This window comes from Penicillium maclennaniae (genome assembly GCF_028827695.1).
Source record: "Penicillium maclennaniae strain IBT 15551 chromosome Unknown utg000001l:1.0-3280838.0:1.0-3283122.0, whole genome shotgun sequence".
Taxonomy (NCBI): Eukaryota; Fungi; Ascomycota; class Eurotiomycetes; order Eurotiales; family Aspergillaceae; genus Penicillium; species Penicillium maclennaniae.
In genome coordinates, this window is record NW_026623213.1 from 1591855 (window position 1) to 2438862 (window position 847008).

The 847008-nt window shown below is 50.6% G+C and overlaps 313 protein-coding genes across 313 annotated transcripts; 162 read left to right on the forward strand and 151 right to left on the reverse strand.

The window, feature by feature from the left end:
• Positions 1-575: 575 nt before the first annotated feature.
• N7477_000624 (PP2C family serine/threonine-protein phosphatase) lies at positions 576-1949 on the forward strand (the record flags this gene model as incomplete). The annotated part of the gene is made up of 1 exon (XM_056962287.1): positions 576-1949. One exon carries the CDS (start codon positions 576-578, stop codon positions 1947-1949), a length of 1374 nt encoding a protein of 457 aa, XP_056827290.1.
• Positions 1950-2111: 162 nt separating this feature from the next.
• Positions 2112-2841, reverse strand: N7477_000625 (SDR family NAD(P)-dependent oxidoreductase; the record flags this gene model as incomplete). The annotated part of the gene is made up of 2 exons (XM_056962288.1): positions 2112-2293; positions 2460-2841. The coding sequence occupies 2 exons, from the start codon at positions 2839-2841 to the stop codon at positions 2112-2114; spliced, it is 564 nt and encodes a 187-aa protein (XP_056827291.1).
• Positions 2842-4199: 1358 nt separating this feature from the next.
• N7477_000626 (uncharacterized protein) lies at positions 4200-5577 on the forward strand (the record flags this gene model as incomplete). Its single annotated transcript, XM_056962289.1, has 2 exons — positions 4200-5373; positions 5429-5577. 2 exons carry the CDS (start codon positions 4200-4202, stop codon positions 5575-5577), a joined length of 1323 nt encoding a protein of 440 aa, XP_056827292.1.
• A 1281-nt stretch (positions 5578-6858) lies between these two features.
• Positions 6859-11458, reverse strand: N7477_000627 (ubiquitin-binding TORC1 subunit KOG1; the record flags this gene model as incomplete). The annotated part of the gene is made up of 8 exons (XM_056962290.1): positions 6859-7048; positions 7101-7438; positions 7498-7831; positions 7886-8136; positions 8210-8343; positions 8381-8655; positions 8690-10913; positions 10999-11458. 8 exons carry the CDS (start codon positions 11456-11458, stop codon positions 6859-6861), a joined length of 4206 nt encoding a protein of 1401 aa, XP_056827293.1.
• A 1284-nt stretch (positions 11459-12742) lies between these two features.
• On the reverse strand, positions 12743-12996 carry N7477_000628 (uncharacterized protein; the record flags this gene model as incomplete). The annotated part of the gene is made up of 2 exons (XM_056962291.1): positions 12743-12874; positions 12943-12996. The coding sequence occupies 2 exons, from the start codon at positions 12994-12996 to the stop codon at positions 12743-12745; spliced, it is 186 nt and encodes a 61-aa protein (XP_056827294.1).
• A 500-nt stretch (positions 12997-13496) lies between these two features.
• N7477_000629 (putative cell polarity protein (Tea1)) lies at positions 13497-17973 on the forward strand (the record flags this gene model as incomplete). Its single annotated transcript, XM_056962292.1, has 4 exons — positions 13497-13751; positions 13806-14202; positions 14262-14400; positions 14469-17973. 4 exons carry the CDS (start codon positions 13497-13499, stop codon positions 17971-17973), a joined length of 4296 nt encoding a protein of 1431 aa, XP_056827295.1.
• A 1752-nt stretch (positions 17974-19725) lies between these two features.
• N7477_000630 (casein kinase 1 family protein) lies at positions 19726-21262 on the forward strand (the record flags this gene model as incomplete). The annotated part of the gene is made up of 4 exons (XM_056962293.1): positions 19726-19737; positions 19887-19959; positions 20012-21026; positions 21147-21262. 4 exons carry the CDS (start codon positions 19726-19728, stop codon positions 21157-21159), a joined length of 1113 nt encoding a protein of 370 aa, XP_056827296.1. The 3' UTR covers positions 21160-21262.
• Positions 21263-22793: 1531 nt separating this feature from the next.
• rsmA (putative bZIP transcription factor (Fcr3)) lies at positions 22794-23907 on the forward strand (the record flags this gene model as incomplete). Its single annotated transcript, XM_056962294.1, has 5 exons — positions 22794-22913; positions 22974-23148; positions 23208-23241; positions 23366-23568; positions 23624-23907. The coding sequence occupies 5 exons, from the start codon at positions 22794-22796 to the stop codon at positions 23905-23907; spliced, it is 816 nt and encodes a 271-aa protein (XP_056827297.1).
• A 505-nt stretch (positions 23908-24412) lies between these two features.
• Positions 24413-25337, reverse strand: N7477_000632 (phosducin family protein; the record flags this gene model as incomplete). The annotated part of the gene is made up of 3 exons (XM_056962295.1): positions 24413-24902; positions 25005-25187; positions 25300-25337. The coding sequence occupies 3 exons, from the start codon at positions 25335-25337 to the stop codon at positions 24413-24415; spliced, it is 711 nt and encodes a 236-aa protein (XP_056827298.1).
• Positions 25338-25704: 367 nt separating this feature from the next.
• Positions 25705-28654, forward strand: N7477_000633 (coatomer subunit gamma; the record flags this gene model as incomplete). Its single annotated transcript, XM_056962296.1, is given in 5 exon segments — positions 25705-25780; positions 25875-27112; positions 27129-27501; positions 27552-28367; positions 28422-28654. The coding sequence occupies 5 exon segments, from the start codon at positions 25705-25707 to the stop codon at positions 28652-28654; spliced, it is 2736 nt and encodes a 911-aa protein (XP_056827299.1).
• Positions 28655-30281: 1627 nt separating this feature from the next.
• Positions 30282-31447, reverse strand: N7477_000634 (uncharacterized protein; the record flags this gene model as incomplete). Its single annotated transcript, XM_056962297.1, is given in 2 exon segments — positions 30282-30528; positions 30543-31447. 2 exon segments carry the CDS (start codon positions 31445-31447, stop codon positions 30282-30284), a joined length of 1152 nt encoding a protein of 383 aa, XP_056827300.1.
• Positions 31448-32022: 575 nt separating this feature from the next.
• Positions 32023-33197, reverse strand: N7477_000635 (uncharacterized protein; the record flags this gene model as incomplete). The annotated part of the gene is made up of 2 exons (XM_056962298.1): positions 32023-32508; positions 32562-33197. 2 exons carry the CDS (start codon positions 33195-33197, stop codon positions 32023-32025), a joined length of 1122 nt encoding a protein of 373 aa, XP_056827301.1.
• A 2010-nt stretch (positions 33198-35207) lies between these two features.
• On the forward strand, positions 35208-36925 carry dps1 (putative aspartyl-tRNA synthetase Dps1; the record flags this gene model as incomplete). Its single annotated transcript, XM_056962299.1, has 2 exons — positions 35208-36194; positions 36248-36925. The coding sequence occupies 2 exons, from the start codon at positions 35208-35210 to the stop codon at positions 36923-36925; spliced, it is 1665 nt and encodes a 554-aa protein (XP_056827302.1).
• Positions 36926-38113: 1188 nt separating this feature from the next.
• On the forward strand, positions 38114-39443 carry N7477_000637 (SIP1 domain-containing protein; the record flags this gene model as incomplete). Its single annotated transcript, XM_056962300.1, has 2 exons — positions 38114-38352; positions 38447-39443. The coding sequence occupies 2 exons, from the start codon at positions 38114-38116 to the stop codon at positions 39441-39443; spliced, it is 1236 nt and encodes a 411-aa protein (XP_056827303.1).
• A 268-nt stretch (positions 39444-39711) lies between these two features.
• On the forward strand, positions 39712-40905 carry N7477_000638 (Qc-SNARE protein; the record flags this gene model as incomplete). Its single annotated transcript, XM_056962301.1, has 2 exons — positions 39712-40796; positions 40854-40905. 2 exons carry the CDS (start codon positions 39712-39714, stop codon positions 40903-40905), a joined length of 1137 nt encoding a protein of 378 aa, XP_056827304.1.
• A 312-nt stretch (positions 40906-41217) lies between these two features.
• N7477_000639 (ATP-dependent DNA helicase 2 subunit KU80) lies at positions 41218-43876 on the reverse strand (the record flags this gene model as incomplete). Its single annotated transcript, XM_056962302.1, has 11 exons — positions 41218-41235; positions 41288-41757; positions 41806-42017; positions 42076-42461; positions 42512-43024; positions 43076-43136; positions 43187-43355; positions 43408-43475; positions 43528-43594; positions 43644-43698; positions 43748-43876. 11 exons carry the CDS (start codon positions 43874-43876, stop codon positions 41218-41220), a joined length of 2148 nt encoding a protein of 715 aa, XP_056827305.1.
• A 303-nt stretch (positions 43877-44179) lies between these two features.
• On the forward strand, positions 44180-44910 carry N7477_000640 (DUF4149 domain-containing protein; the record flags this gene model as incomplete). The annotated part of the gene is made up of 3 exons (XM_056962303.1): positions 44180-44211; positions 44292-44325; positions 44392-44910. 3 exons carry the CDS (start codon positions 44180-44182, stop codon positions 44908-44910), a joined length of 585 nt encoding a protein of 194 aa, XP_056827306.1.
• An 870-nt stretch (positions 44911-45780) lies between these two features.
• N7477_000641 (FAD-binding oxidoreductase) lies at positions 45781-47238 on the forward strand (the record flags this gene model as incomplete). Its single annotated transcript, XM_056962304.1, has 3 exons — positions 45781-45888; positions 45950-46632; positions 46692-47238. The coding sequence occupies 3 exons, from the start codon at positions 45781-45783 to the stop codon at positions 47236-47238; spliced, it is 1338 nt and encodes a 445-aa protein (XP_056827307.1).
• A 783-nt stretch (positions 47239-48021) lies between these two features.
• N7477_000642 (uncharacterized protein) lies at positions 48022-49068 on the forward strand (the record flags this gene model as incomplete). The annotated part of the gene is made up of 1 exon (XM_056962305.1): positions 48022-49068. One exon carries the CDS (start codon positions 48022-48024, stop codon positions 49066-49068), a length of 1047 nt encoding a protein of 348 aa, XP_056827308.1.
• A 248-nt stretch (positions 49069-49316) lies between these two features.
• Positions 49317-51437, reverse strand: N7477_000643 (uncharacterized protein; the record flags this gene model as incomplete). Its single annotated transcript, XM_056962306.1, has 7 exons — positions 49317-49501; positions 49570-50059; positions 50128-50468; positions 50765-50879; positions 50934-51010; positions 51067-51196; positions 51246-51437. The coding sequence occupies 7 exons, from the start codon at positions 51435-51437 to the stop codon at positions 49317-49319; spliced, it is 1530 nt and encodes a 509-aa protein (XP_056827309.1).
• A 552-nt stretch (positions 51438-51989) lies between these two features.
• Positions 51990-52405, forward strand: N7477_000644 (uncharacterized protein; the record flags this gene model as incomplete). The annotated part of the gene is made up of 2 exons (XM_056962307.1): positions 51990-52067; positions 52097-52405. The coding sequence occupies 2 exons, from the start codon at positions 51990-51992 to the stop codon at positions 52403-52405; spliced, it is 387 nt and encodes a 128-aa protein (XP_056827310.1).
• A 1063-nt stretch (positions 52406-53468) lies between these two features.
• On the reverse strand, positions 53469-55602 carry N7477_000645 (DNA topoisomerase 3; the record flags this gene model as incomplete). The annotated part of the gene is made up of 6 exons (XM_056962308.1): positions 53469-54246; positions 54297-54756; positions 54804-54973; positions 55036-55214; positions 55267-55467; positions 55516-55602. 6 exons carry the CDS (start codon positions 55600-55602, stop codon positions 53469-53471), a joined length of 1875 nt encoding a protein of 624 aa, XP_056827311.1.
• Positions 55603-55850: 248 nt separating this feature from the next.
• On the forward strand, positions 55851-57018 carry N7477_000646 (DUF1295 domain protein; the record flags this gene model as incomplete). Its single annotated transcript, XM_056962309.1, has 2 exons — positions 55851-56219; positions 56287-57018. 2 exons carry the CDS (start codon positions 55851-55853, stop codon positions 57016-57018), a joined length of 1101 nt encoding a protein of 366 aa, XP_056827312.1.
• A 1415-nt stretch (positions 57019-58433) lies between these two features.
• On the reverse strand, positions 58434-59603 carry N7477_000647 (uncharacterized protein; the record flags this gene model as incomplete). Its single annotated transcript, XM_056962310.1, has 1 exon — positions 58434-59603. The coding sequence occupies one exon, from the start codon at positions 59601-59603 to the stop codon at positions 58434-58436; it is 1170 nt and encodes a 389-aa protein (XP_056827313.1).
• A 645-nt stretch (positions 59604-60248) lies between these two features.
• Positions 60249-62959, reverse strand: N7477_000648 (ATP-dependent metallopeptidase FtsH/Yme1/Tma family protein; the record flags this gene model as incomplete). Its single annotated transcript, XM_056962311.1, has 3 exons — positions 60249-61036; positions 61088-62180; positions 62204-62959. The coding sequence occupies 3 exons, from the start codon at positions 62957-62959 to the stop codon at positions 60249-60251; spliced, it is 2637 nt and encodes an 878-aa protein (XP_056827314.1).
• A 614-nt stretch (positions 62960-63573) lies between these two features.
• Positions 63574-66440, reverse strand: atrR (transcription factor atrR; the record flags this gene model as incomplete). Its single annotated transcript, XM_056962312.1, has 6 exons — positions 63574-64282; positions 64349-65396; positions 65441-65584; positions 65641-66002; positions 66056-66183; positions 66246-66440. The coding sequence occupies 6 exons, from the start codon at positions 66438-66440 to the stop codon at positions 63574-63576; spliced, it is 2586 nt and encodes an 861-aa protein (XP_056827315.1).
• A 1097-nt stretch (positions 66441-67537) lies between these two features.
• On the reverse strand, positions 67538-68023 carry pam18 (putative mitochondrial DnaJ chaperone (Tim14); the record flags this gene model as incomplete). Its single annotated transcript, XM_056962313.1, has 4 exons — positions 67538-67676; positions 67740-67793; positions 67845-67918; positions 67973-68023. The coding sequence occupies 4 exons, from the start codon at positions 68021-68023 to the stop codon at positions 67538-67540; spliced, it is 318 nt and encodes a 105-aa protein (XP_056827316.1).
• Positions 68024-68203: 180 nt separating this feature from the next.
• On the forward strand, positions 68204-68836 carry N7477_000651 (Ribosome biogenesis protein RLP24; the record flags this gene model as incomplete). The annotated part of the gene is made up of 2 exons (XM_056962314.1): positions 68204-68208; positions 68266-68836. The coding sequence occupies 2 exons, from the start codon at positions 68204-68206 to the stop codon at positions 68834-68836; spliced, it is 576 nt and encodes a 191-aa protein (XP_056827317.1).
• Positions 68837-70412: 1576 nt separating this feature from the next.
• On the reverse strand, positions 70413-72017 carry N7477_000652 (putative C2H2 finger domain protein; the record flags this gene model as incomplete). Its single annotated transcript, XM_056962315.1, has 3 exons — positions 70413-71241; positions 71418-71902; positions 71991-72017. Coding segments are annotated over 3 exons (1341 nt in total), but the record flags the coding sequence as incomplete, so codon positions are not given.
• Positions 72018-74692: 2675 nt separating this feature from the next.
• Positions 74693-75803, reverse strand: N7477_000653 (putative S-adenosylmethionine-dependent methyltransferase; the record flags this gene model as incomplete). The annotated part of the gene is made up of 2 exons (XM_056962316.1): positions 74693-75584; positions 75745-75803. The coding sequence occupies 2 exons, from the start codon at positions 75801-75803 to the stop codon at positions 74693-74695; spliced, it is 951 nt and encodes a 316-aa protein (XP_056827319.1).
• Positions 75804-76697: 894 nt separating this feature from the next.
• On the reverse strand, positions 76698-78743 carry dspD (putative protein-tyrosine phosphatase; the record flags this gene model as incomplete). Its single annotated transcript, XM_056962317.1, has 1 exon — positions 76698-78743. The coding sequence occupies one exon, from the start codon at positions 78741-78743 to the stop codon at positions 76698-76700; it is 2046 nt and encodes a 681-aa protein (XP_056827320.1).
• Positions 78744-82976: 4233 nt separating this feature from the next.
• Positions 82977-85143, forward strand: N7477_000655 (putative LPXTG-motif cell wall anchor domain protein; the record flags this gene model as incomplete). The annotated part of the gene is made up of 3 exons (XM_056962318.1): positions 82977-83171; positions 83292-84938; positions 84967-85143. 3 exons carry the CDS (start codon positions 82977-82979, stop codon positions 85141-85143), a joined length of 2019 nt encoding a protein of 672 aa, XP_056827321.1.
• Positions 85144-86587: 1444 nt separating this feature from the next.
• N7477_000656 (uncharacterized protein) lies at positions 86588-88063 on the forward strand (the record flags this gene model as incomplete). Its single annotated transcript, XM_056962319.1, has 5 exons — positions 86588-86645; positions 86765-86925; positions 86986-87129; positions 87179-87686; positions 87768-88063. The coding sequence occupies 5 exons, from the start codon at positions 86588-86590 to the stop codon at positions 88061-88063; spliced, it is 1167 nt and encodes a 388-aa protein (XP_056827322.1).
• A 1622-nt stretch (positions 88064-89685) lies between these two features.
• N7477_000657 (KH domain-containing protein) lies at positions 89686-90921 on the reverse strand (the record flags this gene model as incomplete). The annotated part of the gene is made up of 2 exons (XM_056962320.1): positions 89686-90374; positions 90522-90921. 2 exons carry the CDS (start codon positions 90919-90921, stop codon positions 89686-89688), a joined length of 1089 nt encoding a protein of 362 aa, XP_056827323.1.
• Positions 90922-91427: 506 nt separating this feature from the next.
• On the reverse strand, positions 91428-92860 carry N7477_000658 (alcohol dehydrogenase family protein; the record flags this gene model as incomplete). The annotated part of the gene is made up of 6 exons (XM_056962321.1): positions 91428-91530; positions 91659-91780; positions 91840-92304; positions 92363-92459; positions 92521-92667; positions 92724-92860. 6 exons carry the CDS (start codon positions 92858-92860, stop codon positions 91428-91430), a joined length of 1071 nt encoding a protein of 356 aa, XP_056827324.1.
• Positions 92861-93663: 803 nt separating this feature from the next.
• N7477_000659 (putative Yippee zinc-binding protein Moh1) lies at positions 93664-94071 on the reverse strand (the record flags this gene model as incomplete). Its single annotated transcript, XM_056962322.1, has 2 exons — positions 93664-93897; positions 93973-94071. The coding sequence occupies 2 exons, from the start codon at positions 94069-94071 to the stop codon at positions 93664-93666; spliced, it is 333 nt and encodes a 110-aa protein (XP_056827325.1).
• An 807-nt stretch (positions 94072-94878) lies between these two features.
• On the reverse strand, positions 94879-98562 carry ura7 (small subunit rRNA maturation protein UTP4; the record flags this gene model as incomplete). The annotated part of the gene is made up of 4 exons (XM_056962323.1): positions 94879-96408; positions 96480-96712; positions 96770-97829; positions 98527-98562. The coding sequence occupies 4 exons, from the start codon at positions 98560-98562 to the stop codon at positions 94879-94881; spliced, it is 2859 nt and encodes a 952-aa protein (XP_056827326.1).
• Positions 98563-108121: 9559 nt separating this feature from the next.
• On the forward strand, positions 108122-109470 carry N7477_000661 (G1/S-specific cyclin; the record flags this gene model as incomplete). Its single annotated transcript, XM_056962324.1, has 2 exons — positions 108122-108331; positions 108391-109470. 2 exons carry the CDS (start codon positions 108122-108124, stop codon positions 109468-109470), a joined length of 1290 nt encoding a protein of 429 aa, XP_056827327.1.
• A 3041-nt stretch (positions 109471-112511) lies between these two features.
• N7477_000662 (uncharacterized protein) lies at positions 112512-112770 on the reverse strand (the record flags this gene model as incomplete). Its single annotated transcript, XM_056962325.1, has 2 exons — positions 112512-112615; positions 112683-112770. 2 exons carry the CDS (start codon positions 112768-112770, stop codon positions 112512-112514), a joined length of 192 nt encoding a protein of 63 aa, XP_056827328.1.
• Positions 112771-113928: 1158 nt separating this feature from the next.
• Positions 113929-117009, reverse strand: N7477_000663 (ATP-dependent helicase; the record flags this gene model as incomplete). The annotated part of the gene is made up of 2 exons (XM_056962326.1): positions 113929-116382; positions 116563-117009. 2 exons carry the CDS (start codon positions 117007-117009, stop codon positions 113929-113931), a joined length of 2901 nt encoding a protein of 966 aa, XP_056827329.1.
• Positions 117010-117561: 552 nt separating this feature from the next.
• On the reverse strand, positions 117562-118515 carry N7477_000664 (acetamidase/formamidase family protein; the record flags this gene model as incomplete). Its single annotated transcript, XM_056962327.1, has 1 exon — positions 117562-118515. One exon carries the CDS (start codon positions 118513-118515, stop codon positions 117562-117564), a length of 954 nt encoding a protein of 317 aa, XP_056827330.1.
• Positions 118516-119452: 937 nt separating this feature from the next.
• On the reverse strand, positions 119453-120621 carry N7477_000665 (PP2C family serine/threonine-protein phosphatase; the record flags this gene model as incomplete). The annotated part of the gene is made up of 5 exons (XM_056962328.1): positions 119453-119840; positions 119893-119990; positions 120045-120339; positions 120397-120506; positions 120556-120621. 5 exons carry the CDS (start codon positions 120619-120621, stop codon positions 119453-119455), a joined length of 957 nt encoding a protein of 318 aa, XP_056827331.1.
• A 619-nt stretch (positions 120622-121240) lies between these two features.
• Positions 121241-122302, forward strand: N7477_000666 (cytochrome b5-like heme/steroid binding domain-containing protein; the record flags this gene model as incomplete). Its single annotated transcript, XM_056962329.1, has 1 exon — positions 121241-122302. One exon carries the CDS (start codon positions 121241-121243, stop codon positions 122300-122302), a length of 1062 nt encoding a protein of 353 aa, XP_056827332.1.
• A 217-nt stretch (positions 122303-122519) lies between these two features.
• On the reverse strand, positions 122520-122972 carry fkbp3 (peptidylprolyl isomerase family protein FPR2; the record flags this gene model as incomplete). Its single annotated transcript, XM_056962330.1, has 2 exons — positions 122520-122688; positions 122746-122972. The coding sequence occupies 2 exons, from the start codon at positions 122970-122972 to the stop codon at positions 122520-122522; spliced, it is 396 nt and encodes a 131-aa protein (XP_056827333.1).
• A 442-nt stretch (positions 122973-123414) lies between these two features.
• N7477_000668 (Glycerophosphoinositol permease 1) lies at positions 123415-125155 on the forward strand (the record flags this gene model as incomplete). The annotated part of the gene is made up of 5 exons (XM_056962331.1): positions 123415-123555; positions 123632-123798; positions 123852-124003; positions 124060-124428; positions 124482-125155. 5 exons carry the CDS (start codon positions 123415-123417, stop codon positions 125153-125155), a joined length of 1503 nt encoding a protein of 500 aa, XP_056827334.1.
• A 379-nt stretch (positions 125156-125534) lies between these two features.
• Positions 125535-126595, reverse strand: zrfB (low-affinity Zn(2+) transporter ZRT2; the record flags this gene model as incomplete). The annotated part of the gene is made up of 2 exons (XM_056962332.1): positions 125535-126430; positions 126481-126595. 2 exons carry the CDS (start codon positions 126593-126595, stop codon positions 125535-125537), a joined length of 1011 nt encoding a protein of 336 aa, XP_056827335.1.
• Positions 126596-127683: 1088 nt separating this feature from the next.
• On the forward strand, positions 127684-128474 carry N7477_000670 (uncharacterized protein; the record flags this gene model as incomplete). The annotated part of the gene is made up of 2 exons (XM_056962333.1): positions 127684-127912; positions 127975-128474. 2 exons carry the CDS (start codon positions 127684-127686, stop codon positions 128472-128474), a joined length of 729 nt encoding a protein of 242 aa, XP_056827336.1.
• Positions 128475-134484: 6010 nt separating this feature from the next.
• Positions 134485-135921, forward strand: N7477_000671 (glutathione S-transferase family protein; the record flags this gene model as incomplete). The annotated part of the gene is made up of 3 exons (XM_056962334.1): positions 134485-134635; positions 134721-134859; positions 134919-135921. The coding sequence occupies 3 exons, from the start codon at positions 134485-134487 to the stop codon at positions 135919-135921; spliced, it is 1293 nt and encodes a 430-aa protein (XP_056827337.1).
• Positions 135922-136713: 792 nt separating this feature from the next.
• On the reverse strand, positions 136714-141119 carry N7477_000672 (DUF3433 domain-containing protein; the record flags this gene model as incomplete). Its single annotated transcript, XM_056962335.1, has 4 exons — positions 136714-137578; positions 137643-138693; positions 138751-140428; positions 140457-141119. 4 exons carry the CDS (start codon positions 141117-141119, stop codon positions 136714-136716), a joined length of 4257 nt encoding a protein of 1418 aa, XP_056827338.1.
• A 1767-nt stretch (positions 141120-142886) lies between these two features.
• aspf4 (allergen Asp F4) lies at positions 142887-143819 on the reverse strand (the record flags this gene model as incomplete). Its single annotated transcript, XM_056962336.1, has 1 exon — positions 142887-143819. One exon carries the CDS (start codon positions 143817-143819, stop codon positions 142887-142889), a length of 933 nt encoding a protein of 310 aa, XP_056827339.1.
• A 1793-nt stretch (positions 143820-145612) lies between these two features.
• N7477_000674 (isocitrate lyase/PEP mutase family protein) lies at positions 145613-146581 on the reverse strand (the record flags this gene model as incomplete). Its single annotated transcript, XM_056962337.1, has 4 exons — positions 145613-145924; positions 145971-146098; positions 146157-146394; positions 146447-146581. 4 exons carry the CDS (start codon positions 146579-146581, stop codon positions 145613-145615), a joined length of 813 nt encoding a protein of 270 aa, XP_056827340.1.
• Positions 146582-147448: 867 nt separating this feature from the next.
• On the forward strand, positions 147449-148463 carry N7477_000675 (Short-chain dehydrogenase/reductase SDR; the record flags this gene model as incomplete). The annotated part of the gene is given in 3 exon segments (XM_056962338.1): positions 147449-147771; positions 147788-148300; positions 148352-148463. The coding sequence occupies 3 exon segments, from the start codon at positions 147449-147451 to the stop codon at positions 148461-148463; spliced, it is 948 nt and encodes a 315-aa protein (XP_056827341.1).
• A 115-nt stretch (positions 148464-148578) lies between these two features.
• N7477_000676 (uncharacterized protein) lies at positions 148579-149608 on the reverse strand (the record flags this gene model as incomplete). The annotated part of the gene is made up of 2 exons (XM_056962339.1): positions 148579-149074; positions 149136-149608. The coding sequence occupies 2 exons, from the start codon at positions 149606-149608 to the stop codon at positions 148579-148581; spliced, it is 969 nt and encodes a 322-aa protein (XP_056827342.1).
• A 921-nt stretch (positions 149609-150529) lies between these two features.
• On the reverse strand, positions 150530-150762 carry N7477_000677 (uncharacterized protein; the record flags this gene model as incomplete). Its single annotated transcript, XM_056962340.1, has 2 exons — positions 150530-150645; positions 150678-150762. The coding sequence occupies 2 exons, from the start codon at positions 150760-150762 to the stop codon at positions 150530-150532; spliced, it is 201 nt and encodes a 66-aa protein (XP_056827343.1).
• Positions 150763-150999: 237 nt separating this feature from the next.
• Positions 151000-152508, forward strand: hosA (histone deacetylase HOS2; the record flags this gene model as incomplete). Its single annotated transcript, XM_056962341.1, has 1 exon — positions 151000-152508. One exon carries the CDS (start codon positions 151000-151002, stop codon positions 152506-152508), a length of 1509 nt encoding a protein of 502 aa, XP_056827344.1.
• Positions 152509-153895: 1387 nt separating this feature from the next.
• On the reverse strand, positions 153896-155755 carry N7477_000679 (OSBP family protein; the record flags this gene model as incomplete). Its single annotated transcript, XM_056962342.1, is given in 8 exon segments — positions 153896-154011; positions 154027-154105; positions 154235-154546; positions 154603-154852; positions 154903-155181; positions 155230-155340; positions 155409-155514; positions 155563-155755. 8 exon segments carry the CDS (start codon positions 155753-155755, stop codon positions 153896-153898), a joined length of 1446 nt encoding a protein of 481 aa, XP_056827345.1.
• A 486-nt stretch (positions 155756-156241) lies between these two features.
• N7477_000680 (GIG1 family protein) lies at positions 156242-157137 on the reverse strand (the record flags this gene model as incomplete). Its single annotated transcript, XM_056962343.1, has 3 exons — positions 156242-156561; positions 156614-156796; positions 156861-157137. The coding sequence occupies 3 exons, from the start codon at positions 157135-157137 to the stop codon at positions 156242-156244; spliced, it is 780 nt and encodes a 259-aa protein (XP_056827346.1).
• Positions 157138-157439: 302 nt separating this feature from the next.
• Positions 157440-158247, reverse strand: N7477_000681 (nicotinamidase; the record flags this gene model as incomplete). Its single annotated transcript, XM_056962344.1, has 2 exons — positions 157440-158093; positions 158167-158247. 2 exons carry the CDS (start codon positions 158245-158247, stop codon positions 157440-157442), a joined length of 735 nt encoding a protein of 244 aa, XP_056827347.1.
• Positions 158248-158756: 509 nt separating this feature from the next.
• ssuA (RNA polymerase II subunit A C-terminal domain phosphatase) lies at positions 158757-159605 on the forward strand (the record flags this gene model as incomplete). The annotated part of the gene is made up of 1 exon (XM_056962345.1): positions 158757-159605. One exon carries the CDS (start codon positions 158757-158759, stop codon positions 159603-159605), a length of 849 nt encoding a protein of 282 aa, XP_056827348.1.
• A 477-nt stretch (positions 159606-160082) lies between these two features.
• N7477_000683 (putative DNA excision repair protein (Rad26L)) lies at positions 160083-162872 on the reverse strand (the record flags this gene model as incomplete). Its single annotated transcript, XM_056962346.1, has 1 exon — positions 160083-162872. The coding sequence occupies one exon, from the start codon at positions 162870-162872 to the stop codon at positions 160083-160085; it is 2790 nt and encodes a 929-aa protein (XP_056827349.1).
• Positions 162873-163531: 659 nt separating this feature from the next.
• N7477_000684 (exosome non-catalytic core subunit SKI6) lies at positions 163532-164441 on the forward strand (the record flags this gene model as incomplete). Its single annotated transcript, XM_056962347.1, has 2 exons — positions 163532-163827; positions 163937-164441. The coding sequence occupies 2 exons, from the start codon at positions 163532-163534 to the stop codon at positions 164439-164441; spliced, it is 801 nt and encodes a 266-aa protein (XP_056827350.1).
• Positions 164442-165197: 756 nt separating this feature from the next.
• N7477_000685 (high-affinity Cu transporter CTR3) lies at positions 165198-165650 on the forward strand (the record flags this gene model as incomplete). Its single annotated transcript, XM_056962348.1, has 1 exon — positions 165198-165650. One exon carries the CDS (start codon positions 165198-165200, stop codon positions 165648-165650), a length of 453 nt encoding a protein of 150 aa, XP_056827351.1.
• A 1979-nt stretch (positions 165651-167629) lies between these two features.
• N7477_000686 (uncharacterized protein) lies at positions 167630-168031 on the forward strand (the record flags this gene model as incomplete). The annotated part of the gene is made up of 1 exon (XM_056962349.1): positions 167630-168031. One exon carries the CDS (start codon positions 167630-167632, stop codon positions 168029-168031), a length of 402 nt encoding a protein of 133 aa, XP_056827352.1.
• Positions 168032-168845: 814 nt separating this feature from the next.
• On the reverse strand, positions 168846-169556 carry N7477_000687 (uncharacterized protein; the record flags this gene model as incomplete). The annotated part of the gene is made up of 1 exon (XM_056962350.1): positions 168846-169556. One exon carries the CDS (start codon positions 169554-169556, stop codon positions 168846-168848), a length of 711 nt encoding a protein of 236 aa, XP_056827353.1.
• A 1000-nt stretch (positions 169557-170556) lies between these two features.
• Positions 170557-171413, reverse strand: cyp4 (peptidyl-prolyl cis-trans isomerase; the record flags this gene model as incomplete). The annotated part of the gene is made up of 4 exons (XM_056962351.1): positions 170557-170743; positions 170822-170928; positions 170990-171159; positions 171356-171413. The coding sequence occupies 4 exons, from the start codon at positions 171411-171413 to the stop codon at positions 170557-170559; spliced, it is 522 nt and encodes a 173-aa protein (XP_056827354.1).
• A 985-nt stretch (positions 171414-172398) lies between these two features.
• On the reverse strand, positions 172399-174215 carry N7477_000689 (uncharacterized protein; the record flags this gene model as incomplete). The annotated part of the gene is made up of 2 exons (XM_056962352.1): positions 172399-172800; positions 172854-174215. 2 exons carry the CDS (start codon positions 174213-174215, stop codon positions 172399-172401), a joined length of 1764 nt encoding a protein of 587 aa, XP_056827355.1.
• A 41-nt stretch (positions 174216-174256) lies between these two features.
• Positions 174257-175063, reverse strand: N7477_000690 (uncharacterized protein; the record flags this gene model as incomplete). The annotated part of the gene is made up of 1 exon (XM_056962353.1): positions 174257-175063. The coding sequence occupies one exon, from the start codon at positions 175061-175063 to the stop codon at positions 174257-174259; it is 807 nt and encodes a 268-aa protein (XP_056827356.1).
• Positions 175064-176395: 1332 nt separating this feature from the next.
• Positions 176396-179893, reverse strand: hmg1 (HMG-CoA reductase; the record flags this gene model as incomplete). Its single annotated transcript, XM_056962354.1, has 5 exons — positions 176396-176720; positions 176779-178891; positions 178944-179308; positions 179433-179500; positions 179558-179893. The coding sequence occupies 5 exons, from the start codon at positions 179891-179893 to the stop codon at positions 176396-176398; spliced, it is 3207 nt and encodes a 1068-aa protein (XP_056827357.1).
• Positions 179894-182546: 2653 nt separating this feature from the next.
• N7477_000692 (uncharacterized protein) lies at positions 182547-183616 on the forward strand (the record flags this gene model as incomplete). Its single annotated transcript, XM_056962355.1, has 2 exons — positions 182547-183231; positions 183255-183616. The coding sequence occupies 2 exons, from the start codon at positions 182547-182549 to the stop codon at positions 183614-183616; spliced, it is 1047 nt and encodes a 348-aa protein (XP_056827358.1).
• Positions 183617-184737: 1121 nt separating this feature from the next.
• N7477_000693 (adaptor protein NBP2) lies at positions 184738-185949 on the forward strand (the record flags this gene model as incomplete). Its single annotated transcript, XM_056962356.1, has 1 exon — positions 184738-185949. The coding sequence occupies one exon, from the start codon at positions 184738-184740 to the stop codon at positions 185947-185949; it is 1212 nt and encodes a 403-aa protein (XP_056827359.1).
• A 1089-nt stretch (positions 185950-187038) lies between these two features.
• Positions 187039-188958, reverse strand: N7477_000694 (uncharacterized protein; the record flags this gene model as incomplete). The annotated part of the gene is made up of 5 exons (XM_056962357.1): positions 187039-188331; positions 188415-188496; positions 188560-188639; positions 188749-188834; positions 188877-188958. The coding sequence occupies 5 exons, from the start codon at positions 188956-188958 to the stop codon at positions 187039-187041; spliced, it is 1623 nt and encodes a 540-aa protein (XP_056827360.1).
• A 473-nt stretch (positions 188959-189431) lies between these two features.
• Positions 189432-195047, reverse strand: N7477_000695 (putative Ras GTPase activating protein; the record flags this gene model as incomplete). Its single annotated transcript, XM_056962358.1, has 4 exons — positions 189432-190321; positions 190379-190657; positions 190717-194349; positions 194402-195047. The coding sequence occupies 4 exons, from the start codon at positions 195045-195047 to the stop codon at positions 189432-189434; spliced, it is 5448 nt and encodes a 1815-aa protein (XP_056827361.1).
• Positions 195048-196309: 1262 nt separating this feature from the next.
• N7477_000696 (DUF952 domain-containing protein) lies at positions 196310-196777 on the forward strand (the record flags this gene model as incomplete). Its single annotated transcript, XM_056962359.1, has 2 exons — positions 196310-196600; positions 196661-196777. The coding sequence occupies 2 exons, from the start codon at positions 196310-196312 to the stop codon at positions 196775-196777; spliced, it is 408 nt and encodes a 135-aa protein (XP_056827362.1).
• A 980-nt stretch (positions 196778-197757) lies between these two features.
• N7477_000697 (putative IMP dehydrogenase) lies at positions 197758-199661 on the forward strand (the record flags this gene model as incomplete). The annotated part of the gene is made up of 3 exons (XM_056962360.1): positions 197758-197947; positions 198005-198313; positions 198520-199661. 3 exons carry the CDS (start codon positions 197758-197760, stop codon positions 199659-199661), a joined length of 1641 nt encoding a protein of 546 aa, XP_056827363.1.
• A 531-nt stretch (positions 199662-200192) lies between these two features.
• On the forward strand, positions 200193-201405 carry N7477_000698 (NUDIX hydrolase; the record flags this gene model as incomplete). The annotated part of the gene is made up of 3 exons (XM_056962361.1): positions 200193-200257; positions 200391-200743; positions 200795-201405. The coding sequence occupies 3 exons, from the start codon at positions 200193-200195 to the stop codon at positions 201403-201405; spliced, it is 1029 nt and encodes a 342-aa protein (XP_056827364.1).
• A 264-nt stretch (positions 201406-201669) lies between these two features.
• Positions 201670-202218, forward strand: rps21 (40S ribosomal protein eS21; the record flags this gene model as incomplete). Its single annotated transcript, XM_056962362.1, has 2 exons — positions 201670-201701; positions 201984-202218. The coding sequence occupies 2 exons, from the start codon at positions 201670-201672 to the stop codon at positions 202216-202218; spliced, it is 267 nt and encodes an 88-aa protein (XP_056827365.1).
• Positions 202219-203258: 1040 nt separating this feature from the next.
• Positions 203259-204874, reverse strand: N7477_000700 (phenylalanine--tRNA ligase subunit alpha; the record flags this gene model as incomplete). The annotated part of the gene is made up of 3 exons (XM_056962363.1): positions 203259-203352; positions 203407-203987; positions 204038-204874. The coding sequence occupies 3 exons, from the start codon at positions 204872-204874 to the stop codon at positions 203259-203261; spliced, it is 1512 nt and encodes a 503-aa protein (XP_056827366.1).
• Positions 204875-206676: 1802 nt separating this feature from the next.
• On the forward strand, positions 206677-210850 carry tcsC (putative two-component osmosensing histidine kinase (Bos1); the record flags this gene model as incomplete). Its single annotated transcript, XM_056962364.1, has 2 exons — positions 206677-210735; positions 210830-210850. 2 exons carry the CDS (start codon positions 206677-206679, stop codon positions 210848-210850), a joined length of 4080 nt encoding a protein of 1359 aa, XP_056827367.1.
• A 1247-nt stretch (positions 210851-212097) lies between these two features.
• On the reverse strand, positions 212098-213147 carry N7477_000702 (uncharacterized protein; the record flags this gene model as incomplete). The annotated part of the gene is made up of 1 exon (XM_056962365.1): positions 212098-213147. The coding sequence occupies one exon, from the start codon at positions 213145-213147 to the stop codon at positions 212098-212100; it is 1050 nt and encodes a 349-aa protein (XP_056827368.1).
• A 1132-nt stretch (positions 213148-214279) lies between these two features.
• On the reverse strand, positions 214280-215883 carry N7477_000703 (MCT family MFS transporter; the record flags this gene model as incomplete). The annotated part of the gene is made up of 2 exons (XM_056962366.1): positions 214280-214445; positions 214514-215883. The coding sequence occupies 2 exons, from the start codon at positions 215881-215883 to the stop codon at positions 214280-214282; spliced, it is 1536 nt and encodes a 511-aa protein (XP_056827369.1).
• Positions 215884-217896: 2013 nt separating this feature from the next.
• sxa2 (putative pheromone processing carboxypeptidase (Sxa2)) lies at positions 217897-219669 on the forward strand (the record flags this gene model as incomplete). The annotated part of the gene is made up of 5 exons (XM_056962367.1): positions 217897-218095; positions 218152-218434; positions 218500-218726; positions 218778-219379; positions 219433-219669. 5 exons carry the CDS (start codon positions 217897-217899, stop codon positions 219667-219669), a joined length of 1548 nt encoding a protein of 515 aa, XP_056827370.1.
• Positions 219670-222884: 3215 nt separating this feature from the next.
• On the forward strand, positions 222885-224787 carry N7477_000705 (uncharacterized protein; the record flags this gene model as incomplete). Its single annotated transcript, XM_056962368.1, has 3 exons — positions 222885-223167; positions 223294-223393; positions 223449-224787. The coding sequence occupies 3 exons, from the start codon at positions 222885-222887 to the stop codon at positions 224785-224787; spliced, it is 1722 nt and encodes a 573-aa protein (XP_056827371.1).
• Positions 224788-225821: 1034 nt separating this feature from the next.
• Positions 225822-228018, reverse strand: N7477_000706 (serine/threonine-protein kinase; the record flags this gene model as incomplete). The annotated part of the gene is made up of 4 exons (XM_056962369.1): positions 225822-226992; positions 227045-227289; positions 227412-227459; positions 227596-228018. The coding sequence occupies 4 exons, from the start codon at positions 228016-228018 to the stop codon at positions 225822-225824; spliced, it is 1887 nt and encodes a 628-aa protein (XP_056827372.1).
• Positions 228019-229709: 1691 nt separating this feature from the next.
• N7477_000707 (uncharacterized protein) lies at positions 229710-232332 on the forward strand (the record flags this gene model as incomplete). The annotated part of the gene is made up of 2 exons (XM_056962370.1): positions 229710-230945; positions 230992-232332. Coding segments are annotated over 2 exons (2577 nt in total), but the record flags the coding sequence as incomplete, so codon positions are not given.
• Positions 232333-232776: 444 nt separating this feature from the next.
• Positions 232777-233235, reverse strand: N7477_000708 (uncharacterized protein; the record flags this gene model as incomplete). Its single annotated transcript, XM_056962371.1, has 1 exon — positions 232777-233235. One exon carries the CDS (start codon positions 233233-233235, stop codon positions 232777-232779), a length of 459 nt encoding a protein of 152 aa, XP_056827374.1.
• A 223-nt stretch (positions 233236-233458) lies between these two features.
• Positions 233459-235642, reverse strand: N7477_000709 (cytochrome P450; the record flags this gene model as incomplete). The annotated part of the gene is made up of 10 exons (XM_056962372.1): positions 233459-233624; positions 233724-233916; positions 233974-234018; positions 234072-234246; positions 234299-234430; positions 234493-234664; positions 234724-234901; positions 234951-235131; positions 235183-235419; positions 235490-235642. 10 exons carry the CDS (start codon positions 235640-235642, stop codon positions 233459-233461), a joined length of 1632 nt encoding a protein of 543 aa, XP_056827375.1.
• Positions 235643-236196: 554 nt separating this feature from the next.
• N7477_000710 (putative C6 transcription factor (Leu3)) lies at positions 236197-238690 on the reverse strand (the record flags this gene model as incomplete). Its single annotated transcript, XM_056962373.1, has 6 exons — positions 236197-236504; positions 236554-237084; positions 237138-237403; positions 237452-237889; positions 237957-238405; positions 238502-238690. The coding sequence occupies 6 exons, from the start codon at positions 238688-238690 to the stop codon at positions 236197-236199; spliced, it is 2181 nt and encodes a 726-aa protein (XP_056827376.1).
• Positions 238691-240844: 2154 nt separating this feature from the next.
• N7477_000711 (uncharacterized protein) lies at positions 240845-243342 on the forward strand (the record flags this gene model as incomplete). Its single annotated transcript, XM_056962374.1, has 5 exons — positions 240845-241346; positions 241397-242920; positions 242970-243064; positions 243126-243218; positions 243271-243342. The coding sequence occupies 5 exons, from the start codon at positions 240845-240847 to the stop codon at positions 243340-243342; spliced, it is 2286 nt and encodes a 761-aa protein (XP_056827377.1).
• A 539-nt stretch (positions 243343-243881) lies between these two features.
• On the reverse strand, positions 243882-246703 carry N7477_000712 (F-box domain protein; the record flags this gene model as incomplete). Its single annotated transcript, XM_056962375.1, has 2 exons — positions 243882-246573; positions 246645-246703. The coding sequence occupies 2 exons, from the start codon at positions 246701-246703 to the stop codon at positions 243882-243884; spliced, it is 2751 nt and encodes a 916-aa protein (XP_056827378.1).
• Positions 246704-247102: 399 nt separating this feature from the next.
• Positions 247103-249362, forward strand: N7477_000713 (putative C6 transcription factor; the record flags this gene model as incomplete). The annotated part of the gene is made up of 4 exons (XM_056962376.1): positions 247103-248262; positions 248315-248696; positions 248756-248891; positions 248944-249362. Coding segments are annotated over 4 exons (2097 nt in total), but the record flags the coding sequence as incomplete, so codon positions are not given.
• A 421-nt stretch (positions 249363-249783) lies between these two features.
• Positions 249784-251438, reverse strand: N7477_000714 (protein translocase subunit TIM50; the record flags this gene model as incomplete). Its single annotated transcript, XM_056962377.1, has 3 exons — positions 249784-250374; positions 250430-251137; positions 251193-251438. The coding sequence occupies 3 exons, from the start codon at positions 251436-251438 to the stop codon at positions 249784-249786; spliced, it is 1545 nt and encodes a 514-aa protein (XP_056827380.1).
• A 452-nt stretch (positions 251439-251890) lies between these two features.
• N7477_000715 (uncharacterized protein) lies at positions 251891-252835 on the forward strand (the record flags this gene model as incomplete). The annotated part of the gene is made up of 1 exon (XM_056962378.1): positions 251891-252835. One exon carries the CDS (start codon positions 251891-251893, stop codon positions 252833-252835), a length of 945 nt encoding a protein of 314 aa, XP_056827381.1.
• Positions 252836-253343: 508 nt separating this feature from the next.
• On the reverse strand, positions 253344-254602 carry N7477_000716 (proteasome regulatory particle lid subunit RPN11; the record flags this gene model as incomplete). Its single annotated transcript, XM_056962379.1, has 4 exons — positions 253344-253492; positions 253547-254082; positions 254155-254408; positions 254531-254602. 4 exons carry the CDS (start codon positions 254600-254602, stop codon positions 253344-253346), a joined length of 1011 nt encoding a protein of 336 aa, XP_056827382.1.
• Positions 254603-255144: 542 nt separating this feature from the next.
• rpdA (histone deacetylase RPD3) lies at positions 255145-257276 on the forward strand (the record flags this gene model as incomplete). Its single annotated transcript, XM_056962380.1, has 4 exons — positions 255145-255345; positions 255411-255711; positions 255765-256306; positions 256362-257276. The coding sequence occupies 4 exons, from the start codon at positions 255145-255147 to the stop codon at positions 257274-257276; spliced, it is 1959 nt and encodes a 652-aa protein (XP_056827383.1).
• Positions 257277-257930: 654 nt separating this feature from the next.
• Positions 257931-258951, forward strand: N7477_000718 (60S ribosomal protein uL14; the record flags this gene model as incomplete). The annotated part of the gene is made up of 4 exons (XM_056962381.1): positions 257931-257944; positions 258136-258186; positions 258453-258699; positions 258841-258951. The coding sequence occupies 4 exons, from the start codon at positions 257931-257933 to the stop codon at positions 258949-258951; spliced, it is 423 nt and encodes a 140-aa protein (XP_056827384.1).
• A 613-nt stretch (positions 258952-259564) lies between these two features.
• Positions 259565-261400, reverse strand: N7477_000719 (uncharacterized protein; the record flags this gene model as incomplete). Its single annotated transcript, XM_056962382.1, has 1 exon — positions 259565-261400. One exon carries the CDS (start codon positions 261398-261400, stop codon positions 259565-259567), a length of 1836 nt encoding a protein of 611 aa, XP_056827385.1.
• A 1282-nt stretch (positions 261401-262682) lies between these two features.
• Positions 262683-265713, reverse strand: N7477_000720 (putative polarized growth protein (Boi2); the record flags this gene model as incomplete). The annotated part of the gene is made up of 4 exons (XM_056962383.1): positions 262683-263516; positions 263576-265347; positions 265423-265566; positions 265641-265713. 4 exons carry the CDS (start codon positions 265711-265713, stop codon positions 262683-262685), a joined length of 2823 nt encoding a protein of 940 aa, XP_056827386.1.
• A 1331-nt stretch (positions 265714-267044) lies between these two features.
• N7477_000721 (MIZ zinc finger domain protein) lies at positions 267045-270479 on the forward strand (the record flags this gene model as incomplete). Its single annotated transcript, XM_056962384.1, has 1 exon — positions 267045-270479. The coding sequence occupies one exon, from the start codon at positions 267045-267047 to the stop codon at positions 270477-270479; it is 3435 nt and encodes a 1144-aa protein (XP_056827387.1).
• Positions 270480-271132: 653 nt separating this feature from the next.
• Positions 271133-272817, reverse strand: N7477_000722 (DUF5102 domain-containing protein; the record flags this gene model as incomplete). The annotated part of the gene is made up of 3 exons (XM_056962385.1): positions 271133-271777; positions 271826-272661; positions 272730-272817. The coding sequence occupies 3 exons, from the start codon at positions 272815-272817 to the stop codon at positions 271133-271135; spliced, it is 1569 nt and encodes a 522-aa protein (XP_056827388.1).
• Positions 272818-273237: 420 nt separating this feature from the next.
• N7477_000723 (putative nucleoporin Nsp1) lies at positions 273238-275383 on the forward strand (the record flags this gene model as incomplete). Its single annotated transcript, XM_056962386.1, has 3 exons — positions 273238-274934; positions 274992-275115; positions 275174-275383. 3 exons carry the CDS (start codon positions 273238-273240, stop codon positions 275381-275383), a joined length of 2031 nt encoding a protein of 676 aa, XP_056827389.1.
• Positions 275384-276109: 726 nt separating this feature from the next.
• N7477_000724 (uncharacterized protein) lies at positions 276110-276651 on the reverse strand (the record flags this gene model as incomplete). Its single annotated transcript, XM_056962387.1, has 4 exons — positions 276110-276140; positions 276194-276259; positions 276314-276377; positions 276516-276651. 4 exons carry the CDS (start codon positions 276649-276651, stop codon positions 276110-276112), a joined length of 297 nt encoding a protein of 98 aa, XP_056827390.1.
• Positions 276652-278008: 1357 nt separating this feature from the next.
• Positions 278009-278977, forward strand: artA (14-3-3 adaptor artA; the record flags this gene model as incomplete). The annotated part of the gene is made up of 4 exons (XM_056962388.1): positions 278009-278069; positions 278132-278680; positions 278743-278813; positions 278873-278977. The coding sequence occupies 4 exons, from the start codon at positions 278009-278011 to the stop codon at positions 278975-278977; spliced, it is 786 nt and encodes a 261-aa protein (XP_056827391.1).
• A 4196-nt stretch (positions 278978-283173) lies between these two features.
• N7477_000726 (short coiled-coil protein) lies at positions 283174-283735 on the reverse strand (the record flags this gene model as incomplete). Its single annotated transcript, XM_056962389.1, has 2 exons — positions 283174-283357; positions 283416-283735. The coding sequence occupies 2 exons, from the start codon at positions 283733-283735 to the stop codon at positions 283174-283176; spliced, it is 504 nt and encodes a 167-aa protein (XP_056827392.1).
• Positions 283736-287500: 3765 nt separating this feature from the next.
• On the reverse strand, positions 287501-288970 carry N7477_000727 (putative glycosyl hydrolase; the record flags this gene model as incomplete). The annotated part of the gene is made up of 1 exon (XM_056962390.1): positions 287501-288970. The coding sequence occupies one exon, from the start codon at positions 288968-288970 to the stop codon at positions 287501-287503; it is 1470 nt and encodes a 489-aa protein (XP_056827393.1).
• A 1346-nt stretch (positions 288971-290316) lies between these two features.
• N7477_000728 (RBM8 family RNA-binding protein) lies at positions 290317-290921 on the reverse strand (the record flags this gene model as incomplete). Its single annotated transcript, XM_056962391.1, has 2 exons — positions 290317-290544; positions 290682-290921. The coding sequence occupies 2 exons, from the start codon at positions 290919-290921 to the stop codon at positions 290317-290319; spliced, it is 468 nt and encodes a 155-aa protein (XP_056827394.1).
• A 1108-nt stretch (positions 290922-292029) lies between these two features.
• N7477_000729 (uncharacterized protein) lies at positions 292030-292902 on the forward strand (the record flags this gene model as incomplete). The annotated part of the gene is made up of 1 exon (XM_056962392.1): positions 292030-292902. One exon carries the CDS (start codon positions 292030-292032, stop codon positions 292900-292902), a length of 873 nt encoding a protein of 290 aa, XP_056827395.1.
• A 398-nt stretch (positions 292903-293300) lies between these two features.
• Positions 293301-294369, reverse strand: N7477_000730 (Bax Inhibitor family protein; the record flags this gene model as incomplete). The annotated part of the gene is made up of 2 exons (XM_056962393.1): positions 293301-293781; positions 293843-294369. The coding sequence occupies 2 exons, from the start codon at positions 294367-294369 to the stop codon at positions 293301-293303; spliced, it is 1008 nt and encodes a 335-aa protein (XP_056827396.1).
• Positions 294370-294572: 203 nt separating this feature from the next.
• N7477_000731 (EKC/KEOPS complex subunit CGI121/TPRKB) lies at positions 294573-295277 on the forward strand (the record flags this gene model as incomplete). The annotated part of the gene is made up of 3 exons (XM_056962394.1): positions 294573-294728; positions 294784-294906; positions 294957-295277. The coding sequence occupies 3 exons, from the start codon at positions 294573-294575 to the stop codon at positions 295275-295277; spliced, it is 600 nt and encodes a 199-aa protein (XP_056827397.1).
• Positions 295278-296165: 888 nt separating this feature from the next.
• On the forward strand, positions 296166-298705 carry slx4 (the record flags this gene model as incomplete). The annotated part of the gene is made up of 2 exons (XM_056962395.1): positions 296166-296921; positions 296978-298705. The coding sequence occupies 2 exons, from the start codon at positions 296166-296168 to the stop codon at positions 298703-298705; spliced, it is 2484 nt and encodes an 827-aa protein (XP_056827398.1).
• Positions 298706-299327: 622 nt separating this feature from the next.
• Positions 299328-300087, reverse strand: N7477_000733 (putative C6 finger domain protein; the record flags this gene model as incomplete). Its single annotated transcript, XM_056962396.1, has 2 exons — positions 299328-299636; positions 299719-300087. 2 exons carry the CDS (start codon positions 300085-300087, stop codon positions 299328-299330), a joined length of 678 nt encoding a protein of 225 aa, XP_056827399.1.
• Positions 300088-301363: 1276 nt separating this feature from the next.
• Positions 301364-304191, reverse strand: N7477_000734 (uncharacterized protein; the record flags this gene model as incomplete). Its single annotated transcript, XM_056962397.1, has 3 exons — positions 301364-301708; positions 301773-301990; positions 302040-304191. 3 exons carry the CDS (start codon positions 304189-304191, stop codon positions 301364-301366), a joined length of 2715 nt encoding a protein of 904 aa, XP_056827400.1.
• Positions 304192-305488: 1297 nt separating this feature from the next.
• N7477_000735 (uncharacterized protein) lies at positions 305489-306187 on the reverse strand (the record flags this gene model as incomplete). Its single annotated transcript, XM_056962398.1, has 1 exon — positions 305489-306187. One exon carries the CDS (start codon positions 306185-306187, stop codon positions 305489-305491), a length of 699 nt encoding a protein of 232 aa, XP_056827401.1.
• Positions 306188-306339: 152 nt separating this feature from the next.
• On the forward strand, positions 306340-306872 carry N7477_000736 (uncharacterized protein; the record flags this gene model as incomplete). Its single annotated transcript, XM_056962399.1, has 2 exons — positions 306340-306342; positions 306414-306872. 2 exons carry the CDS (start codon positions 306340-306342, stop codon positions 306870-306872), a joined length of 462 nt encoding a protein of 153 aa, XP_056827402.1.
• A 734-nt stretch (positions 306873-307606) lies between these two features.
• N7477_000737 (kinesin family protein) lies at positions 307607-310695 on the forward strand (the record flags this gene model as incomplete). Its single annotated transcript, XM_056962400.1, has 2 exons — positions 307607-307803; positions 307857-310695. 2 exons carry the CDS (start codon positions 307607-307609, stop codon positions 310693-310695), a joined length of 3036 nt encoding a protein of 1011 aa, XP_056827403.1.
• A 636-nt stretch (positions 310696-311331) lies between these two features.
• On the forward strand, positions 311332-312105 carry N7477_000738 (peptide-methionine-S-sulfoxide reductase; the record flags this gene model as incomplete). The annotated part of the gene is made up of 3 exons (XM_056962401.1): positions 311332-311605; positions 311694-312012; positions 312072-312105. 3 exons carry the CDS (start codon positions 311332-311334, stop codon positions 312103-312105), a joined length of 627 nt encoding a protein of 208 aa, XP_056827404.1.
• Positions 312106-312418: 313 nt separating this feature from the next.
• N7477_000739 (uncharacterized protein) lies at positions 312419-314318 on the reverse strand (the record flags this gene model as incomplete). Its single annotated transcript, XM_056962402.1, has 4 exons — positions 312419-312877; positions 313046-313783; positions 313853-314077; positions 314298-314318. 4 exons carry the CDS (start codon positions 314316-314318, stop codon positions 312419-312421), a joined length of 1443 nt encoding a protein of 480 aa, XP_056827405.1.
• Positions 314319-314906: 588 nt separating this feature from the next.
• On the forward strand, positions 314907-316470 carry N7477_000740 (uncharacterized protein; the record flags this gene model as incomplete). The annotated part of the gene is made up of 3 exons (XM_056962403.1): positions 314907-315582; positions 315643-316037; positions 316096-316470. The coding sequence occupies 3 exons, from the start codon at positions 314907-314909 to the stop codon at positions 316468-316470; spliced, it is 1446 nt and encodes a 481-aa protein (XP_056827406.1).
• A 941-nt stretch (positions 316471-317411) lies between these two features.
• N7477_000741 (uncharacterized protein) lies at positions 317412-317924 on the reverse strand (the record flags this gene model as incomplete). The annotated part of the gene is made up of 3 exons (XM_056962404.1): positions 317412-317417; positions 317477-317630; positions 317707-317924. 3 exons carry the CDS (start codon positions 317922-317924, stop codon positions 317412-317414), a joined length of 378 nt encoding a protein of 125 aa, XP_056827407.1.
• A 484-nt stretch (positions 317925-318408) lies between these two features.
• On the forward strand, positions 318409-319704 carry N7477_000742 (acyltransferase family protein; the record flags this gene model as incomplete). The annotated part of the gene is made up of 1 exon (XM_056962405.1): positions 318409-319704. One exon carries the CDS (start codon positions 318409-318411, stop codon positions 319702-319704), a length of 1296 nt encoding a protein of 431 aa, XP_056827408.1.
• A 2247-nt stretch (positions 319705-321951) lies between these two features.
• On the forward strand, positions 321952-323394 carry utr2 (putative cell wall glucanase (Utr2); the record flags this gene model as incomplete). Its single annotated transcript, XM_056962406.1, has 3 exons — positions 321952-322057; positions 322111-322548; positions 322607-323394. 3 exons carry the CDS (start codon positions 321952-321954, stop codon positions 323392-323394), a joined length of 1332 nt encoding a protein of 443 aa, XP_056827409.1.
• A 2082-nt stretch (positions 323395-325476) lies between these two features.
• Positions 325477-327350, reverse strand: N7477_000744 (alkaline phosphatase; the record flags this gene model as incomplete). Its single annotated transcript, XM_056962407.1, has 3 exons — positions 325477-325781; positions 325838-326708; positions 326772-327350. 3 exons carry the CDS (start codon positions 327348-327350, stop codon positions 325477-325479), a joined length of 1755 nt encoding a protein of 584 aa, XP_056827410.1.
• Positions 327351-327657: 307 nt separating this feature from the next.
• Positions 327658-328514, reverse strand: N7477_000745 (Mth938-like domain-containing protein; the record flags this gene model as incomplete). The annotated part of the gene is made up of 2 exons (XM_056962408.1): positions 327658-327857; positions 327983-328514. The coding sequence occupies 2 exons, from the start codon at positions 328512-328514 to the stop codon at positions 327658-327660; spliced, it is 732 nt and encodes a 243-aa protein (XP_056827411.1).
• Positions 328515-329239: 725 nt separating this feature from the next.
• On the reverse strand, positions 329240-332119 carry hmt1 (putative vacuolar ABC heavy metal transporter (Hmt1); the record flags this gene model as incomplete). Its single annotated transcript, XM_056962409.1, has 3 exons — positions 329240-330494; positions 330556-331700; positions 331775-332119. The coding sequence occupies 3 exons, from the start codon at positions 332117-332119 to the stop codon at positions 329240-329242; spliced, it is 2745 nt and encodes a 914-aa protein (XP_056827412.1).
• Positions 332120-333574: 1455 nt separating this feature from the next.
• Positions 333575-337684, forward strand: N7477_000747 (WD repeat protein; the record flags this gene model as incomplete). The annotated part of the gene is made up of 2 exons (XM_056962410.1): positions 333575-333750; positions 333865-337684. 2 exons carry the CDS (start codon positions 333575-333577, stop codon positions 337682-337684), a joined length of 3996 nt encoding a protein of 1331 aa, XP_056827413.1.
• Positions 337685-337925: 241 nt separating this feature from the next.
• N7477_000748 (uncharacterized protein) lies at positions 337926-339609 on the reverse strand (the record flags this gene model as incomplete). The annotated part of the gene is made up of 2 exons (XM_056962411.1): positions 337926-338651; positions 338701-339609. The coding sequence occupies 2 exons, from the start codon at positions 339607-339609 to the stop codon at positions 337926-337928; spliced, it is 1635 nt and encodes a 544-aa protein (XP_056827414.1).
• A 230-nt stretch (positions 339610-339839) lies between these two features.
• On the forward strand, positions 339840-341725 carry N7477_000749 (splicing factor cactin; the record flags this gene model as incomplete). The annotated part of the gene is made up of 5 exons (XM_056962412.1): positions 339840-340334; positions 340398-340871; positions 340929-341558; positions 341621-341653; positions 341708-341725. The coding sequence occupies 5 exons, from the start codon at positions 339840-339842 to the stop codon at positions 341723-341725; spliced, it is 1650 nt and encodes a 549-aa protein (XP_056827415.1).
• A 309-nt stretch (positions 341726-342034) lies between these two features.
• N7477_000750 (uncharacterized protein) lies at positions 342035-342325 on the reverse strand (the record flags this gene model as incomplete). The annotated part of the gene is made up of 1 exon (XM_056962413.1): positions 342035-342325. One exon carries the CDS (start codon positions 342323-342325, stop codon positions 342035-342037), a length of 291 nt encoding a protein of 96 aa, XP_056827416.1.
• Positions 342326-343330: 1005 nt separating this feature from the next.
• N7477_000751 (forkhead box transcription factor) lies at positions 343331-344495 on the forward strand (the record flags this gene model as incomplete). Its single annotated transcript, XM_056962414.1, has 2 exons — positions 343331-343786; positions 343902-344495. 2 exons carry the CDS (start codon positions 343331-343333, stop codon positions 344493-344495), a joined length of 1050 nt encoding a protein of 349 aa, XP_056827417.1.
• Positions 344496-349396: 4901 nt separating this feature from the next.
• Positions 349397-350157, reverse strand: N7477_000752 (60S ribosomal protein eL34; the record flags this gene model as incomplete). Its single annotated transcript, XM_056962415.1, has 4 exons — positions 349397-349588; positions 349812-349935; positions 350062-350075; positions 350134-350157. 4 exons carry the CDS (start codon positions 350155-350157, stop codon positions 349397-349399), a joined length of 354 nt encoding a protein of 117 aa, XP_056827418.1.
• A 395-nt stretch (positions 350158-350552) lies between these two features.
• prp8 (U4/U6-U5 snRNP complex subunit PRP8) lies at positions 350553-355142 on the forward strand (the record flags this gene model as incomplete). Its single annotated transcript, XM_056962416.1, has 1 exon — positions 350553-355142. One exon carries the CDS (start codon positions 350553-350555, stop codon positions 355140-355142), a length of 4590 nt encoding a protein of 1529 aa, XP_056827419.1.
• A 103-nt stretch (positions 355143-355245) lies between these two features.
• On the forward strand, positions 355246-357717 carry N7477_000754 (Pre-mRNA-processing-splicing factor 8A; the record flags this gene model as incomplete). Its single annotated transcript, XM_056962417.1, has 1 exon — positions 355246-357717. One exon carries the CDS (start codon positions 355246-355248, stop codon positions 357715-357717), a length of 2472 nt encoding a protein of 823 aa, XP_056827420.1.
• Positions 357718-359517: 1800 nt separating this feature from the next.
• On the forward strand, positions 359518-360450 carry N7477_000755 (SANT/Myb-like DNA-binding domain-containing protein; the record flags this gene model as incomplete). Its single annotated transcript, XM_056962418.1, has 1 exon — positions 359518-360450. One exon carries the CDS (start codon positions 359518-359520, stop codon positions 360448-360450), a length of 933 nt encoding a protein of 310 aa, XP_056827421.1.
• Positions 360451-361116: 666 nt separating this feature from the next.
• cox5b (cytochrome c oxidase subunit IV) lies at positions 361117-362292 on the forward strand (the record flags this gene model as incomplete). The annotated part of the gene is made up of 6 exons (XM_056962419.1): positions 361117-361213; positions 361368-361421; positions 361652-361810; positions 361903-362003; positions 362060-362150; positions 362207-362292. 6 exons carry the CDS (start codon positions 361117-361119, stop codon positions 362290-362292), a joined length of 588 nt encoding a protein of 195 aa, XP_056827422.1.
• Positions 362293-362844: 552 nt separating this feature from the next.
• N7477_000757 (purine-cytosine permease family protein) lies at positions 362845-364650 on the reverse strand (the record flags this gene model as incomplete). Its single annotated transcript, XM_056962420.1, has 5 exons — positions 362845-362928; positions 362992-363698; positions 363757-363863; positions 363917-364140; positions 364192-364650. 5 exons carry the CDS (start codon positions 364648-364650, stop codon positions 362845-362847), a joined length of 1581 nt encoding a protein of 526 aa, XP_056827423.1.
• Positions 364651-365557: 907 nt separating this feature from the next.
• Positions 365558-366515, reverse strand: N7477_000758 (SANT/Myb-like DNA-binding domain-containing protein; the record flags this gene model as incomplete). Its single annotated transcript, XM_056962421.1, has 6 exons — positions 365558-365599; positions 365652-365735; positions 365787-365819; positions 365875-365922; positions 365987-366386; positions 366511-366515. 6 exons carry the CDS (start codon positions 366513-366515, stop codon positions 365558-365560), a joined length of 612 nt encoding a protein of 203 aa, XP_056827424.1.
• Positions 366516-369166: 2651 nt separating this feature from the next.
• Positions 369167-370209, forward strand: N7477_000759 (ER lumen protein-retaining receptor; the record flags this gene model as incomplete). The annotated part of the gene is made up of 3 exons (XM_056962422.1): positions 369167-369263; positions 369329-369633; positions 369682-370209. 3 exons carry the CDS (start codon positions 369167-369169, stop codon positions 370207-370209), a joined length of 930 nt encoding a protein of 309 aa, XP_056827425.1.
• A 772-nt stretch (positions 370210-370981) lies between these two features.
• Positions 370982-371194, reverse strand: N7477_000760 (uncharacterized protein; the record flags this gene model as incomplete). The annotated part of the gene is made up of 1 exon (XM_056962423.1): positions 370982-371194. One exon carries the CDS (start codon positions 371192-371194, stop codon positions 370982-370984), a length of 213 nt encoding a protein of 70 aa, XP_056827426.1.
• A 1093-nt stretch (positions 371195-372287) lies between these two features.
• On the forward strand, positions 372288-373518 carry N7477_000761 (uncharacterized protein; the record flags this gene model as incomplete). The annotated part of the gene is made up of 3 exons (XM_056962424.1): positions 372288-372362; positions 372453-373100; positions 373189-373518. The coding sequence occupies 3 exons, from the start codon at positions 372288-372290 to the stop codon at positions 373516-373518; spliced, it is 1053 nt and encodes a 350-aa protein (XP_056827427.1).
• A 404-nt stretch (positions 373519-373922) lies between these two features.
• N7477_000762 (putative translation factor pelota) lies at positions 373923-375250 on the reverse strand (the record flags this gene model as incomplete). Its single annotated transcript, XM_056962425.1, has 4 exons — positions 373923-374403; positions 374445-374566; positions 374620-375108; positions 375173-375250. 4 exons carry the CDS (start codon positions 375248-375250, stop codon positions 373923-373925), a joined length of 1170 nt encoding a protein of 389 aa, XP_056827428.1.
• A 2039-nt stretch (positions 375251-377289) lies between these two features.
• N7477_000763 (aldo/keto reductase family protein) lies at positions 377290-377875 on the forward strand (the record flags this gene model as incomplete). The annotated part of the gene is made up of 2 exons (XM_056962426.1): positions 377290-377658; positions 377720-377875. 2 exons carry the CDS (start codon positions 377290-377292, stop codon positions 377873-377875), a joined length of 525 nt encoding a protein of 174 aa, XP_056827429.1.
• A 242-nt stretch (positions 377876-378117) lies between these two features.
• Positions 378118-379044, forward strand: N7477_000764 (uncharacterized protein; the record flags this gene model as incomplete). The annotated part of the gene is made up of 1 exon (XM_056962427.1): positions 378118-379044. The coding sequence occupies one exon, from the start codon at positions 378118-378120 to the stop codon at positions 379042-379044; it is 927 nt and encodes a 308-aa protein (XP_056827430.1).
• A 366-nt stretch (positions 379045-379410) lies between these two features.
• N7477_000765 (alpha/beta fold hydrolase) lies at positions 379411-380259 on the forward strand (the record flags this gene model as incomplete). Its single annotated transcript, XM_056962428.1, has 2 exons — positions 379411-379840; positions 379892-380259. The coding sequence occupies 2 exons, from the start codon at positions 379411-379413 to the stop codon at positions 380257-380259; spliced, it is 798 nt and encodes a 265-aa protein (XP_056827431.1).
• Positions 380260-380613: 354 nt separating this feature from the next.
• Positions 380614-381632, reverse strand: N7477_000766 (intradiol ring-cleavage dioxygenase; the record flags this gene model as incomplete). The annotated part of the gene is made up of 3 exons (XM_056962429.1): positions 380614-380829; positions 380896-381328; positions 381385-381632. 3 exons carry the CDS (start codon positions 381630-381632, stop codon positions 380614-380616), a joined length of 897 nt encoding a protein of 298 aa, XP_056827432.1.
• A 440-nt stretch (positions 381633-382072) lies between these two features.
• Positions 382073-383205, reverse strand: N7477_000767 (tRNA 2'-phosphotransferase; the record flags this gene model as incomplete). Its single annotated transcript, XM_056962430.1, has 2 exons — positions 382073-382957; positions 383014-383205. 2 exons carry the CDS (start codon positions 383203-383205, stop codon positions 382073-382075), a joined length of 1077 nt encoding a protein of 358 aa, XP_056827433.1.
• A 391-nt stretch (positions 383206-383596) lies between these two features.
• On the reverse strand, positions 383597-386677 carry N7477_000768 (uncharacterized protein; the record flags this gene model as incomplete). Its single annotated transcript, XM_056962431.1, is given in 4 exon segments — positions 383597-385014; positions 385064-385448; positions 385465-386063; positions 386128-386677. The coding sequence occupies 4 exon segments, from the start codon at positions 386675-386677 to the stop codon at positions 383597-383599; spliced, it is 2952 nt and encodes a 983-aa protein (XP_056827434.1).
• Positions 386678-386961: 284 nt separating this feature from the next.
• Positions 386962-388049, forward strand: N7477_000769 (Efg1 domain-containing protein; the record flags this gene model as incomplete). The annotated part of the gene is made up of 2 exons (XM_056962432.1): positions 386962-387346; positions 387406-388049. 2 exons carry the CDS (start codon positions 386962-386964, stop codon positions 388047-388049), a joined length of 1029 nt encoding a protein of 342 aa, XP_056827435.1.
• A 727-nt stretch (positions 388050-388776) lies between these two features.
• On the reverse strand, positions 388777-390861 carry N7477_000770 (glycoside hydrolase family 32 protein; the record flags this gene model as incomplete). The annotated part of the gene is made up of 5 exons (XM_056962433.1): positions 388777-389622; positions 389686-389948; positions 390025-390507; positions 390566-390647; positions 390814-390861. The coding sequence occupies 5 exons, from the start codon at positions 390859-390861 to the stop codon at positions 388777-388779; spliced, it is 1722 nt and encodes a 573-aa protein (XP_056827436.1).
• Positions 390862-391890: 1029 nt separating this feature from the next.
• Positions 391891-394104, reverse strand: N7477_000771 (F-box domain protein; the record flags this gene model as incomplete). Its single annotated transcript, XM_056962434.1, has 1 exon — positions 391891-394104. One exon carries the CDS (start codon positions 394102-394104, stop codon positions 391891-391893), a length of 2214 nt encoding a protein of 737 aa, XP_056827437.1.
• A 1265-nt stretch (positions 394105-395369) lies between these two features.
• On the reverse strand, positions 395370-399014 carry N7477_000772 (serine/threonine-protein kinase; the record flags this gene model as incomplete). The annotated part of the gene is made up of 3 exons (XM_056962435.1): positions 395370-395644; positions 395713-398678; positions 398749-399014. 3 exons carry the CDS (start codon positions 399012-399014, stop codon positions 395370-395372), a joined length of 3507 nt encoding a protein of 1168 aa, XP_056827438.1.
• Positions 399015-400201: 1187 nt separating this feature from the next.
• On the reverse strand, positions 400202-402541 carry N7477_000773 (GTPase-activating protein GYP6; the record flags this gene model as incomplete). The annotated part of the gene is made up of 6 exons (XM_056962436.1): positions 400202-401298; positions 401358-401500; positions 401551-402062; positions 402141-402299; positions 402354-402471; positions 402519-402541. 6 exons carry the CDS (start codon positions 402539-402541, stop codon positions 400202-400204), a joined length of 2052 nt encoding a protein of 683 aa, XP_056827439.1.
• A 236-nt stretch (positions 402542-402777) lies between these two features.
• Positions 402778-404237, forward strand: N7477_000774 (uncharacterized protein; the record flags this gene model as incomplete). Its single annotated transcript, XM_056962437.1, has 2 exons — positions 402778-403425; positions 403455-404237. 2 exons carry the CDS (start codon positions 402778-402780, stop codon positions 404235-404237), a joined length of 1431 nt encoding a protein of 476 aa, XP_056827440.1.
• Positions 404238-404947: 710 nt separating this feature from the next.
• Positions 404948-406684, reverse strand: phzA (putative serine/threonine protein phosphatase; the record flags this gene model as incomplete). The annotated part of the gene is made up of 3 exons (XM_056962438.1): positions 404948-404977; positions 405108-405260; positions 405317-406684. 3 exons carry the CDS (start codon positions 406682-406684, stop codon positions 404948-404950), a joined length of 1551 nt encoding a protein of 516 aa, XP_056827441.1.
• Positions 406685-408580: 1896 nt separating this feature from the next.
• N7477_000776 (LSM domain-containing protein) lies at positions 408581-408991 on the reverse strand (the record flags this gene model as incomplete). The annotated part of the gene is made up of 2 exons (XM_056962439.1): positions 408581-408784; positions 408881-408991. 2 exons carry the CDS (start codon positions 408989-408991, stop codon positions 408581-408583), a joined length of 315 nt encoding a protein of 104 aa, XP_056827442.1.
• Positions 408992-409767: 776 nt separating this feature from the next.
• N7477_000777 (uncharacterized protein) lies at positions 409768-410468 on the reverse strand (the record flags this gene model as incomplete). The annotated part of the gene is made up of 2 exons (XM_056962440.1): positions 409768-410210; positions 410312-410468. 2 exons carry the CDS (start codon positions 410466-410468, stop codon positions 409768-409770), a joined length of 600 nt encoding a protein of 199 aa, XP_056827443.1.
• Positions 410469-411087: 619 nt separating this feature from the next.
• Positions 411088-412311, forward strand: N7477_000778 (protein MEMO1; the record flags this gene model as incomplete). The annotated part of the gene is made up of 3 exons (XM_056962441.1): positions 411088-411242; positions 411309-411377; positions 411432-412311. 3 exons carry the CDS (start codon positions 411088-411090, stop codon positions 412309-412311), a joined length of 1104 nt encoding a protein of 367 aa, XP_056827444.1.
• A 1664-nt stretch (positions 412312-413975) lies between these two features.
• Positions 413976-415555, forward strand: N7477_000779 (glycoside hydrolase family 71 protein; the record flags this gene model as incomplete). The annotated part of the gene is made up of 4 exons (XM_056962442.1): positions 413976-414032; positions 414105-414633; positions 414684-414909; positions 414970-415555. The coding sequence occupies 4 exons, from the start codon at positions 413976-413978 to the stop codon at positions 415553-415555; spliced, it is 1398 nt and encodes a 465-aa protein (XP_056827445.1).
• A 444-nt stretch (positions 415556-415999) lies between these two features.
• On the forward strand, positions 416000-417289 carry N7477_000780 (uncharacterized protein; the record flags this gene model as incomplete). Its single annotated transcript, XM_056962443.1, has 3 exons — positions 416000-416060; positions 416119-416461; positions 416551-417289. 3 exons carry the CDS (start codon positions 416000-416002, stop codon positions 417287-417289), a joined length of 1143 nt encoding a protein of 380 aa, XP_056827446.1.
• A 1764-nt stretch (positions 417290-419053) lies between these two features.
• png1 (peptide-N4-(N-acetyl-beta-glucosaminyl)asparagine amidase) lies at positions 419054-420440 on the reverse strand (the record flags this gene model as incomplete). The annotated part of the gene is made up of 2 exons (XM_056962444.1): positions 419054-419859; positions 419909-420440. 2 exons carry the CDS (start codon positions 420438-420440, stop codon positions 419054-419056), a joined length of 1338 nt encoding a protein of 445 aa, XP_056827447.1.
• Positions 420441-424069: 3629 nt separating this feature from the next.
• On the forward strand, positions 424070-426883 carry N7477_000782 (trehalose-6-phosphate synthase; the record flags this gene model as incomplete). The annotated part of the gene is made up of 5 exons (XM_056962445.1): positions 424070-424092; positions 424146-424663; positions 424725-425467; positions 425521-425982; positions 426032-426883. 5 exons carry the CDS (start codon positions 424070-424072, stop codon positions 426881-426883), a joined length of 2598 nt encoding a protein of 865 aa, XP_056827448.1.
• A 665-nt stretch (positions 426884-427548) lies between these two features.
• On the reverse strand, positions 427549-429995 carry N7477_000783 (uncharacterized protein; the record flags this gene model as incomplete). The annotated part of the gene is made up of 6 exons (XM_056962446.1): positions 427549-428185; positions 428234-429317; positions 429377-429613; positions 429663-429765; positions 429821-429836; positions 429892-429995. The coding sequence occupies 6 exons, from the start codon at positions 429993-429995 to the stop codon at positions 427549-427551; spliced, it is 2181 nt and encodes a 726-aa protein (XP_056827449.1).
• A 766-nt stretch (positions 429996-430761) lies between these two features.
• On the reverse strand, positions 430762-431769 carry N7477_000784 (uncharacterized protein; the record flags this gene model as incomplete). Its single annotated transcript, XM_056962447.1, has 1 exon — positions 430762-431769. One exon carries the CDS (start codon positions 431767-431769, stop codon positions 430762-430764), a length of 1008 nt encoding a protein of 335 aa, XP_056827450.1.
• Positions 431770-431922: 153 nt separating this feature from the next.
• On the forward strand, positions 431923-434428 carry N7477_000785 (uncharacterized protein; the record flags this gene model as incomplete). The annotated part of the gene is made up of 5 exons (XM_056962448.1): positions 431923-431932; positions 431990-432029; positions 432087-432355; positions 432416-434148; positions 434201-434428. 5 exons carry the CDS (start codon positions 431923-431925, stop codon positions 434426-434428), a joined length of 2280 nt encoding a protein of 759 aa, XP_056827451.1.
• A 531-nt stretch (positions 434429-434959) lies between these two features.
• On the forward strand, positions 434960-436066 carry N7477_000786 (alkene reductase; the record flags this gene model as incomplete). The annotated part of the gene is made up of 1 exon (XM_056962449.1): positions 434960-436066. The coding sequence occupies one exon, from the start codon at positions 434960-434962 to the stop codon at positions 436064-436066; it is 1107 nt and encodes a 368-aa protein (XP_056827452.1).
• Positions 436067-436430: 364 nt separating this feature from the next.
• On the reverse strand, positions 436431-438204 carry N7477_000787 (putative MFS transporter; the record flags this gene model as incomplete). Its single annotated transcript, XM_056962450.1, has 5 exons — positions 436431-436442; positions 436506-437461; positions 437516-437553; positions 437606-437714; positions 437988-438204. 5 exons carry the CDS (start codon positions 438202-438204, stop codon positions 436431-436433), a joined length of 1332 nt encoding a protein of 443 aa, XP_056827453.1.
• A 4811-nt stretch (positions 438205-443015) lies between these two features.
• On the forward strand, positions 443016-444007 carry N7477_000788 (acetate uptake transporter family protein; the record flags this gene model as incomplete). The annotated part of the gene is made up of 3 exons (XM_056962451.1): positions 443016-443410; positions 443475-443628; positions 443687-444007. The coding sequence occupies 3 exons, from the start codon at positions 443016-443018 to the stop codon at positions 444005-444007; spliced, it is 870 nt and encodes a 289-aa protein (XP_056827454.1).
• Positions 444008-445983: 1976 nt separating this feature from the next.
• N7477_000789 (uncharacterized protein) lies at positions 445984-448132 on the reverse strand (the record flags this gene model as incomplete). Its single annotated transcript, XM_056962452.1, has 5 exons — positions 445984-446722; positions 446772-446887; positions 446940-447256; positions 447305-447338; positions 447434-448132. 5 exons carry the CDS (start codon positions 448130-448132, stop codon positions 445984-445986), a joined length of 1905 nt encoding a protein of 634 aa, XP_056827455.1.
• A 1025-nt stretch (positions 448133-449157) lies between these two features.
• Positions 449158-451217, reverse strand: N7477_000790 (ENTH domain protein; the record flags this gene model as incomplete). Its single annotated transcript, XM_056962453.1, has 5 exons — positions 449158-450413; positions 450466-450577; positions 450627-450817; positions 450870-451107; positions 451197-451217. The coding sequence occupies 5 exons, from the start codon at positions 451215-451217 to the stop codon at positions 449158-449160; spliced, it is 1818 nt and encodes a 605-aa protein (XP_056827456.1).
• A 1414-nt stretch (positions 451218-452631) lies between these two features.
• N7477_000791 (uncharacterized protein) lies at positions 452632-454367 on the forward strand (the record flags this gene model as incomplete). Its single annotated transcript, XM_056962454.1, has 2 exons — positions 452632-452868; positions 452919-454367. 2 exons carry the CDS (start codon positions 452632-452634, stop codon positions 454365-454367), a joined length of 1686 nt encoding a protein of 561 aa, XP_056827457.1.
• Positions 454368-454810: 443 nt separating this feature from the next.
• Positions 454811-455787, reverse strand: N7477_000792 (40S ribosomal protein uS17; the record flags this gene model as incomplete). The annotated part of the gene is made up of 3 exons (XM_056962455.1): positions 454811-454933; positions 455088-455326; positions 455613-455787. 3 exons carry the CDS (start codon positions 455785-455787, stop codon positions 454811-454813), a joined length of 537 nt encoding a protein of 178 aa, XP_056827458.1.
• A 314-nt stretch (positions 455788-456101) lies between these two features.
• N7477_000793 (kinetochore-microtubule binding complex subunit SPC105) lies at positions 456102-460791 on the forward strand (the record flags this gene model as incomplete). Its single annotated transcript, XM_056962456.1, has 4 exons — positions 456102-456756; positions 456815-458015; positions 458038-459358; positions 459412-460791. 4 exons carry the CDS (start codon positions 456102-456104, stop codon positions 460789-460791), a joined length of 4557 nt encoding a protein of 1518 aa, XP_056827459.1.
• A 934-nt stretch (positions 460792-461725) lies between these two features.
• N7477_000794 (transcription factor domain-containing protein) lies at positions 461726-464420 on the reverse strand (the record flags this gene model as incomplete). The annotated part of the gene is made up of 7 exons (XM_056962457.1): positions 461726-462100; positions 462243-462474; positions 462529-463071; positions 463127-463808; positions 463861-464147; positions 464205-464332; positions 464382-464420. The coding sequence occupies 7 exons, from the start codon at positions 464418-464420 to the stop codon at positions 461726-461728; spliced, it is 2286 nt and encodes a 761-aa protein (XP_056827460.1).
• Positions 464421-465164: 744 nt separating this feature from the next.
• Positions 465165-466220, forward strand: N7477_000795 (Dehydrogenase multihelical; the record flags this gene model as incomplete). The annotated part of the gene is made up of 2 exons (XM_056962458.1): positions 465165-465274; positions 465329-466220. The coding sequence occupies 2 exons, from the start codon at positions 465165-465167 to the stop codon at positions 466218-466220; spliced, it is 1002 nt and encodes a 333-aa protein (XP_056827461.1).
• An 877-nt stretch (positions 466221-467097) lies between these two features.
• On the forward strand, positions 467098-468526 carry N7477_000796 (bZIP transcription factor; the record flags this gene model as incomplete). The annotated part of the gene is made up of 2 exons (XM_056962459.1): positions 467098-467359; positions 467955-468526. The coding sequence occupies 2 exons, from the start codon at positions 467098-467100 to the stop codon at positions 468524-468526; spliced, it is 834 nt and encodes a 277-aa protein (XP_056827462.1).
• A 1429-nt stretch (positions 468527-469955) lies between these two features.
• On the reverse strand, positions 469956-471308 carry N7477_000797 (Eisosome component PIL1/LSP1 family protein; the record flags this gene model as incomplete). The annotated part of the gene is made up of 5 exons (XM_056962460.1): positions 469956-470551; positions 470629-470812; positions 470882-471015; positions 471062-471123; positions 471190-471308. 5 exons carry the CDS (start codon positions 471306-471308, stop codon positions 469956-469958), a joined length of 1095 nt encoding a protein of 364 aa, XP_056827463.1.
• Positions 471309-472206: 898 nt separating this feature from the next.
• N7477_000798 (ssDNA endodeoxyribonuclease RAD2) lies at positions 472207-475590 on the reverse strand (the record flags this gene model as incomplete). The annotated part of the gene is made up of 1 exon (XM_056962461.1): positions 472207-475590. One exon carries the CDS (start codon positions 475588-475590, stop codon positions 472207-472209), a length of 3384 nt encoding a protein of 1127 aa, XP_056827464.1.
• A 268-nt stretch (positions 475591-475858) lies between these two features.
• Positions 475859-479392, forward strand: N7477_000799 (tRNA (34-2'-O)-methyltransferase regulator RTT10; the record flags this gene model as incomplete). The annotated part of the gene is made up of 3 exons (XM_056962462.1): positions 475859-475876; positions 475936-478611; positions 478661-479392. The coding sequence occupies 3 exons, from the start codon at positions 475859-475861 to the stop codon at positions 479390-479392; spliced, it is 3426 nt and encodes a 1141-aa protein (XP_056827465.1).
• Positions 479393-480009: 617 nt separating this feature from the next.
• N7477_000800 (SGNH/GDSL hydrolase family protein) lies at positions 480010-481201 on the forward strand (the record flags this gene model as incomplete). The annotated part of the gene is made up of 6 exons (XM_056962463.1): positions 480010-480122; positions 480171-480253; positions 480304-480550; positions 480605-480860; positions 480917-481116; positions 481165-481201. 6 exons carry the CDS (start codon positions 480010-480012, stop codon positions 481199-481201), a joined length of 936 nt encoding a protein of 311 aa, XP_056827466.1.
• Positions 481202-481963: 762 nt separating this feature from the next.
• On the forward strand, positions 481964-483232 carry N7477_000801 (glycoside hydrolase family 5 protein; the record flags this gene model as incomplete). Its single annotated transcript, XM_056962464.1, has 6 exons — positions 481964-482057; positions 482115-482170; positions 482229-482381; positions 482433-482497; positions 482552-482649; positions 482703-483232. The coding sequence occupies 6 exons, from the start codon at positions 481964-481966 to the stop codon at positions 483230-483232; spliced, it is 996 nt and encodes a 331-aa protein (XP_056827467.1).
• Positions 483233-484240: 1008 nt separating this feature from the next.
• On the forward strand, positions 484241-485332 carry N7477_000802 (SUR7/PalI family protein; the record flags this gene model as incomplete). Its single annotated transcript, XM_056962465.1, has 2 exons — positions 484241-484378; positions 484451-485332. The coding sequence occupies 2 exons, from the start codon at positions 484241-484243 to the stop codon at positions 485330-485332; spliced, it is 1020 nt and encodes a 339-aa protein (XP_056827468.1).
• Positions 485333-486860: 1528 nt separating this feature from the next.
• On the reverse strand, positions 486861-487316 carry N7477_000803 (uncharacterized protein; the record flags this gene model as incomplete). Its single annotated transcript, XM_056962466.1, has 1 exon — positions 486861-487316. One exon carries the CDS (start codon positions 487314-487316, stop codon positions 486861-486863), a length of 456 nt encoding a protein of 151 aa, XP_056827469.1.
• Positions 487317-487434: 118 nt separating this feature from the next.
• Positions 487435-490710, reverse strand: N7477_000804 (uncharacterized protein; the record flags this gene model as incomplete). The annotated part of the gene is made up of 1 exon (XM_056962467.1): positions 487435-490710. The coding sequence occupies one exon, from the start codon at positions 490708-490710 to the stop codon at positions 487435-487437; it is 3276 nt and encodes a 1091-aa protein (XP_056827470.1).
• Positions 490711-491336: 626 nt separating this feature from the next.
• On the forward strand, positions 491337-498909 carry N7477_000805 (1-phosphatidylinositol-3-phosphate 5-kinase FAB1; the record flags this gene model as incomplete). Its single annotated transcript, XM_056962468.1, has 2 exons — positions 491337-498745; positions 498795-498909. 2 exons carry the CDS (start codon positions 491337-491339, stop codon positions 498907-498909), a joined length of 7524 nt encoding a protein of 2507 aa, XP_056827471.1.
• A 1205-nt stretch (positions 498910-500114) lies between these two features.
• On the reverse strand, positions 500115-502020 carry N7477_000806 (pyruvate kinase CDC19; the record flags this gene model as incomplete). Its single annotated transcript, XM_056962469.1, has 5 exons — positions 500115-501279; positions 501376-501578; positions 501637-501683; positions 501752-501796; positions 501897-502020. 5 exons carry the CDS (start codon positions 502018-502020, stop codon positions 500115-500117), a joined length of 1584 nt encoding a protein of 527 aa, XP_056827472.1.
• A 1153-nt stretch (positions 502021-503173) lies between these two features.
• N7477_000807 (DUF1748 domain-containing protein) lies at positions 503174-503359 on the forward strand (the record flags this gene model as incomplete). The annotated part of the gene is made up of 1 exon (XM_056962470.1): positions 503174-503359. The coding sequence occupies one exon, from the start codon at positions 503174-503176 to the stop codon at positions 503357-503359; it is 186 nt and encodes a 61-aa protein (XP_056827473.1).
• A 756-nt stretch (positions 503360-504115) lies between these two features.
• Positions 504116-505606, reverse strand: N7477_000808 (F-box protein; the record flags this gene model as incomplete). The annotated part of the gene is made up of 4 exons (XM_056962471.1): positions 504116-504237; positions 504291-504963; positions 505010-505507; positions 505580-505606. The coding sequence occupies 4 exons, from the start codon at positions 505604-505606 to the stop codon at positions 504116-504118; spliced, it is 1320 nt and encodes a 439-aa protein (XP_056827474.1).
• Positions 505607-506715: 1109 nt separating this feature from the next.
• On the forward strand, positions 506716-509057 carry N7477_000809 (uncharacterized protein; the record flags this gene model as incomplete). The annotated part of the gene is made up of 2 exons (XM_056962472.1): positions 506716-507922; positions 507985-509057. 2 exons carry the CDS (start codon positions 506716-506718, stop codon positions 509055-509057), a joined length of 2280 nt encoding a protein of 759 aa, XP_056827475.1.
• Positions 509058-510385: 1328 nt separating this feature from the next.
• On the forward strand, positions 510386-511777 carry N7477_000810 (TPR-like protein; the record flags this gene model as incomplete). The annotated part of the gene is made up of 1 exon (XM_056962473.1): positions 510386-511777. The coding sequence occupies one exon, from the start codon at positions 510386-510388 to the stop codon at positions 511775-511777; it is 1392 nt and encodes a 463-aa protein (XP_056827476.1).
• Positions 511778-512124: 347 nt separating this feature from the next.
• N7477_000811 (uncharacterized protein) lies at positions 512125-512880 on the reverse strand (the record flags this gene model as incomplete). The annotated part of the gene is made up of 1 exon (XM_056962474.1): positions 512125-512880. One exon carries the CDS (start codon positions 512878-512880, stop codon positions 512125-512127), a length of 756 nt encoding a protein of 251 aa, XP_056827477.1.
• A 666-nt stretch (positions 512881-513546) lies between these two features.
• N7477_000812 (DUF1769 domain-containing protein) lies at positions 513547-514557 on the forward strand (the record flags this gene model as incomplete). The annotated part of the gene is made up of 3 exons (XM_056962475.1): positions 513547-513709; positions 513773-514276; positions 514343-514557. 3 exons carry the CDS (start codon positions 513547-513549, stop codon positions 514555-514557), a joined length of 882 nt encoding a protein of 293 aa, XP_056827478.1.
• Positions 514558-514702: 145 nt separating this feature from the next.
• On the reverse strand, positions 514703-515987 carry lysB (homoisocitrate dehydrogenase lysB; the record flags this gene model as incomplete). The annotated part of the gene is made up of 4 exons (XM_056962476.1): positions 514703-515546; positions 515610-515779; positions 515853-515893; positions 515957-515987. The coding sequence occupies 4 exons, from the start codon at positions 515985-515987 to the stop codon at positions 514703-514705; spliced, it is 1086 nt and encodes a 361-aa protein (XP_056827479.1).
• A 625-nt stretch (positions 515988-516612) lies between these two features.
• N7477_000814 (uncharacterized protein) lies at positions 516613-517588 on the forward strand (the record flags this gene model as incomplete). Its single annotated transcript, XM_056962477.1, has 3 exons — positions 516613-516832; positions 516893-517025; positions 517084-517588. 3 exons carry the CDS (start codon positions 516613-516615, stop codon positions 517586-517588), a joined length of 858 nt encoding a protein of 285 aa, XP_056827480.1.
• A 101-nt stretch (positions 517589-517689) lies between these two features.
• On the reverse strand, positions 517690-519289 carry N7477_000815 (Zn(II)2Cys6 transcription factor; the record flags this gene model as incomplete). Its single annotated transcript, XM_056962478.1, has 4 exons — positions 517690-518352; positions 518422-518559; positions 518626-519183; positions 519233-519289. The coding sequence occupies 4 exons, from the start codon at positions 519287-519289 to the stop codon at positions 517690-517692; spliced, it is 1416 nt and encodes a 471-aa protein (XP_056827481.1).
• A 1038-nt stretch (positions 519290-520327) lies between these two features.
• On the forward strand, positions 520328-522481 carry N7477_000816 (uncharacterized protein; the record flags this gene model as incomplete). The annotated part of the gene is made up of 1 exon (XM_056962479.1): positions 520328-522481. One exon carries the CDS (start codon positions 520328-520330, stop codon positions 522479-522481), a length of 2154 nt encoding a protein of 717 aa, XP_056827482.1.
• Positions 522482-523005: 524 nt separating this feature from the next.
• N7477_000817 (uncharacterized protein) lies at positions 523006-524523 on the reverse strand (the record flags this gene model as incomplete). The annotated part of the gene is made up of 3 exons (XM_056962480.1): positions 523006-523792; positions 523822-524409; positions 524486-524523. The coding sequence occupies 3 exons, from the start codon at positions 524521-524523 to the stop codon at positions 523006-523008; spliced, it is 1413 nt and encodes a 470-aa protein (XP_056827483.1).
• A 488-nt stretch (positions 524524-525011) lies between these two features.
• On the forward strand, positions 525012-525512 carry N7477_000818 (mitochondrial 37S ribosomal protein uS8m; the record flags this gene model as incomplete). The annotated part of the gene is made up of 1 exon (XM_056962481.1): positions 525012-525512. The coding sequence occupies one exon, from the start codon at positions 525012-525014 to the stop codon at positions 525510-525512; it is 501 nt and encodes a 166-aa protein (XP_056827484.1).
• Positions 525513-525890: 378 nt separating this feature from the next.
• N7477_000819 (uncharacterized protein) lies at positions 525891-527095 on the forward strand (the record flags this gene model as incomplete). Its single annotated transcript, XM_056962482.1, has 3 exons — positions 525891-526394; positions 526460-527007; positions 527071-527095. 3 exons carry the CDS (start codon positions 525891-525893, stop codon positions 527093-527095), a joined length of 1077 nt encoding a protein of 358 aa, XP_056827485.1.
• Positions 527096-528548: 1453 nt separating this feature from the next.
• On the forward strand, positions 528549-529609 carry N7477_000820 (uncharacterized protein; the record flags this gene model as incomplete). The annotated part of the gene is made up of 2 exons (XM_056962483.1): positions 528549-528607; positions 528688-529609. 2 exons carry the CDS (start codon positions 528549-528551, stop codon positions 529607-529609), a joined length of 981 nt encoding a protein of 326 aa, XP_056827486.1.
• Positions 529610-532416: 2807 nt separating this feature from the next.
• On the forward strand, positions 532417-534294 carry N7477_000821 (uncharacterized protein; the record flags this gene model as incomplete). The annotated part of the gene is made up of 10 exons (XM_056962484.1): positions 532417-532565; positions 532636-532649; positions 532709-532781; positions 532840-533171; positions 533225-533368; positions 533422-533636; positions 533696-533893; positions 533954-533981; positions 534039-534154; positions 534211-534294. The coding sequence occupies 10 exons, from the start codon at positions 532417-532419 to the stop codon at positions 534292-534294; spliced, it is 1353 nt and encodes a 450-aa protein (XP_056827487.1).
• Positions 534295-535391: 1097 nt separating this feature from the next.
• Positions 535392-535801, forward strand: N7477_000822 (FAD dependent oxidoreductase; the record flags this gene model as incomplete). The annotated part of the gene is made up of 2 exons (XM_056962485.1): positions 535392-535512; positions 535566-535801. 2 exons carry the CDS (start codon positions 535392-535394, stop codon positions 535799-535801), a joined length of 357 nt encoding a protein of 118 aa, XP_056827488.1.
• Positions 535802-540065: 4264 nt separating this feature from the next.
• N7477_000823 (uncharacterized protein) lies at positions 540066-544353 on the reverse strand (the record flags this gene model as incomplete). The annotated part of the gene is made up of 3 exons (XM_056962486.1): positions 540066-542563; positions 542614-542635; positions 542680-544353. The coding sequence occupies 3 exons, from the start codon at positions 544351-544353 to the stop codon at positions 540066-540068; spliced, it is 4194 nt and encodes a 1397-aa protein (XP_056827489.1).
• A 2876-nt stretch (positions 544354-547229) lies between these two features.
• Positions 547230-547763, forward strand: N7477_000824 (putative DRAP deaminase; the record flags this gene model as incomplete). Its single annotated transcript, XM_056962487.1, has 1 exon — positions 547230-547763. One exon carries the CDS (start codon positions 547230-547232, stop codon positions 547761-547763), a length of 534 nt encoding a protein of 177 aa, XP_056827490.1.
• A 1366-nt stretch (positions 547764-549129) lies between these two features.
• On the forward strand, positions 549130-550254 carry N7477_000825 (uncharacterized protein; the record flags this gene model as incomplete). The annotated part of the gene is made up of 4 exons (XM_056962488.1): positions 549130-549202; positions 549262-549951; positions 550008-550134; positions 550194-550254. 4 exons carry the CDS (start codon positions 549130-549132, stop codon positions 550252-550254), a joined length of 951 nt encoding a protein of 316 aa, XP_056827491.1.
• A 5321-nt stretch (positions 550255-555575) lies between these two features.
• On the forward strand, positions 555576-556746 carry N7477_000826 (uncharacterized protein; the record flags this gene model as incomplete). Its single annotated transcript, XM_056962489.1, has 7 exons — positions 555576-555991; positions 556043-556121; positions 556177-556223; positions 556281-556356; positions 556407-556465; positions 556520-556561; positions 556623-556746. 7 exons carry the CDS (start codon positions 555576-555578, stop codon positions 556744-556746), a joined length of 843 nt encoding a protein of 280 aa, XP_056827492.1.
• A 331-nt stretch (positions 556747-557077) lies between these two features.
• Positions 557078-559711, forward strand: N7477_000827 (uncharacterized protein; the record flags this gene model as incomplete). Its single annotated transcript, XM_056962490.1, has 10 exons — positions 557078-557438; positions 557586-557779; positions 557829-558027; positions 558079-558291; positions 558343-558440; positions 558546-558774; positions 558843-559019; positions 559073-559469; positions 559520-559638; positions 559689-559711. The coding sequence occupies 10 exons, from the start codon at positions 557078-557080 to the stop codon at positions 559709-559711; spliced, it is 2010 nt and encodes a 669-aa protein (XP_056827493.1).
• An 8012-nt stretch (positions 559712-567723) lies between these two features.
• Positions 567724-568505, reverse strand: N7477_000828 (uncharacterized protein; the record flags this gene model as incomplete). The annotated part of the gene is made up of 2 exons (XM_056962491.1): positions 567724-568106; positions 568154-568505. The coding sequence occupies 2 exons, from the start codon at positions 568503-568505 to the stop codon at positions 567724-567726; spliced, it is 735 nt and encodes a 244-aa protein (XP_056827494.1).
• A 1175-nt stretch (positions 568506-569680) lies between these two features.
• On the forward strand, positions 569681-569938 carry N7477_000829 (uncharacterized protein; the record flags this gene model as incomplete). Its single annotated transcript, XM_056962492.1, has 1 exon — positions 569681-569938. One exon carries the CDS (start codon positions 569681-569683, stop codon positions 569936-569938), a length of 258 nt encoding a protein of 85 aa, XP_056827495.1.
• Positions 569939-571509: 1571 nt separating this feature from the next.
• N7477_000830 (uncharacterized protein) lies at positions 571510-573128 on the reverse strand (the record flags this gene model as incomplete). Its single annotated transcript, XM_056962493.1, has 3 exons — positions 571510-572078; positions 572127-572834; positions 572882-573128. The coding sequence occupies 3 exons, from the start codon at positions 573126-573128 to the stop codon at positions 571510-571512; spliced, it is 1524 nt and encodes a 507-aa protein (XP_056827496.1).
• A 493-nt stretch (positions 573129-573621) lies between these two features.
• Positions 573622-575203, forward strand: N7477_000831 (uncharacterized protein; the record flags this gene model as incomplete). The annotated part of the gene is made up of 10 exons (XM_056962494.1): positions 573622-573648; positions 573709-573761; positions 573821-573964; positions 574014-574055; positions 574108-574183; positions 574243-574283; positions 574332-574357; positions 574407-574593; positions 574647-575075; positions 575131-575203. The coding sequence occupies 10 exons, from the start codon at positions 573622-573624 to the stop codon at positions 575201-575203; spliced, it is 1098 nt and encodes a 365-aa protein (XP_056827497.1).
• Positions 575204-575931: 728 nt separating this feature from the next.
• Positions 575932-577039, forward strand: N7477_000832 (NAD(P)-dependent alcohol dehydrogenase; the record flags this gene model as incomplete). Its single annotated transcript, XM_056962495.1, has 3 exons — positions 575932-576214; positions 576270-576699; positions 576757-577039. 3 exons carry the CDS (start codon positions 575932-575934, stop codon positions 577037-577039), a joined length of 996 nt encoding a protein of 331 aa, XP_056827498.1.
• Positions 577040-577591: 552 nt separating this feature from the next.
• Positions 577592-578659, reverse strand: N7477_000833 (asparaginase; the record flags this gene model as incomplete). Its single annotated transcript, XM_056962496.1, has 1 exon — positions 577592-578659. The coding sequence occupies one exon, from the start codon at positions 578657-578659 to the stop codon at positions 577592-577594; it is 1068 nt and encodes a 355-aa protein (XP_056827499.1).
• A 388-nt stretch (positions 578660-579047) lies between these two features.
• Positions 579048-579955, reverse strand: N7477_000834 (uncharacterized protein; the record flags this gene model as incomplete). The annotated part of the gene is made up of 4 exons (XM_056962497.1): positions 579048-579257; positions 579290-579367; positions 579406-579528; positions 579560-579955. Coding segments are annotated over 4 exons (807 nt in total), but the record flags the coding sequence as incomplete, so codon positions are not given.
• A 1338-nt stretch (positions 579956-581293) lies between these two features.
• N7477_000835 (BCL5p) lies at positions 581294-581773 on the reverse strand (the record flags this gene model as incomplete). Its single annotated transcript, XM_056962498.1, has 1 exon — positions 581294-581773. One exon carries the CDS (start codon positions 581771-581773, stop codon positions 581294-581296), a length of 480 nt encoding a protein of 159 aa, XP_056827501.1.
• Positions 581774-582362: 589 nt separating this feature from the next.
• N7477_000836 (threonine/serine exporter family protein) lies at positions 582363-584966 on the reverse strand (the record flags this gene model as incomplete). Its single annotated transcript, XM_056962499.1, has 1 exon — positions 582363-584966. One exon carries the CDS (start codon positions 584964-584966, stop codon positions 582363-582365), a length of 2604 nt encoding a protein of 867 aa, XP_056827502.1.
• Positions 584967-586179: 1213 nt separating this feature from the next.
• Positions 586180-586798, reverse strand: N7477_000837 (TspO/MBR family protein; the record flags this gene model as incomplete). Its single annotated transcript, XM_056962500.1, has 2 exons — positions 586180-586625; positions 586696-586798. 2 exons carry the CDS (start codon positions 586796-586798, stop codon positions 586180-586182), a joined length of 549 nt encoding a protein of 182 aa, XP_056827503.1.
• A 774-nt stretch (positions 586799-587572) lies between these two features.
• On the forward strand, positions 587573-588360 carry N7477_000838 (putative DUF341 family oxidoreductase; the record flags this gene model as incomplete). The annotated part of the gene is made up of 3 exons (XM_056962501.1): positions 587573-587620; positions 587671-587689; positions 587741-588360. The coding sequence occupies 3 exons, from the start codon at positions 587573-587575 to the stop codon at positions 588358-588360; spliced, it is 687 nt and encodes a 228-aa protein (XP_056827504.1).
• A 340-nt stretch (positions 588361-588700) lies between these two features.
• N7477_000839 (putative polyketide synthase) lies at positions 588701-596871 on the forward strand (the record flags this gene model as incomplete). The annotated part of the gene is made up of 10 exons (XM_056962502.1): positions 588701-588973; positions 589030-589116; positions 589169-589226; positions 589274-589613; positions 589665-590190; positions 590239-590842; positions 590904-591875; positions 591977-595614; positions 595665-595985; positions 596044-596871. 10 exons carry the CDS (start codon positions 588701-588703, stop codon positions 596869-596871), a joined length of 7647 nt encoding a protein of 2548 aa, XP_056827505.1.
• Positions 596872-597139: 268 nt separating this feature from the next.
• Positions 597140-601457, reverse strand: N7477_000840 (putative ABC multidrug transporter; the record flags this gene model as incomplete). The annotated part of the gene is made up of 2 exons (XM_056962503.1): positions 597140-599662; positions 599718-601457. The coding sequence occupies 2 exons, from the start codon at positions 601455-601457 to the stop codon at positions 597140-597142; spliced, it is 4263 nt and encodes a 1420-aa protein (XP_056827506.1).
• A 1406-nt stretch (positions 601458-602863) lies between these two features.
• Positions 602864-603478, reverse strand: N7477_000841 (uncharacterized protein; the record flags this gene model as incomplete). The annotated part of the gene is made up of 1 exon (XM_056962504.1): positions 602864-603478. The coding sequence occupies one exon, from the start codon at positions 603476-603478 to the stop codon at positions 602864-602866; it is 615 nt and encodes a 204-aa protein (XP_056827507.1).
• A 1529-nt stretch (positions 603479-605007) lies between these two features.
• N7477_000842 (uncharacterized protein) lies at positions 605008-605463 on the reverse strand (the record flags this gene model as incomplete). Its single annotated transcript, XM_056962505.1, has 1 exon — positions 605008-605463. One exon carries the CDS (start codon positions 605461-605463, stop codon positions 605008-605010), a length of 456 nt encoding a protein of 151 aa, XP_056827508.1.
• Positions 605464-606692: 1229 nt separating this feature from the next.
• N7477_000843 (MFS general substrate transporter) lies at positions 606693-608300 on the forward strand (the record flags this gene model as incomplete). Its single annotated transcript, XM_056962506.1, has 4 exons — positions 606693-607584; positions 607635-607740; positions 607795-608070; positions 608138-608300. The coding sequence occupies 4 exons, from the start codon at positions 606693-606695 to the stop codon at positions 608298-608300; spliced, it is 1437 nt and encodes a 478-aa protein (XP_056827509.1).
• Positions 608301-608511: 211 nt separating this feature from the next.
• On the reverse strand, positions 608512-608907 carry N7477_000844 (ATPase inhibitor; the record flags this gene model as incomplete). Its single annotated transcript, XM_056962507.1, has 4 exons — positions 608512-608551; positions 608623-608688; positions 608740-608808; positions 608858-608907. The coding sequence occupies 4 exons, from the start codon at positions 608905-608907 to the stop codon at positions 608512-608514; spliced, it is 225 nt and encodes a 74-aa protein (XP_056827510.1).
• Positions 608908-609485: 578 nt separating this feature from the next.
• On the reverse strand, positions 609486-611142 carry N7477_000845 (putative MFS transporter; the record flags this gene model as incomplete). Its single annotated transcript, XM_056962508.1, has 3 exons — positions 609486-610564; positions 610625-610887; positions 610949-611142. 3 exons carry the CDS (start codon positions 611140-611142, stop codon positions 609486-609488), a joined length of 1536 nt encoding a protein of 511 aa, XP_056827511.1.
• Positions 611143-614476: 3334 nt separating this feature from the next.
• N7477_000846 (uncharacterized protein) lies at positions 614477-616150 on the forward strand (the record flags this gene model as incomplete). Its single annotated transcript, XM_056962509.1, has 1 exon — positions 614477-616150. One exon carries the CDS (start codon positions 614477-614479, stop codon positions 616148-616150), a length of 1674 nt encoding a protein of 557 aa, XP_056827512.1.
• A 463-nt stretch (positions 616151-616613) lies between these two features.
• Positions 616614-617473, forward strand: N7477_000847 (uncharacterized protein; the record flags this gene model as incomplete). Its single annotated transcript, XM_056962510.1, has 2 exons — positions 616614-616824; positions 616902-617473. 2 exons carry the CDS (start codon positions 616614-616616, stop codon positions 617471-617473), a joined length of 783 nt encoding a protein of 260 aa, XP_056827513.1.
• A 545-nt stretch (positions 617474-618018) lies between these two features.
• N7477_000848 (Zn(II)2Cys6 transcription factor domain-containing protein) lies at positions 618019-620550 on the forward strand (the record flags this gene model as incomplete). Its single annotated transcript, XM_056962511.1, has 5 exons — positions 618019-618435; positions 618561-618732; positions 618809-618976; positions 619037-619680; positions 619735-620550. 5 exons carry the CDS (start codon positions 618019-618021, stop codon positions 620548-620550), a joined length of 2217 nt encoding a protein of 738 aa, XP_056827514.1.
• Positions 620551-621008: 458 nt separating this feature from the next.
• N7477_000849 (esterase/lipase family protein) lies at positions 621009-621851 on the forward strand (the record flags this gene model as incomplete). Its single annotated transcript, XM_056962512.1, has 1 exon — positions 621009-621851. One exon carries the CDS (start codon positions 621009-621011, stop codon positions 621849-621851), a length of 843 nt encoding a protein of 280 aa, XP_056827515.1.
• Positions 621852-623467: 1616 nt separating this feature from the next.
• Positions 623468-623922, forward strand: N7477_000850 (DUF3759 domain-containing protein; the record flags this gene model as incomplete). Its single annotated transcript, XM_056962513.1, has 3 exons — positions 623468-623483; positions 623543-623683; positions 623753-623922. 3 exons carry the CDS (start codon positions 623468-623470, stop codon positions 623920-623922), a joined length of 327 nt encoding a protein of 108 aa, XP_056827516.1.
• Positions 623923-624417: 495 nt separating this feature from the next.
• Positions 624418-625005, forward strand: N7477_000851 (uncharacterized protein; the record flags this gene model as incomplete). Its single annotated transcript, XM_056962514.1, has 1 exon — positions 624418-625005. The coding sequence occupies one exon, from the start codon at positions 624418-624420 to the stop codon at positions 625003-625005; it is 588 nt and encodes a 195-aa protein (XP_056827517.1).
• Positions 625006-625132: 127 nt separating this feature from the next.
• On the forward strand, positions 625133-625972 carry N7477_000852 (uncharacterized protein; the record flags this gene model as incomplete). Its single annotated transcript, XM_056962515.1, has 1 exon — positions 625133-625972. One exon carries the CDS (start codon positions 625133-625135, stop codon positions 625970-625972), a length of 840 nt encoding a protein of 279 aa, XP_056827518.1.
• A 978-nt stretch (positions 625973-626950) lies between these two features.
• N7477_000853 (uncharacterized protein) lies at positions 626951-628747 on the forward strand (the record flags this gene model as incomplete). The annotated part of the gene is made up of 2 exons (XM_056962516.1): positions 626951-628505; positions 628572-628747. 2 exons carry the CDS (start codon positions 626951-626953, stop codon positions 628745-628747), a joined length of 1731 nt encoding a protein of 576 aa, XP_056827519.1.
• Positions 628748-628890: 143 nt separating this feature from the next.
• N7477_000854 (uncharacterized protein) lies at positions 628891-629262 on the reverse strand (the record flags this gene model as incomplete). Its single annotated transcript, XM_056962517.1, has 2 exons — positions 628891-629045; positions 629094-629262. The coding sequence occupies 2 exons, from the start codon at positions 629260-629262 to the stop codon at positions 628891-628893; spliced, it is 324 nt and encodes a 107-aa protein (XP_056827520.1).
• A 163-nt stretch (positions 629263-629425) lies between these two features.
• Positions 629426-630161, reverse strand: N7477_000855 (uncharacterized protein; the record flags this gene model as incomplete). The annotated part of the gene is made up of 4 exons (XM_056962518.1): positions 629426-629592; positions 629623-629860; positions 629890-629970; positions 630003-630161. Coding segments are annotated over 4 exons (645 nt in total), but the record flags the coding sequence as incomplete, so codon positions are not given.
• A 1042-nt stretch (positions 630162-631203) lies between these two features.
• On the forward strand, positions 631204-633434 carry N7477_000856 (alpha/beta hydrolase; the record flags this gene model as incomplete). Its single annotated transcript, XM_056962519.1, has 5 exons — positions 631204-631579; positions 631638-632901; positions 632939-633013; positions 633075-633135; positions 633180-633434. The coding sequence occupies 5 exons, from the start codon at positions 631204-631206 to the stop codon at positions 633432-633434; spliced, it is 2031 nt and encodes a 676-aa protein (XP_056827522.1).
• A 397-nt stretch (positions 633435-633831) lies between these two features.
• Positions 633832-634837, forward strand: N7477_000857 (class II aldolase/adducin family protein; the record flags this gene model as incomplete). The annotated part of the gene is made up of 3 exons (XM_056962520.1): positions 633832-634042; positions 634101-634408; positions 634481-634837. 3 exons carry the CDS (start codon positions 633832-633834, stop codon positions 634835-634837), a joined length of 876 nt encoding a protein of 291 aa, XP_056827523.1.
• Positions 634838-635181: 344 nt separating this feature from the next.
• On the reverse strand, positions 635182-636627 carry N7477_000858 (uncharacterized protein; the record flags this gene model as incomplete). Its single annotated transcript, XM_056962521.1, has 1 exon — positions 635182-636627. One exon carries the CDS (start codon positions 636625-636627, stop codon positions 635182-635184), a length of 1446 nt encoding a protein of 481 aa, XP_056827524.1.
• A 1004-nt stretch (positions 636628-637631) lies between these two features.
• Positions 637632-639743, forward strand: N7477_000859 (copper amine oxidase; the record flags this gene model as incomplete). The annotated part of the gene is made up of 3 exons (XM_056962522.1): positions 637632-638517; positions 638573-639481; positions 639535-639743. The coding sequence occupies 3 exons, from the start codon at positions 637632-637634 to the stop codon at positions 639741-639743; spliced, it is 2004 nt and encodes a 667-aa protein (XP_056827525.1).
• Positions 639744-641921: 2178 nt separating this feature from the next.
• On the reverse strand, positions 641922-642527 carry N7477_000860 (Isochorismatase family protein; the record flags this gene model as incomplete). Its single annotated transcript, XM_056962523.1, has 1 exon — positions 641922-642527. The coding sequence occupies one exon, from the start codon at positions 642525-642527 to the stop codon at positions 641922-641924; it is 606 nt and encodes a 201-aa protein (XP_056827526.1).
• Positions 642528-643263: 736 nt separating this feature from the next.
• On the forward strand, positions 643264-644140 carry N7477_000861 (GNAT family N-acetyltransferase; the record flags this gene model as incomplete). The annotated part of the gene is made up of 4 exons (XM_056962524.1): positions 643264-643303; positions 643351-643643; positions 643693-643810; positions 643863-644140. The coding sequence occupies 4 exons, from the start codon at positions 643264-643266 to the stop codon at positions 644138-644140; spliced, it is 729 nt and encodes a 242-aa protein (XP_056827527.1).
• Positions 644141-645653: 1513 nt separating this feature from the next.
• Positions 645654-648042, reverse strand: N7477_000862 (uncharacterized protein; the record flags this gene model as incomplete). Its single annotated transcript, XM_056962525.1, has 4 exons — positions 645654-646771; positions 646821-646955; positions 647006-647265; positions 647318-648042. The coding sequence occupies 4 exons, from the start codon at positions 648040-648042 to the stop codon at positions 645654-645656; spliced, it is 2238 nt and encodes a 745-aa protein (XP_056827528.1).
• A 584-nt stretch (positions 648043-648626) lies between these two features.
• Positions 648627-651162, reverse strand: N7477_000863 (N-alpha-acetyltransferase 35, NatC auxiliary subunit; the record flags this gene model as incomplete). The annotated part of the gene is made up of 8 exons (XM_056962526.1): positions 648627-649374; positions 649448-649497; positions 649555-649911; positions 649964-650419; positions 650469-650690; positions 650740-650880; positions 650945-651012; positions 651069-651162. 8 exons carry the CDS (start codon positions 651160-651162, stop codon positions 648627-648629), a joined length of 2136 nt encoding a protein of 711 aa, XP_056827529.1.
• Positions 651163-651593: 431 nt separating this feature from the next.
• Positions 651594-651929, reverse strand: N7477_000864 (ATP synthase subunit epsilon family protein; the record flags this gene model as incomplete). The annotated part of the gene is made up of 3 exons (XM_056962527.1): positions 651594-651668; positions 651734-651848; positions 651898-651929. The coding sequence occupies 3 exons, from the start codon at positions 651927-651929 to the stop codon at positions 651594-651596; spliced, it is 222 nt and encodes a 73-aa protein (XP_056827530.1).
• A 1879-nt stretch (positions 651930-653808) lies between these two features.
• On the forward strand, positions 653809-655382 carry N7477_000865 (uncharacterized protein; the record flags this gene model as incomplete). The annotated part of the gene is made up of 2 exons (XM_056962528.1): positions 653809-654001; positions 654067-655382. 2 exons carry the CDS (start codon positions 653809-653811, stop codon positions 655380-655382), a joined length of 1509 nt encoding a protein of 502 aa, XP_056827531.1.
• A 1026-nt stretch (positions 655383-656408) lies between these two features.
• On the forward strand, positions 656409-658347 carry hsp60 (chaperone ATPase HSP60; the record flags this gene model as incomplete). The annotated part of the gene is made up of 4 exons (XM_056962529.1): positions 656409-656516; positions 656630-656771; positions 656832-657241; positions 657310-658347. 4 exons carry the CDS (start codon positions 656409-656411, stop codon positions 658345-658347), a joined length of 1698 nt encoding a protein of 565 aa, XP_056827532.1.
• An 850-nt stretch (positions 658348-659197) lies between these two features.
• On the forward strand, positions 659198-662332 carry N7477_000867 (CheY-like superfamily; the record flags this gene model as incomplete). Its single annotated transcript, XM_056962530.1, has 2 exons — positions 659198-660774; positions 660832-662332. The coding sequence occupies 2 exons, from the start codon at positions 659198-659200 to the stop codon at positions 662330-662332; spliced, it is 3078 nt and encodes a 1025-aa protein (XP_056827533.1).
• Positions 662333-663117: 785 nt separating this feature from the next.
• Positions 663118-663534, forward strand: N7477_000868 (uncharacterized protein; the record flags this gene model as incomplete). Its single annotated transcript, XM_056962531.1, has 1 exon — positions 663118-663534. The coding sequence occupies one exon, from the start codon at positions 663118-663120 to the stop codon at positions 663532-663534; it is 417 nt and encodes a 138-aa protein (XP_056827534.1).
• A 190-nt stretch (positions 663535-663724) lies between these two features.
• On the reverse strand, positions 663725-667708 carry N7477_000869 (uncharacterized protein; the record flags this gene model as incomplete). Its single annotated transcript, XM_056962532.1, has 9 exons — positions 663725-664122; positions 664184-664287; positions 664337-664833; positions 664885-665514; positions 665568-665576; positions 665627-665795; positions 665850-666080; positions 666131-667472; positions 667636-667708. The coding sequence occupies 9 exons, from the start codon at positions 667706-667708 to the stop codon at positions 663725-663727; spliced, it is 3453 nt and encodes a 1150-aa protein (XP_056827535.1).
• Positions 667709-668198: 490 nt separating this feature from the next.
• On the reverse strand, positions 668199-669626 carry N7477_000870 (putative mitochondrial carrier protein; the record flags this gene model as incomplete). Its single annotated transcript, XM_056962533.1, has 2 exons — positions 668199-669316; positions 669374-669626. The coding sequence occupies 2 exons, from the start codon at positions 669624-669626 to the stop codon at positions 668199-668201; spliced, it is 1371 nt and encodes a 456-aa protein (XP_056827536.1).
• A 346-nt stretch (positions 669627-669972) lies between these two features.
• On the forward strand, positions 669973-671619 carry N7477_000871 (putative F-box protein (Pof7); the record flags this gene model as incomplete). The annotated part of the gene is made up of 2 exons (XM_056962534.1): positions 669973-670362; positions 670414-671619. 2 exons carry the CDS (start codon positions 669973-669975, stop codon positions 671617-671619), a joined length of 1596 nt encoding a protein of 531 aa, XP_056827537.1.
• A 562-nt stretch (positions 671620-672181) lies between these two features.
• N7477_000872 (uncharacterized protein) lies at positions 672182-672910 on the forward strand (the record flags this gene model as incomplete). Its single annotated transcript, XM_056962535.1, has 2 exons — positions 672182-672436; positions 672503-672910. The coding sequence occupies 2 exons, from the start codon at positions 672182-672184 to the stop codon at positions 672908-672910; spliced, it is 663 nt and encodes a 220-aa protein (XP_056827538.1).
• A 132-nt stretch (positions 672911-673042) lies between these two features.
• Positions 673043-675064, reverse strand: N7477_000873 (uncharacterized protein; the record flags this gene model as incomplete). Its single annotated transcript, XM_056962536.1, has 5 exons — positions 673043-673357; positions 673414-673852; positions 673902-674052; positions 674104-674858; positions 674943-675064. 5 exons carry the CDS (start codon positions 675062-675064, stop codon positions 673043-673045), a joined length of 1782 nt encoding a protein of 593 aa, XP_056827539.1.
• Positions 675065-677114: 2050 nt separating this feature from the next.
• N7477_000874 (putative ATP-dependent RNA helicase (Hrh1)) lies at positions 677115-679626 on the forward strand (the record flags this gene model as incomplete). Its single annotated transcript, XM_056962537.1, is given in 4 exon segments — positions 677115-677793; positions 677805-678577; positions 678639-679235; positions 679297-679626. 4 exon segments carry the CDS (start codon positions 677115-677117, stop codon positions 679624-679626), a joined length of 2379 nt encoding a protein of 792 aa, XP_056827540.1.
• A 756-nt stretch (positions 679627-680382) lies between these two features.
• N7477_000875 (uncharacterized protein) lies at positions 680383-682142 on the forward strand (the record flags this gene model as incomplete). Its single annotated transcript, XM_056962538.1, has 2 exons — positions 680383-680908; positions 681019-682142. The coding sequence occupies 2 exons, from the start codon at positions 680383-680385 to the stop codon at positions 682140-682142; spliced, it is 1650 nt and encodes a 549-aa protein (XP_056827541.1).
• Positions 682143-683128: 986 nt separating this feature from the next.
• Positions 683129-683575, reverse strand: N7477_000876 (uncharacterized protein; the record flags this gene model as incomplete). Its single annotated transcript, XM_056962539.1, has 1 exon — positions 683129-683575. The coding sequence occupies one exon, from the start codon at positions 683573-683575 to the stop codon at positions 683129-683131; it is 447 nt and encodes a 148-aa protein (XP_056827542.1).
• A 129-nt stretch (positions 683576-683704) lies between these two features.
• Positions 683705-683940, reverse strand: N7477_000877 (Alkaline phosphatase-like alpha/beta/alpha; the record flags this gene model as incomplete). Its single annotated transcript, XM_056962540.1, has 2 exons — positions 683705-683890; positions 683926-683940. The coding sequence occupies 2 exons, from the start codon at positions 683938-683940 to the stop codon at positions 683705-683707; spliced, it is 201 nt and encodes a 66-aa protein (XP_056827543.1).
• Positions 683941-684800: 860 nt separating this feature from the next.
• On the reverse strand, positions 684801-686703 carry N7477_000878 (uncharacterized protein; the record flags this gene model as incomplete). Its single annotated transcript, XM_056962541.1, has 7 exons — positions 684801-685055; positions 685107-685238; positions 685360-685617; positions 685671-685818; positions 685882-685982; positions 686197-686278; positions 686333-686703. 7 exons carry the CDS (start codon positions 686701-686703, stop codon positions 684801-684803), a joined length of 1347 nt encoding a protein of 448 aa, XP_056827544.1.
• A 1098-nt stretch (positions 686704-687801) lies between these two features.
• Positions 687802-689741, forward strand: N7477_000879 (fungal specific transcription factor domain-containing protein; the record flags this gene model as incomplete). The annotated part of the gene is made up of 5 exons (XM_056962542.1): positions 687802-687924; positions 687969-688058; positions 688126-688572; positions 688632-689343; positions 689431-689741. 5 exons carry the CDS (start codon positions 687802-687804, stop codon positions 689739-689741), a joined length of 1683 nt encoding a protein of 560 aa, XP_056827545.1.
• Positions 689742-690691: 950 nt separating this feature from the next.
• Positions 690692-691504, forward strand: N7477_000880 (alpha-galactosidase A precursor; the record flags this gene model as incomplete). Its single annotated transcript, XM_056962543.1, has 1 exon — positions 690692-691504. The coding sequence occupies one exon, from the start codon at positions 690692-690694 to the stop codon at positions 691502-691504; it is 813 nt and encodes a 270-aa protein (XP_056827546.1).
• Positions 691505-692428: 924 nt separating this feature from the next.
• Positions 692429-693433, forward strand: N7477_000881 (SDR family NAD(P)-dependent oxidoreductase; the record flags this gene model as incomplete). Its single annotated transcript, XM_056962544.1, is given in 4 exon segments — positions 692429-692510; positions 692550-692842; positions 692854-693219; positions 693368-693433. 4 exon segments carry the CDS (start codon positions 692429-692431, stop codon positions 693431-693433), a joined length of 807 nt encoding a protein of 268 aa, XP_056827547.1.
• A 379-nt stretch (positions 693434-693812) lies between these two features.
• Positions 693813-694763, forward strand: N7477_000882 (Dyp-type peroxidase; the record flags this gene model as incomplete). Its single annotated transcript, XM_056962545.1, has 1 exon — positions 693813-694763. The coding sequence occupies one exon, from the start codon at positions 693813-693815 to the stop codon at positions 694761-694763; it is 951 nt and encodes a 316-aa protein (XP_056827548.1).
• A 903-nt stretch (positions 694764-695666) lies between these two features.
• Positions 695667-696076, forward strand: N7477_000883 (CFEM domain-containing protein; the record flags this gene model as incomplete). The annotated part of the gene is made up of 3 exons (XM_056962546.1): positions 695667-695759; positions 695823-695961; positions 696030-696076. The coding sequence occupies 3 exons, from the start codon at positions 695667-695669 to the stop codon at positions 696074-696076; spliced, it is 279 nt and encodes a 92-aa protein (XP_056827549.1).
• A 484-nt stretch (positions 696077-696560) lies between these two features.
• On the reverse strand, positions 696561-697519 carry N7477_000884 (60S ribosomal protein uL16; the record flags this gene model as incomplete). The annotated part of the gene is made up of 3 exons (XM_056962547.1): positions 696561-697011; positions 697083-697258; positions 697475-697519. The coding sequence occupies 3 exons, from the start codon at positions 697517-697519 to the stop codon at positions 696561-696563; spliced, it is 672 nt and encodes a 223-aa protein (XP_056827550.1).
• Positions 697520-698000: 481 nt separating this feature from the next.
• Positions 698001-698591, reverse strand: N7477_000885 (60S ribosomal eL30 domain-containing protein; the record flags this gene model as incomplete). The annotated part of the gene is made up of 4 exons (XM_056962548.1): positions 698001-698096; positions 698156-698218; positions 698256-698351; positions 698427-698591. 4 exons carry the CDS (start codon positions 698589-698591, stop codon positions 698001-698003), a joined length of 420 nt encoding a protein of 139 aa, XP_056827551.1.
• Positions 698592-699243: 652 nt separating this feature from the next.
• Positions 699244-701248, forward strand: N7477_000886 (uncharacterized protein; the record flags this gene model as incomplete). The annotated part of the gene is made up of 2 exons (XM_056962549.1): positions 699244-699889; positions 699945-701248. 2 exons carry the CDS (start codon positions 699244-699246, stop codon positions 701246-701248), a joined length of 1950 nt encoding a protein of 649 aa, XP_056827552.1.
• Positions 701249-701806: 558 nt separating this feature from the next.
• Positions 701807-702471, forward strand: N7477_000887 (coatomer subunit zeta; the record flags this gene model as incomplete). The annotated part of the gene is made up of 3 exons (XM_056962550.1): positions 701807-701873; positions 701945-702170; positions 702231-702471. The coding sequence occupies 3 exons, from the start codon at positions 701807-701809 to the stop codon at positions 702469-702471; spliced, it is 534 nt and encodes a 177-aa protein (XP_056827553.1).
• A 495-nt stretch (positions 702472-702966) lies between these two features.
• N7477_000888 (putative DUF814 domain protein) lies at positions 702967-706387 on the forward strand (the record flags this gene model as incomplete). The annotated part of the gene is made up of 4 exons (XM_056962551.1): positions 702967-702999; positions 703050-703118; positions 703177-704753; positions 704806-706387. 4 exons carry the CDS (start codon positions 702967-702969, stop codon positions 706385-706387), a joined length of 3261 nt encoding a protein of 1086 aa, XP_056827554.1.
• Positions 706388-707224: 837 nt separating this feature from the next.
• On the forward strand, positions 707225-708524 carry N7477_000889 (L-threonylcarbamoyladenylate synthase; the record flags this gene model as incomplete). The annotated part of the gene is made up of 2 exons (XM_056962552.1): positions 707225-708181; positions 708252-708524. 2 exons carry the CDS (start codon positions 707225-707227, stop codon positions 708522-708524), a joined length of 1230 nt encoding a protein of 409 aa, XP_056827555.1.
• Positions 708525-709029: 505 nt separating this feature from the next.
• On the forward strand, positions 709030-710091 carry aah1 (adenosine deaminase; the record flags this gene model as incomplete). The annotated part of the gene is made up of 1 exon (XM_056962553.1): positions 709030-710091. The coding sequence occupies one exon, from the start codon at positions 709030-709032 to the stop codon at positions 710089-710091; it is 1062 nt and encodes a 353-aa protein (XP_056827556.1).
• Positions 710092-710542: 451 nt separating this feature from the next.
• N7477_000891 (uncharacterized protein) lies at positions 710543-710889 on the forward strand (the record flags this gene model as incomplete). Its single annotated transcript, XM_056962554.1, has 2 exons — positions 710543-710635; positions 710686-710889. The coding sequence occupies 2 exons, from the start codon at positions 710543-710545 to the stop codon at positions 710887-710889; spliced, it is 297 nt and encodes a 98-aa protein (XP_056827557.1).
• Positions 710890-711222: 333 nt separating this feature from the next.
• N7477_000892 (complex I 24 kDa subunit family protein) lies at positions 711223-712059 on the forward strand (the record flags this gene model as incomplete). The annotated part of the gene is made up of 3 exons (XM_056962555.1): positions 711223-711339; positions 711435-711725; positions 711784-712059. The coding sequence occupies 3 exons, from the start codon at positions 711223-711225 to the stop codon at positions 712057-712059; spliced, it is 684 nt and encodes a 227-aa protein (XP_056827558.1).
• A 2295-nt stretch (positions 712060-714354) lies between these two features.
• On the reverse strand, positions 714355-715297 carry N7477_000893 (putative polyadenylation factor subunit CstF64; the record flags this gene model as incomplete). The annotated part of the gene is made up of 2 exons (XM_056962556.1): positions 714355-715184; positions 715246-715297. The coding sequence occupies 2 exons, from the start codon at positions 715295-715297 to the stop codon at positions 714355-714357; spliced, it is 882 nt and encodes a 293-aa protein (XP_056827559.1).
• Positions 715298-715453: 156 nt separating this feature from the next.
• N7477_000894 (prohibitin subunit PHB2) lies at positions 715454-716540 on the forward strand (the record flags this gene model as incomplete). Its single annotated transcript, XM_056962557.1, has 4 exons — positions 715454-715622; positions 715673-715741; positions 715802-716157; positions 716217-716540. 4 exons carry the CDS (start codon positions 715454-715456, stop codon positions 716538-716540), a joined length of 918 nt encoding a protein of 305 aa, XP_056827560.1.
• Positions 716541-717097: 557 nt separating this feature from the next.
• On the forward strand, positions 717098-718330 carry rmt2 (protein-arginine N5-methyltransferase; the record flags this gene model as incomplete). Its single annotated transcript, XM_056962558.1, has 1 exon — positions 717098-718330. The coding sequence occupies one exon, from the start codon at positions 717098-717100 to the stop codon at positions 718328-718330; it is 1233 nt and encodes a 410-aa protein (XP_056827561.1).
• Positions 718331-718479: 149 nt separating this feature from the next.
• N7477_000896 (putative DUF221 domain protein) lies at positions 718480-722246 on the reverse strand (the record flags this gene model as incomplete). Its single annotated transcript, XM_056962559.1, has 4 exons — positions 718480-719522; positions 719577-720280; positions 720342-722000; positions 722062-722246. Coding segments are annotated over 4 exons (3591 nt in total), but the record flags the coding sequence as incomplete, so codon positions are not given.
• Positions 722247-723034: 788 nt separating this feature from the next.
• On the forward strand, positions 723035-726191 carry N7477_000897 (MCM DNA helicase complex subunit MCM4; the record flags this gene model as incomplete). The annotated part of the gene is made up of 3 exons (XM_056962560.1): positions 723035-723350; positions 723427-725543; positions 725601-726191. 3 exons carry the CDS (start codon positions 723035-723037, stop codon positions 726189-726191), a joined length of 3024 nt encoding a protein of 1007 aa, XP_056827563.1.
• Positions 726192-727490: 1299 nt separating this feature from the next.
• vtc4 (putative vacuolar transporter chaperone (Vtc4)) lies at positions 727491-730107 on the forward strand (the record flags this gene model as incomplete). Its single annotated transcript, XM_056962561.1, has 6 exons — positions 727491-727495; positions 727587-728049; positions 728125-728932; positions 728956-729285; positions 729311-729667; positions 729719-730107. 6 exons carry the CDS (start codon positions 727491-727493, stop codon positions 730105-730107), a joined length of 2352 nt encoding a protein of 783 aa, XP_056827564.1.
• Positions 730108-730395: 288 nt separating this feature from the next.
• Positions 730396-731171, forward strand: N7477_000899 (uncharacterized protein; the record flags this gene model as incomplete). The annotated part of the gene is made up of 3 exons (XM_056962562.1): positions 730396-730664; positions 730713-730953; positions 731160-731171. 3 exons carry the CDS (start codon positions 730396-730398, stop codon positions 731169-731171), a joined length of 522 nt encoding a protein of 173 aa, XP_056827565.1.
• A 330-nt stretch (positions 731172-731501) lies between these two features.
• On the forward strand, positions 731502-732332 carry N7477_000900 (uncharacterized protein; the record flags this gene model as incomplete). Its single annotated transcript, XM_056962563.1, has 2 exons — positions 731502-731911; positions 731957-732332. The coding sequence occupies 2 exons, from the start codon at positions 731502-731504 to the stop codon at positions 732330-732332; spliced, it is 786 nt and encodes a 261-aa protein (XP_056827566.1).
• Positions 732333-733115: 783 nt separating this feature from the next.
• dppV (dipeptidyl peptidase DppV) lies at positions 733116-735679 on the reverse strand (the record flags this gene model as incomplete). Its single annotated transcript, XM_056962564.1, has 10 exons — positions 733116-733263; positions 733322-733533; positions 733582-733814; positions 733867-734089; positions 734136-734271; positions 734337-734686; positions 734724-735159; positions 735216-735454; positions 735513-735564; positions 735615-735679. The coding sequence occupies 10 exons, from the start codon at positions 735677-735679 to the stop codon at positions 733116-733118; spliced, it is 2094 nt and encodes a 697-aa protein (XP_056827567.1).
• A 555-nt stretch (positions 735680-736234) lies between these two features.
• On the reverse strand, positions 736235-739060 carry N7477_000902 (DNA ligase (ATP) CDC9; the record flags this gene model as incomplete). The annotated part of the gene is made up of 4 exons (XM_056962565.1): positions 736235-736780; positions 736832-737062; positions 737116-738883; positions 739023-739060. The coding sequence occupies 4 exons, from the start codon at positions 739058-739060 to the stop codon at positions 736235-736237; spliced, it is 2583 nt and encodes an 860-aa protein (XP_056827568.1).
• Positions 739061-739651: 591 nt separating this feature from the next.
• On the forward strand, positions 739652-743159 carry N7477_000903 (uncharacterized protein; the record flags this gene model as incomplete). Its single annotated transcript, XM_056962566.1, has 2 exons — positions 739652-739684; positions 739740-743159. The coding sequence occupies 2 exons, from the start codon at positions 739652-739654 to the stop codon at positions 743157-743159; spliced, it is 3453 nt and encodes a 1150-aa protein (XP_056827569.1).
• Positions 743160-743550: 391 nt separating this feature from the next.
• On the forward strand, positions 743551-745116 carry N7477_000904 (uncharacterized protein; the record flags this gene model as incomplete). Its single annotated transcript, XM_056962567.1, has 1 exon — positions 743551-745116. The coding sequence occupies one exon, from the start codon at positions 743551-743553 to the stop codon at positions 745114-745116; it is 1566 nt and encodes a 521-aa protein (XP_056827570.1).
• Positions 745117-745476: 360 nt separating this feature from the next.
• Positions 745477-746710, forward strand: N7477_000905 (oxidoreductase, short-chain dehydrogenase/reductase family; the record flags this gene model as incomplete). Its single annotated transcript, XM_056962568.1, has 7 exons — positions 745477-745547; positions 745605-745724; positions 745784-745984; positions 746037-746201; positions 746259-746402; positions 746459-746613; positions 746673-746710. The coding sequence occupies 7 exons, from the start codon at positions 745477-745479 to the stop codon at positions 746708-746710; spliced, it is 894 nt and encodes a 297-aa protein (XP_056827571.1).
• Positions 746711-747122: 412 nt separating this feature from the next.
• On the reverse strand, positions 747123-749603 carry N7477_000906 (fungal specific transcription factor domain-containing protein; the record flags this gene model as incomplete). The annotated part of the gene is made up of 7 exons (XM_056962569.1): positions 747123-747572; positions 747628-747760; positions 747823-747915; positions 747971-748397; positions 748451-749238; positions 749303-749487; positions 749547-749603. 7 exons carry the CDS (start codon positions 749601-749603, stop codon positions 747123-747125), a joined length of 2133 nt encoding a protein of 710 aa, XP_056827572.1.
• A 504-nt stretch (positions 749604-750107) lies between these two features.
• On the reverse strand, positions 750108-751380 carry N7477_000907 (translation initiation factor eIF5; the record flags this gene model as incomplete). Its single annotated transcript, XM_056962570.1, has 2 exons — positions 750108-751211; positions 751270-751380. 2 exons carry the CDS (start codon positions 751378-751380, stop codon positions 750108-750110), a joined length of 1215 nt encoding a protein of 404 aa, XP_056827573.1.
• A 975-nt stretch (positions 751381-752355) lies between these two features.
• On the forward strand, positions 752356-755226 carry N7477_000908 (thiamine phosphate synthase superfamily; the record flags this gene model as incomplete). Its single annotated transcript, XM_056962571.1, has 10 exons — positions 752356-752452; positions 752500-752676; positions 752727-752862; positions 752916-753326; positions 753387-753763; positions 753816-753916; positions 753980-754233; positions 754319-754486; positions 754614-754664; positions 754722-755226. The coding sequence occupies 10 exons, from the start codon at positions 752356-752358 to the stop codon at positions 755224-755226; spliced, it is 2277 nt and encodes a 758-aa protein (XP_056827574.1).
• A 578-nt stretch (positions 755227-755804) lies between these two features.
• On the reverse strand, positions 755805-757506 carry N7477_000909 (uncharacterized protein; the record flags this gene model as incomplete). The annotated part of the gene is made up of 3 exons (XM_056962572.1): positions 755805-756524; positions 756574-757247; positions 757305-757506. 3 exons carry the CDS (start codon positions 757504-757506, stop codon positions 755805-755807), a joined length of 1596 nt encoding a protein of 531 aa, XP_056827575.1.
• Positions 757507-758308: 802 nt separating this feature from the next.
• N7477_000910 (SGNH/GDSL hydrolase family protein) lies at positions 758309-759326 on the reverse strand (the record flags this gene model as incomplete). Its single annotated transcript, XM_056962573.1, has 5 exons — positions 758309-758442; positions 758508-758898; positions 758958-759036; positions 759094-759133; positions 759188-759326. 5 exons carry the CDS (start codon positions 759324-759326, stop codon positions 758309-758311), a joined length of 783 nt encoding a protein of 260 aa, XP_056827576.1.
• Positions 759327-760737: 1411 nt separating this feature from the next.
• N7477_000911 (putative voltage-gated chloride channel (ClcA)) lies at positions 760738-763553 on the forward strand (the record flags this gene model as incomplete). The annotated part of the gene is made up of 3 exons (XM_056962574.1): positions 760738-762906; positions 762955-763341; positions 763398-763553. The coding sequence occupies 3 exons, from the start codon at positions 760738-760740 to the stop codon at positions 763551-763553; spliced, it is 2712 nt and encodes a 903-aa protein (XP_056827577.1).
• A 322-nt stretch (positions 763554-763875) lies between these two features.
• N7477_000912 (dihydrofolate reductase) lies at positions 763876-764706 on the reverse strand (the record flags this gene model as incomplete). Its single annotated transcript, XM_056962575.1, has 1 exon — positions 763876-764706. The coding sequence occupies one exon, from the start codon at positions 764704-764706 to the stop codon at positions 763876-763878; it is 831 nt and encodes a 276-aa protein (XP_056827578.1).
• A 610-nt stretch (positions 764707-765316) lies between these two features.
• On the reverse strand, positions 765317-765923 carry N7477_000913 (RNA polymerase II mediator complex head subunit MED22; the record flags this gene model as incomplete). The annotated part of the gene is made up of 4 exons (XM_056962576.1): positions 765317-765505; positions 765609-765677; positions 765739-765803; positions 765890-765923. 4 exons carry the CDS (start codon positions 765921-765923, stop codon positions 765317-765319), a joined length of 357 nt encoding a protein of 118 aa, XP_056827579.1.
• Positions 765924-766383: 460 nt separating this feature from the next.
• On the reverse strand, positions 766384-767418 carry N7477_000914 (spliceosome-associated CWC15 family protein; the record flags this gene model as incomplete). Its single annotated transcript, XM_056962577.1, has 7 exons — positions 766384-766401; positions 766457-766492; positions 766548-766718; positions 766771-767140; positions 767196-767272; positions 767328-767350; positions 767409-767418. The coding sequence occupies 7 exons, from the start codon at positions 767416-767418 to the stop codon at positions 766384-766386; spliced, it is 705 nt and encodes a 234-aa protein (XP_056827580.1).
• Positions 767419-767541: 123 nt separating this feature from the next.
• On the forward strand, positions 767542-768639 carry N7477_000915 (exosome non-catalytic core subunit RRP45; the record flags this gene model as incomplete). The annotated part of the gene is made up of 3 exons (XM_056962578.1): positions 767542-767801; positions 767860-767979; positions 768045-768639. 3 exons carry the CDS (start codon positions 767542-767544, stop codon positions 768637-768639), a joined length of 975 nt encoding a protein of 324 aa, XP_056827581.1.
• Positions 768640-769573: 934 nt separating this feature from the next.
• Positions 769574-773700, forward strand: N7477_000916 (aminophospholipid-translocating P4-type ATPase DRS2; the record flags this gene model as incomplete). Its single annotated transcript, XM_056962579.1, is given in 4 exon segments — positions 769574-771782; positions 771800-772797; positions 772850-773158; positions 773170-773700. The coding sequence occupies 4 exon segments, from the start codon at positions 769574-769576 to the stop codon at positions 773698-773700; spliced, it is 4047 nt and encodes a 1348-aa protein (XP_056827582.1).
• Positions 773701-774795: 1095 nt separating this feature from the next.
• N7477_000917 (uncharacterized protein) lies at positions 774796-775509 on the forward strand (the record flags this gene model as incomplete). Its single annotated transcript, XM_056962580.1, has 1 exon — positions 774796-775509. One exon carries the CDS (start codon positions 774796-774798, stop codon positions 775507-775509), a length of 714 nt encoding a protein of 237 aa, XP_056827583.1.
• Positions 775510-777026: 1517 nt separating this feature from the next.
• Positions 777027-778001, forward strand: N7477_000918 (uncharacterized protein; the record flags this gene model as incomplete). Its single annotated transcript, XM_056962581.1, has 1 exon — positions 777027-778001. One exon carries the CDS (start codon positions 777027-777029, stop codon positions 777999-778001), a length of 975 nt encoding a protein of 324 aa, XP_056827584.1.
• Positions 778002-778399: 398 nt separating this feature from the next.
• N7477_000919 (type-X family DNA polymerase) lies at positions 778400-780393 on the reverse strand (the record flags this gene model as incomplete). The annotated part of the gene is made up of 2 exons (XM_056962582.1): positions 778400-778813; positions 778888-780393. 2 exons carry the CDS (start codon positions 780391-780393, stop codon positions 778400-778402), a joined length of 1920 nt encoding a protein of 639 aa, XP_056827585.1.
• A 404-nt stretch (positions 780394-780797) lies between these two features.
• N7477_000920 (HoxN/HupN/NixA family nickel/cobalt transporter) lies at positions 780798-782486 on the reverse strand (the record flags this gene model as incomplete). The annotated part of the gene is made up of 6 exons (XM_056962583.1): positions 780798-781563; positions 781614-781892; positions 781950-782035; positions 782089-782161; positions 782214-782224; positions 782280-782486. 6 exons carry the CDS (start codon positions 782484-782486, stop codon positions 780798-780800), a joined length of 1422 nt encoding a protein of 473 aa, XP_056827586.1.
• A 1363-nt stretch (positions 782487-783849) lies between these two features.
• On the reverse strand, positions 783850-784899 carry N7477_000921 (uncharacterized protein; the record flags this gene model as incomplete). Its single annotated transcript, XM_056962584.1, has 1 exon — positions 783850-784899. The coding sequence occupies one exon, from the start codon at positions 784897-784899 to the stop codon at positions 783850-783852; it is 1050 nt and encodes a 349-aa protein (XP_056827587.1).
• A 2506-nt stretch (positions 784900-787405) lies between these two features.
• Positions 787406-787777, forward strand: N7477_000922 (uncharacterized protein; the record flags this gene model as incomplete). The annotated part of the gene is made up of 1 exon (XM_056962585.1): positions 787406-787777. The coding sequence occupies one exon, from the start codon at positions 787406-787408 to the stop codon at positions 787775-787777; it is 372 nt and encodes a 123-aa protein (XP_056827588.1).
• A 3582-nt stretch (positions 787778-791359) lies between these two features.
• Positions 791360-791884, forward strand: N7477_000923 (uncharacterized protein; the record flags this gene model as incomplete). Its single annotated transcript, XM_056962586.1, has 1 exon — positions 791360-791884. The coding sequence occupies one exon, from the start codon at positions 791360-791362 to the stop codon at positions 791882-791884; it is 525 nt and encodes a 174-aa protein (XP_056827589.1).
• Positions 791885-794391: 2507 nt separating this feature from the next.
• Positions 794392-795491, reverse strand: N7477_000924 (glycoside hydrolase family 16 protein; the record flags this gene model as incomplete). Its single annotated transcript, XM_056962587.1, has 2 exons — positions 794392-795134; positions 795191-795491. 2 exons carry the CDS (start codon positions 795489-795491, stop codon positions 794392-794394), a joined length of 1044 nt encoding a protein of 347 aa, XP_056827590.1.
• Positions 795492-796556: 1065 nt separating this feature from the next.
• On the reverse strand, positions 796557-797849 carry N7477_000925 (NAD-dependent epimerase/dehydratase family protein; the record flags this gene model as incomplete). The annotated part of the gene is made up of 1 exon (XM_056962588.1): positions 796557-797849. One exon carries the CDS (start codon positions 797847-797849, stop codon positions 796557-796559), a length of 1293 nt encoding a protein of 430 aa, XP_056827591.1.
• A 2698-nt stretch (positions 797850-800547) lies between these two features.
• N7477_000926 (glycosyltransferase family 2 protein) lies at positions 800548-801880 on the forward strand (the record flags this gene model as incomplete). Its single annotated transcript, XM_056962589.1, has 2 exons — positions 800548-801206; positions 801268-801880. The coding sequence occupies 2 exons, from the start codon at positions 800548-800550 to the stop codon at positions 801878-801880; spliced, it is 1272 nt and encodes a 423-aa protein (XP_056827592.1).
• Positions 801881-804264: 2384 nt separating this feature from the next.
• On the reverse strand, positions 804265-804963 carry N7477_000927 (uncharacterized protein; the record flags this gene model as incomplete). The annotated part of the gene is made up of 1 exon (XM_056962590.1): positions 804265-804963. One exon carries the CDS (start codon positions 804961-804963, stop codon positions 804265-804267), a length of 699 nt encoding a protein of 232 aa, XP_056827593.1.
• Positions 804964-806923: 1960 nt separating this feature from the next.
• N7477_000928 (glycoside hydrolase family 71 protein) lies at positions 806924-808327 on the forward strand (the record flags this gene model as incomplete). The annotated part of the gene is made up of 3 exons (XM_056962591.1): positions 806924-806992; positions 807048-807606; positions 807666-808327. The coding sequence occupies 3 exons, from the start codon at positions 806924-806926 to the stop codon at positions 808325-808327; spliced, it is 1290 nt and encodes a 429-aa protein (XP_056827594.1).
• A 626-nt stretch (positions 808328-808953) lies between these two features.
• N7477_000929 (uncharacterized protein) lies at positions 808954-809540 on the forward strand (the record flags this gene model as incomplete). The annotated part of the gene is made up of 2 exons (XM_056962592.1): positions 808954-809222; positions 809273-809540. The coding sequence occupies 2 exons, from the start codon at positions 808954-808956 to the stop codon at positions 809538-809540; spliced, it is 537 nt and encodes a 178-aa protein (XP_056827595.1).
• A 1247-nt stretch (positions 809541-810787) lies between these two features.
• Positions 810788-812454, forward strand: N7477_000930 (phosphatidate phosphatase App1 family protein; the record flags this gene model as incomplete). Its single annotated transcript, XM_056962593.1, has 2 exons — positions 810788-811789; positions 811849-812454. The coding sequence occupies 2 exons, from the start codon at positions 810788-810790 to the stop codon at positions 812452-812454; spliced, it is 1608 nt and encodes a 535-aa protein (XP_056827596.1).
• An 877-nt stretch (positions 812455-813331) lies between these two features.
• Positions 813332-813899, reverse strand: N7477_000931 (uncharacterized protein; the record flags this gene model as incomplete). Its single annotated transcript, XM_056962594.1, has 2 exons — positions 813332-813660; positions 813719-813899. The coding sequence occupies 2 exons, from the start codon at positions 813897-813899 to the stop codon at positions 813332-813334; spliced, it is 510 nt and encodes a 169-aa protein (XP_056827597.1).
• Positions 813900-817130: 3231 nt separating this feature from the next.
• Positions 817131-818191, reverse strand: N7477_000932 (uncharacterized protein; the record flags this gene model as incomplete). Its single annotated transcript, XM_056962595.1, has 5 exons — positions 817131-817451; positions 817553-817583; positions 817664-817751; positions 817817-817958; positions 817994-818191. Coding segments are annotated over 5 exons (780 nt in total), but the record flags the coding sequence as incomplete, so codon positions are not given.
• A 5255-nt stretch (positions 818192-823446) lies between these two features.
• Positions 823447-824857, reverse strand: N7477_000933 (FAD-dependent oxidoreductase; the record flags this gene model as incomplete). Its single annotated transcript, XM_056962596.1, has 3 exons — positions 823447-823925; positions 823984-824434; positions 824672-824857. The coding sequence occupies 3 exons, from the start codon at positions 824855-824857 to the stop codon at positions 823447-823449; spliced, it is 1116 nt and encodes a 371-aa protein (XP_056827599.1).
• Positions 824858-825289: 432 nt separating this feature from the next.
• On the forward strand, positions 825290-825871 carry N7477_000934 (uncharacterized protein; the record flags this gene model as incomplete). Its single annotated transcript, XM_056962597.1, has 1 exon — positions 825290-825871. The coding sequence occupies one exon, from the start codon at positions 825290-825292 to the stop codon at positions 825869-825871; it is 582 nt and encodes a 193-aa protein (XP_056827600.1).
• A 1113-nt stretch (positions 825872-826984) lies between these two features.
• On the forward strand, positions 826985-828089 carry N7477_000935 (uncharacterized protein; the record flags this gene model as incomplete). Its single annotated transcript, XM_056962598.1, has 3 exons — positions 826985-827312; positions 827388-827732; positions 827794-828089. 3 exons carry the CDS (start codon positions 826985-826987, stop codon positions 828087-828089), a joined length of 969 nt encoding a protein of 322 aa, XP_056827601.1.
• Positions 828090-831600: 3511 nt separating this feature from the next.
• Positions 831601-833557, forward strand: N7477_000936 (uncharacterized protein; the record flags this gene model as incomplete). The annotated part of the gene is made up of 3 exons (XM_056962599.1): positions 831601-832408; positions 832511-833469; positions 833531-833557. 3 exons carry the CDS (start codon positions 831601-831603, stop codon positions 833555-833557), a joined length of 1794 nt encoding a protein of 597 aa, XP_056827602.1.
• Positions 833558-847008: the final 13451 nt, after the last annotated feature.

The window sequence follows — 847008 nt, forward strand, 5'->3', positions numbered from 1 at the left end:
GCAGGACAATTGTTTTCAAATATTTCTTCGGTCGAAGTGTTCAACGTATACCCTCCAAACTTGATCTGAGACTTGCTGCACTACCTCATTGCACCCTCCGTAATTACAGTAGTGCTTCTGCGAATTCACTTTCTGTTCTGAAACGAAACTATTGAAAGATACCTGGGTTGTAACCTTTGTGATGAAAAAACAACGGCCTGAGAACTTTGAAGAACGTGGCCTTGGCTGAAGCCCTGGAATTGATAATGAGCAGGGCTTCCCTTTTAGACTTCAGTTTTGCGAGACTAATTTTACAAGTACGCTTTTGCCGGGGGATTCTCACTGTGGATGCGGCTCAGATCTCAGGCCTGAGGCCACGATGGAATGCCAAGCTTCGGCTCCCAGAGGTGGCAAGGGGTGGCACGTTAGTGTTGTAGTGTCTTATATACCCATAGACCTTGATATTGAGCAAAACAAAACATTGGAGCGTGTTAAATTTCGTTAGCCAGACTTTTCTAGTGACATTTCTACTCATCATGCTGCCCTGGAGACAGTTTCGATGTCGGTTAGGTCGAATGGCGTCCATCCTGCCGACAATGGCAAGGCATTCCTACTCAACGCAGCGATTATCCTCAAATTCAAGAAGACATATTGCAACTGCCAGCTTTTTTGGCGCATCAGGTCTAGGGTGGCTTCTGAGCACCCACGACGATGTGCCAAGTCTGGAAAGCTCATCAGCGGAACCTTTGCTCCCTGAAACTGGCCTTTCTAGAGATGAAGTGACGCGTATCATCTCGCAAGGCGCATACTCCTTCTCGGTCAAAAATGCACCGGGTGTCATTCGATATGATGGCAGTCAATTGCCTTCCAATTCAGTTTGCGAGGACCGGTTCATCCATGGCACTTTCTCGCCATACAATGACGGTCAAAAGTGGATGGCCTGGGCTGTGTTTGATGGCCACTCTGGCTGGCAAACGGCGGATTTGCTACAGAAACAGCTTTTGAAATTTGTGCGACGCAGTTTAAACCAAGCCAAGGCTTCCTCTAGCAAAAACACTTTGTCCGACGTGTCTGTGCAGCATGCGATCGCAGAGGCTTTCCTGGCGCTTGACGATTCTATTGTCGAAACTGCTCTGGAGACCTCTCAGAGTGAGATGTCACTCGCAGAGAAGGTGAAAAAATTACTTCCTGCTTACGCGGGCTCATGTGCGTTATTGTCCCTCTACGATTCTACCACAAGTACATTACATGTGGCGTGTACGGGTGATTCGAGGGCAGTCCTGGGTCAGCAAAGGCCTGACGGAACCTGGGAAGCCATTCCGCTGTCGGTAGACCAGACCGGGTACAACGAAAAAGAGATTGCCCGGTTGAGTGCCGAGCACCCTGGTGAAAGTGAGATGATCAAGAATGGTCGAGTGCTCGGGCTAGCTGTCTCACGAGCTTTTGGAGATACCCGATGGAAGTGGCCTTTGAACTTTCAGAAGGAAATGGAAAGCAGATTTGGTGCCCCACCCCCTTTGACCCCGAAGTATGATGTGCGAACGCCGCCCTATTTGACTGCTGAGCCTGTCGTGACAAGCACCAAGATCGATCCCAACAAGCTCTCGTTTTTGGTCATGGCATCGGATGGGCTTTGGGATATGCTCTCTAATAAACAGGCTGTCGATCTGGTCACGAAGTGGATTGAATCATCGGCTGGTCAGAAGAGGAAGTCCGAAATGGAGCCAGCTCATGAAGCCTTCGACTTGGGACATTTTGATAATGGGCTGGAGTGGAAGTTTGAAGACCAGAGAGCAACCGTCCAGGATGAAAATGCTGCCGTGCATCTAGTTCGTAATTCTCTCGGTGGAAACCATCATGAGATGGTTGCAGGCCGACTTGCCTTTGGGTATCCTTTCTCACGGAACCAGCGGGACGACATGACTGTGCAGGTCGTCTTCTTCACCGTGCCAGGACTAGAAAAGAATTAGACCAAGCCACAAGAACCTTTCATGTTCTTTATCACATTCTTTGACGAAACCTGAACACTTTTCTAAGCCTACTTGTTAATATGAACATTACCAGACACCTCTTCAAACACTTCCAAAGCATGCACACACTGATCACGAACCAGACCGACTCGACTGAGCATATCATGACCCAAGCGGCAGGAACCGCTCCGCCTCACGTCCGGCGCCAATACCCTCACCAGCAGCCACTTCAAAGATAGCCTTCGACGCTTTGTCCTGATCACCGTCGAATGGAAGCTTGCCGCTCTTGATAGCATCCATGGTCAGCTCAGCAACAGAGCCACGATAGTCCTCCGGCAGAGTGTCTTGGGCAAACTAGGAGACATTGCTAAGGTTTGTATTGAAGGTCCCCAGCCAGACAGGGAGAGCCCAATTGTTGAAGGACGCAACTTCTCTGGCCAGGACGCGCGATGAAGCTGATTCGGCCCACATACACTCCGTATCCTTGGTCAGAACTGCGACCAGACATACCATCTAGTGCTAAATTCCCAGTAGCGTAGCCTCCCATAATTTCGCGGGCATCAAGTGCTGCGCCCGAGCTGATATCGACCCCGAACCCGAAGCGGCGCTTCCTCATACGAGGGATTAAGGCGTGGATCAGTCGGCTTGGTCCAAAGTACAGCGTTTCCATCTGATTATGTAGCTCCTCGTCGGCAAGTTGCTCTATAGCTCCGAAGATAATCGACTCAGCATTTTTGATGAGAACATCGATGGCCTGGCCCGTCGATTCTACGAAGTTAATAAGTGCCTTTGCTGCATTTGAATTGTTGAGGTCCAGGCTATGCCACTCGCCGCCATGGCTTTGCACCTCAGCGACAAGGTCCGATTTGCGTGAGGGCTCTCGCACTATCATCTTAACCCCGTAGCTTGATCGACTAGATACAAGGTCTGCAGGAGCCGAGAATTAGATTGTTTCCACAAGGCGGTCTCCAATGCCACGCCTAGTAGCCTGATCATTCAAGCGGAAATCTGTGACCTAATAGACACATAAAACACTTCTGAAAGGGATTCCACCAGTTAACCTTGGATAGTGACAGGGGTTTGGTCGAGTCTGACTCGACGAGATAGATTGAATAGCACGAACAGCGCCGATTGCGGTGCATGCAAATGGCGCATCTCCATGTCTCTCTCTCTCTCTCTCTCTTTTCCCTCTCTCTTTTCCCTCTCTCTCTCCCTCCCTCACTTCGCCCCTTTCCCCTTCAGCGATCACACTATTCACTACACCAGGATGTGGTACGCGCTATTCATACCAGATTCCCCAAACTGTCGGAAATGGAGGCATCATCAATGGGTGGACTGATTTATCTTCTCTACCAAAGAAGATATCCGCAAGGCCCAACATCGTCTCCCGGCATGGTTGGTGCGAATTACAAGGAGAATGTCCCCAGGGCTTCTGTCCCTGGGTGCATGTCAGATCATCGACGTGCTACGCCATCAGTTTCCAATTGCAATTTACCGCACCGATACTACCAGCAACACATCGGCGTTCCCCCGGGCCGGCCTTGATATCCCCTCGAGGTATTTCCTCCCCACTCAACATTCATAGATCCCGAACTTGTTTGACAGCTCACTAATGCATGAGTCCCAGGCTTAGGCTTGAGCTCCCCTGGTGTCTCGCCACACTGGACTGCACGACGGAGATCAAGATGGCAATTTTTTCCGCCGAAGAGAAATCATGCCACGCCGAATTTCTCTTCTCTCGGTCCTCCTCCTGCTGGCTTCCTCCATGTTGGTCCAAACCTCACCATTCCGCAAAACTTGGGCTACTCATCAATTCAAAAATTTCCATTCCCACTTCCTTTGGCCCAAGTTTCACCTCAACGCCCGTCAATCCCTCAGGCTGGTTCTCTGCCTCTATTTCGTCCCCACCCTCTTGTACCTCCTTCCTCTCAGATTACGTGGGGCACATCCAGTGAATCAGGTACAAGTCCCTTCAACCCTTCTTCAGACCAGCTTCGCCCTGTCAACACTTCAACTGAGAGAACGCGTGGTCAAACATCCCGCCCTCTGATTCCAACTGTAGAGCCATTTCAGCCTGCTTCTTCCCGCATGACTTCAGGAATCCAAAGGATGACCATCAGAACAAACCAACTAATGGACACTCATACCTTAGGCAGTCCAATCCCGCATGCCGAAAGAAAAGTCTCCCGTCCACTCAGTGCCCATGTGGCCCCGTTCGAACCTTCATCACACCGTGTTCCACTTGAATCGATGGCAACACCGGCAGAGGAGAGTGAGATAACCGATTTTGATGAAATATTAGAGTGGCCTACAGAAAATCCGGAAAGCCGCTGCTTCACGCCTTTCCTTGAAGGCGAAGGGGTAGGAAATAAAGCAACCACCCAATGCTTCCACTTCCACCAGCGTGAACCGGCCAGAGAAATTGTCCACGTGAAACATCTTGAAAGCGGATGCCGGCAATATATTTTTTCTCCCCAAAGCAATTTCCCATCTGCGGGTCCACATTTAGAGGAGAGAGTCTCTCCTGAGCGACGTCGAAAACTCGAGTCTGTCTACGAAGAAGTCGAGCTGACAGACCCCGCTCCAGGTTGTCATGCTCACCCAGAAATGATCACCCCTAGCTTGGCTTCACAATCTCCAGAATGCCGAGGATATGATCATAGTGATTCATATGATCACTGTACTACAAAATCCCTTGGTGGGCCTGCTATGATTCGAGAAAGTGACTCATTATTCCCCAGGCTGACGACGCAGGAAGTTGCAGTGCTCACCAGGGCAGCCGAAAGACAGGCTCGGTTGTGGCTAGAGGCAGAAAGGATCGAAAAGGACAGATTAGAGATGGAGGACGAGATGGTGAAGAAACGTGCGATTGTACAGCACTCGCTTGAGGCACGTCAGGATTCCAGACTAGAACGAGAAGGCTTCGACTACACACGATCCGAAGTACTTGTCCATGACCATCAACGAAGGGATGAAGCTGCCGCCTGCGCACCCGATAGTCAACGTGAGTTTGATGCCCGTATTTTGGAGGCCTTTTACCCATTCTGGGCCCAGCACCCGCTCTGCGCACGATTCCCACATGCTCACATTCGAGCCAGGATCCCCGACAACCAGGGACTAGTCACCTTGTTCGAAAACGTCTTCTATAACATGGCTGGCTATAAGTATGGCTACATCGACTACCGGCCCCTTCCCGTTGCGCCAATTCGCGCGCTGTCCCGAAGAAGTGAACTTCCTCGTCATCGGCCAAGCTGGATCCCCGGTCCGGTTCCCACTCAAATCGATTGGGATGACCCCAGCATTTGTTATAATGCAGAAGCTCGCCGTGAAATCCGAGAAAATGCCTGCTTCGTTCCATATATGGAACCAAATGGGCTGCATCGTCCTCCCCATTTACGAGATCCATGCATCGAGCCACTCATCGGTCAGGAGACTCTCCCACGCATTCCACCGTTCATCCCTGACTTTTCGGACCACAGTCTACAAGAAAGTGCTTGGCTCCGGGGCATTCCATTATGGGCACACCGGCCACTATCATCTGCGCACAACGATCCTACTCAATCGAGAATACCTCCACGGCCACGTGGCCTGCCTCGATCCGCACCAATTTGGACGCCCCCAGATCTAAGTTCGACCCTCCACATGCCCCTTTGCGCATGTCGGCTTTCAGTCAGTCGCTCCACCCAGTCCTGGAGAGTCCAAACTCATCCAACTCTCCTTCGCAACAAACAGCTTGCGGCCCGAAGGTCCACCGTCAGGCTCCACAGAGCCCAATTTTGTACGGAAACACTCCTTCTTCTCTTAGAAACGACCGACAGACGACAGACTCAGCTCTGCACAGCCCAAAATATTACGATAATACCCCTTCTCCTCAGAGATTTCGCAACCAGTACACTTACCATCATGGCCCGCAGAGTCCGACCACAATTGAGACAACACCGTCGCCGTGAGGAGACGCCGTAGACCGAGGAAGAAGTAAGCGCCCAGTGTTCACGGCTGCAACATGCTACGAAATTTTCAAACAGGTAATTACTTATCCTTCCTTTGTGATCATGATTCACCAGCTAATAAGATATAAGTCTCGGACATTTTCACCGACAAGCCTTCGCCATTCATTCTTCATGAGCATCAATACTGATCACTGGATTCGAGTCGATTTGGTCGAGCGTGGGATGTGGAGGGTGAGGGTTACAATGGATTCCTTTCCCCATGTACTGCAGAATCTCGATCAGTGAACAATCTGCCCATTGCTTCTTTGTACCTGGCCTTTTCAGTAATCGTTACTCATTGCAAATTGTTTGTAAACGCTTCAAACGAAATCAAAAGTACGAATATCATATTAGTGGTGTCTTGAATGGATGACCTTTGGCCCCACGTGACACGCCGAACCCTCATCCGACTCGGAGTAACCACCTAACTACAATTTACTGAGGTGTAGAGAAGATGACTGAAGTCCAAGAAATATGGAGAATATGTATGGACATATCATTGCGGCATCTCTAACTAGATAACATGAGAAACGAAATCATCGCAGGATCCACATAGGGAACCAGTGTGCACTAGGGAAGCCGAAGCAATTACCAGCGCAGCCAGTCTCCAGCATTGACCTAAATCTCCATACCAGTCCAGCAACCGAGAGTGGGACATGCCAGCATCCAAGCAAACAGAAAGAGAGCAAGAAACAAAGTAGCATTATGCATCGAACATGGCTGCTTCAGATCAAGTGGAAGAAAGAAGAAATCACCAGAAGTCCGAATGGAGTAAAAATGAGAAGGAAAGAAGAAAAAGCGAGACCTTGTATGGTCGATAGATTCGCCGAGACGCCGGAGAAAATTTGCGAAATGTGTAAGAAGAGCCATATTACAAGAAGGAAAAACGTGCGATCGGGGACAGATATATGGCCCTGAATCTAGCAAGACACGAGGTTGATGTGGTTGTCGTTCAAAGCTGCACACGCGAGCATAGTGCGATGGGGATGGAAGGCGGTGCTGACGATGGGGGAGGAGCGGTTATGGTGGAGGAAGCTCGAGTATGGCTCGAAAGTAGAGAGGTAGGTGCCATCGACATTGAAAGTCTTTATTTCATGGCGATTTGAACCCCTGTCGTCAAAGTTAGTCATATCGTCATCTTATCGGATTAATTGATACCTACACGCTAAATACGGGAGCATGCTCATGAACGCTCAAGGTTCGGAGGGTATCTTTGGTGGTGAAGATGGTCGAGAGTGCGTTGTCCATGCGGAGATCCCACAGTTTCACTTCGCCGTTGCGGCTGCCAGATATGAGCTCTCTCAAGCCGCCACGTTGCATGTGGACATTAGTGATCCACTGCTTGTGCTCACGCCAGACTTTGACCATGGATGTGGTCGGCTTTAGGCGCTGATCGAAGACACGGACGGCGCCGTCACCGAATCCCGCAACAAAGATATTGCCCGCTACTTGATCTGACGTCAAGGACGTGATGCAAGATCCAGATCGCGCAGGAATGTCCTAGAAGTCATGTCAGTCTAAGAGAATGCGGTGAAATGATCAAAGTGAGCGACTCTTACATTAGTACAGACCTCAGTAGCTGCGTTCCAGACACGAATGACCTTTACGTCACCAGCAACGAGAGCTTTACCTTGACCTTGTTGCCAATCAAGAACAAGCCCGGCATTACGATTGCTTGGGATGAGTTCAGGTAAAGCTCGGAAGGCCGTGACGACCTCAATGTTCCGCGAAGATTCATAATTGCGGAATAGTTTAAGCACCCCATCGGAAGAACCTGTCAGTAAGAGAGCCTGGTCGTCCTCGTTGATGTATCGAACTTCGTTAATCTTGGATCCAACGGGGTTTCCGTTCGAAAATTGGTTTAGACGCTTGTGGCTCTGCCAGTCCCAAATCCTGCAACGGAGTTTAGCGTGATAATCAGAGGAGAATGATTTGTATGTTACATACGCAATAGTGTCGCGGTCGTCTGCAACAGCGATATGGTCCTCGAATTGATGGAAAGTCATCTTCAGAGGCTGACTCTGATTGGACAACAGAGTCGTGGAGTTGTCCCATCGACTTGTACCTGCCTGAACTTTGAGCGGTTGAGTTTCCGCGATGATCTTTTCATTGCGGCCGCGTCGCCACAGTCGTTCATTGTAATCGGAGCTACCTGGCTCGTCGGGCTCATTGGGTTTCATCTGAGGCTCCCGGAAGTACTTTTCATGGGTTAGCAAATGTCCCGCAGTGCAATTGAAGCTTGATGGAAATTTGTAAAGAATCTGTGAGTACCTCTGTTGACCAGTCCAGGAAACGACTCCTCAGGGGAATGATTGGAGTCTCCTCTGAGTTTCTGGGGACAAAGCCGCGGGATGCAGGGGCGGGATTTCGGTGATATGAAGTCGCAGGAGCGACGTTATCGTTGACTTCCGGTGGCCTAGTCCATTCGGGGAGGAGCACGACCGCGGGGAGTTGAGGGCATGCGGCTAGTCGAGGGTGATTGGAGAGCAGAGCCTTCCGAGCCTTCGTCCCCTGCGGATCCTCCAAAAGCCAGGTTCTTAAGAGAGGCGGCAACACTGGCAGTGCGTTTGAAGCCTAAGGTTAGATAGCTATCTTGTTTAGGAGGTGTCGTCGTTGCCGACTGCGGTGTTGCGGGAGGTGCAACCTTCTTTGCCTCTGATCGCTCGTGAACCTGGAATCGCTGCGACATACGGAATGTGAGCTCCAAGATCTCAATCCTGATTCGGTCAGCGAGAGCTGCCATAGGGGGACTCTAGTAGGGAAAGATGAATGAAATCGACAATGACACCAGCATCTTGAGCAATGTCGGGGTGAGGGTCCACCGAAAGAATTAGAACTTGCTTCCAGATTGTCCCGAAGGTTGTGTTGCGAGACAACTGAGGTGTTTTTGGTTCGGCAACCATGTCACCCTTCTTAGACTCGAGACGGCTTTTTTTAAATGTCTCGCTCTGAAGACGATGGAGCAGAGACTGCTTCTCATCCTGAAGCTCCTCGTACGCCGCCACCAAGAATTTGTTCTGATGGCGTTTTACGAAGGTCGAGAAGAATACCAGGAGCTCCTTCCGAACGAGCACACTGCCATCAGCCGACATGGGTAACACCGCTAGAGCGAGTTGCTCTTCAATTTGAGCCACTTGATCTGTCAAGTCCGGGATGCCAAGGAAGGTAGTCACTGCATGCAACATTGCCGCACGAACCTCAGGAACCGGATCAAAGTTGAGTTCACAAAGCCTTGCTGGCGCTGCGCATCGAATACCCATCCACTTCGCTTCCGGGAACTCGCACCACAGCATACTGAGACAAAGACAGGACCACTGCCGCAGCAGCGGGTTCTCAACATCTGCAAGGTGTCTCAAACACGAGTCAAATAGTTCCCCGGACAGACACACATTCTGGCCCTGAGGATAGTTTTTGCAGAATATTGAAACAATAAACGCACACATGGCTCTGTGTTCGCTAGCATTACCAACCGGTATGGGAGACGATGGGTTTAAAATAGAGATGAAGTAATGAATCCCGTTGTCCTTGAGGAGATCGTTTTGGACTGTATGGTCGACAGCCATGATCCTAGCCCAAATGAAGACCATTACCGGTTTCAATTCTTGGGCAGCTGACTGCAGCAGCTTGACGACGTATGGGAAGATGCCGATACTGAGTGCAAGGTGCACGGCCCACGGACCCAAGTCCAGGAACTTGCTCAGAAGGATCAGAGCGCGCAGTCGATGTGCTTGACTAAGTAATACTTGCAGTACGATAGGAAGTTGGTCCGGGGGGTTCTGCTCCGTAGGTCCCGAGGAGAGGTAAACCTCAAAGGCAGTAAGCTGCTCAGCGAAGAATGTCGAGTGCTGGTACTCATACTGCCTGCGCCCTTCCTCATGGTCAATTAGTGCAGGAAGCTGCGAGAGCACCATCTCAACGGCGAGATCCCAGCTTTTCCAGAGCGGATGATGATGAGTTTCAGGTAGTTCGGGAGATGAAATGGGGTGGCATTTGTACGTGCGCATGATGCGCTCACTGAGGAGGAAGTTGCGGAAAAGGGCGGCGACCATTAGGTCTTGACGAAAGAGCTTCTTGAATAGTGCCCGAGGAAGGGTATTCCATGCGATGGTATCGGTGATGGCAGTGAAGATCCAGTTTAGCTCTCCAAGCGGACTTCGTCGGTCTTGCAAGCGGCCCGGTACTCTGAAATCCTCGATAGTGAAGTCGGTACGAAGGGGGTTCTGCAAGATGAAAAATCGCAGTGCAATGTCAATTGGCGTTGTAAGGCAGCAGGTGAATAGATCAGCCGGTAGATCGGGATTAGTGGGCAAGGACTCGTTCTTCTGGCACGCTGCAAGAAGAATGCAGTCGCCGTAATTCTGGACAATTGCGTTGGGGTCTCTCTTTTTGGCCTCGATATTTTCCTTCTCATGCTTCTCGACAAACGTATGGAAATTTTGGACAATGTTTCCTGCGTGTGACACGTCGAAAACGAAGAGACTGGGACCGGCTAGCCAGGATTGCAGATCGTAAAGTGGGACAGGAATGTATTGAGTGTAATTTTTGTTGAACACCCAAATTTCACCTGACTGTGTTGGTAATGGGACTCCGTGTCCGTTGTAATGCAGGAGCACTCGCTCGTCCTTGGCATTTCGACGCAACGAGATGCAGAACTTCTTGGTTTCATCCACGGACGGGTCCAAATACTGCTTGTAACGCGTCCGAAGACTGAGGGTTTCATACTGCTCTTGTAGCTTCTTGCCGATTTGCTCCATGATCTTATTCTGACCCCCACCTGTAGTGGAAGTAGGATCCACCCAGCATTCCAGCTTAGATGTCGGATTTGTCTTGACCACATCGGGAGGATCGACACCGATATTCAAGCAGATAGCTAACGCAGCAGACACGGTCTTCAATCGATCCTTCATACGCCAGTCTTGGCTTGGCCAGCTACCGACGGGGTCTCTGGGAATACCATTGGTTTCGTGACGTTTCTCTGTAAAATACATATAGAAGTTCTGATTGTCGCTTGTGTCAGCTCTGGTATAGGATCAAAATTCCACTGATTGAGACAATCTCACCGAGTGCAGGATCTTGAGGTATTCGCTGGAGGTATACCTCTTCCTGCCATCCATGTCGCATGGCAAAATCCTCCTCTTCCTCTCCCACAACTGTCTGATCGAAGGTGACGCGGCTTGGACCATAGTCACTCTTGGCTCTCTTGAGCATGGCTGGACGACTACTCTCTGATCTTCGAGGAGACGGGCGTCGCGGTGGTGAGCCCGATCCTATGGCTGCATTCACTCCCGCGGAACTCGTAGGCCGAGGGGACGGAGCTGCCAGAGACGGCGGCTTCTGCTCGACGGTCGTAAAAGAACGATGATGGCTGCTCAATGGAGCTGGAGATCGCTCGCGTGCAGGGATGGTGGTTTCTAGATCAGGTCCAAAGGCCACTCGAACCGATTTGTTGCGGCGGGGTTCGGTCGACCCGTTCGTCGCGGGCTGGGCTGGTTCTTCCATATCTGCAGTGGGATCTCTCATGTTGCGGGTATGATCATGGTGTTACGTGAGAGAAGGAGAGAGAGGTAGGACAGTGGCGGGGAAAGACCTGAGGGACATGCGATAGTCCGGCTTAGTCTAAGTACCTCTTCAATGACCAGGCTCGAACTTGGATGTCCGATTGCCTGAAGGTGGAGAGGAAGTATGCAGTTGTAATTTCAAGGGTCTCCAAAGTCGCAAAATTTCCAACGCAAGCTTACAACGGCGAAGCGAGCGCACGACGACGAGAGGCCGAGATACGTTGAACGCGGACGCAACGGTGAGGCTCCGATTGCTCTCGAACCGGATTATCGATGTCCCTGCTGACTAACTCGAGCTTCCCCATGTCTTGACTTGTGGCTGCCTCAGGTGTCACTAATCGGACACTGATACATCAAGAATGGGATAAGGCATATCACAAGAGGGCTACGGAGTACTTCTGGCAGTAAGCCATGCATTAGCTTCCGCCCAAATGACTGATACATCTGATATGATCCGTTAGGGCACAATATGGCAAGGAAGCTACGGCGGAGTTCGGAGTAGCTCGCTGTCCGAGCCCTGTGGAAAAGGGCCACAACCTTCTGACCTGACTCGTTTATCTCAGCCCACATGCGCCTCAGGAGCCCCGATGCCCTGATGCCAAGAGATGTGTTCGATGCCATGGTACACAGTGTCTTAGACATGGCTCTTCAGCCACATCGGGAAATAGAGATAGACGGCTGATTTAAATCAAGTCTCACTGGGAAATTGCATTTACAGAGACATTGAACCGGGAAGGCACGGAAGCCCATCTCTTGCATTCAATGTGGTTCGTAGCGAGGATGACTGGGTTCATCCCTAGACGGTGTCAGCATGCCGTAACCGAAAGTAGAGGCGGCGCACAGGGACTCGCAACGGTAGCGATCACCGCGGCCCAGAATGCCGCAGATACGTACCAAATCTCCCCCTTTCTTCATAGAGTCCATCATGTTTGGAGACAGAAGGACAGCAAGTCTCGCTGGATCGGTGCCACAGACGGTACCAAGCCACCCCTGACTCTACAGTACAAGGTGCAGCACCGGTGGGATCTGGGTCGAGATAGGTTGCTTGCACGTTGTGGGGTGTGGATCGCCCGATGGACTCGGCGCTTTCTGAGACCATTTATTGGCCACTACTCTGTTTTTCAGTCAAAGACCCAGGAACGACAGCCCCGCGTAGAGGGTCGTATAATTATAGCGTGGGTTGGAATGGAAGCACCTCAGGAATGAAGCACCACAGCAACCGATCACGATGCTATATCTCCGAGATCTACATTGGTGGGATTTGCGATGAATATATGTTATGCGCACCTCGTTCCCATCCTAGGAATTTGGCACCTAGCGAATGGTAGCGGTAGCGGTAGTGGTGATGCTGATCAAGAATCTCGTGCTGGTCCTCGAGCTGGACATGCATGTGGAATAGAACATATCTAGGGACCTCCATCTAAGCATAGGTATGAAAACATTGACCGTAGATGCCATCCGGGTAGATCGCACGGCCATGACAGACGAGGGCTGGGCCATTGGGAATGATGGCATATCGCGATTTCTGATGCCCCTGAGTATGCAGCGTGCGGCACTAGTGTACCTTCTCTCCGCCTGCGAAATTGAAACACCCTTCTCCTCCATCGGCCTCTTCCTTTCTTTAACCCCCTTTTTTGACCTTTCCAACCTCGTGGGAATTGCAATTCGGCCCTGTTACTATCTAGCCCCAGTAGGGCTGCGATCGCTGGGTGAAGCGCTGTGTTCTGACCACTTCACCCACCCCTGGCTCTTTTTTTCCCCCGAACATTGTGGATGGAAACAAGGTCGACGGTTCCTGGTTCCGACTCCACACTCTGGAAAATACACAAACCCCTGTCTCCGCCCGGTTCCTTCTCCCCAACCTCCAACTGAATCGTCAACGACAAGGCTTTTCTTTGATATCCGTGCTGGGACCGTGGAGCGCACATCGCACCGCGCTTCCCCCGACTTGGGCGCGAAGCTTTCTTTAGCTCTACTGAACGACTTACGACTGATTAACGATGGCTTTCCTGTTTAAATCCAAGAAGAACCAACCGGGAACTGCGCTCCCTGCCGCGACGAGAAGTGTCCACACTTCCGAGGGCGCTCCATCTACCAACATCTCGTCAATCAGCAATGGGCCCAAGACCGAAGGGAACGCCTTCTCCCAGACACCGACTCCAAGCAGCAGCTACAACAACTCTTTGAATTCCGCAACGAGTCCTACCAGTCCGGATAACGTGAAAATGCGTCAGAGGGCGGAATCAGAATCCCAGGTAAACTTGCCTCTGCACCCGTGGCCCCAGACCGCGTTCCCCTAACCTTTGTAGGCCCAACGACCGCAGCAGACTCCCAATGGGGTATCTCCGCAAAGTCCAAACTCTTCCCTCTATCCGTGGTCACAGCGCCGACTCAATTTCTCTTCGCCGCAAGCCAATCCGTTCCCCCGATATGGCGCCGCAATCAATGCAGTCGCATCGAAGGAGGGCGATATCTACATGATGGGTGGATTGATCGATGGATCGACCGTAAAGGGAGATTTATGGATGATTGAAAGCAGCGGTGGCAGCTTGTCGTGTTTCCAAGTCGCAACCGTTTCTGAGGGTCCTGGTCCCCGAGTTGGTCATGCCAGCTTGCTTGTCGGAAATGCGTTCATTGTGTTTGGCGGTGATACTAAAATCAACGAGAATGATGCATTGGACGACACATTATACCTGCTCAACACCTGTACGTGGCTGGCGAACTTTTGTTCTTCCCAAAATATTCTAACTTTTCGTTCCTTCTAGCTTCTCGTCAGTGGTCTCGCGCTATTCCACCTGGTTCCCGCCCCTCGGGACGATACGGTCATACATTGAATATCCTGGGATCTAAACTTTACGTGTTTGGTGGACAGGTTGAAGGGTTCTTCTTCAATGATTTGATTGCGTTCGACTTGAATCAACTTCAAAATTCCTCAAACAAGTGGGAGCAACTTGTTCAGAATAGTCACGAAGGTGGTCCCCGGAAGGCCAAATTCCCCCGGCACGAACCAACCACACCATTGTGACATACAATGACAAATTGTTCTTATTCGGAGGAACAAACGGTGTAAAATGGTTCAACGATGTCTGGGCATTTGACCCTCGTGTCGGCACATGGGCTGAAATGGACTGTGTCGGATTTATCCCGACACCTAGAGAAGGCCACGCTTCTGCTCTTGTGAATGACGTGATGTATGTGTTTGGTGGTCGAACTGACGAAGGAATGGATCTTGGTGATCTTTCTGCCTTCCGCATCTCGACGCGACGCTGGTACTCCTTCCAGAACATGGGACCGGCTCCGTCACCGCGATCTGGACACAGCATGACAGCCTTCGGGAAACAAATCATCATTATGGCCGGCGAACCAAGCTCGGCCCCCAGAGACGCTGCCGAGCTGAGCATGGCTTATATCCTTGACACTTCCAAGATCCGTTATCCCAACGAATCGCAGAACAGTGAACGCAGCGCCTTGCCTGGCGGTCGGAAAGTGAGCACCGACAAGCAGGGCCCGCCGTCAGGACGTACATCTCGAGAGGCGCAAAACGCAACTCCAGATCAACTGCGTCGTGGACCGACCCCATCGCGCGAAAGTCTGATTCAAGCTGCGGCCGGCCGACAGGGCGAATTTGGATCAAATCCCAATTTGGGCCCAGGTTCCCGACTCCCACGAGCCTCGATTGCTCAAGCGCCTTCTGGACCGCCTCCGCCCGGGCAGGCACCTTCTCCGGGCCCCCGCAGCAATGGGCCCCAACCCGCGAAGGATTCCCGCAGCAAGACTCCTACGAAAAATGATCGTGGCTTCACTCCAACCGTCGATGTCTTGGCTGCCAATGCTGATCGGAACGTTGAGTCGCCCGTTGCGAAAGATGGCCCGCAGGACGGCCCAGGTTCGTCAGGTCAACGGACTCCAACACAGCCACAACAAAAAATCACAGCCAAGGCAATGGAAACTGGCGAGGCGGCTCCCATGATTACTACCCCGGCTCGCCAACGATCACTGCAAAAGCACCGGCAGCGCGGTTCTATGGACAGCGCTGAGGAATCTGTCCTTGGTGCCCGCCAAGTGAGCATTGATGGCTCAGTAGAGTCTCGCAGCTTCCGCAACTCTCGCAGCCTTGGGGATGAGCCGCGGTCACCAAGGCTGACGCCTCATCAAGAAGCGTTGATCAAGGAGTTGGAATCTACGAAGGCGCGAAACGCTTGGTACGTATCCGAGCTGGCGCTGGCCAAGAAGGCTGGCTACATGCCGAACGCCTCTAGCGGTCCTATGTTGGATGAGCGTGCCAGGGAATACTTCAATGATGAGGACCGCCCTCTTCTAGAGGCATTCCTTCAAATGCGGGACAATCTTGCCAAGATGCAGGCAACCGTGGACCGACAAGCATCCATTGCCTCTAAGCGCATTGCTGAAGTGGAGCACCAACGCGATGTGGCTGTCAACGAGGCTGCATACTCACGAGCGAGGCTCGCAGCTCAGGGCGGTAGTCAACGAGGCACTCCACAGCCCGAGAGCTCTCGCGACAGAGATGATGGAGTTGAGCGTCCTACTGATATGGGCCGTCGTCTTGCATTGGCTCTTGCATCGCAGTCCGAGCTCAAGACCAAGCTGGAAATTATGTCCGTTGAGCTTGCTCAAGAGAAACAAGCCAAGGAGCTGGCCGAGGATACCAATGAAGCCACAAGGAAACGCCTGGCAGAGCTTGAGATGTCGAATAACGCCCTCGAGGCTGAGAACCTGCGCGCTGAACTGCACCGCGCCGAGGCTTCTGCTAGAGAGGAATCGTTATTGCGCGCTGAGGCTGAGGCTGCTTTGAAACAGCTCAGCTTGGATAAAGAGGAGTTGTTGAAGCGGATTGAGGATTCTTCGAGTCGATTGAAGGACTTTGGCTCCAACTTTGGCAGCTTACGCGAAGCTGTTGCCGCGTCCGCTACCAAGACGACGATTCTTGAGAGACAACTTGAGGAAGAAAGAGAGCGCCGTGAGGGTTTGGAGAGGAAGCTTTTGCAGCTCCGATCTGAATATGAAGAGCAGTCCACAGAGTTGGAGAACACAATCCGTCGTCTGCGTGATGCAGAGGAGCTGGCCGAGATTCATGCCAAGGAGGCTGAGACACATAAGCTGGCGTTTGTGTCAGGCCTCGAACGTGCATCATCCACTGATCTGAATGTCTCGATTCGGTCCCTTGCTGACCAGCGAGTGGCTGCTCTCGAGGCTCAGGTCGAGAGATCCACTACCCTGGCCAAGGCCAATCAGGCAGCAGCGGATGCTGCAGCCGACAAATTGCGCCGGGCTGAAGAGCGTATCGCTGGTCTTGAGGCGTATCAAGAGCAGGCCAGTCGGGAGGGTTTGCAACTAAGGAGACAACTCCAGACCGCCATGAAGGAAAGCCAAGCAGCCGCCGCCGAAAGCCGGGACTTGAAGGCCCAACTTGAAGCTCAGCAGCGCGAGGCTGGGGCATTGACCATTCAGCATGCTGCTCTGAAGGATCTTCTTGGTGAACGAGGCGTTAGTACAGATAGCAGACGTTCTCCTCGCTTAGAATCGCCAGGGTCACGCTTCGGAACACCCGAGCAAGGCAGACTTCGAGAATTGGAGCAACAGCTCTCCGCCAGTCTGAAAGCACATGAGGACATGAAATCCACTTTCGAATCCCGCGAACAAGAGGCCGATAAAGCGTTCCGGGAGAAGCTGGAACAGCTCGAGAACGACTACCAGTCGGCGGTTCATTACGTCAAGGGAACCGAGAAGATGCTGAAGCGCATGAAGGATGAGTTGAGCCGATACAAGTCTCAGAATGCCAAGATGCAGTCAGACCTTGAAGCTGCTCACAAGAGTCTGGAGACCACTGGCATCCAGGGAGACGCTTCTAGCGAGTGGGAGGCTGAGCGTAACCGACTTCAGAAGTCGATATCTGACCTGGAGCAAAAATCATCATGGTCGGTGGAGAATTTAGAGGGACAAATCTTGCAGTTGAAGAATGACCTCGCCGCTGCGGAGGCTGAGAAGGAGCAGTCTCAGAAGGAGCATGATCGTCTCAGGCAAGAATTGCTCTCCTCCGTTGAGCGAAGCCGTGCCGAACTTGACCAGCTCAGGGAAGAAAACGCCCTCCTGGAGACCCGCGCTACAGATGCTGAGCAGAAGGTCAACATGCTTCTGGAGCAGGTCGAAACCTCGGTGGGACATTACCGTCGTCAGTCTCAACATGCTCCGGGTACTAATGGCATTACTCGCAGCCATAGTAATGCCTCTTCCACCGCGGCGGTTGGTCGAGCCCGCGCCGATAGCAACGTATCGCAGGAGTCTATTACTTTCCCAGATAACCGTGGCTCCATGGCCTTGGACTCTCTCGCCAACGAGCTAGAGGCTCTCCGCACCCACTGGGAGAGCACTAACCGCAATTACCGTCTCAGTAGCCAACTGGACATGGATCGGACCCCCACCAAGGAGACTAGCGAAGGGGCCTGCCATGATGAATGACAGTCTGGCGGAGTGGCGTCGGCGATTGGATGAGGAGGAGCGAACCGGATCTTCCAACAAAAGCAAGCCGGTGACATCTGGCAACGGTGCCTCGATGATTTGATTTCATCCATTCTACGAATACGTGCCCTGAGATATGTCGATCTGCAACACCCTCTGAGCGCTTTGCTTTTACAATCTTGCTTTGTCCGACTTTCTTTTCATATTTTTGTGTATTTTGCGGTGCATGATCATTATCTGATGAAGTCCTTCTCCGTGTTCCGTCTTCATTATCACACCGCGGGGGCGGGCTTCCCTTCGCTTTCTGTTTGGTTTAATTTCTGGAATTCCCTGTTCGATCGCTCCTGTACCCCTTTTGTTTTTTCATTTTCTTATACCCCGGTTTTCCGATGTTTATTGGACTCTGGTTGTACCACTAGCAACATCCTACCTACACGAACCTTCTATTCAATAGGCAGAAATTTTCAACATTGATTCAAGAAGGCCCTTGTCCATCTTCACCTAAGACCTCGAAGACCCGAAGGTTAGGGCCCGATGAGTTGCACGGGCCAATCTCATCCGCCTGTAGGGTGTTGAACTTGCGAAGCCTTAGTGATAGGCACAGAAAGCTCGGCAATCGTGTCATTTGAACCTAGGCGGGAGGGGGGACACCCTGGGGCAAACATGGCATTGCATGATAGGTATCCCGCTAGATCTGGTGCCAGAATGAGACATGGCTCTTTAAGGGTAGAAACCGCATGAGTTGTCATGCCGTGGCTTAGATAGATTCCTGAAGATTGGCATTGTATCCCTGTTCCTCTAGACAGCTATTTCAGGTATCAAGAATACATATGAAGAAAACAAAGCATCCTGCATCTTCCAGGTTTCAGGTTTCAGGTTTCATGGCGTTATCGGGTCAGGTGAGACGCGCTCCGACAACTGGACGATGGCTAGAACCCCGAGACATGGACATCCAATGCTGTACCTCTGTACATGACAAGGTTGTCAGGACAGATCATCACTGAATATCTAGAAGGGAAGTAGGAAAAAGATAACAAAGAATAGACTAAAAGAGATGTAGATTATTAAAAGAAAAACCAACATTTCAGCCCGACGGTATGGGGCGTTACAGTACCCCAGCCTCGGGAGTGACTGAGCGTGGCAATCCCTGGACGCCTTGTACTTTGCATGTAACGCTTTCGCTAATGAAAAATACACCTCACCGACTCCTCTCCCCCCTCTCTCCTTTCCCTCTCTCCAAACCCGTTTTGCCGTGATCAAGGCTTTTGCCCTTGATATCTGATCGGTTTCTTCCGGTTCTGACTTTGCCTTCGACCCTGTCCGATCCTGCGCTCCCTCCTCCCTTACCCCTTCCTCACTCCCCGTTCTTCAGTCGGCACTTCACGGTCGGCATCGGCCCTATTCGATCCCAACAGGTAAGCTACCATGTTGTCTTATCTTCCCTATCTACGGTCCTGTCTGCCTTGACTTAATGGTTCTCTCTCCGGCTGCCTGCGTCTTCAACATTGTCATTACCAACAAGGTGGCCAACACAGCCACTGAGGCCGGGAGCCCCGTTTGCCTAAGGCCCAACTATCACCCCCCTCTTCTCACTGCTTCTGCCTCATCCAACCTTGCATCTACCCTCTTTCTTGTCAACTCCTTGCTCCCTGAAACTTTTTCTTATCTTGCACCTCGTTTTTTTCTAACAGCCACTCCAGAGTCTCCAGTCCATTCCGCACGGCTAGCCGCTGTGCTATCAACGATTCCAAGATGACGACCATGGTCAGTGTATACTACCTCCATCGATTTATCTCCCTTCCGATCCCAAATTCTATCAGGCGCGAATCGTACATTCCGCTTGGACGATGGCTTGGAGACGGCCCTTTCCAGGAGAAATAAGAAAGGACAACTCTTGCTGACATCATACACAGGATTTGCGTGTTGGTAACAAGTACCGCATTGGCCGTAAGATCGGTAGCGGTTCTTTCGGTGACATCTACCTGGGTATGTTATTCATTATGTCTCCTCCGAGGTCTCTCCGCTGACAGCGACATAGGCACCAACATCATCTCCGGTGAGGAGATTGCCATCAAACTCGAAAGCGTCAAGGCCAAGCACCCCCAGCTCGAATATGAGGCCCGCGTCTACAAGTCCCTGGCTGGTGGTGTCGGTATCCCCTTCGTTCGCTGGTTCGGCACCGAGTGTGATTACAACGCCATGGTTATTGACCTCCTGGGTCCCAGTCTGGAGGACCTTTTCAACTTCTGCAACCGCAAGTTCTCGCTCAAGACTGTCCTCCTGCTGGCCGATCAGCTCATCTCCCGTATCGAGTACATCCACGCCAAGTCGTTCATTCACCGTGATATCAAGCCCGACAACTTCCTGATGGGCATCGGCAAGCGCGGTAACCAGGTCAACGTGATCGATTTCGGTCTGGCCAAGAAGTACCGTGACCCCAAGACTCACTTTCACATCCCTTACCGTGAGAACAAGAACCTCACTGGTACTGCCCGTTATGCCAGTATCAATACCCACCTGGGTGTCGAGCAGTCCCGCCGTGACGACATGGAGTCGCTCGGATATGTGATGCTCTACTTCTGCCGCGGTTCTCTGCCTTGGCAGGGTCTGAAGGCTGCTACCAAGAAGCAGAAGTACGACCGCATCATGGAGAAGAAGATGACTACCCCCACTGAGGTTCTCTGCCGTGGTTTCCCCAACGAGTTCGCCATCTATCTGAATTATACTCGCTCCCTCCGCTTTGACGACAAGCCCGATTACTCATACCTCCGCAAAATCTTCCGTGACCTTTTCGTCCGTGAGTCCTTCCAGTACGACTATGTCTTCGACTGGACCGTCTATAAGTACCAGAAGAATGCCGCCATGATTGTGGACGCCACCAAGAAGGACAAGGACGACGAGGCCGCTCGCCGCCAGGCTGCTGCTGCCCCCTTGGGCGCCAGCGGTGCCGCCAAGCCCGGCGCCATCTCCGGCCAGCGACGCAAGGTCATTGACCGCGGTACCCTCGACAACACTCCGGACACCAACCGTGCCGTGGGAGGAAGTGACAGGATGTGAGTATTATGAAACAAGGTTCCGTGTAGGGAACCCCCTTTCTTTCTCTCCTGCGTTTGGTGTTTTTTGTGACGCTGGCGTGGAGGACCCTTCAGTTCTGAATCTGACTAATCGCATAGTCTTCGGCGTTAGGCTGCGTTCTGCCTCGAAAGGTGCTGCTTTAGGTTATGGACCTACTGGTAGCCGTTCGAAGCGGGACGATGGTACGGGAGCTCAGTGGTACTAATTGTGCAGCGGTCGCGGGACTGAGGGGAATAGCGGATGCTTTTTTCGTTTTCACTTCCCCCTTCCTGCGTACTCTCACCCTTTGTCAACCTCAGACACCCGGAAATCCCCTGGTCAACCGCCGTGAACGCACCGTTCTGCACTCGACTCGACTTTTCGGATTTCTTTTCTTCTCCTTGGACCTCTCCATTCATTCTGCAATCTCTCCTATCAGCCCTTCTACCCCGTTTTCGATCCATTTTCGACCTCAGCCGTTTCGACCCGTCATTGTACATTCGTTCGCTCGCTCTTTTCATTCTACGAAGATTCCTTTCTGTGTGAATCATGTTCTGAGCTTGCGATCGCTTTGATGACTGTTTTCTCTTTATCCGGACCACTTGTACCTCTTCACACTGGTCAACCGGATCATGCAGTCTCGAAACGCTATTCAGATGGTGGCTATTCTTACGTCTTTGCCTTTCGGCCTTTGCGACTTAACTTTTATACCTCGCAAGCCACTGGAAAGGAAAGATGGAAGGAGACGCGAATGATGGCATCAATTTGGGATCAGCATATTTCTTTTCTGATTCTTTGATTGCTGACACTGGACATCCTTGGACCGCATGATCGAATGCGCTACCTATCCTTATCTTCCCCTTTGTCCTTGCCCATTTCCTTCATCACTATCTCTTCTCTGCTTCTGAATTTCTCTTGTTCTCGCGCTTTCTGTCTGTTTTTTTTTTCTGCATATCGACGCCGCATGGGGGCGAGGGGAGGACCGGTTCAGCCCGGTCCAGATTTGAGGGTTCTTCGAGGGTGGCTTTCTTCGGGTATATCTGTTCGCAGGCTTGATACTTGCCACTGCTTTTCTGCAGATGGGCAAGTCTTCGAATGTACCCACTTGGAGGAAGTCAGGTCTCTTGGTGATTGGCGATGGACATGGTTAGGGTCGCTTCCGGGGTGGTTTGCGTCGATATTGCACTGCGTTTCCAAATTGAGCCCTTTCTATTCATTCCAGCTGCATGCTCATTCCCTTCACTTTCGCATTTTGCGAGAGACAAAGGATCCGACGACACCAGGACGGTAGTACCACTGGATCCTCTAGGGCCAATATCGCTCAGTGTCTGACGGATATGCCGTTGGCCTTTTTTTTTTCTCAACATCTAATATGAAGTTTACCCCTTCCAACTGAGTTCCTCATAGAAGCCGAAACGGTCGTAGATGTTTTCCGTTGTCCGCCACATTTGACTTTGAGGGTGAAGTCATAGAACAGCCCCGTTTTGGCCCCCTCACGGGCCAGACCCGCTCCACCGCGACAAGGCACGTTAGATAATCCTGATCGTGTGTGAAAAAGAGATTGAGCACAGATCTGTGGGAAGATCACGGCATTCAGGTAAAGAAGAATCCGTGGAACACAAATAATCTCGATTGCGGAGTCGCCTCGGGCGGGAAACGATCCGTGATGGTAAGCCTTGGGAAGTATCAGGATCCCCGGCCAGAACCCAACTTCATTCCTCTCTCCGCTTCGCTCTGCTATTCCAACGCTCTCTCGTCACAGCGCGATGGATTACTCACACTATGCCGGTCACCAGTCTCAGCCCTACTCGCTCTACGGGCTGCCCACACCTGACCAACAGCCTCAGTCACATAATGACGACGCTCTCCGCGACCCCTTCACCCTGGTACGACTCCCCTAATCAAAGGCCGTCTATGCGATCGCATCTCTCTAACACTGGCTTCAGAATGCATATAACAACCAGTACTTCCCTGGGTTCGACCCCTCATTTCGCCTCGACCCCTCCACCTCGCTCGTACCGCCACCGCATTCACCGCCAGACTCATTCACCAAGCACTCAGTGTCGAGCAATGACGTGAACCATACCAAAACGGACCCCGCTTCAATTGATGGAGATGAGCGTCACTATACCGATCCTGCGGGCACAGCAGTAGCGAGGAGAAGGATAATATGACGCCAGCGCAGAGTAAGCGCAAAGCACAAAATCGGGCTGCGTACGTGCTTTGTTCCTCGTCTTCTGGTCTATAGGATTTCCTCTTATCTTTGAGGATACCCTTATCTTTGAGGATACCTTAATCCCGTTTTCTAATTTGGAGACTAACCTGGTTTCATTTAAAGACAACGAGCATTCCGCGAGCGCAAAGAACGCCACGTCCGCGATCTCGAAGACAAAGTGAACAGCCTCGAGGAAGCATCAAAATCCCTACAAGCCGACAACGAGCGCCTAAAACGTGAACTGGCCAAATACGCAACCGAGAATGAGATCCTGCGTGCTACATCACGGTCTAATCACAATCCGCAAGAACCCCCCCGAACCAACCGTCACTGGACCAATGAAGTACTCTCCGACCGATTTTAATACAGGTCTGATGCCAGAGGGAACAGCCTCTTCAGGCTCTGGCGTCACCGTCCCCGGGGCCGGCAGCCCACACCGCGTTACTGTTTGCCAAGTCACAGGCGAGAAGCTACTCGACGCTGGCGACACGTGGGATCTTATCCAGAGCCACGAGCTGTTCAAGCGTGGCCAGGTCGACATTGGTGATGTCTCGGAGCGACTTAAGGGGCTGGCGCAGTGTAATGGACAGGGCCCTGCTTTCAAGGAGAGTGAAGTTCGGAGGGCTATTGAAGAGAGTGCCGCGGGCCGTGATGAGCTGATCTGATATGAGATGAGCTCAGTCCTAGACTTGGTGCCTCCTATTTGATGAGATATGGTTTTTTGGTTGTTGTCCTTTCTACATGCGTGGACTTTTCGATTCACATTTGGAGTATTTTGGCGTTGGAGCTTCAATTAGCGAGCGGTGAACTGCCCTCGCCGTGACTTTTCTTGGGATATCTGGTTGATTTAATGTATTCCACCTGAGCAATGTTTCACTTCTTTCCAGGATTTTATGGAACTAGACGGAGTACCTTGAAGGTTTGGCTGAAGTCCACAAAGAATTCAGTGCGTAAGGTGCATGCCTTGAGGTCAATTGAGCTGTGTAAGAAAGAAAATATATTTGCAGGTCATCTGGTATTGAGCAGTTCAAACCCGTCCAAATGATCAATGTTTTTGTTGGCCTGTTTACCTCCTCATTCCAATCCCCATCAAGGGGCCATGGCTGGGCATTTCATATTGTACATGCATTGCAAAATCATGGTTTTGTCATATTGTACCAAATAAGACAATCAATCCCAGTCGTCATCATAATCCTCAACGTTCAGATCATCATCCTTGTGGTAATCCTCCTCATCATCCCGCTTCTTAAGACGAACATCGTCTTCCTTGAGCGCTCCAATTTCAATGAGCAGCTTCTCTAGATCTGGAAGCTTCGTACGTGGGCCATTCAGTTCCCGCAACGTGACAAGCTGTCGTCGGATCTCAGTATCCTTGTATACCAGGATAGTGGGCGTGTTCTTCTCAGGGTAGTTCTCAATACACATGTCCGCACGAATCTCGCAGAACTTGATATCGCCGAACTTGGCGGCTAAGTGCCGCCATAGCTCTGTCAGCACGCGCGACTCCACGTTGGCGCCTTGAGAGGTCAGGTTGACCAGCACGAAGGCATTGTTTGAAGCTTCCGTCACCTCGCGGGCGTAATCGACCTTTTGGAGGGGGTAGACCTGGTTAAACAGACTGGTTTGTTGCAGGGTGGAGATTTCTGCGAGACGTTTTTGGCTATGTGGTAGGTTAGCTTGGGTAGCTTTATACAGGAGGGCATTGGACAGGTATTTGGATATTATCGAAGATCGCTTAGGGTTTGCTGTCGAGTCAACTCACCGATATTGCTCAAGGAAGCCCTCGTCCTCTTCATCCTCCAGAGCGTCCAGCTCATCAATGTCTTTATCCTCGAGTCTGTTCTCGTACGCTCTGTGTTGCGCCGCGATCAAGGCTTCTTGGATCAATGGCTCTGGGTCTTTTGGCTTCTCAGGGATGATTCCATGTTGACGAAGGATATCATTCCTTGCTCCATATTCCAGTTAGAGAGTGCTCGTAAATAGCTCGTGCCGGGCTTATAGCGGGGGGAAATGCGGGCAGGCCGCAGATGGCAAGATGACAGGTGTGAACGACGTACCATTCAGTGTCCTCGTTAGGGTTGACTTCGACCTGCATATTTAAATCAACGACCAATATGCAGTGCTCGGCGATCGAATAAAGATAGTCTCAAGTGTGAGGGGTGAAGGCACGCATCATTGCGCCCTCCTGTTTGCATGTTTGCAGTGTTCGGGGCGCCACAAGGCCAAACACACGGAAGGCCACCTTCAACTTTACTCCATAAACAGTCGGAGCTCGAGGTCCCCTTCATCCCCACGTCTCCGCTTCGCCATTTTCTTTGTGCTCTCTACATTCGCTTGGGGGCGACTATGCCAATGCAGTAGTTGCCTACACCGCCTCACCCCTGCTACTGTGTCCTCCCTTTCAATCCATCCCCGGCGATCGCGAATACACTCTGCTGGTGCAATCCCAGCACCTGGGCAATATGAGCTATATGAAGAAAGACGAAGATGCGGACCAGGTCATGATCAAGCTTGATCGGACCTCCGTATTCCAAGATGGTACGTGGTCCGCAATGGGACCTCTGCCCCCTTGGCCATGCGGCTCACCACAACCACCCATTGTGCAATTGTACTGACTGCTTGTTCCCTTTAGCTCGACTGTTCAACTCCTCTCCGATTTCGCCGCGAACATGTCGTACGTTATTGACCAAGATTGCGGTCCTCCTCTTCACCGGGGAGCAGTTCCCCACGAACGAAGCCACGACCCTCTTTTTCGGTATCTCCAAGCTGTTCCAGAACAAGGATCCCTCATTGCGACAGATGGTTTACCTTATTTTGAAGGAGCTGTCCGGTACCGCGGAGGACGTGATCATGTCGACCAGTATCATTATGAAGGACACCGCGGTCGGCAGCGACGTTCTGTACCGGGCCAACGCCATCAGGGCGCTGTGCCGCATTATTGATGGATCGACTGTTCAGGGTATCGAGCGGCTCATCAAGACCGCGATTGTTGACAAGACTCCCTCCGTTTCCTCGGCCGCTTTGGTTTCGTCCTACCACCTTCTCCCCATTGCCCGCGATGTTGTTCGCAGATGGCAGAGTGAGACGCAGGAGGCCGCTTCCTCCTCCAAGTCATCGACCGGTTTCCTGGGCTTCTCATCTGGCTCACAGGCCCACGCTATCTCGCAGTCGAACTTCATGACCCAATACCATGCAATTGGTCTTTTGTACCAGATGCGCTCGCACGACCGCATGGCGCTTGTGAAGATGGTGCAGCAGTACGGCGCTGCCGGTGTCGTGAAGAGCCCTGCGGCTCTGGTTCTCCTGGTCCGTCTTGCGGCCAAGCTGGCAGAGGAAGACCAAGGTCTCCGGAAACCAATGATGCAGATGTTGGATGGCTGGCTCCGTCACAAGCACGAAATGGTTAACTTTGAGGCTGCAAAGGCCATTTGCGACATGCGCGATGTCTCCGATGCTGAGGCGTCACAGGCCGTTCACGTCCTCCAGCTGTTCCTGTCCTCTCCACGATCCATCACCAAGTTTGCCGCCATTCGCATCCTGCATAACTTCGCTAGCTTCAAGCCGCACGTTGTCAATGTGTGCAATCCTGACATCGAGGCGCTTATCTCCAACTCCAACCGCTCTATCGCCACCTTCGCCATTACGACCCTTCTCAAGACTGGCAACGAGGCTAGCGTTGATCGTTTGATGAAGCAGATCTCTGGATTTATGGCCGATATCACCGATGAGTTCAAGATAACCATTGTCGAGGCCATCCGCACATTGTGTCTTAAGTTTCCCAGCAAGCAGGCTGGTATGCTGGTCTTCTTGAGTGGCATTCTGCGCGACGAGGGGGGGTTACGACTTCAAGCGCACCGTGGTGGAGAGCATGTTTGATTTGATCAAGTTCGTTCCCGAGAGCAAGGAGGATGCTCTTGCCCATCTCTGTGAGTTCATCGAGGACTGCGAATTCACGAAGCTTTCCGTCCGTATCTTGCACCTGCTTGGCGTCGAAGGTCCCAAGACGTCTCACCCCACCAAGTATATCCGCTACATCTACAACCGTGTCGTGTTGGAGAACGCCATAGTCCGCGCTGCCGCTGTCACCGCTCTCGCCAAATTCGGCGTTGGCCAAAAGGATCCCGAAGTCAAGTCCAGTGTGCACGTTCTTCTTACCCGCTGCCTCGATGACATTGACGATGAAGTGCGCGACCGTGCTGCCCTGAACTTGCGCCTGATGAGCGCCGAGGATGACATGGCTCGGGCGTTCATCAAGAATGGTAAGAATACTTAACATACCGTTGAATGATCATGATACTAACAGCGTCAGACTCGATGTACTCTCTTTCCACCTTTGAACACCAGCTTGTGATGTACGTGACATCGGGTGACAAGAAGACTTTTGCCGCTGCCTTCGATGTCTCTTCCGTCCCCGTTGTCACCCAAGAGCAGGCGTTGGCTGAGGAACGGACTAAGAAGCTCACCACTGCTACCCCGACTCTGAAGGCGCCGTCCACTGGTGCCCCAAAGAGCAAGGGAAGTGGTGTGGCCGAGGCCGCTACCGCTGCTGCTACTCAGAAATACGCCGAGCAGCTCATACAGATCCCTGACATCAAGGAGTACGGCAACTTGCTCAAGTCCTCCTTGCCTGTCGAGCTCACTGAGAGCGAGACTGAGTACGTTGTTACCGCCGTTAAGCATGTCTTCAAGGAGCACATCGTCGTGCAATATGACATTAAGAACACCCTGCCCGATACTGTCCTAGAGAACGTGACTGTTGTTGCCACACCATCAGAGGACGAGGTCTTGGAGGATGACTTCATCATTCCTGCCCCCAAGCTAACTCCTAATGAGCCCGGTGTTGTGTATGTGGCATTCAAGAAGGTTGATGGTGAACACAGCGTTCCCATCACCTCTTTCACCAACATCCTGAAGTTTACCAGCAAGGAGGTTGACCCCACCACTGGCGAGCCGGAGGACACTGGTTACGATGATGAATACCAGGTGGAGGATCTCGAGCTCACTGGTAGCGACTATGTGATCCCCACGTTCGCAGGCAGCTTCGACCACATCTGGGAGCAGACCGGTGCTAACGGCGAGGAGGAGAGCGAGACTCTGCAACTAAGCAACGTGAAGGGCATTACGGGTAAGTCTCTTTCTCATACACTGATACCTCGTCAAGCATATTAATGGATTCCAGATGCCACTGAACAATTGATTTCCGCCTTGTCCTTGCAACCCCTGGAGGGCACCGACGTCGCCCTCAACAACAGCACACACACGCTCAAGCTCTTCGGCAAGACCGTATCCGGCGGCCGGGTAGCGGCCCTCATCAAGATGGCTTTTTCCACCAAGAGCGGCGTCACGACCAAGATTACCGTGCGGGCAGAAGAGGAAGGCGTTGCGGCTGCCGTGCTGGCATCTGTCACTTAATGTTTTTAACCTACTTTTTTCTCCGTTTCTTATATCAAATTGTAGTCGGCATGAGGATTTGGTCCCACTCACGTTCCCACGCTGCTTTGTCCCTAGGGATCTTTTCAATCTGTTGTCGCTGTTCTTAAGCTCAGGGGCCAATTTTGTTGCTTGTGACGAGTCCCATGAAGCTGCTACAAAATCTTGGAGGACGTGTTTAGTCTGCTGTCAAGCCTGTTTTATATTGTTCGTTGTTTTTGTGGTCCGAATAGAATTCACGGAAAACATTTTTAAGGGTGATTTGGTTCGATTCGGAGTAGTGACTTGGGTGTGCTCATTTTCAACTCGCAGAGATGAACGGCCATATGGTGCTTGCGTTTTTACGATCTTAGTGTCAAGACGATTTAGCTAAAAAGTAACTGATAAGGGAGCGAGTAATCATTACAGCCAAAACAACTTTGGCATGGCGAAAGATTGGGAAGAGGGTTCAACTTTAAGAGGTCCCCGGGAACCTTCATGGGCTAGAACTTATCCACAGCACCCTCAGATGATAGGAGATCTTGCCATAACTCCAGAGCAGGGTACAGGGGAACCTCAGGGGTTTCAATGTGAGAAAATCGATGTACAGGAAAATCGTCCGGCTCATTCGTGTTCGGCGCCCTCCGACCTGGCTCATCTGCGAGGAGCACTTGATGAGAGGAAGACGTAAAGACAGAATGTGAATGGACTCGAGCAAATATAATGGGATCTGGAGAAAGTCCTTTCTTAGAAGATAGCCCATGGCCTTGATGCGATGTCACTCGGTAGGAAAATTAGGTGGCTCGTTGAAATTCCAGAGGGCTCGATCCCTAGTGCTGAAGACGTTCTTCGAGTGTGATCGTGGGACAGTCGAGAGCCCCCGGAAAGTTCCGGGGAGAGAGGATCGTGAAGATCCAGTTCCAGACCACTTAGAAGTAATTGCGAGAAGTTTGATCGAGATGTTCCCGAGAAACCGTCATCCAGGGGAAGAGCCCGGAGAGGCAGCATCTTGGGAGTCTCAATTCCAGCAGCTTCGTCAGCCAATACACAAAAGGGCCAAAATAAGCTGCCCAAAAAGCATGGCGCTCATCTGGCTTAATTCAAAGATCATGAGTCCCCTGCAGACGGAGTTTCGCAATCGATATAGTAATATGTCGAGACTAAGGTAAAATTTTATCCACTCATCCTTTTGTCATGATTCATCTACCATTCCTGGTGTCGTGGCACTTCGAAGTAGGGTAGTCGTTGCGCGTGCAGGGTAACCACAGCTCAAGGAGCCTCGACAGCTATAGATAGATCTGGAGAACTAAACATGCGCTGTGTTCTTGGCTCAAATATGAAAAGTAATAGATATGTATAAACAGAGCCCGCTAATGGCATCAAGTATTATGTCAAAAAATAGTGTCCATATGGTCCATAAATGGCGTCGAAAATTGTTGCAGAACAGAGCAGTCCAACAGCGGGTTCCCAAATGGAGTTCTTCAGGTACTTCGATGCAACGAGTCAAACATCCAACGACACCACACAGAGGCCCAAGGGGTAGGCGCTTCATATGTGAATGACGAAACGCATCGATGATGAAATGTGGTGGCCCATAGGGTGACTTAAAAACTCCTGTGGGAGGACTTTATCATGCAGGAATATCCTGCGGATAGTTCATATTCCATAAGCCGAGGAATCTGGGGCCATGGAGATCGGGCAGTTCAGTTAAGGGAGTCTTCCGCACATGTGCAGCAAGTTTTCTGTGAATTGCATGATAATTGCCCTTCCATAGAACTCTGGGAATCTGTGGAAGTCCTAAAGAGACAAGATGGCGCAGGTTCGTATCCAATGCAGGCGAAGAAATGAGGTAAAATTCTTCTGCATTGAGCCAGAGCCTGGCTCATCGAACTCGAGTACTTTGATCGGTAGGACCGCGACAGAGGCGGGTAGGATGAGGAAATCTTCGACCATATCCAGCGGAATTCGAAGCTCGACGAGATTTGGCAGTAAGTACAAGAAGCCAGTGGTCATGCTCTTAGAGAGCAAGCCGTTGTCAGAGCTAATATACAGCCTGTGGAGGTATTCACGGATGGTCTCACCGGCGAAGATGCTATCAAGTGTAGCAACTTGTGATGCAGCGGGTAGGCTTTGGCAGTCGCGCAAGACAAGGCCAAACGGATGGGTAGGCCACTGGAAATTCCGCATCACTTTGGGGTCAAGAGTTCCTCCAAGCGTGATGCTCTCAATAGAGGCGGGCCAGTCTCCAACCGAGATATCGGCGTCGACAATTGCCATTTCACATGGTAGAGTGATGTGTCTCAGTTGTGACAGGTGACTAATAGCCTGCTTCAAGTCCAGAAATCCAATGCCGCTAACTCGGCCAAGGTCCAATTTCTGAATGTTTCCACCTGCGGAAAGGGCAGTCAAGCTTTCTACTCCAAATGGAGTCTGCGGGGCCTCGAAAACGACAGGTTTTGTTCGAGAAAGCAATCTTGTGAGTAATTCGTCGTGACTGCCGGGTTCGATGCATCCTAGTTCAAGAATATGAAGCCAAGTTCCGAGTTTGGTACCATATCGGCTCACGGTGCTCTCAAATTTGACCAGGCTCTCCCCAGCCCTAAGTTCGGGGCAACGATAGAGCCATTTTTTGGCAGCCCAATGGAAAACTTTCGAGACCTCAGAAAAGTTCCTCATGAGGCGTTGTCGAGCCATGAGTGTTTCCTTTTCCTTGGTATGCCCAGTGAGCGTCCACAGGTGCTCCGCAATGAGTAGGATGATCTCTGCGGGCAGCTTGGGACAGGTCGTGGTAGACATGCTGGAACAAGTGCAGTCCTGGCAAGATATTTGGGGATGGAAATGAAAATTCCCTGGAGGGCAGATGATGGTGGCAGAGGCATTCGCACGAGAGATCATAGGAAGCATCTTTGTGGAAAAGAGAATATGTGACTGATTTTGATGAGGTGCAGCGACGTTGGCTAGGACGTAATTGTCGGCGTGCACTGGTGAATTAAAGACCAGTTCGGCTCCAGTTCAGGCGGAGCTTCTTTTGGTCCTTCGAATATCCGAACGTCTCAGCCTGGGTAATACCAGTCGCGAGGCTTAAATGAAGGCTATGTGATTATCAAAAGACGTCAAGAATTCGAGCAATCTAGGGAAGTTCTCAGGTCAGATGGAAACACTGCGGAGCAACGGGGATGGCCGTGTTGAAGTATGAGGCACCGTGGGGACCTGGGTAGAAAGTAGCTATGCCGGATCGGCGATGCCAATTTTGGTGAGGAGCAGCTTGCGTCGAATCCAACTAATATTCTTAAATCTTGATATTCATTGTATTCATTGTCTCATCGTGTATATGCTATGTGTGGGGTATCTCGCTGTCGATCAAGTTTGAATCATAAGTTGTCATCTAGGATGTAAAGCCCTAAGTCCTCTAGCTTCTCAAGCTCGTCGTCATCTGCCTCATCAATGTGATTCCAAATCTCGTCATCCAGCTCTTCCTCTCGTTCTTTGACCAGATGCACGCACTTTTCGCTGATGCCAAAGGCCCACAGGTTGGGCAGGTTTTGTTTGAATGCCTTGAGCATCTCATTCGGGAGGTCAAACCCGAGGGGTTCTTCGGCAAAGTATGGCCTCGTTAATTCGAGCGCTCGAAGTGGTAGACTTGGGAGCCCTTCAGGTGGCGGTAAAAGCAGAAGATCCTTGGTGACATCCACGGGAATTTTGAGATAAATGAGTTTAGGCAACCAATATAAGGAATCGCTCGCCTGATCAGAGCACATCTCTTCATTGGTATTGTCCAAGTCTAGTGACTCGAGGCGTTCACGAAGCTGTTCGTTTTCGAGAACGCTGTATAAGACGACTGCAGTGAGGTTTGTACACTTTCGAATAGATAGCTCTGCAATGAGGGGGGCCACTCAAAGGAACTCATCACCCTAGGATCCAGAGTTCCACCGATTTTCAAGCTCCGGAGCTTAGGTGGCCACGACCCTGCGGATTTGTCCGTGTGTGTAAGAGACATCGAAGCAGGAAGCTCCAGTTTCCTGAGCTTTGGCAAACTGCTGATGGCTTTCTTCAAGCGGTGAAACGGGATCACATGTCCACTAACGAGACTCAGATTGAGCTCCAGAAGATTCTGGCATTTTGATAGCGCTGGAAGGCTGTTGACCGAGAAGGAAACGCGAGGCGCAATAAACACTTCGAGGTTCTCTTTCATTTGCCCCAACAGGCGTGCCGTGAGACTGTTCATGCTATGATGTACCAAGCTCGCCAAAGATAGTACCTTCACCATGGATCCAAAATTGGCCTTTCTTTTGACACCTCGAGGTGGGCACAAGGTGTGGGCGAACTTGGTAAATCCATTACCGCCGGGAAAATATGGGCGTTGGTACAGAAAGCTGACACCGACGGAATACCATTGAGCCGATACCAGGCAGAAGTTATAGAAAGCTCGTTGTCTTGTGCTAAGAGAGTCCTGGGAGGAGTCATCTTCGTCGATGTGGTCAAGGAACTCTGCAACAAGGAAGACAATTTCAGTAGGAAAGAAGACGCTGTGGCTGGGCGAGGACATGGCGGGTGCTTGCTTCAAGTAGCATGATTGATTCGAATTGGGGGGATGGCTGTCCGGGAAGAGACAGGTGAGTTTAAAGATGAAATCAAAGTCGCGAAGAAGCGGCGAATTGGAGAAGTCAAAGTGTGGGGCGGAGGTTGACTCAATTTGGAGATGATATCACCGCCCGGAGCGTTCCCCCTCGCTCTCTTCCTTCAACTCCGGTCTATCACAACACAATGAGACTGCAAACACTTTTGCGGGCACGAAGCCTGCTGCAGCGTACACCGGTCGGCTGCAACTTCGGTAGGCGCGCTATTCAGACAGCTAGTTCGACCCGCGTTCCGGACTTCGCCTTTGCCTTTGAGTGAGTGACTGCGATGTATGCAAATGGCCGAAATATTGCCTCTCAGGACTAACGCATCATTCTAGCATCGATGGAGTCCTCCTGAGATCTTCAAAACCTATTCCCGGTGCCGCCGACTCCCTGGCCCTCTTGAGGGAGCAAGGCATCCCCTTCATCCTGCTCACCAATGGCGGCGGCAAACACGAGACGGAGCGCGTTGCGGAGATAAGCGAGAAGTTGAACGTGCCCTTGGATCCATCAGTCATTATCCAGAGCCACTCTCCCTTCGCGGAGCTGGTCAAGGGCCCCGATGAGGAGAGTGCGCTGGAGAATAAGTGTGTGTTGGTTGCTGGTGGCGATGGTGACGGTTGTCGACGTGTTGCGGAGCAATACGGATTCAAGAATGTTGTGACACCAGGGGATATATTCATGGCTAATCCGTCTGTTTGGCCGTTCTCCAAGAACTTCTTGGACTACTACAAGTCGTTCGCTAGGCCTCTTCCCAAGCCATTGGACCCCACAGATCCGACCAAGGGCCTCAAAATTGACGCTGTCTTCGTCTTCAATGACCCTCGGGACTGGGCGCTGGATACGCAAGTCATAATGGACCTTCTCCTCTCCTCTCAGGGACTTGTGGGCACTCTCTCGGAGAAGAACGGTCGTGTCGATCTTCCCAACCACGGATACCAACAGGACGGTCAGCCTCACTTGTATTTCTCCAACCCTGACTTGTGGTGGGCCGCTGCATACCCCTTGCCACGTCTTGGTCAAGGTGGCTTCCGTGAAGCCCTGGAGGGTGTCTGGGCGGCAACCACTGGAGGCCCCAGCAAGGGCATTGAGTTGAAGAAGACGGTGATCGGAAAACCATACCAAGGAACCTATGAGTTCGCTGAGCGGCAGCTACTTCGAAACCGCTCAAAGGTCTTTGGTGGTGCAGGTGACCTTCCGCCAATTCGAAATGTCTACATGGTTGGTGATAACCCCGAGTCAGATATTCGGGGCGCGAACTTTATCGCAGTGAGTACGGCAGCAGCTGGCACTCAATTCTGGTGCGCACTGGCGTTTATAGCGGTGGAGAGCCCGCCTGGGCCCCTAAGACCATTGCGGATGATGTTTACAAGGGAGTGCAGTGGGCTTTGAAGGCTTCAAACTGGGCTTAAGTCGACATGCCAACTGCATAGGTCGCTCTTGTGGCGCATTGGTCCGTCTAAATGAGGCATATTCATGGCGCTGGCTCGATGTATATATTTTCAATACCGACTATAGATAGCCTGTAGCGTTCGAGTGAACCTAGATTATTGTCAGAAGTAAGTGGTGTCTGTCACTTGAACTATACGAACTACGTCTGCCGTAGAGTTTGCCGACGCCAAGCAACATGCACCTCCATAACACAGTATTTATACTGAGCTTGAGGGCCTTCGGGACGCTCTAGAGACATCTGCGAAATTTTATCCTTACTCAATTGTTATTTATGCCATCAACAGCTGCTTGTTCTTGATTGCATCAGCAAGTAAACACAGGTCACGTGAGAGACACCCCTCTTAGGGCTTAGGGCTCTCCGGCGGGGTGAGTCAAGTCGATGTGTCAACCGCAAAGAGCTTTCCCATTCCAAGAGCATCATTAAGGTACAGAGCTTCTCCAGCAGCTGTTGCCTCATCACCGCTAATTATTGTTTTTATAGCACCATGGCGGACTCCGAATTGCCCACTCGTCCCAAGCCCGAGGAAACCCCTGCCGCTCCCGCGGAAGGCGACTCTAAGAACGCGAGCAAGAATGCGCTGAAGAAGGCGGCCAAGGAGAAGGCCAAGGCTGAGAAGGCTGCTGCCCGTGCAGCTCAAGAGAAGGCTCAGGCAGCGATCGCAGCCGTTGACACCGCCAAGGATCTGTACGGCCCTATTCCCGAGACCGAGGACGTCATCTCCACCCTTCGATTCCGCGAGCTATCAGAGGCATACGCTGAGAAGGAGGTTACCGTGGTTGCCCGTGTGGATAATGCGCGTGTTCAGAGTGGTAAATTGGCTTTCTTGATGCTGCGCCAGCAAGGACAGAAGATTCAGGCCGTTATCGCGGCCCAAGAGCCTATCTCGCGACAGATGATCAAGTACACCGGAGGTTTGAATGTGAATTCCATTGTACAGGTCACCGGTCTGATCAAAGTTCCGGCCGAGCCCATCTCATCTGCCTCTATTCAGAACCTCGAGATTCACATCCGCAAGGTGTACATGATCTCCGAGGCCGCGCAGATGCTGCCCATGCAGGTCAAGGATGCTGAGCGCCCGCCTCCCATGGAGACCAACGATGACAGCCCTCAGGTTGATGCTGAGGGTGCTCCTATTGTTACTCTGAAGACCCGTCTTGACAACCGTGTTCTGGACCTCCAGACCGAGACCAGCCAGGCCATCACCTGGATCTCCAGTGGTGTCGCCGAGCTTTTCGCCGAGTACATGATCAAGAGTGGCTCTCGATGGATCTTCACTCCCAAGCTCGTCGGCTCTGCCACTGAGGGTGGCAGCAACGTTTTTGAGGTCAAGTACTTCAAGCGTATGGCCTACCTGGCCCAGTCTCCCCAGCTATACAAGCAAATGTGCATTGCTGGTGACATGGAAAACGTATTCGAGATTGCCCCCGTGTTCCGTGCGGAGGACAGCAACACGCACCGCCATTTGACTGAGGTAAGACCTTTCTACAATGATGGAGGAAAGGATCATTGCTGACGACCCTGCAGTTCACCGGTCTCGATTTCGAGAAGACTTTCCAGAACCACTACCACGAGGTGCTCGACTTCGCCGAGGACCTTTTGGTTTTCATCCTCTCCCAAATGAAGGAGCGCTACGCTGCCCAGATCGCTATCATCCAGAAGTCCTACCCCAAGGCTGGAGACTTCAAGCTGCCCAAGGACGGCAAGGCGCTGCGTTTGAACTACATGGACGGTGTTGCTCTGCTGAAGGAGGCTGGCGTTGATATGTCTGAGCAGGAGCGCTTTGAGAACGACTTCTCTACCGCGATGGAGAAGCAGCTTGGTCAGATTATCCGCGAGAAGTACGATACCGACTTCTACGTGCTGGACAAGTTCCCGATGGCTGTTCGTCCCTTCTACACTAAGGCCGATCCCAAGGATCCCCGCTTCTCCAACTCCTACGACTTCTTCATGCGCGGTGAGGAGATTATGTCGGGAGCTCAGCGTATCCACAACATCGACGAGCTGGAGGCATCGATGCGTTCCAAGGGTCTGGACCCCACCCAGGAGGGCTTCGAGGACTACCTCAACGCTTTCCGTCAGGGCTGTCCCCCTCACGCCGGTGGTGGTCTGGGTATGAACCGTATAGTTATGTTCTTCCTGGGTCTGCCCAACGTGCGGTTGACGTCTCTGTTCCCTCGTGACCCTCAGCGTCTGCGCCCGTGAGCGGGTTGTGTGTAGATAGATTTAAAATGAATGAATTTTTGAATGACCATATCCTTATCCTCCCTTAGTTTTGATACCCACGAATTCTAAAGAAGTCCGTCCTAGACGTGTGTGCCTATCACAGTAATCAATTTGCTTGTGTGGAGTCAGCTCAAAGTGAGAGACACAGAAATCCGGGGACGGCGTCACATCATCACTCCACCAAGACATCAGCAAATAGTCACCCGAATGCACCGAGAGAAGGCTAAGCTATCCGTGGCGGCTTTTGGTAGGAATTTTTTTTTTTTTAAAATATTGGTTTCTTAGATCAAGTTTCGCCCACTCGCAGGGCCGACATGGGGCTACGAATCATTGGGAGACAGGGCCGTGTGCGACAGGATTTGAATCCCAGGGCTCGCCGTCACGCGTCAGTTGGTCACTAGACTATGCCATTAACTTCTTTGATACCATGATTCTCTTAACTAAGGACTTGACCTATCCACTGCTTGTAACCTGTTCTTGGTATCATTTAAAGGATAGTGTACTTCCCCGGATTTTCACAGGACCTAGCTTCGGCACTTACTTTCATTGGTCTCGGCTGATGGGCCGTGCTTCCGTCGCACATCTCTTGGCATTGTCAACTTCGATCTGCAAGTACCACTATTTCCAGAATTCACTATTTGCGTTTTCTCTTACATGTCAAAGAACCCATGCATGCTTCGTGATATCCGTTCTAGTGGTATTCTTCGTAACGAATATTACATGTTCATCGTCTATGCTCAGGAGCTCTAAAGCACATTCTTCTGTTTCTTAGACATCTGCATCCAGTGGACGAACCTCAAGACCTCAAACAATTCGAGACAATTGTCCCGATGACGCTGGGATCGATCTAAGTTAACAAAACATAGTTAGAGTTAGACTAAAAACCAGATCGTTGTATCTAAACCCTCCAGACCTGGCAAAATCGACGTATGGGTTTATATGCTAGGAAATAGACTGGATCTCACACAAATTTTTAAGGTTGCGCCTCTGAAGAATCAAAAAGTCTTTATAACATCTGCTTTCCTTGTTGCAAGGACCCGCACCCAAAGCTTTCTTCTAGCTCTTCGTTCGGCGCCAAGAGACCCTGTCTGAATCGAGCTTATCGGGCGATAAGCTCGATAAGCAAGGCGGGCCCAAAGCTCAAGCTCCGCAACTTTTCTTCCTGCAATGCCCGTGATGGCTGACAAGCGCAAAGCATCCATGGCTGGGTTTGACTCCGAGCCCAAGCGACCACGTATATCCAGAGAGGATGACAGTGACAGCGGGTCTGCACTGATGGCTGCAGAGCGGCCGCGCAACAACCCTATTTTCGGCCAGAAAAGCGCATTCCCTGGTCTCGACGACGGCGGCGATGAGCTGACTTACGATGAGCCAGATGGTGCTCTGGAGTACCTGCGCATGGTCCGGTAAGTCCTTGATATCAGTAGTCGGTGTATACCAGCTGATAAACACCAATCCTTGTAAACCCTGTGGCGATCTGACCTTGGAACAACTCTCTAGATCCGAAGCCAATGCCCTACCATCGCTCTTCATCGCCGCAACCTCCAAACAAGAAACGAACAAGGCGCAAGAGAACACTGTGACGGTAGCTGTCGTCCCTGAGCCGCAGTCACACTCTTTACCGGCAGGGTTTTTCGAGGACGAGGCCTTCATTGCTCCCGCCGATGCCAGGAAGACTACGGTCGCTGCCGTTGAAGATGCATTTCCAGAAGCACAGAATATCTGCTACGATCTCCTCCGCCATCGATTTCGACTTCTCCGATCAACCTTACGATGTACACCTCCAGCTGGCGCTATCGCCGCCCTCGACGACTCCCATCCTATCAGTCTTCCTCGCGGCCACGAAGCTGCACGCAAGGTATGGCGGCGGTTGATACTTTCGGTGGATCCACACATGACTCAACTGGCGTGCATGGATTCTCACACTGTACTCGGAGCACTAGGCATTGTCGCGCGAGAGCTGTCCGACGTCGTTCGTCACCAGAAGGCCGAAAGTATTCGACGTATGGGAGCTTGGGTCTGGGGGATATCAGGGAAGTGTCGTGAAGTGGGCGAGCTGTCTACGGAGGATGTGGGAGCCATTCGCGACCTTGGCAAACGAGCTGCCAAGATTTGCGAAAAGATCGGAGAAGAGAACAGCCAGGAAGCTCAGAATGACTGTGATTCAGATGCCGGAGAAGATGATAGCTTAGGAGGTACATCTCCACAGGGAGAATCTGACCCTGTGATGACAGAGCAGGCAGAGGTTGTGGATGCTGGCGACTCTGAATTGCCCGATGCTGAGACGGAGTTGGACGATTTGGAGGCTGCAAAAGCGCGTCTTCAGGCCCAACTACTGGGTGACGATGACACTCAACTAGCAGGACGAAGTGATCAAGATGAGGCAGATTATGTGTCGCAGCTAACTCGTGCCATGCTTGACATGATCCTCACCATTGTCGGCGAATTCTTTGGACAGCGTGACTTACTGGAGGCACGTCGAACCTGGGCCAGTTGAAGCGTGCTCGGGAACGCTCTTTGGTCTGACTGAGATACCCCAAGCCTGATGCCATGTAATTCCATGTAATTTCCATCAACAAAACATATCAAGACATAATCATCCTTGCCCCATATTGACATTGTCTTTATCAAACGTGATCGCCGATCCAAAGAGGTGCCTGACGGAGCTAAACCCCATCGGGCTCTCTGCGTCATGCGTCAACTGCAGCTTTAAACCCCCCAACTCTTCTCCTCTTCATCTTCCCTCTTCTCTCTCTAGCGCAGCAATGGCGCCGACCGTTGAGATCGCCATTCCAACGGCCTCTCTCTCAAACACTTCTCCGCCATACACCATTTACCACATTACCCTTCGCCTCCCGCTCCGCTCGTTCACAGTCTCCAAGCGTTACTCCGACTTCTCCGCTTTCCACAGCACTCTGGTCAATCAGACAAATGCAGAGCCTCCGGTGCCTCTTCCCTCGAAATCTTGGTTTTCGAACACGAACAAAAACTCTCGTTTCCGTGAAGAGCGTCGTATCGGCTTGGAAGAGTACCTTCGCGCGATCAACGAAGCCCCCGATGCTCGTTGGCGTACCTCACCGGCCTGGAGAGCATTTTTGAATCTCCCGACCGCCGCAGCCTCCGCAGTCAATGGAACAAGCAACACCTCGGCACGCCTTCATGCCGCCATCACAGATCCCGGTTCTACGAACGCCCCTATCACCGACCCGACGCTATGGCTCGACTACTATCGCGATATGAAATCCCACCTCCATGACGCCCGGCTCCAGCTCTCCCGCCGCGACCAAGAGACGACCCCTCAGAAACAACATGAGAGCTCCGCGCAAGCAAAGAGTAGCCTCGTCCGTGCGGGGACGATGATCACCACCTTGGAAGAAGGCCTCAAGAACCTCAGTGGCCACGGCACGAAGTCGGGTGACTCAAGTGCATCGTCTAGTCTCGGAGATGGCGAAATTCGTCGCCGTAAGGACCTCCTCATCAACGCGCGTAAAGAAAAAGACGGACTGGAGGACTTGCTCCACGCCATGGCAACCAAGAGCAAACTCGACCACGCTGTGGCTTCGATGCAGGATAAAGATGCACTCTTGCGAAGTGGAAACGATTCCTCGAGCGAAGGGCGTAGGACTCCGGCGAAATCCGGACGAGTCCTCGGTAAGGAAACGGAACGTACGCGCGAGCTTGACAACAACGGTGTGCTGCAATTGCAAAGACAGATGATGCAGAGCCAAGATCAGAATGTCGATGAGCTTTTGAAGATCATTATTCGCCAGCGGGAGCTAGGCACAGCTATACACGAGGAGTTGGAGGTGCAGAATGAATTGTTGAAGTTGGCTGACGAGGATACTGACCGGTACGTTACTCTTTCTGTCTCTTTATATCTGGTCGTTCTTACTAACAGTGAATTCAGACTGAAAGCCAAGCTTGATATTGGCAAGAAGCGCATCGGCAAAATCTCGTAATCCTAATATGGATGCGAGCGGACGACTAACGTTCTTGTCTCCTTTTTATGGCCGTGATGTATACCGCAGGGCTATCTGCATTTCCATTCCCACTTGAGCGTTCACGTATTGATTGTTATGATTTTTTCTTATTCCCAGCACGGGCGATCTCTAGAAATGTCGAGCTTGACTTGTTTTTTGTATCGTATGATCATTACACAAATAGGCGCGTGGACTTTCACTCAACACTTAGATGTATCGCTTCATGACATACATTATTCTCTGATGCTAGCAACACGCAGAGCAAACTTAAGGGCACAGGACATCCAACTCTCAAGTAGCCGAGAGGAACTGTATTCAAGTCAGCACATCCACAATTAGATATCCTAGGGGTCAGACATACCTCCTTGGCCTCCTCCTCGGTAACATCTGACAGCTCAGAAGCAACTCGGTCAATAAGTCCCAATTTACTCTTCCTCACAAGCCACCACAGCTCGCGTCGATCCCCACCCAATTCTTCACCCAGAATCTTTCTCTTCAGTACGCGCAGGAACTCATTATAGAGTGCCGGCTCTTCATAATCAACTAGTTCCTCGCGCATGGTTCCAAGGCCTTCAATAACACGATCGTAGTTAGCATCGCCGAGACTATGCTTGACCTGGGCCTCGATAACAGCAGCCATCTGCTTCACAGCATCGTGGATTGTGTCGACGCTCTCGGCGCGTGAAAGCATCTGCTTGAACTCCGGAACGGCATTTTCGGCGGAGATCTTGGAGCGTTTAGGTTCTTGCAGGAGTAGAGCATCAACGTCCAGGCCGGAGAGGGGCTTTTCGGTCTCGCGTTGGCGTTTACTACCCTTTTTCTTGGGTGGGACTATTGGTGATTAGTATGGAGAGGTTTGTTGGTAAGTGAAGGACGTACCCTTTTTGACGTCTGCTGCTGAGATCAGCTTCTCGAGGTATGGGGTTGATTTCTTGACGAGATCTTCGGGTGGATTGGCGAATTTGGCCAAGCGTTCTGAGGGCTCGAGGATGGGGCCATTAGGATGGACGGCGCGATAACGTATCGCGGTGTCGATTCGATGCAGTAATGGGGAGAAAGCCTCTTCAATAGGTAGACCGGGGATAATGTCACTGGTGGTTTCTTTTGGTTAGCTCAATGAGACTTATAAGGATCAAATGTACCACAAACCCGTCATCATCCTTCAGGTCCAACTCCATACTGTCCACGTATTTGCTCATCGCTTCTTGCAAGTCGTCGCTGGGAAGGTTGCGGTGTTCGGTGACAATCTTTCCCGAGACAGTGACCACTTTATCTAGTGGTGGGAATCGGTAGGATCTTACATCCTCCGCAAACGGCAGCTGCAGTTCAATGAGACATTCGTATTCAGGCTCGATGGACGGCGCGAGTAAGACAATCAATGGCGGCTTGGTCTCTTTGGTTACTAATCGAGCGATAGCGTAGGATTCGAGCTCAAACAGAGCATGAATGAAGGAAGATAATGCAAGCGAGGCCTTGTCATTTCCTCGCTGTGGAATTATGATGTTACTGTTGGACATGGGGAGATATCGATCAAACTGTAGGGCGAAGTTAGTTCAGTATAGACCGAGAGTGCTCAAATACCCACCTTGTCGCTTTGGACGAATCCAATGAGATCCATACCAGCAAAAGTCTCCAAATTTGTGATATTTTCATCAGTCTGGCTGATGTGGACGGCTGTGCGTCCGTATTCGTAGCCTTTTGCAAGGTCGTCTCGCTCGACATCGATTTTACCACCCGGCGCGGACTTGTCTGTGATTTGATATGTTCGCGATGTCCGCACCGTCGTAAGGGATTCATCTCCTGGTGCTTGGCTTGCAGCAGAAACATCTTCATCTTCGCCCTGTGCGGTCGACCGAATGACGAAGGAACTTGCCGATGGGGGTTTGGCAACATAGGTTCGAAAGTAGCGTTCAACAGGTATGCGCAACGCAGTTTCGTATTTTGTAGCATCGCCAAGTTGGAGAAAACCTTTGAAAGATGGCAGGCTTTTCGTGATTTTGACGCGCGGGATATCCATTTCTGCGATGGCCTCCCCCAATGTTCCGTAGAGGCCATCGACGCCCTTGGCGAATTCCCTGAGAAGGGCCTCATTTTGGGCCTATATCAAGCGTAAGCGAGTCTTCAGATGACTTTTACAGTGGTAGATCACCTTATGAATATCTTTATCCTCCTCCTTGATACCAAACTCTGGATCGTCGAAATCCGCCCCGCTGGAAACCATCAGCCACATTGAGATAAATCAAGATAAAAGAGGACTCACATGACAGCAAAATCAATTCCGTCTTGCTGAATCTTTTTTTGAATGTCATCAATGCCCTCATTGTTCATGAAACCCGTGCCATTAGTGATGAGTACGATCTTGCGCTTGTATTTGAGTTTCTTGCAGTATGCGCTGATCATCTGGATAGCAAGGATGACTGATGAGATGGCTTGAAAATATAAGCCTACAATATTCGACTAGGGAAGCGGTTCCTCACATACCGTCGCCTTTGTCAGTTCGACTGGGCTTGATGCAAGCTCGCAGCTTCCGAATATCAGGCATGAGAACCCTAATCAACGCCTCAGTCAAAAAGTCCTCTAGGCGCCAAAGGATTAACATACTGCCCAATCCCTTGGATCACGGAGATATTGGAGAAGCTGGGATCACCCGCCAGCTCATTTGACGTGTCTGAATCACTCTCTTTAGCCAAAGTCATATGAAGCATTTGGATTCCTACCATCTGAGCGTAGGGCAACCACACCAATGGTAGCTGTTTTTCGACCCGTTGCAACCTGAATCATTGAATTAAAAGGTGCTTTCAACCAATGGAGTTCCACGTACTGTAGTGGTGATCTTGTCCCACACATACTGCATCGCCCACTCAAGGTCCGTGACGAGGCGGCCATGGTGGCGCTCCCCCATGGATTTGCCGACGTCAACAATGTACACGGTCGCTTCCTTCTCCGCCATTGTGAGATGATTGAGAAGAAAGAAATGTGGGAGGATTGAAAAGACAGGCGCGAAGTAGGCAGACGCGTGATATTTCCTTTTCGGTTTAGCCTCGAAACGCGCTGCACATGACATCACTTGATGCGCGTGGACTTTACAATAATGCGTGTGCATAACCCATCTGTGCAAGATGTTTGGTGGCAATACAATTGTCAACCGTGTTTGGCAGTGGGTGTAGAAAGCTCTGGCATCTCTTCCGTCTCAAAATCTCCCCACATCCGAACTGAACTACGGTCTTGAGCCAACCATCATACTCTCACCAAAATGACTGACCCTCGCCCATATCACGTCCTCACGTACGTTTCATGCCATGCAAACTCAGAGCAAGACAAAGCTCAGGCTTCTGGCCTTATCGAATCCTACTGACACGCTCCAGCTACGGCACCCTTCTGGGTACCCAGTTCTTCCAGGTGAGCTCATTATATGATTAATTATCACCTTGCAACGTAGCACCAACCTATCTGACTCCCAAATAGTCCTTTGTAGGTGGAATAGTCGCCTTCCGCGCCCTGCCGCGCCCGCAGTTTGCCACTTTACAGACCGCCATCTTCCCTATCTACTTCTCTTTGCAGACTGCCCTGCCCGTGGCCGTAGCTCTGACGGCCAGCCGAGGTGGAAAGGCTCTGGGTATCTCGGGCCTTGCCGCCCCAGAGAACCGCCTCAATACCTTGCTGCCCTTGGCCACCGTCGCCTTGACCGGATTGATCAACATGTTCTGGCTGCGTCCGTTGACGACCAGAATCATGCGCGAGCGGAAGCATCAAGGTACCTACTTCCTTTTCAAGAGCATAATGCTCCAAATCTTGTGTCCAAGACTGACCTTATTAGAAACCCGTGACGGGAAGAAGAGCTACGACCCTGCTCCCCACTCCAAGGAGATGGTCGCTCTGAACAAGCGCTTCGGTCGAGTGCACGGCATGTCCAGCCTGGTCAACATGGTCAGCCTCATTGCCACCGTCTGGTACGGAGCTGTGCTGAGCAAGCGTCTGGAGTAAATGAGTAGCCAGGACCCAAGTACGGGCTCGCGACTGTTATCAGGTGACATCTATATAGTTCATCTTTACACTGTGTATTGTATCTCAATTTAATGCCCGTTCTGTTCATGTCTTGGATATCTGCATCAATAGAAGGTGTCCAATTTGATATGAGGGCTTATTCTCCAATCAAACCCGCAGACTCCATTTCCTTGGCATGATTCACAATGAAGGACAAATGCACATTGCCCTCGGAAAGTACAAAGTACCAGGAGAAGAATACATTGGCACGGACTCCCAAGGTGAAGCCGGTCCAAATGCGTGTTACGGATTGGATAAACCTCTTCACAATATATGGTCTTTCTTGAATCCTGACCCGTAATCAATGCAGCCCACTCTGTCACGCCTTTGACCTCGTCCTTTTCATCGGGAGTTTCGCGGACTATCAACCAACTGTGCACCTACGAATAAAAACCCGGGGATTCAAGCTGATCGTTGTCTACATAAGATGGACGGATGAATCGTAATGAAGACCAGAGCAGGCACCGCACGATCACAATGGCGCACGACGCATGTAGACAGTGATTGACGCAAAGCTCGATAATGGAGGGCAGGTTGCAAGTCTGTGGGACTCACGAAACACCGAACGGGAGAGGCTAGCTGAGTCCGGACTCTCCACCCCGGATGCTTAAATTCCGGCACTCGTTCCGATTAACAGGTGCGATCGGCGCCCCTGAATCCCCTTCCGAGTCTTAGTTTTCAGCCCGTCGAATTCCCGTTGTGTACACATACCGAGGACCACCCTAACCCCCCCCCCCGGTGAATGACAATGTTATATTTCAACCCCTTCCAGTAACCCTTGGAGTCCTTAGAAGGGCTTCAAGCACGACCATGATACCTCTCATTCCCCTGTTGGCTAGTATCACGCCCGTGGCCGGCACAGCTGCAGATCCCGCAGCATGCGCGAACATCACTACTCACCTGGGTTCTTCCAAAGTAGTCAGTAGCGAGCTCAATTTTAAGTTATATTGAGAGCATTGAATACTGGAGCACCCTGCAGGATTCGTATAGGCCATCCTGTGTGGTGTATCCGAAAACCGCTCAGGATGTCTCTATTGTTCTTCAAGCAGTTCGAGCCGCGGACAGTCGGTTTGCCATTAAGGCTGGCGGCCACAATCCGAATACCTTTTACTCCTCTGTTGACAAAGGGGCACTTCTCGATATGAGCTATATGACCAAAAAGTCATACGATCCTAATACTACCCTGGCTACATATGAGCCTGGTGGTGTGTTTGGCGACATCTACGAGTACTTTGCGCAATTCCATCGTACCGTGGTCGGCGCCCGACTTGCTGGCGTTGGAACCGGTCTGGCTCTGGGTGGAGGTATGAGCTACCTTTCGCCTCAATACGGCTTAGCTTGTGACTCTTTCCGTGAGTTGGAGATAGTTCTACCCTCGGGTGAGATCGTGACAGCCTCTAACGAGACCAACCTCGATCTGTTCTTCGCCTCTCGAGGCGGCGGCGGGAATGCGTATGGAGTGGTGACAAAATACACCGTGCAGAGTCGGCCTTCTGGTGAATTCTGGGCTGGCAATCTCATCTACGCGTTCCCTCAAAAGGACAATGTCATCGAGGCGATCGGAAACTTCATTCAGTATAACACCGATCCTAAGGCGGCGATTATTGGCACCTATGAGAAGCTGGGAACGCTTGATCTGAACTTGAACCTGGACGAGGCCATGTTATGTTCCTGGTCTATGATGGCCCGGACCCGGGTGATGCTTTCTCCAGCTTTACTAGCATTACTCCTCTCCTGGACACTACCGGTGTCAAAACCTACCTCGAGGTAGTCAACATGCCCATCCCCATGTCCACCGAGATTTCCCGCGGCGCCAACATATTCCGCGTCGGATTTCACCGTCCCGGTGATGGATCTTATGAGAACGCACTGGATTTGTGGCGTGAATGGGCTGAGACCAACAAAGGCAAATACACCCTCCTCTCTCTCGATTTTCAGCCAGTTCCCAAGAGTTTGACGGATGCCAGCAATGCGCAGGGCGGCAATGCGATGCAAATGCCTGATGGTCCGTGGTTTTGGCTCTACTATCTCATCACAATCCCGCCTGGTATGAGCGAAGCCGATTTCAATGCCGTTCAGGCCAGTTATCGGGATATGGTCAAGTCAACTGGGAATGCCGAGGGTCTTCCTTTGTTCATCAATGATGCAAACTATGATCAACATCCTTTACAGACGTTCTCGACTTTCGCAAAGTTGCAGGAGATCAAGAAGAGGTATGACCCCGATAACTTCTTTGCGGACAAGACTGGTGGTTGGTCGTTTGAGTAAATTGCGTGTTTAACCTAGTGTCTTTTGGGAAGACTTGCCGCGTCAAATGATTTACGGTAGAGAGCAGAATGAACCAGCTTACAACCAGTATCTATGACACCTGAGGTGGCATGCTAATATATTCCCTTCTAAGGCCAGCCTCTCCGAGCGTGCGCCCGTCGTATAGACTCAATGAGAGCGTGCGCCACAAGAGTCTCATATAAGGTCCGGTGACTCCACAGGGTTAGTAGGTCTCTTCACCTGTCTACGAATGCGTCTAGTGACAGCCATTGCTACAAGAGACATGATTAATCAGCAGTCTTGGCGCATTCCTTACACTTGCGCTAGGGCAATCAGGGTCAGAATTTGTCGGATCGACTCGACCCGTGATTTGTAAGCACGATGAAATTCAGATGAATCATCGGTAGACAGCTTCCCAGGGTCTTTAAAGTCGAGCCGTCTGATCGATTGGCTAGGCTATCATTTCCGACGCATTATATCTTCCTCTGATGTGATTTATAATGATCCCTGATTATTCAGATGATTCATTTTAAATCGTGGACCGTGTGCACAACATGCTCTTCGTTTCTAAACTCAGTGGCTTTGACTATTGCGGCCATGATCTTTGGAACTCGTATTGCAAACGTTGGTTCCGTAGCTCCCGTGGGACAGTCGTGCTTGCCTGTGGAAAATGTATAAGTAGCTTAGAAGCTCCTCGTGTTTGGAATTCTTAAACTATCTCCATCCAACTTCTTCACTCATCAAGGACTTGAAATCAATTGCTTCTAGCTACAAATCGCAAACATGTCCAAAGGCCTTGTTTTGATCACCGGTGGCACTGGCCATGTTGGGTTCCGAACCCTCGTCGCAGCCTTGAAGGCCGGATACCAAGTTCGAGCTGCAGTGCGGTCCGAGTCGAAGAAGGAAGAACTTCTTTCTGCGCCATCTATCAAGAAGCTCAACCCCGCAGATAAGCTCACGTTTGTCATTGTCCCAGATCTCATGGTCGATGGCGCATACAACGAAGCAGTCAAGGGCGTCAATTACATTCTTCATATTGCCTCACCGGTCCCTCTCAAGCAAGAGATCAAACCAGAGGATTATGAAAAGATATTGATTGAGCCCGCCGTCGCTGGAACAACCAATATCCTGGAAGCTGCTCTCGGCGCACCCGATGTCAGGCGCATTGTGATCACTTCATCCGTTGCCGCAATGGTCTCTGCCAAGTACATGTTCGACACTAATGCACCTGATGGTTTTGTCGTGGACCACAATTCAAGACTGCCTCCGCCATCCGGTCCATATCCATCCGACTTCCACGCGTACAATGCCAGCAAGATCGTCGCTCTCCAAGCAACTGAGGCCTTTGTCAGAAACCGGAAACCCCATTTCGACGTGACCAATATTCACCCGTCTTTCGTGATCGGCAAGAACGAGCTCGTGAGGGACGCTAAACATATCGCTGTCGGTACTAATGCGGTTGCTATCGGGCCGGTTCTTGGAAACAAGTCCGACAACCCCATTGTCGGCTGCAGTGTTCATGTCGATGATGTTGCATTCATGCATGTCAAGGCTCTTGACCCGAGCGTCCCTGCAGAAAGTTATATTGGCAACTCTGATGACTATGCTGGAACTATTTGGCAGAATGCGACAAGTATTGTGGCAGAGCATTTCCCTAATGCTGTTGCACGCGGCGTTCTCCCTAACAATGGAACACAGCCAACTAGGAAGTGCAGAATAAATGCGAGAAGAACCGAGGAAGTGATGGGCTTCAAATTTTTGAGCTTTGAAGAACAGGTCACAAGTGTTGTGAAGCACTTCCTGGAACTGAAGGGAGAAAAGCCCGAGTAGATCGTCCGAGGAGATGAGTGTTATACTTTGATTTCTTTGGGAACTTCAGTGCCTGCTCTTATCGCGTTGCACATAGCGGCTTTATTGAGCTTAAATATTATCATTTGCATTGAATAAGTTCTTGACTCTAAGAGGCTCAAACAAAGTACTGTTAGCCCAAAAAAAATTCAAAGTGTACATTTTCGAGGCAAACATTCTGCATAGATATTTGAAAGTGAGTAAACAGTCCTAAAATTGTGAAAAGGTGTCTACTTGGACGGAGTGTCGCCGACCTCCGCAAGATGCTCCGCACCCTGGTAGAATTTGGGAAGAGGATCAAGCTTCTGTCGCAGGACCCAAACACGGAAGTACCAAACAGCATTTTTGAGCTGATAAGAGGCGTGCTTCCTGGTCGAAGCCGAGAACACTTGGTCCAATTCTTCCAATGTAAGAGCTAATAGAGTGACGGATTAGTACGAGCCATAGAGTAAGGTGAACGAGAAATATCAAGGAAGCACCAACCCTTTGTCTCCGGAACGAAGAGCAACACCAAGACCCAACCAAGGAGACAGCAAGCTGCATACCACCCGAAAGCCCCTTGTGGCTTAAAAGTATTGAGAAGATGAGGCCATGTGAAGGAAAGAATAAAATTGAAGCACCATGTGGTAGCAGTAGCCCACGACGTGCCAACTTCTCGGACATGTAAAGGGAATGCCTCGGCCGAATAGGTGAATGGGACTGGTCCTTCACCTGGCGAGTAGAATACTTCGAACAGGTACATGCCGGCCGTGACCATTGCAACTCTTTTCTTGCTATCGGGGACATCTGGCTCGATCCAGAACGAGAAGCCTGACCAGAATAGGAAGATGGCCAGGAAAGGGAACGTGAAGAGAAGTAGGTTGCGACGACCCCAGGTGTCGATAGTTAAGACGGCTGGTAGAGCGAAGACCCAGTTAAGAATACCTGTGCCCATGGAGGCTAGAAGCGCGGTTGATAAACTGTATCCAGAGTCCTAGTCGAATTGTGAGCAAAAGTCCATTAAGGAGGTGTCCAGCGTGTGATGAGGTGTAGATAACCAACCTGGAAGATAGTAGTAGAATAGTAGGCAATGACATTAACACCACAAAATTGCTGCATGAACATCACGATCCAGGTAGCCAAAGTGGCGCGACCGTTGCGAGGAATAGTGAAGAGCTCCAGGAACATGGTGAAAAAGTTCTTTCCCTTGTTGATTTTACGCTCCAACTGTACAGCCACATAGGCATAGTACAAGTCTCTCGCTGCCTGAATATCGGTAGATCGTAGAACCTTGAAGCTTTCATAGGTCTTTTCGATCTTGTCATGCTGAATCAGCCATCTGGGCGACTCGGGGCAGATGTAGACATGAGTACAGACAATGACAGGAAGAACAACGGTAGAGCCTAGCATCAGACGTCAGTTCAAATCGTTACCGACATTCATGAAGGCAACCCCCATAATATTGCCGAGCATGATGCCAAAAGCTGTCCACATCTGCCACATCATCACGAGAGCGCCCCTATTATAATAGGGGCCGGGGAGCATTCGGCGGCGTAGACTAGGACTGTCGTTGGCTTGGAGCCAATTCCTAGTCCGAGAACAAAGCGCGCAATAAATAAATTGACCCATGAATTACAAACACCTTCTCAGACAGAAGCGACGGAAGCAATGAAACAGGAGATGAAAATAGTTCCGCGACGGGCGAAGACTCGGTTCAAAGGCTCGGTCAGCCAGCAACCCAGAATAGCACAGGCCAAGTAGGGAGCGCCGACGACAAGACCGGTAAGATTGTCATTGTTCTCAATTCCAAGTCGCTACGAACTGGTCAATTCTCCATATACGTCCTGATAGCTTGGCATGGTCAATACCTTCAAGTAGATGGCCTGAGCACCGTTGTTGACAGTCTCATCCATTCCCTGGACGGCGGCAGCGAGCGAGCACATGACTTTCAAGATAGAAATTTTTAGTAAAAGTCATGACAGTTATTTAGGGCAGACAAACTTGCAAGAAAGTAGAGTTGCCATGGCTGCGACCATTTATGAGTATGCTCCCTGGTAAGAGCCACTTTGTCAACTTCATCCAATTCAGGAAGACTTGTTGCAGACTCAGGAGACTGAGAGATGAGTGCACCCTATTGGAAGACCTCCAGGTCAGCCATCAGGCCATATCTGGAGCAGAACTGCTCCACATGCCGGAAGAGCTTTTCGCGGGGGGAATCCAGCAAGTGGGTTCTCGAAGACAGCATTCAGGCTGTTCGCTCCCCGATTCTCGACCTCAGGTAGGATACTGTCCCCCTTTTCCTGGTGGTCAAAGCTAGGAGGCTCGTCTGAGCTATCACTTTGCTTGAATCCGTCCTTTTCAAGTTCATTCATATTGGATGTTGATTTATAGACAGCATCACAAGTTCAAAGAGCACCGCTTGGCGAGAACAAACACCATCATGCGGGGAAGACCAATTCTTTATGTACAGAAGTCAATGCGCAATCGAGAGTCTCCAGAATGATGCAACGTCCTGATATCATTCATCTCAAGGTTTCAACCACAGGCCACTCTCGCTCACTCCCGTTTCGCTAGTGTGACATGGGCTGCGAATAGTGGACGAGCACATCCAATCGAGTCATGGTGGCCGTACTGGGCCTGATTTAAAGAAGGTCTTTCCCTGTTCTCCACGAGCCACTGCCGTAGGAGCCGAGAATCCCCTGTGGACATGGAGACAGTGGCATCGCCCCGCAAAAAGAATATGGAGGTGGGTCCGGGAATCGTGGGTCACCAGGCGAATCAACGCCAATGACATCGAAGGCACCGCTTAGGGAGCGGGTGGCGGCCTGCTAGTGTCGCTAGTGGGGCTTCTATATGGACAAGCATTCGAAGCAATCCGCTGCTTGCGTGCGAAATCCAGGAACTGATCAACGGGTCGGCCTATCATGGACGCAGCCGCTGTCGATTGCGTCACGCTTCCAGAAGCCGAAGCTCTCAGCAAGAGTCGCAAGTTCAAATACATCGTGCGGGAAAAAACCATGTTTTTCTCCAGAGCCAGCGTTCCTCAAATGACCTTGCCCCAGAAGTGCACGCCACTGACGGCGAGGATGCTCTGAGAGGGAAGCTGATGTTGATGTTGATGAGGTTTCTCCTGCCAAAGGCTGCTTTGGCCCAAGGCTATCTTGACGCCACTTTCAGATCTCCTGCCCTGGACCCTTGGCGCAGTACTATCACATTGAAGTCGTCTCATAACTGCACTATCTTGATCAAAGCCCCCCCATGGACCCCATCACATACGGAGTACTCACGTCCGCTTAAGACGGCCCGACAGTTCGTCCTTGCTCGGACCCTAGATCATTGACCTTATCCACGATAGGTTGATGTAGGCAGGCTCTTTGACATGGACCGTCAATGTAACTCCCCATCGAATTGATGTCCCCTTCTCGGGTCTTCGAGACTAAAACTATCTTGTACATCGCTAAAAGACACATTTGGAATTCCCGATGTCCCTGTAAGATTCTGAATGGGTAGAAAGCATTGCTTAAATACGGACACATCAGGATGAAGCTTCATTTGCGGAGGACCACGTCCATGAGTAGCTCGTGTTCCAGCGCATATAATGAGCTGAGTGTGCGTGAAATGGACTCCAAAGCCCGGTAGGTCAGAGTCTTTTGCTATTGTATTTGCTTGGTCGAGAGACTTGAACCGGAAAAACCCGGGACTAATTGCAAAAGACTAGCTCAATCAGCTAGGCTTGTGACATTATTCCTGTCTTCAAGACATCGTCTACTTTGGACGTTCTGGTCATCCCATCAATTTACCTCTCATGGTCATCTTCAAGTCCTGCCATTAAGAAGTAATGATTACTCCCTTGAACCGGATTCTTGTTTACAATACTCTGGGGCTTTTAAGTGAGGATTCCATTTATCACAGTCAAGTTCAGCTGTCCATTCCTAGATCGAGCCAGTTGGATGCGCGTAATGTGGCAGCCTCGGCTTATGCTATAGAGCAGGCCTGTCAAAAAACCTCGACTACAAATGTCTTCTCCGAGGACGCCGTTCTAGCACCGTGTGAGATCAAGATGTCCATCTCACACAGGTTCAAGGCCGAATAGATTATTGTGAAGATATAGCACTCGGCAGCCGCAACTCGGACTCAAGATTGAGCACGGAACAAACATCTTGCTTCTCAATTGGCGGGGGTCGCGGGCCTCTGTCCAGCTTGAAGTTCCATGCCCATGCCCCCGCTCGGCGCTCAACCAGACCTGTTGTTCGAGAATGTGGTTCGGATCATGCTGAGCATACTCTTGGCCCTCGGTACTGACCAAGCATTTATTTACAAAATCGCAGACTTTGACCAACAGAATCAAAGTCGATTGCAATTTGCTTTCGACCCTTGAATCCAAGCGCGACCCATGAAGCGAGTCACTCAACAAGATATTTGCGGCACGCGGCTTTCAACATCTCAATCCGCCGTTGGGTATGAATAAAGACCTCTCGATACATATCCAGACTCTGCTGCACCACCTCCTGCCGGGTCTTCGTGCCGGCACAGATCTCTAACATGCGCAATTCCATCTCCTTGCGAAGGAAAGGCTTGCTGAGCGAGATACTATTTGAAAGGCCCGCAACTATATTATCGTACCCTTCGACGAGGGCAGTGCCCAGTCGGGTTGGAATGAGTTCTTCAACCTTCGTGCGACCAGTACCTCGCTGGTGCACAACGACGTATTCGCGTTCCTTAATCTTGGCAATATGTTCTGCCATGGTCGCGTCGGTGCCAATGCCATTGGCGTCCATCAGACCAATCAGCTCGGGTTCTGTCAGGAAGCTTGGAGCTGTGGTTTTGCCTTCAGCAATATTTGCCTCGGTAGGTTCAAAGACTTCTCCTTTCTCGAATTTGGGGAGTTGTTGACTGCTTTCCCATTTATCGTAGACGTAAACGTCGAGGTAGTTTCTCTCCAGCACGATCAGACCATTGGCATGGAATAATTCTTCCCCATATTGAATTTCAATCTCACTGCCTTGACCTCTTGCGTCTTCAGAGCAGCAAGCAAGGAATCGCCGGACCACGAACTCGTACACTTTCTTCTCATTTGCATTCAATTGGCTTTGTGAGACCCAGCACACGGGGTGAATGGGCGGGTGGGCTTTGTCGTTATGACGGCCAGACCGGGGGGTCCTGAACTTCCCGTCGATAAGGCTTCAAAGTTGTTAGTTACAAACCGGGAATCATTGACACACGTCACTCACTCTCGAGCGTATTGGCCCCATGAATCGTCGGGGTATTGTTTCTCGACTAGCTTCTTCAGATCGATTGCCTTGTCGAATTGGTCTGTTTCTGTTCGGGGATAGCTGATATAACCCTTGGTGTAAAGCGCCTCTGCCACTTTCATGATGGTCTGACTGTCCATACGAAGAAAACGACTGCCCATCATCTGAAGGTCAACGGTTGTCAAGGGTAAGGGGCGCCATTTACTCTTGGGCTTTGAATTGACTTTTGTGACCTTGGCTTGCTTGGCCATCAAGCATCGCTCCAGCATCATTGTGACGGCCGCTCGATCGAATAGATGAACACGTTTCCATAGGAAGTTAACTTTCTTCCCTTCTCGCTGATGCATGACCTTGATGCTCCAGAAAGTTTCTGGTTTGAAGTTCTTCACGCGCAGATACCGATCGACAACGAAGCCCAGGGTAGGGAATTGACATGATCCTGTAGAGTGTGAGTCCAAACTCTGGTAAGACCGTAGTGGTAGTTACCATAACTGATGACTTTCTCCTTTAAGGCTGCAACGACAGCCTGAAGCTGAAGAGTCTGCAGACGAGTAAATGCGGCGCCAATTCGCAAGTCAAGCTCAATTCGAGCAGCCACCGCGTTAGCTTGAAATTCATCCAGCTCGACGGGCTCCCTCGCAGCACGCAGGACATGGCTAAAATCAAGAGCCAGTGCGGTCAGTAAGGCATTTTGACATCAACTAAAATCCAGACTTACGCCCTCTCCGTGTTGCTGAATTTGGCTCGTTTGACTTCAATACGAGCGTTTCCAGCCTTTGCCTGGTTCCTGACCTCGGAGCCAATATGCTCTCCTTCTCTATCACAATCAGTCCAGATAAAGAGTGCCTTGCTGTATCTGGCTTGGTTACGGATGTTCTCAGCTATTGCCAGCTTGTCCTAGGTCGACATTAGCAAGCCCGATCCGCTCTGCTATATCAAAAAAAGCAACCTTGTCAACAGACTCTTGCACTGGGGCTTCAAATAGCGACCCAGGAGGACAAGACATCCAGCCCTTGTACTGACGTTCGAAATCCAGGCCTGTAAGGTGACCGATCACGCTGGTCATGGTAACAGAGCAATTTCCCCAGGGACCTCCGAAGTTGAAATCGAACTCATAGTTCTTGACATATTGATTGCCACGAATTGCATGCTGCCCTTTACATCAGCCACTGTTCAACACGATATATGGGACACTTACGGTCTGGAAGGAACCGCCAGACAGATGCGTGGCCACGGCACGAGCTATGGCAGGCTTCTCTGCCACGCAGAGAATTTTACGTGCCATGAAGATGCAGCACGCAACAATCGAATTAGAGGTGGTCCATTCTACAGCGTAGATAAAGCATCCCAACGGAGAATTACTTTGGGACGCGAGGGTTGGATGCCTGAGGACGACGCGCCGTCGATCCTGAGGCACCAGTACCGATCCCGCCTTACCCGATGAGGTAATCCAAACATCAACCTCCCATCCTTCGAACTCCGAGTGCTCTTCTCCTTTCCAGCCCTGTCCTTGTTCAAGTTTTGGGTCCCAAAATGTCGAGTCTTCCGCTTCCTCATGTTGATTCCCTGGCGGATTGCGCCAACTTCAAGCTCACCGTCCTTCCTTATTTCGCCCAGTTGGAGTGGCTCCCCGCCAGCTTGCGCGAAGCCGGCCTGGATCTGCATAGCTTGAAGGCCGTCTATCTCGCCACGAACCCCTTCATCTCCGCGCTTTCGATTTGCTTGGTACTTGCAGGGGTCTTCTTCTTGGCTGCCGAAATCAACCGAAACTTCTCTCAGGTGGACCGGTTCTGGAGTATTCTGCCCGCACTGTACAATGTGCACTTCGCCGTATGGGCGCGTTTAGCCGGAATCCGCACTCAGACTTTGGATACTATCGCTGCCATCAGCATTTTGTGGAGTGTAAGTGCGCAACTCTCAACTGAATCCGGATCGGTTCAAATGGGCTCACTCATGTTACGATGAAAAGATTCGCTTGACATTCAACTATTGGCGCAAAGGAGGTTACTCCATCGGGTCCGAGGACTACCGCTGGGAAATCGTGCGCGCCAGAGTTAACAACAACTTTCTCTTCACGATCTTCAACTTCTCCTTCATCGCTGTGACCCAATCCCTGCTCCTCCTTCTGATCACCGCCCCGACCTATGTCTTTGTGATCATCGCGCAAAACAAGGGCCTTGAGAACTTTGGTCTAGCCGATCTGGCCTTCTCGCGCGCTGCTTTCTTCTTTATTATTATCGAGTTCTTCGCTGATCAGCAACAATGGAACTTCCACCAGGCAAAGCACGAGTACCAGACCAATGCGCGCATCCCCGAGCAGTTCAAGGACCAATATACATTCGAAGACCTCGAACGAGGCTTCGTTGTCAGCGGTCTCTGGTCGTGGTCGCGCCACCCCAACTTTGTCGCTGAGCAGGCAGTTTGGTTCACCATGTACGCCTGGTGCGCCTTCCGCACCGAGACCTACGCCTCGTGGGCTGGAATCGGTCTCTTGGGCTACATGGCCATCTTCCAGGGAAGCACTCGCCTTACTGAAGCGATCAGTGCCAGCAAGTACCCCGAGTACAGCGAGTACCAGGCTCGTGTGGGCCGCTTCCTCCCGCGCTTGTCCGCTGAGGCCAAGCAGACCAAGCCCGCTAAGAAGGCCGCTAAGAAGGCCGCTAAGAAGCCAGGGGCTGTTGAGGACAAGAAGAGCAAGTAGATGAGAGAGGTATAATAAGGAATCTTAATGTTGGTATACCGAGTGGGCAATTGTATTGGCGACACCTGCACATCTTCAACATGTAAAAAGGCGTTGCAAATGGTTCAAACTCAAGATGATACTAATAATGCCCTGGTTATCTCCATACAAAGAAGTCACACGACAGATGTGCAGCACTCATTGCCACGAAGGACGTAATACTAGAGCTTCTTCTAGGAACAAGGTAGCATCAACTGCGATTTTCATAGGCTAATGCCAGGTGAAATCTCTTCCAATTTTGCCCATATCTCGCTGAACAAGGCTTCCTGTATTCTTGCGCCTTTGGCATTGGTGACAGTGCAAGACGGCCTGAAAAGCATCAGCGGGGATGATCGCGAAACTAGAATGAAATATCTTACCTCTCCACCTGACAGTTATCAAGGTACTGACATCTGCTCTCCAAGACGCATACCAGCGCTGCTCGACTCTCGCATTAATTGAGACTTGCACCAGCTTGGATTGGGCGTGTTGATGACGATCAATGGGCCGTTCCTTTTCTCCAGCCTTTTCGCGAACGCTCGGACTCCAAAGAGGACCAGTAGCTTCGACAATGGATACCGCATGGCCATATCTGCAGTGCTCTGGTTGTTCAGGCGGGCGAATATCGTGTCTTCATGGTCAACATCGATTTCCTTCAACGAAGCAACATAATGCAAGGCTGAATTGACGATTGAGACGACCCCATAACCCCGCATACGATCACTCCCGGCGTTATTGCTTGGAGGCTGCTCTTGAGATTTTTGCTCGCCAATTTTACCGAGCAATCCTGCCCGGAGGACGCCTACATGAGGATCGGTGGATGGTCACTGCCCTGACCGTCCATGACTTTCTCTTGGCAGCCATGGTAGTCTGTCTTGATCTCTCTGTGAGGATGCAAACCTTTCAGCAAGATGATCGAGATTTCGCATTGAAGAAGCTCCGTGGTTTCAAATTTCTCAGCAGATAGGGGCAGCAATGGCGACTTTCCTCCTTAGTCCCATCTAGCATCACTCACACTAGACCTGATGATTCAGAAAGTCAATGCGGTCCAGGTCAATCCTGATGAGAGTCACATGTCTCCATATTCAGAACAAAACAACTTTTCTGGTATCGCGTTACCATATATGGAGGCGATGTCGGATATGATTGACGGTACGGAGGCTTTGGATTGGGTGAGTCCACATTCACTTAAGATTTTCTCACTTCTAAGAAATGTGGTAGTCTCTACTAGATCAATTCTTCCAGAATCCGGGATTGAATTCGTCTTGATCGATTCAGAAAAGATAGGAAATGGGAATGAACCATCAATGAAAGCTTCCAACTCGCTTCTAAGTCTGTGAAAATATATGAGCCAGGATCATCGTCTATAAAGCCATATGCAAGGCTTTCCGAGCAGATCAAAGTAAAGGAAATCTCATCTTCCCATCTTTTCCGGCAGTTGTGCGCCGCTGAAACTCCGCCTTCTTGCACTCTTCATCCTCATTCAAAAGTTCCTCCACCAATCGGTGCATATCTACTAACAAGTCTAAAGGACTGTCTATTTCTTCAATTTGATCCATCAAGTCAGCAATCCAAGGCGCCCACTTTGGCCCCAATTTCACCAGAATAAATTGACACCACAGCCATTCAGTACCCTGCTTTCCCTGCTGATTACACTGGATTGCACGGCAATATTGCACCATGAGACCAAGGAAATCCGTCAAAGATCCACAATCGTCGTACTTGAGATCAAGCATGTCGCGGACACCCCTCATAGAACAAAGCGTGGTTGCCGATACTGAACCGTACGTTCTCTCCAGGTAGAGCCAAGCTCCGCGCGGATTACCCCGCCAGTCGACATTGAGAATTCGACGTATCTCTGGAGACACACTTTCCATAATACCGAACCAGGCTATTTTGAACAGATTGTGGTGGTGCACCTGGTAGTTGCTTTCTCCCGGCACGCAGCTTAGGTCTTCCGAAATTGTCAGCCACGCGTTGGATTCGATGAATTGGCGCTTCTTATTCATAGCCCACCAGGAATAATTCTCAGGTCCCGTGAGAATGATATCGACGTCTCTGTTTTGATAGAAACGATTCAGTGTCGGAGCGGGGATCTGTGCAAGATGTTCTTCTATATTGGACGGCTTTGGTAGCTCTGAACTCCTGCCTGGTGATCTCGGCCACGAGAAAGACCCCTTTGTCGGTTGTCTGCTGTGGCTGTTGTTGCTGGATGCTCCACTGAGTATTGGTATTGGCTTTCTCTCGATTCTGAAGTGTACTGGAGCTGGCCGGTTGGATTCATCATTCGATCCTGCTTCTTGCAGGGTTGACGAACGACTTGGCACAATATTCGACCAATTCCAATTCTGCAGCTGGGCAGGCTTCCATTCCTTCTCAATGAGATCTCTTGGGATGCCATTGTCCAGCTGTGCTATATTGTTCGGTCGGTCCTTGCGAATCTTGGCGATTTGTCTTTCTTCAGCTATCGATCCTCTGCGTGAGGCGGTTTGCTGAATCATGCCCTCCGGCCTCTTATAGAGTTTTCGAACTGATCGCTCATCGTCGTCTTGAGATTTCCGGAACATCCTTGAGGTATTCTAGGAACTTGCGGAGTGCGAATGTTCAATTGATGCTATTGCAGATGGACAGGCCTTTTCAACGCGCCTGGTCATATATCTCTTCAAATTTCATTGTGTACGGGTGTCTTGTCTGGCTGTTATTAATGAGATGCGAGACAAGTCACTTGCATTGTTGACACGACTATGTGATGTTACACAACTCAGAGGTGCATTACAAAGAACAGTATGAAGCCTCACGCATCTTTGAAAGTACATTGACACCTCTTCTCACGCAGTATCAAGGTATGTTACCAATTAGATGACTACGAGGCAGAATCCACTTGACCAAAAACTGATACCAAAGATCTTTATAATATACACTCGACACAATTGTACACGAACTCCCAAAAGAGAGTTCAAATAACGAGAAAAGATGAGTAGAAAGGGGTCTTCATATTCGATTGCGACATGATTGAAGAGAGTGGTCGAGACATTGTGGGCGAGAAAAGAGCATTGAGAGGGGATTTAAAGATGGAAAGAAACAGATGCAAGTCCATAAATACACAAAAGAAAAAGAAACCCCCAAGGAGTACCGCGATGATATCACTCCCTGCGAATTTGCCAAAATGCAGTCCAAATCAGTACAAAACACAAACCGTCAATTCGGACCGTTTACGGAATCGGGGTTTCATCCCGACCATCCTTGCCCAGGGTCTCCTCAGGGTTCGTCATAGGCTCAGGCGGGGCAATGGTCTCGCCATTCCTGCCGTCAAAATACTTGGAGAATTCGCCGGACTCAGGGAAGGGACGGGGACCCAAGAGTCGGATCATGTCGTCACGGCTGAGGACCTCCTTGGAAAGGAGCTCTTCGGCGACGATGCCGACCTCATTCTTCTTCTCGGTGAGAAGGTCGCGGCACTTCTTGTAGGCGTCGTTGATGATGCGGCGCACCTCCAAGTCGATGCTTTGGGCAGTGTCCTCGGAGTAAGGCTTCTGGATCTGTTGCTGACCGTCCTCTTCGTAGTAGATGAAGCCGAGCTTCTTCGACATTCCGAACTTGGTCACCATGGCGGTAGCCATGCGGGTAACCTTGTTGAAGTCATCGCTAGCACCGCTAGTTACGGTGTCAAAGTGAAGCTCCTCACTAACTCGCCCACCCAGGGTCATAGCCATGCGGTCCATCATCTGGTTGACGTTCATCAGGTAAGTGTCACCGCCAGCAGGGAGATACTGGGCGTAGCCCAGAGCGCCCTGTCCACGAGGGATGATAGAGACCTTGAGAAGCGGGTCAGCCCACTGGAAGTACCAGCCACAGATGGCATGGCCAGCCTCGTGGTAGGCAACAGTGCGCTTCTCCTCGGGAGACAGCACAAGGGACTTCTTCTCAAGGCCACCAACCACTCTCTCGATAGCTTGCTCGAAGTGCCTCATCACAACCTTCTCAGCGTTCTCACGGGCAGCTGTATCAGACGTTAGCATAGCTTCCAATACTTGAATTCATATAAACTTACCAACAAGAGCGGCCTCGTTCACACAGTTGGCAATATCAGCACCGGCGAAACCGGGGGTTAGAGCAGCGAGACGGCCCTTGAGAAACTCCAGATTCTCATCAGTAACAATCTTCTTCAGGTAAACGTTGAAGATCTGCTTGCGGCCGTCCATGGTAGGGCGGTCGATGCTGATGTGTCGGTCGAAACGGCCAGGTCGCATAAGGGCCTTGTCAAGCACATCAGGTCGGTTGGTACCAGCCAGAACGACGACCTGCTCGGAAGTGTTGAAACCATCCATCTCAGTGAGGATCTGGTTCAAGGTACTCTCACGCTCATCATTACCGCCACCAAAGTTCGACTTGGAACGGGATTTACCGATGGCATCGATTTCGTCAATGAAGATAATGCAAGGAGTGTTCTTGCGAGCATTGGCGAACAGGTCACGGACACGCGAGGGACCGACACCGACGAACATCTCGACGAATTCGGAACCACTAACACTGAAGAAAGGCACACCAGATTCACCGGCGGTAGCCTTGGCAAGCAACGTCTTACCGGTACCAGGGGGACCGGACAGGATAGCACCACGGGGAATCTTCGCACCAAGCTTCTCAAAGCGCTCGGGCTGCTTTAGGAAGCTCACGAATTCCATGATCTCAACCTTGGCCTCGTCCATACCAGCGACGTCAGAGAACTTGATCTTGATATCAGACTCGTGATTGAACCGCTTGGCACGGCTCTTGCCGATGCCAAAGATGCCACTCTGACCACCGGCAGCACCTCCAGCACGACGTGAGACCCAGAAGATACCACCAATCAGGAGCAATGTAGGAGCGAAGGACAACAGAGCACTACCCCAAGGAACTTCGTCGACATACGCAACGGGAATCCGCTCGTGGGGTGGAATGCCCAACTCATTTTGAGCAGCCTCTAGCTTCATCTCAAAACTGTCGACAGATCCAATTGTGAAGTAAACGTGACTCACTGCCTGGCCACCGGACTCGGGGTGCGCTTGAGCCACGACTTCGCGGTTGAGGTCAACCCGGACCCGGCTGCCGTTGGATACAGTCAACTTCTCCACAAGACCCTTATCGAGGTAATTGGAGCGGAACTCCTGCCAGGTGATATCGCGCGCACCGGTCTCGCCGGGAAGAAGGATCGGTAGACGTAGTATGTGACAAGAGCGGTAACGAGGAAAGAGGCGGGATCGAAACGGAATTCAAAGACTCTGCCGGGAGGAGGAATCTGTTGCTTGTCCTTCTGCTTCTTTTGATCTTTCGGGCCAGACTCCTCTTTGCCCTTCTGCGACTTTTCGTTCTCCTTCTTTGCCTCCTCGGCTTTTCTCTGCCACTCCTCGGTCGACTTGTCCTGGTTAAACATATTCTCCATGTCTTTCTTTGCCTGCTTATCGGCTTGCTGGCTGGTAAATTTGAATAGGAATCTTGTCATCCGAAGGTAGTCCATCAACGATGCGTTTCGGTGGTTGTCGACGAAGTTCTTCACCTCCGTTGGCATACCTTCCTTCATGAACTGTTTCCGCATCTCATGAAGCTGCTCATGCTGTGATGGGGGCAGACGGCCTTCAATGTGTTTGACAAATGCATCCAGTTGCTTCTGCTCTTCTTCGCTCAAGACAGACTTAGGGTCCTCCTGCTTTTTCGAATCTTCATCTTTGCGACCATTATTCTCTGGCCCGCTGCTCGGCTTGTTGTCCGGAGGCGTCGGGCCGCCGGGGCCATCGGTGGCATAAGTTCGGATACGGTATGGGGTGATGAGGGATGGAAGTCGAGCCGGAGGCACTCGCAACGAGGCTGGGCCTGTGCGGGTGAGGCAATCGGTGGCTCTCCTCGAGATTCGAGCAATGTTGCCTGGCCGTCGGAGAAGGGCGGCCATGGTCGAGGAAAGGGAAGCCCAGAGGGCTGCTCAAGCGGGGGAAAGGGATGATCAATCGAGGACAGCAGCGATGAACAACTGCGCGCAATCCATAAAGGGAATCGACGTTGAGGTGGAAGCTCTGGAGCTGCCGTCTCGGCGGAAAATTCACGCCGTTCCGAGCTGAGTCATCAGAACACAGTCGAAGCCCAGAGATGGACTTAAGCGGGGTTAACCGCTACTACGTAATACAAACGGCCGCGAGGAAAACGAATATGACTCAACAACACTATGGAAAATAGAGTTTGATACATGGGGTTTTTTGGAGTATGTTGCCCGCCACTTCAACGATCTAGATTATAATTTCACTGTTTGTAGATCACTTCTCGGTAACCTGACAGCCAAGGCACATTTTGAAGAATAGGCTGAGATATGGCCGTCTTGGAACTTAACGGATAGGAGGTATTATATGTACATGTAGAGGAGATATGAGTATAGAGAGACAAGACAACCATTTTGCGCCAAAGAGAAAAAATTCTGTGCCGTACCGATACCGTGAACGCCATGCACATCCAAACAAATGCAAAAATAAGCCTTGGGGTACTCTTACGTCCCCAATCAGTCATGCATCATGATCATTGTGCCGGTGGCTGGCCAGCACTCCCGGCTTCAAAGACAGGGAAATTTGCAGACATATCAGCCCAGTCCCACTCGATCGTCATAGGCATCTGCCAGAGATCCTGTGGTACAAAGGGCTGTTGGAATGACGCAAAGTTTGGGCTGGCGGGAAAGGAGCCTTGGTCGTGGAACCCAGGATTTGCCATTTGATCAGGACTTAACATGCCCGGGAAGTCTTGTTGGAGACCAGGCACCGAGTTGATGTTGCTTGGTAGGTCACTAGAGATGCCAGTGGTTGGAGGTATACCGGTGGTTCCACTAAAGCCATTGATATCACCAGGTGAAAGTGCCGCGGCATTAGCATTGTTCATAAACGTAGAGGGCGAGAAGCGAGCTGAAGAGTGAGGTGGCTTTGAAGGCCTATTGGCAGAGGAGTCGCGCTGTCCTTCGGTTGTCTCATCCTCCGGTGCATTCTTGCGCTTCTTGCGTGCGTGGGTTTCTTTTTCAGCTTTGTCAAGGACGACTTTGGCGATTCTCTCGAACTCGCCGCATAGACCCAGCATACGCCTGATACTGCCGTTGGATTCATCGGAGACAAGAGTAGAGAGGAAATTGACGACAACGTTCATCAGCTTGACGTCGGAACGGGCGCGCCCGTCGTTCGGATTTTGGAGAATATTGGCGAAGAGAGTCACAAGTGCGGAGACTGGATAATAAAGAATCAACCTGCAGCGATTTGAATTAGTTGACCATTCGAGATTCAAAAGCTCCAAAAAGCTCGAGAGCACGTACCAGACACAAGCAAAGTCTCCCTGTGGTATGTACTTGATCAAATTGATTGACGCCCTCGCAGCGGTCACGCAGAGGACTGCCGACAAGAAGACCCTTGGGTTCAAGGGCCGAGCGTTTAGGCCTTGAATCGCATAATTTGATAGACGGCTGGTCCAGTATCCGTGGTGCACAGACATACGGTGAATCGTGGTAAGACAATTATAATATGAAAAATGGAGAACGACAACCTGGAGCAGGAGGGGACCGTGGGTTGCCTGGATCTCATGTTCGGGGCGGAAGTCGACTGGGATGTTGTCTTTCCAGTCCTCCAACTCCTTGTCAAGTTCGCCAATAGTGTTAAGCAGTTCGCCATCGGACTGTTTCGATGCCTTGGCAGAGTACAGTCTCTTGTACACGCTACTTTCAATTGTGGCGAACTCGCACAAGGATCTGAAGAGGTTGAATTTGCCTTTGCCGTTAGCGAGCGGGACATTACCAACATTGTCTGGCGGGTCTTCGCTGGGCAATTCGACATTCATATCATCGTCATCTTGCACTGGTGGTCGACCAGATCGAAGGCAGATGTCTTTGTCAAGGCAGTACGCAATCCAAAAGACTCTTTTTCGCTGCTCCACCTCCACAGTATTTAATCCAAAGGCCGATCCCCGTTTGTGCAAGCCGATGCTGTGCGAGAGACGAATTGCCGCAGCCACTAGGAAGAAAGCAGGCTGAGGGTTGGGAGTGCCCTGTAGGAAGAGCGACATACCCAAGAGGGCTTGCACGCTCAATAGGTCGGTGTTCCGCATAGTCAATTCTGTCAAGACACCCATAGCGTTCTTCAGATATAACCATGCTTTCTTGTCTTCTTCATGAGGCACTAGGTTGCTCATGACACGGAGACGATGGGAAATGGCAAGTACAACGTTGATACTCGCCCACCACCCAGAGCCCTCGTAAGGGTCACGAGAGTATTGTCGCTCGACCAGATGCATAAATGTCGCCTCGTGGAAAAGCGGGAACATACAATTAAAATTATCGAAGAAATCCTTGAATAGTGACAGAGCCTCCTCTTTCGGGGAAGTGGTTTGAAGACACGGCGGGCGAAAATGTCACTGAAGATCTCCGGTTTCCAGTACATCCACTTGTTGTCATCAACGGACGCCGACGAAATCATATCTTGGAAAGAAGTATCTCCTGTCTTTTCGTTGACCCATTGAATCCCCTTTGGTGAGAAGATCGAGAATCCAGACGAGGAACCTGTGATGCGATTGTCAGTGTGTGATCTGCATCATCCACTTTGTAGGGAACCATACCAATATACCGAGTCTCTCCGCAATTATTGGTTACCAATGAGCACATCATATCCGACAGCGCCTCGACCTCGCCTTCAGACTGTTTCTCCGACTTGGGGGATGTGGCGTCGGTATGCGGGCTGGAATGGGAATCCATGCGGGGTGTGGTGTTATGAGAGGCTGACGTTTGCTGGGTTGCACTCGGGGTGTTAAACTGTTTCAAGTTCCTCGCCATATTCAAAGCATTCGTTCGATCGGCCAGTCGTTTCTCCAGCGTTCCCAGATCCGTCTTTCCATTGTCGTCCTCAGACAAGAGGCCGGACAGACGCAGAAGAGATTCCATGCGTCCCAAACGGTTCTCCAGACCTTCGATGTACTTCGCTCTATTTTACGATGTGTCAGAAACCAAAAGAGGCATTTTCAGTAGCGACCATACCCTTTGGGTGGATTACGCTTCTTCTCCACTTGCGTGAAGACACAGTCCGTCTTATAGTTGATGCAGTGTGAACACTTTGGCATCTTGCCGTCACACTTGATCTTCTTTTTCCGGCACATATCGCAAGCCTATAGCTCAAAGAACCTTATTAGCATATGCCATTGGCATGGAGCCGGTAGTTTGTCCGCACCCTCGCAATCCTTCGTCGCTTCGCATCGTTGGTTTCATCTCCCACGCCGAACGCCGAATCGTCGTACATAGAACCTCCAGACATACCGGCCACCTGTCCGTCTTGTGAGTAGTTGCCGTAGAGCTGGGACTGCTGGTTCATCATCATGGACTTCATGTCGAAGCCCATGCCATCGTCGTCCCCGGTGCCGTCCATTTTTTCTTCGCGTGGAAACTCGCGGGGTGGAGCAGAGGAAGGTGGTGTTAAATATGGTGACGTTGCGGGGCTATCGTGTCGGAGAGTAGTTTTTTCCGGAGCTCTCCCCTGAAGTCGAAGATCAGAGAGAGATTGATAGTGGACCGGCGTGGATGACGCATCCGAGAGGCGAACCTTAGTATGAGCGTTCGTCCCTGACGTTCTGTGCTCCGGACTTTGGGCGAGGAAGCTGACTCAACGGACCTCCGGACCCACGGACTAGATGCTACGTTATTCTTTTTGAGCCAGGGGTATAATTCGCGTATAAAGTACGAAATACGAGTGACGCCTGTTGCTGCCTTGAAGAAAGACCGGAGCCGCTTAAGCCCGATTCCGAGGCCAAGAGCGGGCTGACGGTGCGGTGAGTTTGCGTGTGAGAACTCCGTCCTTTTCGTCCGGGTAAACGCGTGTCCGTCTAGTGCCCGTTCTACGCCTTCACTGGAGCCGTGATCTCGCTCGGATGCTCATGGCTGACCGGCGCGAGTTTCAGGCTTCAAAATGAGACCCCTCATTGTATCCGATCGATACGAGCATAATGTGCGAGACCGAGCCGAAGGTGGGATAGTCGGACCCGGATCGTTGACTAGGTGAAACCGCGCCTTCTAAAATCGCGGGGACTGGACCGAGAAGAGATCGGCAAGCTGCTGAGAGGTCCGCAAAATATGAAGTTGTGATTTACATGGATTGGACCGCTGGGAAAGTATCGGATATGGCGCCCAGAGGGTCGGGTTAATAGATTGGGAGTGTAGATGCTATGGCATGCTCAATAGTAAGATATGATACAAGATAGTACAATTGGAGTGGCGATCTAATCGAATATGTGAAAAGGCATAAAGTACAAGCAGGAAGAGGGAAACCACTTCATTCGGTCCCTTGCCCCGGTAAATGATAACCAAACGCCACGCTATGCACCCAAAATAGGCCAGTCTCTCGGACATGAAGCCCGAGTGCGACAATCTGCCGTCTTCCTCAAAGAGATTATGTCCAACATCATAGAAATTGATTCGGAGGCGGCCGAGTCGAGTCAAGCCAAGTCAAGTTAAGTTGATTCGATCATATCACGTATGCTTGTCGAGGAACTCCTTGGCCTCGTTGATTTTGGTGGCCAAGTACGGGCTGCCACCACGATCGGGGTGGTTGAGCAACATGAGCTGACGGTGCTTCTTCCGCACCTTGTCCTTGTTCAGGGTACGCTCACTGCGAACATGGTTAAGTTAGTGCCCAGGTCAAGGATGTGGATATTAAAGCCGATGTACATACGGAAGTTCGAGGATGAGGGAGGCTTCACGGCGGTTCATGCGGGGCTCGAATCCTCTAAATAACATGTCAATGATAATGTCATGCAGACCCTGAAATCACACGTACCCCTTGTAGAAAGCCTTTCCGGCGGCGTTGACGCCTCCCTTCGAGCGGCGATAGGCGACCAAGCCAGCGCGACCCTGCGAAACAGTCAGTTCAGGTACTTACCCGAAAATATCGATCAGTCAACTTACCAGGAAAGCAGCCACGCCAACACCGAGACCAACAGTAAGGACGGAAGCCATGGGGAACAGATAGGATGAACGACGAGAGGGCGATGAATCTCGGGCAATTCGAGTCGAAAGGGTCGCGGGATAAAAGTCAGCGCGCGAGTCCCGATTGGGTTTAGCGGCACTCCTCCACGCCGCCCGAAGCTTCAAAAAAAAAACTTCTTGCGACACAGTAACAACCACACATCAGTAACCATGCGGTACGTTCACATCAGATTTCCCTGTTCAAACACATCAGCTAACTCTCTGTCCTCCAGTGTGGAAACCTGTCACTTCTGCTCCCGCCCCGCCTTCCCGGGGAAGGGTATCACATTCGTCCGCAATGACGCCCGCCAATTCCGATTCTGTCGGTCCAAGTGCCACAAGAACTTCAAGATGAAGCGTCAGCCCCGCAAGTTGAAGTGGACCAAGAGCCACCGTGCCGCCCGTGGCAAGGAGATGATCGTCGACTCATCCCTGGTGCTCTCCCAGTTCGCCAAGAAGCGCAACGTCCCCGTCAAGTACGACCGCAACCTGGTGGCCGCCACCGTTACCGCCATGCAGCGCGTCGAGGAGATCCGTCAACGCCGCGAGCGTGTCTTCACCAAGCGTCGTCTGGCTGGCAAGTTGGCTCGCGACCGCCAGCGCGAGGCCGACCGCAAGGTCGTCGCCGAGGGCGAGCACCTTATCCGCAAGGAGCTGCGCGACCGCGAGGAGGGTGTACCCATGGTGGCTGAGCAGAGCAAGGCCGCCAACCGGGTGCACGGTGCGGATCTGCTGGAGCAGCAGAGGAAGAAGAAGAAGCTGTTGGTCGATGGTGGAGTGCAGGACGAGATGCAACTCGACTAAAGGCATGGGCTTTCATCTGGGACTTTTTTCTTATGTTTCGACCGCTATTTCGACGATACGATCCTGGAGTTGGGCTTGCATTTCATTCAATCATGGTGTTTCTTCCTCAAAAGCAATCGATATCACCGGCTCTACGTCTTACATCCGACGGGCTACCAGTGAAGAATATTACACGCAATCTTTTCATTCATCAATTTTCATCTCAGTGCCACTCAGAAGTTGGGGGCATTTGGGCGATTTGATATAACTCTATCGATTAGAAAGAATCAAGATATTCTTCTGCACAAACATGTTCCAGGTGTAAACTCCTTTCTGCAGTCTTACTCTTCACCTCTTGGCTTGTTGAGTCGTCTTTGCTAAGGAGTACTTGAGCATGACGCGTCGAGACTTGACTGATCGTAGTAGTATCTGTATCAAATTTTGAAATCGTTCTAGAAAGAGGCAAGCATGATATCCTTTGAATCAATGTGAAATTGGTTCTAGGCCCTGGCACCAGACCGCCGTAAAATACCCCGGCCTATTCAACAGGAGCAAAATTCAGCCACGTCTGAAACCCTCAACGGAGATAGACCTGTGCATACAACTGATCGGCTCATCACATACGCCAGACAAAAATTCCCGAAATACAGTGTAAGATCATGATACATGTGAAAAGACCTTACAATCCTTGCAAGATTTCGACTGGTCCAGTCCCGTCAGCACGTAGACAACAAAGAACCCCTCTCAAGCGGCTAAAACCGGCTCAGCGGGCTCCAAGGTTCCTTTGAAGGTTCCTTCTGGACCTGCATATGGTTTCAGCCATACTTTGGCCGCAGAGATGCTGAAGAAGCACTAGTGCTGAACAAATTCTCCTCAATGGGGGGGAAAGACAGGGAAAGCGAAAGGAAGAAAGGAAAAAGAAAAACTAATAAGTCATACAACGCAAGACATCTACAAACTTCTACGGAGGAACAAATTTAGTTTCATGGGTTTATTCATTGCGTGCCCCGTTCGAGGATGTAAGTACACACGGTAGAGGGAATGCCAAATGGCAAGTAGCATGGATGAGAGTGGATGGGAAGAACACGGGTGATGAGGTTTGGGGACAGATAGGTGTATATGTGCGAGCATGAGGCGAACACAAAAGAAAGAGAAGCAGACGAGCTCAAGAGGTATGGGATATGAATGGTGAATATGCGCCGGTCAATCAAGTAAGGCCATTTATGGGGGTTTCCAGGAACAAAAAGAAAACAAACACTAGCAAGGGTGAATGGGCAACAAAAAAAAAAAAGAAAAGAATGATAGGGCCAAAGAGACATGATACATGGAATTCCAACGGAGCATTGGAGGAATCCCGAAATTCTTTAGACACACTGTTTTGCGAAGAGTAGACCGGTTGTACCCCAAGTCATGACAACTTCAGGTCCCGACTAGGTTCAAGGTCTATTCCTTCATTATGCAGTGCGCATGTATAGGTAAACGTGTAAACAAGAAGTTGCCCAAGACAAAAACGCTCAAGCTCGTACATTTCGTCGTGAAGAAGTCGTCGCGCGGCGCTGAGCCGCAGCGGCGGCCGGCTCTGAGCTGGCGAGAATAATTATTCCTCCATGCGGCCGAAGACACCGTCGTCATCGTCGTCGGTGGGAGATGTGCGGCTGCCAAAGTCCACATCGGCGTTGCGACGTTGGCGGGTCTCCTGAGCCGTGGCTTGGCCGCCTCGTGCTCCGCGTAGATCTGACACCTTGTAAGATTGCGACGGGTTGAGAGAGGCGGAGAGGAAGAGTTCGGCGTTGGATTCGCGGCGAAGGGCCTCGCTCATAGCGCTAGGTTGTGCCAGGCCAGAGCTTTGGTGGCTGCTCGAATCCAAGTAGCGAGCCGGCAATGGAGGTACAGGTGGCACATCGGGAGTGTTAGCCACGGGGTTGGTCCGAGGAGTACCAAAGTTGCACAATCCGATGGCAGCGGCTAAATCAGCCTCATCATCCTCGTGCAGCCGTGTATCCGCGGTGGAGGGACGGGTATCGACGCTCGACTTGCGGAAGTGGGAGAAGGCAGGGGAGTGGAGAGGAGCGCTCTCGTTATAGGAGCTGGAGGGAATCGACTGGTAAGATCGGGAAAAGGCCGAGGCGTTGCTGATGCTCGGGCGCTTCGTCCAGTTGGCCGGCATGCCGGACATCTCAAAGTCATCGTCCTCTTCCTCGTCCAGCGGGGGCGGCGTCGTCTCGGCCGAGCTGATGCCATCACGGACTTCTGACAAGGCGCCGGGAGAGCCAGAGGAGAGTTCCGAGTCGGCCTCGGGGGACTCTTCGGGCTCCTCGTCAATGTTCATGTTCACCAGCACGGAGGCCGCCTCGAGCAGCTGGACCTGCTGGTGCTTGGAGATGAGAAGTTTCGAGGTAATGTTCCAGGCTGGGTCGTGTTCCCACCTAAGAGACCACAAAAAAAAAGGTCAACCGGATGCCACCAGAAAATTCAAGGGGTGGTCAGGGGAGAATGACGGAGGGGAAGTTGGATGGACCACGAAGGCGACCTGTACAGAGCCAACGTGGCGCATCTTCTCCGATCGAGCGGGAGAGGACGGGCGCAAGGGGGAAATACACACATATGCTTGGACAAGCAGCTGCCATGCTTGTACCCTTTCCCACAACGATCACAGCGGAGGTCCGCCGGATTGCGTTTCCCATCGCTCTTCATCAAACCAGCTTCGCTGGATCGGCGGTTGCGACCCTTGAGAATGGACTTGCCGTCCGCTTCGGAGGTGCTCGGCGAGGATTTGCGAGGCACAGGCTCTTGGCTGGGGCTGTTGACGCTACGAGACAGGTATGAAGCATAGCCGGACGGACTTCCCACTGAAGCGGAATCCACTCCCTTGCGGCCCCCGAGGCTGCGGCGGTGCGCGGCCATAGGGAGCGACAAGGACTCTCCGCCCTCCTTCATCGACGCCGCGATCGCGGCCACGGCATTGGCAGTCGAGGTGGTGACACTCTTTCTGCGGGTGACGCGATGATTGGCATTGACGGCACCGAGTGAAATGGAGTGTGCGTGGGAACGCTGGTTGGGGTTGAGGGGACGCGAGAGAGACAATTCCTATAGAGCGGGCCGGGACGGCCACATCATCAGCCTAGGAACCCAGCCAAATGACTCAGGAACCGTAAATGGCGTGTTGACCACATACCTTGAACGAGGCCATGGTGAGAGGGCTTTCTGGCAATCGAATTTTTGAAAGCCTTCAATGAAGCGAGGTACCCTCAATTCCCGGGTGGAAGTTGGTGGAATGACGCGGAGGGTCGAGTGGGTTGCGCGGTTAGCGGAGGTCGAACGATTCGAGGTACTGAGAATGCAGTAGCGGAGCGAGAGGTGTGAGGCTCGAAGAAGCCAGGAAGAAGGAAGCAAAAAAAAAGGGTGTGTAGTCCGGTGTGGAAAGGTGAACCAAAAAAAAAAAAGGAAGGGGAGAAAGAAGGAGATGTCCGGTATGGCAGTGTGGCCCACCAAAATCGCTCATTGCTTTGCGGGGGCCTTTCCCATTGAGCATGCGGGGGAAGAGGATCCTCGCCTGTAACACCGTGTATCGGGTTTGTGTTTTTTGGTTTTACGGGAGCTATTATTGTCGCAGTGCCCTGCTCATTTCAAACTTCTATTTATTTGCCCTTCATCCTCCTTGAGTGAGCGTCCAAAGGCCTGTGTGCGCGCCGTGCCCGGCGCCCTCCTTGGGATGATGCGATAGCCACGGGCTCCACTTCGCTTCCATTCCGGATCCCATTGATTGTGAACCTGCTCCAGTCCTGTCTGGCTACCCGCAACCACCGATTTCCTCTTGTCAAGCGACCTATCTTCCAAAACTGGGAGCGACAAATAGGCGACTATTCTGGGTAAGAGTGGTTCGCCGGCCTAGGGACCGAGGACAGGTTTCAAGGTCACATTTTCCTGGCCCAGGCACCCATGGATAAGGTCAGCGCAATGTCACCAGTGTCCACTGGAGACACGCGGTAGAGACTGGATGCTCTATCATGACTCTCTCTCGGTGTACAGCACCGAGGACACCGAGCAGACCCCCCAGTGTACATCCGTTGCCTGACGATCACCCGCCCAAGATCACAAGAGGGGATGCCAATGGAAACCATTTCCTGACCAGCCAGCAAGCCCAGTGTACCGGGCGCTCAGGTACCTGGATCTCACGTTGATAGGCACCTGAGCGCAATACAGGGCAATAACAGAGTACCGAGCACCCAAGTACCAGTCAGCCCCGATCACCTGCAGGGCATCGACCGGTCTAGGACCTCGTGGTGGATCCAATGACATCAGAGCAATGGAGCGCAAACTGGATTTGACGAAGTGGGTAATGGGCACCTGATAGGAGAAGTCACCTGATCTTGTGACTCACTCAGGTGACGTCCTGCCTGGACGAGTCTTCAAGAGACTTTTGGTTGTCCAAGATTAACATCGTAAGTCTTCCCCTGGTATTAGTCGGAGGGACGTACTCAAGGTTGCCACTCTCACAGCCACCGTGGACCATGAAAGAGAGGCGCAGGCGTAGGCGCCCTGGGCAATGCTTCCCGACGATCAGATCTCCTCTCAGTCGCGCCATTCGGCACGCTAACGCGGCGCCGGAAAGGATCATTACTCCGAGAGTCCAAGCTCACGTTCACAGCTGAAATGCGCCTGGGCCGAGTAATTTTGGCCCCCCCTCTCTCCTTTAGTGACCAAAGACATTCTGGTGCATTCCTCCGGCTGCAACACCCCTCGCAGAAACATGGGTTCCTGCAAGTCCTAGCGTGCTCTCGGTCTAGTGTACAGGTACCGCCTCTTCTAGCCAGTCTTTCCCAGGATAGCTCAATAGCTACCCACCTGACGTCGTGCAATGACACTAACAAGAAAAAGCAAAAAAAAAAAACAATAATAATAATAATAATAATAATAAATCAACAAGGACTTAGAAAATAGAAATAATATTCACAAGTGTTGAAATCGACACTAAATTTAATTATGGGTCTTCAGCTGAATCAATACATGTCTCGCAATGGGCACTCCACTATGACATGGTCCGACAAACAGTGCAAATCACTCGACTTTCGCGATAAGAAAATCACACGATGCACTGCCATACTTGGTGATAGGCCAATGGTCCTTTGGACGCTCTGACCCCACAAATCCCGTGTTGATCTATTTTTCTCTTTTAAATGAAAAACATGGAATAACATAATATGAACTATTAATGATTAGTAATTCAGGCAGTCGCCAGATCCGAGCACAACGCTTCAGGTGTATCTGCGGTCTTGGCCCCACTATCTCACCAACTCGGCATTATATCCGCGCGAGCTTTGGCGTGTAAAGAAACACTACAACAAGGTCGATGAGAAGCTCGAGGTTGACATGGACGTCTTTTTGAAGTTATTCCTGTCTGGTATATTTCCAAAAGGACACTCTGGCATTCGGCCATCCAGGCCAGCATCTACCCTACTCATCCCCGCACTATGGCGAGCTCGAACTCATGGGCCCCTTTTACCCCGCCTAGGGCGGAAAGCAGTCCGAAAAGGTTACAGCCCGACTGGAGGAGGATACCAACGGTATGAACACATTTAAAGAGAAGACCACTACGTGCGCATTCTCTATGAAGCTCGGCTCTGGTTGTAGCAGAGGACATGGAAGGTCACACAGGAGTAGCTTCCTGTGTGTGAAGGAGAGAGCTCCGACCATTGGCGCCGCTGGGCCAAGATCGCAAGTGATCAAGCACATTCAAGCGCATTGAGAATGGAGGCAAAGCGCACTCGCATTTCATACATACCTGACTGAGCCTACGATAATAGATCGCAGGTGAATATGACTTCAAATGGACATTCATCGTTACATCTATTGATCGTAGATATCGGCATCAAGCATCTACAACTCTCTGGAAACACACCGTACACACTCCCTGCCCCTCCTGTCCCCAAATCGAAACCGCGGGTATTCCACACGTCCCCAAACAACCAGTCGATCCTTTCCCTCGGCCCCAGTAAACCACTTCACAAGCTCATCCTCCGTCCAATTGCAGCTCGTCACAACAAGGAATCCACCCCGTCTCAACAACCGCCTCGCAATATCAGGATACCGCTCACAAACCCTCGTCTCCTTCGCATCACCCGCCAAGGAGATGGCATCGAAAGTCCCCTTATCAAGCACAATATCGAATCCGCCCTGCTGGTAAGGGAACCAATCCAATGCCTCACCAGTGACCTCAACAGCATCCCCAGATGGGGAAAGACAAGCCTTTGAACCAAGGACATCCCACTCTTCAAACCGAATAAGTAAAGCCTCACCCGGTGCCTTATTCCCAGCTTCATATCCATCTGTATTCTCATCGTCATCCTCTTCCTCACTATCCTCCTCCTCGGAATCAGTACGATAAGCAGAATGTCCCCTCGAGCGCTGCAATTCCCTTGCCAATTCAACACTCCGCGCAGAATAATCCACTCCAACCATCTCGCCCGTAAATCCACCTCGTTTGCGTAACAGGGCTAACATGCTCCCGTTGCCCGTTCCCAGGTCCAGGATCTGAGGTTGCGCTGCGCCATTACGGGTATTGCGCGGAGACAAGGGGAAGGATTTGCGGGTGAGGAAGTGGAGGACTTTTTGAGGCGCGTTGTGTTCGGAGAACCAGGATGTGCCGGGATCGTCTTCGTCGTTCACGTCCGAGTCGGAATCTGCGTCGGCGTCGGCGTCGTCTTCGGGCTTGGTTGAGTCTGTGGGGTTGGAGATGTGGGCCAAGGTGCGGGCGTAATATGTTTCCCAGCTATGTAAATAGGTCAATTTTGACTTCAAGTTCATGCCATTGGGAATTATTTTTTGGTGCTTTTTGCTTGTATGTGCCCCGCGGCGAGGGGTAACGTGGGGGAAAGTCGGATGGTGAGAGTGAAGAGGCTCCCGCATGAGAGACATCCAAGGTTACATACTAGTCTTTGGTGCCGAGCTCACTGGGTGAGAGGTAGGCTGGTTGATTCTCTTCTGCCATTGCGGTGGTGTGTTGGGGTCGTTAGTTGCGCGTGAAAATTTGGGATTGCGGAGATGGAAGATGCTTATCAGCTATCAGCTGGGACAACTGCGAATCCGAGTATATGGACACTTTGAGAGACTCTCTATCATTACTTTGTAATACATTCTTAAGATCTCCTCACGAAATAAGTCACGCTCGAAGCTGTCCATTTCTATTCAACTGCGCACAGGGGGTATTTATTGTTCCTTAATCCGCCCATCCAGTATACCGTTCGGTCAAGGAATGGACCGATTGACAAAAGACAGGAAACAAGAGCTGATGAAGGCTTGTCTCAAGGACAAGCTAGAAGATAGGAAAATGTAGCGAAAGTTGCAATGTGGTGGCCAGCCAATGCAAAGGGCGAAGGTCTCGGCCCAGTATCCGGTTTCCCGCAATAATATTACATTTACCGGGCTCCCAACAAATGGCAGAGAGTCTTTGGGATGCCCTAGTATGAAAGAAATAAAAGGTTCAAGGTCATTTTCACACCCGATGACGCCGGAAATGAGATGAGTCAAGGGTTTTCAAGTGATAGAAGCCAGCAAGTGGTCAAATCACCACGAGCGTGGGCGAGAATTGAAGATGCAAGTAGAAGGCGATGAACGACAGCAAAGCCTGCTTTGGTCATAAGATCATCAGCCCAGTCAAAAGGGGGTATGCGACTGGAGGAAAAGAATGAAAAGGATCGGGAAAGAAGGCCGGGTAGAAGGGAATATTCCTCAAAGATCGGAATCTAGACATGCAAAATGTCGGGTCGTGGTATCGTTTCATGCCTGCTTCGAGTGGTCACGAAGGTGAAGGCGGTAGAATTATAGGAACTCATCGATGTTCCTCATGATGAGTCGCTCGCCTCCCATGGGAGGCGAGCGAGGGTCAGCTGTCGCTTGTGCATACTCTACCGGGTTGCAGGCCGGTCCGTCCTCCGCAACGGTGTCGATGGTACGAGGGGGCGGTCGCACAGGGGGGGGCCAGGAACCCAGTGGTTCTGGGAGAAAACATGCCCCCGCATGCGGGATCTGGGATGTCGCGAACAAACACATTAGTCTGCACGAGAGGGTCGCAGCTGCTGACGCTACGCGGCAAACCTCGGCGTCGCCCAAATGCGGGCTCGATGGATTGGAATTTCGTCCGAAACGGCAGGGGACGCGGAGACAGACTGCGTTTGGGTGATCGACTCCCGTTGTCACTAGTCCGGGGACGACTGTTGGAGGACGGGAGGGCGAGGCATCCCATTGACGGTGCTTGCGCCAGACCACGAAAGAGCGGCCGGTTCGAGTCTTCCGTCTCTGCTCGTGGGACCTGAGGCTCAGAGCTTCTCCGACCGGTCTGGACAAACCACTCACGAGGAGCAGGGCGCGAGGGAGAGCCTCGTAGGAGCCGGTTACGAAAGTCTGTGAGCTGATAGATAAGGCTCATGTTCGGGCTCACCCACTGGCTGCGTTCCTTGACTGCCCCGTACATGGAGTTGAAATCCATGTTCCGGTTTTTGTACAGACCGTACGCAATGACCAATGACGCCGAACGACTGGCGCCCAACTGACAGTGCACAAGCACCTTCTGGCCCTCTGCAATTCGCTCATCGATAAGCTCACACAGCGGCAACAGATCGTCGAGGATTTCGGAGTTGTGATCCCAGCCGACGTGGACGTACTCTGGAGTTGAACCGAAGTCAGGCGTAGCAGTCGATGGTGTCGTCACTTCAGAGTCGGAGGGCTGGAATTCGAATGCGGATTTGAATGAGATCTCAGAGACAGCAGTCTGAGGATCTCCGCCAGAGAAACGCTTCGAGGCTCGGGAGGCATTGCGCCAAGTACTCATGACGGTGTCGTTTCGCTCTTTCTGCTCAGTGTCGAACGGGTTCTTAACCTCCTTAGCGACATTCACAATTACATCAAATTTACTAGCTTCCTCCGCGGTCGGTTCAAGATACAGAAACACGCCCGTGTCGTATATCCTGATAGGTCCATCCGGATAGCCACGCGAAGCTTTACGCGTGGACTCTCGTGAATCGAGGTGATCATCTTCTTCCTCGAGTCCGGGCAGGACGCGCGTTGATAATGCGGATCCACCGTCTGGGACAGGCGTAAGAGGCGAAGCAGTACCCTCAGACGATGCACCTGACAACGGAAGCGTACCGTGGTGTGTCATGGGCTGTGGCAGCTGCATACCACCCACAGGAGCAAAGCCGGGCGAGGTAATAGAAGCAAGAGAAGGCGAGGATTCCGCGTGTCGTAAGGACTGTCGACCAAGCGGTGTCTGGGGAACTAATTCCGATATGCTGCTAGAGAACGATTTGTCGAATGCCGGTGTCCGGATGGTGAGATTCGCAGGACGCCGTCTGCCACTGTTGCTCTTCTGGGGGATTTGGAGAGGAGAAGGTGGGGCTAGAAGATGGTGTCTGGAGGATGTCTCCACGACCGAGGCTGTGGCAATGGGAGGTCGGGACTCTGACGGCGGCGGCATTCGCAAGGACAGGTTCTTCAGGTTACGCTCCCGACGACCTGGCGAAACCGGACGTTCCTTGTTGGGGGCAGGCGATAGTTTGGATCTCTCCATTGGCATCATGGCGTGCGGCGGAATCTCCATGGGACGAGTGGGAGGGATAAATTTGGCGTAAGTTAAAGGCATAGCCGACGGTGATTCTGGAGAGGAGCTTGGAGAGATATCTCCGGTTGATGGGGAATCAAATGGGGATATCGTGGTGGTGGGAGATGATTCGGTCGAGGCCGAGGTCGCGGACGACACGCTTTCGCGGTGGGGAGAAAGAAGGAGGTGTCGCGAGGTGTTGATGGGAATATGTGCCGGAACCTGGAGAGGATACTGATTTTCGTCTTGCTTGTAGGGGGACAGGCCACCATAGACGGACATGAACGACGGGAACGAGTCCGGAAAGGACGGTGGGCTGGTTTGTACCGGCATGGTTTGGAGGCTTGAAGACGGGCGCGTGTGAAAGGTAAACCTCCCTTCCAAACCCGCCTTTGCTTTCTCTCAGGTATCAAGTAATCACAGGGATTCGAGGGGCATTCGGAGGTGGTGTTTGCTACCTGCGCGAAGGGCTCTTCAAGGGACGGTTAGTGACGTTGTTCGGGGGATGAATCGAGGGTGGCGGGCGCGCTGCAAGGGACAAGCGATAATCGACGACAATGCAAAACAGACTCCCCTGTTTCAAAGGTTCCGTATGCACGAGTCACGCAGAATCGTGGTGAAGTGAGAGGAAGAGGCGCGCTCGACACTGGGGTTGGTGCCTCACATACCAAATCAAAAGCCACCGGGTAGATCAGTGACACCTTGCAACGTCTGGTAAAATCTAGTGCCGATTTGATTGAATAGTCCAGAGCATTGGATGATAGAGCGGTTGAAGAATGACAGGTGTGTATAACTGGAGAATAAGAATTGAAGGTCGAAGGTCGAAGGCTGAAAGTTGAGAGTTCGAAGTGTGAAAGGGTCTCTAGGTCGAAAGGATAGAACCGTGGTGGGGGCCTAGGGGCCTAGGTCGTTCCTCCGGGGAACGAGAATGCAAAGGAGAGAAAGCAAAAACAATGCCCTGGAGAGATGGAAGGTCAAAGGGAGGGAGGGGAGAGGAAACAAAAAAAAGGTGCCGGCTATAGGGAGGGGGAACAAGCAGGACCCTTACTGTTTTTATCTAGGTGTACAACCCAAACCCAACTCTGATACATGTTAGAGATCTGTTGCGGGCCCGTAATTTGGGCAGTGGAGGCGGCGGCCGGAGGACGCCAATGGACGCCCGTAGATCAAGGGCTCGGGGGCTGGGGACTTCACAGCTGCCCGTGCCAATGACGGTTGGCCTCTCTAATTTTAGCCGCCCGGCGTCATGGTGCTGCGTCGGCGCCAAATGCACCACCGTGAGAGGCCGCCAATGTGTGTTCTGCGTGTCCAGATTGCGTTTGTACGGTACTCGATCCTTAGACTCTACCTTAGACTCTAAACTCTACCTTAGACTCTAGTAAAAATGTCTAGGCCTGGAATGGTGCGATGGCTCGGATTTCTCGAACAGTACCGGGATCCACAGTCCCACAATACGCTGAGCCTTGGGGATGCCGCGTTCGCACATGCTTCGGCCTGTTCTTCACTAGTTCCTAGGGAGCACTCGGTCATTGGATGCCCTGGCACCTGGAGATCCGTCTTTCTGTACGACATGGTAATCCGGTATGGTGGCAAGTCCAGAAAGTCCCAGGGACTGAGAAATCCGACGGCATGGTGTGGAGATATGCAATTCCTCTGTGCTTCCTTTTCCCTATTCCCGACATCCTACTTCCTCGATACACGAAAATTCAGCCCTGTCCGACCCGTGTCTGTGCACGGTTGTCGTGAGCAGGGGGTGTTGAATGGCTATGGCGTACGGCCCTATGTACTTGCATTCATCGCATATGCTGCGAGCAGAGCCCCCTTAGAAATTCCCTCGGAGTGACAGTACACAGGGTAAATACGGGACACGTCGGGTGAACGGTGGGCTGGCTGACCCAAGGAAATCTTCGACCACCTCATAGTTCCGTGTTAATTCATCGAGTCTCAGGGTGGAGTAAGAGAGGGGCACCGAATTCTGCCATTCTGAAACCCCGGAGCGTGGTGGATCTGGCGTATGCATTCTGAAACACGCCAGACTCACGCTAGCGAAGCCCTCAGCGGCCCTTGGCGCCCGTCGTAGCCTATCGTATTTCTTCTCGTGGATTGTTGCTTCTTTCAGATTCACTTCGTGTTAAGACATCTTGAAGATTTGAACGGATTAGCCTCACCGTGAGATCACCGCATCACTCACATTTGACTTAGCACTTCCTAGGAGCCTCAATTCTCGGAATGCAGAAGGGAAATTCACGATCTTCCCCGTCCTAAAATGATCGATCCGGTTTTCCCACGTGGACGCCGTGACCACCCTGAAACTCGTACGCTCGAGTGGAGAGACAGGGGAGAGACGGGGAGAGATGGGGTTCTCGTATATCAAGGACTTCTAGCCAAGACTACAATCAAAGCTGTGTTGTGGAATGATCTGCATATGCACCAACCACCCGACAACCAACCACTGACCACCTTGGTGCTCTCGTTTCCCCTAGCCCTCTCAATGGGGTACGTACTATGGTTGCAATACAGTACAGGTTCGTCTCAGCACGTTACAGATTGATGACATCCCCCTCTTACATTTCCAAGCGATTCAAGAAATGAACAGGTTTCTATTTTTGTTTTTGAACAGCCTGTCCGAGCGTGGCTTACGTTGATCGGTGTTTCAACTATGTTTCGGGCCCGTTTGCCACACACCCAGGAGCTCGCTTGGAAGCATTCCCGTTGGTCGACGGGTCCATGTCACTGCCCCCGGCCGCGGTAAATCAAGTGTCGTGATTTCGGTTCACCCGCCACTCATGGCCCTTGCTGTCAATATCAGACGCCAAAGCCAATCGACGCATGTGTATCATATATACTGTTCTCGGCTATGGCTGATCTGGGGCGCCGATGAAAAGATCAATATAGTCTAGATGCAACACTTCATATCGCTTGGTCGGGTCCACCCGATGCTGGGGTTGCACATGGCGCTTCTTCATCACGCGCCTCCTTGCTGCTTCAGTTACAGATAAGAAGATGAAGATGGACAATGTCCATTTCGTCTGCAGGGCTATTGAGCAGACTATGCCAGAAGCATACTATCAGCCCAGAGGTAGCAACTACTTCTTCCATGCATGTATTGCCCTACCCATATTTGTATACCAAACATTGGGTTGAAGAGCGGGCTTCCATGGATGGGGCTAAGCCCTCGGGTCTTTCGAGAAAGGACAAGTATTAAGTCAAGGAGAAATCGGAAAAAGCCTCCAGATATCCCCCGGTGAACCTGGACACCAAAATTCCATATCTCGGGTTTTCGGCAGTGGGCTCCTTCTTTTTATGAAGTACCTCTAGAGAACTCCCCGGAACCCTCTCTGGTGGCTCCTAGACAATATCCGTCCAGCCATTTACCCCGTCAAGTGTCATCGAAGGTATGCATGAGACCACGGTATTTTAGGTCGCTTACAAACCCGGCATGTCATTTGAGGGACCCCTATAGCTGTAATGCAAGATACTCGCACCCCATGGCACAGGAAAACAAGCATGAATCACGTGGAAAATCAATTCACATTGCAAGATCGAACGAGACGGAATTCTTCCGATCTTGAACTTTGACCTAAATTTTGATTTATCCACTTACTGGGAAACTGCCGAGTACTGGTGGACAACAGTGGAATGGCTCGGTTGAAGATCCACGGTTCTTGATATTGCCGTACCAAGGTTCCTTGCCTTTGTTTGTTGCTACGGAAAGGAACGTGTCCGACACGAGGCATATTGAGATGTCCATGGAAAGAAACAATGGAAAGCAAGGCGGGCTTGATGTCCTTCTGGAAAATCCACGAATTTTGATTGGGAAAAGGCGTTCGAAAGGGAAAAGGCGTTCGAAACTTCCATCGATATAGATCGAACCTTATGGAGACACGAGCATATTACGCTACACACGCCCTATATGTGCAACCGCGCATTGCAATCTGCACTGTATCGGAAGACCAGTCTGTTTCAACAAAATGCAGCAGGCAGTAGATCCGAATACCTCTGGACCTACACCCGTTCTAGAGGTGTAAAGCGAACGCTGGGACGGGACGGGGACCTCGTCCACATCCGAATTTTCCCAGCCACACGCCCAGCCCACAATTGGCACTATTCTGGTTTTTTCTTTGTCATGCCTGCTCGATAGGTCAGACATGTGGAAAGTGTCAAGATGGTCACAGTGATCACACTCGTGGGGTTTGTTTGGCGTGGGTGATGCAAGATGCATATGTCCAAGTAGCTTCCCCAGAAACACTGAATCGGCGGTGACCGATCACATCAAGTCAGGTTCACACAGCAGCCAAACGCGAATCTTAGGCCCCAGAAGTTCTCCCAGCCCAAGGCAAAAGGCCAACCCAGTTAAACCCGGATTCAAATCCGTCTCTTCACGTCAGAAGCTGGAGCCCCACCCCATCCAGTGGTGAAACGCCTACTGTGCCCCAAAACCAGGCACTCCCTATTGCGATTCCGTCGATCCGTTCCAAGCTTCTCTCCTCCCACTCTCAGCTCTATTAATCTTGCGAGAGTTCGCTCAATGCCGTACCACCTTCGCCGCGCCCTGATGTGAGAAGCATGCCATCGAGCGTGGCATACTCTGAAACGCGAGCCTTGCCGGATCATGGTCGCTCCCTGAACGGATCTTATCGACTCGGTGCCGACAGAGTCGACATGGACGACGGGCGCCCGAAAAATGACGATATATTTCTGAACATCGCAAGGTCTGATTCTGGTCGGCGCGACTCTCTGGGCCGCTCAGACTTTAGACGGGTGAGTACCGAGTTCCCTCTGCGTCATGGTCGCTGGCCGTGTTGACCATGGTACCTACCAAAACCCTTGGTCTTGATGGCTGACAGGATGTAAACAGTCGCGACTAGGATACTTTGCCAGAGTTTACGGTCGCCGATATTCGATATCGATAAAGAGCAACCTCCTTCACCCGATCAGCGCTTCAGCAATGTCGACCACCCCTTGCTGTCCCAAAATGGCTCTCCTACCCTCCCGTACAGCTCCAACACCCATACCTCATCGGCCTCTGCCCACCCTCTTGAGGACCCGAACCGTTTTCGCTACTCCAGTCTGACTACCGGTGCGCGATCAACAATTGGCGGCCCTCGCAGCCGGCTGAGTCGCACAAGTCCCGAGACCTCTCCGCGATCACCTCAAGTCAACGGAGAGAGACGCGCTTCTGTTCAGGAACCTCAACACCGTCTTCATCGGCGGTCTACATTGTCCACTGTTCGAAGCAGCCGCGAGCCCTCAGCCTCCGAGACGACTGAAAGAGTCCTGGCTGACGCTGAAAGAGCGCGAGTCGACGGGACCGAATCCACATTGTCGACGACCGCACCTTCCACCGTATGGGACGAGCTGGACGACTTGAAGTCCCGGATTCGCAAGCTGGAGCTTACTGGAAAACTACCTCCATCATCCCAAGCCGCTATATCGGGCGCAAGCCAGGAAAGACCACGGACTGCTGCCACTACGGCCACTGCAATATCTACCTCGCCTGAGCACTACCGCAAAGCGAGCAGTCCATCCGCGGACGCCGAAAATGCGGCCCAAAACCCGGTTCACCCGCTTCTACAATCGGCATTGGCCAAGGCCAAGACTGTCTTGATGAGTGAAGTGTACATGGCACTGGAAGCGACGATCACAGATGCTCTGAATCTCTCGACCGTGTTGGGCGTCAGTACAGCACCATCAGGCTCAGTGTCTGTAGTGAATGGAGGATATAGCTCCTCTGAAAGGCATGCCCGACGTAAAGCGGATAGTGTATGTCGCGGCCTGACAGAACTTTGTTTGGCCCTGACGGATGAGCAATTAAAGAGAAATCGGCCCTCATCTAGCCATGGCGGAGGCGCTCAGTCTCAGCGGTCGAATGGCGAGAACGGTTCTATAACACCCACACATGCCTACCAGCGAGCTTCTAGTTACGAGCCCGAAGGGGTAGAACGACCCGAACGGCGCCAAAGTATAAGCAGCCGCCTACCTAGTCGCCTTGACGCGCGAAGAGCCTCCCTCGTCAGCCATAGCCCAGGCACCACAGCGACAGATATCAAGCCGACCCCATCATCACCTGGAGGTCCTCCACCGAGCCGACTTCACCGTATTTCGGCATCTCTTCGCAGTCGTCGGCCTCCGACTGATGAGGAAAATGGAGAGGCAGCGACTCCTCTTAACCGTTCATTTTCAAGGACCATGACTGAGATTGGCACACCGAGCCCTGCGCAGAGCGTATCCCCCCAACAACGGTTCTCCCGAGCTCACTCGGTTTCTCGATCAATGTCTATCGCGGGGCCTCCGAATCAAGAGCAAGGACTGGGCATCTCTCCGCGCTCAGCACACTTTCAACAACCGTCGACCCCATCTCAGGCACCTTCATCACTGCCTCGAACGCCTTCCACATTGTCTCAAACTGGCATTCCATTTCGCCGCAGCTATGCGACCCCAGCTGTGTATTCCCCTGCGACTTCTCGCTCCAACATCCAGGCTGGATCCCGGCGGTATGGTCTTTCGCCTGCTACCGGAGCCTCTGGAGTCGAAGACAGCCCCCCAATCTCCTCAGCTTGAACCCTTGCAAACCCGCATCAGCGTACCGTCTAGCAAGACGGTCACAAGCTATACTCCTATCCAACAACCACGCCTCCGTACCAACAGCCTGGGTGCTCGGAAATTTGGCCTGAGACGACGTTCTGCAGTCATGACCGATGACAACACCAATATGGACGATAGCATCGACTAGCCTATTATGATATCCTGCATCCACTCAGCCACCATCGCGTATGCCTACCGACCAAAACCCCCGGTAACGCCCTTTTTGAATTCTACGCAGCGACGTCGCATCTGATTATGTTCTCCGGTAATTTCCAACCTCCGACTGGCGTTTCTTTCCCACAATTTAGACGCTTTCCTGTTTCTCTAATGCATACCTGTTGGTCTGGAGTCCGTTATTGCATTGTCCAGTCCACACGACGCATTTTCGACGTTGATGCACCGTGACGAATTTCCTCTGTTGAAAGAACCCACATACTGTCAATGAGACATGGACACCAAAGTCCCTTTTCCTTATCTCAATTGTCGTGCCACCTCTTGTTCAATTCATTTCCTTCAGATTCTTCAGGGCATGAATGTCCAAGGTCCGTCGACTCTTGTACAAACACAACCTTCACCGGCGCCCGTACCCTGACTTTCTTCTTTTCGCTTGTACATTGCCTTCTTATACATCTCTTGTTGACCAACACCTCTCACATGCTTGGTGGCTTTTGTCTTGACTCGGGGCGTGCATTCGCGTTTACACGTCACGAACTTCTCTAACGAATGAATGAGACTTTCATACTCCAGTTTTCATAGAGTAAGCCTTATTGTCTTTGACTTACGTACCTTGATCTACCCTATAGCCTGCTTCAACTCCCGCTTTCGTATCGCCAGGCAACCCCATGCCTGTGCGACAAAAGAATGATTCCGCGCGGGAACAAGAACGTGTCTTGATGCCGTACTTCCCGCCTCGTCGCTGCAGGTGAAGTCTCCCACTAAAAAAGTTCAATGGATTGCATCATGTGTGGAATCGAGTCAAGCTTACACTTAAGGAAAACCTCATACTGAGCCAGACTCCTCGAATTCACACCTTGGCGGAATCGATTTGGCCTTTTTCCTATGTGGAATCATTCGCCTGTCATAGAGTTCGTGACTGTTTAGTTGCCTGGTCCAAGGTAAGACGCCATGAGGGAGTTGATTAAAGGAGATGTGCGGGGATGTATCCGAAAATATAGATGGATTTCTGAGATGCCGCTGAAATATTGCTGAACTTGAGAAATACGAAGGGATCCAGTTGCTTCTGAATCAGAATACCACTTTATTTCAGGGACACATGAGTAAACCCGAAACTATTACTGAACCATCCTATACAATTGACGTGATACCTGTAGATATTTCAATATACCCAATCAATATTGACCTTGTCTTGTCCATGATCTCGTTGTTCTATGAAATTTTGCTTCATAAAGTACAGAAATGCCTGTTATTGAGGCTTAACGTTCTATAGTACGGACGTGCTGGAAAAGCTTAGTCAGCAGTACACATACAATGTTCAGGTGTCAAGGCCAGCATTGCTGACTGTTTGCAGAAGATTGAGCCGCATTCCAGTCATTTGCACTTGGCTAGAAACATCACAAGGAATACCGTTCTCGATGGCCTACTCAGATGCCGAAAGCATAAGCGGAAACCAGAACGGGAATTCAAATCATAGTAGAAAAGGTGTCGCAGCAAGATTTGTCTCATGTTGTTCACGCTTCATGAGCCCTGCACCTACAGCCAGGGTTGAATCTACCCTTCAAGCCTTCAATCGCTATGCTTCAAAGTTACAGAATCCTGCAAATCGCTGCTGGTGACGCTTGCATATCTCCCCTCCTCTCTTCTTTCTCGTTCGAGTTCAGAAGCCACCGAATGGCGCCAGAATATACCTCATCTCTCTCACAATGGAATTAATGACAAGGATCTGGCTCACATCCAGAATGAAACTCTCAGTGTACGTCCTGAAATATCTTGCTTCGGGCACCAAGGGTAATGAAAAGTCTGACATTTATAGTTTGAACATATCTATGCTATTGGCATGAAAGGGCGAACCGACAAGCGTGACTTCCTGGATGTCGCAGCCTCAGTCACGGGCTTCAGAGTGGATTGGCTCGAAGGAGTCAGGCCAGATGAGTTGAAGCAGAAGGCAATGCCTAATGTCAGCATTTTTCGCATTTAAGGAACCCGGAAGCTCACACACAATGCAGGGGTTCACTATCTCAGCCACTAAGCCTGGAATTGCTGCGTGTTGGCGCGGCACACATGAATGCATTGGTCAAGTTAGAGCCATCCTCTCCAGATATAAGTCTAGCTTTACTGAGCAGAAACTAATATTGAACCCATTCAAGATCGTCGAGAATTCCTACTCGAGTGCCTTGATCTTTGAAGACGGTGCCGATTGGGATGTGAACATCAAGTTACAGCTACACGAATTCGCCCGTGGATTACATCCATTACAAGGAAATGAGAAGGTGTCTCCAGAACACCCCTATGGAACCGACTGGAATGTCCTCTGGATTGGAGGATGTGGTTCGGCCCCGAAAAATAACGAGACCCAGTTCTACGCTATTCCCAACGACCCTACACTCCCAAGTCACCAACACCGAGCTTGGGACCTCGGTGGGCCTCTCGATAGCTGGAGAGAACAGTTCCCGAAGACTCCACACGCTTTGCATTCCGCGCAGAGGCGGTTTGCTGCTTATATGGTTATGCTGTGTCCAACAGAGGCGCGAGGAAGATTCCGGCCGCTCTTTCTATCGATCACCTGGAAGAACCGATTGACAATGCTATGAGTAGACTGTGCGGAAGCCTGGCTGGACGTCGACAGATTGACTGCTTTGCCACTTTCCCCCAAACTCATTGGAACATATAGGAAAGCGGGCCCGGCTTCTAAAGACTCGGAAATCGAGAGCTATGATGAGAACGAGTTCCATGAGGAGGCATCCAATTACGTGATGTGTACCCGGCGCAACATTCATCCCTTGGTTGCGGGTGAAGAGACTGTTTGTGCACAATGGGACGATGTTCCATGGGCGGACGCACAAATTAATCCCAAGGACTTGATCTACGCTCAAGGGTTTCTGGTCAACTGAGTCCAACGCTAATTGCAAAGAAATATCACAACAACTGGTTACATGGCGAGCTCAATATTATTGCACTCGATGGTGTCTCTTATTCCATCGAATCCTAAATAATCACTCCATCAATTTCCAGATCATTTATGCTATGAGTCAGGATCATTCCAAATCAATTGACGGGATTGCAAAAGTCATATCACCGTGTAGTTACCGAATGCGGGGGTGAATGTTGGACCGCCCATCCGATCTATTCACGTCCATAGGGATAGTTATAGATGTATAGGCAAACTGCGCATCTGCCTCATTGGTGATATGTGCAGAAACGACTAGATTGTGGGAACGCACAAACACGTACGCAACGATATAAGAGCTCTTTGGGATACTGCCGTACATTGGCATGACCGTAGGACCGCCACCGTTGACGGCAACAACTGGAGTAGGGTTGAAACCCTTAAAAGCGCACGCGTCCCCCACCGAGCATTTCGTGTGGATGGTCGTATGTTCGAAAGTCTTCGGAAAATATGACAAGAGTGGCTGGATTTCCACCCAGGCCGAGAGTATTTGTGGCACTCGGGATCCTGATGTGATGCCGAGGATTGGCTGGGGGCCCCGACGAGACACTAAATTCTGACAGATCTCAAAGTATTTAGCGATTTTGGCCTTGCTACTGCCGACCGGCGTGCTACTTCTATGCTTACTACTACGGACAGACTTGGTCAGGTACATAGGAGACAAGATCGTACCAAATCGTAGCCTATCCGCGGCAGATAGGGATCTCTTTTGATATTTGGAGTATACTCGAGATATGTAGTCACATGTCCGAGCAACGTTGAGAGCAGTAAGATAGTGAAGGGAAAAGAGGAAACAAGAGTTGCACGCGAGAATAAGGGGCGGATTGAAGGCGACGATTAGGAGAACAGTGAAGAAAATGGTTGTTTTTTCGGTTTCGGACATTTTGTTTGATAGAAGGGAGGAGACGCGGTCAAAGGGAATAGGAGGTAAGATGAAGGTGAAGGAATCGCGCGATTAAGTCAGGAGGAAAGAGAAGCTGCACAGTGGCAAGCGAGGAGGAGGCGCAACAAACTGAGCGCAACTTCCAGGCCGACGTTGCAGTAAAGTGAGCGGAAGTAGGTTGTTTTCGCGGGGACGAGGTGAGCAAGAGGTAGAGACAGGAGGAGATGATATGATGAGCGGGAGTCGCGGTAGTGGCCGAAGAGTGGTCGATAATAGCGAGATAAAATTCCGTCGAAAAGTAAGATGGGGGCTTCGAAGCAAAAAGACTAGAAACGCACAGCCGCAATGATGTATAGGAATCACAGGGTCCGAAGGATTTGCCAGAATCAAGAGATTCGTGTAAGGTGCGATTCAACTCAACGCCATAATCCACTATGGCACACAAGACTTGGTATCTAACACGCTCAGGCCCGTCCATCACAGCAAGGCTTTTGCCTCTTGATCATAGAAGCGACGCGTAAGATGAGGGGTCGCATCGGGGAAATCGGAAGGAGGAAAATAAAAGCAAATAAACGCGCATGCACATGACCGCCGCTGATCATGACCGACAGTCTTTGGGGTCGTTAAATTAGAAAAGAAACGCAAAAAAGCCATGTCGGGCTCCCCATAAGCCTCCGAGGCTTTTACTCCTGGGGAAGCTGGCTACGGCGAGTCTTCTCGGCTTCAAGGTTCTCGTAAAGGAGGTAAAGAGCCTTCTCGTTGGCCTGAGCGGATCCCATGATGGTGAACATGCGCTCACCGGTCTCATCGTGGGGAGCTTTCGCGATCGAGATGCGGGCTCCGGAGCTTCGACGGATCTCGGTGATCTTGCTACCAGCGCGACCGATGATGCATCCGACCATGTCAGCGGGGATGCTGATGTTTTGGGTCTGAATTTCCTCGCCATCTTCGGTGACCATGGGGTACCCACGAGCACCAGCGTCCGAGGATCGTCGGTTGTAGCCACTGTTGTCACTGAAATCAGCTCCATTGCCAGTACGGTTGTACTGACGGCTGGGATAACCATTGCCGCTGACTGGGCTGCTCTGAATGGGCTGCGAGCCTCCAAGAGACGCACGAACAGCAGGGTTGTAGAGGACAGTGCCGGTACCGCGCTGCCAGTCATCAATGAGGCACTTGCCGATCTCCCAAACAGCCTTCTCAATGCCTTCGGGGGTGCCCTGCACCTCCACGATACGTTCTGTGGACTGAGGGAGCATTTCCTTTTGGGCGACCATTCGCACACCGGACGCATCCTGGATGTGCTTGATCTTCAAACCCTGGCGACCGATGATAGTGCCCATCTGATTGTGAGAGATCAGAAGGCGAACAGCTGATGATGGGTTAGCACATGGTCGGGTCCAGTTCAAAAGTCAAGGTAGACGATTCCGACGCCCTTTCATGGTTCCGGTAAGGCCGCGAAATTTTGAAATGGCAACAGTTCATTTTGCGAGGGTGTAAAGGATTCCAAATGACTTACGGTGGGTTCCATTGTTCGAAACGAGACCGCCCATACCCATCTGCGGGGCACCCTCCAGCAGACCCTTGGCAACGATCGCATAGGCCGAAGCGGTGCCAGACAGAGGACCAGTGACGGTCAAAACCCGGTCATGGACACCAGGAACGACCTTGCTCACACCGGCCTTGACGCCGGTCTCGTCGCGGAGGTCAGCGACGTTCTTACCAGCCTTTCCGATGATGACACCGGCCTCCTTGGATGAGACGATAGCACGAAGAGTGAGCATTGACTGAGAGTACTCTTCTTCAGTCTTGGGAACGATATCCATAGCGTCTTGATCGATAGCATCGTTGAAGGCAGCATCGTTCATGGGCTCGTCGGCCACAGGCATGGTAGTTTGGTGAACCTCGGTAGCCTCCATTGTAGTCTGCGATTCGACCGAAGTAGGAGATATTTGAAGAGAGAAACTAGCGATTAAGATTGGGGTGGTTGGCGGAAGTCACACGGTCGCAGCGGCGTGGATGGAGGGGAAATCACTGCGCGGGCAAAGTCAGTTTCGGCGACGACGAGAAGGCAGCGCACTTCAACGGAAATCTTGCGCGACAGGCGAATCCTGCCGAAAGCCAAGAGAGACGTAGTCGACAGTGCCTGGAGTGGACGACGTACCGATGAGGGACCGAGATGAAGTGGAGAAAGGTGGGAGGGGGAGAGGAGGGGGATGCAGGCGTTTCGGAAGAGTGGACGGGTGATCGGGGAGAAGAGGAGAGGAGGAAGGAAAGAGGAAGGGCGAGGAAGAGGGAAACGAGAAGGGTGGTGATGGGAGGTGCAAGGTGAGGTGAAGAGTTGGCGGAGGGAATGTTGTGAGTTAAGCGGAGAAACCAGTTGATTTCTATCTACACGCCACATTTTACTCTAACCATCGTGATTTTACTTGTCCGCCACAAACACCACCTTTTGCACCTTCATCGCATTGAACAGTTCGTACGCTTCCACTGCCTGTGAGAGAGGCATGATATTCTCGGTCATAAATCTGTCTTGATGTTAGCGCTTTCCTGAAACCGTCGGCCTCGTGATCTTCTGTCTACTTCGAGCCACTCTATTGACGTCTTATTGACCAACTGCGACGTCTCTTCGACGTCCAGTGAAGGATGAACTCACCCAAGCTTATGTTGGTTCTTCTTCAGAACTGCTAGTGCCTTATCAGAGACTGAGCGCACTGGGCATCGACCCATGTGGACAGTCAAATTCTTGTTATAGGCATCGTTTCCATCCCAAGGAATCTAAAGGGAACCCAGTCAACACATAGACTACCAGCTGCGGAGAAACATCAAACACTTACCTCGGCGTTGTGGACTCCAACACTGCTAATAGTTCCGAAAGGTCGCAGCAGGTCATATGCGGTGCGCAGTGCAGGGCTCAGACCAACGACCTCAATAACGGCATCTGCACCCCGACCCTCGGTCAACTCCAGCACGCGCTTATCCAGACCCTCGCGATCAGTGATGAAGTTCCAAGGCTCGGCGCCGAGCGACTTGGCAAGCTCCAGTCTGGACGGGACGGAGTCAACCGCCAACACATGCTTAGGCTTGTACTCGAGAGCGTTGATGAGCGCGCAAAGGCCGACAGGACCACAGCCGATCACAACCACAGTCTGCTCGGCGATTTGCTCCAGAGTAGAGTTCTTGAACGCATTGCTGGCGGCGAAGTAGCCCGTGGGGAAGATATCACCCATCAGGACGAGATACTTCTCATCAAGACCCTCTGGTGCCTTCATGACAGTGCCCTCGGCATTCGGGACACGAACCTATAGAGAGCATTAGCTATTCAATATCATGAAATGGGATGAGTTGAAGTTCGCGCACATATTGGGCTTGAGCACCGTCCAGGCGCTCACAGCCGAAGAGAGTATTCTTCTCACAACGGGAAGAGTATCCCTGTTTGCAGTAGAAACACTTGCCGCTATCACAATGTGAGAAATGAAATATTTAAAAAACTGCAACACCTTGAACAGAATACATACCAAGAAGTAGTAAAGGCACTGACTACATGATCACCTTTCTGCAGCGCCTTCACCTCACTGCCAACCTCGACAATCTCGCCCATGAACTCATGGCCCATGATAGGTCCCGCGGGGCTAGGCTCAATGCCACGGTACATATGGAGATCACTTAGCCAGCCCGTCAGTCTCGAATTCCAGGAAACGATGTCTTTCTGACAGCTCACCTCCCACAGAGCGCCGTATATGCGACCTTGACAACAACATCCTCTGGATCCTGCACCGTGGGAATGGGTCTCTGTTCCACGGCAACCTTGAAAGGTCCCTTGAAAACAACAGCCTGCATCATACCGGAGGATGACATCTTTGCTGAACGGTTTGCTGGCTTGAATCGAAAAGGTGGGGCTTAGTGAGGAAGTCAAATTGCGGGCGATGTCGACAGAACTGGAAATCCGAGAGTTGCCCGGCCCGGTCGGCTGCGTGTGGCCTTTGGAGGGGAGTCATTGCAGCAATGTGCGGGTCCCGTTGTCTCCAGGCTTTTCTGTGCGAGTGGGTCTAATTGTAATTTACCTTTACATGCGTTGGTTCCTCAGGTGAGGCGGAGAAGTGGACGAGTTTGTCAGTAAATTTGTAAAGGCATCCACATCGAAGCGTGGTGGTAAATATCTCCTTTAATATCGCTGAAAGCTGTCCATCGGTCTGCGTATAGTTAAAGTTGATTACAAAGCCCTATATGTGGACCCGGCACCTTGCGTGATTCCTCCAAGGTTCGCCAAAATAGACTGCTGTCTCTCTGCAGTGCGTATATATGACTTTACAAGGACGCGAAGACCATATCTATTTTAGCCTACACTGGATCGCGGTGGATGGGATGATCAAAGTTGTTCTGCACAATGCATAGAATAGCTTCAGAAGACAAGATAGTGGCCATACTGTGATGCCGAGAATGCATTGCTAAGCACTTCTCACTGCGCCTAGAGCCCTGCCTGTCCTGCAAATGACATGGTTGCCGGCTTCAGTGGATAAGGTTCAGCGTGAAGAGTAAAACAAAAAGACCCATGTGCACCGCGCAACGCCTAGCAAAAACACCGAGGCTGAGAAAAATGAAGGAGGAAACACGGACATGGTGTCGGGATATGAAGGCTCAATCAACCCAAGACTATATCCTTAACACACAATACACAGCAGTTCCTCTTCCAAAATGAACTTGCCCTCCTTGTATTTCTCGCTGCTCTCGTATGCCTTGTCGTACTTCCATCCTACTGTTTCTTTGCACTGTCGGCAGTTGATGTCGCACACTATGTGTCTTCCCGTGGTCATGTTACGTTCGACTGGATCAGATTGCGTGATGTTCACGACGTTATTGAAGAGGTAGGCTTTGCCGTGCTGGCCGCGGAAATTCTAGAGGGACACTCGGGTCAGCGGGTGTCAGGCCAACAGGCAAAGGACCTTTGAAGTCAAAGGTTAGAGACTCACCCGACTTATAATGTCATTGTAATCTGCAAGGTGTGTTTTGCATGTTTTGCATCCGAAGATCTTGTTGGAGGTCAGATAGACGTTGTACGAGAGACCCATGGTGGCTGGCTGGTAGTGCTGTCCGGGGCGGACGTGGCAACCTATGGTTTAGCGGGGTGTGGTAGGAGAAGAGAAATTTCAGTATCAGTGTAGCAGAAACAGTAGATTGAGCTTCTGAAGGGGTCTGGGAGCAGAATTTCGGGCGTGCTTCAGAAAAGTGTCCGGTCTGCGGTCCTCAATAAGGAGTGCCCCGCCCTGGACGGCTCGAGAAATGGCCCGGTCTTTCTCTTTGTCTCGAGCCACTTTCGTTGCTGCTGTAGGCCTTGTCGAGCCAGCTCCGACAATAACACTTGAGGCGTCAAGGAAGCCTGAGAGGAGCAGGTACGTTGTCAAGTAGGCGGAGTTGACGGATCTCTGACGATAAGGTCTCCGCACGATAAGGTGATGTCGGGTTTCGCGGAAAGAGCACCCCGAGCCTGTTGAGAGATGTAAAAGGTGAGGCTGGGTCTAGGGGGAGAATTGGTCAAGTAAGTCAAGTTGGAGTAATCGGAGAGGTTTAAATCAAGAAAGTCAGAACAGTGCTTGGGAGCCTCAGGCGTAACCCCGCACCGGATCGGGCGCGATCAGGTGTTTATCGTAGCGAAACAAATGACCTAGCTGACACGAGGCTCAACTTATATGGCAAGACTAGTAGAAGAATGAAATATACGAGGGCGTTGCATGCTATATCTCTATTTTGGGGTAAATTCACAAAAGATCCCTGTACAATACGCCAGTATAATGCCCTCTTGCATGATGACCATATTACACGATCTAGACGTGGCACTGTCTCAACTTCCTCACAGATAGACCACCCAGATCAGTCACTCACTCGTAATCCCGCACGTAACGGCCGGGGAGTTCAACATCCCACATCGGGCGTTCCACCACCGCCACCTCTAGGTTACCGCTCGAACCATCTTCGGAATCTTCACCCGGGGCAAGAGGGACGATGCCCAGAATATCACGATACTTGTATGTGTGCCACCAGCGGCGTGCATGCTGCGCTGAAGTGCCGTTGGCGAGCTGCTTCTTCGGGGTATCGCCATTGACGGCTTTGCTCTTGTGTCCCTTTTGCGGTGTTCCATTCTCGGTCGCGGCTCCATCTTCCCGTCGGAGACGAGCCAGGTTGGTCTCATTGGTGGCTGCGAAGGCCTCGTCATATTCATAAGCCTCGTCGTCTTCGCCAGGCACATGGGGGCGTTCCTGGTCGAGCGAAACCCACTCGCCCTTGGATTCATCGCTTCCGACAATCTTGCGGACCTTGGTGCCAAGGTGAATGTCCATCTGAGAGCGAGGGATCCGGTCACCGGCACCGGTGTTGGCCTTCTTGCGGTCCTTCTCGACGTCCTCGAATGGGTCACGCTTACGCTTCGATGCCTTCACGAGCTGAGCGGACTTGCTTTCCCCGGCTTCCACTTCCTCCGGGGACGGGAAGTCTTGCTGGAGATCAAACATCCACAACCAAGAAGCTCCGTACAGCCAGAGACGCTCGCGGTCGTCGACAAGATCCCACATGCAGCCCATAGCACGGTCCTTCACGCCGCGGAACTCCGCTGGGAGGTATGCCTTAGGGTTGCGCCTTGACCAGTCGGAGAGCTTGCCGCTTCGGGCCTCGAACTCAATGAGCTGGTGCTCGCTGGTGAGGACCATCAATCTGTCCGCAGTAGACTCTGTGTGGCTGTTGCCGTTAGGCAGAGCCTTGGAAGAGGATTTATGAGGGCGGAAGGACAACAGAGTAATGGCAGACTTCATTCGGGGAATGGGAGACTCATTGGCACCAAGAGTCCAGCGTTCACCCTCGATGGCGAGATCTTCTTCCTCGTCATCAGAAGATTCAGCGTCAGAATCGGCGGCACTATTCGTCTTAGAATGGCCATTTATGGCAGGGGTAGCAGCACCCAACACCCAAGTATCGACACAACCAGACAAATCACCAGCAGCCAGAATCTTGCTGTCATCGGAGAAAACAACAGAGCGCACTGTCCTCTCGTAGTCACCCAGAGTTCCATGCGAGGCCTTCTCGTGACGTACATGTCGCGAGGCACGCTTGATATTCGCGAGCTGTGGCAAAATTTGAGGCTTGTCGGTGGCTGAGGAAGCTGGTTGAATTCTAGCCACATAGAGGTCGCTGTTGGGTCGTACGATACAGAGCCAGCGACTGTCGGGAGAAATGGTCACAAGACGTGCACCTTCATCGGAAAGAGCCTTGGGGACATCAATCTTTTGGATGCGCAGAGCACCCTTCTCGTCACCCTTGCGGCGACGCACGGTAAACATCTTAACGTCGGAGACTGTTGCAACCGCCAGGATCTTTCCATCTGAGGAAAGCATGGCTGATGTGATGTTTTCTTCCCCCTGAATGAGACATGAAACATTAGAGAAGGGTTGTCAAAACCAAACAGGTGGACCAGATGCTTCGTTCTTACCTGGATCATAACCTTTGCGACGAGTCGGTGTCGCGGTCCATCCATGTTCTCGTGTAGAGAAATCGGACCTCGAGATACACGCCACAAGCTGACTTCTCTATCCCAGAAGCTCATAACAAGTCGGGACGAAGGAGCGGATGTCAATTGGGGGATCTGAGGCAGGCTGGACAATTTGCGGTGGTGCTCTTTTCCAAATTCGCGCAGAGGCAAGACGACAGGGGTGGCATCGGGACCTGGAGATTATTTATTTAGCAATCATAGACTGGGCGCGGATGGGAGCAGAGATGTACCTCCGGAAACAGCAATGCTGATATCCTTTGTCTCGTAGACAGCAAAGGTCTTAACATCGTGAGAGTGATATCTACGGTGCATGACCTCTGCCCATCGAGACTTTTTATCTCCCTTCTCACCATCTTTCTTGCGGTAGACGACAGTTCTCTGGTCTGCACCGCCACTGATGACAGTATCTCCGTTCGCGCTCACGGCAACATCAAGACAATCTGCCAGATGACTCTGTATCCGCTGAGTGAGGGAGTAGTTCTTGGCATCCCAGAAGCGGATTTCACCGGCAGAGTCTCCAGAGACAATGGTGCCATCCGGCAAACACTTGACTGACCAAACCAACATTTCCTTCGGGCCACCGGACGGACCCTTTCCAAGTGAAATTGTGCGCATTTGCTGGCCGTTGCGAATATCAAATAGACGAATGGAGCTATCAGCATAGCCCGCGACAATGGTGTGGCGGTTCTGGAAGGTAACGCTGAGTACGCGAGCTCTCTTGGTTGAAGGGCGCATCAAACGCAGAAACTTGACGTCGTCATCTGCGGTAGACAGGACCACGATAGAGCCATCGGCGCATCCAGCGACGAGGTGCTGGCCGGTGAATTCGCCCTCGGCAGGAGGAAGGAATTTTCCATCCTTGCCCCTCTTCGTTGGCTGCCAGCGCGGCTGAGCCGCGAGACACCAAATCTCTCCATAGTTTCCGCTGGAATGACGCAGAGGACGCCCCTGCTCAATATCCCACTCAGTGACAGCCGTTGAGTAACCAATGCTGAACAGGCGCAATTTTCCGGGCAACTTGGTACCATCGGGTCCTTCCTCGGAGGGATCGAGAGTCCAGGTGAGACCCTCAATACTGCGGTCTTTTCCTCCACGCAAGACCGTCTCTTGGAACCAGGCACCGCGCAAAGGGTTCCATATTTCGATATCGCCGTTCGCACGACCGATCGCAAGTCGGAGGGTAGGCACACCGCGTCCAGCAAGATCAGCTGATGGCGGGTGGGAAAATGCAAGCGAGTTGATTGCCTGGGGGGTTGTAGGACACGAATCGACAGCGGTGGATGTCCATGGCTATTGTGAAGGGCCTCTGTTGAAGCCAAAGCGCTCTTGCGGTTCGAATATAATGTTTGGGTGCGAAAGAACGAGGACCGTGGCGTTGTATTATCAAATCAGATCAATTCGAACTCGGGCTGCGACGCCAGCCCTTAGATGCTCATATCGCAGATTTCGAGTGGTATTGTCGTGCGGTGTCGAAGCTGTCCGTCTGCTGCGCGTTCACTTTTTTTCTTTAGATAAATTTTAGCGGGCCGGAATATCTTGGCGGAAGGCGTCCAGTCACGTGAATTTATGCCTTGAATGTCAGGCATCACTGTTGAAGCCATCTGCACAGACACTGTCATTGTCAGCGCAAAAAATCCAGGAACTACGAGCATTCGCTATTGATTCGTTTCATGGAAGGAAGTTGATAATGTGATCGGGAAAGCCGTGATATAGCGGATCATCTTCTCTAAGTGCTGTATGAACCGGCTGTTGAAGACTAGTTCAATTATGACCAAGCAAATAATTTACCACCGCAGTCAAGAATAGGGCTTGTCATGGACATTCGAGCATGGTTTTGAATTTACATCTCTAAAACACAAAGCGAACGCCCGAGACAAAGCGGCAGATTTCTGAATTTCCAGCCGCCCGGAGTCGCCAGTGCAGAATTTCAAATCAATCAATTGGTAAGGAGCGGTCAGGTCCCTTATCAAGCATTCCACAGATAGACCAGTCGGCGGTCGCTGATCAGAAGTGCTAGTCCCATGCTTGTATGGCGACCATGGGATACGGCAGCACTATTGGATACATTGGTATGCGGCTGGGCGTCTCGAAACCAGACGGTTGGGCAACCATCCCAGATTTGGGTATCAGTAGCGGCTCCTGTATGCTGTAGCTAGTGTGAATAGTCTGAATATGCCAGAAGCAAGGAATCTGGTAGCGACAGTAAGCAATGCAAAGACACTCTGGGAAAGCCTCAGCTGAAAGAGTCGCTGGTGACCCACGAGGACTTGACATCCGGCCAATCCCCGATGCGAGGAAAACCAGCTTGGCCATATAAGTGCTTTATACTGCATGCAATCCTGCCTTCGCTAGGCGTGCCACGTCAGAAGCAGCTCCATTCCACTTTGACTTGGTGTGGCTGGTCCTGCTTCATGCATCTCGTATGTATCAGATTCCTGAGAACTTTCATGCGTAGGCATTCTGATAGGGCAAATCAAGCTTGCTAGTACAGGCTGCATGCGATCGTCACTGTCAGAGAGCAGGATGGGAGTACGCAGTGGCTGGCAGGGGGGGGGAGTTGATAATTCTGTCCCGGTTTCATTGGATGATATCACGGCAGAGCTGCGGGAGGGGATAGACAATCTCCGACGTTCTTGTCTATTCAGATTGATATTGCTGGCCTCGCCCATGGAGGCTTTCCATGGTACAAAGGCATCCCGGATCAAGAGATCGGCTGGATGTGATCTGGTGGCTGGCCGAGTTTGTGCTGAGAGGGAGGGCTCGGGCGCACTGACTGTCAAACAAGATAAGCACTAAAGTCCTAGTACCTCAAGATACCTCATTTTGAGATCACAGAGTTCCCCAGGTCTATCTGAGCCGAGGGAGAGAAAGAAAGAGCTAGGTCGAACTCAATTTCATGTTTCTTCTCGTATACTGCCTTGGTCTGGGTTCAAAAGTTAAATTGCCAGGTCCACTGGGGACTGTGTGAATGGCACGATCTCGCGAGATCTGGCCCCCAATACCCCGCTCCTCCAGCATCCAGCTTCCGCGACGAATAAAAGCAAGCCCTGGGCCAGTCAAGGCCAGCTTGGGGCTCCATCCACGGCCTATCAATTGCAGTATCAAGCCGTATGTAATTATATACTTATGTTTGGTCTTAAAAGTGTGCTTCTCGTTAAATGGGAATGAAGCTCGGACGCAGGTCAGTGAGCTTAGACCCCGACTATCAGTGCCAGTCAAGGCCCTTCGACCCCGAGAAGACCACAGCCACGAATAGAGGCAGGGGCCTCATAGATTAGGACATCATCGTCCTGACCCAAGTCTTCCGAGCTCGTCGGCGTCAATGGAAGCGAAACTGCGGATCGACAATATTGATGTATTGTCAATTCCAGGCAATTGGCCGAATCGGCTTGGGCATAAGCGTCAATAGGGATTTGCGCCGGGCCAGAAACCAATTCTTGTCCCAGGCTCCTATATACGGAGAGTGGCTGAGCCGCCGATGCATGTGCTTAGCATACGAGCATGTAGATTTATAATAATATTTGGAATCTTTTACTATGGCGCAAGTCAGTCGCAAGGTCATAAGTCAGTCGCAAGGTCAGGTTAGATGTCTATCTCGTTTGGACTTTTTCTGGTCAGCCACGGTCAAACAAGCGAAACGCGCAAGACTCACCCGAAGAGTGGGACGGGAGGCCAGCGATGACGGCATAGCTCGAATTATGCCGCCGCCTGAACCGGAACGCAGATAGAGTGATTTTGAAGGATGCCCCGAGATTCAGGTTGTTTCCATGAACCTTGCAGGGAATGTGAGTTCGTCAGAGTTCCAAGAATTTCCAACTCTCGTCATCTGACCATTGAGTCCCTCATTTCCCGTTTGATCCCCATTGAGCCGGGCACCGCGACTTAGGTAATCTGTAACTACACAAGAGAGCTCCGAAGTGGAGACTTTGTTCTTTACGCGACGGGTATTCCCCACCTTGTTTTGCGCTCTAAACTGGATTTAGCCTAGTGTCGTATGGAATAGCTTTACTGCTCCGATTACCTTTCTCTCTCCATCGGACAGGTCTTGCCCAGAAGCAGGGAGAACCTGAGATGATCCTAGTAGGAATTGGCTACTCCCCTTATCCCTGACAATCATATGTAAACATAACCCAGAAAAATGGCCGTAATTACCCTGGAGCAGGCAAAATGCAAAGAAAAGGGGCGGGGAAAAGGGGACGAATTACACTCCAAAACCATGGTTGAGCCTCCACAGGCCTCCCCCGAGTGGCCTCGCTATTCCCAAATGGGTCATATTGTCTTGACCATTGGATTCGCCCGGTTGATTAGCACCACTCTTATTCACGGTGGGGGCACACGCGAGAATTTTTGCCAGCTTCATGCTTGACACGGGAACACTCATTGCTTGATCTGAGTAGCTTCTCTTGTTGGACTGCAGCGCCAATTGACAATCAAGATACTGAGTGGCTGTGTTGAAGGCGAATATGCGATCTACAGTGTCTCAAAGGCAAATCGGCAGATGGGCCGCGCGCTGAGGCGTGATGCAAGCTTGACGCAGCTTGTTCACGACCCAAGAACCTCCGCAAACTTAAGGAACCGCCAGAGAGGAAACGTCTGATTTTGTGGAGCTGTTTCCATCATGCGGAAGAAAAATTCACGGCAATCTACACCTCTCCGCAGAGGGGCTCGATACAGAAAAAATTTTCACCGGTCAAGAACATTTGTCTTTCTGCGATACTTACACGTCGAGAAGACGGTGAGTCCAATAGCTCAGACAAGAAGTTCATGGTGATTGTAAATATAGAATGATTTGTGAAAGGGACCAGAATAGGAAATATGTCGCATTTTTGTACTGTACTGTCTGAGCATCTGTAAATAGATATGGAGACTAGTCCAAAAGCACAGATCTAGTATGTTCAAACGGAGATTGAAATCTCAAGTGGTTAGTATCGGAAGATCTGGGAAAGCCTCAAAATTTCCATTTCCAGTACTGGGCGTTTGTGCGTACGGTATCAGTTGCATCCGACCATCGCCGCTCTGTCACGTCAAAAACGGAAGTGGACCGGAAAGATATCATCCAGGCGGGGCGGTTACGAAAAGGGCATTTTGGATATGCTGCTTGTCCGCCGTACTATCCGGATGAGATAATAGTTCAAAAATTCCAGTTTGACGCGCGCTACCATGGTTGTTCGGTGCCGGTCCGGCCCTGCTGTACAACCCAGTGTTGAGGAAGTGGAGTTTTCGTTATGTACTCGGATGAATCAGAGGCTTTCCATGGTTGCGTCGTCCCAACTTGTTAGAGACAAGAAAACCCCGTGGACGTCGACAGTGGAACGTACTCGTTTTCTCAAGGCTAAACCAGATCTCTGCTCTATTACATACAATCAATTTTCTTCATCTCCGCCTCGAAAGTGGGCTGCGGCACAGAAGCGTCTTTAACGGAGTATGTATATCCCACTGCAAGTCTCGGAGACGGATCCTAACTTGTCAACAAAACGATCCGGTACATTTGATGCACCATATCTGGTAAAGAATCGATTTGAAATAAACTTCCTGATCAGATTCACTTGAAAGATAACTCGGTACTTGTGGTTTATCGAAGTATGACCGAGATAAATTCCACTTAGCCCACCTCGTTTGGATGGAATATAAATCACAATGTGAGATGCGACTCGTTCAAGGCTCAGATGTGACCTGCATAGCAAACAGGAATCAGGCAATGTCGATCATTAGATTGACGCAAGAATCCGAGAGCAGCCAGGCTCGAGCGGTGGCGGCCTCACTGCCACTTCACATTCTGCTGTTAGCAAGCTGTGGGCGACTATTTTCCTTGCGGAGGGATATAATGATCTGCAGGAATGGACTACAGGGCGAAGAAGCAACGTGGTGGAAATTAGTGCTGTGTCAACTCTTGATGTTTCTGACCCGCAAAGTACGCAAGGGCGGACATATCGATATCATGTCTCTACCCTGGGTCTGGGTTTCTGCAGGATCCGGAGAATCAAAGAGGGGTTTAATCGAGTAAAATGTCTTAGAGATTAAGGTAGCCAGTCCCTCGCAAAGGTTCCTCATTGACTGGCGTTTCGCGGGCCTTGAATTGAGCACAAGCCTCAGAGATCAGCCGAATACGTCTCGCAAATTGTGAACAACAAGTACGACAAAAGATCCAGAATCTCCAAAGGTAGCTATATAATCAAATCGTCGCACGGAGTATGTTATTCGCAACGTGACCATCAATTTGGTATAGTCGTATGTCAAGGCGCCGGGAAAAATAGCCGGTGGGGATCCAAGTAGGTTCCAGACCGAAGGTTGAAACCCGCCCGATGCAGCGCATCAGCGCATGCGCGCGGCTTAGGCCAAACTCCTGGCGTAATAATGTCGGCAGTTGAAACTTGAGTCGAACGAGAATTCGGGCAGACATCACAGAAATGAAGGCGACCGAGTCGAGTCGCTCTCCACGATATGCCCGCCCCTTAAAACTGAGGGCCCTTACTAGCTTGAGTGGGCGTGTTCGACATGGGTCAGCTTGTTTCCAAGTCATCCAGGTCGCCATGGGTACAGCCGGGTCGCTATCGCTTCGCAAGTCCATGGAAATGACGCACGGTAACTATGCTGTTCTGGGTGCTTTCTCGGACCCCGGTCTAACCCTTTTTTTTTGGTTGACCTGGGGCCGCTTTGCAACAATGCCGCTCCGTCCAATGGTTCGCAGGGATCGACGGCTTAGAAGGTGTTAGATTACTTCTACTAGTCTGATTCAGAGAACTGAATACTTGTTATGGCTGGGTGTGGGACAGTATCCTAATGGGCAGTCCTTGATACTTTGGGACAAAGTACGAAATGCCGCGCTGCAAGTCTTCATTTAGAGTATGGAGGTTTCAACGCTGAATAGATGGATGGAAGGCCCGGCTTTCCCTCGGACATGAGGCCTGTTTGTTAAAAAGCACGAATGCAGGTGTATTGGGTATGCAGTCCTCGTTCAACGTCAGGAAACGCTCTATGCCTTCCAGCCGAAATACGTGGCCCCTTGTTGCTCCGAAGCTGTCCACGGGATAAGTGAACATGATCGGCGGGGCACTGCACGTTGCCAGATATTTTGACAAAAGACTTATGCAAGTCCGTGTTTGAGGGGAGTCCAGGTCCAATTCTGCGAATTTGAACATTCCAATCGTTGAGGTATTCCGGCTATTGGGATCGCAAATTGATGAAAAGCAATAAGGTTGCCCACGGGATATGAGTCTTTATCAAAGTCCCTGGCATGCTTGGAAGACAAATTCTGACCATTGAACACAATTTGTGAGCCGCCGACTCCTGCAAAGGACCGAGGGCTTTGTTTGCCATTTACCTCTACATTCTAGCCGTGCCTATAGCTATCAACACCTCAATGTCCCTTACGTGGCCAGATTGTACATCTCGAGGCTGTAGAGATGTACTGGCCCTCTGTTTTCCTTTTCTAGTCACTAGGCATTGGACAATTAGAGACAGTCTGAGGCCTGTCATGTTCTTACTCAAAGATATCAACGCTTTCAATCAGTAGCATCACCTTCTGATCCGCGTATCTGGGTGAGTTTAGGAAGCGAGCTGCATAGTCCGTGACAGTAGGGAGCGGAGCCATTTGCACGATCCTGGCCACTATGACTCGTGCCGGTCGGGGGGCCCTCCATTGCAAAAACGGCCGAGTCGCATAGACACCCATTGATAGTGTGGAGTCCCGATGGATTGACGAGTGGCCGAAGTCCAACATCCTTCGGTGGCCTTACAGAGCGCCGAGCGCCGAGCGCCGAGTAAGGGACCAAGCAAGGGGATTCCACCCTCAAGCTCCGAGTCGCACTGCCATTGTGATCTATTGGCTAGGGTTTAAACTTAGATGAGCAAGACGTCGCATGTCTGCTTGTGTACCTGTGTGCCGGCGGAGCGCATCTGTATACCAGATGAGCTTCTGGACATACGAAGGGGGGGCAAATTAACCCAGACATCTCTTTATTGCAAACCTTATCTGGGGATGCGAGACCGGGGACAAATCAAGTACATCCGTCGGGTCTCACAGGCAAGGAGAAGGAGGGGGGGGGGTGGCAGTAGTCCATCGTCTCACGTAGCAATCGTTGCGTGTACGACCGACCCGAGGATAAGGCGCAATCGGGACGGGGCGAGCTGAGGCCAAATTAAGTGATCAGAGACGCGAAGGAACGCGAACAAAGGAATGCGCAATTCCAATCGAATCAAGTCGCCCGAACAGATTGGGGAACGTGGAGCCACTGGTTGCTTGGGACCCGAGAGAGAACCTGCTTTTGCGACCGAATCGTCCCCCACATGGAAACGCCGGCGAGATGAGATCCCTGTAATACCGAGGAGGCTCGCGTTCAAAGGAGCCAGGAAACACGGATAGTTCGACATTGTATCCACCAGCTGATGGACACGAATGGCTGGGGCAAGGACAAGAAGGTACAGTATGCCAGGGTCATCCTGGCCAGTCAGGGAGCATAAGCGGCATGAGGCCCTGGAACGCGAGTGTATCGGGCCAAGAGGGCTGGGTGAACCATTCAAGGCCCGGCGCAGCGCTAGCCACTCCAGGGGGGAGGCGCCCTTCTATGACGAGCCAACTGGAGCCGATGGGCATACACGGTACCAGTCAATCTTTAGGTTCCCGTTTCAAGGAGACAGGTATAACCACTTCGAGGAGCTAACAAAGTATGTGCTACAAGAGTCTTAACGTCCAAATGTGCCTTGCCTCTCTACCTGGGGGCAATGGAAAGGAAGGGAGAATCATACGGAGACGGTCTGAACGGAGATCTCTCTCCACTGAGAAAGGAGCAAGTACTCAATTGGTGATTCTCGAGATTCGTGAGCCACTCGGGCGGGCAGAAGATCGAAATACTGTACTTCGGCACTAAGTGTATGCGGAGCAAAATGACTGGGTCGCGGCGAACCCAGATACTGTACGAAAGTACGCACTCTGAATACGCAGAAGCAAGAGAGCCCGATTCCATAACTTGATAGACCATAGTCATTTTCATAGTTCGAAAACCCCCGGTCGAACTTGAGCCACACTGAACCACCGTTGATCGTGGATGATCTATCGAGCTCACCGTCAAGCCGGAAGGTAGGAGTGTGTAATGTGCCCGTTTCCCACGCGAGCAAGGGCCGCTCCGGGCACAGGCCGTCACTCCTGAATCGCCCCAGTGTGGGAAAATGGGAAAGCCATTGACACCAAGCCCAGTAGCTGTAACTTGGAATCTGGAATCCGGATTTAATGTAGAACTATGCCAATCGTGAAATTCATTCCCACTCTAAACGATTGACTTCTGTATACGTCCGAGGTATGCGCAGCCATGGTGGTCCTAGGTTAAGAGTGGAGGCCGGCGTAAACCGTAGTTCAATACGCGGAGTTTAGCCCTGAGAGCACAAAGTCCCTTCCCAGCACCAGTAACCCTTCACTGGGGGAAAAAGATCATACAGATGTAAAACCACCGCACAACTGGTAGATGAGGGTTTCAAACCATCCACTGGTTGCAGTTCATCCTTGCAGGGTCGGGGACAGGTCAAAATTAAACCCCCGCCTCCCTTTACCAATACGTGGTACCTGAGAAGTAATCGGTAATACCCAGGTACCCTTCAATACCTTCAGCCTCCACCCAGAAACCTCGTTATGACGGTACCGCACAGCTAAGCTGCTGGTATCTCCGTGTCTTTTGTCTCAGCTTCTCTCTTCTTCTTTTCTTTCCCACACCCGCCTGGAGAGAGAATCCGAATTCCTCCTCCTTGTACTCCTCCCTCCCCCTTCTCTTCTTCTATACTCTTTTCTTCTTCCCTTTGCTCCTCCCCTGGACAATTCACGGAGAACGGAGAGCCTGGCTGAGAGAATCACTTCCTTCAGCCCTTCCTCCGGTCGAGTCGAATCCCCTCCTCGAACTTGACGATCCTCCTCAATTCGACGTTTGTTAGCTCAAACGGCGAACCCTTCGTCCCTGTCCGCCGGTGCCTTCCTGATCCCCGGACTCCTCCCCGACGAATCCCTCCCTGCTCCAGCTCCTGCCGGCTAGACGAGCGACAGCGTGAGGATCACATCTCTCGAATCTCTTCGAATGATACGAAAACTCTCGGGTTTCGTCTTCTGATTGACTTCGGGTCTGATATTGTGGGTAAGTGGGTGAAAATTTTTGAGGACAGTGTGGTTGGGCTGTCTAGGTCGGCAATCTCGAAATCCCTCGGCAGGCATTGACACCAGTATATACCCTTAATGGGAGACCTTGGGAAGGCTATATTGGAGTATTCAGCATTGTTGTAGGCGAGTTTGAGGACTGAGAGAGGAAAGGGGTCAATTTTGGAGAGCACCGGTTCACGGTGGTCTCCGTATGCCCAATTCCGAAAACCTCCAGATCTAAGGACGCTGAAATGCTATTCATGCCATTTCTGCAGAGATGAGATCTTCATCCTGAGGAGAGGGGTAAACGTCGAGATCATGGTACATGCACGTTGGATCTGGATGGATAGTGGCATTGGAAAGGAGAAATTGATATTCAAGTGAAAAAAACACTTCGGAATGCAGTCTCCAAGGCCCCAATGCCATGTTCACCTAGGATCTGACTTGCTTATCAGTCCTTGACTGTTTCTCTCTCTTCAGCCCGGGGTTCAATTAAGGGGTTGTGAAATCCTATATACTGGGGTGGACATGCCGAGGGGTTTTGATGATCACTATCCAGGGCAACACATGCCACTGTCACTCTATTACTTCTGAGAAATAGCTCACTGACCTGCGTGTATCATTTCAGGATACTCTTGTTCCAAGACTTTTTGACCCTCATTCGTTTTCTGAATGACATCTGAGAGTCGTTGAGCGACCCATCTTGCAGTCTCCCTTCCCATCCGCTCGGAGGTTCCTTCAGAACACGTTAACTCGTGAAGTGTATGTCGTGGCCATTCCAATTGCACGTTCCCTCCCCTGACGATCCGATTTCCGCCCCCCCTTTCCCTTACAGAGAGGGTCGTCCGGTGTCCTGCACACTCCACATTCCACAAGGCCCCAAGGGTGAAGACGTTCACTCGTGCTTCATCTCCAGACCTGGCATCCACAATCTTAATCCATTCCTGCGTGCTTGCCTAGCCTAGATGCCATCGCCGTTACGGTAAGGGTTGCATAGTACCCTCTGCCCGAAGGCTGTTACTGGGTCAGTATTCTCCGAAGGAGTTGACAACCCTTCCCTACTGGCTCTTGATATCACTTGCCTTTCCATTGGGTCTTCACTTTCTTCACCTCACTTCACTCACTTGTCACACTCGTCCGCATTCACCCTAATGATAAATCCTAATCACGGCATCGGTTCGCTAATATTCCCATCCAGCTCTCGTTTTTCGAAGACTTCCTCCCGGCATCCCGGCTTTCTTCCCAGCACGACTATTGTCTCGACGCTGGTGTCCACTCTTTAATCATTACCAACTACGTCTCCAGTCATTCATTTCACCATTTAATACCCGACGACTGTCATTCTCTTAACTCCGTCGTTACCTGTTCAGCCTCCGCTATTCAGGTCCCTTCATTCGGTATTCAGCAAAGCTAATTCAACCTCGCCCCCTTATCCCGGTCAACCGTCAACTCCCTTTCGACAATCATGGATTACATTCGTCCTCGTTCCGGCTTCCAGCCTTGTGATACCTTCTTCGTGGAGGATGACTATCGTGTTCGTGCCGAGAAGCAGGCCAAACAGGAGCACGAGAAACTCGTTGCTCGTGAGCGGCAATATGCTATCGCGGATCAACTGTCCAGACTCACCAGCGAAGAGCTTCGGGACGATGTCCTGAGCCACATGCTGGAGATGGATGTAAGTAGACTGCTAGTCTGGACTTGTTTCTCGTGGCCGTGGCTAATCATCATCGCCAGGGTCAAACGCTCCCGGACGTTGAATCGATCGACATCCAAACCGAGATTCAGTGGTTCATGCGTCCGTACCTCCTTGACTTCCTGATCGAGGCCCACACTGCCTTTCAACTTCTGCCGTCGACCTTGTTTTTGGCCATCAACCTCTTGGATCGTTACTGCTCCAAGCGTGTGGTCTACAAGCGTCACTACCAGTTGGTTGGCTGTGCAGCTCTCCTCATCGCTGCGAAGTACAACGACAAGAAGGATCGCGTGCCCACTGTCAAGGAGCTGAAGTCCATGTGTTGCTCCCTCTACGATGATGACATGTTCATCCAGATGGAATGGCACGTTCTGCAGACCCTTGGTTGGACCATTGGCCACCCTACCGTGGACAGTTTCCTACAAATTGCCGTTCTCGACGAGGTCTACGACCCTGAGGTGGAGCACATGGCTCTCTACGTCCTCGAGATTGCTCTGTTCCACCGTGACTTTGTCTCTAAGCCTTCGTCGGAGCTCGCTCGCGCTGCCTTAGCTCTGGCGCGTTGTATTCTCAACCGACCCCAGCCTCGGCACACTGACTGGGCTGCCCAGTATGACTCGACGACTCTCGTTGGCCTGTCTCAACAGCTCCACCAGCCCTCCACTGTAGTTTCCCGGAAGTATGCTTCGGCTCACTACTCGCGGGTCTCCAAGGTGCTGGAGCACTTCCTCAACCGCCAGGCTTCTCTGTCCAACTATGCCCGTTGCACCCCACCGGTCGAAACTCCAGCGGAGTCAAAGCCGTATACTGGGGAAATGGGCCTCGCCACGCCTCAGAAGTCTTCGCAATTGACTGCCGTCCCACACGGATACCTCACCCCACCTATCACGCCTGAGAATGTGGGATTCGCTCAGGCCGAAATGGGTAACCACGAACTGAGTCGAAGTGTTCCCTCTGTGCCCGGCTGCTCCCCATCACCCGCTCCCGAAGTTGAGATGCAGTACATCGCCACCGACGCTTATCAGCAACAGGAGTCTTTGTATATGTCTCAACAGCAGCAATTACAGCAGTTCCCGCAGCCCCAAATGGCACTGGACCCGACGTATGTTGGTGGGATGTAAAAGAAAAAGGACCACAGAAGAAGCAGCATCAGCCCAAAAGTGTTTCGCGGCGTCTTGCACATATCATCAGTGCGCCTTTTCTTTTCGTCTCGACCGCATAGAAGGAGCGTCTGCTTTTTGCGTTGTCTCGGCACTCCCCCTAATACAACTATAATCCGCCATGCGCTTCTTCGCCTTGTCGATCTCGTGCCATCCCCCGACTTGACCATCTTCAATCATCATTGAAAGCTTTGCATATCGGCTTCGGTCCGCAGGACTGGAGTCAAACCCCTCCCCATATTTTTTCACTTCTTGTTCCAAAAATTGCATACCCTTCTCATTCGTGCCTGGATCGTTTCTGGGTCATCATTTGCATTTTGTTCTCAATTTCCACATAGCATTGCAAGAGCGAGCCATTCTGAATTTTTGTCATCCTGATTGCATCGTGTTGTTCCCTCTTTTCCCCCTACACCACACAATTTCACTTCGCATCTGTCGAGGAAAGACCATACACTTTTTCCTTCGGCAACATTCCGTCTTGCTGCGCGCCCGCTGGCGCTGCGCCTTTGCATCACCCAGTTCACTCCTTACGATCCTTAGCAGCACCGCTGCCTCGACCCTTGTCACACAACACCAACCCCGAAAGAAAAAAAGAAAAGCCTTTAATGTGTCTAGCCTCCACATTTCATCCTTTCTCAAGGAATTGAAATGTACTATCCTGTCTCTGTTTTTTTCTTTTCAACTCTTCCCTGTCCAGGGGAGCGGGCAGATAGGTCACAGGCCACAAAAAAAGCAAAAAAAAGAGCGAAAACCTGCAAAAAATAATCTTGCGGTCTCCTGGGGAACTGAAGGCTGAGACCTGAAATTGAAACCAAATTCCCCCCTTTGCACCCCCTCTTTGTGTACCTAGCCCGAACATGGCCCCTCTGTTGGTCACTTCCGCTTCGGCGTGAGACCAGTGGAAGGTGCTTTTTGATTTCTGTGTGGATTCGAGACTGCCACATGGCCCCCACGAATGTCATCTCCATTCTGTGGACCCTTTCAAGTGTAGACCGAATCCTGAGACAGGGAACATGTAACTCCATCTTCGTGCCCGTTGCGGCCCGCGTACACCCATCTACGTCTAGGCTAGGCTAGATTGCCGGGTCTTCGTGCCCCAAGTGTCCGAAGACCCCTTAGTTCTCGGCAACTAGCAATGCCGCTGTGAATTTAGAAGCTATCACCGCATGAACCAAACCATCATCAATCCATCTACATCTGTGGGTGGGAGTCAGTATTATCTCACGTGTGCATTGATGTACCGGCAAAACATAACGAAGGATTTATTCCTGTCGGCTGTCGGATATATACATGTCCACTAATGGTCCAATATTAGGAGGGTCTGAGAATGTACTATATGTACGGAGCTCTCCCCCCTTCACTCACCTCGTTACCCTATCCTTTTCAATCAATCCTCGTCTGTCCCTCGTGCACTAGACTACTCCATCCATAATTCCCTCCTATATAAGCACACATCATCAAAGCCCGAGCACGGTGCAACTCTACAAGTCCGACTTGGGACTCTCAAAAGGTTGACCGCTCGGCCTCGACCCACCAATTGAAGCGGTCAAGGCATGCCCCTTAGCAAACCACTCTACTCGACTAGCTCCGTAACAGTAAATCACCTACCAACCAAGGGCTCCAAGAAGACCACCTGGGCCAGCAAGCTACCAAATTAGTAAAACGGAACACAGTCCCATTCTCTTCCTGCCCGGAGTGAAGACCCAAGGATCTATGAATTGCCCATTCCCATCCAAGCTCCAAGTGGATCCACCGAGAGCGAAACCACGGATCGTCCAAACCACACCCGCTACAACCAATCACCGCGCAAGAGGCCTGGAACGACGGTAGAGACGCGGGCCCGGATTCCCAAAAGAGTAGAAAGTAAATAGTCGCCCAAATAAGTCCATGATTAGGGACCATCGTGGATCCTAAAGAGAGATCCATTTACCGAAGAATAGAAATCAAAAATAATGACCATTCAATTATTGTTGAAAATTGAAACCTTGCCAAAAAAAAAAAGTGTGGAGAAGTAGCACACGTTTTGACCACAAATTCGCTCAATCGAAACAGATCCCAATTTCTCCATCGCTATGCAAGAGTCCTGACCAGAAAACCCAGGACAACAAAAAAAAAAAGGAAGGAGGGTGACCCGCGGTATCGCCTGCAACCAATGCTGCCAGACAGAGGGCGTAAATGATAATATGACACGTGTTTACCGCTTTCCCGGGGAGGGCAATCTCAGAAGAGGCGGTAAAGAGGGGAGAGATAGACGTATAGAATAATGGAAAAGAAACGAATCTTGCCTATCGGGTAGATAGGCAATGGCGTCGGCAAAGGGCAAAGAGGAAAAAAACAAAAAGAAAGTAAAAGACTGAATGAAAAAAGGGAACAACCGCCACTGAAACGCCGAGCACAAAAATAACTCCAGGAATGAGAATAGTGGTACATGGGCCGGGAAGCAGGGGGGGAAAAAGGGAACAAAAAGTCATTGACGCAAGAATGGGGAGATCCACACTTGTCCCCGTTCCCCAGTACCTCTCACGCCCGAAAAATCCGGGGCAGGATATCGTCCATGTCCATAAGCAGCAGTAGACAGGGAAAGCAGGGTTGGCAAAGGTCATGACCCGAGGGAGGTCCAGGCCCCGATCTGGGTCAGGGGTGGTGATCGGTGCCGGTGACGACAGATAGCGTATCCCTTCATTTGAGCGCTTGAGGAAGAAAGGGGGAGCGTCGAGGCTCTCAATGTGAGTGTTTTCGTCATTGCGGGAGATTGGTGCAGAGTGCTTGACTGGCACTTGGGATTCCTTGTCGATCACCGCCTCACTTTTTGTTTTTCCCTCTGTTTCTTCCGGCTCGGTCCCGTTCGGTGTCACTAGGAGCTGGAGACGCGCGCGGATAAACCGGACGCCCCAACCGAACTGGACTGGGACTGGGGGCCTGCTCTTGCTCCTACTTCTGCTCTTGTCCCTGTTCTCACTGCTGTTTTTGGGGGGGGGGGGGGGGTGGACTGGATTGCTCGATTATTTCCAGCGTTGTTTGTCCCAGTCAGACGGCCGGGTTTCGTCGTAGATTTGACCGCCCTTATTATGGACGATGACGGGTGGTTTCCGAGCGGGATTGGCGGCTAGAGAAGCGGTTGTTAGCCTAAGTCTGGAAATCGACGTGGACTGTCATAGTGGTTGGAGACGTACTCCGGACTTCGGTGGCAACGACGGGATCACCAATGCTGCCTCGGCTTGCGAGGGTAGAATTGGAGTCGTTGTTGACCTTGTGTGGCATGACGGAATGGGGTTAAATTAGATCCAAAGAAGTGGACGGAATAGATGGAGTCAAAGTAGTTGAGGCTGAAAATGGGGCGCTTGGGAGTCTCGGACAAGGACAGTGTTGAACTGTAACGCAAACGAGTCCTAGAGGAAAGATAATTGATCTCGGAGATATAGGTCGAAGTATCGGTACAGGAAGTGAAGATGTTGGGGTAGATGTGTATAGGAAAGCCAGGAGGACGACCTATTTGTATACCCCAGGCCATTCCCAATTGAGCGTGCATTTGATCGACTCCGGGGGAAGTGAACTAGAGACTGGCACTAGACTGGGAATGGATCGGCCGTGTATCGAGTGCCTGGTATTACCTCGATCCATGGACTCGGTTGGTGATGCAGCCCGCGTTGAAGGCAGGGCAGCCAGTGACCGTCCCTGTTACCCCCGTACCGGTACCAGTCAGTACCAGTCGGTAACGACGAGGTATCATCAATACGGGCTGAGTCAGCCATTCTTCGAGAGCTGGTTACTTCAGTGATCTCAATCTCAGTCTAACTTCTCCAGGAACCCGGGTCCAAGAATAGCAATGAAGCTCCAAAATTCCTCAGCCTCACCGCTGCCCTGGCCAGCTCGCCAATCATCAATCATTGGGATCCCCGCCTGCATCGAATGGACTTCCGGAGAACTTCGTGATGTCAATGATCCAGGGGGGAAGAGAGAGAGAGCTTCACCGACTGACTCCACTCTGGTCCAGATTCTCCCCTGATGCCGAATCATGACGACGGTCTGTCTGATTGGACCTGGCCGGTGATCATAGTGTAGTCTCGTTAATTCGCCAATCGATGCATCCCGATCGTCCATTCGGCCTGACCTCGCGTTCCTCTCTTCAGCTGCCCTGGAATACCGAGGGGGGAGAGATCAGGGTATCCTGCCTGTCCCTATCTGGGATCAAACATGCAATTCGCGGCCCGTCTGCGTCACTGATCTTCTCCGATCGAGATTCCGTCCCAAGGTACGTAGGTGGCCACCGATTGGGGCACATCACAAAATGTCGAACCAAAAAAAAAAAAGAACATAACATGTCTACATGATAATGAGGCTGCATGACGGGGATCACCGGAACCCCCTCGAGTCTTTGGAGCTCCTCCCGATTCTAGAACTAATTTACCGCATTGGGCCTCAGCCTTCCCGCTTCATTCGCTCCTCCCATCCATTCATACTCCGCCGAATCCCCAACGTCCGTCGCCCGGCGCCCTGTTGCCGTACACTCGCCATCGTCGTCGTGTGAAACGTGACTGACTGAATGCCGGTGGAGCTGTCTTGTTTCACCCCCTCCGGTCTGGTCCCTACCTCTGTACTGTTTCCAGAAGAAGGTTGCGTCAGCATCCGCGCGGGTTTCACAGCTGGTCTGGACGGAGCCGCCATCCACGTATAGTTACTTGGTTGAGCTGGTTCCAGGGCCGGTCGACTTGGTTGCAAGGGTCGTGGTTGGAGGCGGTGCGATGTGAGCGCAGGCGGAACCAGACTGGGCCCGGGGCGTGAGGTTGGGGCTGTTGGGTGACTTCGCGGTAGCTGGTTAGACGCTTGACTGGCAGGAAGGGGTTCTCGTTTCTGGGAGATTCCCGGTCCGCCAAAGAAGTTGGAGATACTGGCTTGGGTCAACCCGTCTTTACGGCTGGCGGTGCTGGATGCCTTGGACTTGATAGGAGCCGGATTGGGGGCAGCTTTGGGTGTAGATTCAGCGACGGGTTCCTGGCTTGCTGCTGTAGCTGCATAATCTCGAGCAGAGAGGAAGCCGGTCGAGAGCGTTGTAGACACCTGAAAATTGGCTGAGCTGTTCATCATGCCGCTTGCTGACATGTAGGTCGTAGACGTTGGCTGATTGGCATCAACCCGTCGCCGTTTCGGGTTCGATCCAGCCAGGTCATTGGGGTCCAGGGCATCCTTCCATTGCCCGTCCTCGTCCTTCTTTTCCTCGCCCTCGGCAGTCCATCGATCGTCCAGTGTAGATGGCAGTGAATTTAGGTCTTTGTACATATCGTCGGCAGTGGGACGTGGCCGTCGCAGGATATCAGCAATTGCATAAACGACTTTCTCGTGTAATTGAGGCCCCTTAGGACGAAAGCGCTCTCTGACCAATTTGGGTGTCAAGAATGGTGTCAAAGTAGTCGAGCCATCCTCGCCCTCGCCGAGTCGGGGTTGTCGTAGAGGGAGGCTCAGGTACAATAACGCTTGTGCTCGGGTCATGGCGACGTACAGCAGCCGCCTCTCTTCGTCGAGTTCCTCGGCCCGTGAGTGTGGAATGCTCCCATTATAAACAGCTGGGATGAACACGACGGGCCACTCGAGACCCTTGGCTGCATGGATCGTAGAAATCGTGACCTTCTCGGTTTCCGTCTCACCTTCTTTGGTGGCCTCTGTGGCAAGAGCAACGTTGGCCAAAAACTTGGAAAGGGCCTCTTCACCGGCGTGTGAATGCTCTTGCTCAACGCCTTCAATCTGAGGTAGATCCTCTTCTTGGGCCACGTCCCCGACGGAGGCGGCAGCATCATGGGCTTGACCCATCAGTTCCTTGACGTTCGCCCAGCGACTGTCTTCATCTAGGGGATAGGTTCTCATCAAATATTCCTGGAAGGACAGACTGTCTGTAATGTGTTCAAGAAGCACGCATGGCGCTGAAGCATCAGCACATTCCTGCAATTTCTGTTTCGCAGCTTCAATAAGCTTGACCAACGAACAAAGACCCTGCTCTGCTGCCTTTTGCAGTTTCTTCTCCGTCGACCGGCGACCCTGAATGACGTCTTTGATGAAAGTCCAGAGTGGAACTTGAGCCTTGTCAGCGCCACTGGTCAATTGCTTTATAGTCTCGTCACCGATTCGACGAGGTGGAACGTTGATAATATTGAGTAGTGCGTCTGCATGTCCTGTGTGGCTCACAACTCTGAGGTAATTGACCAAAGTCTTGACCTCGGTCCGGTCAAAGAACTTCCGACCTCCGACCATCTTGTATGGAATACCGGCTCGCCCAAACGCTGTTTCAATGCGCGTGGACAGTGAAGCTGATCTGAGCAGAACTGCAACATCTGACATCCGCACGAGACCCCCAGTCATCGCCACAGCGCGCTTGATCTCAAGCACCATCCAGGTGGCCTCTGCATTTGCCGTTGGGAGTTTTCTGAGCACAGGTAATGTTCCGAATGAGTGGGTCGCCTGTAGTGTCTTTGAAGGTCGTGTCGTATCCTGCTCAATCACATCCTGCGCAGACTTCAAGATGGACGCCGATGAGCGATAATTGGATTCCAACAAGACAATCGATGTATTTGGGTATCGCCGCTGCATGCGTCTAAGGTTTTGAATTTCTGCTGAGCGAAACCCGTAGATACTTTGGTCGGGGTCACCGACGATCGTGATGCGTCGATTCTGGGCGGCAAAAAGGTTCATCAGGTCATATTGAATCGTATTTGTGTCCTGAAATTCATCGACCAGGACGGTCTGGACATTCGATACACACTCAGGGTGCTGTCTGAGAAGATCGCAGCAGCGTACTAGTAGGTCATCATAATCCAAGAGGCTTGAGTCAGCCAGCGCTGCTTGATATGCACGGTAGACATCAACCAGCTCCATCTCCTCAGCCTTGGCACGTTCAGCCAAGGCATCGGGGGGTGATTCCCTGAGCCTTGTGGCGGGAGATCTTTCCCTGGGCAGTCTTCACTTCAATGGTAGCATTCAAGCGTTTGATAATTCTCTGCCAATTGCCAAATGCATCAACAATAGGGAACACAAAATACGAGATTGCCGACCTTGAAAACTCACCCGTAAGATAGCGCGACTATCATCTGAGTCCGCTATGCCAAAACCTTTTCTCAGACCGATCAAATACCCATACTTGACCAGATACCTGCGACAGATAGAATGGAAAGTGCCAAGAATCAGCCGACTTTCCAAACGCTCACCGATAAGCTTGGCCAGACGCTCACGCATCTCTCGGCTCGCTTTGATTGTGAACGTGCAACAAATGACATCTTGAGGTAGGTATCCATGGTGAGAAAGCAGGTACGCGACGCGTGCTGTCAGCGTCTTGGTCTTTCCAGACCCCGGTGGTGCGAGGACTTGCAAAATGGGCGCAGATGAGGTGACTGCATCTCGCTGGGCAGGATTTAGGCCATCGAGAATGGGATCCATGACATCTCGAGGGCCTCGATTGTCCTGATAGGGATTGGGTGGCTCGCCAAGATGAGACGCGCCAACGCGCGGTGTCATGTGACATTCTCGGGGAAATGTGCCCAAGTGCATGCATTGAAGTCAAGTGTCTCAGGGCTGGGTAGTCCCTCTTGTGTAATTGGTGACAAAATACAATGTGAATCAAGTTTCTCTAGTGAGCATGATCGTGGACGAGGAATGGCATGTACGAAGTTGTGGTCGACATATGTGCAGCCATCACTGCCACCATCCCACACCGAATCCACCAAAGTGCATAGTGCTAGAACATCCAAAAATTCTACTACTATCCCAAATAAGGCAACCCTTTTTCTAGACTCGGGTTGACCCGATGACAATAGGATCGAATTAGATAGGGGTTATGCATTCTTAATAGTATGTTCGTTAGGCATAGCCTATGCGCCATCATCACCGAGTCAGTACTCCGGAGTAAATGGCCTCCATGCAGAAAATGCTGGCCACAGCGCTGCGACCACATCATAATATGTACAGTAAAAAGATAGAAAAGGCAATTCAGCACCTCTGGGTATCAACGCCATGCACCACAACACAAATGTCTCTCTTCCAAAGCTCGGAGCAGCCAATGGAAATATATTACTTGCTGAAGATCCCCAATGGGAGAGTCATGGCCACTTCAAAATTGGGCACGTTGACGATCTCAGCAATCTTGAGGTCTGCAGCCACGCTGGCCAGGATGTAAGCCTCACTGGGAGTAAGTCCCTTGGTCGAGACAAGCCATTGAACAAGGTTGCGAGTCGCGATCTTCGCAGCCTCGAAAATGTCAGGCGAGACACCGAGCACGCCGTAGGTTCCAAGATCCGGGATAGGGTTGGCAATTTGCGCCATTGGGGGAGTCTGGTATTGAGGAGTCGTCACCCAGGGTTGGTTCTTGCAGAGTTCGAAGCGGAGGGTTGCGCGGATAGGAGTTTCGATGGCGGTGCCGCAGACTTCGCCGTGACCCTGGGCGGCATGTCCATCACCGCAGCTGAAGAAGGCTCCAGCGGTCTGAACAGGCAAGTAGACAGTCGAGCCGATGCCCAACTCACGACAGTCCAGGTTGCCACCGTGGTTAGTGGGCGGAACAGTGGACAGCTCTTCGTCATTGCCGGGGGCCAGCCCCATACATCCAAGGAAGGGTCGCAGAGGGATTCGCATGTCCTTGAACTGAGCGTAACCCTTCTCCCGGTCGAGAGACCAGATCTTGATCTCGGGTTCCGGGAAGTCCTCAGCCAGAAGACCAAAGCCTGGGATGATGGCAGACCAGCCCCAGTCGGCCACCTCGAGGTTCAGGACCTCGACCTTGAGGACATCGCCGGGTTGGGCATCCTCAACGACGATGGGACCGAAGACGGGATTAGCGATACCGAGGTCCAGGGTCTTGATGGCGGATGCGTCGGACCCGGTGTTTAGTTGGCCGTTGCTGCTGTCGATGGCATCAAAAGTGACAGTTTGGCCAGAGGTGACGGTCAATTTAGGCGTGATTTTTCGGGACCATTTGCAATGACCGCAGTCTCTTCCAACGTGGAAGTTATTCCAGGCCGGAGCCATGCTGCGAGATGAAGGTTTGGTGCGAGTTTCCGTGGAGATCATGGGGAAGTGTAAAAGGGTGAGGATCTGGAAAAACCCAGAGAAAGTCACGGCTTAAAAGGGAATTTCGAGTATCTCGGTCCAGGCAACCCGAGATCCTCTTCAAAGTTGACCGTTCTGGAAGGTGGATAGTCTCGGATCTTACTCATTGCTTGTTCTGCAAGAAATCTCCACCCGTGAACCGACGTTCTATCGCCTTCCTAATCGGGGTTGACAGGGACAAGAACTGTCACGGAGTACTTCTTCTCCTGAGCCTCTGGGGTCAACTAGCCTGAGTAGCACCGATATGCAGAAGGTGGAGCAATAGGGCGGATCAGGCCGACGCCATTAAGCGACTTCTTATCCGCCTGCTGAATTGGTGACCCAGGAGATAACCTTGTCGGGCGGGGGCACGAAGAAAGAAAGATGCCGACCATGATTATGACATGCATGACTCACAGGCAAAAAGTAACTAACTTGCCAATTGTGTCCTTCATTGTGTACCATAGGGCATATGACGATTAAATTCTAGAGTACGGTCCCTTTCCTGAAAGATCAAAGACCACTCCCTCATAGAGAATCAGAACCTATTTTGGTCATTTAGCAAGACGAGATATGACGCTACCGCCGCACGAGAGTCCCTTTGACAAAGTTGCTACAGGACAAGGTTTTGTGGCGAGCATCGGACTGCTACCAGAAAATTCCTGTTCCAAATTATGGACCCGAACAGCACAAACCACCTTCCGTTCTAGGCAAGCATGGAGCCGGTCGGCGCCCATGAGTGGACACTGGCATGCATAACATCGTGGATCTCGGACTCTTATCCATTTCGGGGACGTGAACAACTTCTCATCTACTCATGAACTCCCTAACCCCAAACCCTCCCCCCCCCCCCCCCAAACTCCAACTGCCCTGCATCTTACGATCGTTGTCCATCTATCATGATCACAATACACGATGCATTATCACTCCGCGGATGACTCGCCGCATCGCTGGCCACTGCCTGTGCAATCTCACTCGCGCGCATTCCCCGCATTGACAGTTTCATCACGTGCTGGATCAGGCCCGCGTCGTCGGTGCGGTCGCTGACTCCATCCGATACGATCACCAGTAGGTAACGCAGGCCAGTCCGCAACGTGCGTCTCGACGTATACGGGTCATTGGATAGGACGTCTCCATGGACGTGCTTGGATGACGACGAGGCGCGTCGGGTCCCGGGGATCCAGCCCTCTTTCTGAATGGTGTTCACCGGTTTTTTGTACTGCAAATCCCCCAACGCGCGGGACATATTCAGGGATCCTACGTCTCTGCTATTAGATTGTATTCTCCGACCAATGGGGCGGTGCGGCCTCACCTAACCGAGGAACCCCACCCCGCACCTGGACTTTTCCCCCGGCCTCTTTGATGCGCGCCTGTTCGTCGGGCGTGTCGGGCTTATGTGCCTTGGTGAGCCGGCGCTGGTACTTCCGTCAACCACCTGATATCGTCCACCGGCGATGCACTTTGCTCACGATGTGGTACGGCATCTCCGTCTTCGGATCACGTTCCGCGAATATGACATGCGAGTCCCCCAGGTTGGAACAAATCAGCTCTCCCTGCGTCAGATTGATCAGGCACATGGCCACGGTTGATCCGGAGAGTGCGGGCTCTGCATAGTCGTGTTTGAAGTCGTCCATCAGAAGGGCGTCCTCGTCCGCCAGGGCGCCCTTGATGGCTTGGACGTATTCCCCTTCTTTGAGCTCAGGTCGTCGGGCCAACAGGCCATGCAAGTTTTTCGTCGCATGCTCGGAAACGAGATCGGAGCCACTACACACTGCAAGTCAGAAAGTGCTAAGCTCGCGAGGTGGAGGTTTTGCGACAGACTGTCCATCATATATTGCAAAATAGGCAAGCGTATCCTCTGTGTCTGCAGGAAACTGGCCCGGTCGAATCATCACATGGCGGTCCTCTTGGAATTCTCTGTCTCCTTGGGCCTACGCTGACAATCAGTCTGGATCCTGGTGACTGAATTTGGGACCTTACTTGACCTGCTCCGGCATCAAAGAGCAAGACAGCGTCGGAAGAAGACATGAGTGTGTCCTGGCGCATCTGGTACCTCGCAGCTGCGTCGATGTGCAAGCTTCATCTCCGAATTATTCAAGGACTATCTTGACACTGAGCTGGCAAAATCTATCCCAGTTCCGTCGCCGTCTGATTGTGATGATGTACTGACATCATTTCTTTTATCAAGGGGCAACTGGAGCTAAGCTGATCGCATCCAATAACTTGCCGAACCGAGCAACAATGCGCAATTCTGCTCAGTATCAGTGCAAATAATCCAGAATCAGTGTAAGGACTTCTCCAAACAGAAAATGTAATCCAAGAGTGCAGATGAATCATTCCCAAGAGTACTTCTTGGTCTTCAAATCTCAAGCAAAAAATCGATTGAATTGATGCATTCAACAATTGCTTATAGAGGTTATCGTCTGCATGTGGCTTTTTGAATCTACTACACCCATTTATTTCCGGAGGGGTACAGGATTGCCGTTCATGTTTTGAGATTGGTCGTAATTAATATATGAATGGAGATTGTATAGATCTCGTAATCCTGGGAGTGCACGGACCAATGATCTGGCCGAGCCATTCTGCAGCGATGAATAAGTCATCCAGGCACGATATCCCGGCGCTTCCTACCTTTGCATCTCCAGGGCCATCTTTTGGTTTGAAAATGGGCTGGACAGGCGTTGGGACTCTTGTGGCGACTGCAGGCTATTTCCTCTATCGCTACCCGCCACGCAGCTGGACTACCGAACATCCTTCTTCCCCTCCGGATCCCCAACCCGAGGTACGGCCTGCTTCTACCTCTTCCCCTTTGCTAGCAAGACTTGACGAAGAACTCTTGACTTCTCCACCGATAAAAATAGAAGAAGAGAATTCACCGACCACGCCCAAGGCTTCGGCGTCGAGCGCACCGGTCCCGGCCCTTGCAGTGCCTGCGCTAAACCTGGAGGCCGACACGAGCAACTCTCGGAGTGCCGCAACAAAGCCCCCTGCTCTGCGAGATATGAATGGATCAATAAAGCAGCAAGCGGCAAATCACAACGATGAACATTCGCAGACCAGTTCCCGGCCGCAGTCCCTTACACCCCCTACGATCCCACAGGCGCAAAGACCACCCACTCTCTCCGCACCCGCCAACACCTCCTCTGTGATGCCACCACCCTCAGTCCCTCGTCTCCGCCCAACACCGCAGCCGAATAGAGCACCGCCTGGTCTTCAACCGTCGCGCTCAAATGCTAGCTCGCTTATGCCCCCTCCCTCCGCCGCAGCGGGACTCCGCGTGCCCCCAAGTGGCGGAGGCGGAGGCCTCAGCAACAGCACGCTGAAGCCCAGTTTGAAGAACACTCGCAAAGTTGTTCTTGATCCGGGATACTCGCCCCTCGACTGGGCTGCTCTAGCCGCGAACCCGAAAAGCCAGCTCCGAGGCGTCGGTGTACCACCTGGCTTGCTGCGTGTGACGCCGTCCATGTTGAAGATCCAAAATGGGCGCAAGGGCCGCGATGCGTGGACCTCCTATCAGGGCAAAGTGTATAATATCCAACCCTACGTCCCGTATCATCCTGGCGGGAAGGGGGAGTTGTTGCGTGGTGCGGGCAAGGACTCGGCGCAGCTGTTCCAGGAGATTCACCCGTGGGTCAATTGGGACGGGATTCTCAGCGAGTGTCTCGTTGGGATTCTGGTATCTGAGAACGATATCCAGGCCGAGAATGCGCTAGACGCGATGGACTAAGAAAGTTGTGTGGATTCGTTCTGGCCGCAGGCCTTGTACATCTTACTGATACACTAGAAGAGATACCCCAACACATTTTTATAGAGACATATGACACAGTGTCAAGATCGAAGACATGTCCTCGTTTCCGGGTATATTCCAAGATGTTCATAGACTAGATACCAAATGCCGCCAACCATACTCGATATGATGCCATATCATTCCGGCACGGGCTGCTTTACAGCTCATCCTTGTCCACACCGTCAATTCCAACCAATTCGGTCTCGAAGATCAGGGTGGCACCGCCGGGAATAGGACCCACGCCACGGTCGCCGTAGCCGTACTCGGGGGGAATGGTGAGAGTACGCTTCTCGCCAATGCACATGTCCAGCAGACCCTGGTCCCAGCTATTCACAGCATTTAGTCAGGTCCAATGAACGGCAAAAGAAGGAATCGCAACTCACCCCTTAATGACACGGCCAGTACCGAGCTTGAAGCTCAAGGGAACATTGCGCTTGAAGCTAGAGTCGAACTCCTTGCCGGAGTCTTGCAGGGTGCCGCGGTAGTGCATCTGCACACCATCGCCGTTCTGGGTCTTGCGGGTGCACTCGACCTTGTGGGTGACCTCGATGCCGAGCTCGGCGGCACAGGCGAGGGAGGCGAGCGAGAGGAAGATGGTGGTGAGACGCATTGTGGATGGGTTAAGTGTGAAGAGGAGAAGCAACGTGGACTCGAACTGCGGAGTGGAAGTTGCCCCACTTTTTTCATGCTTGTGGTGGGTCGCAAAGTGAAAGGATAGGAATCTATACCGAAATCCAGTCACACACACAGATGACTACAGATGACTCGTAATCATTTGGGGTATTACAAGACGGTCTACCGCTACAAGGCACCAATTGGGTTCCATTGCCATCGTCTGAATTCTCATTCTGAAAGATGATCGTTGGAGAAATCACATTTCCAGAGAAGACGTCAGGAATAGTCGTTCACCAACTGAAGGGATCACGCTTTGAGGATCCAAGAGGGAATACTTATTCCCCGCACCGAGACTCCGATTTGGAAAGAGTGCATCACCTTTCGCTCCGACATCTAACATCTCTATTTCTACCCGAGGATCGTCCCAGAAGCCCAAGATGGCGACAGACGAAGCTGTGACCATGGTCACCAAGACTGATGCCGTGTCTGTTACGGACATCCAGCGCAAGAGCATCGTTCACGAGACCCTACACGAGGTTTCCAAGAAGCGCCAGAGCTTGTCTAATCTGTTCACTATCGTGAGTTTGTCCTTCCCTTCCCCTCTTCAATATAGCTTGTGAGCGGGAGACGTTGCTAACGGACCACTTTGATAAGTTCGCCAGTGGCTTTGCTCTAATCAGCGATGGATACCAGAACAACTTGATGACCATGACCAATGTACTTCTCAAGGCAGAGTATCCCAAGCAATACACCTCCGCTGTCAGTACGCGTGTGTCGAATGCGCTGCTGATTGGCGAAATCATCGGCCAGATCGTTGTCGGGTAAGAGCCAAGGGATCCGTAAGGCTATTGTGCGGTGTCTAATATGCGAGTAGCCTGACCTGTGACTACCTGGGCCGAAAAATAGCCATTGTCTTCACAACCGTCATGATCGTCGTTGGTGGCATCCTCGCAACTGCATCCCATGGAGTGACTATTGATGGTATGTTCTGGGTGATGACTGTGGCACGAGGCATCGTGGGATTCGGTATGTTCTTGCAAGACACTCCATCCAGAAGTCAGTACTGAGACCAAGATTTCCAGGTGCCGGGGGGGAGTATCCTGCATCCTCAACATCTGCCTCTGAAGCCGCCAACGACTTGATCCCAAAGCATCGCGGTCCAGCCTTCATCATGGTGACCAACTTCCCACTCTCTTTCGGAGGCCCATTCGCGGTATCAATCTTCCTGATCGTCCTCATGGCCTGTAACCAAACACACTACAGCACAGTATGGCGCGTTTGTTTCGGCATCGGTTGTGTCTGGCCACTGTCCGTGTTCTACTTCCGAATCCGCATGCTCAATTCCGTACTCTACCGTCGCGGCGCAATCAAGAAACAAGTCCCTTACAAGCTAGTTCTGAGATACTACTGGAAACCATTGATCGGCACCTGCGGTGCATGGTTCCTTTATGGTATGTCCAATCCCAGGATTTGTAAATAACTCCCTCTCGCTAACCATACTCAGACTTCGTCACCTTCCCTAACGGCGTTTTCTCAGCAACGATCATCTCCTCCGTCGTCCATAATGGCACACTTCGTCAAACAGCCGAATGGCAACTCCTTCTCGGCGCAATCGCCCTCCCTGGTGTATTCCTCGGAGCCCTCCTATGTGACCGTGTTGGCCGAAAAAATATCATGATGATCGGCTTCAGCGGCTATCTCGTCTTCGGTCTAACGATCGGCTGCGCCTACAGTCACATTACCAAAATTGTCCCCCTCTTCGTCGTCTTCTATGGTCTGATGCAAAGTTCTGGCAACTTCGGCCCAGGCAACATGCTCGGTCTGCTTTCCTCGGAGTCATACGCCACTGGTGTCCGGGGCACTTGCTATGGTCTTTCGGCGGCGATTGGGAAGGCGGGCGCGGCAATTGGGACTCAGGCTTTTACGCCTATTAAATTGAATTTGGGGAATCAATGGACTTTTATCATTGCTGCTATCTGTGGCGTCGTGGGAATTCTGGTTACGTGGTTCTTTGTACCGGATCTGAGTGGGGACGATCTACGGATGAGGGATGAGCGCTTTAGGGCTTATCTTGTTGCTAATGGGTGGGATGGGGTGATGGGCGAGGATGATTTGAAGGCTGATGCGGATGATGGGATTGCGTCGCCGGTTATCGCGGCTAATGGGACCAAGGACTAGGGGAGTGGATTGCGGATGGCTCGAGGAAGGGGGCGTGCTCGTTACGTGCTAGATTTTCATATTTTCGGGTGTGTTTGATATTATGGACATATTCTGAGACACCCTGCCTAATGAACGTCGTGACGCTTTGCACAACTTTCTACATGGGTTCTATTATATGGTAGGGTGGGAATAGTTTGACGTTATTGATCTAAATACAATGAAATAACGCCCTGAAGAGCCACGGTAAAAAAAAAAAAGATTAACGCCATAATTTGTGCCGGTCGACGGCAGCCAGGTTGCCCTGCGGGTATCATATGATCCAGGAGACATGACAAAAACCATCCTCAAACTTTTGAAGCAAGAAATAAGGTGACATGAAAACAAATAAGGGATCCCGCTATGCCCATTTACCCAGCAGAGCCATGAGGGCAGCTCCGAGGCACAGAAGGATGAAGGCGGCCAGCACTTCCCGGATAGGAGCCTTGCGCATCGAGTGGCTGAACATAAACTCGTGCGCCATCAGCTCCACCAGGGCGGTATAGATCAAGATGCCGGCGGAGATGGAGTCAAACACGCCGTTGACGATCAGTGTTGTTCGTCCCTCAGGTGGGTAGCTCTGGCGGACTCCAAGGCCAATGGCAATGGCGATCGGGGTGGAGATGCCAAAGCCCAGTCCGAGGAACCATGGTGTGTGGCGTTTGGATTTGGGCCAAGGGACCAGTGCCAGCCGAGAACCCAGACCGAGACCTTCAAAGGTTTGGTGGAAGACGAGAACAATGTACAAGGTTGTGAACTCGGAGCCGGAGACAGCGAGCGTGAGACCAATGAAGACCGAGTGGAAAATAATTCCGAATTCAAGGATGAAGATGGAGGTTAGTTGCGCCGCATAGTCTTCAATGGCGGTCTTGGCATTCTCCGAGTCATCGGCGTCGTGGTGTTCCCGTGTGTGACCCAGGTGATCTTCACCGGGGATATAACTCTTGGTTTCAGTGACCACAGCAGCCTCGGGCTCAGTGTTCTCAAGTTGTGTGTGAGAGTGACCCTCTTCATCGTGCACATGACCTGCCCCAAACCGCGAGAACCGCATGACCATCAGCTCGACGAAGAAGAGGACAATAATTGTCATCAGGACGATGCCCTCGACCCAGCTGTATTCCGTGATGGGGCCGGTCAGACATGGGTTGGTCAATGCTTCTTCGCCGGCGCCAAAAGATGGATAAAGGCAGTTGAGACGATGACACCAGAGCCAAAGTATTTGGCGATAAAGAATGACCATTCGGGGACCCCTCCGCGCTTACTGAAGCGTCGTGCAAAGACAGGGAAGAGTGCACCAAAAGACGAACCGACCAGGATGACAAAGATAGATGAGATGCGTAAGCCGATACGGCCATCGAAGGAGTTCCCTGTCGCACAGGAGTCGGCACGCCCGACGAGCGTGTGCAAAGGATCCATTCCCATTGTGAACGGTCTTGTTCAACTTTCGACGGAGCAACACGGACCAATCGGCGTCGAATGGCGATCAGATGCACGTGGAAGATCGTGGCAGGATCAACGAGATCAGGCAGACCCAGGATTGGCTTGGACGACCAAATCAGGGGCAATGAGACGTGAGCACCTTGAGAGACAAGGCAAAAGTAAGGTCAGGTCAATTGACGTGAAGGAGAATTTCCCAGACGAGATCTGGTTTTGTGTGGGTTGCTTGGACTGCGTCCTAACCCCCAAGGTCCTCGATGTGAAGCACCCCGGTCCAATGGCTCGAGATGGTACCGGGTTCTCCTGTCAAGCAACGGACCTTTGGACAAGACAGTGTAGACGACTCAAGCACTACCACCACGAACAGACCTTCAATTCAACTCGATTGAGCAATGTATGTCTGAATATCCCGTGAAAAATGTGTCAAAAATGTGTCCAAGACGAGTGGGGAAGACTGATTTGCGGCGTTCCAATTGCGGGTCCTTGTGAGTGACTGGGGTGAGGACCTTGCGCGCCAGCACGTAGCGATTGCTCGTGGACTATTAAAGATGGCGACAATCTTCGACAACCGCAGGTCATACAGCGAAGGCTTCGAGGCCTCAAGAAACAGAATCTGCGGGCATCACCCTCCATCGGCGGGGTCCAGGTGGGATCCATGGGGACCTTGCTGGCCTAAAAGACGTCAAGCAAAAATAAAGTATCGGGTACATGAATTTCGCTTATTAAATAGTGCGGGTGGAGGTACCCAGTACTTGGCGGCCGTGGGGACCTTGGGGACGGTCAGTCTGCTTCCGGCGGCGGGCGATTGAATGTGGTCACGTGGGCCATACTAGGCGGATTTGGTCGGATAATCGAAGTTGGTGGTGTTGGCTCAAGCCATGTCAGATTTGGTAAAGAGTGAGGTCAGGAACATGAGAGAAGAAGGAAGGATGTTACGTCTAAGGGGATTCTCCGCAGGGATGTCGATGGCGTTGTCATCACCAATCAGATGATCTGCGGCCCTGAAGCTTGGCAGAGCTCACATCCTCACATTCTTACATCCTTACAGCCAACTTCGTCCCGCTACAACAATCATGGCTCCTATACGTCGTTATCTACGCATCAGCAAGCATTCTGTTCTTGAGTGCCGTATCTACCTGGACAGTCCTTCCGATAACAGATGGCTCCTTAACCACCGCGATCCCATGCTTCCCCGGGTCTTTGAGGCGATCCGGCCTCTGGTCTTGCCGAAGCTGCGCGAGGAGAATGAGCGACTATGGGCGCGCAAGAAGAGCAAACCCGTCAAGGATGTGATTGCTGAGGGTAAGGCCTGGCTCACTTCGACGACCTGAAAGCTCATCACTAATACGTCATTGCTCCCGCAGAGGAATTTGAGGTGGCCATCTTCCTGCGCGAATCCCGGACTCGCCATTCACTTCTGACGCGACATAAGACATTTGAACAGCCCGGAAAGAAGGAAGACGCGTTGGCGGACGACAAACCTGGCCGGGGATTGTCAGAGTCGACAACCGACACATCCAAGCCGATCGATGTGGAGGTCATTCCCGACAGTGACGAGGAGCCCGAGCTCGACCTACACGATATTCCTCGAGCTGAGGACGAGCCAGACAAAAGTGATATATTGCCACGGAGGAAAAGGAGAAGAGTACAGGCGGATTTGTCGGAGCCTGAAGATAACAAAGACGAGAAAAAGCTTGGTTTTCATACCCACTATGAAAGCTTCAATATCTGTGGTTGGGTGTTGTGTCTACTCATCACCCGTAAAGGTGATAGAGCCCGGCCAAGTGCTACGAGTGAACCCAGGCAACCGCTCATGGAGGAATGGATCTCAACCCAGGCCCAGACAGCTGCGGACGAGGATTGAGTGGCCACAACTTGCCACAACTTTGACTCCAGGCATATTTACTCTCCTGAGGTGGCTGATAATTCTTCAGCCTTACCTGATCCGCATCTCCCTGCAGACGCCCGTGGTGGCATGATCGGTTACAAGCACCCCTGGGATGTCTAAATTGCAGAGTTGCATAGTTCCATGTCTGCCCCTGTTGACTCCCCTGCTGCGTGACAAATATCATGGATCTTCAGCGGCACCGGAGGGGCTGCCCGTGCGGAGTGTCTCCTTGTCATGCAAAGGCCGCGTGACAGGGTCCAAGCCCCGGCCTTGGTCATCGCCCTGGTCGACGAACGGACCGCCGTAGCGCGCATGGAAATGCAGTCATCTTATCGGGGCAATGGCATGATGCTTGATGCCTAGAAATGTTACGCAGGCGGCGGCCTCTGATCTTCCTCAGCGGCCCGATCAAGTACACCGCTAGCTTTAGGCTTCCCATGGTCGTCAAAATTAGAATCGCCGGACACAGACATTAATATTGAGTTGCGGTGGCTGACCCAGAATGATCCGTCAATTAGACACAAGGACTTGTGTTCCCAGCCTGGCAATGTCTCAGTTGAGTTCATGATGGATGTGCGCATGGGTACGAAACGAGAACGTCACACAGCCACAGCCACAGCCGCAGCCTCAGGCAGTGATGACTCAAGTGATGAGCCCACAAAACATAGATCATGGTCACATATTCAATATTCCAGTTCCCGCTCGTATCCACATGCGAACCTCGGCTCAGGGTTTTCCAGAAGACCGCGTAGAAGGTACGGAGACCAACAGAGGTGTTCATAGTGGAACCCTCCTGGGCACAAGTCTTGAAACGACCCGCTACTAGTCTCCCGTGATGAGGAGGAGACTTTCCCTTTCTCCGAGACCCGGGTAACTGGGATCCTGAAAATTGGAGACTAGAGACGGAGAGATAGCAAGCTAGCCATTCGGAAAGTGATGGAGTCGCAGGTGCTGACGAATATACTAGTGTCCATCTCCCACTGGCTCTCGCGACCATAGCAAGGCAGATGAAGCCAAAGAGGCATGGATTGACACAAAAACCCACAGATCCTTCGCCACGTGCGGTCAGGTACCGAACCAAACGGGCAACTCGCTGGGGAACTCAGGAATGCGGTGAAAACCTCCGACACCAATCGCCTTCCTCATTTCCGGATTTTTTCCCCCCCACCGATATCCAACGGTGCGGAACGGCAGACAACCCCATGGCGCTTGTCCCTGGCTAATCCCCTTTGGTGTTTATTGAAGTTTGCGACCCCTTAGCGCTGTAAAAGGTTTTCTCCCGCAGTCTGTTTGCCACCTCGCCTGTTTGTGGTCTCCACCCAAGTTGATCAAGGAGATCTTGGTGAGATGAACGGAGACATGGAGATTTTCAGGAGAATTCCAGGGTACTGGGACCGTCAGACTGGGAACCCGGGAATACAGGTACAGGTACAGGTACAGGTTAGAGTTCTAGTGAGTTCCTGCGCCACGACGTTCCACGAAGTTCCATGGTTACCATATAGGGCTGTGGTCATGTGCACCCTGGGGAAGGTGACGTCTCCAGAGCTAGTAACTAGTAACTCGTACCCGTAGTTACATGCTGGTGTGCAGGTGTAGTGTTCATCACGAGGGCTCATGTCGAGCACGCCATTGTGCAATCGACGCCACACCGACCCAGTAGATCTGCTAACATGAAACACCGACTCCAGTGATGTACGTGATCAACCCTGGGGAGGGAACAGGGGGGACGAACATCTTGCTGCATGTCCTACATACAGCCAGACTAAAGATTGGAAATGCACAGTCCTCCCCCCTTCTGCAGGGCTATGAGATGATTGACCTCATAGCACCCACAATCGGTACACAAGTTACCGGTTTAGGTACCAGTAAGGGGGGCGGAGGTCACTCGGTTATGTTCTCCGTCTCGTTCCTCCCATTTCCATCCTTCGATGGGGTCTCTCAATTTTGGGACTCCATCGCGACTCAGCTTACTCGGTGTGGGCTTTTTGGCTGTCGATAAGCAACACAATCCAGAAATGATAATCTTATCCCCGGAGAAAAAATAGCGGGAAGAAACTCATTTGTTTTCTTTTTTCTTTTTTCTTTTTTTTCCCCCTCTGAACCCTTCGCATACTCCGGGATCAAAAATAGCATACTCACCCACATTCGATTTGCTAGAAACAAACCCAGCCACAGTACGTGATGGGTCCGGGTATTCGAAATGAGTTTGTGGTTGTGGTTGTGGTTGTGTTTTTTTTTTTTCCTTCTTTGTTTGCTTTACCCTTTTCTCTGAACCCCTGAAACAGTGCCACCCCAGACCGTTATCAGAGTCAAAATTCTAATCATGGAATTTTTAGTTCGTAAGGTTGACGTGTCATATCATCAGCTCTAACCCGGGTTCAGCTGATGGACGAACCACCGTGGTTGTACCAGCCCCTGCGCCACGAACATCTTCACTTATCCTCTGCCTATCGCCAATCCCGATGTCCTGGTCCACGCCTGTAATACGAAGCGGTCAGAACTCGGCTATGACTCTTTGGTGATGTTTATTTATTTATTTTTGTTTTTCAACTTCTTCATTCTTTTTTCTGCCGTAGTAATGGTAGTTGTATATTCTTTTTTTTTCACCGTCGATCGACGATACAGCACGTGTGGATCGGACCCTGGTCTTTTCGCTGGTTTCTTGTTAATCCTGGCCCCCTTTCTTGTTAAGTCAGTACAGTACTAGGGTTATGCGCTCAGGCCTTTTCTTTTGAGTCCATCTTTGCCTTAGAAGTACAGGAGGTTTTGGGGGGTTGCGCAGCTCAACCGAAAAAAGGAAAATATGAAATTATTTACTAATCAAAAATAAAGAGGAAAAACCGAGAAGAATTGTCAGACTCCGTTCCTCCGTTCACCGCATCGAGGAACCGTGCCGATGGAGCCATGAGTGGGCCCACGGGAGATTGCCCTTTTCCCAGTTGTCACCTCGCCTGGTTTCATGATTAATTGGCCCCTGCTGGTGAGACCAGAGACACAAAGAAAAGGGCGGGATGGCTCATTGAGCAAGATTAGCCATGTCTCAAATAACAGCGTTTCAGCCGGATCCCTTCAGGCTTAAGCCCACTTAGCGGTTCAGAGACCCAGACTACGCCACCACGGGAATTGTGAGTGGGGAGCTTCTAGAAAAAAGTCCTAGTTTTCCATTGGATTTCCCGGTTGGGGCTGCATCATTCCTCCCGAACTAAGTCAATCGCAATTATTCCTACGTCAGATCAGGTGGAGACTCAGCCTCCTGTTCACGGCAGGGATGTTCGATGGGGGGTAATTAGCACTGCACTAACGTAAATTAGTGCTACTGTAATGGTGCTGGCCTTGGGGAGATCCATTTCTGCTATAAGAACGCTCGTGCTCCTCGCTTGCCTTTATTTCTTCCCACATTACTTGAATCCCGTCTACTCTGTCTCGACTTTGCTACTGAACTTGCTCTCTTCCATCTGCTGCACTCTACTCTTAAAGCTTTGGAACACACTCAGCCTTTCCCAAAACCAAAACCCACCACATCGACAAACATGCCTTCCGTCGGCTCCTCTCAGTTCCCTCCTTGCCCAGGACCTCCTCCCAAGGGCCCTCTCCCTCCTCTGCCGAAATAGACAACTCGCCTCTTCCCAATGACCCGTGATGACTCTGGCGCAGTCGACTGACTGCGCTCACGACCTGGGAGGCTCCTCCTCGGCATGGATATGAAATGACCTCGCATTCGACCTGGTTTCGGCTCTCTGACGCTACTCCCTCCATTCGGCCTACACTGCCGTCCTAATACACGCCCCGTCGTTTTTTTTTTTCGAACCCTCTTGTCTCTCGCTCGCGACAATCAAGGCACAGAATCCCGCTGGCTCCCGAGCTGTGTTCCGCGGCTTCCATCAGTGCCGCGCGCAACCGGAGCTTTACTCGGGAAACACATTTGCATCTATTTCCTTGATCATGAGTGGGGGGGGCCCCGCGCCGGCGCTACGATGGCTTCCCCCCTCTCGACTCTTTGCATTAATAGCCACCCCATCATTGATACCATCATACTTTTCGCGGGTTCCGCGTTTCAACTTTCGACTCTTGGTGCGGGGTCCAATCTATGTGATCTCACCGATACGCACGTGCGGAGAAAGGCCGCATCTACGCCAATCGCGCATCCGCCGTCTGCAACGTCCTGCAGGCCCCGGTCACTCAAGCCGCGATCACTGGGGTCTCATTTCCAAGGTTTCCACCTGGTTTTACACCTGAAACCGCATTGTTGTCTTTTTCTTCTTTTCTCTCACTTTTCCGACTTTTATCCATCATAGTTTTGCATGTCGATGTGACTGGCTCCCGACTTCCAATCTCTTTCCTAATCTTTCTATCGTTTTCTTTTTTAATTGTTTTTCTATTTTTCTTGACTTGCTTTTTTATTTCTTTTGTTTTCAGCATGCATCTCGGCCGAACCCGCATTCACGGCTTGTATCATAGACTTAATATACCCCAGCAAGAACGCAATCTATCTTATCCACTTCTTCATGTCGTGCATAATCACCCATGCGTAAACATCCCACACCTTTCTACAACTGGTCTACCGTCGTATCAGGATGAAACCCCTCCTGCCCCGCATGCTCGTTTCACCTGTCCGCGTCGTCGACAACGCATCTGTCTCAAATGTCGCAGGGATGGTACAGGGGCAATAACAGGTTGACAGGATGTCAAACCGGTAGCACGGGCCGGGAGATGGTCTCAGTGGAACGATCATACACGGGAAGACTCGGTCGATCTGGCGTGACTCTTTCTTATCGAATGTCTGACTACGATAGAGAGCTGCATGGCGTTTTCCACTTTTTTTGTTTTCATTTTTTATTTTATTCTCTTTTGGTATTGGCGCCAGTCCAGGGCTGAACATGACGCATCCCCATTCCCATCCGGCTGCATGACCAGCTGAAGATATCCGAGCCCCACTCCCTAAGAATCAGGAAGGAGATACGGTCTCTGTGTCCGAGCGCTCGGAGCGATTAGCCTGGCTAACGGGCGCTGCCTGGGTGTGGATAGCGCGATTGGAGGGACCGGGATCCGGAATTAGATTTCTCTGAAAGCTGTGGCCGCCTGGGACAAGTCAGTTGAACCCAGTCAAGGCAGTGAAATCAAGGGTATTAGCGCGGTCCAACGTGCCTGCTTCCGAGTTGGCCGTTGGTCCACTTCTCGGCGTCATCGTCATTGCTGGTACGGAACGATCAGATCACTAGTCCCCCCGCTTTTGCACCGTTCAGCCCCATGGCATACCGGTTTGCTTTCCTGGGTGGTGGAGCCTCGCTTTGACGGTTACAAATCTTGGAATCTCTTCAGGCACAGCTGACGGGGCTCTGGCGCGGCCACGTGTATGCGGTCATGACGTGCCTTATCGCATCAAGCATCGCTTGCCTTAAGCAATAGGCAATAGGCAGTCCACACTCAGGAATCAGGAATCAGGAATCAGGAATCAGCACGGTGGCCTTCGCGATTCCCAGATTGGTATATCCGCCTGATCGATCTAGTCTGACATACGAAACACGACCCAAGTCATGATTCATGAGTCGCAGTGTCTCAGGTGGAATACGAGGAAAGAGGAGTCGGGCGAACTCTCGCTCGGGTGATCTGATCGAAGGTCGAAGGGTCCCGAGTATTTGAGGCTTCTCTCCTCTTTTTGTCGTACCTTGGAAGCAAGCTCATGTGGCAGTCAATCCCCGGGCATATATCTCAAACCTAGAGCTGGATCTTCCTTGACTCAACTGGAGTAGATCGACACACAAATCACGGAAAAGGTATCCTCCACCAACGAGCCTCGATCAAAATGTCGATTTTACATTTGGGAAAGATAGTCCTGCAGAGAACGAGACCCTAGTGAACTTAAACAATTCCGGGAATCGACCTCTCGAGGCGTTGCAGATCTCGTGTAGATTGTGTAAACACACGTGATTCGTCCGCCCCCAAAATTGGCCCGCGGCCGCCGTTCTCTCTCCACGCGCAAACCACCATGGTCCTACAATTGCATGTGTGGGGGCCAGCCTTTACCCTGCCCTCAATTGATGCGCAGTGTCTTGCCGCTATCGCCTACTGCTCTGTCGCCCTTCCCAAGGACTCCTGGGAGCTAGTCGCCACCAGCGATCCCTCCGTCTCCCCTACCGGTAACGTGATGCCAGGCCTTCAATGAGCCGAACTCTCAACCTCAAGGAGTACCAGCTTGACTGATCAGATTTCACTGCGAAATAGGTGAGCTACCCGCGCTCCAGAATGGCTCGACCTGGGTGAGCCGCTTCCGCAATATCGTCGACTATCTCCGCCAATACTCGGACGCCGCGTGGGATTTGGATCGTCAGCTCGACGAGTCAGACCGGGCCGATAATACCGCGTACGTGCAAGCCACAGCACCCAAAATAGATCTCAGCTAATCTTATGCGCCCGCCATAGCTTTGCCTCGTTCGTTGAATCTCGCGGCCAGTCCCTCATCGACCTGTCGCTATATGTCACCAGCCAGAACTATTACAACAACACTTCGCCTGCCTACGGTAGCCTCCTCCAATGGCCGAACCAATGGATTCTTCCCCCGAAGCTGCATGGCGCCGCCAAAGCCCGTACCGACCACCTGGGTCTCTCGTCGCTGGACCTGCAGGCGATGGAGGAACACCGACAGCGCGACCACTCCGCCGCCGTTGCTGCGGGTAAAATCCCGAAGAATTTAATCCAGCGACCTCGTGAAACCGTCTCGGGGTTACTCGGCCGTGGCTCCTCGCAGAACCAGTTCCGACTGGAAGCCTTGACGGCCGATTTCTTCGAACCACTCGAGGCCATGCTGGGCCAGAAGGCTTACCTTCTCAAGCTGAAAGAGGAGGACGAACCATCCAGTCTGGACTGCATTGCGCTCGGCTATCTTTCTCTGGCGCTTGTACCCGAGCTCGCTTTCCCTTGGCTGCGGGACGCCATGCGAACCAAGGCCCCGCTTCTCTCGGCGTACACCGAGCGTCTGCGACGACGCTGTTTCGGTGATGCCCCCGTGGAGGTCGCGCATGCTTACTCGCCGCAGTCCGCCCCCGCTTCACCACTACCATGGCGCGCCCCCGGGCGCATCTCTGTCGCTGCGGTTGGCAGTACCCTCCTCGCTGAGCTGGCGGATTCCACTCCGTTCTTAAGCGAGATCCGCCGGAATAACCGTCTCAAGCAAGCCGCAGCAGAGTCGGACTTGACATCCGTTGAAAAGGGTGCTGTTTCGATGTTTGCTGACTCCAGCAAGAAGGACATGTATGTGTCCATCGCGGCGGCTGTGGGTGGTGTCGCCGCTCTGGTGGGCTACATGTTTCATGTAGGCTTGATCTCGGTTGCAAGTCAAGAACAGGAGTTCGAGGAGGAGAAAGAAGAGGAAGAGGGAATCCCGGACTTTGGCAACATGTCAGCGGGTGATATTCTCGGCTTATAACGAAGCAACCCACATGATGAAAAGCTGCGAGCTGTATCTTCTTTTTTTGAAGCGAATCCAAACATGTACTATAGGTAAATTCCACTTTTCCTTCTCTCATCCATAGACCAGGCGAAATTGCAATCGATTTTCATATCAAAGTGAAGAAAGAAACAAGCTTTAAAAAAAATGATTGATGACCGCGAGACTTTTAACAATCCACCTTGACCTGTCGTTGCTACCGATTCCAAAAATCCATGTGTCGAATCCTAGTCGATGTCAAGTTGCGTATAGCTTCATGTTACTCCAACCTCCTCCCCTCCCTCCATCTCCAACACCGTCAGATTTCCTCTATTGGCTCCGTAAAGGGAAATTGTGAAGTAGAGTCCACCTATCCAGCTACCCAAGAACCCGATTCCATAAGATGCCCGACAAGCGGTATGAGGCCGGTGCAATTATCAGTTAAAGTAAACCGACACCCTATTTCGTTCACTCATCGGGTCACTCTTGCGTAGGCGCCTTCGGATGGAGTAGTGGTATCGACCATCATCCGATGGCAACCATAACACCAAAGTGCTTCGGTGACTACGAACTATTCTCACACGATAGTTCTTAAGGGTATAGTACTATACTGATATGGGCTCGAACATGGCTCCGGATCGAAGACCTGCCATGTTTTGTGCTCGCAAAGTCCCAAAAGTAATCTCTCTTTTACTACAACTTCACCATTCCTGGTACATGAATGTATTCTACATATCTTCTGCTCTTTGATTACATTGATTGATATTGTTGCTTAAATGTTGAAATATCGAATCACGGAGATTCCACCTCATGAATCGTCCACGTCCGCGTTCCCCCCTTCTCCTTCGAGAACTGTGGTTCAGAGACCCAATTCACGCCCGGCCCTTCTGCAAAACTCTCTTCCATCTCGATGCCCCACCGCAATCCTCCATCTTCGTCAATGAACCACCCCAGTCGTGTCCGTAAGTGCTTGTAGTCGTCTGGTCTTAGTCGTCCGGATTGGATCTCCCGGACTACTTGGAGGAGATTTGCACTTCCTGCTATCAGGACGAGCACATCGCCTAGGCTTTCCACGTTGCGGACTAGGCTTCCGAAGTATCGCTTTTGGAGCACGGCTACCACGGCTGTGGTGATGATTAGCCAGCCCATGATTCCGATGCTGAGCCAGACGGCGACGGCGTTCATTTGTAGCAGTTCTACGCGTTGTGTGACGTGTGCGGTGGCTGTGCGGTTCGTATGGGAAATTGGATGCATGACATCTTGGTACTTGGAGGCCTTTGTCCCTGGAAGGTAGTTGCCGACGAGTTCTAGCCCGGGACCGAGAGAACTTGGAAGACTAGCATTGATCTTTTGATACGCCCATCCTCCAGTCTCCAGGGAAACATTAGAGCTGACGAAATGCTGGAAGAAGGTTGTGAAGGTCTTTTCTGTGAGATTTTTGAAGGTTTCTGCGTCGAGTAGAGCCTTTGGATCTTTGCCGGCCATTGAGAATATTGAATAGGTCATGAAGTCCATGTTGAGGCCATTCATCTCGTCGCGGATATTATATGTGTTGTCGTCGAGATCCTCAGTGGTGTACCCTATTACATGGCCTGCGCCGCCGATGTGCGCTGTGTCAGCTGCTGTCAGCATGGTGCTGGTGAAGAGTCGACCGTAGCTGTTATTTTAGGAGAATAAGAATGAGCAAACATCGCTCTTAGATTTTGTGGGCTTTGACATACCTCAATGTCACATTGTAGTACATGTAGCCATCTCGCATGCGGATTTCCGTTTTGTTGTGAGGGAGATAGTTGTCGGCGAAGGCATCAGGGGCAGTCTCCGGTGTGCTTGTGATGTTGAATGAGAGAATGTTGCCGTTGGAAGGATTCACAGTCACTCTTGCATCAGCGGTCTCAACTACTGGCTTACAGTTTAAGATGGAGAGGGAAGGGGGAGCGGGGAAAAGCAGTCCGATGTCTGGAGTCCCTTGATACGGGTTTGCCTTGATTCCCGTATAGGCATCACCATAGAACCATTTAGCTGTGAAGTTGTCCTGCCAAGCGCGCGGAGACCACAAATCGAGATTCACGTTTGGGGACCAGTATCCGACCCCCACGCTTCCTCCGTCGGCGGTTCCATTGCCACAGCAAACGATCGAGGATGGGTTGACAAAGACGGAAGTGCACCCAGGACACGATGTCCAGTTCTGACCAGACACTAACGGCGTTATGGTTCCAGGGTATTGCCTGTTTTGATATGTGCTGCCCAGCTGATAACCCCCCTGGAGACCGCTGGGGATCGTGGTTTTGTTCCAGATAGTGTGGTTGGTCAAGTCCGTCGTTGTAAGCCAGTTGGAAACGTTAGCCAAAGCCTGTAATGGGGCATGGCTGCATTCAATACGGCCTCGAATGGCAGGAGTATTGAATGTGACATTAGTTTGTGAGGATGAGCCTAGGTCGTCCGCTTGGCTCGCACCAAGCTTGGATAGTGAGGTGTTGGCAGAGATGCTGTCAAGATCGAGTGGCACAAAGCTCCAGCCGTCTTTGCTCCAAGCAGGCTCGGAGCCATTCATAGCCAGTTGAATTGTAGCGGTATACATCCAGTAGGAAGATATGTCCTCATAAAGGTTCGCGAGGATGGTTGCCGTATAATCATTGGAGTTTTGCGGGTATAGTGACTGCAGTGTACTGAAAACGTGTGGAATGCTCCGAATTTCCAATGAACGTTGGAGTGTGATGGGCTGGGCAATGGTGCCGGTTCCACGATCGAACACAGCAGACATTGCGGTTGTGACTATGAAGCATTATTACCATACAACTTGGATTTACTGATCCACGAGTCTCAACTTACACACGGGGGAAATAGTAGACCCTAGAGTAACAATGAAAAGAAGCCAATGTCTGTGAAAGGCGGCTTTTCCAGCCGCCCAAAACCAGTACGAGGACTGGTAAGACAAGTCAACGCCTGACCGGATTGGCAGACTATGTCTAGTCATGCCCAGATATGGCTGCAGTCGACGGAAGTTGTCGTCGATGGCACTCCACCAAAGGCCAAGTCCCACGGCTACAACAGTAGGGATCATGGAGAATGGTGCAATGCTGGACATACTGCTTCTCATAAAATTTAGGTCGAATTGGTATACAAACGCTTTGGCATACAAGTCGGAGCCTTCGGCATAATGATAGAGGACCGCAAGGCCAACGACAACGGCAATGAGGGAAATGACCAGACCAATTAGAGCTGGCAAGCGGAGGAGCTTGGGGGTTCCGTTCTCAGATTGGGTTGAATCATGGTTGGCGAGGTTGTTATGGTTGACACGAGAGATGCCCTGGGAATCCGTGTAGAATATCTCACCTTTCAGCTTGCTTTGCATATCATTTGTTGAAGGTTGCCTCAAATACCGGAATTCATATCTTGTCCTTGGGCTCTGACTTATCAAGCAGGCCACGCCAGTACTTGTCGCGGGATCCTTCTTCAAGTTTAGCGGTCTGTATCGCAGCCTCGAGCGCCACCAGACGACAACCACGAGGATAAAAGAAACGGCAAAAAGAACTCCAAGGGCGATTGCGGCACCAGTCTCGACCACTACCCGGGCCTGAACAGCACGGACAGTACCTTGCATAGACATCTTTTGAGAAGCATCTTGCTGTCTCAAGGATGCCTGTAAAGTTTCACCAAAATACCGTTGCTTTGCCTTCGCAGCGGAGGAAACCAAGTTTGGGTCGTTGACTAGCTTGGTAGTGTTGTAGTCATATAGAGCCCCAAGTAAAACAGCGGCACCGCCCATGACAGCGGTGTCCCAAAGTATGGATATCATATAAGTAGTCCAGTCGGCATTAAGTACGAGATCTTGGAAATGGGTTGTGTTGACCAGGGTATCCGGGATGATGAGTTTGTTTTGGTTGAAAGCCCTCTCGTCGAAAGAGATCTCTGGCTCATCTCCATCCAGCTCAATCGAAACGGTGATATTAGCCATGTAGTATCTGGTCTCACACAGCTGGGCCACGTAGCTACCACTAGTGTTGGTCCAAGGCTCGGTGACGACAATGATTTCGTGGCCATCACATTCTGCTGTAGAATTGGAAAGCGAAAAGTGCTCTGAAGTGAATAGGACGTCTTCTCCTTCGAAGAAGGTCGATGCGTTGGACCAACTGCCTCCTCCCTCGGTAAATAGGTCCATGCTAGCCACTAGCCCATATTCGCAGCCATTAGGTGATGACCAGATAATGGAAACTGCGTCCGATGCCCCATAGCCCTTTTGAATCACGAACTGCCCAGTACGTTCGGCTTCCACCTTCATTTGAGTGCAAGTCAACTCGGTCTTGAACATGGTTGTCTCGCCTTGCCACTTTTGTGATGAGTCCGTAGGTAAGGTGTTGATAGGCTCTTCTTCCAGACCGGTCGGCCAGATCGGTAGGATTGTGTATTCATCCGTAATCCATGGCGAAGTAGAAACGTTTTGCAAAAGGTTGGCGATAGTCCGAAAGTGTGTGGTACGGTCCGCTTCGATAGGCAGAGAAGAGCCTGTCTGGGGTGAGAGGCGAAAAAAAGTCGACCGACTGTGGGACGATGACATCTTCTGAATACAGATAGGCCGATGATAGAGTTGAGATAGCTAGGAATCCCAGAATATTGACCAACGCTGCGCAGATCAAGGTCCAACTGCGACTCCCGTGCTTCTTCTTGGCAAAGCCATCATGTAGAGATACCCACCAAGGACCGGGTGAGTGAAGAACAGACGACGACGCATCGGCTCCATCTGGTCGGGCTAGTCGAGCAAAAGGCTCTGTGCGCTCTACATCGTCAAATAGCATAGCGGTAAGTTGGACATATATCACACTGATCATGGTTGGGGTGTATCTCCAGCCGAAAAGCAGTGCTGAGGAGCCATCATCGGGTCCAAGGCCATAGTTCGTCGAGGATCTCCACCACAGTATAAAGGTGATCAAACAGAGAGAGGCGCTAATAAAACTCAACATAGCCAGAAAGGAATGGCGAAGTGTATAGGGGATCCACTCCCCTGGTACTTTGCACGATTCATTGCTTTCTGCGCCCTTAGGTTGGTGGGCATGACGATTAACGCAGTTGCGGTTGGAGTTCTGAAGTCGATCGCTATCATTTGGTGAAACTGAGCGACTGGGTCGAATAGAACTCTTAAAATATGGCTTGTTTCCAAGGACAGTGCGAGTTTCGGAATTATTATACTGCCTCGAGGACATACTCAAACAAGCGTCAGGTGCGAGCAGCGTCCTGAAGCCCGCAGTATTATAGAAATAGTAAGGAAAAATTATAAGACTCAAAATAAAGGTAAAACTCGCCAGGCTTATAATTTTTGCGTGAGGGGTGCTGTCTCAGCCTCACATGAGATTCAGGGACGGCATGCCAGCGGACCGGTCCTAATACCACCGGCCTTCAAAGTGGGAAAGGACATGCAGGGAGGACCCCAGAAAAGCGACTAGCTCAACGCACATCCCTCGCAATTGAATGCAAGCGCTAGATAGTTAGCGGACTAAAAGGCCTGAGTTGCAATTTGGCCCCCAAAAGCCAGGATCAAAAGAGTTGTTATTAGTCCACCGCTCAACGGCTCCATCGATCGACTCTGCACCTAAGGCCCGTGTCGCGGAAATACCCGACGCCGAGCCTCAAGCGGACCAAAGTCTCCAAGCGATAGTACTTCAGAAATAGCAAGTTGTCTGGAGCCTACTTGAAATGGAACAAGTGCAGCAACGAGTCATGTTGGTGGCGGATACTTGGCCTCTCAGGGCTTGTAAATTAGCGCCCGACTGGGGATCGGCGGGTTTACGCCGTGATATCCTGTAGCGTTGACAGAACTCTTCACAACCGTGCAGCTAATCAAACGGCCGGTGTTTCGTATACCCGCTGTTGGATCTTGATCCCTGCATCTTGGCGAGGTCAATCATTTGCCGCGACTGATGTAAGTCTGCCTTCTTCCTACAGGAGAGGTCTAGACGACCCCGCTGCACTTATAAGAGTACTCAACTTCCGCTTCACACTTGATTCTTATTCACAAATTCCTCTCAAACCCCCTCTTCATTATTCTATCAGTCTCTCTGCACTCTAATTTTAATATTCTTCCAGCTAGATCCGGTTCAAGAGCCTAATTGACAGAGAAACCTCGGTCCATTCTCCGCTTCCAATACATCGCCCGTCACATGAGGACTATGTACTGAGATGTAAAATGCGAATTGCCGGACACACTTACCATTCGCATGCATCTCGGCATTCTAGAGAAGCATTGACCTCTCTAAGAAGATTTGATCGCAGACAATGATAATGGTTCAGGTTTCCTAATCAATGTCCCACCAGACATCCAGGCTAAAAACGGCTTGCCTGATCATAATGGAATCAGGTCTTCTCAGTCACTTTGACTGAACATCTTCCTCAGAATCATGGTGGAGCCTCAAAGGCCCCCGTGTCCTGCGGAATTGACATGTCTTTTGCCTCGTTGTTGGTCAGATGTTACAAAGAGCCGTCTGGGTTCACATGTGCAAGAGATGACCGCTGCTCACAAGAAAGAACCTTTTTTCGGGCCGCTCATGTCTTTCTGGATGCTTGAAATGATAAAGGAATTGTCATGAACCTCATCATTGGAACCACTAACAGCATTCTATGTTCAAACCTGGGTGCCATACTAGGGTGACTACACTAAAGATAGAAGTACTTGTTACAGAGCCCAGTGACTATTACCAGTCAATCGCAAGTCAGAATTCTGAGCTTGAAACAAGGAAATCAATGTGCTAAAGACTCAAGAGGTATATGTACAAAGTATAATAAGGGCAGGATCATGTCCAAAAGATATGTATGCCTCCCTGGGAAAAAAAAACATGGAAGAAAGTCCATGAAGGCGCGGTTTCAAGATGGAATGTGAATCTCGATAAATATGATCAAGCCATCTCGAGTTTGGAATCATTTGCGCAAGAAGGAGTTGGAAAGGGTTACGCTGACTGTCGAGTAGAATCAAATATTTACTCGGCGTAGTCAAGGTTGACGACGAGACGGAGGGCATCGACCTGGACGTTACCACCAATGCCGTTGATATCGGTCTCGGCGGAGGTGTAGGCGTTGTTGACGCTGCTGGCGCCGTTGCCCATGGACGAGCAGCCCTGACCGTCGTGGGTGCAGATCTTCATTCCCTGGATGGTCTTGCCGGCGTTCTGGGCCTGGATGCAGGAGACGTCCCAAGAAGCGAAGTTGGGAGCGGCACGCATGGTGAACTCACCCCAGGTGGCGGCGTAGCTGCCGTACTCGCTGAGCGGAGTGTCCTCACCCTCATAAGCGGCCCAGCCACCGGTGGACTCCTCATCGAAAGCAACGTACTTGATCTCGCCGGGAGACAGAGTCATGGAAAGAGCCTTGTTGGGGTTGAAGAAGCCGTCCATCAATCCGTTGGGGCCCTTCTTGTTCCAGAAGATGACGGTCCAGTCGTTGTGCTCGCTACCCTCGAAACGGGCGACGAACTGGTACTTGTGAGCATCGGCCTCGTCAACCTCGATGATGTTGCTGCCCCAAGGGATACCGGTGTTACCAGTCCACTCGATACCGAGGACCTCGACCTTGTAGTTGGTGCCACCGAAACCGTCACGAGAGAACGAGAGATCCTGGGGGTAGGTGGTCCAGGAGGAGCTGCCCGAGCTGGAGCTGGAGGCAACGGGAGTCGCGCTGACGGACGACTCGACGTTGGCCGGGGTGGCGGTGGCCTCGACGGTGGGAGCCGCAGTGGTGGTCGGGATGACAACAAAAGTGGTCGAAGACGAGGAGGACTCAGAAGCAACCTCACCAGACCACTCATTGACCCAGCTCTCCAAGACGCCATTAATAGTGGCAACCACAACATCGCCGACGGCACGATCCTCCAGCGTGGGGGCATCGGTCACAGTAGGAAGCTGAGGCTCCTCCATCTCGGCCTTGGGGTGAGCGTGACGGCGCTCATGACCGTGAAAACGAGCGACGGCGGTGCTCGCCGTCAGGGCCGAAGCCAGCAGGAACGAGTTCTTGAAGAGCAATTTTTTTTCTGCAAAAGAATGACTTGAATGAGTGACTGAGCGAGAACAACGCTCGAAAAAGAGAATTTGCAAAAGAGTGTGTGGGATGAAGAAGGAGAGTGGAATCCCTTAATATGAAAATGGGCCCTTGAGGGGGGGAGAGAAAAAGGGCAGTACTGTGAACGCCCCGGTCGTCTCCACTTTAGGGAAATCTGGATCAGGGGTTACCTGGCTCCTATTCGTTGCTAGGGCGTTCCTGACTCCGAGTACGCCACTGTACGGTCTCATTGGTGAGATACCTGACCCTGAGCCCTGGGCCGAGACCCTTTTGCTGTATTATATACCCATCCTCAGGTACCGAATTCAATAAGGTACTTGGTTGACCCAAATCTCTGGCTTGGTTCAGGTACCCGTCTCCTACCATCTCCCCCCGTCTACACACCTAGGTTCACCTGAATGACTATCCCTGTAGAAATATTGATTTTAACTGCCAAACACGTGTTCATCGGAATGTGCGGGCAAGAATAGTTGCTGGCACATTCCGATGCCTCGTATCCCGCAAAGCCCTGTGCTCTCACCGATTACAGTACACGCCAAAACAGGGACAAGCCACGGCAATCTCGCGCTTCCCCACGCAGGCCAATCGGACCCCATGCATCAGTGAGCCCGTCTTACGTGTCTTGGGAGATCCCTTTTGGCGAGGGTTTCGGTTTCCTGGGACTCGACACGCCGTGTTTATGACTCGACCTATATCCTCCTAACCACGCATCGACACTTAAGCGCCCGACCATTTGAACGTGCTCACGACTCACCGACACCAGTAACTCGCGGACAACCACATCATCTGGTGCAAAGGGTATCAGGCCATGGACGATCGCCACCCAACGGCTACGATGTTCGTCGGTGACCCATCCCTGACCGCTGATGGAGCCCCTAGAAGGTGCGGCCGCGGTAAGGTACCAGGCTCGGCCGCTTTGAAATTTCCGGATCCACCGGGACTGGTTGTCTCCTTCACTACTGGACTTGGGACAAAAGCAGCGGATTGCCGCGGATCACAACTTGTACGGGGCTCCATACTGTAGTCACCGTGGCGTAGAATACACTTCCACGCGACAGCTGCCTATTCTGGATCCTTTTGGTTCGAGACCTCGAGAATTCTAACGGTTTCTTAGCTCACTTCTCCTATTGACAGGCACATTGATGTCAGATCACCCTGGATGTACTGTAGGTACTTATGCTCCTTCAATACGATCGGTTTCATCTTCTCCATTGAGACTCCACTCTTCTTCAGTCTTCAACTGGGATATATTACACGTCACCATTGTTGATTCTGATTTTACATTCGAATTCTACCAGCGATAGGCTGCCGTGTAATGTAGCGTAAAGGGGCCAGAGCATCCTTAGCATGGGATCCGTGCCTTGGTACCGAGGATCTACACGGGCTTCAATACCGCTCCAGAGCCATTCTGAAACGCGATATATTTATCCACCCTACCGAACGCCCCCAAGGTCGAGTCCAGCCTTCTGATTTGTTTTGCTGATTATCCTTAACGACAGCCGACCGCCACGACCAGCTTGTATGGAGTATGTTACTATTTACATCACTTTCACAGCCCCCCGTCCATCCTCGAAAAGATAACACGATACGATGCCAACTTAGACAAACATGAAGCAACCTGGATCGGTCCATCCCCACCTTAAGTCAGGACTTACTTCCGCAGATCAACACCTCCTTCGAATGAAACACCCCCAGCCTCGGCATCCAACTTCACACTCTCATCCAATCCACACGCCCTGAACAAAGCCTGCGGTGTTAGACTCTCATCTAATCCAGGCAATCCAAGCTTCTTCAACTTCTCCAACCCCTCCGCCATAGCCGTAAGAGCTGGCCCGATAGTCGCAAACGGAAAGATAATAATCTTAAACCCAATTTCCCGCGCCTCCTGCGCCGTGATACTCGGTGTAGACCCATGCTCAACCATATTCAGAAGCAAGGGCCACGGCGCGAGGTCCTTCACAGCCTGTTTCGCCATCTCACGCGACGAAATCCCTTCTCAGGAATCCCACATCCGCGCCCGCGTCGCGTGCAGCTCGAAGTCGAGTAAGCGCTTCCTCGTACCCGTGTCCTTGCAGGGAATCCGTGCGCGCGATCACGACAATGTCGCTGCCGAGTCGATTACGTGCTTGCACCGCGGCTCGGATTCGGGTCTCGTATGTTGGGGTGTCGACTCAGGATTTTGCCAGCCAGGTGACCGCAGCGCTTGGTTTGAACTTGGTCTTCGATGTGGAAGGCGGCGACGCCAGAGCGGGCGTATTGTTCTGTGGTGCGGGAGACCATGATGGGCCCGCCGTAGCCTGTGTCGGCGTCACAAATGAGAGGGGTCGACGGGGATAGATTCGCAATCATTTCGGCGTTGGTGCGCATGTCGTTTAATGTGCAGATTCCTAGGTCGGCTTGGCCGTGCACTGAGGCGGCGGTGCCTGCGCCGGTCTGGGGCGGTCATCAGTCTCATCTGTGTGATCCTATGCTGAAGAATACTTACCATGTACAGCGCATCGAATCCTGCCGCGAGGGCCAGACGGGCTGAGAGGCCATCATACACACCTGGGGCGATCACAAAGCCATTCGGATCCTTGAGGGTCTGGCGCAAAGTGGTTGCAGCTGAGGCGAGAGGCATGACGTTTATCGCTAACGATCACAGACACTTATTAAAATCCGGCGAAAAACTTTGAGGCTGAGGAGCAGTATCAAAGGGCGAAGTGGAAGACTATAAGTTGAGAAATGGCTCGGCTCCCATTCATATCGCCCGATCGCAGGTCGGTGATGATGCGCGCAATCCCCACCTTGCCGAGCCGAAGCCGATACCGGGAGCCTTATGTCACCGCCATTTTCTCGGTCTTTTCTCGCTGTCAGCAGTCTCCGTGAATCTTGGTCGTGGGTAGTCTGGAGAATACGAATACATTGTTCGGTGTTTAATCTGCTATCCTTGAGCATGCCTCAGCGTCGGACTGTAATGTGCCGAGCATATGTGCATTGTATGACCGCGAGGATTTGCGCGAATTGCAAATATAAACCTCGGGCATGTTCCACAGGCAAAGGCGGAGTAGTTGACCCAGAACTTAAAGAGTAATGCAACCTTTTCTCATCACGAGCCGCAGATCCATAAGATTCGTTATACTCAAATGCCGGCTATGCCAAGCCTTGTGTACAGGGATATTGATGCAGGCGTTCGAGGGTTCTCATCGAGCTTTTACATGATGGTCTCTGATTGGATATGCTGGACCCACAATCGTTCGGCCGAACGCTGATGTGTATATCTCTACGCCTCACCATGACATCGCCTCAGACTACTACAATCTAAGGCCGAATTATTAATTGAGGATGGGCAACTTGAGCCCGTCAATATATGCAGCTCTTGTATAAAGTAGAATATCACCATTTTTCCAGACTTCAAATCTGCACTCAGACAGATTTATACCTTCAATTGACATAGTCTGCTTAATTGCTCGTTCTATCTCGACCTATTCGCTAAAACCCTAGAACAATGTTTGGACAGCCTAAGATCACCCCCCTGCCCTCAGACATCGACCTGAGCGGCAAAAACGCCGTCATCACCGGTGCCAGCGGAGACCTCGGTCTCGAAACAGCACGCCAACTCCTCCAACTCAAATGCTCCACTGTGATTCTTGCCATGCGCAATGTTTCCAAGGGCGTAACATGCGCCAGAGAACTCCGCGAAGTCCCGTCTATCAAAGCGAACAGTCCAACTATCAAAGTTCTTCAACTCGACGCTGAGCGTTTCGATAGTATCCAAGCGTTCACCAAGACTTTGAAGCAGGAAGTCCCTACCGTGGACATCGAATGCAGGTATCAACCGTTTCAGTTTCGAGCGCAGTCCATCTGGACACGAGGCAACTGTGCAGGTGAACTACCTCTCCAACGTTCTCCTAGTCGAACTCCTCACCTACCTAGAATCTAGTGCTGAAAAATCGGGCTCTCCGACACGGGTTACCTGGGTAGGAAGCCGGAGGAACGATGCAGGAGAGAGTCTCTCTAAGAAAGTACCTACTGGATCGGTCCTCGAGTACATGGACTCCGCGGAGACATTCGCCAAATTCACTAGGTACGGAGATAGCAAGCTTCTCTGTGCGATGTTCGTCTATTCTCTTGCGCCGAGACTGGATGCCGGGAAAATTATTCTGAATTTGGTTTGTCCCGGGATGATCGGCACAAACCTGGAGAGTGATCTGCCGCAGCCTCTTCGGTTCCTAGTTGGTATTTTGAAAAGAATGCGGGCTAGGACTGTTGAGGTTGGTGGGTGGCTGATTCTCAATGCGGCTCTTATTGCCGATGAGGATTCACATGGGAAGCATCTGGGTGACAAGGATATTCTTGAGTAAGTGTTTAATCATGAGTCTGGTGGTCTTGGCTGATTTATTCGTGATAGAAAGTCGAGATATCTCCAATCTGAGGCTGGGCTGCAGGCTCAGAAGAAGCTGTGGGATGAAACGATGGCGGAGATGAAGAAGCTGGCTCCTTTGCCGGCAAAGTTCAATTGAAGGGTTGTAGGGCACTTCTGTCTCTTTATAAATGCGTTGTATGTAAAATGCTCTCATCTTACTGATATTCATGGTTCTTTGAATGACTCGACTTCCAAACAAAGTCGCTGTTCAATTATGGAAACCATCTCTGGAAGATACGTTCTATAGTATCATCAGATTCCAAAGATGAGTATCCCTTCGACTTCACATGTGATGGCAGTTCTTCAGCTCTATCTTCCTGCTGCCCTGCAAGAACGCGTGAAATGGCATCGTAGCCTGGTCTGGCGTAAGGCGTGGTGCTATAATTATCATTAGATTGAGTGCTTCTCCGGTCGTCCGAAAAAGCATCAAGCTGCTCCCAGAGGTGACCAAGGTTTTTCATGGATAATGTGTCTTGTCCAGTCCACTGCGGGCGGGTTTGAGAGCGATGGGTCAAGAAGTCATTCAGACACGTCACCATCTCTTGCTTGTTCTCAGAATGCGAGCGATTTTTGAGGTAGATCAGTATCAGGAGGGCACATTGCTCTGGGCAATAATAGGCTGAATCAAACCAGACCCGCGCTTCCCACGTAGGAACTTTCTGGGCAATTGCAAAGAGTTGAAGGTATTTGAGACATAATTCCGCCATACTGCGCATTTCTCGCAATCAGCATACGTAGATAATGTGACACCAAGCAATGAGTACTTTACCTGTGCCATGAGGCTTGAGAAGATGGATTTTGATGGTCGGGAGGACTGAGAAGGGGTTTTTGTAATGTGATAATCGCTTCGGATCTGAGCAGAACGAGTGTCAAGTCATTCCACCAAGCAACCACATTGTCCTCCATGCGATCATTATAATAATCCGGATTGGACTGCGGCGTTGCGTTCTTCATACTATTGAATGGTTCGCGATCCGAACTTTGAGATGCCTTATCAACGAGGCTGCCCGCTTCGTGGAGCTGGTTTATCAGACTGTTGATAAGACGACATAGCTCTATAGTTGCAGAGACAAGATCAGTAATCGTGTTCTCCGAGATATGATCGGCATCTTGAAACTGGTGAATGAGGCGGTTCTGTAGTCGTGCGGTTTCATACCAACCAATAGCTGATTTCGTAATTCCAGCCGGACACTTTTCAAGCTTGAGATATTTCCCTATTTCCAGAACAAATGGGTCAATCATTGGCGTCCCTTCAAGGTTGTTGCCACAGCATGTAGGCAGGCCTGTAGAGAGACTTGTCTGAACGTCGAACCAGACAATGTGCCATCAAATATGGCGTCGATATTCGCGAGCAAACGCATCTTTCACTTCATGCTCAACTTCTCGATGGAGTCCCATGCTTTGGGCCAGGCAGACAGATGCCGCAATGAAAGTTGCATCTCCCAGCGGCTCATGCTTAGTGGAGTGATGGACTAACAAGGATGCAGCAAGTGTATTGAGTGTGGGATGTTCAGTATACTTGCATGCGGTGAGGCTATCGCGACAGGCTTTTTCGAGCCGATCTATGATGCTATCTCTCTCACAATGCTTCAATTCGGGAACATTTCACGCTGACTCCATTGCCACAGACGCGCCTGCAAATAGAACAGCGAAATGAAGACAGGTGAATGTAGGATCTTGGACGAGGCTTGATAGCGGAGCCATCGGGCCATCTCCGCCAAAACATCTCCAAAATAAATCACAGTCGGATTGGAACTTTTGAAGGTTAATCAGAGGCAATATTGGGTAAACCCCGTAGATAAACGCTTGAACCAAAGCGTTAGATGCAAGCTTGTTAGGGAAGAGACAGACAGTTTGCAAAGGAAGCTACCGAGACATAAGGTGGCGGTAAGTCGGCTGGGTAGTCACTTTCAAAAAAGAAAGAGTCATTAAGGTATTCCTGGTGTGCCCATTAGCATTCTGCTATGTCAATAACATTGTGTACACACAATGCACTTACTTGACCGTTCACAAATCCCCAGACCGATTTCCCAACATAACGCGACTGACAACTTCGCTGCATACTGAGGTAGTTTGGAGGAAGAGTAAGAGTCTTGTGTGAGATTTCCTGCTCCGGTGGTGCATTGGATTGGGAATTGTCTCGTGGCGCTTGCAGATTTAATACTACTGCCTCGCCACAGTTTCTTTCTTCAACTCCCGCTGCTCGCAAGACTCGGCCTGTCCCTGAATCCAGAATACCAGAGGTATATATGCATGTTTCTCCCAGACGATGGCAATTGCTGCATTGTGGTTGCTCTCGTCCGCAACGTACCTTTCGGCGACGGCATACGAGGCAGCTGAGTGCCAGCCGAGGTCTCTTCACGGGATAAGAAGTCATTAATCCACCGTAGCATCATATGGAAAAATCAAGTACAGTTTGCGCATTCAGACGGTACTCGAAGTAGTTATACAAGATGGACCAAATGGGCTCAAGTAGAGGAAGCACATTGGGGGTCCGCCATGCAGATCGCTTTAGTCAGCATGTCCAGAACCGTGGAACTCGCAGCTGGACGTTTCCATCGTGAATTCATTTCGTTCTTGAGATGTTCCCGACTTTCGCTTAGAGTGCGCCTACCTCCTATTCCTCCTTCGCCATGGTCCTCAGGACCGGCACTCCCGTCGTCCAAGAATATGCAGCCCCGCCGCCAACTCTAAGCACCGACCAGAAGGTCGCCCACGAGCGCCAAATCTATCGAGTTCCGAGACCTTCAGGCTATCGCGTGTCATGGCACGCCAACCCCGCCGTCGAGGGCCACCATTTCGGCCAGTCACACCCGATGAAGCCGTGGCGCCTAACTCTGACCAAGCAGCTCGTCATGGCCTACGGGATGCACCACGCTATGGATCTGTACTTGGCGCGGGCAGCGACATACGAAGAGATGGCCGAATTCCATGCAACCGACTACCTGGACTTTTTGCAGCAGGTGGTGCCCGGTGACATAGATCGCGCGGAGCAGAATGACAACGTGATACGGTTCAATTTCGGTGACGACTGTCCCATCTTCGACGGGCTGTACAACTACTGCTCGCTATACGCGGGTGGCACCGTCGACGCTGCGCGCAAGCTCTGTAACGATCAAGCTGAGATCGCAATCAACTGGTCCGGTGGTCTGCACCACGCGAAGAAGGCCGAGGCCAGCGGGTTCTGCTATGTCAATGATATCGTCCTGGGCATATTACAACTTCTACGGCACCACCCGCGCGTGATGTACATTGACATCGATGTGCACCACGGCGACGGCGTGGAACAGGCTTTCTGGTCCACCGACCGTGTTCTGACTGTCTCTTTCCACAAATACGACAAGGATAACTTCTTCCCTGGCACCGGCGCCCTCGACGACACCGGCCCCACGCACCCGCTCAATCCGGGTGCCCACCACTCCATCAACGTACCGCTTCATGACGGCATCCACGATGACTCCTATATCAGCCTGTATGAGGAAGTTATCGGCGCCTGCGTCGAAACATATCGACCGGGCGCGATCGTCCTCCAATGTGGCGCAGACAGTCTCGGCTGTGACCGACTTGGCTGCTTCAACCTCAACGTCACGGCACACGGCGCCTGCGTCGCCTTCACCAAGAAATTTAACATACCTCTACTCGTTGTTGGAGGCGGAGGCTACACACCTCGCAACGTATCCCGCGCTTGGGCCCACGAGACTTCCATCCTCATCGGCGCCGAGAACATCATCGATCCTAACATTCCCCAAAACGTCGCGTTCCGCAACCACTTCGGACCTGACTACACACTTTTCCCATCGCTTTCAATGATCCGTCAAATTGAGAACAAGAACTCCCGTCAATACCTCGAGGGTCTCGTCGAGGCCGTCCACGAACAACTCCGCTACATCAAGGGCGCCCCCAGTGTACAGATGAGCTTCATCCCACCGGATATTCTGGGTCTACGCGAAGAAACCGAGAAAGAGATCGAAGAGGAGACTGCCATGCTGGAAGAAGAGCGTGAAGAACGCGAAGGCAGCGGCTTCGCTTCAGCCATGAGCGGCACAAATGACATCCCCGGCTCAGCGGGAGGAATTCCGCGGACGAATCGTAGGCGTGAGCTCGAACGAGGAGCAGGATATAAAGGCGAGCTGTATTCATGACGAAAGGTTAACTAATTTGCTCCGTTTGGTGTTCTGGATCTAGGAGTTTTCTTTTCTTGGTGGGATGCATTTCCTGGCATTTACTACTTTCTTTGTACGGGGTGTTGGTGTTTTGTGTGTGTCATGATATCCTCCCTTCAACAGCATTGTGTATAATACTTTTCGATATCACTTATACATTGGGGTCTCCCAAGACTCTTCCTGCTCAATTTGTGGAGAAAAAGCCCCGAGGGCGCTAATCTATTTGGCTTGTATCATTACAAATTCAACGGAAGCTCCATAGAGATTGTACGTGTCAATGTTCTATTTTCCGAAAGTTTCATAGATCATCTTTCAAATCTTCATAAAGCCTCCGTACCTCAACATGAACCTTGGTCTATGACACAAATCTCCGATTCTCCTCACTTGGAAATCTCCTCTGAAGATCTAGTTACACATCTCATTCTCACAGAGAATGAATAGAGTGAAACACTCGCTCTAGGATTGAGAAGACAACATGGAAATGTAAAATCAGAATTTGAGCGAGGGACAACAATGCCGACCAAAAGATACTAGGATGGCTTTTTCCGCAATGCACGGGCTATTTCCTCCATGATGTCAGTGATTTCCCAAAAGAGAGCTATGTAATGATTCCTCCTTTGAACAGCGAAGTAGACAACTTCGCCGAGCTAAGAATCAGGGATCTTAGCCACACTTCACTCGGACTAGCGCGATCTGATCGTCGGCTAGGCACAACATCGGGAAAAGGAGGAGGTATAGCTGAATTTTGAGAATCTATTGTAGATAATGAAACGCTTATTTTTTTTGAATTAAATAGCTACATGAATAGAAGAAATCAAATGCCGTCCTGACCACCATGTATATAGAGCTCGACTTTCAGTATTCCCGATCTGCATCATGCAGACATGATTATCCACGCCATGTGAATCAGATCCCCCTGCCACCTTTTTCAGTTTTTCTTCTTCTCTTCTGTCCACTTGTTATAGATTGCTGCCATGCAGGGATTTCATGTGAAAAATTACTATGTACCTCGACCATAGCCAATTTTCCTCACCTTAGTAGGCCGAGGTCGAGGTCAGGCTGTGATATGGAGATAAGGTCTAAATTCATATTCTTTTCATTTTGAGTCGTTTCGGGGTTAATAAATCCACAATCAAATCGGGTATCCAGAACCAAATCGGGTATCCAGCATTGGGGGCGCGGCTGTAGCCGGGAAACGTTTGTGTTGAACATCATGGGAAGGACTATGAGGATGGGCGGCCGGGTGTGAGCGTGCTGGGTAGTCTGCGCAGGTTGAGTACGTCGTCTGGCGGAACACCAGGTGAGTGGAATGCATTCGGTTTTTGAGGACGGCCTGTATAGGGCGGTGGGGCTGTATTTAAGGGATTTATTGGGTCTCCTCTGCATCCACGAATTGCTCCACGGCTGCTGTTTGTGTGTCCTGTCGTTCCAAGATATCGGTGGCTGGCTCCTCCGGGGTCGTTCCTGCTACTTGGCCTACTCCTGGGTATTAGCTACGGGTCCTGTTTCCCGGGAGGACACCTGGTTTGCGGGGTTGGAACGCCTGTGTGGCGGTATCCGGAACTGGGCGGATTCTCTCTGACCTGGAAGGATGGGTGCAATGGCCATAATCTGTTTTGTGGCGAGTTGAGGGTTATGCGAGTCCCTGGGTTTGTAGGTTAGCGGACAAAATAGGACGAGTTGATCGGCTCGGCGAAACATACACCTCAGCGTTGATAATCCAGTCGAGATCCTCGTCTCCCTCCTCGGAGCCACCGGGCCCTCCCTGAACTGCGCGGAAAAGTCGAGGCTTCCAGTCAACACCATCATCGGCACGCTTGGCGGCTTCCTCGCGTTGACGATCCTCGATCTTGGTCTTTTCGTCCGTAGCAGCGGCATGATTCGAGGTCACGATGGCCTTGACAGTTTTTTCCCACAACCGCTGAGACTCACGCTCTCCTTGCTCCTCAATTGGGCGTGCCAACGGCTTCGAGTGTTTCGCATGAGAGGCATCGAACAGAACCTCTTTTTGATTGGTCTGCGCTTTTGTTGGTTCCGGACCAACAGTGAATCAGGAGACAAGAGAAAACTTACGTGAACATTCTTGATGTGCATTTCGCCATTCCAGAGGCCGGATAATTCATATAGAACCTCGCCAGTCTTCTCGTTCTTGATAGTTCCTCCAATGGCGTTATACGTACCGGAGAAATAGCCCTTAGTCTTGAACTCGATATCGGCCACGAGGTGATTCTCCGGACACCGGACATAACTGTGGTCACCAAGCTCATACTTCATCTTGCCGAATAGGATACCCCGCGCATACATGTTTGGTTGAGTCAAGATACTGCCATTCGTTAGAATCCCCACATTAGACCCCATACATTTGAAACGTACTATCGCTCGCCTTTGTCCTTGTCCTGGCCACGGTTCAGGAGTCGCAGGATCGCAATTCCCTCCATCAGACTGGCAGCGGAGTTGCCCAAAAACCTGCTGCGGGGTTTGAGAGTTCCGTCGATCCGGATGTTGTGCTCGGGAGCCATGAAGAAATAGCTCGACTTGGGCGGGTGATGAGAGGTTTGTTCAGAGATATAATATCCGTGGGTTCCATCGGGATAGTCCCAATAGCAAGTAAAGGTTTCTCCGAGAATAGGGTTCAGCGGCTTCTTCACTCCACTGCAAGGTGTCAGGATCCGGTCATAGCCCAAGTATGAAAATACCTACGGAGGTTTGATGTGCCATCCACTCAAATAAAATTTGACCACGGAAACAAAACGCTCGACAGGATCTTCGATTGTAGGCATGGGCAGGAGGGTATCAGGGTGTGCCATGAAGCTAGGAAATCGCGTCAGTTATCCAGTCACTTCGCCGCAACCGCGGGCAGCCGAGAGTTTTGGGCGTACTTGGTGATGCGTTCTAGCATGGACCTCGGCTCAAGAATGAAAGTAGGCAGCACGACCCGACTCAGGTCAGCGCCAGGGCGCAACTGCGAGATGATATGCGAGAGAACTGGGCCTGGTTAGCGCGAGCGCAGCATTCTTGGGCTGGGTCGCTTACTATTTCCCTGTTCGGGCTCAACGATCTCGTCTTCTCCGCTCTGGACGGAATCCTCCATGGACGATCTACCTGGATGGGCGAGGGTGTTAGGTTCAGTCATGGTGCTGAGCGCTTGAAGCTTGGAAGTTCCGAAGCAAAATGACGGAGAAAACTTACTGGCCATGGATGCACGGCGGAGACCCGGGACCGGCATGGCTGCTTTCGGAAGTTGGCTGAGTGAGTGTGTCTATGAACAGCAAGGCATCTAAAGCGCAAGACGTTTCAAAGATGGACTTGTTTCGTTGGGGGTTTAGAGAGAGGAAGAAAAAGAGAGGAAAATGAAGAGAGGCTTAGCCTCAGAAGGGGGGGGCAGTGACGTCGAGCCTCACACCTCCACTTTGGGCGACTTGGGCGACTTATTTTACGAAAATCGGTCTGTTCAACCGATGTAATATTCGGTTCTCCCCAATACAGACTGCATGTTCCCATTCATCCTTTCCCACTCGTCAGTCTCTTGAGTTGTTTCGACTCAAGGAGGGGTACGGCTTGGCACAGTGGGGATTCGAGGTATAGGCAAGTCAGGTCGGACCAATTCACCGCAGCTGCAGAGTCTCTGCATTGGATAACATTGTGCCTAGGTCTCCGATCGCAGGTGCCAGGGCTTGGAGCCAAGACCGTTCAACCTTCCAGATCCCCTCCGTCAGATCCGATCGATAAGTGGGACATCTCCCCGGGTGATCTCCGCCACGAATGCCATATCTGGCCGATGGAGCATGACGTGGAAGTGTTCAACTGCGTGCACCGATTTCAAGGATTTCCAGTTCTTGAACCACACGACCGAGTCCGCCGCCATGGAACGAAATGTTCGTTGCACATATTGTTCGATCATCTCCCGGGCCTCCCTCGTTAACTCACCCGTGGCTGGGTCATCTGGAAGCTCGAACTTGGTCCATACTACCAAGTGGATGATGTCGGTGTCGATGCCGTAGGGCCAGTCGTTGTACAGGATGCAGATATCCTCTTGTTTTCGCGTCAGCCAGTTGTCCATCTCCCTCAAAGAAACATTACTCACCGTCGAACTCAAACGGGGATCCCCGCGGTTTCAGATCATCGGTATCCCCATTACCCCAGTGCAGCCTCTCCTTGACGACAAAACGCATGACCGATCCATATTGAGCCTTAATCTGGGCAGTGTATTCCAGGTATTTCCGTAGCTTGCTCGGGACACGTTGAAAACGATCAATTCGGTTAGTCCCTGTCAGACAACCCCTGTTAGCCAAGGCCTCGTGCCGTGCATGCAGGAGACAGGCTCCACTTACTCACGATCTCCTGCACCGATTTCCAGTCCTGTCGTCGGTAGCGTTCATCCGGTGTCGCTAGGCATCGAATGTTCTTCGGCGGTTGATCGCGTAAAAAGCTGGGACATTCCGATGTCCACTGCGATTGAGGTACGTTCACCAGCCAGTAAGGTAGACTGTCGGCTGTGATGCCGTTTTCCTGAAGAAAAAGAGCGGGGAGGGCCGCGTCGGCGTCTGCCAATTTCTCATCCAGCGCAGTGATCGTCGCGGCCGGGATTGACGGTGTAGAATGAGGCATCGTGAGATGGAGGCACAGAGCTAGAGGTAATTGCTTGTTAGTGAAAAAGAGACAAAGACGAGAACGCCACTGCCGGCGCGACGTCACTTTGCAGCAAGATGAGAGAGTGTGGCAGTCCACAGAGAGCTGAATCCAGGGCGCCGTTATTATGTCGATCACACTTGGGCCACTCCTTGCCCCCGGAATAATCCACCCGGTGGCAACCTGATTGGATACAAGGAAGGGGAAGAGATGTTATGTAGGATTTAGATTGACCAGTATCTACATGTTGATCTCGATTAGATACTTGGATACCTCTATGACTACCTCACAGCCAATTTCTGGACAACTGGGTCGTCTGCATGGATCACCGAGACCCCCGCAGCCTGAAGCTCCTCCTTGATTTTATCCCAAACTGTCGGCACAACGCACTTTGTTGCCTCTTCGATAAGCCAGCTCCGAAATCCAGCCTTTGCAGCATCAATGGCTGTGCATTTGACACAGTAGTCCCCAGCTAGCCCCACGACAAAGACATCTGTCACCTTGCGGGCACGGAGCAACTCAGCGATGTCCATGTTGACCGACTTCTCTATCATAGCAGGAACACTGTTGCCAAATGCATCGGCAAAGGCAGAGTACATCTCGACCTGTGAGTGCTTTCCTTTATGAACGACTATATCGATGAGATCGGCGCGAAGCTCGGGGATAAGCTGCGCGCCGGGGCTGTCAGCCACGCAATGAACGGGCCAGAGCTGTTGGGATTTTGTCTCGGATTCCTTTCCCGGCGCCGGGTTCTTCATTTCGATGAACGATTCAAAGGGTCGGTTATTTGGAGGGGGATGGTTGCTGGCAAAGGAGATATGGTCTGAAGGATGGTAATCTTGAGTTGCGATACGCGTCACAAACCCTGATTCAGAGAGGAGGTCATTGATCAATGGCGCGAGATCTCGGCCTCCTTCGACTGCAAGAGATCCATTCTATCATCCCAGCGAGCGTCGTAGCATCAGCACGCCGAGCTTGGGACTGCGATCAGCCAATCTTCAAACTCACGGGTGGACAGAAATCCTCCTGCATGTCAACAACGATTAAGGCGGGCACGAACGGCCCATCTGTCCCGATTGCGAACGGCATTGTGAGAGAAATAAGTTCAGGGAAAGCGTCCAAGAAGAAGAAGCAGGAAACGGGTACGTAGACAGCGAAGCTTGAACTACGGATAGCTTGGCTGTTCCTGGATGAGTCAGCAGGCGGGTAAAAACGAAAGTGAGCAGCGGCACAAAACTTGCTTCTCTCCTTCCTCCTCAAGGGCTGCGGCCCCATTTGAATTGACCAACTAGCTCCAGCTCTAATGCGTGATAATTGCAAGGTATGTGAAATGTGCTCTTTATATTCAGTGACCCTACATGATGATCCTATTTATTGGAGCTGTCTGAGCTTTGGCTATGCGGACAAACTCATTATACGCTTTTTTTATCTGAACTTCCCTTCTCTCCATCACCTCGCAATTGTTGCAATCATTTATCAGGGATTTCGCTAACTCCCTACAAGCCAATAACAGGACATTGTAAACTCATATTCAAACCACCCTGAACCGGCCTCATTGCCCACTTAGTCTTCAATTCATAGTCCTCTCCACCACTATCATGGCATATGACCCTCGTCGAGTAAACATGGGGAGCACAACTCCCCAAACTCCTCCCCCTCCCCCACCACCACCTCCCGAGTCCGCCAAGATGGACGAGGCGACGGACTCCAACTCCACCTCCATTCCGGACTCCTGGAAGCTAAAGTTCTGCACCGTGTGCGCATCAAACAACAACCGCTCCATGGAAGCCCACCTCCGCCTATCCGCAGCTGAAGCCAAGTACCCAGTCATCTCGTTTGGCACGGGCTCTCTAGTCCGGCTGCCAGGTCCCACAATCACCCAGCCGAACGTGTACAGCTTCAACACGACCTCTTACAATCAGATGTGGGAAGAGCTGGCCAGCAAAGACGAGCGCCTATACCGCTCCAACGGTATCCTGAACATGCTCGACCGCAACCGCAATCTGAAATGGGGTCCGGAGCGTTTCCAGGATTGGGTGCCAGGTCTGCCGCGTGTGGACCACGTCTCCAAGGGTGACAAGGGCGCGCTCGGCACGGAAGCAGGTGTTGTCGATGTGATCATCACCTGTGAAGAACGATGCTGGGATGCTGTCGTCGACGATTTGATGAATAAGGGAAATAACCTTAACCGACCTGTCCACGTCTTTAATGTCGATATTAAGGATAATCACGAAGAGGCCTTGTTGGGCGGCAAGGCGATTCTCGATCTGGCCAATGCTCTCAATGAAGCGGCTGTGGAGCAGCGAGCGATGCATGGCTCTGGAGGCTGGGAGAATGGTACTGGTGCCGCGCGCCAGAGTTTCGATGACCGTGTTCCGGAGATCCTGGCGGCTTGGCAGGAGAAGAATCCTAATCTGCCTGCTTTGTGGACGCTTGCTTGGTTGTAGCGTTGATTTTCTGTGTTGTGTCTGATACCCCCGTTCTAATGGCCGGTCTTTCTAAGTGGATTCGATTGTGTCAGAGCGATAATACTTCAATGGATAATTTGATTTCATGAGGCAATTGAATTGAATTTCGTATACTGCTCAAGCGTAGAGTCTGAAGAAGGTAGTCCAGTTGAGTCCAACAGTTTGTGCTTAGTTTTTCTGGATGTATTCGCGGACCTTTAGCTACATGTACCTCAAAAACTTTCGAACCTTTTTGGTTCCTTCACCAAGCCAGTTTTCGCGACGACTTTGACCAAAGCATGCGAACAGCAAACAGCAAACATTCTTTTTCAATCTCAGATAACAAAGGGGTATCATCGTCTCCAATTTGAACTCCAGCAATAATGCAAAAAAGAAAACAGAATCATTCTTCATCCTCAACATTTGGTTTCATCTCCACCCTGGCTTCAGGCTTGATATCAGCTATAATCTCTCTTTTCATCTCACGCTTTCTCTCCCCTTGATCAAGATCTCACGCCTTTCCTGATACCACCGATCAAGGGCCGCTCTCCGCTCAGCCTGAGTCATGTTCTCGACGACGAGCGCAAACTCTGTAGCATCCTTGTATCCGAAGCGCCGGGCCATGCTGCAGAATTGACGACGTTGCACATCCGCTGGTGGATTATACTTGAAGTTGGAAGCCCTTCCTTCAGCGGCCCACGGGGGAGGCATTTTGGAATTACGCAGACTTTCAGGTTCTACGAATGGATCGTCGATGTCGGCATCATCTTCCAAGGGGTCGAACACTTGGAAGTTGGCTCCTGGATCATTTGTTGTCTGTGCGGCGCGTCGACTGAGTTGTTCTTCAACACGGGAGGATCCGATGACCTCGTTGTTCAAGTGAGTATATTCAACTCCAGCGCCAGCCAGAATCGCTTGCACTGGGTCATGTTTCCGTAATGCTGGTTGAGGGTTTGAGCCGTCTTCAGCCTCGCCGCGGATCGTTGCAGCCAATTGGCTCATTGCCTCGTCTTCAGCTTTGATGAGACTTTCGCCGGTGGGGTCCTCCTCTGCCTCAAATTCGAAGTCCATGACTTGCACACCAGCCCGACTCTCGGCCACGTTTGTTTTATTGACGATGTCACGCAGGACGACATTGTCGTATTGATATGAAAAGAGGTTTTTCAATCCGAAGATCTCGCCCTTCTGGTCCTTCTTCTCTTGGACGCCCTTGAAGTACCGACGTTCAGAGCTAGCATTATATCCGATTTCAGCCTGTTGTTGCTTGTATATTTGTCGGGCATACACAATCTCTTCAATGGTGCCGGCAGAGACGAGTCGAAAAACTTCGACATCACGGGTTTGTCCGATACGATAGGCTCGGTCCTGGGCTTGCAAATCGTATGATGGATTCCAGTTTGGATCAACAACCACGACCTTGTTGGCGGACGTAATATTCAATCCGACGCCACCAGCTTTGGTGGAGATCAAGAAGACAAATTGAGCAGGATCGGAATTGAAGTCGTCCACTGCTTTGGCACGATCTTCGTAGCTCATCGAACCATCCAGATAGCTCACATTGTAGCTCGTATGGTTGAATAGAGTCTGCAACATTCTCAACAATCGGACGCTATGTGAGAATACAAGAACTTTATCTCCATTGGCATGCCAGAATCTTAGCAATTTGCGCAAGACTTTCCATTTTCCGCAGAACTCAGGGTTGGCGTAGTTGACGATTGAGTCTCGAGAGCGATATAGTTCTTCCCATTTGTCGGGGAGGGCAATTTCCAGCATATCCCTGTCCTTATCCTGCTTTTCTCTCGGGTCATTTCCCTGTGGAATAAGGATCGCAAGGTGATTGCTAAGCTTCTGTAGTACGGTGATGGCAGGGAATACAAAGGCCTGCCACGGTAGTTCAGTGCCGGGGAGAAGCCTCTTGTGGCACCAGCCTTGCTTTTTTCCTGATCCGCAGTCACACAGCTCCGAGGAATTCTTAATGTAATCGACAATGTCACTGTCCAGAAAGTTCTCGTATGCCTCAGCTTGTGTCCAAGTCAATGGGCAGAAAACTACACGATCGCTTTTCTTGGGTAATTGATCAGCAATAAGACTTTTCATGCGTCGCAGAAAGAACTGCGGGAGCAGGTTCTCGACGAGTTTCTTGGCTGTCTTTCGAGCCTTGCTGAGCTCGTTAACGGTTGCATCATGAGATTGGCCAATTTTTAATGGATCTGCGATCTGGGTCTTCCACGAAGTGACTGGGCCGAGCACACCAGGATTTGTCCAGTTGAGAAGAGTCCACAACTCTTCATATCGGTTCTGAATGGCCGTGCCGGTTAAGCCAATACGGCACAGAGCATTGATCTGATTCATAGATAGTGTCGTTTCTGACTTTCGCTCTTTGATCTTGTGACATTCGTCGGCGATCACGCAGTCCCACTCTACCATGTTGATAGAGTCTTTGTTGTTCACGTAGGTAGTGTACGTGGTGATGAGAATCTCTACTCTGCCAGAGCGTGCAGCATGAAGGGCCTGGTCCTTGTTGGGACCGTGGTACATATCCACATGCCACCATCCCCACCGTTGAAGTTCTGCCATCCAGTTGGAAATCAAGGTTCCGGGACATATGATTAGGGTCCGCGGGTACCACACATTATCTTGCGATCTACGCATCTTGCGCATTCGCTTGGCATCTCTTTCGTCAGCTGTCTTTCCGTAGGCTACTGTCAAGAAAGCTATCACTTGGATCGTCTTTCCAAGGCCCATATCGTCTCCAAGCACGCCGCCTTTCTGATAGACAAACATCTCATGCAGAAACGCGACTCCTTCCACTTGGTATTGGCGCAGCCATTGCGCGATCGGCGCAGGGATGATGCCCAGAGAGTAAGGTAAAGGGATGTCTTTATACTCACGAACTGGCGTCCTTCCCAGGAAGGATGGTTTCTCCTGTAAGTTTTCGAGGCACTCGTTATCAGAAAACTCAACCTCGTCATACGAAGGCGGCAATCTCAGACCCGAGGCTTGAAGATATTCTGTTTTGCGGTCAAATTGGAGACGGCGCTGCTTCAGGTAAGCCGGAAGCGTATATTCCATCAGTTCATCCTCGGAAGATAGATTGCCATACTGTAAAGGCCGCTTAGATTCGGACCTCGACTGTTCTGGTTTCACCCGGCCGACGATCACCTCGTTGTTGCGCGGTTCTTTCTTCGGCATCTTTGCCTTTCGAGTGGCGGCTGCACTTTGCCTGCGCTTGACCGACTTGCGCTCCTTGAACTTTTTGTAGGCCATTTCGCCATCATTGAACTCATCTTCGCTTTCAGGAGGCTGTACTTTGATTCGTGTACTTGTACTTGTACGTGACTTATCGGTCGTCTCTCGTTTGCCAGAGGACCAATCCCCATTGTTAACTTGGCTGATGTGCCTCTCTCATAAACTGTGAGCTGCATTCCACACGTAGATAGTAGGTACATACTAGCAGAGTTGATGGAGGGGTTCAGATACGGTGTCACTTCGAGGTCATCATCGTCCGAGTCAATAGCAATGGGCTCGGTATTGGTATTGCGACTCTCCATGTCTCCTACAGAGCTTGCATATCCAGAGAAGCTTGAGTGTTGGTGAAGAAGCGTGGAAGTCGCGTCCGGCCGCGAAGGCGGAGAAGTTGGCGATGTCATTCCCGATCGGCCTGGAAAAAAAAGCTGCTCCGATCACTTTCTACACTTTAAGCCGCGGACTACCTCTCCGCTGTTTCCAATTGACTTGAAATTTCTGCTGAGTTTTATTACGCGACCGGAACTATGTAAGTATTGAGCGATCACTGTGTTCTTTGTAGGAGAGATGGACCGGGGCTAACTTTCATCCCACCAGTCGCAAGGCAGTCGAGCTTCCTACTTTAGCATTTTCGCACCCGTCACAAATATTCACTCCCCCTGAGAGTTACGCTCGCAGAGATGCCTCTCGATACTTCGACTACTTACCCTCTCACTCGACTGCGCCTGGATGGTCGTCGGTGGAACGAGCTGCGGCTGCTCCAGGCCCAGATTTCTACAAACCCCGCCAGTTCGGGTTCTTCTTACCTGTCTATGGGTAACACAGCTATCATGTGCTCTGTCCACGGTCCCGCCGAGGGCCGCAGGGGCGAGGCCAGTGGTTCAGCCGGCAGTTCAGGTGCCGTTGTTGAGGTGGACGTGAACATCGCAGGATTCGCCGGTGTGGACCGAAGGAGGAGAGCCGGAGGCAGTGACAAGTAGGTCGACTCTTTCACATTGGATGCAAGCAAAGGAACCCCGATTCCAGCTCTGCGTGTTGGTTGCTCGAAACTTGAGAGGAGAATACTGACACCCATCTCCTCACAGACAATCCTCGCGCATTGCAACCATCCTTCGCTCTGCTTTCCAGTCCCATCTACACACCTATCTTTACCCGCACAGCACTATTAGCATTCATGTCTCAGTTCTCTCCGCCGACGGCTCTCTCCTCGCGGCAGCTATCAATGCATGCACTTTGGCTCTGGTGGATGCCGGTATTCCCATGCCTGGACTTCTCTGCGGCTGCACAGCAGGCATGAGTGGTAGCGCGTCTACACCAAAGGATCCTCGCAGCGATGAATTAGATCCCCTGCTTGACCTTTCTCTTCCCGAGGAACAGGAGCTTCCGCAGCTGACCGTTGGTACCACCACGTCTGTCCCCGTGGGAGAAAATAACATGGACGAGGGAGAAGAAACGAAGGTGGCCATCTTGAACATGGACTCCAAGTTGCACTGTACGTACATTGAAACGATGCTGGCTGTGGGGATGGATGGATGTAACCAAATCCGCGAATTGTTGGAAGGCGTCATCAAGGATTCCAGCCGGGCATAAAGTCGATACCCATTTAGCATCGGTGTTTTAGGTGTCTTCATTTGCACTGAGTACTCAATCCTGTCTGGATGTATGTACTTGTACTCGTACCTGTTTCCGTGTAAACATTCACAATACCAACATCCCGAAATGGATCAATCTGCTCAAACACGCGCGAAAATGTGCTCATCACGTTGCGTCTTGCTCTGGACTTAAACCTCATTACCTGACACTTCTGGTCGCTTCACTTTCTCATCTCTCTTCACCTGACTCTAGACATCAGCTTGCGGTATCAGCGGGTCCCTGTCGTTCCTCCTCGAGATAGTCAAAACGTCTTTGCAATTCTCAATTATCTCGGAAATTCATCTTTGATGGCGTCGATGGCTATGGACATGACAATGCCAACCTCGATTGCATCCCAGAGCATGCCTGCCATGACCGGGATACCCTCAGACATGGACATGAGCTGCAAGATCTCAGTCAGTCAATATGAAATATTCAAGCTGAACACAGCCTTGTTCTGACTATGATTCTTAGATGTTGTGGAACTGGGATACCATCGACACCTGTTCGCAATGCCGTCTTCTGAAGACCGCATGAACCCACTGACAAGGACTTTTCCTAGGCTTCCTCGCCAAATCCTGGCACGTGAGATCCCACGGCGCATTCGCCGGTTCCTGCATCGGTGTGATTTGCCTCGTCCTTGTCCTGGAGCTGTTGCGCCGTCTAGGAAGGGAATATGAGACATTCATTCTACGTCGGGCTCGACTCAACAGAATGTACATGCCCGGCGCTTCTGCTGTCTCGGGACAAATCAAGGTGAACAAGAGAAGCTACCGAAGCATTAGCTCCGATAATGATGCTTCCAAGACCGCCAAGTCTGATCCCTTCTGCAATATGCCCTCCAAGAACGATCATATCACCGCTGCCCCGGTCTCTTCCTTGGGTATCGATCGAGACTCTACTAGTGCGCACATCCCAGGCGAGCCACTCACTGACTGTCCAGGTGTCCCGGAGAGCTATCGTCCCTGCGTCATGGAGCCCTATCGTCCCTCAGCTGTGGAGCAGATCGTCCGCGCTTTCATGCACATGCTGCAGTTCGCTGTGGCTTACTTCATCATGCTACTTGCAATGTACTTTAATGGGTACATTATTATCTGCATCTTCATCGGTGCCTTCCTGGGCTCACTGATCTTTTCCTGGGAGCCTGTGTCTCTGAATAAGGAGTAAGTACCTTTGCTGTCTTGCCTCGACTTGGCTCTTGTGCTGAAACCCTCGCGAACCTAGGAATGATGCTACCACTGTCACAAAGTGCTGTGGCTAAATCCCAAACATCTCGCTGGGCGTGGCATACTCGCAGAAGTGGCCTGAAGAGACCGACTCATGAAGACGGGAATGAGACGGTGGAACTTGAATCATGAAATTACGAGAACCGTATCTGTTATGTCAGACTACGTACACATTAATATCACTCGCTTCGCTCTCAACACATCTGCTCCAATGCACCTCTCCCCACACCCCCCCTTAGCTTGGACTAAGTCTGGCATAGAAAGGACCATTCTCAATACTCATGAAATGCCCTCCAGCATCTACCAAGTTTCAGGTGGTGTTGACGAAGAGTCTAATCCGTACACATCAGGGCTGATCGCAGGTCTGTGCTTGGGTGCATTTTCCGTACTCAGCCCTCGAACATTATGTTGACTATCAATAAAGGTCAATCTACATTTCGCGGGCGTAGAGTCTCGTTGTATGCCATTTTTCGGTATGCCTGAGTCTGGTGGAATGGTTCTCTTTCTCGGGGCCGAGTCTCTCGGGCCCGCATAACACTAGGGACTTGGAACTTTTAGGGTATCCTATGGTGATATTTTCAGAAAAGTCGAAAGGGTCCGAGTGAGGCTCTAAAGATGAGAGTGACAGCTAAATTGCTCCTGAAACAACCATTGCTATTATCGTCATCTCCCAGCGAAGAAGGAAGGCGCCCTGCGACCAAAGGGCATACAACTTAGCCACGGCGAACACTGGTGGACTGATCTCCTGAAAATATTGTCACTCGGACGTTTGATACTAACAGGGGACGAAGAATGCCCTACAGAAGATGAACGGAATCTGTAGTCTTCATGTTTCGGGGACACTTTCCTTCCCTGGGTGCCATCTCAGGGTCCCCACGAGTACTTCCCAATAGCCCTGAAACATGCCTTTAGGTGCTGACCTGTGAATCTGAGATTGACATCATTCCAAGCGCAAAAGATCACCGAACGACTGAAGACAAGCTACATCCGGCATCTGTCGGGAGGTTAATTTCATCAACAGAACCAGCTCTCTTGGCCCCCTTCAAGTTTGGCCCCTTCAAGATCCGCTTTTCGGCTTGAACCCGACCCATTCTTTACTCGAATCAAAGCCTGATTGGGAAAGCACACAAACGGCCCCCATATGCAGAGGCCCACATACAGGAGCGGAAAGTGCAGGGCGATATACGCTATGGGCTGGACGCAGATAGCTCAGGGACCTGCTTGGCTGAAAATAGTAGGAATGGTATTGATGGCCATCCTCGCAGACTCTGGTAGTCCAATATTTGGCTGCTTTCCAGCCGATCCATTGGATGAAGGGCGAAAATTCAACTTGCGATCTTGGCATTGACTACAATGTAATCTGCTTGATATTAGAGAGAGACGACCTTCCTGAAACTAAGATCTATGCCTTGCACGTTGCGCGCCAACGCCAATTAACTATATGTGTCTTGGTTCGATGGTTTACTCTGAACTAGACAGCTTTTTATTAACCATTGACTGATGGATATGAAGGCCTCATGGAAATCCTGAAACGGGATCTGATATCCAATTCACAGGGTATCATGGCTTCAAAAATCAGTACGATTTCTCGAAATCGAGACTCGAATTCATCGGGGTCCGCCCATAGTCATAGTCATGTTGCTCCACAATAAGCAGAGGTGGGATGAGGTGTAACGCGAACGTGGATACCCCTCTGAGACAAAATCCAAGTAATTGCTGCAGACGATCGCGATCTACATCATACTATTCCCCAATTATCCAAGTACACTGGGAGCCTCGTCCCTGCTTGCCCGGGTTATAAATTGGCAGATCCCCAGCTTCAATCACATCCAACAATCATCTCTCAAGCCTTCAAGAGAAACCCTCCCTTTATTCAACATAATCTTCTCTATCAAGACCACTGCGCTTGCCCTGGCAGCCATGGCCTCTACTGCCTTTGCCCTGGACACCCTGTCTCCCGATGGAACTCGTTGCATTGCCGGGTACTCCAGCGACAATGCCGCGTACTGGTCCGGCCCCGATGGAGGTCTGACAAACTTCCACGCCAACACTGGCTGGGTCACTGATCCCCAGGGCAACATGATTTCCGAGCAGAACATGCGTTTCAATTATTGGCAGGATTTCACCTCTTCATTGCCATACACGGTCGACATGTACTGTGGCCAGGATACCTCCAAGACTCTGACCGAGTGCACTTCGGTCGAAGTCCGTTATGCGGGACAGGATGTCATGTCCAAGAATGATAGCGATGATTGTGCCTGTGGAAGTTCTGCAACGGTCTTTGAGGCGAAGGGGTATTGTGCTTGCTACTTTGACTGTTAAGCATTTACTCTTTCTATGGTGTTTACTGGTATGTGGTTCTCTCGTCTATTTCTGCTCTGATCGAAGTGCTGATGCTGGGCTCTCCAAACCTTCGAGATTTTAGACGACTCGCTGTTCACCAAGATCGGCCATGAGCAAAGTGACATTGGTGTGATAGACGACATTGGTGTCTTTTGAGACTAATACAATGCATTTTACTTTGTTCTCTTTCGAATCTGTAAATTATATATAATTACCAAATCCATTGCGAATAAAAATAAAACTTACCCAGGAACGTTTCTATCTAATGACTAACCCATCGTTCTTGGACTTATTTGTCACGACACTGTTGTTGTGAATCTTGCACTGTTCTCGTTAGTGTACTTCCAATCATCACAGCATACCTTGTTCAAATCCGGCGATTCGATCCAAACCTGAGCAATCGTCCCAATTTGTCTTTACGGTGCTCTTTCTCCGTAGGTCCAATATCGAATCGCAGATTAACAAAACCTTGCACAGTAGACCAGGTCCGAATCTGTTCAATTCGTCGAGTGCCTTGTTCAAATCCCCCCCAAGACGATATATGCGACCATCTTCCCAATCCTGGTACCCAGTAAGGCTTCATATTCGGGTGAGCCGAAAGCCCACGTCTGGGGTTTCTCATTTGGCCACGGAATACTGTGAGCGGGGTATAAGCGACGCCTAACAAAGTGAAGAGTCTCCGGCTGGATCACAGTACATACGAAGATGTATTTCAATCGGTCGATGGGGAAATCTCTCCTGTAACAAGCCAGGGTAATGTCCGAGATGTGCGGATAGCCTTTCTGACTCCCGACTACTTCGAGGAAAATGACGCCTGGTCCAGTTCGTCCCACCCACTGCATCCCCCGCTCTTGGACATGTAATCAAACGCTCGATATGCAGATTCTTTGACAAGGGTGTAGAATTCATTCGGAAGTCCGAGACCGACAATATGCTCTTCCAAGTTCAATGGGAGAGTCTCGACTTGCACCTCACCCGTGGGTAACATCTGATGGAAAGCGTCGAATGTTAGTGTAGATTTAGCAATAGGGCAGTCTGACACACTAGGATCCTGTATCCAGCGCAGTCGCAAAAGTCCAGCCTCCTGTAGCTTTCCGTATTTGAAGTGTTCTGTCGTAGCACTGTATTCCTCGCGTGCTTTTGCTTCCCTTTCGATTGTTGCCCGAGCCCTTTGCACGAGGTCAGCTTGGCTCGGCTCTAATTGAGGCTGCAGATTCTCTCCGGAAGTATGGTCAGAAGCGGACCATTCTCTATAGAGAGAGTCAGAAGGGGCCAACGGTTCACTAGAAGAATGAGAAGAAGACTGTTGATCATGAGTCGATAGGGTATGATTTCCTTCTCCAGCAGAAGCAGATCTATCACTCAGAGCATAAACCTGTGCATTCCCCTTCTTTGATCTATCAGTTGCTTGGCTAATCTGGCGGTTGAGTCTACCGGGGGTGTGGTTTATGCGCTCTTGATTGTGCATACTGTCACCGAGGCTCTGACGATGTGAGCGAGACATAGTGTAGGATTTCGGAGGGAATGATTTTCGCTCTAAGACGGGAATTGATGGCTTCCTGAAGTCATCCAAAGAGGAAAAATCTGAAGTATTTGTCGGCCTTGATGCTACTTCCAAGGTCGAATGCAACGAGACTTATATAACCTGATCTTTGAGACCTTCGCAATCATTGTTGGAAACTTTGATCTTAGTTCAGACGATTCTGTTCAAGACATCCCAAGACATTGGGATATCTTATCTTCTTTGAAAGATCTTTATGGACGCGTTTGAAGGAAAGATAGTTCTTTGTCATCCATTCCCGGCTTCCCGGCTTCTGTTTTCTGAAACATACTTCTTTTCACAAGTCCTATGAAGCACAGTTTGTTTGACAATCAAGATCATTGATAAGTTATCAGAGATAATCTCATTACACAAATTTCGAACTATGTCGATCAATCAATCAAAGTTCAATTACTCTTAAGTAATTGACGAGGCGCTCCTTCTCAAGTACAAGCTTATCCCATCCGAAACCTGAAGAAGAGGTTGAAGTCCTAAAAAGACGACTTAGTGAAGGCACACTAGCACAGAGAACGGAGGGCACGGATAATGTATGTAATGGAGGAAGTAGAATGTTGGTAGTAGGTAGGAACTACGAACACCGTGAAGTCATCTACCAAAACGTGGGTCCAAACTACCCCACTTTCCACTTTCCACTTTCCACTTTCCATCGTCCGCAGAATCTCAACCCGAGGCCCCCGCGCAAAATCGAAAGCGTGGCATGGTGACAGGCTACCGCCAGTTTACGCTCTGTTCTCTACACTGCAGTAAGAAAAAAAAAACTTGTTTTTCGTCCCCGCCTCAAAGAGCATGCATGACTAGCTTGGTAGACTGTCTAGATTACATCGTGCAAAAAAGGTAGGGCTACCATTAATGGCACAGCCAGTCCGCTACCCCAAGGACCGGGGAACACACGCTTTGAAAGAGATTGTTCCCGCCGATTAAAACTAGAACCAAGATCTAGCATTTAGAGCTCACCAGCGGCGACGATGGTGGGCTTGACGTTGGAGCGGATGGCACCGGTGGAGGAGCCGACGGCCTCAATCTCGGAAACAACCTTCATGGAGGCCTCGTCAGCGACCTCGCCGAAGACGACATGCTTGCCATCGAGCCACGAGGTGACAACGGTGGTGATGAAGAACTGGGAGCCGTTGCTGGAGAGGTAATTCGAGTCAGTAAAGCGATCCGCGGAGGGCGTGTTGGATCAAATCGACCGGGTTACGAAGACTTACGTGTTGGGGCCGGCGTTGGCCATGGAGAGCAGACCGGGGCGGGTGTGCTTGTACTTGAAGTTCTCATCGGGGAACTTCTCGCCGTAGATGGAGCGACCACCGGTACCCTGTTCCGGATAGAAAAGTTAGGCACGGTAACCCCGAGAGGAACAGTCGAGGAAAACTCACGTTGTGGCGGGTGAAGTCACCACCCTGGAGCATGAAATCGGGAATCACACGGTGGAAGCCGGAGCCAACGTAGCCCTCGCCAACGGGCTTCTTGCAGAGCTCACGGAAGTTCTTGGCAGTCTTGGGGACATCCTTCTCGTAGAGGTTGAAGTTGATGCGGCCAACCTTCTCTAGCGAGTGAGTTAGCCATCAATGCCGATAAAATATCTACAGCAGGGGGTAGAAACAATTGACTCGGGTTAGAGGAAGATGCAGGGCATCCAGGGAAGGAGGAATATGGGGTGAGAGAATGGAAGAGGCCCATGGGTTTTTTTTACCCCTCCATGTGCTAAGACAAAAACAAAGCTTGAGAAGCAAATCACTTACTGGTGCTGGAGCCAACGGGGGCGTACTCGACGTCGAAGAAGACCTTGGTATCAGCCATGATGGAGCGAGTTGATGAGAATGAACGAGTAGAAGGGTGGAAGGAGCAATTGAGAGAAGAAAAGAGGGAGGGTGGGGTTGACTTGAGGCGGCAGAACATGGTGAGGGGCAGGGCGGAGCGGGACAACTCGGGTGCCGGGCTACATACGGGTTAGCTCTTTTCGTGTGTGCATAGAGACCAAGGGTGCTGTTATTGATGCCTGAGGCCATGACAATCGTTTCGATGACCAGGGAGATGACCGACATGGCCTTGCTGGGCCCCCATGGAGATAGACTGGGCTCTTGAAGAGGGCCTCAATGTGTCCCTGCATCCATTGAGCACGGGCAGACTCACAAATTCTAGGTAGAGATGATGTGTGGTTTGGTTAACGGAGACTATTGGGGAAAAAACCGAAGCTCGTCGCGGAAAAGCTCCTGAGGCTCCGGACCTCACGTGACCTATCCCGGCAAACAGCTTCCGGGGTAGACCCTTGTTTTGATGCCTTGTGCCTTATGAGGTTGGTCTATTTACAGGATCTTCATACCTTCATGGGTGTAGGAATTTATAAATCTGGTAAAGTATGCTGCGGGACCTTGGCTGAGAGAAAGCAATGGGCTTCTAATTCATGTGCAATGCAGATCGGCGACTAGATGGAGGCTGAGAGAACCGCAAGCTCAAAGAGATCGACAGCAGAAAGATGTATAATAGATGGAGATCATCAGAGATCAGAATAATAATACAATGGATGATCTCAATGAAGGTAGTGCCGGGAAGGGAAGATGAATTGAGGGGATAGAAAAAAAAACCGTGAATGCCACGCGTATCAGGACATCATTTCGACATTGTCGGCTCGTTGCCACAGATGGTAGTCGCTCAAAAGCCAGGAATTGGGGATAAAAGGGGCAATAGTGAGATAAGGAAAGGTGGGAGAAATGAAAATGTGTAGGAGCGGTGTCGAGGTCACCGTCCACGTATATGCCAGGTTTTGGACTGGGAAATGAAGTCATCACCGGAAATCATCCTCGTCGGCGCCTTGAGCCAACGTCTCAAGGCGCTGTACAAGCTCCTTGGTTTGTCGCGCAATTTCGAACGCAATTGGGGGAAGCTGGTTTGTGACTTCTCGCAGTTGCTCGGGGGCGGTGACATCTTGGCCCGCCGCGGCGGTGTTCATCAAACGGCCACGGCATTCATCCAATGACTGAATGATTGGCTCGGACTTTTCACGTAGCGCGATATCACCGCTGCGTTCGTGGATCAGGTTCTCCGTAGAGGTCACCACGTTGGCGACCACGCCCGAGATGGTGGAGATGTGTGTCTGGACAATGTTCATTCCCTGTTCAGACCGAATACTGGCCACCAAGGACTGGATAGATTGCACCAAACCATCGGTTTGATCTTCGACATAGTACTGTGGATCCTGTTAGTCATTGTGAAATGAGCATTTTGTTGAATTTAGCTTACCTTCAGTTCTTGTAGCTCATGGTCACCCTGTGGGGCCCCATAGTTGAAGCCGTGAGACATGCCATTCTGCATTATGGGGTGATCGTCGCCAGGGTGACTCATCGCACTATATTCAGAGTGGTTGCTGTACCGTCTCTGGCTAGCAGACGTGCTCAGGTAGTCCGGGAACTTCTCCTGGGAAACATCCACCTCATAGCCGTCAAATTCTTCGACAGGGGAAGCCTGGATCTTGACCACGCGCGCCAGCTCTACGACAGCAGTGCAAAGATGCGAGGCCGCAGCATCGAGCAAAGAGACTGGCGAGAGACCACTGGAGCTAGCAAAGTTGCGAGCAGCGGTAATCATGTTGTTAGCAGTCGCAGACACCCTTCCCTTAGCCTTCATGCGAATGGTGGCTGAGCCATCAACGGGCACCGGCGCTTGATCAACATCTTGAATCATATAGCGAACAGCCATAATGACGAAGTTTATATGTGCAAGCACATTTTGCGGGTCTTCAAAGCGAGCCACGCGAAGGAGCTCGTCAATAGCCATCTGGAACTTAGTGACATGAATATCCTTGACGATACCATCGACCTGCACCAATTCGTGCTCCTTAGCGAGAACGCTTGCGTCAGGCCCGTGATCAGAAATACCGCCAGATGAAGAGCGAAGATGGCGCAACTGTGACTTCGCTTTCGCATAGCGGTGCTTCCACTCGTTGACCTCAGCCTCCAAGCGCTGAACATTGTTGGATAGTTGTTCTTCTCGCTCCCAATTGGTGTGACTCTGGGCAGTGAGGGTCTTCATCTCCGAAAGGAATTCAGATGCCTCTCGCCGAACCTCCTGGGTGAGCTGCTCTTGCTTTTGCAGCTCAACTTGCAAGCTTTGATGCTTGCTCTCCAATTCCGCATACCGAGCGACCAGGTCTGCATCTCCCGAGGTGCTAGCGGCCTCATCAAGCTGCCCGCGAAGATCCCGCTCTATACTTTCATGTTCTGCCCGGACTCTGTCAAGTTCATACTGTAGAGAAGTATTTAGATCCTCGGCCTTGGAGATCTTGCTCTCAAGGTCGAATCTAAGATCATCCCACTCCTGACGTTCATTAGAACTGACTCCCGATTGATCTGCATCGGATGATCGGGCCAGCTCCTCATCCTTCGCGCGAATCTGCTCCTCCAATTTTTCAACCTTTTCTAACAACGCCGAGACTTGCGATTGGCTCTCCACCAGCAACTTTCTTTCACTGTCACCAAGCGTTGTTGTGGTTCCTCGTCTGCTGAGTACTGCATCCAATGCGAATGCATCACTCCGAGCATCATCGTCATCATCCGCTCCCATGTCGTCACTATCCTCCACCATAGTACTCTTGTTGGGAACCATGGTGTTGCTTTGGAAGGATCGAGGGAACGGTCCATCTCCATTCATTGACGGCGGGCCGCCAAGAGAACCTGTTCGAGGGGGAATGGGCTTGGAGGTCCACCAGACGGATATCCCCCGCGGCCACCACCCATGCGACCACCTCCACGAGACTGGGAGCCCCGAGCGCCCGGGAGCATGGCACCAGGCGGTGGCCGCCCTCGGCCTGTGAAATGCGGGAACCGACGCTCCAACTCGCAGAAGACATCAGTAGCTAAGTCTCGGAAGCGCTGATGTTGAAGGGAAGCCAACTTTGAGCGTGCATGATTGCGTTTCTCGTGGAAATCCGCACGGGGAGGAAGGAAAGTTGGCACATCGGGGCGAGGAGGTCGGCCAGGTGGCGGAGTGGCCTGCTGGCGTCGGATCAGTTCGTCGTACACATCAGTACTGAGCTCGTGGAATTGTGTAGGTGAAAGGCGGAGAAGCTTGTCGCGGGCCTTGTTCGATCGGGCGTTTAATCGATCATCGCGGTACGAAGCGTTAAGGAATCTCTTCAGGGCAGTGTAATGTGATGAAAGGATTTCCTCCATCTGACGTCGCCGTATGCCGCTAAGGGGAGCGTCGCCCCCAACGGTGCCGACGCTGGATCTCGCCGCGATTGAGCTGGGCGGAGAAGGGTTTCCACTGCCGGTAGGCGTCGGCACCGTGGGGCTCAAGGGCGCGCTGGGCACTCCGGAAGTAGGAGGAGTCGCCAGATTGCCTCTCGATGAGATTGTCGGGGAAAAGGGCGGGTCCGACTTCTGATATGTGTTGAGACCAGACCAGTCGCTGCCATCGATGGAGACAGGCGACATGGCTCCGGAGCCATTCATGTCAGGGTCGCGAGGAAAGTTCGACTCCTTAGCACGCGGTTGAATGTGTCCTGAATATCCTTGGTATCCTCTCTGATTTAGTCGTTCGAACTAGGGTTCGGCTAAGCCCGTCGCATTCAAGTCTGGTCGATAGATAATCTTCACACAGATCTACCGAACGGTCTGAGACAAGGGAGCCGGGGAAAGGCGAAGCGGGTCACCAAAAGGGGGGGGGGGGGTCGGGAATCAAAGGCGTCTAGATCCTGGTAATCCAGCCAGAAAAGGACCCGGTCCGAAGGAGTGAAGGACGCAAGATGGTAAAAGAAAATTAAAGGGAGAAAGGTGAGTGTGCTGGGTCTTCCCTCCGCCGTGACTCCGGACTTCCCTTACGCCTAAGGCCCGCTCTTTAGTTCAGTCACGCCTTTGCAGGCGCAGGAATTAGGCACAACATGACATTATTGATTTCACTTACATGTGTTGAACCCCTACATAGACATATAGATCCTAATCTGAATTCATAGTGAGATCAGTATTAACCTCGTGGCAATCTTGATGACCTGTCCAAGCAACGAAGCTTCCGCGATGGTGACCGTACGATACTGGTAAGGAACAACCAAGGAACACTTCCAGAGAACGCCCCTGCCAAGGGCCACACAAGCCACAGCGGGCTGAGCTCACCCGGGGCATCAACCTATCCCCCAGCGTGCTACCCCTGCCGAAATCCCATTTGGTCTTGGTCTCATTAAACCTAGTTTATCCCACAGACAAGTGAATTCGAGTTTCTTGAGACTTGAAAGTCAGGGGGGAAGGGCTGTGGGTATCGTTCAGGGGACGACAGTCTAGGCCTTTTCGGCCCCCATGGCTGTGCCGAAGGTAAGGGCCTTGTATTACAGCCATTGAGTAGCACGGACCAGTTGGTTGCTAGACTTAGGGCTTATGGACTCGTAAGGGGTTTGAAGTTGAGAATCGAAGCAAAAACAAAATACAAGTTCATAGGCCATGATCGGCTGACATATCTATGCAGTAACGAAATTTAGGTACAAAATTTAGAACAAGAGCGTGGCTCGTATCCGCTTGCAGCGGCTTTGGGGGTATTTGGCACCCAAGGGACTCTCGCAAGAGTCGGGAATGTGTATCCCACGGACTACCATGACAGCCACCATCCCATCTCTCGTCAAGGAGTGGGAAGGTGATGCAGTGTCAACGAGGGAGGTCGAGGCAAGTGATGGGATCTTGCCAGAAAAAGGGTCTGCATCTCAGATGGTATCGAAGAAATCTTCTGTGGCTCACATAGAGGTATACGTCATTGACGTTGCCGCATACCAAAAGTGGTCGCGCCAATTTATTTCGAAGTCATAGAGAGGCCCGGGCGGCACCAACAGCAGCAGACACAGGGGTCGATGACCGTGTAGGGGCAGCACTGCGATTGTGGGCCATGTGGGCTCGGACAAGGTGACCAGCGGCGAGAGCAGCACAGAGACTGAGCTCACCAGCGAGAACGGAAGCTGCGATAATTCGGGACAGCTGGCGGGCGTTCTCACCGGGGGTGGTGGGGTGGGCGCCTCGGACACCAAGCAAATCCAACATCGCACCCTGGGCCTTGAGGATGGTACCACCGCCAATGGTACCAACTTCAATAGATGGCATCGACACCGCAATTTGGAGGTCACCGTTGTTGCTACAGAAATGGTTAGTATGACTGCGCACGAGATACAGACCTATCGAGCATTACTTACTTCTTCATAGTTGTGATACAACTGCTACTCTCCACGTTCTGGGCAGGATCCTGGCCAGTGGCCAAGAAGATGGCAGACACAATGTTGGAGGCGTGGGCGTTGAAACCACCCAAGCTACCAGCCATGGCACTTCCAATCAAGTTCTTGCTGACGTTCAGCTCCACCAGGGCGTTGACATCACTCTTAAGGACACTCTTCACGACATCGCCAGGGATGATGGCCTCAGCCACGACAGACTTGCCACGACCATCGGTCCAGTTGATAGCAGCAGACTTCTTGTCGGTACAGAAATTACCAGAAAGCGAGATGATGGACATGTCATCGAATCCACACTCCTTTGACATAACGTCCAGAGCCTTCTCGCAGCCCTTGGAAATCATGTTCATTCCCATAGCGTCACCTGTAGTGGTCTTAAAGCGGATGTAGAGATAGGTTCCAGCGAGAGCGGTCTTCAAACTTTGGAGACGAGCAAAACGACTTGTCGAGTTGAAAGCGGCAGTGATGATGCTGCGGCCTTCCTCGGAGTCAATCCAAACCTTCGCGGCGGCAGCCCGAGCGAGGGTAGGGAAGGTTACGCAAGGTCCACGAGTCATACCGTCGCCGGTCAGAACAGTCACTGCGCCACCACCAGCGTTGATGGCCTTGGAGCCACGGCTGGTACTAGCCACGAGCACACCTTCGGTAGTCGCCATGGGGATGAAGTAGTCTTGGCCGTCGATCTTGATAGGGCCCGCAACACCAAGAGGGAGGGGAAGATAACCAATGACATTCTCACAGCAGGCACCGTGAACCAGGCCGTAGTTGTAGTCCTTGAAGGGAAGCTTCGACACCTCCAGGGAGCTGGTGATATGAGACGTGGCAGGCGTACGGGCGATCACGGCACGGCGGATCTTGACAGCTCGAGTGAAAGCATCCACTCGACTCATCAAGCTTTCATCCTCCATAGTCTTCTCAAGAGCATATCCGGGGAGCTTGCCCTTGAGTGACAGGGCGATCAACTCCTCATCAGTCAAGTGAGGAGCACGCTTTTCCTTGAGCATCAGCTCACATTCCTCCATGGTACGATTCGACTCCTGCTCATTGGGCTCAAACTTGGGGTAAACCTTGGGCGCAACCGGCTCCGTTGAAGGAGCGAGAGTAGCCTCGGATTCCTTGATACTCCAGCGAGCAGCGTTGAAAAGATAGCCATTGAGAATGATACTAAGTGTCAGAGCGGCAATGATCCACTTACTGATGAAGGGATCCTCCACGCTCTTGAGCAGACTTTCCAGAACCTTGCCACCGACAGCATCAAGAAGCTGATCGGTGTATTCGATATCAAAGGAGCTGGGGGTCTCACCAGCAGCATAGTGAATGGAGGGATATTCCAGCTTATACTTGATTGGGGGGATGATAGTAACCATGGTCTCTTGCTTCTGGCTCTTGGCAGCAACGTAGATAGCATCCAGGCCATTCTCGGCAACTTTGAAGGGATCAATAGGAGTAGGAGCCATGACATTGGACAGGCGCGAGATCAAAACACCGTTGCCAGTGTTGCGGAAAGGAATGGCGGACAGATTCACAACGTTGATAAGGATCAGACCACCAACCATGAGGATCTTGAAACGGCGCACGCTGCTAGACTTGATCTTACGTCCGAAGATGCTGGTGTCACCCTCGCTGCTGTCGGAGCCCAGGTTTGGCCAGTCATTGCTGGAGGCAACGTTCTCAGCGACGCTGTGGGTAATGCCATCCTCCTCCAGGGCCTTGCGCAGGGCAACGTGGCGACGAATGCGAGTAATCTCAAGCTTAATGCAGAGAATAGTAGTGTAGAAAGTGAAGAGCAGCACACAGTCGAAAAACAGAATCCAGGCTGCGAGGAAGCAAAATTGCTGAAGACCACCCTGGACGCCAGAGGCAGCACCCATAGCAAGCAGACCAATCTCAATGCAGTAGTGCTGGACAATCTCGAAGCCCTGCTTTTTGATCGCAGTGGCAATGGAATCTTGAATGGAACCAGAAGTGCTCGAAGCCAGCGGCCGAGGAGCAGCACCAGCACGAGGACGACGTTTGTCCACCGAAGCACTCAAAACGGCGCGAGTGAACATGATCGGCTTCTCAAATCCGATGGTCACTACTAAGAAGGGGTAGACCCTCAGAGAGCAGAAGTAGGTTGATTTGAACACCAAGCTTAGTAGTCACGAGAAGACCAAACAGGAAAGCGAAAGACCCGGAGAATAGCACAGTCGCGGCGAGCCAGAAGTTGGAGCCAAGACGACGCATGGAGAAGAAGAGCGACACAAAGCTCAGGTGCATCGAGAGGTAACCAAGAGCCATGATGACAATGTCAATGGTCTCGGCGTGCTTGATGAGGTCCACAAAGGAGCTCCAAGCATCCATCAACCACAGCTTCAGAGCTGTGTGGGAGCTTGAGGCACCACGAGCAGCTCTCATGATCCACTTCTTAGACTCCTCTTCCTCCTCATCCGCAGACGGGTTGGGTATCTCCTGCACAGCTCTCAACAGATCAGAGACCTGGTCGAAAGGCACGCTGTAAACCAGGGAAGAATCATGTGAGAAGGGCGAGAACAGATTGGGAGTGTGGGGAACAGGGTGGGCGGAAACGTTGGCAGGAACCGGGATGTCGTCGGCCGACGGGGGGGGTCGATGCGGACTTGGGGGCGGAGTCGGGGAAGATGAAGGTAGTCAAAGCCAAGTGGTGGACAGCGGGCGTCTCGACCTGCTAATTTTCAAAGTAAGGACTGGTTCAATTGCGATTGCCCGCCAAGGGTGTGCTCACCGTCAAGTCGGCCCAAGTGTCCTCGGCCTGCCATTTCCAGGAGGTGGACTCTCCTAAGCGCAAGCTCCGGCTGCCCTGCAGAAGTGTTTCGGTATCCACCTGACCAGCAACGTTACGAGGGTTCCGCGCGGTGTCGAACAGGCTGCCCTCAAGTAGACCAACGTAAGTAGTGCTGGCAAGGAGCGCAATCACCACAATGGTGTGAATGGGGTGAACACAGGCGCGACGAGAGATGCATTGCAGACCAGAGGTGACCTGACGACGAATCCAACTAGGTTCGGCCTCCGGGTCAGCCTCGGAGGAGCGCAGTCTCTTGGAGATGAGCGAAGTAGCCATTGTGTTCAGTCGCGGGGAAGCGGTGTAGACGTCTGTTGAAGGCGTTCAGGGGGGGAGATGAAGACGGTCCGCAGGAACCAAGGCCTGCGATAATTACCGTCTGAAGGCTCTGCTTCCGACCAAAATCGAAGCAAGAGTAAGTTGAGGTGAGCAAGGGCCTAGTTCGAGGGCCGCATGTGGCTCACGAGATCGATGTTTCAGGGACGTTCACACTGGGACCTTTTTTTTTTTGCAAAGGTCAGCTCGCCACTCACAGGTATGAAGGAAGATGGCGAAATCAGAATCATACCAGAAACAAAAAGGAAAAGAACAGAGCAGGCCGCTCGGGGCAATTGAACGCGTTATAGTGGAGGAAGAGTACGGGGACCCCCTGAAGGCTGCAAAATAATTGAGCTCCGGGCCCGCGCCCATGGAATTAAGTATTGCCGACAACGGGGCTCGCCAAGCCACGCTTCAGTAGGGGAAGACCAGGCTTTTCTCGTCTTAAGGGGGTTTTGAAAAACTGAAGCCTCGTATTTATGTAGTGGTGGAACTTTTCTCCAAAAGTGGTTGAACAATATGTATGGAATCGAACAATGACATTTCCTGATCGAGTCAATCCCAACACAAAGCCCAGGAATGTGTTCGTATGGTCAGAGACGCTGTGTAAATTTCAATAACAGGACTCTCGCAAGATTTGCTTTTTTTCTTTCTTTACGGGAGGTAGCGATTCAATCTAGCCTTCGAGACCTGTACCACGTAACACAAGGTATCTTGACTTTGAATTTTGATTCTGACGCGGTAAACGAAAAGGCGGAGAGCAAGTACACTGCAACTGCAGCCTCTTGCAAACCATCGCTGATCACGTCCTAGTCAGGTCGATTCGTTTGGTAGTTTTGGTTCCAAGAACCGTAATTCCTAGATCTCCAAATGAAACCGAGGAAGTTCCCTATACAGCTAGATCTCTAGGATGTTAGACCCCAAGAACCCCAATCTCCGGATCTCTCGCGTCTGTGGGTATATTCCACTGGTGTATTTCGCAGGATATCGCGTGCACTGCGCACTACCACCTGTTCCTGACTTTACAGGAAATTTTGATGGGCAAGTCGATCAGTGAGACTCCATGCCCTGGCATTTTCCAAGATTGTCCGACTTCCTTGCAATTATGGATGGTCGCTACGTCCACGTCAGCAACGCTGTACCACTTGCTTCAACACAGGAACCTTCACCGGGTCCCTCATACCGAAGCTCCCGATGACGGCAAGTTCGGCCCTGCTTCTAGTGGACAAGAAGGAATAGAACCCACCATGTGGAGCGGACGGAGAAATCAGATAAAAATCAGATAACTCAGATCAAATTACCATCCCAGTTCTTCCCGGCTGCCCCGCGGCTTCTATTCACAATGGGAGGTAACCGAGCTTCGCCAAGCTTTTAAAAAATCAAGATAAGATGCCAGTCCGACGATGGAGGCCGCGCGAGGCGCGAGGCACGTTTTCAGTGGGTGTGGTGCTTTCTTCCGAATCTGCTATACCCACGACCATCAGAAGAAACACACTGAGAACACGAGTCAATCAGACTCAGGTCAACCTTGTTTCTGGCTTCCCAGGATGATGTGGTAGAGGGTACAGACTCATCGTTCCTCCAACCTTCTGCCGGGAGGCCAAGCATGAGACCCAGTTTCCGCCCTCCCGGATCCGCTGAACCCAACTTCAAGCTATGACCACAATCAGCACTGACCAGATCGTTGAGGCGCATGCATCTGTGGCTAGTGAGGACCCGAGATGACTGATCACTGGGCCGAGAGCGAAACAAGCTTTCGGGGCGAATTTAAAGATGACGATCCCAGTCCTGACTTTGGTAGATCGATCAGTTCTGCCAAATGCAAAACAGAGAGACTTGGCCCCTGAGAGGCCGAAGCGCTAAAGAAGCTGCTCACTGGGCCAATCGCCGAGCTCGCGGAGCCTCGACGTCAGTAGACTTGCAACACTGGCCGAAGGTCTGTAAGCGCCAGGAGATGCGGGCTGCCGCTTGACTCGGGCATAAAAATATCTCGGTCTAAAGCAGGCCTTCCGGTAATTTTCCGTCTCGACCAATCGTTCATTTCTAGTCTCTCCCCTCCCGACGCTCGGTAAGACTTAGTCTGAGAATGGCAGTTTATTGGCGGGTATACCTCGTTTCATACTTGAGGTCAATATTCCTTTAGCTTCTAGGTATGCTTCTTACGCCAATTACGCGCCATAGTGGCCCTGACAATGACCGCCGATCCCCATATTTGCACCGGTTGGCCCTTCCAGAGATGTCTTCAAGATTAACTTCGTTTTCGCCGAGTCTGTTAGTGGCCTGACGCCTTGAGATGAAAGACTCTGAAACAATCTCTTTGATCTCTGTGTTGCGGCCTAAGTATCAGCATGATTTGGTGTGATTACCCGGATATTTTCTTCATTCATTGCCATTCATTGTTTCCATCTGAAATATAATCCACCTGCCTGCTCTTCGACGCAGGGGCAACCCTGACGCCTACACATTTGCAACATTAGGCGGCCTATTGACACCTAAGATCTCCTCGACTTTCTTCAGCAAAAGTCACTGTCTTTCACACCACCGCTGGCCGGCTTTCCACAAAACCCATGAGACTGTGGCTTCCTACCTTCTCTCATCGCCCTCGAAAAATACCATGAAGCTTGACAGCATTATTCGAATGCTCTGGGTCCTTTCCACCATTGTTGCATTCGCCACCGCGCATTCATGGGTGGAACAGCTCACCGTGATCGCAGCAAATGGAACATTCACTGGCACCCCAGGCTATGCCCGGGGGAATTGGCTTCGCACGGCAGCCGGATTCAATGATACGACCATGACCTACTTGATCCCACCCGATGGCTCGGCAAACGTGACCCTGGTTCTCCCTACCGACAAGCTGTGCAAGGACACTCAGCAGACCCAAACTCAGAGCGACGGGAGTCCTCGACTGAAAGCCAGCGCTGGCGCGGCGATTGCACTCCGCTACCAAGAAAACGGCCATGTCACTCTGCCTTGGAACCAACCTGGAAAGCCCAAAAACCGAGGCACCGTGTACGTCTATGGAACGACGGAACCCAAGATTGGAGAGACTCTCCTTGATGTTCACGGTGCTTGGACCGCAGACGGCACTGGGGGCGATAAACGAGGCGTCCTCCTGTCCACGCAGAATTTTGACGACGGCCGCTGCTATCAGATCAACACTGGAAATATCTCAGAGGCTCGCCAGACGGAATACCCGCACGAGGCCAACCAGCTGATGGGAGCTGACCTCTGGTGTCAACAAGATATTCAACTGCCGCCCACTGCCCCGGCGGGGAAAGTGTACACACTCACTGGGTGTGGGACTGGCCCACCGCCCCAGGTGTCGATCCAACATATCCACAAGGCAAGAAAGAGATCTACACCACTTGCATGGACGTAGACGTCACTGGTATGTCTACAGGCAATTCACAGGAGCAGGATAGCTATGCCACCGCCCAGAACCTCAACAGCGCTGCCATTCCGTCGGAATTTGCCAATTTGGATGAGGATGGTTCTGCCAGGGCAACCCACTCGTCGTCATTATCAGCCGCATCGTCAGAGTCGTTTCCAACTGTTACAACCATCTGGCAGACATTTACTTCCACAATTCCCACAGTCACCGAGACTGCCTGGCCAACAATAGAGAAGACAGTGACCGTCAGAGACTGCCAGGCGACGGGTGCTACGAGCATGGGACAATAGCAAGGCTACATGCTTCGATCAAAGACCATGTGCATATAGAACCCAAATGACACCTGATTTATGTTTTATTTCTTACATTTTACCCAAAGTAAACAAAACGCACACGAAGGGCAAGACCGAACGTATACAGCTTGAGATATGTGCGCCCTGAAACGGAATGGCGCCAGATCTGAAACACGCTAGTTGCACGTGACGTGCTTATTAAGTCCGTCCAAGCACCTTCAATTCACACAGGAGGCTGTGAACTCTGTGAAGACGAGAAGCGCCTGTTCAACATTCTCCTCTGACTGAGAGCCTTGTTTCCTGCTGAAGGTCTCGGCAGTCTACACTGTGAACCTAGAGCGCACTCCCGCTGTTGATCACCGCCTTATAAGGGAGAACAGAAAGAGTGAGATCTAGAGGTACCTTTAGGTATGCCCCATCTCCGAGCCGCTTGCATTTCCTTCCTGTCCAATGTTGGTTGAAGACCACGGATTCCTTGTTCCTGATCTGATCAGAGGTTGAACCGCCGAGCGGGTTCTGTCGTCCACCTCCCTTAGCGCTGTGCCTGCGGTGCATTTATATCTGACACTCTGCGATCACAGAATCTAATTATAGACGGTTTCATCTGCGGGACAACGTCTGGAACAACGACGTTCCGATCACCACACCCTTGCCAACTTGCGCCTGAAGAAGTGTCTCAACCTCATCCACCCGGGGTCCGCTCTTACCCTCCGGACCCGTCATTCGGTGCCCTCCACCCCATCCGAGTGTCCTTGAGACCTCTCCCCCTCATTCAGCTTTACCGATTCCCGAGTCCTGCAACTGTCCGGGATCCTCGTCCACGTCCCATTGGATCTGAGTAATACACCTATCTGGTCTTGTTGAACTGTGGTTGGGAGGGGTGTGCATCGTGAACGGACCCTGCGTTCTCGGTAGTTGCGGTTCTGTGGCCCCAAACATCTCCACAGCTCGGTCTCCAATCGCAAAGTGGGATACTGTTGGCGCGTCACCAATCGCAATGCAAATAGAGTCTCGGCGACGCGATCGATGAACAATCTCATTAGCCCTCACTGAATACTCGACTCGATACTTCCTGTTTTCAATCTCCCTCTTGGGAGTCAACACCCTGCCTATTCAAGATGTCCGAACCGGTTTCGCCGAACAATCTGTCGGTGCTGCCGCCCATTCTCACAGATGGCACAGTGAAACAGTCGCCGAGCGCAAAGGATCGCCTGTCCTTGTACTCCAACGTCTCCTCTTTCTCCCAAAATCGCTCGCGCCCAGGCTCGCACGTGTTTCCCATCTTCCATTCCAGTCTGCCCTACGCCCTTGTGCGAGACTTTGCCTACCCTCCGATCCACCCTCTACATTATGGACCACCCCCTCCGCGCGCCTCGGAGGTGTCCACGCCGGCTAGCGAATACCGCCGCTTGTCCGACCCGCCCCCTTCGTGGGACACCTCGAAGGGACCGTGGGCTACCGGCCCGTGGAGTACAGAGAGTGGATCGGGTCAGGGCCATCCACAACTGCCAGCCATGTCTTTCGGTGATGGACCTCCTTACAGTGAAGATGAGGATTTGCATAGTCCCGTCGTGACAACGTCACGTCAGCGACAGAAGTCCACTGCGGGGTTGAACAGCATGGTAGACGAACATGGCATGTTAAGCACTGGGCAACCGGATCGCACTTTTGTGGGATTAAACCCTGATGGTACCGAAACATACTATGTCAATGGCGGCGATACGGTAGATGACGGACCTGGTGGAGAGTACGTCACAGTCCCCGCAAACGAAGGACGATACTCCCACACGTATGGCGGCCAGCAAGACTATGTTCCAGATGCGGGGATCCACTCAGAGGACCAGAATCGATATTCAAATGACTATCAATTCGCCGTCGGTTGCCCTGACGAGGAGATGCATGGTAAGGCCGTGGCGCTCTTTGACTTTGTTCGAGAACACGAAAACGAACTCCCTCTTACAGAGGGACAAGTTATCTACGTCTCATATCGGCACGGTCAAGGCTGGCTGGTGGCAGAAGACCCAAAGACCGGAGAAAACGGCCTTGTTCCCGAGGAATTTGTCCGGCTTCTGCGCGACATTGAAGGTGGATTGACCTCATTGAATGGGGAACCCTGCCCGGACGTCACAGAAAGTAGTGGGTCCATCAGTATGGATGGCACCGAAGACAGTTATTCCTCGACTCCAACTCAGGAGGATCACAATGGCCTCAATGGTGGTGCCCCAGTCACCGTCTCACTTGATGGCACTCAAGAATCCCACGCCACGTTAGAGACTGGAAAGACGGCCGATGGCGCTGGTAAACGCTCTAGTACGTTAATCAAGACCTGAGCCACCTCTTCACGATTCACAACGCGGCTTCACTCGACCAAGAGCACCGTCTGCAGCTCCGGCGTGGCTCGACTTCTCAAGATAAGTTGACGGCGATGAACCTGGCTCGCGAAGTTCTTCAACTTCCCTTTCTTCACACGAAGGGTCCAGAGGCTTTCAAAGAAGCACACCCCCACTCTGCCTTGTCTTCTATCGACCGGCGTACACTGCCATCTGGTCGGCAACAGGCTCGACAAAGGAAAGAGACCGAGAAGACCCCAAGTCTTGGCTCATTAATCACAAGCCATTCTCGACATTCTTAAGCCTTCAATCGCTTCATCTGGTTAAAAACCAATCTCTCATCGTGCATTAACGCCACCCCTTAACCCAGCTGACGAATGATTTTCTCCAACCTTCACTTCTACTCTTGATATCCCACACATTTGAATTTTACTCGGGATGAAAGCGCTAGAGATTGTCTTATTGTCTCTCAGACATGCGCAATCCCGTTATTCGACAATTTTTCTCCTGCTTTCTGCCATACAAATGCCTGTTGACCCCCCACCTCTCCTCCGCTTCTTGCACATGTATCTAGCTTCTTTCAGCGCAGGCGTTGTCCTAGCATCAATTAGCATCAGCATAATGCCTATTCTACACTACAGCTATTTGCTTAGGTACCCTGTAGATTGATTTTAAAATACCTTTTCGTCTTGTAGAAATTCGGCTCGAAGCAGGACTTTGAAATCAGAGAAAAAGAACTCGTATTTCCATCGACTATAACTAAATAGCATCAGACCTCGGTTGGCTCGTTCCAACGGGCTCGGACAAAAAATTATAGGAATGGCTATGACTCTTTATGACAAGGAAAGGTATAACAGCGAGCATTTTATTTAGAGGGAAGACACGATGAAATTTTGAATGGGCAAAGAAAAAGAGGTTTTCAAAAAGAGCTTTGCTAAAGTGAAAACATTCCTGGCCAAGGGCAAAAACATCGGATGGAAATCAGAGGATTGTGAAAGAATCCAAGAAATGAAGATGAAGTCTGACATTATGCTCTGAAATGTACCCAGTCACAAGCAAAGGGAGGATCAAGCAAGTACAGTCTCGAAATCAACCGAGCAAATCGAATGCTGAGCCGCCCTGCTTCTGCTGGGACTGGGGCGCTGAGGCACCGCCAGAGGCAGCGGGGGCGCCCCAAATTCCGGCGCTGGCCTTCTCCTTGGCCATGCTGGCGAGGTTAGGACCCTTGTTTGCGTTGCTGTTGGACTTTTGGATGCCGGCGCTGGCGCTGGCAGTGGACCAGAGGGAACCAAAGGCGTCACCAGCTGGTTTCTTGGCGGCTGTGTTGGCGGCGGGCTTGTTTGCGGTAACTGGGGAGGCCGTGGATGAGACCGAAGACGTAGCAGCGTGCGAGGAGAAGGGCGCAGGGTTAGTATTCACGCTGGTGAAGTAATTGGGTGTGGCGGCTTGGTAGCCGGAGGGCTTAGGGGCCATAGGCTGCTGCATCTGCATGGAGGAGTACTGAGACACGGGCGAGGTCATTGAGCTGGTAGATGGGGTGGGAGTGGCCGATGTGAAACCGACAATGCCATTGATATTGTTGCCTTGCGAGGCCGACACGGGTACAGGGGCCACAAATTGGGTGCTGGAGTTTGTGCTGCCGTGGGATGCGGGAGGCGCAATGCCGAATTGGTTTGAAGCTGGCGCGGAAGGTGCCGGTGTGGCGGACTGGAAGTCGTCGAACTCATCATCGTCGACCGGTGTCGAGTTCAGCATATTCAATGCGCTGCCAGCGGGTTGCTTACCAGCAGAGGTGGATGTGGCAACGGGCTCATCGTCACCAAAATCGAAGAGGTCGGCTACAGGCGCAGGCGCGGGTGCAGGCTCCGGCTTCTTAGGTTCGCTCTTTGCGCTAGACGCTGGCTGACGCCGCGGTGCGCTCGTTTCTCCATCGTCGTACTCGTCATATTCGTCGTAGAGGTCACTTTGGCGGCTGGTGGTGGTGTCTTGGAAGTCACCACCACCACTGGCTCCGCCAAAGCCTCCGCCGTCACCATAAACGCCGCCACTGTATCCGCCGTATCCCATGCTATCGCTTCCGAAGCCACTGTAACGGCCGGAGGAGCTAGAAGAAATTCCCCCAACACCCATACCGCCCTCGAATCCACCGAACTTGTTCCGATTAGCCTTGGCTTTTTTGCGCTCGTTGCGGATCTGGTCGACATCGCCCAATAGCTTCACCAGCTCTGAGGATCGGTTGCGGACGTTGATACCCTGATCTTTGCCGTTCTGATCAATGTAGTGGAATTGCCGAAGCATCCGCAAAAGCGACATGTGAGACCGCGCGTCGTCGACTACCCGCTCGGATCCATTTTTGACGAGGAATTCAAGAAGCTGCAGACTCTGTTGTTCGCAAAAGAAGCCCGTGTTAGTATGACTGGATTCCGGTGATCGTAGAGCAAGATTAAAGCGCAACCCTCCCTTACCTTGTAAATCTGGCGCCACTCTTCTGCGGCCTTATCGGTGAAACGCTTGTAGATCAGAGGCATGATCTCATTGAGCAATTGGCTATTGGGTAATAGTATGAGTATGTGCGCGTTCGATCGAGGTTGGGACAGAAGCGTTACTGACTAGCTGTGTGTTCCATTGGCAATGTCCTGCATCAAGGTGGTTGAGGCCCCCCAAGGTTCATTGTTTGTCGCTTCCCGGACCTAATCCGCGAGAGTCAGCGTTGAGTCATGTTTCTGGGTTATTTTGTATCCTAGGATTGTCTTCCGAAAGGCGATTGTGTTGCGCATCGAGTCGTGGTTGGGTACGAACCTTGGATTCCATCTCGGTATAGTTCATGACGGCTATGACGGAGCGGTCAGCGGGTTTCCGGGGTTCGCGAAACAAACGCAAGTCGCCTGAGATTGCAGTACAGATCAACATGGGAAATCATAACGTACCATTTTGCACCTTGCGAACACCAGCCTTGAGGTCATACAAGGTCAGGTTGCTGACCTGATTTTGAAGTTTGGAGAAGTCCATGGCGAGGGGTGGACTGTTGTCAGGCGGAAGGGGACGTAATGCGGAACAGGAGGAATGCGATTCGATACCACGCAGCTCAGGCGATTGAAATTCAAGGACAATAAAGCGAAGCCCGCCGGGGTTGCGGTGTCAGAGGAGAGTTGTCCTTGGAGGGGGAAGTTGACCGGTTTCCAGCTGGCCGATTCCCATGCGCCACGCAGTCACGTGGCAACCCCTGACCCCGGCGACGGTATACTTCACTCCTTCGCCACCAAAGCCTACAAAATCTACAAGATGTATGAAGCTGACATTAATCATATTGTGTACATTTCATTTCGGGAACTCGTATAAACCGAGACGTTATCGCTATCCAAAAATCCTTAAAACAAATACCCTAGGTATCTAAACAGAGAAGTAAAACAGGAAAAGCGTTGAAAAATAATACTACGAATGCCCACCCAAATCATCCCTTCGTCATTCCATGAACATAAAACTCACTCATTGTAGAACTTCTTCATGATCAAATGCAAGAACAGGTTCACATTCACGCGCATCTGACCCTCGAAAAAGTCCATGAACTGTGTGTTGTTGAACTGCGCTTGGAGCAAGTCATCCAAGGGGATCTGCGCATTGGCACCGGGCACCATCATGTTGCCACTGCTACCGTCAAGTGTGAACACTCCAACTTCGTTACTGGAGATAGTCAGGTCCACGCGATCCCACTGGCGCTCAGAGTAGCCCTTCCAAGCAACCAAGACACCTCGGTCGGCCAGAGTGCGAGCAGAGTACTTGTAGGACCCAAACTTGAACACTTTCCCAGATTTCTGAAGCTCTCTTTGGTGATCCCATTGCTTGGTGAAAGGCATCAGGAATCGCTTCTTGCCTTTCTTGTTCTGGAGTGTGATCATGGCCTGTTCAATATAGTCGTTGTAGGTCTTGAGCTGCTGGTCCAGATAGAGGGCTTGGTCATTGAGACGGGTGGATGTGAGACGTGCGCCTTCCAGCTCACGCTCTCGTTGAATACGCCGGCGGTGCTTTGTGCGAATGTCGATAGCAATCGCATTCAGGAGGTCCTGGTAATGGTTGTGTCGAGAGATCTTGCCAGCCTGCTCCAGACGAAGAATGTTCTCGAGAGCAGTGCTCTTGAGCTCGGAGTAGGTCATTGAGCCAATGTCAACCAAACTGCTAGCCTCGCCGTAAGCGCCACGTCGAGGGTTATTGGTGTGCAGCTCCTCCCGAACCAAGGTCTGCCACCTTGCCTCATCTTCATCGTTAGGCAATTTGACCATGATGTCCATAAGGTTGGCACCGGTCTGGACACGTATAATGTAAAGGATGCATCGCTTGGTCTCCATGAAGAGTGCCTTGATTTCGGCCTCTGGGTCTGTAGTATGATTAGCGCATGTTGACGAATGACAAGAATCCAAGCCGATGTTCTTACCTTCCATCTGGGCTAATTTCGGGTTCAGCGTAAGATTGATCTCAGTAGTGCTGACGCCCATCAGTTCGCTCTCGTTACGCTTCACATTGCCAAGCTCTCGGACAAATTGCTTGAGAATGTCATCGGGGTTCGGGCACATGAACTCGATCTCTGAGGCCACGAGTTGATGAATGGAGAAGATGTCGGACATCTTAATATACAATGTCGGTTTGGCCTTGGCGTAAAGATCATTGAACTCATCGATGTCAAAGTAGGACTCTGCATCTTGGACGGAGATCACTGCCTCAAGTTAGCACGTCGAATAATTCAATACAAGAAGTAGGTAGGACAAAACGTACCTTGGCCCCAGATGCGGCCTAGCCGTTGTATTGACTCGCCGATATAGGAGTTGAGAGGTTGAAGGTAGACATTCTCCGCCCCAAAGAGTCTTCCGGAAGCGACCTGCGCAACCACCTTAGCGATCTCGCTGAGATTTCTCTTTTGTTCCTGCGTCAAGCCGCGATCCACAACGCCATATTTCTCTGGCTCGAGCATTGCAGGTTGGAAATAATTCTTCCAGAGCCAATGGCCGACGGTTTGCAGTATAAATCCTGGGTCCTCATCCGCGAAACGTGCGATGAGATTGTCATACATTTGCTGGGCAAGATATCTGGTCCCGAAAGGCATCCGGTAGAGGAAATCTTCGAAGGCTGTGAAGAACTGATCGGCAAGGTCGCGCAGATCTTGCAAATGTTGGATGAAAGTCTCGCGAGTTTCGGGATCTCTGATCGCTTCTTCCCGGGGAAGGTCTGCGGGGCGACGGCTACGTTGACCCGTGTGGAGCTCTTCATTGTTGATAGAAGATCGGTAGATCTGGATCGGGTCACTCTCGAGATCAAGGTCGGGGTTTGCAATAATGGACTCTTTCACCATGGTGCCCATAACATCGCGCATAAACTTTCGGTCTCGGGGTGACTTTGCGTATGAACCAAACAGCTTGTTCCAGAAGGAAGTAGAGCGCAGATACTCGGGAAAGGAGGCAAAGTTCTCAATGTCCTCCTTGGCCGAGCGAGCGATGAGTTTGACAAGGTAGTATTCTTCACGTCTTTTTTGCGAGTATCCGAAAAGACCCATGATCAGGAGCCTGATTCTCTCATACTCCTTATCTGAGGTGTTGATCTCGCGAAGTCGACGGAACAGGCGGGCTAGATATTGGGATTGTGTCTGAAGGAGGAAGAAGAATACTTGATACTGGTCCAGCTTTCTTCTTGACGTCTTGTTCAACGCCTTAAGATCATATGGATCCTTCGAGGAGATTTCGGTGTTGGACAGCAAGTTGCCAATGTGTCCTCCAAAATGCTTTTGGTGCTTGACAACTTCATCAAGCGTGATCTTGTTCTTGACAAGGAGGGCAATCTTAATATCCAGCTGGCTGATATACTGCTCCGCCTCCTCATTTTGTCGGACTTGTTGGACCACGACTTTTCGCAAGCGCTCAAACTCGATCTCTTCATCAAAGTCAAAGTCGCTGTCGTTGAGGAGATGTACGAAGCCTTTAACGGTTCCAACAGGCGGGTTCTTGCCGCTGGTCAAACTCTTATAAGCCTGACCTTGAATGCGGCCTCTGATGACACTCTGAGCCTTGATCACCTTCTCCATATTCTCGTTGTAGTAACGGCGTCTCTCCTCGAAGCGGTTGCGAATGACCATGCCCCTGATGCGGGCTTGGATATCAGTAATGATGTCCTCATCCTCTTCAAGGTCAGCCAACATGTTGCCAACCTCGACTCGAACAAGCATAGCGCGAGCCAATGCTTGGAGCTTCGCAGCATCCTCTTCATGTTCTTCCAGCCGGGAAAGAATGCTGCCAACTTCAATTCGGCAGATGGCTGCACGAGCAAGAGCTTGGAGATCCACAATGGAAAGTTCTTCTTTCTGCAGAGCTTGTTGGTCGGCATCCAGGTCCTTACGCAGAAGGGTAGCCCGAGCCCTTGACTGCAAGTCCAAGATTATACTCTCTTGATCTGCTAACGCTGCTCGTTGTGACTCCAGGGCTTGTCTCATAGCCTTACCCCTGACCATTCCCTGTAGGTCAGTCACAGCTGGCGTATGCAGGGCCAGCTCAGAACGAAGAGCTGAGTAATCGTTCCTGGAGGCGGCACCTCGGATGAACGCTTGTAATTGACTACATCCATTTTCGGTGGATTTGAGGGCGTTCATGAGCTGTGATTGCTGCTTTCTGGCCGCTAGAGCCCTAGTAAAGGACTGCAGTGATGTGATAGCAGAGACATCTTTGCTCAGGGAGTTTTTTATTTGGAGAATGGTTTGGCGAGCGAAATTTCCTCTTATCACTGCCTGCAGTGACTTCACAGGGTTGCTGGCTTCTTCAACGGCTTGCGATTGCACATTCCTTTGTTTTCGATGCAAAGCACCTCGGATTGCTGCTTGCAGTGACCTCACAGGGCCGCTGACTTCTTCGAGGGCCTGTGATTGCAAGCTTCTGTGCTTTCTGTGCAGAGCACCTCGGATTGCTGCTTGCAGTGACCTCACAGGGCCGCTGACTTCTTCGAGGGCCTGTGATTGCAAGCTTCTGTGCTTTCTGTGCAGAGCACCTCGGATTGCTGCTTGCAGTGACCTCACAGGGCCGCTGACTTCTTCGAGGGCCTGTGATTGCAAGCTTCTGTGCTTTCTGTGCAGAGCACCTCGGATTGCTGCTTGCAGTGACCTCACAGGACCGCTGGCTTCTTCGAGGGCCTGTGATTGCAAGCTTCTGTGCTTTCTGTGCAGAGCACCTCGGATTGCTGCCTGCAGACTCAAAACATCGTTTTCGACATGATGCGTTTCTTCGTACTGGTCGGTGACATTCTTGCGCCTGAGGGCGCCTCGGATGGCAGCTTGGAATTGCTTGATTCCATGCTCTTCCTTGTGAATGCGGGATTGCAAAGTGCGTGTTCGAGCTCGCGCCTTCGAGGCGCGGATAAGGCTTTGCAACTCGAGAATATCGCATTCTTGGGCTTTTCGCCATTGCATCTCTCCTTTCTGGCGATGCCGTGCGATAAATCCGCGGCTGGCTGCCTGGAGCTGGACTGCAAACTGGCGCATGCTGAGTCGATATGAGCTTATTTGCCGTGCCCAGTCTCCACGCAAGCGCGATTGCAACTCAATGAGCAGAGGCTCGAAGTCCCAAAGATCATTCATCGTGTTCCCGAGCTTCAAGCGCATCATCGCTCCCTTTATTTGAGCCTGGAAATCTCCAATTGAATCTTCATTTTCATGAAGCTCCCGATCAATACGTTCCTCCTCTGATTCGACTGGTTCCGGTTCAGGCTCAGGCTCTGCGCCGAAGTTTGCAGCCATGCCCGCAAAGCTCGGCATGCTAACGCCTGCTTTGTCAAGGCCTTTCTGGGTTTTCTCGAGTTCATGGTGCTCGAACTCAAGTTGGCCGACCAAGTTGCCCATGCGGAAGTCGAGCATTCCATTTTTAAAGAGCAGCCAGGACAAGGCGTGAATGCAGTGGATGACCTTGGGTATGTTCTTTTTCTCGTAAAGATCAATCAGCTCGAATCGGAACAGTTCGGGCAACTGAGCCTCATCGAGGAAGCGGAAAAAGAGAGCGATGTTATCTGAATGGCGGTATTGAAGTTTGGGGTTGCGAAAGATGCGCAGAGGCCGATCTGGGTACATAGCCTGAACCACCTCCGCGAGAGTAACACCATCCCGCAAACCCTCCTCCAGCTGAACAATCGGAGGAATCTGCTTATCGATCACCTGCTCGATCCACTCTTTGGCTTCGCCAATATGGCACAAGTACTCGTAGGCTTGCAAAAATTGACGTTGCTGATCCATCCAGTTACCTGCCGCCCATGAGGACACTTTGGGCTTCTCTGGCGACCGGGCACCACTTCTTCCAGCAACCGAGTCCGCGCGCTTCAAACGTCGCCGCCCTTGTAGGCCAATGACCGTTGGGGTTGTCGTGCCGAACTTGAAGTCCTCTGTCTCGCCAGACTGAGCGATTTTGGAAAGAGTTCTTAGGTGACCCGTTGCTGATTTTTGGAAAGTTTCGAGTTCGGGTGCAGATAGAGCGGTAGTCAGCGGTGGGGGGGCGAGGGCTGTTGGAGAGTGTCTTTTGTGGTGATGAGGAGAGCGGCGTCGCCGGGGTTGGAGTCGAGGACCAGTTTCGAGGCGAGGCAGCAATGGGAGGTGTTTGAGGCTCAAGTGCAGGCGGCGATATGTAGCGAGGCGACTTATTCTCCTTGAAGTGGACATGATGAGATTCGGGGGTAGTGGGCCGATTTGACTTGCTGTATTGGTGATCATCCACGGTGTTGCTACGCGAGTGCCGATATCCGCCAGTCTTGGGAGCAGACAGGGTATTGTTCGGTGCCTGTTGCAAAGGTCGTAGGGATCGACGAATGTTCTCATATGTCGACCCAGCATTTGCCCAGTTTCCTTGTCCGGCCGCGTCCATGGTTAGGGTGCTAGCTTCGCTCTTTCCTCGGTGATGGCCTAGGTTGCTCTGAATCGACGCATTGGATGAGATCGTGCTTGTTCGACTCGGAGCAAATGAGCTGGACGCAACCGAATATGTGGAGGAGTTTGTGGACGCGGTTGAGCCGTTCCGTAATGGGCTGGATGACTGCGCCGGCAGATCCGTATGGGCCCGCTTGAACGATGGAAATTGAGTCGACATTACCATTCCCGTCGCGGCGAGGTTGCGAAATTCGGAGAGAGATGCTCGTTCTCGATTGAACGCATCCCTGCTTTACAAGCAGAGGCGGAGGATTCTGATTCGGTCCGAGCTTCGAAAGACTGAGCTTGTTATTTCGGGTCAGCGCTTGGAATGTGAAATCCGGTGAGCACGCACGGAGTTATTGATAAATCAGATGATAGGTCGACAAATGCGAAATGCTAAAACTCGATAAGATGAAGGTGAAGGTGTGCGGCTCCAGCAGGACCCTCCGAAGATGGGACTCTTGTTGACAGTGGGGGACGGTAGGAGCGAACCGGGATCTTCCCCACTTCTGGACATAAACAAACCTCCCAATCGAGTTTGGCGGCGATCGCCGATCATCAATCACGGTCACGTGTTCACTCGCCCAGGTAGACACGAAATCTCGAATTTTCGAGATATGAACTAGCTATGATGACTCATATTTTTTCAATCTCCCTTTCGTCAATTGGCATTCTATGGTGAGATGGTGTAGTGGAATTGTCACACAGGGAGGATACCGGCATTCTCGGTAGGTGTTGCTGAGATCCATTCGGCAGGTTTGAGGATTCCGTAGCCCCGTGCGACCATCACATTTAACCGGGCTCTACCGTCCTCAGACCCGTTAAGAGTTTGTACCCTTCACTCAGTAAATCAGTGCACTGTATCTTCGTGAAATTAAGAAGTTGTTTCTTTCGACGACATGGCTGAGATACCTGTTTCGCAAATGCCTTTTGCCGACCTTTCGAACACAATCTCGGGAGATTTACTTAAACTTGGTTGGCTCTTTGCAAGCTGCCCCGGCCCTAGTGCAATGCATTGTGAGCTCTTGGTGTAGGCAAGCAGATTTGATTGCGTCTTATGGTCTCGTGCCGTGGGCTTCTCCGTCAGTCTGATTTTTTCCTTACTGCACCATTCCGGAATAGAAACATTTATATTGTCGAGTCGGATGTACTGTGACCACGCCACCATTATGTATTGAGGAAGTGCACGGATGAGACCAAGGCTAATTCCCATATTGAGATGAAAATGGGATAAGACAAAGTACCCATATGTATACCAAATGCCCGAGAGCTACACCGGGGGTTTCCATGAACCGTGGTACGCGATTTCTAAACATTGCCGATTGAACCGTCGACCCCGCCAACCTGGGGAATAACGCGAGAATGGTGACATTACTCCAACCGCCATTTCCACTTCTCACTCTCGAACAACCACAACCTTGGAATCCTTAAGTTGCAATCATGGCGACGCTTGAAACCCAACCGCGCTATCTCTACAAAATTATTGCCTCTAGTGCGCCCATTCGCGAGCCCATCCCCGAGCGCCTGCCGGTCAGCGAGCTCGACCGAGATTCCGGATTTGTCCACCTCTCGATGGCGCACCAGGTGCCCAACACATTAAAGACATTTTTTAAAGATGAGCCGGTCGTGTATATCTTGCGCATCGAGTATGGGCGAGTTGTACAAGATATTCGCTGGGAGTCGCCCGACGCGAAGGTGTGCGGGCCCCGGCCCGGTGAGGGTTTGTTCCCGGTAGGTCATACAGCTACGCCAACCATGCAATAGAAGAGTGTACCGCTAAACGACCTGAAGCACTTATATAATGGACTGAGGTTGGGGAAAGAGGAGGTGGAGAGCATCGCGATATGGCAGAATGAGGATGGTTGGGACAAGGCTTTAGACGGGGCGGAACCATGGCTATTGTACTAATCAGAGGTGCTTAGATGCGTTCGGTTCATCACGAAAGACACACTTACGAATCAATGACTAGGAGAGTCGACATTTGAGTACCAGACATGAGTCACATGAGTGAAAACTGCTAGTAGTATTCTTAAGCAGCCTCAACATGCAATGATCAATGATACTGCCCTGCGAAGCTCGTCTCTCAGCTTGCTTATCTACTTTAGGGACCAGGAGCGAAACAACATGAATAGAAAAGACTGAATTTGCATCCATAACAGCTTGGCCAATGGAGCAAAATGGTCGACGGCCAGAGATTGTCTCAATTCTGTTGCCGTCAGGTTGCTGTCGCGCTTTATTGGCTCGTAAGCAGCAAGTCCTTCCACGTGAAGAGAAAAGGACCCTGAATGAGAGGATATCTTCCATTCATAGATAGAATGTCTGTGTGAAAACAACATGACTCGCTATGGTTTTCGTAGCAAAGGATTTGAACTCTAGTTCCAACAATTGTTTGAATGTCCAGAAATTTTGTGGGGGCAGCATATATTTCTTCAGAAGATGTTCCCCTCACATCATAACGCAGTCTTGATGACCACTGGCTTTGTTAAACACCTACTTTGGAAATGAAAATGAATAGCCGACTCTCTACCTCACCTGCCGTCTTCACCTCAGGCACCTAAAATAACCTCTAAGCCCGAGTCATCATTGCTAAGCAGCTCTGCCTCACCGCCCGAGCAACTCTCGTTTATCCAGCCAATCCATGCCCCGAACGGTGAAAAAAAAGATCAAAGGACGGTACGCTACTCTCGATCAGGTAAAGTGCCATCCGGCTGGCCGTGCGCGGAAAAGAAAAGCTGGAAGTCTTCGTCGAACTTTTTCTTTTCTTTTCTTTTCTTTGGGAAAGCTGGTCTCTCTCCATCAACAGATTGTTTCCTCCCTGTTGATTGACTCTCGATTGCCTTTATACCCCATCTCTTTCCGGCATCAGAGATCCCCTCTTTTTCATAATTATGCCTATCACCGACAAGGAGGCCGCGCCCGGTGCCGCCATGAAGGCTGAGATCGAGGACTACTCCAAGGCTCTCGAGATCGTGAAGACCTATACTACCCAGGATGGCCTGGATGTTGACACTCTTCTCGACTCCGACAAGCACGGTGCTCTGACCTACAACGATTTCCTGGTCCTGCCCGGTTACATTGGTAAGGCGATCTCACTTGGGAATGATACGAGGCCATCTTAATAACATCCCGATACAGGCTTCCCTGCCTCTGATGTTTCTCTTGATACCCCTGTGACCAAGCGTATTTCGCTGAAGGCTCCCCTTCTGTCGTCCCCCATGGACACCGTCACCGAGCACAACATGGCTATTCACATGGCCCTGCTCGGTGGTCTTGGTGTCATTCACCACAACTGTGCCCCCGAGGACCAGGCCGAGATGGTCCGCAAGGTAAAGAGATATGAGAACGGTTTCATCCTGGATCCAGTCGTCCTCTCTCCCAAGTGCTCTGTTGGCGAGGTCAAGGAGCTGAAGGCCAAGTGGGGCTTCGGTGGCTTCCCTGTCACTGGTAAGTCGATCACCATGCTTTCTTCCGTTTTATCCCAGAACCACCTTTGCATGATGATCCATCATCTTTCTATATAACTTTCGTTCCACTGGAGCAACGAGAGTTGCGCTGTAGAGAACCGATTCTCAACTGATCGCACTCCTATCACATTTCTTGTTCACCCAATGATTTCCTAGCATGAATGCTAATCAGCTGTCATGCAACAGAGAATGGAACCCTCAAATCCAAGCTTATTGGTATGGTCACCTCCCGTGACATCCAGTTCCACCGTGACCTCAACGACCCCGTCACTGAGATTATGTCAACTGACCTGGTCACTGCTCCGGCTGGTACCACCCTGGCCGAGGCCAACGAGGTTCTCCGTCAGTCCAAGAAGGGCAAGCTCCCTATCGTCGACGAGACGGGCAACATTGTCTCCCTGCTTTCTCGCTCGGACTTGATGAAGAACCTTCACTACCCCCTGGCTTCCAAGCTCCCCGACTCCAAGCAGCTCATCTGTGCTGCCGCCATTGGTACCCGTGAGGAGGACAAGCACCGTCTCAAGCTGCTTGTTGATGCGGGTCTTGACATTGTCGTCCTGGACTCTAGCAACGGTAGCTCCATGTTCATGGTTGACATGGTCAAGTACATTAAGCAGACCTTCCCCGAGATCGACGTTATCGGTGGTAACGTCGTCACCCGTGAGCAGGCTGCTATTCTGATCGCCGCTGGTGTCGATGGCCTGAGAATTGGCATGGGCAGTGGTAGTGCTTGCATCACCCAGGAGGTCATGGCTGTCGGTCGTCCCCAGGCCGCCGCCGTTCGCAGCGTCTCCTCTTTCGCCGCTCGCTTCGGTGTTCCTTGTATTGCCGACGGTGGTATCCAGAACGTTGGCCATATTGTCAAGGGTCTAGCCCTCGGTGCCAGCACTGTTATGATGGGTGGTCTGCTTGCCGGTACCACTGAGTCTCCCGGCGAGTACTTCGTTTCCAACGAGGGTCAGCTCGTCAAGGCCTACCGTGGTATGGGCAGTATTGCTGCCATGGAGGACAAGAAGGCAGCTGCTGGTGCTAAGGACAACAAGGCTAGCAACGCTGGTACCGCTCGTTACTTCTCTGAGAAGTCCAACGTCCTGGTTGCCCAGGGTGTTGCTGGCTCCGTCCTCGACCGTGGCTCCGTCACCAAATTCATCCCTTACCTCGTGACCGGTGTTCAGCACTCTCTGCAGGACATGGGTGTTCGCAGCCTCGACGATTTGCACGCCGGTGTCAACAACGGCTCCGTTCGCTTCGAGATGCGTTCCGCCAGCGCTATGGCCGAGGGCAATGTCCACGGTCTTCACAGCTACGACAAGAAGCTTTACGCGTAAGAGCTAAGCTTCTTTGAACTATGGACGTTCCCGCTGTGAATATGATTGGGGATTCTCCGCACGAAGATATGGTGAAAATAAAAAATGGGGTACGATATGGGTAGGAGTTATGACTTGAGGAGTTACACTTTTCAATTAATGAGCATACTGTTCCGAACACCATCTGTGCATTTGTAGATGACTCAAGTAGACGAAGTAAAAGCACATGGCGCGGCTATCGGCAAGCCCGAAAGCGGCCAAGGCTGATGCGGGGTACATGGATCTGCCTAGGCTCTCGGGACTTGTCCATGACTATAACCACGGGTAGTCACACAGTTTTGGGCAATGTCTGCCATTTTATCTGAACGCCTGTGTCCTCGTTTGTTATTATCTGGATTGGCCAGAAGGACTCCTTTCAACCCGAGGACCCAGAATAATCGGTCATCACTTAGCATTGCGCGCTTGAAGGCTTTACCGACGCCAGATACCCGAGCTTCAGTCAGGAATTATTCATTCGATTCAACCCCAGCGCCAGCAGCCCAGCCCGCCAAAATGCCCCAAGCAAAACAAGACGGCAGCAAGAACAAGATACCGGCTGTGCCTCGACCCAGTTCAAGGTAAGTTTGTGCATGTATTGATTCACGCCCTAGCTGCATATAGCCGGTGATTCAGCTTCAGGGGTACCCTCGGCATCACGATACCGGCCCTACCTCAATGACTACATTAAAGTCTTGCTGACCAACAATATAGTGTGATTCTGGTATCTCCACAGAATGAGATCCTTCTTCTTCACCGTGTACAGACATCTAGCTCCTTTGCATCGGCTCATGTGTTCCCGGGTGGGAACCTTTCGAGCCAGGATGGACCACTCCCACCAGCTGGAGAGCATGCCGTGCATGAGGACTCTCCTGCTTACCGATGTGGAGCTATTCGGGAGCTTTTCGAAGAAAGTGGGATTCTCCTTGCCAAAGACCGGGATTCTGGAAAGATGCTGGTCGTTGATGAAGAGACCCGGGAGCAAGGCAGACGACTTATTCACCAGAACAAAATTTCCTTCGCAGACTGGTTGAAGCAGCAGCATATTAATGCCGAGCCAGATATTGGTTAGCATGCCCTTTCTTGGTGGGCTTTCTCGAGATTGATGTTTGAAACAGATCAATTGATCCCATTCACGCATTGGATCACGCCGACCAATGTTCCGAAGCGTTATACGACACAAATGTATCTCTACTTTATGCCATTGCCAATAAACCTGGATAAGGAGCTGCTCAAGGAGCTCCCCCGCGAGGGTGAACGGGACGAGATTCAAGTCCCGACTAGCGATGGCGGTATCGAGGTTACAGAGGCGCAATTCCTCCCAGCTTCGGAGTGGCTTCGTCGCGCAAGAAGCGCAGAGATCATTCTCTTCCCACCGCAATTCTTGCTTCTACATCTGATATCAGGCTTCCTCGACCAGGAACCCCGATCGAGCGTGCCCGTGGAGGAATTAGAGACACGCCGAGCGGCATTGGTCAAGTTCGTACACTCCGGCTCACCAGCTTGGACTGACAAGTTCATATCGCCTAAAATGCTCAAGATGACCGAAGACGGCCGGGCGGTCCTGGCTCTGGATGAACCTGGGCCCGAGTTAAAGGGGTCTGGAAAACGTGGTGAGTCGGATCGGGTTGTCCTTGTGAGGTTTAAAAAGGGTAGTGCGAGAGAGGTCAACGTTGCCTGGAAGAAGGATGCTCTAAAAGAGGGAAGAGAAGGTCACAGTAATCTTTAGATAATATAGAGGCTCCATCCATGTCAATCCACAGCATTTTCGCATACTTAAATGGAAGTCTCCACATAGACCGTATTGCCACAGCCCGCCATGGCGGTAAACGATAAGGCCACGCTTACCGCCTTTGTACCACGCGAGCCCTCGACAATAGATCACATGACCCACACAAATCATTTGGGTCTTTGAATTTACGGGCCACTAAAAAACCCTCCACCTCCAACCTCACCGTCGCCCGTCAAAACCTCTTACACCAAATCCGCCAAAATGGAGAACGAGAAGGGAGAGATCGTCGATCTGTATGTGCCTGAGTTCCTTCGCCCTTCAACAATCCGCCTGGTGTCCTGAGCCTGGCTGTTCGCAATCGCAATCCACAATCTGCAATCCAAGATTTTCGAAGCACCAAGAGATGGATAACCGGAGTCGATCGCAAATGGATGGGATGGCGATCAGTCCACAGAACTCCTGCGATGTCGTTTCGAACAGCCAGGCCCTTCGACACCAACAGAATTGGACGGAAACATTTCAACGTTGAAAATTAATCCATGAGAAAAAACTAACACATTCCTCCCCCTCGACAGCTACGTGCCCCGCAAGTGCAGCGCCACCAACCGCATCATCAAGGCCAACGACCACGCCTCTGTCCAGATCTCCGTCGGCAAGGTTGACGAGAACGGCCGCTACACCGGCGAGAACCACACCTACGCCATGTGCGGTTTCATCCGTGCCCGCGGTGAGAGCGACGACTCCCTCAACCGTCTCGCTCAGCGTGACGGTTACCTCAAGAACGTGTGGGCCGCCTCCAGCCAGCGGTAAATTATTACCTGCCTGTGATGTGGTTTACATTGGGGTGATGACGGGTTGATATGATGGTGAGACCAATTCTTCTCTTTCTGTTCTTGAGCATGGTATTAATATGCAATAGATGAACTAGGGCTCAATGGTCCAGGTTCAGGGATTGGTTGACGAAGTTGGGGAAAAAAAAATAGGAGGAGGGGTCCTAACATAGTCACCTTCGGCCTAGATTTCTTCTTTTTTTGCCTTAGGAGAAACCCTGTTTTCCTACTGTCTATCTATCATGAAATGGAATCGATGACTTGATGGGTCCGGTTTTCTCCAAAGCCTGTTCACATCCTCCACGCATTCGCGATAGATTTTTCTAGTGAGGGTTCTTCCTTCTCGCAACCTCCCAGCGGCCATGAACAACAAAAAGCCAAAAATGGAATGCCCAAAAATTTGAAAGAAGAATTTCCTTCCTCTTTTCCTTCATTTTCTTTCCTTCATTTTCTTTCTCTGGTTTGCAATCGGCACATCAAGGCTTCCTCGCACCAGCGGAGTCGAAAGCCGGATCGTTGACGCGGTCTGTGTTTATGAACTCTGCGTTCCATGAGCGAGGGGGTAGAAAAAGCACATCCAGCCGAAAATTATTCTTTTCAAACTCGCCTACTGATGAGCCACTGTTGCTGAGATCCATGCACTGGGGCACAGATACGGGTGGGACATCTCTCATAGACTGTGTAGAACAATCTTGCGTAGGGTAACTGAATGACAACGAACTCACTGCCTCATCCTCATCTTCTAAGAACCTTCTCTCCTCTACGACCCATGCTTGTGTCCTGTTCTCGGAGCATTTGTACTGGTTGATTTGTGTGAAATCTCATTGAATTTTCGATTCATTACTCCTCATGAATCGTATGCTATACGTGGTCTTCTACATGGACTCGTGATTCGAGTGAAGTGCCCGGCACGCACACATCCCAGGACCTCCACAAGCAAGACACAATTGATAAAAACAGTTTTGCTCTATTGACAATTCATGCAACCCACATCTATCGAGGTAAGGAAGCGAATTTTTCTTATTCCTTTTCCAGACGCACGGCCGGGTTGCTCTCGATGAAGTTCAGGTCGACTTTGTGGCCGAGGAGCTCACGGATGTTGCTGACGGCGTATCTATGAAGCCAGTTAGTTGATTGATCTGAAAATTTGACATCCGATAGCACTTACTTGATCATAGTAGGACGCTCCAGACTCAGACCCCAGCCGTAGACTCGCATGTCCTTGGGGATACCCATGGACTCCAGCATCTCAGGCCGGAACATACCACTGTTACCAATCTCGACCCATTTGCCCAAACCCTCGTGGTAGCCAAAGATCTCCATACTAGGCTCGGTGTAGGGGTTGTAAGCAGGCTTGAAGCGGAGCTGGTGAATGCCCATCTTGGCAAAGAAGACCTCCATAAAGCCAATCAGACCACCCAGGGTCAAGCCGAAGTCGGCAATGACACCCTCAATCTGGTGGAACTCAGCCAAGTGAGTAGCATCGACGGCCTCGTTACGGAAGACACGGTCAATACTGAAGAAGCGGGCCGGCCGCGGGTTAGCCGCGAGCTTGTGCAGCATGTACGCCGAGATGGAGGTCGTGTGCGTGCGGAGAACCAGGCGCAGGGACTCATCAGGGTTCCAGGGGTAGCGGTATCCAATGGAGCCAAATTTGCCTTTCTCGTGGACCTCGTGGACGTTGTCCCAGTATTGCTTGTAGTCGAGAGCCTGGGCCTTGGTCGCATCAGAGGCAGTGGGCATAACGGCCTTGCTAAGGTGAGTATCGTCGGGGGGGGTCCTCGCGGGGGGGGATCAGCCTTGAGAGGATCGGCGATGTAGAAGGTATCTTGAAGGTCACGGGCAGGGTGTTGCTGGGGTACGAAGAGGGCATCGAAGTTCCAGAAACCAGTCTCCACGAAGCGGTTGGTGGGCATTTCCTCGAAACCCATCTCGAAGAAGATGTTTCGGAACTCCGCCCGCACCCTGTTCAGGGGGTGTAGAGCGCCGGCAGGCGTAGGAGCACCCTTGGCGTTGAAGTTGTAGGGCTTGAACTGGGTGTTCTTCCAGGAGCCGCTGGCGAGCATCTCAGCGGTGAGATCTGTCTCCTCCTTGGCGATCTCGCGGGCATACTTGGGACCCTTGGTGATAACGAAAGAGAATTCCTTGGATAGGGTAACCAACTTCCTGCGCTTGAGATCGGCAAGTACCTTGGAGTCGTCGCAAGATTTGGTCTTCTGAATGGCGAGCAGCTGCTCGCGGGTCTCATCGACAATTGACTCCTTTGTCGCACGCAGCAAGTCGTTATCCTTCTTGATCCAGCCGCGCTTGAAGGCATTACCCTGGCCAACCTTGGCGTTGTCCTTGCCCACAATTCCGGGTAAGTCGGTGATCTTCAGACCGTCCAAGGCCTTGACCACAGCATCGAAGACTCTGGCCTCGTGAGAGCCATTGGCAGCAATACTTTCGCCCTCAGGGGTGAGAGTAACAATATCCTTCTCCTTGGTCTCATACTCGACCATCGACCGGGATAACAGGCGGTCCAGCGCACTTTTGACGTTCAATGAGGGGTGGGAGGGGAAGGCTTCGTGAGAGAGGATGGGCGCATCGGACGCGAACAGGGCGTCCAAAATCGGGGTCGTCAAGTCGGACGCCATGGCTGCAGCCGTTTCCTGCAGGGAATTTGGCGGGTGAACAAAACGTGGGGGGGGGGTTATCGGTCTGGTGTCCACCAAAATTACGGATGACTCTTTTCCAATATCCCGGGCGGTGAGCCGGAGAGACCAAATATTTACTGCCTCAGGCGCATCATCTTTCGACCCCGCCTATATCTGCCTCAGTGCCTCATTACCTTGCCTCACTGCCCTATGTACTTTTCGTGGCGTGTGATAATAATACGAAACCAGCCACGTCAAGGGGTCTGACACAGCCTCAGTAATCCCGCTCTCCTGTTTTGAGCCTCTTAACGGTCGCTCGCAGCTCGAAAATTCGACCTCTTTTTACACTGGTGCCAACTCCATACTTACTTCCACAGCCCTAACTGCCCGACTAGTCGTGAATTTCACATTCACTGCATATATTACTGACTGTGGCCAGTTTTTCAAAGCGTGGTGGCTATCTATGCGCCCGCTACTATACGTCTGCACGTCGTGTTATCGAGGCTTGTGCGCTAGGGCTTTGCTAGCCGTGTTCTGTCTAACCCGTGAAGCTCAAGTACATGGCACCATGGAATCACGACCCATGATACTTGAGTAAAGTCTATTCTCAAAGCAGGTAGTGTGGACCAGAACTCGGGTGTATCCCACATTAGGGGGGACACATCTCAGGCACAGGAGATCCCGTCCCCCCTGAACTCTTGACCACGTTCTGTGATACCAATCGCCACAGGACGGGGGCGCTAATTAAGACAGACCTTAGCCACATAAAATTTCTTTAGCGAAGTGGAATCCTAAGCGTGGATCTGTGGCACGAAATGCTCCCGAGACAACGAACCTCCGATGCGCACTCTGAGTGGACGAGACTAAGGTCCGCTGGGACCACTTTGGAGTCCACCCAGAACCACGCCGGGAATTGCAGTCGTGATACAGTACTGCAATTCGGCTAGGAAGTCAACTCCGTGATTAATATGTTGACATTTGAAACAACGCATCCGGGAACTTACAGGCTAATGATCGCCACTAGTACGGTCGATCATCGAAACCCTGGTGAATCGCGGGCTAAAGGGAGATGAAACAATCATGGCATCCGTCAGAGCCCCGAGAGCCCTGGATGTCCTGAAGCCTTATCCTCAAGCATCCTGGTCTTAATTCGAACTCTATCAAAGTCCGTGCACAGGAGACTTAGGGTTCATAAATTAGAGAATAGAAGCATGAACAAGAAAAAGTGAAAGACGAGAATAGAAATGCAGTGCAAGCGACACTAAATCTTCGGGTGGGTGCGATTCCCATCGAGTCGAGCGTATCTAAGGGCACAGAAAAAAAAAACAGTAGTTCGGCATCACCGCCCCTATCGAAATCCTTCCACCTCTTACCCCCTCTTTCCTCCAGGGTTTGGATCTTCATTCCCTTCTTTTCCTCCTCTTGCAGTTGCTGTTCAAGTTGGGATTTCTCCCCGCAAAAGAAGCCACGCTTACATAACTCCCTTGTTGGGCGCTTCATCCCCCCTTCTCCATTTCTCTAAGCTCCTCTGTCAACCCCGAGCCGGGACTTGGATCTATCATCTCGTCTCGTTTCTTTCTTGCTATCCATGTCGCCCTAGACCCCCCAAGCCGCTCATTTGTGTTAGGAACCCGGTACGTAGTCCCCTCTCTCCGTCTCCCATCGTTCTCGACTCCCTTTTTCCCCGACCTACCGTCCACTTGAGAGGTCCTCGGTCAACTTACGCAGCTGCCAAAGCTTCCACCCTTCTTTGGCCCTTTCTTGCGTCCTGTATGTTCGTTTACTAACCTGCCCAGGGCACGATGGCTGATGAGACTCTCCTGGCCGCAACGGCCCTGTTGCAGTCTCTCGCCAGAGACGAGCCCACTGCCGGCTCCTCTTCACCTCCTTTTGATTTCCAATTTCCTTCGAGTAATGGCACGAAATTCTCCCAACTACCCGGAGAACCCACCCCTGCAAAGGCCTCCTTCGAAGCCGAGTTGGAGGCCTTGGTGCGGCGCGTGCATCATCTGGAATTCCAAGCTGTCAGTCATCACAAATTCCCCGACAACCCCCAGCAGGCCACTGCTTCTGCTTTCGGATCCAACGAGAAGGACCCTGATTTCTTGTGGACCTTTGGGCTCGATCGCTTGTCGTCCGGTCAAGGTTCTGACTCTTATTGCCTTCCACAGCAGCAAAAACTGAATCAACCCGATCGGCGGCAGCGGACCCCTTCCGGTCCCGAAGAGCCTCCGGCTGCGGATCTTGACGACGACGAAACCGACGAGGAGGACGAGAATGGTGCTCGCACCCGCATCGTTCGTGAGGAGGATATCAGCATCCTTAGAAACCATGTTCAGAAGCAGGCCGAAGAGATAAGCTTCCAAAAGGACATTATTGCGCAGGTTCGCGATGAGTTGCAGAAGCAGGAAGAGCACACTCGCCGTGCTTTGACCAAGGTCGAAAACGAAGACGTCGTTCTTCTCGAACGTGAACTACGCAAGCATCAACAGGCCAACGAGGCTTTCCAAAAAGCCCTCCGAGAGATTGGGGGTATCATTACCCAAGTCGCCAACGGAGACCTTTCCATGAAGGTCCAGATTCACCCCCTAGAGATGGACCCCGAAATTGCCACTTTCAAACGTACAATCAACACTATGATGGACCAACTGCAAGTTTTCGGTAGCGAAGTGTCTCGAGTCGCCCGTGAGGTCGGAACCGAAGGTATACTAGGTGGACAAGCTCAGATCACCGGTGTCCACGGTATTTGGAAAGAACTTACAGAAAATGTGAACATTATGGCCAAGAACTTGACGGATCAGGTGCGAGAAATCGCGGCTGTCACTACTGCTGTAGCCCATGGTGATCTCAGTCAGAAGATTGAAAGCCGTGCTCAGGGTGAAATTCTGGAATTGCAACAAACCATTAATACCATGGTGGACCAACTTCGAACATTCGCGACCGAGGTAACGAGAGTCGCGCGCGACGTCGGTACAGAAGGTGTACTAGGTGGACAAGCCCAAATCGAAGGGGTACAAGGCATGTGGAACGAACTCACAGTCAATGTTAACGCCATGGCCAACAATCTCACCACGCAAGTGCGTGATATCGCTACGGTCACGAAAGCTGTCGCCAAGGGTGATCTCACGCAGAAGGTGCAAGCCAACTGCCGTGGAGAAATTGCAGAGCTTAAGAACATTATCAATTCCATGGTGGACCAATTGCGGCAATTCGCACAGGAAGTCACTAAGATTGCCAAGGAGGTCGGTACCGATGGTGTACTGGGAGGTCAAGCTACGGTGAATGATGTTGAAGGCACCTGGAAAGATTTGACAGAAAACGTCAACCGAATGGCCAACAATCTGACCACTCAGGTGCGAGAGATTGCCGATGTCACCACCGCTGTCGCCAAGGGTGATTTGACCAAGAAGGTTACTGCCAACGTCCAGGGTGAAATACTAGATCTCAAGAGCACTATCAACGGCATGGTGGATCGACTGAATACCTTCGCCTTCGAAGTCAGCAAAGTCGCTCGAGAGGTCGGTACAGACGGTACCCTTGGTGGTCAGGCCAAGGTCGACAATGTGGAAGGAAAATGGAAGGATCTTACCGACAACGTCAATACTATGGCTCAAAATTTGACATCTCAGGTGCGAAGTATCTCCGATGTCACGCAGGCTATTGCCAAGGGTGATCTCAGCAAGAAGATTGAAGTGCACGCTCAGGGAGAAATTCTTACGCTCAAAGTCACTATTAACCACATGGTGGGTCGACTTGCCAAATTCGCAACCGAACTCAAGAAGGTCGCTCGCGATGTCGGTGTCGATGGAAAGATGGGTGGGCAAGCCAATGTTGAAGGCATTGCAGGAACTTGGAAAGAAATCACCGAGGACGTCAACACGATGGCCGAAAATCTTACGTCTCAGGTGCGAGCATTCGGTGAGATTACTGATGCAGCGACCGACGGCGATTTCACCAAGCTTATTACCGTCAATGCTTCCGGAGAAATGGACGAGTTGAAACGCAAGATCAACAAAATGGTTTCCAATTTGAGAGACAGTATTCAGCGAAACACTGCCGCCAGGGAGGCTGCCGAACTTGCCAACCGTACCAAATCTGAGTTCTTAGCCAACATGTCGCACGAAATCCGAACACCAATGAACGGTATCATCGGCATGACGCAGCTTACGTTGGATACGGATGACTTAAAGCCGTACACGCGTGAGATGTTGAACGTTGTGCACAACTTAGCGAACAGTCTCCTCACGATTATCGACGATATTCTCGATATTTCGAAGATCGAAGCGAATCGGATGGTGATCGAAAGCATTCCCTTCACTGTGCGGGGCACCGTCTTTAACGCCCTTAAGACCTTAGCTGTCAAGGCGAACGAGAAGTTCCTCAGCTTGACATATCAGGTAGATAACACTGTACCTGATTATGTTATTGGTGATCCGTTCCGTCTGCGCCAGATTATCCTGAACTTGGTTGGCAACGCCATTAAGTTTACCGAGCACGGCGAAGTCAAACTCACGATCCGAAAGTCCGATCGGGAGCAATGCACTACCAATGAGTACGCTTTCGAATTCTCTGTCTCGGACACTGGTATCGGTATTGAGGAAGACAAGTTAGACTTGATCTTCGACACCTTCCAGCAAGCCGATGGCTCTACCACCAGGAGGTTTGGTGGTACCGGTCTTGGTCTTTCCATCTCCAAGCGTCTGGTCAACCTGATGGGTGGTGACGTCTGGGTCACCTCGGAGTACGGCCACGGCAGTACCTTCCACTTCACCTGCGTGGTCAAGCTTGCAGACCAGTCCTTGACTGTCATCTCATCTCAGCTCATGCCATATCGAAACCACCGAGTTCTCTTCATTGACAAGGGTCAGAACGGAGTTCAAGCTTCTAATGTCTTGAAAATGCTCAAGCAGATTGACTTGGAGCCTTTGGTTGTCAGGAATGAGGAGCACGTTCCTCCGCCTGAAATCCAGGATCCTTCTGGAAAGGAATCTGGTCATGCCTACGACGTCATCATTGTTGACTCGGTAGATACAGCTCGCATTCTCCGTACATTCGATGAGTTCAAGTATATTCCTATCGTCCTTGTCTGTCCTCTGGTTTGTGTCAGTCTAAAGTCCGCTTTGGACCTCGGTATAAGTTCATATATGACTACACCGTGTCAGCCCATCGACCTTGGTAATGGTATGCTCCCTGCTTTGGAGGGCAGATCAACCCCCATCACCACCGACAACTCTCGCTCCTTCGACATTCTCCTTGCTGAAGACAACGACGTGAATCAACAACTTGCGATGAAGATACTCCAGAAGCACAATCACAACGTCTTCGTTGTTGGCAATGGCTTGGAAGCTGTGGAGGCTGTTAAGAAGCGTCGCTACGATGTGATCCTCATGGACGTTCAAATGCCCGTCATGGGCGGATTTGAAGCCACTGGGAAGATTCGCGAGTATGAACGGGAGAGCGGACTACAGCGCACCCCAATCATTGCGCTCACCGCCCACGCCATGCTTGGAGATCGTGAGAAGTGCATCCAGGCTCAGATGGACGAGTACTTGTCGAAGCCGCTTAAGCAGAATCAGATGATGCAGACAATCCTCAAGTGCGCAACGCTTGGTGGCTCGCTGTTGGAGAAGAGCAAGGAGTCTCGAATTTCCAGTAGTGGAGAAATGCATCCTATCCACTCCTCTGTCTCCTCGAACGACCAGAATCAGCAGCAACAACGCTCGCAAAAACTGCAAACGTTGCCGCCGTCGCGTCCTGTTGTGGACACCCGGGCAATCACAACCTCTGGCCCTATCACCCGTGGAAGTGTTGTCAGTCCTGGTCCCGCCGAGGACAGAGACGAAGAGATGATCGATGATCGGGTACGTTAACAAGTATGTGGTAAAGGATTTTCTTGCAGATCCCATGAACTAACCAATCTTTTTGTTCTTACTAGGTATTACTGCGATCCAACAGTACTTGAGCTCATCTGCGTGAATGTTTTTTCTTCGCCATGCAGAATTCCAAATGGTTTCGATGTAGCCGTTGATACCCTGTCCATATGAGGCTCGAGGTCGAGAGCCTCGGCCATTTTCTGATTTCACATTCTACATGCTCATACCCACCTACTTCATCGTCGCCATTGTTGAACCCCAATTCATACTACATTCCATCGTTGCATTCATTTATTACTTTCCAAGGTGTTGTTGGCGCATCTTCTGATTGATAGGGCTCGGGTTCTGTCCAGCAGTCTGGGTGACTACTGGAGGGGGAGTTTGCAATTCAGAGGGGTGCTTTGTTTCCGCCCCCCGGGGGATTCCATTGTCATGTTTGCCATCTATTCTCTCGCTTACAACCAGCCGCGGAACCTTTTCTTGCATTCTTTCTATATTTTGTACTGTATTTAGTTGCTTCTCACTTCCTGCTCTAGCCTTCTGCGGTGCGAGCCAGAGAGCGCCATGGTTCCGAGGTTTCTCCTTCTACTGAGCCATTTTTGGTGGCTCAAGGTCTTTTCTAACCTGTTTGTCTCCAGGCGATATCATCATCTCTCGTTTCTTGAGACCGGAATGCACGACTCCTGTGATTACATTCTTCCCCCAAAAGTAGCGCATTTAGAATGAAGCTCTGTCGCGCCTTTGAAACTGAAAGCGTGTATTATCTTCTCACTGAGGCCCCGCTGCTGGACTCAAGCCTCCAGAACCTCTAGTGCTTTCTGTGACTGCGCTAGCATACTCCAATGCGATGATCAAACGTCCTCAATGGCCAAATCACTATCACATGGTACCGTAGCTTCCACCATGCTCGCAGAAGTCGCAAAGTCTTCTAATGCCCTAAGTAAGACCGTCGGACATTTGACAACAGTCCCATCTTCTTCACTCCCGGGGAAAAACATGAGAAAACACTTTGGCCACAAACTTCTGACACCCCGTTGTCTGTCAATTATTAGTATCGAACCTCGACGGATGAAACACGTATCCTAGATGGTCTCCGGGTTCCATACCACGCACACTCATTCGCATAATGCTCCATCTTCTCATTGTGCCTCGTTCTTCAACACAATAGCCTGACACATGGTACAAAGAAGACAAGACCTTCGACAATATTCCAGAAGTATAAGCAATTTGAATATCGGTTCCCTTCAACCCACCAGCAAGATTACAAATAATAATTAGCCATGATCCTCTCAGACTTTCCATTTTACCACAGATGTCCTTACCAGACTACCAGCGAACAAACGATTCCACTTAATGGAAGCGAACCCGATTCTTGAAACGAGGGAATGACCTAACATCTGTAGTTGTCGTCTCCTTCGAGGTACTCGTCATGTTCAGAGCAGCGAGCGTCGAGGTCAAGGTCGAGGTCGAGGTCGAGTTATGGAAGCTAGTCGTATTGGTAAACACCGCAGTCCTATTTCCAAAGGTGACGCTCACTATAGCTCGTCGAACGATGCCAGCAGTGATGGATGCCCGCGCACTAGTGATCGCGGCCGCAGATGGGCTACTCAGACTAGAACGTAGATTTGGAGCTACGGTCGAGGTCGGAAGTGTCAGCAATGTGCTGACCACTGGTGTCGATGATATGCGGAATAGTGGTGTCGAACTTCGGGTCGTTGGTCCCAGGGGTGGCTGGGTGGACGGTCGGATGGATAGTCTGCTGATTGACCTGCTTGAAGTCTCGAGCCGGGAGCTCAAGAGAGGGGTCGACAAGACAACAGTCGATGAAGATGGGGTACGTCCGGCCGAGAATGAGAATGGGCGTTCGGTAAACGCGCGACTTGTAGCCACTGCCGAGGATGGACAGCTTATGCTCGTCGCCGTGACAGTCGATGTGACAGTCGTGGTAGCTGTAGTCTGAGGACAAGCGGCACACAAAGCGCTCGCCAGTGGACATACAGAGGATGGACTGCTCAGGATAATGCTGCTTGGGCTACCGCCGATACCAGAGATTCCTGCTCCCGATCCAGGCCCATTCCCAGTGCCAGAGCAGAAATAGGTGTCTCTTTTGTATTTTCCGGTTCCTCCATATGCTGGCCCCAAGGTAGTTGTCTGCGTCTCATCCGCAAGCATGGAGCTCAATAAAGTTGCATAGTGGCGCTTCTCCATTTCGGCTCGCTCGTGGAGGTGAGTAAGTTCCTCACGTCTATCGATATGGACAAGATCTGGACCGTCTTGGTCTTGGTCATAGGCGTGGTCTTGACGATCTTGTAAATTGGCGGTATTATCAGCGCCAACCAGGAGGCTATGGAACAGCAGCAGGAAAGTCGCCAGCAAGGCGAAGCCTTTTTTCGTATACATGGTGAAGGGTCGTATCAGATGCGAGCGAAGGCAATTCAGAACCCCCAGATCTAGCCGTTAGGCGGGTTTTGTTCAAAGCGATGATATGGATGGCCGTTCGAGATAATTAGAATAGATGACGAGGTGCCGAGCAGAAGGACTTGGTGGGCAGAACAGGAACCAAAACTACAATGGAAACATTCAACCACCAGACTAATGCGAATGGGGAAGCCCGGTATTCACCGGATGGCAAGCGAACATGTCAAGCACGAAACTAGCTAGGACCGGAAAGGGAGCAAGACCCTGTCATATGTAGCGGCCGAGAGGGGAATTTATGACAAGTGATGAATGTTCGATGTCATCGAAGTGCTTCTTTGGGAATCGGAAGTTATGTCCATTGCATCCTCGTTAGACTTTATGGACTGGCCAGCCCTATCTTGACGTCCAGGGTCAACAGTAATTCCACCGTCCTCTTCGGAATAGTCCGGTTGTCTGGTGACATGGATAAGGAATCCCGGTACCATCATCGTGACTGTTCAGTTACATAGAATTGGGCTCCTGTCGGATATTTCATGCGCTTGGATTCTTTTGTTTGGGTTTCTCGTGAGCCTCGCCCCCTTCGATCTATACTGGAGTTGCATAAACACCCCTGGCTAGATCGTCATCAATACTGGGGTGCCGTGAAGACATCATAATGGATGAATATAACAAGCTTCTTCTCTTAAGCCCTGCTTTTCCACCAAGACATTGGTTCGGACTATTTGGGGTCGAGATCCGCTTCTCTATGGATGCTCGTAGAACATGATCTCACCGCATCATTAGCTTCGGTCATGTTGAGAGTAATAATTGAGTTTTGAGCGTACCACGATTAGGACGATTGATGAAAAGGATTGTCAGTATTCGTAGAATTATTTATTAATTGAAAAAAGAGAGTATGTGCAAAAGCAAGTCATGTCTCGTTGCAATACCTCAAAGCGCTCACAGAATATCGAGAAGTGCGACAAAGGATCTGCATGACGATCACAATGGCTGAACTTTTCCTGCTCTTCACGCCTTGTTTGTGGAGTCATCAAGTCGTCTCGAGATGGTTAGAGAGTATTAGAGAGTAAGCAGGCCAGGGATCAAGAAATTATCGAAAGAGCCTGGCCCAAGTTTAGTAGATCGCCAAGGGGCTACGCCAGCCAACCTGAATGACCTTGACGGCTGTGCAGCAGACTAGACCGGCTGCGTAGCAAATTGTAGTGAATGCAATAAGGCCCCAATACTGGCCATTGCAGCGAGCCAGGATCTCACCAGCAATTGGGATTCCAGTCAAGGTACTAGGAAGGCAGAGTACGTCAGTCAAAGGTATTCATGACATCACGAAAGTCGACCGAAAAAGACTCACCCGAAGCTGACGATCGTGTAGGCGGTTGCATAGTATCGGCCATAGTTCTCGGTCTTGCAAAGCTGGCCGACACAGACAGGCGTCAAGCTGATGTTACTACCACTTGAAAATCCGAACAGCAAAGCGTAAATCACCAGTAAGGCCATACTGCTCCCGGCTGGAAGCCACAGGCATGCATTGCAGAGAAGACACAGAGCCACGGTAGCAATGAGAGTGTTGAATCGGCCTAGGAAATCTGCGAAGAATCCTGGGAGCCATCTGCCAAAGAACGAGCCTACATTCAGAATGGCGAGGATCTGGTAGGAGAATGAGTTCGAAAAGCCGTGGTCAAGGGCGTAGGAGGAGATGTAACTGATGGGGATGAATAGACCCCATTCGATGAAGAAGACGCTGGCGGTGGTCAATGCGAAACGAGGATCGCGGAAAATCCGGAAATCCGGAAGGACATTCTCTTTTGAGAAGGGCTTCTGGGGCAATCGCGATCGGATGAGGAGGTTGGCGAGTCCAAAAGCGATCAGACAAATCAAAGCCACCACTCGAGTGGCCCACGCCCATCCTATTTTGGGGAAAAGAGCCTCTAGGATAAGAGGAAATGCAATACCACCGATGGAACCACCTGTTGCAGCCATTCCAGTTGCCACTCCACGCTTCTCGTAGAAGAAATGACCAATTGCTGAGATGGCCGGGGTGAAGATCAGCGAGGCACCAACTCCACCCAAGACACCAATGACCAGCATAAAGTGCCAGTATGCGGTACAAAACCCAAGAAGAATGATCATGGCCATTTCGCAGATCGAACCCGCAAGGACAAGTACGCGAGGACCGCGTGCGTCAAAGATGGGACCGATTTGCATACCGCAAAAGAAAGTCAAGAAGGCATACATTCCAAAGATCCATCCGATGTTGCCAGAGCTGTAATCTTTCAGCTGGTGATTTTCAATATAGGCCTGGAAGGTGCCAATCGTGTTGACGAGTCCGAGTGATCCAAAGAGTCCCATGAAGCTGCCCAATACCACCAACCAGGCCTCCTTGCCGCCTTCGGGGTAGACATTACCCTCGGCGTCTGTCGTAACTCGACTGACAGGATCTCTGTGTACAGATCGGAGAGACGGCGCCACCGTGGACGCTGTGCGAGATAATCCATCATCTGCAGAGGCGGTGGTTTCTGCATGCTCGCGCTGCGTCTGCTCGGCCGGGTGTGTCTGAGCCTGCTTCTCAAAGTCGGTTACATGTATGGAAGACATTTCATAGTTCTGGGAAGCGTGGGTCGCCGCCGTTGTTGTCACATTTTGACCAGCATCGGTAACGAAGTCATGGTCATAGTCACCAGCGACAATGGATGTGCTGGCAGGCCCGACCTCGGTTGACATTCTACGCGGTGTGTAAGCCGCTTATATCTACCTGTGGCTTTGCGGCGCCGATAAATGCTTCAATCTGATCGACGATAGCACTTGTTTCGATAAGGATGAAGTGTGAACCTGGAGGACTCATATCACCGACAAAGCGAAGAGGGGTTTCCACCGGCGAACAAAAAGTCGGTGTCATCCTGACCCTGACTCTTCAAATGCGTCCATAGGGCGGAATGATCCCTACTGGCTTTGAAGTGCCTTTGGAGGGTCTTTCTAGACTCTTATTAGTACGAGAGAAAAATTCAGAGGGGCAGATTGCGATTGGCGGTTGCGGAAGATGTGGAGCGCCCACGAGTTGTGCCTGTCTTAGATCGATGTAAATGACCGACATCGGTTTTTTCAGCAAACTGTTATCGTATTAGACCTGTGTCCAGAGTTATGATTCTTGAATACCCTGGCGAAGTATCTTTTTTCGTAAAAGAAAATGCACGAGTGGCTACTATGCATGCGATCCTCGAAGTTAGCATCATCATATTCTCCGCGGAGAAATGGAACCCAATCATACCCCACTTCCCACTTCACCCCAACTTCCTAAGTCGAGGCCCAGGATCAATCTTGGTTGTATAACATTAAAAGAAAGATCCAATATATCAACTGGGCTTGTGGTTTAGTGGTATAATACTCCCTTAGCATGGGAGTGGTCCGGGGTTCGATTCCCCGCGAGTCCATTTTTTTTTTGCCAATCTCACATCTGGTGCTTCTTGCCAGCACTGCTCTGAACGGGGGAACATGCGAGGGACCAAAGAGTAGACAAACAAACCAAAATTATCGCATCATAGGTGACACAGCTCCTGTACTTTTTCCCCCAGCTCTTATCAAGCTCCACCAAGGGCCGACGTACGCCGTGCAGCTGGGTTGCCTGGCCCACCTGATAACACTCTTGAGGCCTATCATCTGAGACGGGATCGGCTGCTCAGCCGATCGAGGCTTGGTCGATATGCATCTTTCTGTCAAGCTAATAATCCCTCTGGCTAGAGTTAAAATGGATTGAGAGCTGATCCCTCAATGCAGATAGAAAAGGACTAGAAGAGAGCTCGTAGACCTTTTTAAGTCAGGGACCGCGGCAGGCACGAACTCTACCGCTATCCCCCGCCTCCAGATTATGGAAGTGATTGTCAGGGGCTGCGATAAACTACATTTCCGAGTTCAGGGCGCTATTTCGCTTGGAGCCCAAATGATCATATGCTCATGGGCAGGTGACGAGTTCATTACGGTGTCGATCGCCAACGTTCAGGAGGCTGCCTAGGTGGATACATATTATTCTTGCCACTGTACCGTCGCGGATTAACCTCCTGGGCGAAGACCAAGCTGCGGATAGCACTGAGTCATGAACGCAATCGCCGCACGAGGGGAAAAGATAACAACGAACGAATCGAGAACAGCGTCCTTTGCGACTTGTGCAAATAGCATCATCGGGCGAGCGAAGATAGGTCTGATTCCCGGAATCCGTCGCTCCCCGGCAAGCCCTAATTTGCAACGACGTCTGAGCGTTTTCCCCAAGCAAGTGAAGCCTGCGAAGAGCTGCTTATCAAAGATATTTGTAGAATCTCGAGTATGAATTTCGCACTTTGTCAGTCAATTCTTTTTTTTTCTTCAACAGATTCCAAGATCCTGGATCTGCATTGGCACAACTAGGTGATATGCGAGCGAGTCTCCGCATCCGGGCTTGGTCGGATGCTCTACCCCGCCCCGAAGTGCCTCACGCTGATATCAGTGGCTCGTGGGTATCGGCAAGGGTCTAGCAGGTGGTGGCGTCGAGGAAGAATTGCTTAGCCGGCAATTGCAATGCTGGTTGGCTGTCCGCAGGTCTCGCCCTGGCTCATTTGGACGTGCCTGGTTCCTTGATTCGTGACCCCATAGTATTTAAATCCAGATCAATCCCGGACTGCGGAGACTAGAAGATCAAGTGTCCTTGTGCACTCTGTTTTTCTCGCTCTGTACCTCGGGCTTCTTTGACGGCCCCTCCTCGAAAGGATGTTGCTGAAGTCAGTCCTGACCTCGGGTCTCCTGGCCCTTTCTATGGGCGTGGAGACTGTCGAGGCTACAAAGTTCGGACGTCTCGGTAACCTCGTTCGTGCTCCTCTCGATCGTGCGAAGAAAGTCGTCGAGTCGACGCACGCCAAGGCAATCCGTTCTACGCAGGATTTCCGCTTTCTGAGCTCCAAGACCAAGGGTAAATGAGTCGCAGTGACGGTCGACCGCATAGCATTGAGCTAATCATATTGGCAGAGTACCTGGTCAGCAGCCTGCCCGATGTCAAGTTTGATCTTGGTGAGATGTACTCGGGTCTTGTCCCTATCAAAGAGGGCGATGATTCCCGACAGCTGTTCTTCGTCTTCCAACCCACCATTGGTAAGCCTGTTGATGAAGTTACCATCTGGCTGAATGGTGGTCCTGGCTGTAGCTCTATGGAGAGTTTCCTGCAGGAGACTGGCCGTTTCCTCTGGCAACCTGGTACTTTCGCGCCCGTTGAGAACCCCTATTCGTGGGTGAATCTGACCAATGTGCTTTGGTAAGAATATATTTATCAAAGATGGATCAAGACCTTGGAGACTAGTAATATTGACCTACATTTAGGGTCGATCAGCCCGTTGGAACCGGTTTCTCCATTGGCACTCCAACTGCCACTACCCAGGAGGAGACTGCGCAGGACTTCATCAAGTTCTTTAAGAACTTCCAGAAGACTTTCGGTATCAAGAACTTCAAAATCTTCGTGACTGGCGAGAGTTATGCTGGTCGCTACGTTCCATACATCTCGGCCGCTATGCTAGACGAGAAGGACAAGGAATACTTCGACTTGCAGGGTAAGTGGGCTTGAGAGTAAACCAAGGAGACGGTATCTGACTCTCGACCAGGTGCCTTGGCCTATGACCCTTGCATTGGCCAATTTGACTACGTCCAAGAGGAGATTCCCGCTGTGCCATTTGTGCAGAAGAACGCCAACCTCTTTGGCTTCAACGAGACTTTCATGGCCGATCTCGAGCACCTACACAAAAAGTGTGGCTATGCCGACTACATCGACAAGTATCTGACCTTCCCTCCCCCTCACGAGCAGCCTCCTCTGTTCTTCAATTACACCAAAGACGCGGAATGCGATGTGTTCGACATCATCTACGATGAAACCTTCAAGGTCAACCCGTGCTGGGATCTCTACGAGATCAGCTCGATGTGTCCCTTGCTGTGGGACGTTCTGGCCTTCCCGGGCTCTCTGGACTACCAAGCTCCCGGATCAACGGTGTATTTTGACCGCGAGGACGTCAAGAATGCAATGCACGCCCCCAACATCACTTGGTCCGAGTGCTCGAATGAACCCGTCTTCGTTGGTGGCAGTGCCGGTCCCGAACAAGAGGGCGACACCTCGGCCAACCCCATTGAGAAGGTCCTCCCCAAGTCATCGAAGCCACCAACCGCGTCCTCATCGGCAACGGCGACTACGACATGGTCATTATCACTGATGGTACCCTTCTGGCCATCCAAAACATGACTTGGAACGGCAAGCTGGGCTTCCAGGAGAAGCCCGAAACCCCTATCGACATCGAGATTCCAGATCTCATGTACAAATGGGTATTTGACGACAACGGCTACAACGGCCTCGATGGAGGTCAGGGTATCATGGGCATCCAGCACTACGAGCGTGGTCTGATGTGGGTTGAAACGTACATGTCCGGCCATATGCAGCCGCAGTACCAGCCGCGTTCATCATACCGTCATCTGGAATGGTTGCTCGGGCACACCGATCATATCTGAGCGTGATTTCAGCTCGTTTGTATAGGCGCAACCTTGTTGACAGGAATGTTTGGTCTCGTATATAGTCGCAGCAGGTGTGTTCATGATTGCATGAACCGCAGTAAATAGAGCCATGCGCAATGACATGTGAACATAATTGAGTCCCTAATGAGCTACAATACTTAATAGTCAGGTCTGACCGCAACCCAAAATTCGTGTCAGACGCGTTACATGGTAGTTTCTGAACCCCCGAAAGCCGAGTTTACCCCCAGAACATGAGACCTTGAAATCAACAGCCTTTGTATCCCTATGTGGGCATGATAATCCTGGCATCGAAGACTGGGTTTACCTATCTTGTGTCCTGAGGCTGGTAATTGTAGTGCTCCCCGCGGGGAACTCGTCTAGTCAATTGATAATGAATGAGACTAATGCATGAAACGATTTCAATTGATCCAATGGGCATGTGTGATTTTAGTGTAAGGACTGTTTTGCCTTTTCAAGTAACGTTTTCACCGATAGTCTGTCGCCACGATCCCCGGCTGCCGAATCGGCTCATCGAGTTTTTTTCAATGCGATGGATCCTTAACGGATTTTGTGGGCACTTTATCAGAACAGAATGACGCGGCTCGGGGCTATCTATATAGTTGCTAGGTCTGGTCCGTGTCTGGGCTATCAAGACTCACTTGGGTTGATAAAATCCAGGTCAAATGCGGCTAGTCGACATATTTTCCAATGCTCGAAGGAAAGGTGTTTCCTAACATACGGGGTGTTGGAGGTAGTCCATAAAGCTCCTATGGCATTGGTCAGTCTCGGAAGTTGCTTTGTTTTGGATTGAAATGTACTCCGTGACTCGGACCAAAAATGATAGAGGGTGTACCGTTCAAGAGTGGGGCTTGGACCCTTAATCTCAGTATTGAAACTTTTTTCAAGTGCATAACTATGCTGCTATCCAGCCGCAAGTTTGTGCTTTATCTGCCTCGGGAAGACACAGAGGTTTCAAGCACCGTCCTACCCGCATATTCGATTCGAGTTTGCGTGATGCCCTGTTCCTACGCGTTCATTCTCGGCGTTGAAGCCGCTAAGGCAGTAGCGCGCGCCCAGTGGAGTATGGACAGTACTTCGTTACTACGTTACAGGTTTACAGGCCCTTGATCGGACCTAGTGTAGAGGCAATCTTTGCCGAGAGGAGCAGCAGCGTAAGACCCTATCACCCATCGGGGTAACAGTTTTGGGGTCCTTGCCAAGCATTCAGGCGATCGGTAAGAGCGCAACATGGCCATCTTGGCAAATTTGAACGGACAAAAAGGAAACTATATCCCTCAGTGGGTCCGCGTAAGACATGGCAGCAAACCTATCTTTGCGTCATGGCCATTTCGTGGATACAGTATATTGCACCAGGACTTTCGCCCTTCTTATCACGCTAGAGTCAGCCCACATTGGAGGCGGGCCGTCTGTCGCATAGAGCCGAGGACCCTCCTTCGCGCGGTTCCAATCTCCATGTTTGCGGCCGTAAACACAAAAGAACATGTAAGATTTCACGGCCGGATTTGATATTGCGACAAGCAGTGGGTTGTGGCGCCGCCGTCAGCAACGCCGACGATACGGCGGCGTCGCCCGTGTGTAACGACTCGTAATTTATGAGCCTCGATTGACTCGCCCCCACGGTGAAGAAGGGCTCTGATTCGTGAGAAAGGTGAACCGAACCAAACTCTTTCAATTCCCTGAAAGCGGCAACGAAACGGTCCCCGTCCAAAGTCATGTGACCCGGGTCAACCGTGTCACTCTGCTTCAGAGGTTACAATCGCATTGCATTCAGACGCAAGGACGAACACTACACACAGTCGATGTTAGCCATCGCGCATAAAGATCATCCAGGAAGATCAAACGGCTTGTCAAAGGAGATTTCCCCAGACAAGATGACGTCAAAAACGTGGGGATCAGCAAGTGAGAATTTCTCCCGTGGTCCGAGCCCCGTTGGCTCCGGTAGTATTTTTTTTTTCCGTTCTTTTCTCTCTCTTTGATGAACCAAGTGTTTGGATCCAGGGGACGAGTGAGATACAGGGACTTGAGACATAGGAGATGGCATAGGGCGATGACAGCCGATCTACTCTCATGACCGATTAGTCACATCAAGTTATCAAGTATTGGAGTGTGAATGTCTTTCCTATCTCCGGGATGACCGATAAGGTTCTAGCCAGGATGATGTGCCCTGATTCAGTAGCTAGGATGGTCCCGCATCAGACGCACTCGCAAAGTCAAGTCAATTCGACTCAAGGCGGTTCCGACGCCTCACCTCAGCCACTCAGAGCCCATGGGTCTACAGTATGACTTGCACGCTATACCATGAACGGAAGGAAGACGTGCTCACAGCATCTCTCACCATTCTCTGGCTCGATCGCCCTGACGATTGGTCTTGCGATTGCTCAAAGACCGAACTTCACGCCCCAATGAGTGGCAATCAGCCAGTAACACCCCAGGTTCCGCGTATTGGCATTACAGACCGCGACTATTCCCTGTCAGGAATGGTCGAGTCCCCCAACAGCCCTAGTATCTTGGCCCGCTTGGCCTGTACTTCGACCAATGCTGGCCTCGGCGCATGAGGTTCCCTTAGAACGGTCATCCCGTAATTAAAAAAAAAATGAAAAGGATGGAAAGGGAACGAGCAATAGACGACTAGGATGGAGACCGTAATTGCTGCGTTTTTCTTTCTTTTTTTTTCTCGCGGTGTATATAGTGCTTCACAATCCCACCCTACATCTTTTCTTGCCCATCTTCATCTTTTCCCATCTCCACCTATCCCCATTGCCTATCCCACTTGGGTCCCGAGGTATAGCTATCGATAGCTTTCCTCGTCCACTTCTCCAGGACTTTCACGTCCCGGCATATTCTGAGATTGGCTCGGCCGTTCACTGTCAGACAAAGACAAAGCAATTGTTCCTCGACCAAAGGTCATTCTGTGATTCGACCCGGCTTTCTAGTAGCACGGTGACGCATCGGCATTGATCGGGCAGTATTTCGGCCTGCGTACGAACCATTGCACCATTCTCCCTTTGTGAAATTGTCCAACCATTCTGTGACGACCTGCCCATCCGGTTTCACGACATAGGAATCCATTGCGCCAATTTGTAGTGCCCTAACGGACGACCTCACGACCTTCCAACCATTCAACCCAGAAAGCAGCAAGCCCCAACTCATTGCAGTTCCAAAGCGCCTTATCCCCACAAGCCGAAGTCATCATGAGTTTCCTCACCTTTAACCCCTTCAAGAGGGAACGCCAGAACTTCCCAGGAGTTGTGATTCCTTTATCTGAAGCCCCGCTCCGCTCCCACCCCACCGACGTTGAGAAAGAGAAAAAGGACGACTCCTCGATCGATCAGCCCAAGTCTCTAGATCGTGCCCCTTCTGCGGAAAATGGCTCTGCTGGCTCTCTGCGCGAGACCAGCCACTTGACTATTGAGGTCCTCCGTGCGGAAATTGACGCCGAGGTATCGACTGCCGGCCTAGACACAATGTATGACCGTATGTGTCCTCCAGTTGAAATTCCCAATCTTCCCCTCCCCAAATGCGCCCACCCCTTCGATTCATAGAATGAAAAAAATCAAGTGAGTACCTTTGAATGTGATCTGACTCGAATGGGTTTTGCAGGTAAAGCCAAGGTGATCAACAGGGCTATTCAGGATATTGGCATGGGCCGGTATCAGTGGGAGCTGTTCGCCCTCTGCGGTTTTGGATGGACCGCAGACAAGTAAGTGAATATTCATGCATGGCTACGAAAGACCCTCATTGACATGTTCCTTCAGCCTTTGGCTTCAGGGAGTTGCTCTAACTCTGACGCCCATCCAAAATGAATTCGGTCTCGGAGAGTCCGAAGTGCGTTTCACTACTTGCGCTCTCTTTGTTGGTCTTTGCATCGGTGCCTCCTTCTGGGGAGTCGCTTCGGATATCGTTGGTCGTCGTCTGGCTTTCAACTGTACTCTCTTCCTGGCTGGTGTCTTCGGTCTAGCTTCGGGCGGTGGTCCCAACTGGATTGGGACTTGCGCTCTGTACGCCTGTCTGGGTCTCGGCGTTGGCGGTAACTTGCCTGTCGATGGTGCTACCTTCTTGGAATTCTTGCCCTGTGAATCTGGCGGCTATCTGACCATGTTAAGCGTCTTCTGGCCCATCGGTCAACTGATTGGCAGTCTGTTCGCGTGGGCCTATATCCCCATCTTCAGCTGTGATCCCAAGGTGGAGACCTGCACCAAGGAGAACAACATGGGCTGGCGCTATCTGGTCCTCACCCTTGGTGCTATCACCTTTGCCATGTTCTGCGCCCGATTCTTCCTCTTCCACCTGTACGAGTCGCCAAAGTATTTGCTGTCTCGCGGCCGCCAGGACGAGGCAGTCGCTTCAGTTCACGGCATTGCCTACCGGAACAAGGCAAAGACCTGGTTGACTTCCGAAATTCTCAACGAGATCGGCGGTGTCGCCGAGAGCAAGGAGGAAGAGAAGCTCTCCGTTGGCGAGATTATCAAGCGATTCTTTTCCAAGTTCTCGATGGAACGTATTGGGCCTCTTTTTGCCAACAAACGTCTAGGCTTCACCACCGTCCTCCTTTGGCTCTGCTGGGCAACCATCGGTATGGGATACCCTCTCTTCAACGCTTTCCTGCCTCAGTACCTCGGAAGCACTGCTAGCTCGACTTATATTACTTACCGCAACTACGCCATCACCTCAATCATTGGTGTCCCTGGCTCCGTGCTGGCCTGCTACACGGTCGAGATCAAATACATCGGTCGTAAAGGGACCATGGCCATCGCAACCCTCATCACTGGCGTTTTGCTGTTCTGCTTTACTGCCTCTACGGATTCAAACGTCCAGCTTGTCTGCTCCTGTCTCGAGGCCTTCTTCCAAAACATCATGTATGGTGTCTTGTATGCCTACACTCCCGAGGTCTTCCCCGCCCCCAACCGTGGCACTGGTACCGGTATTGCAAGCTGCTTGAACCGTATTGCCGGTCTCTGTGCTCCTCTGGTCGCCATCTACGGTAGCAACGCCAGCCCCACGGCACCCATCTACGCATCTGGTGCTCTGATTCTCGCATCCTTTGTGGCGATGGTCTTCCTTCCCATCGAGACCCGCGGTAAACAGACACTCTAAAATCCATGAATGTCGACGATGCATTTCCATGGCACCGTCCAATTCAGCATTGCATTGATTCGTCTCGCATCAAACAATCACGCGACGAATATATGACTATACGTGGTGCACGATATAGAAGAGGACGCAAAGCACAGTATTCGTTCTCCGTCACCCCTGATCTCTCTATATGGCATGGTTGACTCCAAGCCGAGAAATCAGATCCGGCCTGGCGCCGGCGATAAAATGGGGGCTCAGACTGTTCCCATTTTAGTACATCACTTTTATTCTTTTGTTTCTATACGGAGCTTGTCTCCTCTGTGAACATAATGTGCAAGATACCATCGTGACTTTAAATTGAGATTATAATCGTAAAGTGTTCCTGATGAAACGGTAGAGAGCTTCACTTTGGAGTTATTGGAGGATAGATAAACCCTTGCAGAGAAATTATCACATCTCCAGGTCTATTTTGCGCCAAATCAGATCCAATTACACAGCGAGCAGACAGCACAACCCAATCTAACAGACCGTCGATGCAAAACCTTGGGAAGCTCACTTATCACATCTCAACGAAATGGCGGAAACAATGAATCGAGCAGCGAATCTGAATAATCCAGTCCAACCATGAGGACCATGAACCAAGCAGGATTGCAGTGGGAAAGAATATTCATAATATAGAGCACATTGAAAAGAGTTTGTTTAGCATGTATTCCCTAAATTTCGAGAACAAGATAACTCCAGCCAGATCAAGTAACCCCGCAGCAAATAATCAGAATGAGAACAAAAACGAAAAAAAAGAACGACCAAACGAGCCCATCCCTTTCGTTCCCAGTCAAAACCTTGAGGTATGTATGCTCTTCGCCGAGACCATAACGCACGTACATGAAGCAGACGGAAATTGAGAAGAGAACAAGAGAGCAAGAAAAATAAAAATGATGAATCATGTATGTGAAGAGTGCAAATAAGTCATGCAACATCGCTCGTTAAAGCACATGGAACAGAAGTCGAAGACGCTTGAAAACAATGGAACTTTCATTCGTGTACAAAATTCCTGTTTAGGCGACTGGTTGACCATGGTGACGGCGGCCGCGCTTCTCAAGCAATGTTGCGCCGTCCAAAGTGAGTTCGAAGGGCTGTTGCACTCGGCCGATGCTGCTCTTTGCGGCGGCAGCGACCTTTGCGTCGTGCTGGCCATAGCCTTGCGGCTGGCGGTGTTGGCGACCAGCTTGCCGGGCTTGTGCGGCGCTGCTTTGGCCAAGGTTTGTGGAGCGGAGCTTGGCGTCGATGCCGGCCATGTCGCCGGATTGCTGGGCTGCGGACTTGGCGACCTTCTGAGGTGGTTGGCCGGCGGCTTGGGCACGATAGTCGGGTTCGTCGTCGTAGGTCTCGTTCAAAGCACCCAGGGCGTTCTGGAAGCCCGCGGTTGGGTTGTTGCTACGTGCGCCAACATTGCGTCGGCGTTTGCCTTCCTCTTCTTGGCGGTGGACAGCGTAGCCAACGTCGAACACTTCGCGTAGGTTGAACGCGCCTGGTGAACGGAAGTCCATGCGGCGTTGTTCGGAGGCGGAGGTTGGAATGTCCAGTGAGGCTCGGGTGCTGTGAGGCTGATATGGGGCTGACTCTGCGCCACCAGCTTCCATGTCGAGAGGGTTCTTCTGGCGAACTTGGCCAAAGGGCGTTGCCAGCGGGGGTGCGTCGGCAGCGGCGGTTGTCTCTTCGTCGGTTCCACGGATCCAGGGGTGCGCAAGGAACTCCTTGATGGTGTATCGCTTCTCGGGGTCGACAGTGAGCAAATGTGAGATCAAGTCCTGGGCGGACTTGGATATGTCATCCCACCACGGGGACAGGAAAGTGTACTGGCCACGCGCGACCTTTTCGGTAAGGACCTGGATGCTCTCGTCATAGAATGGAGGGAAACCACACAGCAGCGTGTACAGAACACAACCCATAGCCCACATATCAACACTCTTAGAGTAGCGCTCATCCTTGACAATTTCAGGTGCCGTGTACCCAACGGTCCCGCATGGTGTCATGGTCTGGCTGTCCCAGATGACCTTGGAGAGACCAAAGTCGGCGATCTTAATCGTTCCGATACCACCTGAGCCAACTCCTGGGATGAACTCTCCTTCGTCTTCCTTGTCCTCATCCCCCGGCTGCTTGGGCTGCGGGGTTTTGCTTGGAACAAACGGAGTGGGGTAGAAGAGAATGTTCTCGGGTTTAATATCACTAGATGATAGGTCAGCTTCGAATCGATCGAATCATCATGATTTGCACGTACCGGTGGACAACGCCTGATGTCTCGTGAAGATACTCAATGGCGTTGGCGACCTGGGTAATCACATGTCGACTGAGATTCTCACTGAAGTATGTCAATCGGACGATCTGGTGGAAGAGCTCGCCTCCAGGGCAGAGCTCGAGGACAATATAGTAATATTGGCGAGACTCAGAAAAGTCAATCAATTTGGTGATATTGGGGTGATCAAGGTTGCGCATAATTTGCACCTCCTTGAGAATGTTCGCTCGCTGCAGTGCACATGTCAGCAATGGACCAAGACGAGAATTTGCAATAAATGCATATATTAACAAGGCAGCAAAAGTCAATACTGCCAGGTGAGTTGGAGTGTGGGCTAGGAAGAGTTGCGCACCTCCGCAGCCTGTGGGACCTTCTTGACGGTAGGATGAAGAGGGTCGGACTGCATGTAAAATGTTGGCGATGGTTCTTTTTTTTTTTTCCAATTCTTTCTTTCCCATCGGGAGATGATTGACTCAAGCCATGCAACTTTGAAAGCAAAGGAAAAGGAAGGAAAATACGACCACCGGTCAACCTACCTGATTACTGTTCATCTCGAACTTGCGCACCACCTTGATGGCCACTTCGTTGAGCTGCCCTGTCGAATCTTTGGCGCGATAGACATTGCTGAAAGCGCCATCGCCCATCTTCTCCACCAAAATCCAGCGATCCAAACCAGGATACTGAGGCATCTTCGACCGATTCACATTCTCTTCTGCCACCAAGCGTTCGATTTCGACGGATTGATCCCGCCGAGTTTGCTCTGTCTTTGGGGCGGCAGTCTGCCCATGCCGATCGCCGGTATCAAAGGCTTCAAGCGCGGGAGAAAATTGGCCTACGGGTTGCGGTTGCTGCTCTGCGTGCACCGTTGAAACGTCGGTAGTGGGTTCGGCATGGGGAGTGACTAGGCGTGCTTGTTTGCCGTGCCGGATGAAATTCTTGATGTTCTGTATCGTACTCATGGCGGGCGAGTCTGAGAAAGAGGAGGAGGTAGGAGAGGAAGAGAGGGAGGTAGGGAGAGACTGAGACTTTGAGACCTCCGTGATGTCGGTTCAAGGGGGGCAAAAAAGATTGGAAAGTTGGGAGAGAAAGTGGAGGAAGTGGAGGTGGGGAGGGGGGGGGGAAGTTGGTTAGTTGGTTTAGGCCGGAAGACGTTTTTTCTCACCCCGCTATAGAATCAACCAGCGAGATATAGGATAAAAAAGAAAGAGAAAATTGTGGACGAAGCCAAAAAAAGGGGGGAAAATAAGAAGCAGAGAGATGAGGTCAGTCCAGCCCAGGCGATAAACTGGAAATCTGTATTGGTAAGTTGGAGGGGAAAAAGGGCAAAAAAAGGAAAAGCCTATGACGACGTGGGATCAGCGAGCGATGTCATCGCCTTCTTTTGCGGGATGGCCAGGGCCATGACGACAAGGACCGCCACCAAAAAGCCCGTCATGAAGGTAATCCATATTAAATATATCATAAAGGGGCTCCAAGCTTCGAGTGTCTTGTCTTGCCATGGTGGTCTTGATTCTTGAATTTCAACGATGAGCTAGTGATGAGCTAGCGTCGACGTGGTCTTCATCGTGGGCGATACCACTACGCAATGGGCTCTATCCTCCAAGTATACCTAGACCTATACCTCTAGTACAGGGTCTCTCGTGTACATATTGTCGACAGTTCCTCGGCCAATTCGGAGCTACACAAAGCCCGTTTCCGTGAGTCTGGGTGTTTGCCGGGATGATATCAAGGCCATACCTTGTGTGGAGTTCGGATATCGTCATCTTCGCCACATCCTTTCCTTTCCCCCCCCGGGATGCGTGAGCTCCCCAGATCCTATTTGCACGGCTCGCCGGACCGTGAGGGCAACTAGAGACGCATCAACACATCGACGCATCGACGCATCCATACTGGAATGTGATGGGGATGTGGCTGATTTGAAGTGAGCTGCATCAAGGGCCAAACATGGGCCAGACATGCCGTTGAAGATGCAAGGAGGGAAATAAAGATGAGACACTTGAGTCAGCATAGTTCCCTGGATCCAGGGGTCGCGCAAAGGTGGAGATCGCCTACTTGGGCAGTCTGTATACTCTGTAGATTGTAGATTGATCTGGGGTTGATCTGGGTTGATCTAGGTGGAAAGGTGGATGATTAGAAGGAGTGGATGAGTGGATGTCTAGAGGTGTAACCCAATTATGAGGGTCAATTCGGAGGAAGAGGGGCCATGTCTGCCATTGTGCACTGATACACTTTTGAAACGCCTGCGCCGCTCTTTGTCTCGATCTTGCTTCCGCGGGTTTTATCGGTACTTTTCTCTCCTTCTCCTGCATTTGGCATTCATCATCTGCATCTTGCAGTCTGCGGGTTCTACGTGTTCTACGTGTTCTACGTGTTGCTCGCCTGCGTTGACCAAAATTGACTCCCCCACCAGCCACGCCCTTACGCCTCCCACAGGCTGCCTCACTCTTCTTTGGCTCTGCACCTTATCGTTGACTCGGCCTTGACATCCCCTTGCATCTCGGAGATCCTGCGATCTTCTTGACACCTTATCTAGCTCGGAGAAGCACGTCTTTGCGCCATGCGACCCATGCGACCCTCAACTCTCGCCATCTAACACCAGTCTTGTCATGAAAGAAATCTACCTTGCCGTAGTCGCATCCTTTTCCAGTAGTGCGCTGGTCAAATTCATCACGATCTGGTACCTGTCATCGTGCCCGGAGAGGAAATGATGGACGCATCGGTGGATTCAACGGGTCGACCGCTTTTCAGGTCCCACAAGGCACTGCCGCGGAGGGGCATCGCAGTTCCCAGCGTGGACGCTGTCCAACCGGTCTCCCCGGATCATCATCGCACTGTCACTGCGGCGCCCGTTCCTCCATTGACCCCGCCCGGAGCGAACCAGCAAGAAGGCATAGAGAACGACCGCACGCCGCGCAAGGCCGACTCTCTCTCTGAGAGCCTGACTGCAGGCATGTTGACACCTCGACGACCCTCAAAACCTCCAACGCCCGATGTCACGCCACCTCGCGCGAATTCTGCCAAGCGACCGACTCTCAACAATTTCGTACACCTATCCTCCTCGTCTCGCGCTGAGTCTTTTCAGACCGCCTGCGAAAGTGTCTCCTCTGATGGTGATATGGAAACGCTGGGCCGTTCATCATCGATCGCATCAAAGAAGATCAGACCAAGGGTGCTCTCTTCTAGGCGAACTCTATCAAACGGGGTCCGCGCGAAACTTACATACACGAAAGAATCGCCGCAGATTTCCCAGCCTCACAGCGAAACAGAATATGAAACAGGCTTCGAATCCTTCGATGGAGAATGGACTTCCCCCAAGGGCGATGGGTCTCCGACACCACTGGCCGGAAAGCGGAAAGGCTCGGAGACGCGTAATCGACCTGGTCAGAAACAGGCAACGGATAATGAGACGCTGGACGTGCAACATTTGAATGCCTCGTTGATGCGTGAAAAGAGCTTACGGGACCGTGTTCAAACTACCCCGGGACTGGCAATCACACCGTCAATGGAGCAGTTTCGTGAAGATATTGGATGGCCGTCCTCCTACGACCCTCCTTCAGGGGTGGATGAAGACCCTGACTCTCGTCGGTTGTCAGGCCTATCTTCGACATCCACCGTCGAAGCCATGATTATCGACTCTCCAAGACAAGCCCAGCGATGTTTGCGACACACGGAGAAGAGAAACTCTCTGCGCTCAGCGAGCTCTCCCATCACAAAATCTGAGCGCACGTCTACCACCTCTCATACCGATTCCCAGCGTCGTCTAGTCCACAAAGCTGCTCGCATCTCCGAAAACGATCGACGCAGCATCTCATCCGATGTCTCTTTCTCGGTCAAAACAGCCAGCAGTGCGCCTCCACCATGCGTGACCAGAATCCCCGTCGTGGTTGTACCCGAAAGGATATCATCCCTCAAATCAGGACCCAACAGCCAAGTGTCTTCCCGACAGAATTCGCAAAGGCTCTAATCAGCGACCTCTGGTGAACTCAAAGAGCCCTGCAGATGCTCTACAACAAAGGCAGCGAGCCATGTCTGACTCTGTGCCTGCAAGTTCCCGCGTGTCAAGCTCGAGGGGCCGCTTTTTAGGCCGTCCTGTTATTCCTTCTCGTAGCTCGTCGCTTTCTGCACCGACGAGCCGCACCAACTCTCGTACCGCGTCCCTTACGTCCGAAAGTTTGCGAAGCCACACTTTGGCCATGGATCTAGAGTTGCAGAAGCGTCGCGACCAGCAACCTGTCTCACCTCCCCGCCACAATATCTTGGGTGTTCACTCGTCAGGACTCTTGGAGCCGCCTAGATTGCCAGGCCTGGTCGTGACTTCCTCGGAGGATGTTGCGACTTTGCGGCCTCCCTCTTTGCCTTACACGCAGTGGTCAATACCGTCCTCTTCGCCTGGACCAGTGGAAATTCATGAAGCTAAGGCTGTCAGCTTATTCCCACACAACAATCGATCCCTCCTTCTGGTTGACCAGCGGGTGCCGGGTGAACTACAAACCGTTCGAGTGTTCCAGGATGGTATCTCCGATCGCGAAGCGTTCCCGCAAACGCCAGTTGCGCCGATTGGAACAGCACTCATGCTGGTAGATTCTCCGTTGAAGAATCCCCGCCCTCCTCCCAAGCCTCCCATCGGCAAACCCCTCCCACCGATTCCAACACAGGAAGAACACGCGGTCGTTCGCCAAAATGACGATGGCCGAGCGCCTGGTCGTTGGGGTTCCGTTCGTCGAACCTGGGCTGCGCGACCCCGATCGGATTCCTTCAACACGCTTGTCCGGTCTCTTTCAGTGCGATCAGCGAAGAACAGGACGGCTGGCGTGGACATGGACAGTCGTCTTCATCCGTTCTGGCGCCCGCGTGGGTTCTGGGAAGATGGGCGCGGGTCTCCCATCAAAGACCGATCAGGTCGCCAGAGCCCGTTGAAACGAGACAACTCAATGGTAGTCAACAATTCACTCGGTTTGCCTCAGCACCGTGTCATCATTGAAGGACCGGCTGCTCTTGCGCGACGCAGCCCCGAGATGAGACGACTCTTCCATGCCAGCCACGCCAGCCTAGTCCGTACCGGCTCTCCATTGTACCCAACTCGCTACCACGCGCTTTCCCAATGGGGACGACGTCTTCGATCAATGTCGTTGCGCAACACGCGAGCCCGCCTGCGACGCATTCGCCAACGACGCGACGAGAGAAAACAAGCCGCACGCCGCGAGAACCTCAAGCAGATCATCGGCTTCCCAGTCTACGTGGCGTCCAGCGCCACCAATGAGGTTGTGCGCTGAAAGCTACGTTTCATGCTCCGATATGTTCAAAACCCTGACTGGACATGTTCCAAATCACCAGATACCTTTTACGATGCATCTGGGAGTGAACGTCTTTTTTTTTTTTTTGGTTTTTGCCTTTGCTTATTTTCCTGAATTTTCCTTTATATGGGTTTTTTTCCCTCGAAAACGACATCTACGAAATTTACGAACCAACCATGACGAATCGATGATTTATGTGAAATGCCTTTCCTAGGCTCCTGAGATGTACCATAAAGATGAGGTCTAATGCGTTGGACACTTTGCATTTGCTTCTTTACAACATGAAATGTTCCGAATATATAGCTTCGATATAAGACATGCTACATACATGTGCTTAAACCCCACAGCCTGGATTCATTGCGCGGCCCAAATTGAACGCCAAGCAGCCCGTAGGTCTCGTATATGCATCATGTAGGCAAGCATTCAATATTTCCTCCTCCCTCCCCTCCCCCGTGCTCTCCCACGGGGAACACTCGATCTGCCCCTGATGGCCATAGACCCGTATTCGGCCTCTTGCTCAAGCCTACGCCTCCTCTGCTCGGTTGTCTCACTTCCGCTCTGTACGCCTCCCTGACTGGTGCCCTCATTCTGCCTCGACACGGCCTGTTCCTTTCGTTTCAACATCGCCTCCCACACAGGCGGATCGAGGAAGGGCTGCGGAGGAACCGCAAAGGCATATTCTGTGCACTTGTATTTCTTTTCGTATTCCTCTTCCTCTTCGATCCCTGAGGCATTTGCGGCGTCTTGAGCTGACGGTCTTATGCGTGTCTCAGCAGGGACCGCGCTCGGGTTCAGCACTTTGGCCACCGGTTTGCGGCTGGACCCTGAGCTTGGAGGTAGCAGCGCGCGTTTTTCCGGGATCAGGAGTGGCCGGAAGGGCATGGTGAATATGCAGTAAGGTATGAAGATGAATGGAAGGAGAGATCTCGGTGCTTGGGAGGTATTGATGTCTTATCGCTTATCAGGCCCACTTTGGCCCATCCTCATAGTAACTATGGAGTCCGGGTTATTGAACTGTAGAATTGCTGAATAGCATTTAGCCTTAGGTAAACCCCCGTTCTGTGACTGTGACTGAAGAATCCTTCTTCTCAGTCGCTGCACACGCTCACTTCTGTCGCAGGCGTATCCTCAACCCGAAATTAGGTACATAGAATTCCTCGAAGGAAAGCGACCCCGTCAATGGCCCCGCCGAACCAGGCAGGACATCGAAATGCAGCAAGATATGAGCAAAGACGAGTTTCATGAGCGCACTTGCCATCCATCGACCCGGACTACGCAAATAGAGCGAGTCAGCCGATGATTACTCGGCCGAGATTGAAAGAGTCAAGAGAGAGCCAATGAGATTCCGATCAAACTCGAACTAGACTTACCAGGCATGCACTCCCATCCCGAAGACGAGATAATCGGGGCTCAGGTCAACTAGCCGCGTGTTTGAAGCACCCGCTGCAGCGCGCTTTGCGAATCGGAATCCATCGAAGGTTTCAGGGTGTTCATAGCTGGAAGGAGAGCGCTGGATCCGCCCGCTTGGGACCCCGACGTGCGTTCCTGGTTTAAGCACGATGCCTGTGCCGACCTGTCAGCTGAATCCAATCTTGCGGTGTGAAAATGGTTCAAGACTACCGTTGGAGAGCTTCAGCTCAGAAATACAGACTCGGTGAGCAGATACTGCTACCAATCAGCTATGGCCTTGTCCCAGGACACTGGTCAGATGGACACACTGGCTGCAGGTGGATGCAGGCGCTGACACTCTTTCATGAAAGAGTCGAGCAGAATCATTCGATCGCAACCAGTGACGGTCGCTCCCCATGCGGCGAGGACGCTTTCAATTTCTTCGCGGAGAGGCTGGATGTACTGTGGATGCTGCGCTAGCTCGGCCAATGCGCCGTAGAGACCCTGCTTATATGTGAGCTGTGCATTTCCTACTCCGTAGATTGAAAGTATTCACGTAGGCAGTTGTATAGATGAACGCAAATTGTAGAAGGAGCATTTCTCCGATTACTTCGGAGTAGGTCCATCGTTGGCGGAGAACTGAGCTTTCGTAGAGCCAGCGGAATATCTCGACCTGGAAATCGTCAATCTGGGGAGCTTATAGCTGTCATCTTAATATAATATGAAAAAAAGAAAAAAGGCAAAATGTACTGGCTTGTGCGTCTGTTCGGGATTGGCCTGATTCATATTATCGCCACCGTTTATCTCATTGCGGTACTCTGCAGCGCGTGCGTCGAAATGCTTTAGCAGGATTTTGCGCGAAGTGTGCATATTCCATCGTGTGCCCAGCGAGATCAATCGACTGACGAAGCCGCCGACATATCTGTCCAAAGTTGTCAATAAATGGGACTTGGCGACGGAGGTGTACATAGCCCAGCATACCTCTTGAGGCAATCTGGTATCAGGAACTGGACTCGAGTCGTCACAATCATTCCCAGAATATGATCTTTGACAGCTTTGAGATATTCCTCGTCTTGGGAGAGTCGTGAGCCAACCATGGCAAAGCTTCCACTACGGGCAACCACCGAGTATGCGAAATCGAAGCAGTTGACCATGCATTCTGCCACTTGTCAATATCATGTCCACATGACCTAAATGAATAAATTTACCGCCGTTCTTGAACTCAAGGAGGTCCAGCTGAGAAAGAATAGCGTCATTCATCGAGGGCTCATACTGGTCCAATTGCTTGTAAACCGTCCCGCGAATAAGGCCCGGTGTTGTTCTGGCAATGGCAGGCCAGCCGCCTCCCTTTGGGAAATATCCTGGCATGACATGGGATATCTGCAGCAACTATTAACCCAGTCAGTCTACTCTTGACAGTTGAGTCAGGGTGATAATCACCTGGTCAATCCATGGCTCGGGAGAGGTAACTGTACTCCTGGTGTTCTTTAGCTCCTCGATCAGCTCCGGCTTGCAGAGGATGATCTGTCCGAAGCGGAAAGTGCGTGGGATCTCGAACAAGCCATCGGAGAACTGGGAATATCCCCTCTTGATCAGCTCGGGACCATTAGCCACGAATTGGTATTGCTGGTACAGGATGGAAAGCAGGCAGCTCCCTGTTGCGAACGGAATCCGTTTCTATAAGTTCGTATTAGCCATGTTGTCTCGGCTTCATCGCTTTCATCCGATCAGAGATATGTGGACCAACATTAGCAAGGTGCTTTGATGTAATGATCGAAGCCAGTACTGTCATCAGAGCAAAGATCAGAGACACAGCAAGGAGTATTGCCATCGGTCCCAGTCGTGAGGTGATACCGAGACCGTCAGGCCAATAGATCGGCATTGAGATCATCTCGTCCATCTTACTCCGGACCCGATGAGTCGACAAAGGAGAATGAGTGAAGAGATTTTGAGTTGACGATAATTGATCATGCGCAATTATGCACGTCTCAAGGTTGAAACGGGCGTCCGACGGGCAGATCGAAGGAGAAGAAAGAAAAGTATTATACGGCGGGGCCTTATCGAGCCACTGGGCTCAAGGTACATTCGGTGATCACTGCCGACTCCTCTCGCAGCCAAACGTAATGAAATCAAACAGCACCTGTGGCACTGATCACGGGGATTGTATATGTGATTTCGAGTGCAGTGGCTGGGATGCCCAACCCTGGTAGTACATGCGGCTACATGGTCGATCGGACTAGTAATGGAACAGCAATGACAGGGTCGTGTTGGACCACGACTTGAGAAAAATCTGAAATTCGTATGAGGAAACTCGTCAAAAAAAAAAAAGCTAGACCGCCTAGAACAAATCCCCCATAAAGGTATCAGCGATTGAGAATCGCGTGGTATAATCGTACAAGCATATCATACCCGAGTAGAAACAAAAACGCCAGGTAAAAGAGAACGGTGGGTGACCTATGCGATCTGTGTCTCCATCCCGCTCATGGTTGAATATGAATATGGCAAGTCGACGAGGCCGTCGAGAAGCCAGTTGAGCGGATCAAACACTTCGTAATTCGGCTCAATGAATCCGCTTGGGAGCCCGCCGGCTCCATTGCTTGGTGCTGCTCCAACACCAAGGTTTGGCAGTATCGGGGTCGGAGCCAGACTTGGATCGCCACCGGCAATGCCGGGTGTGGATGATGATGTGCGTGGAGGGGCCACGGATGAGCCAACAGATGAGTCGGCTGTTGAATCTGGATTCGTCGGGTTCTTGAGGTAGGCTAAACAGGGTGAGTATGACCAAAGTAATCAAGCGTATGAGGGACTGACCTTCGATGTTTCGTCCCTTCGTTCGTGCGTCCTCTCGCCATCGCCAGACGGAGTCGAAGAGGAGAGACATACTCATGCGACAGCGAACCTTGAGCCTCAGCGAGTCATCTACATCGGCATTGCTTGTGGCTGACTGCTTCGAGGTGACTCCCAGTCTCCACATCTGAGCCAGTACCTCAGCCAGACGCTCCGGCAGGTCATTGTTCGAGACGGATACTCCACGAATAGCCCAGATGGTCCGATTGAACAAAGTCTTGGTGTAATCCATGTCAATATGGTTGCTGAAGAAGCTCTTACTTAGTTTGAGAAGAGTGCAGCCCGCTGCAACCATCATCTGGTAGACATAGTAGGGCGTGTACGAGAGGACAGGCCCAACTTCGGTTTCAAGATTCATGGCGACCTCGAGGAAAGATGTAGTCGCCACATAGAGGGAAAGAAGACGTCCGCGGTAGTCTTTTGCTGAAGGATCATCAAAGAATGCTGACAGATGCAAGTGAAGGTTGGCCGCGCGAAGGTATAAATCGGTGATGCCTGATGTCTTGTTAGTACCAAACCATGATCCGCAAAAAGAACTATAGTCTTACAGTCATTTTGTGACTTGAAATGCTCTTCAAGCTCATCAAAATCTCGCGAAAGAAATGAAATCATTGTCAATCGTTCTTGATCGCTGCTCAACCCGACAGGGTCCCGTCGGTTGGAGTAGAGTGATCTGGTGATCTTGTCGCAAAAGTTTTCGATCTCTAATCGGGGTTTGATGTCCCCAGGTAGCTTGAAGTTAACATCTGATGACTCCCCAGACAATGTCCAGTCATAGAGGCTAGAAGGTGGTTGGCCATAACCAGTGGAAACCCTAGAGAGTGTCAGGATAGCTCTTTTCGACTAGAACGAGGCAGCGTACCGTTGCGCAACAATGTTACAAATGGCCCAGGTCCGCACTTTGTCCCTTAGTTCCTCCTCGATGAGCTCTACACGGAATTTGCTGAAGTCCTGGCTGTGAGATGGTCGATGAAGACCAAGCTGCATAGCAACCTGCACCATCATTCCGCAGAGCATGAATGTTGGGTCGGTGGACGTGCTGCTGGTAGGGAATGGCCAAGAGCACAGCAGACACAGTGCTTTCACCACATGGTAGCTTTGAGGGATATCGGCTAGTGTACTCCAGACGAGGCGAGTGACAGGTCCCGCTAGCGAGGTGAGTAGACCGGTGTCACTCTGGTAGCGTCTAGCGCCAACACTGATAATGGTCCAGAAAAGCAAGGGAGAAGTGTTAAAGTAATCGTCGGCGGATTTTTGACGATCGAGGAAGGGGAGGAACGGGTGATAATATGTGAAAAATCTGTATGGACGTGTTAAACCGATGGCCCGGAGGTTGCTCAAGGTTCTTGCACAACTTGGAGGCTTACAGGTTGAACAATTCACTGGCTTTCTCTGGTACGACCATGACATCTTCGATGCGCTTGATCTGGGTGCCACCATTTCTCAAGTAGTTGGAGCTGTCGTATCCTGAACGAAGGTCCAGGAGGGATGCAACCGCCTCCTGGGAGCCCATGTATTGGTCTGTAGACAAGGCGGATGGAGTCTGGGTCTGGTAAATGCCTGCGGGGCTGACCTGGCTAGATTCCTGCTTAGGCGTCAACTGCCCTGGTGAAGCGTGCTGTTGCTGCTGGTGTACTGTTGGGACAGAGCCACCAGAGGCAATCTGCTTCCTCAATTCGATAATCTCTCGCTCCATCTCCGCATTGCGGCTGCGCTTTCCCACCCGCTTAAAATTAGATTCGATCTTGCAGTCGAGTTTAAGCCGCCGACACCGGGAACAATCAGACCAAGGGTCCTGAACAACATCGCATCGAAGCTGCAAGGAGGTTGAATTTAGCATGGGCGTTAGTCAAGGCATGTGGCCGCTAGTATCGCCACTTGCGGAATGCATGCCACGCGAGGCGGGACTCACCTTCTGCTGCCGACATTCATTGCAAGCGCGCTTGACAGGCTGTCTTCTCTTATCATCGCGCGAGTCGTTCTCGTCCATATCATCTATACTTCCCGGAGAGCTGTCCATGCCGGCAATGGTCACATTGCGTTTGCGACCCTGCACGTCGGAAGCGGACATGGCGACAGATGCATGATTAATCCCCGCCATCACGGGCCTTATGGCGACTGGCGCATTATCGTCCTTGGTGCTTCGTGCTAAAGTTGGAGTCTGGGACGCTCCAATTCCGTGTGATCGTGCGAGAGGCGCCAGGCTGATGACGTTGATGTGGGCGGAAGGATGATTCCGGGGCTGAAAATCTTAACAGTGGGCAGGAAATTGCTCCGGCTGTAGACTAATAGGCGCTCAGGCGCAATAGACGCTATCTTCTTAGGCAAATCAATTCAATTTTGCTCCACGAGTCAAGTTCGCAGGACAAGGTTCCCAAATGGTATTCAGTTGCGCCGGTGAGTCAGCCGGTCCCCGCATCTGGAGGTCACGTGACACACTGGGTTACAAGTTTTACTAGGTGCACATCACTTAGTCAGCAGATAGGTGATGCCTGTTCGTGCACAGTGGAGTATTACCATCAAACACCGAATGACCCGGCGCTAATGTGGCTGCCGGACTTGTGCTCTTGCTCCCCGGCAGACTTTTTGCACCACGGATTCCCGTGGGATTTTTTATCTCGCTCTCATAGATAACAGAGCGTATGTAGGAGAGCATATATCAAGAATTAATTAGTTCAGTCTCAAACCCCCCCAATTCCTAGTCTGCCAGGAGTTACAGTATTGCGGTAGCTCATGCATCATGCTTCTGCTACGTCGATGATCCACAACGGACGGCGGGTAACTCCAATTAAATAGTGGAAGATCGATGAGCTCATCGAAGTCGAGACCTGTTCCAAGGTTCTCGCTCGACATTGCCAGCCGTGTGGGGCATACAAAAGCAGGTACCTACTTATCATTTTGCTTCAGGTCCAAAGCACGTGAACATTTATTGATACAACTTCCAATGTAGACTTTGCTCTGAAATATAGCGAGCAACTACCCAGTGTCGAGAATACATCATACAATACCGCGCAGAACCACCTGAAAAAATAAAAGCAAAATCCTCCTATGTCAGAGAGCTTGAGTGCCGGCAACGACGCACTAGGCCTGACTTCACGCGATACAAGCTAACGGCTTGACACTTGATTTTCGAGATGTTGAGGTTGACACGGAGCTTATTCTGGCCTTTACAAAGGAAATATAAGCCTTATTGGCTGAAGCTCATCATGCTCGAATTTAGCCTCGACCGCCTTTGCAAGCACTTGTCTTCTGGAGATTGGTTCCACGAAAGAGATCTCAAATAGAGAACAGTATGTTCATTTGTAGATTCTGATGCCGGCCACGAGGTCTATCCTTTCCGTTACCATGATTGTCAAAATTAGAACTCCTCAAGGTCAAGTTATGTAGCAATTGTGAAGATCAACACCAGTCTACAAGAGAATCAATTCACGTCCGAGGATTTTTTATCATCGTGACCATGAAGTTAATGTAAATGCGCTCAAGCGCTTTGGCCTGTTAAGTTTTTCTAAGACTACCCCTGATATGCCTATTCCATACGCATTTACTTAGACCTCTTTGTATTTTGTTTGTCTTCCATATCTTCTTTCGAGCAACTCAAACTACGAGCTGACAGAGTATAGTTATCGCCCCTTTTCAGGTGCATTTGAATGAACGCATTAGTCGGCCTTTGAAACGAAAAGGATGCAGGTGTGCTTGATTGTTGCATAATAGCGAGAACGAGTGAAATGGTATGGATGATGTCATGGTTCCCGGTACCGCAATGGATGTTTTTGGGGGCGAGGCTATACATCGAGGCAGTGCACGGGCAGTTTGCGCCCGAGATCGAATTAATAATAATCCCATGTCCGCCGATCCATGGATCTTGCCCAGTCGCGGGGAGTTGCTTGTGGCCACTTGACTCGTTCCGGAAAATGGGGAGATATCATTCTGGAAGCTTGATCCACGCGCAAGGCTGAGCTAGGCGCACTCCGTGTTTCCTGGTTCATGCCGGGGCATACCAAGCTGGCCACCCTAGGCTGACTATTGGTGTATCTACGCCCGCCAGGGCACTCGACTCCCGGCAGGGTCTCGTTTAGATCTGCTGATCTGACAGGACCGTGGTTGGCCCCCATTTGCGACCACATCAGCACTGTCTTTACCGACGTCACGTATAAAGTGGTCGGGGTGGCCCAGGATTATCTAGTGTTGTCAACGCTCACTGCCCCTCAATCTGAAGACACACCGGACTTGAACTTGGCTTTCACTTCACACAACGATGGGTGTTTCCACGGGGACAAAGTCCAAAGAGGCCTCCAAGATCGATGGCGCTGTGGTCACCGAGAAATCTACTAAGCGGCCGCCTTCGTATAATCAGGCCGATGAGACAGTGCTTGCTGTGCCTCCACTGAACCTCGGAGGGACCCGTACCATCAACAACCCCGTATCTGCTGATCAGTGCGTCGCGCACTTGAAGCTCCTGGCCGTCCTAGCAGACTTGCGAGATTCCATCTCAAATAACGATGGCCTGTTTGGTCTCTTCGATGTCGAGGCCGAGCGCTTCCCCACTTCATCAAATGAGGCAAACGCTCGTATTCGCGAGAAGCGTTGGGCTGTGTACACGGCGCGCGCAGTGGAACGGTATACTAAGTGGTGGTTTAGCTGCTTGCCCCGCTCGCGTCCCCACGTTACTATAGATGATCTGGAGAATCGCGAGTATGAGACCATTATCGAGTCCCCCACGCAGGTCGTGTGGTCTCAGAATAATATGCCCCCAATCGGTCAGTCGAAAGCACCATTGCATGACGATCACAGCTGATTGAGAATGTAGATATTTTGATGGTATGGCATTCTCACATGCTCAACCCTCGAGACTTTCTCGAGGACTGCATTCGATATGGTAGGATGAGTACCTGGAGGACAGGATTCCCTTTCGAAATAATGAACAACTGCATCGACGATCGGACGCTGGAGTATAAGACCTCCGAATCAAGTCAGCAAACTTTCGAGAAACAAGTCAAGCTGAAGTGGGACAATCTACTCGATCCGCCTGGCAAGGAGCTTGAATGTCCCCGCTGTAAAAAGCCCAATACCGTGCTTTGGACGGAAGGAGGGATCGGAGAATCACTTCAAGAAGCATTCAAAGAGAATATAGGCTACGCTGATGCCTCTTTTGAAGCAAAGTGCCAACATTGCAACCTTGTCATCAATCACGACCGACTAAAGGTGGCCAAGTTCTATCAAGACGTCTTGAACCTCTCACAGTTGGATCAACCGATGCCTGGGTCGATTTACAATCTCGATGGTATTCCAGAGGGCCCGAAACCCGGTCGGAATACACTAGTCTGGAACAACATGATCTTTCCCAGTCGACTACTCGCAGCCATTGATCGGGATATGCTTGCATTCACTGACCCTCGTCTGGATCGGTGCAAGAGCATCGATGATCTCCGCTCTCAAATGGAGGTCAAGCTTCGCGATAGAAAGGTCCTCCTAAAAATCAACGGTCGAGGCCGAGGCCTTCTCCAAGGCGAAAGAGTACACTTCCGACGCATGATGTCTCACTACTGGGATAACAGTAGCCCCTTCGCCCTCGACCTGGTTGGCGCGGTGATTCGTCAAGGAACCTTCGTCCAGAAGATGGATAACATTGACTGGTTGCACTCACCAACCGTCATGGAGACTAGCGAACGGCTCATCAAAAAGTACAAGGTCTTCATGGATATTATGCTCCAGAATCCAACGAAGATGGCCGTCCCAACCCTGGACGTTGACCTCGCCTGGCACACCCACCAACTCCAGCCACGAAACTACTACAACTACACCACCATGGGGACATACCATGGCCACCGCCAGTTCATCGATCACGACGACAAAGTGGACGAAAACAAGCTCTCCGAAGGGTTCGAATGGACGAGCAAGATGTACCGCCGTGCCACCGACGGTGGTATCTACAGCGAATGCACATGCTGGTACTGCGAAGCCACACGCGCCCCAGACATTTACGACCGTCTATTCAGTATTGGGTCTTCATCGCGGGCACGCAATAACGCAGACTCCCTACACGATCGCGCGGATATTTCCTCCGACCCGGAACGAAACCCGCATATTTCGGCTCACAACGCCGTTCGTCCGACCAGCCGGGCCACTCAAGATCCCCGCGTGGGCCATCTCCAGAGGATTCGTCTCCATCAAAACTACGAGAAGGCCGCTCGCCGCGCTGCAAAGCGCGGCCGGGCTCGTGGTGATGCTAAATCCGCCAAAGATGGCGGGTATGAGCCGATGTACTATGCGCCGTATGTCTGGGGATACCCTGTTATTGTCCCGTATTATGCCCCATATATGTGTGATCCGGGTATTAGTGGCGGGTCTTATGCTTGTAATCCAGCATGTATGAACGTTAGTGCCGGTGGTGTTGGAAATTGCTGTTCTGGGACTTGTGGTGGGGGTGTTGCTGCTGGGTCATGTGGTGGTATTGGATCTGCTGCTTGTGCTAGTGGTACGTCGTGTGATCATTTCATATCATTTGTTCCTGAAAGGCCATTACTGACTCTTCATAGGCGGAGCATGCGGCGGAGGCGGAGGAGGAGGAGGATGTGGCGGTGGTGGAGGTGGAGGTGGTTGCGGCGGCGGCGGAGGTGGTGGATGCGGTGGTAAGTCTACTTCTTCAACTTCTTCAAGATTGGCATTGACTAATTCTCCTAGGTGGTGGTGGTGGTTGCTGAATCTCCACAGAGGTCATACTTATATACTTCTGAGGCTGCTGTCATAGCTTGAATCTTTGCTCATCTTAGCTCTTTAGTTTGTTGTTGCTGGATATTGATACCATTTGCTTTCTAACCTGCATTACAAGCCTCTTCTCATAGAATTTGTCTCACTTCCTCAATGAATTTTGAACAATCAAACCTTAAAAGTTACCGTGTCTCGTGGATCAGGGCAATGAGGGGATGGAAAGGGAAATTGACGTAAAGAATGAAGAGAGAGCGAGGTTCAAGAAGAGGAAGGCGATCGCGGAAGCAATCCCCCATCAGGGCATTTTCAATCTACTCATCGGGGTAGTACATACGCTGCCTGGATAGAGCAGACTAATCTTGGTCTAAGACAATTCTTCCCTGCTATCTAGTCTACGCTGCGAGGCTCTTCAGATTGCGTCTGGACCTCGTATGGAGAATTTACGCAACAACCTCAATCTCAAGAAGATGGCTTTCATTTGATGATGATTTTCACAGATTGGGTCTATTGGTATATGGATGTATCAAGGAATTCGAATTCAATTTAACGAGGGTATAGTTGCCCGATGGCGATGCGTGCGAACGCTACATGACAATGCATTTGCTTCTTCTTGTCCGACTTCGCTCCTGAATGGTACGTTCATTCCAATCTTCAATGCGTCTCCGCCATTCCTCATTCTCTGATGGGGGTAAACTGGTTGGCTCCGTCGAGACCCGCCGACGGAAAGACCTTTGCCTTGCGGGGATGTCGTCGTCATTGTCGGCAACGTCCAAAGCGTTGCCGTATGGCTCGGGGATGTGCAAGAGATTTGGGGATGAGACTGAGTATGGTAGATAGGCTTCACCAAGCATGGTTGCTCCTAGGGATGGCATTGCCATTACGGCATTCTGGGCCTGATCTTCGGCTGGGTGAACAGCTAGGGTGGGCAACGGTTGGACTGATGGGTTGTGGCCTGTGGCGCCGGAGACAGTTGGTGTTGTGGCTGTGTGTGGACGTTGAGGCCATTGGTTCACTGAGGCGGAGCCATTCGCAGCGATGGCTCGCTGGGGGAGATGAGGAACCGGGGGTGCGTTCGTTCCTAGGAGATTGCCTTGTTCTTGGGTTGGGTCCCTGGGGGAGCTTGTGGAGCCCCTTCTTTTTCTCCCAGCAAGCCTGGCACCGGCAATAGTGCCCAGTCTTTGAAGGATGGCCGATTGAGGCCGAGGGTGGTCTTCTGAAGTTGGTCCTGCTACAGTGGTTTGAGCCCTTTGGATTGGGGTAGAAGCTGCGGCATCCCTGGGTATTTCAGGAGCTCCAGGAACGCCAGGAAGAAGTGTCTGCTGCAGATGCTCTGGCAATGGTGCGTCCGGGTCCTTTGAGTAAGGCGGCGGTGGTGGCACCCAGTTATCTGCATCGCTTTCATGAGGTGTTTGACGGTGACCAGGGGCATTGCGATATTGAGCTTCGTAGCGCCCCCGTATGGAAGCTGTAGCGGTGGCAGCGCGGTGAAGCGTCTCTTGGGAACGAGGCTGCGTATTGTCATATGGAATGTCGACAACGTCATTGCTTGTCGGCTCTCCAGAGATGGGAGCTAAAATGCTATTGTGACGATGGAGTGGTATTTGTGCCTGGCTCGTAGAGCGCTGGGCCCCTCTAGAAGGAGGCATTGATGGCCAATGAGCAAGCGACGACTCGGTATCAGGACGACGCAGGCGAGTTCTCCTTCTCTCCAGCTCGACCTCTGTGTCCAAGGAAGAATCCGGTTCCGTAAGTGTTTTTGCAGCTGTTTCGCCAACTTCAATATCAAGCTCGATGTCATTGCCATGCATAGTCCACCTTTCAAAGTCCAGGAGTAAAAGCCTTCCGCCATCGACAGGGACATCCTCATCGCCAAAGGCCTGCGGGCGTACACCACCAGGAGCCACCGCAACAAGTCTCCGCCTTGCGCTGGGTACTTGGAATGGCCTAACCCAACGAATGGTGGTGATTCCATGCATCTCGGTGACCTGGCGCCCGCGAACGAGAATCTTGGGTTGCTGAACAATTTTATCGAGCTGAGCCAGGTTATCTCGAACCGCTCTTTGCCCTTCGTAGTGGTGGTTGCCGCCAATTTGAGTGCCAGTTATTGCTTGTGAGCCGGGAGTGACGTTTGTCTGACTTGCATCTAAACGCCCCGGAACCCCATATACCCAAATTTTTGAATCTTGAAATCCGAATGCAACAACTTCTCCAGTCTCGTCAATTGTGGGAAGCATGGTGGGTAATCTTTCGCGTGTCTCTTCTGGAAGAAACGGGCTGGCAAAATACACGCAACCCGAATTTATGTTGTTGATTCTTATTGTTCTGAATGCCGCAAGCTGAATGTCATATCCTATGATCCAATTATCGTCCATTTCATCATGGTTTTCGATCAAGCAAGCGTGCGTGAATTTTTGGGCTATTTCGGGAAATAGGATTTGCGTTGTCCACATACGCCTCTGGACCTCTCGCGGCGAAGCGTCAGTCCCAGATTCCGTATAAAATGGGGCCGTAATGGCGACTGTGCCGTCCTCTGCATAATCAAGGGGTGATCCAAGCAGCGTCGACCCATCTGACGAGAAAGAGAGTGCATCGACACGTGGGCAACGTGCTGCGCGACGTTCGGTTGACAGGGTCTCCTCTCCGATAGCATGAACTTCAATAGAGTCTTCAAAGGATAAAGCTAGCACACCCCCAGTCGGAGAGAATGTCAAGTCGCGTGGGGCATCGTTCAAAGTGATTGTTTGAATATGTTTCGCCTCGTCGCTGTTGAGCCGATAAACATTGACTCGGTGCGTGGAAGACAAAACCGCCAAAAGGGAGCCATCGTCCTGGATCGTAGCACCCATAGGTCGACGACGGGTCTGAAATTCATGTTTTACAGTTACATAATCCATAGCCACGTCCAGAACGATAATCCTGGAAGAGCTTATGCAAAGTACCAACCGGCCGTTAGTCGAGAAGGCAAAGCGAAACACTTCTCCCTGCGGGAAGGCAGTAGATGAACTCATAGAGCTTGAGATTAGCCGCACCAGGGTCTGTCGCGGCCGCATAAATACGTCGAATGCATTCTGCCTGGCTTTTGCAAGGAATTGGCGCTTGAGGTCTGGCAGACTATCTGCCTCCCCGGGGATAGGGATAACCCCTCTTGTCCACGCGAAGGACGGACAATGGGCCAGATGGTAAGCATAGAGAGACGGGGACTCTGATACTCGCCTCCATTGCCTGTTCAACAGAGCTAGTGATGCAAAGGCATTGGCATCGGCGAGATAAAGAATGCTAGACGGAGTCAGAACACGCCAGCCTAGAAGCTCTGAAGCCTAGCAGCCCAGGATAATGAGGGAACGCACAGCTCGATGACATTCGGGGGCAGCCGATGGAAGGGCGCCTGTGTCGAGGCATCCTCCATGATCACCAGAGACACCCGACATGGATTGGGACAGGCACCACGAATGATGCCAGAAGGCTGTGTCAACCTTCACGCCGTCGCGTCGATCGATCTGCACCCTATGAATAGGTGGAGCACGTGAGTCAGCATCTCCCCGCATGGAGTTTAGCCTCAAGTCACTTTTTGGTTCTTATCGGCAGTGCATGGAGCTCGATTTTCACATTCTCAACTGGACTCATGATGAACTATACGGGTTGATCTGAGAACAATCATGGTCCCGTCTCCATAATCCACGGTTGTGAGCCTCGCCCTCCCCCCTCGATAGCCCTCGCCTGTCGCATTCGGCCGGGTCGTACCCCTCACTCGCCTCAACTCTGATCGGCCGACTCCGAAAAAGTCCCCGGGAACTTTTTCCCAGACTGTCCCCCCATCATTTCTGGTACCTTCAATTGGGTTGCACATCATGTCCCTGCAACCCTCCAGGTCAACTCGACTTCCAAGTTGCCCTCGCCCGGGTTCAACGCCGGAACGCGGCCCTATAGATCTCACAAGGTTCGCGCATGCGATCTCTGTCGCAAGCGCAAATCCCGATGCACCGTCGACATACCCGGTCAATCTTGCCTCCTGTGTCGCGTACAAGGGGCCGACTGCCATTACCAGGAGGAAGCCAATGCTGACGCCTCGGTCTTGATCACAACCGAACCCACGCCTTGGTCGGGAGCGCAGCCGGTTAAGCCCGAGCAGGTGTCGGGGCAGAAGCGCAAGCGAAGTCCCGACTCGCGTCCGCCCACAAATGGTCCCAGTCCCCATGGAACAGCCTCCTCGTCTGGTCGCCGAGAAAGTGACTCGCGGCGCAAGGAATATGACGATCCTCATAATGAGTCGGTGCTCATCGTTGGACCGATGGTTGCGGAAGATGCGCAGGTCATTGAGAAACATATGCCTCCAGAGCGCTCCAGTCTATCAGAAGAGCCCAAAAGCCACCCGTACAACATCTACTCGAGCGATCCCAGAAAGCCCGTGCTCTACACTACCATCTCTCGGCGGAGGAAAGGTATGCGCCAGGGCGTCCCGCCAGGTGAAAACCAGAAGGAGATTTTGGAGCAAATACTTGGCCCTTTTAAACACGACTTGGTTCGACTCTTTATCGACAGATTCAATGTCGCATTTCCTATCTTCGATGGCGAGCAATTCTGGGACTCATATATCACTGAAGCATTGGAGGATCCTCCCGCGGCGCTATTGTGTCAGGTGTATTCGATGTCTCTGGTTTATTGGAAACACACTCCAAAACTTGCCTGTCACCCGAAGCCTGACGTTCGATATGCAGTCAACATGACTGTGGCTGCGTTGCACGAGGAATTCTCTGCGCCCGGTCTGTCAACGATTAGCGCTGCGCTCATTGATCTAACCGGACGACCTATCTTCTCTATGACAGGAAACGCCATCAGCTGTGGTCGCATGCTATCTTTGGCCAATTGCCTTGGTCTGAACCGTGATCCGAGTCTGTGGAAGCTTTCAGAGCAAGAAAAGAACCAACGAATTCGTCTTTGGTGGGGAGTTGTAATTCATGATCGCTGGTATGACACTTCCGCGACAAGAAATTCTATAGAACACTAACGTATTGCACAGGGGAAGCTTCGGTCACGGCGTGCCACCTCAAATCGCCAAAACCCAGTACGATGTTCCTCTCCCTACAGTCGATGGACTTTGTCCCCCGAATCTTCGAACTACCGAGCGCGTGCGAGCAGCCCATTGTCATATCTTTTTGTGCAAACTCACCGAGATTTTGGGCGAATTGCTACCATTGGTATATGGTCTGCAGGCAAAGCTGGCACGCGAGAGCTCCAAGAAGCTGAGGCAGATCCGTACGGATCTGGACCTGTGGGAGGATTCCCTTCCGGACTGGTTGAGAACACCAGTCCCCCACCGTGGCGAACAAGTCTATGCGTCAAGCAGCTTACAGCTTGCCTTCCTGGCTGTCAAAATGCTTGTCAGCCGAGTGGAACTGAATGTAAGAAACTTTTTCTTATGGAGACCTTATATGGGAGTTCGCTAATAGACCAATCTCAGGAGGTCAACAATGCTGAGGCCGACAATCCCGAAGCACGTCGTTACTTCCAGACAGAGTGCCGCAGATCCGCAGAGGAGATTGTTCGTTTCATCTCCTCTCTGCGGAAGGAGCATTTCAAGGAATTCTGGCTACCTTGTACGTTGAGAAGTGCTTCAAAATTCTATCGTCAATCTAACGATTTCCATAGACAGCGCGTTCCATCTCACGTCAACTGCCACGCTCCTTGTGCGGTCCGCTCTTGAGACCGACGACACGGACGTCGCCCGGTCTTGCCTTTCCAATGTGGAGACCCTGCGCACAGTACTGCGCCGAGTACGCGAGGAAGAAGACTGGGATGTCGCTGACATGTGCCTGGACCACTGCGAGCGAATCATGCACCGACTTCCCGGCACCAGCGCCGCCCTTGATCAGACAATGGCCTTTGCAATGGCGGACAACGGACTGGTCAATCCAGCTGCGATCTCCCTGCCAGAGACCCAAACCAATAACGACATCGTCGACGACATGATGTCTATTTCTAATACGTTCGGCACGATGGACGGCTTCCCATTCGACATGACGGGTATCTGGGATGCCTCCGTTTTCCAGGATGTCAACTTGACTTAAAGAGTTTTTCTGATTATTCAACAAATCTTGATTCCTTATGCTCTTTCCTTTTGTCCACAGGGAGGAGGCGTGTACGTTAGATATGGTCCCGCGCCGTGACAATATGTATACCCAGGGTCTTCACGAACCCTTTCATGCAGATATTTCAACCTTCGAGTCTCATATTAAAGCATTTGATCAAATTTTTGTACATTGAGAATCAAGAAAACAACGAGAAAGACGGACACCAAACGCTATTTTACAGTCATTCCAAAAATGCTCAGAACGAACCCAGGGAATAATAAACCATCTAATGCCTCACCCCTTGCCCGTAAATGACATAACGTAAATCCCAGGAATGATGAGTAGGGAGATTTTCGAAAGCAAGATCGAAGATAAGAGCTCGTTCAGCTTGCGAAAGTCAGGTTCTGGCGAAGCCAATTTATTGCTGCTTACCACCAGCACCAAACACGCTGGTAAATGAGCCCTTCATGCTTGCCATCTGCTCTTGGCGGGCCTTCTCCTCTTCAGCAGCCATCTCAGCAAGCCACTTCTCACCATTCTCGCGGATCTCCCGCTCGATCAGCTCGTAGTTCTTCTGGCCACGCTCGCGGATCTGGTCCCAGAGCATCTTGCCCTGAGCTAAACCCTCAGAGGCTGAAGGCTCGCCGCTCAAGGTGCTGCCTGACTTCAGGCCGAGGGCACTGGCCAAGCTGCCCATGGAGACAGAGGGCTTCTTCTTCTTCTCCTCGGCAAGCTCCTTCTCGAAGCGCTCGCGCATGGCCTTCTCTCGCTTAGCGAACTCCTCGGGAATGGCGGTGCCCTCGAAGGACTTCAGGACGGGACGAACGTCCTCAACGCCCATACCAGCCATATACTCCAGGAAGGGGATGAGGGCAACAAGGGTCTTGTCCTTAGGGTCACCGGTCCACTTATCCAGAATGACAGCGTTCTCGGGCTGCAGGCGGGCGTGCTCCTCTTTGGTATCGATGAGGATAACCTTGGACAGGTCACGGTTCAGGTAGGCAAGATCCTAGTAGAATAAATCAGATTACGCAATTGTATCGCGAATGTTCGAAGAAACATACCTTAATGTACTCTCCATCCTTGTAGCGAGTAGCCTCGCGGAACAAGGGCCAGCGGATGATGCGATAGGGGTCAAGTTTACGCAGAACCTGGTCGGCCATCATGCTAGGCACACTGGTGAAAAGGACAAGCTCGTAGTACTGGTTGAGGTAGCGAAGGAAGTAGTCGACACCGGGGCGCTTGGCCACACGCCATCCGTGCTCACGGGTCCACTCGCTGTGGACGAGCAGGTCTTCGAGGCTGAGAACAAGAGTGTAGGGCTGGCGGATGTTGGGGTCCTCGTCAGGAAGCAGCTTGGGGAAAGCCGGATCTTTATAGTAGCTGGTGAGATCGCCCATGCGAGCCTTTATACGGGCATACCAGAGACCCAGACCCCAGCCTGAAGGCTGCTCCGGGTGCATGCGCTCCTCCTCCTCTGTCTCCCAGTTGCGACCGAGGTAACCGACACCGGCGACACCGGCGGCCAGCATCACGGCATACATGATGTTTGCCATGCGAGCCTTACGGCGATCCAAGGATGTCTCGTATCCTCCCTTGGGGATGTCACCACCGTGGCCGGCCTCGCTATAGTCATCGGTTTGTGTAGGGTCCTCGGTGAGGTTCAGCTTTCCTCCGACTTGCTTCCGGCCTTCAAGCTCGGCGAACAATGTCGATGGAATACCTTGAGTCAGGTCTGGGAGGGGTTTGTTGGGGATATGTTCCGGCCCGGGCTGAAAGAATGGTCAGACGAGATGTTCCAAGACTAGATGACAGGTTGTATCTCACAGTAGGCTCGGAGGCTTCGGTCTCAGGCTTGGCCGTGGTATCAAACTCGGGCTGTTCCGATGCATGCTGGCTCTGCTTGGGATCTTCGGCAGCCCTGTTCTTCTGCAAGTGCTCCGGGAGCTTGTACGGGGCATTGTCCTTGCCTTTGGCGTACCAACGGGGTCGCTGGGCAGACAGGGAACCCACGCGGACTGTAGAGGCAAGTACATTAGGCCTCGTGAGAGGCAGGACAGCACGACTCAGCATGACGATAGGGTGAAGCGTGGGATTGAAACCGTGCACTCCGTGTAGCTGAAGTCCTCGGCGCAGGTCGAGTTTCCCGCAAAAAAGTCGGAGCGCGCGATCATCACGTGATAGATGTACATATCCTCGGCGTGCAAGTTTCGCCTTCCTCTTTTCTCTTTCCCTCCTCAAGTTGAAAAAGTTTACACCCAGCGATAATTTGACCTTGCAAACCTCTTACATGTCTGTCGGGTTGAAATAGCTGGGGAGACTACTGAGGTTTACTTCTATCCCACTTCCAAGAGCCGCTGCGAAGGCTTCCATTGATGCTGCGGCTCCGTTTGTGGGACACATTTCTTTTCCTTTTTCTCTAGATGTTGACGCGACCACGCATCATGCTCGCCCTCTAATTCAATTATGACTCTTGTCCCTATATCCCGTGTCTTTCTTTTATAGATCGCTATTTCCTTTCAAACATGGCCAAAGGCAAGAAAAAGGCGCCATTCTCCGATTTCTACGATGAGACGGACTACGTCCCCGAACCCGCACCCCAACCTGTGCGAAAGTCTTTTCGGTTCCTCGATTTACCGTCTGAGATCCGACTGCGCGTCTATCATTTCGTCCTCTTTACACCGACAAGAAAAAGCGCATTGCAAAACAAGGCCGGCTCTGTGGGCTCCTCCGCGAAGAAGAAAAAGCCTGTGGCACCGACATCCCACCGAGTTGCGCTGTTCCTAACTTCGCATCGTATCCACGATGAAGCCAGTCACTTCTTTTATTCAAGCCAGATATTCCGGCTCTTTCCTGTACAAGATTTTCAGCGCATGCCAACCGTCCGCGCCATACCCCGTCGCTACCGGTCCTCCGTTTCGACGATTGAATTGATTTTGGGAAATAGCTGGACGGCACCACCAAAGTCGTGGGCCGTAAACCAGGGCTTGGGACTGCACGATATGACATACTTGCACACGCTCAAGATCTTCGTGGAGTGTGATCCGTCGCAGCCTTCCTTCGAGGGCTTCCGCATCTCCAAAGAATATTATACCATATTTGCCGGACGACTATTGAAGGAGATTCTAGAGCGACTTCCAGCCCTTGTTCAGGTCGAATTCGATGGTTATCCCTCGGTGTTGAAGGGCGGGTCTTTGATGAGCAGGCTACTACAAGAAACTAGGGCAGCACAAAAAAAGGTCTGTTGGGGTCCAGAGCGTGGATGGTACGACGGACAAGAAGATGATTACATCCCATACAACGACTTCACAGATGCTGCTCCAGATGCTGGAATCAATGCGCTCCACCCCAAGAGCCCGGAGCCCGTGCACGACCGGCTTGATACCGCGATTGATACGTTGGCCAACACGCTGGAGGCGGCCAGGATCGAAACATTAGACTCACCGGAAATTGCGGTACAGTCAATATGAGATATGATATGATTTTTGAACATACATTGCGTGGCGTTGCCTATTTTGAATGTATAAGACTACCATAGAACACTTGGATAGAGACTCAAAGTACCATTCATCAGTTCCACCCCCAATAGCACTCGAAAATCAATCCAAAAGTAGATTATGCTAAAATCAGAAACATAGCGCTGAAGTTAGAACTATTTTACCACTTCTCAACTTCGACTTGTCCGTATCAAGCCTTCAACAAGCATGACAGCATTATAATGCCGTCATGATAAGCGTACTTCCTGAGCCCGAAATACTGTACGCATTGCTTCGTTGTGTCTTTAACACTACGGGAATGAAAAATAAGTACGTCCTACTTGCAACTGTAGCTTGGGAAAGGGTAGTGAGCCACTGGTGGTATGAGGGGGATTCTTTTGCCTTTGGGCCATTTCTGGGTGTTGGATCGACTATATTGAGGTCGAGAACAAACAAGGCTTTGTATTTAGAGCGTTTCTGTGGATTCATGGACCTTCTAAATTCAAAGCTCCTCGTCGACCTCCATGGAGGCACCATTGGCTCCCTCCTTGGAACTCGATTGCCGGGCTACCGAAGCTTCCTTGTCAATCATCTGCCTCGAAACGGCAACGATGTTGTCCTCGATCAATTGCTGGCTGACGTCCTCGATGTCTGTATGATCATGTTAGCATCTATGTTGCAATTTGATTGGTAGAAAAGACATACGCTTCTTGGGATCCACCTTGCCCACATATCGTGTTTTCAGCTGCTCCTTGCTCAGCTCAGTCTCCTCCTTCACCCGCTTTTCATAGCCCTCGGCAAGGGTGACGAGCTGCTTCATTTGATCCACGTTGTGCTGGCCCTCCTCGTGGAAGTCATTCATCTGCAGAGCCTCGGTCCACACATGCTTGTGCAGATTCATGAGCATGTTCTCCTCAAGGCCTGTCTTCCGGTATGCAATCCCAATGCTATAGTAGTGGCGGTTCAGACCGTGAATTAGAGCCTGGATGGAGGGCTTGTTCAGGTGACCCAAGTTGGACGTTGTTTGACGAGGCTCCTGGCCCATGACAACGGTCTGGGGCTGGATGAGACGGAAAGCATCAATGACGACCTTGCCCTTCACTGACTGAATCGGGTCGACGACGACGGCAACGGCACGGGGTGTCAACTGCTCGAAAGATTGCTGAGTGTTGATATCGACGGAAGACAGCCAGCAACCGAAGCCAGGGTGAGAGTGGTACCATCCGACAACGGTCTCTGGCCTGAGAGCAAGTGAAAATAGTATGATTAGCCCGTGATCTCTAGCCTGCGCTTTGCCAAAAGTGAAGGCTTACCGTCCTGTTTGCCGAAGCATCTCCATCATCTTGGTCTGGAACACAGGGTCGACAGCCTCGACACTAACGCCGGTACCACTTTGAGGCATGGCAAAAACATCCGTCACGCGCACTGTGTACTCATCGACGAATTCACCTAACATCAGACCCATGACCTCCATGGGCACACCGGCGCGGCCGTGTCGCAACATCTTCAACAGAGCCAGGGAAGAAATGTGAACGGTTTCGGAGTTATCAATTAGATTGGCAGTATCCTATAGAATGCGCTATTAGTCTTGAGGATAACATCAATGTGATGTTCACGTCCAGCTTATAAATAAGCACAACAGCTGCGGAAGACACATAGCGAGATTGAAAACGCCCTAGGACTACTTACACCACCAGGGCCAGAGCCTGCGCCCATGCCCATACCCTGAGCGGCCTGCAGCATCCGGTTAAGTCGATCCATAGTTGCTAGATGCAATAGAATGAACTGTGATGAGGCAAGATTAAAGTGATAGCTTCCTGGCTGGAAGCTTCCAAGGGATCGATTTGTCTCTCCGAGAGAGAACTTGTCACAGCTTTTGATGTAAGCTCAATCAAGTCAAGTATCACAGAAAAGTGAATCAAACAGTCTGATAAGGAGTACAGTAGACGTGGAAGATTGGTGAGTTGCTCAGCGAGAGAGTCAGGCCCCGGGAAGCTCGACTGACGAAGGCGGTCTGAATTTTCTGCCGATTATGGCTCCTTCCCACGCGGCGATCGATTCTCTCCAAGCCTCTCCCGTGCAAGTTCATAGCAGCATGAGCAAGTCGTTTCTAGCCTGCTCTCGAGCTTGATTCCCGATTCGCCTTCCTGACGGAGGTACCTGGTACCCTGGTGGATATATATCGACCGCGTCACGATATCTCTACATCCCATTGACTCCTAACCCGCATACTTGCTCTCCTCCACTTCGTTCTGATCAACGTCTACAATCACCTCGCCGTACTCGACCAATTTTCCCTCACAATGACGAGTGGTATGACTGCTGGCGAGCCCCTCTCCAATGGGGTCAATCCTGGTGACAGCAAGAAGAAGGTCGCCTACTTCTACGACTCCGACGTGGGTAACTATGCTTATGTCTCCGGCCACCCCATGAAGCCGCATCGCATTCGCATGACCCACAGTCTGGTCATGAACTATGGCCTCTACAAGAAGATGGAGATTTATGTCAGTTCTGCATTCTTCGTTCCAGTTGATATCCAAGGTTATTTGCTAATGCGCAAAACGAACAGCGCGCGAAACCAGCCTCAAAATACGAAATGACACAATTCCACACCGACGAATATATCGACTTCCTGTCCAAGGTGACTCCCGATAACATGGACCATTTCTCTAAAGAGCAAAGCCGATACAACGTGGGTGACGACTGCCCGGTATTCGATGGTCTATTTGAATTCTGCGGAATCAGTGCCGGTGGTAGTATGGAGGGCGCAGCGCGCTTGAACCGTAACAAATGCGACGTCGCTGTCAACTGGGCTGGTGGTCTGCATCACGCGAAGAAGAGCGAAGCTAGTGGCTTTTGCTACGTGAACGGTAAAATGCAATCCCTTTGCTCAAATGAAGATCCAAAAACTAATCCTTCCCAGATATTGTTCTCGGAATTCTTGAGCTTCTGCGATTCAAGCAAAGGGTGCTTTACGTCGATATTGACGTTCATCACGGTGATGGTGTTGAGGAGGCCTTTTACACAACCGATCGCGTCATGACCGTCTCCTTCCACAAGTACGGCGAATACTTTCCCGGTACTGGTGAATTGCGCGATATCGGTGTCGGCTCCGGCAAGTACTATGCCGTCAATTTTCCCCTGCGCGATGGTATCAACGATGTCTCCTACAAGAGTATCTTCGAGCCGGTGATCAAGAGCGTCATGGAATGGTACCGCCCAGAAGCCGTGGTCCTGCAGTGTGGTGGTGACAGTCTGTCTGGTGATCGTTTGGGTTGTTTCAATCTGAGTATGCGCGGCCACGCCAACTGCGTCAACTTCATTAAGAGCTTTGATCTGCCCACCCTGATCCTCGGTGGCGGTGGTTACACCATGCGCAATGTCGCCCGTACTTGGGCCTACGAAACCGGTATTCTCGTCGGTGATAATCTGGATTCTGAACTTCCTTACAATGACTATTACGAGGTGAGTTCATCTCAATATCGTCTACAAAAAGCCGCATGCTAACAGGGGTTGATAGTATTTCGCTCCGGACTATGAGCTTGATGTCCGTCCTTCAAACATGGACAATGCGAACACAAAAGATTACTTGGACAAGATTCGTAGCCAAGTTGTCGAGAACCTCAAACGCACATCATTTGCCCCCTCGGTCCAGATGACTGACGTACCACGCAATCCGCTCTTGGACGGCATGGATGACGACGCTGACGATGTTCTTGATGATCTCGACGAAGATGAGAACAAAGATAAGCGATTTACTCAACGTCGCTTCGATCAATACGTGGAGAAGCCTGGAGAGCTCAGCGAGAGCGAGGACGAGGAAGAAGCCGCTGCCAATGGTGTGCGTCGTCAGCCGGGTGCTATGCGCCGCCGCAACATCACTAACTACCGAAATCTTGACCCTGGGGACTCTGGTTTGGATAGCGGCATGGCAACCCCGCTAGAGGCTTCATCTGTCGGCGACGGTGATATTGATAGCGCTTTGGATACAAAGATGACCGATGCCCCCCGAACGGACCCCGATGTGTCTGCTGCTGGTGCGACCTCGCAAGGCCAGGACACCCCTGTCACTGATACTGATCGAATGGTTGTGGAGGGTGAGAGCAATGGTGTCTCTGCTGCAGTTTCTCAGCAACCCTCGCCCTTGGCACACGATGAAGACACTGCTATGGAAGATGCTGCCCCCACGTCTGCTCCAGAACAGTCTGAGCGTACGAATGAGGCACAGGAAAAGAAGCCTGAAATTTTGCCTGTTACGGATGACGCATACAAGGCCCCTCTGTCCCCTCTTCGCGCTCAATCCCCTCCAAAGGAGTCATCTGCATCTGCAGAGAATGGACCTGAAGCCTCAGCTCAGGAGGCTGCCTCCGCTGCTGACTTGGAGGTGGCTAAGGCTGCCACGACTGAATATGTCGAACCCAAGAAGGAGGATTAATCAGCAATCACTCAAGACAGCAATATCGGATCTGGCGCAATGGGATATGGGCAGAAAGGTGTTATCGGTTTGCAGCATGCTTGCATCTTCTTTGATGAGGTTGGGCGTCCCGTCTCTCTCAATGGTGGACACGGGAGGAATGGTTGTTTCACAGGTTGAAATTCATTTAGTCCCATGTCTTTGAATCAAATGTACTTAGGTAGTCCTTGGAGATTGCTTCCGACATCATCTCGGAGTTGATCTTTGTCGGTTGGAAATGATGTTAGGTTTTGCCTAGCTCATCTCTATCTCTTTTCCTTTGGTTATCACAATTTCATCATGATTTGAATGTTAAGGGAAACGATTATAGACCTTTCTCTCTTAATCTAATAAACTAGGATTCGGGAAAGATGCTTACAAAGTAGACTATACAACATCGAAGCTGTGGATTATGTCACGTGATTGCTTATGACAGTTCTTGCCTGAGGTGTCAGTTGCGAAGTCCTGAACAGGCCTAGCGCTAGGGCAACCGAGATCCACCACAGCGGCGCCAAGATTTCCACACTACTCTGCGCACTAAGCGAGAAACCACTGTGGACGATTCTTTGACTCCCGACCTGACCTTCTGTCGCCAACCCTTTTCGACTACCGACAACCCCCAACAAGTCAGCCATCATGTCTAAGAGAGGGTAAGTCTGAACTGCTTCGCCCCCGAAATACACCACTACATACTTTGCGTCGAAAATTGGAGGACCTCGACCGTTGCAACGCATTCAATTCAACATTCAACACGTTGAGTGGGGGAGAATGGATTGACGACACATATTCTGGGTGCCACACGAGAGACACGAACATGAAAGCTAACGTTGTACTTTAACAGTCGTGGCGGTGCCGCCGGCAACAAGCTGAAGATGACTCTCGGTCTGCCTACGTACGTTTGAAGAATTTATCCATCACAACTGTACCCTCGTCCAATGAACCTTCGAACGACGCAACGCCCATTGCCAACTCGCTGCGGTCGATTATTCCCTCGTCAATCTCGATCACACATGACGGAGCACACCATTGAAATTTGGGGACGACCTCGACACACGGCATGGAACGAAGTCTCGACATCGAAATCATTGGACGGGGCCTACGGCTTGAGAAACTTGGATAGGAAACAATGACGAAATGCTAACGGTCCTCTTCGAACAGTGGCGCCGTGATGAACTGCTGCGACAACTCCGGTGCTCGCAACCTTTACATCATCGCCGTCTGCGGTATCGGTGCCCGCCTCAACCGTCTCCCTGCTGCCGGTGTTGGTGACATGGTCATGGCCACCGTCAAGAAGGGTAAGCCCGAGCTCCGCAAGAAGGTCATGCCCGCCGTCGTCGTCCGCCAGAGCAAGCCCTGGCGCCGGGCTGACGGTATCTACCTGTACTTCGAGGACAACGCTGGTGTTGTGAGTACTCCCTCTTCTCTGGGACGCGCGGATGTTCTGAGGTATACGTCTGGATCTACCGGATCCTCGTCATATCTCATCTCATTCTGTGTAACCCTAGACCCCTTGTGGTTCGACCACCCTGCTAACCAACCACTCCAGATCGTCAACGCCAAGGGTGAGATGAAGGGATCCGCCATCACCGGCCCCGTCGGTAAGGAGGCTGCTGAGCTCTGGCCCCGTATCGCCTCCAACTCCGGTGTCGTCATGTAAAGAGAGAGTTACGCGAATTAAAACCAACCAAAAATTCAACGATACCAAACCTGACTTTCCTTGGGACCTGGAAAAACGTGGGCTGCATGAGGCATATTGTGGAATGAAGAGGTCCAATTGACGAATCCACTTGTGTTATTTCGAGCCGGTCTTCCTCCCATTCGTGTTTTTCTCGTCGGATCTGGCGACTCGGACGTCTTCTGGAAAAACTTCTTCTTTTTTCATGACTCTCCCTGCGCATGTAGGAGGTTTCCTTTGGTCTCGAGGTACATTACGGTGTTTCTCGGTTTGGTGCCATGACCTCGACTTCTAGACTTGACAGATTCATGAAACTTATGATCTGTGGCTTGAGTATCCTCTTGGGCCCCGTAGCTACCCGGGTCTATTTTGATCTGTAACGTAGACAACAGACTATCACACATGTGCCCGCTGTCATCAAAATGTGGTACGGCACTGTCTCGATGGTATTGAAGATTTTACCCTGAATGACAAATATATTTGCTATGCTATGTGCTCAAGTCTAAAGCGAGAAAAAAAAAAGAACAAAGGTGAACGCTAATATACATGCCCAATCCATTCTATATTCAGAGCACCTTCCTCGAGACCGCTATCATCACTTCCTACTCGACTTTTCCAATTTCTTTCTTCCCTCGTGGTCTTGTTTCGCACGATCAATGAGTGGAATAACTGTCGCCTCGATCTTCTCACCCATCGAAGTTGATCTTGACTCTTTGATCTCCTGAGAACGCAGACCCATCCAGAGCAAGAATCGAAGAAATTGAACACCAAAATGGATCAAAATAATCACATGCACCGCCCACCAGATATGCTGCACACCAGCAGGGCACAAGGTCATCTCATAGTCCCATTTACCAAGCTTAGCATCAAACCAGATGGAAAGAAGACCAGCATTGCCACCAAACTCACCCATCATCGAACGAAGAGTCACCTCGCGAATGGAAGGCGCCTTTATCTCTTTGATATTAGAGCCATCGTAGCGTCGAGCGACCCATTGCCAGCCCTCTTCGGTCTCGGTCTCGGTCTCGGTCTCGGTCTCATTATGAGAGATATAATGCACAACGTCACAGCCTGCGTGGTCATGACCTGTGAGAATGAGTCCATGACGGCCATTTCCACCAGCATGCGCATTCTTATCACCAGACTTTCCGTAAATGCCTTGCAAAATCCCGTTCACGCTAACAAAGCTGCTCAGGTGGTTCTGTTCCTTCAAACCGCCGGCCTTAAAGCGCGGCACTCCGTCCGGGCCGTCTTCATCGTCATCATCATGGAATGAGAAATAGGGCTCATCTGTACAGATGCCTTTCTCCTTGTGCAAAGGCACGTGTGTCAGGAGTAAAGTGAATGTGCTATCATCCCCAACCGGGTCCAATCTGCCAATCAGGTCATTGAGGTAGGAATAGGTCTTATCCTGGACATCCTTAGATAAAGCAGGCGTGTCCAGGGTAAGCGTATTCAAATTGACCAAATGCAATACAGGGACCGTCCGCTCATCCCAAGTAGAATTGGGCAACAGGACAGGAGGGTGCTGGAACTTGAGATCCCAGTTGGCGCGGCCAAATGCACGCTCGAAACGCTCCATGCGCGCTTCACTCACGTCGCCTGCATACCCGATGTCATGGTTTCCCGCAACGTTGATCAGCCGTCTTGCCCAGGCTGGGTCGGCATCCTCTCCTAGTGGCTCCATGTGTCCTTTCACCTCCAGATCCTCATTGGCTTTCCCTGTACTCCCAATCTCACCCGTGCGTGTGATGCTGTCGTTCACGGGTACGGCGCCACGAAAAACACGGTTCCAATATCGCGCTCTACGCAATTGGAATTCGCTATCGTCAATCCATTGACTGCCCAGAAGATCCCCGAGCACTGTTGTATGCGTCGGTCTCGTCCACCAGAAGAGAGTGCGGTAGATGTGCGCAAGGTACCAGTCGTTGCCGAGAAGATCAATTTGTTTTTGCGTTGCTCGCAGCGAACGCGGTATATCTTCCGTGATGATGGTCCACAGACCGACGGGCACCTCGCGGTTCAAGAACGAGAGCGGCCACGGGAGCCCTGAGGCCTTTGCGGAGTTCTGAACTTCGCGCCAATGTTTGCGTATGCGCGGGACTATTTTCCATTCTGGCAGCGGGAGAGATGTGTCGCCTTCCAATTGAGGGTCTGCGAGAACTAGGAGCCTAAAAATAGCGGGCGGGTCGTCCGGCGCAAAGTTCGGAACTCCAAAGTGTTGAAGGACGGTATTGGCGAAGGGATACTGTTGTAGCGTCCCGATGAACGGGGAGTGGGTTTGCCATGGGGACTGGCCGTGGGCCAGGGGGAATGCGCAGCCTTTGAAGACCGGGTAGAGATATAAGTAAGTGAAGCTCACGGCGCAGAGCGGGTAAAGAACTAGCAAGGCGCGGTCGAGCGATGTGTGGAGGAGTCTGAGGAGTCGCATGGTCGGGTATTAGCAATATTAAGGGCGAATAATATACAGCATGGTGAAAGATAGGAAGTGAGCGTGGAGGAGCGTAGCTCGAAGGCGACCAGGGGCAAAAACAAACAGCGGGAATCACAGAAGCTTAGATCGTGTCCGCATCCTTTTTGAGCCCACACTATGCCTGATCAGAGGGGGGGTTACCTCATGCAGAACCCTCGGAAACATGAAATGTATTCTGTTAGTTGTTGGCTTCTCTCATACTAATTTCAATTTCTATACGATCGTAATTCTCTTCCTCTTTTTTGGGTTTCTTCGGTCGAATTGCTGGATATTGTTTTTCCATCCCAGTCAGGTGATATTCCCATGCCCGATGTATATCTTGGTCTCACTCCATCCATCACAATATATTGGCGACATATCTTTACATATACGATCAAGCAATATACTAGACTTTTTCTATAGCGGCATTTACGTGAGGCGAAAATTCTAAGACCAAAGTTCGAATGTTAAATCTGTTCCTGATGGGTACTGACCCAGTGCATGCACATGTAGATATGTGAACACGCATCTCCGCCCAATGGCCAGGAAATCTCGAAACCTTCCAGAGCCGAAAAGTTTCTGAGAAAAGAAGCCTTACAAAAAACACATAGATAGGCTAAAGTTGAGGCTAAAGTTGCGAGAGGGCTTAGACTGAGATCTGTAGTTCCACGAATTCGGGTGTTGAAGGTGGATTAAGACCACCAACACCAAGATAACTCACTCGTGTATAGAAAGATATCCGAATTCAAACCATGAAGATAATCCGCGGACTCATAAGCTAATAAGAGAGAAGAGATAGAGGCCATCATACACACAACACTCCAGCTCACGTCAACCCTTCATATCCACGTAACTGAAACACAAATCGGCAGAAGCCAGACACGAATGGAACAGAAGTCGGAGCGAGGGGTATATCACATTGAACGCCAAAAAAGGGGGGTGGGGAAGGGGGTGGGGAGGGTTTATAAAAGCTAATAAAAAGTATCAAGTCAAGATCAAGCCAAGATAGAAAGAAAAAGAAAAGTCGAAAAAAGCGAAGAGAGATGACGAGAGATACATAAGGTTTCGGTCCAGCGGTCCTCAAAAGCAAGGCAGCGAAGCACTCAAGAAATTAAAAGGTCGATCAGCGAGACCTGATTACCGTGAATCGGTCTTCGCCAGAGGAGAGGGGAGGAGGGAGGAATGTCCAATGTCAATTTGACCAAGAGAATTTGAGATCGGAGGGTTTGATTGAGGTCGGTCGGTGCTTTGACGTTCGTGGTCAAGATCGACCTTTGCATCGACAAAAGGAGCCACCTTCTGAAGAAGGTGCTTTGTCCAAATTCAGGCCATCGATCCGGAGGCCACTGTCCTCCTCTTCTTCATGAATGACTGGGTCTTGTTCAACAGGGATCATCAGAGCAGGGGGTCGCTGATTCATCAGTCGGGCCTGCTTCAAACTAATGGTCTTCTGCTTGTTGGTGCTCTCGACGGCCATTGATAGGTCACGTTCGATAGTTGCCTTCATCATGGCGGCCATCCATAAACGACCCTCTCTGACGGTATCAACCTGGAAGTAATGGGTGGTGGGTTTGGTGAATTGCACGGTGCGAGAGTTTCCTGTTTTAGGGGGTACCAGCTTGAAGAAGAAAGGCCCGTTGCCGTCCCGGTTGGTAAGAGACGCAATGACGGCTGGGGTTGTGAGCTTCATGCCGCTGCCGTTCTCGCTGGTACTAGCATTGGCGGGCAACGCAGTGGCGCCGGTGACAGTGGCATGCAGCGCGATAATAGGGTCGTTGTCCGCACGAAGCACACGATGAGCAGTGATATCAATGAGACCACGTTCTTCCGTATCATCTTCGGAGTAGTAATAGGACAAGCGGCGGCCACGGAGGACAAATAATCGAGGCTTCCATGTCGTCATCATATTGGATGATCTCTTCTTCATCCATCCACTGTAGTCACAGCCATCCATCTGTTCTTGGGGCGACTTCTTCTCGAGGCCGCGGGTATAGGCACTGGTATCCTTCTTGGATTTAACCGTCCGAGGACGGACAACTAATCCGGCACCATCGGCAGCCTTACCAGACTCGTCAGTGCTGTGACGCTCGGAGCTCTTTGATGTCGCAGATGGAGTGGTAGACCCAGTACGACCAGTCACAGGATCGTACTCACGGGCGAAACGGGAGAAGAGATATCAGTGGTCTTGGTGACACCATCGGAAGCATTGCGGAGACCAACAGCGCGTCGGATCTTGCCAGCACCAGCCATCTTCGGCAGCTGGAAGTTCAAGGGCGAGCGAGTCGAGCCATCCGAATCTCCCTTTCTCATCCCAAGACTGGCGAAAAAACCGGGCTTGCCATCCTTGCTGTCTGGATTGGATAGCTGGGAATCGTTGGTACCGCTCCGCTGAGACACGCGAGTACTCAGACTTCGGAAACGGCTCTTCTGGGGCGCATCGCCGTGATAAGTTTGGGCAGCGGTGGAGACGTGTCTAGCAGCAGCAGCATCATGTATAGAGTCAACACTGGCAATACGAGACTGACGCTGGCCAGCAGATTTAACTCTGTAAGGCTCATCCGCATAACTTGACTTTCGAGAATGGCTCATGCTACCAGCCGCTGAGGCTCGTTTCTGCAGAACACGGCGAGCTCGGCGGGAATCAACTTCAGTGCCGGAGAAATAGCCCCGTTCTAGATCATCGAACTGGTCGGGCGTGTTAGGCTCTGATTCGACGGTCTGCGGTCCACGGAAAGCTGACGTCGTGCCCATTGAGGTTCCTGGACGAGCTGGCAACGTACCAGAACCACCGTTGAGCGTCCAACCCCGGTCAAATGAAGGCTTCTTTGAATGACCATTCATAGCCGAGCTAAGGGGTCCATGGTGAGTGGCGTCAATGGACGAGTGTCGTCGCGTGTGATTGAGGTCCCGAATGGAGGCAGCGGAGATTCTTCTTGGCGAGTCCTGGCCGAATGGGGGAGTGTTCGGGGTCATAGGAGAGCTGCTGTTGCTCGCCAGTCGAGGATGCTGGACAGGTCCAGCGGATGCTCTATAGCCCGCACCAGTCTTTTCCGACACCGTTGGAATACGTGGCAGGAAAGGCCCTGTGTGACCGGCGCGAGACAAAGTTCGTTCCTCGGGGCCACCAAAGCCCGAGACGGAACCTCGTGTAGCCTGCGGCGACTGCGGCTGGAAGCCCTTCACTTCCTCTTGGAAGGCCTTTACTTTGTGCCACGTCTTGAGACGCTTGCCCATGACTCCAAAGTCAAACTCCTTCATGAAAATGAAGTCCTGATCCATATCAAGAAGGACGTCACCGGTGATTTCCTGTTCTTCAAAGATCTCACAATGTTTTGAATCGACGCCAATGGCACGCATCTGTTTGGCGGTCTCGGCCTGACTCCACCGGCGCACTTGCGCTTCAGTCAGATGTGTACCCTCTTCCTCATCCGTCTCATTTCCGTTGATGTAGGAGATGCGGTGGCTCACGTGGCTACTGTACTCGCTACCGGAGTCGTTCATCGTTTTCGCGTCCTGGGTGGACAGGCTGTGGCGAGGCGTGTTCATATCGGTAATATGTTCATCGATGACACTCAAAGTCTCGTGCATCACCGGACTATCCTCGCCATTCTCATGACTATCGAAGCTTGATTTGCGGAAAGCTTGCTGGATGTCGGCCGCCAGACTTGGGCGTGGCAGTGGGGAAGAGGCTGATCGCTGCTGGCCTGGAGAGCTCATCTGCGCCTGCATCTCCGCGGTGCTAGCGTGGCGCGAAGCTTGGGGTGTCGTTTGCCCACTTCCCACCGTGGGGAAAGCTGAGTCGACCGGTGTTGTCGGTCCCATTTGCGTCGGCGATTCGGTCTTTTCGAACTCGATTGGTTCTTGGTACAAAGGCGTCATTTGACGGGCCTTCAAGCGCTCGTGGGCATGCGCCTTTCTAGTAAAGCCTGTGGCAGGTGTGAGTAGCGATTCTCGAGATAATCTACTAAGCTTCTTCTTTTTCTTTCTTCGTTGAGACGTACCTGCAGGGAAGAGGCCCTTGTCGCCCGAAGCTGGATGCTGTCCAAGCCACCATCCATCTTGAAATTCTTCATCCATCTCTTCGAGAAGAATAATATCGCCGCGTTTCATCTTTAATTCGTCCTCTCCACCGGCTTCGTGAGGATCTACCATGTGTTCAGCGAATCATTCCAAATGAGGGGACCGAAATGGCGCGCGGGCGCGCGGCAACGTCACTTACGAAGAACGACGAGGTAATCACCACGCGAAACATTCTGCGGCGGCGCAGGCGACACTTGCGAATGGTCGGCCATTTCGCAACGGATTGGGCCCAAAGCCTCCGATCAAAGTAGTCGCAGTTATCGCAGTTTTCGCAGTTAAGAGTACAGGACGGAAGCGAGGAGAGGTCAGGCGCAGGACATAGGGCCCGACAGCCCTTTCGGGAAGAAATGGAAGATGAGACAAAATGTCAGGAATCTTGAAGCAATGTGAGATTGCTCAAAGGGGAGGGAATGCAGAAGGCCGCGGGAAGGTCCAAGAATCCGGCGCGGAGCACAGGTCTTTTGGACTCGCGGGGTTCGCGGTGCGCTAACCTGCAAGAAGGCCGGAGCTCCTCAAGGGGCAATGAGGAGGGGAAACAAATGAGGTTGAGCTGTTGGTTGTCAGGGCGTGGCACGATCTACCCTGTCAGGGCAAAAATGAAGCAATTAAGCTCGGAAGGGCGCTGGAATGGATGAAATATAGGTTGCATCAACAGAGTGAGGAGTGTGTGCGCACAAGGAACAGTCCACGCTAGTAGATAAGGCGATTCAAGGCGAGCCGTGAGTGTGCCCAAGACTGCAAAGTCGATGAAAAAAGAAGTCGGAATTGTAAGGAAGTGACGTGTGCGATCGTCAGGTTCTCACATTCACACAGTTTGAGAGGGTTCTGGACACGGCGTACCCACGGTTCGTCTCTGGGAAATTACAATCTCGAGCGGCTGAGGGTTGCACAGTGTAGACGTATGGAAATAGTGCGACAAAAGTTGACCGAGGTAGATGATTCTCGTTTGATTATTTTGATTATTGTTGATCCGTTTGAGGATGTTATGGATGCAGTCGTCAAGTGCTCCCGACAGTGGATGGATGCGGCCATCGGTACATCGCTACTTTCAATGCACAAAATAGAACCTGTCGATTGTCCCTGTCCGTGTCCCTGGCCCGGATAATTGTAGAGTTATAGCCCAATACTTTGGCATTGGTTCTTCTTTGTATTGTTCTTATGTTCATTGCGAATTGCGGACCTCACTAAGTCTAGGTAGCCTTGGGACCGGGCAAAATCTAATCAAATAAAATGTTTCTATGTACTTTATCAACGGTCCCGACCGTGATCGCAAAGGTAGACTTTCTAAGCGCCCGTCCAAAAGAGACCCGTAGATGTGCCCATGTACCAGGTACCTGCAGATGCGATGCACGCGCCTGGTATGGGCAAAGTAAAGGACAATTTCGATATTTCTATTATTCTCTCCTAAACTTGCGGAGTATAAACCCCTAGGGCATTAATCTGGGGCCCATCCTCTTCTTTGTCCGGAGAAAACATTCGCCTCTTAAGAAGCCTCCCTTCCCGCCACCCTAGCGCGAGGGAGCGATGACGATGTAGCTTTGCAATGGTTTCTCCTAGGTCCCAGAGATCACGCCTGACCGTCGATCATGTTGAAGAGTCCAATTCTACCGCCAACTTGTTCCTCGGTAGCGCGCGGAGGGCTTGGATGCCGGGCCCTAGTTGCCCTCAAGCCCGCGAGGCTCTGCCCGCGACGACTGCTCTCCCGGATGCCAGACCGACCTCGAACCAGGACACTGCCTTGATGTCCTCCGTGACATCCGGCACCAATTTACAACCCTCGGTTTCGCTGGCCGACAAATCCAGTGCGCCGGCTGCTCTTCCTTCACCGGTTCCAAGCACCAATTCTCATCCCAGCCCAGTCGTTGCGCACAATCCTGCCCCTGCTTTAGCATCAAACAGACAGCCTGCTGCTGTCCCCCAAACCGGTCACAATGGACGAAACGCACCACACTCAAGTCCGCATACGACTGTTCCTCAACAAAATCCGACGATGACAACCGCCGCGCCTCCCCGTGGTCAACACAGTGCAGGCCCGGGACCGCCTTCAGGCTCTACAAATGGTCTCCCATTTCAGTCTCTGACGGATCAAAGTCCGGATCAAAGTCCGGATCAAAGTCCCTCGTTGATGCTGACTGGATCTGGAAATACACGTGAAAGCGCAGATCTAGCGTCCAGACCAACACAACAGGGCCCGGCGCCGATGCAGCCCTCAGGTCTAATCCTACCGAGCGATGAAACATGGTCACAATGGAAATCGAGGTTGGATAGTCTCAGAAAGGAAGCGCAACAGTCCCCGAGACCAAAGCTCGCTGGACCCAGAATCCGGCTTCTAGAGGATGCGTGTGAATATCAAGATCTCTTCTACCTGGTTCTCCATCAATTATACTGTCGGCAGTCTCTTGATGACCAAGGGTACCAGGAATTCCCCGATTTCCGGGAGCAAAGGTGCCAAGCTGGTTTGGCGAGGATACAGGAGCTTATAGAACCCAACATCCACATGGGAGCGCCAATATTATGGAAGCTGGCTCACTTCCCGCAACCGCTAGATGAACTGAAGCACCAGGAGTGGTATCATCTGGCCGTCGGGAAGGTCGTTCACTGCCTCACACGATTGGCAACGACGATTCCTTACAACAAAGTACTTATTCTCAATTCGGTCTATCGTCGAGGTTATCCGCCGGCGGTTGCTGAGTTGCGGGATCTTTTGGACGCGACTTCGCCCGTACTGATGACTATCATTTTCGTGTCAACGTGTCGGTGTATCTATGAAGATAAGTCCATGGGAAAGGTGAACCAATTGTTCAGGCATGCCCTTCGCGCATATTTCCACGGTCAACCTTCGAACTTGTCAGAAGAGTATAAGAAGATCCCGTTGATGCCTAGACCATTGCCTTCAATGGCCCCTGTTCCATCGTCATCTGCGTCCCAGGCTGTACCAAGTGTGGTTGCAAGGGCACCTTCGACCGGTAGCCAAAATGGTGTAGCCAGCCCTGCGATCTCCGGTCATCCAAATCCTGATTCACCCCTAGTGTCGCCACGTGGGTTGGCTACCCCAAATTTAACAGCTCCTCAGACTATCGCTGGACGGCAGGTGCTTCAGAGCCCAGTGTACCAGCACTCTCCTGACCTTCCTCCGGAACAGCCAATTCGGCAAAGACAGACGAGACCAGGAGAGTCGCCTCAAATGCAGAGGTTTTGGTATCAAGGGCAATGGGTGCAGAACAAACCCACACAGATGCAGCACCTAGCTCCGGGGCAGCCTCAGCCGGGATACCTTGGTCACGTTCAAAGGGCCCAGCAGGGAGCAATGCAGGCACAGGCACAGGGGCAAACACAACAAGCCCTGCACGCACAGATGCAAACCCAGCAAGCTCAAGGTCCGATGTACCAGTCTGCTCAGGTGCAAACGCAACACGCTACTCCAGCAGTGGTGGTTTCGAACATTTTACCTATCACTTCATACTCACCACAACAATCACACACAACCTCTGCTTGGGACGGTCAGGTACCGTCGCGATCCCAACAGGACTTTGTCAGGTCTTCTAGCATCACCGCTCAGAGCAATCCACGCCAGAGCCCATCAATACAAAGCGCTCGCACTCACTTACCAGGGCAGAGACAAATTCCAACCCACCCGCGCCATATGTCTACGCCTCTTGCTCATGCCCCTCAACATATCCAAAGTCAGGGCGCATCAGCGCAGCAGCTTCCCCAATCAGGACAACAGCTCCCTCGTAATTCGAGGGTTCATTCTGCGCCCTTCAGGCCTTTGTTACCCCCCGCTGGCTATCAGCTGCCGCAAACAGTGTCACCTAATCCAACATACATGGCGCTACATCAAGCTGATCTTCGCGAGCCACCAAAGAAATTGGTCGAGTTTGGGCCGAACAAAGAGATAACTGAGACTCAGCTGTATCAATATTTGGGTGATCTTGTGTTGCAGCCAACAGTGATTGATCCGAAGGCGCTTCGGTTCGACTTGAGATTCACTCTCACGGAGGACGTCTGCAGAAGATTTCCACGACTGGAACACAGAGGCATAGGGAAACGTCCCATGCAAATTATTCAACCAGGTTGCTTCATAATTCGCTTGCGCTGCATTACACTGCGTCCTTCTGAACAAGAGAACCCGGAACGCCTCTGGCCAACGAAGAATACTATATGGCCTAGTGTGCTCTACGTCTTTGTCAACGACAAGGAAATGTTTTTGCGGCGAAAGGCCCATAATGGGAAGGACCTCCCCCTAGAGATCTCCGAGAATCTTCGTCCGGGCCTGAATACCGTCACGATTCATTTACTGCTCAAACCGGATGAATGCAAGACTTTTAATTACGGCTTTGGTATCGAGTCTATGCATATCAGCAAGTTCGAGTCAGTCAGAGATCTTGTGGGCAACACAAGTGCGGACGAGACTATCCTGAATATTCGAAAACGTCTCACCTTGGAGGAGGACAGTGATGACCTGGCTGTTGTCACAGACAGCTTGAGAATCAGTCTCATCGACCCTTTCATGGCTCAAATTTTCAAGACCCCCGTTCGTGCTCGAGACTGTGAGCACCTGGAGTGTTTCGACCACGATACTTTTATCACAACCCGTAAGAATGTATCGGGCTTCGCTGCACTGAACGACAATTGGCGATGCCCAATCTGCAACGCTGATGCGCGCCCTCACCTGCTGCGCGTGGACAAGTTTTTCCTCACGGTACGCGATCGTCTCATCGCTATGGATGATCTCGAAGGAGCAGATGCGATCGAAGTGAAAGCAGATGGCAAGTGGATTCTTCAAGCCAAACGAAAGGAGTCCCCCAATACCTCACACAGCCCGAGAGTGGACAAATCCCTTGCCCCAACCTTGGGCAAGCGTAAATGTGAGAACATAGAGCAAGGGTCAGATGCAACACGCCCCAAATACGAGAACCCTTTTGAAAGAAGGAGCTCCTCACAGCCCACCGAGCTTGTCGTGATCGAAATTGACTGAGGCGACCTTCCCCAATGACTCGCTTTTTTCTTGGAGCGGGTTCTTCTTATCACCAGTATCCCTATTCTCATGCATGGATTTTTATGCGAGCGAGCATTGCAAAAGCAAGATACCCTTTTTCCTTATTGGTCCTCAGCAAAATTCATACCCTCAGAGACATCGGCGTTTCTTTTTTGTGCATCGTGTCCCGCTCGATGACAGGCCATTGCCTCGGTGGTCAAGTGGGATATTAGATCATTATCATTCGCCCGCAGAACATGGACATGATGTTTTTTTAGCATTCTAGTAAATGCAAGGTATTTACCGAGACGCACAATGCTGAACAATTGTAAACTACCGAATGCCCTCAACTTCATCTATCTCCGGGGCAAGAGCACTGGAGCTCAATTCAGGTCAAAGCGTGGTTCTAGTCCGAGTGGTCTTTCTCTAATCCAGCTCTTTTCATAAAAGCCTCAAAAGCAAGCTGAGACCAGACCTTGGAAATATATCCCAAGCCACAAACAGACAGGATATCATGCTCATTCAGAGGAGTTCGTCTCCATTTTCGACATTAAATTATACAGATATAGTGTACGTGGTATATAAGATGGTACCGCATTTAGGTTTACTTCCTAACCCGACGGACATGACTGACAAGGTTCTCAATAACCCCTTCAAAGGCCTCCTTTTTCGCCAATCAAGCCGTCCCGCCGCTTGAGCCAGTACTCCAATAGTGAACTGGCGCGCAGCGTGACATTCTCCAATTCCTGAACATGCCCTTTCAGCTCTGAATCCGTCAGACCGCCAAGCGCAGCATCTGTGGTTGCGCACAGACGACGGACAGCTGAAAGGTCTAGTTCCGGCGGTGGAGGTGCACAGCGGCGAGTGGTTTTGGTGCGTGTAGGGGCCTGCCCTGTAGTGGTCGTGTTTTGGGTACCTTCGCCTTCGCCCTCTTTTGGGGCTTGGTTGCGGGTTGGTGAAACTCCGTCGAGATCGATGGACGGAAGAATTAATTTCTTTTGCTTGGATGCAGGGAGGATCTCGTCGAGATCGACTGGTACGCCTAAAGACACGAGGAAGAGTCTGCGAATGCGTGACTTCACCCAGTTCTGTGGTTGTAGGGGTGGTGGGGCTACAAGCTGGGACCAGAGGGAGAGGGAGCGCTCTGTGCTGAAGATTGCTGATGAGTCAGGAATCGGTTCGACTGGTGGTAAGGAGTCGAGATCCTGAGAGGCTGGAAGAAGGTTATCGAGAGTGCCTTGGAGGGCTGAGAGAAGATCGGAGGTGGATTTGAAAGCGTCGAAGTTGATGAGGGGAGGCTAACGAGGTTAAAATTTGCAAGAAACGCAGTGGATATAGGTACCTACCACAGAGGGAAGTGCAAGAGGCTGCTGAGGTGTCATGGTGCCACCCATAGGCGCTTCTTCATCAACCTCATCGGTGGGCTCTTGGAAGCCGTCATCAAAATCTCCAAAGTCGTCGTCTCCCATTTCGTCTTGCTCTTCAACAAATTCATCAAAATCATCTCCGAAGTCTTGGTTGTCGCTGGATACTTCCGCAAGGTCTTGTGACAAGTGTTGCTCGGGTCTTGAGGCGTCAGGCACTGTCTCCACAATGTCGGGCACTGCGTCACTCGGTGAGCACTGATGGGCCTTTGGATGTGATGGTAGCCCTTCCTCAGTAGGCATGGTTTCCACCCGAGAAACCTTAGTCGCGGGTATTTCCTGATCAGATGAGTTCGCATCCGGAAATTCATGATTCACGGAAGGAGGTTGAGCGTCATCAGGATCATCGGCCGGCTTGATGAGGTCAGGTACGGCATCAGCTTGGCGCTTGACATATGCCTCGGTTCCAGGAATTTCGCCATGGCTGGGCAATTCTGGATCAACTTTTTCTACTATAGTCCGTGGGATTGGCGAACCGCTTGGGGTCAAGGGTCGGTCTTGCGACCCCGCAGGAGAAACGTCCTTGCTTTGTGTACCCTCGGCACTTTCTGGAAGGATTTCAATCTCGTCGGGAACAGCGTCCTGCTCTCTCATTTCATATGCAGCAGTGCCAGGCACCTCGCCGTGGTGTGGGTTGCTGTCCACACGTTCAACTCGAGTTCGCGGGACAGGGGACGTGCTGCCGAATTGAGGACTTGATGATACATTGTCATGACCTTCGCTGGCGTCTGAGAAGTGTTCGTCGTCGCTGCTGGAAGCTGTAGAACAGCAAATTATTGCTTAGTATTTGAAATAAATTGTCCTCGTGGGGCTCCTCAGGGCATACCCGTGTCCTCAGCTCCTGGGTCTTCTTTCTGGATCGTGTTGCTGGGAGGTTCAAGATGGGTGGATGGATCGGGAGTCGCCTCCGACATATTGGTTGGTGAATTCAAGACTGGGGCATGGGAGAAAAGGGGGAGGACGAGAAGGAAGAAGGAAATATGTCATGCAGGCCCTGTGTAGTGCGAGTGACGACGTCGTTGGCTGCGATCGACTCGAGTCCAGACCTATCGTGCCTGAATGCCTAAGGCATTATTTAATGCCCGAAGGGTCAGGCCACAAAAGCGCGTGAGTTGCTGAAACTCCTGCCAATCAATATTGCTTCGCCTGCAACGAGCTTTTCCCCTTAACTTTCAATACCGGGGGCTCAATTCTCTTCAATTTAAAAGATCGCGCCACTCAGTCGGATCTCCTGATCCTTTTCGCAGGATCTTCCGTCCTCGCATCGGTCGCTGCTCGTCACTCCGTTTTTCACTCAAGCTTGCCAATTCCCTCGACCGCGACAACCGATCATCATGTCGTTCTCCTTTGGCACTCCCGCTTCCAGCGGAACCTCCAGTGGGAGTCTCTTTGGTACATCTGGCGCTACATTTGGCTCCAACCAGAATAGCTCCAATACTGGGTCCGGTGGTGGCTTGTTCGGAAATGTAGGAGCTTCGTCCACCAGTGGAACTACGTCTCCTTCGCTTTTCGGCGCTGGCTCTGCCGGTGGCCAAGCTAGCCAGACTCCTTCAACTGCGCCCATGTTTGGTAATACTGGTGGTGCCAATGCTCCTAGCAGCGGCACTTCAGGCGGCTTCAGCTTTGGTGGTCAGGCAGGCAGCGGCGCGCAGTCCAACTCTCTGTTCGGCAACAATGCTTCGACTCCCGGATCTACCACACCCGCTCAGCCCGCTGCCAGTGGAATGTTTGGAGGCGGATCTAACAAGCCTGCAGGAGGTAGCTTGTTCGGTGGGGGTTCATCAACTACCCCAGGCCCTGCTAGCGGATCTTTATTTGGCAACACCTCGACCACTCCTGCTGGCCCTCCTCCTGGATCCAAGCCTGCTGGTAGCCTCTTTGGTGGGTTGAATGCTGGTTCTTCTACTACACCGACCTCCTCCGCAGCCCCTCCATCTACCACCCCATCTACCACCCCATCTACCACTCAGACACAACCATCCGGCGGTCTTTTCGGTGCCGGTGCCGCACCTAGTGCCAACAAGCCTCTTTTCGGAGCAGCCCAGTCTACAACACCCGCTTCCGGGGGCGCTAGTGGTCTGTTCGGCGGCGCAAACAAGCCGGCCGAATCCACCACACCTACCACAGCTGCAGGCAGCGCAAACAAGCCGCTCTTTGGAGCCGGAGCCGGAGCCCAAACGTCACAGGCTGGCCCTTCCCTCTTCAAAGCCCCTACCGCCGGCGGCGATGCTGCCGCAAAGCCTGCCTTTTCTCTCGGCGCGCCTTCTACCTCAACTACAACCTCCCAGCCTGCTTCAGGAGCTCCTGCGGCATCGACTGCCACTCCCCAGAAGTCCCTTTTCCCTTCGCTTGGAGGCGCCACATCTTCAGCTGCTCCCTCAACCACATCGGCGGCAACCCCGGCTGGTGGTTTGTTCCCAAGTCTGGGCGGGGCCAAACCTGCGACTAGCACTCCGGCATCAGCTGCTACCACTACAGCTCCGGTAGCTACCCAGCCTACGGCTTCTGGGTCGAGTTTATTCAACAAACCTGCAACTTCTACTCCTTCAACTGCTGCTCCTACCCCGGGCGCCACAGCCGGCACGACGACTGCTACAGCAGCCCCATCCACTACTGCCACTGCCGGTACCGGGGCTAGTACAGGCCCTTCAATTCTCGGACAGTCGACCACCGGCCCTGCACCCCCAGCCCAGTCTCGTCTCAAGAACAAGACTATGGATGAGATCATTACACGATGGGCGACGGATCTGACTAAGTACCAGAAGGACTTCCGCGAACAAGCAGAAAAAGTTGCTGAGTGGGATCGTATGCTGGTGGAAAACGGGACCAAGGTCCAGAAGCTTTATGGCAGCACTGTTGATGCGGAGCGTGCGACCCAAGAAGTTGAGCGCCAATTGAGTTCAGTGGAGGGTCAGCAGGAGGAGCTGAGCTCGTGGCTTGACCGTTACGAGCGAGAGGTTGATGAAATGGTTTCGAAGCAAGTGGGTCCTGGTGAGACACTCCAGGGACCGGACCAGGAGCGTGAGAGAACGTAAGTTATCACCCAAACCTTTCAAAAGATTCGCCTATATACTAAACACATTGACAGATACAAATTGGCCGAGAAGCTCTCTGAGCGCTTGGATGAGATGGGCAAGGATCTCACCAGCATGATCGAGGAGGTCAACGGTGCTTCAGCAACCTTGACCAAGACCAACCGCGCAGACGAGCCTGTGAGCAAAATTACGTTCCATCTTCTTAATTCGACCATTTCACTGACAATTCCAACAGATCTCCCAAATCGTTCGCATTCTCAACTCACATCTGTCCCAATTGCAGGTCATTGACCAAGGTACCTCCGATCTGCAAGCCAAGGTTGCCGCGGCCCAAAAACAAGGGCAGTCGATTTCGTCCCGTATCGGATACGGTTACAACAGCCCTAGCATGGGTGGAGGAAACGCCGCCGATGACTTTTATCGCTCATACATGGGCCGTCGCTAAATGTGGTGTGGTGATGGATGGACGTTTTAATGAAATCAATTGGTAGTAATCAGCTGCAAATTGCTCAATGGGAAAGGATTTTGTTCTTCTAATTGGAACTACGGTTACCGAGTATTCGCCTTGCGGCCAATGGCCTAGTACTTTGGATGTGTGGCATCCTGGGACAGCTCTGAGTTTTGTGTACCTTTCCGGCATTTGGTTATTTGGCTCGTCAGACTTGGGGAGAGGTGGGCGTAATCTCAAAAGTAGCAGAGTTCTCACTCTCAGTCTTCTATGGTCTGTCACGAATAGTATTGTAGGTTCAATGAGCTCTGCCAACTGCAGAAATTGATCTTATAGAGCTTACCGGGTTTTACTCATTTGGTCAACATTCTTATATAAATCTCTTGCATCGGATTTCCGACCGTAAGGTGCAAGTGTAATCCGTCGTCCTCCAAACGTATCATCAAGCCCATCATCGAGCTCTTCGTCAAGCTGTTCACCAAGCTCAGACTTTGTCTTACTCGGTACGGACCCACACAGCGCTAGCAAAGCCTAGACTACAATAGACGACGCCAACGGAATGGTAATTGTATCATAATAGTACTGATATGCTATTACTGTCTTCTCTGGACATGTGATTCTCGCGATGTAGGCTTTGTCAGGCAAGGTTCGCTGAGTAAAAAAGTATTGATACAGAGCATGTCAAAGCTCTCGGTCGTAATAAAGTCAAGGACCGCGGCACGCTTACTTGCGCTGCTCCTTGGTGAGCTGGTCACTAGAGGAGGTCAATATCGATATTTCAAATAAAAGGTCATGGTTCAGACATACATGTGACCCTCGAGCTCGTCGAGGTGAGCGCGCTGATCAGTGATCTTCTTCTTGAGCTGTTGAAGCCTGTTCAATTCCCATTAGTTACTGGCCTCAGGTCTGAAACTATGAATGACTCACTTCTCGATCTCCTTCTCACGGATGTACAGAGCTTCCTGGGCGGCCTCACGCTTGGTGAAGGAATCTCCGCTGCAGCAGTGTCAGCGATTGAACATGTCGTAGAGCTGAGATAAGGCAGATGTGCTGGGCTTCCGCAATTGTGGACATAGCCCGGTTGGGGGAGAGAGCACCGGCAATGCAAAGGGAGGAGGGGGCCACGTACCCTGACGAACCACCAGCACCAGAGCGAGGAGCTCCAGTATCACCTTCACCGAGCCGGGGACAGCAACGGAGAAGGACCGCTGGGCGACGGCCCGGTTGGCGGTAATAAGGGGACGAGCAGTAATCTGACGGAACATGGTGATGACACTGATGAGTGAGGGTTGAATACGAGGAGAGAGAATTCAACAGTCACCCTGGAAGCTTCGGGACAACTGCAGGGATCGTATGACGACACCCATCATGTGATCGACGAGGCTCATCACATGATGATTTATGTAAAAGTGTAGCCTGAGGAATCAGGAAAATCTCTGCGATAAGTCGATGCGATCTCATTCGGCTCAAGTGGTAGATCATGAGGGGCCTAGGATCATTTGCTGTCTACAATACACGGGTCTACATTAATTTGATTTCTAGGCCATGTGGTCGATGCCAATGTGTGTGACAGCCCAGCCCGGGCTCTGGGCCGGGGCTTGGACATTGGTGACCAGCCGGGTGGATAGGGCTTTTCGACACCATGACCCCAGGCAGTCTGCCTTGGACTGGTCACTCCTGACTGGTAAATAGCAAAGCAAGAGGCGCATCTTGGGCGATTGGCGGGTGCGGGATGGGGATGACGATGGGAGGCCCACCGAACCACACAGAAGGCGAAGGAGAGAGGGGACGATAGAGAGACACTCAGAACAGAGGAGACTACCAAGTCAGAAAGAGATAGAGAAATCTGAAAGAAGAAGGGGTAAGAAGTAAATCACGTTTAAAAAAAGAGAAAGTGTAGATCCGAAGAGGGCTTGTTCAGGTGCGGTAAATCCCAACAACACCGCCTTCTCTGTTCCCCCTCCTTCTCCTCTCTCCTTCTCTCTCAACTTCCCCCTTCTCTCTTCATCCTGTTCCCATCGCTTTCTCCTCCATTACACCTCCCTTTTTCTCAAGTTTAGGTGAGTATGCCTGCTTTCTATCAAATTAGCCCATCTTCTTGCCCATCCCATTGCCCCTGCAACTGCCTACACACAACACACATCCACAATGGGGTTGAACTTTGGGGAAATCTTGAAGGGGAGTGTGCCCCCCCCCCCCCAAAAAAAAACTCCTCGACGTCTTCGACATCCCGTCTACAGGTGGACTATACTTGCTGTCGTTCCCCTATCTACTTGGGCGGGACCCGCGACCGCTATGCTGTGATCCTCCCCCCTCTACCCAAAACACGCCCAGCCCCGGGAGCCCGGCGACAGTCGTCAGCGACAATGATCGTCATGATATCCACTCCAAAGGATAGATCAGATCGAGGATTTGGAGTGATGTAATATCCCTAGATAGGACGGGGAATCCTTGTGTCCTATTGTTGATGATGATGGCCATGCCTACCCCTCCCCGGTCGCTGGCAATGATGTCGATGGCGTGATCTCCACTCTCACCCTCATCTCCAAACCCGTCTCAAGAACCGTCGGCTCGAGAAGACCGAAGAGCTGACATAAATTGAAATTTATAGAATCTTTCACCATGGGTCACGAAGACGCCGTCTACCTCGCCAAGCTCGCTGAGCAGGCCGAGCGCTATGAAGGTTCGCCCTGAGTCCCAGTGCACCTCCCTATCAGGAATCAGCTATTGACACAAAATTCGCAGAGATGGTCGAGAACATGAAGGTCGTTGCCTCGGCCGACGTTGAGCTCACCGTTGAGGAGCGCAACCTCTTGTCTGTTGCCTACAAGAACGTCATTGGTGCCCGCCGTGCGTCCTGGAGAATCGTCACCTCGATCGAGCAGAAGGAGGAGTCCAAGGGCAATGAGGGTCAGGTCACTCTCATCAAGGAGTACCGCCAGAAGATTGAGGCCGAGCTTGCTAAGATCTGTGACGACATCCTCGAGGTCCTCGACAATCACCTTATCAAGTCCGCTCAGAGCGGCGAGTCCAAGGTCTTCTACCACAAGATGAAGGGTGACTACCACCGTTACCTCGCCGAGTTCGCCATTGGCGACCGCCGCAAGGGTGCCGCCGATGCCTCTCTCGAGGCCTACAAGGCCGCCACTGAGGTCGCGTCCACCGAGCTCGCCCCCACCCACCCCATCCGTCTCGGTCTCGCCTTGAACTTCTCCGTCTTCTATTACGAGATCCTCAACTCCCCCGACCAGGCCTGCCACCTGGCCAAGCTCGCCTTTGACGATGCCATTGCCGGTTAGTTTTCGCCCACCTCATTCTTTTATGCGCAAGCGGATGAACTGACCATGAAAATTCAGAGCTCGACACCCTGAGCGAGGAGAGCTACAAGGACTCCACTCTCATCATGCAGCTCCTCCGTGACAACCTCGTGAGTCAATCCCATCACCCGATTTAGGCTTCAAGCATTCTAACCTTTTGCCCCCCTAGACCCTCTGGACTTCCTCCGAGGCCGAGCCTTCGGCCGAGGGCAGCGCCCCCGCCGAAAAGAAGGAAGAGGCTGCCCCCACTGAGGAGAAGCCTGCTGAGCAGTAAAGAGAGAATTTTAAAAAGATTTTGATGATGGACTCACGTCCTCTGGGTGGACGGGAAACGACCGAGAGTTGCGCGACGGGTCTCCCCCGACGCACGCCTAAGCGGATGTCGAGGCTCAAGGACTATAAGGCGCATTGATCCGAACTTTCGACATCACCATCACCGTCTGGGGCCTTGCGGCCTCAGAACGGTAGAGAATGGCGAAATACTAGTATCGATGCTCTTCATGACCCCCCCCATTTCACTGCTTCACGTTCCGCTTGCGCCACCTTTCGGTGCCATTCCTCTGCGCCTGGAAGAGCGGGTTCCGCCCCTTTTCGTTATTTTTTTTTCTGTCTTCTCCTTGTTTATTTGTCTACCTGCCTCTCAACTACCCTTTTAAAGAGTCCCCTTTGCGCGCACTCTCCAAACCTTATCCCCAACATACACCCGGACAGAGATTCTTCCATTTTTAAATGAGTTCCTTATCAGGACTACCACGAGGGCCTAGTACTGATCCCCCGATCTGGCTTTTCTTCCTCACTTCTCTTTTCTTCTTTCGATACGTATCTGTGCCATTTGGCGTTGACTTCTCGCTAGATATGGGTTCAAAGAGCAAAGTCTTTTCCAATCCTGAATCCTGGCGGGTAGTCTCTGTAGTTATGTAGTCGACGATTAGCTACTTCCCCTATTCCGCTCCCCATGCCCTCAAACACCTCCCCATTCATGACTGTCATGCCATGATTCTGCGTGGGTCTCCAGGTCCTTGGACCCCGGCCGTTGTGCACAATTAGAGAGTGATTCACCCTGACACTAGCCCCGAGCAGATGAGGAGTAAGCACCTATTCATAATCCTTCCTTCATCCAGAGGGGTCCATCAACATTCCAAAAGACAACCCACCTGGAAGGGCGTTTCAGACCGAGATACTATATCCGTGCATGTATAAGCGACGACGGTGGTAACTATACGACTTGACTCAGGATACGCCATCGATCGTGGTGACACCAGCATAAGTGTTTCATTCTTCATTCTTCTCAAGGTCACCCGATGTTTTTGACAAGTAAACCGAGTTTATAACCTTTGTTTGTATGAGTCAATCCTGACTTGCAACGACCAGTCAGCTAGTTTGGAAAAGCTCAGCTTCTCCCGTCTGGTTGATGCGAGTCCATCGTTCTCCCCGATGAATCGAAACACCGCGAGACGATTCACAGTCCATTAAGCATGATGCATTGTCAAGGCGGCTTTCGAGAGAAGCTGACTTGATCAGTGTGTTGGCTTGTGGCATTTAGATTCGAACCCGACTGTAGATACCATTCAGTAGGTTAGTTGGGGGTTAGTTGGGGGGAAGGATATTGATCGAGAGTGACAAGTCAAAAAAGCCATAACCCAATTGTTCGTTCGAAATAGTACTTCAAGAGGGATTCAGCCCGGCCTTGACATTGATCTGTCTTCCTGAATGTCGTGCTTATTTGTGACGACTTAAATCGCGCGTTCAATGTTGATGGAACAGATTTTTAGTCTAGCATGCCGGTGTGAAGATTGCGATTAGAATGCTCGTGATAGTCTCGGGACTTTGTTTCATCTTGACGAGCAGGTTCATATGAGAGAATATTTCATGGGTTGATGGTAGTGATGGTGTTTGTTGATGAGTGTGAGAGTGCTAGTAGGCTCTGGGACATCCGAATAGACATCATTGCTATATATATATCAAACATCAAGATCAGTGCGGCGCTCCAGAGGGTTCGGGGCCCTCGATAGCCACATGCAAGCTCAAGAAAAGGTGCTGAATAATTGTGTCTTAGAGGAGACGCAGGGCCACAATATCGAGGAGACGGCGACGAAAATGAAGAACAGGGTCGAGATCATCACTATTGGAGAATAGTATGGATGGATCGAAGGATTAGTATGCAGAGTACTTTGACAGATCGAGTTAGTAGGTAGAAGCAAGGAAACGAGAAAGATGAGACAACCCTCAACCCTAGGAAAGCAAAAGTACCACCAACAAGATCCGTAGCCACCCTTTCCTTAGTGAGGCTCTGAAAAGTAGCCCTGATTTCCCCTATAGAGACAGAGCAGGGAAAGCAGCGGAAAATCATCAGCTTACGTAGTCCTAGATTGAGCCTTATACACTCAAGTCAGTACAACCTCTCTACGACCCAGCCAACATCTTCGAAACCGCAGGGAGTTTTCTATTCTATTATCATAGACCCAGCATTCCCCAACACCCGGTTCCCAGGGCGCATCAGTCCGCATATGTACGCGCACCCTTGTTCGTACTTCTGCCTACAAGGCTTCCCCGACATATCCAGGAAAAAGGCCTAGCGGTGTAGATATGCATATCTATGCGCGACCAGCCGTTGACGTAGTCCAGACGATAAATGATACCAAGGCACAGAGAACGGAATTTGGGGGGGCAGACTCCAGCTGTTATCGTATTACCCCGAACTCAGGGGAACGTTGTGTTTCTGTTCTCTCTCGCGCCAATTCCGCCATTAGTCAGCCTTGTGAGAAGTGAGATATACAGTGCCACCTAGTCCTGCTATCATGCCATAGTGGGAATAATTCAAATTTCAAGACCGAAACCCGGTGGCGGGTAAGTGAAGGTGTGGCCTGGTACGGTGGCAAATACGCGGCATCTGAGACATGATTACATCTCTAAGCCCCCAAAACACCACTGTACCCGGTATAACCCTACGCGATTCGGGACAGTATTCTGAGCCTCATGCTATACGCGGCCGTGGGGTCTGTTTTGGTGGCTCGGTATCTATTCTAATCCATGGATCGGTGTCACTGCTGAGACATGAATCTCCGGATTATACGATGTTGTAATACTCCTACAAAAGTGAGTCATGGAGAGGGGGCGGAGGAGGCAACGTCACCACTACCATACGAGAATATATGGGATTCATTTTGAACGATTTTTCCATTGCTATGGTTTTAAAACCCACCACGCTACCAGCCATGCAAAGCTAGACAGAGGAGGTATCAGGGCAGAAGAAAACAAAGCGGGGACTTGAGACATGCACATTTCTTGGGTATGGCTGAGCAAGAGCAAAAACAGAGCCGCAAAGAACATGATGCAGAAATGGTCTTTTCTGCAGGGCCAGTCCATCGGAGACATGGAAAAGTAAGAAAAGAAAAAATTGGAAATGTACAAGCCCCAAAGAGCGATGATCAGAAAGGTAAGAAAAGAAGAAAAAAACGGCAGAGCGGAAATAAACAAATCATGGACTGCTCCGGAATGGACCCCCCTAAAATGCTTTCCACCACGCCGTCCTTGCTGTTGACCATGACCATGACCATGCAATGCCATATGACGACGAAAACCTTTCCAGTTGCGGGCTCCAGTGAGGAGTCATTCAATCAAATCGAGTTCTAGTCCCAGTCCCCGAAACGCCCAAGGTGCTATGCATCCGATGATAAAACGAGAAAGAAAAAAGTACAAGGTGAAACATGTCCACAAAGAGCCGCCGTGGGAGATAAAATAAAACAAACGCCGAATGAGAGGTGGAGAGAAAAGAAGGGAGGGGATCAGAGTTGATGAGAGCCCAGTAGTATCGACAAATGTTGAGAAGGGTAGGTGGTCCCGCAGTATTGATGCCTGATGATTGGGTGTGGCACACCTGTACCGGATGGTTGACGATCATGGTTGATCATTGTGCCAAGACTCAGGTGGCGGACCACTAGACGAATGCCCCAGGTATGCAATGATGTCACGAACAATCCTTTACCCCCTGGAGTAAATAAGCACTCGTGACGGACGTCATGGTCTTGACGGACGTCCTGTGCGCGGCGTGAAGTCGGAAGTGTGGCGTAGACGAGTAAAAATGGTATGATGAGTTGCCACTCGAACCAGTCGGGTAGCGGAGAGGGAGAGATAGAGTCAGGAGTGAGTGAGAGAAGTGAAGAAGTGGCGACAACCGTTGGTAAGGAATACCCTTTCTGGTCGATACGAGGGTTCAGTGGTATCGTTCCAGATACTTGTCACGTTGGTCTCGTGGTGTACACAAATTGTGTGGTGTCCTCGGGAGTCCGATCCATCATGATAAACAAAGACCAGATCTGTAACGGAACGATTGTCGTGAGATGAGAAATAAAGCAAGAATCATCGGCATAGGTCGCGACGGGCGGCTCCTAAGCTGCTTTTGCGATGTCGCAGGATCGGAGTCACACCTCCTGACGACCTGCAACGCCCATCCCTCCTGCCGGCAGGGAGTTATTTCTGTGCTTTCCGAGCCTTTGTACTGCGAGTCATTTCGCTTTTGGTCATGTTGCGAGTAAGGCCACCGATATAGTCCTGGAGGATCTTGTTCTCGTTTTCTAACTTGTCGTGATCCGACTTGACCGCGTCAATGCGCTCGGCGAGGGCCTGGAGAGAGGACTGGAGAGCCTTGGCTTGCCTGTTGGAGTCTGACGTTAGCGGGGTTTCGATCATTTGTGCAGTGAGAAAGTACTCACTCTTGTAGCGTCTGGCGGGCCTCTTTGCCCAATCGCTCCAGATCGGCAGAATTACGACGCGGACTCATGGCGCGGGCGTCGTCCGGGGGAAACTCCTCTTCTTCAATTTCGATTTCGGGGTGGTCTCGGGGGACGAGTATTGATGCGGAAGGTTTGCGGCTCGCCATACGCGGACGCTCGGAACGACCCCGACGTTCAGTCTCGGCGTCGGATATAGATGAAGATGAGGAGAGAGAGGACATATGCATGCGGCCACCGTCGTTGGGTTGCGGCAAGGTGGGTACCGGTGAAGCTTCATTCATCTCTGTATCAGAGGCCATAGGGGTGGTTCGCAACAGGAGCGATCGAAAAGGGAGGATTTGACGAGGTCCAGCGTGGCGGCGTGTACGATCTCGTCTTGGATGGAGGTTGATGTGATCGAAAACGAACGGTGAACGACCACGGTCTACCCCTAGCGATGTACCCCAGACGAGAAATCTGTGTTACGCTTGAGGGTAGCTACCGGGGTCGGGTGGGGGATTCGAAGGTATGGATGGACCGGGAATCGGTACCACAGTTGAACAGTGGCTGTTGGAAGCCGACACCTGGGGGAAAACGGCCTTTCGAGGAGATCGTGTAGGTAAGAGAGCGTAGGAGTGTTGGGGGGTTCGGAGGGTGATGTTGTTGATTGACGAAGACGGTGAAGGTTGAAGAAGAATTCGAGTCGGAGAGAGAAGCGGAAGGGTGCTCGATAAGGGAAGAAGGGGGCGTGGTGTATCGTTGTTACACGTATGGATGGTACATAGTGGACTTTGGGGGGGGGGGTGGGTGGGCTACGGTAATCTATCCAGGCACTTCTGGTACTGTATTAGACTGCAGTGGTACCGGTACCTTCGCCTCTGATCTCTGCACCTTTTAAGTAGGTGGAGAGGACCTTTGTCCCTTGGGTGTGGAAGTGATCATCCCCTCCACGTTGGATTCGGTGAGAATACTTCTGTAATCTGATGAAACTAATGAGTCCCCTACTAGGTACCAGCTATGTGAGGCAAGCTTGCTTCTCTTCCCTTTCACCCCCTTTCCCTCTTCAAGTACACCGCTCGTCCCACCGCAATCGGCTCCGTCGCCCTGTTCTTAACTGGCTTGAGCTCCGCTCTCATCTCCGCCAATAGGGGACCGCCCTGGGGAACCCACATCTGTGGCAGAAATTGGCTGAGTTTTACCGAACTTTGATGAACACGTATTCCCCAAAACACACCCGGGATTCTACGGTAACCTTTCTGGTTCTTGTTCCTGAATGCTAGAATTTCAAAATTTCAAAATCTCATGGTATGATTCTGGATAACTTCGCTCTGCCGAGTCTCGTATGTACAATCTTACTCCAAGGGGTACGGGGAAAGCATCCTCTCAGGGAGAGAGAGGGGGGGCGCGTTATGCAATGTCGATCGAGCCGCAAATGGGAAAAATGACGCAACTTGACTGGTTCTCCTTCACGGTGTAAACGGTTCGCTATAGGGAGACCCTCGATGACATCGGTGGTATGACAGTGGCAAAGCATCCAGGGATAATGTTCAGATCATCTGAGAGATGAGAGATCACACTGGGGTGTCTGTAGACGATCCTGTCGGGCGTGGAGAAAATCCCATGTTCGAAAACATCACATTCCCTCGGCTACCAGTGTACCTGTAGTATGAAGCCTACAGCAGTATAGATCCTACAATATCCACGCGACGATCTCCAGGCGTTTGATGGGTTTTCCGCTCGCTACCACGCCTCTGTATTTCAAATCGTCTATCGTCTATTCATCTACCCGCAGGTATCTGTAAAGCTGATCCTGAATCTACATCTGCACCCTGATCGTCTCGTTCCAAGCTACCAGATCCCGGTTGCTGCATCTCTGCTGTACAGTAGGCTTTGGTGAGCGGCAAAAAAAAGGTGAACCAATGTGCGCCCGATAGACGCCGACGATCCATTCCCGTGGATTCAGCGGACTATCATTTGACGGGTCGGGGTCTGACTATAAAGGAGGTGAAACCAAGCAGGGTCAACGCAGCCCGTCGATCCCCGTGGCAATCACCCCACGTCGAGTGAAGAGAGCCTTGGGACCACGGGCGAAGCTCGGTGTGCCACGATACCAAGTCTAGTAGGGCTGCGGCCATAGATCGATAACTAGGTCGGACCCATTTGGAGGGCCTACCTAGATAGGTAAACAGTATAGTCACCCGGTGCGCAACTAGTCAGCCTTTACAGGTACCGGACCCGACATCCTAGAGCCCATGGGTCCCGGACCGGCAGTGGCTTGTCGGAGCCCAAGTGGCTGCAGTACCTCGAATCAAATTTACCGACGCCACTCCATCACTTGTGCACCTTTTCCGGGGAGCGCGGTCCGACACGTTTCGTGTGGCTATTTGCTTTTTTGAGTGGGGGATTGCTCGGAAATATTGGGTGTCCCAGGAAAGTCAGGCAAGGCGAGGAAAAAAAAAAGCAAACTAGGGGAGAACGAGTCGACCCGAGGAACCAGTGGTAGAGGTTCCTGACCCCCCCCCCCCCGAATTACTGCGTGGGAAACGCTCGGGCCTTGGGCGTGTGATTGTATGTTCTGTGTGTGTGTTGTGTTATATTTTATTTTTTTCACTTTCCAATTTGGTTTTTTAATTTAATTTTTTTCCTTTCCGCGGTTCCACTGTCTACGGAATGGTGTGATATGAGAGGGAGAGAGAGAGAGAGAGAGAGAAAGAGAGAGAGAGAAAAAAATCCAGAGAAGGGGAGGAGATAGAGTCTTGACCTCTGATTCATACTGTGGTGTACCCCCGTTGATCTGCAGCCACGTTGATTCGCTTCGAACTCGTTCTCCCCCACCTCGTATGCATACGTTCTCGTCTTACCAAGGCGGATGGCGCGCGACGGAGGGGCGGACTTTAAAGTGGCCACTTTTCACCAGTCATTTCCCATCGCATACGAACCAATCGCTGGATAGATCCGCGCGGTTTTTTCTTTTCATTTGGGTCGAGTGGGACCCCAAACCCAGACGGAGCATCCGTGTTGTCCCATGCTAGCAGTGCTAGTGCTAGTCGACCCGGAGAGTACCCTCACCTCACCCTTTAGCTCTGAAGGACGTTGTCCGATCAGCGATTCTTCTTCTTCGATTTTTTGTCAATTTTTCTTTTTCGGCGCTATGCTGCCTGACCTCTCCATCGAGGGGGCTAACTCTTAGGTCAAAAGTACCTTTTTGTACCTTGCCTTCTTACTGTAGCTCCACTATGGTGAGAGCCCATGTCCAACGCATGTGGTAGAGCCGGATGGAATGTGTCTGTATGGAAATGCCCGCTTTGGAGGTGTGTTTTAGTACTTTATCGTTGTTACAGCTGTCGAAATGCCCCTCGTTTCAGTCTGCGATTAAGGACCTGGAGGGGTACACCGTTGGGAATCTGACATGCATATTCGTCGGACATTGGTCACACAACTCCCCGATCGAGAAATGAGTCAATCACGATCTGAAGTCAACGTGACCAAAAGTCATCTGACCCGAACGCTACTCAATTTCGGGACGTCGGTCAATCTGACTTTGGAATCTGGGAGGAATGAGGTCTTCGTTCTTTTCGGCTCAAAAGTTAGGAAAGGAAAATACCCGATTTCATCACGTCACATGGTGCCCTTATCGAGGATCACTGTTTTGACTCGCAGATCTATTGCGCTACAATAATCAGGTTTAGTATGATTTACCTTGTTTTTTGGTTCCCGTTTCCTGCTTGGGCCTCCGTAACTGTAGCTTCTGTGGAGCGGTAGATTGTTTGCGGATGAGCTTGGATCCGCTCGATCCAAGCTCTAAGGTAAGACTAGGGCCGATGGTGTCTCCGTGCACGGGCTGCGGTGGGCAGGGTGGATAGGAGGTTATTTTCTGTGAGGCTGGGCGGAAAGGGGGGTCAGGAGACGAGGCAGGGATCTGTACATCTGTACGAGCAGGGATCCTACTGAAGGCAACGTGCCAAAGTCATAGTTAATGGCTGAGGATGTAATTGTACAGATGCGACGGCGCTTAATGATACCCAGAGCTGAGAGCCCTGAACTGAACCCCCAATTTTCCCGAACCCAGAACGCCAATGTCAATCTCATGAAGCCTCATCGCTGGTCTGCCACTGGAGCAGTGCTCTCAGCACCGCAACACCGCCAGATTGGGTCTCAACGGTACGGCCACGGCCACGATCATTGAAGTCCCGCGGCACTCCCGGGCCGAAAGTTTCCGTATCCGCCATGGCCCCCTCGTTGATGTAGTCCACAGCACCATCAGGGAGAGTGCTACTATTCACAAGCTCATCGGAGACAGTAGATCGGTTGAAGGGAAGTCCCCACCACATGCCGAACTTGCCTTTTTCGTCACGAGTCATGAGCGCAGCCCGCGCATTATGTTCAATCCAGGGACCATAGGAATGGCATGTCTTGAGATGCTGGCTGTACACCTCATCCCAATCATGATCCACGTCAGGAGCCTTCTTGCTTGCGAGGAATGTCTCCTCTTGTGGTCGCAAGTCCCGACAGAACTCTGTCAGATGATGGAAGAAAATGCCCTTGAATGTCTGTCCGTCCTGCGAGCAGCTTGCGTGGGAATCACATGTGTCTTCCATCACACCGCCACGTCCCAGGCCGGCCCACTTGGTTGATGAGATCTGCGGCCACCCGGTGGCAAGAAGAATCTTTTTGATCAGATCATGACCGTCGTCGAGGTAACTCATTGAGCTGGTGGCTAGCCAGAGACCTCTCAGCCCGCTGAGAATGACTCCCTGGTTGTAGGAGAAGACCATCTTGTTGAGAATATCACATTTCCGCGATCCAGGGTTCGACGAGCCTTGCCAGCCGCTGATGTGGAAGCCATCAGCGTAGAGGCCGTAGATGCCCGTCATGTTCGACTTCTTCAGCCATGCATATGCATCAATGGCAGCTTTCAAATGTGTCGTGTTATGCGGATTCTCCTTCTTAGGTGCATTGCTAGTCGAAGTGGCGACGAACGGTGCGTCAATGGGGTCGCCTGGGAAATATAAGTACATTGCTATGCTTGCGGAGATGAAAAGTTCGTTTGTGATGGCGTTCTTGTACGGTATCAGGCTCGGATTCCAAATCATCCCACCGTTGCAGAGAGTCTTGTCCCATCCGGTCGAGGCCAGCTCCCAGAAGATACGTGCTCGGTGTGCAGCTGAGTTGCGGAATTGTGTGCCGTACCATTCCTCACCTGTAGAATTGTCGGACGACCTGCCAGATGAATAATGCAGATCCGAGTGCAAGTCTTGGAATTTGACATTTTCTAGCCAGTCCAGCACGACCCAGAGCATATCGTCGTAGGCTTGATTTCTGAGACTGAAAGCATTCTCGCCAAAGTAAAACGTAGTGGTGTGACTGAAAAATTGATTGATCGTGTTCTCAAGTGCAGCAAAAGACCAGTCCTCTGAGGGTGCCTTGTCGAGCTCAGAGACGCTGGAGGTAAAGGAAGAGAGTGTGGCGGCGACATGTGTTCCCAAAACAGCCGCGGTCCAATCGATACTGCTCGGCCAAGTCCCCATCCAAAGCACGAAGTACTCGTCTTGCATGGCCCGCAAGGCACTGAGCAGGTGCTGCTGCGTCTCAAGGGCGTTGACGAGGTCACGGACCCCGTCACATAGCTGACATCAGTTTCGTTTAGGATGTCATCCACTGTGTTGAAAGGACTTTGGAGACCGGCAGGGTTGCCAACAAGTGGCTGTTGAGGCGGATGCGCCAGCGCATTGGCCGCAGGTGCAAAGAGAAGAGTGAATAGAGAAAGAACCCTATATAAAGACAAGGCTGGCCTGGTAAAGGCCGCAGACGTGGATGGGAGAGTCATCCCGTCGTCCCTGTCAGAGCCTAGGAAATCCAGCGCTGAGCCCCTCCTCCTCTATAAGAATGCAACACCAGGAGAGCACGGAACGACACAGCACGAGACTGGGGACATCGATGCGGGGAAGGAAGGGGTTTGGGGTCTGGGCTGGAACAGGGCTTAGTCACCCGACCCACCGCATTTGGAAGTAGGTGTTCCATGGAGATCAAAGCGAAGTACAGAGGGCACGCGAGTACTTGCTTGAGAGACAGCATGTCCTGATAGAAACCTTGGTGTGCATGACGAGATGTGGTGTGTTGGCAGTGTGCGCCACAGGGACGTCGCGTGATGCATCTCCATCCAGGTACCTGGACAACGCTTGGACGGAGCCGAGCTTGTTCAGTACAAGTACACGCTAGGCCGCTACTGATCTCAAAATATAAGTATCCGTGCACAGTCTTTCTGATATCTTTCCTACTGGCAGATCCCGGGACCAACGGAGCGTGAAGCGCGGAGACTCTGGATCCTCCTTGGCCTTGGAGGTTGATCCAAATCACCAATCAATGCAAGCCAAGGGTAAGATTGGGATGAGCTACGATGCAGAACAATCACATTGACTCGTAGACATAATAGCGCTTTCGCATTTCAAGTATATTTGGTGCTAGCTGAACCATTAGATTGTCATTAGGCTAATTGGCAGACATTCGTTGGAAAGAGCGGTCTTCAAACAGACCATGAGCTATTCCATAAGCATTCTTTTGTTCTGATTCCAAGTCAGTAGCTGAATGAAACTGGTCGCAGGGGAGAATTATCATACCCATCAGGACGATGTATCCTGAAGCCGACATACATCTCTTCGTAGGTAAAGCTTTGCTGGGCTCTCAAAGCACAGACGAGGCAGTTCAAGAGGTGTAGAGTGCCGGCGAATTTATGAAACCCATCTCATTCGTCATCCATCCAGAAACTTGTTGGGTATGCGGGGGAAATAAGGACTAAGCGTTGCGGCGGAAAGGGATGACAGAACGAGGGATTCAGGTATCAAAAGAAAGGGGACGGGCGAGAAACCCCCATAAGAGTTCATTCCTCGCAAGGAATGTGTATTTAGTTGCGGTCACCCTCAGGGCTGCGGCTGCGATCCGGGCTGCGGCTGCGACCACGACTGGCGCCGCCACGGCCATTTTTAGCTCCGGCCTTGCCTTTGCCGGACGGGGGTGGACGAACGAACGCATAGTCAACTGAGATGGTCTGGTCGAGTAACTTTGTTCCGTTGAGATTCTTGATGGCCTCACTGGCCTCGGGCAGGGTCGAGTATTCAATCAAGGCGTATCCCTAGCGAGGTGAGGTGTCAGCTTCTAGTGCTCTCAATGTTTCTAACGACATAAATCATGCCATCGCCGATATGATCCAAGAGCTGGGGTCGCAGCTGCTAGCGCTAGCGACAAGCCCATAGAGTGGCCCGCACGCACCTTAACATAACCTGTCCGTCGATCCAGGTTCAAGTTAAAGTTCTTGATCTCGCCGTACTCGGCAAAGAGCTCCGTGACATCCTCCTCTGAGGCTTCCTCGTGAATGTTGGACACGATCACAATCCATCCCTCGATACTGCGCACGGCGACAGAGTTGGACTGAGTTCTAGGCTCGAAGCCGTCGCCTTGCGGTGCGTCGTCCTGAGCGACGGGCGGGTCGACTTCCATTTCAGTCGACATTCTGGACACTTATAGAAAGAAGGAACAGGATCGGAAGAATCAGAAAAGGAATTGAGGCGCTGGTGTCCACTGGAGCCAAGGGGGGGGTTGCCGTCTGACGTCTGCGAAGTGAAGGCGCGGAGCGGGAAAAGCTTTGGCCTTCCGTTTAGGTTTAGCGTCCGCCGTCGTCTTCACATCGTGTCTGTTGCTGGGACAATTGTAGTAGTGATCTCTTTTGTCCTTTCAGGCGAATTTAGTGTGCTGATGTCGCGCTTGGCCAATATATAATACCGCGGAAACCTTTATACAATACCCTGCGAAATGTATGCAACAATCTGAAGAGATCTCCCCATATATGCACGAACTACAACGATTTCATACAACACACTGATCTTGCTAGCCTCAAGATTCCACGACAACAATTTGTGTACTCTGATGAGCTCACATTTGACACATGTGAGCTACTCATGGTTAGACTCGAGACAGGTGTCGTTAATGAGAAAATGTCTCAATGGTTCAAAATTCCATTCGACTATGAATTTGGAACGGGTCTACTGAAGGCGATGAGGCTTATGGCATGACAGCATCACTAAAGTTATACTCGACCAAACACAAATCTGAGAAGAAGAAATAGCCGAATTTATGTGCATGAGGCACGCTGGTAAGATTTTATTGACCTGGGGAGTATACACGTGGGTGGTGCGAAGAGCGAAGCTCTCGAGGTTGCTAGGAATAAGGGAGACGTGAAGTGAGAAAGTGAGAAAAGAGAATGAGAGCCAACTTAGTACTAGAGGCTTTATAAATGACCTTGGAGTTCAAGGCTCGAGACTTGGGATTCATCTCTTTACAACTTTTCACCTCTCACTTAGCTCCCTCCAGCAATCCAAGGCGAGCGATCTTCTCAACTCATCTTAATCAAGATGACACCGGATGCATTCCGCTACACCGACCAAGAGCCTGAGATACACGGCAAAAGACCTTCAAAATGGTGGCGTTGGTGAGACTTGAGAGTCCTCGCATGCGCTAAGACGAACGACATAATTGACACCAGATGGCAAACAGTGACGACCCTCTTTGTACCTGCCAGAAAGCACCAATGCGATCCCCCAGACAGTCCATTGGACTACTCATGTACGACAAGCGAACAGGCAAAATGTGCCAGCTCCATGAACAAAACACCGAACTTGACGCCAGTTTCGATGTGATCGTGGGAACCATGCGCCTTCAGCAGAAGTTACGCTGCCTAAACTCTGGGCCACACGCACAGATTACAACGACAGTCAACTTTAGCAAGCACAACAGCGCCTTTGTCAACCTCGAGGGTCTTGCCGATAACTCTCTTCTACTTACCTTCAAAATCCTTTCGGCTATTCAAATAACCCAAGTCGAGCCAAACGCCATCCAGAATTCGGGCACCAACGGAGCCAGAGTCAAAGATGCCTTGAACAATGGAACAAGTGCCAATGGCATCTTCCTAAAAGGCACCAGTGTCCAAGAAAAACACAAGAAGCTGGGGTCAAAGCCAATACTCCGACAAGAAGTCTTGGGTTTCTTCCCTGACAACCAAACAAACGAGTGCCCACTCTTCAAAGTCGTAAATGCGAACCTGGACATGGAGAAGACTATGCAACTGCATCTACCCAAGGACCGCATCAGTTCATGGATGACAGTCGGCCTAATTTTGCTTACTTTCCGCGAGATCACAGCTACCATCTGGCACCGAATCACCACCCAACAAAAGGGCAAGGACGTGGCAGGGCTCAACTGGGTCCAGGTCCGAGAGCAAACAGCTCAAATCTCGGTAGTCATGACCCTCGAAGCGAAGCGAAGAGTTCAGGCTGCCCTCGACAAGGAAAGGGCACGATCTACTGCAATTATGCAACAGGCTGTCTATCTCGGATTGCAGGGAGATCCTACAGGGCGATACATTGGTTTCTCGGCCCGTGTGCGTCCAGCTCAATATGGCCAATTGCGCGCAGGAGATCTGGGATTCCGAGGCTGATCTAGGTCTTTGCATCTCATTTGGAATGAGCCTTTCGAGATAATGGTTGACTTCGCATAGCTCCGGATTATTATGTGATTCCTTACGTCTTTCGAATATTCTTAATAGGGGTTACCGATGACCCTGCACATACGAGAACGGTAAACAGTGATAGCAGAATGGAGTTTCAATGTTTTTTGTATTCCAAAGCTAGAATGAAGGATTGTAGCCTTATTTGTTGAACGAAAGTCAAGGAGTGGAGATTGGATTCCCCGTTCGTAGACCTCGGCTGACTACTATAATGAAAGCTGCAAGTGAAACAAGAGAATAAAGTGAGTAAGTCGTTTAAAGTACAGTTCGTGTAGATGAATGAAAAAAAGCAACCGTTGTAACGCCCATGTTGTCAATCACCAGACGGCTTATTTCCGGTTGTTGCTCATGCTGAGAATCTGTACCATGCGAATGAAAATGTTGATGAAGTCAAGCTCAAGGCTGACACTCTCGTTGACAACATCACGCTTCATGTAGCCACGCTCGGCGAGACGGGCATGGTGCAGGATCTTCTGAATGTCGTAGAGGGTGAAGCCACCAAAGACGGCCAGACCACCGTACAGCCAGATACGCTCAGACCACATCAGGGTGCGAGCAGCGGTGACAGGAAGAACCAGGGGGGCGAGACCAGAGAGAGCAACAAGGGTGACACCGGCGAGAAGAGGACCTCCGAGGTACAGGTATTTCTCCTGCTTGGCAGTGGCGCCAACGAAGGCGATCGAGCCCATGAGACCGACAGTGTACAGACCAGCACGGGCGAGCAAAGCAGGGTTGTAGAACATCAGAGGAGAGAGGAGCGCAGCCTGGGTAAGGTTGAACAAGGTCCAAAAGCCATACTTCACGGCATAGCTGGTTGAACAGTTAGAACTTCCTTCCTTAATCTCAAACATGGATGGTTGAAGTGACTTACTTATCGGGGGAGGTATAGAAAGTTCCGTACATGGAACCAATGCTGCCGACCAGGCCGACACCGAGAACGAGCCATGGGTTCATGGACATGAGGCGGTACGACCAACCGTTGGAGTGAAGAGCGCGAGCAGCAACACCAATGATACCAATACCAAGTCCAGTGTGCATGAAAGTCTCGTTCAGGAAGCTACGCTCGTAAGCGGGCATGCCGCCGTCCTCGCGAGTCTCGCGGTTGAAGATGAAGTTGGTGGCCAAGATGGTACCACCGACGATGGCACCGCCATACATCAGCTTCTGTGTGAAGTTACCCGAAGAAGCGTTGAAGGTCTGCTGCATGTAGGTGCGGCGGAAGGCATTCTGGAAGGTCTGACGAGACTTGGCGAAGATGGTAGAGGACGCTGCGGAGGGCTTGGGGGCCTGAGTGGGCTTGATCGGAGAGTTGTGAATAAAACGCGCGGTATTTGAGAGCTTAGGTGCCTGGCGCAGTGCCGAGGGCACGGCAAACGGACGCCGCAAAAAGAAAGCCATGACGATGATGTCGAGAGGGGAATGGCAAGAGAGTGGTTTATATCCGGACGCCTCAATGATGGCGGATTACTCACCGGAAACTCGGCAGTTCTTAAGTCCGAAGCTTCTGGAAACGCACGTGACAGAGTGGGATGGCGGTCTTTGAATCTCAAAATACGTCATTCTTTACTTGTGGCCCGACCGAAAGGCACTCATTTGTGATCATGGCGCTTCTGGAGACGATCGAAATACCTCACCTTCCTCCGTCACTACCAGTTCACGTGGCGCTGTATCGAAATGTCGAAAACGCCGACTATCTGAAGCAGCAATTGCTTGCCGGCAATTCGGAGTTTGAATATGCCTTAATTGATGCTAGCATGGTATGTACACAGTCACTGTTCATCCGCATAGAATTCTCGATCTAAATCTAAACAGGTTTTATCACGAGCCCACGCGATCACTGCAATTTTTCGAGCTATCAATGATTACATGAACAGCCGGCTTAAGTCCCGCAATGTGCACTCCGAGATTGTGTTCTCATTTAGCTCTACGAACAATGTACGTTACCTACTGCATCGGATATCTAGGAGAATCATTAATACGTTTAGATTGCGGATTCTTTCCGTAAATTCGGCATTGCCGACTCCACTAAAGATCTGCTGGTCGTCAAAGTCTCCGTGGTCCCGGAGATAACCCACGACTCCGTGGCGGCGCACCTGGAAGCATCTGTCAAGGGGACCCCCGTTCCATTCAATGACGAGACATTATCACAAGTCTCTGACATCGGAAAGATCAAGAAATTCTACAAGCTCGGTGCCTTGCCCGATCCCAAGCCTATCTCCACTGGGGCTAATGGTGTCCACGCCAATGATGCCAAAAGTCGTTTGGAACTCTCGTTGCTGGGTGCTATTGCCTTAAGGGGATCATGATTGTGTCCTTGGTTCTCGAAGGTCTCTCAAATCTTGCGAAGTCACCATTCATACAGTCTTGTCATAGCTACCGCTAGGCTTTTTGCGGATGGATTCAGTGGCAGTCGGCCCTCACGTCTAGAACCCGCCGTCTTGAGCACAGAATTATTGATGGCATCACCGTCGAGCAAAGTGATTCCGTAAAGACACTGTCGGCATGTGGCGCAACATTAGGTCTCGGCGACCCAAGGTCAACATGTCATTTAGCTATGACCTCATACATGGGACAGATACCCTATGACAAGTCATCCAAATTGGATTCGAAATTCTATATAATACTGTTGGAAAATGTTTAATAATCTGAAGAGATTCTTGTATCCTTAGAAACTCGCTACGATTGGCAAGCTTTGTATACTTCGCGGACAGACTGACATTGGATGGAAAGTTGTCCAAGTTGAGCCATATTATTCAGCCTTGGATCGTAAAGGGAATTGGCAAGTTGGCAAACAATGCTCTCGCTAGTCTCATAGATTTCGAGCCACATAAGTCAAGACCAGGTGATAACGAGTTGAATTCCGACCGTTGCCCAGCCCAACATGAAGTTCGTCCCAAAAAGGCAATCCCATTGCTTGCCAAGAGTCGCGTTCGCCGCCGCCGCATCATGTCTTAACGCGACATCCAGGAACTCGCTCGACGCGCAGGTGACCGAGACGGCGGCCGTTCTCTTCTTCTCGATTATGGCAGCTATTTATCGAAGTCGAACGTGAACTTGTACCCTCCAGACGCGCCCAGATCCGAAAATAATCAGCTACAACGCGCCGCTCGTCACGATGACGAGCTCTGCGGATGTTATTGTCCTATCGTCCTCTCCAAACCCTCCACCGCGGGCTCCCACAAGAACTGCAATTGATGCAGATAGGGATTTCCCTCTTTCGCCACAAGACGAAACGTCACCGTCCTTACCTTCGCCCCCCGGAGCTGCTTCCGTTACCTTCGCGCTCTCGCTTCTTTCCTACACCCAAGGCCACAGATGATGCAGCTAAGCCGAAGCGCCGAACAACAAAGAAGGCTAAAATCTTGGATTGTAAGGACGAGGATGTGTCAACTAAATCGCCACAGAGAACAAAGAAAGCTACAAAGGAGCCAAAGTCGAAACCCCCAAAAACCGTCAAGACAGACTCCCTTGATTCGCGGGACAAAGCTCCCAAAAAGGGCACGGTGACCGTGAAAGGTCGTCCACGAAAGAACGCAAAGAGCAAGGAGCTGGGTAACATGACCCTAGCCGGCAAAGTGACCAAGTCGAGCAATGAGCCTCAGATGAAGAAGAGGAGCGAGAGTGAGAAAACAATAAACCAACAATCCCCGGATGGCTCGTCTGAACAGTTCGGTTCTAAAAAGTTGAACGCACTGGAGGAAGACGAAGAGTTACATTTGGAGAAGGCCATGAGAAGAAGGGTGGACTGGACGCCGCCAAAGCAGGATGGTCCTGGAAACGTTCTTGTGGTCGATGATGATGATCAGCTCGACCTCAATGCCTCTCACCCTACCACGACTGGGCTCGGGAAGCTTCTATCGGGTTATAACTACTCTGATTCAGGCTCGGAGACACGCAAACTCCCGACAGACACACTTAGCGGTGGTGTGACCAAGCGAAGGAGAATAGAGGTATGTAGTACTATGCTCGTAAGCTTCTGTACGGGATCTCGGCTGATTTGCTTCAGTTGGTGGACCCTCAAGTTTACCAAAAAAACAAAATCACATTGAATGATGAATCTTCGGCCCAGGAAGGAGACTCTTCTTCTTCGAGTGCCAAAGCTAAGAAGAAGCCAAAAACTCAGAAGCGTTTCACAACATTGACGGCCCGAATGACTGCCCAATATGCAGCCAAAGATCCCGAAGACGCTCTAATGGAAGATATCATCACAGATGTCAGTAAGCCAAAGTCTCGACGAAGCAAAGAAAAGACAACGGACAAAGGCCCTGTATTCACCGTTCTGTCGCCTGAAGCTGCTGCCAAGTCGTTGGATACTCAGGATCTCATGTTCGGGACCTGCAGTCAGTTGGAAAGAGAAGATTCTCCTCAGGCGCTAAGGGAGATGCAACAAGCTATACGCGAATCAGAGAGAATCTACTCTATGGAAAGAGAAGCAGGTACCGTCTCGAGAGTCGTATCTCGTCGAGCTGGTGAACGAAATCTGTGGTCTGTTGGTGCCCGTGACGCAGAAGGGTCTTTGATACAAGCGGAGCCTCTGGATATGGTGGATCTCACAAAATCAGTTGAAGCTCCTCAAAAGAAAGACATTGCCACCACCACAATCAAGGCTCGTGTTCCAGCAGCTCGGGATAATGATTGGCTCGACCTTGACCTTGGACCGCTTGATACATCGCCCGGGAAGACAATGAAACAGTCAAAACATGTGGCAAAGCCTAACCTTGCAAATCATGCTGAGCTAGTGGAGCGCCTTGGCGCCAATTCAGCGAAAAGGACAAGTAATCAACGAGCAGACTCTCAACAGCCTTCAATGCCGCATTACAATGGCTTCACAGATGCCGAGCTGTCCAGCCAGATTGCCTCTTTTGGTTTCAAGTCCGTAAGAGGCCGCAAGAAGATGATTGAATTGCTCCAAAAGTGCTGGGAATCCAGACATGGAAGCCCTGTCCCTGTGACACTGAGTCAAACCCCACAAGTCACCAACCCTAGAAAGACAGACTCTCAAACAATACCCGTCAAGCCCAAAGGGAAAGCGAAGTCCAAGCAGAGCACCACCACCACGACCACTTTAACATCAACGGCTATAACGGAAAATGCGGAGCTTGGTGTGGTTTCCTCACCAAGGAGCATACGCAAGGACTCAAAGGCAGGGCACAATACTCAACCGTCATTTATAGATGTAGAGGAGATCCAGGATTCCGAAGATGATGTTTTCCTCTCCCCAAGTCAAGTGCAAAAGCGATACACCGAGATTTTCTCGAAAACCCCTAGCTCAATCCGTGAGCCTTCCCTCGACATCATTACAAAGACATCACTGTCTCAAAGCCCAATCAAACGCAAGACGACGATCACCAAATCCTCACGCGCCACAAAGCAAGTGACGACTTCAACTTCCAAAGCCGACGAGACGGACTCTTCTAAGCGAGACAGCCTGGCAGACCTATCTATGCAGATTACCAAAGCTGTATGGCTTCAATCCCAGTCCTCTCATCCATCAATGCACACCGGTCGACTTCGCCCAACGTGGCAAGAAAAGATTGTGATGTACGATCCCATCATCCTGGAGGACTTAACAGCCTGGCTAAACGTCGAAGGGCTTGATTCAGTTGGAGAAGACCGTGAGGTCCATACAGGGATTGTGCGGGAGTGGTGCGAGAGCAAGGGGATCTGCTGCTGCTGGAGGAGAAACGCAAGCGGTGACAAACGCGTTCTATATGAGCACCAATTGAGTGCATAAAATAATATTTTAGGCCTGTATATGGAGGAGTGGATAACGTCCAGATGTGACGGGAGTTTCAAGGGATATAGAGAATTGACTATGGTGCTGTTTCAATACCAGTCTACCTCGTCCTCCTCACACTGGAATCCTCTTGAAAGAAGACGAGGCTTGGCATTACTCTCCATGCATATTGATTTCTGATCCAATAGTTCTGCGCTTTTTTAAGTGCTGTAGATGTCCAAGCAGAGAAATCGTGATTGTTTATGTAGGCTCCTGTCTGAAACGCTAATAGGATATTCTTGAAGCAACAAACCTTTCCTTCACTCCTAAGGCATGTATCTTGAGTCCAAAAGCAATTTTCCAGGATAGACAGTATCTTATTTCTGTGTAGGCAATCAATCAATTTGTTGGAATGAAAAGAGCATCGCCAATGCAGTGCACAGATTCCTAAATCTCAAAGGCCTTCCCGATACCCCTAATTGTGACCCTGCATCTGAACAAAAAGCGAGGATCAGAACCAATGACGGAGAGAATAGTGATAGAAGAGAATGACCAAGAGGTTATTAGAAAGTGAGATGGCCACATTGCCATGGTGCAAGGCAGTATATGACCTCGGCATGGGCTTAGGAAAGCAGAAGTGCTAAGGTCGAGGAGTTCGCCCGCTACGGGCTGCTTGTCCCCACCCCATATCAACCTCGTTGATCTGAACATTGGATATGCTCACCTGGCACTGGTCATAGAAGGCCTGCAGCAGTCCATGCAACCTCAGATTTTCCTCACGCAGCTCCATCACAGTCTTCGACAAAGCAGCGAGATTGTCTTTGAGCCGTTTGGCCTCCCCACGAACTAGAGTCTCACCAGTGACTCGATCGGTCATCTGGCAAGATAGTCCTGAATTTGAGCAGGCAGCGCAGCCCTCGCGATCGGGGTCGCAGGCGAGACGACGATACTATTGACCGGGTGAGGCTTAAGTGATGTGGATTTCATGCAAAAGAAAAGAAAAAGGAAGAAGAATGGACGGGTAAACATACCTTGCAACGGTCACATGCTTGACGAGTTCGAGCGCGTTTAGCGGACTCTGGAGTACTGGTCTTCGGCGCCGCTGCTTCACGGGCACGCCATGCATCTTCGCGAGCACGCTCCGAGTAATACTCCGCTGTGTCGCCGTTCTGCTTGCTGCGGCGTTTTCGAGAGGATTTCGGGGTCGAGATTGGGCTCGCACTTTCTTCCTTGTTGGGAGTTTGAACACTCGGGTGGCTCAGGGAGCTGGCAGTGGGAGTTTGGCTGGTTGCAGTCTGGGGAAGCTCCAACGGCAGCAATAGTCCGAGATTGGTGTGATCGTCACTCAGATGCTCAGGGAAGTTAGGGATTAGGACTCCAGACATATTAGGAGATATCATGGGCTGAGGAAAGATAGAGGCTATGAGCAAGATCGGTCAAACGGTTAGCTGGAACAAATTGGGCCTATATGGGTATGGAAAGGGCTCAAGATGCTTGATATCTTCAAGTTGTACGGTAGAGAGGCAGAAATACTCACAAATCTTGGTTGAATATCTGTAGATCAAATGAGAGTGCAAGTTGGATTCAAGGGTGACGATGGCTTAAGATGTCTTGAGCAACAAGTAGACAGGGGAGGATGGCATTGAAAGTGCGTCTTGTCTAGACATCAAACAACCATAGATATAGACTGGATCTATTTGCAGGCCTCAGGCATATCAGCTCCCCTTGGTCTGCAGATTGTCCTCGAATGTTGTTTTTCTACCCTCGGGGGTTTGGTACAGATTTGATGTATTGGATAGATCATGCCATTGTGAAATGGTTCTCATCGTCTCGGCTTCTGTTAATGGAGGCTGCTTATGATTATTACCCATATAACTTCCCAATGCCTCCTCACCATACTTGCTGTTTGAGGGTCCGTACAAAGAATGCCTCGAACTACACTCACAGACTGCTGCATGAAAGTGCTACACAATCGACACAGTTTTCTCAAAGTAAACATGGATTTCAAAGGCTACGAACGAGGTCCCAAGGAATAGCAGGCTATCTTTGACCTTGACTACAGATTCAATAATCAAAGAATCTGGCTTACTCACCAAATGCAATGACTTTGGTTCTCGGGACTTAATGGACAATAGCTTTCAAGAGAAACAGCGACATGAGAGCCAAGAAACACAACAGAGGAAAAACAAAAGAAAGAGCAAAGATCGATTGTAGTAGAGCACATGAATGGAATACATTGTCAGATATCGAGGAAATAAATGTTCAGTACCAAAATATTTTTAGTGTCACGACCCTTAAAAACACAACCAAAGAAAGACATTGGGGGTGCAGCATTATTTCGTGAATGTCAACCAAGAAGAGCGCGGAAAGCCTCCAACATAATTAGATATCGAACCAAGGAAAAAAAAGACGAAAGAAAAGAAGAACAAACAGATGCTGTCAGTCTTTGAACTCCTGCCATGCTCGACCGGCCCAAGAACCACATAACCCGAGAATCAAATCGCGCGCCCAATCTATAGGAATAGCCAAAGGAATGATATGCGTCCAAGTGGCCCAGAAAGCCTGTAATCTCAAATAAAACAGGCTGAGAATGTGAATAGATCCAAGAATGGAATGTGAAGACAGAGGAGGTACAATAGAGATACTGTTAATTATGGCTAGGTGTGGCGATGAGCATCATCGGGAGTTTCTCTTGTTCGGGGCGACGGTTTCGAACTTGATACGCGGTTGATACCGCTTTGCACCGCCTTCATCTAACCAACACGTGAGGTTCTTACATTGGCTCACGTCAAAGATTTGAAGTTGGTGGCAGCCCTCGGCGACAGCTTCAACGCCAACACCGGTGACACGAACACAGCCACGCACGGAAAGATAATTCAAAGAGAGCAGGTGCAGGCCAATGCTTCGTAAAGAGGGGTCGGAAATAGCGGAGCCACAGAATGACATGTTCAGAGACTTGAGGTTTGAACATTGTAGAGCAAGGACTTCGGTTGCCGTATCGGAAAGGGCACAACAGAAAGACTAAAGAAACACCACTAGTTAGTATTTGGAAAGAAAATGTGAGAAGTTTGACTCATGTTCATACCAGATCCAACTCTTGCAACTGCTTAGCGGCGTTTGTCAGATGCACGATGGCGTTGTCTGTCAAGTAGGTGCAGTCCGCAAGACAAAGCTTCCTCAAGCGGGTAAAGCGGGCATTACCCCAATGCTGGAATCCCTGGTCCGTGATAGTTGTGCAACGAGTCAAGTCCATCTCTTCAAGTCGCCCTGCCGCGTGCGACGCAATATGATGCATCGACCGATCTGTGACATGTTTGCAATAGGAGAGTGTGAGCTTTTTTTAATTGCGGACAGCCATAGACGGACGCCTCCGCGGTTTGAATAGTCGGCTTGATATGGGCATTTTTGCCCTCAACTTTTTGGGTACTTGGAACCACCCAACCAATGATGCGAGCCAGAAGTGTATCACCCACCTTCCGGCAATTACTCAGATCCACCTCTTGCAGATCCTTGGCTTTGATAGACATTTCAAGAATTGCGGAGGCGGTGACATCCCAAACACTCATCATCTTCCACGTTGTTGAGTTTGGTGCGCAGGTGCTAGCCAAAGCATTGAAACCTTCATCGGTGATGTGGAAGCAGTTGTTGATATTCACAGAGCGGGCGCGGGTTCCGACGAATGGGCAGACGATCTTCACAAGAACGTCGTCGGTGAGCTGACGATTGTAGATGCTCAAGTCCAAGTCGCGGACTACGTCGGCTGATTCAGTCAACATCTCTGACCAATGTGATGATACACCGCGGAGTCGAAGGAGATGGTGGAGGTCCAAAAACTGGAAGATATTCAAAAGGACGCTGTCGGGAAATATTCCACGATGAGCGTCACCGGATGAGCGGGAAGTTGGAGGTTTAGAGAGACCATATGTCTCAGGCGGGGCGAAGGAGGAAGAACTAGCAGAACGGGGTTCTGAAGGGGGAGAAGGTCGGGGTTTTTCGCCTGAGACCTCTTCTGGCGTTAATGGTGCAACTGATCCACGTCGACTTCGAAGCCGAACTTTGTCTAATCCCAGGCTGAGATAAGGGTCGGGATCAGATGGCCGTAAGACCGCCTGATCCTGATCCTCCGGCGAGGATTGATGCGGGCCGTCCAACTCAGTCTCAGTCAGTGTCAATAAGGGCATGGAGCGTCTGCGAGACGCCCTGATCTTGACTTCGTCATCAATTTTCAGATGGCTTATTGGCGATTGCTCATCATTTGCATCTGACATGATCACGTCACCATCTGCAGCTGCCTGAAGTCTCTCTTGAGCAGTATGTTCGACCTGCTCACGAATTTCACGAGGACACATTTCCCAGAACTTTGAAAGGACATCTCCACTAAGCATTAGACACTCGACTGCCGTGACAGAGCGGACGGTTGCTGTTCTTCGAGGTGCGAGTGCCAGACTGACCACTTCCCCAAAGTATTGGCCTTGCTTGAGTCGAGCTTTTATTTCAACTGAATGATGACGAGTCCCGTTGGGTTGTTGGTGCTTCTGTTTTGAATCTTTTTTTTCGGTCACTACCTCGACTTCGCCGCGAACAATGAAGTATAATTCACGCCCTTGCGAGTCTTGCTGAATGATGTCGGTAAATGGAGGGAAGGAAGTCGGTTGGGCTTCTAGACCCAGAAAGTGAAGTATATCGGCTGGCAGACCAGAGAAGAGAGGCAGTTCCTTGAGCAGCAGGCGGACGTTGACCACTCCATTTGCTAAGGCGCTGGATGCATCCCGGCGGCCCGGGCTTGGTGACTTCCGCTTCTTATATACCGACTTAAGCGTTGAGTCCTCGTCACCTTCAGTGACCATCAAGTCTTTAGAAGAGGCCTCTCTCAGTCGTTTGGAGCCTCGCCGTACCGGACTAGGGCTCGGGTCGTCCACCGCTGGAGCAGACGTCTCCTTCTTCTTCTTCTCCAGGATCATCAATCGCTCCTGGGCTTCTTCCATGATCGCCCGCTCCACCTCCGGGAAGCGTGGTAAAATATTTCGGAAGTCCTCCTTGGAGAGCACGACCAGCATGCATCGGGTGCGAGCGATAATGGTTGCTGTGCGCGGCCGATCCATCAGCACGCCGATTTCTCCAAAGAACGCGCCCGGTTTCAGCTCAGCATATATACTCTCGCCATCGCGCGATGTGACCGATACCGCACCCCGTACTAGCCAGTATATCGCTCTTGCATCGTCGCCTTCGGTCAAGATGTAATCGTTAGGGGCGTGGAGCTGCGGGCGCAGATGTTGCCCGACCTCGATTAAGAAAGATTCTGGAGTCGCTTGAAATAGGGGGAACGAGCGCAGCCGATCGACGAGTTCTAACGGCAATGCTTTGATTTGGGAGGAGGCTAAAGGCGAGGGCCGCGCCGGCCGGTTTGGGTTCATGACGGAGTCGAAGGAATGGATGAGAGACACGGCGTCAGACATGGGGACGGCCTTGGTCGGGCCCCCGCTGGACCTGCCATGGCGACGCATGGTCAATAGTAGCTGTTGAAGAGATCAAACGGAAGCTCTGAGGGGTGACAAGATAGGTAGGCCCTTTGAGGGCGTCAATATTGCGATGACGTCGACGAAAGTAGCGCAGGTGTCGAGCTTGTCGTCGGCATTCTTCCACGCCCAATGGGTAGAAACGCGGTGCTAGCGAGCCGACATCAGCGGGTATAGGAGGAGGGTAGGCACTGATGCTTTCGCAGGAGGGGAGCAAGAAGAAAAGGTGTCAGAGCTCACGGACGGGGCCAGGTAGAAAGGTGGGGGGGTTTCCGGTTCAGCGACGTCAAATGCGGTTGAGCTCCACCGATCATCTGAGATCCTTCGGAAACTCTACTTGGAGCTCCACTTCGTATATGTCTTTTGGTAGATAGGAGAGGAAGGGTCGAATGCTATCAAATACTGAGAGGCTACGACTGGTGGGGGGAGAGAGCACAAGGCGGTCGACTTTGGCGTGGATCGTCGCATCCTTCTGTGTCTGCAGACTATGCCACGGGCGATCTATGTTGGCTCTCAACATGGATTACACCATTCAAGACCATCTAATTTATCAAAGTTAACAATGATCAAGTTCGAAATAAAAGGTTCAAATAACGGTCGACGAGGTTCCCAAGGTAAAAAAAAAAAGAAAAAAAAAGGAAGAGTCCCCGGATGTCGCTAAACGCAGTAGTCCAAATCCGGGTTTCCTTCCGAGCTCCTCTAAACATGCATAGCAGCCGTAGTATCCCCAGTCCTGCCGTACTTTCGGCTGCAAATGTGCCTGAGCCGGTAAAGCGCGATTTTTACGGTTATTAGCATGTCACGTGCCCACAATGACATGCATTCTTAGCTCATTGTAGAGAAGTGGAGTATTCCAATCGATTGGCTCGGGTATCAAATGCAATTGTAGTACAGCAAACGGCAAAGGCATGCATCACGGCAGGGTACCATGCCACGCAACAATAAAAGCGTAGAAATCCTCGCATGCCAAGTTAAGGGGCTTCTAGAACCCACACGGGCCCATCTACGGCTCGAATAAAACCCACTTTTCGTGGCTTAGCTTGACGCATGACTGAGACGACCCTGTTTGAGAGAACCCTGGCTAAGCCGGCAGTATGCAGGGGTGGACCACTCTTATAGTACTCCTAGTGTCAGGATCATGCGTCGAGCTCGCCGGGTAGATAATAGGCAACATGTCCAGGCCTTGATGAGGCTTTGCTGGTCTTCGACCCGCAACAATGATGGGAGCTTTGGATGCAGAAGGCTCAGGCGCGAGGAAGGCCAAGATATGCCGCATCACATCACATCAAATAGATCCTTCCTTGCTGGACTTGGACCGACGGTTGCCCATGAGAAAGTCCACATATGTGGGTCGATTCCCTTTAATTGACTCTAGACCATCTTGCAACAATCCATACACGAGACTCAATTTCAATCCGAGCTTTGCTGTGCGGGCGGCAGTGTAGACATCGTGGCGAGCTAGAACGTGAGATGCGTCAGTGTTATTTGTTTTAAGGTCATAAAGAGGAAAGCCCCAAACTCTTTTACCTAGTAAACTGTATATTCCAGAAAATGACAATCCCGCTGTGACCGTCGAAAGGAAGTCTCTCTCATCATGACGGGCATAGTCCACTGTCTCCTCAAATAGACAGAATGCAAGTGCACCGGCACCGAGCTTCGAGCCCATTTTCATGGCGTCCTTCACGCCTCCCACCACGGAGATGTAGTTCTTAGTCTTGTGGTACTGAAACCACCCGGCGGACGTTGTAGGGAACCGATGGGCATTTTCGGCACGAAATCGGAGGCCTGCCCTATTGCTGCCATGATAATATCCAAGGGCGGCGCCTGTAGTGAAGGCGGAAACAGTTGCATAGGGAATGCGCTTCTCGACGTCGATGCCTAAACGCGGCGGGGTGTCGGAGTCGAAGAGTTTATGCCAGTAGATAAGTTTCAGGAGGAGCGAGTTCTCTCGTGCGGAGTCGGACGGCGGTGGTTGGGCCTCCATGTTGAGCTTAGAACAGATGATTGTTTGACGTAGGTGCAGCGCAGCAGAAATTCGGAGCTCGGCAATTAAGGACCCGTCTTCTTCTCCGCCTCCACGCTCAGTAAAAACGACTACATTCAACAACTTCTACACCATTTATTCAAGTCCGCACAATGGTACGTGTCAAATTACTTTGGTCCTTTTCCCTTTCTTTGAAAACCTGGGTTTCCTAATTGTCGTGACATAGCCACCGAAGCAAGCAAAGCCAGACTCGCGCTCTTGCACCCTCCTCTTTAAGAAGCACAAGACCACCGTTCTCCTATCACTTCAATCACATGAAACTATCACATCTGCCAAAGAGAAGCTTCTTCAGGCTTTGAAATCACGACAGCTCCGCGACATCAATGGCGATGTCATTCCCGATGACCCTGCGGCGATAGAGCTGGGCGTGCCCATGGACCGAAGCGACCTGGACAAAGGCTGGATGAGCTTAACAATGGACGTCCCAGGTCAAGAAAGCGGTGCTAAGACCGGACAGAAGAGGTCGTCAGATACCCTGCAAGCTGCAGGGCTCCAGAATGGCCACTCAGTCGCATTCCGGTTCCGCAAATCAGGAGCAGGTGATGAGGTCGATTTGGACATGGACCTGAACGATCCAGGCTGGGATGTGATTATTCCAAGATTTGATGAAGATGAAGAGGCATAGGAGCAATAGGCTACCATTCATAGAACAACGGAAGGGCTCAGGATGGCTCAAGGCGCTGGGGTGTCATTTAATTACTTGCTTTATTTTCATCACTTCGGTGTTGAGTTGGCTTGCCGCACGGTTATCACGAATGTACACGAGACCGACTCGCTCATAATGACTGGAAATACAACGATATGTATTTAACGGAATTGCAAGCCATTCGCACCTGTTGATCTCTGTGTACATAGACCATCGAGCGTCGACGATTGATCTTGGGTGCTTCAGTAAGGGGCTTCCAGTCGTGCGTAAGCTTTTCGAGTAGACACATTGTACATAGCCGTCTGCTGTCATTGTAGTCGAACCCCACAGCCCTGCGACAGCTGAGACAGCTAAAAGCGTGGAATGATCCAGATGAGTGCGTGGTCCATATGTGAACCATCCCAATTGACGCGCAATCTTCCAAAGGACCACAAATTCCACGCACTGATCGCGTCTATTGCCACCCCAAGACGGTTGCTCGGAGCAACCAGGAGGGGACACCTGAGCACTCGCGTCAACAAATGAAATCACGGCCAGGAGTCTTTTCGGAGAATACTGCAACTCATACCCCGTACACCTCTAGATCCACACATTCTTCATCTTCACATCGTTACCTTCAACATAATCCCCTTGGCCTCGCCGACCCCAAGGTCTGCTACGACACACCGGCCCCGCAACTCCGCCAGGGGGGCAGACCAATCCGACACGACACCATGGCCTCCGATGGCGCCTCCTCAATCTCCGTCACGGTTCGAGTCCGACCTTTCACCATCCGGGAGGCCGCTCAAATTTCCAAGTGCGACGATGGGCCCCTCTTCCTGGGCGATGGCTCGCTGGCCGGCAAGCCTGCTCCGAAGCTTAACCAGAAAGGGATTCGATCCATTGTCAAGGTTATTGATAACCGTTGCTTGTGAGTATGAATGTATCATCTGCCACCGGGCGGCATACTGACTTGCCCGCCAGAGTATTTGATCCCCCTGAAGACAACCCCGTCCAGAAGTTCTCAAAGAGCGTGGTTCCAAACGGTAAACGCGTCAAGGACCAAACATTCGCTTTTGATCGAATCTTCGACCAAAATGCCTCTCAGGGCGAGGTGTACGAGTCGACCACCCGCAGCCTTCTTGACAACGTCCTCGACGGATATAATGCCACGGTTTTCGCGTACGGTGCAACGGGATGTGGAAAGACGCACACGATTACGGGTACCGCCCAGCAGCCGGGTATAATCTTCCTCACGATGCAGGAGCTATTTGAGCGCATCGACGAGAGATCGGCCGAGAAGGCTACGGAGATCTCTCTTTCCTACCTGGAGATCTACAACGAAACTATTCGTGATTTGCTTGTCCCCCATGGCGCCAAGGGCGGACTCATGCTCCGTGAGGATACCAACCAGTCTGTCTCGGTAGCCGGCCTGTCAAGTCACCACCCGCAGAATGTTGAACAGGTCATGGACATGATCATGCGAGGTAATGAAGCACGAACCATGTCACCAACCGAAGCAAACGCCACCTCTTCTCGATCCCACGCCGTCCTCCAGATCAACATCGCCCAAAGAGACCGAAATGCCGACGTCAACGAACCACATACAATGGCCACCTTGAGCATCATCGATCTTGCGGGCAGTGAGCGAGCCAGCGCGACAAAGAATCGAGGCGAACGTCTGTTCGAGGGTGCCAACATCAACAAGTCTTTGTTGGCACTGGGAAGTTGCATCAACGCTCTCTGCGACCCCCGCAAGCGCAACCATATTCCTTACCGAAACTCCAAGCTTACCCGGCTTCTAAAATTTGCCCTTGGCGGTAATTGTAAAACCGTCATGATTGTCTGTGTCAGCCCTTCGAGTCAACACTTCGACGAGACACAGAACACTCTCCGATATGCAAACCGAGCAAAGAACATTCAGACCAAAGTTACTCGCAATGTCTTCAATGTTAATCGACACGTCAAGGACTTCTTGGTTAAGATTGACGAGCAAATGAATTTAATCAACGAACTGAAGGCGCAGCAAAAAGATTCCGAGAACGTTGCCTTTGCCAAATTCAAGAAACAGAACGAGAAGAAGGATGCCGTTGTACGTGAAGGTGTGGCCCGCATTCGCAACGCCTACGAGCACACGCTGCCCGAAAGACAGGAGAAGACCAATAACATGCTTAAATTGAGACAAATCAGCCGTCGAATTGACATATTGTCTTCTTGGATCGCCGCTTTCGACAACGTCTTAGCTTCTCGGGAGGACAACGAGGGCTTGGCAAGCTTGTGGGCAATCCGCAAGACGGCTCAGGGAATTCTTCTGGAACTCGAGGGCAGCAGACACCACTACAACCAACGACTGTCGAAGTGCACATGGGACCGAGCCGTGAGCTCGGCAGTTGAGAATGCAATCAAGCAGCTCAAGGAATTCGACATTAGTGACAATAGTGACTTCGCCAACCTGGACAGGGAAGCCGAGCTTCTTCGATCCAACGCAGAGCGTGAGGCTCTGGCTGCAGTGGTGGACCAGGACAAAGCCGGCGAAGCCGCGGCCGTTCAATTGCTGTTGCAAGCTCAATTCGAGATGATGGCCTCGATGGAGGATATAATGCAACTCAATGCCTCTGAGGCCATTCAGAAGGGACGCGCTATGATCACGAAGATGCTGGACAATTGCTCAAACACGGCATCTAATCTGGTCAAACCAGACGGCATTTTGCCTTCACTTCCTGCCCTGCAAAGCCCAGTCAAAGCAACCAGTCCGCTCAAGCCAAAGAAACGTTTCAGCTTGGTGGGTATGCCTCCGCCGCGAACAAGCCTGGGCTCTGCTGTCCAGTTCGCCCCAGCTGCTCCCGCTTCTCCTACCAAAGCATCCCCCCGCCGTCGCAAGGTCACTGCTGGCCGTAAGAGCGTAAGCTTCTCACCGAAGAAGACCCAGGCCAAGGCCACAAAACGATCTGTTCGCTGGAAGGATGATGAGGACGATGGCCCCCTGACTGAATTCCAGAAAACACCGCAGAAGGCTCTTGATTATGTCGATCATAGTGACGAGGCCAGCTCAGAAGAGCCTTCGTTGCGACGATCATTATCTCCTATTCCTCGCAATATTCCTCAATCATCATCTCCTATCCCCCGCAGTATTCCACGGGTTGTCAGTCCATCGATTGCCATCTCTCCTGCCCCGGCACCCATCGAAAGCACTTTGAATGTTCAAAAGAACAACAGTCGATTCAAGGCTGGCTTTTTGTCCAAGAGAGTAGGTAGCTCTCCTCTGGCACCACCACCTACCGCGAGTCTCCCACTGTCTGATAGCGACAACTCTCCACTCCGGGATATCGATGGCAGTAGCTTCTTGAATCGCGCTTCCTCAGAGCGGCCATCTCGAATCGCCGTTCGCAGCCCGAGTGGGAATTTTTCGAGTAGCCCGGTGGCCGACAGCAAGTCCGAGAACAAGGACAATTGGAAGCACGACAAAGAGGAGGCGATCAAAATCAATTCTGCCATGCGCCGCATCTCTGTTGGCGTAGCCCCCGGCGGCGGCTCACTCCGCGTTCACCGGCGCCGCAGCCCCAGCTCGAACACGTACGGTAGCTCTCCCAGCGATGGCAACATGTTCACCGCATCCCAGGCTCGCCGAATGGTCAAGAGCGAAAAGGATCTCGATTCTAAGCCTCGCGTCCTGAGCCCCCACACTTTACCTGTGATGAAGAACACCGCGAGACGGACTACTCTCGGTGGCGAGATCCGGCCTCGACATGTCAGTCTTTCCGCCCGGGATGCGATGCGCCTCAGTGCGATGGCTAGCCCTATTGTTGACCGCAACTTGCGGTAGAAACGTTTATTTGATGATCCTTTTTTTTTTTTCAAGGTTTATAGGTACGGTGTTGTGGTACACGGTATATGGCGCTGGCGTTTGGGATACCAATTTCAACTTTCATTACTCTCCTCCATTCCCACCGACGGAAAATGTGACGATTTTGTCTTTTCCTAGGTCTTCCATGTTGTTACTATACTCAGCTGCGTTTCTCCGTCGACTGCGTCGAGGTCTTCGTTCTTTTCGTTTGACAAATTCTTTCTTCCTGTGTACATTAACAAAGATTGCTCTATTCGGAATAATGTTTGCCAAGATGGCTCTTACACTTCCAAGGAGTTCCCAAATCCTGTATGAAAAATGCAAGGTTGGAGGTAGATAGGGTTTAAAGCAGACTGCGGGGAACCTGACCTTGAGATCAAGGGATAAAGTACGAATCACAAAGATCCCGAACCATCTCCGCCTGCTTTGTCAGAATGAATGACGCCACCGGACAGAGCTCTTGAACCTTTCGGCTTCATTTGACCTTTTGATTCTTGATCGTCTCTTCAGGACACCCTCTGTTCTTCAACACTTCTACCGGTTCCCGACACCACGTCGCGTCATTTCCTTCGTCCCCACTTCCCTTGGTGACGTTCTCCACCAGAAATTCTTCAGATGTCCTTCGCCGCACCGACTTCAACTCTCTTCTCACGACTCCTGCGTCCCTTCTCCACGAGCTCTCCAGTCCTCTCCCTCGGCCCGGATTCTCAAGCGCGAAACATGTCCACCGAAAAAGCCACCGTCGCCGCAGGCTGCTTCTGGGGCGTTGAGCACCTGTTCCGCAAGACCTTTGGCAATGGCAAGGGTCTGCTCGATGCCAAAGTCGGCTACTGTGGTGGCAATACCTCCTCACCTTCCTACCGCGCCGTATGTGGTGGTGACACCGGCCGTAAGTTTCGTGTGCAATTTGAAAGCTGAAATTAAGCTCTTTGGCGCGTTTCGAGCTGACCTCTTTTTTTTTTCGTGTCTGGTTGCAGATGCCGAGGCTCTCCAGATGACTTTTGATCCTTCTGTTGTGAGCTACCGCCAGCTCCTTGAGTTCTTTTACCGTATGCACGATGCTTCTACGCTGAACCGTCAGGGTGGGGATGTCGGTACCCAGTACCGTAGTGTGATTTTCACCCACGGTGAGGAGCAGCAGAAGATTGCGGAAGATATTACGGATAAGGTCAGCAAGGAATGGTACAAGAAACCTGTATCCACTCAAGTCGTGCCTGCTGGTCAGTGGTGGGACGCCGAGGATTACCACCAGCTTTATCTGCACAAGAACCCGACGGGCTATGAGTGCCCTGCTCAGTATGTGGACTCCCTGCTGTCTTCGGATTTGGAATGGGTCACTAATTCACTTTTACCAGCTTCGTGCGCAACTTCCCTCCTCTTTCAGATTGACTTGGATGTAGGATTTGATTGACTCTTTGGGCGTGTGGGGTATGGGAATATTTGGATACCGTGATGAAGATTAAGATCATGGCATGTGAAATGACATATGGATGCCCTTTGCATAGGGGGAACACTCATTGGTGTATAGTTCTTTTTGATTGTGAACATCTTTCTGTTAATGAAAACATTTTCATTCTACATGGTCTATCGTTTCTAAACGGACTCGGTGGTCCGTTTGACAGACCATGGTCTACTAACATCCCACTGCCTGATTTCTGAGTCGCCAAGCCCAAGGAAGGGTCCAAGCAAATCAATCGTGAATTCATCCACGAATCACCAGACCATAGAATGAAACCACCGATGGAACGGCAATTCCCACAATGATGGCCTGGAAGATACTTCTGGCATCCCATCCAGCCATGTGCGCCGCCATTCTCGCAGCGGTACCACCAACAACACCCATCCACACCACAAAGAATCCAAGATCATTCCAACGCTTCCAAGCTTGTCCACGCTTCGACAATTCCGATGTCGAGCGCATAGACGTGCCCCATCCATCTTGGAAAACAGTAATCAAACTCCAAAGGTGGATCATCGGCAATGGGATATTATAGAAAAGAAGACCGGGTACGATCCAAAGCCAGGAATTGGTCGGTCCACGGTCTGGGTTACGAGTGTAGTTGTACAAGAGCGTGTAGGCGATACGGATACCAACGTCATACCAGTTGAAGTAGGCGAAGCAGCGGCCGGTGAAGAGATAATAGAAAAATGTAAAGGAGACCTAGAAGAGGGCCGAATTCTCGCTTGATGGCGGCCCAAAAGAAAAGTGGGTTGGTGAGGAGGTAGAGTTTTGGTTGTTGGAAGGATTCGATATGGCCTGCTCGGCTCCATCTGACCTTTTGGAACATATTAGACTTCATTCTTCTAGGAGGATAAGAAGACGACTTACCTGTTGCATGATCCATCTACTCAGAGTCGTCGGGGTATCGGTTGCAGCTAGTGTATCAGAGACATAGGTGACAGTCCAGCCGCGCATCAGCAGATTCGTGGTGAGATGGCGGTCCTCGTTCACCACCATGCGGTGACCCAGGACGGTTTGAGTATACCAGGGATACAAGACAGCGGGGAGAGCGGACACCCGAAAGGCTGAACTGGGGCCACTTTGGCAGTCGCTGGTACCCGAAGATGTCGATGTCGAGCGCGTCAGATATAATTCGGACCAGTAGACCACACTGCCGAGCTTGGTAGTCACAGAATCATCTTCGTTGTGCACGATCAGTCCGCAGCTGGCTCCTCCAACGTTCTTATCGCCCGCAATAGTTTCGATGGTATTGCGAAGCGAATCACGCACGATAAGGGTGTCGGAGTCCGAGGACCAGAGATACTCGATGCCGAGCATCTCGGAGATGACGATTGAAAATATGAACGAAGTGAACATGATACCCTTCTTGTGAAGATGAGGTTGGAATAAGCAGAGCCGTGTAATGCCGTCAATCTGGCCTAGTTTTAGGTCGTGTTCGGCCAGGATCTCACGGGCCAACTGGCAGCAGTGTGCAATGGTGGACTCCATATAGGTCTCGGGAGCTTGCAAGTTTCCGTCAATGGTTGACATCTTCTCGAAAGTCCGCATGGCGACTTCACCAAAAGGCTCGTCAACTTGAATGACGGCCGACTTTTGAGGAAAGACCTGTTTCTGATGATTAGCCTGAAAGCCACGAAATTTTCGAACTTTTTGCTTTACTGGGTGAATTCATACATTTTGAAACACCCGAACCATCTCCATGTCAGGCACATCGTCACCGTCAACACCCACCAGAATGAAGCGGCATTCAGATGCAAGCTTATAGCTATCCAAAGCTCGGGCAAATAACTCGGGATCCTCGCGGTACCCGACTATCGCGGCCATGCAGTCGGTCGCCCGATCAGCAATGCCGGAGAGATCACTGGCTTTCTCTGGATCTTGCACAGTCCGAGCAGGATCCTGCAATTGTCGGCGACGGGTTTCATTTGTGTAACGATTGTACTCGGCCGCAAAGATGGTCAAAAGAACGTCTAGCGTCAATGGATGCCGAGTATAGCCGGTGATAATCGAGTAAATCGGGAGCACGATAATGCATCCTACGAGATTAAGAAATTGGCGAAAGCGAGAAGATGTCCGGTCCCCGTTGCTGGAACATCGAGAACCGCCCAGGGGTATATACCTTCTCGTTGAACGTGTCCATGGCGACACTCACAGAGCACAAGAATCAACGAGTCGGCTAAACATCCAAAACAAGAGAATTAACGAAAGTGATTGTGAACGAATGTTGATCTGACTTGGATCATTAGATTTTGGGGCTTTGGGCTTTTACAAGGCTCCGCCTTCCACTTTTCTCCAAGCCCCAAGCCCCAAGCCCCAAGCCCCAAGCGGCGACCCGCCCAAGTGGGAACATGATTCAAGTCAGACCGGGTCAGCTTAAATGAACTTAGTAGACTCATTCAGGGGGTCTACTTCCGGTCAACCCGGCAGAATGAGACTTTTTCTCGTGTTGTTCCGCAACACGGCCAATGGTCGGCGTGGAAAGGAGCCGCATCATCCACGCTAGAACCAAAGACGATCTAGGGTTGGAACTAATTCTCCCAACTCGAATCTAATAATGGATTAGGCGAGAAAATCCCTGAACCCTCCTGGAGAGCCTGTGAGACAGTGGGTCGTCAGTGGAGTTACATCGCAGCCATGGGATGAAGCCCTCATTTGCCTTTTCCTTGGCGTGTTGATGCTTACAGAAAAAGGAGTGAAGGATCGTGAAAGGGTTTTACCATCTTCAAGCATGCAGCACGCATTCTACAAGGACAATCGCATAGTCCCTTTGGGGATTATGCTGCTGACCTTCATCATCTTCGTTTACCATTTTGAACTCGATCGTCAGGGTCCACTCGGGGAGATCCCGGCGTCGGCTGTGCCCGCTACATTCGTTGTCGAGTCGTCGCGACAGAACGATCCTGTGCCATATGTGGAATACTTGGACACCGACAGCAAGACTGTCAACCATGTGGCTCCTTCGGCAGTGCCTTCAATAGTACCGTCGGGCGCGTCCAGCGGTTCTAGCTCTCCGCGCCCGCAAAAGGGCTTGACTACGGATGATATTGTGCTTATGTTCAAAACCGGTGCCACCGTTCTGTGGAAGAGAGTTCCCATTCATCTGGCGACTACTCTCTCGTCTAAGCGCATCAATCCCAACAATGTTTTGCTGTACTCTGATTATCCCGAGACCATCGGCTCATGGGAAATCATTGACATTTTAGAGAACACCACCGAAAAGGTGCGAAACTCTGAAACTTTCCAACCGTACCTTCAACAGGAAGACTACGAATCGCGCCAGAATTATGCCGAAATGTCCAACGTGCCCGGCGACGCTGCTGGTCCTCGGGCGGCTGGAAGCTCGACAAGTACAAGTTCCTGCCCATTGTCAAGCACGCAGGGCTCAGCAAACCCGATGCCAAATGGTATATCTTCATGGAAGACGACTCCTACATCTTCCTTCCCAACCTCCTACCCCACCTGAGAGAAATTCGACCACACCGAGCCGTGGTATCTAGGCAGCCTGGCCTGGATTCATGGCGACTATTTCGCTCACGGCGGCTCCGGATTTGCCCTTTCACGAGGCGCATGGGAGAAGAGTTTCGGCAAGGATCCGCTTATTGTAGAGCGGTTCGAAGAATTCACAGAAGCCCACGGATGTGGAGATCATATCCTGGGCCACGTACTGAAAGAATATGGGGTTCAGTTCGGCGAGACTACTGGCGACAGTCGCTTCCGCTATGGGTTCAACCCGGAGTCGCACTGGTCGACATGGTACGAGCAGGCCAATTGGTGCAAGCCTGTCTACAGCTGGCATCACACTCATAGCAAAGACGTGGCGAGGTTCTACAATCTCGAACAGGATTGGGACTTTGAGAAAGTTTGTCACCCCTGGGGATCCTTATATTTCTTGAGCAGATTAACTAAACCTTCATCAGGGACCGTTGAGATTCCGTGATATTTACAAGGCGCTGGTCGCCCCATATTTGCACTCTCGCGTGGAATGGTGGGATAATTGGTCCTCCAAGTATGAGATCAAGTCTAGCGTCGCCAAGGACATGCAACCACCAAGCACTGTCCAATCCGCCGAGGTGTGGCGCAGTGGGTGGCGGTCTGTCGATGCGTGCGAAGCCGCCTGCACGACCTGGTCCGAGTGCGTACAGTGGTCCTTCTACGAAGACCGATGCAAGATGGACAGCATGATACTTCCAGGCAACGGAATCCCCGAGACCGACTCACGCCGCCAAACGAGTCTGCCCTGGGTCAGCGGCTGGTTACCTCGACGAGTGGAAAATTGGGAATGTCAGGAATAAATTCATAGTAGGGATAGGTGTATATAAAGTCAAGCGATCATAACAGAGTAAAATGGGAACATGATAATACCTCCCACGAGATTAAGAAACTGGCGGAAGCGAGAGATAGCCGGTCCCCGTTGCTAGAACATGAAGAACTGGGCATCCTGCGGCTGATGTTCCAGCAATGGGGAGTTGTCGCTCTCGACAGCATAAGGAAGAAAGAGAATGCGCCGCGCGGTCTCTGCAAGTGTCTGATGTTCCTACTGCTCACTGCTATATGATATATAGGACAGAATCCGATGATAGCAATGATTGCTTGATAGAATAATGATATATTTCCAAGGGCCGAAGCCACAATTGAAGCTAACTAATGGTAAGGATATTTGAAAAAGTAAACTAGTCGAGTCGTGCGAACAGTAAAAATAAGGTGATCACGGGGGACGTAATCCCATCGCGTGCAGAGATGCTGTTGCTTCATGGCGCAGCTCGTCCAGCCTTATGATGAGTGAATCATTGGGGTTTCTTCCCGGGATCAAAGAAAGGTTGTTGCCGAACAAGTCTCGGAATCGAAGACTGAATGTTTGGGGGCCTGGGGAGGTCGGAACGGGGAAAACGATCAAGATAAGACTCGTTAGCCACGAATATCGTACTAAGCTGCCTAGTACATACCTCGGACTGTTGGAGTCTCGGGATACTATCCCGATTAAGTATCCACTTCTCAACCCAACATGCGACCCCATTGACTCGAATATTCCAGTTCACGAGGAACACAACGCGAATAGCTCCGTTCCCGTCAACCAGTAGCTGGTTCATATTTCTTTGTAAGTCATCGTAGCTCTGGCTCCAACCAGACTCGACTGCGACTGTTGGAAAATAGAGCTGATCTTTTTGCCGATTGACAGGATAGAAATAGAAATCAGGCTTCTTTCTTCCGCCGCGATAAGGACCATCAGAAAACTTTATTCCTATTATATTTCAGTAGAGCACAGTCATATCTCGGGGATATTGACTGACTCGAACCCACCCTCGTTCGAAAGGCGTTATATTCTGCTTGGCTCATTTGACCGCTCGTCAACCACTCATTTCGAAGTTCTCCAAGCCACACTTGAACAGAATCATGGCCTAAGGTCGGCATCGTAATAAGTTGGATGATACGCGTTTTTGGATCCCAGGTTTTGCTGATCGAGAAGTGAGCTTTCACTTTCACTTACAGAGAGGAGCTTTTCAGCTCAAGATAAGAGGCTCTTAACCTACCGTGCCGTGATTGTTTCGTCAAGCCGATCAAATACAGACTCTCCCCAGCTCGGCTTCACGTCGGTAAAAACGAAGTTTCGGGGGCCTTGAGCAGACTCGACTGCAGTCACGATGAATTTGAAGAAAGCATCGTCTGAAGAAAAGTGGCCTGCAGAGAACTCAAGTCGAACGGCGCTGGATTCAGTAGAAGCAGTCAGAGGGGAGGGAGGGGGAGTCATTGTGAAGGTAAGAGTTCAGTTTGAGCATAGAAGTAAAAGTAGTAAGTGGGAGAAAAGTAGGGAAGGAGTCAAGAGAAGAGTAGGAAGGCGTCAGAGAGTGTGAAAGTTGAGGAAAGATCTTCCGTAGTCAGGCCGTCACTGCTCGTCAACCCGCGTGACGGCGTTGTTTTGTTTATCCTAGTGTATACAAAGTAAAGCGACCATGATATGCTTAACAACGGCCCCGTTTTGCAGATGGAGTCTGGCAAGCCTCCACTATTTCCAGTCAGAAGGGAACCTGTCCATACACCTTCGGTTTCTCGCGATCCAATTGTGGATGTTCAGGCCCCCGTAATCGGGCCCGGTTCCACTCAGTTACTGAGACAGCGCTAGTTCACTGAATGTAGCAATTTTTAGCTCAGCTGCTTATTCCTTCCGACCCTTTTTTTTATTTTTATTTTTTTCTTGAGATTCTTCCTTTAGCCTCCAGATGTCACTGTGAGCCATGGACCGCACCACCTGGCTAGATGGCCTGCGCGGTATCGCCGCGGCCATCGTCGCGACCGATCACTACTTTATGGGCGGGGTTTTGGACTACGCCTTTCATTCCTTCTGGGCTGATCCACCAGAAGATAACAGACGACTCCTCCAGCTGCCTCCTATTCGGCTCATATTTGCAGCCCATGCCATGGTGCCGATGTTCCTGGTGATTTCCGGCTATGCCATCTCAATCAACTTACTTCGACTGCGAAATAGCAGCGTCGCTGACTTTGTGCGCCGGCTGTCGTCTGCTGTGACGCGCCGAGTGTTCCGCATTTACTTGCCTGTTTTTGTCATCACAGCCATCTCGCAGTTCCTTTACTTTTGTAATCTCTACCAGTGGAGCTTTGGGGATGAGGTCGTTTGGGGTTGGAAACCTTGGACTGCACCATGGCTGCATGTCACTTTTGTCTTTCGCTATATGCTGGACGTTATGAATATTGTGAATTTTCAGGGCAATCCGGGCCTCAATGGCCAATTGTGGACGATGCCTTTGGAATTCCGGGGATCGTGTGTCGTCTACCTCGCCGTCTTGGGATTGGCGTTTTGGAGGCCACCGCTTCGAAGGTTGGCATTAGCAGCACTGATGGCCTATTGGTTCTACTTTGGCTCTTGGGACATCTTTGCATTTTTGACCGGTCTCTATCTCGCGGAAACGCGTCTATCATCCAGCGTACCCGCAGACGACAGTGAGCCGAAACTGCCTTATTACTCGTGGACGCCGAGCATCAAGTCCATCGACATTTCTGTCCTCTGGACCGCTTTCTGCTTCGTTTTCGGGATTTATCTGGTTTGCCTTGGTGACGACGGAGAGCTACCGCCTGGATATCTATTCCTGAAGCTCGTTGAGTCCTCCCGCTGGGAGAATGACTGGGCGGTGATGAGCAAAAGCTGGAAAACTGTGGGCTCGGTGTTTGTCATCTACGCGGTCAGTCAATCGCCTCGTCTGCAAAGTCCCTTGAACTCTGCGCCCATGCAGTATCTGGGCCGGATATCATTTTCGCTGTACTTGATTCATCAGTCGATCTACCATCTGGTGCGAGATCCGGTCAGAAATTTCTTGTGGTATGTTGCTACCAGAGAGGTATATCCGGGGACGCAGGCAGCGAGTGAATTCACGGTGCCCTTTGCCTTTACATGGCTTCTGGGGTACGTAATCATGTCTGTAATTAATATCTATGTCGCGGACCTGTATACTCGTTTTGTGGACGAGCGATGTGTGCGGGGTGCGAAGAAACTTGATAGATGGCTGACTCGGTAGAACATGGGTGATATGAACGCCACTGATGATGACCATTTTGTCTTCTTTCCCTCTCATTTTTCTCAGGAACTCCAAGATTTGGCCTTGGAAGGCAGCTCTCGGTACACACAGGAAGCATGTGTGACGTCTCACATTGCCCATCCTTGTTACCTTGGCGCATTCACTTACGTGGACTGTGGCATCAAGACTCGCAAACGTCCACAATCGGAACTGTTTGGATTCAACTTCTCCTAGGTATGTAGATTGTTAGGATCGTAGTATCAAAAACAGATCACCTTCCCGCTCCGGGCAAGCATCGATCTGTCACCAGCCACCTCAGATGCCTATGAGATCGACCATTCTCTTGGCATGCTCAGACATCTCGTCGCCACCAACAAGGGGTGCCCTTTCTATTCTGGTTCTTATCTTTGGCCGTGAATGTGACATCACGCTGCACCGACTCTGGCAAGCTCTTAAGAACACTTTGCGTGACTCTTTTACAACTTATTGACTGCTGCTAAAGTCAGAGGGTAGTCGGAGAGTATCTCAAATCGAATGATTCTATGAGATGGCTTTAATTCTATCGGTGAATGTCCTTATGGATCAACACCCTGCTTTGTGAAATTGTGATCCTTGTAGTTGCTCAAATGCATTGACTGCCCACCCGAATCGGGAAACCAGGCTTGGGTCCCTAAGATCCCATTGGGGACATCGGATTGTACTGCAGATACACACTCGTACTGTACCTGCGTCACCAAGCATTCTAATATTGAACGAACCCATGCATATGCATCCGGATGACGCATGGGAAGTTTTACGGCCTTTTCAGGGAGTCCGTAGCCACCGCGTCAGTCTCCCTTGCTGGCCAGCACCAGAGTGACGCACTCCGCTGACTTCACAGGTCAACAGAGATCTGCCCGGACATTCCTTCTGGAAGAATAGCAGTGGTTGCTTTGACGAACGCTTGGCAGCCCCTGATTGTAGGCTCCGCCCCGGCGATCCACAGGGCAGGACCCTCGTAGCTCCAGAGTGGAGGCCCGTCAACGCACGCGGAGTGGCCAGCACTGGGTGAACAAGGTTCCCGTCTGCACTGGATCGGCAGCTCGTTCTCACCGTCAGATTGTTGCGGTTCCCCGGTAGCTGGATTATGCTACTTCAGGTAGGTGCACTCCGTGACGTTCCAAGACCCTAGGTGCTCGCTTTGCGTTCTTGTGTGCTTGGTGCCGAGCCCTCTGGGCCACATTTTGCCAACTCAATGTTGGCGCCCAGCCCTTGGGGGCCGAACTATGATTACTGGAGATTACTGGAGATTGCTAGAGATTGCAGGAAATTAGTGGGCGGAATTGTGACTGCCTAGTCGGCTAATGCCGGGCTTTTTGTCGAGGGGACCGTGGCTCTCATACAATTGCACAGTCCAATGTGTACGATTCCATGGTACGTGGGGCACACACACATACACAAGCACCCACATACACACAAAGTACCGCGTGGTCAACTAGATATGTAACCAGTGTGTATCACAACACATGATTGTTCCCGCTGGAGCGCACTTCTCATTCGGGCAAACGCCTGGGGCAAATGTCTCAGTTCACCCAACGGCCAGCGCCGCTAGGTTCAATAGATTGGAAACCCCGAAATACAGTACAGTATATTACAGCTATGTCAACCTTGGTAGTGACAGTTCGGTGACAGTGGAACAATGAGATATTTTCAACCATGTCCACTCTTTTTTTTTTTAATCTGGTTCCTGATTCTCTCCGTATGACCGAGATTCCAAGGGAACAGACCCAGTCACAAGAAAAGAAAAGAAACAAAAAATGAGATTGGTAAGATACGCGTCAGAGGGATAAAATACTCGGGTGCACAGACAGGAACTCGTGCTCCACCACTCCGCGATAAGAGCCTAGAAAATCAGGGACGGGGACTGGATAGGACTCAAAAGGGGGAGACAAAGAGAAAGACAATCACAGGGGAGTCCGGAGCTAAACCTGGTCCAAACCGGTTAGCACCACCCGCTCTGTTCCCTGGTTGTTTACCCCTACTGGTAATCCCATTACCCTCTTTAGGTCCTTTGTCTCCCCCCCCACGATTTCCTTCTTCATCGCCCATTAGCAGTGACTTGTCGACATTCACTTGCTGCCCTTCGTTGATTATTCTATCCTAATTCCCACAGTCCCTCTTTTCATCTGTGGTTCTTTTTCCCAAAACTTCGTTGTACATTCGGTTTTGATTCTCGCACATACCTTCCCCCCCCCACACATTCTCACGATGGTCCGATTCGTGACTGCCCTCCTGGCCCTGTCGGCTACGGCTTTGGCCACTACCACCTGCAGCTCCAGCAGCCAGTGTCCAGAGGACAAGCCCTGCTGTTCCCGTGAGTTGACCCTGGGCTTCTACTGGCGATGCGACATTGCTAACCCGACCAAGAATATGGTGAGTGCGGTACAGGCGCATACTGCCTCGGCGGTTGCGACCCCCAGGCGTCCTTCTCCATCGGTTCCTGCGCTCCGATGCCCATTTGTGAGAACAAGTCCTACACATGGGAGAACCTGGACAACTCGATCCTGAACACCAAGTACCTTGGCAATGCGAGCGAGGCCGACTGGACCTACTCTGGTTTCCCCAAGATTGAGGATAACAACCTGGTCATGACCATGCCCAAGAACTCGGTCGGTACCCTGTTCGCCAACAACCACTACATCTGGTACGGCAAGATTTCCGGCCGTATCAAGTCTAGCCGTGGCCAGGGTGTGGTGACTGCGTTCATTCTGCTTTCCGATGTGAAGGATGAGATCGACTACGAGTGGGTTGGCGCCGATTTGACCGCTGTGCAGACCAATTACTACTGGCAGGGTGTTCTCGACTGTGAGTGGATGTTCTTCGCGTGAGAGGGAAGATCACAATACTGATTTTCATTGAACAGGGCACAACAGCGCCAATGCCTCCGTGACTGACGCCGATACCTTTGACGACTGGCACACCTACGAGATTGACTGGACCCCCGATCAGGTCCAGTGGATCGTCGACGGTGATGTCAAGCGCACTCTGTTGAAGTCCGACACTTTCAACGAAACCGCCAACCGTTACCAATTCCCCCAGACCCCTGCCCGCCTGCAGATGTCACTTTGGCCCGCCGGCCAGGCGAGCAATGCCCCGGGCACCATCGCTTGGGCTGGCGGTGAGATTGACTGGGACAGCCAGGACATTCAAGAAAAGGGTTACTACTACGCCACTATCGGTCAGGTCGACATTACATGCTATTCGGCTCCTTCCGATGCCGTTTCTGTCGGCAACAACTCCTACATCTGGACCTCCGAGGCCGCCATGGAGTCTAATGTTGAGGTCACCAACAACTCCACTGTTCTGGGCTCCTTGGGTGCCACCGGTCTGGACATGACCCTCGGTGCCAACAGCAGCAATGCCACCTCCACCGCTTCCGACAGCGTCCCCACGAACAACAACGGTGCCCTTGGCGGTGCTGGTAACTCTACTGCTTCCTCCAGCAGTTCTTCCTCCAGCAACGACAGCTCCTCCAGCAGCGGCAGCGGCAGCGGCAGCGGCAGCAGCACCAGCACCAGCACCAGCTCCTCTGGCTTCAGCCAGGGCACCACCGCCAGCAAGGACAACAGCGCCCCCAACCAGAATGAGCGAGTTCTGCGGGGCTCGCTCTTTGCCGTCTTGGTGGCTGTTGTGGTTTTGGTGACCCTGTAAATGTGGTGGATGTACTATTTTTTTTTCTCTGGATTTGAAAGACATTTTCATCCTGTTACTCATTCGAGTACATTTTTTTTCTTCTTCATCCCTTTTTACGTCTTTTCACTTCTCTACTGTCTCTGACTGAAATTCTTGAACAAACCTAATGAACACCGTCTTTTGGGCCCCCCTTGGGACCTTTGGTGCGACGTTTTGTGTCCTGCACCCGATGTTTTTCCATACCTTATGTTACCCTATTCCCCCAATTTTCCCCAATTTCAGCGATTTTCCATCCACGCTCGTTGCCTTTTGAATTTCTTGGTCTCGCGCGTCTGCTCGCACCTGTACTCTTATCACCCATAGGGATGTCCTGCACATGGTCAAGAAAATATGCACTCCGGTCAGACTTGCATGTCTGCTCCACTTCTGTAATGATGATCGGTCTTTTTTTTAATCTCCAAAGTAAATCCGAGTCTCAATCTCGATTTCAATCTCAATACAGTATCGTCATTTTCAAGCCGTCGTGGATATGCCATCGACTTGGTGTAGATCTTTATATCGCTGAAACAGCCGGCGCGGATCCGCACTCAGTCTCCTGCCAGGGGTTTGCGCGGCCCCGTACGATTTCCCCAACTCCACTGTGTCAATGTTTCACCTTTTCCACGTGGGAAGTCATTTTGAACCGCCGTTGGAAAGTTTCCGGTACTTTTGTAGCATTATAGATCTAAATTGTGGCGCCGCTGCATATTCTGGCTACGGAGGTTTTAATAAGCTTGACTGTGATACAGAGTATAGTGCTCGATATGCCACTACAAACCGAATAATTGATAGTGACTTTTGTCTTTTGTGGAGTCAAATTGTGATATCCCTGTTCTCTTTGAAGCTCAATGATCCCGAATCGGTTTAGTGGGCTGTTCGTTGCGCCCTTGCTCTTCCTGTGCTCATAGCATACCATATTGCAGGCGATATAAGCTTGATAGGTGCTGGTGATCTAGTCAAGCTAGCTTGCTCTCGCTCTACATAGATCAAGGGTCATAGACTTAACGTTAATCCCAATTCCTTCTGGAATAGCAACTTTGTAGCTGGAAATCTGCTGCAGCTGGCACATCTTGTGCGTGACGGTAAAATGGCTTCTTTCAACAGACGCACATAACCGCTGAACTTGCTACTGCACGATAATTCTAATTGCAAGCATCCGGTTTGAGCCCTTTGACTTAACTCAATGAGTCTCCTTTTGTCGCTTCTGGCAACTAGGTCAAATACTCATTTTAGTCGTTGAGTATCATACATATCATCCGTCGGGACTGGACAATACAAAAGCCCATCGCTTGCTCTCTGTCGATGCTTCCACTACTTACCACCAATACTGTCGGACCATACGTCTATTGTCTCCTCGGTCAGCGCGTACTTTCAAGGGTTTATTGCTCGACGGCTGTCGTCTATCTCCCCGAGCAGAAATCCCGCTTAGATCCGATCCCCCTCATCAAGTCGAGCTGCGTTTGCGGGCCTCATAGCTTCAGTTCCTTGCTGAATCACTTCTACAATCTGAAAACTATGTGCCTTTACCGAGGAATCCACTACGACGAATGCGGCCACTTCTATTTCTTGGTTCAGAACTTTTGTGAGCGCCTCTACTACCAACTCCAGCGTATAAATGACCCAGAACAATGCCGCGAATACGCTATTCCATTCGACGGGTCTGGTTGTGAGCCGTACGTGAGGCTGAAAAAGGATGGGTCCGTGGATTTGAGGTCTGATTCGATCAGATGGTCAAATGTTGTGCGGTGGGAGCATGTCATAGAGGATGTTTGTTGGGAGTGTCGTTTCATGGGAATACCTGGGATATCGGAGGTTGGAAAGATGACACTCTGATGTTCTTGCTCTACGTGGAGTCTTCTGGGTCATCTTCAAATGGTGTGTTCTGGAGGTTCATAGATGAGAGATTGCAATTACTACTGTAAGCTACATTCATGTGTAGCTCGTATGTGTAAGAGGATAGATTCAAAATGAAGACAAAAAAGAGACCAGCACCCAGGGAAGTCTAAACGCCAAATTACCGAAAATTAAGGTCTATAATGAGCCAGGAGCAAGATGAACTGCTTAATGGAGTTCGCCGCATCCACATTCGTCGGTGGATCGCTTGCGGAAGTCGCCGTGGTAGGTATCCAATCCTTCAAGTCGGACATTCGCGCCTACACGGTTACCCAACCAGCTGTATTTCTCTTGGTCGGAGGTTTCTTCGCCAGAGGCTGTCCAGTAGGATGAAGCCTGGAGGCGTTTGGTAACTGCGCTGATGTCGAGGTCGAGGTAATCAGCGAGGAAGTGACCGACTTCGGTGTTCTCGTGGTTGCCCACCAAGGGCCAGGCGTCCTGGGAAGAGGAAGCGTAGATGTTGACGTCCACAGCTGCGATAAATGTTAGTGGTTGGTAGGGGAATAGGTTCGTTTCCGAGTTCTTTTACCTGAGTGGCCGTGAGTGGACCAGCCGATCTGGGCTCGCCGACTGACAATATCAGCGAAGACGTAGCTAGGCCAAACTTGAGGGTCAGGGTGGAGGAGACGTTCCACCTCCTCGTCTGTAGCGTCTGTGACACCAAGGTCCTCCTCCAACAAGGTCTTGCGGATATAGTCACGCTGCTTGGATTCTTTGTCGTCCTTGCCGGTTCCGGAGAGGTATTCATTCAACTTGGCACCAGCATATTCACTCGAGTGCTTGGATTTGGCCAATGAGCCGGGGAGCCAGAGGTACATAGGGTAGCTCTTGTGAAGTTGACGAGCAGTAGACAGTCCACCAGTCTCGTGGTCAGAAGTGCTAACAACAACACCAGGGGTCGTGTCATTCTCCAAGAATTCTAACACCGCAGCAAATGCCCTGTCGTAGGCCATGACCTCGTGTACCTGGGCAACAGGGTCGTTACTGTGACCAGCGTGGTCGATGCGCGATCCCTCGATCATGAGGAAAAATCCCTGTTCGCTATCGCGGGTTGCTTCACTCAGGATAGTCAAGGCATTGCGGGTCATCTCCTCTAGGGAAGGATACTGGTCATCCAGGTAGCGGCGATCAACCTCATAAGGAATATCTTTCTCCGCCAAAAGCGCCAACAGAGGCAGCTTAGCCTGTGTTCCACCATTGAGAGAATCAAAGCCAGCCCGATCCGAAAGATACTTAAACCCGTTTTTCGACGCAACTTCAACAATATCACGGTCGTCGCCGCGGCAGCTACCGTCTGTGGTGTTGGGGAGGAAATGGCATCGACCACCGCCCATCATGAGATCAACGACCCGGCCCAAAGGATGTTCACCAACTTCCTGCTCGGCGATGCTGTCCTCGTACTGTCGTAGGTTGGCGTGGGAGGCAAAACAAGCGGGGGTTGCATCAGTCAAGCGGGTTGTGACCACTAGACCTGTCTTGTAGCCTGCCAGATGGGCAGCCTCGAGGACCGTTCCGCAAGGTGAGTGATCCGGGGTGACCGAAATAGCTCCATTATAGCTCTTGAAGCCACAAGAAAAGGCAGTCGCACCGGCAGCCGAGTCTGTCACCAGGCTGTTGCTAGAGCGTGTGCGGGAATTACCGATATGGTGCTTATCGAGAACCAAAATATCGTCGATAGGCAGACCCTCGGTATGTTGGCGATAGCTCCTCGTCATGGATAGACTGGTGGGGCCCATTCCATCGGAGACCATGAAGATCAGGTTTCGCTTGCCTGTCGGCTTTCCGCTAGGGCCCCAGTTATCTTGTGACTCATGATGGCCTTTGGCAGATTCGTGTTGGTAGACTACAGCTAGGACAATGACGACAATCGTAGCGATAATCGCCCATGCGAAAGCTCCGACCTCTCTCCAAAAGGACCAGCCGCGTCGTGTTCGGCGAGGGGTCGTCCGCTTGCCGGTCAGCAGGGAACTTTCTTCTTCGACATATTGAATAGACTGGTCAGAAGATGGCCGTGGGGCCAGGAGCGACTCCTCTCCAGCCATATGTGCAAAGTGGTAGTAATGAGAGTGGTGCTCAAGTACAGGAGCTCTGAGCAAAGACGTTGTGTTGGGTGGAGCGAATCCGGAGGGGGCCAAGATAAGATGGCCATCAAAACGGTACACTAGACCAAAACAGGCCAGAAAGTGCAAAGGAACTCGAATGCTTAGATAATCAGATCTCCATACCAGCAAAAGAGCCGAATACCATGTGACTTGGACCCTTTTTCCATTTAACTAATCGTACACACATAACAATCGCCGATAGATACATATTCTGCGGGATGCCAGAGGAAACGTGTCAAGTACAATTTTAACCCCGTCCCTTCCAACCGATAGGAATCAGAGCCGCTGCGATGTCGTTGACACCGCGTTCCGTAGCCAGCATGTTAAATTGCGCAGCCGCATTCCGGGTATCCTGGACCTCGATGCGAATACCAAGCGAGTTAATGTGACGCTTCGTCTCCGGCGAAAGAGGGTACATTGAAGCGCCCAGACCAAGGATGAGCATATCTGTTCAACATGTCAGCAAGGCTTGTCTCCAATAACCCGCAGATTTGAGTCAACTCCGATGGCCAGATGACTATTCCTGAGACAGACCATGCCCACCTAACAGGGGGAAAAAGCTAAGAACGTACCTGGTCGCGGATAAACAGCACTCAGCAGACCCCAGGCTGCCTCGTCGACCTCGAACTGGCCTTTGGCATTAATCATAGCCGCCTTGGCCTCGCGGTCATTTGCGGCGCCCCGGACGGTCTTCCACGGCCGCCATGCAAATGCCTCTCCGCCAACAAGAATCACGGCATCACCACCGCTGATTTTGACACCACTATTCAGGTGAAATCCCGAGTCGAGGGTGGCGTCGACGGCGGTCGAGGGGGCGGGCATGTTGCCCAGCACGTCCAGTGCGGCAAAGTCGGTTTGAGTTGATTCGTCAGATTCCGGGCCTCGGTCATGGCTGATGGGCTTGTGGGAATGAGAGCGCGGGATCATACGAGATGGACGGATTGATGTACCATTGTTACGGCGTGTTGATGGGAGCGGAGCACATAGCGAGGCATTGAAGGAGCGAGGCAACTGAGAGGCGTTGACACCGAGGCTGAAGGAACGCGGTGCACTAGTAAGTGACGCGCGCAAGGCACGGAGGAGTTGGGGCGAGGGGCAGTTCATTGTGCGTGAGAGGGGGTTGCAATCGCGTTGACTTGGTGTTAGTGAACTGCCGATGGACGGTCGCAATGCAGGTTGCGGGAAAAGAAAACCGTCGAGCTGGCCAGGCTTGGCAACCCCAACTACATCATAGTCATCCTGTTCGCCGCCGCGCAGTAGGCCAAGGCGATTCGAAGTACATCCAACCTTTTCCTATTTGGGAGAATCAACCTCCTGAACGACAATTGATACTTGTCGACTTCACGATCACATTCACTGAATGACTATGACTATGACTCTCGACTCCTACAATATCTACTTTGCACGAATCATCGAATGTCCTGTATATTAATATAACCGGTTCCGCGACCCAAGTGATTACTCTAGTTTTGTAATTCCAGTGGTCCCAACCACTGCCGTGGTGCTCGGGTTGAGATGAAACAAGGACAAGGAGAAATGACGGTCGTACGCGTCGTGAAGCCCCAAACGCCGCGAACGCAAATGAAGGGACAAAAATCGAAAAACCTGGCACCAGAAAAGGACCTGGAAAGAGAAGAAAAAAAAGGGAATGGAAACAGAATCAAAAGACCCCCACGACTCATACTGTCCTGGCTGTCTCCGTCCACATTACTTCCTCCTGACTTTTAGTGTCCTGGGACAAAGAGTATGAAAAGTATATGCACACATCGAACGATATGACAAGGGAAAGGACGGTGTTGCTGGAGCTGTACACATGTGTTTGATGCAATTTAGTGCGTCGGACGAGCAGCATTATTTCGGTCCTCGTCCGATTGACTGGAGCTGTCATCGCTATTAGTGGCATTGCGAATCCGCTCTGCTCGGTCTTGAAGAACCTGAGCTTCAGCGGCGGCCTTCTGGGCCCGAATCTGCTTGCGCCACATGCTGGCATATCGGCCCTTAAGAGCGAGGAGCTCCTCGTGGGTGCCACTCTCGGCGACTTGACCTTCATTCAGAACTAGGATGCGGTCCGCTGTAGTAATCGTACTCAGTCGGTGAGCGATCACGAGCATGGTGCGCCCATGAGAGAGTGTGGAAAGAGCTCTTTGGATGTGTTCTTCAGTATCGGTGTCGAGTGCTGCGGTAGCCTCGTCCAAAAGAATAATGCGAGGGTCCTTCAAGATGGTCCGAGCGATTGCCACCCGCTGCTTCTCACCACCACTGAGTCGCAAGCCACGCTCGCCAACCTTGGTGTTGTAACCATCGGGAAATGCCAAGATCTTGTCATGAATACTGGCAGCGCGACACGCCTCAAAGACCTGTTCATCGGTAACTCCCTGGTTCGCGTATTTCAGGTTGTACATCAACGTCTCGTTGAAAAGAACGGTATCTTGCGGCACCACGCCGATATGCTTGCGAACAGAGTCGATAGTAAGATCCTGTACATCGTGTCCGTCAACAAGCAGCTGACCCCTTTCGGAGTTGTAGAACCGGAACAGAAGCCGGAAGACCGTTGATTTTCCTCCGCCCGACTCGCCGACCAAAGCGGTGGTGGTGCCTGGCTCACAGTGGAACGTAAGCCCATTCAAAGCAGGTTTCCGCGAATCATAGGAGAACTCGATATTTTGGAATCGAATGTCCCCCTTGCACACAGCAAGCGGCATGGCGCGTGGGCTATCAACCACGGTAGGTTGTTCCCGGAACAATTCCAACATGCGCTCTGCGTTGATCAAGGCCGACTGAATAGAGCGGTAGAAAGTGCCAAAGAAGTTCAAGGGACCCTGAAGCTGAGCCATATAGGTCAACAAAAGAACGAATGCACCCACATCACGCTGGCCGATGGAGACCTGGTAGGCACAGATAAAGCATGTGGTCAGGAGACCCATCATGAAGACAGTGTTTTGACAGGTGTTGAGCAGAGTGAGTGAAAACAGAACGTGGTACTCGGCCTTTTGGAAGTCGCCCACGGCACCGCGATAGCGATTGAATTCGTATTGTTCCGCGTTGAAATACTTCACTGTCTCGTAAGAAACCATCGAGTCGTTCCTGAGGCAAATCTATTAACACGTAGCTCGCAAGTTTTAACCTTAATTTCGGGAGAACTTACTTGACAGCATCTTCTTGCCTCGATGCGTTGACCATCTGTCTTCGGATCTCCGCTCTCCACTGAGCCATACGGATGGTGACATACAGGTAACCGAAGGTCGAGATACCGATCACGAGAGCATAGTAAGCATCGAACACGATCAAGAAATATACCACAGCGATGCAGAGGTCAATCAGCATCGGGACCACTTGGAAAGTGACCTGTTCCAGGAAGGTGTTGATGGAGCTGCCCTTGCTCAGAGCCGATAGAACTTCTCCTGTCTTCTTGCCCAGGTGGAAATCAAGGCTCAGGCCGTGAACATGCTCGAAGGCCGCAGTGCTTAGCTCCATGTACGAATATTGGCTGACGGGGATCCAAAGTGTGGAGCGCATAGAACTGAGCAAACCCTGGCCGCCCTGGAGCCACCTGAAGACGACATAGAGGAAGATCTGGAACCATGGGACGTGGAACGACTTGCCCTCGCCCGTGGTTAACTCTTCGACAATACGGCCAACCTGAATGGGCACTAGCACGTTGATGACTCGCTGGGCGACAAGTAGAACAAAGCATATCAGGACAACGATCTGCAGGCGCCGAGATTTGGAGGGCCACAGGTAAAGGAAGAAGAGCGAGTAGCCACTAAGGTACTCCCACCAGCTGGTGGATGGCATGGTCGTTGGGCGTACCCAAGGATCTGCTGGCTTGGACGCCTTGGAGCCTGGAGCACCATTTGTTGATCCGTAGGATTGGCCGTTGCCGTTGCTGTTACCATTACCATGCTCGGCACCAGACGCATCTAGCAATCCGGTGGACTCACTGACGCCATTGGATCGGTGGGCCTTCTGTTCATGGCTCTTGGTGGTAATGGACTTGCTGGCATAGAGGAGGACGAGAGCAAAGAGGATCAGAATCCGGACGCTGCTGGAGGCAACTTCCATAGATTCCCAAGGTGTAATTGTTTTGCGGAGCTTGCCACCCTTGGGGTCTCCAACGGTAGGCTCATGGTGAATGGAGGTGTAGAGGGTAATGGATGTGCTAAGAATAACTAGCTCGATGGGGATAGCGACAGACCAACAGACGAACTGGGCGAGTGTGGGAGATGGGGAAGTGTCGAGTAGGGATATGAGTAAGACGGCGTAGACGAAAAATGAGCCGACGATGTAAATCTGCGCCCCCCGATAGTTAGCTTTGACTACCCGTTTGGCCGGCGAATTTGACTAGAATCCACCGAGAGACGTACCACGACGGACTGACCCCGCCACCAATGCTCGGAGCGAGCGACCATCACATGAGTGATATAAATAATCGCGTCCGCAAGATAGGTTACAAGCACTGCCACGGAGAGCCAGTTGAAGACTCGTTTGACAGTCATTGAAAACCCCTGCGTCTTGCGGAACGAGCCTGTTTGGGAACGCTTGGGCAGTGGACGGCCGCCAGGACCCATTCGCTGGGTTTCATTTTGGCTAGAATTGCTCGCCGTGAGCATGGTATTAGCCACAAAGGCCACGACGAAGAGAAGCAGGAGGAAGATCGGATAGCATGTGCGCAGGTACTCCAGCAGCTCAAGAGCTGCGTGGGGATCCATGATTACCAACTCCTCCCACAGATGTAGAGAACGAGAAAAAAGAGAGTGATATCAACAGATTTCCATCACACCGATCCGGGTCAAGGTGGTGAGAAAGACGGGTTCGGATGGGAACGAAGGATCGACGCGAGGAATGGGACCGGACGCGGGGAGGAAGTGCGTGATCTCGAACCGTGACCTTTTCCACGTATTTCAATTTGGATCTAAACTCTTGTAGATCCCATGCAAACGTTCGTAGATTTGTATTCTTCTTTTTCCTATCGTTCCGAACTTTCCTTGCCTTTTTTTCAAATAAAATTCGCACGATTTCTGGTTAGAATCTATGATTTGCAATTGTCAGGAGGGATACCCCCAAGTCACGAGGTTCAGCGTGGCAAAAGTCACCCACGAGTAGGCAATGTTAGGTAAATGTTTCAGCTCCCAAGTGTTTGCCACGAGGAAATAAGAAGAGTAAAGAATAACGGTCTAGAGGGGGGGGAAATGACGGTGTGGATGCGCGAGGTGCTGCAGCTAAGAAAAAAGGGATCCACATACTCGATTGAAGAACTGAAATTGGAACTGGAACTGGAACTGGCACTGGTTTTTATAACCACCTCGATTGTTTGTCTCCGTCGAAACCCAAATAATAAATTGGTCTCGATCGAACTTCCAGAAGGCTTATGCTTTCGTGCCCGACAGTCTGGGTTGGAATAGTCCCAACAAAGTCACCTAGGTCAATGGGCCCGGCCGGGGGGGGGGGGTTCCACAGCTATGATTTCAAATGCAGTTGACGAGTGCTGAAGCCCGTCTCCTCTGTCTCCTTCGAGTTTGGAGATGGCGGCTAGGACTCGGATTGATATAAATACCCCCCGACTCACACGTCCCTAGTCCAGGGTCTCAGTTCGCGGCGATCAGATGGCACGATCGTTAGACCGCGATCTAGATCCTGAGGAAGTACGACCCCCCGGACGTCGAAGCTTCCGATCAGACGCTGATTAGCTGTCTGCTTACCCTTAGCCCCAGTCCGTTCACTATGGCTTTGTGACCTTGATTTTCTACTGATCGAAGTATAGAGGATTGGACTCCCGAATCCCCCGGTTAGAATGTGAGACTGGTGATCTGATTTGCTATGTTATTTTTACATCTCTATGCATTAACTCGGAGGGCCCGGGATTCTTGTAGTGCCAGATTCAAATCTTGATCCCTTCTGTGCTGGCGTCTAGACCGCTCTATGTGAGCATGCCTAAGAGGTGCCCTGAAATATTGTACATACTTTGGGGCACACTGGAATTCAGGCCTTCTTACTTGTCCTTTTTGTTGTTCACCGTTCCCGAGCTACACTTGTCCGCCACCAGAGCTTCACCGCTTGCACCACCCCATGCTTCTTAGGGTTCCCACTACAGATTCGCGTTCCCCCCCTCCCTCACCCATTACGGTCAACTGGTCGTGTGCCCCCCCATGGACAACGTGTGAGCCATGTCGGAGACTGGGTCACGCTCTCCGGTCCCTCCCCCCCCGCCGCCTCCGACCCAGAAGTATTCGCATCGGGCTGCCAACGCGCTCGCCCGTTTCGCGCCCTTCTTCGGGTCGAGACCTCCGAGTCCGCAGAGTAGCCGCCTCGATGGCCCCCGGTCCATCAGGTCAAAATCGCTGTACGTGCTGCATGCCTCTCACACCGCTCTGACCGTCTAAATTGTCCCTTATCGTACTCTTCCTTCTCTTCGTGCTTTGGTCGCATCGAACCTGTCCATTACTAACGTCACCAGACCCGGTGAACCGCAGACCGTCACTCACCGTACGGGCATCCCCATCCTTGCCCTGGATATCTCACCGGAGCGCACCCACGCCGTGATTGGAGGCAAGGATATCCTCAAAACAATCCGGGTCTCGCCTGATCACTCCTCGGAGGAATTTAATATTCGCAATACGGTTATCAGTTATGCATCTACCCACCATGATGCGGGCGTCTCGATGCCACACAAGGACCAGTTGAATGTCAGAGACGTCAAGTGGTCACATAGTAATTATGACCGGATAATCGCAACCGCGGTCGCCAACGGCCGGATTGTCGTCTACGACTTGCAGCGGCCCGGCCTCCAATTATGTCGCTTCCAGGGCCACAACCGCCAGGTTCACAGACTGGCCTTCAATCCTCACCTCGCATCTTGGCTACTGTCCGGCAGCCAAGATGGCACCATCCGTATGTGGGATCTGCGATCGGCTTCTGCGAATCGGGGTCTTTCTACCTGCGGCAGCAAGCATGTGTACCATGGCAATAGCGATGCCATCCGAGACGTCCGGTGGTCTCCCACCGACGGTGTCGTGTTTGCGACTGCCTCAGACAGTGGTGCCATTCAGATGTGGGATTCGCGCAAGACCAACGCCCCTCTAATGAGGATTGCGGCTCACGACCGTCCCTGTTTCGCAGTCGACTGGCATCCGGACGGGAAACACATAGTCAGCGGTGGTACGGACCGGCAGGTCAAAGTCTGGGATTTCTCCTCATCTGCGGAACGACGGCAGAAACCTGCATTTCAATTCCGAACTCCCCAAGCTGTTACCAACGTCCGGTGGCGACCACCATCATGGGTGGGCAACTCGCCCTCCTCGGGAGAATGGCAGTCGTCTCAGGTAGTGACATCCTATGACAAAGATGATCCGCGGATTCAATTATGGGACCTCCACCGCCCACACGTGCCTTTTCGTGAGTTTGATCGTTACGATTCCCCAGCTGCCGATCTGCTGTGGCACTCCAAGGACCTGCTGTGGACAGTCGGTGAGGTAGGGGCTTTTACGCAGACGGATCTCCGATATGCCTCCACGGTAGTCAAGCGTCGGCCGATGTGTTCGGTGGCTTGGAGCCCAAATGGCGAGTTCGTGGCGTTCGCCCAGCCGCGACCAAGGCGGCGCCCACTAGGCGTCAGCACCACCGAATTCCTCCACCACGACGAGGACCAGGCCAGCACCGGTCACAGATCGTTAAGCCACAGTCCGCCGGACGACATCCTTGATGATGAGGCTCTGGCTTCGTCGCTCCGGCATCCCCAAACCAAGTCCACTACGGTACGGGCATCAAAATCCCTGGGCAATACCCCTCCGGGCGGAATGAATGTCATTCCGGTGCTTCCATTGGAGCAAGCTTTGACCAAAAGCTCGACTACGGTCCCTAGTCAGTTGGGCGCAATTGGGACGATTCCTGGTGCCACATATGATGCATCTCTCTTCCGATTCTTGGCGGGGCAGTATTCACCTATGATGGATGAACGCCCGGGCAGACGAGGTCACGTCGAGGTTCTGAACTCGTTGATGGAATCTCTAGACCATAATGCTGAGCGGGCAGACGATGTCTCCTTACCTAAGCTGGCTCAAACCTGGCGGATTGTCAAATTTTCGATCCTCCAAGAGCTTCAAAGCAGGTCGCGAGAGCAGTCTGCAGGCAAGGGTGGTGTGAAGGGCAAGTCTTCTAAGGATGGACTGCTCAACGATAAGTCTAGGGCAGACGAAAATCGCCAAGGAAAGGTGAAAAGTCGATTGTTTAAGGGTGTTATGGAGACAGAAGGTCCAAGAAGTCGAGTCCCGGAAGAAAGCACGTCGAACATGACAACTCCGCTTGCACAGCCATTGCCTGATTCTCCAGATGACTCATGGACTAGTTCTGACTCTCAAATGCCTTCGTTACTTGAGAATGCCGTCGATCTTGACCCTCTTCCTCCATCAGTTTTGAGCTCCCACAATGGCTGGGGCATGTCCGGCCCTGATGCTAGTCGCGTCTCATCGTTACCACAAGAGCAATTTGTGTCTAGTCACGATATAAACCTTGTCGGGGAGCCCGTGACAGGCCTCCTACCAGAACCGTTCGAGTCGGATCCGGATACTGATCAGCGATCTGCACCTCGCGCGATTGCCGGCAGGGCAGACTGGCGCCTTCGTGGCCGTCCAGACCTTCCTCAGGAAGCCTCCGAGGATGACTACGACCAGAAATTAGAAGACAAGCGAGCGGCGATTCGGGACTTCAAACAACATCCCAAGAAACCCTTGATCCTCGAATCAACGATAGAATCCAACCGTCCTCCCACACTAGAGCGCTATAGCCGGCACGACTCTTCTGAGAGCTTTCCAATGTTCTCTGCATCCACGGATAGCTCGCATCCATCCAAATCCGTAGGCGCCTCTTACTCCTCGAGTGGGAGATATCCCGAACGCCGTTTCTCGGATGCCAACCAAGCACGTGGTCGACCGAGTAATGTGGTCCGAAGGGAATCTAGCCTGGAACCTGCCGCAGAAGAGCCCGAAGATGACATGGATATTGATGAGTCTACTCTTGAAGAGGAACGGAAGCATCTTGAACGTCCGTTGAGCCCTCCGGAATTGTTGACAGAGTCGACCCCGCTTGAACAGCCGGGCTCAGAAGATACCTTTCCGTCTAAGAATACGCCTCTGGCGTCCACCGCTGCTTATTCGGCAATGGCAGGAATTTACGAAAATCTCTCCCAAGTCGAGATTCCTCTCGTCGCCAATTCATCCGATTTAAAGCCATGGAGTATCGAGGCGATCTTGAAAGAGGCAGTGCGCTATTATCACAGCAGCAGCAGCTCTGTCGATATTCAGACAGCGGCGCATTTACTGCAGAAGCTTCACGTGCTCTTCCAGGGCTGTGAGCAGATCCTTCCCTACGAAGAGTGCGAGATGATTTTCAAGTCCTACAACGAATGCCTAATTCGGCACACAATGGACTTAGAAGCTGCAGAGCTTCGCCTATCCTGCGTGCCAACTTACCCAGGTGTCTACGATTACGCACAGGCAGACACCTTCATCAATGTATTCTGCTATACCTGCCAAAGACCATACGAGAACCCAATGCGCGACAACTCTCGCTGCCACCGCTGCGACACCCCACAAGCACCATGCTCCATCTGCATGAGCATTGACCCTCCAGCTGAATGGGCTGCCGCCACCCAGATGCAGTCACAGTCTGGATCAACCGGCAGCTTAAGCCCCGACCCAGACGCTGAGACCATTTCCCACCTTTCTTCCCGATCCTCAGTCCCTACTGAACCAATCCCTCCTGTCGAGCTTGACAGCCTGGACTCATTCAGCGCACCCCGTCCTCAAGGCTCTGCCCTCTGGGCCTGGTGCCAGGGATGTGGCCATGGCGGCCACATGGCCTGCATCACCACCTGGCTGGGCGATCTCTCCATTAGTGAAGGAGGCTGCGCCACACCAGGCTGCTCACATGACTGCGGTCCTGGTCCGCGGCGCGAATTCAACCGTCAGGCCCTTCTAACCGAATCTAAACACCGCGACTCGGCCAGCCGCACGTCCGGCACTGGCCTTGTCAAGCGCGACCCGTGGACCAAGGGTGAAAGCAAGGCCGTGGAGAAGGTTCGCGGGATGCTCGGAGGTGTTGTTGCCGCGACTGGTGGTAGCGGTGCCGGATCTAATGCTTCTACGGTCAGCTCTGCGGGTGGTCAGGGCCAGATTTCTCCTGGGGCAGTCTCGCCTAAGAAGGTCAGGCTGGTTACACCGGGTGAGCAGAGTAAAGGCAGGGGTCCTACTAGCCGGTCGAACATTGCACCGCAGGAATAGAACTGGGCTCATTGTCGTGTTCAAGTACATAGTGTTTTGGATACCCAGGAGTTTTGACTTTTCATGATATCCCGTTGCGTTAACAGGACTTTTGGCGTTTATTGAATATTCTTTCAAATACCAGGAACCTTATCGAGTTTTATATCAAGTATATTGGTCCCAAACTGCACTTTTCAACAGATAGACCTCTCCAACAGATGAGTGATATATTCTAACTTGACATTGCCACCAGTCTTCACACTCAAAACCTCCGTTTCTTCTTTGTAGGGGCTCTACTCTGCGCCTCCAGCTGCCGTTTCAATTCTTCTCGTTTTCGATTAGCTTTCTCGGCCTCTGTCAAAGGTGTCGCTTCTGGAACCGCGTGATTTTCAGGTGAATCCACCTTTTGCTGTTTCATTTGTGCAGCCTTTTCTGGTGACTTTGAATAGTCATCTATAGCCATTGTAGATGAAGGGCCTGCACTGTCAGGGGAACGAAGAACAGACTCTGGCTGGACAGAAGGTGCTTCGCTTGGATTTGGTAGTTTGGCTTTGCTTTTTCCACCTATCATTCCCAGCTTTGCGGGCCGCTTCGTTTGCGTGGAAGTTGGATGTGAAGGTCCCGCGATCTGGGCCGATTTGGATGGTGGAGGTGAATTATGCGGCTCTGGCTCTGGCTCTGGCTCTGGCGTTTCTTCTTTCTTCTTCTTGCCTCCGATAACGCCGAGGCCTCCTCTTGATTTCTTCGGAGGGACTTTGGATTGGGGCGGCGGTGTTGCAGGCCTCGGTGGAGGAGAGACATCTGGTGTACGCTTGCGTCGTAGCACAGCTTCAGGTCTGGTATCGCGATCTGGCTCCGATTCAGACGCAGTAGACATATCCATCATCGATACTAGAGGTGGTAGAGAAGAACTTTTTTCTTTTGTCTTACTGGTTGGCCCGGGCGATCTGGTTTCTTGAGCATTCGCTCTGGGAGGGGTCGCTTGTCGCTAGATCGAAATGAGCCCCATGTTGTTTATGACAGTCTTGAGCACGTACCTGAAATTCATCATCTTCGCTTTCTGCCGTAGCATCGCCATCTAGATCCACCCCTGCTTGTGAGGACATGACAGGTGCGTCTTTCTGCGATACAGGTTGAGCTTCTGACTCATTCTCTTGGGAGAAAGACGTTTCGGAACGGCTTCCAAGCGCATACCACCAATTTGTTTGCGGCGGATGAAGACCCTCAAGACCCTGGCCGTTAGATCCAAGTAGTTCATGTGCTATATTTGCAGCCACGCCCGAGATAGCAGATGACATCACCCCGGACTCGGCGAGCCACTTCTGCTCATCAAACAGCGCAACGCCTTTGATATGCTTGGCTGCTTCAGAACGTGTGCCGCCTTTGCGTGCTGAGCGTAGCCCTGCAGCAGCGGGAAATACGGTTCCAAGGTCAATTTGTAGAGCTTCAACTTTGTCGAACAGCTTCCCAAGGACCCAGTCCTTCTGTTTGATCTGGTCCAAGAGGGCTCGTTGCCGAGACTCCCAGCTGGTCTCGTCTGTCAGCAATGGGAGTAGTAATCGGCTGGTGAAAGCTGATGGGGGCTCTTTCGTCATGTATAGAGTCCATTTTAGAGGCTTCAGCGGGGCTGGAAGCCTCGTGCTTGTGGTGAGCTCAAGCGAATCGGTGTAGGGTCCACGATGTAGCTTTGCGCTGCCTCCGTCACCTCGCAGAGCTTCCCCGATCTTTGATAGAAAGACCTGTAACTGCTCAGCGCCCTCGCTTGGATCAATTGAAGTGGCACTCTGTTCTGCTCGCTTCGCGATTTCCTTGTGTGGTAGCTGTTCGGACCAAATCGAGGTCAGATCTGTCACACAGAGCTCGTAGCCTTGCCTGGTCCATGAGTATTGAAAGAGTAACGGAGGAAATGCCCCTGATATTTGCAGCCTGTGCCACTTTGGAGACATGATCTCAGCTTATAAAGCCCTCAGATTTGATCCTATATGCCTTTTATGAGCATGTGCGAGGTGCTCCACGGAGTGCGGAGCAGCTGCCTGGGGCCGCAGGAAAGTTAGCCGCACGCTTAACGTTCCGCCGATCTCCCGCTTCACTTGTCAACCTCACGCCTTCACGCGTTCTACTTGCATCTCTTCATTTCGCAGACAGGAGACATCGAGAATATCTCATATTCTAAGATATGTCGTCGCGATTCCCCGATCGATCGGGCCCGGGGCGCAGCCGATCGCGATCCCCTTCATCCTGGCGTCAACCCCAGAACCGTCCCCGTGATGACGACAGAGAATGGCGCGACAGAAGGGACTCAGATCGGAGACCGCAGCAACCTCGCAACACACGCGATCAAATGCGGATCAACCAGCTCCAGGAGGATGAGCAAGCGCGGGAATGGGTGTCGCAGGAGGATGTCTTCGTGCTGAAACAGGCTAAGAAGAAGGCCGAGATTCGTGTGAAGGAAGGACGCGCAAAGCCCATTGACTGGCTGACGGTGACCCTACGCTTCATTGATCCCACACGCAACCCTTTAGACGACGAAATCGCGGATTCTGAGCTCGATGTGGTGGACCCGGATGGTGTCTTTGAGGGACTTTCTCAGAAAGAGCTACAGGATCTGGAGAGCGAAATTGACACGTTTGTCGAGCTGGAGACAAATGCGCAGAATCGGGACTTTTGGCAGGTATGATTTTAAACCTTCCTTTGGCTTTATTCTAGTACCTCGCTAACCATGTTCTTGCTACAGACGATGAAAGTCATTTGTCGAGACCGCCAGAAAACCTCTGCACCCGAAGGCCGTGCTCTCAGCTCTGTCGCCGCTGATATCAACAAGCTCTTGAGCCCAAAGACATATGAACAACTCAAGACGCTGGAAGTTCAGGTCAAGAGAAAATTGAATTCAAACGAGCCTATCGATACGGATTATTGGGAGGAGCTGTTGCGCAGCTTGACCGTGTGGAAGGCGCGTGCAAGGCTGCGCAATGTCTACCAGGCCGTTATTGACGAACGAATTCGCGATCTAAGAAAACAACAAAGAGAGGAAGCAGAATCGATTCGGGAAAAGCTGGCCCCCTTGGCACCACTTTATACCGATGAGCAGCAGCTAAATTCTACATTTTCAGCGGAATTCAAGGGGTTGGATCCCGATCCGTTGCTTCAGGTTCGGCCTGAAGACAAAGGACTAGAAATCATGGATGAGTCTGCATTCCTTCGTCAAGTTGTACGTACCTTGGTCTGTCCCAGGGCTTGAAACTTTCATTGCTGACCAATGTAACAGGCTCGTGAACGGCAGAAGATCCTCCGCATGGGCTACGTTCCTCTGCGACAGCGATCTGCTGAAAAGACAGCCACGACCTTAATCAATTCAGTTCCAAGCAGCTCCGCTACCCCGGCTGTTTCCAGTCGATTTTCTTCTCTTCCCAATGATGACTTCTCGCAGGCGACAAAGGCATTGTATGAACGAGAATTGGCCAAGGGCGTCAGCGAGAACGAAGAGATCTTTACCGGTGAAGAGGCCGTGACCACGCCTTCGCAAGCCCAGTGGGCCAGCAAATACCGCCCCCGTAAACCTCGCTACTTCAACCGAGTGCAAATGGGCTACGAATGGAACAAGTACAACCAGACCCACTACGACCATGATAATCCGCCCCCCAAGGTCGTGCAGGGTTACAAGTTCAACATCTTCTACCCCGACTTGATTGATAAGGCTAAGGCCCCAACTTATCGCATTGAGCGAGAAGGCGGCCGCAAGCGTGGACAGTCCTTTGCCGCGGCCGGAGAGGAAGATACTTGTCTGATCCGATTTATGGCCGGGGCACCGTACGAGGACATCGCCTTCCGAATTGTTGACAAAGAATGGGACTATAGTGCGAAGCGCGAGCGCGGCTTCAAGAGCACATTCGACAAAGTATGTCCCATAATGGTATCCATACCCCCGCATCCAAGGAGGGTTCTGACGTGGTTTTACAGGGCATTCTGCAGCTCCACTTCCAATTCAAACGGGTAAGTTGAATGCCTCGATAGGGTATGAAGAATATGACTGACAAGTTGTCTCAGATCTATTACCGGAAGTAAGACCTGCGCGACGCGTCATTTTCCACATGGGCGTTATATCGGGATTTGGGTTGGATGTAGTGTGGTGTATGCAGGCAAAGTTGGTCGTGGTGTATTTTCCAGACAGCTTACACCCTAACACCTTGTGAACCAATACTCCCCACCACTGGTTTGGCTGGAAAAGTTCTCCACATCGCAGAAAAAAAAACGATCTCGCAGAGCCCGCGAACTTTCAGCACAGTCCCCGTGTGGAGCCACAGTGGTTCGAATCCCTCAAGTGTCAAATGCCTAATTTAACCGCCGATTTTTGTTTCTGCACTTCTCCTCGCATCATGGCTCGGCCATCCACCATGATGCTGCACCGCAGTGCAAGACATCCAGAACGTTCCTCGAAAACAGTACTTTGACCCACCATGCCCCAATGACGGGGATCAGCATGCTTCCTACGGAACGGCGGTCATTGAAGTCCGTTCTGGTGACACCACGAGCCTGCAGCTGCAGCATATACATGACTCCGGGCTGGCTGAATGCAGTCCAGGAAGAGAAAGCTCGGCTAGAGAGACTGTTGACCTCCGGTTGACCTCCTGTTGACCTTGTCAACTTCCAGAAGGTCCGCTCCATGACGGCGAATGGCCGACTGGGTCTGCAGGCAGCCGCCTCCAGCCTTCCACCTTTCTCGATTAGTGCCTCCAAGGATAGAAAGTGGCGGAACTGGAAGGCCTCTCAGACCCATCCAACACTGCTGTAGCACCGGGTAGAGCCGCCTGGACCGCCTGTGAGATCATTGGCCGACGTTTGTAAGATGAACTCCCGTTCCACACGGGCTTGATAGTAGTGGCGCTAGAGCAGCCCCAGTCTCCCTCTCCAGCGCGTCTTCTTGTATCGATGAGCCATGGCCCACACCGACTCACGCATGTGTGTTTGCCTGCCGCACGGATTCTCGCAGTAGAATGGACCATATGCCTGATTGAATGTGGTGGCCAAAATGGCCTAAAAAGAATTATAGAGAGAAACAGAAAATCAAGAGTGTACAGCTCCAATGTATGTGTATGGCGACAGTCACGACGGGCATCCTGGTTACTTCTACGTTGACCTTGCCCCTTTTGACTTTCGCCTGCGATTACTCTTCTCTTATTCTTCCTTCAGTTCAAGTGCACGTCAAAGTTTCTCACAACGTCCTTGCTTTCAAGAATGGAGAGACCCCATGGTGTCAAAATGGAGTCTTCGCTTCCATCAGATCACTTCAACCTGGCTCAGATCCCAACTGACCAGCGAGAGCACGAGTATCATTGCTCAGGACAAACGCAGTCTCTCGGTTTTGAGCCGTTCCAGATGAACGCCTCACAGTTTTACAACCCCTGGCACTCAGGTTGTGAGAACTGGGCGGTATTCAGATCTAACCCGGTGTCGGAATCCATGGCACCCCTTCAACATCCCGGGTATAACAGTTCATCATGGTGCGCCACTTCGCTAGAACCACATGAGGGTAGCACCAAGTCGCGCGCTCTTGGGGCCGAAACTTCCCAGCCTGAGAATTTCCATCTTTGTTCCCTCAATTCGACCCCTCATCCTTCAACCCTTTCTATAGGCCTCTTACGAGACAGTATGGTCCAGTCAAAATGTCGAATGTCGAGAGATCCCCATAGTGACGATCTTCTGGATTGGTCGTCTGATCCTGCCACATCCTTCTACTTTGCTCGTGATTCCTGTTATCGCCACCCGGTGCAGTTGGAAACATCCGAGAGGGATTCTCTAGCCTTGAGAAGCACCCCACCGTCACCACCCGTCTCAATTTCCTCTCAACAGTCATCGTCAACAATGTCCATGAACAGCATGGGTCCCACTGCTTCCAGTACGGTTGCTGACAGCAACTCGCCCCGAGCCAGCCTTGGTGACCAAAGCGAAGGAGATCATAATGCAGAGCCCTACTCGAAACTTATCTACAGAGCCCTGAAAGAGGCCGACGGCCATAAATTGTCGCTTCAACAAATCTACGACTGGTTCATGAAAAATACCAGCAAGGGCAGAGACAACAGCAAAGGCTGGCAGAACAGCATTCGCCATAATCTGTCCATGAATAAAGTACGACCCTCGCTCCTAGCGCTTCCGTGCCCCCATTGCCGGTTTCTAACCAATTGCACATCATTTTCTACTCGCCCAGTTTAGTGCGCTTTACTGACAGGCATTTCCGTATTAGGGATTTGAAGCCAGTAAAATTGAGGGGTGCACGAGGAAGAAGCCGCAGAACTTGTGGGCTTTGACTCAAGATGCCATCGACCGGGGTAATGTGGAATCCACTACGCGGTATCGCAAGTCGAATCACCGCAAGGCCACAAGCTCCAGCTCCGCATATCCCGGGCGTCAGCGCTCAGGCTCCAAGGGAGGAAAGGCGGCGAAAAATGCGGCTAGGACACGCCACCTAGTTCAGCGCGAGCGGGACAGGGAGCGGCAATTCCCTTCGCCAACGCAAAGTCGAACACAGCAACCTCAGCCTCAGCCATCGAATGATCCCGCGTCCGCTCTGCTTACACCACCTTTTGGAGGCGCACTACTTTATCAATTGGAGCAAGTCTACAGTGGCCTGCCCCCCAGCGAGAGCCCTGTTAAAGAGGAGTTCGACTACTCCAAAGTGATTGGCTGCACGAGCTCCCCACTTGGCAAGAACTCAATATTCTACGATGTCGTGGGACCGGTACCGAGCTACGGACCGCTCGACCTCGAGCATATCGGTGGCTGGTACCCCGTCTCGGGGCCCCATAACAGGTTGATAGCAGGCCTCGGAAGGCGATGAGATCTTCATTTCTGCGGAAGGGCACAGAAGCGGGACTGAAAATAGGGGGGGAGAAAAGGGAGAGGGAGAGAGGAGCTGGCGTTAGGAACGGAGAAAAAAGCTTTGTTTGACATGCATCAACATGCATCATTGTCTTGTTCACTTCTAACTGGGTATTTTCAAATTTTTTTTTTCGTGTGGATATCTTCTTGGATTTCTAATATCCATTTGGCAGAGCGATTTGGGTCCCAATTAACTAGAGGCAATACCTGCATGGCACTTGCATTTTGTACTTCTGTTTTTGCTTTTTCGTTCTAATTTTTTGTTTGCAAAGCAGCGTGTATTATAGGTCAACAACGTGAACCCTTGTGAACGAGTCACTTCTCCAAGTTCATCATTCGGGGCTGTCATATCGCTTAGCTTCACAATTTCCAACGAGACTCACATTTTCAATTGGGCACGATGGCCGGAAAGATCGTTACAGTAGCCGCATATCTGTAGATCTCTTGAGCCGGTAGCGCGGAAGCCGTTCCAGGTGGAGCCAGCGCTTGCCACCGTGTACAACATGTCCTGTACTGTACGTTCACGAGAAGCGGAGTTCGTCCATTGTATCCAATCAAAGGAGCATCATCGTGAATGTTCTGTCTCCCTCATCTCTAGCCTGGCTCCCAAAGAGGCTACTGCAGAGTCGCCTTCGCCTTGGCGAATCCCTGCACCCCGAGGTCCTGCAGATGCGGACAAGGCCTGTATCAGCCCGCACTGTTGCATAATTCCCCCATCAAATTGTGGTTCGCAGTTTTTACCTCTTTGGTAGAGATCTCTCGGTCTCGGGACCCACGCTCGTCGGTGGGGCAGATGGCAGAACTGCACGATCTATAGTCTCCCGGGGCACCGGGCCACTGTTAGATAGGATCGGCCCCCCCTTTCCCGGGGGGAGGCCTCCACTACAAACCTATCGCGTGGAGAGAGAGAGAGAGAAATTTTGGCGATCACAAGCGACGAGTGGGTCTGTTCAAGAAGATCTACATCGTCCCGTCCCCCTCCCTTGTTCCCGCCTCGTCTTCCGTTGGCTGTGAATGAAGGTTTGGGATGATCATGATGCTCTATAGCGTCGAGACCGTGCGTTAATGAGATCTATACTGTCAGCTGTGCTATAAGGGGTCAGTGCATTTGACCGCATACCCCTGTTTCCCATTGAGATGACCAAGATCGTGATACATAATAGGCTATCAGGGGGGGTGAAGGGGGAACGGGCGAGGGGCTTCAATTTCTTAGGCGATTGATTCCGAAGCTGGGCCGACCCAAAGTTCCCTGCTGCTTCCTAGCATGGGTTTTGGTTTCGGTATATGATCCCTTTACCTCCATAAACCCACTTGGGAATGTGCTATCTCCTCAGCATGGGCGTAGTAGGTATCCGTGCACCATTACCTCTGCAAAGGTGACAGCTGCAGACCACCCGCAATCTTCCCAAGCGCTGCTTTCTGGCGCTTTTCTGTTTTCTGTTTTCTTTTTTGTTTTTCTTCTTTTCTATTTTCCTTTTTCCCTTCACGCTGCCCTGCCAGCAACCTCGGCCTGCAGGCTCTGTTAATTTGTAGAAATTTCTCCAGAGTAAAAATGAGATTCGCTGGTTATTTCCCCATGACTTGTCTCAGGTCTTTGTATCTGCTTCATCCGTTTTAATGAAGCTTCAGCTGTCTGACAGACTGAAATCCGCAAGGTCTTGTTTTTGTGGAATTTCTGAAAGTTTCCTGTCTTACGGAGTACTCGGTCCATGGGTCTCCGTGAGATTGCTTTTTGGCTGTGCTACATACTATCGGGGGGCTACGATATCCGACTGCAAATCCGATGCAATGCATTGATCATCGAACTGGTGATCCTTGGAAGCCACAGAAGAACTCTTTGGATCTAGCTCCACCAGCCCTAGATTGACATTTCTATACCTATTTCATCTAGGTAGAATCCTGTTTTTATTCCTGTCGTACAAGCTTTTTAAACCACTGAGAGCAATCGAGGTCAGGTGCGATGTAGTTTTAACGCCGCACATCTATTTCTTCCAATTTGTTTTTCGGTCGATGCCGGTAGTCTGCTGCTATCCTGCTTCTCTCGCCATTTGCAGCTCTATGATTCGGTGTAATTCGGCGCCACTCCTGAAGACACAGGCACGTCACTCCGTGCTGGGCTATTGATAGCTAGCATCAATAGTGTGTGCGTCAACGCCTGTCACGAACCTGCCACCTCCTAATCGATCCAGGTGCAGGCACTATTCGGCTGGATTCCGGAAGAATGATCTATCACTTTGATAGCAGAAGCAACAGGTTGAGCGAACCTCATCCGAATTTTGTGGAGGGATTTGGGTGAAGATCGCGGTGGGGACATCCCCACCTGTAAGTTGTTTATTTCTCGTAAGGCTAACTAAGTCGTAGCCGACGGGGATGCAGGCAGGGTCGAGCACCTCTAAGCAGGGATTCGACTTCTAGCTTAAAATCGGATGGGGTGAATGCCATTTTGGCATAGTAATAAATCGGGAGTATAATCCTGTGCATTGTTTCCGAGACCCTTATCCTTTCACACTGACACAGGCCTTGCGCCCTGGCCCGAAGAGACGCAGAACCAGAACCTGGACGGCGACCGTTGAGCGTGTAAATGGGATTAGGATTGGCGCTCTGACAGCTGTCATTAGTGCATTGTGTCCCTTTTGCGCTCAGACTCCCGTCCCGAGCGCGCGAAGTGGGCTGCAACCGGGGAATCATCCGAACCATAGGATGGTATGCTCTGACCGCTCCTTGGCATGGTTCGTGAGAGTGGCAGCTCTAAGTGGAGACGACAAAGAAACAAAGAAATGGGAAGAGAGGACTTGGCTGAACAGGGAAAAGCAACGGCCGGAGAGCATGTCGATCCTGCCATCTCGATCTATTCGACGCCAGTCGAGGGCCGACGCGGCTGACGGGTGGTGACGGATGAATCCAAAGGTTCATCGGCTGCCACGTACGTAGATCGACCCGGGACGTACCTTAGCTCCAGATATCCTCGGCAAGTGCATGGAACACTTGTCATTGGTGCTCTTGCCGATGACTTTTGAGATCTCGGCTCGCAAAGTGAGCTAAGGTGGTAAGAACCGTTCATTTCGGGTCATACCTCGATAATGCATCTTGTTCGTTGGGACTCTCATTTTTATTAATTGCGGCCATATCTGCTGTCGATACAACATGATTCGTGGTGCCGGAGTTCCAAGCCCGACATCATAGAACCTTTGCGTAATATAATAAACGTGCAGGTGCCACGGGTCGTCCCGGTATAGCCTCTAGATCCTTTTTTTTTTTTTGGTTTTAGCCCCTTGCCGGATTGCCTTGTTCGATAGTTAGTCTACCTACGATGTTTTTCTTTGTTCATGTCCTCGCTCTCGCAGATTCCCGGTCCATTCGGTCATGTGCATCTGCAGGCCAGGTGCGTGCCAAGCATTCGTCTCCTTCCTGAAGGGGCAGTTCGGCGAAGAATCGACAGGCTCGCCGCATAGGTGCGGAGAGAAATGATGGCTTCATGTCTTGAACCTACCAAAGGTCAGAAAAAGGCAGTGCTTCTGCGTCTAATTAGTTGATGCATGGTTCCAAGAGTATCCATCGACTAGCTACGCGTCACCCTCGTGTGGGACCTGGATATATACATTTCAGGGACTCCATCGAAATTTAATCGTTCCCCGTAGAGCAATGTACAGCAATACATCTCATCGGGTTTCGATAAGATCTCTGAATCGATCAATGAAATCTCTTAACTCCTTTCTCAGATGCTGGATCCACCAAGGAAGCCGTAGAGGTATGTAGCCTCCCTAGTGAAGTAAACATGTCATCGTCCGCCTCTCGAGATTCCCGACACTTGGAATAGCAGTATACCTATCTTCGCGACCCTTCCAATGAGTAATGATATCATGCATACTGCGAACCACGGCCCGCCCGCCGCGTGTTCTGTCACTTTGGCAAATCAACATGGCCCAGGTGGTGATCGGGCCAAAGTCAGAGCTCAGACCTCAGGTAGCTTCAAGCGAGCCTCGCCGTCGACGTCCGAGAATCACCAGATACCCAGACGCTCAGAGTCTAAATGGCCCAAGCCCTCAGGAATGAAACGGCCCAGGGTGTCTCTTCCAGGGGGACTTGGCCTTCAATCTACACCTATGTGTAGCCCAGATGACAATATGCAACATGCGAAGCTCGGAGCAAGGGGTCCTTGGATGGAATACCGGTTCCTACCAGTAATCGAAGCCATGTCCCGGGTAATAATATGCGGCAATATACCCTCTCATTGAAATTATCTAGCTGCGACTGCCGAGGGTTCGTATTCTAGCGGTCTGGCGATGAAGTTGTGCTGGCTGATCCTCAGCCAAGCACTCACAGAAAGATATGGTGCGGCCCTGGTTGTGCACGAAACATTCAAAATGTACTGCTTCGCGTGGCCTGGTCGCTGACGTGAGGATAGGACCCCAAGACTCTTTGGTCGGACACTAGATCTGGGACAGCATGCGGCGGCACGACCACCGGGTTGACGTAGTAGATGTCCTCTTGAGTGGCACTGGAGTGATAGTCCAGCAGCTGACCTACCGGGGCCGAGGGGAATGAAAGACGAGCAGCTACAGTCTATGGACTTTGATATAATTGGCAACAAGGTCCTTACACACCCGCCGTATCGTTATGTGTGGCAATGTCAGCCCAAGGCAATTGGCGAAAAGAAATACTCGAGTCAAAGAAGACGTCCATGGGAATCTCATGAAGATAGTAAATTTGGGTTTCATTTGCATAGCCCACGATCCATCATGGACTCGCGTGCTAGCGGTTCCTGGTCATCCTTTTTTCTAGATTCTGAAGAACCGTTCCCACCGTTTTTCCGTAACGTTCGCTCCCCAAAAAGACCAACACCGACGAAACAGACGTTGCTTAGCGCTTGCCAGCGGCCTTCTCCTGGGACTCCTTGAGAACCTTCTTGACGATCTTCTGCTCCTCAATCAGGAAGGCGCGGACAATGCGGTCCTTGACGCAACCGGCGCAGCGAGAGCCACCATAGGCACGGCTGACGTTCTTCTTGGGGCGGGAGATCTGAGCATACTCGCGGGGGCGGAGGGCGGGAATCTGTGCGATCACCGTGATTAGTTCGTTGAGGTCTTTTTTTTTTTTGTTTGAATCGAAGATTGTGCAGTGGTTGTGTTCGGTTTTGGTTATTCGGGTCATGTCGGTGCGTCCAAGGCGATTCTCGAAATTTTCATGACCCTTCAGTTTGTCCACCCCACGACCACCATACCCGCACACAACGCACACACAACCCAAAAAAAAATCAACTCAGGGGGGCACTCACGCCAGGGAGCTTGATGCCACAGTCACCGCACTTGGGAGCAGTGCCCTTCTTCTTCAGGTGAAGGTATCGGAGCTCACCACCGGGAGTCTTGATGATGCGAACCTTGTTGGACCGCGTGTTGTACCTATCGGGGATCATTCGTCAATACGTCGTTCTGAAAATCCTAGAGCTCGTCTCATCCGGTCGTAGTCGGGTCGAATCAAGCGTTCAAGAAGCATTGCTCGAGGGGAGGGAATTTTTTTTCACGTACGGGTTCCGGCGGCGCTGGAGAAGAGGGTCAGCATTCAGCAAAATTGGTAGATGTTGTTGCAATAGCACTTACGAAGGTCAATCTGTTGTTGGGCATTTTGACTGTGGTGAACCTCGGTGGTCAAGGGCGTTGTCGTCGTCGGGTTGTGAACGGTAAAATGTTCAAGTTGCGCGGGTTTGTGTGGGTTTCGCTCTAGCGCACATTTGGCGAGGTGGCGCTAACCCAATAGGGGATAGCGTCAAAGATGGAGCCGCCACCTCAAAGTTCGGCATCGCAGGAGTCTCGTCTCTGCTGTCGAAGTGCTGGTGTTGGTGTCCTCTTTCCATCATCGAGCACGCTCAATCTCTTGCGTGTCTTTCATCTACGAATCTTTATACATTTACAGCCACGTTTACCTAACGAGTCGATGGTTCTTGACGTGATTCGGACGCGACTTTGAGCCCAACTGACGTCTAGGGAGGGTGGGTGATTCCCCATCGACAACCACCACCATGGCATCTCTGCCTCCTCCCCCTCCTCCTCCAGGATGGGGCGCAGCTCCCCCATCTATGCCCCTGGCACCGCCGCCTCCTGGTTATGCCCCTACCGCCGACCCGAACGCCGCAAAATTTGCGCAGAAGAAGCATGAATGGCTGCGCACTCAGCGCAGTCGATTCGGCGAGAAGCGCAAAGGAGGATTTGTCGAAACACAAAAGGCAGACATGCCACCGGAACATCTACGAAAGATTGTGAAGGATATTGGTGATGTCTCGCAGAAGAAGTTCACCAACGAGAAGCGCAGCTATCTCGGCGCGTTAAAGTTTATGCCCCATGCGGTTCTGAAGCTGCTCGAGAATATGCCCATGCCCTGGGAGTCAGCGAGAGAAGTGAAGGTACTCTACCACGTCAACGGCTGTTTGACTCTTGTCAACGAGATACCTCGCGTTATCGAGCCGGTCTTCCACGCCCAATGGGCCACCATGTGGATGTCCATGCGTCGCGAGAAGTCTGACCGAAGACATTTCAAGCGCATGCGCTTCCCTCCGTTCGATGACGAGGAACCACCTCTTTCCTGGTCGGAGAATATTGAGGACGTCGAGCCTCTGGAGCCTATCCAGATGGAGCTGGACGAGGAGGAAGATGCGGCGGTCTACGAATGGTTCTACGATCACAGGCCCCTTTTGGACACTCCCCACGTCAATGGGCCAAGCTATAAGAGCTGGAACCTGTCGTTGCCGCAGATGGCCACTCTTCACCGTCTCAGCCATCAGCTCCTAAGCGACGTCGTGGACCAGAACTATCACCACATGTTCGACCTCGACAGCTTCTTCACCGCAAAGGCCCTCAACGTGGCCATCCCTGGTGGTCCCCGCTTCGAGCCTTTGTACAAGGATATCGACCCTAACGATGAGGACTTCAGCGAGTTCAACGCGATTGACCGCATTATTTTCCGTGCCCCGATCCGGACCGAATACCGGGTCACCTTTCCCCACCTGTATAATACCCTTCCTCGCAGCGTGAAGATCGCCTGGTACTCTCACCCCCAGGTGGTCTATGTCCGAACCGAAGACCCCAACCTTCCCGCTTTCTACTTCGACCCTGTCATTAACCCGATTTCGTCTCGTTCCGTCGCCCCGAAGAATATCACTGTCAGCCACGAAGATGAGATCTTTGGACCCAATAATGAGGATGACTTTGAGCTTCCTGGAGAGGTGGAGCCTTTCTTCGATGATGAGGAGCTCTACACTCAGGATACGGCCTCTGCCATTGCACTTTGGTGGGCTCCTCACCCATTCAATAAGCGATCCGGAAAGATGGTTCGCGCCCAGGATGTGCCGCTTGTGAAGCAATGGTACCTGGAGCACTGTCCGCAAGGCCAGCCTGTCAAGGTCCGCGTGTCCTACCAGAAGCTGCTGAAGACCTACGTGCTTAACGAGTTGCACAAGAGCAAGTCGAAGGCCCAGAGCAAGCAGAATCTCTTGAAGACTCTGAAGACAACTAAGTTCTTCCAGCAGACCACAATCGACTGGGTTGAGGCGGGCCTGCAGGTCTGCCGTCAGGGTTTCAACATGTTGAACTTGTTAATTCACCGAAAGAACTTGACATACCTGCATTTAGACTATAACTTTAACTTGAAGCCGGTCAAGACATTGACAACCAAGGAGCGAAAGAAGTCCCGCTTCGGAAATGCTTTCCACCTGATGCGTGAAATCTTGCGTCTTACCAAGTTGATCGTTGACGCCCAGGTCCAATATCGTTTGGGTAATATCGATGCTTTCCAGTTGGCCGACGGAATCCTTTACGCCTTCAACCACGTCGGCCAGCTTACTGGCATGTACCGGTACAAGTACAAGCTTATGCACCAGATCCGTTCGTGCAAAGATCTCAAGCATTTGATCTACTATCGGTTCAACTCTGGTCCCGTCGGCAAGGGCCCCGGCTGTGGTTTCTGGGCTCCTGCCTGGCGTGTCTGGCTGTTCTTCATGCGCGGTATCATTCCTCTGCTAGAGAGATGGCTTGGAAACCTGCTTTCTCGTCAGTTTGAGGGACGTCATAGCAAGGGTGTCGCCAAGACGGTGACCAAGCAGCGCGTGGAGTCTCACTTCGATCTGGAACTGCGTGCCTCCGTCATGGCTGATTTGATGGACATGATGCCCGAGGGTATCAAGCAGAACAAGGTCAACGTTGTCTTGCAGCACTTGTCTGAGGCATGGAGATGCTGGAAGAGTAACATCCCTTGGAAGGTCCCTGGTCTGCCTGCGCCAATCGAGAACATCATTCTCCGATACGTGAAGAGCAAGGCCGATTGGTGGATTTCCGTTGCTCACTACAACCGCGAGAGAATTCGTCGTGGTGCCACCGTAGACAAAACCGTGGCTAAGAAGAATTTGGGTCGTCTGACTCGTCTCTGGCTCAAGTCGGAGCAAGAGCGTCAGCATAACTACCTCAAGGATGGTCCTTATGTTTCGTCCGAGGAAGCTGTCGCAATTTACACGACCATGGTGCACTGGCTGGAGTCTCGCAAGTTTTCTCCAATTCCTTTCCCCAGTGTTTCGTATAAGCATGACACCAAGATTCTTATTCTCGCTCTCGAGCGTCTGCGCGAGTCTTATTCAGTGAAGGGTCGTTTGAACCAGAGCCAGCGTGAAGAACTTGCTCTCATCGAACAGGCTTATGATTCCCCCGGTACCACCTTGGCCAGAATCAAGCGTTTCCTCCTCACCCAGCGTGCCTTCAAGGAAGTCGGAATCGACATGAACGACAACTATAACAACATCAATCCTGTCTATGATATCGAGCCTATCGAGAAGATCACCGACGCTTATCTGGATCAATACCTCTGGTACCAGGCTGATCAGCGTCATCTGTTTCCTGCTTGGATCAAGCCTTCGGATTCTGAAGTGCCGCCGCTGTTGACATACAAGTGGACTCAGGGTATTAACAACCTGTCTAATGTCTGGGAGACGGCCGACGGCGAGACCAACGTCATGATCGAGACCGAGCTGTCCAAGGTCTATGAAAAGATGGATCTGACTCTCTTGAACCGCATGCTGCGCCTGATCATGGACCACAACTTGGCAGACTACATCACCTCCAAGAACAACGTGCAGCTCAGCTACAAGGACATGAACCACACCAACAGCTATGGTCTGATCCGTGGTCTTCAATTTTCCGGCTTCGTATTCCAGTACTACGGCATGATGATTGATTTGCTGCTTCTTGGCTTGCAACGTGCCAGTGAAATGGCCGGACCGCCTGCGAGCCCCAACGACTTTTTGCAGTTCAAGGACCGTGCCACCGAGACTAGACACCCTATCCGTCTTTACACTCGTTACGTTGACAAGATTTGGGTGTTTTACCGTTTCAAGGCTGACGAGTCTCGTGATCTGATTCAGCGGTTTTTGACCGAGAACCCCGATCCCAACTTCGAGAATGTTATTGGCTACAAGAACAAGAAGTGCTGGCCGCGCGACTGCCGAATGCGCTTGATGCGCCATGATGTCAACCTTGGCCGTGCTGTCTTTTGGGATATGAAGAACCGTCTCCCTCGATCCATTACCACCATTGAGTGGGATGACACATTTGCCAGTGTGTACAGTAAAGACAACCCGAACCTGCTCTTTTCCATGAGTGGTTTCGAGGTTCGCATTCTTCCGAAGATTCGCAACCAAAATGAGGAGTTCTCCGTCAAGGATAGTGTTTGGTCTCTGGTCGACAACTCGTCCAAGGAGCGCACCGCCCATGCCTTCCTCCAGGTCACTGAGGAGGACATTCAGAAGTTCAACAACCGAATTCGACAAATTCTCATGTCATCTGGATCAACCACATTCACGAAAATCGCCAACAAATGGAACACTGCACTGATTGCTCTTTTCACTTATTATCGTGAAGCTGCCGTGTCGACTGTCAACCTCCTCGACACCATCGTCAAGTGCGAGACCAAGATCCAGACCCGTGTCAAGATTGGTTTGAACTCGAAGATGCCCTCCCGTTTCCCACCTGCTGTCTTCTACACCCCCAAGGAGCTTGGAGGTCTTGGTATGATCTCAGGATCTCACATCCTCATTCCCACCAGTGACAAGCGCTGGTCCAAACAGACTGACACTGGTATTACTCACTTCCGAGCGGGCATGTCTCACGACGAGGAGACCCTGATCCCCAACATTTTCCGCTACATCATTCCTTGGGAGGCCGAGTTCATTGACTCTCAACGTGTTTGGATGGAATATTCCCAGAAGCGCATGGAGGCTCAACAGCAGAACCGCCGTCTTACTCTGGAAGATCTCGAGGACAGTTGGGACCGTGGTCTTCCCCGCATTAACACCCTGTTCCAAAAGGATCGCAGTACTCTCAGTTTCGACAAGGGCTTCCGTCTTCGTGCTGAGTTCAAGCAGTACCAGCTTATGAAGAGCAACCCCTTCTGGTGGACTAGCCAGCGCCATGATGGTAAATTGTGGAATTTGAACGCCTACCGCACTGACGTCATCCAAGCTTTGGGTGGTGTTGAAACTATTCTGGAACACACCTTGTTCAAGGCGACAGCTTTCCCATCTTGGGAGGGTCTTTTCTGGGAACGAGCTTCAGGCTTTGAAGGTTTGTGAATCTCTTTATCCCCTGGCCCTTGATCTATTTTGACGTGCTCTTCATAATTCACCTGGTATTGTCCCAAGATCTCTACTAACACATCTTTTTTTTTTAGAATCCATGAAGTTCAAGAAGCTCACGAATGCCCAGCGTTCTGGTTTGAACCAAATTCCCAACCGTCGATTCACTCTTTGGTGGTCCCCGACTATCAACCGTGCCAATGTCTATGTTGGTTTCCAGGTGCAGCTGGATCTGACTGGTATTTTCTTGCACGGCAAGATTCCCACTCTGAAGATCTCCCTGATTCAAATCTTCCGTGCCCATTTGTGGCAAAAGATTCACGAGTCCGTGGTCATGGACTTGTGTCAGGTGTTTGACCAGGAGTTGGAGCAGCTCGGCATCGAGGCTGTTCAGAAGGAGACGATTCACCCCCGTAAGTCTTATAAGATGAACAGTTCTTGTGCAGACATTCTACTCTTCGCCACCAATAAGTGGAACGTTACCCGGCCCTCTCTGCTCTTTGACACCAAGGATGTCTACGAGCCTACCACAACCAACAAGTTCTGGCTCGATGTGCAATTGCGATATGGTGACTACGACTCTCATGACATCGAACGCTATGTTCGTGCCAAGTATCTTGATTACACCACGGATAGCATGAGTATCTACCCCTCGGCTACTGGTCTAATGATTGGTATCGATCTTTCATACAACCTGTACTCTTCTTATGGTCAGTACTTCCCTGGTTTGAAGACGTTAGTTCAACAGGCCATGGCCAAGATCATGAAGGCCAATCCTGCCTTGTACGTTCTGCGCGAGCGTATCCGCAAAGGTCTGCAGCTGTACGCCTCCGAGAGCAACCAGGAGTTCCTTAACTCCCAGAACTATTCGGAGCTTTTCAGCCCGCAGATTCAGCTGTTCATTGATGACACTAATGTCTACCGTGTCACCATTCACAAGACATTCGAGGGTAACTTGACCACCAAGCCCATTAACGGTGCTATCTTCATCTTCAACCCCCGAACTGGACAATTGTTCCTAAAGATCATTCATACCAGTGTCTGGGCTGGTCAAAAGCGTTTGGGTCAGCTGGCCAAGTGGAAGACGGCCGAAGAAGTTGCAGCCCTTATTCGCTCTCTGCCCGTTGAAGAGCAACCGAAGCAGCTCATTGTCACTCGTAAGGGTCTTCTTGACCCCCTGGAGGTTCACCTGCTCGACTTCCCCAACATCTCCATTCGTGCGTCTGAGCTCCAGTTGCCCTTCCAGGCTGCCATGAAGGTCGAGAAGCTCGCGGATATGATTCTCCGTGCCACCGAGCCTCAGATGGTTCTCTTCAACCTGTACGACGAGTGGTTGAAGTCTATTTCTCCATACACTGCTTTCTCTCGACTCATTCTCATCCTCCGTGCTCTTCATGTCAACATTGACAAGGCCAAGATTATTCTCCGGCCTGACAAGACCGTTATCACCCAGGAGCACCACATCTGGCCATCTCTCTCTGACGAGGATTGGATCAAGGTTGAAGTGCAGCTGCGTGATCTGATCCTGAACGACTATGGCAAGAAGAACAACGTGAATGTCCAGAGTTTGACCAGCAGTGAAGTGCGAGATATCATTCTGGGTATGGAGATCAGTGCACCCTCGCTCCAGCGCCAGCAGGCGGCCGAGATTGAGAAGCAGCAGGAGGAGCAGAAGCAGCTCACTGCTGTGACCACCAAGACTCAGAACGTGCGTGGAGAGGATATTATCGTCACGACCACGTCACAGTACGAGCAGCAGTCCTTCGCATCCAAGACCGAATGGCGTACTCGGGCGATCGCCACCTCGAACCTGCGGACGAGATCCAACAACATCTATGTCTCCTCGGATGACATTCGCGATGATGGATACACCTATGTCATGCCAAAGAATATTCTCAAGCGATTCATTACCATCGCCGATCTTCGTGTCCAGGTTTCGGGCTATCTCTACGGTAGCTCCCCACCGGACAACGACCAGGTCAAGGAGGTTCGCACCATCGTCATGGTCCCGCAGGTCGGCAATACACGGGATGTCCAATTACCGCATGAGCTGCCCCAGCACGACTACCTGAACAACCTGGAGCCGCTGGGCGTCATCCACACGGTGTCGGGCAACGAGCCGCCCTACATGTCGGCGGCTGATGTCACACAGCATGCCCGGCTCATGAACGCACACCCGTCGTGGGACAAGAAGACCGTGACTATGACTGTCTCTTTCACTCCTGGATCAGTGTCACTTGCCGCGTGGGGCCTGACCCCTGACGGGTATAAATGGGGTGCTGAGAACAAGGACATGACTTCGGACCAGCCTCAGGGCTTCTCCACCAGTATGGGTGTGAAATGCCAGCTGCTCCTCAGTGACCGTGTGCGCGGCTACTTCCTTGTTCCCGAGGACAATCTATGGAACTACAGTTTCATGGGCAGCTCCTTTGGCAGTGTGGAGAAGAGACCCATTTACGTCAAGATCGATACGCCACTTCGATTCTACGATGACCAGCACCGACCCCTGCACTTCCAGAACTTTGCTGAGCTGGAGGATATCTGGGTCGATCGGTCGGATAACTTTGAGTAAAGGAAAGGTGGGCTCTTCGGTGTTGATTTCTCCAGGCGTCTTGTATTTTATGTTTCTTTGACTCCCTTTCTCTTGTATCACGACAATCATAATTTCATGTATTGAAGCGAGGACCGAGTTCGGAAAAGCGGTGCTTTTATGGGATGTTCGCTCCCATTTTCTTTGTATTTAGTATGGCTCATGTGGGCAAATGCACTACAGTTTTTCAAGATACATCTGCAGCTGAGTTACGAATGCACAGATCGCGATAATCCTCACGATGACTCCGCGCGGTTCAGGGATCCCCAACTCCACACAGAAGGTTCCATGGCCTCCGAAGACCACACGGTGATCCGATTGCGCGCTTACCACAAGGGTGAAACGGGGAGGCATCGGCCTTGCGCCACAGAGGCCCGATCCCTCAAGTTCTCTATGTCTTGACAATCCTGACAAGGGCCGATGAGGGGCCACATCGTCATTCCCTGTTCATCTTCCCGTGTTCAAACTCATCTCAAGATCAGGCTGCTCCTTCCTATTGCAAAGTGTTCCAGGGCCTGGTCAAAGAATTGGGACGGAGTGGCGGGTCGTATGCAGCTAAGTCAACATCCTGGCAACTTCTTCACCCTGAATCTCCCTTTCCACCCCCACTTGCCTTTGGGGGAAACCAAACCTTCTACTCATGTGTCGAATGTCGCATTAGTTCCCCGGTCAGAATGCATTCTCTCGGATCCCGGCACACTCGCAGAGGGTCTCGCAAGAGGTAAAGGATTTTGTCCTTCCTCGACCCTCGAATATTTGGGGACAAAATGCTGCCCCTAAGGACAATTTGACTCAATACACAGCGGGGTGTGCCAATCTCAAATGGGATTCATCGTTCCTCCGGCCACTGGATTGCTTCTGGTGCCTTTGTGATTGATTCTCGCATATCTTGGCACCCTAGCCCCTTCGACCCCGAGCTAATAGCCGGCCAATTTGCTTCTTTGGTTTACCAGAGCTTGCATGGATGATCTGCCCAGCCTATAAGCTACCCTGTCACTTCGTCACTTCATCCGCATACCCCCGATGTCAATCTGACGGGCGTTGCTCGGCTCTTGCCGGGCAGCGTACCTTCCGGTGCTCAGGTCTGCGCCCTGATGCTCCTCAGAATCTGCCCCGATGGTTTCGAGTTGGGAATCGCAGTGGGAACCCCTCCTTATTTCTTAAAGGTTTCTGACGATGTTGGCAGGGCCAATGCAGTCATTGGAGGGATGAAGGCAAAAGCGCACGCTTCAAGGGTCCGACTGAATGGTCCATGACCGTCTATGACAGGCAATCAATCCCTATTGGCAGCAATTCGTCGTCTACCTTTCCACTTGAATCCCGCGAAACCATCCCTGGCAACGCACGCTCCAGCTGATGAGTTTCGGCACAGACACCCTTTCACCCAGGCTGATCAAAGCTCCGGAACAAGACGGTCCTCGGTGAAGGACTTATAGAGAGTCACCTCCGCGGCTGCGTTTCTTCGCTTCTGTGACCAGATATCCTGCAATTTACGAGCTTTCATCCTGAATTATGCTATAATTTTCCACTGGGTTCCCAGTCATGATGCCTCTTTGACCTCGGGAATACCTAGCCTTATGTGCCCCTCCACTTGACCTTGATCAACTTGTTAAACGCCTTCTTCTTTCTCTGGAACAATTACCATATATTGCCATTCTTATGTGAGAGCACAGCCCTGATCTGTCCTTCGACCCACTCTTGGGAGCGATAACTTGCTCTGCGGTTCGGGTCGTTCTCTTCTAGCAGAACAGCCAGCCGGGACTCTCCTGGCAGCGTCAATGCATGTCCGTGATACTTTCGGACCCGTATCGAGACTTCGTGATCCACTGCCCTTCTCCAAACAAGCCTGACGACTATGATCTGATCGTGTTCGGTTCGTCCCCGTCACAGCTGTGCACCAAGCTGATGAGCGGACTTCCCTTTCCCTCCGAGAATACTCTCCCTTCCTTTGGCACGCACCTGACGGTGCTGCCTCATCCTGTCTGTCAGCCGAACAGCCACGATGAGCCTCAGTCAGCCTATGTGAGCGTAAATCAGATGCTCCCGCATCATCTGCCTCACTATGACTACGTGATATCGACTCCACAGGAGAGCAGGAAACGGGTCCGGTCCAGAAATGAAAACGACCTTGACCGTGACATCGATCGCAATATGAGAATGCACCAATCTCTCCCACCGTTGTCTATAGATGTCCCTTCAGTTTCAGCCACAGAGCCTCGACAGGTCTTGTACCCAATGCATGGCGACTACTCGACTTCTCACCCGTCCTCTGGTCACGACTTATCTCCGCCTATTTCTCTGTCCGTTCCGCAGCACCATCACCACCACCGTCTCCCTCCCCAGGCGCTGCTGGACTCCAGCCATGGCCTGGGTTCTCACTCGCCCCCGATGCCGGGAGTACCACCCAGCGTCGTGGGTCAACCTGGAATGCCCGAGCCAGCGCCAAGGCCCCGAGGGCCCAAGCTCAAGTTCACCCCGGAAGAAGATGCGTTGCTTATTGATTTGAAAGAGGACAAAAATTTGACTTGGAAACAGATCGCGGACTTCTTTCCGGGCAGAACAAGTGGCACTTTGCAAGTCCGGTACTGTACCAAGCTGAAGGCGAAGGATGTGGTCTGGACGGATGAAATGGTAAGCGCATTCCCTTTCTTGGAAGATTTTGACGTTGATCATAGTCTGCATGTAGGTACAAAGACTGCATCACGCAATGGATGAATATGAGACTGATCGCTGGCGTATCATCTCGGGAAAGGTTGGCAGTGGGTTCACGCCAGCAGCGTGTAAAGAGCGGGCCAGCCAGTCTAATCCGGGCCTTCATTACGGTTGATTTCTGTTTTTTTGTTTTTTTTTTTGGTATTAAATCTTCTGTATTCGTGACTGAGTGTGTGAGTAAATACCCTCGTTACGTACACTTCTTAGAATCTCTATACTCCAAATTTCCATCGTTCGACCCAGAGATTATTTTCAAGGTAGATTCTTCTCTGGGTCCTTCACATACCTCAATCTCTCCGCAATTATAATACTGACTGTATTATTTTTTTCGATTTCTTTTCGATCCTGTCGAATAGGTTTTTTCGATATATATTTGGCATAAAACTTCAGGCCCCCCCTTTCGCAAAGGTATGCGAAGTATCTATACTTCCATGCTGTCAGGCCCTAAGCCCTACCTTCCTAATGCAGCATGTTGTTTTTCTTAGTCAGCAGCTCTTTCTACCAATCAAAAGCTCCGAGCTCGCCTTGGACGCTGATTCTCCACAGACACCTCTACGAGCCAATTAGGGACCAGTCCGGGCCGGCTCGACTTCAAACCTCACCCAACTCATTCAGACTCTCCCCATCACCAAACTCCCCTCCACCCCATTCACCAGCTACACCTGGACAATGTTCCTCCAGCGTACCGCCGCTACCCTCGCGAGGCGCTCGCCCGCCCGCGCTTTCACCCTGGCTCAGCGCCCCTTCTCCTCGTCCATCGTGCGCAGTATGTGATCCCCAGTGGCCTGATCCGACCTCCTCCGACCTTACGCCAACACACGTCCCACCCGACTTAATTGGCATTCGGCACTGTTCACACAGCAAACAGCGATCTTGTTGTTTTCTCAGGCCAGCAGCTAACGCGAATTGTCACTCAATAGGCAACGAGAAGAAGTGGGCTCCCAAGGACGAGGGCAAGGTCATTTCCTTCGACGGTTAGTACACCCTCTTCGCCACTAGACGACCAATTGCTCCGTCTGTGTACTCGGCAAAAGGGGGAGATCCATTGAACTCATTGTTCCCGACTTCATACGCATTTTCACCGCATAAGATGTCAGAAACATGGATTGTGGGCCCACCCCGAGTCAAGTCACAACACGCCCGAGTTGTTCCCCAGGAGACACCGGAAGATCAAGTCGCTGACTTCATTCTTCCACTACCACAGAGATCAAGTCCGAGGATGACCTGATCCCTCCCGGTGCCAAGCCCGGTACCATCCCTACCGACTACATCCAGGCCACCGGTCTCGAGCGTCTCGAGCTTATCGGAAAGATGCAGGGCATCGACATCTTCGACATGCGTCCCCTTGATGCCTCCCGCAAGGGTATGTCAGCTTCATTTGGATTGCGCGCACTCTCCCGTGTGCCGTCATTATGGCGACATCCGAGAGCCGAGTGCTAACGGACTTTCGTGCAGGAACCCTCGACAACCCCATCATGGTCAACGGTGCCGGTGATGAGCAGTACGCCGGCTGTACTGGCTACCCCGTAGACTCTCACCAGGTTAACTGGCTCACCGTACGTCGAATGGATGCTCAATTCGAGAGTCTCAGTATGCTAATCCGATGACCCAGGTCTCCCGCGAGCGCCCCATCGAGCGCTGCAACGAGTGTGGCAACGTCGTCAAGCTGAACTACATCGGACCCGAGGAGGACCCCCACGCCCGTATGATTGAATCTTGATTGTCCTTGTGTTAACAACATTGAGCTAACATCCAACAGACGACCACGGCCACGGTCACCACCCCCCTCACGAGGAGCCCAAGACCTTCGCCGACTACGTCAAGCCCGATTACTGGTACCGGTAAATTAGGAGCGTTAAAGATTCCCGATACAGTGTAAACGGCCTTTGTCTTTGTCTGTATTCGTTCTTGTCTCTGTCTCTTTTGTAGAATAGTTCTCTAGTGGTTGAAAATGAGAGAGTGCCGGGGGTGTACTTTTGATCATAATTCTATTCCGAGTTTAAAACATTGATCACGGTCTAACACCACGACTGTAGCACGGGGTCTCCAGGGCTGTACAGTAATTCCAACGGAGCCTTCCTTGTGGGAAGTACTCCGGCATGTGAATCCATGTTCACGGGTCTCATTTACAACAGCACAGATTACATTGACTCTTCTTTACGATAGAGAAACGTGAGTCATGCAATTAATTTTTCATATACACATTAACCGCGTGCTTGCAATGCATGCAATGCAAATAACTAATGATTCATCACAAACGATCACCATGGCAATATCGGTCATTATAGCGTTATGGCGAGTATAAGCCAGACTGTAAACAAGCCTGCCCATTGAGCTCCTCGAAGATAAATAACTTTTGATGTCAGAGCATAATGTAACTCGAACTATAGAATTGTCCTAACGGCCAAAGTAGCGCAGTTCCACGTATCTCAGTGGAGGGTAAAGCACCGCAGCCCAGGAAAACCCAACGTAGTTACCCATCTGTCATTCAATCGTTAGCCTCGATCTACAAAACTGACACAAAAAAAGGGGGAAATCACTCACATCGGCACCGTAAGCACCAACCAGCTTCGCAAGCGGGCCAATATACCACACCTGAGCCATACACAACACAGCTCCAACCCACCCAACAGCAAATGCAATGAAAGCAGCAATACCAACAGGGAGCTTTTTTGGATCGCGCCAAGCAGCCCAGTTATATCCACTGCGCCAGCGGAAAATCGCAAACTCCTCGACGACAATGGCAAACCAGATAGCAACCCAGTAGCCCATCAACGCGAGGAAATTCGTGAAGATATCCGAGAGGTAGCTGCGTCCTGCAAGCGCGCAAACAGTGAAGATGATAACTCCAACCGTGTTCCAGATGACACGGGGGACTTTCTCGGCATATCTTCCCAGGATCTGGAAATCGACACCGGCGGAATATGTCGGCGCCACTGTATTGGCGACTAGGCCTAGGGCGATGATGACGGAGCAGAATTTGCCGAAGCCGTGGAGAGGTCCGAAACCTTCAACAATGAGGGCACCTTGGCCTTTTGCGTAAGCGGTGGCGTATTCCGGGTGAGCGGTTATACCGGATGCGAGACCGATGCCGCAGACTATGGCAAAGGTGAAGGAGGTGAGGAGGCCGGCGAAAGTGAGGCTGAAAATTGTGAGGCGGGAGGTGTGTTCAGGGTAGTAGACGAAAAAGTCTGCGGCAAGGGGGGGCATAGGTGATTGCTGCGCTGAGGCAGAGGGAGAAGAACGATAACCTAGGATTTGTTAGCAGTGCGTTCTGAAGTGCTGTGGTAAGATCGACGTACCTATTACCGGCTATAGTACGGGCGTCGCCTGAGGTGACTGTGTAAATGTCGAATTTCGTCGATGAGACACCAAATAGGATGCAGACGACGATCAGCTGAGGCACGAATGCGAACCTGTTTATTTTTGTTAGAAAAGAGACTGGCTTCATTACAGGATGTGTGCTGACCGTTCGTAGTAGTGGAAGGCTTGAATGCCGAATGTAGCCACTACCCAAGTGATGACTGCAATGATGACAATGCCTACGGCGACAGACATGCCTCCTGGCGAAACTGCAGAGAGAATTTGTCCACCGACGACACAGTCAATCAAGCAGTATCCAATCATCTGAATAAGATTTAGTAGCACGATGATCTTGCTGGGCCACCAGCCCATCGAATAGCGGCCGAATGCCTAAGGACAGGTTAGTCACATATCCCCATTCCATATCAGAATAGCACTCACCATAGTTCGGATGCCTGAAACGGGTCCCCAAGTAGCCACCCATGCAGCAACTAGAGAACCAGCAAAGCAACCAAAGACAGCGCAAAGCGACGAGTCCAAGAAGCTAAGTCCATACACCGCAGGGCCCAGCATTCCCAACGTAATATTGTTGGCCGCAAGGTTTATTGACACCCACAGCAGAAAGGCCTGCAGATATGAAACCCAGGACAGACGCTTCATACGCTCATCTGGAGCGACTCGCTCGATGCCTCGCGCCTCCAGGTTATATTCGACAAGCTGTTGTTCGAAGGCCCTGAGCAGTGAACCCATGCGCGAGCCAACGGGGTTCTTCCGATCCGTATTCTCAGGAGGATAAACCGCGTCATTCTTTTTCTCGTATACGGTTTGCAGATCAGGCTGGGGAGTCTCGTCTTTTTCGGAGCGCACCACTATGGTGGCGAGTTCGTTTTCGGGAGCCATACTGCGCGGATTGTCAGTATTTGCGATTTTGCAACAACCTGAGAGAGGGAAGAAGTGCGCATAAGTCCTTTCGCTGGAATTATCCAGATCAAGTTCAACCGTATGATCTCAGAACGGCGGGTAGCCGAACACCGGTCTTCATGCAGTTCAACGAAGTGTACCTTGATCAGACAATACCACGCTACTCGTTTTCATGTCTTCATGGTAGCTCAGGGAGATGTGGGCGTGTACTCGAGACGTTCTTGAACCTCTGTGAGAGGTCTGGGTGCCTGGATTAGTCACTGTGAAGCAACGGGTGAGCAACGGCGTCTGTCTCGGTGGCGGAAGATGAGAGATGGCAAGTACCTGGATAGAACAGGCAAGCTTGGCCTCACGCGACTCACGCGACGGTAAACCTGCAATATTGAGAAGGCGTCGGCTTTGCAATTGCACTTGCAACGTGGGATAAAAAAAAGTGTGGAGTGAGAAATGGGAAAGTCGCTTCCGCGGGGAAAAATGGGATCCGCGTTATCGGCGGTTTTCCGGTCTCCGTCGGCGAGATCTTCGCCGTATTTATACGTCTGGACTGTGAGATTGTACTGAAATGGGAATCATGTAGTATTGAAAATAAGAAAAGGCCCAGATCGCTGAAGACCACTGGCTCCATGTAGAGGCCCAACGCCCATGCGCAGAAAATAACCGGGTCGCGTATAACATCAAGAGGTAGTCGGTCGAAAAGAAAGAGAGAGAAAAAAAATCTTAGGAAACAAATAGAAACCAGATCACCAACTCCATCGGCCTAGTAAAATCAAAGGCCCCCGATGGCCAATGATGAGACGAGCATCGCTATGGAATTGCAGAATCCGGGGTACTACCAAATTCGTCAAGATGCGTGGGGATTCATCACTTCATCATGGTCATCAGATCTTCATAGATTCTTGAAGTGCTCTTTGGCGTATTGTTCACAGGCCTGCCCGTGTTAGAAAGACATTTCACAATTGGCATGAAAGATATCAACGCACCTTAGCTGGCTTGCCAACTTTCTGGCCGATGACCTTCCACTTGTTCGCCTCATATTCCTTGATCGCATCACGTAGCTTCATGGACTGTGCGTGGTTTAGTATCATGGTCAGAACGGGTTTACGCACGGATCATACCTCTTCTTCGCCAAACTCGGCGTAATGCATGTCCTGATGGAGGCGTAAGTGATTTTTCAATGTCGTCAGGGGTCTTATCGGGGTGTACCTTGTACCAGTGCTTCTTCACACTGCCTTCGGTGCGCGTAGGGAAAGTCTGCGCGTCAAAAGACACGGATCAGCCACAATGTCGCGCGGCCGGTCAACGGGTCGCGGCTCACCTTTGCGATTTCACTCCAGCTGCGACCGGCGTCGCGCATGGTCTTAAGTCGCTGCTCCTCCTCTGCTGTCCACGGGGTATTGGTGCGACCCTTCTTCTTGGGTGTGGCTTCGACTGCAGGCGGCATCATACTGGGATCACCTTCCATCGCGCCCGGAGTGGGCATCGGAGCGGCCATCATCGTGGAGGATCCTCCCGTAGGTGACGAGGGACGTTTACGTGATGTTGAGGAAGCCTGTTGAGGCTGTTGCTGTTGTTGTTGAGGGATGGGAGCGGCCGGCATGGGGATGCCGTCAAACGTCGGCACCCGTTGGAAAGGATTGATTTGTTGTTGGGCTAGCAGATGCGACGGGGCACCTGTAGATGCCGAGGTCTTGATCCGCTTGGATGTGGGAGGGGAACTGAAGCACAAGGTAAGACTGTCAGCATGACGGACCGGACAAAAGCTCAAAAAGAACGAAGCGCGACGCAAGTCCCAATGCCAAAGTCTCCCTCCCCCTGGAAGATCACAGACGAGGGACTTACGACATGGTGAAAGAGGCACACAATCACACGTCGGTTCATCGGTACATACACACACAGGTCGCGTAGGGGGATTAGCAGATCTGCTATCGGCGCGCCTTGGTCAACTTCCAAGGAAGTGGGCTTCGTTACACCAGCAAACAACGACCCAGGCGCATCCTAGGCAGAGAGATTGAAGCACAAGGAATAGGATCGGCAGAGACCAGAGCCAGATAGACCAAATAGAGCGCGCGCAGGGTAAAGGCGACCGGAGTGTTTAGCTCCTGGGAGAGGGAGAGGGAGGGGGGAAGAGGTCTGGGAGAGGGAGTTTGGCTCACAGGTCAAAATCGCATGGTCGAAGAGTCGAATCGGGGACCTCGAATTCTTCCGAGTATGGAGAGAACATGAGGCTGGAGGAAGAGAGATGGAGGGGGTTGAGACGGATGGGACTGGGACGAAGGTTACAAGAGGAGAAGAGGAAGAAGGAAAGTGAGCGGGGATGGAGTCACCTCATATCACAACGTCGGCAGGTAATAATAGCACACCAAGGACCTTAATCTACACTCCTTTTCAGCCTTGGAGTTGATTTGTTTTTTTATTATTTGAAAACTAGGAGCATGTTCTGCTGGTCTTTTATTGTTCGGAATCAAATAATATCATAACATATCGCGGAAGATTGATGGAGATGTGGAGAGTCTCCTCTTCAGGCGCAAAGGTTCTAGACCCCCTCAACCTTTCCAGCTCGCTCCTTTACTTACCCTGATGAATTCTCCAACGATCTACCACTCAACCTCGTCCCTCGGATCTCCCGAGCCCTTCTAATACATGTCTCCGGTGCATTCCCCTTCGTCCTTGGAACCCAGGTCTAGGAACCGATGAGCAGGGGCCCTGTCACGAATGGCTCGTGCTGCGCTCCAATTCGGGCGATGAGGTATGCACAAGCACGATGAGCACGTCCGGCAGCTTCCATGAGACATTTGGGCCGAAGACGCCCGCGAGTGGCCTATTCTAGAATCCGGTGACCCGCGAACTCTCACAACTCGTGCGAGGATGACAGCAATACGCCTGCAACGGCGAATGAAGTCTTGGAGAACCTGATCTTTGCCAACATCGTATCCAATAAATCGAGCCGCATTCATTTTGCCTTGGCCTCTAGAAACCCTTCTTTCGCTTCTCTCTCTCTCTCTCTCTCTCTCTCTCTCTCTCTCTCTTTCTCTGTCCAACCCGGAGACTTGGCGGACTAAAATCAAGCCACAGATTGAGCATGCAGCCACTGCTTCCAAATCCTCCAACCCCTCTTCTTTTCCCATCTGGCCACCGTCCGAACCCCTAGACGCGTCTGTATAGAGTAATGCGACTTTAACTCAGCCCGGGCTCAAAGGCTTAGTCTGATGAGCGAGCCAGTAGCTCTTGTATACTCGAGAGATAAGGCTGTCTCCGCTTTGGCCTCGCGTATCATGACCGAGTGAGATCTTTCATCGGGAAGAGGGCATAGAGCAGTGATCGCACTGGATGTCTAGCTGTCAATTAATGGTAAATAGTTGGAACGATCATCCGTAATCAATCCAAGGATTCCAGTATCTTGCATCCTGGCAAGGCAATGTGGCTGGCAAAGCAGGATGATAGAAGGGGTATCCATGAGCATCGAAGACGCCACCGAGTTGGATCGTACATATCTCTCCCCATAGACGATGCTGCCCTAGAAAGAGAGGGGCCATTTCGTCAATCTTTTTAGACACGGCCGGGGTCATGTTCGAGTGTAGATCGACCCTGAGCTCAACAAGGATGTGCGCGCATCCCTTGGAAGTCATCCTATGGACCAGTGCTGCTGGTCATATTCTAATTGAACCTCGAGCACATGTCTGCGCGTTCACATGTGGGGGTATTCGATGTCGTACCTTTGTCTCCACACGTGCTGCAAGTGCTGCAAGTATCTGATCGTTGTGGGTGCCGGTTCAAAATCTGGACAATGGGTGGCATGCCTGAACTCTGATCGCCAGATGACATGAAGGCTTTGTGTCGTACAATACGATGATCTACATATGCCAGTCACCCATCATCTAAGACATGATGAACCTTAGATCTGATCCAAGCCACAACCTTGGAACAACGGCGAAGTCGTTGTTTCTTGGGCCTGTTATCTATCCGTGACATAGTTCTCATATTGAAATTTTGGAATGGCTTTCCGTACATAGGCTCGGCATTCATGTGAGGTTAAACCCCCTAAATGTGGTTTTCTTTTCCATGTAGAGCCCCCCGCTTTTCCCCCCCCCAGATATATATCTAGATGCCTTGCGAGCAGGCAACTCCTGCAGTTCTCCCTTGAAACAGGACACAAATCTTGAAAACTTCAGAAGCTCAAAGACCTGCAACTAAGACCTGGTTTTGGCAGTCTATGCACAGAGCTCAAGACAAATCAACGCATCCAAAGCCGAAGCCATCCTGAAGGGCTACCACGGCTGACGTCAGCTCTCACGTGAGGACACGCGGCCCAAGCTTGTACTGATAACGAAGCTCCCTTTGGCTTGAGTCACTGTTTAAACATCAAGGGTTAGATCCAAAACCTCAATCACGTTTGCGATCTCAATGCTGCTGGTCCTGCACTGAGAACTGATCGATCTCTCGGATCGGTCCTGCCATCTACCCATCTACCTTCCCCGCAAACCCACCCATCCCTACCATGAAGTTTAACGTCTTTCGCGTTCTGGGCGATGTGTCCCACCTCGCTTCGATATGTGTCCTAATTTGGGCGATGCACAGGAACAAGAGCGCTGAGGGTAAGTCCTATCCCTGGTCTCCACATTCAGAGATCGCTAGTGGCTAACGTGGTGCTTTTCTCCAGGTGTTTCACTCCTTACACAGCTGCTCTATGGGGTCGTTTTTGTCTTTCGCTATTTGGATCTGCTCGACGGGAGTTCTTGGAACATTAAACTTGGAGGCTTTGGCACATTGTGGAATCTCAGCTTCAAGTTCTTCTACCTGAGCTCCTCCTTCTACATTGTGTTTATCATGATGAAAGTCTACCCGCGCACTCGGGAGCGGGAGAGAGCTTGGAAGCTTGGAATATATTCAGTGGTTGGATCCCTGGTGATGACACCTATCATGATGACTATCACAAAGGACTGGCCCTCTCAGTGGTTCCTGGAGGTACGAACGATCCTTTGCGAATTCAAAGCTTTGCTAACTGACCTCTAGTTCTGCTGGGCCTTCTCGGTCATCCTTGAGTCTGTGTGTGTACTGCCTCAGCTTCTGCTTCTCCGCCAAACCACCGTTCCCACCGTGATTGACTCCTACTATCTCCTCACATTGGGCTCCTACCGAGCATTCTACATATTGAACTGGTTGGTGCGTGGCTTCGGCAGCGAACACTTTTGGGATCCGATCGCCTTCATCTTCGGCATCGTGCAGACCGCCTTCTACCTGGACTTTGCCTGGGTATACTACTCTCGCCAACGAGTGAAGCTGCGCAACGGTGGCGTCGTGGACTCAGAAGATTTCAGCAAGAGCTGGCTCGTGAACCGCGTAGTTAACTTCCGTGCTCGACGCACCTCAGCTGATGAGGAACAGAACCTGCGCGATGACGAGGAAGGTGTGGACGGCCGCCCCAGCAACAACCGGTGGGGTGCCAGAGGCATTTCCATCGCGGCCGATGATACCCTGGAGGAGCACCAGGAGCGGCACCACGATGATGACGACCTCGACGGGGACCGAGAAGCTAGGTGAGCGTCATTTGGCGCGCGCGATGACCGCAGTGTTGGGTGAGTGACGCACCTCCGCAAGCTCGGCGAAGCAAACCCGGAAGCTTGGGCAAGTGCGTCATGTTCTCATTTTGGAGAGAACGAGTGTATGGACCGATATCGTGGATCCTGGATGATTCGCAGATTATCAACTTCAAGTTCCAGATTTGTAATCCAAAAGCATGTATGTTATTAGCCCACATTGGAGCCGTTGAAAGCAATTAACTCGACTGTCGCGTAGTGCTGTACACAGCATGACTCGTCCTAGCATGGTGTCACCGTCACCTGACAAGATGTCTCTGCACGTTGAGTAGATCTCCGACTATTGCCCTCGTAGCTACGTGAATCTCAGCCCTCAGGTCCGACAAATGCCCCGCCCTTTGCATTAGAAAGCCCCGCAAGCGCTGGAACCTGTTGCGCTCCACTCTTCAATCGATCAACCGTGAACCATGGTTAGCCGCCGTACCGACAGCATTGGGTTCGGAACTTCCGAAGGATCTGGGCGATAAGCACATGGTGGCTTGCTTACAGCAAAAAGCAGGAAAGAAAGAAGGTGTGATGCGAGTGCCCACAGTCAGTTCATATGTAGGACCGAGCGTGAGCCGTTCGAGGATGCACTGGAAAAGGATGCGACAGTCTAGAAGACACCGAAGATTACCCCAATAGCATGGGGATCTGGGAAAGCGGCGTGGCTCAGCATGGGCCTTACCTGAACAGGATAGCCTGGACGCCTTGCGGCTAAATGGCTGCGCAATTCTCTATTCGTCGTCCAGCATGTAGGGAAGTGGGCCACAACCCTGTCGGCGCTTAACCATCGGTCGTGAATTCTCCAGAGTAAAAGCCATGGCGGCGCGCGGATAGCCTCTTTTCAGCCTCACCCCATTCGATGATTTCAGCTGTTCTCCTGTCCAGTCAAGAGCCGCCGTTGATCGAGCACCTGCAGGTGGGAGAGGAGGTGTGATGCGATCCATCGTAAACAAGATCCGATGAATGGATTGTGATTCCCCCTCGTTTTTCCATTTCCTCCTAGAGGGACGTGCAACACCGTCCAAAGGTTGGGGGCTGATGGAATGACTAATTCTAAATTGAAATGAAACGTTAGTGAAGAAATGATGCTCATACTCTTAGCTTGGAGATCCTGATGCATAGCTTCACACAAATGTTATCGCAAGGCTGAGTGAAAGACTGCCCTGAAGGTCCAGCAGGAGACAGGATGGGGGCTAAATGTAAGCTCAATGGGAACCCCCCTTGTCAATTTTTATCGACTAAGCAAGGCCCGGTGCACAGTCTAGCGCGCATGAATCATTGATCATCGCGTGGATCCCACTTGGCGCCTTTCAGATGATGGTGTTCTGGCCCTACTTCGTCTTCGCCCCAGACTTCTAGAACCGTTAGCACAGCTCTCCAAGGCATTCCTTGCACCCGGTGAAATTGTGGATCTGCAAAATCTATCGGGATGCATAGTCTGTGCCCTCTTCCGGGGGCGTGGAAGAAATTGGGGGCGGATATGAAGGAAAGTAAACTATGGAATGCGCAGGCGCTTAAATACAGGTCCTCGGCGAGCCTACACTCCCCTCCCGAGCGGCCCAGTGCAGCACGGCGGTACTGTCTGCGAGTTTTTGGGCCCTCTGAGCCTATGGTTCCCAGCTTTACTTCAAGCCGGAACTGCTTGTTCGTCCTGCCTCGCGAGGCATTCCGGTGCGGGCTGTGATATCTCTCAATCTCAGTCTAGGAGCGGCGTGCAATCTATATCTTATTGCTTGCTCCCCCACCTGGCTCTATTGCATCTTTTGTCTTCAAGAATCAGCTTGCGAATTGCTTCGAGCTTCTTTATATTCATCAACTCACGCATAATCCCTTGACGCCTTGTTTCATATTCCGGTACACTAGGCGCCCTGTCAAACCACTGCTTCCCTTCAACCGCCGCCCATTACACCCATCACTGCACGGAGCTGTCGGTCGTGTTTCATATTTACCCCTTCGGCGCCTCTTCCAATCAAGTGTGCTATAGGCCGCGATTTGGCACAGAGTTCCATGGTACTACCCATACACCGCGTCAATATCATGTCTCTCCATCCAGACATCACCTCCGAGGAGGATTACTATGAGACACTCGGTCAATGGACGGGGGTTCAAACAGTGAGTCACCAATTGAAATCCAAGAATCGCAGCCTCTGGCCAGAGAAAAGAATAAAAAATAAGAAAAAATGTATACTAATTACACATTAGCCTAGCTTCCCAACAAATTACATGGGGTCCAACCCATCATATTGTACAGGGCCCATGGTACCACCGACCATGTTAACCCCAATTAGTCTCCCGGATAGTTCATTCCGCCCAAGTCCAGCATTGAGCCACCACTCGCAGGAATATGCCCAAGACTACCGCTACGCCATGGAGCCGGCTCAAGGCCTGGGAATCTCCGCCCCGTTCCCCAGCGAGTATCCGCGCACAAGCGCCCCCGATGCAGGTTACATGTATGCACAAGAAGAGATGTCCTATGGCACAGGCCACACGCCCGGTATGTCCCCTGGGGGCCCACCTCACAAGCGCACGAAGCGCGCATCCTCCAAATCATCCCGCGACACACCAATCACCATCCTGCCACACCCCGAAGGAATCCAGCGGATGGAGCGTGCCCCACCTCAGACGTCGGCTGTGCTTCCTAGAGTTCGTGGATCGGGCCGAAGTAGACGGGATCCGCAGGCGGAGCAGGAAGATGATTTTGTGGAGAACTTGCGCCAGCAGAACGTTGCTTGGAAGGTTGTACGGGATGAGTTCCAGAAGACGTTCAATAAGCAGACTTCGGAGGCACGACTGCAGATGCGCCAACTCCGGAGACGAAAGGAGCGGCTGACGCGCTGGGAAGAACATGATGTGAGTACGTGAACCGGGACATAGCTCCTAAGCTGTGTGTGGACTGGCGGGCTGGGATTACATTTTGCTAATGATGATATCGCTACAGGTGCAGCTTCTTATCAGCGCTCATGAGATTTGGGAGAATGAGAAATTCTATTTCATTTCAGACAAGGTAAGTGTTTTGCAGTCCGGGTCAAGTTGGGCCTTGATTAAAAAGTTAACACACTGCCAGATGAGACAACTCGGCTCGACAAGAGATTACACTGCAGAACAATGCAAAGCACAACTGGAGCTGCTCGAAGCTAAACGACTAAATCGTCGAGAATTGGGAAGCACTTCCCCATCAGCCATGTCCGACCCGCCACACACACCTTCATTACCATCGATATCTCGCAAGCGGGCTCGGCCCCAGTCTTGGGACGAGCACAATGCATAATTGTGCCCCCCCGGACTGCTTTCTTTCTTTCTTCCTTTTTACTTTCAAGTCTCCTGCATGGAGGCTTCTTTTCAAATAAACATTCCTTGTTCATTCTGCATGAATGTCATAGCAGCTTAGGCGTACAGTCATTGGGGTATCATACCTGCATCGTTCTTGCATTACTAGCTTTTACTCTGGACATTCACATTACACTTACATTTGAACAAGTTTCATTCAATAATATTGGTATCTTAAATACCACTTATCATAAGCGTCTATGTAACTTATTCCACATACCGTTCAAAATCCGACTGTTGTGACAAGTAACGGATTCTATTCATGCATCGTTTATTCATTATTGACACAGTGGAAGTACTAGCTGAAGAGGCTAGCACTTGTTGGTGGGCAGACTCAAAAGTCGCCTAGTCTTCTTCGGAATCCAAATCTTCCTCAGCAACAGGGAAGGTTAGCAGCGCTGCAATACCTCCAAGGCCCTCTAGACGTTTCCCACTCTCATGATCAGAACTCAAGATGCGCACTTCTCCGCCCTCCACATCTCGCACTCGGTCCACGAGTGATACCCATCGTTTCCGCTCAGCAACGTCTTGCGACCGGAAAAGACGATTCGACAGGATGAGCACACCTCCACCTCGCCCGACAGCGCCCTGGTCAACAGCTGACTCGACCTCACGCGGACCGTAGGTAGCTTTGTTCGTCTCCTTGCGTAACTGCTCTAAGAAATCGTCCATCAATTTCGTTTCACGGGCATACTTGGTATCGGCAAGGAGGGCCTTAACGGCCGGAGACTGGAGAACCTCGAGAGAGAGTTCAGATATCCAGAAGCAGAATGCACAACCACGATGCTGGGTAGCAATCGCTTCAATCCAGGCATTGTCGTTGATGCTTCTGACTGAATGTACTTGTGAAATCCAGTAGCGACGAACCCAGGAGAAGCAAGAAGCACCGGCCGTACAGATTCATTGTTCGATCCAGAAGTGATGCTGGTGTTAAACTCCATCTGTCGAAGAAGAGTCTCCAGTGTCACACGGAAAAACTTGTTCATTCCCTTCATGTTGTATTAGCAAGTGATAAGCGGAGCCATTGACAATATCAACCCACTTTATCATGATCCCCTCCGCCCTGCCTTTTTCGCGGTACAGACATTTCGATCTTCTGCTTCATGATCGTCTGGAATTGTCCGATGAAGCAAATGTGAGCCAAACCCTCCTGCATGACGACGGCAACAGCCTCAGCTCGACGCTTTCCACCCTCATCTACGGCATCCTTGAGCTGCTCCACGGCAATACTGTCCCAACCGACACCCTCGCCGTCCGCACCAATTTCCTTTTCTAATGTGAAGTTGCGGTTCAACTCCAAGTCGAGGGTATGGAACTGGCCAATTTTGGTATGTGCTGTCTCGTTGATGATCTGGCCAGACACATGGAGCTGGGAGCTATGGGGGTCGAAGTCGAGGCTCTTCACGCGGATCTCGAGGGTGAGGTGGACTCGATTGGAAGAGGTTGAGCCGGTATCTTGGGTTGTGGTAACACGGCGAATGGCACTCGCGCGAAGTAGATCACCGGGCCGGATTAGGTTGTATGCGTGCCACTAGATATTTTTCTTTGTGTGAGATTGGCCGGCCTTTTAGAGATGAAGTGATACGGAATCTCACCATGTCCTCGGGCTCCTCGGGACATAGTGTGACCATGCCCGAGCCGCCATGCTCAATTTTGTTCTTGATTAGTCGCATTGTAGTGGCTTCACTCGGGGTACCTGAAGTCGCAGCTGCGGAGAAAGACAAGGTCTTCGAGGACTATGATAGGCGTTGTGTTGGTGGCTTTTCTCCCACAGGCACACCTCTTGCAGTTATTAAAACGGGTTTCAAAAGCCCTTTTAGCGAGCCAAGGAGTCTCTAAGGGTATCAATCAAGAGCAAAGGCGCGATATGAACGAATTGAGGCTTGCCCTGGCAGCGTCTATGATTGCCCCGCACAATTTCTGCCGCCAACGGCCGCTCCTCGCTGCCAACAGTGACATCAGTAGCTCTATTGTGCTATACCCTTCGCAGAGCTATGGCATTTCCCACAATTTTTGAAATGTCTACATTCCATGAAATGAACTTGAAGATGTGACAAGATACTTGCAGTTCGACTTCAAAAGCAACTTACCCCAACGTTACTTCGCTACGTCTGAACATAGTGAATTACGCCATACAGCGAATTACACATCCCCTGGGTCGAACTTCCCTATAAATTGCCGCAGTGCGCGCCTCGCAATAGCGCTAGGCTCTACGAAACCGATGAAGGAAACATTCTGCACAAGACCACTCAATGATCGTCCAATGCTGAAGCAATATCTTCCTGTCCATGTTCCGCACCACCATTTTGCCGAGGCAGACTAGCAATGGAGACTAGTGGCCTTGTACACTGAACGCATGCTTAAGAGCGCTACCTGAGGTGACCACTGCCCTATTAGAGATGTCCGAGAGCGAGGACTATACAGATTAGCCGGGTTCAGCAGGCGAAACGCCGCGACAGCTTTAGTATAGATCACTGGACATATAGCAAAAAGCAAAGACGAACTAATCGCACGGAGACAGGCATCGCGTATCCTTTTCTCTTTGACTGCATATTGAATCCTGTATGCTAGGAACAATGAGATCGCACTGTCCAAGCCGAGCTCTGTAAAGCGCACGGGAAGAGCCTCATCCCAATCACGTCATCCCTCTCACAAGACTATGGCGTCTATATATGTACAGGACTTCAGGTGTAATACTTGGTGTACGCCTAGCGGTAGTTCTGAAACCTCAATGAAGAGTCTACCATGAGGCGAACATGATGCGCGCCATGATATGGAATAGCGGGTTTTGAACACGGGCCCAGAAACAAAGCGTGATTCTTTGGGAGGTAATCTGTTCGTCTCAATCTGTAAGGACGAAAGTATTCCAGAAGCATTGAAGCAGAAACGGCAATGGATCCCGACTGTCGCTCCATTTGATTATGATGAGGAATGAAGTCATGGCAGGTCCAACCTGATGAGCCCCGCCGCTTATCGATAAGCCATCGAGTGCCCCCAGTACACAACCAACTGAACACTCTCCAGGGACGCGGGACTTGCGGAACCGAGGTGGTCTGTGGCGTTGTCAATCACCGCTATTAAATATAGATGTTCCCTGGTCCTTTGGAATAATTTGATTTTCACTTCTCTTCCCCGCAATTCTTCCCCAGAACTGTGTTACTGCTGCAATCATGGCTCAATCGCTTCAATCGAAATACAAGCTCGTATCGGGCTATGAGATCCCCATTGTTGGATTCGGCGTATGTTTATTCACTTGATATACCGGTTATAGGAGCTTCGCCCTAACGATGCATCGCATAGATTTACCAAACGTTTGTTATGTCTGCGATTGTGCAAGGAGATATTGCTAATTGCATCACATAGACCCCCGGATGTCACAGAGAAGGTCACCCTTAAGGCCCTTGAGCTGGGTTACCGTCATGTAAGTTGTACCATACCTACGTAGAATGACATCTCCAACTGATCATGCTGTCCCAGGTCGATAGCGCCAAGGTTTACCGAAACGAACGTGAGAGTGCTGCAGCCATTCGCAAGTCTGGCCTTGACCGGTCGCAGATCTTCTACACCAGCAAAGTTCCCCCCGTCAAGCATGGGATATGAACTGGCCAAGAAGGCTATCGAGGAGAGCATTGCGGCGGCCGATCTCGGCTACATTGACCTGTAAGAGCGGCTCCGCTTCAGATACTGGGCGACCCGTTGATGATTCCTTAGCATGTTGATCCACGCTCCCTATGGCGGCAAGGAGGCCCGCCTTGGCACCTGGAAGGCGCTCGTCGAAGCCCAGAAGGCCGGGAAGATTCGCTCGCTGGGTGTGTCCAACTTTGGCATCAAGCAACTCGAGGAGCTGGAGGACTACATCAAGAACGGAGGTGGCGGTCAGATCACTGTCGGCCAGTACGAGATCCACCCCTGGTGCCCGCGCGAAGAAATTGCCGAGTGGTTGCGCAAGCGCAATATCATTGTTGAGGCCTACTCGCCCCTTGTACAGGCGACCCGCATGAAGGAGCCTGTTCTGCAGACTCTCGCCCAGAAGCACAGCAAGACCCCAGCTCAGATCCTAGTCCGCTGGAGCTTGCAGAAGGTATCATTATTTTTTTTTTGTTTCCGATTGAACTCGAAAGATGCTGATTTGTATGTCTTAGGGATACGTGCCCTTGCCCAAGTCGGTGACTGAGTCCCGCATCTTGGAGAACTCGCAGGTGTTTGATTTCAAGTTGTCGGATGAGGACATGGCGAGCCTAACGCTCGACGAGTATGCGCCCGTGTGCTGGGATCCGGTTCGAGACTGCAAGATCTAAATTATTAGTTTCTAGTGATTGTAATTAATTGTGTTAAACTCAGGTAGTTTTGAATATGTTGTACCGAAATGACGAAAGGCACAATCGTTACCGCCCAATGGGGCAGTCTGTTAATCTTCGGCACAACGTATCGCCGTCAACAAAGCCGCCGTCTGCCAACGACCCAAGCATCAAAGTCCATGAACTCCAGTCCCCCATGACCGGGGTATCGGCAGGCAGAGGCCGCGACGGTTGCCCTCACCATGCCCGACGACTTCCCACGGCGCATCATCCTTGAGAAATCCAGCACAGTCCGACGCCGGTACCAGCGCAGCAACAAGCGCTTCCAGTTCACCCCCACGCAACTTGCCAAGATTGAGCGCGAAGAGAAAGCCATCGCCCGTGCTAAGGACCTGCGAGAGAAGGAGAAACAAAGACTTGCTAAGAAGAAGCAAAAGGCTGAGAAAGAGGCCAAGGCCCGCGAGGAGCGCAAACGCCTCGGTCTGCCCGATCCCAACGCTCGGAAGGTCCCATCGAGTCAGCCGCTGCTCTTGAACTTCTTTGGTGGGAAATCGCCCGCTCGAGAAGCACCAAAGGAGGAGTCGCCGAAAGAGGAACCGCCAAAGGAGGCAGCGCCACTGGAAGACTCGCCAAAGGAAGAATCACCAAAGCAGGAATCATTACCAACCGATCTCACTGCTACGACTACGAAGACAGGCGAACATGATGGCGGAGATATGGAGACGAACAGCGCGGGCGGCGACACCGAGATAGACTCGGATTTTGACGACTTGGACGAGGAAATGGAGAAGGAATTCGCCAATCTTGACGATTTGCGCCCGTTGGAAGAATCGGGAACCCACAATGCCAATGATAACTGCAAAGAGAGCCTGCTCTCGGCTCAGGATGACGACGACGAGTTCTCCGACTGTTCCGCATTCGACGATGAAGAAATCATGAAAGAGGCAGAGGCAGTAGCAAATATGCGCTCAGCACAGAAGCCACCAACTATCAATGAATCCCCTTCAAACAACCCGGCACTTCTACAGCCCCCGAAGTTACCCCACAAAGGCAGGGCCTCCCCGATCGCCTCACTCGGAGATTCCTTTCGTGATGACACCGCAGATTACCTGGAAAATGTCTTTGCCCGCGGCTGCGGTGAATCCTTCAGCGAGCTGATTGGACTCTAAAAGATTCTTGAAGCATCTGATAGAAAGTCAAATGATCCCATTATATGAACAATCTTGGCACAAAGGGGAAGGGTTCGGCTGCGAGCCGACGGTCGGATCAGTACCATTCGGATGCCACTCCTTGTGCCCCGCATCGGCTTGGAGATCGGGGGACAATCAGGCGTTTGGACTTCCTTTTTTTTTTTTTGGTATATCCCTTTATCCGACGGATGTTAAAATGCGCGGAATATAGTCCGGAGTACTGTAGAGGGGCAATGATTCTCTCATAGAACATGACGCCACTCCCCACTTGATGTAGATCGCTGTCTCTAATCCTTGAACCTCTCTCTATCTCGACCACTTAATCTTTTACCCATTCGTTGAAAAATGCCGTTTCTTCAAGCTAGAAGCCACCGTCTGTACTATGCCGATTCGCACCCCGAAGGCTCACCTCCAGACCTAACCTTCATCTTCATCCACGGCCTTGGATCCTCGCAGAACTACTACTTCCCCGTTCTCCCCCATCTCACCAACCATCATCGGTGCATCACGATCGATACCTATGGCGCCGGTCGCTCCCCTTATACCGATGAGACGGTGTCAATCCCCAGCATCGCAGATGATGTCATCGGCGCTCTGGACACTCTGAAAGTCCCCAAGGCCATCGTCGTCGGCCACTCAATGGGCGGACTGGCCGCCTTAGACCTAGGCGCGCGATACCCGGATCGTGTCTCCGGCGTCGTGGCAATTGGACCAGTTCACCCGTCCGAGACGCTCGTCAACGTTATGAGCAAGAGAGCAGACACCGTGTTGGAATGTAAGCTTTTTCTCTAGACCCGGTTGAATTTCAACTTCGTTAACGTGGAAGCATTAGCCGGGATGGAACCAATGGCCAATACGATTCCTTTCGCCGCCGTCGGATCCCGCAGTACCGAGCTTCAGAAGGCCTTCATTCGGGAACTCGTGCTTGGTCAAGATCCTAAGGGCTACGCGGCGCTGTGTCGGGCGATTGCGTCTGCGCAGCCGGCGGATTACGCGGCTGTCCAGGCGCCGTTTTTGCTGATTGCTGGAGGGGAGGACAAGTCTGCTCCTCTGGAGGGCTGTCGGCATATCTTTGATCAAGTGTCGAGTCAGAAGAAGACTCTTGAGGTATTGAAGAACGTGGGGCATTGGCATTGTATCGAGGCTGCTGATGAGGTTGGGGAATTGCTTGCGAAATTTGCGGGGACGCTCTAGGGGCCTGCTTCAGGTAGATGTACGCCTAAGTTGGATCGGATAAAATCCATTCCGAATGATTGATTTCCTTTTGTTTGAGAACAGTCAGTTGCAAGGTCTGATGTCGGCGGCCTTGACCTAGGTGGTTAATGGCTGACTAGGGCGATTGTGGGGTTGGCCCCAGTGGATTATGTTGTATGCCAGTAATACTTTGTGCCTTGGTGACTTACCCCGGAAGAACAACAAATCCATGTAAGGGCATGTGAAAATAAATAATGGTATGCATTGGTTTTCCAATCCAAGTGTAAAGTATGTACGAAGAACGCTATTCATAAACGACATGATACATGAAAAGAAGATATACTGCCCCATCACTCAGGCGGATGCCTCCTTAATCGCCTCGGCCTTGGGGGTATCACCCACCAACTTCACATCATACTTAAGCTCAAGTCCAGCTTGAGGGTCACCCTTTCGTTCAACAAAGTCCACAATTAGGGAGTCCTTGACAGCAAACACAGAGTCATTGGTCAGATACTTGTCCTTGCTGTCGAAGATTTGGGTAGTCAAAGGGCGGTAGCCGTCCCGAGTAACCTGGAAGTAGAGTCAGTTTTGCTACATTTTGAACACCTCCTCTCTCATACATAGAGAATAACTTACAATAATGTGGATATGAGCAGGGCGGAAGGGGTGACGGTCCATAAGCTGGAGCATCTTGCCGGCAGGACCATCATCGGGAACAGGATACGGCGTAGGCCGCAAGCAGTAAAAGTAGTACCGACCATCGGCATCTGTCTTGAATTTGCCGCGTAGGTTGAACTCAACCTGCTCGGGATCCTGTTGCTCGTACAGGCCGTTTGTCGACGCCTGCCACACCTCCACCGACGCGCCCACCAGCGGCGCCTTGGTCACAAAGTCCATGACACGGCCGTGCATGAAGACCATCTCGCCATCCTTGGGCTTGGTCACGACGATATCAGCGCCGTTGTCGCGGTAGGGCGTATCAGCGCGGAAGAAGGGACCCAAGATAGCGGTTGCGGTGGGCGCGTCCTTGGCTTCTTCGGCAAGCTTGAAGGTGATTTCGTCCACGAGGCTGAGGTATATTAGAATCTAGAATCTTTGTATGTAGGATAAGAGAAGAGAGCGTACGATTCGAGTCCAATCACATCGCACACCAGTTGCCCCTCATTGCGCCTATCGTCGCTCATCCGGCCGGCCCAATTGAGCAGCTGGACACCTTGCATCCACTCGTCGACGGTGAGCTCGTTCTCGCGCGCAAAGTCGTGCACATGGCGGATCAAGCCTGTCATGAGCTGGCGCAGACGCGGCGAGGTCTTAGGACCCATAGCGTTGATGACATTGTCCGTGAAGGTGGGGTCGAATCTGTGAGTCGCCATGGTATAGTAGAGTTGCTTTTGCGCAAAGTGACGTTATAGATTCTGGGGAGACTCTGGGGATGAAGGAGAGTCAAGAGCTTATATAGCGCGCAACTGATCCGACCGGACTTTGCGAGCGGTAAGTACGGATTTGTATGGAGTAATTCTCCCCAATCTTATGACTGTGACCAACGAGGCGATACTGATTCGAGGATGACCCCGCAAAACGGCGGAGCTATGGCATGATTGGGCCCGGATGTCGGATGACGGTTTTCACTTGGTGTGTTCGGATCGGACTTAGCTACTTGATGCTGTAGAGTACACTTCCGAATCCCCGCAGTGTCGGATGTGACTAAGTGGGGAACACTTTGCTTCTAAGGCCATGTCGCATGTCCGATCTCATGATTGTTGGTAGTTCAATTATGGCTTTAGTATTGTTTGTCTTCTGTAATCTGTTCTCTCTATCGTCGGTTACCCTTAAGGTGGCCCTTTGGTGTTCCCTTACTTTTCAAATCTGCAGGTAACTCTTGCAACACTTCGCCACGCTCCCAGATCTTGCCCAGGCCAACCTTCTTCTCCACAACCACATCGAAGAAATCCACCGAGACAATCTTGTGCTGATTGCCATCGGGTTCACCTTCTTCTGGACTTACAGGAAGACCTTCACTGAGAATTACACCGTTCTCACTGCGCCAGAATGGACAACCCGCCGCCAAAGCTTTCTTCAGGTCGATGTAGATGAGAACCTGCGCATCCCTGCGCATTCCCGAGATCACCTGATCCTTGGACTCAATCCTCTGCACATCTTCCTTTTGAGCCACCAACACCGACTCCAAGGACGGACCTGTCGCGAAGTGGACGTGGTTGCGGCCCATGCACTGCAGTCCACCGGATTGTAAAATAGCCGGCCATGCGCCATGGAATGTACCGTGAACAACAGTCTCGGGTAGCTTAGACTCGTCGGATAGCGAGAGAGGTTCAAGGAATGATGCTGCCTCCACAGTCTTGATGCTGTGACCCTGTGTAGCGCGGATCAGGAAATTGGACGGATCGGTGTCTGTAACGGAGAGTGCTTGTGCTGTCGCACTCTGCTGGTCCTCGGCTGAGACGAGAGTCTCCAGTACTGAGCTGGATGGCTGGCCCTCTCCCGTGGTAGGCGCATTGGCGTCTTCCACTCCTTCGGATTCGGGTGTAGTGACGGGAACAGTGGTAGCCTTGGATGTAGATCCGGTCGCTTGTGCGGAGGGAACATGGAGAAGGGCGAATCGCTTTTTATCGGAGGATTCGACGGCGTGGCGGACTTCGTCAAAGGTGACTTTGATGGACTTGAGCTTTCGCCATTGTAGCTGCGAATGAATGGTTAGAAGTGACCAATACCACAGAACACTTAGTGCGAGCTTACCACGTCTGCGACGCTTGCATAGCCCTGTGCGTTCATCTTCAGGCCCTCCTTCTCGGCCGCGTGCCGCAGCAACAGACTCATGGCCTTGGAAATTTGTACATCGCGAGACATGGGCTGACCATGACCATGACCGCGACCGCGACCACGACCACGACCACTCTTCTCTTTCCCATCCTTGAGATTATCAGCCATCTTGTGTATTTGCGCGGACCCGGTCTGAAGGTGTTTCCGGCGTGTAGGAGGGGCAGTCGTGGAGCTCGGAGCTTTTTTTTAAAGAAAGCTGGTGGGGCTATGCGTCAGACTTGTTCGATAGAGTCCCCGACAATTGTGACTCACCACTTGTTCAGAGTCAAATCGCTTCGATTGAGGTGATACAAAGCTACAGAGGCTCCAGAGGCTCCAGAGGCTCCAGAGGCTACTTTTTCCGTGAAGATAATCGATAAGCAGGTGGGTGGGGTGTGACTTCATCGTCCGATTGGGCAGGGGACTCCACTCTGTACAAACTATGGAAATCGGGCGAAGCGGGATGAAATTGGGTATAAAAGTACGAACGCAGACTCCGCCATGCACGCTTGAAAAAAGATCATCGATCGCAGATGCAGCTACACTCCGCAACGGGACATACCTTGTGTCGGGTGAACCAGTCCCGAGCATGATGCGCGTGGAAGCCATGGTTACAATGAATACAAAATACCACGAATCGTCGCATCACCTCCGCCTCGGTAGGCTTGCGAGTATTGGGCTCGACATCTGCAGCCACTCCGGAACGTGACACCGGGTCTGGTGTCCCAAGCCACATGGTGCACACGCCGCATCGAGGCATATGGCGACCGCACCGAGAGCAGACAGTGCCAGACATGGTCGCGGACCCAAGCTGATTGCCAATGCTCGGATGAACAGTCTCAGGTGTGGCCGTGGGAGAGACTTGGGATGAGGCGTCGTGCTGAGTGAGTGGTTGCGTGCAGTAATTGCAGGTCAGACTGACTTGCTGTGGGGGCGCAGGGGTGAGTTTGCGTCCGTCCACAGTCACTGCAAAGCGACGGGAGCCGACGTCGAAGCGGGCCCGTTCAAGTTGAAGCTTCCACGAGTTCATCTGTCGCCTATAAGTCTGGCGCCAGGCTTCAAACTGGGCGAGAGACGCCGGACTGCTGACGATTCGCGGGACGGTGTAGCTCATGGCTAGCACCGGGGTCTGTACATCGTTGAACTTGTCAATGTATGACTGAAACAGACCCATGGCCATATGGCCCAGACCGGTCAGAACAACACCCTCGATATCGCCCTCGCAAATAGCTTCTGTTGTGGCATTCTGGAGATACTCGGTCAGCTCGTGGTCAGGAAGCCACCGCAATGCAACCTCGACTCGGTACTTCAATGGCAGTGTGGTCTCCCTGATGACCGAGTTCCAGTCACCCTTGCTCACGAGAGCAAGAATAGCCCTCGAGTATGGGTCTGTGAGTTCTTGAGATATCTCCGTGCATGTCTCTTCCCAGTCAGAGCTGTTATCCCCCTTTACAGAACCGGCAATGGCCATCGCGAGGAGCTTGTGGGCTTGCGTGGGCTTGTTGCTTCGAAGACCGAGATAGGCCAGCTTCGGTTCATCTTGGAAGACAGCCAAAGCGGCGGCTTTGGTGTGTTGATTCTCAGAGGAGAGATTCTTAACCAGCTCTTCTAATTCTTTGTATGACTGTGCTGCACCGCAGACACGGAGACAGAGTCGGCGATGCTCGGGGTAGGCAGTCTCGCAGCCCTTCACTTCTGGTAGATTCAGTTGCTCTGCAAGGTGACATATAGCTTCGGCTGCACTTTGAGGGCTATCCGCCTTTGTGCTAATGCGTCGTTTCTCGGTGCCATGTCCTATTTTACTCGTCAGTTCGTATTTTGCCACATGATAGCTTACATACGAACCCAAATCGTTGGTCCACATGTTGCTCACTCCCATGTAGTTCATGTCTAGACCATTAACTACCATGGTCATACCCACAGAGTCCGCCCGGGCACCTAGAAAAACGTCAGAATTCGGCTACACCAGGAGACTCAGACAACTTACGCTCAACCCAGCCCCAGAAATCCTGTAAAGCGGCATCGTCTGACACAATCCTGCCGTTCTTAGCCTCATCAAATAGATATCCTTCTTTGCACCGGAATTGGCCGAGTGTTGACAAAGTCAAGGCTTCTTTGGCGCTTAACAGAGTACCCAGAGTTCCAAGGGATAGTGCCCGCTCTCGGCCTTCTCGACTCGGAACTGGATCAGATATCACTAATCTTGATATAGGCGACTTCCTATCGGACTTTGCCACGGCCTCTTTCGAGCTTGATAAAACGCGCGTTCTGATGGTTTTAATGAGCTCAGATACAGGCGAAATTTGCTCGGACAGAGGATGAATGGTCCTGATATCCGAATCCCTCAATGCAACGCCACAAGCCAAGACTCCCTGGGAGGAGATCTACCGGTGCACACGGTGGCCGTGCAGTGACAATTTGTGGTTGCCCATTGCCATCCAGGGCAACGGCACTGGCTTGAGCAGAGATAGCAAGGTTCAAGAAATCAAAAGCAACGATTCTTTCGCGCTCGTCACACCCTCGCGTTGGATGGTCGAATGGAGCACGTACATCTCGCACATACTTGGTGTACACGGGCTCTGCGTAGTTTTTGAAAGAACCGGAGCCGAGGGTGTCATCGATTGAAGCACGATACTCTTCTGGCACATGCTCCTTGGCAATATCATATGTTTTGAAGTGGCCCGTATTAGCAAGTGCCCCTAGGTAGCCGCGATTGGTCTTGGAGAACCGGAGACTCCAGATCGAGGATTTCGGACCGAAGACGTTTTTGAATTGAAGAGCCGCCGCCGTTTGACCGGACTCCGGATTACTTGCAGATGATCCGACCGATGGAGATGTCAGTCGAGACGCCACTCGCCGATCCCAGACGCAGATGGTGCTGTCATTGGAAGTTGCACCTGATGCGATGTAGTTCTCGTCGAGCCAGTCGATCGCCAAATTGTGGACACAACGGGTTGGAAACTGGAGAGACGGGTTGCCAGGACCCTCTTCAATCGAGGAAACGTCGATTAGCATGATAATAGGCATTAGTATGACCACAGGAGAACACACCTCTGAGATCATAGATCCGGACAAATTGGCCCTTCACTCCGGTGACCAATGTGTCCGGTTGATCACGGAAGAATTTGATACTTGTAATAGGCTCAGAGCTAGCCAGCTTCCTCAAAGGTTCGGGAAAGCCTTTACTTCCTCCTGCAGGGCCCAGTCGCTGGTTCACATCCCAGATGTTCAAACAGAAGTCGTTGCGCACGCGATCAAGACCTGAAGCCACCAGTCCATGTGTACTGAATGCAACTGCGTTACAATAACGCTGATTGCGAACGGGAAAAGAGAGCGACTCTTTTACGTTGGCGTCCAATCGCAGAAGGGTGGCTTCGCCGGACGATTGGCCTACCGTGATCAGGTTCTCGTTGGAGGTGGACCAGTCGAATGCGCGAAAGAGGGGAACGTCCGTTAGAGTGGAAATCACTTGATGCCGAAGCTTCAGCCCATCATAGCCAGTGACCCTGCATAGACGAAACGATTTGCCAGTGACGTCGACCGAGAGGAATCGCTGCTCGGTGGGGGTTGAGCTCGGCGACCAACGAATAGCAGATTCCATGATGTAGCAGGGCGCGTTTGAGCTGTCAGTGAGAGGCCGCAGCCTCGAGTTAGTATGTCGCCAATTAGCAGAGAAGGACCAAAAGGGACCGAAAGAGAGAATAGACCGAGCTCCAAGATACGATAATCCGATTACTGAAGAAGGAACGCGACTATCGTTATGCGATCGGCTAGGCGCTCATTGGCTGCGCCGATCTGGGGACGGGCCGATGATGCGCCGACATTTCTTTTTTTTGTGCTTTAACGACTCGAATATTTTGGGATTCCTCAACTCCAACAATAATCATGTCTGACTTGAAGCCTGAGCGCGTTTCGAAACGCAAGACCCGCGATGGTCCCGAGGAGGCACCTCGCAAAAAGCAGCACCGAGCTTCTGATGAAGTCCAATTCGAGGATTATGGGAACGGCGGCGGCGACGTCCCAGCCAAGTCCACCCGCAAACACAAGGACAAGTTTGCTCCGCGGCCCGAGAGGCAATACCCCTCAGTCAATGAGTTGAAGAAACGTATCCGTGATGTCAAGCGTCTGCTCCAAAAACCCAATCTGCCTGCAGATGCTCGAATCCTGCAGGAGCGTGCGCTCGCGGGGTACGAACAGGATCTCGCGGACGAAAATGCTCGCAGAGAACGATCCCAGATTATCAGCAAGTATCACTTTGTCCGATTTTTGGGTAAGCCGCCGGAATTGTTGCTCTGTTAACCCCTGTTGCTAACCTCGCTCTGCGACCAGATCGGAAGGCGGCAAACAAGCAATTGAAAAGCCTCGAGCGCCGCCTCAAAGAAGAGACTCTCGATTCTAAGCAGAAGAAAAAACTCGAGAGCAAGCTCCACGCCGCCCGTGTCAACGTCAACTACACCATCTACTACCCTCTCACCGAAAAATACATTGCGCTCTACCCAAAGTCGAAGAGCTCAGGAAAGGATGGCGCAGAGTCAGAATCAGACGTAGACTCAGAACAGAAGACACATGGCGACGACGCGAAGCCACCAATGTGGGCCATCGTCGAAAAGTGCATGGAGAAGGATACCCTCGGCGAACTCCGCGAGGGCAAATTGAACATTGGACCCGACGGCAAACAGACCGCGCCTCCAAGTGCAAAGGCGGTCGCAGTCTCGGACACCAAGAAGAGCAAAAAGGAGACCAAGGAATCGAAGGAATCGAAAACACCTAAGGAGTCGAAGAAACCCAAAGACACCACGGACTTGAAGAAGACACAGCCTGCACCTACAGAGGACAAGAGCAGGTACGACAACATGAACCGGAGAGATCGTCGTCGGGAGCAGGCCAAAGAACAGGCTAGGGAAGAGGCCAAGAAGGCCGCTGCTCGTGCCCAGGCCGGTGAAGAAGACAGTGACGGTGGTTTCTTCGAGTAACGAAAATTCACAAGCCAACATAGTGTCTGTATTATGTGTATAGCCTGATATCCCAAATAGCATTGCATAACATCCAATTAACATCCAGTTGAACGGATTTGGTCTCATGAATCCCATAGCGATCCTGGAGACGCAGAGTCAAATTGTATTGATCAATGAGACTGCAAGTCAGTCTCGTATGCCTTTTCTTCTCTAGATCTAATCATTCGGTCTGTCCTCGTAGATGATGACTTCCATCGACCTCTTCACGGAGCTATCCTACGTCCTCCATCCGAACTAACTCAACATTACTTGCCTGGCTTGTTGACGCGACATATGCTCAGACAATACGTAACGTACTGCGTTGTGCGTTCAATGCCAAGCAACTTTCACTAAACTTTGCCTTTCCTTCGCAGATGAGGGAAGCCAATACCAACAGAAAAGGCGTATACTCGCCGAGCTCGCAAAGGATGCGACTTGAAGTGATAAAATAAGAACCGCCATCAGGCTTGATTCCAAACATGCTGAAGAAAGCCACCGAGTCATCGGACTTCATCTAAGAAGCATTCAAGGCGAGAAAAAGGACCAGGGCCCAAAGGAAAGAGCCATGAACAGGAAAGCTGAAAACAAAACAAAGAATCATGAAGGGAGAGGTTTTGGAGATGGGTTTGCTACGTAACCATAGCCCATACACGACTTGTGCCCTATCTCAATTTCCTCCTTTTTGAGTTTGAGAATAAAACTCAACTCAGTTCCCAGTCCACCAAGTATAATTCCCCGTCTCAGCCGGCGTATCGAAAACAAGCAGCGAACTAGTATTCACCAGTCTATCAGGCCAAGCTTTGAGCAATCCATCCCAAACTTCGATCTTGGAATACTCGACCTCGACCCCCGGAGCTGAGAAGAGGGAGACTTCGACACTATCCTCTCGACTAGGATAAATCCGACTGGTGAGTGCGAATCGCTCATTCAAGTAGACCTCGACCAGTGATCCGTCGACAAAGATATCCATTTCAATGGACTCTGTAGAGCCGTTTGCGAACTGATAGGGCTCGAAGTAGCCCACATGTGTGTTATTGGCAAACATGTCGATGAGAGAAGAGTGAGTGCGGTTCACCGAGACGCTATTCGATGAGGGGTCGAAGTAGATATTGGTGTATTCTTCGCGGTTGGGAGATGCGCCGATGGTGACTCCGGTGACACCAGTAGTGCGCTTGATGTTCATGAAGATTTGGTATGATTTTGTGAGATTTCTCGTCAGACCGAATTGTTTAGTGTTGCTTCTTCTCTCGTCGCATGGATACTTCGTATACTGGGCGCCTCGGTGGAGACCCTCGACCACCTCTGGGGCGGGCCGGACACCAAGTGTGCTTGCGTTCCAGGTTCCGTCTACGTTTTCAATGAACCGGGAGTTGCCAGGTCTCGCGTCATGGAATTGGGGGATGATGCCTGGTGTGTCTTTGATGAAGATTTCACGGGGCAAGGCAAATGCTCCTTGGTAGCCTTGCTGGGTGATGCCGAAATCATTCATATCTTCTTGGGCCCAGCCCCATTGGATGCGGCGGTTGTTCTTGGTATCGTTGAATGTGGTGATCTGATGAGGAGTGTTAGTATCGAGCGATATTATTTTGACGCTGCACAGTACGAATCGACTTACCGCATACAGAAGACCCCAATCACTCGCACCACCGGAAACCGGGTTGAAAGCGATACTACCATTTGCGCGAACAGAGATCGTTCCTTCGTTCCATAGTGACCATTTCTGCTGGTGGAAGCTGACATTTCCGCCCTCGGCGCCCATGCTAACAAAGTAACGATCACCGATTGAGAAGAAATTGGAGAGCTCGAAATTGAATCCGTAGGATCCAGTCTCCTCCAAACTACCCAATGTAGTATTCATCTCCGGCTCCCAGAGGGCTCCTGAAGAAAGTCCAATTGGTCAGGTCGGAAGCAGGGGCGCTATAGAGAGGCATCCGAGGCCCAACACCCCGAATACCGGATCCAAACACAGCATAGTAATGGGGTACAGTCATATTGAGGACACTGTCCATCTGCGGCCAAGGAACGAAGTACGGATCACGCCACCCGGTGACATTCCAGTTCCCGGGTGGATCGCTGAGAATAGGATTATTCTCATAGTGCGACCAAGTCACTCCGCCGTCGGTGGAGTAGGCTAACGCCTGGCTCTCAGTGCCAGGCAAGTATGGCTCGTTCCACGCTGTCGGGAGTTCGGAGGCTGCGGTGTAAAACGCCAGGATAGTGCCGTCGATTCCACCGGATAAGTTGACAGGCTGGGCAGAACCAGAAAAGATAGAGAGATGGTTATATAAAGGCGGATTATGCCTGCTAGTCAAGTTGGTCGTGCCGAATGACTGCATTTCCTGATCTTTCCAAGCAGGGATGTCATTGTCGGGGTGGTGATCCACGTCGGTCCAGGTTACCAAATCGACCGATGTTGCGTGTCCCCATGAGACATTTCCTGTTAATCCAAATCTGTTACTAACCGTCACTTGGAACCCGCGTAGAGAGGAACTCACCCCAGGCAACATGGTTAGGATGAAATTGGTAGTGCAAATGATACACGCCTTGAACCGGATCGTACATCGGCCCACACGGATCCTGTCAGGGATTAGTATACTCATACTCACACTCAAGCTCAATCAAGAATGCCCTACATTCATCCAACCAGCCGGCGCCAGAAAATGAGAGGATGGTCTCCAACGGGTAAACAAGCTATTGTTTCCCATTTTCTCAATCGTCTCCACGGTCAGGAGTGACCCCATACCGGTCCAACAGCAGCAAGTGCAACACTCAACGTAGTTGCTGATTTCATGACTTCTGTCCAAGTTCCGCAGATTCTCGAATACTCAAGCACCGAGCGAGCAAACCTTTCTGTAGGGTCTTCAATAGATATAAAAGCCCACGGATGATCATCGCCATATCCTCGGATGTTTCCATTCAGCGGCGGGGTCGCAGGAGGGGCACATCGAGGAAAGCCGGATTAATTGTTGATGATTCAAGTTCTTGGCTCGGCGAGCGTACATAGATGATCGCGTCCGTTTTGAGATGGGGTGCCTGCCAAGAGAGGTGCCGTGTCGAATGGAAGCGACACAGTCGGCCCGAGATTCCCCCAGGGAAACTCCATTAATTCCCCGAGGTCGCCTCAGACTTTCGGGGTTCGCATCATGGATGTGGGGGACCACAACATCAGATCTGGTTGCGGCCTGGTATTTGGAGGGTTCCAACTCAAAACGCACACTCACTTGGGCGGCTGAACGGCCAATCGTGGCGGTTAGGTCAGCCGAAACATCTTAGGTGCCTGAGGCACACAGTTTAACTCTACAGACAATGCACGTCTCTGATTGTATCAAATGAAGCCGAAAGGCATGTCGATTCCAAGATGGTCCCTGCACATAGGCCTACAACCAAGAAAAGAAAAAGAAAATAGAAAGAGATCAAAACTCCAGTCATCGCCACGACCCTTCTACACATGCTAAGCGGGGCATTGAAATGGCAGTCTGGTAACAGAAAAGAAAGGCCAAGAGGATGGAATGGAATGAAAATGCAGGTCATTCTGCTCTTGTCCTGACGCCGAGAATGAGATCAAAGAAAACGAAAGAGTTCTTCGCATAGATAACGATGGTCGGTAAGTCGTGGGAGGGGCTGTCCGTCGAGGATGTCCCGCTCGAGGGGTCGTTCAATGTCCCAGTGTGAACTGGGAGTGTGTCGTGCGTATCATTGTAGGAAAATCAGATTGAGTCATGCGAGCGATCCGGCGCGGGCATGTGGGAAGGGGAGTGTTTGTCGCATGCGACAGATGACGACGTGTCCGGAGAACAACACAGGGGAGGAATAGAGGGATTTACATGACAACACAGCCGCTTTGAGCACGGCGACGCCGACCGCCAAGGGCAGAGAAAGTACCAGCGCCGTAGGTATCATCATCGTCGTCTTCATCGGCGTTGTAGAGTCGCTCGGCCTCGCGAGCGCGGCGTCGCCGGCGGCGAGCACCCGCACCAGCAGCGCCTGCTTCCTCATTCGCCATCATGTAGTCGGCCCATTTGCGGTCAAGGCGGCTTGCGGAGGCCAAATCACCGCGTAGGACGCGCTTGGTGTGCTCGTCAACGGTCATCTGCCATCCGTAGAAGCACTTGAGCTGAATGATCTGGTTGGGGTAGGTGGGCGAGGGGGAAGGGGTGGACACCGGCGTGACATAAGTCGTTGTCGTTGGAGAGTCGGCGTCTGATGCTTGAGTGACAGTCACAATCGTGGGTGCCGGCTTACGGGAGCGGGGAATAAAGCAATTGCTGGAAAGAACTTCCTTGACACCCGCCCAGGTCACATTAGCGCAGTCAAAGACGACCAGCCGAAGACCGATCTTAGGAACATCGGCACCGTAGCCGCGCTTGCGCACCCGGTAGCTTGCCTCCATAAGAGATAGATCGGAGACACGTGTGTTGTCCATTTCGATGGACTGCAGCTTTGGGCAACTCTTGATGACTTGCAGCATTCCTGGGTCGCCAAGATTTTCACAGTAACTGACATTGAGGTGTTCCAGAGTCTGCGCACATGGTGATTTTGCGAGCTCAGTGAGAACGTTGTTTGTCAAACCATCCAGATCTTCGATTTCCAGATGGGAGAGATGCAGTGTCGTGCGAATGACCTCGATGATAGATTCATCAGTCAACTCCGAGCACTGCGACAACTGCAGTCCTTCCAGATCCGGGACATTTCCGGCCAGGCTCTTCAAACCGTCATCGCTGATGTCTGGACAGTGATGCACATCCAAGTGTCGAAGTCGTCGAGGTGGCACAATGGGTCGGTTGGTCAGTACATCCAGAGGCGGGTCGATGCCATGCATCAAGATCTTTAAGCTCGCGTCCGAGAGGTCAGTGCGGCTCATTATCAACCGCTCCAAGGTATTCTTTTCAAAAAGAGTCAGGGCAAAGTCTTCATTAGCAAACCCCCGAATCTCACTGGCGCGAAGATCCTTCAACCGTGGACAAGAGTTGACCACCTTGAGAAGACCGTGGGCAGTGACATTGCTACACCAAGAGATGTTCAACGTCTCGAGCTGGGGACAAGACTGAGCAATGATCTTCATTGCCGAGTTAGTGACGCTGGACAAAGCAGACACGTTGATGTATTCCAAGCGAGGGTTTCGAAGCAGGAAGTAGTGAATGGACGTCTTGTCGATGCGACAGCCCTCAAGAGAGAAGTTGACGACATTGCGGCACAGATCAGAAATGCGCTCTCCATCCGAGGACCACTTGTCGCGTAGCTGAACACAGCCTCTGAGATTGAGGTCGCGCACAAAGGCCCCACCAGATGTAATAAGTTTGACCAAGGCCTCGCTAGGGATCTTGTCATAGTACTCAGTCGTGTCAACCTTGGCCCATAACTGGCCATCATAGCACATATCATTCCACATCTTCGACACCCCTGCGCAGCGGACAATCTCACAAGGAGTCAAGTATCGAAAGATTTCCATCTTCAGTTCTCCAGGCATGTCTTCCCAGAAGTTCAGAGTCTTCGCCGGCTGAGTATCGGGTAGGGTCAGCTCCGTATCCACCTCTGTGATCAAGTCGGCAGCCGCAGCATCATCGGTATCCGCTCCAATGCTGAGAGGGGAACCGCGAGAGACAGGTCTCATGTCAGAAGGCAAAGGAACCGTACGGGGCAGCGACGTGGGTGGCTCAGTACCCATCAGACGAATCCGATTGTTAATTTCTTGAGCCTCATCGGGTGCACCCGAGCACCCCGGGGTAGCCGGTCGAGGATGGAGACCTCCATAGAGTTGCGCAGGACTTCCATTGCCTACGCATGGGGAGTATGTAGACGATAACGAGACACACGATAAGGAGCCCTTCTTATCCCGGCGATAACCGGTAGATGCAGATCGGCCACGGCGGGTCAACGACTGACTAGACTGACGGCGGCCAAGACTCTGTAACAACTTTCGACGGCCCTTGATTTTTGGTGGCTGATCGAAAGGAATTTGGCCTGTGGACGAGGCTGGGCTTACAGGGGATATTTCGGGCGAAGGGACGATCTCGTCGGTGCTTAGGGCGGCCATGGTTGCGTGAGGGGTTGGAGCGAGTACTTTAGTCCTGAATGTCGATCGAAAGGATTATGGCACCACCGAGGGTCGATAGGCGCAACACAGCACCGCGAGGGACCTTAAACGATCATAATGTTGTGGCAGGTTCTTTGCGCAGGTCGAAAGTTGAAGTCGTAAGTGGGAGCGGGGATCTTCACACAGACGTTTACTGTTCGGGGGCTCACGGGCAGTGAACCGTGGCACTCGGGAAGGTCGACCGTCGGGACGTGTTCAAGTGACGTTCAAAGAACCGAGAGAACCGAGAGTACCGAGCCGCCCGGAGAAGTCATTGTACAGAGAAGAGAGCGAGGGAATGGCAGAACCAAAAAGTAAGAAATGAGAAAAAAGAAAGAAAAAAGAAAAAAAAAAGGGCCAAGTGGAAAGAATGCGATACGTCCCAGCGCAACTGTTGGAATGCAGTATACGAGAATACGAGTACATGAGTACATCGCTGTTGGTGCACGCCCACTACCCAGGAACTGTACCTGGTACTTCGGAACTGACCTTCTTATCGCTTTTACCCCCACCACGTCTTGGAGCGTGGCACAGACAGACCCACGCGACTCATCGGCTGACGACGCCCCATGAGGGTTTGAACAGGGTGACCCTTACTGATCCGTAATCAGGAACAGGGTTGACTTTTTTTTTTTTCTCGTTCCTGGCGATAACACCCATTGGCACATTCGCCATTTGGGACTGTTTGGCCGTTTTACCCAGAAGCGGGGCGCGGACCATGGACTGAATTGCGGAGGAGTGTACTGCCCAGTGGAGCCGGAGGCGAATGGCGCCTCCGCTAATAATGGCCATGTCTGGATTGTTCAAGGGGCCAAATGTGACAAGACTAGCCGGCCACCCAAGGCCAAAGGGGGACTAAGTGCGATTAAGAAGATCCACTCACTGGCCCGGGTGAAAGCCGAACCAGTGAACTCCTAAGTTTCGAGATTCGAGTTTCAAGATGCAACTTTCCAATATATAGATTCTTTCAAACCATGATGATCTCTAGATATATGGAAAAGAAAGAGGTCTTATGCTCCTCAAATGTGTGCGTAAAAGCCATGCCGATGTCATGCAGTTCATGTGCATATGTTGTGTTGTTCAAAGACCAATTGTATCCCACTGAAGTAAATGCCCTCCTATCCAAATCCATCAATCAAAATATAATAAACGTCGTGGGGTATCGTGTCTTCTTCTCTTTTTTTTGGGAGGTCATAAAATTGATGCACCGGTGCTGTGGAGGGGCTTCAATTCCCAGTCTCCGTCATCCACGGGTGCTCAAGCACTTCCGTGATGGTTAGTCGGTTATCGACATCCCGGTCGAGCATCTTGCGAATCAGGTTGATGCAATTTTCCGAGAAGGGAAGGAATGGAATGCGGAGTGGGTGGTCGAGAATTTCGTCCACATTGTAGAAGGGGTTCTCTTTGTAAACGATCGTGTAGAGGAGGATGCCTAGGGCCCAGATATCTTGTTCTTTGCCCCGGTAGGACTTGCCCTGTAGGACTTCAGGGGCGGCATAGTCTAGAAGAAAGTTAGTGTATCCGAAGTATGATGGGCAAAGCAACCATCCGAAACAATGTCCAACTTACCAATTGTACCCACAAAGACATCAAATGGCCCGTTCTTTATATAAGCTGCACTGCCAAAATCGATCAACTTGATTCGTCCCTCTCCGTCCAATACCACGTTCTCATCCTTGATGTCGCGGTGGACCACGAGGGCCTTGGTGTGCAGATGATGAATAGCGCCAACGACCTGCTTGAATATGTTGCGGCATTCAGACTCGTCCATGTTGGCCTTCAGCTCGATATAGTCGAACAAATCCATGCCTGGCAGTCCGTGTGGAATCATCTCAATGTAGTAGTTCACGTCATCTTCAAAGAAACCGTCCATCTCCACGATGTTCGGATGTTTATATCCGTCGCGACGGAGGAAATCCAGAACGTGAATCTCCAAAGGTACGGTGCCGAGCCGTCTGTCGCGTGTCCACGTGTCCACCAGGATCCGCTTCTTCGTCACATACTTTAACACCATCTTCGTTTGAGCGTTCTTCTTCAGACGGGCCAATTTCACCTGTCCATAAGCACCTTGCCCCATTTCCTCCACGATGACATAGTCGTTGATGCTTCGTTTCTGTGGTGCTCCGCCCTTGGTGTTCACTTCGGGAACTGGCTGCACGGGTCGATCAGTAAGTGGTTCCGAAGCAGCTTCGCTAAGCTGCTGACTGAGGGTCGAGCTCGGGGTTTTGATTTCCACCGAAGGCTTGCTGCTATCAGAGCCTTTTCCATGAGACGAGGCGACAGCTGGGCTTTCCAACGTGGGGCCGGGTTCGGGAGAAGCGGGCTTTGAAGAAGCCAGTGAAGATGACGAAACGCCGGTCGCAGGTCCAGCAGCGTGGATTTGCCTGGAGTAGGTGATCCACAAAGCATAAACCAGCTCGGTCACCGCAATGGTGTCGTCACTGTCTTCTGAATCGCTGGAGCGTTCTTCGATTTTCTCTGCGAGCTTCGCGGCCTGTTCTTTGGTGAAGAAAGTGCCGCTTTTGACCACTCGCAATTGGACATCCACCACGATCGTGGAGCCATCGCGATGCTTAGCCAGTAAACCACTGGGCTCGGTAAAGACGGACGCGGCGTTGGCCTTGCCATCCCGAAGAATGGACAGGGTTCGTGCCCGGCGGAAGCTATGTTCAGGGATCACGATACCGTCGACCAATGGCACGTTGTCCTCCTCGGTTAACACATCCAAGATCTCGTCGAATCCTGGGATCAATTCCGTGATGTGCCGTCCCTCGGGACGTTCTTGGGCGAAGAGAGCTGAAGAAAACACGGAGTTTGAGCTAATGACGTTTAAAGTCGCAGAGGACACAACCATCATGCCTGCAACATGAGGAAAGCTGGACACCTGCAAAGTGCGAGTCCCATCCGCCTTGCCTACCGTCACGGGGATGCAAACGCCAGCGGCAGTGAGAGCGGCAAAGTGCTTCATCTCAGTAATCTTGGGGATTCCCTCCTCAGGCGAAGTTGCGAGAGACGCTGATGGCAAACGAGGAAGAAGCTCAGTGATAGGCTGGCCAGGGCGGACAACTGATGGTCCCCAGATCTTTTCAACATCACCTCCAACTTTCAAGACATTCCAAGATTCATCGCAACGGACCGAGGCAGAGTTCTCCGTGATCTCCTCCATCACCCAGATTAGTCCGCCACGCTTCTCCATGACCCAGACACTAGCCGAGCCCTTGGTGCCGTTGCGCTTCTCGATCGGCACGACATCGCCGCACAATAAAACGCCTCGTGATTTGTTTCCGGGATGATTGTTGTTGCGAAGGTTTCTTTGGCTTGAGCCGTATCCATCATCCGTCTGCGCACGCCGTGACGCTTTTTCTCTGGAAGATGGTTTATTGAGTAACTGTGCTGTCACACCGTTTCCAAGACCTCGGAACTTTGGATTTACGGCTTGAATGTTGGGCCTGTTCTGGGGGAGTGGCGCGCGGGCAGTGGCGTCAGTGCTTGGATCTCGAAGCTTAGCCTCGAGCCATTGTCTGTGCTCTTTCTGTACAACCTCTAGGATACTGAGCCGGCGGACCTCGGATTGAGTAACTCCAAAGACGAGGCACGAAAGATCGTTGGCCGCAAGTATGGTCCACGGTGGCTGGGCTTCGGTCCGGAACACGGCCTGGGAGACGGGTGTCCATTTGCTGCTATGGGTGTGCAAGGCAGGCATAGGGAAACCCAACCCTGCAGTGGATGAACTTAGAGAGCCGGAAGGATCCGCGGAGGCATATGGTTGCGCTAGAGTCTCCATCAGCTTGATTTTGAGGGAGGCAGAGTTGAGATCCGTATATGTACGTTTTAAGCTTACGCGCCTGGACGATGGTGCTGATTTCAGGTCCCTCCGGGATTGCAGGATACGATCATTGGATGAAAGAGAGCTGAGCATGTGCGAGCTGTCCGATGTCGCTTGGGATCCTGGGACCGAGTCCTGGGCTGAATCACGAGTGTTGAGGGGAGAGCCGCGTTCTGAGAAGGCTTTCTCGAAGATGTTGTCCCCGTTAACATCCGCAGGTCCAGTGATGGGTCCTTGGGTCCGGTTGGCATGGTCTTCATCCAAAACGTGGGCACGGGTCAAAAGATCCATCATATTCTGAAGATCCGCGTCGCCCGTCACATTCGCCTGGGCGTTGGCGATCCCAGCATTACTCGCCGCCCATCCCATGCGATCGCGCATGAAATCAATCGACCTTTTGAGAAGATTCTGCCGGTTGTGCAGGAGCTCTTCGGACTGTTGTGCAAAGGAAAATGAATGTAACGATTCCAAAGGGAATCGATGAAGGTCCTCCAGATCACCAAAAGCGCTCAGTGACATGCGGCCGGTGGGAGCTCGGGAGGAAGAGGCCGAGCGCTGCGTGGGCGATTGGCGTGTATTGTGATTTGATATCGGGGCCAATGACGATGTCGACAGATTGGGAAGCGTTAAAACACGCGACGATTGATGCTGGCGTATGCGGTCCAGCCCGGTCGGACCGATTCCATGCTCGTTCTCGAATAATGGGGATCTGAAGCAGTGAATGTGTCAGATTTCAGCTCTATTGCCTTGAAAGAAAGGAGTCGTGTTTGGGCACCAACCTTGAAAGATTGTCATAACCCGAGGAAAAGCTATCCACCGAGCCTCTCAAGGGCTGGTCTGTCTGTAAGGAAAGATTTTGAAACCCAGACTCAGACTCGGGCGACTCGGAAAGGGGAACCAACGGAGACGACAAGGGACTCGGTTCGCCTAATATGGTGAATATGATCAGCATGCTACAGGGCAACTCTATCGGCGCGTGTGAAAGATTCCATTCAACGGAGTCCGGCGTGATTGCCTCAAGTGATGGAAGGGGTTGGTTGGCCATCCCTGGTCAGATGCGCCGACGGGGTCGGGTTGCCTTCTGCTCCGAGCCGTGAAAGAAATCGTAGTGCAGATGCGAGTCATCTGCGATTCAACCGGGCCTCAATTCATTCTCGTCTCCGGCAAGTATTCAAGGCTCTCCCGGCGGGAACGCCCCCGCAAGTTGACGGCAACTTAAGCATGTGAAACAAGCGCATGACTTACCATCGGGATTAAATGCGGACCCCATTCTTCTTCGCAGCGGTTTCTCAACTCCCAGCCGGGAGGGAAAAGGAAAGGCTGAGGCTCAGTAGCGTCGAGTCAAAGGAAAGGTCATTCGCGAGTGTCAGCGGGCAGCGACCGGGAGAGGAAGAGGGCAGCTGCCTCGAAGAGCGCCCGGCATATGTGGCGTCCGAGAGCACGCGTATGTGCGGTTTATAAGGGGTTGAAAAGTAAGAGAAAAGAGAAAAGAGAGATACAGCGGGGTCCGGAGTGGGGAATGAAAAAGCGATGCCGTACTCAAATGTTAAGGGGGGAAGGGTGATGTAATGGGCTTTCCAGAAACTTGGCTCTCGGTGCTAAGGAAGTACAGTGAGCTTTTACTAGTTTGGTAGTATCTGGGTTTTTAGTATGCTAGAACTAGACCAGAATAGATGATCTTGGGCTTAGGGTACCTGTCAAGGCCACGGGCTGATCGACACGTCTACCTTTTTTTCCCTCCAACAGATGATCCGCGATCAACTGGGATCCGACTTTAATGCTAGGCTCTTCATCTACTCGTAAAATAGGAAACCTTCCACCAACAACGGAGCCGAAAGGTGCACATTCTCCGCCTACTTGCCTTCGTTCTTTGCAACCGGCAATGTGGTCCTGCTGTCTGTGGCCGACATATCCGAGCGGTACAATGCACCCCCACCGCTATCTCCGTCGCGTACCCAATGACACCATTTCTCGTTACTTTGACAGGCCGGAAGTGCTCGTCTGTCTCGTAGTCTGTACTGCTGTACTTGATGTGTCCTGTTATTCCCGCGAGCGGCACCGAGATCGAGATCGAGATCGAGATCTATCCTCCTAGCTATAAAGTCCATAGTTCACCGCCCTTACAGCGGGCCCCGAGCCCCGCGGAGACTGTGCAGTGCCAGTTCATCATGCTCGGCCTCGGTTCCTGGGTTCTCTTCTCCGCCATTCCCAAAGAGCGGACTGCCTCTGCCTTTAGCTCGGGGGGGTTTCTTGATGTCGTGTCTGCTCCGGTGGTACCGATGCCGAACTGACAAAAGTCGACAGGTTGCGGCTGCCTTCTAGCATCCAGGAGAACCCTGCATCCGACAGGGATGGTCGGATCAGATTTGGCACCAAATTCTCGGTCTGGGCGTCAGGGTTGTGAATGTTTATGGCGGTGCTGGCAACCCTGGCGGTTCCACCTTTGGTGCGCCCCTCAGCATCCGGGTGAGATTGAGGCGTACTTTGCATATCATTTTGCGCCATTTCTTCAGACGTATTGGCTGCGGATGAGGCCGCCAGTGATGGCGACGGCGATGGCGATGAAAAGGCCGAGTCAGCCGTCACGGGAGCTATTTCCGGAGATTGCGAGGCCGAGGACACCGGAAGTGATTGTGAAGAATCCTCGAGACAACCCATGACCGACTCGGCTCGAGCCAATGCCTGCTTCACTGCATCGTTAGAATTTGAGTCCATGTCTTTTATGGTGGCAAGTTCGGAACGAAGGTCTTCCAAGGCGTCGCCCAACGCTCGCGCCAGCTCCTTATTCCTTGCCTCTAAAAGGCTGATCTTCTTTTCTAGTCCAAGCTCGGTAGGCGTTGGTCCCTTGGGCACTGCGCTTGGTATTAATGTAGAAGAGGGTCTGCGAAGTGACGGGCCGGTACGAGGACCTGGCTCATAATGCATTGTTTGCATGTTTCTTCTGGCTTCGGTCACGGCTCCACGAACGGCTTTGGCCACGCCCCAGGCCTCGGTGCGACGCTGAATACCTTGAGAAACATCTTGAAGGAGCGTCTCAAGTCCCTTGGGGCTGTTTCTAGTAGGCGAAGAGGTAGAAGAGTTGCTGTTGCTGCGATTTCGGAATTCCTCCCAGAGATGAGCCGCTCGGGCAGGTCTCGTCCTGGAGTGGCTAGGGCGCTTTAATTCCGGCTCTCTGCCGGAGTACTTGGAGATAATAAAGCTGCCTCGCTCCGCAGTTGGGTTCTGTTCTAGATAGAGCGCATCATGCACAAACGTTTGGGGTGCATGTGGCCCGGGAGATGGGTACCGTAACAGCATTGACAATGCACTTGAATAGTCCGCTTTGAGTACTGTAGGTGAAACATTAGTGACGAAAATACGATGAGACTTCGCCAGGTCAAGGGTTTACATTGCCAACGAATCCGGAGCAGCATCGCAATGCATGTGAAGTCCACTAGATCTGATCGAAGCCCATGGGCAAATAGTAGATCCCACATCATGAGGACATCATCAAATGGAAACTCTCGTCCAAATAAGAGTCGCATCCAGCGACTGGATATCGGGTTAGCATAACCTGAGGTGAACATGATTGAGATACTCACGTCAAAAAGATCTGAGGCAGTACATCTACAGCATGCAGGTGTCCCGCTAATTCGTGGTCTATAATCGTCAGGGCTTCGTTGTGAAGGTACTGGCACCGATTCACAATCGGGATGACGTTGATCTCGCCATTGGCTGACCGAGTCTCGCTGTGTTCGTAATATATGCGAGCTGTCTGCATGACGCAAAGAAACAACGTGAAAGAATCATGCTCCACAAACTTGGGGTCAAGAAGGTCCAGCATCGAAGCATCCTCCTTGTTACCCTTGGGACCTATTAAGTCAGGCTGAATAGAGTCTCGATCAATGACCCAAAGAATCGGGGCCAGGAGCTCGTGCATGCCCTGTCGATACCCAACATCCGGATTCAGTTTTGAGTAAACAAACAAGACATCAGTCAGTTTCTTCTTCGTCGCTGGGTCCTGAAAGAAGTGGTTCTCTTGCATGCATCTGTCGACATCCTGCGCAATTTCGGCTTGGAGCTTCTCGTCGTTGCGTAGTGTTTGCCACGGAGACTATTAATTTGGAGAAAGTCCATCAGAACAACAAGCTCGGTATTTTGGGAGCAGCCATTGAGCCAAATGGCTGATTACCTCCTCGTCGTCCGCTAGCGGATCAACAGTAGACTCCACGTCATCGGGATGTTCGATAAATTTCAGGAAATGGGCACGAAGTGCCTGGTACGCCTCTCGTGACTCGGCAAGCTTCTGTGACCATTCTTCCCGCTCGAGGCCGTCGAAGAGGAGGAATACCTGAAGAACAAATGAGTGCTATGCTCAGCTCCAAATCGATTTATGCCCTCGAACCTTCCAGCAAATCGACCTCAGCCCATCATTGCACAACTTTCCTCCCTGTTCTGCTCGTAGGGCCGTCCGCAATTCGGCGGGCGTCTCATTGTCGGCAAACAGGAACTCCCATCTCTTTCTGCAGCAAGTCAGTACTATTATCTGGTCTTTGCCCTGAGTACGTACCTTGTCTCCTCAATGGTTCTCATGTCATGCAGCTGTGACCTGGGGAAGTGGAGGAAGAAAAGACACCATCGGTGAGGGGAAGGCGATAATGTCATCCGCACCTCTTATCGCGCCGCCACGATTCGGGGGCCATGCAACCCTGCACGTCCCCGAACTAAAGCTCAGCCAGGGCTCATTCATGATCGCTGTGATATTGGGGAGGCATTTCGACAGTCTCATTTTCATGTCATCAGCCAACTGTTCATGATCTACGAATTCAATGTCTGCAGACTTGTGGGCTGAGTTTGGTCAGGGCTCTGGCTCTGCGCAGAGCTCTGACCAACCTCGGATTCCACAACCTCAAACCAGTTCATTCATCTCTGGATTCGACCAAGCTGATGACCTGATTCTGGGTGGGCCCCAGCTTAGCAAATCTCAGTTCTCCAATACGAGTGCGCCGCCGCCTCAGTATGCGCCTTCTTCTCACAGACAGCCCCCCACCTTTCAGGCATTCGATCTGCCAAAACAACACGATAGTGATATCTTATTCGATGCCACCCAAGACACACCTGCGAGCGAGGAAGAAGATGAGTGGGGTGAATTCGAAGGTCCAGAAGAGAGCGCAGAACATGGCCAGCCGAGTATCTCTGCGGCCATAGCACAAGACGCAAAAGCTCCTGCACCGAGGCCTCAGCTTCAAGCTCCGAGTAATTCAAAAGTCCCTACAACCATTGATCTATTGGACTCTCTTTCTCTGGATGACCCGGCCCCAATTGCACGGCAGCTTCCCAAGCCGGGGCCGAAGACAATCCCCCAAGCCAACACTCCTCCACCAGATGAACCATCATGGGACGAGGACTCATTCGGTGATTGGGGTGACTTCACCGACGGACCTCCCACAACATTGGCAACAACCAATCGAAACTCAGTGAAACCTCAAATATCCATAAAACCTAGCCCTCCACAACCAGCCTGGGACGACACTTTCGAGGACTGGGGCGACTTCACCGACGGCCCAAGTACAGCACCAGCATCAGCACCCCAAAAGCCAACCTCAAAACCAGCCTCACGGCCATCAACGACAAGCCCACCACCCCGAAGTTTCATCTCCTCAACACCAAAATCCCCCCCCAAATGTCCGACCAACCAACATCCCCCCCACCGTCCGTTCTCCTCGAACTGCTAGTCGACCTATTCAACAATCTCCAAGAGGAAGCAGCCACCGCGAAGCGCCAATCAGACCAGGCAGCAGCAGCTAAACTCCATAATACCCTCGAAACTGCATCTCGCATCATCGCCGGCCGCACATTACGCTGGAAACGTGACACCATCCTCAGCCAAAGCATGCGGATCGGACCGGCTGGTAAGCCAGGCGGAATGAAGTTAAGCGCGGTAAACAAGCATGAAAATGTAAAAGAAGAGCAAGATGCTGTAGACGTCTTGTCCTTGTGGCGCGAGCGCGCTGCTCTGTTCAATGCCGTAATCCAGACTGCAGGTCTACGGCCTATTCCGCCTATTTCGGGCCCCAGTGCATTGAAAGTCACCACGGCGAAGCTGGAGCAGGGGGGCATCAAAGCCGGACATGCATGTGCGCTTTGTGCGTTGAGGAGAGACGAGCGCATACTAAAGATTGATGAGGATGTGCAGGATAGTTTCGGGGAGTGGTGGACGGAGCATTGGGGGCATACGGGCTGTCGAATGTTTTGGGAGAGAAATTCAAGACTGCTTGGGCAGCGATGAAACAGACGTACATATAATTAAGTAACTTCAAGCAGCTTGCTATTTGAGTTCAGTCAGAGTAAGGTATAAATTATGAGACCAGAAGCGTAGCAGATCACTCCTTACTGAGGTGAGCAAAGTAAATCGAGACACGAGAAGGACATCGCGCCAAACACCAGTACCTTGAGAGAAAAGAGTAGATACATGAGGAGAAGATCAGGATCAGAGTCAAAGTCAGACTCAGGATCAGAACCAGAACCAGAACCAGAACCATAAACCAGAACCAGCGCGGGCCAAGTGTACAATTAGCAAGGAATCGCCCCCCCAGTGAGATCACGGGCGAGCCAGGCCAGTCGAGGTCAAGACGCACTGCGGCTAATTGTGAGGGCCACAAGAAACACGGTACACGAGATATAGAGTCAGTCCCAAGTCTCATGCACGCATCTTTGGTCAACATGGGATCCATATGAGCCTGCGCGGGAGATATTCGTGTCTCCCAGGCGGAATCGAATTGATTTTCTGTTAATATTCCAGGCCCACGCGAAATGTCCATGGACATTCGCTCTTGACAGAGCACAGGGATCCCAGAGAGATTCAGCATTGAGCCGATATCCTGTTACGGAAAGGCTTTCCAACGCGGCGGAGTGAAGATCGGGTCAATTTCAGGTGGTGACTGCAGCTGCGATTGGAACGATGGCGGGTTGCAGAGGCCAATAGGGAGATTATCAAATTTAATAACTTTGGGCTGAAGGTGCCGCAGGCTGTGGGTGAAAAGTGATCGTCAGTGTCTGAAGTGGCAAAGAGGGCATGATTCTGGGCGTCGTGGTACAGCGCAAAAGCACTTGGCACACGATAGGAGGCACACACGCAAAGGGGAATATTGCAACTTACAGGACTGTTTAGAATGCTGTTTCGCTTGTTCCGTCCCTTTTTGATGTGACTCTTCAAAGCTGCTGAATCCAGGGGCTTCAACAGTTCGAAACTACACAGGAGCTCGCCGGAGACCGACATGATAGCGCCCCAGTTGTCGAATTCACCACAGTACTGTTGAGTCATCAGCAATGACTCTGAAGGAGATTGGGCAGAGGGAGAAAACTTACATTAGGAGCAGAGAATACCGTCACCAGGATCCGGTCCTGATAGAACTCATATCCATCTTCGACCACCATGTGTGCACGGCACACCAAATCAAAATCATGGCGCTGCAAGAAGTTCATGATGACCTTTTTGCCAAAACAATAACTCACACCCCGTTCATTTGGCTCCCAGTCTTCTTCCATGTCTGCAGGATCACTCCACAAGAGGTCGTTCAGCAGCCCATAGTCGGGCACATCGGTGGGCCGGGCAATGCCCCGGATATCATCCATATGCGACAAACTGGGTGAGAGACCGCCGTGAACGCAGAATATTTTGCCGGCAACGATCGCAGCAATCGGGAGACAGTTGAAGGTGTCAATGAAGGTCTTCCAAATCTTGATATTGCAACGCCGCTTACACTCGTCATAGAACCCATAGACTCGAGTGACGTTGGCGCACTCGTGGTTTCCTCGAAGCAGGAAGAAGTTCTCTGGGTACTTCAGCTTATAACACAGCAGCAGAAGGATGGTTTCCAGGCTCTGCTTGCCTCGGTCGACATAGTCGCCTAGGAAGAGATAGTTCGAAGCTGGCGGGAATCCACACATCTCGAATAGTCGAATCAAATCAGTATATTGACCATGGACATCGCCCACAATCTTGACTGGGGCGGATAACTCCACCAATGCAGGTTGGGAAAGGAAGAGCTCCCGTGCCGCCCCGCAGATGGCGGTAATTTCAGCATTCTTCAGGCAGACAGTCTTGGTGACTTTCGCCGAATAACCCGCGTCCAACAACCTGGTAATCATGTCATCCAGGTCGATCGACTTCAAGGCTCCCATACCCATGCCAGGGGATCCGGAAGTTTCGATGACGGGGTTGAGAATGAAATCCAGAATGGGGTTCAACTGGTTCTCTCGCTTGATCAAGATAGATTCTCCTGGGACTTGAGCATTTCTCGCAGGAGGTCCGTCCGATGGAGGAGCATCCGAGACAAGGTCCACCTCACCACTCTGCTTCATGGCATTCGAATCCTTGTGACCACGCTTCAAGCTGGTCGAGAGTGAGGGAGAGGGCGGGGGCTCAGGAGACGCAGGCCGAGAGGTGTCCGCCGATCCTACTGATTGCGTGGAAGAAAGACCGGCGTTGGAGCCGGGTCGGCTGTTGGAAGATTTGACAGAGCCCGCATCCGATCGGTCATTCTGGCTATCGGTCTTGGAGAGGGCCGTCGTCGAACCTCGGGGGCTGTCTGAGCTTCGAGCTCCGGGAATTTTCGAGCGAATGGATCCACGGAAGGAGCGAAGAGATTCTTTGGTGTCGGATTTCGAGAAAGACGGGTACGACTGCAACGGGTCGCCCCCGTCGGCATTGTTCTTGGAATGCGACTGACCCATCACTGCAAGGCTAGGATGAGTGCCAAGCTTGGACTGGGGTAATCGCACGAAGGGCGTTCAAACCGCTACGCCGAGAAAGGTGCCCTGGCGGTTGGAATGTCTTGGCTTCCAACTTCTGGATGTTCCCACGAGTATGTTAGGCCTGCAAATTCTCGGTGCAAGGGTTAAGAGTCCGAGTTCCGTGGAGGGTGGGAGAGATTTCTGGATAGAGCTCACACCTGCAGACTTTCTTTCCGCAGAGTGCAAGACACGAGGTTGAGGCCGGCTGAGAAGAAATGAATCAGAATTATGGATCGAGCGACCGCAGGATCCTGGTGTAATGGCGACGGACTGGGCTCGATGCGGTTACAAAGGGGGAAAAGGGCAGGTCGGAAAAGCTGGGCAGTGTGGGCGGAGCTCCGAGGCACGGGCTGAAGCTGCACGCGGGATCAGTACTGGCGCGACCGATACGCAAAATGATGACAGGGCTGGCACTCCACACGAGATCAACGGGCTATGTGGAGGTGGAAGTGCACCAAAGCAAGGGAGGAAATGGGGGAGTGATGGAAAGTCAAGTGGATTCGCGGGTGGAGGAATGCGTCATTATGGTGAATTTGGGGGAACGAGGTATTTAATCCGACGTCTAGACACGCGAGGGGTTTGATGAACAGTGAGGCAACCGATTTTCACATTACTTACCGTCAACAAAGGATTTGTAGAGAGGAAGAGAGAGAAGAGGGGAAGAACAGTCTCCAAGTACTCCGCCACTGCCGGGATGTGAGAAGGTACATTCCAAGTGCAAGGTTTCCCAGCTCAGTTTGCCTCCGGTTCTGGCCACAGCTCGATTCGGGGAAATCATTATCTAATCCCGGATCATCTCCGGCCCGAGCCATTCTAGTGTTCTGGGCCTTTTTAGTAGATTTTAGCAAAGATGGGCTATGTCTATTTTTATTGTGTAGCTTGATTTAGGGTTTGTAGATGTGTTCATGACTTTGGCGAATCGATCGTATCTTTTTCCAGGCTTAGGAGTGGGCAACATGGAACGAGTGGAACACCCGCCTTCCCATACCCAAATTCCCTCAAGAAGATAAAAACACGACGCATCACCCAGTAGCATGAGTTTCAGTCGGACTGACTGGTACTGTACAAATGAGCGTGCACATCTTAACCGACTCTATATTACTATTTCCGTGCCTTCCCGGCCAATATACAGGGGAGCTTAGACCCCTGGTCCGGGCTCTTATCAAAGGCGGCGGGCAATAGGCTGTAGTGCCCCCTCTGGGCGCCGCTAGGCGTCACAATGTTGAAAGTAGATATGTATCATCTTATCCTGCAGCTTAACAGGCCTAATATTTTCTAAGAAATAAGCAGATGGCCAGCGAGAGAGACCTCGAGCACTCCGGCCTTGTTGCACATTGGGTGACCTGGAGCCTCGCATGCACCTGATCATGCAAGAAAGCCACACTCCTGCACATTTCGGTGTGCCAAGGTATAATCGTGACGAGACACCGCCTTTTTCCCCTCCCTCAGGTTAGAGTAGGCCATAATCCATCGAATGAACTCCCCATCTGGACGAATATCGATAACGGGGACTTGTCGGCCAAGCTGACATGCTCTGCGATGCAGCTGCCGTATTCCCCGAGCCACGTTGATTGAAAAGCAGCGAGTGATGACCCGCCTGATCATCGAGCTTGGCGGCCCCGCGTTCAAGTCTCGAGCTGGCGGAAAGAAGGACCAGGGTGGTACTGTTGGAGAAAGTAGGGGAAACCCCGAGCGTAGATCGAGGCAGCACATGAGATCCTGTGGGCTTGGCCTGGCGGGGTCAGGCATGTTGGGCTCGATTTCTCATGGAATGGTGTAGGATGAGAGTAATAAGATGTCTCGTCTCGTGAACACGGGCATCTTTCAAAACAAGTCCTACTCCAGCTCAATCTTCGTAATGTATATTCCAGGGATCACAATGAGTCCGATGAGGCGGTTAGTCATGTTAACTTTGACAGTGGCGCTCTTGTTTTCGGACGTCTTATCCCAGGACTCAGTCTCCTTGGCCGCAGCGGCTTCTATGGCTGAGGGTGTTGGGAATCGGTACTCGAAGGAGTTGGAAAGTATGATGTTCCGTTCCTATGGCGCAATAGAAAGTATCAGCACAGCTCATCGGCGCATGGAGTACGTTTGGGATCGCAGCGCTTCCAAGCTTGAATACGGGGAATCGCTTACCGCATCGGTGCATTTGAAGATTCCGACGAACATACGACTGTCGGTAGTGTGGATACGCAGCTGGCGACCGAGAAGACTATCCAGGTACCGAACACCCTGTTCAACGTCCATTGTCGAGGTCTGGTGATCGCGGTGTGTTGACGGAGCTCCGATGGTTGTCACGACGGACTTTCAAAGTGACCAGTCCTGCCGCTTTTAGGGATCAGAGATCAAGTCAGGAAGATGACGGGTGGGTTTTCGGTGGGCTAGTAGGTTAAGTTAAGCAGGGCCTGGCGATTGTGTGTTCTTCAAGGTCATGCGATCGGTGATATGACGAAGAGAGACGGTTGGCACAGAAGAGAGCTATTGAGGTGCCTGAGGCCACTAATTGGCGGGTGCGACAATGCTCGTCCGTCACAGAACTACATACATACCTGCTGGGCCTTGTCAACAAAAAGCGGAGAAGAAATTAATGTACTGTTCTTGTGGAAGTATCAATCATTATTTCCTTTGTCAATCGTGCTCTTGCATGGTCTGCGGTCGTATATGGTTCAAGCCTCGGAAGCACGCGTGCCTAACAAACCTCATCAGGTTTCTTTGGACTCTTAAAGTTGCGACTCTCTCATAACTCCGATCCCCAAGAGACCAACGATTGGAATGGTGCGAAGACCGCGTGGATTAAGTATGTCCATTCGTAATATTACTCCTTCCGTCAACTAACCTAATGCACCTAGCAATACCCAACGCCAACACTATGATTATACAACGCCTGGGCTTCACCAAGGATCAGCCCAGAGTGATGAAAGCCCATTAACAAGAAGACTCAAAAGATTATTCGTGAAGAGATAGTGCCTCCACATATTACAGCGACCTGCGCTGCATTGGCGACATGAGGAACAGATGGAAATTTACATCCATCCCATCACATCCACATTCGAGGCCGAGTTTGACAGTTCACTGCTCTGATCAGTGTCCATGTCCACATCCATATCCAAATGCATTTGGTTGAAACCAGGGCTCATTGTCTCGCTTCCACTCGAGCTACCAGCTGGGTTCACGAACACATGACGTCGAAGCAAATTTTCTTGGTCAATAGCAGTCTCATTGGCCCGAGGCGCAAGTGCCTGGCGAGATGGCCTGAAAGGCGATAAACCTTGAGGGCGCGACTGGAAGAATCGCAGAAGTGTTTGCTGTCGCGGATCCACGGTCTCGGGGGTGGGAAGGGTTGGCTCGGAGTCCATAGCCTCATCGGTCGCGCCAGTCGACGTGCCCATTTGGTGCTGTTCTGGTTGTTGTTGCCGCTGTTGCTGCCGCTGTTGCTGGGCGGAGAATATCCAGCGGAGGGTTTTCTCTGGTGTTGGTCAGCTCAGGCTCCAAGCTGCATGGTGGTCGCGTGCAAGCTATAACAGCTGCCCGAAAATGTCTGAAAGGGGAGTTTGGTCGAGTACTCACCATACACAACCTCGTCACTGGGACGTCCATCTCGGAAACGCTTTCGCGTCCGGCTGTTCAGGTGTTGAGAGCCATCGGCTATGCTCCATTGGCTAGGCGCGAGAGCTGAAGCAGCGGAGGGCATCGCCGAGAAAGAAGCCTTGCGCTTGAGAGACATTGTGACGAGGGTCAAAGTAAGTTGAGATGTTGCCTGAGAGGCCACTGATGACAATTGTGCGCTCTGAACCCAGCTCTGCAGTGAGAGAGTCGCAGAGTTGCATTCGAAGGGCGAGTTGAGAATGCGCGCCAGATTCGCGTTGGCCGGGACACGCTAGTCTCATTCAGGCCATATTGCTTTTCCAACCTTTTCTATATTTACATCTATGCCACATTATGACGCGTGAAAAGTCGTGAAAATCTCATAAAGTACCACAAACAAAAGGAAATTTGCATATGCAGGGTAAGAGGGCTTGGTTGAGTTCTGGCGTTGAGTGGCGCACACCACGTTACGGGGTATTCATGGAAGCCCGCAATGATCATGACCAACATGTGTCAATTGACAACGAACTAATGACCGGGCAATAAATCAAGATGTCAACCCTTAACTCGAAGGTATTGATCAGCTAACAAGCCATTCAAATCTCTGTTTCATCCGGCATGCTGTGAGCTAGAGCATTCGGTATCCCGTAAACCAGTTCCACTAGAAGGTCTCCCCGCTTCTCCTCACATGAACCCGGGATCTCTCTAAGCCTCTACGCTTGACAACTTCGACCTCAATACAATATTTTTTCGCCATCATGCCCTCCAGAGAGGCTTCTCACGCCGGGTCTTGGTACTCGGATAGAACGCACACCCTAACTCGGCAGCTGGATGACTGGCTGGCACAGGTGCCGGACCATCTGGACAAGGTCGGATCCCTCCCAGTTCCGGGAGCACGGGTCATCATCGCACCGTATGTCATCTAGAATCAATCGCAAGCTTGATAAGAGCTACGAAATGCCGGATACTGATTTACTAGACATGCGGGGTACTCTTACTCAGGACCTTGCGCAGCCTACGCATACAAAGCGCTTGATTTGACCCAGGCGTGAGCTTATCCTCTGAAGCATCCATGTTGAACAGGCTTTAATCACATCTCCAGGAAGCGAATTTTCGTCTTGGGCCCTTCCCATCATTATCCGCTCTCGACGCTCGCGCTTCCCCAAGTCACCTCCTACTATACCCCGCTCTCAGAAGAGCCACTTCCGCTGGACACAGAGCTGATTGCCAAGCTCCTTCAAACGCAAGCTACAAAGCCAAACGGAAGCAAAGTCGGCTTCACCACGATGAGTCAGTCTGTGGACGAGGAAGAGCACAGTATCGAGATGCACCTACCCTATATCCACCGCCTCCTGCAGCTACAGCACCCGAACACCCCAACCGCACAGTATCCACCATTGGTTCCAATCATGGTGGGCAGCACATCCGCTGGAACAGAACAAGCATTCGGTGCTCTTCTAGCCCCATATTTAGCAGATCCGTCGAATGCCTTTGTCATTAGCTCAGACTTTTGCCACTGGGGTCTCCGCTTCCGCTATACATACTACGTCCCTTGCGCTCCTAAACCAGGACCTGAGCTCCCTCTATCCAGCGATGTCCTTCCACAACCGGGGAAAGGCTTCGATGTCATATCAGAGAGTATCGAATCAGTCTCGGTTGGACACGCCTTGCAGCGGCGCGATCGCATCTCAAACCAGGAACCAGCCATCCACGAAAGTATCTCGGCATTTGATATTGCCACCATGGCAGCCATCACGACTGGGTCTGCAGCGACCTTCTTGGATATTATTAATCGTACAGGAAACACCGTCTGCGGTCGACATCCGATTGGCGTGATCATGGCTGCGCTCGAGGTTGTCACGGCGAGTAAACCGGCAGGCAAGCAGGGGCAATTCCATTTCCTGCGATACGAGCGTAGCTCCGATGCGTTGGACGTGAATGACAGCTCTGTAAGCTATGTATCTGCGCTGGCTGTTCTTTGATTTCCTCCCGATGGCAAGGTTTCTTTGCTTCACGCAACCTTAGGAGGAAGTGACCTTACAGTGGCAAGACCCCCAATGGAACCTAATTCTAGAAAATCGATGTAGATTTAGTCATTCATCACCAATGGGGGCGAGGTGGCACCTAGAGATTCCTCCCCAGTTCCCTCCGCCAGCGGGAGATCCCCCCCCCCCCGGGGGGCCTTTCTTCAATTACTGGTCTTCTGACTATGGCTTGAGTCATAGTCTGTAGTTCTGCAGCATTCAGCAGGTCCACCCAGGCATAGACTCCAGTAGAGTGCCCCATCACAAGATCGGAACCAGCACATTCTCTCTGGGGTATTTCAGCCGTTACATCGGGGAGACACCGGTGACAAGATTCACAGAGGCTTACACTTACGAAGCTGACATATACTCTGATTCACGGTCACGATGCAGCCAGAAGTCAAAGTCCACGGAATCAGTCGACCTACAGAGTAGAGTTCAGGACAGGTGTTCACGGTTTGACCCGTTCAACAGCATTTGACCACCCTGGCAAGTTGCACGGAGGATTTTGTGTACCCGGAGCCCACCACCCATTTCCCCATGCAGGGCCTAGGCTAACGTCCGACAAGCGTGGCCGAATCTGTATCAGACAGTCACTAAACAGCCCCGATCGGAGACATCAGCCTTACCGAACATTGGGGCAGATAAAACTTGCAGATGTAGATGCATAGAATCCAGGGCGCGAACTGCTATTGGTAGCTGAGTCAAGTTGCAGGGCTCTCGCTCAAATCAATCTGCGACACTCGATCAGCCACCGGCATCAGTCAAAGATGATTATGAAACGCGGCGATCCTTCGCCTAGCCTCCGGCGCTAGCGATCCCTGGGCGATCGGGCTATCCGGCATTCAGGTCACACCAAACCACTTCAAGGTCGCCTGCCTTTTTTACTTTATCCTGCTTTCCTGCTTTTGCCTCCAGAAGCAAGGATCGTGGGGAGATCGGGGTGTATGGCCTTGACTGTTCATTGTTCATTGTTCACGCGACTCGTTAGCGCCGAGCTCCACGTCTGACAGCGTGATACTGTTACAGCTACGGAACTCCCCGTGATGGAGTTGATCTGTACACTAAGCGCTCTTTGGTGGATTCTGATGGCTGAGATTTCTAGGGGTCGCCGGATAAGGCTGCAGGGTCGAAGGGTTGAAGGTCAAAGGCGGTCTTCCATCATTACTTAACGCCTTTCCCTTAATTCATTTAAATTCATCTTCATTGTCTTGACACTCACTCTTACATTCCTTCAGTCACTCCTTCACACAACTCACGGCTCGCATCTTGGATTGCATTCACTTGCACTGGCACTGACATTGACATTGACACTGACACTGACAAGCCCCACCTGTCTTACCAAGTCGCGAACCATGCTGTATCCACTCCTTCTATCGGCCCTGATAGGGCTTTTATCCTTAACCACCCGAGCGTGTCCTCTTCCTTCTGAGACAACTATCTACATCACTACAACCATCACTGCACCGGCTGGATCTCTACCAAGTACTGATACTCTGGCTACCACGCCTACTACTTCTACTTCTACCACCACTACCACTAGTAGTACTACTATCACTACCACTACCACTGCCACTGCTCCCACTTCTTCCCTTGCCACTTTGACCCCTGCATCCTCAACAATGCCCTCTTCGACTCCATCTGGGACAACCGACAGACTGGTGTTCTGTCATTTCATGGTGAGTGTCTTGTACTGGAGCCCAACCCCGTGGGGTCCCGATAAGCAAACCCGATATTGATCCCGAGACCAGATTGGCATCACCAGCAACCGCCAGAGCTCAGCAGACTATGATGATGACATGAAACGCGCCAAAGATTTGGGTATTGATGCCTTCGCCCTCAATATTGGCACAGATCCTTACACCGACACTCAACTTGGCTATGCCTACGAATCCGCCGCTAGAAATGGAATGAACGTGTTCATCTCCTTCGACTTCAACTGGTGGCATATCAACCAGGGCAGCGCCGTCGGTGCCAAAATCAGACAGTACGCTGATCACCCAGCCCAGCTCAAGGTTGATGGAAAGATTTTTGTATCTTCTTTCTCGGGAGACGGCGTCGATGTTTCGGCTATGACTTCTGCAGCTGGACAGGACCTCTTCTTTGCGCCTAACTTCCATCCTGGCCAGGGTGATTTCAATGCTATCCAGGGAGCGCTGAACTGGATGGCGTGGCCTAGTAACGGAAATAACAAAGCCCCATCGGATGGCAAGAATGTTACGGTGGCGGATGGCGATAAAGCATATATGGATGCCTTGCAAGGGAAGCCATACATTGCCCGTAAGTTCTTTCGCTGTCGAGCTTGGAGGGCCAATATACTGATTTTACAGCTGCCTCGGCGTGGTTCTTCACTCATTTTGGCGACGAGGTCTCATACAGCAAGAACTGGGTATTTCCCTCCGATCTTCTATGGTATAACCGCTGGCGAGAAATTTTGCAACTGGGTCCCCGATTCGTGGAGATCATTACATGGAATGACTATGGAGAATCGCACTACATTGGACCTCTGTCATCACCTCACACTGACGACGGATCATCCAAGTGGGCAATGGACATGTAAGTTCTTCCCTTTGAATTATCCAAGAATTATACGCGCATGTCACTGACTTGAGCAAGGCCTCACACGGGCTGGCTGCAGATGTCCAAACCGTTCATCGCAGCCTACAAAGCCGGTGTCACCGACCCAATGGACTACATCACTGAAGAGAAGCTTGTGTACTGGTACCGCCCGACCAAAAAGGACGTCGACTGCGATGCGACAGACACCACCATGGAAGGCAATCCAAACAACTCTAGCGGGAACTTTTTCCGCGGCCGGCCCAACGGATGGGAAACCATGACAGACGAGGTATTTGTCGTCGCACTCCTCAAATCACCGGCGCGCGTACTCGTACAGTCGGGCGACCAGTCACAAGCCTTCCAGGCGCCTGCAGGTATCAGCGCATATTCCGTACCGATGGGCATCGGCCAACAGAAGTTTGCTGTCACCCGTGGCGGACAGACGGTGCTCTCGGGGACCAGTCTTCGAGACATTGTCGACACTTGCGTGTGCGGCATCTACAACTTTAATGCTTACGTGGGGACATTGCCGGCGCCAGCCACGATTGACCGGCTCCAGCCCGCGGGGCTGGCTTCGCTTTCGCAGGGGTTGAAGGTGGCGTGCCCGACGAACACATTGGGGCCGCATTCCAGCTTTGGTTAGGAGCGGGGCTGCAGTACAGACTGGATGGCAGGGCCAACAATAAGCTGCAGGATCAGCCATCAAAAAATTGAATGTACACTAGGATCCGTGATCAGTACAGAATGAGAGAATCGGAACATGTCAACATGTCAAACCGTTAAACTGTGAAGCTGAGAACGAAAACCGAGAGCAACGAGTCACAGAGGCCGAATCCGTAGAACGATCGGACTCTTGAAGTGGGCCCGGATGTGTTGTCTCCGCAATCTCCTTATCTTAGATCGATCACACCGACTTCTTCATGGCTTGGGCTTGGGCTTGGTCTGTGGCTCGGATTCAATGGAACTGTTCACAGTCCCTTGATTTTTTTTCCCACCCCAAATTTCCAAATTTCTTCGTATCACCACATCCTCGTATAAATCCAAGATCCCGGCATTCACTACCCTCATCACTAAAAAAAAAAAAACAATGGCCCGCATAAAGCAGGGTGTATTCTCCTGGGAGGACGTACTCGTCGAACGATACCAGAGTAAGTTAGGACAACTTCTCACAATCTCCCTAATAAGACTCAATTCCAACTCACGTAGGCAACAAACCCCCTGCCCTCCCACGTCGCCGCCGCACTCTCTCAGGATGGCAACCACAGCTTCAGTGCTATCTACTCTCCCGTCTCTCCCCCGAGCTTCGCCTCATGATCTGGGAATACGTCCTTGGCAGCCACCGTCTACACATCATCCAGCGCAGCGGTCAAAAACTAGGCCACATGGTCTGTCCACTCAGTGAAAACCGAATGACCGATAAGACGCGACGCAGAGTCTACGGCAACTTCTGTGAGATCTGTACTGGGGCTGGAATCGCCCAACCGGTCAAAGAGGGCGATCTGCGTCGGAGGGATTTCTTGCTCGGTCTCGCTTTGACTAGTCGGCAAATGTAAGTTGGATTCAAGGTAGCGCATGGGCATGGGCATGGGTGTGGGCGTCGGTACTGGCACTGGCACAGCTAACAAACACTCCTACTAGTTACGACGAATCAATTCACCTCCTCTATACACTCAATACCTTCGAATTCAGCAACCCCTGGACCCTTCCATATCTTCGCCCAACTCTCCCTCCAAATACCTGGGAATGTATCCGCAACGTCGAGCTCCGCTGGTCATTCCCAGGCCACTGGCTTCCAAGCAAAGACCCCGTGCGCGCAGTCTACGTCTCTGCAGGACGCGTGCAATGGTTAGAAACATGTCATATGCTGAAAAAACTCCCTGCACTGCAATCATTCGTGCTGGTACTAGGGAGCAGCTGGTTTTGCGAGCCCGTGGAGAAACTGCCTGTATTTCTCGAGCCGCTGAGTGGATTGCACGTGAATTGTCCACGAGGACTCGTCCGACAGCCCGTGGGGCTGGATCCGGAATTATGGGAGGTTAGCTCAGATGAGGAGTCCGCTTCAAGTTTAGAATCTGGATCTGGATCTGGATCTGGATCAGGGTTCAGTTCTAGTCCTTCCAGCTTCAGCTCGTTGTCCAGTGCAGGCGCGAATCCAGTTTCCAGTCCGAGGCCGGTCCTATCTTCTCGATCGTGCTCTGGTCCTCAGCTTGCGAGCGGGAAGCTTCAAGGGAAACACAATCTCCCCGTCAAGGAAGACCTAGCGCTGGCGTCGTGGGAACTCAGATTGCAGGGCCAGTCGTATTACGTGAACGAGCTTGGGAAGATCGGTGAGGATTTCCAGCGGAGGGGGATCGACTGTTGCATCACGACTGCGTGAGGAGAAAGATGCATACGTGTGATATACACGTAACTCGGACACCGGCTGAATGGCTCCATTTTGTCCTCGTGCATGCGTGTGAGAACGGGAGAGGTACGTCAACAGTCGATATTACCAAGCACTGTTTGCATAGTGTATCTTGCATATCGCCTCCCGCAGACAAGAAGACCTTCAACGGATAATACGCGAGAACCACGATACCGGGCCCCGTTCTAGCTTAGAGTAATCTAAAGTAATTAATCTAGAGCTATGCACAATATAGTCAAGCCAAGACCCTTTAATCTCACGGGCGGAACCAGCTCAGTAGCGTTACAGTCTCGGAGACCGCGGAATCTACAGACCCAGATTCTTTGGAAATCCTGCATTTACGTGATCACACAGTTTGACCCTCGCCTCGATCCTGCGGGGTCCAGTCAACACATCCAACGAGGTGGGCCCAGCACATTATTGCAATACCCGAAGCATCCACTAACTTTACAAAAAAAGAAACCCCCCTATCATGTTTTATCGTCTGTTATCTGTCATGCATTATCAATGATGTAGAATTGATGTGGGAGACGTACTGTCAAGACCTTCAAGATGAAGGGTTGTCCTCTGTCCAAAGGGTGAGACCCTGGACCCACTAGGACCCATGGTTCTCTTAAAATACCCGGGACCCTAAGAATGGGCCCGTGCAGGTCTGGCCCTACGCCTGATGTCTCCACTAGGCTGATTGTCGAAGGTTATCTGCAAAGTGCCGTTGTGATGTCCCGAGATATGTAGGTATTGCGGCCGTGAAGGAAGAGTTGAACTATGTGGCAAGTAGATGATCACTGCAGGACCAGAACACGCAGGTGGATTACATCCAAGGGGGTTCCACAATGCTCCACTCGGAGCTGGAGGCGCTAGCAGAATCATCGCGGGGGATGATCGCACATCACAATCAAATAGGTAATTTTGGGACAGTGGGGGGGTGTAGTTGGGCCGAGGTTGGGTTACGATATTTTATTTTGACTCGCCTATTGGAGTGTCCATAGGGTACAGCTTTTGTTCAAAGATGATTAATAATTTTGTATTGAATAGGGGTTGGAAGTATAGAAGAAAGCAGAGATTGAGATGCCGCTGGCCCAAAACTTTGGAGGGTCGCGAAAGACAGGGAATAAAAGATGGCTGGAAACACGTATCTCGTGATAGAACATGTGCCGTCAGGCTGATATCAAGCAATATTATAAATCATCACTACTGGCGCCGTGCCGAACCGTGCCCCCAAGCCCATAGCTAGGATGCAAAAGTGTAGAACCCGATAAAGAAATCCTGTTTTCCAAGCAAGGCCCGATGAATGCTCTTGCTATTTCGTGTGGTGTCACAATGAGAGTTTTTGAAAGGAGAGGATAATGGGAAAGATGTATCGTGTCGATAATTCGGTCGGTTGTATTGGAAGGGTGATCAATGATCGTTGAGAGCCACCGTGATCAGTAGCGCCAACTTTCGCTGGTGCGGGTCGAGCCGATGGCGTATTTTGAATTCTCCCTCGCCGTCGCGCTCTGGTGTGACCAGAATATGGGACAGCCGGTGCTCTGATGGACGCTAGGACTTGGAGCGTCGCGAGTGCATATGATCTGGACTCTGGGTCGGAGACGACTTTTGCGCCGGAATGATTCAGTCGGAGACGCCCGGTCCTCTGTTCAGCGCAGGGCTGGAGGATCAACGAGTCGCTCGAGGGTTCGACAGAAATAACCAAAGAAATGTTTGGAAGGGTGAGAAGGTGATGTCGTCATAAGAGATTTACCTCCCGCTGCCAGACCGATCATGGCCGGAGTGACCGTGGCGTGCGTTGGTTCGCTGGGCCGCAGCCTCTCGCATAGCATCGGCATGCTTCTGCTCGTCGGGACGACCGACTAGGCTGCGAGGCAAGAGGCTATTGATCTCAGCAGCGAGCGCAGAGGCCGTGTAGCCTCGAAGCTCTCTCTCCTCGCGCTCGTCCTCCTTGATAAGGCGGGGAATATCAGTCTTGCCCATGTTCTCACGGCGCTTTCGGCGAATCTCATGGATGGACCAGAGAACAACTTCTTCAGGCGCACGGGTGCGTGGGCTACCATGCTTCGGGAAGTTGCGAACGTAGCGGCGGGTCACGTCGGTCGCACCATCAATCGAGAAGGCGATGCAGTAGGAGATCTTTCGGTTCCAACCCTCGGCGTAGAGACGGGGTTGGTCCCAGGCTTCCTCGCAGGCATCGACATGCACCCATCGCTTCTGATGCTCAGAGTACACCTCAGTCCAGACGTAGTCTTCAGAATTCCAGACCCAGCGGACGCGAGCTCCGACCGCACGGCAAAGCATGCTGAAGCAGTTGGCCCATTCACCAACACGACCTCGGCGCGACCGTAGCAATTGCCAGACATCAGAATAGCGAGGGAATCGTTCGTAGGCACCGCAGCCTTGTCCGGAGCAACGATATAATTCGACTCGGGTGGCGCCACGGGCGGCCTCCTCGGCAGTCGGGGGTGTCATACCCTGGGCAATGGTCGGCATGCAGCACTGTCCGCATGGGGGGGTTGTTGACGAATTGAAAGAAGGATCGCTTGAACCACCTGGCAAACAAGGGATGTTAGTAACGCCGAGGAGTTCGGAAGGGTCCACCCAGGGTCTCGACCAACCTCAACAATGCCCGAATAACACAATCCTGGTAGCCCCATTCCGGCTTTCCGCCCACGCTAGCGGCCTGGGCCTGCATGATCTGACTTTCCTCCTCGGCTTCCGAGTACAAGCGGTCCAGAGGAATGACAGTCAAAGCCTCATCGAGTAGACCAGGGTTTTCGTATTTGGTCGGTGTCACGGATAAGCCCTTGAGAAGATTGAAGAATTTGAGCGAAGCGGGATCCTGCGGAGGCGAAGGCATGATGGGCAGACCCCGGAGGGCTGGTGACGATGTCGGTTTGGGCGTGGCTGGGCGAGAATCGGCGCCAAACGAGGGCGGTGGCGGAGGCGCTCTAGACGGGGGCGGAATGGAACCGGAGCTGGGAGTAGGTGACTGAGAGGAGCGCGATCGGTGGTGTTCCTGAAGCCGGTTGAAGCGTTTGGTGCGCATCAACTGCTCGAAATCACGAGTCAATGTCGAAGCGTCGTAGTTGGCGTGGGACTGAGCCCGGTGCTGAGGTCTGCCGTCCGCCATGTCGAAAAGGTCAACCTCGGCGGCAGACTAGTCGAAAGGGACACCAGATTGAGTTGGTGGAGGGGACGCTGAGACAGCTAGGGAGGAGAGAGGAAGGGAAAGGGGAGAAGATCAAGGTCGAGAGAGAGAGTCCATGGAAGGGGAGAGCTGCGTACGGTGTATTACGAGCGTCGTCAGCGTCTCGCCCCAATCACGGGCCCCGCGCCCAAGCCGCGTGTGCGAAACGGAGCCAAGAAAAAGACCCTTATTTTCCCGTAATTTATCCTTTCTTCTGCACACGTAATGACTCTGCTGGTCACGCACGGGGGGTTAAGCCATCTTACGCTGCCTGTGGTCTGGTCTTTTGAATTTGGGAGGCTCTCTACTGCTTTCTTTTCCACTCTTTTTTTTTTCCCCTCCTTTTTATACATAGAGTCTCTCTCGCTCTTTCTTCATTTGACTTTTCGCCCTTTCTTGTCTCTTATTCTCAACGTATTCGTATACCTAGCGATGCAGTCCTCGGAAACGATTTCAAGACCCTGAGTGTAGTCGTGGGGAATCGTGAAGATCTCTCTGATCGTCCCGTGTCTCGACGTGTACACTATAACGCAGTCGACCTCAAAGAGGAAGACTGGCTTCCACTATTCAGTAACCGGTGGCGGAGACGCGCAAGCGTCCGTCTTGGCAAAAGGTGCGATCGGGCTAGAGCCTCTGGTCGACCCACTCTTTTCTACCTATTACGGCCACGCTGACACGGTCCTTCGATCAAGACTTCCCGATTCCCATCCAAGACTCCGTAGACCCTGGGCAGGGGAGGGGGGGGGCTTGGCATTCACTCAGAATGTTGACTGCCTGGCTTCTAATTGCTATTCCTGTTCCTGTCGATCGAGATGCAACCACGCTGGTTTAAACTTTTCATGTCTTGGATTCTTCATGATTTCTTGACCGTCCTCTAATCTCTACTTTTTTGTTCTTCTCGGTGATCTGTTGTCTATTATCATCTGGGAACGCGTGGCTCGTTCCCTATCCCCATCTGAGTACAGCACTAAATCGAGGGTATACGCACTCCCTCAGAGGCTAACCAATCACCATTGGAGGAAATAAAAGACCCTGAAAACAAATACAAAAAAAAAGAAAGGAAAAGAAAAAAAAAGAAAAGAAAAAAATATAACAAAACAGGGTCGGCCCCATCAAACTGCTGCTCGATTTGCAATCCTGCGCTTTGTTCCGACGACTCCACCGAACACACTGTGTATCCTCTAGATATCTACAGTAAATTTAGTTGGCCCGCAAGATTCGTTGTGATCGCAGGATAGCCTCAATCATGGGACCGTAGTACACATGCCTACAGGGTGATTACCCCCATCCGGTCAGCCTGCAGCTTACCACGACAGCGACCATGACGCGTAACCCTGAGCCCGTTCGCCCCATGTTGGCAATTGTTGGTGCCTGCATGCCTGGCTCGGTCACTTGAAAATTACCCGATGATTCGACACAGCCTCATTCCCACTCCTCGTGTCGATATGGGGTCCCTAACGCATTATAGCATAGGTGAAATCCATTCATTGCAATGGTTCAGTCTTTTTTGATGTAATGATTTCCTTGATTTTGTAGAAGCTTTACACATTCTGTAACCCGGGGTAAAATTTCGGGACCGGTGGCGCAACCGCCAACTCATTTCACGCCAAACGCCGGGCTGTTTCTGCGGGCCATTTCTGCCGTTCAGCCTTTCAGCCTCTTGAACCCAACCCATGGCATCGGCAACACTTCAATAGTAGGTCGCTAGGCGGATTCGTCACGCCAAACGCCCATTCCTCATAGCGTACGAGTCAGTTGCAGATTGGAATTTCCACAGCTCATCTTTCCGAGCACATGAACCAATTGAAGCGGATCGAATGCTTATCCCCACGCCAAGAGGCCAAGAGCCATGAGCCGTCATAGTGCGCACCAGCCATAGCAAAAGAAGCTAAAATAACAAGCTATGAACACTGCTCATCCTAACTCTTGTGACGTAACTTACGTTTATTTCTTTAATCCTCGCGTCCTCAAGCCTTTTTACTCCGTTTTCTTTGGCAGAATTCCTTGGCAAGACTCCCCTCAACATGCGTACTCGAGCTGATCGCAGAAACCGAAGCTGGGCATTGCGACAACACCGGCGTGGCCTCTCCTTGGAGCTGCTTTTGCCATCAGCCAAGAAATCCATCCACGCAATCTAGCGGAGTTGAAATGCAGAATAAGCGGCATTGGTGTCAATCCTTGATTACATCCCGTGTTGGACCGTCCATGATCAACGTACGCTGTCGTCGCTTCAACCTGCTATCATCCAAAGCAGGGCCGAGTGATGAGCGGACTGACGTAGAAGAAGGCTGCTCACTCATGTCTGACTCAATCACATGCGAAGTTCACTCATGATAACCGATTCACCATCGCATGCGCTACCGCACGTTAGCTCTGTGCTTCCGCGTCACCCTCCCCGCGGAGCCCGTCGACTTACGTTCGCCCAGTCTCAACGACCTCTCGAATGGATTTTCTTGCTGGATCAGACTGTGCGCTGCAGAGCTTTTCACCGCTGCACGCAACTTGCGATGTGCGATGTGCGATGATGTTTTACGGGTCTGTTATCCTGACAAGGGGGAAGTCATCGTTGCTGCGCGTCTTTCATCTCTCTCATGTAGACGTACAAGTCCTTTCCGTGCTTGATCCTCTTCGGAATGTCTGCCGAACGCTAACGGCCGAGCCTGAGCAGAAGCGAAGTTATTCCGACTACCTTACGAGAATGGTCGCTTACTAGTCATGCGGCATTTGATCGACTACTGGATTAAGCTTCTCGGAAATGCACTTAATTACAATACATAGATACGCAAATGCACTTGAGTGCGATTGAAACTTCCCTATATTTTCGGTTGCTGCGTTGCCCACTTCCGTTGTTCTGCTTTCGAGCCATCTTCCGGGTGGCCGCGAGTTAACCTTAGCCTCCCCGAGCGTTCTATTTTAATATTCTCGGTGCCATGAAACTACCAAGAACTATTGATCGGGTGTCTTACTCAGACACTCTATTTAGCCGGGCGGTCCGATGAGAAAAATAAAAGGAAATAAAGCCCCCTTTTCATTCGAGGAGTCTAATATTCACCGAGCCTATCATGGGTGGCGACGTCGGCGTGACTCTTTCTAGAATATAAGCTTGAAAGTTGAGTCAGGGGATCCATAAATTCTCTATGCAAGTTATACACAGAGCGCAGGGATCACAGGTCGGGAAGAGGACACAGGCTAGATTCAGCTACGACTAGGAGACTGTCGTCGAGAATCCAACCCAACTATCTTGGAACACGAAATAAGTCAACCAAAGAAAATAAATCCACATCATCCGATAAATGAGTCTAGAGAGGTCTTTAAATGCGAGAGACCGTTCGCGGCTATAGCAGGGCGAGGTATAATTTCCGTGCGCAACATCGGGCAGACAACGTCTAAGCTCGGAGCTTCCAGTATACAAATACAACCCTGGAACTGCGACCTCGGGCAAGCCTGAACCCCCTCCTCAGCTGACCACCAACACATCTCAAAAAGCCTCAACTTCCAAATTTTCTCCTGTACTTTCGTCATGGCTATACTCTGCTAGTAACTTGGACACCGCAAGCTACTCGTCCGCCGCAATGACGGTCTTCCTGGCTTCTCTGTGAGTGCCGTGAATACCCGAAGCCCCAATCACACCCAGCTAACAACCACCAGTTTCCTCCCATATACCATCGACTTTCGGACAGCGGGTCAGAAAAATGGGCGTCGCAGGTCTTCACCCACTTATGCTGTCGATGGGTCTGGGTCCGGCCCCATTGTCGGACGTCTACCTCGACCACGATCCACCAGTCTTGAACTAACTCCGGGTGCCACGACAGAAGATGAGAAGATCTTCAAAGCCTACGCCTCCCAGTATGCAGGTGAAATTCCCATTACCGATGATCCCAAGGGGCCCAGTCCCAGTGAACCCCGCGTCTTGCCCTGGGGCAAAAGTCGCAAGTTCAACCAGCCCAGGTCCAAGGCAACCACGCATCCAGAGCCGTCGATTCTCAGTCGTCCAGGCTCACGACAGGAATCCAAGGATTCTTTCTTGGATGGAGCGCCGAGCCGGCTGGACCCCATGGCTCAAGGAAGTCCCCGCGCACTACTTTCGGCTGTGGACTGGGTCGTCAAAGCTGCTGAACAGGGTCATGGCGGGCTTCAAAATGCCGTCCACGCTGCAGAGGAGGCTGGTATCTTGCAGAAGAAGATGTGGGTAGGGGACGTTGGGTATGCCGACCGACTCTCTCACAGAGAGGACTCGAGATCTTATCGACAATACTCTTCGCGACGACTACGAGTCCCTGACTGTGTTTGTTGGGGACAGTGAATTTGAAGGCCATTATGCTCACTTCTGCCGCTCAGTGCTCTGGCCAGCCCTACACTATCAAATGCAGGAAAGTCCACGACACACAGAGTATGATGATTACTCCTGGAAGCAGTATCTCAAAGTCAACGAGGCATTCGCGGACACAATCGCCACACACTGGAAACCCGGCGACTGTATCTGGGTCCACGACTATCACCTCCTTGCCCTGCCTGCACTTCTCAGAAAGAGACTGCCTCAAGCAGAGATAGGATTCTTCTTGCATACAGCATTCCCTTCTTCAGAGATTTTCCGTTGTTTGAATCCTCGCGAGGCTTTACTAGATGGGCTTCTGGGTGCAGATTTGATCGGATTCCAGACGGAAGAATACTGTCACCATTTTATTCATTCCTGCAGTCGGCTTCGCAGACTCGAAGTCTCGGTCGACGGTGTTCAAGTCAACGATCGCTTCGTTCATGTCAAGAATTATCCCCTCGGAATCGACTATAAATCTCTGAACGTGCTGCGCCAGTCAGCCGAGGTCAAGGATTGGATCTCCAATATATCTGAGAGGTACCAAGGCAAACATTTGATAGTGGCTAGAGATCGACTTGATACTCCGGGCGGTATCAAGCAGAAGCTTCTGGCATACGAGCTTTTTCTGGAGAGCTATCCGAAGTGGAGAGAGAATGTGCGTAGACGGGCAGCCCGTGTCAGGGATGCAGATGTACTAATCAGTTCCAGGTTGTCCTTGTCCAAGTTGCATCCTCAGGGTCAGAGATTCCAGAGCTAGCAGCTCAAGTGTCAAAGATAGCTATGAGGATTAATTCTGTTTATTCGACTCTCACCCACTCCCCCTTGGTCCTACTGCAGCAGGATATCAGCTATTCCCAATTTCTCGCCCTGCTGAGCGTTGCCGAGGTTTTCATGGCCACAAACCTCCGCGAGGGTATGAACCTGACCAGTCACGACTTTATTCACTGCCAAGATGGTGAGCTTGCCACTCAGCAGTACGGGTCACTCATCCTGAGTGAGTTCACGGGTAGTGCACGCATTTTTCAAGGCCATCCACTCCTTGTCAACCCCTGGGACTACAAACAATGCGCGGATGCAATCAATATAGCTCTTGAAATGCCGACAGAGCAAAAGAAGCGCAACTGGGAGTTTCTTCTCGCCTGCAAATCCCCCCCACACCGCACTGGCTTGGTACTCGTCACTCCAGTCCGCCCTCCAAGAAGCTCACGGCATGCAACAGTCCCGCGACGCACACACAATTTCACCAGTAGACCCAGACACTCTACAAAAAACCTACAACACCTCACGAAACCGTCTGTTCTTCCTCGAAGACGGCGCAACATTCAGCTCGACGTCATTTCCTTCTCCCACCGCAACTGACACTCTCCAAGCCCTAGCCAGCGATACTCAAAATACTATCTTCTTAACTAGCAGCCACAGCCCCGACCAACTCACCAAATTGACGGCATCCCTGCCCTCCAATATCGGCCTCATTGCCGAAAATGGCTGCTTCATTAAACCTTCCAACGGTACCTGGACACCTCTCGTCGACGTCGACGGCACGCGGAACTGGCGCGCCGGCATCAGAAAGGTAATGGAATACTTCCAGGAACGCACAGAGGGCAGCGTAATCTCCGAACGCCGCTGTTCACTAACATTTCACTACGATGCCGACACAGCCGCGCACCAAGCCTCCGAACTAGCTGACCAAATCAACGGCGCTCGAGGTAGCGAGGCCATTCGCGTGGTTCGAGATGCTACTGCTGTCAGCGTTGAGCTGTTGCATGTCTCCAAGGCTACGGCTGCGGCGGAGGTTATTGATATGGCGGAGAAGTACCCGGACTTTGTCTTTGTGGCGGGTGGTTCGAGGGGCGATGAAGCCTTGTTCCGCTGGGCTAATCGATTGGATTTGCCGAGGGATGAGAAGGTGGAGCTTGTTGCTGTCACGACGCTTACGGCTGGAAAACATGCTACTGAGGCAAGGGCGAGATTGCCCGCTGGGGTTTCGTTGCTGGAGTTGTTGGGTCTTCTTGTGCCTGTGCCGGTGAAGAATGGTCAGGGTGAGGGTGGGGGTGAGGTGTTGGCGAAGTAGACCAGGACTTCAACGTTGTGTTGCGGACTATTTTTTTATCTCGTTTACTGACACTCTTTACTACGACTCGGCAGTTCACTTACGACCAAGAAGAAGGTACCTCAAAGACACGAAGTGAGGTTCAACGTGGACACGATACACATGTGCAACACGGATATTATGGAGTTTAACATCAGATAGTCAATATTTCAAGATTCTTCTAATTGGATCCATTCAAATGTTTTGATCTTCATGGAATTACATTGTCAACTCAGTCTCTTACTGCAACAATCCAACTCCGTTGAATAAAACCTCTCATCCATCAAACATGCTGAGGAATAGACCTCAAGCCTCAGAACGCACAGATACACGAACTCCGACAAGTCAAGACAAATAACCAGGAATATGCGCGCCGTATCCAAGCGACTAAGGCATCAGGTCCACCAGGTCCACCAGGGCAAGTTCTTAGAAAAGAAGCCCATGCGAGACGCATTGCGAATAAAGTTCAGAATACAGAAAGGAGTCCAGTCCAGAGCCATGGGGATTGTAAAAAAAGAGGAAATGAAAAACATGAATCGTGAGGAGTCCATGGCCAAAAATGGCTGTCCTGCGGCCTGTGTTGAATCGGGAAGGGGGAGGGGGAAGAAGGAGGATGAACAAGATGGAAAGAGAAGGAGTAGGTACGCTTATGTGCTGGCGCCTGTATTGCCGTCCTTTGAAGGTGGCATGTCGGTGCTGGCTGAGATGAGTGTTGGTGCGATTCGGCGCTTCTTTGGTTGCTGTCCAGTGGTTTCTGGGCCTTTGCTTCCTTCTTTTTCGGATTCGCTGGTGGTTCGCGTATCGCGTTTGCCAAGGACGCTGACGGTTGTATTTGGGCCACCTTGTGATGATAGTGGTAAGGGGGTTTGTGGTGGTGTGGTGAGTGGGAGGGCCGAAGGCTGCGCAGAGTGTGCTGCTGTGACCAAAGGAACAGAGCCGAGAGTGGGGGTGGGGTTGTTCACGACGCCTTGCTGATTTGACGATTGAGTCATGACAGAGGAGGCAGAGTTGGAGCGGGCTGGGCTCGCCGGCGGTCCGTGGGATGCGCTGGATATTGGACCCCCGCTGCTTGCTGGGCCATGACCATGACTCGACTTGACGGGAGATGGGGATACCTGTGTCGGAGTCGGGAGAGGAGTAGCGATTGACGAAGTGACCGCATTAGCCGCGTTAGCAGGTCCAGTCGGTCCAGTGTGGATTTGTCCCAGCTCCCCCGGTGCGAACGAGAGCGTAGAGCAGAAACCGTCTGAGGAGCTCATAATCAATGTCAAGCCATCGTTGGACCTATGACAGGTTAGAAATCATCGATTTTAGTTCATGGATATATCTCACCAAGACAAGTCTGTGAATGTGGCGAAATGTAAGTTGCTCACGACACATAGCGGGGTCTGTTGCTGGGTGTCATAGACGAGTACAGCATCCTGCGTAGCCACCGCATAGACAATTCGGTAGGGAAGCGCGAAAACCGGTAATGTTGAGCTTTGAGCTTCGCTATCAGTAGTCTTCGGAGATGCTTGGGGCTTTGAAGCGTCCCCTAAGGTAGAAGACGGCGGATCCATTGGTGGCTGGATTGTAGCCGAGGTATTCGACACAACCGGGTCCGGCAAGGGAGGGAACATCTCCCCTGCAGACGAGGTATCAAGAGTGATGTTTTTCGCGGGCTGAGCGCTTTGTTTGAGTGTGTAGAATATCGGAGAGCACTTGACGGCCACTGATGGTTTTTTGTGACCGGGAAGGTGGGCGATTGGCGGTTTGTTGAAGCCCGCTCGAGTATACACGTATACCGTGTTGATGATATCGTCCGTGGTTTTTGAAGAATCACTAGCAGAAACGTAAGTGGTCTTGTATTGACCGGCTGGCGTGAATAAAAGGCTTCCATCGGGTGCAAACGTTAGTCTTCGGAAGAAGGATGTGAAGGTCTCGTTCGCATATATGCTAGCATTTTTAACTCCCAAACCACCAAGCATGCTCGGCGAAGAACCCTCTAAAGGCTTCACTGCGGGCAATGGCAATGATGGAGCGGGCGATGCAGAGCGTCGAATAGATGGCGATGAGCCGAACGAGGAGCGCCGACTGTGAGAGACAGGAGGGGGATCCATCGGCAGATTGGATGCCATTGGTGTACCTGGAGTTGAAGGGGCAGGCGACGCAATTGCAATTGAGTTGGTTGCGCTCGGTGGAGGTCTGCTGGTGGGTTCTGGCGGAGCGGGACTGCTCGAGGCTATGCGTTTCGCAGGCAGGTCCATCTTGAGAACCTTGCCATGCGGCGTCAATGTGAATTGACCATCCTTGGTCTTTAAAGTATAGATGTGGACCGATCGGTCCGACGATTGAGTCGCGACAAACTCATTAAGCGGGTCCCACGCAACGCCTTGAACATAGTGAGAGTGCTCTGCGATCTGCCGCACCATTTGCCCTACGGTAACGATTATCAGCAAATAGAATGCGGGCGGAATTTTGTACAAAGTAACCAACCAGTTTGAGCATTGTAGATTCGCGCGATGTTGTCCATGCTCCCTGTCATGATAAAGACACCATCAGGAGACCAGGCCAAGTCGTAAATCTCCGCACCGGACGAGCGGCACATGTGCTTCACACGCCAGGACTCCTGGTCGTCCGGTCGGTCCTCTCCCAGGCCAGGTTGTGTTTGCAGCTCCGATGGCACCCAAAGCAAGACGTTGCCGTCGTCTCCGGCAGATGCAAGCATCTCCCCTGCACCAAGTCAGCTCATTATCTGCGCTCCATCGAACAGAGATCATACCCTTCGGACAGAATCTGACCACATTGACAGCCTGTGTATGCTTCACCAATGTGCTCAGGTAGTTAACCTTGCGTTCTTCGCCGGTAGACTCGACTCGCCATAGCTGTAGGGTGTCAGACGGGAGATTCTTAGGTAGGACAACAGGGGCGGAGACATACTCGGACGTTGTTATCACTAGCAGACAGATGTCAGTAGAGTGCTTTCGGGCTTCAGAGGTGTCACCACTCACTTTCCAGCCGTTGCGAGGCGTCCCTTGCCATTTGGGTCGAAATGCACAGAGTAGATGGGCGCATTGTCATTATGCCATGAGATAAGCAGCGGCGAGGCCTTCATTTTGAGCTCTGCAGCCCCGAGAGCCGAAGACAAGGACCACCCTTTCCAAGAGAAATGCGTATGGGCTGGATTCCGCCGTGGTCTTCGCAGGTTCGAAGACGGCTTCCGTCTCGGTGGGTTGGTGGAAATGGACTGTGAGGATTGAGAATGAGACGGGAGCACCGAGAGAGAAAGGAGGAAGGAAGGACAGAGAATTCAACGGCAGCAATGAGGGGAGGATAGGAAAAAGAAAGAGTAGGGTGAAGTGATGATGCTTCGAGTTGTTTGCGCGGGAACGCGACCGAGACACGATGAGACCCGATTAGATACGACCACTGACCGTCGCCCTAATTTCTACTCCGAGAAGACGATGGACGTAGCATCCTAGATCCTGGAAATCTTTTCCTCGACCAGTCTTCTCATTCTTAGATCATATTCAGTGTTTGGGGGTTCATTCCGTGGTGGCAGAACCGAGGCGTTGAATGGGCCTCAGTGTATGCTTCTCGCATGCCTTCTTACCCTCTTCCCAGAAGTCTCTTTCGATGTCTTTCGAGGCAACTTTAGACACCGTCTGTCTCCGTGTGCAGCTATTAAGTAAATCTCCGAAGAGACAGGTCATACCCATCGGGCCACTTACAATGTTTCCCCAGCCCCCGTGGATGGCCGGGCTTCTTTCAGCACTTAGGAAAATATACAGACGTGCATTCCAGAACGCCGATTCCTTTCGGACTATCATTAAAGATACACAAAGAACAAAGAACATATCTTAGAATACAATACAGGCGTTTCATGAGACCCATTTGCCAATTGTCTCGCCAAACCAACTCACGGCCTTTTCCTGCCGCTTTGTCCGAGTATCTTCCTGAGCCTTCACGAACGGACTGGCCTCCTCGAAATACAGCTTCTGCTGCTCCAATTGGGCATTGTGGGATCGAATTTCTAACTCTCTTTCGTGTGGCGTGAGTTGCCACAGCGGCTTGGATGGCTTGAAACCTTCAGGGACAGGCTCGTCTCCGGGAATGACAACCTTGGCCTTGCCGCCCTCTGGTACTGGATCCTGCGACGGCGCCTGTGGTCCCTTCTCAGGATGGAAGAGGGATGTGACGGGTGGGATCTCAGTCCCGGCAGCCTTGGCCTCCTCCACTCGCTTTTCGTAGTCCAGCATCTGATGGTAAAGCTTGTCGGCATGCATCTGGATGCGTTCCTCCCTGACAGGGTCATAGTCGAAGGATGAAGCGTAGCCGAGGGCCTGTAGGAATTTCTGTTCGATGGTTAGTATAGTTCCATGGGGGGGCAATCGTAGACATGGTGGAAGACTGACGCTCTGAGTTGTGAAGCATCGGGAGAAGACCCCATTCTCAGCCGCGCACATGGTCAACCGAGACTCCAGCTGCTTGCGCCAGTTCCCAGTCTTGAAACAGTACGTCAAGGCTTCATGTTCCAGCGCACAATTTTCCATCGCCGCCCGCTGCACGGTGTCGCCGCGCTCCTTGTGATGCTCAATCACTCGTTCCGCTCCGCGAGCATCGGAATACCCATCGAGATTGGTCGGCGGCTTATAGGTCTTCCAAAGGTCCGCGTAGCGACCATCCTGATAGAGTGAGGCCGCTGGGACGGTAGGCTTCGATGCATCGGCTTGCTCCTGGGGTTGACTTGTGTGCGCGGGCGTAGATGGCTTCTTCGCATCGTTTGCGGGCACGTATTTGTCGGGAGTCTCCTGCTCAAGGTATTCACGTAGCCCCGGTTCCAGTTTTTTGACCGGGTCGTTCTTGTTATCACCCCAGAACCAGCCCATTGTGAGAATGCGAGGCAAAGGCGTTGATTTCAACGCTGCGGAGAAGTCGGGACAGAAATGGATCGGCCCCGATTGACTCGCGCCCGACCGCTGTTGGCATCTTTGCTCTTCCACCACAACACGTCGCGTCTTTCTCGACGCCGTTCCTCCACCATGGCTTCAAGTAGGTATATTAAATTCCTGTGATTGACCGCACATTGTCTTGCTAACTATTTGACAGCGCGAGAGGAGCGGCGACAAATGCGACAGCGCGGAGCTGGGTACGCGCCTACCCCGCGAAACCACAACAGAGACCTTAAGCTAATTTGATGGTATAGCACGCGCGAAATTAAGGCGGTTGACTTCGGGTTTTCCTTTGGAGGACCAACACTGGGCGCAGGCCCTATTGTGCCCGAACCAGCTGCGCCGACGACGTCAACACCGCCGAAGTTGCAGGTTTCACAACAATCCGAGTCGCAAAGCAAAGTGAAGGACCGGCGCACGCCAGGAAGCGCGCGCAATTCCCTCCCACAGCGCCCCTCTACATACGACATCCCATCGGACGACGTGCCAGCGGAGCCGCGAAGCAACAAAAGGAGAAGAATCAGTGCGTGGCGGACCATACCAGTCATCTTAGGCTCATTTTGTTGTACTAATGCATCTTAAGATCCCCCTGACACCATATCCGACACACCTTCTCGTTCAAGTAACCCACAGCCTCACCATGGCGACTCCAGGTCCAATGAACTTGGCGAGAAAGCCGGTACTGAGGCACCATCAAACCAAGCTCCTGAAGCTCCAGTGACAGAAACGCCTCGACTAATGGCGCTTGATAACGTACCTGAGTCTCAGCAATTATCTCTCCCAGAGTCCTCGACCAATGATCAACAGACGGTTACGACGCAAAAAACTACAGGCGGAAATATTATATCTAAAGAGCAACCCACCAGCAGAGAGGGCACACCATCTGATCGCATCCGGTCGCCCAGAGCTCTGCTCAGTGAAAGCCAACCTGCTGCCGCTGAAACACAAGCAAGGCCATCGAGTAGGGGCCAACGAACCAGTCGATCCCCCCTCCAACCCAGCAACCCAGTGCAGGAGGAGCAAAACCATCAGGCGGATGGACTCGCGCAAAACTCTGCATTTACAGCTCAGGCAACAGGTGTAGATATAGGGGGGATTAAGCCCACCAAAGTCGTCACCGAGGCTTCTTCAAGGACAAAGCGCCCTCGCGGCAGACCATCCCTTACGAAGAAGACGACAGAAGTTGAAAACATACCACCAAATGAGCCTACGGAGACCTCTACCGAAGCACCTTCCAAAACCAAGCGTCCTCGCGGAAGACCATCTCTTGCGAAGGAAAATGCTGAGACAAGAGAAGTTGGAGATCAGCCCAATACTCCTGTTAAGCCCGCACAGACTACAGGCGAATCATCAGGGAAAGGTGTACGCCGGGGACGTAAGGAAAAGGCAGAGAGAAAATCCGAAGCCGAGATGGAAGAATCCGAAGCGCAAGAACCGGAGGCAGAAGCTTCATCCAAGGCTCGTCGTGGCCGACCTGCGAAGAAGCCTAAGCGTGCAACCGAAGCCGAAGCTGATGTTGAGGCTGAAATAAATGTGGAAGACATTGAAGAGCAAGAGCACGAGGAAGTGGAACCTGCACCTCCAAAGCGTGGTCGACCTGGGAAGAAGGCCAAGCGTGCAACGCAGGCCGAGACCGAGGCAGAGGCAGCAGAAGTTGCAGGGCGAGAGCAGGAACACGAAGCTCCACCACCAATGCCTCATCGTAGCCGACCCGGTAGGAAAGCTGAACGTACGGTAGAGGCCGAGCCTTCACCCGCAGAAGAGCTAGAAGCAGACGCTTCGCGAGAGACACGCCAGAAAAAGAAAGCGCGAGAGCCCCGTGGAGAAACAGTGCCGGTTACTGTTCACCGCCTTACCAATGCCTCTGCGCTGGGTTCGATGTACACTGATGCATCTGGTGATGAGGACGAGGAATCGGCAGACGAACTCTCGTCTCGTCGAAAGACGAAGCTGCCTAACCGTGGGGGTGTCAACCCAGCCGATGTTCTGAGCCAGATTTGCCGTGAGACGCTGGAGAAGACGCTCACGACACTTCGAAACGGCATCGCAAATGAGACCAATCCCACTAGGCGTGCGGAATGGACTCGCAAACGAAAAGCAGTCGAGAGCTTTGGATCTGAGCTGGATGGCCGACTTCTTGATCTGAGCGAGATGCTCGATAGTAATTTTGTGTTGGGCGTGCAGCTGAAGAATTCAAAGCGAGATATGATGGATCTGCGAAGTCAACTGTACCGGATACGACGGGAACGCGAGAGTATAGCACTGCAGATGGATGCGGTGCGCGCGAAGCACATGGAAGAGGAGAATGCAAAGACTGTAAGAATCCGCGCATGGCTTATCAAGAATCTACTGACTGACAATCTTCCAGGGTCGCGCCATCATCAACAATTCCCTTCACAGCCTCGAGCTTGCGCTGGACCGCAGGCACAACCAGCCTGCTACAGAACCCTCCTCTGCCGATCTGGAATTTATGCTTCGCACTGTCGCCCGCGACGTGAGTAGCCGGGCTCCTGGAGCCCAAGGCGGACTATTACAACAGATCCGTGCCTTCAATGCACAGCTAGAAAGTACAGCACTACGCCTGGAAAGCAAATAATCGGAGTCCTTTTGCAGTTCATGTCGTGATACCAAGTTGGTTCTGGCGCATCACCCGCAGCTGGTCCCGGGCTTGGCGCAAGGGAATTCAGGTACTATACGTCATATGAGGCAATGCAGAACCGATGAGCGAGTCTGCTTTAAGCGTTTAAGCCTGCATCGAGTTGAGACATGGATCGCCAAAGCCTGAAATCTATAGGGAGAGCTTAATTTATTTGTCAGCCCGCAATTTGTTACATGGTAGAATTGATCCGACTCGGAGACATATAATGTTCTATGCAATTCGGCAACTCTACGCCGAGCGCTCCACCAGGGGACAGAAATGCTTGGAAATCATTCGGTGGGTCTGGCATCATCTATAAAGAAGCCTGATCTTCAAATCGGTCGCCCAGTATAATCTAGAGGAATAACAATTTGTCGACCCTGCATATCCCTGCAACTCCACCGCATTGGCCCCGATATCCAAACATCTGTACATTTATACACCTATACACCTATACACATACAACCTGACCAAGTTAAAGCGTCCAATATGACCAAGCTCTCCACCCCTATCCGCGTCGGTCGTGTCGACCTCTCCAATCGCATCGCCATGGCGCCAATGACTCGCTTCCGCGCCGACGACGACCACACTCCTCTGCCAATGGTGGCAGAATACTACGCCCAGCGCGCCTCAACACCCGGAACTCTCCTCATTACCGAAGCAACCTTCATCTCCCCGCAAGCCGGCGGCGCACCCAACATTCCTGGAATCTACAACGATGCCCAAATCGCTGCTTGGAAAGAAGTCACATCCGCCGTCCACGCCAAGGGCTCCTACATCTACCTTCAACTCTGGGCCCTAGGCCGTGTCGCCAGCGCCGACCAGCTCAAGAAGGAAGGCAACTTCCAAGTTGTCTCTAGCAGCGCCAACCCCGTCACGCCCGACGCCACCGTTCCCCACGAACTCACCGAATCCGAAATCCAAGACTGGATCAAGGACTACGCGCAGGCCGCCCGCAACGCCATCTCCGCAGGCTTCGACGGTGTCGAAATCCATGCCGCGAACGGCTACCTCATCGACCAGTTCAACCAAGACACAGCCAACACCCGTACAGACCGCTGGGGCGGTAGCGTCGAGAACCGCGCCCGCTTCGCCGTCGAAGTCACCCGCGCCGTGGTGGATGCCGTCGGCGCGGACCGCACGGGTATCCGATTCAGTCCCTTCAGCACATTCCAGGGAATGCGCATGCAGGATCCGGTCCCGCAATTCAGCTACCTCGCGCGCAAGATGGCGGAGTTCAAGCTTGCGTACGTGCACGTTGTCGAGTCGCGGATTGCCGGAAATGCGGATGTGGAGGCGACGGATCAATTGGACTTCTTCCTTGAGGCCTATGGAAAGGCTGGCCCTGTGATCATTGCCGGTGGATACAAGCCGGATTCGGCGCGGGAGGCGGTTGATCAGAAGTATCAGGATTATGAGACCATTATTGGAATTGGAAGGCCGTTCATTTCGAACCCCGATTTGGTGTTTAGGATTTTGAAGGGGGTGGAGCTTGTCCCTTACAACCGGGATACCTTCTACCAGCCTAAGGATCCCAAGGGATATGTTGATTATGACTTTAGTCCCGAGTTCAAGACTGCACAGGTGGCGGCTTGAGTTACTTGATGCATGGCGTGATGAGTGTATATAGTGGGTTTTGAATAGATTCATATAGTTAAAATTACTCTCATTGAGATCTACCATCTACATACTATGACGGAGTGAATATGCGCAGGGAGCCTTGGGAGCCTTAGGAGCCAAAGAATCTCAAGAGCTGCTCCAGCTAGGAAGATGGACACAGATACACTTCAAAATGACGATCTATGATCAAGGTGATTGGTGATAGGAGAACACATCATAAAAAGTCATTATGCCCATATACTTGTAAACCATGGTCTCCGAGATGTTTTCTATCACAACCTTCCACAAGAAGTCCATCTAGAATGGCTTGAGCTGCACTGTATGCCCCTGCCAGGTCCAATCAAAGAGAATACTAAAAGCAAGTCAGCATACAAGTCCACCAAATCATCAACACATCAAAACTGAAGAAACTCACCCTAAACTCCCGATTTTCTCGATCCGTCATATCCAAAAACTCGGAATTCTCCCTATGCTCCCTACTCTCCAAATTTCTATCCCTCCTCCGATTCTCCCATGTGTAATACGCCCTCAAAGCCATCGCAAAGACAATAGCCACTGCAATCGTCACCACGATCGCAATCTTCGCCGGAATATAATTCGGCTCATCCTCCGTGCGGAACGTAAGCGGGCCGAGAATATTGCCCAGACAGAACGACATGAGCAAGATCGCGTTCATAGTGACCTTCTTCGTGTGGCCCGCAACATTGGCGCCGGCTAGAGAGTACATGAGGGGTAACGCTGAGCCGGTGACTTGGGTAAGATAGTTCCCCGCTAGTTGGGCGCCTTTCATGTCGTGCGGTGAGAATGCGAGGAGGCAGCCTCCTAACAACCCGCAGAGGAGGACGGCCGCGACACAGAGACAGCGTTGATTATAGCGACCGGCGCAGTATGTAGCTATAAATATAGAGATAATGGAGATGACGCCGTTGGGGACATTGAGGAGCTCTGTTTGTTTAGTTGTGAATCCGATGTTCTTGATGATCAGGGAGGTGAAGCTGCTGATTGCTGCATTTGGGACATCCATCGCTGTGACGATCACGGCGATTAAATAGGTCTGTGGGCCGCGGAAGACTTCTACCGCTTGGTGCCATTTGAAGTGCTTGTTCTCGATACCCGTTTGGTTCTCGCGGAGGCGCTCAATGGCGAGGACTTTCTCGGCATGAGTGAGCCGTGAGCTCATGGGGTTGTCGGGAAGGAATATGAAGATGCAGATTCCTACCACGATGGTGATGAGGCCGAAGATGAGGAACATGATTTGCCATGGTTTGAAATGGTTGTCTGTGTAGAACAGAAGGCCGTATGCGACTAGGGCGCCCATTATTGAGGCTGTGCCGGTGCCGAGATACCAAATACCCATGCGCTTTGGTTGTTCTATCGAAACATGGAATTAGAAGGGCGTCAGAGGATGTGGATTTTGAGGCGTACCATTCTTCTTGTACAACATGGAGGTGATGAGAATTAATCTGATTTTTGTCAATATAAGGATGTTGTAACACCCATTCCAAGGCTACTCACGCTGGCGCTATGGAGCTCTCAAAGCAACCCAACAACACGCGGAGTGTCATCAGCCCACCGAAATTCTTCGCTGTGCAGTTCAATGTGGTCATGATACCCCATAGAGTAACTAGAGATATGTCAGTGTTCCGGTCTCTGTAGATGGTAACGATCACAGTTCACCATTGAACCCCAAGTACTTGGCCGTCGGCAATCGTTGCATCAGATAACCAGTTGGTAGCTCAAAGAACAGATACGTGACATAAAAGGCCAGCGTCAGATCAGAGAACTTATTTGTTTTGCATGTTGGTGTCACTGAGCAAGCCCATCACTGATGCATAGTTGACTTGAAGCGGAGTAGATCAGCACGAGATTACATACGATAAGAAGCATCATCACCTACTCAGCACTTTGTCCAGATATTGTAGATTATACGCCGCCCACATCAGCGGCATGATCATCCAGTCAATCCTGCGCACCAAGGCTTTCTCATTCACATCTGTCGCGACCGCGATATCTTCATCACGCAGAAACTCGAGCGCCGCATCGGCCTTGCCCGTAGGCAGATTTTTGACGTCGATGTCAACCGGCTGGTCGCCTTCGTCTTCTGGGCGACCCATGCTTCGACTTCTTTAATTCTGAGTTCAAATTGATGGATTTGATGGGTTCCAGTGCCCGATTCATAGATCTGCCCCCGCGCAGTCGCGAAGGGCCATTTCCCTCTAAATACATGCTGTAGTTCCATTTCCCTTCCCCAGCTCGGCCGAGCATTAGACCTTTGCGACTGATAACAGCCCCGCGATACCTCTTCAAGAAGCTTTTTTCCCGCTGCATGCCATTCACCACTCACCACGAGCGGAGATGCGGCCTATCCCGCCGTAGATAGCGGTGCACAGACTAGACGGCAGACAGGATGGCGCGTGGTTGGCTGCGATTACAACTCCGCGCAGAGGAGGGGGGAAGAAGGCCCAAACATCTCTTGAGGGAACATAAATAGGTCTTCAGGACATCTTGACCGGTGCGTCGGCAAAACGGTTAGACCTGATCAGGAAGGTGTTGAGCAGAAAACGATAGAGATAGCTCCCCAAAAAGTCCCCCCCCGGCTCGGCAGGCATGGAGATAAGTCGAGCTTTCTCAGATAGATGAAGAGTGCAGCGCACCAACGCCCGCAAGCCTGGCGATCGTCAGTGAAAGGCAGTGCCGATAAGAGGGGGAGTCGCTGTCCTCGCCACCTGGCCGTCGCTCAATTGCCAAGTTCAATAGTGAACAGGGTCCAAATCCAACAGAGACACCATTTGGTAGGACGAGATATGAGATGGTGAAGACGAAGACTATGAGCCCTCTAGTCGTGCCAACAGACTCATTTTTGGGTTGAGCTCATCCCACTGGAAGCGCTCTTCACCGTAGGATCGTTGAATAGTCGATCGACACTGCATCGTCCCACTTCCATCTGATCATTCTGTTCTTCTGACTCTCCCGTATAGAGTAGAGAAAACATACATCCATATAAAGATGACTTTGGGCCTCAGTACCAAGGAAGCACCTTTCCCTAAAGCGGTTGGACTCCAATGCCCACATCTAGTAGAAACCTCCGACCCGGCACTCAATTCCTCATCCAATCCGGGGTTTTAACGTGGTTCCCAGGTCGGCCCAGTCAAGAATAGCCTCAACGCAGTGCTGGTCTCCATATTGAGTACCCTCGGCATGAACGATGTTATTTCCGCTCCCCCGAGCCGAATGCGGCGGACCCTGACTATGGTCAAGTATGGTTCATGCGGGGGCATCTGGGGGACCTCCAGCAAGTCGCGTCACTGACTTCACGGAGGTCGACGGATGCGAGAACGATTCAGTGCCAACTTTCGGCCCCGAATTGCCTGTTGAGAACAGCGGACCCCGGGATGCCATCCAGAACTTCCGAATGCTTTCCAGGTCATTGGGATCTCCCCCGCACTTGGGGTCATGCGAGCAGAAGACGTGGGGAAAATGCGCTCGATCTCACAGGTTCTGGACACTCTCCGTAGACCAATCCTGTCGTCTAGATGTGATTACAGATCATGGTTTTCCTCCCCCCCCCCACAATGACGCCAGGATATCATTGCTCCAAGATTTCCTCCAGTACTCTCTTAAAATTATCCGGACTTTTCTAGAGCTATTCGAGCTATTCGAGCTTTCGAGCTTTCCCCGCACGAGATCGGTGATTCCGGGGGAACGGAAATGGGAGGAGATTTGGTTGGCCGGTCGGTGTCCTGATGCCAATCGCGGTTCCAAAGAGGCAAACGATTCGCCCACCGATGTCTGATGTAGCGAGCGGACCATCCGGATGTGCGGGTGGCGGGGAAGCGCGTCCTTGGCCAGCGCGAGACGAAATTCGGTTCTCAAAATTACAGATTTGTATACCAAGCTGGGAATTACTGGGTCATCTCTGCACCAGTCATGGTTTTGAAACGAACAAGCTTCACACGTGGAAAAGCTGCAATGGGGTTGGCGTCCTTTTTTTTGGGCTTGATATGGTCAGTTTACCTTCTTCACCGTGTTGTCTCTAGTCCAAAATATCTCACTTCTCGGAAGGTAACTAATTCAGCGAGGAGGCGCTACATGAGTATTTGAATGTCTCAAGTTTGTGACTGTGACTATATCGAAGGATTTCACGGACCATCATTGTTTCCTGCTACGTGGGACCAAACGGGCCAGATGGACGAGGCGGATCGCGAAAATCGCACAAACCCGAACACGTCCTCCATAGAAACTACGGTATCTTCGGCAAGTGTGGACGGGAGACATTGGGTCAAATATTAGTCATGGCTGGTTTTATGGCCTTGGCAAGCCACCACTCATAAACCTGTGTCTAGATCAATTAATTCGTATAGTAAAACAGCACAAGTAAAACTAAATAAGAGTGGGTTCCATAGCACATAGCATGCACTATCTTATAAGCGAGCTACCGAAAAAAAAAAAAAGTACGCCATGCAGGGAGCTCCAGGTCGCAGGAAGCGGGAAACGGGAGTTCCGGTCAATCAGCAGTGGAGTAGCTGCGGCATGAGAGGGGCCACAAGCTCAAGCTGGAACCAATAGACCGACCACACGCGCTGTCCTGTAGCCTCGCATTCGGCACAGCTCGGTGCATTGGTGTGGATTGCTCCGAATGGAAATTTTTCTTTCCAGGGGAAGGGGGCCATTACAGGCCATTGGGAGGTCCGCCGGTGAGAATATAGAGAACGATGGGGGGGTACCTGGTACTACTTTTCGACCCGTGTCTCTTCCCGTAGCTGTCATTTCGTGTCATCCTCGGGAGAACCGCAGTCCCGTCAGGGGGTTACGGGGTGAATCGATCTGATACGTGGTCGAAGACGAAATGGAGCCAGACACGGGCCGAATCCAGAGCTGAATCATGTTGGTCCACGGAGGTCAACATGTGTTTAGCTCGTTCTGTTTTTCTTTTTCTTCTTCTTGGTTGTCTCTCAGTGGAGCTTATCGCGTTAGGGTCGGGCTGCATGAGTAGCGCTCATAGTGGAACAAGGACTTTACAGTAGAGTTATTCCTCATGAGGACAATGGCTTGTTGATCCACTGAATTCCCCAGCACGCCAGAATCGGGCACATGTCTGGTCGCGGTCTAGCGGCGGTTGGAGAACAGCTTTGTTTTGTTTTGTTTTGTCGTGTTTGTTTTATCCTTTTTTTTTTTTTGGTTCTATTGAATCTCTCACGCACGATGCCGACTTGACCCTCCTCAAGTTCTCGATTGCATCTCAATGAAAGCTCGGTTGTAGGGTTGGAACACGCCGTCTTAGATCCAATCCGGAACACGGGATGTGTCAACGGGCGATAGGAGTTTAATGAGGATTCACTGGCATTGGGGCGGTTTGGAGTCTCCACGGACCGTGAGCAATGTTGATTTGTGTTTAGTTTTAGTGTGGTGCCATCATCCCGCGACTCATCAAAAAAAAAAAGGGGCATGAGCAAGGGCAAGTTTCGAGCCTCGCGAGACCACTTTAGTCTAGGCCAGCCTCGGGGACTCCGTATTGCTTAAAAGCCTGTGCTGGCGCTGGATAGGAATTATTTAGTTTGCCGTGTAATTAGGGTATGCTCGCCAGGGTCAAATTTAGCCGGATGATCTTGGTCTGGATCTGCTGGTGAATAATGCTCGGACGGTTTCGAGTTCCCCGTCTCTTGGGGATGTGCCCTGCACACTCTGTGCACAGTGTCGTGGATTTCCTACTCCGCTATGGATCATCAAGCATTGCATTCCTCCCCACCAGATGATCTCGACATGTGCCAATCGTTTACCGTGATCTTCCGGCCCCTCGAACAGCTCTGGAGTCTCCAGCACAGCTCGGGACTCCAAGGCCCCCCGATAAAAACACTCGTGTTCAATGGGGCCCATCGTGGGTCTCGGGGGGAATGCAAAGAAAGGAAAAAAAAAACCTGAAATTACCGGCTGTTCAATCTTGCTCACTCAAGTCATGGGTCACGGGACCCCGGCGGCCACGGCCAAAAAATGCGGTACGAGCGAAGATCCGTCATCCCGGGTGAAGTCATGATATGATGTCCACGGCCAGAATCGAGACGAGGCCCCGGATTGGTTCCTTTGGTCCTATGGCCCCATGGGCGACTTTCCCCGGGCTGCGCTTTCCATCTTCCTTAGCTCCGTGTCCTGTCTGTCGCTAGCTCGTCTTAACGCTGGGCCGTCTGGGTCTGGAGTCTCGGCTCAATGCCCAAGGGGGGAGATCCAAGGGAGGCGATGTGATCCCAACACGTAGTTCTCGTAAGATTCGTAAGGTAGAATCGGGGTTCTGGCCCGTCAGTCGCACGAGGAAAAAGGTAAAACAAAGCTGTGGACCGGGGTCGTGCCTTATTTCTGCTTACTTCATACTCCAAAAACCTTTCCCATTTTCCGGGTTCTTCATCCTCTGGTAAACTCAAAACCCCGTGCGTTTTCCCTCTTCGGGTGCCCAGAAGGGGCCCCACTTTTGGCCGACCAAATTAACTTCTGGTAGCGTCGTGGGGACTTTCGGCGGCTGCACATCATCGCAATTTATTGAATTTGCACTTGACCACCCGGACAAGTTGCTAGGCTCGGGGCTCCACAATCTTCCATTCGCCCTGCGTTCGTCCCTTGAACCTCGTTCCGGGTCTTAGCGCGGGCAGTCACTGGCAAAGTCCATATATTAGCTCCCACACCTTCCCCCGGCTTCCCCCCCTTCTCTGTTTCTTCATCGCCATCTTGCCCAGCAGTGCTGTCCGGCTTCTTGATTTGATCGTTTCTTGATTCCTCTTTGATACCCTCAAGAATAACTGTGTTATTTCTCGGGTCTTTCTAGCTCAGCGAGCTAGACTTTATTTTTCCCTCACGACTTTCTCACGAAACAACGAAACCCCCATATTCTATCCTAAAATCCAAAAAAAAAAATTCACATCCTAGAACGTGATCCACAATGTCTGCTGAAGCTGCGAACAACGGCATTGAGAAGGACGTCGACTATGCGCCCGCCTCTGCCGCCAACGGCGTCAACCTCCAGCCCCAGATGACTCATGAGGAGCATGAAACCGCCAAGGCAGCAGCTCGCTTCGGATACGGCCCTCTGGCTCAGGTCAACACCAACGAGGCTCGTCTGCGTCCCTTTGGTGGTGAGTTCCAGCCTGGTCTGTATAAGCCCGTCGAGGGCCGCAAGTTCGGTAACCCGGCTCCTCTGGGCCTGTGCGCTTTCGCCCTCACAACTTTCATACTGAGCGCTATCAACATGAACACCCAGAACATCACCAAGCCCAGCATTGTCATCGGTGCTGCTTTCGGGTATGGTGGTCTGGTTCAGCTGCTTGCTGGCATGTGGTATGTAATCTCTCAATTGCATAACAATACTCGTGAAAGGTATTATGCTGACGCGTGAAATTAGGGAAATGGCCGTCGGTAACACTTTTGGTGCCACTGCTCTGTCTTCGTATGGTGGATTTTGGATCGCTGTCGCCATCATCCTGACTCCTGGTGGGTTCGAGATTGAGGCCACGCTCGGCGACCAGTTCAATGCCTCGTTCGGTCTGTTCCTCATGGTAAGCTTCCATCTCACCCCTCAACCTACCCCGAATATCCACTGATTTTCCTTCTCAGGGCTGGTTCATCTTCACTTTCATCTTGGTCCTCTGTACTCTGAAGTCAACAGTCGCATTCTTCTTGCTGTTTTTCTTCCTAGACTTGACCTTCCTCCTCCTCGGTATCGCCTACCTCCGCCCGGAGAACGGTGTTGCCAACACCAAGATCCAGAAAGCCGGTGGTCTCTTCGGATTCCTCGCTGCCTTCACCGCTTGGTACAACGCTCTGGCTGGTATCGCCGATACCTCCAACAGCTTCTTTATCATTCCTGTCGCCCACTTCCCCTGGTCTCCGACTGGCCGTGAACGCCGTGAAAAGACCCAGCGTGAGATGGCGTAAACTGATTATTGTTTATCGTTATCGCCCCGGGCTCTGGAGGGAAGTGTGCGCTTGTAATCTTGATATATACCCATGCGTTTTGTGCGTGGTCGCGGTCGCATGTCCAAAGCGTGACGATTGGTTCGAGGCGTTATGTCGTCGTCGGAAGCGTTGATTGCGTTGAATGCTTGTTGGGCCGTGGCCTTGGTAGCTGTATGATCTACTCGTAAAGTGATCGATGCGTCGATCGCGGGTGATTGTGCAGTTGCGTAAAACTTCCAACTCCGTAAAATGTTGTGTAATTTTTTGCATTGAGTCAGGGTTTATATCCCGGGGTTATCGTATTGTGCGGTTGCCCCTTGTTTTCCTTGTTGTTAATATGTCTCCTTGTCTGTTTTCAATATTTAGTATTAATCAATCTACGTTTATCATGATATACCCTTTTTCTGGTAGACTCACCTTGTTTAGATTCGGACTGGACGTGTTCCAGATGTTGGCTTGGTCTGAGCCGGAGATTGCAAATTCGGAACCAATGTCTGGACTGGACTGACAGATAATCTCCGATGCTTTTGTTTTGCTTGCATGGTGCAGTGCAGTGCACTGCACTGCAGCGCGTCAAATCCAGGATGACTTGGGCTGTCGAGATTGAAGGGCCAGGGTCGATGAAAAGCCAGCCTTGACTCGGTTGCAGGGTACTTTCTGTGTCTCCGAAACGCGTCACTTTGAAGATCTAGAAATTCAGTGAGCAGAATTCCAGCTTTGTATCATTGTTAGTATCATCATTGATAATTCAGAAGGTTTAGTTCCGGGTAATCCAGGCGGATCACTCCGAAGCTTTGCGTGCAGGTTGCCCAAGCAGAGCGACTATCAGCAAAAGCCACAAACAAAGCGAAACGTAGAACTGAAGATCACGACGGCAGGAGCATGCACCGCATAATATAGAACTCCTTTCCCCTCCCCTGTGGGAACTTGAATCAGGGGTAATAGTTCAAAGTATGGTTCTTGAAATAGAGTAAAGCCAAAAATAAACGAATCTTCAGATAAGAGGCTTGCGCATTGGTCAGGAATAGACAAGCTATTGTGTGGGAAATTAGCCATGACCTTATTTTTCAGTCAAATGGGGAAGGGAGGGTGGGAATAGTGGGGATGGACGAACCATTGTCAACCAGTCCGGAGCCTTTAGTCTGTTTCTAGTACTCCAGCATCTTGTTTTTGCAAACTCGAGCGTGTGTAGATGAAACACAGAGCTAAAATGTGAGCAGGGGAAGGAGAAGAAGAAGAAGGATGTAAGGTGTATTTAGCTGGGGGACTGGATTCCTCAAACAACATCCGAACTACGTCGACATCCACCCGGGCCAAGCTCGGCTGTCTCTCGGGGTTCAGGGGTCGCAGGTAATCTTCCCGAGTGTTGGGTGGATCGAGGCTTGCCTTTTCGGGTGTTTGACGTGAATTGATAGGCATTAGGAGCTCTCGCGTCCCGTGCTGGCTGGCCTGGCCTGGTGCTTTCGCGGATTATCCGAGTCGTGACGGCTCATGTTCGGGGTCTGACGGGATGTGTTGACACCGGAAGTTCTTTGCCCTCTTTTCTTGGGCTGGGTTGCTGAGCTTGTAGAGCGCACGAAGGGAAACCCTTGCCGGATATTCCGAGAAGCAGAATTGATTAAAGGCTTGGGGATGGTAGAAATCCGTTGGAAGTGGGCTGTTCTACCGAATCGGAAATTGCCCTTTTGAGTAAGATAAATCAAAAGCATCTGCTGACTGAGGCAGCGTGAGATGAGTGTGGGGACTCCTCGGGCTGAAACAATATCACTACCTTCGTTAAGAGTTCATCATCGACTTCCGCGTTCTCAAATGATTTTAGTGAAACCATTTCATCAGTCATTACGGCTAACTATCGTAGTCATACATTGTATGTACCTCATACCAACTTTGCACCTCGTCCCAAGAGAAAAGGAAAATGTTAATTACATTAAATGGAAGGGGGAGAGAAGTGAAAATCACGCAGTCGGCTCCACCTGCAGCTGCACTTCCTGCCACACCTGACGCAGCATGGGCAGGTGGACACGGTCGGCATAGAAGAAGCCAAGCAGGATCGAGCGGGCCTCTTGCCAAGAGTTGACACCGTGCAGACGGGCTGCTGTCGCGAGCTCCGACACAAAGTAGGCTCGCTCTACTGGCATGCATTGGCTGCATACTGCGCCGATGAAAAGGAGCCATATCAGGAGGTCCCGACAAAGGGCGAAAAGCCCAGACGGGATAGTCGCTTCAAGGGCGGTACGCAGGGCGAGAATGGGCTTGGGCAGGACTGGCGCCAGCATAGGGTAGAAGCTCCAGATGGCGCTGTTGTGGAAACACAGACAGGCGAGGCGGCAGCAGCCCTCGATTGAGTTATCGCCCTTGACTTGGCCAGTTGGTGTGTACCGGTCCGAATGTAGAGAATACTCCACATAGAGCACCTCGAAGTTGAAGTAGTCTTCCGTGTCGTCATTGAATTCTGTGTATCCTGTGTTACCCTTGATCCATTCCGCGTACCAGGAGAGTTCAAGAAGATCGTAGATAGTTTTGGCAAATGAGTCGCTAAAGATGCCGGGAATTTTGATCAAAGGGATCAGACGCGTCGCTGTGAGAGCCACATCGTCTGTGGGCGGGAGAAGAGACAAGCCCGGTGGGCGTGGAGATCGTACAAAAGTGAAGATAGGTTTAGCGAGTGCCATGCAAGCAACCCGAATATCTGTCCTGTGATGGTGTGAGCATGGTTTTGCGCGAGATATGAAAGACGACGAACCATGATATCTGGAAGCGGACATCAGGGGGAACATCAGCGAAATTCTTGCGCAGGCCAATCATCTGTCGCAATCCAGCCAGATGAATCTTCAGATAATCGGGGTTGCCGGATGCGATCTGCAACGGTGAGCTGAGTTCGTATACATCAGACGCCATCCTTCTCACTTACCTCAATAGTCAATAAGGTAGACACCGCCGCAATCAATTCATCACTGGACGCCTTAGCCGGGTCTGACAGACCCTCATTCACCAATCTAATGGTCTCGCCACGATGGTGAAAGGTATCAATCACGAGTGCACTACGTGGCTGTTGGGGATCTCGAACCGGCAATTCGCCCCGTTGCACTGCCGCATTAGAAGTGGACATGCAGATCGTCGCGTGGAGAATCGCCGGGTCACGCTGGATAAGAGCAGCCCAATGCGCCTGTAGCTTAGGCTTATACCGTGTTTGCAGCGGATGGGCTTGCTGCGTCAGATCCCACAGGACTGATGGAAATTAGCACGCATCTCGACAACGCTGAAGAAGACACTCACAATTCTGAAGGTGGCGCATCATCCGATCCGTGAGCTGTGTATGCCCGTGTTAAAGGGATCACGCGCGCCTGAGCCGATATACGACCATATCGCCGGAGCCAGCTCCGACTGTCTAGCTTGATAGCCCACCACTTCGTCGAAGTTGCTATCATCCCACGAGTCATCCCACGCTTCTGCTGCGCCAACAGAGTGGTAGGGTTCAGTCGCAGCCGTAGTCACGGGTACTAATTCCTGACTCTGGTTGAGCTGCGCCACAGCGTGCGAGCTGCGCCGGCTACCAGACGAAGACGACGGGGTCGACGAGGTTGACGAAGCCACCGGCGAAGGACGAGGCGGCCCGAAAGCCTCAGGAACCGTCTCTGGCGGCTGAAAAGCCAAGTGTTTAAAGGACTTGCTCCTATAGCGCTTTGTATTCTCCAGGCGCTTCTTGCGATTATGCTCGGACATAACGTGGGACCGGATCCGCTTCAGGGTCTCCTCTTTGGTCCCGCCCGCCGCTGACTCCAGATCTGTGTGCACCCAGAATAGCGTCGACTTCCCTGCTGTTGCATTGACGGGCTTTCGGGGCTTGCGGACCTTGGCAGATGCATTTTTGTCGGTGCTTGAGGCCTGCGCAGCTGACGCTGGCGCTGGCTTTGGGGCTGGTGCGACGACCTGGGGGAGCTGCGGGGCGAGCGTGTCGGGCCGAGGAATGGTATCAGAGTCGGGGATAGGATTATGATCGGTAGCAGACCACGGTACCTCTGGAGGAGGTCGAGACAGCACGGGCAACGTGCTCTGCTCGTAAGTACAGGGGAATTGCTCCGAGTAGTGGGCGTTGGCGTCCATGAGCAAGGAGCTGTCGAAGCTTCAGTGGAGAATGAGAAGGGAAAAAGAAAAAGGAAGGAACAAATTCAGGTCCCCGAGGGACCGGCGGGGTATTGTGAAAGGACAAGATAATTCCAGCGAGATTCTTCACGTTGATGATAGCATCGTCAGACGAATCATGGCCCCCGCTAAGCAGCTAGTGGGATGCGAGGCTGAGACCGGCGGGTTAGAGGAGTCGGGGATAATTTGTTTTTGACTAAGAAATCTAGACCCAGGAAAATTGGAGGGTCTGTTCTCAACTTTGTTTGATACAAGCTACACACTCACGGCGAGCTCCAAGCCTCTCGACTCGAGAACTCCAAAGCCCCACCGTTGGATTTCCGCGAGCTCTATTTTAACTGTGGACCGTGGACCGAGTGGCGTCTCGCTAAAGTGGTGGATATAGTCATGCGGACATTCGGTCCAGCAACTAAGCCTGAACGTCTTCGTGGTACTTCCAGTCTTCCCTTCCCAAGTGCTTGTCCTGTAGTCGAGTAGCGCCACGAAGCGGGTCCGAATTGGCCCCATCCCCGAGTCGCGCTAACCACGCCTGACCCGTATTATAATGATCTCCGTCCCAGATCATTCAACAATGAGGAATGGAGTACTCAGCCAACGCCCCTTTCGATACCTTTGTCGCCCCTGCGTGACAAGGCGAGCCGACGAGAATGATCTGTAAATGCCCCACTCGCTGCCCAAACTCGGCATCAAGCCGATCGATCGTCCAGTGCCGATGCCCCGAGGTATCTGATATCAGCACTAGCAGAGCAGGAATTACGATGTACATTCACAGCCAATTTCGGAGTCCCTAATGACTACAGTCGTTGCGAAATGAAGGGGTTCGAAGGTCCAATAACCTATGGGGCCAAATCTACAGCTCCACTGTACCAGCTGGTGCGGGCTACAAGGAGACTTGGGCTCGGGAAATATTGCAACACAGAAAGAATGATGATGAAGTGCAAGTACGCTGTACTAATAAGAATTCCCATTACTTCAGGCCTCCCGTCTTAGGTCATGCCCGGTCGCGGGAAGACGGGCACTGTTTCCAGCTGTTCTAAGCCGCCCATAGTACCATTCTGTCCACTGTGTTGCCACCCTTGTCCGCTCTGCTGGTTAATAAACTGGCTCTGTCTGAAGGGGTTGGTACTCCCCGTGGGGTTGGGTTGAAGCGGCTGGAGTACCGCGTTTTGTGGAGGCGGCACGGAAGATGCCCGAGCGAATGGATTAGTTCCCGTCCGCTGGGGCTGAAGGGCCGGTGGTTGCGCTTGAGGTAGTGGCGGCACCTGAGGAACCTGTTCAGGTGTCCCGGTGTTGAACTGCGCCATGGAAAGACGCTTCGCAAAGGGGTTGGTGTTCTGTCGTTGTAGAGGGGCGGCCGCAGGCGCAGCACCAAGTACGGTAGGCTGATTGACCAGCATTGATTGCCGGAAAGGATTTGTTGGTGTCGAGGGGGGCTGCTGCTGTTGCTGTTGCATGGGTTGCTGCTGCTGAAGGAATGAAGCAGGCCCATTCTGGGGAATGGGCGCCAGCTGCGGCTGATACCCGTATTGCTGTGGACCATAACCTCCAAATCCAGCACCGGTGGGCTGAGCTTGGAGCTGCGCAGGTGGCTGTCCGAATGGGTTTCCGGTGTTTTGCTGCTGTTGCTGTTGAGGGAAAGCCGCGCCGTATGGGTTCGCTTGGCCGTATCCCGTCGCTTGGGGCTGCTGCACGAAACCTGTCTGTTGGGGTTGGAACCCGGTCTGCTGCTGCTGGAATCCCGTCTGCTGAGAATAGAACGCCTGCTGCGGCTGTTGCTGGAAACCCGGTTGTGGATAGCCGGCTTGTTGGTACTGCGCGGGAGTCTGCTGAGCCATTGGCTGCTGATTTTGCTCGATCGATTCAAAGAAGTCGATCAAATCCGGGGGTGCGGGCTTCTTCTGTTCCGGGAGTTTGGTTGAATTGGGTATGGCTTGAGCTTGAGCTTGAGCTTGAGCGCTCGCGGCGGGCGCTGCAACGGAAGATGGCTCTTTCTGCTTGATTCCTTTCCCAGCAAGATATTCACGGCGGCGGATCTCAAAGTCTGGGTCGTTTAGATCATCTTCAAGGAGGCGTGTCAAGTCTGTGGAGGCATGCTTGAGTTTCGGAATTTCCAATCGGGTGGCAGACTGGAAATGTCTTGCGACGCCCAGGAACTGCACGACTTCTTCCGTCTGCTTCGCAAACATCTTATAGATCGCTAGAGCGCGTTCGCTATCCGGCCTTGACATTTCGAAATAGTGCTCTATTGATGTCCTTTGTTAGACGTAGTCCAAATCAGGGATGTGATGGCCTACCCAAAACATTGATTGTGCCCTCGTTCATGACCGAATACAACACCAAAAGATCAAGGGTCAGGAGCCGAAACGCAGTCAAACTGATCTCGTTCTCGGGCTCATCCGTCAGGAGCTGTGTAATCTGTCAGCCACCGAATGTCATCTAATGCAACTTTACTCACATCGCATCGCAACAATGCGCGAATCTGCTTCTGAACAAACTCCGTCTCTCTTAAGAGGCCTTTCTCCACACTGAGTCTTTTCAAACGCCCGGGTCCGCTTCGGACGTAGTCCGTCTGGGTAGCGTCAAATGCTTTTGCGCGCGCCATAAGATATTCAGCATACCGCCGAATGTTGTGTCCCTGGGATTGCGCTACAAGGATAGTCAGTATTGTGCTCCGGTTTACGCAATTTTTGAATCGTACCTTCCGAAAAGTTACTCGGCGCGATCTTCTTCGGATTGTCGGAGAGGAAGGTCAGGGCGGCATCCTGCTGGCCCTCGCGGATCATAAGGTGGACGACGATAAGAGCCTTGAAGACAATTGTCCATGCTGAATCGCGCAGTCGATGCTGAAGGGTTCGGAAGATTTCTGCGACGCCCGCTTCGCCGGTATGTGTTGCCACCAGGATGGTTTCAATGTATTTAGATTTCGGGGCCGCGAGCTGCGCATTCATGAAATGTTAGCCCTTTCCTGTGGTTTCCAGGAGTTCCATAGCACTGGAACCGACCTTGAGCTTGGTGGCCCCTTTACCGACTTCTCAAAGCCGGTCATTGTGTTTAAGTTGGGGGGAGGGGATGTTAGGTCAGATCCCCTCGGTTGAAATGGGCGCAGGGTCCAAAGAGAATATAGGGTCGAGTGGAGTCGTCAAGAGCCTGAAGTTCCCGCTTCAGATGTCAATGCCTTTATCGTGTCTGTACAAGATCCTCAATCATCACCGTCGCCCTGAAGATGCCTCATTTGGTCATAGCGGGTGCCTGGGGTAAACGGCAAGAAGGGCGGAAGGACCGGGATGACAATTGATAATCAAATAAGTTCCGCGATGGCGACAAGAGAAATGAGAAGAACAAGACAAGGGTCGCGAGATTCCCAAGGATCAAGTTGGGCGTGTCCAAGTGGGCGGAGCTTCAAGTCCGGGCGTCGGGTTCCCAGGGTCCCAATCGGGTATAGCGTGTTTAGGTGCACGAGCTGTCGTTTTATCACTCCATGTGCATGAACCTAGCCATTTTCGTCTTGCTTCCTGTTGATCTGGGGAAGTTGGAACACGGAGGGTGCTTTTTGAGAAATTCAGAAGTTCAGTCATGCTTAGTTCTTCAAATGTTCTATAATCTATTGCCAATGCCAGCTAACATGGGTGGCCGCAAGTGGAAATATATACAGCTGGACCCTTGCAGTCATATCAGCCTCGTCGCATGCCTTCAGTGTTTGAGCCTACTTAGTCGGGCATTTAATTGCACTTCTTTCCTCGGGATCGATGCACTCTTTTCGACCCAGATATCCCAATGAAGCCCATCTGCGACATCTCACCGGTCTTGCTGTGAAATGGGTGCTTTAATACTCCATCGTCATGTAGACAAGACCCCTGGATCCGTGGGCTCATATTGTTTTCTTATATCAAATTTGTATCGGAGAGATTGCCTCAAATCATAGCTGGATAGTATGCGTAGTTCAACTCGACCATCCTAGTTTCATCCCTAGGCCCTCGACGTGAGAGCCAGCAAGACTCATTTGAGCTCCCACAGTCAATCTTACAGGGCATTCTCACTTCGAAGTTACTCTCACTCTTCCCCTTCTATTGAGTCACTTCTTCCTCACCTCTCGCCTCGATTCCTTTCTCCATCTCTGTTCATCCGACCCCGGCGACTTTGACATTCTCATACCTCTTTCCCCTCTGGTTTCTCTGGTTTCCAAGAATCAGACGCGTCATATCAAGATGGGAGGATCTCCCATGACCCCCAAAAGATCTCCCAAGAACTCACCCATTAAAACCTCCTCGAAGTCTCACAAAGTTACATTTCAGTGGAATGATTACCGACGACAAGTGCTGTGTTGCCTGTATAGGTACTTTGAAGTGGCTTGCCAAAACTTCCAGAGAATATTTTCTGATATCTTTCGAGACCATCTCTTCGAACGTGGTTTCCGCGCATGTCAACTACCATATAATACACTAAATACCCAATGGACATGGATGAGGAGAACTGACCACCCCATCTGGCTTTTCGTCCACGAGGAGACAGATCGCAGCAATCAAGAATGGAAGGACATTCTGCGACAGATAAATGATTCTGCGAGAAAGCTACAGATCTCTCTGACTGAGAAACCCGATGGTATCACTGAGGAGCACGAAGCTGAAAGTGAGATAATGGAGGAGGTGTTCTCGACTAAACACGCCATGGAAATCATCTCGCAGAGTGCCTCAAGCCCTGTAAGAACCATGATCTGCATCGTTCGTCCAGAGTCTAACATTCTTTCTAGTCATCTCCGTCCACCAATATTGACAATTGCCAAAACACAGATATTCGAATAATGTCCCATTTCGATACCCCAAGCTCTTTGGTTCAAGCCCATATTCCTACTGATACCGGGAATGTACCGACCAGTCTCGATCGTTCGCTCTGGGGAAAACGTTGCTTTTGGTGTGAAAAGGAAGGACCACGACTCCCATTAGGAAGAAATGAACACATGAAATCTGATGCTCAGACTGATATGTCGGATTTGAAGGATTCACAAGACCCCTCACCCACAGAGGAAGATGCAATTACCCCAACGGCTCATGTCAATTTGCACGGTCATTGCTCCTTCAAGGATCTACCAGCTGTATTGTACAGGTGGTCAAATCTCAACTCACAGGGCATCAATTGTCCAGCCATCATTCGGGCCGGGCTGTTTACATTAAGCCATTCTGTAATGTTCCAGCCAAAAGATGTTTCCGAGAAGGAATTTCTGGAGTACTTCAAGCATCATGTGTCGAAAGAACGCAAACTGACGCCATTTATCTCATTCTTCAAAAAGCCGTTAGCGCCAATTCACCGAGGGCTTCAGAATGGAGACGGGGCGGCTGTGTTCATCATCGATACTGAGAAGCTCAGCAACAAGGCGTTCAAAGCCGCACCATTGGTCCCTTTAACCCACACCGCAAAGCCGAAGTACAAAGGGTATGGCGAATACTTGATCTGGGGCGAAGTACACACGGATGCAATTGTGTGTACGTTCACTGTGACCAAGCTGAAAAAGATCGCCCACGAGCATCCAGACATCGCTGCGTTTTTACAATTGCCTCGCATATCTGCGCGGCGGGACTGCACCGCGATCCTGTACAATGAGCTTGCTGATAACAAGCCCCAATCCATCGATGGATATGCTGGCCTACTGGAGAAGTTTACAGCATTGCTTGGAGTCCCCGAGAATCTTAGGGGAACTGTTGCAGCCGGGTTTAAAGAGGCGTGGTTTGATAATTTCCGAGGGTTCGAATATCAAGCACCAGACGTCCCCGGCTTGACCGATGAAATAGTTGAAGCGGGCGAAATCGAGTCGCACGCGTCCGACGCTTACTACGAGCCAATTTTGCCAAGGGCTCGCTCGGCATCGTATGTACCACCCGCTGACAGCGACAGCGACGATTCAAATGCTTCCTCTAGCAATGAGCGTCGAGAAGGCGAAGAGACAGAGGCAGAAGCAGAGTCAGAGGCGCATTGTCCGAGATGGGATACTCCAGAGGCGCCATTTTCGACCCATGACGACTCCAGTGATGATGACTTGGAGATGCCGGTGACTGAATTCTCCAGTCGACGAACTGATCTCAGGAAGACGGATGACCACGAGGCATGGCCGACCGAGGACATCTGCATGAGGATGTCCATTAGATGGCCCGCTTTAATGTTTGCCAGGGGAAGACCCGACATGTGGGGTGAATATGGCATGTGACGAACCAGATGAGATTTGTTGAAATACCGTACCTACAATCATCAATGGCAGGTATTGAGCGCATACATCACGTAAAGTTCAAAGCCTTTGAGTGAAACTACCGAATAGCGTCGAATGCTCTGATCACCCAGAGCTTTCAATCGTGCAAGATTGATGGCTACTGAGACAAAATACTTGTGGCATGCGACCAGGTAACCCTACTGATAGACAGAGACCAACCATTCAGGAAAACAGATTAAATCTGGAAAATGCAGTATCAAAACAGATTCTAGCCCATGCTCCAGAATATACCTGTCGCCAAGGCGGGTGTACGGTTTCCATAGGAGGAGGATGGATAAAATATTTTTGCTTTTTGTGTGGATACACATTGTTCAGCAAGGTATCTGGGACATGGAAACTCGTAAACTATCCCGATCCCCAAATGAATTCCCTTTATATCCAGGTCAAACCGCTTCCTTCGCCGAATTGTCCATTTCAAGCACCCAACTCTTTAAACACTTAGAACTTGGCGAAAGACTTGACGGCCTTGCCGGTGCGGGCAGGACGCGAAGGGTGTTGAAGCGAACCTGTAGAGAGAAGACATGTTAGGTGCGGTTCAAAAAGGGCGATGGACATGTAGAGTGCGATGGATGAGCTGGTGTTTGATGCATGTCATGAGACAACTGGCACCATCCCAACTCGCCCCACCACATACGTAGGTAGGGTAGAAAGGTGACGTACAGTCTTGGAAAGAGGACGGCACTGGCCAACGGTAACCCAGTCACCCTCCTGGACACGGAAAGCGGGGGAAACGTGAGCAGCCAGGTTCTTGTGGCGCTTCTCGTAACGGTTGTACTTGGGGACGTAGTGGAGGTATTCACGGCGGATGACAAGGGTACGGTGCATCTTGGTGGAGACAACACGGCCGGTCAGAATACGGCCACGGATGGAAACGAGACCGACGAAGGGGCACTTCTTGTCTGTGACGGCTGTTAGTGATGTGTGCGGAATTGGTGGCGAGTGGAGATTTTCGATATGTCTGGTCTTTTTTCAAGGTCGAAGAAAAGGGAGGTCAAACTGCCAGAGAGCCATGTCGTTGCCCAGAGAGAGACTGTCGTTTTGCTTTTTGTTCCCCTCTCTTCGAATTATCGAGTCGCACACTTCCTGCCTAGCCCTTGGGCATCCCAACTCCACCTCGAAAAAAGACCATAAAAATCGTGTATCTCGTCATGTCGCCTGGTGAATTTCATCGCGGTTCGTGCATACCGATGTAGGTGCCCTCAATGGCGGTCTTGGGGGTACGGAAACCAAGACCGACATCCTTGTACCAGCGGCGGGCCTGGCCAACCTTCTTGGACTTAGCCTTGGACTTGGTGTTCAAGAAGATGTGAGGCTGCTTCTGGAAAGCGCGCTCAGACTGGACGTTCAACTCGGTCGCCATAGTTGCGGTGTTGTCGACGGGGAAGCGAGGTCGAGCTGGATGTGAAAAGTCGGTGGTCGGAGGTTCACGAATGGGTCGTCGAGAATGGAAAGATTCGCTAAAGGCGCGCTGCTCTTGTGTGTGTGGCGCTAGTCTATATCGGGACTAGTGCTGAACGGGTTAGGGCTTGCGCTTTGTTTACCGTCACGTGACAGGAACGCGTTCGTGAGGGGAATGCGAAAGGTCGGACATGGGATACATAGCTTACCTCATCGTTGTATACATGACAACACTCTTTGGACGATGCTGGGCTGATTGCTTCGTTTCACGCCACAATGTCGACTCGACAGGACTCAGCGGCCCGCGTGCGCTCGCGACGCTCCATTGCTCACGTACCTCGATCTAAGACGATCGGCTTGGACAAGGAGAATGCGACGACTGATATTGGAGCCATACCGCCCTTTGGAAACAATGAAAAAGCAGTGACTAGGGAAAAGAAGTCCCGCAGTAAGAGCTTGGGCCCTGGCGGACTCGATGCTCTTCAAAAATCCAACGGTAATCGTCGCAAGGTGAGCTATCAGTCGACTTCACCCACGCGCGCATCTATGACCCCTTCTGACCTCGTCCCTCTCCAGTCTACCGCTTCATTTCCTCTCAAATCAATCCTCAAGCCCACTGTCCCCGTCTCTCCGGTCCGAAATATCCCGTCGTTCGAGGAAACGCGTCGGCGCACTCCGGCTCGCGATGCGCGGAACCAGAGAGCCAACACATCTAGCAACGGGCAAGAAGCACATTTGATCGACTTTGCAACACCGAACCAGCCTCTTGTCACTGAATCAGAGAACTTGACCAACCCTTTTGATACTTTCAATGCGACATCCGCCATCCGCGATGAAATGGCCGCAACTAAGGAACGTGACGATAAAGAGCGCAAGGAGCGCGAACGCCAAACAATCTTAGAGAAGCGCGAGGCGCGACGGAAATCAATGGGTCTGTATGCACTTGATTTGGAGAAGTAGAGAGGCAAAGGGACTAACAAGCTTAACAGCGAACCGCCGAGTATCCTTTGCCCCCGAGGCTACCTTGCACACCTGGAACGTAGTAGATATTCCAGAGGATTCGACTGCATCATCAGCTGCAAACTCTACCAGGCGTGCATCGTCTATCAATCCTCAGGCCCAGCGACATGCATCCACCCCCGCGAAGGAGGCACCCGCCTCACCCGAGGGCGACCTTGATGGTGACGCCGAGTCCGAATTTGGCTTCTCTCCTGTTCGCCAACAAGATCTAGAGCAGATGAGGGAACGCTCAGCATCGACAGAAGGCCCCACAGACGTGTCTTCAAGTCCATTTAGCGGAAGCTCGGCATCTGGCAGCGAAGACACCGGCGCGCACAGTGTGGTGGCTGAAGAGGAAGACGATAATTCCTCTGGATCCGATGATGGCTTTGATGCTGAAAGCACTGCTATGAGCATGGATGATTTAACTGCTAGCTCTGCCGTCTCCATGCATTCAGACGTATCTGCCAGCTCTAGCTCCAGTGCCAGACTCAATCAAGCACTGCGCCAAGCTGCAAAGGAGGCTGGAACAGAGACATATGAGGATGAAGGTGGAGAAATGTCGATGGAAATTGCGGATCAAGAAATCACTGGCGCCTTCCAGCCCTGGATCAAAAAGGGCCAACGGCAAAGCTTTGACTGGGAGGATCTTAGCGCTCATCGTGACCAAGAGAACGCCGGGCCTCCCAAAGCTGCCTCTGCGGGTGGCTCAGAGTCGGATGGTACAGATGAGGGTGAAGACCTCAGTATGGATGTGACAAACGCAGTCGGCAAAATTCTTGAAAAGACTTCTGGGCGACGGAAGAGTGCGGTTCCTCGCAAGTCGCTCGGCCAAGAGACCAACTATGGTGATGAGACTATGGAGATGACCAACATGATTGGAGGCATATCGGGAATGGACTCATCAGGAGCCCGCAATTACGACGACCACGAGGACGAAGAGATGACGATGGAGTTCACTTCAGTTGTTGGTGGTGTCTTGAGCAAAGCTGCGCCTCAGCAGTCCTCTGAAATCGACGATGCTGACCAGGAGAACACGACTCCAAAGTCGGATGGCATGAATTACGATCGCGATAATGAGTCTGATGGAGACATGGACATGGAAATGACTAGTGCTATTGGTGGAATTCTACCATCGGGGTTTGAATCCCAGGATAAGGCCCAAGCGAAGATGGTGATGGAACTTGAGAGGTGATTCGGGGCAATTGACCAGCTCGCCTTTCCAGGAGAGCGTCCGAAAATCGCCAGGCAAGTCTCCAGCCAAATCATCTCTCGGCCTCCACGTTGCTGCTGTGGCTTCTGAGGATGGCAGCCCTAGCCTAGCAAGCATCAAATCCAAACGGACACGCCGTAGCCCTGCAGGCCCGTCCAGCACTCCTCAATCTGCGAGTCGACGCCGGTCGCCTTCAAAGCCATCGACGCCCCCTAAGCAGTCAACACCTCAAACAAAACCCACTACGCCTAGCAAAACTCCTCCGTCTGCCAATGTCTCCTTCCGAAGCGCTTCCCCGAAGAAGCTCTTCAAGCCGGAACTCAAACAGTCGGCTGAGAAGCGCAAGTCTCCTCGTCGAAGCATCTTCGAACAGAATACGGCGACTGGTCAGTCGACTCCTCGCATCGTCTTGCAGCCCCGCGAAGGGCGTCGCTCCTCTGGGCTTGGAATCGACAGGGAAGGCCTTGGGTCGCCTCGTGTCGCTGCCATGCTCGATAAGCGCTTGTCTCTCGGTGAGAATACTCCGCAATTTGCTCCTCAAGAGCGACCTCGTGGCGGTGTCCGCTTTGAGGATCCGTTGAAAATGCAGGCGGAGGAAGAGCGAGATCGCGAACAAGAAGAACTCCGAGAGGATGGGCATATCTTATCTGGCAAGCCTGATGAGCGGGACGTCACCGCGAGCCTAAAAGACATGATTTCAAGTCTCAGTCCGAAGAAGGCCAAGCCCCGGAAAAGTCTCCATGTGGGTGCCGCTCGGGGCATTCTCGGGAAACGCCCCATCGAGCTCGATGCTGAGGAAGAGGAGGCCGAGAACTCACCCAAACGACTTCGTGGGCATGGTGTGAGCCCTGTCAAGGGCGTCAAGCTGCCAGCCCCGACACCACAGAGTAGGCCGCGTAAATCAATGCGTTCTCCGAACCGTAGGTCCGTCAGTTCTTCCCCACTCAAGAACAGTACCACTCCTACTCAGGAACCTCGAAGTGCATTCATAACCGGCGCCACTCCTCTTAAGGAGGGTATTGAGAGCTTGAACATTGCTTCTGATCCCCCGCAGCCGGAGCCAGAGGATGCAGAGGAGGTCATCTCCCGAGAACAAGGCGATGATAGCGAGCCTATTCAACTGCAGGACTTCCTGAACATGACCAACATTCATTTCATGGAACTCACGACGACCAAAAGACGGCACACTACTGCTCCTGGAAGTGCTAGCAAGAGAAGCAGCCGGCGAGCTAGTGAAATTCCTAAGGCCGGAAGCATTACTTTCGATGACTGCGTGGCTGCTGGTTTCTGTACGATGCCTATGTTGGAACTGTATCAACATGTGAGTTCGTCTGGTAACATTGCTCGATAGTTTGTATTGCTGACCTTTTGTAGTCCTGCCGCGAGTTGAAGTCCTACATCTCGGAAGGACGACAGGTTATCCGATCGATTGAGGCTGAAACATACGAGGACAACCCTCCCCTATTCCGGGAATATGTTACAGCACCGCCAGACATCCGAGTTATCATGGACAACCAGTTCCGAAACGTCAAGACTCATGCACGACTTCTCAGCAAGGCTACATGGTATGAGTGGCGCATGAAGCTCTTGGAAGGTCTCAAAGAGGGTCTTCATCGAAATGTCAAGGACATGAAAGCCGATGACGAACTACTTTCTCAACACGAGGAACTTCTCAACAGTGCTGTGCCGGCTCTCGTAGAAAAGCACGCCTCGCTGAAAGAGGAAGCAAACAGTTTGCAACAACTTGTCGAGGAGATGGAGAGCTGTGATCAAGATGAGTTGCGCGGCGCTCGCACAATGCTCTCCAGTGTGGAGGATGAGATCGAGGTGAAGAAGCGGGAACTCATACAGCTGCAGAAAGAGGCTCAAGAGAGAACAGACGTTATTGAGGCCGGGACGGAGATGCGTGAGGAGTTCATGGCTCAGATCCAGCAGGCGGAGCGCGTTAAAGAGGAATGCCGCGGGTGGAGCGCTCGCGATATCAACGAGCTTAAAGCTTCTGTACAGCGGATTGAACGCCAAACTGGCTGGTCAATTACATCTGCATCAGCTAACGATGAAGCCGCCACCGATCCCATGCTGATCATGTCATACCGAAGTCAACTGCAAATCAAGTTCCACCCCGGAGCTTTTGCTACGAAAAATCCCAATGCCGACAAAATCAACAAGCTTCTCGAGTTGAGCATTATCAATGGCAAATCGGCGTCTCCAATCGCATCCCTCGTCCTCCAGTCACTGCGAAGCCACCTCGCCACCATTCAGCAATCTTTGATTGCCCCCAAGCAGCTTTTACACTTCGTCTCGTCCGCATGGGACCGCGCTCTTGGGCTCGAAAATGAGGCTCGCATGCTGGAATTCTGCGGCGTCACTCGACTTACGCTTTCTGAGCCCGCCGAAAAATCTCTCTCTCTCCGCGCTCGTTGCACTCTCCTCGGCAATGCCGCTGTACCATCCACGCCGAGCCGCAATGGTACCGCAACGAAGAACAATGGGACTAAACGAATCGACGTTGACTTCAACGTCCGCACACGTATCGTCCCTGAAAACTCGAAAGAGATCGGATCTCTAGACTTCAATATCGACGTGCTCGCAACCAAAGTCTACGGCTTCGGATTCGGAAACACATCCGGCCTGTCAGGCAAGGAAATGCAGAGTATCCTAGGCAAGGGACTAAGGCACCAAGATGGTGAAGCCCAGCTTGGAAATGGTGTTTGGTGTAAGGCTGTGCGGTTATTGACTGGGTCTGTGTTTTAATGCTGAATTATGATATCCCTTACTTTTGCTATGGTATTGGAGGGAATTGGGCACGGACGGCCCCGAGATATGGTGGTGCAAGGCGTTTATGGGATCAAGGCTATGACATTTTCTTCTCATTAGCTGGGTTTGAGCGATTTATTCATGCTAAGATTTAGTTTGTTTAAGCACAAACAAATAACTATCTCCACTTATCCCGACATCTCTACAGAACCGACCGGCAGTTTCCTCAGCCCAGGGCCACCGGTCATGCCTTGGACTGTCACGATTGGGTGCATTTACAGGCTGACCCTTCATTCTGCTTGCTCATCCAGACAGTATTCGAAAGGATTCACCGTTACGTGAGATATTGCCGTAAGAAATAGGCACAATGGCTAGAGACTGGCTCATGGTGCTGAAAGAACTACATTCGTTCCATTCATTCTATGCAATTAACTACCGGAAATGCATCGTCAATTCGCTCATATCATTTGGAAACGGAAACCCAATCGGAACAACAACAGCTCATTTCTCGAAATCACTACGCCAAACGCACCAACCTTTCAATGGGAAAGATAGAGGGAAATATAACCTCAAAGATCCCATTTCTGAGAATTCAACCCCTTGGTGTGGCTAGAAAAGTCCCAAAAATCCATTCGGCCATGTCGACTCTGCCTGCGACGGACTTTGATACGATCCCTGGTTGGGATCTTGTGTGTCTGGTCCAGCTGTAAAGTTATACGGATTTTCCACGCCTCCCGTAGCAGCATTGTACCCCATATTAGCATCGTGCTGCATGCCCGGCATACCGAGGAAGGACTCGGCGGAGAGTATGGGGAAATGCAAGTTCGGGGCTTGGCGGATGCGGCAATGTTTTCCATGGGGAAGAGACCTGTCCAGGGATTGTCGCCAAATTCCCAGTCTGCGGTCAGTGGCACTTGCCATGATTCTGGAATTATGTTGCCCGATGTGCTTGTGCTGCTTTGGGAGAAGGGGAGTGGGTGTTCTCCATGGGAGATGAATTTGTGGTGCGGGGCTGGGTATGATCTTGTGAGAGTTGCCAGGGTGCAAGGCCCATGTCGCTGGCATTTGCGCCATTGAGGTCTAGGCCTAGACCCGTGCTGTAATTTGTGGTTGGAGGTTGTTGCGGCATCGTTGGGAAGTTGGCCGTGACGCTTGGGCTAAGTGGGACGACGTAGCCGGAGGAGTTGACGGGTGGAAGCCCTTCTAGGGCTTCGGGAATGCTGAGGTCTGGCATTTGGGAGCGGGGAATTGATGGGTAGGATTGGGGTCGTGAAGGTGCCGTGGCCATGCTGGGTCCTTTGAGAGCCTACGGCGTCAGGGGTCATCGTTGTCCGCAGAGTTGAAGGTCGATGGCGGTGCTTTGAATGTGATCCTGAGGTGGTTCGAGAACTTTGCCGTTTCGTGCTGGATGGCTGGTGCTCGTGATGTGTTTCGCCCGATTCTCGGACCCGTTTCTCGTCCTTTTCAACTGCTGATCTGGCAATACGCTCCAAGTTGGCGCTCATGCGAGTCATGAAACCTGCATAGTTGATTGGTCCGTCACCAGGGACGAGGGTTGCGAAGAAGGTCGCAGCCATGTTGAGAGTTGCGAGATCATCTCGAGCATGCGGACCGCGAGTATCGCGAATGATGCTGGAGAAAATCGTTGCTGCTGCTAGGAAGACGTAGTACAGAAGGCTCCTGGAGGTCGGGTCAGTGATACAAAGAATTAGTATCAATTGGTATAGCACTTACCATATCCATGCAATGTCTCCCCACGGCATATTATTAACGATTTTTAGCGTATCCCGCGCAGCCTGTACGCAGATGACTCCTGATTTCGAGGCATGGGCGATGCTGAGCAACTTGAGCTCTGGAGGAGTTTCCTCACGCTGGCCTATTAGATAGTGTAACAGGAGGGGTATGCGGTGGATCATGATGAGGGCATTGTAATAGACAAAATGGAGACCAATAGTAGCAAATCCAAATAGGAAATCGGTTTCATCAACTTGAAGCTTAGGATTGTCGTCCAAGGGGTAATCTTTTTTCCAGTCCTCAAGCTCTGCATACAGTTCTTTGACCGTCTGGTATATCTCACGGGCCGGTTTGAGCATTGCCTTGGCTGAGTAAAGACCACAGAAGATACGACTTTTGATCACTGACATGCGACAGAGCTGTCGGAAAAATGCAATATTGCTGGGTGATCCGGGCTTTCTGTCGTCTTCTATTTCTTCGGGCAGAGGGACGTCGAAGTCATCGGGGTGCTGGGACGGGGCGTTTCCTGCTCTTAAGCAGGTACTAGCAGAAAAAGGTTAGATGCAAAACAAAGGAATGTAAGGACTTGACTGCCTACCTCTGATCAATAGTAAAAGCGACCCAGAATACTCGTCGCCTCTGCTCTCGTTGTGCAGGGCTCAAATCCGGCCTGGCAATGTTACGGTGGAGGCCCATCCGTTGGCAAGATCGCATAGCGGCGGTGATGAGAGGCAATGAATACTGAGTACCCGAGTTACCACGAAGAAAGAATGCCATATTCAGCAAAGCCTGGACGCTGAGAAGATCGGTGCGACGCAAAGCTAAATCCGTGAAAACCGACATTGCATTTTTGAAATAGAAACGAGCCTTTTCCCGGTGTTTCTCGGGCTTTGGGCCGTTTGAGGTTCGGTATTCGTAAGCAAGACAGATGACCATGTTGATGCTGGCCCATCGCGCGGCATCATCACAGGTCTGCTGTGTATACTGCCACTCAACCATCTTCATAAAGGAGGCCTCATGGTAGATCGGAAATAGTCTGTTCGCTGTTTGGAAGAAGTCTTTGATGAGAGAGAACACCTCTGATCGAGGCGGTAGAGGCTTGAATACTTGAGAGGCAAAAAGGTCGTGAAAGACATCCGGCCGCCATTGATTCCAAGGATTATCGTGGGTAGAATCCGTAGATATTATATTTAAGAAGCTGACATCGCCAGTTTTCTTCTTAATCCACTCAATTCCATCTCGGGAAAGAATTGACAATGAGCATGATCGTCCTGCCCTCCCTACATGTTAGCCAGACGTCACTGATCAGAGGAATTCAGCAAAGAGACCGACCAAAATATCGCGAGTCATCCTGCTCATGCTGCTTAAATAAAGAAGTCGAGTCGAGATCGCCACCGCCGGCATAATTCTCAATATCGTGGGTCATGGACGCGCGATTTGATACAGTGGTAGATGAGTCTGGTCGTTGGTGGCGAGCAGCCCATTTCTCTTCTAGGATTTCAGTCTCATCATTTGAAAAGTCCTCCTCAGCCATATCGTCCTCATGCAAAATACCCGCAGTCTTGAGCAAAGACTCTACTCTCTCCAGACGATCCTTCAAGGACTTCACATATTCCTCGCTGTGGGAATCACATCAGCGACAGGACGGGAACCCAAGAAGGAAAGAACATGAATACCTCTGAGTATCGGCATTCTCCGCGCCGGAGAAGGTGCATCTGATCCCGCGACGAGCACATTGGACACAGACCTTTCCGAGCCCTTCGACTTCGCACTTGGTCTTCTTCCGGTAACAGCTTTCACATGCCTGAAAATCTAGTCAGCCATCGCCCAGAGAGATGGATCGATTCCCGTACCCGTTGGCTTCTCGGCCTCGGGGTCATTCCCTTAGCCATATTTGTGGCGGGGTGGGGGGTTTGGTTCATAGCATGGGGGGGTTATGCCAACCGACTGCCGGCTTGCGTTGTGCATTTCCCCCGAACGGCGTCATCCGCGCCTGTTCATGCCAAGACTTTGACCCTGCCTGTCACCGTCTGTGGGGAATCGGATCTTAGCGCCGGAATTTAAGCAAGTCACAACGCAACAACGGAGAGAAAGTCGTGGATTATCGACGACAAAAAGCGTGCAGCATTTTGATGTGGGTGGTTGACGTCGGCAGCTCGGCACCTCCGAATCCCGACGCCTTTTGCTGGGCGATGAACTTTTGAACTTTGGTTGCCATCATATTGCGACATCAAAGTATTGCAAAGGTTCCTCTTAGTCTTCAGAGTTGTAATGGGCATTTAAATTACTGCTGATTTCAACATTGCTGCCCAAATTATGTCTAGGTAAGACATCTGAACTCTAGGCACTTTACAGATTGCCTCCACTGTGCACATTATCTGTCACGACGCATACACTACACACAGGACACGACGGGGTCAATGGAACAATCCTAGCACTGGGCCAGTAGCACAGACCAAATGAATATTAAGCATATCCAAGCTTAAACAGCTAACATCTCCACGTCACCAGCTGACAAATGAATCCCCCGCACCGAGATAGTGCCCTAGATCTGGCAGTCAAGATGTCAAGCTTACCCGGACCCACGACCTACGACCTCCAATTCAGGACTCCAAACATTACTGTTGACACTGAAAATGCGTGCTACAACCGTCGGGATCGTCTCTATCGGAGACATGGGCCTGGGCATGGCGAAATTGCTCAAGGCTCACCATTATCGGGTGACTACCGTCGCAGAGGGGAGAAGGTGAAAGGAGTACTTTATACAACTACACTAGGACCGGCTAACCGGAGGCCAAAGTGAACATACCCTGGCACGTATCCACGCGGCCGGCATCGAGGCGCTACCTTCCGACCACGAGCTTGTGGTTCAGGCGGACTACATTTTGTCTATTGTACCTCCTGGTCATGCCCTCGCAACAGCGAAACGTATTGCCGGGGCCTGCAATGAGCTCGACACAGAAAGCAGACGGCAGGAGATAGAGGATGTCAATCATCGGCACAACCGAAGCGATCTCTTCTACCTTGATCTGAATGCAAAGCCAGCCCGACTGGCTGGGGAGATGGCGGTGCTCTTTGCGCCAGCCACGTCAACCACCGCTGCGCAAGCCCGGGGCAACTTCCTCGACGGCGGAATTATTGGAGGCCCTCCGAAGCAGCTCGCAGATGGATCGTGGAAGAAACCCAGCGTGGTGTTATCGGGCGCGGTGGATCTTTCCCCCACGTTTGAAGACCTGGCCGATACGCTAAACATGAAACTTGTGTCGCCCAGGGTTGGTGCGGCCTCTACGCTCAAGATGTCTTTTGCAGCATTGACCAAGGGCCTCACTGCGCTGTCGATTCTGTCCTTCTCCACCGCGGAGCGGGAATCGCTTCTTCCAGAGCTGCTAGAGCATCTTGACGCTTACTCTCCACATACGGCGTCACTGGCCCGTGCCGGCGTCGTTGGCATGAGTCCCAAGGCATATCGATGGGTGGACGAGATGCGTGGCATCGGCGAGACGTTCGATTCCGAGGGTGGATGGGACGGAGTCGGAGCCAGTGTCTATGGCGGGATCGCGGAGGTCTACCGGGCCGTGGCGGAGGATACGATCTTGGGACAAGAACGTGTCGAGCAGCGACGACGAGGGACGAGTGTAGAAGATGCCGCTAGCATCATCGCACAGAGAGCGGAGCGCGGATCCCGGGGTTAAGATGTCATAAAATTGTCGATCCCATCGATGTCTTGAACGAAACGTATTGCCAAGCTTCCTCTTACGCCGAAATCTCGTAACGGTTCAGTCCGCGTCATCAACAAGTGGGGGCATCCGCGGCCCAGACAGACCGTCCGTCCGAGCGGAGATGAGGTGAAGAGCCCCCTATTTGGGATCGGTAGGACGGTCGCGCCTAGCGCACGAAATCTGGGGGATCTATAGACAATTTTGATCCCCTGTACACCAGCCCAGTCCGGCCCAATACCTGAGGAGGAACTCGAGCACGATCCCAGAGTCTTTTCATACCATCTACAGCGGTGAAGAGCGACCCCTGGATGAGCCGACGGACGAACCAGAAGTCGCGATCACGACATTTCTGCATTTTATCAGATCATCGACTAGGCGATCTCCTAGCTGAGGCTGGCCTCTTTCCCCCATTCATCTACTCCCCCCTCTCTGTTACTCCCTCGGTCCAATCTCCCCCCTTTCTGACGTCTTATTGTGCGTCTGATTCGCGTACGTCGCTCGTGGCTCGTTATGCAATTCCACCGCGCCTCCGTGTACTTTCTGTAAAGGGACATCGCGGCCGAAACGTCCACGATACCCTCTTAGTGCCATTTATTTGCTTGTTTCCAAGATCTGCTTCCCCCCCCCGGTCCTCTCCTATGATCTGGGGTTTACGGTGGTAAGGTAAAAGAAAAAAGCATTCGGTCCAAGAAATCTGGCCAATTTTCCACCTTCCTACACAAATCTTACCTGGCGGCCCCTCTCCCTGGAGGAGCCCTAAACGCAGCTTCTGGACCTTGGACGACCCCCTCGTCCTTCTTTTCATTCTTTTCATTCTTTTCATTCTTTTCATTCTACACATCTTCACATCATGTCGGAGGAACAAGCCTCGCGCCCTCCTGAGGCGTTCGACAAGCTCGAAAACTTCAACTTCTTGCTGTCTCGCACCGACCCGGCGGCTGCTGCTAGGAACCGTCATTTTTCGTTCGACGCTGATACGGGGCTGGTCCCGTTTACCAACGTGAACATGGAATATGACCAGACTGAGGGAATGGGCGGCCTCTCAGTCAGCTCTTACGACAGTATAGATAGTGATCGCGCCTCTCTGGATCTCCGAGGATATCCCTATCACGGTACGTGAAGCTTTGACTCTTTTGCCAGATGTTGCATTTCTTGCGCCATCGCCGCTTATGGCTCATGTTTTGTCCATTGCTGGAGCCTTGGCTGCGAATCCTGGGAATCTGAGTTGCATTTGCATTTGCCCCTCGAGAAATCCCGTATTTCGTTTATTTTCCCCATGTGTATGCGTTGGTTTATGCCAGTTGTTCAGTTTCCCACATCCCCTGCAACTCATCACATCACCACATCACCAGATCCCCATCATAGCCCCCGGCTCCCCTATTTTGGGATTTAGAGCTCATACTACACATGTCCGGCAAGCCTTGGCCGGTGATCCATCTCATTGTGGGATGAGATCACCCATTTTTATAGCGAGCACGCAATTCCGCGCGCAGATGGCATGGCATGCCCTGTTCTAGGCACACCCCCCCCCCTCATTCTGTGAACACTTGCCCTCCAATATTGCAAATGGTCGAGCATTCGTCGCCTCTCATGGGGCTGCGAATATCCTGCCATTCTTTCTTTCCTGTCTTCCTTGGCTTTCTCATCCTTCGTACCCGATGACTTCCTCTACCTCCCTCCGAATTGATCGCTTACTCCATCCAACAGTACCCACGGGGGACAAAGCAATCAACTACTCGGTCCCTGACCATATGATACCCTACTCGGCGCACTCTATCTATCCGCCTGTTCCATTCGCGCCCGATGAGCTCGGCCACGCGCCGGGTGCTCTCACGCCCTCGGACGTCTCATCGTCCATCTCTCCGCCAAATGGCCAGATGGGCAACACCAAGTACTCCACCTCCATCCCTGGGGACCGCATCGCCGCGGCTCTGGGTCAGGAGGAAGGTGTCCGTGTTGCGGCTGAAGAAGATCGCCGGCGCCGGAATACGGCTGCCAGTGCTCGCTTCCGCATGAAGAAGAAGCAGCGCGAGCAGGTGCTCGAGCGCACCGTTCGCGAGACCACCGAAAAGAACGCCTCTCTCGAGGCTCGCGTGGCTCAATTGGAAATGGAGAATCGCTGGTTAAAGAACCTCTTGACCGAGAAGCACGAAGCTACTCCGGCTCGTGTGCCAGCTCCGCCTAAAGATGGCTCGGCGCTCGAGTCAAAGGCTGGCACTGGTGGTCATGGCCAAAAACATATTCAGCCTAAAAAGAAAGGCGTCGGTACTGATGAGTGAGGATTGAAATCAAAGTTCTGGCTTCACTTGCCTTGCGTTCTGTATTATCTCCCGAGCGGATCTGTCCGCTCGTCGCTTTGTATTTCCATCTTGCTCCTTGTTTTTGTTCAGAGTGTTCCATCCCTGTAATGGCTCGTCTTCATTATCATATAACAGGAAAGGCAGCTGGGGGATGGACGCACTCCATGACGATGTCACGACCTTTCTCTCCAATTCTCATTTCCCGCCTCGGGCCCTCCTTTCCGAATGTGGCTTCTGTGATTCCTAAGAATTGGTCCATATTCCCGCCGGACCTGGGCTTATTTTCTTCTCGCCTTCATTCCTGGATGTGTCTTATCTACCTAACCACCCTCTGCCTCATCCTGGGCGCTATATCGTGTCCATGCCCAGGCCGTCTCAATATCTCTTTATATCCTGTCTGCTTCCGTGTTGTTGTTTTGATGCATTCTGCATGTGGTTCTTGTTCTCGTTCCCTAGTGCAGGGTCGGGATCGACACAAGATGTAGTGAATTGTAGTCTTATTACAAGCACACTTGAGGACTTTGTTATGGATGGGTCTCTTGTCTGCTATCTTGCTTCTTGCCACGGCATTTCTGATCGATATTATATGGGATGGATTTGCTTGCATTATACATACCAGACCTCGCCCTTACGGACTGCAATTGAGTCCTGATTCCTATTTTCCAAGCTTTTCTTGATCTAAATGCTCATCAATTTCTTTTCTCGATTGATTGTTGGATACTGCGTTCCAGTCATGTCCACTTCGGCAGCAGTAATGCATCGCGTTATACATGTCCTGTACATCAGCCTACTGGCCTGAACACTGGATACTTTGATCAAAACTTCATTGACACACCTAGTAAATTACCGTGCCCAGCTATCCTATCCATCTCCGAGGCGCAAGACAAAACCTCAAATCAAAATAAAAGAACCAAAAGCCCAGCACAAGATGGTATTACATTAAGACACAGACACAAAAAAAAAAAAACACCATACAAACCAAACCAGAAGAAGCCCGTGTCTGTGTTCCTGGCCATGTTCGTAAAACCTCGACTTCGGATGGTGACGGTAGATCCAGGGTCTCTGTCGACCCACCTCAACCACAAAAAGAAAGTGAGGCGCCACGAGCACGACCCACGGGTACTGCGTCACGACGTTCGAGCATGTGAATTGGTAAATTGGGAAAAAACAGGGCATGGGTTCAACAAGGACCATTACGTGACCGATGAGTGCCGGAAAGTACCGATGTCGACATCTGGAGGGTATTTCTGCATGTTACCGATCGCGCCATCGACGCAGTTGTGACGCGTTTAATGAACGTGGGGGAAGTCTGCGGGGGAATTGAGACAATGTGATCTGTCCCCCGAACCGCTCCAAGTAAAGAGACAAACAACAACGAAGCCGTCAAATTCGTGACTTGTGGATGAGCTTATGCGCCCATGGGCTCGCGCTCCTCTTCACGGCCGCGCGCCTCACCTTCAAGGATCCCTTCCTCATCATCCTCGTAGTTGGGGTGCTGGTCGGCGGGCAACCACGAATCCCGGTCGCCCTCCAGAGGCTGGTCCTGGCCGGAGAGGTCGACGCCGTCGCGGTTCTTGATCGCGTTGGCACGGCGCTGAGACAGGGTGCGCGAGCGGGTGGATAGAGTGGGCTTGACGACTGCCTTGGAGGACACCCAGTTGGTGAGCGCGTCCTCACAGTCTTGGATGATGGCCTTGCTGGCGTCGTAGCCGTCGTATGCGTGGCGGGTCTCACCGGGGGTCACGGGCGTGTCGTCGATCAGATCGATCAGGTGCTTGCCGTAGCCGGCGATGATGGCGACCTTTTCGCAGTGCTCGCGCAGTGCGTCGAACTGGTACTGGAATGCGGCCTTAACCTTCTCGCGTGTGATGTTGGAGAGCTGCGCTTCGGCAACCAAGGACTCGGCTTCAGCGCGGACAAGCTCCTGCTCGAGAACAACGATGCGCGGGGATTGAGGATCCTTGTACTTGAGCTTAGCGATCTCATCAGTGATCTTCTGCTTGCCTGTTCGGGGGGAGGTTAGTCAATGGCCCGGAACCGAGGTCGAGATTGAGGTTGGGGTTTGGGGATCCAGGTCTTACGGTCTCGGCTGGGCTGCACGGAAGCTTCGATGTTACGGATGCTCTTGATGGTGACACGGTACTGGTCGTAGCGGTCGACGAATTGGTCTTCCAGCTCACCAATCTCGTAGATCAGAACGCCGAGCTTGTCTGTGACGTCCGACACGTCCTCATCACAGGCCTCACCCCACACAGACAATTGTTGCTGCATCCCTGTTAGCTTTCTCGACTCGATAGAATGCATTCAAGTCGGGCGGTGAGGGTTTCAACATACAGCGACGTCCATGCGTTCGCGGGCGACGAGCTCCATGCTACGCATGACGTTCTTCTCCATCTTCACGAGCTGCGACAGCTTGCGCGCGAGATCGGGGCCGAAGGCACCGGCGGTGTTCTTACGGAAGGCATGTCCTAAGCATTCATTTAGTCATTGATTCTTTAGCCGGTGGTGGCCGACTTCGCGACCCCGTAGCTTGTTCCTCCCGGGCGGAAGCGGATACCCGATCAGGCATCGAGCTTCTCGCGCGAAGAGCTCAAGCACGGTCGCAACTCAGACCAAACCTCACAACCACACTCAACACTTACCGATGCCGCCCTTTCCTAGCCAGCGGTTGGACTTCGTTGTAGACAACGGGGGCGGGGGGGTTCTCGATCTGCGCGGCGGTGGGAACGCGCGACTGGCGCATAGAATAGGTGCGATGCATAGCGAAGGTTGTATCAAGAGTAACGAGAAGAGAAAGGCAGGAGGGTAGCTGTTGATGTAGATATCGAACTCCGAGGTACCTTGCAGGAGTCAAGAGTCAGGAGCCAGGGAAGAAAAAAAGACGGTGCCTTGCGCAGTAGTGACGTGAGCTAAAAAGAGGGGGGGAGCTTCACCAGTTCAGGAGTACGTTACTTACTGTTCTCTCTTTTATTATTTTTTTCTTCACGGGATACGACGGAACTCTGCAACCGGAATAAGTCCAGGACTACGTCCAAGGCACGGAAGTTATAGAAATCTCAAGTGAAGACTTTCGTGACGTCGTCAAGTCGGAACAGCTAACCCGTTTCGGGGGGGAACGAGGTGAAAGCTCAGGATCTCGCGACTCCCCTATCAACCACACCCAAACGAACTCATAAATGAGCCTGAAGCCCGGACGCCTGCGGATCCGCTGCGCCTCGTCTCTCCAACTTGCACTAGTGTCTCTTTAGTTCCTGCTCGATTGAGTATTGAACAAGGCCGATCCAATAGCGCCGAATGGGAAGGTTGTTGCATCGTGCGTTCATGATCGCCGACGTCATCGGGTTGGGCGTTGATGTCATGGCGTCAGCCACTAGGACTTCTCCCAACTATACACCGTCATGAGTCCAAGAGTTACATTGCAAATTGGGTGATGAGTAGAAATTGTGCCTGTGAGAGTCATTGACGAATATCAGTGGGGGGAGTCGGGTCAGACATGTTCAGTGGTGGGGGGGAGGTGGGTTGGTACGCTACAGAGGTCTCGAGAATGGGTGATTGTGGAATATCATCCATTAAATGATGGAGATTAATCTAGGTACAGTAAGATGTGCTACCCCATATCCAGCCCCTTGGGTTGCGAGATTCATGTTTCGGGGTTCGGGTCATGTCCTGCGCTTCTTGTTCGTGCCCTTGGCACTGCCTTTCGATGCCCCTCGTTTACCCCTCGATCCGGAACCTTCTTCGGCCTCTGACCGATCGGCCCCTTGAGCTTGTTGCTGCAGTCGGTTGAACGCCTGCTCCATGCGACTGGGTCCACTGCCTCGGACACGGGGCGCAAAAGCTCCGGCACCCTGGGGTCCCTGCATGAACTGTGTGATATTCGACTGCGTGCCTTCCTGCTCCCGCCGATTCATATCTCGGATGACAGGGACCAGGATCTCGTCGGTACGTTCCTGGCTCCAGCCGATCGTCGCCATGAGGAATTGTCGCAGTCCGTTGAGATCGGGTATGCCCCATTGGAACGGGGACGGGTCGGAATCGACCTCGGGCTCGAGATAAGCATCGTCGACTCGAGTATCAGGGAAGGAAGGGGAGAGGAAGATCTTGGATGCCTTCTTTCGAAATTTCTTCCGAAAGGCTTGGTGGGGGTCGTCGGCCTTATTCACGCCCATTTGGAGGTCTCCCCACCAGTCACGAAACTCCTCGAGACTCGAGAACTCGGTGATGATTTCTAGCGCGGTCACGGGTCCGACGCCGGGGATGCCTTCGGTGTAATCGCTACCCAGGAGATGTGCAAAGCTGATGAGCTTGCGCTGGTGAAGGGCATACTCCTTCTCAAAGTCGGACGTTAGGTAGCATTCCACGAACTTGCTTTGATTGAACATGTTCTTGTAGACCCGTGTGCCTCCAAAGAGGAAGATATCGCTATCATCTGTGACAATGCCGTCCACAAGACCCAGGGAGACGAGCTCGGCGCATTGTGCTTCAGCTTCCATGGGCGCAGTAACATATGGCAACCCGAAGAGCGTAAGCAGCTGCTGGCACTCATTGATCATGATCTGAGTCACCTCGTCAGCATCACGCCGGTCTTTTCGCTGCTGATTTCGGAGCTGTTTCAACTCTTGTTCGTAGTCAAAGGCATCCTGAATAGGTGCTGCCGAATTGAGGGTCTGCGCGAACCGAACGTGTTCTTCACTTTCGGCAGCGAGCTGTTGCATCAGGTCTTCATCTTCAGGATCGCTGAAATCGCCATCGTCTTCGACAATTTGATCAGGGCGGGTGGGCTTGACTTGCGGCTTGGGATGTTGGTCCGAGACCACTGTGATTTCTGGAGCCTGTACCGGTGCTTGAGCCAGGACATCTTCAAAGTCTGGCTCGGGAGAGGGCTCGACGTGGAAAGACTGTTTCTGGACGTTGGCCTCTTCCGTCTGTTCAGGGAGAGGATTGTGCTGATCAATTAAAATCGTAGTGTCCAGACCGGGAGCTGGTGCATGGCTCACATCCTCGAAGTCGGGTTCTGGCGAGGATTCGGCCTGGGGAGGCTGTAAATGAGCCTCAGACTCCACTTCATTCTTGAATGGAGACTCAGCAGGAAGTTCCTCAAGAGGAGAATTTTTGCCCTGCAGTTCCTCAAAAGCCTCAGCCTCCGGAGATTTGGATTCGGGGCTCATCTCTTCCATTTGTGGAATGATTTCAATGGGAGCCATAGTCTCCGTTTCTTTTTCCTCGAGCTTGTCTATGTCAATAACCTCTTTTGTGTCAGACACTCTGTCCACATCAATGATCTCTGGCGCTCGCCGATTCGAGAAAACCACATGATCATGCTCTGCCGCATCATCTCGATCATCGGAAGGCCTATCCACAATGAATTCCTGATTCAATCGCTCGCCAACAAACCACGGAGGCAGCGGATCGGTTTTGTTCTTTTTCGTAGGCTCCTTAATAAAGCCTCCAGCGTCTTCATCAACCTTAGCAGGCGGTGCGGGTTTAGTCGACTTGTTGAGAGTGATGGATTCGAAGGGAAGAGGGCCACTGAACGGATTGGCAGCTTGCGGCTTCTTTGAAACTTTCGTCTGTGCAATCGCAGCTGAAAAGTCCATTCCGTCGTCACCGCTCTCAGAGAGGTCCGCCATGGGCTCATGGCCCATTATTGGGTCGGTTGCTCGATTTATGCTAATATCAGGCATGTCTTCGTCGGGTGCTTCGTTTGGTTGCATGGAGAGAGCAATCGCTCTTTCAAGATCGTCATCTCCATCATCATTAAAGAACTCTTTGGTATTATTTTCATCTCGAACGAAAAGGGCGTCGTCATCAGCATTTGCAATAAAGTCTCGTCTGCTATGGCGAGATTCAAAAAGTGCCCTTTGCATGTCCGCATCCTCTTCCTCTTGATGGAGCGACTGGTCGAAAACACCCTCTCTCCGAGGTGGAAGTTTTGGCAGCCTATTGAGCCCTTCGATCGGAACGTCTTCGAACTCCTCGTCGTCCGAACCTTCTGATCCAGACAAGACTTCTGGCAACTCGTATTTATCCACATCAATGGGTCGGTCCTCATACCCTTCATTCTTGTTACCAACAACGCCCAGCACCCAGCCGCCTGCGTGCTCGCTATCCTGGACTAGGACATATTCCCTGCCGCGCTCGCCAGCGATTCGTTGCCCGGAATTGTAGAATGCCTCCTCTCCATTCATGCCATTGATGTTCATAAGCCGTTGCGTCAAGTCATTTCGCTCTTTAACTCGCTCGATTTGAAATCTTGAAAAGTCCATGCGGTTTGGAAACATGATATCCAGCTGTTCCTGGGAATAACCCATCCTCATACGGCTTCTGAGTCTCGCGGCATTCAAAATATTGTATCGATCGGATGCGGGAAGACTGAGGAAGAAAGGACTATCGAAGTCAATTTTCGAAAAATCGTAGAGGTTGATATCTTGTCCTTGGTGGAACTGCCGTGCGTATTCTTCCAGTTCTTCTTGAGACATGATCCGTGGATCATTCGGAGCGCCCATCTGTTCCAAAGAAACATCCAAATTCGGAAGATGATAAGCGTCCTTTTTCTTGAATTTGCGTGTTTTTTGCTTCTCCTGCTCAGTCATGAGATTCTCATCCGCGTAGATAGGCGCATCAGGAACAGCCTCCTCCGTTTCCTGAACGCGGTCTCGATTTCGACGGCGCTGTTCAGCTTCTTCTTCGGCCGTTCGTTGCATCTGCACCGCAAGCAGCTTCCCTGCCGTCCGTGTAGCATCTTCTCTCCGGCCCTCGCGTCTTTTCTTGCGACCTGCGATCGTCTGTCGTTTGAGTACCGGTGCGCCTCCGTCGAAGACGAAAACGGGTTTGATGCCAAAATAAAGCAGCTTGCATATCCGGCGGAAGAATCCCACGACGTGCGAATTGCGCAGCGCATTTCCCTCCTTGTCGCGCACTGCTTTGAGGAACTGGTAGATCCATATAGACGCGTCGACGGCTAAGCGTTTTTTGTTCAGCGTTTCGAGTTTGATCGGCCGAGCGCAGGGCTGAACCACTGTCCAGAGCCCGGTGACACCCATGAAATGACGATGCCGAGCGAGGTGTCACTCGAGCGACTTTGAGCATCAGATCATGCCTTGGCAGTTTGCACGCTGATGACATCGACAGTCGCGTGGTCACCTGACCAATATCACCACTTTGGGACTAGAGCGGGGCCGATCCGTTAGTAAGCGTCCTGGGGAGGGAAAGAGCAATTTTGATATCTTAGAAAGGTTGGAGATAGTCGCTGCAATTGATCAACTGGGCGAAGAAGGCGATACTTCTCAATGCATGGGAGAACTAGGGGTCATGTCACCGTCACTTGAGGTTTGTGTCTTCATGGGAATCCTCGTTGATTGAAACATCCCGTTGACTCACAATTGCAGCTTGTGGATGCTTGTCTCCCCATATCAGCATTGAAAACGTATGATTGGAATGATCATCACTTCATATTGCAGGGCCAAGGTCCATTGTTTCGAGTAGTCGAGGACCGTACCGGGAATGTGGCAGCGCAGGTCCAAGTTTTCAAACGGAATAATGTCCATGGATTCATTATTCTTCATGAACACAAACATGAAGATGCGAAAGACATAATTCAAATTATAGTATGGGGTGGAAAATCCTTGCGTGTTGTTGATCTTACGTTGGGTTCCGACAATGCCGTCACATTGTGCGCATCCAGCGCCGAATTTCAAGCTCCAGACTGGATTATGAGCGGATGTACTGCTGTTCTCGACCAGCCAGATACAGCATACCTGGTCACGGCAAACAATGCGTTGTTGAGCTTGAAGCTCTCACCGACTGCGTCATCTGCATATCGTTTGAGAATCAGCATTTATCAACTGGCAACGAGCGTCAAGTGCATCTTATACGCAGTGGATCTCATTGCGCTCTCTGCCTCTCACATCTTGATCGCCGCAGGCACGGTTTTCGGAGAAATCATTGTTTGGTCGTGCTTCATCGAGGCAAGTGAACCATCGAAATTGAATGCAGTTGGGTCGATTCACCACTACTTCACTGGTCACGACGGGTCAATCTTCGGCGTACGAATCTCGCCAAAACTAAGCTCATTGAATGGCGGGAAGTCTGGTCGACTCCTAGCAAGTTGCAGTGATGACCGAACCATCAGGATATGGGACATCTCGGACTGCGAAAACAAATCATCTCAGGACCCTTCCGCATACTCTACAGATGGCTTCGAGCTTCGAGGCACTGGGTTTGGAGCTACACAAGGCGATGCGGGCCTGACAGCTGAATCATGTGTTTCGAAAGCTTTTGGACACATGTCTCGGATTTGGAGCGTGAACTTCCGGCCTCTCAGAGAAGACCAGCCCAACAAGGTGGGCTTGGTGTCTCGAAGCGAGGATGCTACTTGTGCCGTTTGGGATCTGACCTGGAAGTCGGATTCTGCTGGCGCATTGACTTTCGATCTACGCGAGACGTTCTCAAGTCTCCTTCATTCCGGAAAAAATCTATGGTCTTTGGATCTTTGCAGCCGAGGCGAAGAGACAGTGGTTTACTCAGGTGGTGCTGATGGTGCCTTGAACAGCTTCGTAGTCAAAGAGACCTGTGCGCCAGATGATGTACCATTGAGTGATCTTGATGAGTCTACAAAAGGCCGTCCTTCTAAGATTGGAACAAAAGCGTTTGGCTTTGTTTCACCAGACTGCTTCGTTGCTTGCTCAGCGAGCGCAGAGCTTCAACTTGGGCATATCGGTGCCGGGGAGAATGCGAATATCTCTTGGGAAACCTTGTGTACCGCAAAAGACCCTCGTACATTCTTTTTGATTGCAGGATTTTCGCATAAGCGACTCGCATTGATTGGGAGTGGCCAGGGCTCCTTCCAATTGTACCGCCATGACTCAAAATCACTTTCCCATCTTGTCAATATCGGCGGAAGACCCATCGGACTCATTGCACTTGAAAGTTCACAGCTGGAGGCTCTGTCGTTCCTTGCTTATTACCCAACGGACAATACTGCAACGCTGGTGTCAGCCACAGGATTGGATGACGAGTGCCCGAAAACTGAAGTTATCACTTTTAATTTACCACAAGCGCCATTCGCGGTTTCTGCTGCATCCTTGATATGTAACGGCCAGTATCTGATGATCGGGTCTAAGCTTGGTGGATTGGCTGTTTATCGAGTCTCGGATCTTGGAATGAACTCCCAGCCTCTGATAGAGGATCGACGTGTTCATGGCCGTGATGCCACAAACCACATCCAGGTAGTTCCCTCGATTGGAGAATTCAGTGCAAGCAACCCTGAATATGTTTTAACGTGCGGACGCGATGGCTACTTCTGTCTGCTCAAGCTTTACCTGAGTGATGACGGCGTCATCTCTTTCGAGGCAGTGCATAGATCATACTCTGGCCTCGCCGGCAATATCGGAGGTGCGTACTTTGATGAAGCAAGTGGTGATCTGATGATCTACGGATTCCGATCACAATCATTTGTCCTTCATAACGAGTCCAAGCAGAAGGACATCATCTCCATTCCCTCGGGTGGCGCTCGGAGAGGTTGGGCCTTCAACCCGGAGACTCGCGATCAAGAGGCTGTCCTTCTCTGGAAAGATGGCCACAATATGTACACGCGCCGCATTCGTATGGATCTTAATCGGTGCCTCCGAGCTGGAAATCATGGCCGGGAGATTAAGTCGATGGACAGCGTTGATTCAATCCAAGGCAAGCGGTCGCTCTTCGTCACTGGATCGGAAGATACTACAGTGCGCATCTTCGCATCATCAACTCCGGACAGTGCAAGCCCGTGGGGATCCTTCGAATGTCTGCGCACATTGGATACACACAGAACTGGTCTCCAGCAAGTCAGTCTCTCAAAAGACGGTCAGTATCTGTTCACGAGCTCTGGTTTTGAGGAATTCTTCGTTTGGAAACTCAATTTCGTCCCATCGTTCGGTCTTGCGACAATCCTTTTGGCTGCTAGCCCGAAAGCTGACCCGGATTCGGAGCTTCGAGTAACCAGTTTCGATGTGGTGGAGGTTGAAGATACTGGATCTGGAGAGGGCTTTCTCTTGTGCCTGACTCTTTCCAACTCCCTATTCAAGGTAAGCAGCTTCCAAGAAGCTGATTGATCAGGAAAGTTAACAAGACTAGATATTCCACTTCTCTCCATCCGATGCGAAGTTTACACTCCTGGCCAGAGGAACGTACATGACCAACTGTTTGACACAAGGTCAATTCTGGGTGAAAGATTCCTCAGTGAGCCTCATCACCGCCGCTACAGATGGATTTTTCACTCTTTGGGACTTGACCACAATCCTTGAACCATTCTACATTATTTCTTCATCTACTGTGTCCGCGAAACCATCTCTCGGAAGCTCTGTCATCTCACCTGAAGAGATTTCTTGTGAAAGTCGATACCAAGTTCATTCCAACAGCATCAAAGCAATCGAGCTGGCGTCAATATCAGAAAATGCCGCCGTGATTGTAGCTGGAGGCGATGACAACTCCATCTCCGTGTCTCTGTTGAAGACAGATACCGATGGAGGCGTGCAGGTCGCAACAGTTTCGATACCAGATGCTCATACAGCTGCAACAACCACCCTCAAAATTCTCCGTCGGCAAACAAGCTGCGCTCCTGGATCCGATACTGAACTCACAACAGTTATTTTCGCTTCCTCAAGCAATGACCACCGAGTCAAGATCTGGTCCATCACTGTGGATCCTACACAACATGATGCGCAGGCAATTCGGGTTAATTTCTTACTAGATCGATACAGCGCCGTCGCAGACTTATCATCCTTGGCACTCATCAAGACTTCCGAAAATCAAGGAAAGTTGCTGATCGGCGGTGTCGGTATGGAAATGTTTCAGATCAGGCTGTAGGGACTTGAACTGCAAGATGACGACGTCCCACCTGATTGTTAAGTAGAACACAGGGGGCACCCCAGACTACGGTGTGAGGATTTCACAGCACAAATTAATAAAGATATACATGGATCGTTCGACATTGCTAGACAGTAATAATCAGTTTCTCCGCGATGTATACACACCTACCCGAAACCAGGATTTCGGTCCCTCCGTACTTAGCGCCGTGTTCAAAAGGGATAATGCGCCTTTCCCCGCATAAGGAATGTGCATATGAGTGGGCAAGCATCTCCCTACATAGTCAGCTGTAGCTCGTTGCGGAAACGTATTACTAGAAAGAGATAGATCACCAAAAGAATCAAGGGTCGACCCCGCGTCGGTGGATCTTTCCTGCATGACCAACGGCTAAATTGAAGACACAAAAAAGAAGAGCTGGTGCTTCATTTCATTTAGACAACAGGGGTCCCGAAGCGAGGAGAAACCAAGTCTCGTCTGTCGCAAGGTAGTTTGACTTCACGTCTGAATAAAGGGCTAGAATAATAACTCTCCAAAGAGCACAACAAACATCCTTCATCCTTTGAGTATCCCGAGATATGAGAACATTGAACACTCAAAATTCATAGAACGTGTTCAGCATGAAGCAGCAACTTCTGTACCTCGCCGGTATGGCTACTGTTGCTGCCGTACCCTTGGCACATCAGTCTTCCGCCACTTATTTCTTCACCTTGTATGGAGATCTCGTCAACTGGTGTGATACTGTCTCATAGATTTGAATACTGACCATTAAAAATGTTAGCGGAGATTCGTACACCATGACTTCTTTCAATGTCTCCGGCACACAGCCATCTCCTTCGAACCCAATGGGGAACCCTACCTTAGGTCAGTTCGCGACACACTCACGGCAGATCTACATACTCATGGCAATTAAGGGACCGGGACCACCGGTGGTGGTGTCAATTGGGTGGGAGACCTGACGACCGAAGATAATCGTTCGCTCGTTCTGAGCTACAATCTTGCCGTGGGCGGCGCCACTATTGACAATCGCATTATAAATGCTACAGTGGAGGATATGACCACGCAGGTTGCGTCATTCCATTCGATCTATGGCAGAAAGCCCCATGCTGTGCCGTGGAAGGCTGATAACGCAGTGTTCGGGTTCTGGATTGGAATCAACGAGTACGGTCATCGCTGAATGATTTCCCATAAATCTGTCTGACAATTGACCTCTAGCATCGGCTGGGCCTATGCCACCTATGACGCCAGCGTCCTCGTTCCCAAGCTTATGACCCAGTACGAATCTCTTCTTGAGCAGATTTATGCCGATGGTGGACGCAAGTTCTTGTTCCTGAATGCGCCGCCCACTAGCCGGAGCCCATTCATTCTGGCAGCGGGTGCACAGGCATCCGAGGCACATGCAGAGTGGGTGACTGCCTACAATGACGGACTCTATACGATGGTGAAACAGTTCAAACGGAAGCACGGTGATGTAAGGATCTTCTGTTTCAACATCTGAAAGGGGAGTGACTGATCTCTTATTCTCAGGTCGAAACTGTCCTCTACGACGCTTGGTCCTTTATGACCCACGTTCTGGATAATCCTAAGGAGTATGGGTACCCAAACTCCACTTGCATTCATGACGATGGGACAAGCTGTATCTGGTGGAATAATTACCACCCTGGAAGCAAATACCATAGGCTACAGGCTGCGAATATGAAGCCGTATCTTAAGCGGTTCGGGGCTTGGTAAGATGATGCCCTTTAACAGAGCCTATTTGTGATGCCAAGTAACAGCGAGACTGAGCCCCTTTTGAATGCATTCGGAAAATAAAGCTACTTCAAGCGTTGCATTAGCCAGTTGCTGTTTTGATCTTAGACTCAGTACCTAGATGTTTGGAGTGGAGATTGTCATTGTTTCAGAGTCGTTTTTCGTATATTCGTGCCAAGACTAACTCTAGTCACGAATTCCATATTCAAGACCAACTCGGCTCTGCGCGACCTCGTCTATTCTAGCAATTCTTATGTACGAAATCAATCTTCTTGCAGAGTGAAATGTTTCTATGTACATTCAACATTTGTAGTGTCGCGCCAAAGACATCTCGTCGATCTATTCCAGAAGCGTCACGGGGTTTTCATGAAGATATTCAGGTTGCAGTTTCAAGCCACCTGTGCCTGAAACCTGAACAAGATTCGGCAGGATTCGTGAAGAAAATCAAGCAAACGCCTACCCCGCAGTCACCTGGACACGACTTGGAGTCTGTGCCTCGAATTATTGTTGTGTACCTATAATGCCTCACGGTTGGAGCGGGCGATATTCCGAATCATTTTCAGCTCCGTGTCTTTTTGACACGCCCTCATGGCACGTTTCATTTCGCCTTTTTATCCTATTGCCTAAATGCCGCGCCAATGAGTATAGTGCCACGGGTACGTGCAGTTGTCATTGAAGATGGGGTTTCAAGGTATAAAATGGTGGACAGGTCCCGGTGGACAAAAGTTGTATCACAAGTACGCAGCTTTCAGTGGAGGATCATCCAATCATTTATATCAAAGTTCCCCTGAGTGAATCCCAACTGGTTATCCTTTACTTTCTGAAATGAGATTGAATCACCTCGTCCTCATTGCCGCTGTGATCGGATCCACAGCGGCGTCACCAGTCAAGGATGCAAAGCGAAACTCTGCATTCCAATGTATGTGACTAGCAGCCACGTGAAGATGACAAGGGCCCCGAAACTGATCTTCTGAAGGGTTCGGATCCAATGAATCAGGTGCTGAATTTGGGACTAGTTACCCCGGAGTTTGGGTAAGTCGCAATTACCCTCGACCTCCATACAGCGTCAATTTATTAATCAAGACATTAGGGAAAGGACTTTATCTTTCCAGATACAAGTACCATCCAGACATTGATCAACGATGGCATGAACATCTTCCGAGTTCAGTTCATGATGGAAAGAATGGCTCCTAATGGCATTACGGGATCATTCGATGCGGCTTATTTGAAGAACTTTACTACTGTAAGCAACTCTAGCTAGTGACTTCCACTGACCGAAGACTAATTTAAGTAGGTTGTGGACTATATCACCAATGCAGGTGCTCATGCTATCATCGACCCACACAACTATGGCCGATAGTAAGAATCCCTTATTAATGTCCAGCGAGTCAGAGACGATTAACAAGTTTTTAGCGATGGAGCAATCATCACGAGCACATCCAACTTTCAAACTTTCTGGCAAAACCTCGCTAGCCAGTTCAAGTCGAACAACCTTGTTATCTTCGACACGAGTAAGTACTCTGCGAATGCTTAAAGTAGTCATGCTAACTCGGTCGTTTTCCAGACAATGAGTACAACAATATGGACCAAACTCTCGTCTTGAACCTCAACCAAGCCGCCATCAATGGCATCCGGGCCGCAGGCGCCACGTCACAATACATCTTTGTCGAAGGCAACTCATGGTCGGGCGCCTGGACCTGGACTACCGTCAACGACAATATGAAAGAGCTTACCGACCCGCAAGACAAGATCGTCTACGAGATGCACCAATATCTTGACTCGGACGGATCTGGCACTAGTGCGACATGCGTGTCATCCACGATCGGCGTGGAACGCATCACATCCGCTACTCAGTGGCTCATTGCCAATGGCAAGAAGGGCTTTTTGGGTGAATTTGCGGGTGGTGTCAATAGTGATTGTCAAGCTGCGATCTCGGGCATGTTGAGCTACATGGCGCAGAACTCGAATGTCTGGACCGGGGCTTCGTGGTGGGCAGCCGGGCCGTGGTGGGGTAATTACATCTACAGCATGGAGCCACCCAGCGGTGTAGCGTACACGGGGATGCTGTCTATTTTGAAGCCTTATTTTAATTAGATGTGGGCCGTGAATTATGAATTGTGCGCTTAAGAGGGGAAGGCGGTGAAGGCAGACATATATATTGATATGTCTACGTTATAGTGAAATAGGTTCCGTGAAATATGAACGGTCGCAGCGATTTCCCCAAGAGTGTCATAATTGGTATAGCAACGTACCTGTACAGATTCTAAACGCAAGTGGCTACTCGCGTCAGTGGGACTGTGGGGGGGGCTGGTGGACACACAAGATCCTCGCCGCTACAGTAAAAATGAGGTAGCCTGGGAGTCGCAATTTCAATTTCAGCATGGTAGAGGTTCATTGGCTTGCTGTCGGTTCCCCAGAGCAAGACTACAGTACAAGAAATAAATATAGAAACTAGAACCACAAGGGATAGGAAGGTATCAAGCGTGGCGGTGGAGCCGGGCCACGGCATCTGTGCCAAGCAGAGAACGAAGAAGCCTGATCCGGGTCAGATGCGGCATTCCACATGAGCTCAGGCTGTGGAAAAGTCCCTTGTGAAAAAAAAAAAATCGAAAAAATTTTCTCATCGGCCCACCAGGCTGGAGTGTTAGGATGACGAGGCATGGACGGGGGTGGACAGGTGGATTAGTTGATCGGGCCCTTTGATACGGCGATCCGTCAACCGTCATCCCTAACACGATACTGTAACACGGGTCATAACACGGGTCTTGTCAGGGCAGCAGAACTCTATCCCAAAGAAGACTAGCGCAGCCCCAAATAGAACAAACGTGGCGTAGACCGTGTGGGTCTGATCAGGCCCTGTCATTGGCTGGGTGCGCGTGTCCTGGCCCTGCGCCTCTTCGCAGGGAGGCTGGAGAGTCGTCGTAGTTGCGAGGTTACGAGGCTGTACATGGATTTGGTCCCGTGTAAAGTGCCGATCATCTTATGATAAAACAGTCGACTTCCCCCGTCCCAGACTTCTCACTTTCCTGGATTCATCAATCACCATATCTGACCTTCCCCTCCCCGCCTTCCTCACCACAATCACTCACACAACCCACCGTCATGGGGACAGCCGGCCGTATCGCGTGTATCTTCACGCCCTACCTGCTTACGATCGCATCTTTGATCTGCATTATTATGGTCGGATTGGGCTGCACCAATGCCAGCTCCAGCACATTGAGTAATCTGTATTTCATGCGGGTAGGTTTTGCGCAACTCTCACTTTTTGTTTTGCCGAGAATGCGCCACTAACAAACTGTTCTCCGTATATAGGTCGACCTCCAAAACATTACCGGTGCCGGGTCCAAAACCACTACGGAAATTGAGAGCATCCTGCAAGAACATGGAATCACCAGTGTCACCTCGAGCGACGTGTCGGACGTCTTGAGCAAGCTCCAGGATGACAGCACGCTGAAGGACTTCTACGACATCGGTCTCTGGGGATACTGCGATGGAGATATCACCAACAGCACCTCCAACACCACCAGCTGCTCCAGCCCCAAGAGCGAGTACTATTTCAACCCGCTTGAGGTCTGGGGTCTCGACAACGACGCTGTGAAGGATGAGCTGCCCGATGATTACACAAAGGTCATGAATATCTACAAAGCCGTCTCCAAGTGGATGTTCATCGCCTACGTCCTCGCCTTCGCCACCACCATCGTTGAGATCCTGGTTGGTATCTTCGCCATCTGCAGCCGCTGGGGCAGCTGTGTAACCACCCTGTTCGCCGTCCTTGCCTTCCTGTTCACCACCGCCGCTTCCGTGACCGCCACCGTCCTCTTCTCAATCATGAAATCGACTGCCAGCAACCTGCTTGACGCCTACGGCATCAAATTCACCATGGGCAAGAACATGTACGCTGCCACCTGGCTCGCCGTTGCCTTCTCACTGGCCGGTACCCTCTTCTGGCTCTTCAGCGTGTGCTGCTGCTCCGGTCGCTCGCCCTACAACCACCGCAACCGTGACCGCCGCAACAACGGCATCACGGCCGAGAAGGTTCCCTATACCTATGAGCCTCTCGGTGCCGGTGCCGTTCCCTACGGTAACCAGCACCCCAACCACACCTCGTACCCGCCTCCCCCAGCCAACGAGTACCCCATGGCCAACACCAACAATGGTCGTGCCAATGCCTACGAGCCTTTCCGTCACGTCTAAGAGACGACTTTGAAAACTCTTTCTTTGTATACCATCTCTTGAAGCGTTCTTAGAATGGGGATACCATGGCGTTCTACTCTTTTATGGGGCTTGTCTTCTTGTTTTTTTTTTTTCTTCTGCATGAGCTTCACGACTTTGATTTGATGACTCTGATGCTTGGATACCACCGTGATCATTGCCGAGAATCGCAACTTTCCGTATCCGTCCTCTTTGAGGAAATGACTATGTGCAAATCGACTTGACTAAGAAATGAACAGTCTATATCTGACCATCCCTCCTTTTTCAATCGTAGATAGCAACTGAATATCCGAGCACATTCCATATCTGAACGTCTTTTAATTTTTAAGGGTAGACAGCAACTGAATATTCATCGAGTTGCCTATAAATTGAATAGGACGTTGTTTATTCCCAACGTTCAATAGCTTTGAACTTTGATAATGGTTGATAAGTACAAGATGGATTCCATCTGTGCCTGTACTAGACCGTTTTGACCTTCGTTCATCCGGTCATCAGTGTGCTTGGCCTCGTGCACTGGACGGCCTGGTTCAATCCCCGTATGCTACGCAAAACTGCCGAGGGCCCTGGATGTCAGATGTTGATCTTAATATTGCTCGAATTTGTACTGGGACTCTGCTGACCAGCTAGGCACTTTGACCTGAGAAAAGTCTCGAAATAGAACTTATAGTAGTTGAGATTGCAAAGCCAGCAGGAAATTTCTCGACTTGGGCTCCCATTACGTGTGTCCATTTACTGAGGAAAGGGGCCTTCGATCGTCGGGTCAGTCTATCATTTGATTTCGATATCATGCTCATTCTGTCTTCGGGATTCATTGCATTTGCAGGCTCATTCACGCAGATGGACTGTCGTCAAACCAGTCTTATTTTCACGAAGCTCCTGGAAATAGACAAGGCAAACGTCGAGTTGGTCGCCACGAGCAACTTGACAGCAGAGGCTCACCTCCATCCTCGTAAGTCGCCATGTAATGTACGTTCATCCAGGGCAAAAACTATCGGAAACTGCCTTTAGAGAGTCTCCAGGGAACAAGGGCTGTGATTCTTGGCCATGGTGGATAGTCTAAACATGCGGGTGTCATTGTCGGACAATTATTTGAATCAACAGCGCCTTCTTATCGCGGTTCTCTAATCATTACCATGATCCCGATTACAGTCGGTATGCGTAAAATTTATCTCGTGAGGGTCTCATATATGATAGAAAGTCTTTGTGGTCGTACAGTGAGGGCGAATCGAGGAACATGAATATCAGCCACGGGCAGTGAACAGGGTGAATTTTATAAAGGAGAGTTTCAGATTTATCGTCTGTAGACTCATGAGGCAAGAGAGAATTGTATACCAGTAGCAGATGCGGAAACACGGGCTCGAATAAACACATAATGCTCTCGCACTAGCTTCCTTGCTCGAGTGCTCGCAAAGAGGCTGTGGTGTTTCTTGTCCATTATTTACCCGAGGATCGTAAATGAGCAGGACCGAGACACACCCTTGATTATGAAATAGGCCCCAACAAAGTCCTCTCAATCACGGTGAATTGCACGGCGAATCACGCCTTTCTCATCAAGGAGAATCTTTGCTCCCCCACGCCGAAGACGGTCAGCCAATACGTTCTGATCTGCCTCAGCATAACGCTTGAAAGGCGTGTTGCGGTCGTCCGACCACACGGGGCCTTTGGGACGCATATGTCTCAGCGAGACGAACCAGTTCTCGTTCCAGTCTTCTACTTCAGGGGACGCAACTGGGATGGGAAGAGCTCGTGAAGACGGAGCCGGTGTGTTTGACATGAAGCTTTCGTCACCGAGTTCGACGCTGGCAGTTTCGTGACAGGTGTCTTCTAGATCGGACTCGTCAATTTCACCCGTGCGGTCGTCATCTGGATCATTTCGCACGTCGTGAAGAGTGGCTGGGGGTTCTTCAACAGCCGACTCCAGGCCGGAGAGAATGCATTTGACATCTTTTGGTTCATCGGATTCCATAGAGTAAATTGGGCCATCTCTTGATTCAGTACAGTCTTCGCTAGGCCCTTCCAACTTGATTGAAATTGAATCGGCTGGTGAAGAGGGGACGAAGTAAGGACCGACCGTATCAGGAAGCTTACTCGGCGCGACTTCCTTGATTATTTCGACAGGCAAATTGGGGGGGATTTTCCGCCGGAGGAATCGCCAATGAAGATATTTGGACTTCCACTTGAGCAGCAGGCGAGTCTGGCTGCACTTGGCTGTTGGCAACTGGGGGTATCATTTTAGTTGGAATGAATTGCGACGCCGCAAGTTCGACACCGTGGGCTGCCAGACTGCGTTTTCTGTGGGTCGGGTGCGTGAAGTTCAGAAGGAAGTATTCTTCGTAACTCAGCGTCATTGAGTCCTGGGATGCACGCTGCTCAATGTGTGAGGAATATTGCTGGAGATGCATGATGATAAAGTCATCCCACAACAACGACTGCTGGAGCTTCCCTTCCACTCGAACTGCCTGCAGCCTGGAACACAACTCGATGAAGTGATCAAAGTCCCCGGTATAGGATGGGTAGTCGTCACAAAATCTCTTGTATACTTCCCTAGCCTGTGCAACCTTGTCCGGGTTGCCGATGTGTGCTAGACGTCGGGCCACAAGAGCAGCGCTTTGGGTGGTTTGCACGTCCGTCAAGCTTTCGTCTACGAGCTCATTGTCAGGTGGTAAGCTTCGTTGGGTTTTTGCTGGAGAGTAGTCTTGCTCAGCTACAGGAACGCGGGAATGACCTGTCGTAGACTCTTGCGAAGAAATTATGGGCACATCTTGTGAGAGATACCCTTCCACAGATCTTTGACTTTGCTGATTGAGCTGGGTCGAAGTTGGCTCGTTGGAGCTCGCGAATATCAAAGTCAATGGCTCGGGAACTGCTTGTTGGCCTGACAAGGAGAAATCTTGTTGCCGATTAGCTAGATCAGAGGAATCAAGCACGATCTCTTGGGACTGAGTTGCACCCTGGAATGGCACATTCGTGCTGCTGTTTTGGGTCTGTGTCCCTTCGACATCAACCCGAGGTGATCCATTGCTGGCAGGATGAGAAGATGAACCCAGTCCGTCATTTGACGTCTGGCTTTTCTCATAGCTTCCATGATGGGGATACGTACTGAGAACTCGCGAAGGCGATGAAGTTTTGTGGGCTTGAGAGGAAGGCGTTTGGGTATGGTGAGGTCGAAATTCAGTTTCCGGCTTGCTCGACTCGTTGCCGTGCAGTCGACTGTTATTATTCGCAGGAGTCTCTGCAACTTGCACATTGTTCCTTTTCGCTCCTGAAAGCGAAGCCCCCGAGCTTACCACATCTTGCTCAGCCTGAGTGCTTTGGGTCGGATCTGGCCAGCTTTCGCCAAGTCCCAAAGGCACAGACGTGTCCATCATTGACTCGTCACTTTCGTCGCCCGAAATATCCTCCTTCAGTTGGATAGCACATTCAAGGCAGTTGTGCCGTGTGGGTAACTTCTCAGACAACTCTGGTGCTTGGTTTGGTGCTTCACCTTCGAGGCACAGGGAACGATCTGATTGATCCAGATCAGTATGGCCTTTTCCAAGTTCATATTGGGATATTTTGGCCGAGGCCATCTTGTCAGCTCCAGCATCGTTTCCTTCAAGGGACCGAAAGTCTTCCACCATAGATGCCCCAAACGCGCTTTGAGATGCCTCTGCATGTTTTGTTTGAGGATTGAATCCTTTGTCAAAGCCAGTCGGAACGCCCAGATTATCATGTCCATTAGTTTGATCAACAGTATCACACCCTAGACTTAGAACAGGCTTCATGCCGGAAATATTTGCTTGTCTCACGGGACTGCTATCTGGAAGGCGATTCTCAAACCGACTTTTCTCCGGGGTTGGCGTCCAATCGAGTGGGGTTCCCTCGGATCCGGAGTCATCATGTTCAGAAGACATAACGGTATCTTGAGTTAGAGCAAGAGGCTGTTCTGGTATAGAGTTGGCTTCTTCTGCCTGTCGATGTCTGCGCACTGCAATGTTGTTCCATTGTCTTAAGAGCGAAGGGGGCACATGCCCTTGAGGCATTTGCTCATTTGGCATAGGTGGGATCCAAAGCTTTTCCTCGAGCAGGTTTGCCTGATCTCTTGGAATAAAGACCTCATTTGATGGTATCGTTCCACCAAATCCCTCCCATGGATTCACCTGGTTTGACCGAAAAGAACGAATCAGTGCAGGGTCTATATTGATTTTATCTGTCTTAATGCTCTGTGCTTCAGCCTGTAACGTGTCCAAATTTTCCTCTGCTGACTCTCCAAACCGGGAGAGTTGTTTTAATGATGCATGGGAGGTGTCGATTCGTTGTCTCTTATTCCACGGTGAATCCCTTTGTGATTCTTGACGTGCGTTCTCATGAAAAGCCAGCTGGGACTGTGTCCCCACGCTCTCACGTTGTCTTTTCCGAGGTGATGGTCTTTCCATTGCAAGCAATGGCTGAGTAGCAGGATGCTGTGTGGCAAGGGAATCTGCTTCAATCGGAGTGATCTCATTGGCTGTTGCCTCGTTCAAGCTGCCCGGAGGAATTTGAGACGAAACGGATTTTGCATCGTCATCTTCGCTTTCAGAAGCCGGGCCTGTTGAACCCCGCTGAAAGGAGAGATTCAAAGGTTCGGAAGATTCGGAGGATATGTTGCCCTCACTTCCATTCTCGATCTGAGACGCAAACACGCCTCCTTGACGGCTGTCATTTCGCCCGGGAGCCAATGAGCCAAGCTGCTGGTAATTGTGTGCAACTTGATCGTTACCACTTATCGGCTGACTTGGGCCCTTATGGGCGGAAGATTCGGCCCCTTGACGTGGCAAAGGATCTTGCGATGTAATTCCAAGAAATGAGCGAGACGAAGGCATGAGACGCTGAAGAAGCTCGGCCGGCGCACGCAAGAGGGAACGCCCTGGCTTGGAAGGGAGATTCGCAGTACAATGTTCATCCGTGGGGACCTGGGAGAACAATTGCTGGGAGACCATAGCATTCTCAGGGCTGTTCTGCCGCTCGTCTGGCTGGTATCGGTCATTGGTGACCGATTCACAAGGTCTGGGCACAGGACACACGGGTCCATTCGGGTTGAGAGTTTTCCGAGAGTTTGTAGCTTTCTGGAGCACTCTTTCTAGGATGGACCTCAGGCTTTTTTCTTTCTTCAACTTCCTGGCGGGTAAATACTTGAGAGGTCCATTGGCCCAGTCGATGCAGAATCGATTAATGTGAAGTCGTATATCGGCGGTCGAGTATTGGAAGACGATTCGAAAATCAAGAAGCTTGATGCGGTGCTTTTTCGGTCCATCCATCGGCTTCAGTCTCTCTAAATCGACTTGCAGCGTAGCTAGTGAAATTGGAGATATGGTCGCATCGATCTGGTTTTTCAAATCCATCAAAACCGCGGTGTCGGAGCGCGACCCCAGACCCCACTATTGGATACCGATTTTTTTTTTTAGCAATTTTCAGATTTGGATTGTGCCTGGGTGTCCAAATACCTCTGCCACGATGGCTGCATCGGTGAAGTCTACGACATTGAAATGCAGGCTGGTCCCGTCATCCTCAATCTCAATGGTGCTCCGGGGAGACTCGCCCAGGTAGAAAGACAAGCACACCTCCACAACCTGCACGATCCAAGGCTGTATCAGCTCGGATGCCATTATGAAGATCCTCGCCAGACGTGAGTTCGCATAATCATCTTTCGGATGGAGAGTACTTTGAGGCAGTGGTCGCAACACCGAGCTGTCCAAGAGGAACGATAAGCGATAGAAAAAAGGACGCGACGAGCGCGACCGCTGAGTCAGCACAACCACGTCATTGTACGGTTGCTTGTGTGGAGAAAGTAAGGGCGATCAACACTTTTCTTTATCTTCTCTTTATCTGTCTTTATCATTTGGGATTCTTTCGGGAACCTAGATCCACTTGAGTCTCTCTTTACTGTTTCTACTGCGAATGACTCGGCTACAACAATCAAGAACGTCCTTGGCGGGAAGGATCTACAGGCTCTCGGCCTGACCGCAACATGCCCACTTCCATGGACCAGAGGTCTCATGGAACCTCGAGCCCTTCCGCGTCGTCCGCATTTCTGCCACTTGGACGGCGCGGCTCAAGGACATCCCTCGCGACTACTCAGACCGATCGAGAGAACATAAATGCAGCTTTGGACCAGATCCATACCGCCGCCTACCAGTCCGACTCGCTAACACATTTCAACGACTTCACCACCCTGCCGGCCCCAGTTCCCGCATCAGATGACAAACGCCTCTCGGAAGAGTTACAAGGAGGTCTCAGTGGGTTGTATAGTCGTTTCAGAACCTCGGTGGGCGGAATTGTCAGTGGTGGGGTCAAATCAGCGGACAGAAGTACTGCAGAGACCCCTGCTGTCAAGACCCCGCCACTGGAGCGCTCGATGACCAAGTCTGCCTCGGACTCGGCTACTGGACCTGTGGATAATCGACATCTCCCATCATATCCCAACTCATCGCAAGGCTCCAGGCTACATTCACCAGTCGTAGCAAATTTTCAACATGCTGCGGATGCCGTGGCGCAGCCGAGCGCCGGGAAAGGCTCTAAGATGTCTTCTAAGAGTAGTGTATCTTCCAAAGCGTCTCTTTCCCCTTCTCCGGGGACGAAAGCCGCCATCGCTCCGCTGAAAAAATCCAGCGGCGGTTCCATGGCAGTTGACCCAGCGATCACGCAACTTAATGTGAGTGGTGTGACTACAAGTCGACCATCAAGGAGTAGCTCCATCAATGCTCCTGCTCCAGGCCTAAAGAGCGTCGATTCGGCCACTATCTCGAGCAAGGACGGGCCGATAGACACATCAATCAGCCAAACGTCTTCAGTGACGAGCCAGAACCCATCGCATTCGCCGGTGTTGTCTACAGAGACGCATGAAAGCAATCACGTTGACTCGTTTGAGGCCAGTGGTACACTACCACCAGCTGAAGGTCCACTTTTCGAAAGCAGACCACGAAATTTGTCGTCTGCAGACCAATCCAATCACTCCGACAACATCTCCCAGTCGGCGATATCGCGAAGCTCGAAACACACCGAGCATTTGCAGGACTCATCGTCTCAGCATCGAGAAAGCAGATCGAATTCGAGGATGTCTTTCGCACAAGGCGAGTCTGCTATGCCGACGCCTGCATCCTCCAGTCACCTAAGATCGAACACCAATGAAGGAAGCCCATTCCCCGCAGGCTCGGTTTTGGATGGTAAAGCCCCCGCTACTGTTGGTAAAACAGAAACCAGCGAACTTTCTAAGCCTTCTGCTTCAATGACATCCTTCGATAAACCAATTACCTCGGCGAAAAAGGGTCGATTTCCTGGTTACGTGATGTCCCGAGCATCTACGGCTGAGACGATGACATCGGTGTCTTCTTTGCCGCCAGTTTATACTCGTCCAAGAGCAGGGCCTGTCCAGCAAGACAATCAGCTGCCTTTTGCGACGCGCGATAGTGGCGTTTCACAGCTCAGAAGTAAATTGCTCAGCAGGGATTTCTGGATGCGCGATGAGAACGCTAAAGATTGCTTTCACTGCGGAGAGCCTTTCACGACATTTCGCCGAAAGCATCATTGCCGAACCTGTGGCCAAATCTTTGATTCCAGGTGCACTCTTCTCATACCAGGAACACGATTTGGCCAGCCTAGCTCCATCCGGGTTTGCAAGCCTTGTGAGACTATGATTAATGCACATGAAGATGATTCTTCCGAGTTTTCTGATAGTGAGCAAAGTCCCGTTGCGACGAATACCCGGATACCAGAGCTCACGTGGGGAAACAATGGAGCTCGACCGTCTGCGGATGACGATGACACCGCATCGATCATGTCACAATCGATCGATCATGTTCTCAGGGCCCCGACAATGGCTATTCCAGCAACTCGTCGTGCGGGCGAGGGGCCCAACCGTCGATCTGCCGTTTTGGAGATCAATTCAGACCGCCCTTTGACCAGGCCTACTTCATCACGCTCCTTGAAATCAACTTTAGGAAGTAGGGGTCATAACATGGGCCACAAACGTCACGGTTCTCGCCACCAACAATATATTCGGAGCTTCAAGCCTTACCATGAAGATCGAGCACCGTTTCAGCGCCGCAACCTTGATGATTTTCCAGTTGAATCCCGGCTTCCTGCCTTTCACAGAGACAACATCATTGATCCAGATCTGGCTCAGTATCTTTCGGATGATGCATCAAGTGCCGATGAACAGCCTAGTCTTATGGCTGCGGTCTCTGATAACAATTTATCCAAAAGTAGTGGGGACCAAGAAAGAGCCACCCTCGGCGGCTTTCTGGCCGCTATGAAGAAGGGCAGATCTGCCTTTGGGGATCGAAATATCCCGAGCATCAATCAATCTGGACGCGACCCAGATGAGGCCAGCCTTTCCAGCTCAAGAGCAGTGAACTTGCCTCGCTCTTCACGCCGTCGGAATATGAGTGTGGCTAGCAGCGTACACATTCGTCAATCTCCAAGGGCCTCAAAAGAAAGCATGTTCCCCCATGAATTAGCGTTCCCAGGGGTTCCCTTTTCTCTGGGCTTGAAAGACAGTGGTTTCAAGATGACCAGAAGCTCATCCATGCAAGGCCCTCGTGCGCCGCCAGTTGAGCTCAATAACGCTAGTCTGGAACATGTTCGAAAGCTTCTGCGACAGCTTCTAGCCGAATCATCCGTGCCACATGGCGAGAGTTGGGAAAATGCCCTGCTTCCAATTCTTTTGAAGGCGGCGGATGAGGTTGATCCCGATGTCGAGCACGGCGATGATATGGATGTTCGTCACTATGTTAAAATTAAAAAGATCCCTGGCGGCAAGCCGGGCGACACGTCTTACGTTTCAGGGCTGGTATTCACAAAGAATTTGGCTCTCAAAAGCATGCCGAGAAGTATTCCACGTCCCAACATCTTGATTATCACTTTTCCTCTTGAGTATGCTCGCCAACAACACCAATTCATGAGTCTTGAGCCTGTCATTCGACAAGAGAGAGAATTTCTGGAAAACCTTGTCACCCGAATCGCAGCTCTTCGGCCAAATCTCCTGCTTGTTGAAAAACACGTTTCGGGGCTGGCTCTCCATCTTCTGGACCAAGCTGGTATCGCAACTGCTCATAACGTCAAGCCATCTGTTCTCGAAGCTGTCTCAAGATGTACTCATACTCGGATCGTGACTTCCATGGACAAACTTCTGAGCCCTTCTCCGCATAGCGAATGCAGCAGCTTTGACATGAAAACTTATGTGAACAAGGGTCGAAAAAAGACCTACATGTACATTTCCGGATGCCGGAAAGATCTTGGGTGCACAATTGTATTGCGTGGTGGCAGCGAAGAGGTTCTTGGAAAAGTGAAAGAGATCACCGAGTTTATGATCTATGTTGTGTATAGCCTGCGACTGGAGACCTTTTTGATGCGGGACGAGTTTGCGAAACTGCCAACAGCATTTACCGGTGAAATGGAGACTGTATCTTGCAGTTTTGAGAAACAACACACGGTCAACGATAGCAACGGAATTCCTACGGTACCAAACAACCCAGACGACAAGCCAACCCAGAATTCAACGGGTACAAAGGTGTCAACTGAGATTATCGAAGTTCCAGATGATGTTCCCATGCCAACATACTTTGACGACATCGTCCAGGCTTACAAAACAAAGCTTCTGTCTGCCTCGCCCTTCGTGAAATTTGAACCACCATATCTGCTTATGCGTGTGAGAGAGATAGGTCGCAGACTAGCCTACTTGAAGCGTCTCCGTGATCAACATGGATTGTCCGACGAGATTATAGATGAGAAGACCAAGCCGCAGAAGTTCACTCTTATTACCCCCGAAATGGTTCACGAGTCTCCCCACGATGCTTCACCCAAGGTCAAAGAGGTGCTTCGCGCAGCCCATGATGCCGAATATGACAGGACACTGTATCATTACCAAACGCAGAAACGGCAGTGGGAGGCCTACGTGGCTGGTAATCATGACATGTTCGATCCCTACGCCCACCAGAACATCGTCGTTCTCTTCAGCCTTGTGTGTACCACAACATCGATTCCTTGCTCTGGGCCCGATATATTTGCGTTGGAATTCTACAACGAACATGAGGATGATACGGTGTTTGAGCCGGATTGTCCTTTGGGACAGTATGTCCAAGAGCTTTGCGCTGGAGCGAGCGATGTTTGCACCTCCAATGGCTGCGAAAAAAGGATGTCCGAGCATCATCGCCAATATGTTCATGGTGAGGCGCAGCTTAGCATTGTGGTCCAGCCTTACCCTTGCAAGATGCGTGGGCTACATGACACAATACTGATGTGGAGTTGTTGCAAAATATGTGGCAATGAGACTCAAGTCACACCTATGTCTACAAATGCATACAAATACTCATTTGCTAAGTACCTCGAGATCACGTTCTGGGGAAGGAATCTGCACGCGCGCGCCGGGGTCTGTCCCCATGATCTCCAGCGTGATCATCTCCGCTACTTTGGTTTTAGAGATCATGCTGTTCGCATCCAGTATGACACTATTCACCTTCTTGAAATCATTGTTCCACGGCCCCGAGTCACCTGGAAGGTGGATAATGATTTAAAGATGCGGAATGATGTGTTCAGGCGCCACGAGTCACGGCTCAACAAATTCATGGCTTCCGTCGTCGTGCGTTTGAAAAGCATTAACCTTGAAAGTGTTGTGCCCGAGCTCTCGGACAAAGCTAAAATAGAGATTGAAAGGTTGATCAAGATAGCCAACGATGACCAGGCTAGATTAATTCGCCAATTGCAGGAGAAGTACAGCAGCTCCCGCTACTGGGAAGTCATACCGCTGAACGAAGTTCTTCGTGCTGTTCAAGAGAAGGTGGTTGAATGGGATACCACCTTTGCAGAGTTCGAAAAGAACTTCTTTCCCTCAGAAAAAGATATCAAGCGACTAGCAACTCTGCAATTGAAGAAAATCTTCCTTGATAAGGATGCCACTTCTGTGACAACCGATGAGTCTCTACCGACTTCAACCGATGTTGACGACGAAAATGCTCAGCCAGACGAAAAACCACGGATGTTGCGGCGCATGACCATCTCTCCAGAAAAGGCAAAGAATGTTCTTGTGTCTGTTGTTGAACAGGAACACACGGGTAAAAAGCACCGAGACATCCAACAGGAACTCAGTGAATTGCCACCATTGCCTGCCTCTCCGACCGAGGATAGTCTGGCTGTCGATGCTATCAATGGCAAACGATCCTCTCCGCAAGACGAAGTCGTTGCGCAGGAAGAGGTCCGGCATCTTGATCTGGCAGTTCCCTCTGGTCAATCCGAAGCGCCGGCCTTCGACGCAATCACGCCGGATGCCATATGGGCTTCTACGGAAGCACCAAAGCCAGCGGATGTAGAAAGCGACGAACTGGATTCACCGCAGTTGTCGCCGACGGCGATCAGGCCTTCAAGAACATTTGACTCAAAAGCGAGAGAAGAGAGCATCACCGAGATACCAACTACACCTCCGAATCGGCCCTCTGCGATTCCAAGACTTACTGAGGGGGCTTTCCGACGTTCCGGCAAAGCACGTTCTCCTCCTTTGGTACGTGCACAGTCTCAACCAGCGCATCTTCTCCGAGAAAGATCGCTATCTGGCTTGAAACTCGGTCCATCGCCTTCGAATGAGTCAGATACCACCCGTGGAGACTCGACCAAAATATCAGAAAAGAAATTCACAGACCGTATTGGCTTGAGTGCTCTAAAGAATGGTCGATTCGCTTCAGGGCATTCTCTTATCCCGCGATCCACTCCCAAGAAGAACGGCAGCAACCGTGTGTCCAACCTCGCTAGGCATTTTGAACAATTAAGCCGTGAGTTTGAGAAGGAAAGACAGCGTGAAAGACGGCAACGTGCTGCACGAAGCACACACTCCCGCGCATTTCCCCTGGCCTCTTCGAAACCAATAGTGGAGGTCTATCGAAACGTCAAGGAAGCCGTTGAGGAGCGGGAGCCTCCGGTCGATGGCGATGGCGACGAGTCCGTCCCGGCGGCACCTCAAATTCCGGCAGATGAACCGGGCAGAGGAAGTGACGAATTTGATGATCAGCCCGACCGAAACCATTCGGAAGCCATGCCCCAAGGAAAGACCGTGGAGTACTTCCAGCCAGGACACCATCGACCTGACTCGCAATTGATGTCAGAGAATGAAGAGAACGAAGAAATTGATGGGGATGACGCGGCCAGTGACGAAGAGCGAAACGCAGGCGAGGAGTTGCATCCAGTGGATTCCCGGGAAGAGGTCAAGCTGCCCGAGGATGACTCGCTTGATTTTAAGGATCTGGCGAAGCATGAACGCACATGGCTTCTGAACATTCTGACAAACTTTTGGTCTGAGCGGTCTGCCAGTGGATGGCCAGCTCTCGATTATCCCCTCAGTGTGAACGATCATGTCTTTGCGGACTGCGATATCATTGTGCGAGAGGACGAGCCGAGCTCTTTAATTGCCTTTGCGTTGGACTCGTCCGACTACAAAGAGAAGTTGACAAGCATTCAAACAAGATTTGACGAGATCGAGAAGCAGCCAGAGAGCCCCACTGTCACTGCAGAAGCTGCTAGAGAGGCTCGAGTCGAACATGCCCTCTTGCGGGAGACTGGTACACATCTCAAGTACCAATTCCAAGAAGGCCAAGCAAGGATGCTTTGCAAAGTGTTCTACGCTGAGCAATTCGACGCGCTGCGCATCAAATGTGGTGTTGCCGATCGAATCGTCGAATCGCTCTCCCGTTGCGCGAAATGGGACTCCAAGGGCGGTAAGACAAGGTCACTATTCCTGAAGACACTGGATGATCGCTTTATCCTCAAGTCATTGTCCCCGGTCGAGACCCAGGCTTTCCTCAAATTCGCTCCGGCTTACTTCCAGATAATGTCTGAAGCATTGTTCCACGAGCTGCCGTCTGCCATTGCCAAGATGTTTGGGTTCTACCAGGTCATCATCAAGAACCCGGCCACTGGAATTGAATTCAACTGGTTCCTATTGTTGATGGAGAACCTCTTTTACGACCGGGTACCAAACCGCATTTTCGACCTGAAGGGCTCAATGCGAAACCGCAAGGTCGAAAGCACAGGCGAGCGTGATGAAGTCCTGCTGGATGAGAACATGGTCGACTTCATCTACGAATCCCCCCTCTTCGCACGAGAGCACTCGAAGAAACTTCTTGGTCAAAGCGTGTGGAACGACACTCTCTTCCTCGCCCGCCAGAACGTGATGGACTACTCGCTCATGATTGCAATTGACGAAAAACGGAGCGAGCTCGTGGTCGGAATTATCGATTGTATTCGCACATATACGTGGGACAAGAAACTCGAGTCTTGGATCAAAGATCGTGGCTTTGCCGGCGGTGGTCGCAATCGCCCTACCGTGACCAGTCCCAGGGAGTACAAGAGTCGATTCCGCGAGGCGATGGCGCGATATGTCCTCCAGGCACCGAGGTCAGTCGATACCAACCCATCCAAACTACTCAGATGCTGACCGACGCAGTTGCTGGCACCAATTTCAGCCGATGTATCGATACGTGCAGGGCGATAACCAGGTCTCCCAGGTCACAGACTTGGATGCTGACAGAATTGTTGAAGCTGGTAGTTCCCAAAGATAAAGTTCGCCATCCACGACACGACCAGATAGAAGCACATATGTTAGTTACTTTCTGTCTCTTGTTCTTGTTTTTGGTTTTGGTGTTTTCCCTTTTTCCGTTTGATGAATGATGACTTGACGACATTGCATTTAATCCCCTTCTCCTCCGCCAACCCCCCCCCCCCGCCGCAATTGCATGGAGTATCCCTGGGCAGTATACACGAAAGATGGCAACTGCAATTTTGCCTCGGGAACTGTTGTACAGAGAATGATACTGGCGAAGACTGCCAGATTGTTGTTTTAGTCGAGTTTCTATTCGTCCATATTACCCTGGGGCTGGATCGTGTACAATCTCCAGGCTGATCACCACTAGCTCAAACGCCTACATATATCTTGCACATACTTTAGAACAGAAGGCAATGATCTCTCCTTCAATCATGCATTCTTTCCCCAATTCATCTCTAGCCAGCAACGCAAGCTTGAAGTTCGGGTCAAAGGAATCCACGATCCCGAAACCCTCGGCAGAAACCGGGAGCCGATGGAGCTGCCGTCGGGATTTGTGTTTAGCCATTGTAGGAACTTCGCCAAAAAGTAATTCAAACTCTTTCCAATCCTCATCCGCGACGAGCTTCGTCTTCTCTCGTCCTCATTCCGCTCACCAACGATTGTGGATTGCAGGATGTGCAGTGTGCAGCGCCGGACACATGGTGCCTCGGTTTCGGCGCGCGCGTTTTCGTGCCTCCCCGCAATTGACTGATTTTCGGTTCCCGGCTGGTCTCTGCGCTTTTTCTCGCTTTTGCGACTCTTTCGCTGTGCTCAGAAAATGCTGAGTTACTACGTTTCGTGCTTTATGAGCCAACAATGGGTGTATCTTGTCGCAGAAGACGTGCTATGCTGCGCGCAAACTACTCGCTCGCACTATGATTGCGGAGTCGACAGAACTAACCGGCTTGCGATTTCAGCTTACAGGTCTAATCTCTCCCATTCTAGAGAGCTAGGATTCACTAATGAGGCAGCGAATCATCAAGACACTTGACCGGAAGGGCATTAAATTTCGTCTCATTTACATGAACAATGCATTAACTTCCAAGAGAGCGAAGATCCAGATCACACAGACCGGGCTTCGAAGAAACAGCAGCAAAAAAAGGTATGTATCCCACCGTCGCACCAGCAATAACCAAAATGAAAATCAAATGCTGGAGACTAAGTCCAGCTTTTAGGGCAGGTTTACTCAAAGGCCAGGCCAAGGTTCTCCTCAGCGGGCACCACACGAACGGTGTTGGTGTGGCCCATACCGCCACGCCAGCCCTGGACACAGACGATGGGGTCGCCTTTGTTGATGATGCCGAGCTTAAGACCGTGGTTGATGGCCCACTTAAGACGGCGGTCGACATCCTCCTGCCAGATCTTGACGTTGAAGTCAGGCTTCTTCTCGGGGAAGTAGAAGGGCCACACGCCACGGTACAGGTGAGAGTACCGGGAGGCGGTGTCGTTACGGGTGACCATGAGAATGGGGCACACGGGGCGGTACTTGGAGAGCAGACGAGCGGTCTTGCCGGAGGTGGTCAGAACGACAATGGCACCGGCGTTCAGCTCCAGAGAGGCGCTGACGGCAGCCATGGCCATGGACTCGCAGGTCTCGGTAGGGCGAGGAGCCAAGTTACGCAGCTCATCGAAAATCTGGTAGTGGGGAATGGTGACCTCGGCCAACAGACAGGTCTCGTGCATCATCTTGACGGCTTCACAAGGGTAGTTACCCTTGGCGGTCTCACCGGACAGCATAACACAGTCGGCACCGTCGAGAACGGCGTTGGCAACATCGGAAACCTCAGCACGGGTGGGGCGGGGGTTATATGTCATGGACTCCAGCATCTGAGTGGCACAGATGACGGGCTTGCCCTTGATGTTGCACTTGGCGATCATCATCTTCTGGGCCATGAAGACCTTGGGGGCAGGGATCTCGATACCGAGATCACCACGGGCAACCATGACACCGTCGGTCTCCTCGAGGATCTCGTCAAAGTTGTTGACACCCTGCTGGTTCTCGATCTTGGCAATGATCTGAATCTCACGGCCCTCTTCGCCAAGGATATCACGGATGCTCTGGATATCGCTGCCGCGACGGATGAAGGAAGCGAAGATCATATCGACCTTGTTCTTGACACCGAAGCGCAGATCGGCAATATCCTTCTCGGACAGAGCGGGGAGGTCTACGTCGGTACCGGGCAGGTTGACTCCCTTACGGGAGGAGATGTTGCCGTTGTTCAAGCACTTAGCGCGCAGGTTCTTCTCATCCAACACCTCGAGGACCTCAAATGAGAGGATGCCATCATCAACATAGATGAGCTTGCCTGGGGAGATCACCTTGGTGATGTTCTTATAGTCAAGGAACCTGCAGAATCGCGTGCGTTAGCTTCGCCGAGGAAAAAAATAAAAGAAGAAGAAGACAAGCAAAAAAGCATCGCAATTTGAACCGGTGAGGACTAACATTTTCTTATCATCACAGGCAGTGGCATATTTATCATCAGTGGTGATTTGGATCTCAGCGCCCATCTTGATGGGGAAATCCTTGTCGTCGATGGTGTTACCGGTACGAATTTCGGGACCCTTGGTGTCCAGGGCAATGGCCAGAGGGCGGCCAGTCTGGGTGCGAGCAGCCTCACGGGCGTTATCAATCACAGATTGGTGGTACTGGAGATCAGAGTCAACAATTGTCTCACCGCATATTTGAGATGGAAGGGTCACTCACCTCATATGAGCCGTGGGAGAAGTTCATGCGGACAACGTTAAGACCGACTACAGTCTCGTTAATCATCTATCGAACAAAACCGCGATGATTCGATCGCGGTCACAGATTGCCTTACCAGTGCGGAGAGCGTTGATCTTCTCGACGGAGTTGGTCTTGGGACCTGGATGGCGATAACGTTTAGCACGAATTTGGTCCCTCTTTGAGACGATCACTTCAAAGTGAAAGCTGAAGATGGTAAGGCGGGCTGGGATAGAACCTACCAATGGTACCGATGATAGAGGTACGGCGGAAGTTCTTGGCCGGCACCATCTCGGTGTTGAGCTTGGAGTGCCACTCCAGCTTCATCCGGTTGGACAGGTGGTCAAGGGAGCTAGTGGCAGCCATTGTGATCTGCTTCAAGACAAAGATATTGTGATGGCAGAAGGAAAGGTTGGAGTGATGTGGGAGAGAAAAGCTAGGAGGGGGAGCGAGAAGAAGTTGAGTGAGGGGCAGGGAGGGAAAATGTTGGCCGCCGATACAGACTATCTCCGCCATCCGCTATCCGCTCTCGGCCCCGTGGGTGAGTGCATTGGTTATGGCCCCTACCTTGCCGTAGTCCCAGTCCTTTTCTTAATGATTTATTTTGTGAATAATCAATTTATTTCTAGGTATCTCCCCACTCTATTTCTGCCAATTTTCGCCGCCACAAGACCACAGTCACCTGTGCAATCGGTCGCGCGGGCATCCGAAGCTGTAGGCAGGAAAAAAAAAAGGTACAAGCTCCCCCGCCTGCAATAGGGGGTTGTACTGGACCGCGCAGCGTACAATGTAGGCCATTTATCGAGTAAACGTGACAAATGAGGAAACCCAATTTGATGGTCGCCGGGTGACAGAAAAGGGATTTCGGTGGACGGAGGTGGGCTTGGTGGGATCCGGCGGGTTACCTTATCGATACGCCCTGTAACCCTGTAGCCCTGTAACCCTGTAACCATGTGTCCTTGTGTCCTTGTGGCCTTGTGGCCTTGTGGCCTAGTAGCCTCCTGGCCTTAGTTGCAAGGTGTCAAGATCAGCAATCACCTCGCCGTGATCTGCCACCGCCCGACATCACATGTAAAGGGTCCACGTGATACCTTCCCCGTCTCATTCCGCGCATCATCTGCTGCTGCTACTCTTTACAATCCAACTTACAATTCTATGCTCTTCTCAGCGATAGGGCTTTACCTTCTCAGCAAAATGGTATTAACCCTGCACTGCCAAGCTTCAGAGCCCTCCAAAAGTGGGCAGCTTCGCTGACCGCTTGTTGAATAACAGTTCGGCCGTCTCACCCACTACGCATTTGATGCGGTCCTCTGTGAGTGCACCCAACGGCATGTACCGAAACAAATCTAATGGTCCATTTTTCAATAGTCTCTGCCTTCCTGGCTGGCGTCAAGCGCTCTACTGGCCTCACGTAAATACGACCCTTCCCAAACCTCCCTCTCTGAAACTCTCCGCATATCCCTGTCAGAGAAGCTCCAAAGCCTCGGAATTCGAAGAGAAAACAGTCAAGCTAATTAATATGATCCTTCGCGTACCCCCATGGGTCGTGTGGGACCTTCATAGCCCCAGTCTCAAATCCGAACAGATCTCTGAGAACAAAGAAGTCAAGCGTTGGGTCGACAACTACCTCGGCGTCGGTGAATGGGTCATGGATCAGTCCGTGGCTGTCATGGGCTCCTCCAGCTGGTTTGAGCGGAGACGGTGAATTGTTCCTTTACCGAGGCGATCCCCATTTTCCGACTCATTGACTTGAGATTCACCTTTGATGCGGGATGATGTGTGTTTACTGAAGAACAAAGGGCTGGGAAATATTCATAAAGAAAGGCAGGATGGATTCCAATGTATCCTGCCAAGGCGACGTATCGAGCTTGATTTATTGTACAGGGTGCGTGTTGTGATGCTTTCCATATCCTTTTCCTGCCGTTGGTATACACAACATGGCTTGATTGACGAGTGATGACTACTCTTCTCTGCGCTGCAATTTCACTTCGACATGGTCACGTTCGGCGTCTTTGACTTTTCTTGTTCTGTCCGATACCTTTTTGCCTTTGTACCTGTCCCATAACATCATACAATCAACTGTCTGTAAGGCCGTTTGTGAAGTCACATTGAGATTCCGTAGGAGGACTGTCATCGTAACAGTTGTGCCATGGGCTGTTCCGATTGAAGTCGAAAAATTGTAGGCTCATACATGGGGGCAAAGCGCTGGAGGCTGCAATGGAACGAATCGGGTCCCAAGGAAGAGGGAGCCTTGAAGCTGCAAGTATTCCATCACAAGCATGTAATGTTTGTTCTCAAGATAATTTGCATGTATCCCGCCGGTGAGGCTTCGGTTGTGCGACAATGTAATATGGAGAATGGCAGCAGGAGAGCTCAATCGTGAGTTGATGCGAATCAGAAGGGCAAAGAGGGATGAATATGCAAAAGAGTATATGGTATATAGAATGCCAGAAATTTGCGCTCAAGTTTGCAAGAGAGCATCGATATCCACACGGCGGTAGTATGAGATGTGCCCAAGCTCCACCCAGTAATGTGCTAAGTAATCAGTTGAGATAAGAATGAGCTGAGAGTCAATAAAAGTATCTGTTCAAAAGTCAGATGATAATTGGGCGCTAAGTCTTTGCAGGCATACATACCGTCGCGGAACCCAAGACCAGCTAGATGTCCCTTAGAACGCACGATTCGTGCGCCTTCAAACGGTTTCGAGTCCGACACGGAAAGAAGCCCATTTGGACCAATGTCCTCGGCGAGGAACGAGTACTCACCACGAGGGACATTCGGGTCACCAGTAAGCTTGACTGCTTCCAAACTACCTTTCTGCACAATGTCCCCGGCCATCTCTGCTGCATTTCCTTCGGCATCTGAGGGGGGTGGATCCCGTTGGAACAGCAGAAGAAATTCACATCCATGTGCAGAATAGTCTCCGACCCAAATACCCTGATATGGTTTCTCTCTGGTTGGTGTATACAGGCTCGGATCAAGCGTGGCGTAGGAGAAGATTGCCTCATTGTCACTAGCCAATCCCGCCTGTAGTCCAAACCGGAAATGTGCCCATCTTCGAATGCGGAACCCCATTTCCGAAGCTTCGGACGCTCGCTCGGGTAGTCTCAAAGGCATTGTTTCCCTCTGTATGCGTTCGTTCGCGGGTATCAATGGAGGGGGCCAGAGGTTGGCATTGGCTTCGTCGCGTGATGGGGTGTCTTTGGGACACAGTATCAATGAGTTATAAAGGCCATGCAACTCCGCTGACATGGGCATTCGACGCTCAGGCATCCACTTTTGAGATGCCGCTACCTTGGACGATGGATGCTGGTCTTTAAGGACCAGAACAGGATCATCTCAGCCATAAGCTAACCTGGGGTTCGAACGCAAGAATTACAACTTCCGGGTGAGATTCCCAGACATGTAATTCTGGCGCACCCTTTTCTGCGATGATTCGGTATGCATCAATCACTCCACGTCGATTATCATATCGAGCTAGAATTAAATTTCCCGTGTGATTGTGGTCGGAGAACCAGATCTTGTACTGGGGGATGAACCAGTACGAGAGGTGGGCAAGGTACAAGCGGCGATAGGATTCAAACGGACCCGGATTCTTTATACAATTCGGTAGATGTGAGTTGACTAGTTTCCCCCATAGAATATCACTGGCAGAATGGTCGTTGAATTTGCGACAGGTAGAGGCCAGGCGCGTGAGGTCCCGCGCGGACAAGTAGGAGAGGATCAGGTCAAGGATTTCATTAGGAAGTTTGATGATACGGCAGGACGATTGTAGCATGTCGTCGCATGGCTGGTCATGGAGGATCTCATCAATCTGTGGTTGGTGGTCATGAAGCTCATGATCGGAGGGATACTGCAGATAACCAACATGCCATAATCAGACGGCGATTCACCCTTTGTTACCATCCACTATCATAGAGCTTACCTCGTGATATTTAGCAACTACAGCCATCTTGATTGCGCTTCGTCCGATGGTTGCAAGAGGAAGTTGTCCAAGTGCTCAACTGCTCAGTCCTTCCGGGATCAATGACATCAGTGGCAAGGGTCACAGTCAAAATCGCATGGCAAGCGCTTTAAGGGGATAGAGATAAGTGACTATGCGAAAATCTTGTGCAGACCGTGCTGATGCCGAGCACATTGGGAGAAACCCCAAGGTTGGACGTGAGGAGAGCTCGATAACTGGTGGGTCGGCAGATAAGAGATAACACGGAATCGGAGTCCACTCCGCACTACCCACGAATGACGCCGGTCCTCTTGTTCTTGCCGGAATTCAAGGAATGACGAGGAAGGAGGGAAAAGAGAAAAAAAAAGAAAGAATCAAGATCTGGGGCAATACGCGTTAAGCGACTTTGTGCGCGCACCTAGGAGCATCCCTGTATACAGAAGCTCCTAGCTCGTATTTTTTGGCCGAGCATCAATCCCCGCTGCCCGCTGTCAGGGCCAGATCTTATACTTAACGCCTTGGTCTAAGAAAAGACGCGTGTATACACGCTTAACGTAACTTAATGCATGTTGTCCCCATTTCATATGCCCATGCTCTATAAGCACTTTATAGAGCCATAGAGGGAATTAGCCCATCCGAGAGAACCGGCTTTATTCCCATAATAATGGTCAGATGACTGGGTGTCCCGTTGTCAGGTATATTATGTATGTCCGCAACAACTCTATCGTGAGGAAATTCCACCACTCACCTTCAAGGATTCTCCGGCGTTTCAAGTCACCAAAAATCAAGCTAATCACAAATTATTTCATCGATACACGAGAACTTTTTGAGCGCCAGCACGTGACCACCGAAAGAAGCAGCATGTTTACATGTCCGGAATAGGAAATCACACCGAGGCACGCGTTAAAGGGGGGCGCCTGCTGCCTACACGCGCCCCACCATGTTTGTTTATGTTGTGATCTATAGAAATGCTCCATAAGGGCGCCAATCGGACAGACTTCGGGATCTTTGTTTATTTATCTGCACCTCAATCTACTGTCCTGTCCAACCACTTCACACTAATCTACGTGGCTCCGTTACATTTTCAATCCTCTTTCAGCCACGACCTCTAGGCTATAATGGAGACAAGACAGTCCGCGAGAAAGCGGAGGAATAGCTCGCTATCGAGATCGAGATGCGAGTCTCCCACCGCTCACCACACAAAACCGAGCGTGTCTGCCGAGTATACCGTGTCCGAGAATACTTCGAGCACCCCGAGAAAACGCGGGAAGCGAGTCCGATTCTCCGACCCCGGGCCTCGCCTGCATGATGCTGGTGCTTGTTCAACCGGCTTGACCCCGGCGATGAAACGCACTTCTGTTGGGGAGCGTAGTAACCGATTCTTAACCCCGAGGGATCGCTCCCCGAGCCGAACGGCCCGACGAAGATCGGCGCCAACACCATGCTGCCAGCAGACTTTCGATCCGGTCGAGCCATTTGACGAGACCTGTTCCGAGAGAGTGATGCAATTTACCCCTCTGCGTCAAATCTTGGACTCACGCACCAAGAGGAGGATTCGCCGGATCGGTTTGAGTGATGAAATCACTCATCTCGAGCGTGAGAAGCGCCAAATATCCACCTTTGAGAGGACCTTAGCGGCACTGCGTGAAGAGCGAGATTCATTAAAAAACGAGTTGATCGCTATCAAGCAAAGCAGCGAGATTCCAGAGGACCTGCCTTCTTCTGAATCTTTCTGGATGTCTCCCTATGTCCGTTTCCAGGAACTCGAGCATGAATCGTCTCGTCTGCGCGACGAAATTTCTGTGGCCTCTCACCGGAGCCACGACGAATCTGCCAATGAAGGAGAAACATTCATCCTCAATGATAGTGCTATTGTTGTTTCCAACTCTCCCGATCTCCGCGGGATTCGTGATTGCCACTCGCCTGTGTTGGATAGTCTTATGCTTGATCAGTCGACTTCCGACGTGTCAACACAAACACAAACGCCCGATATTACTGAAGACTCGGAAATTCATAGCCTCACAATCGATCTGGAGGCAGCTAAAAGTGAAAAGAAGCGACTGTTCAACGCATGTCGCTCACACATAAGTGCATTTGAAACCACGGGCATGGGTGACATCTTCCGTCAATCGTCGCCACCCGCGGATTTCTTCGATGATATGATCAGTATCCTGACTGCCGCACTTTCTCGGGCATCTGACGCCACTCAAGCTCTTAATGGAATCAATCAGGAGTGTTCTACCTTGGGCTTCTCAGGCACGAGCGCCGACGATGTAATCTCCGACATGAAGTCCAACTTCCGGTCAGCACGCCTTGAGCTCGAGCGTATCATTCCGGGGAGACTCCCAACGGGCTCGGAGATGGGAAAGCAACACTGCGCGCCCTAGTCCAGCGGATTAAATCATTAGCAAAGGACTTACGTGCGGAACGCAAACATCACTACGGCTCCCTTGGCCGAGAAAAGGCTCTTCGCGGTCAATTTGACAACCTATTACATCGGTACGAGGCAGCCGCCAATAAAATCGGCAACTTGGAAGACTCGATTGCATCTTCAGCAGGCGATATGCTCCATACTAGAATGCGCATGCAAGAACTCGAGAACGAACACCAGGAGAAAAATATCGGCATTGAAAGATTGAACGCGGCGCTGGACAAATACCATGAAGATGTGAGGAGCCTTGAAGAGCTGGTGGGCAGGTTAGAAGATGAGAATCTAGTTGCCAGGGATAGACATGCGCAGCAGATCTCTGACCTTGAGAAGCAAGTCGCCTGTGAGCGAAAGCAACGAATCGTGATTGAGACATCAGCATCCGAATATGAATTCCGGATCCGCCAACTGGAAGAAACCGTCGAGCAAAACAGGGTTCGAGCTTGTGACCTCATGGCCGCGGCCGAATCTCTTGAAAAAGAACACGAAGAAGCTCTCGAGGCCCTCCAGCAAAACGCAAGCAAGCAATTACAACAGTACGAAGAAGACAACGGCACTTTGAATGTTCGTATCTCGGAACTCACTACCTCACTCGAGGAAACACGGTCTGAAGCCCGGCGTCTCCGACACATGAATCGAGGTCTCGAGGAGCAGCTCCGAATTGAGATAGATGCCCGTGATGATCTGCTAGAGAAGTGGGCCTCCGAGCAAGCTCGTGCCTTTGCCTTCATGAAAGAGAGTGTTGGCTCGGAGCGAAGAAGAGCCAGGGTCCGTTCAGCCAACTGGGAGCTCAAATCGGACGATCTCATGTCTGACGGGACAACCGTCATCGGCAGTGAGCCTATTACACCGGTCAGCATGACCAGGTTTGTTGATGTCGAGATGGGTCGTGGTAAGAATCGTCGTCGCATTGACAGTGGGATTGGCATTCTTACCGAGAACGATCTTCTGGAGGATGGGAATATTTCGGACCTGCGCAAGGGATTGGACTCTGATATTGATCTGCCTACATCTGATTTGATTGATATTTAGATTTTATACTTTATTTCCCTCTCTTTGTCTTTCCTTTATACATGGGTGGGCTTTTTTCTTTTGTCTGCACATGTGGGAATTCTTTTAAACATACATTTCCCTCTTCATATCTCGGTGTACATTAATAAAGTGTCTACTTTTCTGTTCCTTACCCAGAACTCAGCGTCGCTCTAGTGTTGAACCAACTGCTTGGGCACTGGATGGTGTGGGCAAACTTGCAAGTCTCTTTCCTACTATCAGGGACCTATCTATACTGTGTCAGATGACTTCAAAGCACATAGGGTGGCAGCAAGATTTTGTCGCCGCGAGCAATTGACCTCATTTTCACTAACTTTGGAGCGTAAATTCCTGATGATGCGCATAGTATTGGCTTGGAGCTTTATTAATTCTACTTTCCTGGGCCCATGACCAACATCCAAGCTTGATGGGCGTACCGATTTGACGGGCACTCCACTTCTTACCGCCCGTACATCGGGAAATCCTAGGATATGATTAGCACACGATGTACCCCCAAATCACAGCTGGTCCAGTGGTCATACATGTTCGAGAAGCACAAGGATAGTAGGTTGCGCACCCACGTGGGCGGGTTTTGGATTCTCCACTTCAGCCTTATTCATGGATCAGCCTTATTCATGATGATTGGCAATGTGTAAATCTCAATACCGGCCCATGCCCGTTCTGGATACATGTGAGACCATCAAAACTGGGCATTTCTTGGCTGCGGCTTTTGTGTAATGAAGGATGCCGATAAGGCGGACGATAAGCCGTGCGATTGCTGGAAGAGAAGAGGGTCTATAAGGCAAATTCAGCCCAGTCGATCAACACGATGGATGCTGAAGGACGGCAACGCGGATAAACGGCAGACGGGGCAGCCTTCAGCCTTATTACTAGTGTGATACACAGATGCGCATGAACCGTGTGGATCCACTGGAGTCAGTCTGATAGGGCTGAAGCCGGCCGAGTCCACACCCCGGGCAAATCCAAATGGTGTAAACCCGTCGCCGCGAGGGCTTCATTCGGTCTAGGCAGCAAGATTCAGAGACTTGTGCAATGGGCAGATCCCGAAAACGTTGAACTGGACCTGAGTAATTGCAATCAGTCGGCGTAGGACGCAAGCTTAGGATACCGATGCCAACCCCAACAATCAGAATCCCGTGTGTTATGGAGAAGTATGGTGGAGATACGAAACATTGCGTCTTGGTTCCCTCTTGGCTTGCCCTCGGACCTAAGCGGCAAAGCGACTAGTCTGATCATGCCCCGCGTGCGCATGTCGTCACGCTGCTTTGTTTTCCATCTCAGACGGGTCTTTTCCCCTCTCTGATAATTCCATGGACGAATCCCTAGTCCCCGATGAGTCGCTCTCGCTGAGAGCCAGACACTTAGCAGAGGCGTTCGGAAGCAATGATCGTGCCGATGAAGCTTCAGATATAGAAAATGTTATAGGGCCACCCGATGCCCACGAGCCCAACGATGCCGATACTCCATCTGATCCGACGCTCGAATTACTTGACCGGCTCGACAAGTTGGTAAAATCTTTTTTAAAAAGAGGCAAGTGGGCTGCAGCAGCGGATCTCGGTGCTTTGGTCCTCGATGTCCGCGAAGCTAGCTATGGAGAAGACGACCTGGCAACGATGAGCGCAATGAACAACCTTGTTTCAGCATATTGGGGACAAGGCCAATACGACGAGGCGGCCGAGCTCGGCGAGCGAGTCACGGGATTGAGGAGAAAAATACTTGGCGAGAAGAATCCACAGACATTGATTTCCATGTCGAATCTTGCATCAGCCTATCGCGGCCAGGGCCGATGGGAAGACGCCCAAAAGCTCGACACGCGAGTATTGGAGATTAAAGCTGAGACTGCCGGCCGAGACCGCCCCTCTTTGTTTATCTCCATGGCGAATCTTGCGACTTCCTATGCAAGCCAGGGGAGGTATGCAGACGCAGAATCCATTGAACGATCCTTGCTGGAACAAGGAGAGAAGATGATTGGCGCCTCGAAAGCATCCATCTTGACATGGAAGTCCAATTTGGCGTCGACTCACCGAGACCAGGGACATCTTTCTCTTGCAGAAAGGTTAGATCTGGAAGTCCTCGAGGCAAGACGGGAATCACTGGGCTCAAAGCATCCTTTGACCCTGACGTCCATGGCCAATCTAGCATCTACCTACCGTGCCCAGGGCCGTTGGGCCGATGCAGAATCCCTAGATCGCCAAGTAGTAGCTACTAGCAAAGCAGTCCTGGGTGAAAAGCATCCTCAGACGCTGATGTCAATCAGCAACCTCGCATGTACCTGCCGCAGTCAAGGAAAGTTAGAAGAAGCGAGAGATCTCGGAGAGAAATCAGCGGCGGCATTGAAACAGGTTCTTGGAGAGCGTCACCCGCATACACTAACTGCTTGGGCAGACGTGGCGGTGACCTACCACGTCAATGGACAACTGAGCGATGCGACGAAGTTGGGCGCTGAGGGTTTTGCACATGATGGAAGAGTCCTTGGGTGCAAAACATCCACATACACTAAGCGTGATGTCCAATCTCGGTTTCATGTACCAGTCACAGGGCAAATGGGATCAGGCGGGTGGGTTAGCGGAGACTGCTTATACACGAAGACGAAGCATATTAGGGAGGAGCATCCGGATACCATTGCAGCGTTGGAGGATCTCAGGCGAATCTCATGGGTAGAAGCGGCGGACCGTAATGCGGCACAATCGAGGTCTAAATAATGTCACTTTAGATTTCGGCATGTGGGGAGACCCATGCTCTTGTGCTTGAATGTAGCGGAAAATTACCGAAATCTAGTGAAGATGAGGCAGTGTTTTCCCCATATTGCTCTGCACAGCCTCTTTGCCAAGAAGCGACTACATCCATTGCTGCGTAAGTGTCATAGATTTGGGGCGCAAATTAGACTTTCACAATAGATGATACTGATATTCAATCTCGAATAATTGAACAGTTTGAAGGTGAAAATATCACTCTTGGCATTGAGAATTTTCAGGGTATCGCTCAAATCATGAAATTGGTATCTAGGAATGGCAGTTGTTCAAACCCATGCAAATGCTCTCATAAGAAACTAGACAACAGCGTGCTTCCCATTAGCACCGGTAGAAGCCTCCTCGCTCCAGTCTTTATCATGCCCCGGCTTCGCAAAGGCCGAACCCAGCAACGACAAGGGATTATTGACCCGCATGATCATACAATAAGCCAACGTGGTACCAGCGACCATGATTTCTTCCTGGAAAGCCCGATCATGGGCCTTGGGACCCATGAACTCGATCTTGCCGAGCTTCTTCAGTGCCCATATATTCGCCGTGAACTTGGCCACAGGCAACTGATTCTCGTCGACGCAAATAAAGTCCCACGTCTTGAAGTCACTATCACTCAGCCAGTACATCGTGACAAGCTTGCCATCGTTCGACATGGCCTGGGAGCGGTGCGTGTACTCGGTGTGCCAGCGCTTTTGTGCGACTAACTTATCAGAGCGGCCATGAACTTCGTAGTCGGCGTCGATGCGGACATTGCGGATCTTGCCTCGGCCGACAATATCGGAAGTTGTGGTGTGGTCGTCTGAGTCGTCGTCTTGAATATCGCCAGTTTCGTCAGATGTAATTTTGTTCAGCGCGGCTGGACTCGAGACTCGTTTGAATACGAGCTTGAGATGTCCGAGGATACTGTATTTGAGCGCGTATCGTGGTGTGCCGCTGACTGTGTCCCCTTCATATATAAGTGACTTGAATTTCCGCCATGAAAAGTCGATTATGAGAGAAGGGGCCTTGGCAGTCTCGGAACCTTGAGTTTGCATCTGCGAGGTTTGTTGGGAGGGCTCCATGTTTGGCTGTTCCACAGTTACAATTATTCAGTGACTCAGTAAGATCGCGAATGAATATGTGTCTGAAAGATAGCTTTCGCGAACCCCCTCTTATATATGTTCATTTTGGGAGGGTCAACTATATCTGGGGCGCAGTTCTGGGCATCTTTTCCCATCTTTTCCCGCATTGGGGGCCATGTAGCGCCGGGGCCAATCACCGCGACTATGCGGAGCTCAGCCTGGCGATGCCTGATGTCATAGCTATGGCCCCCAAACAAATGGGCGGATTATGCCCGATCCCTATCTTTTACTGAGTATCATGGCTCTGAACTTGACTTAGCTTCGTAGCGAGGAACTGCACAGCATAAAAAAACTCTCTGGGTTGAAAGTGGATCGGTCGAAGCCACGTCGGGATTAAAGTCAATCGGTTGCCTTGGTCATGATGAGAGACCGACGTCAATCGGCAACTAGCTCTAGCGTTCTTTCGTTCCAAGGCTTGATCAAAGCATACACTCTTATCATTTACAATTCTCCTATTGTATCCTACTTCACAAATACCTCCTGACCAACACTTGCAGTTGTAACTGCCATTGGGACCCTGAATTCTCGTCAGCTTATCAGCTCGTTGTGGAACTCGATATCGCTGCTCACCCCACATTGCAGACGAAGAAGCTCTAGGATATCAGGATGGCCGCGTCAAGCAAAGAATCAAAATATCGCATCAAGGTGACAGCGGGACCAGACTACGACCCCGCCACGCACCAGAACGTCCATGTCAACGGTGACACCCTACGGATCGATAACGACCGCGTCACTCTAGACCTCGCCATCCGCATCCAAGACTACAAAGGTACCTGAGATCCCTGTGATAATCGCGCCCACCAAGCAGATAAAAATGACTAACCTGATCCAGGCTACCCCGAGAACTCCCCAACAACAAACCCCTACTTCGAAGACCCGCTCCACACAAACGATCAATACTCCATCTCCATCTCATTCACTCCAAAAGAAGATATCAACGGCAATGATCTTGTATTCGGTAATGACTTTGACAAACCTCTGCGCGATCGTTTACCGATGGGGTTCAACGCGGCCCTACGGCTCGTGAAATGGACACTAGACCCCTCCATCGACGGCGATGCCTATGCCGATAAGCCGTATTTGTACAGTCCTGCCCTAGCCACCTGGAACCAGTTCCGAATCGGAGACAAGGGGCATCGGGATGTGAAAGGGGACTACGTGGTGAAGGAAGGTGCTGATGCGACGGGCGAAGAGGTTCGAAGCCAGCTTCAGATTCCTGAAACACCCGATGGGCGACGCAAGCATTTCCAGACGGAGGCGAATCGCCAGGCGTTTGTGTTTGAGAAGGGGAGGTCTTACTTGGCTGATTTTGGCAATCAGTATCTGTGTTTCAGCGGTAGGTTCATCCAGGCGTGCTTTGTGTTGATCTCGTATGGGATGATTTGCTAATTTGAAAGTTAAGATATATCTGTCAAGTTGCCTGGATTCCACATTCCGGTTGAGGGTATGGTGGATGATGAGCATAATGAGCTCCGATATGTTTTGAAGGACTCAAAGACTGGGACGGTCTACCTCGTGGTCTTGTTTACTTTGCTTCGTAACCCAGCGGAGAGTGAACAAGCCCCATCCTCGGGAGAACCGGTCAATGAGATCGATGAGACCGATGAGGTTGATTAGAAGGCTTGTCTATTTTAGATCGAGCTCACTGCATACAAGATTTAGGATGGTGGATAGATCTTTGATACTCGAACAAGAACTCGGACAATTTTATTTTGCACGCCTAAAGTATTCACACAGACTGGGAGCCATGTACAGTCATTTCTTACAGTCTCTTGAGGACATCGTCGAGGACCTGCTGGGTAGTAGCCTTGCCACCCATGTCGGGGGACAGGAACTTGGCCTCATCCAGGTTACCATCGACGGCAGCGTAGATCTTAGCAGCAGCGTTGGCCTCGCCGAGGAACTCGAGCATCAGAGCAACACTGCGCAGGGTAGCGATGGGGTTGGCAATGCCCTTGCCCTCAATGTCGGGAGCGGAACCGTGGCAAGGCTCACCGATAGCGAAGCCATCACCGACGTTAGCGCTAGGGACCAGACCCAGACTGCCGACCAGGGCAGCGGCACCGTCGGACAGAATGTCACCGTACAGGTTAGGGGCAACGATGACGTCGTAGTACTCGGGCTGGCGGAACAGCTTGTAGACCATTGAGTCAACGATCTGCTCCTCGACGACGATGGAGGAGAACTTCTCGGCGGCGAGGGCGCGGCGCGCGGTCTCACGGAACAGGCCGTCGGTCTGGGACAGGACGTTGGACTTGTGGGTGATGGTCACCATGGGCTCGGTTCGGGTAGAGAGGCCTGGGTTTCCGGCGCGGATCGCTTGACGGCGGAGAGCGATCTCGCCAGCAATGGTGGAAATGCGCGACGAGGCCCGCTCGGAGATGCGCTTGATGGCTTCAGCAACCTTACCCTCGGGGGTCTCACGAGTGGTCTCCTCCTTAACGTAGAGGTCCTCGGTGTTTTCGCGAACGATAACAAGGTCGATGGGTTTGCCATTGCTGCTACCGACGGTGGTCTTGACGGGCCGAACGTTGGCGTACAGGTCGAGCTTCTTGCGCAGGGCGACGATGGGGGAAGAGTACCCGGCGACCTTGGTGCTAGGGGAGCTGAACGATGACAAGAGTCAGTCAAGGAAGCTCGGTGAGCCGTGGTGAGGCTGAGTTAATTACCTGACAGCTCCGAAAAGAGCACCATCACACTCCTTCTTCAGAGTGTCGACGGTCTTGTCGGGCAGAGCGGTACCGGTGCGCTGGAAAGTGTCATAGCCAGCCTCGAGGTCGATGAAGCTGAACTTGAGGTTCAGAGACGAAGGGAGAGCCTCGAGAATACGACGACCAGCCTATATTCCACCTGTCAGTTTCTCGGTCCGAACATTGGGGGTTCGGTCTGCTCGTGCGAGAGCTGCTGCGTACCGGGATGACCTCCCGTCCGATGCCGTCTCCGGGAATAAGACCTATACATATCCAATTAGCCTCAATTCACTCTGACATCCACCAGACAGCTCCTGGGCCCGTACCAATGCGTAGAGTCCGAGCAGCAGCAGCCATTGTGATATTTGTTCGAGGGATGCTTCCTGGCTTTGGGAATTCGCCGTCATCGGAGCTTTACATTTTTGTATCCGGCCACGGATTATTATTGATCCGAGCACCTTCCGGGGTCCGGAGTAAAGCACGTGATCGTTGAGATTTACGACCTAGAGCTTGATGAAACACTATATGGAGTATCCTTTACCCGCACATTGAAAGATTGATTTATGATTTGATATTCCCAGATGAGTCACAAGCAACGAGGAGAATAAATCAGCTGCACGAGGAGGCTCTAGGTACCTTACCCGAAATGGACAGATATCGCGAGCACGACTCCTGAGGCGGATCGAAATGTTATTGGTCCTCACTTGCCTAGGCAGTACTTTGATTCATTGTTTATCCCGTTTCTCGGCGGGGCCGACCCTTCAAGTCGAGGTTTCGCTATGTTGTTTAGGTTTGACACCAAGATACCATTTACGCTAAACCTAAAGTGGTCATTAACCGCGATGTATATCCCATCGATCTATGCTAGTTCAATATTCACGAGTAAAGCAAACGACCATGCATCGCGAGTATTTAAGAAATGTAGCTTCTACTCTTGTGTTCAATGAACACCTGGTCTTCATTATCATCACTAAAAGCCACCATGACAGATTCAGTCATGTCGCGGGGCGTTGATGCTCTGATCTCTTCTGGCAGAAGGAACATAGCCATAGCAGAGATCGTCCTCTTTACTATAATCCATCTGACTCAAGTTCCTCTACGATATATGCAGGAATGGCGTTACTGGCACCATAATAAGAGACAGAGTCCTGGGCGCAGCTTCTTCTACTCTTGGTGGAGCATGGTTGGCATTCTAGCTCAAGGTAAAGTGGACAGTCCCACGAAATAATTGAGAACAGGACTAAATATAAATGAATTTTCAGTCCGCATTGCAAGCTCTGCTATGATTCTCTCAACTTCTCAGCCCAACCAATCCATGCTTGTTGCTGAGTCTGCCATGCAGAATGTTGGCCTTTCGCCTCTTTTATTCGAAGTTAGCCTTGTTCTTTTGGCATGGTATGGAACCCCATTTGATCCTTGCGACCCCCAAAACTGATTTCGTTCTTCGGCGCAGTGGTCAGTCTGGAGAACTTGGGCCCAATAAATCGAAGTATCCAAAGTCATGGAGGTTCGCTCTGCATGGCTTTCGATTCCCCATCGCCATCGCCATTGTGCTCGTTATCGTGAGTGAAATCATCGAGGTATCCACTTTAGGGGAAGCAGGATCTGTTCTGCTCGTTGTCACTTTCGCTTTTGTGTGCGGGTTGGTTGCTTGGCTGGCGGTAAAAACTCGCTCGACTCTCCCGGTGGAAGGTCATCGCGGAGTTCTGCTGGTTTTGCTCGCACTCCCATTCCTCTTGATCCATATTGTTTACTTCCTGCTATTGGAATATGGACCTTCTCAATTCAACCCTTTCACAGGTGGTATCGGCGCCCTGGCTGGCATGGGCTTGTTGATGGAGATATTTGTCGTCATAGTGCTTCTGACAGCTCGTGCCGTGGCGATGCCCGTCTGGCCAGCCGATGTGAAGCGAAATATCGAGTCTGGTGGTGCTGGTGCCGAAGGGCCGGAAGATTGATTCGATTGTCTGATCGGGACTTGATGATAGGGGTGACCGTTCAAGAGGGCTGAGGGGATTTTTTTTTGAATTTGGAAGTTAATCTTGATCTTTGTGAATCATCACTTAATAGCCTCGTAATTCTCTGGTCGAGCGGCGGCGTATACCTTCGAGAATGATTCCAGCCGTGTCAGGATCCATGATCTTGTGAGGGGACCACTGACTTCATACGCCACCCGCAAGGGAAATCCCAGTCGGAACGGGCCAAGAACGCCAACGCCACTATATTCGACCGATTTGCAAATTTGATCGCAAAAGTAAATTACCATGGACTCGTGAGGGCCGGCATGGCCAAATGTCTTGAGGACCTCATGTATGATCGCCATGTATGCGAAGTACCCGCAATATATTGTGGCGTGAAGCATCTCCTCATACACCAAGATGGCAGGATATACCTCATCTTCTGTAGAGGAGGGTGTCTCGACTGGGGGCGGGGCGATTTGGGAGTACTGCTCATACCAGACAGCCAACTTGCTTTGCATGTCAAGGGCTTGTGTGAGAGTGGCTAAAATAGTCCGTTGAGCCTTGGGAGTCGACAAGTCTACCTCTTTCAAGCTGTAGAACATGTGAACGAGGCTAGGTGCGTAAGTGAAATAAGCGACGAATTGTTCGATGCTGTTATGAAGGTCGATCTGCATATCTGATGTGTATTGTTGCTGCATCATATGGTGCCATTCCTCGGAGGCCAGGAAGCATTGCTCTCCAGAGAACATCGAATGCATAACCTATCGGTATGTTAGTGAGACGAATTCAAGTACTTCCAAAGCACTCAAGCTTTAATCCAAACAACATACTACTAGTCCACGAGAGGCCTTGAGTAATGTAATGTCGAGCTGATTGCGATATCGGTCAGGACCCCTGATTTTGATCAACTGGCCGAGCCCCTTAGCGTGCTTCATCCAAGACTCGGGGTTTTCATTATCTGTAAAGAGCTGCAGTGTATTTATAACTCAGCACGTCATTTGGTTTCAAGGAATAGAGATGATTACTAGACTTACCTCGTATATGCATAACAGCACAACCGCACAAAATATGTATGTTGAAAAGCATTCTGAAGGACTTGTCAAAGCCTTACGAAGCCGATGTAGGGCTTCTCCATAAGCAGATCTGGCGTAGACAATCATCTGCTCATCTTGAAAGGCTTTTCCGTAATGATGCGCGACAAAAGACTTGATTGTTGCATCCAACGTCTGGTTAAGGCCGTAGATAGACGGAAGGAAGCCAAACCAATGGATAATTTGATTCTGGTTGGATGATACAGGCTGAGAGAAGTCTACAATCAGAGAACCCAATAATTGCAAGACATTCAAGTCGGCAGATATGAGTGTAGATGGTCTCTCTGTCAGAAGTACCTCTTGGATTGAGGATGGGCAGTCGCTTCCTATGGTTGGACTGGCAGTTCCCGAGCCCTTTCCATGAGTGCTGTCACTGCCATGCAGACGCACTCGCCGACTCCGGTAGGGCTTACCGGCAACAAATTTCAATTCTCTCTTGTACCCTGGACATGGCTTGCCATACTTTTCGCATTTGACACAACCAGGGGCTCTTTCGTCACACTGGCGCTGTCAGAATCACGTCTCTTCATCTAGATCGCAACAAACCTACTTTAACTCGGCGCTTCACACAGGTGGAGCATCCACTACTTCGAGGCACACCGACCATCTTCAATCATTCATCAGCATGATCTTTGTCAAAAACATGTGATGTCGTATAAAGACTGAAAGCCCCCTCCAACTCGCGCTTGCTGACATAAGATCGGCGATTAGTTGAGCCGCGCCGTTTGGTGTCGACAGCTGCGCGGCATTTCCGATGCAGCTTTGCAAGTGCATATACAGTATATAGCCTTTGTGATCAACCTGCATAGATGAGCTAGGACAATTTGCACCATGTATTAAACATTCTTTGATGACAGCTAGGATGCCACGGGTAGCTACGGGTAGAGCACTGACGCCGGACCCCACAGCGTGACGGTATCGAACACAGCATAGTGGGGGGACATGTATCGACCCCTTTCCAATGTTAAGCCCCTAAGCACTAGCTCAGCTTCTAGAACATTTCTGTTTAATGACTAGAGGATAGGTAGAGGGAATAAAGTCCAGAACTAGGGTTCTGCGACGCATATGAGATACGTGACTCGATCGGCTCCCGGACCATGGAATTGAATCTGATCGAAGTTTGGATCGCCGATCTGCGTATTTACATGCAGCCTGAGGCCCGGGTCTTATGCAAGGAGTTTCCTATAAAAGGGGCCCCTTTGAACTGTACAACGGTATAGTAGAACAAATAGACAGCGAAGGCGAAGATGAGCAGGAGTTCAGGGGAAAAGGCCAGGTCAGAGATCACCAATCCACTGTTAGAGACAGATGGAGACCCCGTCATTTGTCCCCCTGAAATATAGGGGGGATCCGGTGTAAATGTTACAATTATTGTATGCAGCTGTTTCACTCCATTGGAGGCGCTAACTCATCACTAGCGTCTTAAGTTTCCTGATCGACCCTTCTACACGCCTCCTTCCTTTCTTCGATGCTCGTTTCAAAACACCGTGTTCAGTTGTTTCTCTCAAACGCGAGGGATTCTATCCTCTCCATCTGCCCCGTCTCAATTGTACCTTCGCGCCCCTATGCGCTCGACGCGTCCCCGAACCCTTCTATTACACCACCCCTGACCGCTTGAGCCCTACTCGGTGATCGTCTGCGAAACATGTCAGACAATGCCCACCCTGGAGTCCGGAGCCTGCTGGCCAAGTTTGAGAACGGCGAGAGTCCCATTGTCTCCCCAGAGTCGCGTGGCAGGTCTCCAGTCAGCTCCGCTACCCCGGGATCAACGAGACCGCTCTCCAAGGTCCGTGCTAGCTTCGTTACCGTTGACGGAGTCATTCAATCGAACCCCGGTTCGCCGTTGAGGAAGACAAGCGGGCGCAGTGATAGTTCTGGCATGTTTGGCCCGCAGATCAATGCGGACGAGGTTGAGGCACGCCGGCAGAATGTGATCTCTCCAACTCCCGCTGGCAATGTCGCCAAATCCCAGACCGGCGTCCTTGATCAAGCTGTCCTCGAACTCGAGCCAAAGGAAGCTCTAGCAATGACTACCGAACACAACGTGGATATTTCAAAGGCGAAAAGTCGTACAGACACCGCTGCCCCGCCCAAGGAGCCGACACCTGTAAAGAAAGACGAGACTCCGTCAACCGCAACAAAGCCTATTGGCTCTGGAGCTTCTACCGAGAAACCAGCTCAAAAGACACTCACCAAACGGCCCTCCAACATCCACGCTGCTAAGGCTAATGCGACGAGCAAGCCGGCGACTACTTCCTCCAAATCACCTACCAGCAACGCGTCTGCTAAGCCTTCGGCTCGCGAGGTGGCCAAGGAGCGATCCGATGCTCTCGCTCGCAAGCCGAGTCGCGTCTCCATGACTCCAGCAGCAAGGACCGCTACCCGGACGATCCGAGGCGCAACTCCCTCTCAGGAATCCCACAAGACCTCTCCCATAAACTTCCAGGGGGGCAAGCCTCGCACACGATCCCCTACCCGGTCTGTTCGACTACCCGCTTCAGCAACCGCGCCGACACAATCATCCTCAGCCAGATTAGGATCTCAGGGTCCATCGGCCCCAACTACGCGAGCTAGCAACACTACTTCGACCTTGACACGAAAGCCTTCCACACTCAAGAGCGCTCCTGGCTCAAGTCAAACACGGACGACCAACGGCACCACTGGAAGCGTGCGTCGCCAGTCTTCTCGTCCTTCTCTTCCCGCACAGTCGACTCAAGACCGGCCAAGCTCTCGCGCCAGTGAAGCTGGCGCCAAGCCTGCCGACGGGTTCCTCGCTCGCATGATGCGACCTACCGAGAGCTCTAGGAGCAAGCTACATGACCGACCTGAAACCAGAGCTCCTGCTAAGAGTAACACTGTGACGTCTAAGGCGCCTAGGATGTCAATAGGAAAAGCCTCGGAGCGCAGCACATCCCAGGTCAAGGCCAAAGCTGCTCCTCTGCAACCCCAAAATGATAAATCTCAGGCTTCCAACAAGGACACCCAGCCTCCAGTGGAACATACTAAGCCTCTCCAAAGCGAGGAGAGCGAGAAGGAGAACACCAAGAAATCTGTATCGACGATCCCAGAAGAGCCTTCCGTGGAAGAGCCCAAGAAATTTGTTGCTGAGCAATTGAAGCCTGAAGTCCCTGCTGCTTTGGTCAAGCAAGAACATGCGTCCAAGCCGATTGAGGCAGCGAAGACTGAAGAAGCCTCTGAGAACACCTCTGAGGCTGTCGTTGAGTCGGCTGAGCCAGCTACCGAGGAAGCTTCCACTGAGATGCCTCCCGTGACTGCGACCGAGACTGTCACTAACGATGCCCCCAAGACCTTATCTCAGCCCGCTGTTGAGGTAGCTTCAGTTGAAGCCGCCTTTGAGTCCAAAGAGCAAGCCCCTCAGGAGGCCCCTGTGGTTCCAGATGTAAAGATGGTTGAGACTGTCTCAGCGGAGGTCTTCACGCAATCCAACGATGTGATGGACTCCGAGGCCCAGATTAAGCAGCCCAAGGAAGAGACTCAGGAGGTGGTGGTCGAGAATGCTGTTGACGAGCCCCCAGCTGTTGAGCACGAGACGCTTAAGTCGCATCCACTTCCAGAAGTTCCCCAGTCTTCTGAGGTCACGGCAAAGGCCTCTGAGGAAGTTATTCCCAAATTGACGGAAGAGACTCTTCCCTCCGAGGCTATCGCCGATGAGGACGTCTTCGACATGTCTAAGGACACCCCTGCCCCTAAGTCCTCTGCCGAGGCAAAGGAACCAGCTACCAAGCAGGCCATGTCGGACACCGTTGACATCGACTTCGCCAGCCTGAATCTGAGCTGAACTAGCCAAGAATGGTACTCGGCATAATTGGGTTTTTGTTCACACTTTTCATTTTCTTCTGTGTTTATTCACTTGGCTGTTTCACTTCACGGAGCTCTGCTTCACTACCCCTCGGCAGAACATTGCGAGGTCTCTTTTCGAGCGTCTTTTACATTCTCATGGAAAAGGATGCTTATTATCCAAGCTTCTAGCCTGGCAACTTTTTGTCTGTTAGTTGCATATTTCAACTTTATTTTGTGAGCATGGGGTTATTGAGCGATTATGTGCATTCTTCAGGTTCAGGATATTACATCATTTTGTCATTTACTTTTATGAGAACTTCGTTTGGAAGACAATGCTAGTTTCTCAAGTTTGTGAATTTATTTTTCTTGTAGACTTAGGTTTGGGTAGACGTACAATGCATGAGACATAGAGTATGGCCTTGCTATCAATCGATGCTGTCCAGCAGCTGCAATTGCTAAATGATAAAAGCGCATTGCAACAGAGCTATAACAAACCTGCAAACCGATTTCCAGCACTTCATATTACAGTTTTTTCTCCAGCTTCTTCAAAAATCTATTCACTCCACTTTCCAACTTTGCCGCGTTATCCTCCAATTTCCTCGGCCGCTGCCCCGGCGCTTTCATAGCCCGTGCCGCATATTTTTGGCCATGTGAGCCTGCTTCGGCCTCAGTAGGTCTGTATACCTGACTATGGATATCATATTCAGAGACACTAGGTGTGTGACTTGCTGCGGAATGATTATACGAGTAGTTCGAGTACCCGCCAATCGGGACTTGCTGAGGAGGTGACTGCGGAGATCCGTATGCCTGCTGTGCATACAGATGAGCATTTGGATCTTGGGACGGCGGACCAAAAGACATTGCGCCCGGCGAGCCGGGCCATGCTTGTCCACTTTGATAGGCTTGACTGTAAGATGGGAGACCGGGGCTTGGGAGAGTTTGTTGGAGGGGGAATGTGGCTGATCTTGGGAGGCCAGCGCTTGGTGGAGGAGATGCATAGCCTGTTGGAGCCATGGTTGATGCACTCGGGTATGGTAATCCGGGCGTTGAGCTTGGTGGGGATCCAAATGATGGTACTTCTCCGACTTGCTGTGGGGGTGTATAGGGGATGCCATGGTCTGCAGCGACGGCTGCCATTAGACCGGTGCCCTCGGTCCCGTCTTCTGGTGGTGGAGTCTTCTCGCGATGCTTGATCGGCTCTGGTGCTGCTGGGGCGGCCGGATTGTAGGGCAGAGGTGCAGAATTCTCTGGCTCTTTCCTTGCCTCGAGAGTCAGGCCAATATTTGCCTGTTGTTCGGCCGGTGGGCCGCTAGGAGGAGGGGTGGGAAGCTCATGGACTGCGGGGTACACTGCGAAGCCGGTGCTGAAACAGGCACAAAATCAGATCGAGAGTTGCGAGTCTGTCCGTTCTGATATGCCGGATCTGAGACGGCTACGTTCTCCAGTTGCTGTACCACCGAACTCATCGGCTGGTCTGATTGTGGAATAGTGTTGGCGCGATTCGTCTCGACCTGCGAAGCTTCGAGTACGTAGCTGACTGCATCTAAGAACTGATTTGCATCGTCCAATGTCCAGAAATAAATATCCAAGGTATGAAGACGCAGCAGGCTATGGCGTTCATTGCGAGGGTCTCCGCTTGGCAGACGCCATTCGTACTGAGATGTATGCTGTAGTTGAGGGGCGTTACTAACTCCATCAACAGTTAAGGTGCATAAGGTCGGGAATTGAGTAGAGTGTTGGATATGTACACTGTGCAAATCGCCATGGAATGCATCTTGCTCCGGTGTTCCTGGATTATTGGCAATCTCGACTCGCGCTTTGTTTTGAGAGGCATCCTGGTAGATATACAAGTAGGAACCTTTATCAAAACGGTGATGGAGAGGCTTTCGAGTTGGCGCCGCGAAATAGTAATGAATGTCTGCAAAACTATAGCAGTTGCAAAGTCAGGCTCCATGTATTCGAGAAAGCGATCATCTGTGGGGAATATTTTAGCATTACTTACACTGTCAAAAGACGCTCCTCGCCCGGTAGCGGCGGCATGGCTGTCCGTGAATATGAGGAAAGGGAAGATGCAAAAGAGAAAGAGGGGACTCACAATAGCTTTATAGCTGCGTGGCGGGGTCTCATCACGTTAGCCTGTGAGACAAGCCCTCGAGCCGCCGAACAGACGCGTATAGTGTGATGTGACAGAAGTATCGAGTACTTGGCTATCACATATGCTAGCTACAGTGGAGCCAGGTACAAGTGACTTTTCCTCTTTGGGCATACTCTGTGTTATGCCCGGAATTACCTTTTGTCCGAAAATTTCTCCCCCGACCTTGGCCTCGCGATCACTAGTAGCGGATTACCACCTCTTTACGCGGACTTGAGCTATTGCTCTTACCCTTTCTTGAAGATTCTGAAAATTCACCTCGCGTGAGACTTCTTTTCCTTCCGCCTATAACCACCGACTGCCTGACGAGACTCCGCAACTTTTCTCCTTCCTACGGTCTCTCCCGAAGGGCCAATCCTCGCAGCGACTGATCACCATGTCTCTCGTTAACCTCGCCTCGGTGTGCGCGCACTTGAACAACGCCACCAAGGCTCGTCTTGGCCTCACCTCCATCCCCAACACCAAGATGCACCTGGCTCTGTGCCAGGCTCTTCAGAACTCTGGCTACCTCTCCACTGTTGTCCGCGGAGGCCCGACTCCTCCGCCTGCGCACCCAATCCTCGGCTTCCCAACCGCCAACGACGTTGAGCCTATCACCCGTGAGAACGTTGCGTCAAGGCGTCTCTGGCTAGGCTTGAAATACTGGCAGAACGAGTCTGTCCTGGGGAAGGTTCAGCTGGTCAGCAAGCCGACACGGCGAGTCCGGGTCACTGTTGAGGACTTGCGAAAGATCGTCCGCGGCCAAGAGTCTAATTACGTGGCTGGCCTCCGCTCCCCTGGTGAGAGTCTCTACATCTCTACAGATCGGGGAATCATGGAGGCTCGCGAGTGCGTGGAGAAGAAGATTGGCGGCCAGGCCTTGGTCCGTGTCAAATAAGCTTGGAGGCATTGGGTCTTTTTGGTTTGCATTTACGCTGGAGTTTTGTAGGTTCGTCGCAGCGGGATCTCCTCTTGAGATTCATTTGTTTCCTGCGACTGGGATCATATGCCTCGGTCGAGGATCTGTATATTAGATGCTTGGGTGTATCTTATTTCCTGGTCGCCCATCCCAAGGCGACGTGTATAGATTACGACTTCAAAAACATGTTCAGATGCTCCTTTCAACCAGTCTTTCACTTTGTGGTGTACGAATCTGGTATACGTAGCACCAAGTCGCGCGAATGGCCAATCCCTGGTTTGCCGCCCTTTAGCTCCCGCATGGTTGGAATGAATCACAGCGGTCTTCACCTCTCCATGAACAACTACCAATCCCACAATGGCCGAGGTCGTGGCGTCCAAGAGAATCCTGATTTCTGGAGGCACCGGTTTTGTCGGCTCCGCTATTATACGCGCCCTCATAGAGAAGCATCCTGGTTGCGCTATCACCGTCATCGATCGCAGTCCCCCACGGTCTCAGTTTGACCTTCCTGGAAAAGTGGACTACATGCAAGTCGATATCACCAATGCACACGAAGTCGGCAAGGCATTCTTGGCTGTCAAGCCCGATGTGGCCATTCATACTGCGGGGATTGTACCGGGTCTGGCAGATCGGTTCAGCCGAAAACTGGAGCGCGAAGTGTGGCAGACCAATGTTGAAGGCACTCGGAATATGCTGAGTGCTGCCGTGGAAAATGAGACCGAGGCTTTTATCTATACCAGCACTTGCTGCGTAACGACTGATGACCTACGTATGCCCTATCCCAATATCAATGAGCGTTGGCCAACATCGCCAAAGTCTCTCATTTATGGCGAGTCTAAGGTCACTTCCGTCCTTTCCTATGTTCTTGCCGTTCTTTTTCTTGGCGCTTGCAGGGTAAAGTAGGGGAATGCTAACTTGAAACGCAGGCTGCAGCGGAGGCGCTTGTCCTGGAGGCGTCCAGCAACATGATGGCCACCTGCGCCCTTCGGCCATCAGTGCTGTTTGGACCGGGTGACTACCAGCTAGTACCAGCCATTCATGCATGCATACACAAGTATGAGACACCATTCCTTATTGGAGATGGCTTCAATCTGTGGGACGTCACCCATGTGAGTAATGTTGCAGATGCTCATGTCCTCGCTGTGGAGAACTTGGTCACTTCTCGCACGGCTGCAGGAGAAGCATTTTTTATCCAAAACAATGAGCCGATCACTTTTCGTGATTTCTGCCTCGCAATATGGGCTCACTTCGGTCATGTTCCACCATTCGAGTTCCGGATTCCAGAGGGGCTGGCCTATTTGGCGGGATTGGCGTGTGAGATGACGAGCTGGGTGACCGGGACTACCACCACCTTAAGCCGCGGCAGTGTTCGAGATGCGTGTGCCGTCAGATATGCGAGCGGAGATAAAGCCAAGGCAGTCCTAGGTACGAAGCTCGCATCGGTCTCGAAGAGGGTCTTCGGCAGAGCTGCGAGGTATGCAAAGATTGTACGCGCTGGCCTCAGGACTTCAATGGACAGCTCACATGAAATGCACAGGAATATGCCCGCCGTATCGGCGTAGAACTACCGGACCGAGGGCGATGACTGGCAGATCATCAAAATGTCATCGAGATAAACTTTCCGACCCCTAGCAATGGCTGAGCAATGATACCCTGCACATACACCCGATCATTAAGGGCTTTTTCGACAGGGGCAACGCCCCCTCATACTCTACAATCTATCTAATAATTTGCCACCTGCCCCCAACTTCGATACATGTCTGGACATAGGGCCTGCGGAGAATGTAAGACATTGGGCCATCCATTGGGCTGCAAGTCTATCCCAGATTGGATCTCCCGTCAGCTCTCCACTGCGTAGCGTGGAGACTGGTCGATCGTGACCAAGATACTGTATAGAGATGGTCCATGCGCTGATTGGGCCACAACGGCTTTGCATGCCCAATCACGCGCCAGGGTGAACTCGAAGGAGTCCAAAGCCGCGTCTGAAGACTGGTTATCGCGGGATTCCGTACTTCGCCTCCACCGTTAGGCGCAACTCTCCAGCTCTTATTGTGTGCAGATCCTTCCTGGCACATTCACGTCACCGGCCAACTAGAAGACCGAGCTGGCTCCCGTTCACCCGTTCATGCCCTTCTACCCAACTGATGCCTAAACCCATTTGCCTACATCGTGATTGTCGCACCAGGATTCAGTGGCGTCGCGTACCAATGGTCCTGGCCAGCTTTTGGTCCGTGAAGATCAAACCACAGAATAGTAAACCCACCCTGTTCTCGATCGAGGTGGGTACTCTGACCCCCTAACATCCTAGAGCCGCTCCGGCGGTATTCTAGCCACGTCAAATCAGTGCACCTTTGCGGAGCAGACTCGAACGTGATCGATCGAGATCACCTCATAAATGCACCCATTTTGTGGCACAAGAGAGCCGGGGTGACTCCTTGTATGTATTGTACGATTGGCTCATACCCAAGAGCATCGCCTAATCCCACCCACCGCATCATTTGCCCATAACATCTCCACTCCTGGTCTTTGAAAGCTTCTAGCGCGGCTCTCCCTCCACTTATGGAATTGGATTAGCCCCGATGATTCCAGAAAAGGGCGTCAGGCACAATTCCAGGTGTCCTCAAGCCGGGTTCTCCTGGTCATGTATTACCTTGGCCTTGACCACCCAGCGCTTCTTAACGGCCGTGGATTCGCCCAACGACACTCTTGAACGGATTTCTTCTTCACCCCTATTCCTAGAATCACTTCCTTCTTTCCTGCTTTTGATATTTCTTGTGTACTGCCGCTAGTTTATATCTTGTCTTCATGGTACCTCCTCCTTTGACTGTTCCAGCGAGTCTCCAATCGCTCTCCGCGACGCCATACAGTTTCGGACCTCGAGCAAGCTCTGTCAGCACTAAGTTGGATATTTTGTCTCGCCCTAGGTCAGCACCAAACCGCATCGCCTCCTTTCCATCTTTTCCACCGCATGGTTTTTCTCCTTGGTCCTCTCGGCTCACACCTCCTAACAGCACAATGGCCCAGCACGCTATGTATGCAACACCGGGAAACACTCCCATAATCCACCGGCAAAGGTATTTCCATACCATGTATTGGCTTTTTCTCCCCACCTTCCCAAATCCGACGAAAACGATGCTACGTTACTCCTGCTAAGCGGCCAAAGGGCACCGTCAGCTCCTCGGGCATATGGCCTTGATGAGAATCGCCAACTTTTACTGGGCTCAATAGATTTTGAACCCCGACACCACTACCATGGGCTTTCGTCTCCTCTGGACAACCATGGACCTATGATGAACCAGCCTCTGGGCCGGTTATCCTACCCTCCAGCTGGCCAACCAATGTCCCACGTCCCCGTGTACCCGGAATGGAACCGCCCCCAGATTCCCAGGGAGCAACTTCGACATGATGTTAGGCCATTCAATCCCGCGGAAAGCCCGGAATACATCGTGGAAAGAAACAGCCGGCGCGCTGCCGATATAACCCGCGGAAGCCCACAATACGTTTCCCAGAGACGGACTTCCAACAGGGACGAGTTTGATGGACCTCATCAGATTCTGGATCCACCTGCGTCACGGAGCCTCTCATCTCGAGAGGAGGAGCTGCCCCAGCTCCCTACTAATCTTGACGCCTCTGAACAAGACAAAATCCTACACCAAGTTAATGACCGTCTCTCCCAGTGTGGCTATGATTTCATTGCCAGATATCAATTTCCCATCCCTCTGGAACAGGATAAAAGGCCAGTTCAGGTTCCATCGGACAGGGAGTGGAACGAGTGGGTGCACCTCTTAAAGAGGCTAGCAACTCGCCGCCGCATCCCTCGTCACGCACTGCATAATGGCCAGATCAAACAGTTGATTACTGTCCTGGAAAATTCCCTGGAAATGCGTCACGCTGCCAAGCACAGCTCCCGGCCAGTCAAGGATGATCGTAATGTGCTCCAGCTCATTTCCGCAGGAACGCAAGTCGCGAAAATCCTCAAGGACTCTGACGCAATGCAGTTCTTTGACCGTCTTTATGTTGACACCGAGAAACTGATCAATGAGCGACGCCGCCGCGTCAGATTCGCGAATACCTGAACACTACCCTAAGTATATGGCCATTTCCCAGTGAAGAAGCCCATTTGACGAACTTTACTTCCGTGGATAATGACCCCCCCTGATCCATCCTGGGTTCCATTGCTTTTCCGTGCCGCGTTGGTGAACCCCGTGGGACTTGACCTCGCCACTTGGACCACCGCGGTGGATTGATTGCACCCCCCCTCCCCTGATCTTATGAACGACGGAATTTTGAATGCTAGCCCAGGACTCACCAGTAGCACTTCAGATGCTCGTCATCACGGATTCAAGCCACGAAGGGTCTTTTGCTAGATGTACTACTGCTTTCGATGATGGAAGTACTGCACAAGCTACATTCTTTGAGCGCTTTTCTCCTTTGTTTGAGGTGGCAGCGTTTGAGATTTCTCTTTTATGTAGCTCTCGATGAAGACCCAAAGACGTATAACCACCTAACGAAATGGTGTTTGATGCGTTGTGTCTTTTTTTTTTTTTTTTGGCTTCCATATTGTGTTTTCTTGCTTTCTAAATTTGTTTCTTGTCGACTCGGTGGCTGTCTCATATCAAAAATTTTGTTACTTACTCATTCTAGCTTTCATGTATCAGCTTGACGGTTGAGTGGCTGGGATAATGTTTTATCAATGATGTATGGAATAGCGCCAGCCTTCAATGTTTAAGGCGGCCAACGAATTGCAGTGATTGTTTTGACCGTTTCTGACTGATAATTTTTGCCTCTGCAGAGCGTTTCTCGGACGAACGATTTAGATTGACGGGTTCGGGTTATTGAAGAAAAACGAGCGCACGCCTATCATGTCTGCCCAACAGAGTAGTTGTCGCCCAATCTCGCAGAGATGAATATGAGTGGAAGTTCTATAGACCGAGAATCACCTACAGCGGAGCGTCGTCAGTCCATCAATGAAAGGATCAACTCCGAGGGTGGAAAAATACCCCAATTCCCCGTATTATTCGCGTCTATACTAGCCGAACAATTTTGGCCTTACGCTTTCAAAGTCCACACAGGTCTTTCAGGCTACGTTGGGGGCACTAGGTGGGTGATTTGAGGCGCTGGGCCTGCTAACTCGCTTCAGAGAGCCCAGGAGGGCGTCAAATATTCATTTGTTTCCGGAAAGTTATCTATGCTGACGGTCATGTTTTTCACTCGTTAAACTCAAGAGATGAAGAGCACAGTGGCGCTCTATTGTGATCAACCGATATGGAAGATGGCAGCTGGATCTCGATCCGCAAGCCCTGGCATTACATGATGGGCGACTATCCATGCCAATGCGCGCGGAATTCGTGCTATTTCTGCACGAGTGCTCCACTGTGCTGCGTCGAAATTAAATTTTCAATCTACTTTTGTCGAGATTTAATTCGAAACGCTCCCTTCCTCTATCACGTCTGTCACTTACGGGATGCGACATATTGGAATTTCATGCTCAATTCGCAATGCTGATCCGCAAGACTGGCACTTTCCGCGTTCGAGTCATTGCCGGTCTACTGTTATCTGTAGATGCCGTGTGACTGCAGACATTCGTAGAGAAGATCGCTTTCACTCAAGAGCAGGCAGTGACTCCATCAAAGAATTCCAAAAGAAAAAAAAGAAAAAAAAAAAGGTATTCAGATCACAAAGCACATCTCAAGTGGTTTGTCTGCTCTGTAGAGAGCAGACGAAAAAGGAAAAAAATTTGACAAGAGTGGGATTCGAACCCACGCCCCGTAAACGAGATATGGAAACTTGGATCAGGTGAGCCTGAACCATACGCCTTGGACCAACTCGGCCATCTTGCCTCTTCACGTGATTTACAGGGGGTTTGTCTATTCATTCGCCTATTGAATTCGCCCCGCCAAAAAAATCTATCACTTTCATGGGTCCACTAAGAGTTAGTGAAGGCAAAAAAATCCAAAAAATGACCAGACTGGGGCTCGATCCCAGGACCTTATCGGTGTTAACGATACGTGATAACCAACTACACCATCCGGCCAATACTTGCTTGAAAGTTCGAGACTATGACCATACAAACCCCAACCAAATCAATCAGCGAGAAGCTCGACAAACTTTTCTTGGCGGAAGTCTGATATTTTTGGTTACTCAACGCGTTTATTCATATTGAGATATCAACCTCAAGAGAAGAAGGCTAGACAGGAAAGGGATTAGCTATGACACATAGAATGATGCTCTATTTGAGACATTGAACTGTCTTTCAGACAGGTGTTAAATGGAAAATGTTTGATTTCCCATCATGTGACATCGTGTGTTAATTCAAATACCACAGCATATTTTACGATTGTCAAACCATCTAAATGAACACAATGGGACCGAGAAAAAACGGGGAATTTTGGATTGACAACCTCTGCCACACATAGCCAATTATGGAACTAGAGGCGGGAAACTTCCGAAAAACCTGAAAATGGAGCTGAATCTCCATTATCCTACATAAACACTATATTAGTACACAGTAGTATATTTCGAAACATCACTACCGAGAATTATCAACAGCTATAAAATGAAGTTTTGAATATTATTCGATCGGCGATGCCGAGCACCGAGAGTTTAAACCGGGTTCGGCAACACCCGCCAGTAGTCTAAAGTCCAAAGTCAGCCCGACACGCCACAGGCGGTCAACAATTTCCAGGGATCCACCCCGAAACCCAGGGCACTTTCAGATTTTTTCTTGGCTTGATGGAGGTACAATTGCAGACATTTCTGAAATTGCCTTTTGATATCATCCGTGTGAAGTCAATGCTGGCATAGTTGTCAAATTGGTTCTTTTGGGCTACGAATTGGCCAAAATTTCACCCTGTTTGACGAAGCGGAACGAAAGTTGCCCATCATGAGTGACGAGGAGTCCTATGCAGTCGATGCAAAAAAGCCCATTGACGGTCCCCTCAAAGATGGTGAAAAGCCGTTTGCTGCAAAGTATCTGGAACCTTTTGGCAATGAGGAGACTGCCGAGGTTAAGTATCGGACTATGAAGTGGTGGTAAGCGACTGCTTGTTCATGCAATAAGATTGCCATTGAAGGATCAAGAATACTAATAACATTCGGCCAGGCACTGTGGAATGCGTGAGTATCTAGTTTAAAAGATCTCGCGCCTTTGAAGTATTTTCTAACATTATCTTAAGTCATGATCGCCGAGAATGTCTCTGTGGGAATTCTTTCTCTTCCTTCCGCTGTAGCCACCCTTGGAATGGCTCCGTATGTTTCTTTCTTTTGAACGACTCAAGCATTTATATGGACTAACATCCTAATACAGTGCTGCGATCATGATTTTGTTCATCTCTGCTCTTTCCTGGTACACAGGTTACGAGATTGGCCAGTTCAAGCTTCGTCACCCAGAAATTCACAGCATGGGAGACGCTGGTGAGCTCCTGATGGGCCGTGTCGGCCGTGAAGTGCTCGGTATTGGCCAGCTGTTGTTGTTGATTTTCCTCATGGCCAGCAACATCCTGACTTTCAACATCCTTATGAACGTTTTGACGGATCACGGCACCTGCACACTGGTCTTCGGTGTTGTTGGTCTGGTCATCTGTTTCCTGGGTGCATTGCCTCGTACCATGGAAAAGGTCTATTGGATGTCTTGCATTTGTGAGTGGCGCCCAATAGTTGCATTTATGACAGTCTAGCTGACACTTTCCAAGCGTTCTTGAGTGTTTTCGTCGCCGTTATGGTGACTATGGCCACTGCTGGAGTCGAGAGCAAGGGCAATGTCGTCAACCATGCCACCACTGAAGTCAGCTTCCGCGACGGATTCCTCGCGGTGACTAATATCATTTTCGCTTACCGTAAGTGAAAACACCAAATTGCAAGTGAACCACCATTCTAATGAGGCTTGCAGTTGCTCACATCGCTTATTTTGGCTTCATGTCTGAGATGGAGGACCCTCGAACCTTCAATAAATCGTTGGCCATGCTTCAAATCATCGACACGGTCCTTTACCTGATCAGTGCTCTGATCATCTATCACTACGTCGGACCCGATGTTGAGTCTCCCGCCATTTTGTCCTTGAGCCCGTTGATGAGCAAGATCGCCTGGGGCCTTGCCATTCCGACTGTAAATCTTACCCTTTTCAAATTCACTAGTTTTACAATACCTATGCTGACTGAACCAAGGTCATTCTCTCCGGTGTTGTCTTGGGTCACGTTGCGTGCAAGTACATTTACGTCCGCCTTTTCCGCGGTTCCGACAAGATGCACAGCCGAAGCTTTCTTTCAGTTGGATCCTGGGTCGCCATTTGTATCGGCGTGTGGGTCATCTCGTGGGTTGTCGCAGAATCAATTCCCGTTTTCAATGACCTGCTCAGTCTCATTGTAAGTCATGGGATGCATAAAATCTTTGAGGAACTTCGCTAATGCAGGATTTGATTTCAGAGTGCGTTGTTTGGAAGTTGGTTCAGCTGTATGTCCAATCCCTCCTTTGTATAGTCGTGAGTTTATCTTTACTAACATGAGGTAGTTGGTCTCCCTGCAATCTTCTGGTTCTACATGAACCGTGGTCAATTCTTCAAAAACTGGAAGAAAACTTGTTTGACTATCATCAACATTCTGATCTTGGCAATTGCCTTCGCCATGGTGAGGCCCTCTTTCCTACCTACCTCACCCGTGTTGCCGTGACTGACTTCATAAAGTGTGGACTTGGGCTTTACGTGTCCGCTGTCGCGATTCATGATGACTCTAGCTCCAGCAGTTGGTCTTGTGCCAACAATGTATGATTATGAGTGGAAAGCTGCGAATTGCTGGGTCCTTCTTTCCTATTAAAAGACTTCGATATACGTCACCTCCATTTACTAATTTCGAACCGAATCCAGCTGTGTTTTGGAACAAATTTATTTTTACAAAGAGAGTTTGATTTTGTACATATACCATGAGAATATGGCAGGGTTGCCTACGGGGGTTACCCGAGTGTCCAAAGTCATATAAACTCCATGTCTAAAGGCTGACGCTGAGCGCTGCCGTCAATAAGACTTAAATTAATTGAATTAAAGATTGTGATTTAGTAGGCCTCGATGGTTTCCGTTCTTTGTCGTAATAACAGGCTGATGATGCATACCTCGATTTCCAGTGGTCTGCTACTACCGACTGACTATTCAATTCAATTCAATCCAAATTCTATTAACCTAATCGAGCCTAACTAGTGTCGTCGAGGCTATGCAGGGGATTCGTCCAAATCCGAAGCAGAACTTGTTATCCATAACTCCAGACTCGTGGCTTGCAATAAACAGTAGTCACAAAGGAAAGCCAGCCCTCCATGGATGGGCCGGCACAAGAAAGAGTGTCAAAAGATCCATATTCCGCGCATAATCAAGCCCACATGTAAGTCAAACCCAAAAGACAATGCCCACAGCATGCCACTTCTTCTGTGTCCCCTCGTCCCCGTCGTATGCTACCGACTGACTCCTCGAAAGGATCAGCCCTAATGAGGTCGTTCATACTATACTGGTCCATTAGATGGAGCCAAATTGGTACGAGCGCGAATATTGCCCTGCTCTACGGTCCCTCAGTGTGTCAATGAATTATTCACAGTCTTTGCAACACGAAGAACCAATTTCTTGTGTTGTAATTCTCTCGTAAGTCTGTTTACTACTCTGATATTTCGTGGATGAATCTGGGGCTTAGTGACAGGGAGAAGAGATGTTGGTATGAAATCACGAAGCACGATTGAGATAATATGCCAGTCTCCAAGGAGGGACTACATATGTGGCTACATATGTGGAAAAAAATGCATAGATAAATGCTTAAGAAATCATGTCCAAGGCTGGGTGTGCAGCTGAATTATGAAAGATATGCCAGGACGTTGATGTGCGCCTGAATGAACAATTTCAATGGTGTTTTGATTTTACTGGAACAGGTTTCGGCTTTACACTCAGTACCTAGGGGTTGTCCAGTTGTCCAAATACACTTGGCCGCCTCGGTGTTGACTTTCAAGGATAGTAGGTCTGGACGGAAATAGTGGCCAACCGTATCAATCATTGCTTTGGCGTAGTCAACGATGGCTCGAACTTCCTCAAGGCGGAGGCCGCCCTCACCACCTTCGCTGATGCCGCCCACTCTGAGCATGAGATTGTTTTTTTGGTGCCTCGCAACGACAACATCCTGTTGATCGGAGGCATTGCCAAATCACACGAGTGGAATCTGAGTCTGACGCTGGACTCGCCCATCCTGAAGCGCATGCGAGCGCGCTACGAGTTCTTCCTCCCTGGTCTCTCGCTTCGACCTTGATTACCCATCGGCCCAGGGATTGCGACCCTTCCGCGCAGAGAATGTGCGTGTGGAGCGTGAGTTGCGTGGACTTGGCCGCAACCCTAGCCGCATCGTGCCCTCATATGGCCAATGCGGCGGGGGTTAGAGTCTCTCCTTCGGCCGTGAACCGGATGTCCGGACGGTGATTGAGGAAGCCCTTCTGGATCTGGAACCGGTGCCTATAGCCATTCTTGACGAGAGAAACGTTTCTTGCCCAACGGTATCCCAGACCAATACGGCGAGCCTATATTCGATTGAACCTCTAGGTTTTTGATTGGCGTACGCGTATATGAGTTGATATATATACCCCATGGATAAACTGGGATGCACTGCATCCCTTTGCTATAACGGAAACGTTATGTGAACCCGCTACTTTGTCAAAACGAAGACCACTTGACCAAATTCGCCGACGAATTTTTAGTGCTCATAGTTATATATACTCGATAGATCCTACATTATACCGTTACATACTGAAAGTTTGATTAGAAACAGGATTAGTATACAGGGTAATGTAGGAGAATAAGGTCGTTAAATCTACGATTAGGTAAATCTAGGCCTTCTCTTAGCTACGGAAGTATCGCTTTACGCTAGTAGACTTAGAATTCTAGTAAAAGACCTCTACATGTTACAATCCCCCCGATAGCTTGAAATTTCTCCAATCTTCAAAATTCCAGATGAGACAAATATCGATAAGGCTGACTTCTTCGATCCCAAATTCTAGCCTTTCCTCTAGTAGGAAGCTCTTTGAGCTCTGAAGTTTGATTCGCTATTTACCGCCTAAAACTCGCGTATTTCAATCAGGGTAAGGAGGAGGGGAGATATACTTTTCTGGGTAGTAAAGTTGAATCCGATAATTTTTTTTGGAGAACGAGATTGTAAATGTGAAATGGCCTATCTTTATGAGGAGATAGAAAAATACAAAAAGATAGCGAGTAGAAGGGAGAAAGTGTAGTGCAATTAGCACAACGACTGATATTATAAGACGAGGGTGGTAAAAAAATTTGACCAGACTGGGGCTCGATCCCAGGACCTTATCGGTGTTAACGATACGTGATAACCAACTACACCATCCGGCCAATACTGAAAATTCAGCATGGGATTGATAGTTGAGACATTGATGACAGCAAGGAATAGGCTTTGTTCTCCTGAAAGAGAGTGTCAGCTAGTTGTTCAAAGTATGTGGATGGAACGGTGTTCGTTATGTTGGCCTCGCTCATGCCTTTCATTAACTTTGGAACATGAGTTGAACGGCTCAGCGCAGTGAACTTGACTTTTGCCCCAGACGGGCATGTTTTCATTACTGGGATATTATAACTGTAGACGTAGTTTGAGGTGTCTCCTCCCTAAGGCTCCACACAGACAACTTGGCCCGTAATCTTTCCACGTGAGGTTCAGTACTAGGCAGATTAACAACGGCTGTGTTTTCCCTCTATTTCCCAGTCAATGCCCGGTTATACATGTGCTCCGCCATCTCCAATCTGCCCTGGCGCGCAGTTAATGATATAAGAGCAGCTCTCACAGAATACTTTGTATCGATTATGATGTTATTTTTTTGGTATTTCTGATTTATGTGACAGAAAAAAAGAGATATTAGCTAGTCCTAATGTAGAACTTCGATCTAAACAATTCATTTTTACGGCCGCCAAATAAATCGCTTCTTTTCTGCACGGCCTTCATTCCTTTGATACCTACTGCTTTCGATTAACCGCCGTATTCTAATGTCCTCAGACCCGTATTGCATATATCTCTTTTAGTGATAAGGTCATTTATTTAACTGTCCTATTTTGCTAAAAGTCCTAGCCGCCGCTAGGGAAGATTCAACCCGCGGGGATTAAATTTCTACGTCAATTTTAGGAAAAGCGCGTAAGAGGGTTATTGGTGCACACTATATGTGAATAGATGAGACCGTGAAAGTTATCTTCTCTTAAAGGAGCCTAGGCTATACTAATTTATACGATAAATCCACAACCTGATATTTATGTTTGAAATTTCCAAATGATCGATAAGAAACAAAACCCCCCCATTTACCCTTGCCGATATCGATATAACGTCGGCCTTATACTTATAACGACCGTTAGATCCGGCAGTAGTAAATAGACTGTCACGAAGAAGAGATAGTACGGAAAGTCGTTGACGTAAGCAACGCTTAGGAACTTTTTAAGGGACTGCTCTCGACGCCGCAGTATGCCGAGGAGACGCAGCGAGCGTATAATTGCTTCTTAAAAAGGGCGCGGATGCCAACGCTTAAGGGGGCCGTTATGGAACTCCTCTCTAGGCTACGGCATAGGTAGAAGACACAGCGACCGTACAAGTGCTTCTTCAGTAGGGCGCGGACGTTGACGCTCAAGGAGGCCGTTTTGGAAATGCTCTCCAGGCTGCGGCATCGAGAGGAAATACCGTGATCGTATAAGAGCTTCTTAAGAGGGCGCGGACGTCAACGCTAAGGTCACGGAATGCCTACGTATTGACTTCGCGAAGCCTGCAATCTGTGTCCGATGTGCTAAAAATATCGCAGCTTTATTATTTTATGGAATAGTAAAACAAGCATTACCTTGAAATACAATAAATAATAATTTATTTACAAATTTATGAAATACATTTTTTGCAAAAGTATTAAATATAGAAGTTTGGTGCATACCTAAATCTCTGCCACTTTCACGACGGCAGTAGCAAGTGCGATAACTGCGTCGCTATCGGAGGAACAGTCCTACGACGATTGGCTCCATGGGATCCTTTCACTAGGACATTCTGGTTCAGTGATAGATTTCCTCCAGTGATGATTGATATTGGTATGCTTCGGCGATGTACTCGTGCGCTTCTAGAATTCTTTGGTTTGTAAGTGATGAATGTAGGGTTTTAATGGCGTTTTTAGGTGAAAAGGAGGTGTTTAGAATGAAAAATATTTTGCATGTGTATCTGGGCAGATGTAGACGTTCTGCTAGCCATGTTCTCGAATAAGGCACACATGCGGGTTTCTATTCTGTCACACTGGACCTTAGCAAACTCAGACGTGCTGTAGACGCGTCGGTGAGCCATGAAGCACATGTCCCGGAAGAGAGTACGAAAGACAGATCGTGGGCAGAATACTGCATTTGGATCAGCGACATAAGCCATGAAATAATCTTAGTGAGCTACAATGCATCCCAGGAGGGTAAGCATCCACTAGAAGCGCCGACGCTATATATGAAGATACCCCTTCATACGGCATCCTGGTCTTACCCGCTGCAAGTAAGAACTTTGTGAGACGAGAGCTGAACGCGCCATCAACGGGATTATGCCTCCTGGAGTAACTGATGAAATTGATCTTAGTGAGTGCTGACGAGGCTACATCTTGAGATGCAAGGTTGAACAGCTCATTCAAATGCGTGGCGGAAAACAAGGCATGATGGTTTTTGCGGGCAAATCGTGTGTCATGGAGCTGTCTGGATAGATCTGCACTGAGTGTGAGAAAGTGGGCACTCGGCGACAATTCTTCGGACGGTAATCGAGAGAAACGTATGTCTGCAAACGTATCGGATAAGGAATCGTGTTCGATTTGGAGCTCGAAGGCAAAGTCTCGTTCGTCAAGCACGTCGTGAGTGATGCTTTGCGTCTTGTTGTTGACAACGACAATGACCCTCGGGCGTACTGCATTTGGTAGACAAGACGCGGATCCAATCCTCGCCCATCGAGATAACATTTTATGAACCTCCAGCAGGCCCCCAACATCGTCGGCGAATACGCAGAAGACATCAACAAATGGGAGAAGAAGGCGGGCCAATATCAGGTCATACAAGGAGTACTCCACAGGAAACGATTCAACTTACAGCTATGAGCAGGAGCTGTTGGCTAATTACATGTGCTACACACGGTAAGGAGTAATTCGTTAAACTGAAAAGTTCGAAAGCCACAGGTCTTGATGTAGCTGGAGTCATTCCAGGGGGGTTTAGAGTGAATGCCAGACCGAGTAATATTTATTGGAAAGCTCCTAGTATGTTTGGATGTGACAGCGTCCATGACCTTAGTCATTCCGTTTGCAATCTTTGTGAAACCAATCGAAAAAGAGATGCGGCAAGTACTCCTTGGCTCTCTTCCTCTTCTCGTGCAACAAATGGAGCATGCAGAAGCAAAGTCGAGAAATAACTCTTTCTTATCTCCAGCTATTTCCGTCACCGTGTCTTCAATGTATATGGGCTTTTAAATTGAGACTACTACTCGCGATTTAGGTTTTAAGGTTAAATATATATCCTTTCAGCTTAGTCTCTTATTTTATACACACCCTCGCAGCATGGTCAAGACCGCCCCTTACCACCGCCAGGTTGCCACCCCGAGTCAAAATGATATCTCTCTTTGCCAAGGCACAAACAATGTCCCTCTTCCCAGCGAACCAATCGTATGGGACGAAAAAGTGCTCAGAGATCTCAATTGTCGGGGAATCTTTGCGTTGCGCGATCTCTAACCCGCCTTCGCTGAGATCAACAGAGCACACCCAAAAAGACTGGTTCAGGAATATAAGTTTCCTCGATTCATCAATTCCGATAACATGAGCAATGTTTAGTTCGAATGCCGTCATCGGTGAACGAAGCGGAGCGGCTGGATTTGATGTCATGACCAGGTTCTCCCCGTCTTCATCTGTGGCAAGTTGGCCTAAAGCTGCCACAGCATCTAATTGCTTCCCTAGCAAGCGGCTGCTATCGTTGTTTCTGACGCCAAGGCAGTCTATGTCAATTATCCCAATCCTGTTGATGTTGACAGGGCCGTTCGGATGTAATAAGTCGAGCATAATTCTCTGTTTTTGACCAAGGAAATAGGGAATCGCGCTTTTGAGCTCTGCCGTGTCGTCCAATGACAATGTAATAGACAAAATTTCAGACAAGTCACTCCAGCAATACACGCAGACTTTGACATTGTCGACACAGACCAGATGTTGAGAGGATTCTGGATGAGGGAGCCATTTACGGCTTCCAGGCATTTGTGAATATGTCCAGTCTCTCTCGTACTTACCGCTGTCCAAGCTGAACAGGTGATCAGACTCGCGAGTTGATACCAGGAACTTCGCCGCCATGTCTCCTACTAGCACATCTATGATTGCCTTTTCGGAGTCGAGGCGGGACTTGAAGAGTACGCTCAGATCGCTGAGCCAACCTTTGTCTGCTGACTTGTGGATTCTGTATAGGAAGATCCTGTTGGAGGCATCCACACTAAGGAGAGCGTCTCTCCGTTCAATCCAGGTTAACAGGCGGACTGGTGACTTGTGACTGTAGAGAGTCCCCAAGCTCGCTGCAATTTTCCGCTCGTACAGTTCAACTGATCCATCATCCTTTCCGCAAAAGATAACTTCGGACGTGTGATGGACCACCATGGCAGTGATCTTTGCTTTTGCTTCCGTAGAAACCGTCTCCACCATTGTAGTTAAAGTGGTTCCGCTGCTGTCATCGCTCAGGGAGTCCCGCAACAGGGCTTCAGGTTCCCAGACAGTGCACTGGGCGCCTCGTATGTCGGCAAGAAGCATACTGTCTCTGGTAAAGGCAAGTTGCTTGATAAACGAGTTGGATGACTTGACCCGGTAGAGGAGCTTGAACGTATCGAATTCATACACGTCGATAATCCCATTTGCACCACCTGCTGCGAGGAGACGCCCATTGGGGCTTGCGGCGAGAGTTTGGCAGTTGGCACGAAAACATTCCAGCTGTTGATCCGCAAATGGAGCAAGGAGTGCAAGATCACCATCAAGGTATGCGACTGCAAGAAGGCGAATGTCTGGATTGGGGTTGAAAACAAGCGCGACGACGACATGCGTGCTGGTCTCTCCGCTGGAGAGTTTCTTGCCACAGCTACCAGCGTAGGCGTCCCCTTTCATGTCCCACAGCGTAATGGGTTGACCACTATAAGCGACAGCAAGCATTCCGTGGCTGATAGAGAGAGTCAGTGCGCATGGGGTCCCACGCGGAGGGGTTCGGTTCGCTTCTGGCGTATCGGTATCGCTCCATGGCAACGACTTCGGCTGTGCGTCATGTTCCAAATTCCAAGTCACGACGTAGTTGTTGCGACTCGCGATTAAAAGTGTCTCTTCATCGAATTCCATCCCAAGCGGATGCGGAGGGCTCGCAAGGCTGTGCACCACTTGCCCACTTCTGATGTCCCAGACCTTGGCCATCTTCATCCCACATGTTGCTACGAGGTCGGTTTTGGACTTGAAAGCAATAAAGTGGACTGCTTCACCATGCTCCAAGACCATGTACTCCTGGTAAGATGTGGCGTAGTACAATACGACAGTTCCTGAACTGAGGCCGACGGCCAGGAACTCATCTCCATAGCGCAAGAACCTTGGTTGACCCTGACGGAAATCAATGCACAGCAGCCTGTCATCCCATTGCTTATGAGGTGCGCCAAGCACTACGAGCCTCCGGCCTGGGCCCTCGGTGTTATATATCATAGACTCGGTGGGACAAAATGGAGGTATCAACGAGTATATAGCTGATGGTGATACTGTGAGGGCGTTGGCGAACATAGCAGGAATCCGAGCAAGGTCCGTGGCCCACTGTCGTAGCGCTCGTATCTGAGGGTCTAGTGGTGAACGTTCAGCGGCGCACGCATTGGCATAGATTTTGAGATGCTTTGAGGTGCGGATGAGTTGATTGAGATTTCGAGAGTCGGCAATCGTTTCGATCCAAGTGAGGACGTTGGATCTCAGGAACTGCACGACAAGCTGGAACGTCCCTGACGCCAATGGATCAGCTCTTGAAAGGTGATATGAATATGCTGTGTATGCATAGGCGGCGAAGTCTCAGTCTTGTTGCTGTCAAATTTACCGAAGAACGGCGTCGACTGTTCCTAGGAAGGTTCATTTCCTCGCCGACTAGGTAATTGAGACACACCTGAGCCATCCGTGTGTGGGCCTTGGTTTTCTCGATGGAGAACTCAGACTCAAGTCCGCCGGCTACAAGGAACTCTCTGGCAGTTTCATGCACCATCTTAACTTTCCCATACTTGTCCACGACCACCAGTTGACCACAGAGTGCGGAGATGCTCTCCTCCAATCTTGGGAATGAGTCGCGGATGTCCAGGGTCAGAGCACCGTCCAGTTCGCGGATTGTCATTGGTCGAACTGCGCATACTACCCACATTAGAATGGTTTTGGCCAGCTCCTTTCCGCGAACGGCCTCCGACATGTAGTCTAAAGTCCGCTTGTACAGTGACTCCATGCCTCTCGGTACGTCTTCAAGAATCTGGAGAATTTGCCTTCTGCCGTGGCAGTGTAGGAGCTCCTCAAGCACCAAAATTGTCCACAAGAAGGACCCATTAGATTTGTCGAGGATCTTCTTTGCTAATGTACCTCGATCGTCAGGGCCCACGACTCCTAACGCCTGTGTTTTCCTCTCAACCAAAAGCCTGAGATCTGACTCTGTGTCTGATATCGAGATTGGCAAGGACTGGATTAGGTTGGGTGGAATGCTCGAGAAACCTTGGTCCAGGTCGACCGTATCCCGGCTTGTGACGAGAATTCTCAGGGGTATAGATTCGTCCATATTGGAACAAATGGCCTGTAAAAGGACTAGAGGATTAGAACACTCGTCCAGGGCATCAATGACCCAGTAATGCCGAGTCATTGTAGCCTGGAAAATGCCAGACAGGAAGAGGATTCTCCACAGGGTACGTTCGTCGACGCGGTCTAAGCGAACACCATCCGCCTGCATCCCTAGAATGGCATCACTAGCTTTGGCACTGGAGCTAGCCATCTGGAAAGCCAGAGATCGGAGACAACGACGTAGGTTGGACTTCGACTTTTCTCCATGTTTGAAGAAAAAGTAGCTACATGCCTGGCCGGACTCCTTAAGTTGATCAATGACATAGCCAGCGAGAACAGATTTTCCAGTTGCTGGCTTGCCCTTGATCCATAGTGTCCTTCCACATCCGGATTCCTCATCCCTCCATTTGACGTAACTGGCTTTGGTCGAAATCCATTTGCACGACCCGCGCATCCGCGCTTCGCAGACGTTTTCAAGATCATCGTCCAAGACGTCGGAAACTTCCAGGTACTTCTTGAGGTTTTTGATACTTTGACGCCTCTGCTTCAGCTTCAGCTCCAGAATTGCCGTGGAAATTTTGCTCACAGTAGAGGCGAGCGCGTTTCGTAGGAGGACGTAGTTGGAGTCTTCTGGTGTGTCGAACTTGCATATCGAGCGGTGGTCAGCAGTCATGGGTACCTGCTTCTCTTCACGGTACCCGAGGACGGCGGACTCGGGATCGACAATGAGCGAGCCAAACAATTTCATATTTTGCGTTTCATAGAACGACCAGAGCTCAGGGCCAACCAAAAAATTCCGAAACTCGTCATTGATCACTTGGACCGCCCCCGAGTTCCTTTCCAGATCGCCAATATAAGCACGGTCGTACGCAACCTTGAGGAGGTTCTTCAACATCTTTGCCGAGTCGGCACCCCGATGCGGCGTGGCGAGGAAATAGAATGCGGCGAATCGCCCAGCCAGCGCCTTGTGCAGTGCGTCTTGTTTCGCTAGGATATATGCTTTCTTCATCACCAAGCCACCCATACTATGGCCGATTACAACGATGGGCGTCTCAGAATTGACAATGCATGGTGAAGTGCTGATCGCGCCTAGTAATGACTTGCCAAAGTGGTGTATATTCAAGCAGTTCTCTTTACCATCCAAGTAATTCGAATCGTATCCATAGCTATGGATGCGGACATTCTTGAATGCGGGATCTTTGGGGAGCCACTCCTCTGGCCAGAAATGAGACTGCTGGGACGACTTGCTCCATGTTTTTCTAGAATTGCCCCCCTAGGCCATGGATGAAGATGAAGTCGATCTCCGGTGTCGTTGGGGAATACAGAAGGCTCAGTCCAAGCGGGCCCTTCAGGCCCTTCGCTTGATCTCCCGATGTGATTGACGTCCTGGGCAGTGTTTTTGACAGAGAAAACAGGCTCCTGAAGCTCTTAGTCGAGTCATGACTAATTGAGGGACTGTCGGGAGGTAAGTCGGGATTAACGTGCCGCGGCTTTCGAAAGAACTGCTACGGTCAGCGATCGCGTAGGGTTGGAGTTTCCAGGAGGCTAACGGGGGTAGAGTTAACCATTGTAGGCCACAAAACTCAGTGTGGGTCGCTAATCTCAGCAGTTTCCTGGACTCGTCCAAGGTGATGTTGGTACGATGGTCTGTCAGTTAAGAGAACAATGTAACAACGGTAAAGCGGCAGTTGTTCCAGGAGAGACTCTTGGTGATGCCCAACACCTCGCGATTGAAGCACTTAGTACGGAGGTCCATACAGGGTGACCAAGAAACAAAGAAACAAATGCCGGTCTCCACTATTTTTCTTACATACCGCCTTTCTATTTTACTATACGTGACCATCTAGAATCCTTCCTCTTTTAAACTATACTTTGCTTAACCGCGATAACCGTCTATATTGCCGTTTCCTACGAGATAAAGGTTATACCTATTTATCTATTGCCTCCCGAATAGGCTGTTCGGTACGTTAAGCTCGGTATGCCTACGATATAATATGAATCACGCCTCAAGAGAAATACTGGCTGACGCCCAAAGCTTACCCCTGAGCGCCTTAATAAGGTGATCTCCTAGATTCAGGCGTCCTTTACGCATCGCTATATAAAAATCTATAATATTTATGTAATCCTAGACCTCAAGGTCTGCGGAGAGACGCTTCGCCAATCCTTTAAGGCTCGTAGGATAGTTATATATCCTACTACGTAGACCTAGCCGGAGGGTCTAAGGTCCGGACCCTCCACCCGCCAAGGGACCCTCAATAAGGGTCCCTTTTTTTTATAAAGGTGTATAAAACACTATTTATAAGCAGAAAAGTACCTATTTAGGCCTATTTTAGGCCTTGAAATATTACCTAAGATGGTCTAGAGTTAGAATTTAGACCCTCCTTAGCGTCTTAGCGGGTCTAAATTAAGGGTAAGTACTAGGTCTACTACTACGCAGAAGCCTCCGATCCTTGCTATATACTATTCGAAACGACTTATATAGGCTCGGGCCTAGGCATCTTTCCGATCTAAATAGTATCGAATACCTTATACCTAGCGTTTTAATTACGAAAAATATTATAAAACCGCCGTCATCGGATAAATAAGGTAACGTTAAGGGATTATAGTCTAGGTATACTTTACTAACGCAATAAAGGGACCGCTTATTACTTAGAACCCTAAATAAGGCACCCTAAATTAAAGCACCTTTATTAAATATATTGTGCCTAGTATTAATTAATTTAAGACTAATATATAGGAGAATCATCGTATTTATGCTCTTCTTATATAAGATAGGGTACCTTATTATTAGTTATACTAGATAACCGAGGAATTATATAGCCTTAATATTACTGGAACAGACTATCCCCCTATATTGTCTTACCTTAATCCACAGGAGAACCTATAGAATTAGCTTAAGGATTATATATCTTTAAGATGCGTATCGTATACAATTAACATAGGCTATTATGGCCTTATGCCTATAATCGAAGAAGAACAGGAGGCTCTGCCTATAGATATGCTAGAAGGATTGGTAAATTCAATGCCTCGCCGTATTTAAGAGGTGATTACAAGAGATAGAAGGGCGACGCAGTGTTAAAACATCTAGATACAATGATTATTCATAAAATACTGGCAGAATAAGTGTGGAGACCGACATTTGTTTCTTGGTCACCCTGTATTAAAAAGTCCTTGCCCACTACAGGGTGACCAAGAAACAAAGGTCGGTTTTATCACCGCCTTTTTCAGATATTTACATACCGCTTTACGAAATTACTCTACGTGACGAAATCACTTTCTTCAATTCATGCGTTAGCCAGAAATAAAGGGTATTAATACAAACTAAATACATTGGTTATTTCAAAACCCCGGCAGAATAATAGTGGAGACCGACCTTTGTTTCTTGGTCACCCTGTACGGACTCTAGTGTAATTTATTGGTTACTAGCCTCGTTTTCTACATACAGTATTTCCCCCCTCCTACAGCAAGAGCGCAAGAGCGAATCCAGGAGTGGATTGAACGCTTGCCACGGTATATTAAGGAGGTAATTAAACTACAAGGGGGGGTAATGAGTACGGAGTACAGAGAAGGGCGATACGGGGGATAGAACCAACTAGTCTGTCTTAGGAATAAGATATGAGTTTAGCGGGACCTTTGATATGGACCTCCGTAGGCCGCCAGCCCGCCTTCTCCCTCGAACCACCAATCAGCTGGTTGCTTTAAACGCCCGTCGACGGCCCGGGCCACAGGCTCGGGAAAGGCAACGGCATGTGTTTTTCGCAGAAAATCCCCCACCCAGGATTTCAAAATCACCCCCGTTGGCCTGTACCTTATTTGCCCATTTCTTGACGATGCTGTGTTGATTTGGCCAATAAGAGAGATTGTGCACGCACTGTGTATTCTTTCAGAGAGCCATTTACTATGGTTTCCCAGACAAATCCAACCTTCGTGGTTGGGGACCATGAGGCTTTCATGGAATACGCTCTCATTCAGGCACAAAAATCACCGCCAGCTGCCAACAAATTCTGCGTCGGAGCTGTACTCGTCGACGCCGCTAACGGCAAGGTCCTATCGACAGGATACTCGCTTGAATATCCGCGAGATTACAAAGGAGATCCAGGCACCACGCACGCAGAGCAGTGTTGTTTTATCAAGATCGCCGACGAGCACAACCTCCCTGAGGAACGCATCCATGAGGTCCTTCCGGCCAACACGGCGTTGTATACGACAATGGAGCCATGTAACGAGAGACTGAGCGGCAACATGACCTGCGCGACCAGGATATTGAGACTTAAGAGCGCCATCAAAACTGTCTATGTGGGGATCAAAGAGCCAGGGACGTTTATCGCACACAACGACGGACAGGAAAGGCTGGAGGCAAATGGTGTCGAGGTCGTGTTCCCTGTTGAGCATTGGCGAGACAGGATCACCAAAATCTCAATTGCTGGGCACTGAAGACCTGAGGTTGTGCTAGAGGTTGCGGAAACACCCGGACGCGCCGTCCAGCAACGCGGCTCAAGTTTATTTTGACCCTCTTTTTGTTATTTAGGGATGAAGTTGGCATTATAAGGATTTGTTGGTGCGAATCCCCTTTTTTTTAAGAACAGGTCAGTAGGGGCCTGCTGAGAGCAGAACACGAGATCAACCCAGGCGGGGTGAGAGCTTAGGCTAGGGACTGCGCTTTGTTCACTCGAGTTTTATCAAAGCGAATAGGGTTCCACTACTTTGCTTAGTAACGTATTTGAAATGTTGTAACGTAATTCCCAAGCGAGCTGTCCACCCCAAAACACCATACTAAATGCCATATTTTCTACTTCTCTACTTTAACAGCTTTAAAATATTTTTACTCATTTTTTAGTATATGCGCTTTTATAAGCAAAAAGAATAAGCCTTCCAGATCTTAAGTGATTTAGTCTATTATTTCGTACATTACCATAGAATACGCTGGAATTTAGACATTTGATTTTCAAGTACCTATACATCTCTTGCTGAACCCTTATAGTAATTATCCCAGACTGCGCAAGTAGGTTTAGAAATGCTGCTTAGACAGTAGGAATTCGATATCTCATCTTGAATTGCAAGCGTTGTTGAGATATTATGTTGTAATTTATCGCATCTAATATATGTTTTGCGGTGGGCAACTCGCTTGGGAATTACGTTAGTTGACGGGGAATAACGCGCCGAATCCCATCCCCGTTATTCTTTCCGTCTTATTATGACTTACTATTTGTTATTTCCCCTTCCATCCCAAACAAACACCTGCAATACACTTTGGCAGAGTCAAATTGGCGGCAGTGTCGCGATAAACAGATCGATGATTCCTTGAATCTAGAGATTTAAAGGTGCAAGGGAGCTCTGTCTAGCAAGAGAAAGCCTAGCAGGGCCGACTTTGATGTGTTAAATGAGGCAAATACGGCCATTGAAGAGCGCACTAACAGACTTCCTGGTCTGCGTCGTATTGACTATCACAGAGATGTACGGAGGTAGTAAGAAACTGACATTGGTGGAAGTTGGGCGTGTGTAAGGTAAGAGGTGAGTGGAGCGGAGTTGGGGGTGTTATGGCAAAAGGCATAACTAATACATGACGGGAGGTCTCAGGCCATCTGGGCTGACCTGTAATCAAGAAAGAGGTTGGGGGCATTCGGCGGATTAGGACTCTAGCCGCCCGGGGGGAAGCTCGCCTGCAATTGGCTACTCGACGATGATGGTGAGTGCACCCAGAAGGGCCGCCTATAATAAACCCCGCTTCCTTCTCCGAGAACCCCATTTTCTGCAGCCAGCGCGACGCTAAACAGAGTCGACACAATCTTTGACGCAGCAAATGAACTACAACGGCGCAGATGGTCTTGAATTTGGGGCGGGCAATGCCAAAATCGACCCAGCCGTGTTGAGAGGTGAGCTACGAGCCCTTGGCGGACACTCAAGATCGTCTTTATATTGACTGCCTCCAAAGAACTGCCAGAAGGATGCAAGGTAATATCCACGGAGAAACATGGCATAAGCTTCTGGGCACAAACTGGCCGCATCGATGTTTTGCTCTGCGATGGTACACCGCAGTCCTTCTTCATCAAGGTTATTTCAAAAGAACTGGGCATGAATATGACCAGGGGTGAATTTCAGTCGATAAGCGCGATGTATAATGTTTTGCCAGGATTTGTCCCAAAGCCCATCGCTTGCGGCACCTACAGGACGATACCAGACATCCATTTCTTCCTCTGCGAGTTTCGGGAAATGACTGACGATATGCCTGATCCTCACAAATTTGCCGCTCTTCTGTCAACGCTGCACCAGAAAAGCGTATCGCCTACTGGGAAGTTTGGGTTCCACATCACGACCTACGCAGGAAACCTACCCCAGTTCGTGGGATGGGAAGATAGCTGGGAGGCATTCTTCGCTAAAACCATGAGGCAGGCACTCGACCTGGAGATTGAAAGGAAAGGGCCTAGCGAGGAGCTCGATGTCCTCTCCTATGCTCTGTTCGAAAAGGTCATCCCGAGGCTCCTGAGGCCTCTCGAGAGTGACGGCCGAACAGTGAAACCTTCGCTTGTTCATGGAGACCTTTGGTACGCAAATGCAGGGATTGATGTTGGCAACGGTCAGCCTCTTGTCTTCGATGCGTGCTGCTTCTTTGCGCACAACGAGTGTACGTTCTCCTACGAATCATTTGCGAGTCCCATACTAAATGGCTTGAATTTGAAGATGAGTTTGGGCAGTGGCGACCAGCTTGCAATAGGTTCGGGGATGAGTACGTTGCTGCCTACAACACGTTCGCCCAAATTTCGCAGCCGGAAGAGGATTTTGAAGGTCGTCTAGACCTCTATAGGCTGTGAGACACTCAGAAACTCTTTTCCTTCTTCCTGATCTACGCAACTGATATCAACCTAGGAGGTTTGACACGCATGTTTCAGCGCTTTTTGTCGATAATGAGACACTTCGCACACAGTGAGGCTAATACAAACCTATCGTCTAGTTTGGTGGCTAATGAGCTTAGCAGGGTCCTTGATACTATGAGAGATTTGGTGCAAAGATATGGTTAGTAGACAGCAGAAATTATTCTATGCTCAGTTTCTATCGCGTAGTTTCAGAAATTACAAAATGTCTCCATCGTATGCATGTTTCAGCTAGACCTTATCACGGCCCACGGACGACCCAAAATAGGCCAATCCAGCCTGCAAAGCGGCATAAAAATGAACAAAATAAGAAATTCCCATGGCCTGCATAAGCTATGAGGTTTTGCCTATATCTTTCAGTATTGTTGGGTACTTGAATTACGTCTGTTTTGTATTATTAATAACTTATAAGGAACCAACGAAAATAGATCAATGCCAGATGAATTCTTTATTCTTTATGTAATGTAACCTTGAAGCCGTGTAGATGGGATTCGTACCCCTGCGGAACATGCTGTTGTGTACTATTTTTCCTGGGTAATGGCACTACCAGGTCATCCTCATTCCCGTCATCAGCCTTAACCTCATAATGCTCAGGCGCAGATTTCACATTAACACGACATGGATTGGATTGGATTGGATTGGATTGGATTGGATTGGATTGGATTGGATTGGATTGGATTGGATTACTATTTAACGTCGCTCGGCGGGTCACGTGCCAGCGTGACCCACACCTCCCGAAGGGTGGACGTGCTACCTAAGCAAGAAGCCTGAAGTAACAAAGCTGAGCACTAAGCGCTGAAAGAGTAGAAGGGCCCCGGGCGCTACCCTGACCTGGTTCCCCATACGCAGAGTACCAGGCCTAGTTTTTCCAACAATGAACAACAATGAAATTATTCCCAATAAAACCGTAGATCCCAGGTCCCTGATCCTGCGGTGTTGCCGTTCCCTAGAGATGCCACGCCACTTATCTATGTGAAGACGGCCTTGATGGTGCAGAGGGAAAACAACCCAAAACCCGTAGGGGAGGGGGAAAAAGACCTCCACAGATGTCGGTAACGCTTTGGATAGAGAGGGAGTGGATCCTCTCTGAGGGGGCTCACGAAGAACCAAAAGGGGGCGAGGCTTGCAGGGAGCTGAGGGAGATCAGACTCGCGGGGAGCTGAAGGAGGTCGAGGCTCACGAAGAACCTGCGGAGGCGAGGCTCACGAAGAACCTGCGGAGGCGAGGCTCACGGGGAGCCGAAAGAGTCGAGGCTCATAGGAGCCTAAAGATGCCGCTCTGCTCTTAGCCATCGCTAAGGCGACTTTACCAGGCTGCACCACAAGGAGGTGGCAAAGTCGGATTTCGCAGCCCATTTCACAGTAACATAGTATATCTGCAATGGGCCAGGGCCGGATTGATCACGTGTGTCACATGAAGACTTCTACATTGAGCCTCTCAGGAGGCCCCCATGTGTTTACTTTTCCTCAAGCTTTCGATGGACAGATTACCGGCATCACCCAATTGAATCAATTGGGTCTTAGCCCTTCACGCGATTTTGCGCGTACGGGCTATAGCCATATCGACAAGTTTGATTTCTTGGACGATTACTAACGCACACGGTTAGAAGCCTTTTAACTAAGTACTATTCAAAATAGCTTCGCGGCTACTAGTCTAGTACTAATCGATACAGAAAGGGTGCTTTCAAAACTTGATATCTCCCCTACGAACGCCAACACCAACAGGAAGCTGGCCAAGCACTAGATCTAGCCAATTCACACCAAAACACCTAGGACTGTCGTTCAGCTAAAAATGTAGGCTTCGATGCTTAAGAAATTACTAAAGCAATGGTTAAATAGCCCTCCGAGCCTATCAAAACCCTGCTAGATCAGATCATCAAGGTCCACTACATATCGCTACACAACATTGCGCTGCTAACGCAAGATAATGCGAATCTACGCGCAGCGAACAAGAAACGCCAGAAATGTGAACGATCAACTAGGTAGATACCCTGCGAAGGTGGCCTAACGGTCGAAGAGGGCCTACAGTTGCCTCAGCAGCTAGATCAGCGGGTTGAATCAGATGAGGTACTAGGGCTCCGCCGAGGTGGAGTGGGTGTAGGGAGATTGGCTATAGGATCAATTCATGTAAACATCGCTACATTAAATTCAATTTAGGTATTTTGGTTAAGATATTCTAATTCAAAATTTCTAATTGGGGCAGGTGTCCAAGACGGCCGGGTGTCTAGATTGGCCAGGAATTACGTTAAATGCCCTACATGCCCCTAGAGAGCTGAGGTGGCTCCTCGGCTAAAACCTGCCGTGTCTCGCGCCATCCTTTCCGTCTTCCAGCCCAGCCCCCATTTTTGCTTCTTGAGTGGTTAGAGGGCGGGGGCGCGAATTAATTTCAGTCTAACCGGACCCGTGAAAAATGGATACTTTGTGGCGAAAGCAATCCCGTGGTCTTGGTTTCTCTTCTCTAAGGACACTATTAGATTTTCAGAAGCGAATAGAGCGTACTGATGAAAAAGAAACGGCCTGGATTTCTGGAAAGGACTAGACCCAGCACTGTCAGAGGAGACTCGCCCAAAACCGACCGTAAATAATTCATTCATCTCCACAACGGACCGTGCCTTGATGAGCTCCCAACACGGGCGCATTAGTTACAGATCCCGCAGATTACCTAGAATCAATCACCAATCGTAAGTGGTTAACATCCGCTGTCGTTCGGAGTAAAGGGTTATTTTAGCCCCTGAATGGTAAAGGCAAGTCCATGGATACTAAGGAAGCCTGAAAGCTTAGACCTCCCACCTAGTAACCTGCACGCATATGGCTTTTGTGCGGCCAAAGCGCCATGTAACATAGAGCTGCAGCCATGTGTTAAGAGTCCGATTAGTCGGAATACAGTCAGCTGAATGACTGTTATGAGACGGCGCCAAGCTGGCCGCGACTAGGCTGGTTCACTTTGATCGAATCGGATTCTGAGTCAGCTGCTTTCGGTGCGCGTTCCTGTTGGGTGATAAAAAAGCCAGAGGACGTACACTTCTTCGAAGACTCGTATTTATTCGTAGTCTATCTCTTTAACTTCAATCTTTATCGCACATCCTACTTCATTTCAAGAGACTCATGAGATGGTGGAAAATAAGGTAAAATTTCTCGGAGCCAGCCGTGTAGCTTTTACGGTTTTAGCCATTGTGGTAAACATGCAAACATCGGGTACTGATGCCGCGCAGAACAGACTATTGAGGCCTCCCTTTTCCTTGCAAATACCAAGACCAGCCAATCCCTCTGGCTATGCCATTCAAGGTCCTACAGCTGATGGGCCCCTGTCACCGCCAATTAATCCTGCTAGCGTTGTCCTTAAGATCCCATTCGATATAGCCCCATAACACCACCAGCGGATCCCGCTGGCAGTATACGTCAAAATTTTACTGCAAATGACCACAAACTACCGCCCGCTTGTGATATCCAGCCGCAGCTAAAAAGCACACCTATACCTACTTCCTGTTCTCTTTTGCTGGTGAACTTGCCGGCTATTTCCCGGGATAAGGACAACCGGGTCTTTTTGGTCACAGAGGATATAGAGACGTATCTAAAGCGGGACTTGGACCACACCCGGCTCAACAGAATACATGGGCATCTGTGGATGGCTGGGAGACCTCTAAATGCCAGGCCGATACACCGACAGAAGATGATGGGTTTCGATGTCCTCCTGACAGAGCAAGCGGACCTCCACCTCCTCAAGTTCTCAAACAAGATCTTCGTCAAGCCGCTTCCGGATTATATGCTGGATTTCATTTTCTGGGACAAATATCTCTGCGAATCGGAGGAGCTTCATAAATCCGCTTGTGGAATCTTGCTCTCCTATGTTTGGTTGGTCTGCTCTCCTCTTGACTTAAGATTAGCTCACAAGCTAGATCTCCTTCCGTGTGAGATAACGTGGATCTGGTGGAAGAGCTTCGTGGCAGAATTTCTGTCACATATCGATGCAAATACTCTCGAACAGGTCAATAAACGCTACCACTTTGGCGAGCTGCGATTAGGAAGGATCAATTCTATATATAGAATTCGATTTTTCTTCACGCACTTCATTCGCGGCTATTTGTACGGCTACAACCGCTATGTCGTCTTCTTCCAGAGGAATTTCGCCTGGATACTCATTGTACTGGTATATTTTTCCCTCGTGCTCACGGCGATGCAGGTCGGCGCCACTGTACCGCCACTAAACACGAACCACGCCTTTCAGCAGGCTTCTTACGGCTTTGCGGTCCTCTCGATGGTCACCGTGGCAGCAGTTGTGTGTTTTTTGGGAATCTTGTTGGGTATGTAGCTCATCAGGTCATCAGGTCACCAGGTGACCTGATGACCTGATGAGGTCAATTTGGTTATGCCCAGTAATTACCAGTAATTACTGGTAGTTTACACCGTAAATTGAAAATTTTGAAACTCCCACTTTTGTCATGTGATCACGAAAAGCTCATCAGGTCGAAATTGGACCCACTTTTTTGACCTGATGAGCTTTTTGTAGTCACTACCAGTAGTGACTAGATAAATGGATATTTTCATATTTTATCAAAAATGTGAATGACCTGATGACCTGATGACCTATTACTGAGTATGACTGGTAGTGAGAGGAAGGAATAGATTACTTCTAATTCAGAGACTCAATAATGACTAGTATAATAATAATCAAGCAGAAGCTAGTATATCACTAGTAATCATGTCTAGAGATTCATTAACGTCTATTTTGTTACTGGTTGCTTCCGAGAGGTTCTAGAAGGTAGCAAAAACATATTCAGTATTAATTTAAACTTTCTCTGACCAGTCACTACTAGAACAAAATCCGGGGTAATCACGTGACGCAGTATGCTTCACCCTCACCTCCATGATATTGTTCACTTCTTTATTTTAGTCTTACTATTTTTCTTCTTCCTTTAACTCCCCTCCATCCACTCCCGGTACGTATCCATCCCCCACCATATCCTTTTTGATCCTCCATGACCCTACAATGTCTCCCCAGGCCTCTTATGACCTCAATATCGACTACGAGAAGCATCCAGCAACTCAAAAGTGAAAGATCTGAGAGCTTTGGAGAGATACCTGGGCCCATTGGAGGGGGAAAAGTCCCCAGACATACCCCTATTACCCTTCCTTCCTTCCTACTTCCTACTAGCTATGCCCGGATGCCTTTCTATCTTCAGCGGTGCTCACCAGTTCTTCGGCATCAAGTAACTGGTTATGACCTATTCTCCTATGTCTCCCTTTACCGCCATACTGCTGAGGATTCATGACGAGAATGACTGAATGAAGACCAGTCATGACTTGAAGAGATGCATCCCTAACAATCTTGATTTTTAGCTACCAGTTACACCAAGCTTTTTTTTTTCTTACTGACAAAAATGGTGAGCACTCGCCGCGCTGGTGAGGGTGGTGCCAAGAAGGCTCCTGATAAGCCTGGGCTCCCAAAGAAGGGAAATGTCGCTACTGGGCTCCCAAAGAAGGGACGTGTCGCTACTGGTCGTGTCGAAAAGCAGCCCGTCGCGCCTCCTAAGAAGCCAAGAGTCACTACCGGTAAGGACCACGCCCCTGCCAATACTCCTTCTAGCGATGAGGACAGTACTGGTTCCGAGACTGGTAGTGACTTGGAGCAACTTGGTTCTGGCCAGTCTCTCGCAAAGAACCCTGTTGCTACTAGTAACATTCGACGGTCCGATCTTCCTCTCCTGGCTGCTCCTGGTCCTAACCAGGTAGCACGTGTTACCGCTGCCGTCGATCAGAACCCGGAAAGGTGTGTGAGTCTGCGTCAGGATTTCGAGTAAGTACTAGTTATCAAATCCTGCGACTTTTCCTGACAGGTTATTACTAGTGTGAAGTGGATTTGCCGTTGCGCCGAGGAGGACCACAAGGACACCCGCTACACCGAATTTCCTCGATCTGGACCAGTTGTAAGTGGTTGTTGTATGTTGTTACTTGTCCTTACCAATATTAATGTGGCCTTAGGCTATTCCCCCGTGCGCAGTTGTCTGCCCCTACTGCGCCTACTGTCCGTAAGTATTTCAAGTCATAATTTGAAACGTTGCAGAGCTAATTATTACTACTGGTAGCGGCCTGAAAGCCACAGTTGGCACAGCTACTGGTAGAGGTGGCAGCATCCGAAAGCACATTGAGAAACAGCATGTGGTAAGTACTGGGTGATACAGGCCATTACTAGTTACTAATTGATACTCTAGAATGAGGACACTTTCCTCGGCCTTTATGTGGTCTCTTTGAAGGATAGTAAGGGTTGGTTGTGAGTACAAATAATAACTGGTAACTCGAAGGAACTACTGCTAATATCTAATAGCAACTGGAAGCCTCCTGGCCGGACCGGCTCTATGACTGCTGTGTAAGTTAGTAGTCTTTCAGGGACCGACCTGTTATGACTTGTACTGACAATCTATTTCTAGTACCCCTGCTCCCGTGCCTGCGACTACTCCTACGCCTACAACTACTGATCCCGGACCTGCGCCTATCCCTGTGGATGATAATGATGATCCTGATATGGAGCTTTTCCCTGATGTCCCTAGTTAGGGCGTGGATTTTCTAGTTACACTTTGATATTACGGGATAGTAATTTTCTCTCCTATGAGAGCTTAAGATAGCCAGATTCTATGATACCCCTTAATGATTTCTTCACTACAAGTAAATCTATGTCATAACTTGTCGCTACTAGAAATAGAATTTCCTCCCCTCTCCCCTCTATAAGCTTACCTAATTATTCAAATACCTATTATTCTATAGCCTCTCATCTTCACTCTTTACTTACCCTTTATCCCTCCCCCGAATACCCCTGATTACCCCCTAAGATCTATCTTTGACAATCTATTTACTTCCGGTATCTCCTGACTACACCACTTCTATTATGGCGACGCCTATGGATGACTGGGGAAGTAATACTCATCTTCCGCAGCGACTACGAGATGAGCTTGCTACCTTTCCTGAACTGAGTGATAATCAAGTATCACCAGAAACACCAAGTCCTTCCCTGCAGCCTGATAACTCTACTAATTTATCTCATGTCTTTACTGAATATCCTGCGGGGTATAAGATCTCTCAAAAGCCTCTCACTGGAGGATTTGACCGTGTCCGATTTATCGCATACACCCAGGCAGTCCCGGAATACCCAATAACCCACCCTGAGGGTGTTGCCTATATCGTTGATATCCGGCACCTACCAGAAGATGATGTGAAGATCGCATATGCTGATGTACAATATGGGAATGGTACTAGGAACAACCAGAGATGGCAGAAAGAGAAAAATTGCCCCTTACTCAATGATAGCCTTTGCACATTTATCAGAAGGCAGTGCTCCGGAGTCAAAGTCTGCAAACAGCTCGCATCCCATATTCGTTATGACTACGAGCATACAGATGTGACTGAGAGTCTCTGGGACCGTCTTTACGATGACCGCGAGCGAGTTCTAGCCGCAAGAGCTCGCGTTGCCGCCTCTGATCGTCTACGGATATCAACCTACAACATATTTCTTGAACAGAAAAGTCGCTACCAGGAGATATGTGGCACGCAATGCGAGGGTGGACAAATGGTGCTACGCCAATTTCAAGATGTAAGTTGTTCTTTCCTGTTATTTCTGGTAACCACTAGTAATCTTTCAGGGATCTGGATGGTTTATTGGTTGTAGCCAGTTCTTTCTTCAAAGGAGCAGGAGACACCTATTTTTCAAGCTACCAACCCTTGAAGGACTGGACATTGATTACTTAAGGGACCTTATTCTTAACAATGCCGAACCTCCACTTATCACTAACCAGGACTGCGAGACACTTCTTGCTCCTAGTAGCCGCCTGACAGCTTGTGGTAAGTAAATTTCCTCACCAATAAATATCGGTAGTAACTCTGTATTTCTAGGTGCACATGGACCTGACATGATCGAAGTCCAGGGCTGTGAGGTTAAAACTATGGTAATCAAACCAAAGAACCTTACAGCACTACCGCTTATTGTCTACGCATCTTGGGGCACACATTCACATCCACCACCACCAATGACAAAGACCCCACATCATATTGTGTCTAGTGTGCAAGATCTTATCAGAAAGGTCGACCAGCGACAGATTACTCATGGTAGGTAGTGGTACCAGATAGTCACTTCTAGTTATAACGAGTCACTTCTAGGGCGATTTATTCGCAGCGATGTTGTCAGAGATTTCCTCGCACGCTACCAGTTACCAAATTTCGCAGCCCTACACCCTTCACTTGGATGTCGCGATATGGTACGAGTACTGATCAGAAAGCACCGGATTCTAGTAAATCCTCTTGGTCAGGGTTGGGCTAGTAATTACTACGTGTGACAAGCTATGATATTTCCTTACTGATAGCTTCTAGGTACCTACCTTGAATATCTTCAGGAATCATCATCTCCTTGTGAGATGTATATCCAGGAGATGTACACCAACGGCAACAACATACGGATTATCTGCTTTACCCTAGCGCAGGCCCAGTATTGGGCTAAAATCCATTTCTTCCAGATGGATATGACCTTTAAACGGGTTGCAGGGAATATCAATGAGGTTGTTTTTGTCACTAAGGACGACACTCTTGGACAAGGTAAGTGGGCTACTTGTTACTACTGGTTATAACAAGACGCTACCTGTAACAACTAATATTTTCTTCAGTGATCGTGCTCGCACGTGTCTTTGTCAATTGCGATTCTACTGAGATGTATTTTGAACTGTTTAAAGCACTCTTTCAGAAGATCGCAGAGGTAGCTCGGTCTCCGGTCCAATGGCATCATATCCATCGGAATGGGATCCAGGCGGTCATTGTGGATATGTGTGCTAAGCAAGCAAGTGGTAAGTACCTGTAGTGACTGGTTACTCCATGTAATAACCGGTTACATCAATAGGCTTCGGGCACTATCTTACAACAATCGATCCAACCCGGACATGGCAACAACACGTGCAGTCTATCTTCTTGTACTGCCAGGTGCACTTCCAACGAAATCTGAATCGGTTCCGCAGAGCTCCTGATTACCACCTGATGAAATCAATCCTTACTGTTCCCTCCCAAGAGGGCTGTATGAGGATCCTAAACGGTCTTAAAGGCTCCTTAACACCTGGTGTTACTAGTTGGGCTACACATAAGATCCGTCCATGGATTCTTTCAGGTCTAAACCCCGCCTTCTCACTGATGCCTACCAGTCACTTCAAGAAGTTTCCAAAACATACCAATCTTACTGAAGGACTGCATGCCACAACTAATCGGAGTGGCATTCAAATTCAACTTCGCCCAGCAATTCAGGAGTAAGTTATTTTATCTTTAGTATTTCTCAGTGACTAACAGTAGCTTCTAGGTCTCACCAATCAGATCTTCGGTCTTTTGAGGATCTCCATCGCTATTCTCGCTTTGGTGTGCGTCCAACTCATGCAGTTACAACACCAACTTCTCGCTCTGCGACTCGTCCGCGACAAGGTATGACTAGCTACTATCATACATTTCTGATATTAACTGATAGTGACTAGTCACGCCACCAGAGAATCTTTGAGGTTAATACTCAAACCCTACTGCAGACACCAGTTCCAGTAAGACCTACGACTGCTACTTCACGGAAGAGAAAGGCAAATCAGTTATCACTCGAAGGTATTTTATCCTTTAGGGAGCCTCCAGATATATCTATTACTTACCGGTAATAACTAGGATATCATCTTCTGAATGACACAGACAGTCCTCCGAGCAGAGCTAGTATTACTAGTAACGATCACTCTCTACCATATGAGATCGATTTGGGGACTCACCAGTCAAGTCCACAGACTTGGTCTAGCTCACCGCCTCTTCCTTCGCCTTTACAATCACGCCAGGCTAGCTCAACACTAGTGCCTAGTGACTACCAGTCAAGATCAGTTTCACAGGCTTCTACTAGCGATACAGTGACCCTTCAAGCTCATTCCCAGGGTAGCTTACCATTGGCACCTAGTGATCACCAGTCACTAGCTACCCCAGAGGACGATGATCTAGACACCTTTATGGGTATGATCGATGAGAGGTTAAGCCAGACAAGAAGTGAGCTAGGTCATGTTGCAAAGGAATTTTTCCGATCTCGCAGAAGATGAAGCCAATTCTACTTAGCGGAACTAGTTCTCTGTAGAAAGAACCTAGCAATACAAGGAGCTTTAAGTAACTACTTTCACTTTATTATATATTTCCACCAGTTATACCTACTTCCCTTCTCAATATATTTAAGATTCTTACCCCCTTACTAGCCCTATATTTATCCTTTAGGTAATTATTAGTAGTCTGATACACTAGTCGCCACCAGGAGTTACCAGTGACTACCCATTATCCTTATAAGTGATAAGAAGAATCTAGAATGAAACTTTTACCAATTATGTTACAACTAGATTTAGAAACATTGATGTTGAGATATATATTATTCAGAATAGGGTACACACGATAAAAGATAGATTTCAAAATTTCAATCTAAACTAGTAGCTTTAAGATAGTACCGAGATTTCCAGGCTATGTCTGCTTCCATCCTCTCACTACCAGTCATGCCCAGTAATAGGTCATCAGGTCATCAGGTCACTCACATTTTTGATAAATTATGAAAATATCCATTTATCTAGTCACTACTGGTAGTGACTACGAAAAGCTCATCAGGTCAAAAAAGTGGGTCCAATTTCGACCTGATGAGCTTTTTGTGATCACATGACAAAAGTGGGAGTTTCAAAATTTTCAATTTACGGTGTAAACTACCAGTAATTACTGGTAATTACTGGGCATAACCAAATTGACCTCATCAGGTCATCAGGTCAGGGGTCGACCTGATGACCTGATGAGCTACACGCCTAATCTTGTTTGTTGCAATATTCTTAACAAATATGGTCCTGGCCATTTCGCACGAGAAGAAGACGAAGAGAGACCGGGAAATTCTCGCCCGAGAAAGTGAAGAGGGCACAGCTAAAGCTTAGACATATCATATCTAGTACCTCGTCAAATTTACAGTCTTCTCTCCGGCAGATCCTTCCAATGAAATCCTCCAATGATCTCTTGTTCATCTTCCAGGCCCAACAATTTCTACGCATCCATTCTTCGCTTTTGCAAGCACGTGACAGAGGTCATCCGGCGCCAATGTACGTTGATTTGCCTCGTGATTAGAGATTGAATCGTCCCTGCAGAAGGGCAAATATACCTCTTCAATACTCTCTAGCGGCCTTTGGAACAGGGGCTTAAACCCGATACCGACGATATCAGAAGGTGTAGTGACTATATCAAGGAAGAATTATCGCACTCCAAAGCTTGGATTGATCATCAAGATCGACAACTCTAGAGCAAAGGACGGGAAAAGTTACAGACAGTCGGTGGAAGCTGAAAGGATTCTTTTCACGAACAGATAACCATAACGAAATAGGAGCGTGGCAGGTAAAGCGGGATAAGCGACAAACCAGGGAACGAAGACGACGGCTTCTCGACTCAGTATCGACTTATGACTACTTGACTCCGCTAAACAAAGCCGTCGAAAGCGTCATAACGGTACAACGCAGTAGCTATTTCGGACATTGGATTTTGGTAGATGGATTCATGGCACTAGTTCTCCCTTGTTCTGCTGTTCTGGGAAGAGTAAGCCCTCGTTTTATTGAAGTTTGAAAGCGACCATTCTGATTAGTAGCAGTTGACTCGGGCAAGTCTATCCTCACGTTGACAAACTGGACTAGTACCCCGGCCACCATATGCTGACCGACACCTGCAGAGCGAGCGTGATTGACAAGATATTGATTGAGAAGCGCGGTCCCGCCGTCTTCGTCTCTTTCTTCTATGTGCAGTTTGACGACCAGCAATCATTGAAAGACTGAAACCATGCTTAAATTGATCATATGGCCGGCACCGGATCAATTAGGGCTCTCGGAAGAGGTAGAAGGTTTGCTAGAAGAGGCACAATATAACTTGTCAACCTGACATAAGGAGCTTCAAGAACTGCTTCAGAAGGTCGCTGCGGGATTTAAAACGCTATATATTTTCATCGACGAGTTGAACGAGTGCGAGAAGCCGGATCGCGATGATGTCCTTCACTTTCTCTCTTTGCATGTGACGGTCGGATCAGGAAAGGTTACAGAGCGAGGACCTGATGGTTGGAGATCCAAAGCTCGTCGGGAAAGTCAAACATGCACTGACCAGAGGAGCGGGTGGCATATAAGCTACTAGATCTATAAAAATGCTGTCTATATGCTTACCCCTAGGATTTTTTAGGTTGCGCTTCAGATTGATGAGCTTTACTCACAGGATTGCGACAACGATATTCGGCAAACGATCAGGAACTTCCCGAAGGACTTGGCGGAGACCTTCAGTCGGGCCCTCGGTCGGATTGTTTCGCGTCAAAATCCGGAAGCTGCCTAGAAAGTCTTCCGATAGGTCGCTGCTACGAGGAGACCTCTGTCCCTACATGAGCTTAGGGAGACTACTTCATTGAAATCGGTCAACAATACTCAAAACCAGGTCGTCTGCCTAACGACATTGACCGCATCAGCTCCTGGTGTGAAAACCTCGTCTATGTTGATAAAGAACAGAAAATAGTCCAATCTGCGCACCACACTGTCAGACAATTCCTCCTAGAGGAAGTTTTTCGCGGTCCCAACTGGACGGGTTCCATTTCAAGGCTGAGAATGCTGACCACTACGACGGTGAGACATGCATTACATACCTCAACTTCAGTGACTTCAAGACAACCCTAGCTCGACGGCACCCACCACAGCCACATGTTGCGTCTACCGCTATAGCTCAAACAGCTCTGAAACATAGACAGAAGTCAAACACTCTCCTCTCAGCTATCGAGAAAATCAAGCTAGGCATTCGAGCGAAATCACCAGCTGCTGATGTCGTTGGAACTCTAGTCAGCTTCAACCGAGATGATGCAAGAGCGGCGAAGAAGAAACTCCAACTCGGACACCCTTTCTTGAAGCACGCGTCAACCAACTAGAATTTTCACACAATGAGCTTCGAGAGGTGGAATTCCATGACTTAGGAATCATAGGCAAAGATGATTATTCGCGGGCATGATCTCACCTAAAATCCATGGGGGGGGGGGGGGGGGCCGCCAAACCGTTCGCTGCAAATGACCCTCTTTTCTAGAATGGTGCTACAAAGCTCACCACTATGCCCTCATACGGCTTATTTCTCTCCGCGGCAGCCTTTCCAGGGAAGATAAAAGCCGGATGATGCAGAATTCGGCAAGTGAAGGCGATATCACGCTACTTAATATCCTTCTGAAAGGAGAAAAGCTAAGTGGCGAAACGGACGGGCGTGCCAGACAGCTACCGCAGCTGGTCACCTAGATGTTGTTGAGAGACTCCTGGCTGCGGGAGCTGAGGTGAATGCCGCTGCCGCTGATTATGGGGCCGGTCGCACTGTACTACAGGCAGCTACCCAAGGTGGCTACCTAGGTGTTGTTGTGAGGCTCCAGGCTGCGGGAGCTGATGTGAATGCCGCTGATGCTGATTATCTCGGGTACACTGCACTACAGACAGCTGCCCGAGGCAGCCGTCTAGGAGTTTGAGAAGCTGAACGAGCAAGCGCCTATATGTAAGAATTGTGTGACGAATATAGGGATGCCTGGTTTGATGCCTGCTGCCACAGACTTCCCACTTATATTTATGATCTCCTCTTACCATCTCTCCTTTTTCCCTTCCTTCGGCTTATTTTTTTCGTTGAATTTCTACTACATTGGTTGATGTCTGTCTCTTCGTAACTGAGCTATTATAAATTAGACCTTCCTCTATTGAGAGCTATAGAGTCACTTTCGAGGAGGACAGACTATCTCTAGCGGAATATTTGCCCGCGACCATATGCCTCAAGATGTCAAGACTCTTCTCTTCTACTTAGCACAAGTTTTCACAGAGAACGAGTAGTCTATAACACTAATCCAGCCGCAAATAACTTATAGGAAATAGAACAGGATTGGCAGATAGATCTCATCTGGCTGCAGCCACCGGGATTTTGCTACCTAGGATTAAGCCATCTCTGCATATATCCGCCTTAGCCAGCTAGTTGATCAGACGTACTTTTCTAGACGAGTGGTATCGTGCTAAGTATAGATATGCATTGCCTGTCTCGTTATAGCTCTCATCGAATCAATCGCGCCTTGCTAGGTCTGCACACTAAGGCGGCCTCGCTCGGAGAAGGTTCAAGCTCAGAGTGCAAAAGCTATGGCAGGATGGCATCAAGATGAGACCTGGCTGCCAATCGGTTCTGCGACTGATGCATCGTGCTGGGCACGAATGACTCGCCCGCTTATCCGCTTGATCCAATAGCTACATTACAAATCGCTGTTGCTATTTCTCAGGGAACCGCATATCTGCGCATCGCCTGCGTCCGGTTGTCATTACCTAGGCGACAGAGCTCTGCTTGCCAGTCGTTCCATGGCCTAGGACCCAAAATAAAACGCGCAGGACGCACCGACATGGAGACACCTCCCTCGTCGTTTCTAGTCTGCATGACGCTCGTGCTGCACGAGTAAAGTCTTGTTTCCCGACCGTCCATCTCGTCCTCTCCGCCAATCAACTATGAAGCCAATGGGGCTTCGGCGACAAGGCGCACTCGGTAACAGAGCCTGGGGTAAGCTCCGGAGCGCGAACGACGGTTGGAAAAATGCGTAGGTCGACGGGAATGGATGTTAGCACGCGCCCTCACCAGGTCACCTAGCGAGGTCTTTATGTTCAGAGAGCGTTCCTGAGGTTCGGCATGGCCGCCGTCAGGCCGTACGATCATCGCGAAAGGGCGGAATGTCACTGTTATCGTCTCGTCGACTCTGGCGGATTTAGCAACCACTAGCTAATGCGTATAGCCGCCATCAGCCCAAGGTTGCCAATGCCTTCACTCTCGATTCGCGCCCCCAAGGCAAATTAAAAGCCCCGCTTCACACGGGCGATTGCCCAGAAATGAGCGACGCGTGAATGCACCTCGACGCTCAAGCTCGACGATCGGCCGAACCGATTAACGTGAGGCAGCGTACTGGGGCCCATAATACCTCATCCTCAATGTAATGACAAGAGACCTGACCAAAAATAGGGCACGGCGAGGGAAAGCAACGCAGAGCTGCACTCGAGGGCGTGGGAGACCGCAAAGGACTCGCCGGTTTGCGCCGGCGGCGAAGAGGGTAGCGGAGCTCGCTGATCCGGATCAATGGCAGAAATATCTCACTATTTGGGCATGCATGGGAAACAGGGAGAAAGAAAGAGCACGAGGATGAAGAAACCGCGTAAGGTTGAGCGGGCGATGGAGGGGCTCTATAGCACCTAGCACCGGGAGGAGAGAGGCACGCTAAACCACGTTGCGTAACTCACAGGTGTGGCACGCTACGTGATAACCAACTACACCATCCGGCCATTAACCATATTAACCTGATTGCTTATATTATTCAACAATCCGTCGCCCCGTCGGTGCTCAGGCTCATACTCTAGAAGCATGCGGCCCCATCGTGGGTCTGCTGAGGTTCGTTCTTGATCCGCCTACTGACCTAAAATGGGTGATGAGTAAAAGGTCAGCTTCTTAATTATTCGAACCGGCACTTTCCTTAGTCCTAGTTCTTCACTACTGTTTCATTCCTTCACTTGAATTTTCACGAGCTATTTCTCATTCGACGGCATTTCTATTGTTTCAAGAACTTGACCGTCTCTTGCTTTCTCTATCAAGTCCTCCCGCGAACAACGGCGTCGCCACTTCATGATCCGAGTACCCACCGTGTATCCTTGGTAAAGAATGTGCCACCTCTTTCACTAATTCATGAGGGCAACAGTCTGCGTACAAATATTCATTTATTGTACTTCTTGCTGCCCTTCTGTGGATACTTTTTGACCTAACTCTTGTATTGCTTGGCCTAAGGGCGCATTTTAATACTCGTCTCTACACATGAATAACAGTGAATAACCCGCTGGCTACTTATAGGGCCATTTTGACCAATTACATTTAGGCCGAAAACCCCTCATATTTGATCAATCTAGGCCACACTGAAGCTCAATTTCGCTGCTCCTGCGGCTATCAACAACTTGAGTGGTCATTCTATAGAAGCGATAGTCGACAAGCATATAAAGCCCTATGAGCAGACAGTCTATGAGGCTCAAAAGACGAAGATAACTAAGTGAGCTATCCTAAGCCTACAATACCTAATCTCCAACCATGTTTGACACTCTCGAAGCCGCATATTCGGCTCGAGCCAACCTGAGACTTTCAGGCTGAGACAGGGAGGGTCAAAAGCAGCCACTGGCGAGACATCCAACCGGCCCACCGGTCCGGACTCGCTCAAATCCCCCGCACCAAGATATGAGAATACTTTTGGACGTGTAGATGAATCCAATGCTTATATTTACCTGAGTCATAGGGTCATAACAGACTCATTTGATAATCCCAGCCCTTCGACTTACGCTAGCTAACCATCGTCGATGTAATTTCTTCTATCTCCCTCTGTTTCCCAATTTTCATAGCATTTCTTCGATTTTTTTCTATTTTTACATTATTTGTGAGTTACCAAGGAACTTTTTGTTTATCGCCGTATCAAAGTCTTGTTCTTTCATAGCTTTTATGATCTTAGTCTTCTCTTTGGTCGTTTGGATTCGAAGTCTCATCCTTACGTAATAAGGGCAGCGACATCTTCACTGACCTTACCAATGGCATGAAAAATCAAATGTGAGTTAAATAAATGATCGTCCTAACGCGATCTTCTGAGCAGGCAGCAGACCAGGTAGCCAACAACCTGAAGGGAAGAAGTGAGACGCTGTGTTGATAAAGGAGGCGGTCCAAAAAATTTGACCAGACTGGGGCTCGATCCCAGGACCTTATCGGTGTTAACGATACGTGATAACCAACTACACCATCCGGCCAATGATATGTGGTGTTCGGCGACCTATGGTCTATTACATAAGATGTCTTGTTGGCGTATCTTCAATAGCTTGCTTGGCTATCAATGCTTGTAGCTATTGAACATGCCGCATGTCAAGCCATATATCCTAACCTCTGACTGGGCTCTGTTACTTATCTATCAAATTAAAGGCCTTACTGATTGTTGACTTCATACCTTTTCACCCTTTAGATAGGCCGGAAAGCAATAAATAGTGAAATGGGGACGGCTCGATGGCTGTCTGGCAATCTAGACTGGACAACACACACACTGCTTGTCAGTGTAGCGATCGGCCTGGATTATGCCGTACGGACCGTTCCTAAAGCTTCATCATGAACAGAGAAATGTGTTGGTAACCGGAATTGAATTGGGTAGTTGCTTAGTCTATCTCCAACTCTGTCTTGAAGACGCACTATGCACTTCAGACATTAGATTATGCCTGAGGCCACACATATGCTATTATGTCACCGGTTCTCCCACTACAATAGATAATACGACCCGATCTATGGTGTAATTCAAGGTGTAGAACCTGTGAAGGAGAGGGGTATATACAAATAAGCCAAGGCTTTACCCAAGTACATTCAAGCAATATCTCGTCTCTAGGTCTCCGAGTAATCGAAGCCTAATGTAGGAACCTGTTTAAGCGAGAAAGAAGCCCAATGCCCCAATTGCAGCTAAGAAGCAGAAACTCCAGCGACAGCCAACCGTGTCGCGGCATTCTTTTCGCAATAGTCTGGCGGGTCAATGCCACTGCCACGACATACACGAGCTGTGACGGAGGCATTGATGCTTTCAGCAGCGGCTCTATCAATATGAACCCGGCAAGGATCCGGCGTAGGGGCAGAAGTAGAGTTAGCTAACACTGCGCAGGTGTCATTATTCCAATTCTTGCCAGACCACTCCACGCTCGAGGGGACCTTCAATGTTTTGTCGGATACATTGATTATCATGCCATATTCATCAGGGCATGTCTTGGTGACTGTGGCAGCAACGAGATCCACTTGAGGGGCGGAATCGTTGATGGTGAAGTAGGTTGCCCAAGTAGTCTTATTATGGACTATCCTGGTATGCGATCCGGGTTCTTGAAAGATACTACGTCGCAACTGTCCCAGGTCAGGGACCAGCTGAGTTTGTAGCGACCCTCCTGGCTAGGGAAGCTCATAACCTCGTGTGCGAGGTAAGTTTCCTCGGTCGCGTTTTTCCAACCGAGATCATGAGATAGCGTGAAGGACGTATCATCCGTCTGCAAGTTCCACATCAAGTACTGGATGGAGGGGTTCAAGTATCGCGCACGCTGGGCATTCTGGAAAGCAAAAACGACGGGGAAGTTGTTTGTGGGCGGATATGTGTCGTTGCGCGGGAAAATGAGGTCCACTTCCAGTACACCAGTGCCTGCAGCACCAGCGACGTTCCCTATACAGGCAGCGAGCAGCCAGCTCGCGCGAGGAAAGTGCATATTGAGTGAGCGAAAGATCTCCACGCGTTGGCAAGGTTGTCAGAAAGTCTGAAGGAAAAATCACTCGTGAAATGCTTCAAACCATCAGCACGCGAAGACGATTTCAATGTGGCAATCAACGACGACGGCAAGGCACCTTAAAAGAAGGGGTCATTTGCCATCCAAGGCAGAGGAAATAGAGAAAGGGGTCAATGGAAGACCAGGTAGGAATCTCCTGATCCTTGGCCGCATGAGGCCACGCCTTGGTGGCTATCGTGCTGTCCCCTCACGAGCTCGACGACCCTCGAAGGTTCTCACGGGTGGAATCGAAGGGGGGGCGCGGACCGGCCGTAGGCTTGGCAGGGTCTTGGCCCAGTCTTGGCGTGGCTCTCCGTGGCCAGAAGTGCAAATATTACATTGCCTCGAAGATTGTTCCTGACGCTTACTGGCACTTGGATGTCGATCTACGCCCGGACTTCTCGATTTGAGTGACTGGGTCCTCTTCTTGGCCATGTATGCTACCCTGCGGCTCCAGCGGAATATCCCGCCCCACACTTCTTGTGATTCCAAAGCTTGGCACTTATACCCCGTTGAGGATTACACCCGACCACTACGGCTCCGCCAATCCTGCCTACTCAAAAATGTGGTGCTTTGATGACAAATGGAATGGCTGACAACATATAGAAAACGTACTGACATTGGAATGAGTCAAAAGGCATCGGCATTAATTAACCTCCAATGTACGGGAAGCACGCTAGCATGTCAGAGACATGGATACAACCGGATCAGGCAGAAGCGTTGCCTCCTCGGGACTCTAAGGGCCTTAGGATGTTGTATAAAGCTCAACAGAGATCGCAGCTAGGAATTGAACCATCCCTCCCCAAATTTAAGTGCTTTCAAAGCCTCGAACAATCAGTCGAGGTAGACGATAACCAGCGCGCAGTTGGTCAGGTGACTATGGGGACATTAGGTCGCTCCAATTGTCCTATTGTCTACAGAAAGACTCATATTTCGGTGTAGCGGTTGATATTCTGGGCTCGGTGACTCTGTCTCATATTTTAGGCGCGATGGCCATGACCTCATTGACAGCCGCTTAGGATCCACGGACCCACGGTATGTGCGGCTCCGAGAGATCATCACTGCACATGTGACAGTGGCGAAGAATACTCGGTGTCATTACACAAATTCGCACAAACATGGCTCAAATAGGCTTACCCCGGTGTCGTAATCTTACGGCCGAAGCTATCTTTGGCCACGCCCGGAAGCGGCAGGTCCAGGCTGAGATCGTGCAGGTCTTGGTTGATGTGAGGGGATATACCCTGGACCTTGTTACTAACAGTATGGAGCTGGTTGCGTTGCTCGAGAACCACGAGAATCGGCTTCGCCATATCCAAGAGCTGCTCGAAGGAGGTTGGATTTGTTTCCGGGGTGGGGCCATGGTTGATTCAGGATGATTTGGGCGGGTTCCCCGGGAGGTTTTGGCTTCGTGATTCGTGATTCCAGTTCACCAGTATAATTTCCAATCAAAGCATCTTCCAAGCATTGACCAGATCTCGAAGAAACCTCGAAGGCTCCTTGACCAAACATTGAACAGACCTTAGTGGACCATTTGGATCGTCATTGCTAAGACTGCCGTGTAATTATCGTAGTCGGGAAGAAACACTCAGACTCTCTTAGATCGCCTTCAACGTTTGAATTAAATCCTCAGTTTTAGCGACCATATCGTGTAGCCGCGCAAGTTCCTTCACCTCTACCAGGAGCAGGGTTCTCCATTTCCTCGGCGATCTCAATGTTTCCAGCCTCTATGGCTTTGCTGAATCGCTCAGTCCCTTGTAACGGACTGTTTCCCTCTCTCTCTGGGTTGCTTTCCCCGCTCCCAAGGATGTCGCTGGCCGCAAGCTGCACCGGCCTTGTTGCCGCCCATGGTGACAGTTTGCACAATGGTATTGACCAGGGACTTTACCACATACGGTGTCGAGACCATCTCCAGCCAAGCAGTTCGTGCATGCCGCCTGACCCTCGAGAACCTTATCGGCATGCAGATTGGGCGTACAAAGCCTCAGTATTGTGAGGCTTTTGATTGATGAGCTCGATAAAACCTTGCCCGTTCATGGGCCAAATCCTTTTGCGGCGATTTGGAGCCCGCAATGTAGGCTCCCTTCTAGAAGGGAGGTCTCTCATGCTATACAGAAGCGTTTCTGGTGTTCGAATAGCTCGCCTCCCAAATCTGAAATGACATTCTTTGGCCATGTGGGTCCAGTATCCGGGCGGGAGATTGACTGCGCTGACGATCGGGGTGTCGAATGTGGGAGACTGCTTCGACGGGATGCTGTGATTTTCAAAGTTCTGGTCTTCCATCTTCAGGATAGGAATGTGGTCATCTTCAACTTTGGGTTCTTCCATCTGCAAACAATGAAATCAGCTTGTCATAGATGAATTGAGTGTAAATTACCTTGTTGGAGACTGCGGATAGGGTTTTCAGATCAAAGTGAGTGTTGGGGTATCAGGAGATGTGCCACCCTAATGAAAGTGAGAGTGAGAGAGCTCGCAACCGCAAAGAGGAGTGGACCATGCAGTGGTAATTCAGTGGAAATGAGCTTCTTCGAAATACGCTGGATCAGATGGTTCTAGAGAAATCAAAGAGGGAAGCTTTCGGGGTCGTCCATGTATGGGTCATCTGACTATGATCAACAATCCATCTTCATCTCTCCCCTCAAATCCAGTCAACAACTTACAAGAAGAGCGATAAAAGGTAGACGCAAGAAGCCAGGGGCAAGCGGGGGCCCTATTCAAGCTATGAGGCAGATTTGCCAGGGAAGATGAAGGTGGATTGTCCTAAACCTGCAAAAATACCAACCATCTAGGAAGGAAAATTGTGACTTGTTAGGCCGCAGCCCTCACATTTGACAACAGAGCCAATGTTCTCGATAGAAATAAAAGGAAGAACAAAAGCGAGGAAAGATAGACTAAGAGTTCTAATGCCGGATCTTCTTGAATTCTTCTAAGAAAGCACGTTGATGCCTCCTCACCCCCTCATCACGGGCGACTCGATTCCCCTGCCATGCCTTGTAGATAAATCGGACCATGCCTTTTTCTTGCCGGCCATAGCTTTCACCTGCATCTCGATTGCTTCCCAGAATTCAGAGGTTTCTACTAGAGCAAGTGTGAGATACTGCAAAGGCTTGACATACGGTCGGCTGATCCCAATAGGAGTTGTGTTAATGTCGTGCTTGAGGAGCAAAAACCATGTTCTCATCATCATTTGATCGTCGGACGTTTTTGAGAGTGCCTGACTTGGGTCAGTGTCGAAAATCGACGGGTACTGGAGCCCGAGTTGCTCTCTGAGGTACTCGGCCTCATACATAGCTCCAAGTCTGTAGGCGGTGATCTCGGTCAATTCCTGCACCTTTTCCTTGGGGTAGCTTGCTCCCTTGAGAACCTGGTCCAGACAATTGTGCAACCCGATGTTCGGGGCGTCATTTTCGGCACCGGGTCGCGAGGCAAAATATTCTTGGGCGAGATATTGTAAACGTTTCAGTCGCCGTCCACCAGCTCTAGCCAACTGGCTACTTGCCGGGCATGTGGATGGGGGAACTTGGCGCAGGGACTGCCATTTTTCCTTCTATGAAATAAGAGGCTAACCGAGGCGAGTCTGATAGCTTGTCTCCCATTCGTCGTTTTCCGCAGAGAAATGAATCTTCTGCCTATCGCCAAGCATCCCCATCCCCTTCACACAGTCATATACAGACTTCGCAAGCTGTATGTATGTCGGGTGGTCCATTATCTCTTGAATTTCATCCTCGGCATCTATCAGGCAGCGTACTACTGCGGAGGCGGCCAAGCTGCCGCTGGCCCGTCCAACACTTCCGCTGAGGGGCCACGATGAGGATAAGCTGCGCGGCCCTGCTGCTGTAATTGCTGTTCCGTTGAGCTGATGCTGTCCTATGTCGGGTTGCACTAGCCAGCCGCCGGAGTAACATGAGGTGGTGAAGAGGGTCACTTGGGACCTGTTTCGTAGCACCCGGCGTAAGTCTCCTAGGCGAAGGATCGACCCTCCAACCTCAACACCATGTGTCGGAGATCCATGACCAAATATCAATAGCACAAGATGCTCTTGGAGGTGGGCTGCTTCAGCAGCTTGCTCTTGGAGGGTGTTTAGGTATCGCTCGAGAAGGATGTCTCTAGGCACAACCCGTAAATTTCCAGCCTTCAATATATCTGGGAGCCTCTGGCTATCAAGCACCGCCCGACGATCCCCGTTTGAATCGCCATGAAGGTATTCATGGTACTTGGCGACTAGGGTTACGGGATCTTCAGAGGTTAACCAGATTTGGTTAGGTGCTACCAAAACTCGCACGGTTAGCAGAGAGCGAATAACAGAAGGATCGCACACTCACGGCGAGGGAATGCCGGGGATAAGAGATAGTGGAATAGGTAGAAATCTGAAACGAACCACCCATCTTCACTTGGGCTAGCGACATCTCCTATATCTGTTGTGCCAAGTAGAGCTAGTACACGATGGCGCGAGGGGAGGTCTGGGGGACAATGCGTGAGAAACTCGCGACCAACAAGCTCTTGCTTCGTCCCGGCCTGGCGGCCTATGACGTTGAAATCGGAAAAATCAGCGGGGCGGATGGTGGCCATTGCAAAGCATACAACTTGGTATCCCGGTTGGATGGAATGTGAGTGGTGGGGCTGTAATGTGATGAGACTTTTGTGGGTCAGAGGAAGTTGCGATGATTCGATGGTCTGGAATTTCGTAAGCTTAGTCAGATAGCCGTCCCCATAAGATTGCCAGGAACGGGACACGAAGACCCCTAGCTATGATTCTCCTTCCACCCCAAACAAATTACTTGTGATCAACCAGTAACATTCAACCAGGGCGGTTGGGGATCAGGAAAATGTCTGTTTCAGACGCATCTCGCCAATCATACAACAGTTTGCCTGGCGAACACCTCGAAAGACTAAAACGAGGCCAAAGACACTAAAGCGGCCCCTCATCGGTACTTTCGCCCTTAGGTGGGTCTCCTTCCCGAACTGTCACTCCGGCATTTAAGTACCAGCCCCAGCCACTCTTGCATCCCAAATCCCGACAATAAGAATCCGTCTCCTCTTGAATGGTGTCTTCAGAGTGATAATGGTGCTAAACGACCAAATTGCGGTGGTACGTGGCCATTGCTCTCCTCGAAATGAACAGCGTCTCACTAAGTCCTTCTTCTAACAGGACCCCGTTCTCTACGATCTGGGGAACGAGTATAGCGTCAACGACTGGCAATCGTACGTTTCATCTCGACAAAAAAAATCCCACGTAATTGACTATCTAACTCTCAGAATAGAGAGACCACATCGATCGCGTCCGCGGTGTATCGGGGCTTCATGGAGAATGGCCGAAGGTTCGAGTGTGAAATAGCTGGGGCTCAATTGAATATTGTCAATAACAAGTCCACCAGATATGAAAATCTCAAGCAATTTACATATGCGTGAGTGCTTTGGAAGATTGAAAAACTCAGCATCTAACTTACTTCCCAGTGTCGCCGTCGACGACAAGCAATTCGAGGCATACGAATGCATGTGCGTCCGTTCATCCTCGACACGCGTCGGATATGCTTGTTGACCTTCTTAGTCATATCGTGGCTCTTCTATCAGAAATAAGATCGGATAATCCGTATTTCATCTCCCCGATCGGAGATTCCCCCAAGGTACCTATGAACTCAACGGTTGACCCACGCTGAGATGCTTAATTAACCTTATCGGACAGCACATTCTAGATCTTGGAACCGGCAAGGGTACATGGGCTATGTAAGCTATCTCGCCGGAAGAAGTTGGAGCTTGGACTAATGTCTCTAGTGAAGTTGCCGATCGATTCCCCAACAGTAAGTCATTTCAGCCTCCGACTTGATGGGTTAAAGCTGATGGGAACAGCCACCGTCCGTGGAGTGGATCTATTTCCACCCCCAGTGAACTGGATGCCACCAAATTGCGTCCTGGAGGTAGACGATGTGTTGCAGGAATGGACCTGGCGCGACCCGTTTGACCTCGTCCACATGCGCATCTTAGATTCCGCTTTCACCCCTGAAGAATCGGATCGCGTGTATAAGCAATGTTATGAGTATGCATTTAGGGAGTCCCAATACTAGTAGGAAATCGCTAACACACCTACAGAAATATTCGACCGGGCGGCTGGATCGAGCATCTCGGTCCCAGCATGTACGTGGAATGTGACGACGGCAGTGTGCCGACAGACAGCATTTTGTTTGGATTTGGCGACTTAATAAGTCGCGCCGCCGAGAAAATGGGCCGGCCCATCAATATTTGTCAGACTTTTCGAGGGGCCATTGAGAAGGCTGGTTTCGTGGATATCCAGGAGAAAGTCTACAAGTGGCCGATCGGGCCATGGCCGAGAGATAAGTTGTTGAAAGAGATCGGGGCTCTAAATTTTCATCATTGGTCAAACGGTTTGGAAGGCTATATCATGTTCGTGCTGACCAGGTTCGGGGAGCCGGTGCCCTGGTTGAAGGATGAGGTCCTTGTCTATGCAGCCAAAATCCGTTCAGAGTTGGCCAATCCACGACACCACGCTTATCACAGAGCGTAAGTCATGGCTCGCGAGAAACTTTGGAGAAGAGCTAACTCGAGTTCATTTCAGGACGAGGATATGGGCCAGAAAACCGTTCACTTCGGAACAAAATAGCGTCGAGATCAAGTCAGAGCAAGACTAGGATCTCGAAGGTGGTCAAAAGTCTGATAGGTAATCAAACTTGAATCTTTTGTCTGCGGTACACTGTTTATATTTAGCTAAATAAAGGGGCTAGGCTTGCGACCAGAAGATTTCGAAGTTGAGGCGGATCCATCAAGAGTGGAGAAATCCTGTTATCTGCCCGTTGTGATTACCGGCTTCCAGTTCCAAGCATGCTAAGATATGGGGAGCGACAGGTTGCTTCATGTCAGGGGCAACGTCGGCGATCATACCGAGGCTGATTAGTACGTCGAAGACCCAGCACACAAAAAGTCGCCGAGCTACCAGGTCTCGGACAAATAAGTTGCGCCGCCTACGGCAAAGAACTTGGTTCTGGTGGGACCTAGTCCCAAGTCACGGCTCGATCGCCTACGAATAACCCAAGCGGATTCCTCGGCTCCTGAATTTTGTGGATCCACGGGAAGCCTTCAAAAAGAAATCATCCTCATCGGGCTCGTCAGAATTCTCTGCAATAACCTTAATGACGTGGTGGCCCACCGAAATTGACCTGAAGGGCTCTGTTTCGGGGGTTCTCTCCGTCGTTCAATGGAACAACGTGGCAACTCAGGGACAGACCGCTGGGAAATTCAGGATTGGCCGAGACCCAGGAGTTGTTTAAAGACACGGTCGATTCGCAGTTTCCCGTAGCTTCAATTCCAACAGCATTTCGTTCAAATCACATTTTGATCATTCCCCAAGTATACCACCACCATGAGCGTCACATTTGAAGTCTTCCGTGGATCGCAGGAGGGAAAGATCGTTGCGGATAAGACCACTCGCACTCTTGAGCACAATGAAGTCTACATCGAGACCACTCATTCTGGTCTCTGCGGTACCGATGAGCACTTCCTGAAGTCTGGCATGGTTTTGGGTCACGAGGGTGTTGGTGTGATTCGTCAAATCGGCCGTGATGTTACCAATGTCAAGGTCGGCCAGCGCGTTGGATTTGGATTCACTCACTACGTTTGCGGAACCTGTGAAAAGTGCTTGACCGGTATGTTGCAAACGACTTGCGATGACTGGGTTGAGAGGCTGATCCGACGTGACAGGATGGGACCAATACTGCGAGAACAAGAAAGAATATGGTAGCCATGATCACGACTTGGGATCTTTCAGCGAGGGCGTCGTCTGGGATGCCGCCTGCGTTGTCCCTATTCCCGATGGATATGACTCCGCCGATGCCGCACCATTGATGTGCGCCGGAGGAACCGTGTGGACCGTCTTGTCGGAGTATGGTGTCCGCTCGACTGACCGCGTGGGTATCATGGGTATCGGCGGTCTCGGTCATTTGGCTATCAAGCTGGCTGCTGCCATGGGATGCCATGTTGTTGTCTTCTCCAGCAGCGAGGCCAAGCGTGAGGAGGCCTTCAGCTTCGGTGCCTCTGAATACCACGTTTTCAAGGCTGGACAGGAGTTGACTGACCTCAAGCCGGTCAACCACCTCTTGCTCTGTGGCAGTGCCAATGTCGACTATCCTTCGTAAGTCCCTGTGTGGCCTTTTGTTCAGAATTGGTCGTTGCTAACATGGACTTGCAGCCTTCTTCCCCTGTTGGATATCCATGGAACGATCTACCCTCTGACTGTCGACTTTGCGCCTTCGCCAGTTCCGATGCTGTCGATGAACACAAAGGGTGCTCGCATCCAGGGTTCCCTCGTCGCATCTCGCCACTGCCTCCAGTCGCTGGTCAAGTTTGCTGCCGCGAAGAAGATTACTCCTACTACCATGAAGTTCTCCTTGGATTGCAAGGGAATCGAGGAAGCGATGCAGACTCTTCGTGATGGCAAGATGCGCTATCGCGGTGTCCTGGTGCGCCAGTGAGACTAGCATGCATGGCGTTCGGTTGCAAAGACATATTGAAGCTTTGGGGGAGATTAAACATCAAAGTGCATGACGGTGATAGAAAAGAAAAAAGCGCTAGAATTATTGAATGTACCAATAGACAAAGATATTGGGTGACTTAGGTCGAGTGAATAGCGAGGCATGCTCATGACGGGCCTTCACAATTTCACCAGTCTTTTTTATCCTGAATCTCCCATCAACCTTCCACCCATCCACCTCCAGTAACTCGAGTGCCACGGCACCACACCTTGCGTATGTTCCGACTGGCTTTGATACGCACAGATGCCTCAGGCCCCAGAAGGAAAGCATGAGCGAATCTCGTTATTTAAATCGTACCGCCACCATATTGAAAGTAACGTACCGGCTCGACAATAGCAGCGCGCAGTGCCTCTATGGGGCTCAGTCCAGCCCCAATCAGCTATTTCACATCCCTAGGGATAATCTGACCATGAGTCCCATACGCCATGAAGATATCATCAGCATCTGTTCTCGGATTCACCCGAGGACCCCGCATTCATAGATATTCAAATTTCATGACAAAGGCCGCAGCTTGAACCGAGGCACAACGTGTCCAGTGACAACGCCCACAGTATTCTTGATCTCCCAAGTACGGAAATGAGCTAGAGTCTGTCTCATTCGCGGCTCTCCGATCTGAAGCTGTTCCACGATGTCTACCACCGCCGAATACAGAATGTCGATATTTCCATCCTCAATCTTCACAGCGATACCAAGGGCGCCATTCGATCCAAGCTTCTTGGTCTGCTCTGATGCTTTGACACCAATACCATAACAGCCATCAGCGCCGAGCTTGCCAATGAGAATCCCTTCAAACGCTGTCATCAGAATGGTACAGAATCGCTTGTCACCAGCGACCATCTCTGGATGACGAGACATGGCCTTGAAAATTCGACTCAATGATCGCGTCATTGAGTCTGTGGAATTGCCATTGTCCTCGCTTGCGCCGGCAGCAAAGACAGCGTACATGCGAGCCAACCGATGCAGAGGAAACGCAGGCGCAGGAAGATTGCACCCGTCAAGTCCCCACTTTGATTCACCCTCAGTGAGACCGCAAACTTGATCCACGGCCTCTTTGACTTTGACTTGCATCAAATTTGTGGGCAAATGATACGTCTGCACATCAGCGCCAAGAGCCTTCGTGCCAGCAATCATGCCCGCATGTTTGCCGGAACAGTTACTGCAGATCGCAGTCGGGGTGAAATCCGTTTTGATCCAAGTGCGGTTCACTTCCTTAGAGATAGGAACATGTCCTCCACACCGAAGATCTTCATCTTGAGCGCCAATTTTATCGAGAATGTTCCGCGCTCGCGAAATGTGTCGCTCTTCACTGCTGTGAGATGCACAGATCAAAGCGAGGTCTGCCTCGTCGAGATTAAATTTCTCTAGTGCTCCTGTTTGGACAATAGCCAAAGCTTGTGCAGGCTTGGCCGCAGATCGAGCTAGCGTCACCCGCGATGGGTCACCAACACTGTATAAGAGGTGGCCGTTGGCGTCGACGATGGCGGCGTGCACGGCGTGTCGGTTTTCAATGACACCCGCTCGGTCTGTGACCACATAGTCGGTAGATATAACGGTTCGCATTCTGAGATATGTATGGATCGAGATTCATTGAAGTATGGGTGATCGATTTCTAAACTTTTAGATTCCTGTAGATGTCAGTTCTAATTTTCACAAGTTGTTTTCAGTGTGTGGTGATTACGATCGGCAGATTCCGACTGCTGACAGATCTCGGATGCAACTAAGGCTTCCCCTATGAAATTCTGCTTTCTCAGCAACTACCTGGTGCTGAAGACGCTAGATAGCTTAAGCTAGGATAAACAAGAAGCTGACAAGTACACAATGGTTAAAGCGTATGAGTCATCCCAGTCATTCTTGGTACAGTAGCCTTCAGTGTTCCCTCCGTCTATCTCTGGACTGGGCCTTTGCCGAATACGCTCAGGCCGCTCGGCTGCCGATTCAAAATGATGTCTCAAATGGAACTTTTGATAGGCTCTTTGTATCTGTCGATTCTCTCCTTGTTGATCTGGAAGCATAAGGGAAGACCGGTATCGTGCCAAGTCTGCCCTAAGATGAGCTTGACCAATCCAGGGGGATAGATCAAGATCAGCCCTGCAACCACAAGGTCAATCGTACAAGAAGACCTACCATTACCATGAAAGGCGGCACAAATCAATTCGCCCTATGGCCCTCAAGGGGACTGAATAAAGGTACACTTTTGGGGGTTATCGTAAGGATTACGGTCCAAGTATGAGCTAAACCTTCATCGTGTCGCAGCGGAATTTCTGGTCGCTCTAGAGACGAGAATTAAATCCTCTGGTAGATCTCACTGCCATAAAATTGCTGTAGGAGGTATCGTCGAAGGTCTTCATGAACCCAGACGGTGCCTCGGGGTTCTCACACAGACTCCTGACCCCAGTCCCACCGAGCATAATGGTGCCATCAAGCAAAGGCTTCACAGAGGAAAAGCTCCCCCTATCGTACCGACTGGCCATCGTTTGTTTTTTTTTCCAATTTTTTCTTCCCCAAAAGGGAATGCCACGGAATGAAAGCGTGAGATTGGACACGATTTGGTTGGATGAATTGGCTTAGATCCGGTACCAGATCGGCTGTACAGGTATTGATATAATGAATCACAGTCTTAGTAGTGGTCCATTCGTAGGCGTACAACGCTCCTGAGTCCCTTGTTCTCGCTTTGGCTTCCTGGCCATCGTAGAATTTCACGAGGTGCACATCACCACCAGCAAGTTTATATCCCTCGAAGGCGTCAGCCGCTTCTTTGGCGAATTTCTCGGAAAAGCAAATCTCGAAGGTCGTTGTTAGATTGAAGTCACAGTTGATATTGTAAATTTTCCCAAATTTTTGAATATTCTCCAATACCTTTTTCTAGTTCTTCAAGATCTACCGACCCTGTGAAGTGTATCCAGACAAACCACGGAAAGCGTATAGAATAGGGTTAAACAGTACTGATTCAGAAATAGGTGAAAAGGTATTTTTTACCAGGTCGAATATGACCTGCATTCCTGCCACTAGCACCAATCTTGTTATCCAAGGTTGGAGAAATCTTGTTAGTCGGTAGGGCATCATTCTATTTGCCGCTATATTGCAGAAGGTGTATTTCTCTCTCGAGGAAGCTGAGGATAGTTCTACTGCCAATGTTGAAACATCGGTAGTTATTAGACAGGTGGTAACCTCGTTCTCTACGCGCATTGTGACAAATGGAGCATCTGAGATTGTATTGCAAGAAAGCTGTTCGGCGTTTTGGAGAACTAGAGATTGTCTCCAGTAAATCTATTAAGAATATATGTATATTATCCCCCCCAAAATTCAGTAAATCTTAAAAGTTACTCAATTTAGGATCGGATCTCAAGAGCTCCTCCACCAAGGGTATCCTTTCGTGGAAACCGTAAAGTCACACCAAAACCCACCACCGGATTTACACATACTCTGTGTATTATATCTTGTCGGATGATGGCGCTGTAGTGAATGTCCCAATACAAGTGGTGCAGCCTTGGGACATTCATCACCTTCTCTCGGTACCACAGCTGGACCGAAGTCGAGATTGCGCCATGCGCCGCACCAATTTGTGCAGGAATAGCTCAACTGACCCGGCTCGACGATGTGGAGGGAGCGTTTTCGTTCCCAATGCGCTCTAGTGACAGCTACAGAACGCTCAATGTTTTCCAGCTTTACTCCTTTAATCACCGCGAGGCGATGTTTGTAGGCCAATTCTGCGAGTGAGATCTTGTTTGGATTCGGTGTATGCACAAGAGCGTAGCATGTGCCATTATGAAGGTGGGGTTTATCGACAGGAAGGCCAGGGTGGCGCCCGCGGAAATTCACCGTTGAAGTAATGGCCACGTCCTAGAGGTTTTACATCCAAGATAGGCCAATTTCGCCAAGAGTGAAGTGATAATGTCACCACTTGTTAGTGCTGGCGCTTCTTCACCGTACTTCGCCTTGAGAGCTTTGGTATGGCTGTCTCGAAGGCCTTCAATCAGGCTGATAGGCAGAAACAGGACTCGGCGAACTTCATTCGAGTTGAGGATGAGATCCGGCATAAAACTTAATATAGCCCTGGCCTTCTCTGGTTTACTCATAATACGGAAAGCGTTTTTTTCTCCGAAGTTCTTTCTCAGAAGCATTTTCAAGTCCGTGCAGCGTACCGGGCTTTAGCTCAAGAAATTCCGCCGGAGTTTCTCCCTTGACTAGCTGCATCTACGCGGTGATCAAACTCCCGAAGCCCATCTGATCGGCGACCGCATGAGGCAAGTTTAGCGCGACAACTGTGGCGTCCGTATACCTGGTAATATGGACGAGCAGTAGCGGCGTGTCCGGTGCCTCGAATCTCCGCTCCCTGGGCCAAGTGGATGGAGTCCATTCACCTTCCAGTTCCGGGATAGAGCGTGGCCCGTGCAAGATATCACAATCTGCATGTGTCTCCTTGGGCAGCAACTGGGCATCTGCGAGGGTCGAGTCAACGATATCAGATGACCAGAGAAACAGCTGATACTCGGCTGGGAAAGAAGTGGGTAGGCGATACGCTAGTTTCCCAGATTTGGAAACGGCCTCGAGGCGAGAACCAAGGATCGGAAGGTGATTTCTGATGAGTCGATCCAATGCTGTGCGCATTGCTTCCTCGTTTAGGGTCGCGCGGACGACTAAGAAGACAAACGTGCGGATGTTATCGATCGGCATTTATTGGTCTATAGGCTCCAGCGGAATGATTCTGGAATTCCCGCTGCCGGCCCCGCTAGACCCATTTGCCGGGCCGCTGTCCCTGTTTGTGGTTTCCATCTGGCGTGCTTCAGGGGCTGAAGAGTTGAGAGCTTACCCTGGAAAAAAAAAAAGGGTAAGCTGAGGGACTAGAAGCGAATGTCAGTCAGCATCCAATGTGGCCGATCTTTACTGTGTCGGGTAACTAGCTTGATCTGACAAACACGTGGTCGGTATTAGAATTTGTGAAGCAAGAAATAGATGGAGCGTATAGTCCGTATTTTGACCATGTTTTGATGTAGTGTCTACTCTATTATTTATCCTCTATGTGTGCCGGATGGGAAAAAAACCCCGAAGGATCAGATGCACCTTGTTCTTCAAGAAGCCGCTTTGCCCATGATCCCAGAGCGTGAATCAAAATCGCTCAAATCCCTATAGATTCCCATAAGATCGCTTGCGCTTGTAAAAAATGCATAGAACGCTCAATAAATGCTCAAATGTATCGAAAGAAATCAACAATGAATGTAAATGGTGCATATGTTTGAACAAAATAGAAAAAGAGATCTGTCGTTTAGAAGCTGAACAGACCAGTCCGCTTCTTACCGTATGGGTAGACGATAAGGGCGGCAATAAACAAGCCGACGGTGATACCGATGGCGACCTGGATCATGCCGAGACCAAGACTGCCCACCGATGTTTCAGATAGGACGCTGGTGGATGTGCTGTTGCCGGAGCTCTTGAGGTTCTGTCGTACCTCGTTGGCGTATTGCAGTCCAGCTATTAGGGAGCCACTGGAGGCGAGACCAGAGGGAACGAGTACAAATATACCTGGGAGAATGGCCGTAGCGGCATGACCGCGCCACAGGCGACTGTACAGGTTGCCGAGGACACCGATGGTAAAGGCGCCCACGGTGTTGGCGACTTCGGACTGGGTGCCCAGTTTGGACTGAGAGAAGTAATTTGAGATGTAGCCGGACACGGCGATGAAAACCATGACCGGCATCTGTTTCCATTTTCCGTGGTTGACAATCGCAAGGAAGACGGCGTATATGGCGACAAAGGGGAATTCACGAGTGTAAACGGATCCCCAAATATCCAAGTTGGAACATGAGGAAGCATTGGTGGCGTTACCATCGATAAGGCCGTAAATAGTGGTACCAACGGTGATACCGTAACCGAGGAAGAGAGAGTAGATAATGGCGTAAACCATTCGAATTGATCCGGCGATCATTTGGTGCGATTGCAGTTCCAGACTGCTACAAAGTACCATAAAGCCGGGAAGAATGAGAGCGATTGATGATTGCGCGAGAGCCGAGAAGCAGAAAATGGTTTCACCATTGTGGCGAATACTGCCCAGAGCGCGAGCCAGAAACGAGGTCAAAACAGCAGCCGTGACTTCAAAGACATTGGAGTAGAGAACGGAGCGTGGCGCCAAGATGTGTTGCATAAACCCAACCAAGCAACCGAGAAGGAAAATGACCGGCATATCGATAGGGCGGGCTTCAAAAGCGAAAGGCCCGACAGTAGCACTGGCAAAGCCGTACATGAGAACAATAATCCACTTGTTGAAGCGCGGCTTGCGAGACATAATCTCGTCGAGCTCTTGGGTCGCCTCTTCGACACCAATCAGATCGTGCACGACGTTTTTGTAAACATTGTGGGTGTCGGCGAGCCGACCGAGATCAACACCTTGTACCATGCGCACGAGTTTTACCTCGGCGGTACGAGTGGCCAAATCATCAAAAGACATGATCATACAGCCGGGCAGATACAGAAATTGACCCGACACCTCAAGGACACGGGCAGTCATTTGCATGTACTCCTCGAGCCGGTGGGTGGGAGCACCATACCGCATTAGCGCACGGCACAGCTGCATGATGTAACGCTGACGGGCAATAATCTCGGCAATGTGAACAGTAACGCGAATCTCGTCCTCCAGACGAGTCTTGCGCTTGCCCTTCCTGCGTCGCCTGCCGCCCTGGACAGCCTCGGTGGCGGCTGGAAGGCTAGCACTGCTCAGGTTCAGAGAAGCATCGATCAATGATGAGGTGGAGCGGTGGGCAGATTTCTTGTACCACTTGAGCTTTTCCTTGCGAGGAGTGACAGCCCCAGAAGTGGGCATGGAAGGAGAGAGCGAATCACCCTTCTTTGGGGTGGTCGCACCCGAAGAGACTTGAGTGTCACTATCCGAGTCATCGGTGATGACACTCTCAGGGCGCGAGCCCGCTGTCTGGCTCGCTTGCAGCTTCAGCAACTGGGACAAGATGCCGCTGCCGCCAGCAAGGCCACTGGATCGACGGCGGCTTGCAAAGTCTCGAATGATGCCCTCGGGTGTAGTTGTTCCAGATCGCTGGTAGGCACTTTGCGGCTTGCGCCTCAGCTTTTCCTGCACCTGGGTCATGCTGCGCACCAGGCGATGAGCCTCCGCACCAGGCGCGGGCTCAACCAGAGTCTCGCCAGTTTCGATGGGTTGCAGACGGTCGGATTCATGGCGAGCTCGTCGTGCTTGAAGCTCCTCCATGAGAATTCCCCCTTCGAAGTCATCTGGGAGAACTGATGCGTTGAGAGGCTCTCCTTCATCCTCAGGCCGACCGAGACGCTCACCTAGCTGGTGCGTCTTTTGTCGAATAATCTGACCGGCATGAAGGAATCGATTGCGAGCGGAGGTAGTCCGCTCCATGAATCCTTGGTGTCCATGCTTTTCCGGATCGGCAGCTGAGTCGCGAGATGGCCATTCCTCTGGCGTGGTACTAGTACCGAGTCCGCTGCGCGCGTATGCGGGGGCCGGCGGGGTGATGGTTCCGGAGCCAGCCAAGGGGATTTCGCTTAGCTCCGTGGATGGCAGCAGAGGTACAGCAGACTGATCGGAAATGATGCGGCGGTCGATTTGAGGATCAGGGTGATATCTATTGCTGATTGAGCGTCGGATCGATTCGAAGCGCACACGCGGCGACCGGATTCGATGCTCGACTGGAGGCTCTGGTGTGGGCGCAGGCGCAGGCGCGGGCTCGGGCTCGGGCTCGTGCAGCCCCGCCTCGTACTGGTTCGCATCCACCGTTACTTCACGCTCAAGACTGTTCCTGCTGCTATTTGCAGGAGGTGTAAATATAGGAAACGGGATTTCGTCGTATTCTTCGGCCGGGCTGGGGTGTGGGTTGGGGATTGAGTCTGCCATTGCAAAGAGTCCGAGATTCCGGACACGGAATGCCCGTCTCGGCAGGTTCAAGACGCACGATGCGAGTGTAGAAGAGTCAAGGGAGCACAGGAACCAAAAAGTAAAAAAAAATTTGGTCGTGAATCGAGAGGCAAAAAACGTATTTAAAAAACAAATAGCCTGGAGACCGAACCAAGGTGAGCCGGGGAGGAAAAGGCATTACGGTTCCACGGCAAGCTAGCCTTTTTTTCGCTGAATCCGGGAGTCTAGACATGCGATCGCCATATGATCCACATGAAATCATCGATAGGCAAATGGCTTTTGGTTTTCTATCTGCATGACACAGGGTCCGTGTGTAGTCGAACTTTTGCCTATGGTTGAATTTAGATTTTTCTTTCCGTTCTTTTCTAGTTCCATGTTTCTCAGCCACCAAGCCCTAATCAACCGGCCTGCATCCTTACCCTGTCGCAACCCTGAATTCCCACCCCCTCCAAGGCTCAAATTCGTGCCTTGGACACCCGGGAATCAGTACAGCATGTCGAAATGTTCTAGACTTGAGTACGTACCACTTTGTACATCATCTCGGGTCGGTGGGTCGGAGGTGGCGATCCAGTTTGTCAGTGGCACCGAAGGCATCCGCTGGTTCGTACCGGAGTTTCACAATGTCCTAGTCTTCTTAGCTTGTTCCCTCCCAAACTAAGCTAAAGGAAAAAAAGGATTCGACTAGCTGACTCTAGTCTCCAACTACCCGACTATACAGTTATCTTGGGAGAATGTGTGCCCTTATCTGCTCTACTTGGGTGTGACGATCGTGGGTCCACGATGCTCGGCCACCTCCTGAGCTCCTGTCCCCTTGCAAAGGAGGAAAGGAGTATTGGAAAAAAAAATAAAAACCGACATATTGACCCACAGTGATGGGATCATCACACCTACTCTGATGCCTGATGAAGGTCTATCACAGCCCCGATGGGCTGGTGAGGGGTGGGGAGGGGAGCACAGGGAGTATAAGCCAGCTTCCGCGGCGCGGATTATAGATAGAAACACAAAGACTTAAGACCCACCAGTACACAAAGGAATCGAAACAAAGGACGAATCTCCGAAAGATGACAGCCCAGGGCGCCACCTCGCAGGAAGTGGACCTCTCATGCATCTTATTGTCCTAACGCCTGCGCTATTCTCATCTGAATATCGAGAACGAAATGTGATTAGATCCACCATCGTGAAACTCAATTGCTTATTCCGAGCGCTGCTTCCCTGGAAGTGTCCAGCCATTCAGATATCCTGTGCCTGCGTTCAGATAGCAGGCATATCCCAACCATGCATAGTAGGGAGTCATCAGCCAGAAGGCCGTGCGATCCGCCGACCACCAGTTAGCCAACAGCAGGCTCACGTTGCCAATGAGCAAAGCCATATCACCGAGGGCCGCGGCCGGTCGCCCCACCCCGAAGAACAACGGCATCCACAGGAAGTTTAGCGCCAGCTGGGTCGTATACAGGGTCTGGGCGGTCGCGTTGCTATCGCGCACAGCCAACGAGAGGGAATCGTGGGCGACCGTTGTTGCGTGATGAGAAGCGTATCCCATCATTCCGTAGAGGATGGTCCATGCGGGCGCGAAGAGCCAACCCGGGGGGCTAAAAGGGGGTTGCCGCAGCTTGCGATAGGTGACCTGAGTTGCGTTCCCTGACCGGTCTCATGGGTCAGTTTATTTCCCTCATACCGCAGGCTTCCGTCGGATATCAGGAATACTCACGGTTGGTGAGAAGCGCGATAGCGGTGCCTCCCACGATGGGAGTCCCGACCGCGAGCAGCGGTGAGGCAAAAATAGCTTGCGGGAGAGCGAAAGACCACGGCATCTTGTGCGTAATCGTAAAACTTGGCTGAGCCCTTATTCGAGGAGAAGATTGTGATCTTAAATGCGCGTCAAGACTAACGGTCGTGGCCGTGTCAGCCGGGATCGCGATCTGGCGAAGTTCGACTGAGCTACGTCATCACTCATCGCTCGTCCAGATCGGTTGACCTGTTGACCTGGTCAAGGCACCCGTCTCGCTTAGAGAATCAAGCTACTACTATTGACATTAGAAACGCTAGTGAGCTCTGAGTTAATCGATTGTTTTCTAAGATGAACCGTTTCAGATTGTGCCTACGGTCGTGTCTGCTCAGGTGCCTGGAAAGGCCACTTGTACCTTTGTTAGCGTTCTCATTCTAATCACCGGGGTTTTCTATTTGATTTGTTTTGATGGACACTTTTCACGAGTATTGAAATTCCGTTCAGAGAAGAGTTCTAAAAAGATCTGTGTACTTGGTCTGTTTGCACGTATGATTCCTAGAACGCGCAGTATATCGTAGGATTGCCAAGGCCCCGTTTGTCCTGTGCAACTTGGCCACGAAGCCTATGAAGAGACCAGGATGATTTGAATTGCACGGTGACTTTTTGACCTTCCGGCGTCGAGGCATGCTAAAGGGCCGGCTGATCTGCAAGTCTAGGAGTTGGAAAGAATGGAAATTGGTAGATATATAATGAGTTAGCAAGCGAAGCCAGAAATTATATCAGCGTAAGATCTGTACAGATATACCGCGAGATTGCCAACAGAACCCCTGCTGACGACTCGCAAATTCACACCCACAAGATGCCATTGCGGCTGTTGTGTCTCCACGGCTGGGGGACAAGCGAGAAGGTCAGTAAGTTTCCAACAAAATAAGGATCTGCTATACTGACAGCTAACAGATCCTGCGCTCCCAACTGAGTACAGAAAACCGAGCAATGCTCATATGAATCGTTCTGATAAAGATAACAGGCGGGCTTATTGCGGATTTGCAGCGGGATAATACAGTGACATTTCACTTCCTCGAAGGCGAGGTCGACTCAGACGCCGGTCCAGGCATTGCAGGCTACTATGATGGTCCGTATTACAGCTACTATAGATTTCCGAGAACTTTCTCTGCCGAAGACGATGACGACTCTGAGATCTTGGAGGCGTATGATCTGTTGTATGAGACTATTGCCCACCACGGCCCCTTTGACGGGGTCCTTGGCTTCTCACATGGGGGAACCTTGGCTGCAGGGTTCCTCATTCACAACGCCAAAATATCGCCACAGGAGCCGCCTCTCTTTCGGTGTGCCATCTTTGTCAATTCTTTGCCACCGTTTCGTATGCACCCGGGCGAATATCCTGTTATAGATGAGGGGCTTGAGGGCTACATCAACCTTCCCTGTGTGCATGTTGCAGGGGCCAAGGATCCTTTGTTTGAATGCTCACTTGCACTTCACCGAATCTGTGACCCACAATGCTCTGAATTCGTGGTGCATGGAAAGGGCCATGATATTCCTACTGACCGGAAGAATGTCGCCATCCTGGCCACCGCAATCCGAAGACTATCGGTGACGATGGGGAGGGATGTGACAATAGCCATGTAAACACTTTCCTAGCCAATGATCTCGATTCAATCATCTTGTCCAGGAAGGGAGCTTCATGTATATCGAGATAATGCCAATGCTGTATCAGACTTGTGTTACCATGTCCTAGGATGTAAGCCGGCTATTTTCATTCCCATGTCTAGTGCTAGGGAAATTGAACTTCACTCTTAAATAAACCGAGAACACTAAGTAAGATCCGACGGACTGGTTACGGGCCATTATGACTCTTTAGACTTGAGATGTTGGCAACTTACTTCACTCTCCACAAAGAAGTCCAACTATTCATCCAATTGATCAAACTGGCGTGACTGCTAGTACGTGGAATATGCAGAACCTACCAATGATCATCAAAGCCAGCGACTCAGAGGCGTTTTCAGGGTGCATTGCACCAACGGGGTCGGAAGGCAATGGCGAAATTTTAGCCATCCTGGCCGCTGATGCTTGTATGCCCATTGCAATTGTGGGGATGGGTTTTCGTGGACCGGGCGACGCAACCGATGTCCAAAAGCTATGGGAGATGATTATTGAGCAAAGAGAGGCATGGGGGCCTATTCCAAAGGAGCGTTGGAATAACAAGGCATTCTATCATCCAGACCACGCTCGGCATGGCGCGGTAAGACTCTGTGTAAAGGAATTTTCCAAAACAAAACACTCATATCAATGATGCAGATCAACGTGAAGGAGGGACATTTCATGAAAGAGGATTTATCTCTGTTTGATGCGCCATTCTTCAATATGACCGGCGATGAGGCTGCCGTAAGTCTCACCAAGACCCCGAGTTGATCACACCACTAACGATACATACTAGGCCATGGATCCTCAACAGCGGCTCTTGCTTGAAGTAACCTATGAAGCAGTGGAAAATGGTATTTAGTTCTCTAATATCTGTCAGTCAACTACTGACCATGAAAAGCCGGAATCCCGCTGTCGCAATTCACGGGAAGCAAAACATCCTGTTTCGTGGGATCCTTCAGCGCCGATTACACCGATTTACTTCTTCGCGACCCAGAATGTGTCCCAATGTACCAGTGCACGAACGCTGGCCAGTCTCGTGCGATGGTCTCCAACCGTATTTCCTATTTCTTCGATCTGAAAGGTCCGAGCGTCACCGTCGACACAGCATGTTCAGGCAGTCTTGTCGCTTTACACCTAGCATGCCAAAGCCTTCGAACCGGTGACGCGTCGATGGCAGTCGCTGCTGGTGTCAATCTCATTCTCAGTCATGAATTCATGTCGACGATGAGTATGATGAGGTCAGTACGCCACCCCAAACTCTGGACATTGCATCCTGAATTTCGTGCCAGGTTTCTTTCCCCAGACGGCCGTTGTTACACCTTCGATGAGCGAGCCAATGGATACGCGCGAGGTGAGGCCGTTGACTGCCTCATCCTCAAACCACTCGTTGATGCGCTTCGCGACCACAACAAAATACGCGCCATCATTCGAGGCAGTGGATCTAATCAGGATGGCCGGACTCCGGGAATCACGCTTCCAAGCGGCACTGCACAAGAGACTTTGATGCGGGATGTCTATGCGCGGGCGGGTCTGGATCCGAAAGAAACCGAAGTCGTCGAGTCCCATGGTACTGGCACTCAAGCAGGCGATCCAATTGAGACGGCCGCGATTTCTCGAGTTCTCGGCCTCGCTCGTGAGGCTGGGCAAACAGTAAAAATCACTTCAATCAAAACAAACGTCGGACACCTGGAAGGCGCAAGTGGCGTTGCGGGCGTCATCAAAGCTGTCCTCATGCTGGAGAATCGTATGATTCTACCCAATCGTAACTTCAAAACGCCAAACCCACGAATTCCCTTGGAAGAGTGGAGCTTGAAAGTCGGTATTCCTCGGAGTTCTATATTTGCATTGTCCTGACATCATTAGGTTCAATCAACACCCGAGCAATGGGAAACACCTGGCCACCATCGGGTATCCGTCAACAGCTTCGGGTATGGGGGATCCAACGCTCACGTCGTTATTGAAGATGCCATCGGATATCTTACGAGCCGGGGGCTACAGCAATGGTTACTGGGTTTATCAGACTCGGTTGAAAAGGCTCAGCTTGACTTTGCGCGTCAAGGGTGGCCGTCACAAAGAAGTAGAATATTTGTGCTCTCGGGATTTGACGAACAAGCATGCAAAGAGCAGGTCAGACGAATTCACGACTACCTCGTGGCCAGAGAAGGATACCTGGATCATGAGCTCATGGATGATCTCGCCTTCACATTGAACGAGCGTCGGACTCGGTTCATGTGGAAAACAGCAGTTATCGGGGATTCTGTCTCCACCCTGATTGATGTACTCTCAGGAACTCCTAAAATACGAAGCTCTGTTCGAGATCCGACTTTGGCATTTGTGTTCACCGGCCAGGGAGCACAATGGGATGGCATGGGAAAGGAGCTACTTCTTACCTACCCGGTTTTCCGGGAGTCAATCGCCATGATTGACGCATTTCTAGAAACTCTTCGAGCCCCGTTTAGTGTCTACGGTACGTAAGATAGGTCACCAAGACAAATAGCATGGACCGCAAGGATGCTAATCTATCCTAGATGAAATGACCGGGGATCCAGAGGACTCTCATCTGAGCCATCCTTTGCTGAGCCAGACGTTGTGCTCAGCTCTTCAAATTGCGCTCGTCGATCTCCTAGCATCTTGGGGTGTGTACCCCGCCTCCGTCACAGGTCACTCGAGTGGTGAAATCGCCGCTGCATACGCTAGTGGTGCCCTGAGCTTGGAAGACGCGATGAGCATAGCGTATCATCGTGGTGTGATCGCTAGCCAATTATTGACGGCTCCAGTAAGTGGAGGTATGATGGCAATCGGAATGTCACCCGCAGAAGTACAACCACTCTTGGCGAGAATCAATTCTGGAAAGGCTGTCATTGCTTGCGTGAACAGTCCTCACAGTGTTACAGTATCCGGGGATGCAGAAGCGATCGATGAAATTGCAAAAGCCCTCCAAGACAGCCCTGTGCTCAGCCGTCAGTTAGCGGTGGCTGTCGCCTATCACTCACATCACATGGAACTTGTCTCGAATGAGTACCTGAAGTCAATAGACCAGATTGTACCAAAGAAACCGAATAACCTGACCGGTCCAATTTCGTTTTTCTCTTCGGTCACTGGAACGGAGCTTGAACCCGAAGCGCTTGGACCTCGATACTGGGTGTCGAACTTACTTGGTCAAGTCAAGTTTGCCGAGTCGGTGAAGAAACTTTGTTTCGAGACAAACACTCGGTATACCGGAATCGGAACACCTGCAGGGAGGCGGATGAAGAGAGTGGGCACCGCGCAGAAACCAAGCGTTGATGTGATTCTTGAAATTGGCCCCCATTCGGCTTTATCGGCCCCGGTGAAGCAAATACTTCAAGCAGATGTGAAGCTCAAGGCAGCAGACATCGAGTATGCTAGCGTCTTGGTGCGAAGACAAGATGCCGTATCTTGCGCGCTAGACGCCATGACAAAATTGGCCTCCCTGAATTATTCGCTGGACTTTAAATCAATCAATCGCCCGGTAGCAGCGAGTAATCCACGATGTCCACAACTGCTAGTGGACCTACCCCCCCTACCCCTGGAACCATAGTAGATCATACTGGGCCGAACCCCGCATGAGTAAAACATACAGACACCGGGAATCCCCCCCGAACAGGTCTACTCGGAGCATTGGACAACGTGGCTTGCCCATTCGAGCCACGTTGGCGAAACCACCTGCGCGTCTCGGAGATACCCTGGCTCCTGGACCACAAGATTCAATCTGATATCGTCTTCCCGGCCGCAGGGTACATGTGCATTGCGATCGACGCAGCCATGCAATTGGTCACAGATATCGGTGAGATTGCAGCATTTGTTCTGCAAAGAGTTTCAATTCGATCGGCGTTGATTATCCCTGAAACCGCTGGCATTGAGATAATGACATCATTGCACTTCCATGCCGAACAAGCCGATCGGTTGCATTCGGGATATAGATTCCACATCTACTCGGTGTCGAAAGAAAACAGATGGACGGAGCACTGCACCGGGATTGTCCAAGCGGAGAAAAAGCAAAAAAATACGGCGGGAGGGAAGATCGGCAAAGCGGAGGGCGCGGCGATGTTACCCGAATCTGACTCCACAGACGTCTCAGTGGTCAATATTGATCATCTATATGAAAGGCTACGTCATGTTGGCTTGGATTATGGCCCCTGCTTTTCCAATATGAAATCGGCGCAAACAAGTGATGATGGTATCTGCTTTGCGGAAATTACACTCCCCAATACGGCAGCAGTCATGCCGATGCAGTTTGAGCATCCGCTATTGATCCATCCTTGTACATTGGATAGCTTGTTCCACGCAATGTTTGCCATGCTGTCGGATAAAGCATCTCTGGAAAAAGGGCCGATGATCCCAGTTTCAATCGAAAATCTACGAGTGGCAACCTGTATCAACTCCAGTGCCGGTCAAGTCTTCAGTGCATGTACCCATGTGCGAACAGGTCCAGAGGATACAGTCTTGGCATCTATCGTCGCCGCAGAGATCAGTAATGGAATTCACAGCTCAGAGCCCAAGCTTTCTGTAAAAGGGCTACGATGTAAACGACTGGACATTGCGACAAACGATTCAAAGTCGTCAAAACATGTTGCTCTTATTTATGGAATTGAGTGGCAGCCCGATCCCGGATTGCTTCTCGGTAATGTTAGCTCTTATCGAATTCTCGAACAGCATGTTCAATCAGTGGAGCAAACATCACTGCGTGAAGAATATGAAAAACAAGCGACTTCTCTCATCAAGGACTTCGTTGTCAGATACGATCAACTTGGTCAAACCCAACAAGATACACTTGTAAGCAAGTATAGATCTCATTTCGCTGAGCTTCTCCAGAGACACAATGCGCTCGAAGAGATAAGCCAGATCACAGACATAGGAGACAGGCAGAGGGAAATTCCTCAGTTCATGACAAGACCACTTCGCGCAATCAAAGCATATGTCTCTTCAATTTTTAATGGCGACGATAGGGACACTCAAACAAGCCGACTCGAGCTTTGGGATTCTCGTTGGGAGATTCTCGCTGCCGACCGTACCTATCTTCGTGCCGCAAAGCATCTAGCACTACTTGGCAACAAAAAGCCAGATATCTCGGTTCTTGAGATCTGCGAAGGAACAGGTCAGCCATGCACAATGCTTTTAGAAAGCCTCGCAACCGGATTCAAACATCCCCACCTGATACCTTGCTGCACCAAATACTCGTTCACATACAAAGATAACTCAGAGCTAGAACAGCTCAAATCAAAAGTCACTCGTTGGCCTGAATTGGCTGGCTACACAAAGCTTGACATAGAGCGCGATATCTCCGGACAGGGGCTCGAAAAAAATTCGTACGATGTGATTGTTGCTCCCCACGGCCTTTACTCGGTGCATTCCGTGAAAACGGCTCTATCGAATTTTCGATCACTACTAAAACCATCCGGCTACCTCCTTATTATTGACAACTTATACCCGGAAAGAAGTATCTTGGATGCGATAATGAGTAGTGCTTTGTATCCTTGGCCTATTGAGAAATTGCATCTTCCTTCAAGTAATGTCATAGAAAGGAGAAGTTTAGTCCAAGCGCTCCATGATGCAGACTTTACGATCCGCTATCTGGCCGGAGATGGTTCTGAGAATAGTGACAATGGCACTTTGATGCTTTCCAGCCTGCAAGGAAATAAAGAGTTTGCAAAGAGATCATTCACGATCATCTCTGAGAGAGATCGAGATCAGATCGCTGTCACAATTCTACAGCGTCATCTTGAAGACCTGGGGTGTTTAGTTACCCTGACAGATATGATACATGTTCAAGCCAAGAACCAGGTGTGTGTGGTTTTGAGCGACACGCAAAATCATGTCCTTGCGGGTATGGACGTGGAAATGTTGGAAAAGGTGAAGGATGTTTTCTTGCACAGCGCTGGAGTACTCTGGATCACTCGCGGAGGGACGATTAACCCGAACTATCCAGAAGCAGGACTTGCCTTAGGATTTGCTAGGACAGCCCGCTCTGAATCTGCCGTTGAGCCGATTGTCACGCTTGACCTGGATTCCCTCAATCCACTTCCGGGGCCCGAAGTTGCTGAGCTTATTTTCAGAATGATCAAGACGCGTTTCCTTCAAAAGGGTCATGATACTGATGATACGGAGTATGCGGAGAGAAATGGTGTTGTTCTAATTCCTCGAGTAATCGAGCGAGAGGACGCGGCATCAGATGTTATTCGAGCTGGGAAGGAAAACCGATATTCACAACGGACCTTTCAGCAAAAAGATTGTCCACTTCGACTATCCAGGGCAGACAAAGATCACTTCCAGCCATACTTCACGGTGGACCAACAAATGACCCAGATCCCTGCTGGGCATGTCGGTATCGAGGTGATGGCTTTTGGGCTGAACGAATGCGACGAAATTCAGTATCCAGAAGTAATTGAAAGTCGCGGTACTTTGGGACTGGAGTGCAGTGGTAAAGTCTATGCACTTGGAGAAGGTGTTGAAGGCCTCGCTATCGGAGATCGCGTTATGTGCCTTGGAGATGGAACAGCAAGAACTTTGTATCACGCCGAAGCATCGGCTTGTCACAAACTCAATGCTTTCATGTCATATGAGCTTGCAGCATCTATCCCCGTGGCCTATACAACAGCATACTACGTGGTCCACTACCTAGCACGAGTTCGACCACACGACATTATTTTGATAGAAGACGCCGCAAGCTGGTATGGCCAAGCTATCATTGAACTGTGCTACATGAGGAGTGCCACCGTGATAGCAATTGTGAAGAATGTAACCCAAGAGGAAGCCTTGATCAATCGATTCCACATTCCGCCTGACCGCGCTCTTATCGAAGGGGAAGAAGACATTCTGAAGAGACTTTTGGAGATCACTCATGGTCGAAAGGCTGATGTTGCTATTACCTTCTCAGCTACTACCTCCGAGAGCATGAAGATGACCTGGGGATGGATCGCTCCCTTTGGACGTTTCATCCGGCTTCACACCCGCAAAACCGAAATCGAACTCGACTGCGACGTAGCCTGCCCGGGGAGGAATGGTGTTTTCTCCACATTCAATATCTTTGCCTTCCAACGGGCGAGAACAGACCTGACACGCCATATACTTGGGAAGATCATCCGATTTTTCCGTAATGGGAGACTACTCGGGCCGTCTTCGTTGATGGTAAAGGGGGTTGGAGATGTAGAGCAAGCTTTGGAAATGATACCATCTGAGAAACATGTTGTGATGACGACAGGGGCTGATGATAAGGTCACAGTAAGATCACTCTCTTCTCTATTATTTTCACACTCTCTTAATGCAGACAGACACTACTACCGAAACAAAACAACAAGTTATTCCGAAGTGATGCATCATATATTCTTGTTGGGGGTCTGGGCGGCATTGGGCGTGTAATTGCCCTGTGGATGGCAGACCAAGGCGCAAAACACTTAATACTCATCAATCGGAGCGGACTGTCAAGACAGCCTGCGCAGAATACAGTAAGCAAGATTCAAGGCAAAGGCGTGACAGTTACCATCCATGCCTGCGACATCGCCGACGAAGCCCAAGTGTCCCAGGTATTCGCAACTATATCTCAGAACCAGCCACCAATTCGTGGCTTGATCCACGGAGCCATGATTTTAAAGGTAAGAAATAGGGAAACAACCAGCCATAACTTACCAGTACTATGCTGACAAGCTCCAGGACGTCCACATTGAGAAAATGACCTCCCAAGACTACAACACAGTCCTTCAGCCCCGCTATACTGGAACCTGGAACCTCCACAGAAACCTTCCAACCGAGTTAGACTTCTTCTTGATGCTCTCCTCAATAAGCGGCGTGATCGGAAACGCAACCCAATCCGCCTACGCCGCAGGCTCCGCTTTCATGGACGCTTTTGCCGCGTATCGCAACGCGATGGGCTTACCGGGAGTTTCATTGGATCTTGGCACAATTACAGACATTGGATATCTGGCTTCGAACAAGGACCTTGCGGCTCAGATGGAGAGGCAGGGGTTTCAAGGAACTGATACGCCGACTCTGCTGAGACTTGTTGAGTTCGCTATCTCCCAGCCTGTTGTAGGTGGCATGTCGCAAATTGTGACTGGGTTGGGGGAGTGGAAGGAGGGGCAATCGCTTGGAAATTTCGATACGCCGCTTTTCTCACATTATCGACGACGATACCAGGTAGGCGAAGATGGTGGGAGGGAGAATGATACAGATGACACGCTGAAGGGTATGTTACGTGCTTGTAAGACGAAAGAGGAGGCAGTTCCTATTATTTTTGATGTGGTGAGTGGGAAGATTGCTGCGCAGCTTGATATCTCGGTTGATAGGGTGGATCCGTCGAGTCCGCTTTCTGAGTTCGGGGCGGACTCACAGATGGCTGTTGAGCTTAGGAACTGGATCTTGAAGACTTTGGAAAGTACTTTGTCTATCCTTGAAATTTTGGCAAGTGAATCGGTGCTTCATCTGGCAAGACAGATTGCTGAGCGGTCTCAATTGGTTTGTGTGGATAATGATGAGCAGTGAGGCTAATCTGGGGACTTTGGGGAAGGCTAGGCAGGATGTAGTGAAAGATTTGGATACTTGAAGGCTTTATTGAGTGGTGATTCTTCTAGAGTTTGTGGATGAGGCCAATTTCAAAATTGAGAGACTAGGAAATGTATGTATGATACCAGTGTAAATGTGGAGTAATAGTAAATGAAAGTAGAGACTAATTAAAACCTTTGAAATTGAAAGAACTCCCCGAAATGCCCCTTCTAATAGTCTATTCGAGGAACAGGATGTTTTCATCCGATCACTCAGCCTTCTTGGAGGCCTTGGTCCGCAGCTTCATCAACAGGTAGACCAAAGCATACGAGCTCAGAGCGAAAATGGCAACGATGCCAATATCACGCCAGCCGTAGTAGTATTCCTTCAGATTGAGGGTGTAGAGGTAATCGCTTCCATGAGTGTACTCGCAAACCTTGCAGGACTCGGTCGCGAGGGGGTTGACCAGGTTCATGCGCGAACCGATGGTCTCCATGTAAGACTTTAGGTAGTCTCCGCAGGTGGTTCCGTTGGCAGGGTCGAAGATGGCGAATTCATCTTCCTTGCAGTTCACGTCAGTGTCCCAGACATTGAAAACCAGGAGACCACCCATGAGATAGTTGAAAGGGTTCATCCAATAGATCCAGTACCTCCAAAATTCTTGGATCTGGGCATAGGGAACCAGGACACCACAAAAAGAGACGAGTGTACCGATGATCAAGGGATTGACCAGAGCGGCAAAGGTGGCGTTGGGGGCGTAGGCTGCAACGAACTGACCAATACCAGTGTAAACGAACTCGTAGAGGAGCATCATGAAGAAGACCGGGCCGGACTTGTCAGCAGTGGTGACTCCACCAATGGTCCAGTACCAGCAAACAAAGTACAAGACGGCGCAAATACAAAGGTATGGGATCTCGGACACAACGAGGGCAGTCACGAACGCCCACCAAGAGTACATCTTGGACTTCTTCTCACGCTGTTCGTAAATAGCACGACGCTCCAGGAACAAGGGTTGCAGCTGGTTGATGACACCAGGGGCGACGAAGATGAAGTTAAAGATAGTGAAAAGGCGCAGTTGCATGGCACCAACGCTATCCCCGATCATCCAGAAGGAGAAACCATTGAAGAGAGCGGATCCAATGTGAAGAGCGAACTTGTTGTTGATGTAGTCAGTGTTACGGAAGAGAGCGGTGCTCATGCGAAGGGTCACAAGCTTGGTCTGCTCCACGATAGAAGTAGCGAATTCGCGGCCGTCGTCAAAGGTGCCAGGAGGCTTGGACGCCGCAGTGCTAACAATTTCATCGAGTTCCTGGAGTGCCCGAGAGTGCTCGGGAGACTCAAGCCAGACCTGGTTCCAGTCTTTGCCCTGGCTAAGATGTCCAGAGACGACGTCAATCATATGCTCCGCAGGATTGGTGTTGCTGGGGCAGGGGGCGCCGTAGCGGTCAAAGTAGCTCTTGACAGTCTGACCGTTATCACCGATGTCACCGAAGTAGACGGTCTTGCCACCCTTTGTGAGCAACAATAGAGTATCGAATTCAGCAAACAGCTGAGCGGAGGGCTGGTGGATGGTAACCAGTACAGCCTGACCAACGTCGGCTAGTTTTCGCAAGAAGCGCACCGTGTTGTAAGCAGACTGCCCATCAAGGCCGGAAGTGGGTTCGTCCAGGAAAATCAGAATGCTAGGCTTAGACACAAGCTCGACACCGATGGTGACACGCTTACGCTGCTCAACACTCAAACCAGCACCAACATAGCCGATCAAAGTGTCGGCCAGATCGTGAAGCTCCAAAAGATCGATGATAGTGTCCACGTACTTCAACTTCTTCTCGCGAGGAACATCGCGAGCTTGGCGGAGCAGAGCCGAGAACTCCAAAGACTCACGAACGGTAGCGAAAGGCTCAAGAACATCAAGCTGTTCACAGTATCCAGCAGAGCGCTGGAACGAAACGGGGAGCTCACGGCCATCAACCAGAATAGAACCATTAATGACACCGTCAGTCTTGCGTTGCGCCAGAACATCGAGCAGAGTGGTCTTTCCAGCACCGGACGAGCCCATCAAGGCGCCCAGCATACCCGGCTTCACCCAGCCAAAAACATTGTCAAGCAAAACCCGATCGCCACTGGGAGTCTTCACGGTGTACTTCAAGTTCTTCCAGGTGAAGACCGATGTATTGCGAACCAGCTGTTGGTCAATATTGTTTTCATCGGCGTTACCAGAATCGGACAGGCTCTTGGACTTTTCCTGAATCTGAGACTCCTCATCGGGCTTGGCAACCTGGCGGTGCTTCTCGAGTCGCTCACGGGGAATGACGAGACAGCTTCCGCTCTCGCCGGGGGATTGCCATCTGGAAGTAGCGATAATTGTGACAACTACGAAGAGCACCCACCACGCCCAGTTGATGCCAAAGTTGCGCCACAGGTGGGAGTGGCTGTAGGAGAGCGAGGCCAGGAACTGATCACCAGTGACGTAGGTATTTCCCTGAATGGCACCGCCGACACCAGCGCAAGACTGGTGGGCGGGATCATTATAGCCTGGGCCTGATGGGATGAGGTTGGTACCCACACAAGGAATTGTCTTTTCGTGAAACTCGTTGGAGAGAAGAGCCTCAAAGCCATAAGATAGGGGGTCGATCCAGAAAATCCAGCCCAGCCAGGGATGCATCTGCGGCTTTTGAATCATGTAACCGGTGTACATGATCAGTGCGGAGATAAGGAATCCAGAAACCTTCGAAGCTCCATCGAAGGTGGAGAAAAGAGCTCCAATGGCGCGGAATAGGGCAGTCATACACTGTTTGAAATATTAGCCAATGTGTTACACTCTCGGGAGTGATCTGAAATCTTACCATTGTGGTCGCAAAGACAAGGATCCAGTATGTGAAGAATGCTCCAGCCGACATCGTAAGGCCAACCATGAAGTAGACGACCAGGGAAAACATGCTGATCTGGAACAACAACACAGGGATATCAGCGGCAATTTGCGCAAGGCAGAAAGCCGCGGGATGGAAGTAAGCAAAGCTCTTGTGCTTAATCAAGACAGGGCGACCGTGGAACGAGTCGGTGACCTCAGACATGGCTAGTAGACTGTTGTACAGCAATGAGAAAAAGAGAGCACCGGACTTGACAAACAGACCACCTGAGTTGTCAGGGGCACTATAGAACAGGGATCCGGCAATCAAGGCCTGCGCCAAGGTAGCGACTTGCTTGATGATGAAAGTGGCTTTGTCTCCCCAGATAATCTGGTATTGCCGAGACACACAAGCTTTGACCTGCTCGGTAAAGCTGACGGTCAAAGGGCTGTTCTTCGGGAGCTGCTTGTTCGTCTCAAAGGCGACACCGTCTTTGAAGTCCTGGGTCCGCTCGCGGGCTTCTTCGGTATTCGGGTAGTCGTACTCGGCGATCATCTGGTCATGGATGGCGGATTTGTCGTACACCTCTCGCAGAGCTTCCTTGTTGCGGGGGAAGCGGTTCTCATAGCCGTCGCGAATCCGGCGTTCCGTGGGCACGGTAATACCAGTGAGGAAATCCGCAACGTTAGATCCTTCACGGCAGACAAAGCCAGCCTCCTCCATGAAAGGCCGAGCCTGAGCCCGAGGACCGTAATAGATCTGCTCGCCCTCGTCGAGAACGAGGACCTTGTCAAAGAGGTCGTAAATTCCATTGCCAGCTTGGTAGAGGGTAACAATGGTCGAGAGACCGAGGGTATCCGTCATGGCGCGAATTGCCTTGGTCCATTCCAAGGCAGTGCTCGCATCCAGTCCTCGAGTGGAGTTATCCCAACAGAAAACAGATCCTCGAGTGGCAAGACATTCGATGATAGAGACACGCTTACGCTCACCACCGGAAACACCACGAACGTATTCGTTACCGACCTTCGTGTCCTCCGTGTGAGAGATGTTCATTGACTCAAGTAAAAACTTCTTGGTTTCTTGACGATAGGCTTCGGCGGATTCAACGCCATTCGGAAGCTTGAAGGGAACCTTGAGGCGAGTCGCAAAGTCCATCGTCTGACCGACCGTCAAGGTGGGGAAGAATAATTCTTCCTCTGTGTTCATCACAATCTGACCACGGTACTTGCGGGCCTCATCGGAAGTCAGCGAGCCGAATCGCACATCTCCCGCGACTGACTTGTAACCTGCGCGGCGGTTTGAAAGCAACTTCAAGAGAGTTGTACAACCTGAGCCTGGACGACCTAGGACGAGGAGCATCTCGCCCGGCTTGACGCAACCATGGCTGTTGTTCAGAATCGTACGAAGCGGGGGCTTGTTGCGCGACTCCTTGATGTGCTGGGGAATATTGAACTGTGAGAACACGTTTTCATTGACGGCAGCTTCTGAGCTGATGACATCGACTGTGAGATTTTGCCAAGTGACGCCCAGTTCCTGTCGCTTGAAGCCCGAGGCCAAGTCTCGCTCATGCTGTTCCTGGACGCGAGATAGCAAGCTCCAGTCGTTGTGTTGACTGGGGTCGGGGCTGTTGTCTTTGCGAGGAGTCTCATCGCCCATGACCGTGGCCGCACTCTCGGTTTCAAACTTGATGTCAATCGACCCTCTCCGGGAGGACGAGGGATGGGTTGCACCCTCCATGTCGAAATGTGTTGGAGTGTTATTTTCTCCTCACAATGTATTAGCGGGAGCCTGAATCCTTTATACTGGGCTTAGAATACTCGAACGGCCTCAGTGGGGCCTCTTCACTGACGGGTTTTGGGATTACCCCGAGCGTCCGGGCCCAATTGAAATCAGCCATCATAAGGGCATTGGCGAGATTCTCAGGTTTTTTTCCACATAGCGAATAGACTATTTCGTTTCACAGACCCCCTTTATTTCATGTGAGATGGCGTGGGTGCCATGGATGACCCACGTAACGGGCCAGAATCTCTGCGAACCAAAGACGATGTGGAGCTTCGGACGATCCACGGAAGGAATGAACAGCTTCCTTCCGCTGAGTCATCTAAGTGTCTTTCAACCTGAGATCCAATGTGACCTGGTGCCTGGTGTATCCTCTGTTCAATGCATGGATCTGATGAGATCAGTCCGCTGGACAGAGCCCAAAGTCCCTTACTTGGAATGCCCCGCGAAAGCCACTAGATAAAATAGAACGTAGACCCCGAAATGGGACTTCCGAGGCCCAGAGTCCGAGGAGTTCCAAGGTGACTCGTCGAATCTCGATCTCGGCCCTTTGCAGATGCCGCTGAGTCAGCGGAGTGCCGGACATCGGGCCCACGCGGCTGCCACGGTGTTTGCTTTCGGACCTTCAATCCCCCCGACTCACGGGCACCCGTATAATCATAGACGGCGTCAGATTCGGAGATAAGAGCGCCATCCCGATCGATCCTAGAGATATTGCCAATGGCCCAGAACATCTTATTTCAGTCCTGAATGTCTTCCTGACCGTCTTCCTAAATATATTGCAGGACATCCTGTTCTAGATCTTTGGAGATATCCCGTTGGTCCTTTCTCGAAGATGCCCTTTTGGGAGTTGTAGTAAATGTGGAATCATCTTTCTTAGGAGTTGTAGTAATTGTTGAATAATCTTTCGTAGGAGTTGTGGTAATTGTTTAATAATCTTTCCCGGACAAATAACATATTCATGTCCGCTTATAGGGCTCAATCGGCTTGTCTACTCGGTGTATCGGTGTATCAGCCAGATCGGGAGTGCGCTGTCTTATTTCCGAGTGAAGACTTGGCTCTCTGTTGGCTCCATTCATTCGCGCCTCCAATCTCCGCTGCACATAGCCAAAAATGCCGGCTCTACATTTTTTGGTTTGAACGGCTAATCAGACTCTATATTTCGAATCCTTCCTTTTTTTTTTATTGCTTTCAGGGCTACAGTCCCCTTTTTTGTTATTTTTAGCCGTCTCGACTATCTACACTTGAGTCCCTTGTAAGGATCTCTCGCTATCATTGCTTTCCTCACCAATGCTGCTGCCACTACTCTCCTTGCTCTCATCCTTCTTCTTTAGCTTCTGGTTGCCCTCCTCATTTCCGACTCCCTATTGTTCATCGTCTTTCAGTTCCTCCCCGCTCTGTTCCCCCTCCACTTCTTCGTCCTCCTTCTCACCCCGGCACTTCTCACAGTACATATGATGCGTTCCCGTCCTGCCTTTGAATGCGGCCTCGTCGGCTTCATGCCTACCTTTGAAACACCATTCTTGCTTCGGCTCTAGACAGTATACGCAGATTCCGTCATATTCCAGTCTCACGCTGCGATCGAAACTACAGTGGACACATCGGAAGAATTCAGGGTCGTCCGCTGACCGGACGCTCATTTCCTCTTTGCGGTCATTCGATGCAAGGGACCCTGTTGGTGAACGAGGACGAGAAAGAGGAGGAGCGGTGATGCCAGTATCCATTGTGAAGTGGGAAGCGGTATCGGTGATCTGTGACCCCAAGACGGTCGATTCAGTCGAGCGTCTCTGCGGATCCGACATCGCTGGAATCATTGATTCGGGATAACTATGGCCGTAGGGGTAATGAGGTCGCTGCGCAAGCGGCTGTTGTAGAGTATTGAAGGGGGTACCTGCCAAGGTAGAAATGGTGTCAGGGATCTGTGATCCCAAGGCGCTTGATTCCATCATCGGTCTCAAGAGGTTTAGCATCTGCGGCATTGTGGGGTTCGGGTAATCTCTGCAGAGGTAATTCGCAAGCTGTGGCATTTGCTGCTGGAGAGTATCGAACCTCTCCCAGAGAGCTTTGTTTTGCAACCGTCGTTGACCTCGCCGCTGTCGTCCAATTAGTCACCAATAATGATTTGCATGATGTATAGAAGTGATAGAACTGGGGTACCTGCCTCTCTATATCTTAAGCGGCACTGGAGACATGCCTGAACAATATATCCTGAGCTACTTAAGCTCAGAAACTCCTGGATGGGTAGTACTTGGAGGCATTGACGACACCTGCGCTGCTCCATGATCTGGATCCAAGTATGGTATCGTGGAGATCGGATGAAATTGTTAACAAATGCAGACTTTCAGTAGTCGTCAAGTATACTGGATTGTATGTGGATACAATCGCAGCAAGGATGTTGATCTGGGCAAAATTAGCACGGATCGACCGTGAATCAAACAAACACCGCGCCAAATGTGACCCACAGAAATGGTGAGAACGATCGGATGATTGGAATATTGGGCGCCTTCTCTAGAAGATCAAACCAGGTTAGAGGCAATGAGTGAGGATGACTTGAGAAACATTCATTGGTCGGTATTGTCAGTGAGAGAGTAGGCAAGACAATCGTGCTTTCCTATAGAGTATTGGCAGCCTTCTGGGAGTGCCCTTCAACGTTAAAACTGGGTATGCATGAGCGTAATTGCTTGTAGCACGATGTCAGGTTTTAAAGTCACTAAATATTGCGGGAGCCAAAACCAATCAACAATCTTGTCGGAGATTGGGAGACCGTTGTCGGGATGTTGGACTGGGACTTGAGCTGGGTAGATGAGCGGGTGTAAAGGTGCAGACAAAAAAGACTTGAGCGTCTTTGCGAATGGGTGCCGATTTGGTGAGATCGGAGATGTCACGGAAAATGAATCGTTTTTTTTTGGGAACGGAACTGTCGGGTATTGGTCAAGATGTAGATGATAAGTAGTGAACAAGACAGGGGGTAAGAAGCGCGTGGGCAATCCAAAAAGATATGGGTACATCTTAGATTCTTTCTGTGGATAAGAGCAGGACTTTAAAAAGTAACTCACAGCACCGGTGCTCTTCAGGACTTATCTTCAGGATATACACCGTGTCAAGGGGAGCAGTGGTGGCGCCTGATGCTAGTACAGTGAGTATCAATGTATTTGCGACGCAGGTACGATCTAGACAAAGGACACGACTATTGAGGTACCGACCCTTGCACTAGTAGATGTCGGAGGCCTTCGTCGCCGAAATACAAAGAGGGGTTATCTCAAGCGATTGCAATGTGGGCGCAATGCAATTGTAGAATGCGGTATTTGGTCTGTCAGTGTTCGTAGGTGAGATTTGATGTCAAAGTGAAGCACTAAGTGAGAGCACAGTAATCACCCAACAATTCATGGTGTCAAAACTTTCCCAAGGAATGCAAGCCTGAATGGCTTCTCCAAATGCATTATGCTAAAGGTGCAGTGAAATTCAAAATTCGTAGAACAGCGTCTCAAAGAGAACAGGGTATCTCATGTCACATTTCCTTGATCTGTTCATAGCATATCATACGAGCAATTTCACCCTTCCTACTCGCTCTTTCTAGATCAGAGACAGCCAGCTCAAGGGTCCTCATGTCCCACATCTCTTCGTCATCGGACATGTCCTCCACTCCAGGAAGAAGGGGTAGTGGTTGGATCCCAGCCCGGTGTAGGAGTTCAAGGCGATGTAAAAGATCTTGATACGCAAGACGCTGCATGGAGTTGCAGGCGACAAAGTGTCGCAGATCAGGCTCATGGGCTCGCGCCTCCTTTTGCATTTTTTTCAAGGATAGCTCGCACAGGTGATATGCAAGTTCGCCGGAATCAGGTGAAGGATTGTATGAGGGTTGAGGTTTGACTGGAGTGGTGTTGACAACACGGAGCTGGCTGCGGCCTCGATTTGGTAAAGCGGGAGTAATGCTTCTGGTGAAGACTCTGGTACCGCACTGCATTGTGGAGGAATTGGGAAACCAAGGAGGTTTTCGAACGGTGATTGTCCCTTGTGTAGCATGGTCTGGGAAGTAAAATATGTTATATCGGAATCTACAGACACATGACATTGCAAAAAATGATTCGGATCAAACCATACTGAGGTAACTCATTCATCGCATGACATACCATTATTGCTGGTTGATTTGCTGGTCGCAAGGGAAAAAGTCGGGATCTTTGGGCGCGCGGATTTTGCCACCCGATCAGACCACCTTCCCACTGATGCACAATGACCGCACTCCTATTTGAAACCTGGTCGAAAGTCAATTAAGAATTTGGATGAATGAGCAGATAATGCCTTGCTCACTCTTCTATGATCCGATGATAGAATATGATCGTTCAAGCTGTCACACCAAGGTGCGAGTCGCTCGATGTTGACATTCACAGCGACACGAGGCACATGCAGAGCCACCAATGGGCCAATCTTGGACGACAGAAAAGCCTTTGAAGTGGCTTTTTCTTTTTCTTTCCTTTTCTCTTTAGGAGGATTTATGCCATCACTCGCGCTCCTGCATCAAATATAGTGCCGGCGAGACAAAATTGCTCTATAATGGTCGGAAAATGCATGTCACGTCAACCGCAAGCCACGACTAGAGACCATTGGCTATTATGTGACAGCAGTGGATCTACGAGCAATGTTCGCGTAGTATATTAAATCAATGATTCTGCACATCATCAAGGGTTCCAAATATACTAGCACCACTAGTGAGCGCGGGGTACTTTTGAGGGCTACGGCTCCACATTAATAGGTACAGGGAACAGGATGCTTATCTGTCAAGTTTAAAAGTCGTCTTTGATTGTTGATTGAAGAAAGTGAGGGATTCTAGTACGAATACGTTTATGTATTAGCGAAAATACAATACCGAATTCGCTGCTCTACCGGCCTCGAAAAGATCGGATGACCATCCCGACAAAACCAGCGACCTCGCGAATGATATCCATCCTGGGACGCAGATCCCAATGGCCCACCCCCATAATTTCATTTGCACCTTTACCTACCTAAGTAAAGTGAGTAGACTGGCTTATAGTTTCAGTGCCCTTGCTCCGTTCAACGCATCTTCATCAATGAGTCATTGAAGCTCGACGCATCGGGATCGAAGCCGAAGATGAGATAAAGCCAACGTACTTGAACCCTACCCTCGCATAACTAGCTCCCTCACTACCACCTCGTCGGAAAAAATCTGAAGTTACTATGGCGGCCGAAACTAAACCGAACCCATTCATCTCAGATCAACCATGCCCAACCCCAGACTACCCAGATGAATCCGGTCCAAGCACCCTCTCTAGTTCCCTCACAAGTCTCGATCACCACAATGATCATAGCAATGCAAGACCCGAATCATTCTTCGAAATAATCGAGCCCCGGGCCCAAATGTCCGCCATAACAACCCACACAACGCACATCCGCGACCCTGGACCCGAGGACACATTCCCCGACGGCGGGACCCGCTCCTGGCTCGTCATAGCAGGATCTTTCTTCCTCCTTATGGCAAGCTACGGAATGATGAACTCGACCGGAGTACTTCAAAGCTATTTCGCAACACACCAGCTCTCAACGTACTCCACCAGTGCCATAGGCTGGATCCCGGGGTTATTCACATTCTTCGGACTTGTTCTTAGCGTCCAGATCGGCCCTATCTTCGACCGGTATGGACCTACTGGCATCCTCATCGCTGGAACAGGGTGTTATGTTGCTGGATTATTGCTGTTGGCAGAGTGTACCCTTTATTGGCATTTTATGTTGACGCTTGGTGTGCTCACGGGTACGGGGGCTGCGTTGTTGAGTACGGCTGCGATGGCTGCTGTGCCGCAGTGGTTTGATCGGAAGGTTGGGATGGCGATGGGGACGGCGATGGCTGGGGCGGGGCTTGGCGGTGTTATGTTTCCCCTTGTTTTGAGAGTTGCGTTCACCCGGCTTGGGTACAAGTGGGCCATTCGAATGTTGGCTTTAATAGTTGCTGTGATGTGTGGGTTGGGGATTTCATTGGTGAGATCGAGGTTACCGAGGGGGAGGAGTAGGTCGACTATTAATCTCAGGGCTTTTCAAGACGCGAGGTTCACTTGGTTGACGATTGGGACTTTCAGTGAGTGTAATTGGCGCTGAGGCGAAAGTGGCATGCTAATTGGTTAGCAGGCTTGGAACTGGAGGTTTTCGCTGGCCTGGGCTTGTATCCTACCTATGTGGTGATGCAGGGATTTAGTACCCCTACCAGTATCATTCTATTGTCAACTCTCAACGTGTATGGGCCGCTCTCTATTTCGCAGATCTGTGTCTCTGATCCTAATGCTTGCAGGTTCTCCACCCTCGGTCGACTAGTGGCCGGAGGCATCGCCGATAGATATGGCCGGATCAATACGCAAACAGGGCTCATCTGCCTTGGCGTGATTGCAATATTCGCCATTTGGTTACCATTTGGAGATACACTACCCGGGCTCTACATGTTCAGCGCAATCTTCGGACTGGCGTCAGGCTCGTTCTTGAGTTTAGCGCCAGCCTGCATTGGGCAGATATCCAAAGCTAGCGAGGTTGGTGGCCGCTTCGGCATTTGCTACTCTTGTGTCAGCTTTGCGTGAGTTGTTCTCCTGTTCTTCCGTTCCAAGACATTCTTTCGTGGCTGATTCTAATGCCTGGGAAAGGACTCTCATTTGTATACCGATTGGTGGCGAGATGCTCGAGCAGGTCGGCAAGCAGGCCATGGTGGCATACTTGGGAAGTGTTTTGATCGTTGCCTTGGGGATGTTTGTCATGGCAAGATGGTCTTGTCTGAGCTATCGATGGCGATGGCAGGCGAAGATATAGGGCTGAAAAAGTGTGGTCAAAAACCAGGTGTGAGTGCGGATGGAATACAGAAAAAATTCACATTAGCATTTGTGTTCAAATTGCGGTATTTAATAATATAATCAAGTTCAAGTCAAGAATACAGTGAAGCTCATGATCGCATAGTCGCTTGGTCAATCAGGACTAGTGTTTTGTCGATGACCCACGTCGCCGCACACAACAGACTTGAAGATTAACCCCGTTCGCCGCCCGGAGTCTTCGCATCTTCTTCTCTGTGAAAAAAGTCAGCATTTATGACCGAAGTGTTCTTTGCGCTTTCATTAGTTAAGAACGATGTCCGTACAGATGCTTATCATGCTCCTCCATATGCTTCTGTGACTCTTCCTGCTTCTCGCGGAGAGCTTTCATTCTGCCAGAATATAAGCATCAAAACCAAACCATTCAAGAGATAAATACACACTTCTTCATCTCCTGCTCTTTGATGTACATCCCCTCCAGTGCTGCCCGCGTTGGGTGAACGCGTCCTTTTCTGACACCGGGGTTAGTGACGTCACACAATCAATAGGAGAGGCACTCACCCATCGAGAAAACCGCGCGGCTTCGGCGCACCAGTATCGCCTTCTCCCATGATTGAAGATGATGTGGAGAGCTATTGAAGAATAAATGGAGATGCGAGAATCTCTTTCACCGGTGAGAAAGCCTGCATGGTTGAGTGACAGGGTTGGGGGGGGGGGCATTGCGGAGAGGGGGCAAAGTCAATGTATGATGCGCGCCCTGGCAGGCCCCGTTCCTGACCCGGATTCGGGGAAAGTGGTTCAAGTCGAGGTAAGTTGAAAGATTTTCCCTACAAGCAGAACATAATGCATGAAATGCTATCATTCATGATCTAGGGCAGCCCAGACTTGAATGGGTGCTCTTCCCCGCGTGCATTGGCCCTAAGTGGTCAGCTCATTGTCTCGCCCCTACGATGATCTTGTTTCCCCGCACGGGGTCGCGTTACTCTGTTGACTTTGGTTTCAACATGGGAGACATGAGACAGTGCACGGCTTTGTACCCTTGCCATGTGGGAGACCCCGATGGTTCGAGTTCATCATGCAGCGTTCTTAATTTGCAATTCTACGCGGCAGATTTATTAGAAAGATGAAACAAAACACATGGTCATGAAATCATATTGGAAATAAATGCCTCATTGGCAGAGTAAGAAAATTACAGCACGAAGCGGAATCCCTTTTGCAACCGCCGCGCAGCAGCGATATCGATTCCCTCGGTCTCTGCCGTCAGGTGCAGCCGTCGGAGCTCCTTCTCTGTGAGCTGAATATCCTCATTCTCCAAGCGTTCCTGTCGCTTGTTGAGCATACGCAGGTTGAAGTACATGAAAGCACCACAAAGCAAACCCAGCACCTGTAGGCCAATGCAGACATACATAGCAGTATAATACTTGGGCTTCTCGCTCGCAAGATAGGTGTAAGGAGTCCAGATACTTGCCGAGTTACCAATAGAGTTGATAAAGGCATAAGCGGCAGCACGCTTGGCAGGCGGGCGAGGCAGCGCATTAGCGATCCAGGAATAGAGGGTGCCGTTCTGGGCGAACACGAAAACCATCAAGAACAAGGAGAAGTAGCGAGGGCCGAAGCTGTCCGTCGTAATAAAGATGACGAAGCCAACAATGGTAGGAATGACTGGATAGGCGAAGAACCAGAATCGAATCCCCACTCTATCCGAGATCCACGAATGTAATAGACTGTAGATGACCATGAACACATATGGCGGGGCGCACAGCAACAGCGAGATCGTTTTACTGTAACCCAGTGTCGCGGTGAGTGTCGGGAAGAAATTCTGGAAACCAGCTGCACCGGTGATGCACATGTATCCAAGGGCAAGAACATAGGTCTTGATGTCAGTCAAGGCAAGCTTCAGGCCCTGGATCTGACTCATGCCGCCTTTCTCGTCTACGTCGGCTTCTGCGGCATCGATAGCCAGACGTCGCTCGGCAATCTTTCGCATTTCGGGGGATAGGAGCTTCCATGTCTCTGGGAAATCGGGAAGGACGAAGCAGATCACAATTCCGACGAAAACAGTGATGCTGCCTTCAATGATGTAGAGCCACTGCCAGGCATCCATGCCACGTTTTCCCGCCAAGCCGTTCAGTATGCCCGCTGCGATGAGATTTCCGAAGGCGCCGCTGACCAGGGAGCCGGAGTAGAAAATAGACATCCGGAAGGCCAATTCTCTCTTGGTGTACCACTTGGACAGGTAAAATAGAACGCCGGCGAAGAAAGGGGCCTCTGTGTAAGTTACCGGTGTTAGTGAAAGGGCTCGAACAATTCAAGCCGATGCCGACTTACCGACAAAACCGAGGAAGAAACGACAAGCTACAATGCCGCCGTAGGACTTTGCCTGGGAAGTTACAGCCGAGACCAATCCCCAAGCGGTCACGAAGAAACCGAGGTATAGGGACGGGCGGCCCATATAGTTCAGCATTAGGTTACTCGGCACTTGCATAAGGATGTATGCGACGAAGAGAATCGAGAGGCCGGTTTGGTACTGGGTGTCGGTCAAATTGAGATCTTCCGTGAGACCCTGAAGTTTGGCCGCGGCATAATTGTTGCTTATCAGAAACAGTCAGACTGGCGCTCAGCGCTCAATTGTCGAACCACTTCATCACTCACCGATCAATATAGTTGAGCAGGTAAACAAGCACCACCAGGGGCATGATCAATGAATCAATGCGACGCCGCAGCTTCTTCTCAAGGACTTTTTCTTCCTCGGTCAACTGTGTCAGATGGACTACTTCCTCGTGCGACATTCCCGCCTTCTCCCCCATCATGTCGCTATCAGCGATGGTATGGTCGTGGTCTACCATCTTGTTGATGCCGATGCTGGTGCTGGTCTGGTGCTGGTCTGGTGCTGGTGCTGGTGCTGGTGCTGGAAATGGAAGGGACCAGGTGCAGCAGTGAGAGAAAAGGGGGATGGAATGTGAGAATACTCCGCAGGGACGGGGGTCGGCACTTTATGTGCTGCAACGCCAAGGGAGCGTGACAGATTGGGCAGGTCATGTTACAAGTCTTGCAGGACGACTAGGACCGGTATGGGACTATTTCTCCAGATGCCTCCCCCAACTGTGTTTACCCGGTTGATTCTGGAGGAGAGCGTGGGGGAGGACCCGCGTGGAGCTACCCACTAAAGTGGTGGATAGACTGCAAAATGCGGGGATTCACGAGGCTTGATGGTGCCATGAGCGATACAGGACCATGATAGGCGGATTTGGGCCGATAAAGGCCTCCACCGTGGGGGTGGCACCGATGGGCCCTAGGTTTTGCGCCCTTAATCCGGGGTGATGGGTCCTCTCGCTATCCCCTCTTCGGCAGCTAGCTCTTGTTTTCTGGACATCCCCCATGGGGTCCCCTCTCGAGTCAGCGGTGCAATCAGGGTTCTCCGGGCATCAGTCGGAGCAACTCCGGGGGGTGAAAGGATCAGCCGTGGACCTCTGAGTTTCACGCGAGACCTTTTTGACTTCGTTCCCCCGCGCGTGGCTCGTAACTCATGGCTCATGGCTCACGGCTCACGGCTCCTGCTTTGTCTGGTATTCTGGCTTGACTAGGCAAAGCTTGGGTACACTAGGAAACTTGTTCCCGAAGCCGTCCTCTAGACATCACTCTTCACGCTTCACCTTTCATGGTCCCTGATGAGTCGGTGTTTGACCGCAGTAATTATGACTTGTTAATCGATGCACATGCACGATTCGAAGGCGGAAAGTGTTGCAACGGATGAACCTAGCTCGATGCCAGATATTGTTGACTACGCATGCCAGAGCTCAGCTACCCCGGACTCTCGCCGAATAACGCCAATAATGCCAAGGTCCACGGCTAGCCAGAACTTTGAACACTCAGATCCAAAAGTACCCCCTAGGGCCTAGCGGTTTGAGTCTCGCACTATCTCCGAGCCAAGTCACAGTCATGTGAGTCTAACTCCTACCTTTCGCCGGTTTCTGGGGGATCTACACATCACGTTGCCCCTGAGGCTCGGGCAGTTGTCGGTGAACATTTGGCCAGAATACATGCCGATACGATGAAGCATCGGTGATATGAGCCGACTGGACCTTGACCGTCCAGTCATTTCTTAGTCCGATACCGAGTGCCGGGGCATGGGGTTTGATGTCGGGAAACTGGACGGAATCTTGGGATAGACATCGCACGAAAAGGATAGTCTTACGGGTCTAGACAGTAAACTTCTAAATCGAGAATGGCCGGGGTTCCTCATCAGGCTCAATGAAAAGAGAAGAAATTGCTACAGTGCGGCCCAAATGACCTTTCGGTGAATGACTCGGCCGTGGTAAAAAGAGCCGATACTGGGGGAAATTGCATGCTTTACACCCGGGCCCCTCGGGTGTGCTTATATCGGATGCCTACATGATGGCAGCTCTCACGATGTGAAGCCACTTGCCCTTCCATGATTCCTTTCGAATCCCCACAAAGATGCAATCACCTATTTTGACGGTCGCATAAAGCACATACTTCATCGAGGCATCTTTGGAGTATATTAAGAATACAATCCAAATATGCTGCGAAGAGCCTTGGACAAAAGAGAATTGACAAAAGAGAGTAGAACTAGGCGAGTTCTTGCGAAAGTTTTAGGCTCGCAAGATCCTTCGATTCTTCAGACCTAAAAAATCCAGAAACAATCGACAGGATTCCTGTCGAACTAGTGGCGGTGCTTTGTACATATGTGCAAGTGATCGAAAATCGCAGACGTCTGTGCAGGTCGAGCAGGAGCATCAACATGTAGACTCTATATGTTCCCAAAGATCGTTGTTCCGAAACTCTGGAGCGCCCTATTCTGCTTTTCGTAGCTGATGATTTCAGCATTCGCAGCTAAACGCGCCGGATCGTCCCCTAGTGGGGCTGATCTCTCTCAACCGTCGTCAGCTGCCTGAGCGCACCTAGGCCTGGCACCCACGTCAGCAACATGAACAATTTATATCAAGGGTCACACATTGATTAGGGCACGAACTACTCAGGAATGAACAGGAAATATTGGGTTTGCACGGTAATTTGAACAAAGGTTACATTTGTTTTACGTTACGGTTATGGCTGGGGACATGAATCATTGCAAGCTCACCTGACCAGAGCGATGACGACACTGGTTGTCGCAGCATAGCCATCAATCAAGAGAGGCTATTGAGCAGGCAAGATGGTTGTTTTGGTTCATTTGGTTGTTTTGAGAACTTCTGGGAAAGAATGTACTAGAATGGCGCCACGTGCGTCTTGAAACCGAGGTCGGGGTAGTGACGCAACGCGATGCTACGAGCGGTCTATGGGAAGTGTGCTGTACTGTACTAGCCAAGGTTTGAAAAATTAACGACCTTATCTAAGTGGCGTGTTTGAATTGGCGGGCTGTCCGTCGTCGAGGTTCAAGTTAATGGAGCTATGACCTAATCCTGCCCACACTGCCCTGGCCTGGGAGTCCTGAGACCCCGGGGTAGAAAAGACGGCCCACCGCCGTCATTCTTATTATCCCAGTATGATTGAGACATTTGGTTGCCTGGTGGTCCCTGGTTCCATGGGATTGAGAAATGAAGATCGACGATATGTACGAGGTGTTTGTTGTTATCTTGTTCTTGGTCGAGTCCAACATGACGCAAAAGGGACAGTAGATTACAAGGGTCACCTTGTTCACGTCGGTAGCTATCCTAGTCTGTTTCGCAATATTCCAGTCTAACCAAAAATGTTCGCGTATCGGGGGCTGTTCTATTTTCGAATTGAATTCTGTGCATAAGGCTGATGTTGATCTCCAGAGTGTGGCGCTGTCCCGAATCCGGTTATGACGTTCTGCGATGTCATCATAGACCCAGTTCCTTGCCAAAATAGCTTCCACCCCACAATCTGACACATGGGTCGCTTTCCTTGGACCACTTAACCGCCGTTTGATAGATTAAAAAAGATCGACATGATGATTATCTTGCTGCCCTTGATCTAGGATCCTACTACGACCAACGTCATTCCTTGGTTCCTTTGTGTCTCACGATGTAAACGGTTTGTGGCTCGTCCAGCATTATAAAAAGGCAATCACTCGCTGGACTTGAGTCTTAATTATCACAATCCATTCAATCTACCATACTTGCAATTATTCCAAGTCTTCTTCAGCACATTTCCACCTTTTTTCAAAATTTACCTCCACATTAACCATCGACCATCAATATGTCTGGCATCATTAATAAGGTCAAGGACGCTATCGCTGAGCACAAGGAGGAGAAGGCCGAGCAGACTGGCACTACCCACAACTCCCACAACTCCTCCAACTATGGCCCCCACGACAGCAATGTCGCCAACGCTGCCGACCCTCGTGTAGACAGCGATCACTCCAAGTACAACACCTCATCCACTACTGGCACGACCTCTACCGGTGCCGGTTTGACTGGCACTACCCACAACTCTCACCAATCCTCCAACTATGGCCCCCATGATAGCAAGCTGGCGAATGCTGCCGACCCCCGTGTGGACAGCGACCGCAGCCACACTGCCCATCACACCACCTCCACTGGTGCTACTTCTACTCTTGCTTCCGGCACCGGCCACACCACCAACTACGATTCTGGCCGCTCCTCTAACTACGGTCCCCATGATAGCAACATCGCTAATGCTGCCGATCCCCGTGTCGATAGCGACCGCTCTGCCGACAACACCACTGGTCACCACTCCGGTGCCGGTATGACAGGCGCTAGTATGACTGGTGCTGGTGTTGCCGGCGCCGGTATGGCCGGTGCTCACCACCACAACAGCCACGGCACTCACGGCTCCGGTGCCGGTACGACTGGTACTGGTATGACTGGTGCCGGTTTGACTGGTGCTGGGCACAACACATACGACTCCAGCCGCTCGTCCAACTTTGGTCCCCACGACAGCAACATCCCCAACACCGCTGATCCCCGCGTGGACAGTGACCTTTCTAGCCGCCACGGCAGCACTGGCCTTAACACCTCTTCCACTGACCACCACTCCAATGCCGGTATGGCTGGTGCTGGAATGGCCGCTGGTGTTGCTGGCGCTGGTGTTGCCGGTGCTCACCACCACAACAGCCACGGCACTCACGGCTCCGGTGCCGGTATGACTGGTGCTGGTATGACTGGTGCTGGGCACAACACATACGACTCCAGCCGCTCGTCCAACTATGGTCCCCACGACAGCAACATCGCCAACACCGCTGATCCCCGCGTGGACAGTGACCTTTCTAGCCGCCACGGCAGTACTGGCCTTAACACCTCTTCCACTGGCCACCACTCCAATGCCGGTATGACTGGTGCCGGTATGACTGGTGCCGGTATGACTGGTGCCGGTATGACTGGTGCTGGTTTGACTGGTGCTGGGCACAACACATACGACTCTAGCCGCTCGTCCAACTATGGTCCCCACGATAGCAACATCGCCAACACTGCCGACCCGCGTGTCGACAGTGATCTCTCCAACCGCCACGGCAGCACCGGTGTTCCTTCAACTCACTCCCGCGCCACCGGCCCTGCCTCCTCCACCGCTGGTCCCCATGAGAGCAACCTGGCCAACAAGGTTGATCCCCGTGTCGACAGTGATCTGAGCAAGGAGAAGACGCACCACTCCAGCATGAGCAGTGGTATGCACACGGGTGGCAACCCCAATACTACCACCAAGTCCTTTGAGCAGGCCCAGAAGACTGCTGGCGTGAACCCTCACATCAGCACCGACAGCACCGATGCTGGTAGCAGCTACAACCACCACGGTAGTGTTGGAAGTAGCACCAACGCCGGACCCCACAACAGCAAGATTGCCAACAAGATGGATCCCCGCGTGGACTCTGACCTTGACAACACCGCTACTACTACTAGCCACCAGCGCGTTTAAGTAAATAATGTACGATAGTTATGCTTATGCTATGACGAATACACGATTAATCCTATTTTGATTTATCATTGACCTCATTTCCTGGTTCCATCGCTTGGCACTTTCTATTCTAGTTATCTTCGTACACTTACTTGGGTAGACTTTAATCAGCTTATCCTATCCTGTGGCACCAATTGACAGCGCCCATGCGCAGTCCAGTGAACATAACTTGAAAAATTGCATACAAAAGTAATATATTAAGCGGACACACTTACTCGAAGTGGATTTCCGCCCCGCGTGGTAGGGATAGCGCTAAGGGTCGCGATTAACTTTCCCACAGAACAATCAGGATCCGTCTCTTGCAGCTTCTCCATTCGTCCACAGTGCCGATCCCGCCTGGATAATTTCCATTTGGAATACAACACTTTGCAAGATTCCTGATCCAGTGCACCTTTTCCACGATCATCTCATCTCAACCGTAACAATGACCACCGGTTCCGCCATGGGCTCAATCAGCAGCTTCACAACCCGTCTCTCGCTACGGTGGGTCCCCGGGGTCCCAGAGGAGACCACCGATACCGTCGTACTGACGGTGGGCGATTGGTTCCTGGATCTGCGCATGGACAAGAAGTCAGGCGCAATTGACTGGGCAATGGCCGGTACCGCCATCAAGGAAAACCCCAACGAGATACCTGGTGCGTGGTCCTCTCCATAAGGAATTGGATGGAATCTCGCGATTCCACCTACCGAGCCCACACTAACAGTTCCCTAGTGAAAGTCTCGTTCACTCGCGAGCTGGACTCGCTTAATGAAATTGGCCTCGTCGACGTGGCCAAGTTTAGCCCTCTGCCCAACGGCGACGAGCTTGAGAGCGGCGAGATGCCGCACCCTGACCTTCCCGGTGCGCCGATGACCGCTTTCGAGGAAGTGTGGAGCGAGCTGCCCTTCAGGGAGGGACCCGAGGGTGCAAAGAAGGGTATCTCGTGGATTCTAGAGTCTGAGCATGGTGAGGTTGGCGAGGGGGCTGAGGTTAGCTTTACCAAGACTTTCTTGGGAAGGATCTGGGGCACATATTTGGCGTTCCAGCAGACTCAGACTCATAAGAAGGAGAAGGATGAGACTGGAACTTGGGTTGTTAAGCGGTCTGGTGAGGAGGTTAGTGCTAGGCGAGAGGAGTGGCGCGGGGCTTGGGAGGATAAGTATGTGGTCGGTCCTAAGCCGGCGGAGGTGCCTTCTATGAAGACTGGATTTGAGGGCGAGGGAAAGGGGGCTTGGAGGATTCCTGGGGAGAAGCTCCTTATTAACGGGCAGTCGTTTATTGTGCGAGCATTTGAGGAGATATGATCGCCACCAAAAAAAGCGACAGAATTTATGCGCTAGGTGTATGAAAGTATATTGAAGTTCTCTATATGTTTGCTTTCCTTAGCTTCAGGGCTGGTCATAGCTTCACCTGAGGTCTGAGCTTTGTGCGCGCCGATCACTACGTGGCTCCTTATCGCTGACTATCCTGGTCAGACCAAGCCCCCAATCGAACCGGATAGCATTGACTTGAATTGAGATTGACTGATGTCAATTGAACTGCGAATGAACTTTGTATGTGTTGGACCGACCAAGTGGACACGATTGGGTCTGGAACATGTAAAGCCGTGGCGGCCCAAACCAACAAAAGCACCCTTTTTCGCGAGTCCCCAGCAGTTACCGCCTGGTACCTGCTTCGTGTCAGTTCAATAAGACGACACCAAGTGTCAAACCTTTGGCAGTAACAATGCCATTGTCATTTTTCTGAGCCTGTGGTGGTCTTCAGCGGTCACACAGATCAATTTGTCAACTCGCTCTATCAGATTAGACCATCACACCATCCGACCATTAGATCCTCAGACCACCTCCCTATGCTCGAATCCAAGTCTCAGCCCACCCCTCATTACCCCATCGAGCGACTGACAGACGGTGTGCAATTAGCAACACGACACGCGCCAATAAACAAACAGAGTGGCGGACCCGGAGGAAATGGCGGAGCTGGAACGGCCTCGGTAGAGCCTATCAGCGGGCCAGGAGCAGGAGAGCTCCCAAGGCCCGAAACTGGGCCTAAGGAGATCCACACCGCAAGCTCCGAGCAAGAGATCTCGGACGCGCACGGCGGAAATCTGGCTCGCCTAAATCCCGCAGCGCCGTTGGTCCATGATGCTTTTCCATTCTCCTCCCACGACAGCGTCATGGCCGACACGCGAGTCCCAGACCCGCGATCCAGGAAACAGCCGAATCGCCAGTCGCGATCCTGTAAAGTCTGCCGGCTCCGCAAAGTCAAGGTAAGAACCGTGCTCAGATCCCCTCGGGAGGGACCGTTCCCGATCCCAGGCCCGTTCCTGACGTTCCACTGGGGTTGTGAGGCTATGGGGTTTAGACGTTTTCAAGCTAATGATGATCCGACCAGTGCGACCGAGTCAAGCCCTGCCACGCGTGCTGTGCACATGGGTATCCTTCCAAATGCGTGTATGAGTATGTGCCCGACGAGGACGCGCAGCCTATTAGCCAGGCGGACGAAATTCGGAATCTAAGGAACGAGATTCGCGATCTGAGGGCGCGTGTAGATGAAAAGCAAGATGGTATGTATAGATAGGGTCCTGTCGGACCCTCGGAGTCTTCGAATGTCCGCTAATGGGGTTTCTTCAAAACCTGCAGGGTCTCAGGCCCAAGATCTCCAGCGGCTGGACCAGCTTGAGAGCTTATTTGAGTCTATTCGCTCGGCGCCGCCGCGCGTGGTGGCATCCCTGGTCAGGGATATCCGGACCGCGCATGGCGGTTTGAAGGATGACCTGGTGCCTGTGGGCCCATGGGAAGGCCATGATGGTGAGAAGTCGAGAAGTAAGACTAGGCTGTTCGTTCATTGTCTAATATTTGTTCCTACAGCATATAAACAGTATGGCAGACAATCGCGTGGCTCTTCCGTATCCACTCTGGTTGTCCGCAACCGTGTGTCAGATGTTGACACAATTAACTTTGACGATCCAGTTGAATTTGATGAGGACGACGATGAAGATGAAATGTCTATAAGGAGCGGGTCTGACTCTTCGTCGTCCCGCACAATGTCCATTATGAATACGCAGCGACCTGTGGTCGATGTCTTTGTTGAGCGGTTTGTTGACGCCTTTGCTCCGGAAGTGGACATCAAATCTGGCCGTGCGGGTGCTCTGCGAGCTGCAGCGGGAATCCGGATGTTCTCACCTCTTATTTCGGATGCCTACGAGGCTGTCTCAGTTGCCTTCTTTGGTAGATCCGTTCAGAATAAGCAGATCGAGGCTTCGGGCTTCCGACTATATCCCCGCGTGCTACGCGGCCTCCAAGATGCCTTGAATGATCCTGAGCGTTGCAAGGCCGAGTCAACGCTGGTTACAGTGATTCTTCTGCTTGCTTTTGAGAGTGTGGAGCGTACAACACAAAGTGGAGTGTCCGCTCATGTTCGAGGTGCAGTGCGCCTGATTGAGCATCGAGGACCGGAGAATCATATGTATGGAGTCGAGCATCTCATGTTTACTGAATTACGACCGTATTGGGTACGTTTATACTTATTCCACTATGCTTCAGGGGAAAAAACGCTAACGACCTAGATTGGCGGTGCACTCGCGGCCAGGAAACCATCATTCTTGGCCCAAGAAGAATGGAAGACTATCCCATGGTCAGCGGGCACTACCACCAAGGATATCTTACATCACCTCTTGGACCTTGCTGCGGAAATTCCCGGCCTGCTGGCCCAGTCCGACGCATTCCAAGACAAGCAGCATGAGGCCGTCATGGGTACGCATGAGATGGCCGTCAAGCAGTCGACTCTTTGGAACGGCATCACCAAGCTCACCGCCAAGTTACGGCAATGGGTCATTGACTGGGTCGAGTGCTATCCGGACGGTGCGCCCAGAGAAGTCGAGCAGTCTGAAGACCAAGACTTCCCGATCTTCCAACGTCGAGACCTACGCACCGGTGCCATCTTCACTCCCACCAAACTAGTTTACCCCAATCTCCTGCTCGCACAAACCATGTGCCTCTACTATTCATTCCGACTCATTCTCTCATCCATTGATAAGCGACCGGTGGACCGGGTCACCCCGATGGAGCAGTATGACTTGGGGTGTGGAATCTGTCGATCCTTGGAATGGTATATTCTAACAGCCCCGGGGAACATGATCAATCGCCTGGCCTTCCCGACGCGCGTGGCTTGGGAGGCATTTCCCGATGGGGGGGCCCGAGCGCCAGTTCATGGTCGAGGTGCTTCAGCTTGTCGAGAAACGCCACGCCCTGGGACTCTGGGGCAGTGCAATGCCAGAGCTATCTGTTCGAGAGAACTCTCCTCTCAACCAAGACTCTCCCTGAACCATTTTGATTCCTTGCTACCCATCTCTTGGGATGAACGGCAACGTCGGCACAACTAGCATTAAATGATTGTATGATGAGCGAGATATCCCCTAGCAGCGAACCTTTCAAAAGCATTTCAATGTTCAATGGAACAACTCTCCTCAATTCAACCTAACGCAGGTCTTGTCCGCTTGCAAGCAGCTGACATGTATGGACGTGATTAATCACACAGCTCTGGCCAAAACAATCCATCTCATCACATTCAATTGGACCAGATTACAAAAGTCTCCACTTGATGGTGATGAAGCTAAACCAAATATCACCACTTCCCCACACTCTCAACCACTCACAGCACACTGTCTCAGATTGACAATCGATAGTGCCAGGAACCGATGGATCCAAAGCTAATCAGGGAAATGAAAAGGAAATGAGAAGAAAGGAGATCGTGGCCCGCTCTCAAGCTCGCCCGCAAAATCATAAAATCCCAACGCTACGGCGCCTCCCGTCAAACTGTCGAGCTTCATTCCACGGAACCATGCCTTTTCTCCGCTCAACCCTCGCCTCAGTCCTACTCGGCGCGACGGCCGCACAGGCCGGCATCTTTGGCATCAACGATTACTCCTGCACTTCCGACTCGAACCCTGTCGTGCTCCTGCACGGGTTGGGCGCCACCTACTATGAAGATCTGAACTACATGCAGTATTGGTTGCAAAACCAGGGTTACTGTACCTACTCCTTGACCTATGGTGCCTATGAGGGATTCCCGTCACTCGGAGGTCTCCAGCATATCGCCGATTCAGCGCCTGAAATCGCAGCTTTCATTCGCGAAGTCATTGACAAGACGGGCAAGAGCAAAGTCGACCTTGTCGGACACTCCGAAGGCGCGTTCCAATCTCTTTACGTGCCCAAGTTCGAGGGCGTGTCCGGTCTCATCGATAAAATCGCCGCCATTGCACCCCCAACGCACGATACCACTTTTGCCGGCCTCTATAACCTGGCCTATCTTCTGGGCAATCTGACGCACGAGGTCGTGGCCGATGTCCTCGATACCGTCGGCTGCGGCGCCTGTGACGATCTCGGTCCCGGTGGCGCTGCCGTTCTTCGCTTGAATGATGGAACCCCTATCGTGCAGCAGGGTAACAAAGTTACCATTATCGCGTCTCAATACGATGAGCTTGTCACTCCGCCTAAGACTGCTTTTATTGATGAAGATGGTGTGACCAATCTGTGGATCCAGTCGGTTTGTCCTTTAGATCCCGTTGGGCACATTGGTGAGGCTTATGATTTGAATGTTTGGAACTTGGTGAAGAATGTTCTGGACGAGACGCCGGATCGCAAATTTGTTTGCTTGCTTGGGTCGCCTGGAAAGAAGCGCTGAATAGTCGATTAATTAATGGGATGGGGTCTGGGCTTTTGGGCTGTAACTTGTACATAATAGCTAATACACTATTTTGTTTGGTCTTGACCGTGATATTGCTTCATTCGTGGTAAGAAAGTGTGGTTGCTTTGGGTGTCTCCATGGAAGGCATTCTGGCACGATTGGGTTCTTGTTCGTATCACGAGCAGGAAATTGCTGATGGAGGATGAGAGGGATTTAGGCGAACGTGAAGATCAACCATATCTGGCAATCACTACCGCGAGATTCGTTGCAGGGTATTTAGCTTTGGGACCGGCATTCCGGCCACAGGGGATTGCCTCGCGGTAGCGAAGTTCGTCGGGTACTGGAGACCATTCTATCAATGGATCGCTTAGCAGGAGAGGCGCAGCCTTATAGGTAATCGTGCATTGCTACTGAGTACCCACCCGGCGTCCGATTCGGACCGAATTCGGGCATTGCGGAATCCACGATGCTAGATGATTCTACGAGCAAGTTGCGGTGAATCTGTACTCACCATACGCCTTACGGAGAGCCCCGGAGCCCTATGGTGCCCAGTGTTGATCCTCAAGTCATGTATACCAAGCCGCTAAGCTCAGAACCTTACGAAGCTACGCCACATTTCATGTTGCGGTGAGTTGGGAGCTCGAATTCCCTCATAGCATCCGTAAACCTATTCCTAAAAAACTCCGTTTGTTCATGTAGCCTTTTCATTTTCTCTTCATGAGTCTCCTGTTGTACACATGGCAATGCACTTGCGTCACTTGCATCGTAGCCCTACGCACATATGCAATGCATGGATCGGCATGATGAACGCCGATGGACCGAACATGAGCCCCTCCGTGGCGCAGGCTCCATCCATGGTCAACCATGGGTTGGTACCACCACCGCCACAGTTATTTACGGTGGCCTAATTTCAGGGGTGCAGTGAGGCAACAGATGACACCAAGTTTGTCGGTACTATTCATAGATCCTCAGCTCGGTCGCGTCACTAGGCCTTTTTATTGGCGATGGTATGAAACACCGCCTCGTCAGTGCCACACTCCCCCACACCGGTGTGGCGTCACCGCATCCAATGCCCCTCGTTGCTTGCGTCACACTCCATACAGGTTGACCAAACTCAATTGGGTCCCGTCTCGTGAGTTAGCGAAATAATGGTTCCACGTCCGGGATTCTGAAACACTTGGCGGGTTTGATATGACTCCGACCTCGGATTAGGGGTGATTTGCGAGAATTTTCCCAATGAGTCGATTTGCCTCCATTGTCTGGTCGAGGGAAGCTTGACCACTTGGCCCAATCATGACCTAGGCCCACTTCCTAATTTCGTTAGCCCGTCGCTATTTATTACCGGGCTATTCTGAATCGGGAGGCCATTACACAACTAAGCTTACTTGGCGCTTCCTCCGTACGTATCCGATGGAGACGATGGAAACCAGACAATGGGTACCTCTGGGTATCTCTCGCCCTCTCCGATCAGGGGCTTTGTTTGGAGACGAGCTGAGCTGAGCTCATGGAGGGGCTATAAGTACCTACCCTCTCACAGCTCTTTCTTTCCCTTTCACCATCTCCCACTACACACCGTCTTCTATCTCTACCACTTCAACTACACTTCCTGCACAATGGGTTGGTTCCACGGTAAGTCACACCCATCTTCTTCTACGCGAGATCTTCGATCTGACTCTCGCTTTCCACAGATGAATCCGATGAGGCTCGCCACTACAACGAGTTCCAGAACACGCCCCGCGAGCACGAGGCCAAGTTCTCCCACGAGCTGATCGGTGGTGCCGCTGCCTACGAGGCCATGAAGGCCTACGAGGACCACGAGGCTCGCAACGGTACGACCATACTCAACTCTCCCTTGATGACCTGGAACCTCTTTTTTTTAACGCATGCTTTCTCTTCAGGTACGATCGACAACCACGCCAAGGCCAAGGAGGTCGTTGCCGGTCTCATCGGTGCCTTCGTTGACCGTGAGGTCGAGACCAGGGGTCTGGACTTCGTCGACCGCGAGAAGGCCAAGCGCCACGCCCAGGAGCGCGCCGAGCGCCAGATGGAGCAGTCTGGCCGCTGGTAAAGCGAGGAAACGAGAGCAGCCTCACGTTTCTATTATTGATACCAACGATGACGAACCATATTAGTCGAGACCAATGAAGGATCGCGATCAACCAAGTAAACATGTGTCTATATTTGTTCTGTAGACGTAGATGGTAGCCTATGGTCATCGCTTTCTACTTTCACCGCTTTACGCTGACCGCCGGGTTCCAGTTGAGTGGGACCCAGAACTGATAGACTGGGACCCAGGATTTTATGACTAATCCTGGGTCCCATTCAGGTGCCAGAGCTGACTGGGACCCAGGAATTCCTGAGTCCAAGTCAGGCTGACCGCTCGGTCCACGCACTTGACGGGCGATTCCCCCTGCCCGCGCGGCCAAATACAGGCGCAAAATATTTGGATCCATCATATGCAGGTTCAACCTCCGCGTGGATATGTCATCCGGTGATAATTTCCTGAGAGTCGGTCCCCGCAAACCTGAGATTCCACGAGACATGCCTTTCGGCCACCGCCAGAATGGCCGATGAGATGGAAGTCAGGAACACCGCGTCCGCAAATCAACAGGACGACAATCACAATAAATCGCAACAGGGTTCGCGAAATGGATCGCAACCCTTGTTGCCGTTCAATCCAGATGAAGTACCCGATATATCGATCTACGAGCCCCCATATGTGCCGCTTCCGAGTTTCAAACGCACATATGATGAGATGCAGGGACCGGTGGATGAACTACTGGAGCGGATGGTGAAAATGAACGAGGATATGAGAAAACGGAGGTTACTTGTCGAGATGCAGGACAGGTACCTTGAAGATCAAAGATTGTTTCTTGAAGCTCGCGAGCGAGTTCGTCTCCAAGTAGAAGCTCAGCGTCGACTTACACGCAGTCTAGAAACGACTGCTTATCAGCAGAATGGGAATGGTGTCCTCAATGGTACCTACAATACAATGTCCAATGGCGAAACCAAGGACGAGATCACGATTTTGGGTTCGGCTCGGAAAGGCGCAGCGAATCGCGCCGCCAATTCGAATGAATCAGTGGAAGAAAATATGAGCCCGTCCAAGTCTGCAGCTCCTGGGACACGAAATCGAACCCCCCTCAGTTAGCGAACAGGGCTCCCGATCTCAGACCCGTCCCCCGGTCGAGCGTGGTCGACCGACTACACCTCATCCCTCCAGTTCGTGTCACAGCGAGACACAAGAGGCCATTGATGAATTGAATCAGACGACTTCTATGGCCGCCGCCACAACAGACCAAGGAAGCGAAGCTCCAGACTCGGAGCTGGGCTCCGAGGACTACGAAACGGAGGATGAAGTAGACGCCAAAAATGCTGCCGACGAAAATGAGGGAGAGTCATTCGTCTCCGCCTCCGAGCATGAAGAAACCCCCGACAACACCGATGAGACAGCAGGCACTGCACCTCAAGACAGCCTACATTCATCCGAACCATCCAGCCATGCACCGACCGGCCCTCGCCGAATGCTACCCATGCACACAGAACCCAGCAACACACCAACAGGCCCACGACGGATGTCACCAGTGGCCCCCGACCCCTGCCTCGCGCCCTGTCGAGCCAAAAATTTCCCTGAAGTACGAAAGTTCCTCACCCTCATGGAATCCCATTTCGCCGAACACCCAGCCTACTACAATGATGACCGAAAGGTGAACACCGCAAAGCGTTCCTTGGTGCCTGCCTTACAAGCTAAGTGGGTCGCGCATGCCAAACAGCTCCGCAGAGTGACCTGGTTCGACATGTGCGCATTCCTTGCCGGAGTTGGAGGCCAATCCTGTCCCAAAGAGACTGCCATCAAACTGTTTCACGAGTCAACACAGCGCAAATACCAAACCGTGACGGAATTTGCTATCTGGCTCGAGCAATACACGCCTTGTGTCTCGCTTAGCGACTATGATCGGCTCTGCCATCTTGTGGATAGTATCCTTCCGTCTATCAGGAAGAGGGTGGGCGAGAAGTGGATGGACTATGATGATATTCCTTCGTTCGTTGCATTTTTGCAAGAGGTTGAATTTTCCACGCCTGGTCGTGAAAAGGTGACCAAGAAGAAGTTGGCGTGATGTTCGCGAGTCATGGTTACTTCTGGCTGTGGTTTATCATCGGAGCTTGATGTGTTTTGACTTGGTTGAAGGCCATCCGGAAATCTCGTCGACAATTATGTTACAAGCTTCATTTAATTTGTAAATATATGGATATTCTGTATAATGTATTTCAAGTCATGGAACTGAAATTAAAAAGATAAAAAAGAAAAAAAAAGAAGAAGTAGAAGACCTGTACTAGCCTCACTCCACTTGGCCAGCTCGGATAACATCGGTCAGTACCTTGTATAGTCTTGGGTGGAAGTGGTCTCAACAGAAACAGGTCACTTATGGTGTAAACTGCCAGAATCCAGGGCAATTCAATGGCAGGACGAACTAAATGGCATTAAATAAATATCCGCGCGCAATTGAACGTCATTTAGCGTTCCGATGTGGGTGTCTAATTGAGACATTCGGGACTAAGAACGTATCTTCACATTGGAAGCAACTCTAGATCTGAGCATCTGACAAGCGGGTTCTCAATCAGGTCCTGGGGCGATGTACGCATAGACGATGGTGTTTATGCAGGAGCAGGTGCGGATATGGCGAGAGCGGTGTTGGATTTGCGCGAGGCAAGATTTCGCGGACGGGCACGACTCATATCATTGCAAGCGATTAGACAGGCCAAAGCATGATGGACATTGGAGCGTAAGGGAATGGAGAGCGGTATACAGCATGTTTTTGGTGTGGAATGCCGCGAGTATTTCGATGAGTGCGGTAGTCCCGTAATTTCCAGCATTGGACCCGGGAGATTTACAGCTGGGTCGAGGCTGATGGTATGCACGATCGTTGCCCACGAGACATGCATAGCAAAGGCATGACATTGCGCATACACCCCTTGCATACTTCCATACTTGAATGCATCGACATTACTTATTGAAGGAAGATACTATCATCATTACAGGGGAGTTCTCTGAACTCGGCGGCATGACAATCGTTGTGAATAGATTGTCCAGAATCATGAGGAACCTGATATGGCCATTCATCTTTGCACGTATTGTCTCGACTCATAGCACCTATCATCCACCCCCCACAGCCATTACGCGCAATGGGACCATCCAAGGCGTACACCTCCCCTCCTTCCAGCAAGATCTATTCCTGGGGATACCTTATGCTCAAGCCCCGCGATTAGACAATCCTAAGCCTATCAACACCACCTACGATCATGACACTCCATTTGACGCCTCTCGCTACGGGAACACATGCTATGGCTTTGGCTCCAACGAGCTTCTGGGACTGACCCAAAGCGAAGACTGCTTGAACCTGAACATCATCCGACCCTCCAGAGCAACAGCGGACAGCCTCCCCGTCTTAGTCTGGTTATACGGCGGAGGCCTGCATCAGGGTTCTTCCGCAGACCCAATGTGGAATATGTCGTATATTGTGCAACGATCTGTGATTGAAGAACAGCCCATGATCGCCGTGAGTCTAAATTACCGTCTTTCTTTTCTCGGATTCCCAGGAGGAAGCGAGGCTTTAAATGCGGGGGTGACCAATCTGGGACTGAAAGACCAGCGATTGGCCCTGGCTTGGATCCAAGAGAATATCGTCGCATTTGGTGGTGATCCGGCCCGGGTGACCGTCTGGGGCGAGTCTGCAGGCGGAGTCAGTGTTGTGCAGCAGCTAATTGCCTATGGAGGACATGGTGGCGCTGAACTGTTCAGTGGTGCCATTATAGTCAGTGGGTTTGCTACAGGGGCTGCATTACCGGAGATAGAGCAGATGCAGGCTGGATTTGACAAGCTAGTGGTAGGGGCTAACTGTTCGATGGCGGAGGATAAGCTTGACTGTCTTCGCGGGACCTCGTTGTATAATATGTATCCTATTGAAGGGAGTACGGAAGGGGGATGGGGTCCAGTGATAGATGGCGAGTTTCTACGAAGGCCTGCTGCTTGGGAGATTCATGATGGCAACTGTGCCCGTGTGCCTCTCCTTTTGGGCAGTAATTCTGACGAGGGTCTGATCAAATTGACTGCGTCGGAATATTTTCCCAACTCGACAAATGAGACCACAACCTTGCTGAAGTCCAATTTTCCTCTTCTACAAAGTTCGGTCATCGAGCAGCTATTGAGTCTTTATCCAGAAGACGGACAAGGCGAAGCACCACCCTACTCTCTCCCGCCAGACTTCCCTTGGTGCAAGGCTCTGCACGCCGCCAATCTCCCGTGTGGCTCTCAATACCGCCGTGCCGCGGCCCTGCTGGGCGATTATGTCTCACATGCGCCCAGACGGTACATGGCCAGGCTATGGTCGCGACTCGGTCTACCGACGTACAGCTTCCACTTCAAAGCAGCCGTGACAGGGGTCCCAATCCAGTTTTTCTACGGCCTGGGACCTGGCTTTGCAAATCACGGGGCCGAGTTAGCTTATGAGATGGGATTGCCGGGGGGTTTCACTACGCCGATTCGGTTTTATCCGCCGGTAAAGAATGTCTCTGGGCATGTGGCTTTGTCGATGGAAATGAATCGACGATGGATTGCATTTGTGGCGAGGAGGGATCCGAATCAGTTGAAAGGTACGTCTAGATGCACCTGAGTGTGCGAGTGGTTTGAGACGCTGGTATAGCTAATGGCTTGAGTAGATAGGAATTCGTCGCTCAAGTGGAGCCAGTATGAAACATCCGCATCGAACTTTGTTTTTGATGCCACTGATGAGGACCTCAATTTGTATATGGAGACGGATGATTATCGTGAACGTGCATGCCAAATATGGACGGACAATGTTGCCTATACAGATTATTCTGGCCAAGGATTGTAGGAGGCTTGACAAGGAGTGCCCAGAACATCCCGGATCGAGAGAGCAATCAAAAAGTACAGTATGTTAGATGATTCGCCGTATTAGATGACGCGGCTCCTCTTCATAGTAGATGAGCGATCTATCTTTAAGATTATTTAAAATTCTTAAGCGTTGCCAGGCAAATCAAGTGCATCCTCTGCAGATAGGCGACTAGATGGTAAAAATCGCATCAATCCTTGAATCACATGAAGTAGAGGTTTAAGTGTCGGATTAGGCATCAACCCAGCAAACTTCCGTTCAAGCTTCGATGGTCCGTAATCTTTGGGCAAAATTAGCAATAGGTTTATTTGTGTTTTAATTTATTTACCTTTATCTAGCTCCAGATCATGGCTCGACCTTATTAACATTGATGTCCACTGAGACTCCCAGTCGGCCGGCAATCTCTCCACAAAGCCAATCATTTGGAAAACGAGGACCTCATCCTCGCCAAGATACCAGAATGGCCATGTCGTGAACAAGAAAGCATAAATCTGCATATATTATCTCCGTAAGTATATCTGCTTCAAGGAAAGATATGTTGACGTATCATACAACCTATGCGCCATAGGTCGACCCGATAATCAAAACTGTCCTTGAAAGAAAGCCTCTCCAAAATCAAAGAGCCTGATATCTCTCGTCATCCTCGTCTATCCACTCATCCTAATCTGCTGCTTTGATCAGCTGGGTCGGCAATCCAGTTCCTAAAGGCGTGCCGTCAACCCGGGTTAGCGGCTCAACTTCCGGGAAACCGAGAACATCAAAAAGCTGCTCCTCTGTCTTTCTCCATAAATGAGTGCAACCAAATGCGATGTTTCGGCCACTAATGTCTAGGAAGAAGTGAGTACAATGGCATTAACTCGCGCATAAATACAGAGGGACAGCACTGTGAATGAATTTGACAGCTTTCAAAAGCTGCGTAGACATTCGGAGTATTATTTCCGAGCAGATCTTATCGTGGCTCTCATGGTAGTCTGAGAGGACCTTGTCAACTGAAGGGCCTAGTAGTTCAGTTACAAGACAATGGTGGACCCCCTTAGGGCCTTCGTGGGTGAAGGCGTCTAGCAGTTGAATCACATAATTCGAGGAAATTCTCTCCTCCGGAATGTCTTTTCAGGAATCCCAACATTTGCAGCTCTCGCGATACCGATGAATCTGCGGTCATGATCTTCAAAGAGACCCATTGATTGTGACTGGCGTGAGATTAGCTGAGAATAAGCTATTTGAGTTAGGGATCAACTCTCTCTCTGTCCTTCGCAAGCCAAACTGTGGAAAAGCCACCCCACCCTAGCTTGTGATGTATCTTGTAACGATCATCTTCAAAGGTGTCTCCAAGGTTGACTGGATGATATCCACCGGACTGGTATCTTGATAATGACTCCTGTGTGTACAGAAGATTGCTTTGTCAGAACAAAGATAGACCCAAAATGTAAGATAGATCTATAATGTAATAAAGGTCGACGGCGCTTAGGGTTGAGGCGAACATCGTAATCAGAAAAATCGTGATGCGTCGGGAGATAGGTTATGTGGCTGCCAAGCCGTGATGATTAATCCGACCCTGGTAAATCCTTCATCTATTGGGACATTTCTTGACCGAATCTACTTGATGCTATGACGATGAAATGTGAATGATGAGAGATATGATGATTAATGATGGATTCTAGAGATGAAGCTTTGGATCTAAATATCATGGAGGCGGAGGCAAGGGTGCGGTGAAGTGGGGCAATATCCCCAATTCAATGCGAACAAATGCAATCTGATTGGGGCGCTGGGAAAGAAAGCCTGTGTGTCTTCGAATTCTACGGTAGTGCGGCCAAGGATAACACAATTTGCATTAAGCAGAAAACAATGACATGAGGCGTCTGTGCCGATTTGGACTGATCACAAAAGCAGCGCGATCGACAACTCAGCCCCATCGTCTGTAATAGCGGACCTTGTAGTGCATCACCAGCTCGCGATCAGCAGTTTGCACAAACAGATCAGCATCTCAGCCCCAAACATATCGAGCAGCGATGCCCCTAGCTTGTACGCACTAATCCGAAAAGAGAGGAACGCATCAACAGCAACCCATCAAAACGCATTAAATTTATCAGTGCCGTGTCCCACCCTCTCATCCTGCATGCGTCAGCCAATATTATGGCTTACCGGTTTCCAATAAGCTCGCGCTGCTGAGCGTATCGTGAGGGATCAACGCGACCGCCATTATTTGCGACCCACGATAGGTGTCGGGTCTCTGCCCCTCCCACTCGATGGACCCCCTACGATCGACTATGGTTTCAGCGCCGCCTTTCCAGATCTTCATCTGGTTACCTTTGCCAGTTCCTGAAGAGGGATCTTGGTGTTTCTAAATGCCTACGCATGCTATCTTTTAGAGGTGTATTTCCCATCTTTGACTTGGTGTTTGTGTTTTCTCCCTGGTGGATCAGGAAGTTTCGTGAGCCATGGACGGGAAATTGATCGACCCTCGCCCGGCCCCGACCCCGCGGACATTCCGGTCAAGGCGAAACATCGTAGGACGATCGATCATTGCGGTGGTGGTTGGCCTGGCGTATCTATGGTTTGTGGTTCTCGAGTCTTCTGCTGAGCCCTCGGTGGTTGTACTAGAGTCCAGTTTTAGCTGGGAGAGCGCCCCTCCTTCGGAATCACTAGAGTATCATGACTGCGGAGATGGTTTCCAGTGTGCTCGGTTGGAGGTCCCGATGGACTATAATCGCTCTGATCTCAACAACCGGAAATTCACGTTAGCTGTGGTTCGCATTCCAGCGAAAGTGCCAGTTGGAGACCCTCGCTATGGAGGTGCTGTTCTGATTAACCCAGGTCAGTCGACGCTTAAGCATTTACTTGCAATAGAACAACCTTCTCATTACCTTGAAAGGTGGTCCGGGTGGCCCTGGAACCTTGCAGGCATTTTTGACTGGTCGCAATCTACAGACGATTGTCGATGCGGAGAGTGATCCTGTTTTCCCGGCGCCTGAAAGCGGCGAGAAGTATTTCGACATTATTGGGTTTGACCCTCGAGGCGTAGGGTCCACGACGCCGGCATTGACATGCTTCCCGGATCCCACATCCCAGCGCAACTGGGAATTGCAAGTCTCGGCGGAAGGCATGCTTGGAAGTGGCCCGCAATCACTGGCTAGAAACTGGCAGCGTACTCAGGCTCTGAATTCGGGATGTTCTTTCTGGGAAATGGCAGATCTAGCTCATCAGAATGAGTCCATGATGGAGTATGTGAGTACTCCCTTGGTCGCGAGAGACATGATCACTATCATTGAGCGCCATGGTGAATGGCGTGAGAAAGAGGGTCTCAAGGCACAGGTTTCCTTTGATCAGACTCACGGCCCTGATGAATCGCGTGCAATCTTGCGACGCACTCAGTGGCGTATCGATCAGGAGCCGCTCTTGTATTGGGGTCGCTCTTATGGGACTCTTCTTGGCACAACCTTTGCAGCCCTCTTCCCCGATCGGGTCCAACGCGCTGTCCTCGACGGTGTCGTCAACATGGACAAGTACTACGAAAACCGCGGCCCAAGTGTACTTGTTGATGCCGATGCCATCTTCAATCAATTTGGTCAGTACTGCAATGCCGCCGGTTCAAATAACTGTCCTTTTTTCGTGGAAGGAGGAGCACAAGCCATCATGGATGCATACTGGACACTCGAGGACCAGCTTCTTAATATGTCGATCCCCGTGATGGCATCGGCGACTCGGGGACCCGAGGTTGTGACCTGGACAGACTTGAAGACCCTTCTTCGCGTCGCTGTTTATCAACCCTTACTTGCGTTCCCAGTGCTGTCATATCACATGGGCGAGCTGATGAAGGGGAACCCGGTCACTTTGGCGGATTTCAAGCATCGCAGTCACTTTTCCGCGTGTCCGACGAGTGAATGCAGTATTGCTGGCCCTTGGTCACCGGAATGTTCGCGGGGCCAGGATAATAGTCTCTATGCGAGCGCTGCTATACTTTGCACTGACGCAGAGTATATGACTCGTTGGAGTATAGAAGAGTTTGAAGCTGAGTGGAATCATCTTAGAGCCGATAGTGCCACACTGGGAGATTATTGGGCTCAGCTTGAGCTGAGTTGTGTCGGTTGGAAGGCTAAGGCCAAATACAAATTCACAGGTAAGAGTCTAGAGTCTAGGTAGCAGGGTTTTTCCATCAACATTAATCATTCCTAGGTCCGTGGGCGGTGTTACCTCTCATCCGATGTTGTTTGTGGCGAATACACTTGACCCTGTAACATCGCTGAACAGGTAAGCAATCAGTACCGCCGATCTAGGTGAAATCACGCCGTGCTGACTTGAAGTTACACAGCGCACAGCACATGTCGCAACAATTCCCCGGGTCCCGATTACTCCAACAAGATTCTGAAGGGGTGAGTTCGTTTCAGCCATTTTCCATGTAAAGTGACGTGTTCAGACTAATGTGGATGAAACTCAGCACACCACTGTTGCGGCCCCTTCAGTCTGTGTTGCCAAGTCAATCCGCACCTATTTCCAAAATGGCGATCTGCCTGCGCCCGGAACGCTCTGCGAAGCGGACTTGAAGCCGCTCGTCGGCGCACCTCAAAAAGCTGCCGCCCTTTGTCAAGACATGAATGACGCTGATAAAAAACTATTCAACGCGCTTTTGGCCGACGTCCATCTGGGCCACTGGCCCGGACTGCCCTTATAGATCATGCTGTAACGAACATCATGACATGCTGACATTTTTCTTTCGTCCACATCTTTCTTCCATGTTGTTACAAGATTGACGCCATTATGATACTCTAGCGATCTTCCGTGGTATCTTCAACTACTGTGACTACTTGGGACATGCTCTGCATTTACACACTTGAATAGCATAAAATGTGTACTTCATCTCTTGTATAACCTCGGGCCTCCAATCTCAATCCTAACTGAGCCAGGCGGAAGAAGCGGAGAAGGCACCGCAACCTCGGTTGCCTTCCATCCAATCCTGTCGCGATCGAAGATCAGCAACCCCGCTTCTATGAAAATGTAGTTGTCTGAGATCATTGAAAGTCAACCTCGACCTCTTTCCATCGAGTCCATTTCGCAAGAACTCATCCACTATGGCCCCTTCAACCACCACCGAAACCATCCCTTCCACCATGTCCGCCAAAGGCCCGCAGTCATCGCAGACTGCAGGCGCCGAATCCGCCAAGGTAAAAATGCAGATGCCTACGATGCCGAAATTCGAGAACAAGCTCGAAGAGCGCGAGTATCTCAAGGGTCGTCTCGCTGCGGCGTTTCGCATTTTCGGGAAATTAGGCTATGACGAAGGTAACCGATCTAAAAGTCGACCCGCGCAATATTCTCGAGACTACTGACACTGCTGCAGGTGTCGCGGGCCACATTACGCTCCGAGACCCCGTAGACCCCACTACATTCTGGGTCAACCCATTCGGTCGGGCCTTTTCGTTGATGACAAAGTCGGACCTGATTCAAGTCGATCACCACGGCAAGGTCATTGATGGTGGTCCGAACCGGTTACTGAATGCCGCGGCATTCATGATTCACTCGGCGATCCATGAGGCTAGACCCGATGTCTTGTGTGCAGCGCATAGCCATAGTATTCATGGGCGCGCGTTCTGTTCGCTGGGTCGGCCGCTGGATATCATTACGCAGGATGCGTGTGCTTTCCATAATGTGAGTTGTTTTTTTTTTTTTGGTTGATGAGGTGATGAGGTGCAAAGTACCCAGCTCTGACCAGGGAAATAGGATCATGTCGTGTATAAACAATTCAACGGTGTCGTGCTGGCTGAGGAAGAGGGTAAACAGATCGCAAAAGAGCTAGGCGATAAGAAAGCCGCCCTCTTGCAGAATCACGGTCTACTGACTGTTGGAAAATCAGTAGAAGAGACTGTCTTTTGGTTTGTCAGTTTGGAGAAATGTTGCTATGCACAGCTCCTTGCAGACGCAGCTTCAGCTGGTCGCGGAGGTGAGACGGTGAAAATCGACGAAGCTGATGCGGCGTTCACCTACAAGACGGTGGGGACCCCTCTCGCAGGCTGGTTCAGTGGGCAGCCTTTGTTCGATGTGATTCATGAAGAGAGCAAAGGGGCGTATCTTAATTAAACAGAATGGCCTGTCGTAGCTTCTCCAAGGGGTGAATTTAACGATATTGGAAATGTCGGACTGCATTGCTTTTTGTTCTCCTGCCTCAATCGACCAGTGAATGAGACGAAATGAACAGTCTAATAAATCTCAAGTATTTTGGTACAGTTCAAGGTACGGGGGCTGTGGTCTTGGGCGTGGTCTAAGAAGCCAAGAGAACATGAGGTTCGTGTGTGAAATGAAAAATCCTTCGAATACATGAATCCTTCGCTCCGAATAATCCCCACTTTCTCTCTCCCGATAAAGAATAAGTGAAAAAAAAAAGAAAGAAACAAATATACACCCATCCTTACACCGGGGACAATCTATCCCTGATAATCCAGATCACAAACTAACCTCACCGGCCCTGGGCTAGCAGCACCCCCAATACCATCATGATGCCTCTTCGACTCCGTGTAAGCATTCACAACCTTTGCGGCTCCCGGAGTAATAATAGAACATCCTTGTCCATCGGCCAAACAAATCCTCATTCCCTGGACGTCATGGCCGGCAATCTGCGCCTGAATCGCCGACACATCCCACCCGGACCATCCATTATTCTCTCTATCCCCGAAACTAAACTCGCCCCATGTGGACGTATATCCGCCCCAGGTGTCAGTAGGAAGACCTTTTGTTCCAGGCGCGGCACCCCATGCACCTTCCGCGTCTTCGTCAAACACGACGTAGTGCGTTTCACCCGGTGCAATGACGAAGGTCAGTGCGGAGTGCCCATACCAGCCGTCCAGTTTGCCATCGGGCCCGACTTTGTTCCATATCACGACCGTCCAGGGTTGGCTTTGGGGTCCGTTGAATTGAACGACGTATTTGTAATTATGGGCGGCTTCCGGGCTCACCGAAAGGATGTTGCTGCCCCAGGGTTTGCCGACGTTGCCTTTGTAGTGAATGTTGCTGCCTGACGGGGAACTTTGCCCGCCGAACCCTTTACTTGTGAAGGCTGAGGGGACGGAGGTCCGGTCTAAGACGGCTGGGGAGCCGGGATGGAGGACTTGGTCCAGGCTGGGGAGACCAGGGACTGGAATGACGGTTGCTATGCTGGGGAGGAACTGGTTTACGTCTCCTGGGATTTGACCGGGTAGGTTGTCGAGGGTTTGGAGCACATGCGGTGCTTGCTCTGTCCTGGTGGGATCGGGCTTTGGCCTTGCCTCGACTGATTCCCTGGGTGGGCTGCTCTTCGCAACTGTAGTACCGCTTGGGGCTGTGACATCGGCAGTGACTTTGGTGGTTGATGCGGTGACTGTGACAGTTGCTGTAACCGTTTTTGTCTTGTGAATGTGGATGGTGGTGACTTCATCGGGGGTCGTTTGAGACTGCAGTTCTGAATGAGTGGAAGTTGACACTGTGTTCTGTGGTTGTGTTGCGTCTGGTTTTATGGACTCCGGCTCGAGGGCCATGATATGGGCTGGCTTCGAAGGGAATGGCTTTGGCTGCATGACCTTTGGGTTGGTCAACCCATGCTCAGGCTTCGTCAAGGTTGGCTGAGGGATCATATTGTCAAGAATCTTTGTTGTCAGACCAATGTTTGTCGGCGCACAATTACAAACGACGGGCTTGGTGAGAGTTTCGAACTTGGTATGCACCACTTCAGGAGCAGTATCAGCCCAGGGCAAACCCCACGGCTCCGTCATTTCAACGCCTTCAACCGCTGGCTGGGCATGGTTCCGCGCACGATGACGGTGCGCATGAGATCGGCCATGGGAAGCCAAGGCGTAATCCACGCCAGCCAGGAGGAGTAGAGTAGTGCTCCACAGCATGATAAAGGAGATTCAATGAATGATTGTCGGAAGTAATGACAGATTGTGATTGAGGATTGAACCGCTGAGAAGGGATCGAATAAAAGAATGAAGTGGTGAGGTGATAAAATGATCGTAGTGTCAGTAGATTCGAGTTTCTTCTAATGAATGGACGCACCCGTGTTTACAGGAACAGGGTTGCAGTTGTCGTCTTCATGGTTGTCGTTGTCGATGGAGCACAACATGCGCGAACGAGGACGCGACGGGGATTTATACAGGGGCGTGAGAGTCTGGCCCATTTGAGATCTGGAATGTTGTTGACGCTGGATCTTGACAGAGCAATTTAACACGGTAACATCCCAAATTCCACCCTGCCTTGGCTAACATCATTATCAACTAACCCCCAAGCACGGTCAAATCGCACCAGACTCGAGACTCATTTGGACCATAGCTTCAGCGGGGCTATGAACGAGGCACTAAATTTTCAATCTTTCCTAAACACGGCACGAATTGGGAATGAGCGTGCTTTGGTCCAGGGCTGGTGAATGTCCTTCACGCGAGGGGCTCAAATTGTGGTCCACACGTAGAATTACCAGATGTGATGTGATGTGATGTGTTGGCCTGACTGCCTGGAAACAGCATGGGTGTTATTCTTCCATGCTCGGAATTTGAGCAGGGTACCCCTCCGATCATCTTGTACGTCCCTGTCGTACCCGAGGCTATCACGATTCACACTCTTCTAACAGCTCCGAGAAAAGTATCTTGGGCTAAGTTCGACACCCGTCATTGCTGATGGCTCGCCAATGAAAAACGACCTCCCCAATATCTGCACTTATCAAAATGAGTTCTACACGCTAAACCGCTTTGGGGCAAAGATGCGCCCGGTTAGAGTTGGCCGGAGAGACATCCCAAGGTACGAAGGAAGGAACCAGGTACCGCGGGGGATTTAAAAAGTCTCGATCTGCTCTTCCCTGCCAGACTCCAGACTTCAGACTTCAGACTCCAGACTTCAAGACTCGGACACAATGGCGAGCTTACATCCATTTGACCCCATCACCGCGGGAGAGATCCGGTTAGCGGTCCGGATCCTCGAGGCCGCCTTTCCCGGTGTCAAGTTGCGTTACAAGCGTATTGATCTCCAGGAACCCACCAAGCATGAGGTCGTTCCGTACCTGGAGGCCGAGCGCCGTGGAGAGCCGCGTCCTCCCAAGCCCGCTCGTCTGTTGATGGCCTTGTTCCACCGTCTCGACAATGGCTCTTTTCACAAGGCCTTTTTGAACGCAGACACCAAGTCCATCGTCTCAGCCAAGGAACTGCCCAAGGAAGTCCAGGGGCCCGTGGATGTGGACGAGATGATGGAGATTGAACAGCTGTGTCTTGGTCACCCCGCCGTCAAGGCTGAGATTGAAAAATTACAGCTGCCCCAAGGCATGACCGTCTGTGTCGATCCGTGGATCTACGGCACGGACGATGCTAACGAATCCCGCCGCTTGTTCCAGTGCTACATGTATATCGTGGCCAGCGATCATCCTCAAGACAACCTGTATTCTCTTCCCTGCAAATTCTCTCCGATCTTTGATGGGATTACCCATGAGCTCGTCCGTATGGACTATCTGCCCGGAGGTGCAGACTTCCAGACCACGGACACACAGCCGTGGAAGCCTGTGAAGGCAGTTCAGTATGCGCAGGAGCTCTTGGATGAACCGCTGCGCACTGATCTAAAGCCATATATCGTGCAGCAGCCCGAGGGCGCCTCGTTCAGTATTATTGGAAATGCCGTCTCATGGCAGAAATGGCGCTTTCGGGTGGGCTTCAACAATCGCGAGGGGTTGGTGATACACAACCTCACCTATGATGGCCGGAGCACTTTCTACCGCCTGTCGTTTTCCGAGATGACCGTTCCCTATGGAGGTAATGTTCTCACTTGGTTTTGCACAATTTGGAACCTTGATACTAACGTCCCCAGATCCTCGTGCTCCCTACCACCGCAAGCAAGCCTTTGACGTTGGCGATGTCGGTTTCGGTATCACGGCCAACCAATTGGCCCTAGGCTGCGACTGTCTGGGCCATATTAAATATTTCAACGGTTACCGTACAGACGCCAAGGGCGAGCCTATTCTCCTGCAGAACGTCATCTGTATGCATGAACAGGATAACGGCCTTCAGCACAAGCACACAAACTGGAGAACGGGCGCCGCTACAGCCGTCCGGAACCGCCAGCTCGTCGTCCAGATGATCGCAACAGTGGCGAATTACGAATATATTTTCCAGGTTATTTTCGATCAAGCAGCCAACATTGAGCTCGAGGTTCGCGCAACTGGTATTCTCTCGACCGTTCCATTCGCAAATGAGAATGGCCAGACCGTTCCATGGGGAACCAACGTCGGCCCTGGCGTCATGGCACCCTTCCACCAACATTTGTTCTCTCTGCGTATTGACCCGGCACTGGATGGTTATAAAAACACCATTTACTACGAGGACAGTGTGCCTATGCCAGAGGACGAAAATAACCCCTACTCGGTGGGCTATATCACCGAGCAGCAGGTCATCAAGACGAGCGGCAGTGCCTCAACTAGCGTGGAGAAACACCGTGTCTTCAAGATCCGCAACGATTCTGTCATCAACCCGATCACACACCATCCGATCGCATATAAGCTGATGACCGCCCCCAGTCAAATGCTTCTCGCCAAACCCAAATCTTTCGGGCTGAGGCGCGCCCAGTTCGCCACACGCCCAATCTGGGTAACTAAATACCAGGACGACGAGCTCTTCGCTGCAGGTGAATTCACCAACCAGAGCAAGGAGTCCGAAGGTGTAGAGAAGTGGGTTGCGCGAAATGACCCAGTTGAGAATGAGGACGTGGTCCTGTGGCACAGTAAGTACCCTCGAAGATGTTGAGTCGTTTCTTTCGCTGATTTGTGATTTTAGCTTTCGGTCTTACCCATAACCCACGGATCGAGGACTTCCCAGTTATGCCCATGGAGCGTGTGAGCGTCATGCTTAAGCCGGATGGCTTCTTTACTAAGAACCCAGCGTTGGACGTTCCGCATTCGGATCAGTCGTTTAACAAGTCAACTTTGCATCCCGAGCCTTCCTGCTGTGCTGAACCTCAGGATCGCAGCCAGGTCAAGTTGTAAATGACTTCATATCTCGTGTATGGGTCTGCAGTGGAATATTGCAGGTGGAACATTTTAAAGTAGAGGTATATAGCTTCATGAATCATGATACACATTTTTGTCTACCTTATTCCATTATTCAAGAGCCTATTAATCTCCTTAAAAGATAAAAATAACTCTATGGTCGATTATGTTATCCTTACTCTGAACATATCTTTCATACAGTTCGACTACCCTAATACCTTCTATGCTCTAGAAAACACGTACATGAGATCTCTTCGTAGTCTAGCCGTCTTAGCGGCCTACAATCTATCAATGTCGACTACCCACGTAATCAATCAAAGGACTCCTGTACTAAAGGAGGACTAACGCACGAGAGGCGGGATTATATCGAGGGGACGAGGGAATATAGACGGAGTAATTTACTATAGGTATCATTTCTTCAGGTCTAACTCTAGATAGGCTAATCATGTATAGAAGTTAGGTTATCACACTCATTCCTGTCCCGCCTCCCTTTCCCCCCCCCCCCCTCCTGGCGGGTGTCTGGGCTCCCTGAGAATCCCTGTTCATTTCAAAACGCGATTCTGCATTCAAGGACACCAAGTTCTGCGTCAGTTTAGACGAGGCGCATGCATAGCCTTGATAGAACTACTTAGGCTCTAATGGGCCAATAGAACTTTGAGTGATTCATTGACAGGACACAAAGGGGCTCAGCTATTCCTGGTCCCGTTACTGCAACGAAATACATACCTTTGAAAAGTGCTCCTGCTTCTCCAAAAATCGATATGCCTCCTTACACTCTTTAAACCCAAAGACCCTTTCATCAACAACAGGTCTAATTCCTTCTTCTCCACGATGAACCGATTCATCTCATTAAATTGGTCCCTAGTCCCCAGCAAGACTCCACGCGCCGTGCAAACATTCATCAGACAATCCATCAAGGAAGGAATTCCTTCGTCAGCCGTTCCTAGCACGCCGGTCAGAGCAATCAATCCATTCGTGCGAATGGCTTTGAAAGATTGGGAAAGAGTAGATAGACCCCCAACGTCAACGACGAGATCAACCCCTTCGCCGTGGGTAAGATACTTGGCAGTCTCGCCCCAGTTTGGATCAGTACGGTAATTGAGAACGTGATGGGCGCCTAGGGATTTGAGACGTGTGGCTTTTGCGGAGGCACTTGTTGTTGCAATTACCGTAGCACCTGCGGCGACAGCGAACTGTGGAAATTTGTGGCATGAGACGAGTTATGAGATGCGAATGTGAGCGCCGGTGGAGTGTGATCGTACCTGCAAGGCTGCTATAGAGACACCTCCGGTGCCTTGAACCAACACATAACTTCCTTTCTTGGGTCTATGCTCGCTGATTCCAAATAAGGCATTCCACGCCGTTAACCCCGAGCAGGTCAGGGTACTCGCCTGGAGAAAGTCGAGGCTCTCTGGCATTGAGACGAGTGCAGATTCGTGAAAGACGCCATAGGAGCGTAAAGTTCCATCGATGTGCTGGCCGAGTCCGGAGCAAATGTCGGTCATGGATGGTGTTTTCGAGGCCGGCATCTCGGACGTAAGATGGGTGCAGACGCGATCGCCCGGTCGGAAAGTCTGGACTTTCGATCCGACTTTTTCTACGATGCCGGCGCCATCGGAGCCTGGGACAACTCCTGAGCGAAAGAATGGGAGGGGAACGGAGCCCTGGGGTAGTGTTGGTGGGATTCATTCTGGGGATATGGGCGTGGTGGGCTCTGACGTACATTTGCGAGGACTATATCTCGATAATTGAGAGATGCTGCATGCAATTTCACGAGGACTTCGAAGTCGCCAACTTCGGGAAGTGCTTGTTCAATAGTCTCTAGACTATCAATGCCATTTTGTTCTTTCAAGATCCATGCACGGGTGGTTGAAGGCATTTCGATAGCTGTAGGATGAACAATCGAGACATTCTCCATTTTTCACATTCAGAGGGGCTCCTGCCTCATTGCCAGATGTTGATTTTCATTTGTAAGCGGGGCTCACTCCTCGGGGTGGAGAACATGACTCGGGTATGAACTTGTTGTCTTGTCAGTCGGATCCACCTGGTACCTCTTAACCGAGTCATTCAAGCCGTAGATAAGGTGGATCTATATCATTTTCTGTCTGTGAAAAAGTTGCCCCTCAAGGCTAAGGATACACTTCTCTCTGATGTCGACTGAACGACTATCTCCGATCACCCCCCCCCAGACATAGAACATCTTTGATCTCCCACTTCCTGGACCTCAGCATTCAACTGATCAGCCCACCCTTTTGCCGTAAGAATAGTCCCCATCTTCCCAAACACCCTTTCAATCAACAACCAATGCACCTCCTCGTCCTGATCCAAAAGCAAATCTGAAAGAACAGTCACCTGCAAGCCGATATCCCTCGCATGGCAGATCGTAGACAGGATGGCTCCGCTCGTCTCCGAGCCAGCAATGAAGACACGATCCGTGTCTGTTCCCCGCAATGTAGCGTCGAGAAAGGTGCCCAAAAAAGCTGATGCATGGGTTTTCGCGATGACGAGCTCGCCCAACGCGGGCTTGATGGTTGCGTGCATCAGGGCACTGTATGGGAACTCGCCATTTGACTTGGCTTTGGCCAGTAGCACAGGGTCGAGGAGCTCAGGTCGCGAGGCGGAGATGATGTGGATGATTTTGATGTTATTCTTGCGGGCTGCTGAGACCGTGGGTTTGATGGTCTCCATGTAGGCGGATAGCTCGCTGGCTTTGGCTGGATTGAGAAGCATGTGGAGGACACCGCTGTCGATGTCGATCAATAAGAGAGTGGTCGATCCCATTTTGAGGGTCGAGTGTGTAGGTTTGGTAGAAATTGAACAATGAGAGAGATTTCTGGTGAGAGACCTAGCGCTTGAGTGAGGAAGTACCGTGAAGAAGTAGAAAGAAGACGGAGCCGAAGTCGAAGTCGAAGTAGAAGAAGAAGTACAGCGTTTGTTTGTGTTCCTGGATCGGGTTGATCCATGGTTGGAAGGCACGAGTGACGCAATTCGAGTCCAACTGCTCTTTTCAGGCAACTAAAATCGGTTCTTTGATCTGGAGACTAGTATCGCATAGTTTCATGTGGAAGAAGTGGTGACGGTGATGAGAGCTGGACTGTGGGGCAGCTTCGAAGCTCCGGGGAACAGGCATCACCATATTATGAACTTCACCCATCATGAGCTCCAGAATGAGAATGAGGGAGCTTTCCATTGTAATCATGAACCTATCAACTGAATGCCTTCTGCATCTTTTCGACCCAGTCTAGCATGGAATGATCGAGCGGACGCACCCAGCCTTTTCCAGATCCTGAAACATTCAGTCTATCCGCAGCAGAGAATAAAAGCTCCTACGATAACATCGCCGAGGTGCCGGACCATGGATGCATAGAGCTTATGTAAGTCCGATTACGTCGAGTGCGTGAACACAACAACCTCTCGGTGCCACCATTCCTCATGGCCGACAAGGATCACCAGGGCCGAGTCTCTCTCACTATTCTTATGGGCTATCACGCCAACTCTCAAGCCCATCCACACAACCATGGTGCAAGCGCCGGTTCCTCTCAGTCATGGCAGATATGGTGCGTAACCCTTCCCGCCCCAGCTCAGAACGGACCCTGATAGCCAGAAGACAAGCTGAGCTCAGTCGCCCGCTTGAACGGTCGCGTCTTCGACAACGACCCCGTCATCGCGTACATGCTCCTGGATATGAGCCGGGAACAGCGGCTGCGGTACCTGCCCAGTTACTGGTATAAACTCGCCAGGTCGGCGCTGATGAACGACGCGCTCATCACGGAGGCGGATGGGTGGAAAGCGGCGTCCATTGTTATCCCGCCGGGACGGGACATTGATAATGTTTGGACGCTTGTGTACTCCGGCTTCCTGTGTATTTTGTGGAGAATCGGATTCTCGGGTCTCAAAGTGTGGTCCTTACTGAGCCGAGATGGAATTTTGTGTTAACCTATCACAGCGTCTTTGGACTGAGTTCTCCGGCATGACCGACAACGCGAAAAGGAAGGGCCTCGGAGGTCAGAAGCGCTACTACTACGTCTTCAGCATCGGCACTGAGTATGAGCATCGCGGAAAAGGTGACTTCCATTCACTGGGCAACTTGCTGCCAGCTTGCTAATCGTCACACAGGTCTTGCCAAAGCTATCATGCACTATCACCAAGAAGTAGCGCAAGCAGAGAATCTCCCGATCTGGCTCGAGGCCACGACTGAAAGCTCTCGCTTACTTTATCTCTCAATGGACTTCCAGGAGGTCGAGGAACTCTCTCTCGGAAAAGGGAAAGTTGCTGCGGATGCTACGATTCAGCCCGGTGGCCCAGGAGTTACTCTATATGCAATGGTGTGGTGGCCGAAATCATCAGACCGAGGCTCAGAGCCTGTACAAGCCGCTGACACTACATCAAGCTGACACTCCTGTCTTTTTCTTCAGTGTCCATTATCAATGGTTTTTGAATTTTTCTAAGCTTTCTCTTGTGGCTGTCGCCGAGGTGAAAACAATGTGTCTGTATAGATGCGAAGTGGTATGGATTTGGGCTAGAATAATGTGCTATTTATACGGACTTCACATGGCATTGAGCGGGTGGTTAATTTTTTTTTTTTTTGGTATTGGAAAATGCACCAAGCGGGTAGATCAATGTTTGAAGCCTGGCTCCAAGGGAACCTACCACAAAATATCTAATCTAGCAGACACTTGCAAACGAGTTAATATCTTTCAGAGTAATGCCGTTCCTCACAGCATCCGTGATAGATTTCCATTGACCGAAACCCAAAGGAAAAAGTATCGCATTTCAATGAGACCAAGATAATATCCAACTGCGCCTTCCACGCCTTGAGTCTGGTCCGAGCCCCCAGTACGCCCTTGCATAGGTGACAGACGCCTGAAATCAAAGTGTGCCACCCACAGTAGAGCCAATGAGGCCCACGAGAGTGTTCGTGACTGAGTGGCTAATGGCCATGATAGTCGCAGCCATCACGGCCGTAATCATCTGCGTAACCAGCGCGGCAATCATCCGTTGCAACTACCGGCGCCCCAAATACTGTTAGCCCCACTCACCCATATCTCCTCGGTAGGTAAGAACTATGTCATGACTTTACAGCAGAGCGTCACTTCATCAGCTATAGCGTCTCTAGTGAGGATTTAGTAAGGGCAGATTAAGAGATAAGAGAGGATATATTGAGCCACAAAAGATATTCAGAGAGGTCTGGCTTGTGATGAGCAAGGTCGATTGAGATTGATAGGGGCTAGGTCTTCTTCATGCCCCATATCTAAGTCGTGGCTGTCATTTCTCACTTCGATCTCCGACCCTAGGATCTGATACCACGCCGCTGGAGTAGCACGAGAGGGAGAGATCCATTCAAGATCAGAGATCATCCATGGATGGCTTGCGTAGGAATCCTAATCCCAGGGCCAATGAGACAGGACTCACCCGACGCTAGACAGATGGACCAGGAAATAAAATAAATCAGATTCGGGGTTGGTGGGAGTGGAGACATGATAAGCATGGTCGATCAGCCAAGGTTTTTGAACGGCACGGGCATTTCTCGGCCGGCCGAAGCACTCTCTCCACACTGGGCAGAACTACAGGTGTACTTGGGCCGACGGAGATCCCCCCCCCCCCGGATCTTGTGTTTTTTCTTTTCATCTTTCTGATCTCTGCGAATGGGTGTATGTGTGTCGCGGTTCTCGCTGTGGAGTCGTGCCGAAGGCAACGCGACTCTACTTGAATCTGGGATCGGCCGGCGGTGGCGGAAGAGAGGACTAAACCCCTAAAGTGGCTTGTGGGCCACGGCTTAAATGAGCTAAGGGCAAAGGGCCGGTATGTGCACAAGTCTTGAGAAACGAGTGAAACAGACTAATAGGTTCCAGAACGTTGTATTATGGTGTACAGTCCGTGCTGATGACCAATACCCCATGCAGAGTGCTACATACAGGGAGACAAATCCCCTTCTCTCCGCGCAATGCGAATAATGTTCTTTTTTTTTTCCCCGAAGGTGTGATTACATGATGTCGTCATGTAACTTCCCGGGACGGGATTGTCACTCATGTTCGGGAATAACATCACGTTTGATACCCGGCCTAGGATGTTTCGCATGCTCCAGTCCTCGAAGGGCATCACATTGTTGTTCGCAGCCAGGGTCACCGGTACCTTTGGGCTGGCGTCAACTGATGACGGGGATGGCAGGTTCAGAGGCGACAACTTCTGGCCTGGTATTGAGGCCGGTTGTCTCTTTGTGCGCGCATGGAAAGCCTCCCGGATTTCGCGCAATGCACGCAACGACGAAGCCAGGTGCTTTGCGGAGTCGGTGCGGCTGTTGTGTTCCGCGTTTCCGTCTTCATAAACGTGATCGGCCAGAACATTCTCTAATCGGTGAACGAGAGCCCATGTTTGAGCACCGTCATCGTTCGCGACGAGCAGAAATGCCGAGGCAATTGATCTTTGCAAGCTGATCCATGATCGGGAACAGTGAGAGTTGATCTCGTGCAGTTCGACGAATGCGTCAATCGTATCGATTAAGCTGTTGATACAGTCTTCCCGGATCAGAGCTCGATGCGTATCGGTCATAGGCGCATGCGGGTCTAGTGATACTCGGCACAGAACTGAAAGGAGGTAAGAGGAATGCAAGCGCAACTCGGTTCGTTCGATGTGGTCCGCTAGTGTCCGACACTGGTCGAGATGGCGCAGGTGGGGTGTGGCCTCTGCTATCATGCGGTGTATGCGATGCTTATATTCTCGGATGTCGTGGAAGCGCGGTTGTGCAGAGCTTGGATCCATGCGTGAGCGCAGAACTTCCAGTGCCAGTGATACGATGCGGCAAGATGTCTCGACGTAAGTCCGATGTCCCGGCATGGACTTGGGTTCAAAGGGGATCTCGGGCTGGCTGACCATCGTGATAGATGGACGATCATAGGCGAGCGAGAAATGGCTATTCTGAAAGGCCATGGCCCACCAAGTGCGCCTCCTCACAGCTTGCTCTGCACTGGAGAATCCGGTGGACTCGACATGAAGGCCGAGAACGAGACACATCCGCTCCGTCATGCCTGTACTTGGATTAGAAGCTATTTGACAGAGGGGCCCGACCCGACTTACCAAGCAAAGTATATGATGCACCGGCATTCATATTATACGAGAGGACATTGCTGATGATGAGAAGAATCTGGATGACCTCGACGGTAGGTTGCGAGACATAATTTAACATCCGCAGGCACTGGTAAGCACAAGATACTGAGCAGAGGGTCAGTATCGCCCTCCGGGATTTGCAGAAGATCACGTACCGTATACCCACGAAGTCAATTCGCGGTCCTTCTCAGACATGTCCGACAACTGACAGCCCGAGGCAAGGAGCGCAAAGAACAGACTGAAAAAGGGCAAATCAATGCCGAACGGTTTGACTAGTCCGTTGGCATCTGGTTTATAGACCCCTCCAGCCCGACGCCGCCCCTCCAGTAACCTTTCCGACTTCATTTTAATCTGGTTCAGATCTGGTAAAACCGGATACAAGACGGCACCGATTTCTTTATAGAATCCCAGAAACCTGGAACAATTGTCAGTACGCATCGTCTCGCATCCGACGGAACGGGGCTTACCGATGGCATTGCGCATCGTCGGGAAGCACTGCACACACTCCGGCAATATTGAATGTGTATGGATCAGAAGACCACAGATCCACGAACGGATAAGCCGCCGACTCATTACCCATGGCGAGATCAGCAAGCAGATCCTCCTGGGTCAGCGCCTGCGCTATATCCTCAGATCCTTTGGATTTGTCCAAGATGTCCACCAAGGCTGACCGGGAGCCAATGTGGACAGCACCCGTCTTCAGCACGTTCGACCCATAAACACCTTGTGACGGTATGGAGACCTTTCGTCCTACAGGCTGATCATTCTCATGTCGGCGGGACGAATGCGCGTTGAACAGCGAATGGAGACTCCCGAGGATCTGCTCCATAGCGATCATTTTGGTATTAATGTCATCCCACTCGGCCTGCGAGATGTCGATGACCTCGGGTGGATCCGAGTTAGTGCTAGCCGTAGAGGGCCCGTCGGCAGCGTCGTAGGCATCGCGCGGGGGCGGGTAGTAGGTCGGAGGGATCGTGGGGGAGACAAACGAGGAATGCGGCGTGGAGGCAGAGGTGATAGAGGCGGGAGGTATAGGATGTTTGAAAGCGGGCGGCCGGCCGTAGGAACAGTCGAAGTTGCGCTTGACGCAATTGCTGCAAGGGACGTTGCGATCGCAGCGAACTTTGCTGGCACGGCAGGGCAGGCAAGTCTTGCACTCGCGCGGGCGGCGGCGGATAGGATACGTCGGCATCGTTCACTTCATCCCGGGGGTCATGGGCAACAGAACAGAGGCATAGGAAGATCGGCGCTGCAGGAGACGGTCGACAATGGGAGTTGGCTGAAAGTCGACTTCTAAGCGAGCTGCGTGGCGTAGGAGTCTATCAGCGGTCCGTGAGTGCGATTCCGGGGAAAGATTCAAGATCTCGGCGCGGTTCCGTCTTGACGACGATCACGTCGAGATCAGCGAGTCCAGTGGGTTTAAGTTAGGTTCAACGGAAGTTCAGAAGGTTCCAAAAGTGGATGATCTCATCCGACAGCCGCGTTCCCTGGTTCAACGCGCCCGAAATGGCCGCAGTCAGTTTGTGGAGGCCCTGGCCTGATCCTGTTCAACATTTTCTTTTTACTATCTCCACTTGGTCTGGACTAATCGAAGGCTACGTTTAATATATTTGGGGCTCTTCACTAAGAAATCCAGGAAACGTGAGGAAAATCTGGAGACAAGAACGTGCCTTTGCTGGTTTGTCTAGTAACTCAATGCTAAGCACAAAGTTCCCTTATAAACACTTTGTAATCTGTCACTTCTTTTTCTCCAACACTTGGGGCACGATCCACCAGTCATGCCAATGAGTCTTGGAGCCGATCTCTGGGATCGTCACCTGCAGCTTCTCCGTTCGAAGAGTCGCCCGTGATGGTTTTTTTCACCGTTTCAATAGCAATGCTCGCCCCGATGCAAGCACGCATAGTATCCTTAATATCACGCTTCCAGTCCTCCTCAATGGCAGTTGGGGGTCTTGAGGTAGGTGCCGTGGGATCCTCAATGAAAGCACCGTGGGCAAGCGTCGCTTCCCACGCTTTACGTGCCTCAGTAATTGCTTTTGAGGCCCGATCGAGGACGGTCGCATCGGTGTCGCCTTCTAAGGTAGCTTCACGCTGATACTCCTCAAAGGGAACCAGCTCCGGTAATGAGATCGGGATGAAGGGTTTCATTCGGAGCTCATAGCGAAGTTTATCGCTGGAGTATGCCTCCGGACTCGAGGTAGACGGCAGGATCTTGTGCCGGGCCAGTAGAGCATACAGGGAGTGGAGTGCGATCGCAAATGCATCGACCGCAATAAGTTGAGTGGTCAAACGCTCCAGGATTTGAAATGATTTATGGAAAGCGGCGGATTTCTCGGCGGCATTGCTCCCGCGATTGTTGGTCATCACAAGATCGTGCTTTCGAGCAGCCACGGTGAATGTTCGGATTCGATCAATGTGACCGAGATGCGCGGAGCAGATGTGAGACAGGTACCAGTACATGCCGGGGAGTTCTTCCCGGGGGATACATTGAGAGCTCGAATCCCATTTGGAGGATTTGCCGGAGCTGCGTAAGTTTGTGGTGATAGGCCCAGCTGCTCAGTGGGAAGGAAAATGTAGGCTCTCCGCCCTGGACTTGCAAGCCTGGCTCTCTGGTCAGAGGCTGAATTTGGAGATCAATATCCTCGGCCTGATAGGTCATTCTGTCAGTCTGTCACCTTGATCAATTGGGTTGAGTCTTTCGTACCTCCATTTGCAAGCCGTCCCAATTTTCAACGGTGTGGCAAAGCGTTCGACGAACACGGCATCGATTCAGACAAGCAGATCGGACTGTGTCAACAAACGGCTGGGCGAAACGCCTCACGAAAGCATTCATCTGTTGGGCAATTTGGAAGCGAGGGTCCGTCGGCAATTCCACATCGTCGGTGTTCGCTTCAAGCAACAAGTTTGCGGGTAATACGAGCTCTGCAAGGTCGTCATAAAGAAATTGTTTGACAGAGACCGCTCCTAGAATGGTCATTTCACAAACGATCAGGGCCTGAAGCAGTGATCGGATGTAGACCGAGGGCTGGGGCTTTCGGGCTAATAGGGTCCACACGGCAGTCTGAAGTTACAATCAGTAAACATGCACACAGCAGCATTCCAATCAATCCTACCTTGAAGTTGGTCGGCCCTGTGTAATCTAGCATCTGCTGCAGATCGATGGCATCTTGGCAGAGCCGCTGCAAATGGGTAAGCGCAACAGTGGTGCTGATATTGACAATCGGGCGAGGTGGCACAGTGCTGGCGAGTTTTCGTTGAATCTTCATACTGAACGCCTCGGGCACTGCCTTGCCCAGAGACACGGACTCGGTCAACGCTGCCAGATGGGACAAGCATGATGAGAAATTGTCGGTTGACCTGGTATCCAGGACCTCGAGATCACCGTCTAACGCGCATAGAAACTCGCGTCGGAAAAGTAATCTGCATCGAATTGCGTCCCGGATATCTTTGTTCATTTCCTTTTCATCATCAAGCCAAGCCACCGCCTGGTCCAGCAGGCGATAGAAGTGTGACGAATCGAAAAGAGATAGCAGATTACGGTTGTACAGTTGACTGACAAAGTCCTCCTCCTGCGCAGATCCATCAGCAAGGTACAACCACCGCAATAGCTCAACATACCTCATAGAAGTACTCTGTCACAATCCGAGCATGAACAAAGTCACAAGCCTTGATCAATCCAAGGCAGTATGCCCGGAGTACAACGCTGATAAGAGGCGAGTCACTTGGTACTCGATCAAATCGGGCATCCTCTATGGTCCTCGGCACTGGCCACAGCAATCTGTCGAGGTAGATGGATGTAAATAGCGTTTGTGACAGAGGGTGGCCCATATGCCAAGCCATCTTCAACCTGTCAGTAATAGTCCATACCACAAGAGTATCAAGCACGCACCTCATGGCACAGCAGCTGATCCATCAAGCCTACAACCTGCTCCGGTGTCAAGTCTTGCCGCACGTCGTAATCGTCCTCTAGCGCCTGCGCATGGCTCTCGCCGGGTGCAATGTATCCACTGTCCATTTTTGGGTCCATGATCTGCCATCAATCCCACTCTCATCAGCTTCCGCCCAAGTCGTATCGCTGTGTGACATGCCCGTACCTCTAGTGCGCCCACGCTCTCGAACAACGTGAAGTATTCATCCTTAACGAGCTGACCAGTGCGTAGTTCTGTCATAGAAATGAAAAGTTAGACCAATGCTCATTTTCGAAAAGAATGGGCTTACTCGAAGCGGCCTCTGTGAACTCGGCGGTAATGTCGCGCGGGACCGACTGCGCAGCCCGCGGAGGGGGAACGCGAACTTCGTTATTTGGCAGCATCGCACAGAGACTCGAAGCTCTGCAATATGCTGCCGGATCTTCTCATGAGGTCAAATAATCAAATACGTCGAATCGAGGCAACGGTCGAGGGTGAGGAAGGGAATCGAGGGGTGGGCGGGGAGCGGAAAAAGCACTTGCGGGCTGGGCTGGGACAACGGGCCCTCTCTGACGTGTGGCTGCGCACCGAAACATCTACCTCTCTCTCTACGGGTATTCGGAAATTTCACAGTTCGATGATACGAAAGACGAGTGCGATTTCAGAGGTCTATCTGTTCCAGGCAGACCTGTATTGCTACACATGTACAAAAAGTTGAATGCCTCCCCGTGAGGTCCACACCCTCTTGTGTCCCAGTTCCACGCCCGGGCTCGTCACACCTCCCAACATGACTAGATCATGTTCACGGTATCGTTCGGGGTATGGCGCCCTTCGTCTATTTCTCGGCCTGGGCAGCAATGGCGGCGTTGTTAGCCTTGGCGAGGGACTGGACCTCACCCTGCTTGCCGTTCTGTGATCACAATGTTCCGTTAGTTTCCATCCGCATGGTCTCGGAGTTCCAGCGCTTTCACTCACATTCCACTTGGCGAAACGAAGGTCCATCACACCGCGGCGCTCGGCGTTCAGGCGGGGAGTCTCCTTGAGGGACCGGCGCACGGTACGGGCGGCGATGGCCAGGTAGCGGTTGTAGCTAGTTCGGGGTGAGCAATTATCATGATTATTGAATGGTGGTGACGTACGTCAAACCGGCGGCTTTCCAGGCAGCAGTCATCGTGAAGGTTGGTGAGTTGAGGTGGTTCGATTGAAGGGGGTGAAAACGGCTCGGGTGAGTTTGGAAGCATTCGATCCGGAGAGTCGGGATGTCGTATCACGTGATATGTATCTCGACCGGGTCACGTGTTAACCTGCGCTCAGCTCACGTGTGATAGTTTTTCCGAAGTATAAACCGCGTCGTCAACATCCCCACCGGTCACCCATCCAACTTTGACAACTTCCGTCATGTCTAGCAACCATATTATGAGCACAATCCCACCGGAAGACAGACCCAAGCGATATCACACGCTCCCGTCATTACCACCACAAGCTTCTCAAGGCTTCTGGGGCTTCTGGTCAGCACTGCGCGTAGAATCAGGGGCCGCAAGTGACAGCTATATCCACAGAACCGGAGGTGTACATTGCTGATGCAAGGTCCGCCGAAAAATAATGCGAGGCTTTTTTAATTTATAAATGCACTATACCATGACCAGACTCATGAATTATCCGATGGATTCTTTCAGGAGTGCGGATACAATCGCAGATCCTTCACGAACGAAGCACGAACGGGAAGGACAAATCTGCATTTCCAACAGACACTGACACAAAAGCTTCTGCAAATTCCATCTTCTTTGATACAGGGGAGATCATACTGCTTCATCAGGATGTCTATGGACTTACGAAACGTTCGGCCATGGTTAGATGCCATGGCTCATCGCCTAAAGGGCATCATAGTAGGTGGCATGGAATAAAAAAAACCTTAGACATTATTTCCATCGGTGCCTATTATTCCAGTAGGTCGGTGGTATCACATTGATCCTCATGCAGTTGGATCCTCATGCAGTTGGAGCCAGGTGTAGCTGTGACTGCCGGGGTGGACGAGGGTATGTGAACTCAAGCTTTTTCAACAGGGGGTAGATCAAGGGAAGCGACACTCAGGTAAGCGAATAGCGGTGCCTATTCTAGTGGTAGCATAAAGTGAGACTAAGACTATGCCGCGATTCTTTCTCACTACATGGCCAACATTCTCGATCTTTCCCCCATCTGTATGGACAACTCGTTTCCTCGCAAAGACCACTCGGGTAGAACGTGCTTGGAGATCTCTATTTACTGCAAGACCACGCGCTATGAATATATCTTATCGCGAATCATTGAGGTAATCGAAGTCGAGGCATGAGCACAAGCTTCAGCATGATCTTTGTTTGCACTGCCGCCCGCCAGAATCACGAGCTCTTCCCATATCCCAAATCGCACCTTTCTATCCATTTCTTCTTTCCTTCCATCCACGAACGTCCCGGTACTCAGTCTTTTCATCTTCCAACAGTCAATTCTCTTGGTAAGTTTCAGTTCCATCTCGTGTGACATTTGTCTCGTTGCTTCCTGGCCTTTTCACGTCCCTGGGGCTTCCAGACAAGTCCACATATGCGACTGATGGATGCATACCCTCTGCTCCAATGCTGGAATGCTCGAAACTTTCGTCAACGGATACATGTGCGGAGGAGACGACACAGATATCGTCGTCGCTGCCTCCGCAGCAAGTCAAAATGAGCACTTCCCGTCACTCTGGCCCGTGCTCGCAGGGGCTTGCCCGGAAGATGGCGTGCTGGTGTACTACTGTATTATTGCACGTCAATTCCATCTGTACTTTCATCGGGGGGGACAAGTACAGACAAAATTATCGCTGCATCGGACGCGCCATGCATTCTTTCCGTCACTTCTTCCCTTCTTGCCTCGGCATTTTTGCATGTCTGGTACATTGGGCTAACGATGCGATCTCGCTTCACACAGATACGAGTAAGACAAAAGGCTCCATGTCAGCTTTACTTTCCATGGTTCGCATGATACAGTTGATGTGCAATGCTGACTGTTGACAAGACCATTTGCATTTATCTTTCATGATGGAAGGAAGACGCAGCAACTTCCTGACGAAGGGGAACCCTAAGAAGGCCCAATCCAAAAAAGGCAAGAGACAAAACCGGCCAGAGGCTATTGAGTACGACGACCTGTCCGACGACAAGTCCCAAATATCAACGCCTTCTCGTCATAAAGGAGGTGGGGGAAATAAGGGCCGACAGCTCGTCCGTTGGGATGGTAAGCGTACTCTCCGTCCTGTTATGGAGAAATTCAAGCTGTTTCGTGCTGAGTTACGTTATTAGATGATCTCGATATTCTTCTCCTCATGACTCTGCAGGCCGTTTGTACCAAAAATGGCCTCAAACTGCCGTGGGATAAGGTCGCCCGAGCCATGGGAGCCAAGTTTACGGAGGGTGCAATTGTGCAGCACCTGTCAAAGCTCCGTGTCAAACGCATGTCACAGGACAAACCGGTTCCGCAGCTGCGTGCCCGTCCCAGCGGCGGAAGCAGAATTAGGCTGAACCGGCGCAAGGCCGTTGATGACAGCGAGGATGAGAGCCGGGACAGCATTGGTAACGAAAGCGACAAGGACAATGTGAAACGCAGTGCCTTGAAGGGATCTCAGTCGAAGTCCAGGTCCAAGAAACCAAAGAATCCGGCAGCCCAAAGCGGCAAGGCCACTGGTCGCAGAAAAAGGAAGGTGGACTTCCAGAGCGACAGCGATGTAAAGTACGCAGATGCTCCCTTCCTTGAAAGTGTTCATGGAGAGCTAACCAAGCCGCGTAGCCTTTCACATGCTGATGACAGTGAGGACTTGGACGGGCTTGAAGAGCCGCCCAAGAAGACAGTCTTTTTTGAGTCGACGCCCGGCAAGTACATTGCTCGCTTTTTGCTCAAGAAGAGCTTCCTTCTGAAGATGCAAGTTGAGGAAGCGATGAAAGAAGAGGCTGTGAAAGAAGAGGCCTTGAAAAAAGAGACCAAGCCCAGATGTCCTCCTGCAAAGCGCCAGAAATTCTTTGAAGATCCCAGTGATGGCTCCTACCCCGACGTTCCCCCGGCCTGGTCTGGAGACACAATGCATATGGCACACCCGCAGATTCCAAACCTGCTAGAGGACGCCAACAGGCTGGACACCATTTCTCAAAATTTTCGAGATCCTCGCATTGTTCAACTTAATCGAATGGCTCCCTCTGGTTCGTACGACGAAGATTCGCAGCGCCGGTTTCCCTCAGATCTCAGCGGCCCTGGCGTTCTAGTACGTGGTCATTCGCATGATTCTCCGCGGGGTCTCTACCAGGCTCTGGCTCCTGTCGGATCTGTCTCGCATATGTATCTTCAGTCTCCTCGGGTTTCCCGTATGGTTACTCCGTCCGAAAGCAGCCCATCTGCGTTCAACTTATCTTACGGATATCCTCCACTCGACCGAAAGATTCCGCGGCAGCAAACACCTCAGGGACCGTCATTATCCCCAGAGCTTATTGATCCTCGTATCTTGGACAGGCCCATTGTCCCGCGAGAGCCGAGTGATGACTCTGACAGTGACAGTTTGTTCGCGAAACAAGACCATGTCCTGTATAATTCTGAGCCTCGTTTTAAACAAGAGGAAAATGGGTGGTGATGCGAAGACAACGAGGCACTTGTCATGGGTTTGCTTTTCCTGCCTGCATTCTTCTCATGACACCGTGGGGTCATTGGAGTTCCAATGACTGCCCTCAGCTGGCCCACGTCGTTTTTCGTTAATTCAACATGACTTGCTCGTTCTTTGATCTCTATCCCCATATGCAAATTGCTTACTTCGTCGCACATTTCCTCGCAAGCCCTTCTTACCAGGCCATTGTTTTTGTTTCTTCTTCGTTTTTTGTGCTTCAGTGGGAGCTTCCCGTACGCTTCCTACGTCGATGACCATGATGAGTCAATGACCAAATCATACACATAGCCATAGATGAAGCTTTTGAAATTGATGACTCTTACGACTGCTCATATGGGTGGAATGATGATAGCTTTTTCAGGTAGCATCGCTCTAAGGCCATTGACGACAGGTACAGCGTTGTCTAACGGCAGATGAGATAGTGGCGCGGATCACCATTGACCCGCACGTATGCTGGTGATTGGTATTATGACATGTCCTTTATGACAATAATTCGTCTGTCTCAATGATTCGTAATCTAGCTGTCTTAAATTGACCAGAAACCTTACTGATGTCCCGGATGGCTGCTCGTGGACTGGCCAGCGGATCCACCGGCATCAAGCCCCACGGCTATATATCTCGAACGTCGAGGCCACGTATAGGTACGATGCAGATAATTCACCCAAGACGCGAATTGCCATCATCAGGAAAAAACAGGAAAGTAATATTTTCCTCATCTAAGAACTCCAATTAACGATATTCCGCTAGAAAGATGTTGTAACAGCTGGAATAGTTGAACAGCCGGCCGCCCGATATCCTCGGGATATCACGTGAGCTTCTAGCTGCTTCTGCCGCCAAGCTCTGGGGATGGGGGAAGCGTCTGGAAAATTTTCGAGACTTTGGCTTCATCTTTAGCTTCTCTCATCTACCTTCCCCCAGCCCATTTCATCTCCGGGTTGTCTTCCTCATTCCTAGTCCTTTAATAATTCCTTTTCCGTTTTATTGTTTTTCACAGCCATGCAGCGCGCTCTCTCTTCCCGGACTTCTGTCCTCACGGCCGCCGCGAAGCGTGCCCCTTTCTCCCGCTCCAGCTTGAACCTCCAGCAGCAGCGTTTTGCTCACAAGGTGCGTCATACAATTTCAATCCCATTGCCCTTTGGATGATGCTCCCGATGACACTCGGTTGCAAGTTCCGTCCGTTCCGGGGTTCTCCATGCTAACCTGACTGTCGCAAACAGGAGCTCAAGTTCGGTGTTGAGGCTCGTGCCAGCCTCCTCAAGGGTGTTGACACTCTCGCCAAGGCCGTTACCTCGACTCTTGGTCCCAAGGGTCGCAACGTCCTGATCGACTCTCCCTACGGCTCCCCCAAGATCACCAAGGGTAGGTCCAGCTCAACGTGAATTTAGGAAGACAAGCGAATGACTGACTAATTATTGATAGACGGAGTTACTGTCGCCAAGGCTATTCAGCTGCAGGACAAGTTCGAGAACCTCGGTGCCCGCCTTCTCCAGGATGTCGCCTCCAAGACCAACGAGCTTGCCGGTGATGGTACCACTACCGCTACCTGTCTTGCCCGTGCCATCTTCTCTGAGACTGTGAAGAACGTTGCTGCCGGCTGCAACCCCATGGATCTGCGCCGTGGTATTCAGGCTGCCGTTGAGTCCGTTGTTGAGTACCTCGAGAAGAACACCCAGCCTATCACCACCGGTGAGGAGATCGCCCAGGTCGCTACCATCTCCGCCAACGGCGACACCCACGTCGGCAAACTCATCTCAAACGCCATGGAGCGTGTTGGCAAGGAGGGTGTCATCACCGTTAAGGAGGGAAAGACCCTGGAGGACGAGCTCGAGGTCACCGAGGGTATGCGCTTCGACCGTGGCTACACCTCCCCTACTTCATCACCGACCCCAAGTCCCAGAAGGTTGAGTTCGAGAAGCCTCTGATCCTTCTGTCTGAGAAGAAGATTTCCGCTGTCCAGGACATCATCCCTGCCCTGGAGGCCTCCACCACTCTCCGCCGTCCCCTGGTCATCATCGCTGAGGACATTGAGGGTGAGGCTCTCGCCGTCTGCATTCTGAACAAGCTCCGTGGTCAGCTCCAGGTCGCTGCCGTCAAGGCTCCCGGCTTCGGTGACAACCGCAAGAGCATTCTCGGTGACCTGGCTGTTCTCACCAACGGTACCGTCTTCACCGACGAGCTCGATATCAAGCTCGAGAAGCTTACCCCCGAGATGCTCGGCTCCACCGGCTCCATCACCATCACCAAGGAGGACACCATTATTCTCAACGGTGAGGGTACCAAGGACATGATCGCTCAGCGCTGTGAGCAGATTCGCGGTGTCATCGCCGACCCCGGTACCTCCGAGTACGAGAAGGAGAAGCTCCAGGAGCGTCTTGCCAAGCTCTCTGGTGGTGTCGCCGTCATCAAGGTCGGTGGTGCCTCCGAGGTTGAGGTTGGTGAGAAGAAGGATCGTGTTGTCGACGCCTTGAACGCCACCCGCGCCGCCGTTGAGCAGGGTATCCTCCCTGGTGGTGGTACCGCTCTGCTGAAGGCTTCCGCCAACGGCCTTGACAAGGTCAAGCCCGCCAACTTCGACCAGCAGCTCGGTGTCAGCATCATCAAGAGCGCCATCACCCGCCCCGCCCGCACTATCGTTGAGAACGCCGGTCTCGAGGGTAGCGTCATCGTCGGCAAGCTTACCGACGAGTACGCCAAGGACTTCAACCGTGGCTACGACAGCTCCAAGAGCGAGTACGTCGACATGATCGCCAGCGGTATTGTCGACCCCCTCAAGGTTGTCCGCACTGCTTTGGTTGACGCCAGTGGTGTCGCCTCCCTGCTCGGCACCACTGAGGTCGCCATCGTCGAGGCCCCCGAGGAGAAGGGCCCTGCTGGTCCCGCTGGCGGCATGGGTGGTATGGGTGGAATGGGTGGCATGGGTGGTGGTATGTTCTAAATGCTTCCCACGTCTCTCACGCGCCCCGAATCTCCGTGATGATTTCTTTCATCTTTTGCATCGTCTGATCCTCAACGCGGCCCTGGACCTTTTTTAATCTTTTTTTTGATGTTGCTTCCTATACCTGTATTCTTGTGTGTGTTTTTGGACTCTCCACTCTCCTAGGGCTCTGAAAAAAGGTTCCGGCGCAAAATCTGTATCATATCTTCTTTCTCCATTTGCCTCGTTCTATAATGCATTGATTCAGATGCAGTTTTTGCTGTGTAACTCCACGTGCGTAGATCATATTGAATGTCCGGGGTTGGAGTCAATGTCGATCGGCAGGCCATTTACGCGGGACCGAGATCGACCCGCATCGATCTGCACGAGATAGAACGCTGGCCGTCAAACTCTCATTCCGTCCAAGATGTCCCGTACCGACCTCGTACCATCACGGGAATCCCGTTAAAATTCCACGGCAAGATCCTTGAATTCCAGGGTCAGAGGACGCGTTTGACGAGACGATTGGCGGCTTCCTCGGGTAAAACGGACGTGTGCATGGCGCCAGTGGCGGTCTAGAACTTGGTAATTCATTTTCCCAGTCCTGCCTTTCGCTCCTGCGTCACCCCAGTTTTTTTCCCCCTCCCTCTTTGCTAGTGCAAACTCTCACGTCCCAGAGCCTGAATTGACAGCGGGAGGACAATCGTTTCGAGGGGGAATGTATGCAAGCACCTGTAACTCTTTGTGCTGTCGCACTTTTCCACGAACCTGCACATAACGGTATGCTCAGACCATCTCCCCCATTCTTATCGCTAACATCCCCAGTGTGATAAAACGTGGAGAAACCGTCCGGTCCAGCTAATCTACAACCATGGCGGCGTTGGTGGATTCTGGCCGCCTGGCTTTGGTCAGCGACGCGGACCTCCATCAAGCCCATGTCGCCCTGCAGCATCAACAGAGCTCAGAGGTCTCGGTGCCTCGAGAATTCATATCCCTTATCGTCGAGGAACTCATTCATCGCCGCGAGCAATACTCTTCCATCGCGAGAATCGAACAAGAGTGTACTCACCTCCGCAAAGAACTCCGCAAACACACCCATATCAATGAAGCATTCCAAAAGGAGCTGCTGGAGATCGGAGAGATCATTACCCAGGTTGCTCATGGCGATCTCTCCCAGCGCGCCCGTATGCACCCCTTGGAGATGTCGCCGGAGATTGCAACCTTCAAGCAGACTATCAACACCATGATGGACCAGCTGCAGGTGTTCAGTCAAGAGGTCTCAAAGGTTGCGCGCGAGGTCGGTACCGAGGGCGTGCTCGGCGGCCAGGCGAAGATAGAAGGTATCCGGGGCATCTGGCATGAACTTACTGTCAACGTCAATGCCATGGCAAACAACCTCACGACCCAAGTCCGCGATATCACTACTGTCACTACCGCAGTAGCTCAGGGCGATCTGACGCGTAAAGTGCAAGCAGATTGCAAGGGTGAGATCCTGCTACTGAAGAACATCATCAACTCGATGGTCGATCAGCTAAGGGAATTTGCTTTCGAGGTTAGCCGTGTGGCTCGCGAGGTCGGATCAGATGGTACACTGGGTGGTCAGGCGGTGGTCCATGGGGTCGAGGGCACCTGGAAGAATCTTACGGATAATGTCAATCGCATGGCATCAAATCTAACCCAGCAAGTGCGTGAGATTGCCAAGGTGACGACTGCTGTTGCTAGAGGTGATCTCACAATGAAGGTCACCGCCGACGTCAAGGGCGAGATCCTCGATCTGAAACTTACAATAAACGCCATGGTGGACCGACTCAATCAATTCGCTTTCGAGGTCAGCCGTGTGGCACGAGAAGTCGGAACCGATGGTACACTAGGAGGACAAGCACAAGTGGAGAATGTCGAGGGTCGTTGGCGTGATCTCACAGACAATGTCAACACTATGGCGCAGAACCTCACGATGCAGGTCCGGCAGATTTCCAACGTGACTCAAGCAATTGCTCGAGGTGATCTCAGCACCAAGATCGAGGTTCATGCACAAGGCGAGATCTTGACGTTGAAAGAAACCATTAACAGTATGGTCGATGGCCTCGGACACTTTGCCAGTCAATTAAAAAGCGTGGCAAGAGATGTTGGTGTTCGAGGTGTCCTTGGTGGGCAAGCAAATGTTGATGGCTCTCTCGGTATCTGGCGTTCAATCAGCGAGGATGTCAACACTATGGCTGAGAACCTGACGTCTCAGGTTCGAGCCTTTGGAGAGATCACAGAAGCCGCGATGAGCGGCGACTTTAGCAAATTGATTACTGTGTCGGCATCTGGTGAGATGGATGAGCTGAAGCAGAAGATCAACAAGATGATCTTTGGGCTGCGGGATAGCATTCAGCGCAACACTGCTGCTCGTGAGGCTGCTGAGTTGGCGAACCGCAGCAAGTCCGAATTCCTCGCCAACATGAGGTAATTGTTTCTGCTCTGAGAACCCCTGTCAAAGACACAAGCTGATAAAACAAACAGTCATGAGATCCGTACACCGATGAATGGAATCATTGGCCTTTCGAGTTTGGCCCTCGATACAGATGATCTTCCTTCGCATGTGCGAGAAACATTGAATATGGTTCACAACCTTGCGAATAGCCTGCTCACCATTATCGACGACATTCTCGACATTTCTAAAATCGAGGCCAATCACTTGAAAATCGAAAAGACACCATTCAGTCTTGGAGTCACAGTCTTCAGTGTTCTGAAAGCGCTCGCGGTAGAAACCAATGAGAAGGCTTTGAACCTGGTCTATACGATCGATGGAAATGTGCCTGATTACCTTGTTGGTGATGCCTATCGCCTCCGACAAGTCATGCTCAATCTGGTGGGCAATGCAATCAAATTCACCGAGGTCGGAGAAATCCAGGTCGCTATCAAGCGCTCTTTGAATACCAGATGTGAGCCTGATGAAACGATCTTCGAGTTTTCCGTCTCAGACCCAGGGATTGGAATTGAGGAGAGCAAACAGAGTCTCATATTCGACAAATTCCAACAAGCAGACGGGTCAATGACTCGTCGCTTTGGCGGAACTGGCTTGGGTCTTGCCATCTCAAAGCGACTTGTGGCTCTTATGGGCGGAGACATCTGGGTGGCTTCACAACCGGGCCACGGCAGCACATTCTCCTTCACCTGTCGGGTGAAGCTTGCCGAAGCTCCCCTAGGATTTGTGGAACAAATTTCCCCTCACCGAGGCCGTCGTATTCTGATTATTGACGAGGGTCACATGGGAGGATTCCAGGCTGCGCAAATGCTGCTAGGACTGGGGCTTGAGCCTCTGGTCGTCACTAGTCATCAGCTTGCATCCGGACCGTTCAAGACTGAATGGAGCTTCGCCATTGCCGCAATTCTAGTCTCCTCGATTGAGACGGCGGAGAAGCTGCGAGCTTGCGGTGATTTTAGTACCATTCCAATGGTACTCACTGCGCCGCTGGTGTACCTCACAATCAAATCGGCCGGCGAGCTCGGTCTTATGTCCTACATCGCGACTCCGTGTCGCCCCGTCGATCTGTGGAATGGTCTTCTACCCGCCCTGGGTAACCGCTCCAACCACGCGCCATCAGGGTATACCCGACCACTGGCCATTTTGCTGGCAGAAGATAACGGCGTCAACCAAAAAGTGGCCGTACGCATGCTAGAAAAGTTCAACCATAACGTGACTGTGGTTGAGAATGGACTGCAGTCCGTCAACGAAGTCAAAAAGAATCGATACGACGTTATCCTCATGGACGTCCAGATGCCTGTTATGGGCGGCTTCGAGGCAACGGGAAAGATCAGAAATTACGAGAAGGTCAACGGATTGCCGCGCACGCCCATCGTCGCTCTCACTGCACATGCGATGCTGGGAGACCGCGAAAAATGCCTCGCTGCTGGCATGGACGACTATCTTCCCAAACCACTGGACCCGAACCGCATGATGCAGACAATTCAGAAGTGGTCTGCTATGAACATTGCGTCTCTACAGGCTGTCTCGCCTTGAAGCGATCCTCAAGAGTACAGGGATCAAAGTCCATATATATATAAACCATTATTGGCGCTTCATACACGACGAAGATTAAAAACGACCAAGAAGAAGCTTGATTTCCCTTTCATGAATTATGGACCACCAATTGTCTTTTACTGCTTTTACGATTTCATCAACTCATATCTCAGTTCTGGGGAGTGTTCATGAGGTATTGGAGTCTTGCGTATTGTCTTCATCTTTGGATTGGAATGATTTCTATCAGCCGCCTACACTACTGCAAATTTGTCCCGCGGATGGCGTTTTGATGACCTTTTCTGTTGTCAATTACCCAATTTGATTTTTTCACGCAATTCGATACCACAGCTCAGGCCTCAAAAACAAGCAGTATATTCATTCAATACATCTCTCATTCAAAGCTTGACAAGTGCAAGTGGAAAGGGCAAGCATCATTCATGTAACGAAACAAGATAGTGCTCCGACCCCTGTTATCGGCCGCTCAGCACTAACACAGAAAAGGAAAGGCGGAAACGACGAAGCACAGATCCAAGCATGAGGAGAACTTACTTCTTAAAATCCCCCAATTCACAAGATCAATCAATTGAAAATTAGTATTCTTTACAGAAAAAAAAATGACCTCCAATGGTCAAGAATCCATCTACCCCTTAGAGGGAGGTTGCGCCTGCGGTCTAGTACGCTACCGCCTCGAAACCCGCCCCCTCATAGTCCACTGCTGCCACTGCACGGCATGTCAACGTGAAAGCGGATCTGCATTCGCCATAAACCTTCAAATCGAATCCGAAATGGTAACCGGACTCCCTTCAATCGCTGGTAAAATCCCAGCATCCATCAACTCATCCGCCAAACCAGCCGGTCCAACACTCGTCCCTCAAATAGGCCATATCGTCGAGCCAGAGCTGGTTCCCGTCCCTTCTGAATCTGGTGAAGCGCAAGATCTGGCTAGGTGTCCTACATGTGGTGTGGCTGTTTGGTCGCATTATGGTGGAGCCGGATCTCTTGTTAAATGTGTCAAGGGGGGTACGTTGGATGAGGCGTGGAAGGTGCAGCCGGATGTGCAGATTTATACGAGGAGTAAGAGGAGCTTTTTTACGCTTGATGGAAGTGTGCCGGAGTTTGAGGAGTATTATAAACGGGATGGAGTGTGGAGGGCGGAGAGTTTGGAGAGGTGGGCGAAGATGATGAGGGATAACGGGAAGTAGTAGATTTGAAAATCTACACCTGGAGCTGAGAGAACATCTGGAGGGACCGGGTATAAAGAGTCCATTTTGGAAACTGGTATCTGTGTATATGTAATTTGTGTATGTTCAATGATACAATGCATGGACCTGGGGTATCAAAGGTCCAATAAAAGAAAACAGCTTTACTCTGTGCAATGCAAAACGTCAAAAATTAAACAACAAACCTATTCGTTTTTCCCCGAACCTTCAACTCAATTGCCTCGCCAAGTTCATGAGAGTGAGATTTCTTCTTGGCCTTGCGCTCAAGTTTTGCAAGTGGGCTTCGTTCATGTTCCCGCATCTGCCAAAAGTCTTCATAGTGCTTCGTGCTATGACTCTCGTAACCAAGATAATGGTCGAAGCGCTTGCGCATAGCCGAGTCTTCTGATACAGTCGTTGACGGTATTCGATGAGAGAGTGTATCTAGGTGTAGGAATCTTTCGATGGGGAGGAGGAAGAAATCTTTGAAGAGCCCATAGCTGATCTTTTGGGATTTGGTCATTGCTTGGCGGAGTCTTTCACTAAATGCTAAGAGCAGAGAGAGGACGATTATGGCGATTGAAGCTGGGGCTGGATGGTTATCAGTATCGAAAGAGGAGGGAGTGGTCTGGTCGGGGAGCTTGGGACTCACCGGCTATTTCTAGCATTTCGACTAGCGTCAGATTCGACGAAACGCCACTCCATTCACTGGCGTTAATGCCGAAGAGGGACGTGAAGAATGATAACGGTAGAAAGCTGTTGAAATTAGAAAGATTTTTGGATATTCGGAAGAATTCAATCATACATTACGGTGAAAATGGTAAACACCATGACCGATCGTGACTGGTTCTGAGTTGCCTCAGCCTGCCACCGTGCTATCTTAGCCTCGTCAACATTTGCCTGTTTCTGTTTAAGATCCAGCAAAGTCTCAACAGCCTTCTGCGCAAGGTGACTGTTCTCTTTCATCTCTGAGATCTGAGTGCGATATTCATCAATTCGTAGCTGAGCTGCGTCGAGGAAGACTTTCCCACAGCCTTGGATGTCGAAATACTTCATCATACTCTTGATGACTCCGTCTTGCTGGTCAAGAAGCCTAAGGATAGTGGCTAGCTCGTCTTCTATATCACGGAGCTCAAGCAAGACAGATAAATCTTCGCGGTTCCTAAGGGCTATCTTCCGATCTCGCTCGTTGCGCTCGATAGCCGACATTGGTCTTCCCGAGGCCGTGAGATTGTAGTCTGCAGGGCCGTTGGTGAAGCCGCCGTTGCGGAAGCGTTTGAAGGATTTGGTGACGGATTCGGTCTGAGGATTTCAGTCACTGGGCTTGCTAGCAATAGACGGGGGAATACTCACCAGAATACTAATAGACTCCTCAAAAATTCGCAAGACTTGTAGATCATGATGCAGTGTCTTGTCAAGTAGAACAGTCACAGCATGCAGCATAATAAGCGCCGCAAGATCCCCGGCCGTCTCAAACCGGCGTGCCAGATCACCATTCAACTCGTTATAGATGCTACTATGCAGATTCGTCTGTTCGAGCAATTTACCCTCGGAAGTAGTAGCCTCCTGATTAGGGAAGAATGTGACAATGGTCTTCTGGTCGACAATCCAAAGCCATAGCTGATCTACCATGAGCACATTTCCATCCATAAACACGGTACGCTCTGGATCCTCTGGGTCCTCATCGGTGGCTTGCATATAGCTTCTCAGCTGGTCATCAAGACGGACAGGTCGGCGGGTACGCTTCCATAGCATCTGATCGTCATCTCGAGCCACAGTGGAGCGGAGGTTGGGATAGCCGTATTGGTCTAGCGTGCGACGGAAATGAATCGGTGGTTCGCAGCCCAGATATTGCCATATTAATTGCGCCTCTTGGCTTGATTTTGCAATTTTGCTTGGCACCGGGTGGGACCGTCCTTGTTTAAGTCTGTCTTCGACTACTTTGCGGCGCTGGATTAAGTTTCGGTATGTGTCCCAGTGAAGCTGATCGAAGAGGTTAGTATATGACGAGGTTTGTGTCTATTCGTCGAACATACATATGGAGTCTATTACAATCATCAGTCAGGCTCCAAGTATGGAAAGGAGCGGTAATTACATAAAGAGCCAATTGAGGGTCCTCTGGAGTACCTGACTTATTAGGTTGAGAAGCATCTCTCTGTCGAGCATGAATGCATTTCGGCCTAACGAAACGTGCATGCGGCTCAAGATGTCGAGCTCTGTTAAGGTTCAAATACCAATTCTCATCATTGATAAATTTCCTCAGACTAGAAAATGTCATCAGCTCCGGGTTGATATTCTCTGGGGACGGCTATTCATACAAATTCGGTTCCTGTCGATCATGGCATGCCCTTCGGATCACCTGTGACACCCATCCAGTGTGAGTATAGGGAACGTGAATCCAGAGCAGCTTCTCCGTATCGGGCTCTGGCCGGTCAAAGCGAGGTACGGAGCGAGGGATGTCCCGAGTTTCCCCGTGATCGTTGATACGATCGCTGGTGGATGGTGGGATAGACAGAAACCTTGACTGTTGCTGAGGCGACCCGGAGCTTCTGTGTCATATGGTCAGTATAGAGCTAAAGCCAATTCAGAAGAGCCTTACGATAGGCGCGAGCCGCTGGTGTAGGAGCTGCCGTCGGACATACGTCGCTGGTGGGGCTTCAGTGTGTTAAAACCTAAGGCTCGGGTAATTGAATTATTTCGAGGTCGCTCAGCCGGTGGCGGAGGGCTTTCATGAGACTCAAAATACTCCGACTCGTGTGGTACAGTGATATGGATGGCTGGAGAGTGCACCGAGTCGAAGCTTTCACCATGGGAAAGAGTTGGCCTCAAGGGCCTACCGTCGCTTTCATTATGGGCAGTGCCATGATTATGATCGTGCTTATGTCCAAGTTCTTCCGGACTAGGGATAACATGCGGAAAAGAATGCCGAGGGCTGTCAAAACTGCTCACGGAAGAGTTGTCTAATCCAGCAGGCTGCGAACGTTTCAACCGATCCCGAAGACATTCCGAGGGACCCTTGGTGAGATATTCTTCTAGCGAAACACGAGCCGTCCATAATTTCAAGGGAGTCTCATCACTCACACCCAGCGCGGTGTCTTCGAAGAACCCGTTGACTTGAACTATCACATCGGACTCCACATTGACATGAGTATCTATATTCTTGGAGAGCCTCACTGCATCGGTGACTGATTGACTCAACTCGACCAGGAACTTTTCTAGGCTGGAAGCTTGGCCTCGAAAGCAAGCTGTGCCGGCATGATCTGTAGCCAAAGGGTGCTCGATCTCATGCTCGATGGTGAGCAGTCCGGATCGAATGGAAGTGATCGGTGCATGGAATACCATAACATTTTGCGTTTCCACGTCCAGAACGTGTAGCGTCGAGTCGATAGTCTCTAAAAAAGACCAAACCTTCATGTCTGCCGAAATGGTCTTGAACTGATTAGACAAATGCCAAAGTCTCTCCTGACGGGGTCGGAATTGTTCTCGGAGCGCTGAGGGTATCTCCTGCTCCAGATGTAGAAGACGACGTATACTTGTGGAATACTCCTCCGCAGACAAATAGCTAGAGCCCTGGTGAGGCGTCGCGAAGAAAGCGATACCGTAACAGCTGGTGAGGATGGTCTGCTGGTTCGGCTCGGCCCGTGAGGCTAAGGCGAGACATGCCTTTGCTACAAGACCTCCTGTACTATGGCACATGAAGAATAGCGGGCGTCGAGTGCTCTCTGACTTGCGTTCGTGGAGGAGATGATTCAAAAGTCGTTGACCGAGGTCTTCGATTCTATCGTTCTCGTGCAACGGTCCATGGTTATACAACAGAACGCGTGCCCTGGGCATGCGCTTGAGTAGTCCGATCCCGAGCCAGGGTGACCGTGATCCCTGATCAGTCCATGTCTTCTCAGGATGTCCACCGATGGGCGGAACCCCGACAATACTATCCCGATCTGATGTCAGCTGTTAGCTGTCAGCAAGTTGCGGGGAAGCTCCACGTACTCAACGTTTGTATCTTTCACAGCCTCTATATGCTCAAAGCTCGCCGAGCGTGGTACGTGTACCCTTGACGGCATGGTCTCGACTCGAGTGGTACATCTGGAATCTCGGACCTACAATCGCGGAGGTGGAAACCAGTGCAGGATGAGGGCCATCTTTTAAGGGGATTCTCAGCCTCAGGTGCGATCATCTGCCTGCGCCCGGGCGAATCTGGTTCGCCCCAGGTCGGCTGTGTCCGCCGATCGTGAGTCAATGCACGCGGCTGGTGAATACGAGGGGCGCTATTCTATTCTATAGTGATGGGCGGATGAAGCGCCAGCGCAGGGGTCGCTAGGGCTGCAGAATCTCGGCTATAAATGGTCGATGGGAAAGTGAACTTTCTCGTCCGCTTCACCCGGGCACAGTATTTCGAATCGAATTCTGCACCTGGGTATTTTGACAAGTCTGTGTCTCATGCTTCGTATTTCCGAATAATTCACGAACTTCATATGTACATAGAAGTATTCTGAACCCGGAAGACCACCCCAGAATGACCTCAAAAAGTAAATGCAAACTCTATGATTTCCCCGATGCGATATCATCAAAAACAGGAACGCCTGAAAACAAAAGATAAAGGGGAGTTGGGTTAGGGCGGTCGAATAAAAACGGTCGATCGCATGCATTATAAAAGTACAGAATAATTAGGAGTTCTCCAAGTGTCGTCGTTCGTTTACCTCCCGCGCCATACGCTTCCCGAGTTCATAAGTGGAGATCATGATGGCGCAGGCGGGCGCAACCTTTAGGCAGCGAGCTGTCCAGCCGCGGAAGAGACCGTTCATCCCTTCTTCGCGGAAGATATGAAGAAGGAATTTCGGGAGAGGAAACTGCTCGGGAACGACAGCTTTGGGGGATACCGGGGCACGCGGTGACGTAGCGGGGACTTGGTCGTCCATGTGCCGAAATACTTGTTGTCGGGTTTTACCCACGTCAAACGGGGTGGTCACAAATGCAGCGACTGCGCCCGAACTCGCGCCGGCAATGAAGCTATCAAGGAATGCCGTAGCGCTCGAGGGAGTCTCCGGCTCGCAGCCATAAAGATGCGAGGCATTCTTTTGCGCCGACTCAAGAACCTTCTTCACCTCTTCATAGCCCCACCAGTAGAGGCCCGAAAAGGGTACGTCACGCCACATAGTGAGCGACAATCCGCGCCAGAGCGAGGCGTACCCTCTCGCCTGGGTCATTTGGTAAAGTCCCTCCAAGGTCGCCTTGAAGTGACCGGCACCTGTCCCGGGCGTGGCCTGGAGACGCGTTCTGAACATCTCGACGGGACTGGTTGCCGATGCGGCGGCCGTCCGTGCTATTGCGCCTGCCACGAACGGCGCCCAGACATCCGACACGGCCATTTTTATCGGGCTTCGGTCATCTGTGCGCAGCCAATCGTAGCCAGCAAAATAGATGATATTGGCTGGGATGCCCATCATGAGAGTTGGGCTGAGACCTCGCCATAATGTCAGGAATCCTTCATTCCTAGCAATCTTTCTTAATCCGTCAAAAGTCGATGTGAATGTTCGTCGCTGCGATTCTTCAACAGCACAGTCGAACCCTGCGTGTGCCTGTGACCCAATCGCTGTAGCATTAGGACCCAACATGCACATCTGCGCATTATCTCCGACCCAAAATACTTCGCGACAGCAAGCTGTGATCCCGATATTCGGAGGAAGGTTCTTCAGAGTCCGAGTGGTGTGAGAGGTATATGGAGAGAGCTTGTTGAATTGGGATTGTGATTGCAGACGAACTCGAACGACATCCAGCGGTGTGACTGTGAAGAAGAATTAGTGACATTGCCCGGGTCCAGCGACGGTCGTTTGGAGCTCACCTAACAGCCCCGTCAGAATGTTCCCTGCTGTCGCAGAAATCATCCGCTGCCCAACAGAGATGTTGTCGGTCGGTGCAGGAGAGGCAATAATGGGGTCTGAGCCCGTTCCTGATGTGGCCGTCATGGTTGCCACTGATTCAAGGTCGTCGAAATGTGACGTCCATGACGCTTCCGAGGAGTCGATCTCGGCCCCGAATGCGCTACTTGGAGCGCCTGCGTTGCTCGAAGTAGGAAAATCCAGCCCGGTCGTCATTCAGTCGGAGGAAACCGACTGTAAAATTAATTAGACGCGAAGCTGGGCGGGCGACGCTGAAGCTCGAGAGTGACAAGAATGATGAGTCGACAGGGAAGATTTCCTGAAATTCGGTGTTCGGGTGGCGGCGGCGGCGTCCGGGCGGAGATAAGCAACTTGGAACTTCAACTTTCAACTCTCAAACCTTCAACTCCAATCTTTGGCTCTTCAATGGTGAGTGCTGTTGGGCTTGATCAGCTTTGTTCGATTTCAGTTTCATTTTCACTCTGTGATCCTGGGCTAGTGTGGACCTTGCAGGTGGGCTTATCAGATTTGATCCATCTCCGAGGCCGGACGGGTCCCCGCCATGGAAGACAACGCCGAGCTCGAATCATTCCGCCGTGAGTGGCGCGAGGAGGTCTCTCGTCGATCGAAACCCAGATCTACCCCTCGTGCTGCTCAAGGAGTCACATCTGCCACCCCACCGACACGGCTCCCACCCACTCGGCATGCCGTGGTAGACCGCAAGGACCTTGAGGAGGAGGGGCCCCCGCCTGCCTCGTTTGACCCGGAGGAGCTGGCCCAGCAGGTTGGAGAGCTGAGTGTGCAACCAGAAGACGAAGTAGATGGTGATGGATTCACTCGCCGTGACACGACAGAGCCCAACACCGCGTTGGAGCACTTTGAACGTGCGGTCGAGAAGGAAGCCGCTGGTAAGCTGGGCGACAGCCTTCAGCACTATCGTAAAGCATACCGAGTGAGTCTATTGTCTTGTCTCATAGAAAAGCTATCTATTAACGACATTTAGCTGGACGCTGCGGTCGATAAACAATACCGAAACAAGCACTACGCCCATGTATGGAAGAAACCTGCACACCCGCCTGCCAACCAACTCTCTTCGGTCTCTGTGATTGCGCCAGCGCCCGCCGAGGAAGACAAACTTTCTACCGCCGAGCTGATCGCATCTTTCGCACATTTACCCATCGCACAAGCAGAACCGATAATTGAGAACACCCCTCCTCCGCCGTGTCCCATCTCCAAAGTCCCATCGGAGGTGATAGTGGAGATTTTACACTACGTGGGACTACACGACCCAGCGGCTTTGGGTCGGATGGCACTGGTATGCAAGCGATTTGCGTACCACTTTGCACATGAACAACAGCTGTGGAGGCGGATATGTCAATCGCGAGAATTCGGATTTGAGGGCATGCACTACACTTTTGCCTGTGACCTCCACGGGCATCCGATTTTCACACTCGGTGGCACACGATACACGCCGTTCCCAAGGGACGCCCCAGTGGAGATTCCGAAACCTCTGACTTCCTGGAGCGAAGTATTTCAGTCATACCCGCGTATCCGCTTCACTGGATGCTATATCAGCACGGTCAACTACACCCGAGAGGGCGCCGCATCCTCCTTCCAGACCGTGTCCTGGAATAGCCCTATCCATATTGTGACCTACTATCGCTATTTGCGATTTTACCCAGATGGTTCCGTAGTATCACTGTTGTCCACAACTGAACCTGTCGATGTTGTTCCATACATCAGCAAAGAGAACATGATGGCTGCAAGAGCCATGCACAAAAAGGGCCATCAGCGCCAAGTCTCCGATGTTGGCCAGACATTGTCCGGTGCTGCCGATCCCGTCCCACCAGTTGCCCAAGCTGCGCTGAAATACGGTCGCCGGGGTCGCTGGCGTCTGATATCGCCCGACCCCATCCTTGCGTCCGAAGACCAGCCTGAACAAACTCCATTAGAAGAGGCGCCTTCTACCGATCCTCGCGATGTCGTCATAGAGACGGAGGGGGTGGATCCTAAATATGTTTACACAATGCTCATGACACTGAGGTCTACCTCTTCCACAAAGTCGCATGTGAATCCTGCGAAGAATACCAAGCTCGCTTGGCGCGGGTTCTGGAGCTACAATAAGCTCACTGATGACTGGGCCGAGTTTGGTCTTCGGAATGATCGTGCCTTTGTATTCCGTCGAGTCCGGGGATGGGGCCTTTCATAAAAACGATGATTTAAGGTGGTGATGACTCCAACTAGACATAAATGCATAGATGACTGAAACCGTCGAATATAAATTCTCTTTTTTTTGGCACTAAACTTCACCTTTCTAATTGAAAATCTTCTAAACTGGAACGTGCCTCGCGTGCCTCATGTCTTTATTATCGAATAGCGTTGCCATGGCATTTTCGAGAGGTGATCATGTTGGCCATTCAAACAAAGTCCCATGAGGCTCAAGCCTGCTAGTCGGTAGCGGACAGCAGCCTAGACTGCGGGTCCTGCGGGTGCACCATCTAGGCTGCCCTGGACACTAGCATTGCACCAACGCAAGCTAAAGACGCCGTACTTCCTAGTACCACTTTCGATATGAGACATAAGTCCAGGCAGCCTACGGGAGCCTAGAGTGATTGATTGTAGACTGGGCTCGAGGTTACATTCTCGGGTCATGGCATGAGCATATAAACGTGGCTATTGCCCATGAAGAACCTCATCAGCACGGCCACTTTCGACATTTATTCAACCGTCTAAGTCATTAAGAATATCTACGGACTTAATTAAAATTCAAAATGGCCTTTGTTCTTGCGGGGCTTTCTTTCCTAGCTGCCGTCCAAGCATGCACTGTGACCCCAGTCGCACTTCCCAGCGGATGCACCAACCTTCCATCCTACGACTTTTCAACCGGTATCGCAGGACCATGGATCGTCGAGGTGAACCAATGTGTGAACACCACAGCGACAGATAATGCCTGCAACATTGAAGGCTTCGGCAGCGAGGCGGTATACTTCCTCCAGCAAGGCGATACTAGCGTTGTGCGCGGATATGTAAGGACCACAAATCACGTAACCCCATCTTTGCAATAGCAACCGCCATCTAACAGGAAACTTTAGATAGGAATTGTCTCCAGAAATGACCTTGCTAAAAGTCCCCTTCGCTGCAACGACGCGACGGACGCATTTGAGTCATATGTTCCATCGGGTGTGAGCGGTGCTGAGTGGAAGGCTGTCAATGTCACCGACATTCCATACTCGGCGCAGCTTATGTGGGGCCTTGGACAATATAGCTTGCCCATTCAGGCTTACTATCACTACCTGGATGGTGTCAAACAGGACGGCATATTCTTAGGCGCGCACAATGTGACTAGCTGGGCTGTCCAGCTCCAGGATGGATCAGCCGGCAGCGGAGGCCAACCGTACTGGCTGATCAGATTGCTTGGTCAGGGTAGCGAAAATCCAGTGACCGGTGCTGAGTTGGAGGAAGGAGAGTACAAGACCTTTATCCGGATTGATGGAAGTTGAGTGTATCAGTCTTCTTATTCTTGACACATCCGGCATGGAATGTGGGGGGACGTGATATATTCACAGGAAATTATGGGATATAAGAGAAAAATTGCTGTATGTAAGAAATTCTTGAGCGGTGATTAAGCCTGATTAGTTCCGCCAATGAATTATCTGCTCTTCGTCATCATCCACAACTATAACCATCCACACACCGACCTGTCCATTACTTGCGTAGAGTGGTGTACAGTGGACCCAACGGTTACGGCCTTCGGCACTGAAGCGCGTCACCCACTTGATCCGCGCTGTTACGCTGCGGCCAGCTATCATTGCTTGTAGAATTTCTTCGCGCACGGAACTGTTGGTGCCAATTCGGGAGAGGAATGATGATTGTAGCATGCCGGGAATTTGAAGGGAGGGGGACGTAAAAAGAATCTTCAGGGAAGGGTAAGGGCGAATGAGGAGGTACTGCGATATTAATATTAGTACAGGCTGATTTGAAGAGAAAAAAGGTCGAGACATACGTTCTCATAGACGCCCGCTAAAGCCCCCTTAGGCGTGGGCGACTTGAGATCTCGTAGTCGGATAGCTTCGACTTCGCTGTCCACGGAGTTACCGCGCTGGAGCCGGGTCCGATGCCCATTGCGCGAGCTGGACCGTCCGGTCATCGGTTGGAAGAGATCACCTCCATGTTCATGGACTGATGCTAGCTCGCGGGGGCTGAACAATTCGCAGAGTTCTTCAAACTCTTCCTTGGGCTTCGATTCGGGCATTTGGGCGATACTTTCTTCGTCGGGGTCTCGATATCGGGATTGGAGCTCAATTAAGGATTCCATCTGCGCGCCCTCGAGAGCTAATCCTGATACATCGATTTGAGCACCGATGAAGTACTTGACTCGGCCTTTGCTGTCGCACAAGGGTGAGCATTGAAGGAGATTCATAAATGGTGAGCCATCTCGGCGACTGCGGATGTTAGTATACTTTCTTGCCTGAGACATCGGACAAAACGTACTAGTTGAGAAAAAGCTCGGAATGGTGGCGGCATTCCTTAATAGCTTCTCGGAGTCGGCGTACACTGTTTGGGTTCGTCTTGGGACCCTGAAGGAAACGACAGTTACGACCTAGGACATAGTCCATGCCGTACTGTGTTGTGCGATGAAATTCTGCCTCTGTTGGCACTACACAAAAGATCCATTATAGGCAAGAAAACGTACCTCCTGAGGAAAAGATGATGGGATTATCCGGCCGAGAAGGATCGGTCAAACAAAACACCTCGGCCAATGCATTTGATGTATCGCGAAACTTGTAAGGTAAAGTGCCGCGAATGCGCTCTTCCACGATCTTGCTCGTGATGGTTATGCATCTTGATGTGATGTATGCAGGAAGCTCCTCTGCTGTCAACGCCCTGAGGCCATCTTCAGCCCTTTCCTCCAGCACCTTGTTGGCTGTGATGCCGACAGGATCATTACTAGTCTGAAGAACTTGGACTGCGGGTGGTGGCACATCGGTAGACAAGCGCACCAGCGCATTGGCATATTGTAGCGCTTTCAATGCCTTGGCCGCATTAAGGTAGTACGTCAAAGTAGAGATTGAACGCGGTCTTTCCTCGTAGAGAAAGTCACGAAACCGAGCCAGATATCGCGGTGTAGAGAGAATGTGCAGCATATGCTCTGTCCCAAACATCACATCTGTAAGGCGCTCCAGTTTATGCAAAGGCGCCTCCGCGCCATCGAATGGTGCAATCAAGTCATATGACACGCCCTCTTCATTCTCATTCACAGGATGAAACTCCTCCGCATTCTCATAGGGGTTCATCTCCTGTAACAGGGGCAACTCGTTGGTAGTCACATTGCGCCGCATATTCTTCACTGAGGATTTGGGGGTAGGATAAGCCGCTTCCTCCTCAATGATATCGAGATTTTTAGACCGGTTCGGCGGGTGAGGAAAGTCATCCAAGATTTGGTCATTTCTAATGTCGATCCGATCAGCAATGAATTCTGAAACCTCGATCAGATCTGATCAGATCTGTCTGGATCCCGATCCGTCCACTTACCTGGATGATCGGCCCGATTCAGAGATCCAGTCGTGATAGTCGTCTGGCAGAGTCGAAGCGAATGATCGCAATGACTCAGTGTCCATGCTGGCAAAGCCGTCGGTGAGATCCGTGCGAGACATGATGTGGAAATCACATTGGCAACATACTTTGTATTACATGGGAGGTTCCCCTTTCTTTAATACCTCTACTCGTCCCCGCCATTTTGGCACAGGGATGATGCATCAATTGATCTTCTATGTCCGTGGTTCGAGTTTTTGCTGCAGAATCCATGCGAACCGGAGATTGTCAAGGTAAGACGAAACCTGGCGAAGGTCAAGTTGCTAGGTCACATATCAACAGGGGGAGGGCGATCGATCGATGCGCGGCTGAAAACCACAGGATCGGTTACAATTTCATGGCTATGATGCAATGGCATCGGAAAAGGTTCTGTCAGGACTTAGGCTAACGCGAAGAACGTTCTGTGATCGTCGGCGGTAGCTGAGTCTATTGATTTTTGCCTTTGCGTACCCGACCGTGTTCCAGCGCTCTGTCAATGCTCATTGGCCCGATCGATTTATTAGATACATCGATTTTCGATATTTGACGGCCCGAACAATGAAGTATCGCACAATGCATGCCAGCGTAGAGAACAATCTTGCTTGTTACCTTGTGGCGGATTTAAGAATTGAGTCGCATTTGAAATTGGCTCTGTTCTATCCCCGGAAGTCTATCCCCGGTTCCTGGACTCGTACCTGAGAGATAGAGATCTATTTCTGAATTTTTCCCACCTCGGCAAAAGTACGTGATCTGAGCACTCAAGAATGATTTGGGGCTGGCGGTCTAGACTGGATTCAAGCGTTCGCATCCTGGATCTTTGCCTCGCGTTCTGCGCCTGTAGTCCGCACTCGTTTCTTTCCCCACAACGAACGGTGAACCCTCCATCAATATATAAGGTTGAAGTGTCAACCCCATTAGTGTCTTGGCTTGAGAGCGTTTCAAGCCAAGTTCTTAACCTTTTGTTTTTACTCAATCCCATCAAGGGATACATTGCGTGAAGCAGTTCCAGAGCTTGAATAGGATTGAGACCGTGATTACACAAGTCAGGGAGTGCGTGTCTCAGTGGAGCCTACATAATCACATTTGTCATACTTAAAGCAACGGAAAGACCTGGATTCAGGGGCGCGCGCCTGATCGTGGTACGATGAGCTGCCTAATCGAGCGCGACATTTGTCGCGAAGCCGACAACGGCAGGTCCGCTGCGATGGGCCAGCCACTATCACCGATCCCTCGTAATATTCACTGATGTCAAGAGAACTACGGCCAGCAGGCTTTCTAGATAGCTCTTTGATTGGAGAATTATTGGGCACCCAGCTTCGGTCATGCTATGGTGCGGCTTTCTCGCATCTTTTGGCGACCGCATCCTTCCCCCCCCCCAAATCACTATTTTGGCGATGAGAGGTAATCCCTAACGAAAGAGCTTTTCCGTTCCTCGGGTTTTGTGACTGGTCTAGCGAGTCAGGCTTGACTCTGGCCTGTTTGCATTGTTTTGGAGGAGTGGAGTGGAGGTTTATTTGCAAGAGAAGAGCCGAACACATTTACTTCACGATATTGCCTGGTAGCCAGATAATAGCGCTGCGAAATATTGGCCACAATCACGTTCTTTTGGAAAAATTTCGACATCTGCCTCGCGTGTGTGCATCATCAATGCGTGGGATCTGTCGTTGCCGCTGCACCGGAGATTTATATAGTTCGATGAAACTGGAGAGGAAGGCTGGACCTGGCTGGAACCCACAGAGACTTGAGGTTGCCTCGGAGATCGACACGAGCTACTTAGATGACACTCGGCCACCTCACGAGGTGTAGATCTTCGGGCATGAGAGAGGTCGTATTTTCCTCGCTTTGCAGGTCGTACAAACCCCACAATTCCGCATTAAAAGCAGCAGAGACACGGAGATAGGGGCAGCCAGAAGCACCGTTGTATTACGCTCATGAGAAAAAGGATTTCGTTCGTGATACTTCTTTTATTTCGGGTTTGCCGTGGATATCGGTCTTTTTTTTCTGACCTGTAATGTCTGTAGTCGCCGATACGTGCATCACCGCGTTTTCTTATCGATAAGCCGATAAGCGAAAATTTTCGGAGATCGCGGCGAGATGTGAACTTCACGACCTTTTCATTAACGCCCATTCGACATGCCTGAGAAGGTGCACACTCATTTCGGTGACTCGGACGGCGAGTCATCTACCAGGGGGCCCAAGTCAACCTCAGATCTAGCGCCCGTTGAGGACGGCGTTCGGAAGAAGAGGCGCGGCAAGAAGCGCAAGCTCGATGAGGCTGCCAACAACCCCAATCCGCGCAACGGCGAACCAATTGAGGCCCCAAGGCCAACCCAAGAGCCTGCTTTGGTCGCTGAACCGGTGGTAAAAAAGCCTTTACTAGATCCCAAAGCCGAAGTAATCCAAGCTCCGTCGAACAAGACTCAAGTCGCAAAACACAAGCCCAAGCCTAAACCGAAGACCTTCACCGACACCAAGACGAACTTTGCTCCCCTCCGAGAAAAAGCCAGTGCGCTTTACGAACTCCGAAAGAAGCTCCCAATCTTCGGCCATGCCGATGAAATCCGCCAGAAGCTTCGCGAACAAGATGTCATGCTGCTGGTCGGTGAGACCGGTAGTGGAAAGAGTACGCAGATCCCGCAATTCCTGGTGAACGAATTCTGGTGCCGACCGATGCCCGTGCAAATAACCCAAGAGGATGGTTCCACGAAATCTGCTACCGTGGGTGGATGTATCGCGATTACACAGCCACGTCGAGTCGCTGCTATCACGCTGGCTCGACGTGTCGCCGAGGAAATGGGTACACCCTCGGCTCGTCATCTCCAGCGAGCAGGGTCGGCTACTCAGTTCGATTCGATACATCTGTCTCGCCTAGCACTCGTGTCAAGTTCTTGACAGAGGGAATGCTGTTGCAGGAAATGTTGCATGATCCTTGGTTGACCAAGTATAGCGCCATCGTGGTTGATGAGGTTCATGAGCGTGGTATCAACGTTGATTTGACCGTTGGTTTCCTGCGCAACTTGGTTTCTGGGAACAAGGAGGGTCGCGGCGGTGTGCCTCTCAAGGTCGTGGTCATGAGTGCTACAGCGGATATGGAGAGTCTGATGGGATTTTTCCAAGAGGGATTTAAGATGCAAGTTCAAGAGCAAAAGCGCATTTCTAATGGAGATGCTAGCGAGAAGGAGAAGGCAGAGCCCGTCAAGGAGATCACGGCCTGTCATATCAAAGGCCGACAGTTCCCCGTCAAAACTATTTACTCGCCTGAGCCTGTGCACGATTTTGTGGACGCAGCTCTCAAGGTCATCTTCCAAATCCACTACAAGGAGCCTATGCCCGGTGATATCCTGGTTTTCTTGACTGGTCAGGAGACCGTAGAAGCTTTGGAGAATCTGGTTAACGAGTACGCTACTGGGATGGATCCATCGTTACCTAAGATCCTGGTCCTGCCTTTGTTTGCGGCTTTGCCTCAAATCGCTCAGCAGCGCGTCTTCCAGCCAGCACCACCACGCACCCGCAAGATTATCCTGGCAACTAACATTGCTGAAACATCCGTGACAGTCACTGGCGTGCGCTATGTGGTGGACTGCGGCAAGGCAAAGGTCAAGCAATTCCGCACGCGCCTCGGTCTCAGACTCCCTGCTTGTCAAGCCTATTTCCAAGTCCGCTGCTATCCAGCGAAAGGGTCGTGCAGGTCGTGAGGCAGCCGGACAATGTTTCCGTCTATACACCGAGAAGGATTACCTGGCTCTGGACGAGACAAATACTCCCGAGATCCTCCGATGCGATCTGAGCCAGGCCCTTTTGAACATGAAAGCACGTGGTGTGGATGATATTGTCAAATTTCCATTCTTGACGCGTCCACCGCGTGAGGCCCTAGAGAAAGCCTTGCTTCAGCTTCTCAATATCGATGCGTTGGAAGATTCGGGCAAGATTAGCACTGTTGGCCAGCAAATTGCCAAGCTCCCTCTCACACCCACGCTTGGACGAGTCCTATTAGCGGCTTCGGAAAATGGCCATGATGTTTTGCTCGATGTGATCGATATCATCTCGTGTCTCAGCGTTGAGAATATCTTCCTCAACACCACGTCGGAAGAAAAGAAGGAAGCGGCCGAATCGGCTCGACGAGATCTGTATCGACGGGAGGGCGATCATCTGACAATGTTATCAACGGTACGAGCGTATGCGTCCGAGAATGCCGACCGCAAGGCATGGGCTGAGCGACACCTGGTCTCGCATCGTGCGATGCAGGCAGTCATGGTATGTCTATTCTATTTTCCCTCCTGGAGAAGTGAAGCTCGATCTAACGCACCACTCTTAGGATGTCCGCAAACAACTCCGGAATCAGTGCCGCCAGGCCAAATTACTCCCTCGAGATGACGGACGGGAGCATACGTCTGATCCTTCACCGATCCTTATCCTGCAGAGCTTCCTGTGTGGATTTGCGACCAATACCGCCCGCCTGGTGCCAGATGGAAGCTATCGCACGGTGGTTGGCAACCAGACGGTAGCTATCCACCCGTCGAGTGTGCTTTATGGCAAGAAAGTGGAGGCGATCATGTACAATGAGTTCGTCTTCACGAATCGTAGCTATGCACGCGGGGTTAGTGCGGTGCAGATGGATTGGGTCGGTGAGGCGCTGGCCGGTTAAATTCTCCCGAATTTCTTTTCTGTTGACCTTGGTATATATACCCCTGAATGATCACATTATACGAAGAAAGATATACTACAACCAGGCCTGAGTATCACGTCGAGTAGGATATAGATACCGTGGCACTATCAACTACGGTGTGGGTGTACACGGTGATCAAATGTGATCACCGCATCCTTACATCCGCCATCCGCCAGCAAGGAGCGGAAATCTGTCGATCCCTTTCGCCACAGCCTCCACGTCAGACTTTGGAGTATCGTAAAAGAAAAACAGGGGAAAACAGGGGAAAACAGGGGAGATGTTGGGCAATCACACGCGAGCTGTCACATCGGCCTGTCGCACCTGACGACGACTTGCTCCGTATTATCTTGATTTCTTGATTTCTTGATTTCTTGATTTCTGCGGTGTTGATTAGATTGAATTTCTCCCTTGACCTGGTTTGTTATCGGTTCACGCATTTATCCCGATCGAGGGCTGTTTACACGGTCGTGTGGTCCGATACCGCCAGTTGCATCATCCGGAACTCCACTTCTTATCACTTATCTACGCATCATCAACCCGAGCTTGAAAGACGCCCAGTCCATCTGTATTGTTTCTCCCCTTACTATCATCACTCTATTGAAACATTCCTTTCAGGTGCTGCCGGGTCTTCAACTGACCCGCCATACCTGGCCGCATCGGCGGTCTCCTTTCGTGGGACAGAACCAACTTCGTGTCGAACCGCTTATCGGGGTTGCGTGTGCACCCTATCCCACTATGGCCTTTCGTGCACCAGCGCAAGCTCCTCGCCGTAGAACCTCGTACTCGGCCTCGCAAAGACCTCCCTCGATCCAAATACCTGGATCTCCCACCGAGCAGCCCGAGGAAGATACCGCACAATGGGTCCTGTTCTCCCCGACCGCCCCAACGCACACGACCTCGACAGACCGCACTGCAGGAGCCTCACGACTGAGCGACTTTGGTTCCTTTGGCACTGCAACCCGCTCTGCCGCTGGACCAGAGGGCGAAGTGGACGACGAGGAAGCTCTGGATGATCAGTATGATGAAGATGGTACCGAGTTGGATAGCCTGGACGATGGTCTCCATGCGTTTCGCGCCCCATCGTTCTCCCCTGCGTCCCCCACTAGGTTGGACCAAGGGCCGCCGGCGATGCTGCCAGCACATGATGGCTTAGGAAGCTTTCAAGCTTCCAGTCAACAGATTCAAGACCAGCTCTGGCAACATGAGCAATACAATCCCCAACGGCGACCGTATGGCTACTCCCAACATCGCCGTCATTCAAGTGTCCAGCGACACTTAAATACGGTGGATGAGGGCGAGACGAACGTCGAAAGAGATCGGTGGCAGCGAATCGAGCAATGGAGAATGGACCAAAGCCGGGCGTTGATGCAGGAAATCGAACGCGAGACCCAAAGGAGGAGATCCACTCGTGGAAGCCAGTCAACTGTTCCACGCTCTATCGATTATCTTTCCCGGTCAATGTCACAGATCCTCTTTCAGAAGAGGAACATCCACCGGAGAGCGAGGTGGAAATTGACAAATCGTTCTGGCAACGCATAACGCGAAAAGTCATTCGCGATCTGATCGGTATCGACGAGAACTTGCTGTCCGTTATCTTCGGCGAGTCTTTGCCGCTGGAAGCAGACACTCCCGAGAAGGACACCGAAGACCTGAGTATAGAATCTGTGCTGGCGCGGGAACCAGAGGCGGAAAATGGGGAGCCGCCTCTGTGGCAGTCTCGCGTCCTTCAACGGATTGCCCACGAATTGGGAATTCTGGTTCATCAGCTCTGCGAGCACCCAGGTGCATTCACCACCTATTACCAGATGACCAAGGACATTTCGAGCGAGTATGCAGGCATGTCGCTCAATCGGCTGGCTGAGAGCAATATCTTGCAGAACTCCGAGTCTACCGCCCAACCCTCTGCAAATACAACGGCAGACTCCATGCCATCTCCACACTTCATGCCCACGCTCCGTGACCCAAACCGCGAACATGAAGCACAATGGGGCATTGAAGAAAATGAGTTTCCCGGCCCTGATTCAGTCTCCGAGTCTACTCGTGTCCAACAAGAACAGGAATACTGGGAACATGGCCTAGACGTCATGATGGTCTTCCGCTACCTACGTACGCGCTTCAGTCGCCGTGGGTACATGTCCAACGACAAATTCACCTCAAGCCCTTCACCGCGCCATACTCAAGATCCCTCTCGGCGAGCGGCTATCATCCGTCAGCATCACCCACTCGTCGCCCGCGCACACTCCCGCTCCCAAACACAGTCTCGCCGCGCATCCCATGTCTCCGGTCCTGTCGGCGTGTCGTCACCTCTAGTTCGGCCCCATCTCCGCCGTCCCAGTTCCAGCTGTGCGAGCCAAAGCAAGCTGTCAGCTATCTCTAGCCGTCGTACGCTGACGGGATCCAGCAGGAACTACTGGGACATCGGCGGCAGTGTGGGGAGCAATAGTGCCATTGGCGTTGGTGGCGGAGCTGGGCTTGGCGCTTGGGGTGAGGCCTGATTATTTACGTGTCTATACGAATCGTTCTGGAGTCAATGGGTTGCACATATATAATGAAGAAGAAAGAAACTACACATGTTGATGGTGGTGACGGGGTTCGTGGATTGCGCTTTCGGCTGGCCATGTTTCATTTCTCTCGGTTTGATCGGTGTCTTGGATATTACTCGGGATGCACATTGTTATTTGTCTCTACTCATCTACTGCCTATATCCATCTAAGCGGGAATTCATGGCAAAGAAAGCTACGTATATACCAGTAGTCATATGCCACGGCCGTTTGATAGAATTTATGGATAAAATTAAGCACTGAGGCTAGGTTAAAAATCTAGTAGCTTTCAATATAAGGAAAAGCAAGAAAGTTGTACACCATTATTGCTATCATCTTGAAGAAGCTAGGAACTTCAGTTCAAAGATGTGTGAGCACTCACACAGAACTGCCGGCCCTGGAATTGGTACCTTTTAAAAGAAAGGAAAGATAATGACCAAGCAGCTTGCAAAAACAACACGAGTCCAGGATCAACTGAGTTCATAAAGATTTCGAGAATCAACTCTACTGAATAAAAACAAACTACGTCGATGTCTAGACGTAGAAAAGAACAGTTCCGCAGATAAATCACTAATTAACCGCTGCTCCCCAATCTAGATTGCCTTCAAAGATCGGCTAGGCCTTGTTTTCAGGAATGTTCTCATCGAAATCGAACCGGTCTGGAACTTCCAGTCCAACCCCAAGGTGGGGTCTCACCAGGAGCATAGAGACACCATCACGATACAGCCAAGGATCCTCAGTCTGACGCTCCCACGCTTCAATAGCAGTCCGCATCTCATTCAGAACAAGCTGATACTCGGGGTCTGCAGCCAAGTTTATGACTCAATTGGGATCTGCCTGGATATCATATAACTCTTCAGCAGGGCGGAAGAAATAATCCTGTAGAGGACGGGAATCAATCATCTTGGGGCTAGCCTCTGAATTCCGAATCTCCTCCCACGTTAGAGAGCCGGCGATGCCAGCGGCCAAGGGGAATCCAGTCTCCAAGCAATATTGCACTGATATTTGAAGCGGTGATTACGCATGAAGCGTGTTGGCCAGTAATTGGCGATTTCGTGGAAGGTGTGTGAGCTGAATACGCGATCCCAGGCGTCTAGCTGTCTTGATTCACATAAATTGGGAAGAAGAGAGCGCCCCGTGAGAGAGAGATGTTCGGGTCGTGGGTGCTTGGCCCAGTCGAGGAGCGTGGGCAGTATATCCACGTGAGAGATTATGTTTGAGTTGATCACACCAGGCTCGGTGCCCGGGCACTTGATGAGGAGCGGAAGACAGACGCCTGCGTCGTAGAGAGTTGTCTTGGAGTTGATGAAGGGAGGACCGTTTTCACTCATGAAGATGACCTGGGTCTCGTCACTCATTCCGCTGTTCTTCAATCCTTCTAGGACCATTCCGATGCCCTGGTCGTGTCGGGAAATTGACTGGTATTATTCAGAGAATTCGAATCGTACACCAGGAAGATCGTTGACAAGGGGCTCGATCTGGACGTCTTTGGACTTGTGTTCGATTTTCTTCACACGCTAGTCGTCCCTTTCAGTATTTCCAAAACCAGAACGAGTAAGGTCGCGTTGGAGATCGATAAATCCAATGGTCAAGAAGAATGGCTGGTCCGTAGACTTGGAACTATCAAAGAAAGCCTCTGCTTGATCCACCACTGAAGCAACATCGCGACTATCGCTCTCGGCACACATGTCCCAAGGATAGACCTGAGAAGGACCAACTTGCACCTTACCGATCAAACCAGTGTAATAGCCATGCTGAGAGAATAGTGCAGATACAGTCTGAACACGATCATAGGTGGTGAAATGGTGACGTCCGTTGTGTCAACCATACTGTCCGTTATGGTGAGTGTGAAGCCCAATATAAATGACTGATCGACTGCCACTGCAAGATGCGGTACTTGAGAAATCTTGATCTAATCTGGTGCCCTCAGCAGCGAGCTGATCCAGGCGAGGTGTTTGGATCTGGGTCTTTCCGTAGCAGCCCAGTTGTTTGCCTAGATCATCCGCGATCATCAAAAGAATGTTCTTCTTCGTCAAAATGAGACTTCTGTGGAGATTCTAACAATATTTTGGAATCAAGTTCTTCGTATACTTATGCTCGATCCGCCACGGGTCTCGGCTATCGTGAAGGCGCGCGGGGAAATATCATCGCATCTCGCCTCGGGTGTCGCCTTTTCCATTGTGGGTGATAGAGACTGATCAGCTGTTTGCACATCATTTCCGATTTTTTCTGGTAATTTTGGAAATTGCAGAATCTTTCAGGAGAGAACAGATGTCATAATCCTTCCAAAGTTGACGTTTGTGTATCTTCTGATTCATGCAGCCAGATAAGGAAGACAATGCGATTTGTTCTGACTGCGGGAATAGGACTTCTCCTCTCAGACTCTTCTGGAACTCATTGAGATAAATGCTCGAAAAGAATAATGAAAGATAGGAGTATGATAGGGGGACGTCCAGAAAGATGGAGAGAAGGGTCTGAAGAATCAAGTGGAGAGGTCCCCCTCGTGAAAATATCGTCTTCGTCCAAATATGCCTCTGGATTAAACACAAGCATTGAAAGAAAGATGAGAGGCTCGGCAGAAGTTTCGTATGAATGCAATGTATAAATTTATGCTCATTGGCTTCGGTTGACACATCGAGGCTCGGATGTCCGCACGTGCGCATCAACTTTACCGATCCTGATGTCCTCCTGGACCCACCCGATATCAGCCGCGAGCCGACTGGGCACTTGTCTGGCCTTGAAAGCCCAGACACTCTGTTTATCGAAGATCTCATCAGTCTCCTCCAACGACTTGCCAACGGTTTCCTGGAAAAGGAAGAACACATGGATAGCGGCAACAAAACATAAGGTTCCAAAAACACAATACATCTGCGCAATGTTAGGGCTGCACTAAGAGGACAATTGAAAGGATGAGCTCACTCTCCACTGGATGTCCCTGAATCCAGGAGGCGTAAAGAATGTCAGGGCGAAGTTGCAACTCCAGTTGAAGGATGTTGCCAGGGACACTGCCTTGCTTCGGATGTACAGTGGAATGATCTCAGGGGGTAGGCCCTTCAAGAACAGTCAACAACATTGAGACATGGATAGAGGACTTGAGAACTTTTTACCAGCCAAGCGGCCCCCAAGTCGGTGCATATGTCGCGATGAAGAGATAAGAACATGCAATGAGGACCTTCGATGCTTGAGGATTGGTGACCTTCCATGTCACCGTGGGAGAACCTTCAAGACCACCTGGAACAGGATTTCCGTAGGTAGCCATGAGACCTGCTTGAATGAATTGGAAAACACCCATTCCTAGCGCTCCGAGGATAAAGAGTTCGCGCCGAGGAAGGCGGTCGATGAATATCAGTGCAGGAAGAGTCATGACCACATTAATGACATACCGGATGGAAGCGGAGATAAGTGTGCTGTTGCCAGTCAAGCCAGCCATCTGAGATGAATTAGTCCGCGTCGGTATCTTATCTGATATCTTCAACCACTTACCTGGAAAATGTAGACAATATAGTACATCATAGCGTTGGTTCCGGTCATTTGAGCCCAAATATGCGTGAAGACAGCGCAATGGACACGACCAATATTGCGAGAATTGAAAAGCTCGAGCCATGACAGGCTTTGATATTGCCGTTCCTGCCTTGACCACAGTGTCAGTGTCACCCACATGCATAGTCCAGATGAGGTCATGCGTTGAACTTACCCAATTTTGTCGCTGATCTCCTGGGTTTGAGTGACTACAATGGGGGCGTGTCGATTTCCCTGGGCGTGAAGCCGTGCAAGAACTTCGATGGCCTCCTCCATCTATTCTTTGAAGCGAGCCAGCGAGGCGAGCGGGGCATGACCGGTAGATATGACAGGAAATTGATTGCAGGGATCATCTGAAAACCCCAGGGAAGACGGAACGAAGCATTACCCCCGATGAACGAAGCTCCATAGCTGATAAAATACATAATCAGGATCTATCGTAGCGTCAGTGGCGATCTAATTACTTAGGGTAAGCAAGCTGTCCGCGTACACCCCAGGTAATCATCCATTGCTGCAGGGAAAGGAGGCGGCCGCGTTGATGGGGCAAGCTTATCTCGGCGATGAGGATTGGCCTAGCAGACGAGTATCGTTAGAATCGCCCACCGACGTTGGCGTGGCTTCCATACCCTTGACTGGTTAACATGCCGACAGCGAATCCATTGAGAATTCGTGAGACAATCAGCATCGCGACATTTTGCACAGCGCACATCAAAGTCGATCCAATCAACCAAATGATGCATGCTATGAAAAGCGAATCTCGACGACCGAACCGGTCACTAGTCCAAGAGGAGAAGAGCGATCCAAAAAGGGAGCCACCCGCCATACTGGCAGTGATACCACCTTGAAGGACAGCATCGGGCCCATTAAAGTAATTTTTATATTGATCCGTACCAATGATCGCGGACATACTCGACACGTCGAAGCCCTCGATCAGGCCGCCGAGGGTTGTCAACTCGCTGACGAGGTACACATTGCTGAGACCAGGCAGCTTTGCCATAGCGACACGAATTGACAGGCTCTGAAAGCAGGAGAAAGAGGGCAGTAAGCTACCTGATCGCAATCTTCAGGATCTGGGGCCCCGGATTTTCATGTCAGCTCCACTCGTTCAGGGTTGTGAACATGCACACCAATCAATCGTGCGGCTCAAGTAGGCGAGATCCGGGAAGTAGCGACAGCCGTGGGGTGACTTTTGAAATTATGATTCGTCAATGAGGAAGTAGTGCCATCTGCAGCTTGAAACCCCAAACAGCAATATCTGGAGAGCATGGAGCCCTTCGGACAGGAGTTGTGAAGTCTGATCAGTGCGTGGTGACAAGAATAGACTGGTTCTGCCACGGGCCACCGCTGCCGTGTGCCGCTATGCGAGAGCAGCACACTTTCCACTCTGACTTTGGTCGGCATCCGGCGTCATGTCGTGGAATGGAGATGACAGTCAGCTTGTGTCCAGACCAGGCCATGTGTCTGGTCTAAAGAGGTCCCGGTCAGGTTAGATTGACACGCGTGGCTCTTCCATTTGTGCAATCCAAAACTGACTATCAAATTAAGGCTGTATTCTTTGCCGAGCGAGGAAAGTCAAATGTGACGAAACATGGCCAGTATGCATGCATTGCGAGCGTCTCAGATTAGACTGTCCAGGCCCTCCCGGACAGGATTCAGCTACACGCCGAAGTCCTCGTACACCAAGTGATCGTAACGCGGGATTCACTCAGGCAGGTACTCTACGCCAGCGAGTATCCAAATCTTGCCAGCCATGCCGTGTTGCAAAGTCGAGGTGTTCCGGGGGGCCAACTTGTTCTCGTTGCTCCAGAAAAGGTGTGAAGTGTGTTTACATTGTAGAACAAAGGCAAGAGAGAAGAAAGTCCCCAAGGCGCACCAGTCCTTCCAGTGATGTCAAGCTCGGCATTCCAACCAGCAGATCTTCGGAAGAATCTCAACAGGCCGCGTTGTCCCCATATCTTGGAAGTCTACCGAGCTCGGTTTCATGGCTTCATGCTCTTGAGCTACCAAGAGGAGAGAGACTTTGGATGTTGGTTGAGGAGTATTTTGCCCACATCCACCCCTGCGATGTTTTGGCTTTGTGCATAAACCGTCTTTCATGCAACAGCTGGATCAAAATCTAGAGAGATATCGCAATAGTGAATCACTTCTCCATGTGATATGCGCGTTAGGAGCGAAGTACATCATGTGGTCCGATTCCAAAAGCTACGCTGACAGCTATGTAGGTTTGTTGCTCTTGACTATTCTTCTCAATTATCTTCCGAGGCGACATTGATGGCCGGAACCAGTGGGCCAAGATTGCAAAGGCGCGCATATTTCGTGGAGTTGGATGATCTGTCCATGGAAAAGTTAATGGTACGACATCCCTTTGAATGAGAACATGAGACAAAGTATCAAACTGACAAGTCGTTGACTATTGAAGGCCGCAAGTCTTCTTCACGATCACGATCTTCGAATCGGAAGCTATGCAAGTGCTTTTATTTTAAGCGGAATCACTGCCAGAATGTCACAAGCATTGCAGTTGAACCTGGAAAAATCCGCCGATGTGCTTTGTGCCAAATCCGAATCATCCTCGATCGATAATGAAGCCAGACGAAGGTCAATGTGGAGCTGCTATGTCATGGACAGCTGGGTTGGAAGTGGTGTCAATCAGCTTACATTGCTAGAGGATAGGGATCTTAAAATTCAGCTTCCCTGCCACAGTCATAACTTCTCGTTGGGTGTTCCCTGCATAACGGAGACTCTCGATGAAGGGAAGGTGCTCGGCTTTATATCCAAAGACGAGATTCCGCCCTTTCCTGCTCAGAATATGGGGATAGAAGCCTATTTTATCCGCCTTGTGAGTAGCAGGAAGAAAGTACTACGGTGTGTAATTTTCCGAGGCTCCTGTTGATAATCGTCTGACTCGCGAGCAGTTACGTCAAGCAGTTAGATACTTCAAAACCGCCTTGGCAATCGGATTCAGAGTTCATTCAGCTGACCATGGAATTCGATCATTGGAGACACACTCTCCCACAAAGCCTCATGTGGAGTCCCGGTAACATCTATGCTCATAAAGAATCATCTCAGCTTGGTGCCTTGACGCTGCTCTGGTGCACCTATTACCAGACACTGGTGGATCTTTACCGCATTGGAATGCCGGTATTGTTTCGCATCCAAAAAATAATCACTCTTCCTCCAGACCAAAAAGAGTTCCTTGAGAATTGTCGAAGAGCCTGCTTTCGAAATGCTCGCGAAGTCTCGAGTATCATTTGCGAAGCTCTGAAGCATGGGATCAAAATTTTGGCAGACACATGGCTGTGCATCATTACTCATGACAGCACTAGGGTCATGCTGCACTTTCTGAATTCACATACGCATTCATCGCAGGGATTGAGTCAGAATGAAGTTGATGCGACAATTGATTTGGTGCAGAAGAATCTGGAAGCACTACATCAGATGAGAGCAATTGTCGCCACAGCCGAACATTGTTATCTCTCTGTCATAAAGATGATGGCAGCCGCAGGCATTCAACATGAGATGCCCTGTGAAACAGCAGTGAACGCGAGGCTTCCTCATGAAAGGGAAGAATTGAATCCAACTCCAGGATCCCCCGTTCAAGAATCCCCTGAAAATGTACTCAACCCACTCGCGATTCACCGTATGGCACGAACTGCACTTCATGAAAAGACTAAAAAATCTGCCTCTGATTGATCCTCAACAAATACCCCAAACTCTGCAATCACAGCACGTGCTTCTACTCGGGCAGTTGAGGGTAACCCACGAAGGATTCATCAAGACCAGCAACATCGAAACACCTCTCTTCAAGGCCCTAATGGACTCCCTGGGACGGAGCTTTCCTATATTGCCCCAAATGGTGCAACGGGGAGGACACCATGCATGTCATCAAACGGCATGCTGCCGCTCGCTGCTTCGGGCTTATGGGACTCGGCAAATTTGGCGGCCATAGATATATTGGACAGTGGAATTGCTCCATGGACGGAAGAATATCTCACCGATGGCCAATCTGGAGTAGATCCATTCCTCTTCCCTTTCTAGTAGAAGCTTAATATATAATGTATATGACTTGTCAATTACCAATAGATGGAGTGAGATTGGTTTTTCTTGTACCATCGAGAAGAGTTGTAATCTAAAAATGGCATCTGAGATAAAGCTTGGAAACTCTGCCACCATGAGACAAAGACTGAGTCTGAAACTGTTCGCATTGAATTGGCGGTATTGCTCCTCTTTAGCGCATCCTTGTTCTGGCCTTTTTGATATCTAGATCAATAAATTCATCTCTAGAATCCATTATTGATTATCTTTCTTATCTATCCTCTATCTTTATAGGTTATGAGCTCTCTACTCCATTGAGGCTATTTAAATCTAGTCTAACACCCCTGACTAGTACATTTAAACTTAGCGTCGTTGACCTGGCTTCTACGAGTTTCGTGTAAGGGCTTTTATTATTTAACGACCTTAAAACTCCTGCCCCTGAAGGAATACCTATTATATATCCTTATACTTAAGGACCGAAAAGATATCGGCTACGTTACTGAATATGCGCCCCAACCGACCACCTTGGAACCGTCACCCATCACAGAGCAAGCATCATTATATGAGCCTGGGCGACGACGACGTGCATGGGCGATAAAATTGACGATTTCTGCAACCTGCTGGAAGGATAGAAGGCCGCGATCGATATTGCCTTGGCTGATGCAACTTTGTGAGCTTCTCTCAACCAATTCTCTTATTGCGTTGGTGACTAATCGTACGCAAAACGCGAACCTACGGTCGCCGTTCAAAGCATTGGGAAATGCGAGGGTCTCATCCAAGCTGCGAAGGAGGACCTGGGAGCCCTCAGATCTCTGCAGTTCAGATGGGTAATCAATCAATCAACCAACAGCTTGGGGTTGGCGAGAATGACCAAAGCTTTTTTCGCATTCTAGTAGATAGATTGTCTATTAAAATACATCACCGTCGAACCAGGCATTTACAGCACTGAGGATATGTGCTTTGGCCCTTTTCTGGTGTCGGTCTTGCCGACATTCCCCACTGGTGACTGGAACGATGGATTGGTGGCTAAAGACGCAAACGACGGCAAACCATTCTTTGCGCGTGTCTGTCTGGCCCCGTTCCCGGCGTTCGGAACACCTGGCATGGAACCTATGTCGACTACTTTGATCTTTCGATCGGGCGCAAATTACGAACAGGTAATTTATGAAGCCAAATCTTCGTTATTTGATGACATTGTTGTCGCCAAGTTCGCTCGTTTTCCGTGGGAGGTTCAATACATCGAGAATGAAACCACAGCATATCAATGGATATCCGGCCGTAAAATAGGACCGCAAATTCTCGGCCACTTGACCGAACATGGTCGAGTGATCGGGCTTTTAATGGAACGCATTACCGGTGCACGTCATGCCGGCGCTGAGGACATTGAGGTCTGCAGGGAGGCATTGTCTCGGCTGCATAACCTAGGAGTTCGACACGGAGATACCAATCGATTTAACTTTCTCATCCGTGAGTCGAAGGCTACTTTGATCGATTTCGACATGGCTCAGAAATGCGGAGATTGTCGCAATCAAGTAGAAGGTTACTTTCTTGAAGCAGAAAAATTCATCCGTATGAAAGGTCTGAAGCGCAAGAAATCCCGCAAAGTTCGTCTTCTCCATCATTGCTATGTCCTCGAGCGCATATTCCACGAGAGTATCTTCATTTGTGGCGCCGACTCTACCCAGCGTCGACTTGTCCGCCGCACAATAAAGTCTCAGCGGCCTTGCACCGGCGAATATCGACAGTCTGTCTTTTCGTCTGTATAAATGGAAGAACATTCACCAGGAGATGCTTCGCAGCAGTCCTCTGTCGACGAGCACATTCAAGAGCATATGTTGGAAGCAATACGCCATGCACTGACGATCTATTTTTACCGCCGCATCTATAATCTCGATACCTCTCTGTTGCAAGAGAAGGTCGTTAGTGTGCGTGATTGTTTGCTTCAATGTGAAGATGCCGATTCCAGTGTTGTCCATGGCTCTGCTGGATTTATCTGGCCTGCTTTTCATCGCAGCGTGCGAAGCGGAAGCCCCCGAATTGCAGGCATCATTTTCTATATGGTTTCAGATCTCAGGCCATCGTAGTGGACTTTTTTGCTTTGCTCAGACGTTGGATTCAGTTGAGAACATCTGGCAGGAGAAACAAAGTGCGAGCGGGAGTAGTGTCACTTGGATGGATATGATGAAGAGACCGGGGTCATTGCAGCCGCAGTCATAGATCTTTTTGATAATTCATGCTATTGAAGATCTATCTATATGTTAGTGAGCCATTATCATTCTATCTGATCTGTCTGTTCATGCCATTTATTTTTCTGTCCTCAGTTCCATATCCACGTACACTAGTGTCTTAGCCTATGCTCATGTCAGTCTCATTCTACTATCACAGACACTTTCCCCACAGCTTGTGGCAAAATGAATAAAAAACAAACCCCCCCCCCACCCTTTCCCCCCTTTGTGGACGCATAAGAGTGGTGATGGCAATACGTACAGCAGATCGATCAGGCCGCGATCCATTTAGGCAGGCTTCCGCGACAATCCCCACCTCGTGGTTGGTATACTTCCAACCCACCATGATTGATTTATTTTCTACTTAAGGTACCGAATTTATCGTAGATTCCCCATCGATCTTTCCTTCTACATGTCTCATCTCCTACATTTTACCACCTGAAAACTCCGCGATCAACCCACCCAATGGATATCTCCGGCATCGCATTGATCACGGGCGCTGCATCAGGTATCGGCAGAGCATGCGCTCTGGGACTTGTCAGAGACGGTGCTTCTGGTTTTGCCCTCCTTTAAATATGCCAAACAGCTCTCGAGAAAGTCACGTCCGAAATCCAAGAATTGCAACGCGCATGGGGCTACACCAAGCCTTGCCGAGTCGAGATCTATCCCACCAACGTCGCCGACGAGAACAGAGTCATTGAAGTTGTCGAAAACGTCGCGCAGAAATTTGGACGCCTTGACTATGTCGTTATTGCCGCCGGAATCGCAATGAAGCATATCGGCGGCGAGGCTTTCGCGGAGACCGCCGACTGGCAACGCATTTTGGACGGTCAACCTCAATGGCACATTCTATATCCTACGAGCTGCAGCCAGAATCATGTTATCGCAAGAGCCTATTCGCTCTGAGGCCACTGCAGCGGGGTTCGATCGTCAACATTTCTTCTAGTCAGGGTCTGGTCGGTATCACTCTGTCAACGGCGTACAAGACAAGCAAGCACCCAATGATTGGCCTGACTCGCACTGCGTCGGAGGATTACGCTGATAAAGGGCTTCGCATTAATGCGATCTGCCCTGGGTACACTGAGACCCCACTCACTACCAAGTCGCCGGAGATATTGAAGGCGATGATGGAGCGTGTTAGTACAGCGGTACCGATGGAGAGAATGGGGCGGCCAGAAAAGATTGCCGATGGTGTTTTATACTTCTCTGGAGGTCGGAGTTCATTTGTGACAGGAACTGTTGAGTGTGGATGGTGGGTATGTGTCCCGTTGAATCGGCGCCAATTGTTGATCTCGTCGTCTGGGTGACATTATACCAGTCTTTCCGAATAGCTACCAGCAATTCCCTAGTCTTCAAGGATGCTCGTATCCTTTTTCTGAACTAGATAAACCCAAAACAAAATAGTATTACTTGAAAGGGAAGGACAACCACCACTTGCTGAAGGCGGCTAATCCGCTTGCGGGTGTCTGACCTCATCATCGAGTGATGCATCGTGGACTGGGCTTTCGTTCGTAGAAGATTCCCCACCCACATGTTAGATGTAGGGACCAATCATGGTTTGCTTGAAAATAAGCAAACGGGGACATTGTGTCTTTCAGGTATCTCTATCATGTATTCGTAAAGAAACCCTCGACGGAGCACAACCATGCGCAGAGTTGGAATACCCGCAGTCACCTACTACAGTACCTTATTTCGTGCTCGGATCAATTCTACCATTAAAATTGCGGCGAGTAGCCAGCTTAGACTCAGCAAGGCTGCCCCAAAATCATATTCGACTCAAGCGAAGAGTCGACCGTCGTTGTTACCCCGCATCCCTCACCAGGAATATCCTCAATTGCCCAAAGTCAACATGAGCAGCCAGCGTGTACCGATCAAGCCTCAGCACGTCGATGCACCTCTGACTTCGTGTGCGACGTTTCTCATCGTAAAGGTAACCAACAAGCCAGACTCGATTCCAACAGTCCGTTCGACACTTGCAGGTCTAGATGGACTAGCGAAGAATGTCTCGATTCGAGACCTCACTTCTCAGTTCGCCTGCACAGTGGGGATCGGCAGTGATGTATGGGATAACCTTACCGGACAACCACGGCCATCGGAACTGCACCCCTTCAAGGAAGTCAAAGGGGCCAAACACACTGCGGTTTCTACATCCGGCGATCTACTCTTCCACATCCGCGCCGAACGTCGAGATATTTGTTTCGAGTTTGAAAGGCAGTTGATGGATCAGCTTGGGGACTCGGTCGAGCTCGTCGATGAAACCGTCGGGTTCCGCTACTTCGACGTGCGCGACCTCCTCGGGTTTGTCGACGGGACAGCTAACCCAGTCGGGCCGGCTGTTCCATCGTCGGTGCTTGTAGCGGAGGAAGACTCAGCTGTCCAGGGTGGAAGCTATATTGTGGTTCAAAAGTACACGCATGATCTACCTGGATGGAAACATCTTTCTACTGAACAGCAGGAGAAGATCATCGGCCGCACAAAGATTGACAATGTCGAGCTTGATGATGCGGAGTCGGGACAGCGCTCGCATAAGACGCTCACTACGATCGAGGATGATCAAGGCAACGAGCATGATATTCTGCGTGATAATATGCCTTTCGGATCTCCAGGCTCGGGCGAATTCGGTACCTACTTTATCGGATACACGCGCCGTCTCTGGGTGATGGAGAAGATGCTGGAGCGCATGTTTGTTGGAGAGCCGCCGGGGTTGCATGATCGCATTCTTGACTTCTCAAAACCATTGACAGGCGTCACATTCTTTGCTCCCTCGGCCAGCTTCTTGGCCAGTTTAGATAGTGATTGAAGAGAGTGCGTTCACAGAATTTTAGTGATTTGAATGCATTAAAATTGCACTGCACACCGAACGGCCCCTTGCAACAAACATTGAATCCAGAATTGCTTGGAGCTGCAAGGCCTCACCCCATCGTGGGCCATTCGTTCGCTCTTCAAAGCTTGCATTTTTGGGCTGAAGTTTCTTGTGTGTTTGTGTGGTGATGCTGGCTGTGCGGTTTAGCAAATAATTCTGGTTCGCCGTCCGAAGCCGAAGGGGTCGTTGACTCAAGTCAGGCAAAGGAAGCGGAAAACGATCAACGACGCGACAATGCCTGTTCTTGCTTGGAGTCAGTACAATGTTGATATTAAACCCCTCGCATGCATATTTGTGCCTCTAAGATTGCTTCCTCGGCCATCGCTAGACTATGTCTGCCCGGGTGTGTTTACGTTTGTACAAACACATAGATGGGCCCATCTTTCAACACACACGGATTGACCACGCTCCGTCTGCTCTTCGATGTGGGTATGGTCACTTGGAATAAACTTGAAGCTCCCGGAAAATTATCTCGTACAGTTGCGCAATTTTCAAAAAATGGCAAACGCGAAGTCCCAGAATTCTCGACGCATTGATCTGCATCAAAAACCCCCCAAAATCTCGAGCGTTGCAGATTGCGCGCTCCGGAACCTCGGAAGTTACAGCCAAGTCCAGTCAAAGGTATTTCACAGACCTGTTGCGCCCGAAATCCCTCGCTTTGATCCAATTATTTGGGCCTAAATACCTGGAATTCCATGTTATCATGCCGCAGATCACCAGGGAGTCGCGGCAAGGAATGTAAGCTTGGACAGGGCCTCACCATATAATAACCCGAATAACGCCTAGAAAAGTACACTGTCCAGTTCTGTATTACAACTACTAACTTGTGCAAATTTCAATATGAAGCTCTCAACACTCATCCCTCTGGCAGCCCTGCTGTCCGTCTCTGCTGCTGCTGCTGAGTTCCCTGACGTGGACCTGAGCCGTTGTCTGGTATGCAAGATGAACGGATCTCTGTTTCATGGCACCTCGTGCTAACCAACTTGTTCTCGATAGCGCATGTGTCTCACTATGGGCGCTTGGGTGGCCGACTGCGGCTCCTATGTCAATACCTCTTGCACTTGTACCAGTGATGCGTTCAGGAATACTGTTGGCGAATGTTTGAAGGATTCCTGCACCCAGGAAGACATTGACAGTAAGCTCTCGATCTTTTTTCTTTTCTGCGTTATTTTCTCTACTTGATGCTAATCTATTCTTCTGCAGCCGCGGCGTCACTGCACAAGCAGGTTTGTGGTACAAGCCCGCAGTAAGAGCCACTTGAAAGATGTGAGACCGTGCGCTTTCGGGGCTCGCTCCTTGTAGTCAAGGAGTACACCATGTCGCTATTTATTTTCAAAGCTGAAATTTTAAGAAAAGACAGTTGCTCTGATTCTTTTAACTCGTAGCAGGACAAGAATGACCCTGGTCCATGAGCGGCTGCCGTAAAAGATCACGCATCTTGATGGGTCTCGTCGACAGCTCTATTCCAAGAAAGGCATTGCAAAGTGGATGCTGAGGGCAGGTGGAGCAGGTCCAAGCTTGCACCCGCATGAGCTTTGCATCTCAAGGGATCTACATGGTATTAACATCTGAAAAATAATTACTCGAGCCACTACGATCAGAAAAATAGATAAAACCCATGGAAGAACTCCATTTATTTTCGCAAACGAGATATCAAGCTTGATGGAAGACAGTTAAGAGAACATCGAAAATTTTTCGTTCTTGCATTCGTATTCTGATTCAACACACAACCATCTAAGCCTCCTGAACGTTCTCGTAGGCGTCGGGGAAGCGCTTCATGTTCTCGGAGATGAGACCGTGGCCGCGCAGGAACTGGACGTAGGCACCATCCTGCTTGAGCTTGCCCTCCTGGCGCATCTGGACGTACTCCTCACGGCGAACGGGGGTGAAGCCCCAGTTCTTGGAGACAATAATCTTTTGGCGGCCGGGGAACTTGTACATGGAGCGGCGGAGAGCCTCGATGGCGGTAGCACGGTGGGCGTCACGAGTGCGGACGGACAGGAGGACCTGACCGATGTTCACACGAGCAACGAGACCCTGGGGCTTACCGAAGGCACCACGCATACCGGTCTGCAGACGATCGGCACCAGCGCACGACAACATCTTGTTGATACGGACGACGTGGAAGGGGTGGACACGGACACGCAGGTGGAAACCTTCCTTACCGGCGATCTTCACGAGGTACCTGGAGAAGACATGTTAGAGATGAAACGGCCGGGAAGCGAGCGAGAGAAAAGATCAGGACGGATGACGTACTTGTTGGCACAAATACGGGCAGCCTCGAGGGCCTCGGAGGACAGCTGCTCATACTCGTTGGAGACGAGGTGAACACAGTTGGGGAAGTCGTCAACGGAAGCCTTCTTACGACCGAGATCGAAGATACGGATCTTGGCATTGGGGACACCACGGTTGAAGCGGGACTTGGGGTAGGGCTATACGCGAATGTATGTTAGTTTTGGATGTTTTTCGTTCAGTGCAAATTTTCCGTCTCAATTTTTTCGAAAATCCGAATGGGAAAAAGCGCATTCAGCGATCGGGCCACCTGCGTTGCGTTCGCAGATAGTCGTGATCATAGTGCTTCATGCGTCCCCTCACAACCGAGCTCCCGCACACAAAAAATCCCACGAGACCAATATCCGGCGACGCACCTTGTTCTTGCAGTAGCGGTAGCAGCGGGCGGGACGGCGGGCCATGGTGAGTGCTGTTTGAGTCGGACGGCACTTCCTGCGAACTGGGTATTGGATGTCGGTCGTGGGCGAGGGATCGAAGGAGAGAAAGAAAAGGGCGGCACAGTCACGGGATACTTTGATTTCCAAGCAGCAAAGTGGCCACAGCCCTAACCCTAAGATATCCCCGAATCAGAGTCTCTGCCGAGCCCCGCTTTGGCCTATTCAGGTTAGTCGTTACAGTCACAATACTCGGAGACTTTCAATACTGTGACTCTTCATGCCTCGGACAATGCTAGATTACAAATGCTACCGTATTACGGATTACTGATACTGAGACTGAGACTGATATCATATCAAATGTGAGAGAGTCAAGACGTTGGGTTTTCTTTTGCGGAGATTCGTAGCTCATCACTATCTTATATGCACCGTAATTCTCTCATAGAGACATCACTGTACAATCCTCCAACCGACAACTACTCAACTATCTCCCCTTCCCCGAATCCATTTACTGGTTGGCAGAAAGGATGTCGGAGTCACCTGCATCAAGGATGGCCATGGTGGCGCAACGGAAAAGCTTACCGCAGGCGGTACCGAGCTCGATCTGTAGACACTGTTAACCATTGCTCTTTTCCGTAGTTTGGAGGCATGAGAGCGACTCACGTTGTTGCCGGAGAAGTGGTGGACGGGGGTCTTGGCGAGCATAGCATAGTACTCAAGCTCAGACTTGCGGAGAGGGGGGGGTGTTGGCAGCAATGATGACCAGCTTGGCCTTGCCGGAGCGCAGAGTCTTCATGGTAGACTTAGCACCCAGGGTGACCTTGCCGGACTTGATAACCAAGGCAAGCTTGGAGTTGAGCTGGATCGCAAAAAGTTAGCTGACCGCTCGGGACAAAATTTTGTCTCAAACGACAGATGACGGAGATGCACTCACGTTGTCGGAACCCTTCTTGGACTTGGGGGGCCATCTCTGCGCGTGGAAGTTCTTGACTTCGGGTAAGATTTGAGTAGAAAGGTAGGTATGCGCTCCGGCTATCGTGGTTAAAGAGTGGATGCAGAGTCGAGATGAAGCGAAACTGTGATTGTGCGGGCGGAACATCGTGTTTTTCCGTCCCCGGGAGATCCTTGCTTATGTCATGTATGACAGCACGTGACGTTGGTCCTGAAACTTGAGGTTGGCAGCCTTAAGGCATCACAGTGACCCTTTATTTCGTCCCGGTTGAAACATGCGTAGTTGTCCTCGATCTAAAAGGAGTGACGAGGCTCAGCTGGTCTCTCAACCCTTTTGCCTCTTTGTCCAGCATATCTACGACCCTTTGCTACTTTTTCCTTGCCTCGTACCCAGCCTCCAGTCGGCGTCACTGCGGGTATCTAAAAATACCAGAAAGGGAGATCCCGCATTCCTCACTAAAATAAGAGTGTCGACTCCCGACTGCAATCAGTTACTTTCCATTCCTCTCCTGTCATTCCACGCTGCTCTCAGATTGAGGTCCCGTCTTCGATGATTCTCCGGCTTCCAACCATGTGGCAAGCACTTAATCTCTAACAACGCTCATTACATTCCCGGTCCCCAGTCTGTACACGGGCACTCCACTAAGGGCGGTCCACTTTGCTTTTTGACCGCTCCCTCATTACCACCGCTCTCAACCCCGGCTACTCCTTCTTGTCGCAGTCTTATCTCCAGTGACTGAAAGAATCAATTCTCTTTATATACCTTTGCGAGTGTCCCACGGGCCTCGGGACCCTGCAAGATGTCAGCAACGCCTCGCAAGCCTGGAACCCCCGTCAGTTCCAGCAAATCATCGGCCGCAGATCCGCCCTCAACCAACGGGTCCACCACACGAGGGCATGCACGCTCGCCCAGCACTGCGACAAACGGTCTCAACCGCTCCCCCTCCCTCAGAGGATCCACGCCAGTCTCCGCGCGCGCCGCTGCAAGAACTCGCGCCCGATCCAATCTCAGCATGTCGAATGTCCCACGCATCAATAATGACCCCTCCGAAGAGGAGGCAAAGGCGCAGAATGCCGCTTTGATTGAAGAGCTACGGGAGCAGCTGCAGAAAGCCGAGACGGCGTCTGAACAATACCAGAAACAACTCGGCGTTCTACAAATGCGCTTAGACGAAGCCGTTCGCGAACAGAGCAAGTTAGAAGACGCTACCCATGAGCGGGACACTCGAATCGAAGCTCTCAGTGGCGAGATTCGGGATCGAGCACGCCAGATCAGGGATTTGGAGCAGAATTATGAATCGGAGCGAAACGCCATGCTGCAGGAGAAGGAGCAGCAGACTAGCCGGGAGGAAGAGTTGCAGGCGACTATCCAACGGTTGAAGGAGTCAGTTGCGCAAAAGAGCATGCCCGTCAATGCTGAGAGCGAGCGTCAAGTTTCCCGATCTTGTATGTGCTTTTTCTTTCGGGTTTTTTGGTCATTGTTCGCTAACATTATCTACAGCCAGTTTCCGCAATCGAGCCTCTCCGGATGTGGATGGCCAATTCGCCCCATCATCGCAACTCGAACGCAGCCCTTCTCGTAATAACTCCAATCTCCTTCTCCAGAAAGATAAGCTCATTGAGTCTTTACGCCTTGAACTAGCCGAGTCACAAATCAAGCTTGTCGAGATGGAGAATAAAGGCGGCGGTCGTCAGCGCGATTTGGAGAAGGAGCTTTTGGACGCTCGTGTGGCGAATGCTCGTCTTATGGAAGACAATGAAAGCTACCAGCTTCTTCTTAGCGAAAAGACCCTCACGGGTGATTTCACTAAAGGTGATTTCATGCAGCATGCTCACCCCGAGAAAGAGTCTCGAAGTGGCCTAGGTTCTCTAGCAGACGAACTCGAATCTGTGGATGAATCACCTGAATCAGACGCAAATCGCAAGCCGGATGGAGGCGATCTCAAGGCCCTCAGGGATCAAAATAAGGCCCTCACTCTCTACATCGAGCGCATTATTAGCCGCGTTCTCCAGCATGATGGGTTTGAACATGTTTTGGATCGCAATGATGATGATGAAAAAAAAGATGATTCCAAGACCGGGACTGAGAAAGAACTGCCTCCCACTCCTCCGGAGAAGGATGATGCGCCGTCTCAATCACTTTTGCAGCGGGCCAAGTCGGTGGTCGCCGGCCCACAGACTCGCCCCATCCCCAGGTCTCGCCCAGCCAGCATGATGCCCCCGCCTTCAGTTCCCCAACCCTCTGCCAACGAGAATCCGGAGACCGCACCTAGCATCCCGTTCAATCGGCCTGTATCAGTGAGAGCCAGTCATCGCCGTGCGCGCTCTGAACAGGTAGATCCCGCGGCTGCCTCCGTTGTCACGCAAATGTACCGCGGGGGGCGTAACAGTGGTGGGCCCATCAGCCCAACAGCTATGGGGCCGGGATCTCGCCAGAGTATGTTCTCGGGAGCAGCTAGCTATTTCTCCAGCACAAGCCGCGCACCCTCCTTGACTAGCCAGCCCGATCGCGCTGGACGGAGCAGCTCACCCAGTGTCACGAGCGATGCGCCCGGCGACACTGCTTCTACTGGAGCAACCTCTAGCCCGCCTCGATCAAGCAGTGGCATGAACAACTACACTGGTGCAGTGATGACACAGAGCAAGTTACGTCCTCTGCGTCTGGTCAGTGATGCGGCCAAGCTTGAGGAGGAAGAAGCTGCGCGAAAGAAAGCGAACCGTGCGAGCTGGATCCCAGGCTGGTTTAACCGCCCTGTCTCGGACGAGCAGCAGCACCCACCACCACCGCCACCTCCACAGTCTTAGCTGTATCTGGCTCTCAGATTGGATGATTTGATGTGATTTCGAAATTGTCTTTTATCATACCCCTTTGTGATGCACATAACGCGGTCATGTCATGGAACGTAAGGCTCGGAATCGTGCGAGGTCATCGTGTTGGTCCTGTTGCACTATGTGAAACTCCATATTATTTCCTTTTTCCACTGTCATGATTACGTATCTCTTGTGAAAGTGCTCTGTTTCCTTTTTTTCCCAACTCCCCTTCCATATCAGTTTATTGTTCGACAGCCCCATTACTTCCCAGTTGACATGTAGATAACCCGATACCCATCCCATTGCGCCATCCTAATTTAACTTGATGAATACAATTACAATAGATATGAATGATGATCTAGAATTTAGTTCCTTTCCAAACAATAGAAAGGGCCATGACCCAAGCATCGGTGTCTTTAGTTGCGCTGCCACATACACCAACGGAACAACATTAGTGCGACTCCGCCAGCGGCCAGACTGGCTCCTGCGCGCATCAACAATCGAGTCTCTCCGTCAATTGCTCCAACAAACAAGAAGGAAACCGATATCAACATGCCTGGCTCTCTATCTCTCTTCTCCGTGAACGCGGTTCTCGTCATGTCCGCGGACGACGGGTCCCGTATTTTTGCAAAATACTACTCGGCACCCCATCCCCCGCCGGCGCTGCGCCCAACTCGACGGATTACCCAGGCGCCAACCCCTACCCTACCGTCAAGGAGCAGAAGGCGTTCGAGAAGGGCCTTCTCGAAAAGACCAACAAGTCCACCAGCGATGTGATCTTGTACGACAATCGCATTGTGGTTTTCAAGATGGAGAGCGACGTGATGCTCTACGTGGTGGGAAGCGCCGAGGAGAACGAGGTCTTGTTGTACAACGTGGTTCTGTCCATGCGGGATGCTATGGGAATTTTGTTCAAGTAGGTCCAGACCTGAAGCTCGAGGTGTAGAAATTGTGAGCTAACGGAGATGTTCAACAGGGGTGCCACCGACAAGCGTACAATCGTCGAGAACTACGACCTTGTTTCCCTTACTATCGACGAGATCATCGATGACGGAATCATCCTCGAGACCGACCCAGTCACGATCGCCTCGCGCGTCAGCCGCGCCCCCGCCGCCGATGCGCCCAACATGAAGAACATCGACCTCTCCGAGCAGGGTCTGATGAATGCGTGGGAGTTCGGCAAGCGCCGTCTCGCCGAGGGCTTGCGGCAGATGTAGAAAAGCCTTTCCTGGGGGGATTGGAAAGCCTGCATTTTTATTATTGCCTTCTGGAGCATTCCATCTTGTCTTTTACGTTTCGTTCTTTCCTGGCTGGTCCTGGCGTGATATGGTTTTCTTTAATTTGTTTGTTGGTCCGACCTCGCGATTCCATGGATTGAGGACATAGATATTTGCGTGCTTCTCTTTGTGCATCCTGCAAAAAGCGCTTTGCCTATGTGGACTCGAGACATTGTCTCGAGCTAATACTCCCGTAGCTGGTACGCTGATGACTGCAATGAAAAAGACGAATTCCGATAATCAAGACCTGTGTTAATCAAGCATATTAGCTATGCCTAGTTGAATAAGCCGTACCACGGAATTGTGTAAAGCGCATTCTATACCCCGAGGGAGTCGAGTGGGTAAGCGGCTGTCCTGAACGAGAGGCCGACTTGGTTCCTGCCCCGCATACGTCACGCTCGAAAATTCCTTTCTCCTACAACTTCCCGGTTAACGATGAAGCAGAGATTCTCGTCGCTAGACGTCAAGGTAATATCCAGGAAACCGCTCAGAAGAAACAACACACTCACCAGCCTCAGGTCATCACGCAGGAGCTGGCCGCGGAGCTGGTCAACCTCCGGGTGTCCAACATCTACGACTTGTCGTCAGTACGTTCAATTCCTTCAATACAGAGAAGCCGAGCTCCAGCTAAGTGCCTTTATTTAGCGCATATTCCTATTCAAGCTTGCAAAACCGGACCATAAGCGGCAACTCATCGTTGATTCCGGTTTCCGCACTCATATCACTCAGTACGACCGGACAGCTGCGGCGGCACCTTCGCCCTTCGTGACGCGCTTGCGCAAGTTCATAAAATCGCGACGCATTACAAGTATCGAGCAAATTGGAACGGACCGTGTCATCAACATCTCTTTCAGTGATGGCGCATACCACCTATTTCTCGAGTTCTTCGCCGGCGGCAACATAATCCTCACCGATCGCGAGTACACCATTATTGCGCTATTCCGACAGGTTTCCGCGGTGGAAGGGGAAGAGGCCAAGATCGGCATCAAATACAACGTGACGAATAAGCAGAATTACAACGGAGTTCCTGACATCACCGCGGACCGTGTGAGGGAGACCTTGGAAAAGGCGCAGGCATTAGTTTCTCACGAGAGCAATGCGCCCAAGAAATCAAAGAAGAAGAAGAACACCGACGTGTTGAGAAAGGCTCTGTCGCAGGGATTTCCCGAATATCCTCCACTTTTGCTGGATCATGCCTTTGCCATCAAGGAGCTTGATCCGGCGATGCCGCTTGATCAGGTTCTGGGCGATGAGTCTACCCTGACGCAGGTGCTTGAGACGCTGGAGGAGGCTCAGCGAGTTTCGAACAGCTTCAACACTGGTGATAGCCATCCTGGCTACATTGTCGCAAAGGCAGACACCCGGGCTCCTGTCGAGGAAGAAACTACCTCCAAGACTCCTGGCCTTCTGTACGAGGATTTCCATCCTTTCAGACCTCGTCAGTTCGAGGGAAAGCCAGATATTACCATTCTGGAGTTTGAGCGCTTCAATGCAACAGTTGATGAGTACTTCTCGTCTTTAGAGTCTCAGCGGCTTGAGTCAAGGCTTACAGAGAAGGAGGAGGCGGCGAAGCGTAAGCTAGAAGCTGTGCGAGAGGAGCATCGGAAGCGAATTGACGCGCTCAAGGATGCACAGGAGCTTCATATTCGCAAGGCCGACGCTATACAGGACAATATGTATCGTGTTCAGGAGGCGATGGATGCCGTTAATGGTCTTGTAGCTCAGGGAATGGACTGGGGTGAGATCGATCGTCTCATTGAGATGGAACAAGGCCGAGGAAACCCTGTCGCTCAGATCATCAAGCTTCCTCTTAAATTACACGAGAACACAGTGACCCTGATTCTCGGAGAAGTCGGTGAAGAAGAGGACGAAGAAGAAATGGATTCCAGCGATGAATCTGACTCTGACTCTGCAAATGAAGAGTTGGAGCGCCAGAAGCAGGCTGATGCCAACGACAAGATGCTCAAGATCGATATCGATCTCGGTCTCACTCCCTGGGCCAACGCGACACAGTACTATGAGCAAAAAAAGTCTGCATCGGACAAGCAGCAAAGAACCCTACAGTCTTCCGAGAAGGCTCTCAAGAGCCATGAAAAGAAGGTTACAGCAGACCTCAAGAAGGGTCTGAAGCAGGAGAAGCAAGTCTTACGCCACGCACGCGAGCCATTCTGGTTCGAAAAGTTCATCTTTTTCATATCTTCCGAGGGCTATCTTGTCATTGGGTATCTATCCCGCTCTTCGCTCCTTTTTACCATGTCTGACTTCATCTCACAGTGCGCGTGATGCCATGCAGGGTGAACTGCTTTACCGACGGTATTTAAAGAAGGGCGATGTGTTCATCCACGCTGACCTGAAAGACGCACTACCTATCGTCGTCAAGAACCGATCAGCAGACGCACCGATTCCTCCCAGCACCCTTTCCCAGGCAGGAATTCTCTGTGTTGCGACTTCAACAGCCTGGGAATCCAAGGCGGTCATGTCCGCCTACTGGGTACATCCGAGCCAGGTGTCCAAGGTCGCTGAGGTCGGTGGCGGAATCCTCCCTGTTGGTGATTTTCAAATTAAGGGCGAGAAGAACTTTTTGGCGCCATCGCAGCTGGTTCTTGGATTCGCTGTCCTCTTCCAGATTAGCCAGGAGAGTGTCAAAAACCACAAGCAGCATTTCGAGATTTCCGATGTTACCACGGAGACCTCCACTGCGGAGCGCGTGCAACCCGCTATTGAACAGGAGCCAACCGAAGAGTCGTCACCTGAGCCTACTGCAGAGGCCAGAGAAGAGACACAGCAGGTTGATGAGTCTGGAGAAGAGGACGAAGACGAAGAAGATGAGGACAAGGCACCTGTCACGAACCCGCTTCAAAGAGGCGAGTCCAAGATGCCGGCTCGACCGGAGATCACGCCTGATGTTTCTGAGTCTGAATCCGAAGAAGAGGCGGAGGAGGACACAATCCCTTACGATGATGCCGAAGAGGATGGGCCAGCAGAGAATGAATCTACAACTGGTCAAGACTCTATAGCTCCTCAGCAAGAGGAGCAGAAGCTTTCGGCGCGAGAGCGACGTACTCTGCGCCAGGGCAAGCCCCTCGACCGTCCGGCAGAGCCAGCGCCTCCTCGCATCGCACCCACTCGAGGCAAGAAGGCCAAGGAGAAGCGTGCTGCAGCGAAGTATGCTCAACAAGACGATGAGGAACGCGAACTGGCGCTTCGCCTCCTTGGTAACAACAAGGGCAAAGCCAAGGCGGCCGAGGCGGCCGAAGCCAAAGCTCAAAGGGACCGCGAGGTCGAGGCGACCAGGTTGCGGCGCCGAGCCCAGCATGAACGAGCTGCTCAAGCCGAGCAAAAACGGCAGGCCCAGTTGACTGAGACTGGTACCGACGACTACGATCCCGAAACCGCCGCCGCCGAAGCTGCCGACCTAAGCTGGATCCCCGCCCTTGTCGGCACTCCTACTCCGGACGATGAGATCCTTGGTGCCATTGCCGTCTGTGCTCCCTGGGGTGCTCTTGGTAGATACAAGTACAAGGTCAAGCTTCAGCCTGGTACTGTCAAGAAGGGCAAGGCCGTGAAGGAAATCATTGGCCGCTGGGTCCATGAGACTACCACCGGCAAAGTCAAGAAGGACCATGCTGAGGACGCTGGTATCCCTCGTGCTGAGGCTGAAAAACTACGTGCGCGAGAAGGTGAGCTCATCAAGGGCTGGAAGGATACCGAGATCATCAACAGTATGCCTGTGGGCAAGGTTCGCATCATGACTCCGGGAAGTGCGGCTGGTGGTGCCGGTGGTGGTGATAAGGGCAAGGGCAAAAGCGGCCCCAGAGGTGGTGGTGGACGTGGCAAGGGTAGGAAGAAGAAATGATCGACCTGTATAGATACTCTGGTACAAGTTAGACGAAATACAGATTTTTTGAACTTTTCGAGGTTCCTATCAGCTCTTTTCCTTTTTTTTTCCCCCTCGGGGTTTGATAGGTGGTGTCAAGCTCCGACATATACCTGCACGATCTTCAAGATATACATCGTCAAATTTGGAGTTTTTGTTTGAATGTCTTATCTATGATAAATCGACAACATTCCCAGTACCTTCATGAAACCAGCAGAATTCTTGATAGACGTTGCAGGTGGGTTCGGAATACCAAGTTCTCGCATAAATAAACAAGCGCCACGTTGGACATGATGTGGGCAGATCCGAACTTCTTCCTGTCGGCAGGGCTGAGCACCCCTGGCAAAGCGTGACGAGGCGCAACCCCGCAATATAAGATCAGCTCTATTCAAGTTCACCCCCTTTTCAGCCTCTATACCAGGATCATCCCTTTAGATATCATCTCCTCTGATCTCATGGCACAGATCTTCGTGCCCAACGTGCTGAGTCATCAGACGTCATGGGCGGCCCTGGCGATCCACGATTTTTCTGCGTTTCCGATAAGACGCTCAGGCTGCATCGGATAGGGCACGAGATGATCGTCGACCGCATGTCCTAAATACCCGATCCGACATACATCCACCAGAACCAGCGCTCACTTGATAGTGTGATAGTGTGACTCGGGCCCCTTCGCCGTTGACGCCCTTCGAGCACCGATCCCGATTGCGTGTGCGGGCGACAACTGCGTCATTGATCTGACCTTTGCACATCAAATTGCTGTCCCCCCACGCTCTCGCTGGCTGCAGTCAGCGCAGACTTGCGAAATTCTTCACCACAATGGTTGGAAAAGATACACGGGTTGTCTCCGTCCACCGCCTGAACCAGGGACCGGGAGAACGGTCTTTGGCTGAGTGGTGGGCAGACGAACGCAAGAACCAAACGCCGGAATTCCACGCTCTTGAAGAAGCAGCTCAGCTCCTTCGCTCTAGTGATATCCCGGTTGCATTCCCAACGGAGACAGTCTATGGCCTTGGTGCAGATGCAACTCGTAGCGCTGCTGTTCAGGGGATCTACCGCGCGAAGCAACGACCTTCTGATAACCCGTTGATCGTTCATGTTGATTCTCTGTCCATGCTGAATCGGCTTCTGAACCCAGAAAACCCAGTCAGCCCTAGCGCAACCAAGACACGGCGCGTCTCTATCCCCACGATCTACAACTCACTCATCGATCGTTTCTGGCCTGGCCCATTGACGATCATTCTCCCTAATCCTTCTGGTTCTGAGCTGGCTCCAGAGGTAACCTCGAACTTGACGACCTTTGGCGTGCGTATGCCAGCTTCGCCTTTGGCACGTCTGCTTATCCACGCGACGGGGCGTCCGCTCGCCGCGCCTTCGGCCAATGCCTCGACTAAGCCTTCTCCCACCACTGCGCAGCATGTTTATCATGATCTGCATGGCCGTATTGAGCTCGTACTTGATGGAGGCCCGTCCGGTGTTGGTGTGGAGAGTACCGTTGTAGATGGACTATGTGGCACACCAGCTATTCTACGCCCCGGCGGCATCGGCATTGAAGAGCTGCGCGAGTGTGCAGGTTGGGAGAATGTCACATTAGCCTATAACGATGGGACTTTGGACGTGAAGGAGATCCCCCGCGCCCCCGGCATGAAGTACCGCCATTACTCCCCGAAAGCCCGCGTCGTTCTCTTCGAAGCGGGGTCAAACCCGGCCGGTGTGACTCGTCACGTACAGAACGATCTGCACGACACTGCCATCCACGCGCACAACATTGGCATTGTGCGTACCCGTCTCTGGAAGCAGGGCTTAGGCCTTGCGCCAGACACTGTCCTGAGCGGAAAGTCTCAAGCCCGTTGACGCCGCCATTGAGAACCTGCTTAGCTTCACTCTGCCAGTGCAGGAGACTGGGAGCCCGAACAGGCGTACCAAGCTAGCCTACGATTACCATCTCGGCTCCGACACAGCCTCTATTGCACACGGACTCTTTGCTGCGCTGCGCGCGCTAGATGAATGCGACGTCGACGTGATCTACGTGGAGGGGATATCTGACCAGGACGGCGACTTGGCAGCGGCCGTAATGAACCGCTTACGGAAAGCGGCCGGAATAGAGATGAAGGCTTAGAACCTCATTCAACATTGAACGATCTTACGTATTTCTTTGCTTCATCGGACCTGCGGGGGAGTCGAGCATAAAGGTTGAGGGGGATAATACCCTATCCATATTTACGTAGATGCCAACACATTGCACATCTCTTGGACTTTCCAATTCATCCTTAGTCGCATTAAAGTTAACTCTAATGGTCCAAAGAAGAACTGAACAGGATGCATGGATCGGGGACCTCCGACCCACGGTCAAAGCTTATCGGTGTACCTGGCCGCCAAAATTTTCACAACGTGGGCGAGATAAGACGGGGAAATCAGAGCCACTGCCCCGCTCAATCAGGGGAAAGAAAAAGAAAATCCTCCAACCTCGGGTCTTGAGAGGATCGGAGATGGATGAGGATCTGGGTTCCCGGTGAAACAGCCCCCATAGGGACTTTCTGTATATGTAGTCTTCTCCGCACCTTCAATCCAAAGAAAAATTCTTGCTTCCTATACTTCTTCTTCCCGTTCCTTTAGTATCCCCAATGTGTGTATCCGATTTGCATGAATTCCTTCATGGCCTGCCCAAGTGCGAACACCATGTCCACTTGGAAGGTTGCATGAGCCCCGAGCTCATTTTCGAGCTCGCCCAGCGCAATGGCATCGAATTGCCCGCTGCGACCAACCCGGCCTACGCATCCATTGCCTCTCTATCCACGCGCTACGAACACTTCACCTCGCTCGATGACTTCCTCTCCTTCTACTTCCAAGGCATGGCGGTTCTGTGTAACAAGGCCGATTTTGCCGATCTGGCGTGGTGGTATTTCTCCAAGGCCCATGCCGATGGTGTCCACCATGCGGAGGTTTTCTTCGATCCCCAGGTCCACCAAGACCGCGGAATTCCCTATGAGACTATCGCAGAGGGATTCTCAGAGGGTTGTGAGCGGGCGGAACGGGAGCTGGGTATGAGCACCCGGTTGATTCTGTGCTTTGTGCGCCATTTGCCGGTTGAATCGGCGCAGAAAGTGTATGAAGATTTCCTGTCCAGTGGCCATTTCCAGGCGGGTGTGGTCCATGGTCTCGGGTGGTCTTCTACCGAGGTTGGCCCGCCAAAGGATATGTACCGTGCTCAGTACGCGCATGCTCAGACGCAAGGTATCCCGCTGACTGCGCATGCTGGTGAGGAGGGAGATCCCTCTCACATTAGTGTTGCGCTGGAGCTTGGTGCCCAGCGTATTGATCACGGTATTCGGCTGATTGAGGATCCGGCGCTGATGAAGCGTGTTGCGGAGGAGGGTATTCTTCTCACTGTGTGCCCGCTCTCCAATGTGCGCTTGCGTTGTGTTACGAAGGTGGAGGAGGTTCCTATTCGGCGGTTCCTTGAAGCTGGCGTCAAATTCTCCATCAACAGTGATGACCCGGCCTACTTCGGAGGCTACATTCTCGACAACTACTGCGCAGTGCAGGAGGCTCACAAGTTGTCTGTTCTGGAGTGGCGCATCATTGCTGAGAACAGTGTCCAAGAGAGCTGGATTCCAAATGAGCGCAAGGCGGAGTTGTTGGACCGCATTGAGAGTCATGTGAAGAAGTACATGCCTGTTGTATGAATCGGTGATTTGGAGCGTGGTGCTTGGTGTCTGATACCCTGTCATTCAACATTTGTGTTTATCATATTTCTCAACTTTCGACACGATAGATATAAGGGAATCTGTGGTTCATGATTCCCGGTCTGATTTCTTTGATTGAGGGATTCGTCACATATTTGATGCCTGAGGCACTAATAGTAGATCTGGTAAGTCTGGCAGTGCTGTTCTACGACTAACGGTCTCACACCTGCGTCCACTTTGCACGTTGAACTGGATGCCCCGGTTAAGCACTAGCATTTGGGAAGTTGCCCGGTCTACCTCCCAACAACGGGCTTTCAGCCAAAGAGCCATTTCCAGTCTTCGCTCCTCGCCTGGGGTAGTACTTTGGACGTCATATCCATCCAAAATATCAAGCCTCAAGCTTCGTGCCAAAGATTCCATCGCGCTCCGACTTCGTCCCAACTACAGATCGATGTCTACCCCGTCGACTGTACCCGACCGCTACAAGCTGGTCTTCTTTGTTCCAACCGAGAATGCCGAAGCCTGCAAAGAAGCTATCTTTGCAGTAGGCGCCGGCTCATTCCTGGCGGCAAATACACCAAATGCTGCTTTCAGAGTCATGGGACTGGCCAATTTCTTCCGGGAGATGGGGCGAACCCTGCGATTGGGGCGGTTGGGGAAGTTGAGCGGGTCGAGGAGCTCAGGATCGAGGTGATGTGCATCGGGCGCGACCTGATGCTGAAGGCAGTGGAGGAACTGATACGGGCACATCCGTATGAGGAGGTGGCGTATGAAGTTTATCGCATGGAGAATGTGTAGCTCGTTGGTTAGTGGACAGGGCATCGGCGAAATGATGGTGGTCGTATAGGATGCACACTGATGGAAGATATCATGGTAGCGGTCATCTTCAATTCTGAGTTCATACAGGCAGACATAGTCGTCAGGTCTGCATTAGTTTCAAGAATACAGAATGAGAACCATTCAGGATTATATTGCAAGTTGCGATGAATGGAGACAGAATCCAGTGTTTTGTAAGGCGGGAGTAATCTGTCGCTTCTGATTGGCCGAACACCCGGAAAACGCCTCGCCAACTCGATCCGTCATTCTCCTCTCCAACTTCAACCCCGTCTGTTGCGCATCTTTCCTCCAGCCATGGCGTCGAAGCTCTCATCCGTTACACGGGCCAGCCGGGTGCTGCGCCAATTCCCTATTTCCCAATACAGACCCTTTTCCGCCGCTCCCCAACGGCTCAGTGACGCCCTCTCAGTGGTATGCATCCTTCTTGGACCCCTCGACTACCGGTCACGACAATGCGACCGCACGGTAGAACAAAGACCAATGGACTAACAGCACCGCGTCAATAGCACCGTAATAAGCCTCACAACAACCCGTCTATTCCGTTCAAGTTCTCCGAGCAGAACCTCACCCTCGTCGATGAGATTCTTAAGCGCTACCCTCCCCAGTACAAGAAGGCCGCCGTGATGCCTCTGCTTGACCTCGGCCAGCGCCAGCACGGCTTCACCAGCATCAGCGTCATGAACGAGGTTGCCCGCATGCTCGAGATGCCCCCCATGCGCGTTTACGAAGTCGCAACCTTCTACACGATGTACAACCGTGAGCCTGTCGGCAAGTACTTCGTCCAGGTCTGCACTACTGTAAGGCTCCCACTTTCAAACAGAGTACTGGACACTTTCTGACGATATTATCCTTTAGACCCCCTGCCAGCTCGGCGGTTGCGGCTCCGACGCTATCGTCAAGGCCATCAACGAGCACCTCGGTATCACCCCCGGCCACACCACCGAGGACGGCCTTTTCACCTACATCGAGGTCGAGTGCTTGGGTGCCTGCGTCAACGCTCCCATGGTCCAGATCAACGACGACTACTACGAAGATTTGACCCCCGAGTCCATCAAGTCCCTTCTCACTGCCTTGAAGGACTCCGCCAGCGCCACTGGCAACGCTACCAAGGTTCCTGCCCCGGCCCCATGAGTGGCCGTGATACATGCGAGAACAGTGCCGGTCTCACCAACCTTAAGGAAGTCCCCGAGTGGAACCCCGAGGTCATGATGCGTAAGGACGGGGCTTTGGATCAACCCCAACAATAAGGGGCGTGAATGGAATGGTCTTCGTGTTTTCGGTTCAGAAATGGTAAAGTCTATGCCGCGCCCTTTAAGGACACAAGGGTTGCGAAGGAAAAATAGAGGTGCTTGGCACCCTCCATGATGATCAATTGGGGTGTCTTTATTTTGTTTTTTCCCCCTCTACCATGTACAGTACGTGGCTCCTAGCTTTGTCATAGGAGCATCAAGCAAATCGAGCCGAGTTACTATCGGCATTAAATCGCATCCAAATTCCCTTGTTTCTTATCTTGAGTTAGAACTCGATGCATCGGATTTGTTGAGATCGCCTCTTTTTCTTGGAAGTCTTTCTTGGCTTCGCATCACTTTGTGGTAAGGCCAAACCTGACCATTGGCAAACAGCAGGCATTTACGACCAACCTAGATCCTTACAATGGAGACGATGATCACCGTCAGCAGCCACGAATCTGAATCACTTATAAGAGAAGAAAAAGAGAGAGGTGAGACTATATGTATGAAGCGTTAAAGAACCAACAATATCAAACAAGGGGACAACCTGATAAAATGCCTAAAGCACCTTCACGACAGTGAGTGATTGCTCCTGAGCCCTTGACTGATAATGCTGGCCCACCGAGAATATCCTCACGTGGGCACAATCAGCGCCTTCAGATTTCAATACCTGGCTTTGTGATTCTACAAGGCATCTCATTCGAAGTAGCATTTTCTGCCGCACAGTGTGCACCAGCTGAAGTGTCATTTTGCATTGAACATCTAAGCGTACATCTCCAGGAATGTAATTATCCTCAGAAGAAGAAGAGTAAAGAGGGCCGTGGGAATTATGTTTTGATGGTGTACACAACTGAATCTCGTTATGGGCGTAATTTCGGTCACACCAGAATCCACGAATACCAAACGGTTCAGTCGGGGAATGACTGCAATATAGTCTTTAAAGTCGCACATCCACTGCGTGTATATAACAGAAGAGCGGTGTGTAGAAATCCACGATAGTCACTGTGAATATATATCTATGTTGACGGTTGACGTAGTGATAGAAAGTAAAGTCTCGTGCATACAAGATATTTGGGCTCAATGAGTGGAAATGAACGATATTCTCCATACTCCTCTGGCTCCATAAACCACGTTCCCAATAGGTAAGAAGCTGCAAGGTACAAGTCGCAGTTCCCCTAATGTATGAATGTTTCAACTGAACTGAACCGCATCTCTGAAGGATGCTCGACTTAGTCAGCTCTCTGAATACTACTCAGTCATCCGAGCTGATCTTGGAACATGGAGCTCATTAGCTAAAAGGAAAAGATAAACTCGACATCTCAATTTACAGACGATGCTTTGAAGATAGCACACGAGGCTACGTAAAGTCCACAGAACCGGATTCTGTGGATCAGCTAGTCACTACCATATAAAAATCATGATACAGTCTATTCAGAAGCATGAATACGTTCTCAGGAGCTGATACCGAATAGTTTGAAGAGATGACGATGGCAAGTTAGGGCTTCCACGGCTACCGGCGCTTGTTTTATCCGGGCGCTGACTGAGGACGCTTGCTTTTGGTTTGAGTCCTTATCTTTCGTGCAGCGCATGGCGTTTGACAATTGGTTCTTGAATTGGTTCACAGGCATCAGATATAGGATCATTAGTTCCGCAATCTTTCTCGAACGCGTATCAACTCATTTACTTCAAAACATGCAGGCCACTTGTGACTTTCTGATCGAGAAGCGCGCGTCCCCATGCCCTGGGCTAAATCTTGGATTGAGCATGGACGGATTTTAGCTACGATGATATCTCAACAGTGTCAACCTTACCGCAGGCCCGGTGCTCTTCTCACTCACGATGGTGGATAGCTTAACTACAAGTTAAGTCATCTTTCGTCTAAGCCAAAAAAGACAACACCGTGCGTGGGTTCTGGAAATATCAGATTAACTTGAAGGCACAGACTACGTCTGAAGGTATTGAGCTTTGTTAGAGGTAATATGGATTATCCTAGTTTTAAAGTACAGCTGGATTCCACCTTGAAGCTGGTATGCATAATGAAAAACGAGTATATCACTCCAATTGCGCCGCCCTTCGCCATTGAGAAAGTATGAAACATGATGAGAATTGATAGCCCGTGCCAAATGAAGTCTTTTTGCAACAGCATGCCGGATTGGACCGCAAGATCAAAGGTACAGCAATAGGTGAGACATCATCACTACCGCATGCCACCCTGCATAAGCTGCTGACGAAGCAACATGATCTGACTGCGCTCCATCGGAGGCAAAGCATCAATGGCTGATTGGGGCATATTCAGAACTTGCTGCAAAAGCTCGTCTTGGTTGGGCACGCCTGGAGGTGCGGCTGCCTGAGGAGGGGGAGGGGCAAATGGCGTTCCTGCGACAGGCGGGGTACCGATCTGACCAGGCACACCGTATGGCTGCTGGAATTGTTGTGCGGTTTGCTGAACGGGAGCTGGCTGAGCCGCTTGCTCGACGATGGAGCCGAGCAGCTGGTACTCCACAAGGTTCATGAGCAGAAGCGCTTGGAAGATCGCGTATGCGAGCTGTGGAGCTTGACGTAGGAGTTCAGTTGCGCGTGCGGGGTCGGCCACGGCGAGAGCCTTCATCTGTGTGAGGACATCGAGGAGCTGATTGGGTGGGAGAGAGGCGAGAGTGTGAGAGATGGCGTTCGGGCAGTCGAGGTGAGGGGGCACGTCAACGCCCGGAGGAAGAGGAGGCAATGGCGCGGACCCGGGGATCTGCTGAAGCTGGGGCGTCGGATCTTGAGCCATCGATTGCGAATCTTCAGGGTAGTCTGTGGGCACAGAATCCTTCTCGTTGTTGTGAGGCCAATCGACGCGGATTTTGCGGCCCATTATTTCGTAGTCGTTGAGGTTGCGAACAGCTGAAGCCGCCGCATCGGCATCGGCGAAATCAGCAAATCCATAGCCCTTGGGTTTGCCGGTCTCGGGGTTCATCATCAGACGGAACTTGGTGACGGTGCCAGCCGTGCTGAGAATGTCTTTGACTTGCTCCTCCGTGAGATCTACGGATGATTAGTATTGCGCCAGCGGGACCGGTAAAACACACAGCAGAAGGGAACATACTGTAGGGGATGTTCCCCAAGAACACACTCTTTCCCGTGCGATCAGGCGCCATAGCTGCGATGAGGAATGATGGCGTTACAAGGATGAAAGTCGAATGAAGCGCGAAAGAGACATTCTGCCGGACTTTGCTCACCGCCAACTACCTCACCTTCTCTTGACGTCCCGTCTTCATCCACCATCTTTTCAGATCCATCATCACGCTCACATCATGTCTCAGAATCAACGGGAGGCCTGGGAGCGCGTGCAGCTCATGCTGCAAAAGCGCAAGGGTAACTTTGGCGGCATCCCCGGTGGTGGCCGCGGCGGCGGCATGGGTCTGGCTGGTTTGGTGCTTCTCGGTGTCGGCGCCTGGGCAGTCTCAAATTCCCTTTTCAACGGTATGTATGACCTTCAACTGGAAACTGGAATATTCTAACAATCTGTATAGTCGACGGTGGTCACCGCGCTATCAAGTACTCGCGACTGAGTGGTGTGAAGAAGGAAATCTATAGCGAAGGTAAAATCGTCTTTCAAGGAGCTGGAATGAGCTATCACTGATGATCTGGAACAATCGCAGGTACTCATATCCGGATTCCCTGGTTTGAGACCCCTATCATCTACGATGTCCGCGCCAAACCCCGCAACATTGCCTCCTTGACCGGCACCAAGGATTTGCAGATGGTCAACATCACCTGTCGTGTCCTATCGAAGCCCCGCATCGACGCTCTTCCTCAGATTTACCGAACCCTCGGCCAAGACTTCGACGAACGTGTGCTTCCCTCGATCGTGAACGAAGTGTTGAAGAGTGTCGTGGCTCAGTTCAACGCTAGCCAGCTGATCACTCAGCGTGAGAACGTTGCCCGTCTGGTTCGCGAGAACTTGGCTCGCCGCGCTGCGCGCTTCAACATCGCTCTGGACGATGTTTCCTTGACTGTAAGTGCTGTATTTGGATCATTCAAGATGTGCTTCGCTAATCCCGGCCTTCTCCGCAGCACCTGACCTTCTCCCCCGAATTCACCGCTGCTGTCGAGGCTAAGCAAGTCGCCCAGCAGGACGCTCAACGAGCTGCCTTCCTGGTTGACAAGGCTCGCCAAGAGAAGCAGGCTTTCATTGTCCGCGCACAGGGTGAGGCTCGCTCCGCCGAGCTGATTGGTGACGCGATCAAGAAGAGCAAGAGTTATATCGAGCTGCGTAAGATTGAGAATGCCCGACAGATTGCCACTATTATCCAGGAGAACGGCGGTCGTAACAAGTTGTACCTCGACAATGAGGGTCTGGGCTTGAACGTCCACGCGTCGACCGAGGAGGGCAAATAAGTTACATTAATCAGGCGCAGGGTTGTGGAATCATGTACAAATAGCTTTCTAGGAGCATCCAGATGCGGTCTCTTCTCTTTTTTTTCTCCCAACAAAACTACCAAGGTCTTCACAATACCCATGTGCGATGTATCATTAGGTTGTCAATTTGACTGTAGGCAAGGTTCGGGCCACCGTTCACCCCACAGCGTCAATGGATAAGAGACCTGGGCATTTGTTTTTTCTTGAGCTGAGAGATAACATTGAATGCATGGTAGGTAAGTCATATTCCAACGTTCCGAACTGAATTCCAAGGTTCAATGTACGTCTACACGTATTGAAGAGCTGAGATGGCAGAGTCCTGGTATCTTCGGACGCGGGGACGAGGGCGGCGAGCGGGGCTCCACCAACTTTTTTTTATCCGCCACTTTTGAGCTTGACAACGACAAAGACAGACAGCCTTGGTGAGTCCTCACTTCACTGTCGATGTGATCGATCAGTGAACTCTACCTCTCAAAAACTCTGAAAAAAGAAATAACACGCAGCTGCTGACATTCGCCCCCCCCCTAAAGATCACCATGGCTGAACCCACCGAAGACCCCGAAATTACCTTCACGCAGATCGACGTCGATCTTGATGTGCAAGAGATCCTCCTCGCTGCCTCTCAACACGATTTCGCAAAGCTACGCCAGCTCGTCCGGACCCAATCCCAGCTCCCCGATGCAGCCAACGTGAAGGACCCGGAAACAGGCTACTCCCCTCTCCATTCTGCTATCGCTGCCTGCGAGCCCGAAGCAGAAGACAAGACCAACGGCGCCGCTACCATTGATCCCGATTTGTTGAAGTCTGCCATTGCCACAGTCAAGCTGCTCCTGCAAGAAGGCGCGATCTGGAATGATCTCGACAATAACGACGAGACACCGGGGTGTCTCGCCCGGCGCATCGGCGCATTGGAGCTGTACGAGCTGATCGTCGACGCCGGCGTGCGCGCCGAAATGCTGATGAACCGATTGGACGGATATGAAGAGCTCTCCGATGAAGACGAAGATGAGGAACAAGAAGCGAAGGCGGGAAAAGAGTCCGAGACAGCCCCGGAACTCGTCGATGCCTCCGTGCAAGAAACTGCCCGGACAGACGCACCTGCAAACCCCCAAGTCTCTAATCGAGGCTACCTAGACTCGAATCTCACTATCGAACAAGACCGGATCCTCGACTCAGACCAGAATGGTGTCATGATGGAATGGGAGCGCGAGATCATGCGCAAATCTGCCGAAAAGCTCCTCCCGACCCCAGGCCTGAAGGTTTTGAATATTGGCCACGGAATGGGGATCGTGGACGGATTTTTACAGGAGAAGGCGCCTACATCGCACCACATCATCGAAGCGCATGCTGATGTTGTGGCAGAGATGAAGAAGCGTGGCTGGGATAGTAAGCCTGGTGTTGTGATTCATGAGGGCCGGTGGCAGGATATTCTGCCTGCTCTGGTGGCGAACGGAGAGACGTTTGACGCGATCTATTATGATACGTTTGCAGAGTCGTATGCTGATTTCCGCGATTTCTTCTCGGAACAGGTTATTGGGTTGTTGGAGCAGGAGGGGAAATGGGGTTTCTTTAATGGGATGGGTGCTGATCGGCAGATTTCTTATGATGTCTACCAAAAGGTTGCCGAGATGGATCTGTTCGAGGCGGGCTTTGATGTTGAGTGGGAGGATATCCCGGTTCCCAAGTTGGAGGGCGAGTGGGAGGGTGTAAGGAGAGCGTACTGGGTTGTCGATAATTATCGTCTGCCTTTGTGTCGGTTTATGGATTAAGATGGATGTGCGAGATGAGGTGCAACGGAATATACCCTTTCCCTTCTTTTACCCGGGAAGAAAATAATTCGCTTTATGATACAGAGAAATGGGACGCTTGAGAGAACGCTATACCGGGGAATACAAACAACGCTTATGATATGTAATGATCACAACTGAATCAAGTCCACCTCGGAAAAATCTGGTGGGCTGCGACTGAAGATCGTGCGGCATTTGCCGTCTAGGGCTTGGTACTCATTACTCACCCAGATGTGCTTGCTGAAACGCTGGGTCCGATAGATTTCGTCGTCACTGACTCCTAAATCATCACGAGGAATCCAGACGACTGGGCGCTTGGCGCGGAGGGCTTCGTGTTGGAAGGCACGTTGCACCAGTTGGTCACGTTCATCAGGTGTCAGATCCTCCAGCTCGTCATGGATGCCTTCGAATAGAGCATGGCCGACTGCATTGGTGGGAGGCCCCTGGGCCTCCGTATCGTGTGCCATCTTCTCGCGCAGGGCTTGGATAGTCGGACTGGCGGTGGCTGTATTGACCCCAAAAAACTTGGACCTTCGATTAGGGGAGCGATCGGCCCACGATGGTCGCTTGGTGCCACTTCGGGGAGTCGAAAGTAGGCCACTCGAGTTGTTGCGATTCAGATGAGCCCTTCGATCCGCTTCCAAATTATTCAACTCGATATCTCGACCTCGCTCATCTTCATCATGACCCTGGTCACGTTCTTGTTGTTCTAATTTGGCGAGGCTGCTCTCGTGATGATCATTATCTCCTTCCCCATCGTCAATGGCAAGTCCAAGCCGGGCGTATTGAGCACGCTCAAACTCTGCGTCCCGACGAACGGCTTCATCTTCCAAGGTGATGGGCAAATACCGAATCAAGGGCCCGAATGCGTCGGTCAGAAGGATTTGATATCCGATGGTCAAAACCGTAACGACAATCATGATAATGCCCTGGCCTTTGCAGGCCAATTCACCTTTCTCATTCTCGACCAGGAAGAACAAGCCGATCAAACACAGTTCCATGACGTACAATCCAGTAAAGAGCTGACTGATGGCGCGAGGAAACAAAAGACCGCCAGTGTCAAAGCGGAACTTTGTGACGTACAGCGTGTTGTATCGATATACGAACCAGAACAAGCTGAATGTGATGATGTTGAACACTAGAATCAGGGGTGCAACCACGGAGTAGATCAACCCTACGAGACAGTTAGAGAAGTCTAGGTGGAAAAAGAGGTGGGGGCTATATATACCAATAGAGGCAAGCGTCGTGTACATGGGGAAGAAAGTACCCCAGTGCATCTGATTCAGGTTGGTCGTCCGAGCCCACTTCTTCCGAGCAGTTTTGTCCAGGATGGGAGCAAGAATAAACCAGCTAATCAAATGAACGATTTGCACAAGCGCACCGGCGCTCACAGACATGGCTTGAAGAATCATGTAGGAGAAGAAGTAGTTGCTCGACTTGGGGATGTTGTTGGCCAACAGCTGCGGCCAGCTGGTCACGTTAGCAACATTGTCGACGATTGTACTGAAACTGGATGCGATCGTGACAATCAAGAACAGCTGGACAAACAAAAATGCAAAGTAGTAGTTCTGAACTGTCAGTTCAACGGCCATACCCGTATGCAGACCCTGAGTCCGACACAAAAACCGTAGAATCAAGGGTAGGAGTGCCATCAGGATGGCCAAACAAGCAGCGGGTAGAACACCCTGAACGGCAGATATAAACCAATTCGGCAGCTTGCTGATCCAAGCCAGCCATGGAAACGTCCCTTCCAGGTACGCCAATTGAGAGAGAAGGCCGGTGAAGGCGACAGGAAATGCCCAGCCAATAACCATGGCGCAAACCAGGGTAATAATACCGAAGGTGCGCAGATAGCGTTCCCACCACTTGATAGACATGTTATCCCAGATGACATCATCGGGGGGAGATTTCGACAACACGTGGTGCCATTTGCTTAGGCAGATGGTGAGTAACGGACTGACATGCCATGTGTGCAGCGACTTGGTGGTTGAACTGGATGAATGCCGAATTCATCAGCGGGAATCGTTCTGGGTGCTGCTGATCAATCTCGATCTCGAGATTTAACCTAGCAAGTTCCTTGCGACAATAGTCGATCGTATCAACCTTTTTCCCGACGAGCCAGAGCGAAGGCATCCAACTCCAACCAAAGATAGGAAGGCGATGAGTGTCCCGATCTTTTTGGCGAATGTATTTCTGCCACATCGGCTCCCCGTAGTCTTCGTTCTCAAAGTCCTCATTGTAGGCGATGGGATATTGCTCTCCTTCGACCTTATCACCCTCTTTAAGACGCTTCCGGCTGTCTATCTTCTGATCAGCTTTCTTAAATGACTTGTCCGAACCCAGGCGGGGTCCGTTATCGACGGGAGTAACGGGGCCAGTAAGAGGATGTTCGTCGGCTTCTCGCGCAGAACGTTTCGAGGTGTGGGAAGATAGTCGCTGCTTCCAAGACGGACGCCTCGGTGCCTGTTGCGTATCCTGGCACATAGAGCTGGCAATTGGAGGCTCTGGAGTAGGAAGCTTCGTGGCAGAAGAAGGATGTTCAAGAGAAAATTGGTTGGTGTGGGAATCTTCATCATTCTGTGTCGGGGTGACTGTTCGAGGGGGCGCCGTGTCATTCATAGTGTCGACATAGCCGCCTGTCCGGGTCAAGGTGTTATCAAAGCCAACCTCAACCTTCTTCAGGCCCCCCAGCACCGACTTGCCCAATCTGCCGACACCTTGGCCAACAGCACCAACAGCTGCGAGAGGAAAGATTGCGTCTGTCCGCGATCCAGCAGACGTGTTTCGATTGTGTGTGTCGGGTTGTCGGTGAAGTACTTCGCGTAGCGTGTGTGCCTGATGGGGATCACCTGAACTGACACCGGGTCCCATCGCAATCTCAGCCGCACGCCGGTCAGTGGCCATTTTTTCTTTATCCTCAGCCTTGGATTTGTTCTTCCCAGATTTTTTGGCCTCGACCTTTAATTTTTTCAGCGCAGCCTGTTTGCACTTGGAGATAAGTTCCGTCTCAGCGGATTCAAGTTTGAGCGCGAGTTGTTGTCGCGCTTTCACCTTTTCGTTCAACTCATCAAAATTGCGATTGATCCAAATATTGCGAATTCCGCCAGGGAAGACGTCAAAGAGAGCATCAAGGGAATCAACATCATGCCAGCCAGGCGGAATAGCCGTAACCAGTACAGTGGTTGCAGATGCACGAAGTCGATGTTGCGGGGAGGTCATGTAAGCCTGTCGCAAGCGAATATAGCCTCGCAATTCGTCGAAAAAGATAGCGCAGACATAGACAACCACAATAACCGCCATGACAAGGTGAGCCCAATACCGACTAGTATGCTCGGGTTTGACATTTCCCCAGGCCAGCTGATCCAAGCCAGACACGTTCCACGAGGACGACGAGTCTGTCGCATTTTTGCGAGTTGTGCCCTTTCCACCAACACGGTTGATTGGAAGGAGGACGGGTAGAATCAACAGCCCAAGAGGGACGAAGATCTTTAATAGCATCCGCAGATAGCATAGGAAGAAGTATGCGTCTAGGCCGCATTTTTGGATGAATTCTGAGCTGGAAGTTCGAAACACCGGGCCAATCCAGCGGAAGAGACCCGGTGGTGATGGTTTGGTTCGTTCTCGATCTGGGACTAGATAAGTTCGTGGTTGACTAGTTGATGGTCAGCCGTGGCCTTCGCCGCTTCAGTGTACAAGTGAAAGCAGGAACTGACTAAATGCGGGTCAATTTGCCCTTGAGTAGTAGGAAGAGCAGGAATTCGACCACGAAAACGATGATAGCCGTCGCCAGCGACGCAAGAAAGGTCTGGATCGAGATACCCGAGTCGGCTCTGCCGGTCCCACCAGCGTGCTCCAATGCTTCCCCCAACCCCGTCATCGTGATCGGCCGAGAGAGGACACTATGAGAAAGACTGGAACCTCAGAAACTGCAGATATTGAAGAGATAAGTCACAAGCATCCCAGACTTGCTCCCGCACCTATCGACTTGAGCGCAGCGAAGGGCAATGCCGACCTAACCAAGCGAATATAAGGCAAGAAGGACTTTAACAAAGGAAAGTTGACAACAAAGCTTGATCAACGGTAAAGCGTCGATGAACGCTGGCCTTGAGCGTCACACGATGACAACAGTGGCTGGAGTTTGAGGAGGCGCTCAGGGCTGCGCTAGCCCCCCCGCCAAAGCAATGAGCCGTAGGAATGATTGGATCGCCGATCGGGATGTAAAATGACATCAAGCGTCTGGTGAAACAGCCAAGCAGATTTCGGCGGCTTCAGGCAAATAAAAGCCGATTCGATGCGGACCGTTGAGTCGCTGCAGGTTGCAAGTTCTTCTTGGAGACACAAAAGCAGGACACCAACGAAGGGGTCCGATACCTGTTCAGCCTGCTAAGGGTTATGCCCACTCCACTTGTAAACAAGTTGCTTAAAAGGGGAAGCCCTGCTGATTGGCCTGAACGATGTGGCGGTGCTGATTCTGCAATCGACCGCATTATGTAATTCAAGCCTGAGGCATAAGTTCTAGCTATACTAAGATCACGTGCTGTGGCGGCCGACGCGAAGTCCCAACAAGGAAACCACTTAACGCGAGTCGCGCGTCGCGTAGCAGAGCTTTTGCTCCCTTTTTTGGATCCGCTCGACTCCAACACATTTATCCATCCCGCCCTCTCCCCAACATTCACTCACCTCAAGATGTCTTCACCGACAAAGCGGGGGACACGTTCCTCAAAACAATCGACAGCATCGCCGGTCTCATCGGCCCGATCAACTCGGTCAACTCGATCGGCTCGCGAACCTCCTAGCAGCCCGACTCGCCAAGCCACCCCCCGCGCTGCCAGACAGTTGACCGCTGAAGGAAATGGTCTATCGTCATCGCCGATGGCCTACCAGTCATCGCCTATCAGAGGACGCCGAGATACAGAGACTCCAGATGTTCGCATGGACGAAGCCAGCTCCCAAGTTGATGATGGGGATAGAACCCCTCGCGCTGTTCAAAGCGGGATTCGAGGTACGTTGCCAAAGAAGAGCGCCAAATACGCCCCATTAGAATCGGTCAACATTGATTGAGACTGATTCTTCCACAGACTCATCGCCGATCAATTACATCGCCAGCTCTAGCCCCGCCCCTGGTTATGGCCGAACAGATATTCGTTCCGACATCCGCTCCGATGCTCTGAGCGAAAGCAGTGCGCTCTTTGTATCGCCAAGTCACGGTCGCCGGGCTGCTCCTCGTCGAAGCGATCTTCACTCTGGTGGATTTGGCTCAACTCCTGCTCGCCGCAACCGCATTTTCGTCGGTGCCAATGGCATCCCCTCCGAAGACAATGCTCCTCGCTCCGACGCCACGTTCTCTAACATCAACCCCGGCACCTCGGAGGCTGAGGCTATTGCCGGTAACTCCTCGCGTGTCATTTGGGGTACCAACATTTCGATCCAGGATTCTATGTCCGCTTTCAAAAACTTCTTGTACAACTTTGCTACGAAATATCGCCTGTGGGCCGATGGCGCTTCTGAAGACGAGACAAGGATCCTGGGTGCGGTGGCAGAGAGGCGCGAGTATATTACCATGCTTAACGACATGCGCCGTCTCGGTATGACGACCTTCAACCTGGATGCCAGGAATTTGAAGTCCTACCCCCTGACCTTGAAGCTCTGGCACCAGCTGTCCGCATATCCTCAAGAAATTATTCCTTTGATGGATCAGGCGGTCAAGGATGTGATGGTTGATTTAGCTCTCAAGGAGATGGACGTCCTGCGGTCGGAGATCCAGCGTGGTGCTCAATCCCGGGACCGTCGTGGCCAGTCCATCCTTACATCCGATGGCATCGTTCAGCCAGCTGATGTTCCCGACTTGATTGGTGAAGTTGAGGCCGTATCCTACAAAGTGCTCCCATTCGGTCTTGATGAGACCGTGAATATGAGAGACCTCGACCCGGCTGATATGGATAAGCTCGTTAGCATCAAGGGTCTAGTTATTCGGACTACCCCCATCATTCCCGACATGAAGGAGGCTTTCTTCCGCTGCAGCGTTTGCAGTTTCGGTGTCCAAGTTGACATTGACCGTGGTCGTATCGCGGAGCCCACTATGTGTCCCCGTGATAGCTGTAAATCGAAAAACTCGATGCAGCTGATTCACAACCGATGCTCATTCTCAGACAAGCAGGTTATCAAGTTACAAGAAACACCCGATAATGTTCCTGACGGCCAGACACCTCACTCCGTCTCTCTTTGCGTTTACGATGAACTCGTGGACATTTGCAAGGCTGGTGATCGTGTCGAGGTGACAGGTATCTTCCGCTGTAACCCGATGCGTGTGAGTGCTCGTCAGCGCTCCCAGAAGGCCCTCTTCAAGACATACATCGATGTTCTTCACGTTCAAAAGGTCGATCGCAAGAAGATGGGCATCGATGTGTCCACCGTCGAACAGGAGATGTCTGAGCAGGCTGCTGAAGCCGACCAGGCACGCAAGATCTCTGCCGAGGAGGAGGAAAAGATCAAGCTCACTGCCTCTCGCCCGGATGTCTACGAGCTGCTGGCCCGCTCCTTGGCTCCCAGTCTTTACGAGATGGATGATGTGAAGAAGGGCATTCTACTGCAACTATTTGGGGGTACCAACAAGACTTTCCAGAAGGGTGGTAATCCTCGCTACCGTGGAGATATCAACATTCTCCTCTGTGGTGATCCTTCGACCGCCAAGTCACAGCTGCTGCGCTACGTTCACAAGATTGCTCCCCGCGGCGTCTACACCAGTGGTAAGGGTTCTTCGGCCGTCGGTTTGACTGCCTATGTGACTCGTGACCCGGAGACTAAGCAGATGGTTCTTGAGTCTGGCGCCCTAGTTTTGTCCGATGGCGGTACTTGCTGCATTGACGAGTTCGACAAGATGAACGACGCAACCCGATCCGTGCTCCATGAAGTGATGGAGCAGCAGACCGTATCTATTGCCAAGGCTGGTATTATCACAACTTTGAACGCGCGTACTTCCATCCTGGCCTCCGCCAACCCCATTGGCAGTCGCTACAATCCCAGACTGCCTGTTCCCCAGAACATTGATCTTCCCCCAACCCTGCTCTCTCGTTTTGATCTGGTATATCTTGTGCTTGATCGTGTCGATGAGACTGAAGATCGCCGCCTGGCAAAGCACTTGGTCGGCATGTACCTGGAGGATGCTCCGGAAAATGCCAGTTCTGAGGAGATTTTGGTAAGATCACCCACCCTGCCCCCTCTGAATTACTTTTGTTGATTAATTCCGATCTAGCCCATTGAATTCCTTACTGCCTACATCACCTATGCCAAGACCCAGATCAACCCTGTTCTGACCCCCGAGGCCGGCAAGGCCCTCATCGACGCCTACGTTGCCATGCGCCAACTAGGTGACGACATTCGCTCCCAAGAGCGCCGCATCACCGCCACCACCCGACAGCTGGAATCCATGATCCGACTTTCCGAGGCTCATGCCCGTATGCGCCTGTGCTCCGAGGTGACAGCCGCCGATGTCGAAGAAGCCGTGCGTCTGATTCGCTCGGCCATTAAGCAAGCCGCGACTGACTCGCGCACGGGCCTGATCGACATGGGTCTATTGACCGAGGGAACCAGTGCAAGTGAGCGCCGCATGCGCGAAGATCTTAAGCGCGCAGTGCTGGCTCGCCTTGATGAGCGCGGTGGCGTTAGCGGTGCTGCTGTCCGGTGGTCCGAGTTGTTCCGCGACATGGGAGAGCATAGCGACACAGCAATTGATCACAACCAATTTAATGATGCCGTTCGCTCGTTGGAGGCGGAGGGTGCGGTGCACATTTTGGGCGAGGGTGTTCGACGGAGTATCCGCCGTGCCGCGCTCGGCATGTCGTGATTTTGCCAATTCATCCTCATCCTCTTTCTACAAATTTATTCCACGATGCAATGATCCGAGGATGCATGTCCTTGCTTTTCCCGCCTGTGATACAAGGTGTTCATTGGCGTTGGAAGGCTGCATTATGTATTTTTCTCTCATTATTTTTCCTAGTGATCTTATGGAAATCCATGTTCCGAGATGTCGCGTGAGGTCTTGCCCTTTTTGGGTATTGAACACAGTAGGGCCACCCGCTCAACGGAATGTGGACATTGTAACTTGGTACAAATCGGGCTACCAGTAACTATCTGTATGTCTCGCCCGTCGCTTCCCTAACCCTCCCCACTCGGGCTTCTCCGTCCAATTTAGTGGGCCTGGATGGTTCCGGCTCGCCTCTGGTTCACTAGGGGCGTCTAGGAAAATCTATGCCAGCACCTTCCCTTTCTGGAGACTTGTTTCGAAGTAATCTTTCTGAATTCTGCCCGTCCATCTCACTGCCGACAATTGGGTACGTACAGATATCCATATTTTCTAGACTTTAGGCTCTAGACTCTAGACTCTCGGCTTGGATGCCATGGAGGGCAAAGAAACATTTGCCTGTCAGGTCCACACTTTCCCGTTCATTACCCACCATACCCGCATGGGTCTTGTACCAAACTACCTTTGCCGAGAAAAAATGGTGATGATCACGAAGAAACTCGACAAGAGGACAGGCAAAGAGGTGGCTCGGATCTGCACGTGGAAACAGAGACCCTCAATGAGCTCATTTGAAACAGCCAACAGCGCCTCTTGCCGCGGAAGACAGCATGCGTCGTTGTGATATCAAAGAGAACAAGCGTATTTTTACCACGCTTAGTGTCATTTTAGCGCAGCACGTGTGGTTCTGACGGCAGTCATTGGTTCCGATGTCTTCAGAGGCGGGGCCAGCATGACTCAGCAGAACTGCCAGCTACTGACGCACAGACCAATCAAGGCGCTTCATCGTGCAGCGATGCGTAGTGGTAGTGCCCATCCCAAAAAAATAGAATCATGATATTCATTGCACTTTGTACGACCCGGTATTGTCGACGTATCCGACAAAGATAACTTTAATCTGCCATCTTTGTCTACAGTACGCGAGCGCCCTAGTAAGTAACATTGGTATCCTGGAAACGTGTGGGCCCCAAGAGGTGACTTGACCCGTTCTCGGGCGGCGGCCGATAAAGCATCCATTCGGCTCCGTTCCTCTCTTCGTCTCTCTCGCGTTCTCTGTTTTTTCTCCTACGCAATTGCAGCACTTCCTCGAGTTTTTCACACACTCTTCGAGTCTCTCTGCCCATTATGAGGTGAGTACCCTGCATTCCTATGCTAATTTTCCGATTTATTCTCGTGCCCAAGAATGTCCTCTGTTCCCCGCATGCTGACTTAGCCCTCCAGGTTCGGTGAGCACCTCCGATCCTCCATTATCAGGGAGTATTACCCTTATTACATTGCCTACGATGAGCTGAAGAAGGCGCTCAAGACCGACTTCGTCACCGAGCCGGCGCCCAACAATGCGAAGCCCGATCGCCTCGAATGGTCCGAGGACGACGAGAAGCACTTTGTCACCTTGCTCGAGAGCGAGTTGGAGAAGGTCTTCCTGTTTCAAAAGCGCAAGAGCGAGGAGATTGTCGAGAGAATCAAGACGAGCGAATCCGAAGTGAATGATGTAGTCTCGCGTCTCGATGATGCCACCGGCTCTCGCCGCCAGAGCGGCCGTGCATCCCAGCCCCCACCTACTGACGAGGACTTCTTGGTCCTCGAGCAGGTCCTCAGTGATATTATTGCGGATGTCCATGATCTCGCCAAGTTCACCCAATTGAACTATACGGGCTTCCAGAAAATTATTAAAAAGCATGACGTAAGTTCTGATGTCGCGCCAGCCATCGTTCCAGGCATGGCCCTCGAGCTGTCCAGATAGCTAACTCCCAAATAGAAAGAGACAAATTGGTACCTGAAGCCTGTCTTCGCCGCCCGTCTGAATGCCAAGCCGTTCTTTAAGGATAATTACGATGCCTTCGTGATCAAGCTCTCCAAGCTTTATGACCTGGTTCGCACCAAGGGTAACCCAGTCATGGGTGACTCGTCCGCCGGCGGATCCCAGCAGAACTTCGTTCGGCAAACTACCAAGTACTGGGTCCACCGCGACAACATTACCGAGTTGAAGCTGGTCATTCTGAAGCACTTGCCCGTGCTGGTTTTCAATGCTAGCAAGGAGTTCGAGGAGAAAGATACCGCCATCTCCTCTATCTACTACGATAACACCGATACATGGGAGCTGTACCAGGGCCGTCTGAAGAAGACCGAGGGCGCAGAGGCCATCCGTCTGCGCTGGTATGGTGGCATGGAGAGTGACCAGATCTTCGTGGAACGCAAAACTCACCGCGAAGACTGGACTGGCGAGAAATCTGTCAAGGCCCGCTTCTCGCTGAAGGAGAAGAACGTCAATGCATACCTCAATGGCAGCATGACCGTTGAACAGATCTTCGAGAAGGCCCGCAAAGAAGGCAAGAAGAGCCAGGCCGAAATTGACGACCTCGAGCAGCTAGCCCGCGAGATTCAGTACCGTGTCATCACTCGTCGTCTCGTGCCCGTTACTCGCACATTCTATCACCGAACCGCCTTCCAGCTTCCTGGTGACGCCCGTGTGCGTATTTCTCTCGATACCGAGTTGACGATGATTCGCGAGGACAACCTGGACGGTCGCCGCCGTGCCGGGAACAACTGGCGCCGCATGGACATCGGTGTCGACTTCCCCTTCTCCCAGCTGCCCCGGAAGACATTGACCGCTTCCCCTACGCTGTGCTGGAGGTCAAGCTGCAGACCCAGGCCGGCCAGGAGCCGCCCCAGTGGATTCGTGAGCTGACTGCCAGCCACCTCGTCGAGGCCGTGCCCAAGTTCAGTAAATTCATCCACGGCACTGCCACGCTGTTCCCAAGCCGCATCAACCTACTCCCCTTCTGGTATCCCCAGATGGACACTGACATCCGTAAGCCTGTCAATCGTCGCTACGGTATTCAGCGTCCTCTCGCTAGTACATCTATTTCCGCGAATGACGAGGACTCGGATGACGATGAGTCGCCTGATTCCGAAAATGGTCCCCCAGAATGGCTACTACACAGAGTATGGCAACGACGGTGGTCTTTTCTCGGAAACCAATGGCAACGAGCTGGATGTTGAAGAACGCATCGCCGCGCAGCCTGTCGCCGGTGATGAAGACTACCCGCTCTACGATTCCGACGACGAGACTGACGATACGGACGCGCTCGAAGAGGCTCGCCGCGTCGGCGGCGCCTACTATGCCGAACAGCTCATCAAGCATTATGTGTGCAAGACCGCCAAGACAGTGGCCTATGGTCTTCTTGCTATTGTCCCCCGCCCTACCCCTACCTCTCTCCCACCCGCCGAACAGCGTGGAATTGCCGTGCTGCAGGGAACTCAGCGTTCTCTCCAGCGATTCCAGGCTCCTCCAGGAAAGCGTAAGTGCCCTTTCTGTCTTAGCTCCCGATGCATCCATTAACACTGCCCAGGTATCTTCGTCCCTGTTCGTGTCGAGCCCAAGGTCTACTTCGCCGCTGAGCGAACCTTCCTTTCCTGGCTCGAATTCTCGATCATTCTCGGCGGTATTGCTGCCACTCTTCTCAACTTTGGCGTTGACAGCGTCTCTCTCGCATCTTCTTGGGCCTTCACCGTCCTCGCTGCCGGTGCCCTCATCTACAGTCTCGTCCTGTATGTCTGGCGCGTGGACAAGATCCGCAAGCGCCGCGATGTGAAGCGCGTGTATTACGAAAAGTGGGGCCCCACCGTTGTTAGCGTGGGTCTCGTTGTCGTTGTGCTGGTCAACTTTGGTCTGCGTGTTCGTGCTGGTGGCTTCATGGCTGGTGACCAGAAGCCCGGCCGTCATGGCGATGAGCTGTAGGTTTGACTGTCTGCACATTTCGATGTATGATAGCCTTGGCGGCACTTTGTATGTAAGGCGCATGGGGTTGATAGCTAGGCGTTTGGAAAGTGTACATTTTAAGAGCATCAATGTCTTTTGAATATATTTGATCATTAGCATCACTTGGTTTCGGGTCCCAATCCTTTGTTTAGTTTGCCTTCACTTTCGACCCGGTCAATATTGTTCTCCGTCGATCGTTCTTCATCCCTCCTCTTTCCTACTTCCTTCTTCCCATTTCCTATTTCCTTTTCACTTTCCCCAACCAGCATGACTGCGCCGGAGAACGAGCCTGAGGGGCCCATCCGGCGAGAGGCTGCTCTCACCGCTCGTGATGCCATTACCCATCAGTACGCGACTTCAACCAAGAAGGAGACCAAGACACCCTCGACGAAGAAGTTCCCCAACCTCTCGCAAGACAACACTGCTCAAGCGAAGAGACGCATTTCCATTGTCATCTCAGATGCTGAAGACAAACCCCCGCGTAAACGCATCGGTTCAACTCTTTCCACGAACACCACCATCAACAACTGTCTGCAGTGAGCCTTACCCCAAAGCATACTTCTACAAACATTGACTTTCCTCAGACCAAACCCCGGAGCTGAGCCCGTCAGCCAAGCCGATTTCAACACCCTCCGCAGTCTCGTAGCCCGACTCTTGCACGAGTCCCACGCAGACCGAGCTGCCAACCAAGAATTGAAAGACGAAATCGCCACGCTCAAGCAATTCGTTGTCACAGTCTCCACCCTTCTCGAGACTTATGACCGTGTCATCGATAAGACACAGATCAAGGCTCTTGAGGCTCAGCTCTTGTCGGAGCGTAACGAGGTCCGTTTGACTCGGTTTGAACAGGTGGGAAATACCTTGATCTAGGTGCTGGAAACCTGCTGATAAACTGGAGTTTCTGGAGCGAGGACCTGCTTGCATGGAACCTGCGATTCAGTCTTGTAAGGAGGAAGTGATGCTGACTGATAATTAAATGGTCTGCGATGATACGTAAGTACTGATCACTGAGAATCTAGTAAGATACACAGAGTGCTAGTTAATACAATTTGCCATATTCACGATATTCTTGTGCTTGAGCCACCATCCTTTAGTGGAGATAGAAGTATAGAAGTAAAAGATCTTCCTAGCAGGTCACAACGACAGTTCTAGAGCCTCGGCCAAGTGGATAGAATGAGTTCTCACAGATCTGGCGTCCATACAATAAAAAAATCGCATCCAATGTTCATCAAACCCTCACCCTAACTACATTCTATATTCTGATTACCATCCTCTCAAACAAGTCCGTCCCATCGCTTCAAGGATCCCAGCTCCTTCCAATATTCACCTCACCTCCCCTCATCTCTACCTACTTCTCTTCAATATCTTTCATCATGGGTCCGCGTCGCAGTCCACGCACCAATACCTTCAGTTCCCAAGACTGTCAACATGGGAAGCGATCTGACTCCGTCGCAAGCTTCGAATCACCATCCTCAACCCAGCCCAAGGAAGAACTTCAAAATCCCACGATCAATGCTAACACACACACAGACATGGATCTTCCTGTGAACTACGAGACTGTGGATGGAGGTTCAAGCCTCAAACGCCGTCGCACTTTCCTGTTGGAAATACCATCTGGCAGCTCGGCTTTTAGTCAAGGCAACCAGTCGTCCTCCATCAACTCTTCCCCTATGAAATCATCCCCGGTCAAGTCAACCCCCATAAAACAGGAAAAGTGTCAGCCCCTGTCTCGTTCCCCGATTCGAAAGAGACCTTTCAAACCCAATAAATCGACCCCGACGCAGTATGTATCTCAAACAAAGTGATCATATCAAACTAACAAGACCAGAGCCACGCTCCAGCCGCAATCGGACAACACGCCTCGCGCAGAATTTGAAATCGTGAAACTCCGCGCCGAGCTCTCCCAGCTCCGTCTCGATTTCGATATTGAGAAGCAGAGGAATGAAGCCCTTCGATCGCAGTTTGAGGTTGAAAGATGTCTGAACGAGTTCTTGCGTGGCCAGACCATCGCCGAGCAGAATTTGAACAAGTCTCTCTTGAAGCAAATTACAGCCCTGGAGCAGCGAATGGACCGCCTGGAACCTACTTTTGTTACGATTCAGCATCTGAAGCAGGTTCTGTTGACTTGGTTGCGGGATTATCTGGTTCACACTAGGACTGAGTCTGGGGATAGTTCTCAGCAAGTGGGTCGTTCTCAGCAGTAATTCAAAAGGGTGATTCTTAGCGACAGTGTTGAAGTAAAGGAAGAGTCCTTGAAGGTGGGGATAGTGGTATGATACAAATACTTGCAGATACTGCCTCGAAGAAGAGTTAACATCCTGTCATCTACTTTGTGATCGCACGCTATGGAAAGAAGTACTCTATGAAGAGGAGCTCTATGAAAAGAATACTCTATGGAAGAAGCATGTAATTGAAGAAAATCTCAGTTTGATAATGATATCATTAGCCGCAGTGTCTCCATCTCTCCATCCCGTGATGGATAACAAATAGATCAGAAAGTCAATCGCACACAGGGAACGAAACCACCCTGGCCCATTAGGATTAGCTAAAATATATTAAGTTAAGAAATTTGGCCGAATAAAGTGTAGCAAACATAGAAACCACAAGATACCAGATCGAAAACCATCATCATGATGCACAAGTAAGATTGTATTTTCGCACCTTCCGAGGATCATCAGTCTTCTAATCGAGATCCGAATCCGAGCAATCAGTATCATCAGCATAGTGACAGATGAGGTAAACCATCAAATTCACTAGATCTCGCCGACTATAATTTATGGGCACTCTCGGTCACGGAGCAGACAGCAAAGTCCATTTACTTTACACCGCAACTGAGGGAGTGGTCCTCGTCGCAGAAAATATGATGGTTTGTAAAAAATACTGACATCCATCAACGGAAACTAGTCTACCGTTCATGGTCCTTGTGAAAGTGTGTACTCGAAAAGCACGGCTCATATCCCATATCAACAAACTCAACAATAAAGCAGTCACACGTATGGGTTATAGTCAACCACTGGAATAATGGTATCATCAAGACTCACAGCATTGGGGTTACTAGCCCCAACGCCAGAATACTTGTTAATCCAACCCAGAACCTGCTGATGCCATACCAGACTATTCTCCTGGTTTGTGACCCTATACAAATGTCAGTTCTACCATTAAGACTTGGATCTCTAACAGTCAGAAGACTTACCAATGATTTTCATCGGGGAAGTTGAGCAGTCTGCTGGGTACACCACGCATCTGCAAGACATTGAACAGACTGAGACCTTCTGAGATGGGCAGCCGGAAGTCTAGGTCACTGTGGATGATCAGCTGTGGCGTATCCATTTGCACGATGTGTTCGGGAGCTGATGGGTCCCAGCGGCGATAGTTGTCGCGGTCTCCCCAGAAGGTGCCATTGAACTGGGCATGTTAGCAAACGATCCAGGAAGCACGAAGCAGGGTACGTACATCGTGTTCGATGAACCACAACTCTTCCGTCGATATCTTGGCATCGGCAACGAATGTTCCATCATGGCTGACCAACGCTTTGAATTTGCGACCCAAGGGGTTGCCTTGAATCCAATTGATCATGAATCCGCCATAGCTCGCACCGGCCGCAACACCGTTGTCCGTGTCGATGAATTCGAAGTTGTCACGCACATATTCCCAGCACTTCACCAGATCATCATAGGGATAGCTTCCTATTCAATGTGAGACTTTGGATTAAACGAAGAGCATTTATTTGAGACGTACCCCAGTTGTTCGTGATCATATCGGTAAGCTTGTCACCAAATCCAGTACTGCCGGTTGGGTTCGGAGCAACCACTACGTATCCCTGGTCGGCCCAAACCTTGTAGTTCCACCGAGTACTCCAGGAATCGGCCCACGAACCTTGAGGACCTCCATGAATATAGAACAGAAGAGGGTATTTCTTGGACTTGTCGAAGTCTTGAGGATAGATAATCCAAGAATGGATCTAGCAAAATTAGCAATGCACACCTCAGTTGATAGACAAAGCATACATCAGTCCAATTTCCTTCGTAGTAGAACTCATCCACATCCGCAGGGCTCATACCCTTGAGTGCAGGATCAACCTTATTTGCCGAAAAGATGACATTCGTGATACCCTTCTCCGGCGTCGCTGTATACATGATACGACTCGTCCACATCGCCGAACCGGAAACCAGAATCTCACCATTGGGAAGGTTATGGTATGAACTCACGGAGCCACCATCAGTAAAGTTGCAGGGACGAAATCATCACCCGCATTCGAAGGCAAGATGAATAGTCGATTCCGTGCTCGGTCCTCGGTGTTGAGAATTAGGCTTTTACCATCGGTGGTCCATTTGGCCGCGCTAGGCGAGCGATCCCAATCCTTCGCCAGAGCCGGAATTGTCTCCTTTGAGCCAATCGTGTAGACATAGAGAGTGCGACGATCGGACTCGTAGGCGATGTCTGTCATCTGGAAGTATGCGAGTTGCTTGCTATCTGGTGAGAACACAGGTCCACTCGAGTCCCCCTTGACACCCTGGGGGGTGCCTGAGCTATCGGGACCATTGATTGCCTCGGGTTTCTGAGAGCCGTCATGCGGCACGAGGTAAATATATGACGCGGTATTGTTCGCCCTTGGCAGCTCGGGGGGCTTTACTCTTGAACGCGACCCATTGTCCATCCGGTGAAATATCGTAATCGGTGGAGTCTCCGTAGGGTGGATATGGTGATTCGAGGTTCTTTGCAGTAGAGACAAGATTCTTCAAAGAGCCACCGAAAGCATAGTGTGATGTAGCCCATTGTCCACTTGTCTTAAGCTCAAGGGTCCCTGAAAAGACAGCATTGAAAGTCGTCGTAAGCCATGTATCCCAATGGCGCGGGTAGATGCTATCATAGATGCGGGCAGTGCTCAAGGGCTTCACTGCCAGCTTATCGTTATAGGCAGTTCCATTACCGTAAGATTGGCCGTAGACGAGAAAATTGATATCACCGGATCTGGTGGTAGCTGTCTTTAAACCAGAGAGGGAAGCTGGCAATGAGGCTGCCTTGTATCGACTGAGACAACAAGTTAGGTAAATGAAGTAGACATGGAAATCTCGAACTGTACATACGAATTCTTGAAATCGGCAGTGTCAGAAATCCACAGTTCAACGCCTCCAGGAATGCCAGCATTAGTGCTGTTGATGTACAGCAATCCAGAGTTACTCGATCCTAGCCAGATGATCTCCGACACATTGCTGTCATCGGTGAGCTCGGAGATCTTGCCGCTTTTGAGGTCAATCAAGTTCCAGATATTTGTTGACTCATGGCTTTCGAAGGAATACTGCCCTGTTGAGAACAATGCGACTTCCTATACTTCATCAGCACCTATATCAACTACTTTAGTAATTTTATCAAAGAAGACTCACTCCCGACGGGTTTGGCACAGCAGTACTACGTCTCGGAGCGGAGATCAATTGCCTAAGACAATGTTAGCAGCAACCCCGGAAGATTCGATGATCACAACCAACTCGGGCGTCAAGGCGATAGCAGGAAGCACCGCCGATCCGATGGCCAGCAGCTGGAATGCACGCATCTTCACAAAGAGATACGCACACACGTGCTACAGAATACGGTTGAACAAAGCACCGGATTGACTAACAGGCAGGATCTATTTAAACGCTTCTGCGGGGGCATCGAGGTGGCAGCTTCCCAAGGGGGGGAAATGTTACATTCCTCCGTGCCAAGAGTGATAAAAAGGAGCGGAGTTGCTGGGCAGGCCATGACCTGCAGCGCTACACGGCCTGTTGGTCTGCGCTAATTCGTCTTGAGGAAACAAAGAAGCCGCTAGCTTCTTAGGTTGCAGCGCCATAAGCGCCAAGCCTCGCGCCTCCTCTATCTCCCGGTGATAGCCGGTATCTGGGAGCGGAGATATCCCCTGCGGGTGTGTTGGGGGTGAGGAGGTGAGAAAGATGCAATGGGTATGCCTTAAGGTGTCATGAACTATGGTGCAGTATGAGAAACAGATTAGGATGTAAATCCATTGATGGTGTATACTGGGTGGCTCGTGAACGATGCGGTGCTTGCTCATAATGATGAATTCAGGAACCCGACTTCCAATGGCACCATTTGCAAGGAACTTCGGATTGGACTAATACTCAAAATCATCGTCGACACCCTTCTTACCAGATGTTTCCTTCGTGACCGCCTCTTGCTTGCGGTACATTTCTGCAACGGCACGGGTGGTAGTTGCTTGCTCCGGCTTTTTGTCATCACGCGATTTGATGAATCGAGGGAATCGGAGAGAAACACCCTTGCCGCCTCCTGTGGTTCCTTCAAATTCATCTGAGGCAGCCTTGTACCGCGGGCTCAACGTCAAATCAGCGGTCTTGACCTCCCAGACCAGCTGTGGCTCAAACCACACATCAGGCTGATCTTTAGGTACACTCGAGTGAATGTAAAAGGGTTTTGGTCGGTCGATGACCAAAGGACTCAGAACTTGGTGGAACTCTTCAAGTGCTGCCTCCGAGAAGCCGGTGCCAATGTTGCAGATGGTTTCGTACTTTTCGTTGTTCGGGTTGTAGGCAGCTAGCAAGAAAGCGCCATACACTGATGTGCGCTTTCCTCGACCATAGTAAGCACCAAGAACGACCAGATCAAGTGAGTCTCCAACGCCTGCGAGATAATCTTTCTTGACCTAAGAAAACCTTTAGTTTATATTGCGACCACTTTTAGAGATCACTCATACCTTGAGCCAGTTGCGACTGCGTTTGCTTGGTTCGTAGCCACTTTCAAGGGTGTCAAGCATCTTTACCATCAGACCCTCGCATGATGCCTTGACACTGTCTTCCAGCAGATTCTGAATCTCATCGAGGACGTTGGTATCACCAAACTGCGCAAACTGGAATTCACCCTCAGCCACTTGGAATGAATTATGCAGAATATGCCGACGCTCTCGAAGAGACTTCTTAACGCAGGGCTATAGAAAATTTAGCAGCGAAAATGGACTTCCCGTAGCAGCTGATAGCTTACCTCGTCGTTGAAAAATAGTAAATCAAATGCGAAGACACAGACTTTGACCGTGACTTCATCCGCTTTCACATCCTTCCGCTTGCGGGTCATCAGCTGCTGGAATGGCAGCACCTTTTTAGTGACAGTGTCCCAAGCGACAGTCTCGCAGTCCAGAACAAAGCTTTTCACGCCGGGCTTCACCCAACTGCCAAGCTTGGCGAGAATATCCGGATACTTCTTGGAGAGATCCTCAGAATTTCGAGAGAAGATTGCTGCGTGTCCCTTGGCATCCTTTTGCAGGGTCGTAATGGACTCAGGATACTTGTGAATATTATCTGGCGCCACAAAGTGGATCTGAGCTCGCTCTCCATCGTACTTGTATTCGCAGGTAAATTCCTTTCCTTCAAAGCGATCAAGAACCTCAGTAATGGACTTCGTAGGGTTTGCAAGCATGGGCTTCAGAGGAATACCTGGCTGCAACTTGCACACGGTTTGTAGATTGAACAGTCCGTGTTTCAGCATAGCCGGTATGATAACCTCGTAGGAAGGCAGCTCGCTGTAGACCTGCTTGAGAATGGCTTCGCCTTCAGCCAGTTTCTCGAGAGAGGGGTCTTTCTCGCCTGCGGCCCTGGCCTCATGACGGATAATTGCTTGTGCAAGGGCGACAAGAACAGTCTTCTCTGCAAGTCCTAATCTCAATTTGCCCTCTAAGAAGCGGACGATGAACTTGGCCTCACTTGGGCCACCCTTGTCTTTCGTGATGTCCACACCCTTGCTGCCCTTTCCAGCAGTCGCAGCGTCGGCAGCAGACAAAAGCTTCTTAATGCCGGATATTTTCTTGTCCTGGGACCCGTGGCCTTGAACCTTGGCAATGCCCAGCAGGCCTTCGTGCACTCCTCGAACAGTCAAGGCCTTGGGCTTGAACATAGTGGGTTGGTTGGATCGACTTTTCGCAGCGACCAATCCCAAATCACCAATTTCGTGCTGGTCAGTCTTGATGACAGCCAAACTACGACCAGTACACTCCCCGATAGCCTTCATAATCAGCGACTCTCCGATACCGAGTTCAATGCCCGCATAATCGGCGGCCAATTTGTTGATCATGAGCTGGACAGTCGGGAGAAGATCATTGGGGGTCAGGCGCAGGACTTGCTGGAGGAAGAGGGAGGAGTGCGCCAGGATCTCCAGGCGTTTTGAGGTGAGTTCAATCTTGGAGAATGTGGTACAGAGCGCGGCATAAGGAACGGGGTCTCCAGCTTTCCAGTCGGGGTATGGGTCCAAGCCGGTGGCTTTCAAGGTCGCCTGCACCTTTGCGATGGTTCTCTTTTTGGCCTCAGGCTTCACTTCCTCTTCCTCCTCACTTGCAGACTGTGCTTCCTCTTCGTCCATATCTGATGTATGCTCCTCCTTTGGCGCTTCATTCACGACAGGCTTGGGCGAAGGTGATTTCGTCTTCTTGGGCTTAGGAGAAGCGGATTTCTTGGGTGACGTCGACACTTCCTTCCGTGCAGGGGATGATGCATCCTTCGTGGTTTTTCGCCGACGCTTTGATACTGGCTGAACATCAGAGTCATCATTTTCCTCTGCCTCTTCGGCCTTTTCGCGCTTCAATCCTTTGGAGGGCTCAGTCCCATTTTGGTCAATCACCTCCTCCAATTCGGGTTTGACTGGGGCATCAGCAGATTTGTCTTCAGTACTACTGCTGGCTCTTTGCCTATTTCCACCAAAGGATAGTGTAGTCTGCTTCTTCGGGGCTTGATTGCCATCGGAATTGGAACCGAAGAATCTCCTATAATGCGAACGAGGGGTGTCAGCAAGCTGGACAACAGTCTTAACGACCAACACGGAGAGAATCGAGACCGAGAAGGTGCCGTCCTGTTGTGATAAGGCGGACGCACCCTAAAGTTATCTGAGAATCGCGCACATACCCCAGTGTGGCCTGCTTCCTACTCTTGTCGTCTGCCATTGTTCGAGAATCCCAGCGCAATGCCGTTGATCTTGTGCCAAGAATGTGCTTATTCCCTGGTTTTTGAAGGGTGTAGTGTCGGAAAAACTGCCGGGCTGAATCTGTGACCCAGCAAAGATATGAGGTTGTAAAAGGTTCCGCTCCGACGCAGACGGGTCGGCAGCGCGAGAGATATTGAGGCGCAACTGCAATTCGCAAGGCGCGCATAGGCAAATTACTCAAGTTACCACGGATATAAATCCAGGTAGATGACGCTGGATTTAAATAGTTGGCAGACCACAACGCGATCAGGCAGAACACTCTCGACACCAGGCAGCCTTTAGGAAACGTGAGGCTCCAACGCGACTTGACGCGACAATCACGTGCAACCAATCTTGCCCGTTGAAGAAGCAACTCACCGCTTGATATGACTTGCAGAATGCAAAGGCGGCAGATTGCTGCTTGTCGAGACGAGGATTCCGTCAGGACGAGCTCACGGGTCGTATCCAACATGGAAGGATTATATTGCGTCTGAATCTATTGCAGAACCAGAATTTGTACATGGCTGAATACAAGGTCTTACTTTGCGCTCGGTGATCTACATTGACCGCAATGGACAACCAGCAGCAGGAATCCTTCAAGCAGGTATGCCAATCTCCCCGCGGACTATAAAATGGTCAGTGAATGACACGCAATACAGCTGCGCGCACCGTGTGTAGAGCTCAGCTCAATAGGTCTACGATTTCGCGGCAACCAAGCTTCCTCGGCCGAAGTTATTCGAGCTCTTGAACCCGTCCATGATGTCCTAGAGCTTTTGGCGGGGAAAAAGCTCCTCGATGAGAAGCTCGCCGAATATGCCTTCTTTCCTCTTTCGCACATTTTCAACGAAACTCAGAGGTTACCGGCGCGTTGCTTAGAGCTGGCGGTGCACTCACTACGGATACTGGTCGCAGAAGGATGGCGACAGCGATTGTCGCCCGCGTTGGGCAAACAATTGATCATACTCCTGACATTGATCGTCGGAGGGTCACCAGGCAAGGCCGAAGAGAAAGACTTGCCTGCTCCGAAGGTGTCGGAGGAGCTTGCCATTGCCGGTTTTGATTGTCTTCGTGCAATCTTTGACGTTTTACAAGGCCCCGTAGCAGAGAAGACCATCTTCCACGAGATCGGCACAGCTACTGTCGTTGACCGGACTGTCTATATTATGCTGGAGGGCATCGTTGACGAGCGTTCTGATGAGCTTTGCTTAGTCGCTGCGAAGGCCATGCAAGCTCTGTATGTTCGGGTCACTGATCGTGTTGTCCTAGCAAGCATCATGCCTCGCACTGTGTCTGCATTGACTAAAGTAGTGAGGCCTACGACACGAAGTCGTCGGTCGTACAAGCTATTACAAACATCCTTACAGCTATTGACTTACCTGCTACGCGCTGTCATTAGCGATCGTGTCGCCAGCCAACCCACTGAGAAGCCCGCTCTGATCGAGGGCAAAACGGATAGTTTAGCGCTTGACGCCCCTTGGTTGAAAGCAACTTGTACGCAAGTCAAGTTGGCATTGGCAAATGTCATTCAAATTCGGCGCCACCAGCGGATAGAGGTCCAATCAGCTCTCCTCGAGCTTTGTGTGATGGTGGTCGAGGAATGTCCTACTACCCTCAATGACGCTCTCTCCATGATGGTGGAGACTATTGTTGTTTTGTCTGACAAGGAAGAAGAAGCCTCAAATATGGCGTATAACACGATTCTCCATCTTGCCACTACCTATCCAGTCGTGTTGGAGTCACTCAAGGAGTCTGTTCACACGTGGCTATCATCCTTCCCTCGGATTATGCAAAGCAACGATGAGACTGCTAAGCAGTGGGCCATCCGGCAGATATCCACTGTCTTTCAAGTCCTCACTCAAGTTCATTCCCAATCCGATCTCCTTACGGGAAGCCTCGCATCTGGACTCTGCGATAGTGTCGGCGCGGTTGTCATGTCTAGCACCAGTGCTTTGCAGCCACTGGACCTTACAGCGCCAGGTAATTTAAGCTGGGATGTGCTTCGCTACGCTTCTGACTCGATAACATTCCCACCTATCTTACTGGAGCATCGAAGCCAACAGCAAACTTTGAAAGATCTCCAATCAATGATCAGAAGGTTGAACTTTTCTGAATCGGGTAACGAGATCACGCGGTTGGTTGTCAACCGTCTCCATGCCACTTCGGACGGCTCTCTTGTTGCGCCCTTCTGGTTAGCATTGTCCTCCCTTCGCGCCCAATCTCAAGTCGGTGCTGGCTTTGATGAGTTCATCGCGGATGACTTTGTGGAACAGCCACTTTCGAGATCCAAACGCAGCGGTATGATCGAAGAATTGTACTATGTGTCATTGAAGATCTTGAATGACCTTTCCACTGACGGCTCCGGTGACTGGCGGACGTCAGCACTTGCATTGGAGGCGGTGGCACTTCAAGCCCAGCAGCTTGGAGAAGCTTTCAGGCCTGAGCTCATGGATGCCCTGTACCCGGTGCTGCAACTGCTTGCCTCAAACAATTCCAGTCTCCAACGACATGCTATGACATGTTTGAACATTCTCACCTCATCTTGCAATTACTTAGACACCAGCTCCATGGTTATCGATAACGTGGATTACTTGGTGAACTCGGTGGCACTCAAGCTGAATACTTTCGATGTTTCACCGTATCCTCCACAAGTTCTGTTCATGATGGTCAAGCTGTGTGGTGCCCGGCTGGTTCCGTACCTTGATGATCTCGTTGACTCCATATTTGGCATCTTGGACTTGTATCATGGGTACCCAAAGCTCGTCGAAATTATGTTCAAAACCCTTGCAGCTATTGTTGAGGAGGGAGCTAAGAAGCCGGCGTTTTTGACAATCGATATCGGTCGAGAGAGCGGCATACGCGAGAGCCAAAAATCTCATTATCAGCATCTTTCAGTTGCGACCATCGCTACAGATATTGCAGACCGCAAGTCAAAGCATGATAGAACGATCGAAGAAGATATGGAATTCGATAGAACTATTGCTCACCCTAAGAAACCTTGGTCTGAGACCTACGACAAGCCGCCGAAAGAACCGGAGACTATCGAGGAGATGCTCAATATGGCCGAATCCGACGAGCCACTCCCTCCACCGAAAGAGCCAGAGGATAGTGAAAAACCTCTGAGCAAGACTCACTCCCTACTTGTGCACATTGTCAAATCTATCCCTTCTCATCTGACTTCTCCATCCCCATACCTCCGGCGCTCCTTACTCTCGATTCTTGATGAGGTGTTACCAGCACTCTCTCAGAACGAGAACAGCTTCCTCCCATTGATAAATGATTTGTGGCCTACGGTGGCCTCGAGAATCATATTCCCCTCATCATCTGGAAATGAAACATCCTCATCCAGATCTTTGATTGCCCGGTCCTCCATCGAGCTAGAGAGTGGCTCCAAGCAACCTGATGTAAACCCTTTCCAAGAGGAAACCTTCGTGATGATCGCCGCTTGCAAGGCAATTGAAGCTATGTGCAAGGGTGCTGGTGACTTCATGGCCTCGCGCATCGAGACCGAATTCCCCCGCTGGGAGCGTCTCTACCAACGGGTCTGGAGTAAGGTGAAGCAAGATACAGAAGCAGCCAACGCGCGACGCAATCGGCAGCATCAACAGAAGAAGGCATCTTCTGACCTGGACACCGATTTGAGCGTCACAGTATCGTCCTCCCTCACCCTTTCCCCAGCCACTCCAGGATCCAGGGCTTTCACTCCGCACCACACTCTGTGGCGCGCTCTCATCTCTCTCTTCCTGACTGTGCTTTCGACCGTTCGGCTACCCCTGGAGGTAGGCGATGAAATCTGTGAGATGCTGAGCTCATGGATAGCTCTCCTTGTCGGGCCGGATTATTATTTCCACGCTTCTAGGAGCAGTTTTGATCCTTCGACCCTGGACGAAGCCCAAAGAAATGTTCTTGAACCGGCCGAAGATGCCATCAGGGCCATGGAGGCGTGGAATGAAGATCTAACATGGTTCATTTTCGCACGCGAGACGATGAAAGCCCTAGAACAGACACAGAGATCTGTTTCTGGGTCCTTGACTACGGAAGTGTTTGGAGAGTCATTCCACTTCGCCAATGTCGCATTCTAGTCCATAATGAAAAGTATAGAAAAAGTCACGGCATATCCCACCTCAGGTTCACAATGCTCTCCACACATCTATATTTCTTTCAAAGTGACGTGTTCCTTGGCCCGCAAGTGACATAATATTGTCTTTCTACAAACCACCACATAGCCATGCTATGAAAAGTATACCCTGACTCAGATCGGAATCGGGCACCAATCTGGGAGAAAGCGTCAGCCTCATTGCTTAGCCACTAGCGTCTTGGCGTTATGACAACCATCTTGAGGCAACCATGGCCGGACTTTCTCTAATGAAAGTATCTTTTCCTGTTGATCTTCAAGCTTTCCCATCATTTCTAGATAAATAATCACTTCTGTATCTGCCACCTCACCTTAGAAACCCGGCCTTGGGTTATGATATGCTGCTCCTTGAACTGCCGCACGAGATTCTTCTGGAGATATGGGACGCCCTTGATCCTCAGAGCAATGAGGGCTCCAGGAATGCGCTGGTTCAGACATGTCGCTATTTTAGTATCAACTTCAACTTTCGCCTTTACCGGGGCACCATCGCGGTGACGGCACCCTCAGTCCGTGCATTCACATGGGCTGCACGGCATGGTCAAGCGTGGACCATTCAGAAGCTGCTGAATGCCGGTCTCTATCCTGACAATGACACGAGCATGGCTGTTCTAGCTGCGGCAAGTCGTGGCCACCGAGACGTTGTACGGACGCTGCTCTGGCATAGTTTTGACCCTAATGAGAAGGGTCACTGTGGATTCTGCAGACCGATACACCGCGCCGCTACACAAGGGCATGTGGAAATCGTCCAGGACCTTCTGGAGGCCGGAGCAGATATGCAGGCCTTGAACCATGATGATGAGACTGCCTATGCCAGGGCAGTCATTGAGGGCCAGGCCAATGTCGTATCTTTCTTCCTTCAGAGAGGTACCTCCACAGAAACTCTTATCCATGGTGGCTTATCATTAGCATGGGCAGCGAGACATGCCGATTCAGACAGTATGAACGTACTCCTCGAGGCTGGTGCTGATCTTGAGGCCACCACAGAAAACGGAGAAACAATCCTTCACTGGGCAACAAGGTGGGGACAGCCGCAATCTGTGGCGCTTCTACTTGACAAAGGCGCTGCGCCTGATGTCCCGGATCGGCACGGCCATACGCCTCTGCATTTTGCATGCTTCCATGGAAATTCAGCGAAGACCATCACCCTTCTTTTACAACGCAAGGTCGCGATCGACAGACGAGGACTGAGCAATGGCAGGACGCCACTAGCGGCTGCCGCGTCTCTTGGCTTTACAGAAGCAATCAAGCCTTTATTGGAAAGCGGCGCCGACCCAGCTATCAAAGATGTCGATGGTTGCACCCCGCTGGCACTCGCTGCTCGATTTGGTCATGCTAACACTGCGCTGGCTCTGCTAGAGGTGGATGCCAGCGCTAGGAAGAAGTACGTTGACTTACCGGACGAATGCGGTCGAACGCCTCTCTTCTTAGCTACCTTATACGGCCATGAACAGATCGTTCGCATACTTCTCGCCAAGGGAAGTTTGGCAAGAGAGAAAGTGACGTGCGCCGGTCGAAGCCCGCTATCCTTTGCCAATGACCATCAAGTAGGAGAAGTTAATCTTCGAGCCGTTTGGGAGTGGCTTGCCTGTCCATACTATGCCGACATTGACTTTCCTGCCGCGCAGGAGGCGTCTGATAAGGCACGCCATCTATATGTGGATGCCAGATGCGACCAGTGTCAATTTGCACTTTCTAAATACGATACCCATTTCCATTGCACCATCTGTCATAATGATGACTTTGATATTTGCATGGAATGCCTCGGTGGTGGTTTTACCTGTTTGGATCCGTCGCATGTTCTACAGAAGTGTTGCTCAGTGGATGGGCACTGGGTGCCGCTTGCTGATGAAGTTATTCATCAAACTACCCTCAGTTTGACCAGCAATAGTATCCCCGCATTATAGAACGTTAAAAGTTCTATCTGTTCAATATTCGCCTTTCCTTGATCGATGTGCAGATTTTGAAATACAGGTTGACGGACCAGCTCGATGATGTCATGACATGACCAAGTGTCAGGTACAAACCCCTTCCAAAACATGATTTGGCGAACATCTTTCTTAGCACAAATTCCAGCTATCATGCTCATTATTGACGCAGAAATGACGGCAAGAGCCACAATCGCTTCTGGCTCCTTGCTTGAACTCATATGTAAAAATCCATCATGAGCGACAAAACTCTTCCATTGTCTTCTCTCGCGTTCTCGATAAAAGATCGCATCTAAAAACACATTAACTTACATCAAACATCCCGAAATCTTTTGCAACATGTCGAGCAATATTCAGAAAGACGCCACTTTCCAGCCGCCTCAGGCGAGCCAGAGCCAGGAAAAGCCTGGGTAAGACTACATCAATTCCCTCGTTGAAGATCTATATTGAACAATATATACGCGCAGACTGGAATCAAAGATGGCACCGCCCAGCGAAGTCACCAAGCTCGACGGAAGCGAAGGTCTGGTCGAATATGTCGGTGCGAACAAGCTCAAAGGAAAGAAAGTCCTCATCACCGGTGGCGAGTATGTCCGATATACATTAAACTGTCCTCTGGGTTTGTGCCTATGCTAATCCGTTTCAGCTCGGGAATTGGCCGATCGGTGGCAGTCCTAATGGCCCGAGAAGGCGCTGATATCTCGATTGTCTATCTACCTCAAGAGCAAACAGATGCGGAGGATACCAAGAAAATGGTCGAAGCAGAAAACCAGAAGTGTCTTCTCATTCCTGGAGATCTCAGAAAATACGATTTCTGTCAACACGCAGTTGAGGAACACGTCAAGGAGTACGCTTACCACTCTTCAAATGCACGTCAAGTAGATTGCTAACCTTCTCAGACACGGAGGCCTCAATGTGCTCGTCAACAATGCCTCGACGCAGTATTCGTGCAAAGACTTGGCCCAAATCGACTTGGAGAAAGTCGAGGACACTTTCCAGTCGAACATTCTGCAGATGATCGCCATCACGAAATACGCTCTTCCGCACATGTCTAAGGGTGACTCGTATGTTTTTACCACCGGATCGATTGACTCATGACCAAGATAACTCACCACTTATAGGATCATCAATAACACATCCGTAACTGCGTTCCGCGGGACGGCGGGTATGGTCGACTATGCCTCCACGAAGGGAGCCATTGTGGGCTTCACGCGATCCCTGGCGCAACAACTCATGCCGAAGGGTATTCGTGTCAATGCCGTCGCGTGAGTGGCTTCTTTTGCTTTCAGATATTTGCCGAGTCATGCTAATTCGAGAAAAGTCCCGGCGTGATTTACACGCCTATTCAGGTCGATACTCGCGATCCCAAGGGAATGGAGAACTTGGGCGCAAGTAAAGGTCTTGGTCGTCCCGGCCAAGCTAGTGAAGTCGCTACTAGTTTCGTGTTCTTGGCTAGCAATGATGCCTCATTCTACTGTAAGTGTTGCGATACTGGGTGCCAACTTCCTGGTGATGCTAACAATAATGAACAATAGATGGCCAGATTCTGCACTGCTACCCGCTAGGCGACTAAACGGTCCAAAGTCCTACTGAGAAGGAAAAATATTGCGTGGAAAAAAGCGAATTTTGGATATAGGCATCCCAACGAATCTTGTTTATACTCAGCCCATGGTTCGTTCGAAATTGAAATCATCCAACTCCAGGTATTTGCAGTTTCGGAAACGTTGATCATAGTGTAGTACTGTGGTATCTTCAAGTGAAGTGATGTATTTAATGTGATCACACCGCTAGGTTTTTTGAGCAATTATACCATTAAGCTACTGCCTATCGACATTGAAGTCATTCTACATGTAGATTGAGGTTTTTAGCCAAGGCGCGCTTCATCATACCGCCAAAATTTGTCGACGTGATGTACGAAGTCACCACCGGGGGAGCTGACAAGAAGCCAGTAAAGATATACCTTGGCAGCCACTCGCACAGCCTGTTCATGTAATGTCCCAAGAGCTGCCAAATGTATCTAGATCAACATCTATAACCCAATTTGCCAGGTCAAAGCTGTCAAGATCCTTCATGTCAAGTAAACCAAGCTCGCCTGCGCCGGGTGATATTTCACTCGGCATTCCTGGAGTCACCAAAGATTGTGATGGCGTGTTGAAGCCTTGCGAGGCATTGAAAGGGATTGAAGACGCCGGCTTTTGAGGCTCACTTAGGATGATATCAAGCTTCCTTGAAATGGCCTTCGAGGCTTGTATGCAGAATGTGTGATTGGTGTCGCCATGGCGGCAGACGTTCTCCAAATGCGACACCAGCACGGAGAGATTTCTCAATAGGGTAGATGATTTCATGCTAGGTGGTAGGATGTTGTTTAAGTGCAATTTTGTTGTTTCCAATGCGCTAACCAGCATTGAAGCGGAGGGAAGACCATATATTAGAAGCTATTTTTCGTTATTCAAAAGCAACTTTTGGGAGTGGACGATCCTGGAAACCTACAATTGAAGGTAGATCACGAGGGAAATATGAGGCTCTCCCGCGCGGATTTGCTACTTGAATGATTGTCTCGAGCATGTCTCCCGATACGATCAGGAGTTCGGATGACGTGGTCGAAGTACAATCGCAGAGTATTCTGTGAATCTGAAACTGTATATGGAGATATGACAGGTATACTTTCCCTTGCATGAAACAGACCTCCACTGGAAGATTTGACGCCCAATTCTCTTTGTTGTATCGTGTGTGCGCGGGAGTGCGTTCCAAGCTTCATTGCATCGAATCGCCAGATCTCTAAGTCAATTTAGTATTGAGATGCCTTGCGAGCCGGTTCCTTCGGAATAATTACCTGATTTTTGTGTGATCCGTAGACCGCCGAGGTTGGATTTGATATTCCACAATTTCCTCCCGGAACTGCCCCAGGATATATCGAACCCGAGCCCAGGTAGTTGGTCTGTATCTCCCATCCGTGTTCCAGCCATCATGCGTGAGGCTCTTCCTGGTCCGGTCTAGAATTCCCGGAGAGTCTGGGAATAGCTCGTCGTCAGATAAGTCCAAAGGAGGCTTGCAATCTGCATGTCGAGCTGCGATCCGAGGTGGTCGATGAAACACCATTGCAAATAATTTATCGAGATAATATACCTTCGAAAACATTCTTCGTCGCGCTTCAGCAAGGAAAAAGGGTATGAAATCAGGCGAGTATGTCGATTCACGATTGAGACCTAACGCAAAGAGATCTGTTGCAAGATCGCTCATACGTCTCCATACACTGAGACCTTTGAAACTGTTAATAGCGGGCTCGTATCTTATGTCAGTGGTAAATACTCACTAGCATCACCTTCAATCGTCGTTGTGAGTTGCAGGTCCTCGTGTGCAAGCCAAATCATGAGATCAGTGGCTTGCGGTGCAAGATCGCGAGCTAGTCGTAAGCTCAATTTGCTGCAGCGACTCATTTCACGAATGAAGTAATCGTCTCTTTCTTCATCCGAGTATCGGTGTAGATGAGAGCGTGCAGCCACTGCGAACAAGAGTCCCAATGTCTCCACATGCACATTCTCTCCCCAGAATAGCGCACAAAATTGTTCAAGGTCCAAAGACGGTGAAATGACGACCTCGGACGAGGAGCAGCGCAGCATATCACAAGCAAAACGGTCGTTCATCTGGAAATGAATGGAATCTTCTGTCTCTTCTGTAATACGTCCCGATTCCTCGAGGCTGCGTCGCACCAGTTTTGCAAGTTCCAAGATGATCGGCCTTTGCACAAGCGCTCCTTGACTGAACGAGAAGTATGCCCGAATATGCTTTTCAATCGCCGGAAGAAACCTGAGGGCTGAAATTATATCTCTCAAAGCTGTTAGGTACTCATCTCGAGTCTTGTCATCTAGAGCCTCCAGGGTTGAAGCCGACGAAGCTGGTCCATTGGAGTCGATCATGAAAGGCCAAGAATGGAATTCCGGGGCAGCAACAGAGGTAGTTTCTGAGAAACCGACATTAGTCGTGGAACCAATCCCTTGTTCAACAGAACTCGACAGATGCTTCTGTAGAGTCGAGCGTTGTGAGCTCCGCTTCGTCATTGGCGAAGGATGATACCAGCATCGCGACTCACGGCCGCGGCGTCTGCAAGAAGCACAAATTGGCTTCTCATGGTCGCAACGGATTTTGCCTTCGCGACAAGGCTCACACGATGCTAGTGACCGGTTTCGACGAAGAGTCAGGTTCGACATGTTGAGAGACGAGAAATGTCACGTAGTAGATGTGATAGTTAGGATTTGAGTATCGGAGTTGTAATTGCTCCAGATATCGGCTCCTGTACGTGAGACAGTTCTCTTGCTTGATAGGGATAAGACCCGATTTTGAAGGGGAAAACTATATAATTAGATTGGTCATAATTAAGTCTCTGCGGACCTTCGGTTTCCGGGCCTTACCACCAGCAATAAGACGTTGCGGTGGTGGCACTCATGAGATTTGCCGAAAGATTCCATGCCTTGATTCCGTACCGGACTTGTATTGGCGTACCGGACTTGTATTTATGTTGCCGATCAATACCTGAGCCGTTCAATTGAACTCGGCCGTATCTACTGAACGGAATGAAAAGTAGAGCGACAGAAACAAGCCCACAAAATCTCCTAGCTCAAGGTTAAACGCTGGGTTCGTCACACGTGAAACAGTGAGTTGCTACTGCTTGAATTAACCCCAGCAAGGCAAGCCGGATTAGACGGCTAGGTCCGACTCAAGATTTCTCTAGCGGAAACACGAGCTCCTGTTTGCTACAAAACTACAAAGGACAGAATCGAATGAACCATTGAAGGCAAATTTCCGAAAAGGAGTGACTTTAGTGAGTTAGGCTATCAAGTATCTCAATAAGTGCATCCATGAGAAATGGACAGAATTAAAATGAAGACCAAAATAACAAGAAGCAATCGTCCAGATAGAGCAAAAGGTCAAGACGACGAACATCAATGAATGGTTCAGTCGACATCGATCAGCTACTCTTCGTCAGAGCTCTCGTCCTCATCCTCAGTCTCGGCGTTCTCCAGCCACTCCAAGAAAGGTTGAGCCTTCTCACGAATTTCCTTACTGATCGAAAGCTTCACATATTTCTTGCTTGGCTTGGCACCCCAAGCCTTGAGAACCTCCTCATCGACGAGCTCGTGCTCGTAGTAGCCGTGGAGAATGGCGGGGATCTTCTTCTTCAGAGTCTTGCGAGTTTCGGAATCGTGGTCGACACCGACGAAACGCTCTGTGCCGCCGAGGAAGGCCTTCTCGTGGCGCTCAGAGGTGATGAGGCTCTTGAGGAGCTTAGCACGAACGGGAATTTGTGCAACAATATTCTCGTCGAAAATGCTCTGAGCCAGAACGGCGCAGGTCTTGTGCTTGGAATCGATGAGAAGGTCCTTCACCTTCATCTCGATCTCGTCGTTGGTCACAGCGCTCACACCGCCCTTCTCTTCTGCAGTTGCGAGAATCCAGCTGCCGAGCTCTTCGTAGGCTGAAGGGCCATCGGCTTCGTCATCGCCATCGTCAAGGACAACAGCGCGGTTGAAGTCCGCAGAGAGGTCCTTGGTGCGAGCTGCCACAGCCTCAGCGGAGGTGTCAAGAGCCCAGTCGTCGTCAGCGATCTCGGCTTCCACCTCGATAGCTTGGGCCTGGCGGAGCACCTCGTCGTCGCTAGGGGCCTCGAGGGCCTCATCACCATCCTCTTCGTCGTGCTCCGAACCGTTGCTGTCGCCGGGGCTAGCATCATCTCCGTTGGTGCCGTTGGCTTGAGCCTTCTTGGCTTCCCGGCGAGCCTTCTTGTCCTTCTTCTCCTTCTTGCCTGGCTTGGGTTGGTTACGGACAATGAAGGTACTGAGCTTGAGACGGGGGTCGACATCGGTGCGCTGGCCACAAGCCTTACAGTCCAAAATAATCTTTTCGTCCTTGATGCTGACTTCGGTTTCGGGGTTCTTGCACTTCTTGCAAAGCACAAACTTGGAAATGAACCCATCAAGGTAGTCCTGGAGCTTGTTGGCATCGTGGGCGCCGTTGATAATCCAACGTTCATCGGTAGGCTTAGCATTGGCCTGAGCGCCGAGCTCGAAACCAAAGTACTTGATGACATAGGCGGGGAGGACGGGCCAGTGACTGGGCAACCGAGTTAAGATTGACAATGACGGTCTTGATACCGTTGCCTTTGCCCTCGATCTTGGACTGGAGTTTCTCCATCTTGTAGCGATAGAAGGGATCGGTGACATCCCGGCGAATGTTGACGGTAGCCATGATAGCGGTTGGATTTGATTAAAACTTGGTGCTCACGAGAACGGAATGCGGAATATGAAGCGGGAGGGAATCTGGACCAAGATCTTGTTGGCTGAACAAGACATGCGTGTCGAAGAGGATTTTTTAATTTTTTCTTTTGATGTTGGTTCTGTTGACGAAACGTGATTTCTCACAGGTTCTCAGCGGAATCAGGGGAGTCGGGAAAGATCTGAAGATTCAACCACAGGATCTAAGGTGTATGCTACAGGGTTTCGACGCACGAAACGTTTGCAGCTTGAGCGGCAGGTGATATTCGAAATTTTGCACGGAGGACGAATACATAGACGAGTTCGCAGTGGATGTCTTGGGCGGTTTTCTCTTAGGGGCGAGAACGACCGAAGTTGTTCTTTTGGGAATCCGATGAAGATGCCGGAGACCCGGGTTTTGGTGACTGAAGGAAGTGATGATGGCGATACCAATATCAATCAGTGATAGATGGAGTAGCGTAAACTGTGCGGAACAGCTGACGCAGAACAGGGCTTCACAGTGGTGTCAAAGCCGATGAGTGTAATGAAGAGTGGGAGAATAACAGCGATGAGGATTTTAAGCGGGCCTGAGTTATGTCAGCACGCACGTGGTCTCGGAGTTAACCCTCCGTTGAGCGTCGCTTGTATTTTTTTCTCTTTATAGCTTCCGTTAGCTGATGAATGTTCGCCTTGTGATAATATGCAGACAGTCGAATCCTAGCTATGTGTATCTCTATCTACAGACCTCTTTCACTCTGATATAGTAAGTTGAAGTCAGTCATCTGCTGCCTGAGGTCAATTCCCCTCGGCCCCACCAAGACCCCAACGGCGGCCGGGATCGCCCTGGTTCGTGATCGCCAGACGTGCCTTGTAATCTCCCTGTGCGTGAGACTCTCTCCTGTGTAACCAGCAATAGAAAATAAGCGTCTTGTCTGGACGCCCTTCAATCGGCTGTGCTCAAATATTGACGATGGTGGACCTTTCCCTATACCTGGTCACAGACTCGACCCCCGCCATTCTGAAGGGTCGAGACCTGTGCACGGTTGTCGAGGAGGCCCTCAAAGGAGGTACGTGTAATACAGCAACGGGGATAAGTTGACTAATGCGGCCTTAGGTGTCACGGTGGTGCAATACCGAGACAAAACCAGCGATACCGGCGTCTTGATTGAGACGGCCAGAAAGTTGCACAGCCTTTGCCAGTCTTATGGAGTGCCTTTATTGATCAATGATCGAGTTGATGTCGCCGTTGCCATCGGGGCAGAGGGCGTTCACCTTGGACAAGATGATATGAGTCTGTTTTTCGCCACGATTCGTCTCAAGAGCCACCTGACAATCTTTTAGAATTCGAGGAAGCCAAGAGGCTTTTGCCGAAAAATTCCATTATCGGAATCAGCACATCTTCCATCGAGGAAGCTCAGAAGGCCATTGCCGACGGAGCTGACTATCTTGGCATTGGGACAATATTTGCCACTCCGACGTAAGTTCGACGGAATCTCACAGCTCGAATGCAGCAAGCTAATGTCCATATAGAAAGACTAACACCAAGTCCGTCATTGGAACTGCAGGAACTCAGGTCATCCTGAGCGCCATCAGCGATGCCACACATGTAGGCACCGTCTCCATTGGCGGAATCAACCACTCCAATGTGCAACGAGTCCTGTATCAGTCCCAGTCTCCTAAGAAATCCCTGGACGGCGTCGCCATTGTCAGTGCCATCATGGCAGCAGACGATCCCAAAGCCGCCACCGAGGAGTTCGCTAGACTTATCAAATCTCCACCCTCGTTTGCACTGACTCCGAGGTCTGCACGGGCCAACGAGGCCGAGGCACTGATCCAAGAGGTGCCCCAGATTGTTCGCAAGATGGTCGAGGCGCACCCCTTGGTACACAACATGATAAATTTCGTGGTTGTCAACTTCGTCGCCAATGTTGCTCTCTCAATGTGCGTGTCTCATCGCCAGTCATTCTTGTCATTGGAGATATTTTGCTAATCGCCGCACAGCGGTGCATCGCCTATCATGGCTCCTTACGGAGAGGAAGCTGCGGACTTGGCTAAGTTGGATGGGTCTCTCCTCATCAACATGGGCACCCTGAACGGCGACAGCGTACCTAGCTACTTGAAAGCCCTCAAAGCGTACAACGCGCGTGGTGCGCCAATTGTCTACGACCCGGTCGGGGCAGCTGCGACTGAGATTCGCCGTAACGCGGTCTCGACCCTTATGGCTGGAGGCTATTTTGATCTTGTCAAGGGTAACGAAGGTGAAATTCGGCAAGTCTGGGGTACCAATGTCGTGCAGCAGCGCGGCGTTGATAGTGGGCCAAGCACGCTCGACGACCAAGAAAAGGCTCGTCTGACTCGTGACTTGGCACGGAGAGAGCGTACGTTCTTCAAGATTACCTTTCACGCGGTTCTTTGACTAATTCATTGCAGGCAACCTTGTGCTGATGACTGGTGCTGTTGACTATCTCAGCGACGGCGAGCGTGTGATTGCTGTCGAGAACGGCCACCACTATCTTGGCCAAGTAACAGGAGTACGTGTTCCCCAGAGAAATATCACAGCCACCTCTGAACCCCACACTAATTGGACTGATCAGACTGGCTGCGCTATTGGCACCGTTGCAGGTTGCTTCCTTACTGCCCACCGTTCGGACAAGCTCCTTGCCGTCCTGTCGGGCATTCTGATGTATGAAATCGCGGCCGAAAATGCGGCGTCCCAAGAATATGTCCGTGGACCTGGTAGTTTTGTTCCCGCTTTCCTCGACGAACTATACGCTATCCGCACGGCCGCGGCAAAGGGTGACGACAGCTGGTTTGTTGGTCGGGCGAAGGTGCATGAAGTCAAAGTCTAGTTCAATAGCTCGAATGATGTAAATGACAATCAAAAGTGAAGTTCCACGAGTTTCCAGCGTCTGAGACTATCAGAAGACATAAAGTTGCTCCGAAGTTTCCCTTCGACCGCTTCCCCGCATCTCCGAGTTCCCCGCCGGTGCTCGCCGTGCTACTCTTTACTTCTTCACACCTGCCTCCCCCTTTACTACACACATCATCTTAAAAAGATACAACCTCCGCCATGGCTTCTTTATCGCGCGCGAATCGGATTGGTAAGTATACTACCGACACATATTCAGACCAAGCTAACCCAAGAAATAGGTAACCCCGCATTATTGTGCGTCGCCTTGTCGAAAGCCCATAAAAGCCTCCCAACCCCAAAAACTAACATTTTTCCAGCATTTGCGACATCCAAGAGAAGTTCCGCGGCATCTATGAATTCCCTAAGCTGTAAGTTCCTCCCCAGCAACCCGAAGCATACCCATCAGAAACTCAGCATGAAAAAAGCATTTCAACGACCTCCAAAATGCTCCGCGCTGCTCAAACCCTCCAAATACCTGTTTACATAACTACCCAAAACCGCGCAAAACTAGGACTCACTGTCCCCGAGCTCCAGCCCCATCTGAGCGGCCCGCACATCCGCGCGGACGTCGACAAGACACTCTTCTCAATGTTAACCCCCGAGATCGAGTCCAAACTCCCTGCCAACGTTGACGTGATCATTGTGGGCATTGAGACTCATATCTGTGTTACGCAGACGACGCTAGACCTTCTGGCGAGAGGAAACAGAGTCTACATTCTAGTTGATGGTGTGAGTAGTATGAATCCTGAGGAGAGGGTGATTGCGCTTGCGAGGCTTAGAGATGCGGGGGCGATTGTTACGACTAGCGAGAGTGTACTTTTCGAGATTCTGAGAGATGCGGGACATGATTCGTTTAGAGATGTTAGTGGGCTGGTGAAAGAGACAAAGGAGGAGACCAAGAGCGCTCTTGGGGTTTTTTCAAAGATCTAGGTCTGGGGTGCTTGTTGATTGGGATGCTATGTGGAATTAAGCAGTGGATATGCTTGGAAATAAATTGAATTACTTTAAATTGATTACGATGGATCGTTGGTATATTGGGATCAACTTGACCTCCTGCCGTTTCATTTAAATTTACTTTGAGACATCCCTACTTAGAAAGAGCCACGAGCAAACCACCAGGAAGGTCCAAGGTATCAGTTCCCTTCCCTGCATGTGCATCGCGGGTGCTGAGATGGTCCAGATGATGATGAAAAGAAAATGGAGTATCCAGCACGCCGGAGTTCGCGATCACTGTTGATGTTGATTTTTTCCAGATGGCGTTCGCTTGCCCATGACGGGAGGGCAGACCTTGCTTTCTTCGGTCCATTACTTCAGGGCTGTGGAGTGCACGAGCTTCTGCTTATTCATGCGCAAAATTAAAAAAGCCATCTTTTGTAACAAGAGACTATCCCCTCGATATGAGAGTATTCTCTTTTGGTGATTGCTGGATGAGATGCGAAATTAAAGACGGTGAGAAAGCCCGATTGTGTCTATGGATGCATAAACATTTCAGCCCTAGTTCCTTTCATCTAGAACTGGCGCGCACCAGATGAACTCGATTTGAGCCATCCGAATGCAGATGCGCCTCCAACGGGGTTGGACGCTGGAGCCTTGCCAGATCGATTCTCTTCGGTAGAAGCCCGACCTGCAGACTGCCCTGGCGGAATATTCTCTGAGTGACTGCTTTGATTCCCATGGTGATCGGAAGTGGCGTGGGTGGATGTCGAAGCAGAGATGACGCGACTGGAGGGTCGAAGGACTTTCATCGTGCGAGCTCGTGCATTTGTAGCTTTGAGTGCGGCAGCAGCCTCTTGCTTTGACTCACGGCGCCATGGTCCCCACACACCGCCTTCATCAGCCTTGGTACTTGTGGTTTGTGGTTGATCTGTAGCGGTGGCCGAGAGAGGGTAAGTCGATCGGCTGTTTGGGGAGTCGCTGAAATCGTGGAATTGAAGCCTGTGGGGTTCGTCTGCGGAGCTGATGGAAAGGCGTCCTGATACAGGTGCTGAGCTTGATTGATTTGCAGCCGAACTAGACTGGCCAATGGCTCCTATAGAGTACTTCCCATTGGTTTGCGAGGACTGGCAGCTCTTGTGCGTAGTGTCAGGGCCAGTACACAGGTACTTGAATGTAGAGTCTCTCTCAGGACGCACGAGTCGAATGCAAACCCGATTACCATCATCGTCCACCATGGACATCCTGTCGTCGGAAAAAGATATCTCGGCATTAGATGAGCGAAGCACATCACTCTCCAATAACAATCTGAATCGATTCGTCTTCGGGACCGGTTTCGCGTACCAGAAATTTGATCTTCACCGACGGTATCTGGGGCTCAGGTTGGGGGCTCGCTGGGCGTGAGGATGACTGTTGAAGTCTAGCTTCGGTAAGGTACAGAGAAAGCTTAATGTAAGGCCTATCTTCATTGTGCATAACAGACTGCTCAAGTCCAAGCTTAGAAATCAGGGTTGAGCCTAGGGAAGACACGTAAGAGCCCGAACACACAGCCGCATAGAGGAGCGAGTCGTTGGAGAAGTTGGTTGTCAGCCAGCAGCGAATGATGGAGGGCACGGGCCCAAGCAAGAACAATCCAGGGGGTGGAGTCATAGGAGACGCTTCAAGTGAAGAGGCTGACAGCCCTCGACTGTCCAGTCCCAGACTATTAGTGCGGGCCGATTGATGCGAAAATCCAGACGAGCTCATCCTGCCATCAGACCGATGAGAAAGGGACCTCTCGGTGAGGGGGTGGCCTCCCATCCCACTTCCAGTTCGCACAGGAAGATCCGTGCTGGATCGATTGGCTTGTCCGTAGTATCCATGATTCGCAGTCTCGTCAAACCGTACGCTGTTCGCCCGGGAGGCTCCACGTCGAGGCTCGTCTTCTCCCTCGAGCCCAACAGTAGATGTAGACAGCCCGTGATGATGCCCATCATCAAAGCCCTTGAAAGGGTCCGGAGGAGAATTGAAGGTGGTGTCTACGACAAGGAGATGAGTCGAGTGATCAGGACCGCATGAAGGGCGTAGACACTTACCTGACGGGACGGTACCCGCAACCAAGGTCGGAAAAGGCGATGTAGGACCCCAGAGGCTTTTCAACCTCGCATCATCGTCGCGACGACGTTCCAGCCGTGCGATTCGCTCGCCCTGTTCATACTGAGCGACCTGGATCTCCTTCAGCTCATCAAGGACACGCCAAATATCGTCGCGTGAGGCAAAGGGATACTGCGCATCCATGACCGCCAGGCGTCAAAGGGAACGAGGTAATCAGGGTTTGACGAGATAGCGTGTCATGCATTCCACTCGATCCGTTGAGCTGATCACTCAACAGCACTTCGGATCGAAGCTTCCGGGGGTGGCAACAGCTGTTCCCGGCTCAACTTGCCTCAGCCTCCGGCTTCTATCTCCCTCCTACAACCTGCGCGACGGCCCCGTGGCCCACGATAATACGAGTTGCACGGTCTTGTGGTTCAGGTCAAAATCGTGATTGAAAAACACGGGGAGGCGGGCAAGCGATGTCGGAAAAGGTCTGCGTTCGCTGACACTGCGGTAGTTGAAGAGCAGCTTGAGTGCGTCTCGATTCGAAGCTACCTAGGAAAGGGTGAGGTTGTCTTGGATGTGGAAGGAGCAGGGTGCTGCCTCTTGTATGGGGATGTGGGTGTGGGCCTGGTCACAGGGAGGGCAGGGAACGGTGGATCTGAACGGGAGCGAGTGGATTAAAGTAGTAAGATTCGATGATTCTATGGCGGAGAATTGTGATTGATATGCGTTACAGTGAAGACGTGTAGCAACAACCAAAATCGGGGGTGGAGAGGACGGGGTCATCCACGAGGGAGAGGTTGATCTAGACCGCCCGTGCTCCACTAATGGGTCCCCAACAACACTATCCAAGGTGATCTGATTGCTCTGGTTGGTTCCATGTTGTTACAACTCTTGATTAGCTGCAATTTGATTTCCAGTATCGGCTTTATCTAGTCGCTCTTTTCAATGCTCGAAGTGCGGGAAGCTTTCACAATTCCCAATCCAATCAATACAAAACTCATTTCGGAGCCTCGGTCCACGCAGGAAACACCATTGGCAGGTTCTCAGGGGCCTGTTCGGGCCAATTGGCTCGTATGACCTTCAATAATTCATCATATACAATGCGGTATCCGGCTGGCATCAGATGCAATCCTGGAGACATCCAGTCAATACGGGGGAAGCGGCAGATGAAGATATAGATAGTATAGTAAACATACCATCCGTAAAAAGGCTGGCAAACTGTTCATTATTAGGAAGATTCCGAGATCCAACTAGAGGCTGGCCTTCTTTCCAACCAGTAGTCTCCATGAATGCAGTCCAAACATCCGCCACGGGGACTTTAAGAGATGCTCCAACTTCGAGGGCAGCCTCGGAGTACATCTTCGCGTATGCGGCTGTTCGGCTAGGATGCGGAGTAGCTTTCTCACTGTCAAATACCTCGAGCTGGTACTCGTTGACTGGCGGCGGAGTGATAATAACGATGTAGGGGTTTTGAGCCCGAGTAGCAGGGTGTTGGATTATGCTTTTCAGATTCTCCTTGTACTGATCCAGAGGGACGTGCTGGGCATGATTTGGAACGCATGCATCATTGGCGCCGAAGAAAATGGTCTGTTGCCTTTTTAGTATTGGGGTTTCGGTCATCTTGTACAGTCACAAAGGCAGCTTACCATGAGTCGCACATTAGCAGTTTGGGGAGACGGGAAGAATTTTGGAAAGACTTTGATTGCGTGGGAAGTAGTGTAACCTCTGAAAGTTGGTCAGAGACCATCTTGGGTAATATAGAGTCTTTTCTCTAGTACTCACGAGAAGCCTCGGTTGATCACATCCAATTTGCGACTGTAGACTGAATCGGGTTAGCAGAATAGGTGAATTGAACGCCCGTGAACCATCATCTCACCTTCTTGCAATTCTGCAGCGAAGGCAAACCCGAGTGCCTGATTGCAAGACATTTGGGTGATGGAGTCGCCGAAGAGGATGAATTGGTCATACGGCTTGCACACATCCTCGCTTTCTTTGTGAGCTACCGTCTCAGTCATTATGATAGAGTGAAAGAAATATCCAACACAATTCGCTTGAATGATTGACCCAGCTCGAGCTGGGGGATATCCGAAGCTTTTAAAGAAATGGTGGGATGAGCTCCGTGGGCAAAATGGAAGTGGATCTCGATTGCGGTGCGAGCTTATCAATGTTTATCCACCAATTGCCGCTTCAACTTGGACTAACACACCTCTAGGTCTACAATATCTATTGTATGTGCATCTGTATAGAGTAAGTACAAACTCGGTACTCGAGCGGATCGAACTGAAGCTCATAATTTGCCTTGAAGGTCCATAACAGCGTCCCTAGTAGCTTGGTCCAACACTTATCTCATGCAAGCTGGACGATCATTTGTCCAGTCGTAGTCGCTTGTCTAGGATTGAACGAAGAGCCCATCCTGGACCCTGGGGAAGCAGTAAGATATATTTTGACGATTCGCACATGTGGAGGGTTGTTCATCTACAACACCCCACCCCACCCCCCTCCCCGAGCACCCCATGCAGCGGACCTATCGACCCCGCAGAAGCCACGGAAACCCTTCCATAGTTCTTAATATACTGCCAAGAGACCACCTGGGCGGAGGGTCACTTTTTAGATGCAGCAGCGGGATTTTTGGAATCTCACAACTGGCCCTGCGTAGCAGTAACTCGGTTTTGCTCTGTGTACAATTATCATCCTAGGCAATGAAGAAGCCCGGACCGGAAGTGTCAGTACTGGGATGCATGTCGATCCTAGTGGAAAACTTATTTTCCAGTTCAAATATGTGGGGGACCTTGATAGTATGTCGGCCAGTCATGGAGCTTGATCTCGTCAGGCGCACCCAGCCTTGAAGCTGTTTCAGCGTGGTTGGGCTTGGAACATCATCTCCGCATCCTGAGACCAGCTCATCTGAGCGACCGGGCCACTTTCGAGCTCGTGGCTGACAACCCGGCTGAACCCTAGCGAATGAGGTGGTTAGGCCGCACTATAGGTGCTCGCGCACTTCCGTCTGGTATGGACGCATGAGCACGGAGATCAGCGGGACGGCGAGAGGAAAGAGGTAAAAGATGTACGCCCCTCTCCACACTGGAATGGAGGATGGAAAGGACATCTCTTAAGTAGCTGCAGTGCGAACACCCCAAGTGGAGCCGCTGATTGACACGGGAACCCGGAGACTCCTTGGGGGCTTTCACCTGACGCGTCCAAACTACTCCCCTCCCACCTTCGATCCCTAAATCCACTTCTTTTCATTCTTTTTGCTCTGAGATGTCTCGTCGGTAAGATACACTCGTCCGTTGTTGTACCTGATGTACCCCTGACGACCTGCTCTCTCCCTTGCGTAACTGTGGGCCTCACTCTTTTTAGAACTGACAAGCTGCAGCAAGTCCGATATCCCCTCCACTGAAGCGTAGACGCTTCCCAGACAGCGACATGCCTCGCTCTATTCCGCAGTTGGCCTCCACCTCACGCTCCGAGCGGGATGAGGGCGACACTTCTCATGCCCGCACGGCTCCACCATCTCCAACGGCCTATCGCCGAGCTCAGAGCTACCTCGCCGAACCGCATACAGGCTACCAGTCACTCGAATCACATTTGGAGATCGGTGAGACAACCAGTCTCTTAGGCGCCGAAAGCCAACGCAGAGCGCCACGGCGGTCCTACACCAGTACATCGGGTATCTCAGGTCCGGACTCGCTCCGATATCTCTTGACCGCCGGGAGCTTGCGCCGCACTCGCAATCACAGCCGAAGAAATTCAACTACGAGAGATTTCAGTCGCCGAGGGAGTAGTGGAGACGAGAGTAGGCCCGCTAGCTTACCGCCATCTGCGAAGGACGGTCTGACCGCTTCGTCGTTTCTGGACGAGCGGATGTGGTACGATCAATTCACTTCGACTGATTGGGTCCATGACAGCATTGCCGATGGCGAGCGTCTCCGCTTACTGCGGCAGCGAAAGGACTTCAGGGGCCGAATGTTGGCATGGTTTGACGGTGCGCAGGGCTGGGTTCTGGTGGCTCTCATTGGATGCATCACAGCCGCGATTGCCTATTTTGTGGATGTGACCGAGGATGCGATATTCGATATGAAGATTGGTTTCTGCTCGACAAATTACTTTGCTGGACGGGAGAAATGCTGTGATGGCCTACATAGCTGCCCTGAATTCCTTTCTTGGGCGCAAATCTTCAGCGGCAAAGCGTCAGACAACCAGTGGCTCAATTATGCTGTGTTCATTTTTTGGGTCGTGGCTCTCGCCATGATCTCTTGTGCCTTGACTCTCCTTACGAAGACGGTGGTGCCAACGTCAATCTCATTAACTACTCTTGACGAGAACCTCGGTGCAGACCGTAACAAGCAAAATGCTGGGACCCCTGAGTTCGGATCTCCTTCATCTCTGACGAGTCCCCACGGCGCCTTCCCCAGCACTCCTCCGCGCCCGGCCATGGTCTATTACTCTGCCGCTGGCAGTGGTGTCGCAGAGGTCAAGGTTATCAACAGCGGCTTCGTGCTTCACGGGTACTTGGGCTTGAAAACTTTAGTCGTCAAGACGATTGCTCTCATTTTTAGTGTTTCGTCTGGTCTTAGCCTGGGCAAGGAAGGTCCATATGTCCATATTGCCACCTGTGTTGGTAATATCTGTTGCAGACTGTTCGCCAAATACAACCAGAATGACGGCAAGCGACGTGAGGTCTTGAGTGCTAGTGCCGCCAGCGGTGTTGCTGTCGCCTTTGGTGCACCTATCGGCGGTGTTCTTTTCAGCTTGGAAGAAGTTAGCTACTACTTCCCTCCAAAGACACTGTTCCGGACCTTCTTTTGTTGCATTGCAGCTGCGTTGTCACTGAAATTCCTGAATCCCTACGGAACTGGAAAGATCGTTCTTTTCTCTGTTCGTTATCTGACGGACTGGGAAATATTCGAAATCTTCTTATTCATTTTCCTCGGAATTCTCGGTGGCGCACTAGGTGCCTTATTCATCAAGGCGTCCAGCTGGTGGGCTCGTTCATTCCGACGCATTTCGATTATCAAGAGTTACCCTATGCTGGAAGTATTCCTTGTCGCATCCATCACTGGTATTGTCAGCTTCTGGAACCGGTACACCAAGTTGCCTGTCACCGAGCTTTTGTTCGAGTTGGCAAGTCCTTGTGACCGAGTCTCGTTCGAAAGCACGGGTCTCTGCCCTCAAGAGGATGGTATTCTGGATGTCATCCAATTACTCGTCGCTGCCTTTGTCATCAAGAGTCTCTTAACTGTCATCACATTCGGCATTAAGGTCCCGGCAGGTATCTATGTGCCGTCCATGGTTGTCGGTGGTCTGATGGGACGTATTGTCGGACATGCAGTGCAGTATTGGACCATCAGGAACCCCACCTTCTTCCTTTTTGACTCATGTCCCAACATTGCCGGCATGGAGTCCTGCATCACCCCTGGCGTCTATGCGATGGTTGCCGCTGGTGCTACCATGTGCGGTGTCACTCGATTGTCGGTGACGCTCGCCGTCATTCTTTTCGAACTGACGGGTAGTCTTGATCACGTACTTCCCTTCTCGCTGGCAGTTCTCTGCGCTAAGTGGACTGCTGATGCCATCGAACCCCGAAGCATCTATGTAAGAGTCACCTCCTTGCTATGTTGAGCGACTGTTAATCATCCACAGGACTTTTTGACGGACATGAATTCATATCCCTTTTTGGACAGCAAACTACAACCTGTGACCGACGCATCCCTTGGGGACATCGTTCGCCCATACCGCAAGGATCGCATCATCGATATTACAGAATCTCCTTTTGTCCCTGCGTCGGATCTCCGCGTCAAGCTTGAGAATCTCCTAATGGCCGGAGAGCTTGATGGCGGACTTCCGGTCCTGTACAATAACGTGCTCAAGGGCCTGATCCCTGCTCCAGACCTCGAATTCGGTCTGGATGAATTGGGTGCCAACGAAGACAATACGCTTTGTCTCATGTCATTGGACTCCTCTGTTGCCGTTTATGATAGCGATAACGAGGATGCCGTCCACGTGGACTTTACTCGTTACATTGATCCAGTAAGCCAACATTCTTCTTCCAGCTTCTTCACGATCCCGATACTAACACAGCCTAGGCTCCAATGGCTCTGGACGTCCATTCCCCAATGGACCTCGTGTACCAGTGCTTCGCCAAGCTGGGGTTGCGTTACATTTGCGTTGTCCAGAATGGACAATACACTGGCCTTGTGCACAAGAAGGCCTTTGTCAAGTTCATGAAAGAGAACGAATGAGCAGTCTCGAAAGAGATGCTTTACACTTTACATATCTGGGATCTTAACCGCATCGTCTGGAGTTCTCAACGAATTGGTATTTTTCGATTTCCATTCGTCCACGGACATTTTGCATAGCATTGCATATGACCTCATCTGCATATCCCTCGCCAGCTCTTCGCGGCTTCGATGGGTGGCATCTTACATAGAACCATGTCTGTACATCGCTTTTTTTTGGCCTGCTTTATTATTTACAGCGAATACCACTGCACATTTCGGATCCAGCGCCTCCAAGTAAAATCAAATCAAGGCATTCTTTCTATACCAATGGACCACTCTAGACTCAATGTAAACGCTCATATCCAACCATCTGTATTTCGACATCCCCCTCTTCCTTCCACTCCTCCTCAACCTCCTCCCCCACCCACTCCGAAACCTCCTCAGAACTAGCCCGTCTCCACCCATCCTTCTCCGTCATTCCATCCAACGGGAAGAAAGTATCACACTCGAATGAAGACTCATTACCAGCTCCCTTCCTCACTACATTTGTCACAACAATCCTTACAGGCCGCTTCCCCTCAAGCTTCATCCGCAACGCAGCCCCGTAAATCTCCGCACCCCCAATAATCCAAATCTTGCCCAATTGACCCTTCGCCCCATACTCAGAGTCCAGCTCTGAGATTGCCGCATCCAAACTCGGCGTCACAATCACATCCGTAATCGGCTCCGGAACAACCCCCTTGGCCACATCTGTCTGCGTCTCGGCCTCTTTCTCCGCTTTAGCCTTTGCAGCAGCAGCCAACTTCTCCTTCCTCGCCTCAAGCTCCTTCATCACGCTCTTCTTGACTGATCCCGTCTGATCACGCGTAACCACGACACTGATTCGTTTCCCGAGGGGTCGTAGATGGCTCGGCACTGAGTCATATGTCTTGCGCCCCATGATGATTGCATTCGTGGTTCCTGGGACCGGGGGCCGCGATGTTACGCGCGCGAAGAAGTTCATGTCGGCTTTGATGCGCGGCCAGGGGAGATTGCCCTTGAGCCCGATGCCCAGGCGGGTTGGCTCATTCCGGTCTTGTGGGGTGAGGGTAGATGCGATGCGAATTGGGGTTGTTGCGACGATGAGCGTGAGGGGGAGAGTGTGTGGGAGGGTATGGTTTGTTGCCGGTGACATTTCGGGTGATTGGGCCCTTTTGGCTTTAGATGTTGAGCTGGGGTCGTGTTGAGACGCTGATGGAAAGTTTGGAAGGATGAGACGTGTAGACGTGTAGAACCGCGTTGGAGTTGCGATAAGTTATCGGGCCCCGCAGAGTCTGGACATAGAGTGTTAGACCTAGTGCTTCGTTAATTATATGGCTTGAGAATCACGACTCATGTTGTTCAATCATCTGGCTCTAAAGCGCATTAGTCATTGATCGATGACTTGTTTTCGTGGTCCAGGGTGAAGTGTTGAAATGAGCTCGGAGGCGACCTTTGGAAATTTCCATGCCAGGCACGCATGTATACATTGATCGTAAATATATGGAAGGTAGGTATCTAATGCTCGAGAGAACACAACTTAATAAGGCCATGGAATGGTGATTTACGAAATTACAGATAGACAAAGCCGTCTTACATTGTGTGGCTTCTTTCTCCTCCTGCTACTCCAGGTTCCCTACAATAATATATTTCATATCCCAACGCCAGGTTCTAAGATTTAAAGCCTCTCCCGTATACGCCGTCAGGGTAAATGAACCCAATGCAGATGCTGTGAACCCCCCACAAACCCCAGTAGACATATCTCTCTATTTCTCTTGGGATACCTTCAGGAACCCTCCCTCCTCAATGGCCTTTTGAACTGCGAGAACATCTGTTTCAAGCTTTTCACGGCGCTGGACATCACGATCATTTTCACCGAGAGTGTCAAGCTTGCCGAAAAGCCAGGTCTCTTTCATCGTACGGGTCAAGGCGAGAATGTCCTCTGCGGCGCGAATCTGCGATTCACGATGTCAGTTCATCGTATCAATTCAGGAATAATGATTCGTAGAGAAAAATTTCAATATGACTGAGAGATTGAGATATTGCAGTAGAGCTTACCAGAGCAGTGGATTCGACATCTAGTTGATACGTCTCGACGGCAGTCGCCGTGTAACTGGGGTTGTTGACCTGAGTGTAACGCCCTAGTGAGTACTCAGAGTCAATGCCGCATGCATGGCCAAAGGCTTACCGTCGCAGTGGCCATGATATTCTCGAACCGTTGCAACAGTTGCGAGATGTCGGCGTTGATGCGATCTGCATTGTGACGTTGTATTAGCCACTTGCTCGGAGGATTGAGCCTTCATTCAAGTTTCCGAAATAGCTTTTAGAGGTGATCATACTGTGCAGCGCCTTCGCAGTGGGTTGTCCATCCATCTTAATGGCGTTGAAGTCTGAAAGCTCGGGGTCTGCCCATATCAGAACGATAAGCCGGCGGGCGGTGAAAAAGAAGTGTGGGGAGGGCAATCAATTAAGCAGGGGAACGCGAATGATTGACTGTCAAGATCTAGAGTAACGAACGATGATATTACGAAGAAATTAGGCATTGAAGATCGATGAATGGAAACTGTTTCCAAGTCTTGGATCAATTGAAAATTCGATGATATGTTTCGTGTAAAATGGCTATACGATAGCAAAAGGGGATTCCTAAGAACGCCATGTAGTAATGAATTCTTGACGCTTCTTGCCATCTTGCTAGGTCTCTCTGGCATATTACTCCCATTGTCATGGGAGTGTTTTCTGCGCCATGGGTATCTGAAACCAATTGATCGAGCCTGCGACCTACGCTGCCTTGTGGCTTCCAATTGACATAGGGGGTGTTCGAGGTTGGGTTGTTTTACCGGACGTACTTCGACTGAGATGAAGTTAGCAGGAAATTTCTAGACAAAGAAGTATGCCATTGCCCATACCATAAATCGCTTGTGGAAATCAGAGCGCAGCAAGTCCTGGAAACAAGTTAGCCTCACGGACGGTAATATCCAGATCTCAAGGCGGACGCACGTTGACAAACTCCTTGCCATCCTTCTTCTCCGTGCCCCGCGCCTGGTTTTTGAATACCACATCATCGTCCCATCGTCGCTTCATGTTGAAGTCTTGCGAGTTAAGCAGAGGGTTGCCTCGGGCAATGTCGACCTCGCGCTGTTCTTGCTCCTCGGCGGCCCGTTCTTGTTCCTGGAAAGTCTCAGTGTTTGCTTCCAATTCTGCCCAACCCGACTCAGCATACCTCTTTCTCCTTTTGCGCCTGCCGTTCCTTCTTGATCTTCTCCAGCTCGCGCATTAGCTCTGCTGATTCGTCCTCGTCGTCGCTCTCCTCGTCACTGCTCTCTTCTTCTGACCCATCGGAGTCCGCATCTATGTCCCGAGTTTCTTCTAGGATCCTCCTTCGCTTCGCTTCCGGATCTTCTGTCTCGCCACTTTCACCACCATCCGCGGGCGCGGATTCGAGTTGTCGCTTCGGGGCATTCGGCTCCGCGGCAGCTTGTCCATCGACGGGGAGACCGTTCTTCTTGGCAAAATGGGCAGCCTCGGCCTGGAGGAGCTCTGCGCGTAGGTCACGGACTTCATTATCGGCATCACCACCCTGTCCAGGTTGTCTGGGTGACTGTTAGCTCTCGTCAAGAAAATCAACTGGCTGAATGTTGCGCGTACCGGACTTTGAGGTGTGTATATGCGGGGAGAAGGCGCTGGTGATACGCCGGTCCACGAAGGGCCTCTTTGCCTTGTGCCTGCTCGGATTAGTGCTGCGCCTATGGGGAGTCGAGATAGTCCAGAGCTGCATACCGGATCGAAAGTGGGACGATGAGCTATGAAACATATGTTAGTCATTCTGGATGAGGTCCTGAAGAGCGTTCCAAAACATACCTGTAGTCATTTTGAAATTGAAGTGAAAGTTGAGAAGTTCACCGTCGACGATCGAAGAGGCTTCAGATGCAAGTCGCTGCTACCTCTCACCGCTCAATAGTTTTACGCCTCCTATTGGTGCAAAACAGCAACAATGCGGCCAGTCATGGCAAAATGGCCCAAAAAAAGCACGTTTGGTCCCCGCGCAGCTCCAACGCTTGGAATTCCTTCACTGGCACGATTGGGAAATATGTCAAGGGAAGCACAGCTCTCAGTCGCAGAGCGCGACTTTATTCTTGAGGCACTCCGTGAAAATGTGCGCTTGGATGGCCGTGGGCCTGATCAGTTCCGTACTCTGAACCTGTCGTTCGGTGATGAATACGGACATGTGAAGCTCCAAGTGGGCAAGACTAGGTTTGTTTCGCTATCAATTGCCTTCATCAAGGTCGCGTGTACTAATCTCTTGTTCTAGCATTGTTGTGCGCATCTCCGCCGAGGTTACGAAACCTCGCGACGACCGTCCCTTCGATGGCCTCTTTAACATCAATCTCGAATTGTCCGCCATGGGCTCACCAGCCTGGGAGAATGGACGGTAAGCTCCAATGCGTCTCTCTTCTTTCCGTGAATCTCATCGCTAATCGATCGGCATTGCAACAGCTCCAACGACTTGGAAGCATACGTCACCCACGTTCTCGACAGCGTTATCCGGCGCTCGAATGCCCTTGATACCGAGTCACTTTGCATCCTGAAAGGTGTCAGCTGCTGGAGTATCCGCGCTGACGTACACATCCTCGACTACGACGGCAATTTGACCGATGCAGCTTGCATTGCGATCATGACCGGACTTCGACACTTCCGCCGGCCGGATGCTGTGGTCAAAGACGGACAGGTCATCGTCTATGGCGTGGAGGAGCGAGTCCCCGTTGCGCTGAACATCACCCACAACCCACTTTCTGTCACATTTAATGCCTTCAACGAGGGTAACAATATCATCGTCGATGCGACTCGCAAGGAAGAACAGGCGTCAGAAGGAGAATTAGTGATTGGTATCAACAACGGAGGCGATGTATGCTTCCTCTCCAAGTTCTCAGGTGCACCGCTAGATGCGATGGAGGTGGTGACCAAGTCTAATGTGGCCCTGGAGAAGGTCAAGGAGATCAACACTAAGGTTGACAAGATAATGCAAGTCGACCTTGCCCGGCGGGCGAAGCTCGGTATGGCAGATGAATCACGGGCGGAGAATGACCGGTGATCCAAGTTCATGACCATGTTGTATGACTAAAATCTTTACGACCTTGGGATGGGAGTTCCGCATTGCTTTTTCAATTGTTCCATAGCATTGTGATCAACATTTCTTGCATCTGTGTAGTATTTACCGAGGTGCCGTATGGACATTCCCGGGTACGCCTCCTATGCTAAGCTCGAAGCCTTGGAACCTCGGGGCCCGCAAGTAGTGAAGTGATTGACGGCTGCAGCGAATCAAGAATGACAGTTCTGATGGGACCTAGATGTCAAGTAGAGTAGACTGGTTCAGTGCTCCTAGCACATAAATATTATGGCCCGTAGAATTGCAAGAAAAAAAAAAAAGAGAAAAAAATTTAGGGTAATGGATTAATACTCGGAATGGAATGGAGGTTATGTAGTGGCTCTCGTCGTCAAAGACCAAGATAATCTCATCTGGGCAGTGAATACATAGCCATGTGATGGAACAGCCCAGGAGCATGGACAGTGCCACGATATTTCCGTCTACGGCGCCAAGAATGCGCCTATTCTTAGTCCACGGTGTTTCAAGGTCGATCACAGCTAACAAGCACTGGACCCTGCTCTCGGGGAACACATCTTGAAACTGATTTAATTTTGCTCAACTCTAATGGTCATTTAATTTCCGTGTATTGATTGCTCCCAGACGTGGTTTACCGCCCGAATCCGAAAAAAGCGGGACGATCGTCAACACGAACTTGCTGCCTTCACCCGCTTAGCCACCTCGTTCCTTGCCTTTCCACTTTCCTATCGACGCCCTTCACCTACTATATTCTCCGGTGCCTTGGTTAAGAACTTACCCTTGCTTGACAACTCTCCTTCAGGATCAGCGGCGCACTACCTTTCAACCTTATTCTTGTTCCAATCAATGCCTCAGGGGCATTAGCGCTTCGCTCAGTGAGGGTGTCAGCTCACCCGCCGGCAGCATGGCCAGCGGTAGACCTCCCGGGTCGCATCAACCTGCTGGCCGCGATGAAGACCTACTCATTGACGCGGGCCCGACTTACAATTCCGGTCAGCCCCCGCCAGTGAACGACGAATACCTATTGCAAAGGTTCAACATCGACGATTCTGATGAACCCCACGCGCCGCCGCGCCCTTCCGTATCCTACGACCAATTCGTCGGTAGCCAATCTCGACAGGCTGGAGCTCATCAATATGCGACACCTGGTCCGGCGCATGCGGTACCCCTCGGCGCTCACCCAAACGACCCCTACTCCGATGATTACTTGAATCGTACCTACTCGCAGACGTCCGGGCTCGAGAACTATAATCGCTACTCTTTTGACGAACTTGAGGACTCACACTCCGGATTCTACGACCTCGATGCAGATGACGACCGTATGGGAAACGTGCACCATGCTCGGAAAGCGAATGAGCGAAATAGTATTCTGGGGTTGGGCGGCGGGTTCATGGGTAAGGCCAAATACATGTTCGGCATGGGCCCGCACGAATACTCTGAAATGGATCTTCCTTTGACAGAGGCTGGCGCGAGGAGAGCTACAGTGGATAGCACCGATGCGCCGGCGGCTTCCAAACAGCGCAAGAAGTCCAGCGGGTCTGGTCTGAAGTCCATCTTTGGGCGAGGCAAGGCCGATCCCTCTACTATGGGCCCTCGTATGATTCAGATCAACAACCCGCCCGCTAACGCGTCGCATAAGTTCGTCAGCAACTATGTGTCCACCGCCAAGTACAACATAATCACCTTCATCCCTAAATTCCTCTTCGAACAATTTTCCAAATATGCCAACCTGTTCTTCTTGCTCACCGCTGTTCTTCAACAAATTCCCAATGTATCCCCGACGAGCAGATATACGACGATCGTTCCGCTCGCCATCGTGTTGGCAGTCTCGGCCATCAAAGAGTTGGTAGAGGACTACAAGCGACGTATGTCTGACAGGGGGTTGAACAACTCGAAAACGCTTGTTCTCCAGGGCTCTTCATTCCACGAATCGAAGTGGATTGACGTTGCAGTAGGCGACGTGGTTCGAGTCGAGTCAGAAGAGCCATTCCCAGCGGACATGGTTCTCTTGGCATCATCTGAGCCCGAAGGTCTCTGCTACATCGAAACCGCGAACTTGGACGGGGAGACGAACTTAAAGATCAAACAAGCCATTCCCGAATCTGCGCATTTGGTTAGTCCCAGTGACCTGAGCCGTCTGAGCGGACGTATCCGATCCGAGCAACCCAACAGCAGTCTGTATACCTACGAGGCGACAATGACTATGAATGCTGGTGGTGGTGAGAAGGAATTGGCCCTCGCACCTGATCAGCTTCTGCTGCGTGGTGCAACTTTGCGAAACACCCCTTGGGTTCACGGTATTGTCGTCTTCACAGGTCACGAAACCAAATTGATGCGAAATGCGACGGCGACGCCTATCAAGCGGACCGCTGTGGAACGGATGGTCAATATTCAAATTTTGATGCTCGTTGGTATTCTGATTGCTCTAAGTGTGATCAGTTCTGTCGGCGATCTCATCGTTCGTCAAACTGCAGGTAATAAGCTGGCTTACCTCGATTACGGAACTGTCCAACCTGTCAAGCAATTCTTCATGGATCTTTTCACCTATTGGGTTCTTTACTCTAACCTGGTTCCGATCTCACTCTTCGTCACCATTGAGATTGTCAAATACTTCCAGGCATTCCTTATCAACTCCGACCTGGATATCTACTACGATAAAACTGACACCCCTGCCACCTGCCGAACATCCTCATTGGTCGAGGAGCTAGGTCAGATCGAGTACATTTTCTCCGATAAGACAGGCACTCTCACTTGCAATCAAATGGAGTTCAAGCAGTGTACCATTGCCGGCATCCAATATGGTGACGACGTCCCTGAAGATCGCCGAGCCACCGGGGATGACAATGATGAATTTGGTGTCTACGATTTCAAGACCTTAAGACAAAACATGCAATCGCACCCGTCTCAGAACGCTATCCAACAATTCTTGACTCTGCTGGCTACCTGTCACACTGTCATTCCTGAACGCAATGCAAATGATCCGACCCAGATAAAATACCAGGCCGCCTCGCCTGACGAGGGCGCCTTGGTAGACGGTGCCGCCCAGCTGGGATATCGTTTCACCAATCGAAAACCCCGGTCTGTTATTTTTGAGGCTAATGGGCAGAGTACGAGTATGAGCTGCTCGCAGTTTGCGAGTTCAACTCAACTCGTAAGCGAATGTCGACAATTTTCAGGTGCCCGGACGGAAAGATTCGGGTTTACTGTAAGGGTGCGGATACGGTTATCCTCGAAAGATTACACCCTGACAACCCGACCGTGGAGACTACGCTCCAGCACCTTGAGGAGTACGCCTCCGACGGCCTCCGAACATTGTGTCTGGCAATGCGCGAGGTCCCCGAAACCGAGTTCCAGCAGTGGTGGCAGGTTTTCGAGAAGGCCAACACTACAGTCAGCGGCAACCGTGCCGATGAGCTTGACAAAGCTGCTGAGCTGATTGAAAAGGACTTCTATCTTCTTGGTGCTACCGCGATTGAGGATCGTTTGCAGGATGGTGTCCCCGATACTATCCACACTCTTCAAACAGCTGGTATCAAGATCTGGGTATTGACTGGTGATCGACAGGAAACAGCCATCAACATTGGCATGTCCTGCAAACTCATCTCCGAGGACATGACGCTGCTCATCATCAACGAAGAGTCATCGGAGGCCACCCGCGCCAGTTTGCAGAAGAAAATGGATGCTGTCAAGAGCCAAGCTGGTTCTGGAGAAATTGAAGCCTTAGCATTGATCATTGATGGAAAATCCCTCACCTTTGCGTTGGAGAAGGATATGGAAAAGCTGTTTCTGGACCTGGCTGTTCAGTGCAAGGCTGTTGTCTGCTGTCGTGTGTCTCCTCTCCAGAAGGCGTTGGTCGTCAAGCTTGTTAAGAGGCACATGAAATCTTTGCTTTTAGCTATTGGTGATGGTGCGAACGATGTGTCTATGATCCAAGCTGCTCACGTTGGTGTGGGTATCAGTGGTATGGAGGGTCTCCAGGCCGCTCGATCTGCCGACGTGGCTATCGGCCAATTCCGCTTCCTCCGGAAACTTCTCTTGGTGCACGGTGCTTGGAGTTATTCCCGCATCAGTCGAGTCATTCTGTACTCCTACTATAAGAACATTACGTTGTACATGACACAGTTCTGGGTAAGTCTTTGATGGTCTCAGCTCTACTCTTTTTTGACTAACATTCGTCAAGTATTCTTTCCAAAATGCTTTCTCTGGAGAAGTCATTTATGAATCCTGGACTCTCTCCTTCTACAATGTGCTCTTTACTGTCTTGCCTCCATTCGCCATGGGCATTTTTGATCAGTACATCTCGGCTCGGATGCTTGACCGCTATCCTCAGCTATATCAACTTGGCCAGAAGGGTGTTTTCTTCAAGACACACAGCTTTTGGGCCTGGGTTCTGAACGGTTTCTTCCATTCTCTGATCCTCTATCTCGTCTCCGAGCTCATTTTCTTCTGGGACCTGCCCATGGGCGACGGCAAGACTGCCGGTCATTGGGTATGGGCGAGGCACTTTACACTGCTGTCCTAGCCACAGTCCTCGGCAAGGCCGCCCTGATCACCAATCTCTGGACAAAATACACTTTTATCGCTATTCCCGGCTCCATGGCCATCTGGCTGATCTTCCTTCCGGCTTACGGTTTCGCAGCTCCCGCCGTTGGATTCTCGACTGAATACTATGGTACGATTCCCGTGCTGTTCAAAACACCCGTCTTCTATTTGATGGCTCTCGTTCTGCCCTGTATCTGCTTGATGCGTGATTACGCCTGGAAGTACGCCAAGCGCATGTATTACCCCCAGCATTACCACCACGTTCAAGAGATCCAGAAATACAACGTGCAGGATTACCGTCCTCGCATGGAGCAATTCCAGAAAGCCATCCGCAAGGTCCGACAGGTCCAGCGTATGCGCAAACAGCGCGGTTATGCTTTCTCGCAAGCCGATGACGGCGGCCAAATGCGCGTCTTGAACGCCTACGATACTACCCAGGGTCGTGGCCGCTATGGTGAAATGGCCAGTTCTAGGACCCGGGCGTTATGATTGAACCATGTCTGCATCCCGACCTGCATTGATACCAAAGTTTTGGCAGCTTGACAACTTTGTACTTTTTCACCTCCTCCAGCCTCGCCTTTATAGCCGTGCTATTGTTCAGGCGGAAGTCTTGTGACATACTCTTCATCGATGTGATGTGTTTTTAGCTTGATTATTCTCCATTGGACATGAACTCATATATCATCTGCTTCTCTGTATCTTGTAGTCAAATAGACAGCTCGTGACTATAATCATTCATATTGCCAACCGATACTCTTTGGCCGAATCCTTCAAGGATTGAGGCGCTAGAATCTAGCGTCTACTTGATCGGCACCGGCTCTCCAACCCTCTTAACCGAATACACTATTGTTTTTGGGTCTCGTCGTGGGTTGTTTGGTGGCTCTGCTGATGTTGCTTCGGTGGGCTGGGCTTTGAGGAGACAGATTCCAGTTCAGCAAGATAGTTCTTACAACCTGGAGAGGAAGCTATACACGGCGTCCTCATTATCGAGGCTTGGCTTATCGGCGGCATTCCCACCTGTCGTGACCCAGATATACGAGAGGTAGTCTACATATAGAAATTGACCGGAATATCAATATTCCTGTACTAATAAAAATACTTCAACTTACTCAAGCTGCTCTATGATGTCATGTCTTGTAACTGTATTGGGGCCCTTTCTGCGCTACGGGAATTATGATTAATTATCCTGCTCTAAAGTTCTAGGGAGCTGCCGAAGAGATGCGCGTCGGCACTTCTATAGACTAAAGTATCATCGAGCTTCATTATGCCTCAGGCCACAGCAAGTCTGGGCCCACAATTCTCGCCGTCCTCATGACTTCGACTTTAAGCATTGCGCAGGACTAGTATAGTTCGAGGTGTAAGAATAGCGGTGGATAGGTGTGGTAAGTATCCCTGCCCGAGCGTGGCTCCCCAGAACGACAGCGAGATAAGTCAGTGGCCAATAGCAAATTGGTGCAATAAAGCGGGGTATCACCGGGCTGTGCCCAGCTAAGCCGCTGGAAGATATTTATCTCGCGAAGGCAGGCTAGTCCTCTCATCATAAGACATTGCTTTGTTGTTGATTGATTGGATTATGACGCAGATATGTCCACCATCGGTCGAATCTCCAACTCTATTCTCTCCGGGTCGAATGAAAACAACTTATCCTTGGCGACGGTAAACTTTGACTTCTCACTTATTCAGATTGAAGCTCCAAAGCAGTATGAACCCCTGGCGTCGGCTCTCTCGACCCATCGTCGGCAAGATGCAGAGGAGGGTCAACCGCATAGAACAGCCCGCAGGCTTGGTGCTCTATTCGAGGATGTCATTGAGTCTACTCCGAAATTGATAGACGCCTTTGGCCAAAGAGTTTCGCAAATTGTACAGACGCCCGGTATTAATCCCCGGGGTAACTCTACCCATGGCCCCTTTGAGAAGTTCGTCGGTGCGGACGGAACAACTCTCTGGGCTGCTGCCACATCTGGAGTTCCCGCTATTGGTGTCTATCTTCTTTCATGCCTGCTAGCCCAAGCCTGGGATTCAAAACAAGCAACCGCATTGTGGGTGGAGCTAGTCGAACAACGGCAGAGAGAGATTCAATCGGCATATGAGAATAATCACAAGGTCTCCATGTCTACTCTATTCAGTGCGCGTCAGGAAATTTCAAGAGATGATCTGGCACGTTGGGACAACAGCGCTAGATCTTGGCTGCGAAGCGCCAATCAGGCCAAGGCCTTCGAGTGCAACCAGTTGCTGCTGATCAGCAAAACCTGCAGCTTTTTCCAATTGTCACACAGACCGACACTTACAAGAATGTGATGAGTGTCTGGAAGAATGCAATGAATGGCCTAGAGGCGCTTCTTTCTGGGAACCCAGTTGAAGTTTCCGATGGATCACTTTTCCTTGCTTTCTCGTCCTGGCATCTTTTCCCAGACCTAATCGTACTTGGAACAACACCCCCGACTCATGTGCCATTTCGTGACGTGTTATTTCCACCAGGGGGGGCAATGTACTATTCGTCAGGGAGTACCGACAACCGAATATTCCGGAGGGATCAGATGGTCGTTAGCACTTTCGCACCTGCGATACTACGGAGACCCAGTGGTCGTTCGAAACAATCCAGACTCTTCAAGGGTTACATTCCCAGACCTAGTGCTGGCTTTTCTGGGTTACCTCTTCAAACAGTGGCAAGTTAGCGATCGTGACCAAAGTACTGTTGCCCAATGGCTGGTGGATTTGTGGACTGTGGTCAAAAGACATCCTGAAACAGAGGATAAGCCACCCTTTCGATTTGCATGGCTCAAGATTCTAGCTGAAGCCGCCGGAGACTTCCTGAAGTCCGAGCCTAGGGAAAAATTCAAAGCCACTCAACTCATTCGGTTTGGAAGAAGAAGGGGGCAGCTTTTCTCAGTGGATCAGAATGAGACTTTGCTACCATTCTTTGGTATATGTCATCCATTGAGACTAACTGCCCTTTCTCAAAAGGATGATCCCAGTTGTGGGATTAGCTATCTTAGAGCCATGGCTCGGAGAATGAATTTGAGTGAGAGAAATGCCATCATTTGTCATGCGATTGACGGATATCAACACGAGATGCCTGATACAGTTTTAATCTTCCAGGTGGTGACGGCAATTCCACATACACGCCAGACACGGAAGAGAGACTCTAATGGTCTTCCGGTACATGAGGAAGTCCATGCACGGTGGTTCATATCCAGGTATAGAAACATGGTTTGATAATGCTATGATTGAAACAAAGCTGATATTTAATTAGGGGAACCGAGCATAAAGCCAAAACCGAGCTGCTAATGTCTGAATGCATCAAAGAGGGTGAGATCTGTTTGTCTACGGCAACCCAATCTGAAGTGCATGATAAGCACGACATGCATCATGACAAATTCATTTGGCCAGTCATTCCAAACATATACTCTTGCGGATGGAAAGCTTCAATGCCAAGCTGTGCACCAGTCACAGAGGCATCAAAAGCCTCCAACTACTGCGCTTGTTTTGAATGGGAAAATAAGCACAGTGGCGACAGTTCTTCAAGGTCTTCAGCAAGATTTCGATCCATAATTGGTGATTGGAGACTTGGACTATACGTGCAAGAAACCAACGATGTTAACGAGCAACATTTCAGTGACCTACATCAGCGTGCACATGCCTGCCCAAAGATAAAAGATAATATTTCGTTCGGAATTCAACATTTTGCCAATACAAGCTTAAACCCAAGCTTAGTGTCAAGATATCTCAGTGTCGTCACGCGTGTTGCAGATGATAAGCAAGCTCCGTTTGCGGCCATTGAGCGGGACAAGTCACTCAGTCGATGTGCGGCTGAAATGTTACTAGTTGGAAGTCCATCACTACCAGTTGGTTTCTGCCAAACTCTGTTTACCCTCGAACTTGTCTCAAGAGTCTACGCGCACTCGAATGGTGCTACTATACCACTCACGGTACTGTCAGAGCCGTTCTTTGGTAATGCGTGGGTGCCCAGACCAATATGTGAGCCGCTGAGTTTCATGAGGCAATCGAACACTATTCCTCGACTTGTACCAGCTATACCGGCTGCATTGACTCGTCAGCAGGCTTTTTCCTGCGTAGCGAAATTTGAGTCCGGAACAGTCGACCTGGATCCAGATGATCTAAACACGACGCTGGCGCTCTGTTCTGGAGATTCGATGTTTGTCGCTGCAGTTATCTTACTGGATCCCTTTGAACAGCCCGCGGCTTATGAACTACGGCGAATTGTCGGAAACATCAGTCACCCAGGTATCAGTCTGCTCGTTGCACCCGAGGATCCTAAAATCCGCAACCGATCAAATCAGTACACTGCTATCACTCATGCGTCGTATGATTTCCAGCGCGAGAATAATTTTGCGGGGACATCTTTGCACTTATCCTTCACGCATTGGAAATTTCCTCTCGAGGCTGGTGGATATCGAACAATTGATCCGGACGTTCTCGTCGTGGAATCTGTGATATCTGTGCTCGACCGGGGCAAATGGGTCGCGGACTTGGACATTCTGTGCATTGATTTTGAGAGTCTATCGCGTGTTGTCAGAGATTGCGATCGGCATCATCACGAGGCCCATGATTTAGAATATGACTACACGTCTATCGATAACTGGGACGAGCTACTTGACCAACCGGAGAATGTGGGTGTTTTCCGAGCTCACGGAAATTGGGCTGCCCGTCTTGCGGCCATCAGCATATTATCACAACAAGGCCAGGGGCATAGTATTGCTTTGTTTGGGAAACAGAAGGTCTGTTTCAAGTGCCTCGAAGAGAGAGAGAGGAGAATGTGGATTATTTGATGGATCATGAATCACCCTTACCCTCGATCTGTATAGATTAAGGGAATCCAGCTGCGGCGTTCACGATTTACGAAGAATGTCGACTCCATGTTGCCAAGAATCTGATGCGATCAACCTAATACTACGACTCGCTTACAGTTCCACTCGATCCCCAGCCTCACCGGTCTAATCTAAAGGTTCGACAGACGTGGTCAAACGTCCTTTGAATGTTTCTGTTTCAGCGGGGCAGTAGAACGAAGTCTTTGTGTCCCAGCCAGGCTGTCATTCTGGCCAAACTGACAATTGACTACTGGCAAAGGTGATTTCTACTATAACGAAGCTACCATTCCTTGGGTCAATGGTTCATGGGAAACAGATTAAGGAGTATATATTGTGACTCTCGTGATATGTTATATGATTTAACGCGTACATCGCTCCTCTGGGGGCCTCCATCCAATTCCTAATCTTTCCATGACCAACCTCTCCCTTTCCTCCCAAGTTTCCCCTCCATACTCCAAATCTACCACCTTCCCGCCAGCAGTACGCTCCCGCACCCCGCTGGAGTCAAACTTCCAATCATGCGCTTTCTTTGCAAATCGCCTCAAATCGCGCTGAAATGTCGTGTCGCCAGACCATCCAAGCACTGCACAGCCAACTGTCCGCCACGGCGCGATGATAATGTCCACACGACGATGCAGATTCGGATTTCGTTTTCGTCCATCCGCATCACTCGCATCTGTAGATTCGAAGATAGGATCTTGCCATACGACCAGTGCCTTATCGAGCGAGTCAAAATGCTTTCCTGTGTCGTCGCCTCGGAATGGAACGGTAGACTGTTCGCGCAGTGTTGAAGTCAGATGCAGGGAGAGAGTATGCGTGATGTATGCCTCCTTCTCAGACTAGATACCACATCAACGATCAAATTCCGGGTGACTGAGTCGTCACGATGTGTTAAGATGATATCAACATCGCCACAGATTTCTTTCCCACGGCGGTAGCCGCCGACAATGACACAGTCAATGTTGCCCGCATCTGGCCTTACGCGCTGAGCATGTCTCTTTACAACAGCGGCGATAGTTTCAGATTCCAGGCGCGAAACACCAGCTTCAAATTCATCAAAGAATTTGACTCCGATCTGCTGCACCCGCGAGAGAGAGTCCCATCCATACTCGACGATATCGTCTAGATCCCTCCAACCCTTCTGGTAAAAGTCTCTGGCGGTCTTGGCGCCCACACCCCAGATCTTGTCGAATGTATCCAAGACTCTCAGCATAGGGTCCGTATCCAATGCATCTGCCGCAGCCACGTTTCCATTGTCGTCTGTGTGATTGCAGCCTCCGTGCTGCTGAAATTCAGAGAAGAGGTTTGCGATCTTCACGTCACAACCGGGTAAAACGAGGACTTCGCTAGGTCGTTTGAGGACGTGCGGATACGCTGACAGTGTCGCAATCGATGTGCTATATGCTCGCACACCGATTTCATCAAGAGTCAAATGGCGGATTCGGCGGATTTTGATGAGCTGCGCGATAAAGTCGTCATTTGGAGTGTGCAGCGGTGCTGAGCGTAGGCATGCATATATAACATGATCTCTGACCCAGTCTGGTTGGTCTGGAGGAGTGGCAGTTTCGTCATTCTCAGACGTGGTTGTTCGGTGGAGAGTTGGTGGCCTCTGACTAGGTGTCCAACCGTGTGATTCATTAAAGCGCCGTGAGTGAAATCGCCCTGTGGAGACTGGTAGAGGCTGTGAAGCTGCATCTTCTTTGGCGCGTTGAAGAATCTCGCTAGGTAGCTTCTCAGATACCGCCTTTGCAGATGCTTCGCCCGGACGATTGGTCTTCCGGCCCTTGTATATGACAAACGACTCATAACAGAGAACCTTTTCGGCTAAAATGGAGCGATCTAGCCATTCCAGCTTCAGCAGCGTGATAGTCCCTGGCGCGTCCTGGACTCGCACCAGGTGCTGAGAGGGATCATGCCGACTTCTCTCTCCATCTTCTTCGCTTTCAGACTCGGTACTGAGGTCGACAATCTCTAGTCCGGCTCCATTGTGAACTGTTGTACTATCGTGTTCAACTTTTCTTCGTTTGCCTGGAGGCTCCTTATCTCCCAAGGATACCGCCTGAGCAGATACAGGTGTTGACGGAGACTCTTCTGTCCAGAGCCCACGAGAGCGAAGCTCCAGAATAGCACGCTTCTTTTGGCCAATCTTCCCCAAAACCAGACCGGCCTCAGTAATATCGTAGGTTATTCTCCCACCGTGCTCAATCAATCGACTTTCCGTCTCGTGTAGCTTATCCAGACTCAAATGAGTGGGCAGAATGAAAACCGTTGGCTGAGTTGAGAATATTCCCTGGCTACTCTCGGTTGGCTCGTCGGATGCTGAACGCCTGCGGGGAGAGCGTCCTCGACCCATGTCGATCGATATGCGTATATTCAAGTACGAAACAATATGTTCATTCCATCTGCATATGCGTACCTTTATGGATTTAGCAATCGCTGCGCGCCTTTGCCCCTGTCATCCGTCGAGCCACTCTCTGCCGCATGATTCGCGGGGCAACTTCTAATGATTCCCACCACGAATGTATATGGAAATGAGGCTATCAGGGAAGTTGACCATCGTATATGTACTTACTATGCTCTATAATGTTCGTATGGCGAGGAATGGGTGGAGGCGCGCGCCAGGAATTTGCTGACGTCATACTGATCCTGCCTGAGGCCAAAAACAAGTATCAACGAGAGTATTGACCATCGATTATCTGACTGCTATCTATGAATCATATCTATGCAAGTCTGAATAGCCGGTAGCAATCTTAGCGATCAACCCATTCGGACAATCTCCTCCTCGATGTGGGGCTCATGGGGGGCTTTCACCGTAAGTTGCGAACCGCCCTTGCCAACAACCTCGGTCTGCCCACGCTCAACACGACTCCCAGCATTGTGGGCAACAATACCAGTGTCATCACCAGACTCGAGAGCGCCGTCTCGGTAGCGCTCTTCGTCTGAAACCACAGTTTTTCCATGGCGCCTATCCATCCATCGGCGCCACGGCTTATAACACAGTACACTCAGTACGCCAACGACAAGGAAGCAACCACAAATACCCCCACCGATCACATCATAGTAATCGCCTGCGACCTGCACGCCATCCCAGAACTTGCCTTTGGCGTCGGTTACATTCAAGATCATGGTGAGCAGCTGAATCACGCCAATCACGATGGCCACGATGACCGTCAAAGTGGTCAACACAATTGAATAATACAAGAAGGCGATTGGGTCCCGATGATTGTCGTGAGATTGGGGAAGTTCATTCTCTGGCGTCTCTGATGCATTATCGGGGATTACGCTGTCGCGCTTCGGCGGGAGGAAGTTGGCGGAGGGCTGGATGTAGAGCGAGAACATGAGGGCTCCATCGATGGTATCGAGGAGACACATTCCCGCGGTAAAAAGTGCCGGAAGGATGAGAATTACCCAGAAAGATGTCCCATTTGCCGCTTCGACGGAAGAAATTCCGAGGAGAGCGACCTCGGACGAGGTATCAAAGCCCAGTCCGAAGAGGATTCCGAGCGGGTACATTTTCCATGGTCTGTGGTGACTTAGTACAGAATATTTCGATATTGAGGTTTCTTAACGTACCGATCGATCAATTTGAACATCTTCTTGAGAACGGAGAATAGAACGCCCCCGCCTTCAATTTTCCAGGCTTCGTCGGCTTGGTCCTCGGATAAGCTGAAAACCTTCTGCATTTGCTTGATCAGCTTGTAGAGAATGTACGCATTCATAATCCCGAGCAAAATCAGGAACGCAGCGCTAACAGAGCTACCGATGATCCCGCCGATGGTGCTGAAGCTGTCAAATTTGGAGGAAATAGCTGCAGCAGTTGCTGCGACGACGATGGATGTGATGATGACGATTCTTGTTCTTTGATTAGTAGATTTACGAAAATATCTCATCCGGGACGCATCTACTCACGTCGAATGGCCAAGAGAGAAGAAAGTTCCGACGGTGACTGGTTTTTGACCAGTTGCAAGTAGTCGTCGTGTCATCAAATCGATGGCCTGCCGTTCAATCAGTGCTTATGGTCTTCGGCTCTGTAGGCAGGAGAGCGTACAGAGATATGATCAGCATCGAACGCATGTCTCAATCCAAGAGTATATGCGAGAACAGCAGTAGACACCATCGTCCTACGTTCTGTCAGTCTCAATCCATTCTATCAGTTATCCAAGAATTTCTTACGGATGAAAACGCTATATTGTGTTAGCACGATTCGAGACTGCGATAGTATCTCGAATCTGGACTTACCAATACAATTGCAGCAGCAACCCATGCAATGCAGTTCAAAAGCGCAATAAGGGTAATTATGCCGATCGCACGAAGAGGGATCTTGCGTATGCCAGGCATCTTGCTATGCGAGCGCCGAGCATGGCGGATGAGCGGCTTCAAGCTCCAGCTTCTCTCGCTATCCACGCTTCTCGCATCAGCGAGCGAATCGTCCACAAAGGACGTCATTGTTGGCGGTTCCCCAGACGTGTTTCAAAGATCTCCCTCGTCAGCCCAGTGTACCCTGTGGCACCTGCTCTAGGTGGGGGCAAAGGATAATATTTCCCCAACAGTTGTCGAGAGAAAACAAAGTGTTGGCACAGTTGATCGCGAAAGAGCTTCGTTTATAATGCGCAAAGCAAGCTTGCTGATCCTGAGAACCCGAGCAAATTTTCATTAGGCTTATCGGCCGCTTTTTCGTGTCGCCAAGCTCGACTGAGTACTTTAGATCCGCTCGGCACTGAAGTCGTCGGCGTTCGGAGGACTGCTCGCGATCGAACGATCAGAATGACTGTAGGTCTGTGAAGGCCAAGTCAATCAGCCGTCCTTTTGACTCGATTACGAACTTCACACAAGGCTCTTAATTCTGTCCATTACTTTCTTGAGAACTTGATCTTGGGATGATCCGTTAGCCGGAAAGGCACGTGACATTGTGGGGTCACGGAGAGGGCCGATATACGCCGATAATTACTCAACGCGCTTGTTCTGATATGATAATATATCCACTTCATGCGATCGGGATCCCCACATTCGGCGTGTCAACAATGCCGTCTTTGCTCGTTTGCCGACGACCAGGGTTTTATTTTATTGTTGATGGGCGCGCGGCAAAGTCGTCCGTCCAACCCGAGTTCCATTCGATTAACCTGTTTGAGAGGTGGAAAACACTTGTAGATAACGCCATTAGCTAGCTAGGTCTTTTAGTAATCTAACCTGTTTCAACAACAAGTAATAGATGAATTGGGTGTGCTGATGGCCAAGCTTATACTGGGTGTTGAGTAAGCAGATAGATAGCTTTACTTTGGAAAGGACATCCTCGGATGAAATCAAACTAATATGTGGAACAAATGCGGACGATGGAGATCGCCTTCGCATTTCATGACTTCGTAGTACTTATGATACATTCTCGAGACCCAATCTCTTTCCATCCGTTTCGATGGTCTTTTTCAATTTCTAGACCTTGATTCATCGCCTGCGGCCCTCGGAAGCCGTGTGCATGCCGCCCACCTGATGATGAGAAGTATTTCTCGGCTTTAGTTCGTGGATATTCGTGTGGCAATCTAGCTGAGTAGAAAGCAGCATTGGAGCCAGATCATGGGTCCGAAGTCTTGTGCGGGCATCCGCCTTCAAATCTTCCGGCTCTCTTCGAAGCAGAATTCGTTGATGTGAGATCGGAGAGAAGCCAGCGACATGATCTCAGGAGTTGCTTTGGCAATGTTGATGACACCTCTGAAGTGAGTGGCTGCTTTATAGCATGTTACGACACATCCTCAAGAAATTGAAAATTTCTTGACAAGATATGTTTGTAGATAATCCCCGGCACACTGTGACCTCTTCACGCGACAGCATAGACAGTAGGAGATGGAGTCCACTTGGTCACAGTCGGCTGTAAGCGAATATCCTGGCTGACGAGGAAATTCCACTCGTTTCTGGTGATTGGAGTCACATCTGACGCCGACAGGGGCGTCTTCGGCCCTCTCTTTGCTGGAGCGCCGATCCTCTGGATACTGCATCTAGCAGGCTGTGCTGGGCGTTTAGCACGTACAGCCTTCGTCGCCGGCTTCTGGGCCACGGCCTTCTGGGTTATGGATTTTTGAACAGAAATTTCTTGAACAATGGGCTTCTGCATCATCGGCTTCTCAACCACTAGCTGCACTTGCTCAGCCTTAGGTTGCTGAGGCAAGATGATCGCATCTAGCTTGTGCGTGCTCTTGTAAGCAACCGCAATGGCGGTGAGCAGATCATCCCTCACATCAAGCTGCTCGTAGACGCGGTGAAAGAAAGCTTTGCTGAATGGGCGGCCTTGGAAGTCGGCGATCAGGCGGTGCAGGAGTTTCACACAGGAAGCCATAGACTGGTCATCTGAGCGAGAGAATGGACGGTTGGAGAGGATACACAAACGGCGTTTGAATGTGTAGATGCGATCCATGTTGAGCAGAGTAAGACCCTCTTGGCTAAAGACGACTTCGTTTTGGAGGATTGATTGCTGCACCAGGTACTCGTTCGCATGGCGTTCGTACTGGCTACGGTTCAATGCGTCGGACCAGCTTTGGCCCAATGAGAATTTCTTTGCGGCCTTGGAGATAGCCCGCTCGAGGATGCGCCACGCTGGTGCATCGAGGGATGTAATGGGAATAATCATCAAGTCGGAGGGTTCGCCAGTGGGGTAGGGCTTTCCGCGGCCGACAAGGAGAGTGACATGCATCATTCGTTGTTGAAGTTTCTGGGAAATATACTCAAGAGCAGGCAATGTGGAGAGAGTAACGGTTTCGGCATCAAAGTTGAAGTCGGCGGAAAGAGGAGGGGAGATCATATCGTTGGTGAGGCGAACAGGAGAGCTAGGGACGTAGATGCCCGCAGGGCGAGGAAAACGGATGACACCCATTTCGAATTATAATTTGAATTAATGACTCAATTTGATCTTGAGTCTAGGGATATCCTAGGGACCCTATTCTAGAGAAAGGAAAAAAAGCCCCAGGTGCAGCCGAAGGTCCTGATATAGATTTAATTCCTAAGGGGCAGAGCCAACATACAACCAACATGAGTTCCCCGCTCATAAACATCTTAACATAGAATAGTGCCATTTACTCTTAATTTAGCTGCATAATTGTTGCTAATGATAGCCAAAGTCATCTCAAATCAGCCAATCACATCTTCAGATGTGGTGATGAGCCGTTTGGTGGAGCACACGGGGACCAATAGATACGCGCAAGGCCGAGCGCCTATAAATAAATGGAAGCAAATTAAAGTCCAATTGCACTAGCATCACCCGTAGCCGCTGAGGCGTTGGTCCACCAACCAACGTCTAGGTTGGTCACACTCTCAATGGAGCTTCTGCATGTCATCACGTACTAACACAGGGACCCAGCACCCAGGCCAGGGCCTTGGGGCAGAATCATGACTTGTAGGTGGTCTATGTTATGAGACCCCGCCCAGGCTCATTAAGCGTGCGAGAGGATAATTTCCACCTCCAGGGATCATATAGCTCCGGCTCTTATCGACAGGTCGTCGTTGTTTCCCTCCTTAGGCCCTAAGTTTTAGTGCCTTAGTCCCCCGCACGGACGACGAGGCTCACTTTTGTTTTTTCACTCCAGTGCACTGTTGGAGGTTCACTATCACGGAAATGATGCTGCATGCGTTGGGCTGGCGATGACGTTGTTCCCTCTGCATGCGACCTGGTCTAATTGCCCAATTGCAGAAGACGTGTCATCAACTTGTTCCCAACTTTTTCTCGAGCAATATTCTACGGCCTCTGCTTGAAGTCAAATGCGCATTTTTAATCCATGCCTCCATGCTCTTTTAAAACTTGGGCAACAGTATCCGCCTAATTTGGAGCAATCTACGTCACGCCACATGGGATGGTATTGGTTATCCCTATAGTAGCCTCATGATTCACAATGTTGTCGAAAGTTGGTAAGATTCTATCCATCAGTCCTACATCTCTGACCTAGTTGACTGATCACGGTCGGGCACGTGGATACAAAGTGGAAAAGCCGTAGGTTTTCGGTATTTAATTGCCTTTTCCACTCTCCCTACTGATTATTTGATGTAATGACGAGTCATGAAATCGATATCAGACAGAGGACTAAGCGCCCCACGAGCACGGCTAAAATCAGGCTTTTGCACGAATGCATGGTCATAGATTGCTTATTGGCCAAAGCATGTGCTGCTGTCGTGGACGAACGGTAGCATACGAAAGCTCGTGTTTAGAACGCGGTGTAGGTCAGCCTCATCGAATGCAGTGTTTCCTAGAGCCGCAGCATCTTCGACCTACTGCAGGAAGATGCATGGCTCGCATGTAACAAGCTATCGTGGCATACAGCTATTCCAATGGGAATGCCTAGCCTAGGGCGTTCGTTGGGGGCTGAAAGTGAGCGCTAAAGTGCGGAGCAAATAAGGTTAATTTGCATCGAATTGTGATCAACACGTGGTAAACATGTTTGTTATTCCTCCGTTCTATCTAACTAACACGGGATTTTGCTACAAACTGGAAGGTCGCCCGTTTCTTATCCGTTGGGCTGCCTGGGGGGAATGGTTTGAATGTTGAGACCGCAAAATAACGTCACATCACAATATGGTCTAGATCGACGCCCCAGAACTGCTGAATTTCGGATAAGGGGATGCTCTGGGTACGTGATTGGCTTATACTTCCACCCAGGTGGACTGGCTTGTCGATCAGTCTGCTCGAAAGTTCCAGAGCAAAGGAAGCGGCTTGTATTTATATCCAGGAGGCGTGCGTGCCCTCAATCGCATCGCATTCTCCGAGGATTATGGACGAGACCACCCGAGGCTTTCTAGCCCAGGCTATCCGGGACGCATTGACGTCTTCTGGCATCAACCACAACGAAGAGTATTGATTCCTTGATTTCTAAAGTCGATAATGACGGTATGCTAGATGCTCGATTCAGCTAATGGAATGGGTGCTGACCATGATCTAGTCCTCCAGGCCCATCTAGCAAGCCAGAACGGCAACACAGAACCGTCACCGTTAATGCCAACCGGCTTGGCTTTACAGACGCCCCCGGCTTCACCACACAGAGGGCGTGGCTCATATCGAATTCTGAATGCACCGAAAAGGAAATATGCAAATTTAGCGAGCGCAGAACCGAGGAAGAGAAGAAAGCGGCATATTTCGAAGCTTTCGGGAAATTTTGGTGATAAATCTCCCTCCGACCGAATTACCGATGAACCTCTCCAGGAGAATTGTCACAATGTCACTCAATAGGTTTGCGACTTCTACCATTTGACAAACTTGCGCCACATACTTAATCCGAGGCTAACGTCTTTTGGTCCAGCCTGACAAAGACCCTGTGAAAGATGCCCACTATTCAGATCTCCCCGTCATCGTCTCCTCATCCTATCAAGCAGACTCCGCGTATTCAGTTAACGCAATGTCATCGATATTATTTGAGTGCGCGAAGGTCAATTTCGCGATTGGTCTCTACGGGCATCGAACGAGCGGTACCCCGACGATAATCAAGCTTGACAATATCCGGAAATATGTTGATGAGATTTCAGAACTCGATTATGAAAAAGCAATTGACGTCATTCGCAGAGACAATGCTTTGGCCACGGGTAAGGGTCTTCAAAATCGATACAATGAAATAATTTTCTGGAAAATTATTCTCAAATGTGCTGCGTTGATCGATCATACAAAGCTACCATCCGCGAAAGGACCTGCAGACGGTTTCACTATGGCGGAAAAAGCTGCAACCAAGAAATTTATGGAAGATGCTGGATACGGGTTGGGCGCAGAAAACTAACGGCAATGCCGCATTTTCTGGAAAAACCTATTCAAAATACGTGAAGCCGGCATTGATAAACTTCTCTATTACCGCACTAAGGAATTTGACAGCTACTGCAAGGGATAATCAAAAATGTCAGATATCTCTCTTGTGGATGAGGTTATGAGGTAGGAAACCTAATATAGACCTTATATCGAACAACTGGAAACTCGGGTCCTCAGACTTGGGAAAGGTGACCTAGCGCGCCTATCTGATCTTAAAAATCCCTAAGTTCCAGAGAGGCTAAAAGTTTATGAATCCTCTTAGAACAATACTAAGAATGAATGGGCCTTAACTAGCGAGAAAGAGAGCTTCAAGGAAAAGGGTTTGCGGGCTTTCTCTCCTGATGTCACATGCGCATTATACGGCAATTAATTAGCGTCAGAATCTACGGGAGGTAAGTCCGCATTCATCTTTCTCCTTCCTAAAGATGGCAGCTCTCTGTTTGTCTGTTCAATCGTCCCTATGCGCGAGGGAGACTTTTCAGGCATATTCGCTAGCAAGATTCGCTTCTCGGGAGACTTGAGCGCCACCCACGGTATCCGCGGTCCTATCGACTATCTGTGGCTAGAGTAATCACAGGTCACTGGTACTCTGAACCAAATGCAAGTCTCCGAATCTGGTGAACCTGCAAACGTCCGCCTCCCGTGGGAAGTAATCCATGATGGTATTGGGACCGAGAGTCGCACCACATGGAGAGTTTCTGTGAAATCCATTACGTCCATATTGCCATTTGAACCTCTCGTTCGCGTTGCAGCTCAACAGGAGCAGTATGTGCTGCATTCATCCTCTGAGAACGCAAAGCGGGGCTTTCTCAAACTTTGAGAAGCGGACTGAGAATGTTCAACTACCCTTGTTGGTTTGTTTATTCGAATTCTTGCTGTATCCAGGTGATGTGCGACCCTGGAACAAGTAAGGGAAATTAGCCAGGTGTAGTGCGTATGCGTAGTTTTGTTCGCACTCGGGTCGAGCTGTAAAGACGTCAGCCTGGGTCACCTGATATCCCACATAAGCCAAAAAGACCACTATATCCGCAATCAGCGGATATGACCCAGGAGCCAATATGTATGAAGAAAGCTCCCATGAAAATGTATTGGAATCATAAGATGTGTTGTCATGATAATCTGGGCGGACGTACGCTCTTCTGCTGTGTTGTTGTTATATGAAGAACATCACGATACCGCATGCAAACCAAACAACCCCAAAAGACCTGCATGAAAATGAGAACCGAGAAGTTCCCCCAAATGACTGTGTTCCCCCAAATGACCGTCGCCAGAATCCCCACTACACTGTATGCCCTGAAACGATTGCAGTGAGAGGAAGGGTTAATGTCACAGCAAGCTAATACAGTATAGCATTTTATGAAAGAATGGGGCTAATCTACCAAGGGGAACCAATCCAACTAACATGATGGCTTGAAATTAAATTAGTTGAAGATAAAAAGAGCGGATCGTGAGAGGACCTGCTAGTCCCAGGGTCATTTGCTCAGAAGCTCAGATTGCGCTCCGAAATTCGAGAGCTGATTACTCGGTATGGTATGCCCGCTTTTTGGATCACTCTTAAACCTATTTCAGTCTGGTAAAGTTTACCGCTTATGAATTTGTTCCTATGTAAGTATAACTTAAAGCTTAGTCTAATTCCTGTCTCTCGTACTATCATAATAATCGCTACGCTTCTTCTTTATATGCTTTTCTTGCGTAGTATATCTCTTGTGGCGAGCAGACAATTCTAAAATAGTACAGTCCTTCTGCTCGTCTGGAAGCTTGTATTAAATTAATATCTGTCAGGAAAATGGATACTGGCATCGTATTGACTCGTCAGGTACCTCCATGGTAACCTGAGGACTACAATCTTACAATACCCTCACTCCCTGATTTACATGTACTTTCACTGTATGGCGCCACCTCGGATTTGTAACCACCGAGTCGCTGGTATTCTCATGGGTATTTCAACCCCCATGAAGCTCAGTAGCTTAGTTCTACAAAATCAACTCTCTTCTCATTTTTGCATTTCCCTTTTGATTCCGTTGCTCTCAGTGGCTGGTAATCCTTTGGTATTCTATAGCTAGTACAGGTGATTTCTGTCAATATCCTATGCTCTATCTACGAACATCTTATATTGAACCTCCGTATTGCCCGCAAAGCTTAGTTTTCGCTGACACTGTCTGCATTTAATTTCCCATCCTAATGCCATCTCAAATTAACTCCCCAGCTATTCTCCACCTGAGAGACTTCATGGACAGCGTGGGACCTGACCCGTCTCGACCGAAACAAGGACTTGGTCTACAAATCGAGGCTTCTTTACATCTTCCTTTTCAACGAGTCTCTACTCGGACGATGTTGAATTGAATGAGCTTCCGACTACTATACATTTCTTCGCCTCGCCGGGAAAGCCTCAATCCGACGAGGCTAACAAATTGATCTATGCTTAGAGCTCATTTTTAACTTCTGTCGACCTAGATGGGGCTTTGCATCTTATTTTACACGCCTATGAAGTTGACTAGTAAGATACAAATCATAAAGCTACCCTTCTTTCCTCACCGCTAATGGCTGCCTTAGTCATCCGGGCGATCATTCTGACTCTTATGTGTATAATATGCACTGCACAGAGGCCGCTCTCCCTACCGTTAGCTTACTGGGAATAGTCCGAAGTGGAGGGGGACAATTAAATAACGGATCTACTCTGGTGTATGACGACCTCGAGACTAATATCTACGACCCCTCTAATAAGGCGTCTGTGACAATTACGGTTTCCATTTACTTCAGGAACGGAAACCGTTGGACAAAATTTCCTGTTCTTTCTAGGCAGTCCCGAATATTTTTCACGGGGAGAATTTTCGGTATCACCACCATCATGCCTCGGCTCGCAATCGGCGTGGATAATGTTTATTTTATTCCAAATCTCGGCTCTACTATGACTGCTCCACTGACTCCTTCGTCGGTGGGAAGGCAGAAACAAGCAGATAGATGGAACAGTCGTGCCAACCCCACAACCCCCACAAAGAGACCTCGCACGCTGACCTCGAGCTCTGATTCCCAAGCACAAGACGACGATGTCCAGACCTGTCTCTCTACTGAGGCTTGCCTTCCAATAGAATCTGAACTCTAACCCATCGGTAAGGATATAACTACTGACCAACTGACTCGCCTGGAAGACGGTTCGTCGGCTGACACAATCCTCCCGGGCCATCGACCCAAGAGAGGTCGTAAACTCTGTAAGGCGAACTCACCTTTATGATAAGCTTATATATAGCGTTACCTGTCAACCTGTCTAAGGTGAATGCAGAGGAGAGGAACATACCAGATGACTGAGATATGATGGAGCTAAGCAAGAGAAGGACTTACTAATATTTCTATTTGGGGAGAACTCCGGCAATTTCCAGTTCCTATACAAAATGACGCAGTAATCTCCCCCTGCCGCCCTTCCCTCGAAATTCTCCTACAAATCCGTCTTTAATGCAGTCGACGCAGTCGAAACAAGCCACCTAACCGCAGTAAGCCAGCTGCTCACGACTACCTCAGGCCTTACTAACTCTGGATCACCTGCATAGTTTCCAAGAAGATGCCTTCCCAAGCCCCCTCTACTCCTTCTGGCTTCCATTCTGAGGGCCCATCCACCACTGACAATCAACACGGGGCTTTTACTGTTGACACTCGTGAAGATGATGATATGTCGCAAGTCACCCCGCCCTCTCTTGTCCCGCCTAGGGAGGTGGTCACTTGCCTAGAATGCCTTACGTGGATTGCCAGTGGACGACGCCCAGCTGAGATTTATAGATTCAGCTACTGTGCTGTTGAGAGGAATCTCAATATCCCGTATTTGCAGTGCACCCGGTGCGCCCACAAGCATCATATTTGCCACCAAGTTCGCTCCTCCCGCCTCCGGGGCTTACTCCAGATTCTCGAGCTTCTCTGGGCCCAGATCTCTCACCTAATGCACCGTGTCGACTATGCGCGGCAGATATGGGAGATCTACCAGCAGCTCGACCCAGCGGAGCAGGAGTTTTGGGATCTCCTCAACGAGGCCGACTCATCAGATGAGGAGCACCCTGAATACTCGGAGGATAATCCTAATGGGGAGTCCTAGACCTCGGCCTCAAATCTGTATTATTGAAATCCGGTTAAGAGATGACGCAAACAAAATCTCAGTGGTGGATTTTCTATGTTACTATTGACATTGAGATGTTTCGAAGATGCCTTCTTGTGCTGCTGGAATTCTATTCTACCTTGTCTTTTACATTACTTCCATTTTGCCGCAGTCAAATATCCAGTAATATCCAGAACTTCTTTAGCTTCCTTTGGCTCTCTCTGCTCAGTTCATTTTGACTTTACGGATACACTTTTACAGGCTGCTGGACCAATCATTACACCTTCCAGCGCATTTCGCTAATTGGCAGATCCAAGCGGACATGTGGGGGTTCCCACTCAGCATGGTCAGAAATTTAAATTTCTGACCACGCCGAGCTGGGTGCCCGGACATGTGTGCGTACCTTTCCGGTGTGTTATCAAACCTAATCGTTCAATTTTCATACTTATCTTTCTACTACACTCCCCTTTCGTACTTGTTTCGTTTCAGGGCCACAGCGTGCGACAGCGCGCGTCACCAGTACAAAAATTGAGGCGAAATTGGTCCAAAACTGCGATGATTGGCTCGCCGTGCTTCGGTGTTATTGGACGAATGCTTTCAGTGCTATTGGATAAAGGCTTCTACCGGAATCGACTCTAGTTTCCTGTTCTCTGTTGGTGCTTTGTAGATTTCAGTTTTTCGCTGCTATTTTCGTTTTGGGGATGGCGTTTGCGTTACCGTGATATTAATGAATCTTATCGGATTCGGCTACGCTTTCCGAAACTTTAAGCATACTAGGACCTACGTAGCTTTCCTCGGTTTGTTGGGCTCGTGTTGTGAAAGGCTGAAGCAAGACTTAGATCCAATCTAACTGGGCCACGAACTGTATACAAAAAGCTTAAAGGAGAGAGAGTTCTTCCACACGCGTCTACCGCGTCAACGTGCCAAGGTCGCGTGGCACGCGTGACTACCATCTACACTATCGGGCATTAGACCGTGACACGTATCTTTATGATGAGTTTATATGATTACCTTTTCTTCCTCATTACCTTTTCTGTCTGCGCTTCCCCAGTACCCGGGAAAAAGGGGCGTGGTTGTGTACGCGTTTTCTGGCAAGTGCTCCACACGCGACGTTCTTGGCGCTTTTGGCGAATAAACCTTTGTCGAGACATGGAGTGGTAACTTACCACCTAAACAGGGGTTATACCAAGTGACCCACTTTTCCTTAGTGTTTCTTATAGTAATTTGATGGCATTTCGGTCGTCGTAACACCGTGTACTAGCACCATTCCTGGGGTAGTTCAACCTGCCTCAGCACATTCGTTTCTTCTCTTCAATCAATCAATCAATCAACCTGTGCATTCAAGATTGGTTCCGCTTAGTCCTACCCACGATCCCATTCGCCTACGAGGATTACTAGCCTATACTGTCTCAGCTTGCTTCGACAACCTTTAAACCCTTACCAACCACTGCTTACCATAACAGGCTGGGATGCCTGTATAAGCTACGGCGAACTTAACTGCTAGTCCAGTACTAGCAATCTAGCTCAACAGTAGTATGTTGATGGTAAAAGTCAGAATGAGGAAAAAGCTGTTAGCAGTGTTCCATATCTAGGTTTTTACAAACATGGCACCTAGGCCGGGTTCCTGAAAATGCCAAGCTCCACCTACTAGCAACAGATTATATCTAGGATTTACAATCGTGGCGCCCAGGCCGAAGCTCTGAAAATGCCTAGCATCAGGAATTATCAACATCATCCGTGCAAGGGACGTAAAATATATGCCAAAATCCTCCCTGCGGGGTGACCATTCGAAAGTCTGGTTGAGGCAACGCGTGAAACTTTGAGATGCTTATCAAAGAGGTGCCTAGGTGCTCCGGAAGGAGTTAGTGATCACTAGGGGGGATACTGGGATATGAGAACCACCCGACACAAAGCTGTTTTAGTGGAGTGACAGGGCGCCCTCGAGTTCAGCTAGCTCTGGGACTGATACAGGTAACCTGTCTCAGCGAGGGAGAGAACAAAGTCTAAGTGCTCTCTGGAGCAATGGAATTGTTAAGGCTGGCTGGATGGTAGTTGCCGGATGTGTTAACGGCGAGGCCTACACCAAGACCGAACTACCTATTACCTAGGGCACATATGTAGCCAACACTAAGTAGACAGGAGCCGAAGAAAGAAGAGCACCGATTTGAGCGCCATCTTCCCGATGGCCGCCATGCCTTTCTGACCATGTAGCACAACAACGCTCGGGTTAGGGCTGGTCTGACTGATTGATCAAACTAGATAGCCTGGAAATTTTACCGCGGGAATTGTCGTGGTGTGTTCTCAGTCTAGTGGAAATATCGCCAATGGAATTAGATAGGTGGCTAGATACCTGCCAACCACAAGCAGCCACATTCCGATTCTCCATGCCGCTTCTCTCGCTGAGATCGGGAACAGTCTAACGGAAGCAGAATAATGCCTACAAATGACCAATGCTTAAAGTCCAAAACCTGATGATCCATGCGCTGCAATCCACGACAATGCGGGTTCTAATAGTTAACCATGAGAATTACAAGCAGCGACCAGAGCGCCAAGCTGCTGCCGTCCATGCTTGCCAACCGAACGCCCCAAGACGTTGTGCTCGTTGGTTTCGTTGCTGCCGTTGTGGCCGTTGTGTCGTCCACATTGGGAGCGCACAGCTTCGGGTCTGCCGGTGGCGGTGAGGAGTCGACTGTGGTATTGAACAGCATTTCAACCCATTGAATGTCAAACCAGGCTTCTCCGCCGACCGGCATCTCTCCAACCCATGTCGAGTTCGCCCCCCACATGTCAAGGTAGAACCCGCTCGGCGGCTGAGGCGACGGGACTTGCAGGGTGGTCGTGTTCGTCTGGATTCCGTCGACGAAAAAGACGCTCCGCCCCGGCGTCCAGTCCAGTCGATGAATATGCCAGTCGGTCCATTGCCGGCCGCCCGGCATGCTCACATTGACCGTCGCCCCGGGAATGGGCGCCCAGTTGGGAGCACCGGTGGACGAAGGCTGGTTTGAGTAATGCACATAGTTGTGGGGATCCTCTGTGAACATCTCAATGTCCGACTCTTGGGTATCGTTGAGATACGTGAATATGCCGGCACACGCCCCGCGCGTGCCGTAGACGCGACCCATCACCCGAAGTGATGCATAGGAGATGTTGAAGTAGGTGATCTCGCCGCCTTCCTGGGTTTCCTCATTGATTCGAGCCGAGCTGAGCGTCAGGTATGTAGAGTAGTCGGACGAGTTGTCGGTACTATTTGCTGCAGGAATCCGTCAGTCTCGGAACAGACACACCCAGGGTACTGGGGCTTCATACTGATGGTAACACGCTGTGGAATAAAATCCACCGGAATAACTGGCCACCCGGGGCTCTTCCTGGGGTAATTACGGATGTACCAATCCTTCGTCCATGAGCTGTCCGCCACCGTCTTCGCATTTCCACTGAAAGACGACTGTGAGCCCGAGCTCGAGCTGTAGATATTGCGGAAGTCATAGAAGCGGTAGTTCAGAAATGTACTGCTGGCGGCCCCATTACTGGTGAACGCGGTGCAGCTACTGTCAATCGTGCTCTGCACTGGAAGGGTCAATGCAAGGACCCAAAGAATGAACGCCAACATTTTGGGCAGATTCAGATGAGTCTGCAAAAGAAAAACAAGTTGGCCACGACACCTTCCAGCCCTCCATGGCTCTGAGGCAGTCCCATCGATATATCGGGCATGGGCTATGGAGGGTCCCGGTCTAGCCCAAGGCTCGCACTAACCTGGCTGTTCTAGCCGAAGGCTTGGACTGCAGGGTACGTAATCACCAAGTTAGTTCAACCGACTGACTAAATTAGTGTCAAAGCGAGCTGAATTGGTATAGGCTAGTATGCAGAAGAGCGAATGAGAACTACCGGAATCATCAAAAGAAAGATTGATTTGATTGAAGAAGGAAGGAAAAACTAGAACGAACAGAAAAAGGCCTGGCTGAGCTGTCCCATGGCGGTGTAACGGAGTATCCGAGTGACAATACCAAAGTCGAGGTATTACCCGCTCAATACATGCAAACACATACTGTATGTAGAAAATGTGGGTTGGTAACGGACCAATCCCATGTCGCGGTAATAAACCCCTCCAGTTTCCCATGACAATCAGTTACCCTGCCAATCGGGGAGATGGCCACGCCCGCCACCATCTCGAGCTATCGACTAGGAATTCAGCTAACGCCGGCTTCACTTGCCATCCCATCACATCTTTCTCGTCTTTCTCAGTTCCGACAGGGGGGGCAAAGTGACCCCCAAGCTAGATGGCTGCAACCCAGGCTCATGAATCGCCTGTCAGCCCTACACCCCTGTCAGCCCTGCACCCCCTGTCCACCTTGGTGGAAATAGCCCCGGGAGACATTCAACGTTTTCTCGGTTTCCAGGGGCCCAAGCTGATCATGGTTCACCTCCCGACCCCATTCCGTTACTATACTGAGATTATACAACCACAATAGTACCTACAACAGAATTGACATCGGGATTCCGCTCTGTTATTGGCGATTTTGTTTTAGTTGTTAAGTAGTCTGTCCTACTCGTCGACTGCACACGGACAGTAGACTGGAAGAAGAAGAAGAAGAAGAAGAAGAAGAAGAAGAGAGAAACGTAGTTGCTATGGTATGCTATGGAATAAAATGGCTTTGCTGTAAAAGATGGTCTACAGTCATGGGTGCCCTCCAACGCTCTGCACGTCCAGATTCAGAAATTGACAGATGTCCCTGCAGCAATCGTCCAGCGTCTTCTTCGTTTTCCAGCCCAGTGCCTTCAAGGACTTGGTTGGGTCGGCGACGCATATCCCGACATCGCCATCTCGTCGGCCGGTCGCTCTCGTCGGAATGGTTCTTCCCGACACACGCTCCATCGAAGTGACAATCTCCTTTACCGAGTGGCCGGTCCCCGTGCCAAGATTGAAAGTCTTGAAGCCGCTGCCAAGCTCCTTCTGGGCCATTAGCGCAGCCACATGGCCGCGGGCGAGATCGCTGACATGGATGAAGTCGCGGATGGCAGTCCCATCTGCAGTGTCCCAGTCGGTGCCGTAAATGTTCAGCTGCGGCAGCTCGCCAGTCAGGGTCTTGACGACGATGGGCATCAGGTTGTTGGGTGTGTCCCGAGGGTCCTCGCCGAGATGGCCTGACTCGTCACAGCCGATGGGGTTGAAATATCGTAAGGCGATGACGGTCCATTCAGGGTCCGAGACCGCCAGGTCATGGAGGATGGCCTCGCACATCCACTTTGTCCGGCCATAGGGATTGGTGAGCCCGCTGCAGCCCCGATTGTCGCAGTACTCTTCAAGCAGGCGGCTCCCTTTGTTGGCGATCTCGCCGTAGACCGTGGCTGAGGAGGAGAAGACGAAGTTCTTTATGCCGAATCCGCCGAGCATGGCACAGAAGTCGATCATGCCGCCCACGTTGTTGGCATAGTACTCGAGTGGCTTTTGAAAGCTCTCGGCGACGGCCTTGTGTGCTGCGAAATGGATCACACCAGTGATCGTGGAAGTTGCAGGGCGAGCAGACGGAGATTGAAAGTCGGGCAGACCGCGGTATTTTGAAAGGATGGCTCTCATGGCGTGTTTATCCAGGTAGTCGGCCTCGTAAAAGTCCAGTAGTGGCCGATTGGCTTCTGAGGGATAGTGTCCCATGCGCAGGTGTTCGAGTTTGTCAAACACGCTTCGGAATGAATTGTTCAAGTTGTCGACGATGATGACATTGAAGCCTGCCTTCAGGAGCTCCCAGGAGGTATGGCTTCCAATATAGCCAAGACCGCCCACGACAAGGACGAAATGGTCGAAGATGGGCTCTCGTAGGGACTCTGGACCCTCACCATCCTCAAAAAGAAGAGACTTTGCTGTGTCGGGGGTGCTGGATCTTGTAATCGACCAAGAAGAAGTTGATCTTGAGAATGTAGCAGGACGACGAGCATCAGGGCTCGAAGCCCCGGAACTAAATGTCGAAGACATATTGAATATACATGAGACGGCAGGAAAGAACGCAGCGAACGGTGTGCTCACCGGCTGGGAAATTCAGAGCCAGCATCCTTTAATACTTGCCTGGTTCATCGTCGCCTGCGATTTCACTCTTCTAGAGACATAATGATCCCGTATCCAGCGCCACCACATGGAATAGACACCGGGCCTGGGCGTATCCGGCTTACGCCGCATGCCAGATCTGGGAGTCTGGACATTGTTCGATGTCCCGAGTCTCAAAAAAGCTTCGGTGTACAGTCTCCCTCTCCTTGCCCAGGGAGTCAAAACCCTCCAGCCAGGGCACGCAATAACATTTCTGTCTAACCGGAGTTACGGAGGGTCCATCTCTACCAATTGCCATCATGAGCCCTCGGCAAAAAAAGCGGTCCAGCCAGCTGAGCCCTTCTTCAATAGCCAAGTTAGCGCGTTCAGGGCAGAGACAGGTCCCAAAGGCTCTCTCGACTCACTGAGACAGTTCAGACATGGAAAGTCATCCGGCCTCGGCTCTCATTGGCCCAGCTCATGCTATGTAAAATCTCGCCTCTCGGAGCGTAATTTAGTGGAGAAACGTGGCACGCACAGCCCAAGAATATTTCAGATATTTTTCGAACCAATCCATTTTGGATTAGGCCCATTGGGCGTGTTTTCATCTGCGCTTGCATCTTTCCTGGCTGCCACCAATTGAGGCCGAGAGCGAATCCACGGGCTAGTCGTTTATTCGCGATCGGGGAGGTCTCATCCGTTAGCTCGTTGTTCCGGTCAGTAAATCCCGGGGGATATTACCGAGCAAACATCATTCTAATACGATACGTAACAAACCCGCGTAAAAAGACTAGGCTTTTTTAGCTGTCGGCAATGGAGGCATCGAGCTTTTTTCTACCTTATGGACTGATTGGATCTATGCACTCGAACTATACGGACGTCCACACTTCGGCGGCGCATTCCGCCCTAGCTAGCTCGGTCGCGCCCGCTCTTCCGAGCAGATTCTGACTCAGTGCGTGGCGCCGTGATGTCAAAACTCGGTGAAGTTAGAAAATTTTTTCGAGGTTGTTCTGGACCGCCAGGCACAATTCATTTGACACCGCTAAAGAAAACAATACCAAATCGAGATGGCTATCGAGTGCTGCTATTCCACATCATGTTGGTCTCGTCTTATTGAGGGTGTTCCCGAAATATTACTGTTTTGCTCTACGACACGCTGAAAGGCATCTCTCTTGCCGCGATAATAATCCAGGAATTATGTAGTCTCAAGCATCTCAAGTCTTACCAGGCCAGTAGTAGAGTCGCACGAGAAACCGTTCCAGAACAGTGCATCCGGAGTAAGGTAAGGGTTGTCTGTGAAGCAACCGTAAGTGACTTGTCTAGAAGAGTTCGCGGGATATTTTATTTTTCCCTAATGTGAACTGGACAAGTTAGGCGATACGCCGTCAGGAACAGAGATGAACTGCGTTGGCATTGGCAAGAGACCAAACGGATCGGACGCGAGAATTTCTAAAATTAACACTAGTCACGGCCGCGCCGAAAGACTTCATGTAGGTTTCACTAGTTCAGTAACCGTGCGTGCATTAAAGCATCGGCCTGCACCTCAGTTCGCTACCGGCATTCTTGGAAGAACTAAAATTTAGTCGCTCTGTATTGCTTATTTCACAAAATGAGGCAGTTTCAAGCGAATGCTCTTCAAGCGCTTCAGATGAGGATCTAGCCATGGTCAAATGTCCGGGTCTGGAGAGAAGCTAGCATGCATCGCCTCTAGCATCATATTTTTGCTTGCGGCTGAGGGGGCGTTGGGTACTACTTATTGCATTGTCTTCTTTTCAAATTCTCTCTGTCGTTACTTGCTTTTCTATGCTCTCGTAACGGGAGGGACGAGCCTTTTGCATTTTCTACATACGTTTGTCTTCAGGACTCGTCCATTCGCCCCATCAGTAGTTTATAATTTACCCCATTGCCCATACCCTATTGTTCTCTTCACACAGGGTCCTTGCCAAAAGGGCCACCTATGGGTAGAGTTTCAGCGGTCCTCTATCAGAAAGATTCAAGTACTGACAACCAATTCGCAGAGCCGAAGACGATGACGTCCAGAGAGACTGGTCAGGACTTGGTTGCTAGCGACGAGCACCGTGAGATTCCCTCGAAACATGACTTCGGACTGCATCTCGAACCATCGCCTGCCGAAAATCCTTTCGCAGATCCCATCAGCCCGACCCCAATTCACCGTTCCCCTCAACCAGCATGGCCTCTTCAACAACCACACTTTCAAAGCTCCTCATTGAGTGCCGGAGGTCATGACTCGAGGAGATTATTCGCCCCGGCCACTCCTCTATCAGGCCGCTCTTCTGCTAATACGAGCGTCGTAAGTCTCGCCGCGTCAGATGACAATGGACTGTCTTCAGGTAAGTGTCACCGTCAAGAAATCTTTTGGGAGAGATGAGCTGAGAATTCTCGAGCAGGCCTTCTGCGCAAAACGAGTAAGAGCCCCCACGGGTTCTTCCCCCGCATCAAAGACAAAATTTTCAGCCATGTTGACCCTAAGTCCATGATCCACCTGATGGACTTTCGCCCGTGGTTCTGGCCCATAACCCCCAAGAAATATTTCGTTCTTTTCTTAATCGCGTGTGCCATCGCGGCAATCGTGGTTTCCGAAGTATTTTTCCACTGGATTGAGAAGTCTCTGGCCATTACCAGAAGCACCATGCTGCCAGTCCTGATCATTTCTGTCTGCGCGGAGCCAGTCATTATCATGATCATCCTTCCGGTGGCGAAGATCCCCGACATTCCCAAAGCAGATATCGATATGATCATGAACAGGGAAAGCGATGACGTCGAAGTTTTAGGACGAAGAATGCCGGAAGGTCCATTTGAGACTGCGTTGGTCATCCCGTGCCACGACACTGATGAGGCTGCAATGCGAACCACTCTCGAGTCCGCCTTTCTCAGCTTCCGGCCCCAAGACATCTTTATTGTGGACAACGGTAGGAGCAAATATCCCAAGCACCCGACGTGCAACTTCCGCGAATATATCCGGAAAATTCATCCCGACATTGTATACATTTGGTCGCCGATTGGAAGCAAGAATGTCGCACAGTTCGTTGGCGCTCTGGCGGCCAAAGACTACAAGTACATCATGACCGTGGACGACGACGTCTGTATCCCCAAAAACTTCCGCCCTCCCACGGAGATGATCGACGACAAGTTCAAGGCCGTTGCATATCCACTGAAGGCAATGGATGCGAATTGCAACGTCCCCCTGTTTCTGGTGGCCTGGCAGGATGTGGAGTACCGTCTGTCCGGTCTCTCCAAATTGGCAGAGGATCGACTTTGTGGGGTGCAGTATCCCCACGGGGCGGGGTGGTACGCACATATAGACCAACTGATGCAAGCTGTCCACTCAATTGACTGACTCGTCATATAGGTTTGTAGAGCGAGAGTCCTTCATCACCCTCCTGGAGTACCATCACCCGATGGACTTCATCGCGGAGGACTGCAACGCTGGCCTAGGCTTGAGTAAAATGGGGAAGGGAATCCACATCGACGCGCGATCATTTCTCGCAACTGAAGTGCCGACCACCTTCTTTGGACCCGGCTTGAATTGGTGGAAACAGCGGCAAAAGTCATGGGAAATGGGCCGTCATGGCCGCACGTTTGCCTTCATTCAGCAGTTGCTCTTCGGACTCCCCATCAAACGTACTCTTCAAGCTATTGTCTGGTACAAGACAACCTACCTCTACTTGATTTGCACCAACATTATCGACTGGCTCCGGGTCGCCATCTTCGTGGCTTTCGGAAATACAGGCACCTGGTGGCGAAATGCTATTCTCCTCATGCTATTCTCTGCCATACCTCCCTCATTTACAAATACATCAAATGTCGTCGGCGGCCCGATCTGGCGCCGCGCTTCTGGGCCGCCCTCACCTATCCTTTCTACAAACAGCTCTATTCCCTCGTGTCTCTCTTCGGGGCCATCCGCTGCGTCGGGTATTATTTTGGTGGCCACGTACGTCCGCTCAACATCCAACAGATGCTGAAAGCGAAGGACGAGAAGTGCTTCTGGCTCGACCCCCGTTTCGAAACAAACCCTGCGTTCCTGGCCGACGAGGCGGAAGCCCAAGAGACCAAACCGTCGGAAGAGCCAAAACAGTCCCTCTCATGCGAGAACCCTGACGGGAACGCAGTGGATATCAGGAACTCGGTTCTGGAGCCGCTGCCTGCCACTTTTCAAGTTCCTGGTTCACATGATCTCCCGCCACCTACCAGATCCTCGTTCAGATCCAGTCCTAGACTGTCTTCAAGTGGCAGCAGTATGCATCGAAGTCAGAGCGCGACGTCGAGTGATGTGGATAACCCCGACATCCCTTACCCAGCCTTGGCGAAGTCGCTTGCGAGACCTGTCCTTACGCGAGTAGAATCGCCGCAACTTGCAATCCCTGTCTCCGATCAGGCTGTTCCCGATACCAAATCGGGAGTAACCAAACAATGATTTCAGCAATTGACGCAACCCTGGTGGAGTAAATATACAGTAGACGTGGCTCAAGGGCCCCCCCCCTCATCGACGGAGGTACCCTCTAACTGGCGAATGAGCTGGCTTATTTGACTCCTGCAGTCATGGTTTGGCAGGAAGATGTCAGCAGGTTTTATGTTACGAGCGGAGGGACATCTGTCAAGGAAAGTGGAGCCGTACATACTTGATGGTAAGCGCGAACATACCCCTGAGACCTAATGCAGATCTTGGGAAAGATGGGGAGATGGGCTGATCTGACAGATAAGGCATATCTCCGTTCATTATGTATACAGATTGATTTTCTCTCGATGCCACGAAGTGCGGTTTAAAGGTGGGTAAGGATAAGGTATTCGATTGTATTTAACTGGTGTCCCACTAGACGGAGAATACAGGATCTTTTTCGCGGGAAACGGCATTGAAGATTGGGTACATGGGTATAGAAATATGAGGCATCTAATGCGGCGGACCTAACCCGTGGATTATCTACACAAGCTTCAAGTAATGGCCATGAAATACGTTTTCGATTTTTGAGATATTTTTGCGGGGACCCTTGATTCTCCTGGACCTTTGGCCATCAGCCTGCTCAATACTGCGTACAGAGACCACCAGAAGCACGGCTTGTCTTATAAATACCTCGTAGAGGTTCGATCCTTCCAGCATTTTCCATCTAAAGATCATTACAGGTTATGCCAGCGAACAAAGTTCAGTCTGCCTCGTGCACAGATCCTAGAAGGGAAAAGCCTCGGCCTTTGGCGTGAAGGTCTCGGCGATTAACATCAACACAGAGCCTGTTCCTCGCCCGAATGCAGTATTTACTTCATCAAAAGGTTTCTAGTCACCCGGTGGAATTCTGCAACGAAATGATGATCTTGTTGTGTCCTGCTAATCATGAATTGTTAGGGCACTGGTCAACCTGACGCTCATACTGTCTAAGGCCTGAACCTCGTGGTTCCGTGGCTCGGGAGTTCGGTGCGGGGCTTGACGGTCGGCACAATTGCGGCTAAAGATTGTAACTTTGGACTCGTTAAAGTTTCGACCAGTCGCGGTTTGTTCTGGCTCCCCGTGTAGAATAATTTCCGGAGAAATTGTAATCCAGGGGTGTCCTGAACAATGTCGACCCCGCGGTCTGAGAGCTGACATCCACTAAAATCGGGCAATATTTCTCGCCTAGGCTCGAAACATGCAGCGTTCTTGCCGAAGACCGCCAAGGACAACATTGAAATGACCTAGCAGGCACAGGCGAAGGAATCACTATTTGCTTGTTGAACCCACCTGAAAAAACAATGAGCGGGGGATACAGGTATAGACTGATCAATCATTTTCAAACAGATCAACCAACGCCCATCAAGCATTCAATAAGTGCAGTCCGCGCAGCGAATAGGAAAGGCTTTTTGAAGTGGCTACACTCTCGTTGCTGGTGTTGAGGACAACATTGTTAGAGCCCTATCGCATTTTGCGATATTTCGATTCGCCATGACTTGGAGCATATTCGTAGTAAGAGAAGAGCACCACTATGGGCTCAGTGGACTATCACATTCAATTCAGGCACATGATGAGATCGAGGCAAGAAATTCTTTTTCTGGAAATGTTTGACTTGAGGACTGGAGACAGGTTCCATGTGGGCCGCCGACTTGTGAGAAGATCTAGATTGAACCTGAGTACGACAGGCTAGATTCGATCAATTAGTTTTACCTCCTGATCTGTTCGTAAAGTAATCAATGTCGACCGATATGAACTTGAGCAATGGCGAATGTTCAGTTTAAATCACGCTACTAACTTCCATGGCTGGCATCAACGCATTCTGCGTAGCCCATACATGACCCGTTCTCTCATTCACAAGCCCGCAACCCAACAAGCCTTCAGCACGCCCAATGATTTCATGAGATCAAGAATTGAGTACTCGCATGAAGTTCAAGTGGTTATTAGTGGATCTCCTTGAGAGCGGCAGCGTCTGAAACAATTTCGGAAGTTGTTGGAGCGGAACGGCGTAACCTCGAAATTGGAGAATTTTCGAGCCGGAATTCTCTTTTCGAACAATATATCAAGTTCAGTATGTGTGTGCCCCTTGAGCTCGGGCAACCGGAAGAATGACCACACCAAGCAGATAAGACAGAAAGGTGCCCAGATGAAACCTCTCTTGCCCTTGAGATCCCAGCCAGTAGAATTAAGGATGGGGGAATTCAGGAGGTTGGCGCAAATACTAGCAATAGTGTAGCAGTTCCGGGCGAGCACTGCGCTCTTGATTCGAAGACGAATAGATGGAATCTCGGAGATAAGGCAGTACGTTACTTGTCCAACAGTGAGATCATAGGTGAAGACGAAGACAAGAAGGAGAGCAGCTGATCCGTAGCTAAGACCCGAACTTGCGTGGCTTGGAATACCCAAGAAACCAATTAACATCAGCAACATGAACATGATGCCGAGACCGGTGACGAACAGCTTCCGGCGACCAACGTGCTGCATAATAAACCAAGAGCAAATTGTACCACACCAGCCGATAGCGTTGACGCCGAGACCGAAATCGAAAGCCTGGGTGTTGGTGAAGCTGATCTGGTGGAGGAAGTAGACAATGTTTCCACCGTACCAGATACCGCAGAAGCCTTGACACATCCAAGCACAGCAGACAATTTCAGTACGCCACGATCAACTTCCTTCAGACAATCCCAGTATGAGACTCCTTGCCGGGGGTCAGTTGTTCGTGGGTATTGGTGAATATCATCAGCGCTGCAGCGTCTTCGGCGTCGTACTTCAAGTTTCCAGAGCTGGATAGCTGACTGAGTGACTTTTTCGCTTCTTCGACTTTGCCGTTACGAACCAACCACCAGGAAAATTCAGGTTCAAAGAGAACGCCAACGATGGTTGGCACAGGCCATCTCCACTGAACAGCATAAGAAATACGCCATCCCCATTCATCAGTGCGACCCAAGAGACCTCGCAGCACTCCGGTCTAGATTAAATTTCTAATGACCCAGCACAAGTTCATATAGGTGGTCAAATACGGACGCAGGACAACGGGGCTAATCTCGGCGGCATAGGTCGTGGTCAAACTCTGGAAACCACCCAAGGAATGCCGCAGAGGACCTCGCCAGCAAACAACATCCCAATGTTCTTGGCAAAAAACATCAGGAAAAGAAAGCCGGCCTGAAAGACCAAAGCACCAACCATAATCTTCTGGTACCCTCATCGATCGGCAATGAGACTAGCGACAAGTAGACCCAGGATCTGACCCAGATTCGTTCCAGTGCATGAGAATCTGAGCGACGCCATTTGCACAGCAAGAGTAGCGTGCGGAAAGCGAGTCAGGCGGGTTCTTGTGTTCCCGAGGCTTAGAAAAGGTCACAAGGGGCGGAAGACGTTGTGTAACGCGGCGAGCGAACCTCGATTTTGCGAACCCAACCACACACGACGCTGGAGAGTGAGAAGCGATCTCAGCGAAGATGTAAATCTTCAATCCATTTCTCGCAACGTGTGGTGCCTTAGACATTTGTAACCGGGCGTCGCCGTGAGTCGCTCCTTTTCTTGGTAACCTCATTAAGATTCAGATCAGCCAGTAATGAATATGTATACTGAATCAAGATGAGTTTTGGAAAAGTCAGGCGGTATAAGTGGGTAATCTTCGAGACTTGGTTCTGTAGTGTGGCGCGCGTTCTTGATCGCATGCAACGCTGTCTCCGACCCATGATTCTTTAGAGAGCCCGGGCATTCGGCACTAGAGATATAATTTGTGGCTTAGACATTCTAGTATCGATCCCCGCATTTTATCGCATTCTAGAGATCTGGTGTGGGTTCCATAGATTTGAAGATCACTGCTGATCTTCACCAGAAGGCATATAAGTCCCGGCAATTGTCTATTTTGAAAAATGAAAGGGTAGCAGCAGACACAAGAAATTTGAAGCTATAAATTTGAATGAACACTTGTCAAGAATGCATGCTTCGCATTTATTGTTGCTGGGATTTTACATCCTGTTATTCGGTTCCGCCGCTGTAATCAATCAGCGCTCAGTCGTACAGGGCTGTCTCTGCAGTCCAGCACTTGCCCTAGCGGCACCAAATTTTGCGGTGGAGGAGCCTGCTGCCCTAGTGGACTTTATTGCTTCGCTGCTCAGACGAATGAAGTAGCATCATGTTGCACTTCGAGTAAGACTTATTCCAAATTCTTTTTTTTTCTTTCTCTCTCCCTTCCTTTGGAAGAATACTGACACCGGCCCAGATTCAGTGTGTGTCGGTGCCATTGAAGGTGGACCAAAATTTGCCGATTCGAGTTGGTCCCTCTGGCAAGGGCTCCAAGGAAATTATTTCTGCTGTCAAGTTGGCTCCGTGGGCATTTACAGGTCCAGTGGGAAAGTTGCTGGTACTTGTGTTGCCTCAAGCCAAGCTGGCACAGCAACCACTGCCCGGCTGGTGAGTTGAGCAAAAAGCAAAAAATTCCTTATTTTGGGGAAACGAAAAAGGGATAAGAAGGGATTGGTATTGACATTAATAATAGATGTCCAGCGGCACTGGAACTCTAGTGACTACTACTGCTGGTACAACCACATCAACAAAATCGACAACTGCTACTACATCGACAATGTCGACCGCTACCACCACGAGTGCAGCGAAACCTACTGGCGCCAAGGGTGTCTTTGCGCACTATATGGTACTTGATTTTCTGTCTCTTCGTTTTTACCTCTTACCATTCTAACGTAGGACAGGTCGGCTCTATGACATCAGCCGAAGCTGTGACGGACGTGCAGGATGCGATGAATGCTGGATTCGATGGGTTCGCTCTCAACACCCACACCATCAGCTCTTCTGACACATGGAACACAAATGCACTGAAGTACCTATTTGATGCTGCCGCAGGCACCAACTTCAAGCTATTTATCTCATTTGACATGAGTTGGGGCCTAGATGTTACACAGCTTGCGGCGTTCCTAGCACCTTATGCGACTCAAAATGCCTATCACAAGGTAAATGGTCAAGCTTTTGTTAGCACCTATACAGGAGGCACGATCTCAAACTCCGCATGGCAAACCGGGTTTGTCCAGCCTCTTACCTCGACCTACGGCATTTCTCCATACTTTGTACCTGATTTTGATGACTTCCCCGGGTATCCGACCGGAATTTTCCGTTCGTACCCTATATTAAGCGGAGTCTTTAGTTGGGAGTCTGCGTGGCCTTCACCGCGTACCACGCCGGCCAATGTCAGTGGCAGCGTGGACGCGGCTGCTTTGCAGCAAGCGCACGCCGCAGGCAAGACCTACATGATGCGTGAGCCTTTCCAACGTCATGATCGATGAAATAAATGCAGCTCTAATCTCTGACCCTAGCTCTTTCATCTTTCCAGTTCAAGTACCTCGGCAGTGGCCAGGACTGGTATCGCATTGGTGAGGTCAATCTACCTCAGCGCATGGGACAGATCTTGCAGCTACAGCCCGACTTCGTCGAAGTCATAACCTGGAATGATGCCGGAGAGAGTCACTACGTTGATAACTTCTGGCAAGAGCAGATTGCAGGGTCTACCATCGGTGACTATGCCGATGGGTTCGACCACAAGGGATGGTTGCAGATCATTACGCCTTTCATCAAAGCATACAAGGCAGGCGCGACAAGCTTGTCACAGATCATTCCTCCCAGCAACAAACCCGTCGGATCTTTGTGGTATAGAACCCTCTTGACTAGCGCCAGCTGCTCTTCTTCGATCGCCAATTCTCAATCCGCGCGCGATGTGGTCAACTTCGCTGTGATACTACCTTCGACCGGCTTCACAATCATGGTATATAGCAACAGCAAATTGATCGGCAGCTTCGTTGGTCAAAAGGGATTGAACTACAATAGCGTTCTTGGCCTTTCCCCAGGGGGCGGACAGATGCTGCATGTTGTCGACAGCTCTAATAACATTGTCGCCTCGGCCACTGGGACGAAGAATGTCTTGACTGAAAGCACTAACGTGACTTGCAACTGGAATTACGAGGTTGTTGGGCTGACCTGAGCTAAATTTTTTTGACCTGGTGGATTGAGCATGACGGCATTTGCGCAAAGAAGCTATCAGGTTAAATTGAAAATATTGAGCATTAGAGTCAATGATATTCACTCAACCCCAATTGTTATGCTTTCATTGCTGAGCAAATTTCAGCCGGTTGACCGCTAGTGAACCAAAATACATAAAACAGCCGCTTCTATTGATACTCAGCTTCGCCGCTTGGCTTTTTACCATTCCCAGCATCAATTTGCTACAATTGCTTCACTGTAATTTAGTATTTCTGTACTGAGGTCAAAAATTCGCTGTTAATCTACTCCGGCCGAAACAACACACACTTAAAGATGTAATTTCACGGTTGTTTTACATGCCTCTCGGGGCAATGCGTCTACTCACTAGTATTTAAAGTCCATCAACTCAACCTTTTTAAACGTCGCCGTCAGTGACTGGCTTGGACCTAAGGTTTCAGGGAAGGCTCATTGGAGATTGCCGACTCTATCCCAACTTTCCACAGGCTCTGTAGGTACATGAAGGGCAAACTATGGTATCTCCTCACATGTTCAACTCCAAATGAAGAGACCTCGAGAATTTTGTTCAGAAACGAAAAGCTGATTGGCGGCTTCACTTTCCACAATCGAATGTGGTATTTGGTTCGAGTCATGGCCCATCCGGCTGCTAATGGGATCTGGGAAGGGTCGGCAAATGGGGTCGGCAAACTGGGAAACATCAATGTTGCGGGCTACGAGAATGAAGATTCTGTACTTCATTCTGGCTATGATGCTAGTCACGGGCCCGAAGAGGGAAGTGGTGGTAGTCCACAAGATTTTTGTGGTGGCGGCTACGGATGGGGTTCAGGGAATCCTCCCAGTGGCAGCGGTTATCTGCCGACCGTCACTGTCAATGACTGGTAATTCAAAGATACCTAGAATTTTGTATTCTATGCTTGTACTGGTACAGCACGACCAGTGCGCCTACCACCACCGTGACCGTCACTATTGACGCTAGCGGCATGGGCTCTGCGACTGTCACGGATTCCCAGACAGCATGCATTGCGACCGTTACCGAAGAGGGCAATGACTGTTTTGAAACGGATACTATCACCAACACTATCACCAATACCGTGACAGAAAACATTGCCATCACTAGCACCGACTGCGTCGTCACTGAACTCACCACGATCACCAAACTATCACCACTGCCGGCCCCACCGCGACTTCCACCGTGACCCCAGGCGTGTCCACTGTGACAGCAGCCGGCTCTACTGCAACCGACACCGTAAGAGACAGTCAGTCAAACGTCCACTCGATCACCCATAACGAGATCATCACCTAGACTCAGACCACCACCGAAACCATCACTGAGCCAATGACCACAACCGGCATTGGAGACAACTGCACTCCCACCGCCATAACCAGGCTGACTTCCCATTCGGATCATCGCCGACCATTGATACGCCAGATGCCTTGATTTGCAACCGCTTGAGAAGTCCATGTGATGCGCCCCAGGCAACCCTTGACCGATGTGCGGAGGCGATGGATGCTGTTGCGAACCTGACTGGACAGGAAGCCGCGGATGTGTGGAACTCTATGATGACTTGATTTACTTCATTATTTTCCCCCAAAAAAACTTGTTAGAGCTAGACTTCGATGATTAATAATTAATATGCTTAGGAGTCTCGGATCATGTTAGCCATAAATATAGCACCCTTGAGATCTATTCGTTTTTGCCTTTTTTGCAGTCTCTAGGCTACGAGATAACTGTTAGTCTTAGTCTCCTCATATTGTTTGTTTACCGCAAAAAATACCTCGATGGTCCGCTAACGCTGATGTAATCAATCAATCGCCATCGGTTGCAGTAGTCACGTTGCAGGATTTGAGTAATTGGATGCACCCTCCTCATGTAGTCAATTGTTGGAAGATCCAGCATTCTGGGTTTCAATCTCACGATGATGCTTTTTACGGACAAAAGAAAAACCCTCCTGATTCCCCATGGCTATTTATGATCGATTGTTTTGACGTCTTCGCGCGGAGTTGGGTGGCGCACGGGTGAGAAATGATGGAGTCAGCCTAGCGTTGTGCGAACGGGGGCCTACTGGACCGCTGGCAGGGACATGACGCATGGGTAAACGGAATGCGAAAGGGGCCACTGGACCCTGGTGTTTCAGAGCAATTACGGGCGGTGCATAAACTTGGAATCAAGCTCAGTGACGGACCTCTGCGAACCCACTTGTGCCGGGTGACGTCGTGGCTGATTCCATGTTTAACCCGTGCCCTGACTTGCCCGGGGCTATAATATTCACGATCGCTCGATTGTAGATGACCGGACTTTCTCTTTCTAGCTGTCGTGTCAATCGCTGCCTTACCACTATCGGACATTCTCTAGTTGATTTGGTACTGGAGCCGCGCGATCTTGTTTATTTGACAGGTGGATTCATCCCAGGACCCTAGCTTGTACCCCCGTCCACTTGGCGTAATGAAGACGACTTCACTTGCACATCAGCTTCTCGTGGAGGCATGCCTTCTTTCAATTGCCTTGGCCTCCCCCGCTCCCACTGCCTTCGTCAATGACAATGTCGCACCGCCCAATCCTGCCATTACACCTTCCCCCGTCGAGCGCAATCCTTCTCCCGTCGTCGGCCGGGATATTTTGAGCGACATTGATTCTGATGTCGGAACCATCCTTTCGGGCCTTGGGTCCAACCTACCCTTGTGGGTCGCATCCGGTGTTCCCAACTTCTTCCAGGGATTCCCGACCGGAGATGCTGTTGTGAGCTCCCTAGGCATACAAAGCTCGGACTTGGCAGCACTGCCAACCAACGTGCTGAATATCGACCCATATGCCAACTGGACCAGCTCCGGTTGGAACGTGCGCTTCCATGGCAACGTTTATAAGCAACCTAATACCTCGGTCAAAGACTTGAACAAGCTTGCCAATGTCTTCCTCGGCAATACGAGCATCTCGGATCTTCCTGAATCCCAACAGGTTCAGGCTCGTAACCTGACTGCGGAGATCTTTGTAGTCCAGCAGGCGGAAGTTGCTGTGAACACGATCCATCTCGAGCCGGCGCCTAGTCAAGGAGCCAGCGGCCAGCCCGGCGGCGGCGGATCATCAAACACCACGGGGGGCACGCAAGACCTGACCCTGCCTTACAACACCACAGTCGAGGGCGATTTCGACACCTTTGTGCCTATCAAGAGCAACGGCCTTACTCCGGGAAATGAAACCATGGCAGTCCAGAGACTCAACACTTATGTTGAGGGGGCAACTATCGGAAATAGTACCGCCTATCTTGTGCCTCCGACCGGCCTGACCATCATCTCTGACATTGACGATATTCTACGCGTCACCAAGATCTACGAGCCGGAGCAAGGTCTGCTCAATTCTTTCGCTCGCCCGTTCCGGGCTTGGGAGAATATGCCAGACATCTACCGTAACTGGTCTACCAGCCTTCCTAACATGCATTTCCACTACCTGGTGAGTTGCCATATCCCTGGACTTCCTATTTCATCTTCGGAATCTAACTTCCATGTCAGACAACTACCCCAGAGCAAGTCACCCGAAACTACATGCAGTTCATCTATACCAACTACCCTGGTGGTTCCTTCGACACCCGTCCCCTGAACTTTAGCGACGTATCAGCCACCTTGTCCATCCGCAAATTCTTGTTGCAGAAGATCTTCGAAACCTTCCCCCAGCGCAAGTTCATCTTGATCGCCGACACCAGCAATAGCGATGTCATGCGCGACTACCCGGAAATGGCAACCGAATTCCCCGGTCAGGTCCAGTGTATTTTCCTTCGCAATACCTCCGCCACCGACCCAGGCGACAAGTTCCCGTACGACACTTCTGGGTTCAAGAACCTGAACCAGACGCAATACATGTTCTTCCTGAACCCGGATGACCTCACCAACTTGGATATTGCCAATGGACATTGCTACAATCAGTCCATTGCCCAGAACTTGACATTTGGATACCAGGGGCTGCCTGGTAAACTTGGATCCACATCAGCATTCAACGGGTCGGCAAACCACACTGCCAAAGGAGCTGCAAGTGGGCTGATGACGAAGGAGTCCTCTGGCGCACAAAGCCTTTTGGCTCTGGTCGCAGCATTGACTACAGCCACTTTCATGTTCCTGTAAAAAGCATATATGCAGATATGAGTAATGTTATTAACGCACATGCAGTATAGTCAACTGACTGCTGTCAATATCAATACTAGTTCAATTTTTGATCATCCGTCTTTTGAAGAGTGATCTCCGTCATCATTCTTCTTTGTTATACTCTATAAAGCACTGGAGTGAAATCCCCTTGGACGTAGCCCGACTCGTGGATCTCGCACAATCCCTGGACAATCTGTTTCGCCCATACCTCTGGTCTTTCGAAGGATATTTCCCCACGCTGCTCGTACAAGATTTTCCTCTCGGCATGATTCTGGAGCTGAAAGATGGTCCCCGCGCACTCATTTCTATGCCTAAAGTCCATAAAGGCCTCGTGATTACCAGAGATCCGCTGCTCACACCGTCGTCTTTGAAGGAACTCATAACTAGTGTCCGAGTTCATTTAACAACACTCAAAGGGTTTTAGCTGAGCGAGAATGGAGGCTGCTCCATCGCCCAAGGGAGATAAGGAAATAAGCATCCAACTCATTCGTTTGGGGGACCATTTCAAAGGCAGCTCTTTTCTAAAGTTCAGAAATGCCCTGGACTAGAAGCGCCTGCCATCATCATTGGCCATCAGCAAGCTAGGAACGAATAATCCTAGCTAGGATGAGGCCCTTGCTAAGTTAGGCGCAGCATGCCAAACACTAGGCCGGAATGGACGCTTTTCTAGCTGTCCCTCTCTGTACATTCAAAACGAAAATTTGATCGAAACAACTTATTAATGAGAATCATATGAGCATCTTCCTATCTCTAATTTGCCAAGAGGACATGCTTGTACTATTGTTGGTCATCATAACAGAAATATTAATCAACGCTGGCCTGATCATGTATTATCAATCCCTTTCAATCAAAGACTTCACTTTCCACCCGACAACAAGCTCTTGGCACCGCCCAGACCTTCGGCGACATAGCTCTGAGCAGACTCAGCGCCTTGAGCCAAACCTGATCCCACATTGCTGACACTCTTCTTGCCAGTATCGAGGTAACTCTCTGCAGGTCCCGTATGAGATCCGTTCTCATCTTTTCCGTTTCTCTCGGCTCTGTTGATTCCCTCCTTTGAGGCAAACTGCCCGACTGGCGCGAACAATCCCTTGTCGCCGACCTGGTTTCCGACGGTGTTGGACACATCGTCTTGAATTTGATCGACTTGATCTATTCCAGTGACTTTCGTTTTGTTAAGGGTATCTATGTACCCAATGTCAGCTTGGAACGAGAGATTCTCAAGGCGCCTACGACCACTCACCTTTCGTCGCGTAGGAAGCTTTGTTATCGCCTTTCCCGAACCATCGGAGATATTGATCCTCAATCCATGGCATCCACTTCTCATATTGATCATTGTAGGTTTCTTTCGTCCACTCTGAGTAGGTCTGCTTCTTTTGGGCGTCTTTGCCCGTAAGCTTATCAGGGTTGGTTGAATTGTTCATTGCGCGAATGTTGGTGATTCTCAATGGTAGTGCCGGATAAAGGCTTTGTATAGCTAGTGCTTGATTCTCGACTCTGGAAAGCCTTGTAGTCTTGGTTGATGTCAAGGACTCTTTATGGGATCCATCTAGTCCGATGACGTCAACGGCTGTATCTCGGTCATATTCCAATCTATTTTGAACCAACATTGGAGTGTCAGGACATCACTGGTCGAACCTCTTCGATTGAAGGCACAATATCACAGGCACAATGACGTGGTCTCTGGGTAGTCAAGCCACGAGAGAGACTTATATTAATTTTTGTCCATGGGTGGCCACATGGTCCCACTTAACCACCCAGACAAGATCCGTGCCCGGCTATCGTGCAGTGACCAAATCGGGCAGAGCTTCGATCTAACCTCACCCAATTTTTTTTCGACAGCTAAGACACCGGTGTTGAATGTCAAGATTAGCTTGCATGACTCGCTATGTCACTGCTAGGTGTGCAGTCTCAGTTTTTAGAACGAAGAGGAATCTGTTTCTTACTTTCAAGTCGAAGAACATACAAGATGTGGTCGGTGAAATTACGTCGAAGATCTTGTGTCATCAGCCACAGATTGTGGAGTTCATCTGGGTTGTCATCCATGTCTAAACCTCGAGCATGATTGAAGACCTGGAAGGACTTCGTCAGCCGAGGTGGGGCGTACCAGGGGTGAGTAGCGTCGGTTGGACGAACGAAATCCACCGTGCAGGGGGTCTGACACCTGCACAATTCTCCCGCCATAAACGGTTTTCAAAGGGACATGGATATTTGAGAGACAATGGGTCTCCACAATCTGGGCACAAACATCAAGTCACTTACAGCTTTACGGGCTACTGGGGCAGTTTCTAGGATATTTAGACGACCTTTGCGGGCACGGTGAGGATGAGGAATTCACATGGGGGCTGGCGCCTAGCAGAGACCGGGGGCGACTTGGCAAAAGAAAAACCACGGATGAGCTTGAGACCTCAAGAAGCAAAACTTATACAAGGGGATGAACCTCGAAAATTCTTTTTTCTGTCTGCTTGCCCCTTTCTAGGTCAATAGCTCCTCCGTAGACGTAATGGAATACCTCGTCGATCTAGTAACGTGCCGTCAATTGACTAAATCTGGTTTCACAGCTTTAGTATACAGACACATCTAGTCGGTGCTGGCTAAAGACGGGCTTTCTCGGGATATACTACCCCACAAAGGTCGAACTCAGCCTTACACTTCTTATCCAGCCATGCTTGGTACCTCATTATGGTGACAGGCCGCTATGATCCATCTTTGAACCATGGCTGGGACGTTATGTGGTTTCTCTTGGACTTTGGAATGATTGGATTTTTCACTGTTACTTTCCTTTGTTTCAAGACCAAGTGTGTATGGCCGGGCCGTTCAAATTTGAACCTTGGGGGATTGAAGGCAGAAATGTATACCTGTGAAGCTCTTCGTCTGCCTCGCCAGGAAGAGAAAGTGGGCATGTTTTTGAATACGTTATTTCCCTCGGCTGAAAGTTTTCAACGCTTTTGCCCAACCAACTAAAGCGCAAAATGTATCTTTCATTGATGTGTACCTTCTTGGTTCCTCTTCCAGCCAGCCCTTGTGGTCAAATTGCATGAACATCTCAATGGAAGTCAGTCCACCAAGGAGCATTGATCCGACCAGGCCTGCTTTTGGAGTTACTCGCGTTCACAAAACGATCACAACAAAGGGGCAGAGAAAAGGACTTATATTGTAGACTCATGATTTGTGAAGGTAGAATTGGAGCTGCTAGGCTTAATTCAGACGCCTCCACCGATTGCCCTGTTCCCATAGAATAAAGTTTCCCTCGCTTGTGAGGACATTCCAGCGGGTAAAATGGCAGTCAAGATTGGCTTGACCACAGTGATAAACGTGTGGAAGACAAAAAACATACAACAGCAGGGATTCGCTGGTGGTCACCCACCCAACTACTAACCTGCCGGCGTGTGGCTTAAGTACGGCTGAGCGGACGGGAAGCCCTGTTCTCCACACCCTATGGTCGTATGTGCTGGGAGAGACCCAAAGATGTGTTATATCATAACACTCGCATAGATAGTGCCCGCCGCCTGGGTGTTGACTGGGGTGAGCGCCATTTTGACAGTCCAATTAAAGAGGCTGTTTCTCCCAAAAAAAAAAGCACGACGACATTACGATCACAGAATCAAATTTTATGACAGCAGCGTAGAGTGAGGGAGGCGTTCAGTCGTTGACTCTTCTTCTAGGGATAATGTCGAGATCTCAGAATATATTAGCTGGATACGATAACTGGGGAAGATAGGATAAAGCATTTAAGAGATTCTTAACTTTTTTCTAGGAGACAGAAATAACCCTCTTTAGCTTAACTTCGACTTAACCAATTTCCCTTTCTCTGATATTTACCCTAATCGATACACTACGCGATATTGCTACGGTGTGTCGCCTAGCGAAGTAAGGCCTAGGTATATTCTCGATCCCTATTTAGAAAGCGATTAGAGGTCTTTATGATTAAGAAATTGCTATCTAGATATAAGAGCTTTATAGTTTAGCTATAATTAAGCCTGATGTACGAAAATCCTTAACTAGGTTACATATATTAAGTTTAATAAGAGTAATCGAGTACTTTTAGTATTATATAAGCTACCTACTAATAGAAGTAATATGCTAGATATCTAGAGAATCTAGTATTATATCTCTTAAGCTCTGTAAGGAGTTAACTACGCTGTCTCTTTGATATAGGCAAATAAATTTTACTATAATTCGTTTATATTTATTAGATTAGAGTCCGATAGCTTAGAAGTATTGTCCTAACCGCTCATAGAACTAAACCTTATTTCTTTTTAGCTAATTCTTAAACCTATTAAAGAGCTAAAAAAGGTAATAAACCTGGCTTCTGAATTCTCCGATTCTAAAAAGCTTTTATCTGTATCCACAAAAGTCCTAGGTCTTATCTAGTCGAAAGTTCCTGATATCTCCGTTATTTAGTGGTACCTCTCCCACTATGCGCTAATAGCTTAATTTCCCTGCCTTAGCCTTCTTTTATACTGCTTAGTGTATATCGGACCTCTTCAATTTTTTTTTCTTTGAATTTTTCCGCACGGTAAAAATAAGGTTAATGGGTCTTCAAATGCAGAATATCTATCGCTTGTTGGTAGCAGAACTTGCCAATCTCACTTGTCTGGATAACATGACCCGAAATGCTTCTCTTGTCATCATGTCCCGTGAAAGCTCGACGATCAATCCAAAATCTGGATTTTGCCTCCCCCTTGTACTAGGTCTTTCAGTTCCTTGTAGTTTACCTGCCGGCTTGAGGCCCATTCATGAAGAGGCTCCCATTTCCGGCATGTATACGTAGTCTCCATGTCCAAGAAAAGCGCTGATGTTGCCTGATCTTGGATGGTACCCATCTGGGTGTGGGATGAATTGTTCAGCCTCTTCTCGTGCCAAAGCATCGGAGTTAGATCGGCTTGGCATTGGATGCTATGCCTCAAATAGTTTATGCAATGCCCTGTGTGCGCCATTGTGTAAGACTCTCCGTGCTCTTTTGCGAAATTGGTCTGGTTATATTAAGACAGGTACAGAAACTGTCTCAACCGGTTCTGTGCCATTAGAGGTTAGGTCATGCTCTGAATAGCTCCAATAAAAACGAAAAACCCACAAGGCAATGAAGCTGATGATTGAATTGCACACTTTCTCCCAGATAAATAGTCAGTGAATTGAACACGATTGACTTGGCCAAAGTCAGGAGGATGAGGGCCGAGCGACTTACCCAGTAAAGAACTTGCCGTCTTGTGGCCATGAAAACGTATCTTCTGCAAACTTGCCGATTTCAGTTGTGTCTAGATTGACATTCAACCCTGTAGTGTTTTATCAGCAGCGGTACATCATTCAAAAGGACACTCTGTGCCTAAATGTAAGTTACCGTAAATAAGGCGTATCCATGCATCGTCCACCTCTTGACTTGGCGTCCCGACATAAAGATGATCATCACTGCCTTTCATCTGTCGCTTTTCGAATTCAATGAGTTTTCGGGCCACGACTATCTTACGGAGCTTGTTAACAACCTTTCTCAGATGACATACGGAAAAAGGTTACCGACGTAATTCAGTGTCGAAACCAGGCAAGCGATCCCTACTATATTCACGTATAAGTAGAACTCCTGATAGAAGACCGAAAACGCCCGCCAGAATCCATGGAGCAGCTTGCTTCCAACGTGATGAAGGCTTCTGCGAATTCGCCGGCAAGTCGTCGGCCTTTTAGTATTGACCAAGCAAGTGTTCCGCGTCGCCGTCGGGGGTGCTCGTCATCTTTGAATGTTCTAGGAGACCAGGTAAGAGGCTATTCTGTGCCGACAGAAAGTCCAAACTTGAACGATCTCGAGATGTATGGGGGCGGAAGGTTCGCTTAAAGACTAACTAACATCCATTTTTTACGTACTCCCATCCCACTAAACGAATCATAGCAATCAATATTTGTCTCCACCCGTTAGCACAATCATCCATTTGAGAGATCTACGCACTTGGATGTAACTCAGTTCTCGCCCCCATCTTTTTATTAACCCTTCTGACATCATCGATACTTTTTTCAGAGATATTTTTGGCAGCCCTCAACTCATAATAGTCAAGTATACCGAGGCTAGATCTTCGACCACGGAGGCTAAAACTTTCAGAAAATCGCAAGTATTACTCTGCGGCCTAGAGGTGAAACTACGCTTCTGCAAAACACCCAGAATTTTATTCTAGAATTCTCGCGATGTCGCTCTTGTTCATACATACATTTCTACCCAGATTAGTCTAATGACTCTTGATAATTCATAAATCTTCATCCGATATCAAAGTCCGTATTTCGAGAATCAGATGGGAAATTATACGAATATAGAGACCATGGACGCCTGAAAATATTGAAAAGAAAACAGGATCCTAGGTGGAATTCCTGGGTTCCCGTTAACAGGCTTTGGAGACTATGGCCGCCTGAAAATGTTGAAAAAAAGTGGATCTTAGTTGGAAAACCTGGGCGCCAACTACAGGCTCTGCCTTATGCCCCGGTGGACTCTGGGTTTGGCCCCCAACTGGGGGCCACGACAGCCGTCCACATAAAGCCATACATTTATACAGTCTGCTGGTGATCAACATCTGTATAGTGGACATAATACCATTATTATCTACGGAAACATCGGATGTAACTTCTCGATGTGACTTCTCGCACTGAGTTCTCTTGAAGGATTCCCAGGCCTCGGTCGTTCACCTAATCCTTGACTAGGTAAGCCGCCTAATACTGGTCCTTTCTGAGATTGTCTCCCTTTGGGGCTGCTAACCAACAAAGACAGTGTCTCAATTGCCCCTCTGTTGTTATGAGAGGAATTCAACAGATGCCTCTGGGTTGAGAAATCACCTCCCTCCGGATAAGATATAAATACTATTGCTCCTTCCCCCGACCTTGACCTTGACAGAACTTTCGATCACATCGTACACATTCCAAATCCAACATCTTCGAGTTGTCGACACTGACTTGTTTTTATCCGGGATTGCAAACCTTTGCGACAAGATGAAGATCGTTACTAGTTTCTTGCTTCTCACAACTGCCGGTGTTCTGAATGCTCAGGTGGTGTCACCTCCTGGCCCAACAGACACTATTTGTACCTCCCAAATCACCGATCCATGTGGTGGGGATGGACAGCCAGCATGCTGTTACACTAAGTATTCCAAGAACGGCCTAAGCTGTTTGAATGGGAACCTTGTAATCAACATGCAGCTTCCTGACCCGCAAAATGACTGCGGAGAATGGGAAGGTTATCAGAGGGACGAAAGCTGTTCATGCCCAGCAGATTGCACCACAGGTGATATTGATGGGAGAGGACAGTGTGTCTAAGGATAAAGCTGAATTGAAAGGTATCGTATTAGATGTTCTCTAGATACTCATTTTGCTGATGTGCTAATCTTTTCTTGGGAGTTATTAGAGAACCTCTGCGCGACGCCATCATGAAACTGCTCAGCAGAGGGTCAAGGCACACCGTCAACTGTCGAGTCCTTAGGGAAGATTAGGAGACCGTCGACAGCTGCAATCAGATTTGTCTAATTTCAGTTCTATTATGTGGGGTGTTCTGAGAAGGAATTGAGATTACTATTAACGGTCACCAAGGCCTGCTAGTAGAAGTGGAGAATCGAGTCTATAGATAGAGGTCAACAATGATCAAAGTGATGCTATTGACGAAACGCGACGTTTCGATGCTGATACGATACACGATGCGACGGAGACAATGGACAGTGAAAACGAGATAGAATGCCTGCCCATGTTTATCCATATCCACTGCCGATTCTGAGTGCTCTATTGATCTGTAGTATGCTATGGTGACGATACGACGCATCGTTTGCCTACATAACGAGGGGATTCGAGCCCATCTTGTTACACAGCGGCAATATTATCAACTTGTCTGGCTAGAAGTAAACACCGTTTCAACCCTTGCCGCGATTGCCATTGTAGGCTGAGCAATGTTAGATAGTTCAGTTGCCAGTGGTTCAAGTGTGTTGTGACATAGAGCGAATGGGACCGTAGACAATTAAAGAGATTAAACATCTTTGCCATTGAAGCGACAAGCTCTTAGGGCCCGGGAACTACGTTCGAGAATTTTTGGCATGCTTCGTAAGCTTTTCATGAACATTTCTTCCCCTCTTTATTTGGGAAATCTGTCTAGCGAATTAAACAGAATTGATTTCATTCATACTTGATCTAATGTTTTCCTCATTCGAGATGAACCAAGCCGGCCATACAAAACCCAACATGGAACAAAAGTGTAGGTAGCCAAAAAATACCGGATCTTCGTACTTCTCATTGTTTTGTTGCTCCTGTTGTAAGACGGCCGACTTTACATTCCATTTGGAGAGCACCTGGGATGTGATATTCAGAATTGTGTAAAGACCCACATCAAAGGGGGCTTGTGGTTTAGTGGTATAATACTCCCTTAGCATGGGAGTGGTCCGGGGTTCGATTCCCCGCGAGTCCATTTTTTGCCTCTCGCTTTCTGTAGTTCCCTTGAGAATGAAGTATGTGTATCAAAAATGATCGGCCGTAGAGATGCATCCCAGGTGGGTCTTTCCAGAAAAGCTTTGGCAAATTTTTTTGAATGCCGCGAAAAAGCCAACACTGCCTTCAACTAGGGAAGAAGATTTTCCAGATATAGACCAAAGGTACCTTATTTAACATTGATTCCTAGCTCACATTAAAATATTGTCACGGCAATGTTCCTTCGATTCCTTCGCCTCATAGACACCGATCACGAAAACCTCGATCACCGCCTTCAAGCATTGCGCATTGATTATTGTCCCCTGAAATTGAAATCCCTTTTGGAGTCTCTTCAGACGTTTTCGAAGGGACTAAGGAAGGGTTCGTGGCTCAGAAATTTTGAGTCAACGATAACTTTTCCGAGGGTGCTAAGAGACAAAGGTTAGAATACACTTATACATCCAGTCCAGTACATACGACCATAGGGTGTGGAGAACAGGGCTTCCCGTCCGCTCAGCCGTACTTAAGCCACACGCCGGCAGGTTAGTAGTTGGGTGGGTGACCACCAGCGAATCCCTGCTGTTGTATGTTTTTGTCTTTTTATTTTGTTTTTAATCCCCTAGTCATAGAGGTTAGCAAAATGCCAGCCAACTTTCTCTCCCACCATAACCCTGACGGTCCTACTCGCATGCTTAAACGATCGAGCTCTCAGCTTCGATGGGTTATCGTCAGCCGGAACCTACAAGCCTCAATGTGGCCCCAATACTAATAAGCCAACTCAAGATTCTTCGCAGTATTGTAGGCGTTGATTGGCCAAAGAAGGGAGCAAGCAAACAAACGGGTGCTCCTCAGGCCAAGATTCGAGCTCAGAATAACGAAGAGGCAGCTGCCAGTCTATATGGGTGAAGCCGAAGCGTTCAAAAGGAAGATATGACCATGAACAAGAAAGTACGGTCCTATGGCCTGGGATCATTTTTCACTACGATGGAGGTGCTAATATGATCCGATAGGAGGTATTTGGCCTCTAACTTTCAATTGGCATGTCGTTGATACGGTAGCTTTGATAACGACCGCATTTGAGATTGGTTCGTAATAAGCAAAGGGGAAAGTATTAGAAACGATCCCAACGTGAGTAAAAGATAAGATCCAACGTTTGTCGGTCTATCTCCGGTCATTCAACGGCTCCCTAGCTACGTTGAACGTTCTGTGCGTTGATGAAAGCGTGCCGTACATAGATTGAGAATCAAATCAGCGGGGTGAAGACAGTCACATGTTGCTAAATCACAGGAGAAGCTGACAAGAAATCAGTATTAAAATCAGAGTGCATATATTGCGGTGAACGGTCTTGTGCCCCCGTCATCCAGGCATACGGTATATGTAATGTTTTTTAACAAACATAGATTGTCTCGGTCCCTGCATTAATGCAATCTACCACCAGGGGGTGAAACGGCTGTGATGCTAAGAGCATGCAAGGGTGTCAGCCCTTTCTCCAAGATTAGCCCATACGGGACGTGCCGACACGAATCGATCTTTCCTTGCGTGGATGCATGTGCGGGACCGGGCCCACCTTTGTTGCTCAAGATTTTCCTTCAACCGGGAGAACAAGATGTTCCCAGACTTAACGAACGCCTGAGCACCCGATATTCCTGGTCATCTCAAAGTTAATGGTCATGTTTGCTGTTTAAGTTGATCATCCATTCGTGTTTCTTGTTGGTGCAGCTCTGTTGGTGTTATGTATCCATCGATGGATTCAATACTACCAGTCATGGGTGTGTATCAAGTCTTCAACACCTCTCATTTAATTTCTTGTCAAGTGTGTCTGTCAGCATTAGGAAATAGCTGACACATATTTACCGTACTAGGTCAAAGTTCCCGTCGTTGAAGGAATCTTGGAATCTTGGAGGGCCGCCCGTCGTTGCAATAGCTGTGCCTCCCGGTTGCTTCAAGAAGGATATGAGCTGGTAATTCTTTCTCTTGAAAAAGGCATTTTCCTTTGCCAGTTTTGCGGAAATAGCCTTAATTGTATTTGGATGGACAGTTGTGGTGTCCACGACAATCTTGTCAGTCAAGACGCCGGCCGAGATAATATCTGTGACGATGGTCTGTAGCGCGTCATCGTTACTGACCTAATTTTTTTGTTCTGATCAGAAGCCTGGAACATGGAACAAGTGGCGGTGCGCTCCTACCGAGATGAAGATAATCGTGCTATCCCTGACCACGGCGGCGATGGAGTCACATTGTATCCCACCAAGACTAGTCAATGCATCGCCTTTGCAGGTTGTGCGATTCCAGAACCGCAAGGGTGCTAGGCTCTGAGCGCGTAGATAGGTTTGGAGATTCGTAGACATGGCAATAACCATGTTCCCGAGTCCTGCAGGAAACCTGGAGTGTTAGAGAAGAGGCACAAAACGCTTTCTGTATTGGCGGGACTTGCCAATTCATCCCAATTGGGGAGTTGCTGGGATAGTCATTAGGCTCCGTGGTTTTGAGATCTTTTTCAATGTAAAGCTGAGAATTTCGCCATATTTATAGCGCTATGGAATTTCGAGAGATCTAGCCCTCTTGGTATGGTTGCTTCAACTCCTCCTCCACGTCATACAGAACATCCCCATTCAAAACTCCAGACATAGACATGCCCCAGAAACAATTTACATGAAGCATAATCCACATGTACCACTCCTTGCACCACACAGTCCCTGGTGATTGATTACGACGCATCCTGCCATTGCGCAATGCAACCTCATCAATGCGCTGGATGAGCGGGCGACGGAGCCGATCGAAGCGGGTAAAAACCTCCTCGAGGTTTGTATAGTCACCGCCTTGATACTGGGCCAGCAATCCCGACAGCAACAATACATTCTCCAACGCTAAAGCGACGCTCTGTCCGGCGTGAGGTTGAATGGCATGCGCTGCGTTCCCGACCAGCAGCACCCGGGGCGATCCCTGTGGAGTACCCGATGGCAAAACCACCGACCCCCTCAGGGTAGGCGATAATGCGGGTAGAAATGCACATCCCGGCTGGCGTCCACGAGCTGCCGCAGATAGTCACCCACTGGCGATGCACACAGTCCAGCACGTTTGACAGCGAACTACGACAGTGTGCCAATTCTTTCTGGCGGTGAAGCAACCAGCCATCACGGACGTCGGCCGAGGAGGTCCCTTTCGGCAGAGGTACCTCTTTGCTGAAGAACCAGAAGATTTGCTTGGCGGCGCAAGGCGCGGTGGCCAGCATTCCATGCGGGGTGATTGTGGAATGGAGGCAGTCTGTTTCCATGGGATCTTGATCTATCACATCGTCCACAATCGACGATATTGCCGAGATTCCCGAACACACGGGGGTAACCCCTGGATCGACGTGCATCTTGCGTACTGCAGAATGGATCCCATCGCAGCCTAGTAGAAGGGACGCCGTGTCACTGGTGCCGTCGGAAAATTGCACTGTAACGGAGTCCCCGCGATGGTCGATAGAAGTGATCTTTTTGTCGTAGTGGATCGGGATCTGGTATTTTTGAGTGCCGGCCCGCAGGCACTCGACTGAGATCTACTCGGTTGATCCGAAAATATCCGAAACCGGTCTTTTTCTTGGCTTCTGAGGCTATATCAACTTCGCTCAAAACACTGCCAGATGTGGAGTGCAGGACGGTTTTTACATCAGTTAAAGATAAGTGTTGAAAACATCTAAACGCGAAGCAAACTTTATTATACTTTTAAACGTAAGAATTTTCGAATTTAGCTTTATTTATATAAAGTATTTGTTTATAAAGCATGTGATGTCGACGCTGCGCGGGAGGATCATGTCCCAGAGGTCAAGTCGGTGTAGGACACGCACGCCATCCGCAGGAATGCCCAGAGAGCCGCCGATACCTGCTGTTTCTGGGTTTCGCAGCTCGTAGATGACTGGACTCAGCTTATTATGTCGAGCTGGGCGGATGGCAGCTGCGAGGCCGGTAGGTCCTCCACCCATAATGATGACCTGTGCCAATTAGTGTGACCATCATGAAGGGACAAGGGAAAGAGACAAAGACCTTTTGAAAATCGTACATGGTGACTCTGATGTGAGGAAGCAAAACCGAGAGGAAAAATGAAATTATATATCAGTGGGCCCCTCCCAAAATGGCCTCCCGAGCTGTAGAGGTAGTCCCAGATGTATCTGAGCAACAAGGCTGCTACATTCTGCGGCTCCTTGCAGCCTCCGACATATCATGACAGATCGAGTTGCGGTCAAAAAGACGTTGAAACAAGCAAGGTTCATGCGGGTAGTAGATGGCCGTTGTAGTTTTGATCAATCTTGTTTGCAACATCTCTATATCGTATAGGCATTTAATCTACCACTGCTCGACGCTACACTGAGCGAAACATTCTAGTTCCGCAGCTTTCCCTATTTCCTTAGCAAGGAATGACTTTTACCAACCTTACGCTCCTACTGGAGGCCGTCGCTCAAGAGGGCAGCGGGCATGTCATCTGCTATCCGCCTCAAAGCACCACCGAGCCTAAATCGTACTCCTATCGCCAGTTGCTTGAGGATGCTCAGAGAGCTTCAAGGGCATTGCGCTACCAACCAGAAGATTTTCGTCGAGGCCGAGTGGTTCTTATCCATGTAGACCCTCACTGGGAAAACATTGTCTGGTTCTGGGCTGTCACGCTGGCTGGCTGTATCCCGGCCATGTCCACGTCGCTATCCAACAACTCGGCGGCACGTATATGGCATCTGGAAAATCTGGCTACTACGTTCAAAAATCCTTCTTGCCTAACCACAGCGGCTAAGCTGTCCGAATTCGGAGGACAAGACGCTAAGACTCCCATTGCTCTCGAGTCTCTGAACATGAACCGCGCCCCAAATGCAGAGCTCGACAACGTCTATCGCGGCGCCATGCCAGGAGATATCGCCGTCCTGATGTTGACATCTGGTAGCACCAGTCATGCTAAAGCCGTAATCCTCACTCATCAGCAGATTTTCATGGCGCTGCAGCAAGTATAAGGTGGTGCCATTGCCTGATAAGACTTCATTCTCAAACTGGATCCGCTGCGACCACGTTGCAGCCATTGTAGAAATCCACCTGCAGGCCGTCCTTGCGGATCAAGACCAGGTCATGTACAGGCTTCAGATGTCTTGTCGAATCCCCTTGCATTCTTAGATATCATCAATCGCCATCGCGTCTTGTTTCTTGTTTTATACTCTCGGTAAATGGCCCACTATGATTTGACACTGTGTCTGACATCCCGACAGACTTCTGGGGTGATCTGGACTTCTGGGGTGATCTGGACTTCTGGGGTGATCTCGTGGGAGGGTAAAGAAGCTGGAGGTTTGGCTCAGCAGGTATGAAAGATCGAGCTGGAGAGTGGCGGCGCGGTAAAGCTGGGGTAAACGGCGCTCGGAGAGGGGAGGATGGTGGAGGCATGCGAATATCATCTGTCATTCGGTCAGAATCGGTCATGTTGGTGGCAGGGGTGTGATTGTGTTTCAGTGATGCGATATTGGTGAGAAACTTACAGTAGTTCAAGGAAACTGGGCAATAACCTGTGGATTAGTTATTGATGAGGAAGGAGTGCTTAATGAGGAAGGAATGGTTAGGGAGAGAGATGATCAGGCTACGGCGGTCGAAGTCATGGGTCCCGCCGACAAATTCAGCAACATAATCAGTATCGTCAATATATGTGGATTTAACCCTGGTCCAAGTTTGGTCCAGCTTGTCCCTGGCATGACCCTGGCATGACCCAGGCATGACTCTTCTAATTTGTCTATTATTAGTTATATTTTTCATGATATGCTACTAATAATTGCAGTTACGTTATAAGACCTTTATAAAAGAGTGCTTTTCTCTATGCTTAGGCGCTCAACTTAAAATGGTGCGGCTATAGGGCTGCGCATGTACCCCACTATCCCAAATAGGTTTAGTCATATAATTGTACTTTCTAGTCCTAAGTGAATAAATCTTCTCACGCTCTATTTTATTCCCCCATCATCATCTTCTCTTTCTTTCTCGAACCAACTCTGTGTCTCAACCTCCTCTGTTTACCTTCTTCTTTCTCGAACCAACTCTGTGTGGTCAATATCTCCACCCCCTCCGTCTACCCCGGTGAAACCTCCAAGATGACGAAGAACAAGAACCAGAAGAAGAAAAATATTGAAACCCAGGTTTACCTCATCTGGAGGGAGTTTGGGTCATTTACGCGACGCTTGGATGTGGATCCTTCAAAGGCAGACCTCCTAGTCCCAAACCTTCAAGTCGCACTACAGCGGCAGCAGGAAATCCTCAAGCCTGCTCCCGTTGAGGAAGTGACGTGGAAGGCCATTGGAGATCTCACTCGTGACGAAATTCATGAGGGATTCGGCATTGCGAAGGAGTTACCTGTGTCCGACGGCCGACAGCCCTGGCCGCCTCGCAATATGATCCCAAGGGATATATCAGCCGGCTGCTGTAAGTCTTTCTCTTCATTACAACCGTATTGTGTGCCTTGATAGTGTTGTGGACTGCAAAACTAATATTGAAAAGTAACCTCAATCCAAAGCGTCCAGAAATACATGGCACGCTCATCACGGAATGAGGCTGCTGCAAGGGTTGTAATTGACCTTATTCTCTTTGACATTCTCGGCCAGATCATGGATGGCCACTGCGAAATTTCGGCACCTGGCCCCTCCACATCATTTCAGATGGAGACTAGCCTAGAGTCCAATATGGTTACAGTGAAGGGAAAGGACCAACGGTTCCGCGGGACGAGCGACTACACTCTCTGGTACGGCAATGGTGATGGGCCTGAAAAGGCAATCAACCTTATTATTCTGGAGGCAAAGGCTCAGATACCTGCGGCCAGTGATGGGCAAGCCCTGGGCTACATGGGTAAGTGTCTTCGAAATCGCATTTTCTCTTATGCAACTTCTAATCTATATATTGGCTCTAGGCTGCGTCCACCAAGAGAGACGGCTTAAGCCCGGCCGAAGCGCCATAGTGTATGGTGTCGTTACAGACGGCGAGGAATGGCGTTTTTGCCGGATTAACGACGAAGGAAGATATTCCTGGGATGTGGAGATTTCTGGGAAGCTGTCGGGTGATGTGAAGGGTAAGGAGACCGGTTATGCAAAAATTGCGACGCTCTTAGGCTTTATTATGGGGCAGGCCATGATTCTATCGCCGTACACGACGAGGATGCACTCTAAAGAGACATCCAGAGAAGACGACGAGCTAATGACCGGTTAGGATTTACTCTTTTTCTTATTAGTCCAGGTTACATGTTCACTCTGATTCAGATTTATTCAGTATCTTTTAGGTTTGTGGAATGACATGGAATAAGAAAGGCAGTTGCTTGAATCTTCTTTGTTCTTAAAGTAGTTCTGACTCATTTTTGGCTTTAATGAAATCCTCTAAGCGCTGTATCTCGGCAACTTTCTCTTGAAGAAGCCCCTCGAGTTTCCTTTTCTCGTGTGTGGCTTGGTCAAGGAGCTGGGTAAGCTCTTCCAGGGTTAAGGATGATGGCTTTTCTTTACCTGCCTATGCAATGACCATATAAGAGCTGGCAGGGGCAAGATTTGTGTCACTTTGAAAGCTGTAGCGTTTTTTCGCACTGCAAAGATGACAGTTGGCACAAAACTTTTCATTAGGAACACGGACACAACCGTCAAGAATCCCTTTGCCTTCCTGGCAGTGACGGCATGCTTGGTCTCCCTGTTGTAGTTCCCCGGTTGATTGGGCCAAGAGAGCCTCAGCATTGCACTTCTTCTGGGCCATCAAATGATTAAAAGAGATTCCCGTCCATGGTTCCTTCCCTTTACCAGTTCTTCCAGGTGGTCTGATCGTCGGTTCGCGGATCAGCGGCAAGAGACTCATCGAGTTCAGCAGCGTGCCCTTCCTTTGTATATGCCTTTGACTCCGTACCCAGGGCGATTCTTTGGCAAGGTTTGCCCATTTACCGGGGGGAACACTAGTGCCCCCAATTGTTGGGGAGGATGGTAGACTAGTGGATGACATCCCTGTATATATGTTAGTATAATCATATTTGCCACTTATAAAATGCAAATGGACCCCTGACATACTGAGAGGTTAGAGGTTAGAGGGGTGACGGTTGACGAAATGAGTGGGACGATTTAATGGTCTTCAATAAGGGACACCAAGATCTGCAAGGTAGAGAGATTTCGTCAATAGCTGGAACGGGCTTCGAGGAGGGGAAAGCAGACAGACTTCTAGAAATGAGAGCGGAGTTTTTAGGGGAAGAGGAAAAAAGTGTGAAGAAGAAATAAGGAAGTGGGTGACAGACAATATCCATTCGAGACTTCACAAAAGAAGACTGTTTCAAGGACCGCCCGTATGTTCGAGAATAGCCGTATATGCGATTTTACGCCGAAGTCCCTTTGTTCAGTCCCTTAGGACATGTGCTTGTGTTACCGGGTCAGGTGACCACTCCCGCTACTTTATGTCATCTCTACGGAGACTAGTTAGAAGAATCAACTATCTCAGACTGACGCACGCTCGTTCCTCTTCCTTCGTAGTATCTGGTAGTATGTCCCGCTACGGCCAGTGAGATCTCTTAGTTTTCTTTTGCTATTGCTTTTGCTTTTCGGTTAATTATCTTTCCTCCTATCTCTGTTAAGTACTTAACGCGAGGTGACCTAGCGTTACTGCGCCTTCTCCGCCTAATTAACGGAGTAGGCTAACCAGATTATTTTAAGAAGCCACTAGTATCTTACCCTCCTTCTCTTCCTTATTTCCCTAGCTTCTTTTTTTCTCTCCGTCGATTAATTGACCTCTTCTTCTAAGTCCTAATAGCGACTATATAGGCTTACCGCTATCCGGATTCAGAAGCTATAATAATAGAAGGCGCTTAGCGATATCCTAGACCGCTTACGTAATTAAGGTTAATACTATTAAGGAGAGTAATTAATTTAGCTATCCTCTAAGCGTATTAATTATATCTCTATAGATCAGAAGAAATAAACCTATAGCGTTAGGAAGAATTCGCTACGGAGATATATTAGCGAATTTAATACGTCCTCGCGAACTTCGATTAACTTACCCTTCCCTCCTAGTTTCTATATCCTCCGGATTAGTCCCTTTAGGAGCGTAATCTACGATTAGCTATCCGTGACTTTAATTTTACTTTTCGCAGAGCCTTTCTAGGCGTTATTTTAGGTAGCTAAGAGATATAAGCTTCTCTCTAAATTTAGCCTACTTTAGAAGTTCTAGAAGAGCCTCCCTAAGTTTAACTTCTCTAGAAGTTCCCTAGCTTTAACTTACTCCGGAAGTTCTAAGCTAGGCTCGTTAGCACTAGCTATATATATTAACTTCGGACCCCCTAAATCCCTTTAATCTAAGACCTTTCACTAACGCTAATTCTGTCTGAGGCTTATATCCGGATATAGACCTATCGCTAACTTTTCGGGAATACAGAGATATTTCCCTATTATCTTTATTATCTCCGGAGCCCGAGTTCCCACGATCGCTTAAGGATAACTATTGGAATATAGACCAATGCTACATAGAAAGATCTATCCTTATATTCAACATATAAGACCAGATTGTATTGATCACGTGACCAGATTTTTCTTCTATCAAAATGATGTGTTGACCACTTCTGATTCTGGTCCGCGGCCCTCCCCCGAACGATAGGCGGGACCATTTTCTTTAGGGGTAAATGGTCCGCCTTCAAGCATGAATAGTCCGTTCCTTCGGGGGTGCTTTCGGGCATGCCTTGCCCGCGGACTTCGACCATGGTCTTCGGACCCCGGTGAACAGACTTCGACCCTCGGTCCCCTTAAGGATAGGCGGACCACTTTCCCTTAGGGGTAAAATAGTCCACCTTTAGGCATGCATAGCCTGATCCTGCGGGGGTGCTTTCGGGGTGGCTTAGACCGTCGATCCTTAACATCATTCTTTTCGCTTCTCTTCGGTTCCCTTCTTTGCCACCTTCATTATGTTGCTGCCTAGTGTTTGTACGTTATTTATATATTATTCTAAACGTTATTTCTAGGCTATCCTAGCCTATAAATACGTCCTTCTTTTCTAGCAGAGAGAATCAAGTCAGTTCTACTTTCCTGAAGTCAGTTCTACTTTCCTGAAGTCAGTTCTACTTTCCTGAAGTCAGTTCTACTTTCCTCAAGTCATTATCCACTTTCCAAAGTCATCTCTACCTTCTTCCTTTGATCCTCAGGACTGTGGTTCTGCCTTCGTTTAGGCTATATCTGCTTATAGTCTATCCTACGACCTTTGACCTTCCACCTTTGTCTGGCACTGACAGACCCAGCCGGACTAAGGTTGATCCCACGGACTTAAGGGGCCACGATCTGCTTCGTGGTAGCTTCCCCTTATATCCCAACAGTTATGAGCCCGGATCTCGCTTCCTTTTGATATCTATTGCGGTCTTCTATTGAAGACTAGTCCTTCTGCTGCGGTCTTATACCCGATAGTTATAAGACTTGTGATCCAAAGCTATCGACGCCTTCTTGACTTGCGGTCTTATACCCGATAGTTATAAGACTTGTGATCCAAAGCTATCGACGACTTCTTGACTTGCGGTCTTATACCCGATAGTTATAAGACTTGTGATCCAAAGCTATCGACGACTTCTTGACTTGCGGTCTTATACCCGATAGTTATAAGACTTGTGATCTAAAGCTATCGACGACGTTCCTCCTCTTTTAGGCCTAGTCTGTGGCCTATAGACGACCTTCTTCCTCTCTCACTTTTCTCTCACTTTGCCTTTACCTTCTTGCCTATAATGTCTGATATAAGCAAGATAGGTATTACCTTGTCTGAGTCATCAGACTGGTATCTCTGGATTGGTCAAATTAAGTCTTATGCTATTGCAAAAGGCGTATGGGACTATATTGACCCCGATAATCCAATAAAGAGGGATATTCCTTCTTATCCTATTCGTCCTAGGGTTACTGATATTAACCCTAAAGCCCTTACCGATGAAGACCTAACTACCTCTGAGCGAGAAAGGTGGAGAGACAGACGAAGAGACTATGAGCTTGACCTTCGCGAATATGACCGTATTTCGGGTGCTATCTCTCAGATCTACCTTATCGTCCAATCATCGATCTCCTATTCAAGCAAGCTTATCATTCAGCACCTACCGACGGTCTATGAAGCCTTACAAACCCTTCAAAAGCGCTATACACCAACCACTGAAGCCCGAAAGCGGTCGGTCATCAAGAAATACCACCAAATGCGCCGAATCCCGCATTCTTTGACCATAGATGCATGGATTTCGCAATGCGAAAACACCTACGTAGAGGCTGTCCAATTAGGCATTGGTGAAGTCCAATCAAAGACTAGACCACTTTTGGACTTCCTAGATGGCCTAGCCTCTATGTCTCCCTCCTTCGCCGAATACTGGCATAATGAGATCAACCGGCTTGAATCTATAGGCCAGATAGACTCTATAGACTTCTTTACCTTGACAAAGAGGTATAGGGATTCTATTAGGCTTATACCGCCCAAACGAGCCTCTAATGTCCATGCGACTTTTCGAGAACATTCAGATAAGGACCAAGGCAAGAAGACCACCAAACTCTGCCTATGTAAAGGGGGTGTTAATGAGGGATATCATATATTCGATGATTGCCCTTATATAAACCCCTCTCTCCAACCCGAGGACTGGGAACCAGACTAATCTGTCCTAGACCGCTTTGAAGAGGCTTGCACCCATTCAGGCTTTAAATATGCATATAATAAGGCTATCCAGAAGCATCAGCATCAGCAGGATCAGTCCGACACCCACGTGGGTATGGTGACCTGCCTAGCTTCTAGGCATACACGGCCTAATGTGTGGGCATATGACTCGGCCGCAGACACCCACGTTTGCAATGATCGCTCCCAATTCGTGACTTTTTCGCCCTTTAAAGGCAGCCTCTTCGTCGGTGATACTAAGACCTCAATCCAAGGTAGAGGTCTAGTCTATCTATCCTTTGGTAACACCACTTTTGACCTCCATGAAACCCTTTATGTTCCAGGTTTCCATATGAACATTCTCTCTGCGCAGAGGGCGAAGAAAGGGGGTGTTTACCATAATCAGAGGCTCAATAGGCTTGAAAAAGAAGACGGGACCCCTATTTGCAAGACTTCGGATGATACAGGCATTACCCTCATTTTAGGGTATCAGGACAAGCCTATGCATAAGGAACAGATCTCCCTTGCAACCCTTTCACTTTCCCCTCAAGATAATGTCTTAGAGCCTATAGACAAGCATATGGACGAGCCTAGGAAAGACAATCCTATAGCTCTAGCATCAATCCATAACCCAATGGCTTTGCGACCTCTATCGGATAAGACAGACCAATCATCCGATAATGACACTAACAAGTGTGAAAACGAGGATAAAGACCATAAATACGATATCCTCGGCGACCTACCGCCTTCCCCAGACGAGTCAGAAGAAGAAGAAGAAGAAGAAGAAGAAGCGAGGCAAAACCAATGCGGAAGTGAGGATAACCTTACTCTAAACGGGACCGAAAACGCACCTTATTCGGGTGATTTTAGAGTAAATGACCCTTCACTTTATCCTTACCCAGAAGTCGAAAACGCCTCACTTCCTTCCGAACCTTCTTTACCGACCCGAATCACTCTTCCTTCCGATAACCTCGTCCACGACTCTATTCATTCTGATGACCTCCCTATAAGGCCTAGATTTATGCAATCCGTAGGCCTATGGTGGAAACGCTTTCCCATGACCAGACCAAGCCTTTTGCCTTATCAGAAGCACCAGCGGTTTATCGATCATCATCTAAATATGACCGATATCCAAGACACAATTGTCGAAATCTAGATCTATGAGACTATGTACGCATAGGCCTAATTCTATGCCTTATTCAGCTTATAAGTTCTGATAAGCTGAAGGGGGTGTATTGGAATATAGACCAATGCTACATAGAAAGATCTATCCTTATATTCAATATATAAGACCAGATTGTATTGATCACGTGACCAGATTTTTCTTCTATCAAAATGATGTGTTGACCACTTCTGATTCTGGTCCGCGGCCCTCCCCCGAACGATAGGCGGGACCATTTTTCTTTAGGGGTAAATGGTCCGCCTTCAAGCATGAATAGTCCGTTCCTTCGGGGGTGCTTTCGGGCATGCCTTGCCCGCGGACTTCGACCATGGTCTTCGGACCCCGGTGAACAGACTTCGACCCTCGGTCCCCTTAAGGATAGGCGGACCACTTTCCCTTAGGGGTAAAATAGTCCACCTTTAGGCATGCATAGCCTGATCCTGCGGGGGTGCTTTCGGGGTGGCTTAGACCGTCGATCCTTAACATCATTCTTTTCGCTTCTCTTCGGTTCCCTTCTTTGCCACCTTCATTATGTTGCTGCCTAGTGTTTGTACGTTATTTATATATTATTCTAAACGTTATTTCTAGGCTATCCTAGCCTATAAATACGTCCTTCTTTTCTAGCAGAGAGAATCAAGTCAGTTCTACTTTCCTGAAGTCAGTTCTACTTTCCTGAAGTCAGTTCTACTTTCCTGAAGTCAGTTCTACTTTCCTCAAGTCATTATCCACTTTCCAAAGTTATCTCTACCTTCTTCCTTTGATCCTCAGGACTGTGGTTCTGCCTTCGTTTAGGCTATATCTGCTTATAGTCTATCCTACGACCTTTGACCTTCCACCTTTGTCTGGCACTGACAGACCCAGCCGGACTAAGGTTGATCCCACGGACTTAAGGGGCCACGATCTGCTTCGTGGTAGCTTTCCCCTTATATCCCAACAATAACTTAGTTATAGCTTCCTCTAATATTAACGGTCTTTCGCAGAGTCGCGGAGAATTCGCGCAGATAATCGCCCTAGCTATAGCTAACGCTATTCGAGACCTCTATATTACCCTAGGACCTTTAGGCCTACTAGGCCCCCCTAAGACTCCCTAATATCCTAGGAGTCCCTAGTGCGGACGGAGCCGTATCTGCCTCCTATAATATCTATTAGAAGATTAAGGAAGTAGGCTACTTCTCGCTAGATCCTAATTTAGATAATGTAGTGGGAGAATTGGTGACATAATGAGCCTATGTGTGGCCTCAGGCATGATTTAATGTCTGCAGTGCATAGTACATCTCCAGACACACTTAGAGGGAGATAAGTTATCTACCTAATTCATTCAGGATTCACCTAATTTCTTCTATCCATAATACAGCATTAAGATTATCCCGCACGGCCGCAACAGGGCATCAGTACGGCCTCATCTAGTATCCCCTATACCAGATAGGCAGTGTGTGTGTGTGTGTTATCTAGTCTGCATCGCCAGATAGCCATCGAGCCGTTCCTATTTTATATTGGCGTCCCCGGGAAGGCTCTTTTGTTAAGGCATATTACTATACGAAGAAATACACACCTAAAGGGTGGGGATCGCGTTTGACCCTGAAGGCTATAAGACTGTCTGAGACCTCAAGCGGGAGACTATATTCACCAGTGATTACGACGGTATACAGTCGGTGCGGATAAACGAGTGACTAGCCGAGATATAGTGTTCTCCTAAATATACCTAGTTCCTACGAGGAATACTATTGGACTGGTATACGGGAGATACGACGGTGCTTCAGATATTATTAAAGATATAGCCTATCTAATTAAATACGGTGGCCGAGCAGGGGTACCTAGGTATTCGATAGCTATAGCACTCTACCACACAGATAATATTAATATAAATAATTCTATATTATAAATTATAAGAAGAGGAAGCGGCCTTAATAAGAAAAAGGGAGGAAGAAAAAAAATTATTAAAGAGATATAATTAAAAGTAAAGTATATAGAGTTAGTATTTCTTTTCGGCGAAAAAGCTATCTCTTTTCTATAAGTAAGTAATAGCGCACGGTACGTAAGGTATGATAGCTCCTAAGCTATCGGACCCTAAGGGTATTCTAACCTTTATAGATTACCGTAAACCTATATTAGAAAGATCCGAATCGACCCTAAGTAATAATAATTATATAGATAATACGGATTATAAGTATTAGCCACTATTATCCTTAGCTAAACCGCCTAATAGGGTATAGGCTATACCTTATCTTTATATAGTTTAAGTGCCTTATTTCTCTGTATTGCTAGCTTTAGGATCCCTAGGAGCACTATACTTTAATAAGACCGATATCTCCGAGTTCTAGAGAAGCTATAGGATATATATTTTAGATATAGTGTTAAAAGCGATAAAGATATTATAGGTATATTACCTTAGTACTACGCGAAGGTTATTAAGTCTTAGGTAAAGAGATAAGACTCCTAGCTAAGAAAGGACTAGGATACCTTTAAGGAAGCTTTCTTAGAGCACTTCTATAATAATAATAGCGAGTAGTAAAGGTATATAAAGATATACCTTTAATCCCTTATATAGGTTAAGCGAATAATATAGGATAATATCCGCTTATATCTTAATAAGTTCGATAATATCTCTAGCTATATCTACTTAAAAGGCGAGGTTAGCGATATAGATAGGGTAAGTCTCCTTATCTAAGGACTTCTGTAGTAGCTTAAGGAGAAGGTTATTAGAAGGTATTCTCGTAAGTAGTTACCGAGAGGGACACTAATTACCTATTCGGAGGTATATATAGTAATTAGGTTATATATTAGAGAGGAAACCGATATTCAGAGAATTCTTTCGACTATCGAATCTTCTCTGAGTAACCCTAAGCGTAACTAATAACTTTATCCCCCGTAGTAGTCGCTTATTATTATTACGAAGCCTTAGGAAAATTAGTAACCAATCGCTAGTTAGGTCTAGCGTTAGAATAAATAGGATAGGAAGCTTAGAGAAAATATAATTATAGATAGAGGCACTTACTCTTAAGCTATAGGCTAGACGAGATATAAGGAATAACGTTCGGTACGAGCCTAATAGAAGAAACCCTTCGAATAGCCTCGGCGCTAATCCTCTAATAAAATACTAAATATACGGAGGTATTTACTTCTCTCGACTAGATTAATATCTATCTATCCGTAATATATAAGGCTATAGTATTATATACTATAATATTATGAATTAGATAGTTTTAGGCACTATTAAATAACTAGGCCTAAGACTACGCGTGATCTTAGGATAATTAAACTAAGAAGCCTTTTAAGCGTAGTATAATAACTAGAAGAAGTAGGAGTTATATAGAGTATCTATATAGCTAAGTAGTAATATCGCTTATATTACTTTTCCTACTTACCCTTATCTTACGAACCTAAATATATCTATCTACTCTATTATTACTACGCTTCTTAGTACCGCGCCTATATAGGAGAAGCTTAAGGAAAGCGAGAATAAGGAAGTAATTATCCTATTCGGTGCCGTTAACGCTATTAAAGGCTATCCTATAAAGCGCCGCAGAGACTAGGATATTACTAGAATAAGGAACTCCCAGACTAACAGATTCTAACTATATATTACTAATACTAATAACAATAATATAATATAAGACGGATAGCCTAAAGAGACTTAAACTATATAGCCTTAGTAGGAAGCTACTCCGCTATATAGCTAGGTTCCGAGAAGAGTCTGCGGCCCTATTAACCTAGATATTATATAGCGAAGATCTTAGCTTTCGGATATTATAATATAAAAGATATAGGAAACTAAGATTACCCTTACGATCGGTGAGCTCGCCGGGTCTGCTCTGAAGATACGCGCTAGAATAAGTAAAGATATTAGTATAAATATTATTAACTAGCGTATTAATAAGATACTCTCGTAAGTATATACTTAGTTAAACTTCGTAGACGTCTCTCTCTCGAAGGAAGTAAAAGGTAAGATTAACTAAATTATAAGAGATATTACTAAGTATTATCGGGAGATAGGTAGTCCTATTAATATAAAAGATCTGGCCGCGAAAGTAAGCTACCAAAATACCTAGATAGTAAATATCTCGCCTATATCTTCTCCCTATAAATACTCCAGAGACCTCCTATTTATAATAGTTTCTGTCGGCGGATAAGTGGTTAAGGCGTATATCGATACTAGATTATTAGTTAAGATTATCCGTAGAGATATCGCCTAATCTATATAGGTATAGATATAGCTAAAGCCGAGGCTAAAGCTTGTTCCTATCGATAGCGGTGAGTTCGTAGTTAATACTTATATTAAGAATTTACTAATTAATATCGGTAATATCGTAACTAAGTCATATACTATAGTCGGGGATAGTTACACGAACGATCTCTTACTTAGTAGGATATAGGCGAAAGATATATTACTGTAAACCTCTAAGAAAGATAATAGGAGGGTTATCTATACGATATCGAGCTAGGACAGAAGGAAGCGCGTTAGCTTTAAAGTATATTATCCATAGAATAGGGGATCCTTCTATAAAGACTAACTCTGGCCTAAAGAATATAAGACTTTTAATTTAAAAGCCTAAGTAGGTATTCAGTAGCCGCCTTAATACCTATCTCTGTCCTAGCGGCTAAGTCCACAGAGACTATTTACTTAATAGCACTATCGAATACTATAAATACGATAATCACTAAAGAAGAAACTATAAAAATATATAAAAAGCGAGAAAATACAAAAATATAGCGATAAGAGAAGAAGAATTATATAGGGAAGTCGAATTACGGGGTAGATAGTTTTTTGGCCGAAAAGATCTCTCCTTATCTTAGTGCCTTATAGATCTAATATCTAACAGATCCTTGTTACCGCCAGAAGACTATAGCTAATATTATCTATTTTAACGAAGTTAAGTACTATATATCCTTTTTAGACTTTATTATACTAGAGCTAGGATTCCCTAAGATAAGACTACCTAATACCCTTTAATCGAGGAACTATATTACCTACCGCGCGTAAGTTAATACCCTTTATAAGAGGAAGGCAGATAAGATATACCTAGTTAATTTATCTGATTCCGATAGGTTAATCCCCGCTAGTAACCCTAACTAATAAAGGATATACCTTAAAAAATACTATATAAAGTACCGCGTCGCTAATACTTCCTCCGAATTCAATAACTTATTATAACCTTATATAGTAACTATTACGAGAGGTACTAGGCTCACACCTAAGAGAGAGAAAACACTACTTATTAGTATAGCTTTTCTCCCTAGAGAGAGACTGCTATTATATAAGCTATTATTTAAGAGGGAAGGGGTACTAATATAGTCTTAGGAATATATAAGTTATATTCGTAAAGAAGTTATGCCGGCCTAGCGTATTAAGACTATACCCTATAAAGCTTAGTAATATCCTAACTTTAAGATTCTCTATACTCTTATACCTATTATTAATAAGATACTCCGAGAAAGACTATAAAAAGGTATTCTTAAGCTATATAATAGTTCATACAGAAACCTATAGTTCCTAGTGAAGAAAAAAGGCATAAGTAAGTATTAGTTAATTAATACTACGATACTAATTAATAAGGTTATAAAGCGAGACGTAAATATGCCCCTAGATATCAATAAGTTCGCTAAAGAATTTATAGGACTTATACTAGCCTCTTTAGTTAACCTCTATTCCGGATATAATTAGATTACCCTCGCAGAAGAAAATAGGGACCTCACTACTATTTAAACCCCGCTAGGCCTTCTACGATAGACCACTATCCTATAAGGCGCGGCTAATTCAGTGCTATAATTCTAAAGGGTAATATTATAGATCTTATATTTAATTTTTAGTATTATTACTAGGTTATTTCTGGACGATATTACGGTTAAAGGGCTACGGTCCTAATATAACGATAAGTTCGTATTACTAAAAATATATAGGTTTATCCTTAAGCACCTCCAGAATCTTAATAAGACTTTATATTTTCTTAAGCTAGCTAGTGCTACTGTCTCGGCGGAAAAATCTTAATTCGCTATATTAGGTATTAAAGTTATTAGCTAGGTCTGCGATATTAATAGGCGCCGCGCTATAGAGAGTAAGGTAGCGAAGCTTATTAACTAGCTAACCCCGTCGACTAAAGATAAATTACGCTCTTTTATTAGATTAGCCATCTACTTCCGTATTCTAGTGGCCGGGTTTTAGATTATTATAGATAGCCTATACGCCTGCCTAAGGAAGAATACCCTATTCTAGTAGGCGGCGAAGTAGTAGTCCGTTTTCGACTAAGTTAAAGAAGTGCTCTCTATATTCCCTACTGTGTTACCTATCGACTATAACTTTAAGTCTCTGGTAATTATTGTCGCGGTAGATATATCTGGAAAGGGTTAGGGCGCTATCCTAATATAAGAACGAGATAGTATTAGAAAACCCGCGTAGTATAAATTAGGTATATAGATAGAGACGTAGCTTACCTACGATACGGGTAAACTAGAATATCGCGCTATACTAATAGTATTAAAGAAGTTCCGATATTAGCTATATAGTATCTACTTTATATTAGAAATAGACGCGAAAATATTAGTGTCCTAACTAAATCGCCTTATAGCCGACCTACTTAGTGTATTAGTGACTCGGTAGATAGTATAGATCCGACTCTTTAACTTTAACGTTAAATATATATTAGGGAGAAAGAATGGCGCGGTAGATAGGCTTTTAAGGCGTCCTACTACCGAAGAAGAAATCAGGCAATAATAGCAGGAGATTAACGTTAATAACTTTATTAATACGGAAGTGTCCTACTTACGGGCGAGCTATTTCCTAGCGCGTGCCGCTATTATAATAGACGAGGACGAGGACAAGAATAAGGATAATAACCCTACCGCTAACGCTATAGTCCTACCTCTTAGAGAGGGTTATTCGACCGAATTATAAGATATCGCGCGGTACCTAATTACACTAAGAAGACCGCCAGAAATATCTTATAGTTAATTCTATCACTTTAAGAAACGCTATATAAAGTTCGTTTACTAAGACGGCTACCTCTTCTATCGATAAAAGGGAAGAATAGAGATCTTACGACGTATTCTTAATAATAAGAAAGACTAACAGAATACACTATATAGCGTATATATAGATTTATCCTATAAAGGTCGAGAAGCCACTTATATATTATTAAAGTACCGATACTATTAGCCATAAATATTTAAAGATACCGCTATATTTATTAGAACCTATATCGAATACTAAGCACGAGACCTAACACGGATATATAAGCCCGCTATCACCCCGAAGAACCTAAGGCTATTTAATAAGTGATTTATTAATACTACCTATATATTAGATAAGGATAGCTTTAAATCTATTATCTAAGGGCGAGAGTTAGTTAGCGGCTAGGTAGAAGTATAAGTCCTCACTAATATAGATTTTAAAGTAATCTAGAGTTTTATCTATAAAGATATTATCTATCGTTATAGGTATCTAAGAGAGATTATTATAGATAATAGACCTAAAAATTGTAGTAAGACACTGAAATTCCTTAAAGACCGCGATATTAAGAAGGTCACTATTTTAGTATATTATCCTAGCTTAAATAGCCCTATTAAGCGTTCTATAAGAATATTAAAGGACACACTCTCTAAGATAACCGGCGAATATCTAATAGAAGATACTTCTACCTAGATAAACCGATAGAGACCTTATTTTTATACTATATTAATAGTAGACCGAGTGACTATTAATACTACTACCGGAATTAGCCTATACTATTTCCTATTTAGGGTATATATAGTCTTACCGGTTAAATTAGAGATACCTATATAGAGTATACTGCTATAGGAGACTATTTAGGATAGACTAAGTCTTATTATAATACGCGTACGATAGATCGAAAGATAAGAGAAGGATATTAAGGAAGCTATCCTATAAATAAACCGCCTTAAGGAGAATAATATAAGATACTTTAACGACCACTATCGCACTTATGATACTCCCCTTAAGAAAGATAACTATATCTTACTATATAATAGTTAAAGGTCTTTAGATATAATATCTATTTAGAAGCTCCGCTTTCGATAGCTTAGACTATACTAGATTAAGTCTATTAAAGAAAATAGATCCTACTCTATTAGGGAACTTAACGGCACTATCCTATACTATATCGGAGATAAGAATACAGATATAATTAATAGCGACAGACTTAAAAGATTTTACCCTCGTGAAATAGGAGATTCTAATAGGATATAGGATATTATATAGACTAGCTACCTTCGGAAGCGAAGACTAATTAGTCGACTAAGAGTAGTATAATAACTCTTTTATCCTATTATATAAATGTTTATTCCACTAATACTACGAGATACTTTTTCGGCCGAAAAGATCCTTCGCCTAAGGCACCAAAATACCTTATACCTTACACTTATTTATATCGCTAAGGGATGGCTCTCCTATTATAACGAGGAGGGGAAGGATACTTATTACTATCAGTTATTACTAATTAAACGCTTATTACTACGATTTTCCTTTGTTTATTGCAATTTTATTACTAGTTTAAAAAGACTATATAGCAAATCCCCTATAAAGTATTAGAATATAAAATACTGAAAGCCCTAAACTTCACTTTACAAAATCTCTCTTTCTAACCCCCCCCACTACACCCTCGTATACCTCCGTATACCTTCGTATACGAATTCTGATCGATATAGATAACGATAACCTCCTAAGAGATATCGAGGTATATAGACAGCCTGTTAATAGTATCGAGAATGCCCTCTAGCTTCTTCGAAGCTATAAGTAGCTTTAGGCGTATAAGCTTATATCTTAACTATTCGATAGGCTACTTATAAACTATAGTTATACGGAGCGTATTATTAATTTACTGTACTAATACGTTAATAAGGAAGAACTATAGAGAGGCTCGGAAGAATATAAGGAGTTCCAGAGAAGGTAGTCTAAAGGCCAGAGGATATAAATATAACGCGCCCAGAATAAGTAGTATCTTATTATAAATAAGCTAAAAGCTATCGAAGCATAGGGAGAATAGTAAGCGAATACCTTCTTCGGTTACTTAACTACTTATTCGATAATAGAGCTAGTGAGTAGGTTTATTATTACCGGCCTTAGCTACGATTATATCCGCCTCTCTATTAATAATAAAGTTCTCTCTCGCTTATTATCGCTAGGCAGAGATATCCGAAACACTAAAGGAGTTATTTAAGGGGATCTTTTAAAGGCCCTCCTCCGGAAGTATACCTTAGCTCTTAGATAAGAGGATCTTATTCGGTATAGACTATAATTAGACTAGGATAGGTACTATTACGAAGTAGGCTTTAGCTAGGATCTACTCGCTATCGAACCGGGAGGCTAAACTACTCTTTTAGGAGAGTTTATTTCTATTACTATAATTAAGATAGAGGATAAGGCTAATACTAATACTAAAGCGATAGATAGCTATGATCCTAAGAGTGTTATACCTAATAATATATAGGATATAGTAATATAGCTTAAAGAGTTAGATAAGGAATATATAGCCGACCTAATATCTATTAGCGACTTATTTAGTGTGGTCTCTAATCTTTCTGTGGCCTAGTTACTTCCTAATAATTATCTATTAAAAAGTGATAAGGAATATAACCCCTCGTAGGAGAGAAAAGGAGACTACTAAATATAGTTATACTACCTAAAGAGTAGCTATAAATAAGACTCTGGCCCTTCCTACGGATATTACGAATAGATAAAAGTTAGTAGCACTTAGGTATATTAGAAAGCTATCCCTTCCGGAACTAGATTTAACCTTTACTAAGGATATAATCTGTCTGCCTTATACGAAGAGAGTGTTTAAATTATTTGATATACACAGTATTAGTAAGGACTACGCGGCACTAACGGTATAAATTAATTTTATTTACCGATACACTAAGGACTAAGATACTATAATAAAAGAGAACCGGACATAATTTTTATTAGATACCGATAAGTTATAGTCAGATTTCTACCGCTTTAAGTATTAGGCTAATCCTTCTCTTATCGCTAATTATCGTAAGGTAATCTAGTTATCCTTCGAAAGCCTTTACCGTAGGGTATCTCTTACTCCCGACCCTATAACGCCTATACCTATTATATTAAAGTTATAAATATAAGAGCGAGGGAGTGTGATTATTCCGTAGTTATTTAGCTAGTTAAAGGAGGACTTCGATAGATATTACTTAGGTGGCCTTCTTACTCTTATATATAAGGAGATAGATATATATAACTACCACTATCTACCTTATATAGGTAAGCCTTGCCTTAGGTAGTTAAGGAATATATAGTACGGTATTATTTAATAGCTTATCCGTTAGGATCTAGCGTACTATACGTACTATGTTTTCTTCCGGCCAGACTACGCTTACCGACTAATCTCCTTCCCGTACTACGTAAAGAGTACTATACCTAAGGAATAGACTTATTTTAGGTATATTAATATAAATCTAAATAACCTAGTATAGACTAAATAAGGTAGCGTAATCCTATAGGGCAGTTTAGTATTAGATAATAAAAATAAATAGAACTATACTAAGATTCTGCCTAATATATATCGCTATATTTAGAAGTGGTAGGCTCTCGTGCGGGATAGGATAAATATTACGGATAGCTTTGTGCAGAAGATTAATAATTATCTTTAGACCCCAGAAGATACTAAGCGATATAGCACTAACTAAGTAAAGAAGATCTATATAGCTAGTGATATCCGAATTAGTTTGCCTAATATCCCCTATAAGTCGACGGGCCCCGTAACTAAGAGGCGGAGAAGCATTTTACTATAGTTTATGCGTATTAGAGATAACCACTTAACTCTAAATACTCTAGAGTCTAGTATATAGGAAGAAGTGTCTGCGGTATACCGAGACCTTACGTAAGCTCTAAGAACTCTATTAGGGCTTACAAGTAATATATATAGCTATCTATAGTATATATTCCCTATAGCGCCACGATTTCGCGGGGAAGGTTTAATCTCTGAATACTTAGTTAGTCGTAGCCGCTAGACAGACCTTAGTGTGTTAGCTAAGTTAGATATCCTCTTCGGACCGAATAAAGCAGTAGTAACCGCCTATATTATCTTATAGAGGAGGAAGGCGCAGTAAATATATGCCTAATTATTCAGAGATATAATTAAGGCGGAGAAGCTAGTATTCGGGAAAGATTCCTTCTTCTACCGTAAGGTATTAAGGCTATATATTAGTCCCCCCTAATCCAGAAGTTATACCTCCGGAGGATAATAATAATAAGGAAGAGATATAATATCCGCGGCGATAGGGAATAGGTATTCTGGTCCTATCTTTCTTTGCTTTTATTAAAGTGGCTTAGGTATTCTAAATTAACTGCGCTTAACCACGGGACGGTTAATTTTATAGGGAGGGGTGGTATATAGTAGGAGAATTAGTAATATAATAAGCCTATATGTGGCCTTAGGCATAATTTAATATCTGTAGTATATAGTATATCTCTAGATACACTTAGAGGGAGATAAGTCATCTACCTAATTCATTCAGGATTCACCCAATTTCTTCTATCTATAATACAGTATTAAGATTATCCCGCACGGCCGCAACAGGGTATCAGTACGGCCTCATCCAGCATCCCCTATACCAGACAGGCAGTGTGTGTGTGTGTGTTGTCCAGTCTGCATCGCCAGATAGCCATCGAGCCGTTCCCATTTCAATAAGTATATTAAGACTATTAAGGGTTCTATATATTATCTTAATATCTACTCCTTCCTTAATATCCTCTATACACTAGTCCCCCTTAAAACTAAGAAGATAGTGCGCGTAAGTATCTCTGGATACCTTCGGGATAAAGCGTTTAAATAATAATATAATAAGCTTTCCGATACAGAACGCACCGAACTTAACATAATATCGCTTAAGAATAGATAGTTCTGGCGCCTCGAACGTCGCTTTAAGACTCGCGCTATAGTTACCTAAGAGAAGATTATAACGGCTAACTATTCGTAGGAGGACGTCCGCGCGGGCCGCTCCGTGATCCACTAGGCCTAGAACCTTTTTCGGAACTTATAGGCCGCAGAGCTTACCGGAGGCTTATAGCTCGTAATTATAGTATAGCTCTGTACGGTTTAGTTAAGATTAGATCCTACTCTTTAGCGCGATATTCTAGAACCCTCCACTACTATCTCTATATTTATATTTATTAAGGAGCTCGAATCTCGCTATTAATAGTAGGCTATAATTACTTAACGTAGAATAAGTAATTATTCGCAATAACCCTAATAATAGAGTAACTAACGTACCGTTAACCCCAGTTATCTGTAGCCTTATAGGCTATAGTGAAATCCCTAGACTTAAGCTCTAATAGCTAGAGGGGACAGTAATTCCTACTTCCCGATTTACCCTCTCCGGAGCTAGGAGTATCCTCCTCCTACTCCTAGATATAACTATTATACTATGCCTCCCCTACTATAATTCTAGCAATCGTAATTCTAATTATAGTTTTAGCGTTAGTTACCTATACCGCAGAATATATAGCCTACGCTATAGAATACTCCGTAGCGCTAAGTAGGTTAGTATATAAATTAATAGGGATAACGCCTACTAATAAATTAGCTATTTAACTTAAGTAACGCGGCGGTATTTTAACCGAAGTAATAATAGAATAGGCCTACTTAGTAGCGCGCGATAGCCTACTAAGTAGAGGCCTCTTAGCCTTAAGATATATTGTCGGCTACTATATCTACGTAACTAAGTATTAAATAAGCTCCGTAAGCCTACTAAGCTATTATTCCCCTGCCCTATAATTCCTATACTAACTAATTTAACGGAGGTCCGCGAGACTTTTACGGAACCTAGGGTATATTTTACTCGGACTTTGGAGATCCTAACTTCGCTAAAATATAATTTACGGACGGAGACAACGATCCTAATAACGATATTAGCTACTATTATATTACGATCTAGGCTAACGGAGCTCTATATCTCTATTACGCGATACGCTTTACGTCGAATAATAAACTCTATTAGTATTTATAGGATTATAAGCTAACTACCGCCGCCTTAGATAATACCGCGCTCGTATACTTTATATCTTTAGTCGCCGGAGATAAGCTATCGTAGACCCTCCTAGTTATAGGATCCGACCGAGCTTATATTAGACCCCTAGGCGAGATATATAAGTTATAGCGATACGCCTTAGCTATCGTCGGATTATAGAGCTAGACTAATCTCCTTATCGCCTATCTTAACTCTGGCTATATTATAATAATTATTAACTCTAATCTCGCTCTCTCACTCGAACTATCGCTATAGTCTATAAAACCTATATTTATCTCCGATATCGGTTTACGCTATATCTCTAAATCTTACGTTAACCTTAACGTTTTCTTCCGTGGCTATAATAACGCCACT